This window comes from Ambystoma mexicanum, chromosome 2p, assembly GCF_040938575.1.
Source record: "Ambystoma mexicanum isolate Mex_15411 chromosome 2p, UKY_AmexF1_1, whole genome shotgun sequence".
In the NCBI taxonomy this organism is placed as follows: domain Eukaryota; kingdom Metazoa; phylum Chordata; class Amphibia; order Caudata; family Ambystomatidae; genus Ambystoma; species Ambystoma mexicanum.
Genome location: NC_090923.1, coordinates 1,132,465,650 through 1,133,517,184, shown reverse-complemented (window position 1 = coordinate 1,133,517,184; position 1,051,535 = coordinate 1,132,465,650). Strand labels below are relative to the sequence as shown.

Genomic DNA, 1,051,535 nt, shown 5'->3' with positions numbered 1-1,051,535 from the left:
TGTCAACCCTCCCGATTTAGGCGGGAGACTCCCGATTTTTCAGTGAAAAATTGGGCTATTTTTGACTGTCTCCCACCTGAAATAGCTGTAGCCCCAATGCATTCCTATGGGGAATGTTGGTCTCCCGATTTCCCTTTGCAAATGTCCCTCCCAGCTGTGTCTGAATGTTGGCATCTATGCACTGACGCACTGGTCTGCTAACTGCTCCAGTAAGAACACACCATTATAAAAGCAGCAGCTTGGACACATCCCCACTGAAGAACGTTCCTCGAATTCTGTGTACTTGCGCACACTGCAACCATGGCTAAACAAGCTGCTAAACTCAGGGCAAATATATATATATTTTTTTCAAAAATCTGTCTTTGTTGCCACTAAATCGGTAGGCGGTAGGACTGCTTAAAAAGCAGTATCCTACCGCCTAAATCGGTAGGGTTGGCAAGTATGACACACCCGCCAAACCCTTTATCTGTCCATTCTCTTCAATCGACTCTTACCGCCTAAAACAGAATTGTGTGTTTTCACCTGACTTTCTGATTCAAGAGGTTGAGACCTACATACATGCCAACCCTCCCAATTTAGGCGGAAGACTTCCGATTTTCTCATTAAAAACAGTACTATTTGTTAAAGTCTCCTGCCTAAAATAACAATATCCCCAATGCATTACTATGGGGAAAATGCATTCTCCCGATTTCGGTGCTGAAATCTCCCTCTTAGGGCTTCAGAATGTTGGCATGTCTGGCCCTATGTCTCTGTGAGGTATTTTGTTTTCCTTTCTAGGGTGCTGTGGGGTTAGAGGAGAGGTGGAGAGGTACAAGTTTAGTCAAAATACTGACAAACTTGTTTACTGGGTCCACGGCTGGCCCTAGGATTTACAGGACCAAAAAGAAGGTAGAACTGCTACTCTGAAGGTTCACACCAATTGTTGTCATTAAATGAAACAACACATATGAATTATATTGGGGAACCATTTGCAATGATACGAATGGACTGAATCCCTAAGTAAATAGCCCATGGAAATAGTTCAGAAAGGAAAAAGAAACGCATACACACCAGGGGCTGTGAATATACATTGTTTGTATTGAGAAAAAAACAGAGAAACATTTATGAAGACTTACATACAACAAAATTCAACATTATAAACAGAGACATATGGTGAAATCAAAACTTAAAAATGGTCTTCAATGCATAATTAGCTTCAAATGCATCACATAACCCGTGAGGGAAACATACGTAAATCATATGCGTCAATAACTAAGCGCTATTGTAGGGTTAATTTTGCGCTATTGTGGACCTATAGCAATCTGGGTTCTACAGCGAGTGTACAAATTAATTAAATATCTGGTCTATCAAAGACATTATGTATTATCAAGTGCCTAAAACAAGTGTCCGCATTTGTAAAATATCTGGTGCAAACTAGGATTTACAGGGCCCTTGGCGATAAAAGAGGTGTGGACCCCTTTATTTGCATCACAGAAAATGATGTCACAAAATTAGTAATTAATATCCGTGGGGGTCAAATAAACTGACGTTCAATATCTGAATTTTAACTGTTAATATTACGGTTGTAGCAATATCAGGAGTGAGGCTTATTTTGGAGTAGCCAACCAAGTGAACTGAATCAATTGTATTCATTTATTTATTTGTATTTGTAAAGCACACTAACTGAGGAGCTGTTGCAAGAAAGTGTTTACAGGAACATTTTATTGCTCTGGTAGAGGTGGGTACCTCAAAAGAAAGTACAGTGACCAGGAAGAGCAGGACAAAGAGTAATGAAGATCACTGGTAAGTAACCCAAACATATCTAATGTGACTGCACGTTCCAAGGATGGAATGGAGGGATTGGACTTGGGTGCTTTTGCTGCAGGATAGAGCGATCGTAACAAAGCCTATTTACCAGAAAGGTACTAAGGCAGTCAGAGTAAGCAAATCTGCAGGTCTTCAAATGTCATTAATATAGGATAACGAGATTTTTTAAAAAAAAACGGGACAGGTCATAGACTAGAAATAGGACAAAAGTAAATACAAATAAAACTTTAGTCCTACTTATATGTCGCTGATTTCGGATTTTGAAATCGGGTACTGGCAAAACCTGGACAGGGTTTATAAAATAAAAAAACTCCCGGGACAGAGGGTGATTTCCCCAGACTGTCCCGGGAAAACCGGGACGTCTGGTCACCTTAGATCAGCGGTATACAAACTATGGTGTGCGCCCCCACATCCCTGGGGGCCATGAGAGCCCAGCACGAAATGTAAACACATGGTTGCCCTGAAGCATGAAACTGTCTCAGGCACCAATGAAAAAGGGGCTCACAGTTGTAAATTGATATTCATTCCTTTAGTCACAGACTGTTTGAATAGTACCCAAGTGAGTGCTTTGGGTTAAAATGGAAGTAAATTGTGATATTTAAAGCATATTTATTCAGCAACAATGGTCAAAATGACTAACTGCATAGTGAAGTAACTCATCAAACTGGCCCAATGGCTGGGGCACTGCATGTCTGTATGTGCGAGGGGGAGCTCCTTCGCCTTCTCGCACAAACGGACAGAGCAGCCTGGAGCAGGGCATTTCAGCACCCACATGCAGGCCAATGCAGAAGATATGTTTACGTTCATTTTTTGTTATTTAAACATGTGGATGGATGCGTGTTTGTTTTGGTCAGTTGAGCTGATTTTGGCAAGTGGTGGATAGAGGGGTGAAGGAGGGTTGTACAACAAAGGCATTTTAAAAATGCCTAAATGACTTTGTTACACAATCCCCCTACCCACCTGCCAAAATCAGCTCTCCTTCTGAGGTGCTGTTATGCTTGATCTAAAATGGCGCTGGTGCGCAATGCATTCTGGGAGTGCTCGGAGCCATGATGGATATTTACTTAATGCCGCAGTGAAAAGCTGCACACATTTTGCTGAGTGTTAGATTCACAGTGTCGAGAAAAACATGCTTTGCAAACCTGGTATGCGGTCAAGGACATTTCTGCTGGGAATGCTCACTTTGTTATGGTTTACTACTGTTCTCCATGGAGCGTGTTTTTAGAGAAGGGAGGCACTGCGCTTCTTGGGGGGAGCTCTCGATTGACCCAGCTGGAAACCAACGGCTGTTCCTCAACTGCACAGGTGCAATTTCCAGAAGGTTCGAGAATTGACTCCTCTTTGTGGAGTGTGTATATATGCGGAAGCCCGGAGGTGGTCAGGTGAGACTTCAGCCGAAGAAGGGCGCTTACGTCCGGCCCTCCTGTGAGCTGTGGTGCTCTCGGCCTGGCTGTTCTCGGGGTCTTCCAGCCGCTTCTGGACGAGATGAGGAATCCTGTTACGCTCACGGTGATGTATTTACTTTTGACTTCTTTACTTCTTGTGTGATCTATGTCCATATTATTCTTGTGAGTTATTTCTATGTACTTCTAAGATTTGAATAAATAGCCGTATAAGAGCTGATTATATTCTAAGAGTGCGTGGCTGTGAGTTATTGTGTCTGTCTACGTTCAAAGTATTTGCTCTATAATTGCATTGATGATTTATGGTTGTTCCGTGCACTTTTGGGGAGAGAGCAATACATTTTTGGCGTCACGAACAGGATACTTGTGATGAGTTGTTCCGAGTATTCAAGAATCAGTTGAAACGTAGATAGGATTTGGTTGTCTTGTAAGTGAAGTCTTTGAATAGTGAAGTTCTTTTTTCTCTTTTGTAAGTGTGTGAGTGCCTGTGGGAGTGATTGCAGTGTGGAGAAGAAAATATATAGATTCAACAAGGTTTTGTTTTGTTTGCGATAATGAGTAGTTTGTTCAGGAAGAAGAACGTAACCGCTGGCAAAGACTGTTCTGATGTTGTTATTCCAGGATGGACTAAGGGTCCATATGATAAATTGGCTCAGGCATGGGCATGTGGTGCCGGTTTAAGTGAAACATGGGATCAAGGATTTGGAGATGCCGATCCGGCTGATGTAATGGCATGCTTGCAGCAAGTTCCAGTAGAACGTGGCAAAGAATGTGCGGCATTAGGTAAGCGAGGTTGGGTTCTTTTGCATGCTTATAGGAAAATACATCAAATGAAGGTGGAAATGAATAATGAGGTCTTGCGATTAGAGAGAGAGCTGGCTGCATAACGGCAGACTGAGTTAATGCAGCAAATTCAAAAAAACTATTTAAAGATAAGGCTGATGCATATCAGGCGGTGACCGAGAGGGCAGCAGTCAGAGTAGCCCGGTATAAGTATAGGAAAAGACAGGGAGGGGTCAACAAAAGAAAGGTGGCAACTGTAATTGCTACCGCTGGCGTAGACTGGGATCCGGATAAGTGGGATGGTGATATTTTTGATTTTACCAGTCTAGAAAGTAGTTCCGCAGATGAGTCTGACCCCGACCCAGAGGAGAAACAGAAAACAGTGGCGGCTAAGCCTGTTAGAAGACGGTGAGCCGGACCCCATCCGCAGAATCCTGCTGGCGGAATGGTGGATTTAACCACGCTGGAGGATTACACACAACAGGAGGTCAGGGAAATTATTGCCTGTTTGAGGCAAAAATCAGGGGAAGCTTTATTGACATCGATGGTGAGATTACTAGATGGGGGTGCTGCAGGGTTGTTGGTAGATTCTACTGATTCACCATGTTTCTTACCCCTGTCAATTGACACCAATGTACAGGAGGTCTTAAGAGCAGGACCACCCCCTGATGCAAATGGTCGAGATACGCAGGTGTCTTTGTTGCACCTGGTAGCCCAAGCATGTAACCGTAAATACCCTATTACCACAGATTGGTCTAGTGAAGAAACGAAATGGTATACGTTGAGAGAAGCAATTCAAAAAGTCAGAGAGCATGCAATGAAAGTGGCGATTCACATAGATGCTCCTGATCACATGGGAGCCGTGCCGCTCTCAGTTTCAACTCGAAACATGGTGATTAGAACTGCGCCACCCGCATACAAAAGTGTCATGATGACTTTGCTCGTAGGTATGACGGGCAAGGCTACTGATGAGGTAGCAGATGCCATTCGGCAACTTGCAGACCTGGGAGAGTGGTAACAAGCCACGGGAGAGAGAGGGGCGTAGTGAGAGAAGAACCAAAGGCAGGCGGCAAGATAGCAGAGACTCCCGAGTGTCCCGAAAAGACATGTTTTTGGCTTTGTTAAAAGATGGCATGCCACACGAGGAAATTGATGGCATTGAAACCAGAGTAATGTATGAATTATACAAAAAACGAGGACTTGCAGCCAAAGAGCGCTATAAACAGGTTAAGAAACAAGTAGTCACCACGCCACAGGGGGACACCTCACCTTCTGCTCACCCTGCAGAAGAACAAGACGAAGGGTCTATGGGGACACCTTCCCCGTACCAGCCAACATATGCTGATTTCAGAAAGGTGGTGAATGCGATGCTAGAGGCGGAGTCGAGTCACACTCATTCGAAGTTTGACTAGGGCTTCCTCCAAGCTCCGGCAGCGTCTGCCCGCATAAAAGTGGATAGGCGGCCTCATGTTGATGTCAAGATTTTTTGGGGGCCAGGAAATACACAAGGGGTGCGAGCATTGATAGACACCGGGACGGAGGCCTCTTTGATTCATGGTAATCCAACCCGATTTAAAGGCAAACAGTTTACTATTACAGGTTTAGGGGGAAAGGAGACCCCCGCAGTACAAACAAACGTGTAGATGAGAATAGGCAATTTGAAGAGGCAGAAATATCAAGTGTTGATTGTCCCAATACCCGAATATATAATTGGCGTTGACATTTTGGAAGGGTTAACCTTAGGACTTGGCGGTAAAACGTACAAGTTTGGGGTGAGTGCATTAATCTGTGCACCCATTACCGTAGGCAAATTGAAGATGCCCCCAGTGCAAGTGCCAGTGGCAACCAAGCGGGTAGCAATGAAACAATACCGCATTCCAGGGGGGCAGAAAGAAATTTCAGACAGCATTAAAGAATACGTGGAGGCGGGTGTATTACGCCCTATTACCGTCTCATGGAACAATCCTCTCTGGCCAATTAAAAAGGGAGATGGGTTGTGGAGGATGATGGTGGATTACAGGGAGTTGAATAAACATACTCCTCCCTTAGTGCCCGTAGTTCCAGACGCTATTACCTTGATTGAAAATGTCCAAAAGTTTGAGGGGACTTGGTATGGAGTGATCGGTTTAGCTAATGCCTTTTTCTCCATGCCAATTGCTGACAAGTGTCAAGAACAGTTTGCATTTTCGTGGAGTGGACGGCAGTACACTTTCACGAGGCTACCTATGGGGTACATGCACAGCCCGAATATCTGTCACCGGCTGGTGGCAGAGCACTTAGACAAGATACCGTGTAAACCTGACATACAAATCAATCATTACATTGATGATATTTTGATCCAGGGCAAGGACAAGCACAGTGTGCAAAGTCACTTAGATGTCCTTATGGAAGGATTGAAAAAGGAAGGGTGGAAGATTAATCTGAATAAAATTCAAGGCCTAGCTGAAACAGTGATATTCCTAGGAATTCAGTGGCATCATGGGCATCGAGAAATGGTGCCAAAAGCCCGACAGAAAATACTTGAATTTACCACTCCAATGAACAAAAAGCAAGCTCAGCAGTTTATAGGACTGTTTGGGTTTTGGAGACAGCACATTCCTCATTTAGGGCAGGTATTGGCCCCCCTCTACAAGGTGACACGAAAGAAATATGAGTTTCAGTGGGGGGAAGAGCAGCAGAAAGCCTTTGAGATGGCGAAAGACACCGTGCAGCAGGTGCTTGACTTACGGCCCTTGAAGGAAGGCGAAGTGGAATTAAATGTGTCTGTACAAGACAATTATGCTAACTGGAGTGTGTGGCAGAAACCAGACAGGAAACGTGTGCCATTAGGGTTTTGGAGTCGTAAGTTGCCCGACGGTGGTAACTCATACACTCCGTTTGAGAAGCAATTGCTGGCATGTTATTGGGCTCTTGTTGATACCGAGCAGATGACAGTGGGCCATGATGTATTCATGAGACCAGAAATACCAATCATGCAATGGGTACTGAGCTCTCCTAAAACGCATCGAATAGGACATGCTCAAGAAGCCAGTATAATTAAGTGGAAATGGTATATTCAAGACAGAGCCAAATCAGGAAAGGGTGGAGTTGCAAAATTACATGAGCAAATAGCCAACATACCGCCCTCAGATTACATACCACCGGAGGTGCCTGAAAAACGTGAGTCTCTCGTGAAATGGGGAGTACCTTACAGCGATTTGACCGTGGAGCAAACAGAGCATGCTTGGTTCACGGATGGTTCAGCTCGATATGTGGGAACTGAGCGGTACTGGAAAGCAGTGTCGTACAATCCCAAAACAAAAAAGATGTTGACAACGACAGGGAAAGGAAAGAGCAGTCAGTTCGCAGAACTTTACGCAGTTTACCAAGCATTGAAACAAGAGAGCCCTGGTCAGTGTTATCTGTACACAGATTCATGGTCAGTGGCGAATGGATTGGCAGTGTGGTTGCCAACTTGGCAAAAGAATGGGTGAAAGATTCATTCAAAAGAGTTGTGGGGAAAGGAACTGTGGCAAGATATTGCAGAAATGTTGTTACAAAGTGAGGTCACTGTATATCATGTGGACGCACATTGTGCCACAGACTCATTAGAACGTTGGTTTAATTCTGTTGCAGACAGATTTCATCAGTGGATGCAGAGGCTCAGGAAGACGATTTGAGGGTTTGGCCAAATGGGCCCATCAGAAATGTGGGCACCTTGGAGAAAAGGCTACTATCAGGTGGGCACAAGCTCGAGGAATCAGTCTTCCTTTAGAAGTAGTGAAAACAATCATTTTGCAATGTCCCGTGTGTCAACACCAATTGCATAGATCTATCCCTCAAATTGTTCGAGGCACATTGAGAAGAGGAAAATTACCAGGTCAAATTTGGCAGATTGATTATATCGGTCCCATGCCAATCAGCAGAGGTTGTCAGTATGCATGCACTATTGTGGATACATGCTCGGGATATTTGATGGCTTTGCTGTGCAAACGTGCAACCCAATTGAATACCATCAGGTTGTTAGATCAAATCATATTGCATTATGGAGTGCCTTTGCAGATTCCAAGTGACAATGGGTCACATTTCAAAGGCAAACTGATCCAAGAATTTTGTCAGGAAAAGAGCATTGAGTGGTTGTATTACGTGCCCTACCATTCAGCTGCTGCAGGGTTAATTGAACAAATGAATGGGTTATTGAAAGAACAGTTGCGCAAATCTGGAGACGGCAGTTTGGCAGGCTGGCGTGATTGTGTGTTTGATGCGGTGCAAGTATTAAACAATAGGCCTGTGTATGAACATGAAACTCCTTTGATGCAATTAATGACTCCTACTTTACAGGTGCAACCCAATTCAGTTAGAGAAACACTATTGTACTCGGAAATTACTCCAGGTTCTTTAGCTCCCTATCAAGCAACTCCAGAGTCAGCAGGGGTAGACTTGCATTCCCATGAAGAAATCAGATTAGATCCAAGAGGAATAGTTGTAATTGAAACAGGAATTGGAGTACAGATTCCCCCAGAGCATATAGGATGGATTGCCCCTAGATCTGGCCTAGCATTGAAGGGAGTTCAAGTGTTGGGAGGGATAATTGATGCTGATTACCAGGGTGAGATTAAATTCATCCTAATGAATAGTGGGGATCAATTGTTATCAATCCACAAGGGTGATCGAGTAGCCCAATTGATAGTCATTCCCATTAAGTTGTCCATGATTAAGAAGGGGGAGCATCCTACAGTGTTAACTACCCGTGGGGATTGCGGTTTTGGCTCTTCAGACAGTATGGTACCAGGTGCAAAGGTGTGGGTGGAAAAGCCAAGTGGCCCACCAGTGCCCGCAGATGTCATTGCATCAGGGAAAGATCAAGTAGTTTTAGTTATGGAACCTGGTAGAAAGAAATGGCAATATGTACCCGCAGACAAATGTTACCTGAGAGAGTGATGTGCAACACTGATATCTCTTTTCTGGGTTTGCCTTGTAAATCCTGTGTCTGGTTGGTGTAACTGTGGCACTAAATGGACTCCATTTGGGAGAGTTAAACATTCTGCTACTACCAAGGAAAAATGTCACATCTGTGCCAGTGATCAAGGGGATTCTGATAGTGATGAATAATGTTATCCCCAAGCAGCCTTATGCCAGTGCCGAAAACCCAACCAGACAGAAGACATGGATTCATGAAATGCGACAAACACGTCAGGAGCAAGTGAAAACAACCTTGATGCCAGTCGTGCAAGACACGTTCGTAGGAAGGCTGAAACACTCTCCTATGATTATGCAAGAGGAGAATATGTGGATATATCTGGCACAGTAAGTACTGAACATAACACTCTTTTGTCTTACTGATGGCCCAATGCTGAAGCTTTATTGACTACGTGTCTAGTAACGGTGCCGTCGCCTGTTCCGGTTTTAAAGCATATCTTCGGCGTTACACACAATGATTCTTTAGTTCAAGACTCAGACATTAGACAATCTTTTTTAGTTTATGAATACTGTCGGTTCTGCCAAGAGACTGACCGTAAATGGAGAAATTTGACACGTGTTATTACCTACAATATAACTCAAGGTGATGTATGTTACGTTATGACCTGCAATGCACAAGAAATTGGCAAATGCCGACAAATAGAGTTGACCAATCAGCGCAATCATACTATGTTCGAGAGGTGACTGTGTTCGCTAGTGTCACGCAAATGCACCAGTGTAAATAACACTATGTCCTGCAATCATACAGTGATAACTGCTAGTCATTTGAATCATGTGAAACTTCCAACAGGATGGCTCTTTTCATGTGGTAACATTACATATACTTATATTCCAGCTAACATTTCTGGAGGTCCATGTGCTTTAACTCGATTAGGAGTAATGATGTTTCCTTTACACCCAGCGATAACTCGAGGTAAAAGGTCAACTTTTGAAGCTGTAGGTCTATCTCCTGACTGTGATTCACATGTACATTTGTTATCAGAAGCTGAGGTTCTAGCATTAACACTTTCATTAGTGGGAGTCTGGGGTTTAACTGCTGGAGGTTACAAATCTTTGATGAAATTAGCATGTTTAGTAGTTAAAAGCCTTAATCATGCTTCTCAGGCTTTAGAAGAATTACTCCTTGATAGTCAAGTTATTAGAAAAGCAACTTTGCAGAACAGAGCTGCTGTTGATTATCTATTGCTAAAACATAATTTAGGGTGTAACGCATTTGAAGGTATGTGTTGTTTCAATTTAAGTGACCATACACAATCTATTGAAAGTCATATTCGAGGTTTGAGGGATCTCATTTCTCAAGTGTCTCAAGATCGTAATAGAAATTGGTGGGATTGGTTATTTTCTTGGCTACCTGATATTGGGGGTACACTGCGTTATGTTTTTGCTTGCATTTTTATTATGTTATCGATCATAATTGCTTGTTGTTGTTGCATTCAATGTATTCCCAATTTAGTTTTAACATTTCATAGGTTTCAGAGACCGATTCCTGTGCCACCGGGTTATGGTAGGTAAATATCCAAGGGTGGAATTGTTATGCTTGATCTAAAATGGCGCTGGTGCGCAATGCATTCTGGGAGCGCTCGGAGCCATGATGGATATTTACTTCATGCCGCAGTGAAAAGCTGCACACATTTTTCTGAGTGTTAGATTCACGGTGTCGAGAAAAACATGCTTTCCAAACCTGGTATGCGGTCAAATCATTTCTGCTGGGAAAGCTCACTTTGTTATGGTTTGCTACTGTTCTCCGTGGAGCGTGTTTTTAGAGAAGGGAGGCACTGTGCTTCTTGGGGGGAGCTATCGATTGATCCAGCTGGCAACCGACGGCTGTTCCTCAACTGCGCAGGTGCAATTTCCAGAAGGTTCGAGAATTGACTCCCCTTTGTGGAGTGTGTATATATGCGGCAGCCCGGAGGTGGTCAGGTGAGACTTCAGCCGGAGAAGGACGCCTACGTCCGGCCCTCCTGTGAGCTGTGGTGCTCTCGGCCTGGCTGTTCCCGGGGTCTTCCAGCCGCTTCTGGACAAGATGAGGAATCCTGTTACGCTCACGGTGATGTATTTCCTTTTCACTTCTTTACTTCTTCTGTGATCTATGTCCATATTATTCTTGTGAGTTATTTCTATGTACTTCTAAGATTTGAATAAATAGCCGTATAAGAGCTGATTATCTTCTAAGAGTGCGTGGCTGTGAGTTATTGTGTCTGTCTACGTTCAAAGTGTTTGCTTTATAATTGCATTAATGATTTATGGTTGTTCCGTTCACTTTTGGGGGAGAGCAATACAGGTGCTCACTGGATTTCTATCATAGATGTCCAGTGAAAAATACCATGCTTTCCTGTTACTTACCACTCCGGTATTTGATTGGAGCGTAGTAAGCAGACCTCACCAAGGAAGGGAATGCGTGATAGGTACAATCCAGCCTAAGGAATCCAGCTCCCCTGAATTCAAAGATTCAGGCTTCCTCAAAAGAGGGGCTCTTTTCTACGATGTACATCTCTGCTAATAGGATGAGGACTAGCAGAGAAGTCTATCCCATAAAAGAGTGGGGGGAGAAACACACACCACCAAACCAATGCTACAAAGGAAATACAGAATGATTAGGAACAATATGGTAATGTGAAATCAAATCAACACAATCAGTTAACTCTGGGAATACCTAGAGGTTGGTTGTCGTGGTGTAGAGATATGTGTTGCACCTACAAGAAAACCCAAATATAAGAAATCTGTACTAGCTAACAATGATTCTACTTATGACTGCAATTCACAACGCAGACCTGAGAAGTGGAATTCCCATGGGATATCAAAAGGGAAGGAACAACAACGGCAGGTATAAAACAACAAACAGGAAGGTTAGTAAAGGGAGTAATACCCGGGCGGCACGAGGGTCGCACTAGTCACAGGATGGTGCATGAACCGGAAAGCGTCACTTAAATGCACAGTGGAGAAGTTCAGTAGGTTGTAGAGTCAATGCAGAGTTCCAGGAATCCACACCACAATGGAAGGGAAGATGTGGTTCAGGTAAGGTATACAGACAATTAAGGATGAAAGCAGAAAGTGTCTTTACCTTGTTTCAGTGCTGGTGGGGGAGAGGGAATACCTCTGTATCCGCCGTGACCTCTGCTACACACAGCAGCCGGATAAATAGCTACGGGCAAGAGCAGAAGGAAAACTCAACAGGAACGTCCGCAGAAAACAGCGTCCTGCACAGAGGTCGAGAGGTAAGCGGACCAAATAGAGAGAAGGCAGAAGCAGTCCCGAGGCGCTCAGAGGTCGGCAACAGGAATCAAGGAATGGACCGAAGGAGAAGGCAGAAGCAGTCCGGAGGCATTCCGAGGACGGCAACAGGAATCAAGGCCAAATGGATTAAAGGATGAGGTAATCCAGGAGCGGGAAATAACCGAAGAAGAGTAACACCACAATTAGCAGCAACTAGTTGTTTGAGCTCTTCGTTTTTTATGGTGCAGGGGGGCGGGGCCTCCTTACGCGCTCTTCGTGTTGCGGAACGCCTCAGCTGACTTGGTGTCCTCCACTGCACGGCCAGACGCCATGGCAACCGATACCTGAGCCATAGCGAGGATCTGGAGCGTGCCGTCCCTCGCATGTATTTCCCGGAAAAGGCAGGTACTGCAGGTCCGTGCCAGGGAAATGTAACATTTCCCCCTTGGCACCCGAGCGTCTTTCATACACACATAATCATGTTGATTGTGTTAGGCCCAGTGAGGCCCAGGGGACAGGGATGGTATCTTTTTACTGGACATCTATCATAGATGTCCAGTAAAAAATGTCATGCCTGCCCCCTGGGCCCCACAGCACCAATTGAAAACTGTTTGGCTATTTACCCATTTTTTTGTAAAGTATGCTCTTCAATGCAACATTTTAACCCATTATTCTTTTTAAAATTCACGGGGGGGAAACCCCCAAACCTCCTTAGATTGGTTCGGGCTCACTCGCTATGACATTTTTGGGGGAAATAGTTATGCCCCTCCACTTTACAAATTCACCACCCGCCACTGGCCCTGGGACTGTTGGGAACGCGAGAGCCCAGGGACTGTGGCGGGAGCAGGATGGGCAGGAAGCATGGGATAGTGGTGGGAGCAGGTTGGGGAGAGCCCAGGGTGTGTGATGGGGTGGGGTGAGCCCAGGGACTGGGTAGGAGTGGGCTGAGGGAGCCCAGCAACTGTGATAGGAGCAGGCGGGAGAGTCCAGGGACTATACTGGGAGTAGGGTGCGGTGACGGCACGCAATACATACTGTTCATTTGACATTTTGGGGGGGTCCGGCCTGCCCAAATTCTGCTCCGGGGTTTGAAGACCACTGCCCTAGGGGCTCAAGTTCAGAAAAAAGTGTGGGGGATCATTAACATGCGCACAGGGACTGAACGGATCCTAAACAGGAAATACGCAAATTGAATTGAACTGGGCTTTCATAATAGAAGAAAATTCTAAATAGAAATGAGCATTTTCTTTCACAAAATGAATCATCAATACCCCCAAAAAAACCAGCGCAAGGAGATTTTTCTAGAACACTGCTGGCTAAGTATAAAAGGCGTGTACCTTTTAACCCAAAAAATCTATATTGAAATATTTAATGGAAAGCAAAATACTACGCTACGAAACATATGCTTTGAAGACCCGTACATGTGATTTGATGGGTTAGTGGGTTTAAATCCTGGTGTATGAAAACCTGAGCAAACAAGCATTTTTTTGCATGCTGGCCTCAAAAATGCCCAAGGGGAATGGAGTCGGCACTATGTAAAAAGTGGGCGGACGCTGTCAACCAACATGTAATCTCAATTTGTACCCACAAAATCAGCACAGGACCAGGTAGAACCTCTTCAGTCCTGCAACCTCTCTTCCCACATCAATGGACCTGCTAAATCATCACAACCAATTTGCCCTCTGACCATTTCCCCTCCTAACCCCAACATTTGGCTTTCAACAATACTCTGTTTTATAAATCGGACTTTAAAAGTACACACATCATAAGTAATGTATCCAGCAATATAGGAATACTTTTTGAAATATGTTAAATAAAAAGGAGTACAGATGTTGTGTTATTTTCACCCCATCTTGAAGACTAAAAAGACCAGAATTCAATTCCAAAGAATTATTAAAAAAACACAACCCACTGGGGCCATTGCGGAGAGGCACCCTTAGAACGCGGCATGCCTGTCAACGACCCCACCCCACGAAATCGGTTGGGCTCTCAGGGCACAGGTGGCAGACTTGAAGCTGAGCGCAGAGTGCACACACTGGGGCCCTGTCCTGAGACTATGAGCATAGCGCTACATATCGCCCAAGCATAGAGGATCTGCCCTGGAGCTCTGTCTACCACCCGAGCCCTTTGGCGATTTACAGAACACGGATAATCCTTACAACGCTTGTGATGGTTACACTTGTCCAGTGGGCCTCTGGCTTGCGACTAGAGCCTACCACACTCTGATCTGACTGCGGCGGCACCCTAGACGAGACTAGCTTGTCCTGTCAAGGGTAATTAACTGCAAAACACTCGAATACGAGGGAGTGGAAACAGAACACTACAAAAAGAAACTACTTAAAGGTGCTGGAGGCAGCTGGCAGCAAATCTCTCCTAATTTAATACAGCGCAGATACTCAGTGAGAGTCGGGTCCAAAAAGAAAGGCCCTGTGGATACATATACTAGCAGCCCGGCTAAGAACTCGAACCTTGCTGAGGCTCCAGCCGAAGATGAACAACCCTCTGTGTCCCACACCACCACACCTGCAACATGAGTTCAGCAACAAATGTGACGACCTAGAATTGCGATTTCGACGGAATAACATCCAGATTGTCGGGATCCCGGAGGCGGTCTGTAAAGGCTCAGTGGAACAATTTGTAGAAAGCGTGTTAAAGACGCTGTTTGACTCCTCCAGATTTTCACAATATTTCCTGGAGTAAAGGGCACACTGTGTCTTGGCCACTGTCCCCAAACCAGGGCCCCACCCTCGCACCATTCTGGCCAAACTGCTTAACTATCAGGACAGGAATTTAATCCTGCGCATGGCAAGAGAAAAAGGGGCGTTACGCTATTAATCCTCAGATATACATATATATCCTGACTTTGCCACCAATGTACTGTCTAAGCGCAAGTCATATGATCCAGTCAAAAAACTATTACGTATCCGACAAGTCCAATATGCGCTACTATACCCAGCGAAACTGCGCATACAACACACAGGAAGGGCTCACTTCTTTGAGGATCCTGATGAAGCAGTAGCGTACATTGAGTCCATGATTTCTATACCACTACCAAGAAGAGATCGCGATGGCTGGGGCAATCCCCCTGCAAACAACAACGAACCAGACAACATGGACAATGGACAATGATTGACCTCCTCCGGTGGGTTATGCTCTAGCTGAGCGATGATCGTGGGCACAGGTAATTCAAGGTACGGGGCTGATGGCAATAAGGCGGCCATCTGAGTAGCTCCACAGACTGCACACAGTGCACCCCAAGGGATATCTAAAAATGTTACATCATGTTATGGGTTCCATCGTCAAGTTGGGGGTGATGATGTGGGAGGGGAAAGGAATAAGGTTGATGTCAATTGCAAATGTTTAGAACTAATAGGTTATTTTTCAAAGTTGGTATGTTTGATTTAGAAAAACAGTGCAGACTATTACTCGTTCACACAGTGCAGACACAACTTAGGTTTAGCCCGGCACCGACCGGGCCTCAGCTAAACATACTCCAGCCATGTTAAGAACTAACATTACATTTTTGTCATGGAACATCCGTGGACTCAACCACCCTATTAAGGCGCAAAAGGTTGTTGCATACATGAACCGACAGGCTCCTAAAGTGGTGTTGCTACAGAAGATGAGCGCCCAGGGGGCCCTTAATGACTCATTTGCTAGGGCATGGGGCCCTCAGCGCGGCTACACTAATTACTTGTCACAGTTCCGGGGGGTGATGGCACCAATACACCGATCCATACTGTTCCAGGAAAGCAAACGCAGCGTAGACCCACAGGGTAGGTATGTCATTCTATGGGGTGAACTTGCTGGTGCCACCACAAGTCTAATAAACACATTCGGCCCAAATGTCAACGACCCTGAGTTCTATGGCCAGATCTTATATATCCTACTGGGGAACCCTCACACACATGTTATTTGGGGGCGGGGGACTTTAAACCTGATATTAGACTGTTTCATGTACAGATCCAGGACTACACAACAGGAAATGACGAATGCTGGCCCGAATGCTGTTGAACATGATGAAACATCTTGATTTAACGGATGAATGTCGAGGGAGAAACTTAACCTCACGTAAATACACATACTATTCAACAGTGCACGACGCACACTCGAGAATAGATTACTGGCTGATTCCTGCCTCAGATATGGCACAAGTAGAGAAGTGTAAGACCAAAAATATCACTGTACATATGGCAGTTTGTCTCGCCATATGCAATATTTTTGGGGGGGATAATTCGTGGTAGCAGGAGGTGCGGGGGTGTCACCCGCACATTTTAAAATAATGCAGGGGTTGCGGGGGTGATATTTTTGTATCGCAATATTTTTGTGGGGATATTAACACATGCAACCTTTCAGATCATTCCCCCATTATTGTGACACTACAATGGAGCGGGCAGACCATTTTGGCGTAGCCCCCTTCCCTTCATGCCTAACAGACCCAATTTTCCTGGAGATGTAGCACAGCGGGCGGCAGCATTTGTCCAAAGAAATATCAGGACTGTGCAGCACCATGGAACGGTCTGGGAATACATCAAAGTGTGGGTCAGGGGGGAGGTCATCTCCATGGCCTCTGGAGCATTAAAGAAAACTAGACAAGAAATGGGAAGGGTGTAAACTGACCTTAAAAAACTAGAAGTTGAATATGGCAACACAGAGGATCGTGCCCTTCTTGGCTGCATTAAGGGGAATCTCTTGAAATTCAGGGAACTTGCAGACAGGGAGGTCCAAATGCTCTTTTATACTGTTCGAGCAAGAAGATACGGTGAGGCTGATAAACCCGGACGCCAACTGGCAAACACGGTCAAAAGTGAGATCGGGGTGCACCATATTACTGGAATTCTGAGTTCCACTGGAACTAGCCTGAATACCCCGGAAGCGGTGAATAACGAATTCCATAGGTTTTATGAATCCTTATATTCAAATTCAGGCGACTGCTCAACTGCAGAACTAGAGGCCTACTTAGATGAGATACAGCTCACGGTGCTCTCAGTGGAGGCCCGAAAGGCCATTAATCAGCCACTGACCACTGAAGAGATAATTGAAGCCATCAAATCACTCCCGTCTGGCAAGGCACCTGGCCCCGACAGTCTGGGTACTGAACTTTATAAAGAGCTGTGCTCCACACTTGCTCCCAACTTACTGCGAATATGGGAGGAATCGCTAAAAACTGACAGACTACCACCATCCCTCTCGGAAGCAGTGATTACAGTACTACTGAAACCAAATAGACCTGCTGCCGACATGGGGTCATATAAGCCATTGTCCCTGATTAACTCAGACACAAAGATCTTTGCCAAACTACTAGCCACTTGACTTCTCCCGCACATGACAAAGCTAGTACACTCTGATCATTCAGGGTTTATTCCCGGGCGGTCCACGGCATTCAATTACGAATACTATTTGGCATTATCTCACAACTCAACCCGAATGCACAAGCGGTGGCAGCCTCACTGGACATTGAGAAAGCTTTCAACTCGGTCTCATGGCATTTCCTGCTCTCGGTGCTGCAGCAAATTGGACTGGGAGAATTCTTCATTCAATGTGTCCGCCTGCTGTATGCCTTCCCGTCTGCCAGGATCCACACTGGAACCACACAATCCCCGATGTTTCTGCTTGTATGCGGCACAAGACAGGGTTGCTATCCCTGTTGTTGTTTGCACTCACCATAGAGCCCCTAGCATACATCATGTCCCTCAAACATATACATCGTGGCTTGCATATGACAGGACCGAAGCAAATCATATCACCCTACGCTGATGATTCGTTACTATACATAAGAAACCCAGCTACGAACCTCACCCCTATTTTGGGCGAAGTTCGCAAATTTGCTATCTACATGGGACACCATATCAATGAAACCAAATCTGAGCTGTTTACTTTGGATGAAGCCACCACTGCGCAGCCTGATTTAGCAGGACTTCGATGGGTCCAGGATAAAATCAAGTACATGGCCATAGTGGTAACATGCCAACACCACTCACTATTAATTGAAAATCACAAAAAGTATATACAAACACTAGGAGACAAACTAAACCTGTGGGCTAGGCTTCCAATATCACTATACCGTAGGCTGTCCCTTCTAAAAATGATTGTGGTACCCAAATTATTATGCTACTTCACTAATATTCCGGTTTGGCCGAGACGCACATTCTTTGATAAGCTGCTGTCACTGGCAGGGGGATTCACATGGGGCGCTGGAACCCCGCAAATGAGATGGGAAGCTGTAAAGAAGACCGGTGGGGGGGTCTGTACTTCTGCTCTCTATATGGTAGAGGGGAGGCACAGAGGACCCCAGCCAAGATTCTCTAATACGGTAGCGATGGGCGAGCAATCAAGGCCTAGCTTCTCAGGAGGTGATGCAGGCTGGTTCTTAAGTACAGGGTATCCCCAAGCCCCCACAAAGGAATGTCCACACACTGTATTACTGAAAACACAGTCTTTATATAATTAATATTCAAGGGTTATGTACACTTATCACAATAACGCACTTTGTGCTCAGGAAAATCAGCAATGGTAAATATCTACAATTCTAAAGTGGTACCACTAATATTAGACCTCATTAAAGTGCATTCACAATACTGTAGAAATGGCACACAGATCAATAAGAAGGAAACCAGCAATAGAGAGAGGAGAGATAACAGAGGGTTGAAACAATAGGCAGAATACTGGCCCTTGCTACTGGACACAGTTCTGTGTGGAGATCCCCCCACCTGGGCAACCTGCAAAATAAAGAGATATAACACCAGCCCAGTCCAGATATTGTTCAATAGTCTATTTCTCTCCTATAATGTTTTTACCCCCCCAATGTACCTGGTGGAGTCGAGTTCCTCGAAAAGGCGTCGACAAGCGTCGAGGGACTCGCTGTTCGGCGACGGGGAATCGACGGCCCTTCTTGAATGCCTTCCTTTTCAGGCGGGAGGCACGGGGCGTCGAACGTCCGTCGACAAACGAGGCCGAACGTTGTCGAAGAGGCGGCAGCTCCGTCCGAGCGGTGCTCGTCGGCGTCGGGGCGTCGGCGTCCTGCAAGGCGGAGGTGTGCGGGGCACCTCGATGACAATAGTTCTGGACCGCAAAGGTTGTAGAGACGGGAGCCCAGCAAGGGCGTCGAGTCGTCCGAGTCTTTGGGGTCGTCGGGTGGCGGGAAACCCACCGGCAGGTTTCTCCTCGGCGCGTTGGTCGTCCTCGACTTTCTCCGGCAGGATAAGCGGTCGACGATGCGGTCGAGAGAGTCCTTCGATTGAATGTTCTTAGGCAATGGAGCGGACGGCTCCGATCGTCGGCGGCACGGCGTCAAGTGGTTCCCACGGCTGGGCACACAACTTCGACGGGCCTCCAGCGGTTACACAGACCTGCGAACCCTGGTCGACGGCAATGGACTTCGACGGCGTCGATGTCCGGGTGCTTCACTTCGATCTCCTCGGCGGTCCCGTCTCGGGTCGGCAGCCTTTCGAGGGTCTGACTTCCAGGGCGCTTCGGCGAAGATTCAGCGGTGCTCGATGGTCCCTCGGAGCACGGGAAGAGGGCGCCTAGCCAGGTCCTCTCTCGGGTCAGTCCTCGACGATTTCGACAACCTTCAGTTCCGTCGAAGCAAATGCCACAGCAAGTCTTCTTCTTCCAGCTGGACGTCGAGGATCAGCAAATCCAGTTACTCTTGAGTGGAGACTCAGCTTCTGAATGCTTCTGAACAATTTCCAGTGGTGAGAGGTCCCCAGATATACTATTCTGTCTCTCATCCACACTGCTGGCACACACACAGCAGCCAATCACACAGAAGGGCATTCATGCAGTCAGTCAGCCAATCAGGCACACAGTGCATTCAGGCCACACTCCTCCCTTTCAGACACTCACAACAAGGAATGTGGATTGGGACAAGTACCCAGCCATTCAACACTACACACTGCATTCAGGCCAGTTTCGGGCAGGGCTGTCTCAGTCTTTGTCTCTCATGCCAGAAACCAGACAACCACAACAAGGAGTGTATATTGGTCACACACTCCATTCACCCAGGTCCCACCCACAGGAGGTACCCACAACATACAGTCACTGGGAAGGCTCCAGTCAGTCTAGCTGGGCCTTCACAACAACACCATATATGGAACTTCCACCCAACAGCCAGTCAGGGGGAAGGGACAGAGTCAGGGCTTCCCAGGACTTTGGGAAAAACAAGATAACAGGCAATAGAAAGCAAGAGGCCACAGGGGCCATCTTGTTTCCTATCAGGAATCAACTGATTCCAATGGCAGGGCCTGGGTATCCCAAAATGGAGGACACCCAGAGCACCTGTCAAATTCAGCATGGAGCTGCCACCAGCCCATACCCTGCTCTGTGGGCCACCCACAGGTGCCCAAAAACATACACTAGGGGCACAGGGTTGTACCCCTACCCATGGGTGCCATAAGGGTATCCCATGGGTCTGTTCACCAAATCAAAAGAGAGCTGCACTGCCAGGAGTCCCTCATGGACTCCTGGGCAGAAAACATGACAGAACACACGGTAAAAACAGAAAAAGGACAAGGATTCAGAGGCCCTGTCCCTCAGATGCATTTCCGGCATCACAGTCGCCCCCCCCAGACTGAGGTGGAGGGTGCCTAATCTCCCACGGGATAGACACCCTCATCCAGACGGTCAACATACCTTCTGGAAAGGCCATCTGCATTATCGTGACTCTTCCCTGGTCTGTGCTCTATGGTGAAGTCTAGCCCTTGTAGGCTAATCGACCACCTGAGCAATTTCGGATTCTCACCCTTCATCTGCATAAGCCACTTCAGGGGCTTATGATCTGTTTGGACCTTGAAGGTGGACCCCGTAAGGTAGGGCCTAAAACGCCTAAGGCCCCAAACTATACTAAAACATTCCTTTTCAACAGTAGCCCACCTAAGTTCTCTACCCTTGAGTTGTCTACTGATGAATATGATAGGATGTTCTCTCCCTTTGTCATCTAACTGGGACAAGACAGCTCCAATTCCGGTGTCGCAGGCATCCGTCTGGACGATAAAGGGTCGGCTGTAGTCAGGCGCACTCAACACAGGTGCCCTACACAGACTTTCTTTCAAGCCATCAAAGGCCCTCTGACAGTCTTCAGTCCAATTAACCTTCCTAGGCTGTTTGGGTGAAGTTAGAGCTGTCAGGGGTGCAGCTATGGTTCCATAGTCTGCCATGAAATTGCGATAGTACCCAGTGAGGCCCAAAAAGGCTCTCACCTGGGTTTGAGTAGTGGGCGTCTCCCAGTTCTGTACGTCCTGTACTTTACTGGAGAGAGGTTGGATTTGACCCCCTCCTACCTCATGACCAAGATAGGTAACTTTCCCCTGAGCTATCTGGCACTTGGTGGCCTTGATAGTGAGGTTAGCCCTTTTCAAGGCCTGCAACACCTTATCCAGATGTGTCAAATGCTCTTCCCAGGTGGAACTGTAGACGGCAATGTCGTCTAAGTAAGCCACACAAAAGGCTTCCAGCCCACTGAGCGCATGGTTGACCAATCTCTGGAAGGTGGCAGGGGCATTCTTCAACCCAAAGGGCATGACCCTAAACTGGTAGAGTCCCTCAGGTGTGGAGAATGCCGTCTTTTCCTTGGCATGGTCCGTCAGAGCTATTTGCCAATAGCCTGAGGTAAGGTCAAAGGTGCTCACAAATTTGGCAGCACCTATAGTGTCCACGAGCTCATCAGCCCTGGGCAATGGGTGCGCGTCAGTTTTGGTGACGGCATTGACTCCTCGGTAGTCCACACAGAACCTCCAATCCTTGGTACCCGCCGGGGAACTTGCCTTGGGGACAAGGACCACTGGACTGGACCAGGGACTGGTGGAGGGTTCAATAACACCCAGATCCAACATCTTGGCGACCTCAGCCTGGATGTGGTTTTTGACGGTATCTGACATACGATAGCTCCTGCTTTTGACAGGCACACTGTCACCAGTGTCAATTTCGTGCTTACACCACGGTGTAAGGCCCGGTGTCAGTGAAAACAGAGGGGCATACTGCTGGAGCAAAGCCCGGCAGGCCCTCTGCTGCTCTGTTGTCAAATCGGGAGAGAGTTGTACTCCCTCCACTGAGCCATCCTGAGGGTTGCTATGCAGCAAATCAGGAAGGGGCTCACTCTCATCCTCTTCTTGCCCTGAAGCTAGCAAGAGACATGAGACCTCTGCTCGCCTGTGGAAAGGCTTGAGCCTGTTGACATGGAATACCTGGGGGGCTACCCCAGAGGCTCCCATGTCCACCAGATAATTGACTTCGCCCATCTTGGAGATGATCCTGAAGGGTCCAGTCCACTTGTCTGCCAAAGCTCTAGGCTTGGTAGGCTCCATCACAAGGATTTCCTGTCCCGGAGTCCAATCCACTTGCGAAGCTTTCAGGTCATGCCAGTACTTATTCAATTCCTGGCTGGCCTTGAGATTTGCTGTTGCCTGACCCATCATTTGTGTCATCCTCCGCCTGAGGCCTAACACATAGTCCCCCACTTGCTTGGCGGGACCTGGAGGGGTGGCTTCCAAGCCTTCTCGGATCAAGGCGAGGGGCCCCCTCACGGGATGTCCAAAGAGTAACTCAAAGGGGCTGAAACCAACACCCTCTTGAGGTACCTCTCTGTAAGCAAACAGCAGGCATGGCAGGAGGAGATCCCATTTCCTCCTTAGGGGCTCTTCCAAAGCACCTAGCATGCCCTTGAGAGTTTTGTTAAATCTCTCAACCAGACCATTGGTCTGGGGGTGGTAAGAGGTGGAGAACTTGTAGGTTACCCCGCACTCTTTCCACATGGTTTTCATGTAACTAGACATGAAGTTGGATCCTCGGTCAGAGACAACCTCCTTGGGGAATCCAACACGGGTGAAAATGCCCAGGAGAGCCCTGGCAACCACCTTGGCAGTAACAGTCCGAAGGGGTATTGCCTCAGGGTACCTGGTGGCATGATCTACCAAGACCAGGATGAACCGATGTCCACCTGAAGTGGGAGGGTCAAGGGGACCGACGATGTCGATGCCCACCCTCTCAAATGGTGTGCCAACCACTGGTAATGGCTGCAGTGGGGCAATGACCCTGCCTCCAGTCTTGCCAGACAACTGACAAGTTGGGCAGGTCCTGCAGTGGGACTCCACCTCTACTCCCATCCGTGGCCAGTAGAAATGGGCAGAGAGCCTCTGCTTAGTCTTCTTGGTCCCAAGATGACCAGCCAAGGGCACCTCATGCGCCAACTGCAGTAGGAAGGGCCTGTAAACCTGGGGTACCACCAACCTCTTGCGGGCACCAGGTTCGGGCTTAGTGGGCTCACTAACAAGGAGCTCACCCTCCCAATAAATCTTGAATGTCCTAGGCACTTCACCTTGTGCCTGGGACAGGGCCTGTTTCCTCAGGCCCTCGAGAGAGTGGCACTCTCTCTGTCCCTTACAGAAGTCTGCCCGGGAGGGTCCCCCTTCAGCTAACAAGCATTGAAGGTCGGGATGATCCTCCGGGTTGAGAACCTCTCCCACAGGAGAGTCTTCTGTCTCTTCTCCCACAGGAGTTGAGTTTGGGTTTTCCGCTGGACCCAGCCCGTCCGGAGCATGGATCCCATTGGGTGCTGTCGGAACAGCAGGAAGAGAAGGTGTTCCCTCCACAGAGGTGGCCTTCTTGGTCTTCCTTCTTCTTGCCTTAGGCCTCGCCTTTGGCTCGGATACCTGACTCACAGCCAGACCCGGTGTCACCTGTGACCTAGTGACTGCAGCAGCAGTCATGGGAAGACCATCCGAGATCAACCCCAACTCTACTAGATCATTTCCTAACAGAATGTTAGCAGGGACATTGTCCTGAACCAGGACAGGAAGCTTTGCTGTCTTGTCTCCAATCATGAGTGTGACTAGGGCTACAGGCGATAATTTGGGAGGCCCACCAGCTAACCTGGTGGTTTGCAGAGGAGCACCTTCATAGTCCTCTGGCTTGAGCAGGGTCCTGTCCACCACTGTCATGCTTGCCCCAGTGTCTCTCAAACCAGTAGAAGGCTGGCCATTCAAGAGGACACTTCTCAAAAATCTACGGGTGTTCTGTGGGATAGTCGCCAGTACTTCTGCGTACTGGTCCCAGGCCCCAAGGGACACTAAGGAAATCTCTACCGGAGCACCAAATGTGATTCCTGTAGAGGAGGGGAGGACAGTGGCCTCCACCTCAGCCACGGGGTAAGGGTAGGTCAGGCTGACAGCCTGTACTCCAAGTGCCTTACCTTTACACTTGGGGTCACCCCTTTTGTGATCCAGAGCCCCACAATCCCAACAAGTGCCAGGAGTGCGGGGTACGGTACTGGAACCACTGGGAACCTGCTTTGCAGCAGGTGGACCACTACTCTTATTCCCACCCACAGAGGACTTATCCCCACCAGATTTTTGGGTCTTAGGAGAGGAAGGTTTTGGTTTACCCGACTGTGATTGCTTTTGGGACTCCTCAGCTTTCTGAGAGGTCCCCTTTTCTTTGTCCTTGTCCTTCCCACTGGAGTCCTTAGGGGACACCCGGTGGGAGACCCACTTGTCAGCCAACCTAGCCAGCTTAAAGGGGTCCAAAATGTTCTGGTCAGCCACATACTGACGCAGCTCTGGTGAACAGGCTTCAGAAAAATGCTCAAAAAACAAGAGGTGGGACAACTCAACAAAAGTTTTCACCTTGTAACCGTCAATCCACCCCATCATGTTCATGTGCGCAGTACTCACCCAGTCAACCCAAGACACATTCTCTCTTTTCTTAAAATCCCTGAACCTTTTAAGGTATTGGGTAGGTGTCTTGCCAAACTTGGCAATCAAAGCAGACTTCATACACTCATACTGACCCCTTTCCTCCACACTCAGCTTCAGAATACAGTCATATCCAGTTTGAGGCACTCTGCTTAACAAACACTTAGCCCAATCTCTTTTATCTACATCATGAATTGCACAAGCCATTTCAAACGCTTCAATCCATTGGAGGATATCTGAACCCTCCACAAACACACCAACCAAATCTTTCATAAACTTGGTGGCTGGGGACCTGCCACTCTCAATTGGTCTAGCTGAAGTCTCCACTCTAGCTCTCTCTAGCTGGATTCTCTGACATTCAGTGTCCTTGTCTTTGAGCGCAAGATCCCTATTCTTGAGTTCCACTTGCTGTGCCAGCTCCTCTTTCTTAAGCTCAGCTTCTATTTCCAACTTGCGATATTCAAAGGCCAATTTCATCCTTAATAACTCAAGTTCCATGGAATTGCTGGGGTTTGGAACAGAGGCAGCAGGAATGGTGGCATTCCCAGAAACAGATTCAGCGACAACCCCAGGGGCAGAGTCCTCACTGGTTGCATCCCCCCCTTCATCAAGGGTTTCACCATCAGTCTGGTAGTCCACCAGGGCAGCTATCAGCTCAGCCCTAGACTTATCCACAAAGTCCAACTCCCTGGCTTCACAAGCACTCTGGAGAGCCTCTAAGCTCATCCGAGTCAATTTACCATTTGCAATGGGCTCCATTGCCTGTAATGCAGTTATTTGGTACACACCCAAACCTTAATCTAATAAAGTGCGGATATTTTGTAAGTGGCACGGTTATACACTGAGTCTTAAAACCATAAGCATCCCACCGCTGCCACCAGCTTTGTAAAGAAGACCGGTGGGGGGGTCTGTACTTCTGCTCTCTATATGGTAGAGGGGAGGCACAGAGGACCCCAGCCAAGATTCTCTAATACGGTAGCGATGGGCGAGCAATCAAGGCCTAGCTTCTCAGGAGGTGATGCAGGCTGGTTCTTAAGTACAGTGTATCCCCAAGCCCCCACAAAGGAATGTCCACACACTGTATTACTGAAAACACAGTCTTTATATAATTAATATTCAAGGGTTATGTACACTTATCACAATAACGCACTTTGTGCTCAGGAAAATCAGCAATGGTAAATATCTACAATTCTAAAGTGGTACCACTAATATTAGACCTCATTAAAGTGCATTCACAATACTGTAGAAATGGCACACAGATCAATAAGAAGGAAACCAGCAATAGAGAGAGGAGAGATAACAGAGGGTTGAAACAATAGGCAGAATACTGGCCCTTGCTACTGGACACAGTTCTGTGTGGAGATCCCACCGCTGCCACCAGCTTTGTAAAGAAGACCGGTGGGGGGGTCTGTACTTCTGCTCTCTATATGGTAGAGGGGAGGCACAGAGGACCCCAGCCAAGATTCTCTAATACGGTAGCGATGGGCGAGCAATCAAGGCCTAGCTTCTCAGGAGGTGATGCAGGCTGGTTCTTAAGTACAGGGTATCCCCAAGCCCCCACAAAGGAATGTCCACACACTGTATTACTGAAAACACAGTCTTTATATAATTAATATTCAAGGGTTATGTACACTTATCACAATAACGCACTTTGTGCTCAGGAAAATCAGCAATGGTAAATATCTACAATTCTAAAGTGGTACCACTAATATTAGACCTCATTAAAGTGCATTCACAATACTGTAGAAATGGCACACAGATCAATAAGAAGGAAACCAGCAATAGAGAGAGGAGAGATAACAGAGGGTTGAAACAATAGGCAGAATACTGGCCCTTGCTACTGGACACAGTTCTGTGTGGAGATCCCCCCACCTGGGCAACCTGCAAAATAAAGAGATATAACACCAGCCCAGTCCAGATATTGTTCAATAGTCTATTTCTCTCCTATAATGTTTTTACCCCCCCAATGTACCTGGTGGAGTCGAGTTCCTCGAAAAGGCGTCGACAAGCGTCGAGGGACTCGCTGTTCGGCGACGGGGAATCGACGGCCCTTCTTGAATGCCTTCCTTTTCAGGCGGGAGGCACGGGGCGTCGAACGTCCGTCGACAAACGAGGCCGAACGTTGTCGAAGAGGCGGCAGCTCCGTCCGAGCGGTGCTCGTCGGCGTCGGGGCGTCGGCGTCCTGCAAGGCGGAGGTGTGCGGGGCACCTCGATGACAATAGTTCTGGACCGCAAAGGTTGTAGAGACGGGAGCCCAGCAAGGGCGTCGAGTCGTCCGAGTCTTTGGGGTCGTCGGGTGGCGGGAAACCCACCGGCAGGTTTCTCCTCGGCGCGTTGGTCGTCCTCGACTTTCTCCGGCAGGATAAGCGGTCGACGATGCGGTCGAGAGAGTCCTTCGATTGAATGTTCTTAGGCAATGGAGCGGACGGCTCCGATCGTCGGCGGCACGGCGTCAAGTGGTTCCCACGGCTGGGCACACAACTTCGACGGGCCTCCAGCGGTTACACAGACCTGCGAACCCTGGTCGACGGCAATGGACTTCGACGGCGTCGATGTCCGGGTGCTTCACTTCGATCTCCTCGGCGGTCCCGTCTCGGGTCGGCAGCCTTTCGAGGGTCTGACTTCCAGGGCGCTTCGGCGAAGATTCAGCGGTGCTCGATGGTCCCTCGGAGCACGGGAAGAGGGCGCCTAGCCAGGTCCTCTCTCGGGTCAGTCCTCGACGATTTCGACAACCTTCAGTTCCGTCGAAGCAAATGCCACAGCAAGTCTTCTTCTTCCAGCTGGACGTCGAGGATCAGCAAATCCAGTTACTCTTGAGTGGAGACTCAGCTTCTGAATGCTTCTGAACAATTTCCAGTGGTGAGAGGTCCCCAGATATACTATTCTGTCTCTCATCCACACTGCTGGCACACACACAGCAGCCAATCACACAGAAGGGCATTCATGCAGTCAGTCAGCCAATCAGGCACACAGTGCATTCAGGCCACACTCCTCCCTTTCAGACACTCACAACAAGGAATGTGGATTGGGACAAGTACCCAGCCATTCAACACTACACACTGCATTCAGGCCAGTTTCGGGCAGGGCTGTCTCAGTCTTTGTCTCTCATGCCAGAAACCAGACAACCACAACAAGGAGTGTATATTGGTCACACACTCCATTCACCCAGGTCCCACCCACAGGAGGTACCCACAACATACAGTCACTGGGAAGGCTCCAGTCAGTCTAGCTGGGCCTTCACAACAACACCATATATGGAACTTCCACCCAACAGCCAGTCAGGGGGAAGGGACAGAGTCAGGGCTTCCCAGGACTTTGGGAAAAACAAGATAACAGGCAATAGAAAGCAAGAGGCCACAGGGGCCATCTTGTTTCCTATCAGGAATCAACTGATTCCAATGGCAGGGCCTGGGTATCCCAAAATGGAGGACACCCAGAGCACCTGTCAAATTCAGCATGGAGCTGCCACCAGCCCATACCCTGCTCTGTGGGCCACCCACAGGTGCCCAAAAACATACACTAGGGGCACAGGGTTGTACCCCTACCCATGGGTGCCATAAGGGTATCCCATGGGTCTGTTCACCAAATCAAAAGAGAGCTGCACTGCCAGGAGTCCCTCATGGACTCCTGGGCAGAAAACATGACAGAACACACGGTAAAAACAGAAAAAGGACAAGGATTCAGAGGCCCTGTCCCTCAGATGCATTTCCGGCATCACAGAAGCCATGACCAGACCATATGAGCAGGGGGGCTACAAGCCCCAGACTTCGAGTTCTACTATGAAGTAGCACAAGCACAGTTTGCCGGTTATTGGTATACCCCACATGATCGACTCGACCACTACACACGACCGTAGAGGAATATAGTACATCCCCATCTAAGCTCTGCACAATTGTACTGGCCAATCGACATATGGACATCTGCACGTTCGATGTGGTCCGCACGACGATAAATGCCAGGGCCATAATATTTAATAGGCTGAGTGTCACCATGCCCTACGTTGGGGCAATCCCGCTTTGGTGTTGCCCAGGACTCCCTCAACATATGATAGGGCCATTCAGAGGGGGTGGGACACCGATGACACACTGACACTGCGTGACCTCTTCCCGGAGGGCTCTTTTTTTACACATACAGACTTCACTGAGAAATTGGGCATGGTGGTAACAAGCAGGCACCCCAGAGGGCTGGTTTCTAGACTATATAAGAAATGCCAAGAAGCAGGGGAGTTGCTAGGTCTGGAAAAGACCCGGGGCTAAGCTGATGTCAGAACTGTTGGGACTGGGGGCTAGCTAGTCTTTTGGCTGTAGCTCCTGAGATTCTATCCGGGGCTACAGCCAAAAGATCAGGGGCTATAGCCCCCTTAACCCCCCCCTAGCAACGCCACTGCCAAGAAGCACAGAACCAACCACAGAGTGCCAGAGAGAGGTGGGAAGCTGATTTGGCAATTCCATTGGACGATACTCAGTGGACACGGTGGTGTCGCTTAACTAAGAAGGAGTTATCCCTCAATGCTAGACACAGACTCATACAATTTAAGATACTTAATACGTTACACTACACCCCCGCAAAAATTGCTAGGTACCGTCCCACGTGAACGGTGGCTGCATCAAGTGCAACGCAGACGTGGCCGATGCACCCTGTATGTACTGGAGCTGCCCTCGGGTAGCCCAATTTTGGCAGGAGATTGCTGTTTACAGGAATGCACTGGTAGTCCCCCTTGGCTGTCTCTCCCAAAATACTTGTTTGGAGATATTGGAAAGGTAACAGTTAAATTGCGACTTTTTTTAACCTTGGGTGCTTGGTGACTAAAAAATGTATATTACTTAAATGGAAGTCAAAGACTGCTCCGGACATTAAAATGTGGATTAGAGAAATGACGTATGCCACTGAGTACAAGGAGGCCTATGTTTCACTTGTAACACCAAGCTTCAGGCCTAAAGACATATGGGAGCCTTTTCAAGAATACTTAAGTAAATCAAGAACTGATCAGTGAAAACCATGCATAAGTAAATGTGTTAAGATATGCTGTTCGAACAATACCTACATGTGCGGGAGCTAAAACCACTAAATGATGTAAATGCTGTAATATTGTTGAAATCTGTACACAAGGATGTATAGCTTGCACTGCTCTAAAATAAAGTTTCAACAAAAAAAAGGAATATGGCTCTCCCTGTCCCGAGAAGGAGAATGCAAGAAATGTTTAGCTTAACAGCTCCTGGGAAGGGAGAGAAGGAAGGACAGTGCAGCGCAGGGCAAGGTAACCTTAGTAACAGAATGGCGCCTTTTGATATGATAAGCCTTACTGTGATGTAAATCCAGGCCTGGAGGGTAGCTCCTCGGCAACGCGCTCGCCTTGGAAGCAAGAAGACGAGGAGAAACACAGGTTCGGAACAACACAGGTTCGATCCCCAGGTCCGCGCATAGAAACCTCTGCATATTAAGCACGTTATAAATAAGTAATTATGATGATAAATTATAACAACTGCAACTTTCTCTATAGACGTCTAAGTACCCCGCACACTTATATGTACTGAGCTGACTATGTTAGACGTACACCTGAAGTCATCTGTGGCAGACGTCTTGTGTTACCGATTCTAGAATCAAAAAGCAAGGTATCCCAATGTGTATACCCAATGCAGTGGATCTCTAGAGTTCTAAAAAAGGACAGACCCTTGATACGCTTAACTATACATCAACCAATTTAATACATGATGAATCAATATACAAAAATAATAATACACCTCAAATGTTCATACACAATATAAAACATTCAATAAAAAATACTACATTTCTTTTTGCATACATAGATAACACTAAAATCAACAAAAATGGATATCACAAATAAGCGTATGTTATAATCCTTTACACTTCATCAATACACTTCTAATACTAGCCCAACTTGTACAAGTTTCTGTCCTTTTCAGCCTCAATACCAGACCTTCATCAGGGGCAATTCAAACATCATAGGTGTAACATATGGAATATTATTTCTCCTTGGTAACTTCTTTAACCCTGGTTTCTTGAAGACAACCCCTACACCAGGATACAAAAAGGAACACAAATGCCTGTAATTAGATCTCTATCTTAAAATAGTCTTATAATTAGACTTCTTGTGTGGGACACTTTCCCAGCAAGTTCTTTGTAAAAGATTCCTTTTTAATGTTGCCAAAACGACTAGATATGTCGTGCTTCACTGCCCTCTTTAATGTCGAGGTAGCAATCCGCTAACCTCTTGATTTACCTGTAAAATAAACAAAAACAACTTTACGCAAGTTGCATTTGTTTTCATACTATTCATCTTGCCTTGCATTGGAGTCTTACCTCTGTAGACTCAATCACTGTCCTTGACTCTGAGTATTATTCTGAAACTGGGACTTTCTTTCTTTGCTGGTGCCCCATAATGCTGCAATACAAAAAGGATACCCTAATGCTTCATACCCTGTTAGGGAGAATTCTCTCTTAAGGCTGAATTTCCTAACCTAGTGAGTCCCCTAGCAGCTTTGCTGGATTTCTGGAGTTCGTTTTTTTCTCCTGCAAAGAGTGAGACTCTTTTTCTCCCACTCTTGGACATGATTTATGGTGTTCCTTTGACTGTTAATATGTTTTATGGGCTATGGGATCCTTTACTCCATAGGGTCTCATGTTTTTTTCCTATGTGTGTTACAAAGCACCCCCCGTGCAGTAACACAGGGGTGTCATAGTGACACCCCACCATAGACTCCATACCCTGGGACTGACTACTGTCTCCCAGGGCATGTAAAGTCACCATTGGCTTTACTAGTCCCAAATTATTAACAGAAACCAGTACACACCATCATATTGTGGACGTACCGGTCGGGGCAATTCGATTGCCCCGGGGTCTGTTAGTCGAGGGGGCACGTCTCCATCCCCCCTGATCGAGTTTTGGCTGGTGGCAGTGGAAACTACTTTTTATATTCAACCGCAAATATTTCCCTATGGGATTTTCCCATTGTTCGAGGCTACCAACTTTAATTATTTAATTCCCATAGCCTCGAACATACCGCCGGTTTATTTAATTAATATTAATTCTCCGGTTGATATTTTTTTCCAAGACTCGATTCTAAAATGGCGTTTGTGTTCTCTTCTGTGACTCCAACCCAAGTCGAGTCCTTTGTTCCACTTTTTGGTGGGCCTCTCCACAGAAGCCTCCAAAAGTGGTGCCACTCTGTCTGGGTACCACAGGGGGTTTGGGAGGGGGTTTAGGCACCCTGGACCAAGTTACCCTGGTAACTCAGGTCGCACTCTTGTGTGATTGGCCCAAGTGGTGAGCCGGCCGGCTCACCACTTAGCATGTTTGAATGACAGCTAGGCTGAGTGAATGGGGGTTTTCTGCATGAAAGCAGGGCTTTGGGGACTGGAACTTCAGAAGTCGCCACAGGACCTGAGAATCCGACGAGGGAGAAGCTGAGCCGACCTGCCACGATGACACCACCGGTGGAGCCCTGCAGAACCGACTCACCACTTCCCGACGACAGAGAAGATCTCCCGGCTGGAGAGGCTTCTTCCCCTGACTGGTGAGCACAACCAGTTTTCCTTTCTTTCTTCGCACCCCAGCCCGGTTTGTGGTCGAACTGCCGGATAGCCATTCACCACTGAACCGCGAATCACCGGACCGCTCCTTATACCCGAGAAACTCCGCGGCTGGTTTCTTCCCTGGCAGTGCAACAGACTCCTGTCTTTCTCCACATCGAGATCCTCTCCTCTCCTGGACGAAGCACCGACTTGCACCCGCTGCCAGGAACAATTGCCCCCACTGGAGCGTTCTCACCACTTTAAGGTACCCTGTCCGCCAGGCCTCCCTTTCTAAAGATTGCTACAAGGTAATAATAACTCCTTACCCTTCTGGACTGGGCTGGCTGCCTTGACCCTCTAACTGGTCCCTTTCTTTGGTCCAACTCCTTTTTGAACCGTTACAAGACTTTTGTGCACTGCAACCGTGTGACTTTGGACACATTTCGTTTTGATCCTCTTAAAGTGGATCCAGCCTATTGAACTCTAACTTCACAGTTTTACTATGCCTTCCTCTCTTGCTATGTTCTGATAAAAGTGTTGGGATCTGTTTCAACTTGTTCTCTGCTCTTCTCTCCTTTTTTAAAACGGATTATTAGAGTGCCATCTACGTTAAGCGCTCACCGCTGTCTGAAAATAAGTGGGGCTTTACTTAAGACTTGTCTAATATGAAAGAAAAAACTTGAAAAAATTAAGCTTGAATTAGAGTACACACGTTTTGTAGCTCAATCTGAAAGAAACCAAGAGCTAGAGTTCAGAAGAATGAATGCCCAGGCTGAGCAGAAGCAAACTGAGTTAAGACTCAGAGAAATAGAGCTTAATCATGAATTAGAAATGAAAAAGTTGTATGTGGAAAATGCTTCTCTCTCCTCTGGTTCTTCTAGGAGTTCCAGTCCCAAAAGACCCCGGATGCCTAAGTAATTAGTGGGTATGTATGAACCTAGATTGGATGTATTGAATTGGTTGAAAATGTTTGAGTATAATCATGGGCTCCAGGACATCACAGGGAATGAGTTACTTCCCTGGTTGTTCTCTATGCTTCCCCCTGTTGCAACTGATGTGGTAATGGAGTTGGGGGAGGTGGATAAGAAGGATTATGAATGTGTGAAACTAGCTTTGATAGCTAGATTTGGGAAGACCCCTTCCCAGTACCTTGAGAGGTTTAGGACCCTCAAAAAGCATGATGGTACCCCTTGGGCTACCTGGGTGAGTGAAAGTTTGAAAAACTTAGAGGGATGGATTAAGGGTTACAGAGTTAAAAATTATGATGAAGGAATGAAGAATCTTGTAATGTTGGAGTCAATTTAATATGCCTGCTCTCTTAAGCTCAGACAGCACTTGGCTGATTCAAAGGAATTAGATTCCAGGAAGTTAGCTAAGGCTGCTGACTTGTGGGTTGCCAACAGGGCCACTCACAAGGAATCTGGGGCTACTCAGAAAAAGGATGAGGGAAAACAGCCAAAAAAGGACTCCAAAGAGAATTCTAATAATCCCAATTCCAAAGAGGGCCCCAAACAGAACCAAAAGGGTAAGCCACCAGGGAAACCAAATCAGGCTAGTGTACCTCCAGAAAGCATTTGGTAAATGCTTTGTTTGTGGCTGTACTGACCATGTGAAAGGAGATCCTAGATTTAAGGGTAAACCTTCAGGGGTCCAGCTTGTCTCCTTAGCCTTCGCTCCAGAGGAGGATGACCAAATGGCAAGTGGAAACTTTCTATTACTGGCTGATGAACCCATTGGAGACCAGTGGCGGCTGGTGAGTTTGAAAGCTGGTGGGGCGTAAATTTCCCAGGGCGAATATAGTCGCGAGCGCGCGTAGCGCGCGAGCCCACCCCCCCCAAGGGGGGTGCGGGGGGGTTCTCCCCCCGTGAAAATTTTGGAAAAATGGCCTACAAAATGTGCAATTTACTGTCCAAAAAACCCACCGAAATATGAAAAAAGCATTCGGTTTTACATATTAATGGTGGTACACTATTCTTACGTGTGCAAGTGTGATGGTGTATTTTACAGCAGCTGGAAACAGTGAAAAGAACAAAAGGAAAGCATGGAATGGAGGTGTCTACTTGTGGTTACAGCCTACATTCCACGTTTTCTGATTGTCTAAACACAATATAAATTTGTTATTACTATAATTGCTCAACTTTTCCTAATTTCGAATATTGTATTTTTAAAATTGTATGGTGAACATTTTTCGCCTAATAAAGAGATAAACTTGGGTAAGCTGATTAACAACTGAGGCCGCCAGATCTGGATGAATGCAGCACAAAAATTATTCAACAGTACCAGTTTCCACTGTTCCGACATTAAAACATGACTTTCACAATATTGGAAAGCACTCGTTCACTCATGGGATTCGGAACACGACTAGTATTACATTACAGCGCCATTCCTCCAAAACCCATCTCAGAGGTTCTGTGCCAACACCACGCTGCTGCCACCTTTCCACATACAAGCAATAAATAGGCAGCTCCGAACCCTTCTCACAAAGGCTTGGGGTTAGATACAGTGTCTTGAGAGGAACACACGTCTACAACCCATTTGCACTACCAGGAATCGGGGGAGCATTACTAGTTTCCTGCCCTAAAAAAAACTCTCATTGGTGCACACCCACCGCCTACTGGGAAGTGACACGCTTAGGAAACCAGGGCGCAAACCTTAAAAAAAAAAAGATCACCACCCTCTCTGGCAGAGGAGAACCAGTAAGTGCGTATACCAAAACAAGTGTCCTTAATCTACTTGCTAATGAAATTAGAAGAAGCCTATAATTGCAACTGTAGTTACTGACAAGAGTCAGACACTGTGAGGTGCTGCTTTAAATTTGCTTCCCAGCATTGCGGCAATTGTGCAGTAAAGGATGCATTTAGTAGCAGCAGTAAAACAGGCACACAGACAGACTCGTACAACACACACCCCTTTACAGACTTTCGTTGCGTCGCGATAACAGGCTCAAAAATGGCAGAAGATTGGCAGGGACAGGAAGTGGGTGGGAATAGTCATATGGAATCACATGGCATTGGTCATTGAATAGGTGGGTAAAAACCAAATAACACCTACAAGCTTTGTGTCCTTCCTTGTGTGACATTTCTACTCTAGCTGTACTCCAATGCAATCGTCGAGGCTTATAGGTGACGCCAAAAACTGAACTGACCTGAAACTCATCACTGTCACACTTGTGACAGCCATTATTTCCTTCAACCCTAAACTCTGTCTCTATGTCCTTCCCACCCCGGACTCTCTGACAATCTTCCCCGCGGGACCCTCAATCGGCCACTGCCGTCGCTGTCTCATTGTGACAGGTGCAGCTGTGCAGCAGCGCAGCATATTAGCCTCACATTGTGAGGCTAATATGCTGCGCTGCTGCACAGCTGCACCTGTCCTTATTTGTCTTGCACTGCGGCTCCCCAGCCTGTGTGCTCTGCGCAGTGGGTGTCATTTCACATCACTGAGGTATGAGGAGAAGAAAATTTCTTCTCCTCATACCTCAGTGATGATGGTGGAAACGAACACGCTCCTGTCGTAGTCCCAGCCGTCGGCGCAGGGCTGCTTGGCAATGGCAGTCACGTTGTCGGCGGTGGCATTCTGAGTCAGCACTCAGCAGCCACCACTGCTAGCAAGGCTCTGTCTGGTTTTCAGCCATCAATATGACCTCTGATTTGATCCATTTTGCTAATGAAGAAGCTGTTTCCTCTGTCAAATCTCTCTCATGAAGCCAGCACCCTGGGAGAGGTGAGCGCTTGGAGCAGTTCTTGACTACGTCAAATAAGGCCTTGCAGGAGCAAGGTAGCCTGTTAGAGGCTACCTCAATGCTGAAACTGTAGTAAGCTAACTTAGCCTGCGAGATCATTTTCCAAGTGTTTGTGATTAATCTACTGAGAAGCAAGCACGTTACCCTCAACTGCTACCCGCCCGCCATTGCAGGAGGGATCCCGCAGTAATGTATTTCCATTTCCAGCACTGTTAGTATAATGAGAGCTCTTTCGCCACAGTAGCTCTGTGCACATAATACCCCATGGGGGTCCCAGCAGAGTGAAGTTTTCTGTACCCTATTAGGGGTAACACACTATGATATAGGGATCATAGTATTTTCTACAGTGAGAGCCCTGCCCTGTAATTAGGGGCCGGACACATTGACACAGGTGGCATCTTTCAAGCACTGCAGTTAGACATGCTCTTACACCACTGGGTGCTCCACATCTCACTGCTCGCCACTGCATGTATTCTGCATTGAAATAATTATACTCCTGTCGCAGACCGTTCACAATTTTACAAAATGCATCTACATGATTAGAGAAACTCATCACGGAAAACCGTGACGGTGGCAGACAGCTTAGAGGCAACCCTGGGAAATGAGACAAGAAATTAATAATAATAAAAAAAAGTATTGCTTCGAGGCAGCAGACGGGAACGCTCAGATTCCATTACGTCTGTCTGCTGAAATTATTTCGCATCTGTGGCCCTGCGTGGGCTGGCTTTAAAGGATTAGATTCCGCCACTGCCAGCCATGCGAGCTGCCGAGGGACAGTGATGCAGCTAGCAGTCAGTTCCTTAATAAGGTGTAATGCCCAGCACCGCTCCCCCAGGCCTCCCTACCTCACACGCAAACACATCTTGCAAAGGTATCACGGTCCTCCTCAATACACGTGTTATAATGTGCAAAATAAATAATTAAATGCAAAGCAGAACTAGATAAGCTACTAGAAAAAATCAGCAATGGACCGTGAACTGCAGGCACTTCTCCGGCCTCTGGTTCCGGTCCAGCTGCGGCCCGCGACCACTCGCGGCGCATCTGCTAATTGTGCCGTTTTATATTTTCGGCATTTTTTCGACAAAAAAAATAATGCCGAAAATATAAAACGGCACAAGTCAGGGAGAGCCTGGCTTGCAGGGAGAGGCCGTTTTATATTTTCGGCATTCTTCTTTTTGTCGAAAAATGCAGAAAATATAAAACGGCGTCAGCACTAACAGATGCGGGAGTGGTCGCGGCGGGCCGCAGAAGCAGCACCCGCCTGCTGCCTGCCTGCCCTGGGCCTGGCCCTTGCGTACCGGTCCGGCGTGGCCCAAGGCAAGGCCCTTGGGCCACGCACGGACCGGGGGTTAAACAAAGCAAGGCTAGGCCCCGGCGGCCCCCGCTGAGCAGACTGCCGTCAACTTGGCCCGCTACGACCAAGGCTCGCCCAAGTTGACGGCAGTCAGCTCGGCAGCAACACTGAACGACGTGTAGGCCTTGGCCTACACGTTGTTCAGTGTTGACCTGGGCCCTGGGCCGTGGACAGTGGACCACATAGTTTGGGCCCGGGGAGGGGAGTCTAGTAAGTAACACTGAGCACTCCCAGTCCCCGGGCCCAGAGAGAAGAAAACACTGGGGTACTTACCACGGCGCCGCTGGTCTGTGCCACACACTCGAGTCCTGACTCCTAGGTCGGGCTGGAAAGAAAGAGAAAAACGGCAGGGTGTGAAGGCGGCGCAGGCGCACGCACACACCCTGCGCCATAGATACAGTAATGTCATTGGCTGTTTGCCAGCCAATGACATTACTGTATCCATGGCAGGGGAGGGAGGGAATAAGTGCAGTGCGCTGTTTGCGCACATTTCAATACTGGCGGGGCCACCCCTGAAGCGCCCCGCCAGGCTTATAATGAAAGGGGCTACGTAGAGTGCGTGGAGCTAGGAGCTCCACGCACTCTGCTATAGAAAAAAAATATACTAAATTGGGACGCGCCCCGGCACCAGGCCGACCTATACACTGTAGGTCGGCCTGGTGCCGGGGCGCACACTATTGTTTCCTTGCCACAGCGCCCCCGCGCTGTTGGCAAAGGAACTGCAGCAGTACTAAGCTAAAAGAGATTCAATCAGAGAAGTTCTCTGACTGAATCTCTTTTAGTTTCTCTCTTTTTTTGGGGGGGGCGGTGCCCGGCCGCCCTAGCATAGCAGCCGCCACTGTTGGAGACTCAGCTAGTGTTTCTTTAGTGTCTCTGGGTCTGTGGGAACAACAGAACTTAGATGTCTATAATTCTATCCCAGATAATACTAAAGAGTATTATAAGGACAGTGTCCAGGTGAATGGTCAGGAGACTCCTGCCATTAGGGACACTGGGGCCAGCATAACTGTGGTGGACAAATCGTTTTTTCAGGCTGAGGATGTTGCTAAGGCACCCAAACGCCTCACCTAGTTAGCTGGAGGGCCTGTGCAGATGCTTCCCCAATTACCAGTTCTCATCCAGTGTAATGACATGACTGTGGAGATACCTGTCAGCATACAAAGTGAGGTGCCAGGAAGGGTTCTGCTGGGTAATGACTTGAAAACTCTTGGAGTAGTGTCACACACCCCCAGACCTCCTAGTAAAAGGTTACAGGAGCTCAACAGACCTGCAAGGGAGAGAACGATGAGAGGTACTCCCAAGGAGATGATGAAGAAAGAGATCACTCCTGCTCCACTAGAGATGTCAGCTGTTTTCTCTAAGAAACCAGAAGCAAAGGGGAAACCTAAGACTTCTAACAAGAAACCAGCAGTCAGCACTCCGGTGCAGCCAACAAGGACTTCCCCTAGGTTGTCCAAAGTTACACCAGTAACTCCCCCTCCAGCTGAGGCTGAGAGGGAGGTACAACCCGGTGTGGTTGAACTAGACTCTGAAGAAGAGCTAGTAGAAGGCCAGGAACTCATTGGAGATCTGGATCCTGTTGGCCATCCTGAGCTGCAGTCTTTACTGGCAGAAGGTGGACCCAACAGGGCAGACGTCAGTAAGGGACAGAGAGAATGTCCAACTCTGGAAGGTCTTCGCCACCAGGCAAATGCTCAGGCTGAAGGGCAAGAGCCTGGGAAATATAGGTTACACTGGGAAGATGGCCTCTTCTACAGTGAACCAACCGAGTCTGCACCTGGGGACAACAAACAACTTGTAGTACCCCAAGAGAACAGGCCACAGTTCTTGCAGTTAGCCCATGAGATTCCTTTGGCTGGTCACTTGAGTTTCAAGAAGACTAAGGAAAGGCTCTCACTCTACCTCTATTGGCCAAAGATGGGGGCCGAAGTAGATAAATACTGCAGGAGCTTCCACACCTGCCAGACTTCTGGTAAGGTTGGCTCCAAGAATGTGGCACCTTTAGTGCCTCTCCCAGTTGTGGGAATCCCATTTGAGAGAGTAGGGAGCGACATTGTTGGTCGCCTTGATCCTCCAACTTCCTCAGGCAACAGGTTTATACTTGTTGTAGTAGACCATGCTACTAGGTACCCTGAGGCAATTCCTATGAGGACTGTTACAGCACCGGTTGTGGCTAAGGCCCTCCTTGGTATTTTTACCAGGGTTGGGTTCCCTAAGGAAGTAATCTCAGACAGGGGGTCAAATTTTATGTCCCACTACATGAAAGCCATGTGGGAAACCTACAGAGTTACTTACAAGTTCTTAACCGCATACCACCCTCAGACAAATGGACAGGTTGAAAGGTTCAACAGAACCATGAAGAGCATGATAGGTGCTTTAGAGGACCCCCTTAAAAGAAAGTGGGACCTTCTACTGCCATGCCTTCTCTTTGCTTATAGAGAAGTCCCTCAGGAGGGAGTAGGTTATTCTCCCTTTGAACTTCTCTATGGTCATCCGGTCAGAGGTCCATTGGCCCTGATCAAGGAGGGGTTGGAGAGTGCTCCTTCCCCCAAGCCAGTCAGAGTGACTGACTATGTGATAGGTCTCTGCAGGAGAATGTCACAAATGATGGCAGAAGCAAGTGATAACTTGAAAGCTGGACAAGCATTGGTCAAGCACTGGCATGACCAAAAGGCTAACATGGTTGAGTTTACTCAAGACCAGCTAGTTCTCGTTATGATTCCAACAAGGCAGAGGGCCTTGCAAGACAAATGGGTGGGACCCTTCAAAGTTGTGGGTAAACTTGGAGAGGTCAACTATCTGGTGGACTTGGGCAACCGCAAGGAGGCTCCAACAGTCTTCCACACCAACAGGCTAAAAGCGTATGTCTCCAGACCTGATGTAGGAGCTTTGCTTCTAGCATCATCCGAGGAAGAAGAAGAAGAGAGTGAAGCTCTTCCTGATCTCCTCAGAGGCTTACCTTTGGACGAAAAGATTGAACGAGTAAATCTCTCTTCAAATCTGACACCTGAGCAACAGGAAGAGTGCAAATCTATGTTGAATCAGTTTGCCTCTCTGTTCTCACTTCCACCAGGCTTGACCCCTTGGGGACAGCATGACATACTCACTGGTGACTGTCTGCCAGTTAAAAGCAGAGGATATCGAATGTCAGAAAATGTAAGAACCCACATCAAAGGTGAGGTCAACAAGATGCTTGATCTCGGGGTAGTAGAGCCCTCTAATAGTCCATGGTCTAGCCCAGTTGTCTTAGTACCAAAGGCAGGATCTAAAGAACCTAGATTCTGTGTGGATTACAGAGCTCTTAATGCAGTCACTAAGACTGATGCCCACCCTTTGCCAAGGACAGATGAGTTGGTGGATACACCTGGTGCAGCCAAGTTTCTCACCACATTTGACTTGACGTCAGGCTATTGGCAAATTGCCCTGACAGACCATGCCAAGGAGAAAACTGCATTTTCTACCCCAGTTGGCTTATACCAGTTTAAGGCCATGCCTTTTGGATTGAAAAATGCACCTGCTACGTTTCAAAGGATGGTAAACCAGGTTCTGAATGGGATGGAGGACTTCTGCATGGCATACTTGGATGACATAGCAGTGTTCAGCAATTACTGGGAGGAACATGTAGACCACCTAAGATATGTTTTTTTCAGGCTCTTGGAAAGGCCAATCTAACCATAAAGGCAAGTAAATGCCAGATTGGACAGAGTAAAGTGGTCTACCTTGGACATGAGGTAGGAGGTGGAGAAATAAGGCCTTTGCCCAGTAAAATTGAAGCTGTGCAAAATTGGACAACACCTACTACTCAGACCCAGGTGAGAGCCTTCTTAGGTCTCACTGGGTATTACAGGGATTTCATTGAAAACTATGGGTCCATAGCTTCTCCACTGAATGTCATCTCCTCTCCTAAATTCCCTAAAGAGGTTAGGTGGAGCGAGGAATGCAATCAGGCCTTTGAAACCCTGAAAAAGGCTCTTTGCCAAGCCCCAGTACTCAGAGCTCCTGACTATCACCAAACTTTCATTGTGCAAACAGATTCTTCAAATGTAGGAATAGGTACAGTCCTCAGTCAACTGGATGGGAAAAGTAGGGAGCACCCCATTTGCTTCATCAGCAGAAAGCTGAAGGATCCTGAGACAAGGTGGGCAACAATCGAAAGAGAATGCTTTGCTGTTGTGTGGGCACTGAAGAAGTTTAGGTCATACTTGTATGGTTCTACTTTTGTCATTCAGACTGACCACCAACCCTTGAGATGGTTAATGCAAATGAAAGGGGAAAATCCAAAACTATTGAGATGGTCAATCTGCCTTCAAGGGTTTGATTTCACCATTGAGCACAGGTCAGGGTGTCACCATCAAAATGCTGATGGACTCTCTAGGATGTATGTCATCGATTAGAGGTATGAGGTTCATCCAGGAGTGGATTAAATCCTCCTGTCCCTTAGTCTGGGGGGGCGAGTGTTAGGGAGAATTCTCTCTTTAGGCTGAATTTCCTAACCTAGTGAGTCCCCCAGCAGCTCTGCTGGATTTCTGGAGTTTGTTTTTTTCTCCTGCCAAGAGTGAGACTCTTTTTCTCCCACTCTTGGACATGATTTATGGTGTTCCTTTGACTGTTAATGCGTTTTATGGGCTATGGGGTCCTTTACTCCATAGGGTCTCATGTGTTTTTCCTATGTGTGTTACACAGCACCCCCCGTTCAGTAACACAGGGGTGTCATAGTGACACCCCACCATAGACTCCATACCCTGGGACTGACTACTGTCTCCCAGGGCATGTAAAGTCACCATTGGCTTTACTAGTCCCAAATTATTAACAGAAACCAGTACACACCATCATATTGTGGACGTACTGGTTGGGGCAATTTGTTTGCCCCGGGGTCTGTTAGTCGAGGGGGCACGTCTCCGTCCCCCCTGATCGAGTTTTGGCTGGTGGCAGTGGAAACTACTTTTTATATTCAACCGCAAATATTTCCCTATGGGATTTTCCCATTGTTCGAGGCTACCAACTTTAATTATTTAATTCCCATAGCCTCGAACATACCGCTGGTTTATTTAATTAATATTAATTCTCCGGTTGGTATTTTTTGCTAAGACTCGATTCTAAAATGGTGTTTGTGTTCTCTTCTGTGACTCCAACCCAAGTCGAACCCTTTGTTCCACTTTTTGGCGGGCTTCTCCACAGAAGGCTCCAAAAGTGGTGCCACTCTGTCTGGGTACCACAGGGGGTGTGGGAGGGGGTTTAGGCACCCTGGACTGAGTTACCCTTGTAACTCAGGTCGCACTCTTGTGTGATTGGCCCAAGTGGTGAGCCGGCCGGCTCACCACTTAGCATGTTTGAGTGACAGCTAGGCTGAGTGAATGGGGGTTTTCTGCATAAAAGCAGGGCTTTGGGGACTGGAACTTCAGAAGTCGCCACAGGATCTGAGAATCCGACGAGGGAGAAGCTGAGCCGACCTACCACGACGACACCACCGGTGGAGCCCTGCAGAACCGACTCACCACTTCCCGACGACAGAGAAGATCTCCTGGCTGGAGAGGCTTCTTCCCCTGGCTGGTGGGCACAACAAGTTTTCCTTTCTTTCTTCGCACCCCATCCTGGTTTGTGGTCAAACTGCCCGTGCCAAGCACCCCGGCAGCCGGATAGCCACTCACCACTGAACCGCGAATCACCGGACCGCTCCTTGTACCTGAGAAACTCAGCGGCTGGTTTCTTCCCTGGCAGTGCAACAGACTCCTGTCTTCCTCCATGACGAGATCCTCTCCTCCCCCGGCGAAGCACCGACTTGCACCCGCTGCCAGGAACAACTGCCCCTGCTGGAGTGTTCTCAACACTTTAAGGTACCGTGTCCACCAGGCCTCCCTTTCTTAAGATTGCTACAAGGTAATAATAACTCCTTAACCTTCTGGACTGGGCTGGCTGCCTTGACCCTCTAACTGGTCCCTTTCTTTGGTCCAAATCCTTTTTGAACCGTTACAAGACTTTTGTGCACTGCAACCGTGTGACCTTGGACACATTTCGTTTTGATCCTCTTAAAGTGGATCCAGCCTATTGAACTCTAACTTCACAGTTTTACTTTGCCTTCCTCTCTTGTTATGTTCTGATAAAAGTGTTGGGATCTGTTTCCACTTGTTCTCTGCTCTTCTCTCCTTTTTTAAAACGGATTATTAGAGTGCCATCTACGTTAAGCGCTCACCGCTGTGTGAAAATAAGTGGGGCTTTAATTAAGACTTGTCTAATATTCTTTTAAGGGAGTGTATATCTTTTAGTGACCGTGTTTTTGAATTGCTTACTATTAGTGCCTGTGTGTTTTCTAGATGTGGTTTTAAATAAATAATTATATCTCTTTTACACCAAACCCTGGTCAGTGTTTACTTGTTCTACTGTGTTCTCTTGACCTATTGTGAATACTCTGTATACTGCCTAACTCTTCTTGAGGGAAGTCTGACTGCTCAGCCACAGCTACCAAGTGAATCTGTGTGGTACAGACTGCTACCAAGTGGGTTTACTGCCAAAAACCTGTAGTCCTAAATCTTTTGCAGTGGTCCCAGAGGGAACTGCACAGGTTTCTGCCTAACACTGGTGTACAGCGGTGGGATTTGTATTGAGTATACACTTTAAAGTGCTTGTTGAACACGTTAGGACAACTAACCACAGAGCTTAGCACTAAAAAGCTGATTTTCTAAATATGTCTGCTATGGAGAGTTATACCCTAGAATCATTGTCTGCCAAAACTGCTGATTGCTTAAAAGTATTGTGTAGACATAAGAATCTCTCTGAGAAGGGCAAGAAAATGGAACTTATAGAAAGATTGTTAGAAATCCAAAGTCTGGGTGGTACGGAGGAATCTACCCCCCAGCAAATGTAGAAAACAGTGATGGTATTGATCTGAATCAAAGTCTTGATAATGAGTCAGAAGAGGAAAGTGAACCTAATGAAGTTAGCCACTCTGAGCCTCTGTCTGCCCTACCTACTGTACCTACTGGGCCCATACCAGGTCCTACATGTAACCCTGCTTATTTTGAACTTGAAAAAAGGAAGCTTGAATTAGAGTACACACGGTTTTTAGCTCAATCTGAAGGAAACCAAGAGCTAGAGTTCAGAAGAATGAATGCCCAGGCTGAGCAGAAGCAAACTGAGTAAAGACTCAGAGAAATAGAGCTTAATCATGAATTAGACATGAAAAAGTTGTCTGTGGAAAATGTTTCTCTCTCCTCTGGTTCTTCTAGGAGTTCCAGTCCCAAAAGACCCCTGATGCCTAAGGAATTAGTGGGTATGTATGAACCTTGATTGGATGTATTGGATTGGTTGAAAATGTTTGAGTATAATCATGGGCTCCAGGACATCACAAGGAATGAGTTACTTCTATGGTTGTTCTCTAGGCTTCCCCCTGTTGCAACTGATGTGGTAATGGAGTTTGTTTGTTTGTTTGTTGTTTGTTTATTTATTTGTATGGCGCACCTTACCCAGGGGCAACAGGGCGCAGGCAAAAGATAATTCGAAGCTTACAATGTTGCAGAAATATACAATTTGAAGTAGTAATACAAATAATCAGAATTACAAGGGTAAGAAATATACAAATCTTCATGCATACAAAGTCAATATCTATGCAGGGGTAGATATACAGATATGTACAGGGCTGTTAGAGGCGGGTAATCCTGAAAAAAAAATATTCAGGATTACAGGAATAAGAGGTATACAAATCTTTAAACATAAAAAGACAATATCTATACAGGAGGTAAGTGTACAGATGTGTGCAGGGCTGTTAGAGGCGAGGGCAGAATCACGAACAAAAGTGTCACTATCTATACATAGGTGTAGAAAGTGCAGCTAAATACAAGGGTTGTTGGAGTTAAGGTGACTGATGAGGTGTCTTCTAAAGTGCAAGTATGGTTGGTCAGCTCTTAGGTTGTGTGGCAGAGAATTCCAGAGCGTGGCAGCTTTCAACGGGAAGCTGTTCCCGCCAATGGTGGAGAGTTTGAATCTGGGAATTATCAGACAGTTGGAATTGGTAGTTCTTGTTTGTCGGGTGGAGGACTTTCTCTTTACCTTGTCCATCAGATAACTGGGGGCGGCATTGTTGAGGGCTTTATGGGTTAGGGAGGCCAACTTTAGTTTGATTTTGTTGTCTGTGGAGAGCCATTTCTGTTGGCGTCTGGTGGTAGAGATATGATCTCTCTTATTAATGCCGAGGGCAGCTCTCAAGGCATTGTTTTGTAAGATTTGAAGCCTGTGGATAATGGCTTTGTTGGCACCGCTATAGAGGGCATTACAATAATCAAGCCTAGATAGTATGAGTGCTCTTGCCAGGATCAGGCAGCTGTCATTGGATAGGAATGGTCTGCCTGCCCTTATTAATTTGCACGTGTACGCAGTGGTAGATGCTAGTGAGTTGACCTGTTTAGTGAATGACATAGTGGCATCCAGATAAAAGCCAAGGGTTTTTACTTCCCTGGATACTCTGATGAGATTGCCATCTATGTTGAATTCGGCATATTCAGGGCCTAGTTTCTTGATATTAGCAGGGGTACCTAAGATGATGAGCTCTGTCTTGTCATCATTCAGGCATAGACCATGAGATGCCATCCATGCCTGAATGATGAGATATACCCTATTCACCAACTCTCTGTCCTTACTGTGATCCCCTGAAAGTGGGAGGAGAATCTGAGTGTCATCAGCATAGTTAGTGTAGGTGACACCCAGATGGTCCAAATCGTCGAACAGGGGTTTGGTGAAGATGTTATATAGTGTGGGGGAGACGCATGAGCCCTGCGGGACTCCGCAAGTGATAGGAGAGGGGTCTGCTGCTGCTGAAGGGGAGAAGACTCTCATAGTTCTCTCACTCAGAAAGGATTCAATCCATTTGATAGCTTCTGGGGAGAAATGAGCAGCTGAGTCAAGGTGTCTGCAGAGGACCTTGTGGTCGACGAGGTCGAAAGCCGCGGAGAGGTCGAGTAAGAGGAGGAGTGCTATTTTGCCCTTGTCCCTCAGATCATCAATTTGGGTTTTCAGATCGATGAGGGCTGTTTGGGGGAGGTGGATAAGAAGGATTATGAATGTGTGAAACTAGCTTTGATAGCTAGATTGGGGAAGACCCCTTCCCAGTACCTTAAGAGGTTTAGGACCCTCAAAAAGCATGATGGTACCCCTTGGGCTACCTGGGTGAGTGAAAGTTTGAAAAACTTAGAGGGATGGATTAAGGGTTACAGAGTTAACACTTATGAAGGAATGAAGAATCTTGTAATGTTGGAGTCAATTTATGATGCCTGCGCTCTTGAGCTCAGACAGTACTTGGCTGATTCAAAGGAATTAATTCCAGGAAGTTAGATAAGGCTGCTGACTTGTGGGTTGCCAACAGGGCCACTCACAGGGATTCTGGGGCTACTCAGAAAAAGGATGAGGGAAAACAGCCAAAAAAGGACTCCAAAGAGAAGTCTAATAATTCCAATTCCAAAGAGGGCCCCAAGCAGAACCAAAAGGGTAAGCCACCAGGGAAACCAAATCAGGCTAGTGTACCTCCTGGTGCCAAACCAGAAGGAGGTCAGAACAAGCCACCATTCCAAAAAGCATTTGGTAAATGCTTTGTTTGTGGCTCTACTGACCATGTGAAAGGAGATCTCAGATGTAAGGGTAAACCTTCAGGGGTCCAGCTTGTCTCCTTAGCCTTCGCTCTAGAGGAGGATGTCCAAATGGCAAGTGGAAACTTTCTATTAATGGCTGATGAACCCATTGGAGTCTCAGCTAGTGTTTCTTTAGTGTCTCTGGGTCTGTGGGAACAACAGAACCTAGATGTCTATAATTCTATCCCAGATAATACTAAAGAGTATTATAAGGACAGTGTCCAGGTGAATGGTCAGGAGACTCCTGCCATTAGGGACACTGGGGCCAGCATAACTGTGGTGGACAAATCGTTTTTTCAGGCTGAGGATGTTGCTAAGGCACCCAAACGCCTCACCTAGTTAGCTGGAGGGCCTGTGCAGATGCTTCCCCAATTACCAGTTCTCATCCAGTGTAATGACATGACTGTGAAGATACCTGTCAGCATACAAAGTGAGGTGCCAGGAAGGATTCTGCTGGGTAATGACTTGAAAACTCTTGGAGTAGTGTCACACACCCCGAGACCTCCGAGTAAAAGGTTACAGGAGCTCACCAGACCTGCAAGGGAGAGAACCATGAGAGGTACTCCCAAGGAGATGATGAAGAAAGAGATCACTCCTGCTCCACTAGAGATGTCAGCTGCTGTCTCTAAGAAACCAGAAGCAAAGGGGAAACCTAAGACTTCTAACAAGAAACCAGCAGTCAGCACTCCGGTGCAGCCAACAAGGTCTTCCCCTAGGTTGTCCAAAGTTACACCAGTATCTCCCCCTCCAGCTGAGGCTGAGAGGGAGGTACAACTCTGTGTGGTTGAACTAGACTCTGAAGAAGAGCTAGTAGAAGGCCAGGAACTCATTGGAGATCTGGATCCTGTTGACCATCCTGAGCTGCAGTCTTTATTGGACTGGCAGAAGGTGGACCCAACAGAGTAGACTTCAGTAAGTGACAGAGAGAATGTCCAACTCTGGAAGGTCTTCGCCACCAGGCAGATGCTCAGGCTGAAGGGCAAGAGCCTGGGAAATATAGGTTACACTGGGAAGATGGCCTCTTCTACAGTGAACCAACCGAGTCTGCACCTGGGGACAACAAACGACTTGTAGTACCCCAAGAGAACAGGCCACAGTTCTTGCAGTTAGCCCATGAGATTCCTTTGGCTGGTCACTTGAGTTTCAAGAAGACTAAGGAAAGGCTCTCACTCTACTTCTATTGGCCAAAGATGGGGGCCGAAGTATATAAATACTGCAGAAGCTGCCACACCTGCCAGACTTCTGGTAAGGTTGGCTCCAAGAATGTGGCACCTTTAGTGCCTCTCCCAGTTGTGGGAGTCCCATTTGAGAGAGTAGGGAGCGACATTGTTGGTCCCCTTGATCCTCCATTTTCCTCAGGCAACAGGTTTATACTTGTTGTAGTAGACCATGCTACTAGGTACCCTGAGGCAATTCCTATGAGGACTGTTACAGCTCCGGCTGTGGCTAAGGCCCTCCTTGGTATTTTTACCAGGGTTGGGTTTCCTAAGGAAGTAATCTCTGACAGGGTGTCAAATTTTATGTCCCACTACATGAAAGCCATGTGGGAAACCTGCGGAGTTACTTACAAGTTCTCAACCGCATACCACCCTCAGACAAATGGACAGGTTGAAAGGTTCAACAGAACAATGAAGAGCATGATAGGTGCTTTAGAGGACCCCCTTAAAAGAAAGTGGGACCTTCTACTGCCATGCCTTCTCTTTGCTTATAGAGAAGCCCTCAGGAGGGAGTAGGTTATTCTCCCTTTGAACTTCTCTATGGTCATCCGGTCAGAGGACCATTGCCCCTGATCAAGAAGGGGTTGGAGAGTGCTCCTTCCCCCAAGCCAGTCAGAGTGACTGACTATGTGATAGGTCTCCGCAGGAGAATGTCACAAATGATGGCAGAAGCAAGTGATAACTTGAAAGCTGGACAAGCATTGGTCAAGCACTGGCATGACCAAAAGGCTAACATGGTTGAGTTTACTCAAGACCAGCTAGTTCTTGTTATGATTCCAACAAGGTAGAGGGCCTTACAAGACAAATGGATGGGACCCTTCAAAGTTGTGGGTAAACTTGGAGAGGTCAACTATCTGGTGGACTTGGGCAACCCCAAGTAGGATCCAACAGTCTTCCACACCAACAGGCTAAAAGCGTATGTCTCCTGACCTGATGTAGGAGCTTTGCTTCTAGCATCATCCGAGGAAGAAGAAGAAGAGAGTGAAGCTCTTCCTGACCTTCTCAGACGCTTACCTTTGGACGAAAAGATTGAACGAGTAAATCTCTCTTCAAATCTGACACCTGAGCAACAGGAAGAGTGCAAATCTATGTTGAATCAGTTTGCCTCTCTGTTCTCACTTTCACCAGGCTTGACCCCTTGGGGACAGCATGACATACTCGCTGGTGACTGTCTGCCAGTCAAAAGCAGAGGATATCGAATGTCAGAAAATGTAAGAACCCACATCAAAGGTGAGGTCAACAAGATGCTTGATCTCGGGGTAATAGAGCCCTCTACTAGTCCATGGTCTAGCCCAGTTGTCTTAGTACCAAAGGCAGGATCTAAAGAACTTAGATTCTGTGTGGATTACAGAGCTCTTAATGCAGTCACTAAGACTGATGCCCACCCTTTGCCAAGGACAGATGAGTTGGTGGATAGACTTGGTGCAGCCAAGTTTCTCAGCACATTTGACTTGACGTCAGGCTATTGGCAAATAGCCCTCACAGACCATGCCAAGGGGAAAACTGCATTGTCTACCCCAGTTGGCTTATACCAGTGTAAGGTTATGCCATTTGGATTGAAAAATGCACCTGCTACGTTTCAAAGGATGGTAAACCAGGTTCTGAATGGGATGGAGGACTTCTGCATGGCATACTTGGATGACATAGCAGTATTCAGCAATTCCTGGGAGGAACATGTAGACCACCTAAGATATGTTTTGCAGGCTCTTGGAAAGGCCAATCTAACCATAAAGGCAAGTAAATGCCAGATTGGACAGAGTAAAGTGGTCTACCTTGGACATGAGGTGGAGAAATAAGGCCTTTGCCCAGTAAAATTGAAGCTGTGCAAAATTGGACAACACCTACTACTCAGACCTAGGTCTCACTGGGTATTACAGGAATTTCATTGAAAACTATGGGTCCATAGCTTCTCCACTGAATGTCATCTCCTCCCCTAAATTCCCTAAAAAGGTTAGGTGGAACGAGGAATGCAATCAGGCCTTTGAAACCCTGAAAAAGGCTCTTTGCCAAGCCCCAGTACTCAGAGCTCCTGACTATCACCAAACTTTCATTGTGCAAACAGATTCTTCAAATGTAGGAATAGGTACAGTCCTCAGTCAACTGGATGGGAAAAGTAGGGAGCACCCCATTTGCTTCATCAGCAGAAAGCTGAAGGATCCTGAGACAAGGTGGGCAACAATCGAAAGAGAATGCTTTGCTATTGTGTGGGCACTGAAGAAGTTTAGGCCATACTTGTATGGCTCTACTTTTGTCATTCAGACTGACCACCAACCCTTGAGATGGTTAATGCAAATGAAAGGGGAAAATCCAAAACTATTGAGATGGTCAATCTGCCTTCAAGGGTTTGATTTCACCATTGAGCACAGGTCAGGGTGTCAACATCAAAATCTGATGGACTCTCTAGGATGTATGTCATCGACTAGAGATATGAGGTTCATCCAGGAGTGGATTAAATCCTCCTGTCCCTTAGTCTGGGGGGCGAGTGTTAGGGAGAATTCTCTCTTTAGGCTGAATTTCCTAACCTAGTGAGTCCCCCAGCAGTTCTGCTGGATTTCTGGAGTTTGTTTTTTTCTCCTGCCAAGAGTGAGACTCTTTTTCTCCCACTCTTGGACATGATTTATGGTGTTCCTTTGACTGTTAATGTGTTTTATGGGCTATGGGGTCCTTTACTCAATAGGGTCACATGTGTTTTTCCTATGTGTGTTACACAGCACCCTCCGTGCAGTAACACAGGGGTGTCATGGTGACACCCCACCATAGACTCCATACCCTGGGACTGACTACTGTCTCCCAGGGCATGTAAAGTCACCATTGGCTTTACTAGTCCCAAATTATTAACAGAAAGCAGTACACACCATCATATTGTGGACGTATTGGTCGGGGCAATTCGATTGCCCTGGGGTCTGTTAGTCGAGGGGGCACGTCTCCGTCCCCCCTGATCGAGTTTTGGCTGGTGGTAGTGGAAACTACTTTTTATATTCGACCGCGAATATTTCCCTATGGGATTTTCCCATTGTTCGAGGCTACCAACTTTAATTATTTAATTCTCATAGCCTCGAACATACCGCCGGTTTATTTAATTAATATTAATTCTCCGGTTGGTATTTTTTGCCAAGACTCGATTTTAAAATGGCGTTTGTGTTCTCTTCTGTGACTCCAACCCAAGTCGAACCCTATGTTCCACTTTTTGGCGGGCTTCTCCACAGAAGGCTCCAAAAGTGGTGCCACTCTGTCTGGGTACCACAGGGGGCGTGGGAGGGGGTTTAGGCACCCTGGACTGAGTTACCCTGGTAACTGAGGTCGCACTCTTGTGTGATTGGCCCAAGTGGTGAGCCGGCCGGCTCACCACTTAGCATGTTTGAGTGACAGCTAGGCTGAGTGAATGGGGGTTTTCTGCATAAAAGCAGGGCTTTGGGGACTGGAACTTCAGAAGTCGCCACAGGATCTGAGAATCCGATGAGGGAGAAGCTGAGCCGACCTACCACGATGACACCACCGGTGGAGCCCTGCAGAACCGACTCACCACTTCCCGACGACAGAGAAGATCTCCCGGCTGGAGAGGCTTCTTCCCCTGACTGGTGGGCACAACCAGTTTTCCTTTCTTTCTTCGCACCCCAGCCCGGTTTGTGGTCGAACTGCCTGTGCCAAGCACCCCGGCAGCCGGATAGCCACTCACCACTGAACCGCGAATCACCGGACCGCTCCTTGTACCTGAGAAACTCCGCGGCTGGTTTCTTCCCTGGCAGTGCAACGGACTCCTGTCTTCCTCCATGACGAGATCCACTCCTCCCCCGGACGAAGCACCGACTTGCACCCGCTGCCAGGAACAACTGCCCCCGCTGCAGCGTTCTCAACACTTTAAGGTACCGTGTCCGCCAGGCCTCCCTTTCGAAAGATTGCTACAAGGTAATAATAACTCCTTAACCTTCTGTACTTGGTTGGCCGCCTTGACCCTCTAACTGGTCCCTTTCTTTGGTCCAACTCCTTTTTGAACCGTTACAAGACTTTTGTGCACTGCAACCGTGTGACCTTGGACACATTTCGTTTTGATCCTCTTAAAGTGGATCCAGCATATTGAACTCTAACTTCATGGTTTTACTTTGCCTTCCTCTCTTGTTATGTTCTGATAAAAGTGTTGGGATCTGTTTCAACTTGTTCTCTGCTCTTCTCTCCCTTTTTAAAATGGATTATTAGAGTGCCATCTACGTTAAGCGCTCACTGCTGTCTGAAAATAAGTGGGACTTTACTTAAGACTTGTCTGATATTCTTTTAAGGGAGTGTATATCTTTTAGTGACCGTGTTTTTGAATTGCTTACTATTAATGCCTGTGTGTTTTTCTAGATGTGGTTTTAAATAAATAATTATATCTCTTTTACACCAAGCCCTGGTCAGTGTTTACTTGTTCTACTGTGTTCTCTTGACCTATTGTGAATACTCTGTATACTGCCTAACTCTTCTTGAGGGAAGTCTGACTGCTCAGCCACAGCTACCAAGTGAATCTGTGTGGTACAGACTGCTACCAAGTGGGTTTGCTGCCAAACACCTGTAGTCCTAAATCTTTTGTAGTAGTCCCAGAGGGAACTGCATAGGTTTCTGCCTAACATACCCAATATGAGACACCCTGCTTTAACTGTATACATAAAAAGGAAGCAGATTTGTACTCGCAGCCTGTACTCCCAAAGGTGTGTGTCCCTGAGGGAGGGTCACTTGCAGCGCACGATGACGATGTGTTGATGTATAGTTAAGCGAATCAAGGGTCTGTTATTATTTAGGACTCTAGAGATTCCCTGCGGTCCCGAAAGGGATGTATCGGGGACTTACATTGTGATACCTTTGTTTTTGGTTATAGAATTGATGGTGGCGCCCACGCAGTAGGAAGGCATTGTGTGCACAGTGAGATTACCATTGTGTGACAAATGTATCTTATGTTACCCCCCCCCAAGTTGAATTCTGACTATTACTGCATTCTATTGGTTTGAAATAAACAAGAGATTATACCAGTCTAGTGTTTGTGGTGGTGTGTTTTCTTCTATCCCCTGTGTACAGCCGGCTCCGATGTGGAAAACGGACGGGAACAGCGGCACAGGTGTTTATTCCCAGGCTCAGGAACCTTCAACTAGTGCCGTGACAGTTGGATTTTCAGAACGAGTGGGTCGCTGTGTGGACTGATTGACGGTCAGCATTGGGGACGAGACTGTTTTTGTGTCACGAGGTGGAGTGCCTGATCACTTGTGCGGGTGAATAAACAACACAATGTGTGCTTGTTATTTCCTGTGGGACTTATGGTCCCTCTCAAAGGCCACAGGGATGTTTTATTAAGGGTTTAACTTCTGTCTTTCTCAGTATCTCTAGACATGCTTGTCTTTTGATGAAGATTACCCCTGCTTACTGCGCAGGGAGTCTTGATTCTATTAAAGACTAGGAGGCGAGCATTATGCTTTAACTTCTTTACTAACTACTCTACAGCAGTTTCAACAAATAAAGGAAAAAATCACAAAAAAGGTCCTTTACAACTCCTTTTTCTCTTTTTCCTTTTTTAAATTACAACTCCCACGAAACCACTAGAGAAGCAATAATCACACTTTTGCTTAAATCAGGGAAACCTCCTGGAGAATGTGGATCGTACCGACCACTGTCCTTAAAAAATACTGATGCCAAAATCCTAGCAAAAATACTAGCGACCAGACTCACACCATTGATGCCATATATGGTTCATGAGGACCATGCTGGTTTTATACTGGGTAGATCAACAGCAACAAATATAAGAAGATGTCACCAAATAATAACCATGACCCCCCCCCGCCACTCAGGGAATAGCTGTCTCCCTTGACATGAGGAAGGCATTCGACACAGTCTCCTGGCCCTTTCTCTTTGGAGTACTACGGAACTATGGGTTCGGTCCAAAATTCATAAGATGGATCCGGATACTATACACAAGACCCTACGCAAGGATAAGAGTCAATGGATACCTCACAGACATACTGGAATTGTTGGGTGGCACCAGACAGGGATGCCCACTCTCCCCATTACTCTTTGCGCTGGTGAAAGAACCCCTAGCAGACATAGGGCCTCATTACACGGATGGTGGTAAGGATTTACCGGTACCGGTAAAATACCGGTACCGGTAAATCCTTACCGCCTTACTACGAGGTCCCTTTGCAGGTTGGGGGATTTAACGCCTGCTTTTTGCTGGCGTTAAAAACCAACCCGCAAAGGGACCCAGGGAGCTAATTACGGTACCGCAATTTGCGGTACCGTAATTAGCGCCTTCCCCATTCCCATTGCGCCCTATGGGCCAAAAATGGGAATGGGGAAGGGCAATAGTGGAAGGGGGAATTACCGCCCCGCCAACCTTGGAATGGGGCGGTAATTCCCCTTTCCGCCAAGGCGGTGCCGGTATTTTACCGACATGAACCATGGCGCTAATAGCGCCATGGTTCTCCGCCATCCGTGTAATGAGGCCCATACTCAGGTCTCGATACAGTACGTTCGGGCTAACATTAGAGGGCAAGCTCCATATTATAACGCTATATGCGGAAGACATTCTACTATATCTTAAGAATCCGGATCGCACACTTGGCAGGGTGCTGGCAGAAGTGGGGAAGTTCGGGAAATACTCAGGGTTGCTCCTTAATCCCAACAAGTCAGAGATATTCCCGCTCACAGACAACACCACCCAACGCCAAATCCCACATGGTCATTTTTGGAACCTGGTACATATTGTTTATTTAGGAGCACATATAGCCAGAACCCCCCAACTATCCTGTGCACTGAACTACACGACACTCGCGGATGCACTGTGCGCCAAGATAAACCGCTGGAATGCGTTACCCATTTCATTGGCCGGGAGGATAGCCTTGATAAAAATGGTGATACTGCTGAAACTCTTCTACCTTTTCAGTACGGTGCCAGTGTGGCCAGGCTGTGCCCTGTTCTCTAGAATTAACAGTGCCTGCATAGCATTTGTATGGAGAGGGCACCCCAGGCTGAGTTGGAGGGTATTAACAGACGCGCACTCCAGAGGCGGGCTGATGGCACCAGATATGGGACTATACTACCTAGCAGCGCAGGCACACCACGCGGCTGGGTGGGCCACATGCTTTCACAACCCCACACCCCCAGCCCCCACACTGACGAAGCGTGAGGCGATGCTAGCTCTGCTTGGGATAACAAAGCCCATCCCTAAACAGTACAACACGACAAACCCATCCAGGGTCACCACCACAGCAGGGTCCAGAATTGTTGACTTATTTGGACCCGGTAAACTATACCATCCGAGTATGACAATATGGGGGGACCCACACACACCCTTCGCTATCAAGAGTGAAATGGTAATGCACTGGAGTGCAAGAGGTGTCACCCAGTGGGGGCAGCTATTCCCAGATCATAGCTTTCTCCAATGGGAGGACATTAAAGATGTAGTAGGGAACACGAACACATGCAAACAGCAATACCATAGGGTGGCAGCCTTCGCACAACATATGTACCCAACATTCCCGAAGGAACCTGAGATAAATATGGCACTAGGTTATATATTCACGGGAGGGACCCAGTAAATAACCACCTCCACTCTTTACAGAACCATACTGCAAACACGCCCAGCTGTGACTCATGCGGCTAAGGGCAAGTGGGAACACGACCTGGGGCAGTCGATAGAAGACCAGGAATGGTCCAGGATCTGTGCAATGACCAAATGGATATCCTGTAATGCACGGTTCAAGCTGATTCATTTTAAAATAGTCCATAGGACACATTACACACCGGCCAGACTCAAGCAAATATATCCCGCTTCGGCGGATACTTGCCCGAGATGTAACTATGAGAATGCGAACATATTTCATATGCTATGGGATTGTGCCAAGTTGAGACAATACGGGTCAGAGGTTTGTGGAGCACTGGATAAGATGGCAGACCAACCGGTGAAATGGACACCACGGAGCTGTATGTTGGGGGCAGAAGGGAAAATGTACCCAACATCGCGGAAACTATTGAATCTAAGCCTGCTTATAGCGAAACGGGTCATTTTAATGAGATGGAAGAATGCGCAGTCACCCACAATTGAAGACTGGAACAGAGACATGGTTTGGGTCAGCAATACTGAAGAACTATACATAGACTCAGTCACCGCCCCTGTAGAACCAGAAACATTTGGTCCTGATATAAACAATATCTGGCGGAACTGGCAGACCTCGAAAACCTGAACACTGAAGAGAATTGACTTGTATATGTATTTATGCTTTATTAATCCAATGGTATAAATGTATGTGCATAACCTGTGTGCAAATATAAATAAAGTTGTTAAAAATAAATAAATAAATACATTTTAAAAAAAAATTACAACTCCCACTGTGTATTTAGTTCTTCTTAGTGTTCCCCCAATCCATGTATCACTTCCTTCCTGTGGACTCCTCCTCTTCTTTGAGTGCTCTGAACTGTCACTCTCGACGAAACTGTACTTGACGCAACGTGTCAACTCCAACTTTGGCTTCACATGTGCTTACGCCTTCCTGTTCTTTTCCGGGTCCACTGTGTTTTCTGTTGCCCGTTCAATTATTCTTCTGGTCATCTCCTACGGAGCATACAAGACATGACATTAGGGTGGCATTCGTTTACTGCTTACTTCTTAAAACAAATATTAATTTAAGGTTATACCATACATGCAACAGGGCAGGAAATTAATGCCCGCCTCCTAGCCTTATATAGAATCAAGACTCCCTGTGCAGTAAGCAGGGCTAATCTTCATGTCCAGACTGGATGCAAGCATTATGCTTGTTCAAAGCTTCATATCACAGTCGTTGCTAACCCTTCAATTGGCTTGAAAGAAAATGTCTTAAAGGTAGTATCACTGGCCCAATCTGCTGCTTGCATAATATCCTGCAGAGTCACCCCTGCTGAAAACGCTTTCAAAGCCATAGCTCCTCCCACAGTGTGTGCCCCATATTTCTTTAAGTCTATACCTGTGAGCTGCATCACTTCTCACACCCACCTGGCTATGGTAGCTGTAGCTACTGCTTGGAAAGGCTTTGTGTGCGCTATAAGCAATTGGTTGATGCCGGCATGCCTTTATTCTGCTGTCCTGTTCTCTTATTCCTTAATGCACATTGCTACACACCATTTCTTATTATTCGGTAGATACGGGTAATGAACGGTTGTGGAATTCGTCTTTGTCCTTCTGACTATCGTAAATATAACTCCTTCTGGACCACTTTTTGTCTGTGCACTTCTAACGCTCTGATGTCTGCTACTCGCTTGCAGGACACCGGGCACAATAGCATAGCTAACATCCCTGATCACTGCTCAGATATGTATTTGCTGGCCAGCTCGCCAGCAACCATAATAATACTGTCACATCCCATAGCTGCAGGTATATGGGTTCCGGAGGTACCTTAAATCGCGCTCCTTTAATGAGCCGAATCACTGCTAGGTGTTCCCCTGCCGGTACTCCGTTAATGGGTCTGTGACCTGTCGATATCGCTGATCTATACACTCTTATGTTCCTGAAAGCTTTACCATCCTGTAAGAGGTAGGCTAGAAAATTTAGAATCGCTACTACAGGCGCTAAAATGGGATGACAATGCCTCCCTTTGCACCAGTTCGACCACCTGTTCCAAGCCGCGTCGTAGCTCCTCCACGTGGATGGGGCCCATGACTCAGCGCTGAACTCGGCAGCTTGAGCCGAAATGCCTGCCAGTGCCCAGCGTCTCCTGATATTCTGCAGGCTAGTAGCAGGAGAGTCCCTCTCATTCTCAGAGGATGAAACGACCCAGCGGGGTGCGTGAGCAACTGTTCCCGATCCGGCAGGACTCACGGAAGGTCCGCTGCAAGCTCCATCAAGGTCGGGAACCACACCTGTGATTTCCACATGTGAGCTACTAGTGCTAGCTCTGCTTTCTCTCTGTGACATTTCGCTAGCATTCTGCTCAGCACCATGAAAGGCATAATGTACTCTCCCCAAGCAATCTTGCAGGCACACGTCTGTTCCTAGTGCAGTTGGCTCTAGTCTCCAACTGAAATAGTTCCTCGTCTGGGCATTCAGCTGCGATGCAAACAGGGCCGATGTGATCCAGTTGCAGAAATATTTCCGTGCTCAGCTTTCAATCGCTGGAATCTAACAGATATCGGGAGTTCCATTCTGCTAACACGTTGAGCTCCCCAGGCAGATACTCTGCTGTCACAGATTCCCCGATTGCAGGCAAAAGTGCCTGAAATCTTTTGCTAGCTCCGCTAGCAGTCTCAATTTGGTACGTCCCAGGTGGTTGATGTACCTGACTGCCGATATGTTGTCAATTTTGAGAAGGACACAGGAGCTGACTTTCCCTTTTGTGAAAGTTTTGATTGAGAAGGAGCCCGCCAGGAGCTCCAAGCAGTTTATATGAAGACGCAGCTACTCTGCACTGCATTTTCTCCATCTCCAAGGATCCAAGGATCCGCATCTTGCGCCCCACGCTACGTGTCTGGCGTCTGATTCTATTATCATATCGGGCCGATCTCCGAATATGGCACGTCCATTCCAGGCATCCATATTCCTCAACCACCACTCCAATTCTGTGACGGACTCTTGATCTAGCAGAACTAGATGTTTGATCTTCAGCATCTGGAGGGCTCCGTAATGCAGGGGAGCTGGAAAAATGGCTTGGATGGATGATGCCAGGAGGCCTATAATCCTTGCTAGGACTCTGAGAGACATGAACTGTTTGGACAGGCAGTGCCTGATCTCTCTTTTTATATCTCTGATCTTTCTGCTCGGCAACTCTAGAGTGGCTTTCTTGGTATCTAGGACGAAGCCTAAGAAGTGTAACCTTCAAGCTGGCGTTGTGTCTGACTTCTCTACATTTACTAGAAGCCCCAGCGACATGAGAAGATCTCTCACCCATGCCGTCTGATATATCAGTGTCTCTCGCTCTTCGGCTAGTAGCAGCAGGTCGTGTAGGTATATAATCATTTAACTCCCTTTTTCTGTCATGATGCCTACCCCCGGGGACCCAGACCAAGTCCAGCAACCCCGGAAGCAGGCATCAAGTTACCCCAAGCAAGCCCAACAACCCCCGCTAGGGGCTATTTGGGTGCAGTCGTAGCGCCTATGGCGCCAGGCTCATATGGAGAGTCAGTCCTGGCGCCATAGGCGCCAGGCTCATAGATTAAAACTTACCTGATGCAGACCATGCTGCAAACTTACCTGATGCAGACCATGCTGCAAGAGCTCCAAGCCAAACGAGGCTTGGAAGGGACTATTTTACCTGGGACTACTTTGGAGGCTATTTAAACCATGCCCGAAGAGCAGCACACGCTTCGCGTTATTCTGCATCCAGCAGCGTAACACTCACTGTGCCTGCAAGTCTGCATCCAGTCTTCTGCCACGCCCGCCTCGAGTTTGGAACTCCTAGAAAAAGGGAGAAAGAAGGAGAAAAGGTTAGAACAAGAGCAATACCTTTGATCCTTACCTGAATTCCCGATCCATCGCACCTTCGAGCTGGAAGAAAGAAGTTATTTTATGCGTGTCGCCTTGCCTGCTGCAGTGCCGCGCTGAACTCACCGGCCTTCGCAGCATCTTCACATTTCACCGCATCTTCCTGCATGTTACCGCCGCACTCCGGCACCTAAGGAGAAGACAAGAACAGCAAGGTGAGCCAAGGGAATACACAGAGGAATACCCCCATAGACTTACCTAATTTTACCACCGGGGGTACTATTCTTCTTCACAGGTCGGCGCAGCTTCCACTACATCCGGGCCGAACCCCGGCCCCTAAGGGGAAACAAAAGGACAGCAAGGTGAAACAAGGGACTAACAAGGGGAACCCTCCTCACCACAAATACTTACTTGATTATACTGCCGGAGGCATCATTCCCCGAGACTTTATACTTTCTCTCAGCGCCTGAATAAGGGAGAAAGCAACAGGTTACATATGGACATTATTTTATCGAACTGTGTTGGATAATACAAATCCTTACCAGAACATTACTGGTTGCCACGAGGAACTCTTCAGTAGGGTCAAGCTGCAACCTGCAAGGAATCGGACAAGAGTGAAAGTCAGGCATTTGAACTCTTACGAACTACATACTTACGGCGTCTTGCCGGGAATATCGGAGTCAATATTGTCCTGGAACTCACCAATTCCTTCGAGCCAGTGAAGCAACTGGTTATCTACGCGCCCCTGTGCTCAATGCAGGATGGAGAGCTCATCTTTTCAAATCATCAGGTGAGACTATAAGAGGGAACATCCAAGGTGATCAGTGGGGAGAACAGCGGGGTTGGGGGATTTACGCTCAACTCCATGGGTGGTAAATTCCCTTTCTCCACTTGCTGAAGAATATTCCTACGGGCCAAGCAAACAAAGCTAGGTGGGCCAGTCCAGTCCGTCATCTCGGCCCTACGCGTCACGTTGGTGGAGACCGCAGCAGTCCAGTCCAGATCGACGCCTCTGTGGGAGCCAGGTGACCATAACAGAACGCGAAGCCTACCCACAAATTCCCACCCGGGCGTTATGGATACCTCAGAGACTGACCAATTGGCCCAATTACTAGGGGAACTGAGGGCTGAAGTGCATTCCGCCCGTCAAGAAACCAATGCTCTTAGGAGAGAACTGATTTTGTCAAAAGAGCGAACTGATGATCTTGCTAGGCAACTATTACAAAGCCAGGCTGGACAAGCACCCCTACCTGGTTCCGGGGGAAATCCAGCTCCTGTGTTATCGAGTAACCCTGTGCAAATAAACCTAACAGGACATATTCCATTAGCCTCACCTGAACGCTTTGCCGGAGATCCCAAAAGTTTTGCTGTGTTTATGAACCAATGCCGCTTGCACTTTTTATGCAGACCTGGAGCCTTCCCAAACGATCAAGCCAAGGTAGCCTTTGTATTGTCATATCTCAACGGCAGTGCAGCTGATTGGTCAATTCCACTAGTTACTCAGGATGATCCAATTCTTCGGGATTTTCAGGGCTTTCAAACTAGCATGGAAAGACTATTTGCCCGGCACTCCCAAGGACAGGCCCTGGATAACGAACTTTTGTCCCTACGACAGGGTAACCAGGACCTTCTATCCTACATCACAACCTTTAATAGGTTAATAGTAGAAACTGGATGGCCTGAGGTAAAACGAATCACGTTATTTCATCGAGGGCTTCGAGGAGAACTCAAGGATGTCTTGGCTCAAGTCATGAACCCACCTCAAGACTGTGCTGAATATATAGACTTAGTGGTCCAGTTAGATCACAGACTTCAGAACAAAAAGGCTGATCGAGCCAAGTTTTAGAATCGGGTGTTGGTCAAAACCCACGCTAATCCCAAAGGAGCAGATGCTTCAGAACCCATGCAAATCGGAGGGGTTAAAGGACCCTTCACCCAGAAGGAAAGAGAAAGGAGACGTCAAATGCAATTGTGTCTATATTGTGGAACTTCTGGACATTTTCTACGGGATTACCCTGTAAAACCACCCAAGAAGGTGGTAGGAGCTGCTGATAAAAGCCATATGGAGTCAGACTCGGGAAACGACCACGCCCGACAAGCGTAGAGGTCCGCTTGCTGAGCTTGAAGAAGGATACTCAGACCTCGCATTTCATCATACCAATGGTCCTCGTAGATCCAGGGCAGCCATCGCATATGCACGCAGTAAGGGATTACATTGATAGCGGGGCCATAGGAAACTATGTGGATTATGAATTGGCTTCCAGGATGAATCTACCTCTCTGCCGAAAAACCACCTCAGATGTCATCACCACAGTCGATGGAACTAAAATTGCCTCTGGGCCTGTAACTCATTCCACCGCAGAGATGACACTATTGGGTCAGGATGGGCATCGAGAGACTATTGTGTTTGATCTAATCAAAGCCCCACAGTTCCAAATAATACTGGGGATACCTTGGTTGGAAACACATAGGGCCTCATTACAACTCAGGCGTTAAGGGTTAACGCCACCGTTAACCCTTAACGCCTGATTCCGATTTTAACGCCTGCTTTTAGCAGGCGTTAAAATCCATGGCGCTAACCCGCCATGGTGCTAATTACGCCGCCGTAACTTACGGCGGCGTAATTAGCGCCTTCCCCACTCCCATTATGCCCTAAGGGGTAAAAATGGGAATGGGGAAGGGAAAATGGGAAATGGGGATTTACCGCCCCACTCACCTTGGAATGGGGCGGTAAATCCGCCATCCACCATGGTGTAAACGTAGTTTACACCATGGTGGTAAAGTTGGTGCAACTAGCACCAAGGTCGTAATGACCTCCATAATCCTTGTATTGACTGACGAGAGAAGAGAATAACCTTCCCGGATTGTGCACAAACCTGTTACCCAAAGAAAAATCATAACGCAGGCCTGGCCACAGTAACCACAGCAGTCATGCAACTACCTCCAGAATACCAAGAATTCCAGGATGTCTTCCAAAAGGAACAGGCAAACACCTTACCTCCTCACAGATCGTACGATTGTCAAATCAATCTCATACCCGGTGCACAACCCCCTTGTAGCAGGATCTATGCCCTTACGGAACCTGAGAACCTTCACCTACGACAATACTTAGACCAGCACCTTGCCAATGGCTTTATTCGCCCATCCAAGTCCCCTGCATCTTCAGCTTTGTTCTTCGTGCCCAAAAAGGAAGGTGACTTCAGAACGTGCGTAGTCTACCGCGCATTGAACCAGATAACTGTTAAGAACCGATACCCATTGCCTCTGATCCCTGAACTACTAGACCAAGTGAAGGACGCTTGTATATACACTAAATTAGATCTCCGGGGGGCATACCATCTGGTACGTGTAAAAGAGGGCGATGAATGGAAGACTGCTTTCCGCACTAAGTATGGGTTATTCGAATATCAGGTGATGCTTTTCGAGTTGTGCAATGCACCAGCAGCCTTCCAATACTTCATGAACAATGTCCTTTGTGAACTCATTGATGTTTGTGTTGTCATGTATATCGATGATATTCTAGTATACTCCTCTTCAGTATGTGACCATGTGAAGCACGTCCGAGCAGTCCTTTAGAAATTGCGCCAGCACAAACTATATGCAAAACTAGAAAAATCCGTTTTTCATGCCACAGAAGTTGAATTCCTTGGGTTTATCCTGACCCCAAAGGGAGTCCGAATGGATTCACGAAAGGTGGACGCAATCCTTAAGTAGCCATCACCAAGTTCAGTTAAAGGAGTACAAAGCATGCTCGGCTTTGCCAATTTCTACCGCAGATTCATCCCAGATTTTTCACATGTCGTACATCCCATCACAGCACTCTTGCGAAAAAATAAATCCTTTATGTGGACTGAAGAAGCTGAAAATGCCTTCCAAGAGCTGAAAGCGAAATTCACGTCTGCACCTGTATTAAAGCACCCGCTCCCTGACCTTCCATACATAGTGGAAACTGATGCATCCAGTCTAGCCATGGGAGCTGTCCTGTCTCAAAAGGACCCTGAAACTGGCCAGCTTCACCCAGTAGCATTTTGGTCCAGAAAGTTCTCGCCACCCGAGTTAAACTTTGCGGTTACCGACAAGGAGTTATTAGCCATTAAATCCACCTTCAAGGTTTGGCGGCACTATCTTCTCGGTAATAGACATACCATTACTGTGATCACCGATCACCAGAACTTACAGTATTTAAAAACAGCCAAGGCCAAAACGTCACGTCAACTCCGATGGGCATTGTTCTTTGCCGAGTTTGATTTTGTGATAACCTATCGACCAGGTTGTAAGAATGGTAAAGCAGACGCTTTATCCCGAATAGGAATTGGAGAGGCAGAAGTGAACCCAGAACCAGTACCTATAATTTCCGAACAAAGGATTCTTGGCATGACTACTCTACAGACACTAGAGGACATTCAGGTAAAGATCCAGCATCTCTTTGATCCTACAGCCCTGCACGACTGGGTAAAGAAAGGCCCGGACTACTCTGTCACCAATGATCTGCCTTATTACCAAGGGCGGCTATTTCTGCCACACAAGGAACTACAAGAGCTAGTCATTTCCCGTTATCATTATACCCTAATGGAGGGGCACCCAGGTATTGCAAAAACTGAAGCTAAAATTAAAAGACAATTCTGGTGGCCCACCTGGCAAAAGGATATTAAATCATGTGTGATGTCTTGTGGCATTTGCGCCCAAAACAAAAGTCAAAAGAAAAAACCAGCTAGACTCTTACAACCTTTAGACATTCTGCCTACACCATGGCACACCTTATCATTAGACTTTATTACCGATCTGCCTCCTTGTAATGGGTTTAACACCATTCTAGTTATTGTGGATCTTTTTTTCCAAGATGGCCCACTTTATTCCTTTAAAAGGACTACCTTCAGCCTCAATCCTGGCCAAAGAATTCCTCGAAAACATTGTTCGCATACATGGATTTCCGTCCGTGTTGGTCTCTGACCGGGGCAGTCAATTCATTTCACATTTTTGGAAAAAATGCTGTCAATTGGTGCAAATCGATGTGAGGTTATCGACCAGTCACCACCCCCAGATCGATGGTCAAACGGAGAGGACCAACCAGACTCTCGAACAATACCTGCGTTGTATGTTACATCAGATGGAGAGTAATTGGAAAGACATTCTTTGGATCGCTGAATATGCATACAATAATTCAGTACACTCTGGAACTGGACAAAGCCCCCTTTATACCTTATATGGGCACCATCCTCAAACCTCAGACCTTGACTCACCCCAAGACTTAGAAATGCCCACAGTGGACCATCTGCACGCTACGATTACACAAGCCTTTAAGGAAGCAACTACACATTTAAAACAGGCGAAAGAAAAATACAAGAAAGATGCTGATCGGCATAGAAGTGATTCTCCACAATACCAAATAGGGGACCAAGTATGGTTAGCCACAAAACATATACCTCTAAAGGGAACACGGACCTTTAACCCCGGATATTTGGGACCTTACTCTATTAAGGCCATTATCAACCCAGTGGCTGTCAAGTTGGACTTACCTGCTAATATGCAAATTCATCACGTCTTTCATGTGTCACTTTTGAAGCCAGTACAACCAGGGACAAGACTAACCAAGCCACCAGACCCCATCCTTGTAGACGGAGAACCCGAATTTGAAGTTAAGAACATCCTGGACTCCAAGCTGATAAAGTCAAAACTTTTTATTTAATGGACTGGAAAGGTTACAGGCCACAGGAAAGGTCATGGGAACCTAGTGACCATGTTCATGCACCCCGATTGGTGAAAAAATTCCACCGAAATTTCCCAGACAAACCGAAACCACAGGGAAGAACGACTTTAGGAGGGGCCTTGGGGGGAGTGCTGTCATGATGCCTGCCCCCGGGGACCCAGACCAAGTCCAGCAACCCCGGAAGCAGGCATCAAGTTACCCCAAGCAAGCCCAACAACCCCCGCTAGGGGCTAGTTGGGTGCAGTCCTGGCGCCTATGGCGCCAGGCTCATATGAAGAGTCAGTCCTGGCGCCATAGTCGCCAGGCTCATAGATTAAAACTTACCTGATGCAGACCATGCTGCAAGAGCTCCAAGCCAAACAAGGCTTGGAAGGGACTATTTTACCTAGGGACTATTTTTTTACTCTGGTGGGGCTGGGGAGGAATACTTACCTGGGACTACTTTGGAGGCTATTTAAACCACGTCCGAAGAGCAGCACACGCTTTGCGTTATTCTGCATCCAGCAGCGTAACGCTCACCGTGCCTGCAAGTCTGCATCCAGTCTTCTGCCACGCCCGCCTTGAGTTTGGAATTCCTAGAAAAAGGGAGAAAGAAGGAGAAAAGGTTAGAACAAGAGCAATACCTTTGATCCTTACCTGAATTCCATCGCGCCTTCGAGCTGGAAGAAAGAAGTTATTTTATGCACCTCGCCTCGCCTGCTGCAGCGCCGCGCTGAACTCACCGGCCTTCGCAGCATCTTCACATTTCACCGCATCTTCCTGCATGTTACCGCCGCACTCCGGCACCTAAGAGGAAGACAAGAACAGCAAAGTGAGCCAAGGGAATACACAGAGGAATACCCCCCATAGACTTACCTGATTTTACCACCGGGGGTACTATTCTTCTTCACGGGTCGGCGCAGCTTCCACTGCATCCTAGCCGAACCCCGGCCCCTAAGGGGAAACAAAAGGACAGCAAGGTGAAACAAGGGACTAACAAGGGGAACCCTCCTCACCACAAAGACTTACCTGATTTTACTGCCGGAGGCATCATTCCCCGAGACTTCATACTTTCTCTCAGCACCTGAATAAGGGAGAAAGCAACAGGTTACATATGGACATTATTTTATTGAACTGTGTTGGGTAATACAAATCCTTAACAGAACATTACCAGTTGCCACGAGGAACTCTTCAGTAGGGTCAAGCTGCAACCTGCAAGGAATCGGACAAGAGTGAAAGTCAGGCATTTGAACTCTTACGAACTACATACTTACGGCGTCTTGCCGGGAATATCGGAGTCAATATTGTCCTGGAACTCACCAATTCCTTCGAGCCAGTGAAGCAACTGGTTATCTACGCGCCCCTGCGCTCAATGCAGGATGGAGAGCTCACCTTTTCAAATCATCAGGTGAGACTATAAGAGGGAACATCCAAGGTGATCAGTGGGGAGAACAGCGGGGTGGGGGGATTTATGCTCAACTCCATGGGTGGTTAATTCCCTTTCTCCACTTGCAAAAGAATATTCCTACGGGCCAAGCAAACGAAGCTAGGTGGGCCAGTCCAGTCCGTCATCTCGGCCCTATGCGTCACATTGGTGGAGACCGCAGCAGTCCAGTCCAGATCGACGCCTCTGTGGGAGCCAGGTGAGCGTAACACATTCTCTCTGATCGCTGCTGCGACTGGTTTCATAAGCTTGGTGAACGCCCAAGGCGCTGACGATAGACCGAAGGGCATTGTCTTGAACTGCCAGAGATGGCTGTGCCAGTGAAAGGCTAGAAAAGTCCTGAATTCTGCCTGCACTGGCACTGTTAGATAGACGTCTTTCAGATCTATCCTTGTCAACCAGTCTCCCTTCCGTAGCGTATCCCTCAGTTGATGTATTCCCTCCATCTTGAAATGGCGGTATACGATCCAACTGTTCAGCTCCCTCAGGTTTATTACTGGGCGTACTTTCTCTTTTCTTTGCACCAGAAACATATTGCTTACAAATCTCGGTGTTACTTTGCATCACTCTATAGCTCTCTTCTGCTCGAGCTGTCTTAGCTCGTTGTGTAGACTCTCTAGTTCTGCTTGAGCTAAGTGTATAGCGTGCAGCCAGCTCTCTTGCACTGGCTCCTCCATAAATTCTTATTGCAGCCCTTCGACTGTCTACAACACACAAGCATCGCTGGAAAGCGTGTCCCAGTTCTGCAAATAGCACTATGTTCTCCCCCCACTGGTGGGTATCTGGGCACTCTCACCTGTGGTGAAACCTTGACCCCGTCTTGGTCCTCTGCCTCTACGGTCATGCAGAAAACACCCTATGCTGGGGAAGAAGGAATCTTGCTGCCTGTTCTCCCAGTATTAGGCTCTGCTGTTGTTGTGAGGTCTTCTACCTTCCTGGAACCGACCGGTCGCTCTACCTCGGTAGCGGCCAGTCCCTGCAAAAATTCTGCCTGGGAAGATTTTCCGGATCGCTGCCTGTGCTTATTCTAGAGATGTATAGGTGTCAACACATCTTCCCATCTCTTTGCCAAAGGTCTCCCCGAAGAGGAGGCTTTGTGCTGCTTCTCCTGCTTCGTATGATGCCGGTTCTCCCAGCTACACATCTATCTTAAGCAGGAGGCCTCTCCTCCTCTCTGAAGAGATGGATGAAATGCAATTTGCATTTCCCAAGAGGCAAATCGCTCTCTGGGCCCAATTTGCTAGGGACTCTCGGTTCACTTCCTCTCCGGTGTCCCTAGCTCTCTCGGCTAGGCCCATTAGTTTGGCTAGTGGTCCTGCTTGGTCAAGCACTTTCTCTTGGCATCTCCTCCATGACCTGTCTATGCCCTTGTGTGGCTCTTTGTTAGTCTTCGTGACAAATGCTAACTTCTTTTAATCTAGCTTTTGTGTTTCTGCTACTTTGTCCGGTAGGTTTGGGAGCGGGCTTTCTGCTCTCATGCGCTGTCTGACCTCTTTGTCCAGCACTTTCTGTAGTCTTAAGATCATGTATTTAGTTACTCTGGGGGAGGGCTGCCAATCTGAGGATCTTGGGTTCCTAATGTCTTCTAGTTCAAACATGTCCGTTATCTCCCCTTGATCCTCCTCCAGGTGTTTTTCCTTGCGAGCCCTTTTACCACTTTTGACAACCTCCTAGTCTTCCTCCGTTTTCTATTCTTCCTCCTGGGAAGAACAATTAGCTTCTGTTGGCTCCTCTTCAGAGCCTGGGTCATCATTTCCCATATTCTCTTCCCTTGGGGAGGGGGTCACGAGGCTTGGCACTGCTGACGTTAGCATGAAAGCTTCTCTGAACTTTGTGAAACTGTCGACTGCCTCCGGGGCATTTTTATCTGCCCCATAGGTACGACCCGGGGGGTTGGCAGAGGATTTCCTCTTGCGGGTCATCATACTCCGCTTCAGTCCTCTCTGCGAGGTCTCTGTGGGCGTTCTACCGGTAAACTCGGTGCTATCATGGGACTGGCTGAAGATGGATTCCAGTGTTGGCAGCCTGACTTGTAGGGGTTTCACCCCTTGAGCCACTGCATCGACCAGCAAACTTCCTAGCATCTCTTTAAAGCTAGAGGCGAGGTCTACTGAATGGTCCTCCTCGTTCCACTCAAACTCAGACATATTTGCTGGGTGCTTTGTGCCTGTTACCTGTATTGCAGGTGTCTTGTGCACACCCACTGCTTTGTTGGGTCTGATGCATTCAAATAGACTGTAAATGTTTTTTTAATGTGGCTAGCACCTTTTGTGGGTTCTCTCCTGAACTGTCCCACTGCATTCTGTGGATTCAATGGGTTTCAAAGTCACTGCGATGCTCTCCTGAGCTGTCCCACTGTGTTCTGTGGGTAGAGTGGGCTTCAAAGTCCCTGCAGTGCCCCTCATGTGTGAGATCACTTTCTTCTTCAGTCATGTCTACTGTTGTCTGTTGCTTATTGTTATTTCTGCGACCTGCTAATCACTGCTGGGCCCGGCTTCAGAAGTTCGCTTTGTGCGTGTTTGTGCGTGAAAACCGGATATTCCGGCTTTCGCTTGCGATGGGAGACGCAATGGCTCCTCCTACCCAAGGGTATGGCGTCGGTGAGGGGGAGCGAGCCCCGGGCATGTCAGATATGTGACACAGGCTCACTTCCCTTCGTCGCGTGTCCTGATGTTGTGAGCGAAATGCTCCTTCTAAGGAGGAAACGCTCTGTCCAGCACTGTCTGTCGCAGATCGCGTGTGTCGCTGCGCGCTCTCTGTTCGCTAAATGATACGTCATTGTCTAACTCAGAAATATATTCTGTATAACAGTTAAACTCACAATACCATACAGTATGTTATCTACATTATTAATACACATCCTAGAATGCATTTTCTTTCCCGTCTGTCCATGGCTAAATTCAAACTAGCATAAAATCAAGCATTGAGGAAAAGGGGTACTTTTCTGCTGCAGAGCAGGAAAAGAAGCGGAGGAGTCCACAGGAAGGAAGTGATACATGGACTGGGTGGACACTAATAAGGACTACAGATAGAGTGGGAGTTGTAGTTTAAAGAAAGGAAAAAGAGAAAAAGGAGTTCTAAAGGACCTTTGTTGTGATTTGTTACTTTATTTGTTGAAACTGTTTTACAGTATTTTATAAAGAAGTTGAAGCATAATGCTCGCCTCCAGTCTTGACATAGAATTACCAAATTACATTTGGCTGTCTGCCTCCTCGCCTTCCTTGGCACAATAGTAAAAGAAATAAATGGGGCAGTGGGAAGTAAAAGCTCTTGGAAATTCTGTCTCTTTCCCCGTCAACTGATAAGACAGAAATAGAGGAGCCAGCCCCATGTTTATTAATGAATGCCACTGACCACAAAAGTGATGGGTGGAAGGTTTCAAATGAATCTAAACCACTGGCAATTGCTCTGGGCAACCTTCCACACCACCGTTTTTTAGCCCGTCTGCGCCATTGCAAAAGGGGACCAGCCATGTGCAAATCAGTCAGCAGCTGCCGCCACCGAAGGTAGCAGCCTAGCCCAAACTGCTAGGCTAGGTCCCCTCTGCACAGAAAACCAAGCAACCCCAGACATGTTTCGGCCTTGTTGGACCGCCTCAGTGAGGTGCAGCCTGGTTCCCTGTGGCGCAGCGAGCAAGGGACCCACGTCTGGGCATACCCTCTCTCACAAGGAGAAACAAACTGACCACAAAAGTGATGGGTGGAAGGTTTCGAATGAATCTAAACCACTGGCAATTGCTCTGGGCAACCTTCCACACCACCGTTTTTTAGCCCGTCTGCGCCATTGCAAAAGGGGACCAGTCATGTGCAAATCAGTCAGCAGCTGCCGCCACCGAAGGTAGCAGCCCAGCCCGAACTGCTAGGCCAGGTCCCCTCTGCACAGAAAACCAAGCAACCCCAGACATTTTTCGGCCTTGTTGGACCTCCTCAGTGAGGTGCAGCCTGGTTCCCTGTGGCGCAGCGAGCAAGGGACCCACGTCTGCGCATACCCTGCCTCACAAGGAGAAACACACTGACCACAAAAGTGATGGGTGGAAGGTTTCGAATCTAAACCACTGGCAATTGCTCTGGGCAACCTTCCACACCACCATTTTTTAGCCCGTCTGCACCATTGCAAAAGGGGACCAGCCATGTGCAAATCAGTCAGCAGCTGCCGCCACCGAAGGTAGCAGCCCAGCCCGAACTGCTAGGCCAGGTCCCCTTTGCACAGAAAACCAAGCAACCCCAGACATGTTTTGGCCTTGTTGGACCTCCTCAGTGAGGTGCAGCCTGGTTCACTGTGGCACAGCGAGCAAGGGACCCACGTCTGGGCATACCCTCTCTCACAAGGAGAAACAAACTGACCACAAAAGTGATGGGTGGAAGGTCTCGAATGAATCTAAACCACTGGCAATTGCTCTGGGCAACCTTCCACACCACCGTTTTTTAGCCCGTCTGCGCCATTGCAAAAAGCAGGCGTTAAAATCCCCAACCCGCAAAGGGACCTCGTAGTAAGGTGGTAAGGATTTACCGGTACCGGTAAAAAACCGGTACCGTAAACCCTTACCGCCTACCGTGTAATGAGGCCCCAAGACTTTTGAAACTGCAAGGATTTTATATAGACCTCTGCATGACCACTTCGAACTTTCTCTCAGTAATTCAACAATTCACAATCTTCCTCCTCTTACAACACCAATGCCTCTTGGTACTTGTAGTTTCTTATTCTCTTTGCCTTGCCTTCTTGGCCTCTTTCAAAGTTCACATATTTTGCCCTCTTGGCATATTCAGAGTTCACATACTTTGCTTTTCATTCATTCAACTTCCTTTCGAGATCACGATTACTTTCTTGCCTTTGATTCCCAATCAACTCAGAACATTTCACAGAGACTTTTGAATGTGTGATTTTGCCTCGCAGGACCACTCTGTTACTTTGTATCCATTCTGTTTACAATTCGGAAATTTTCGTTTCCATTACACGTTTTATCGACATACGTGCAACCTTCACCTTTTGAGTTACAGTTATTTTTGTCATGATGCCCACCCCCAGGGATCCAACCAGGTCCATCAACCCCGGAAGTAGGCATCAAGTTATTTTGGGCAAGCCCAAAAACCCCTGCTAGGGGCTGTTTGGGTGCGGTCCTGGCGCCTATGGTGCCAGACTCATATGGAGAGTCAGTCCTGGTGCCATAGGCGCCAGGCTCATAGAGTAGAGCTTACCTGATGCAGACCATGCTGCAAGAGCTCCAAGCCAAATGAGGCTTGGGACTATTTTAGCTAGGGATTATTTTTTACTCGGGCGGGGCTGGGGAGGAATACTTACCTGGGACTACTTTGGAAGCTATTTAAACCACACCCAAAGAGCAGTACATGCTTCGTGTTATTCTGCATCCAGCAGCGTAACGCTCACCGTGCCTGCAAGTCTGCATCCAGCCTTCTGCCACGCTTGCCTCGAGTTTGGAGCTCCTAGAAAAAGGGAGAAAGAAGGAGAAAAGGTTAGAAGAAGAGCAATACCTTTGATCCTTACCTGAATTCCCTATCCATCGCGCCTTCGAGCTGGAATAAAGAAGTTATTTTATGCGCATCGCCTCGCCTGCTGTAGCGCCACGCTGAACTCACCGGCCTTCGCAGCATCTTCACATTCCACCGCATCCTCCTGCATGTTCCCACCGCATTCCGGCACCTAAGGAGTAGACAAGAACAGCAAGGTGAGCTTCCACTGCATCTTCGCCGAACCCCGGCCCCTAAGGGGAAACAAAAGGACAGCAAGGTGAAACAAAGGGACTATCAAGGGGAACCCTCCTCACCACATTAGACTTACCTGATTTTACTGCCGGAGGTATTATTCCCCAAGACTTCATACTTTCTCTCAGTGCCTGAATAAGGGAGAAATCAACAGGTTACATATTGACATTATTTATCGAACTGTGTTGGAAATACAAATCCTTACCAGAATATTACCGGTTGCCACGAGGAACTCTTCGCTAGGGTCAAGCTGCAATCTGCAAGGAATCGGACAAGAGTGAAAGTCAGGCATTTGAACTCTTACGAACTACATACTTTTAGGAGTCAATATTGTTCTGGAATGCACCAATTCCTTTGAGCCAGTGAAGCAACTGGTTATCAACGCGCCCCTGCACTCAATGCAGGATGGAGAGCTCATCTTTTCAAACCATCAGGCCAAGCAACGAAGCTAGGTGGGCCAGTCCAGTCCGTCATCTCGGCCCTACGCGTCAAATTGGTGGAGACTGCAGCTGTCCAGTTCAGATCAACGCCTCTGTGGGAGCCAGGTGAGCGTAACAACTTTTGCTTTTAACACAAACCAGACTTTTGTTGCCTTTGATAACTCACTGGTTGTGTAACTCATCCTTCATTCATCAACGCTCTTCATGCAGCAGTCCAGGCCGTTTCCAACGCCTCCTCTGTTCCTCCCCAACTATGTCGTTCATCTGGGAGGGTCTCAGGCTGCTTTCAAGTACCTTGAAGGTTTCTTTCTTCTGCTCACTCGGTTTCAGTATTGTAATGCTTACGGCTTCCCGGAAGTGGGGGATTCTCATCTGGCTCTCTCTCTATCTTCGTAACTGCAGATCAGCCCCTTGGCTTTCCGACTTTCATCGCCTGGTTCGTATCAGCCATGAAAGAACTGTTCCTTCTCGTACCCAGCCTTCCTCAGAGTTTGCCTATGCGCACCACCTTTTATTCATCTGAACGGGAGTGTTAACAAGTGGCAGGTGTATATAGTTAGGATTACATGCATGACTCTGCCTGACCTTGTTACAGGGACAGTGCCATTGCAAGTCAGTGGAGGTAATCTGCTTGACCTTATTCCTCATCTTCCTCGGCTCAGTAGTGTTGCCAATGTAACATAGGGAGGAATTATAGGAGCTGTAGTTTCCCATAAAATAAGCAGTGATAGGGGTTACATAGGTTGTGGAAAAAGGGGGATACTATGTTTCGCCATCAGGTGTTTCTCCCCAGTCCCCGAGGACCCCGTGCCCAGGTGATCCTCCCTCGCTTGTCCACCCCCAGGGTCGGGATCAAAAAAGCGATGGTCCTTCTATGGCCACCTAAATTGTCATCCGCCGTTATGGCAGAGGACGAGATTGGCGGATTCTTGTTCATTGGAATTGGTGAAACCGACATAGAGGGTTTTAGTCCCTCTTTTGTTTCCTTACGCACCGCTCTGTGCAGTATTTAAGCTCTGCCCACAGGAGATGCGTTGCGTTGCAACCCTCGATTCAGGACGCTTCCTGTTTCCGGGTCCCTCTCGCTTGGTGTTTCTGGCTTCCTTCGGTTCTGCCAGTTACTAACTATTTCGCTTCGGCGATACTTTTGCACTGTTGTGCTTTCCTCCCTCCTCTGCTCCTCCTTTCTCTACGGCTCTCTGCCGTGCCTGGCGTATTTACCTTTTTCTCTCAAGTTCAGTTCCGGCTCGACGGAGCCGCTCTTCCTCCCTATCTCTCTCTCTCTCTCTCGCTCTCTCTCTCGCTATCTCTCGCTCGCTCTCTCTCTTTTCTCTCACCTTCAGGGTCTTTCCCTTTTTCCCGGGTCTCCGTAGTGCCTAGTACCTGCTTCCGGCGCTCCTGGACCTGGTGCATTCACCGCCTCCTTCTCCTCCCTGCACAGTAAGGACGGCTGCTTCTTCCGGTGGAGTCTTCTACTCCTTTTCACTCGTCCAGAATCTCCATCTACTGGACTGCAATTTACCTTCTGTGACATCGCTCCTTACTTCCTCCGGTTGGAACTTTCTCCACCTCCTCCAGTCAGCACCAGTGGGGATTTGACTTCTAAAGAAGAGCCTGTCCTTCATCAAGGGTTTTTCCCTCCGGGGCTTTTTCTCTTTCCGGCTTGATTCCGGAAGGGGAGCCACAGAACAGCTGTTCCTTAGCTGTCACTGTGGCTTCTCTCCGTGACAAGCAAGTGCATCCCAAAAAGAAAAGAGACTACCTCACCCGGCGATGCCTCCAGGAAACCAGCGAATCCAACAGCTCAGGTGAGGAGAACGTGGGCATAGGGGAGGAGGGCAGCAGGAAGGAAACCTCGGCACATAAGTATGGGATCCCCTGGGACTAGATTGTGAAACACCCTGTGGTTTTTCACAGTTCTTATGGCTGTTAAGCATCTGAGGCAGTCCCATGCATGCCATTGTGGGAAAGGAGTTAGGGTGTTCCTTAAAGGAACGTGAGTCCTTGTTTCCTAAGTGGAAGTCTCTCCCGGTGAAGTCCCACTTGCCTCTACTACGGAGGGTATTACAGAGCAGGATCACCTCCCTTTCCTCACAGGGGGAGCTTCTCCTTTGGGAGAAGGGATGAATTCCCTTGATTTGTCAGATACCCTTCCCCTTACGTTCAAGGCTTCCCCTTCTCGACTGACAGTAAAGCGTCCTAGAAATTCTAAATGTCTTTGTTTTCGGCCCTTTCGATTTTCAACAGTGGAGCAAAAAGCTTGTAAATACAAGAACCACCTCATTAATCTGGCATTGATGTCCTTTCATAAGCTCAACCAGGTCAAGGATAAGTGGTCCGTAACCAATCTGAATTTTCTTCCAGTCAGATAGTACTTTAAGTGCATGATAGCCCACTTTATAGCCAGTGCTTAAAGTTTGACCATGGCATAAGACTGTTCTTTAGGAAAACGTTTTCGACTGGTATACAGTATTGGGTGCTCAATGCCATCATGTTCTTGTGAGAGCACTACCCCCAACCCTACTTTGGAGCCATCCATTTGCAAAGGGAATTATTTAGTGAAGTCTGTCATCTTCAGGTTAGGGCTTGTGGCATAGTATGTCTCTCAGCCCATCGAAACTGGCTTAATCTTCTTTTCTCCACAGTAGATTTTGGGGCTGAGCCTTTTCAGTTAGTCGCTTAGCGTTGCAGTTATGCTGGAATAGTTTGGTATAAACCTTCTGTAATAGCTGGTTAACCCTAAGAAGGAACAAAGGTCTCTCTTGGTTTTTGGTGTTGGGTTTTTAGAACTGCCTTCCCCTTTTCTGCTTGTGGTATCGAACCATTTCCTACAAAGAATCAGACTGCCTCAGATGACATTTCCTAGGGTTTGCTCTTAGCTGTGAGAAACCTAAGGGTATTCTCCCAAGCAGACCTCGAGAATCCCTTTTGCAGGTGGCCAGGGAAGGGCTGGCCCTCTCAGATCCCAACCCTTGTGGCGAGCGAGGGGGGATAACCTGGATAGGGGAACCCAGGGTTGTGCTCGGGGGAATACCCCAGGTGAGACGCAGTATTACACCAGGGGGGAAGGAGAGGAGGATGAGATCCCTGAGACCTTTGTAGGCTGTACCACATCTGCCTCCCTTCCTCCCAATCAATCTCTCTTGCCCAGATCCAACGACCCCTCCGTCTATGACAAACCCCCTAGGAACGCAATCCCTGTTGCCCTCAGACACTATCTCTCCCAGAATCCCTGTTTTCCTGTATACCACCCGAATACTCCCAGTCATTCTCCTCCACGTCCCTCTGATTATTATTTCCCGAACTCCAAATCTGTTATGACAAAACACTACCTTTCCCACGATCTCCCCTATTCAATTCACAAACCCTACAAAGCTCACATTTCCGAGTTAACCAGCAACGCCCCTTGCTTATGACTTCTGTTCCCCATCCTACCCCGTAGGATACCTAGAAAATGTACCTCCCCCCTTTTCCAACACAAACATTTTCTGACACAGTGACAGACAACGGCCTAACAACAAAGCCGTTACCTGACATGTCCCAACACAAGGGTCAGGCAGAGTCAGGCAATTGCCAATAACTACACACACCTGACGTCCCTTTCCCTTTCCCACAGGGATAAAAGGCAGAGCACGAGAGCATACTACGAGCAAGGCCAACCACACGAAGAAGCAGCTATTCCGGATCGGCAGTCCAAATGGAGAAGAAAGGCGGCGAGACCTAAAAGGACGACAAGGAGGGAAGTGCCCTTGCCTTTTTCAAGCCAGACCCACAAAGTCTCCTGAAAAGAGTTATGAGACTGGGATTTACAGCGGGCGTGTGGTGCAGCAGATGCCAACGGTGCATGGGGGCCTCCAGCACTGATAAACCAGAAGGGGAGGCACGCTTGCTACCGTGTTACTGTCCTTGACTCCAGAAACTAGACAAGCCAACGGGTTCAGCACAGTCGTTGAGTCAGAGTGAGCTGATAGTAAACCGGACTGTGTTGAAAGAAAGGTTGGAAACAGCAACATTATATGAACTTGTGAACAAAAGAACTTGTGTGTGTTTGAGCTTGAAAGAAAGTCCAGTGAAGGACCTGCTGCAGAGTGGTCAGGCACCACACGAGCGCTCATTCGAAGGACTCTGGCTGGTCCCTTTTTGTTGAAACTCCAAATACCAGGAGGCCCTGGGAGAGGCCGGCGTGAGGAGACAGAGTGGTCATACATGGGTCGAGTCAAATCCCTTCTACAATCGAAAGTCTCTGACACTTTTCCCAGAAAAAAGCTAACGGAGTGAATCCTGCATTGTAAGAAAGCAAAGTGAACTGTGTATTTGGCAAGGGGGCTTGGCTTAAGAGCCATGCAGTGGGACGCGTTCCCAAGGAACTCCAGCCGATCCGACATAATCCTGGGCGATAATGGTGGCTATAGGCACTATTTGCACACTCTGAAGGGATGCCCATTTGTGTGAAGGGGTCAAGATTACAGCGGACCATGCAGATTGCTTTCAAAAAGAAGATTAATGAACAATGACTGACGGAGAATCAGCGACCCGACAGGAAGCGAGGAGCCAAGATGGTGCACACCACCCAACAAAGGACTTCAAAGTGAGATCACCACCACTCTTCGGAGAGAAGCACCAGTAGCTGCAGACAAGCAGTAGTGATATCAAACCTGGATGAGCCTGCGTCCAGAACGCAACAAGGGTTCCCAGTGCCAGTAGCCAGCCCAGGAGGGAGCAGCTCCGTGGACAAGGAGATCCGCGAGGAGTAGTGTCCAGACGGAGGCACTGCAGAAATGGTAGAACCGATACCCTGACGCCAAAGCAACACAGATCGCCGGTGGCAAGTGAGCAGCGGCAAACTATGAAGGAATAAAGAATGATACACTGTGGTGGGTCAGGTTACGAGGTCTAGGAGAAGACCGTGACCGACTTGCAGTGGGACAGCCCCAACGGATCTAAAGTAGGGAAACAAAACGAGGCGGAGCCCAGCTCAGCTGCAGCGAGCCAGGAATATTCTGTACAAAGGAGCAGAGTTGCAATGACCCTGGAACAGCTCCCGCCGCAATCATAAACAGTGCAGCGGGCGAGGAGGGACATACATTGATGTTAAGCAACCTACGCGGTTCCCACTGTGGTCTGCCTCAGCAAGTTGACTGCTGTGTACCCATAAACAAGGAGCCACAGCAGCCATTCCCATCATGGTCCGCCCAGTGGGGCTGAATAAACAAAGGTATGTCGGCCCGTGTTGAGGCTAACTACGAAACAGCCAAGGGCTCCACCGTGGTCCACCCCTAAATTACACACTATGCCCATAAGGCAATACGGATGCCGTGCAGTCCGACAAGCGCTGTCGGTCACTGCAATAAAAGAGACTGTAGCTGAACCAATAGACTGTGCTCCGGTTCCCTCTGTGGTCCGCCTTATCACATGGGGCACGGCCCGTGATGCAGGAGAATGAAAGAAGTACTAAACCCCATGGCACGTATGAAATAAGCCCAGATTGAGGTGTGAGTGCAGTTTTAAGCACAGACAGTGTAAGGTGCACGTGACCCACAGAAGCTCACCCAATAAGCGGGCAGCGACTGAGGGGGATAGAAGCCTGAGCACAGTAGATGAGCATCAATAACATAGGAGGGAACAACAGTACAAGAAAGGCACTGCATACTCAGGTGACAGTGGGGTAGCACCCAGTAAAGACCAGAGCCACACACCAGAGAAGCAGGTTGGGAGATACCCGACAGAACCCCGCGCTGTGCACATAGAGGAGCAGACACTGCAAGTTTTCCCCGGGGAAGGGGACACAAGCCGGCAAGGAATTGCGCACCCCGGTGGAACCTAGCGCCCCGGATGCCAGTGTCTGGCAACCCAGACTGTATCATCACACAACAACAAGGGGCCCCTAGTACTCACGAGCCCCATGGGTGGCAAAAGCGAGGAACATAATTGCAGCTAAGCCCCAACACGAAAGCGGCTTGGGCACACAGGGTTGGAAGACCGGGACACTACCCTAGGATTGGTATAAAAAGGGGCTCAACAAAAAGGGCACAACAATAGGGCACTAAGGCCTTTTAACCGAAGTGCTGCCGGGGCATAACGGAACCTGAGCAAGGAGCCATTGAGAAACACTGAACACGGCAGAAGCTAAACCATGGCCTCCAAACCCCAGAAAAGCAAGGCCAAGCAGCCGACGATGGATACCTTTACCAAGCCTACCTCGACAGCTTGAACCACTGGCACAAGGTTGCCCAATGCAGAGCCGACACCCGCAAGAGGAGATCAACAGATTCTAGAGGGCATAGCATCCCTGAAGGAATCCCTTGAATCCAAAATTGATGCTATTAGTATTGACGTGAATCTGTTGAGACAAGATGTGAGAGCACTGGTTGAACCCACAGGCACACTGGAAAAGACAGTTGCAGAGCATACAAGTGACCTAAAAGACACATCACAAGACGTCAATGTACTGCAAAAACAAGTGCGTAATCTAGAAGACAGAGCTGAAGACGCAGAAGGCAGGGCTCAGCGCAACAATGTGCGAATTATAGGGTTCTCAGAAGGAGAAGAAGGAGGGAGCCCGACGGAATACATCGAGTCCCAGCTACAGCAGGAAATCGGCCGGCACCTTCACGCAGGGATTCATGGTAGAAAGATTACACCGATCATTGGCGAGGAAACCACCACCGGGAGCTCCACTGAGACCAATAATAGCCCGGATACTGAACTATTGTGACAGAGAGAAGATCCTAGAGCACTTCCGCAAAGGGGGGACGATCCAGCGAATGTCAGCCACAATAACAGCTTATCTGGACTATACCCTCCAAGCACAGAAGTTATGGATGAACTGTATAGGGGATAAAAAGAGATTACGTGCATCAAACCTGAAATACATGCTGTTTTATCCGGCCAAACTGAAGGTGATCCATAAAGGTTGTGCCATTTTCTTTGAGAACCCAGAAGAAGCGCACAAATGGATGGACACGCAGAAATGGCCAACCGGAACAGAGGCTGGCCCGAGTCACGACGAAAAAGACCAGGCTGAGGACTGAGAACATTGCTGTGACAGGAGTCTGCAACATGCAATGACGATAAGGGTAACACCTTCCGGATGGAAGCTAAAAGAAGATGCGATAATGTATGCTGGAGCTCACAATGTGGTGCTTATTTAACCATGCATCACACGGACGCACCTACCCCGACAGACAGTGTTGTTTGTACAGATACTAGAGGTTATGTATCTGCCTACAGTGCCCACGTACCAGGACATTTGCCTGGAGCAACGGCGAGAAGTGGAGATGCCTGAGCACAAGATATTGAGCTGGGAAACAGTTGGGAGGGGGAAGGTACAGGAGTTGGGGTAGTTAGTTGGATGTTTGCCTATAGATCCACGCTATATGTATTGTACTTGGACGTGAATGCTGGGAGGTCGAAACGTATAAGAAATTTTAAAAGCGATGGGGGAACTTAGAGTAATGTCCTGGAACGTCAGAGGCCATCAAAGTTATATCAATAGGAATAGAATTATGAAGTATCTAAGGCGTCAGAAAATTGATATTGCACTCCTACAGGAGACTTATCTCACGAAAGAGAGACAGATAGCATTGACTAAAAAGTGGAGGGGCTCTACGCTGGGCTCTCCATACTCTGCTTACGCCAGGGGTGTGTTAATATGGGTGGCACCGTTGATTCCTTTGAAGGTGCTTAAGACCTTTCAAGACAAGGAGGGCAGGATGTTTGGGATGCAAGTTCGGGCGGAACATAGGGAATTTTGTGTTCTCAACACTTACGCACCAAACCAAGACACAGCAGCTTACTTTGGCACGTTGTATCCATTAAAAAGTCTGCACATAGACGGCACACTGATTTGGGGCAGAGATTTTAATAGTGTGCTGAATCCTATGCTTGATATGTCGGACCAGAAATACACACACCCTGCTCCGTTGGCCAAATCCCTAGGTGCATTGTTGCTGTCATTCCAGCTCGTGGACATATGGCGGACACTGTAGCCGCAGGCCCGAAGCTATTCACATTACGCAGCTCCCCAAGACTTGTACACTAGGTTAGACTATATTTTCACGTGCGAGGACCTCATGCAAGAATTTGCAGGGGCGGAATATAAGGGACAAGTGTTGTTGGATCATAGCCCTCTGATGGTTACTTGGCAAGTCTCTCCCCCCAGAGCACGGATCCCATCATGGGGACTTGGTAGCGAGTCCCTTCAAGATGAGGCGTTTCGGGAACAACTAAGGAAAGGGGTACAGGAATACTTTACGCATGATACGGGGAGTGTGGGGTCAGCAGGCATGTCATGGGACGCTTTCAAGGTGGTGATTAGGGGGACAGCGATTGCTAAGGCTAATGGGGTGCAGGCATCAATAGAGACAGAGTTACGCAAGGCCAAGACTAAACTGAAAGCCATGAACAGTCAAAGTGACCTTCCTAGCGGAAGAGCCCGACAGGCGGTTGCCCTACGGCAGGAGTGTTTAGCACACTGGGATAGACTGGGGAAACTGAGCTATAGGAAATATGTGGAACGTCAACACACTGAAGGAGATAAACTGGGGCAGTTGTTAGCCTGGTTGTACAAGAGTGAAATGGAGCAGAGAGTGATCCGAGCAATTAAGGCAAGGATTGGGGAGCTTTGTAAGGTGCAGCAGGATATGAATAACTGTTTATGTGAATTCTATAAGACATTGCATGAGGAGATGTCGGACACCCATGAGTCGGACATAGAAGAGGCCTTAGAGCAGATAGATCTTCCAAAGCTTGGCGCGGAAGACACAGACATACTGGAAGCCCCTATAACTAAAGAAGAGCTGGAACATACCATAAAGGGGTTGCCAACGGGCAAGACCCCAGGAGCGGACGGTCTTCCCAGTGAGTGCTACAAAGAATTTGCGGCAGAAATCACACCCCCATTGCTAGCAATGTTGAATGAATCCCTAGAGAAGGGCATACTGCTGCAGTCATTGCGTGATTCCATTATAGTCCAATTGCTGAAACCAAACAAATCTTATACCTCTTGCTGCTTAATCAGGATGGGAAAATACTGACGGCTCTAATGGCTAATAGGCTGAAACCCATGGTACATAAACTAGTGCACCCGGACCAGTATGGATATGTCCTGCTTAGAAATATCACATGCCACCGAAGACGATTGCGCCACGTAATAGACCATACTCAAGACAGTGCTCAGTCTATGGTGGTAGCCTCGCTTGTCGCAGCTAAAGCCTTTGATTCAGTCAGATGGCGATGGTTACTACCGGTGTTGAAAGGTTTTGGCATAGGCCCCACATATATTAAATGGGTGAAATTATTATACAGTAACCCGGTAACTAGGGTGAAGACGGGCACATTTAATTATTGTCTTTATTATCTTACTGTTATCCTATGTACTGCACTGTCCCCTCCCTTTTCTCTCCTCACTTTTCCCCTTCCCCTCCACTGCACTTGCACAATCTCAATGTCACCTAGCCTAGTAAGATTGCTGTCTCTGTCTTCCCACTGTTTCCCCTCCCTTGCCTGGCGTTATAAATGCCATATCATATCATAATATCAGAACAATGGGAGCCAGGTAAGGGGACCAGACAGGGGTGTCCTTGGTCTCCGATGTCGTTTATATTGCCCTTAGAGCCGCTGTCGGTGTACTTGTGGAAGGAGTATCAAGAAGCCGGCATTAACATATGGGGCAATATACATTTGATCTCCCTATATGCGGATGATATGCTCCCCTATTTACAACAACCACAGACCAATTTGTACTGGATGTGCTGGAGCGTTACGCAGAATTGTCGGGATCACGATTAATCCACAGATGTCCAGCTTATTCCCCTTAGCCGGGTACAGTAGAAGTCCCCTGGAGGCGCTACCGGTATTACCGATCAAATAAGAAAACGTAACATTTTGATACCTGGGAGTAGACATTTTTAGAGCACCAGCAAAATACGGTGAAAGCTGTCCATAAAATAGAGAACTCTATGAAAGTCTGGGCCAAATTGCCGCTCTCGCTAATGGGGAGGGACGGGTTGTTGAAAATGGTGGGGCTCCCAAGGCTGCTGCATTATTTCACAAATGTCCCATACAACATACCTAGAGCCTTCTTCAAGAGGCTGAATACCATTTGCCGTAGCTTCCTATGAAATAACTTGAGGCGTAGGCTAGCGCTAGACAGATTGCAAAGGCGTATGAACAAGGGGGAATAAAAGTGCCGGACTTCGAGGGGTACTTTATTGCGTGCCAGCTGCCAGCTACAGTTCATCACATACTGGTTATCTGATGAAAAGACTCAGGATACAGAGCTACTGCAGCCAGCATCCATTCTTCCTGAAAGAGATGGTGTGGAACACAGTTCCATGAGTTCCTAGGCCTCCTTTACTGCTGAAACTAGGTATGGTGATGTGGCAAAGGGCCTGCCGCCTCTTGGGCAAAGAGAATCCTTATTCACCCCAGATCCCACTGGTGACACTCAAGATTGGAGATGCTCAGTTTAGGCTGCAAGTACGGAAATGCTGGTAACCCAGGGGGGTGGCTACGTTGGGCGATAAATTGACGGAGGGGAGACCGAAGACCTTTAGCGAGATAGCAGAGGAATCAGGAGTCAGTGTGGGGCAACATATAACCCATGCCTCACTCCTACATGAGCTAAAACTGAAATGGCCAATAATGGAAGTCGTTTTTTTGAGGAGGATCGAGAGATAGAATCATTATATGATATCTCCGAAGCAGGAAACGCAGTATCAAGGTTAAATGACACTCTGATGGAAAAGCCAGATGACAATCTAATGCTTATTAAACAACGCTGGGAAGCAGATTTAGGGGAGCAAATGTCACAAGAAGCTTGGAGTAGGATCATGGGGTACCATAAATGATTGTTTAGATACGCAAAACTACAGCTGATCCAATTATATGTTACCCACAGAGCATATCTAATGCCAGGAAGAATTGCAAAATTTGACAAAGCGACAACACAAACTTGTCCAAAATGTAGCTTGGTCAATGCAGACCTAATACACATGTTCTAGGGCTGCGCGAAATACTCTCATTCTGGGAAGATGTATCCCAAACGTTAACAAAACAAAATAAAGAGAATTGCGGACCCTCCAGTGTCGGATCCGACCACATAAGAGGGACGAAACTGATGCTGCAGGGTCAGAAGGAATCGGACGAGCAAAAGGTAAGTCCGGGGGAATGTATTCGGGCAGGGGATGGGGCAGCATAGATTTGTAGATTTTGCCTGCAGCAAAATTGGTTTTGCAGCAAAATTAACTGCGGTCAATTCCACCGCGGACAATTATGTCACGGCCAAATCACACAGATCCGATGCAGGCTGGTTCCTAAGTACAGTGTTTCCCCAAAGTCCCCACAAAGGAATGTCCACACACTATGTTAGTTGATAAGATAGTTTTTTTTTAATATATAATAAGGTTCAGTAATATATATATATATATATATATATGTATATATATATATATATATATATATACACTTAAATAATAACAAATTTCAAAGAATGGCATATATATATATATATATATATATATATATATATATATATATATATATATATATATTCTCTAAGTGATACCACACAATACTTAAATTCAGTAATAGATGCACTAACTGCAGACAGTTTTAAATAGGCATGTGAATTCATAAGAGAGGTTTCACAGCATAGATTATGGAAGAAAGTGTGACTTGAACGGTACCCTTGGCTGAGTTCCCCCTGTACACACGCTCTCCTCACCTGAGCTTTCCGAGTCGATGGTATCTTGCAGGCCTCGACGTGCCAGGTAGTCTCTCTCCTTCTTCTGGTGCGTGGGCTTGTCACGGAGAGAAGCCACTGTGGCCGCTGGGTGAGAACAGCGGCTCAGTGACCTCCTTTCCGGAACCAAGCCAGAAAATACAGGGAAAAACCCGCAAGGGGAAAAAAACCCTGATAAGAGGTGTCAAGTCTTGTCTCAGAAGGCCAGTTGTTAACAGATGAAAGAAGGAAGCGAAGGATCTCCAACAATGAGGGTGTGGCCACAAAACGTCCAAGTCCAACGGCAGCAGTAGGCCTGAAGAGCAGGCAGAGAAGGCAGCAGCTGAAATGGCTGAGGTGGAGGTAGAAATCTTCCAAGAAAGCACTGCGGAGGAGCACGGGAGAAAACCCCACGCTGACTGGACTCAAAGAGCAAGAGAAGAAGAACGGGTGAGAGAAAGAGAGAAAGAGAGAGAGAGAGAGAGAGAGAGAGAGAGAGACCGCCAGAGAAAAAGGCACAGGTAGCGCCGCCCAGGGAAGGCGGTGGAGAAGAGTAACCACGGGGAAAAAAAAAAACCCTGAGTAGTTCCAAAGCGAAGTGCAGAGGACGAGCGAAGGACCCAGAGTCGAAAGGTAAACAACAGAGGGGGTTGCAACGCAACGACCTGCCGGGAGGCGGGGATTTAAATACTCCCGGCAGCGTTGCGTCCCGCGTTTGGAGCTGCGGCTGCGAACACAGAAAAAGGACTAAAGTAACCTTCCTCTGCGTCCTCTCAAACTCCAACGCGGAAGACATCGCCAGTCACGGCGACGGCCGCGACTGCGAGCGACAGTATGCCCCCCCTAGAGTGCAACCACCCAGGCTTACCCGGGTGCAAGCGATGAAACCTGGCCAACCGCTGAGGGGCATGTATTTGGGAAGCTGGCTCCCAGGAATCCTCCGATACCGGGCAGCCCTTCCAGGACAGGAGGTATTCCAACCGACCACGAAGGAATCTAGAATCACGAATGGCAAAAACTTTGTATTCATCCTGATCGGCAGCAGTGACAGGAAGATTCCGGTTGAGAGGCCGGCGATGTGGATCTGAATAGTAGGGTTTAAGAAGAGAGGTGTGAAAGACAGGGTGTATGCGTTTGAGAGATGGAGAGAGTTGTAGACGATAGGCAACAGGATTGACCTTGGAGAGAATGGGGAAATGTCCCAAGAAACGTGGAGACAGTTTAGAAGGTTTTGTCCATCTGGGAAGGAATCTGGTGGACAACCACACCTTGTCCCCAGGTTTCCATGAAGGTGCTTCCCTGCGATGCTTGTCGGCTTCAACCTTATTCCGCTGTCTACAATCCCCCAAACTTAGCAATGCACTGTCCCTGGCCTGCTTGATATTTCTTAGCACCTCTTCCGCAGTTGGAGAGTTGGAGAAACTGGGCACCTCGGGCATTAAATAACGCGGGTGAACCCCGTAGGTACAAAAAAAAGGGGATACGCCTGTGGCAGTGTGCCTGAAGTTGTTGTAAGCAAATTCCGCAGTAGGGAGTAGAGAAACCCAATTATCTTGATGCTGGGAAATAAAGCATCGCAAGTCATGCTCCAAGGTTGTGTTGAGTCGCCCCGTTTGGCCGTTTGTCTGTGGGTGAAACCCAGAGGAAAGGGCCCTTTCCACTCCCAATCGAGTACATAAAGCCGTCCAGAATTTGGAAATGTACTGGCTTCCTCGATCGGATATTATCTTATCGGGGAGGCCATGAAGCTTGAAGATATCTCGGGCAAATGTTTCTGCCATCTTGGTGGCAGAAGGGAGTCCTGGAAGAGGAGAGAAATGTGCTAGCTTGCTTAGAGAGTCCACCGTAACCATGATACATGTGCATGACTCAGAATCAGGAAGTTCCACTATGAAGTCCGTGGAGATGAGTCCCCACGGGCGAGTCGGCATCTCCACTTGGGTGAGAAGTCCTAGGGGCTTCCCCGAGGCATATTTGACTCTGGCACAAGTTGGGCAGGTCTTTACGTAGTTGAACACGTCTCTCCTGATGTTGGGCCAAAGAAACGACCTCGAGATAAGTTCCAACGAACCATTTCCACTTCTGTGTCCGCCTAGACGTGAGTCGTGACACCATTTAAGAACTTTCCGGCGCAGCGACCCTTCAGGGATATACCACCTCTTCTTGTAGAAGACCCAACCGTCCTTGATTTGGAAAGGGGAATCAGCGGAAAAAGAGATATGAGGAGCTTCTTGTGCAACTGCAGCCTTGACCTCCTGAAGGAAAGAACTCACCCTGGCTAGGATCCGATTTCTGTGGAACAATGGCTCAGACCTGACAGCTACCGTTTCCAAGTGGGAATCCTTGCGAGACAAAGCGTCAGCCAGACGATTGAGAGACCCAGGGATGTACGTGATCTGGAAGTCGTACTGCGAAAACAGGTAGGCCCATCTAGCCTGCCTGGAGTTCGAACATTCCATGTCCTGTAAAGCCTTTAGGTTCTTATGGTCGGTGCGAATGAGGAACCGATGACGGGCACCCATGAGAAGGTGCCTCCATTCCTCACAAGCCAATTTCATCGCCAACAATTCCTTCTCCAGAACTGAGTAGTTGAGTTGGCTGGGAGAAAGAGTCTTAGAGAGATAGGCGACAGGATGCTCCACCATGTTGAAGGACTGAAGCAACACCGCCCCGACAGCTATAGCGGAGGCGTCCGTCTCCAGAATAAATGGAAGAGTTTGGTTGGGATGCTGCAGAATCGGGGCAGAGCAGAAGAGGGTTTTCAGATGACAGAAACTTCTTTCCGCCTCAGTAGACCAGGAAAAAGGATAGGCCGTCTTCTTGAGTAGGCGGGTGATGGGAAACACCACCTCCGAAAAGTTTGGAATAAATCTCCTGTAGTAATTGGAAAGACCCAAGAACCTCTGGACCTCTCGGACGGAGGTCGGGGCCGGCCAGTCAAGAATAACGTGCACCTTGTCAGGATCCATGGCGATCCCTCCTTCTGATAGAACATATCTCAGCTAATGTACCGAAGGTACAGCGAATCTGCACTTCTCCTCCTTGACCAGTAGATTGTTCTCCTTAAGACGCTCCAGAACTCGTCGTACTTGTGCTATGTGATCTCTCATGTTAGGGGAAAAAACCAAGATATCATCTAAATAGATGATGACCGAGATGGAAAGCATGTCAGAGAACATTCGGTCCATGAACCTCTGGAATACCGCTGGGGCGGTCACCAAACCGAACAGCATAACCTTATACTCAAATAAGCCCAGAGGAGCACGAAACGCGGTTTTCCATTCGTCACCCTTGGCAATCCGCAACAGATGGTATGCGTTGCGAAGATCCAGTTTGGTAAAGACTCGAGCACCTTGCACCGCCTCAATAATGTCCGTGATATGGGGCATAGGATACCGGTCACGGACTGTCACTGTATTTAGGCCCCTGTAGTCGATGCAGGGTCTAAGGTCGGCGGAATCTCTTTTCTTAATGAAAAACAAAGGAGCTCCTGCTGGAGACTTTGAAGGTTGGATGAGACAATTTTCCATGTTGGTATCCAAGTATCTCCGAAGAACTTGTCTCTCGGTTTGGGTGAGAGCAAACATCCGTCCGAATGGAACCAAGGCATTGGGCTCCAGATCGATAGTGCAGTCTTCTGGCCTATGGGGTGGAAGTCTGGCATGGAGGCACTCCTGAAAAACCTCTGAAAACCCAGAGCAGAAATTGGGTAAAGCATGGATACCCACATGGTTGTTGGAAACACCTTGACTGGCTGAAGATCAGCTCGACCTTCCAGTAAAAAACAGTTGGTTGCGCAATACGGGGAACTGAAACTTATCTGATTCTCGGTCCAGTTAATCAGAGGATTATGTCGACGGAGCCAGGTAATGCCCAAGATGATGGGGAAATGGGCAGCCCTGATAATATCAAAGCTCAAAACTTCCTTATGTTGGTTGATCGTCAAGGAGAGATCTTCAGTGGTATGGGTGATGGGACCTGAGGACAAAGGCGAACCGTCCACACCTTCCACCTTCTGACCTTCTGCCCTGGGGGTTCGACGGAGACCCACCTTGTCTGCCCACAGGGTGTCGACGAAGTTCCCTGCTGCGCCACAGTCCAATAGAGCCAGTGTTTCCACCTGATGGTGTCCGAGGTTGAGTTGTACTGGAATGACCATCAGCCTGGAGTCCTCCTTAGATTCGGAGGAGGTCACTGACAGAGAGACATAGGGACGATGAAGATTGCTCGAAGACCCTCGGTCGCTTGTCCCTACTGACGCCGAGGGTAGTCGTTTCCCGACCTCTTGCTTGACAGTTCTGTACAGTCTCTGAGAAGATGTTGCTCTGATCCGCAGTAGGCACACAGTCCTTTCTCTCTTCTGCGACGTCTTTCAGCTGCGGACAAGGGCGCCCTGGTGGCACCGATCTGCATGGGTTCTTCGGTAACAATGTTAGTAGAGCGACCAGGGAGAAAGGTTACTGAGGGGTCTGAGGTATGGCCAGGAGTTCTTTGCTTACGACGTTCAACTCGTCTCTCTTGAAGGCGATACTCTATATGAAGGGCAGCAGAAAGCAGATCTGAAAAAGTAGGAGAACAAGGAGATCTGGCTAGCTCGTCTTTAATCTCCTCCTTCAGTCCTCTTCTGAAAATGGCATACTGTGCTGTCTCGGGCCATCCTGCTCCGGCTGCTAATGTTTTGAAAGAGGAGATGTATGACAAAACGTCTAGCGAGCCTTGCCTGACATCCAACAGGTCTTCGCAGGCTGTAAAGGAGAGCTCGGGTCGTTCGAAGGTCTGCTTGAGAAGGTTCTGAAACCCCGAATAGTCCTGCAGAATGGCGTTTCCACTAGTCACCAATGGGGTGGCCCAGGACAGAGCGTTTCCAGTCATGTTGGATATTAGGAAACCCACCCGGGCCTGAACTGTAGCAAAGGTACGGGGTCTGTATGTGAAATGAACCAGGCATGCTTCAAGAAACTCCTTCACCTTCTTGGGGGAGCCATCAAATTTCCCAGAGGACAGCGCCATGGATGGCAATTCCGAGGGAGTCGGTTCCCTAGCCGCAACCATTTGTTTAAGCAAAGCGTTCTCAGTCTTGACCCCTTGTAGCTCCTGGGACATGGCCTGGAAAGCCTTCCACAGCTCTTGGGCCTGTTCCTCAGCTGACATCGTGATACTCTTTGGCATTGCAATCTGTGACTTGAACGGTACCCTTGGCTGAGTTCCCCCTGTACACACGCTCTCCTCACCTGAGCTTTCCGAGTCGATGGTATCTTGCAGGCCTCGACGTGCCAGGTAGTCTCTCTCCTTCTTCTGGTGCGTGGGCTTGTCACGGAGAGAAGCCACTGTGGCTGCTGGGTGAGAACAGCGGCTCAGTGACCTCCTTTCCGGAACCAAGCCAGAAAATACAGGGAAAAACCCGCAAGGGGAAAAAACCCTGATAAGAGGTGTCAAGTCTTGTCTCAGAAGGCCAGTTGTTAACAGATGAAAGAAGGAAGCGAAGGATCTCCAACAATGAGGGTGTGGCCACAAAACATCCAAGTCCAACGGCAGCAGTAGGCCTGAAGAGCAGGCGGAGAAGGCAGCAGCTGAAATGGCTGAGGTGGAGGTAGAAATCTTCCAAGAAAGCACTGCGGAGGAGCATGGGAGAAAACCCCACACTGACTGGACTCAAAGAGCAAGAGAAGAAGAACGGGTGAGAGAAAGAGAGAAAGAGAGAGAGAGAGAGAGAGAGAGAGAGAGAGAGAGAGAGAGAGAGAGAGAGAGAGAGAGAGACCGCCAGAGAAAAAGGCACAGGTAGCGCCGCCCAGGGAAGGCGGTGGAGAAGAGTAACCACGGGGAAAAAAAAAAACCCTGAGTAGTTCCAAAGCGAAGTGCAGAGGAAGAGCGAAGGACCCAGAGTCGAAAGGTAAACAACAGAGGGGGTTGCAACGCAACGACCTGCCGGGAGGCGGGGATTTAAATACTCCCGGCAGCGTTGCGTCCCGCGTTTGGAGCTGCGGCTGCGAACACAGAAAAAGGACTAAAGTAACCTTCCTCTACGTCCTCTCAAACTCCAACGCGGAAGACATCACCAGTCACGGTGACGGCCGCGACTGCGAGCGACAGAAAGGCAGGTTAGTTGTACATAGTGTCAGAATGCTTTCTTTAGACTAGATACACAATTCTGGGTGAGGATCCCCCCACCTGGGCAGCCTATAATGGAAAAGTTAGGGAGTAACTTATCTTGCCTTTTACAGCCCAGTCCAATAATGTTCAATAACCTTGTACCTTCTTTAAAAAAGTTCTACCACCCCAAAGTACCTAAGTGGCCACAGGAGAACAGGAACCAAGATAAATCTGGGACCCCTGGATGACTCCTGAGGCTAGAAGATGCTCTTCCTCGTCATAGCACCTTTGGTGCCTTGGCAGGCGAAGTGGCAGTTTCTCGGTTTCACTCGACTATTCCCTCTGAGGACGGACTACCCTTGGAAGAAGGAGCCACTGGGATGCTGAGTCCAAGAAGAAAAATGGAACTGAAGTCTTTCTGAACAGCAGCAGTTTTGCTCTTCATGGTGCTCTCCTTGGGGCGACGATTTCTGCAACTGTAGACGTCCTGGGAAAATGAAACTTACTGTGGGCTCCTTAAAGGCTTGGCAGATGAGAGTAAGCCCACTGGGACCCTTCAATGACTTCTGGCGGTGACAGGTGCATTTTGGTGTCGGGTTAGGGATTTACATGCTTGTCTGACTTCCGGTTCTTTCGATGCTGCAGCACAGACCTCTAGACAGCTTCTGGCAACCTGGACTCGACCATGGGCATGGACCCCAGACCCTCACTAAGTTTGGACCCTAGGGACATATTTGCTAGCTTCTGGTGGCAAGAAACACACCGACGGACCTTCCTCTGCACTCAACGACTCTGGACTCACTCCAGCAGGAAAAAGTGGTCAGTGATGATGCCAAGGATGTCCCTTGAAATGTTCTTAGGCAGTTTGGAACTTTCGCAGCTACAGGTGTCCAGCAGCACTATGCCAGCGTACCCCCTCTTCTGGGCGGTAGAAGAGGGGGATAGCCTGGCATAGCAAAGGCTTCCCGCGGACATGAAATGTACCTCAGGACCCTGGGTGATACCAATGAACTTCTTCGACTCACGATGTCCAGGCCCTCTCTTCAGGACTTCAGACGATAGTGTGAGAAACACAAAGGTGTCTCCCTAACTAGTACCCGGGGATCTGTCATGCAGGTGGCCAGGACACAGCCATTGCTATTGGATCCAGTTCCTGGGGTGGACCAGTGAGGGAGGATCACCTGGATTGGGGGTCTTCGGGGAGTGGGAGTGGGACACTGACTGGTGAGACGCGGTATTCCCCTTCCTTTGACACCTTTTCCCCATCCTTGACAAGAAACCACAGGCTAACAAGGCTTCATGCATCAACCTACCCAAAGATCTCCCGTCTCGGACTACATCCGTTTCCTTATTTCCTCATCTTTTCTCTCATGTTAGGAAATGGAATCCATCACACACTGTTATGCGTAAACGCGGCAGAACCCTGTCACGTGTTGTTTCGTTTTGCAGGCTTTGCAGGTTACCATGGCGATGCTGGGTTGCACTGACGCGGTCGTCACATGTCTATGCACGCTGAGTGACGTGCCCGCCAATCATGTGGTGTTCCATTCAGGTACTTTAGCTCCTCCCATTCGGTGCTCGGTGCTTCTGAATTTGTTTCCCTGGATTGTGGAAAGGCGTCCTCGTGATGGCGGTGTTAGGTGGACTTAGCTGTTTTTCCCTGGATTCATTCTTGCTTCATTTCAACACATTCAAAAACTCACTTTTCTTGTCTCAACCTACTTCCCTCCAAGATTCACGTCCAGTAAGACTTTTTCAACCATATTGATTATAAGCATAGGAATTGTTGAATGTCTTTCTTTTGGACTATTGGAGCATATGGATAAGATCCTGTTCTCGTTGTTTCAGGGTACCTTTTATGTGATTCACGCACAGGATCTTTTTGGTGCCAGACTTCTGACTAAACCTAAGGTAGCACTCTTAGTTATTGCTTCGCATTGCTATTGATTGTTGTCTTGTGGGTTTTTGATTGTGTGTTTTCTTTTGCAGCCAGTTGAATCCTGTGGTTTCCTCCCATCTTTTGTTGGTTGATAGACTTCTCAGGCAGTCCTTTTGTACTCCTGAGAGGTACATTGACAAAAAGAACTTGTCGACTACATGACTTGTTCAAGGTCTGGAGCAGGTCATCTGGCTACTCGCACAGGTGATACCTGACATATTCAGAAGCCTACATGGATGCTACAGGCGATCCCTTGGCGGCTTTGGCTCATCTGGTTGCTGAGTTATGTGCAGACATGGCTGCCGTTCACGAAACCACACAACACAGTTTCAGTGAATTACAACATAGTATGCAAGGTAGTGGTGCCGGGGTTTCTGCCCCTGCTCATGCTTCTGATGCCGCTTTGGGTTGTCCATCCAAGAGACATGGGACTGAACCTGTCTATATGGCAGCACAGTTCCCACTGGCCCCACTGGAAAGGTTTCAGGGCGACCCTAAGTCTTTACGGACGTTCATTAATCAATGTCGTCTTCATTTCTTGTGTCGTCCTTCATCCTTCCCGGACTCCACCACTAAGGCAGCGTTTGTACTATCATATCTTGGTGGTACAGCGGCTGCTTGGGCTAACCCCTTCTTAGAATTGGTGGCTGAAACGGGTTGGCCCGATGAAAAGAAGGCCGCCTTGTTCTATAAAGGCTTGTCAGACTCCTTAAAGGACATCCTAGCTATGGTCCCCGTCATGCCAACTTCCTTCCCAGAGTTCCTGGATTTGGTCCTCCAGATCGATAAACGTAAAAAAGAACAAAAAGAGAAAAAAAGAGGTTTTGTGCCTATCCCAGCCCCGTTGGCTGGCTCAACAGCTGGAAATGGGGAACCCTTGCAAATAGGCACGCTTCGGGAGCCTCTGACTCATGAGGAAAGAGAACACAGGAAGAAGAGTAATATATGCTTCTACTGTGGTTCATCAGAGCATTTCCTGAAGGAGTGCCCCAAGAAACCCAAAAAACAGGGAAACGCAGGGCCCGGCAATAGAGGGAGCCCCTTTGCCGAGCAGTAACAGATTGGGTGGACTATGTTGGTTTGGTCCTTTTGCTCTTTCTGCCACCCTTTCATGTCCCTCCAGGGAGCCTTAGCCCATCAAAGTCGCTCTAGATTCCGGGGCGACTGGCAATTTCATTGATGCTCAGTACGTTCTTAAATGGAATATTCCATTGCTGCCCAAGGAACATCCTGAGCTAGTTAATGCAGTGGATGGCACTACTTTACTGTCAGGTTTGGTCGCAGAACACACCGTCGATCTGTGTTTGGTTATCGACACGGGACATACTGAAACCACCCGATTCAATGTCATTACCGCTCCACAGTTTAAGATCATTCTGGGCCTTCCTTGGCAGGTCTTACACAATCCACTTATCGACTGGCAAGCAGGCACAGTTGCATTCACGTCTGCTTACTGTACTGACCAATGTATGGCTGCTGTCTCTAATATCTCAAATCCTTGTATTTAATTGTTGGACTCGGCCGTAGTAATCGGTGGATTATCAAACATCACCTGCCTAACGAATATGAGTTATTTCAGGATGTTTTTGACAAGAGTGGGGCTGAGACGCTACCACCACATCATCCTTATGATTGCCCAATCGATCTAATGGAAGGGGCCAAGATCCCATCAGGACGTATCTACTCACTCACAAAACCAGAAAATATAGTGCTTACGGAATATCTGGATAATGCATTGCAGAATGGCTTCATATGCCCTTCTCTTTCTCCTGCTGCCTTTCCACTCTTTTTTGTGCCTAAGAAGGAGGGTGATTTGCATCCATGCATTGACTACCATGACCTAAATGCAATCACTGTCCGTAACCAATATCCGATTCCCCTCATTTCGGTACTTTTGGACCAATTGGGGTCATCCACGATATTCACAAAGTTAGACCTACAGGGAGCATACAATCACGTAAGAATACGAGAAGGAGACGAATGGAAGACCACTTTTAAAACCAAGTATGGTCTTTTCGAGTACCTTGTCATGCCGTTGGGCCTCTGTAATGCTCCCGCAACCTTCCAAAACTTTATCAATGATGCTCTGAGTGATATGTTGGCTCAATTCGTCATCATATATCTGGATGATATTTTGATTTACTCAGCATCCTATGAAGAACACACAAAACATGTGTCAACTGTTTTACAGCATCTCCGCGACCATCATCTCTGTGCAAAACTAGAGAAGTGCCTTTTTCACGTTAAGGAGGTTGAAGTCCTTGGTTATGACATTATCCACGAGTGGGTGAAGATGAGCGACTCTAAAGTGAAGGCAGTACTAAACTGGCCTATCCCTACGACTGTCAAATCCTTGCAGTGATTTCTAGGCTTCACCAGTTTTATAGGCACTTTATTCGTTCATTCTCGGAGACAGTGGTTCCTTTGACAGCGTTAACCAGTACCAAACATGCGTTTGTATGGAACGCCAAAGCTCAGCAAGCATTTGATGCTCTTAAAGCTGCCTTTACTATGGCTCCGGTGCTCCAGCATCCCGATTCGGAGCAGCCTTTTTGTGTGGAGGCTGACGCTTCAGATGTAGCGGTCGGGGCAGTCTTGTCTCAACCATGTAAGGATTCCGGTCTCTTGCACCCCGTTGCTTAGCACTCCCGTAATCTCACATAATACGATATGAGGTCAACTACACTGTTACTGAACGCAAGCTTTTGGCTGTTAAAGATGCTTGTTCAGTCTGGAGGCACCACCTCTTGGGTACGACTAGTCCAGTTCAGGTATTTACGTATCATAGGAACCTGCTTGTATTGCAGTCAGTTAAGTGTTCTACTGCCCGCCAAGCTAGATGGCACAAGTTCTTTTCGATATTCAATTTTGTGTTGACCTTTTGACCTGGTCCATTGCATTCCAAGGCTGATGCCCTACCACGGATGCATGGTTCCTATGCTATTCATTCCGGGGATAAAAATATACTACCACCCAACCATGTGGTCTGTGCTTGCACCTTCCAACCTTCATTGAAGTCTCTTATCCAAGAGTGGGTGTCTAAGGAACTTACAGAAATAAAGAGTATAACATCAACATCATTCAATCACTGCCTTATATTCAGGGAATGGCATACTGTGCTGTCTCGGGCCATCCTGCTCCGGCTGCTAATGTTTTGAAAGAGGAGATGTATGACAAAACGTCTAGCGAGCCTTGCCTGACATCCAACAGGTCTTCGCAGGCTGTAAAGGAGAGCTCGGGTCGTTCGAAGGTCTGCTTGAGAAGGTTCTGAAACCCCGAATAGTCCTGCAGAATGGCGTTTCCACTAGTCACCAATGGGGTGGCCCAGGACAGAGCGTTTCCAGTCATGTTGGATATTAGGAAACCCACCCGGGCCTGATCTGTAGCAAAGGTACGGGGTCTGAATGTGAAATGAACCAGGCATGCTTCAAGAAACTCCTTCACCTTCTTGGGGGAGCCATCAAACTTCCCAGAGGACAGCGCCATGGGTGGCAATTCCGAGGGAGTCGGTTCCCTAGCCGCAACCATTTGTTTAAGCAAAGCGTTCTCAGTCTTGACCCCTTGTAGCTCCTGGGACATGGCCTGGAAAGCCTTCCACAGCTCTTGGACCTGTTCCTCAGCTGACATCGTGATACTCTTTGGCGTTGCAATCTGTGACTTGAACGGTACCCTTGGCTGAGTTCCCCCTGTACACACGCTCTCCTCACCTGAGCTTTCCGAGTCGATGGTATCTTGCAGGCCTCGACGTGCCAGGTAGTCTCTCTCCTTCTTCTGGTGCGTGGGCTTGTCACGGAGAGAAGCCACTGTGGCCGCTGGGTGAGAACAGCGGCTCAGTGACCTCCTTTCCGGAAACAAGCCAGAAAATACAGGGAAAAACCTGCAAGGGGAAAAAAACCCTGATAAGAGGTGTCAAGTCTTGTCTCAGAAGGCCAGTTGTTAACAGATGAAAGAAGGAAGCGAAGGATCTCCAACAATGAGGGTGTGGCCACAAAACATCCAAGTCCAACGGCAGCAGTAGGCCTGAAGAGCAGGCGGAGAAGGCAGCAGCTGAAATGGCTGAGGTGGAGGTAGAAATCTTCCAAGAAAGCACTGCGGAGGAGCATGGGAGAAAACCCCACATTGACTGGACTCAAAGAGCAAGAGAAGAAGAACGGGTGAGAGAAAGAGAGAAGAGAGAGAGAGAGAGAGAGAGAGAGAGAGAGAGAGAGAGAGAGAGAGAGAGAGAGAGAGAGACCGCCAGAGAAAAAGGCACAGGTAGCGCCGCCCAGGGAAGGCGGTGGAGAAGAGTAACCACGGGGAAAAAAAAAAACCCTGAGTAGTTCCAAAGCGAAGTGCAGAGGAAGAGCGAAGGACCCAGAGTCGAAAGGTAAACAACAGAGGGGGTTGCAACGCAACGACCTGCCGGGAGGCGGGGATTTAAATACTCCCGGCAGCGTTGCGTCCCGCGTTTGGAGCTTCGGCTGCGAACACAGAAAAAGGACTAAAGTAACCTTCCTCTGCGTCCTCTCAAACTCCAACGCGGAAGACATCACCAGTCACGGTGACGGCCGCGACTGCGAGCGACAGAAGGGCAGGTTAGTTGTACATAGTGTCAGAATGCTTTCTTTAGACTAGATACACAATTCTGGGTGAGGATCCCCCCACCTGGGCAGCCTATAATGGAAAAGTTAGGGAGTAACTTATCTTGCCTTTTACAGCCCAGTCCAATAATGTTCAATAACCTTGTACCTTCTTTAAAAAAGTTCATGCGTTTGTATGGAACGCCAAAGCTCAGCAAGCATTTGATGCTCTTAAAGCTGCCTTTACTACGGCTCCGGTGCTCCAGCATCCCGATTCGGAGCAGCCTTTTTGTGTGGAGGCTGACGCTTCAGATGTAGCGGTCGGGGCAGTCTTGTCTCAACCATGTAAGGATTCCGGTCTCTTACACCCCGTTGCTTACCACTCCCGTAAGCTCACATAATACGATATGAGGTCAACTACACTGTTACTGAACGCAAGCTTTTGGCTGTTAAAGATGCTTGTTCAGTCTGGAGGCACCACCTCTTGGGTACGACTAGTCCAGTTCAGGTATTTACTTATCATAGGAACCTGCTTGTATTGCAGTCAGTTAAGTGTTCTACTGCCCGCCAAGCTAGATGGCACAAGTTCTTTTCGATATTCAATTTTGTGTTGACCTTTTGACCTGGTCCATTGCATTCCAAGGCTGATGCCCTACCACGGATGCATGGTTCCTATGCTATTCATTCCTGGGATAAAAATATACTACCACCCAACCATGTGGTCTGTGCTTGCACCTTCCAACCTTCATTGAAGTCTCTTATCCAAGAGTGGGTGTCTAAGGAACTTACAGAAATAAAGAGTATAACATCGACATCATTCAATCACTGCCTTATATTCAGGGATGGGTGTAAGTCCCAGATGCTGCCACCAGACATATCGCTTTGAAATGGTGCCACGATTCACTTTTGGCGGCTCATCCTGGTCAACGCAAGACAATAGAACTACTACAACGCTGGTGCTGGTGGCCTTGCTTGCATCGTGACGTAGCCCTATACATCGCTTCTTGTTCTGTTTGTCCACAGTGCAAGGGAACTCATTCAAAACCAGTTGGTCTCTTGCAGCCTCTCCCTGTCCCACGACGTCCCTGGGCTATGATTTCTATGGACTTCATAGTGGAGTTGCTTCTAGTCAATGGTTATGACACCACATGGGTGGTGATCAATTACTTCTCGAAATTTGCGATGTTTGTCCCTTGTCACGGCTTACCCACAGCACCTTTTCTTGCAGACCTGTTTTTGCATAATGTGTTTCGCTTCTTTGGTCTCCCTGACATTGTCATATCAGACCGGGGGGCTCAGTTCACTTCACGTTTTTGGAGGCATCTCCCATCATCCATGGGCATAGAGGAAAGGTATTCTAGTGCTTACCACCCTCAAACAGATGGGCAGACTGTTTGAACGCCACACTAGAACAATACCTGTCAGGAATCAGGGGTTGTGGTGCAGGAGAAGACGTGTATTGCCTAGATAGGGGAAAACACTACAATTCCCAGCAGGCATGGGGAATTGGTGTAGTTTTCTGAAGCGCGCCGGTAACCAGCTGCAGGCACTTTGCATTAGGAGAATGTGCTCTTAACGGCCGCCCGCCCATGCTCAGGTGCTGATGATTGATGTTGGAGAACACGGGCGGCAGCAGCAGCGGAGCAGCGAAGTGAGAGGCGGAGGCGGGCAATTCGAGGCAGCTGAAGGACTATCGCTGACAATGTGTGGCGGCATTCGCATCTCCCGAGCCGTGGCAGTGAACGCTGGCTAATGTGTGATCCGCTCTCTTCCGTCAGGTCCGGGGCAGCCACAGGAGGTGCCCGGACACTCAGTTAAGTGTTTATGTGTGTTCTGTGTCCTCCTGGGCCACGGCGGTGACATGTATTGAGCAACGCTTCAACTCGTTGTTGTCCGGACGTTATGAGGAAACGTCTGGACCATTAGTTAAGTGTGCTTTCTTGAAGTGTGCCCTCTTAATAGTATATTTTGTGATACTTGCTACTATGAACCATATGTTTGGATGCTACGATCTGAACTACGGCATGGACATGATTGCTAACCAGAAACAACCAAAAGTCTGCTAGGTCTGCATTCCTCAGTCACATTGTTTTCTCCACAAGGGGAAAGCATTGTTCTATGTACAGGGGTTTGTGTCAACCCATAACTGGGGCATGTTGTTGTCTCAGTGTCATTGCTTATTATATGTTTGATGTAGCTTTACGTCATGCTTTGTAAGTCATGGTCACTAACATTCGAAAGGTCATGTATACTGCTCCATGTGTTTTGTGAAACTTATGTTATGTCTTACTAGTTTATGAAGGGAGAGTCAGGTTAGGTTTCCAGGGTATTACAGTATCAATTCAGGAATTGTATGTGATTTTGCTGTTTATGTCTAGTTGTCTTCCCTTCCTTACCTGTATTAGTCCATCCCTTTTCCCTATCTCCTTCTTCCCCCCATTGGCTGCCACATGGCCACCCGTACTTCAAAAATCCAGGCGCCCGTGCCAACCACGGTGGGAGGGTCGATCCATTCAGCTTCTGTGGTTCGGGAGAGGGGATTGATATCCTCCTCCCTTAGTTCTATTGTGACAGAATCATCAGCCCCCGATTTAGGGATTACTGAACCACCCAGGCTAAATGGAGAACCCTCCCGCTTTAGCAGAAGTGCTGAATGCACTACAGGATATCAGGTGGAATTGGTACATGTAAGACAGGAATCTAGTACTTTGAAGGCTCAAGTGCAAGGATTGGTAGCACAAGGGACTCCGTTGGAGGAAGCAGGGTCCTCTACCGGCAGAACAGTAGCTAGAGCGCCCACTGTAGTGGTTCAAGCTCCTAGTAGTGTGCCCTTGGCAGCGCCCATAAGATTTTCCAGAGACCCTAAAAAATTCAGGATGTTTTTGACCCAGTGTAGGTTACATTTTCTTTGTAAACCCTCTGCATTTGAGACTATTCAAGCGAGGACTGCCTTTGTAATTTCATACTTAACAGGAGATGCGGCAGCTTGGGCGATGCCATTGGTACAAAAAGATGACCCGTTACTTTATCATTGGGATACTTTTTTGACAGAATTTGGTCGATTGTTTGATCGAAGGGAAGTGTCATTGGCACAAGATAAGGAGTTATTGGCACTAAAACAGGGTACCAGAGATGTGGTCTTTTATGTGACACACTTTAATAGACTGGTAATTGAAACAGATTGGACAGAAAATAAACAGACAGTTTTGTTTTATCAAGGATTGAAAGAAGAATTAAAAGATGCTATGGCACAGGTAGAGCCTCAGCCCAACACGTGTACAGCTATGATTGACTTGGCATTAAGGTTGGATCATCGGATGAATGAACGAAAGGGATACAGGAAAAAACTAGAGGTAGTACCCTTTGTACGGTTGGATAGAGGAAGGGTGAACAGGAATGGTGAGGGTGAACCTATGCAGATTGGAGGGGTGAGGGGGCCATTATCGGCTATGGAAAAGGAGCAGAGAAAAGCAAATAATTTGTGTTTGTGCTGTGGTCAACCTGGACATTATATTTGTACTTGTCCAAACACTCTCAAGAAGGTAGGTGGTGGAGAGAAGAGCAAAGACAAGTCGGGAAAAGCTTTGGGCCGGCCTTAGGGCTAACTCAGGTGTCAGGCTCAGTGGTAGAAAGGTTCCCCACTTTGGTAGCAAATACTACACGAAAAGGTAACTCCCATTTGTATATTCTAGTAACTTTATTTTTTGCCTGTACAAAACAAATGGTGTCAGCCATTGTAGATTCGGGAGCAACTGGAAACTTTATTGACATTGACTTGGCCAAAAGGTTGGGGTTGCCATTAAGAGAAAAGACTCAGGTGGAAGGGGTGCAGTCGGTGGATGGGTCTCCTTTAATATCAGGACCCATTTGTCAGCAAACTCAACCCATAGAAATGAGGTGTTAGTCAGGACATGTGGAGGAAATTGTACTGGATTTAATCGCAGCTCCTCAGTTTGGTCTTATTTTAGGACTTCCTTGGTTGACTCAGCATAACCCAAGAATTGACTGGGCGGCTAGGGAAGTTTTTTTTGAGAATCCAGAATGTATAGGTCACATTGAGGAGAAGGTGAGTCCGGCATTGTTTTTGGCAGATCAGCCACCGGCAGTTCAAGTGGTGGGGGCTGTGGGGTTACAGGTTCTGGCTCAATATCAAGAGTTTGTGAATGTTTTTGACAAAGGAGGAGCAGAAAGATTGCCACCCCATAGACCATATGACTGTGCCATAGAGTTAGAACCATGGGCTAAATTGCCATGTACCAGAATATACGCATTAACGGAAACAGAAAATCAACATCTGTGAGAGTATTTGGATGAAATGTTACAGAAAGGATTTATTCAACATTCTACATCACTAGTCTCATCCCCATTGTTTTTTGTTTCGAAAAAAGAGGGTACGTTGAGGACATGTATTGATTATCGTGCATTAAACAAGGTGACGGTAAAGAACAGATATCCACTACCTTTAATTTCTGGACTGCTGGATCAAGTAAAGACAGCAGTGGTGTACACAAAACTTGATTTACGTGGAGCATATCATTTGATTCGGGTCAAGGAAGGGGATGAGTGGAAGACTGCATTTAGAACTAAGTTTGGATTATTTGAATATTTGGTTATGCCTTTTGGTTTATGTAATGATCCTGCGGCATTTCAGTTTTTTATGCAGGAGGTATTAAGTGAGTTTTTGGACATTTTTGTTATTGTATATATTGATGACATTTTAATTTATTCCAATTCACAAGAGAAGCATGTGAGCCATGTAAGGGCAGTGTTAAAGAAATTACAAGAACATCAGTTATATGTGAAATTAGAAAAATGTGCTTTCCATGTGAAAAGAGTGGAGTTCTTGGGTTTCATATTGACCTCGGAAGGGATAATTATGGACAAAAGCAAGGTGCAAGCATTTCTGGATTGGCCCACACCCCAGTGTATTAAAGATATTCAATCTTTTTTGGGTTTCACTAACTTTTATAGACAATTTATTACTAATTTTTCACAGATTGTGGCACCTATAACAAGATTGTTAAGAAAGGCAACAAGTTTTTGTTGGGATGTGGGGGCTGAAAAGGCTTTTCAAGAACTAAAGATGGCATTCACCTCAGCCCCAGTATTACGACATCCAGATCCTGATAGGATGTTTCAAGTGGAAACTGATGCGTCCAATGTGGCAATAGGTGCGGTGTTATCTCAGAAGGATCCAGAAGGGATTTGGCATCCAGTGGCCTAATATTCACGAAAAATCACTCCATGTGAACAAAACTATTCCATCACAGATAAAGAACTATTAGCTATTAGGGCAGCCTTTTTGGAATGGAGGCATTATTTACTGGGAGCCAAGCAGCAGGTGTTGGTAGTGACGGATCATAAAAATCTACAGTATTTCAAGACAGCTCACACATTGAGACCTAGGCAATTACGGTGGTCCCAATTTTTCAACGAGTTTGATTTTGTGGTGACCTTCAGGCCGGGGAAAAGAAATGGAAAGGCAGATGCATTATCTCGTCAACAAAATTTGGACAATGTGGTACCGGAGACAAAATCTATAATCCCGGCGGAGAAGGTGGTAGGTGCAGTTGTCTCCAAGTTGATAAAGCAGGTGAAACAGGCAATGAGGAATCAAAAGAATCAGAGTTGGGGAGTGAATAATCCCTTGGAAACAGTTAAAAATAACCTCCCTTACTATGATGGGCGGTTATATTTGCCTAATTTGGAACTACAAAGAAAGGCTATGCATTGGTGTCATAACTCACCCTTGGCCGGACATTCGGGTAGTAAAAAGACACAGACTTAGCAGAAAGATACTTTTGGTGGCCAAATATGAGACAAGAGGTAACTAGGTACGTGCAGGAATGTCAAACATGTGTACAAAGTAAAGCAGATCATACCAAGAAGTCAGGTCTACTTAAAACATTGCCTACTCCAACGAAAATATGGACACACATATCAATGGACTTTATCACAGACTTACCACCGGATGATCAGAACGATACAATATGGGTGGTAGTGGATTACTTATCTAAACACGTTCACTTTGTGCCTTGTAGAGGCATTCCAGGAGCAGGGAAGTTGTCATGAATCGCCGGGTGCACCCCTTTTGGGCCTCATGGTCCCTGCCACAATGGGCTTGTACACATTAATACTTCCAATATGGCCGTCCAGCGTATCCCTTCTCGCTCCATGCGTTGGACATAGCCTTTCTCTATTTCTAGACCACGCCTTCCGCGGCTTCGCGCATCTCAATGCTATTGCGAAGTAGCGACCAGATGTGTGCTCCGTAGCTCGTGGTTCTTCTCCTTTTCCACACCCGCTTTCCCTTCCTTGACCTCCCCCTTCTTCTTACCTCCTGGATTTGAGTTCTAGCAAACTTGCATTGCCTCCTGGATTCCGGGATTCGGCCTCCTGGAAAACTGAACGCATTCTGGATTCGGCAGAGACACTGGCTGCCTTCTTCAAAACCCGCTCCATCCGTAAGAAGGCATCAACCAAGGACGCCGGTAAAGAACGGACTCAGGTGAGAAGGAGGGAACTCCTTGACAGAAGTTGGCTGAATTATTTCTGCAGCATGTGGTTCGACTTCATGGATTATCACGTACTATTGTTTCAGATAGGGGGCCACAGTTTACATCAAAGTTCTGGCGCGCCTTCTGTCAGATGCTAGGAATCAATTGTGCCCTGTCCACTAGTTATCATCCTCAGACGGATGGACAAATGGAAAGAGTGAATCAGACGCTTGAACAATACTTGCGCGGTTATTTACATGACGGAATGGAGTCGTGGGTTCAAGCATTATGGTTAGCTGAATTCACCTATAATAATACTGAACATGCTTCTCTGGGAATGGCTCCCAATTAGTGCCTGTATGGGCAGGTACAGGAAATGTTACCGGAGCAGCTACCAGATGTAGAAATCCTTCCAATACTCCAAGACAGAAAACAATTGCTTCTGACCATCAGACAGAAGGCTCGAGACAATCTTGAACACGCAAAGACTCAATATAAGCTGTATGCAAATAAACAGAGACGCGAGGCTCCTCAGTACAAGGTTGGGGAGAAGGTGTGGCTACCAAAATTTATTGGACCCTATAAAATTGTCAAAAATTTATCATAAATTGCTGTATAATTACGTTTGCCTAAAACTTTAAAAATCCACCCGGTATTGCATGTGTGTCTGGGGTCAGGTGGAATATGAGGTAAAGAAGATTTTGGTCTCAAAAAGGAGAAGGCAAGTTTTATGGTATCTGATCCAGCAGGCTGGATACGGACTGGAAGATTGTTCCTGGGAACCTGCTAGTGCAGTTCATGCTCCTCGCCTGGTAAGAATGTTTCATGCAAAATATCCAGAAAAAGCAGGTCCTGGGAAGAGCCCTGGAAGGGGAGGTACTGTCAGGAATCAGGGGTTCTGGTGCAGGAGAAGACATCTATTGCCTAGATAGGGGAAAACACTACAATTCCCAGCAGGCATGGGGAATGGGTGTAGTTTTCTGAAGCGCGTCGGTAACCAGCTGCAGGCACTTTGCATTAGGAGAATGTGCTCTTAACGGCCGCCCGCCCATGCTCAGATGCTGATGACTTATGTTGGAGAGCATGAGCGGCGGCAGCAGCAGCAGCGGAGCAGTGAAGTGAGAGGCGAGGCGGGCAATTCGAGGCAGCTGAAGGACTATCGCTGACCATGTTTGGCGGCATTCGCATCTCCCGAGCCGTGGCGGTGAACGCTGGCTAATGTGTGATCTGCTCTCTTCCGTCAGGTCCGGGGCAGCCGCAGGAGGCGCCCGGACACTCAGTTAAGTGTTTATGTGTGTTCTGTGTCCTCCTGGGCCGCAGCAGTGACATGTATTGAGCCACGCTTCAACTCGTTGTTGTCCGGACGTTATAAGGAAACGTCCGGACCATTAGTTAAGTGTGCTTTCTTGAAGTATATTTTTTGCTACTTGTTACTATGAACCATATGTTTGGAGGCTACTATCTGAACTACGGCATGGACATGATTGCTAACCAGAAACGACCAAAAGTCTGCTAAGTCTGCATTCCTCAGTCCCACAAGAGGAAAGCATTGTTCTATGTACAGGGGTTTGTGTCAACCCATAACTGGGGCATGTTGTTGTCTCAGTGTCATTGTTTACTATATGTTTGATGTAGCTTTAAGTCATGCTTTGTACGTCATGGTCACTAACATTCGAAAGGTCATGTATACTGCTCCATGTGTTTTGTGAAACTTATGTTATGTCCTACTAGTTTATGAAGGGAGAGTCAGGTTAGGTTTCTAGGGTATTACAGTATCAGGTCAGGAATTGTATGTGATTTTGCTGTTTATGTCTAGTTGTCTTCCCTTCCTTACCTTTATTAGTCCATCCTTTTCCCCTATCTCCTTCTTCGCCCCATTGGCTGCCACGTGGCTACCTGTACTTCAAAAATCCAGGCACCCGTGCCAACCACGGTGGGAGGGTCCATCCATTCGGCTTCTGTGGTTCGGGAGAGGGGATTGATATCCTCCTCCCTTAGTTCTATTGTGACAATACCTGAGATGTCTTACTTTGCAATTCCAAGAATCATGGTTTTCAGTCCTTGTTCATGCAGAATTTGCCTATAATAATTTGTTACGCACATCTACAGGGTTTTTGCCATTTTTGTTCTGTATGGTCAGCATCCAAGGAGTTTACCTCTCGATATAGCTCCCGATTCTAGCAACCCCGCAGTTCAAGGGAGTGTACGGGACCTTGCGGCTTTACATGAGGCCACTGTTTTGCACTTGAAGGAGGCTCAGGTCCAAGTCAAACTCTTCACGGATCGACATCGGGCGACAACCCCGGCTTATCAGCCTGGGGACAAGGTGTGGTTGGCTACTAAGAATCTTTGCATACCTGGTCGGCTTTGCCTTTTGCCTCGGTTTGTGGGCCCCTATTTGGTCAAAGAAACCATCAATCTGTTGCAGTCAAACTCAAATTGCCAGTTTCTTGGAAAATCCATCCAGTATTTCATGTTTTATTGTTGAAGCCATGCAAGGATGATACTAGGTTCATGGACCGCCCTCCTCCACTTCTGGTCCAGGGTTCTGAGGAATATGAGGTAAATGACATATCCTCGTGCCAGCGGTGTTAGGTGGACTTAGCTGTTTTTCCCTGGATTAATTCTTGCTTCAATTCAACACGTTCCAAGAATCACTTTTCTTGTCCCAACCCACCACCCTCCAATATTCACATTTGTTAAGACTTTTTCAACCATATTGATTATAACCATAGGAATTGTTGAATGTCTTTCTTTTGGACTATTAGAGCACATAGATAAGATCCTGTTCTCGTTGTTTCAGGGTACCTTTTATGTGATTCACGCATAGGATCTTTTTGGTGCCAGACATCTGACTCAATATAAGGTAGCACTCTTCGTTATTGCCTCACATTGCTATTGATTGTTATCTTGTGGGTTTTTGATTGTGTGTTTTCTTTTGCAGCCATCTGAATCATGTGTTTTCCTCCCATCTTTTGGTTGATAGGCTTTCTCAGGCAGTTCTTTTGTACTCTTGAGAGGTACATTGACAAAAAGAACTTGTTGACTACACGACTTGTGCAAGGTCTGGAGTGGGTCATCTGGCTACTCGCACAGGTGATACCTGACAATCCTCTCACGTAGGACATTCCAAACCTCTGCCCCTCTTTCCAACACAAACAATTTTGCACAACACAAAGGACAACGGACTAACACCAGATCCGTTTACCTGACATGTCCCAATACAATGGTCAGGCAAAGTCAGGCAATTGATCAGAATCACACACACCTGACAGCCCTTTCCCTTGCCCACAGGAATAAAAGGTGGAGTCAGAGACACAGTACAAGCATAGCAGACAGCACGACGAGATGGCTAATCAGGCGCGGCAGTTCAAGCGAAGGAGAAAGATGGCAGGAATCGAGAGGGTGGCGAGGAGAGAAGTGACCTTGCCTTTTTCGCCCCAGACCCGCAGAACCTTCATGGAGGAGAGCCTAAGACCGCGACCAATAAAACTAGTGTCTTGCAGCATATGTCAACGGTACACGGGGGAAGCCTACGCCGATAAGCAGGAGCGAGGGAAGCTCCCGTGCCTGTGGTACTGGCCTTGACTCCAGAGAAGCAAAAGCCAAGCGGTTCATCACAGTTGGTGAGTTGAGGGGAGAATCGATAAGAACCGGGCTGTGTTGAGTGAGAGAATCGCAAAGTGGCAAGTTTGAACCAAGTTTAATGAACTGTGTAAAGAACTATAACAAGTATTGAAGGGGAGACCAGCTGCAGAGGGAAAACGGCACCACGTGGGTGCTAACTCGACAGACTCTGGTCGCGCCCCATATGAGAGAAACTACAGATTCCAGAAGGTCATACTGAGGGTCAAGCAAAATCCCTTAACAATCAAAAGACTTTGATCCATAAACTGTGTGAAAGCAAGGGAAGTGAATCCCACAGTAAGAGGAAACCAGGGAAGCGAATTCTGAGAGGGGCATAGTCTAAAGTCCCAAAAAACAGAGTATTGTTAATGTCAATGTTAAAGGACATTTGTACGCTGCACTATCACCACCAGAGTGGTCCCCAGGCGCTCTGGCGGCTCTGAAAGAGGAAGGGAGGGGGTAACGGTGTTAGTGGGAAGAAGCTAGAAAAGTGCAAGAGAGCAGTGATGTGCTGTTGGCGGCCTCAGCCCGGTGGGTCCGTTGGCTGGGCCTGGGGTGTTTTCGGCCGGTAGTCGTTGTGTACTGTTGTGCGAGTCTATGTGTGTTTTTGCTTTGTTGTTGCAATGTAGTGAAGTTTGTGCAATTTGTTGTGCTGTAGGTTTGTGGTTGTGATTGGTTTGGAGTTTGAGAGGTGTATGCAGAGTGGGGAATTGTTGATGCAATTGGTTAGTTGGCATCTTTATCCTGAATTGAGGCGCTGGGCTTACGTAATCTCCCCAGGTGCGGTTCGGGAGCACCCCTGTGGCTCTGTTCTGATCTGGGTCCGTCCAGCCTTCAAGGTGCCTTTCACATCTGGTTCCCTCCTCCTCCAGCCTCCCTCGCAGCGATACCTGTCTTCCCTTCCCACTCGTATGGCTAGTGCACCTGCCAATGTCCACAGCTCAGAAAGTGTGGTGATTGCCAATATCCCGATAATTCCAGCACACTGTGGTACCTGGTGGCAACTAAGGGGCGAGTGCGGGTGTTGGGTGGGAATTAGGGTGGGTTGTTGACTCCGTGTCCAGGTGCCGTGGGAGCTTCTTCATATAGGGACTTGTCCACAGTCGGTACTGGGAGTTGTCCGTGTCCACTCCAGTTTAGTCATCCTTTTTCCTTTCTTTTTCGGTTTTCAGTTTCAGTCTGTGGTGTTGAAGAGCCAGGTTTTTAGTAATTTACTAAATTTTAAAATTGATTTTTGGTGTTTCTTATTTCTTTTGGGATGTTGTTCCAGGTTTTTGCAGCTAAGTGGTAGAAGGAGATGCCTCCAAGTTTCTTCTTGAGGTATGTTTTTGGTTCCAGGCGAATTTTGTTGCTCGACCTGAGGAGTCTTGTTGGCTTGTAGATTGTTATTTTCTTTTGTAGGAATTCTGCTCTTTGTCCACTGATTGCCCTGGGCGTTATGCACATTGTTTTGAAGGTGATGCAGTGTTTTACTGGGAGCCAGTGTAGTGTTTTTAGGGCAGGAGTTATGTGTTCTCTTCTTGATAGTTTGAGGAGTAGCCTGGCTGCTGCATTTTGGATCTGTTGTAGTTTCTTCAGGAGGTATTCTGGTATTCCGAGGTAGAGGCTGTTTGCATAGTCGATTCTTGTCATGATGAGGGCGACGATAGTGAGTGTTTTGTGCGTGAAGGAGAGGAAAGGTAGGATTATTCTTGCCGTGTGGAGCAGGAAAAAACATTTCTTGACTGTTGCATTTACTTGTGGTTCTGAGGTTAGGGTGTTGTCCATCAGGACTCCCAGAGTTTTTACTACCTTAGATGGTGATGGTGCGGTTCCCATTTCCGTTGGCCACGGGATGGCTGTTTCGTTCTCTTGGTCTTTAGATATGATCATGATTTCTATCTTTCCTGGGTTGATTTTCATGTTGTTGGCAGTCATCCAGTTGAAGACTTCTTTTAGGGTTGAATGATCAGCTTGGGTGTCTTTGATTTTGTAGATTTTGATTTGGGTTTCATCTGCGTCGTTGTAGCATGTAATGTTAAAACCCGACAGAGGGATGTCCACTATGAACTGTTTGAAAAGACATTGAGAAAAACAAGGGAAGTGAATCCCGCTGAAGAGAGGAGAAAAGGGTCACCCCCCAGAAGAGGGGTCCTAGGGGTGAAGCCATCACCCTGTGTGAAAATTTGGTAAACAATTGAGAAGGGTCAGCGCCCAGAAGAGGGAGGCTAGGGGTGAACCCATCACCCAGCGAACATTAGAAACTGAACTTCATTTGTTAGTTGAACACGCCAGGCTCTCGAAGGCAACAGACTTTCAAGTGTGACGAGACTTAGCCATTGATGGCCCTGATAGTGGCCATTAGAACTGTTGTCTCGTGCTGGAGAAGCCAGAGACTGTACTATGCTCCAAGCTCCCATATTACCCCGTGCACAAAACGTGAGGAAGGGAGACCCAGGCTGCCGAATCCTGACAAATTATTTGAGAACACTTCTTTCCTTTCCTGAGAACTATCCCACACCCTGTCTTGTATTAGTTGTAAGGTTTGGCAATAGGTTTCTTAGTATAGACCCATTTTATTTGACGCAACACCACCCGGACTGCCTCATTTTCATTTGATGGTCAATGCTTGCTCCTATCTTAGATTTAGGTTTAGATTAGGTGTTTTTCCAACCAGCACACAGCATTCATTGTTCAATAAACACGCTTGAACTGTGTCTGTCTTACTTGTTGTCACCATGAGTTCCTCACAGTAGACACACAGGACTGGCTTTCAGGGTACTTCTGATAAAGAGTAGCAGGTTGCATGATGGTCCTTTGTAGCGTGGGTAGAGGTCTCCTTTGCAGGTCATCTCTGGATCAGTCCTAGGAAGAACACGGCAGCTTTTGGATTACACACAGAAAATGCAGCAGCAGACTTCTCCTCCAGCTGGGCTTTAAGGAACAGCTGTTTCTTGCTTTAGCCTCAAAATCAGCTTCTGAATAAATTGGTGAGTGAGCGGTCTCATGTTATACACATTGGTTCCCATTCACTCAGGCTGAGCCAGGCTCAGTCAACCAATCACGCAGAAGGAAATTATTGCAGGCAGGCAGCCAATCAGGCTCACAGGCATTCAGGCCATTCACTCCACTCAGATACTCATAAAAAAGAATGTATATTGGAGTAAGTACCCAGCCTTTCAGCACACTACACTGCAGTCATGTCAGTTTCAGTCAGGGCTGTGTCAGCCATTGTGTCACACACAGAAACTAGACACCCATAACACCGAATGTGAGTTCACTTCAGACTCCATTCACACGGATTCCACCCCTAGGGTGTGCCCACAACACACAGCCCCCGAGAAGGCTCCATTCAGTCATACAGGAGGCTACCCCAGAGCCATATTTGGTATTCCACCCAACAACCAGTCAGGAAGAAGGGACAGAGTCAGGGCTTACCAGGACTTTGGGAAACAAGGTAAACAGCAATAGAAACCAAGCGGCCACAGGGGCCAGCTTTCCTTCCTGCAGGAATCCATTGATTTCTATGGCAGGGTGTCACAATTAGTCACCAGGGGCTATCTAGAGATAAAGCAACTCACCAGAGGTGCGGAAAAGGGATAAAGGATGATACTGACGCTCCCTATGTTCAGTCTTCGGAACTACTAGAAGTAAAAAGACCTTCCTAATGATGTACCTCACTAGCTGATATTGAACAAAAGCTAGAGGAGTGAATCAATGGAAAGGGCACAGAGTACACAGATCGCAGGAATTCACCAGGCTGGAAAAAAGAGGAACTATTCAGTATTTGCTCTGACTGGACATCAATAATGTAATCCCCTAACCATATTAGACTAACCTGAAAATAACCACTCCAGACCTCTGGGTAGACCTCTTCTCAGCAGGATGTATGAGAAGTCCAGTTGGAGATGTAGGAAGAAACAATAACTAAAAAATAAAAACCAACGAGGAAGCACCCGTACGGCACGAGGGATGCACTAGAGTCGAATTGGTGCACTTGTAATTCCTCAGGATAGCGTCCAATAGAATCCTGTGCACATTGTCAGAAGGAACAGGTTAACGTACTTCAAATAGTAAAAGAGAAGGAGTAAGGTTACTCAAATGGTGGATCCTGAATGTGTAGAGAAACACCAGAATATAGTCAGTGCAGCTGAAACCTTGCAGCAACACGTAAGTATTGAAACCACAGCCGTGATAATAGTTTTTGCCCGTGCCGTAGCTTGAAACAAAATGCAACAGTCTGCCGTGAAAACTGAAGTAGTAAGAATGCAAACATAAGCGGTCCGTAAACCAGACTCAGAGGTACTGTGTAGACAGAAGTCGGGAGCGGATGCTGGAGCAATCCGGAGAGCAGGCCGAAGTTGGGTACCGTGTAAACAGGTTTCCGTAGGCGTAGACAGAAACAATCCATTAAGCAAGTCGAAGTCGGATACCAGGAAAACAGGACTCTGTGTATGGATACAGGTACTGGAATGAAACCAAAGGACGTCCACAGGATACAACGTAGCGAGGACACATATAGAACAAACGGACAGAGCTTCAGGAACAACGCTAATCAGAAGCACCGCGCAGCTGTCTAATCACGTTTAAATAATGTCGGTGGAAGACGTAACCTGATCACGAGACATTGTTCTCCTTGTCACGTGATCGTTTAGAGCAACACTGTGTGGAAGCAATGAACAACGACCTTGAAACGCCGGTTGTCTCCATGGGAATCTCCCCGTGAGTTTCCAACGAGAATAGAATAGCCTAGCTGCAGTTCTATGACCAAACTGCCTGTGTTTACGTCGCAGAAAGGCAGACAAACCGGCTTTCAGGCTGCTGCGTGTGGAAACGAAGGAAGAAGCAGACACATGCATGATAGTACCATCCCCCAAAGCCCCGCCATCCCCCTTGCGGCATGAAACCAAAGGAGCAGAACCGAAGCATGGATGCTAGATAAAGGCTCCCAAGTCCTGTGCTCTGGACCATAGCCTTTCCAGTCAATGAGGTAGTAAGGTTTACCAGCACGTAAATGTATGTCCAAAATCGCATTGACCTCATACTCGTCAGATCCACGGACTGAGACCGAGATAGGACGGATAGGTAAACAAGTGGAAGGAAGACATGGCTTAATGAGTGAAACATGAAAAACTGGATGGACTCGCCAGTGAGCCGTGAGATCCAAATGTACAACCACAGGGCAATACCTGAGACCACATAAGGTCCAACAAACCATGGAAGCAGAGGTTTCAGATTCTTTGTTGACAACCATACCTTCATGCCACCCTGATAAGCAGGAGCAGATGACCTGTGGACGTCAGCGTAAGGTTTGGTACGTTCCTGTGTGTGTCTCAACTGCTTCTTTATTTTGTCATGCAGGGTAGTAAGGTCCTGAAATGCTGGCCTTAGCCGCTGGGTTGTCGAGGGACAACATTGGGCCCAGAGGTATCAATTTAGGATGCTGACCGTGCAATGCAAAAAACACAGAGGTACCAATAGAAGTTTGTAAGGAATTATTGTAGGCAAATTCAGCCGAAGGTAGCACAGACAACCATAAGGACTGGTATTGCAAAAACAAGCATCAAAGATATTGTTCCATCGTACTATTGGTACGTTCCATTTGGCCATCGGTCTTAGCGTGATATAAACTAGAGAGTCTATCGTCAATGAGGAAAGCGGAGCTCAGTGCTATCCAGAAGTGTGACGTGAACGGCAAGCCCCTATCAGTGATGATAATGGAGGGCAGACCAGAATAACAAAACACCTGTCGCATGAATACATAAGTGAGAACTGGAGCTATGGTATGAATAAGGCTATTTATTTTTTGGGGCGTGGCTTGGAGCTGCCGCGAGTGGCATGTCTCCTTAGGAGCTCCTGGCAGCTGCGGTGTACCGGACGATATATCGCCGGCCCATTGCCCCGTTTTTGCCCGAGATTGGACGAAGCGACGTCGGAATGCCTGGGGCAAGTATCCCCTGAAGAAATCTGCTTCCGAATTGTGTTTTCACCATCATTGAGGCGCCGCAAGCTGAGGGCTTGCGCCACTCAGAGGGGAAAATCGCGGCCTCTGCAGAGCAACTCGGGCACCGACGTGGGGGATGGGCAAGCGTAACCTCATATCCCTGATCGCCCGATGCTGTTGCTTGAAACAGCCAGCCTCAGCTCCCTGACAACGGAGCTTAGACCAGTAACAAAGAAGCAAGCTGGGCCCATCTCCGGTCTACCTGTCTGTCTACTCCTCCTCCCGCCTTGCGGGACTCCCGCTCGTGGGAGGGCTGCCCGTATCAAGAGCTGCGCGAGAGCCCTCGACTTCTGCCTCTGGCTGCTCTGGGCCCCTGCCTCCCGTGACCACTGGCGCGCCGCTCACCTGCATCTCTGGCGGTGCTGACTCTCCTGGGGCGATGTCAAGGATCCTGTGAAGTGCGGGGAGCCCCGCTCCTTTCAGAGTTGACTCACAGAGGCTAAGACTGAGGTGAGCGGAAGGGGTGGGGGCACGGCCTGGGCCACTGGCCGCTTCCATAGTGGTGGCGGCCCCCCCTGCCCTTCCAGCATCAGCAAGGCGCGCTGCCCCAAGCCTTCTGCCACTAACACCATCTGCGCCACAAGAGGCCGGGCCTGCGAATCTGAGCTCGCACCTGGGGGCCTGTGCAGGATCTTGCCACACCACACGCAGCCCCCGACGGGTCTGGGGCTGCATAGGCAGCAATCTTCAGCATGCACACCGGATCACGAGAACTGGGCCAAAGCTAAATCATTGCTGCACATTTTAAGAGCGGGACCCCCCTACCCAGGAAACACCCCCTCGCTGAGGAGTCTCCCTCCTGGGCTGCCAAGGGACGCTGCTGGTAACCCCCAGTGGCGGGTAGACGCCGGGATTACAGACCTACACACCCCATCCAGCCCTCACCTTCAGGGGCACGCTTCCCCTATTATCGAAGGAAGGAGAACATATAAGCCTATCCTGGCGGAGCTGCCTCTAAATCACTAAGCAAAAGAGGGAAGCATCAGTGGCGATTCGAGGACTGGGGACCTTGTGATCCAAACTACCGGAGTGGCTCCGGGCTCCCGCCCCCCCTTTTACCACAGCAAAGGACCTGAGCGCAGATTCTCTGAGGGTGCAAGTCATAGGTGGTCACCCACCGGTGCACACTACCACGCATCCCGGAGCAATGGCGAAAAGCGGGAAAGCTTCCAGGCAAGTGGACAATAATTAATTAATGAGCGGAACAGGTGCAGAAAAAGCAAAAAAGGGGGACCCGCCAGGAGAGCTATCCACAGCCAGCGGCCCTGCAGCGGAGGGTCCGGACTGAACACAATCAAGCGCTATATAAACAATAAAATACAAAAATACAAATACAAACTCAGCTATGGTGGTGAAAATGCTGGGAGATTGTCATTGCGGAGAAGGTCACAGCAATCGGCACGGGCCGACGGAACAATTTTCTAAATGTGTGGGCCCCCTTCATGGATTATGCCGAAAAGTACCCAGCTCTCACTAAAAGACCACCTCTTACGCGCTGGCTCTAGATTGGTTCGATCTGCTAAGACGGGCAAACATGTGGAGGGCAGGTGCAGGGCCCAGACACATGCTGGAGGGCAGAAGAAAGTGCAGATGCACAGCCTATGTGACCTACCGACACTTATATAGGGCGGCCCCTAATGCATCGGTCGAAATGTGCTGAACTATTGTTTTTGATGGCTATGTGGTTGATGATATTATGTACCTTTGCTGTTGGAAAACCTAATAAAACGCTTTGTTGAAAAAAAAAGAATAAGGCTATTTTGCTTTACTTTACTTGGTAAAGTAGTCCACGACCACCCAAATGGTGTCAAAACCGTGGTCCATGGGTAGTTCTACTACGAAGTCCATAGAGACCATGTGCCAGGGCTTGTGAGGTACTGGGAGCGGACGCAAAAGTCCCATGGGCTTCCCGGGAGTTGACTTGCACTGGGCACAGACAGAACAGGACAACAAGTAATCCACCATGTCCTGAGTCATGGATGGCCACCAAACACACCTGCAAAGTAATTCTAGAATCTTTATCTGACCAGGGTGTGCTGCGACCACAGAGTCATGTCCCCACTGTAATGCCTTGTGATGGATCTCCTTAGTCGGAAGAAATACGACTCCTTGAATAAAAGGCAAACCTTTGTGTAAGTCAAGATTGAGATATTGTATCTCGCATGGTCCTTGAGACACCCAGTTCTGTAATGCTTTCTTGAGTGAAGGCTGTGCCGTCCAACTGCAAACTATATGGTCTGCTAGAACATTGAGTTGTTCCGAACGAATGGGTGGCGCACCATTGTCCAGATGAGACAAAGCGTCTTCTATGGCGATGTGCCGCACAGGATGATAAGTGATCTGGAAGTTGAATTGCGTAAATAACGCATGCGACTGGGCTTGTCGAGCTGTCAAAGGTTTCATAGTCTTGAATTCCTGTAGATTGTGATGGTCAGAATCGACCACCACTGGATGTTTTGCTCCCAAAAGGTGATGTCGCATTCCAGAAAATCATCCTAGACAGCTAACAACACCCTCTCCATAACGGTATAGTTCCGTTTGTATGAAGATAATTTGCAGGAAAAGTAAGCCACCGTATGCACCTTTCCCGCGTCAGGACACGCAAAATAAATTGGGATGCCTGATTCTACACCTCGTCCCTCAGACCATAGACAGTGAAACAAAATATAATGGACCAGTGGAGGGGAGGGGTGATCGCCCGTTCTATTATATGCTTTTTTAAATAATATCAACCAATCATTCAGAATATTCGATTATAAGTTCAATTTTCTTGTGTCACACACATTTTTCTAAAATGAGTACAAAATGCATAATACAATTTTCACAAAAAAGTTTTTTCAAAAAAGATTTTTTCAAAAGTATTTTCAAAAACACTAAAGCTCACAATTCAAAATAAACTACCACTCATTCACTCTCATTCTCCATTCCATTCATACTTTCTATCTTCTCTCTATCTTGCTCAATCAACCCTTCTGTGTAGATGTTAACATCTACACAGAAGGGTTGATTAAGCAATAGATCTGTACCCAAAAATTATAATAGTGAAATTATTGTATATAACCAGGGAAGGTTAGAGAGAAGATAGAAAGTATGAATGGAATGGAGAATGAGAGTGAATGAGTGGTAGTGTATTTTGAATTGTGAGCTTTAGTGTTTTTGAAAATACTTTTGAAAAAATCTTTTTTGAAAAAAACTTTTTTGTGAAAATTGTATAATGCATTTTGTACTCATTTTTAAAAAATGTGTGTGACACAATAAAATAGAACTTATTGATGGAATATTCTGAATGATTAGTTGATATTATTTAAAGAAAACATATTATAGAACGGGAGATCACTCCTCCACTCCACTGGTCAATTATATCTCGTGTCAGGACACTTCTGAGAAAGGATAGCCCTGACAGCAATACTAGAGGCATCTGCTTCCACCAAGAACGGTAGATCGGATCCTGGTGTTGTATGATAGGGGCAGTGGTGAAGGACTTCTTTAGAGAGGCAAAAGTTGACTGAGTGGTGTAGGTCCAGATAAATGGTACCTTGGAACTGGTCAGGGCGGTAAGAGGTGCCACCACCGATGAAAAGGAACGGATGAACCAGCAGTAAAAATTGGCGAATACCAAGGAAGATTGCAGTATTTTAGTGGTAGTAGGCATTGGCCAATCTTAAATAGCTTTAACCTTGGAATGATTCATCTGAACCCCTTGATTACTGATGTCATATCCCAGGAATTCCACCTCTTGTGTGTGGGAAACACATTTCTCTGCCTTCACATATAAATGGTCATCCTGTAGCCTTTGCAATACTGATGAAACATGCACCACATGCTGCTGATATGATGGCGAATATATCAGAATATCATCTGAATAGATGATTACATACTGATCCAAAATGTTGATAAATATGTAATTCATAAAAACGGGAAAGTCGCTGGGGCATTACAGAGGCCTAATGGCATCACAAGGTATTCATAAAGACTGTACCGTGTTTTGAAAGCGGTCTTCCATTCATCACCTTTTCGGATGCGTACCAGGTTGTAAGCTCCTCTGCAGTCCAGCTTGGTAAAGACCGCTGAAGTCCCTAGTTGATCCACGAGGACCGAAATCAAAGGCAATGGGTACTGGTTCTTTACCATTATAGCATTAAGAGCCCTGTAGTCAATGCAGGGTCTCAGGTCCCCCTCTTTCTTGGGAACAATGAACAGTGGCGAAGCAGCCGGCGACCGAGATGGGCGGATGAAACCTAGTTGCAAAGCCTTGTCGATGTAGTTCTTCGGGAAAAGATCCTGCTGATGTGTCATAGAATAGACCCGGCCAGTAGGTATCTTAGATCCAGGGATAAGTTCAATGGGGCAATTGTACGGTCTATGCAGAGGTAACTGTTCCTCCATGCCCTTGTCAAACACATCGGAAAATGCTGCATACTCTGTTGGTACCAATTTGTCTTTGGTTGTGATGGAACCAATAGCCGGAGCCAGGTCTATGAAGGCCAGGCAGGGTGATTTCCTAGTTACCTTTTGGGTCTGAAAACAGTGGTCTTTGCAGTAGGCCGAAGGGAACTGCATGTGACGAATCACCCAGCCAATGGCGGGATTATGCAGTGTCAGCTATGCGAGCCCTAGGATCACCTTATACTGTGGTATGGCAATGATGTCAAATATCACTTCTTAAGTATGTCCTTCGGATGTAACCATCCATAAAGGAATGGTTCTTTCGGTAACCATGCCCAAGGTCAAGGCTGTACCATCAACTGCATTTACTGTTTCTGCTATTTTCTTGGATACCAAAGGGATTTCAGAGGCCTTAGCATAAGCGACATCCATGTAGTTATTTGTTGCACCAGGATCAATAACCGCCTTGGATTGAACAACAGTAGTGGAGTAGTGCAAAGCCACTGATAATACAATGGGCGAGAATGAGGAGAAAGTACGGGAGTCTGAGCTCAAACCCGGCAAAGGGACCCCTGCTCTTGCCGGGCCCTGGCGCTTCCCGGCCACCTTGAGGGTTTCTTTGGGCATGTACTCAATAGGTGATCTGTGGAACCGCAATACATACATAGGTTGTTCTTTCTGCGGTTCTCCCTTTCTGTCATGGCTAAACGGCCCCTGACCACCCTGATCTGCATGGTCTCAGAATCTGATGATGTAGCAACCGGGATATCAGGCCATGAAAGTAGTTGTGTAGATGGCTTCTTTTCGCCCTTTCTTGCAGACCTACATGTGTCTATCTGAAGAATCAGGTCATGTCATTTGGCAAAACCCAGAGGAACAACTGCAATGCTAGCAAGTGTATGTTTCAGTTCCTCAGATAAGCCTTTATAAAACACTGCAGATTTCTTGTCCTCGGGCCAGTCGGTCTCTGCCACCAATTGGTTAAACCTGGCCAAGTAAGCCAACAAGGACAAGTTCCCTGCTGCAAGTTTAGCAGTTTGAGATCCGTCGCTTGTGTCTTATATCGCATGCCAAATATTTTACTCATTTCTGTAAGTAGACCATCACAGTCATAAAGAAGTTGACTGTTTGTTTCGAGCAATGGATTGGCCCAGGTGGCTGCAGTACCCCTAATTATGAGAGCACAAAAACCGCCATGGTGTTGGTATCCGGGAAAGAAGCCGGGCGCCAGAGGAAATGGAGCCGGCATTGGTTTACGAATGCTCTATATGCCTAAGGAGCACCGGTAAACCTTTCTGGGGGTGCCAGAGGAAACTGTGTGGACATAAGCATGGGCACGGGATCCTGTTGAGGGATAGGATAACTGGAACCCGATGCTATAGCACCAGGTAGGGCAGCACCCTGAGCGGGTGTTTGTACAGCATCCTGCAACACATCTATGCTGTGACGCAGGGAATCATGCGCAGATGTCATGTCATTTCTTAGATCAGTGATCAGTTGCATCAATGGTGCCAAGGTTTCCGTGACATCTATCTTTGGCTTGCTTCTGATTTTGTCACAATTAGTCACCAGGGGATATGTAGAGATAAAGCAACTCACCAGAGGTGCGGAAAAAGGATACAGGATGATACTGACGCTCCCTATGTTCGGTCTTCGGAACTTCTAGAAGTAAAAAGACCTTCCTAATGATGTACCTCACTAGCTGATGTTGAACAAAAGCTAGAGGAGTGAATGAATTTAAAGGGCATAGAGTACACAGATCGCAGGAATTCACCATGCTGGAAAAAAGAGGAACTATTCAGTATTTGCTCTGATTGGACAACAATAATGTAATCCCCTAACCGTATTAGGCTAACCTGAAAATAACCACTCCAGACCTCTGGGTAGAACTGGAATACACCTTCATTCTTCTCAGGAGGATGTATGCGGAAGTCCAGTTTGTCCAAGATGTAGGAAGAAACAATAACTAAAAAATAATAAACCAACAAGGAAGGGAAGGTGTTAGTAAGGAGCTAGAACTGGTATGGCACGAGGGATGCACTACAGTCGAGTTGGTGCAGTTGTAATTCCTCAGGATAGCGTCCAATAGAATCTTGTGCACACTGTCAGAAGGAACAGGTTAATGTACTTCAAATTGTAAAATGGAAGGAGTAAGGTTACTCAAATGGTGGATCCTGAATATGTAGAGAAACACCAGAAAATAGTCAGTGTAGCTAAAACATTGCAGCAACACGTGAGTATTGAAACCACAGCCGTGATAATAGTTTTTGCCCTTGTCATAGCTTGGAACAAAATGCAACAGTCTGCCATGAAAACTGAAGTAGTAAGAATGTGAACATAAGCAGTCCATAAACCAGACCCAGAGGTACCGTCTACACAGAAGTGTGAGCGGAGGCTGGAGCAATCCGGAGAGCAGGCCGAAGTCATGTACCGGGTAAACAGGTCTCCGTAGGCGGAGACGGAAGCAATCCGTTAAGCAAGCCGAAGTCGGATATCAGGAAAACAGGTTTTCGTGGACAGATACAGGTACTGGAATGAAACCAAAGGATGTCCAGGGGATACAAAATAGCAAGAACACATATAGAACAAACAAACAGAGCTTCAGGAATAACGCTAATCAGAAGCACCGCACAGCTGTCTAATCACGTTTAAATAATGTTGGTGGAAGACGTAACCTGATCACGAGACATTGTTCTCCTTGTCACGTGATCATTTAGAGCTACACTGTGTGGAAGCAATGAACAATGACCTTGAAACGCTGGTTGTCTCCATGGGAATCTCCCTGTGAGTTTCCAACGTGAATAGAATGGTCTGGCTGCAGTTCTGTGAGCAAACTGCCTGTGCGTACGTCGCAGAAAGGCAGACAACATGGCCTTCAGACTGCTAGGTGTGGAAACAGAGGAAGGAGCAGACGTAGGCATGACACAGGGCCTGGGTGTCCCAAAAATGGTGGACACTCAGAGCCATTGCCAAGTCGGCATGTAGCTGCCACCAGCCCTTAACCTGCTCTGGGGGCAATACATAGATGCCCAGAAACACACGTAAAGGGTACAAGGGTGTACATCCACCCATGGGTGCCATAAGGGTATACCATGGGTGTTTTTCACCAAAAGGAAAACATGAAGAGCTGAACTGCCAGAGGTCCAGGCCAGACCTCAGTGGCAGAAAACACACACAGAGAAATGGTATGACATGGACTGGGAGGCCCTGTCCCTCCTAAAAGCCTTTCCAGCCTTACAGGTCCTTTTCATGAATGTGTGGCATTATCTTAACATCGCCTCTAAAGTCTTGGTCTATTACTCCTGCTAATACATCAATTAGAAACCTCCATGCCAGCCCTAACTTGGGTTCTAGTCTAAGGTATGTATAAGGGGGTGGAATCAGTATTAAATCAGTGGGTATTAGCCTTCTTTCACTTGGAGGAATTGTCTCATTCCCACTACTACAGATATCAACCCCAATGGAGCCCTGGATAGTGATTGAGGGGTCTGATGCTCTGTCACTTAGCTTATCAAATTTTAGGGTCCTCCAACCACTCTGACACCATTTGTGAAGGCATCATGAAGCAAGATACATACAACAGACTTAAAGTTCAAAGACAAAATACTTTATAAAATCAAATGTCAGGATGGTAGAAGGCCTAACTTGCTCTATGCTAAGGTGAGATTTCCCTTCCTGAATGAAACTAAGGAAAGTCTGAGTCAAAGAGTTCAACTTAAAAGTCTGCCTGTGTTCAAAATCTGTTCTTGCCCTCACAACTAAAGTTAACCAATGTGTAGGGATGTCAAAATGAAAAGGAATAGGCCCTCATTACAAGTATGCCGGTCCAGGAATAGTGTTGCTGGTAGCTCCGTACTGGCACCTTTTTCCGGACCAGCATAGTCTGAGTTGCGATGCCGTTAACACCGGCACCACAAGTGACCCACCGTATCTGGCAACACTGTTGCCGGAATATGCTGAGAGATGCGTCAGCCATGCCTGAGATACCGGCATGGCGTTATTAAGTGCACATTCTGAGCTCCACGCACCCGCAATTACCGGCATGTTCATGCTGGTATCAACGTGAAAACCATGCCGGAAACACCGGCATCGTAGACCAGGCGTTAAGTAGGCTCAGTAGTGTAGAAACATGCCACAGGTGTCCAAAACCAGGATAGGTGGTCCCAATGAGCACTGCTACAGCATAAACTACCACACCCCACACCCTCTACAACACTACCATGATAGCAGTGGCAGTACTGGAGCTGGAGGCCTTGCCTGCATGCCTACTACTTGAAGAGGCAGGGAGGCAGAGGATGCAGCGGCGGTGTTGGAGAAGAAGGAGGGCCATCATGGCCCAGAAAAACCCCAATGCCCAGCAGGTTGCAGCCTGCAGGCAGCCACCAATTCCACGCTTAAGGTTGAGGTGGTAGTGGTCCTTTGCGTTCCTCATTGTTGACGCCTGGTGCCCCTTGAGGTGCTGGGATGGACATCCTCATTGACAGATGAAATGCCTGAGGGAGTCAGAAAGGCAGGTCGTCAGTGATGAGTGTGGATTGATGAGGCAGAGATTAATGCTTTGGATTTTGAATGACAGTGCTGTGTCAGGGACATGGCGGGGGACATGGCATGGTGCACACATGCTTGTGTCATGCATACTGTGCGGGTGGATATGTGATGTACGTACATGGTGTGTGGTGTGCCGGAGATATTGTTGTGGTGTACTGGCAATTGCTGGCTAGGGTGTTAGGGGTGTGGCACACATGCTGTGTGATGTCGTGTTGGGGAGGGTTGTGCCATGGATGGGGTCGCCATGTGCCTGCTGCCTGTAGCACTTACAGGGATAGGTGACAATTTATGGTCATGGGTCGGGCTGGCTGGGACAAGGGAGTCACATGTTTCCTTGGTGTGTGACGCTGGTCATTTGTGGGTGGTGAAGGTGCTTGGCACCGACATGACTTTGTGCTAGGGCTAGCACGGCGGACACACAACAATTTTGATGTGGCAGGTAGATGTGTGTCTGAGTGTCAGCAGGAGCATGTTCTGTTGGTGATACAGGGTGCCTGTGCTCTGTTCTATGTGTATTTGGGGTATGAGTGAGGTTTTGGGTGAAGGAGTTTGTCGTTGTGTGCACCCAGGTTGCAGGTGCGGAGGAGCAGCAGGGCTGTATTGGTGTTGTGCACGACGAACTTGACATATTTCGCTGTTGGTTGTAGTGGGTGCAGGGTGGACAGGGAGGTTGATGTGACATTGGGGTTACGTGTACTCACCAGCCTCCTCAGATGTCATGGCTCCGGCCTCCGCTGCACCGACCCCTTCTATAGCCTTGAGGTGCAGCACACTGCTGCACGTCTCCTCCCAGGGCTGCAGGTGGATAGGTTATGCGCTGCCGCCACCTGTGGTCATACCCTGTCTGAAGTGGGCCGACAGGAGGTTGCACACCCTCAAGCGCAGGTCTCCCACCTTTTGTGGCAAGCTCCCATGCCATAGAGGGAGAGCTGTACCCACCATCTACCTGACCAGAACTCTCTAACCTGTGGTTTTACCGTGGGAACGAAGAAGACAGCCTTCTATCCTGACTTTATGTTAATACACTTTTTTTGGTTGAACATTTACATTTCCCCTCACTAGGTTTGGTATGAGCTTAGGACAGGTAATAGGTTTATTAGTGTAATTATAATTGTTTTGGACTAGACTGACTAGGACTGTTAATGGTCGAGATTACTTCGATTCTAGCATTAGAGCAAGGTAGGAAGTCGCCAACCCTTTTGAAGCTGTTTATTAAACACCCTTAAACTTACTCTTTTGTGTTGTGGTCTTGCTTTTGATACCCTGGGTTCCTCACACAGCACAATGTAGCTCCTTAGTTCTCAGGGTTCCCTTCCCGAAGACTTTAACTTCATCATCACAATGTCTTTGGGTTTTCAACATTTAGGGCTCACTGGTCTAGGCGCAGTTGTCAGACCAAATGGTCCACCCATCACAGGTCGCGCAAACCAGGATCCCTGATTCTGAGCCTCTTGGCTTTGATGTGCAGATTTACAATCGTCTGGTTTTTCCTTGTCTGCCTCTTGGCTTTGCCATTACTTATCACACATCCTTTCCAGTCTTTGGCCTTGTCACACTGCATTCATTCATAAAAGTTCAGTTCAAGGGTATTTTGTTCACACGCACCTTCTTGTGATTCTCTGTCACACTTGTGCACTTTTCTGTAATTCGTTTTTACATGGGCATTTCAATTATTCATTTTATTTGCTTTGCCCATGAATGTTTTTATGCCAGCCAACCCTCATAATGCTTAATTTCAGGGTTTCATTCAATTCAGTATTCGATAATCATTCATGGCGCTTAATTGGTTTCACTGAATCTTAAATTTCCATTCGGTTTAGTATTCAGTAAGCATGGGTTTTGCTTAATTTAAAGTTACATCCAATTCGGTATTCAATAAGCATTGGTTACACTTAGTTTTAAAGTTCCATTTAATTCGGTATTCAATATGTATTTGTAGGAGCACTCCAGTGGGTGTGCGTCCTTCCCGACACTCATGGGCTCGTGGCGTTTCCTTCCGGCGGTTCCCTCTGCTTTTCCTTCACCACTGAAGCCGGGAAACTCTCTTCCTTCAGATCCGCTCGCCAGCTGTGTGTTTCTCTCTGCACGCCGGCAACTGGAATGGTCGTTTCCAGACACAGACAGTGTCCCTTCTTCTTGGTGCTCTCTCGCAGCTCCTGCTGATGATCCTCTAACACAGAGACTCCCAGATTTGCAATGCTTACACAGCCCACTGGCTAGGGGCTGTGCAAGTCTTCTGGGAATTTGCTGATGTCCTGGCTTCTTGTCTGGTTCCACCACAACTGTCTCCTCTGAAGCAAGCCCCTGCTGGACTCTCCCACATAGGTCTCCCTATTGCTTCTTGTTCTCTTTCACTAGTCTCTTTTTATACACCTGCAGACCCCTTGACAGGCTGCAGGTTTGGATCTCTTATGAGACTTGTTAGACCATAATTAAAGGGAAATGGCTGACCCTTATAGTTCCTTGTAGGCATCTTCCTCGTCCCAGTACTAAAGTGGTGAAAGGGTTTAGTGTTCATTACTCTTCGTTGCCTCTTCTTTGTCCCAGTATTGTCAAGTTTTATATGTGGGCGAATGAGGGGAACAGCTTTACAATAACCTATATAGGTCGGGGAAGGGTTTGGTTGATTCTCCACAGGATAAGGGGGATACCGTGCACTTCATTACAAGTATGGCGGTATAGAAATAAGGGTGCCGGTAGCAAATGTACCAGCACCCTTTCCGAACTGCCATACTCCAACAATACTGGAAGAGACCACGGACCCCCAGCAGGCCTGACCTGACAGGATTTCAGGCCCCACTGGTGTGGTTGTGACGGAAGCACCAGTATCGTTCCCAACGGTGCTCGTGCTTCCGTGTCTCAATTTCCATGGAGTCCTATAGGACTCCATGGAAATGGGGAGTAACCATAACCGCCGCCACTTGTGATATCCCGGGGGCACCGGGATATCAGGCGGCAGTAACAGTGTTATGGGGTTTCCGCAAAACCTCCTAATGAGACCCCATGTCTCTCCTAAGGGTGCCCCACTCCCAGTTTCCAAGGACCCTCCACTAAGGTGATCCTCCCTCACTTCTTCACCCCCAGGGTCGGGATCCACGAGTGATGGCCTTTCCCTTGCCACCTGAGAAGAGGATCCAGGGGACCTAGGAGTGAGAATACCCTCAGGATTCTCACAATGTCCAGAACAGTAGACCTTTGTGTAACTGTAGTTAATACACTTTGTTCTCAGTCATTTATATTTTGCCATAACAATAGTTTGACTTTTGAGTAACTCTGGTGAAACACACTTTGCGCTCAGTCATTTGTATTTTTCCGTAGCAATAGTTTGAACTATGTCAAACAAAATATTTTTTTGTTTAGACTCTGTGCCACATACTTTGCATTCTGTCATTTGTATTTTGGCTGCCAACCTCTATTTAGAGTCCATATAAAATCTACACAGTGTTACTGGACGATGAAGCTAACTCAACTGTAGAGGGTTATTTTTAGACCCTGTCGATCGTCTGGAATGCTATGACCTCATCTATACTATATATAGACTGTATGTTCAGTTCATTTAACATTGAAATACATTCTATATTAATTGATATCAAACATTTCTATATACATTTTATATAAAAAAATACATGTGTATACAAAAAAAGATTAATGTGTATACACATTTTTGTATTCATTTTTATATTCGCAATATTAATTTGTATATACATTTTATATTCATTTGTATATACATTTTATATAAAAAACATATCAACATTTTCTTATATCATTTTCTGCTTCCTATCATATTAAAGACCAAACCCACTCTGCTTCATCGTCGTGTCACGCCGCAAAACCCTAAATTCACAGTCCCCGTCTTCAGAGCTCTCTTCGCCCTTCATAATCGACCAAGCAAAACAACACACTGCTCTGATGTTTACATCATTTTGATATAAAATGTATATTCAGTTTATATCAAAACTGATATAAATTATACCCATTTTATATCAAATATACATTTAATATAAAATCAAAATGTACTTGATGTGGAAAGGGGGCCCATTGAAATACTTACTACAGATAGGCCACAAAGACAGTAAACAGAAAGGGTCAGAGAGTACAAGTGAGACAAAGGGCCTCACTACACGGATGGCGGTAAGGAAATAACGATACCGGTAAGGGATTACCGGTATCGTTAAATTCCCTTGCTGATTATGACCCGCCCAACCGCTATTAGCGGCACCGCTAAGAACGGTGCCACTAATAGTGGCGAGTCCGCGGGCGCGCGACCTCTCATCCCGTAAATAGCAGCATGGTGCTATTAGCACCCAATCACAAGCCATGCGGACGTGCTAATAGCGGCATGGATCAGACCCCAAAATCCCATACCGGCATGGCTTAAATACCGCCATCGCAAACCACCCGTTAAGAGAACTGAGCAGTGTTCACACCTGCGACAGGTGGACACAATCAGCACAGGTGGAGGCAATGGAGACTGTGGCAGCACAAAAGGAGCACACCACACCCCTTCACACACCCCTTCCCACACCAAGATGGTTCCAATACTAGCAGCATTACATGGGCTGGAGGACATGATTGCATTGCAGCACCAACAACAACAGGCAGCACAGAGGAGACGCAGGAGGAGGAGGAGGAGGAGGGTGAGACAGGCGCAGCAAGCACCACCAGGGCACCTAGTAATACCACAGAGGCAGCCACCAATCTCCAGGATCCGAGCCAGTCCATTCAACCTAACCCTTGAGCAGATACACACCCTGTACCGTCTGGACCTGGATACCATCACCAGCATCGTGGATATGATACACAACGACATCATGAGCCTCATAGACATCCGAACTGCCATCCCCCCTCTACTGAAGGTGGTGACTGTGCTCCACTTCCTGGCCACAGGCACCTACCAGCATACAGTAGGGCAGATGCATGGCATCTCACAACCAGTATTCTCACACACTCTGACCCCGGTGCTCGATGCCCTCCAGAAGCACACAAGTGAACACATATCCCTGCCACGGACTGCCCAAGAGATCGCAAACACCAAAGTTGGCTTCTATTCATTGGCAGGCATCCCAAGTTGCATTGGGCCCATCAACTGTACCCATGTGGAATTGGTGGTCCCACATCACAATGAAGTAGCCTACCGAAATAAATGCAATTCCACTCCATCAATGTCCAAATGGTATGTGACTCAAACAAGATAATCACACATTGCTATGCCCGATATCCCGGATCAACCCATGATTCAATGGTCCTGCGGAACTCAACCATACCACGCTACATGGAGCGACAAGCCAGACAACATTCGTGGCTACTTGGTAAGTAGCAGGGCAAGCACATGGCAGTGTGATGTGGGGTGTGATTTGGGGGGGGGGGAGATGCATACTCCAACTGGGTGTGATTGGGGGGGGAGATGCATACTCCAACTGGGTGTGATTGGGGGGAGAGATGCATACTCCAACTGGGTGTGATTGGGGGGGAGATGCATACTTCAACTGGGTGTGATTGGGGGGGGAGATGCATACTCCAACTGGGTGTGATTGGGGGGGGATTCATACTCCAACTGGGTGTGGACTGTCGTCCGTAGAACAAATGGACATACAGATGTATGCCAATGTCCATCAAGGAAGACCACAATTTACTGGAAAAGAACCCACATGCAATTTGAAGCTGCACAACATTGAAAACAATCCAAGATGCCAAACATGACACATCCATCCACATGCCCATTGCACATCATGCCACGACACATATGACACAAATCAGCAACATGGCGTCAATATAGTAATAGAAAATTAGCACTGCACAACATCAATACAGCAATGCGCCCTTGAGTGCATGCAAAGGGATCACCTCTAGCCATTGCACTGAACCACACCCCTACACCACCACTGAAGTGACGCTTCACAGCATGGCAACATCGATGTCAGAATGGCAGTACACTAGCAGTGTGGTACCAAATTTGCCTGGGCCTGGGCCCAGGGACACCTAAGACCAGTCCTCACCCAGGACATGTCAATGACTGTCGGAGGCATGCATGGGGCATGTCCACTTGCAGGGACGAGCTCACCTTCGCACATTGCAGTTACACAGATCATCTGCATGCATGCTGGGATTCGTGGATGCCAATCACAATGCAAAATCGATTAGGGTGATATGTACAGGTTGCACTTGAGGTGAACAATAACAAGTCCCTATTCTTCCACCCATGCAAGTGATGCTGGCTATCTCCTGAAGAGGTGGCTCCTTACCCCTGTTCGGAACCCACAGAACAGGCACGAAGAGGACTACAATCGTGCACATACCCGTACCCGCGTCGCGATTGAGCAGACATTTGGCCTTTTGAAGACACGGTTCCGGTGCCTAAGCAGGTCGGGTGGGGCTCCCCTGTGCGGCCATGAGAAGGTGGCCAAGATCACTGTGGCATGTGTCATGCTGCACACTATGTGTATCATGCGGAATGTGCCACTGCCCCCTGACGATGAAATGCAACCACTTGATGAGGAAGATGATGGGGATGAGGACAGAGGGGACGGGGCAGGAGGTCATGCAAGAGGCTATGCCCAGGAGGGACGTGATGTGCTTCAGCATCTGATAAACCAATTATTCTGAGACAATTGGTTCACCTCTGTTGGCTGGATATGGGTATTAGTGCACTGGTGTTTGTGGTGAAGTGCACAATGGGCCCTGTCCCCAATAAAGTACACATACACAATGATGAAGTCCAAGCCTGTGTTTTAACTAGTCACCAGTGTATTGAACATATCATGAGATGAAAAAGTGCAAGTCCCCAACTATGCCACCACCCTTTCCCCCCTCGCCCCACAACACTCCCAAAACACCCTTTCCCCCCTCCCCCACAACACTCCCAAAACACCCTTTCCCACCTCCCCCCACAACACTCCCAAAACACCCTTTCCCCCCTCCCCCCACAACACTCCCAAAATACCCTTTCCTCCCTCCCCCCACAACACTCCCAAAACACCCTTTCCCCCCTCCCCCCACAACAACCCCATGTGTGGCTTGCACAACGTTGGTGTCCTGCTGCACGTGTGCCAGCTAGACCCTGCTGTCCCTAATTCCCATTCCCACCACCACCATTAGGAGGTTGGGAGGGTGTGCGCCTCATGGTGCACAAGGAGTGGCGGTGAGGGCTTGTCTGCCTTGAACTTGCAGAGGAGGAGGTGCCTGTTTGTCCCTGTGGTGGGTACTGTCGGTCCATCGCGTCCGCTATGCGCGTGAGGACCTGCCTCAGTTGTGCCATCTCCTCACACAGCCTGTTGGTACAGGCTTCCATGGCCTCCCTCGACTGCCTAGCATTCTCCGTGCCCTCCCCCCTCAGACGGGCAGCCTCATCTACATACTGGCCATCCAGCGCTGTAATATCCTCCTGGCGCTGCCTGATGGTGGCCAGATCATGGCCACTGTGGCCTGCTCGTGGTGTGGCTGCTGCACCTTCCTCTATGTCTTGGCCATCAGGTGAGGCCACCTGTGGGCTCCAGCGCCCTGCTGTGGTCTCCTTGCCAGACTGGCCATGGATACTGGATGGTGGTGTTGCCCGTGGGCTTGCTTCTCGGGATCCTGGAGGGCTGGGGGTGTGCATTTCCATGGGGAACTCACTGGGGTCCTCCACGTCAGACAGCGGCGCAGTGGCTGCTGCCTCATCAGTTGAACTGGTGGCAGCGGAGAGTGGGCCCTCCGTGGGTGTGTCCTGTGTTGGGGGAATCACAGCAGTGGGTGCAGCAATTGTTGCAGCCGTGGATTCAGGTCTTGATGCAGTGGCACTCTTGCTATGTTTGGCCCTCTGCAGGTGCTCACTCCTCCATGTGCCCCTTGATGTGGTGGCGGTGTTCCCTGTCTCCTTTGCCCTGGCTTGTTTTTTGGCAGGGGGAGCCTGAGTCGCTGTGTCCTGTTCTTCACTGTCGGTCAGTGAGCCTGTGGGGGCCAAAGAGGGGGATGACATTGGTGATGGTTCAACGTGCTTCAAGCAGATTCTGTTCATCATGCTGTTCTGTGCATTGGGAATTCATTAATGGCCATTGAGGTCATGGGGCTGTTGAGTGGGTCATACATGCATGGGTCAGTGTGGCACGTGTCTGTGGTGATGCGTGCATGCGTGTGTGTTGGGGTGTGACACTCACATGGGCAGGGTTGTGTGCATGTATGTTTGTGGCCGCATCCATGAGGTGATTCTGGGCTCACATTTGGGGGGTGCCTCACCATTCACAGTGCATTGTTTCATGTGTACATTCATCTCCATCTGATGTTGTGGCTGCACCACACTCCATGTCCCCGACTCCCTCGATGGATTCTACGCCAATCGTGCTGGCGCAGGTCTCCTCCCACTCCCTGAGTTTGATGGGAGAATCAACGCCACCTCCTGTGGCCATGGCCAGTTTACAGTTAGCAGACAGGATGCTGTGGACCCGGAGGCGGAGATTGTCCCACCGCTTCCTGCACTCTTTAACGGTGCGGGTGGTGGTGCCCACCGCACTGACTTTCAGGGCCACCTCTGCCCAGATGGCCTTTTTTTAATCAGGGTCTCCCGCTGCATGTCAGTAGCAAAGACAACATCAGCGTTTGCTGCAAGGGTCTCCGTCAGCATTATCAGCTCCTCATTCATGAATTTCTCCTTGCGCTGGCGGTCTGCGCCTTTCTTGATTGCCTTTGGCATTGTGAGGGGATCCTTGAGGCTTTGGGATCCTGGGGGCAGAGGATGGCAATGGATTGTGTTTTTAAAGATGGCCGGCGTGCTCTTTCCCGTTCCTGTGCGATGACGCTATTTCCGGTTCCGCAGTTTTACAGTGACCGCTAGTAGCGGTCGCCGCTAATAGCGGTGACCGCTATTAGCATGTTGGAGGAGGTCAGAAGAGCTATCAGCGCTTTCGTCGGTGCCGCTAAGGGCCTTTTTGGGGTCTTTAGCGGCATGGCGGTAGGATCATTACCGGCATGGCGCTGTGACCGTGTCCGCGTACTCATAATGGCACGCAATTAGCAGCCTCTTCCAAAGGCGGACACGTTATTAGCATCATGCCGGTGAAGGCTGGAATTTAGCGCATAACGTGTAATGAGGGCCAAACACTTTAGGTTCCAACTTGAGCTGTAAACAGAATGGGGGAAGAGTTTCCCACCGGGTCTGGTGAAACTCTAGCCTTCTGAGCTGGTTACTGTTACAGGGCCCCACTGTGAATACTCATGGAAAGGAGCAGCAGGAGTGTGTGTCTGTGGCTGGACCTTAAGGCACAAGCAAGGAAACAGTACTCACAAGACTGAAGCCTGTACGGGTCCAGCAGGAACTGAGCAATGACGGCCTCCTGAAGCAGGAACCAGCACACTGTTAACAATATGGCACAAGGTATAATACTGAAATGCAACAAAGGAAAGGGGCACAGATTGCCTGCTGGGAAACCCGGCATCCAAACTCTGAACGAAAATTACACAAGCACAAGTAAGGACAAGGACAGTAATAGAAATATCCAGGGAAGAATAGGAAGTCAGTGTAAGCAAGGTTCAGTACAGAGACCAGGAATGAAAGAAGAAAAGCAAGACAAATAGAATCTAAGTGCAGTGGTACAGGAAACTGGAACTGCAGGCTAGAAACTAAGGACCGGAATCAAGGAACAGCGGACTGAATTATAGACCAGGAACAAGAAAACTCAGAACTGATAGCAAGGACTGAACTGCAGACTGGTAACAAGGAATTCAAGGAACTGTAACTCTGGAATGGAATAACAAGGGCAGGACTGCAGACAAATGACAAGGCAAATCAGGACTGAAATCTGGAAAGCTAAAGCCAGGAGGCACAGACTATGGGCACAGAACAAGGAACTGCAGGCAAGGAACAAGGTAATTGGAGGTAGAGAGGTAGGGGCTGCAGACAGGGAACAGAGGACTGCAAGTAGGGGAGCAGGCCTGCAGTGCAGCAAGCACAGAGGTGCAGGGCAGAAGGCAGGAGGGTGTAGGCAGAGTAGCAGGGCTGCAAGGCAGGGAGCACAGGGAACTGGAATAGGAGCAGGTTCTGGAAGCAACATGACACAGCAGAAGTCCAAGGATCAAGGCATAACGGGCGGATTGATTGTCGGAAGCGGCCAGCGTGAAACTCACAGAGAGCGGAGAGCAGAGCGGCTCGTTGGTGCTGGTGCGGCTTGACAATCCTCTAAGGTCCTTTCCTCTATCGGGAAGTCAGGAGTCAGCACTGAGCTGAGCGGAGGTGAGGCGAGCTGCTGGAGCCGGAGGAGCCGGTAGAGCTGAAGCGGCTGGGCATTGTGGCGTGTCGAGCCGGGTGTTGAGCTGTGGGCTGGGCACTGTGAGCTGTGAGACCAGAGTTTCTGGGGAAAAACCTCAGTGCTCCAGTGCCAGCAGCCCCTAAACAACACCTGCCGGAGCCTCACACTGTTTTACACTACGCCTATGAGAGGAGAGGTGAGAGGTGAGAGACGAGAGGCGAGGTGAGGTGTGGCGAGGTGCGGGGGAGGGGTCCCGTGGTAAATTTATTCATTTATCTTTTTTGTTTTTTTTCCCTGAGAGGAGCTGCAGCGACGTGGTTGTGCTGCCGCTTGGAGTCCCCCCGCACTGTGCGTACTCTACTTAAACTCACCCCAAGCGCGGAGCACGTGGGGAGTCGAGCGTAGAGTCAGTCTACGGCAGTCCGCGGCTGGTCACGGCTGCGAGGCTCCTAACGAACAGCGCGACCGCAATGACGGCGCAATCAGGCACGAGTGGCCTGGCGGTTCCAGGCACTGGCCCCCTCACCCGACGAAAGACAATCCAACAACATCGGATGCAAAACCCATGGACCGCCCTGAAAGCCGACTCGTCGCTCGAGTCCTCAAAGGTAAGCACAGTGCCACGGAAACGAGTGCCTGAGAACTGCTTGGACTTACGTTCAGCACAAACGGTATCCTGCCACCGCGACAGTCCTTCACCTGTATTAAAGAATAAGCTTTTTGAATGCTTATCAACCGACCTATTTCCTGCCAGTGCAGACACCTCTATTGTTGAGAACGGGACAGAAATTGCAGGCCCATTGAGCGTGACCATCTCTTTCGACAACTCCGATAATACAACTTGCCTACTATCATCTGGTCACGTTGACCTAAACGAAACTGTAACTGTTGTCGATGAGTGTCTCACTGAAATGAGACCATTAAGCCCGGCAACAGACTTTGCGGCCACAGGCGTGACCGAGCCTGACCCAGTAAACGAGGTCGAAAACCCAATTGCAATCATGGATGTAAACAAAGAAGATGCTTACCTCCTACAAAGACCTTTACTATCCTTACTTGATCTGCCTTTCCTTAAACGAAATGTTGTGTCACCAGCCGTTGTCACTCAAATTCACTCCGATAAAGGAGATGGGTTTTTTACGGCCTTCGACTTGACCGACGCCGAGTTTATGGAAGCTTCGCAAGACGAGGAGGGCACCTTATCACAAACCGATCTGGACGCACCATCTTCAAAACTTTTGAAAGAACCTGCTACTTGCGTCAACGATCATGACGACACCATTCTGGCCGGCGGCACCACAGCAATCAATTCAAACAATAAGGATCACATTGACCCCAAAAATACAGGACAAAGAGCCTCCCCCTGCCGAGAAACTGAAGTAAAATCTCTCAAAAAACACTCCCTGGTAACTCCTTTATTTACCCACGGCCTCAATTTTTTGAGACAGACAATGCCACGTCGCAAACGTGTAGTTTCCCGTTCACTGGCCAGATCCAACGTGTCCAGGAGACTTTGCACGACCAGGCCTACAAGTCAAGTAACGCGCTGCTAAAACCTCCTTGTGATGCGCAAATTGACCTTTCGTCGGGGCTCGCCCCACACTGTGGAAACCTAGTACACAGCCGCAGTAGCTTTGATGATAGAGAAATCCATGCTCTAAGTCGTCGGTCACACAATTCTTGCATCCAGCAGCACAGGATGTTGCCAGTGCATTCTTCGAGACACAGGAGAACGCTTTTAAATCCACCACATGCCCCAAAGGGTGCCGTTACGAATATAAATGGAGACTCATCTCTAACATCTGATCTCCAGTCCGACTCAGTAAATAGCTCCCATTCAAATACGGCCGACAAAACTAGTGCCGAGTCTAAGTCTAGCCTCTCGTCGGCAGCTGCCATGCAGATCTACAATAACGTCTTGGCAGCCTCGTCAGCCGCACTTTTGCCCTTTTTGAAGATGTATGAATCACTCCATGAGGCCCACAAAGACCAGTCTTCACTCATCATTTCTCTAAAAGAAAAGATGGATAGCTTCAACTCAGTTACAAACTTTCTACAAAGCCAGCTCATCCAGGAAGCTGAGCGAACCTTGCGCTGGCAAGAGCACTTAAGCGACCTCGCTGCACGCCATCATTGCCAAAACGACTCTCTTGCAGACGGTCTACTTGAGGCAGTGAAGTGGATGCGGCACTCTACTGCTGAGTTGATATCCAGAGTGGACACCCAAACAACTGGATTATCATCAGTAAGCACAGCTGATGCAAGCTCAATTTCTTCATCAGAGTCCTCGAGCCAAGGCTCTAACAAATTAAAAGAGCGGTCATCTCCCAGCTCTACAGCCAACATAATACCCAAGGCCATCCCCGCAATAGTGTCTCAACTGAATCAAGCTTTGGTTCCAAGCAAGCATAAGTCTGATTCAACAGGCAATGCTGTAGCGACCGCTCAACTTACGTGCCAATCACAGCTTGATTCACCAGTGACACACATTGACACGATGCCAATAGTGTCATTTGGAATCTTCCAAGGACCGTCAAAGCAACAAGAAGCTCAACCAATAACCACTGAAAGCTTTTTAAAGGGGCCATCGACACAAACACGACCAAGAAAATCGAGGCAGGCAACCAGGAAAGGTGTACCGTCTCTAAACACACGAAACCTGATTCGCAATCTACCTATAGATGCGAACCCAGGCCTTTTTAAGCGTGCTGATACAACTAAACAGGCTGTGGCTAACACCGCAAAAGATCAAGTCAGATCAACACACGCTGTAGGGCCATCGGAAGTCCACTCCAGTAAACGTCAAAGAATGGACTCCGATCCTGAAAGCTCTGCAGGGAATATCTCTAAATCCATGATCGATATTTGCGATCTATCCACATATTCTGACGACACGTCGGACGTTCAACCCACCGCCAATCTTGGCGTGGCTTTGGAAGTTCCACAAGTGGGGCGTTTTTCGAATAGAGTTTCAGCATCAAGCAGCAACGTGAAACCTGATAATAAGTCAAAGATTTCTGAGCAAAACAAGGAACAAAAGTAATCTCACCGGAATCCAAAATACACCAGCTCTCAAGGAAATAAGTCTGCGTGTTACATCTCAAAGGCTTCCACATCATTGAGTTCTCGAACCAATTTTTCAATTTGCAAATTACGATTGCAATATCTTCATCAAGATGAGGATGACTTGAACTTGAATCGGCGTAATGTGATGAAATTATTCACCTGTATTCCATCACTATGAACAATTACATCTGACGACATCAAAATCGTGGAGTATGCAACTGAACGTAGCTGCGATCAAGTTCTCTTGCATATCCCGTCTGCCTTAGTCTGCAACACCATCATGATCGCTGCGGACGCATTACTGAGCTATGGTTTCGATATTTCTCTAGAACCAACAAGCACCAGTCATGCCAATCTAAAGTTAAGTCCAGAACAGGCCAATTTCAATCAAAAGGACCAAAGACGTTCGGACCCACGGCAGATTGACCACATTACCGACTGCCAAAGATCGCATACTGATCAGACTACTAAAAGCAATACGAGAAATGGCAAAACAGACTGGCATTAGCCATTAATTCCCGGAAACGAATGCCCGCGTGATTTCATCTCTTGGAACACCAGAGGGTTCTCCCATTTATTTAATCATTTTGATGTGGATGTGGGAAAAGCTTTTGTCATATGTTTGCAAGAGACATAGCTAAGTGTGCCTCCAACAAGAGACGGGTTTATGATCTTATTAAATCCTGCAATCAAAAACAAAACAGGGCGTCCTTCATCAGGCCTTCTAATGATGATTAGGATTAATACATGGTGGCAGCTAAAGGATGTATACATCCCCAATCCGTTTGTACAAAGCGCCTTACTATATTCAAATCATCCAAACATAGGCGCGAGGAAGCATTTACTCATTTTAAATGGGTACTGGAACCCGGGGAAAATCACTACAAAATCTTTCATCGAGTCTATAATCTACATACTTGATGACGTCATATTGAAGTATAAGAATCTCTCAATAATTTGTGCAGGAGACTTGAACTACAATTGAAGGAACCCAGAGTTACAAGCCAGCTCCTAAAGCAGCTAAAGAAATAGCGTTTCGGGGTCGTCAATGGAGTCAAGCACTCCACATGAGGAATTGCCAAATGGTCAACAGGCATGTGACAGGCGACCGCCCTTCACAGCAAACGTGGTCAAACAATAAGGTTCATTCAATCATTCATTATTTCTGGGTATCGCAAAACCTGTTTGAAAAAGATTAGTCATTAACAATCGTACCCATGACCAACAGTGACCACAATCTTATGCGGCTCACCTGTCCGGTGGAATGGCCAACAAAAAATCGACGCTACGACATTCCTATCTTAGTGAATGCAGGTGGCAACCGTCTAAGGATCGACAAAGCAAAAATTGAAAAGATCAGCCAAAATTTCAGCAACGAAGAAGCAACAGCGGTCAATTATCTCCCCTTGCTCTCCGATTTTGTAACTGTTCGAGTGGCAAATTCTACCATGGGGCATAAACAGAAACATATATCATCGTCAATTTTGACGCAAGCCAAAAAAACGATGCGACATGACGTGAGGAAGCTGAAGAAGTTGCTCAAAATTACCAACGATACAAGCTCCATCATTTCTGCAATCCATAGACGACGTAAAGTATATCGTAACTGGTTAAAATCTCAGAAAATAATAATAGAGCAGGACAAAGCTGAGCTACTAATGAAACAACTAGTCCAGAAAAACTCACGGGAAATATGGGCAATCCTCAATTCTGGGAATACCAAACATCAGCCCACGGCGTCAAATGAAATTGACTCAGCGCAATGGATGCATCACTACGCAAACATTCTCAGTAATCCACAACATGAAGTCGCAAGCGGCTCTAAGCAAAATCCGTCTTCATGGGACTTGCGTATTTCAGCCGAAGACATAAAACTCGCAATTCGGTCTTTGAAGAACTCTAACGCCGCTGGTCCGGACCTCATAACGAATGTAATGTTAAAAAACAATGAGGCGGAATGGGCTATCTTCATAGAATCCCTATTTGCTAGAATATCTTCAACGAAGAAAATACCCGTTTCTTGGCGGGAGGCTATAATAGTTCCCATCCATAAGAAGGGCAATCAGGCAGATCCTTCCAACTATCGCCCGATTGCCCTCTCGGACACCATTGGAAAAATGTTTGCCTCTTTTCTACTTCAGCAGCTTTCTGTCATGATCTCTGCTTCCAAAAGGTCAGGGTTTTCCCAACTCCCTTGGAAGCAGATCCATAACCCAGGTTCCGAGGGTCAACCAGTCCCAATTGGGACCTTTTGGACCCAGTCCTGGCGCCAGTGGCACCAGGCTCATAAATATGCCCAGTCCCAGCGCTGGAAGCGCCGGGCTCATAATGCTTGGGTGGACTTACCTGCAGCAGACCATGCTGCTTACTTGCCTGCCAGTTGAGCCTCTGATCCTCTTCTGTTTGGAACTACTTTTCCTGTTGGGTGGGGCAGGAGCCATTCCCTAGATTCAGAACACTGGAACTCTTCTGGAAAGCAGGAACTCTTTTCTTACCTAGGCATGGCTGTGGAAGGAGACACCTAAGCATTACAGGAGGCTATTTAAACCACACCCGATGGATGAATCTTGCTTTGCGTTATTCTGCATCCTCTGCAGCAGAACGCTCATCGTGTCTTCTGCATCTGATCCTGGGCCTAAGGAAAAAGGCTTACCATCCTGAATCCAGTCTTCAGCAACACCTATAAAGGCAAGAAAGAACAGGTTAGCATTACGGTCTTCAGTGACAGTTCTTCACTTACCTGGTCCCTCGGCTGTCACCAACGCCTCGCGCTGCATTCCGGCATCTGAAAGACAAAGGCTTACCTACTCTTCGTGCGCTCCGGAGGTCTTCACACTGCATTCCGGCATCTGAAAGACAAAAGCTTACCAACTCTTCGCATGCTCCGGAGGCCTTCGGCGCTGCATCCCGCATCTGAAAGACAAAACAAGGTGCGTTTAAAGACATTGGGGAACTTTAATACTCACGTGCCATTACTCCTTTCCACAGCTAACCCAGTGGGTATTCCGGCACCCTGCAGCCGCTCCGAACTTGTACCTGCAAAATAAAAAGACAGTTAGAGCGCATCGTGAAGCAGGCAACAAGCGCTTACGTACGTGCTTCCAGGCGCTTCTATTCATCACACGGGCTCCATCTTCAACTCACTTCAGCCCGTCATCCGCCATCGCCGGAACCCTGCAAAACAAGAAACATCATTACTAAAGACTTTAAAGACATTAGAATTACTCGAAACTTACCGTTCGTGCAGTAAACGACGGACAGCAGTCCTCTGAAGTCAAGAGGCCTGCTCCCCTTATCCAGTGAAGAAACTGGTTACAGCACCCTGCCCCGAGGCAGATGGAGAGCACGGCGTTCACTTACCTAAGGTGAGAGCGTTAACCTTTGGGGTTCTACAGGAGAAGAGAAAGGGAAGAAGAGAGAGACATTCAATAACCCAGTTCCTTAATCCCATATTTTCTATCTGCAGACATCTTACCCTTCAAGTCAGACATACAGTGCACAGAGGTCCAGCCCAAAGAGCCAGCCGTGTGTTACACATCACCTTTGAAGATACGGTATACGCCCAGTCAAGACCGGCGCCTCTACGGGAATCAGGTGAGCGTTACACTTTCTCAATGGTCAGTCGTGGAACAAATCCCAGACATCCGACAAACAGGATTCACAAAAGGAGTCGGCGTTGAAGTGAATTTGCTGCTAATGACCATCTTAAAACTTGAAAGTATAAGGGCTAAAACACATCTGTATGTCGCCTTTATCGATCTACGTGGCGCCTTTGATAGTATCAATCGCTTTAAGCTATGGCAAAAATTGGAAAACTGGAACTGTCCAAGAAACTTGATCGATCCAATAAAAGCGCTTTATTCTGACACAGCCATCAGCATACGCTTAAACAATCAAGGCGCCTTATCTGATCAAATACCTACGAACATGGGCGTGAAACAAGGCTGCCCCCTATGTGCCGAGCTGTTCAAACTCTTCATTGCCGACATCCCAGCCCATCGTACAAATGTGAGATGTTTTCCACCAATTCTAAATAACACCGAAATTGGATGTCTCATTTACGCGGATGACGTGGTCCTTTTAGATAAGACCCAGATAGGCCTACAACGGCAATTGATAAACTTACACGAATATTTCATCAAAAACGATCTGGAGATAAACACCGACAAGACCAAGATCGTTGTCATTGGTAGACCAAACCTTAAAAGACAAAGGGCCTTCACTTGGTACATCGATAAGAATCCGCTTGATGTAGTGGACTCAATAAGATACCTAGGAATCTCTTTTAATAATTCCCTTTGTGAACATCACTGGAAAATCGACCTAATAGCTCGAATGACTCAATTCAGCTGCAAAACAAGCACAGCTCTTGAACAAATTACATGGGAAATTCACTCTTACACCCATATTGACATTTTATTCTCAAAAAGTAGTTCCGGCCATTACTTTTGGCTCGGAAGCAGGCTGGTGCATAGACGTGGCTTTTTGGCAGAAACTCGAGGGCATTTTTTGGCGGCGAGTCCTGAAGCTACCAACATACATTTCTATGACTCAGCTAAGACATGAGCTTTCTTTAAACTCGTTACACACTACTGTCTTGTGGAAATCTTTAATGGCATTCCGGAAAATGATTGCATCGCCCATGTCTCCTGCTTATCAGATTTTTTCCAAGAGTACTGGACCTGGTCACTCCAATTTACTTGAAGAATGGAAACAACGTTCGCCACAGTTATTAACTGGTGCCGATTTAAACACCGACAAACTAATAATGAGACCACAATCTGCGAAAAAAAAGTTTGAGACTGTGAAGTGGATTCAAAATAACGAACAAAGGAGAAAAATGGCCTCAACATTAGATGCTGGAATAGGTGAACTTAAGCAAGGAGTTCCATGTAACTATCTGACGAACTGCCCGTCGAGACACCATCGTGAGCAGTTCCTGCGAATACGGCTGAACGCCATTGACACAAGAGCAATGTTGTGGCTTCTGCATTCCAAAGAAGTAACTGACGACATATGCCGATTTTGCTTGAAGGAGCCCGAAACCCTTGAACAATTAATAACTAAATGCACGTCAATCACTGCAAAACGTATCCTACATCTTGGGAACTTTTGTCCTGCGAGCCCAGATTCTCGAGACTGGTGGTCTCATGCAATGGCAGGCAATTCGGTGAAACTATGCTGTGCGATAGTTGATTTCATCGCCTCTCTCAATTTGAAGGCTGTGGGTCAATTAACTCAGACTGTGCCGCCCTAATCACGAAGCTAGATGGCACTTGCACGGTGGCTTCGGTTGCTCCTGTGTGTTCTCTTTGCACTTATTTTTATTGCATTTTCTCTCTCGGTTTGATCTAATGGTAGTGTTTTTGGAAAAACACGCGAAAAAAAAACGTTTGTAATAAAAGTCTGATGTCACAGTGTTACGCTGAGACATATTAGACTGATGTTGCAAAAAAAAAAAATAAAAATAACGGGCTGGGAGCGAACTCAATGCAAGAGCCCTGTGCTCCTGCAGGCAGATGCTCAAATACTGACCTGCCATGTGCTGAGGCAGGCTCCTTCGCAGCACCTGGAGCATCACATCTGAAGATAATCTGACTATTCCCTCTCTGGTGCTGGGAAAGTGCAAGCAGCACTGGGCTCTAAGGCTTCTGGGGATTGTAGTACTAAGACTGCTGCATAGGAAGAGTTAGAGAATGAAAACTGTCACAAGGTGCATTATGGGATATGTAGTTTGTGAAATTAAATAAGGAAGTTACAAAGTCTTGCAAACAGAAAGTGAAGACAAAAATATGAATAGGTTTTGTCCGGGAAGGTTTATGATCATGAATGAGTCCCAAATATTCCACAATGGGTGCCAATTGGTGCTCCAGTGGCGCAGTTGCCATTGACCAGAATGTGCGGTCTAGTTGTTATAGAGCAAAACACCCGAGCGATACATTTAAACTCAGGAATTAGTTGCAGCGAGGGAGAGATGCAGAAGGAGTACCTGAGGCAGAGGCAGTCCAGTGTGCAGGATTTGCCTCTGAAGGAAGAACGCCAGCTGATGCTGATGCAGGAATTCAAGGAGTGCTACCCTGCAGAATGTATGCAGTAGGAAGCAGCATTAGGACGAGAAGGCCAGCCGAAGGGGAGACGTGCTCCCAACCTGAAGGGTGGCACTTTGGTGTACGGGAGGAAGCAGAGGATCAACAGAGCTGGGAGAGCCACTGAGAAGAGCTGTGCAGTCTGCTGAAGATATGATGGAGCTGTCAACAGAGTGGGCAGGACACAGGAGGTCCACCGCAGCAGCAAATAGAAAAGCAGAGATGCCAAAGAAGACCAGTGAGTTGGCCTGAAACTAAAGGTGATACCGGGGCACTCCGAGCAGGACAACTGGCAGAAAACAATGCTTTTGAACACTGAACAAATAAAATGCAGAGGTAACAAGGGCATTAGTCCCTTTTTATGGGACGCCAATTGGGGGAAACCTGCAACCACATTGCCAACAGCCAAGAGGCTGCAAGGAAGTAGCACAGAGGCAACAAGGGCACAACTCACCTTCTATGGGACACCAATTGGGAACAACCTGTAATCCACACTGCCATGAGCCAGGAGACTATAAAAATAGGCAGCCATTGTTCAGCCTTCCTCACAAGGGATACTGGTGTGGAGAATCCTGGAACAAGTATTGCCACAAAAATGAATTGTAGTTGTAAGAGTTTTCTTCCTGGCAGGCGAGTATACCCGGAAAGGGATCATAGTAGTTAGTCCTGGCAGGCGAGTATAACAGAAAAGAAGAAGATGTTTTGAAGAAGTGTGTTTGTGGCAAAATAGTGTGTTGGAAAGAATGTGTTAACTCTATTATCATTTTGACAAACAGTTGCATTACTAAAGGTAGTTGCTGTGCTATCCTGACGAATGTATTCCATTGGAAGAAGCATAGAATAGAAGCAACTCCTGAATGTGATTTATATCGAGTTTCAGGTATTTGAGGACAATGGTTGAGGACAATGTGAATATGCTATAAAGAAGTGAAAAATAGAGTTATTATAATGTTTATTCCGTCATTTGTTTTTTTTGGGGTTTTTTTAATACGCCCGAGGTGAAGATATTACTGTCTGGTCTGAGAGAAGGATTTATTCTAGTTCAGCTCTTCATACATCTCCTATATTATATGTGGAGGTGAGCCAAGGCGGGGACAATTATGTATAAATTTGCTGCACACAATGGTAGCGTTTATGAAAATGAAATATGGATGACAAGATACAGGTATAGGTTTTAAAATAGTGTTTATATGTTTTTATGTAGATGGCGTGACTCATATCAGTCTATATAAGGGAAAGAAACAACAAAATCTTTGTTCAAATGTCCTGAAGAAGGTCGAGAATCTGAGGGCCTTATTTGTAGTGCCCGAAAAAGACCGAAACATATGGCGACGATCTTAAACTGCTCAAAATGAAAATAAACAGTGAATAACATTTGTATCGATGATAGGGTTGAAAAAACTGATAAAGGATATTGTAATAGTGATAAAATATATGATATCACTGAAAATTTGAAAAATAGTCTTTTGCCAATATGGATAATATGGGAAATATGAATGACTGAGAGAGAATTGTGTATGTGAGTTGTACTTGGGTTGTGAGTTGATGAGAAATGGTAATGGGTATTAGAAATTGGTAAAATGAATTATGAGAATTGTTTTAAATATATAGTGATTTTTTGTATTGTATTGAATAGAAATATGTTTTAGAATAAAGTAAGAGAGATTCCTTGTCATCCTGTACACTCTGGTTCACCCCCTATATATTGTGGTAGATACTTACCTGAAGAGCCAGAGCGTGAATAACAGGTAATCCCCTTATATTTGTGTATCAGTCTCCGATAAGGCATACACCCAACTACAAGGTAACTTCGCCTGTGACTCCAACTCAATTACACAGTCAAATGGGCCTATGGGGTGGTAACTGAGATGCCCCCTTTGTCAAACACCTCTGCAAAATTCTTGATACATTACAGGCAAGGAGGTAAATACTGCCCCAATCTGGACCTGCTGGTTAACTCCCTCCACCAAAAAGGCAGCTGGACCTCCTATACCCGTCAAATGGGATGCACACTGCTCATTCTCAAAGGTCAACGTTCTTCCTCACCAGTCTATGTGAGGATTATATGCCACCAGCCAAGGCATCCCCAGAATCACCCAGAATTGTGGAGCTGCAAACAAATCAAAAGTAATAACCTCTTTGTGACCCTCACCACACCACATTCGCACTTCTTGAGTCTGCGTGGTAATGGGACCTGACATCAAACATGACCCATCCACTGCCTGCACCAGTTCACTCTCTTCCTTGCTTCTCATGGGGATTCCTAACTTGGTAGCCAGGGCAATGTCCATGGAATTTCCTGTGGCCCCAGAATCCACCATCGCAGATACCATCTCCTTATGATTGGCAAAAATCAAAGACACCAATAGATATATACGCAGGGTCTTCTTCTGCATTGTGTTAGCTACCACTGAAAGGAACTCTGTCTCCTGCTGGCTCAGTATAGTCATTCCCCCACTTAACGGGCCCCTTCTTTTCCCACCTCCACCTTTCTTTTTCCCTCACTTCCAGCAGGAGTATTGGGACAGTTCTGGATGAAGTACCCTGCTTGACCACAATACAGGCACACATTATTGGACTTTCTTTTCTCTTTTTCCTCCACCATCAAAGGCCCTCTAAAGCTTCCAATCTGCTTGGGCTCTCCCTGATCCCCACCTGTACGCCCACTACCTTCCCTACTCCTGTCGAAGCGCACAAAGGGTATTCCATCTGTTCTCCTCTTCTCCCCCTTACGCTCCCCCAACCTACGATCCAACCTCAGGGCTCAATCAATTAAGGCGCTACATGGCTCTGGTTGGGGTTCACATGAGCGATGGCATCCTTAAGTTCATCTTTCAATCTTTGATAGAATAATACCGCTTGCTTGGGTTCCGGCCATGCCATTTCAACTATTAACTGATTAAATTGTTACATATGTTACTAAATCCTTAGTAGTCTGCCTTAGAGCTAGTAGTTCTTTATCCTGAGCCAAGGACACATTTCTTAGGTCAAACAATCATGCAAACTCCACTGCAAACCCTGCCCAATCAAATAGGGTTGGCTCATCCTGTTGTACAGTGGAATTGCCCATGCTGCAGCATCACCGGCCAAATAAGAAATAACAAATGCTGTCCTTGCCTGTGCAGACTCAAATGAGGTAGGCTTATATAAAAAGTGTAACTTGCATTGCGTCAGAGATGTGGAAAATGTTCTAGGGTGCCCCGTAAATCTTTCGAGAGCTGCTAACGGAACACCCAATTGCTGCTGCACTACCACTGTATTTGATCTACTAGATGGTCCTGCTTCCCCCTGTAAGAGTGTTCCATGAGCAATTAAACCCACTAACCTGCATTTTCAACATATTAGTCTCCTGCCGAGACTGAATCAATTCTGCCTGTAAAATCAAAATATCATTGATGTACACAATCACAAGAAAATCCAAATTTTCTCGCAACACCTCTTACTCTTTTCCCAAACAAGGTTCGCCATTCCATCACGTAGCGTTCCCTGGCTGGGTATTTAGACCTATGTGTTTGTTTTTAACCAAAGTTTCCCTAGGTTAATTCATCAAGTAGATTGGGATATTAAATAATTATGTACCCACAAATAGAAAGCTGAAATGATGCCATAGGTGTTGCTTTTTTAACAATACTTTCTTTCATATATATATATATGAATATGAGTGGCAATGGACAAATAGGGTTGAAACAATTTAAGATTGTAAAAGTTTATTGAAAAACAATTTCGCTTTACCGTCTTATTGTGTCCCTTTTAGATAAGATGCCCATCAGCGCACCCTAGATCCAGATTGGGATTAGGCAGGTTAGTTAGAAAATCGTACTATCCTTCTGTCTTCTAACAACAACCCTATTCTCCACTCATTGACTGTGAAATTGTTTTATGCTGCAACAAACGTATATACAGTTGTGTTCTGCCCACCTTTTTGTGTTACAATTTTTTTTTGAAAATGCCAATTAAATTATGTACAAAGAAGCCTGTGTTTTTTTCTTGTAACAGCTAGGAACAAATGGTTTGCTGTTCTGAATTTGCCATTTTCCAGGCTTTCAAGAACAGGTTGAGTGGAAACTAAGTTTAAAAAAAAAAAGATTTTATTCAGCCAAACAAAAATACAAACCAAACACGCAGTGCATATATCAACAGTTCAATTGTCCATTGCTCAATTCCGGTCACTGCTCCCCCCCTCCCACTCTCCTTTATGAGCCTCTTTATTCCACGCCCTCTGTATCTGCTGCACGCGGTGGGGTCTCACTTTCCGTGGATTCTGTCAGGTCTTGTATTGTTCCAAACAATTCCGCTATTAATGATGTCCAGGCCATCAGGGTTCCCGCCTCCTCCTCTCCCCCTACATTGTTCGCCTCTTGCCATACCATGGTTTCTGCCTCCGCCCATTTCTGCAACTCTTTCCACCACGCCTCCACCCGCGGCCTGTGACATGTCTTGTGGAAACTAAGGTTACCATCAGTTTTGTGAGAGGTAGACGATTTACCCCGTTTTTCAATAGGACATGCTTGGGCGGAATGGAAGAGTAGTGTAGGAAAGCTGAATAGGAAGACAGAAAGACATATATTTCTGGAAAGTAGACAAAAATCCAGGTTTAGGAAGGGGTCATTTGCGCAGGACAGGCAAAAACTATGTAGTTAAAATTCCCATTGTTTGGGAACAAATTGGAATAATAACAGAAAAAAGGTATGTGCTGGACATGTTTGGTAATGGCTTCTGAGAATATTGAGAAAGGCAATGCACTGCTATATTTCCCCAACTCTTCTAGTGAGGAAATCACACATATTTTGTAATGTTTCACAAAGCAAGCAATACCACAAGCCAAAAACTGAGCCATGGTACAAAGGATTTTTATGCTGACGGCCTAAACAGACGTACTTAGTATTTCAAAAAAGGAAAGCAAATGTGGTGAGCAATGGCAAGCATACATTTTTTGAATGAGCAGAGGCAGACATTTTGAAGGATAGGTGACTTGTGCAGGTTACAAAAGCGTACAGTGCCTAAAGCAGCGACTAAATGTAGGTTACATTTGGGAAATAAAAGGGTTGTGAAACAAACTGCAGTAGAATATGTATGAAAACGTTATCAAAACCAAGAGAAAACAACAAATGTCCCACCTTCCCACATTCCCACAGGTGTCCCAACGAAAACGGTACCTCACATGTGTGGTGCACCTACCTGGGCGTAAAGGGAGAATGCTAAACCACTGGTACATCAAATGCTGTGAGGAAGTCTGGATTTGGCTTTGTGCACCACCCACAGATTTGGGCCTGGAGTGTGGCAGCCACTAAGGAAAACAGGGAACCCCATGCATTTCTGAAAAGAAGACACCCGTGGGAATACAAAGAGGTCTGACTTGCATGAATCGCCCTAGAATTGATTACGTACAATGCCCGGCAAAGTCCAAAATGTAGGAGAAAAAAACTATATTTTCAGACATTTGCCACCAGTAAACAACCAAAACACAGCGGCAACAACACATGTCCTACCTTCCCACATTCCCACAGGTGTCCTGACGATAATGGTAACTCACATGTGTGGGTGCATCTGCCTGGGTGCAAAGGGAAAAGGCTAAACCACTGGTACATCAAACACCCTGGGGAAGACTAGATTTGGCATTGTGTACAACCCACAGATTTGGACTTGGGGTGTCGCAGCTACCATGGAAAACGGGGAACCACATGAATTTCTGAAATTAAGACACCCGTGGGAATCCAAAGAGGTCTGCCTTGAGCGAATTACCCACAAGGCGCGGGAAAGTCAAAATTTAAGGGGAAAAAACAACATTTTCAGACATTTGCCATCAGGAAACCACCGGAACACGCCAGCAACAACACATGTCCTACCTTGCTACGTTCCAACAGGTGTCCCAAAGAAAACAGTACATCACATGTGTGGGTGCACTTACCTGTGCGCAAAGGGAAAAGGCTAAACCACTAGTATCCCAAATGGTCTGGGAAGAGGACATTTTTAGGATTTTAGGATTTTGGTCTTGTGGACAACCCACAGATTTGGGCTTGGGGTGTCGCAGCTACCATGGAAAACGCGGAAACACATGAATTTCTGAAATGAAGACACCCGTGGGAATCCAAAGAGGTCTGACTTGCGCGAATCACCCTAGCATTTATTAACCACAACGCCCGGGAAAGTCAAAATTTAAGGGAAAAAAACACAATTTTCAGACATTTGCCAACAGAAAACCACCGAAAAACACAGACAACAACACATGTCCTACCTTCCCACGTTCCCAGAGGTGTACCGAAGAAAGCAGTATCCCACATGTGTGGGTGCACTTACCTGTGCGCAAAGGGAAAAGGCTAAACCACTGGTATCCCAAATGGTCTGCGAAGAGGACATTTTTAGGATTTTGGTCTTGTGGACAACCCACAGATTTGAGCCTGGGGTGTTGCAGCCACTAAGGAAAACAGGGAACCCCATGCATTTCTGAAAAGGAGACACCCCTGGGAATCCAAAGAGGTCTGACTTGCGCCAATCCCCCTTGAATGTATTACCCACAATGCCTGGCAAATTCAAAACCTTAAGAGAAAAAACACAATTTTAAGATAGTTGCCACCAGGAAAACACCGAAACACACATGTCCTACTTTCCAACATTCTTACAGGCGTCCAACAAAAAGCGTTACCTCACATGTGTGGGTGCTCCTACGGGGGCGCAAAGGGAAAAGGCTAAACCACTGGTACATCAAGCGCCCTGGGGAAGGCTGGATTTGGCTTTGTGGACAACCCACATATTTGCCTTGGGGTGTTGCAGCCACGTAGGAAAACAGGGTCCACCATGTATTTCTGAAAAGAAGACACCCGTGGGATTCGAAAAAGGTCTGACTTGCACGAATCGCCCTAGAATGTATTACCCACAAGGCCTGGCAAAATCTAAAATTTAGGGAAAAAACACAGTTTTCAGACATTTGCCACTAGGAAACCTACGAAACACACCGGCAACAACGTTCCCACAGGTGTCCCGACGAAAACGGTACTTCACATGTGTGAGTGCACTTTTACCTGGGCGCAAAGGGAAAAGGCTAAACCACTAGTATCCCAAAGGGTCTGTGAAGAGGACATTTTTAGAATGTATGTCTTGTAGACAAACCACAGATTTGGGCTTGGGGTATCGCAGCCACCAAGGAAAAACGGGGAACCCCATGCATTTCTGAAAAGAAGACACCCGTGGGAATCCACAGAGGTCTGACTTGCGAATCAGCCTAGAATTTATTACCCACAAGGCCTGGCAAAGTCCACAATTTAGGGGAAAAAACACAATTTTGAGACATTTGCCACCTGGATATCACCGAAGCAAGCCGGCAACAACACATGTCCTACCTTCCCACATTCCCCCAGGTGTCCCGACAAAAACAGCACCACACATGTGTGGGTGCAACTACCTGGGCAGAAAAGAAAAATTGTCTACCGTCCACAAGTCCAGTGGCAGTCCCAGGGAGCCTCAGCAGGGTCCCCATCACTACACGGAGGGAAAAGCTCTAACGCAGCGCAGTGCAGCTAGAGCTTCACGACAGTCAGGGGTGATGTCCCGGCCATGGGCACCTGTCTGCCATGTGGATTGATCATCCCCAAGTCCAGCACCGGTCCCAGGGAGCCCCAGCAGAGTCCCCAGTCCTACCCGGAGGGAATTGCTCTAACACAGCGCAGCCAGAGCTTCAGGAGGGAGTGGGGTGATGTCCTCAGCCTTGGATGCCTGTCTCCCATTTGGTTGGACAGCACCCAAGTTCAACAGCTCCTCGGGGAGAAAAGCTGTAACAGGACAGGGATGCCGCCAGGGCTCCCTGGAGCCACCAATGGACCTGGGCATGGTCAAACCACATGAGAGACAGTCGCCCAAGGCCAGGCACAACACCCCCAACCATCCTGGAGCTCTGGCTGGGCTGTTACAGGTTTTCTCTACGGGAAAGGACTGGGACCCTGCTGGGGCTCCCTGGGACTGCCGCTGCACTTGGGGATGGTCGACCTACATGGAAGACAGACGGCCAAGGCCAGGGACATTGCCCCCAACTATCTTGACGTTTTGGCTGGCCTCCATTACAACTTCTTACTCTGGTAAAAGACGGGGTCCCTGCTGGGCTTCCTGGGACTGCTCCTATGCTTGGGAGACAGATGTCCAAAGCCAGGGACAGCACCCCCGACCATCCTGGAGCTCTGGCTGGGCTGCGTTACAGAATATCCCTCTGGGAAGGGATGCCGTGGCTCCCTAGGACTACCGCTGCACTTGGGGGTGGTTGACCCACATGACTATGGTCGGGGTCGACCCAGTACTGCAACCTCTCCATGGCTATCTCTAACGCAGGGAACTCCTGCACCCTGTCTGGCATATTGTAGAATACTCTCAGCAGCCGCACCAACCACTAATACAACTTTGCTGACGCTGCATATGCCTGTTATGCTCCAATCGTACAGGGATTTGGCATCCACGAGACCAAGGCAACACTCTCTGCCTCCACCCCTCTCGCCTGCAATCTGTGCACCCTGTCTGGGGTCCCCTATTTTGCTGCCACTGAATATCCCTAGCAACCTACAATCACACAAGAATTTGCCATCCTTGAGCCCATGGCCACGCTCGCTACCTCCAGCCCTCCCGCATTCCTTCTGTGCATTCCCTGTGTGCACCTTGTCTGGGGCCTCCTATTTTGCTGCCACTGCATATGCCCAGTATACTCCAATCGCACAAGGATTTGCCATCCTTGAGCCCAAGGCCACACTCGCTACCTCCAGCCCTCCTGCCTGCACCCAGTAGCACAAGCACCATCATAACCCTTCTTTTATCACTTGCTAGCCAAGGTAAGAAAGTATATGTGAATAGCTTGTACCACATGACACTAGCCTCCTTCGCCACCAGCCATCACTTAGAGATCTCCAAACAACCCATGCCATTGCTCCCTTCTCTCACACTCTCAGCACCAAGTCACATAGGTGTCCAGCTCCCCACAACACGCGTGCAGTCAAGCCCCACCACACAATCCATGCCAGCACTGCTATCACCACCAGAACTTCCACCACAGCAACCGCCAATACTGCCTCACAAGCTTTCTGTCTGCTCTCTCGCACCTCCTACCGCCATGCACAGGCACTAACAGATTCTTCAGGCTCGGCTCCCACACAACACCAACCATACCTTGCTCCATCCCACAACCTGCTAACCACTGCCTTGTACACCTCAGCACATGTACCGTCACTACACATCCTGCTGCGCAGCTGACCTCAACTTCAACTCAGCCAGCCGGCCCATCTATTCCCTCCCCACAACTACTTTCATGTAGACTCATTAACGCATGCTCAATCATTGCCCATGCCACAGACATCAAGGATCTCATTACCAACCACAATCTGGATATCCTAGCAATAACAGAAACATGGCTACACCCGGCGGCAGCCCCAGCTCTCGCTGATGGTGTGAGAAACCTGAAGGTGTCTCACCCGCTAGTCCCCAGAGATCTGTCATCCAGGTGGCCAGGACACGCCCATCACTATTGTTTCCAGTTCCTTGGGGTGGACCAGTGGGGGAGTATCACCTGGATGGGGGTCTTCAGGGGGTGGAAGTGGGACACCGAAGGGTGAGACACGGTACCTCCTTCCCACTAACACCTTTTCCCCATCCTACCCCATAGGATATTCAGAAGCTCTACCATACCCCCCCTTTTTCCAACCCAAACACTTTCTTACACCATGAAAGACGGACTAACACCAGAGCCTTTTACCTGACATGTCCCAATACAAGGGTCAGGCAGAGTCAGGCAATTGACAATAACTACGCACACATGACAGGCTTTTCCTTTCCCCACAGGGATAAAAGGCAGAGCACGAGAGCACACTACGAGCAACGCCAACCTCACGAGGAGACAGCTAGTCCAGGACAGCAGTTCAAACGGAGAAGGAAAGCGACGAGACCCGAAAAGACAACAACAAGGGAAATACCCTTGCCCGTTTCAACTCAAAGCCATGAAGCCTCTGTGAAAGGAATTATAACACCGGGAACTACAGCTGGCGGGTGGCATAAAAGATGTCAACAGTGCACAAGGCCCTCCCACACTGATAACTAAGGCGGGGAGACGTGCCTGCTACCGTGGTATCATCCTTGACTCCAGAGACAAGAAACGCCAAGAAGTTCAACACAGCTGGTGAGTCAGAGGGAGCTGATAGTAAGCTGGGCTGTGTTGAACCGAAGGTTGCAAATGGCAACATATTGTGAACGCAAGTCTCTGACCCATTACCAAGAGAAAGCTAGGGGAAGGGAACCCCCCGCTTTCTGATGAAATTGTGAACATTGTGTTAGAATGGCTACGTGAGCCTGGCGGAGGGATGCTGAGGGGAAAGCTAACAAGAGTGAATCCCGTACTGTGATAAATCAAGTTGAACTGTGTATCTGGCAAATGTGAACTGGGCCGAGGGTTGTCCACAGTGAATGATTGTTGAACTTGTGATTCAAAGGCTGTAGTGAACCCGACAGAGGGAGGCCAACACTGAGAGAAGGATCGGAGCCCGGCAGAGGGGGATCCTATGTCAAAGGGTAATTGCCGATCCTGGAAGATTTATTGGAGGAACTATTTGTTTGTTTTAGCACTTCAGGTCCTCTGAGGCAACAGACTTTGTGTAAAAGAGACTTGGCCACAGAAAGCCCTGATATTTGGAAACAAACTGTAAACTTGTTCTGGCGAGGCCTAGGAGTGTGCTGTGTTCAGAAGTCCCGCCTTGTCCCGTGCCAAAAATGTGGGGAAGCGAGACCCCAGCAATACCATCCTGATTTATCATTTCATGAACACTTCTTTCTGTTTTTTGGTGAACATTATCCCACACTATTTTGTAACTTGGTAAGGATTGGCAATAGGTTTTTTAGTATAGGCCTTTTTATTTGACAAGACGCCACTATGACTGCCATATTATTATTTGATAGCCATAGCTTGCTCCCATCTTAGATCTAGGTTTACATTAGTCCTTTTTCTCACCCATTCATAAGTTTAATAAACACCCTTGAACTGTGATCACTTGTGTCCGTCTTTACTGTTGCCACCATGGGTTCCTTACAATGGCCATATGATTGTCTGCTGTGACTGTCCCTCACACAAAGGGGATGGTGTTGCCTTCATCCATAGAGACACGCTGACCCTCAAAACAATCTCGGCTATTGCCCCATCCTCCTGCGACCAATTTAGCACTAAATTAACATTATCTACTACCTCTGCCATAACCTTCCATGTCATCTACCATCGTCCCGGCCAAATCATTTGAGGATTACATCATACAGCTTCTCAGCACCAGCATCAGACTCCTCTTCCAAGGTACTCCTCATGGGAGACCTTTTTTTGTGGATTAATGACCTCACAGACAAAGACACACTTTCGCTCCAAACTCCTTAGCCTCGCTGTGATTCATACAACATGTCTCTAGCCCAAAACACTGGCTATGAAGGTTGCTGCACTGGCTCGCAGACTTGAATTACAAAACAACCAACACAGCCATCCCCCCAACCTCTGGTCTGACCACTACTCCTATCTCCTTTAACATGCCTGTTACCACTGTCCAGACAACTACCACCCTCCCCGTAACCCCTTCGATCACAAGATGCTCCCGCAACCTAACAAAATAACGACTCCTCCCTGTCCTCATAGCTGACCGCACCCTCACCCAAGCCTCCATGCCCTCTAATCCCACTGACTTGCTCAGCACTTACAACACTGCCATCCTGTCAGCTATCAACGTCATTGCCCCGTGCAAACCTTGTAGAGCCAAACCTACCACGCACGTAAATTCCTGGTTTACACCCAGTTTCCAACCCATGAGGGCGAAGAAGCGCTCCATTGAAACTAGTTGGTGCAAATCTGCATCAATAGCCAACAAAGCCAACTTCCTCAAGTTCCCCAAGGAATACAAGCAAGCCAACCTCACAGCCAAAGCAACTGTGCTGCCTAATAGTATTTCCAATGACAAATCTCACTCACATGAACTATTCCCCATCCTACGTGAGCTTTAAAATCCTATCACACCGACTGCTAACCACACCAAAGATGACACCTGGTGCAAAATATTCAAGATGCCCTCACTGGCAAAGTTTCCACCTTTCAGGAAACAATTGACAAGAAGCGTGCATCTGTCCTCACAAAGGCACCCAAAATTGACCATAGGCCGCCCCCCCATTTCTCTCCACTGACATCACCTTAAGCTCCTTCCTGTCACAGAATCCGAAATCTTCAGTCTCATAGCTGGGCTGAAACCCTCCCGTTGCCAGGGGTACTCCTGCTCACTCCGCTTATCAAGGATTGTGTGGAAGCCCTTACTGCCATCATCACCACGTTTGTCAAGTACTCATTCAGCAACAGCTCTATGCCACCCAACCTTAAGGAAGCTTGGATCTCACCACTCATCAAAAAAGCCTCCCTCGCACCCACAATTCCAACCAACTACCTGTCCATCACTACTGTCCCTTTGCTACTAAAAATCCTGCACCATGCTGCATACATTCAGATACAAGACTCCCTTGAACACCACAATATCCTGAGCCCTCCAGAATCAGGCTTCTGTCCAGGTCATGGCAGCACTGAATCAGCCCTCCTTGACCTAAAAAACCAATTTAACGACATCCCTGACTCAGACACCCTAGCCCTCTTTCTGCTAGACCTATCAGCAGAATTTACTCTTGTAAACCACCAAACACTCTGCCATCACTTACCACAGCTAGCAACATTTCCCCTAAGGACACCAAGTGGATTGCTGCATTGCTCGAGGTCAGTACTGCCCGCGTCTTCACGAGAGGCGCAGTTGCCTACCTAACTCAAGTTCCCTGTGGTCCCACAATGCTCCTATGTCTTCCTGACATTATACGATATCTACACAAAACCACTCTTTGACCACCTCGACTCTCTGAGTATCTCATACACCAATTATGCCAATGATATCCAAATTGTTCTCCCTCTCTCAGGGAACTATGCGCAAGACTCCAGCAATATTAACAGAATCTAGAACACTATTCAAGCCTGGATGGCCACATACCACCTCTGTCTTAATGAGGACAAGACAGAAATCCTGATAGATGGCACCCCGCACGATTAGCCAAACTTGACTCAGACTCAGACTTTCGATCCTTCACCATCGGTTCCTTCACCATCCCTGTCTCTTCCTCTGTCAAAACTCTAGGTGTCCACTTGGACTTCAGCCGCAGCATGACCTGGCATGTTAGCGCGATTGCATCATCAGCAGCCCACACTACTAAAGTCTTGATCGCAAATAAACCCTTTTTCTCCTCACAAGATTGCGTTACCATAGCCAGAGCAATAATTGGTTCCCGGCTTGACTACTGCAATTCCCTTCTCTCTGGCACCTAAGAGCGCATCCTGAAAAAGCTCCAGACAAAACGGAACAATGTCATTAGGGCCGCTATGACTCTAACCAAACATGTCCACGTATCAGCTCAAAGAAAAGCTGCACAATGGCTACCAGTCAGAGAACGTATCAACTTTAAAATCCTCTCCATCAGTCATCAATGTCTCTACAATTCTATTCCACCTACCTTTCACAGAGGATCACCAAGAACAGCTCCTCCAGACCTACAAGACTCATCTACAGCCACAGACTGACCACCCCGCATTTCAGATGATCCAGGACTGAGCGTTCTAGCTTTCCAGTCATTCCCGCTTGCTTGTGGAACAACCTGCCCCCTCACCTGCGCTCTGAACCTTCAAACTGGCCATTTAGGAAACAACTAAAAACCAGCTTATTCCATTGACAATGAACCACTCGAACTAATAAACCAACCTACCGTCTCGCTGCTCTCCTCTCTCTCATACAAGCAGCACCTTGATGCCCATGGGTTCTGTGAGCTTAACAAATGTAAAATAAATAAATGTATTGAAGTTCATTGATACATGCTTTTTTATTTTTCCTGCCTTTTAATAAATAAATAAATAAATATATAAATAAATGAACTTGGAGTGCATTAGATTAAAACAATGGCCAGCATACCAGGCCCTGCATTATTCAGCCACAACCTGGTGAGCCGACCATCAAGTGGAAGGAACGGAAAGAGGACTTCCTAAAGTTTATATTACCGGTGTATGGTCCCAACTATTCCACAGAAAGGAAGGATGCGCTTCTACACCACTGCTTGGGACATGCTGGTCAAGAGGTCTATAAAAGGCTACCAGAACCTACACACAACCAGATGGTTGAGCTTAGTATTGCCAAATTGGACAAACACTTAGAGGTGAAAGAAAACAAGATTTTTAGCAAGATATCGTTTTGCCACAAGGGAACAAAAGGGAGGAGAAGCAATTGAAGAATCTGTCACAGTTCTATGAGGATTAGCATCAAAGTGCCAATTTGGACACTGTCAAGAAGAGCATCCGAGGGATAAACATATGATCAAGTGTACTAGTGAACAGATTCCAGCGGAATTGTGAAAAGAGAACAACCCCACGTTAGATCAAGCAATAGAAATAGCTAAATAAGTTCAACACACAGTGTTGTGTTTCTGAGAATTGAACCTTGATGTTAACAAGACCCTTGGTGATGCTAGAATAGTGGGCAAAGGAAAAAGCTGGTGTCAATCATAATGCTACAACAAGAAGAGAACCTGACTGGAGATCCAGGGACAAGGGCCGTGGAAGGTTTCTAGTTTCAAAAAAATAATATATAATGATCGCCAAGTTAGGAGTTGTTTTGGACGTGGAAGTACACTGCATTTAGCAATGGACAAAGAATGGATGGCCATGTTCATCGAGTGCAGGTTATGTGGAAAGAAAAGGCACATGGTTAAGTGTTGCAGGATGAATGTCAATCAGGGCACCCACAGCTTTAACAAAGCCAGCGTGAATGAGAATACAGGCACAAGCATGTCGCAATGATGAGTTATATCAAAGTGTAGTAAAAATGTGTCAAGTGTGGTTGAAAAATGACTAATGCAGAAGATTTTAAAAAATGAGCTCAAGTGCATTGGGAGGGTTAAACAAGTGTTAGGAATTCAAGGTGAATATATTTGTCGGAGACAAAGACTAGTAGTACCCTGAAAACTTGAGCGATGTGGTAGTGCCATTGCGACATGAAGGACGTGTCAAGAAACAAGACGACAATACAAACAGACTTTTGTTTGCCAAATATCGATGAGTTCATTGAAACAAGGGTGAGAGAGTGCGAAGAATACAAATACAGCGACAAAGTGTTGGAAACAAGAGTTCCTCCCGTGGCTGTACCATTGAATTGTAAAGAAGTATTTTGCTGGAGGTTTTTCCTCCACCTTACCTGCAAACCTATAGTTCAGTGGCGCAGTAAGGCAAAGGTAACTCCGACATGACATCATTACCAGTGTTTTGGGCCACAACGCCAAAAACATAATGAGGCCATATGTCTGGTTGTCAGCAATACATCTGTACATCTTCCCTGATTCATAGGGGCATGCAGGATCCAATGATTAGTGAACCCTGTGGCCCTTTGCTTGGTGTTTCCCAGATCCTGTCAGACTCACCAAGTGCCCTGGTGCCTGGTGTACCATGGATGGAGCTGCAATAGAGTTCCCGGGAAGCATAGTGTCTGGATTTTGGACTGGATCATTCATGAACATTCTGACCTTGCTATTGAAATATTTTGTGTTTGTTCCCTGACTTTCATTCTTGGCTTGTGGATTGATATCGGATCAGTACAGCCTTTCAAGTGCCGTCAGCCCAACTTCCACCTTCCCCTCTGGCTACTGCGCTTCATAAATGATGCATCCAGATATTTCACCAGATGTTGGGTATTTCTAAACTTTCACAATGATCCGAGGGAAGGAAGGTCCATGGTCTTTCATTTGTACAAACCTACTTCCCTTTAATTCGACCTTGGGAGAAAGCATCACACCCTGCTCTTTTAGCTTTTCCTGAAACCCAGTTGCCTTTTACAAATCATCTGTGTTGCCTTGTGGACAGAAAGAACTTGCTTCCTGCATAAGAGCTTTTGCAGGAATGCCCCCCACCCATATCCATGTACTGATACATGACCTCTTTCTTTAATAAATGTTGCCCTGACTCGAACTTCCCCCTCTCCTGTTGGCAACCTTGAGATATCTTGAATTATTTTGAACAAAGGGAGGTGGTTCAAAGCCTGTTATATGCTGAAGTAGGGCTTCATAATCCGTGGAGTGAAATACCTACTTCCAGTTAAAGGGACGGTCCAGACCCTATCCAGAACTTCATGAGTGAGATAAGAGGTTTAAGACCTGTAGTGATACACAAAATTGCAAATTTGCCAATCAGGGCTTTAGATGACAGCATTAGCCGCTGAAAGCCAATAGTTTATTCAAAGTATGTGCCAAAAATGCTGACAGCAGTCTGTTGTAGCACCTCCGTTACGCAGTAGTGAGCTACAAGGAATATGCAGGCCTATTAGGAGTGGTAGGTCACATTATGCATTGTAGATAGACAGGCAGGGCGAAGGCCCCAGTTCTGTAGCTAATAGACATTATTGGAGTGTTTGGAACATTATGGCACCTATATAGCGCTTAGATAGCCAAACTTAAGAGCTATGAACACTAAGCTATGAGTGCATGCCTTTTAGAGCTTGCTCACATGAGGTTAATTCATCTGGGCTTCTCTTAGAATATTCTGTCTTTCTAACTGTAGCCCTGCATGGCTATGTAAACTAATCTTCTTTTCTCTGGGAAGGCACTGATAAGACATTCCTGAGCTTTCGCGCAGATGGGCTCCAAGAGGGGAGGAGCACAGGAAAGGAGCACAGTGGAAATTCACAGAGTTGGGTTTTTCCATGAGCAAGCCTATATTTTGCACAGGGAAACTTCTGGAACTGTGCGTCATGGACTGACAGCACAAGATTATAAAAATGCATGCCCACATGACTCAGGTGGGAGATCGATCTATGGACTTGGTTCGAGCAAAATCGAGTGTCCGGAACCTGCTGCTCTGTCGGCACCCTGCAGAGCTGTCCTCTGAGCGGGGCTGGCTACTGCTAGCTTGTGAGGGCCAGGGTCTCCCAGTGCTGATTGAAGGGGCGTAAGACTGTGTTTCTCTATGTTTCTCTAAGTTCTATGTTTCTATTATATTTTGTATTTCTCCAAGTTTTGTGCTTTGTAATCTTCTCTAACTTGAATCCCAAGATGTTGCTGAAATTCACTGTTTAGAATAAATGCTAAAACTTTTTGAAGGTGTCATTTGTCACTAGCATGAGTTCACTGCTCAGCAGAATAGAACCTGTATTTTGGGCTGAATTGGGTAATTTTTGCTCTCAAGGGCTGGTCCCGAGGAAGATTTTCCCCATTTCAAGACAAGGCCAACGTCACCCGCATGTTGAAGCCATTAAGGAGATTCCGCCACCTGAATTCTCATCCTGATCATAAACTCCTCACTGTTAGGCTTTGGAAGAGTTTTTGAGGCAAGTACATTTCTGGCCAAATGTGATGGGTAGGATCACCTGGGACCCTCTCTTGGTCCCTGTCAAAAGACATGGAACACTCAAACTAACCCAGTATGGGTGGGTAGTTTTGGCAGTAGCCCACGCCCCACTGGGCAAGAACAAGACAGTTTGGTTAGCCATGACTCTCCACATGCCCATATTGCATATTAGTACAACCTATGACAGCCACCGCTATAATCTGAAGCTCTCCCTAAGCAGACCCAGAGGGAATTTCATTCACTCAACGCTACTGCTGTGTGTACACTACCCCTGTGTGTTGTATTACTGTTACAAAATAGCAGCATACACGACATTCGAGAAATGAATTCTAAGCTCCAGTGAAACACTCTGTCAACTCCAGAGACCTGTGCTTGATACAATGTTGCAAGTTTGTGTCTTTCCACACATTGGTTTTGCAGCATGTGAGCTCTAGCGCCTTGCACCTAAGACAATGTTGCACTGTGGCTTGTTGGATGGACAAAGATTAATTGCATGTGACACAAAAGTAACAATGCAGGCATATCATTCCATTGTGGAGGATATCCATGCCGAGAATACAATCTTGCAAATTTGCCAGAAATTGACACTGTCTGTATATCTAGAGAGTGTACGGACCTTACAAACATTTTCTCAACACATAAATCACACGCTGAGGAAACAGGAGAACTGTATCCTTCACAAGTAGCCTTAAAGAGGGGGAAGTCTGAAGTCTCTTCCACCAGGTCATTGTTTACAATCCTATTACTCTCTCAAACTGGTTCAACCGAGGTTCGAGCTTACGAGCATTCCACCTGGCACAAGCTCCGGCCGGGTTTCAAACTGGCAAACTTCCTAGTAGAGTTTAAGAAACTCACCAAGACTTCCTTGTTTAACCTTAAACCAGACAAATTGCTTTGTTCTATATAACTTTCTGTAACTATCATTTTGTTTGTTGTCTGTTTAGTCTGTGTTTTGTGTGCAGAGCAGGAGGAGGAAATGAGATTTTAGTGGTTGAAGGAAAAAGTGGTAAGACCAAGGGTGTAGTAGATGGTGGTAACATCAAGAAAAGATGCTGGTAGTCAGGAGGTGGGGTAATGCCAAGAGTGCAGGAGGGGGTTGTTGACATCAGGAGGAGAGCATGGTCATCATGAAGAGGTGATAAGACCAAAAGGGACAGGAGTAGGTGAAAATATCAGGTGGTGAAAGTGTTGAAGAAGTGCTGATAATATCAGGTGGTGAAGGTGATACAGAGTAGGTGGAAACATCAAGTGGTGAAGGTGGTACATTAGAGGTGGCAGTGGTAGCAAGGAGGTGACAATGTCAAGAGGAGAAAGTGGTAGTTTAGAGGTGGCAACATCAGGTGGTTGAGGCAGTGTAGGTAAGGTGGTGATATCAGGGGAGGAGATGAAAAGGGTAGCTTCAGGAAGGGAAGGGGGTACATAAAAGGAGGTGGGAACATCAGGTGGTGACTGCAGAACCTAAAAGTTGGAGCCCAGTCCCATAGTCAGCCAGGACAAGAACATTACAGCGGGCCAGGTCATCCCTGGGCAGGACCAGATGGTGTGAAGAAGAACAAGAGTGTGTTAGAGAGGATATAAGACCAGCAAGGTGGGGTGATGGGGAAAGCTGATGGGGGCACAGCTAGTGCAGACCTCCAAAGAAGCCTCATCAGCACTGCCTGTTGGTTACTCCCTTTGACCTGTTTGCACATAAGACTATGCACTGAGCGAGTCTTGAGATACAGGACTCAGGAATGCCTGGAACTAGAGTCATGAGAAGAAGGATTCGGGAAACCCTGAAGCCCATAACGCCCAGAGAATTTAGAAGGGGTCTTGGAACCCCTTTCTGAACTATAAGGACTGAGATGGACATTCTAGATGCAGGGGAAGCCTGAGGGCCCAGAATGAGCCAGAAGGGCCTTGATAGTGTGTCCAAGGGACGGGGACACCCAGTTAAGATAAGGAGAAGGACCATCTTGAAAGTTTGGGTTTGGGAAGATCCTATTTCTATATAAATTTGGCTTTTTTTTTCGAATAATTCTCCTAATAAAGTTTGCTGAACTGGTCCATTTGGTCTGGGTGCATTTATCGGTTACAACCAACCCTGTGACACCACCTACAACATGGGCACAAAGTAACAAAAAAGGCGGGAGCACAGAGCAAAATGGCAAACTAAAAATCCAGGTGGAAGATGACATCTAAAGAATAATGAGGAATGGAAAGGAAGAAGAGGGGTACTTGGAGATCACTTGAAGGACTGCAGTTGAAGAATGAGAGGATCAAACGGGGAAGGATACTATTTACAGAGGCATGTTGGATCCCAAAGACGGCGTTTAATCCAACATGCATTGCTCATGACCATTAACCATTAACTTAACCCTTTTCCAGCTTGATTAAACCTTTAGAATGTTAATGATGACATTTAACATGGCTTGGTTAGATGGACACTGTATTCCATGTGCTCTTCAGGGAAGGAAACCATGACTGGGTAAACAGCAGACACCATTGGCAATAATTATCAGCTTAAGGAACCAAAGAGACAAGGAACTTCTTGTAAATGCTTTTTCCAGGAAGAGTCCTCTTTCACCCAGAAGCAATAAGTGCAATTTTTGTATTAGCCTGTTCATCCGACAGAAAAGTATTATGTTAAAGTGATCATCTTGGTTTTGGTGGAATCTAGGTTAACAGTAGAACAGCTGAACCACAATTCCCTATCTGCTGATCTCCAAAAGTTCCATGTTAAAGAAGTGAAGAAGGCAGCTCATCACCAGGATTGCAACAATAGTGGTTACATCAGCACTTGGCATGTATTTATGTATGTGTCATGCCTGCGCCATGGGCGCACACATTGGCAACCATCATGGACTATTTGTTATTCATTTATCTTCAGAATACCTTTGGAACAACCCCTATTCACACTTTGGTACTTAATTCCCATTTGCGTGACTTTGGTGCCTTCTTATATAACTCAACTAACTACATGTACCACAATGCACCTTGCTACAACTATCAATTCCTGGCCATTCCCATTCATCAGCATTGGAACCGCAATCCCCAGAAGCCCTAGGGATCAGTGCTGCTTCCACCATCTCAGGACCAGAGAGGGAGGAGACAGATTGTATTCAGGTGTGCTGCTCCAGGTGCTGCCAATTAGCCTGCCTCAGTACAGGGCAGGGCGGTATTTAAGCAGCTGCCTGCAGGAGCTCAGTCTCTTGCATCAAGAGTCCTCCCAGCCCATTTTTGCCTTTTGTCTTGAATGTGTATGCTGTTCCTGCTGCTGCATTTTCCTGCTTTTGTTCCAGTGCTCTTTCTGAGCTTCTTGCCTTACAGCCTGCTACACCCTGCTGCCTACAGCTGTATCCTTTTGGGCTCCCTGCCTCACAGCCCTGCTCCGCTGGGCTTCCTGCCTTGCAGCCTGCTACACCCTGCTGCCTACAGCCCTAGCCTTTTGGGCTCCCTGACTCACAGCCCTGCTCCTCTGGGCTTCCTGCCTTGCAGCCTGCTACACCCTGCTGCCTACAGCCCTAGCCTTTTGGGCTCCCTGCCTCACAGCCCTGCTCCTCTGGGCTTCCTGCCTTGCAGCCTGCTACACCCTGCTGCCTACAGCCCTAGCTTTTTGGGCTCCCTGCCTCACAGCCCTGCTCCTCTGGGCTTCCTACCTTGCAACCTGTTACACTCCGCTGCCTACAGCCATAGCCTTCCGGGCTCCCTGCCTCGCTGCTCTGCTCCGCTGGGCTCCCTGCCTTGCAGCCTGCTACTCTCTTCTGCTTTCAGCCCTGACCCTCGGGTCTCTCTGCCTCTACGCCCTGTTCCTTTGGGTTCGCTCCTTGCTGCCCTACTCCTCTGGGCTCTCTGTCTGCCGCCTCCTACAGCTCTCAGTCCTGCTCCTCTGGACTCTCTGCCTAGCAGCCTACTACAGTCCTCTGCAATCCACTACAGTTTTTCTGTACCTTGTACCATTTGGTACTGCAGCCCTGCTTCCTTGTTTGCAGCCCCCCTCTTTCCTGGCTGCTGCTCTCTTGCTCTCTTCCTTGTTTGCAACCCCTTGTTCTTGATCCCTGTCCTTCTCTTCCTTGACTACTCTGTCCTCCCCTTTAGTTTACCCATTTCTATTGTACTGTTTCTTCCTTCATTCCCTTCTCCTAGATTTCTCTTAGACTTCCTTGTCCCTGGTTATTTCTGTTCTTGTCTCTCTTGTGTCTTATGTTGATCCTTTGTACAGAGCTTGACTGTTGGTTTCCGGCAGGCAACCTCTGCCCCTTCCCTTTTCGCGTTTTCTGTTTAACAGACACCCACAGCTGTTGTTCCCAGCCATGAGCAGACAGAGTGGGCCTCTTTAATAGTAATCCGTGCAGAGGGCTGGAGTTTCCAAAGGACCGTGGAACACTCTTTTTCCATATCTGCATACACCCCAAGAGGGAATCCAGTTTGTTTGTTTCTTTGTATTTCCTGCCCCTTTCTGTTCACAACTACAGTTGCCTACTTTTCTTTCTTGATGAGTTTCCTGCTGTGTGTGTACCTATCTGTCACCTTACATCAACACAGCCACCCAAACCCTACCTGGGGGCATGTGCCACTCTTGACAGAGTACCATCCTTGGCAGTATGGCATGCAATCCTCACTGCGGTTCAGGAGTAGTCAATGCGTAGACTGTGCTCGTCCACAGTACTAGAGAGGTGAGCACAGCTCTTAGACCACACCATAACCATACCATCACATAGTCTAAATAACTCAGAAGATTGATTGGAGGCAGAGCATTTGATGAATCTAGTTTATATAGTAGTGTCAGTCGTGAAGAAGTCCCCTGTCTGAACTCCACCAAGACCCCTGCCAGACAGTCATCACCAAAGAGCGGGTGGTCAGACAATTATTTACAACTGATCACTCTTGCAGACACCCATGACCACCAAGGGGATTAGTCACAGGAACAATCACCCTTCACCACTCTAATAAACCTCCCAAACTACCAAGTGGGCCATCATGAGAGCAGTCAAATCCACACCACACCTACAGAAACTTATGGCCAAGGACTCTTGAAGATGCTTCTTCCCATAATGGTGACTCCCTTGGAGAGGTATTCCAGGTCCCTAATCAGACCCATACTCTCAGTGTTGGAAATAGTGGCTTTCTCCTTCAAGAATAGAGAATTGAAACACTTCTAAAGACTCTACCAAATGGGGAATTACATTTTGTCGTTTGGCACTGATATTGAAACAAACATTTCATGTTGTGATTCTCAATGTATATGAAAAAAGGGAAGTAAATAAACAACATTCTCCTGCTCCAATGAACATTGCAGGATCTACAAAGTTGAGATTCTGCCATTACAAAGGAGTAATGAAGATAACAGACCGACTCACACGCTTACCAGAGGGATTTGCAGGTTGCAATTCACATATTAGGCAAACAGAAGGGCTTAGGATAATGCAGGCAAGGGAAATCGAGCATTATGGAGGAAGGAAGGAGTTTTCCCACATACCCAGACCAGGTCTAATATCCAAAATGGCGGTGGGGCTTGAAATAAAGCATGCCTCTAACCATATCACCCAGTCACAAACCAGCCCAGCCACACACTCCAGGTGCAATCAATACTCCCAAGCACAACCCAGCGGCAGGAGAAACCACCCACTGAGAAGGTTGGAGGGGAGATACCGTCTGGAAGGGGAATGACTGTGGAGGTTGGAGAGGGACCACCCAGAGTACAGGGAGAGGTGCAGGTGCTGTAAGGAAGGCACGGTATCAACAGTAAGACAGACACAAGTGACCACAGTTCAAGGGTGTTTATTGAACTTCAATTGGGTTTGAAAAATGGCTATCTAATCCTGAATCTAAATATGGGAGGGAGCTACGACCATCAAATAATAATAACTCAGTCCTAGTGGTGTCTTGTCAAAATAAAAGGGCCTATACTAATAAACTGATTGCCAATCCTTACCTCTAAATACAAATAGGGCCTCATTACACGTTAGGTGCTAAAAAACGGGATTTACCGGCATGGCGCTATTAGCGTGTCCGCCCTCACAGGAGACCGCCAATAGCGCACCATTACGAGTAAGCGGACACGCGCATAGGGCCATGCCGGTAAATGACCCTACCGCCATGCTGCAAAAACACCTTACCGGGCCCGCCCAAAGTGCTGATAGCACCTCCGCCCTCACTGTACATGCTATTAGCGGTCACCGCTATTCGCGGTGACCGCTATTAGCATCGACCGTTAAATTGCGGAACCGGAAATAGCGTCATCGCACCGGAACGGGAAGGAGCACGGCGGCCATCTTTAAAAACACAATCCATTGCCATCCTCTGCCCCCTGGACCATATTGGAGTTGAGAGCTGTGTGAAATCAACCGTGACACCTGCATCATGCCCAAGGCCCTGAAGAAAACCTGTGACAGGCAGCGGAAGGAAAAGTATACTAACGAGGAACTGGTCATGTTGACACAGACCCTTGCAGAGCATGCAGAGGTAGTCTTTGCCAATGACATGCGCCGCGCCACCTTGCTCAAGAAGAAAGCCATCTGGGAGGAGGTGGCAGTCAAAGTCAATGCCGTGGGCACCAGCACGCGCACTGTGCGCGAATGCAGGAAGAGGTGGGACGACCTCAGGCTGCGGGTGAGGGGCATCCTGGCGGAGAACCACCGCATTGCCAGTGCCGGTGGAGATGGCTCCCCAATACGCCTGAAGGAATGGGAGGAGACATGCACCAACATGATTTCCACCGAAAGCATCGAGGGAGTGGGCAGCATTGAGGTCGGCGTGGCTACCACTTCCGATGCAGGTGAGTGTACACATGACAGGATGCGGTGTGAATGTACAGTCACCCCCATATGTGAGCACAGACCCCACTCATGCATGGACACACATCCACACATGCATCCAACCATCACCATGTCAGTGTCAGACCCAAACACACACACATGCACACATCACCACAGACAAGTCCCAAACTGAACCATGCATGGACGAGGCACTGAACTGGCACATCACCTGCATCCACAACTGCTAAGTCCCAATGGCCACAACGGCATCATTCCTGTAATTTACATTGAGTATATTGAAATGCAACCAATGCCATCCCCCTTCTCGTCCCTGACAGGCTCACATACAGATGGGGAGGATGCTGCTGATGCATCAAAGGCACCACCTACATCCAAGAGGCCAAGGGCACAGGAGCCGGAGGATACCCCTGCAACATCCAGGGGCAAGGGGGGAAGGCCACACCTGAAGAGTGGCAGCCTACATCACAGTGCACTGCCAGGGCAGCAGTAGCTGCACCACCAACTGTGGCCCCACCACCGGAGGCAAACCCACTGTCAACAATGCCAGACACCCAGGGCCCACCATCAGCTGCGGCAAGCTCTGCTGGTGAGGCAGCCGCCACTGGCCCCCAGTCCGATCCAGAGGACACCCTACTCCAGCACATGGAGATGCACACCCCAAGCCCCCCAGGAAGCCCAGAGCCAGTGGCATCCCAGACCCCTGGTTCTGATGGGACTTTCGAGGACACCAACCCTGCAATAATGTCACCCATGCTACCATCACCTGTTGCATTGGAGCCATCTGAGGGCACGGCATCCAATGCACGGTCACCCGGCACTGACCTCCAAATTTCCGCCATCCTGCAGCGCCAACAGGAGCTGACCGTGCTGGTTGGCCAGCATGTCACTGAGGCTGCCAATCTCCCTGAGAACATAGTCCAGACGGTGAGGCACTCCACTGAGCGCATGGACGCCAACACGGACAGGATATGCAATGAAATTGCAAGTCTTAGGGAGGTGCTTGTCCGCATGGCAGACACAATGGACTGCCACTTCCACCAACAAGGCCAGTCTGCCCCATCCTCGACTTCCGGGTCGACACAAACAAGCCCCCTCAGGCGCTCGATGCGAACCACCAGGCGCACGTCTGGCAACCCTCAAGACCCTTCCAAGGACAATTGCAATTAGGGGGTTAATGGGGATACCCCGGTGTGCATTGGCCATGGCAGAAATGGCAGAGACATGAGGGACTGTTGTGGGGGGTGGTGGGAAGGGTGTTATGGGTCTGTTGTGGGGGGGGGTGGGAAGGGTGTTATGGGTCTGTTGTGGGGGGTGGTGGGAAGGGTGTTATGGGTCTGTTGTGGGGGGGTGGGAAGGGTGTAATGGGTCTGTTGTGGGGGGTGGTGGGAAGGGTGTTATGGGTCTGTTGGGGGGGTGGGAAGGGTGGTGGGATGTTGTGGGGCTTGCACTTCTTCACCTTTATGTTAGTCAATACACTGGTTTCTGCTGAAAACACAGCCTTGGACATCTTCATTGTGTGTGTGTGTACTTCATTGGCGACAGGGTCCATTGCATGCTCTGAGACATACACCAGTGCATTCCTCCCCATATCCATGTGACAGTACGAAAACATTTTCCGCAGATTGATTGGCTGATCAGATGCTGTCTCACAGCACGTGCCTCCTGGCCATCCCCTTTTGCAATGCCTGCATCCCCTTCACCTCCGTCCACATCAACATCATCATCCTCATCATGTGGTTCTATCCCAACGTCAGGGGGCAGTGGGCTATTCCGTCTGTCACACATATTGTGAAGCATGACACATGCCATGGTGATCTTGGCCACCTTCTCATGTCCATACAGGAGAGCAGCACCAGACCTGGTAATGCACATTGAACGTGACTTCAAAAGTCCAAAGGCCTGCTCAGTCACGATGCGGGTACGGGTATGTGCATGATTGATTACCTCCTCGTGCCTGTTCTGTGGTCTCCGTACAGGTGTGAGGAGCCAGGTTTTCAGGGGATAGGCTGCATCACCTGTATGGGGGGATGAATGGGGTCCTGTTACTGTTCACCTCAAGGGCGGCCTGTTCACATCACACAAATTGACATAGCATTGTGATGCAAGTGCTAAAATGAGCGCATACATGCAGATGGTCTGTGTGACAGCAACGTGCAAGTGTGTGGCTGACCCTGGAAGTAGAAATGGCACAATAATGCCTACAACAGTAGTTTTCACATGTCCTGGGTGTGGCCAGGTCTTAGGTGTCCCTGGGCCAGGCAAAGTTTGTAGCACACTGCATGTGTACTGACATTCTGACACCAATGTTGCCATGCTGTGAAGCATCACTTCCGTGGTGCTATAGGTGTGTGGTTCAGTGCCATGTCTAGGGGTGTTCCCTTTGCATGCATTCAAGGGTACATTGCTGGATTGATGGTGTGATGCGCTGATTCTGTATTACCATCTTGACGCCATGTTGATGATTTGTGTAATATGTGGCATGGCATGATGTGCAATGGGGATGGATGTGTAATATTTTGCAGCCTGCATTGTTCTCGTAGTCGTGCACCTTCAAATTGCATGTGGATTCTTCTCAGGTACATCGTGGCCTTCCCTGAAGGACATTGGCGTACATCTGTATGTCCATTTTCCCTACGGACGCCAGTCAACACCCAGTTGGAGTATGTATCTTCCCCCCCCCCTTCACACCCAGTTGGAGTATGTATCTCCCCCCCCATTCACACCCAGTTGGAGTATGTATCTTCCCCCCCATTCACACCCAGTTGGAGTATGTATCTCCCCCCCCATTCACACCCAGTTGGAGTATGTATCTTCCCCCCCTTCACACCCAGTTGGAGTATGTATCTCCCCCCCCCATTCACACCCAGTTGGAGTATGTATCTTCCCCCCCCATTCACACCCAGTTGGAGCATGTATCTCTCCCCCCCAAAATCACGCTGCCATGTGCTTGCCCTGCTACTCACAAAGTCACAAAGTAGCCACGTACGTTGTCCGGTGTGTCGCTCCATGTAGCGTGGCATACTTGAGTCCCGCAGAACCATGGAATCATGTGTTGATCCTGGGAATCTGGCACAGCAATGTGTGATTATCTTGCTGGCGTCACATACCATTTGGGCATTGATAGAGTGGAATTGCTTCCTGTTTCGGTACACTGCTTCATTGTGATGTGGGACCACCAATTCCGCATGGGTACAGTCGATGGCCCCGATGCAACTTGGAATGCCTGCCAGTGAATAGAAGCCAACTTTTGTGTTTGCAATCTCCTGGGCAGTCTGTGGCATGGATATGTGTTCAGGTGCATGCTTCATGAGTGCATCGAGTACCTGGTTCAGCGTGCGTGAGGATACTGGTTGTGAGATGCCATGCATCTGTCCCACTGTATGCTGATGGGTGCCTGTGGGCAGGAAGTGGAGCACACTCACCACCTTCAGTAGCGGGGGGGATGGCAGTTCCGATGTCTATGAGGCTCGCAATGTCGTCGTGGATCATGTCCACGATGCTGGTGATGGGAGCGCTGTCCAGATGGTACAGGGTGTGTATCTGCTCAGGGGTCAGGTTGAATGGACTGGCTCTGGTCCTGGGTACTGGTGGGTGCCTCTGTGGTATGATTAGGTGCCGTTGTGGTGCCTGCTGTGCCTGTCTTGCCCTCCTCCTCCTCCTGCGTCTCCTTTGTGCTGCCTGTTGTTGTAGCAGCTGCGCTGCAATGAGGTCCTCCAGGCCATGTAATGCTGCCAGTATCGGAACCATCTTGGTGTGGGGAGGGGTGTGGGAAGGGGTGTGGTGTGCTCCTTTTGAGCTGCCACAGTCTCCATTGCATTCACCTATGCTGATTTGGTCCACCTGTGGCAGGTGGGTACACTGCCCATTTCCCTTAACGGGTGGTCCGCGATACTGGTATTTGCACCATGGTGGTAAGGGGTTTGGGGGGATTTACCATGCCGCTATTTGCATGTGCACTGGCCTTGTGATGTTGTGCTAATAGCGGCATGGCGTAATTAACGGAATGGCGGGTCGCGCGCACGCGGCCTGCCCGCTATTAGTGGCACCGTAATTAGCGGTGCCGCTAATAGCGGTGTGCCGGGTCGTGATCCACATAGGGATTTAACATTACCGGTAATACATTACCGGTAACGTTAAATCAATACCGCCTTCCGTGTAATGAGGCTCATAGTGTGGGAAATAATGTTGTGCAAAAGAAAAGTGTTCAAGAAATTATATGTCAGGATATTCAAGCCGTTGGCTTCCCTTCCCCACGTTTTCAGCACGGGACAAGGTGAAGGTGGCACACTCGAGCTTAGCACAATCTCTGGCTTCTCTAGCATGAGGGTGCAGTTCAAAACCTCAACCCAATGGCCTTCTGTGCCAAAGTCTCTTTGTCAAGTTCCTGTCTTTCAGAGGGCCTGATGCAACAAATAAAGTTCCTTTCCTTTTGTATTTCATGTATACACAATTTTCTTAGTTACTTTACTATTCACCTCGGATCCCCCTCCGCGGGGCTAAGATCCACTTTAACACAAAATCTTCAATCAGTCTCCTTCCGCCGGGCTCAGACCAATTTATCTACTTTAACATAGACTTGCTTTAACACAAAGCTTTAAATTGATCGCCCTCTGCCGGGCTCGGACCAACTTTATCTACTTTGCCATCAACTTTCTTTACTGTATTAACATCGAATGTCCACAGGATTTTGCTTGACCCGTTGCAGGACCACTTCGATTCACAATCCTTTGCCACTCTTTAACATTTGTCAACTCTCAGCTGGATATCTTACAGAGACCTTCGATTGAACACACATGTGGGGCCGGACGACTCTGCCAAAGGTATTGTATCTTGGTTTAAAAGTTCAATCACTCATCTGCAGTTCAACTTTACTAGGACACCACTAGGACTACCTTATTATTGTTTGATGGACGAAGCTTGCTCCCATCTTAGGTTTAGGTTTAGATTAGGCATTTTTCCAACCTACCTATAGTGTTTAATAAACACCCTTGAACTCTGATAACCTGTGTCTGTCTTTACTGTTGCCACCATGAGTTCCTTACACCGCCCAGTCTGGGGCGATCAAGATCATGGTTGCACGAAACCTCTTCAACCTCCTGAGAACCCATAGGATGAAGGGAACCGGAGGAAAGGCATAGTGGAGATGAAAGGTCCAATCCACCAGAAACACGTCCCCCAGTGCACCCCTTGCTGGGAAGTCCCTCGAGCAAAAATGTCTGCACTTCCTGTTGGACTCTGTGGCAAACAGATCCACTGATGGGGCCCCAGTGAAAGAAGACTTCTTGGCACACTTCCCACTCATGTGAGATCGTGCTCTGCCTTCTCAGAGCATCCGCCAAGCCGTTCTCTGTCCCTGCCAGATGAACTGCCAAGACCCAGATTTGGTTCTCCAGCAACCAGAACGACAGCTGCATCGCCTCTCTGCAGAGGGGGAGAGAGTGCACACCACCCTGCTTGTTCAGGTAGTGCATGGCCACCGCGTTGTCTGTCAGAATCAGGACATGCTTCCCCTTGAGAGAAGGGGCAAAAGCCCTCAGGGCTAACCTGATGGCTCACAACATCAGGCTGTTTATGTGCTACCTGACATCCATCGCTGACCAAAGGCCGCTCACCTCCAAGTGCTTGCAGTGAGCGTCCAACAATTCAAAGACGCATCAGTGACCAATCGGGCCCAAGGCCATGGAGGCCAGAAGGGTTCCCCCGCAATGAGATCGGTCCACCAGCTGAGGTCGTCGACCACTGATCCGGACACCCTGAAGGAATCTGTGAGGACTCTGAGGTACTACGACCACTGACTTTGTAGAAGCCACTGAAGGGGTCTCATACACAGCCTGGCCTCTGGCACTAGAAAAATACAAGAGGCCAAGAGACCTAAGAGGCGGGGGAAGGAAGCCGCTGGTAAGGTGGCGTGGTTCCAAAACAATTCCACCATCTGTGCTATGCTGTTGGCTTTCTCCTCGCGAGGGAAAGCCTTCTGTACCCGAGTGTCAAGGACTTCTCTGATGAACTGGTGCCTCTGGACAGGTGTAACTTGTAACTAATTCAGGTTCAGGGAGAAGTCCAGCTTCTGCAGTAGCAGACAGTTGTCCTCCAGATGAGACAAGACATGTCCCGCTGACTTCCCTTGGATCAGCCAGTCGTCCAGGTAAGGGAATACATTGACCCAGGATCTCCTAAGGCAGGGGTCTCCAACTTTTTCGTTAGCAAGAGCTACTTGTAGTGGAGGCCAACAGTGGAGAGCTACTAGCGGGTGATATCGGGGTGGGGATATTTATAAACCTCTGAATTTTTACCAATATTTTTCCCCCTGATTATTTCCCCTCTATAAACAGATGTAATAACATATGCCTTCACGATTATATTAAGAACTTCAAAAACTTATTTGTTGCATTTTTATTTATTAGTAGCTGCCTCAAAAAGACAGATATTTGTTGGACTACCACACAAATATCCTGTAATGTTTGTGCCTCTTCCTTTGCGTTTTATGCAGGCTTTCTACATGCTAGCCACACTATTGTTTCCCAAATGTGCATTTCACACTTCCATAAAAAAACAAAAGTCATTTCCAAATTGAAAAATGCTGCTTGCGTTCACGAGTTTTCTTTGAAATGTTTTTTTGTCATACACCACACATACTCTATTTGTTTGCCCCTCTGTGTTTTAGCACAAGTTATATTTATAAAGATGTTATATGCTTGTCAAACTGGTTAATCACAAATAAATGCTTTTGTTATGCTGACAGCAGTTTTTAGGAAATTAAACTATGGGTTCATGGATGCCAACTTTTGATTTTCACTACAGGGGCAGAAATATCCCCACCTCTGCCCTGAATATGAGCAAGCAACCAGCCCAACCCATACCCTGGCCAAACACATTTTATAGCACTTTTTTTATAAGGCATTGAAAAAAGTCATACGATTAACAACCTGTAGTTATGAATATATAACATCTCAGCATCAGTCTGTCAACCTGCTGAGCTACCCTGGTAGGCTTCTACTGTACAGCGTGTCTATAGATCGCTTAATGTACTAAAAGTGGGTGTACCTGTGTCATGGAAGTGATTTAAAGTGGAAATATACACTGTGGAGTTTGGAAAGAAGCCACATGAAAGAAATTGCACCATTTTTAAAATATTATTTTGAACATTTCCAGGCGAGCGGCAGTGCTACTGTAATATTTTCATTGCGTGGTCACAATGATCCGGATCCTGCCCCAGCTCCTCCAACATCTCTGGCAAACAAGAGCAGTTTGCTTAAGCAAGACAGTGGCGCACAAGGCCATCTGTGGTACTACAGGCAGCCTGCAGAAGCAGAAGTGATACTGACATCTGTCAGAGGGTTTACAAGCGGCTCCAAGTGGCAAAGCAGCTAAGCTCTCCGCCCGCAATTGGGAGGAGCAGGGTTTGGATCCTGAACACGGAAAACGCACCATTAAATAATATAACTTAGGAAAGTGTTTATTTTTCGGTATTTCCAGCACGGGCGACTGAAAAGGCTCAGGCGAGCTACTAGTCGCCCGCGATCGACCATTTGGCGACCTCTGTCTTAAGGTGAGCCGTGACTACCGCCATGAGCTTGGTGAAGACCCTTGGTCCGGAGGTCAACCCAAAGAGAAGCACCTTGAACTTATAGTGCTTGTCCCCTATGAGGAACCTCAGGACATTCCTGTGCTTTTGATGTATCGGCACATGGAAATAAGTGTCCTACAGATCTATTGCCAACGGCCAGTCCAGAAGCTCGAGAATGTGGAAAATTTCTCTCAACGCCACCATCCTGAATTTGTCCATCCTCAGGAACTTGTTCATGGTCATGAGGTCCAGAATGGGACGGAGACCTTTTCCCTGCTTGGGCACTAGGAAATATTGGGAATACCAACCTGATTCTCTCTGATTGGGAGGTACCTCTTCCACAGCACCCTTCAACAACAGTGTTCTCAGTTCTTCCTGGAGCACCTGGCCCGGTTGGATTGGAGGCGGTGTGGGTCTGTCCAGAGGTTTTCTTTAAAAGTGCCAACAATATCCCGACCGAATGAGCTGCATAGACCAGGCATCAGAGGTAATCTTCTGCCAATGGGGCCAATGCCCTGCCAACCGTCCTCCAACCGGTACGTCGTGGGAGGAGAAATCAAAGTGACTTCCAGTGCATAGCTACCCCCGCCGCTGCTTGCTGGCCTCGAGAAGCCCCTCTGCCTCTTCCAAAGTGCAAGAAACACTTCTGCCCATGCCTGGCCTGCAGGAGCTGCACCTTTCTGTCATAAGGCACATAGCACCTGTAGCCTCTGCCTCTAGAGGCAAAGCTGATGGCAGTTTTGGCCGGCTGCGCTAGGCCCAGCAATTCTGCGACTAATTTTGACTCTGTAAACTTTTCCAAAGAGTCGTCAGCCTTCTGGCCAAAAAGGAATTATCCTTAGAACAGCATGTCCAGTAGCCTATTGTGGACATTCGGAGAGAAGCCAGAAATTCTGAGATAAGCTTGTCTCCTCAAGACTACTGCCGATCCCATCGAACGGCCCACTCAGTCGGCCATGTCCAGGCACATTTTTAGCGACTGCCTGGCCACCTCCTTCCCATTTTCCACCAGCTGTGTAAATCCATCCCGCATTTCACCTTTGGGAACATACTGAGTCGCGTGCTCAATAGCTTTCCATAAGCCAAACGAGTATTTTGCAAACCCACAAGCTGCACTGGGGGCTTTCAACGCAATGCTGCCAGAACTAAAGTCCTTCTTGTCCATTGCGTCTAACCTTTTACCTTCTCTATCTGGGGGTAGATTTGAAGCGGAGGGTGCAGGTCTGGGGGAGATTGTGGCTGATTCATCACAGGACCCTCGTCCAATATGTCCGTCAGCTCATAGCCCGGAGTAGGCACTGATGCTAACTTTAGACCTAGGGTGTCTACCGCCCTTTCTACTACGGCCCTGAATTAAGCATGTGTGTGTGTGTAAGGCTGATCTGGAGACGTGTCCAGGCCGCTGGCATCATGCAGCCCTTAATCCAGTGCCAGAAGGTCTGCCTGTCCGAAAAAATCGACACCTCCTGCCCCAGTATATATAGGATCGATGCTCCCTTGATGATCGCCGTGGTCAGCGCTGAAAATCGACGCCATGGACTCATAAAATCCTGACCTGCAGAAGAGGACAAATGATCTGTCGCCAACAACTGGCACCAAAGGTCTATCTTTCGACGTTGACGGAATAACAGTCAGTGGCGATCAGGGATTGGGTACCACCGTGGCTTCTCCGACACCGATGGCGCAAATGGTTTGGTGCGTGAGGGGTCGGAGGTACTGAGCGCCGCTTCAGCCGCCGAGGGTTGCTGTTTGGTGGTGCACCCACACCTGCAGCAGCCTGCGTCTTAAACCTAACCAGCATCTGGCTCTTGCAATCTCCCCACTCCTCTTCAGTGGTCGGCCCAGCGGAGGGCTTACCTTTTTCGACAAGGTGGACTCGTGTCGACAACGGTGGTGCTTTGTTTTCTCATGCGATGAAGACAAGGAAGAGGGGCTCCTCGAGTGTGACCTATTGTTGGCCTTCCGTCGATGCCTTTCCTTTTCTGGGAAGGGCCCTTCAGTCTCAGCCTCGGAAGACCGGACTAAAGACCGCTCCGGGGATTTCAGAGACTGTCGGCCCAAAGCAAGTTTGGCGACCCACACGCCTGAGGATTTCGAGTGCATTTTGGAGCACGATGCACATCCATCCTTGTCGTGATCCTTCCTGAGATACCACAGACAAATGTTGTAGGAGTTGGTCATCAACAATTTTGAGTGGCAGTCGATGCACATCGTAAAGCCCGAAATCCGGAGAGTGGACATGTCGCGGTCAAAGTTTTAGAAAGAGTTCACCCATTTTAGTAAAAAAAACAGAGTCGAAGACTCGGTGTCGTGTTCCTCCCTGCAGTGTTTCGAGCTGGCGGAAAAAAGCAACTGAGGTATGGGGCGTAGTGACATGGTATATATACGATGCCCGATGTCACATCAGGAGCCGACGATCGAGCACCAAGCAAGATGGATCAACGATCAAAGGCCAAGTCGAGAAAAACGTTTCTGAGCAGCAGAGCTGGATGAGGATATATATCAGATGAGAAATATGCGGGAGAAAAGCAATCCATTGAACAGGTATTTCGGTTGCTGAATCTACAGAAGCATTTGTCTTATTGGCAAGTTGTTTTGAACCATTGAGAGCAACTAGAGCAGGAGAGGTTGTGGCTGTAATCACCACCGGCATATAAGAGTCCTGTAACAAATGAAAATTGTTATGTTATGTTAATTAATTTTGTAGAGCGCACGCACGCAGAAGCATCTTTCATGCTAGGGTAGACCGAAGGATTTAGGAACCAACTAATAACAAGATAACATTTTAGAACAAATAGGTTTTTAACAGCTGACGGAAAGCAAGGAGATTTTTCATAGCCCTAAGTGGAGCCGGTAGAGAATTCCACAATTTGGCGGCCGCCACAGAAAAAGAGCATCCCCCCACCCACTCAAACTGATAGCAAGGAGTCACAAGAAGACAAGAGCTCTTAGAACACAGTTCACTAGAGGGCACATAGGGACAGAATTTATCCTGGAGTTATTCAGCCCCCGAGCAATAAAAAGCCTGATGCACTATCACCAGTGATTTAAATTGGATCTGTTGAAGAACCGGGAGCCAATGCAGTGATTGAAGAACAGGAGAAATGTGGGCACCATATGGGGTACCAGTGCAGATACGTGCAGCATAGTTTTGGAGAAGCTGAAAACGATGGAAAAGATACAGAGGCTGGGCCAGAAAGAGGGAGTTGCAATAATCTAGCCGACTGCGGATCAGAGAAGCCGTCACTAAGGGCCTCAGTCAGACAGGGAGAAAAGGAAGAACCTTGCGATGCACTTGCAGTTGGAAAGATCCTGCTTTACAGATGGCCCCAACTTGGCCATTCATCGATAGGGAGGCGGAAAGAATCACTCACAGATTCTTTATCTCTGAGACCGGAAAACGACATGGCCCAAGCTCCATAGGCCAAAAAGCCAGGGACCAGGTCAGAGTGGATGTGGGACCTATCACCTGTGGGCCGTGTGGGGGATAGACCACCAGGACCTCTGTCTTGTCCCCATTCAGTTTCAGCCAGATACTGCCCATACACTTCTCACAGCCAACAGACAACTCCTAAAATGGGACGCAATGCCTGGCTGGGTAGAATCCAGCGGGACGAAGATTTACATGCCATCAGCATAGGAGTAACACCTGAAGCCGAAAGAGCGGATGAGTAGAATCAAGGGCTGAATATAGATCTTAAAAAGGGCCGGGGACAAGGTCGAGCCCTTGGGAACCCCACACAGCAAGACCACGGCGGCTGAAATGAAGAAGGCAAGTGTCAGTGTCTGAGTATGATCAGCTAAGAAAGAGGCGAACCAGGCCAAAACCTGGCCGGAAAGGCCAGCCGCTGCCAACCGATCCAGTAGTAGTACCTGACGGTCCACTGTATCAAATGCGGCCGATAGGTCTAACAAAATACGGGCACTTGCTCCACCTCCATCAGCCAGCAAACGAAGATCGTCATACACCGAAACTAACACACTTTCCGTCCCTCGGCACGGTTGAAACCTGGAAGGGGTCCCAAAAAGAAGAATGTTCCAAAAAAAGAAGTGAGCAGGGGGGAAACGAGAGACTCCAACATAAAGAAAGGGAGCAAAGAGATAGGCCGAAAATTTGCAGACAATTATCTCCAACAAGTGTATAAACGCCCTGTAGTTTAACGCTGAAAAGAACATGAATGGATTGCTTTGCATGAAAAGGTTGAGGAATCAATGGAGCTATTGAGACACTATCACAGATGGCACAAGAAACACACCTCACAGGCGGTTTAATGTTTTTTTGGGGGTTTTCAATGGGCCCTATGGCTTTCTCATCTAATAATGCACTTCCCGCCTAACCCAGGCATCCATGACTCCACGTTAGTAACTATAGATGATTGACCCCCTACTGTCTAAATTCTATCTTAAGCTGAACGTAATGACCTAAAGGCAGAATGCCTTTTCTCTTACCTTACCTCTGTCATAAACTCCGGTATTCTATCCAGCTGTTAGTGTTCTACAGGGAAAGGGATTGTGACACTCTGCTCGACTGAGTTGACCAATTGGAATATGAGGTATCTCAGATTTGTGACTCCAGGTATAGAAGGGGCCAGCTTCAATACCTGGTTGAATGGAAAGGATAACCTCCTAGCGAAAGAACCTGGGAACCTCTCTCAAACATCAAGGCCCCACGGCTGCTCAGAAGGTTCCACCTCATCCACCCGGGCAAACCAGGAGGGAAGGGTCTTCGGAGGAGGCATGCTGTCATGAATCGCTGGGTGCGCCCCTTTTGGGCCTCATGGTCCTTGTCACAACGGACTTAAACAACTAATACCTCCAATATGGCCGTCTAACGCATTCCCTTCTCGCTCCATGCGTTGGACGTAACCCTTCTCTATTTCTAGACCACGCCTTCCGCGGCTCCGCGCGTCTCAATGCTATAGCGATTAGTGACCAGACGTGTGCTCCGTAGCTCGCGGTTCTTCTCCTTTCTACTCCGCTATCCCTTCCTCGAAACCCCCCCCCTTCTTCTTCCTCCTGGATTCTAGTTCTAGCGAACTTACCTTGCCTCCTGGATTCCTGGTAAAGAACGGATTCAGGTGAGAAGGGGGGAACTCCTTGACAGTTTGAGACGCCACCCAATCGAAAGCGATTTCGACATGGAGGCTGCCGTGCAGGACTTGATGCGTAGTATGCAGGAACTGTCAACCGAGGTACAGAATCTGAAAGCGGAGAACGCCGCTCTCAAACAATTGGTTCTATCCCAGGATTCTGCTACAAAAGAGAGTGTTATACTGGGCGGAGTCGTGAATAAATACGACGGCTCCGCAAAGACCCTTCGTGCATTCCTGGATTCGTGCTTGGTTCATTTTACCTTCAAGCCTTACTATTTTGCGACCCAAGGGCCAAGGTGGGTTTTATAATATCTCTCACCTTTTTTGGGAATGCCTTAACTTGGGCCACTCCCTTCGTTAACTCTAGCGATGCCCTCCTAGACGATTATGATGGGTTTATACGTGCCCTAAAAGACATGTTTGACCGCCCCGAGCAGGTCTATAGTGCACAAGAACGCTTGTTAGACTTTCAGCAAGGGACCCAGGATATGCTCACGTATGTGACCCGATTTAAACAACTGGCAAAAGAAGCCGACTGGTCCACTGAGGCGAGTTTTACCCTATTCAGGAGAGGATTGAATGAAGAAATTAAGGATGAGCTGGCCAGAGTGGCACGACCAAGCTCATTCCAGGCATCAATGGATCTTGCCATGCAGATTGACTTCTGTATCCAGGAAAGGAAGTCAGAAAAGAAGAAATCCAGGGGAACTCCTTCCAAGGTATCATTTGAGGGTTCCCCCAGACCAGAAATCAACCCAAGCCCAGTTTCAGAATCCGAGCCCATGCAGATTGGGGCCTTTCGTGGACCCATATCCACGAGAGAGAATGAGGAGAATTCATACGGGCTTGTGAATGTACTGCGCCTCAGATAAGCATTTGGTTAGAGAGTGTCCTTTAGCACCCCCTTGGCGTTCAGGAAACGCCAGCTCCCGATCCTAGATGGAGCAGAGCTTCGGGAGAGAGATGTTTGCTCCACATCCATTCCATCCTTGAACTCTCCTGCACAAAACAATTTGGTGGTACTGCAGGCCTTTTTATCATCATCCAAGAATACAAACTATTCCATTTTGGCCCTGGTAGACTGCGGAGCTATGGGAATTTTCATCGATCATGAGTGGGTTGATAAACATCAGATTCCCTACGAGTCACGAAGCACCATGCAGCCTGTGGAAGTTATCGATGGAAGACCCCTCACATCAGGACCCATAAGCTTTCAGACCAAGGAGATCCAGCTTTCAATAAATCACTATCGAGAACTGATCAGGTTTGACATTATTAAGTCAGCTCATTACCCCTTGGTATTGGGCATGCCCTGGCTACAGAAACACAATCCATATATCAATTGGTCTGCGGGTTCCCTATTCCTAGGCTCAGAGTTTTGCATGTCTCATTGTCTATCCCTAGTACCTCCATTAACGCACCCAAAGGAACCAACAAAGGAACAACAGACACCACTAATGGTATCCAATGTTATGCAAGTTCCTGAAGTCTACCAAGCTTATGCTCATGTGTTTTCGACTGCCATTGTCCAGGCCTTACCCCACACAGACCTGAAGACTGCGCCATAGAGACGGAACCCTCTGCAGTGATTCCCTTCGGTAGGATGTTCATTCCTTCCGAATCCGAGAAGAAGGCCCTAAGAGAATACCTGGATACCAACCTTCAAAATGGCAACATAAGACCTTCGAAATCTCCTGCTGGTGCTTCTCTATTCTTTGTTCCCAAGAAGGATACCAAGGAACTCAGACCCTGCCTTGATTATCGCGGGCTAAATCAATGTACCCTCAAGGATCGGTACCCGTTACCCCTGATTTCGGATATCCTGGAAGCCGTGAGAGGCGCAGTGATATTCACCAAGTTGGATCTCAGGGGTGCCTATCATTTGATCCGTGTCAGGGAAGGAGACGAATGGAAGACTGCCTTCAGAACACCCTTTGGCCATTTTGAGTACCTAGTCATGCCCTTCGGATTGGCTAACGCCCTGGCAATTTTCCAACGCTTTATGGATAGGGTGTTCTCTGACATGCTGTTTCTCTTTGTTATTGTATATCTGGATGACACATTGATCTTTTCCAAGGTTCCTAAACAACATGAAGAGCATGTAAAGACAGTGTTGCAGAGACTCCGAGATCATAAACTCCTAGCCAAACCTGAAAAATGTTTGTTTCATGTGACCTCCGTCCACTACCTAGGGTTTAGTCTTACCCCAGAAGGAATCGGTATGGACCCTTCAAAGGTAAAAGCCATATTGACCTGGCCCGCTCCTACTTCCGTGAAACAAATTCAATCTTTCCTGGGATTCGCCAATTTCTACCGGAAATTCATATCTAATTTCTCCGAGATAGTACAACCGATTGTTGCTCTCCTGAAGAAAGACACTCCTTTCCTCTGGTCAACACCACAAGATATAGCATTCCAGCGTTTAAAGACAGAGTTTATGCTAGCTCCTATCTTGGCTCAACCCAATACTAGCCGTCCTTTTCTGGTAGAAACGGACGCTTCAAATTATGCCATTGTCGCAGTCCTGAAACAAGAATTAGGAGATAAACTGGAACACCCAATTGCTTACCTCTCACGAACTCTGACTCCTAGTGAAACACATTATTCAGTCTTGGAAAAAGAATTGTTAGCCATCCGCCAAGCCTTCACTGAATGGCGACATTTATTTTTGGGAGCTAAATATCCAGTTCAGGTCCATACTGACCACCGAAACCTCCAGATTCTACAGTCTTTGGAGTGTAGGAACGTCGTCAGGCATGTTGGGCATACTTCTTTGCCCAGTACCAGTTCCATATCACTCACGTTCCTGGATCACAAAACCTGATCGCCCACGCCTTATCTCGAAGACCTGACTACGAGCCCACTGAAGACAAGGCATATCCTCAGATGTTTTCCCCCAAGATCTTTGTGGCCCAGGCAGTCAACCTCTTCGAAGAAATCCAAGCCCAAACCCAATCCTCTGATCTGTGGAAGGACAAATCCAAAAGAAATCCTTTGAATGTAAAGGTCCGGGAAGGTTATTTGTTCAAAGACAATCTGTTGGTCATCCCTACAAAAAGACGACAACAAAGAATAATGAATCTATGCCACGATACCCTATACTCCGGACATCGTGGTGTCACCAATACCCTCTGTCTAATACAAAGGCAATTCTGGTGGCCTAGGATGGGACCCGACGTACGGCAGTACATTCAATCCTGTGTTGTCTGCAATCAAAATAAACACAATAACAAGAAACCAGCGGGCCTTCAACTACAACCTACATTGCCAACTAGGCCTTGGGAGATTATCGCTACGGACTTCATTGTGGAACTGCCACCATCCCGTGGGTGTACCAGCATCATGGTTACCATAGACCTGTTTACTCATATGGCTCTTTTTACGCCCCTGCGTAAATTACCATCCTCTTCTGAACTAGCAGGAATCTTCCTGGAACACATATTCCGTTTACATGGACTCCCTTCCAAGATAATTTCAGATCACGGACCTCAATACATCTCTCAATTCTGGAAACATCTGTGTCAATGCTTAGGGATCCAACGTGCCCTTTCGTCAGGTTACCACCCTCAAACCAACGGAATCACAGAACGTGTCAACCAAACCCTGGAACAGTATCTTCGATGCTTCGCCACCAAGGTCCAGGATGACTGGTCGCTCCTGATACCCGTGGCTGAATTCGCTTACAATAATTTTGACCATTCGGCACTTAAGATCAGCCCTTTTTATTGCAGTCAAGGATTTCATCCGTCGGTCCTACCTTCTGTTCTTCCCCAATCTACACCAGTACCTACAGTTGATTCCTGGATCGAAACCCTTGTCAACATACATAAAGAAGCCAAGGAATTTTTGGAGAAGGCCAGGAAACAGACCAAGAAATATGCAGATTCCAGAAGAAGACCTGTGTCGTAAATCTCCCCCCGTCTTACCTGTGATCGGGATCTCCCTTGTTCGGCCGCAGGACTCTTCCTGTGGATGGTTCGGGTCTTGAATAGGCTCGCCCGAGCCTCGTCAGGTTGCAGGACGCGTTCAGAGTTCCGGGAAGTTCGTGGTTCCAGGGTATCCAGGATTAGCGAAGAACGAGTAAGTAGGGGGGGAAATCCGGGAACAGGATAAAGACAAGGAAGGAAGCAAGAGGATCAAGGAAATCAATGTAAAGAGTAAGCACACGTCGGGTCACTACCGAAGATAGCGTTGAGACGCGCGGACCCGCAGGGGCGTGACCAATTTATAGTACGTGCCACGACGTGAAAACTAGTGCGTAGCACGGAGCTTGGTACGGCCATGTTGGGAGGAAGAAGGAGTACAAGCCCTTCGTGACAATGACCATGAGGTCCAGAAGGGGCAATTTCACCGGGTCATGACAGCATGCCCCCTCCGAAGACTGGTTCCTCCAGGCTTGCCTTGGTGAATAAGATGGAATCTTCTGAGCAAACGAGGGGTCTTTAAATTAGAAACTGGTTCCCATGTTCTCTCTCTAAGGGGGTAGCCTTTCCACTCAACCAGATATTGTAGTCGACCCCTCCTATACCTGGAATCACATATCCTGGACACCTCATATTCCAACTAGTCGTCCACAACCACAAGTGTGGGTTTGAAGGGTTTTTGAGTAGAACTAACGTAGGGTTTCAACAGGGAAGTATGGAAGACTGGATGTATCTTTTTCCAGGAATCCGGGAGCTTAAGTCGGAAGGAGACAGGATTGATGACCTCCTTTATAGAAAATGGACCATAATAGCGAGGAGCTAATTTGTTTGGTCGTAGATGTTGAGGTAACATTTTCGAGGCTAACCAGACTTGATCGCCAACTGAATAGGAAGGTGATGGTCTTCTCTTAGAGTCCGCATATCTTTTGGTTCGAGTCTGGGCCTGTTCTAACTGATCCTTTGCCTCTCTTTGTAAATCGATCAGCGTCTGAATCCAAGAGTCAAGGGTAGGTACCGGAGTAGATTCGGGAAGAACTGATGGTAAAACAGACGGGTGATAACCTTGACTGCAATAGAAAGGGCTGATCTTGAGAGCTGAATGATCTGAGTTATTGTAGGAGAATTCGGCTAAGGGTATAAGGAGAGACCAATCGTCTTGAACCTTGGTGGCAAAACAACGAAGATATTGTTCCAGGGTTTGATTTACTTGTTCCGTTGCCCCATTGGTTTGTGGATGATAACCTGAAGAAAGGGCACGTTGGATTCCTAGAACACGACAGAGATGTTTCCAGAATTGTGAAATATACTGAGGTCCCCGATCCGAAATAATCTTGGAAGGAAGGCAATGAAGACGAAAAATATGTTCCAGGAAAATTCCAGCAAGTACCGAGGAAGATGGTAGTTTATACAATGGTGTAAAATGAGCTAGATGAGTGAACAAGTCAATGGTTATCATAATGGTTGTATATCCTCGGGAAGGTGGTAATTCAACAATAAAGTCAGTGGCAATAACTTCCCAGGGTCGGGTTGGCAACGTAGGTTGTAGAAGCAGACCCGCCGGCCTCTGATTATCGTACTTGTTCTGACTACAAATAGCACATGTCTTGATGTATTGAACTACACTGGACTTCATCCCTGGCCACCACCAGAACTGTCTTTGTATAAAACGGAAGGTGTTGGTTACTCCTCGATGGCCGGAGTGAAGAGTATCATGGCATAGATTCATTACCTTCTGTTGAAGTTCTTTTGTCGGAATGACCACTGAATTGTTCTTGAATAAATATCCTTCCTCGATTGTCAGACGCCAGGGATTTTTCTTCGATATGTCCTTCCAGAGTTCAGATAATTGAGTCTGTGCTCTGATTTCTTCCACGAGATTGATCGCTTGAGCTACAAAGATTGTGGGTGGAAACATTTTTTGATAGATCTTATCCTCCAAGGGAACATAGTCGGGACGCCGAGAAAGGGCATCGGCAATCAAGTTATGTGATCCAGGAACATGTGAAATTTGAAATTGATATTGAGCAAAGAAGTAGGCCCATCGAGCTTGTCTACTGTTCCTGCACTCCATGGATTGTAGGACCTGAAGATTTCGGTGATCAGTACGGACTTGAACTGGATATTTAGCACCTAGGAGTAAAGGTCTCCATTCAGTGAAGGCATGACGAATAGCCAATAACTCCTTCTGCAGAACTGAGTATTGAGTCTCGCTGGTGGTCAGGGTCCGTGAGAGATAAGCAATGGGATGTTCCAACTTATCATCGGATTCTTGTTTTAAAACTGCTCCTATGGCGTAATTGGAGGCATCAGTTTCCACTAGAAAAGGACGATTTATGTCAGGTTGGGCCAGGATGGGGGCCTGGGTGAATTCTTCTTTCAAGCGTTGGAATGCCTTGTCTTGTGGTATAGACCAGTTAAATGGAACGTCTTTCTTCGGGAGATTAACAATGGGTTGAACAATCTCGGAAAAGGTGGGAATAAATTTCCGGTAGAAATTGGCAAGCCCCACAAAGGATTGTATTTACTTAACAGATGTTGGGGCTGGCCAAGCCAGTATGGCCTTCACCTTTGAAGGGTCCATACTTATTCCTTCTGAACTGAGGACAAATCCCAGATAGTGAACTGATGTGACATGAAACAAACATTTTTCTGGTTTGGCTAAGAGTTGATTTTCACGGAGACGTTGAAGTACTGCTTTTACAAGTTCTTCATGTTTCAAGGAGTCCTTGGAGAAGATCAATATGTCATCCAAGTAGACGATAACATTGAGAAATAACATCCCAGAGAACACCCTATCCATAAAACGCTGGAAGACTGCGGGAGCATTGGTCAGCATTGGTCAGACCAAAGGGCATGACTAGGTATTCAAAGTGACCAAAGGGTGTTCTAAAGGCTGTTTTCCATTCGTCTCCTTCCCGGATACGGATCAAATGGTAAGCACCTCGGAGATCCAGTTTCGTGAATATCACTGCACCTCTCACAGCTTCAAGGATATCCGAGATCAGGGGTAGAGGGTAACTGTCTTTCAGGGTGTATTGATTTAGGCCCCGATAGTCCAGGCAAGGTTTGAGCTCTTTAGTATCCTTTTTCGGAACAAAGAACAATGAAGCACCAGCTGGTGATTTTGAAGGTCTTATGGTGCCGTTCTCAAGATTAGTGTCTAGATATTCCCAGAGGGCACTCTTTTCGGGTTCTGAAAGGATAAACATCCTGCCAAAGGGAATCACTGCTGAGGGTTCAGTATCTATGGCACAGTCTTCGGGTCTATGTGGAGGTAAGGCTTGAACAATGGCAGTAGAGAATACATCAGAATACCCTTGATAGATCTCTGGAATGTGTACAATATTGGAAACCATGAGTGGTGTCTCTGGACACCTTGGTAGACTTATAGGAGCTGTGACTGAGGTATCCAGGTTTAAACAATGGTTCATACAGAACTCCGAGCCCAGGAATAAGGATCCGGCCGTCCAATTAATATATGGATTGTGCCTTTGTAACCAGGGCATGCCCAGAACCAAGGGGTAATGGGCTGATTTTATAATGTCAAACACAATCCTTTCTTGATGATGATTTATGGAAAGATGGATCTCCCTTGTTTGCAGACTTATGGGTCCTGAGGAAAGAGGTCTTCCGTCAATTGCTTCCACTGGCTGTGAAAAACTTCTTGCTTCATATGGAATGTTATGACTTCTTACCCAATCTTGATCAATGAAGACTCCCATTGCTCCGCAATCCACCAAGGCGAGTATGGAGTAGACCTTGTCCTTGGATGGCGATAAAAAGGCCTGTAATATCACCAATTTGTTTTGTCCAGGAGAGTTCAAGGATGGAATTGATGTGGAGCAAACATCGCTCTCCCGAAACCTTGCTCCATTTAGGATCGGGAGCTGGCGTTTCCCGAGCGTCGGGGAGGAGCCAGAGGACACTCTTTAACTAGATGTTTATCTGAGGCACAATACATACATAAGCCTGTGTGTATCCTTCTTAACCTTTCCTGTGGGGAAATTGGTCCACGAAAGGCTCCGAGGTGCATGGGTTCAGAATCAGTGCTCGGATTCTTGGCAGATTCGGTCCTTGTAGTATTCTCTGGGGAGTTTCTTTGAATTGAGACTTTTTCTTTTCAGCCTTTCTTTCTTGGATTCTGAAATCTATTTGCATAGACAAGTCCAGGAGGGCCTGGAATGAACTAGGACGTGCCCCTCTGGCTAATTCGTCCTTAATCTCTTCATTTAGACCTCTGCGAAATAAGATAAAACTGGCTTCCAGGGGCCAGTTCGCCTCTTTGGCAAGCTGTTTGAATCTGGCAACATAGGTCAACATGTCTTGAGATCCTTGTTGGAAGTCGAGTAACTTCTCTTGAGCACCGTGGACCAGCTCTGGACGTTTGAACATGGTCTTGAGTTCCGCGATGAAACCTTCATAATCATCCAGGAGAGCATCCCCTGAATTGAGTAAAGGAGTGGCCCAAGTAAGGGCATTACCGGAAAGATGCGATATTATGAAGCCCACCTTAGCCCTAGGAGTTGAGAAATAGTAGGGCTTGAAGGTAAAATGTACCAAACAAGAATCCAGGAATCCAAGTAAGGTCTTTGTTGAACCGTCGTATTTATCAACCACTCCTCCCAATAGTACGCTGTCCTTGTTCGCGGAGTCACGTGACAAGACAAGCTGTCTTAGCGCCGCATTCTCGGCTTTTAAATTCTGCATTTCTGTAGAAAGTTCTTGCATTCCGCGCATCAGGTCCTGAATAGCATTCTCCATGGTAGAATCCGTATTGATCGTTTGGCGTCTCAAACTGTCGTAAATCTCCCCCGTCTCACCTGTGATCGGGATCTCCCTTGTTCGGCCGCAGGACTCTTCCTGTGGATGATTCGGGTCTTGAATAGGCTCGCCCGAGCCTCGTCAGGTTGCAGGACGCGTTCAGAGTTCCGGGAAGTTCGTGGTTCCAGGGTATCCAGGATTAGCGAAGAACGAGTAAGTAGGGGGGGAAATCCGGGAACAGGATAAAGGCAAGGAAGGAAGCAAGAGGATCAAGGAAATCAATGTAAAGAGTAAGCACACGTCGGGTCACTACCGAAGATAGCGTTGAGATGCGCGGACCCGCAGGGGCGTGACCAATTTATAGTACGTGCCACGACGTGAAAGCTAGTGCGTAGCAAGGAGCTTGGTACGGCCATGTTGGGAGGAAGAAGGAGTACAAGCCCTTCGTGACAATGACCATGAGGTCCAGAAGGGGCAATTTCGCCGGGTCATGACAGCCTGGCCCTTCTTATGCAGTCGGTGATTAGATATGGTTGTCCTCCAAATTACTACCCCAACATCTACGGCCTAGTAAACTAGCCCCTCAGTACTATTGTCCATTTTCCATAAAGGAAATTATAAATCCTGTTTCTTATCGGATCGAGTTGCCTGAATCCTGGAAGAAGATACACCCAGTGTTTCACACATCCTTGTTGAAACCCTACTATCCATCCTCCCAAAAACCATCCAGACCTCCTTCTGTACTGGTCGATGACCAATTGGAATATGAGGTATCTCGGATTTGTGACTCCAGGTATAGAAGGGGCCATCTTCAATACCTGGTTGAATGGAAAGGATATCCTCCTAGCGAAAGAACCTGGGAACCTCTCTCAAACATCAAGGCCCCACGGCTGCTCAGAAGGTTCCACCTCATCCACCCGGGCAAACCAGGAGGGAAGGGTCTTCGGAGGGGGCATGCTGTCATGAATCGCTGGGTGCGCCCCTTTTGGGCCTCATGGGCCTTGTCACAACGGACTTAAACAACTAATACCTCCAATATGGCCGTCCAATGCATTCCCTTCTCGCTCCATGCGTTGGACGTAACCCTTCTCAATTTCTAGACCACGCCTTCCGCGCGTCTCAATGCTATAGCGATTAGCGACCAGACGTGTGCTCCGTAACTCGCAGTTCTTCTCCTTTCTACTCCGCTATCCCTTCCTCGAAACCCCCCCCCCTTCTTCTTCCTCCTGGATTCTAGTTCTAGCAAACTTACCTTGCCTCCTGGATTCCTGGATTCGACCTCCCGGAAAACAGAACGCATTCTGGATTCAGCAGAGACACGGCCCGCCTTCTTCAAAGCCCGATCCATCCGAAAGAAGGCAGCCTCCAAGAACACCGGTAAAGAACGGATTCAGGTGAGAAGGGGGGAACTCCTTGACAGTTTAAGACGCCACCCAATCGAAAGCGATATCGACATGGAGGCTGCTGTGCAGGACTTGATGAATAGTATGCAGGAACTGTCAACCGAGGTACAGGATCTGAAAGCAGAGAACGCCGCTCTCAAACAATTGGTTCTATCCCGGCATTCTGCTACAAAAGAGAGTGTTATACTGGGCGGAGTCGTGGATAAATATGACGGCTCCGCAAAGACCCTTTGTGCATTCCTGGATTCGTGCTTGGTTCATTTTACCTTCAAGCCTTACTATTTTGCGACCCAAAGGGCCAAGGTGGGTTTTATAATCTCTCACCTTTCCGGGAATGCCTTAACTTGGGCCACTCCCTTCGTTAACTCTAGCGATGCCCTCCTAGACGATTATGATGGGTTTATACGTGCCCTAAAAGACATGTTTGACCGCCCCGAGCAGGTCTATAGTGCACAAGAACGCTTGTTAGACTTTCAGCAAGGGACCCAGGATATGCTCACGTATGTGACCCGATTTAAACAACTGGCAAAAGAAGCCGACTGGTCCACTGAGGCGAGTTTTACCCTATTCAGGAGAGGATTGAACGAAGAAATTAAGGATGAGCTGGCCAGAATGGCACGACCAAGCTCATTCCAGGCATTAATGGATCTTGCCATGCAGATTGACTTCTGTATCCAGGAAAGGAAGTCAGAAAAGATGAAATCCAGGGGAACTCCTTCCAAGGTATCATTCGAGGGTTCCCCCAGACCAGAAATCAACCCAAGCCCAGTTTCCAGAAACCGAGCCTATGCAGATTGTGGCCTTTCGTGGACCCATATCCCCACAAGAGAGAATGAGGAGAATTCATATGGGCTTGTGCATGTACTGCGCCTCAGATAAGCATTTGGTTAGAGAGTGTCCTTTAGCACCCCCTCGGCGTTCGGAAACACCAGCTCCCGATCTTAGATGGAGCAGAGCTTCGGGAGAGAGATGTTTGCTCCACATCCATTCCATCCTTGAACTCTCCTGCACAAAACAATTTGGTGGTACTGCAGGCCTTTTTATCACCATCCAAGAATACAAACTATTCCATTTTGGCCCTGGTAGACTGCGGAGCTATGGGAATTTTCATCTATCATGAGTGGGTTGATAAACATCAGATTCCCTACGAGTCACGAAGCACCATGCAGCCTGTGGAAGCTATCGACGGAAGACCCCTCACATCAGGACCCATAAGCTTTCAGACCAAGGAGATCCAGCTTTCAATAAATCACCATCGAGAACTGATCAGGTTTGACATTATTAAGTCAGCTCATTACCCCTTGGTATTGGGCATGCCCTGGCTACAGAAACACAATCCATATATCAATTGGTCTGCGGGTTCCCTATTCCTAGGCTCAGAGTTTTGCATGTCTCATTGTCTATCCCTAGAACCTCCATTAACGCACCCAAAGGAACCACCAAAGGAACAACAGACACCACTAATGTTATCCAATGTCATGCAAGTTCCTGAAGTCTACCAAGCTTATGCTGATGTGTTTTCGACTGCCATTGTCCAGGCCTTACCCCCACACAGACCTGAAGACTGGGCCATAGAGATAGAACCCTCTGCAGTGATTCCCTTCGGCAGGATGTTCATTCTTTCCGAACCCGAGAAGAAGGCCCTAAGAGAATACCTGGATACCAACCTTGAAAATGGCACCATAAGACCTTCGAAATCTCCTGCTGGTGCTTCTCTATTCTTCGTTCCCAAGAAGGATACCAAGGAATTCAGACCCTGCCTTGATTATTGCGGGCTAAATCAATGTACCTCAAGGATCGGTACCCGTTACCCCTGATTTCGGATATCCTGGAAGCCGTGAGAGGCGCAGTGATATTCACCAAATTGGATCTCAGGGGCGCCTATCATTTGATCCGTGTCAGGGAAGGAGACGAATGGAAGACTGCCTTCAGAACACCCTTTGGCCATTTTGAGTACCTAGTCATGCCCTTCGGATTGGATAACGCCCCAGCAATTTTCCAACGCTTTATGGATAGGGTGTTCTCTGACATGCTGTTTCTCTTTGTTATTGTATATCTGGGTGACATATTGATCTTTTCCAAGGATCCTAAACAACATGAAGAGCACGTAAAGACAGTGTTGCAGAGACTCCGAGATCATAAACTCCTAACCAAACCTGAAAAATGTTTGTTTCATGTGACCTCCGTCCACTACCTAGGGTTTATTCTTACCCCAGAAGGAATCGGTATGGACCCTTCAAAGGTAAAAGCCATATTGACCTGGCCCGCTCCTACTTCCGTGAAACAAATTCAATCTTTCCTGGGACTCGCCAATTTCTACCGGAAATTCATATCTAATTTCTCCGAGATAGTGCAACCGATTGTTGCTCTCCTGAAGAAAGACACTCCTTTCCTCTGGTCAACACCACAAGATATGGCGTTACAGCGTTTAAAGACAGAGGGGGTCATTCCGAGGTTGGAGGTAAGGGATTACCGGCGCCTGTAAGGGCACCGATGGCGGTAATCCCTTACCTCCGTATTCCGAGTTCCCTTTGCGGGTCCCTCTTTACCTCCTGCTTTTAGCAGGAGTAAATTACGGGACCCGCAAAGTGACCTTGGAGTAAATTACGGCACCGTAATTTACGGTGCCGTAATTACCTCCTTCCCCATTCCCATTGAGCCCTATGGGGGCAGAAATGGGGATGGGGAAGGGCTATGGTGAATGGGGAATTACCGGTCCATCCAACCTTGGAATGGACGGGAAATTACTCCATTCACCATGCCGGTATTCCATGGAGTAAATAGCTCCATGGTTGCCAACCATGGAGCTATTTACTCCATGGTGTAGTCCTAACTCGGAATGAGGGCCAGAGTTTACGTAAGCTCCTATCTTGGCTCAACCCTATACTAGCCGTCCTTTTGTGGTAGAAACAGACGCTTCAAATTATGCCATTGACGCAGTCCTGAAACAAGAATTAGGAGATAAACTGGAACACCCAATTGCTTACCTCTCACAAACTCTGACTCCTAGTGAAACAAATTATTCAGTCCTAGAAAAAGAATTGTTAGCCATCCGCCAAGCCTTCACTGAATGGCGACATTTACTTTTGGGAGCTAAATATCCAGTTCAGGTCCGTACTGACCACCGAAACCTCCAGATTCTACAGTCTTTGGAGTGTAGGAACAGTCATCAGGCACGTTGGGCATACTTCGTTGCCCAGTAGCAGTTCCATATCACCCACGTTCTTGGATCACAAAACCTGATCGCCGACGCCTTATCTCGAAGACCTGACTACGAGCCCACTGAAGACAAAGCATATCCTCAGATGTTTTCCCCCAAGATCTTTGTGGCCCAGGCAGTCAACCGCCTTGAAGAAATCCAAGCCCAACCCCAATCCTCTGATCTGTGGAAGGACTAATCCAAAAGAAATGCTTGGAATGTAAAGGTCCGGGAAGGTTATTTGTTCAAAGAGAATCTGTTGGTCATCCCTACAAAAAGACTACAACAAAGAATAATGAATCTCTGCCATGATACCCTACACTCCGGACATCGTGGTGTCACCAATACCCTCCGTCTAATACAAAGGCAATTCTCGTGGCCTAGGATGGGACCCGACGTACGGCAGTACATTCAATCCTGTGTTGTCTGCAATCAAAATAAACACAATAACAAGAAACCAGCGGGCCTTCTACTACAACCTACATTGCGAACTAGGCCTTGGGAGATTATCGCTACGGACTTCATTGTGGAACTGCCACCATCCGGTGGGAATACCACCATCATGGTTACCATAGACCTGTTCACTCATATGGCTCATTTTATGCCCCTGCGTAAATTACCATCCTCTTCTGAACTAGCAGGAATCTTCCTGGAACACATATTCCGTTTACATGGACTCCCTTTCAAGATCATTTCGGATCGCGGACCTCAATACATCTCTCAATTCTGGAAACATCTGTGTCAATGCTTAGGGATCCAACGTGCCCTTTCGTCAGGTTACCACCCTAAAACCAACGGAATCACAGAACGTGTCAACCAAACCCTGGAACAGTATCTTCGATGCTTCGCCACCAAGGTCCAGGATGACTGGTCGCTCCTGATACCCGTGGCTGAATTTGCTTACAATAATTCTGACCATTCGGCACTTAAGATCAGCCCTTTTTATCGCAGTCAAGGATTTCATCCGTCGGTCCTACCTTCTGTTCTTCCCCAATCTACACCAGTACCTACAGTTGACTCCTGGATCGAAACCCTTGTCACCATACATAAAGAAGCCAATGAATTTTTGGAGAAGGCCAGGAAACAGACCAAGAAATATGCAGATTCCCGAAGAAGACCTGGCCCTTCTTATGCAGTCGGTGATCAGAACTGGTTGTCCTCCAAATTACTACCTCGACATCTACGGCCTAGTAAACTGGTCCCTCAGTACTGTGGTCCATTTTCCATAAAGGAAATTATAAATCCTGTTTCTTATCGGATCAAGTTGCCTGAATCCTGGAAGAAGATACACCCAGTGTTTCACACATCATTGTTGAAACCCTACTATCCATCCTCCCAAAAACCCTCCAGACCTCCTCCTGTACTGGTCGATGACCAATTGGAACATGAGGTATCTCGGATTTGTGACTCCAAGTATAGAAGGGGCCAGCTTCAATACCTGGTTGAATGGAAAGGATATCCTCCTAGCGAAAGAACCTGGGAACCTCTCTCAAACATCAAAGCCCCACGGCTGCTCAGAAGGTTCCACCTCATCCACCCGGGCAAACCAGGAGGGAAGGGTCTTCGGAGGAAGCATGCTGTCATGAATCGCTGGGTGCGCCCCTTTTAAGCCTCATGGTCCTTGTCACAACGGACTTAATCAACTAATACCTCCAATATGGCCGTCCAATGCATTCCCTTCTCGCTGCATGCGTTGGACGTAACCCTTCTCTATTTCTAGACCACGCCTTCTGCGGCTCCGCGCGTCTCAATGCTATAGCGATTAGTGACCAGACGTGTGCTCCGTAGCTCGCGGTTCTTCTCCTTTCTACTTCGCTTTCCCTTCCTCGAACCCACCCCCCCCCCTTATTCCTCCTGGATTCTATTTCTAGCGAACTTACCTTGCCTCCTGGATTCCTGGATTCGACCTCCCGGAAAACTGAACACATTCTGGATTCGGCAGAGACACGGGCCGCCTTCTTCAAAACCCGATCCATCCGAAAGAAGGCAGCCTCCAAGAACACTGGTAAAGAACGGATTCAGGTGAAAAGGGGGGAACTCCTTGACATTTCTGGCATGCTCATGTTCTCCTCTACCTATCACTATCATTACTCTCCTTCTCCAACTCCACCCACCTCTACTCTCTTCCTTCTGCATTGTTCCTCTGACGTCTTTTGTGCCTTCTGGGCCTTGCCTCCACCCTTTGATGTTACTACCTTTTACAAAAACTTGCTACTCCCACCTCGACTTTATTATTCCATCCTCCACTCTACTACGCCCTCCTCCACTCTACTACTCCCTACGTCTACTCAAACCCCCTTCTTTCACTCACACAATTCACTTCCCATTGACTCCCTACACTTCCTTTCTTAATCATACTCATTACACAGTAACACACTCACAACACAGTAACACTTGCACTCACTAACAAATACCTCACCCAAAACAGAATTCGCCTCCACACTCTGCTCCATCTTCCTTCCTCCTGCTGATCTCTTGGTCTGCCACCTCCTCCTCTTCTGACCTCAATGAACAACCCACACCCTCTGACTTCCTGCCTCCTCTTTTGTACTTCCCCCTCCTGCTTCCATTGCTCGACTCATCCTAGCCAATCTGGCCATATATTTTCCTCAAGGGAGCTGTTAGGGGCAATAATGTTGCTAAATAGCAGGCTAAGCCCCTAGTGGTGTAGGATTGGTCCATGTTGCTAGGAGAGCACCCGCCGGTGTTGTGAAGTCAACCAAGGTTTGTTACACGGTTGCCTGAGTACTGCAGCTCCAGTGCTGCTCTCTCTCGTTGGAGGGTGCTCCGGCCTGAAGGCTTTGCTTGCACCTGATACTGGTGGGCTGCTAACGTCAATCTGGTTCTAGCTGCAGCTCCGGTCTGCCGAACTGTCTCTGGAATAGAGAGTATTGTTCTTAGGAGGAATGTGTGGGACAGGTTTATATGGCCTAAAACATACAGGCATGGGGGGGTAGGAACTGGGACCCTCTCAACTGCCACTGTTCCCCTCAGGGGAAGGACTGGCTCTGGATTTCTGCCAGGTAGGCCTCCCACACCAGGTTGAGAGGGGTTCCAATCCCTCCTTCACAAGGTCAGAGTACTAGCCTTGTCACAGACACACAAACAACTGTTTATTTTTAATCTGCCTCAACATGCATTACTCACGGGTCTCCTCCCACATCACAATTTTCACTTCATATGGTGCCTTGAACTTGTTCACAGAACTAATATTTTTCCAGTTTCTCAGCCATTCCCCTTAGCAATCTGTCACAGATGGCACAAAAGTCACTCCCATGGTTAGTATTCTATAGCGGTAAGGAATAGTATCTCACAAATACCCTGCTTCAGTTTTGATTATTGTTCACTCTCACTTGCTCCTCTCCTTACTCTCGTCCTTCCCTCCTGCTTCTGCCTCCAACTCCACCCACCTCTCTCCTGCCCCTTAACGCCTGCTCACCACCTCTGGTTTCCACCTCCACCTTTAGATGTTACTATTTACTTTCAGCTCTTTCTACCCTTCCTACTCCAATGCTAACCCCGCCACTCCACTAGTCCCTCTTCTACTCCACGACTCCCTCTTCCTCTACTCCACTAAGCCCTTCCCCACTCTACTACTCCCTCATCTACTCCATTACTCCCTCCTTCACTCCACTACTTCCTCCTACACTCAATTCCTCACTCCTGCCTCCAACTGCTGCTACTACTCAACACCCTCCTTTTACTCTGTACCATACACTTCACAGTCACTCGTTACACTAATTACTCTAATAACACTTGCCACACTACCATACACACTCACACTGCAGAACAACTTGTACTCACTACCCAATGCCTCATCTTTTCTAGAAATATGCTGCTTATTTCCTCCTCCTGCTGGTCTTTTAGTCTACCACCTTCTCCTCCTCTAACCTCACCCAAATAAACCACACTTCCGATTGCCTGTTAGGATCTTTTATCCTCCTCCTCCTCCTCCCCACAGGAATCGGCCTCTGCCCCTAGCCAATCTGACCTTGTCTTTCCCTCCCAAGGTGTGGAAAAAACCGCAATGGCCACAGTTGAGGGACTAAGCCCCCCACACTTTCTCTGCGCTGACCTACTGTGGAATTGCACTGGTGGCACGGGAGGCAAAATGTTTGAGTTTGTGTTATGGGGATTTGTTCCTGTGGCCCCACAGGAAAATCTAGGTGCGATGAGAGTATTAATTCCTCGAGATAGTGCCGTTGTCTAGGGTGTGTGTCTGTGGCTGCAGAGATGAACACTGCCACTGCTTGGCAGCACTATATGACTTTGCTGTCCATCACATTCAGACCTTGTTGCTGTGCTTGTTCCCTGTCTGTTCTGCATGGCAATGTAAGTCAGGAGACGGAGGGGCTGCTGCCTGATCGTTGGGTCACTGGTGTGGAGTCGGGCCGCTGGATGGGTGCGGGCACGACTGTCATACGCGGGCCTAGGTAGGCCGGCGTAGGCGCGCTGCGCGATGCGGTCGCAGGCAAAGAGAGAACATGACCAGTTAGTTGAGTGCAAAAACCCGGACTGGCGTTCTGATGTCAGTTCCGGTGGTACCTTTATTTCCCCCCTGTCACGTGACCCGGAACTACTCGGGCACGTGACACCACATTCCTCCCAAACTTGGAGTTGTTTACATTACTGTCAACGACAAACATTATGAGCTAATACTGACACATTAAGTCTTACTCTGAGTTCATTTGGAGGGGGTCTCCTGTGTGTGCTATGTAGTCTCGGAGACGGGATGATGGTTTGGGCCTCTCTCTCAGGTGATATCGGGTGTTTCCTCTCTCCGGCGTGTCTGCCCGGGGGATTTCGGGTTCAGCCCTACCTTCTTGCTGGTGTGTTGTTTCAAAGTCCCTTTGTGTGTCGCGACTCCTCGGCAACACTTGTCCTCGGGGTGTGCACGGTGCCACCGTTTCTCCCGGTGGGTACTTTGGGTGCTCTTCCCATAGCTCAGGTGGTACTTTCCTGAAGTGTGACACGTTTCTTGTTACGGTTTCACTCCCTCGAGTGGCGGTAACCATGCTGTGCTTGGTCGCACTGACTGTCCACGGTTGGAGTTCGAAGTTGAGTGACATCTTCTTAGGCGTTGCTCGGTTTCTGACGAAGACTGTGTCGCCTGGTGTTAAATCTCTGTGGCTGGCTCTCCTGGCAATGCTCTCTTGTTCGTTTCGCCTTAGTCGCATGGCATCTATGGCTGGGATGTCTGGCTCCGGAGCTATCCACTGGGGGTGAATGGGGAGTTCTGCCTGTATGGGCACTCCGAGCATGAGCGCGGCAGGGCTGATGCCTGTGGAGGAGTGCAGGGTTTGCCTTTGGGTTCTCAAGAACCGATATACCGCCTTCAGCCATGGGTGCCCTCGTTCTTTGGCAATGCGAATAACTTTGTTGAGCGATCCCATAAATCTTTCAGCGTCGCCGTTCGCTTGGGGCCATCTCGGGGTGATTCGCTGGTGTTTGACGTTTACGTCCTTGAAGTACTCGCGTAGTTCTTGGCTGGTGAATGATGGACCATTGTCGCTCTTTATTTTTCTTGGGATCCCATGTGTTGCAAAGATCTTTTCTAGCGTGAGAATTGTGGTCTCAGCATTGGTAGATGCCACGTGTTCCACTTCAGGATACCTGCTGAACTCATCGATCACTACAAGTAAGTACCCCTCACCAGCAATTGTGCAGTGATCCATGCTGACCGCATCCCATCGCTTGCTGCTTCTTGGAGCACTGCTGATGGGTTCTGGGTTCTCCGGTCTTCTGGACGCTTGGCAGGCTGCGCAGGATCCTACTAATTCCACTACTCTTTGTTGTATGTTAGGCATCCACATTCGGGACTTTAGGTATGCCGTTGTTTTGACAATGCTATGATGCCCGCTGTGGGCTAGCCGGAGGGCCCTCTCTTCCAGGGACGCAGGTAGTATGATCCGGTGTCCTTTGAGGAGCACCCCCTCTGGGGCAACGGAGAGTTCATATCGGATCCCGAAAAGTGCTCGGAGTTTGAATTGAGCCGACATGGTGCGTTGGGCCATGGATGCGAGGTAGTTCTTCCAATTCCCTGACTGAATGGCAGCGGTGGTATGTTGCAGGATGGTGTCTGACTCCGTCTCACGTGCCACTTCATGTAGGGTCAGGGCTCGTGGTCGGGCGCAGGCGATTACGTGACAAACATGTTCATCCGTTTCTTTCACATGGCGTTGTTCTCCCTCAGTGGCCGGCCTCGGGTGGCGGGACAGGTAGTCGGCGGGGTTGTCTGTTCCTGGGCGATAGTCAACTTCTATGTTGTAAGGTTGCAGTTGCAGCATCCATTTCTCGATGCGTGGTGGTGGGTGGGGAGCAGACCCTCGGAATATCGGGATCAGAGGCTTGTGATCCGAGAAGACTTTAGCTCGTTTGCCGAGCAGGTACACTTTGAAGTGACGGCATCCCCATAGAACGGCGAGGGCTTCTTTTTTTATGTGAGCATAGTTCTGCTCGGGCTTAGTGAGTGCCCAACTGGCGAATGCAATGGGGAACACATTGCCGTCGTTGTCCGTTTGGGTTAGTACTGCCCCTAGGCCAACTGGGCTGGCATCAACGAGGAGCCCAGTCTGTCTTTCTATGTTGAAGAATGCCATGGTGGTGGATGCTGACAATGTGTCCTTGATTTGTTGAAACGCCTGTTAGTGGGTCGGGGTCCATTCCCATTTTTGGTCTTTCTTCGTCAGTTCTCGGAGTGGGCTTGTGATGCTGGCGAGGTCTGGAATGAAACGCGCGCAGTACGTCGCCATCCCCATGAAGCTTTGCACCTCCGTGGCCGACTGAGGTGCTTTGGTGTTCTTTATGTCTTGTACCTTGGAAGGGTCTGGGGATACACCTTTGGCGCTGAAAATGTATCCAAAGGAGCATAGTTCTTCTTTCTTGAACTCACACTTTTCCGCATTTAGTGTCAGGCCCGCCTCCTCCAGCCTGCTTAGTACGGCTGCTAAGCGTTTGTGATGCTCTTTCTCGTTCGATGCGTACACCAGAATGTCGTCGCTGATGTTTGTGGTGCCCTCTAGGCCAGTGATAACTCTGCAGATTTCGTGTTGGAACACCTCCGCAGCTGGCAATATTCCAAAGTTGAGCCTTTTGTACCTCATTAGGCCAAGGTGAGAGGAGAAAGTTGTGATGTATCTCGACTCTCTGGCTAGTCTGAGTTGATGATAGCCGGACCTAAGGTCAAGTTTGCTGTAGATGGTTGCTCCTGTGAGGTCCACAATGAGCTAATCTATTGTTGGGGTCACATGACGTTCTCTTCCAATGGCCGCGTTGGGAAGCCTCATGTCTATACAGATCCTTACTGCGTTAGGCTGCTTGGGTTTTTGGGCCACCACCATGGGCGATACCCACGGGGTTGGGCCTGATGTTTTTTCTATTATACCTGCATCTTCAAGCTTGGCCAGTTCTTTTTCCACTGCTTCTCTCAAATTAAAGGGAATCCGTCGGTGTCGTACGGCTTTCGGCTCGATGGTTGGGTCTATGTGAAGCTTGATGGTTCTGCCTTTTAGACATACGATGCCTTGGAATAGTGCTTTATGCCGTTCTAGTAGGTCATCAAGCTCGTCATGTTGAAGGTCGAAAGCAAAATGAATCAGTTTCAGCTTTTCCGCTGTTTTGCAGCTTAATAGTGTCTCACAGCCGACATCCACGACATAGATGCGTGCCCGGCAATTGGTGTTCTTGTGGGCGAAATCTGACTTAAATGACCCCTGCACGGGTAAGGGCTTCTTGCACCCGTAGGCATATAGCCGGACTTTCTTCTTGTGAAGTGTGGGTTTTGGATGAAGTTTGCTGAAAGCCGTCGCTGGCATGACATTTACTGTTGCACCTGTATCGATAACCACCTTTAGCGGTTCTCCGTTGGAGAGGATAGTACACGATGGTCTCCTCCTTTGGCGTGATCGGTGTGGTTCAACGGCTGATATGAGGTGTACTCGGTGTATCCGCCTATGCCCTTTCTTCCTCTTGTCCTTATCTTTTCTCTCGGGGGATACGCTGTCGTCGCTGTCACTCGTGTTAGGGGATCTTTGGGAATGATCGACAGCTCTGGCCTTCCCTTTCCGTTCTTGTTGGTAGGAGGATTCTCTTGGGGCGAACTTCTTCTGGCGGTCTTGTGCCAGTCGCGTGGTAGCTTCCTTGTCGTTTCGATTTGGCGGGTTTAAGCAGACTGCAGCATAATGATTTAGGCGGTTGCACTTTCTGCACGTAGACCCCCATGCTGGGCAGGATTTGCCTCTATGCCGTGGGCCACCGCACCACTTACAGGCTTTGTCTCTCCCTTGTGGTAGGTGTGTTTTCTGACCTTGTTTTGTTCGAGTGCCCTGATGTTTGGATATGGCCGCGACGTCTTGTGTCGGCTTAGGGCTGTCCAGCGAGAGCCTTTGGATCGCTGCTTCCATCACTGCTACCTGATCTTCCGTCTGCTCGCGAAGGCGCGCTATTTCTAGGATGCGCGACAGGCAAATGTTTCTCTCGGATAGTATGGCTCTCCTTAGCTTTTCCGAGGATATGCCGTTGATTATTTGGAGGCGGATGGCAAACTCTTCGTCAGGGCACTCACAGCCTATTGCCATTTCGCAAAGGCGGGCATGAAATTTGTCCACAGTTTCCTTTTCGCGGTGCCTTGCCATGCAGAAATGAAAACGTTCGTAGTCTGGCTCGAGATCTGGTTTGAACATGTTCGTGAGTATGACCTTGGCTGCGTCGTAGTTGTTGTTGTCCCTGCGGTTTGGGGTGGCATTGAATAGGCGTAGGGTGGCAGCCCCGATGTTGAGTAGAAGGAAAGTGCGCTTCTTTCTTGCTATGGTGATGTCCCTGGCATCAAGGTGCATTTCAAATTGTTGCAGCCAGATTTCCCATCTGATGGCTACTCCTGTGGTGAAAGGGTCAAACGGCGGCATGAGTGCGGACAGCGCTGGGTCAGGGTGGTCAGTGGTAAGGCTCATTCTGTTGGACGAGCTCGTGCTGGCCCTCGCGGGGCTGGTTTCAGAGCTGGACGTGTTGCTACGGGGTTAATGACGGGAGGACGCTTTCAGTGAGGGCGGTTGTTTGGTACACTCACCGGTGTTATTCCTGCATCCTGCATTGCCGTGGGGGTATCCTGGGTCTTGCCTGTAGTGTGGGAGACCGAAGTCCCAGGCTGCTCCAGTTCACTCTAGAACACGAGAGTTTATTTGGCTTGAAGGTGACTTCTCCTCCTTTTCCAGAGATGGTGGCAGCAAAAAAACATTGTGCGTGTAAATAGTTTTTTTCTCCTGTTGATTCCCGTGACAATGTTAGAATGTTGAGGGGAGACAATGCTATCCTTACGGGTGTGTGTGTCGACACGCTGCTTCCTGGAATGTTCGTGCCGGCGTAGTTGCAGCTGACACGCGGCGAGAGATTCTTTTTTTTTTTTCGGTGCGCTTATGATACGCGGTTCTCGTTGCTGATGTGGCCGACACGTGGCCTCACAGAGCACTCCGCTCTGCAGCCGCGTGTAAAACAGAATGCGTGTCCGATCGCGCGGCTTTCCAGAGGCAGTCAGCCTCTGCTTTCTGAAGAAGAGAGGCGCGGCCCCACGTGGATCCTTCTCCGGCCTCGTCGCCAGTGTGGAGTCGGGCCGCTGGATGGGTGCGGGCCCGACCATCGTACGCGGGCCTAGGCAGGCCGGCGTAGGCGCGCTGCGAGATGCGGTCGCAGGCAAAGAGAGAACATGACCAGTTAGTTGAGTGCATAAACCCGGACTGGCGTTCTGACGCCAGTTCCGGTGGTACCTTTATTTCCCGTGTGTCACGTGACCCGGAACTACTCGGGCACGTGACACCACAACTGGCTCTCAGTTGTTCATAGACGTCACTTCAAACTGTGTCCCACAAGTTCCTACTCTGCTGATTTCTCTTTCCGCTCCCTCCTCTCTACAAAGAAGAGAAAAAGACTGGCAAGCATCTTGGCATAAAGGCATGGTGTGAGACAACTGTGCACTTCACAGACGCATACTCGCACTAGGGGGCGGGGGGCAAGAATTGGGGCCCTCTCAACAGCCAGTGTCCACCTCTAGGGTAGGACTGCCTCTCGATTTCTCCCTGATAAACCACCCAGCAAGCTGAGAGGTTGACAAGTCCAGACTACTGTCACGCATCCTAGTCAGGCCTCCTTCTTGCCACACATGGTCACCTGGGAAACAGTCCTCTTCCGGTTTTTTATCCATGCTTATTCACAGAACAGACAGGATACTCTGGCCGCAGGACGTGCTTGAGCATTGATGATTCACAGCTGCTGGTGTGGCGGATCGAAGCAAACGCAGCAGTGTTCCACTCGCCGACATGCTGTCATGTGAGCAAGACGGAGTCTACACAAGAAACCGGTGATGGCAGCTACATAGGGAAGTGATTTGATGCCACTGGTATCAATGTGCAGGGTACAATGCAAGCCCAGGCTTCTCCTGCACGTCACTGATGTAGGCTATATGCCAGAGTTTCGAGATCGTAATCTCACTTGCCCATTCTTCTGTATTTTGTATTTGTGTTTTGGTTTTGTTAGGCCCAAACCAGCTTGTGAGCAAAGAAGAGCTGTGTATGATGGTGAAAATAATCCTCACAGGGAAATCCTCCCATAAACTATGCAAATGAACCGCAAAACTCCTACTTGTTCTATAAATGTTTTCTATGGAGAATCAATTCTGCCACATACTTTTGAAATATTATTTTAAAGAAAATGTCAGAAGGAATATTTCACAATCCTGCCATGGGTGTTGTGCCCTATTCTCAATTCAATGCTTCCATAACAACATGGCATCCTTGTTTACTAATCTGGAAAAGCAGCGCATGCAGTCCTCACTATGCAATCAAAACATAGGCGGCCATCTTGGAAACATTCCATTCCTAAAAACAAGCACTGTTAGGATAGCTAGTGAAGTAGCCTCCAGAACATTGATATCCACTGAATAGTGAGTATTTCTTCACTGCATAGTCATGTAACACTTCTCGTTGCACCACAGGGTCGGAGAAAGAAAAGATGGAGAAACCAGTGAGAGGCGTGCTTGTCAAAGAAGGACCCTGATAGTGCAGGAGTTGCAGGGAAATTCTGGAGAGTCCAGGAAGGCAGGAGGAGTAGTGTAGCTTTGGCAGAGGTCAGTCACAGAGCCTGTAAGCAGCAATGAAAATGAGAAAAGCTACAAACTCAGACAGCAGGTGAATGGGTTATCATCGAGAGGGGAGGAGATTGAGAGGTAGAGGTGGAATGCCAGGTGCAGTTATCATGCGCAATCACCTGAGGATTTTCTGACTGTTAGGTTTGCAGGAGGTATCAGACAGGGAGACCAAGTCAGGTTTTAAGCAGTTAAGACATTGTTTATTTTCGTCTTGACAGACAGGTGATGCTGACTCGTTTAAGCAAAGTCGGTCAAAAGCAAGAAACACAAATGATTCCTAAATGAACATGAAAGGACAGAAATTCACATAAAGATGGCAACAAATTAGTAGAACATGTAATGTCTCTTCCTGGACTTCAGTGTCTATCCGAAAATATGTTATGCCACATCCTAAAATTCACATCTGTCTCAGAATGCAAACTATGATGTTGCTTTCTATATTTAATTACCTGTCACAGAATGCAAGCTGCCACTTTCCTAGTTTTAGTTATCTTTTGCAGAATATTTGATCAACTTCCTGAATTTAATTATCTGTGAGACTATCTCATTTTAATCCTTGATTTTTACAAAATATTGTATGTCTCTTTTCAGTTTTGATGATCTGTTCTAGAACATTGAATTCAATTCCTGGTTTTAATGAACTATTACAGACCATATGTTATCACTTCCTGAATGAAAGTATCTGATACTAACGATATTACATTTTGAATTTCAACATCTGACAATGAACGTGTGATATCACAGTCTAGTTTTCATAATTTGATATTGAACATCTGATATCAGAGGCGATTTCAGGCACATTTTCCAGTTTTTATGACTAAACTGAAAAGGTCATTTATGGGACCTAATGCTTACTGACAAGACATATGGGCACATATTCAGGTCTGATGCTTCAGAAGAGGGCCCACAATATTAGATCTGGTCAATCAGACATCCACACACTAAACAGGATGGCAGTCCATGGATACGCCTAGACACATTATGCCTCTTCCTCAATATCTGAAAAACAGGGGACCTCAGACAGTGTACATCACACAGTGCTTGTGATGTGATGCACATGATCTTTGCAGTTCAGCGTCATGGCAAGACCTTCAGTGTTTTCGACATAAGCTGTGCAATGTCCCATTCCCACAAGAGCACAATGCCACTTACTGGAGTGCACAGCCTTCTCATAGATTTAAGACCCAATAAGTGCATCACAATATATTCCACCATTTTAAAACAGTTCAGAGGTTTCTGTGGAGCTGCTCCTCACAACCAAGAAACCAAGTCTTCCAGTAGCTGTTGTTCATGTCCACAACATTCTCAGGCCCAAAGTGAATGTCCTTAAATAGCCCCACTCACAAATATGAGTGGTATTTGCAGCCCAATCTTAATTGCCAGACTCCCTCCATGGCAACACCCTACGGGCTCTCGCATCACTGGTAGCATTTACTCCTCTTGTCATCTCCACAGGTCAGGGGCCATGTGTGACATCCAGTGAACTCGTTGAAGCTGATTGACTGTAGCGGAGGTCACTACCTCGTACACGCCACTGGAAGATGCTGGTGTCCTTCCCACCCATAGAAATCAGGTGTCGGTCGTCATGCGTGAAACGCACATTGGTCACATGGCTGCCATGTCCACTGTACACATGGCTCGGAGCCTACAAGTGAAGAGGAATAAGAAACAGTTAGGAAATGAGTGAACCATACTGCCTAGCTATGCCCACAATACCCTGCTCCTGAACTGTAAGCAAACATGGGCCTCTAGGGTGTGAATTTGGGATGGGGTGTGGCCAATACAACCCCTTCTCCCACTCCTCTGTTGGCTAATAGGGTAAGGTGCAGAAGACTGATAACTTTAGAAATTAAAAGACATGTCAAACCTATCATACCAAGGAATGTTCGATTGGTTAACCAGAAGACAACTGGGGATAGGTTTATCCCACCACTGACCCATCCAGAAGCATTAGGGCAGATTACCTTCGAGGGATTCTGGTTCTATAAGTGCTTGTTCTCCCGCATTCACAAGCAGTTTGGGATACGCCTGCACCACCAGACAGTGCCAAGCGTATTTGTGAAAGATGTGCTGTCACTTTAAAGCTTCTACAATGAGACTCACTGCTTCACTTCTTCTTGCAGTCAACCCCTACCCCATGAATAAAGCATCCAATTTGCACCCTGCGTTCCTTAATTTTGTTCTCCTATACAATAAAAGGGTGGATCACAGCATGTGCCAGTGAGTTGGATGGGTGGGTGTTGTGAAGAAGAGAGAGCAAGTACTAGGAGAGCCAGAATTCCCATGAATATAATGATTCTGTTGTTGTACTGCTCTCCTTCCTTCCCATACTGGAAAGGAACATTTCTGCCCTGGGAGTAGATGGCTGCATATGGCGACCTGGTTCAAGTGAGCAACATTTGGCCATGGATGCGTCCTTTCTAGGGGAATCAGCTGAAGGAAAATGCTTTCAACAGAAATGAGGGGTGGCCGAATTGTCGACCCAACAAATTTCCAAGACATGGCATGCCTCTAAAAGACCAGAGATGCTGCCTTTGCTCTGGGGGAAAGTGCATGGAGTCTTGGCGTAACCACAATGCTGTACTACATCATGTAGGAATGAGAAATGCAGGACACGACCCATCTCTTTGAGGTTACCTTAATTGCCTTCCTCCCAGAGGCATGAGTTCCATGAATAACAACAAATTATCTGGAGTCCTGAATGATTTAGTTCTCTCCAGGTATAATTGCAATGTCCCCGAATTATCCAAGGTATGTGGTGTCTCTTCAGCCTAGAAAGTGGTCTTGGATAGAAGCCAGGAAGGATAATCTCTTGATTGAGAAGAAATAAATGTAGGGACGGAAGATGGGACGTTTACAAAGTATTATCTTGAACATGTGTGATACAATGTAAGGCTCCATAAAAAAGGCCTCTATTTTGCTAATTAGTCTGGCAGATGTTACTGCAATCCCACTTGCTAATTTATCTGTCTGATGTTGCTGCCAAAGGAAAAACTGTCTTTTGGGCCCCTAAGCGCAGATCGCAGGAAAACATAGGGTCAATACCTTTGAGGAGCAGGCTCTCTCACAGCAGGGTAAAGAGAAATATGACCATCAAAGTGGCACTTCATTGCCTCATTTTGCACAGAAAATGAATCCTATGGCGAGCTAAAAGGTAATGCTTACTGTCACATGGTCGCGGAAAATACCACTGATACCAGAATAAAGTTAAAAGGTTTTATTAAGCAAAAGTAAAACCTAAGACTATTATATGGAAATTGTTTCAGGATGGCTGAAACATAAAGGTTCTTAGGAAACATTCTTTGAAAGCAGGATTAAAAATGAAAGAGATGTGAAGATCCTTCAGATGGCGTCACTTCTCCCCAGGGGAGAACCCCTTTCCATGAGGCTAGGGAGTTGAGGCTTCTAACCAATAGTCCCCTTAGGGGTTGAAACATGCAGGAGGATCTCATGGAGAGGGACTCATCTCCTGGGTATAAGGACGCGACTGCGAGGCATGGCCCGTTTAAACATCAAACCCGTCGGCTAAGGTTAACGTCAGAATCTTTCAAACATAAGCTCATGTCCGAAACTATGTGTTATTGTGAAATATTAAACCATCCTGATGTCATAGGTACAGGGACGTAGAAGAGCTTGAGAACGCTACAATTGAGTGAAGGCTCAATCAGCTGCTGTCAATTGGACTGGAGCCGTCCCCGCTATTTAAACTGAAACTGCAAAGAAGGACTGTGTTGTTTGTCAGCCTTTGACCCATCCAGTGATGGCTGTCAGGTTCTGGTATGCTGAGAGCAGTTGTACAACCAGAAGGGGAACCCGGCGACTGAAGGGATCACATCGAAGCCCATAAGACTGAGCTTGGACTTGGGAAGACTGCAGTGAGGCACGTCTCCAAAGCTGAAGAGAGAATCCGCGGTATTCCCGAGAAGCGTCTTGCGAGTCGTTTGGGAACCAGTGTAGTGAACCTGGAGGGACGGAAAGGTGGTGGTGTGACCTGTAGTGGGTGGACTGTTGGGTCTGACAACGGTGCCAAGACCGACTACTGTAGTCTACAGCAGAGCCATGTAGGTGAATATGTGGAGAGTACAAGAGGCTGTGATAGTGGCGTTACCTGTCCTGGGTGGACTGACGGCTCCGAAATGTACGCAGAGACCTCCAACATTAACTGGTTGTGGAGAGAAGCAGGCCGCAGAAAAAGTGTGGAGGAAGAAGTTGAAGTACAGAAAGTGAAACCGCTGGTGAAACTGGTGAAGAGTTCCCAGAGAGAAGGTAACGGAAACAGGTATAAGTCCGGGACGGGGCTAGGATGATGTGAGATAGTAAACAGTAAAGAAGCCGATGGGGTAGTGAACCGTTTTGTAACACAATTTCTTTGGCAGTTACACAAGAGTGTGTTGCTGGAGAGTCGTGAGGGACTGCGGGAGCATCTTCATCATCCCAGTGGGGACAGAATAAAGAGTACAAAGAAAGTGGAGACTGTCAAAACCTCTGTAAAGGAATTATGAGTGTTGCTGAGAACTTTAAGAGACAGTGGGGAACCAACTAGGAGAAGGGAGTCATTCTCTTAGTCCCACGAGGAATCCTATAGAGCTGTGTTGTTTTCTTTTGGGGTTACAAGAAGCCCAGAACATTTGTGGAACTTTTGCTTTGATAACCTGAGAGTCTTTTGGACACTTTCACATCCAGGAGAAGGGAGTCATTCTCCTGGGTTACGAGCAAGAGCCGCAGAACTTTCTATGATTTATTGTAGTGACAGGAATAGAATAGGAGCCTTTTTGACTGCAACAGTGCCTTTTGATTTGGATTTACACAGACGTCCTGACAAGCACCCAGGTTTCTTAAGTTTAGGTAGGGAAACCCGATTAGAGTTAAGGACAGATAGGTTTATTTTTGGTTTCAATAAAAGTCTATAGCAACCATCATGGCACCATTTGGTTGGTCTAATCATTCCTTGTCGCCACAGAGGGCATATAAAAAACATACAGAAAGTTCCAGACAAGAAGGTCTCCTCATTAATGACTTCTTATGCTTTCTTACCGCGACCACAAGTCTTCTCTTGGAATTTAAGGACTTCCTATATTTGTCCATATAGTGTCCCAAAAGTCCTCCCCTTCTCTGGGCTCCCCTTCTCTCCGTTACTTACTCCCCTCTTCTGGTGTAAAGGGACTCTCCCCCTCTGTTGCACATCCCCTCTCCTGCAGACCAAAGTCATTGGGCCTCATTACAAGTTTGGTGGTATCTTGGCGGTAAATCCACTGAGATACCACCAAACGGATTTACTGTTACCACCACTTGGTCCAGTGGAATTACCGCTGGATTACAAGTGGCGGTATGGTGCTGTTAGTCCCCATTTATGAAGCCCATAGGAATCCATCAGGATTTTGGCAGGATTACCGTCAGTGGTAATTCTGCAGAAACTGCCATTTTTTGGCAGTAGTGTGGCAGAATTATCTCCAGCATTTTGCTAGAGATTTTTCCTCTACCTTATTTCCAAACCCATAATTTGGCAATGCAGTAATACGACTGTAATCGAGTGGTAACCCTGTTACCACTGCATTACCACTGTTTTTGTCCAACCCTGACCGTCACTGGAGCATATGAGGTTGGTGAGCAGGTGCAAGTGGATCTAGGTCAGGTGGCCTAAGCCCCGCCCACTTGCCAATCACTTTAAACTGTTGGTGCCTTCCTGTTTTGCTGCCGTTTTCCCTTACTTCATCAGCACTCCAGCCTCATTTTCTTTGCAGTTGGTGAGCAGGTGCAAGTGGTTCTAGGTCACATGGCCTAAACCCCACCTTCTTCTTAGCCCTGCCTCTTCCTTTCTGTTCTTCACTCTTAGATCAAGGGCGTGTCTTGCCTGAGCATCCGAAGGGAAGGGCATACAAAGAAAAGGGTTGTTTGGACCGGTTCGGACCTGGAGGACCCAGTGCCCGAACCCCTGCTCAGACAACAGGTAAGCATGCGTCAACATGTGTTTTCTCACTCTGTCCCACAGGCCATCCCAACCATCACCAGGCAACACTAACGTCAACAACATCGCCCCACCTCCTCTAATGCATGGACTCTGCAATGCAGCAACCTCACCCACATCAGCCCCAAACCCATCTTCATCCCCTCACCGACCACAACACGGAAGTTGATGCTCACCAACATCCACTCATTACCCATGCAGCAGACATCGCCGACCTCATCACTACACACGAACTTGACGCCATCTTCATCATCGAGACCTGGTTGACACCCACCTTTACCCTTTACCCACATCCTAAACGTCCTTGTCCCGGACGGCTACAGCATCCAACAAGGAGACCAACCAAACAAGACAGGCGGAGGCCTCGCAGTCATCCACAAGACATTATGGTTTTGCACCAGACTTGACGTCGACAACATTGGCTCCTTCCAAGTCCACTTCTTCCACTTCCTCCACTCCCTGACAGACACAGTCACTTTCCATCTCATCTACACACCAACCTTCATCTGAGACTTCACCAACCTAGTCACCACCATGTCCCTCACGCACCCCAACAACATCTTCCTGGGTCACTTCAAACCGAAACCGTCAGCACACAAGAACTCAACCTCAGCAAAAGAGTAATAAAGGAAACAAGAGAAAACCTGGCACCGATCCAGGATGGTATCCGATCTGGCGCTCCTCAAGGAATCAGAGCAACCTGCTGATAACTAATCAACACAGCCACGGCCTCTTACTATCAGAACAACATAGCAGAAGCTGACAACAAAAGCAGAACCCTCTTCAAAGCAGTCAAGCACTGCATTAACCCACAACCTAACTCTGCCATACCACACACCATTGGAAAATCCACTGCCATTAACACCTTCTTCATTTACAAAATAAGCAAGATTGACAGCACAGAGACACCAGCTCTGCATCCACAGCCCCATCTCACGTCCCTCCTTGCAAAATCTCGACACCCTGGCCAACTTTCAAGACACTCTTGACAGAGGACCTGGTAGAAACCCTGGCCACCCTAAAAACAACATCATATACAGCCCACATTCTCCCAGCATCCATCCTCAAGACCCTCCCAGCAGAATCTCTCCTTCCCTACCTGGGGATCATCAATAGCTCCCTAACTCCATGCACCTTCCCATCGACCCTAAAGACGGGACAAATCCTCCCTCTACTAAAGAACCCATTCTGGATGCTGACAAGCTAGATAACTATCGCCTCATCGCCCATTTTCCCTTCCTAGGTAAGATAATTGAGAAAGGAGTAGAGGCAAAACTGCAGCAACACATCGACACTAGCATTCTCTTCTAAACCTACCAATTCGGGTTCAGACCCAGATGCAGCACCGAGACAGCAACCATACAGGTGGTTTGACGATGCCCTCAACCTCCTTGACGACAGCCACCCCCACCTCCTGGTTCTACTCAACCTCTCGGCCACTTTCGACACAGTAGACCACCAGGAGCTTACGGACACCCTACATTGGTGCATGGGAATCAGCAGCCTTGTCCTATGCTGCTTCAAGTCCTACTTCGCCAACTGCCAGCAGTTTGTTCAGATGGACTCCTCTAGATTGTCAATGCTACCCGTCACCTGTGGAGTCCCGCAGGGTTCCATCCTCTCCCCAGTGATCTTCAAACTATAAATGGATCCACTGTGTGCCCCCCTACCCCCACAACACATCCACATCCACCAATACGCCGTTGACACACAGCTATACCTGAAGAATGGCTCAATCAAGGACATTCATAGGCTCAAAACCTGCCTCTCGCTGATCCAGTCTTGGATCTGATGTGCATGCTTGAAACTCAACCCCTCCAATACCGAATTCCTACTCCTCACCAACAACACCGAACACCCAGACATACAGACCTGGCTACGAACCATGAACTCTGAAGGTTTCACATCCCGAGGTCACCTCCTGCACCAAGTCCCTCCGGTTCCACATCAACAAACACCTCTCCTTCAAGACACACATAACTAAGAAATCTCAGACAGCTTGGTATCAGCTCTCCCTCCTGCGGCAAGTCAATTCCTTCTACCCTCCGGACAGCTTCATATCCACTGTTCAAGCACTGGTCCTATCCCATCTGGATGGGGGCAATGCACTCCTCGTAGGCCTCCCGTCGTCCTCCCTTGTGCCCCTCAGAAGTGTCCTACATGTGGCTGCACGTAGTCACTGCCTATACAGGTAAACTTATTAGTGCCTGCAAACCGTTGCTCTCCACATAAAGTTGCCTCTCTTTAGCCAGAGCACTCATACTGTCTAAACTGGACTATTGTAACAGACTATGGGCCTCATCACGACTTTGGCGGTAACCCTTAAATCCGGCGGTAGCGCTATTACCGCCGTATTTAAGGGTCCGCCAAATCAGGACTTTGGCAGATTTTGCCCCAGCTCTTAGCAGGGGGGAAATCCGCCGAAAATTCGCGCTCATACCGCCGGCGGGAAATCCGCCGGCGGTATTAGCGCGAAATTTCCCCATTGAGCCCAATGGGGAATGGGGCATTCCCGAATGGGCTCAATGGGGAATGGGGATTAACATTACCGCCAAACTCGTGATCCGGCGCTATTAGCACTGGGGAGTTCGGCGGTAGGGCTAATACCACCACCGGTAATACCGCCGGCATTACTGCCCAAGTCGTGATGAGGCCCTATATCTGGACGCATATTATTATTATTATTATTTGTGCTCAACAAACTTCAAATATTGCAAAATAATGCACTCAGAGTTGCGCTTAATATACCAAGAAGAGATCACATCTCTGCAACAAGGAGACAATATAAATGGTTGGAAAAGATTGAGCTAAAAACCTTGGCTCTTACATTTAAATCCTTGAACCATACAGCTCCACCCTATCTAACCGAAAAATGTACCATCAGGTCTTCGACATGTCACCAGATCGGCTAACATGTCTTGCTTGGTAGTCCCAAGATGGAACAAGTTACTTACCTGTAACTGTTGTTCTCCAGCATGCGTCTGGCATGGATTCACATGTTTATGAATATTCCCCGTCGTCAGGCTGGGAATCCTCGGTAAAGAAAAAATCAGTATCAGTTTTGTTTCTGATCTGTCTTTCTTAGCAGTAACCAATCACTGGTTTCTGGGTCATACTGCCCTAGCCAATGACTGCCCTCTCCCTAAGCCCTGCCTCTGGCAGCCATCTTCAGATTTGGTAGCACGCAAAGTGGCAGTATGACCAAGTGAATAGCTGTAGAGGGGCAGGAGGGAGGGTTCGCATGTGAATCCATGCCAGACCCATGCTGGAGAACAACAGTTACAGGTAAGTAACTTGTTCCTTCTCCAGCATGGGGTCTGGCATGGATTCACATGCTCATGAATATAAGACTACATAGCAGTACACATGCAGAACCACGGGAGGTGGCAAGGCTCAACATTAAGCATTACCTAAAACTCAACATTAAGCATCTCTTACCTCCTCACCAGGCTCACCTTAAGCGAACAGGTTGCGCAGCACTGCCTGGCCGACTCTGGACTCCTCCCTGGAATCCCGGTCGACACAGTAGAATCTCGTGAAGGTGTGCGTCGACCGCCACGTAGAAGCCCGGCAGATGTCCAGCAGGGGCACACCAGAGAAGAACGCTGTGGTAGCGGCGATCGCTCTGGTCGACTGGGCTCTCGGACGGCCGGGCAATGGTCAGTTTGCCAACCGATGACAATGCAGGATGCAGCCGGAAGGCCACCTGGAAATGGAAGCCTTCGAGAGAGCCTTCCCTTGGTTCACAGGTCCAAAGTTCACAGACAGTTGTGAATTCTTCCGAAAACTCTTCGTTCGGTCCACGTAGAACTTCAGCGCTCTAGCCACATCCAGCGAGTGCAAAGTCCTCTCGGCCGGTGACGAAGGCGACGGGAAGAAAACAGGTAACACCAAGGGCTCTTTGAGGTAGAAGTCCGACGGCACCTTGGGCATAAACGAGGGGTGCGTCCTCAGCACCACCCTTGTGTCGTGAAAAGTTAAGTATGGAGGCTTGCAGGATAGGACCTGGATCTCTCCCACTCGCCGTGCGGAGGTGATGGCCACAAGAAACGCAGTCTTCCACGACAGGAATTTCAGCGGCGCCGAATGCAGGGGCTCGAATAGCGTCCCCATGAGCCTGGTCAGCACCACGTTGAGTTCCCACGCCGGGGCAGGGGCCTTCACCGGCGAGAACGATCGGAACAGTCCCTTCATAAATTCCTTCACCAGGCGATGGGACCACAAGGACGCCCATGTGTATCAGGAGATCGCAGCCAGATGGATCTTGATGGAGGCGTGAGGCGGTCCAGCCTTGGCCAGCGACAGTAGGTATGGCAGCACTTGAGAGGGTTAATCTTCTGTGCACGGCACCAGACAGAGAACCTCTTCCACTTACGTCCATAGCACTTGGCTTTTGCAAGGACCTCTCTGCAGTCAGCCGGGATATCGTACCCTCCAAACTCTACCGCTGCAGGAGCAAGGCCTGCAAGTTCAGCGACTCCGGGTCGTGATGAAGTATGGCGCCTCCTTCTCTGGAGAGAAGATCTGCGTCGGTCGGCAGCTTGACTGGTGGGGACGCTGAAAAGTCCAGAAGGTCTGGGAACCAGATCTGCCTCGGCCACGCCGGCGCGACCAGGATCCTCCTGCACCGGGACCTCTTGAGCTGGTTGCCGAGTCGGAGCAGCAACGGCAACGGAGGGAACACATAAAGGAACAGGCCTTCCCAGGGGAACGAGAAAGCATCACCCATGCTCTTCAGCTGGGGAAGCTGCTGGCGAACCTCTGGCACTTGGAGTTCGTTGCCATCACGAACAGGTCGATCTGGGGTTTTCCCCATCGTCGGAAGAGTCGATCCACTTGATCCTGACGTAGTTCCCACTCGTGGCACGAGCGCAGCTCCCTGCTGAGTGAGTCAGCGACGGTGTTTTTTATCCCTGCCAGATGAAAGGGCACCAGAAACATCCCTTGGGCGACGGCCCAATGCCACAGATCCTGGGCTTCCTTGGAGAGGGCTGGGGATCTGGTTCCTCCCTGCTTCCTGGATGTAGAACATCATGGTGGTGTTGTCGGTGAAAATTCTCACCACCTTGCCCTTGAGGGACAAGAGAAAAGACCTGAGGGCCCAGAACACTGCACAGAGCTCCAGGATGTTGATGTGGAGCTTCTTCTCCTCCGGGAGCCAAAGGCCTCTTGCGTGAAGATCTCCGGTGTGTGCTCCCCACCCTTCCAGGGAGGCATCCGTCCTCCTGGCCTCGCGCCGCTGGTAAAGGAAACCTTCCTTCTTCTTCTCTTCGGGTCAGAGCTGAAAAAGCTTGGATGCCCTGGCGATCATTGCATAGAAAGATCCGATTTTATCGGACAGGGAGGCCCGGGCTGTTGATGGGAGCTCTGTCCCGTCGTCACCGCCGTCGTGAAAAGTTAAGTATGGAGGCTTGCAGGATAGGACCTGGATCTCTCCCACTCGCCGTGCGGCGGTGATGACCACAAGAAATGCAGTCTTCCACGACAGGAATTTCAGCGGCGCCGAATGCAGGGGCTCGAATGGCGTCCCCATGAGCCTGGTCAGCACCACGTTGAGTTCCCACGCCGGGGCAGGGGCCTTCACCGGCGGGAACGATCGGAACAGTCCCTTCATAAATTCCTTCACCAGGCGATGGGACCACAAGGACGCCTGTGTGTATCGGGAGATCGCTGCCAGATGGATCTTGATGGAGGCGTGAGCCAGTCCAGCCTTGGCCAGCGACAGTAGGTATGGCAGCACTTGAGAGGCCGTAATCCGTAGAGGGTTAATCTTCTGTGCACGGCACCAGACAGAGAACCTCTTCCACTTACGTCCATAGCACTTGAGAGTTGAGGACGCCTTGGCTTTTGCAAGGACCTCTCTGCAGTCAGCCGGGATATCGTACCCTCCAAACTCTACCGCTGCAGGAGCAAGTCCTGCAAGTTCAGCGACTCCGGGTCGTGATGAAGTATGGCGCCTCCTTCTCTGGAGAGAAGATCTGTGTCCATCGGCAGCTTGACTGGTGGGGACGCTGACAAGTCCAGAAGGTCCGGGAACCAGATCTGCCTCGGCCACGCCGGCGCAACCAGGATCCTCCTGCACCGGGACCTCTTGAGCTGGTTGCCGAGTCGGAGCAGCAATGGCAACAGAGGGAACACATAAAGGAACAGGCCTTCCCAGGGGAACGAGAAAGCATCGCCCATACTCCTCAGCTGGGGAAACCTGCTGGCGAACCTCTGGCACTTGGAGTTCGTTGCCGTCGCGAACAGGTCGATCTGGGGTTTTCCCCATCGTCGGAAGAGTCGATCCACTTGATCCTGACGTAGTTCCCACTCGTGGCACGAGCGCAGCTCCCTGCTGAGTGAGTCAGCGATGGTGTTTTTTACCCCTGCCAGATGAAAGGGCACCAGAAACATCCCTTGGGCGACGGCCCAATGCCACAGATCCTGGGCTTCCTTGGAGAGGGCTGGGGATCTGGTTCCTCCCTGCTTCCGGATGTAGAACATCATGGTGGTGTTGTCGGTGAAAATTCTCACCACCTTGCCCTTGAGGGACGGGAGAAAAGACCTGAGGGCCCAGAATACTGCACGGAGCTCCAGGATGTTGATGTGGAGCTTCTTCTCCTCCGGGAGCCAAAGGCCTCTTGCGTGAATATCTCCGGTGTGTGCTCCCCACCCTTCCAGGGAGGAATCCGTCGTCACCGTTATCTGGTGGGATGGGGTCTGAAAATCTGTGCCTGCCGTCACAAGAGCGCGGGTGCTCCACCACCGGATCGCTCGTCGAAAGGTCTCGTCGAGCGGAATCCCGTCCTCGAAGCTGCCCGTCGCTTGGATCCAGCGGGAGTCGAGGAACTCTTGCAGAGGGTGCATCCGAAGCCTGCACAGGCGCACAAGATATATGCAGGAGGACATCATCCCGAGGAGGGACTTGATGGACCTCACCCTGGCCACGTCCGTGGCCAGAAAACGCTGCACCTTGCCCAGGATGGCCTTCGTCCTTTCTTCCGACGGTGAGGCCAGGCGTGCCACTGTGTCGAGCTTTGCTCCCAGAAACAGTGCGACTTGCGACGGGACCAGGTGGGATTTGGGAAAGTTGATGGAGAATCCCAGGTCTGAGAGCAGCTGGACGGTCTTTGCTGTGTGATCCACGGCGAGCTCCCTTGTCCCTGCTCGGATGAGCCAGTCGTCCAGGTAGGGGTAGACGTGGATCCCCTGCAGGCTCAGCTGCGCCACCACCGGTGCAAGGCACTTGGTGAACACCCTGGGTGTCGACTTCAATCTGAACGGGAGAGTCTTGAACTGGTAGTGCCGTCCTTGACCACGAACCTGAGGAACTTTCAGTGACCTCTCAGAATGGGGATGTGGAAGTACGCATCCTCCAAATCCAACGAGGACAACAAATCGCCCTCCTCCAGTTGTCTCAGCACGTGCTGGAGGGTGACCATCCGGAATTTCTGTGCCTTGATGTATTTGTTCAGCCGTCGCAGGTCCAGGATGGGGCACCATCCTCCTGTCTTCTTTTTTACTAGGAAGTACCTTGAGTATACTCCGGAGCCCCGGAGCCTCTTTGGGACGAGCTCGATGGCACCTTTTCTGGGCAACGCCCTCACCTCCAAGAGTAGTTGAGGGACGTGATTTTCCTTCCTGACCACGGGTGGAATGCAGGGGCACTTTTTTCGAGGATGTGCCCCTGGGCCAGGACATCCAGCACCCAACGGTCGGTGGAGATGGACTCCCACACGCTGACAAACTTCACCAGCCGGCCTCCCACCAGGATGCTTCGGTGGGGGCCTGACCCCGCTGTCGGTTCAATCTTGCTTGGCGGACGCCTTGCCACCTTGGCATCCCTGGCGACGACGGCGGGCCCCCCCACCCCCGACTTGCCTTGTCCTCTATAGGCTTCCTGCGATGAGGAGCAGGCCGCTTGCCGGTACGTAGAGGAGCCACCGCCAAATCCTTTGGGGGCACCCTGCTTGCCTCCGGCGCTCCGAAAGGACGGCCTCCGTTGCCGGAGAATGCCTAGGGCTCTAGCAGTCTCTGTGTCCACCTTGATGGCTTGGAGGGACTCATCCAACGTTTTCCCAAACAGGTTGTTCCCGTCGAACGGCATGTCCAGCACCTTGGCTTGCACATCCTGGCGGAAATCCGTCGCCTTGAGCCTACCTTGTCGTCTGAGGCAAAAGCTGTTGCCTAGCTGGCGGAAACCGGTGTCGGCAATGTCTGTTGCCAACGTAATGGCGTGGTTCGACGCCACTTCGCCTTCTTGCAAGATCTCCAGGGCCTCGGCCCTCTTGTCATCCGGTAGGAAGTCCAACAGGGAGGCGATCTTGTACCATAACTCCCTGTCGTAGCAGGCCATGACCGCGAGGGCATTGGCCGCCTTAATCGTTGTTGCCGCCGACGAGATAACCTATCGTCCCATTGCGTCCAGCTTCTTCCCTTCGCCGTCCGGCGGGGAAGTTGACGTTGAGACCGACGCCCCCCTGCTTTCTTCTTGGCCGCCGCTGAGACGACCGAGTCCGGGGTAGGTTGTGCCCTAAGGCACAAAGGGGCCGCGTCGTGAACCTGGTACTTCTTCTCGTACCGATCCTTCTTGGCAGGCGTCGTAGACAGGTTCTTGAGAAGGGTGAGAACCTCGTCCCAGATGTCATCGAGCAGAGGCACCGCGAGGACTGACTTCCTCCTGGCCTCACGCCGTTGGTAAAGGAAACCTTCCTTCTTCTTCTCTTCGGGTCAGAGCTGAAAAAGCTCGGATGCCCTGGCGATCATTGCATAGAAAGATCTGATCTTATCGGACAGGGAGGCCTGGGCTGGTGATGGGAGCTCTGTCCCGTCGTCACCGCCGTTGTTGACGGTACCCATCGTGGCCGTGTCTGTTCCCGTGTCATCCCCAGGGACGGGGGATGTGGGTAAAGGCCGAGCAGGCCGCGAGGGCTGAGAAGTCGGGGCTAGGTGGATCCGTCATCTCTTGTTCGGGGGCTTGTTACTCACCGGACGGGAAGTATACCAAATCGGTGGCCGGAAGGCACAGGACTGAACTATTGATTGAAGAGCTAGGTCGGGGCCTCCAATCTAGCCTCCTCTCTGTGAGGGCACAAGACCTTTTTAACAATATGACTCTCTGCTGGGTAGGACCAGGCAGAGGGACTGATCGCTGAAAAGGGCGGGGAGGACACGCCGCCAAGAACCCAGCTGTAAAGGAAAAACAAGAGGTGAGCAATTGGAAATTTAAGAAAGATCCCTTTCCCTCGATACTTCTTTCTAGTAGTACCTGAACTATACCTTCCCTTGTTTCAAGGCAACCGGGACAACCTACAAGTAAGAGAGGAGAATATAACCTATCCTGACTATAGTTGTCAATTAGATAAGGAGAATGGGTAATCATACAAAAAGAAAAACCATTACCACTGATGTGCTGTTAAATCTGTAATGTCCAAAGAGTTCATGAAAACGGAAGTGCAAAATAACAAATGGGTAGGTTAGTTAGGGAAACTAAACCCGGGCGGAACGAGGGCCGCACTAGAGTCGGGTAGGTGCACTATCCGCAAAGCGTCCCTGTGCACTACTGAAGAATGTCCAATAGAAGTCTGTGGAAAGAGGATGGTAACAGCAACAATAAAGGACACAATAGAGTTGGAGTGTTGCAGGTGATATAGTTCAGCGGCAAGGTACAAAGAGTACAGGAGATGTGCTTGTTAGCAAGTGGTGAAAAGAAGAGTCTTACCGATGCCGTGATCACAAGGTTCGAAAAGCGGCAGGCAAAGGCAGTCCGTGAATGAGGAAACAGGTCTGGTACACGGGTAAGTAGTTTTCCAAAAGCGGCAGGCAAAAGCAGTCCGTGAATGAGGAAACAGGTCTGGTACACGGGTAATTAAACTAGGATTGAAGATGGAACTTGTAAATACCGGGATGCAACTTTAATCAGAAGCAGCGTTCCGCCCGGTTCCGAGGTTTAAATCGGGAAGGAGAAGGCGGAACCGGACGAAACCGAGGCTCAAGCATCATCGCCTCTGAGCTGACAGCGGGAGGCGGAAAGCTGGGAATTGTAGTCCAAACTTGCCGCAGAGTGCTGCGGAGTGAGCCGAAGCCACTATTTTCCAGGGCAGTTGGAAGTGGGCATAGAATGGGTTTGCAATATGACGCATACCCTTATGGAGGGCAATAACCTTCCTGCGGGCCGGCCGAGGCGTAACAGCATCCACCCCCAAAGGCGGCACCACCCCCCTACGGGCATGGAAGCGGCGAAGCAGGGCCAGGGCATGGATATTAGATAAAGGCTCCCAAGACCTATCCTCAGGGCCAAATCCCTTCCAGTCAACGAGGTAAAAAGGACGACCCCTCCGAAGTCGAAAATCCAGGATATCAGCCACCTCAAACTCATCATTGCCATCCACCCGCATCGGGGGTGGGCGGACCGGCAACCGCATGTTGGCTGGGCAAGGCTTCAGCAAACTGACATGAAGCACTGGGTGCTTTTTCCAGGACGAGGGCAATGAAAGACGCACAGCAACTGGATTTAAGACCTTTGTGACAGGAAAGGGACCCACAAACTTGGGTAAGAGCATTCGTTTACCAGGTATTCTCAGGTTGCGTGATGACAGCCAAACCTTCATACCCACACGGTAGTTGGGTGCAGGTGTCCGATGCATGTCTGCAAATTTCTTTGCTTTGCCTGAGCATGCAACAGGTGTTGACGAACGACCCCATGAATGGACCTGAGGTCCCGAACACACGCATTAGCCGCTGGATTGTCAATGGGAAGGTCAGGATCCAGGGGCAAGGACCGCGGATGGTGTCCGTAAGGTGCAAAAAAGGGAGATACACCAGAAGCGGCATGCAGGGAATTATTATAAGCGAATTCAGCGGGTGGTAGCAAGGCCAACCAAGAGGACTGGAAACGAAGTGTGAGGCAGCGTAGGCATTGCTCGAGAGTAGCTTTGAGCCGTTCAGTCTGCACATCGGTTTGTGGATGGAAGGCAGAGCTGAACCTGTCATCGATGCCAAGAGATGCCGTCAGAGCCCTCCAGAAACGTGACGTAAACTGCGGTCCGCGATCCGAAACCACAATAGAAGGCAGACCAAAGAAACGAAATACGTTTTTAAGGAACAATGAGGCCAATGTTGGAGCAGAGGGCAAACCCGCACAAGGAATGAAAAGCGCCATCTTAGTGAAATAATCAATTAGCACCCAGATGGTGTTAAAACCGTCAACCGGTGGCAGGTCCACAATGAAATCCATAGAGACCATGTACCATGGCTTGAGAGGGACCGGGAGTGACTGCAACAAACCCACAGGTTTGGACCGGGAGACCTTACATTGAGCTTACACAGAACAGGAGGCCAAATAGTTAACCACGTCTTGAGACATAGACGGCCACCAGGCCCAACGACGGAGCAAGTCCAGAGTCTTCTTTTGGCCTGGATGAGCCGCTATCAAGGAGTCATGGGACAAAGCAAGGGCCTGGAGACGAGCTTTCCCCGGGGGCACAAACAGGCGGCCCTGAATATAGGGAAGTCCTTGTACCACGTCCAGATTTAGGGCTACACATTCCTCTTTATGTGTATTCACCCAGTCCGAGATTAAAGAACGGAGCAAAGGGCATGGAGTACATGCACATACTACCCTAGAAGGCAGCAGAAGAGGGCAATCGGGTTTGCTTTGCTCCAGGTGAGAGGGCAGGCGAGACAAGGCGTCTGCACAAACGTTGAGACGGGCTGGCCGATACGTGATGGTGAAATTGAACTGAGAAAAGAAAAGGTGCCAGCGGGCCTGCCGAGCAGTGAGACACTTCATTGACTTGAATGCCAAAAGACTCTGATGGTCAGAGAAGACAGTAACCGGATGACGGGCCCCCAATAGGTGGTGACGCCATTCGGAGAAAGCGTCCTTGACTGCCAGCAACTCTCTTTCCGTGATAGGATAGTTGCGCTCGTATGGTGTCAGTTTTCTCGAAAAGAACGCAACCGGATGAATCTCACCCGAGTCCTGACAGGGTTGCGACAGTATAGCCCCGATGGCCGTCCCAGAAGCATCAGCTTCCACAAAAAAGGGTAGGAGCAGATCGGGATGTTGCAGCACTGGAGCTGAAGAAAAAGCCGCCTTTAAGGCCTCGAAGGCAGATTGCGCTTCTGGTGTCCATTGGTATGGCTGTTTTGAGCTAGTTAAAGCTGTCAAAGGAGCCGAGATGGTAGAAAATGAAAAGATAAAGCGCCTGTAAAAGTTCGAGAACCCCAGGAATGACTGTAGGGCTTTGGTTGTAGTAGGAACAGGCCATTCCAAAACGGCCTTCTCCTTGGACTGGCTCATCCGGATGCCCCGATTGGTAAGGTCATAACCTAAAAACTCAACCTCCGATGAATTGAAGATACACTTCTCTGCTTTGATGAAGAGACGGTTCTCTCACAGCCTTTGTAAGACGAATCTCACATGTTCGGTGTGTTCACTCTTGGATGAGGAATAAATCAGTATATCGTCTAGGTAGACCACAACAAACCGGTCCAGACAATCGTGAAAGACATCGTTCATGAAGGCCTGAAAGGTGGCCGGGGCGTTACACAACCCGAAGGGCATCACAAGGTATTCAAATAACCCGTACCGGGTCTTGAAGGCGGTTTTCCACTCCTCCCCCTCTCTTATGCGAACTAGGTTGTAGGCACCCCGCAGGTCAAGTTTGGTAAAGATTATAGAAGAACCTAGCTGATCCAAGAGTACAGAGATCAGGGGAAGAGGGTACTGGTTCTTAACTGTGATTGCGTTTAATGCCCTGTAATCAATGCAAGGGCGAAGGTCGCCTTCCTTTTTAGGAACAAAAAACAGAGGAGACACTGCCGGTGATCTCGATGGTCTGATGAACCCTGTAGCCAATGCCTTGTCAATGTACTCTTTTAGCACTTTGTCTTCTGGCAGTGTGAGCGAATAAACCCTGCCAGCAGGTATTTTAGCCCCCGGTACCAGGTCGATAGGACAATCATATGGCCTGTGTGGGGGCAACTGGTCTGCGCCACCTTTATCGAAGACGTCCCGGAGGAAGCGTATTCCACAGGGATACGAGGTTCGATGGCGTTGGTAATGGCACCTATCAAGGCCATTGAGGCCACCAGGGCTTGACAGGAAGTACCGGAAATGCTACTGGTCCGAAAACACCTTTCATTACAGACAGAGGAAGGGAATTGTACCACCTTCCTGGCCCAGTCGATGTCAGGATTGTGGTGCTGTAACCACGGAATGCCCAAAATTACACAAAGCTGGGGGGCATTAATTAGGTCAAATGTGAGTGTTTCAGTATGTCCATCGTCCGTCTGCATACGGACGAGAGACGTGCTTTGAGTAACCAAACCCGAGACCAGAGAAGAGCCGTCTACCGCATGTACGGGTTCAGATTGTGGTTTAGGAACCACAGGAACGTTATTGCTCATGGCATAGTCATAATCCATATAATTCCCAGTAGCACCGGAATCAATTATAGCCTGAGAAGAAAAAGAACAGTCAGTTGTAGTGGTCAATACCACTGGCAGACTAACAGGTATGGTAATTGCCACATTCGAGTCCAAAGATAATACCCCCGGCGTAGGGACTCCTGCTATCGCCGGGTTCTGGCGTTTCCCGCCTTCTTAACAGGTCTTTTTGGACAATCCTTGAGTTGGTGCTCAGACGAACCACAGTACATACTGGAGCCACATTTTTCCGTTCTCCCTTCCTTTCAGATCGTCTGGCGTCTATTTGTAACACCAAATCAAGCAACTCCTCAAATGTGGTAGGGATTACTGGCACAGTAGCCATGATGTCTTTTAACTCCTCAGACAATCCTTTGTAGAATACCGCAGATTTCTTCTCTTCTGGCCAATCCGTCTCGGCTGCCAACTGATTGAACCTAGTAAGGTATGTAAATAAGGAAGACGTACCCTGACGTAAATTCAAGAATTCTAGGTCCGTGGCCTGTGACTTGTACCGGGTATCAAACACCCTATTCATGGCTGTGATAAGAGCGTCACAGTCATACAAAACATAACTATTGGATTCAAGCAAGGGATTAGCCCAGGCTGCCGCCGTCCCTCCAAGGTGTGAAAGGACAAAGGCCGCCTTCGTGGTGGGATTGGGAAAGGCAGAAGGGCGACAAAGAAAATGCAATTTGCATTGGTTGATAAATGTCCGGTACTGCTTTGGGTCACCGGTAAAACGTTCCGGAGGGGCCAATGGGAATTGGGTGGCCATTAGAACAGGGCCAGAGGTTAACCCAGAGGCGGAGGCTGAATGGGCTCCAGAGCCTGAGGCAGTAGCACCGGACGGATCAATCCCCAGAGTCTGGGGTGCAGGAAAGGGCCTCATGTTGTCAATCCGCTGGTGTAAGGCATCATGCGCGGCAGTCATGTCTGCCCGTAGTTCGGATACCAAATGAACCAGAGTGGCCAACGGATCCGCTTCTTCCATGGCTTCTGATTTTGTTACTCACCGGACGGGACGTATACCAAATCGGTGGCCGGAAGGCACAGGACTGAACTATTGATTGAAGAGCTAGGTCGGGGCCTCCAACCTAGCCTCCTCTCTGTGAGGGCACAAGACCTTTTTAACAATATGACTCTCTGCTGGGTAGGACCAGGCAGAGGGACTGATCGCTGAAAAGGGCGGGGAGGACACGCTGCCAAGAACCCAGCTGTAAAGGAAAAACAAGAGGTGAGCAATTGGAAATTTAAGAAAGATCCCTTTCCCTCGATACTTCTTTCTAGTAGTACCTGAACTATGCCTTCCCCTTGTTTCAAGGCAACCGGAACAACCTACAAGTAAGAGAGGAGAATATAACCTATCCTGACTATAGTTGTCAATTAGATAAGGAGAATGGGTAATCATACAAAAAGAAAAACCCTTACCACTGATGTGCTGTTAAATCTGTAATGTCCAAAGAGTTCATGAAAACGGAAGTGCAAAATAACAAATGGGTAGGTTAGTTAGGGAAACTAAACCCGGGCGGAACGAGGGCCGCACTAGAGTCGGGTAGGTGCTCTATCCGCAAAGCGTCCCTGTGCACTACTGAAGAATGTCCAATAGAAGTCTGTGGAAAGAGGATGGTAACAGCAACAATAAAGGACACAATAGAGTTGGAGTGTTGCAGGTGATATAGTTCAGCGGCAAGGTACAAAGAGTACAGGAGATGTGCTTGTTGGCAAGTGGTGAAAAGAAGAGTCTTACCGATGCCGTGATCACAAGGTTCGAAAAGCGGCAGGCAAAGGCAGTCCGTGAATGAGGAAACAGGTCTGGTACACGGGTAAGTAGTTTTCCAAAAGCGGCAGGCAAAAGCAGTCCGTGAATGAGGAAACAGGTCTGGTACACGGGTAATTAAACTAGGATTGAAGACGGAACTTCTAAATACCGCGATGCAACTTTTATTAGAAGCAGCGTTCCGCCCGGTTCCGAGGTTTAAATCGGGAAGGAGAAGGCGGAACCGGACGAAACCGAGGCTCAAGCATCATCGCCTCTGAGCTGACAGCGGGAGGCGGAAAGCTGGGAATTGTAGTCCAAACTTGCCGCAGAGTGCTGCGGAGTGAGCCGAAGCCACTATTTTCCAGGGCAGTTGGAAGTGGGCATAGAATGGGTTTGCAATATGACGCATACCCTTATGGAGGGCAATAACCTTCCTGCGGGCCGGCCGAGGCGTAACAGCATCCACCCCCAAAGGCGGCACCACCCCCCTACGGGCATGGAAGCGGCGAAGCAGGGCCAGGGCATGGATATTAGATAAAGGCTCCCAAGACCTATCCTCAGGGCCAAATCCCTTCCAGTCAACGAGGTAAAAAGGACGACCCCTCCAAAGTCGAAAATCCAGGATATCAGCCACCTCAAACTCATCATTGCCATCCACCCGCATCGGGGGTGGGCGGACCGGCAACCGCATGTTGGCTGGGCAAGGCTTCAGCAAACTGACATGAAACACTGGGTGCTTTTTCCAGGACGAGGGCAATGAAAGACGCACAGCAACTGGATTTAAGACCTTTGTGACAGGAAAGGGCCCCACAAACTTGGGTAAGAGCATTCGTTTACCAGGTATTCTCAGGTTGCGTGATGACAGCCAAACCTTCATACCCACACGGTAGTTGGGTGCAGGTGTCCGATGCATGTCTGCAAATTTCTTTGCTTTGCCTGAGCATGCAACAGGTGTTGACGAACGACCCCATGAATGGACCTGAGGTCCCGAACACACGCATTAGCCGCTGGATTGTCAATGGGAAGGTCAGGATCCAGGGGCAAGGACCGCGGATGGTGTCTGTAAAGTGCAAAAAAGGGAGATACACCAGAAGCGGCATGCAGGGAATTATTATAAGCGAATTCAGCGGGTGGTAGCAACGCCAACCAAGAGGACTGGAAACGAAGTGTGAGGCAGCGTAGGCATTGCTCGAGAGTAGCTTTGAGCCGTTCAGTCTGCCCATCGGTTTGTGGATGGAAGGCAGAGCTGAACCTGTCATCGATGCCAAGAGATGCCGTCAGAGCCCTCCAGAAACGTGACGTAAACTGCGGTCCGCGATCCAAAACCACAATAGAAGGCAGACCAAAGAAACGAAATACGTTTTTAAGGAACAATGAGGCCAATGTTGGAGCAGAGGGCAAACCCGCACAAGGAATGAAAAGCGCCATCTTAGTGAAATAATCAATTAGCACCCAGATGGTGTCAAAACCGTCAACCGGTGGCAGGTCCACAATGAAATCCATAGAGACCATGTACCATGGCTTGAGAGGGACCGGGAGTGACTGCAACAAACCCACAGGTTTGGACCGGGAGACCTTACATTGAGCTTACACAGAACAGGAGGCCAAATAGTTAACCACGTCTTGAGACATAGACGGCCACCAGGCCCAACGACGGAGCAAGTCCAGAGTCTTCTTTTGGCCTGGATGAGCCGCTATCAAGGAGTCATGGGACAAAGCAAGGGCCTGGAGACGAGCTTTCCCCGGGGGCACAAACAGGCGGCCCTGAATATAGGGAAGTCCTTGTACCACATCCAGATTTAGGGCTACACATTCCTCTTTATGTGTATTCACCCAGTCCGAGATTAAAGAACGGAGCAAAGGGCATGGAGTACATGCACATACTACCCTAGAAGGCAGCAGAAGAGGGCAATCGGGTTTGCTTTGCTCCAGGTGAGAGGGCAGGCGAGACAAGGCGTCTGCACAAACGTTGAGACAGGCTGGCCGATACGTGATGGTGAAATTGAACTGAGAAAAGAAAAGGTGCCAGCGGGCCTGCCGAGCAGTGAGACACTTCATTGACTTGAATGCCAAAAGACTCTGATGGTCAGAGAAGACAGTAACCGGATGACGGGCCCCCAATAGGTGGTGACGCCATTCCGAGAAAGCGTCCTTGACTGCCAGCAACTCTCTTTCCGTGATAGGATAGTTACGCTCGTATGGTGTCAGTTTTCTCGAAAAGAACGCAACCGGATGAATCTCACCCGAGTCCTGACAGGGTTGCGACAGTATAGCCCCGATGGCCGTCCCAGAAGCATCAGCTTCCACAAAAAAGGGTAGGAGCAGATCGGGATGTTGCAGCACTGGAGCTGAAGAAAAAGCCGCCTTTAAGGCCTTGAAGGCAGATTGCGCTTCTGGTGTCCATTGGTATGGCTGTTTTGAGCTAGTTAAAGCTGTCAAAGGAGCCGAGATGGTAGAAAATGAAAAGATAAAGCGCCTGTAAAAGTTCGAGAACCCCAGGAATGACTGTAGGGCTTTGGTTGTAGTAGGAACAGGCCATTCCAAAACGGCCTTAACCTTGGACTGGCTCATCCGGATGCCCCGATTGGTAAGGTCATAACCTAAAAACTCAACCTCCGATGAATTGAAGATACACTTCTCTGCTTTGATGAAGAGACGGTTCTCTCTCAGCCTTTGTAAGACGAATCTCACATGTTCGGTGTGTTCACTCTTGGATGAGGAATAAATCAGTATATCGTCTAGGTAGACCACAACAAACCGGTCCAGACAATCGTGAAAGACATCGTTCATGAAGGCCTGAAAGGTGGCCGGGGCGTTACACAACCCGAAGGGCATCACAAGGTATTCAAATAACCCGTACCGGGTCTTGAAGGCGGTTTTCCACTCCTCCCCCTCTCTTATGCGAACTAGGTTGTAGGCACCCCGCAGGTCAAGTTTGGTAAAGATTATAGAAGAACCTAGCTGATCCAAGAGTACAGAGATCAGGGGAAGAGGGTACTGGTTCTTAACTGTGATTGCGTTTAATGCCCTGTAATCAATGCAAGGGCGAAGGTCGCCTTCCTTTTTAGGAACAAAAAACAGAGGAGACACTGCCGGTGATCTCGATGGTCTGATGAACCCTGTAGCCAATGCCTTGTCAATGTACTCTTTTAGCACTTTGTCTTCTGGCAGTGTGAGCGAATAAACCCTGCCAGCAGGTATTTTAGCCCCCGGTACCAGGTCGATAGGACAATCATATGGCCTGTGTGGGGGCAACTGGTCTGCGCCACCTTTATCGAAGACGTCCCGGAAGGAAGCGTATTCCACAGGGATACGAGGTTCAATGGCGTTGGTAATGGCACCTATCAAGGCCATTGAGGCCACCAGGGCTTGACAGGAAGTACCGGAAATGCTACTGGTCCGAAAACACCTTTCATTACAGACAGAGGAAGGGAATTGTACCACCTTCCTGGCCCAGTCGATGTCAGGATTGTGGTGCTGTAACCACGGAATGCCCAAAATTACACAAAGCTGGGGGAAAGGTCAAATGTGAGTGTTTCAGTATGTCCATCGTCCGTCTGCATACGGACGAGAGACGTGCTTTGAGTAACCAAACCCGAGACCAGAGAAGAGCCGTCTACCGCATGTACGGCTTCAGATTGTGGTTTAGGAACCAGAGGAACGTTATTGCTCATGGCATAGTCATAATCCATATCATTCCCAGTAGCACCGGAATCAATTATAGCCTGAGAAGAAAAAGAACAGTCAGTTGTAGTGGTCAATACCACTGGCAGACTAACAGGTATGGTAATTGCCACATTCGAGTCCAAAGATAATACCCCCGGCGTAGGGACTCCTGCTATCGCCGGGTTCTGGCGTTTCCTGCCTTCTTAACGGGTCTTTTTGGACAATCCTTGAGTTGGTGCTCAGACGAACCACAGTACATACTGGAGCCACATTTTTCCGTTCTCCCTTCCTTTCAGATCGTCTAGCGTCTATTTGTAACACCAAATCAAGCAACTCCTCAAATGTGGTAGGGATTACTGGCACAGTAGCCATGATGTCTTTTAACTCCTCAGACAATCCTTTGTAGAATACCACAGATTTCTTCTCTTCTGGCCAATCCGTCTCGGCTGCCAACTGATTGAACCTAGTAAGGTATGTAAATAAGGAAGACGTACCCTGACGTAAATTCAAGAATTCTAGGTCCGTGGCCTGTGACTTGTACCGGGTATCAAACACCCTATTCATGGCTGTGATAAGAGCGTCACAGTCATACAAAACATAACTATTGGATTCAAGCAAGGGATTAGCCCAGGCTGCCGCCGCCCCTCCAAGGTGTGAAAGGACAAAGGCCGCCTTCGTGGTGGGATTGGGAAAGGCAGAAGGGCGACAAAGAAAATGCAATTTGCATTGGTTGATAAATGTCCGGTACTGCTTTGGGTCACCGGTAAAACGTTCCGGAGGGGCCAATGAGAATTGGGTGGCCATTAGAACAGGGCCAGAGGTTAACCCAGAGGCGGAGGCTGAATGGGCTCCAGAGCCTGAGGCAGTAGCACCGGACGGATCAATCCCCAGAGTCTGGGGTGCAGGAAAGGGCCTCATGTTGTCAATCCGCTGGTGTAAGGCATCATGCGCGGCAGTCATGTCTGCCCGTAGTTCTGATACCAAATGAACCAGAGTGGCCAACGGATCCGCTTCTTCCATGGCTTCTGATTTTGTTACTCACCGGACGGGACGTATACCAAATCGGTGGCCGGAAGGCACAGGACTGAACTATTGATTGAAGAGCTAGGTCGGGGCCTCCAACCTAGCCTCCTCTCTGTGAGGGCACAAGACCTTTTTAACAATATGACTCTCTGCTGGGTAGGACCAGGCAGAGGGACTGATCGCTGAAAAGGGCGGGGAGGACACGCCGCCAAGAACCCAGCTGTAAAGGAAAAACAAGAGGTGAGCAATTGGAAATTTAAGAAAGATCCCTTTCCCTCGATACTTCTTTCTAGTAGTACCTGAACTATGCCTTCCCCTTGTTTCAAGGCAACCGGAACAACCTACAAGTAAGAGAGGAGAATATAACCTATCCTGACTATAGTTGTCAATTAGATAAGGAGAATGGGTAATCATACAAAAAGAAAAACCCTTACCACTGATGTGCTGTTAAATCTGTAATGTCCAAAGAGTTCATGAAAACGGAAGTGCAAAATAACAAATGGGTAGGTTAGTTAGGGAAACTAAACCCGGGCGGAACGAGGGCCGCACTAGAGTCGGGTAGGTGCACTATCCGCAAAGCGTCCCTGTGCACTACTGAAGAATGTCCAATAGAAGTCTGTGGAAAGAGGATGGTAACAGCAACAATAAAGGACACAATAGAGTTGGAGTGTTGCAGGTGATATAGTTCAGCGGCAAGGTACAAAGAGTACAGGAGATGTGCTTGTTAGCAAGTGGTGAAAAGAAGAGTCTTACCGATGCCGTGATCACAAGGTTCGAAAAGCGGCAGGCAAAGGCAGTCCGTGAATGAGGAAACAGGTCTGGTACACGGGTAAGTAGTTTTCCAAAAGCGGCAGGCAAAAGCAGTCCGTGAATGAGGAAACAGGTCTGGTACACGGGTAATTAAACTAGGATTGAAGACGGAACTTCTAAATACCGCGATGCAACTTTAATTAGAAGCAGCGTTCCGCCCGGTTCCTAGGTTTAAATCGGGAAGGAGAAGGCGGAACCGGACGAAACCGAGGCTCAAGCATCATCGCCTCTGAGCTGACAGCGGGAGGCGGAAAGCTGGGAATTGTAGTCCAAACTTGCCGCAGAGTGCTGCGGAGTGAGCCGAAGCCACTATTTTCCAGGGCAGTTGGAAGTGGGCATAGAATGGGTTTGCAATATGACGCATACCCTTATGGAGGGCAATAACCTTCCTGCGGGCCGGCCGAGGCGTAACAGCATCCACCCCCAAAGGCGGCACCACCCCCCTATGGGCATGGAAGCGGCGAAGCAGGGCCAGGGCATGGATATTAGATAAAGGCTCCCAAGACCTATCCTCAGGGCCAAATCCCTTCCAGTCAACGAGGTAAAAAGGACGACCCCTCCGAAGTCGAAAATCCAGGATATCAGCCACCTCAAACTCATCATTGCCATCCACCCGCATCGGGGGTGGGCGGACCGGCAACCGCATGTTGGCTGGGCAAGGCTTCAGCAAACTGACATGAAACACTGGGTGCTTTTTCCAGGACGAGGGCAATGAAAGACGCACAGCAACTGGATTTAAGACCTTTGTGACAGGAAAGGGCCCCACAAACTTGGGTAAGAGCATTCGTTTACCAGGTATTCTCAGGTTGCGTGATGACAGCCAAACCTTCATACCCACACGGTAGTTGGGTGCAGGTGTCCGATGCATGTCTGCAAATTTCTTTGCTTTGCCTGAGCATGCAACAGGTGTTGACGAACGACCCCATGAATGGACCTGAGGTCCCGAACACACGCATTAGCCGCTGGATTGTCAATGGGAAGGTCAGGATCCAGGGGCAAGGACCGCGGATGGTGTCCGTAAAGTGCAAAAAAGGGAGATACACCAGAAGCGGCATGCAGGGAATTATTATAAGCGAATTCAGCGGGTGATAGCAACGCCAACCAAGAGGACTGGAAACGAAGTGTGAGGCAGTGTAGGTATTGCTCGAGAGTAGCTTTGAGCCGTTCAGTCTGCCCATCGATTTGTGGATGGAAGGCAGAGCTGAACCTGTCATCGATGCCAAGAGATGCCGTCAGAGCCCTCCAGAAACGTGACGTAAACTGCGGTCCGCGATCCGAAACCACAATAGAAGGCAGACCAAAGAAACAAAATACGTTTTATGGAACAATGAGGCCAATGTTGGAGCAGAGGGCAAACCCACACAAGGAATGAAAAGCGCCATTTTAGTGAAATAATCAATTAGCACCCAGATGGTGTCAAAACCGTCAGCCGGTGGCAGGTCCACAATGAAATCCATAGAGACCATGTACCATGGCTTGAGAGGGACCGGAGTGACTGCAACAAACCCACAGGTTTGGACCGGGAGACCTTACATTGAGCTTACACAGAACAGGAGGCCAAATAGTTAACCACGTCTTGAGACATAGACGGCCACCAGGCCCAACGACGGAGCAAGTCCAGAGTCTTCTTTTGCCTGGATGAGCCGCTATCAAGGAGTCATGGGACAAAGCAAGGGCCTGGAGACGAGCTTTCCCCGGGGGCACAAACAGGCGACCCTGAATATAGGGAAGTCCTTGTACCACGTCCAGATTTAGGGCTACACATTCCTCTTTATGTGTATTCACCCAGTCCGAGATTAAAGAACGGAGCAAAGGGCGTGGAGTACATGCACATACTACCCTAGAAGGCAGCAGAAGAGGGCAATCGGGTTTGCTTTGCTCCGGGTGAGAGGGCAGGCGAGACAAGGCATCTGCACAAACGTTGAGACGGGCTGGCCGATACGTGATGGTGAAATTGAACTGAGAAAAGAAAAGGTGCCAGCGGGCCTGCCGAGCAGTGAGACACTTCATTGACTTGAATGCCAAAAGACTCTGATGGTCAGAGAAGACAGTAACCGGATGACGGGCCCCCAATAGGTGGTGACGCCATTCCGAGAAAGCGTCCTTGACTGCCAGCAACTCTCTTTCCGTGATAGGATAGTTGCGCTCGTATGGTGTCCGTTTTCTCGAAAAGAACGCAACCGGATGAATCTCACCCGAGTCCTGACAGGGTTGTGACAGTATAGCCCCGATGGCCGTCCCAGAAGCATCAGCTTCCACAAAAAAGGGTAGGAGCAGATCGGGATGTTGCAGCACTGGAGCTGAAGAAAAAGCCGCCTTTAAGGCCTCGAAGGCAGATTGCGCTTCTGGTGTCCATTGGTATGGCTGTTTTGAGCTAGTTAAAGCTGTCAAAGGAGCCGAGATGGTAGAAAATGAAAAGATAAAGCGCCTGTAAAAGTTCGAGAACCCCAGGAATGACTGTAGGGCTTTGGTTGTAGTAGGAACAGGCCATTCCAAAACGGCCTTAACCTTGGACTGGCTCATCCGGATGCCCCGATTGGTAAGGTCATAACCTAAAAACTCAACCTCCGATGAATTGAAGATACACTTCTCTGCTTTGATGAAGAGACGGTTCTCTCTCAGCCTTTGTAAGACGAATCTCACATGTTCGGTGTGTTCACTCTTGGATGAGGAATAAATCAGTATATCGTCTAGGTAGACCACAACAAACCGGTCCAGACAATCGTGAAAGACATCGTTCATGAAGGCCTGAAAGGTGGCCGGGGCGTTACACAACCCGAAGGGCATCACAAGGTATTCAAATAACCCGTACCGGGTCTTGAAGGCGGTTTTCCACTCCTCCCCCTCTCTTATGCGAACTAGGTTGTAGGCACCCCGCAGGTCAAGTTTGGTAAAGATTATAGAAGAACCTAGCTGATCCAAGAGTACAGAGATCAGGGGAAGAGGGTACTGGTTCTTAACTGTGATTGCGTTTAATGCCCTGTAATCAATGTAAGGGCGAAGGTCGCCTTCCTTTTTAGGAACAAAAAACAGAGGAGACACTGCCGGTGATCTCGATGGTCTGATGAACCCTGTAGCCAATGCCTTGTCAATGTACTCTTTTAGCACTTTGTCTTCTGGCAGTGTGAGCGAATAAACCCTGCCAGCAGGTATTTTAGCCCCCGGTACCAGGTCGATAGGACAATCATATGGCCTGTGTGGGGGCAACTGGTCTGCGCCACCTTTATCGAAGACGTCCCGGAAGGAAGCGTATTCCACAGGGATACGAGGTTCGATGGCGTTGGTAATGGCACCTATCAAGGCCATTGAGGCCACCAGGGCTTGACAGGAAGTACCGGAAATGCTACTGGTCCGAAAACACCTTTCATTACAGACAGAGGAAGGGAATTGTACCACCTTCCTGGCCCAGTCGATGTCAGGATTGTGGTGCTGTAACCACGGAATGCCCAAAATTACACAAAGCTGGGGGACATTAATTAGGTCAAATGTGAGTGTTTCAGTATGTCCATCGTCCGTCTGCATACGGACGAGAGACGTGCTTTGAGTAACCAAACCCGAGACCAGAGAAGAGCCGTCTACCGCATGTACGGCTTCAGATTGTGGTTTAGGAACCACAGGAACGTTATTGCTCATGGCATAGTCATAATCCATATAATTCCCAGTAGCACCGGAATCAATTATAGCCTGAGAAGAAAAAGAACAGTCAGTTGTAGTGGTCAATACCACTGGCAGACTAACAGGTATGGTAATTGCCACATTCGAGTCCAAAGATAATACCCCCGGCGTAGGGACTCCTGCTATTCGCCGGGTTCTGGCGTTTCCCGCCTTCTTAACGGGTCTTTTTGGACAATCCTTGAGTTGGTGCTCAGACGAACCACAGTACATACTGGAGCCACATTTTTCCGTTCTCCCTTCCTTTCAGATCGTCTAGCGTCTATTTGTAACACCAAATCAAGCAACTCCTCAAATGTGGTAGGGATTACTGGCACAGTAGCCATGATGTCTTTTAACTCCTCAGACAATCCTTTGTAGAATACCACAGATTTCTTCTCTTCTGGCCAATCTGTCTCGGCTGCCAACTGATTGAACCTAGTGAGGTATGTAAATAAGGAAGACGTACCCTGACGTAAATTCAAGAATTCTAGGTCCGTGGCCTGTGACTTGTACCGGGTATCAAACACCCTATTCATGGCTGTGATAAGAGCGTCACAGTCATACAAAACATAACTATTGGATTCAAGCAAGGGATTAGCCCAGGCTGCCGCCGCCCCTCCAAGGTGTGAAAGGACAAAGGCCGCCTTCGTGGTGGGATTGGGAAAGGCAGAAGGGCGACAAAGAAAATGCAATTTGCATTGGTTGATAAATGTCCGGTACTGCTTTGGGTCACCGGTAAAACGTTCCGGAGGGGCCAATGGGAATTGGGTGGCCATTAGAACAGGGCCAGAGGTTAACCCAGAGTCGGAGGCTGAATGGGCTCCAGAGCCTGAGGCAGTAGCACCGGACGGATCAATCCCCAGAGTCTGGGGTGCAGGAAAGTGCCTCATGTTGTCAATCCGCTGGTGTAAGGCATCATGCGCAGCAGTCATGTCTGCCCGTAGTTCGGATACCAAATGAACCAGAGTGGCCAACGGATCCGCTTCTTCCATGGCTTCTGATATTGTTACTCACCGGACGGGACGTATACCAAATCGGTGGCCGGAAGGCACAGGACTGAACTATTGATTGAAGAGCTAGGTCGGGGCCTCCAACCTAGCCTCCTCTCTGTGAGGGCACAAGACCTTTTTAACAATATGACTCTCTGCTGGGTAGGACCAGGCAGAGGGACTGATCGCTGAAAAGGGCGGGGAGGACACGCCGCCAAGAACCCAGCTGTAAAGGAAAAACAAGAGGTGAGCAATTGGAAATTTAAGAAAGATCCCTTTCCCTCGATACTTCTTTCTAGTAGTACCTGAACTATGCCTTCCCCTTGTTTCAAGGCAACCGGAACAACCTACAAGTAAGAGAGGAGAATATAACCTATCCTGACTATAGTTGTCAATTAGATAAGGAGAATGGGTAATCATACAAAAAGAAAAACCCTTACCACTGATGTGCTGTTAAATCTGTAATGTCCAAAGAGTTCATGAAAACGGAAGTGCAAAATAACAAATGGGTAGGTTAGTTAGGGAAACTAAACCCGGGCGGAACGAGGGCCGCACTAGAGTCGGGTAGGTGCACTATCCGCAAAGCGTCCCTGTGCACTACTGAAGAATGTCCAATAGAAGTCTGTGGAAAGAGGATGGTAACAGCAACAATAAAGGACACAATAGAGTTGGAGTGTTGCAGGTGATATAGTTCAGCGGCAAGGTACAAAGAGTACAGGAGATGTGCTTGTTAGCAAGTGGTGAAAAGAAGAGTCTTACCGATGCCGTGATCACAAGGTTCGAAAAGCGGCAGGCAAAGGCAGTCCGTGAATGAGGAAACAGGTCTGGTACACGGGTAAGTAGTTTTCCAAAAGCGGCAGGCAAAAGCAGTCCGTGAATGAGGAAACAGGTCTGGTACACGGGTAATTAAACTAGGATTGAAGACGGAACTTCTAAATACCGCGATGCAACTTTAATTAGAAGCAGCGTTCCGCCCGGTTCCGAGGTTTAAATCGGGAAGGAGAAGGCGGAACCGGACGAAACCGAGGCTCAAGCATCATCGCCTCTGAGCTGACAGCGGGAGGCGGAAAGCTGGGAATTGTAGTCCAAACTTGCCGCAGAGTGCTGCGGAGTGAGCCGAAGCCACTATTTTCCAGGGCAGTTGGAAGTGGGCATAGAATGGGTTTGCAATATGACGCATACCCTTATGGAGGGCAATAACCTTCCTGCGGGCCGGCCGAGGCGTAACAGCATCCACCCCCAAAGGCGGCACCACCCCCCTACGGGCATGGAAGCGGCGAAGCAGGGCCAGGGCATGGATATTAGATAAAGGCTCCCAAGACCTATCCTCAGGGCCAAATCCCTTCCAGTCAACGAGGTAAAAAGGACGACCCCTCCGAAGTCGAAAATCCAGGATATCAGCCACCTCAAACTCATCATTGCCATCCACCCGCATCGGGGGTGGGCGGACCGGCAACCGCATGTTGGCTGGGCAAGGCTTCAGCAAACTGACATGAAACACTGGGTGCTTTTTCCAGGACGAGGGCAATGAAAGACGCACAGCAACTGGATTTAAGACCTTTGTGACAGGAAAGGGCCCCACAAACTTGGGTAAGAGCATTCGTTTACCAGGTATTCTCAGGTTGCGTGATGACAGCCAAACCTTCATACCCACACGGTAGTTGGGTGCAGGTGTCCGATGCATGTCTGCAAATTTCTTTGCTTTGCCTGAGCATGCAACAGGTGTTGACGAATGACCCCATGAATGGACCTGAGGTCCCGAACACACGCATTAGCCGCTGGATTGTCAATGGGAAGGTCAGGATCCAGGGGCAAGGACCGCGGATGGTGTCCGTAAAGTGCAAAAAAGGGAGATACACCAGAAGCGGCATGCAGGGAATTATTATAAGCGAATTCAGCGGGTGATAGCAACGCCAACCAAGAGGACTGGAAACGAAGTGTGAGGCAGTGTAGGTATTGCTCGAGAGTAGCTTTGAGCCGTTCAGTCTGTCCATCGGTTTGTGGATGGAAGGCAGAGCTGAACCTGTCATCGATGCCAAGAGATGCCGTCAGAGCCCTCCAGAAACGTGACGTAAACTGCGGTCCGCGATCCGAAACCACAATAGAAGGCAGACCAAAGAAACAAAATACGTTTTTATGGAACAATGAGGCCAATGTTGGAGCAGAGGGCAAACCCACACAAGGAATGAAAAGCGCCATTTTAGTGAAATAATCAATTAGCACCCAGATGGTGTCAAAACCGTCAACCGGTGGCAGGTCCACAATGAAATCCATAGAGACCATGTACCATGGCTTGAGAGGGACCGGAGTGACTGCAACAAACCCACAGGTTTGGACCGGGAGACCTTACATTGAGCTTACACAGAACAGGAGGCCAAATAGTTAACCACGTCTTGAGACATAGACGGCCACCAGGCCCAACGACGGAGCAAGTCCAGAGTCTTCTTTTGCCTGGATGAGCCGCTATCAAGGAGTCATGGGACAAAGCAAGGGCCTGGAGACAAGCTTTCCCCGGGGGCACAAACAGGCGGCCCTGAATATAGGGAAGTCCTTGTACCACGTCCAGATTTAGGGCTACACATTCCTCTTTATGTGTATTCACCCAGTCCGAGATTAAAGAACGGAGCAAAGGGCGTGGAGTACATGCACATACTACCCTAGAAGGCAGCAGAAGAGGGCAATCGGGTTTGCTTTGCTCCGGGTGAGAGGGCAGGCGAGACAAGGCATCTGCACAAACGTTGAGACGGGCTGGCCGATACGTGATGGTGAAATTGAACTGAGAAAAGAAAAGGTGCCAGCGGGCCTGCCGAGCAGTGAGACACTTCATTGACTTGAATGCCAAAAGACTCTGATGGTCAGAGAAGACAGTAACCGGATGACGGGCCCCCAATAGGTGGTGACGCCATTCTGAGAAAGCGTCCTTGACTGCCAGCAACTCTCTTTCCGTGATAGGATAGTTGCGCTTGTATGGTGTCAGTTTTCTCGAAAAGAACGCAACCGGATGAATCTCACCCGAGTCCTGACAGGGTTGCGACAGTATAGCCCCGATGGCCGTCCCAGAAGCATCAGCTTCCACAAAAAAGGGTAGGAGCAGATCGGATGTTGCAGCACTGGAGCTGAAGAAAAAGCCGCCTTTAAGGCCTCGAAGGCAGATTGCGCTTCTGGTGTCCATCGGTATGGCTGTTTTGAGCTAGTTAAAGCTGTCAAAGGAACCGAGATGGTAGAAAATGAAAAGATAAAGCGCCTGTAAAAGTTCGAGAACCCCAGGAATGACTGTAGGGCTTTGGTTGTAGTAGGAACAGGCCATTCCAAAACGGCCTTAACCTTGGACTGGCTCATCCGGATGCCCCGATTGGTAAGGTCATAACCTAAAAACTCAACCTCCGATGAATTGAAGATACACTTCTCTGCTTTGATGAAGAGACGGTTCTCTCTCAGCCTTTGTAAGACGAATCTCACATGTTCGGTGTGTTCACTCTTGGATGAGGAATAAAGCAGTATATCGTCTAGGTAAACCACAACAAACCGGTCCAGACAATCGTGAAAGACATCGTTCATGAAGGCCTGAAAGGTGGCCGGGGCGTTACACAACCCGAAGGGCATCACAAGGTATTCAAATAACCCGTACCGGGTCTTGAAGGCGGTTTTCCACTCCTCCCCCTCTCTTATGCGAACTAGGTTGTAGGCACCCCGCAGGTCAAGTTTGGTAAAGAATATAGAAGAACCTAGCTGATCCAAGAGTACAGAGATCAGGGGAAGAGGGTACTGGTTCTTAACTGTGATTGCGTTTAATGCCCTGTAATCAATGCAAGGGCGAAGGTCGCCTTCCTTTTTAGGAACAAAAAACAGAGGAGACGCTGCCGGTGATCTCGATGGTCTGATGAACCCTGTAGCCAATGCCTTGTCAATGTACTCTTTTAGCACTTTGTCTTCTGGCAGTGTGAGCGAATAAACCCTGCCAGCAGGTATTTTAGCCCCCGGTACCAGGTCGATAGGACAATCATATGGCCTGTGTGGGGGCAACTGGTCTGCGCCACCTTTATCGAAGACGTCCCGGAAGGAAGCGTATTCCACAGGGATACGAGGTTCGATGGCGTTGGTAATGGCACCTCTCAAGGCCATTGAGGCCACCAGGGCTTGACAGGAAGTACCGGAAATGCTACTGGTCCGAAAACACCTTTCATTACAGACAGAGGAAGGGAATTGTACCACCTTCCTGGCCCAGTCGATGTCAGGATTGTGGTGCTGTAACCACGGAATGCCCCAAATTACACAAAGCTGGAGGCATTAATTAGGTCAAATGTGAGTGTTTCAGTATGTCCATCGTCCGTCTGCATACGGACGAGAGACGTGCTTTGAGTAACCAAACCCGAGACCAGAGAAGAGCCATCTACCGCATGTACGGCTTCAGGTTGTGGTTTAGAAACCACAGGAACGTTATTGCTCATGGCATAGTCATAATCCATATAATTCCCAGTAGCACCGGAATCAATTATAGCCTGAGAAGAAAAAGAACAGTCAGTTGTAGTGGTCAATACCACTGGCAGACTAACAGGTATGGTAATTGCCACATTCGAGTCCAAAGATAATACCCCCGGTGTAGGGACTCCTGCTATCGCCGGGTTCTGGCGTTTCCCGCCTTCTTAACGGGTCTTTTTGGACAATCCTTGAGTTGGTGCTCAGACGAACCACAGTACATACTGGAGCCACATTTTTCCGTTCTCCCTTCCTTTCAGATCGTCTAGCGTCTATTTGTAACACCAAATCAAGCAACTCCTCAAATGTGGTAGGGATTACTGGCACAGTAGCCATGATGTCTTTTAACTCCTCAGACAATCCTTTGTAGAATACCGCAGATTTCTTCTCTTCTGGCCAATCCGTCTCGGCTGCCAACTGATTGAACCTAGTGAGGTATGTAAATAAGGAAGACGTACCCTGACGTAAATTCAAGAATTCTAGGTCCGTGGCCTGTGACTTGTACCGGGTATCAAACACCCTATTCATGGCTGTGATAAGAGCGTCACAGTCATACAAAACATAACTATTGGATTCAAGCAAGGGATTAGCCCAGGCTGCCGCCGTCCCTCCAAGGTGTGAAACGACAAAGGCCGCCTTCGTGGTGGGATTGGGAAAGGCAGAAGGGCGACAAAGAAAATGCAATTTGCATTGGTTGATAAATGTCCGGTACTGCTTTGGGTCACCGGTAAAACGTTCCGGAGGGGCCAATGGGAATTGGGTGGCCATTAGAACAGGGCCAGAGGTTAACCCAGAGGCGGAGGCTGAATGGGCTCCAGAGCCTGAGGCAGTAGCACCGGACGGATCAATCCCCTGAGTCTGGGGTGCAGGAAAGGGCCTCATGTTGTCAATCCGCTGGTTTAAGGCATCATGCGCGGCAGTCATGTCTGTCCATAGTTCGGATACCAAATGAACCAGAGTGGCCAACGGATCCGCTTCTTCCATGGCTTCTGATTTTGTTACTCACCGGACGGGACGTATACCAAATCGGTGGCCGGAAGGCACAGGACTGAACTATTGATTGAAGAGCTAGGTCGGGGCCTCCAACCTAGCCTCCTCTCTGTGAGGGCACAAGACCTTTTTAACAATATGACTCTCTGCTGGGTAGGACCAGGCAGAGGGACTGATCGCTGAAAAGGGCCGGGAGGACACGCCGCCAAGAACCCAGCTGTAAAGGAAAAACAAGAGGTGAGCAATTGGAAATTTAAGAAAGATCCCTTTCCCTCGATACTTCTTTCTAGTAGTACCTGAACTATGCCTTCCCCTTGTTTCAAGGCAACCGGAACAACCTACAAGTAAGAGAGGAGAATATAACCTATCCTGACTATAGTTGTCAATTAGATAAGGAGAATGGGTAATCATACAAAAAGAAAAACCCTTACCACTGATGTGCTGTTAAATCTGTAATGTCCAAAGAGTTCATGAAAACGGAAGTGCAAAATAACAAATGGGTAGGTTAGTTAGGGAAACTAAACCCGGGCGGAACGAGGGCCGCACTAGAGTCGGGTAGGTGCACTATCCACAAAGCGTCCCTGTGCACTACTGAAGAATGTCCAATAGAAGTCTGATTGTGGAAAGAGGATGGTAACAGCAACAATAAAGGACACAATTGAGTTGGAGTGTTGCAGGTGATATTGTTCAGCGGCAAGGTACAAAGAGTACAGGAGATGTGCTTGTTAGCAAGTAGTGAAAAGAAGAGTCTTACCGATGCCGTGATCACAAGGTTCCAAAAGCGGCAGGCAAAGGCAGTCTGTGAATGAGGAAACAGGTCTGGTACACGGGTAAGTAGTTTTCCAAAAGCGGCAGGCAAAAGCAGTCCGTGAATGAGTAAACAGGTCTGGTACAGGGGTAATTAAAGTAGGATTGAAGACGGAACTTCTAAATACTGGGATGCAACTTTAATCAGAAGCAGCGTTCCGCCCGGTTCCGAGGTTTAAATCGGGAAGGAGAAGGCAGAACCGGACGAAACCGAGGCTCAAGTATCATCGTCTCTGAGCTGACAGCGGGAGGCGGAAAGCTGGGAATTGTAGTCCAAACTTGCCGCAGAGTGCTGCTGAGTGAGCCGAAGCCACTATTTTCCAGGGCAGTTGCCAGTGGGCGTAGAATGGGTTTGCAATATGACGCATACCCTTACGGAGGGCAATAACCTTCCTGCGGGCCTGCCGAGGCGTAAAACTCATCCTTATATCTGAACATAAGGATTGTATTGCCAACAAAATGGCCGCCGAGTTATCCTGTGGGTCTGGAAGCGACGGGAGCGACGGCTGACTAGGACCCTCGCCAGTGCCGCCGTCACTCTCATCGTCACCCTCGTCGTGATCCCTCCCATGGGGACGGGCATCCTCGACGCCCTCGTCAAGGCCCTCTAGGACTTCTGCCAACTCCTCCTCGGATGTTGTGTCCGTGTCCACAATGGCCACCGCCCCCCCTCTTTCTCCGCCGGGGTCTTCACGGGGGTCTTTTTGATGGGTCTGAAAGAGGCTTCCCTCCGCGGAGGCAGGGAGACTCTGGGCCCCAAGGTCGCCTCCACTGGTGTAGCCTCCACAGGCTGCGCCAGGGCCGCCACGACTCCCTTGATAGAGGCCTTGGCCGGGTGAATCAAGGCCTTCACCTTGGGGAGAGGGTCACCGCCTCGCTCCCCCTCGGCCGAATCCTTCGAGATCGACCGGGGCCTCTCCAGAGGTTTACCCGGGTACTCGGATTTCCTCTTCCCTGAACCAGAGCGTTGGCTCGTGGTTGATGGTGCCGGGGAAGGCACGCCCTGCCTGGCAGCCGAAGAGCCCGACCGTTCGGCGCTCCCGGTGCCCGCGGACTCGCAGTGCTTTGCCTTCTGTTGGACCCCCGTCGGCGGGGCGCCCTCACAGGACTTAGAAGACCGCTCGGACTTCTTCTTCTTCTCACCTGACGGACTCCTTCCTTCCAGCCAGTTGGAGAGACGAAGGTGTCGGTCCCTGATGGTCCATTCCGACATGTTCCTGCAAAACGCACAGTCCTTCTCCACGTGCGTTTTGTCCTCATGAAGGCAGTAGAGACATTTCGAATGCTCGCCCTCCTTGAACACATTCCGTAGCTGGCATCCAGGGCAGACCCTGAACAGGTTTCCGGGCGTCGAGCTTCCTTTCTCCTGGGCCATGTTCGGGTAGGCCGCAGAAACTTCTGGAATCCTCTAAGAAGCGTAACTTGACAAAATCTTCACCCTTGAGGGGCATAGAAAAATCTGACATGGATCCCCGTTAATCTGATGTAGAGATGGTGGAGCTTGAGGCTCTATTTGACCGAAAAATGAGAAATACTCTTTGAAAAAGCATGAAAATGCAGCAAAAGCTCGAGAGCTATAACACAAGGACTCCCAACTAGCCTCCTCTCTGTGAGGGCACACAACCTTTTTAACGATATGACTCTCTGCTGGGTAGGACCAGGCAGAGGGACTGATCGCTCAAAAGGGAGGGGAGGACACGCCGCCAAGACCCCAGCTGTAAAGGAAAAACAAGAGGTGAGCAATTGGAAATTTAAGAAAGATCCCTTTCCCTCGATACTTCTTTCTAGTAGTACCTGAACTATGCCCTCCCCTTGTTTCAAGGCAACCGGAACCACCTACAAGTAAGAGAGGAAAATATAACCTATCCTGACTATAGTTGTCAATTAGATAAGCAAAATGGGTAATCATACAAAAAGAAAAACCCTTACCACTGATGTGCTGTTAAATCTGTAATGTCCAAAGAGTTCATGAAAACGGAAGTGCAAAATAACAAATGGGTAGGTTAGTTAGGGAAACTAAACCCGGGCGGAACGAGGGCCGCACTAGAGTCGGGTAGGTGCACTATCCGCAAAGCGTCCCTGGGCACTACTGAAGAATGTCCAATAGAAGTCTGTGGAAAGAGGATGGTAACAGCAACAATAAAGGACACAATAGAGTTGGAGTGTTGCAGGTGATATAGTTCAGCGGCAAGGTACAAAGAGTACAGGAGATGTGCTTGTTAGCAAGTGGTGAAAAGAAGAGTCTTACCGATGCCGTGATCACAAGGTTCCAAAAGCGGCAGGCAAAGGCAGTCCGTGAATGAGGAAACAGGTCTGGTACACAGGTAAGTAGTTTTCCAAAAGCGGCAGGCAAAAGCAGTCCGTGAATGAGGAAACAGGTCTGGTACACGGGTAATTAAACTAGGATTGAAGACGGAACTTCTAAATACCGGGATGCAACTTTAATCAGAAGCAGCGTTCCGCCCGGTTCCGAGGTTTAAATCGGGAAGGAGAAGGCGGAACCGGACGAAACCGAGGCTCAAGCATCATTGCCTCTGAGCTGACAGCGGGAGGCGGAAAGCTGGGAATTGTAGTCCAAACTTGCCGCAGAGTGCTGCGGAGTGAGCCGAAGCCACTATTTTCCAGGGCAGTTGCCAGTGGGCGTAGAATGGGTTTGCAATATGACGCATACCCTTACGGAGGGCAATAACCTTCCTGCGGGCCTGCTGAGGCGTACAACTCGTCCTTATATCTGAACATAAGGATTGTATTGCCAACAAAATGGCCGCCGAGTTATCCTGTGGCTCTGGAAGCGACGGGAGCGACGGCTGACTAGGACCCTCGCCAGTGCCGCCGTCACTCTCATCGTCACCCTCGTCGTGATCCCTCCCATGGGGACGGGCCTCCTCGACGCCCTCGTCAAGGCCCTCTAGGACTTCTGCCAACTCCTCCTCGGATGTTGTGTCCGTGTCCACAATGGCCACCGCCCCCCCCTCTTTCTCCGCCGGGGTCTTCACGGGGGTCTTTTTGATGGGTCTGTAAGAGGCTTCCCTCCGCGGAGGCAGGGAGACTCTGGGCCCCAAGGTCGCCTCCACTGGTGTAGCCTCCACAGGCTGCGCCAGGGCCGCCACGACTCCCTCGATAGAGGCCTTGGCCGGGTGAATCAAGGCCTTCACCTTGGGGAGAGGGTCACCGCCTCGCTCCCCCTCGGCCGAATCCTTCGAGATCGACCGGGGCCTCTCCAGAGGTTTACCCGGGTACTCGGATTTCCTCTTCCCTGAACCAGAGCGTTGGCTCGTGGTTGATGGTGCCGGGGAAGGCACGCCCTGCCTGGCAGCCGAAGAGCCCGACCGTTCGGCGCTCCCGGTGCGCGCGGACTCGCAGTGCTTTGCCTTCTGTTGGACCCCCGTCGGCGGGGCGCCCTCACAGGACTTAGAAGACCGCTCGGACTTCTTCTTCTTCTCACCTGACGGATTCTTTCCTTCCCGCCAGTTGGAGAGACGAAGGTGTCGGTCCCTGATTGTCCATTGCGACATGTTCCTGCAAAACGTACAGTCCTTCTCCACATGCGTTTTGTCCTCATGAAGGCAGTAGAGACATTTCGAATGCTCGTCCTCCTTGAACATATTCCGTAGGTGGCATCCAGGGCAGACCCTGAACAGCTTTCCGGGCGTCGAGCTTCCTTTCTCCTGGGCCATGTTCGGGTAGGCCGCAGAAATTTCTGGAATCCTCCAAGAAGCGTAACTTGACAAAATCTTCACCCTTGAGGGGCGTAGAAAAATCTGACACAGATCCCCGTTAATCTGATGTAGAGACGGTGGAGCTTGAGGCTCTATTTGACCGAAAAATGAGACATACTCTTTGAAAAAGCACGAAAACGCAGAAAAAGCTCGAGAGCTATAACACAAGGACTCCCAACACTTGAGCGTGCGGTAAAAATCTGAAGATGGCTGCCAGAGGCGGGGCTCAGGGAGAGGGCAGTCATTGGCTGGGGCAGTATGACCCAGAGACCAGTGATTGGTTATTACTAAGAAAGACAGATCAGAAACGAAACTGATACTGATTTTTTCTTTACCGAGGATTCCCAGCCTGACGACGGGGAATATTCATAAGCATGTGAATCCATGCCAGAGAAATAAACAAAAAAAATCAGGGGGGAGCAGCTTCCCAGTCATGGCGGTACAACTGTGGAACACACTACCGCCTGCCATTAAGATGACCCAAACTTTCACTAACTTCAGGAGGAAATCCATTTCTTGGCTAATCAGTAAGAATGAACCCTTAATCCATCCATGAGATAAACATTTCTACTCCTTTCGTTGAACCTTCCTACATGATGTAATTTAAAATGTGCTGCCTATATATCTCTGCCTATGGAAACTGTCTGTTATTAATGCAAAGCTGCAACTTGCCATTTGCCCTTTATCTCAACAACTGTAACTGTATTTTTTTACTATTTGACTTTGCCTGCTACAACTGTATTCTTGCCATTTGCCTTTTACTTCAACGACTGTAACTGTAATCTTTACTATTTGATTATGCCTATTACAACTGTACTTCTCTCTTACTACTTCTCTGATCACTTCTCTTGGGTCAGGAATCTCTTTCAAGGGTCCCTCCTCATTGGAGAATACCCCTCTTCTGGGGGTCCCAGTGGCTCGCCTCATACTCACAGGAATACCCCCCTATTATGGCGTACACGAGGCTCTTCTCCCCCTCACTGCTGCACACCCTTCTTCTAAGGTTGAAGGGGATCTTCTACCCCTCAGTGGAGCAGAACCCTCTTCTGGGCTTCAAAGGGCTCTTCTCCTCCTCACTGGAGCACACCCCTCTTCTAGCATTCAAGGAGCTCCTCTCCTACTCATTGGAGACCACCCCTCTTCTGGGCTCAAGGGGTTCTCCTTCTCTGGTGCTCTCCAGCTTTTTGAACAATCTTCTCTCACCAGCACCCAGCTCAGAGACACTGTGCCACATTACGGTGTTGCCGGAAAGCCCGCTGGTAGGCGGTGAGTTTCCGGCATCCCCATAACAGCCGTACCGCAGACTGATATCCCAGTGCCACCGGGACCCGGCAGCCTGGGATGTCAGGTGGCGGGAATTGTAAGTCCCCATTCCTGTGGAGTCCCATAGAACTCCACAGGAATGGGGACACGTCAGCACCGGCACCGTTGCTAACGGTGCCAATGCTTCTGTGAAAACCATGCCTGCAGGGACCGGTGCTCCTGCAAGCATTCTCATAGTCTGGCAGTCCGGAAAGGGTGCTGGTACGTTACTACCAGAACCCTTATTTCCGGACCAACAGACTTGTAATGAGGCCCACTGTCTGTAGATCTTAGTCTCTGCTTTAAAGCCCTCACCATACTCCCATTAGCTGAGGCAAACTTCCAAATTTAATGGATAATTGGGTTCCTATTCCCAGCCATGGGAGCAAAGTGTTTAAAAGGCCTGCCACCATTTTGGATTTCTTTCAGTTTATTTCCAGTGCAGGAGCTGGTGTTTGCCTGCTGCTCTGCTCCTCCTAGATGTCCCACTGCACAGAAGTTCATTTTGTGGTTTTCTGGTGTTGAATGTCCATCACAAGAGACAGGACCACCTCTAGTAAGTTCCCACTTGTGCAAAAAAAAAATTCCTTTGGTGAGGGAGAAAAATTAATTTCTCTCTCCTTAAATAAAGCAGCTGCAGGGGAGGGAGGAATCCATTATACTTCACAAGCACTGCTGACTGTTGGAGTGCAGGAGGGTTTGGATAAGTTAGGATCCACACCTGTTGACTAAGGTGTCTCTCTGGATGTACTAGTGTATGCCTGTAGCATATCTTTTTCTGAATCCCTGAAAGACATTACAGAACATGCTCCGGTTTTGAATTTCTCCACCGGATTGAAGAGGGAGTTGGGATCCTGGGACCCACCCCTCTCACCCCCTCCCATCAAGTTCATGATGAGACGGAAGGCCAGAAAATTCTGCAACCACCCATTGTGTTTCGAACGAATCCCAAATGCACCAATGATAGACAAGTATACTGAGAGGTATCCTCTCAGCCAGCCCTACAGACCTGGTGTGGTGCAAATCTATCCAGACACCACGACCTAGCAGCGTTAGACATGAAGCGCACGTGCAATTTGCACTCCACGGCACAAACATGCACTCGAATACATGAAGAACATGAGCGTACAGTTCTATAGTTAGAGGACAGATACATATACATACTGTCATTGCTTTTATTATTTTTGCCATTAGCCAAATACAGTAGTGCAGAGTCCGCATGGACATACAGTATATATATGGAACCTGATCAAACCATGTATAGCTAACTCATTAGGAATGTAATACGATATGGACAATGTAGAAACCACATTATAAGGTTTAGGAAAATTACAGCAGGCCTCAAATCATTGAGCAGGAGACAAGCTGAGCTGATTCAGGCTGCACAGGGAGCCAGATGCGTGAGACAAGGCCCTCAGTCAAGGACAAGCGATATGAAGACATTTCAATCCCCAGACGACAAACGAACCAGCTGCAGAAAAATGTAATAACTCCTCATAATTCAGAGCCACAGAGCTCAATTTCATGGACTCTAGACATGTGATGCAGCTGAAGCAGACAGTGGACAGTAACCGGTTGTGAGAAAGGGGAGCCGATCCCAGCCAACCAGACGCAGGCTGCAACAAAATGTGTAACAAGTGTTGCGATGAGCGGGACATGGTCTCATAAGTAAAGGTGGCGCACACAAGTTACAATACAGACACATAATCGTTCATGTCGCCTTGTAAAGGTGCACAGCGAGCTGAGAACCATTTCTGGACCCAGGCCTGAGGACGTCAGCTCTAGCCAATCACAGTTTAGCACTCTAGGGGTGAGTAACAACAGGCAAGAACCAATGGTAGGCCCACTACTCTGCAACAATGTAGTAAGTTAGATTTTGGGGATGGGAAGGGCCAGCCACCTGACATGTAAGAATTTTCTGAGTTCTAGTATCGATCCCTGTTGGTTTTGGCTGTAATAAACTGCAGTTTGAACTTGCCGTTGACTGAGTCCTCTGGGTATACTGAAGGAGGGAGTTGGGCTCTCCAAGTCCGCAAACTTACAGCATTGCTCTGGCATACCTGGGAGTTACCCCCAACCAGTTGGCAGCAGAGGATGGTTCGCTGTGTCAGCCCGGCACAAGGTTGTTTCCCCGTTTTGGAACCTGAGATGCTGCAGGACCATCGCATATTTCGAGAAGACAGGGACGCGTACCCGTGGAAAGGCCATCAGGAGCTAGCTTGGAAATCATCCTGCCCGAAGTCAGCGAGAAGTCCAAGCAGACCAGGATGGGGAAGTGAGCACCTTCTGGGTGTAAGTACTGAACCAGTCGAACGGCAACTGTGGGTGTGAGGGTGGGCATTAAATATTGTGGAATAGTGTTTACAGTGGTCGAAGTGGGCGCGAGCTCCTCTACTTCTTTTAATTTAGTTTTACTGTTCCTATACTTTTATTTAAAAAAGAAACCGTTCCGGAATGATTTTGTTTTAAAATAAAAATGTAGGAAAAAGTTGAAACTTGCGCTTTCAGTGCACTGCACTGGACGTTCCCTTCAACAGCAGGCACATTTGTTTTGGGGTTTGTATTGTACGTGGGAGAGTGGCGACATGGTTTGTAGGGAGCGGTGCAGGCCAGTAGGGAACATAGTTCCACTACTTCTTTTCATACACGTCGACCACTGAATTTGTTTAGTATTGTTGAGTATTGTCAAAGTATTGTATAGCATTGTCAAAGTTAGCAGGGACGGGATTGTAGGTAGATATAGGGCCTCATTACGAGTTTGGAGGCAGCCATGCCCTTGGGAAGGGCATTCTGACTTTGGAGGGCCTGGTATTTCCCGATTCAGGGAACCCAGACCCGGACAATCCCCATTCCCATTTCAGCCCCCATAGGGCTCAATGGGAATGGGGAGCATGCTAACAACAGGACCGTTAATGACGGGGCAGTTGTTAGCATGCTGGTCCCCTCGCGGGACCCGCAAAGGACGTCTGGTCTGACCAGACGTCCAGAGCGGGTCCAACGAGGGAACCTCGGAATGAGGCGGTACGGGGTTAACCGCGCCGGCACCTTTACCGGCGCCGTTAATGCCTTACCACCTCAGTTGTAATGAGGCCCATAGAATACTTTTTGTATGTTTAGGGCATATTTGAGTTTAGAGGTAAACGGTTCTGGTGAATAATAGCATCGAATGGTCCAAAAGCACAGAGGGGAAGTTAACTAAACCATGGCCACCTTGCAGAAGTTTATCCAAAGACGTGCAGCAATCACTACTGACACACATACGGGATGCCTATAAAGGGAAGAAGTTAGCAAAGCGCATGGCCATATTCAGACTGTGGTGCATGTTCCAAGAGGGTGAGGAGGATGCAGTGAGGCATCAGTGAATGCTGAGCCAGCAGGAGGTGAAGGAGCCCGAGGCTCACCCCTCCGCTCACCCACACATCCCTCTGAGTGTAGCATCCAATGACACAGATGATGAGCAAGGGATGTACCCAATATGAGAATTAAGAGCAGCAGAGGGCTATTCAAATACGACATATAACCCACCACCATACACAAATGAGGAGGTGCCGAGGGGCGCACAGCAGCCTGCTAATGAACGAGAGGCGAGCGGCCAGGCACAGAAGGGTGCAAAGGAGGGGCTTGGGAGAATAGCCACGAAGGAGTGGATAGGAGGGTAGATACTCCTAAAGCTGAAAGGGAAAACAGACAGGGAAGCAGAGTGGGCAGCTAAGGCAATGGTGGGCTGAAGGAAAGCAGCAAAGCATCACACTGGGCTGAGATAATGGAGGGTGCAGATAGGAGGGAGAGGGAACGAGAGGAGATACTAGAAAGAGATGACAGGGAAAGGAAAAGGGAAGAGAAGTTGGAGAGAGAGTATAGGGAATGAAGGAAGGAGGAGGGGAAGGAACAGATACAGAGGGAAAGAGAAGAGAGAATAGAAAGGGATTGCAAAGAGAGGAAAAAAGTGGAACAGGAGCAGCGTTACAGAAAGACAAGGGAAGTGGGAGAGATCGAAAGGCGAAGGGAGATAACAGAGCAGGAAAAACGCAAGTTGGTTGCGAGGGGCAGACGAAGTTACAGTTGGACAGATTGGCAATGGAACGCACGCGCATGGATTAGGACAAGTGAGCAATAAGGTCGGTTAAGACACAAGGGTCAACAGGAAGGGGGGACAACAGACTAGAGGACAAATGCGCAGAGCCCGATAGCACAAGCTCACAGGATAGGAGTCAAATGGAAGGAGACAGAACAGGCCTAGGTGCCTGGGAGGGGAAGCAGATATGACTTGAGGGATATTGACCTCAACATGAAACCTAACACAGATTTGACATCTAGGAGACTGAATTTTGCAGATGATTTTTGCAGTAACATGGGCTCAGGGTCGACAATGAAGATGGGAACAGTGGGGACGAGAGGGGGGAGCAATTTCGATCCCAGTCAACTGTGACAGGGACAGACAAGCGGGTGACATGGGAGCACAGGATGCACACAGGAGGAGAAGGAGGGGGTAGCTCAGATGAGCAGGCATGGCTGGTGAACCACTTGCACACCCTACACAATGCCACTACATATATCAATAAGCTTAAATACCTCCCAGGACGAAGGAAGGGGGAAACAGCCATAGCTTGCTCAAGGGGAAGGTTAATGAGGACATATGACGACAGTGTTCGGGTACCCATATAAGAACCAATAGATGTCTAGGCAGGCATTGAGAGAGGAGACAGACAGGTCAGACTGACTAGGAGCACGTATGGGGAGGAGGGGTTCAAACAGATGCCCTTATTGGAGAGGGGCAACCTCAGTATATACCATGGAAACATGCTGACAAGGAGAATTTGAAATAGGCTGCCCTTGCACATTGCGAGGGCTGGGAAATGGATTTGTGAGATGGAAAGGATGACAGCGGGAAACAGGTTAGCGGTGGGAGACATAAAGGGACTACTAGTGGCTATCCTCAGAGATGCTGCTGATGAAGTATGTAAAAGGGTGGGTTTCCCTGAAGTGACAACCGAAAACAAGGCGCACGATGGTTCGCCCTTTGCAAATGGCATAGCTGCTGCATGGCAAGCATTAATGACACAATACCCAGACACCTTAGATACTGTGGCAATTATGTCCCGGAAAATGAAGGGGGATGCAGTATATACAGGCGGTTCAAGAGAACAAAACAGTAGCAATATTCTATCATATACTAGTGCAGGGGCTGCCAGAGCCTGTCCAGAAGCACCTAAGGAAATTGGTAGGGATGGAAGCAAATTAACAAAGTACGCACTGGAAGGGCTGGTACTAACCGGCCTTACTCTACAGGGACAGCAGCAGCAGCAACAACCACAGCAGCTCGCACTGCCCATGGGGGGAGGGTTCATGGAGTGGGGTAATGCACAGCAAGGGTTTCACGGAAGGGGGAGGGCCGCCGAGAGGGTGTGGCTTTGGACCAGAGATGCATCATAACCAAGGGGGCTTCCCAGGAGGGTTTCAGGGATATGGGCAGCAGGTACAACAGTGCCCAGGGGATTTTCACAGGGTTTCCAAGGTCAAGGTAGGGAGCCACCACAGTGTTGGACGTTCGGGCAATTAAGACACATTTCAAGAGTGTTTAGGAGCAGGGGGATGCAGCAGAATGGGGGAGCACAGGGCCAGGAGCCATATCAAGGGCACCAGGATGATTACTACACACATGACCAACAACAGCAAGGACAAATACAGGGAACACGCCAGCAGATGCTACAAGCACAAGTACAAGCACCACAGATGCAAACGCAGATACCACAGATGCAAGCACCAGAACTGCAATATTTACAAGCACCACAGGCTCGCGTAAACACACAGTAATTGGCACAGATACAGAGCAATGATGCAGTAGCACACGTGGACTGCATGGCAACAGTTCCCATTAGACAACTGGGAGGGGTTATCATGGTAGGGAACAACACCTTTATAGGGAATGGGATGTCCTTATACCCTCAATAGGACAGCCCACAGATTAACCTTATGGGCCTCATTACGAGTTTGGAGGCAGCCATGCCCTTAATAAGGGCATGGCTGCTTCCAAACTCGGGACCGGGGCCGGGTTGCCTGAATGGGGAATTACCGGGCCATTCCAACCTAGGAAGGCCCGGTAATTCCTCATTCAAGGAACCCATCCCCATTCCCATTCGAGCCCCCCATAGGGCTCAATGGGAATGGAGATGATGCTAACAATGGGCCCATTATTAACAGGCCCGTTGTTAGGATGCTGGTCGCCTCGCAGGACCCGCAAAGGACGTCTGGTCTGACCAGACCTCCAGAGCGGATCCTGCGAGGGAACCTCGTAACAGGGCTGAATGGGTTTAACGGCACCGGCACCTTTACCAGCGCCGTTAAACCCATTCCGCCAAGGTCGTAATGAGGCCCAATGTGTCCCATCCCGTTGATCACATTCAAACCTGCCGAGGAACCTTGCATAGGGGTGACAAAACATTTTCCTTTCTTGTTGACACAGGGACGACTAGGTCCTGCATTCGGGAAGGAGCATTTAAGTTGCCAGGAGATGCCATGAACACTCATGGATTCTCTGAGGCTCGGCAAGTGGTTCCTTTCACAGACAATATCTCACTTTCTATAGGAGATCATGATCTACCTCTGCCTTTACTTTACTCTCGACAGACACCTTTAAATATACTAGGACAAGACATTATGAGCAGACTGAACATGACTATTTCATTCACAGACAAGGGAATAGTGTGCTCCACACCAGGAATACATATGCTCAATGTAAAAGAGGTCGTTCAAGCTTATTTTGGACGCAGGGTACAGAAGGGGTGCCAGTGGACGAGGCGATGTTCCAGTATGGGACTGACATCGCTGTTGAGTGGCTCCCAGGCATCGCAGGGAAAATGTGGTGGGTTTCAAACAAGTACCTATTCAGGCCTGAGCTACCATTGGACGAGGAAGAGGGGGCCAGAGTGCCAATAGAAATAGAGGCAGTGGTAGCAAGAAAGGACTGCATAGCGGTGCATGGGATGGACAACACAGGACGAGCATGGAGAGCAGTGATCGCAGTGGCACAGGTTGACGACATTGATAGACAAAGAGCTATTCAGGGAAGAGAGATTAGAGGTAGAGATGGTGTTCGAGATAAGTGTGACCTACTGGTTGAAGATACAGTAGAGGAAGGTATGACAGAGAGTGGCAATGGTGCTGGAAGCGCCACCCCCATTCTGCAAAGAGGATCTGGCCAAGGTACCCAGCTCCCTATAGACAACCAGTCCCTATGATGTGGGGCTCTTTAAGAGCATAGGGGAGTGAAGATTAAGCTGAAACCTGGAGCAATTACACCAAGAGTGAAATAGTACCCACTCACCAAAGAGGCAGATGAGGGCATTTATGAGACAATCACAGTCCTGATAGAGAGAGGCATTCTCGTACCATCAGAGTCATCATTAAACACTGCATTGTACCCAGTGAGAAAGGCAAAGGGGGGTCATGGAATTTGTATACAGGATTTAAGGCCCTTTAATCCCATTGTAGAAGCAGAGTATCCTTTGGTTGCAAATCAAGTGACAATTTTGTGCAGCATACTGGCAGAAGCTGCCTGCTTCACAGTCACTGACTTGAAGAATGCATTCTTCTCAGTACCACTACACCCAGACTCGCAAGACTTGACTTCCTTTATGTATAGAAACTGGAAGTGGAAACATACAAGACTTCCTCAGGGGTACTGCGAGTCACTGTCTATCTTTAACAGAGTGATACAGATGGACTTGTGCAACATACAGATGGAGAGCACAGTTTTACAGTACGTAGACGACATTTTGATTTGCAGCCAGACAGAAGATAAGTGTAGGGAGGGCTTAGTGCACATGTTGACAGTGCTAGCTGACAAGGGATACAATGTAGGCAAGGGCAAACTGCACCTCTGTCAGAAAGAGGTGCTATACATTGGACAGATAATATCCCAAAATGGACAACAGATTACTCCAGAAAGGGCAGAGACAATATGCAAGACTTCCAAGCCCATGACAGTGAAATGCAGCAGTTCCTAGGGTTGTATAACTATTGCAGATCATGGGTCTTTGACTACAGCACATACTCAAGGCCTCTATTGGGCGCTCTGAAAGAAGCACAGAAGGGGCACAAGATGCTTACCTGGAAAACAGAGATGACTGATGCATTTGACATGTTGAAGGAGGAAATATACACATCAACAGTGCTAGGGTTCACAGATTACAAAAGATTTTTTCCTGTTCTCACACACTGACGGTGTAGTGATGAAAGCAGTACTGACACACAAGCATGGGACACAAGCCAATAACATATACCGTGCGAGGCTTGATCCAGTAATGAGAGGACACTACCAGTGCGAACAAGCTTTGGTAGCTGCCGCCTTTGCAGTGGAAAAGCCAGCAGCGATAACCATGGTGTGCACTACCACTCTTTATGTGGAGCACGCCCTCTTTGCGATACTGTAGAAGCCAAAGAGCACACTGGCGACACAAAGAGCCTCAGGGTATGAAGTGATACTATCAAACACTTCACTGAAGATAGTGAGGTGCAGACTTGTCAACCCTGCAATTTTCCTATCAGATGTCCTACAAGAGGGTGACTATGTACACGACTACGCAGAAAACATACATGCATTCAGTGACACTCACAAGGTAAATTAGGACGCACCTGAGGGAGGAGACATGATGTACATTGACAGGTCGTCAACTATTGTCCAGACACATGAGGTCAGACATACAGGAATGTCAGTAGTGAGGTTGAAAGAAGATTGAACAAATGAGGTAGTAGCCAGTGCGTGATTACGATCCTATTACTCAGCACAAGCAGCGGAACTAGTGGCCCTAATACTAGCATTAGAGCACAGCAGAGACAAGGAAGTGACAGTTTACTCTGACTCTTCTTATGTGACATCAACAGTACACGCAGGACTGGCACAATGGATCAGGAGAAGATTCAGAAGGGCAGACGGAACACCAGTACAGCATACACTTTTATTGGGCAAACCGATTGAAGTGATCAATTACCCAGCACGGATAGCCATAGTGAAGTGCCAAGCACACACTAGAGGGGAAGATCCTATCTCAAGATGGAACAAAGCAGCAGACTTTGAAGCAAAATGCACAGCATATTTTGGAGAGCTATTCGAAATGGGGGCAGCATCACATGCTCGAGAGTGCACCAGTAACATGGTACTAAAGGAAGGGTACAATGCACAACCAGAAACACAGATTATGTAGATGCAGGGAGCTGCACCCAGGGAAGAAAATGAATTGTGCAATGTCTCCACAGATGCCCTATGGCAGCAGAATAACACAGGGAAATTGGTCATGCTACCAGCACTATTGAACACTGCACTGACACAATTGTACCACCCCACACACATGGGAAAAGAGGTCAATGCTGCACACATTGGAGAAACATGGTTCTGTCCTAATTTGGCAGAACATGTGGCTGAATTTGTAAGTAATTGTTTGACGTGTAAACAATTTACAGCATGGCACACCTTGAGAGTTGTGAGGGGAGCCATACCTCAGCCACTAGGCCCATTCCAGCATTTACATGTCGACTACGTTGACATGATCCAAGTGTGTCAAGGCTACCGCTACATGATAGTGATGGTGAGCCCATTCTCCAGGTGGATAGAGGCAGGTACCTGTTCACATGCTGACACACTCAGAGCGGCCACATTTTTGGTCAGGGAAGTGTTCCCAAGATGGGGCGTGTGTGAGGTCCTGCAGTCTGACAATGGCCCTCACTTCGCCAATGAGATGTTCCAGCACATCACCACGTTGCTGGGCATTCAACGCAAGTTTGTCTGTGCGTACCACCCACAAGCAAATGGAATATGTGAACACCTGAATGGTCTCCTGAAGAAGGCCATAGCCAGTGGCGGCTGCTTTCATAAGGCGGGGGGCGCTGCCTCCCCTCCCCAGGGCCCCCACCGAGGTATGAGTAATTTAAAGTTGAACTGGACTTCTCAGATTCAGAAGTTCTTCTGAATCTTGGTGTGTATCATTGTATTTGCCATTGCCAGGCATCAGCAGCAGCGTTGCAGCGACAAAAATCCCAATAAAAATGAAATACCATTACCGTGAGCTCAGTCAGCTGTGAGCTGTGACCGTCTTATCAGGACTGGCTGCAACAGCGGGGTGCGTCCAGTATTACGCAGCTTTTCCTATAGTAAAGTGCGTGGAGCTCATAGCTCCACGCACTTTACGTAAATCCATTTAAACTAGGAGTCTGGCTGAGTGTTTGAGTTGTGGCCCCGCCAGTAATAATATTTATGCAAACAGCGCACCGAACAAGATTCCACTAATCTGTGTGTCCCCTGATGACGCTTGGTGCATAGATACAGAAATGTCATTGGCTGTTTGCCAGCCAATGACATTTGAGTGTGGGTGTGGGGTGGTGGCACCACCTTCACTTTGGATTATCGTCCCTCAGCCGCACACATCGTGTTCGACTTCCCTCGAATGAGCCGTGTACTACTAGAACAGCCGGTAAGTGTAATTGTGTAAACTGTTGGCCGTGTTCTACACGGCATCCTGGCCTTCATTCCCCCCAGCCAGGAGCCCAGGCCAGAACAGTGCTCCAGGTCGGAGGAGGACTGTCCTAGCACTGCCCTGGGGAATGCAGGGCCTAGTTGGACCGTCCATTCCGCACGGCTACTAGGCTCTGCAGCATTGGCGCTCGGCTGTGGCTCGCTCTCTTCTAAGTGTTAGCCTAGCACAAGAGCCCAGCCCAGCGTCGATGGCCTGGGCTGGCTGGTCACCCACTGCCAGTGAGTAACCACCACAGACTGCGGCATGATGTTTGGGTTGCAAATAGATGATTTGTATTCAGTTAAGTAACTTAATTTAAAGGCTGCAGCCTTTAAATTAAGTTAATTAACTGAATATAAATGATCTATTTCATGATGAACAGTGCGGGCGGAGCAGCAACCTGCACAACATGCCTCGGATTGCCTCTGGTGGCTCTTATTTGAACGCACTGTCCTTTATTTTCAGATTTATTTGGGCCTCCGAACTATGGACAGATCCGTGTATGCCAGGCTAGTATAATATTGTTAGTGCGTTGCATTCATATTAACATTACATCGTGGACACACAGATTGATAATTAAAGTGTGTCGTTCTCTAGTCGAAAGGATCATGAGGAATGTCAGAGCCAAATGTTCCAGAAGCAGAATGCGGGACTCGAGCATGAGCACAACAGCAGGCCCTGCCCGTTATCACCCCCAAATATTACTTCCTGTAGGCTATAATCACCTAAGTGTAGCACACTAAAGACCCTGCATACTTCAAAAGTATGCATTTTGCTAGGTGGGCTGGAGGTTACACAACATTCCGCATTTATCCATTTACACCCGTTTCAAACAATCCCAGGATACATACGCTCACGTGGCACGAACACGCTCAGGTTCCAATGTGTTTTTCTTGCGTCACAGACATGGCATGCACGGCAACCAGGAGCAGTGCGCACACAAGTGCCTCTGCTGCAGTGAGTGGGGTCTTTTTCTTTTAGGGCGGGTCGGTCGCTTCTTATGGTTCCACTGCCCTTACTTGATGAGTCTTCTGAGGTTGCACCAGCATTCATGCAGTTGCTCTGCTATGCAATGCGCCACCTCACTTCTCCGTTATTCACCTTCACTGGATTTCTACCCATATTGGCATTCCGCTGCCCTTTGTGCTGAAAACTTTCACTCACCCCTAGGGATTGCACGGGATATTTACAGCATTGGGTATGTAGCAAGTATTCTGAGTGGTCAAAAATCCATATGTACTCCATGCACTCCTTTATATAGACACATAAATATCCCATGTGATTGCTGCTCTCGATCAGGCATAATAAGTGATATATAAAATGCCACAGGCTTCGATATAACTATAGAAGTAATGGTGTAAACATGTGGGGTCAGACTCTAAAACAATCACTCGAGTAAAGAAAGCAAGGAGGGTGCCCTTCTTAGTTTTAGCTATTAGGCGGCGCTAAAGTGCAACCTATGAGCCAAAACTATTCAATAGTAGTACATTCGTGGGAAGAAGGGATATGAGCAGGCGCACAAAGCTTGCAGGTGTTTTTTGATAATTTACCCACCCATTGACTTCCAGTGGCCATGCTAATCTCTAAGACAATTCTGCCCCTCCCCACCTAAAACACATCCACCTGGGATGTCTGAGTAACATTGAATTTTGTGCATGAAGTGCCTGCCAGTGTTATTTCAAAGCAGTCTTCTGAGAGTGAATGCTTTAGTTGGAGCTGTAAATGGATCACTAGTGTAATGAACATGTCTTAACCAAGTGTGCCTTCAGAGCTTGTTGCATATCCTTCATTGAAATCCTATCAAATACAAGCACTGGCAAATCCAACAGTTTTGCCTTGTGTATAGGTATTAGGCATTTGCCAGGCACTTTTAGTATATGTCCAGGTATTCACACCATTTTGCAGCTGCTACAATGAATGGCCAATTAGCACAATTACTGCAGCGCCTGGCAAATGCCTACACACAAGCCAAAAATGTTGCCAATGCAAATGCTTATTTTTATTTCCATGGCTTTAATAAATACATAGTTGGCATTATCTGCAAAGGGGACCAGAAAATGTTGTGGGGTGCTGTGAAAAAGTGACTTGATGTCTGGCCCCATTGCATTCATTAGTGCTAGGACATCATTGACATTGATATGGTAAACCCTCCCAGCACCCATCCTTAGTACCTAAAACCTAATACTTTTTAGGTCATGTTTGTGTGGATTTGGACAGTAAATTGCACATTTTGGAAGCCCCTTTTCCAAACTTTTTGCGCAGGGAAACTCCCACGCAACGCCCTTGATGTGGGTCAGGCTCACTCGCTTCGAAATTTGCCCTGCTAAATTTTACGCCCCACCACCTTTCAAAGTCACCAGCCGCCACTGGCCATAGCCAAAACACAGCAGCGCACAAAGAAGAATTGGCTGAACTGCTTACCTCTTGCTTTGTTTGCAGTGCGCAATAAGCCTGGGTCCCATCACCATTTTATCCTCCATGAGGTAGTGACAGGATTGTGCATGTATCTCCCACTGACTCCTCCCACAAGAGCACTGAAAGACTGTGAGAATAGTGCAGATGTGATAGGACAAGAGATGTATGAGTACATTGCTTCCTTGATTGCTAGGGCCTCTTTTATCTATCACCAGATACAGCGTCACCCGCGGGGGAGGGGGGGACCGAGAAGACAGCAGAGAATGCAACTGCGATAATGTACCACAAGACTCCGGACTTAAAAATCCAGTGAATGTAGGGGACATTATGCTGCTAAGGAACTTCATTAGAAGCTGGAATGTGCCACGATTTACAGGTAGTCACATTGTAGAAAAGGTGGCAGACCATGCTGTCAAGCTAGAGGGGAAGTCAGTCTGGAACCACCTCTGTAACATCAAGCCCTACAAAGCAGAGGCCTCACCTGGCAACGAGTTTAACAGGGTCAACGTTCAGCAACTAGAGGAGCTACAAGCCAATTCTGAACTTACACTGCCAAGTGGAGGACACCGATTGGTCACTCTCTCTCAAGGGCAGCAGAGTTAGAGACTGGACCACTCATCAACTTAGAGTGAGGATACACTGTTAGTTATTTTATCTTCTACACACCTTCAATGCGAAAGCCAATGTAATTGTTGATGATTATTCATGTTGCCCGCTTCCCACCACCCGGATACTTTTTCAAACCAATTTCTACACACAGTACGAAGACCCAGTAGATATACCCACAGCTCGAGCACAGCAATCCCCCTATTCACGCCACACCGAGAGACCCATCAGTAAGGAAAGTGTGGGAAGAAGTGTTTGTATTTGCCGTAATGATTATTTGGTCCGCTGGGCTTAAGAGTTGCTTACAATACTAAAACAATAACACATTTCTTCGCGCATTTCAGGCGGGCAACTATATCTCCTAGCTGCAGGAGGATCAGCACCACAGGAAAAAATTAGTGAAATAATAAATAAAACAGCTATCCTGTTGTTGATGATTATTCCTAGCGGTATTGCTGTGTTTATATTTTGGAGGATCTCCTTAGTTGCTAGTGCTACCGCTGTCTCCTCTACTAACTTTCCCCCAACCCAAGCAGGTGGAACGACCATGTCAGGTGGACAGGAGAACACTGCGAACACAGTAAGGAGATGTAAGCGCAGTGTTGACACAGACATGAAAGGGGTAGACATGTATCTTACCGCCACTGCTTGAGTGTCTAATAACATGTGGTACAAACACATGATCAATCTAGGTAGGGAAACCACCGGGGAGAGCTGTTATGTCTGCTCATTAATCCCCTGTGCCATGAGTGCCCCCAGAACGTTTATAGCAACTGAAATACCAGCAGCAAGAGCACAATGCTTAATGTATCTCTCAGTGGTGACAGCTCGAGGAAGGTTCAAGGGGAAGACAGCAATTCCCGTATGAAGATAATTACATAAAGACATTAGACATGATGAACAATTATTTACAGCTAGATGAAACTATACCGCACATAACAGAGGAGCCCGAGAAGGGAGAAACTAAGGCTATAACACTGGAGGAATTGCCATATCCATGGACAAGAGCGAAGGAAACAGGAGGACAACCTGGATGCAGCGAAAGACCGCAGATACTTGTGTATGGCCAAGTGTACACAGAGGACGGATGGAAGGATGGAGTGGTGGGAAGCAAAGCACTGACACTAGCACAATCACCACAGAACAAATTGCAGGAAGAGAATGACAAGTGCCTGAAGGAATGTGATGCAAGTGCAAAGTTACTGACATGGGTGGAGAATGAAGCTGGACCGATGCCAATAATAGCCTTGAAGACACTAGCACTGTGCAATCAGAATAACAGTGAAGTTGAAGTTAGCGATAATGTCGGATGCAGAAGCATAGAACAGCATGCAGCAATGAAGGTGGGCACTGCAGTACTGATGGACCACTACTGGGCGTGCGGATCGAAGGCATACAAGAAGCTGCCACCCAACTGGGAAGGAGTTTGCTCGCTGGTACACATCAACATGCCTTCCTTGGCTGTGCCACAGAAGGAAGCTTGATGAGTTCCCAAAGATGGACACCAGAGGAACTACCAGGCAAGGAAACAAAGCCAGTTGAACTGAGTAGAGTACATTAATTCTCAGAAGCATCAGAAACGACATTAGATGAAGTGCCCGCAGATTAGACTGTTCAGCAGACACAATGTTCTTTGCATCAATAATACCATCGTACAGACATACACAAATGCGAAATGGCCACAGATTACCCGTTGGCAGCTAATGGTGACAATCAACTCCACTGTGAATGGGTTCAACGCAATAAAAGATGAGCTCAGAGTAGTAAGGTTGGTGGCACTCCAGAAAAGATAAGTTCTGGATCTGCTCACAGTAATGGAAGGAAGAGTTTGCGCAAAAAATGGGAGTACCTGTTGCAAGTTCAATATATGCCATCATGGCTGTCAGATGGACTAAAGGTAATAATGGGAGCACTGGTACTGGCAGCAGTGTCAATGTGCAGGATACAAATCTGCCTCACCAAGAGTAGGAAGATGGCAGATGAAGCTACCAGCATGCAGGTCCTGATGGATGTGAACATAGGAGGAGTGAAGGGCGAGATTGTGGCAAAAAGAAACAAGATAAGAGAGAGAATAGCAACATGTGAATTGTTCCTGCTTGGAGCGATGAAGTTGGACAACCTGTTTGATTCAAAGTATGATGATGGAAAATGGATGTGGTGCAACCCTGAAGGAGTGTGCTGTTATATGAACTGGTCTTTCGATGATCATATGAATTACTATGGACACGTCGGAGGAATATGAAGATATGGCAGCCCAGAGCGAAAGGATTGATGTTTAAGGATGTGGTCGATAAGTTGACCAGAGGGGGGACTGAAGAGGGAGTCGGGATCCTGGGACGAGGCCCCCATTAAGGTTATGATGAGACGGAAGGCCAGAAAACACTGCAATCACCCATTCTATTTCGGAAGAATCCCAAATACACCAATGATCGACAAATATACTGAGAGGTATCCTCTCAGCCAGCCCTATAGACCAGGTGCAGTGCAAATCTATACATGCGTGAGTGAAAAGCCACAGGCCATGCTCAGACACCTATATGGCCACCTGGACTAAGCATCAAGAAGCCACGTTGCTGACATCATTAGAGACACCCCGACCGTGCAGCGTTAGACATGAAGCACATATGCAATCCGCACTGTGTGGCACAAACATGCACTTGAATATATGAAGAACATGAGCGTACAGTTTTATAGTTAGAGGACAGATACATATAGATACTGGGCCTCATTACACGGTAGGCGGTAGGGATTTACCGGCACCGGTAAAATACCGGTACCGGTAAATCCCTGCCGCCTTACTACGAGGTCCCTTAGCGGGTTGGAGTTTTAACGCCTGCTTTTTGCAGGCGTTAAATACCAACCCGCTAAGGGACCTCGGAGCTAATTACGGCACCGCAAAATTGCGGTGCCATAATTAGCGCCTTCCCCATTCCTATAGAGCCCTATGGGGCAGAAATGGGAATGGGGAAGGGCAATGGCGGAAGGGGGATTTACCGCCCCTCCAACCTTGGGATGGGGCGGTAAATCCCCTTTCCGCCAAGGCGGTGCCGGTATTTTACCGGCATGAGCCATGGCGCTAATAGCGCCATGGCTCACCGCCTACTGTCATTGCTTTTATCATTTTTGCCATTAGCCAAATGCAGTAGCGCAGAAACCTCAAGACACAAGAGATCCTGAGCGAGCTTGCTGATACTTAAAACCAATAACCGTGTGGACATACAGGAGTATATATGGAACCTGATCAAATCACGTATAGCTAACCGATAGGTAATATAATATAACATGGACAATGTAGAAACCGCATTATAAGGTTTAGGAAAATTACAGCATGCCTCAAATCATTGAGCAGGAGATGGACTGAGTTGATTCAGGCTGCACAGGGAGCCAGATGTGTGACACAAGGGCCTCAGCCAAGGACAAGCGATATGAAGACATTTCAATACCCAGACGACAAAGGGACCAGCTGCAGAAAAATTGAATAAATCCTCATAATTCAGAGCCGCAGAGCTCAAATTCGTGGTCTCTAGACACATGATGCAGCTGAAGCAGACAATGGACAGTAATCAGTGGTGAGAAAGGGAAGCCAAACGCAGGCAGACGTATGCAGGCTGCAACAAAATGTGCAACAAGTGTTACGACGAGCGGGACATGGTCTTATGGACAAAGCTGGCACACACAATTTACAATACAGACACATACTCGTTCACATCAGTGCAGAAAAGGTCCACAGCGAGCTGAGAACCATTTCGGGTCCCAGGCCTGGGGACGTCAGCTCTAGCCAATCACAGTTTACACTCTAGGGGTGGGTAACAACGGGCAAGAACCAATGGTATGCCCACTACTCTGCAACAATGTAGTAAGTTAGATTTTGGGGAAGGTATGGGCCAGCCAACTGACATGTAAGAGCCAGTAGGATAACATGTATATATGATCATATAGGTTATTATGTCCCTGACGGCCAATCCCACACAGCAATAGGTTTTTGGAGAAAGGCCCAAGTGATGACGGAGTAGTGACGTGTTTTTAAGACCAAACTGGCCTGCGTGCCATTTACTAGGTGACATGCTGGAATTCTTCTGAGTTCTTGTATCGATCCTTGTTGTTTTGGCTGTAATAAACCGCAGTTTGAACTAGCCGTTGAATGAGTCCTCCATGTATACTGGGGGAGGGTGTTGGGCCCTCCAAGTCCGCAAACGTACAGCATTGCTCTGGCATACTGGGATACCTGAAAAGGATGCATTGTTGGGGATGCAGTCCCGAATACACTGTCTTTTTGGGTTCTGGTAGTTCCTAACTAGTTGCTCTCTCAGTGGGTTAGGGAATAGTTCAGGGCTGATCTTGTCAGTCCAACTCTCAGGCCGACTGGGGGCTGGCTGCGATGATAGCACTGTGACTTTGTCACAATACTCAAATCAATAAAATCCCTGTGTCAGCTAAATAGGTAATGAAAGACATGGTACCATCTAAGGTTGCCAAGACAGAGTTAAAACTATTGTCAAGAGCCCAGTAGCAAAAGTGAACCTACTTGTTTTTGTACTGCTTTTGGGTGAACATTTTCCTCCCTGCAATTGTAAGAACCAGGTTTTCATCTGAAAATCAGAAATCTCAGGTGGGGTAGGCTAATCTTTCATGTACCAAGCTCTCAAGTTCAGCAATGGTAGGGATGGACTGAAGAATGTACCCCTTGTGCGCAGAAAGGAGATCCCTTCCCAGGCGGAGTTCTTTTTAGAGCAGAAGGAGAGCTGAATACTAAATGTTGCAAGGTCAGTTTGGGACCACCAGAATCATAGAGGAGTTGACTGATGACGTGAACCTCTGATAAGTCTCCAGAATAAGAGTAGTTGGGGGAGAGGCATACAAGGCCACATTTGATAAATCTAAGGCGAAAGTCGGTGCAAGATAGTTGTGGCTGAAGCACAGATGGGATGCATATTGGAGACACTCAGCATTCTGGCATTTAGCAACTACATTTGTGAAAAGCCTCCAAGTTCAAACATCTTCCTGGGAACTGAGAACTTGAGGAACCATTGTGCAGAGATTCATGCAGTCTACTCATAGCATCTTAAGTGATGTTGCACTTTCCTCGTGTTACTAAAAAACACACTGACTCCCAAATACAGTTAGAGGGTTTTTATTTTGATTTTGTGGTAGAGGGACTCTAAATGCTGTCCCTTTCTGGCTGTCAACCCCAGACTGGTCACTAGAGATCGGTAACCCCTACCATCTAACAAACTGCTCAGCTCAAGGTGAGGCCCAAAAGGCAAACACTGTATCTGCTAAACCCCCTCAGAAAACAATATAGGGGTTCCTATCCTAAAGTACTCAAAATGACCTATGATGTAGATTTCGTGCCTTCAGCCACTTAGGCACTACTTGATATTTCCTTTGCTCGCCAAACTATTCCTCTCCCTAGATCTACCAATCTCACTTGTCTCCTCCTACTCTTCCCTCCTAATATACCCACTGTCATCTCTCTCTCCCTGACACATCATATTCTGTCCCTCCATTGTTAGTCTATCTTTGGTCTACTTCCAACCTCTGATCTTACTCTTTACTACTCTCTTTCTTTCTTCTGTTCCACTCCTGCTACTACTCCCCTTTCCACACAACTACTCTCCTCTCCACACTACTACTCACTCCTCTGTACTACTACTCCCTCCTTCACATAACTACTACTCTACCCACACCTTCTCCCTCAATCGCTGCCCTTCCACTTCCCAGTCACCCTCTCATTCACTCCCTACTCTCCCCTACTGCTCCACTCATACACACATTCATTCAAATCCAAGTACTACTTTCTCTCCCCATCCAACCTCACCTTGCACACTGCCTGAATAATCTGCATCCACGCTCCTCTGCAATGTACGTCCTCTGCCTGGTCTCATAGTCTGCCTCTGCTGCATATGACCTCGCCTGAACAACATACACCTTTATGTTTCCTGCCTTACCTTTTATACTCCCCTTTCTCTCCCCATTGGTTCTCCCATTCCTTTGATTCCCCGGGACCAATTTTGTCTTTCCCTTCCCCAGGGACCAGGTTACAATGATCAGAATCAATAACAGGGGGTTTAAGGCCTAGCCCCTCTTCATACATGGGTCGCTTGGTTGTGGTAATGGCAGCTAACCATACTGCAAAGTGTCCCAGTTTGTTTTAGGCTTATGTTGCTTATTTTTTGTGTACGACCTCTGTATTGGAGTCTGTAAGATCTCCCAATTACACCATGGGTTACAGATGGCATCAGAGGCTCCAAGGGTTGTCCCTCTTTATCTAACATTGAGATGGGCAGACCCCCCGTAGCTCAGGCGTCCCACAAACCCAGACTGGTTACTAGAGATCGGTAACCCTTACTATTTCAAAACTGACTAGCTCAAGGTGATGGCATAAAGGCAAACACTTCTCTGTCTAAACTCCCTCAGGAAACAATCTCGGGGTTCCTACTCGAAAGTCCCCAAGATGACTTAGGTTATAGATTTGGTGCCTTAAGACACTCACGTCTCACTTGATCTTACCCTTATACGGCCAACTATTTCTCTCCCTAGATCTAGCTTCCCTCTCCCTTGTCTCCTCTTACTCCCCTACCTCTTACTCCACCCTCCATCTTCTTTCAATCTCTTTGACACTTTCTATTCTATCCCTCCAATATTCATCTCTCTATTGTCTACCTCCACCCTCTGATCTTACTCATCCTTACTATTCTCTCTCTTTCCTCTCCTTCATTCCTACTACCACTCCCCTCTCCACATTACGACTCCCCTCTCCACACCAGTGCTACTCCCTCCTTTACACGACTGCTATTAACTTCTCCACAGAACTATTACTCTTTCCTCCACACTACTACTACTCCCTCCTCCACACAACTACTACTCCACCCACAACTTCTCTCTAAATCACCCACCTTCCACTATCCACTATCCACTGTCACCCTCTCATTCACTTCCTCCCATTCCACTCATACCCATACTCACTCAAATCCAAGTACCACTTTCTCTCACAATTCAATATTTAATGCAAATCACACGTGTTTCAAGCCACAACGCTCTTCATCCAAGGCTTGTGGGAGCTTGAATCAAAAAACGAATACTATAAAGTTATGCGATTAGAGAAGTCAAACGTACAAGGTGCATTCACCGGCTCTACTATATAGTTGCAATTGCAATTAGACTCAGCGTTTCCGGCCTGCTTATAATTGTCAGAATCAATAAGAGGGGGTTTAAGCCCTACCTCCTCTTCATACACGGTTACACTTGGTCTTGTCAATGGTGGCCCCCTATACTGATGTCAAGTGTGCCAGCATGTTTTATTCTTCTGGCTTATGTTGTTTGTCTGTTGTGCGGACCGTTCAGTAGTCCTTATTTAATATGTAACTCTCCCTGCCTATGGGAGAAAGGAACTGCCCTGGAGGCTTGTTGCTGTTAAGTCTGTTTGGGCAGCGTGTGCTCAGAGCTGCCTGCTCCCTTTGCTGGTTGTAGAATAGAGTCTTTTCCAAGTCTGTTCCGTACAGGACACTGAACATGCAGGACCTCTGTGAGGGCTTCTTGCTCGCTGTGGCAATGCTTTAGTTCTGCTGCCACCCTGCAAGCTGTTTCTTAACGCTCCAAGTGAAACAGTGAAAGAAACTGGCCAGCACCCTATCTATGTATCTATTTATTTATTTATTTATTTATTGTTCGGTGTTAGGCGCTTATAAAGCAAGTAAATTGTGTGTACGGGACATGGGAATGAGACACATTAAAATACATAAAAATATTAAATACAGTGGAGGGGTAAAAAGGATGAACCCACTATGCCTTGTGAGTATTCAGAACGTGCAAGTGCAGAAGAGAGGGGGCAGTAGGGGTAGGTGCTAGTGTGCCTGTGCTTGTGGGTGAGCAACAGGTGAAGTGCAAGGAATGGTAAGTGCGAGCCTCCAGGATGGTGGGTTTGCCGAGGCAAGTGGTGAGGATAGACAGAAACTGGGGTTGATTTGGTGTGGGAGGTCAGGGCCACGAGGATGCATAAGGGCCCTGGACACCAATCAAAGCAACTGTGAGAATTAGCAGTGGAGTGAAGGGGGGAAGGAGGAGGTAGAGTGGAAAGTATTGAGGAGGCTCCGGAATTTAAGAAAGTTCTGCTCAACTGCAGAGTGAGGGGGAGGCTGTTCAATAGAAGAGAGCCAGCTGAGGAAAGTGATCAACCTCCTGCCTTCTGTTTAGTGTAACGCTTTACACACAAAGAGTTAATGCCAGAGGAATGAAGAGGTCTAGATGGAGAATATTCAGTAAGAGAGAGTTGCAAATAGTGTGGTCCCCGGACCCAGACAACCTTGTGGATAACACAGAGGGATTTGAATTTAAACCAGGAGCCAGTGAAGACTTTCTAGGGCAGGAGAGATGTAGTCCCTGGGCTTGAGGCCAATGATAAGTCTTGCTGCCCTTTTCTGGATTAGTTGGAGGGGTTGCAGAGTGGAAGACGGTAGATTCAGGAGGAGGCTATTGCAATAGTCAAGCCTAAAGAGAACCAGGGCCCGGGTAACATTGAGCTTTTGGGGGAAAGTGAGAAAAGGTAGGAATATTTGAGAAGGAAGAGCTGAAAGTGGGATTTTTGTCCTGAGAGTGAGGGAGGAAGTAGAGGGATAGGTCGAAGATGACTCCAAGGTTTCTGGCTTCAGAAGACGGAGCAGGGGGGGAGCCCATGGAGGAAGGCCAGAGTGAAGGTAAGTAGGAGGGAGCAGGGATCCAATGGGAAGGATCTCAGTTGTGCTGGCATTGAGGCAGACATCAATTAAAGTGAACCAGGTCTGGAAGGCAGATAGGCAGTCAGGGATGATGGAAGGGGCAAGAGGGTCAGCAGGAAGTTTGAAAAAGAGTTGTGTTGTCATTTACGTAACAATGGAAGTTGTGGGAGAAGGAATAGATGAGGAGTGCCAGCTGAGAAAGGTAGAAGTTAAAGAGCTAAGGGGAGAGGATAGAACTCTGGGGACACCACAGGTTTAGAAGTTTAGAAGGAAATAGGAGAGGAGAAGGTGCCCAGGATGACTTGGGAAGAGCAGTTAGTTAGGAAGGAGGTCCGCCAGTCCAGTGCCGTTCTGAGATACTAAGGGTGTTGTGGAGCCTTTGTATGAGGTTGGAGTGGTTGACCGTGTCAAAGGCAGAGGAGAGTAGGATGAGGACAGCTGGGGAGTTGGAGTCCAGGGATGCAAGCAGTTCTTCACAGGTGTTCAGAAGAGCAGTTTTCGTGCCTCTTGATGCTCAGAATCCAGATTGATGGTCATGGAGGCAGGTATTGGGCAAGAAAGGATGGTACTCTCATATTCATGCAGGCACAAAAGTAAGGGACAGGGACCTTCCCAAGTGCCACCTTCCCCCTCTGGGATAGGATTATATCTCGTTCCACCCTGGTAGGCCTCTAATGCCAGGCTAAGAGGGGTTTCCATTCCCTCCTGACAGGGTCAGGCTACTGATCCTGTCACACTCTAAAAGTACTGCCAGGAGCATGAATTGATGCTGAAATACCCAATCTCAAACATCTGTCACTACGTTGCAAAAAGAAAGAAAAACTGTGTACATCAGTGCTTGTTCAAATAGCACAGTGGTTGCGCTGTCCATAATCACCCAAACAACTTTTCTCTGAAGCTCGGGAGGAATGTTTTTCAGTACAAGAAAGACTGCTTTCAGCTCCAGATAATTGATGTGATTTGCACTTTCATAGGGTTTCCAAAAGCTGTGGGGTTGTAAATTCACACACATCTGCATCCACAGAATATGGTTTGAGTGAGATTTGATGAAGAGGATGGAAAGGTGCCATGTTTTTGAGACCACCACTGGACGCAGTGGACGAACAAGTGGGCATTGAAGGTTATCTTGAATTAGGACCCCACAAAGTGATCCCAGCTGTTCTCTAGATGACACTACAGCAGCCTATTTTCTTATCACTTTATTGATATATCACTATTAGAAAGTTGTCTCCCTTGTAGGGGGAAGGGTTATAAAACGGGATATGGTAGTTCTTCTTAGATGTTGTTTTATTTATGTTGTGAGGAAATAATAAAATAGGTGTCCTTCATTATAAACCTGTGTGGTGCTACCATCGAAAGTACTTCATGAAGACTATCTGAACTGCAGTCAGTCCAAAAGAAAAGTACTGCATCTGATAAGGGACTCTGGGCCTCATTACAAGCTTGGCGGTGTCTGGGCAGTAAATCCACCCAGATACCACCAAACTGTATTACTGTTACTGCCACTTGATCCAGCGCTAAGTGGCGGTGGCGTTGTAATTCCCCATTTTGTCCATAGAGCCAAATGGGGCATTTTCGGACGAATTACCACTGCGCTAATCCTCCAACTTTCTGACCCACCTTATATTTGGGTGGTGCGGTAATGCAGCGGTATACGGTAATGCCGCCACATTTAACCTGCACCGCCCAACTCATAATGCAGCTGCCTGGAGATTTCCAGAGCACATCCACTAGCCTAGCTACAATGCCTTCAAAGTCTGAGTCAGTCACCATGTGGAAAGTGTACACTGTTACAAACTGCTTTAGATAGAAAAGATCTCGAATGGGTCGGAGACAATGGTCTTTTTGGTACCAAGGAAATATACGGAAAGAAATCCCTACCTTTTTGATGTTGCAGAACTGGCTCTTGTTTTCCAGCTTAAAGATACTCTGCAATACAATCAACTCTGGAAAAGACATCAGAAACCTTGGAGGTGATGACAGTGGAAATCTCAGCAGAGCCCAAAAATTACCGGATTTGATGACTTTGAAAACTCATGGATCCTGCATTATTTCAGACCTATTGCTAATGGTATGAAACTCTGCCACACATACTAGGGATTCATGCTCTTTGATGGTAGAGGTGCCGCCATACCTATGTGAGGGCAAAACAGACTTCTTAGTTGACTCCAAAGCAGCTGGGGCTGCTGATGTCTGCTTCATAAGGAAAGCAAATGTTACTCACTGCAGTGACTTCTCGACTCCTAGTCTATAGTCCCCTTTCCTCCATACTTATGGGGGTCCCTTCCCTGGGGCCGGGACCAGAGCTCTTTTTTACCCAGCACTAAACAAGGTTCTCTTTAAGGAAATGTTGTGTTGCATGGTAGCGTGGGTGTGGCTAGCCCCGCTGACCCCGTCTCCGAGCAACACCCGCCAGTCATTAGAGCCACTAGAGGGACACATGAAAATTAAATCTATTTATTGGGGTACAGTGGGGGCGTGTATGGGGGAAAGGGGACTATGGACTAGGAGTACAGAAGTCACTATGGTGAGTAACATTTTCACACTCCTACTTCCTGTCCTCTTTCCTCTATAGTTATGGGAGATTAAACAGCATCCGACCTGGAAAAATCTTAGGGGGGCGGAGAATAACTCTAGCCAAACAATCTTTGCAGGACTGCCTGCCTGAACCTGGCATCAGACCTAGACGCTGTATCCATACAGCAATATCTGCAGAAGGGAGACTGGAAAGCCCAAGTAGCGACTTTGCAGATAATTTCCCAGCAAACATATCTCTGCAATGCAAAGGCTGTAGCCTTTGCTCTAACTGCATGATTCAGAACAGTCTTCTTCTGAATCTTGTAAGACTCAACACTGCAAACTACAATCCAGCGAGCAATAGTGGCTTTAGAAGCCTGCGCACATTGCTGGTGTGAGAAACCTAAGGGTGTTCTCCCATTCAAGCCCCGGGAATCGTCTATTCAGGTGGCATGGGGAGGGCCACCCTGGGGGTGGACAAGCAAGGGAGGATCACCTGGGTAGGGGAAATATAGGCTACCTTTGGGGGAATACACTACGAGAGACACAGTATTCCAACCAGACAGTGGAGGATGAAGAAGCCCCAGATGCCTTATTGGGGTACCTTGATTCTCATAATCCAAACCCAAGAGATACGATCCTTGGGTCTCATTCTATTCACCATGACCCAGAATGAGAAGGGAAGGAGTTGACTATCCAAGAGAGAGAGGGAGAAAGGCACCAGTAACACAGAATCAAAGCTCTAGAAGGAGAAATTACTCGCCGTAATGATCTTTCTATGGATTTTTCTCCCGCAGATTCCTCATCTTGATCTTGATAGATATCCATCATCCAGCTCTGCTTTTCGGAAACCTTTTGCCAGGGGCATAGTGGACCTCAACTCAGCTGTCGATCCGTCTTGTCCGACTCTCGATAAACAGCTCGAGAAATGACCTCAGGTGTCGTATATGTAGCACCTCACTACACCCCATGCTTCAGTTCCTCCATCCTCCTCCACGCTTGAACACTGCAGAAGGAAAAACCAGAGGAGGAGGCTAATCAGCCGGTACAAACTTTAACAACGATACATCCAAACAGGGTGATTCAACACAACAATGAGTTACTTTTTTTTTTTTTTAGAACGAGACAGAAGTGGTCATCTAAATGCCATCACTAGATTCCTTCTCATTTGGACAGAAGCGACAAGTCACAGAACTTTATGAGTGGGGATGAATGGGAGGGTCGATACGCAATCTCTGGGAGAAAAATCCATACAAAGGTGATTACTGTGAGTAATTTGTCCTTCAATGTATTGCTTTTCTCCCGCAGATTCCTCATCTTGATAGACTCCCCAAGGAGTTAGAATAACAGAGGCGGGCAGAAAGATTTAAACCAGTAGATTCTGTAGAACCACCCTATCAAACCTTGCATCAGCTCCCTGTGCAACCTCCAAGGCATAGTGCTTGGTGAATGTATGTAAGGATGATCAAGTGGCTGCTCGGCATATATCCCTAATCCAAACCCCTCTCTGGAGGGTTGTAGAGGCTGAAACCCCTCTTGTCGAGTGAGCCCTGATGCCCGCTGGAAGCTCCTTGCCTGCTGTAAGGAACTCATAGTGGCAAAAGTAAAGACAGACACAAGTGATCACAGTTGAAGGGTGTTCATTAAACTGTATAAATGAGTGAGAAAAATGGCTAATCTAAACCTAATTCTAAGATGGGAGCAAGCTACGGGATAGTGTTCACAAGAAAATAAAGAAGTGTTCTAAAAATGATAAGTCAGGATGGTGTAACTGGGGTCTACCTTGCCCACATTTTATGCATGGGACAAGGTGGGTCTCGGCAGCACAAGGTTACAGTTTGTTTCCAAAATATCAGGGCCTTCTGCGGCCAAGTCTCTTTCACACAAAGTCTCTTGCATCAGAGGACCTGATGTGTTACAATTAACAAAAAAACAAAAGTTCTTCATGGGTGATTGCTCTTCGATTTAGGATCCCCTTCTGCCGGGCTCCGATCCCTCATACAACGTGGGCCTCCTTCCGTCGGTTTCACTACGGCCTTTCATTCACAATGTTACATTCCAGAGTCTCAATGTCTTTTTAAACAACCATTCAGTGTGGAAAACCCTCAGCCCAGTTCACTCTTGTCGACACAATGTTCACAGGTGTATTACACCACATCACAATTCGCAGGCATCCCTCAGCAGGGTTCATGTTTGCCAAATACACAGTTCACTTTGCTTTCTCACAATGCGGGATTCACTCTCATTGGCTTTCCCCTTGGAATCCCTCCGTCTAACCCAGTTCATGATTTTCTAATACAGTTCATGATTTGCTCATCTCATCAGAAAGTATGGTTCCCTTCTCCTAGCTTTTTCTTGGCATCCCTCTGTTGGGTTCACACTTGCCACAATTCACACGACAGACCCCTTAGGTTCTTCCTTTTACCTAAATCTGGATCTCAACCCCCAGTCAGGCTTTTCTTTAAGCCCCCAGCAGGGCTTCCCTTTATTTTTGTTCTTGTCAATGCGTCAGAGAATTTCGATTGTACAAGGGGTTTGACTCAACCCTTGTATGATCCCGCTGACTCCTCATGCCGGCCTCTCCTAGGGCCTCTTGATATTTGTAGTTTCAACAAAGGGGACCAGCCAGAGTCCTTCGAATAAGTGCCCATGTGGCGCTGGACCACTCTGCTGCTGGTCCTTCACTGGCTTTTCTTAAAAGTTCAATCAAATACAAGTTGTTTGTTCAATTAATGTTGCCGTTTGCAACCTTGGGCTCATCACATGTCCGATTTACTACCAGCTCTATCCAACTCACCAGCTGTGCTGAACTCGTTGGCTTCTCTTTTGACACTCGAGTCAAGGACGGTACCATAGCAGCAATCGCTTCTCCCCACCCTGCCTATCAGTGCGGGAGGGCCCCATGTACCATTGACATCTGTCGCACCATTCGGCAGCTTTAGTTCCCGGTGTTATGATTCTTTTCTTGGAGGAGTCGCAGGTATGGGTTGAAAAGGGAAGGGTACTTGTCATCCTTTCAGTTCTTGCAGCCTTTCTCCTCCGTTTAAACTGCCGTCTCGGAATTACTGCTTCCTCATGCGTTTGGCATTGCTCGAAGTGTGCTCTCGGGCTCCGCCTTTAATCCCTGTGGGGAAGAGAAAGGGCCATCGGGAGTGTGTAATTATTGTCAATTGCCTGTCTCTGCCTGACCCTTGTGTTGGGACATGTCAGGTAAACGGCTCTAGTGTTAGTCTGTAGTTTGTCAAGGTGATGGAAAGTGTTTGTGTTAGAAAATTTGGGAGGCAGATTCTAGCTATCCTATTGGTTAGGATGGGGAAAAGGTGTCATAAGGAAGGGGATACCACATCTCACCCTTCGGTGTCCCACTCGCCGAGGACCCCTCATCCAGGTGATTCTCCCCCACTGGACCACCCCCAGGAACTGGATCCAATAGCGATAGCCGTGTCCTGGCCACCTGGACGACAGATCCCCAGGGACTAGTATGTGAGACACCTTCAGGTTTCTCACACTGCCGATTGGTAACACTCGGATATGCCCAAAATAATCCAAGGTCACAGGGATTGTTTAGTGATGGAAAGACCTTTTCTAGACAAGGAATGGGCCACAAACAACTGGTCTGATTTCCTAAACTCGGATGCATGCGCCCAGAAATATTGCAGAAGGTCTGCAGCCAGCAACACCTCAAGTACCTCCTCTGAGAGGTCCCAGTCATCATACCTCATCCTCTCAAGATCCACACATGTAGATTGAGGGAATTCGGGGTCAGGTGGAGCACTTAACCCTCTGACTAGGTTAGGAGATCCAGATGTCAAGGCAACCGGTGAGGCGGAAAGATGGTCAGATCCAGGAGATCGGGGGTACCACGTTCTCCTTGGCCCTTCCGGGGTGATGAAGATCATGGTCACTAGAAATCTCTTCAACCTCCAGAGAACCCAAGGGATGACTGGAATCGGGGAAGGCGTAGTGGGGAGGGAAGATCCAATCCACCAGAAACACGTCCCCAGTGAACCGTTCACTGGGAATTCCCTTGAGCAAAACTGTTTGCACTTCCTGTTGGACTCAGTGGTAAACAAACCCACTGCTGGGGTACCCCAGAGGGTGAAGACCTCCTCTCGGACTTCCTGGTGCACTTCCCACTCGTGTGAGACCGTGCTCTGCCTGCTCGAGCATCGGCCAAGGTGTTCTCTGCCCCCCGCCAGATGAACTGCAGAGACTGAGATTTGGTTCTCTTGCAACTAGAACCACTGCTGAATTGGCTCTGTGCAGAGTGGACAGGAATGGACACCACCCTGCTTGTTGAGGTAGTGCATGGGCACCGTGTTGTCCGTCAGGACGAGGACATGCTTTCCTCTGAGAGACGGGGCAAAAGCCTTCACAGCTAACCATGCTAATCCCAGCCTGTTGATATGCCACCTGGCTTCTGATGAAGACCAGATGCCGCTCACCTGCAAATCCTTGCAGTGGGTGCCCCAACCCTTCAGGGATGCATCTGTGACGACTGGGATCTGGGGCCAAGGAGGCCAGAAGGGTTTGCCTGCCAAATAGATTGCTGCATGTGTTCCACCAGTTGAGAACACAGACTACTAGGGTGCTGGACACTGAAAAGCAATCCCTGAGTGCTCCCAGGTACTGAGACCACTGGTCCCTTAGGAGCCACTGCAGGGATCTTATACGCAGCCTGGCCTCTGGCACTAGAGAAATACAGGAGGCCATGAGGCCCATAAGGCAGAGGAAGGAAGCCACTGGAAGGGTGTCGTGGTTCTGGAACAACTGAACCATCTGGGCTATGTTGTTGACTCTCTCTACAAGAGCAAACGCCTTCCCAGGTGTCTAGGACTTCTCCAATGAACTGGAGAGGCTGAACTGGTGTCAAATGGGACTTCAAGTTGAGGGAGAAGCCCAGCCTGTGCAGTAGAAGGCAGGTGGTGTCCTCTAGATGAGATAAAACCTGCAGGCTTTCTTCCCTTGGATCAGCCAGTCGGCTAAATATGGGAATACGTGGACCTCGGATCTCCTGTGGTGCGCCGCAACTACCGCCATGAGCTTGGTGAAGACTCTTGGCACGGAGGTCAACCCAAAAAGAAGCACTTTGAACTGATAGCGCGTGTCCCCTATGAGGAACCTATGAGGAACCTATGAGGAACCTTAAGAACCTCCTGTGCTTTTGGTGTGTCGGCACATGGAAATAAGCGTCCTGTAGGTCTATTGACACTAGCCAGTCCTGAAGCTCGCGAGCGTGGAGAATCTCTCTCAATGCCACCATCCTGAATTTGTCTTTCCTCAGGAACTTGTTCAAGTCCCTGAGCTCCAGGATGGGATGGAAACTTCCCTTCCTGGGCACCAGAAAATACCGGGAATACCAACCCGGCCCACTCTGATTGGGAGGTACCTCTTCCACAGCACCCTCTGACAACAGAGCTCTGAGTTCTTCCTGGAGCTCCTGTCCTGTGTTGGAATGGGGGAGGTGGAGGTCGGTCTGTCTGGAGGCCTCTTTAGAAAAGACAGACAATAACCCCACCGAATGAACTGCAGGGCCCACGGATCGGAAGTTATTTCCTGCCACTGGGGCCAATGCCCTGCTAACCGTCCTCCAACCGGTGCATCGTGGGAGGGGAAAATCAAAGCGGTTTAGATGGTGCGGGTGATCCTGACGCTGTTGTTGCTTGCTAGCCTCTAGAGGCCCCTCTGCCCCTTCTGGGAGGCCGGGAAGCACCTGTGCCCTTGCCTGGCTTGAGAGAGCTGCCCCGTCCTGCCATATTGCACATAACGTCTATAGCCTGTGTCCCTGGAGGCGAAGCTGAAGGCAGGTTTGACCAGCTCTGCTGCTATGCCCAATGATTTAGCAGCCAACAAGGATTCCTTGAACTATCTAAGGATTCGTCTGCTTTTTGACAGAAAAGCATGTCACCTTCAAAGGGCATGTCCAGCAGCCTGTTCTGAACATTTGTAGAGAAGCCAGAAGTTTTAAGATAGGCTTGGCGTCTTACTGGAACTGCTAAACCCATTGCTCTGCCAACGCAGTCCGCTACGCCCAGGCCCGTTTGCAATGACTGCTTGGCTACCTCCTTCCCATCCTCCACCAGCCGTAAAAATGCATCTTGCATGGAACCCTCAGGGACGTATTCAGCAGCATGTACTACAGCCTTCCATAAGCCAAAGGAGTACTTGGCGAAACCACATGCAATGTTAGTTGCTTTGAGTGCCATGCTGCCAGAGGTGAACACCTTTCTTGCCAGTGCGTCCTATTTCTTTCCTTCTCTGTCTGTAGGCAGGTTGGAAGTGGATGCCACAGCTCTGGTGGAAATAGTGGCAGCCTGTATAACCAACCGTTCTGGGGAAGGGTGCATGGCGAGGAAAGAAGGGCCTCCTCTTGCTGGCCTATACTTCCCTGTGAAGTTGGCATTCACAGAGGGAATAGTAAAAGGGTGCTGCTATAGTCAAGGTCCATTACGACCCGTGTCTAAACTTTTCCGATCAGCAGAGCTGGATGATGGATATCTATAAAGATCAAGATGAGGAATCTGTGGGAGAAAAGCAATCTATTTGACCAAGGTTCCGTTATTATATTCCAATAATAGGGAAGTCTATCTAGAACCTGATATACATGAATCATCTGTGAATGTAGAGAAGAGGATAACTGCCTCTTTTTGGGGAAAACAGACCAAGAGATTTCCTTGTCCTCTCTGTCAATGTTCCAATAAGACGACTAGAACAGCATCTGAATCTTGGTTCTCTCTCAAACCTTTTCCCTTAACCTCAAGGGGGTGTTTACAATCACACTTCAACTCCCCATCCCCATTCTTGATGAATACTGAGACGAGGAGGATGCGGCAAAGATCCACCAAGAATACTTATAGGGATAACATGGGGAGAGTAAGGGCAACCGACTGTAGAAAGACCTTAGATTGTCCCATTAATAGGGTCAGGCAGAGTCAGGTACCCAATAGTGACTACTCGCACGTGACTTCACTTGACAACTGGTTCATTATAAAAGGTGAGGTCATGTACAGCGACCAGAGAAGCCGAGAAGCTTGCAGCTGCAGGAAGGAGGATCGGGAGGCGAGCAACATGCTGGAACTTTGTCCCTGTGGGCAGAGAGGGCTGCATTGTGTTGGAGGAGCCTTGCCTCCTGTAAGCCCGATGATGGCAGCTGGGACCCTGCTGGCAGGGCCCGTGCAAGTGCTCGTTCCCTTGGGCCATGTGCCGGACCCAAGGGTGTGAGAGGGGCAGGTGGTGAGACCCTGACCTCGACCCACAGCAACCCAGAGAAACCGCTTGCCAGCGCTGCAGTACCCAGCGAGTTTTGCATGAGTGAGAGACCCTCGGGAGCGTGCAGGTAGCTGCAGCGGGGAAAAGGAAAGAAAGCAGATTGATGAAAGCGGCAAAAAGAGATTGATGAAAGCAGCGGAAAGCAGCGGAAAAGTAAAAGGCGTGCGCAAGTGGCTCGGAAGCAGAAAGGACAGAAAGCAAAGCAATTTGAAAGCGGGCAAGTTGTCCTAAAGTAAAGTCAGAAGTGGACAGAGAAATAAAGTGGGACAAGTAGCCCGAGAGGAGCAAAATAAATAAAAAGCAAAGTGGAAAGAAAGGAAAGTGCGACAGCATGCAAATAAGTCATGAGTGAGCAAGTGGCTTGGGAGGAAAGAAGTGAAAGAAACAGAAAGGTGCAGATGCACAACAAAGTAGGAAGGTGCAATAGGCACGAAACAGGAAAAAAGGAGAAGCCCAAAGAGGGACAACAGGGTCAGAGTGATCGCGCCTAGGAAAAGCTAAGAGCCTGGTGTTTTTGAAGGCCTCTGGTCCTACACCTAGAAAGGTGGTGTATGAAAAAGGCACTGTTAAGCAAAAAAATATCATACAAATGGTTTTGTGGTTATGAATTGCAAACTTAAGAAATCAAAGTGCATCCTGAGGAAAAGTGTTTTTGTGTTTGAAGATTGAAAGGGGTCTGAACTTGGGGAAGGGAACCTCGAGTGGCCTGATCAAGAGAAGACTTTGCATTTTTGTAGTACCTTAAAACGTTTTGAAGCGTGGGCAAGAGAACCCCAAACGGCTTACAGAAGAAATAACATTATAAACTTTCATGGTGTTTTTGGAACTTGGCTAAACTGAAGCTTGGGGAAGGTGACCCCATGGAACTTGAGGACTGTGATAATTGCAAGAGACCTGGGAGGAAGGTCTTATGAACAGCTCTATTGATTGAACACATTTGTGCAACATTGACCAAGCAGCACCTGGAACCAACCTTGGTTTCCCTTTTTGTTGAACCACTATTTTCCTATTTTTGGAAAGACTCCCTATCACATTTTTGTATGAAGTGAGGGCAAGCATAGGTTCAGACACAGACAGACTTTTGTTTTGGACTATTAGACAACTCCGGCCATTAGAAACATCAGTTGAGGGAATTATTTATTTACAGTTAGGGCCAGTTAGGCATTATACCAACCCAAGAGCTGTGGAAAATAAAGGTCTTCAAACAAACTCATTTGAGTCTGTGTCTCTCTTGATACCATGCCTGTTTCACACTGGCGACTACCAAAGGTCACAAATAAGCTGTCTGATTTCCTGAAGTCTTTGGCACATTCCAGACAGAATTTGACTGAGTGCCTCACATCTAGAGTGTGTAATGCCCTTTCAGCTTCTGTCTGCAGAGAAGGAAAAAACATAGGGAACACAATTTCCTGATTTATATGAAAAGAGGAAACAATTTTAGGACGGAAGGAAAGGAGCGTTCTAAGCATCACTGTGTCCCTATGAAAAACCGTAAACGGCTCTGTAGCTGACAGTGCTTGAATTTCACTTATTCTTTGAGCCGAAGTGATTGCAACTAGAAAGGCAATTTTCAAAGACACTAAACTAATGTCCGCAGTGGCCATTGGTTCAAAGGGCTTACGCGAAAGGGCTGCAAGCAAAATACTAAGATCCCATGCAGGGCGAGGTCTAGTACCTAGAGGATGCAACCAGATAAATGTTTTTTTATGATGGGACTGGCCATCAAGATTGGAAGATGTCGTGAGCCTAAATCTGCTCCGATGGATGACAAATGTGAGCTGTATGACTGGGCTTCGACACCATATGAAATCAGGTAGGAAAAAAATGATAGGATGTTATCCGAGGAAGACTTGTACGGATCCAATGATTGATCTAACATCCAGTAACACAAACCAGTCCACTTACTCTTGTATTGACTCTGCGTCAAAGGTTTCCTAGCAGCTTCGATGATGGATAGGTTTTGATTGGATAGCCCGGGGTCCCCATACACTAACCTCCCAGGAACCAAGCCGCTAAGTCGCTATGTTCAGCGATAGAGGGGATTGCTGAACAACCTGCCCCTGCTGTGAGCTCAGGAGATCCTGCGCTGTAGGAAGATGAAGAGGACCCGCTCACTTCAACCTCAGGTGGTCAGAGAACCAAATGTGCGTGAGCCAATCAGGTGCTATCAGGATAATGGTGCAGCAGAATTTAGCCAGCGTTTGTTCGGAATCAGGGGTGGGGGATGTGTAAAGCTTCCCATGATCCCACTTGATTTGGAGAGCATTCCCAAAGACTCTGAATTATGACCCATCAGTGATGCAAACAGGTGACGTTTGCGATTCTGCGCTGTCACAAACAAATCCACAAGAAGGACTCCTCAAATTTAGAAAAACTATTTTATGACCGAAGACTTCAGCTCCCACTTGTGGTTGGCATGCAATAGTTGACTGAGTTTGTCCACTAGAGTACTGAAGGTCACCAGGCACGTGAATTGTTTGTAGCAATACTAAGTTGGCCCCAGGCAAGATTTCATTTGGTTGACAGAGACCTAGGCTGAATAGGTCGAGGAGAAGCTGTCTGTGCTTGTTGAAAGGTCTCTTCCCTGACAAGCCATCCAGCACAAATAGGGGTAAATGTGTATCCCCTCGCAAAGAGGCTGCCACCAGAGCCATTCGTTTTGTAAAAACTCTTGGAGCTGCATTCAGCCCAAAAGGGATAACCTTGTTCTGAAAATGGTGACCCACTAAGAAGATGCTTAGGGACTTGTTATGCGCTGAATAGATTTGTACACAAAGGTAGGAGTCGTTCAGATCCATTGTGCAAAGCCATTCACCCTGAGAGATGGCATTTTGGATTTGTGCTGATGGTACCATCTTGAATTTCTCTAAGGGTAGTGAAAGGTTTAGGAAGGAAAGGCACTATTACAGCCAGGCCTATTACAGCTGGATACATGTGGCGCAAACAAAGGCGCATCACAAGTCCATGTTCAGCACAATTAGTGCCAAAACCTGACGCTAATACCGCCAAAAACATGGCACAGTTACACAGGTGTCTGAAATGAAGCCACAGGGAAACCCAATCCCAATCCACCACAGAGGGCTACATAAGGTGCACCCCTACCCCAAACACTGTTTACAACACCATGCTGCGACTAGCTACTCTGAGCTAAGACAGGCAGCTGCTCATGCTGCACCTGGAAGGAGAGGGACAGGACAACCGGGTCAGGGCACATGGAATACAGGTGGGGAGGAGGGAGGAGGAGGAGGAGAGTCCAAGCAAGGCATGCACCGATACCCAGGGTTAGGCCTTCACCCTGGACCCTCACCGACAGCCAGTTGGTCACCCTGTACCGCCTTAACAGGGAGACCATAACAGAGCTGGTCACCACAATACAGGTGACAACGGGAGCGGGATTAACATGCATAGCTGTGCCACCACTCCAGAAGCTAGTGTATGTCTGACAACTTCTTGGAACTGGCACTTTGGCCATGATGCATGGCATGGCACAGCCTACATTCTGCAGTGTTGGCCCAGGTGCTTGTAGCCCTCTTGCAGCAAATGCAACACCACATCTCACTGCCTACCACCCCAGCCCAGCTCAAAGCCATGAAGGCACAGTTATATGCCATTGCCCAAATGCCAAATGTGATTGCTGCCCTGGACTGTACCGATTTTGCGCTGGTGGCTCCCAAGTGCCATGAAGCAGTTTACCGAAACCGCAAGCACTACCACTTCCTGAATGTGCAGGTAACCTGCGATCCCAACCTGTGCATCACCCACTGCTGTGCCCGCTACTCTGGTTCCACCCAAAATGCCATGGTCCTATGGAACCACACGCTGCCAGGGTACATGGGAAGGTATGGAGGACAACAGACCTGGACAGTGGGTGAGTAGAAAATCCAGCATAAATGCGCTGCGAAGCACATGCCCAAATTGGGAGGGGGGTGACTGCACAAAGGATGGCATGACACGTTAAGGCGAAATCTGTACTTCACCGCCTCCCGCACCATCGTCACAGTACAGTCCCCATACCTTGCACTGTGTTGAATGCCTGTGCCTCCTCCCATGAAGATGACTCCGGATACCCACATCTGCCCTGGCTAATGACCCCTGTGCGTGATCCACAAACATTGCAGGATATTGCCTACAAACACGCTCACAGCAGGACCCGTGTGTGCATCAAGTGTACCTTTGGCCTCCTGAAGGCACGTTTTCGCTACATCGACCGTACTGGTGGAGCCCTGATGTACGATCCAGAGAAAGTGGGTAAAATTGTGCTTGTGTGTGCCATGCTGCACAATATCTGCCTGAAGAGAAATGTTCCACTACCCCCTGACGTGGACATGCCACCCCCTCAGGATGCAGAAGCAGTGCCTATGGCTGAGGCAAATTAACGCATTGCCAGATATGACGTGAGGGACTGATAGGCAATTTCTTTTGACACTTTTACATGGCACAGTCCATGCACGACTGCGAAACACCACCTGAATCAATAAACACGATAATGACACAATCATCAATGTCCTTGCATTGATGAAGTTCAACGGTTTTTATGTAATGAAGTGGCCCAACTATACCCCTTTCCCTCTCTCACCACCAACTCCCCTCACACTATCCCCCCTCGCACCAACTCCCCATCACACCATCCCCCACCGCGTCCCACCACCAACTCCCCATCACACTATCCTCCTCCCCCTCCCACCTCCAACTCCCCATTACAGTTGGTCAAGTGGCACAGCGAGTAGAGCTCTTGCTTTGACATCTGTGCAGAGCTTGCTAACGCAGGTTCGAATCCTGGTGGGGCCAAACTCAGCCTTTCATCCTTCCGAGGTCGATAAATGAGCACCACACACCGTGGGTAATAATAAGCAGCGCTCAGATACCTGAGGGTTCGTAGCGCTATATAAATGCCAAATTATTATAATTATTATTATTACACTATCCCCCTCCCCTTCCCACCACCAACTCCCCATCAACTCCCCATCACACTATGCCTCTACGCCCTCCCACCATCAACTCACCAGCATGGCCTCTCATGCCAATCAGTGTCTCACAGTCTTTCACAACTGTGGCCTCTTTTCCCCCTTGCCAGCCCCGGGTGATTTTGGGCACATAAGGTGCTGTGACTGACGCCTCAGCGTGTCCTGCTACAACCCCTCTGTGGATGTGGTTGAAGTGGAAGGGGCTGAGTCGGTCTCCAGGTTTTGTTGGTGTTGCACCACCGTGCTCTGCTGGATGGCCTCTGCCAGTGCAGAGATGCCTTCTGTTATCTCCCTGACCCTCTAGGCATATAGTGTCAGGGGGGGCATGTTGGCTGTTGTCTCTTGCCTGTTCCGTGCGTCTCAGCATGTCTCGGCATCTGCCTCCGCACTGCTGACTCTCTCCATCCCTTCGATGTCCAGCACCGTACTGCATTTCTCCTCCCAGGTGGTGAGGACCAGTGGCTCCAGAGTGCCTCCTCCAGCTGCCAGGGACTCATGGCGGTGTTGGGACAGCAGTCCCTGCACCCTGTCCCTCAGGTCATTCTACCGCTTACGGCAGTCCTCCCCATCACAGGGTACACTTGGCACAGCTGTCAACTTCTGCCAGATGGTATTCCAGATGGCTCTCCTGTGCTACCCAGTGGTCTTCCGCTTCCAACTGCCATAAAATTCCTCACAGTGGGCAATTACCTCATCTGTGAGGACCACTGCGCAGGGGACATTCTTGCTTCTTTCCAGGACCGGATGGCTTAGGAAGTGGAGATATTTAATAGAGATATTTAATATATTGTGTTTTTCAAAATGGCCGTCGCAGTGCTTTCCGTTCTGGCGGTGATGCAATTTAGCCTGTCGGTGGCACGGTCACGCCAGTTTGTGAAGCAGTGTTAATTCCGCTGCATGATCCGGCGGTAACGCTATTTCCGCTCAGCGGAAATTGCGCCGGATTACCGCCAGACTTGTGATGAGGCTCTCAGTCACTAACCAGAATAAACAGCTAGAACAAGAAATAGAACCGGTACAGCAAAATACATACTTTCCTGAAATTCTCAAGGGCTTCTCATGCATTTTCTCCACTCTCCATTTCCTCTTTCTTATACTTGGAAGAGGTAAATGGGGCAGAAGAAAGGTCCGGTGCCGAAACCAGTAGCAAAGGGTTTATAGCCTTCCTAACCTTTTACAAATTAGAAAAGTACTAGCCCTAGAGTTCATGCTTGTTAAGGCCTATGAAAGCAACAACTGGTGTGCATTGTTTTATTACCTGGACCCAAGGAAGAAGGAGCTTGACTCCCAAATGTGTAGAATCCATCAGAGCAGAATGGTGAATTATGCACCTGATGACACCTGATGAATTCCAAGAAGTCCTGTACCTAAATGACTAACAGGGCTATCCTCTATGACACATTCATGACCTTATCCAGTTGAAATAAGTTGTGTAATCTAAAAACAAGAAGCTCTACCTTCAAGAGGTGTTCAGGATGACTCCCCGTTAATCAGGTAGATAAAGGCCCTGGAACGAAGGAGGTGACCTTTGTACCAACACTGAAAGGCACTGTTGGTTGAGTACCCCACACGGTATTGATCCAGTGTTCATTAAGTCCGAACGTTTGACACATGAATGTATCTCTTGAAGACAGTCATGTATGGCAGCTTGCAAGGGAGGAGCTGGTTAACAAAAAGGAAAACCTTTTTTCAGAATTAAAATATTTCCACAACAGTGACAAAGGGGGATACACTTTAGCTGACAGAAAAAAGTGGAGGGACAGCTATAGAGGTGGAAAAGACAGGAGCAGAAGGTGAGAGCTCAATGCTCTATTTATAGTGGTAGGTCCTATGAACAAGGGGACCAGGGAAACGCAGCCCAGTCAAAATGCTCCAAAGTGACACAACCTCTTTTAGAAATGTTTCTGGGCTTGCTCGCTCATCCAGACTGGGAGGAGGAAAAGCAGGGCGACAGAGAAATTCAGGCTAAGGAAGAAGTCCTTCTGGGTCTTTACTGACCTGCCAGTGTCAGTAAAGGGAACTAGCCAGCTTTGCATTATGACCCCAATCTTCTCTTTTGTTTAGAATAACTCTTGTCAGGGTTATTCCACAGTGCCTGTAATTATGAGCTTGCCCTTCTGGTTACTGGTTTACTGCATCTACTGTGATTGTTCTTAGATTAAGTTTCTTTCTTTCTATGGGATTGCTGTTAGGGAGAATTCTCTTATAAGGCTAATTTCCCAAACCTAGTGAGTCCCCCAGCAGCTTTGCTGGATTTTTGGGGTTTGTTTATTTCTCCTGCTTAGAGTGAGACTCTTTTCCTCCTACTCTTAGGCATGATTTGTGGTATGTCTTTAACTTTTTGTGTGCTTATGGGCTATGGGTTTTTTTCCACATAGGGTATCATCTGTTTTTGTGTATGTGGTACACAGCACCCTCAGTGCAGTAAAACAGGGGTGTCATAGTGACCCCCAAACATAGACTCCATACCCTGGGACTGACTACTGTCTCCCAGGGCATGTAAAGTCACCAATGACTTTACTAGTCCTAAATTGTGAACAGAACCAGTACAAACGATCATATTGTGGAAGTAATGGAAGGGTTTAATTATATTCCCCCTGGGTCTGTTTTCAAGGGGGCACTGTTCAGTCTCCCCTTGTCGAGTTTCTGGCTGGTGGCAGTGGTTACCACGCGAAATATTCCACCGGAATATTCTTTATGAGTTTTTCCCATTGATTTTAAACGCACCACTTTTTGGTGCAATGTTAAAGATACCGCTGGTTTATTTATTTAATATTAAATCAACGGTTGGGTCTTTTTGCCAGAACTCTTTTCTAAAATGGCGTTTGTGTCCGTCTCTGTAACTCCAACCAAGGTCGGGCCCTTTGTTCCACTTTTTGGCGGGCTTCTCCACAGAAGCCCTCCAAATGGTGCCACTCTGTCTGGGTTCCACAGGATGTGTGGGGAGGGGAATTGGCACCCTAGACTGCGTTGCCTAAGCAACTCAAGTCGCACTCAGTTCTGATTGGCCCAGTGGTGAGCCGGGCATGTTTGAGTGACAGCTAGGCTGTTGAATGGGGGGTTTTCTGCATAAAAGCAGGGCTTTTGGGACTGGAACTTCAGAAGTCGCCACAGGACCTAAGAAATCCGAAGAGGGAAGAAGCTGAGCCATCTGCAACAACGACACCACCGGTAGAGCCCTGCTGCAACGACCTCACCACTTTCCCGACGAGAAGAGGAGATCTTCTGCTGGAAGAGTTTTCTCCCTCTGAGCTGGTGGGATCAACCAGTTTGCCATTTCGCCTTCCAAAGACGTCTCTTGGTCGAGTCGCCCATGCCAAGCACCCCGGCGGCCGGATAGCCAAGCTTCACCACTTTGACCGCGAATAAAAGGAACGCACCTTTTTACCGACGAACTCCGCGGCTGGTCTCTTCCCTGGGCAGTGCAACGACTACAGTTTCCTCCTCGATGAGATCTTCTCTTCCCCTGGTAGAAACCATGACTTGCATCCACTGCCAGGAACAACTGCCTCCGCTGGAGCTTCCTCTCTCTTTAAGGTACTGTGTTCCACCTGGCCTCCCTTTCTTCGGATTGCTAAAGGTGACCCTTAAATCCTTGGCTTTCCAACTGGATTTAGCCCCAGACCTTCCAACTTTACTTCTCGAATCACCCCAACCGTTTTTGAACCTTCTGTAAAGACTTTTAGTGCATTTTAAACCGTGTGATCCTGGGCACATTTCTCTTTGCTCCATTTAAAGTGGGCCTGGCCTATGAACTTTGGCTCTACAGTGTATACTGCCTTCACTGACTTGCTTTGAACTTAGAAAAGTTTTGAGAACTGTTTTATTTTTATGACCTGCCTTTTTCTCTCCCTTTAACCTACTTATTGGAGTGCCATCTAAGTTACACGCTCACCTCTGTTTTGACAAAAAAGTGGTGTTTTAACTTAGGCTTGTCTAGTAATTGCTAAGGGAGGTGTAAATACTTTTCTGATTGTGTTTTGAACTTGCTTTGACTCATAGTGCTAATGTATTTTCTAAAGTGTGTGTTAAATAAATAATTATATACTTTTGATACCAAGCTCTGCTCAGTGTTTGCTTGTTCCACTTTGTTTTTGGCCCTATTGTGTATACTCTGCATACTGCCTTACTCTTCTTGAGAGAAGTCTGACTGTTCAGCCACAGCTACCAGGTAAATCTGGGTGGTGCGGACTGCTACCAATTGGGTTTACTGCTTACTCCTGTAGTCTTAATCTTCTTGCAGTGTTCCCCAAGGGAACTGCACAGGATACTGCCTAACAATTGCGTGCCATCTTATAAACCTATATTTTGAAACAACATGTCTGTCAGTCTCTTTCTGACTCTAGGCCTTCTGCTTTCCCTGATGCCCTGCATAACATAATCTTGCTTTGGTGAAAATGTCTTGTATTTCCGTAGAAGGATAAGAAACACTCAATGATGAGAAACCTAAATATCTCAATGAAGTTGATCTGTGAAATCGGATGAAAGAGGTTGTGGGCTTATTATGCCCCAACCGTACTGATGGGCTCCCATTATAACCCTTCCTTCATCTTCATCCCATTTCTTCCTTTATGTTGCCACTTCATACACTCAAACCTCTTCCCTCCAGATACTTCTTGCTAATGCCATGCCTACTTCCAGTATGTCCTTCTTTTCTCTACTGCTTTCTCCACACTCACCTTGGGCTTGGCACAGGGGTACTGGAACAGATGGACCTTACAGAAGTCGTCAGCCACGGCCACAGTCCGCTCATTGTGGGAGCGACACAATGAATTGATGTCTGTGCCATCAGAACCATCGGGCCACACACCTGTGGGAGAGTAGAAAAACAAAGGCTTTAGAAGGCTGATCTCAAGCATGCCCCACAAGGCAGGTACAGCCTGCTCAAAGAGGATCATGACCCACAACGACCTAACAGCAGACCTCCAATCCAACCAAATAGCCTGCACAAGGAGACAGTCTGTTCCTCAACCCAGTCATAGTATTCCCTAACCTCCTGGGCTCCCACAGACTGGTCACAGGAATAATTACCAAGTTGTTCTGCCTTCTCTCCTCATGAAGAATTTACATTTTAGTCTAAACCCTTACTTACACTGGCCCTTTTGCCCTCTGTTATCATTCTGTATCATACGCAACATTTACTCTTACTACTTACTTATTGCATGGCCCCCCAGGCCCAGCCAATATTAGTCATGCCATCTACAATGGCCTTGCCCTCTTCTTCCGACCCCCATCATCCGGTGACTGTGCACGCAGATGGCACAGTGACCGCCGCCTAGAAGTGCTCATGCTGCGACTCCTCAGTTGATGTGGCTGAGGTGGAAGGAATTGATGCCTCCCCCTGCAGCTGTTACCGTTTGAGGGCATTGCTTTCACAGATTTGCTCAGCAAGGGCTGAGACACCCTCACACATCTCTCGCACCCTTCGGCAGAACCCCATCAGTTATGGTGTGCATGAAGTGACTACACTCTGTGTCCTGGCGTCGTCAAGTGACATCCTCCTTGTGGCACCATGGATCGTGGCATGGATGGCCTGCATGTGGTCAGAGTTACGTTGGCGATGGCCTCCATCTGCCTTTGCCTTGCTTCCATGTCTTCCAGCCTCTGCATGACCATGCCCAATGTGACGTTTGGCTGCAATGGTGAGGGGGTGTGTTGCCTTGATGGGCTGCCGAGAGGGCAGGCATTGGAGGGGGTGTCTGTGTCCGGTTCGGGGGTGTGCTGTGCTCCTGCCATGGGTGTGTGGTGCATGGCGCTTGGACATGTCTCTTGGCTGCCCTCCCCACTGCTCTGACTCACAGGGGTTGCATTGGTGCACTGGCACATGTGTGCTGCAGTAGCTGCCTGCAGTGTCTCCTACACTCTGCTCACAGTCGCAATGCCGGCTCATGGGTCGTCCCATTGGGGCATACTGTGCTAGGCTGCTGTTGCATGCACATATTGGATTCCCTCCATGTCGAGCACCGAGCTGCACTTTTTCTCCCATGGCGCGAGTGGTAGTTCCGGCGGTGGGCCTCCCACTGTGGTCATGGTGTCATGCCTGTACTGGGACAGCAGTCCCCGGACCTGAGCACGCAGGTCATTCCATCTTTTCCTGCTGTCTTCCCTGTCCCAGGGGACGCGGCCGACTGCAGAAACCTTCTGGCTCACCGACTGCCAGATTTTAGGGCGCCGCTGTGAGGAGGTTTTGCGTTGCCTTGTACTGTAGAGCTCATCATGGTGGGCCACAACCTCTTCGACCAGCACAACAAGCTCACCATCTGTAACTTTTGGTCCTTGCAGCTGATCTTGCGTTGCCTTGCCCCTGACCCTCTCCTGAGACATTTCTGCCACTTGGGGAATGTGGATGTCTGCCGGGACTCTGATTTTTGATGGATTGTGATTTCCAAAATGGCCGCCCCAGTGCTTCCCATTACGGCGATGAAGCGTTTCCCGATGGCGCTAATAGCGCTGCCGGCGGTAGTGCTAATTGCGCTGGGTTTTTGGGCGGTAAACCGTTTTTCAGGGGCAGTTTCCCCCGGGCGCAATTAGCGTTACCGCCAGGGCCAAATGCCTGCATACTTGTGATGCAGCGCTATTTGCGCAATGGGTTTCCGGCGGTAACGCTATTTCCGCTAGGCCGAAATAGCGCCTGCTTGCCCCCAGACTCGTGATGAGGCCCTTTGACACCTACGATTGATGTTTAGAATGTTGGTATTCACTGGCACCTACTACGCAAGTGCTAAGATATATAAGTACATTTACACAAATACGAACGTCAAAAAAAGCATACCTAAAGTAAACACAAACATACATATACATATAACAACAAATATTAATAACTTTTTATTATAAAGGATGTCGGCCCACGAAAACCAAAGAATTAACTGAAAGATAGTCATGAGAGGAGGAAACTAACGACAGAATACACAGGCTGACCAGGACAGATGCACTAGTATGCCTCATCAACAGCATTCTGACCCTGAACCATTCAAAGCTTCAACTAACCAGTGTCACATTAGATAAGAGAATTGATAGTACCAACCCAGTTCCACACCCGAAGAAATGGTTCAGACACACCCACCACCCCATACAAGACTCACTATGACACAGCTGGACACGCGCAGCACCACCACAGCGAGACGGCCCATAAGGAACCAGCAATAACCCCACCCACATGGATACAGCTCAAACGGAACCAGAAGTACCTGAACCAGGATACAGACTCCACTAACCAAACCCTCAATTTTCTGCATACTCAACGCACACAAAAATCACACAACCATTTCTCTCCCAGCAATCCGCACGCACTTTACCACAACGCATAAACACATAGGGCCTCATTCTGAGGTGGGCGCAAAGGGATACCGGGCACCGGTAATGACACCGGTGCCGGTAATCCCTTTTCGCCCTATTCCGAGGTCCCTTAGCGGGTCCCTCCTTTAATGCCTGGTTTTACCAGGCGTTATGGACGGGACCCGTTAAGGGATACCTGGGTCAATAACGGTACCGCAATTTGCGGTACCGTTATTGACGCCTTCCCCCTTCCCATTGAGCCCTATGGGGGCTCAAATGGGAATGGGGAATGGCTTTTACAATGGGGACTTACCGGTCTCGCCAAGGTCTGACTGGACCGGTAAATCCCCATTGAACGAGGGCGGACACAGTCCCGTTATTGGTGCTAGTCATGGCGCTAATAGAGCCATGACTAGCACCAACCACGTAAGGAGGCCAATAGACAGCACCTACAGCAAACGAGGCCTCGTCCAATCCGATACTTGCAACGAAGTCCAGCACTCGGTGTATACCGAGCTGATGCTGCCAACAGCACACCACCTCTCACACTCTCCTACACCCCTCCTCCTGACTAACCCTACCCGCCCTCCTTCCTGTTTACAGATCCACCTGAGCGCCTGGGGACCAATTCCGTTGGTGACGGTGCGCTATATAAGTACCTTTAACATAACATAACATATATACTTTTTCCATTTTGAAGAGTTGTATATACCAATTTAATTTGTATCATTACCCAATCCAATGGTATGCGGCTGCCCAGCTCTAAACCTGTCAAATGCCGGTTGTACTGAGATATCAGAATCAGAGAAGAAAGACTTCCAAATATATAAACAAAAAGGGCTGTGGTATAGCAGTACATCAAAGGGACCACTGGGATTGGTTGCTCATGTAAGGTTCTGTTTATTGTACTTATATTCATCGGTAATTGGTAATTCGGGAATGCCCTTATGACAGCTGGCTCATACAGTCAGATAGCAGATCCACAACACATCCACTATCCAACAGCCTCTCTTCTATCAACAGTCAATCCTGAAAGCTTCACCTGCAGGCAATAAACGTTCCATTCCATCGCTGCATCATCCGTTCCATTCATGCAAGTATGCAACTCATACACAAACAAGCAAATCACCAAAGGAAATGCATGGACCAGTAGAGGACCTTAATGAAACGAAAGACCAAGTCGCGTTTAGGGGTATTCAAAAGGGTGCTTTGGAATGGGATTTGCAATTGTAGGAAGTCTTTTGATGGGACTGGGCAGCATTACATACAGGGGTCTCCTCACCAATGAGACAAACTCCCTTGAAAGGAGAAGATAGGTTGGGGCTATTTAAATATTAAATTAACAAAAACAGACTTTGTTTAGGCACTTTGGAAGAATAGGTGGTTTCGAGCTATGGACAATGAAGAAAGACTCGGTGTCTTGTAACCTGCAATTAACATAGTAAACAGACTGGAGAGCTCAGTGATGACAGATCTGTCTGGCAATTCTGGACGAGTCTGTAGCTCAAGGAACTCAATGGGCTGGAGAGTAGGAATGAGGAAACTATCAGGAAAGCCCTATGACCAGACAGCTTGGAATAGAAATGGCTAGAGACTTTGGCCTTTAAGGGGATATCTGTATTATCCCACCTACATGACCAGACAGAACAGTGGAACATTCTCCTAAACTAGATGCCAAAAAAGCAAGAACACAGTTTGAAGGCGGACCCCCGAGGGGTGTGGTTACATGTGGAGAAATGCTGTTGGTGGTGAGAAGCAGCATACCATATTTGGTGCATGGTGCACTGTGGTAGGTTTGCAAAGAGAAAGGCTGTCTGCTTAGGTGCAAAGGAATTTTGTGTTGTGGAGGCTGATGGTGGTGTGATGGACCGCATGTAATAGCTTGGTATTGTTGTATATGACAAAATGGAAGTTGTTTGTTTACGAAGGGTGTTAAAATCTGCAAAGAATAGAAAAGAGACCTGGGTACATACTCTAGACCTCCTTTCCCATGAAACTTCAGTTCTGCTATTCATAAGCTAGACCTTTGCCATTTTGTATGAATGTATCTCATTATAGTCCAATGTTCTTTGCAAAGCAATCTGCTGTTCTGGATGGGGCTAGCTATGTATTCTGGAAAACTGAAATGATAAATAATGACCACATTTGGCGTTTATGCAGATAACTGGCTGCATATGCTCACAGGAGACAGCCATGACATGCTTCCACTGCTAAATCTGTAAACTGGGCTTGGGTTTAAATTTGTTTAATTAGTGGCTTACATGAAGTGCTCACACCTTACAGGGAGAATTTAGAAAGCTTTGTAGGCTGGAGGAGTTCAGCGGTAAATGGAAACAGTGGCAGTAACAGTATTACCTCCACTTTTACCACTATGCCGAAATAAGGTTTACTGAAAATTGCTGTTAATTCCCCAGTGCTATATACTGCCAGAGGAGTGTGTGCCAGTGGCATTACTGACAAGAAACTGTGGTAATTTCCCATGGCTAATTAGGGGCGTAAAGGAGAAATTACCGCAGATTCCTCATCAGATAGATATCCCTTCCAGCGTCAGCTGCTCAGAAACCTTTTCGACAGGGGCGTAGCGCACCTCAACTTGGCCGTGGATCCATCTTGATGTGGCTGTCGTTCACAACGGAGGTTGTACATATACCATGTCACTACGCCCCCTGTACCTCAGTTCCCCACCCTTTTTTCCCCAGAGCTCTGCTATTCCGGAGGAAGATTGTGGAATCGGCTGAAAGCAGACACAACTCTCATATAAACAAAAATGTAACATGAGTTTTCTTTTTTTAGAATGAGGATCAGGACTGCAAGAAGTTGCAGAAGGGCACACACACATATAAGAGGTAGCTCATCTCTTCTTCTTCCAAGAGAAGGTCAGTCATCATGGAAGGCAGGCACTTTCATAGCGGGGCTGGCTGGGAGGGTGATGAGGAATCTGTGGGAGAAGAATCCAGAGAAAGAACATTACCGGTAAGTAATTTCTCTTTCATTGGATTGCTTCCTCCCGCAGATTCCTCATCAGACAGATTCCCAAATCAATATGTAGTCTGGCGGTGGGATGAAAGTCCCTAAACCAGGAAGCTCTGTAGCACTGCTCTATCACGCAGCACGTCCAAACAGTAATGTTTGGTGAAGGTGTGCAAAGATGACCGTGTTGCCACATAGCAGATATCTATAACCAGCAAATCCCTCTGGAGGGCTGAAGAAGCAGCCACACTCCTAGTGGAGTGAGCCCTGATGCCTGATTGAAGCTCCTTTCCCGCGTGTTGGTAGTACTCTGCTATACAGAGTGTAATCCACCTCAATATGGTCTGCCTAGAAACAGCCAAACCTTTTCTTGACAGGGAAAAAGCTACCAACAGCTGGTCAGCCCTCCTGAACTCTGCTGTCCTTGCGACATAGAAACTAAAGGCCCTCTTAGGGTCCAACCTGTGTAACCTCTCCTCTTCCTTGGAAGGATGAGGAGGAGGTTAGGCAAGTCTATGCCCTAGGAGATGTTGAAATCTGAAACGACTTTGGGCAAGAATCCCGGCCGCGCTTCAGCGATACCTTTGACTTAAAGAAGCAGAAAAATTGAGTCTTGTGTGACAAAGCCTGCAGCTCACTGACCCTTCTGGCAGAAGTGATTGCCAGTAGAAAGGCAGTCTTCAAAGGGTATGACGTTCATTCATCGCCTGTTTTTGTTTTGCAGCACTTTTTGCTGAAATTGTTTTGCTGAAAAAAAATATTGTAAAATAGGGGGGGACATATAAGGGGTAGGGAGGGGTGGTGTATAGGGAATAAACAATAGTGAAGGGGGATTGGTGGGGAACCCCCTAAATACAATTAAAAAATTTGATTTTTATTTTGGCAAAAAAAGCCACGAAAATAAACTGGGGATTAATGAACATAGAACCCTTCAAAGTGGGTAACCGAACTGGGCAAGATTGTATGAGTTCAAATGGAGCCACCATGAGCAAAGTGAGAACCAAGTTAAGGTCCCAGTTTGGGACAACAAAAGGAACAGGCGGAAACGTTTTCACAAGTCCTTTCAGGAATTGGGCCATAACTGGTATAGTAAAAAAAAAAAAGACCCTTCATCTGGAGACATTTTGAAAACAAAGCCACCAAATATCCTTTGACTGTTGCAACCCGAAGGTCTGCCGAGGCCAGTGACAGAAGGAACTCCATCACTGCAGTGGTGGGGCAAGAGGTGGGGTCAATTTCGCGTTCCCTGAACAACGCTTTGAATCTTCTCCATCTGCACACGTACAGGAATCTTGTTGATGGTCTGCATGCAGCCAGCAGCACCTCAAGTACCTCCTCTGAGAGGTCCCAGTCATCATATCTCATTCTCTCAACAGCCACGCATGTAAATTGAGGGAGTCTTGGTTTGGGTGCAACACTCGACCCTCTGACTGGGATAGGAGGTCCGGCCGACGATGCAGCCGGAGAGATGGGCAAATGGCAAAGTCCAGGAGTTCAGAGTACCACGTTATCCTCGCCCAATCCGGGGCGATCAAGATCATGGTCGTCTGGGACCTCCTCAACCTCCTGAGAACCCACAAGATGCAAGAAGTCCGCGGGAAAGCATAGTGAAGGTCATAGTCCCACTCCACTAGGAATGCATCCCCCAGTGCGCCTCTCGCCAGGAATTCTCTCGAGCAGAACTGTCTGCACTTCCTGTTGGACTCCGTGGCAAACAGATCCACTGTTGGGGTACCCCACTGAGCAGAGATGTCCTTGAGAACCTCCTTGCATACCTGCCACTCATGTGAGACAGTGCTCTGCTTTCTCAGGGCTGCTCAGGGCTTTCGCCAGACCGTTCTCCGTACTCGCCAGATGGACTGCCGCAACAGAGATCTGGTTCTCTAACAGCCAGAACCACAGCTGCATCGCCTCCCTGCAAAGTGGAAGATACCATACACCTCCTTGCTTGTTCAGTTAGAAGCGGTCCCCAACCTTTTGAGTGCAGTAAGCAAAATTTGCATATCAAATGAAATGGTAAGCAACATCCATTTTTCTAAAGAACATATCCGTCCTGTTTGGGTGGATATATTATTGCAACAGAAATTAGAAATGTAATAAACTTAAGACCACTTATAGAACATTTTAATTTGCAGTACTTAATAGTTATCTAGACCATGTGAAATTCTAGTAAAAGAAATTTGCAAGGCCTTTAACTTCATTTCACATTAAGTGGTTGTTTACAGGAAATATCGAGCAAATTGAGTGGTCAGTAGGACATTTGTATACACATAAGACCAATCAAGTTGTTCAAAAATATAGTAGGACTAAATAAACATTACAAGGGTTTTCAGGTTCTCGAGCAAAATGTTTTTTAATAATGTAGTTCAAATGTTTGAACAGTAAAACGGGTCATAAATGGAGAACTGATTTTCAGGTGTACTTTGGGATTCTGCCTAGAGATTTTCTGCGATCTTTAGTGGCAAATGTTGCACTCCTAATCATACAAGATCAGCAATATTGTTCCACAGTCATTGAATTCTGTATTGTGGATTCTTTTTTATTCAGGAATGTTATGAAATTTTGCATTTCTGATTGAACGAATAGTGAACACTATCCTCTTCAGTAAATGTTCCATTGGCCAGGGCAGGCACCACAAAGAAGATGTCGGACAGCTGTGGAGTGGGGGTAGGGCTAGTTGGTGAGGCCTAAGCTCGACAAGGAACAAGATACTTACCTGTAACTATGGTTCTCCAGCATGGGTCTGGCGTGGATTCACATGCTCATGAATATTCCCCGTTGTCAGGGGTTTCCGGGGAGGGCTTAGTACAGTGGACCACTGCTTCACTCTGAGTACCATCATGGAGAAATACGGTAAGGTTAAGGGAGGGAGATTATTTTTTTATTTTTGTTTATTTGGAGAAAGCATTTGATTTGATTGATAAAAACATAGTGTGGCATAATCATTTTATTGTGGTCCCTAACGGTTTATTAAATCTTATCCATCTATAATACGCAGACATCTCAGCGTCTGTCCGATATACAATATCGAGGAATTATACATTGTTTATCCCTACCAATAAAGGTGAAAAGCAAGGCGGTCAATTGGCCCCAATACTTTCCTTTCAGACGTGATTCTAGTACTTCTCTAAATCCACCTTCTCACCTTCTCTGAAGGGTACATTTTATAGCATGCTTCTTTATGCCGAAGACACAGCTATTTTGAACTTAAAATTGTCAGGTCTCCAAGAGGGCCTGCTAAACACAAAGGACTATTTTGGGAAATATAGTTTGAAATAAATATGATAAAAACAAAAATGCTGGTGTTCGGGAAAAGGGTGAAAACCTGTAGCTAGTTTTTAAATGTATGTAGAAATGAGGTGGCAGTCTCATTTTTATTTCAGCCTACTCTTTTTACATTTTTATTTCATGTTTGAGGCATTCTGATTGCAAAAGTGCCCAGAGGCATGTAAGGCAAAGGTCTGTTCCATGATTTTTAGGTATCAGGTAATATTATCCCCACCAATAATATCACCATATATGTGGTCGTGGAGTAAGGCCATAGGCGATCTTATTAGTGGGGATAATTTATAGGGTTATTGGGACCGAGGTTGCAGGGGTGTCCCCCGCTCCATTAAAAAAATGATGGTGATATGATATGATATGATATGGCATTTGTAACGTGCCTATACACAAGGTTGCTGGGGTGTCCATCGCATGTTCGATGGCTTAATATTGCTGCAAAAATATACTGATATTTTTGTATGGCAATATTTGTGCGGAGATATTAATACATGGAACCGATTCTTATGGCAGCAAAATCTAGAGTGGTTCAAATTGTCATGTCATGAAGCGGATGCAAAATAAATTCCTGGGCCAAATAGCAGGTCTCCCTGCAGATACACCTGGTAGTGCCTTGCCTTGTGAGATGAATTGGGGGTGTTCAGTTTGAAGGTGTCAGGCCACATCCAATTTTTTACCTATTTTTAAAACACAAATGTGGGATTTTCTGCTAATCATAAAGTGAATTTCAATGTAGGTGCGATTGCAGCCTCCCCTTGTACATAAAATACTTGTGGTACGGGGGCTAGGGGGATTTGGTCCATTTGGCTAGGGGGTGGGATAATACTAAATTTGGCACATTAAGTCAACTCAAAATAGCTCTTAATGCAGATGTCCAATATATAAATAGGCTGCCCTCTTTAGCTTTATATGCAGACTTAGTACACATATAAGATGGAAAGGAGAAATCTGTGAAATAAGATCCCCACAACGTTGGGGGCTGATCCTAATGGTACGTTTAAATGTACCCACCATTCAATAAATTAAGGTGTGCAGGAGGAAGCACAAAGTGTGCCTGCAAAATGGGAGTTCATCAAGGTTTGTTTCTTTTCTGTTAATCTGACATTGTTTCTCGGTTTTGCGTAAGCGTGGGCATGCATGGGAGCTATGTTATGCATAATTAATTGTAATGATCAGGGTTTTATATATAGCTTGTTTGAATATGTTAAAGCTGCTTAGTTTAGTTTATTATTTGTAGAGTGCACCCAACCCTGAGGTATGCGTTTTTATTTTGGGCTTGTTCTATGTTAATTTTATGAAATATGATACATGTTTTTAAATGTTGCTAACTTAATGGAGAAATACAATTAAATAAATACCGGTCATTAAATGGTAGATCTTAAAGATCACTCAATTGGGGCATTATAGGTTACCTCCTAAGAATTCTTTTGGCATGTAATGGCAAATTGTGCATTTTAAAGCTCCGAGGCCTGTTACATTAGTAAAAAAGTGGTTAGGAATGAAAATAATATTTTTCGGAAGTATTTGGAGCCTCTTTTCTCCACCCAAGATTTTACACAAAACTTAGTGGCAATCATTGGTCAAAGCTTTGATCATTTGATGACCACTTCATAGAGGAGTGTGGCAGTGTTAACTAAGTATTTGGATTAATTAATTGGCTTGTTAATTAAAATGTGTTAACAGTAACTTAATTTAATTTGAATATAGGGAAAATGAATTATGAAATATGTGGCATGACGTTTACCTTATCTGCCCATTATCCTCCTGCCAGATGGACAGAGTATCAAATGATGACAATTTTTCCACAAGGACACTATGTAAAAATAATTATTGGTGACACTAAAATGAATATTTCCGATAAATATAATGCATGGTGGCATCAAATACAAACCTCACTTGTACATAAAGCAGCGAATTTAAATTATTATTAAAGGTAAATTGGGTATGCATTCCACTTATTTGTCCATTATGCTCCTACTAGATGTACAAAGGAACAGAATATGACAATTCTCTCCAGCACACAAACCTGGTTCAAGTATTTTGCTCATTAATACACTAGTCAGCTGGGGAAAGTATCTGAAGAAGACAGGGTTTTAACAATGATACCGCTATAATAAGTGAGGGCAGTTACTGAAAAATAATAATTTGCATGGTGGCAACAAACTCAAATCTTGCATATATAAAAAAAATAGGTCTGCTGCAACAACAGCAGGCTCATTGGCCAACATTCTCGCACAGTCCATGGACCCGTCCTGGCTATTCTGCGACTGAGGTCTCATCCCTTCAGCACCTCTCTCTAAGCCTCCACACCATGGCCCAGCGCAACTGGCAAGCAACAATTTAGGGTTCTTTGAGCAACATGTTGGGGGATCACTGGCCTAAGCCTTGCTGTTCAGTCACACTACCCAGATAGAGTTTGGCTAGACATTAGTGTTAGTCTCTGCTCATCAGAATAGGGTGTCCTCTCAGAATGTCAAAAAGACGGATTCTGAAAATCCATCTTAACAGCGTCCCATAAAATGAGACTGCAAAACTCCCAAAAATGTATTTCTGCCCTAACATCTGTCTTTGATTTGTGAGTGAAACCCTTCATGGGACTGCAGCCCCAGGTATTATTAGGTCTGAGCATCATATCTAATCCAGATGTTCCAGAGTCACACTTTGGAGCAGATGTTGTTTGAGGTGTCTTTTGTTCCAATTCAAAAAAGAGTAATGGCGTCCCTTCTGGACTGGGCTTTTCAAGCTTAGGTTATGAGGTCTCAAACGCGGGCACCCAAAGGATGCCCGCTGATTGCTGATGCCAATCAAACTGTGCATCACTGCTTCAGTTCTGAGTCTTGCAGTCATCCATACGAGCAGGCCCCCGGATTGCTGGTGCTTCACCATTACGCCTTTGCAAAGCACCACAATGGCTGAGCTGGTTACACGCAATGTTATATTTCTCTTTCTGGTTCACAATTTCTCTTTGACACTTTCTTGGGGTCAGAAGCTAAAAAGGTATTTTGTGTTCCCTCACACTTCCTCAAGGGACATTTTCCCTGACTGTTAAGATAGATTTTCCGTTTGTGGTCTGCAAACCGTTAGGGGGAAACGTGAAGTACTAAACTGTGCCTGAAAAAGAGTGATGCATAATAGTGCAACTCTATTCCCCTAATGGCCTACGAGGATTCACAGGGCCGAGCAGATGGGAGATAGGTATGGGAGGGCGACATGGTGTGCGGGAGGGGGTGGCGCGATGCAGGTGCGGAGAAACCCCCTAGAAGGAGACAGAAGGAGGGGGAGAGAGAGGGAATGGCCTTGCAGAGGGTGGCCTTCAGCAGGCGGCCAAAAGAACATCTTGGGCTCCCCGTGTTGTTCCGTTGTGACCCCCAGACTCTTCTGGTCCCCTGTGATGTTCTGTTGTGCCCCCACCCACCTCTGATTCCGTGTTTGTTCCGTTGTGCCCCCACGCCCCTCTGGTCCCCTGTGATGTTCTGTTGTTACCCCAACCTCCTCTGGTCCCACGCGATGTTCCGTTGTGCCCCCCACCCATCTCTGGTCCCATGTGATGTTCCTTTTGCTCCCCACCCCCATCTGGTCCCCTGTGACGTTCCTTTGTGCCCCACCTTCTCGCATACAGGTGTTTCCTGTTTTGCTTGATTCTTCTACCCTGATTCCCCTTTACCCCCTTCAGTCCTCCCCCCACACCTTACCTCTGCAGAAGTCTGTCCGGATATATTCTGGTTTCAACATCACCGTATTGTGGCCGATGCTTGGATTTGACTTTTATGGACTTCATTGACTCACAATGCGTCACCCTTTCTCAACTCTCATGCTGGACTTCCCCTGCATCTTGTACTCATGGCGGCCCTGAATCTTGCTGTTCCCATCTTCATCTTCAATCCTGGCTTGCATTTGCTGTTCTCTCGCAACATCATGTGTTACTACTGACTTCTGCAATTGTATTTGCTTTCCCCTCTTGCTTCTCCACTCTTTTTCATTGCTTACTCTCTGTTCTCTCCTCCTCTCCTTTCTCCCTTTCCTATCTCCTCCCCTTACTTTCTTCTATGCACTTACTCTATCAGAATTGTCCTTGGACTTAGCATGATAGCAACCTGGTTTGTTATCCTCCCCTTACTTGTTTTTTACTCTCCCACACCCCTCCAGCACTATCTCAAATGTCATCAGGCCTAGTACGATAGTCACTTGTTTTGTTCCTCCCCTCCTTTTCTACACCATTCTCCCTCACCTTTTGTTAATCTCCGGCTCTACCTGAAATGTCGTCAGGCCGAGTACGGTAGTCGCCTGTCTGTTTCCATTTCCTTCCCACTCTCCCCCTCCCTTCCTTATCTATGTCTTAGCTCTTGCACTATCTGAAATGTCGTCAGGCCGAGTACAATAGTTAATTTCACATTCTTATTGTTCATGGGCATGTAAGAATGTCACTGTATTTTCCCTTGTTCTCTCCCTTGACTTGAAGCGCTTTAAAACACATTGTGTATAGGCGCTATATAAATAAACGATCATATCATATCATATAATCATAAAAGGAACAGAAATGTTAATTTTAAAAAAGGGATAAAAAAATACCTCCTCACAAGTTCACTGTAGGGTGATGTCTGATGATTAAAAGCAACAAGGAATCTCTCTCACGAGCCCCCTGCACTGGTTTCTGAGGAGCTGATCGGTGCTCCAATAATAGATGAGCTAAGCAAGGGAAGTAAAGCAAAAATGCTTTACATACCTCCAAAAGTCAGGACAGGAATCAAATCACAGGAACATTTGGGGGATTCCATGGATGTCAAAGGATGGGAAGCTGCAAAAAAATATTTCCCAACATTGAGTTATGGGAGGGGTAAAAGAGAATAGGATAGGAATGGACAGGGGAACTAGGGGATGGACAATGTGGTGATGCCTAGTCCCATGGTCATTCCAGTAACATTGCTTGGTGCTAGACGTGGGACCTTTTAACACTAAATAGATTGGGTATGGGGGTGAGGCCTTTATGGATCCTCCATGTACCTCCCTTGTGGTCAGCAACACTTACGGGGTTTCTTCACCTGGCCCCCAGATTCCCTCTCACCACCTTTCACAGCCTCAAAAGTGGGACTTTGTCACACCTAATCAACGAATGACTAACCTTCAGGTATATCCTTTCTAATGGATGTCATTATTCCTCCTACAGATTCTCATCTATGATATGTGAGGGGTCAGAAATGTGAGGCGGACAACTTTGTAAAGGGTTTTCAACTTTATCCATTTTATTAAATGAAAAGGTTGGTTAAATGCCTCACTATGACTACCCTGACGAGGATTTCCCTGCCTAAAGTAAACTAAGAGGAAACACTCTAGCAAAAGGATATCGGGCCCTCACACTTTTACAACAAATAAAGCAATAAGGAAATATATGGCAATTCAATCCAACAATATAACATATAATTTGATTCACAATATATTCAATGTCTCTTCTCATAATCTGGGTGAATTTCCTTTTCCAGATTTTGAACCAGGGGTTTCTCCACAGTTCAAAGAAAACAAGGAAATCTGTTTTAACACAAAGTACCAATACAGTTTCAAGGTTTTGTATAAAGTTCCACGGCTTCAATAACGTATCTCCAGAAATTCGAAGTTCCCACTCCTTCTGGAATAAGAACTGTCTCAGATTGGTTTTCTTCTCATACATAACAACAAAGGTCTTTGTCTGGATAATGTCACAACTTCTGGGATTCAAAAATAAATAAACTATTCCCACTCCTCTTGGAGTAAGACCAAAGTTCACCTTTGTAATAACAACAAATGTCTTTGTCAGGATGATTAACATCAAACTTGACTTCAGGAAGAATTATATCTTTTCTTCAACAAGTTTCCACAAGGCACAAATCAATATGAATTGTTTATGTTAGAACCAGAGTTTAGCGCTTGCATCAACTACTACCTGGCTTATGCATCTGTCAGGCTCTTTTCGGGCAATGCCCTTTGCCCTACGGGTTTACTCACCTGCCCGTCTACTTCTTCACCCACAAGAACAGAAAAGTGCTTCTGTGGTAACTTCCAACTTAGTTAGCATAACAACTTCATTATAGTTCTTCAGCATCAAACTTTAAATATATTGTGGAAGAAACAAGAAACCACATTAGTGCTTTTCAAGACTTCTTGGTAGCTATGCTACTCTCCCTCTGGATAATTTACTGCAGAAAGGCAGCCTGTTTGCCACCTTTCTTTCCCCTCTGTAATAACCAAATTCTGATCACAAGATAGTCTCTCTTTTCTTCTACCTTGGCTTTGACAATGTAGGTTGTTATCACTTGTAGATTTGTATTTCTTAGTACATTAGCAGTAAGCTTTATTGCCAATAAGCCTCTCAATATTCCCCTCTTCCCTTGAGTACTGGTTGCTACACTGGTTCTGCTGGCTTGGGTATTGCTTGTAAGCTTTTGGAACAGTTACAGCTTTCCCGTGGGGTTTTTGGACTTTCCACACTCTGAAGCCCTTATTTACACAGTCATTTGTTTTCAACAGGCATCATTCTTGTTGGTTTCGTATAGTTCGATATTCAAAATCACTTCTATTGTTGCTTTTACTCACTGCCGAGTGAAGCACCCTGCTGTGAACACACGGGCAGCGTTGGAGCCCTCCAGAGTCACTTGCAAGCTGCAAACTCATTGGGTAAGTCGCTCATGTACGCTGCGCTCAGTGTTTGAAGGTCTTCAGGGCTTGTGGCTTCTCGCAGTAAGGTGAACAACCTCCTCTGGTCCTCAACTGCATACGGCACCGACGATTGGAGCCTTCCCTGCTCCAGAGAGGGTCAGGTTCAATCCAGCCACCTTGATCCTCACAAGAGGAACACTTCCCTAACTGCTGCTGCTTCATGCTGCGCAAACTCTGCACAACGAAATATCAGCGGGTAAGTGTCTGGTCCGCACGCTTCCCGCTGCGCTAACTCTGCAATAGGGAGAGTCACAGGCAAAGAGTCTCTCAGGACCCACCATGGCTTCTGGCGATTCAGTGGTCCCGGCGTCTTCTCTCACCTCAGGCTTCCCTCTCAGCTACAACCATGGGTTGCGTTGTTTCTTCCCTTTCTACAGTTCTGCTTCTCTCTCTTCTCCTATTTCTCTGTCTAATGCGTGCACCCGAGGGGACTTTTTAAGCCTCCTTGTCCCCTTCCAGTGTAGGTCATTTACACCAATTAAGAGATCACTCCCACAGTAGTGTTCCTCTGCATCCCTCTTCCTTGTCCCAGTACTGAAGGAATTATGGGACTTGAAGTCCCTGGAAACAAAGTTAGCTTCTCTAACATTTTGTGCTTTGCTTATTTGCCTTCTATTTTCCACAAGGTTCTTTGACGGAATATTATATAATTCAGTTGCCAGTTTGGTCTGAAAAGATGAATAAGGTATTCTAAATGGTTGGTGATTCTTTTATACAGACTTCTGTCCTTCTTTTGAGTTAGGGAAATACTTAGCTCTTTTAGTTTGAGACTGGGTTTTATTCACCTTTATACCACAGGGACTTTGGCTGATTTTATCCATATTTAGGGATTCAACCAGCAGAACAGTTAGGTTTCTGTGGCAAAAAGCAATTAGTTACTTCGTCATTTGTAATACTTCTTCCTTAGGGGAAGATAAATACTGTATCTCACTCCATGGATTCCTCTCCCCTCCCTGAGCTTTTTCTCCTCCCAGGTGATCCTCCCGCAGAGCAGCACCTCCAAGGTCAGGATCAGGAAGTGTCTGCCTTTCCCTGGCCACCTGGGAGAAGACATTAAGTAGGGATTTGGTGAGGGATCCAGTGGATTCATCACAGATATGTCATTCAGACAGAGTCTGTGTCCTGAAAGTGTTCCAGCTTGCTTCCCTGCAGCCCCATATAGCTTTAAATGCAGCCTACAAAATTACCTTTGTGATAAGGTCACATTTTTCACAGAATTGCGAATTGTTATTTATGATGGGAAGAACCTTTACACGTGTACAAAAAAGCAACACATTTTGTGTCAGGTAAGCAGGCCTGAAAGTAAGATCAGAGGGCTGCAACATTTGATCAGCCGTCTCCTGTGTAGTACCCCTTCCACTCAAATGGCCTACAGGAAAAGCAATAGCAAATAGTGGGCGAATCAAAGCAACTGGAATATGAGAAGGCAAACCTTTTCACAGAAGAACGCAAAGTACTATGCAGTGCGATAAGATGATTTGTCCAGGATCACATTATTGTTTAGTGGCAAAGCCGCGCTATGAGCCTCAAGGTCTCAGATCTGGTTTCCTAACTACCTATCCTAACTAATGCTGTATGTTCTACACAGAGTGTGGCTAGCCAGTATTTAAACCCCTTGTTTTAAGGGACAGAGCTCTAGACGTGCATAAAATTGATGCAGTGTTCGCTTTTATAACTGGCACTTTTCGGTGCAGGTGTGATGTAGCAGAGTAGGGTTGCTCTCACCAAAGTTTTAACAACCTTAGAGAGAGGAAAGGATGAGTTTGCCTCGCTTGGATGTGGTACTGTGATCTGGCATATGAAAAGCGATCGCTGCAAGGAGTGCTTAACACATTGAGCTATCTTCTGAGCCATGGTAGCACTCAAACGTATTATATGTGTTTCCAACTTCGGTTGAAGCACACGATCCACATATTCCCCAAAGAAAGGCAAACATACTAAAGGAGCTCTGCAACAGTGAATGCACAAACCGTATGTACTACGCCACAGGATAAACTCATCAGATCAGACCTTAGTTGATAACAGCCAGACAGTAGGTTGAAAACCTAAACAGCACACTGGACAATATCATGGCATGTTATGTGATGGTGTTCAAGTGCGAACTGCCACAGACAAAGGCTTCAGGTCTCTGCCCTTAAAAACACTGCTACGATCAATTACACAGAGCATTCCATATTATTCTTGTGCTCTCCACCCCTCCCTTTGCCTGTCCTCACCCAAGTGGATTGGCCCTGTGTCATGGTCAGCTGACCATACCAGGAGGCTGGGCTTTCTCTGCCTGCTCCATGTCGGCTCAGCCATTCTTCCCGGGGGCTGCACGCTCATAACATCGGGTGAATGCTCCTTTTTTGTCCCTCCTGATCCCCTCTGCCCATTTCTTTCCCTGTTCGGCACCCTCTCCATTATTTTATTTATTTTGTCCTTCATTCCACTTCCTGCGCCTCCCTCTGCCAGCCCTCCCCCAAGCGGATTGGGCCTGTGGCATGGTAAGGTGACCAGAAGTTCGTCCTCTTCAGGGATATGCCCAGGACAGCCTTTGCCCAGGCAGCCATCAGCTAAGGGCAGCTCTCTCCTAAGCAGCTCTGTGCTTGCCCGTGTTCGCCAGGGACACCTGATGCAGACACCCTACAGCAACTAATAGGGCAAGTGTGGGTGGGCGGGGAGGACAGCCATTACTGTACTCCAGTAAAACCCCACCACTCTAATTACTTAATACCTATACCTACATGCATCTAGCCTAATTGTGTAAATTAGAGATATTTTGCTGAAATGTATTGCACTTAGTTGGATTTTTGGGGATAGGAAAGGTATCACACTTAGATGGACCTGTGGTTGTAGGAAAGGTATTGCACTTAATTGAATTGTTGGGTGTAGGATAGGTATTGCACTTAAATGGACCTGTGTGGATAGGTAAGGTATTGCCCTTAGTTGAATTGTTGGGTGCAGGAAATGTATTGCACTCAGATGGACGTTTGGGGGTAGGAAAGGTATTGCACTTAGTTGAATTGCTGGGGGTAGGAAAGGTATTGCACTTAGTTGAATTGTTAAGGGTTGGGGTAGAAAATGTATTGCACCTAGTTGAATTGTTGGGGGTAGGAAAAGAATTGCACTTAGATGGATCTGTGGAGGTAGGAAAGGTATTGCATTTAGTTGAATTTTTGGGGGAAGGAAAGGTATTGCACTTAGTTGAATTGCTGGGGCAGGAAATGTATCACACTTAGATGGACTTGTGGGGGTAGGAAAGGTATTGCACTTAGTTGTATTGCTGGGGGCAGGACATGTATCACACTTAGATAGGCTTGTGGGGTAGGAATGGTATTACACTTAGTTGAATTGCTGATGCTAGGAAAGGTATTGCACTTAGTTGACTTGTTGGGGGTAGGAAAGGTATTGCAGTGAGGGGGACCTGTGGGGGTAGGAAATGTATTGCACTTAGTTGAATTGCTGGGGGCAGGAAATGTATCACGCTTAGATGGACGTGTGGGATAGGAAAGGTATTGCACTTAGTTGAATTGCTAAAGGTAGCAAAGGTATTGCCCTTAGTTGAATTGTTGGGGGTAGGAAAGGTATTGAACTTAGATGGACCTGTAGGGTTAGGAAAGGTTTTGCACTTAGAGGGACCTGTGAGGGGTAGGAAAGGTAGTGCACTTAGTTGAAGTGTTGGGGATAGGAAATGTATCACACTTAGATGGACTTGTGGGTGTAGGAAGGCTATTGCACTTAGAGGGACCTGTGGGGGTAGGAAAGGTATTGCACTAAGTTGAATTTTTGGGGGCAGGAAATGTATTGCAGTTAGATGGACTTGTGGCAGTAGGGAAGGTATTGCACTTAGTTGAATTGTTAAGGGTTGGAAAGGTATTGCAATTAGATGGACCTGCGGGGGTAGGAAATGTATTGCACTTAGTTGAATTTTTGGGGGCAAGAAATGTATTGCACTTAAATGGACTTGTGGGGGTAGGAAAGGTATTGCACTTAGTTGAATTGCTGGGGGCAGGAAATGTATCACACTTACATGGAATTGTGGGGTTAGGAAAGGTATTGCACTTAGTTGAATTGCTGGGGGCAGGAAATGTATCACACTTAGATGGACTTGTGTGGGTAGGAAAGGTATTGCACTTAGTTGAATTGCTGCTGCTAGGAAAGGTATTGCACTTACTTGAATTGTTGGGAGTAGGAAAGGTATTGCAGGTAGAGGGACCTGCGGGGGTAGGAAATGTATTGCACTTAGTTGAATTTCTGGGGGTAGGAAATGTATCATGCTTAGATGGACTTGTGGGGGTATGAAAGGTATTGCACTTAGTTGAATTGCTAAAGGTAGCAAAGGTATTGCACTTAGTTGAATTGTTGGGGGTAGGAAAGGTATTGCACTTAGATGGACCTGCGGAGTTAGGAAAGGTTTTGCACTTAGTTGAAATGATGGTGTTAGGAAAGGTATTGCACTTAGAGGGACCGGTGGGGGTAGGAAAGGTATTGCACTTAGTTGAATTGCTGGCGGCAGGAAATGTATCACACGTAGGTGGACTTGTAGGGGTGGGAGGTATTGCACTTAGTTGAATTGTTGGGGGTAGGAAAAGTATTGCACTTTAATGGACCTCTGGGGTAGGAAAGGTTTTGCACTTAATTGAATTGATGGGGGTAGGAAAGGTATTGCACTTAGGGGGACCTGTGGGGGTAGGAAAGGTATTGCACTTAGTTGAATTGTTAAGGGTTGGAAAGGCATTGCAATTAGATGGACCTGTGGGGGTAGGAAATGTATTGCACTTAGTTGAATTTTTGGGGGCAAGAAATGTATCTCACTTAAATGGACTTGTGGGGTTAGGAAAGGTGTTGCACTTAGTTGACTTGCTGCGGGCAGGAAATGTATCACACTTAGATGGACTTGTGGGGATAGGAAAGGTATTGCACTTAGTTGAATTGCTGATGCTAGGAAAGATATTGCACTTAGTTGAATTGTTGGGAGTAGGAAAGGTATTGCAGTTAGAGGGACCTGTGGGGGTAGGAAAGGTATTGCACTTAGTTGAATTGCTGGGGGCAGGAAATGTATCACACTTAGATGGACTTGTGGGGGTAGGAAAGGTATTGAAATTAGTTGAAATGATGTGGGCAGGAAATGTATCACGCTTAGATGGACTTGTGGGGGTAGGAAAGGTATTGCACTTAGTTGAATTGCTAAAGGTAGCAAAGGTATTGCACTTAGTTGAATTGTTGGGGGTAGGAAAGGTATTGCACTTAGATGGACCTATGGAGTTAGGAAAGGTTTTGCACTTAGTTGAAATTATGGTGGTAGGAAAGGTATTGCACTTAGATGGACCTACGGAGTTAGCAAAGGTTTTGCACTTAGTTGAAATTATGGTGGTAGGAAAGGTATTGCACTTGGTTCCTAGTGAGTATTTCAAACGAAATCTTTTCGAATGCCATAATGTCGAAAACATGTCACCGAAAAAAAAATGTGAATGTCTTTTTTTTGTTATTTTTTGTTTGCAATGGGGGGGGGTGGGGTTCCCCAACCACCCTTTTAAAAAAAATGTAAACCTTTTTTTTCCTCGCGAACAAAAAAAAACATGTAAATGAAAAAATAATACTTTCGAATTTTTTTTCGGTAAAATGTTTTCAACAGATTTGTCATCTGAAAAAAAGTTTTTGACATATTAACTGGATCCCATTGCACTTAGAGGGACTTGTGGGGGTAGGAAAGGTATTGCACTTAGTTGAATTGCTGGGGGCAGAAAATGTATCACACTTAGATGGACTTGTGGGGGTAGGAAGGGTATTGCAATTAGTTGAAATGATGGGGGTAGTAAAGGTATTGCACTTAGAGGGACCTGTGGGGGGTAGGAAAGGTATTGCACTAAATTGAATTTTTGGGAGCAGGAAATGTATTGTACTTAGATGGACTTGTGGCGGTAGGGAAGGTATTGCACTTAGTTGAATTGTTAAGGGTTGGAAAGGTATTGCAATTAGATGGACCTGTGGGGGTAGGAAATGTATTGCACTTAGTTGAATTCTTGGGGGTAGAAAACGATTGCACTTAGATGGACCCATGGGGGAAAGGAATGTATCGCACTTTAAAGGTACTTGTGGGGGTAGGAAAGGTATTGCACTTAGTTGAATTCTTGGGGGTAGGAAACGTACTGCACTTAGATGGACCTTTGGGGGTAGGAAAGGGATTGCACTTAGATGGATCTGTGGGGGTAGGAAGGGTATTGCACTTCGTTGAATTTTTGGCTTTCCAGTGATTTTAACGAATAACAAATAAATAATTAATTTTTACATGAAACAGAAACGACAAAATGCTGAATTTATTTTTAAAAATATATGTGGGGGTGGGGTAAGGGGTCAAATCTGGTGGGGAGGGGTTTGAGGTGGGGTTTTAAACATGGGGAAACGGGGGGCTTGGGAAGGCCTCCCGCCTCTAAAATAAATGCAATCTTTTTTTCTTTTTTTTGTTGCTAAAAATGCACTCTTTATTTTTTTATTCATTATAATCACATAGAACCTATTATTTTCAGGCAGGAAATGTATCGCACTTAGATGGACTTGTGAGGGAATGGAAGGTATTGCTCTTAGTTGAATTGCTGGGGGTCGGAAATATATTGCACTTAGTTGAATTGTTGGGGGTAGGAAATGTGGCGCACTTGGATGGACTTGAGGTTTGTAAATGTATCGCAGTTAGATGGACATGTGCGGGTAGGAAAGGTATTGCACTTAGTTGAATTGTTGGGGTAGGAAATGTATTGCACTTAGATGGACCAGTGGGGGTAGGAAAGAAATGCAATTCGTTTTTTCTAAACTTCTTTTTATTAATTAAAAAAAAACAGTTATTCCCAGTCAAAACACATAATAACAATAACATGAACAGTTTTGTAAATAGAGCACCATTACCTCCAAGAGTATCGAACGCATAACATTTACCCAGCAACCCCACCCCTTCCCCCTCATCTTTTCCCCACCCTGCCAATCCAGTAACCAAAACATATTCCTCACTCATGCCCTCCTCCAATAATTCCAATTCCTCTCTGCCATTCCCCCCAACACTACAATCTTCCATGCCCCCCAGGTAAAACACCATCTCCCATTTTATCAAGTCCTTTGTACAACCTGCCTCATGGGGGTTTTAAGTCCACGGAGGAAGCCAGCTCATTCAACAATGGCCCTCAATCCATTTCATCTCCCATCTCCTCCTCTGGATTCATGCACCTTTTCAAACATCCCACCTCTGCCAACTCCCACCACTGTACATTTCGAAGCCATTGTTCTATCGGTGGACCCGAAGCAAACTTCCAGGATATCGCTGATCCGTCGCTTGGCCAGGATCATCATAAAGCGAGCTATCGTTTGCCTGGCTCTATGTGACTTCTTCCTGGGAATCAGCCCCAACAAACAAACTGCTGGGGTGCGTGCACAACTACTGCTTAATGAGGCATAAAGACGATTCATCACCCCTTCCCAGTACGTAATTATCGCAAGGCACTCCAAAATCGTATGCCAAACACCTGCAGATCCTGTTTTACAGAGTGGACACTCATGTGATAATGAGGGCTTTATCCTGTGTAGTTTAGCCGGAGTCATGGTAATTAAACTGAATAAATTGGAACAGTGCATTTCAAGACACCTTCCTCACCTGCTCCCATATCTTGGACCATTGTTTGTCTGTGGTAGCATAGCCCACATCTTGCTCCCACTTGTTTTTTACAACCAATTCCTCCTATGATTGAACAGTTTGTAAGGCCCCATATAAACTAGCAATCCTCCGCCTTCCTTCCCCTAGGTATTGCATTTAGTTGAATTGTTGGGGGTAGGAGATGCATTGCACTTAGTTGAATTGTTGGGGGTAGGAAATGTATCGCACTTAGATGGACCTGTGGGGTTGGAAATGTGTCTCTCTTACTTGGAATTTGGGGGTAGGAAACGTATTGCACTCAGATGGATTTGGGTGTGTGTGAATTGTGTCGCACTCAAATGGACCTTTGGGGGTAGGGACGGTGTCTCACTTAAAAGGATTTTGAAATGAAAGCACACGTATTTCACTTGGAGGACTGTGAAAACACTTGTACTGCACTTAGAAACTGTATTATTTAGACGGATCTGAGAGTGGGCAGTCTGTTGATCTTAAATGGATCTGGGGGTGGACATCTTGTGTGTCGCCTTATAGTGGTAGCCCGCCCATCATGCTTGAAGACATGGGGGTCATTCAGAGTTGGGTGGTAAGGGAAAATCGTTGCCGGTAAAGGACTACTGGCATCGTTTCCCGTTACGGCCCATTCTGACCCACCAGACCGTTATTTACGGCGCCGTAAAGTATGAGGTTTAGTGGCGCGCGCCCGACACGCTATGCCGAAATTAGCTGATCCCAAGTAAAGCGGACATGGAAAAAACGGCCTCCACAAGACCGCAAAGTACCTTACCGCCATGGAGTAAATACCGGCATCGCCGAGAAGGTGTAAAGAACCCTGAGCAGTGTTTCCAAGAGGAACAGGTGCACTCAATCAGCAGAGGTGGAGTCAATGGAGTCTGGCACAGCACAAAAGGAGCACGCCCACACACCACACCCCCTCCCACACCAAGATGATACCAATTGTAGCAGCATTCCTGGAGCTGGAGGCCCTGCTTGCAAGGCAGCAACTACAACAACAGCAACAACAACAACCACAGCCCCCACCACAGAGGATACACAGGAGGAGAAGGAGGGTGAGACAGGCCCAGCATGTCCTACCGGTGCAGCCACCATTACCACGCCGGCAGCCCCCAACCCCCGCATCAGAGCCACCCCCTTCAACCTCACACCAGAGCAGATCCACACCCTGTACCGGCTTGACCGGGACACCATTACCACCATAGTGGACCTGATACATGAAGATATAGTGAGCCGCATAGAAATCAGCACTGCCATCCCCCCTCTACTGAAGGTAGTGTCTGTGCTCCACTTCCTTGCCACAGGCACCTACCAGCATACAGTGGGACACATGCATGGCATTTCACAGCCCATATTTTCCCGGATACTCAACCAAGTGCTGGATGCCCTCCTCAACCACACAAGGGACTACATATCCCTACCCCAGACTCCCCAGGAGATATGTGACACCAAAGTTGCCTTCCATGCACTGGCAGGCATGCCAAATTGCATAGGTGCCCTCGACAGCACCCACGTTGAATTGGTGGTCCCGCATTCCATGGAGGTGCCGTATCGCAACCGCAAGCAATACCACTCCATCAAAGTCCAGATGGTGTGTAATGCCAGTAAAGCCATCACACATTGCAATGCCCGATACCCCGGATCAACTCATGACTCCTTGGTCCTGCGGAACTCAAACACTACCACGCTACATGGAGCGACATGCTGGACGACGTGCCTGGCTGCTTGGTGAGTAACCTGAATGGGCCATGGCAGTGCATTGGGGCTGTGAGTAGGTTGTCTGCATACTCCACCTGGGTGGGAAAGGGGGGATGCATACTGCACCTGGTTGGGAAAGGGGGGATGCATACTCCACCTGGTTGGGAAAGGGGGGGATGCATACTCCACCTGGGTGGGAAAGGGGGGGGGTGCATACTCCACCTGGGTGGGAATGTCCACGCCAGTGCACGATGTTCACCTCACAGCACACTGTGCCCCAAGGCAAGTGACACGGCACATGACCACATAACCACACAGTGATGAATTTGAGCCGACACCTAACACTACATGACTAACAGGAAACCTGGCCAGATACCACAACACATGCACCACTCATCGGCGGACCTTACACACCATAGCGGCATCCTGCACCATGCAGTGCAATAGCACCTAGTCGCTGACTCCTGCATCTCAACACACAGGACAGTCATCCCTGGGAGTGAATAGAAGTGAGTCTAACAGGGATCCTACAGCGTGTCACTGGTCCTGCACCCTCATAGGATTGCTGCAGGTCACCATGGTAGGGATCCGTGTAGAATGACGAGTATGCTACCAACTACAGCCAACACACCCTTTCACCAAGTCTCACGCAAGACATCAATGAATGCAGTCCAACACTGCTGCATGCATATACGATGCACATGCAACAAGACGTGAGTGCACGCCATGACCCATCAGGGAGAAGCTACCCCCTCCATCATTCCATTGCACATGACACATAGCTGGGCCAGTAATGGGGTGACTGTATCCTGGGACATGTGTGTATGGCCAGTAATCACCTGCGGCCATGTAAGACTAGTACAATTCTCCACCATGAATGCACAAACACTTACCTTCATTACACTTTCATGCAGGTGATGCTGGCTACCCTTTGAAGCCGTGGCTCATGACCCCGGTCCGCAACCCACAGAACAGGCATGAGGAGGACTACAATAGATCCCATACCCGTACACGGGTGGTGATAGAGCAGACCTTCGGCCTGTTAAAGGCACGATTTCGTTGCCTCGGCCGGTCGGGTGGGGCACTCATCTACAGCCACGAGAAGGTGTCCAAGATCACCATGGCATGTGTAATGCTGCACAACATGTGCATCCGTCGGAACGTGCCACTGCCCCCTGACGTGGAACTGCTACCACCAGATGATGATGAGGGGGATGAGGAAGGAATGGCAGGACAGCATCACGGTGCCGATGCACAGGAGGGACGTTCCGTGCGGCAATCATTGATCGGACAATATTTCTGACTCACAAGTCAGCTGAGGATGTGAGGATGACAGGACATTGGGCACTGGGTGTGGGGATACATGTACACCATGCACTGTGCGACATTATCAATGTCCACTCTGTTTTTTAGGGGTGATCAACCAGTGTATTGAATAATAATGTAGAAACGTGTACAACAAAACCTCCACCCTCACCTCCTCCCCCTCCCCCCCAACTCCCACACACACCCTCATCCCCCTCCCCCTCCCCCCCAACTCCCACACACACCCCCCCAACTCCCACACACACCCTCACCCCCCTCCACCTCCCCCCAACTCCCACACACACCCTCACTCCTCCTTCACCTCCCCCCACAACAACCCCACAATAGTCCCATCAGTGCAACATAGGCCACATGTGTGTGGCAGTATGGTCAATGTAAACACCCAGAGCCAGGGGGATCCATGTCGTGGCGGCGCAATGTACGCAGTGAACGACGGACAGGGCTGGTCTGCGTGGATGAGCTTTGGGAGGGTGGGTACTCCCACTGGGGCTGTGGTCTGGGGGGTGCTGCCTCCAGGGCATCTGCGATCCGGCCCAGCACCTCACACAGCCGGTTTGTGCTCGCAGTGATCACCTCGCCCAGAGCCTGAAGGTCATTGTGCCACTCCAACCTTGATTCACGGTTGTCCCGGATGAACTCCTCAATCAGGCCCGTGAGGTGCTGGGAGCGCACTGCATCCATGGCCAGTGTGGCCGATGTGCTTGGCAGGCTTGGTATTGAGCCTGCAGCCCTTTCGGGACTTTCTGCAGGGGAAGTGGATCCAGTACAGGCAGGTGGTACTCCTTGGCCTGTGAGCCCTGGGGTGTCACTCTCCCCGGAGTCGCTGTGTGCCACCTGGCTGTATGATGGAGTGTCTGGGCTATGTCCAATGTCATTGGGGTCCTCCACGTTGGCCACGGAAATTGATGTTGGGCTATCTGGCACATCGAGGAGGCACATGGCAGCATTCTCCCCTGCCACACTGAGAGTGCACCGTGGGGCATGTTTCCGGCGGCACTGCAGGCATGGGTGCGGGTGCGGGTGGGGGTTGTGCACCCTCCATTGGGGTTGCTGGAGCAGGTGGTGTTGCATGTGTTTTCTTCCTGCTTGCAGGTATACAGTGTCCCCTGGCTCTGCCCCTGGAGGTACTGGCCTGGGTGGCTTCCTGGTCCTCACTTTCATGCCCGCTGACTGTTGGGGGAAGAGAGAGACGGCATGAGCAATGATTTGGGGGTCAGCATTTCTTCAAGCCTATGGTATAACAATGGGTTTGCAGCGTTTTGTTGACATTTGGGTGGTGAGTGGGACAGTGATCTGAGCTTGGATGGAAAATGCATGCAGATGTCTGGGTCACTCATGTTGGCGGAGTACTGTGGTGACTCACATTGACAGCCTCTTTGTGTGGTATGGCCAATATGGGTTGCAGCCTTGCACCTGACATCAGCCTGCCATACATGATGTGACAGCTTGCCCAGCCCTTGGCGGTGCTTTACATTAGGAATGCATTTACTGTCTTGACTCATGACATTCACCTCCATCAGCGGATGACGGAGCACCGCACTCCATTTCGCCAACCCCTTCTATGGCTTCTGTGCCCATCATGTCCGCACACGTTTGCTCCCAGGGCATCATTTTGATGGGAGAAGCTGGGCCTCCTCCTGTCTCCAGGGCCTGACTTCGCTTGGCCGATAGGATGGCCCGCACCCTGAGACGGAGGTCATCCCACTGTTTCCTGCAGTCCTTCGTGGTGCGGGGGGTGTTTCCTACGGCACTCACCCTCTGTGCAACCAAGTCCCAGATCTCCTTCTTCCTGACGACGGTGGGCCTACGCATGTCACTGCTGAATACTATCTCTGCATGTTCGTGCAGAGTGTCCACCAGTACCTGGAGCTCGTCCTGTGTAAAGCGCTCCTTCCTTATGCGGGCGGCACCCTTTTTCAGTGCTTTCGGCATGATGCTGGTCTCTAATGGCTATTTTCCCGATCCAAATATGCCTCCGGGTCCTGTATGAAGAGGATGGCAATGGATTGTGTTTTTAAAGATGGCCGCCGCGCTCCTTCCCATTCCTGTGCGATGACGTAATTTCCGTATTCGTTAGTTAGCGGTGACCGTAATTTACGGTATTCGTAAATTACGGTCACCGCTAATTACGGATGGCGAAGCTTCGATGCCGGTGTAAAGAACGTCTCGCTTCATGCCGCTAAGGGGTTTAACGGGCCCTTTAGCGGTATGCCGCTAGGGGATTTACCGGCATGGCGGAAAGCTCGTGCCCGCGAGGTTGGAATAGCCTGTAAATAGTGGCGTGGTACCAGATCGGACTCGCTCTTTCCGCCATGTCGGTAAAAACCAATACTTACCGCCAACCTCGGAATGAGGCCCATATTCTTGTAGCCCTTCCATTGCACTTCAGGATCCTAGGTTAGCCATTCTAACACACAGAAGCTATGTGCAAATATTCTGATACTGCAGTTGGTAGATGACTGGTAGCTTTTATAGAACTTGACAGTTATTTTCTATGCCTGTAAAGGTGGCCCGTCTATTGCGCTTAAAGTATACCAACATCCTAGACCTTGGAAGTCTGCCTGTCACACCCATAGACATATTAGCATAGCCAGACTTTTGCACCTAGAAGACCTGATGGTAGCTTCTCCGTAGTGCCTAGGAAAGTCTGGTTTTCTCCCCCACAGACGAATCAATCACACAGCAACATCAAAGATAAGCTCCATCCGAGCTCTAGGTATGTATTAAACGCACCACTTTGGTGGACACCTGCCGCAGGCACGGCTGTCCATCCACACACATTAGAATGCCGCTACGACCTATGAAAACATTCTATCTAGATGGACACTTAGCATTTTTAAGCCTACTTAAATCAAACGTTCCTCAATACCTATGCCATTGGGATACAGCGACATCCTATGACACAATTCTGGCTATCTGGATACATAACGAGTATCTTGCACTCACACACACTTGTGACCCCCCTTCCAGCGCCCACACACAGGCCTGACCTCTTACAGGAGCCCGGCCAGCCCACCTAATTCCATATCTTGGCCAAAATGCACACACGCATTCTAAAGCTCAGAGAATTTCCTATGCTCTGGACTGAGGTCCCCAAGGACGTTCCCACCAACAGCGCATTGAGACTATAATAATGGCAAAAGGCGCTATACAAATGACAACTACAATTACAATTATTATTGTTATATTTTCCTAACTTACTTCACATTGGACACTCATAAAGGAGCGTGGTTACATTTCAAGATGGAGATTTCTGGGCAGGGTCTGCAATGGGGAATTCTGCACCCTAGGATTTCTATTCTAAAACCATCTGCCATGCTTGAGTAGGGGGAAAGGTGATCTTGTTTGTTGTCTATTCAAACAATGCTGCAGATTAAGCAGAAACTGCACAGTACTTTTTTGGCCATGCCGGTATATTTCTGTGCATTACACTCTCCTTCCTGAATAGAACAACCAAAAACTAAGAGGTAGCCCCCGGGTCCCCACACACTGACACACACACACATGTATTCTATCCGGGCTCCACCTGCGCACTGACGCGTAGGCGCGAGACCGCCCATTTATTCCCAGCAAAAGAGTTGTGTCATTCCGTAACGGGCATAGAGTGACCACGCCACCACAGAACTCCTTTTTCATAACAATGAATATAACGAGCACACTAAACATGCAAACTGAAAACAGTTAACATAAGTATTGTCAAACTTCAAACACAACACTTCATCAGTCTCTGATTTATTTCGGTGCCATACTGACGACATGTTAGTCGTCCAACACATAGTCCTTCAGATGTGACGGACAGCACCGAGACTCCCTTTGTAGATACCTCCTAGCTGTGCACCCTCGGGCTTCGTGCTCCTCATCTGGGCACAGATCTGTCAGTTCAGGCGGGCTCCAGGCTTGCTCAGGATATGGGTCAGTCTCACTCCGCCTCCGGGCTTAGATCGACAGGATGGTTCCCACGAAGCCTCTTAAAGAAGTTGGAGTTCCGGTTCACCGTCTTCCTCACATTTGATGCCATCACCATGGACGCTTTCACTCCTACAACGTCCAGCGGCTGCGGGTTGTAGGGCAGGGAGATCTTGCCTTACGGGTGCTGGTTCCTGAGTAGCACCTCATCCCCCAACGATATGTCCGGTGGTCGCAGTTTGTTCTTGATTTTCTCCCTTTCGTTTCACCTCCTGCGATCTTCGGCCACCTGCTCATCATCGATCACCCCCGGCTCTCTGTCCGCACTGCCTGGCAAGAGACCACGCAAGCACCTTCGGAACATCACCTCTGCAGGGGCAACTCTGGTGGAGCTGTGTGGGGTGACTCTGTACTGCCTCAAGGGAGGGCTTGATGCAGAGATTGCCCCTGCCCATTGGCAGTCCAGAACACTTTGTTCAGCGTCCACATGAAGCGTTCTGCCTCCCCATTCGCTCTGGGCCACAGCGGAGATATCTTCTTGTGGTTGACCCCGCACTTCCTCAGGAAGGTTGCAAAACTCTCCCCTTGAAAGGGTGGGCCACTGTCGGTGCACACCTTCTCTGGGAATCCATGAGACACAATCATCTTTTCCACCACTAGTATGGCATTCTCAAATGACGTCGACTCGATGAACTCCACCTCCGGGTATCTGCTATATTCATCAATAGCTACTAGGAAATGCACATCTCTCCCTATCAAGCCAAAGTCCATGTGCACGACTTCCCATGGCTCGGTCCCCCTTGGCATCGATTCGATCTGGGGTTCTCTCTTCATGGGGGCTGCAGCCTGACACCACACACAATTCCTCTGAAACTCGTCCACCAGCAGTTCCAGATTGAGGAACCACACCTTCATCCTCAGTCAGGATTTGGTTTTGGCTGACCCCTGAAACACCCTTAATACACCAGTGATATGACCTTGGCAACCAGCGCCGAGGGCATAGCAATCTTTTGGCCACTCAACAGCAGCCCTGATTCTGTGAAGGACAGCTCATTCCTCACTTTCCACAGCTGCTCTAGCAAAGTTTTTGCTTCCTGTGTGCGCTTGTCCAACCCCATCAGGGCCCACTTACAGTCACCTTTGTTGAGGGCTTCCCGGAGCAGGCAGAAACACTAACCTCAGGCGAGCTGTGCACAGACATGGAATTCCAAACTCTGGACTCCAACACCAGCCTGACAAATTCCTCTCCGTTCTCAGACTCTGCTTCAGAATTCTCTAGATGCCTGGACAGATAATCTGGGGCGTTGTTCGCCCCAGGCTGGTACACCAAACAGAAATCGTATTCTAGCAAAGCTAGCATCCATCACTCAATGCACGCTGGGGCTTTGATGACGACCCCGCCATGACTGGTGACAACGATTTATAATTGGTCACCACTGTCACCGGCCTCCACAGTACATCGAGCCTGAAGTGCGTGCCCCCCCCCAGAGTACCGCCAGTGCCTAGTGCTCGATCTGGGAATACTGCTGTTCTGTGTCCGTTAACACTCTGCTTGCGAATGCCTCTGGCAGGACATCCCCCTTTGAGTTCCTCTGGGTCAGCACCACTCCAAGTCCAAATGGGCTCTCATCGACCACTATCTCCGATGCCACGGCTGGGTTGAAAAATGCCATGGTGCTCTTGGTCATCACTGCTGACTTAATCTGCCCGGATGCATTCTGTTCCAGTAGGCTCCACTGCCAATCACACTCTTTCTCTGTCAGATTTCGCAGGGGCTCCGACAGCGTTGCTAGATTCCGGATGAATCGTCCACAGTATGTCACCATACCAAGGAAACTTCTCATCTCTGTGACTGACTCTGGTGGTATTGCCTCCTTGATGGCCTTTACTTTCCTGGGGTCCGGTGGTACTCCTCCTTGTTGAAATACGAAGCCAAAGAATTCAATCTTCTCCTTGAAAAACTCTAATTTTTACTTGTGGAGAGTTATCCCCAGTGAATAGATCCTCTCCAGTGTCTTCGGTAGCCTCTCCATGTGCACACCAGCCAGGTCAGCCTGCACCCGCTGTATGATGTTTTGGAGCACCTCTCCAGCCAAAACTGATCTGCTTGTATCTGTAGTTCGTGGATGTCCTCCACATAGACCCCATACATGAAGCTGACGATCTTCAGGGCCTCGGCTGTGGCACAACTCAACAGGGTGTTATTGCTGACATCAGTAACGAAAAATCTCACCTTGATGGTGTTTGGCCCATGGCCCACTCTCGAGACAAAAGCCCCTTTTGAGGCAGCAGTTGATTGCAGCCAAAGGTGAAGATTCTCACCTTCGCTGGTGCTAGGAGAGGCGGACCTGGCAGCCCCTCATAGTGTTCCACAGCCATTACGCTCAGACACACTTGTGTCTTTCAACACTGGGATCTCGCACCCATCCACCGACACTGCACATCTCGGCTGCCTCTTGCTCTTGCCTTTCGAGTGACTGAGGCTGGAGATGAAGAACACATCTTCCTCTTCATCCTCCGGGTCCGGATCATGAGCTGGTTGGTCCTCATCCTGATCCACCTGGGCAAGCCTCGGGAATCGTCTCTGAGCAAACGTGCCCATTTTGGCAGGGCCTCATGGTGTGACGACTGGCCCCGGGCTTTGCACGTGCGTGCAATATTATCAACTGCCCCACATCTCCTGCACACTCGCCCTTTGGCAGGGCAATCAGCTGCATGCAGGAGGTCGTAACCGCAGAGCGTGCATTGGACCAGTGTTTCTGGCTCTTTGTCTCTTCTGGGGCCCATGCCTCGCCGACCACCCCTGGCGCCTTGTTGGCGCCCTATCGCGCAGACATCCTCCAGCTTCACCATCTTCATATGATATATGATATGATGTGGCATTTATAACGTGCCTATACACAAGTGCTTCCTAGCCTCGTCCATCCTGGAAGCCCTCGTGTCCGCCAGCTCATAGGATTGTCTCATTTAAAGGATTCTCACCAAGGTGAGCCCCGGCACCCTCAGGACCTGTCGCCTCAGCTCCCCTGAGGCACACCCCTGAATCAGCTGGTTATGCACCATTTCTTCTTCACTGAACCACGCGCACGTGGCTGCTCGTTGTTTCAGCCTGCCATAGAAGGAGTCCAACAACTCGTCATCCTTCTGTTTGGCCGCACACATCACAAATCTCTCGTAGTCCAAGTTCACGAATGGGATGAAATGGTCCCTCAGAGAGTCTTTCGCTGCTCCATCCACCGGCCTCAAAGCCTCAAACAGCTTCAACACAGCTGGTGCTGCAGCATACAGAAGTGTCGACTTCTTTGTCTGCTCATTCACCTCACCAACTGCAGAGAAGTACATCTCCAGGCGCTTTAGCCACAGGTTCCATCTGGGGCCCAGGGCCGCTTCAGACCCAGATTTGTCAAATTCTGGCATGGGAGCCAGTGCCCCTTGCTGGCAATGCGCTTGGGGCTACTTGACGGAGCAACTGCGGCTGCTGCCTGGGCGTTGCGCATCCTGGTGCAGTGCCCCACTAAGCAGCATCAGACTGAGTGCACAGGCACCCCTTCTTCACAGAGGCCGCAACTCAGCGTGACTGCCAAAGGAGACCTGCAAAGAAACAGCTCTGGTGAAAAATTGGGGATGAAGAAAAACTCTGAAAACTCCCCTTGCAAAACAGGAGAAAAGAGATAAAAATGATGTTTTTGTTTTTCTTTTTTCAAATTCCCACCCTCGGATGCTCCAGAAATGGTCGAGGAGGTGCACGTGCACTTCCTTAACAGGGAAGCCACAACCTCCTTCTTGCTGGTGTTGCAGGGCCTGCCTCACCTTCCCCTTGTGTGCTGCCACAGCTGTCGAGCAAAACGAGCATTCCAAACCCCTCCGTCAGCTCAGCTGATGCAGCACTTGGATCCGGGAAAGCGACCTCCTCCACGCAATTGTTATAAGGCCATGTGGCTTTGCGCTACGGTATCCACTGACCCCCCACAGAGTGACACACACATGTGTATTCTGTACAGGCTCCGCCTGGGCACTGACGTGCATGCGCGTGACTGTCCCATTTATTCCCTGCGACGGAGTTGCGTCTCTACTTTGCGGGCATAGCGTGACCATGTCACCACACTCACTTCAGTGAGTTATTTTCTCAAAGTTGCAAATGGGCTGGGTGAAATAGACCTTTTGTTCGACAACACGATCAAACTACTTCTTTAGAGCAACAGCACAGCTCTTACAAGGAAAGAAGGTGCTGTGGCAGGGCCTGTGCACTGAGACAGCACACAAGTTTAATATACAAAGCGCAGGCGCAGCTTGACAGACACCAGGGGCCCAAATTAACAATGGCTTTTTTGCATGAAACGCTTTATAAATCAGGCCCCACGACTCTCATGCAGGCCAGACGACAGACACGGTAGACAACGTCACAATTTCTTCCTTCCTATACTTTTATTTCAAACAGAAACCATTCCGGAGCGGTTTATTTATAAAATAAAAGTACAGTAATGGTGAAATGTAAAAAAGAAAAGCATAGGACCACCACTCCCAACCGCACCTCCTGCACACTTCGAACACATTATATTCAGCTGCGACACCTATCACCTAGAGCATGTCATGTCCTGTAGCGACCCCCAGTTTCCTATGCTCAGAATGCTCTGCCATTAGCACCCTGGCTGGGGGAGCCAGACAATCAGGTGGCTATACGACTGACGGCTTGAACCGCCGGTGAAAGCCTGCGGTCTATGCTGCCTGACTGCTAGCTTACCCCACCGCCATCTTCTCCCCACCCTCTGTACCTGTTTACATTTTTTTTACCCCTCCTCCCCAACACTTACCTTATTTCGGCGGCAGCGGCACTCGCTGCCGCAGCCACACCTTCCCCTCTGTTCCCAGCAGCCATCTTGGAACAGTATTTGCGTCCTGTGAAATGGACGCCGCGAGGCACCCCATTCAGGGAGCGAAAATACTGTAAATGAGCCCCGTCCCAGCCCATGGGACAGGTGCTAATGGTCTTATGTACCCCATTTCCACAGGCATCACCAGGGTTAACGGTCTGGGGCTACTTTAACTGCCCTCGCTTCGCTCGGGCAAGTAACTCAGGCCCAAGGCTGTAATCCCCCCGTGATGCCTGTGCAACAGGTACATAATGCCACATTAATAGCTTTCAGCTTTCTTGTTGCTTTAACAACACAGCATGGTCCTGGTTGGTCATTCCACACTCCATGGCCCTAATGTATTCACCGGTCAGCATGCCCCATTGGCCTGGCTGTATATGTCACTCACTGTGGCTCTCTTGCCCCTACTGTACTCACCAAAGACATGGAAGCCCAGCACGCAGGTGTACGTTGCCCATTCGCGGTCACGGCTGTCGAAGCGGTTCCTGAGAAGCTTACAGCCTCCTGCGACATCCCCTGTAGAGAAAGCAAAAGGAGAGAGGCATTGATCATTCATCTGGTTAGGGGAGGTCAAAAGAGGTCAGCAATGGAGGAAGGCACCAGGAGTGACTAAGGAACGAGAATGCCCAAAATGACAAGTAAGAGAAACAGATCAACGACGCTCGAAAACAGCAGGCAGAAAGATTTTTGCTGTTGTTGAAACTTTATTGGTTTTGTAGCAAAAATCACAAAACAAACGTTACATACTACAATTCCTATCAAGGGAACAACAGCTGTTAGAGTGTCAGTGCGCTGTCCAAATATTCCCTCATGTGTACAAAGAATTTCTAGTCTCGTATCCCATATTCCACAACCATATCTATTGGTGATCACTCAGAACAAAGTCCTAAGGGCTGGATAACAAAAACTGAACATGAAGTCCCCATACATCAGCGGGCGAGCATGAAGAGGCAGTGTTTGAATATAAGCTACTAGCTGGGGGTATCCGGCGTTGCCCATGCCCTGATCGAGTGGTGTCTCACGTGCCCTGGAGGATTTTGCTCTTTTTTGGTCAGCAAGTCGTGCTGCGGTTTGTTGTTGTGTTTCAGAAGCGTTTGATATAGATTTCTTTTCGCTTTGCATCAAATGGAGCTTTTCCAAGTGATGTTCATTTTTTGTGCGGCATGTTTCAATCACTCAATGGCTTCAGCACATTTGAGAAAATGTCCATGAAAGATTGATTGATTGTGCTCTCTTATCGTGAATGAACTTAAGTAAACTGTAACCTTGCCATTTCCCATATTTGGAGTGGCGTGACAAAACAAAATAAAATGTGTTTTTTAATTCCCTTTAAAAATGCTTTAATAAACACTTTCGAACTGTATACAGTAGTAATACAGGAATAACCAACACATCGAACATTTTGCTTCAGACACTTTTCCAAATTTTGAATCGTTCTAGTACCTACTGTAGTGAATCGTGGTGAGCATCAGTAAATGAGGGTGTCTACAGAGTACATTTGTTGCATCCAAACATATGATATGAGAGATTATTTATAATGCGCTTAATATCCAGAGCTTTCTAAGCGTGGACCCGGGGATCGAGCCTGTGTTGCTCTGCGTCGTCTTGCTTCAAAGGCGAGCACGTTGCCCCCGAACTATCCTCCTGAGATTACAATCTTGCTCCAGACAAATGAGGAATCTATGCAAAATTTGGCAGCGATGGGTTCAATGGTGTGGATTTGTATAGCCGAACAAACATACGCACACACCTCCAAAAATGGTTTTGTACATGAGATTTTTGCATCCAAACATAGACTACGATATTGTCTCGGAGAAAAGAGGAATGCATGCAAAATTTGGTAGACGTAGGTTCAATGGTGTGGATTTTTATAGTCAGACAAACATACACACATACATACATTCAACTTTATATATTAGATGTCAAATTCGCGGCAATATGCAATGTCTTTCATCTACTGTGCCTTGGTCGGAAGTGGCCCCTTTCACCACGGCACGGCTAATCTCCTTTGTGCCGTGCTCATCCTTCTCTTCTTCATCTAGCACTATATCTTTGTTCTCTCCTGCCTAAATTCTGATATTTACATGCTTCTTTCTCAGGCTCATACCACCCCTTCCACTACTGATCCTCTTCCCTCTGCTCTCATTACACAAATCTATCATTCACTTAATTCTTATCTTACTAGCCTTTTCAATATCTCTTTTGTTACTTCTACTTTTATTCTGCTCTTTAAACATGCAGTCATTATTCATATTTTGAAAAAAAGTCTCTAGACCCATCTTACTTTCTAATGTTCGGCTCATTTCTGTTCTTCCTTATCTTTCTAAACTTTGGAACGTTTTGTCTACTTGCAGGTTTCTTCACTTGTTGCAATGAATTCTATTCTTCGCTGTTTCCAATCTGGATTTCTACCTCTTAATTCAACTGAAATATCTCTTCTTTCTGTCTGAACTCACTGCCTTCAGCCGGCGATTCTAAACACTGCTCTATCTTTTCAGATCTCTCTGTTATTTTTGACACAGTGGACCAATTGCTACTCTTTCAGTCTCTTTCTTCTTTTGGTTTCTCTGGATCTGTATTATCCTGGTTTTAGTCTTATCTAACTAAGCACAACTACTCATTCACATGGGCTGCAACCTGCTCTGATGCCTGTCCACTTTCTCAAGGTGTCCCTCAGGGTTCGGTTCTTGGTCCTTTCCTTTTTTCTCCTTATACTTCTCCTCTTGCTTCGATAATCTCCTCCTTTGTGTTATGTCATCACTTCTATGTTGATGATACACAACTCTTTTTGTCCTTTTCTTCTTTTACTTCTACTGTTTGCTCAAATCTCTCAGCCTGTCTCTATGATATTCAAACTTGGATGTCTGATCATTTTCTGAATCTCAATGCTTCTAAAACGGAAGTTCTTTTCTTTCCAGCCTCCACTATTCCCTCTCCTTCTCCTCCCTCTTTTGTCCTCTTTCCCCTTCACGACTCCCTATTTCCCTAACTGCCCACAAACTTGGTTTCTATCTTCACCCTGATCTTTCCTTCTCTTATCATGTTTCTATTTCCTGTCATTCCTGTCGATTTCATCTGTTTAATATTTGTATGGTTAGCTCCTTTCTTAACTTTGCTGCTACTAAACTTTTGATATCTTTGCTTATTTTCAAATGGCTATTTTACTGCTCTTCATCACTCTTTGGTCTTCCTGTTTCCATTCTGGCCCCTCTAAAGTCTATCTCTAACCCTTCTATTTGTCTTATTTATCTCCTTTGTGCGCATGATTCTGTTTCTGCTTCGTTATCATCTTAAGTATGGCATTTAAATCTCTTCATGGCCTTGGCCCAATTTATCTTGCATCACTTGTGTCCTCTTATGCACCTTCTCGCTCTCCTCATTCTCAATCTCGCTTTCGTTCTATTTCACTGCTTGCCCCCTTTCATTGGACTGCTCTTCCTCTCTCTCTCTCTTCACTCTATTGACTTACTCTGCTTTTCGTACTGCCTTGAAAAACCTTGTTACTACAATCTTAATTGTTCCTCTTCTATTCTTGTTACTGAATTGTTTACTGCATAGATGTTTCAAATATAATTGTACTGTAAATTGGTTCTGTACAACACCTTGGTGTAAGGCGCTATATAAATAATAAACAAATACAGTATCAACAGGAGTCCTGCAAAATATCTGGCACACCTAGGCAAGCATAATTTTAATCCCAAAAGTGCCACCAGTGGGTGGCGTCACAAGCTCTCTTAGTATAGCCAAGATCGTTTCAAACACCTCCCCTCAGAATCCCACTACCGGAGGACACACCCATCCCATGTGCACAAAGGTAGCCCCATCAACTGTACATTTTGGACATTCGACTGAGGATTTGGGATAGTATCCATGCAGTCTAACAGGTGTGAAATAGTTTTGATGCATTTAATTAAAATGGATGTGTTTGTACCTCGCATTAAGCTAAACATAACATGCCTGATTCCTAATATATGCTCAAGCTTCACCTTCTGTTTCTCTATTAAGTGCTATCTCCCATCTTTGATTTGTCACTTAAATGCGGAATCGTGGATATTAATTTGCCATAAATCATTGAAAGTCTCTCCTTGCCCTGGTCGCGATGACCTCGTGAAATAACAGGAATGTGCTTGGCTGGTTCAGGAACGAGGGAAAGAATGTCTTTAATTTGTTCCGGCTCCTGAAAGATCATGAAAATATCAAGTGAGGTAGCCATTCCTCTACCCCTAAAGACCTTGAGGCTCATAAAAGTGTCATCAACAAAGAAATCCTGCAGCACTGCGATACCCAATTTGTCAATTAAAGATTGTATAAACCTTTCCCCGTGTAACACCTACTCCCCTGACGAATCTAGCTGGGAACAATGGGGAGTATAGCTGAGTGGTACCTGCTTTGTTCACAATGTTGCTCCAGGCAGCACAAATACTGGACACTATTCCCATTCCTGCCTTTTTGTATCCTATGTCCCCTAAAATGACTGACCGGAATAAATCCGGCGCTACTAAAGCCCGATCCCGGACATGAGGCCTACAAAGTCGAGTTTCATACCAGTACGAGAGAAAATAGCCTGCGACGCCCAGTAATATCGTTCCAAATCTGGGAGAGCAAATCCTCCATTCGAGTAAGCTTGGATCGATTGGTCTCTCACGGTTTACCTGGCCCATATGAAATGTATAAGGATCCCTCTCAACCGTTTAAAGAAGCATTGGGGAAGATAGGCCTCCAGATAAGGTGCGTACTAGGTCTTTTTACGCATGAAAATCTTGTAAATATGACAGCTTTATTATTTTCCTGTGTACATTTACACACAAGTTTAGAGCAGAGGGCAGTGCAAAGGTCAGGTTGCTTGACAGAAACCAGAACTCGTCTTTCGATTTTTTATCTACATGGATTTATTTGCAAACCATGGAGAAAAGCCTCTGTACCATATGTATTTCTCGGAAGCCTTTTAAAAAAAGAAACTGCACACTGTGATAAAAGGAATGGTTTCTTTCCATTCAGCTTCTGCTGTGTTGATGCTCATGGAGCAAACCGAAGCATTGTGCATATTTATTTTCCTGGCATTTTAGGATTGTATAATTAATAAGATGGAAAACTAAGTTGCAATTGAGAATTCATCTTTTGTAACAAATTATGCATTTTTTTCCAGTGAAAGCAAACCAGTATTGCATAATTGTTTTTTTTTTTTCAGAGTTCCTGTGCTGTGTGCATAATCATGCAGAGGCAGATCATTTTACACTTATAATTGAATTTACACTCTAATGATAAAAACTGTGTAAAATTATGAGTATGCACGGTCTAGTTTACATCCATTCAACCCTGCAGTCAATAGGGTACATTACTATAAATGGTCAGTGGCAGCAGAGTCTTTGCTCAATGGTGAGTGATTGTCATTACACCAATCATAAGTGTTCTAGCCTCTCAAATCTTCAAGAGTACAATTAAAACATCCAAACCCCGCCTCTCCAGTAAGGGTAAGCGTTGTTAAAAAACAAACAAATGAAAGTTACTTTTGTGATTGAAATAGAAACTCAGCAAAACATATCCCTGTGATAATCCAGATAGGTATTTAAATTTATGTAGCGCTCCATACACGGTTCGTCCAACATCTAGGCACTGTGATTATTATACCTTAGTCGATACTCAGTTTACCAACCTCTAAAGGATGTTCGCCAATAAGATAGCTCAGTCAGTTGTGAGCTTGTTTCTGCGATCTGTGCGTGATCTGTAGGATGCAGGTTCGAATCCCGGCAAGGTCAACTCAGCCTTGTATCCTTTCGAGGTCGGCAAAGGAGTTGGGTGATAATTGTGAGAAATATGTTCTACCTACAGCGCTTTGCCAAAAGGGCTATATAAATACCTATTTGACCATGAGATTAGATATAGAATTTAGCATGGAGTCCTTGCCTCTTTGCACTGTTGTGCCATAACACTGGCATACAATTAGGTAGTAATAGCTCCAGGAGATGAGGACTTTCATTAAACATCAAAAGACAATTCTGCTAGCGAACCTCAAAACACACAATACAATTCATGTTTGCTTTACTATGTAATTGGCTAGGTTTTTGAGTTTTCAACATTTAAATATATACGGGAGAGACTAAATGGCCAGACCTTAGAGAAAAAATGAAAGGTGTATTCTGTCACAATGCAGAAAGCTGCTGCATAGTAATGATTTCCATGCCGTTTTTGCACACGTTGGCTGGATGTCACATACATTTTACTCTCTTGCAAAGGAGAAAAGTAATTTTTACTCTCTTGAAATCACATTTACTCTCAAAGTTTAAAAACGGGGAGTAAAATACTCCCACCTCAAATTCTTATCTGGGGCACTAGGGAAGAATCAGTGGAATGTTCTGAAATAGCTCTAAAAACCGTGGCAGAACCACCATTTTAATTACTGCTATCCGGCAGATGGTCGAAAGTGGCAGCCCCTGCCACCGGAGGGTCTGGTTCTGTAATTTCTCTACTTCCCTACCATAGTTTTCCCTGACAAATATATCTGGGATCCTGGCCACTTCCATTCCTACATATCTGGTGTTGCCGAGCTCCCACTCAAACCCATACTCATCTGCAAAGGGCTCTGCGCTGTAGTCAGGGGGTAAATCACTGATCTAGTATAGTTAATCTTAAGCCACAACATTTCCCTGAAGCAGATCACTTGTTGCATTAGCGGGTGCAAGTTTGTCCTTGGCTTTTTCAGGAATAATACCATATCATCTGCATAAAGCAAGAGGATAATCCTTTGGGAAAATAATTGAATCCCCCTATTAATATGTGATTCCTGCAACAAGCCTGCTAATGGTTCAATAAAAAGGGCGAATACAAGGTGGGAGATGGGGGGCAACCCTGGCGTGTCCCTCTTCCCAAACTGAGACTATCCGATAGCTGCCTGTTAGTCAGCACCCTTGACGTTAGGGATGCATAGAGCAACGGTACACACCCCAGGAACCCAGAGCCAAAACCCATTTTCCAGAGGGTCTGGATCAGGAATGGCCACTCAACCGAGTCCAAAGCCTTCTCGGCTTCCAATAATACTGCAACAGCTGGACCATCCTGCTCCAGCGTCTCTTGAAGGCCGAATAATCTCCTCAACCCATATGAGGTGTTCCTCCCGGGGATAAACCCAGACTGGTCTGCAATGATGAGATTTTGCATGAGCGGCGCGGGTGTATTAGCTAGTAGCTTGGCAAAAATGTTGTTATCTACATTAATCAAGGACATAGGACGGTATGAGGGGCATTCCTCCGGCGGATTGCCGGCCTTGAGTAACACCGTTCTAGTAGCATCCCTCACCGCAGAGATCGATAATGGTGGCCCCATTATTGCCTCCTAAAATGTAAGATGGTTGGAACCGAGGCAAAGGCTCCGACGTCATACTATCAATGCATACTGTATCTAATTATTGCATTTCACCTGGTGTTTGACAATGCTTCTATAATATTTGTTATTCCAAAAATGTTTTAATAATACACCTCAAAATGCATAGGCCTTGTAGCTAGGGCATGTTCAGCCTAGGAGTGCAATGAGATAACTGAGCATTGTACCTCCTGGCACCAGGCACTGAAGAAAATGTTTAGAGGCACAGCTCATGCGGACTGCTTAGTAAAAGAAGCCCTGAATACAGACTCAACATCATGTACTACCATGCGATAGGACATGTCCATCAGAAAGGCCCCACACAGCTTCAGCCATCATACGATCTTTGTCTGCTTCCAAGACAATTAACGTCAATAGCAGTAAAGCTCCTTTTTAAAGATCAGTTCATATCTGAGCCGGACTAGGGCACAAAAACCACACCTGACACAACAAAATAATGTGCCCATATGTGTGAGTTAGAATTTGTGATTTTTCCAAACAAGCCAAGTAGAATGTGGCAGTGCATTATTTGCAATAATATTTTTGAAATGGGTGCTTTAGGTATATTTAGCCAGTAATATTGTTTAAAACGGCCAGCTGTGCCGTGTACTAAGCCATAAAAGTGGCCCGCATAAAAACAAAAAACAGTCCCAGTGTTAGAAGGTTTTTTAAAGTGACCACCTGTGGGAGCACTTAGACAAGCAAAGCCTAGCAAGGTTTTCCACAACCCCGGTTGAGCAAATGCACTCTCTTCAGTGGGATTTAGCAAGCGGCAAGGCTGAGCTGAGGAGGAAGGGGGTCCTTGTGTGTAGTACAGCTAACACTTGGCAGAAATAGTAAGTAAAACGACCCACACAGGTAAGTTATTACATTAACACTACTTATTACAATACTCCCCTAAGTCCCACTTTAAATATTCCAAGGTAAGCATAATACTGAAGTGCATATATACAACTCACAGTTAGGTAACCCACTGTGGAGTACACTACGTTAGAATGCCAAGTAGTTATCCACACAATAACTGTATTTACCAAAGTAGGGAGAAAAGATGTTACACGTACATCAGAACATAGGCCTTAGCATAACAAGGCGCTCAGCGCTACGCAATAGAAGCCCAACTCTAGCCTGTATCAGGTCTCTGGTAGTCTTTTAGGTGTCCCAAAAGGAAAGTGGCGAGTAGTCCGGGAGGGTCCCTCAGCTAGGGCAGGTAAAGTACTGATGTTAGTTTGGGCAGAGCAGAAGCAACACACATAAGGGGGACCTAAGAGTGCGAGGAGGAGCATCTTCCACCCCTGAAGTCCAAAAGGATGACCCACAGAGGTACTGATCTGGATGGTTCTATGTGAAATGTCCTCATTTTAAAGCTCTCAAGTGAAAACGATCGATTTACAATGACCGATTTTCTTTTGATCGTAAAACCGGCATTGTAAAGGTCTCTTTCGTTTGAGAGCTTTACAATGAGGTTTTTTAAAATTTGTTTTTTTAATATTCGGGGGGAGGGGGTGTTTCACCCTCTCATCCCCTCTTTCTTCCTCCCAGAAAAGACCCATACAGTCCTCTTCACAGATACACGACTTGCATTGACGGAGGGCAGGGTCAGGAGGCACTCGGTAACTCTGCGGCAGGACTTCAGTCTTCCAGCAGGCTTGACTCCTGGTGGAGGGCAGCACAGTGGATTACCAGCATCCAAACAGCGCCTAGAGGATGCCTACAATCAGTTCCAGATGTTTGTTCAGCCAGAAGTCCTTGCAACTATGAACAGCTGGATCTGGGTCTTGCAGAGGAAATGCAAATATGCACGCTGTGACGACCGAAAACAGGTGGAGTACCTCAAGCAGGACAAGTGACTGTTTCGTCCCACCAGTCAAAGGGAGGAAGGCACCTCGCAGAGGTCTTCCCTGTGGATTCGAATGTCAGGATTCACGACAGAGTGTTAGTGGCTGAGCCAATGCTGATTTCTGCAGCGTTTCTTCTTCTGGTCTTCTCAGATCCGTCGGTCGACTTGGCTTTTTGGTCCAGCTTGCCTCCTGGAATCCAGAATCTGGGCTGGGTGCGACCCCAGCCCTCCAATAGGACACGTGAAAAATTCCAACTTGAAGGTGTCTATCCAATAGTGGAGAACAAGCCTCCCAGAATCTGCCCAGCCACAACCAAGCCCTTGGAGGAATGTGGATCGAGAGCCGACAGACCCCCCTCCCCCGACTTCCTGCCGGCTCACACACAAAGGAAATCCTTTGCAGGATTCTGACAAGAAGCCTGCCAAGGTGCATGAAGAAAGGGGACCCTCACACAACTGACAAGGTAGAAGGACAGCTGACAAACGACGGGCCATCTTGAACAAGGCTTAAAACAAACAGAGAGGCTATTTTTAGTATAGGTTCTTCTTAAGTGCATTATAGTGGCTGAAAAGGCAGCATACTATAACGCGCCCGCAAAAGGGTGAACATGTAGCGACTGCCACTCACTTGTTCAGAGGATGGCTTGAAAGTAGAAGAAATGCTACTTAGGACAAAGAAAACGGGACACAGTGTGTCCACACATCCCTCCATGTAAGATGGCTTCTGCTGCAGAGGGAAGAACACACGTCATAAAAAGGAGATGACTCCTGCACGGGTAGACCCAGTGCACCCACATGAGACGAGGGAGTTGCCATAGCAAAAGCATGGATGCCAAAACAAAAGGTAGAGGTCTCCTCTCACTATAACCTTAACAAGAGGGCCCAGTGTTCTCAAACCAAAAGTGAATGCAAGAGGTGAGAGATAGAAAAAAGACTCACTACCTTCAAAATCAATGAAAATAACTCCCAGCGAGACCAGCGGTAGTACTGGGAGGCTCAGAAAGGAGGGGGTAACATTTGCACAAAGAAATACACTTAACACCCACAATTGCATGTTGGGTCAGTCAATGAGGCACTGCCCTATTGCTATTGGGTCATTCCAAGCCTGCTTTATATCCATGAGTTCGGCAAGTTTCACATGAAATAAAAGAATGTGTCTGTATGTGGCTAGTGAAATGTTCTTAAAATCCTACATAAGATCAGGTGTGACAGTTCAGAGAAACAATCTGTGTACTCAGTGACCATATTACACAATTCCTTTTAGGGTGTGTTTTACAGTGCTGAAACTACTGTGGTGTAAAACTTGAGCTTTTTAGATTTTCCTTTATTTTGCATTCTGGGACATTTCAATTCAAGATGTGGAAAATAAAGCTACAATAATATTATTTTGGCCTAACATGTTTCGCAGATGATTTACATATTGCGACGTTGCTTTACTATGTGATTTGTGTATTTTGCAAGAAAAATCTGTAAGAGAGTATTAGTGGAGTCACTGAATGCCAAAACGTAAATATCTGTGCTGGGTAGAGCTCAGAAAGTATGTGTTCAGTTGCAGAGTGGATTAAAATCCTTCCCTCCATGTTTAACCAAAGTGTGCAATTCTGGGAAAATAATTTAATTTCACTCTCATTTAAATAAACAAAAATAGGAGTCCTTCGAACTGATTAAGTTAACACTATTTGCAAACGAATCCCTCACAATGGGGCAGATTTAATGATTTTTTTGGACAGAACGTTGTCCCATCATGCTCCTCTGTTAGTGGCCCCCAAGACAGTCATCAAGAATTGTGTTTTTTTAATTATTTCTTTTATTGTTTATGGTTGAAATACTTCAACCTTTGCAAATAAGAAAAAGAAAAGGTGTTTTAAAGAACAACCATAAAAGCTAACTAAGATAGAATACACATTCTTCCAATATTATAGATAAAAAAATAATAAAGAAAAGAAAAAAATAATACAATCGTAATATACACAAATACATTTTAACAGCTTTATAGGTTAAACAGAATGCTCATTTAAATATATTGGTGGCAGTTCCAGCCATATTACTGTAAAATCCTTGCCGCTATGGTCTAATATGTATATAGCTTCAAATTGTTCATAAAACCCCCGACTGCGACTACCACTGAAGTAGGAATTAGACTAACCAGCCTATACCATAAATTATCGTGATCCATGTAACAAACATTATGAACAAATTGTCTCAAATAGAGCATTCTAAAGAAACTGGGCGCTGGGAAAAATAAAAGCAGGTGTTTCCAAGTTTCAATTTTGCGAACATTAATGCAGTGACGACAGTAGGCTAAATCATTAGGAATGAGTCGTCTTTTTGCCAAGATTTCTCGAGTAGGCAACACATTGGATCGAAATCTCACCAATGTGGACCTCGCCCCAGCATTCAGAAAGCGGGCTAAATACTCAAAAGAAAGATGAACTAAGGAGCTGTATTGATGCATAGCTTCAGTGGTTGAGGTCCAATCTGCTCTGTGCAGTGCTATTTTCCACACGCCCAGTAAGTATCTGCCAATTGATTCACTGTTTCATTACACCTTTTATCCATCAGGGTAGCTAGATCACTGTGCAAAGAACTGTCAAGAGGCAGGACTATGTTTTGCAATAATAGCAGCAGTTTCCAAGTGGCTCTTGCTAGCAAAGATTTCAAACCAAATTCCAAGCGTATGAACACAATTGAAGCACAGTTTGGTAGGCCCAATGCTCTCCCCATGTGAATGCCCCCAGTTTCTCTAACCTTTTCAGCACCCAAAAACTCATCCTCCCGATACCATACAAGGGCTCTACTATTTTGCCCTCATAATAGTTCACTAAAGGGACCATTGAAAACTTGCAATATTTATTGTTTATGTTTCTTGACTGTCCGGCCACTATAATTACTTTATTCTTCATAAAGTTCCAAAGATTGTACTTTACGGATTTACTCAATATTGTGAATCCTAGATAGATAAGAGCGTTCCCTTTCGGTAAACGTTCCTTATTTATGACCCAAGAGAATCTGACCGATCTTTTTAAAGTTGTAAATTGCAAGAATTTCGTATTTTGCAGATTAATTTGAAGGCCATTTACTAATGTTAATATGGCAAATTTGTAGACTTTGGCGTTATTGTTGCACTGGGCTATACTCCGCCCCATATCACTTGATTTGACAGGCATATCTCCCAGATAGCCAGTGCACAAGAGATTCAAGCATAGCAGATAGACTGCAGCAGAACTAACATTCATTTCCTCCTGTCACAAGACTTGCTTTGGCCGACCAGAGCTCTGCCCCATAGGAGAATGAGCGTCACTCTTTGCTATGCCCTGCTATGCTACATTATGACTGATGTATAGAACACCATATGCCATTTCCATAGTTTCTTTGAGCCGAAGGATCTGCAAGAGATGGAGTAGGAGATTAACATAGGAGCCGGGGTAGCAGGGCAAGGTTGCTTTGTTGCAATGTTGATGTGTGCAGATCTGAAAAGATAGGGCACTATGTGGTGTGTAAGGTTCAGCTATTGTGTGGGTTGTCTGGAGCAGTGGTTAATATGTGCTACAGGTAGCTAATGTAAATTGTTTGTGTTGCTTGTAGTGTCTGTCAGAGTGGTGTTGAAGGAGTGTGGAGAGCTGTGTTGATGTACATGGTGTGGGTTAGTCGGGTCTTTGGGGAATTTTAGTGTAGACATGTGTCTTAGGGTGGGTTCCATTCCATTGTGTAACCTGTATTGTTTCCGTGCAAGGGCTGTGTTGCCAGTGAGAGTGAGAGATAGAATGATTCTGAGCTGGACATTGTTACTAATAACGGCCCAAGAGACCTCCCAATAACAACCTAGGGTAACTGTTTCCACTTTGGAAACACCACACTTGGTTGCATTTATTTGTTTACCTCTATGCAAAACATCCTTTCCCCTAGCTTGTATGCCTTGTAATGTCATATTATGTGGTGTTAGGCTAAGTGTAGGTGAGACTATGCCATGGAACAAATTCAGTGCCCACACTTTCTAACCAGTTGCTCTGGCCCCCTTCTGACTGCCCACTGACACTTCAAAGACAAACCCACTGTAGTGCCACTCAGTCTTATATGGGATTATGGTACAATACAGCTGGACATGGACCATGAACGAGAAACTGAAAGAGCCAACCATGATCATTGGGGCCTCATGGAGTGTCGACTACTGGCCAGTGTCTTTAGGGCCCTGTCCTGAGCCGATACAGGCGATTAAGACTTTAGGGGTGAAGCAGCTTGCATCTGGATCTAGGGAAGTTCAAATCTCTTCCATATCAGCTTGGTTTTGTTAATCTGAATCTATTAGGGGAAGTTCTCCCTCTTCTTCCACCAGAGTCTCGGACTGCAGTGGTTACCTCCTCAATTATGAGCTCCATCGATTTTTGTAATGGAACTTATTTAAGGCAGTCACTACGCTGCTTCAGCGCTGGCAAATTCTTCAGAATTCGGCAGCTGGATTGGCTCTCAGAGCTCTGAGGCTTTTGCACTCTTTAGCCCTGTTCTGACAGTTAAACTGGCTCCAGATCAGTAGCTGAATTAAGTTTAAAACACTCTTCTTGGTACATCACGCCATTCATGGCACTCACGCGGGTGACCTTCGTTCTAAATGTACTCTTTATCAACTGGCGAGACTTCTTCAGTCTTCCTCTCGGTATTCATGGGTTTTGCAGGAAATGAGCAGGACAACTGTTTGCTGTACTGGCTCCAACAATGTGGAATTCTCTTCCGATGGAGCTACGCTAGACCGTTGATCATATACGGTTTCATAGGAATGTTAAGACGTATCTCTGAGTTCCGACCGAGTTCTGAGTGAGTCACGTTCTCGCCCTTAACAGTTGTGTGTCAGCGCCTTGATGGCTTCGGGCCAAAGTTGCGCTCTACATATCTCAAAAACATACAGATACATACATTATCTTGCTGGCAGATGCCATAAAAATAGCATTTTGTCTTTCGGCAATGCCATTGTTTCACAGTGCTTAAATTGCTAGGTTGACACTAATTCCCACGTACATTCCTCGGCTAGAAGGAGAAGGGGCCTCCATACAAGTAAGTTTGCCCTGCCCACACAAAGTCTCTGTAGGTAGGCCACTCCCCCATCCTCTGAAGTTTCGGTCGATTTGCGCTCCTGTGTAGTCCGAAGCATACACTGCTTCATCACAGGAACTGAATTTAAAAGGTCCCTGAGGTGTACGGCTTTCTCATTGAAAATCCTAATTTAAGAAGTTTCCCCACCTTTTGTTTTTCCCTTTTTTGAATTATTGTGTGAGGTTTACTTGAAAACTGAACAAAGCTGCATTTAAATCACATTTCAGTCATATATGGGTTAAAATGATCTGGGGATCTTTGTAACTAGTCATTGCAGTACCTAAGACGTATGTTCTCATGAAGGAGTTGCCTGTTCATTTACTGCAAATAGAACTGTATGTTATACTCACAGTACAGGATCTCATAGTCTCCGGAGTTTGACATGATGAATTTGCTGTCCTTGGACCAGTCCAGGTGTGTGATGAAACTGGAGTGACCCTGAAATGTAAAGAGAGAGAGAGAGGTGATGATGAGCGACTCTTGATTGGGGCAGACAGGGGGTAAAGGGAGGTTAAGAAAGGGCCAGGTTATATGAGGAACGGTAAGTCCCCAACCTCTGTGTGCCCTATATTTTTTTGTAGATTTGGCCCAGAGCCCTGGATCATCTGTCTTCTATACCTAACAATAGTTACTGAATCACCAAGGATTTATCAATGGCACAAACCCTTCACCTCCTGGGGCGTCAGGATCTGTCCGAGGTCCCAGGCAATAACCACCAACTTTCTTTAGGTCCAAGCATGTTTTCGGGCTATGAGGGACTAACCTCATGGAGGCCTGAGGATCTGTGATACATAGAAAGTAATTATCTACTGTGTGCCACAGACTATATTGGGGTACATATTGAGGAGGTGAGTCTCGGTACCCCCATCAGATACTTGGGCCCCAGGATATAATGGCTTGGCCACTCTGGCAGATTCCTGGGCCCAGCGGAGGTTCCAGTCCTGGTGATGGCCCATCCTATGTTTTGTTTCCCCTTTCCCTAGTAGGGCTTCTGCAGTCTGTTTACTTAGACTTTGGTAATCCGTGTTGGGGGGAAGTAGGGCATGTTGTCAAGAGGCCCAAAGCTATAAAATACTATTGGATTTGTAACAACAAGTTGGAAGAGTCAGCACCATGGCATCTCAAGACGATGTTCAGCCTCCTCCAATAGAAATAGAACATAGGATGATACATCACCATGACTGGAACCATATGAATAGAGGAGGGAAAAGGGTAATCTGTATTTAGATGACCTTGATTTCTTCCCTTCTTCCCCCGCTCTCCCATAGGATACCGAGTCCAAGGTTTCTGGTCACCTCCGCTTGTTCACCTCCAGTATTCTATAGGGGCAAACAAGTCTTCTATATGGGCAAACGATACAGTGACTAATGAAAATAAAACTCCCCCATTGAGCAAAGAAAAAAGTAGTGCAACGCCTGTATGGAAAAGCTGTACCCAAATAATATGAGCACTGAAAAATAAGCCGGATACAGCCAGATCACAAACATTTTGGTACAACTGCCCAAATTAGGAGGGAAGGAAGACGGCAGGTCTCCCGGAGAGGGAAATGGACCTGATTAAGGCCAGTTCCCGCACACTATAGGAGGTGCTATGAATGCAGTAGAGCAGAACAAGGATACCCATCTCTATTGGAAAAAATTGAAATAGAAGGCAACAGAAGAAGACTGGAGTGGTTGTAGCACTGAAATGGGTAGGGGATGGAAAAGGATAGTGTGAGAGTAAAAAAAAATAGAGAAGTGAGAGGAATCCTAGGATCTCACAAAAAGGACAGAAAGTGTTGGAAGGAGAATTGAATGGGTGGCCAGAGCAAGGCCAGGTAGCCAAAGAAGGGAGGAGAGGAACTAAAGGGGAACTTAATGAGTTCAGGGTAGGAAACCATTGTCTGGCAGCCATGTCGGATTTTCCATGGGTCAGAAAAGAACAGTACTATCATCTGGAAACACTACCTCTACCAAATCCCATTCCCTTCATGTATCAGCAGTGGGGGCTATTCTTGAAAAGGAGCATTAATAACTATATGTATTCCCCATCGATTTCCATCGATTGGAAATGCTACACTTATTCTATCTCTTAACCCTAACACCAGGCTTGCAGATGCCAGTACCCAAGATAGGGAAAGACGTACACCCTCTTTTTGTGAACATGAGCAGCCAATACCGTGACCTGCGTCAATACTTTCGGGGCTGAAATGAGTCGAAATAAGAGCACAGCAAACTGGTAGTGAGTGCCCCCTATCACAAAAAAAAGAAATCTCCAAGTTTAGTGTGGACAGGGATGTGAAAGTCATGTTCTGCAGATCTAAAGACGTGAGCCAATCATGCAACACCAGAGATTGGCGCATCTGTATTAGGCTGATCACCCTGTATCAATCCTTTCAGAGAAGCTTGTTGAAGAGCCTCCATCCTTCTTTGATACCAGGAAGGAATGGCAGCTTTGCCTCCTGACTTCTCCGATTGTAAGACGCTCCAACGCTCCCCTCTGGAGTAGTGGAGTACTCTCTGGAATTAGTAGGGGTTCTAGAGGTGATTGCATAATGGTGGATTTGGGAGATCCCTAGTCTACGAGCTGCAGGGCCTATCTGTCTGACATTATCCCATGCCATGCCCAATTGAACAGTCAAATCCTGTCCCCATTAGAGACTCGTGATGTGTGGAGGTGAAAATAAAAACAGCTTTTGATGCCACTGCAGCAGAAGGCACTGAGGCTGGGGCATTAGGCTTTGGAGTAACCTTCCCAGTTGCAGCTGACGCTGATGGGAATATACCCAGCCTTCGAATGGAACAATAAGGCTGTACCTTCCTCTACATTAGGAAAAGAGGAATTCAAAGAAACTATTAAGCCCAACCATTTGGCTGTTTGACTGGCAGCCTTGAACTTTTGCAGCCACTTGTCTGACTTAGTGCTGAGGAGGATAGAACTATACCATGGCATAGCAAGCAGGTTTGCGTGCACATTGTGACAAATCCCTGGATGTCAGCACTTGTCCAATAGGGTGAGCCCTTTCCCATGAGGCTAGGTAGGGGAGGCCGCTACTCGATAGTCCGCCTGGGGGTGTACTCAGCGGGTGGATCTCATGGGGAGGGAAGCCCCTATGGGATTAGTGACAACCTGGGGAGAACATGGTATCCTCATAGCCTACGTAACCCTAAAACACATTTCTACTCCCCTCCACCAACACTTTCCCTAGTGTTCCTATATGTTTCTGTCATGCCAACAATATCGGATGTACTGGGATGAGGAAGAGTACGGACAACATCTTTCCTGGCTCGCATATGGGACGACTTTCTCCTTTTCAATAGATTGCGTGTGGGTTTGAGATGCTTACTAAACTCTTTTCCCTCCTTTGCTTCTCATAATGGGCTCAGGATTAATAATAAAACTTGAATTTTGGTAATTTCAAGAAGCCCTAAAAAACGCCAACAAGTGTGGTCATGGGATGAGCATGTCTCCCTTAAGTACTGAGACGAGCGAGAGACAAATTGACTCATTGCAAGACCTGAAGATCATTACTGGGGCGAAGAAGCAGTGCGGAAGCATAGAGAGCACTCATGAGAACCTGAATGAACAGTCTAGTTGTTCCTGAAACCTAACTGGGCTATACCCATTCAAAGCTGAAGCTGGAAACAAGGAAGGAGAGAAAGGCCCTCCCTGGAGGAACCATGAGCGTAGGGTACGCTCGGCTCAGCAAAGGACTCGAGTAGTTGCAGGAGAGCTTACCGGGCAGTCAGAGGGGCTCTTACCTGGTCTGGCATGGAAGGACCATCCAGCGAAGCAGAGCATCGGACGTCCTGGCCAGCCAAGCAGAAGGATTGCACGTTTGTAGGCAGGTGCATCTGATGAGATCTGCAGGTGCAGCAGAGATGCTGCAGCACGCAGGAAGAACAGAGAAGCCTGAAGCAGAGGGCGTAGAATCCCGAGACCGACCAGGCAGAGACAGTACAGACCCTAAAGGTACAAAGGCTACCGAGCGGTTCAAAGGGGTACCATAAGGCACTGGCAGATGCTGGAGCTGCGACAGTGGGGCCTAACGGAAGCCCCTGCGGTACAAGCTAAGACCCCTAGTGAAAAGGAACTGCAACACCAAGGGGAGAGAATCCCATATGTCTGGACCCGCATCCTTCTATGACGAGGAACACTAGCCATCTTCATTGTCACAGTACCTGGCAGAATAGTGAACCAGGACTGCCCCATCTAGTCAGGAGGAACAGAGGGGTCTGAGACCCACATACATAAGATTGGGAATTCACGTGAAATAAGAACGTTTCAAGTGCAAAGCATGCCTGGGGAAGGGACGTATCCCTCCCTGAAGATTGTGTATGAACTGTGAATTGTGAAAGTCTGAGATGGGCTTGGGGGACGGGCGTCATTCTGCCCAGCTATTGTAAGCTGGAAAGCAAGGCGATCTCAGGAGAAGGAAACAATACCTCATGGCCTCTTCCCAGAAGATTGTGTATGAACTGTGAATTGTGAAAGTCTCAAAAGGGCTTGCTGGAGGGGAGTCATTCTGCACAGCCCTTGTCAACTGGAAAGCAAGGAGACCTCAGGAGAAGGAAACAATACCTCATGGCCTCTTCCCAGAAGATTGTGTATGAACTGTGAATTGTGAAAGTCTCAAAAGGGCTTGCTGGAGGGGAGTCATTCTGCACAGCCCTTGTCAACTGGAAAGCAAGGAGACCTCAGGAGAAGGAGGCAGTATCTCCTGATGTCTTCCCAGAATATTAGGTATCGTGAAACCAGTCAAAAGAAGGCCTGCGGAAGGGAGTCATTCCCCAGGCTCTGCAAGGACATTGAGAACCATATACCTGCAGAAGGGAGGCATTCTCGAGGAACCCAATAATGAATTACAACAATGTATAAGAAGGGATAATGCTTAAGTTGGGATTTTTTCTTTTGCATTGGAACTTAACCCTAAAGACGCTACGAGCTGGAATTTTTATTTGTTTCCTCAGAAAGGAACTGAGACCTGGAGAAGGGAGTCATTCTCACAAGGGGAATTCCCCCATGATTGGAACTGTGGCTCATCATCCAGAGGGAAGGAACCATTCTTCTGGACCAAGAAGACCCACTACCCTTAGTTATAAGTGTCAGGGATACAAATAGGTATTTTGACACAACGGTGAACTCTTTTGATTTACTTGGATATTCTGACCGACCCATTATTTCTTTATTAGAGGCAGGGAAACCCCTTTTAGATTTAGGGAGTGTTAGGTTTCCTCTTTATTTTTGCCAGAGTAAAAGTCTTTGCAAATAACCATGTCACTATTGTGTCAGACTCTTACCTCTGCTACCTACCCACGTACCTATGATACATTTGGACGTTATTGTCTAGGAGTAGTGCTGTAACATCACCCCTTTTCCAATCGAGTGGCCCACACAATCAGTAATGTCCAATCCGGTCTAATGGAGCTATCTAGTCCTATCCTTTCCATTCTGTGCCATTTGGTTGTAAGGATCTTGTATATTAGGTGGGAGAAAAAGATGGGCCCCCTAATCGCCTTTGGGTTCATTGCCTGACAGGACCTGCACTTCATGGCGTTGCAGTCTTTAACAGCACAATAAGACATGAAGAGTAACAGTAGGTGACAGGCTTTGTGTGATGACACTCTAAGCAGTCTCACATAGGAGGAGACATCGTCAAAAAGAGACTAAAACATTGAGTGATGATTCCAAGAAAAACATTCCTGCACTTGACTGGACTTGTATATTAAAGGAAATGAGGGAAATGAAGTATGTACGGATGACATCCCCTCAGGCACATGTTGTGATTGAGCCAGCCTCAGAGTCGTTTGGCACCACCTGGTGACTGTAGAAAACATTCCTGTGCAGACTGCATCTGAGGTGTATTTCACAATACAAGGAATCTACGGGTGGAATGTATCAATAGCAATATACTTATTAGGAACACTGGGATATTAAGAGGAAACAAAGGAGTTCCTGTCTATTCACTAGTATACAAACCACACATTACATTTAAAAACACATCCAGTATGTTCTAATTGAGATTGCCACTATGTCTTTTGCTAGTGCCCCACCGCAAGCGGTTTAAAATGCATTTATTCAGATTAGCCTTAAACTCCCCTATTTTGTTTCAAGCACTCACTCCATCTTGCACAAAATCTCCTATTTGGAGCGGCAGGGAATTGCCGCACAAGAGTGCTGAGTTTGCTGTTGCAAAGAAATGAGCTCATTGTAATTAGAGCCCTGGCTTGCACAAGCGCAATCAAATCAGCTCTTTAATTGACATACTCATAAGGAGAATAGTTTATGACACAGGAGATGTCCTGTTCTGTTTGTACCAGGAAAGGGTTACCCTAAACAAACTGTGAAAACATGCCGCTACGCAAGTTACCCTCGGTTATAAAAAGAAAAGATAATGGTGGTAGGAATGTTTTCCTTCCAGTACGAACAGTCTGTTGTCTTGCAAGGTCGGAAAGGTAGCACATACAGAGCATGGAATCACTCACAGAAATGTATGTTTTACAGAAAACCTTATATGTAGCATGGTGATGTAAACTGTCTATGTCATCTATGACATCACACTCGCAGTAGAACTCATGTAAACTGGAACGCATAAAAGGATGTCATTTTCTTTCTGTAAATGGCTAACTTCTGCACAGCTGTTGCTGGGTAGAACCTGAGTCCAATTGAAGCGAATAAACCTTTGTTGTTTATACTCATACCCGTGTCTGTTGGTCTCTTATCTTGTTTACAGTGCAGTTACCAGATTTTGGTTTTACACAAGGGCTAGAGTTCATCTCTACGATTCCAGTGACCCATAGCAATGTGATTTCTATTCCTTCTGATTCATGGTCTTCTTTTCCCATTTGTATTCCTCCTGGCATATTGAGAGCCACAAACCAATTGAAATCTGCCTCTCCTCTGGATGCCATTCCGCTTTTTGTTCTCAACGCTATGTTGCCTGAGATGTCCAGTTAATATGTCGAATCCATAATGTCGAATGACAAAAATGTCAAAAAAATTGGCAAACATTTTTTTTCTCGAACATTTCTTTTTTTAATTTACATGTTTTTTTTATTGCTTTTGTGCGTAAAAAAAGGGTTAAAAAATAAATAAATAAAAAAGGGGGTTTGCGGGGAATCCCCCATTTTGAACAGAAAAGAAAAAGAAAAAGGCATTCAAAAGAAAAATGTCCAGCCTTTTTTTCCGACATTTTTGCATTCGACATTATGTAATTCGAAAATGTCACTATAAACTGTTGCCTGACATTGTACCTTGTTACTGCTGCTGTGAGCCATTCTTTTTCATCTAGCTTGATTCCTTCTAGTCTCAAACATTCACTGGTTATTCCTTTATTGAAGAAACCCTCTTGCCCCTATTAATCTAGCAAAGGTTCACCCTATCTCGCTGTTACCCTTCCTGATGAAACTTATGGAATCCGTGGAAACCCCCCTCCTTTGTTCTTTTCTTGAAAACTCAGTTTTTTAACCCTTTTCAAATGGGGTTTCGGCCAGGCAGTGACACCGAGTCAGTGCTGGTTAAAGCAGTTGATGAATTAACCTTGATAGCTGATCAAGGTGGTGTCGGCGCTCTGATACTTTTAGACCTTTCAGCTGCATTCGACACCATAGATCAGTCAATAATTCTCACTTTGTTATCCTCTGTGGGCATTTCTGTCAGTGTCCTTGCTTGGTTTCATTCTTTTTTGTCTGATCGCAATCCATCTTTTTCTTTACCACCTTTCCTATCAGTTCCGACTTCAATTTCCTGTGGTCTCCCTCAAGGCTCTGCACTATCTCCTTTATTATTAATTTCTATATCCAGCCTATGGCCTCATTACTTCAGTCTTTTGGGTTTTAGTGTTACTCGTGCGCTGAGGACACAGAGATCATTGTGCGTCTTGACCTTCTACATTATGACGCTGCAGAACGTTGCTGCTCTTGCTTACATGCAATCAATATATGGATGAGCAAAAATTGGTTACGCCTAAATGGCGACAAAACCAAAGTCCTTTTGGTCGTACCTCCTATGGCGGCATCCCTATAGACACCAGACGTTTGGCCCTCTTCTCTGTGGGCAGAACCGAAGCCAGCTGCCATTGTGAAATATCTCAGGGTTAAATTGTCTGCCTCCTTATCTGTTGAGGCTCAAGTCAGTGTGGTCTGCCAAAAGGGCTATTTTAAACTCAAGCTACTGCGAAAAAATCTCCCTTTTCTTCCTGTTCATCTGGTTGTTTCTTCGTCTATGTCTGGTATTCCTGATTATTGTAACTCTCTTTATCTCTCTCAACCTTCTTACCTGTTGCACTGACTCCAGATATTACAGCAAGAGCTGCCACTTCTACTCCTTTTGGCACTTACTTTCCCCTCTACTGCTTCATCTACATTGGCTCCCCATCATAAAACGGGTGGAATTCAAAGCACTTTGTATTGTCCATCATGCTTTTTTATCAGGTTGGCGGCCAAATACTTGCAAGCCAAATGTTGCCCTTATACTCCATCTCGTTCTCTTTGCTCCTCTGAGGCTCTCTTGATTCAATCGCCAGGTTTAACCAGACAGGACTTTGTGGCAGTACTTTTTCCGTCTTAGCTGCTCGGCTATGGAATAAATTACCATTGTCTCTTCGTGCTATTGAACATCATCTATCCTTTCGTCGGTTGTTGAAAACGTTTTCTTCTAAATGCTCTTTGTTCCAGTCTTCTTCCCCCTGCTTTTTCAGTTTTAGCACCAAGATGCCCTCATTGGAGTTTGTTGCACTGTCTAAATACATATAAAATAACAACGGTACGAACTGTCACACATAATCTTCTTGCCACAGCTTATACACAACACACCGGCAGAAGAAACCATCTGATAAGACTGCACTGGCTGCACTCACATCATATTAAGACTCACTGCGCAGAAGCCTTTTTTAAAATATAGTCACAGTACAGCCAAAAAACACACAAACACCTCTGCAAAAAAGGTGGAAGGAGGTCAATGGATTTGACCAAGGTGCCATAACCTGACCCCCTATGGGACCTCATAAAAAGGATTCATCAGACCTGTCATTAATTCCCATGTCAGATCTTGGTGGCTGCTTGCCACCACATGCTCCATGATGGTGCACACAGAGTATTCCCAAGCTCCCGAGTCCATCACCAGCCTTACGTCTATCACTCCTTTCCTAGACCTTGACAACTACAGGTTGTCCCAGACTGGTATCCCTGAGAAGGAAAAGCAGGAGTTCACGAAATGTGACTGTCCAAAGAGGAGTGGCCTATGGGTTACATTTCAAAAAAAGAAGAAACACATAAATCCATGTCACTTAGCTTCCAACCTCGGCAAAATCCTCTACGAGGTATCACAAGAGGTACACCTTGTTTCATGAGTCCTATTCAGCAGTAATAAGTGCCAACTAAACTGACCCTTTCAAAGGTCTGGGAGAACTCTAAGGCTTGTAAAGGAGGGTGGCTCGTGTGGAAGTTATGGAAGTTCAGTGGTCTCCTTAAATCAAGAGACGCCCATAGATTTCAGGTGACGGACCATGCTAGTCTTTAAAGAAAACAAATGTGATGTTATTTGTATGAAGATCAACCACTGGCAGAGACCCACGTGCATAGTTTGAACAATTTCAAACATCAACAGGCATTGTTCATGTGCCTGCTTGCAAGCCGTTTTTCACAAGGGTTTACAAAGCTTTGCACAGACCAGAAAAAAACAGGCTTACCAATCTAGGAGTGAGCTACGACAAGAAAGCCCCAGGTGCAAGGGAATGCAGCTATGGGCCATCAGAATTTAAGATGGCATCCAGACTTCATGAAACCTTGCTCAACAGACCTGCATTGGGCCTGGCTCACAGATCAGACACAGCAGATGGATTTGTTGTCCCTCAAGGAGAGCGCCAATCACAGTGCCCACTCACAACCAATAACCAGCTTGCAATCATTCAACACTTGAGTAATCCACGTGTTGGCCCGCGGGTGTGTAAAAGGGGGCATGAAGAAAGCAGAAGTATGGGAGGCAGGAGTTGGAGGTGAGAGTGGAAGGGCTGTGTGTGGCACGGCAGTGACAATGAAAGTTGTAGAGCAGACGAAACACAGGTGATTGAGAAGGAGGGGAAAACATCAATAGAAAGAGGAGGAGAGAGGGTGGCAGAGGTGAAGAGTAGTAGTCTGGTGGGGAGCGGCCTGGAGGAGGAGAAATTGTGACTGTTAGTAGAGTGGAGTTGAGATGAGAGTTGAGAAGCAGCAGTCAGATGAAGGGGAGTAGAGAACAGAGAGGAGAAAAGAACTCTAGATAGACACGGATGAGTGGAGCAGAAAGAGGTGGAGTAGGAACAAACAAGAGCGATGGAAAGGCTAGAGAAGGTAAAAAAGAGCTATCAAAAGAAGGAGTGGAACAGGTGAAAGAAAAGGTGCAGCACATTCATGAAGGGATTGAGAAAAGACTTCACACCATTAGAAGGGAGGAGGAAAGTACCAGAGAAAAAGAGAGGGGGTTAGAGGAGGAAAAGAACAGAGCCTTGCATTGTGGAACATTGAGAAAAGGAGGAGGAGAGAGAGAGAGATGGAAATATACAGTAAAAGAGAGTGCAAGGGAGAGAGAGAGGGTGAGAGAGAGAGGCAGTGATGAAGGTCACAGCTAAGAACAGATAGTAACATGGACAGGGAGGTGTCCATATAGAAAGACAAGATAAGGGATGACTACTTGAGGTACAAGTCTTTTCAGAGTGTTCCAGCTTGGTAGGGGATAATTCCCATGGAGGTTTCTGAAAGGTTGGGGAGCAGGTGCAAGTGGATCTAGGTCACCTGGCCTAAGCCCCGCCCACCTGGTGCCTTCCTGTTTGCCGCTCTTTTTCGCCACTTAGCAAGCCCCATCCACCTGGTGCCTTCCTGTTTGCCGCTCTTTTTTACCACTTACCAAGCCCCGCCCACCTGGTGCCTTCCTGTTTATCGCTCTTTTTCACCACTTAGCAAGCCCCGCCCACCTGGTGCCTTCCTGTTTGCCGCTCCTTTTCCCTACTCAAGGAGCCCTCCAGCTTCTTTTCCTTTGCAGATGGGGAGCAGGTGCAAGTGGATCTAGGTCACCTTGCCTAAGCCCCGCCCACCTGGCGCCTTCCTGCCTGCCGCTCTTTTTCACCACTTATCAAGCCCCACCCACCTGGTGCCTTCCTGTTTGCCGCTCTTTTTCACCACTTAGCAAGCCCCGCCCACCTGGTGCCTTCCTGTTTGCCTCTCTTTTTCACCACTTAGCAAGCACCACCCACCTTCTTAGCCCTGCCTCTTCCTTCCTGCTCTTAACTATTAGATCAAGGGCGTCTGTCGCCCAGGTGTCCTAAGCGAAGGGCAGACGAAGAAAAGGGGAATTCCTGTTTGGACCTGTTCGGACCAGGAGGATCCAGGGCCCGACCCCCTGCTCAGACAGCAGGTAGGCATGCACCAACATGTGTTACTCCCTCTGGTCCCCCCGTGATGTTCTCTTGTGCCCCCCATTCTCGCACACAGGTGTTGCCTGTTTTGCTTGATTCTTCTACCCTGCTCCCCCCTCACCCCACTCAAGCCTACTTCTGCAGGAGTCTGTCATGATACATTCTGGTTTCACCATCACCGTCTTGTGGACAATGCTGGATTTGACTTTTATGGACTTCATTAATTCATGGTGCGTCACCCTTTCTCAACTCTCATGCTGAACTTCTTTTGCATCTTGTACTCATGGTGGCCCTGAATCATGCTGTTCCCATCTTCATCTTGTATCCTGGCTTGCAACATTATGTGTTACTACTGACTTCTGCAATTGTATTCACTCTCCCCTCTTGCTTCTCCACTCTTTTGACTGCTAACTCTCTGTTCTCTCCTCCTTTCCCTTCTCCCTTTTCCTATCTCCTCCCCTTACTTTCTTCTATGCACTTACTCTATCAGAATTGTCCCTGGACCTAGTATGATAGCACCTCGTCTGTCTCCTCCTCCCTCCCCTTACTGTTTTTTTCCTCCCCTCCACCCCCCAGCACTATCTGAAATGTCGTCAGGCCTAATATGATAGTCGCTTGTTTTGTTCCTCCCCTCCCTTTCTTCAACCCTCTCCCTCACCTTCTGTTTTCCCTGGCTCTACCAGAAATGTCGTCAGGCCTAGTACGGCAGTCGCCTGTCTGTTTCCTTTTCCTTCCCACTCTCCCTCTCCCTTCCTTATCTATGTTTTAGCTCTTGCACTATCTGAAATGTCATCAGGCCGAGTACGATAGTTAATTTCACATCCTTACTGTTCATGGCCTGTAAGAATGTCATTGTATTTTCCCATGTTCCCTTCCTTGCCCTGAAGCGCTTTGAAACACATTCTGTATAGGTGCTATATAAATAAACTATCATATCATATCATATCAAGGGGGTATGCCCGACAATCCCCAGCCCCACTTTGATCCTGAAAGGATCTTAAAGTGTCTGAATCCCGGTCCCAGTTCAGATCACCCAATGCACCGGGTGGTGTTTTCGGTGTTTCCACAAGGGACTGGCTCACAGATCAGACACAGCAGATGGATTTGTTGTCCCTCCAGGAGAGCGCCAATCACAGTGCCCACTCACAACCAACAACCAGCTTGCAATCATTCAACACTTGAGTAATCCACGTGTTGGCCCGCGGGTGTGTAAAAGGGGGCATGAAGAAAGCAGAAGTATGGGAGGCAGGAGTTGGAAGTGAGAGTGGCAGGGCTGTGTGTGGCATGGCAGTGACAATGAAAGTTGTAGAGCAGACGAAACACAGGTGATTGAGAAGGAGGGGAAAACATCAATAGAAAGAGGAGGAGAGAGGGGTGGCAGAGGTGAAGAGTAGTAGTCTGGTGGGGAGCGGCCTGGAGGAGGAGAAATTGTGACTGTTAGTAGAGTGGAGTTGAGATCAGAGTTGAGAAGCAGCAGTCAGATGAAGGGGAGTAGAGAATAGAGAGGAGAAAAGAACTCTAGATAGACACGGATGAGTGGAGCAGAATGGTGGAGTAGGAACAAACAAGAGAGATGGAAAGGTTAGAGAAGGTAAAAAAGAGCTATTAAAAGAAGGAGTGGAATGGGTGAAAGAAAAGGTGGAAGCACATTCATGAATGGATTGAGAAAAGACTTCACACCACTAGAAGGGAGGAGGAACATACTAGAGAAAAAGAGAGGGGGTTAAAGGAGGAAAAGAACACAACCTTGCATTGTGGAACATTGAGAAAAGGGGGAGGAGAGAGCGAGAGAGAGAAAGAGAGGGAGAGAGAGAGAGGGAGAGAGAGAGAGAATGAGAGAGAGAGAGAGAGAGAGAGAGAGATGGAGATATACAGTAAAAGAGAGTGCATGCAAGGGAGAGAGAGAGTGATAGGGAGAGAGGGTGAGAGAGAGACAGAAGCAGTGGTGAAGGCCACAGCTAAGAACAGAGATAGTAACAGTAACAAGGACAGGGAGGTGTCCATATAGAAAGACAAGATAAGGGATGACTACTTGAGATACAAGTCTTTTCAGAGGGTTCCAGCTTGGTAGGGGATAATTCCCATGGAGGTCTCTGAAAGGTTGGCAAGGGGGTTTTCCCGACAACCCCCAGCCCCACTTTGATCCTGACAAGGATCTTCAAGTGTCTGAATCCCGGTCCCAGTTTGGATGACCCAATGCACCCGGTGGTGTTTTCTGTATTTCTTCAAGGGGAGGTACAGCATCCTGAAATCCAGGCAAGTCAAGCAAGAAACTATAGAAGACATGAAAGAAGTACAGGGTACTTAAAACCTACCAGACTGTGAGTAACTTTTTCCTAAGGAAGGCAGAGTTTAAGGGAGAGAAGGAAAAACCTTTCTTTTGCTCTGTGGAAATCCCATTCAGTGTCTTCCTTAACTCTAATTGCTTGCTTTGTTGTTGAAATAAAACCCTTTGACTCTAATTACCTGGATTTGAGTCATCTGTTGATCCCCCTGACAATGGCAGGTCTCTTATACCCAGGAGAAGGATCCTAGTATCTATATACTTAGTAATGTAGTACGTTCACTTTACAGGGAACACTTACCGAGCACTTCCCAAAGCGACTGTACTTCCTCTCGGTCTCTCCCACTGTGTAAATGTAAATGAAGTTGTCGTGAGATCCGATGGCTACGAAATTCCCATCTGGAAGAAATGGAGGGAAATTGTCATGGTGCCTGCTTCTTGGGTTTTAAGATTCATGTATACAAATGCACCACCTACACATTTAATATTTGCATGTGCATCTTCTATAGATCAACTATTCACAGCTGCCACCTTTCTTCTTTTTTAGCACAAAATGGACTAAAATCTACGATTCCTAACAAACATCAGACCATAACACGCCTTTATTTTTCACCACAAATCTAAGGTTAAAGAGAAAACTCTGGGCATAAAATGGTGGTTAACATTTCACAATCACTTGGACATTAAAACAATTGGTCCCCATTGCAAAAACTAAATATTACACCAACCACTTTTAAGAAGTCCAGGATTCTCAGAAAGTGCATTAAAACATCTACACGACGTTTGGAACCCTACAGCTACAGGTAAACCTCATGCACCAAGTAGAAGAGTTTGTGATTCCGTAGCCAACTTTTCACAACAAAACGTAAACTGAAATATATGGAAATAGAAGGCAAATATTCCTCTCCAAGGGAACCATTTTCTATATGCAGATGAATTTCCAGATTCCTCTTCTCCTAGCTATCAACATGTTACCCTCATACATATTGCTCTCCACTGGAAGTTAATTTATTGAAATTAATTTTATTTAGTTTATATTGAATATTTATTGAGCACAAACCTAACTCTCGGAAGCATCTATTTGTTAGTAAGTGCTTAGTGCTTATTTTAGTTGTATTCAGGTTTTCCACTTGATCAATTACCTGCAAAACTATTTAAATCCTTATTGTCAGTTTTCACCCCAGTGTAGTTAATTGCTCGTACCAGCAAAGATTTGTTTCTATATCTTGGAAAACTACAGCGATTTTACCCTCTGTTGAATAAGCATAACAGACCACGCTGAGCCAATCAAGTAACAGCTACTTTCAAAATAAATTACCTTTGCTTTCAAAACTGATGGAACGAGTGGTGGTTCAGTAACTGCAACACTACACTGAAAGTTACAACTGTCTTGACCCTATACAAGAGGGTTTTAAACAGGCCGAGAGACTGAATCTGCCCTGATAGCAGCCTTAGATCAAAGCGAAGTCAGTGGAACAATATGATTCAGGGGCGCTGGCACCATTGGATCAATCCATTGACCTTAGACACTGTATTGAACAACATACTTCTATGTTGCCTTGCAAAATGTGGGCCCTCAGAAACAGTACTTGAGCGGTTCATGTCATTCCTCTATGATCAAATACAAATAGTTAAAGTTGCTAAACCAACTGTGACTAGTGCAATCCTTTTCTCCATACTCAATGCATGCCGTTCCTACTGAGAGAGAGCCAGCGGATACTGCTCAGCAGCTTTTGAAACAAAGCTGAGGGAACATGTGGGGGAATGCTCACACAACAGCCCCGCACTGCACAAGCTCAGTGGCTCCCTACCGACAGTCCCTTTCGTAGCAGGCATTAAAATAACAAAGAACACTTACTAGCAGTGATGGATGGTGGGCTGTATGGGAGAAAATTGTGGATTAGAAGTACACTAGTCACTACAATGAGTACATTTAACTTACACCTATATCCCTTACCGTTCCCTCCATATTTAAAGGGAGTTCTAAGCAACAAGAAAAGGGGAGGAGGACCAGAAGATCTCTAGAGCATCCTGGTGTAACCAAAGAGCTTCCCCGGGAACTCCTGGCCAAACGTAGCATAAACTCAAGAATTTGTGAATAATGTTTGATGTAGCCAAGTAGCAGCACTGCATATATCCTCTAGTCTAGAAGAACACATGTTTGGAATGCGACTGAAGCTAGCTTAGCCCATGAGAAGTGAGTTTAGTGCCCCTTTGTTGGCAGTTGATGCTGTATACTATATGATTCTAGAATGCACAACGTTACCCATCAGGTGATGTTGACCTTTATTCCCTGTGATCCAGGGGAGAAATCATGTATGTGACAAAGAGTTTGAAGACCTAATCTATTTGTCGTGTGGAGTCCTTTCTGATTCCCCAAAGGGTCAGTGAAAAAACAGTGACACTTATCTCCTTATTCAGATAGAATGCTGTCACCATCCTTTGAAGGAAGGATGGCTACCTATGAGGAACTATTCTTTCCTTGTGGAACTGGACAAATGGTTCCTTAGAACTAGGAGCCTGAAGCTCCCCAGCTCACCTGGCTAAAGTAACATCCAGCAATAAAGCAGCCCTCGGAAAAACAATACTCATATCTGCAGATGCCATTGGGTCAAAGGGCTTGTGCATGAGTGATGATAGTACCAAATTGAGATGCAATTAAGGCCTAACTTGTGTGGCCAGTGAAAAGATCCTAGTGAGGCCATGAAGTGTTTTTTAACTACTGTATTTTGAATGGAGAAATGCAAGCCCTCAGAGTTTCTATAGGCACCAATTGCTGAAAGGTTGGCATGACACCGATCCCATTTGAGCCCTGAGCAAGCCAAGCTCTAGATAAATGAGAGAACATCATACATGGAAGCCTAAGGTGGATAACAGCCTTTCTGTGAAGACCAATGGCACAAACGCACCCATTTACTGCAGTATTGCTGCCTGGTGGAAGATTTATGAGCTACAAAAAGGACAGACATGATCTGCATGAGAGTCTGAGTTGCTCATAGATTAGGACATCAGGGATCGGAGTGCTCTCGGGAGGATAGCTCTGGGGCAACGTGCTCGCCTTGGAAGCAAGACGACACAGAGCAAGACAGGTTCGATCCCGGGAACCGCGCTTAGAAACCTCTGGGTAGTAAGCGCGTTATAAATAACCTATCATATCATATCATATCATAAGGTAAGTGATCATGGGTACCGATGAAGGATCTGACTCTCTTGCTCGCTGAGTAGGTTTGACAATTGTGGAAGAATCTGTGAGGGGACCTCTGACATCTTCTGAAAAACAAAAATCATAGAAGACTCTCAGCAAATCCTGCAACTCGTTGATCACTTGCATTTCTGAATTCCCTTGCTCAAGAGTTCATTTACAGGAAATTGAATGAATTGGCCCATCCAGTGAAGCAGAAAAGCATCATGCAAGGACTGATCCCCAATGGCTCCCTAGGAGGTGCAAGGGGGATTGCGTATTCTGAGCTATTGTGAAAAGGTCTATTAGAGGAGAACAGTAGGTCCTGAGGATTTCTGCCATCCATCACTTCTCTGTTAAATTTCCACTTGTGTGGGAGTCTGGAACTTTTGCTAAGAGTGTGTGCCCTGTGAGGAATCTACAGGCATCCTCACTTCTTTCCCCAATATATCCTCCTTTCAGGTGGCCAGGGAAAGGTTGTCACATTCAGATCCTGACCATGGGGGTGGATATGCGAGGAAGGATCACCTGGGAGGAGGAGAGTCGTGGAGTGGGGATGAGGCACCTTTGGGTGGGACAGGTCATCCCCCATTTCCCTTTCATAAGGACTCAAATGTCCCCCATGTTTTTATGGGGTATCCTTCCCTATTCTGTCAGAAAACCATCTACCAATACATACCACTACGGTACTGAGACGAGGAAGAGACCACATAGAAACATACATCAATCCTTTATTAACTCAGACTGGTACTGGGATGAGGAAGAGGGATGCAGAGTACCAAGACCGTTGTGTAATTGATGCTGAATACTATGGCCTGCACTTGAAGCCAAAGCGACGGTATAAATGGCCCACTCAGATGGGACTAAGGAGTTTGTGAGGAAAAGGGGCTTGTTGGGGGCTTGGCTGGCCTGGTTGTGGGCTAAGAGAGCCCAGAACCTACAATTCCCATGAGGACATGGGCATTTTGTGTGCGCGCTTGCGCACGCCGTCACGTGCTATTTAAGCTCCTCCCCGGCCTGTGCTGCTTGTTGGTGATTTTTGGCGTGCAGGCACAGGCCGGGGAAGAACAGGACGGTGAGAACCCGGTGGTGAGGAGAAGGGAGGAGTAGATCCTGTTTGGAGCCCTAGGAGCTATGGCTCTTTCTGTGACCCTCACAGGGGGCGCTCAGGACACGACACAGTGAATGTGGCTCGGCCCCACAAGGCGGGATGTGGATTGCTTGGCGAGGTGCCATCAGCCCCACCAGGCCTCAGTTAAGTGCACATGTGGTGTTGGAAGGAACAGGGGAGGCTGTGCATTGTGTGTGTGAAGCTACGTGCTTACTGCTTAACAACGTTGTATTCTTACAAACTCATGAGTGAAAGTCCCGGAGAGTGGAAGTACGATATATTGTTTGCTGCCACATGTGTTTCCGAACGAAATGCTAAGTCTTCATGAACCCTAATCCTTGAGCCACTGAGAGTGGTGATTCAGGGAATACGAATGTTTGCGGTTTCAGGGACGGTATATGTTGTTTTGTGCTGCTTGCTCTTGTCACGAGTCTGTAAGGGGCATGTTCTACCACCTTACCTGCCACAGGTGCACTCACTAGAAGACATCACTGCTTGGCAGCAGTGAAAAGGGGTACCCTGGAGACCAATTGGGGTGCTGCTGATTTATGTTATGCACCATATTGAATTTCCTGCTTATGTCTCGTTTCATGTTGTGTTGCAATTGCTGCTCAGGAGATATCCCTGAACACTCATATGCTTATGATAGGCGCTTGTTTAGGGAATTACTGTTTGAGATAGGGGTCCTACGAGGCAATGTTCTAAAATAAGAAGGATGTTGCACTGGTAGTAGGGGAAGGTTTTCAGGTGATCTAGTAACTCACAAATGAAGAAAGCTAGTTACCTTGATGTGTTTCATGACATGTATGTTTTCCCCCTTAATCCCTGTGCCTATCCAATTCAAGAAACCCAAACCCTCTTTCTGGTTATCCTAACACCCCCTACCTATCCACAACTTCTTCCTAACCCTCTTCCCCCCATTGGCTGCCTCGTGGTTACCTGTGAATACTATTCAGGAGCCTGTGTCAACCAAGGTGGGAGGTGTCTACTGCATTTGGCTTCCGTGGTCAGGAAGGAGTTGCAAGATCCTCCAGGGTTGTGACAGAGATGGAAATCAGGACTGAGATCTCCTGTGGAATGCTTGCAGATGGAGAAGTGGGATGCAAAGGCAGGGAGACGCATGCCCGAAGTGGCCAGGTGATGCCGAGTTGCTGCAGCATAAGTGGATTGTGGTGGGTGTTTTCAGAAGGTCTCCAGTGGCAGGTTTGGGTTGTCGACCTCCTGGAGTGAAGAGGACTTCCTCCAGGGTAGCCTGAGGTGTCAGAGACCTTGGAAGAGAGATGTGCTGAGCCGGGAGCAGCAACAGCAATGAAGAGCCGACCAAAGCGGAGGAGAGCACACAGAGACAGCATACACAGTGAGTCAAGTCAGGCTGAATGATTCCAGGACGCAGTGGTGTGAGTCACCTGATTAATGCAGGTCTGAGCGGTTGCAAGTGAGCGAAGGACAGCAGAGGCAATGGGATTGCTGGTCTAAATATAAAGTACAGATGAACGATAACTACGATAAAGTGAAGGTTGAAATTAATGAATGAAGGGGTTTGTGAATACCAAACTGTCATGAAATTGGTAAAGCCAAGGAAAGACCAGAAAAGCAGTGAACTTTAAAGTGAATGAGAAGCCTGTGTACTGGGTGCAAATTGCCGTCAGGAGAGTGAACTGGGATTTTGCTGTTACGCTGTTTCATATGAATGATTTGAGGTTTTGAATACCGAACCAAAGGAAAGTAACAATGATTGAATGCCATTTGAATTGAAAGCAGAGAAAAGCGTTCCCTGATACAAAGGATCTATGATTCATGTAAACTAAAGAAAGCAAGCATTGGTAAAGAATATGAGGAACGTTGAATTGTAGAATCTGAGAGAAAGCAAGCATTGGCAAGAGCCTTAAGGAAAAGAGGAACTGTACAAATTGAAAGTTGAAACTGTGCCAAAGCTATAAGGATTTGAAAATACAGTAAGTGAATGGAAGAAAAACAAGTATTCGAAAAGGCTGCAAGAATATAAGTTCAAATACCACTGTTGAGCTGAGGCAGGGGCAGAGTAACTGTGGAAGAGAAGCCGATAAGGTGTGTTGCTTGCATGACCTGTAATGGGTGGACCGTGTGGCCTGACAACTGCACCTAGACCGAATACATACAAATAAAAAGAAGCCACTCAACTCATCTATAAGTTTATGGTTGACTGTCAAGAAAAGCTAGTATATTGTCAACTTAAACAGCTGAACTTTATGATATTGGTGAAAGACAACAGAGGCCTGAAAGCTGGGAAGAATCCTGAGGAATTGTGTTGTTGTGAAAACAGTGAGAGACATGAAAGCTTGGGGAAGAGAACCCCTGTTTGAAAGTGAACTGTCTCGAATCCTGAGGAAAGGAAAAACCCTTTTCCGACCAAGAGCTGGAAGAAGCTATGAACTTTTATTAGACCACTTTTTATTGATGCTGACATTCCTACACATTTTGAACAATTAGATGTGAGGGCACGTATAGGTTTTGGACACAGACAGACATTTATTTTGGACTTCGCGGCACAGACACGATTTGTTTCAGTTAGGTAGGGAAATCTCACCTTAGCATAGGGCAAGTATGACCTTATCCCAACCTTATTGTAATTTTAATAAAGGTTTGTAGCTCAAACTTTCCTTAGTTTCCTGTGTCTACCTCCTGATGCCTTCAGAACCCTGAGTCTCTGCCAGATGGTTGGCCAGGGAAGAACGTAATGCAATATTGGCCATTACCACAACTGACCAGCCAGTTTGCACAGTGGCGGGGGCCTTACTCCCCCTTGCTTGTTGGCATAATGCATGGCCATCATTTTGTCGGTCAAAAGAAAGATTTAATCAATGTGTCATTTTCCCTCCATTTGTAGCCCCCCAAACATTTTGCTTTCATTTGGCTATCCTTTCCTGACTTTTGCCAGTAGCTAAAACCAATCTCTTTTGCAGGCTTCTGCATGTCATGTGTGTGTGCCCAGGAAGCGGGTTGGGACTGTCTGGTCCCAATCCACACTACTGGTGCCAGGATGTCTGGAGTGCCTTAATGACTGGGACCACCATGGGCCATGATTGGTCCACGACTGGGATGCCTGCATGAGAGTAGATCGTCGATTGGAAGTTCACGATTTTGGCGCACAGCTAATCTTAGATAAGAGAAGAGGCTCTGCACCCATTCCAGGTCGATCACCCGAGTTCTTCCCGAACTACAGAAGGAGCCAAGTATCCTGCAATGAAGAAATCGACTCATGAATCCACCAGAGACACTTTGGAAGGTTTGGCACCCTTCGCTCTCTGTTTCCCCGTCGGACCTGTGTTTTCTTCATCGATCAAGAAGGCCTGCCAGGGTGCTTCGCCCCTTCGGACTAGTGGGAACAACTACTCTCGGTGCTCCCTGCTTACCCACTAAAGGAGCCCTTTTGGAAGTGTTCCTAGGCCATCCTGTGATCTGTCCAGCTGTACCTCAGGGTATCCCACAGAACCGCTGTCATCTTGAGTTGAAACCCAGGACTTGGGACATCGCTTGCTTGTGGTCCTATGCTCTCTTCCGACATATTTCTTAGGTCTAGCTCCTCTGGGTCCTAAATCAGCAGAGTGCGTAATGCCACACACATCTGTGATTCTCGGGTCACCTGTTGGTGAGGGTTGCTGTAGGTATCTTTCTGACCTCTGCTCTCCTGTGCCTTGAAGCCTGCTAGACCAGAATTTTCTTTGTATCTCCTTTGGAAGCTGAGAAAAGGCAACTGTGCCATCACAGACAATCGTTCTATGCCCCAGCCACTGAGAGCCGGTGCGCTGCAGAACTGCAGGACTCGAACCTACTCGTGACCTCGATTAAACTGGCAAAGTTTGGTCTAGACTGTGCTGAGGGTCGGTGAGTACTTGCATCTCTTACCGGTGGCCCCCTAGCACAACTGATCTCTTTTACGCAGGATATCCCAAAAAGTTATTCGGTTTTGGTTGGTTTATCCTGCGCTCCCTAGCTATTCTCACCTTTTGAAAACTGCTCTGCTGCCAAGGGCAGATACTACTCGAATAGTGGGAACCAATTTTTTATCACCTCAATCTGCTTCCTGACTTGCTACAGCCCACTGAAGAAGACTCGCTTTTTGTTCCAACTCCGTAATCGTGCGTTTTTACGCACAGCTGTACTGTTGAGCACATGGCTCCCCACTTCTTAGGGCTGGACTCAAAAGTTAGGGAATGACTTGTCTAATGCTCCTAGTGTGTTAACTCATCCTTCTCTTTACAGGTTGTGGCTGCTTTTTTTTATTCTTTTGTTGCATTAGGAAACCTATTGTACATATATTATCTAGTATAGTAATTGGCCCTCATTACGACCCAGGCGGTAAGCGGAAAACGATGCCGGTAAATGAATACCGGCATCGTTTTCCGCTAGGTCCGATTATGACCCGCGAAAGTGCAATTAGCGACATCGTAGTTTACGGTGCCGCAAACAGCACCAAGGTTGCGCGAGCGCGACCCACCATGCCGTAAATACCGGCATGGTGCAAAGCTACGCAGATCACAAACCAAGCGGACATGCCCCTAACGCCATCGCCAAGGCCGTTAAGTACCTTACAGCCATGGCGCTAATTCCACCATCGCGTACCAACCGTAAATGGCCATGTGCAGTGTTCCCAGCTGCCACAGGTGCACAGAATCAGCACAGGTGGAGGCAATACAGACTCTCCCAGTGCAAAAAGAGAACACCCCACCCCTACCAGCCCCAGTCACACTCCACAATGATACCAATAGGACTAGCAATGTTGGGGCTGGAGGACCTGATAGCAATGCGAGTGCTACAACTGCAACAACAACAACAGGCTGCACAGAGGAGACGCAGGAGGAGAAGGAGGGCAAGGCAGGGCCGGCAAGCCCCACCAGCACAGCCAGTGGCACCACGCAGGCAGCCCCCAATCCCACGCATCAGAGCCAGTCCATTCAACCTCACCGCAGAGCAGATCCACACCCCGTACCGACTGGACCGGGACACCATCACCAACATTGTGCACATGATACACAACGACATTGTCAGCATGATAGAAACACCCACCGCCATCCCGCCCCTACTGAAGGTAGTGTCCGTGATCCACTTCCTGGCCACAGGCACCTACCAGCACACAGTGGGCCACTTGCATGGCATATCCCAACCATTATTCTCACATACACTGATCCAAGTGCTCGATGCCCTCCTCAAGCACACAGGCGACCACATCTCATTGCCACGGTCTGCCCAGGAGATTGCCAACACCAAAGTTGGTTTCCATGCACTAGCTGGCATACCTGGTTGCATTGGTGCCATCGACTGCACCCATGTCGAATTGGTGGTCCCACATGCCATTGAGGTACCATACCGCAACCGTAAACTATTTCACTCAATCAACATGCAAATGGTCTGCGACTCCAACAGGATCTTCACACATTGTTGTGCCCGATTTCCCGGATCAACCCATGATTCAATGGTCCTTCGGAACTCTACAATACCACGCTACATGGAGCGACATGCAGGCCCAAGATCCTGCCTACTCAGTGAGTCTAATGTCATGAGCATGGAAATGCCAAGTGTGTAGGTGATCGACGTACCAATGCATATTTCACCTGGCAGAAAGGGGGGGGGGGAATGATGCATACGTCACATGGCTGCGACTAGCAGTAGGCAGATCATACCCTGAGGCAGCACTCACGTCATCTGACAACTGTATACATGATGCCTGATCTAATCAGCCCTAACATGTGAATGAAAGTGTACCCCAACCATGACACAACCATCTGCAAGTGCATTGTATGAAATGTGACCACATTGACTCCAAAAGAACGCACCTACATGCACGTCACCAAACACCATCAACTGAAAGGGCTGTCCCCCATAACTGCGCACAAAGGAGGCACATGTCGGACAGGAACATCAATGCACCACTACACAGACAGCAAGACCCACAAACTGTCCCCATTGACACCAGTATTGTTCCCTGGGGTCATAATGAGCCAGACAGCAATGTTGCAATCATGTGAGTTTTGACCTCACAGGACACGTGCCAGGTCACATAAAATAACGGCCTGAACGGACACAGTGGATGGGCACTCACAAGGCAATTGCCCCCCCTGCATTGTGTCTTGGCATGCAAAACAGTACATGAGAGCCATGAACATATACCAGTTGCATAGTGTGAATCCATTAGCACAACTAAATTTGGTGCAACGTAACAGTTGAATGCAAGGCATGGTGGCGCGTCATGTTCAGAAAGCAATCTAATTCCTGACACATACATTGTTGCCCATTTACAGGTGATGCAGGCTATCCCCTGAAGAGGTGGCTCCTTACACCAGTCCGGAACCCACAGAACCAGCATGAGGAGGACTTCAACCGTGCCCATGCACGTACCCGTGTGGTGATAGAGCAGGCCTTTGGCCTACTGAAGGCACGTTTCCGCTGCCTCAGCAGGTCTGGCGGGGCACTCCTGTACCGCCATGAGAAGGTTGCGAAGATCGTCATGGCATGTGTCATGCTACACAATATGTGCGTCAGACGTAACGTGCCTCTGCCCCCTTACGCAGAACTGCAACCACCTGATGATGAGGATGATGAGGGTGGGGATGGGGCAGCGCCTCAAGGAGGCAGCGATGCACAGGAGGGTCGTGAAATGCGTCACAATCTCATTGACCAATGCTTCTAGCACACACAGCGTGTGCGTGTAACATGTGGACGGCACTTGGGGCACTGTGTGTGTCTGGTATATGTACACTGTAGACTGTACAACAATAAAGCACACATACACAATGAGCAATGTCCACACATTTGGTTTGTGATAAACGAAAAAGTGTATTGTGCTACTGAAAAGTTATGACACACCCAATCCCCCCTCCCCCTGAACACCCCAACACACCCAATCCCCCCTCCCCCCTGAACACCCCAACACACCCAATCCCCCCTCCCCCCTGCATGCAGGAATGTGTGTGCCTGCTGTAGAGTGTACATGCTGCATGCGTGCAGGGTGTGGGTCTTCTGCTGATGTGTTGCGTTTGCCATATGGGGCGACATTGTGATTCACATGTAAGTGTGATTCAGGGTGTTTTGCAAGGCTGAATTGGTGGCACCTACCTGTGTCTCCTGATGTCGGGGCTCCTCTCCCCATGCCGCCAACGCCCTCAATGCACTCCATGCCGATCAATGAGGCACATGTCTCCTCCCATGGCTGCATCTTCAGTGGGGAGTCTGCTCCACCGCCAGTTGCCAGTCCCAGGTTGCGGTTTGCTGACAGTATGCCCCTTACTCGGAGCCAGAGGTCATCCCACCTTTTGCGGCACTGTCTGGCGGTGCGTGGGGTGGTACCTACGGCACTGACGCGTTGTGCCACAAGTTCCCATACTGCTTTTTTCCCGGCTATGGCTGGTCTCGTCATCTCTGATGAGAAGACGACATCTGCCTTTTCCTGCAGCGTTTCTGCAAGCATAGTCAGTTCTTCGTGACTGAAGCGGTCCTGCCGCTGCCTGTCGCAGGTTTTTTTAACAACTTTTGCCATGGTTGGGTGAGGAAATGGGTGGGTAATGGGATTCACAGGGTTTCAGGGTCGATTGTAGTGTGGTTGGGTAGGATGGCAATGGATTGTGTTTTTAAAGATGGCCGCTGTGCTCTTTCCCGTTCCGCCGGGATGACGCTACTTCCGGTTCTGCTTATTTACGGTGCCCGCTAATTACGGTGCCCGCTGATTGCGGGGCCCGCTGATTACGGTCGCCGCAATGATGGGTGGCGGTAGGTCACCCTGCGCGGCGTTCGATGCCGATAAGGCCTGTTTATGCCATGGCGTAGTTTACATTACCGCCATGGCGTAATGCTCGTGCGCGATGGGTCGGAATATGGCGCTCTTTACGCCATCGGTCCATGGCGTAAACAATGATTACGCCATGGCGGTAATGTTGCATACTTACCGCCAGGGTCGTAATGAGGGCCATTGTGTGTTAACTGTTTTTCAATAACTAAAGTTTACTTGTGTCAATTGCTCCGGCCGACAATAAATGTATAGATATTTTTTATATACACTTGTCTAAGAGTAATTTTTGGTTCGTTACTGTGTGTGCTCATTGTGGGCTTCCGATCACTCTCACCCCTCCTGAGACTTAGGATCCCATTACGACCCTGGCGCTGATGGAATGAAGGGGGCCGGTACGGGACCGGCCCCCTTCATTCCATCAGGGCTGATTACGAGGTTCCCTTTGCGGGACCCGGATCAGACGTCTGGTAAAACCAGACGTCTTTTCCGGGTCCCGCGAGGGGAAGAGGGAGGTAACAACGGGACACTTGTGATGTGCACGTTGTTACCTCCCTCCCCATTCCCATTGAGCTCTATGAGGGCTCAAATAGGAATGGGGAATGGTTTCTGCAAGGAGGACCTACCGGGTCCTCCTATGTCGGAATGACCCGGTAAGTCCCCATTGCAGGAACCCAGTAATGGAGCCCGTTTTGGAGGCAGCCATGGTGCTAGTAGCACCATGGCTACCTCCAAACTCATAATGAGGCCCTTAGTCTTGACCGCCTACCAAGTTACCTAGATTGGTCTGGCTTGTCCAGAATGTTCCTGTGTTTCACTAAACTAGGTTGGCCTCCTAAACCTCTGCCCACCAGGTCAGAGTTTAGAAATCCATTTTAACAGCCATCTAATCAATGGCTGTTACAGAAGAAACCAGAGTAGAGTATCTGCAGATGACCCAATGTGGATCCCTACAGTGATAGTGATGCGTCCATCCTGACACATAGAGGAATGTCTTTATTAATGGGCAAGGGACCAATGGTATTAGAGACACTGGGACCAGCATGACAGTGGTGGTCAAATCACTACTCACCCCAGAGGAGTATGCTAAGGCACACTAAGACCCACTAGGCTTGCTGATGTACTCTGCTGAATGTTCCCAGTTTAACCTGTGACTCTAAAAATAAATGGCATGACTGTAACTTTATCTGTAAGTTTTTTGGCAAAAGGGGTGGCATTTCAACTCATGGTTTTTATTCAACAAAAGGGAAAGGACCTTTCTTTCCCTACAATTAAAGGGATTGCCCTACCTAACTGAATTTTAACTTGGGTGCCCTTCGTCATGGTGGTTGTCAAACTAAAGAATCCGTCCTCTGTACAAAATTATTCTTCTCTGACCAACCAAAGGATTTCAGCAAACAAAAAAAGACAAAACAGGAGAATGACTCCCTTCTCACGGTTCAACTGGTTGAGCCTTAAGGGCTGACTTCAAATAGTCTCTGGCAATAATTCTGATAAATCCTTGTACCTCCTCCCAGGGACTTCTCTGGGCTTGGTTAAATGTGCAACAATTCTTCTTCTTCAGTGATATATATTCCTGGGTTTTCTTCTTCTGGTCTATTGTAACAAGGGGGATCACTCCCGTAATGTCTCTGGCTTTGGCTGTTGATTCCACAACTTCTCTGAGGACGGGGACTACTCCTGTGGTGACTTTTGTTCTTGATATCCGTTGGGCAATTACTGTAATGAGGGAGATTACTTGAGAGGCACTTTTCAGCCTTGATATATTTTCTATAGTCACTGTGAAGATGGAGATTATTTCCGATATACTCTTCACTCTTGGCACCTTCTCAGTAACTACTGTGACAAGGGAGATTACTCCCAAGATACACTTCACTCTTGGTATTTTCTCTCTAGTTACGTTGACGAGGGGGATTACTCCCAAGGTGCTCTTCACTCTTGATACCTTTTCAGTAATTACTGTGATAAAGGAGATTACTCCCAAAGTACTCTTCAGTATTGTCCAAACCCCTAGGACTAGCTTCTCCTGCTCACTGCGCCAGACCCAGACAGGACTTAGTTAGAATTGTGATCATTTACCTGCGCCAGACCCAGACATGTTTGTGAATGTAAAATAGTCCAACTTTCAGAGAGAATTGCGAACATTAGCCTGAATGGTGGCATGTCCCGCACTTGGGTAGAGTTGTGGGTGTTAGCATGTGCCGCACTTAGGTAGAATTATAAATATATGCATGTACCACACTTAGAATTGTAAATGTTAACATGTGCCACTCTTTGATTGAACTGTGAATCTTAGCATGTGCCACACTTGCATGGAATTCTGAATGGTATCGTGTACATTGGCCTGAGTCGCATCTAGACAGAAATGCAATTGTTAGCATGTCCCACACTTAGATGCACATGTGAATAGTAGCATGTTCCACACTTAGGTAGAATAGTAAATATTAGCATGTGCCCAGACCCATACTAGATTGTGAATGTTAGCAATGCCACACCTAGTTAGATTTGTAAACAGTATCCTGAGTAACCTCTAGATAGGATTGTGAATGTTAGCAATACTGCACTTAGTAGATTTGTGAACATTGGCCTGCGCCTGACCCAGACGGGATTCTGAATGTTAGGAATGCCACTTCGGCACTTAGTTAGAATTGTGAACATTAGCCTGTCCAGACGCATACTAGATTGTAAAGGTTAGCAATACCGCACTCAGTTAGAATTGTGAACATTAGCCTACACCAGACCCTGACAGGCTTGTGAACGTTAGCCTGAGTCGCTTCTAGATAGAAATGCAAATTCTGGCTTGCCCCACACTTGGGCGGAGCTGTGAACGTTGGCCTGAATCACGGCTGGATAGAAATGTGAATGTAAATGCTAACATGCCCCACATGTGTATAACCGTGTACTCTGCTTTCCTGTTCCCCATGCGGTTGCTATATATCCGTATCCCCCCTCCTGTCGCTGTAAGCCCAGCCCCCGGTCTCTATGTGTCCGTGTGTCGCTCTGTTCCTTGCCATCCTGTTCATGTGCCTGATCTCAGGCGCTTTAAAGATAACCATCATATCACATCACTACACTTACTCTCTACTATACACCATCACTCAACTAGAACACAGCTATAGCCCTGATTAATTCGGCCTAGTTGTTCACATACGAACACGACCCCATGAATACCTCATCACCCTATAAAACGCAGCTTGCCGAGCACATTCCGGCCTAGTTGTTCACATATGCGTCCTTCAGGTCTAACGCAGCCAGAGCGCAGTATGGGTGCCCAGCCACCAGCCTGCACACATCCAACTGATATTTTCAGCACCACACCTAACACTAGGATGCAGCTGCCATCCGGCAATTACATCAGCTGCACACATATCTGGTGCACCCACGCACCCTATGACACTATCTCCCTCTACTGACCAGAACTACGGTTCCCGAGGGCGTTCAACCTACCAGCGCTTTGAGGTCATACCAATGATATATTGAGCGCTATATAAATGCCAAGTAATATAACATAACATAACATTACATAACTTCCTCGTTCCCAAGTTTGAATCTCCTGGAGTTGACAGGCTTCAAGCCAGGTTCTCTTCTCATTGAGTCCCTTCTTGCTTTTTATGTCCTGTAGCTGGGTCCTCTCCAGCAGAGTGCCAGAGTCCTTCTTCTGTATTGATTACATATTCTTGATGCTAACTTGGGGTCACAAATTCTTAGTGCTGTCTACCCTTGGAAAAGGAGTACTTTGCATCACTCCTTTAGTCTTCCTCTTCTCAGTACATTTGGGTGATGACTTATGAGCACTTTGTGTTGTTATTGTCATGTCTTATATAAAGAAATAAGGGCGTATTGCAATAACGGGCAGTAGCCTTCTCAGGTTGGTTCTTGGAGGACCTCAAGGATTGCATGGTCTCGAAGGTACGGAGGTTAGGGAGTTCCATCACGGAATGGGAGTCCTTTTCCCCATAAAGGGAGTCTCTCCATGTGAAGTCCCGCATTTCCCCACCCCTTGGGGGATTGGTACGCAGCGGCTCACATCCCGAGCCTCACAGGGAAGGGCTCCCTGCTTGGGAGAAATGACGAGATGCCATGAATCGTCACAGTTTACAGAGCGATGTCCATGGCAAGATATTGCTGGGAAAGGACTTGAAAGTATAGTGACTTGTTTCCCACACTGCTGAACCTCTTGGGGCTCCAACTAAAACCTTAATCATGTAGCACAGTGGTAGCCTAAGGCAAGGGGGACACCCAAGGGCACGAAGGGTAAGAAATGTTCCCCCTCTTCAGCACCTCAAAGTATTTTTTCACAACTTTATTTATTCATTTTTGAACTGAACAAATGTAATCATATATTTGGGTACATTTAAAGTACAATTACACAAATTACCTTCACTGGGATCATATGCTGTGTTTTCGCCGCTGCCACTTTACCCGTTTGCATTTTAAACATGCAGTTTTCACTGCAGTAGTGGTGGGTGGCGGGGTGAGGGTGGGTTAGATCCCCCATTTAAAAAATGGCGAAAACTACCACAGTGAAAATTGCACAGTTAAAGTGCAAATAGGTAAAGTGGCCATGGTGAAAATATGTGGAACCCTGGGCATAAACAGGGTTTGTTAGAGGAAAGTAAAAAAGGAATGAAAACAGGAATTTTGAGTAGCTACAGCTCACGTAACCATATATGAGATTTACAATGCCCCATTATGGGAAGAGCATTGCAAAGTGATTTTAAGGTATTCAATGCATTGATACTTATTTCAACAAGGAAAGCTTGCATGTGTGAGGAAGTGAGGACGAATAATAATCTGAAAACAGAGTCCATATACAATGCCATTTTGGAAAGGGTTCATTCAGGATAGCGGACAGTCTCTCAATAGCCTAGAACGCCCACATTTTGTCCCGCCATAAAACAAAGTGAGGCCCATCAGGGTCTTTCCAGCTTTGTCCAAGGGTGAGTCTGGCCGCATAAAGCAGATCTATAAAAAACATTGCTTTGTGTTCAGTAAGACTGTAGGCTGCTTCACTGTCCATGTCCCCCAAGACCAAGAGAAGGGGGTTCAGTGGGAGATGCATCCCAACTATGTCCTTGATCTTCGAGAGGATCTCTTTCCATGAGTATTGTGATTTGGGGCAGAGTCACCACGTGTCCTAGGTAACCTTTCTCCCTGCATCCCCTCCAGCACAAAGGGGGCGTGCAATGAGAAAGTAACAGATGTTTAGGGCTATAATGCCATCTTAGGTGTATCTTGTATAAGCCCTCATTTGTCGTAGTACATTTGGAGTTTTTCCGCACCCTAGACCATATACGGAACCATGAGTGCACCATATGGTGATTTCAGTTTCATTTTCTCCTCCGATTTCACCATATACCACAATTTGACGTCTGAACCTGTTTTGTTGAGGAAGTGATTAAGCTTTGCTATCCTACCTCTACCAGAGCTTTCATGCAGTGTTAGATCTAGGGCAGATGCTTGTTTGCTGCCCTCTGCACTAACAAGGAAGGGGGTTAGATAACCTGTGACGAGTTGTCCATGTCTCAACTGCTCCTCCTCATTTAAATTGAATTCATTAACTTCTTTGAACGTTAGAGGAGCTCCCTGAATGCAACAGTTTCCCAATCTCTCTAGGCCTCACCCAAACCAATGACAGAACAAATTATAATGAATCCCTGGTATAAAATCAGGATTGTGCAGTATAGGTAAGTATGGCCACAGCCCATATTCTTATTTCCAGACCCAATAACACAGGCAGCACTTCCTTGATGAAAGCAAGTTTCCAGCTGCTAAGTGCACAGATTTACCTAGAACAGGCCAATTAGCTAAATAGATCGAGGGCATTGCTTGTACTATCTCCAGCCATATGATATGCTGTTTCGGTTGTAGCCACTCATATCTTAGCAGCTAAAAAGTCTCTTTTAACTGTTGTAATCTCTAAACCTCCAAGCACTGTGGAACGAGAGGTTTTCACAGAAGTCTGGGGGGTTTCCATGTCCAAAAAAAGAGGAGCATTTCTTGTTGTAGTTTACGGACCAAAGATTCCAGAATTGTAACCTGAAGGCAGCTAAAGCATAGAGAAGCCTTAGTACTACATTAAATTGTAATGCTTGAATGCTTCCTAGCCAGGAAAGGTCTTGGGGGATGGGGAGGGGCATCTATCCAGCTCTTGTGACAGATCTTTGAATAAGGGCTGGATATTATGATTAAGCAGGTCCCTGCTGTGCTGGGTATGATTGATCCCCACGCATTTAAGTACAAGTCCCCCCAATGTAATGGGAACTTCTTTTCTAAGGTGTCCATGGTAGTATGAGATTCTAAGAGGTTTAGGTTTTGCAACTTTTTTGAATTCTGTTAGTTCCTTCATGGCTATGGGCAAGGAGGGCCCTGTATTTTCCAAGCAGAGGAAAATATCATCTGCATATAATGCACATTTATGTGTGACATTAAGTGCCACACTTGATACTTTTATTGGATCTTATTTTCATAACAAGTGGTTCCACTGAGAGCGCAACGAGGAGTGAGGAACAATGTCATCCTTGGTGAGTTCTCTTGGGCCAAAATCAGACAGTACCCTGTTTTCTTTAATAAATCCCCAATCAACACGGCCAAATGCTTTATTTCATGCTAAAGGGTGGACTGAAAAGGCATCTTTAGTACAGGTGTCATTAACTATTACGTAAATAGTCCGGCTTATGCTGTCATGTGCGTACAAATCCATTATAAAACCTGCTTAATCTGAACTAATTACCAAGGAGAAAATGTTCTCCAGTCAAAGAGCTAGAATCATACCAAAAATGTTTGCGTCCCTGTTGAGTCACGAAATCGGGCATCAGGAGTTGCAGTTTGTAGCCTTCGTACCCTGCTTAGGTACAAAGAGGAAAGGTCTCACCTTACTGGAACCCCAGAAATATGGTCAATTGTCCCAAAAACAAAGTAAATGCACTCACCTTCAAAGTCAATAATAAATAGTGAGTCCAGCAGTAGAGCTGGGAGGCTCAGGACAGACAAGGTTACATTTGGAGAAAGAAAATCTCCCTACCAGACACCTTTAGCAATACACAGTGGCCCACCTCTTTCCATTTCACCCACTGAGGCGAAGATGCAGCATTTGTCATGGGGAAGAACCCCGATGCCCTGGAGCATTATCTTACTGCCAGATACATTCTGTAAATAGGTGAGAAGACCGCTGAGTTTGATGGGGTAGTTTAGTCCCTGTACATACATTCCTCAGGTTTCTCAATGGAAGACCAATAATATCCTTGTGTACCAAACAGAAAGCTATAATAAAATGAAAAAAAAAATGTTACAGACTTCCCATGCTTAGACAGCCCCAAATTCCCAGTAAAAACAAGGGTGAGTTGCGCTTTTTCCAGACCATTTCTCTGACAAATAGTTGAAAAAGGAGCAGTTTCGCCAGAAGAACTATGGGTGGATTACAACAAATAACTGATCATGTAGGAGATGTAATAGGCTCTCCTTTCAGGGAATCCCGGGTAGCGGACAAGGAAGAGGATTTGTAGTTGGCAAAACGAGAATAAGTGCGTGTCAAGTGATTGCGGATTGTGTACTGGCAGGGTGCTCAGCTGCTGCATGAGGGAACCAACCCTCATGAAACATCCAGCCCATGTCTAACCCCTTGGGACTTTCCCAGGTCTGTGTGCGGAAGATTCTGATGCAGGAGATTCTTCCGTTGCTTGCTGCCGCTCCACATGCAGAAACGGTTTGGCTTCTTGAGGTGGTGGCTATGGACTAGGCTTGACCATTGTGTGTGAAGAGAAAAGGGCATGGGAATCCTCAGTAGTACTTGATTCCTTTGTCCTCTGAGCCAGAAGGCACCGCTTCAGAGATTTCCGCGTTTGGACAATGTTATAGAGGAGATATCCTGATACAGTCTTATGTTAGTGTCTCTGAAGCAGAGATTGCCTGCTGAACTGGAGGTTTTCAAGATGTTTTCTTTAATTATGTAACAGTGGATTCTAGCCAGCACATTGCAGGTTAGCCCCTTACTTAGATGAAAGGGAAAAATATACTTGATGTGTGCGGTTCAGGATGATTTGTTCTTCATCTGGGAGCAAGGGTACATTTTTAGGCAGGTCTTCAACATATCCTTCTAAATCCCGGTCCGGGACATTGCTGGGGATGCCTGTTATGTGAAGGTTATTCGTTCTGGGGCAGTAATCTATATACTACTGCTTAGATTGAAGGCACTCGCCCGCTTATTAGAGTGCTTCAAATCTGGTTTCCAGGTCAGCAGGTTCAAAAACTTTTTTGCGGGAAGCATTTTCTATGGCATCGACATGTTTTTCCACGACAAATAGTTGCTTGTTCAGGGTCAAGAGCTTTTGCACATGCTCTGAAATTCGTCCATGTATTTCTTCCCTTAACTCTAAATGTAGGTTCTGTACAATCTGCTTGGTGAAGGGGGCATTCAGGAGCAGGTTTTAGTGGGGTGTCTCATGGAGCTGGGCAGCTGCCGTGATGCTGTGCTGCTTGGGGTTCTTTTCAGCAGACATCACTCTAATCATGCCCCTGTTTTTGTCATACAAGAGCACCCATAGTGAAGATCCTGCGTAGGGTCACTTCAGTTGGAATGGGTGTGTTATGAATTGGTATGGAGTGTGTGGAGCATAACGTGCTTGTGTTGTTTTCAAACGGAGTGATATTGCACTTTGGAGGCGACACGAAGTTTAACAACATTTGACAGGCGGCATGTAAACCCTTTCTTTGGGATAAACACTATACGGAGGCTCAGCAGTGTGTAGCATTTTATTATGCTAGGCTAAATGGAGATGCGCTTTTGTTGGGCTAAATAACATATTGAGCTCGGGCTTAGGATGTGTATATTGAGGCTCACTATTGGCGTATATGCCTTTATTTGGGGATGCACTTTGTAGATCATTTATGTGCCTTTTTTCGTGGCCTTGGAACTGCAGGAAAATTGTTTGTTTAAATAATACCCTAGTGAACACTAGTGAACACAGCGGTTGATTACTTCTTATTGTGTTTAATCTCCACAGATTGTGTTTGAAGAGTTAGAACTTGACACAGTAGCCGTTTCACGTTAAAGACTGATCATTCTCCTCAAAGATTTATTCTCTTTTGGGAACACATTTGGCTACCGCATTTTGCAAGGTATGTGCAAGCATGTTCCTTAGGGGGTGTTTGACTTTTTATACTCCGGTATGATTATAGTGTGACACAGTGTGTCATTATGTTTTCTTCTCTAGTGTGTTCTTACTCAAATCCATTGAAAAGGATTACTAATATAAGCGGCTGATATCCGGCTGGATGTGACTGTATTACTGGCGACATTGGATCCTTGGAATACACAGATCCCAAGGTATATATGTTTACAGCAGATTTTTGGTGCTAAGAGTTCCCGAATGGGGACTAAGTACTGGTGGCTTTATTAATTCAGGCTTCCGTGTTTGTGTAATGTTGACATATGACATTAAAAGTAGGTAAATCTTGGGAAATGTTGGTGGACACACAATTTTTTAATATGGTTGTATGCTTTTATAGATTGCATTAAGGATCAAGTTCAGATCCATGCCTACCAGGACTGGAGGGGACGATCACTGTAGAATTTTAAGAAGAGCTACCCCTGATGAATGTCAGACATCTAAGAGTCAACAGACAGAAACATGTTGGGTTATATATAGATTGCAACAAATGAATTTTTCACTGATATTTGTATGGTAAAAGTTGTTTTTTAGTTAATGTGGTATGGTTGTTTTGTTATTTTTACATTGATGTTGTGTATGTAATCGTCCTTTTTTTGATAACCTGGTTTTAGGGTTGTTCCTTAATCTGTGTATTATTTAACACAGTTTTAATGAGAATTATGTCTTTTTTCTATAATAAAATATTTTTCTTAATGTTAGAGCTTTTGTGTGTTACACCTTTCCTTCCCATTAAAATGTGAATTTGAACAGTTTTCTTCTATACTATAAAATGAATTGGTATGAGACATTGCAGCAGCCGTTATCTTTGCTTTTGACAGGAGATTGTGTGCCACCTCTGTAGCTGATATATGATTGTCTCTGCACTTGGTGGAGCACTTTCTGTGTGTTTATTTGCACCCAGATCTGGGTGGCACTAACTTGGGCCGGATTTCATTCACTCGAGCTGCAAGGTCTTCAACCTACTACCCCCACTGTCATGGATATCTGGTCCAGGGAATAGCAAGCACTACCCAAGAGGGCAGTCCTCAACTCAGTTGGGTCACATACAGCGCTACCACCCACAGGTTCCCCCGTTTTGGCAAACTGTGCTACAGACCAGAGAAACAGGCAGCAATGCGTTTAAGGTGGGGCTCGCAGGGTGTGCAATACATCAGTGTATACTGGTGGGCGCGGATGGTTCAAAGCCCCGAGTAGAGTGAGGGGCTTCTTCCCAGAACCCCTGAGCAGTTCTCAGCTCCCGGGTCAGAGAAGGCGTTAGTCCATGCTGCAAAGGGCTGATCCACTATAATCCCTTCACCACCTTGAGAACGCACAACCAGAGTTGGTCGCCTCCACTGAAGTGCCATCTGAGTCCTTTTGCTTCAAGAGACTGGCCTCTGCAGCTTGAATGACAGTCAGGCAAGGTTAAGTTCCATCTGCTCCAATACAGCGTGGTTCCACTCCACTGGGAGGCCCAGACATGGTGGAGCCAGTCCATGATGTGACACCCATCGTCGTAAGCTTGACCATTCCCCACCAGCACACCAAGGTTCACCTAAAGTGACACATAAAATGTTACCTGAAGTAGCTGAATCAATCCAGCCCCTTACTTTTGGCAGAGATGAAGAGGAGGTTTCGACAGATCTCAAGGACCAGAATCCTAGGGACTACCATTCTCGACTAAGATTGCCCACAGATGGTTGATTCTCAGATCCATGTAATAATGTCGCTGTAAAAAAGTCGTCAGGTTCTGGTGACTTTTTCCTGGCAACCAAAATTCTTAACCCAAATATTCTATGAGGGGCATAATTAGATATTATTACCTCCATTCCTAGAATATTTGGGGAAAGTACTTGATAGCCTGGAGGGTGGATCATTAATGCATTTATTTTTAAAAAGTCGCCAACCTGACGACTTTTTTCATGGCGACATTATTACCTGATACCGGATTCTCTAGGTTATTCTTCAATAAGGTTCAGAGGGAATATCGCTTCCTATAACACGTGCAAAGGCAAGTCTCTTCTCAAGCATAAGGGGAAGCCCCTAGAAAGCACTGGGTTTATTAGGAAGGAGGAAACCAGTCTAGTGAGCCCATATAGTCTACTACTGGAAGCACAGAAGGTTGGCGGTGGCCCAATCAGGTAGGCTCTTCCTAATAAAGTTGGCCCATAAGGTACCTCTACACCACAGAATACTGGGATAAAGAAGACAAAGGAAATGTTGTATCTTTGCTTTTACTGGCCCAGGATGGATGGGATCTAGGTTTGAATGTTGCTTGTAAAAGAGCAATGTTGGAGGACTATCCGGTAAAGATTGCCCCCGGAAGGTTGCTCTTTCCCTCCCCCCTTACCCGTGTCCATTTCAGGGTGGTCACCCCATTGCAACCCCTCTCCTATTGCTTTGGTCCACAGCCTCTTCCCCTGCCCCTCTCTACCTGTGTTCCGCCACTAGCCCTACTTACCTCACTGGTACCCACTCCATCTACTTTCGAGTGTCCATTCCACAGGTACGAAGCACAACAGGCTGTGCATCTGCTGACTTAACATGGCATAGTTCGTTGTACATGGTTCTTCGGGCTATTGGCCCAGAGACAGCAATCAGATAGATGTTCCAGTGGAAGGCCACAGTAGGAATTGTGCATTTTGCCAAATGTCTGACTTAAGTTGTGCAAAAATCCAGTCACTCGGTCCCTCTCCCTACTGTGGGAGTTCCTTTCGAGAAGGTCGGGACTGACATGGTTGGTCCCCTCTACACTCTGTCACAGGTTTCCCAATGGGATCAAGAGAGACGTTAAGACCATATGTTTCAGTTCACTATATTTATTAGGGAATATGTTACAAGAATTGGGCAACTCGAATTAAATTGTTCTCTTTAAATTGGGATTGAGTCCCTTTCCCCCGAGAAACCCTCAGCTTGTCCAAATCTCTCTTCTGAGGATTGCGGGTTACTCAGGCCATTCCTGTTAGACTGGATTTCTTTACTATGGCCTGGTGGACAGATGTATAGGAGGTCAACCTAGTTAGTGAACAGGGACAACTCTGGAGCTGTAGCCAAACCAATCAAGGTAGCATAGAGAGTGGCCAAGGCTAAATCTCAGGAAGGGACAAGCCCGGTGAAGGATCCACAATGAGTGCACAAGGTAAATAATCAAGGATTACACTTAGACAATTAGTTATAAAAATACTCTATTTATTTATGGTGAAGCAAACCCATACACATGACTCTAAGAAAGCAATACTATCACACAACACTCAGAATAAAATACATATATACAGCAGGGCAGGAAGAAGGCCACGGGATACGATGGGCAAAAGAACAAGCAAAAACCTTGTGGCACGCCCATGTTGGGACACTAGCTGCAGCTAGTAGACAAATGCGGTAAAAGCAGTAAAGCCAATGAAAAGTATTGCAAAAATAGTAAAAATGCAACTGCTGCCACAAGCTTGCCATTAGGCATGTCTAAAGTAACCAAAATAAATCCCTTTAAGTGTAGTCTAGGGTCATACAAAAGAAACCCCATTGCACTGCATTGTAAGATGCAGTGTGCAATGATAAAATGTTACCCAAAAATAGATAATGTAAAAAGAAAAGGGAAACATAGTTTGCCAGTACTGCCAGCCTTAAATGTCAATTTCCCCATAAAAGTGCAGTGGAGTGAAGCTGAATGCTTCACTTCACTGGAAACAGTCAGCTCAGATCACAAAAACAAAAGCAAAAGGTTTGGGGTGCCATAGAAATGGAGGGAAAGGGTGTAAAAAGAGAAAACATTGCGAACACTTCCTCGCCTCTGAAACAGGTGCCCCAGTTGAACTGTTCAGGAGGGATTGCCTCACCCTTCACTGGTGTTGCGGGCTTCAGGGCGATTGGAACCCTTCTTCTTGATCTGAACTAGATGCAGACTTAGCAGGGTATCATACACCAGGACTCACTATGGGGTTCAGTCTCATGAGTAGGTGGGATATTGGACAAAGTCGACAGGGAGAGGTACGAGGGGTCCCTGGGATGTGGGGTTGCCTAGACTCTCTCCCGATTCCTCTTTCCCCACCTCTCTGATCTCACAGTAATTTCCCTGACCATGTCTCATACTCAAATGCCCCGTCCCTTCTCTTCCATTTTTATGGGATTTCCCTGGATGGGGAGCTGGCTGGAGCCTCTTTTGTCAGCATAGCAAAGGGAAAATACCCCAAGTTCGATGTATGCCAATGCGTATGCGTGGGGCATATGGCTGTTTCGCTTAGCTCCATCCGCCAGTTCTTTTGACCATGACTGCCAACATGCATGTATTTTTCTTTCTGCATCATCCCTTTGTTTTTTTATTTCTCCTAATTGTGTTACTTCATTTCTTTTCGGGTTCCAACGGCCCTTCACTAGTCCACAGGACTGTCCTATGCTGCGGCAGTCTGGGCTTGTAGTTTGTAGTTCCAGTGAAAGGAAAGTTCTCAGTTATCATTGTGCCTGGTGCCTGGAGTGTTTGGGCCCAGGTCACACGTGGGAGCTCTGCCCTCTCTGTGAAGTGTTTTCTAATCGTGCTCTGCGAGTTCGGCTTAAATGCTAGAAGGAACTCTTGGGAAGGCTGCCACCATCAAATATGAAGCCAGTTGTAGTAGCGAAGACTTCAATTAAACTCTGGGCAAATAATAGTCTTGTTTCCACAGCATAAGGATTCCCACAGGATCTTTTCTGCTGGCCCCAAAGTAACAGCGTCCCGAGTTACCCTCCTCTGGGCTGATACCAGGCCCCAGTATGAGGACTCTTCTGAGTCTGGCACCAGAGATCTCACTGAGGTAAAACCTAGGCACTCCACAGCCTGTCTTGTGCCTAATCCTGGGAGAGACCCTCCTGAGGGATTTAGGACTGGCAGGCAGGTTCGTTGTGAGTTTTCCCTAAACTGTGGGTCTTTGGCCTTAAAGGTTTTTGTGACTACCTCCATGACTTGTTTCTTACCTGTGACACAGATTTGCTTCATCAGAGCCATGTCATGCATGTCACATTATATCCATCGCTCCCATCACCCCACGCAATGGTCAGACGACTTGTCAGACCCTTCCCGCTTTGAGTCTGTTGCCTCCCAAGCCTCCAACGAGGAGTCAGAAACAGCTATTTGTTCGATGGCCAGCAGCAAATTGTCAGCCAGGAATGCCTCTATTTTCTTTCCTCCCAGATTTTCAGGATTAGGCGACAAGGCTTATATGTCAGCAATATGCAGTGGTTGCACTATTCCATAGACGGACTGAATCCCATATCACCCATTCAATGTTGGTTTAATTGGACATCTGGGGGCATGGTCCTTTCTTATCTAGGGGACATCTGCAGCATACTCACCAGAAATCCCCTAATAATGAGGATCAGTTATTTACAAAGTTCCAAAAACTCATGACCTTTCATGCCATAAGGGGAAGCCCCTGCGAAGAACGGGATTTATTAGCAAGGTGGGTTCCTGTCTAGTGAGCCCACAGAGTCAAGGGGCTTCAGAAGAATGTCAAATTGTCTATAGCACCACAGCACATGCCAGTTTCTATTCCTGGGGCAGCAGAACATAACAGCCTGGTGGTTTCAACAGCTATCAGGCCCAATAGCGTCTTGCATGTTGGCTGTCCCTATGGCCCGCTTGCAAATGAGATGCACCCAGTTGCATCTGGCAAGTCTGTGGAATCAAAACAAGCTGAGCCAATGTATAACTCTCCCCATTACTCATATGGGGACCAACGCCGTTGGTGACGGTGCACGGTACAAATATTTTTAACATTTAACAATCAAGGCAGAGTTGGTATGGTAGACTCTCGAACACAATTTGTCAGTAAGCGTCCATTTCACGAGCAACTGTCTGAGATCATGCTAATGATGGACCCCTCTTCCTTTGTATGAGGAGCAACAATGGAGGGGGTTTTCATTCCCAACCTTTGTAGCCCTCAGGACTTTTCCTTAGATATAAACATGGAGTTAAAAAGACATATTTCTAGCTCGCAAGAACATAAAACAGGTGCTGATCTTCTCGGACAACACATAGCTGTTTTTAACATAAACAAGCAAGAGTGTTTACGGAAGGTCCAGTAGGAAAGTTCAGATCTTAGTGAAGAAGGCATAGTGTTCCAGTTCTTAGCTGCAATTATCGGGAAGCTGATCCCACCAGACCTTTGACGGTTAAATCTCGGAATAGAGAGTCGATGCAAGTAGGAGGAATGGGTGAGTCTGTTGGATTGACATTTTGTGAATTTAGTGGAAAGATATTTTGATGCATTATTGGCAAAGCACTTGTGGGTGATAGCCAGAGTTAATAACAGAATGCAATCGCGGCTAGGTAGCCAATGCACTTTCCTTCTGATTGCCGATATATGATCTTTTTTAGGGATGTTCAAGGCTGCTCTCAAGGTATTGTTTTGAATCACTTGAATCACTTGCAGCTTATTGATGCTATGAGTGCAAGTGCCCACATAGTGAGTTGCAGTAGTTGAGTCTGGATCCTATTAATGCTCTTGTTAGCGTGATGCAATTGTCAGGTGAGCGAAAGGGTCTGCATGCATTGATTAGTTTCGTGGTATAGCTTGCTGAGGAGGCAATTGCATTCACTTGCTTGTTTAGTGACAGGCTACAGTCAAAATAGACCCCAAGGTTTTGACTTCATGAGTGCCTAGGATATTATTGCTGTCAATAATGAATGATTTATAGGCTCCGTCAAGTTTCTTTCGTCAAGATTGTGGTCCGATCAAGAGGAGCTTGGTCTTATCGCCGTTAAGGCATAGTGAGTGATTCCAAGTCTCATAGTGTGTTTGTGTCAGTCACCTGTAATGGATAGGAGAATCTGGATATCATCTGCGTTGTTAGTGTAGGAGATAACCTGAGTGTCCAGAAGATCGAACAGCAGCTTTGTAAATACATTGTACAGAGTGGGTGAGACACAGGAGCCCTGTGGGACACCACAGGTGACTGCGGTGGGCTGTGCTGCGGCTGTGGGTGAGAAAACTCTTCTTGTTCTGTTGGAGAGGAAAGATAGAATCCAAGTGGTTGCCTCAGTGGAGAAATTAGCAGCTGAGGAAAAGTGTTCACAAAGAATTTGATTATCAATCAAATCAAAGGCCGCAGAAAGGTCCAGCAAGAGGAGGAGAGCCATTCTGCTAGCATCTTTCAATACGTCCATTTGAATTTTTAGGTCTAAAAGTGCTGATTCTGTACTGTGACCGGCCGAACTTCTGATTGGTGTAACCCCAGAAGGTTATTGGTTTCCAAGGGTGACTGAATTTGCAAGTAGGCAGCTCTGTCTAATATTTTAAGGAGGAACGATACGGTTGTGATGGGGCGAAAGTTAGTGGGGATGTTTGGGTCTAATGTTGCTTTCTTTAGTAGAGGTAGGACCCACGCATCTTTTATGCTGACTGGCACTGAGCTGCTAGAGAATGAGGAGAGGTAATGAATGGAGCAAGTGCTTCTGCGCAGTCTTTTATGACTGCGGCCGGGCATATGTCCCCTTGGCATCTGGAAGGTTTGAGTCATTTTATAATTTTAGTTACCTACAGGTTTGAAACAGGGTTGAAGTTAAAAGGGTCTTTGATGCTTTGAGTGGGAGGAGGTTATAGCACAGATGAGGCATCAATTAAGGTCAAATTATTTTTCTTAGCTAGGATCTTTTTTTGTAGTAATTCTATTTTGCTTCAATTATGGCACATTTGTAATGTTTGGCTAGCATAGTGAAGTTTGTTTTGCTGGTGGGTCTAGGGTCATTCCTCCATGCCGATTCAGCGGCACGTTTATATGTGCAGAGTATTTTGAGGGCTGGCGTGAACCATGTATAAAGGTGGGACTGTGGTTTAGCTTTTTGTGTTTCCAGGGGGGCTATGGTATCCAAGGCCTGCACAAATGGGAGCTGATGAGATCAGTGCTGCATCCTTCTTCCAATTCAGGAGACATCCACTGGTGGACCTATTTGCTACCCAAGAGAATAGTGTCCCCCCTGATATGCATATTGCATAGAAAGGAGTGAATATTTTGGGAGTGCAAATATGCTCTGGCACACAAACCTTTTGAGCCTATGTCTTCGATAGATCTAAGTTTAGTTTAATGGGCAACAGCTTTCTCGCGTACCATCACATCTGCCAGAAGGGACAGTGGGTTACAAGCACTCTTAGACAAGGATCCCTTCACAGTATTCCACACGGACAAGGCAAGGTAGTGCTAAGGACGCCTCTGGCTTTCCTAAAATAGCTTCAGATTTTCTTGTAAATCGAGACATTTCTGTACCTACTTTCTTTCCAAATCTATTTTCCACGACCAAAAGGGTCCTTCCCTGTCTTCATGTGAGGAGGCCTCTGAAGTGCTGTCTAAATAGAACCACTCAGTTCACAACCTCTGTCCAACTTTTCATTACATATGGTCAGCCAAATCAAGGCATTAAACCTTCAAAACCCACCATAGCAAGGTGGATTCTAAGTTGCATCACTGAATCTTATAAATGCCAAGGGTAAGTTCCTGCTAAACGTCTTCTGATGCATTCAGTCAGAGCAAAGGCAGCCTTGGAGACTTCCAGCAATATATCCGTATAGAGGTCATTTGTAGGGGAGCTACCAAGGCTTTAATCTCACCCTTCTGTAAACACTACGCACTGCATGCTAGCTCAAGTGAAGATGCCAGTTTTGGCCAATCAGTCCTGCAAAACCTCTTTGGATGAATGAATCTACCAACCACATGTATGTCTGACATGCTGTATACATTTCCCATAAGTATGGAGGAAGGGGGATGGGATGGTTGAGTATTAAAAAGATACTCAGAGTAATGAATACTAAACTTCCAGTCCAGAGACCACTTTACCCAATATTCCCAGCCTCCGTCCCTGTGTTTACCTGTTACTGTCCCTTCCAAGGTGGTCAAGGGGACTGATAGGTGGAGCCAGTGGGTGGGTCCAGGAGGAGCAGGACTATGCTCAGCATATGTACACTGGCATATGTTCATATTGGGGTGTTTCTCTTTTTTGTGGTGACAAAAAAGATGTTGTCACATCACCATGCAGGGACATCCCATAAGTATGGAGGAAAAGGAACTCTGGACTTGAAGCACAGTGGATACTACAGTAAGTAACATTTTCATTACTCCTCCTACCATCTGGTCCTGCCCTGGGTTGAGCAGACCCGATGAAAACTGCCTGCACTATGCTCGTTCTCACTCTCTGCAACTTGGTCCTCCCATTACTACCTGATGTCCTTGTCTTGTTTTCCACATTTTGGGATGCTACCCCTTGCTCCTTTCAGAGTTCTCTGTCTTCTGTTGTTACCTCTATGCCACCTCCTTCTCTGGGGATTAACTGCTATCTGATATATCCTTCTACCGCTGTTGTTACACTTCCAAAGTTTTCCGTACAATCTTCACTACGCATCCTTCCACCTCCTCATCACTCTCTCTGACTGAAGTCATCTACTCTGTGCCACTTTCAAAGTGATGCTATCACAGCCTCCTTACTTCCCCTTAAGTTTCACCACCTTCCCCTCACCTTGATTTCTACCACCTCCTTGGGACTTCCACTTCCGGGTCGTGATGTTTTCCCCTCCTTCTGCCATGTCCTTCTGCTGATGTTACCACCTCCTCTATTATTCTCTTAATTCTCACAACCTTCTCTCGTCTATTCCTTCTCTCTGTTCTAATCTCCTCATTCACCTTCGTAACACTGAAAACTCCTTCTGTTCACTATCACCCTCTGTGGCCACCACATCATGAGTGACCGTCTTAGCTCTCACCAGCTTTTCCTGCTCTCCACTGCTAACACCATTCCACCCTTGTTCTACTAGTCTCCAGTATTCTCCAAATGCGAGCCTCCTGCATGTGTTCCAGGATTGGGCCATCATTTTCCATATTTCTCTGTGATATCTTGACATGATGGTGAGTGGTGGTCCCAACGGCCAGCACTTTTTTTGAATGCCTCCAATTCCTTGAACCAAGCATTTGGTCGACTGTGTATTAACTGTCCTTCCTGCAGCTAACGAGACTACTGAATCGGGAGTGGGTTGCAAGGCAAGGCATTACGGCATGGATTCTGGGCTTTGAATTTCTTATCGAGCCTCCCTTTTAAGGCAGGCTCTGTGAATAGGTGTTTGATGGTTCGCAGGCCTTCCTCCTATACATGACCAAGGATGGGGATGGAGGCTATTGCTCACCTACTTTTGTTCATCTGATCAAACAGGAAGCAGTCCTTCTTCTCCTCCGTCGGGGTGAGACCGGATTCCTGACATGCTTTAGCAATCATTGCATGAAAGGTCCCTATTTTATCTGGTGCAGATTGCTTTTTTGGGGGTTTCCGATGTGTTCTCTGTAGGGGGATCATCCGTATCTCAGTCATCGCCCTTAAACAATGATGGCGTTGAGGATGCCTTGTCCCATGGATTATCATCAGTATCAGTATGCAGCAACTCACACTCCTCCCGGTCCTCAGTAATGTGTGAGGAGTGCAGTGGGTGATGTTCTGGGGATTTAGCTGGGCGTGCTGGCGACCTGTGAGGTCTTGGTGGTGTACGTTGATGTACCACTTTCTGCCTGTGTCGCTGAGGAGATCTTGACCTACGGGTTGGTGAAGTTGCTCTTAGCAGTAGTGAGCACGATCTATGCCTCAGTGGTCTACCTTTCTGTAGCAGCCTTGCCTCCTGCTGTTGTGGTGTAGGAGGTGCCGGAAGAGGTAGTCTCATATTGCGCTGAAACAGTCAGCTTCGTGGGGAAGATAGAACCTGCACTGAATGTAGCATTTGTGGGTTTATTAGGGGCTATGCTGGGGCTGCCATTTGCGCAGCCATGGCTGCCATCCTTGTTAACACTGGCTGAAAGGTGTTGGAGCTGGTCTATGTGGAGCCTGAGGCTGTGAAGTTGGTTGTTTACTATCATCTCTTCTTGTAGGTAGGTCCCCCTCAAGAATAACTGATTCCTCAGAATCCTAGAAAGTTGGTGAATAACCTTGCTGCACCTCAAAATCAGAGTCGATATGGTGTGGCAATATCTCTTGCAGCATCATATGTGATTATGTTATCAATGATACTGCTGGTGAGGTAGTTTGTATTTCCTCCTCTATGATGGTAGGTGGGTCTATTGGTGCAGTTAGGTCTTTGCCGGCCTTTTCTAGCCTGGGTGACTCTATCTCTATGGGCCTCATCACAAGTTGGGCAGTGCAGTAAAAGCGTTACTGTCGCATTACCGCACCGCCGAACTATGATTTGGGTAAGAAATTTGGAGGTTTCACCTCCAGCTCTGAGCTAGATGTAAACCCGCTGACTTTCCGTGCATTTTCGGTGCAATTACTGGAGCACAATTACCGGTGCCAAAAATGCACCATTGAGTCCATAAAAAAAGGGGACTTACACCGCCACTTGTGGTCCGGCGGTAATAGTTGGACCAAGTGGCAGTAATGGGAATTACGTTCTGCATTATTCTGTCAGATTTACCGCTGAGATACTACACAACTTGTAATGAGGACCATATGTCCTTTGCACTCACTGTCCCTAGGGAGGATGCTCGATTCGGTGGACGGGATCTTTGAAACAGTTGACGTTGTTGTCGACGATCGGTGCACTGACTCTTTCATCGACGACCGGTGTTCAGATTCCTTTGTCGACGACCAGTGTTTAGATTCTGTCATTGACGAGCGATGGCATTCCTTCATCGACGAGCAACTAATTCATGACTTAATTGATGGACGTTGTTCCGTTGCCTTTTTTTTCTGGAATTCGCAGATGACCATGCAGGGATTGATGGTCTTTGGCTTGTCATGGATGACCTAGCCCATGTCGAGGTACTTGTTGATGGCATGTTTGGTGCTGCAGGTGAGCCCTTAAGGTCCCATGGTGGGTTTTTTGCTCCACATATTTTTGGGTGATCTCTCCTCAGACCATGTCCTTTTCTGAGAGGGGATTACCTTCACAGAAAGTTTGGGTACTGCCACACTCTTGGAAGATCCAGCTTCTGAGGGTGGGTATTTTACCTTGTTTAGTCAGCACACTAGCCTCCTGTGCTTGTCTCTAAGCGTGGTTGCGCTGAAACCTTGGCAGATGTCACATTCCTCAATGATATGGTTGGGTTATAGGCAGTAGATGCAATCCTCGTGTTTATCTCCTTCCAACACATTCTTTAGCCAACAAGTGGACCAAGCCCTAAAAATGGACTTCCTAACTCTGCTCTCCATTCTTAAGTTGACTGAAAAAAGAAAACGACTTATCTGATCCAATTTCTTGATAGAAAGAAAACTATTCTCCTAGGAAAAAGCTGTGAGGACGCTCTCAGCATGACATGCAGTTAGAATCTGAACATGGCCTCCATGGGCATGGGCTTTCCAACCGACGTCTTATTGGCTGATACCAAAAGCACCCATAATGAGAAGGATATACTACAAAACACACCTGTTTTTTCCTTTTGTAAAAGTGGTAGGTGTGTAACCGAGGATTCCCAACCTGATGACAGAGAATATTCAAAGCATGTGTATATATGAAAGAGCCAATGCTGGAAAAAGGGCAGTTACCTGTCTTAGTCATATAGATGGACCCCAGACACGATGCACAACCTCAGATCTCACCATCAAAGGTCAGGCACAGTAGCTATAGGTTAGGCCTATACATCCATTGGAATGAATGAGGAGCAGGGGGCGTCATAACAGGTAGGCAGACCAGCTCCTAGGGCCACTATCAAGTGAAACAACAACTAGGTTAGGGCCATTAGGGGCAACTGCTTTCAGTGTTGTTCCAGAGTTCGGGTTCCAGAGGTGGCAGAACCTTACGGAATGGGTTCACTACCTGGCTGGAATTGGCTGGAGCTACAGGAAGAACTTTGCAGTGTATTACATGACATTGGAGGTCCCAGAACACCTCAGGCATGGTAAGCATTTGGAGGGACCCTGGGTAGGGTCGGCAGACACAAGGAATCAAGACAGGTGACTCAGATGCCAGGGAGGCCCCTCCTCTTGAGAGAGAGCAGCACCAGTAGAGAGAGAAGGTCCCATTCCACAACAATGATACCTACAGGAGGGGGTGGAAGGATAGCTGAGGAACATGCGTTTGTCTTGGAAGCAAGACAACGTGGCGCAACACAGGTTTAAATCCCGATCCTGTGCACAGAAACTTCTCGATGGTATTATGCGCGTTATAAATAGCGCGTTATAAATTAACAATTCAATAAATAAAATACAGCCAGAGGAGTCCCCCACTCGAATGATGGAAGCGAGATACAAGCTCTACCACATTTCAGAGCTCTGTAAGGATGACAATAACAGAACAGGACTCAAGACTGATTTGTTACACCAGTATAAGGGAGGCACCTTGCAAAAGTCTCCCCTGTCGATGGCTGTGGCAGCAGTCCTTCTGCAATCGTCTCTGGCCTCTCCTTCAGATTCTTGACTCGAGTGGTCTGCTGAATGAATGGGTCCAGATCCCCTATTTATCCACATAAATCTGGACTCAGAGGGACTCCAACCCATCAATGGCTTGGCCTGCACCATTCAATCTTTGCCGTGGGACGTAACACACTCTTGGCCTGTGGGATTGGAGGAGGGCCAATACATGTACAGCATTTTCCCCTGCCTACTTGTATCCAAATTGTTTCACCCTGAGCCGCCCTAGGTTCAACGGCACCCTGGTTATTTGACCCTGCAGCCCCCAAGCTTGGATACACTGAAATAATAATCCAATACACCTCCTCTATGACCGGAATCATATACTGATTGATAGTTCCTTGACCCTTCAAGGGCCCCCGCCCTTTAAACAATCCCGTTGTTTGCTGATTGATCTGAGATATCTCGTCTGTTACTACCAGGGCTTTATAACTTTCATTAAAGGAGTATGTTTGTCAATAGTTTCATCCACCTTTAATCTTAATTGACTTAGAAATTGCCTTGAGTCCTTATTTTGCTGTTTAAGAGGGGCTTTACAAGTTTTTGGATTTTTCTGTTGATTCACAATTTTGTTTGCCTTCTCTAACAGTAGTGTTGGCTTCTGGGTCAGGGTTGGTATCTCAATCATACTACTATTGAGGAGGGGTAAGTCAGGGGCCCATTTCGCACCTGGCAACCTCAAACCCAAAATTGATAAGGTAGGCAGCACATTTTTCTGCTCCACTCTTGAAGCCGATATGCACTCTGCTTTGGCAGAGCAGACTACCGGAGAAGATAATACACTATCACCCGGCAGAGAGGTAGCAAGCCAATCAATGACTTCCAAAGGGTCTGCCCATATTACAACTTCCTCAGTAGTTGTTTCCTCTCGCCTACTGAATTCCTCAGAAACCAAATGTACTCCCCGCTTCTGTCGTCAGATCCTGCATTCCAACACCATAAGGAAATAAGAGGGTTCCGCCAAGACGTAGCCTCCGACTTCATTTGAGGCAGCAGGTTATAGCAAGAATCTTCGTCTTTATGCATGATTGTATTTTTGGCAACCAATTGAACCGATTTGCCGCCTTTATGGACTTTTTGTTTTGTATGTATGCCAATAAAATTGATTTTATTGTATGACAAATCCAACTGACTATATATTTAATTCAGGTAATAAGTCAGTACTGCTTTTCAGTAGTGTAACTATCACTCGATAGGGCATAGTGCTCCGCCCTGAAACCTCCCTTTGCTCACCAGTACTGGTGTGTCATTTTTAGGTTTCCAAACCTTTAGAGAAAGTTTTGCTGGATGAGCAAATCAATTTACCCTCACACCTCTTCTAGTGTGTTGTCACGTCTCACCGCTGACTCATTTAAACAGAAGTTAGATCCTCAAAAGATGCTTCCAATATTTAGGATCCTGGAAAATAAGAGGCTAATACCCAATCACAAAAAACTATTAAAACTATTTGGGAGGTAGTACCTTGTCTCATAGTACGCAGCAGACCCATAATAGTGAAATTGACTCTGGAAGGTTGCAGATGAATAAAGGTAAAGGTAATAAAAAAGAAGGTATGAATGGAAAAGGAAAGGTGGCAGGGGAGCATAATTGTGTATACTTGGGTCGTATTCTTGAAGATCGGGGCAATAAGCCCTTTAATCAGAAGTATATCTTATCCTTGTTCTCCGAAATCCCAAGTCTGTGACTAGTCAATTCAAGTGATATTGAATTGATGGATTTTGTGTCAATTTGGTTAAAATATATCACAGACACAGATAATCAAGAATGCAATTTTAGTTGAAGGTGAAGCATTGTTATCACTTTGCTATGAAGTGTTTGAAAAACTTGGCCTAGTTTCGCATGCCTCTCCCAATAGGGATGATGGGGCAAAATCTGTTGACAAGGAACCAGCAAAACATTTTACAATAAGGTTCGTAAACGATGGTAGGGCTTAAAGTGAAGGAGTCAAGGGTTACACTAACAACTCAAAAAGAGAGGTTTGATTGGCCTAGGATTATGGAGCCTTTGCATAGAACAGCAGTGTCTGATGAAGAGGGGGCATGAGCCTCCCAAATGCATATATTGTCCTGTACAAGGCAGTACATAAATATAATCAAAAGTAAGGAAATGCTGAGATTGTAGACCTTGATGCTTGATACACTGCTTATGGATGGTTATGAAATATATGCCACTTGTGCAAAGCAGGATTTAAAAGGTCGTCCATTTGGTGTGCTGCTCACAGCAGTGAACTGTAATCAGGGTATTAATACATGATATATTGAATTCAAAAGATTGGATATGTTGGTGGTTTTATTGTCATCGGTAGACCAGGTATCGAATATACAACAAAAATGCTTATTGTTCAACATGAACTTCAGTCCAAGCTGTGCGATGCTAGCTGAGTTTTTAGCAGATTTCTCGTTTTGAATGTCAGGAGAGTTCTAATTTAGAATGCTTGAATAGTGAGTGGTATCTGAAACCAGAGAGGTCGGAGGTCTCACATAAGAAGAGGGCAAATGGCATTCTGATCACACATGAACTGGCTGCCTGGGACTTGGTCCTACTCAATGGCATAACGCAGGGTGACATCTCGCAGAATTTCACCTGGCATAGTATACATTACATTTTTGTCTTCGTAGATTTACAAGCCAAAGGTGGAGTTTTGGAGATTTTTCGGTCAATTGGAAGTGACCATTCCTGCGTGACATATGCTGTCCCAATTTTTTTATGTTAATTCAGACAGAGTCCCAAATTTGAAGGTCACAAATAACCCCAAATCTGAAGGTAAGGGGACTCTGAAACATGAATTGGAAATGGGCCCCCACCATCCCTGACACATTTTCAGCTGGCCCTGCAGTTCCTATTGCTTTGTATTCACTTCTCATAACACTTCTGCCCTTACAATCCATGGTCACTGGTTTGACTCTGATTTATGCAGGTATCGATCTACACTCGGTAATGGTTCCATGTGTGACACAAGTTTCCATTCTCAGCAGGAAGGCCGGTGCTTTATATCAAATCACAACACATTGGTGCTAACCGGAACCTTGTTGTTTCGCTGTCTCAGCTGGGGGCCATGGCTTGAATCGGAATGCATTATGACCTACCTCGCTCCCCTCTTTTGGGCAGATTTGGGGTCTTCAGCATTTCTTGATTTAAAATTGTCATTCTGATATACTGCACCTTTTGGACATGGACACCATTATTGATGAAATGATCAGATGGCAACTGTTTCTGAAAACACATTTGCATGGAAGGTTTGCCTGTAATAGTTGCAATTTCTATAAACTGTGTTTTACATTCAGAATTCTTTGTACTAGTCTCCTAAATGAAACAGAAAACATTATGCCATGCTCGTTCAGACACCTTACAACAGAATCCAATGTTTTAACCAACGATTTCATGGTGTTTACAACTCATTGGTGCAAATTGTGATAACTTTGCAGCATTAGTGTTACGGATTCAGTAACTTCAGAATAAAATAAATCGTGTCCCCATACTGAAAATCAAAGGTCGGCACCCATGGTCCTTGGTGTACTCCAGTGATTCTGGTACCAAAATCAGGAAATAAGGATGTAAGATTCTTTATTAACTAGAGAGCTCTAAATGATCTTCTGTTGTTACAAACCAATGGGTTAGTGGACAAATAATGCACTGCCAAATTTCTCAGCACATCTGACTTCACTTCTTTTTATTGGTGAATTGCCTTAACCAATCATGTCAGGCTGAAGACTGCATTTTCTACTACAAAAGGCCTCCATCATTTTAGGGTAATCCTTTTGGACTGAAGAATATATCGGCCACCTTCCAAAGGCTGGTGAATGATGTTCTAAATGGGCTAGCTGACCTTTGCATGGCATATCTAGATGATATTGCTGTTGCTAGCTCCATCTGGGATGAACATGCTTCCCACCTAAGGAATATGCTGCATGCTTTTCAACAGGCCAACATAATCATAAAGCCATCTAAGTGTCAAATTGATTATTAGGGTTTAGTGAACTACCCTGGATATGAGGCAGAAGGGGGTAATAGCCAGCCTCTCACCTGTAAAGTACAGGCTGACAAGAAATAGAAACTTCACAGCTATCTATGGGAACATGCAGCCTCCATTACTGACATTACTTCTCGAAAACACCCTGAAAAGGTATTTAGACTGAAGAGTGTCAAAAGGCCTTTCGCAGATTAAATGATACCCTTTTCCAGGCTACTGTTCTCAGGGCCCATGGTTACCCGAGAACTTATATTGTTCAAACTGAAACGTAACAAGCAGATAAAGGTGCAGTGCTATCTCATCTGGAGAGGAAGAGGAGCTGAACTCTGTTGTTCTCTCTCACTGTAACCTGCAGACTCCTGCAGGTTACGGTGAGAGCATCTTTGAGGTCCGTCTTTGTCTTGGGTACCGAGGTAGAGGGCCTTCTCCACTGAACCGTGAGATTTTGATTGGTGCCGGATCCCACCAATTCAACTCATCCTGCTGGCAAACAAAGCGGCTTGTGCACCTCCAATTCTCTAAAAGCCTAAAGCTGCAACAAACAGTGAGAATAGTCATCCCCAATGGCCCAGAGTTACCTGAAGTCGTTGGTCTAATTAATCCGGGTCCAAAGAGCTGGGTTGCACATCTCTTTTGTTGCCTCCCAGTTCCCCATCCAATAGAGCATAAAGCCCTCCCCTGGAGCTACTTTAGTGGTGGAACCCGGGAATAGGAATTTCGTCTGCGGCCCCATTAGACACTTGGGATTGGTAGCTGCCTTGTTCATTCACAGGAAACCTGTAAGCACTATCTTACAAATTGTCACTATCGAACCACACTTGACTATTGCATTGAGTCCCATAAAATCCTAGGGGATAACTTTGAAAACTTTTCTAAATTGCCCCTAAATATCTGTTAGGGAGATGTTTGCGCAGCCCTCAGGTGAGGGGTGTGCATGTATCTAACCTAAAAGCGAAATAATAATTCCATCCAAAGGCAAGCCAAAACATCTCTAAAGGTAGTGACAAAAGCAGAGCAGTCAAGCTCAACTTTAGTAGGGAAGGGGGGCTGGTGTTCAGTTCAGTTAGCAGACACAGTTAAACAAGGAAAATATTGAAAAATTCCTGAATACCAAAAAACAAACATGTTATTTATTTATTTATCATAATATTACATTTATCATTATTATTATTGTGCTATGGCTTACAACAAACCTTGCACAATATTTTTTATAATGAGGAAAACAAATCATAACCAACTTATTAAAACAGATTACAACAGACATCACAAAGCATTTCATTAATGTCGACGCCCCTTTTCGAACTTCGAAAATAAGATGCAATACTCTGCGATTAGCACTAAATGTCAGTGTATATGTACAGCATGTGGTTCCAAACAGATTCACAAGCATCAAAAATAAAAAAATAACATATAAATAATAAATACAGTAAACATCAAATCTATATATATTTATTATATATGAATTGCATTATTGTATTTATTACATATATTATGTGTTTATTATGTTAATTATATATTAAATACAATAAATATAATACACACATAATTAGTAAATGTTAATGTATAGAATATAGCTCCACACACACACACACACACACACCCACACACACACACACGCACGCACACACACGTAAAGCTTTCTTTTATGCATAATGTGCATATAAGAATGCTTTTCAGTCGAACTTCGGATAGCTCTTGCCACATCACTGCACATGAGATTTCCAGGGAGCAATCTGGAGTCCTACTAAAGGAATGGTTCGGTCAAAGTTTTTTATTGCCCCTACGGGTCGGCCATGTGTTTTTAAGCCTAAATCGCTCGATTTTAGAAAAATTTCCTATGGACCTTACCCGAGTTTTCGTCCATTAAACGCATGCGAAAACAGGCATCAGGGAGCTGCCATTTTGTGATAATCCTATCATTTCCCCCATCGCCCTGGCTGACCTGCTTTTGCGGCACTAAATCATATCCCCGCCCCTGAGCCTGTCATCAGCAGACGCGTACCGCCCATTTTACAACGCCAAAGCACGTCTTGTGTCAACATTCGCTGCGCTTCAGCTAATGACGTGTCGCCATGGAAATGGCAGGACGCCTCTTTCCTCAATAAGTATAAACAGACCATTTCACAACACACAGCAGCAGATTTTCGATTCCATTCCACTCTCTGTGTTACTTTGAGTATTCTGTGACTCGTTTCTGTGCTCTGGTCAGCTACCTTCGTTGCTTGTAGCCCTTGTGAACAGATACCAGTACCACCGCTATAAATTATTTTAGTTTGTTTAACACACAATGGCTACAATAATGCCCTACATGTACGAGCCTGAGTATACCGAGGAGGAACTACTGGAAAGGGAAACACGCGAAAACGATGGGTCTTCGGACGGCAGTTGGGAGGACGATTCAACAGCTGAAGAGCCTGGACCTAGTCGCATGGACGTTGTTTCCACCTGGTGCACATGCAATCGGTGCGAGCTAATGCCAACCGAGGACGAGAACTGCTGCTGCTGTGAAAACTCGGGATGCGTGCCCTACATTTCGGAAGGCGAGCCATGACCGCAATGCATCACCGAGCTGCCAGACCTCAGGGCAGCCTGCCTCACACGGTCCGTGTTGAGGATAATGATGGTGCTTATGCACAAACTTCGCGCAACTGTTCGTCCTCGTAATCCGAGTAACGAGTAAGTATACTCTGCTTGTCATGCCACTCCTAGTTCATGGTCTTCTACTTTATCCAAAATTACCTATACATATCATTGTAAAGCATGAAAGTCGTTCAATAGTGTGCAGTGTCTAGATAGCATTTGTCCGAGCAGAATGCCATTAGTTACAAGAATTGTCATTGACAACAAACGTTTATTAAACTTATCTTGGTCATTTAAAAACAGTTTGTTTCATTCCTTTTCACAGGTGGTACAGGCTGGTGGCCTATCGTTCCTTTACATGGTGGCTTCACGGGAGGCTTGGACACCGCGTTCGAAGAGTGATACCCGCCTGTGCCGTTCGTGCCATAAGAGAAACGTTCCCGAGTGACAGCGGTCAGTACAGGGGTTTTTCTCTCGCTGTGCTGCAACCTGACCTGTACAATGTTTAAAGTCTTGTATTTTTGTGTCATCAAAATAAGATACAAAATAAAACACCACATATATTTTAACAATGGTTGTTTCGATTTTTTAAATGAATCAAGTGTGTCTCCATTCAAGGATGGACGTCAGACATCTGTGCTCGGAATGGGTGAAGGTCAGGTTGCTGTGAAGCAAGGTGGTCACTATCTAAGCTAACATAATATATTATCAATAATGCATGCACTAAATAACACTTGTTCAAAGTCTTTCAGTTGGTTATGTCTCTATAAAAGTCACACATATATCTATACTATCAATTAACATTGGATTATACAGGCCTTAGGTCAAGGCTCTTGACCACTATAATACACTGTTTGAAGTGTGGGTCTGTGCTCACAAGAATCTCCGGTATGTGGCATTTGTTATTGATAGGCAACGATATACTGCAGTAGGGGTCTAATGTTAGTTGGGGATCTGCTAGGTGGGCATCATGGCGTGGTCAGTGGTCTGGCACATGAAGAGAATACCTTGCAGGGACGCAGGGTCAGAATGGCAGTAAGTTTCCACTGGCGAGGGTGCGTGGGCAAGGACACGTTTGTGGAGATGAACGAGCTATGTGCTTAGTTCAGGCTGGTTCACATGCAGGACCGTGAACTCAGAGGAAGAGTGATGTGTTACATTTATTAGCTGTTGCAAATACCTCTGGAGTTTTCCAGTCAGAGTGGGAACGAGGGTGTGGGCCATGTGCTCTGCACGCTGGACTATCGCAGTGAGGCGTGGTCACCAAGATGGAGTGGAAAGGGGGTACAAAATTGGATGCCCCGTGTCCAGCTCAGTGTTCCCATCTACGCGAATGTCATCCAAATCCAAAGTTAACATCACATAAGGGCAAGGGGCGAACCCACTACTGGAGGCACTTGGTACGAGTTTCTACTGAGAAGTAAAGGATGAGAGGGGCCTGATGGCCCCTCGCTCCCACACACTTGCCTGCACGCCCCAGGCCCATCCATCCCACCCCCCTCTATCAAAGGCGGTTTGCACCCGGGGATGAGCGCTGGCATGGGGGGCTGTCACGGGCGCAAACGGCCAAGGTGCCAAACAGCATGTACACTTCAAAAGATATCCCACGCCCAGGGGCCATCGCTCACATGGCCTCCTCAGACCCCGTGTCTCTAGGCAGGCCTCCCCTGAGGCAGGCCGCCCCCCCTGCAATCCACATAAGTGTGTCTCCATTCAGCAGTCTTCCTGTGCCTTATCTGAACGCCCCAGGTCCATCCATCCCAACCCCTCTATCAAAGGCGGTTCGCACCCGGGGATGAGCGCTGGCATGGGGGGCTATTACGGGCGCAAACGGCCAAGGTGCCAAACAGCATGTACACTTCAAAAGGTATCCCACGCCCAGGAGCCATCGCTCACATGGCCTCCTCAGACCCCGTGTCTCCAGGCAGGCCTCCCCTGAGGCAGGCTGCCCCCCTGCAATCCACATAAGTGTGTCTCCATTCAGCAGTCTTCCTCTGCCTTATCTGCACGCCCCAGGCCCATCCATCCCACCCCCTCTATCAAAGGCGGTTCGCACCCGGGGATGAGCGCTGGCATGGTGGGCTGTCACGGGCGCAAACGGCCGAGGTGCCAAACAGCATGTACACTTCAAAAGATATCCCACGCCCAGGGGCCATCGCTCACATGGCCTCCTCAGACCCCGTGTCTCCAGGCAGGCCTCCCCTGAGGCAGGCCGCCCCCCTGCAAACCACATAATACCACGACATACACACCTCATTCATTCACAAACACACCCCTGTTTCTAATACTTTATAAACCACTTGATATGTCTCATGAGAACATCTTTGTGCTTTGCAAGTCAACTCCTGAACCTTCTACCTGAGAAGCACTGAGATCTATGCTAATCTGCTTGTCGTCGTGCTATCTGTGACCCCTTTGAGCAAACTCGTTGGTGTGCTACCCGTGGCCATCTACCTGTTCTCCTGCAACATACTGCTTGGCCTGCTGAATCCAACTGTTTGTTGGTCAAGGTAAGGCCATGTATCCTAGTCATATTTCGGTCATTTTTACATTTCTATCTATTTGCGATTACACTACCCAATAGAGCTATGGTCATTGGTCTCATTGCTATTGACTTGAGTTTCAATTGTTATGCTATCAATAGATCTATTTATTTTCATCTGTGTCAATTGTCATCGAATTGCATCCTTCGGGGGTCCAGTCTATAATGTAAGCATGTTTCCTTTTCGTGCAAGACAGAACATCCAAGGGACGAGTCACATGTTCAGAGTTCAGTCACATAATTAAAAACATTTCTGTAACTTATGCAAATACTAAGCCGCACATGATGAACTGGCATAGTTCCGGCGACCAAAAAAAACCTTGCATTGAGCATGGTATGGTTCATTTACTTTTTTATGACATTTTTATTCATCAAGGTTTTATAATAATCTTGATATTTACTTTTCAGAATTTTCAACAATGCCTGCCTGTTCGATTAGCGGTTGCCCTTCGAAGACCCATACTAAATCTAAAGGCACTACAATGCATGTATTCCCGAAAACTGTTGATCGAATAAGAGAATGGGTCAGACATTGCGGATATCCACTGGATGAGCTGGAAAGTAGAGTCCAACAAGTCTTTGAGGACAAGAGGAGTGATCGATACCGCATCTGCAGCCGGCACTTTCCCTCGAACATGTACACCACATCTTGGGTAACAAAGAAGAATAAACGGCGATCGACACGAAAATTGCTCGCAAACGCTATTCCCACTCTATTCGTCGACATTTCGCCACTGGTGAGTCAAGTGTCTGTTTTTAGCTTTAGGCCTTGCGGTAGTGTGTAGGTAGCCGAATGGATTCATTGATGTTTTAGGTGTTGTTTCCAATTTGTAATACTTTCGACATTGATATGAGTGTATAGCTTTTTGAATAATGACATTTATCAATATATTATTTTTAGATTTCATAACCCACAAAACGAAATCTATATATGGGCACAGGGAACTGTGCTATATTGCGCATTACTCAAGTATTCTGTCTCCTTACGTGGCAATTTTAAATATTGGCATTTCATTATCAAACAATAATTTACCTTTACAACTTCTTGACTATCCCTTGAATCTGAAGCAAGAACATTCTACTTCCGTGACGTGCTCGCAGTTATCAACCACTTCTAGCACGTATCAGGTAATCATACTTGGCTATTCCGCTACAGACTTGTTTTATGCATGTCAAGTAAGACAATGCATTACTTACCGTAAAAGCATTTCTGATGGTTGTATCTGCTTAGATTCACATGCTGTGCAGAGGTCCGACATCCAGTGGTCACTGCGGAGTATTGCATTTTGTTTTTCGTAGTCGAAAAGGGGACGTCGACAAGGCGTGTCTGTGACACTATCCCTATAGTGACGTGCGTTGTACCCACAATCCCCCACACGTCGAGGTCCCTCTGTTTGTATTTTTCTCCCTGAGGGAGCCTTCTAGACGTGAGTGAGTACAGAAAAGAGAGAAATATATAGAAAAGGATGTCTATGTTCCTTCCATCCGAGCGGGGAGGAAGGGTGGGCGCATGTGAATCTAAGCAGATACAACCATCAGAAATGCTTTTACGGTAAGTAATGCATTGTCTTCTGATGTTTGTTAATCTGCTTAGAATCACATGCTGTGCATAGACTAGCGAGCAGTACCCGGAGTTGGCGGTGGGTTATGAAGAAAAGATGTCTTAATACTGCCTGTCCCACCTGGGAGTCAGATCTAGAGTGTGTATCTAGACAGTAGTGTTTTGTAAAGGTGTGCACAGAACTCCAGGTAGCCGCTTTGCAGATGGACTCAAGGGGAACATTTGCAATGAATGCTATGGAAGCCCCAGTGCCTCGAGTGGAATGTGCTCTTGGCTTGAAGGGTAGTTCTCTCTTAGCAAGAGTGTAACAGAGAGTGATGCATTGAACAATCCATCTAGATATAGTGGACTTTGAAACTGCATCTCCTTCTCTTCCTGCTGCCACCGAGACAAAGAACTGATTAGTCTTTCTCAGTGGTCTGGTTCTTTCCATGTAGAACATGACAGCTCTGCGTACATCCAGTGTATGCAGACTTTTTTCTCCCAAGCTGGAAGGGTTTTGAAAGAACGTTGGTAGTTCTATTGACTGGTTTACATGAAATCTGGATATGAATTTTGGTGCAAACCTTGGGTGTGTGCGTAGAACCACTTTATCTTTGTGAACTGCTACGAAGGGGTCTAGTACAGAAAGAGCCTGTAGTTCACTTACTCTCCTAATGGAGGTGACAGCTATTAGGAAAGCAGTCTTAAGAGTGAGGTCTTTAAGAGTTGCCTTGTGCATGGGTTCGAAAGGAGGGCCCATGAGTCTTGAAAGTACCACATTTAGGTCCCATCCGGGAGCTGGGTTAGCTATTGGAGGATGTATTCTCTTTACCCCCTCCATGAAGGCCTTGATAACTGGTATCTTCCACCACGACACTTTAAGTTGGGAAGTGGTGTATACAGAAAGTGCCGCTAGGTGGACCTTAATGGAATTGAACACTAGACCTGAATCCAGTAAATGGGTCAAGTATAGGACAATGTTAGTGGGAGAGCAATCAACTGGGTTGATGTTCTTAATTCTACACCAGATGACAAATCTTTTCTTCTTGCTAGAATAGCAGTGGCGAGTATTCGGTTTTCTGGATTCCCTGAGGATGTCCATACATCTTTGCGGGAGTTGTAAATGTCCAAATTCTACGATCTCAGGAGCCAGGCTGCTAAGTTCATGGTCTGAGGGCATGGGTGCAGTGTCCTGCCCTTGTCCTGTGACAGCATGTTGTACGGGCAGGGAAGTTTCACTGGGGGAGATAGGGACATCTCCATCAAGTGAGCGAACCATGGCTGCCGGGCCTACATTGGGGCCACTAGTATCATGGTAACCTGCTCGTGGTGCATCTTGTGCACCACCTTGTTGAGAAGGGGAGTCGGGGGAAAGGCGTAAACAAATTTCCCTGACCATTGAATCGACAGACCGTTCCCCTTGGACTGGTTCTGGGGGTACCTGGAGGCGTAACTTTGGCATTGTGAGTTTTCTATAGTTGCGAACAGGTCTATTTCCGGGAATCCCCATTGCGTGAAGACGTCTAAGACGATGTCTTTGTGCAATTGCCATTCGTACTCTTCGGGCAGGGGGAAGTCTCTGCTGAGCTTGTCTGCTAGCAGATTGAGTTCCCCTGGTACATGTTGTGATAGTAGGAACATGTTGTGTTTGAGAGCCCACTTCCATATATTCTGGGACAGCTTGGACAGTCCTGGAGAATGAGTGCCCCCTTGCTTGTTGAGGTAGTACATGGCTGTGGTGCTGTCTGTGAGGACCATCACTGTCTTTCCTTGTAGGTGTTTCTGAAAGGCTTTTAGTGCTTTGAACACCGCTAGAAGTTCCAGCAGGTTTATATGCTTGGATGCTAAGCTCGGAGTCCACGCTCCGTGAGCAGTCAGATGGGATAGGTGAGCCCCCCATCCTGTAAGGGATGGGTCTGTGGTTAGAGTGGCTTCCACTGCGGGTGTGGCAAAAGTCTTCCCTAACAACAGGTTTTCTTTTGTCCACCACCGCAGCGAGAGAACTAAGGCCTGCGAGACCACCACTAGATCGTCCCATTGTCCGCTGGCCTGACACCACTGGCTGTTGAGCCACTCCTGCATTGGGCGCATGCGCAGGCGCGCGTGAGGTACCAAACAAATACATGACGCCATCATCCCTAGCAAGCGCATAGCCTTGCGTACCGTCACCTCTTGACCTGCTACTTAATGTGGGATCTGAAATAGCATGTTTTGGACCCTCTCGTTGGAGGGGAAGACGAGGCCTTCCTTTGTTTGAATTAGAGCCCCTAAAAATTGTTTGACTTGGCTGGGGTCTAAGCTGGACTTCTTTTCGTTGATGGAGAAGCCCAGTTGGTACAAAAGGTTTACGGTCTTTTGGGTATTGGAGAAGCATGTCTCGTAAGAATCCCCGGTTATGAGCCAGTCGTCGAGGTAAGGGTATATTGGGATGGATAGCCTGCGCAGGTGGGCCGCTGCTACTGCCAGTACTTTTGTGAATACCCTCGGTGCAGAAGCTATCCCGAAGGGTAGTACTCTGAATTGGTAGTGTTTGTTCCCTATCTTGAACCTGAGGTATTTCCTGTGTGCTGGCAACATTAAAATATGAAAGTATGCATCTTTCATGTCTAGCGTTGTTATGTAATCCCCTTGTGATAACAGTGGGATTACTTCCTGCAAGGTCACCATACGAAACTTTTGGGGTTTGACAAAGTTGTTCGCTGGGCGCAGATCTAATACAGGGCGCATGGTTAGGTCCTTTTTGGGTACAAGGAAGTACACTGAATAAATACCTTCTGTTACCTGAGATAGGGGGACAGCTTCTATAGCTTCTTTTTTCAGTAGTTCTTCGACTTCTTGAAGAAGAATGGTGAGGTGTTCCGGTGTTATGCGTTGGTTCCGTGGGGGTCTGTACTTCGGGGAACCATTGAATTCTATGCAGTATCCGTGGGCTATGGTGGATAGTACCCAGCGGTGTGACGATATTCCCTCCCATGCTGATAGGAACGATGTTAACCGGCCCCCGACCGGTGATGCATGGGAGGGGACCCGAATCTTCGGGTCATTTGTTGGTATTGGGCGTGGAACCTCTGGGGCTGGAGCCGCGACCTCTTCCTCTGCCACGCCGTTGGCCTCTTTGACTGAACTGGGTGCTGCCCTGGTTCGAGGGCCAGTTGGTAGCAGAGTAAAATTGTTGTTGGTTCTGCTGCTGGCGTTGGCCACGAAAGGAGCGTCTATTGCCATAGCCGCGTCTGTTAGGGGGCCTAGAAATTTGGTCAAGAGTCTTGATGGTATCAAACTCTTTCTTCGCATGTTCTAGGGCCTCATCAACTGCTTTTCCAAACAGATGTGTCTGTTCTATGGGCTTATTTATGAGGGAGGCTTGGGTTTCTGGCTTAAAACCTGAATTGCGTAGCCAGACATGGCGTTTGAGAAGTATTCCCTGAACCAGGGAGCGGCCAGCCGTCTCAGCGGCATCTAGGGAGTTCTTCACGATGCCCTGGTTTACAAGCGTTCCCTCTGATATTACAGCTAACAGGCGTGAACGCAGGGGTTCAGGTGCGTCCTCCGCTTCGCTGCGCAGCTTGCTCCACTGTGCATCTGCGTAGCTAGCTAGTAGGGAATTGTTATTTGCAATTCTAGTAGAGAAGGCGGCGGAGGTCGTGATTCTTTTCTCCAGTGCGTAGAGCTTCTTGCCCTCCTTGTCAGGTGGTGCTTCACTAGTGGATAGTGGTACCCCCGCTCTTTTTCTTGTATTCGTAACTACAAGGGAGTCCGGAATAGAATGTCCTCTGATGTACAAAGGGTCAGAGGATGACGGGCTGAAGAGCTTTTCTATTCTAGGGTTGACCCCTCTTACTAAGGCTGGATTGGAAAGGGAAGGAGATAATCTTCTCTTAATAGAAGCCAGGAGCGGAATAGACTGGCTAACAGGGGCTTTTTCTTTAATAACTTTTTCTACAAAGTCTATGTCAGGAAGAGTTTCCCCTGTGTCTATCTCAAAATGCGCTGCTGCCTTGCGCAATAGTGCATTGAGTGAAGGTTGGTCATCTATGGGAGAGGAGTTCCCAATATGTGAAACCTTGAGAGGAGAAGGGAGAAAGGCATCAGGGTCTGAGTGCACTGAAGGGGATTGCCAAGGCTGCACTGACGGGGATTGCCAGGGCTGCGAGGTAGCTCTATCTTCTTCAAAAGCTCCTGCAGTAGTGTAAAGATCTTCTTCGAACCCCTCTTCCTCATGTTCTTCCTCTCCACCCAAACACTCCTCATCTTCCTGTAGGTATTGCTCCTCCTCAGTGAGGTCATATACATCTGTGGAAGGGGGAAACAGCCTAGGAATCTTGACTCTAGGGTCCTCCTGGGGCCATTCTCTTTGTCTTTTGTGAGTAGGTGGGTCTTGGCTTCCCAGAAACCTTTCCATTTTCTCCATGCAAGAATGGAGTCTTTCAAGGGTCTCATGGGGTACCCCTGAATAGTCTAAAGGGGGGAAATCAGTGTTTTCACCCTCAAAACGCTTAGAACGCTCCCACAACGTCGAGGAGAGGTTTCCGTCTCCCTCTGAAAAGCCCTCCGGTAGTTCAGAAGTGCCCTTAGATGAAAGGGGCTGTTCCTGGCTACTTTTGTGCTTTTTCGGCGCGGTATTCGACGTTTGTTTCGTCGTCCGTGTACGTTTGTCTTCGGAGACAATTCTCGCTAGGCTCTCGACAACGAATTTGTCCGTCGAGGGCTCTGGTGTCGACGTTGCCTGCGTTGCGCGTTGTTCCTCGACGGCCGCTCTATGGAGCGTTACGTCGGATGATTTTGAGGTAGCGCCCGTGTTTGATGAAAGCCCAATCGCTGGTCGCGGCTGCGTTTGCGGGTGGGGCTTGAGACCTCTACGGTCTGAGGTAGACGCCGGAGTACCCTGCGTCCACTTCGGCGCTGATGGATCCTTCGTCCTCGACGAAGAAGAGCTGTGGGTTGTGTGTTTAGTTTTATGGGGTCTATGTGCGTCCTTGTCGCCGGGGTGTTCATCCCCATAAGCAGGGCGTGAGCCGAGCCCGTCGGGGCCGGGGACGGACGTCGAGGAGCGCTAGCGCTCCTTCTGGGGGTTCATGACTTCCGTGACGGACGTTGAGTTATCACCCTCCTCGTCACTTTCTGTAACAGCGGCGGCGGGTGAGGAAACTGACTTCGACATAGCGTAGTCTGCCCACCTCTTAACCTTTCGTTCTTTGAGAGTTCTTGGTTTCAAGAGCTTGCAGGCCGCGCAGCTGTCCTCTTTATGATCGAGGGGCAAGCAACGATTACAGAGCTTGTGTTTATCCTTCCAAGTGTATTTGCCCCTACAACGTGGGCAAAACTTAAAAGGTGTCCTCTCCATAGCTGAGGCAATAATAGCTGGTGATAACAACCCCAAGGGAAAGATAGGGGAGAAAGAAAGACATTCTCAAAGAGAAGATAAAAGTTCGAACCCCCACTCTCCCTACTGTATGTTGGCCGTCAAGGCCAGGCCACGTGTTCGGCAGCGCCGAAGGATCTCCTCCGCCTCTTCCCCTCCGTCGAGAACTTGTTCGGCGGAGAAACAGCTTCACAGCTAACGTCGAGGGGAGGGATCGTTAACAATATAATAAGTATAATTAAGGACCGAGGTCCGTGGTAAGTATTAGCAATGTCTCTCTAGGAGCTCCGCGAAAGGCGACTAGAAGCTGGGCGGAAAAAAACAATCTGAGGGACCTCGACGCATGAGGGATTGTGGGTACAACGCACGTCACTATAGGGATAGTGTTACAGACACGCCTTGTCGACGTCCCCTTTTCGACTACGAAAAACAAAATGCAATACTCCGCAGTGACCACTGGATGTCGGACCTAAGCACAGCATGTGATTCTAAGCAGATTAACAAACATCAGAATAGTTTTTATGTATCGTGTGATTATTTTACCAATTGTTTGGTTAGTGCTTTCCAATTGATATACACCTTAGTTGCCGTCCCCTGGTGTTTGTTTTCAGTTATAATTAGTGTTATCCATGCTAATGCAAGTACTGTCTTTCAGGGAGATGCTGAAGCGTCCACCACATTGACAAAAGCCCTAGATGTTCTTCAGCAGCACGAGGTATGGATACTGACAGCTCAATCGACCATGATCATCAGGACTGGAACACTTGTCGTTTGATTGTTCTACACCTTGTTTCATTCGTGGTTAGCCATTGATATGTACCTGTGCGGTCGACCCCAAGCGTGTGTTGTGTTTTCAATATTGTAATCCTTACTAATGCAAATACTATGTTTCAGGCAGTTGAATCGTCAACCCACGCACTTGATGCGGAGCCTGACATTCAAGTAATTCCAGGGAAAGCGGGACCATGCGGATACGAATCGGCGCAACAGCTTTCGGAAGTGCGCACCACATTGACAACAGCCCTAGATATTCTTCAGCAGCACGAGGTATGGATACTGACAGCTCCATCGAGCGTGATCATATAACGTGATTCCATTTGCTATACTTTCTTCCCTATTAACGCAATTACTGTGTTTCAGGGAGACGATGGAGCTTCCACTACAATCACAAGATCCCATTTAGATGATGCAGATGTAAAGAAATCGGAGAAATAAGTCGATTAAATCTGATGATATTTAAATATTCCTTGATTCTTTTAGACAATACAACATTTGTGGTTATCTCTTTATATGTACCTGTGCCGTCGACCCCAAGTGTGTGTTATGTTTACAATATTGAAAACCATACTAACACAAGTACTGTGTTTCAGGGAGTTGCTGATGGCTCCTCTTCAATACAATCATTCGTGGCAGTCCATGCAGAGCCAGAGGTATGGATACTGACAGCTCCATCGAACTAGGTCATTAGAGCTCGAATACTTGTCGTTTGATTGTTCTACACAATGTTTAAATCGTGTTTGGCTTTTGAGATGTACATGTAGGTTCATCCTCACGTGTGCTTTATGCTAACAATATTTTGATACACAGTAATGAAAATACTATGTTTCAGGGAGTCGTTGGAGCCTCATTCCGTGCTGTCTATGCTGATACAGAAAATATAGTCGTTGCAGTGCAAGAGGAAGGGGAGACATGCAGATACGTATCGGAGCAACAGCGTGCAGATGTTGAAGGTCGAGTCAAAAAAGTTGCAAAGAAAAGAAACAAAAATAAGGTTAGTTACAAACAGTTCATAACTTTAGACATTTGTTTGTGTTGGGGACTATTTTATGTTTTTTTTCGAGTCAATTGTACTATACTTTATCTTGTGTTTAAACTGAACATCCCTTTTCCAATCTGTCCTCTAGTTACCCATGGGTCTACGAACTATACATACACAGACAGTGAAGCGAATGAGAGATGTTGCTTGCCAGACCATTTACACTATGGAGGCTATGGAGGAACTATTAATTCAGACGCAGCGTGTTGAGACTCGGGATGCTCATGTCCAATGTACAGAAAATGAAATTAATGTGTCCGGAGAATCCGGCAAAGTTGTATTGGACCATTGCTACAGTACGACCGCACCACCGCAACAACATGATACTGGATGTATTGAAGATAGCTCTGAAGTAGTCGCAGATCAATTCACACAATCTACACCTGCCATAAAATTGCCACCAAAAAAGCTGTCGACATTGTTGTGTTCTCCCATCAATGTTGAAGTAGCAGATGTTGAAATGACAGAGAATGAACCAGCAGCAGCATTCACCGACGCATTAGAACTTGATAGCAGCAATATTTCTTTCAAATGTGGTGATATGTCCTCAACGTCACAGGCCGAAACAACTTTGACGCAGGATGACAGTCTAATGAAAGAGGGCAAATACATAGTATTCGACAGTTGTTTGATGGATATTATAAGTATGCTGAAATGTGGGCATTCCGTCAGAGGGAAGGTATGTGGGAAGCCATTGATTCATGTGACTCGTCAAAAACAAGGCAGTAACGTCACAATACATGCCGCCTGTACATTACATCATACGTTTTCATGGTCTGCACAACCGATGCTGGGGAAACTGCCAGCAGGCAATCTACTGTGTGCAGCTGCATTACATTTTAGAGGCTCCAGTTTTAGAAAGTTCGAGTCTTTCTTTCAGTTTGTGGGACTCCATTTCATTTCAAAAACGCAGTACTACAAATACCAACGTGATTATCTGTTTCCGGCCATTAGTGATGCTTGGAAAATTTAACAATTGTCTCTAGCAAGTACATTCGAAGGCAAACGATTCAGGCTAGCCGGCGATGGACAGTGCGACAGCCCTGGATTTTCTGCCAAGTACTGCACCTACCCACTTTCAGGACATGGATAGTAAGAAAATTGTGAGTTCGGTGGTCGTGCAGGTAACACAATGTACATCCTCAGTGGCAATGGAGAAACTAGGATTTATAAAATCAGTGGAATATCTGCAATCGAGGGGAATGCACATCGACCTCATAGCCACGGACAGATATGTTTCAATTGACAAGACAAAAAGAGAGAGCAGTTCCCACATATTGAACATCAATTTGACGTATGGCATCTTGCTAAATCAATCAATAAGAAAATCTTGGCTGCAGGGAAAAAAAAAGGTTTGGAAAGTATTTCAGAGTGGTCCCAGTCTATCAGCAACCATCTTTGGTGGAGCTCCAAAACTTGTGAAGGGTCAGTGGAAATACTACTTGAAAAATGGCGGTCACTGATGCACCACTGTACCAACGTGTACCGCTGGTCAGAAAACCTACATTTCCACCAATGTGAACATGGCCCTTTGTCCCCAGTGGAGGCACGGAAGAAGAAGTGGTTGAATCCATCTTCACTGACACACAAAGCCATTGAGAAGATTGTTTTCGATAAAACTCTATCAAGAGATTTGAGGGGACTGACAGAATTCTGTCACACAGGAGGTTTGGAGGTGTTCCACAATATGTGCCTAAAGTACAGGCCAAAGCGCTTGCATTTCAGCATACAGGGTATGAGACATAGGACTCTACTAGCGGTCTTGGCCCATAACGAGAATCTCGGCCGTGAACAATCTAGGACTAAGGGTAATGTAAGGATGCCTTGCTACACTAAGGCCTTTTCAAAAAGAAGTAAGCAATGGGTGATCAAACCAGTCTATGAGGAAATGGAGTTCGACTTTGTCAAAAGCCTTATTGTTGCTGTATAAGAGAAGCACAGATATGGAATTTTGAATTTTTCTGTGCAGAGCACTGATCCATTGCCACCCAACATTGCCACTGTGCCATGTCCACCCAAAGGAGAGCTGTTGTGAAGTACAAATCCCGGTTTAAATAATTGTAATACGATTGTCTTTTTGTAAATAAATGTTATTGTACAGTGTGCATACAAAATACGCTATCCCTAACCCCTACCTTCACCATCCTGGGTGCCGAACAACCTGAGTTTCATCTTTGAATTCTCTCTCTATTCACCTCATATTGCTGACCTTGTCTATATGTGTATGTACATATTTTTGGTGATGTAACCAATTTTTGCAATCTCTTGTAAATGCTGCGCACTGTTAACCGAGGGGAGGCTTGCGTATTGCAAATAATAAAACAAACAAACAAACAATAAATCTCACTTTCAACTCAACTCCTCGGGTACTTTATACTTTCCCTGACCTTCCCCAAAAAATTAAAAGTCTCAATAGTTATGGTTCTTTGGGTCTTCAAAGCTCGCAGACAACGAGGACAAAATTGGGGGCCTTAGGACGCGCCAAGCGAGCCGTTGCAGATGGGAGAGAAGGAAGTTTGCATTTGCACATTGAGGCGCACTACATAGATGGATTCGAAACTTCAAGTTCTCACAGATGGCTTTACTACGGGATGTTGCAAAGAAAGAATGTATGCTCATTTCTAGTGAAGGTCAGCGGCTTTGATTTTCAGCTCGCGCCCTGAAGAGGCCCACAACTCGCACTGGCAGTATAAGGTTCTATTGTTTTTTGACCTTGAGAGACAGGGACCATGCCGAAAGAACTTCATTTGAAGGTGGGGGCGGGGGGGTGCAATAACGTAAGAGACAATAAGGCAGAAAATTCTGAAACTAGACCGAGTTTCATGTTAGTTCAGTATACGAAAAATCGTTGTCAAGAGCACAGTGAGATTTACGGACTGCATTACGCAGAGACACAATGGAAATAGACGCTTTTATACCGGAATGAAGAATTAATGAATGGATGCATGAATAAATGAATGAATGAAGAGCTTGGAAAACGTTTGTGGGATCATCCTTGTAGCGGGCACATGGGCATGCAGGTCCACATTCCACACACATGTAGACAAAAAGTTGTTTCTCATTGTGTACTAACCTCGATTTATTTCGTTACTTTTCGCATTGATTTTAGAGCCGAACATACTCCATTGCACTATCCTTGAAAGCAAATAGTTTCAGCTCGGCCGTAATAAATAAAATGAATAATATTAATAAAGATCGGCTTGCTAGACTAATTATAAATTGTATGTTTTCAAAACATGTATATCCTTTCCTTTTGCTACTGCCACCAGTTTCAGACACCGGCAGATGGTTTTTTTAACCACCAGCTGCAGCTTAATGTAAACAACTGCACAATCCTGATGATTTTATGGGACGATCGCCAAGGGCCCATATGCCCTTACACGGTGCTAGCGGCTAGAAGCAACATATCAACCTTTACGCTGGCCTAGTGTCTACTTGATGCAACAGCCTTGCGGTTCAACGTGCGACAAAAGTGCTTCTTTTAACAAAAACCAACACCCTGTGTACCATAAAGGAACAGCGCGTGACTCACGATAAACTTTTACGGATTTGCGGATAGAGATAAAAGAAAATAAATGGCTTTCGGAGTTCATATGGCAATTGCTGAATATTCTATAAACATTTGATGTCAAATAAATGTACTTTACCAAATGTACCGTGTTGCTGTTTGATTTTAAAGTACAGTTTCATATTCCGAATTGTGGCGCGCTGTGTTGTGAGTTGATCTGTGTTGGTTTCCGGGTTCTGTGTGAAGTCGGGTAGAAGACGACTGGGCGCGTTTGCCTACACAGCACAGAAACGTCACGGAGAGAGGCGGGGAATATTAATGTTTTGATAATGTCAGGCTCAGGGGCGGGGGATATGATTTAGTGCCGCAAAAGCAGGTCAGCCAGGGGGATGGGGGAAATGATAGGATTATCACTAAATGGCAGCTCCCTGATGCTGTTTTCGCATGCATTTAATGGACGAAAACTCAGGTACGGTCCAGAGGAAATTTTTCTAAAATTGAGCGATTTGGGCTTAAAAACACATGGCCGACCAGTAGGGGCAATAACATTTTTTGACCGAACCATTCCTTAAGGACTCACAGAAAGTCATGGAAATCGCCAAATGTAGAGTGTCAGTGCAGTGCAGTGAGGCGCTTTTCAGAAAGAACCCAAAACAAGCATCTTGCAAGTTCCTTGGTTGCCGCTGCAGTGATGAGACACACTACAACTTCACCAAAAGGAATTATCACCTTGACCACGTGTAACCCATTGGGAAATCTAATATTTTGTGAATCATTTTGTCTTAGGTACTTTTTTCTTAAAATTAATGGGTTTTTGGGGTACTTCCAAACAGATGTGCTTGCCACACAGCCTACCAAATCAAGGCAATGCACGACTCTTCCGTCTGAGACAAGCGTTGTGCTTTGCAACAATGGATCCTAACATGTAGCCTGTATTCGTAAGTTTAGAGACACTTGTAGTTCTTCCTCACATATGTTATTGCTAAGATTTTGTAATATATATTCTCCCTCTTTTTTGCTCCTTCTCATCCAATCAAGCCAGGCATTTGCTATCCTGTTACACAGAAATTTGTATCTTGATAAAGTATACTTTCTTTTTGAATCAGACAATCTGGTCTTGGTCCAATGGCAAACAGAGCTATTGCCCCATTGCCACCTTGCCTTTCTTGGGAAGCGTGCTTGAAAAATGTGCAGCAGTTCAGCTATTCTGGAACCTTCTCAAACATATTATTTTGTACAGTACTATCAATCGAGATTCCGTCCACGGTGTAGCATTGAGACTGCGACCTCTTCAGGTGGTGGATGGCACCCTGCCCATGCCAGATGCTGGTGATGTTAGCCTCCTCATTCAGGCACAGGCCACTGATTAGCCTCTTATCCTCTCACATGAATATGGGTGGCTCAAGCTTGGCTTGGGTCTCCTCATTTATGCACAGCGATATGCAAATCGTTCAGATGGGCCCTTCCTAGTTGTTTAACCTTCCCTCGCGCTTTGGTGGATCTGATGTCTGCCTTGGGCCTCTTAGCTCCTGTTGTGGTGTATGACTGTTTATAGGGAGGAATATGTTGTAATGTGAGTTAGTCTTGTTCTGTATCACTGGCCAGGAATGCATGCTGATAGAATGTTGGTGTATATCAGATCTGGTCAGATCTCCTCCTTCCTCCCTGAGTGGGCTGACCTCTCCTCTTCCCTCCTGGCCTCAACCACTCACCTCCTCCTTCTTGGAGACTTTAACATACACCTGGATTCTTCCTGTCCTTCCTCTGGACTCTTTTGCGACCTCTGCGACTCTCTCTCTCTCTATTCTCCTCTCTGACCCTACTCACTCTGCAGGGCACACTCTGGATGTTATGATCTCTTCAGACCTTCCCCTTTCTTTCCCCCTCACCACTCCTCTCTCCTGGAGTTATCACTTTCTTCTTTCCTCCCAGCTCACCCTCTCTACCCCTCAGGCCAAGCCACCTCCAGCACTGCCACCTACCTTCTCGGTTATCCGACCCATGAAGCGTGTGTCAGTTTAGGCTTTCACTGCCACTTTCTCTCCCCGCTCCCCCTTTGGCTGACTCACACCCTGATACAGCCCTTTCCATGCTCCACTCTGCTATATCTGATACTCTTGATGTTCTTGCCCTTGTCATGAGGATCCGTTTGAAGCCCAAAGCCAAGTGCAACTCCTGGTACAACTGAGGCCTCGTCACCCTAAAACGCAAGTGCGGGGTGGCTGAGAGGAAAGGCTTTGCTTCCTGTACATCCTCTGACGAACTGGCTGCCGCCTGCTCTAAAGGCAATACCAGCTCTCTGTCCGCACCAAGAAGAGAGCCCACATCCAAGCCTGCGTCTCTCCGGCATCTAATAACTCGGCCAAACTCTTTAAAATCTGCAAGGAACTGGCCAATCCTGCTGCAGTCTCTACCTCTCTTGTCCCCTCCCAGGTCCTCTGCACAGCTATGGCTTCTCATTTAATCTCTAAATCTCAGGGCATCCTGTCCTCTCTTCCTCTCCCCTCCTCCATTTACTCCCTGATCTTCCTCTGGTCCTTCTTCAGCCACCTATCCTCCCTCCTTCTCTGCTTTCCCCCTGTTCCCCCCACACAAGGTTTCTAGACAAGTCTGATCTATGAAAGTCTTGTCAAAACAAGTCCACCCCTGTTCCTCCAAAAACATCAAGGACCACATTGACACCCTGGCTCCTGCTCTGGCTGACATCTGCAACCACTCCGTTGCCACTGGAGTCTTCCCTTCCCTCCTGAAGCACTCCCTTGTGCACACTCATCTTAAGAAACCTTCTGCTGACCCGTCCTGGCCGGCTAACTATCGCTGTATCGCCATCACTCCTTTCCTGGGCAAACTCCTGGAAAAGCTGGCCATCTCTCAGCTTAATCTTCACACTGAATCTGTTGGTTGTCTCCATGACCATCAGTCTGGCTTCAGAGCTGCCAGAAGCACGGAAACTGCTCTCCTGAACATTCGTGAAGACCTGCTCTCTAACCTTGATTTCAACACCCCGTGTCCTCATCTTACTTGATCTCTCTTCTGCTTTTGACATGGTCAGCCATGCCATCCTGCACAACCATCTCTGTGATAACCTAGGTATCACCGATCAGGCCCTGGCTTGGCTGACTTTTTTCCTCTCCGATCGACCCTCCCAGGTCCAACTTGGGTCCTTCCTCTTCTCTATCTCTACCTGTGGTATTCCCGAGGGGTCTAACCTCTCTCCCTGGCTGTTCAACCAATACCTGGCCCTTCTTGCCCACCGTATTGCCGCTCCCTGCCCAAACTTTCAGTGCTAGGCGGATGACACACAGCTCATTTTCAGGCTCCCTTCTGCCATCTCCTCTCCTTCTCTGATCTCCGACTGTCTGTCTGCTATCCAAGAGTCGTGTGCCATCAATGATCTCTGTCTTAATGCCTTAATGCCAGTAAGACTGAGGTTCTCCTCATCGGCACACCTGTTCCCTCCTTTCCTGTCACTCTCTGGCCAGCCTCTTTAGGCACTCTTCCTGCTCCCACCTGTGAGGCTAAAAACCTTGGGATCATCTCTGACTCCACACTCTCCTTCTCGCCTCACATCTCTGATGTCTCTAAGAAGTCACACTACTAGCTGCACCTCCTCTTTTTAAATCTGCCTGTCTCTACTCTCCGCCCTCTGCAACCCATCCAAAACAGGACTGCGAGACTTGTCCTTGGCCTCAAGCCAAGGGATCGTATCTCTCCAGGAATTAAATCTCTGCACTGGCTTCCAGTGGCTACGAGGATTAAGTTCAAAACCCTCTGCATTGTCCACAGGGCCTTTTGGGGCTTGAGACCTCAATACCTTCAACTCTTCCTATATATATTATTTCTCAAGCTCTTCGCTCATCTGCCTCCAACTCTCTCAGGGTCAGTTGCTTCTCCAAGAAACGAGTTGGTAGTAGATCTCTTTTTTCAGCTGGAGCCTCCATCTGGAACAGCCTCATTGCCACTCTGAAAATTGAAGAGAATCATTTCTGGTTCCGGAAGCACCTCAAGACCTTCCTCTTTGCTTCTGCTTTCTCTCCAAGTTGAGTATGGCTCTTAGAATTAAGTCACATGCTCCTTTGTTAGGAGATTTTATAATGAGGTTTTGCAACTCATTCAGTTTCTTTGTGTTGTGTGGAAGATGAGCGGTCATTTTGTTTTTTGCTGCCACGTCTATTGTTTTTGCCCAGTCCAGATCTTTGATTTTCCGTAGGACCTTTCCTGGGTTCTGAATGAGTTTGTCTTTCTCACTGACAACTGTCTCTTGGCAGCGTTTCGTTTTCCTCTTTCCATCTGTTGAGTAGAATGCATTTCTCCTCTTGCATTTCTTTACTGATCATTTTAAATATTTGGTTGCTGTCTGTCATTCTGCATTTTCTATATAGCATTAGTGAGTTGCAGCTCAGAGTGAAATGTAGGGACATAAGACTCAGTTCGCGTCTGATTACCACTCCAGATGTGGACTTAGGTAGGCCCAAAGCAGATCTCCAGAAAGTGGCGGCTAGTTTGGGCCAGATTTCACTTGGGATGGTTGGCATTCCTTCAGCCCCATATGTGACAGTGGGGACTACCTTCGTTTTATAGAAGTTCAATATTGGTATCAATGAATATCTGCCAAATTTTCTGTCGATCACTTTGGCTTGAGCCGCAAGCATTTTGATTTTTCCATGAAGGGTTTCTTGCATTGTTGTTTCACTTTTGGAGCTGTCCAAGGTGACTCCCAAGTATTTGAAGCTTTGGACTGTCTCTATTTGGACTTCTGCCATGTACCACTTGTTCTTATCGGGTCTGCTGTTAGATTTTTGTAGAATCATAACTTTTGTTTTACCTTTGTTGACCTCTAGATGTTTTTTTCTTGTATACGAGAGCAGGTTGTTCACTTTCCGCAGAAGTCCAATAGGTGTTTGGTCGAACAAGGTTAGATCGTCCGCGTATAAGAGGTGCGAGATCGTTGATCCTCTGATTTTTTGTGGAAAAGCTCGTACATCCGCTTCCATACTTTGGAAGTCACCTATGTACGCCAGGAAGAGCGCTGATGCTAAGGGAAACCCTTGCTTCACCCCACGTGTAGTTGGGTTCTCTGATGATAAGACCCCCTGTCGATTTAATCTTACTCTCATGGTTGTTTTGGAGTGCAGGGCGTGGATTGGTGCCAGGATTTCTGGTGGACACTTCCAATCTGAGAGTTTCTTCCAGAGGAGCTTTCTTTCTATCCGATCGAATGCCTGGGTGAAGTCGATGAACATGACAAATAGCCGCAGTCCGTATTGTAATAGTTTACTCTTCAAGATGCTGTACAAGAGAATTTTTCCTGCAGTCCCCGCATTTTTTAAAACCAGCTTGAAGATGGTCATTGGAGATTGCAGATGTTGCCCAAGATTGACATTTTTTCATCAACAGAGCCCCGAAGACTTTACCGATAGCATCAAGCAGGGCTATTGGTCGAAAGTTTTGGGGGTTACTCCTGTTCCCTTTTTTGTAGATTGGAATTACAATTGCAGAGGTCCATGATGGTGGCAATGACTTTGTCTCGGTGCATCTTCTAAAGATTATACTTAGTAGGGTTGCCCATTCAGTGGAGTGACATTTTAGCTCAAAGTTTGTGATTCCGTCAGGGCCTGAGGCCCTGGAGTTTGTTGAGTTTTCTGATTACATCTTCAATGTCTTCTCTGTTGTCCAGCTTGATCCAATCTGGGCTACTTATGAGCATAACATCCTGATGATCTTCATGGACAGATTGAAATGCTCTTTTGAAGTGTGTTTCCCACATTTGTTGCCCGATATTGTTTGGTATTTGATCTGCCATTGTTGTGTCGATCGATCTCAGCAAGGACCAGAATTCTCTGGTTATTATTGTTTTTATTTATTTACTGTTTATCCTATGTACTGCGCTTCCCTACCCCTTTCACATTGCACTTTCCCCCTCCCCCGCTTCCCTGCACTTGCGTGTTCTCAATGTCACTTGGCCTAGTAAGATCGTTTGTCTCTGTCTTCCCTCTGTTCCCCTCCCTTGCCGCGTCACTCCTTGACGTATAGGCGCGGTATAAATGCCAGTATTGCACAAAATTACCTACTCCCAAAAGTTTGTACCCTAAAATTCCGACCCCCAATTTTCCACATATATATATGTGGGGGATAAAGTGAATAAAAAATGTATAGGGGTAAGGTGGGTAGGCTGTGGGGGGTCACCCCCCACATATATATTTGCGGAAAATTGAAAAAGAAAAAGAAAAAAGACTTTTGGGGGTCGAACCTTTCGGTTCGGTAAAATCACGCAGATCCTAAATGCCATATCATATCATATCATATCATATCATATGTATGATAGACAGCTCAGGAGAATGTTGAGTGAGTGTTGTGTGTGTGTGTTCCATGAATGTCAGCTGGGGGCCTGAGCTGCATGTGAGTGGATGGCCGATTATTCTGTCCCATGTCTTTGGATATCTTATGGTGTCTACCTCTCTACCTGCCTTGTACATACCTAGACATAACTGGAGTTGTACATATGTACTTATATAGGATTAAGCATCCTGGTTCATCCTTTATGGCTCCACAGCTGGTCGGTGTACTCGAAAGGGGAGCCCCACATCTACCATAACATTGGCGACGAGGATATCTAAAGAACTCACACCAGGAGGAGAGATCATCAGCTACAAGAGACAGCAGCAGTTATATAAAGTAAGGAGACCTATGGGGGGAAAGCAGCTACATGACAACACCCACCATTCCCCCATGCAGCCCATATGCCATCCTCTGCCAGAGTTACTGTTCCCCATGGGTTCTCTGAGTGAAAGGCCCCCACCAGCAAACCACGTCCCAGAGTATCCCCAGAGAGGGAGTACCGGCTCCCCAGAAAGAAATTGGAAACTGGTGCTCGCCGCTCAAACTGTTTATGTGGCACCGACACTTGCCCGTACCAGTGCCTGCGCATTGCATCTTACAATTGAACAGGAGTTTACCAGTCCACATATGCGAGCGTCAGAGGATTTGTCTTACCTCACACTGCGCGCAGTCCGCTTCAAGCCCCGACTTGCATAGTAATTTGCTTCTCACAGCGTGGTGTGCAGCGTTGTACAAGTGTGGTGAAAGGGGCGGGGGGGCCTCCGCTGTGGACAAGCGAGGTCCTGGGGTTGATGGGCGGCATGACTTTCTTTTTTGGACGCCTGGAGCTGTAGGAGAGCTCCGTCTCCATTGGTGCCGACTCCACTATCATGACTTTGGAGTTCCACATAAGGGAACCATGTTCTGTTACTGTACAATGCAACACTCAGAACTAATGAGGGGAAGGACGATTAGAGGAAAGGCACACAATGAGCTATTTCCATGGAGACACTTTGCTTCCTGCGCCATTTAGTTTTTCTTGGTAAATACGTGTCGCATATCGGAAAACGCTGCAGCCTGATGAAAAGTATGAGATAATTGCCAAATGCCTGCACAACCGGCGATCAGCGGGTTTATCAAGTGTATTAATGGCTTAATGAATTTGACTGGCATATCGAAGCTAAAGAAGTAAATCAGAGTTTCACAGTGTACGTTTCAAATCACAGAAAAGCTTCAAGCAGCTTATAGTAAAACATTGCTCGTCACAAGAGCAAAGTGTTTGTTGTTCCTGTTATGGGCAGCACCACCTTCCCTGAGTGTTAGTTTGTTGGACTCTGGCGGTCAGGATGTCCCGCCTAGGCTCTGCATCGATGTGACCTGTTGCATCCGGGTCCAGTGTTTGGCAATCTGTGATCCCCTCCCCATCAGCTTCCCCACCACTCGGTGTGTAGTTTGTCTTTGCATGTTCCCCATTGGATATTTGCGCCAGGGTGTGGCAGACTCTGTATCTGGGAGTGGCAGCTCCGGATGGAACGTTGTTGGTTGTGGCGGAGGAATCCTGTGCGTGTGTCTGAGGTGCTTGGTAGGGTCTGACGTGTGTGACTTTCTGGATGAAAGGGAGATGTTATGGTGTATGACTGTTTATAGGAAGGGATATGTTGTTATGCGAGTTAGTCTTGTTCTGTATCATTGGCCAGGAATGCATGCTGATAGAATGTTGGTGTATGAATGATAGACAGCTCAGGAGAATGTTGAGTGAGTGTTGTGTGTGATTGTTCCATGAATGTCAGTTGGGGGCATGAGCTGGATGCCAGAGGATGACCGGTGGTTCTGTCCCTTGTCTCTGGATATCTTATGGTGTCTACCTGTCTACTTGCCTTGTGCATAACTACAAGTAACTGGAGTTGTACATATGTACTTATGTGTAATATAGCATCCTGGTTCAACCTTCATGGCTCCACAGTTGGTCTGTGCACGCGACAGGTGAGGCCCACATCTACCATAACAGTTTCCCAGTATGATAGCGACACGCAGGTCTATCTTAAGATGTGGTCACCAGCTAACATCCTCCCCCTCAAGAAGTGCCTCTGTGCCATCGATGACTGGATGTCCGCTCTGTCACTTAAACTCAACCATTCAAAATCTGAATTTCTTCTGTTATATGCTGCCATCCCTTCCTCTTGACATTTTCAAGAATGGTTTGTTCCACTTTCTTTTCTAGGTGCGTTTGCCTTTTCCCAGGTGCATTGCTAGGGGGGGGGCTAAGGGGGCTAGAGCCCCTGATCTTTTGGTTGTAGCCCCGGATAGAATCTCAGGAGCTACAGCCAAAATACTACCTAGCCCCCAGTCCCAACAGTTCCGACATCAGTTTAGCCCCGGGTCTTTTCCAGACCTAGCAACTCCCCTGCCCTTTCCTGCTGTTTCAAGAGTCTTGTTTTTTCAGTCATTCTTTATCTGTAAAGTTAAGCCTTTTATTCCTCCCTCAGCCACTGTCCAGTCTTTAGTGTTATCTCGCCGGGATGGGCGGACATGCAATCTTCATGAGCCTTTATTTGTCAACTCTTGCCCTTTGCAAGACTTTCTTACACTCCGCCTCTCATCTCATCTTTCATGTGCAAACATTTGCGCATATATCTTCTATTCTGCTTTCTATTCCCTGGCTCCTCCTGAGTCACTTTAGATCACTATTCAAGGCAGTGGTTGTGGCGCAGCCGTCTTTCTTGGTAGAACAACTGCACATTTCTGGCGGGACACATCCCAGGAATGCAGACACTTCAAGGTAGAACATTCCATATTGTCAAGATTCCCGTTTTTCTGCCCAGGTTTTTCCAGCTGTTGCTGCCCGGCCCCTTAATGCTTTACCTCCATCCATCCAGTCTCATTTTATCTCAATTTAGGGGGTTGGCCTATGAGTTCCTTTTGTGTTTCTTATTGCTTGTTTTGTATGATGTTCTTATTGGAGCTAGAACTAGTGTGGCTGCTTAGTATGTTTTTTTTCTTTGTCTTTCTCACTGTCGCCCATGATCCGCTCGCTACCTTTGGGCCATGGTTAATTGCACCTGATCATTATTGTACATAAAAACCACACTACTGTAGCTGCTTTGCCTATTGCTGAATAAGCCATTGCTGTGTCTGGCAGTGGTCTGCTAACCTTTGTGCGAAAGAATGTAACTCACGCAACCACCTGTCTACGGCCCCTTGCAAGTAGGTATGAATGCACGTGAACATTATGGTAGTCCAGCAGTGCATTGCTTCCATCTACATTGCGCTGCTTGCATGCTGACCAAAGTACGCAGAACCCTCCGTGCCATACTCAATGTATCCGGAAAGACGTCGAATCACAGCTAGTCTAGTGAGCACCCTTCACTGTGTTCTCCTGACCGCCTTAGCTTTGTGCAAGACCTGGAAGCAATCGTCAACTAAAAACGTTTTCTTTTTCACTGGTCTTCATGTCAGAAGTCACTGAAACAATACATACCACTTTCCAAGACAGAAATGTAAACTTGGCTTTTCCGACGAAAATCGTTCAACGATAGAGGAAAATTGATATTGAATCATTCGAATGTGAACCATGGACATTATCTATCTATGTGATAAATTCACATGGATACTAATCAATGCTGTTAACAAGAGGCAGTAGGGCTGCAATTATAATCTCTCTTCTGGACTCTAAAAAGAGACTTGATTTACTGTTTCCTTCTTCTTATTATGCACTCTGCAATTTATCGTATGCATCCTTTATGACCTGTAATTAATTTTGATCAACTGTGCTCGTTGTTATATTTTTATCTGTGCAGGTTTTTACCTCTTTGACTTTTATGACATTTTTGCCGAATAACGTTTTTGATTGATTGATTGATTGACTGAGAAATGTAAACTCACAGCAGTGCAATCGATCCAGGATCTCACCTGCTCCTTTATTCTTGAAGGAGATTCAGAAAGTGGTGAGGAGCAGAGAAAGACATAGAGGAGGACATTGGCTGAAGATAGTGACGGAGATCTAAGAGTGAGAGAAGGACATTAGGAATGCATGATATGAGGGGCAAGGCACCTTTGCTCACCTGGGGAGTAGCGAACCACAGACAGCTGTTCGTTTCCATCCGTATAGTCAGCTACGACCACCTGTGTCTCAGTGTCCAGCACGACCCACCTGTGAGCAGAGAAGGGCTATTAAAGAACAGGACCCCTCAAAACAAAAGGAAAACTCTGGAAGAATCAGTGACATGCCTCAATCGGGGACATGGAGCAGTCAAGGAAAACATGCCTCTCTGGAATACCTGTCACTATGGGAACAGTAATCACTATGGAGGTATATATCACACAGAGACATGGCCACTCAATGAGAAGGCTACTAAGGAAAGATCAGCCTTTTAGGGACACTTTGAGAGTATCTGTCGCTCTAGCAGCATTGGTCACTCAAGGGTAAACGCATCCTTCGGGATAGAATGTTAAGCAAAGGCAAAGTTTACTCCAAGATATCCCACTAATTCAGACTTTATTGGTCACTAACAAAACAACAGTCACTCAAAGGATCACAGACACAAAGGTTTTTTTTGCAAAGGTGGGCTACTAAACAGTTATTCATGTGCTACTATCTGTCAGTGTCCCTTCCTCAAAACTCACTGCATATCCCTGCTGAAGGACAATGGTCCAGAGACATTTTGCACAGTAAATGTCTGGAAATTGGTAAGGAAGCCACAGGCACTCGTGACCCTTGCAAGCTCAGACCCCTATGCACCACACCTCAGTCTTTACCTCGTTGAGGGGGGGTTCAGAGAGACCAACCAGTAGTGTGCAGGGCTTCCACCAAGTTAGACCAAACTCGAAGTGGTAAACGTGACTGAGCAAAAAGTCTTGACTCTTAGGAGACCGACAGGTACAGATCCCACACACAACCATACCAAGTAAAAGATAGTCCACACCGGCGGAACTGAAACATATAAACACACTATTTATTAACAAGCATGTGTACACAACATCAGTATCTATGAAAAATAAGTGAAACACACTAAGTATAGACAAAAGGTAATAGGGCCCCAGACACACTTTAAACTTCATTGCTACATTATCTATATTCACAGTGTTCAAATGTAAGTAAAGTCTGAAGTTTAATTCCAGTCAGAAATCTCCTCCCACTGGCAACAATGTGATAAAGACAATAGCTAGACCCTGGCCATGCTGAGACCTTAGGTAAGTGTGCACTCACAGGTGCCCATGGCACGACAATGATCATGGGCCCCTGTGAGCTCCACAGCCACTCAGCTTGTGGAGTCAGGAGCATCCCCATCTAAGAGTTCCAGGCCCAGGTTCCAGCATCAAAGGCAAGAGGAGGGAGGCGCCAAAACAGGGTATGCAAATCATTCCCACAGGCCACAATGATGAAGACCAGTCACAAAACGTATATCCAACGACCATGGGGAGCCCACTGACAATGATCGATGTTACGAAGGAGACCCAGGGGTCATGGCTGCATACGTAGGTTCTGATGTTTACATTGGGTCCGGCAAAAGGCTCTGTAAAATAAAAAGCTCTGCCCTTGTATTGTGGTACTCTGGTACATGGCACATACAGCCAAGGATGCACAGGAAACTCAAGGGTTGCTTTAGCCCTTGGATGGGGCAAATAGCTTGAGGGACAACGTTTTTATTTGTTCATTGTAGGGGTTCCTATTGGGGATTTTGTTTGTGCAGGACCTTAATGCACTCAGATATTGGCTAAGGCCAATCGCAGATAGGCAATGGATCAAATATGTCTCTTTGGTTGTTGAAAAGGGGTGAGGAAGGCATGGCTGTGACATATACACAGACGATCGCCATGAGCCCAGCAGACCGCCACCCCCCCGCCCTGCCGGGCACGAAAGCTAACCAGCTACACTAGAAGCAAGTTAACCGGACCTACCAATACAGGACAAGACAGGCCCTCACTCCACGCCTTGAGAAACACCTATGGTTGAAAAACGTGTCAGCACTCTAGCTAATGCTACCAGCATCTGGAATATATCCAACTACATGCAGAGATGTCTGCCAATAACTGGCAAAATTGTATACGAAAAATTCTAACTAAACCTATGGAACAATAAAATTCAACCAATCTCAGGCACACAACGGTGTCCTTTATCATTAGAAACTGAATACAGGGTATGAGAATACCAACTGGCACTTGCCACATCCAGCGCCACAGTAACACAGAGTTCTAACCCCAAATCTATACACGTGGTTAGTCTACAAGAACACTCTTAGCAATACCTCATGGGGTATATATTCTGTAGGATACCAGGCGCCACAAGATCTGTTTACCTTATTGTTGGCTGGGGGAGTTGTTCACTTGAGGGTTTGACTTTACAGTTTATGGTTGGTCTAACGTACTACACCTCGGTCAGATCCCCTTGCACGTTTTCTAGCTCTGCAGTGTAGGGGGTGGTGGGCTGCAGAAAAGTGGCAAGGTGCATTTTCATGGAGGACCTTTAGGCCATGGTGGCCTTAATCATGCTGGGACCTATTCCAGACCAGAATGCATGGTCTGGAGCTGGCAAGGGCCTTTCAGTGAATTAGAGGGTGCCTCCCCCGTGCATTTTTGGCTGGAAATGTTGGCCCCAATTCGTGCCAATGCAGTAATGCATTATGGGCAATCTTTTGTCATTGTCTATAGAGTGGCATCATTGATTTAGGCACAGAGATGCAGTGAATGAGAGGTGGGGAAGTACACAATTCTGACTTTATATCCCGTTGCGTTGGCCTTTTGCATTGTGTTGCACCGCTGAGATGTTATCCCCTCGTTGCTATTGTGCAGCATTCATGGGATCAGCTGGAGATGTGTAATATGTCAACTTGTCTAAAAGATTAGACTTGTCTAACAGGGGAAGTGACCTCGGGGAACATCCGGATTTACAGATTATGATGATATGACACACAGGAGTCAAATGCACGATTAAACTCTCAAGCATTTCCATATTATCAACATGTAAAATCCTTCAGCATGGAGATCGACCACCTTAAAGTTCAGGTGAGTTACATCCAGCCCAGAAATTTGGTGCAGATTCTGTATCTCCCTCTTCTCCTGCCTTTCATTGCCTGGTTGTTTTGCCGGGGCATTTATCTATACAAGTCCAACTCTTGGCGCTGACATCTGTCAGCAGGCTTGGCAATCCCAGTTCTCTCCCTTGTTAGAGGGAGTGTTTATTACAAACAAAGCTGGTTAAGGCTTCCACATTATTAGAGCCTGCTTGAGCACCTCTCAAGTCCATCACACACCCACACACCAACCATGTATAGCACCAGGCATCGTCTGCTCTAGATACTTCCATCACAATTAAGTCTTGCTTGTAAAATGTGCTGTACATTCCCTAAATATTCGTTCATGCTTACCAATAACTAATCACAGTTAAGCAACACACATCCCAGCTATCGCAACCATGATCCCTTCTATTCAACTCATGTGTTTTCAGCCTGTAATGAATTGTCTGTCCTCTGGTTAATTCTCTGTTCTTATCATCTCCTCTCCCCCAAACCCTTCTTCTTTCTATCCACAGACCAAGGTATAATCACACCCGGGCAGGATCACAATGTACCTTTTTCTAGGACAAGGTTAGGCACTGTAATACAACTATGGTGTTGATGGGCACAGTATAAATACTTAATAACATAACATTTATGGTTACAAGAGAAGACAGGACCACAGGACTCTCGATGAAGGACAATCTCTTTCCAGCAATGAGCAATGAAAAACGGCACTGGACATGCAGCATCAGCGGAGCAGTCTTGTGGTGACCTTTCCAACAAGTCACATGAGATGCAAGGCAGGACCTAAGGAACCCAGCAGTGAAATCTTTCCAACGACCAAGAGCAGCAGCAAGGCCACGAACAGGAAAGTCCATAGCAAGATTGCCAAAGGAAGAGAAGCAATGAATGCCACTACAGTGTCTAATGCCAGGAGGAGCCCCCTCTCCAGACGAGCAGCACTCAGTGTAGCGATTCGATGGAGCCCCAAGATGCAGTCAAGAGCGGTGAGCCACCTGTTCCTAATGACTTAAGGAAGGGCTGCACCTCAACAGATTTCCCCTGGTCGAGAGAGGAAGCAGAGCTTTGCCTTATGGCAACCGCATGCAGCAATGAAGGCTTCTGGAAGATTCTCTGGCATCCTTCTTGGTCCTCTTAGTTTATATGGATTTAGGATCCAGTGGTCGACTGACTAATGGCTGACCCAAGATCCTCCACTAATATCCATAACAGAAGGGCTGAGAAAGAAAAACATTCAATGTCTTGACATCTCACCAATCCTGGATGGCAAGCCAAATGCCATGCAAAAAGACCACCAACCCACTTCAAACCAGTTTTCATTCATTCAGCTACTATCACAGATGGCCTCAAGAACACACCAACCTGCAGAGACGGTTCAAGAGTTTTTATTGCAATATCTGTAAAGGGGCATGCTATGGGTCATCCCTCTCTCTCACTCGTCTTCTGTTGGCCTTTCCCACCCTAGCCCAGGCATCCCTCAACACCAGGATAGGCAGTGCACTTGAGATTGGTAACCCCTACTATCTAAAATTCAGACTTGCTGGTTGTGATGGTCTAAAGGCAAACACCATCTCTCTCTGTCTTCCTTTGGGAATGATCTAGGTAGTTTCTATCCAAGGGCCCACCAACACTAATAATTACCTTTTCAACTGGTTTAAGTGCATTCCAAATACCCAGGTCCACTTGCCCTTTCCTTCCACTCCCATGTACATCTTATCGCAAGCTTCTCTCTGTCTTTTTTTCCATTCTTCCTACTCTCCTTCCTGCTATTCCTTCCACAGTCCTTTCTCTCCTTCACATACCCTCTTCTGTCCCTCCGATATTCCTCTCTTTCTACTGCCTAATTCCAACCTCTGGTCTTATCTACCTCCCTCTTTTCTCACTACTTCGACCGTTCTCTACTGCCCTCCTCTCCCACTACTCTCCACTAGACACTTCTACCACTAGTCTCTATTACTCTTTCCTCCCACTACCCTCTACTACTCTCTTCTCTGGCTACTCCCTCCTACTCTGCTCCCTCAACTACAATTCCCTCCCACTACTTTCCACTATTATCACTCTACTACTACCACGCTGTGCTACACTCAAACTACATTGCACTCCACCTACACCTTCTCAGTCACCTTCCTTTCGTTCCCTCGGCCATCCTTCTCAACCACTCCCTATCACACCCTCTCAACTCTCCCTTAATCCCACTCTCTCACCAAAGTACAACTTTCTCTCACCAACCAATACCTCATCATGCGCATGCTTTTGACAAATCTCCACCACACTCCACTTCACTGTGCCTCCTTCACCTGATCTCTTGCTTCTTGCTCTCCTCTCTTGACCTCACCCGATCCACCCATATTGACCTGCTTTCCTAGGCCCCTTTTATTTTGCCCCATCACTGACGTTGGCTTCCCCGTCAGCTGGTTTCTCCAGTCAGTCAAAAAAAGAAACACATATATCAGGCCTTAAGCCCCGCCCCTTCACCTGGGCCCGCTGATGTTTGGAAGTGGCAGCCAGTGGAAATGAAAATCAATTCCGGAGTGTCCGCTGGAGCTTCTGTGTTGCTGGTGGGATTTGCGTGGCATTTCTGCACCACTGTGTCACTCTCTGGCACGCTCCCCGTTCGGGTCTTCAACCCTAGGTCTCTGGTACATATCGACCTATGGGAGAGGAAAAGGAATCATGGCAAGCATTGTGCGCAGCAGGTATGAAGAAAGAGTGGGTGGTAGTCAACATTTTCATCCAGGCACAAATATAAGGTACAGAGACTGTGGGCCTACCATCTCCACCCCTGGGCCAGGACTGACTCTGGGAAACCCCATGGTGAGCTTCCTGCACCAGGTTCAGTGGGACCCATCCCATTTTGACATAGTCAGATCCCTAACCCTTCCACAGTTGGGGTGTTTGGGAGCCTGCCAGTGCAAAGGGGATGATCACCACTTTTAGATTACTTGCCCCAAAGGCTCCACATTTGTAAAAAAGACACATTATGGTGGCCCGGTGACCAGATGGAGCCTCGTCCATTTTATCAAGAATGGTAGTAGAATGCATAAAAGGTCAAGTAAAGTCAAAATACTCTCAAGAGAATCTACACAAAACAGAGAGAATTGTTCCAGGATCTTCTCATACAGACTGTAAAAAAACGGGCTTCCACTTCCATTACAGTGCTTGCTGGGAGATAGCACTCTCTGCGACCTTAAAGGGGAAGTGCTTTTGTTTCATATTTTTAAAACTGCCTATCTGTCCTTCGTTCTCAAATATTTCTCCATGGTATGATCTCTAGAAATGCAGTTTAATCACAATGCTATTCTTTCATGGAAATAAAACAGCATGAAACAAGAACTATTATGCCAGATAGGCATTTAGTCTTATGGTTATTTAATTTCACATTTAAAGGACAGTTTTCTCTCCTTTTTTAAAATGTGTTCTTGTATTCGGGACATGGGCTGAGATAATCCTTGTTTATGAATATCAATGAAGATTGCAGGATAAAGAATCTGGCAAATATTTAAGGCCCTTTATTGTTGCCATAATGTAATTCATATTGGCTTGGCACAGGGCTAAGGCAGAGTCACTGATACACCATTTTAACTCTGCAGTCGAGGAACTCGGCATCTTAATCCAAGGGAGTCAATGCTGAGGGACTAATATTCTTACCTTACTTTAGAGCAGTCAATTCAAATGATCAGGGCAAAAGTTGTGAAAAGACAAATCTGATAACATTTGTGTTCTGTACTTATCCAGATCACTTCCTTCCTAACTGTCCCCATTTCAGAGTCTACCTCGAGGTGGAAGCTTTTAAGTAGGTTTTCCAGAACCAATTCTGGTGCAGCGTTCTGGGAAGACAACCTTAGTGGACCTGCATAGATTTCACACAAAATTCTGAAGTTAACTGTCTCTTGGCCAGGACATGTTTATAGGCTGAGACATGGGGAACCAGGGGTATGGTGTAAAGTATTAGGCACAAACACAAGAGCTTTCCTCTCATCTCCTGCTGTCCCCTCCTCTTCCCCCTTGGCTACCTTGCCCTCTCTCTCCTCCTCCTCCTCTGCCCCTCCTAGGGCTCTTTCTCCTCCGCAGGGCGTACCTCTGATCTGTACCCCTCCCCGGAAGGTCTTTAAGGCTGGCAACCTTCTTCATATTGCAACTCTCGCTCTGCCGTCAAACACTCCTCTGACATCTGCCACCTCCTTGAAGAACTAGACCTTGATGTCCTTGGTCTTACTGAGACATGGTTCACGGCGTGCTCTGTCACAAGCTTTGACACTCTCCTCCCTGATGGCTACAAGATCCTCTCAGCACCCAGATCCTCCCGGTCCGGTGGGGGTTAGCCCTGATCTTTCCTGAGTGGATTCCTGCCTCTATCAATCCCACTCAGTCCTACTCCTCTTTTGAAAGCCTTCTCTGTAGGCTTTCTCTGTCGCCTACCCATTTTCTTACTGTAGTTACCATCTACCGGCCTCCTGGTCAAATCACCTCATTTCTCTCTGAATGGGCAGACCTCTCCTCCTCCCTCCTGGCCTCTACCACTCAACCCCTCCTCCTCGGTGACCTAAATATACATTTAGACTCTCCTTGCTCCTCCTCTGTACTCTTCCGTGAACTCTGCGACTCCCTCTCCCTGTCCATCCTCGCCTCTGGCCCGACTCACTCTGCAGGGCACACACTCGATGTCTTGATCTCCTCTGACCTCTCCATCCCTCTGACCACTCCTCTCTCCTGGGGCGATCACTCCCTCCTCTCATCTCATCTCTCCCTCTCTTCCCCCCAAGCCAAGCCTACCCCAACACTGCCACCTACCTTCTCGGACATCCGTCCCATGAAGCGTGTGTCAGTTGAGGCTTTTGCTGCCACTTTCTCTCCCCCCTCCACCTTTGGCTGTCTCACATCCTGACACAGCCCTGTCTCTGCTCTACTCTTCAATTTCTGATACGCTTGATGCTCTTGCCCCTGTCATGAGGATTCGTTTGAAGTCCAAAGCCAAGTGCAATTCCTGGTATGACTCTGACCTAGCTACACTTAAATCTAAGTGTAGGGCAGCTGAGAGGAAATGGAGGACTTCCTGTTCATCCTCTGACAAACTGGCCTGTCCCCTGCTACAAAGGCAATACCGACTCTCTGTCCTCACCAAGAAGAGAGTCCACATTCAAGCTCGTGTCTCTGCGGCATCTAACAACTCGGTGGAACTCTTTAAAATCTGCAAGGAGCTGGCCAACCCTGCTCCAGTCTCTACGCCTCCTGTCGCCTCCCAGGCTCTTTGCAATGCCCTTGCCTCTCACTTCATTTTAAAAACCCAGGACATCCTGTCCACCCTCTCCACCCACACCTCTCCTCTCCCCTCTCCATCTGTGCTTGCTGACCCTCCTTTAGCCACCCTCCCACCATCCTTCTCATCCTTTCCTCTTTTCACCCCTGACGAGGTCGCCAGACAAGTCTGATCTATGAAAGCCTCGTCAAAACAGGTTCATCACTGTTGCTCTAAAACCATCAAGGACCACATTGACACCATTGCTCCGTCCCTTGCTGATTTTTGCAACCACTGCTTTGCCTTGGGATCCTTCCCCTCCCCTCTGAAGCACTCCTTTGTGCATTCACTTCTCAAGAAACCCAGAGCTGATCCTTCTTGTCCAGCTAACTATCGCCCAATTTCCATTACTCCCTTTCTTGGCAAACTCCTGGAAAAGTTGGCCATCTCTCAGCTTAACCTTCATTCCAATTCTGTTGGCTGTCTCCATGACCACCAGTCTGGCTTCAGAGCTGCCAGAAGCACGGAAACTGCTGTCCTGGACATCCGTGAAGATCTGCTCTCCAACCTTGACTCTACCATTCCCTCTGTCCTCATTCTCCTCGATCTCTCTTCTGCCTTCGACACGGTCAACCATACCATCCTGCTCAACCGTCTCCGTGAAAACCTGGGTATCACTGATCAGGCTCTGGCCTGGCTGACCTCTTTCCTCTCAGATCGACCCTCCCAGGTCCAACTTGGGTCCTTCCTTTCATCTATCTTCCTCTCTACCTGTGGAGTTCCCCAGGGGTCTAACCTCTCGCCCTGGCTTTTCAAACAATACATGGCAACTCTCGCCCACTGCATTGCCACTTTCTGCTCAAATTTCCAGTGCTACGCTGACGACACTCAACTCATTTTCAGGCTGCCCTCTGTCACCTCCTCTCCCTCTCTCATCTCCGATTGCCTAACTGCCATTCAAGATTGGTGTTCCGCCAATGATCTTTGTCTGAATACCAGCAAGACGGAGATCCTCCTCATCGGCACACCTTCACCATCCTTTCCCCTCACTCTCTGGCCGGCCTCCCTTGGCCCTCCTCCTACCCCCACCTGCGAGGCTAAGAACCTCAAGGTCATCTTTGACTCCACCCTTTCCTTCTCTGCCCACATCTCTGAGGTCTCAAAAAAGTCAAATTTCCGTCTGCACCTCCTCAGAGGTACTCTGCCTTTCCTCTCCTTCCCCCAGAAGCTCATGGTATCCCAAGCTCTGGTTCTCTCTAGCTTGGACTATTGTAACAGCCTCTTTCTAAATCTACCTGCCTCTACTCTCCACCCTCTGCAACTAATCCAGAACAGGACTGCAAGACTTGTCCTTGGCCTCAAGCCCTGGGATCGTATCTCTCCAGCTCTGAAATCTCTCCACTGGCTCCCAGTGGATGCAAGGATTGAATTCAAAACCCTCTGCATTGTCCACAAGTCTTTCTGGGGCCTGGGTCCAAAATACCTTCAGCTATTCCTCCACAAATACCTCCCCTCTCGAGCTCTTCGCTCCTCTACCTCTAACTCCCTCAGGGTCAGTCGTTTTTCAAAGAAACGAGTTGGGGGTAGATCTCTGTCTTCAGCTGGGGCTTCTCTCTGGAACAGCCTCCCTGCCACTCTAAAACTTGAGGAGAACCATCTCCGGTTCCGGAAGCACCTCAAGACCTTACTCTTTTCTTCTGCCTTTGCTCTCCCTCTCCCCTGCTGATCTGTTCTCTCGTGGCACTGTGCACCTGGCCACCCGCTGTCCTTCTGGCCCAGGTACCTGCTCACCCTGCCACCCTCCTGCACTGCCACCGGGGTCTGTATCTGTACCCATACAGCCCCCCTCTTTTTCTTCCTGCACTTATCAGACCTACCCTGTCTGCTGCCTTAAACCTAGCACTTGCAAATTGCTAGCTGCATTACCACTGTTTGTTGCCTTTATTATTTATTTATTGTTATTTATCAGTTTCTCCTCTGCTTCGCACTTTCCACTTCTCCCTCCTTCCATGCACTTTTCCCCTCCCCCTCTCCCAGGCACTTGCGCATTCTCAATGTCACTGGGCCTAGTAAGATCGCTGTTTTGTTCTCCCCTGTTCCCCTCCCTTGCCTCGTGGCTCTCTGAAACACTTGTGTATGAGCGCGATAGAAATAAAATATCAATCAATCAATCAAGCAATAGATTCAACAAAACAACCCTTGTATCCAGGATTTAGTGTTCCTTCTCCTCAATGGTTTCAGGAAAGGACATTTGAAATACTCTGTTTCTAAAAAGTTCCATTAAGGGTAATGAAGATATCTCTTTCCTCAGTATTTTTCTTAAAATGGGAAGGCAAATGTTCTTTTTACAATACAGGTTGTATGCAGTACAATGAAAGACAGTCTTTTATAGTCGTTATGATCGCCAAAACAAAAATGTTCATTGATCTAACAAAGTTCTTTTTCAACAAAACCTTGGATTTCCTGGTATACTCCATTGCCAGGAATATCCTCCTGTTGCCTCACACATATCCCCTTGTGTACTTTGCTGCCAGGTATCTTTTCCCAAATAAGGTTTAACTGAAAACTCTGGATATCCTGGTTCATTCTCCTGCCAGGTATCTCTCTCAAAAATATGCCACTACCAGGCTCTTATCAGGCCTCTCCCCAACATTCACATTTCTCTTAAATGTTCTAACAATTGTACCTCTTCAGTGGCACAACCTTGTTGGCTTCAGTTAGCACTTGCACCAATTTTCCCTCATACTGGCATCCCCTATATGAGGGTGTGTTCAAACTCTTTCTATCAAGTTCTCTTACAATGTCTCTTGGCTTTTGGCAATTCTTGTTCCAGGTTTCCCCCCAACTGACATCAAATGTCAGGAGAATTGTACAATGTTTGCCATCTTGTTATCTCTGTAATTCTATTTGGTCTGTATTCAAAGCTTTTACTTAATTGTCAACACAGCTGTCGGAATACCCCGGGGTCACCACTATCAAAGGGCCAACTTACTGGTTTTCCCTGGCATCTTCGACTCGTGGTCTGCTGTAGTGGCAGAGTGTTGCTTAGGGAAGGACGTTCGCAACTTGTCAGACCCCCTTTCAGGTCCTCTGCAGGCTTCATTGTCTCCGATACGGTTGCTGTTTTCTAGCTTGGCATCTTTTTGGACAACCTGTCTGCAGTTGCCGACATCTTTGCTGCCCTTCTCTGGAGCCTGTTAAACTCTGTCGGGTCTCCCCCCACTCCGGTACGTTGGGGTGACAAATGGCAGTCTCGGAGCACCTCTCTTCTTCAGCCTGGTGCACTCCCACAAGTCTGCCTCTCTCTGCGGCTCCGCTTCCTGCTCTGTGCACTCTGCAGCCCGATCTGGCTTCTCCTTCCCTTTCTCCTTCTCGTTTCCCTGTCCGCAGCTGCTTCTCTGATTTAAATGTCTCATGCAGTTGAATGAATGGTCAACAACTAGACCGCACATTACTATTGACATGACTGTTGCTCTTCATTAACTCTTTACCACTCTTTTTCGTCCCAGTACTTAAAGCTTTCAGTGAATTGAAGTCCAAAGAATTACCATAGTGTTTTAAGTTTTGTTGTTGCACATTTCTATCTATATAACAATCGTCAACATCATTAGATGTCAAAGAAGGTTTAAAGGGTTTAGGTACATATGAAGGATGAATAAAGTGCTGCATAATACAATTAACAGTAGCATGATTTAAGACCTCACAATTACAGAGTTCTGAATAATGGAAGCAGGCCATTACAAACTCTGGGATTAGGGTTTCTTCTTCACAGTCAAAGGATTAATACTTTGCCTCCCCTGTCTGAGCCATCACCTCCTGCCGACTGTTTTCTCCTTCCACATGATCGTCCCTCTTGACACCACCTCCAGGGTCAGAATCAGGTAGCGGTTGCCTTTCCCTGGCTATGTGGGAAGAGACCACCATCAGGGAATTAGAGATGACTCTGCAGGGTTCATCACAGGATGCTGTGAGGGGTCAGTAATGTGAGGCGGTCAACTGCTTGTAGTTTCTTAAGATTAAACATTTTATTAAAGAAAAGGTTTGCAAACAAAGCCTTGCTTGCCCTACTCTATTGGGGGGATGGCCTACCTAGTCTAAAGGCTAAAGCATAGGTAAACTGGCCCTCACTTTAAACAACAACACATTGAAAGAATAATAATAAAAGTAACATAAAAATAAAACATGAATTGGACAATATCTGGATGACCTTCACCTGTCCTGGGATAATCCCTTCCCCAGGGTTTTAAAGTCAACTTCAAAATGTTAAAAAAATACAAAATGAAAGGTCTTATACCAGTTCATGTGAGTTCAAGTCAAAAATAAAGTTCATCAAACAAAAATCCACTGGTAACAATTCTCTGGGGTTTGGTTGAAAAGATCCTCTTCCAATGCCAGCAAAGAAAATAGCACCAATGGTAATTCTGGATATCTTCTCTTCAATGTTGGTTAATACAGGTCAAAGAATAGAATGTATTCACATGCAACTTTATAAATAGTTAATACCTCTGCAGTACACTTGGTATAATTGTCAGGATGCTTCTCTTTGGGTTGTTGCTTCTCTACTAATAACCAACCTTCTACTGTTGTTACCATGAGAACAATTACTTTTGTCTCACAGCCTCTTACTACTCCAAACCACTTTACTGTAACATCCACTGACAGTTTACTACACCACCACAGTTCAGGTACTTCTGCTTCAGTGTTATACTTCAGAATTATTAGGCATTACATGACAAGACACTTCGACTTCTACAGGTAGGCAAGGCACTCTTCCTTTCAGGGTTCTGAAAGGGGCAACCTCTTTGCCTCTTTCGTCTGTCTGACTGCCACCAAATATAATTACCACTATTTAGTACTTTAGGATTGTTGGTTATGCAATGACAACACATGTTGACCTCTACAGGTAGGCACAACACTCCCCCTTTTTATACTCCAAGAAAAGGGCAGCCTCTTTGCCTCTTCTAGTTGCCTGACTGCCACCAGGGATAACCTGCCTCTGCTCAGAAGACTGACTTCTTCTCAACTTCAGTAGTCTTCAATATTACAGGTTATTTCCCCAAAGTTCTTGCCAAGCACCCAGTTTCCCTTACCCAGACCTATTCACACCCCTTCTGTCCAAATAATTACCCAGAAGCCTTAGGGCCACTCCTCAGACTTCAGGTAACAATGCCACACTTAGATTAAAGTTACTGGACAGTTGACAATCTTCACTTTTCAAGTGGATGGGTTTAAACAGTGGGCCTCATTACGAGGTTGGAGGTAGTCTTGCCGGTTTTACCGGCAAGGCTATCTCCAAACTCGCATCCGGGTCCGGCCCCTGCGAATGGGCAATTACTGGGCTATTCCGGCCCAGCCGGACCCGGTAATTGCCCTTTCGCGGGTGCCGGGCCCGGTACATCCCCATTCCCATTAGCCCATAGGGATCAATGGGAATGGGGATGGTGGTAGCACTGGTACCGTTAATAACAGTACCGGTGCTACCATCATGTTCTGCTCGCGGGTGCCGGTACGGCCACAAGGTCAGACCTGGTGGCTGCAAGGGCACCCGTGAGCAGAACTCCTAGTATAGCGGTACGGTAGCAACGGTGCCGGTAGCGATACCTGCGCCGTTGTTGCCTTACCGCCATACTTGTAATGAGTCCCAGTAACTTGCTTCACTGGAAAAAGGGTAAGCGTCTTGGCTTGGGTACTGCTTGTTATTTGCTTCTGTCTAGCCGCATTATAGAATAAAGACTGTCAATTCAGGCATCTGCAAGGTTTAATCTTCAAAGTGAAACCATAATTAAGCACACACGATCATCTTTAAGATAGAACTTTGACTTAAAGACTTGAATGGAATTGTATTGCTGTATAAAGTTGAAAACACAACTTCTGACTTCTTTCGGGAAATGTAATTGGTCACACGGAACCTTCTTTTGTGCTTGTTTCACTATTAACGCATGTAAAACAGTAGCCTTGTGTTTTCGGAATAGAAAGCAGAGTTCTTTTTACACAATTGAAGGCACACGACCACTACAGTAATAAGAACAAGTGTTGAACAATGAATGAAAAGGTATTTACTTTCCATTTGATGGCTCCGACATTCAGAAGGGACGTGCGTGTTACATTTTAATTGTTAACACAGTACTTCAAAATAACTAGAAACCTCTGCTTGCTTTCAACTCTACCGAAGTTGTTTTGAAGCTGGTTACAGTTACTTTTAAGTGTTTCTGAGTACCAAGCTTTACTCACTGGCCTCAGGCACACTGTGTTTGTGGGTTGCTTCACTCTCCCAACTTCCTCGATCTCTTGTGCTTCTTTGGGCTCACTTGGGACCCATACCTTTCTCCAGCATGGGTGTCTCCGGTCTGGCCTTCATAATTGGGGGCTTCTCTTGCTCCCGAAACCCTTGTCTTGCCTTCTGCCTCTGGCATAGGGTTGCTGCACCGTCACGGCTCTGCAATCACAGCAATTCGTCCCACATGGGGAAAACCTCAAATCCAGCACTTCTTCCTCTGCAAAGCCTCTGCAATACAGGTTTTGAGAACACAGGACCCTCTCAGAACTTGCAGGTGAAATCTGCTCTCTCCACGTTCCAGCGTCCCTTCCGTGCTCACACTTCTTCATCAATTGCCAACCTCACCCACCTCTTCTACTACAAACATTCTAACTCCTGCTCCAGCTCCTTCCTCCTCTCCTCTCCTGCTGCAGCCTTTTATTCCCCACAGGTTTGACAATTGGCTTCAGGTGTAAGCCCTCAGCCTCAATTGCCTGACTCTTGAAATGTCTATTAGGCTTATTTTACATGCCTCTTCAGTCCTCTTCTTCGTCACAGTTCCTCTACGATTCAGGGATATGTAGTTTATTTCCCCTAAATTAGGTTTTTCTACTCTTGATTACTTTTAATGGTAGATTTAATTCCCTTCTTTTTTTTTGTTTTTTGTTTTTTTGTTAAGCGGTTAAACAAAGACAACCTTTAACAAAAAAGAAAAAAAACAAAAGAAAAAATGAAAGAAGAAATCTTATAGAACAGTTAAACATTCACATTAAAAGCCAAGCTAAACTTAATCAAAAATAATAATCAACATATATTTTTTTTAAAAGAGCAATTGGTACAGAAGCATCAGTTCATCAGTACTCAACGTTAAGTAACCATAACAAGTTCAAAAGAGACAAAAAAGGAATAACAACATATGTGATGGGGCATCAGATATCCTCAAAAAATAGAAAGAGCCTTATCTATCCTTAATGCTTTTAAAAATGTAACAACAGCAATTCCAGTTGATGTCAAGTGACCGGATAAGCAAATGGCCCAGTTGGCTTCCGTGATCCCAAGCTCCCCATTTTGCATGAATTTGTTTAGATACTTTGATCTCAGCTCAGAAACCGCTAGGCACACAGAAAATATATGTTTCAAAGTTTCACAGACGGTCGCATTCTCACAGAAACAACAGCCCATCAAAGTCCACCCTAACTGGCCCCTTCGAGTCATAATTTGCTTAGTGAGGATCAAATTCCAGCGAAATCTTAGGAACATACTTCTCACCCACCTGGTAGGACATAAAGTCAAAAACGGAGCTAGGCATCCCAGTTTCTTATGATGAAATCGCAGGTGGGCAAGTGAGGGTAATGAGTGCATTTTTTCCATGGTTGAGAAACAGTCCAGCTGGAATAAGCATTTTTAAACTCTATCAGGGTTATCACACAATTCAATTACGGTACAGTTCACCTCTCTTAGGATGGTACAGACGTGCTCATATATACCATTCACACATGTGCTCTTCCTCCCCTCAAGTATAACCTTCAGATCCAAGAACAGGGAGCTCCTCATGGGACAGAGGATGTTTCTCACCAATGACAACCATTTCCAATTGGCACGGGTCTATAAAGATGTTATGCTCAGTTCCTGCCTCATCGCGTCCATAGGGACCGTGCAAGGCACCCTCAACACCCAACGCCAAACCAAAGCTTCAAAGTGGGGCAGAAGATGCATGAGTGTCAACAAGTAGATGTCCATTCCATACAGCATTTTAGGGAGTACCTTCTCTTCATAATATTTGAGGGCTGATTTCAAAGTGTATTTGCCATAACGGCCGTCGACTCTCACGAGTTGATTTACAAGTAACGTTGTATGATCTCTCACCCAGTCTATCAACCCTGTTTGACTAGGTGTTGCCTGAATGTGGAACCCCAAGTAGACCAATGAGTTTACATTCATTATAAGCGCCTTCCCAATATGCCTTTAGGATTTACCTTCTTTCTCTTCTTGGAGCAGCACAAGATCTTCATTTTAGAAGAATTGATCTTAAGGGAATGTTTCCAGGATCAATAGTAATCCTGCTAACCGCCTCACTGTGGGTTGCAGGGAGTTGGTGCATCCCAGCAATGCAGAAAGTGGGCTAAGGTCTATCTATTCCCCAATGATCAGTGAAGTCGTGGATATCACCTTTGTCCAGAATTGGCTGATTGTTGGGCATTCACATGCGAGAAAAAGGAAATGCACTGGAGTGTAATTACATCTAGTACAAGCCTCTGAAACTGACTGACGCTGCTTGTGTAGCCTGGCTGGAGCATGGTATACCTGGTGGAGGAAGTTAAAATGTATGAGCTTGTACCTAGAGTTCAGATAGACCTTCTTTGTTTGTCTCAGTATGTAGTGCCAGTCTTCATCAGCAATGGGGTTGCCTAGGGACACTTCCCGCGTTCTCCTCGGAGTCGCCATCTCACCTGTCTCGTCCACCAATAGGTCACTATACCGTGAGATTAACCAGCCGTCAGCTTGTGTTTGAATTACCTCATGCAGTAATTGCCATATTTGTGGCTGTACTGGGAACGAGGGGAGGATGGACTTTAGAGTGTGGTGGAGCCGATAGTATACGAAAATATTGAAGGCTGACTCAGCCCCCCTTGCCCTCGCCTGCTGGGTTGTGAGGAACGTGCCCTCCACGAACAGATCCCCCATAGTCTCAATTTGCAATTTGTCTGCCCATTGCAGATATACCTGTTCACTTGTTATGGGTATTCCGGGAATGTATTTTGCTGGCAGGAGGGGCGAATATCGACTGGGAATGCCACGTTTCTTTGACATCTTTTTCCATATTGCGTATGTGATCAGGACTATGTTTAGGGAATGCGGTGGGACTCGGAGCTCCCCTACGATCACGGCTTATAGTAGATTCAGTGTCATCGGAGCCCGCTCGTATTGGACGTGCGGGCGGACAAAATGAGTGGCATACCAGTATCCCATAAATTGTGCCTGCGCTGTCCAGTAATAGCGTTCTAAATCTGGCAGGGCTAAGATTCCCTTTGCCGCTGGTTGTATAAGCATTGTTTGGGCCACTCTCGCTGGTTTCCCAGCCCATAGTACATAAAAATTAGGCCCTTCAAGCGCCGGAAAAATCCCTCCGACATTAGCGAACAGATAAAGGAGTTTAGGCAATATAATCATTTTCACAATGGAGATGCGCCCAAGGAGTGTTAGTGGGAGATGCTGTCACTGTGTTATTTTCCCCCGGCCATATTTTCAATGGCCTTCCCATAGTTGTCCCGATATAATTCTTCGCGATTCCTGGAGACAAGCCCCCCTAGGTATCTGACCCCAGAGTTCTCCGACCTGAGGTTGAACTCATCTCAAAAAGCCTTCGTTCTCTCTGTGAGAGGGAACACAAACGACTTGTTGTGGTTGATTTTGAGACCCGGGAACACCTCAAACCTAAGGACCTCTCACATCACTGGGTTTAGGTGGGTTTCTGGGTCACAAATGAAGAGAGCTACGCCATCAGCATAGAGTGATATAATCAGTTTGTGTAGTCCCAGGGTAAGTCCTCTCTCAATTTGCTGCTCTCTTAGGCCCGCAGCAAGTGGTTCCATGACGAGGGCGAATAATAATGCTGACAAAGGGCAGCCCTGTCTGGTCCCTCTTTTCATTTCAAATTGCGTTGACTGTGCCTTCCCAATTGTGATTTTGGTTGAGGGGATCGTATAGAGCAGTGAGACCGATTTGATGTATTAGGCCCGAGTCCCAACTTCTGCAGCACTGCGAAAAGGTATGGCCACTCGATGGAGTCAAAGGCCTTTTCTGCATCTAAAAGCACTGCAACTGCTCTGGTCGAGAGATTCAGGGCTTCGATGATCCCAAAAAAGTGCTGAACGCCTAACAATGTATTTCGTCCGGGTATGAAGCCCGCCTAGTCTGCTAGTACTAACTCCGCCATCAGTGGAAGCAGCCGTCTGGCTAGGATTTTGGCAAATATTTTATTATCCATGTTTATTAAAGAGATCGGCCTATAGGAGGCACAATCTTTGGGGGGGTATAACAGGCTTGCGCAGTAGTATCATGTTGGCTTTGCGCAGCATGGGGGGCTATATTCCTTTGTTGAGAGCATCTTCATACATAAGGAGAAGGATTGCTGTCAGTGTGGGACCTAGTGCTTTGCAAAATTCTCCTGTCAGACCATTGGGCCAGGCGATTTGGATCCTGGAAGATCTTTGATCGCCTTTAGTATTTCGTCAAGAGTAAGGGGTTTATTAAGGGATTTGTGCAGGTCCCATTCCACCCAGTATAGTTCTGTTTCTTCGAGGTAGTCGCGTAAAGCTTCGGAGTCTCTCGGGCATTTAGAACAGTACAAGTTCTGGTAGAAGACGTGGAATACTTCTGCTATGCCTTCTTCGGAGTGGACTACCTCGCCTTGTGGATTCCTTATGCTTTCCATGAATGGCGGGGATCTGTCCGCTGCTATCAGACGTGCCAGGAGGGCTCCTGGCTTTTGGCCTTCCCCATATTGTTGTACTGGGTGTCCACGTGCCAAGAATCAATTTCCCGATCTGCGGTCTTTCAAAATTTATCGAGTTCTCAGCGGAGGCGGGGTAGTATTTGGGGTTCTTGTTTCTCTGCGTATTTGTCCTCGACGTTTTTATTCGGGTTTCCCCTTCAGCTAGATCTCTTCTAATGACCCGCAGCATACTGTTTTTCTAAGAAATACAGACCCCTCCGACATAGCATTTAAGAGTTTCCCATAGAACCCCGCTAGAGGAGACTGATCCTCTATTGATCGAAAGAAAGGACTGGACTTCTTCCCGCAACTCTTCAGCATAGACCAGATCTTGCATTGCCCCTTACTTGAATCTCCAGGAGTGACCCCCCTTGCCCCCAGACTCACATGTACATTCTAATGTCACTGTGGAGTGATCAGAGAGTGTTCTGTGCAAAATGTGGTTGTCGCCCTAGCTGAATCCCCCTTCCTGGGACAGCAGCAGATAGTCTAATCTGGAGATTGTACCGTGGGTCCCTGAGTGGTATGTGAAGTCGCGGACCCCCGGGGGTCGGATCTGCCATGCGTCTATTAAGTTGTATGCTGTGCAGTTCTACTGCATCTGTTAGTCATCTCACCCGGGACTGCTCTTGACCTGTCCCACAGGGGGTCCAGGGCGGTGTTTGGGCCACCTCCGCAGATGATTGTGGTTGAGCGACACCCGGTTAGTTGTGTCATGACCCAGTCAAATGCATTAGTACTATCTATATTTGGACCATATGAATTCAGCAGGACGACCATCATCCCTTCAAGCACGCCATGTACTAGTAGTGCTCTCCCAGCGTCGTCTCTGGTCACCGATATGAGCCGGAACGTCACCCCTCTACCAATCAGGATTTCTACTCCCCTAGCATAAAATGAATAGGAAGAGAAATATCTGTGACTCCCCCATCGTACCCCCCACCTCCCCTCAGAAGACAGGGCCAGGTGAGTTTCATGTATCAGTGCCACGTCGATGTGGTGCCTCCTGAGGTATTGGGATACTCTCTGAATCTTTGCAGGGTTGTTACACCCTCTTATGTTCCAGGTTGCTACTCTGACCCCCATCGGACCCTAGTGAATCTAGGCAATGGGGCTCGAAGCTTCTTGGTCATTGCCTTCTTGGTATGTGTGAAGTCTACTTGTTTCATCGTGTGTGCAAGTGGTTGAACTGATGAGAACCGGACCTCTGAGAGCCTGCATGTTTCATGTGGTGTGCCAGAGGAGTGGGCTGGCCAGACTCCCAACTATTAAAACGTATTCTAAACTCTGCCCCGACTGTCCCTTCTTCCCCCTTGCTCCACAGGCAACCCCCAACCCACCCATTGACTTATTCCACCCCCTTAACCCATCTTCCGTGAACATTGCTGAGCTTGGGGCGCTAGTGCCGACCAAGTCTGCAGGCTCCCCTATTAATTAGAATTTGTGTGTGACTGGGCTATAAGCATTATGCAGTAATGGTGTGGACAATACATTTTGTGTTATGCATCCTGGTTTCGCCTTATGCTGTGAGGCTGACACTGTCAGCCTGGGTCTCCCCCATCATGTTCGTCTCTATGGGGCCTTGGGCCATTCTGGGGCGGCCACCCATATATCCCGTCCAGGAAGGAGCTTTCTGCCTCTGGCGAGGTGAAAAACTGCTAGATTCAGAGTTTCACCAGGAGCAACATGGAGTAGGCGATGTTACTGTCTGTCAGGCGCCTCTTCACTCCGATGAAGGATCAACGGGATGCCTGTACTGCCGCTGAAAAGTCCGGGAACATTTAAATTCTGTCGCCATCATGCTGAAGCACTCCTTTTTCCCTGGCTAATCGAAGGATTGTGTCCCGGTCCGTGTAATTGAGGAGGTGCGCAATGATGGGATTGGGGGGGCGCGCCCAGTATCGGACGGGTTACTGGCACTCGATGGACTTGCTCCACTACGAACAATGGTGATAGCGCTGTCTCCCCAAACAAATCTTTGCACATGGTTTCTACAAATTCTTCCATCTTGGTGCCGTTCAGCCGCTCTCCGATTCCGACCAGCCGAAAGTTATTTTTGCATGCTCTTCCCTCCAGGTGCTCATTTTTTGCTGACACTGATTGGACGTGGACCTCAAGAGCAGACACTCTGGCAGCCAGGGATGTGCTCCCGTCTTCCATCCCGGACACCCTGTGCTCAACCGCATCAAGGCGGTCACCATGTTTATCGGTTCTATGTTACAGCAGATCGACCTTGGAGGACAAAGAGTCTAGTTTGGAATCGAGTCCTCTAATTCCCGCCTTACGGTCCAAAAGAATCTCCTTGATGTCCACCTCTGGTGCTGAGGTGGTACTCATTTCTGCCTCTTTCAGTAGTTTGTTTGGTTGTTCTTGAAGTTGAGCTCTGGCCGTCTTGGCGGGGCACTGCCCTCGAATTTGAGTTTCCATTGCAGTTTATCTGCTTTCCCCATGTTCTGTGGATGACCCCACTTGAGGTTGGGGCTGCCGACTCAAGACCAAACACAGAAAGCTTGGGGCGTCTGCTCCTTCTCTTATTTCGAGGGTAGTGTTCCAAATCTGAATGGGGATCAGGCTGGGCAGGCAGGCGCAAGTATATTCTTGAATTACCACCCGGCTGAGCAGCCCGTGTCTGCCCTTGGCCAGGCCAATTTGTTGCGCTGTTTGGTTCGCTTCCAGGCTGAGGTGGTCTGAAGGTAGTGGTCTTTGATGCGTTACTTTTAGAGACAGGGTAGCTCGATCTCAGTCTATGCAGGTGGATCTGGTGCCCTTCCACCCGCTGTCGCCTTATGTTGGTTGTGCAGACCCCCTCACCCCATCAGGTCACCCCATTGACTCCGACTCCTGGTGGTTGTGTGGTGATGCTACCCCCCTGCCGACAAGTATGTGTCTTTCGTTGAGGGGGGCTGAGGTGATTGCTGGTAGCCTTGATCCCTCGCCGGCCCCGGTCTCTGCAGCCGCCTTGTTTACCTTGGCTGTTTGCTACTTGATTTGGGAGGGGTGGGACACCTTTGCGTTGTGTCTTGTCTCTGTTTTGTGCTAGGGACGGGCAACAATGGCAACCGTGCAGTCCCACCAAAACTGTTCTGTTGTCACCAAGCTGTATGTTCTCGCCTCCCCCGCTGCTTTACTCGATGTCACCTGGTACTGCCACCGGCCATGCGAGTTCACCATGCCCTCTCTCACTGCTGTCGAGGTTTACCAACCTCTGGGGCTCGTCCACTGCTGGAAACGTTACGGGCTCTCAACTGCCTCTGTCTCACGCCCAGTTACCGGATCAGATGTGGACTTGATTGATCTTCTGTTACGGGCGCACAAACAATTCCCCTCTACAGCTTCTGGAGCTTCTGAGGCGGTGAGTCCCAGTTTGTGTACTCGCAAAGGAATCCCTATCTGTTGCGCCAGCTGTCTTGCCGCTGCCGATCAGAGGACTGGTCGGGACAAGCACCGAGGTAGCCTCCTCCACTGGACTGTTGTCAGGCCGGCGGAAAGCTACCCCAAACTATTTTCTTTAAAATCTAAGTGGGCCCCGCCGCTGGTGCGGCAGGGGAGGCAGGGACCCTCTCCCCATACCACCAGGGGCAGCCCAGTCTCAGGTCTTGTTGAGGGTACCCCCTGGCGCCAGGAGGGATGGGGCCAAGGCCAGCCCAGTGCTGTGTGTTTTAGTCCCAACCCGTGTCAGCGCCTACTGTGCCTGTCGGCCTCTATTGGCTGCTCTGAGCGTTGTCGCTGTTCTTTTCCTCCTCTTGTGGTGACGCTTCGTTGAAGTTGTGCATTTACTGCAGGCTTCTTCCAGCTGTGCTATGTCCCCCATCAGCCTCTGGCGAGTGCCTCTCTCCCCACCGCGGGTGCCTGAGCTGTGCATTGTTGTGAGAGGCCTCTGCTGTATTCACTCTTCAGGCCTCTCCTTTTGCACATGGCCGATGGGGTACCTGGAGGGAAGGCAGGCAAGTGTTGCTGCTGGGCGGATCTGTCCAGCTGGACCTCTCTGGCCCACCAGGTCTCTGGGCTCCCCTGCCCCCTAAGTTCCGCACAAGCATTTAGTACTGCAGAAGCCTGTTGTTAACCGGCACTGGGATGAGCTGATGCACGCGCCCGTGCCGCTGCCCACAGCGTTATTGTGGGCTGTTCTCCGGACTCGTTGCAGGCCTTATTCTATCCAGCCGCTCAGGAGTGTGTCCCTCATACTGCCGCTCCACCACACACTGCAGTTAAGGGAGAGATTCCCCGTTGCCCGGTGGGTCGTGCAGACACTGTCCCTGCGGACTGCGCGGCAGGTTTATGGGTCCGCAAACCCACTCCACACTGGTTGCTGCTTCCTCGCGGCAGTTCTCACTATCTGTCGGCTCAGGGCCGCGATCGCTCACCGGCCACCTGAGGGTCTTGCTTTCTGTTGCGCTTTGCTACGGGTGCCTGGAGCACTTATACGATGGTTCCGACACCATCAGCAGGTGTCCAAATTCGCCCAGCTCGCAGTTTTTGCAGGATTGTTGAGAGCTCGGCACTGAGCTGAAGGAGGAGCAGCCATCTTGGTCGGGCTCTCTAGCACCCCTAGAATGTTTGTTGATGTCAATGAGACCATAAGTAAACAAGAACTCCTCTGCTGTGGCGTGACATTTTATTTAGTCAAATTTGAACAAAAGTGATTCCAGAGGTACCGCATTAGATTTTGTTTCTAGTTTTAGACTATCATAAAGGGAGGCTAGGATGCATAGGAACCTGATTGATCTCTGGTAGAGAGTCAGCCCATGGGGGCGATTTGTCATTTTGCTGTATAAAAGGCACATCAGAGTTTCAGAGAGCTGCAGACGACAGTGGACAGCCAATTGATGGAAGAGTAGAATCAAAGTCCGGTATATACCTCTTTCCCAAGTCAAGTGGCGAGTCCAAATAACTGGAACTCGCATTACTTCCAATGGAAATGGATGGCACAGAAAATATAACTGCAGGCACGGATAGGGGCTTAGCTGTTTGCAAAGGCGTGCTTGGCTTGGGATGTAACAAGGTTGTTTTGAGTGCTTTTGGTTTGAAAAAAAGCAGTAATCAGACCTTGGGGATTGGATTTAATATCCCTCGTTCCACGCTCGTTGTCCATTGGTCCCGGACTTACCCCTTCTACCCAGGGAAGGCGGGGGTTTCTGTGGCCGTCCTAGGCACCCCCACCTTAGGGGAGGGCAGCAATGGTATGTTCACCACAGCCACTCGTCCGACAAGTGTGAGTGTTTCTAGTTCTGACGCATTATCACCTTACCACTACCCAGATCATGCATGGGGGGGGGCGCAAGCTTCTTTCTATTTCAGGCAAAGACTGGCTATAGGAGCAGCTACTACAAGTCAATGATCCACAGAGATAGTAAAGGAAGGAACTATTGTGACACTCACTGGTCAAAACAGCGGTTGGTCACAGATCACAGGCCAAACAGCAGCTGGTCATGGAGGAGAGAAGGGAAGCCTGAACCCAGGATCCCTAGGACCACATGGTCTGCACTGAATGCACAGACAGCCACTCGCACGCCACTTCCGACCACTCCACGGTAGTTGAGGTTTTTGTAAGGCAGCTCCTCCTCCAAATAGAAACCACAGTGAAAAGACTGCAAAACAGTAACAGAGCAAGATTGGTGCACAGTCTGCCACTCGCACGGCATGCCGCGCTGCACCACGGAAGTTGAGGTTTTTGTAAGGCAGCTCCTCCTCCAAGTAGAAACCACAGTGAACAGATTGCAAAACAGCAACACAGCAAGATTGGTACACGGACTGCCACTTGCACGCCACTCTGAGCCACTCCGCAGTAGTTGAGGTTTTTGTAAGGCGGCTCCTCCTGCAAGTAGAAACCACAGTGAACAGACTGCAAAACATCAACACAGCAAGATTGGTGCACGGACTGCCACTCGTACGCCACACCATTAGTGATTTTAGCCGAGGAGCTGGGGTTTTTAACTTGTCTAGAGGAAGATGGTTTAGATAAGACAACATTTCAGCAATCCTTTGTAGTGTCCCCTTGGATATGAGGAGGGTATTTAATATTAGATACCAAAAGGAGTATTTCTTTTGTTATAGTACACTTTGTTTTTACAACTTTAAGGTTCACCACGTTAGGTTAAATAGGAGGTTGAGAAGCATAGAAATGGCAATAAGCCATAACGTATTTTGGCACAGTGTTAAGAGTCTCCTTATCAGAGAAGCAATACTGTGTCTGACCCCACAAAATCTCTTAACTCTGTCTCCACCCAGGTAATCCTCCTGCATTACACCACGCCTAGGGTTAGGATCAGGAAGCGCCTGCCTTCCCCTGGCGATCTGGGAGGAGACTTTAGGCAGGGTTTCAGTGAGGGATCCGCAGGAATCTTCACAATGTACTGAGTAATTCAAAGTACCAACCTGCATGTGATCACAATAAAAGAAGAAGACCCCATTTCAAATACAGGACCACAGCACCTCCGGGCTACAGGCGGATGACCTCAGCGATGCAGGACTTGGTACTGGATGGGCCCAACAGTTCAAAGCAGGGACGCCTGGTGCATGGACTCCCATATTAAGTAAAGGGCATACCTTCGCCGTGCAGTGGATGGTTTGGCCAATGGGAGTTCCAGCAAATGCCCTCAGGAGTCTGTCTGCAGCTTTCTTGTCTTTGGATTCTTGGCTTCAGTGGTTCTGAGCCGTTGTCCAATCATCGACAGCCAGATCAGGTGCGTCCATGACTCACACAACGCGTGATTTTTGTGTATTGAAGCTGTCTGCAGCGCCTCCACAACACAAACCCGGTTCCAGGCACACACAGGGTCTACATTCTAGGCTCTGGGCAGAGCATGTGGATAGGAATTACCATATATGGCCATTCCATTCCTTTCCACAGGAGGAAGACGGCCACCAGGTCACTGAAGCAGAAAAACATATCTTAAAACATGGCCGGCTATTTGAAAGCACCTTATTGTATGAGCTACCATGTGGTAAAAACAAATGGTGCATAGAAGTACACAAGAAAATGGCAATTTTGAGATATCACTGCCACCAACCTCTCTGGTCTTGTCTACCTGTCAGAAAATGTCCAAAAAATGAAAAGAAAGGTTAGAAAAAAAGTTTCCCTGCACTCATATTTGTATGTAATAGTGCTTTACCTCAGACATAAATGGGGGGCTTGGTCCCACCCTGACCTCAGACATAAATGGGGGGCCGGTCCCCACCCACTTTTAGCCTTAAGGACTGACTAGTGCCTCCAAAGCAGATGAGATAAGCCAGTGAGTGAGGTTAAGAAATGCCTCCCTCCAAACAATTTGACCTGGATCACACAAACCATCTTCAGATATACTGGGGGTCCCATTGACAGGGATGGGAAAGCTGCAAAATGAAAAGATTTTCCTAACAAGGCCCTTGGTGGGGGAAGCAGTTGCAGAAGCCATATGTGCAACAAGAAAGGTTGGCTGCACGGAAACTAGTGCTTGTGCAGACAGAATGGGTGATGGAAAGATGAATCCCATTTATAGGTCATAATCCTGGCACAGGAATTGAGCTGCCAATGGGCTGGACCATGACAGGGATTGTAAGCAAAGAAGCTGAACATTATGACCCAACATGGACAAAGCCTCAGAAAAACAGATGGACCTGATCACAAGAGGACCGGTGCAAACTGCAGAACAGTCTGTCTGTTCTAACTTGATGGATCTGACTTGATGGTCGTGCAGTTATGTAATGCCTCCGTCCCCAAGTACCGCTCGAGCAGAATGTAAAATACTGCCCTAGCAATCTTTGAGGCCACAGGTGGGAGTGTCGTCGTCAGCCTGGTACCGGGAACGCCGGAAGGACCCCTGAGTGCTGTAAGGCAAAGGGTTATAATCAAGGACACACCCAAAAGGCAATTGGCAGAGGGAGCAAACAAGATGCAGTGACACCAGCTTACCTAAAAGGGGTGGAGTATAGGTAAGAAACCTATGCAGACAGCAGGGGAACCCACAGCAGGCTGAGATGATGTACTTGGCACTCCTGAAAACACCTGGTGGAGCAAGAACTTGATCTGTGGCAAAACTTGAAGCAATCCGAGGTTTGCAGAAACAGAAGGGTATTCCAAAAGCAAGTCCAGAGTACAAACAGGTGTCAGGTGTCCGGGAGATCAGAGACCACGCCAGAGTCCAAGGGTAATCCGAGAGCAGGTCCAAATGAAGCGTTCCAAGGTCGAGGCAAGGAGAGTAACAAGAAGCAAAAGGAAACGCCTGGCAGTCCTCCGTAGAAGTAGCTGTGAAGCAAAGTGTCTTGTTTGCCGGCTTCTTTTGAAGCGGTGAGCGGTGTCACGTGACGCCTCACGTGACCGCTCGCACGCGTTACGTGGAGCGCAACGCGGCCAGCGATTGGGGCTGCCGGTACTTCCTGGTATCCTGGCGTCGCCGGCTGTGCAGGAGGCGCCATGGCAACCGCCAGCGCGGAAATGGGCGAAAAGAGGCGGGTCCGCCCAACATGGTATCCCGCCTGCCGTGCTTCCCCTGCTGATGTGAATGGGGAACACGAGGGCGAGAAGCGCCTGATGGGAGAGACAGGTGTGAGGGGGGAAGTGGGAGATGGGGTGTGTGAGAGGGCGTGACACTGTCTCAAAGACAATAGAGAATGGTTAGAAGCGGCTGGTCAGAACACCAGACATAGACAACGGCAGTCCAAACAACTAGCCGGTCAGATAGCACAGCGAGTAGAGCGCTCGCTCTGACATCTGTGTAGAGCCTGCTGGCGCAGGTTCGAATCCCGGCAGGGCCAAACTCTGCCCTTCAGTCTTCTGAGGTCGATAAATGAGCACCACACACCTGGGTAATAATCAGCTGCACTCAGATACCTGAGGGTTTGTACAGCTATATATAAATGCTAAATTATTATTATCAACTATGCAATGGTGGCAAAGCAATGGCTCTTGTCAGGAAATCTCTGGGGCCAATATTGCATCAGTCTCCCTTTAAATTGGAGGGAAGGTCTCTGTGGCCCCATGCACCTTGAATATCAGGTGGATCAAACTTCAGGGGACGATACTTCGAGCCATTTCCGTCACCATTTGGCTCTCAAGCACTGGATGTCAGCAGCCAAGAACATTTTGAGAGAGTTGCTCAAACTATTTCAATGCCTGTAAGGTAGCTTTATGGGCTCAGTAAGACATTACACGTGCCTGACAGGCCAGAAAGGTGGCCATTTGCCAAAGCCTGCACTCACGCATCCTTTTATCCACCTACCACAGCCTTCAAAAGCCAAAATATGCAGCGTTCAGGTAGACCTGAGAGAGAGAGAAGGTGTGCGTGTGAGAGAGAGAGAGAGAACGTGTGTGTGTGTGCGCGTGTGTGTGTGAGAGAGAGGGAGAGCAGTAGAATGCTGAAATTGTTATTATAATTGGTTATTTATAACGCGCTTAATACCCAGAGGTTTCTGAGCGTGGACGGGGATCGAACCTGAACCTGTGTTGCTCCACGTAGTCTTGCTTCCAAGGCCATTTAATGATAATGATATACTTTCATATGATGCTTCATTTCAGATTCCTACTTCTTCTAAGTACTGGCGCTTTTATTATGCAGCTCATTGGTACTCAATGTATATACCTCTGAAGGATGCTGGGCTGAGTTGGCATCGTGGGTGTTTGGAATCTGCTAAATCCAGGCAGGCTCCATGCCTTAAACCAGTGCTTAACACGTGCAGGTTCTCCCAAGCAAGAATGTTTCGCAAATCCTAGTTCAAATGGTACATTTTAAAGCACGTTTGCTCCTATTTAGGGATGAAAAAGTAGTTAAACAACTAAAAACTAGCATATAACATCTATTTGTTGAGAGTTAGGAATTACCCACTGGACGCTTTATAACAAATTCTTTTCTTGAAATGAGGTTTTTGTGGTGAGGAGGGATGGGGGAAGGGGATGGGTGAGTGAGAAGGTAAGTGAAGCAGAGAAGCAGACCGCGTCAATCCCAGTTTGCTGATCTAAAATGTAAGGCTTCCCAGGGGCTGCTTCAAAGTGCTAAAGGGGAACAGTGCAGAGGAATGGAGTGCTTACCTTGGTATATCAACAATTATTAAACTTTGGAGAAAGAGCGCTGAGAGATGTTGCTTGTTGAATGGGCGAGCAAGGGAGATTCTAAGTGTCTGTAGCCCTGTCCCTTACCCTCAAAGTGACCTTACAGAAGCCCTAGCTGTTGTCCACCCTCCCCAGAGTGGAAATAGCCGACGAGAGAACAGTATTGATGGGTGCGAGGAACAATGACTTAATTGCGAAATAGTCAGTGGATGATGACTGACAGTTACACAATGTGTGTTTCAAGACAAGCAGTATCTGTTTGACATGGCAGGCTTGTGAGCGTGAAGTACAGCAGTGCTTCGCATCTAAACACAAATTGGGGGGGGCGGGGGTGCCTCAGAAGACTTCTTCCTGCAAACATCAGCCACTGTAGGAGCAGCGTGACATGTTTCAAGTCGCTCATGTATGGGTAAGATAAGCATCAACCGCACTTTGGCCTTTTTTGCCTTAGGGGTTCTTTCCCACATGTCTTTGCTTTCACATTGCTCCCACTTATATTTTGGCTGTTCAGACAAAGCAGAAAGATGTTACCTGTATTTAGATGGCTGTCAAGTAGGGGTTTCTATAGGTGCAGGTACCCATAACCAAGGACCTGGTTATGCCAAGCCTGGGTTTTTACCAGGTCAAATCCAGATGAAGTACCCCACTGACAATCCCTCTCCTGGCTGGAACTATCCCAGCCTCCAGCAAGGAAGCCTAGAGCACCAGGCAGTAGCATAGAGTCTCCATTCCCATGAAGCTCAGCTGCTTATGCGCACAGCGGGGAAAGGTGTAGAGCTATCTCCTTGATCTTCGGTGTATCATGGTATTTTATTTATTTATTTCCATGTATAAAGCGCACATCTGCCCTAGGGCATCGTGCCGCTGTTACATCATATTCACTTGGGTGCAGGCAAAAGCAGTGTACAGTTCTCCGTTCAGGGTCATAAATATTAGGTGATAAACAGTTCCTTGGTTACAGTGGAACAAACAGTTATTTGAATAACATGGTTTTCAGAGCCTTTCTAAAGGCTACGAGTGATGTTTCCTTCCTGAGTTTGGGGGTATTAAGTTAAAAGATTTTGGTGTCAATACTTCAAAGCTAGTACCGCCGGCTTTGGCTCTGTTAAAGACAGGGACCGCAAGTTGGTCAGATTAGAGTTCTTGCTTGGGTCTGAGTGATTGTGCAGGGTGTATCCGATCAGCTAGGTATCGGGCGCTGATTGGGAAAGACATCTGTGTGTGATTGTGAGCGCCTTGAACGTTCTTTGATAGGGAGCCAGTGGGCATCTTGTCTGGCCTGGGAGATATGCTCTCTCCTGGGGATACTGAGAGCAGCTCGGAGAGCATTATTTTGCACAATTTGTAGCCGGTTAATGTTCTTGGCAGATGTACCTAGCAGAAGGACATTTCAATAGTCCAGTTTGGCTCCTATGGTGGCTCTGGCAATGTTGAGACAGTTCTTGGCGGAGAGGTAGGGTTTTACCGCGTTGATGATTTTAGTAGTGTGAGCTGCTGATGAGGAGATGTAGCTAACTTGTCTATTCATGGAGAGGGTGGAGTCAAGAAAGACTGAGTGTTTTCACTGCAGCTGAGACTGGGATGACAGTGTTTTCAATGCTGAAATTGCTGTATTTGGTGTCCATTTTTTTAAAGGTTTCCTTGGGGACTACAATTAGGAGTTCAGTTTTATCCCTGTTAAGGCATAGGCCATTTGCTGCCATCCAGGCCTGGATGATTGCATATGTCTGCTGTAGTGTTCTGCGGTCTTTCTCGTAATCACCAGATAGAGGGAGAAGGATTTGTGCGTCGTCGGCATAATTGGTGAACGTTATGCCGAGAGATTCCAGGTCATTAAATAATGGTAGGGTGAAGAGGTTATAGAGGGTTGTCGAGGTGCATGAGCCTTGAGGCACTCCGCAGCTGATGGGCGAGGGAGTGGCTGATGCCTGGTCTGAGAAGACCCTCATGGCACGGCCCTCTAAGAAGGAAATTATCCATGTAGTGGCTTCATGAGGGAAGTGGGCAGAGTTAATGAGGTGGTGTCCTAGTGTTTTGTGGTCGACCAAGTCGAACGCTGCTGATAGGTCAAGGAGCAGGAGAAGCGCGGCTTTGCCTTTGTGCATGTTTTCTAGGAGCTGACTTTTTAAATCTAGCAAGGCTGATTCTGTGCCGTGCTGTGGGCGAAACCCTGATTGTCTCTTGCCCAGGATGTTGTGCTTCTTTGTATTTGCCTGTGCCACTACCTCACACAGACCCTCTGGAATGGGGATTTAGCATGGTCAGTAGCTGCCTGGAAGGCAGGGATTCATCACTGTCACTCTAGCATGCTTGGTCCCTAGGAGCAGAGTCTGAGCTAATGCTCTGCTGCATTGCTGAGCTAATATATATGTATGTCAATAAACATGTTAGTTTCATGTATGCTTTCCCTATGTAAAGGTTTTCATTGTGTCTAGAGGCCGCCTTATTCTTGTGCTAAATGGCATCAAATAGTAAGGATGTGCTGCTACCTGAGCAATGTGCTCAGGAATTGCTTGGGGATGAGTCTTACATGTACCATTACACATAAAAGCAATCTGCAAACAACCCAGATCACCTGACGCTAATAACCCCGTTAAGCCATGCAATGATGATCCATGATAGCACTGCAATTCCAATTTCATGTGAAAGCTTCAGAAAATACAAACCATGAAATCCTGCTCTCTCCCCTAATAGAAACACCCATCCGGGGCCTTCACTACCTTGCCTCCTAAGTATCCCTGTGCAGCCGAAATAGAGATTGCCTAACTCAGAAAGTCAGGACTCCTCAGAGGATGACTTCCTTCCTTGCACGGCTGCACGTATAAGGATTCCTAACTGTACCCCCACTTATGGCTGCGGCCACCTCTTTCTGCCCACCCTTGAAGGGTGCACATCATAACAGCAGCTGCTCTTACAAGTTGGGAGGGAGCATTCCGTGCTGTCCATCTACCATGTTCAGAACTTGTTTTTTTCCACATTATCATTGTTGCTAGAGAAAGCTGTGTAGCCACACAAAAGAGGCCCACGGTTTAGAGGCTGACTGGTTAATCTGCAGAGTTCCCTTTACGCCAGTCCACCACGGAACACATTCTATATCCTACCAGACAACCAAGAGGTGCTGTAAAATGCAACTTGGGAGGCACTCATCACGTCCCCGAAATGAACTTATTTGCACATCTCCAAATATTTTACTGACATGCACACACTTACAATAGGATTGGCAGATGAAAAGGCTAATACTGAAAAACTGAGAGATCAAGTATATTGGGGTCTTTGAAGTGGACCCCAGACTTGGCAGTCAATCACAAAGATATTTGGCACTGGGAGATGATATAGAATATACAGTGAGGATTATCAGAGCAGCTGATCTTCCCCCCATGTAATGAATGAATGAAGCTAATGAGTGTTGGTGGTGTCTCCAAATACCTCACCCCTCTTCGACTGCACCTGTCTAAGTCCCCCATAAAACCAGTCCAAGAATTAATCAGAAATACATTACCGTCCTGTGTTGAGTCCCACTGCCACCACCTTCCCGCAAGGGTGAAAATCTGCGCAGAGTCCAGTCTCCTGCCCATGGAAAAAAAGGACAAATATTAGCATCTGGTCTCCAGCCACAAACGCACAGACACCCACTTGGTCATACAAACGTCTCAACATGTACCTCTAAGGAGCAGCTCCAAGCCAGGCAGTGGCCACTGCCGTCCCAACCACACACCAGACGGTCATGGCCGCAGGTGAGGAAAAGGTCCTGGGAGGGGTGCGTGGCTAGTCCCCACAGCTCATCTGTGTGACCCTGAAACAGAGCAGAGCAAAAGTTTTCAGAGAGAGCAGTATACCAGGAATCAGAAAGTGTGAAGAGACCATGCCACATCCTAGATTGTTTGTGGAATTAGTCGTTAAGCTATCTTAGGTGTCCTGGTGGCTCTCTGTGTACAATATTAATTCAAGGATATGTCAAGATTTTTGGACTGACCACTCTGTGTAGAAGTTTACAGGATCTGTTGCGTATATCGGGGAAAGTTAGGTAAATTCTGTTTTTACCACACAGGTGAAGTAGGAGAGGCAATCAGACAGAAAGGGAGCCTAAGAAATCCCAGAGAACAGTTCCAGCCCAGGGTTTTAGAATCAGCTGTCCAGCAAAGGTGTAGAGTGGAAGACCCATTCTAGACAATGTAGATCCTTTGCGGAAGGGGTCTCCAAAATGTCACTACTATTGGACCCAGGGCCCCTAATAACAGAACTAACTATAGGATCAGGGCACCAGGATGCAGGAACAGGTACTCACAGTGCCAGATGCTCCAAATAATTCAGCCCAGGAGCGGCCGGTGAACAAGTGGGTTTGGATGTTGGGTTCAGGTCCAGTTAGTGGCAGTTGGGGGCTTTGAGTCGAGTTACTAGAAACACACAGGCCAGGAAGGATCCAGACAATAAAGGCTCTCCAAAAGTAGACATCTGACTGACCAAGCCAACTATGGTCAGGATAATAAAAGTCTAAGTTGAATGGAAACCTTAAGAGTTTGACCACACTTACCAGCTAGTATCAGTCAACACCATTCATTGGGACATAACTGCAGTACCCTGCATGGTACTCAAGCTTGCCCGCATTCATCTCTGCCTAATAGTTGTTAGCATATGAATATGGATTTGTTTTTTGTTTTTTTGTTATCTGGTTAAATATTTAACCTTTTAACAAAAAACACAATGGCCCTTATTATGGGGTTGCTGGTACGCGGCGCGTTACCCATAACCCTCTAACACTATTACCGCCACCGGACATCTCAGGATATCTCAGGTGGCGGCAGTACGGTTATTTCCCATTCCCATACAGTCCTATGGGAAACCTGAAGCACCAGCACCATTAGTAACAATACATATGCTTCAGTGAAAAGCCTGCCGCTAGGGGCCTTAACTCCTGGCATGTCCGGTCTGCCGGGCGTACCCTGCCCCTACCGGCAGACTCATGGTTTGATTGCCCAATGTAATAAAGGCAACATTTCATATTATCAATCATAGTCAAACGCCATGCAACTGGCATAATTTCCCCTTCAGCCATTCGCAGTGGGCACCATGTGTGATTTGTCCATACCCCAGGAAAATTGCCAACTGAAATAGCCACAAGCTATGCCCAGAGGGCACTGTTGGTGTGTTAGGGTAGTTACGGTTAAACTTCGGTAATATAGATTGTAGGTGCTTCATGAAAAATCTCCAGTTGAACGGACATCATTTTTGTAAAACATGAAAACCCCCATAACCCCCAAAATGGACCTGTTATTGTACTTAAAACCACCACCAAGCTCTTCTCACAACACCACAGATGACAAAACAACGGCATGCATGCATATCCCCACTGTTCCTACTGGGCATATGTAACAAAAAGTGTTAATCATATTAAGGAAAAACAGTAGCTTCCCAGGCTAGTTATGTTCTGTTTTATTTGAGGACCAACACATACAGATTATATTCAGGAACCTATTTTCCATGTCCATGAGCACAACATGTAACGTCATGAACAGTGTGCGTGGTGTTGGTGCCTGGTTGTTCTGGGAAGCATATCCAGTGAATTTCCCAGATCGTGATGACTTGGGATAGTCACTAGGCCTTCGAACTAGTTCTGAACCAAGAAATGGAAATGAGTGGCATTCACATAATGGAGGCAGACAGTAGAGGTCTCGGGAGAATAGCTCAGCGGCAACATCCTCGCCTTGGAAGCCAGATGACACAGAGCAACATGGGTTCCATCCCCGGGTCCGCGCTTAGAAACCTCTGGGTCTTAAGCGTGTTATAAATAACCTATCAAATCATACCCCAACAAAAGCCCTGTTGAAATAATGCAATAAATACTGCCCCTAAAAGATCTTTGGTGCATCAAACCGTAATTCTCTGCACCACACTCTAGAGGGAACTGCTAAGCTCAGTTATCGTCACTGGTACCCCCTATATTTGGAGGGCACCTACATGAATGCACCTCTTTACCCATTAAGCACTTTCATAGAGGGAATCTATGGGATTTGTCCCATTGATTTCTATGGGAGGAACTCCAGAAACGTTTGAAACTCTTCCTAAAATGACATAAACAGATACTTGCCTGAACTGTCCCCATGGGTTCCTGTAGCGTCTAGAACAGAAACTGTGATTTCAGTTGTACCAGCGATTTATTATAGATTATAGAACATTAGTACCCAGCAAGTGTCAATGAGCTTGTTACAAGCAGAGAAGGCCCTGACGCCTCTGCTTCTCTGCTGCGGCATTCTGGAGTGGCCGCCATGGAAAGGGCGAAGAGAGTAAGTGTAGTCCCTTCTACCCGATCCATGGCAGCCTTTTTTTTGTTGCTTTATTTTCTGGAGTCGAGAAACGGTTGCAGCTCTGATTCTCAACTCAAGAAAAATTGCTATTAGTACCCCGGTACGACGTGCCGGGTACTAATGGCGATATGACCCTCGGAGGGGGGCATTACTGGTCGGGTAATGCCCCCGGTGCTCTCTTAAAGTCCTTGCTTCGCTCGAGCTTCTAACTATGGCCCCAGGGGCCATTACCCAACCGGTAATGGCCCCCCCATCTCAGGTCATATTGCGTAAATAAATCACTTCTGTTCACTCAACCATAGGGAGTAATGGTGTTACTGTAATCACTTTCTTTACAGCGTTTGTATCTATTTTGTGGGGTTTTACTTATACCTACTCAGGCTTGGTACTCTATTTTTAATTTTACTTTCTGTCTTCTGGCCTCCTGGGCCTGTTTTTTGAACTGTCTGGACTCTTCATCCCTGTTTTCTTGAAACCATTTAGGCCTAGTACTTACCTGATAGGTTAGAGACCTATGTTGTGTTTTACGGAGTGAGGTTGAGTGAATGTCTAAATCACTTAATGTGCTTTTCTTATATACTTACTTTTTTGGTATATGTTTTTTGGTACCTATTGGACAATGTCTTTTTATCGTTAGCAAAACTAAATAAATGGTTTGTGAGAACCTACCTTCATGGTGATTCAGGTTATCTTAGTCCTTGCTTTCTCTCCTTCACAGTTGTTTGGGATAATAGGAATAGGACAAAATGACCGAGGGCAAAAAGTCTGACCCCCAAAAGTCTGACCCCCATTTTTCCGCAGATATATATGTGGGGGTAAAGTTAATAAAAATGTATAGGCGTAAGGTGGGGAGCTGTGGGGGGTCTCCCCCCACATACATATATTCAGATAAATGGGGGGGGGGTCTGACTTTTGGTAGTCAGACTTTTGCATTCGGTAATTTCACGCAGATCCGGGATAATCTGCATCCGCCGGGAAAGCTGGCTCCAAAAGACATGCTGCTACTTCAGTAAAGTAATTCAGGTATCGCCTGGCTCACAAAAACCATTCCTGTCATGACCAAAATGGGCAGACTAGGTTCAATGACGCTAACTGAGTCCTCTTGAACTTGAACAGGACCCTTTGAATCAGAGCAAGAGGCAGAAAGCCATAACGCTTCTTGAATGGCCATTTCAGGAGGAGAGCATCCCCCAGCGAGAGGGACCAAGTTCCCAATCTTGATGCATAACAAGGACAGAGAACACTGCTCTGAGTCACACAAAGATCTTTTTGAGAATGAACCCAGCTGTTTAAGATCCCTCGGCTATAGACTGCTTCTACTGCTATTTGTGTGGAGCATGAAAAAGTCCACTCTTACATTTCTGTCCCCTTGAAGGTGGGAGGTTACAAGGAAATGGTTCTGAGGACGAGCCCTATACCAAATGTGTGCCTCTAAAAGACATAGAGTACAGGAGAGGGCTCCTGCTTGTTTGTTGATGTAAAACATTGCAGTAGTATTGTCTGAAAGGATTTGAACTACCTATCCCTGGATCAAAGGAAGGAAGGATGTGAGCACCAGAAAGACGGCTTTCAGCTCTGAAACCTTGATGTGGTCCTTTCTGTCTTGGCATTTCCAGAGGCTGTGGGCCTGCAAATCATGGTCGTGAGTTCCCCAAATGTAGTCCGAGGATTCCGTTGTTACCCCAGCATGCTGAGAGCTGACACAGGACTTATTGTTACGCTCACCTTCTCTCTGCAGAGGCGTTGGGGCACGGTTGCAGCCCTCCCGGGGGTGAGGTCGATCGGGTCCGACTTTGCCCTCTGCGCTTATGTGGTGACTGGTGGTAATAGGTGATGCTGTTCGGGACTGCTCCTGAGTGGAGAATAGGGGGCGAGAGTATGCCAGCTTGCATGCCTGATCCCCTTCCAGACCCCTTCTCCCAAACTGTGGTACCCGTGGGATGCGCTGTCCCTGGAAAGCTCACCTGTTGATTAGTTTTGGCGAGCACTCCATCTTGCTCCTTCTGGCAGGGGCGCTTGTATGATCTGGACCGAGTTCCTTCACTGGTCCCTTGCACGTGGTAGTCCAGTGCTGCTGTGACTAAGCCACTATACTTCAGGTAAGTGTTCCTGTTTGCCTTTGTCTTTCTTCGTCTGTTTTTTTGTATTGTAAAGTTCGTTGTCTTGTATTGCTGTCCGTTCCACTTTTGATGTTTGCTCTTTGGCTTTCTTCCCTTGCAGGTGATGTTGCTGGCCCGGCAGAAGCTGCGGAGCTCGAGGCGACAGACGGAGGGAACGAGGAATGAAGCTGCAGCGGTACATTAGCTGGTAAATTGTTAACGAGTGGGCGCATGGGGTTAAAATGCGGCATGGCCCTAGGACAGATGTTCTAACCTTATCTTTCTTCTTCTTCACAGGGTCCGAGTTTGTGGATGCGGAGTGCAGTGCTGCAGCGTCGGGATCAAGATCACTGGATGTCAGGAGATGAGTCTGCAGATGAAGCGATGAAGCACCGGTTTCCTGGAGGTGAGTATGCAGGAGAACTCCTGGTTTCAAAGGTAAGTAAACTGGTCCAAGCGGCAGTGAGTGTCACGTTGCACGCAAGTGCACAATAACGCGAAGCACCAGCATTAATGATGGAGCAGCTTATATAGCTGAGCTTCTGAAGCCGGTCAAGTGGCACAGCGAGTAGAGCGCTCGCTTTGACATCCGTGCAAGGTCGATAAATGAGCACCACACACCGTGGGTAATAATAAGCAGCGCTCAGATACCTGAGGGTTCGTAGCGCTATATAAATGCCTAATTATTATTATTATTATTATTATTATTATACCCACCAGGTTCAGCCTGCCTGCCACACCCGATGATTCAGCACATGAAGACCAGGCCTAGGGAGCCACACCCGATGAATCAGCACATAAGGGTGTTCTCTGGAATAAAGGCTTTCAGCTCCTGGAAAGTTCTTGTAAAATAAAAGCACTCCTGCACTGAAATAAAGTAAAAGCACTCCTGCACTGAAATAAGGTGTTCCTGCACACATCTCTATATGAGCCTGGTGCCAAAGGCGCCAGGACAGAGTCCAGCCAGGGCCCCTGTGTTTATAGGTCCCAAAGGGACATAAGTGAGTCAAGTGACCCATTGCCCCCATCACTAGATGGTGTGGTCTTTGTGTTCTGCGGCCTGTGGCCATGACACCTATGCATGATGTTTTCTGGCTGAGCCCACCAAACAAGGGAATCCAATAAATGATTTGTTAATTAAGTATTTCTGGGCTTGGGTACATGGACTGGATCCGGTTGTGAGCTTGGTGCCACTGCCAAGTCTTCATCTTGAGTCTTGCCCTAGGCACTAGATGGATACAAGACTCCATTAGACCCAGCAATCCTTGGCACCACCAAGGAAATACTGTTGTGTTTTTCTGAGAGAACCGAATGGTTTAAAGAATAGCTGAAATACTGTCTTGAGGAGGGAAGGTCTTGCTCAACACCGAACCCACAATATCTTGAGTGGGAGCAAATAGCAAATTGGATTTTTTTATGGAGAATCCCAGATTTGAAAGAACAATGAAAGTCTTCTGAAGTCTGACTGAGGCTCTTTTCCAAGGGGAGGGTCCCTTTATCAGTCAGTTGACCAGATAAGGAAATATTTGGCATGTTGGAGACGCAAATGTGAAACCACCTGAGACAGAATCCTGGTGAAAAGCCTTGGAGTGCATTTAGGCCAAATGGGAAATATGTATATTCATATGTGTATCTATTATGGCATACCTCAGTATTACAGTAGAATTTCATGTTTGGGAATTCTGCTGTCCCTTTTATGGGATCCCTAAACCTTTTCCCTGGCCTTTTCTGACTGGAGGGACTTTTACTGAAGTCCTCCTGCCACTGCATCCCTTTTGTAGAATATGGTCCGATGTCAGCCCATGTGGCTCCTAAGACAGGGGGCTTTTTGAGCACACCATGTTGGCCACATGCTGACCTTATCAGATTACATTGGTGTGCAAGTTGATTTACTGCATTAGTAGCCCAATTTACCTTATTGGTTGCTATTCGGGTACTAAAGTTCTTTTCGACGTCCTGTACTTAACCATTTTGTTTTTGAGCAATTTATATGTTTGGGAAACCACGGGGAGGCCTAAAATGGCTTGCACTGGTTGACACCACTACCTAGACCTAGTCAGGCCAATGCAAATACTGTGTGGTGGACCTGGATGTTTAGCGTTTTTTAGGGCTAGCCTGTTTGACTGGCCGTGAAACCCTTTGTGTGAGTGCGCCTCTGTGTGAGTGGAATGCTGGCTTAGGCCAGCCCTGATTGTTTGGGTATATCTAGGGGAGTCCCTAACCCTGCCATAGGTCTGCTGAGATTTTGGGTGGTTAATACCTGCTGCTGGAGTATTTTTGACATGAAGCTACTGCAGATGACATTTTAGAGTTAGGTCTGGCAATGATGCCTGGATTCTGTGTCCTTCACTGAGCTACATTTTTAATTTTTGGCATGTTGGCATCCTTCCTGGGCTGTCCTCATCCTCCCCATGGCCCTCCACTTCGGATGAGCTTGGATCCCTGTGTTGGGGATTCTGACGAATTACTACCAAACTCGATTACTGTTACCGTCACTTGGTCCCGTGGTGTTACCAGAGATTACAGGTGGTGTCAATTCCCCATTTTTGCACTCCATTAGACTCCATGGGGATTTTTGGAGGTGAAGTGGAGGATTTGCCACTAGCAACAAGTCGAAGGTGAATCCACCACATTTCCTCCAGAAACCTCCAGATTTACAGCGCAATAATTGTTCCCTACTCTCTAAAATGGAAGGCTGACAACAGGGCGAGGCCCTAAGGTTTCCTCGTTCTTTATACCCCTCTTGCCAGACAACTAACAAGTGGTGAAACATTTGCAGTGGCCTTCTACTAAGACCCCTCTCTTTGGCCAGTAAAAATATAAGGAAAGTCTCTCTTTAGTCTTCTGCTCCAAGATGACCTGAGAGAGGTATCTCGTGTGCCAACTGCAACATCCGATGGTCCCCAGTAGAAGACTCTATGGGCTTTCTGTGCAGTAGCCCATCCTCCCAGGATATTCTGTGCTTCCTAGAGCCTTTCCCCTCCACTTGGTAGGCAGCCTGCCTTCTCAGGCCTTCAAGGGAGGGACATTCCCTTTGTCTCTTACTAACGTCTGCCCTTGAAGGGTCACCCTCTGCCAACAAGGATTGCAGACTAGGGTGGTCTCTAGGATTCAGCTCTTCGAGTTTACTGAGACCCTCCTCCTCTTCTCTGTCAATGATTGGAGGGATTTCAAAAGGGGTTTTCAAGCATGGAGGTGGTACCTTAAGAGGATTTTCTATCTGTTTTTTGGTTTAGGACACATTTTCCCCTGAAGGATTTGGGGTTCCCCTTTGCCGTGGCTGGAGGCTCAGCCTGAGCTATAGCCCTATCCTTTTTTATGAGATCTGGCCCTCAGTCCAGGTGGATCTGCAGTGTCAGAGACAAGACTTAAGCCTTCAAGTCATTGCCCAGCAGAACTGTTCCGGGAATCTCAGGTTGTACATTAACAGTAATTATAAGAGTCATTTTATTTATAGTAAGAGTAACAGGGAGTATGGGAGAACCTTGATAGGGCATCGTGCAACCTTAGTCATGGCCAGAGGAGCCTTAGCTCCTTCCTCTGGTTTGAGAAGAGTCTCATCCACTACTACGATGCTGGTACCAGTTTCTCTAATGCCAATGGTCTCCTGGCCATTTAAAAAGACAGACACTGTCCTTAAAATAACATCTGGCATTATCTGGGATAGGGGTATTATGATTCTGACATTGTGCTCCCAAGACCTTAGGGATACTAGGGTAACTCTTGCTTGAATGCCTATAGGCTGCTGGGTAGCAAAGTGAAAAGCAGCACCTGTCATATTTCCAATCTATGGACAGAAGGCTGCCCTTACATGGTGTTGCATGGGGGTGCCCTTACATCTGGGATCCCCTGTCATTCAGTCACTAGCTCCACAAACCACACATTTGCCAAAAGCTCTTTGGAATGGAGTTTTGCTGTGACCAAACTGCTGTATGGCATCCGGAGTGTTACTAACCCTGTGAAACTTCCCCTATGGCTTACCCCCTTATTTTGTTGTGTCCCTTTTGGAGATGAGATTGATCAGGCCCTTTTTTATGCTTCTTCCCCTTCTCAGTCTTATGAGAACATGTTGGTACAGAATAAGGGCTTTGGTCGTTATCTTTTCTTTTTGACGTTAGAGTATTAAAATTTTGAACTGGCATGCGGAGGTTGCCCTTGCCTGAAAAAAGTATAGTGCTGCTGTTGAAAACCCACTCTAGGCAATTGTACCAAAATTGAGCCTGGGGATTTATAAGCTGTAACACTGTTTTTAGAGGTCTCTGAAACCTCGCCAGTGGAGGGATGAAAAGGAGTCTTGGTAAATCCAGAACTTTGCTCTGCATGGCCTCGTGTAAAGACGTTACCGAAAGATAGGTGTGCTTACGCATACATATGGCACAGTTCCTGCCGTAGTATCAGCCGTGTCTTTGTAATTTGCAGTTGATGCTGTGTTGTGTCTGCCCTTCTGAAATCCAAAAGTAATATTCATCAATAATATCTGAAGGAAGAAATTCAATCAAATGGTCTAAATTCTCCAAGTTCAGGAGGCAGTAACATGCTAAAAGTGAGGAGGCACACAACTATCTCAAGAGCATTCCCGCATTGGTAAGCGACTTTTTACCCTGGTTCTCCCAGTTCTTGGCATTTTTGTCTAAGACTGAAACAGGACCCCTTTCTTTCATACCTAAGACCACTGTAGCTCAAACTGATTGGGTTGCCAGGTTCTCATCAAGCACCTCAGAAACTTCCTGTTCAGAATGGAGTTAGAACAGGCAGACACACTTTGTTCTATAACTGGAATTTCCATTGATAATAAAAAATAGGGAAGACATGTAGGAACCTTCTCTAAAAATGGATGGCATTTCTGGTTTATCAGGGAGAGCTACACCAACGCGTACATGGCCTTCCAAGATGCATCATGAAAGATTTTAGTCAGAGAGAGGAGCATTTGTTCCTTTTCCTCTGTGTGTGTGTGTGTGTAATTCAGAGCAGAGGAAAAAAGCGCACTCCAAGAGATGAGGCACTACACAATCCCAAAAATGACAAACTCGAATCTAGATAAAGAAACACGTTTATTTAAGGTAAATATCATGGCAAAAACACACACAGCAAACAAAACAGGACGCCAAGGGGGGGCGGGGGGTCCTGAACAACGCGTTTCGCACTTCCCTGAGCGCTTGGTCACGTTAGGGGAACCGAGAAAAAAATCAGCATAGATACTAGGATGTAGTCCCTCTACCATTTCTCCCATCACCATAGGTCCAGCACCATGCCATAAAACCAGGGCGGCCATGTTGAGCTGGAGTAGAACCTTATATAATCCAATGGTGGGGTGGATTAGGCACAGTGGTTTCACAAATTGCAGAATAAATCAATATAGGAAACATGTCTAAAATAATTTCAGAAAAATATACTTTTACTATTCTAGGTTTCATTAGGCGTGGTCCAACTTGCATATCCTCAAAAGCAGTCTACTGAGGTGTCACTTCACCTGCTGCTGGAGAAATCCTTTCTTTAATTTTTTGCACTAGAATCTGTCAGAGGGCTATAATTAGCTGGTTTCTAGCACAGAGTTAGTTATAGTTTTGGCCATGCTGGAAGGCTCTGGCCAAGGAGCTGGAGAATACATCAGGATAGAGAAATTGGATAAGTTAATGGTATGTGGGACTTCCACTAGAGCAAGTGTCTCAGTGCTTCTATTGCAAATATCGAATACAACAGGTCTGGGAACCTGTACATTTGTCAAGAACAAAAGAGGAGGTGGCTGAGAGGTTGTCCCCTGATTAGAATGAACACCTGATATGTCAGGGGAGAAATCAGGAGAGAAAACCTATGTGGAAGACCATGCCAATATACCAAAGTTGTTACCGGCAGTACGGTACAGAATTTTGGGGGTTCATCTGTCTCAGAAATCACACTAATCTCAGGCTCAGATTCCTTTGAAAGGGAAAGCGAGGGAAGCGTGTCTTCCTTTCTCCTATGTTCATCAGACTTCTTTATATGTTTTGAAGTCTTCTGTTGCAAGCTTAGTACTGGTGTTTTACAGTGTAAATCGTTTTGATTTTCAATAACCCCATCAGCATTCAGCGGCACCGAGGATCAGGGACCAGAATGCACTTTCTCGTATGATAGTACCTAACATGTGTTGTGAGGGTTGTGACAAATCATGGGAATGTATCCTCTCTCCTCAAGGATGAGCCACCCCCTTTGGGATAGGGAGATGAGCCTGCTAAGCTTAACACCCCATAGGGGACGGGGGGCGTGGCCTGGAGCTCATGGCGAGTGGAAGCTGAGTCGCTGTGCTCCGGCCGAGACGCCGTATCTTGATCCTTTTGCCTGCCTAAAATTGCACCTGAGATGGAAAGAACCGGTTCCGAGGGAAGGGGAACCGACCCCAGACACGATACTGTGGCCTTCCCCTGGATTCGGACCTCCAAACCCACGGATTCTTCCCGATAAAGGTCCCCCCCTCCTGGCGGGACCCACGATGGCGGCCATCTTTCGAAGCTGATGTCGCAGGAGAACGCTAGCCGCCTTTGCAGCGAAACCGACCCATAAACTGCTGCTGTGACCGAAACGAGGGAGAGGAGCCTCCCCCTCCACCTGGGTCCGAACCTCCACTACGACAGCTACCGACTGGGGAGCCAACCGGGAGCTCCCGACTGTGAAGACCGGGCACGTGCCCTGGACTACGGCACCGAGAGAGGCTGCGCCGACCCCCCGGTGCGGGGAGCCCTGCCATCGACAGCAGAAGAAGGTGGAGGTGAGGAGAGCGCTGGGCAAGGGCATAAACCAATCGAACATGTGCCGTTGTATATCCCTCCGAGAACTTGAACACTGACTCCGCGTAAACCGGACCACCCTGCTTCCGGAACCATAAGCTCCCCAACCTCGCCCACCGTCATCCACCTCCACACGACCAAGTGGCGTCCCTCACCATGGCGGCCAGGAACAAGACATAGGCAAGCACCATGGACACGTATGTGTCCGCTAAAGTAAAAACTCCTCCGCAGCCATGCACTTCCACTCCCGAACTTCCCTGAGCAAAACCGGTAGACTCTCCCGAAAATCAAGCCCAAGTGCTGGAGGCAATTGCATCACTGCGCGCATTTATAGATTCCAGAATCGGGGAGTTCAAATCCGAGCTACAACTCATGCGCCAGGATGCCCGCAACCTGACAGAAAGAGTAACCACCGCCAAATCAACCATAAAGGAGACGTCGGGAGATACAGCGGAGCTGAAAGCTAAGGTGCTGGACCTAGAACGGAAGGTGCTCACACTCGAGGCTAAGGCTGAGGAGGCCGAGGGCTGGGCCAGACGCGCCAACATCAGAATACTGGGGTACCGGAGGGAAGTGAGGGTCCGAACCCGACGGCCTACATAGAATCCCAGATACAACAGGAGTTGGACGCTGGAAAGCTGACGCAAGGATTTTCGCACAGATCACTACAGAAGAGACCCCCGGTGGGCTCACACCCTCGCCCTATAATTGCTAAAGTTCTCAACTTCCAGGATAGAGAGACCATCCTCTGGCACTCCAGAGAGGAGGGCCCCATTGAACGCGGGAGCTCTAAGATCACGATCTACCCCGATTACACGCCGAAAGTCCAACGGGAGAGGAACTCATTTGTGCCGATTAAAGCCCGACTCAGGCAACTGAACCTAAAGTATATGTTGCTATACCCCTCCAGACTGAAAGTGATCCACAAGGGGAGGGCGATCTTCTTGGAATCCCTGGCAGATGCAAACATGTGGCTAGAAGACAACAATCTAGCTGCAGACAAGGATCCTCAACCCACCGAAAATTGAAGAACCCCCCGCGCCTGAGACATGGATGAAGCCATGACTCATAAACCCAACTCGGACGTAAGGCAAATGACCTAAGAGAAGGTAAAATCACCCAACAGTTAGCAACAATGATGCGGCCCTCGCTCGGCCCACGCCAAGCACATAGCCCCACCCCCCACGAACAGTACAGGACAGGCCAGTTGCCTGACCGACCTCCCTCGTGCCCGACACCCGGATGGGTCCTGACGGTACGAGAGCGCCTGAACACCAGCAAGACCTTGTCGTTGCTGGGCGCACCAGTTACAGTTTTGTTAATTGTTTTTGTTCACACCACAGTCCTCAAATTATCAGCGGAGCAGAAGCATGGGGCCGGAGGCCCTTGGGGGCGGCGGAAGAGAAAACACCAGAACCCAGAGGGAAAGTCGCACCACCTGGAGAAGGGCCGCCCCGTGAAAACAGGGGCGACAGGAAAGATGAAACCAAGACACAAGCCCAATGGCACTCCAACTTAAGGTGATGACGTGGAATGTGAGGGGCATGGGCACGTACCTGAGAAGGAACCGGATCCATTCCTACCTGCACAGGAAAAAGGTGTCAGTAGCGATGCTTCAGGAAACCCACCTCACGGAAGAAACCACGGACAAATTATCCGAAAGATGGGGAGGGATAGGGAAAGGGGCCCCATACTCCAAATTCGCCAGAGGAGTGTTTACGTGGGTGAGCCCGACTGTGCCCTTCCACCTATTGGGATATGAAGCCAACAAAGAGGGCAGATACCTAATATTATGGGGTACCATTGAATCCACGCCAATCTGCCTGGTGAACTCATACTTTCCGCAACACGGAATACCCTCACACCTCGCAATGCTCAGTGCCAAAATGATTCCTCGGAGAGAGAGTGCCTTCATATGGGGTGGCGACTTCAACTCCATCAGGAACGGAGCTGTGGACAGATCAGACCCCCCCGTCTCTCAAATAGCCCTGCATCTAACGCGCTAAACACCGCAATAGAACAGCTCGACCTAGTGGACATCTGGAGGGAACAACACCGCACCGAGAGGTGCTATTCCTATTATTCTGCCCCGCACAAGGTCCACACGAGAATAGACTATCTGTTCATAGATCGTGAGCTGGCTCAACAAGTGGACGACACATTGTACCTAGGCAGAACCATATCCGATCACTCACCGCTGATCATGCAATGGGCTCCTAGAGGACCCAGACCGCCAATCCCGCTAAGGAGAATGTCACCCACAGCACTCACAGACCACGCATTTAAGGAGGAACTTGGTACCAAACTTGAGGAATACCCAGACATTAACACAGGCTCAGTGTCAAGCTGGAGCACACTATGGGAGGCCATGAAGGTTGTAACGAGGGGTGAAGTTATATCAGGTGCTGGTGGCATCCGTAAGCACCTGAGACTGGAACTGGAGGAACTGGAGAACAAGATCATGCACCTGGAATCCCAAATCAACATCATGCCGGACGCCGAAACAGAACTGAAGGGCACCCGGGAGGAGTGCCTTTTGGCCTGGAATAGACTGTCCAAATTTGACTATACGACCTACATAGCCAGAGCGCACAAAGAAGCAGATAAACCTGGTAGAATGTTGGCCTGGCTATGCAAGCGCGAGTTCCCAAGACACCTCCCAACTGAAATAACCGATGAAAGGGGGATAACTCACAGGATGCAGCAAGACATTAACTCAGCTTTTGCGGCCTTCTACTCCAGATTGTACGCCCACGACACCAAAATACCAGTGGACGACATAAAGGCCACACTGGCCGAGATTGAGCTCCCAAGACTGACGGAGGCCCAAAGAGAGTTGCTTGATGCGGAAATCACTACAGAGGACATGACGGACGCGATTAAATCGCTGACCACCTGCAAAACCCCCGGGAGCGATGGGCTCCCGCCAGAATTCTACAAAGCGTATGAAGCGACCCTTGCCCCGACACTCCACAAGGTGTATATGGAGGCATACGAAAACGGAAACTTACCCAACTCCATGAAAGAGACAATTATCATCCCTATACTCAAACCCAACAAACCCACCGACAACTGCGAATCATACCGCCCAATCGCCATGCTAAACTATGACTGCAAGATCCTGACCACAATCCTCGCTAAGAGGCTGGCGAGGGTGATTGGAACCCTGATTCATGAGGACCAGAATGGTTTTGTGCCAGGACGCAACACCACCGCGAACCTGAGGAGGCTCCAACACATCATGGCAGAGACCTATGATCGAGACGAGGACCTAGCAGTACTCTCCTTGGATGCTATAAAAGCCTTCGATTCCATCTACTCGGAGTGGCTGATCGAAGCGCTAAAAGAATTCGGCTTTGGCGAGAGCTTTGTAAAGTGGGTCGAGGTATGTACAATACACCGACAGCGAGAGTGAAGACTGGTAAGACGGTGTCCGAAGCCTGGCCGATACAGCGGGGCACGCGGCAAGGATGCCCGCTATCCCCAATGTTATACATACTGGGCCTGGAGCCAGTGGCTGCCTATTTCAGGAAACAACACTTCGACGCGGGCATTGGGCTGGGCAGTGATCACGCCATAATATCCAGGTATGCGGATGACGTCCTCCTGTATCTGAATAACCCCCAGCTCAATGCACAAGTCGCGTTGGACATCCTCGACAACTATGCCCGATACTCTGGGATAACAATTAGCAAACTAAAGTCGTGTGCGTTCCCACTGGCCAGACTCAGGGGTCTGGATAAACCCGACCTCCCAGATGTCGGGATACAATGGCAACCAGAGCAGTTTAAATACCTGGGAATCGAAGTGTGTCATACCCCAGCGCTCACGCACGAACACAACACGGAAAAAGCAGTAAGAGCCCTCCGCAAATCTATGAACTTCTGGTCAAAGTTACCACTGGCAGTAATGGGCAGAGCGGCAATAGTCAAGATGATAGTTCTCCCCGTTTCTTATACCACTTCACGAATGTATGCTTCTACATCAGACCTCCCTTCTTCAAAAAACTAGACTCTCTAATCAAGGACTTCATATGGGGGTCGTCCAGACACAAGATCTCTTTGCCCACACTCACGCTCCCGTACAAAGAAGGTGGGATACAACTACCCGACCTGCAAAGGTACTACCTAGCTGCGCAGCTCAGCCACACAACAAAATGGCTCTCTGACGACCTGTCAGCTGAAGTGGGGCTCCTGCGACATCCGACCCCTAAGCTGTTCCCTAAAGAAATGCTTTGGAACCCGACGAAACAAACTTCTGGAGTCCCCATGATTGTTACCCTGGGCAGGCAGATATGGGCCAGAATTGGCTTCCTTCGACAACTGAAACACCCCTACAATCCCAATACTCCCATCCTGGCGGATGTATGCAAAACTCAGGCAGACTTAGCGACAGCTAGGAAAAGGGAGAGAGCCGGAATCCATACATGGGGAGATCTGTTTGAAGACGGCACGTTCAGAGAACTCGAATCACTACAAGCCAATGAAGGCATCCCGAACACCCAGTTCCTGTGGTACCACCGCCTCAAACGGACAGCCAGGGCACAGTGGCCTGTCTGGCCAGAAGAACCCCCACCGGATCCCCTCCTTCAGGAGATGTACGATTTAGCAGACGGTTGGAAACCGGTCTCCCGCTTGTACACCAAACTAAATGATAGACCCAATCCAAAAAGCGTGTCCCTGAGACAAAAATGGGAATCCGAATTAGGGACCACACTAACTGACAGTGAATGGGAGCGAATACTACTATACCCCAAAGTGGTGTCGAGGAACATCAGATTCAAACAAGTTCAATTGAAGTGCTATACAGAACATACATGACCCCACTAAGAGTTGCCACCTTCAACAAACAAGCACCGCCGAACTGCCCCTGGTGTGGAAATGACAAAGCGGACATGATCCACATGTTTTGGACCTGCACCAAAACAGCGAAATTCTGGTCCATGGTGGAACGTACCTGCACTGAAGCGGGACTCACGAGATATGAGTGGAACCCAAAGTGGAAACCCTACTGGGAGCCCATCCCAGACTCAGCAAACACAAACACCTGGTCAAACTAATGGACCTAGCATGCATCCTCGCAAAAAGGTCCATAGCAATGGCATGGAAATCACCAAGGGGCCCAAGGCACGGACGTTGGCTTAAGGACCTGGAAAAGTGGACGGAGGCAGAGACCAGGGCCTGGCAGGATGGAATCCACTCAAATGATGACGACTCCAACGACACCCTAGACTCATGGAAGGCCCTGGTGCGCGACATCCAATATGCCCCCGGACCACAAACCCCCCTGAGCTTTCACCCTTACCAGAGACTTGCCTGTGACTTACCCCCAAGAATGGTCAACCTGAAAACCCAGCCCTCGTGACCTTGGGTGCGCCGCATACCAACCCCGCCCCCCCGCTACAAATACGAACAACACATTGCGCTACGAAGACTGTGGTAGTTAATTAGTTAATTAGATTTAGTTTCTTTGTTATGTTACCGTTTGATGGTTGTGTTGTATTTATATAAATGCCAATAAAATACTTTAAAAAAAAACACCCCATAGGGGACAGGACAAGCAGTAGGATCCCACTGGAGCTGAGCCGCCTTAGAGTACAGGCAATCCCTAAATAGGGATATGTGTTATCCTCCTTAGACTCAAGAATTCAATATGTTTGTTGGTTACATGGGAATTGACTTGTATAATGACTTAGCACTTCATTTTTTAAAATTTTATTTTTTTGCTTCGATTTAGCACTTCATATAGCAATGGCTGATATGGTATCTGACCCTATTCAGGCACTGTCCTCAACCTGGGCCGGAGATTGGGAAATAAACCCCTCTCCGTATTGCATGAAATGAGGAGATACCATCAGCACTGGTGGAAAGAAAGAGAGAAGTCCACAGAACCACACGGAAGGAACCTCCTCCTGGGAGGTGTGGCAGAGATAAGCGAGCATACAGGCAGTGATTCGACACGTGGTGGTGCCCACAGAGCGTACAGCAAAATGGCCGAAGAATAGAGCAGAGAGGCCCAACGCATGTGAGTCACCCGCAGAGTACAAAGCTAGAACCACCAGTTTGCAGCGAGATGAAGGAGTGAGTGCTGAAGCATTGCTGGGAGAGAACAGGAAGGGGCCGCCACCTCCAGCAGATGTAGAGGAAGTTGTCCGAAGAAGACCTTTTCAGCCTACGAGAACGCCTGACCAGAGGAGCACTTCCTGGGAACAGAAAGTGTGCATCTCTCCGCAGAAGGTGGAAAGACCAAAACAGGCCTCAAGCACGTTGAGAACAGACCAACCCCAAGGTGGGGTGAGAGCAGACCGAGCCCAAGGTGGAGGGAGAACTGCCCAATCCCCAGGCAGAGTGAGAACAAAACCGATCATAAGGTGGGGTGAGAGCAATCTGACCCAAGGCTGGGTGAGAGCAAACCGAACAAGAAGGAGGGGTGAAAGCAGACAGACCCAAAGGCAGGGTGAAAATTGATATACGTGATTTGACAGTGGCAGAATTGATCGCAGCGGAATTGAGCATGGTCAATTTCACCATGAATAAAATTTTGCCACGGCCAAATATGGCAAAACCTTGACACCCCCACACCTGCCCATTACATCCTCCCATCCCGGCCCACACTTACCTTTTGCTTCTTTGCTTCCTTCTGATTCTGCAGCATTGGTTCCGTTCCTCTTACGCGGGTCCGCTTGTCGCTTTTTTTTCCGTCCCCGTCTCCAGTCCTCAGGTAGCATGGGTCACCCCCACGACCCCCCAAGGCAATCACTACCAAACATGGGGAGTGGGGGACACCCCTGCTCCTCATGTTCGGTATTGATTACCCAATTTGCTCAAATTTAATCGAACAAATGGTACTCGCCGAATTCGGCCAAATCTACCATACGATCAATAAAATTCGAACAAATTGGGAAAACTGTGAAAACAGACCACCCCAAGGTGGCTTTAGAACCCACAGAGCCCAAGGTGGACAAAGAGCAGACAGACCCCACGGCAGGGTGAGAGCAACCTGACCCCAAGGCGGGGTGAGAACAAACTGATCCCAAGGCGGGATGAGAACAGACCAACCCCAAAGTGGGGTGAAAGCAATCCGACCCCAAGGCGGGTTGAAAATAAACTGCCCTGAGGCGGGGTTACAGCAATCAAGCACCAAAGCAGGGAGAAAGAGACACGACCCCAAGGTGCAGTGCGAGTAACCATCCCCCCAAGGTGGGGGTGTGAAACCTGAGACCCGAGGATGAGGAACCCAAGAGGAAGTAACAGAGTGGAGAAAATACTGGAAGACTCAGTGAAGGACAACTCCAGGAGAGTACCTGGTGTTGACATGTGAGCTAAAGCAGAGGCCCCAGAATTGATACAAAGTGTCTGGCTAACCAGAGAGACAGAAAGAGAAAGAAACCGACCCAGAGAGGAAGGTGGAAGAGACATTTCAGTGCCTGTTTACTTGAACTGTACCACAGGGTCAGGGACCCTTTTTTGGTACAGAAACAGTGGGTCAGAATTCAGCCACCGTTCTATGGTTTTGGCAAAAGGCCCTTATTGTACCTTTGTTTAAGTTAGGTTCCTTTCGATTTAGGGACAGGAATCAGGCTAGATTAGTATTCAGGATGGCGACTGAGGTTATTATTTATCGGCATCCTGGCGAGCACTCTTTTGGACTTCTTTCTTTCCTTAAGGATAGGGCCAAGGAACATGAGGCAAGTTCAAATAAAGAAACATATTATCTTTCTTTATTTCTTTAAAGCTTTATTCAAACAAAAGTCTTCTGCTCAAGCATATACAAAATATCTGCAGTTAAAACATAAAACAATCACAAATTCACCACAAAAACATCAAACAAAATATGGGAGAATAAACTACATCCCAATGGTATTAAACATTTTGAAAAGCTTTATATTTTTTTTTTTAAAACACAATCAATGTAAGTGTTAAAAGAAAATGTTAAACACATTTGACAAGGCCTGAACATTGTAGTGGGGGCCATCTAGTTGTATGAATGATCTATGGCACATGCCCCTGCTTGCCACAGCAGGCCCTTTGCTTCTATCTTGGGGATCCTTTTAAGTGCTGTTGCAAATCATATCTGCATTAATATAAGCTGCTAAATAATGGACCTGCTGAGCCCTTCTAATCCATGCGCGATGGATAAATGTAGCCACATAGTGGACAACCTTGAGGCCAGCAGTTGGTTTACAGAATGTCATTGCATCCTCAACACGGCAGATGTGTGCATTTTTAAGCAATGGTAGCAAATACATTGCCCTCAAATCCTTGAACCGACACAAAATAACACTAAATGCATTACTGTCTCTTCACAATTTCTTGCTGCAGGACAAATCGTGGAGTTATACCCACACCACTTCTTAGTGAATTTTGCAAACCTCTGTGTATTTGTCCTGAACTCCAGAAAAAGCATGTGTGCATGCGCTGGTGTTACGGTGTCTAGATACTCTTCAAACTCCTGCTTCATGGTGAAGTACTCTGCCCCAAACTCAATAGAAAGCGCAGATCCTCCACCATTTTCCTCGATAAGAGTGAGGCTGAGTATTTCACCTTACACTTACTGCCATTAGGCGTTGCCGTCGAGTTGTGCCACAAACTACTCATGTTCAAGGCTGTTCTTGCAGGGAAATCTGCTACTAGGGCGTGAATCTCCCACGCTAAATCGTGTTTGTCCCATAAATCGCCCAGTTCCTTTAAAGGCTGAAATTGTATATTGAAGTCGGCTAAAACCAGCACATGGATTTTGCTAGGATGGCAACGGTTCCACCTTTGAAATAATTTAAAACCAGGGTCCCTAGTGGGTTATTGCCGTACGGACGGTTGTAGACATTAAATATAAACCGGTAGTGGCCATCACAGATTCTTGCTATTATATGCTGAAGATCTGACAAACCCAACTCACCAATCTCAATTTCCCACTCTAGACCAGTTTCTACCAAATTTAGAAACCCTCCACTTGGCCTCCCACTTGCTGGCACATTATAGGCCTTATATCCTTGCATCAGGATTGGGTTCAAGGCCAAAGTCTCTTGCAAGGTCGTAGTGCCGAAAGAAACTGCCCCACTCAGGTTCGATCAGGTGTTTCTCTGCACCCACCACGTTCCAGGTCATTACCTTGCAAACTTCACAGTGGGCCACTGCGACTGGGCTCAGGAAACCCATCATCCAAAACGCCACCTTGTCTGTCTCCAGATTCTGACTAACCACGTGGGATTTTGCAGCTACCTTATCAACCCTTTACTCTTGCATGCATGTTCAGATTGGTGCAGAGGCTATAGTTCTCTGCTTTGATACCGTGAACACAAAGTCCAGTGTCCACAAATCATCCAGTACCAAAGTAATCAGTGCTTTCCCACCAAGGGTACCAACAATTTTCTACCGGAAAGTACTTTAAACTTATAATCATAATTTTTCATTTATAACGCGCTTAATACCAAGAGTGGTTTCTAAGCGCGGGATCAGGATTCAAACCTGTGTTGAGCTGCGTTACGCTGCCCATGAGCTATCCTTCCTGCCCATGAGGAAACTGCCCTTACCGCTGAGGAAAGACTCCTTTGTTGGCATTGATGTCAGAAAAATTTCTGATATCGAGGGGAGTTTGCTCCACAGGGAAGTTGGGATAATAATAGAGCACAAATACTGACTGCTACAAATGTCCCAAGCACTGGACATTCACCTTCTGAGAATCAGCCTTTAAGAAATGTCCCCCAACACCAATGCACTTTTTAAAGATGGTCTTGAAAGATATATAACAAAGGGAGGCACCGCTGTGAACGAATATTTAAATACTTACTAAAAAAGCCAAATAAAGTAGAAGGGGTGGAACCCTCAAAACGATTGCCTAGGTAAGTGAAAAATACAGTGCAATAAAAGAAGCATTGCAGAGCAGTAGCAAATCATGACTCCCCTGGTGAGTGGAAAAATGTGTGTTGGGTTGTGGCGGTTGGTACTGTGTACATAGAACGAGTGGAGGAGGCATGTGGAAGGGCACCGAGCATGTGAGGCCAAGGTTATGTAAAGTTGGATCATGTCCTGTGAAGGCAGGCTATCCCAACCAGTTGAAAAGGATGGAGAGCAGGTGACACAGAAATATATTTTTACAGTGTTTTATGTGAGGTGTATTGTGTTGCGTATGTCTTCGGGGTTAAATGCACTTTAGTAAAAAACAATTCCGTCACAAAATAGAATACAGACTGGTCTGCAACGTTATACTTTGAGTGCGTTGGTCTAATTTGGTTGATACCCTGTTCTCCCACCAAGGATAGGTCTCTTCTAACCCCTCAACAGATGGCACCAGAAAAACCTCCCTAAGAGTGGGGTAGGGGTGCGTAACCTGTACAGGGGTCAGGTGCATTCCTTGATTTGTAGTTCTCTGGGGGTGCCTGCTCATGGGTTAGTGAGCATTCGTGGACATGCACCAATGCATACACATACACACAAAGATGCACACAGACACTCAAATAATGCCACAGTGATGGTTAGTATATCCCATCCCTGAATCCTATCATTCCGCAGTCGACGTTCTCACTCTCACTCAGTTCCTACCATACCTGTATAATGGGGGTGAATCCTTCTGCAAAGCTTCCTCGAAGAAGTGCGTTGCGGGTGGTGCCAACCAGGAGCTCTGTGCCAGTCCCCTCAGCCATAGCTCGAACAGCCCCAAAGCGTTCAGGAATCTAGGGAGAGCAATGGACAGTGCTTGAGGTAGAGCCAGGCATTTTGTCAAGAGGTTTCCCTATATATCAAGGTTGGCTAATGTTCAAATAAATGTGTGTAGAGAGTGTGGGAACCTTGTTGACACATGTAGGGACTTGGCATGTATGGTACAGGTAGTTATGAATGACACAGGCTTATGTTTATGTACATAGCTTGCAGGTGAAAGCAGCCAAACATTGGAACTCCCTGCCACCCTCCTTAAGGACACCTCAGTCTTACCCCCACTTTAGACGCAATTACATTCAGTGGATAAAAGACAACGACCAATAACTATCCTATGCATACTTGTAAATCTGTATATCTTGAAACAGTTTTCTACTGTATTTGTCGTAACTTCTGCAACCATGTATACACTGCAATTACTGTACAGCACTGTAACCAAGCTAAGAATAACCTTGCTGCTCTTGCGCCCGTATACCTTCGTGTCTGGCACGCACTATAAATGAATAAACATGAAACATGAAACACACATTTCTCAAGACCACTTGACTTTGATGAGCCAAACGGCTGTGCAGAAGGTGCCTGGTGTGATTAGTTGCAGAAGAAGTCTGGGCCTGTAAGCTCTGATTCAGGGAAGGTGTTTGCAGTATGTGTACAATTTAAGGTGACGTATTTGATGATCTGTTTGTGTGTAAAGCGCAACCCACCCACGGGTATTTCTGTGCTGTCCAACATAAGGAAGTCTATAACCAAAAACGAATGAGTTACTAGCAGGAAAAAGATGTATGATCTACAGACTGCAAGTCGCAAGAGGAGTGCTTTGATCCTCTTCCATAAGGGCATGAGATTTGGGATCTGCCTAAGTTCCTTCAGGATGGCATTTGAGTAATGAGCCACTAAAACACCAAAGGATTTGCCCATTGCATTGGAGTGTGAACGTTACAGACTGACACTTTGAGGGCCGACAAGAGGTACGCTGTAGAAGACAGTGTTTGAAATACCTTTGGCTTGCCCATATAGGATTTTTGAGTCTGGGGAAAATAATTTAAACAATAATCCTAGCACTCATTGGTAGCCAGCACAGGTGCCTAAGAACTGCTGTAATATGGATTAGTTGAGGTGCACAGGTAAAAATGTGTACCGCTGACTTCAGTAAGGACTGGAGACGCTGTACCAACTGTTGAAAAGCTCCAAGATATAGAGAGGTACAAAAGTCTATCTTGGACCCAATGCCATGAGCTAGTAAAGCACAATGAAGCTCAATAAGGAAGGGTCTCAGTTGTTGTAGCAACATTACGTCATAATTTAGTGAGCAGGAAATATTGGATACTTGTGCATACGTAAGGTGAAGTCCAAGAATATCCTCAAAGGGCTTATGTTGCTTCAACGAAATATGCATACTATGCGATGCTGTATGCGATGGTCATATGGGGCTGTGCCATCTTAATGAGTGTTGGCAGCATATAGGGAGAGGCAACAAAGAAGCTTCAGTTTTCTCCTGGTTCAGGCAGAGCTAATTCTCCTTATGCAGGACTGAAATGCTGCAGGATCCTGCTCCTACCTGAAAATAATCTGCGCATAGTCTGGATAGTGTTGCCATCATTCACAAGCAATATCATGCAATGGTTTCAAATAAGTGCTGAACAAAAGGGGGGACAGACATGATCACTGAGGAAATCCGGACTCAATAAATTCAGCCGCATCAGCTTCAAGAGCAGCTATTTTTACTGTTCCCCAGAAATGAAGAGGCCCAGCAAGCGGTCTTCTCTGACACTTTTTCTACCTCTGAAAGATGATCGATTAGAATGGAGTGATCAAGTGTGTCGTATGCAGCAGATAAGTCCAGCAACACATGAAGACCCAACTTCCTTTCATCAAGGATCTGCAGAGGCGATTGATTAAGGGTACGCTTGGTACTTCTATTTACTCTAACTGGACTGACCACCACTGAGCGGCTGATTATTTCCCATGGCTGTCTGATGTTGCAAATATGAAATTCTATCTAACATCTTTAACATAAAGGGCACATCTGTGATTGGATGGAAATGTGTACAGTTAGTGGTGTACAATGAGGACTTTTCTTTAGCACCTACGTGACCCAGCCTGCCTTCAGTTTGTCCGCAACATGATATTCCCTAAAGGAAGCATTTATAAACCGAGTAACAGTGTAAGCTAAAGTCCCCTCACGTTCTTGTACCCCAAAAAGGCAAGGATCACTTGGGCATGTGGTAGGTTTAAAGTAAGTGATAACAGCTGTCCCATCAGATGCAGTGACCGGCCCAAAATCAAAGGCTGTAATATTTTGAGAGGCAAGTGGACTCTAAGTTCAGATCTAGGGGCAACTCCATCCTCACCATCCTAGGGGGAAGCAAATTCCGCAGCACGCATTCTGTACCCAACTTTTTCTATTTCATTGTGGAAATGCCTCTGTATTTCACTGCACCAAGCCACTGATGATTGAACTGATTGGTCTGTGGGTTGGTTGGGAATGACAGGGAGTCATCTGCACATACTGTGCGCACTAGTTACCAATCTGCAGAGAGTGCCTCTTTGAATGGATCCTCTCAGCACTGTGGTAATGAGGTCCCAATCCTAGGCAGACCAGTTTCTTGTAAGGATTCCCTGGATCACTGAGTAGTAGCAGTGGCCGAGAAGTCAAGGAGCAGGAAGGATAAGAATACAGAGAAATAGAATATCACTTTGAATAAAAAGTGATTATGAAAAGAAACGTCATATCTCAGGTGACTGGGTGCAATGCTACAAGCAAGTAATGCAGTTTTATTTCTTTATTTTTATTGTAGTTAGGTAAAACATATGCAATTAAAACAGAAAATCATTACATGTCAGTTACATTACAGCTCACACTATTCCATATATAATGACAATTAAAAAAAGAAGACAAAAAAAAGGAAAAGACCAAGAGCTCCCATAATACAACAGAAGTCCGCCAACCACACACATCCGCTAGAGGAGGCAGGCACATTTCAGCAGGTTTAATACTCCCATGGTTAATTTATTATTATGGCTAGAGGAGGCCGTGCCAAAAATCAGAAGTCGGAAACCATTCTTCGCCACAAACAAAATGAGAGAGGAGTCTAACTCTCACTTCTTTAAATGCTGAATAATCGGTTACAATGTGCCTGAGAGTTTGAACCTTCCCTGTGCCACACTGTAGACACAGACCATCTTCTGTGCCTGAATTATCTCGAAAAGTTAGATCTTTCCTTGGGATCTGGACATTTGATAATATAGCCCGGAAAAGAACACCTGGATTTATCAAGGAACGAGAATGATTTAGCCAATTTCACATCTCGAACCTTATCAATTATTTTAATCCAGTCTTGATCAAGGAGTGAATTTTTCACACTCTCTGGGTTTCCCACCAAGTCCTCAGTGGTTTTATCCAGCTGACTCAGACAATTCATAGCAATCTCTTTCCTTTTCATCAGTTCGAGGGAATTTCCCTGGCTAAGATAGACTGCCACGTCTTCGTAGAGTGAGCCTCTCCTGGGTGTCATGATAGAACGAAAGAGAGACAGTATCTTCTGCTCCAACAGAGCCGCCAAGGAAGACGAGCCTAGCTCATATCTCTCATAATGCAGTTTTGCAAAGTCTCATGGGGCGGCATTTGGGCGTGAAGCTATTTGCTGAGGTCAATCACAAAGTCAAAGTGTGACTTTAAGATTCAAAGTATGGAATTTTTTACCCGAGTGTGGTCCTTTAAAGGCTCAACCAGGATTAATTCTCTCATATGGAGAAACAGGAGAGATGGACTGACTTCTGGTTGGTTGTTCGGGAAACTGGTGTAGATGCTGAGAGGCACCCAGCATTAAATACAGGACCCAATGTTACCAGATAGGATACAATGCTACTGACCAGACTTTTCTGAAGGCTATACGGGCACTGGGAACCTAACAATTCAGGTATCTTTGGCTATTTATAATGGCTGACAAACAACGCTCAGGGCCAGGCAAAGTGAGAAGTCACCTGCAGAGTTACAGTGTTTCACGGTAGTGACAAGCAGTTGGAGCTGGTGAATAATGCAGCTGTCTGGTTCACTAAAGGCATACCTCTGGTGCCGTTGAAGTATGCAGTGTCAGCAAAGACAGTTCAGGTGCAAGACAAATTCCTCAGAGTCCTGGTGTTACTTTGCAGAACTTTGCTGTTCTTTTTCTCAGGGAGCAACCACTTGCCTCTGGGCTCAGCTGGTTGCTGCTGCTCTTGGTATTTCGTGATTTTGCAATTTCATATTGGGTTCTACATAGAAGTGAACATCTAGGCTACCATGGAAGTAGATGTCCTGAGAACTTGCAATTCAACTGTGCATCTTTGATCAATTCAGGTGATTGCTTTTTACTGGGTTCGCTTTGGTGGGTCGAAGAAGCACTGGGTCTACAGGTGCTAGACAGAGCTTCACCATCGGAACAGTTCTCAGAACAGTATACTTACCAGCAGATCTTACTTACTGTCCATGCAATGTTGGCTTACTGTTCTGTAATTCCATTTGTGACAAGATGGGGATGTAGACTGTTCAATGAATTAGGAATCTGGGAGATAAAAGATTTCTGAAATTCCAATCAGAGGGCTGAATCCAATCTAATGTTTTGCAGCCACCTAATTACTGGTGCTACCGCACTGAATGTTTGCTGACTTTCTCTGCCGGTGTAGATTCGGGATTGAATCCAGGCAACCTCCACAATCTTACAAATTTTGGTTTGGGAAACTGTAGCCATCACTCTCCGTGGCAGGCAGCAGCCGTGATCCTACATAGTAACATCAGTATCTCATTAGAAACTTTAGAATATGCTAGCAATAGTACCAGTTCTTCGAACGGGTTCTGTAGACAGACATGATAACACTCTCATTAATTGTTAAAAGTGAATAATCCTGTAGGTCGCTGTTCCGCCTTACCCTGGCGTGGTGCAGTTTCTTGCGGTGCAAATATCTCAGAAATCTTGCATCCAAGTGCCCTGAAACGTGGGTTTTGTTCCGGGTCTCAGGGCAGGTTGAGAAACAACATTTTATCTTTCCATTCCCGGTGAACATGGTTTATGGCTACATCGGCAGGCACCATCTTACAAAAATCCTCTGGAAAAGTAATTTGACCTGATGCAGCAAAAACTGGGAAACTTCTGGAATGGTACCTGTCTTCACCTTCGCCTTTCAGGTCCATTCACCTCTCGCACATGTTTTGTTTCCCTTCCCCGTGAACATGGTTTACGTCTTTGTCGGCGGGCCACACACCCACAAATACATTTTAACTTTTGCTGAAATCCGAGGAAAGGGGTGGGGTGTCCAAATGTCATGTAGCCAGTAAGGCCCGAAGGGTCGTAACAGGTATCTATGCAAAACCTGGTGCAGATTGGTGAAATGATGTGGCATTGTATGAGGAACAACGCTTCACTAAGCCACAAACCCACAAACAAATGCCATGTAGCCAGTAATGTCTGGAGGGTCCTAACAGGAAACTATGTATAATGTGTTGCAGACTGGTGAAATGGTATGGAATTGTATAAAGAACATTACTTTGTGTCACAAACCCACACATAACTTTTGAATGTTATATATATATATATAGATTAGATTTTGTACTGGATTTACATCAGTGTTCTCAATGAGGACACATCCAAGGAAGCAAGCTGTATAATTCATAGACGCTGCTGCCAACCAGTGAAGAAAACGCAGACAGTTGTGCATGTAGAATAATACCCTGAAATGCTTAGGGCCTCTAAGGGGCATGTTCAGGATTTATGACCTTAAATGAGTACTCATCATAAAAAACAGAGGTATCGCCTTACGCACAGTGTATGACTTTCAATCTCAGAGTGTGGATGTTTTGTGCAGTAACACAGTGTGCATTAGGCTTGTAGATATAGGTAGCGGGTTGGCATACAGTGACAGATGAGATGTTGGTAGACAGAGGACATGTTACCTTACAGTGACAGGTAAGGCGTTTGAAGACAAGACGCAATTTGGCTAGAGTAACAGGTCGGTTCAGTTCAATCAGCCGGCAAGTAGTTTTGCAGGGAGAGTTGCAATGTTTGTGGTGTGCTGTGGGCTGGTTCTTTAATAGTGAGAGGTGAGGTTTTTATCCAGACATTGCATTGGCACCCAGAAGGAGGACATGTTTGCAGCCAATTTAGGAGGGTGCATGTTGATAGATGAGTTGTTTGCAGATGATTAAAAGTGACACAGATTAGATGTTTTAACGTCTCTTCCCATTCTACTTGCATTGACAGATAATTCCTTTGGATGTGGTGGATAGACTGGTTAGCAGTGACGCGGCTGAAACAGGGTGCATGGTGGTGGGCAGTTACAGGCACAGTGTTTGCAGCTAGTGTGCAGGTTGGCTTGAAGTGGCAGTTGGGTCTTTTGCAGAATGTTTGCAAGTTGGTTGGCAGTGGCGCAGGTGAGGTGTTTGCAGACGATGGGTGAGTGGATTAGTCTGAAGATACACGTATCATATAGCATTACATTCCTCATTTTTACCTCTATTTCCCGCTCCACTGTAAGCGTTGGACTCCACTGGATTATCTTCCGATCCTTGCCTCCACCACTCAGCACTGACCCCGAACGTAGAAGACAAAGCGAGAAAATGCTGCCCTCGTGGGCCTTTGTCTGCTTGACAATCTGAAAGGTCTCTAGAAGAAAGGAGAAGAAGCATATTAAGCCCCAGAATCCTACAAGGGGCAAGAGATCTTCCGGGAAACTGAGATGTTCTTGCCACACCTGACAAGGGGGAAGTTAATTCATCTGCTAGCCCAGATGCCTCAGGGCTTCTCAGGGTTAGGGTGGCTAGCAACTCAGTCAGATAGAGGAGACCTACTTGCCACTTCTCTCAGTGGCCCTGCGACACCCTCAGCCAATACAAATCTCTTTCTCTCCTTTAAGGGGACTGGGACTTTCAACCAGGCCTGACCTCCATACAAAGGGCCAGAAACACCAATCAGTCAGTGCAGATCTCCTCACAGGGGCCAGAGATTACCTCAACCAGCACAGCACAGATTTAACCACATTTTCCCCAAAAGGGACGAGGAAATTATTGCGCCAGCACAGCTCTACCTTCCTCTTCCCACAAGATCCAAGCAATTCCACCCTCCAGCACAGATCTCTCTACCAGAAATCCAGCAGCTCTATGACACAGATCGCCTAACTTCCCTCCAGTGGGTGCCATTCACTGCTTCAGCCTGCAGAGATCTTGTGCCTTTCCTCACATGAGACAGCAACTTATTTAGCTACTCTGACATTCACACTTCTCCCCTACCAAGGGTAGAGAAAAACACTAAGACAGCAACAATGTATGTCTCTGCCTCTCTCCACAATGGAGCAGTGACTACATCAAACAGAACACACCCTCTTGCCTCTCCCCATCAGGAATCCAACAAGGCCACCTGCCAGCAAATAACCTTACCTTAAAATGACTGGTGACTATGACAACCTAGCACATACAAACAAAAAAGAGGGAAAGAGAATTCCCCCTAGCTCGCCTACCACTGAGGTGGAGGCAGTAGGCCAAATCCCCGAACCTGACGAGGAAGAGGGGTTGCCTGAAGTTCTCAACTCACATGACCATCCCTAACAGCAGAGTTTACTTGCAGAAGGGGGTCCATGTAGGGAAGAGTTTAGTAAGGGCCAGCGTGAGTGTCCATCTTTAGAAGGCCTCAGGAGACAGGCCTGTTCCCAGTTTCAGGGTGAAGCTACTGGGACACAGAGAATTTATTGGGAAGGAGGGCTTCTGTACACTGAGCCTACAGAGTCCTCTGAAGGAGACCATAGGAAGTTGGTGATTCCCCTTCAGGGGAGACCCTTCCTCCTGCAACTGGCGCATGAAATCCCCATGCAGGTCGTCTTGGGATCAAGAAGACCAAGGAGAGGCTATCCATGCACTTCTACTAGCCTAAGATGGGAGCCCAGGTAGAAAGCCATTGCCAGAGTTTTGACTCTTGCCATGTTTCTGGTAAAAGTGGTGCAGAAATTCAGGCAATGTGGATCGAGTGTGGCGTCTCCTAAATGTTTTCATGAGCTTATCATCCACAATGGCTTACTTGAGAGATTTAACAGAACTCTAAAAAGCATGATTGGAGCTCTAGAGGAGCTCCAGAAGAGAAAGTGGCATCTCCTTCTGCCATGCTTACTCTTTGCTTATAGAGAGATAAGTCAAGAAGGGGTTGGCTTCAGTCCCTTTGAACTTCGTTTTGGTCACCGCGTCAAGAGACCCCTTGCGATAGTCAAGGAAGGATGGGAACCCCCTGTCACTACAAATCTGGTGGACTATGTGCTTGGCTTAAGAAAGAGGATAGCTCTTCTGATGGCTCAGGCCAATGATAAGTTGAAGGCTGGTCAGGCTTTGGTAAAACATTGGTATGACCAGAAGGTTTCTCTTGTTCATTTTACTTCAGCCCAAGAAGAAAGCCCTAATCATGAACCCTATAAAACCTGGAGCATTGCATGACAGATGGCCAGGCCCTTACAAAGTAGTAGAGCAACTTGATGAGGTGAACTATTTGGTGGACCTTGGGAGAACTGGTCAGACTCCCAAAGTCTTTCACATAAATAGACTGAAGGCATTTTTCCCTAGAATGGAAAAGGCTGCTCTGCTTCCAGCTTCAGATAGGGCAGAGGGGGAATCTGAACTTCTTCCCAACCAGTTTCAGGGTAGTCCTTCAGGTGGCTCCATTGAGGGTGTCATATTGACCCCTCAAATGACTTCTAAGCAGCAAGGTGAGGTAAAACCTTGCTTCAACAATTTTCCCCCTTGTTCTCACTTACTCCAGATTTGACATCTTGGTGCAAACTTGATATTGACACTGGAGATATGATATGATATGGCATTGGCATTTATAACGCGCCTATACACAAGTGTTACAAGGCGCGACGAGGCAAGGGAGGGGAAACAGAGGGAAGACAGAGACAACGATCCTACTGGACCAGGTGACATTGAGATCGAGCAAGTGCAGGGGAGGGGGGTCTACCAAATGCAGGAGTTATAGAATGTCAGACAAAGTAAGAACCCACATTAAGTCTGAGGTCAACAAGATGTTGGATCTTGGGGTGATTGAGCTTTCTAGCAGTCCTTGGTCCAGTCCTGTGGTTCTGGTTCCAAAAGCAGGTACATCTAATTCTGCGTGGATTATAGAGCTCTGAAGGCTGTCACTAAGACAGATGCTCACCCCCTACCAAGGAAGGATGAATTGGTAGACAAGCTGGATGCTTCCAAGTATCTCTGCACTTTTGATCTCACTGCAGGGTATTGGCGAATTGCCCTGACAGAAAATGCCAAAGAAAAGACATCATTGTCAACTCCATAAGGTCCTTACCAGTTATGGACCATGCCCTTTGGATTGAAGAATGCACCTGCCACTTCCCAGAGGCTAGTTAACCCTGTTCTGAATGGGTTAGATGATTTCTGCATAGCATATCTTGATGATATAGCAGTCTTCAGCCCCACTTGGGAGGAACATGTGAAGCACCTCAGGATTGTGTTGCAGGCTTTTCAGAAGGCCCATCTCACCATAAAGTCAACCAAGTGTCACATTGGTCAGGGGTCAGTGGTCTACCTTGGACATGAGGTTCGTGGGGGCAAGATTCAGCCTTGTCCCACTAGAGTACAGGCTGTACAGGACTGGGCAACCCCCACTACCCAAACCCAAGTGAGATCTTCCCTAGGCCGCACTGGGTACTATCGGAATTTCATGGCAGACTATGGTACCATAGCTGCCCCTCTGACTGCTCACAACTCCTAAGAAGCACAAGAAGGTAGCTTGAAGTGAGGAGTGTGAGAAGGCCTTCCAAGGCCTCAAGGGTTCCCTTTGCTAGGCCTCTGTTTTCAGGGCATTGACTATAAGAGACCATTCATTGTGTAGACAGATGCCTCTGACACTGTGATAGTAGCAATACTATGACAGCTAGATGAGAAAGGCGGGGACCATCATATAGGTTTTATCAGCCACCAGCTTATGGACAGTGAGCTCAGGTGGTCTACTGTGGAACAATAATGTTTTTGCATTGTGTGGAACCTTAGGGAGTTGAGGCCCTACCTCTACGGGACACACTTCATTGTGCACACTGGCCATAGGCCTTTAAAGTGGCTGTTGAACATGAAGGGAGAGAATCCCAAGTTACTCAGGCGGTCCATAAGGCTCCAAGGGTTTGACTTCAGCATTGAGCACAGGCCAGGTACCCAACATAGCAATGCTGATGGGGTGGCCAGAATGTTTAATTGACCTGAACATGAGACCCATCCATGGGTGGATTAGTTCCCCCTGTCCTTAATCTGGGGGTGGGCAGGACGAGTGTTAGAAAGGTTTTCTCTTTTAGCAACCTTATTCTATGGACCCCCAATTTATTTGCTTTTGGTTTTCACACTGCCCTGACTGTTTACAGTGAAGCAAAGCCTTCAGCTTCACTCCACTGGGCTTTCGCTCACATTTTATGGGGAAACTGACTAGTCGTTAGCACAGTACTGGGAAAGGGTTACATATGATTATAGCAAATTGAGAAATAAATGCAATTCTAGTGGGAAAAACTATTTTTTTTGATCCCCCAAGCCTCTATTTACCGATGCTTCTAGCCCCACCCTGAACCACCCGCACACCTTTTATCCCCTTACCCCAAACCCTATATATTTAGCATTCGGTATTTTCTTTGGTAAAATTGCATTTGTTATTTCCTATTCAAAACAATTACTGCATACCCTGGGAAACTATGTTTCCCTTAGTGGTTTTACTTTGTTACTTTTTATGGTAACTTTTTATCATTGCACAATGCATGTTACAAAACAGTACAATGGGGTTTGTTTTGTAGGATCTTTAACTAAACTCAAAGGGATTTTTTGGTTACCTAAGTTGTTCCTAAGGAAAAACTGCTGGCATCAATTACTTTTTACTATACCTTTTGTTAGCTTTACTGCATTTACCGCGATTGGCTGCTAATAGTGACTAGTGTCCAAACATGGCCGTGCCACGAGGTTTTTTGTTCGTTCCTTGGCCATCTTGCCTTTCAGCCTTCTTCCTGACTTTCCTGGAAGCTTTATATTCAGGCATGAGACCCCTCTAGGTGACTGTTAAGGAGATTATTGCACCACCCTCCACTGAGGGGTGTGAAAATATCTAACCTAAGAGTGTTTCCATCACAAGGAAAAAACAGACCCTGAAATCCAGGGCTGTGGCAGAGCAGTCAGGCCCCAAGGGAGGGAGGAAGGAAGGCTGGTAGGGAAGTACATGTTTTCCAAATTTCTGTTAGCCAAAGAAAACATCACACACTGGCATACTGAAAAACATACTGTTTATTAAAAACTACACATAAAAACTCTTTCAGGTAAAATAAGTACTAGAGGCTAAACACAACACATAGTAAATATACAGTGCATGTATAAAAAGAATAATGCTTCGGTAAAATCCAGCCCCCTGCAAACACTAAAATGTTAGTCCTCTATCTAGTGATAGACATTGGCTTCATTACAAGTTTATCAGTGCAGGAAATAAGTGGCAGCAATTCCGTTGCTGTAATTATTCCTGACCCGCCAAATTATAATTTTTGGCAGTTCTACCAACAGCAGAATTAATGCTGTAATAAATTCTTCGATTTTCGGAAGAAAGGTGGCAGATTCTCCTCCAGATTGTTCCTGAGGTAAATCTTTCACTTTACCTCCAAAAATCGACGGATGTAGCGCAGCGGTAATTCCGCTGATGGAAAATCCAACAAAAATCCCAATGGAGTCCTATACACTCCAGAAATGGTGAATTACCACCACTTGTAATACTGTCATAACTCCATGGGACCAAGTGGCGGTAACAGTAATTGCGTTTTGCCAGTGTTTCGGCAGACTTACTGCTGGAATTACCGCCAAACGCGTAATGATGCCCACTGAATGGGGCGGGAACAAATGGGGAACCCTAGACAACAATAATATACATTAAGGTAATCATGATCAGGACCTCATGTGCAAACACAGAACACAGTCACAGTATTTCTTGCAATCTAGGGAAGGGACGGCGGGAGGGTAGAACACTTAAGAACACACAGCCAGGAGCATCCCAAAAGTCAGAACGCACTTAAGCTTATAGAACCAACTCATTACACTCCTAGAAACATTGATACAATTACACATTACAATAATACATTGGCCCTCATTACGACCCTGGCGGAAAGCGACTGACCGGAGCGCCACAGCGTAAATAGCGTTTCCGCCATTTTACGAAGGAGCAAAGTGCGGCCCATTCCGACCCATCGGGCACGAGCACCACGGCATGGCGGAAGTGCAAAGTCCGCGATGGCGGAAATGACCCCAAAACGGGCCACACCGCCGCCGTACGGCGCCCTAGGTGCAATACCGCCACCCCTCTTAGCGGTCACCGCAGTGTGCGCCTACCGGAAAGTACGGTGGCCGGAAATATACGGAAACGGAAGTTAAAACATGGGCCCGGAACGGGAAACATCCCGGCGTACACCTATAAATACACCAAAACCACACAACCACTAAAATCACTACCCTGAAACACACCCCAACCCGTCAACCACCCTAGCGAAACCAAGAAAAATGGGAAAAGTAGCGAAGAAAGCGTGCGACCGCAAGCGGCAGGTCCACTTCTCCCGTGAGGAACTCACCGTGCTAACAGAGACCCTCCAGGAGAATGCTGCCGTCGTCTTCTCCATGCAAATGACCAGAACGGCACTTGCAAACAAGAAGGCCATATGGGCTCTGGTGGCACAGCGGGTAAGTGCGGTGGGGACCGCACCCCGCACCCCACAGCAATGCCGCAAGCGATGGGACGACCTGCGGATACGCGTCCGCAGCATACTCTCTGCCAACCGCAACATTGCCACAGCCACCGGGGGAGGTCCTGAATCACCCATCAAGTTGACCCCCTGGGAAGAAATCTGTGCCTCCACCATCGGAATGGAGAGCATAGAGGGAGTCGGAGGGATGGAGAAAGGAGTGCAGACATCCGAAGATTCAGGTAGGTGGGCCAAATAAAACAATGCCAAATCCACAAAGTCCATCCATGTGAAGTACCATGCGTCCACATAGTGCAACAGAAACACATGTCCAGGAGAACGTCCACACACATCGGCCTGCAAGCGCACGTTAAAACCCACAATAAATACATAAATAATTAAAAACCCCTAATACACGCACTACACGTGCAGCAGGCACACCCTAACTGCAGGCTGCCAGACAACTGCACCCTCACTCCACACACAAATCAAAGCACCTCCAAGGCCCCGACCCAAATCACCCTCAGGTACCACCCCAATGCATGTGATACAATGCCATTCCAATTCCCACAGACCCATCAATAACCCTCGCCCTCCTTTACTCCACCACAGGGTCCGATCCAAACGACGAGCTACAGGACACCCCTACCAGCACACCTGCAAAGAGGGCCAAGACCAACGGCCAGAGACCCTCCACCTCAGCTGCACGCATCAAGACACGGCAGCAGCACAAATCAGGTGGCAGCACAGAGGAGGGAACATCAACAGGCACACCAGCAGCCAGCATGCCCACAACACCACCACCACAGGTCCCCCCAATGGATGCCACAGAAGGCACTGCCTCTGGTGGCAGCAGCACCATAGGTGACACCCCATTGATGGCAGCATGCTCGGACACAGAAAACGGGGATGCCGAAGTCAGATCCATCCATGACCTGTCCCAATCCCCCTGTCTGTTCCATCCCGTACAACATGAGGATACCACGCAGGGGCACCCACCAGACGACGACTGGCCATCCCCCACAAGCCCTGTGGCAAGGCAACATGAGGACAACAGCCCCTCTGTGACACCCCCGCAAATGGCCATGGCCCAGCAGAGGCAACAGTCCCTCGACCAGTTGATCGAACAACAGCAGCAACTGGCCACACTCCTCAAGGACCATGCCGATGAATGTGGGGGCACTAAGGCAGACATAGAAACATCAACTGAGACACTTAGGGCAGAAATGGAGAGAGGTACAGAGACGCTAAGGGCACAAATTGAGAGAAGCACCGAGAGCCTGAGGGGGGAACTGCATGCGACGTCCAAAGACGTATGTGCCGAACTTGCCGCAGTGCGCCGTGTGCTCACTGAGCTCTCGCAAACCCTTAGGGACATGCATGGACGTGAGCAGGCAGACACATCATCCGTTGCAAGTTCCGTCCAGGGCAGCCCCCAACGTAGATCTGGGAGGAACCTGCGCTCCACAGGCAGGGGTGCCCCTGATACCCGCAGAGGGGGCATGCAATAGCGACAGCCCACTTACAATGAGCATCTTTGGACACTGGTGTTCGGGGGGGAGGTAGGAGGGTGGAGGGGGTGTGTTGGGCTCACTTGGGTGGCGGGTCGATAGGGTGTTCAACATGATATCACATATGCCATAAAAAGTGCACGATCAACCAATGAGAATTGTGGACATTGATCTTTGTGTACTAGGCCATCATAGGCGTACAGTCCATATTGTGCATGTCCCAGACACACGCAGTGCCACGAGTCCCGTGTCCATGTATCAGCCACCAGGCGTGAGTGCTAGAAGCATACATCAATGAGATGCTGACGAATGTCACGGGCCTCCGGTGCCTCGCAGACTCCATGAGGTGCTGCCACATCCCCACCCTCATCATGACCATCATCAGGTGCTTGCAGTTCTGCGTCAGGGGGCATGGGCACATTTCTACGTACGCACATGTTGTGGAGCATGACACATGCCATCACCATCTTTGCAACCTTCTCATGGCGGTACAGGAGTGCCCCGCCAGACCTGCTGAGGCAGCGGAAACGGGTCTTCAGTAGGCCGAATGCCTGTTCAATGACTACACGGCTACGTGAGTGGGCATGGTTGTAGTCCTCCTCATGCTGGTCCCGTGGGTTCCGGACTGGTGTGAGGAGCCATCTCTTCAGTGGATATCCAGCATCACCTGTATGTGGACGAGAAACGTATGATGTGGAATGCCATTGATACGTACGCACACCCCCCCCCCCCCTTCCTGGCAGGTCAATGCCAATTCACATACCCCACATCATCATGCATGTAATGAGACTCACCGAGTAGCCAGGATCTGTTCCCTGCGTGTCGCTCCATGTAGCGTGGTATTGTAGAGTTCCTCAAGACCATCGAATCATGGGTTGATCCAGGGAATCGGGCACAACAATGTGTAATGATCCTGTTGGAGTCACACACCATCTGTACATTCAGGGAATGAAATTGTTTTCGGTTGCGGTACTGGGCCTCCATGGCATGTGGGACGACCAATTCAACATGGGTGCAGTCGATGGCACCAATGCAACCCGGTATGCCGGCAAGTGCATGGAATCCCACTTTTGTGTTGGTTATTTCCTGCTCCGAGCGTGGTAGAGAGATGTAGTCGTCTGCGTGCTTCAGGAGGGCATCGAGCACTTGCAATAGTGTCCGTGAGAACAGTGGCTGAGAAATGCCATGCAACTGTCCGACTGTGTGCTGGTAGGTGCCTGTGGCCAGGAAGTGGAGTACAGACACCACCTTCAGTAGGGGTGGGATGGCGGTTGGGCTATCTATCATGCTGACAAGGTCAGCCTGTGTCATGTCCACAATGGCGGTTATGGTGTCCCGGTCCAGACGGTAGAGGGTGTGGATCTGCTCATCAGTGAGGTTGAACTGATGTGCTCGGAGGCGTGGGATTGCGGGCTGCCTGCGTGGTGGTAGTGGCTGTGCTGGCAGCCCTTGCTGGCCCTGCCTTGGCCTCCTCCTCCTCCTGCGTCTCCTCCGTGCGGCTGGTTGTAGTTGGTGTTCGTCTTCTTCTTGGAGTCGGAGCGCTTGCAGTGCTATCAGGTCCCCCAGGGCCAACATCGCGAGTCCTGCCGGTAGCATTTCGGTGTGGTTGTGGGAGGAGACTGGCTGTGCAATTTATGTGTTTTCAGGCTGTATGGCCTCCACCTGTGGTGATTGATTCCACCTGTGCAAACTGCTCTCCCCTTTGGCCGAGCACGTCCCGCGCACAACGCTGCAATTCGGGGAATTGTATCTTGCTATTGCAATCATGTATTTGTACCCGATGGCCGTGTAAGATTGGTTGATATGTTCATTCTGCTGTGGTCCCATTGTTTCACATACTATCTGTGCAGTCGCGAACTGACTTGTGAGGGGTCAGTGGAACGTAGTACTCGAGTAACGGTGGACCCTCATGCATCACTGCACCGAGGTTCAACGACGGGCGGGGCGTCCCATTCGTGGGTGAAGGCAGTTGCCATTTTCACACACAGCCGCACTCGATGGAATAATTAGTGATTTCAAACGGCCACAGATGCCTTTTCGACGTGATGTTGCAAATGAGGAATTCGAGGGGCGGCGCTTTCGGTTTCCAGCTAGCGGCGAGGAGATGCCCACAGGTCTGACTGCAAATGTAACGTTCTATTGTTCTATGTCCTTGAGACAGGGCCCATGGCGAGGGAGCAATGATTGATATGAATAGTTTGGGATGCGCAATAGCTACGTGGGCGATGAGGCCGTCCGTTCCCAAAAACATGTTACTTCACAACACTGGAATTACGGGCTGGGGCACTGTGGATTTAGCAGGCTGCATAACGCACGGACTCAATGGATGTTTCTAATGTTATGTGAGTAATTATTCAGGCATTTTGATCCCGGGATGAGGGAATGATGGATGGATGCATGGGCAGGTGATTTGATACAGAGTTTGCCATGTACAGGGCTTCTTGGGATCTATCCGCCTCCCCTACGCTATGTGATGCAGGGCTGCCATTGTGGGACCATCGTCCATCTGGCCTTGTTGAGCCCTCCCTGTCTCGAGGCGCCCTCAGACACTTGTGTCCATGCACGTTAACATTCCCATCTGATGGAATCTGTTTTGACAGACGCATGCACAGGTACACTCGTTTGTGATGGTGTTTGCACCTCGATATAGATGGTTATGAGTCGCAAGTGGTTTTGGGGTGGTGATGATCCTTTTGGTTAGGCTAGCATGCATATGGCTGTGGATTTTGTGTGATCATTGAAGTGAGTAGTTGGAATGTAGTTCTGATGGCCATTCTGTTCTTTTTCTTTTCTTTTGGTTGACAGGTATCTCCTCCCCTTTTGCCACTGCCATCTGTATGCCACTCCTGCAGATGGATTTTACTCCCAACACCTGCTGCTTCGTGTTAATCAGTGGAGCAGCATTATGATCTTATGGGACGATCGCCAATGGGCCACATGCCCTTACGCAGTACTGGTGGCTCGGAGCAACATTTCGGCCTTTCAGCTGGACTAGTGCCTCCCCATTGGGACGGGCCTGCGGTTCTGTGCGCTTCCATGTTGCCTTTTCGTACGTGATTGTGGCTCTGTGTACCATGGGGGAACAGGGCGACACACAGGTAGTGGCTGGTCATTTCTTGCGGAAGCAGCCCACAATGGTGATTGGTGTTTTGGAGTTCATGGCCTGATGGCTGTATGGGCTTGGTGATTTTGATGTGCATTAAATTTCTATTCGGATTTGGCCCGTGTAGCGTTTTTCTTTGCAAGTGATGTGGCATATGCCAATTTGGGGGGCGATGTATTGTGAGGAGATCTGCATCGGGTTCCGGCTTCGGGGTTTAGTTGAGTGGTACTGTACTGGCCGCGTTTGCCTACGAAGCCCAGTGAGGTCAGGGATGGGGGCTGCCAATATGACAGTTTGAATGTTGTCATGCTCAGGGGCGGGGGATTGGGTTTTGTGTAACAGATGCCGGTCAGCCAGGTGGACTGGTGGAATGATGTGATTTTCGGAATATTGCTGGTCACAGGTGCCTGTGTTTGCGTGCGTTTCTTGGTGGGGGACTGTGGTCATGTCCATTGGGATGGCTTCTGTATTCGTGCCATCTGTGCCCTGCAGCTCCCATTGGCCCCTGTTGTGTTTCTTTTGTTCGTTGGCATGCATGGGTGACTTGTACATTTCAATGGTTGCATTGTGGCTTCATTGCACCTACGGGGAGTTGTACTTTGTGGGCAGGGAGCGGTGTACAGGCACTCAGTGGGGCCGTTTACGGTTGATTCGCGATGCCGTACTTCTCGCCATGGCGGAATGGTACATTACGCCATGCCTGATGGCGTTAGGTGCATGTCCGCTAGGGTCGGAATTGGCGTACCGTTGCACCATGGTGGTGTTTGCGGTTTGGCATGGCGCGCGCGCGCGTGCTTGGTGCAGTTAGCGTTGACGTTCACTACGGTGTCGCTAATGGCTTCGTACTTTGCGGTGACGGGTCATAGTCGCACCGAGCGCTATTCGATGGCGGTATTGCATTTCCGCCATCGTTTTTCGATTTCCGCCAGGGTCGTAATGAGGGCCATTGTACTCAAGCATTCTCCAATGGCAGGATTGTAATGCAAGACTTCCAGAGGCAGGAAAGCACCTCCAAATGAATTTTAGGAGAGTAAGTTCAAAAGTTCCCCATAGGAATCAATGGGACAAAGTCAGTAGGCACAGCAGAGGTTATGGGGCAAAGAAAGGTCAGTTCCAGCTGTACCCTACAGGTGCAGAGAAGACAGCAAACGACCCCAGGGGACCCCCAGGAAGACCGCCTTGAAGAGGTCCAGTGCCATGTTGGAGTCCTTCTTCCTCCCCTTCTCCCACCCTTCCCTCTTCCCTCCTCATGCCTCTCCCTCCATTCCCCCCTTCCCATCACCTCCCCTCCCTTTCCTCCTCCTCCCACCTCCCTCCCTCTTCAACATAGATCTACTCCACTTCTCTCCCCTTCCCTCCATCTAATTGCTCTACATATTGTTTTGTTGACTGATTCATGTTAGTAATGCTTCTATTGTTACTGTTATTATTACGTTAATTGTATCCTGTTGTTATATGTGCAGCGCTTTGGTCTAAAGCACTATATAAGCCTAATAAATACAATACAATACAATACCTGGAGGAGATGCAGCACAGCAGAATCCAGGCCGGCGGATGTCTACGGCAAAACACTGTAGAAGGGGACCTTAGGACACCTTCAACCATGGACTATACGTTCCCTTAAAGGTAAGTCTCAGGAGGATAACTCAGGGGCAACACGCTCGCCTTGGAAGCAAGACGACACAGAGCAACACAGGTTGGATCCCCGGGTCCGCGCCTCTGGGTATTAAGCGGTTATAAATAACCTATTATAACGCCGGCTGTGCTTCCCTGCACTCTGCCATGCTTCTTTCGGAAAGGTACATGAAGAGGTGTTGGATTGCAATGCACAGGTCGTCGTGCTAGGGGAGCCTTTGCTTCTGTCTGTCTTGAGCGGAATATGGTCCCTCACAAGCAGCACCAGGAAGAACTGTAGGCTTAGCCGTGGGGCCAAAATTGGGAATTGGGAATGGCTTATTCAAATGCGCCAACCTTTCTAATGAAATGCTCACAGGTGAGTCTGAGTCGTGGATTGTATTTTGTAAATCTTCTTTATTTTCCAACTTAAATTCAATTCATTGAACGAATCATATTGAGTTGACTTCACTCCTTATATACATACTTCAATTCAAATAAACAAAACAAGTTCACATCTTATGACAGATCAATCCTTGCTTTACTTTGAATTCCAGTACATTGACTTGTAATACGATTTTGGTTTTGCTTATAGTTCCTAGCTCTCAATTCAAATAAACAAATCAAGTTCAGTGTTAATTTCACACCTTATAACAGATCAATCCTTGCTTTACTTTGAATTCCAGTACATTGACTTGTAATACGATTTTGGTTTTGCTTATAGTTCCTAGCTCAACACGTGTTTCCCCATTGTTGTTAACAATGGTTCTTCAGGAGATGGAACTTTTTTCAAACAAAAAAGAAAAAAAGAAAAAAACAGACTAAGTGTATTTTCTTGTCTATAAAGGGGGAAAGACATACATTTAAAACTTTATAATTCGAGACGTTTAAAGTCATATTGTTATGACTATTTCCATATACAGGTAGTGTAGAATTATATGACTCACCCAGATTGGTAATTTTGCTTATTATCCATTTGGTAGTAATAGCTATGTGTGGTATCCTGTTCTTCTTTGTGAAAATTGATGATTTATTCAGAATGTACCTTGTATCTCAATTCTCTATATTGTCAAGGGGAGAGAAGAAATGCTATTTTTGATTCCATACAAAGTAATGTTTTAAGGAGCGTTAAAGTAAGTGGCTTGGAGGAAGGCATACTGCTTACCTAGCTACTAAAGCAAGAATTCCTTACCTTTTTGTCTTCTTGAATTCTATACTGCCATGATAAGCGTGCACAAAGTTTCCTGAGCGAGTGACCCGTATTGTTGTTAATACGCTCGCTATTTAAGCCGAAATCGAAGCGTAATGACGCCATTGCGCCGCGCCCCACGTGATCTAGCGCAGCGCGATGATGTCATCACGTAGAGTCACGCGATTTTCGGCCATTTTGAGTTGGGAAAGGCAGTTTCACGGATGCTTCGTAATGGAGAAGCTGATTTGGTGTTTTTTATCATTTTCTACAAATTAGGTTATTTTTCAAACTTTTAGTTGAAATAAACACTATTCTGATTAAAGAATATTTTTCTCTTTCACAAGAATCACATTTTTTGGCGTGACATACATTTCAAGAAATTGCATAGTGGCCAATTATGATAAGAAAACTTCCATTTGATCACTAATATAATATTATGTGGGGATGCACCATGTCATTAGTGAAGGTGTCGGTTATTAAACTCTCTTGTTCTCCTATCTTATTATGGAATTAGTGCAGTAAATAATAGTTTATAAAAAAATTGAGAATGTCATATCTTGGTTACATTAACTGTCTCATAATGGTGTACTTCCCAATAATACAACATTGGTTACATTTAAGTTCCAATGCTTTCACTTGAGTTGCCATTCTAATTTTCCTAACTTATAATTCCAAACTTCAACATATTAGTTATTATTTTTTGATTCAAAATAAATCACATAAATGTTTTAAACACACATTGTAGAATTTACCCCCTATGTAATTTAGATGCAAATTCAAATTTACAACCCATTGACCATCTCTGTATCATAATTTAGTCCTGTCACACATGTGTCCATAATGCAAATCCATTTACTTTCCTGTTTTCGTAATATTTCTACCTTATTTCCTCCTCTCAGTGGTAGCATTACTTTCTCCAAGCCAAATATCTTAGGTTTTGTCAAGTCAAATGTCGAATGTTTCGTGTTAATATGTACAAAAATGGGGGATCGGAGATCTTTGTTTCGGATGGCTCGTATGTGTTCGAAATTCTCACCTTCAATTTTCTGATTGTACTCCCAATGGAGAGTTTTCCACATAAACATTCAATTCTATAAATCACAAATGCTGAATTGCAATTAATCATTTGATCTATTTGTTTTGTTTTGCCATTTGGGAGAAGAATGTCCTTTTTTCCTTGGTATATAGATGGGCTTAATTTGCAATGTCCGCATTTGAAGGTGCCTTTAATGTTGGTTTGAAAAAACATTTTTCTTTCATTCAGTATTGGACTCAAGAAACATGGACTGACAAGGTTTCTGATGGTTGGTGCTCTCCTAAAACAGACACTTGGAGATTTGTCCAAATGTTGTTGCAGACTTTGGTCTATGAGGAGTATATTCCAGTGGTTTGTTAATATACGTTTAATTTTGTTGGCTTCTGTGCTATAAGTTGTGATAAATTGAGTTTTGGGTTTTAAAGTCCCAATTTCTGGTTTATCAATGAATAAAGAATCTCTTGTAACTTGCTCTGCTTTGTTGATAGTGGTTTTTATGATCTTTGATCCATAGCCTCTCTGTTTGAATGTGTGGTAGGTATGCTTGTTGCTCCTGCTTCGTCCACACAGGCAGAAGGGTTGTGATTATGAAGACGCCCCAACATTCCTTCTGAATTTCAAGTTGCTGTGTAGTGTGCTCTGTTCCGAGCACCTACCGTGGGACGACATTCAATGCGAATACAGGAAAGGGCACAGAAGATACATGTTTTCACCAGGAGACAGAATTCAGGAGGGCATCATTACAAGTTTGGTGCTATTTCGGCGGCGGTAAATCTGCCGAAATACAGTCAAACTCAATTGCTGTTACTGCCGCTTGGTTCAGTGGATTCATTGTTGGATTACAAGTGGTTGTAGGTGGTGTAAATCCTCATTTCTCCATAGGGATTTCAACAGAATTACTGTCTGTGATACTTTCGCCGGTGGCAATTCCGCCGATTTTGCCGATTTTTGTCAGTAAGGTGGCGGATTTACCTCTAGCTTTTTGCTGGAGGTTTATCCTCCAGCTTACCACCAAACTCATAGTACGGCAGTGCGGCTGTAATGCTGCGATGACGGAAATACCGTCACATTACCACTACTTTTTACCATACTGCCCTACTCGTAATCAGGCCCAAATCTGAATAAAGGAGTGACTACAAGTTCTTCCGCAAGACATACTTTATTGTTCTCTAGCTAGTAGGTCAGACTGTAAATTATAGGGAATTGGGGGTTGAGAGGGAATCACAGCCTATCATGTATAATGGCAGTCGTGCATCCATTCAACTTTTGGTGGCTGCCCAATCACGTGAAGGTTGCCACTTTCCTGCTGCCAGACTGTTCCTGGGCTTGGGGCTGGTATGTGTCAATGAGCCAGACACCTATGCATTTCAATATAATCTGGTCAGATACTGTGCTGTCCCTCCTCTGGGCTGCAGCTGGGAAATCACAATATAAGGTTCACATCTGTGTTCAATATTCGCCCTCATTATAACTCTGCCGGTAGTTGTGCACCGGTAGTTGTGCACCCGGGAATTGGCAATTACTGGGGCATTACAACCCCCGGTGGACCCGGTAATTACCCATTCCCGGCACCGGAAAATATTAGTCCCCAATCCCATTTGAGTCCCATTGGACTCAATGGGAATGGGGGGTCGGATGCACCAGCACCATTCGTGAATGGTGCTGGTGCATCCAACATGGTCTGCGAGCGGGTGCCGCTCTGCCTGCCAGGGTAGACCTGGCGGGCTGACAGGCACCCGCTCGCAGACCTCATAATATGCCGGTCCAGAAACAACGGTACCAGCAAGCTTACCAGTAATGTTGTTTCTGGACCGGTAGGGTTGTAATTGTGTCTCCCGGGCTGCTCTCCTGTTCGGAAACATCTGGTCCCTGGTGGAGCAGTTCTCGCCATTCATCATTTGCCCACACAGAAACACATCTGGCAAACAAAGGACTGGTACAAGTACATGCACTGGTTTTTAGATGGTTGCTCGTTAGAGCCATCCCCGGGATGCAACAAACAATACAGTTAGGAGCATCTGTGAACGGAGGAGAGCACAGGGGCAACGCGCTGGTGCTAGACCACGCAGAGCAACAGAGGTTCGAATCCCGGATCCGCGCTTAGAAACCATCTCAGGTATGGTGTTAGGCGTGCTATAAAAAAACTATTAAGCAAATAAATAAATACGCCATATAATTAGAGACACAGTGGTGTGACTTTAGTAACACTGGGCAATGCCAGAGTATATGGTGTACCTTTAATGAGATGCTAAAGGGGCTGTGCACATCTTTACAGCGTTGTGTTCTTAGTGAAAGCCCAATAGTCAGGTAGGAATACAGCATAAAATGACCAGGGACCCAGCACAGAGGGGCAGTTGCGTCTAGCCTCCAGCCTCCATTTCAATTGCATCTCACCTTTGGCCCCCTTGCCTAGGGTTTTGATGTCGGCAGCGCTCTTGCCCCAAGTCAGGATGGTGCCCTCGGAGTCTCCAGTAAGGACGTCGCCGCTGAGGTTGAACACGAAGCAGTGCATAAACTTGGGCTTCTTGTATTTCTGCAGTGGTAGAAAGAGTAAGGGATGATACACAGGTGGGCCCAGACACTGGGAGGATGTGGGGAACCCAATACAATGGGTGGTTTTATAACCAGAAAGGGAGGGCGGGGGCCCATCACCAGGAGAAATATGAAAAAGAAGGGGCTAGAGGGGAGGGCGGGGGTCCATCACCAGGTGAAGTATGAAAAATAAGGGGCTAGAGGGGAGCCATTGAGAGAGAGGGGTCAAAGAGAGGTGATGGCACACTCAAGGGGGATAAACAATGCCAACATATATGCTTTCAGAGATCAGAGATCATGGGTGGTGGGAAAGAAAATATAACTTGCCATTCAAGAATTGTGCAGAGGGAATGTGATACACAGCTGTCACTCACAGGAAAACCCACTTACTCTGTTTAAACAGTATCCTTCTATATATGGCCTCCACCCTTGTCTTCTTATTCCTCCTCCACCCATTCACTAGAACCCAGGCATGCATCGTGGGCTGCTGCCTCAAATATGCTGTACTAGTGTAAGAGCCTGTGTACAAGGGCCAAGGTGCAGGTTTTCATTGACTTCGTAGGACCACTCCATATCCTAAGGCAACATCTCCCTCTGGCAGTGACAACAGGTGAAGCTGTGCGAATTGTCATTGTCTCTGTGTATCCTAAGGCAACAACTCCCTCTGGCAGCGACAACAGGTGAAGCTGTGCGAATTGTCATTGTCTCTGTGTATCCTAAGGCAACAGCTCCCTCTGGCAGCGACAACAGGTGAAGCTGTGCAAATATGTTTCTACAGCGCATGACTGCATCGGACAAACATACATCTGGCCTTTTATTATATTGTTAGATGGTCTTAGAGGTGATAGTGCCCCACCTGCCCATGGTGCTCTAAATGCCCACACGAGTCACTCTTACCCCAAAGATGCCTTGCTTCTTGGCAAGGACACTGCCACTCCAGCTCCAGAAGAAGACGTGGGATTTGCCACTGGAGATGATGTTGCTGCTGTCCTGGGGGTTAAACTCCACTGTCAGAACGGACTCGTTTGTGCTCTGTAAAGGAGGAGGGATTTAAGATGCCAGAACAAACTCCACAGGGCAAACAGATAGCAAGGAAGACACCCCTGGTCAGCCCTCCAGGAGTGGGGGGGGGGGGGGTGGGTTGGCCTATCCCTACACCAAATCTCCTAACAACCGAGCTATGAATGTCTCCTACAAGCTTATCGGGGGACAAGGCTTAGCTAAAAAAAAAAGAAGGGCAGGCACACACACATCGTGTGGTCACAAAGTTCAACATAGTAAATCAATAAAACAAATACTCTCAGGACAGATTAAGTAAGAATTCAATGAAGAATGAGAAACAATTAAGCGTTCACTTCACGTGGTCCCCAACTCAGACGTGTATGTGGCCTACGCAAGTAAATGGTCCCCTATAGGGACAATCAATGCACGCTTATCTAGCTCAGGAATAAGAGAATGCAAGATCCATGTGTTCATTCCCTGCAAATGCTATGGATTATTAAAAAGAAAACAGGTACTCCCTGTGTTCCAAACCGAAGCAAAAAGCATCTGCAAAGAAGTTGTACACTTTATGGAAGCTGTCCAGTACTGTCCATGGGCGCTCATAATGATGACCTTCCTGAAATGCGGGAGAATGAGGAAGGGGGCAGATCACTAAACTAAAGAGTGTTCTCCCTTAGCTAGCCCATGTGATATATGCTATTGTTTTAACTTTAAGCAACGCACTGGTGCCATTTTTGTTGTATATTACATTGGTGTTCGGGGCGGGACGTTTTTACATTTGGTAGCTAAGCTATTGGATTTTATATTAATAGATCTACATTTGGGTCCATAAGCTCCATTTTATTATTGTATGCATTTGTATGTTGTGATGTGTAAGGAAGGAGCTTTATCTAATAAACATATTTGACCACTTCTAATACGTTCTATTCACTCTCAGTTCACTGGCCAGGTGTAACCGAGAGTCTGCCCATACATGGCCATTTCCCAGTCCCAGTGACTGGCAGGCAGGTTCCTGCTCCTTCTAGTAGAGAATGAGGGGGTGATTGGGCTTTTAAGGGGGCTCAAGCCAATCCTACAGCCTCTGCCACTAAAGATTCTACTTGTTAATTGCCTTGTTCCTTTGCAGTAAATCAATGCGGTTTCCAGCATATACCCCAGAATCCTTTAGACCAGAGGATTTCAAACTGTGGAGTGTGCCCTCCTGTGGGGGCGCTGCATCATTCCTGGGGGAAGGGAGGAGGGGCAGACCCCAGAATGAAATAATGTATTTTTTTAAATATTTTTTTTAAAGGGAGGAAAGAAGAAGCTGGGCAGGGGGGACCCGGGGCCAGGGCGGCTTGCCCATAATGGGCGAGGGGATGTTGACCTAGTGGCCCCCTCACCCATTATGGAGGAGGCAGCCTAGTGAAACACTGAGAGCTCCCACAGCTGCTTTTTCCAGCTGAGAGAGAGCTCCTGGGCTGGCTAAATTGTCAAGGGGAAACACTATTTCCCTTTGACAGTTCAGTTCCCCAGCCACACATGCTCAGTGAGCCATGTGAGTAAGGCTAGTGATGTTTCGTTTTGCCAGACTTGCATAGCTCACTGGAAATTGTGGCTGGGAACTTCAAGTCTGTATGTGCGAGGGGGGGTCTTCTGTGCACCTTTGCACATACATACAGAGCAGGCAGGAACAGGGTGTTTCAGCACCCAAGCTCAGGCCCCTGCACACATGTGCAGGAACCAGGAAGCTCTTGCTTCCCGGTTCTTGTTCATGATGCAGGAGCTGAAGCGTTCGGGAGGAAACTTCAGGAACGGGGCATAAGGTACGTATATATTAATTAATTTTTTTAATTTAAATATGTGTATTGATATATGTATGGTGATGTTATGAGTGAGTGTATGGTGATGGGTGCTCGTGTGAATGATAGAGTGATTGCTGTGTGAAGGCTGTATGAATGTGCGTGTGTGTGTGTTTGTGTTGGTCAGTGGAGCTGATTTTGGCAGGTGGGTAGGGGGGAATGTACAACAAAGGCATGCCTTTGTTGCACATTCCCCCCTACCCACCTGCCAAAATCAGCACTTGTTCTGAGGTACTGTGGAGCCCAAGGGACAGGGATGTTATTTTTTCACTAGAGATCTATTATAGATGTCCAGTAAAAATACCACGACTGCCCCCGGGCCCCCCAGCACCAATTGCTTTCTACCCAATTTTTTTTAAAAGGTTTGCTCTAAAAAGCAAATCTGGATCATTTCTTCTGCATTGAGAGTAGAGACTCGCAGCACTGATAATTCTGATTGCTGTCCCTACACCACTCCCCTTAATAACCGACTTACACAAGGCCATGTCACGCTGCGCTGCGCGATGCACATCTGTTATTCGTGGAAGCGGCCTGGAGCAACGCCGAAATAGGCCACCAGAGCCGCTAAAGATGCTGCCTAATTACGTGGCACCCAACGAGCCAGAAGGGGTGCAGCAATCACCCCTGTTGTCTGGAGTTTCCTTCATCACCACAGTTCCCCATTGCCAGGAGAGGCACCACACAACAGACACTGCTGCGGCCCAGAGCTTCATTGAGCAAACCAGTGGCCCGTGGACAGGAGGGGTGCCGTGCAACCATCCCCCCAGTGGCGTGAACTAATCAGCACCCTGCTGTGCCCCATGAGCCAAGTGGGGATGTTGCCTACACTAACACCGGTAGTTCTGGTTTTAACAGCACAGCGCTCCCCATCTCAGAGATGGAGCGCCACCTAGACTCCCGCTGCAAGACCACCTCTTGTTGCAGGCGGGCCCACCCACAATCGCAGGGCCGTGAGTTGCACTACAGGCTTCCCCAGCCAGCTTATCAAGCATGGTCTGCCTCTGGCATATTTGGTCTGGGTCCAGAATCCCTACAGGGCCCCTCACTGCTGCCATATCAGCTGGGCCACACCTGCCATGCATGGCACAGAATCCAGGACTCCCTCCATCACAAGGACACCGCTCGGTGCATGCCTGGGATTTGTGGCCTAGGACAGCACTTTAGTGGGCCCCTGCTGCTGCTGCTGCTGCTGGGTGGCCTGGATCCTCACAGACTGCCTGAACCCCCAGATCGTCAGCAGCCTGATTCTTCATGGATCATCAACCAGGCAGACCACCACAAGTCGCAGCATCAGAAGGCAAAAGTATCATCAAAAGGTATTTTGTTTCTTTTTTCTTTTTCAACCTTTATTTATAAAACAGTCATAAAGCGAGCAGCTTACAGGCCAAACACTACAGGTGCAACAATAAAGATATGACCAATAATTGCAAGAACATATACAAATGTAGGTTTGACCATGTGCAAATGTACCAACATTGTCCTTTCCCTTATCATTCATCAGCTAAGGCCTGGTGTGGTATTCCCCCCCCCCCTCCCCATGGAGTCTTCAAGCTCAGCGCCTACCGAATATCACCTGAGCGGTCACCAAATATTCTCAGGGTGACTCGACGTCGGCACTGATTTCACATAAGTCTCTTCACGATCGCTTGCACAGACCAGTGTACGCAACCATTCCACCCGCCTGGCAGGGTGCTTAGATTGCCAGTATTTCAGTATACATTTTTTAGCCACTGCGCATGCAACATAAAACATTTGCCGCATGGTTACAGACATTTTCCCTATGTGCCCCAGTAAGCACTTAATTGGCGAGAGGGATGGCAGGATTTCCAGCACAGTGCCAAGTGCTGCCGCAACCTCACTCCAGAACTCAAGAACAGGGGGGCAAGCCCAATACATCATGTGAAAGGAATCAGCTAGTGTACAGTTGGGGCTAGCACCCGGGGAGAATTTGGCCAGTTTTCTCGGCGTGTAATGGAAGTGATTTAGCACCTTAAATTGTATCAGGCGGAGGTCAGCAGTCAGGGAGACAACCTTAGTCAATTGGCAGCCCCACCAACATTGCTCATCCCTCAATTAGATATCCTGGCCCCTTTCCCACACCACTCTAATACAATTGCATGGCTGCATATGTGATTGTATAGGTATGTTGTTTCTACATTACATCTTTGAGCACCAACCGCGTCCTTTGACTAGCACTTGCCCCCCATTTTCCTTGCTTGTTGTCCCAGATGGCTCAAAGAACACTCCAACTCCCAGAGACGCTCCAAGGGCTTCTACTGATTTCTTTGGCAGGGCGCTACGGTGGCTCCTTACTCTCTCGTCTATATATAGCGTTTTCCACCCTAACCCAAGTGTCCCTATTCCCCGGGTTAGTAGAAAGAGAATATAGACCCCATACTGTCTAGTCTCTAGAATGCTCTACGTGAGAACCATAAGACAATTGCTTTCTCTGTCTAAGCCCCCTCAGGACATTAAAACTAGCCCTACACTACCAATGTTCTTAGTAACTAGTCAAAAGCGTGCTGGCTCTTCTGGTTGGCGCATATCCTATTGATTCCAATTCATCGTGTATCCCATGAAGTATCAAATAAGGTGCGCACAGTGATTGTTTGATTCTTAGATCACTAGTTTATTCAAGGCAATTAGCATATACCCATTCAGCTGACACATGTTTCGACCAATACTTGGTCTTCTCAAGGCTGGGCTAAATATTGCTTGATTATGTTTCAGACCGGCTATATTTAAAGGTACTTTTAGGGTACCTTAAACCTGGATTCTTCCAATGTATAGTAGTCTCCATGGTAGTGAGGGACTCAGCGGTGTGCTGTGTGGTTGACTGCGTGGAACACCCTCAAGTTCCTCACTAACTATTGCTCTCCCTTCACTACTCTTCAGCATCCAATTCCGCTCATCTTCTCTCCCTCTTGTACCTGCATCTTCCTCCTCTGTCCCTCTAATGTTGCTCTCCTTCTAATACTTACCTCCACCCTTAGCTGTTACTACTCTCTCCTCCACACTACTACTCCCCCTCCACACTACTCCCTCCTCCACACTACTACTACCAGTCCATGCCACCTTCTTCCCTGCCATCCCTTTGTCACACTCACACTTTACACTCAACCTCTACACTCCCTCTAGCACTCTCACTCACCCACCTTGCACACAGTCACTATTAGGGAGAATTCTCTGTTTAGGCTGAATGTCCTAACCTAGTGAGTCCCCCAGCAGCTTTGCTGGATTTATGGAGTTTGGTTTTTTCTCCTGCCAAGAGTGAGACTCTTTTTTTCCCACTCTTGGACATGATTTATGGTGTTCCTCTGAATGTTAATGTGTTTCATGGGCTATGGGGTCTTTTACTCCATAGGGTCTCATATGTTTTTGTATGTGTGTTACACAGCACCCTCCGTGCAGTAACACCGGGGTGTCATAGTGACCCCCCACCATAGACTCCATACCCTGGGACTGACTACTGTCTCCCAGGGCATGTAAAGTCACCATTGGCTTTACTAGTCCCAAATTACTAACAGAACCAGTACAAACCATCATATTGTGGACGCACTGTTAGGGGCAATCCGATTGCCCCTGGGTCTGTTATTCGAGGGGGCACTGTCCCGTCCCCCCTCGTCGAGTTTTGGCTGGTGGCAGTGGATACTACTTTTTATATTCAACCGCGAGTATATCTCTATGGGATTTTCCCATTGTTCGAGGCTAATACGTTTTAACATAGCCTCTAACATACCGGTGGTTTATTTATTTAATATTAATTCACTGGTTGGTATTTTCTGCCAGAACTCGGTTTTAAAATGGCGTTTGTGTTCGCCTCTGTAACTCCAAACCAAAGGTCGAGCCCTTTGTTCCACTTTTTGGCGGGCTTCTCCACAGAAGCCTCCAAAAGTGGTGCCACTCTGTCTGGGTACCACAGGGGGTGTGGGAGGGGGTTTAGGCACATTGGACTGAGTTACCCTGGTTACTCAAGTCGCACTCTGGTGTGATTGGCCCAAGTGGTGATTGGCATGTTTGATTGACAGCTAGGCTGAGTGAATGGGGGTGTGCTGCATAAAAGCAGGGCTTTTTGGACTGGAACTTCAGAAGTCGCCACAGGACCTGTAAATCCGACGAGGGAGAAGCTGAGCCGACCTGCTACGACGACACCACCGGTGGAGCCCTGCTGAACCGACTTACCACTTCCCAACGACAGAGGAGATCTCCCTGCTGGAGAGTCTTCTTCCCCTGACTGGTGGGCACAACCAGTTTATCTTCTTTTCTCGCATCCCAGGACGTCTTGTGGTCGAATTGCCCGTGCCAAGCACCCCGGCAACCGGATAGCACTTACCACTGGACCGCGAATAAAAGGACTGCTCCTTTTAATTGAGAACTCTGCAGCTGGTTTCTTCCCTGGCAGTGCAATGGACTCCTGCTTTCCTCCCCGACGAGATCCTCTCTTCCTCCGGACGAAGCACCGACTTCCACCCGCTGCCAGGAACAACTGCCCCCGCTGGAGCGTTCTCACCATTTTAAGATACCGTGTCCCCCAGGCCTCCCTTTCTAAAGATTGTTACAAGGTAACAATAATCCCTTAACCTTCTGGACTGGGCTGGCCGCCTTGACCATCTAACTGGTCCCTTTCTTTTTGGTCCAACTCTTTCTGAACTTACTTTTGGGCACTTTGAACCGCGTGACCTTGGACACATTTCGACCAGAGCCTCTTAAAGTGGGTCCGGCCTTGTTGACTTTGACTTTACGGTTTTAACCTGCCTTCTCCTCCTACTGTGTTCTTCTGAAAGTGTTGCGATCTGTTTCTATCTTTGCTCTGCCTTTCTCTCTCTTGTAAACCGATTGATTAGAGTGCCATCTTCGTTAAGCGCTCACCGCTATCTGAAAATAAGTGTTGCTTTACTTACGACTTGTCTAACTAATCGTTGAAGGGAGTGTATATCTTTTAGTGACCGTGTTTTTGAACTGCTTGATATTAGTGCCAGTGTGTTTTACTAGATGTGGTTTTAAATAAATAATTATATCTCTTTTACACCAAGCTCTGGTCAGTGTTGGCTTGTTCTACTGTGTTCTTTTGACCTATTGTGAATACTCTGTACACTGCCTAACTCTTCTTGAGAGAAGGCTGACTGCTCAGCCACAGCTACCAGGTAAATATGGGTGGTACAGACTGCTACCAATTGGGGTTACTGCCAACCACCTGTAGTCTTAAATCTTTTGCAGTGGTTCCAGAGGGAACTGCACAGGTGTCTGCCTAACAGTCACCACACAGCATTGCTTGCTCTCCCCAACCAATACCTCACTTTTCTTCTATCCACCTCAGCCCTTCAGTCCACCATCCTTCCTCCTACAGATCTCATGGTCTGCCACCTTCTACTCATCTGACCTTACTTGAACAACCCACAACTTCCTGTTGCCCCTCTTATCCTCCCCGTTCTTCTCCCTTTGGATTACTGGCCCTGACCAATCTTGTCCTATCCTCCATGCCCTGGAGGTGTTACAAACATAGGAAGTTGCAAATAGCGGGTTAAGCCCCACCCTTTTCACCAGGTGGGATTGCCGTGCTGCAACAATGGCGGACCAATATGTAGAGTGTTCGAGTTAGGGGCTGCAGTGCGGCAATGTAAGGGGAAGTTCCCTGTGTGAATGCTGCTCCACGTCAAGCCCAGAGCTGCTGTTCGGCTACAGTGCGCAAAGGTGCTGGGGAGTGGTATGTGGCATATCAGAGAGCCATGAAAGATCTCTGTTTCTCTGTCTTCTCTCTCTCTCTCTCTCTCTCTCCGTCCCTCCCACAGGTGGGCTCTCTATACTGTTGCTGCATCGTTTTTGTTCTAGCAAAGAAAGATAAAACTTGGCCAGCATTTTTCTCAAGAGGCATAGGATAATGTAAGTTGGTACTGCACATATATAAACAGGTACTTGAGGAGGGTACCAAAATTGGGGCCCTTTCAACTGTCAAAGTCCCCTGCTGGGGTAGAAATGGCTCTGTATCCAGCCTGCTAGGCCTCCCACCCCAAGCTGAGAGGGGTTCCTATCCTCTTGTGACAAGGTCAAATTACAGACCTTGTCGCACTATCCCCACTCTTCCCACAACCCCCCTCCCTGGACCTGATAGTCGCATTGTTATGGCCACATGATCTGAAGAAAACAGCAGGTCCTTTCAGGACTCTGCACACTCCCTGAAGTCTCACCAGCTCAGTCGCGGTAACAGGAGGCAAGAGTTGCATCAACAGGTATTTTGTTTCTAAATGTCATCTATGAGAGTCGCCTGTGACCTTTGTCTACCCCTGACCCCCCCCCCCATGCGCCCCCATTTCCTTTGCCTATCCTCCCTCATCACACAGCCCACCTTCCCTGGACTTTATAAGCCGCGTTGTTGTGGTCACATGAGTGGAAGAAACCAGCAGGCCTCCTCGTGCCCTTGGCATGCTCCCTGCACCCTTGCCAGCCCAGTCGCTGCAACAGGAGGCAAGAGGATCACCAAAGGTATTTTGTTTTCACCTCTGAACGCCACCCTCACCCTTTGTCTAGCCCTCGCCCCTATTTCCCTTGCCAACCCTCACTCCTCCCACAGCCGCCATTCCTGGACCTGCCCTTTTCAGATACTCCCTGTACCCCTAACACAAGCCTCAGATCATTTTGACAAAATGGCAACCATCTAACGACCCCCATAATGCACCAGAATCGTGCTGTACAGAGTTTACATTGTCACAGACGGCTAAAGAAATACTCAAAGTCTCCCAGATGGCTCAAGGGTTTTTATTACGACTTCATTATTGACCCCGTGGCTGCACTGCACTCTCCTGTCTAGAACAGCACCTCCTCCCTAACCCAGGCATCCATGACCCCCAGCTTAGTAGATATCGATTATTGAACTCTACTGTCCAGGTTATGGTTTGTGTTGGAGGTGAACACCTAAAGGCAGGATGCCTTATATGTCTAACCTCGCTGAGGGAATACTTGGGCTGTCCCAATACTATCCCGTGATCTAAAGATAGATATTGCATTGTGCCTTTCTGACACTCCACCTGACTCCTCTCCCTCTCCTACCTTCCACTCTCCCCTCGCACTACTCTCTCCTCACTTCAACTACAGCCCTTCACTCTTGCACTCTTAACCCCACTTTCCTCTGGGCGATTGGCTTACCCTGGACAATCTGGCCTTGCCTTCGCAGCCTGGAAGGTGTTACATACAAAACACTTGATATAGCCCTTCAAGTACCGCCCATTCCATGCTGGCCCACCTCGCAACAATAATGGCCGCTGCTTTGGGTAAATGTCCCAGTTTGTGTTAGGGGGTTTGATCGGGTCTCCCTACATCCTGGTTGGTGACGGTTGTTTTTATGACCCTGGTGGTCTTTGGGGTCCGCACTGGTCTCCCTCCTGGCCGGTCCGGAATGGATGTGCATTGCACGGTTTCACGAGCGACCACGTAGAAGCTCTGGCTCAGGTCACTGTTGTCTACTCCTCTCTGATGGTTGCCTGCTGTACGCATATGATTCTGTGTCCTCATTGAGAGCCTCTGGTTCTCTATTGGCGGTGCTTGCTTAACTAGCAGTGTGCATGAATGTCGTGGTGTGGGGGGGGCGGGGCGGGGGCTGATGATTTTTCCATTTTCATGTCTTCTTCCATGTTTGCAGCGGTTCTGCACTTGGAGGTATGGGCTGATGCAAATGGGCACTGCTCAAGAGCAAACTGTCACATGGGGAGGGGACAGGAATTGGGGCCCTTCCAACTGCTGCTAGCCCCCCTTGGTAGAACTGGCTCTGGATTCCTCCCTGATAGCCATCCCACCCGAGGCTGAGAGGGGATACCATCCCCTGTTTTGGGAAGGGCAGGGTACTGACCTTGTCAAAAAATACAGGCATCCCTGAGGGGCGCATTGAACCACCTTGTCTTGAGTCTTGTTTAGCTCACATTTAGGTACTCCTGAGTTGTGCACAGAATGTGTCTAATCTTGTACACCACTGGATTTAGTATCTGGCAATTTGATATTTTGCCACATACTGTGCCCCAGGTTTGTACACATTTAGCTACCCCCTAACTGTCTCACATGCTGTCTCACTTCTAACTATCTCTGGGCATTTGTGCTCCATCATTTCCAGATTGATGCGTGTATATCTAGACGCTGCAGTGGCACATTACTTTGCTTGGTATCCAGGCATTGCATCAAATACAGTTTCGAATGCAAAAGCTTCAGGAAAAAATGAATTTATTTTGTAGGTAAAGTTTTTTTCCTCATTATAATGGGTTTTAAGGGGTAAACAAACGGGAGTTGGGGGGACGGGGAACCCGCCCCCGCCTCATTAAAAAAAATAAAAAAACGTGAATTTTTTCAGTGCATTTATTTTCAAAGGTTTTGCATTCGAAGCTTTTGCATTCGATGCAATCACTACGAACCACTTTGCTTTAGGTTGTATCCCTGAGAAAGATGACTGTGTTGTTTCCTTTTAGTTTGCTCTGGCATGGCATAGATGGGCATCCCCTGCCACATACTGTACGACACATTATTCATAACCAGACACCAAAAGACCTGGCTAAACTTTTACAAACCACCTCCAATCCACATACCCCTAGGTGGCGTTACCTCTCTCATAGTGTACCTTGAGGAAGCTCAATGAATTTCATGCTCTACATTGTCATCTCCCATCAAGGGACTCACACTTCAGCACTCTATTGCACTCTAAGCACTCATCCAGACACCAGTTGGAAAATCCACTAAACTGTACTTACATCAGGGTATACCCAGGACATCGTGGTGAGATGTTTCACTCATACAATATTGTGTGTCATATTTAGGTGTTAGGAATGTTTTCTCTTTTTAGCAATTTTCCCTCCATTTCTACGGACCCCCAAAATGTTTGCTTTTGTTTTCTAACTCTGTCCTAACTTTCTACAGTGAATTGAAGCCTTCAGCTTCACTCCACTGCACATTTGCTCGTTGTTGTGGGGAAACTGACTAGTGCTTCAGACTGTCAAATACATCCCCTTTCTTGTTACATGTTATCTATTTTTTGGGTAACTTTGTGTCATTCACTGCATTTTACAATGCAGTGCAACGGGGCTTCATTTGTCTGACCCTAGATTACACTCAAAGGTTGTATTTGGTTACTTTGGATGTGCCTAAAAGACAAGCTAGTGGCAGCAGTTGCATTTCAACCATTTTTTAAATACCTTTCATTAGCACTAGCGCATTTCCCCACATTTGGCTACTAACTGTGGCTGGTGTCATAAGATGGCCGTGCTAAGAGGTTTTTGCTTGTTCTTTTGGCCAACTTGTTATGTGGCCTTCTCCCTGCCCTGCCAGATCAGGAAATGCCTTTTAAGGTTATGTACTTGCCTGGGAAAGCCTTGATCTTCGCGGGCTAGTGCAGGGTCATGTGTGCGTTCCCAGGAAGTGGGCTGGGCCACTCCCCTGACTTTGGATAAGAAGATGAGTCCTACAGCCATTCCCCAGAGATCCTGGAAGAAATCCTGCAAGGAGCCAGGCAGCCTGCATTGCTGAAGACGAGTGAAGAGACCGTGGACCTGTCCGAAGAGGCTTGGAGACCAACCTCTGCTGCTGTCCTGGAAGAGCCCTGTCTGGCAAGAGGTCTTTAGAAGTCGTTTGTTGGAGCTTCATCCCGGGGAGTGGAGGGAACATCCATTCCAGATGTCTGCTTGGTGCCCTGTGAACCAGAGCCTTTCGTAAGTGCCCCTGAGCCAATCTGTGGCTGACCAGCTTGAGGTTTGGGCTACTGCGATGCAGACGTCGCAGTTCTGTGTTTTGGCCTGGAACTTTGGGGACTTCCAGCTTGTCCTACATAGATCGTATCTGCCAAACTTCAGTGTTTCAGCATCCAAGGGACCCGAGATACAAAGCTGACCGCAACAACTGAGTTGTCTACTGTTGCCCTGCAATGGTGACAATCACCAGAAACTGCTTTCCGGCATCCTGTCGTGTGCTGAGAGGAGGCCTGCACCTGAGTGAGCTGCATTCTTCAACGGAACATGTTGCACCAGCATCTGTGGCCGACCGAGGATTCACTTGAACCTGCAAATCCTGGGCACAGAGGACCAGAAGAAACAGGGGGAAACGCGACCTCTGACATCCCTCTGAAGACCTGCTCAGTCTGATGAGAAACCGGAGTACAGGGGGTGAGTTAAAGTTGTACTTACCTTCACCCCATCTCCCCTTTTAAATGTTTTCCTAAATGTTAACACTTTTACAATAGTTTGGCTTTGCCATTGCTTGTTTATGCAAGCACTCTGAACGATGGTGACAGCTTTATTCACATGAATAGATGCTTACCTGACTTCTGGAACTGTTCTTCCATCCACAGGACCGTCCTCCTAATGTTTTCCTGCCTTACAAAACTATTTGGAACTTTGTTCAGGGCACAAGGCCCCAGTCAATTTAGGGTTGAACTTCTAAAGTTAGGGTTGTAATCTTGTGGACTGCCATTGCTAATCTAAGTATACCTTTCCTTTCAGTATTGTGGAGTGGGGGGGGGGGTATTGTGGGTTTATTACACAGGCTACTTGAAATGTATAGATGTATTTCATTATTAGTGTGTGTGATTGTATTACCTGCTTACAGGCATTTCTAGTGTTTGCTTGGCCATAAAAAAAATATAGTATTTTTACAACTACTTTTCTAAGTATAATCCTTGTTTACTTACCTTGTGGACTCGTTGTGGACCACTGACCAGGCTCACCCCTTCCTGAGACTTAGCCTTGGCCACTCTCCATGCTACCTTGATTAGTTTGGCTACAGCTCCCAGAGTTGTCCGAGTTCACTAACAAGGTTTTCCTCCTATACAGCTGTCCACAAGGCCAGAGTATAGAAATCCAGTCCTAACACTAGCGGACCCTGTGAAGGCCTCCGTGGGACCGATCATTCTGTTTTTTGGCGGTAAGGTGGATGATTTACCTCCAGCATCTTGCTGGATGAATACCCTACACCTTACCACCAAAGTTGTAGCATGGTGGTGCGGTAATACAGTGGTAACGGAATTACCACTGCATTGCCACTGTTTTTTCCCACACTGCCGTACTCATAATGAGGCTCATGACTTACATACTTTCTTATGTTATTGTTTCTCATATCGGTGCCCCTATCAGCCTGCACTGACACATTTTATGCTCTAGTTTACTCATACCTTGATATCCCAATTAAAACCTTACTATGGAGGTCATTACAACCCCGGCGTTAAGGGTTAACGACAGCGTTAACACTTAACGCCGGATTCCCACTTTAACGCCTGCTTTTGGCAGGCGTTAAAGTCCATGGCGCTAACCCGCCATGGTGCTAATTACGCCGCCGTAATTTACGGCGGCGTAATTAGCGCCTTCCCCACTCCCATTATGCCCTATGGGGCAAAAATGGGAATGGGGAAGGGAAAATGGGAAATGGGGATTTACCGCCCCACTCACCTTGGAATGGGGCGGTAAATCCGCCATCCACCATGGTGTAAACGTAGTTTACACCATGGTGGTAAAGTTGGTGCACTTAGCACCAAGGTTGTAATGACCGCCTATGTCTTACATTCTCCCTCACATTTAATCCATCCTTCAGAAAGTGTACTGCACTGTTTCAAAATTGTACTCTGTTGTGCCCACAAGCAACCATCACAAAAATAGGACAGTGTACTGCTTTGAACTTTGCTTTGCTCCCTCCAACATGTGGACGCATCTGAAAAGGCGTGTTTAATCATTCCTTTCATGTGCTGCTACTTCGTACTTGAGCGTACTCCCCATTTACTGCGATAGCTCTTATCTTGGTATCGTGCCGACATCAGCATTGCACTGTACTCACTTCTAGATTTCCTTTAGAGGGCAGGTTGAGCCGTTGCACTCTATACCATTATGTCTCATAATTGGATATCCCTTTGAGGGTACATGGCTATATACTGTGCTCCACACCTAGCTACTCTAACTGAAGGCCTTGCACTGGTCTACTTCATGTAAGACATCTAACTATCACTGGTAAGACTTTCTACATTTCTCTGGGTCACTGCCTTTGTTCACCTAATGACCCTGCTAAAAAGCATACTTTATTGCTGTACATGTTTTACCTAGACCTCCTTAGAGTAAAAGCGAGCTACAATCTAATTATCTCGATTGGTGAACCAAGGCACACTGAGGCAAGCTACACTCCTCATTAGTAAAACATTGTTCAGCATCATCTTCTGTATGTTTTGCAGTCAGAAGAGTATGACACAACACATTGAGAATGCAATACCCGAGGAAGGATAGCCAAGTCAGAAGGGAATTAACCTACAGGCGCACCACCAGCACTACAAATACTGCTCCTCTTCAACCAACACACTCAATTATGCAACAGTGACACGCTTGCTCCTGGGAAGAGGGGGGAAGGGCTACACACCAGATTTAATACATGCTTGGTTCCACCATATCTCTCCACCTTCCGACATGCCCCACTTACCTCACGGAGCACACGATGGACATCCCAGGAAACAGGATACATGGAAAGAATAGGAACTTTGGAAGTCCCCCCCACAGTCAATCTTACACGTAACCAACTCAAGAAAATACAAACTGAGGACATCAAGTTCAGAACTTTGCCCCAAACATCACAGCAAAGATGCCCGAGACCACACAACCGCAAAAAGAAATTCTACTACATGGGGATGTGTACTATTGTGCATACAATGTAGGTTTCTGATCACAATGTAATTCAAGAAGCTTCAAAGTTTATAGAATGATATCATAGATATTTTATTGGATTTCTTGCCCTAAATGAATTGCCAACATTTGTTTCGACCTTCCAGGCTTTATCAAGGCCTACTAACAAGTAAGTGCTCCCTTAACTTTCAATTCTCAAATCAATTTGTATATCAATTCTACAAATACTGTTATATGTTTTTTGATGTCCTGATTTTTTAGGCAATTGTGCTGTGAGCCATTTAGCCTAGAACTCCTTTTAAAGACTGAACTCCTTAGCCATTCTTTTAGAATATTTTCTTTTCGATTAGATTGTTTCTTTAATCTCCAGTTTTATGTAGAAGGGGAGCATTCATACTGAAGGCATTAGTGCGTGTAAATGTATGTTCCAGAAAGGTTTTTGAATTGATGGGGTGAATGGCACAGGTATGTTTCCAAAGACTGCGGGCTAGCACGCTCAAATTATTGTTGGTGGGCGCAGGAATAACATGGTGTACTGCTGTTCCTTGTAGTACATGGCCCTAAAAAGAACCCTCAACCTATACGCTCCCTTCATCACCACAGATCACAACAGACAATTTCTTGCTAGAATCAGACGAAATTAAAAAACAAAAAACATTTACAGCAGCTTTCCCTTGCAAGTGCATGACCTTATATGGGATTTCCTGACCTGGCAAGGCACCTGGCATGACCACCTGCTCAACATAGAGGTAACGCGAGGAAGGAACCCCCTACCAAGGCGTAAGGAACACTTACCTTCCTGAGGAGAGGATTCAGCTGACTCCTGCTGTGAGAAGCTGAGTCCACTTTGCTACAGTCTAGAGGAGCCGTCTAGAGGATGCCCTTCAGCGCAGCCTGACATTTTGTGTTGGCAGGGCTGTGATGCACCTGGAGCGTGAGGCGATTTCTCTGTCTTCCAAATGCCCTGAGTCTCAGGCTTGTGCCGAACCTCAGGCCTTGACCTAGTAACGACTACAGAGAGCTCATAAGAGTTAACATGGGTACAATGCGCAAGGCACTCACGGTGTGTTGCTGCAGTAACAGAATCTGGAATTTGAGGTGCCAGCTTGCGTAGCAACCCCGTCAAAGTCCTCAAAGGGCCCCTGGTGTTTCTACCTCTATAAGGCCATGTTGCACCCTTAGTGTCACCAGCGGTGTGAGCTGGGATGAGCCTTGGGTTCAACTTCCGTAGTGTCGCATTTAGCCACAAATGGACTGCTAGAATCCATCATAGAATCAGGTCCTCCCTGAAAACAGTGGCAGCGCCGATGTACCAAAGAAAAAAGAGACCTACCTACCTTCCCCCTTTGGATATGAGTAACCGCTTCAAGTGATCCAGAGGTGGCACAGTGAACACTGCTTCCCACCTCCAGAGAATGTTCTTGAGGGCCCGATGCGAAAGATGGTACCAGGACACATAGGCGTCCCGCAGTGAATTGGTCCCAGGCACTCCAAAGAGAGCGAGTAGGGAACACGTACTCACAAGAACTGCTGTATGATCTGCAAGTAAAGAGGCTGGTCTACCACAACATAGATCATGGAGGAAACACTGATGGGCAGCCTAAAGAAAAAGAACAAACAGATTGGAAAACCCAAAGGACACGTGGGAAAATAAAAGGAACTGCTGCTACGCAGGCATCCGATCCCGTCACAGCAGAAAAATCAACTGCTGTTGGCCCCAAGCGGGTGTACTTGCAGCATGCTTACATTTAAGTTTGAAGGACATTTGAGGGCAGATGCCTCCAGACCCATCCCCATGGAATGCGCACCCATATGTATGGTGGAAGGAATGGGGACAGGACTTAGGAACAATGCTATTAGATGACACGTCCTGTTTTTTCAAGGGGTGAAAGGTCGTGCTTCGTCGCTTCCCGGGATGTCACTTTGGGGTGGAGTCAAATTACATCACTTCCGGTGATGTCATCAGATGTCAAGGGTCGTTAGGCAAGGGGTGGGTCACTTTTGAAGCGAGGGGTGGGCCACTTTTGGGTGACCGGGTCTGTTCCTTGTCCCAGTCCGGAGTATCGAGAATCTATTGCCAGAAGAGTAGGGCCGCGCCTTCAGCAGATGATCCTGTCCCTCTTGACTAGGTCTTGGGAGGTGGTCCCCGAACTTCCCTCCCCTATAGGCTAGATTTGGTAGCTGTGTAGAAGTGCAGGTTTGTGATCAGAGGGAATGTGGTTCCTTATTTTTGGGGGGTGGAGGGGTAGTGCCGCATTAAAGTTTGTGGCGGACATACTGCATTCTCATCTGTACATTTTCTAGTTATTTCCTATGCACAACTTTACTATGACAAATATATGCTTGCAGATATATTCTGTGGACCTTTCCTTATTGTGCGATGATCAAAGGTATTTAAAATGCCTTTAAATCATCAGTTCATACCACATGGAGGCTGGCTTACCTGCTGGGGCCTTTCTACCACTTGGGAGTGTCAGATCCCAATGAAAACAGCCTGTAAACCAAGTAGGTTAAAATACCAGGGTACTAGAAAAAGGTCCAAGACAAATCTCCATAACAGTGTAAAAGGCTGTCGCTGGTGGCAAACAGAAGGCTATGCAATGCAGGGTGACTTCACCTGGCCACAATATTTATATGTTTCCCTGGAAACCCTGCTAGGCACCTTCCCAAGGAAATAAAGGGAAATGTTCTCTGGAGCAATGTCTGTCTGAGAAGCACCCACCCTTACTGTCTGGCAAAAACTGCACTGCTGGCAGCACAATGTGCAGCAACATATCCTCCACACAAGGTTTAATCATTTCCTTAAAAAAAGAACTCGCACCTTGTGAGCAGCATAAGAGGTCAGACCTTGTGAAAAGAGTGACAGCCCTGACTTGGTGAAAAGTGAGAGAGTTCTGACCTGGTAAAGATGCGCGTACTCAGACCTGGTGAACGGTGGGAGTATAATGAAATCAAATGTGCAGACCCTGGATTTGGTGAAAAGGGTGTAAGCTTGGAACAAGCAAAATACGTGAGAGCTCAGACCAGGCGAAAAGTGAAACTTTGCAGCTTCTGCATGCTTCTTCTGCATAGCCGGTACCAGTGAAAGCACCTCTCCCTGCAGTGTCGCCTTGTAGCCCTCCAAAAGAGTAACAGCGCTATCGACCGTCCCTGGACCGTCCCTGGATTAATAGTGAAATATTCTTCTGTCCTGGTGGACAGCTCTTCCACAAATTCCAAGTCCCCCAGGTAGTAGGTGTTCAATGTCCAGCACTCGGTGGGCCTGGACGGCCCACTCTTGATTTCAATGACTAGTCGGAAATTATCAGATATCCCCCTGGCCAGGAATCTAGCAGACAACAACCTATGAGATGTGTCAGATGGGATACAAAAAATGGTTGATTCTTGACATGGAGGCATGGACCCCTGAGAAGAAAGAGAACCCCTTCTCTGTGGCATCTAGCCATCTCCATAGATCCACCCAACCTAGGGCCGTGGCAAAGGAACACACTTTAGTACAGAGTGTCAGATTCCTAGTGCCCACGTGTGTTCTGTCTAGACCTCGGTCCATCACCTCATTGAAGCCCCCCACATGTTTGCCTGTTCCTTGAGGGTAAGACCCTGCAGCTCCAAAAGAAGGTTGGCCATGAGCGGTAAGGGTGCGTATACTGCCACCATGCCCCATGTGGCACCCCACAACTCCCCCATTACATCACATAGCGCCCCCTCGGTCGGTCTTCACCCTATCAAGCTGGAATGGAATCCTCCTATAAAGGAAAATGAGAACCCCTCAGGAATCCCTTGAGGAGCCTGCATGGAATGCCACCCTGTAATTGGATCTAAGAACAAATGTACACTCCGTTCCCGCCAGGTGAGCCGATGTGGGGAACACTATGTTGGGGGATTGCCTGTTCAGATATTGCAGCACCAGTCTGCGCTTTACGCTTGAACACAACCCATTGACATTCCAGTTCATCAGCTAAACCTTTCCACTATGAGCCATCATCCCAGAGAAATCTTGCCATATCTCCAGTGACTTGCCCCGATCTGTCCCACCCCCAACCACACTCCCTCTCCCACTTTCCCTCTTCCCATCCTTGTGAGCCCTTCTCATACCCTGCGTATTCCCTTAACCATAACCCTCTGAACAACCCAACTCGTTGCTCCCCATACTTCCCCCCAACCAGAAGCACCTGTCGTCCCAATACTGCATCAAACAGACACAAGAAAACATAACCAACTACGTGCGTGGTCCTCATCCAAGCAGTCTGTGCATGCCCCCCTTTCCTCTGCCCACCGCCCGCATTGAGCTACAACCCTGCATTTTGGTCCCCGTTTGGACCAACCAAGCTCGTTCCAGTTTTAAGTTTTGAGATCAACCGGGGCCCGAGAGGCAATCTCGCCCATCCCTGCGTTAGGATGTTCCATCAGCTGCAAATCGAACAGCAGCGGAGACGCATTCCCCACTGTTTCTGTTTCGGGTCTTCTCTTCAGAGGTCTGGGGCCGGAGCTGGGAGGGATCTGGGATGCCATCCAATTCCATGCTTCCATAGGATTATTGAACATGTAAACCGTCTCCTCGTGATACACCTTCAGTTGCGCCAGGAAGAAAAGGGCATATTTGAACCCTGTGGTCGCCTTTCGTTTTATCGGGTCGAACGATCGTCGGGCCCTCTGGACATCACTTGTGTAGTTCGGGAAGAATCCAATTCTGTTGCCATTGTATGTTATCGGGCCGGTTACCCTCGCCATCTGCAACACAGCGTCCCTGTCCCTGCAGTTTAGAAGCCGGGCTACAATGGTAAGCTGGGGGGCCCTGGGACAGGGTATCCCACTGGGATTCAGTGCGCCCATTCAACAGAGAAGAAGTTCGACAATATCTTTGGTGCAAAGAGGTCCACCAGCCATTGTTCCAGGAAGAGTTCCATGATCTGGACTTCTTCCCTTTCGGGCATCCCGAGGATCTGCAGGTTGTTGCGTCTGGATCTTCCCTTGCTGTCTTCTGCCCTTCTCTACAGCTAGGTGACCCCCTGGGAGACCGCAGCCATTTGTTTTTCCATGCACCTCAGGGAGTCCTCAGTGTCTGAGAGATGTTGTTCCGCCTCCCCAATCCTCATGGAGAGTTTCTGTAAGTCCTGTCTCAAAAAGAACACCTCTGACACCGTTCGGCAAGACTGTGCGGCTGGAGCCGCCTATACTGCATCCTTGCCTCCACCTCCAGAATGCTGCCACTCTTACTACTCATTTCCCATGGAGGCCGGGGGAGGCCCCCCTCTCACCCTGCTGGATGGGTCCCGCTCACAGTGTTTGGCCTGCGGGTCTGGGCACAGCAGGCTCCTGAATGTCACACAGCCGGCTAACCGTTAGGCGATGCGGGCGGTGGCCATCTTGTTGTCTACTCCGGTTCACAGGAATATGCAGTACACCGAGGTTGGGGCTCAGTTAGCAGGATTTCAGCCGGATAATTACGCGACTGAGGGAGCTCCAGAGGTCTACATTCACATCTCTCGTCCGCTGGCAACGCCCCTCAAAGTTTACAAACTTTTAAAGGGTGGTCATAGGAGTGCAAGTAAGTACTGTTCTAACTTACCCCCGCACTCCGATTTTTCCTCAGACTTAGCAGGCCATTGGAGGGTCGTCTGAGGTAGGTTTTCCCGAAGTTGGTTTCAGTCGAAGAAGTCCAGGAGCTGCGGGTGCAAGAAGAGTTCTGGTCATGGCCAAGAGCTGTGTGCAAACTCTTCTTGTGAAACAATGCAGCAGGCACTGGTGCAGGACTCTTCTGAATCCTTGACTAGATGCGGGAAAGCCAGCTTCAGGGAAGGCCACCAATGCACGGCGACAGCAGGCGTCACAGATGTCGTGGTAGAAGAAAGCCTTCTGTCTCAGGACCCTTGGATGGTAGAATGCTGAAACGTCGCAGGAGGGCTACTTGCTGGACAAACTGAAGACCCCCAAAGTTCTGAGCCAAAATGTGTAATGATGATGCTTCTACTGCATTAGCCCAAATTGGAGTTGGCCAGTCCACTGGATGGCTTAGGGACGCTTCTGAAGACTCAAATGGCAGGACGCTGAGAAGATGTCGGGATTGGTTGATCCCACCGGTTCAAAGGGTCGAATCGCCAACGAAGGTCTTATAAGATCAGTAACCAGTCAGGGCTCAACAGGGACTGCAGCAAATGTTGGTCACCAGGCCTTCTCAGGAGCGGTCTGTGGGTTTTCAGAATGGCAATGCTGAATCCTTGGCTCCTTGTCAGATCTCTGGGGAATGGCTGCAGGACTCCTCTTTCTATGGAAAACCTCAGGTGAGCTCAGAAACTCAAGCCAACCAATGGAAGATCTGCCCCTCATATAAGTCAGGGATCAACTGTTGGTGAAACTTATGTATACACTCCAGACATAGTGAAAACAGTTTGTGTATTGGGACCAGCGAGTCCCAGCCCACATCCTGACTTCCAAATCTCATGCCCTGCACAGCCACAAATGCATGATCACAAAACGAATTTCCTGACCTGGCAGGAAGAAGGCCAACAAACAAAAAGGACAAAAGAACAAGCAAAAACCTTGTGGCGGTACAGCCATGATGGGACACTAGCCACAGTTAGTAGCCAAACGCGGTAAACGCGAGAAAGCTAAAATAAAGTACAATAAAAATAGTGAAAAAATAACTGCTGCCACCAGCTTGTCTTTTGGTACATTTAAAAGTAACCAAAATATCCTCTGAGTGTAGTCTAGGGTGATACAAAAGTATCCCCATTGCACTGCATTGGAAGATGCTGTGTGCAATACCAAAAGGTTACCCAAAATAGATAACAAGTCAAAAGACTAAGGGAAACATAGTTTCCCACTACTGAAAGTCTGAAGGACAAGTCTGTTTTCCCATTACAAGTGAGCAAAAGGCCAGTGGAGTGAAGCTGAAGGCTTCACTGCACTGCAAAAAGGTCAGGACATGGTGTAAAAACAAAAGCAAAAAGTGTGGGGTCCATACAATATGGAGAAAAACGTTCCCAATACCCCCAACTAGACAGCATCGTGATGCAGAGCTTCAAACCATTCCATTCAACAATGATCTTGATTGCCTGATTCCATGCAATGCTTCATCTCCACAGCTTCCTACATCGGATTACAGATCACATTTAATGTAGATGTAAGGTCAAATCCAACACTACAACCTTTGCAGCTACAACTTAGCAGCCTGGCTACTGAAGTACTACAATATGTACATTTGTATGGTTGTACCTTATCATGGATTGCACTTGGAGGAGGCGAGAGACCTCCCATCAAGTCATATAACTCTTTTAAATGGAACAAGGTTTGTGTGTGGTGTCTAGTTAGAATCCAGGGCAGATGCTGTGCAATAACCACAGCCCAGAAGTAAAGGCTTGAAAAAGCGAAACAGAGGGAATGTCAACACTCCTGGTCGCCCAGAAATATCTCCTAGCTGCACTTACCTAGACTCAACTACCACAGATCAGGTCTGTATGGTTACTATCTGTCTGATATATTGACAGAGTAAATCATTATCTCTTCAGTGTCTGGGTGGACTGGGTTCAAAATGTAACATACATACATGGGTACCTACACAGCTGAAAGAGTTAAACACTGACTGGGGCTCTTCGATACTGTCTCAACTGACCATGAGCCATTCCTGAAGACACAAATTCATTAATGGTGGTCAACAGACCAGCCCAGAAATATCTGTTCTGATAGGCCATCTTACAAATGATCCCCTCCCTGGGCCTAGCCCAAATGCTTTACAGCTGCTCGGCTCATGCAACATGTCTGAGATGAGTCATATAGTGATTGGTGGCCTGGGAGATTCTAGGACGCTCACCTGACGTCATACTGTGTGGCACAATAGAAGGAGACTCTGGGCACCTGAGCTTAATCTCAGCGAACTCTGGAAATCTCTCCTTGACCTCAGCTTGCATGATGCCTTGTGCAATTTTGAAAATCTCACCTTTACCCCATCCTGGCTTTTGTAACTATTAAGGAGTAACAGACCCCCAGCACAGCTCCTTCCCACAATGATCACCTCCAACTGCTGAGCTTAGAACTAGAATCAACATATCAGATGAGGCTCAAGTCGAGGGTACACGCGGCTGGATGGAGTCCACCCCCTTTTCTCAGAGAGTGGACGCCGTCCCACTGGGGATTTTAGAGGCTGTGTGTAAATGAGCTAAAATGTCCCGTAAACTTGTGAATTTACAATGTATTTAGGGCTCAAACCGTAACCGGGCCGGGCACTGCACCAGATAAGCTGATGAAAATTAGCAAACAACTAAAGCTGACATTTCGGGACTTCAAGTCCCAGGGAAAACATTGTTATTGATTCTTGCAATTTAAACCATGCACACCTTTTAACGTTTTCAAAGCACTATGGGCCTGATCACGAGTTTGGCGGTATCCTGGCTGGGATACTGGCCAACTTTATTAGTGTTAACGCCCACACGTCCGGTGGTATTACCGCCAGATCACCGGTTGGGTGCTAACTGTTAGTCCCCGACCGAATGGGGAATTTTTGGTGCAATTACCACGCAGTGATACCCCCAGCAGTAATTGTGCCGCAAATAGGTATTTTTCTGGCATGATTACCCCCAGCTCTGAGCTGAGGGTAAACACGCCAGACTCAAGATTGGGCGGACCCTTAAATGGGGCGGTAACATTTAAGAGCTACCGGCCAACCCGTGATGAGGCACTATGGGAAGAAAATATCTTCTCTTGGTTTCCTGTGTCTGTTGATTTTATGAAAGGCAAATGCCATTTGTCCTATGCATTGCCAATTGAATGAAATGTGCATATTTCATCTTGATACGTTAATTTGTGGTGATGTCAGATACGTTTGCGTATGTTAATGAGTCCCCCCACTTTTCTTTTTAGGACCTGACCCCTGATTATGGATTATTCCCTACCTCACACTCCACAAGTAACAAGATACATTACAACACTGCCATAATCGGTTATGCATCAGTAGCCTGACCCTAGCCTGTTTATTTTGATCTGTGCCTGCTTGATGACTTGATCTTAACCTACTCTGCGTCGGGTCTGTATATGAAGTGGTCTTATTTTCAGAGATTTTGAGTAGCTTACATGTCATGGTAAGGAAACAGGGATGGCTGCAGCCAAGATGGTGGGGCAGCAGGAGCAGGGATGAACACAGGCTAAACACTGCTGGCACAGGCAGAGGTGCTTAATTATTATAATTGGAATTGTTGGCTTGGCTGTGCAGTTGACACCTTCAACGAGGATCTTGACAGCAAATCGATACACCCCAAACCACCTATGCAACTATTGGAGACTCTCCTATCGCCTAAAGCAGCTAAATGCCCTGCACTTGCTACCATTGACTTGCCTGAATTTGCCAGGTCTGTGTGCTGCTCTCTGAGGGTCAGGCCGGGTGGCGGAGGGGAAGAGATTCTGGCACCGAGACAAAAGGAGTTTAAACAGGGATGTGTTTTGGAAGTGGTTGCCCTGGCATAGTGATACAGCAGGGGAGCTAGGAGGCAATGGCGCGGCCATTTTCCGACCCCAAGGTCCCAGAGCACACCTGCCATCCACTAGTAGTCAAAAGGTACTCACTGGGGCACTATTTGCAGTTCGCCCTCTCTGGCACCAAAACGTGCCTCTTCCACTGCTGATGAGATAGGGGTGCGAGGGGGCGGGCTGGCAGCAGCCGCCTGTGGCATCAACGCACACAAAAGAGGGGCAGATGCAAGAGAGACATAGGAGAATGTTTCAAATAAATAAGCACAGCAACTGCAACTCGATGTTGCTTGTTTAACTGTTTAAGATTCTTTTTTCACGGGAGTGTCTGCAGATTTCCTTTTGCGCAATCCTGAAAAGGTTTTCCACAGTTTCACAACATCTAAGCTGTCATTCCACACCTCCTTAGACCTGGCTGATGGATACAGAGGTAGTTTACGATTCGAAACTACTGAACTACAAGCACTACTTCCACACCCCGCATCCCATTTTCCGTTTCCTTTGTGTCACACCAAAGCGTGGAAAACTCTTTTGCCAAAAACCAACAATTGCTTCTACGTGGCAGCCAAACGATGCAAAGCAGGGAGATTTGCAATTATTAAAATAGACAATACTTGCAAATTGCCTCTAAACTGTCATATCTTTATAGGTGTGCTTGTGTCCAGTACACATCAGAATACCAATTTAGCATTTATTTGAAACACAATCAAATCTCCAGTATGTTATGCAGTTAAAACAATTTCATGAGTCTGAAATCTACTTTCAATTTTTATGACTACTTTGTAGAACAAAACGCAACGGGTTATAGATACTCGGCTATTTCTGAAATTGGCCCCAGCAATGAAAACCACCAATTGCATCCACATGTTCAGCTGGCTGCATAGAACAGGGAGCGATTCTCCAGCTGTGCTGACCAGCAGCATGGCACCCGCTGCAGGAATATCACGCGCGCTAATTAGCACTATAACTCTTTATAGAACTGCATGGGATTGTGTGACGGTCACTCTAAGCAAAGGACCTGGAAAGGCTCCCTGCATGCTGGGCCAATGACTTCTGAGAGGCTCGCCTTCATTTTAGGCTGCTTGGTGCTCCAGGGGATTATCAACAGTTTCCCTGTGACCTGGACCTCAAGTCACAGTCATCTCAGAACGCTTTATACTGTGGAGTATTCTGGGAAGCATACCTTCAACGCGGTCTGCTCGTGCCACAAAGGATTCTGGGATGCTCAGCATAAGGCCGGGATCGTAGATGACCATTTTTCGTGCACCACTAAGAGATTCTGAAACGCCTGCTTGATACGCAAGGACATTCTGGGAAGCGTACCTTGAACGCAGTCTGCCTGTGCCACAAAGGATTCTGGGATGCTCAGCATATGGTCGGGATCTTAGATGACCATTTTTGGAGCACCACCAAGAGATTCTGAAATGCCTTTTTGATAGGCGAGGGTATTCTGGGAAGCGTACCTTGAATGCGGTCTGCCTGTGCCACAAAGGATTCTGGAATGCTCAACATAAGGCCGGGAACTTTGATGACCATTTTTGGTGCACCACTAAGAGATTCTGAAACGCCTGCTTGATACGTGAGGGTATTCTGGGAAGCATATCATGATTCTTCAGGTGATTCTGGGATACTCAATATATGGTATGACCGTGGGGAGCTCGTCTTGACATGCTTGGTGCTCAAAAGGACTCTGCGAAACTCACCTTGATCTCGGCCTGCTTGGTCCCCCGGGCGCAATCCCAGACACTGAGCATGTGCTCGTTGGAGTCGTCAACCACACACAAGTATGCACCGTGGTCCTGACAGGGAAAACAGACAACGGAGTCAGAAGTCTGTCCAGACTGCCTACGTCACCACCATCTCCCTATCGCATCAAGAAGAACTTACCGCCCAGGAGAAGGCCAGCGACCCAACGCCTCGCTCGAAGTGTCCAAGGCCGATTTGCTGCAGTGTCAGTAGGGTGCCGGAGTCCCAGATATGGACAAAGGGCTGCTGCGGCTGCAATGACAACAAGATAAGGAGAGGCTGCAGTCCAACTGACCAGGTGCAGGCGAGGGACAGACAGGAGAGTGGAAGGGAGCGAAGAACGAGGCACAGGGGAGGAGAAAACGGAGGGATGGACCGAAAGACAACAATGCATGAAGCTATGAAATGAAGGAAGCAAGGTAGTGGCTCAAATCAAGACTGACACGTGGGGCACTCAGCGGTACGGAGAGGACATAAGACACCATTTAGCATCCACATGGCAACCAGAGAACAGCTGAAGAACCACACTCAGCATCCGTATAGAGGGAATCAGGATGAACATCTCACAAATGTCTGACTGAAGGGGCAAGATTTGCACTTACTGCAGGCAGCCCCACTAATGGTTACTACGCTGGATATCCCTGGCAGTCTCTGGAACCTAAACCAAGGGGATACCTTTGGCTAGGGGGGCAGGGAGGGCTGGAAATGCTGAAATATATAGAATCATCCATGCACAATAACCATTCTAGACGCTTCCCTGTGATAGTGTTCAACGGTTTGAAGAGGTCTGTGTTGGCAGAAGTGGGAGGATCTTCTTCTGAGGCACCCCTAGTGAGAGGATTGTGGGATTGCTGCTGGGGGAGAATTCCACCTGCAATTTATTTCCTGTGCATTTAGTAATGGCAACTGCTCTGGTTTCTTCTTCGCATTGCTTTTGTTCCCGGTCACTCTGTAGCAGCCATTAAAGGTGAACTCTCTCACGCCTTCTTCTCAGTAGCCCTGTGTCGATGGAAAACCCCAAACCCGCAGTGCCCACCGCTACTTCCACCCATCGAGCCCACTTCACTCATCCACCCTGTGCTGCCCCACCAGCAGAGGCATCCTGGCTTCCATGCCGACACCCCTTTCCGCCATTGTGCACAGAGATCTTTCATTCCTTCTCTTCAGCTACAGCCTGGGTCATTGGCCCCTTTACGGTGCTTCCTGCAGGAAGCAGAAATCTGCTCACCTACGAGCATGAGAGACACAAGGGCTGAAGGGTGGAATGTGGAGGCCACTCCAGAGTGGGAATCGGGCACTGGGCATTGCCCAGCCACAGGCTAAATTGACGGCTGGTTGTGCAGTGAGCCAGTCTGTGACACAGCCAACAGTAAAAGGACTCTTGCAAAGGCTTTAAACTGGAGAGTTGAGAGCATAGGGCCTGCTGCTTCTGTGTCACAGCAAAGGGGAGGTGAAATGAAGGTTTGACATTTTGGGGGAGATCTGACAGGGGTGACGTTTTAGCAATCTCTTAAGAGCCTGAATAGGTGTTCTGCTCTCAGGGCTGGCATCTGTGTTCTCTGACTTTTTGTGTATTCCTGTGGGATCTGCTTACATGGGATTGAATGGATGGTGACCGCAGCCTCGGTGGCCCAGGCTCTCTATGCAAGGCATGGCTGGAAATAAGCATTGCGCTTACTTTAAGGTAAGATGGCGGCTGGTGAGTGAAGAAGAGCCACAGCGTCAGGATGCCGGATAGGAAAGACTTTCCTCCAATACACTTATAAGAGGCAGCCTATTTTTTGCTATTGACTGCTTCCTGACCTGAGCCCTCAGCTTTACTGCCCTTGTTTCTTGCTCACTTTTATGGGGAAACTGATCAATCCTTGAGACGATCGGTACTGGGAGACCCTGCCTCCCTTAGGGGAATTCTTGTCGTTTTAAAGCTGAACACATCACCTTAAAAAGAAGTGTGTTAGGATGCTTTGAATCCTTATAACTATTTCTTTTGTAACTTTGCGGTTACTATTACAATGTATCCAGGATGGGCTAGTGGCAGCAGATCTTTTTCTACAGTGCTTTTTCCTTTTTCCTTGTGCACTTTAGCATTTTACCGGATAATGCAACTTAAGAGTACAATATATTCTACAATGAAACCTCCACAAGATTTTCACCTGTCCTTTGGCTATTTTGTGCTCTGGCCTTCTTTCTGCCCTCTCAGGTTCAGGATTGCCATAGATGGGCATCCCTTTACTGGGCAAAAATTCTGCTTTCCTGGGCAAAGTGGTGGTCTGTGTGTTAGGCCAGATGTAGGGGCTAGATCTGTCTGGTCCCAGTTCACATCCGAGTAACAGTGTGTCTGTTGCTGGGCAGATGTGTTGGCCAGAGTCTGTTCATGATCGGACAGCCTCTGCCCGTTTGAATGGTGCAGGTCTTTACCATTGATGGACTTGGGGACAACTCTAGTCCAATCCTTGGGAAAAAGGAGCACTCCTACAGCCATTTCAAAGATCATTATTGAAGCCAAGTCTGCTACGAAGAAGTGAAGCCTGCTGACGATCTGAGGACGTCCATTGCAGCTGACCATCATTGCCTCCAGTCAATTCCTGGTTGAAGCCCTGAGCCAATCCCCTGATCACCAGACCGAGGCCGCTTTGGTGGTTTGACCCCTAGACTGGTGAGGATAAAATGTCCAGACCTCTGCTTGAGAATCCGTCCCTGTTGAGCCTTTGGGAATAGTACCTGGATAACCAGGTGGTTGAGCAGCTCTCCCTGGGGCTACCTCGCTGTAACTCCCTCAGGGTCAGTTGTTTTTCAAAACAACAAGCTGGGTGTAGATCTCTGTCTTCGGCTGGGGCCTCCCTCTGGAACAGCCTCCCTGCCACTCTAAAACTTGAGGAGAACCATCTCTGGTTCCGGAAGCTCCTCAAGACCTTCCTCTTTGCTTCCGCTTTCGCTCTCCCTCTCCCCTGCTGAACTGCTCTATTGGCACCGTGCACCTGGCCACCCTCTGTCCCCTGGGCCCAGGTACCTGCTCACCCTGCCACTCTCCTGCACTGCCTCCTGGCCACCCCTTGCACTGGGGACTGTATCTGTACCCATACAGTTCCCCACACCCCCATTTTCTTCTTTTTATCTGCACTTATCAGACTTACCCAGTCTGCTAACTTAAACACAGCACTTTCTGACTGCACTACCATTGTTTATTGCCTCTATTATCTATTTTTATTTATTATTATTTATATGTTCTTCTCTGCTCTGCACTTTCCACTCTCCCCCTTCCATGCACTTTTCCCCTTTCCTTTCCCATGCACTTGCGTGTTCTCAATGTCACTGGGCCTAGTAAGACTGTTTAGTTCTGCCCTGTTCCCCTCCCTTGCCTTGTTGCGCTCTGAAACACTTGTGTACGATCGTGATATAAATGAATTATCATATCACATCATATCACCTCTCGCCATCCCGTATTCATCCATGAAACTTTGTGGCTCTTCAACTTGCGTAACAAGATGCCTGCTCCTGTAGTTTCAGCCTTCCTGACCAAAAAGAAGCCATGTAGGGCCTGCTCCAGTGTTCGTACCACGAGGATCACCTGTCACCGCCTGACCGTGGTGACTTCTGCTGAAACCCGTCTTCATCCTGTCCTGCAGATCTCCTGCAGGTCTCCTGTTCCATGTAGACCTTCGTCCTGTCATGATAAGGGTATTCCATTGTCCAGTCTCCAGCATCGTCTTATAAGAGTCCGGAACTGCAAATTATCCAAACTTTCCTCAACCGGACACAGTATCGAAGTAAGTGGGCCCAGCCGATTCAGGAACACCTGAAGTGGTTGCTGAAGAAATCAGAGTAAGGGAGATGAGTTTGCATAGCTATTCATACACCTCTGCCACTACAGGGTTCTATGGGTGTAAATCCTAACCCTATGTCTACCTTGCCCGACTAAGACCCGTGGTGGTCTGGTCTAAAATCCCCCTGGGCTTCCCATACAGTGGCGGGATTGGGAGGGAAACTTGTAAGAATGTTACTTAACTTTGTATTCAAAGTCTGCAAGATTTCACAACAGTTGGTTTTGGCATCTCTTGTCTGGGAATCACATAGTGAACCCTCCTGCAAAGTACTTATTGTGGAAATAGTGACTTTTCTGCACTAGGCCCCAATTATTAGTAGGGTTGGACTTATTAAGACCTAGGGACCTTGTCTAGGTTTTATTTGTGAGTGTTTTTCCTAATGTACGTACCTGTCTATAACTGGTTCTAGATTGCTTTATCATACACTGTTATTTAAAATGTTGCCCTTAACTTTGCTAACTATTGCATAACTGTTTCCTAAGGTAAAGTGCTGGTGTTCTGTTAGCAGAAGCCCCAATAGTGAATGTGCATATATATATATATATATATATAGATGTATGTTAGTTGTGTGATAATATTTAACTGGGGTTGCCATTGCTTAGAATGTATTGAAAGGCCTTATAAATAATTGTATATTTGAGCACATCTTCTGTCTAATTTGAATTATTGAAGTGCTATGTGTGTGTCTCATTGTAGCCCTAGACCGCGCGCATTCCCTGCAGAGTGTAATCTTTACTGCTCTATTGATCTGCTGCTGTATCTTGATTGGGTTTGGCTAGACATAAGTGTCTTTCCTGTTCACCACAATAGGTTGGCCTCTCAGACTCCACCCCCAGGGTTGATTCTAAAACTCCATCTTAACGCTGTTGTTTCTGAAATGCGCTACATCACACCGTGCACCAGGAGAGAAATGAAACAACATGATAGGTGTATACATTACCCCAGTGGGTTGATTTGGATATGGCAGCCAATGTTGACTCTGGTTTGATGGGAGGCACGTGGGTTGAATGATGATGCCTTTATAAGTGCGAGATGTGTCTTCGCCACAGGGACCCCTTGTATGGCCTAGATGATGACTGCCTGGTTTGTGTGTGATAACTGGAGAAGGGGCAAAAGCACATGCCACCTCTGCCTCATCTGGGAGTATGCCCAGCTTTTCCCTTTGTGTCAGGAATGTACCTTTGGGCACGAGAAGATGGTAGCCTCTGCTCCAGGTGCCAGTGCACATGCCATGGGCATGAGTGAGAAACTAGTCATTTTTTGTCTCTAGTGAGCATTTAAAGACGGGGAGAAAGGCACACGGTTCAGCGTATGGGACTGCTTCTCAGCCCCACCAACTTCCCCATGAGACTGCAACTGTGAGGAGGGGTACATTGTGTTGGGGGGGATATTCACTGGTGTGGAGAGTTGGAAAGGCCCACTCTGCTTCTGAAGCTTCAGCTGCTGGGCATGGGGACTGCGTGTGTGCTGGTGATGCTTCAGCTGCTGGGCATGTGGACTGCGTGTGTGCTGGTGATGCTTCAGCTGCTGGGCATGTGGACTGCGTGTGTGCTGGTGATGCTTCAGCTGCTGGGCATGTGGACTGCGTGTGTGCTGGTGATGCTTCAGCTGCTGGGCATGTGGACTGCACGTGTGCTGGTGATGCTTCAGCTGCTGGGCATGTGGACTGCACGTGTGCTGGTGATGCTTCAGCTGCTGGGCATGTGGACTGCACGTGTGCTGGTGATGCTTCAGCTGCTGGGCATGTGGACTGCACGTGTGCTGGTGATGCTTCAGCTGCTGGGCATGTGGACTGCGTGTGTGCTGGTGATGCTTCAGCTGCTGGGCATGTGGACTGCACGTGTGCTGGTGATGCTTCAGCTGCTGGGCATGTGGACTGCGTGTGTGCGGGTGATGCTTCAGCTGCTGGGCATGTGGACTGCACGTGTGCTTCTGAAGCTTCAGCTGCTGGGCATGTGGACTGCACGTGTGCTGGTGATGCTTCAGCTGCTGGGCATGTGGACTGCACGTGTGCTGGTGATGCTTCAGCTGCTGGGCATGTGGACTGCGTGTGTGCTGGTGATGCTTCAGCTGCTGGGCATGTGGACTGCGTGTGTGCTGGTGATGCTTCAGCTGCTGGGCATGTGGACTGTACGTGTGCTGGTGATGCTTCAGCTGCTGGGCATGTGGACTGTACGTGTGCTGGTGATGCTTCAGCTGCTGGGCATGTGGACTGCACGTGTGCTGGTGATGCTTCAGCTTCTGGGCATGTGGACTGCGTGTGTGCTGGTGATGCTTCAGCTGCTGGGCATGTGGACTGCGTGTGTGCTGGTGATGCTTCAGCTGCTGGGCATGTGGACTGCACGTGTGCTGGTGATGCTTCAGCTGCTGGGCATGTGGACTGCACGTGTGCTGGTGATGCTTCAGCTGCTGGGCATGTGGACTGCGTGTGTGCTGGTGATGCTTCAGCTGCTGGGCATGTGGACTGCACGTGTGCTGGTGATGCTTCAGCTGCTGGGCATGTGGACTGCGTGTGTGCGGGTGATGCTTCAGCTGCTGGGCATGTGGACTGCACGTGTGCTTCTGAAGCTTCAGCTGCTGGGCATGTGGACTGCACGTGTGCTGGTGATGCTTCAGCTGCTGGGCATGTGGACTGCACGTGTGCTGGTGATGCTTCAGCTGCTGGGCATGTGGACTGCGTGTGTGCTGGTGATGCTTCAGCTGCTGGGCATGTGGACTGCGTGTGTGCTGGTGATGCTTCAGCTGCTGGGCATGTGGACTGCGTGTGTGCTGGTGATGCTTCAGCTGCTGGGCATGTGGACTGTACGTGTGCTGGTGATGCTTCAGCTGCTGGGCATGTGGACTGCACGTGTGCTGGTGATGCTTCAGCTTCTGGGCATGTGGACTGCGTGTGTGCTGGTGATGCTTCAGCTGCTGGGCATGTGGACTGCGTGTGTGCTGGTGATGCTTCAGCTGCTGGGCATGTGGACTGCATGTGTGCTGGTGATGCTTCAGCTGCTGGGCATGTGGACTGCACGTGTGCTTCTGAAGCTTCAGCTGCTGGGCATGTGGACTGCGTGTGTGCTGGTGATGCTTCAGCTGCTGGGCATGTGGACTGCGTGTGTGCTGGTGATGCTTCAGCTGCTGGGCATGTGGACTGCGTGTGTGCTGGTGATGCTTCAGCTGCTGGGCATGTGGACTGCGTGTGTGCTGGTGATGCTTCAGCTGCTGGGCATGTGGACTGCGTGTGTCCTGGTGATGCTTCAGCTGCTGGGCATGTGGACTGCGTGTGTGCTGGTGATGCTTCAGCTGCTGGGCATGTGGACTGCACGTGTGCTTCTGAAGCTTCAGCTGCTGGGCATGTGGACTGCGTGTGTGCTGGTGATGCTTCAGCTGCTGGGCATGTGGACTGCACGTGTGCTGGTGATGCTTCAGCTGCTGGGCATGTGGACTGCATGTGTGCTGGTGATGCTTCAGCTGCTGGGCATGTGGACTGCGTGTGTGCTGGTGATGCTTCAGCTGCTGGGCATGTGGACTGCACGTGTGCTGGTGATGCTTCAGCTGCTGGGCATGTGGACTGCGTGTGTGCTGGTGATGCTTCAGCTGCTGGGCATGTGGACTGCACGTGTGCTTCTGAAGCTTCAGCTGCTGGGCATGTGGACTGCGTGTGTGCTGGTGATGCTTCAGCTGCTGGGCATGTGGACTGCGTGTGTGCTGGTGATGCTTCAGCTGCTGGGCATGTGGACTGTACGTGTGCTGGTGATGCTTCAGCTGCTGGGCATGTGGACTGCACGTGTGCTGGTGATGCTTCAGCTGCTGGGCATGTGGACTGCACGTGTGCTGGTGATGCTTCAGCTGCTGGGCATGTGGACTGCGTGTGTGCTGGTGATGCTTCAGCTGCTGGGCATGTGGCCTGCGTGTGTGCTGGTGATGCTTCAGCTGCTGGGCATGTGGACTGCGTGTGTGCTGGTGATGCTTCAGCTGCTGGGCATGTGGACTGCGTGTGTGCTGGTGATGCTTCAGCTGCTGGGCATGTGGACTGCACGTGTGCTTCTGAAGCTTCAGCTGCTGGGCATGTGGACTGCGTGTGTGCTGGTGATGCTTCAGCTGCTGGACATGTGGACTGCGTGTGTGCTGGTGATGCTTCAGCTGCTGGGCATGTGGACTGCATGTGTGCTGGTGATGCTTCAGCTGCTGAGCATGTGGCCTGCGTGTGTGCTGGTGATGCTTCAGCTGCTGGGCATGTGGATGGCATGTGTGCTTCTGAACATTCAGCTGCTGGGCATGTGGACTGCGTGTGTGCTGGTGATGCTTCAGCTGCTGGGCATGTGGACTGTGTGTGTGCTGGTGATGCTTCAGCTGCTGGGCATGTGGACTGCGTGTGTGCTGGTGATGCTTCAGCTGCTGGGCATGTGGACTGCGTGTGTGCTGGTGATGCTTCAGCTGCTGGGCATGTGGCCTGCGTGTGTGCTGGTGATGCTTCAGCTTCTGGGCATGTGGACTGCGTGTGTGCTGGTGATGCTTCAGCTGCTGGGCATGTGGACTGCATGTGTGCTGGTGATGCTTTAGCTGCTGGGCATGTGGACTGCATGTGTGCTGGTGATGCTTCAGCTGATGGGCATGTGGCCTGCGTGTGTGCTGGTGATGCTTCAGCTGCTGGGCATGTGGACTGCGTGTGTGCTGGTGATGCTTCAGCTGCTGGGCATGTAGACTGCACGTGTGCTGGTGATGCTTCAGCTGCTGGGCATGTGGACTGCACGTGTGCTTCTGAAGCTTCAGCTGCTGGGCATGTGGACTGCGTGTGTGCTGGTGATGCTTCAGCTGCTGCGCATGTCGACTGCACGTGTGCTTCTGAAGCTTCAGCTGCTGGGCATGTGGACTGCATGTGTGCTGGTGTTGCTTCAGCTGCTGGGCATGTGGACTGCACTTGTGCTTCTGAAGCTTCAGCTGCTGGGCATGTGGACTGCGTGTGTGCTGGTGATGCTTCAGCTGCTGGGCATGTGGACTGCATGTGCGCTGGTGTTGCTTCAGCTGCTGGGCATGTGGACTGCACGTGTGCTTCTGAAGCTTTAGCTGCTGGGCATGTGGACTGCATGTGTGCTGGTGATGCTTCAGCTGCTGGGCATGTGGACTGCGTGTGTGCTGGTGATGCTTCAGCTGCTGGGCATGTGGACTGCGTGTGTGCTGGTGTGATGCTTCAGCTGCTTGGCATGTGGACTGCGTGATCTTTACAGGTACAGGCTGGTCTCCCATGGCATGGACATGCTTCAGGAACACGCTTGCATCTCATTCCTGTTAAACCCGAGGCCTATTTAGATATGCGATCCAAGTGCATTTTAATTTTGAGCTGCTTTTCTGAATGTGCCTTTACTGTCTGTTTTCCAGCCGTGTGTGCATTTGGTTGTGTGCTCTAAACTCTTAGCGTGTGGTCTGTTGTTTGGCTTCTCCATATTGATAAGAGTTGCAGCTGACATGTAAAAGGTTCTGGCATATGATGGTGTTGTGTCTACGGTGTTGTGTCTAGCTCTTGGAGGGGTTTACCACAGGGTCATTTTCCATAGCGTACACACCCTGCACTAGCTCTGTGCTGCGCCATCCGCTGAGGGGCTGTTACCTTGCCATCTTTGTCCACGCCCGCCGTCTGCCCCGTGGCCACTCGAACTTTATCTGGGTGCACAGCCAAGCTGCATAAAGGAGAGAGGAAGAAGAGACATGGAGATGACTGAGCGTGGATGAAGTCAGAGGGGATCATGGCGAGGCGGGAGAGCAACAGTACTCCATCCTGGAGCTATGGGAACGAGAATCCCTGAGCTTTCTCTCTAGAGAAGAGTGTGGCGCAGAGAGCATTGCCGGCTTACTCTCGGGACAGGAGCATTGCTGTGAGAGTGCGTCACTAGGCACCTCCTCAGGAGAGGAGTGAGCGAGCATTCCAAGGCCAACCCTCAGCACAGGGGCCAGAACGAGGGTGTATTGCTAGTCCTAAACTCTGAAAAGGAGTCAGAGGCCATCCCCAGATCTCACCAGTGGGGAGGAGTGAACGGGAGAAAGCCGATATTGGACTACTCTCTGGAGAGGCGTGAGCGGGATAGAGCACCCATAGGCCTACTCTCAGGGCAGGAGTGTGAGAGAGGGAGCACCCATAGGCAGGGGTGTTGCTAGGTCTCAAAAAGACCCGGGGCTAGGCTGATGTTGGAACTGACTGGACCTGGGGCTAGCTAACCTTTTGGTTGTAGCTCCTGAGATTCTATCCGGGGCTACAACAAAAATATCAGGGGCTATAGCCCCCTTAGCCCCCCCCCCCTAGCAACGCCTCTGCCCATAGGCCTACGCTCAGGGCAGGAGTCAGAGCGCGGGAGGGAGACTTACTAGTCCTAGCCATTGGAAAGGAGCCAGAGACCATAGGCCTCTCCTGTAGCGTGGACTGGGAGTGAGGGCCTGCTCTCTGAAGGGGAGCTAGAGCGCGAGAGAATCCGTGAGCCAGCTCTCAGGGGAGGAGTACGAGGGAGCGCATCCATAAGCCATCTCCAGAAGAGGCATGTGTGGGAGATAGCGTAAGTGGCCCTACTCCCAGGACAGGAGTGTGTGAGAGAGAGAGAGAGAGAGAGAGAGAGAGAGCCTCCATGGGCCTACTCTCAGGGCAGGAATGGGAGCGAGGGAGCATTACTAGGCCTACCCTCTGGAGAGGAGTTAGAGACCATCCCAAGGTTTCTCCTGTGGAGAGGAGTGCGCGAGCATCCTTGGGCCTACTCTCAGGGCAGGAATGGGAGCGAGGGAGCATTACTAGGCCTACCCTCTGGAGAGGAGTTAGAGACCATCCCAAGTTTCTCCTGTGGAGAGGAGTGCGCAAGCTCCCATGGGCCTACTCTCAGGGCAGGAATGGGAGCGAGGGAGCATTACTAGGCCTACCCTCTGGGGAGGAGTTAGAGACCATCCCAAGGTTTCTCCTGTGGAGAGGAGTGCGTGAGCATCCTTGGGCCTACTCTCAGGGCAGGAATGGGAGCGAGGGAGCATTACTAGGCCTACCCTCTGGAGAGGAGTTAGAGACCATCCCAAGTTTCTCCTGTGGAGAGGAGTGCGAGAGCATCCTTGGGCCTACTCTCAGGGGAGGAGTAAGAGGGAGAGGGCATTCAAAGGACCACTTCTCTCTCTCTCTCGCTCTATAGAGAGAGAGAGAGAGAGAGAGAGAGAGAGAGAGAGAGAGAGAGGGATGCGTGGGACAGAGCACCTGTATGCCTACTCTCAGGGGAGAAGTGAGAGCGAGGGAGAATGTATTTATTTTATTCATCCAGGACATCTGATATAGCATGAACCTGGAAAAAAGGAAACAGACTGCATGCACCCTGAAATACCAAAAAGACTATTACATGTTAATGATTACATTTATTGATCATATATAAGCATCTTCACAGGCCATCCTCCCTCCCCTAAGACTTTACCTGAAATTAGCAAATGTCATGAATGCCAGATTTAGGAAATACAAAGGTTTTCAGATCCCAGCAAAATGTTAACCTGGAGGCGGACATTTGCAATGAACATTTGGGGAATTCCAAAATCATGGCATTGCCACCGGATTAACCGTACAGGCCTTCCTCCAGCCAGTGGATTTCTTAACACCAAAACGAGTGTGTCTCTCCCACTAGCTGGTGTTTCTGGGACAGGTGAGGGGGGTGTTGGAGGACCGCAACTTTGTAGGTGAGACAGCCCATATTAAACTGGCTCCTCGCTTCGAAGGGTAGTCAATGCCCTCTGTCCAGAATGATTGAGATGTGGTCAAACCTTCTTGCCCCCATTAAGAGGCGAACTGCTTTCATAAAAATTGATCTAATTGGGCTGCGAGGCCCCCTTACAACCTCCCATGAGAGTGGCATTACAATCGCCAATCGAGTTGACTTCCCAGGCAGGTTGCACCGAGAGCTGCACCCTGTTTGAGAGCCTTACAAGGTCCCGCCTACGCAGAGATTTACAGTACATGAAAGGGGTACATTTCTGTGCATAGATCGTACTGCTAAGGAGAGCAGCATGTAGCCCGGATGAGTAAGCAGCTAGGACCTTGGCTGCATGGCGTTACCCTGCACCATGTGCATAGGAGCAGAGCAAGCAGGGCTAGCACTTCAAGGAACAATCTGGAATGTCAATGGTTCAGAGTAATTTATGCCATAGCCATTACATCAAGGCTCAGGGACAGCAGAACACTCACAAGTGTTGGCATCTTTCACAGGAATACACGCTTAGAACAATATCTCAACATCATGTCAGGACTTTGGACTCTAGATTTAACATAACACTTTTAAGGTAACTTAAATATCGTAGCATATTGTGGGGTGAGATTGACAATTAAGAGGGTAAATTGATAAGGGGGGTCCTGGGAGTCTCTCTGCCAGACATGAGTCCTGGTTATGAGAGACTTACCCAGAGTCTTTAGCTCACTATCTTTCACAGAGAAGAAATATCCCAAACATATCAGTCTTTGTCCTGCCCAGGGGCAGTCCAGCACCGAAATGCTAGGCAATTCTCCTCTGAACAAGAGTACCAACAGAAACCCCAGGCACGTGTTTCGGTCTGGTTGGACCTCATCAGAAGGGAGGAGCTGTGCCTCTCTAAGAATAGTGAGCAAGGGGTCCACGTCTGGATTCCCCTAGTAACTTAGGTTGAGACCCAAAGTTACTTAAATATGCAAATTAACAAGCGGGGTCCTGGGAGTCTCTCTGCCAGACATAAGTCCTGGTTACGAGAGACTTACCCAGAGTCTTTAGCTCACTATCTTTCACAGAGAAGAAATATTCCAAACATATCAGTCTTTGTCCTGCCCTGGGGAAGTCCAGCACCGAAATGCTGGGCAATTCTCCTCTGAACAAGAGTACCAACAGCATCCCCTTGTAACCAGGACTAATGTCTGGCAGAGGGACTCCCAGGACCCCCCTTGTTAATTTACAATTAAGAGGGTATGCAGTGATATCATTGTGGCAAAAATGTCACCTGTACAAAAAATCGCGACAAAAATGCAGAGGTTTGACCCGTTAAAGGTGTACCCCATTATACCATTTAAGGGGAGCGGGGTTGCAGGGGTTTCCCCCGCATCCTTTACATGGATTGCGGCAGCAAAACCACAGCCTTTTTGCCCCAATATTTTGTGTCCACTGCCCTTTTTGCCGTGATTTTAACACATGGAACCATTAAGAGCACACATACACAGGGCTCACAAGGGAGGCGGTGGTGTGTCACATGTGATTCTGTGAAAGATGGCATCAATGGGGTGAAGTGGTGTTATGAGAAACAAACGTGTTTGTGCATGGGATCGTTCAAAGATTTACATATGTGAAATGCAAGAGCAGGAAGTAGGAAGTAGTTACCTAGAAGAGGGCGGTGAAGGAAAGCACTCCCTGGCTCCTCGCTCGAGGGTGACCAAGGACATTCCAGAAAAGGGTGTGGGTGACGTGCACTGATTTCCTTGTGGCAGCTTTATCAGTTAAACAGCTCAGAAGAGACATAATTGTCACATTTTCTGATAGAAAGGGCAGACACTCTACTGTGAAGAGATCTGCTTGCTCTATCATTTATTATAATTGTTCTTTTATAAAGCGCTTAATACCGGAGGCCAGTTTCTAAGCACGAGACCGGGATTCGAACCTGTGTTGCTATGCACGCGTTTCCCGTGAGCTATCCTCCCGGCTAATGAGACCACGCATCAAGACATGCCAAAATTTGACATTGCTTGACCGTTTTAGATGTTTTCAAGGCCACAAACAAAAGAGCAAAGTAAGTGAAGTTCTTTATGTGCGCCATGTGGTATTTTAAGACCTATTAACATCCAAAGTGTGCAGTGCTAGCTTTACCAGAAGAAGAGTCTGACACATTCAGGGAGATAAATAGTTTGGATCAGAGAGAATTAAAAAACAATGTGCCTCTTTAAGAGTTTGTAGAGTCAGTAAAGAGTGGCGGTAAAGTGCAGTCCTTCCATTACTGCTACTTTACACCACTCTTGTCCGCACCTCCAAACTGTAAGTGTGGAAGAAAAGTGGAGGAGAAACCGCCCACGCTAGGCTGACGAATCTCCTCCACTTTACCAGCAAAAACTGGAGGAATGACTGTTGGTGGAATTACCACAATTGATGATTCCTCCAAATCCCCAATAGAGTCCAAAGGACTCCAGGAATGAGGATCAACTCTGCCATTACCTCACTCACAATCTGGTGGCAACAGTAAACAATACTGGCAGTATTGCCACATGAAATACCACTGAATTCGCAATGAGGCCCAATGTTCTGTACAAATAAAAAAAAGTATAGGACTCTTGATGAGAATGACTGTCTTGTGAGTTCCTAGAAACTTTCCACGCATGGCATTTGGGCTTTCACTACCGTTCCCTGCCAAGTGTGGTGCAGTAAGTGCCCCTTGTGTATAAGAGCCAGCAGCTATAGACTTTCAGAGCACCAGGCTGTGCCCCCCCTTACTTTACCTACTAGTACACAGTAGAAAAATGGGCCCTAAAATTTCTGTCAGATTTCTTGATGACTTCCTTTTAATCACTGGGAGGAAATATTTTGTCTCATTGTTTTAAGCTCCAAAAAGTGCAGGTGAAGGATGTGTACATGGAAATCCAAGTGGTGGGTACGAGCGGGTGAACGGCTTCCCCCCACTTTTATCAGAGGGTGGACGCCGTCCCCCAGGGTATTTTAGAGGCCTGGTGTAAAATAAGACACTTTAACAAGTATGCCGGTGCAGAAATAACATGCCAGTAATCCCGTTTATCGACACGTTTCCGCACCAGCATACTCCAAGTTTGCCAGTGGGGGGGGGGGAGTGTAGGGGCTGATTTAGCTCCAGGCAAGAGCTGGAGGTCAGTCAGGCACCTCACTAGCAAAAAACAGCCGTTATTACTGGTGCCGGTTATACTGGCAATCCCACCCATGGAGTCCATGGAATGGGGATTTGCCACCCTTACTGGCACCTGTAATCTGCCGGTAATTACGGCAGATCTGGTGCCGGTAACGGTATTACCATTTGGTGTTATCCTTCGGATTAACTGGTGGGATGGGATACCACAAAACCTGTAATGAGGCGACTGTCTTTTTTCGAAATTACGATTTTAAATGCCACCTGGGGATTCGCGGTCGCCAGATTCACAGGCCGGACACTTCACCACTGCACCATATAACCTGGTGAGAAATAACAAACAACCAAAGGTGAAACGTCACATTTCGGGACTGCACTCTCCAGGGAAAACATTGGCATTGATTCTTGGGGTTTCAAACATGCACACTTTTTAACATTTTCACACCCTATTAGAGGAAAATATCCTCTCTTGGTTTTAGTGTGTGTTGTTACGCAAAGCCAACTGAATGAAATTTGCATATGTCGCCTTGATATGCAAATTTCTGCTCACATCACGTTCCATCGCATATGTTAATAAGTCCCCCCACTTTTTTTTTTAGGACTTGACCCCTGTGGAAATCTAACGATACTACGGAAGTTTAGGGAGACTACACGAATGTGAAAAAGAACCCATGAAACTGACAGAACAGAGGTTATGGCAGTCTTCCATCCGATCCACGCATAACATATGGGATAAACCCCCAGCTGCGGCCTTTGGTAGTCCAAGCTATTGAAGCTGTTCTCAATTGAAGAAAGACCACCAGTACACAGCTTTTAGAGTCTGAAAGTTGAAGAAGATTGTCTACATCTACCACCATTGCAGTGCTAGTTGATTGCGCTAGGCTCAAACCAGCTGATCGGGGCTCAGGTTTTAGTAGCAATCAAGGCCTGGTGGAAGTTGTGCTGTTTCACTGGATTCCACAAGCAGTGGGCAAACCTTGGAGGGCGTTTAAAGGTTTCGTCATAAGTTATTCTGGCATCAAGCTACCTTTGAAGCACTTGGTGTGTCTGGTGTTTTTGATGATGTGTGGAAGGCAGTAGTCCCCTTAACTGCCAGGCTATTATGCAAGTCTATGCAAAAAGGACAAGCATACTCGTCCTTGGCACTTAAGGGTTTTTTGTTGTTTTATTATTTTTGCAAGTACCTCAGAGTAATTGGTGAAGCGTACTGCTGGGTGGCAGGCTATCTTTTTGGGAAGGCAGTGTTGGAAGGTTAGGATATGAGGTGTCTATTTTCTGTTAAGGGCGCCTGGATGTCCTCAGACTTTGGCGCGATATAGATGTGTTAACATAACATAACATAACATAACATAACACTAAAAGCCTTCCTTGGTTATTTTAAGAGCATCTAGGTTTGGCTGTTATTGCATAGAGCAGACGATAGAATGGACACTTGCTCAGAGTGACGCCTCTTGTTATGATTCTTTCAAACCCTTCCATCCATCACTTTTTGCCATTAGTTTGTCTCCCTATGTGAGAGAGGCTGTGTCCAGAAATGGGTCCCTTGCTTGATGTTCCGTAGGGAATGGAAGAAGGTTTTTTAGAATTACTACTGGTGCCAGGTTCTGGAAGGCCAATCTCGGTGGAAATGCAACGTTTCACAAGCAAATCTTAACGTCCCCAGGGGCTTGGTGTAAAGTACAATTAACAAAGTGCTTGAGAAGCAATACATTGTCCACACAGCTAAGTGCAAAGATGCTGGATTTATTTAGCAACAGATATGCACTAATGCAAATAAAAGCAATACATACACAAATACGTTCACAGCAAATACATTGCTGGCCTTAACAGGACGCACACAGCACATTTAGGGATTTGCATTGTTTAATTAACAACACTGTAACAATAACCTGAATTGGGTGGAAGATGTTAAACAATATAACATAAACCTTACACTATTATAAATACATTCCAACACTGAATCACTAAGCGCAATGAGTCCAAGCCTTATCCTAGCAAAAGAGTTCACCAATGTTCATGGTATAGTAGCCACGTTTTGGTAAAGTATTTTAAAGTTCTCCCATAGGAAGCATGGGGCTCAAAGATGTGGTAGAACAATAGTCGGTACAATATATTTATACAATTCCAAAGTTAGGCTTAGCGGGTAGGGAAGGAGCCGCTACCTATCCCACTCACCCGCTGGAGAAGTGGGAGCCCCAAAGAAAACTGGCAGAAGCAAGGGTTCGTTCAGGTGTAACGCTGAGGGAACCTTTGACATGAAGGAAGGATGGTGAAAGAAGAAGCGCAGCAGTTTACAGGAGAGGGCGTGCAACTCTCCTAGGTGCCTGGCACACGTCATGGCCACTAAGAAGGCGGTCTTCCAAGATAGACACTTTAACAGAGCCCAGAGAAGAGGTTCAAACAGAGGGCCCATTACTTTTGAAAGAACAACATTGAGTTCCCATGCTGGCGCAGGAGCTTTAACAGGAGGAAAATCCCGGAAGAGTCCCCTGAGGAATTTCTTGACAAGTCTGTGGGGCCATAGAGAAGGCTGCCCAGTAGTGTGAGTGTAGCGAGAGATGACTGCCAAATGTACCTTTATGGATGCATGCGCCAGTCCCACTTTTGCCAGGGACAGGAGGTATGGCAAGACTTGCGCAGCTTTGATCAGAAAAGGGTTGAGCTTTTCCGATTGACACCAAATGGTAACACGTTGAAGACACCCTAGCTTTTGCAAGAATGTTTCTGCACTCTCTAGAGTGAAGTGTCTCAATTTTTTGGCTGCAGGAGCCAAGCCCTCAACGTTAGGGATGCCGTCCCTGGAGAGGAGGTCTGACAGAGGGGGTGGCTTGATGCAAGGAGCGACCGAAGTAGGTCAGAGTACCAGCTGGCAAACTGGGGGCAATTGGAGTTCTGTGCCATGGCGAACAAGTCGATTTCAGAGCGACCATACCAGGAGAAGATGTGAAGAACTTGGCTCTGGTGGAGCTCCCATTCGTGGCATGATAGCAGCACCCTGCTGAGGGAATCCGTAATGGTGTTGTGGGTTCTCGATAGATGAAAAGGAAGGTGATACATGTTCTGGTATAACGCCCAGTACCAGATCACCTGAGCTTTCCTCGACATCATCGGTGAGCGGGTAACGCCTTGCTTCCAGATATAAAACATGGTGGTCGTATTTTCGGTGAAGATGCAAACTACCTTGTTCTGGAGTTGTGGTTGGAATGACCTTAAGGCCCAAAGCACCTCTCTCAACAAGACATTTATGTGTCGGGATTTGACTTTGGGAAGCCATAGGCCTCCGGCATGGTGTTTGCCCGTTTGGACTCCCCATCCCTCCAGGGAATCATCAGTGGTGATTGTGGCTTGATGAACTTGGAGGCGAAAGGGAGCGCCTTGCGTGAGGTGCTTACTATGATTCCACCACTGACGAGTTCGGCAGAAGGATGGTGTGAGGGCAATTTTGTCATTCCAAGAACCTGATACTTGCTGCCATCGAGCATTCATGATCTCCTGGAGAGGCCTCATCTGACGCCTGCAATGTGGAACCAATGGTATGCAAGAGGACATCATGCTCAACGAAGACTTGATGGAATGGACTATTGTCACCCGCAATGTGGACAGTTGTCGAATCTTGTGGAGTATGGCTTTGACTCTCTCCTCTGAGGGAATAGCAAGGCATTCTAGGGTGTTGAGCTGTGAGCCCAGGGACAGAGCGTTCTGAGATGGCAATACACATAACTTCGGGAAAGTTGATGGAGAACCCTAGAAAAGGCAGGCACTGGAGGGTCTCCTCGGTGTGTTGCAAAGCTAGCGTCCGAGAGGGGACGCATATTAGCCAGTCATCTAGGTATGGGTAGATGTAAATGCCTGCTCGGCAGAGGTGGGCCGCCACCGGTGCTAGACATTTTGTGAAGACTCTCTGAGCTGATTTAAGGTCAAAAGGTACAGCCGTGAATTGATAATATTTGCCTTGTACTATGTATCGAAGGAAGTGTTTGTGGAAATAAGCATCCTCCAAGTCCAGAGAGGAAAGGAAGTCTCCCTGTGCTAGTTGATCGAGAATGTGCTGAAGCGTGACCATGCAAAACTTTTGTGATTTTAGGAACTTGTTGAGTTGCTGATGACTAGGATGCGTCTCCACCCACTGAACTTTTATCTCAAGAGGAATAATCTGGAGTACACTACAGAGCCCTGGAAGTGCGCTAGTAATTATAATTGTTCTTTTATAATGCACGTAATAGCAATAATTGGTTTCTAAGCACGGAATCGGGATTCGAACCTGTTTTTCGCTGCGTTTTCTTGCTTCAAAGACAAAGGCATTGCCCCTGAGCTATCCTTCATGGTATGGCTTCTAAAGCTCCCTTTTCTTAGAAGGGACTTTACCTCTTGCAAGAGAAGTGGAAGATGTAATTTTCTGTTGTTTACAGGAGGGATGGAGGGGCATTTGCCCAGGAACTCAAGGGTGTGACCCCGTTGAATGATGTTGAGCACCTATTTGTCTGTGGCGATGTTTTCCCACTGCTTGACAAATTGCGACAACCAGCCTCCCACTGGGTTGCTCAAGTGGGGGCACCGGTCCTAGTGCTGATCTGATCAAGCCTGTTTGGGTGTTTGCGGTCTGGAGGAAGATCTGTGCCTTCTCTGGGTCCCCCTGTACACCCGTTTCCTTCCCATGTATGCCTCCTGAGAGCTGGTGTGAGACAGCTCACTGTAAGAGGGCCTGGATCTTTCGAGGTTCTGGAGAGGCGTCCCTTACCGGAACAAAAGGGCTGCCTTTGCTGTTGCAGGGTGCCTTGGAATCGTGCTGTATCCTTATCTGCCTTGATGGCCTGTAGGGTCTTGTCCAACTTCTTCCCAAAGAGGTCCACCCCATCAAACAGCATATCGATAACCTTGGATTGCACCTCAGGATGAAAGTTGGTCACCTTTAATCATCACTAGTGCCTGAGCACCGCTCAGTACCCCATTTGGCAAAAGTCAGTGTATGGGATGTCTAGTGCAACAGTAATGGCGTGCTCCGAAGTGGCCTCCCCTTTGCATAATAGCGCTAGAGCCTCATCTCTCTTATCACCGGCAGAAAATCAAAGGACCCATTTGCCAAAGGCATCTAGCTGCTTACCTTCCTTAGCAGGGGGGGTACCATGCATGGCGAGGAAGGGTTTGCTGATCTCTTTTGAGCAGCCACCAATACTACTGAGTCTAGGCAGGGCTTTGTGCCAAGGCACTTAGGGGGCTGCATCTGTCACTGTATACTTCTTCTCTAGGCGAACCTTTTTTGGAGGAGTTAAGACGGTATTTTTCATCACCAAAAGGCCATCTTCCCAGAGGTCATCTAACATAGGGATTGCAACCACTGACTTCCTGGAGGCTTCACGTCTTTGAAACAGGAAACCCTCTTTTTGCTGTCCCTCTGGAACCAGGTCACAGAGCTTAACAGCATGTTTTAAAAGTACATGGAAAGAGCCAATTTCATCTGGGGGTGCGTCACATGAAGGCAGGTCCTGTGTTGCACAATCAGCCGGGACTAGGTCATCATAGTCAGTGTCTGTGGTGGTGTCTGTGTCGTCAGGCCCAGTGTCAGTATCGGTGAGAGTAACGACTGGCACAGAGAACTCAGGAACCAACCAAGGTGGCGCAGATGGAACTAAATCCACTCTTGATGGTAATTTTGTAGGGCTCCTACTAGGGGCTCCTTGAGGGGCCGTGGGAGGAAGACGGTGTTGCAGTTCTGTGACCAAGTTCTGCAAGGTTGACAGAATGTTGAGAGAAAGGTCCCTGGGTGTGGCTGGAGTGCCCAGTGAAACAACAGGCATTGTAGTGGGTGGAACTGCTGGGATTGTAGGAGGCTGAACTGGCGGACAAGGCATAGGCGGGATTGGGTCAGGCTGATCACTGATTTCCTAGTGGTCTGAGAACAGAGCCTCCATAGGCTCTTCATCTGAGACTTCACCTCCTTGCAGTAATGCCTCAGGTGGTGCAGTAGCAGTAGACACAGAACCCACCAGGGTGAAAAGTGGCTTAGCCTGTGTGGGCCTTGATAGAAAAGGCAATGCTGGAGGCATCTCCCTGTCCACACTAGCACCTCTGGGAAACGTGTCAAACATGCCAACGTGCCAACGGTGCTCACGACGGCCTAGGTGGCAAAGAAACTCTGGCCAATTTGGTAGAGATGGTAGTTGTGGTAATAGCCGCGATGAGGCTATTGTGGACGGGACAGCCCCCTTCCGGGAAGGGTGACGATTTTGCTGGTCTGTGGTCCATCGACGGGGTTCGTCGACGAAGATATCATCAGCGATGCTCTTAATGAGGATGACTACTGTGGCTTGTGGAATCAGTAGATGCAGATGTCGACAGACGTCGCTTCTCCGATGAGTGCGTCGAAGACAAGGGTGCCGTTGGAATTGTAGACTCAGTAGTTGTAGTCAAAGCAGTTGCAGACAGGGTCCCCAATGAAGTGGATGGTTTAAGCACTTGTCATGGTGGTCCTCCACATAGACATTCTTGAGGCGATACTTCATACAGGCCTTGAAAATGCTCTTTTTCTTTTTGTCCGTCGTCGTGGTGAATGAACAAGGCCTCAAACTTGTGAAGAGGACTTCATGCGGTCGAGAAGATAATAAAGATCCGTTCATGCTCTGGATCTTCACCGGCAATGGGTCCCTGTAGCCAGTAGTCACAGAAGTGACCGATGCTGAAGAAACAATGACAATAATCTCTCAACAATAGGACAAAAAAGTAGATATTTTGAGGAGTGAACCAACGAGGACTCCCAACACGTAAACGTGCAGTAAAGAATCTGAAGACGGCCAACAGGGGTGTAGCTAAGGAGGACTACTGTCACTGGCTGGGGTAGTATGACCCAAAGTAACACCATTAGGCTATATAAGTGACAAGCAGTTTTAAGCTTTAATAAGAAACTGCTTTAATTTTTACTGAGGATTCCCAGCCTGATAACGGGGAATGTTCATGAGCATGTGAATCCATGAAAGATCCATTGCTGGAGAACTCTTGGTACCAACAATAAACAAGAAAATTGTATGTTGAATTCTCGTCCCACTCATAGTAGTGCTACTGATGGCCACTTTCAATTCTGAAAAGCAATGAAATCAATGTATTTGAATATGTATGGTTAGTTAAAAATTGCAAAAAGTGTTGTATTACTCTGCACAGAGATGCCATCCAAAGTGATAGGGTTTTATATAAGCAACAAATAACATGTCTATGTTTGAAAAGTTTGTCCATGATGTAAATTGGTTTCTAGATATGAATTTTGCCAACATATGTTATGTGGAAATGTAGTGTCCTTATCAATTGCAGTAATTAAGTTTTTATATCGAATCAACGTGATTATGCCGAGATTATCACAATAATTTAAAATGATGCGTTTATATGATTGTGTTTATAGAGATTTAATTAGGTTTTGCTTTTTTCCTCTTTTGTCTTTTCTACAATACTATAGGGCCTCATTATGAGTTTGTCGGTAGCCATGCCGGTAAAAACGGCACGGCTGCTGCCGGAGTAATTTTTATGCCTGGCGCCCGGCAATTGTCGGGGCATTGCAACCCCGGCAGACCCGGTAATTGGCCATTGCCGGGCGGTGGAAAAAATTACTCCCCATTCCCACTTGAGTCCCATTGGACTCAAATGGGAATGGAGAGGACGGTAGCACCGGCACAATTCAGAAGATGTATCCCAGAAGATATAATTCTACGGTCGCTCAGCCTTTCCGTAATTGCGAGGCCATTTGAGAATTACTTTCTGGCATTGTCCACATTCTCAAATTTGAAGTCCTTTAAGCTCAACTCAAGCCTCAGATGAAGAGCTGTCTCAGGCTCGAAACACGTGTTAGGCTTTCCTTTACACGCCCCAAATAAATCCTTTGGAAATCACTCTTCAATTTGTACATCTTCTTGGCGCAGAGAGATTGGGATCCATTCGTGTTTGTCTTCAGAATATTGCCCTTGCAAGCCCACCATAGGAGATCCTGTGCTTGGAACGGGAAGTAGGTCTGACATGTTGCCCGAGAACTGAGACCATTGTGTCCTGAGAGCCCATTGAAGGGATCTCATTCTCAGACGAGTCTCTGGCACCAGAAAAATTCAAGATGCCATGAGGCCAAGCAACCTCAAAAAGTCAAAAGCCGGGAGACGCTGGCCACTCTGAAACTTGGAGACCATCTGCAGAATGTCTTCAGCCCTCACCTCGGGTGGCAAGCTCTTTCCCAAGGAAGCATCCAGTACGGCCCCTATGAACTGGAGCTTTTGAGCTGGTCTCATGTGGGACTTCTTGTAATTGAGAGAGAAACCCAGTCTGTGGAGAGAGTGGCGGGTCACGCTGAGATGATCCAGGACCTGTTCAGGAGAATGTGCCTTGATCAGCCAATCGTCCATGTAGGGGTAGACGTGAATCCCCCCCCCCCTCTTTTGAGATTCGCTGCCATCAGTTTGGTGCATAGGCTCAGGTTGGAGGTTAGCCCAAACAGCAGAACTTGAAACTGATAATGAGAATCTCCAACGGCGAACCTCAGGTACTTTCTGTGCTTGAGATGGATTGGCACATGAAAATAAGCATCCTGAAGGTCCAATGACACCATCCAATCCTGGAGTTGGAGGGCTTGAAGGATCTGAGAAAGTGTGACCATCTTGAACTTGTCCTTCCTGAGGAGCTTGTTCAAGTATCTCAAGTCCAAGATGGATCTCAGTCCTCCGCTACAGGTACAGGCTCTACAGCACCTTTCTCTAACAAGGTCAAAATTTCCTGCACAAGGAACGGATCTGGAACCCTCAAAGAATGGCTCCCCGGTGGATGGTTCTCTGAATGAAGGTGAGGCAGAAACCTTGGGCTCTGGTTTGTAATGCCCAAGCATCCGATGTAATGTCTCGCCATTCTGTCAGATGTTGAGACAGTCTGCCTCCCACTGGGGTGTCATGAATTAAGACCTCAAAGAGGTTTTGAGGCAGCTGAAGCAGTGGCTCTTGGTAAACATGCCGCTGCTTGAGCTTTGCCCCTCTCCCTCGTCCACCACAAGGGAATCTTCTTTGGCCTCTTTGACCAGCCATGCCTCTCGTTCTTCCAACTGTGGAGTAGTAGCGAAAGGATCTACCCCTCCAAGATGTTCCACTGAAGTGGAAAGGCTGAGGCTGCCTAATAGGGGCACACAAAGACCTGGCTGCCGCCTTCGAGGTCTGCAGCTTCTCGAGGCTTTTGTCAGCCTTGTTGCCAAAAAGTGGAGACCCGTCAAAAGGCATATTAAGGAGTCTAGATTGCACATCAGGTGCAAATCCAGAGTTCCTTAACTACGCAAATCTGCGATTACCGTGCTTACCGCCATGGCTGTGCTAACGCTGTCAGCAGAATCCAAACCCGACTGAAGAGACTCACACATAGCTTCCTTGCCATCCTTAACAATGGCCAAGAAACTGTCCCTTTCCTCCTCTTCGGCAATATGCTCAACCGCCATAGAAATGCAGTCCCATAGAGTGTATGTAAACTTTGTCAAGGCATATGTGGAGTTGACTGATTGAAGAACCATGCTCTGAGCAGAACATACTTTTTTTGACCAGGCATCTACCCTTTTATTATCCCTATCCAGTGGGATGGTCGGATAAGCTGCTTGTTGCGAGGTTGCAGTTGCTGTCCGCACCACCAGACTTTCTGGGGTAGGGTGTTTCGAGAAGTAGCTGGGGTCACTATTTGATGGATGGTATTTCCTTGTTAGGTTCTTATTTACTGCCAGACTTGACTCTGGTGCTTCCCAATGGGCACTTACTCTTCTGAAGAGCAATATGAAAGGGTAAGAGAGGATCACTTTGAGGAACCTTATACAGGATATCTGTAAGGTCATCCTGTTCGAAAGGGAGGTCAGCTGTGCTCCATCCCAGGTAATCCACTACCTTGGTCATCAACTGCCTGTATGAGGCATCTGCATGCTCATCTGACTCAGGCTTTCCAAATTCCAATTCGGGTTAAGTGTCCACTCCACTGACTGTCTGCATGTTTTTATGCAGGTCTTTCAGTCTGGATTCCTCTGATATGAAACTATCAGGGACATTTGGTGTGCAATACTGCAAACCAAAGGGCTCATCATTATCAGATGCTCATTGTCCTCATAGAGTTCAGAGATTTAAAGAAATCCTTTCTTGGTAAAGGAGTGAAGGTTTTCTTTTCTCAGTTAAAGGCGGCAAAGGCTTTGAAACTTTCGAGCCAGATGCCCGTGGAGCCGTCGATGAAGATATTTTTTGCCGTTGATGAAGATGTTTTTCACCTTCGATGGCATCAGAGGTTTTGATGACATTGATGGCTTCGATGGTGGTGCTGGCGTCGATGGCGTTGACAACCTCGACTTTTCTTTCGACTTATGACTTGAAGGATCCCTCAATGATTTCTCATTGTGTCGAGGCCTCGACGGCTCTCGATGGGAATCTGGCCTTTGTCACAGGCTCGAGGGCTAGCAGGATTTGGGTGGAGCCGTTTGCTCACCGGCTTCAGAAGGCGTGGTAGCAGCATGGCCTGCCTGCTTCGAGGGTTTCTGGCTCTCAAATATCTTAAGTATTTCTTGCCGGAATGCTTCCCAATCGGTTGGAGTGGAAGCCTTAGTGGGACATGATATAGTTCTCTCAGGAGAGGAGTCAGTCAAGGACGTCGAAGTAGGCAATTTACGATGCCTCTTCTTCGATTTCCTCAACGATGATTAGGAGTAGTGGGAGCCACCACTTGACTGGATCCTTCTGCCTTCTTTCATCGACGAGACTCGCCTCTCGCTTCATAAAGAAGAAGGCTTTTTCGACGGGATAGTCGACAGGGATTTCTTAGTGAATCTACCTATCACCAATTTCCCCTTATGCTCCCTCAGAGCTTTTCTGGTCATCGATTGTCACTTTGAACAGGTCGAGGTCTTGTGCTCCACACCGAGACACCACAAGCATACTCCATGCAGATCCGTCAGCGACATCTTGGCATCGCAGTCTTGACACTTTTTGAACCTGACCTTCGGGGTAGTCGGTGTCGAAGACGAAGACATTTTCAAATATTTCGTGAGGAAATTTCTGAAGCGTGCTGTAGTTCTCAAAGTGTACGCTTACTCCGTAAAACAGAACTGAAGCCAAAGGGTGCTGCGCATGCTATATATGCCTTCGATTATATCATTCTCGATGCGGAGGCCCTCGAGGGACATGAAGTCAACTGCATCGACGCACATCGCCCTCTGCCAAAAATGTTTTCCGAAGCAGCTGAAGCCGCATATTGGAGATATAAAGATGAGGAATACGTGGGAGGACACAATCTATTTCAAATATAGTTACACACTAAAAAAGTGTCAGAATCCTCCTCTCATCTATCTGGATGATGCTCTATCTTTTATTCCTTATTTGCCAGATTTTGGTCCCACTCTCTACTCCTGTCAGAGATACCTTCTCTGAAATTGGAGTACGCCTATACATGGGTTACAGGGTATCACCCCTCCACCCCCCTCTCTCTCTCTCTCTCTTTCTCTCTCTCTCTTTCTCTCTCTCGCTCTCTCTCTCACACACTCTCTCTCTGGTTCTCTATGTCTCTTTCACTCTCTCTCTCTCTCTCCCCCCCTCCCTCTCTCTCTCTCTCTCTCTCTCTCTCTCCAATAGGGATTAAAGGGGCACGTCTGTGGCTTGCTATAATTGCGCCCCTGAACCAAGCCCTGTATGTGATGGCAATGTAATTTAATCTACTCTGGTTTAAAAACCTTTTACGCCCTTGAACCTGAAAGCCTGCTTTCTTAGCTGTTGTAAGCCTTGTGTGCCAGCACACCATATTTGAAATTCCACAAAGAGATGACTCTCAGGACTCACCCCTGCTTTGTACCTAAGGGTGAGTCCTCATTCCACTTGAATCAAGAGATATCTCTTCCAGTGTTCTTACCGGCACCATCTTTGGAGGTCTATGTCCACATTTTGGACCTGGCTTGAGTACTGAAATTCTACCTGAAGAGCTATAGTCCCTTTTGGTCTTCAGAGCATTCCTCTGTGACCTTTGGGGGCTTTCCTCTGGAAAAATGTCCTCTAAAGCTACCATCCCTCATTGGTTGGTCTCTTGCATTGTAGAGTTCTGCAAGCTGGAGGATCTCCCACCTCCTACGTGCATGCATGCTCAGTTGCTGTGACACAGCTGCAGTAGCCTTTTAATGACATGTTCCTCTCGAAGTAATTTGCCAGGCGCCCACTTAGGCCACTCCATATGCATTTTTTTTTAGCTTTTAGCTATTATTCCATGGCCTGATGCCCAGTTCAGACAGGCAGTTCTACATAATAAAGTAGTAGCTGGTTCCCTCCACCTTGTTTAGTTCAGAGTATTTTTCAATCTTCCATTAGTCAGGAGGTAAAAGAAAGGGATGTATTAAGAAGTTCTCCAGCATTGGATCTTTTATAGATGCACATGTTGAGATGGGTATCCCATGGTTAGAAATAAATAAATTTACATAGCAATACATAAATATCGAAATCATTATGTATCAGTTCTACTTTGAGGCCTTTTTCTTCAGGCCCTTAGACTTGTCTTCACCAATCAGTCACCAGCCCTGCTGACCTACTAACTCCCGCCCTCCTCCACCGCCTCACACATCATATGGTAACAACTAGTTTAGGTGTAGGGAGTTGCTTTCCAGAGCTCTTCTTTAGAAGAATTTCCGATTCAGAGTACTTTTTACGCTTATATAGAGAAGGTTTTTGATATCTGCAGACCGTGACAGAAACTGGAAAAATAGCCCTTTTAAGCCCTGGCTTAAATGTGGGCAGAGGAATTTCTCAGAGAAAGACCTTCGCACAGAGTGCATCTACTGCCTCTACCCAGAGCACAGTTTGAAGGATTTTTCAAACATTCTCATCTAGAATAAGAAAAGAGAGGTCAATGAGAGTTATTTATGTGGACTCTGAGCAAGATGCCTCAGAGTGACTGACACAAAGCCCTAAGGGAACTGAAAAAGCAAAGGTGAGCTAGAAAACATCTCAGCACACTCTCTGCCCCATCGTTGCCCCAGTTTGGGTCAAGGAGAGATGTTATAGATAAAAGATCAGAAAGCACCGCTGGCTGAATGCACACATCGTGAACGGCTGACATAAAAGCTTGGACATCATCACGTTCCAAATTGTGCGATTGTCAAGTTACTCAATTCTGCATCCATTGTCATCAACAAGTTTGACGCCTAAGTCATGATCCTTTCAAGACAAAATGGGTTGCTAATGCTGCAGTTCGACCGAGAGCCGTGGGGAAAATGGCTAAGATGCTAGAGTTCCTACTGGAAGAGAAACAGTGAGAAGCTGAAGATTCCTGGAGGCAAGGCAGATTAGAGTCAAAACCTTCCATGAAAGCAGCATTTGAAGTTGTTGATACTGGTTTCTGCAACCAGCAAAATAGACAAGTGATGAGATGGTAGGCCTGACTGGGAGCTCCGATTTCCGTTCAGACTTTGGGCTACAGTTCTGGACTAGGCCATTAATGGTCAACAACTGTTTGGAAAGGGAGTGGACACTATGGTTACAGATGTAAAAATGGAAACTCAAACAGCAGAGACCATAGCCTTTATAATGCATCGTTGTTTGCCTTCATTTTGAGGTGGAAGGGAAGACAGTAAATAGCTCACTATATTGCTCCAGATGACCAACAGAGTTTTTATTATAACAAGTCTATACAAGTGTCCCCACCAACCTCCGAAGCAAAGTCAACAGGATGATAGAACACTGTGAAGGCAATGCAGAGGAAGAATGCAGTAAAAACTTGCACAAACTAAGCAGCCCTGACTGCTCCTCGTCCGATGTCCCTCAAGTTACACCAGTGGAGTGAATCATTTCACACTTTTCCTGAAGATGGGAAGAAATGGTTTGGGTAAGAGGGGTCTTGATATTTTACATAATGGTCAATTTTTTTACATTTCAAGAAATGTCTAGGCTGCAGCCCTCTCACAAGCAGTCAATCAACAGCATACATGTTTCACATTAATAAGAAAGGAGGTTTTCGTTAGTAAACTTGAGTACTGCTGAAGTTTCTGTAGACCGTAATTTGTTGAGTTGGCCTAGAGCAGTGTTTACAATAGTTACCTTTGAACTTTTGCATTAATATGTAATACGAATCCTCAACTTTTCAACCTTTTTGATTATTTTAGCCTTTCCCTATTGTTATTGCCTTTGCTCTACGTTTCCGGGGCGTGGAGCTGTGCATGCCAGTTTTCACTATTCCCTGATACTCTGCTGCTTATGGTGGAATTGTATCCTGTTACATTGACTTAAAAGTCTGGCAAACAGGGTCATTTATATATTGGTGAATGGTTTTGCTGCTGTGATAAGGGCAAGAGCGGATATCTGGATCAGAAGTTACTGCCTGTAAAACAAATTGGTACAAGGCGTGTAGGGTGCTAGTTGGGTTACACACATCACCAGACATATTTTCAAATAGAAATATGAATATAACACTTTCTAAGGAATATGCAGTTTCCATTTCTGTACATAAGTGAGAAGTGCCAGCTTTAGGATTTGTAGTGAGGAGGCAGTTACATATGAGAACAAATTGACAGATAGATTAATGGGTTCTACATTAAAACACAAAGCCGAAAACAATGTGAACTTCTCGACTGCACGCAACTGACAACTATCCCCCTGCTTTCCATGTAAAGGAAGCAGGGGACAATCCTGCAACCCTCCAAACCATAATGCCGAACAAGGGTAGCGGGAGACACCCCCACAAACCCTGCTTCCCTTGTTCGGCATTGTGTGATTCAGGATTTTTGTCCATGCCAAATGCGCACCAAACACGCATTCAGCATTTTCTCCCCGTTATTTTTGAGGATTACCGATTAAAGAAGGGTCTTAAGATTGAGTCCCCTTTCACGGTTTCAATATCTGTACAAAGAGTCAATTATTGTTGTTTAGGAGAACCAGTCTTTAGGTCTAGAAAGCACATGAGCAGTTTTAAATAAGCAACAACAGTGTTTTTCTTATCTTTTGAATCATATGATTGCCTGCTTGTCCATGTATCTGTATATGTGGCGACCTTATATTCTTCCTACCATCCCTCCCAGGAAAGTGTCCAAAACAATGGATGTCGTGGTTAAGAAGATCTCTTCTTTGGGCTTTTTAGTACTCTGGAGAGTGAATTTAGGAATTAGTTTGCCACATCATCAATATGCTCTTTGAATTGGTAGAAAGGGCTACTAAGTGTATGCCAGAAGCGCAGGCTACAGCAATTAGACAGGGGATGGATACAAGATTACTATGGCTGATCTAAACAATATATCAAAAGGCGGGGTAAATATTGCTAATAGGATAGCCGGTTTGTCATTGGGTGTTCACAGTTGCTTAATATGTCTTTTGAGGTTTGCCATTTGTTTTGTAGACAAACTTGACTGGACATAAGGAAAATGTGAACTATCACTTCAATCGGGCTATCTGCTAGGCCAAAGCTGCCCTACATGGTCATCTCTACAGGATGCTGGCATGGTCTCCTAGGCTGAATAGTATGGGCATTCATCCCAATCCCAAAAGCAGCAACATAAGTGATAGTTTAATGGAAGAGGCGCTGGAAAGGCTGAGCGATTTGCAGGCGTAAAATCTATTCAGTCAGCTACTACCATGAGTAACGGGCTTTGATGCACCCTCTGGCTGTTTATCTCTGGTGGGAAAGGGATTTGATCCTAGGCTGTTTGGAGAGCCGGCTCTTAGATGAGTGGGTTCTCAAGTTTATAAACAAGGAGTACAGGTTTCCTTACATTAGCTTTCTCCCGGAAGCTCCTCCATCCTTCCGAAACAAAAATCATCAGGACTTGTTAACTCATGAAGTTGCACCTATATTGCAAAAATATGCGATTGAAATAATGCACAATCCAAATGCAAAATGGGGTTTACTGCTGATATTTATAATCACCACAAAAGGACAAGGTACAGCTTAATGCAGTTCTAAGTCTGAAGTCCCTTTACAAATATTTAAGGAAGGACAATTTCAAAACGTGTACATTGGCATATATTTTTGAGTCGGATGAAGATGAAGATTAGATCATGTCTAAAAATGTACTAGACGACTACTGCCATGACCTAATTCCATACCACAAATGATTCTACCTTGTGCTACCATCAAGGTCTGCGGGTAGGTGCCGTTCCGCCCGCCAGGTCGAAACACATTTTAGGCTTTCCTTTACACGCTCCAAATAAATCCTTTGGAAATCACTCTTCAATTTGTACATCCACTTGGCGCAGAGAGACTGGGATCCATTTGTGTTTGTCTTGAACTTTACCAGTGGTTTTGTATAGGCAGTACAACCACACCACCCAGATACCTTCTGCCTTGTTGTACTTTGTCTCTATTTCTGATATACACAAGCGCTGTGGTTTTGAGACTTTTTCTGCCAACCGTTGTTTTTCAATATTCTGAAGAGACAACCTTTTTGGCAACCATGGCCGGAGACCTCACTCATGCGGTGGGGAGCCCACGCCAATGATCTGACAATCAGCGGTCGTTGGTCCCCGTCCGAGTCCATACTAAACATCAATCTTTTGGAGCTGAGAGCAATCAGACTAGCGATGAAGGCTTTTCTGCCCTCTGTACGGGGCCATGTACTACCTCAACAAGAGAGGAGGTGCAGAGTCGCTATCACTGTGCGGAGGGGCAATGCAGCTCTGGTTCTGGGCAGTTCAAGAAGGAATCTCTCTATCAGCAGTTCACCTATCCGGAAAGAAGAACACAGCAGCGGGCACTCTAAACAGGCAGAGCACAGTTTCCCACGAGTGGGAACGAGCTCAGGAAGTCCTTCAAGAGGTCTTCACCCTTTGGAGAACCCCTCAAGTGTATCTGTTTGTGACCAGTGTCAACCGGAAGTGCAAACAGTTTTGCTCCAGGGAATTTCCTCCAAGAGGAGCTCTAGGAGACAAATTTGTCGTGGACTGGCAGTTTCCACTCCTGTACGCATTTCCTACAGCCCCCGTCATTCCTCACGTGACCAGGAGGTTGACAAAGTTCAGGAAATCCATGATCCTAATTCCCCCGGATTGGGCCAGGAGGACGTAGTACCCGGACCTTCTAGATATGTCCATCTGCCCTCCAATACATCTTCCACAAAGAGAGGACCTTCTCTCGCAAGAGGAGGCTCAGGTTCTCCATCCAGAGGTCAAGACACTCAACCATCCCGCATGGTTTCTGAGAGGCTGAGGTACAAGGTTTGGGACTTCCCGGATGACATAATGGAGATTTTGCTCACAGCCAGAAAGCCAGCAACAAAGTCTTTGTACTGCTTCCGTTGGAACAAATTCTGCAGCTGGTGCAGGGACAAGAATGTGAAGCCTTTGCTTTGCAAAACACCAGAGGTGTTATCCTTTCTGCCGTACTTGGCCAATCTGGGGCTCCAGGTTGGGATCATTAAATGTTATGTGCCAGCGCTTTCCATCTTCAAGCGCTCATCTCATGAAACATTATATTTTAAGATACCTTTGGTGATACAATTTCTGAAGGGACTCACTAATGTGTCCCCTCCATCTCCCTTTCAGGCACCGTTTGAACCACTCCATTCATGTTCCTTAATGTTACTAACATTCAAGACCATCTTGTTGGTAGCACTAACATCGCCCGTAGAGTGAGTGAGTTGCAGGTACTATCCTCTAAACCACCGTTTAAAGTATTTCATAAAGACAAGGTTGTTCTGAGGGTCAAGCCTTCATTTCTACCTAAGGTCATTTCAGAATTTCATTTAGGACAAAAAATTGTGTTACCCACTTTCTACCCTCCACCTCATCCTGGCAAGGAGGAGGAGAGGTTGCCAGGCTCGATCCTCGAAGGGCTCTGAGCTTCTACATTTCAAGGTTGTCAGAACTTTGTCTGGATGATCAAGTATTCATAGGTTATACGGTCATAGACTGGGACAGGCTGTAACAAAGCAGACCTTATGCAGATGGATTATTCTAGCTGTTTCCGAATGTTACAGGCTAGCGGGCAAGGATCCTCCAGAAGGTTTGAAAGACCATCCCACTAGGGGCATGGCTACCTCTGCTCTGCAAAGAGGTGTTCCTATTCAAAACGTTTGTGAGGCTGCTACTTGGTCTACAATACGCACTTTTACTAAGCATTACTGCCTTGATTCTACCTTAAGTCAGGATGGAAGCTTTGGAAAAGCTGTCCTCCATTCTGTTCATGGAAACCATTGATGGCAAAAGTCTTACTCCCTCCACCAAAACTAACACTGCTTTGGGAATCTATCAAAGATGAGGAATATGTGGAAGGACACAATCCATTCGGAGAACAAGTTACTTACCCCCGGTAACGTTCTTTCGACTGGATGTTCTTCCCACATATTCCTCATCGCCCTCCCAACCCACCCCTCAGAATTTCCCATGTTATTACAGCTTTCGCTCCTTCAGAGCCTAGTATGTTCAAATTTGCATTGAAGCAGGTAGTTCTACTTGAGAATGACACAAAAAAACAGAACTGAAGCCAGTGGGCAGTGTGCATGCTATATATGCCTTCGAAGACATCATCCTCGAGACGGAGGCCCTCGAGAGACATTGAGTCGACTGCATCGACACACAGCGCCCTCTGCCAAATTTTCTTTCCGAACCAGCAGAAGCTGGATATTGGAGATTTAATAAATGAGGAATACGTGGGAGGAACATCCAGTCGAAAGAACATTACCAGGGGTAAGTAACTTGTTCCGCTGCAACAACCACAGCTCTGAAAAAGAACTTCCCCTGAATTGCTGTTGTACACTTATCCCCCCTTCCTAGCACCGCTCTTCCCCCCTGGTCTCCCTGTAACTTTCCCCCCTACTGTCCCCCCATACCCCAGTTCCCTGAACGTTCCCTATCCACTAGCCCTCCCCCCGCCCTGGTGCGAGCCAAAGAGTCTAAGTACCCCTTGGGCCTGTTGCCCAAGGCTTCGGCTTGCCAATATGCCCAGGGCCAACTTGTGAGACTTCCTAAAGCCTCAACCATAATTCCAAGTAGCCCCATCGTGAGTATTATCCGCTCCATAAGGCCTCGGACCTGTACTTGCAGTGTTCAAAACAAGCTCTGCATCTTTGAGCGGGTTAGTTGGTGTTTTTATCTGGCGGGCCTGTAGGTAGTCTTTCTTGAAGGGACAGGCTCGGTTCTCGTTCCCGCTCCCTTTTTGCTTCTGTCGGAACCACTCACACGTTTTCATTCCTTTCAGTGGGCCAGATTCTGCTCCTGCTGGTGGGTGGGCATCTTCTTCATCAATGTGTAGCAACTGGGCACCTTCTTCCTGAGTCGTAATCCTTGTCAGCTATCCCATTGCAAAAGGAGACCAAAGGGGAAGGTCCACTTATATTTAATCCACTTAGATTGCAGATGTTTTACTACAGCTCCTAGTTCCCTCCTTTTCTGTAGGATTAACTGGGCCAAATCCTGGTACAGTTGGATTTCCGCGCCATTATATCTAATCGGCTCTGCTAGCCGGGCCGCTTGGAGAATATCTTCTTTTTTGGGATACCGTGCCAGTGCCACCAATGTGTCCCTCGGCTGAGCTCCGGGATCCTGTCTCGTTGGACCTGTTCTGTTAATCCTGTTAAAGGGAATATTCTCCTTCCCCCCGGCCCCGCACCAAGTCTGTGAAGATGTGTAGGACTGCCTCCTTCAACTCTGAGTCTCCTACGGATTCCGACAGGTTCCTAATGTGAATGTTTGATCTACGAGATCTGTTTCCTAGGTCTTCGCACTGTAATTCAACATTATGGGCTATCTCTGCCAAGTCCTCTAGGACCTCGTCTGTCTTGCGATTGTCTTCCACAATGTCCTTGAGAGCCCGTTCTGTTGTGTCCATTTGTTCTTTCAGTGCCACAACATCTTTTTTCAGATCTGACAGGGTCTGTTTCACCTCGGCTGTGAAAGTCACAAATTGTGCTTGAAAGTTAGAGGTGAGTCTGTCCTGAAATTCAATAAAACATGCTTCAATGTCTGCTTTTGAGGCCGACATCTTGCCTGTAGGGTCCGTGTCCTCTCCCGTCTGTGCACCTTGAGGTTCCCGTGGCGGGACAGGCAAAGTTTGGGGGTTGCTTTCCTTCCCCCAGTAGCATTGTATGGAGTTGTCTCGTGGCACGGCTGTTTGTGATCGCTTGTTGGGGGTGTGTTTCCCCCTATCCACTCGATCTTCCTTTACACCCGGAGTCCATATGTCCCACTAAGCGAGGGTGGGTGGGGGTTCAAAAGTAGAGTCATTTCTGCTGCAGAGGATCGCCCACCCTCCGGTATTACTTGCACCTGGGAAATCCATCCATACCCTAGGCCACAAGAGTCGTGTGCTGCCCCTCACTCCTTAGCCCCCGCTGTGCCATGTGGGTTTGTGCCTTAAACTCCATGGGTGGGGGGTCGGGTCTGGTGCACCAAGTTTGCTGCCTGTTGAGAGAATATCTGAGTGTTGCTGCGTACTGTAAGGCAACAGTAAACACTGACACAAGTGATCACAGTTCAGGGGCGTTTATTGAACTTTATAATGGGTGAGATAAATACCTAATTGAAACCTAAATCAAAGATAAGAGCAAGCTACGACCATCAAATAATAATAATAAGGCAGTCCTAGTGGTGTCTTGTCAAATAAAAAGGGTCAATACTAAAAAATGTACTATTGCCAATCCTTACCACTAAATTACAAAAAGAGTGTGGGATAATGTTTGTTAGAAAAGAAATAAGTGTTCACCAAAAGATAAGTCAGGATGGTATGGCTGGGTCTCCCTTCTCCACGTTTGAAGCACGGGACAAGGAGGGACTCTCGAGCTCTCGAGCACAGCACACTGCTTGGCCTCCTCAACACAAGGTTCACAGTTCAGTTCAACGATATAAAAAACCTTCAAAGGCCAAGTCTCCTTCTTGCAAAAGTCTCTTGCCTTAGAAGGCCTGATGTGTTTCACAATGACAAACAAACAAAATGTTTTGTCTGTGAGCTTGCACCTTGGGCGATTTTTTTCACCCCCAGGATCTCCCTCCGTTGGGCTCGGATCCTTCACGCCGTTTGCGGCTCCCTCTATCGGGCTCGCTATGGCCTTTCTTCAACACAGTTTATCTATTGCTAACACAGTACATGTGTTGCTCAAATGACAAACAAACAAAAAATCTTTTGGTAGCCTTGTACCTTGGGCGATTGCTCTTCACCCCTAGGATCTCCCTCCGCTGGGCTTGTATCCTCATTGCAACTCGGGCCTCCCTCCGTCGGGTTCACTACGGCCTTTCAAGTGTAGCTTACATTGCTCATTTTCATCAGAAAGCAAGGTTTTCCTTCTCCAAGCTTTCTCTCAGCGTTTCTCTGTCAGGTTCACACTTGCCACAATTTACAGTTCACAACCTTATAGGAAAGCGGGGTTACCTCCCCCTAGCTTTCCTTTGGCAACAGGTCAGAGACTTTCGATTGTACTAGGGATTTGATGTAACCCTTGTAGAACCACTCTGACACCATATGCCACCCTTTCCTAGGGCCTTCTGGTTGTTGCAGTTTCAAAACAGGTCCCGGTCAGAGCCTTTCGAATGAGGCCCACATTGCGCCAGACCCCTCTGCACCTGGACTTCAACTGTGCTTTCTTTAAAGTTCAAAACATGTACACAAGCTCTTTGTCTTGCGAATTCCTTGCGTTCATAAATGTTGCTACTTGCAACCTTAGGCTCAACACAGTTCGGTTTTTTATCAGTTTCCTCCGACTCACCGGCTGTGCTGAACCCGTTGGCTTCCCTGATCTCTGTAGTCAAGGATAGTACCACGGTAGCCAGTTTTCCTCTCCACCTGCGTTATCAATGCAGGAGGCCCCCGTGTACCAATGATATCTGCTGCTCCGCACGCGAGCTGTAACTCCCGGTCTTATGATTTCTCTTTTGGGGGTTTCGCAGACATGAGTTGAAAAGGCTAAGAGCAATTCCCAGCTTCGTCGCCCTTCCAGGTCTCACCTCCTTTCTTCTCCTTTTGAACTGTCGGTTTGGTGTAGCTGTCTCCTCGTGCGTTCGGTCTTGCTCGAAGTGTGCTTTTGTGCTCTGCCTTTTATCCCTGTGGGGAAGGTAAAGGGCCATCAGGTGTGCGTGGTTATTGTCAATTGCCTGACTCTGCCTGACCCGTGTGTTGGGACATGTCAGGTAAACAGCTCTGGTGTTAATCCATTGTCTGTTACCGTGTAAGAAAGTGTTTGTGTGGGAAAAGGGGGGGGGGTAGAGCTTCTAAATATCCTACAGGGTAGGATGGGGAAAAGGTGTTACAGGGAAGGGGATACCGTGTTTCAACCCTTGCTGTACCACTTCCACTCCTCGAAAACCCTTCACCCAGGTGGTCCTCCCCCACTGGTCCACCCCCAGGAACAGGATCCAATAGTGATGGCGTGTCCTGGCCACCTGGAGAACAGATCCCTGGGGACTACTAAGTGAGACACCTTCCGGTTTCTCACAGTACCTCTTCCCTAGCACCCCTATGTTGCCCTATTAAGTTCACTCTTTTCTGCTCCCAACCCCCACCCCCGTTCCTCCTCTGTGTCCAAGAGGGTTGGGGTCAAGGGTATGTCAGTAGGGCACCCCGCTCCTGCTCCGCTGCGGCTTCATCTGCCCGGCGATCCCGCAAGGGCGTTGGTGAATGCTGGTTCCGGCAGTCACCTGTGTGGATGGTGCTCTGTGTGGCTGGCCTCCCCTCCTTCTATCTGCCCCCCTCCTGGTCGATTCAGTGTCCATGGATTCAAAGCATGGGCTTGGTGGACCTCTGGGCAGCATCTATGGCCCAGAAGGACTGGGCTTACGTGCGGCTTTCTCCCCGCTGGTCACGCCTCTCGGCTAGTTCTTGCCCACCTGATTCTCTGCTTCACCCCTCAGCGGGAATCCACGTGTTGTCAAACTTGGCTCTGTATCGGGCTAAAGTAAATGGTCCCTTTGCCTCCTAAAGTCCTCCACCACTCAGGAGAGTAGTTAATTTGTATGCGCTGCACTGCATGGCTTTTTGATGTGGGCATAATACCCATCCTGACATTATATGCCTTGTAGAGGACAGAGCTCCCACTCGCTCGTCTTCACCACTCGGCCGCCATCTTGGAATCGTGATGCCTCTTTTTGCAACTATTAAACCTGCCATTACAAACAGTTTGTCGTGGGTGTTTCACCCAACATCGTAACAAGTATTCAAGAGGGCATGTTTGGGGCATTTAGCTATCCTTTTAGCGAGGGCTCAAGACATGCAGCTAAAGATTCTCTCCCAGAACGATTGTATGCTGAGGGACGAACACACCATATGGAAAAATGACCTTGGTGCATCCACAAATCTAAGACACCGGGGATCCTCCGTCTGTCCCATTCTGTGTAAGTTTTCCCTCAAGTAGTATATCGTGTGTGATATTGTGAGTTGTACAAGGCAAAACCTACTGCTGATTCCTGCCTCCTTGGCAGATCTTAGAGCCTCCTTCCAATTCTCCTAGTAAAAAATGATTCATGCCCCTCTCCCAGCTGTCGCGCAGTTTCATGAGTGGCAAAAGTGGTAGGAAGTGAAGCTAGAGATAGCAAGGCAGGGAGTGGAGATCGGCTTGTTCAACAAACAATCTGATAAGAGGTTGGCCTCAAGGGGAGCGTAGTTGGGCAAGTCCAGGAAGGTGCAGTAATTCATGTTGAACCTGACTTGAAGGGTATCGAATGGTTTCAAACACATTTGGTGTATGAGGTCCCCTAGTTTCCTTATTCAAATGACTTCCTAGGATGTAAAACCCCACAGATGTCTAACATGGGGCAGAGGGTGGTCTCCAGATAGGGGCTTTCTAAGTAAGTCTACCTTCCCATCCCAAGGCTTTAGTCACCTTGTATCTAGCTTGTATGACCATTGTGGTGGCTAGTGGGAGGTCTTTCCTTTGGGTTATCCCATAAAGTGCCTGCCAAGGTGTTGCATTCCCCATCAACTCTATTTCAAACCTCAGGTGAGCCTCGGCTTCCACTTGGCCACTCGCCTAGCGATAGCTATTTGACATGCCTAGCAGAATATTTGTATATCTAGCAGCCCTATATCGCTGTCCCTTACCAACCTATCTTCAGTGCGATTCTGGGTACTCCGTCTACACATTTTAGGCTTTTCAGTAACACCTCCACTTGGCTGACGACCCTGCATGGGATCCCGACTGGGATGTTCTGTATGACATACAGCTGCCTTGGAAGGGAGAACATTTTAAAAGGGCTGGCTCTACCCAACATCGTAAGTCTTCTTTGAGCAATTCAGCATGGGACTGAGAATCTTGTCCAGGTATTCTTCCTCCTTAATACATATTTGTATGCCTAAATATTTGAAAGAATCAACTTCTACCTTGAGTGGGCAGCTGTTAGGGATGGACCCGCTGCGACCCTTCACCAGGATAAGTACTGACTTGTCCCAGCTGATTTTGTGACCACTGCTGCTGCCAAATGTGTCAATAAGGTGCATTACCCTGGGCCTGGATGTCTGAGGTCTGTCAAAAAACACCAGCAGGTTGTCTGCTTATAATGAGATGCTGTACTGCCATCCTCCCGACCAGTGGAATACCCATAATACCGGGTCTTTTCTGATAGTGTTCGCAGGGGGCTCCATTGCCAAGGTAAATAGGAGTGGGGACAAGGGACATCCCTGACAGGTGGCCCACATTTTAGGGGAAAGTAGGAGGAGGTATAGCCATTTACCCTGAACATGGCTAAGGGGTGAGCACAATTATTCCTAAATATTGGTAGACTATCAGTAGGTGATCCCAAATGTCTGGATCTATCCCTTACCCTAAGGGGGAGCTTAAGGTTGTAGCCTTATCTAACGCTCTTCATTCAGCCAGGAACCTAACAGTTCAGGTTGTCTGGTTGTTCTGTCTCTTTTCTTGCAATGGTTTACTCCACAGATTCTCCTCACTCCTCTCCATCTCTCTCGCACACATCCACCCCCCTCTATCTCACTCTGTCTCTCACTTCTCACTCCTTGCACTGATCTTACTGGCCCATCCCACTTCTCCAGTCATTCTCTCACTCAATCCATAACAACTCAATTGGTATTACCTTTCTCTCTGTTCGAGCATTTCCTACAGTCTCCCTACAATCGTTCAACACCTGCTACGCCCTCCACGCTGGTCTTTTGGGTCACCTCCTCAACTCCCAAATTCAACCAAACACCTTTTAACAGTGATGGCTCATCCATTATGGGCAATGTGCTGACAAGCTGCAACCCATTCTGGATGAGCCCACAGAACTCAGTGAAAATACTGACTGCTCCCTCTGCTGCAGGTAGCAACTATGGCAGTGCTCCCCCTGCTTCCTGTTTCTATGTTTGAGGGAGCCGGAGGACATCCATGGCAGGTGGCAGATGGACTGATGAGCAGAGTACAGACCGGGGCACAAGGTAAGAAAAAAAGTATCATAAATGTATGTGTGGATTTGTATATGAATGAAAGAGTATATGTTGCATGGGTGGGCGTGCGTTTGAATGAGCGAGTGAATGGTGTATGTATGAGAAAGGGAATGCTGTGTGAATGTGTGTCTGCTGTTTCTGCAGGGCACAGGGGGCGCTGATTTGGGGTGGTGTTCATTTGGCAGCCTGTCTGGCTGGCTCTTTTTTTTTTACGAGTTACGAGGCATGATCATATTTACTCGCCATCAATAGTAAAGCAAACATGAGTTTTATTACGAGCTGGACTGGTCTATTTAAGTGCAGCCAGTCTGGCTATATTTTCCTATTGTAGCATGGCATTTTCTACTGGGAATAAATGTTAATTTTAATGTTAAAGGATATTTGTACCGCGCACTATCACCACTGAGGTGGTCCCCTGGCGCTCTGGTGGATCTAAAAATGAAAGGGGGTCGGGGGAGAGTTAGTTGGAACTAGCGGGATAAGTGCAAGAGAGCAGTGTTGTGATGTTGGCAGCTTCAGTTCAGTTAAAACTGTTTGCTGAGCTTGGGGGTGCTTTCCGGTCAGTAGCGGTTGTGTGCTGTTGTGTGAAGCTATGTGTGGTTTGTTTTGTTGTTGCAGTGTAGTGAGGTTTGAGCGGTTTGTTGTGCTTTAGGGTTGTGTTTGGTTAGAGTTTTAGAGGTGTATGCAGAGGGTTGAAATTGTAAGTGGGTTGGATATTGGCCTCACTATCTAGAAGTGATATGTGCTAAATTTCCACGTTCTTTCCAGATGTGGCGCTAATATCTCTGTATTTCTAACTAGATCCTGCACTTGCTAATATTCACAATCCTGTCTATATATGACGCACGCCAACATTCACAATTATATCCAAATGTGGCACTGGCCCACCTTCAAAATCCTGTCTAGATGCGAAGCAAGCTAGCATTCACAATTCTATCTAAATGTGGCATTGGTAATATTCCCAATGCAATCTAGATGTGGCAGTGGCTAATATTCGCTATTCTATCTAAATGTGGCACTGGCCAATATTCACAATCCTGTCTAGATGTGACACAGGCTAATGTTCAAATTCTATCTAAGTATGGCACTTGCTAACATTCACAATTCTAAGTGTGGCACTTGCTAACATTCACAATCTAGATGTGACGCAGGCTGATGTTCACAATTCTAACTAAATGTGGTACTTGCTATCATTCACAGTTCTGTCTGAGTCCAGCTCAGGCTAATGTTCACAATTCTATCTAAATGTGGTACTTGCTATCATTCACAATTCTGTCTGGGTCCAGCTCAGGCTAATGTTCACAATTCTTTCTAAATGTGGTACTTGCTAACATTCACAATGCTGTCTGGGTCCAGCTCAGGCTAATGTTCACACTTCTATCTAAATGTGGTACTTGCTAACATTCACAATTCTATCTAAGTGTGGCACTTGCTAATATTCACAATGCTATCTAAGTGTGGCACTGGCCGACATTCACAATCCTGTCTAGATGTGACGCAGGCTAATGTTCACAATTCTGTCTAAGTGTGGCACTTGCTAAGATTCACAATTCTATCTAAGTGTGGCACTTGTTAACATTCACAATGCTATCTAAATGTGGCACGTGCTAACATTCACAGTTCAAAGTGTGGCACTTCACAATCCTATCTAGATGCGACGCAGGCTAATGTTCACAATTCTAACTAAATGTGGTACTTGCTATGATTCACAATTCTGTCAGGGTCCGGTGCAGGCTAATGTTCACAATTCTATCTAAATGTGGTACTTGCTATCATTCACAATTCTGTCTGGGTCCAACTCAAGCTAATGTTCACAATTCTATCTAAGTGTGGCACTTGCTAACCTTCACAATGCTATCTAAATGTGGCACATGCTAACATTCACAGTTCAAAGTGTGGCACTTGCTAACATTCACAATTGTATTTAAGTGTGGCACTTGCTAACCTTCACATTCCAATCTAGATGTGACGCAGGCTAATGTTCACAATTCTAAGTGTGGCACTTGCTAACCTTCATGGTAAAGCACACATGATAAGTGCTATCATTTGGCTGGACTGGCCAACTTTAATGCAGCCAATTAGTCATTTGAATAGATTACAAAGCAGTGCACACACAATACCAAAAATGGATGGAGGTAAAGCTCACTTGAAGGAAACACTAACCTCACCCAAATAGGTGGCACAACTCTGCTTGGCAAATTCCGGACTACTCTGTGGAATCCCTGTTGATATAGTAAAACCTTGTGAAGGTATGCACTGATCTCGATGTGACAGCCCTGCAAATATCCAGCAGGGGAACACCAGAGGAGACATCCATCATATCCGCCACCACCCGGGTGGAATGAACTCTGGGTCTACCTGGAATGGGCTTTGGGTCTGCCTGGAAGGGGCCTGTTAGCCACTTTATGCCAGAAGGAAATGCAGGAGGACAGTGTGAGAAACCTGAGGGTATTCTCACTCCTACTCCCCTGGGATCCTCTACCCAGGTGGCCAGAGAAACGCCATTGCTTTTGGATCCTGACCCTGGGAGTGGACAAGCGAGGGAGGATCACCAGGGTGGTGGGTCCTTGGGGATTTGGATTGGGATGCACCTAGGTGAGACACAACCTGAAGATGTCTCCCTGACTAGTTCCCAGGGGTCTGTCATCCAGGTGGCCAGGACATGGCCATCGCTATTGGATCCAGTTCCTGGGTTGGACCAGTGAGGGAGGATCACCTGGATGGGGGGTTCTCGGGGAGTGGAAGTGGGACACTGATGGGTGAGATGTGGTATGCCCCTTCTTAGGAAACCTTTCCTCCAACCTACCAGGTAGGATACACAAACACATTACCCCCCCTTTCCGACGTGAACACTTTCGCATATTACGAAGGATGACAGACTAACACTCGAGCCATTTACCTGACATGTCCCAACACCAAGGTCAGGCAATTCGCCAGAACCGCACACACATGACGGCCCTTTCCCTTCCCCACAGGGATAAAAGGTGGAGCACAGAGGCACAATACGAGCAAGGCAGACTGCATAACATGAGAGCTAAATCAGCCCGGCAGTTCAATAGGAAGAGAAAGACGGTGCATACCGAGAGGGTAACAAGGAGAGAAGCAACCTTGCCCTTTCCGACCAAGACCTGTGAAACCTCTGCAGAAGGAATCATAAGACTGCAAACAACAGCCACTGTGTGTTTCAGCAGATGTCAATGGTACACCAGACCCTCCTCCACTGATAACCAAGCCAGGGAGAGACACGTCTCTGTGGTACCAACCTTGACTCCAAAGAGGAGGAAAGCCAAGCGGTTCATCACAGCCGGTGAGTCGAGAGGAGAGTCTATAAGAAACCGAACTGTGTTGAACAAAAAGTAGGAAACGGCTAATTGAACTGTGAAAGGTTAAAATAACTATTGATGCTATGAAGGGGAAAACCAGCAACAGAGGAGTCCGGCACCACGTGGGTGCTCACTCAGGAAATTCTTGCCGATTACCTGATTGTTGAAACTACCATAACCAGAAGGCCTTGGGAAAGGCAAGAATGGGGTTAAAATGGTCATACAGGGGTCTTGTAATATCCTCTCTACAGTTGAAAGTCTTTGACCGACAGATGATTGTGAAAATAAGGGAAGTGAATCCTGCATCATAAGAGTTGAATGGAAAAGGAGCGATTGACAACATTGGCAAGAGTGAACCCGAACAAGGGATGCTAATAAAGAGGGGGCGAAGACTAAAGTCCCGAAATACAGTATGTTGACAAGAGTGAACCAGTCTTACGGATGTCCACAGTGAACTGTACAAAAAGACATTAAGACTTGTGAATGTCACAAAGAAGATTGTGCTGAAAGCCATAGTGAACCTGGTGGAGGGAGACTAACAATTGAGAAGGGTCGGAGCCCGGAAGAGGGCAGCTCAGGGGTTAAAAAGGCATCACCCAATGTATATGTGAAAAGGAACTCTTTGTTATTTGAATACATCAGGCCCATGGTGGCAAGAGACATTTTGGGTCAAAAGAGGCTTGACCACTGAAAGCCCTAATTGCTGAATGCAGGACTGTTAGCTCATGTTGGGAACGCTCGAGCGTGTGCTGTGCTCCAAAGTCCTACCTTGTCCCGTACTGAAAACGTGGGGAATGGAGACCCCAAGCACCACATTCTGACTTATTATTTGTGAACACTTCCTTCTTTCTTAAGAACATTATCCCATACTTCATTCTTTATTTAGTGTAAGGATTGGCATTAGGTTTTTTAGTATAGGCCCTTTTATTTTGACAACACCACCACTAGGACGGACTTATTATTGTTTGATGGTTGAATCTTGCTCCCATCTTAGATTTAGGTTTAGATTAGGTGTTTTTCCAACCTACCTATACAGTTTAATAAACACCCTTGAACCGTGATCACTTGTGTCTGTCTTTACTGTTAACACCATGAGTTCCTTACATATATGTCAGTAGTGGGATGTGACTCGACTGAAACAAATTGGGGAACCCTACAGTTTCAAAACCTTAGTCAAAGAGCCTCTAACCCTTCCATCGGCACCAAGGAATTAATAGGGTATGATATCTGCAGTAGCAGGAAAGCTATTATCCTTCCTGGGAAAAGAGCAATGATTCCTAGGGACTTGGTTCTGATACCCCCTCTGGGGTTTTACATACGATTGGCCCCAAAATCTGGCCAGCATAGAAGTTCGGGATAGACGTCTTAGCAGGTGTTACTGATCCTGACTTCCGTGGAGATGTGAAGGTTCTCTTACAGAATCTTGGTGAGATCCTTTTGAAATACGCCGAGAAGATCAAATTGCCCAGGGCATTTTGGAAAGAGAGTTGTTCCCTCAGTTTAAAGAAGGTGAACCAGATAAGACAGACAGAGGCAACTTGGGCTTTGGGGAAGCTGATAAATCTCTTAATATTGAAGAGAAAAAGGAAGAAGAGCCCAACATCTATCCCGACCTAGCCTTTGCCCAGCTAAATGATCCAGCTCCCACTGAAGCTTTTCTACAAGCAATCCCAGAAAGAGGGGGCTTAGAAAAGGGAAGTCCATTTTCTTTCTAAAACAAGGACTGCTATATAGAAGAGAGACATCCACGGAAGGTATAGTAAAAACACAATTTGTAATACCCAAGAACCACCGAAAGGTTGTTCTGGAGATTGCGCATTCCCACCTTACCGTGGGAATTTAGGACAATCTAAAACTCAGGTGCATATTAGTGGGAAATTTTACTGGGCAGGTATTCACATGGATATATTTCTTTATTTTGTGTATTTAAAACGATTTGGTTTATATTTCAAACCTTTCATCTTTGTTTGGCTCATGTTTTATAACTGAAAAAATAACTCAAGTTTATACTTCAGTCAATTGTTTCTTGTTGACTTTTTTCTTCTAGGATTGTTTTTAAGAAATATACAATAGTAAAGATCTCTTTTTTTGTATCACCCCGAAGAAACTTTGCTCACCGATCTTCAGGATTCAATTGAACAGTTGCTGATATATACATGTCTCTAATACAGATCTTGGTATCAGTCAAGGCTGGACAAGATCTGATGACGTGATTCAACGTTTCTATTTCATTTTCTTTTTTACAGAATCTGCAAAATGCCATGTTCTTTGGTAGAAGTTTCCTCGATGATACGGATTCCCTTGTTGGTAAAAGGTTTAGTCGAAATTGAAGAAAAACGTCTCTGACTTTGGACAATGGGAATCGTTGGAGGTAGGGTGTAAGACAGTTAATTAGGTGATTGTCAAATTTACAGTCTTGGTTGAGTTTGTATTTTCTTTTAGCGTCCCTGGTCGCTATCCAATCATTTTGGTTAATTCTTGTTTTTGCTTTCCCTGGTCGTTGTGTTAGTAGTTCGGTTGAGATATTTGCTGATTTTCTTAGGTCTTCCATATGATTTTTCCAAGCCCGAAGGGTTGTTGCCTGAGTAGCGTTTTCTTTTGTTTGAAATATTTCTAGTGCTGGAATATGTTGATCAGACAGAATCTTCCCATATAGGTCTAGTTTTCTCCATGTATGTAACAACGATAACGATTGGAGTGCCAGTTCATATCTAGTTCGAACTACTGGGAGTGATTGGAGTAATGATAATACTTTCCTCCAAAAAAGGCCTTCGAGATATGCCCATATCGTGCCGTGTAGGTTGATGAGCGATTCACTGCCATACAGAAGGATAGCCACCACCTTTTGTCTGTCAAATGTACTGATCGGTTGTACTGAGAATTTGCCATATTTACGGTGTAGAAAACGACCTTGGCGTGCTAGAGACAAAGTTTTGGTTTTCAAGAAGTTGATCCAATTGGTTTCTGTTGCTTATTGGTTCACCCATATCCCCAAATATTTTACAGTTGTAACTTGGCCTCAGGGTTGTTGATTTAAGTACATTGTTTTCATTTTCTGATTCATCTTTCTGGTCGGTGCAAGCAGCATTACTTGCGATTTTTGTGTATTTATTTCCAGGTGATTTTCCTGCATATAGGCTTTGAGTTTTGACAGTGCTATTTGAAGCCCCCTTGGTGTTTGAGAGCATAAGACAATGTCATCAGCATACATTATACAGGGGATGGGTGTTGCATTTAACTTTGGGGGATTAGCCGGCTTGGTGTTTGTCTCAAATTCTTAATCAGACGTAAATAAATTGAATAGTGTTGCTGATAGTGGACAACCTTGTTTGAGGCCATTGTAGGTTTGGATGTTATCCGAGACTGTGCCTTCTTTTGAGAGTCTGATTCTGATTGAGGTATTTTCGTATAGTAATTTCAACGGTTCCAGTATATGATCTGGGCATCCCCATTGATGTAATTTAGACCATAGTTGGGTTCTATTCACTAGGTCGAAAGCCAATTTGAGGTCGATGAATGCTGCATATATTTGTCTTTTCGTATGAATTGCCTCTTGTTTTAGCAAATTTAAGAGAAGTAAGTCAATATTTGTACCAATGTGTTTTACAAATCCCGTTTGTCTTTTTGCAAATATTTGATTTGCTTTTGCCCAGGTGTTTAATTGTTCTAGTAGTATATTGGCAAAGATTTTTCCCAATGGATCTAAGAGGACGATACGTCTATAATTGCCTGGATCTTTTGAATCGCCTTTTTTATAAATTGGTAGCAATACCGCTTTATGCCAGGATTGTGGGATAGCTTTAGTTTTATCAATTGCTGTGAAGATGTGGGAGCAGATCTGTGTCCAGGTGGATATGTTCGCTTTAATGATTTCATTTGAGAAACCATCGGGACCCGGTGCCCGTGATGGATTTAGTTTGGAGATGGCCCTCTCAATGTCTTCAATCTTCCAAGCGAAGGTCCAGAAGTCTTTCGGATGTCTATTAGACTTATTTCTTTAATTCATGGTTTCCTTGTAAAGGCTTCAAAAATGCAATTTCCAACTCTGTTCATCCACATTTGATGACAATGGAATTGACGACGTCGATTGTGGGTTTAATAGTCTCCATAGATCTCTGGTATTGCGCTTTTGTAAGGCAATCAGCATTGTTTCGGCGTCATTTTGGTTTTGCAGAACACGATTGTTCTTTATCCAGTTTTTATAATGTTGTTTTAATTGTCTTATTTTTTCGTGGTTTATCTCTGGAGATCGTTGTATTTTCTTGATTTCTCGTCTCAGCTCCTTTTTCTTATTCGCAAGGATGTTCAAGTATGCATGTGCGTGGAGTTTGACTGGTTGTTTTGGTAGTATTCTGGGTCGTTTGAGATTGTTAAGAAATTGGGGGTTGTTCAATCGTTGTATATCAGACAGTGTGTTACTGTTTAAGTAATCAGAGAATTTTCCCAGAGTGGAGCTTGTCATTCTTAGTCTAGTTAGGCTTGGGTTTATAGTCAATTCTGGCATTCTTAGTTTTTCTTTTGATGGATTGTAAATTTGCCATGAGATTGTCATGAGTGAGTGGTCACTTTTGTCAGATTTCACAATCCCCACTTTGGTTAGTTTGGAGCGAATCTGTTCAGGCAAAAATATATAATTAATAGTGGCACCGGAGGAACCCCGGAACCAGGTGTGCAGCGGTTTAGATGTAATATGGTCCATGAATAGTACCCTAGAGAGGCCTCTAGTTGACATTTCTTTTAGCCATTGTTGGGCATGTGGAGCAATATTGTTTGGTTTTAATGGTATGCCCGCTTTGTCAAACAAATGAAAGTTCAGGTCTCCACATAATATTATGTTCATCTTGGGGAATCTTAGGGAAATATCGTCTAAACCGGAGCACACTTTGTCAATGAAAATTTCATCGGCAATTGCCACTGGGTTCCAGTAGTTGTTGACTATGCAAAGTGTGACAAGCTTACTATTTGCATCTGTCTTTCTTTCTCTTAGTATGGTTATTTGTATCCATTCATTGGTGCTAGTTGATTCCACAATTTGAAGATTACTGCTCGTTTTGATTAGGGTGAGCAATCCAGCCGACGGCCTTCCTTTTTTGTTATTTATAGTCGGTGTCATCAGCACGGTATAGTTGTCACAAATTGGTTGGATTGAAATCCAAGATTCCTGGATACATATAATATCATATATTGTTAAATCTTGATCCTGATCTCTAAACAGGTGACTGTTTCCTCGTGTATTCCAGGAGCATAGAGAGACTTTGGATTGAGGTTGTTGCTGTTGCTGGTTGGATTGAGGGTGTTGCTGGTTATTGATTTGTGTCACATCGTTCCGAATATGTTGATTGGGACCAATCCATTACTCTTCTTATGTGATGGTCATTATGATCAATGAACCTTTGGTGGGATTTATGTGATTCTTGGTGCATGTTGTCCTCGGTCCAGGTGTTTCTTTGGGTTTTTTCAGTTCTTGACGATCGTCGTTGACTATCGAAGTAGTTTGATTGAATGAAAAGAGAGCTCTTTTTTTGTTGGATCTTTTCCATTTCTGCTTCATCTTGTGGCTTTGCATTATCTACTTCAAATCCAAGTGAGGATAAAATCTCCTTGTGGTTGATAATTAGCTGTTTTGTTGTGGTGGAGTTAAGGAGTAATTGAATCCTATCCAGATGTCTCTCATCCATGAATTTTACTGTCAAAATGTCTTGTGTTGTGATATTCTTTAAGTCTGGAATTGCTTTAAATAACCTCAAGACATTTGTACGATTTAGAATCAATTCGTCAGTATGGTTTTGGGTTCTTTTTAGTAGAATAGCGCGTGACTTGGTGGATTGTCGCGGGTTGACAAATATAGGTTGCAATGTTCCGAATTTTAATGTTTGATTTGAACCTGGTGAAGAGTAGATATGCGAGACATCGATTCTGGTATGGTTTGGATGTGATTCATCTGAAACAAATGTGGAGTTGGATATATCTTCACATGATAATGTCAATTGTGATTTCTGTGATGAACGTGTGTTCTCATATTCATCTATAATCACGAGAGAGGCATCACTTAATTGGATCTGTGCTTCTTCTGAGATGTATGGTTCTTCATCGGGGTGTTGTGACAGATCCAGCAGCAGATCTAATTGCGCTTCTTCGGATAGTTCTTCCATTTGACTGTTTTCTCGAGGTATTACTGAGCCAATGCCTATCGCATTCGATATTTGCGGTGGGAGAGCACTTATACCAGGGGCTGCCGTTGTTGGTATAATTTCAGTTGTTTGTCCCGGACTTTACGATTTCTCAGGAAAGCTCTGGAATCAACTTGTTTTTTGTTTTTTTTGTCTTTGCACTGGAGGCCAAAGGACTAAAGATGGCATAGTTGCTTGCTAGTATGTTGGAATTATTTGCTTTGATTTTATGTAGCGTATTTAATTTTGGTATGCAAGCACTTGATCCAAGATCTTGCATCAATTGATTGGGGTTGTTGGAAGTTTTCGACGATGGCTTTATTGTCCTTGAAGAATTATTTGTTGAGCTTTTGTGTTCTGTGCCTGTTTTAGTTTGGCAATGGCAAAGCTTCCGGTCAATTGGATGAGAAACAGGGAGTCCGCTACCAGAGGTCATCATGGTTATTAATGAGGAGGTTAGTTGTGAGTTGTCTGCCCTGTCATTTCTCGCAATGTCTGAGACGTGATTGCCACATCTTACTTGTTGCAGCTTCATAATCTAAGCGGTCTTCGATTTTATAGATGAAGGACTCGATAAAAATCTGTTTTGCATGCATGAGGGCCAGTAGTGTGGCTTGATCTTTGCTCGCCTCTAGACATGCTTTTGCATTTTTAAGAAAGGTATCATTGATTGTGATGTAACTGCGATGAGCATGTTTTGAAGGTCCTGCATAGTGGTTGGTTTTGAAGGAAGCTGTTCGGTATTAGGTGCTGTGTTCATATTCTCCTGTTTGCATGTATTCGCATCGCTTGTTTCACATGCGGAGATCCTTTTAATCTGGGCCGATGTTTGTATTGTATGTTTCGATTTTGTGCTATCTCCATTTGAGTTTATATGTCTGAAATGATCATCTAGCGAGATTGGTTGCAGCATAGATGTTGAGTTTTCGTGATATGAGTGTCCGAAAACTTCCTTACATTTTTCTTGGTTTGCAAGAGGTGTTTCGATCTCAATCATATCCAATGATAATCAAACTATTTTTGGATTGCGTTGTACTGACATAGAGTTTGCCATGTCGCGTGAGAGGCACTTGCTTTCGTATATTGATTGCCAACACCTCTTTGCTAATGCTGCTTTGTCTCTTTGCAAGATCATCTGTGTAGATTGATCCTCCAAAACATGGTTTCCAGTTGGTGGCACATTTCTATTAGTTGTTAGTGGCGAGTCAGCGAGATCTATTTCGCCGTCATGCGGAAGAGCTCTTTTCAGATGATATTCAAGTTGGTGTTTTTTAAACCTTTTATTAAATTGTTCTTCGCTGTTAGCGCTTTGTGTTCCTTGACATGCTGCATCCTCGTTGAGGAGGTTTTCTTCATGTGTAATGTTCAACATCTTCTTTTGACTTGTACTGTCTAGTAATAGTGTCCGTAGGCGTCAGGCCCTTCCTTGCTTCTGGCAAGGCAGATTCGATGGACGCTCCATTTCTTTTCAGGAGGTCGTTTAAAATAGTTTTCCCGGACTGGTTTGATTTTTCTATTGTTGTGAGTTGGGTGTCTTCAGCATTTTCTGGGTCTGGAGATGTCAGATTGTGGACTTTTAATGCGTTTTGGGTCAATGGTGACTGTAATTCTGTTGTCGGAAATACCTCTGAGTCTTGCTCATTTCTGGTTGACTTAAGAATTTTCGTTCTTGGTTTGGTTTGCAGATTAGTTGTGGAGACCGCTTTTGAGCGTTGTCTTGTATGAGGACCGCTTTGAGTGTCATTTAATTGGTCTGACGCAGCATCTTCTGCCATCATGTGTGCTAGTCAGGGGCCGAGGTTTATATTTTGAGGAAGTTATCGGTCTACAGTGGCCCGGCTTGATGTAAAATCGATCTGTAGTATGCAATATGCTCGTTATAAATCGCTGTTTCTTACTTTGAGTTGGAGTACGCTAAAATTGACAGTAAGATTAGATGCTTCTGTCAAGTCTCTACTGCTCCTGAGTCAAAGGCTCACGGCCTGCAGTCCTCAGGGCTAATTTCTATATGCCTGTGATAGAATTCTGAGGTCCAAGTAGAAATATGAGCTTACTGGTTTCAGTCAGCAAGTACCAGGGTGCTCCTGAGCCAAAGGCTCACGGCCCGCAGTCCTCAGGGCCTGATTGTTTCTCCTGAGATTGAAGCCTGTGATTGAAGTTATATATATATATATATATATATATATATAGATATATATATATATATATAGATATATATATATATATATATATATCTATATATATATATATATATATATATATATATATATATATATTTTGTATGAGTGGACTCCTCACAGGCTGATTCTCTAGTGTGGTAGATGCAGTCACGTACAGCAGTTCCGGCAATATGGGCTCAATTACCCTGTAGTTGGTATTTTGAAATCCGCAGTTCAAGAGCATACACTGAAGACACTTACCTTCTATCACACATATTCCTTGTGCGTGTTGTTGGCGGCAGCACTGCAGCAAACAGCCAAACAGTCTTTGCAGGAAGCGCCCTTGACTTGCACAGGCTTTATGCCGCAAGGGTCATGCCTCCTAGTATTTGTAGTGCCACTTCCTGAAAGGGGCGGAGCCTCAGTAGAGCAACGGCTCTTAAGGGAACAGCAGCCGCAGGGTCCCCACGATGCACACGGAGCGTCTCACGGAGCAAAAGGCAAGTAGTAGAGTGGTCCAACACTGTCAACAAAGCTGCTCCCAGACAGCCAAACAGTCTTTGCAGGAAGCACCCTTGACTTGTGCGGGCTTTACGCCACAAGGATCACGCCTCCCAGTATTTGTAGTGCCACTTCCTGAAACGGGCAGAGCCTCAGTAGAGCAACGGCTCTTAAGGGAACGGCAGCCGCAGGGTTCCCACAATGCACACAGAGCTTCTCACGAAGCAAAAGGCAAGTAGTAGAGTTGTCCAACACTGTCAATGAAGCTGCTCACAGACAGCCAAACAGTCTTTGCAGGAAGCGCCCTTGACTTGCGCGGGAAAACATTCATCCAAACATGCGAAATCTGTCAAAATACCAGCACCCACATCCCATTATCAGAATGCGAAAACACATGAAATTGGTCAGAGACTTGGTTTGTACACACATGGAAAAGGCCCAGAGCCAGCAAAAAGAGACTTATGACCAAAAAGTTAATTTAAGATTATTTTCCATAGGACAGAAAGTACTAGTCCTCTCACTGATCACAGAAAACAAAGTTGTCTCCAAGTGGCACAGACCTTATAAAATTATAGAGAAAATGGGAAGCTGTACTTACAAAGTAGCACATCCGGACAGAAAACATAAAATCCACCTATATCACGTAAATCTCTTGAAAGAGTGGAAGGAGTACCCATCAGCCACCCATGCCAAAGTACTAGCATGTCTGGTTCCCGAAGAGATAGATAACTTTGAATTAATCCCTCCTGAGCTACCTATCCAACAACTAGAAGATTTAAAAGACGTGTTAGACTCATTTCCTGATGTATTCTCAGAAAAACCAGGAAGAGTAAAAGGCACATACCACTATATTAGAACACTTACAGATAAAGTGGTTCATCTAAAACCGTAACTACTCCCAGAAGTCTGTAAGCAGATAGTGATTGAGGAAGTCTACAAAATGTTGAAAGCCAATATTATTGAACCATCTTTAAGCCCATCGCCCTCTCCTATTGTATTGGTCACTAAACCTTACTGTTCCTGGAGATCTGCATAGACTTCCTTCAAGTTAATGCCATCTCGGACTTCGATGCATATCCCATGCCCGCATCGACAACCTAATTGATAAACTCGGAGCTGCCACCTTTCTATCTACCCTAGATTTAACCAAAGGGTACTGGCAAGTTCCCGTATATGGGCCCGATAAGGAATGAACTGCGTTCCTGACACATCTAGGACTATTTCAATTTTGAGTCCTACCTTTTGGCTTACATCCTGAAATAAACTCTGTGCCAAAGCCCGATCCTAAAGGTACCTGACTTCTATAAAGAGTTCATCTTACAAACAGATGCCTCCCTTACAGGGTTAGGATGGATTAGAACATCCCATATTATTCACCAGCCGCAAACTGTTCCCACGGGAAAATAATTTTTATGCGTTAGAGCTAGAAGCCCTGGCCATACAATTGGCCATAACCCATCTTAGATACTATCTCTTAGGATGGAAATTTACACTTGTCACAGATCACTCACCCCTAGATTGGATTAGCCAAAGTAATGAGTCTAACCCTGGGGTCATGAAATGGTTTCTAGACCTACAACCCTTTTGTTTCACTGTAGAACACCGAAAAGGAAAAGACCTGGGAAATGTAGAGTTCGTTACACACAGTATTCCATAATTTCCTTTCAGGAAGGAACCCCTATCCCAGAGGCAGTTATGGGATATTATTCCCCATGTCCCATTGACCCTGAGAATGACAAAAGATATTATCAACCTAAACGTACTAGAAAGAGGAGGAAAAAGTTTGGGAGTGGGGTTCCCTTATGCGATATATGGTATTCCCCTTGTCCTAATGTCAACCAACCTAGCCCTCCCCCAACCTTTATGGGTTATTGTAGGTCAACTCCCCTTCTTTCCTCTCTTAGGACACCTGAGAGTACTGAGGTGAGGAAGAGACAGCTGAGAGTAATGAGCACCACACACTCTCCTCACTCTAGTAGTGAGACGAGGAAGAAGCAACTGAGAGTAATGAACACCACACAGTCTCCCCACTCTAGTACTGAGATGAGGAAGAAGCAACTGAGAGTAATGAACACCATTCACTTTCACCACTTAGGTACTGGGATGAAGAAGATGCATGAAAAGCAGTAAATCGGCTAATCTTGAATACAGAACTGAATGAAAATAGCAAAACTGCCAATATTGAATACCAAACTGAATGAAAACAGCAAAGCGGCTAATATTACATACCGAACTGAATGAAAACAGCAAACCTGCTAATATTGAATACCGGACTGAATGAAAATAGCAACACTGCTAATATTGAATACCGAACTGAATGAAATAGCAAACCTGCTAAGATAATGTCCTGAATTCAAATAGAGAACTTGTTAATGTTTAATCATGTACTGAAAGAAAATAGGAAACTAGAATTGAATGAAGGAATCTGACTGCAGAGTTGAAGTCAAGCCTGAGACACTATTTGTTTGTTGAATATCGAACTGCTCAAAGGAGTACTAATGGTTCCTGGTTGCATGACCTGTAATGGGTGGATCGTGTGGTCTGACAACTGTGCCAAGACCAGAGAACCCCTAATCGACCTGCTACAAGGAGAACTAAAGGTTCCTGGTTGCTTGACCTGCAATGGGTAGATCGTATGGGCCGATAACGGTACCAAGACCAGAGAACCCCGGTATGTTAACAAGGAAAACTACCATTGATGCATATAAGGCTTGGGGAAGGGAACCATGAGCTTTGAGGAATTGTTGGAACTTAGCTTAAAGACCAAGCTACCTCCTTTTGTGACATCTTTTGATATTGAACTTGGGGAAGGGACCCCTGAGACTTGTTGCCATGAAACTGTAATGACCTTGGGGAAGGGTATCCTGACATTTAAAAAGGTGTGGAACTATATAACCTTAAATCCAAGAAAAGGTAACTTGAACATTGTGGCTAACTTGTTTATATTTCGTTCAGAAGCTGCGGAATAAGCATGAGCTGGAAAAAGCTCAGAAATTCACCTTTGGAACACTGTTTAATTTATGGTTGACATCCCTACACATTGTTTTGTTCTTAGTTGTGAGGGCAAGCATAGGTTTTGAACACAGACAGACTTGTAAGTTGAACTTATTGACACAGACTATCCATAGTTTCTTTAGGTAGGGAAATCCCACCTTAGCATAGGGCAGGTTAGGCCTTACACCATCCTGACATTTAAGTTAATAAAGATTTTTTCGTTACATTGAATCTGTTATCTGTGTCTCGTTCCATGATGCCAACCTCCCAACAGCAAACTAGCAATGGGTCTTTGGAAAGAGCATTGCCTATGTACGCCTGACCAAAAGCCACAAACTGTTGTGAAGACTTGCGAAAACATTTGGTGCGGGCAACGTAGAACTTCAGGGCTCACACCACATCCAGGGAGTGCAACAAGCATTCTGTAGGAGAGGATAGAGGACATCGGGAGTCCATGGAAGGGGTCAAAGCCCTGCCGAGAATACCAAGTGGAGAAACGCTCCAACTTGCTTTTATAGTAGAAAACTGTGGCGGAATCCCTGGCCTGTACCAACATGTCACAGCAGTCCTGAGGCAACGGTATAGTCACAAACTCTAAGAAAGTAGGAGCTATTTATTTTTAAATGTTTTTATTGGCATTTGTTTAAATACAACCATGCATTTCAATATTTCGTTTTCTGTCCATGTCATGCATTTATACCAAAGTTTAATAATAACAATTTAACAACAAACAAACAATTTCCTACACGGGCCATGTGGTGTGTTGCAGTGATCACCGGGACAGGCATCACAGTGCCTCGGGCTCAGCTCTTTCTCCCGCTCTCCTTGTTTCTTTAGTGGCAATTATCGGTTAGGTGTGGTTAAGTAACTGTCCGAACATGAAGCAAGTGTATCTTACTCTATGTAACTCACACTGGGGGGTTTTTTATCGTCAGAGGGGTGGAACATGTCCCATACCAGTGCCTTCCATGCAACCCATTTATCGTAGCCACCCGACTCCGATCTATTGACCCCTTCCAACCACACCCTGATTTCCCTGTACCATTTTTCGTATTGTGGCCCCCCCAGCATTTTTCCAGGACATGGCGATGGTTCTCTTGGCCAAAATGCATGCCCTATCCATGAATCTGGTCACGTGTTTGTATTTGCTGATTCTGGGATAGGCCCCAAGCAGGCATTCCTTCGGCGACCACTCATACCTTGCTACGCCAGCCGCTCTACAGGCTTGTTCTACCCATGTCCAAAATCCTCTCACATGTCCACACCCCCAAAACATGAGTATTAGATCAGCTCCCTCGCCTCCGCACCATGGGCATTGTGAATTAGCGTTCTTATTCAATGTGGTTATCCTGTGCGGAGTTATGTATGTGCGATATAGCACATTTAGCTGTATTAGTTTGAATCAGTGTTTCCGTGATACTGCTTTGGGGTAGCCCAATATTATTTCCCATTCTTTCTCTGTTATATCTGTACCCAAGTCTGTCTCCCATTGCCCTTTCAGTGTTGTGCTCTTGGGGTTGGGTGTGTCTATTAGCATACTGTACAGCCTGGCAATTGCCCACCAGCCATCACTCAAATTATACATCAGGGTGAGTAGTGGTTCCGCCTGTGGTGCTTCTGGCCATCCCTCCCACCTTTCCTTGGCGACCTCTCAGACTCTTTGGTACCAGAGAAACTGCCCACTCGGCACCCCTTCTTTTTCTTGCATTGAGTCAAACTCCCTCTAAGAAAGTAGGGGCTATGCCGTCCGATTGATTGAGGTCAGTTGAAGTGTAGCACTGCTCCCTGGTCTCTGAACAGAAGATTGAAAAGCGTCAGAAGTCGGATGGGAGGCACTGCTGTAGGGTAAGAACATCCGAGAACCAGAATTGCCTCGAACAAGTTGAAGCATCCAATACCATTTTCCACTGATCAGGGGACGAGAGGAATTGGAGGAAACATGTACAGGAACATGCCTTCCCATGGGAACGTGAAGGCATCCCATAGGCTCCCTGCATGGTCGAATCTGCTGGCGAAGGCCACGTACTTCTTGTTCGCGTCATGAAGAAATTGCATCTGGCATTCCCCACCTGCTGAAGATGCGACACATTTGATCGTCCAGAAGTTCCCACTCATGACAGTATTTCAATTCCCTGCTGAGGAAATCCGCCACTATATTGTGTATCCTGGTAGATGGAACGGGATAAAGAGGTGATGGGTCAGAGCCCACGTTCATAGGGCTTGAGCATCCGCTGACAGCACAGATGATCTGGTGCTACATTGCTTGAGAATTTAAAACATTTTCGTCCTGTAGTCGGTAAACAAATGGACCACCCAGCCTTAAAGCTGAGATAGAAAAGACCTTGGAGTCCAGAACACAGTATGTAGCTCTAGGATGTTAATGTGCAACAGTTTTTCTTTAGGCAACCAGAGACCCCTGGAATGGAGATGGCCTGTGTGGGCTCTCTAGCCCTCCAGAGACGTGTCCGTAGTGACCATGACTTGGGGGTTGGGCGGACAGAAGGGTGCTACCTGGGTGAGATTGGAGCGAAGCATCCACCAGCAAAGAGCATAGTGCGAGGGGCATGTCTGAAGAATGCTGCCCTCCCACGCACCAGAGATCTTTTTCCATCTAACATCGAGGAACTCCTGGAGGGGTCGCATTCGAACTTTGCAGTGTTGAATCAACGGGTTGCAGAAGGGCATCATCCCTAGTAGGGACTTCAACACATGTACTGAAGCCGACTTCTCCTGTGATCGCTGGAGAGCTTTGGCTACCATGGCTTCCGCCCTGTCTTCCAAAAGAGTAGCGTTGAAGGATCGCGTGCCCAGCCGAACTCCTAAGAATAGAGCATGCTGCAAGTGGGTCAAGAAGGATTTGGCAAAGTTGATGGAGAACACCAGCGATGTCAAGCAATTGGACATGGCTTCTGTGAGCCGATGGGCCAGTGGAAGAGAGTCTGTATGAACCAGCCAATCATCGACATACAGGTAGACGTGGACCTCTGACCGATGTAGATTAGCGGCTACTGGGATCAGACACTTCATGAGAAGCATACAATAGTTCCACCTGTACCCGCTGTACTCAATAGAGTATTTTAGATAGTAACACTCTCCATAAAAGAAACCAAATTTCAAACAATTTCACTCACCAAATGAGAGGCCACATTTAATGTGAACCGATACATATGCTAACATTAGAAATTCAAGTTGTATTGATGCGAGAACAACTCAAAAATAGGCCAGTACATATATCCACAGCTAAAGTATTCAACCAATGAATATGCCAAAATGCCATAAATGTACCAAAGTGCCAACACGTGTTTCGACCTGCTAGGTCTTCTAAAGGGCACAATATTTTACACTAAATACATAGTTTTGTGTACCTATGTTGTCCCCAATGAAAGTAACCTATACAAATGAAAAGCACACGAGAGAGAGAGAAGGAGAGGGAAAGAGAAGAGGGGCAAACATTAGTAATGTTGAATATCCTTGGCAGCCTGTTATGTTCTTAAATTCAAAGACACTTGTCAACCCTCTATTAAAGGAGGCGATTTTCAAATGATACATTTTCATTTAAGGCAAAAATCCAATCATAAACAGTAGTGAATGACCTTTGATACTTGTAATATATATATATGATTCATTAGTCGCTTCTGAACCAACTAATTGGAGCATATGCCACATTGGTCCTGCACATTTCACTTTGTATTAATTTAACTTGCTCCTCAAGTTCAGAACAATTTCAAAACAATTTCCGCATAAATACTAATATGTCTATATATATGTGTCAGCTGAAAAGAGCAGGAACCTGTATCAACCCTCAATCTCATGTGGTTACTATAATTGAAAAAGGCCTGTTTCCCAAAATATGCCCACCAGTCAGTCCTAAGCATTAGTTCTGTGTCGAATTCTTACACTCCCTTGAAATGCATCAGTTTGTACAATATAAAATTACCTTCTTACTGTTCTGAGATAATGCCACAATAATTAGTGACTTCATAATCCCTTCTTGGTTGTTGGTTCCAGCACTCATAGTAACCCGGCGAGAGCAAAGCAGAATGCAACAAGCATTCTGATTGGCTCTCGCCAGGTCCCTACCCGGCCAGGATCCCTCCGTCGGGATTCCACGGCCTTTGTCCCCGGCGGGGGGTGTGGCAGCCCCTCAGCCAATGAGGAGGCTCGAAGCGGGGCCATCCCTGCTCCGAGCCTCCCCGCGGCTGAGAGGCTGCCTCCGCCCCCCGCTGGGGACTCGGGTAAGTCTTTTTTTTAAATCCCTTCCCTCCCTGGTACTTACCTTCTCGCTCCTGCGTCCCTGGTGGGGGACGATGGCAGCCTCCAACAGTGTGGAGACTCCGCTCCTCCACACAGCTGGAGACTTCCATCGTCCCCTGGCAGGGACGAAGGTACTTTTTTTGTTTTCTTCTCCCCCTTCCCCTCCCTCCCTCCCGCCCTCCCAACCTCACTTACCTTCTGCTTCTTTTTTTTCGGGAGCGAACGCGCTGGGAACACTTGTGTTGCCAGCGCGTACGCTCCCGAAGGCCGCCATGGAAAGAGAAAACGGAATCCCGTTTTCCCTTTCGCGGCGACCATTTTCTTGGTCCTTTTTTTTTTTTCTGTCCCTAAACGCTGCTGTTTTTCGGGTCAGAAAAAAATGCATATAATGCGGGCCGGGGTACTAATGGCAATATGACCCTCGCGGCGGGGGTATTACCGACTCAGGTAATGCGCCCGCCGCTCGGGTCATATTGCTTAAGTATATGTGGTCATCTTATCTCATAATAAAAGATAACATATGAAATATGAAATACATTAAATAAACACCACGTGTTGTTGTAAAGAATGCCCGGAATTAGTAATCAGTCATAATAGTTCTAAATATACATTTCATATGAAATTCTTACCAATCTGCGGTAATATAAACAAATGCCACACTGGTATCTGTTTGATGCCATGAGCAAATCACAACGCTGCCTTCGTTCAGTTTTAGTTTTCTCTCCCACTGTGCAGGTCTCCCGAATTTAGCAGGGGTTCTGTCCCCAAAATTGCATTGTGTGATATTCAGATTGCATTGTTAGGCCTCTCTCCCACTATACAGGTCCCCTAAATTCCTCAGGGGTTCTGTCCCCAAGTTGTATTGTATGATATTCAGATTGCATTGTTAGGCCTCTCTCCCACTATACAGGTCCCCCAAAACAATTAGTGGTTCTCTCCCAAAAGAGCATTGTATGACATTCAGATCACTTTGATAGTTGTACTGTATGATATTCAGATTGAACTGATAGGCCTCTCTCCCACTATGCAGGCCTCCCAAATTTAACAGGGGCTCTGTCCCCAAAATTGCATTGTGTAATATTCAGATTGCATTGTTAGGCCTCTCTCCCACTATACAGGTCCCCCAAATTCATCGGGGCTCTGTCCCCAAGTTATATTGTATGACATTCAGATTGCATTGATAAGCCTCCGTCCCACTATACAGGTCTCCCAAAACTATTAGGGGTTCTATTCCAAAATTGCACTGTATGACATTCAGATCACTTTGATAGTTGTATTGTATGACATTCAGATTGAATTGATAGGCCTCTCTCCCACTATACAGGTCTCCCAAAATGATCAGGGGTTCTGTTCCAAAATTGTATTGTATGACATTCAGATTGCATTGATAGGCCTTTCTCCCATTATACAGGTCTCCCAAATTTGGCAGGGGTTCTGTCCCCAGACTGTATTGTGTGGTATTCGGATTGCATTAGGGTGCCTCTCTCCCACCGTGCAGGTCTCCCAATTTTATCAGGGGCTCTGTTCCCAAACTGTATTGTATGATATTCAGATTGCATTGATAGGCCTCTCTCCCACTATACAGGTCTCTCAAAATTAGCAGGGGTTCTATCCCCAAAATTGCTTTTTGTACCATTCATATTACATTGATAGGCCTCTCTCCCACTATACAGGTCTCCCAAATTTAGAAAAGACTCTGCTCTCAAATTGTTGATTCATAAGTATTACAATATTCCTTAGGGCCTCTCCTACCATACGAGACTCCAGAACATAGTCAGAATTAGTCTCAAGCACAAACCTAGCTTAAACACCTTAACATACTCCTAGTGAGGACCAGACCGTGATAGAATAGTTCTACTGCCCTCACCCTTTCCGAGAGACCTACATAGACAGCATTGTACTTTGACCTACAACTCTGACAACAGTACGCCCAGCACCAAAACCCCACCGGACAGAGCTCGGAGGATACAGAAACCGACCCACTGGAAGAATAGACGGCACAAAAGCACCCAATCCTACCAACACAAGAAGAAATACCAGCACTCCCATCACAAGACACAGCATCCAACTACTCAACCGGCACCTCCGCACTGAGCACCAAAATGCCCCGGACCAGAAAGGGACGGCGAGAAAGGGAACAAGACTAGGCCGCACTGGACAAAGGCACACAAATCCAACCTACCACTAAAGCAACAACCTCAAATAGAGGAAACACAACGGCAAAAACCAAAACGACCAGAACAAATTTCCAAAGGGAAAATTCCTTATATCTCACACCGTACCTCGCGACAACCCAAGAACCAGGATACCCCAACTACACAGAGACACCAAGACACACAAAGAACATCCCGGGACAACCAGGAAAAAGACGGGAAAACCCAAGAAGAATGTGGCTTGAGTCCGACCTCATCACCCCATACATCACAAGAACAGAAGGACACCTGCGCCATACCGGACATAACGACGATGAAGATCTCATAACCAACAACCCAAACATGAACCTAACTGACCAATTCAACGAAGAAAAAGCCTTAACTGACCTTCACCTAACCAGCACAAACAGAGAAGCAACACCACTGAACAGCCAAGCTTTCAATCTAGCAGACCGCTCCAATGAGGATGCAGCTTCCGCTGATCCTCATACGCCCTCCTACAATGAAGATGCAGCCTTCGCTGATCCTCATCCACCCCCAATCAATGCCAACAACGATACACTGCAACCAAACAACCACAAACCAAAACAAGGAACAACCAACAAACAAAACCACACCAAAAAGATACACTGCAACCTCATCAATGCAAGGTCGATGTCCAAACATGCCACCGAGATATACGATCGGCTCTGCGACGGAGGGATCGACATCTTATTTGTAACAGAAACCTGGCTACTTGGCTAGATGACAATTACAAGATCACCCTCAACAACTGCTTGCCTGAATACTTCAAATGCGTCCAATCAAACAGAAAAACCAAAAGAGGAGGAGGGCTGGCAATCATTCACAAGGAACACCTGGATATCAAACTGGAAGACCCACTAATCATTGATAAATGCGAATCCCTAATCATACGTCTAGCAGTAACACCCAAAACAAACTTGAAATTCGTACTAATATATAGAACACCAACCTACGATGCAACCTTTGTAGACTCCTTCGCAGAAGCAATCACCGCCCTAGCCATCAAACACAATAACCTGATAGTCCTAGGAGACTTCAACATCTGGTTTAAAGGAGAAAGCACGACTATACAAAAATCGCTAACCAGCCAACTAGCAGCAATGAACCTACAACAACTAGTCAAAGGAGCAACCCACTCGGCAGGGCATACACTTGACGCAATCTTTGCGAACAAACTACTCCTCACCACGGCACCCCCAATCCAAATACCCTGGAGTGACCACCTCATCATCCCCTTCGTAATCAAAATGACCACGCTAACAAACAGTCCACCGGACAAAACAATGAAAACCATGAAAAGAAATTGGAGAACCATCAAAACCTCCAACCTGAACGAACTCTTGGAGCTAAACAAACCAGACCCAACACTCATGGAAGATGATGACCTGGACAAAAAGATAACCCTGCTGCATTCCTGGATTATAACTACTATAGACAACATCGCCAAAGAAAAACCCTTCACTTCTTCTAATAAACGGTCAATGGCAAAATGGTTCTCCCAACTACTTTGCACCATGAAAAGAAAAAAACGAAGACTAGAACTTGATTGGAGAAAACAAAACGACGCGGCAAACAAACTGAAATTTCTACAACACAACCAGGCTTACAAAAAGGAAATACAAAAAGCTAAGAGGAAACACTACGACAACCGAATCTTCGAAGCACCAAACACCCAAAAAGAGCTCTTCAAAATCATAAACGAAATCAAAAACCCTCCAGGATGTAACAACACACCAACTCCGTCTGCGTAACTCTGCAACGACCTAGCAGACCACTTCAAAATCAAAATCACCAACATCCAACAAACCATACAAAGCAGACTGTCTGATCTGACCACAACCCCAACCTACACCGGGCAGGAGCACCCAAACAAACTAAGAAGCTTTCAAGAAATATCAGTGGAGACATTCGTCAAACTGGTGAATGAAAGCAATAACTCAGGGTCCCCCGAAGACCCCTGCCCACCAGACATATACAAATCGATTCTTAAACAAGGAATGCCCATGGAATATCACAGGAACGTCCTCAACCATTCCATCGCAACTGGGAAAGTGCCACAAGCCTTCAAAACTGCATACATCAGGCCACTACTCAAAGATACAGCAGGAAACGTAGAGGCCCTTTCCAACTACAGACCCATCTCCAACATACCATAAACCGCCAAGCTGCTCGAAACGTACATATACAAAACAACCCAAGAGTTTATAGAAGAGCACGGCATTCTAGACCAGGCACAAGTTGGTTTCAGACCATTGTAAGGAACAGAATCAGCTCTACTCTCAATATGGGACGATCTAAAATTCAACGCAGACTCGGACAACAGCCCTGCCTTAATACTCCTAGACATATCGGCAGCATTTGACACAGTTGACCATGACACCGTCATAACGAGATTAGAAGGACTTGGAATAACAGACAAAGCCCTACTATGGATCAAATCTTTCCTAACAAACAGAACAGAAACCGTATGGATGAAACCCTTCAAATCCAGCCCGAGAGATTCCACCTGTGGAGTACCACAAGGATCATCCTTCTGCCCGCTAATATTCAACATCTACCTGTATCTACTTGTCAGAATCATCAAAAGCCACGGACTCACCTGCTACAACTACGCTGACGATACACAAATAATCTTCAAAATACAAGACAACCCAGAAAGAAACTCAACACTAGAAAACTGCCTCCGCAATGTATTCTTCTGGATGAACTCCAACTCCCTCAAAATAAACCCAAGCAAAACTGAAATAATGATTGTCATAAAAAATGGAGGAGAAAACCAATTCATCCCTTGGCCAAGGGAACTCGGGACAACCCCAGCACCCTCGCCGATTGTAAAAAACCTGGGGGTTCTGATGGACAATAATCTTACGCTAGAGCCACAAGTAAATGCTCTTGTCAAGAAATGCTTCTTCCTCCTGCGAACGGCAAAGAGAATCTTACAGTTCCTATTGTTCGCCAACAAAACAACCACCATCATCGCACTCGTCATGTCCAAGGTAGACTACGCCAATAGCCTATACCTAGGCATGCCTGAACGACTCCTAAAAAAACTACAACATATTCAAAACGTGGCAGCCAGACTACTTCTGAAACTACCCCGAAGAGAACACACCGCACCAGCGCTGAAAACACTACACTGGCTACCAATAAAACAACAAATAAAATTCAAAACAATGTGCATTATGCACAGAGCTGTACACAATAAAGGCGCTGAGTTCCTAAGAGACAAACTGCACCTACATCAACCAACAAGAACGCTCAGATCAAGCATGGATATCCGCCTGGAACCAAAGCCCTACAACAAAAGAAAACTTGGAGGATCCTCCTTCTCTCACCAATCCCCGAAAACCTGGAACGACCTTCCAAAGTACATACGTAACACAAGAAACCACCTATTATTCAGGAAATTACTCAAAACCCGGCTCTTGACGTCATAACTAGAAAGACTGGCCACAGGGGCACTGACATAACAAAAAAACATCAATGAACATAGAGCGACCGCGATACACACCGATCAATCAATGGGAAAAGCCAAGGTAAACATCCCACAACATACTAAAGGACCAAACGGGAGACAGCCGCAATACGACCAAAGACAGTTAACATAGCAAACTAAGACAGAAAGACTAGAACGAATCATCAAGAGGACCATGACCTTAACTATTACCTTCCCCAAAATCCCTAAGGACAAAATACAGAGGGGCTAAGGAAGCACGGCACCACGGGCCCCAATGCAACGGGTGAGAAACAGAATGTTTCATGACTACACACTGTCCACCAATACAAAGCAGGAAGCACAACGCCCCACCACACAAAACTACATCTAAACAATAGTCCCAAGGATGTTCACAACACGGAAACCAAAGAACCAGCCATGATAGAAGGATACAAACGTCTGAATACACAGGCTCACCAAGACGGATCCACCAGGACAACACACCAACACGACTCCGACCCCGAGCCATTCAAAGCCTTAACCGACCAGGCTCACACTAGATAACCTGAGAATAATTATTACCCACCCAGTCCCACACTGGAAGATTAGGTTCAGATGCACCTATCAATCCAAACTATACTCAATAGGATACAGTTGGATCAGCGCAACATTACCAAAACGAGTCGGCCCATTAGAAACCAGCAGCATCCCAACCCACAGGTGTACAACTGTAACGGAACCATAAGTACCTGAATCAGGATACAGACCCCACTAGCCCAACTCTCAATCTTCTACATACTTAAACTCACACAAAACCACACAACCATCTCTCTCCCAGCAATCCACACGCACTTTACCACACCGCATCAACAACACATAAACTTCACCCACAGCACTCGAGGCCTTCGCCCGATCCGATACTAGCACCAAAGCCCAGCACTCGGCGTATACCGAGCTGAAGCTGGCAAAAGCACACCACCTCTCCCACGCTCCTTCTCCCCTCTTCCTGACTAACCGTACCCACCCTTCCTGTTTGCAGATCAGCCAGAGCGCCTGGGGACCAATTCCATTGGTGACGGTGTGCTATACAAGTACCGCTAACATGACATAAGATCATCTCATTCATCGCAGCGATTCGGAACTGCTTGAATCTGCAATACATAAAGCATGTGCCCCATCTATATAGGCTTAGACTTGCCTTGTCATGCTCTGAATCACTTGTGTATTAGCAAGATAGAAATAAAATATAAAATCAAATAAAAATATAAAATATGATGTTGTGCAAATTTGAGTAGTCCTAACTTGGAACAATAAGAAGGTAATTTCAGATTGTACTAACTGATGCATTTCAAGGGAGTGTAAGAATTCGACACAAAGCTAATGCTAAGGACTGACTGGTGGGCATATTTTGGGCAACAGGCCTTTTTCAATTAGAGTAACCACATGAGACCGAGGGTTGATACAGGTTCCTGCTCTTTTCAGCTGACGCATATATATAGACATATTAGTATTTATGCGGAAATTGTTTTGAACTTGTTCTGAACTTGAGGAGCAAGTTAAATGAATACAAAGTGAAATGTGCAGGACCAATATGGCATATGCTCCAATTAGTTGGTTCAGGAGCGACTAATGAATCATATATATATTACAAGTATCAAAGGTCATTCACTACTGTTTATGATTGGATTTTTGCCTTAAATGAAAATGTATTGTTTGAAAATTGCCTCCTTTAATAGGGTTGACAAGTGTCTTTGAATATAAGAACATAACAGGTTGCAAAGGATATTCAACATTAGTACCCGGCGAGAGTCAAGCAGAATACAACACGCATTCTGATTGGCTCTCGCCGGGTCCTTACCCGGCCGAGAATCCTTTGATTCTCGGCCGGGATTCCAGCCGCCTTGTCCTCTGCGGGGGGCGTGGCATCGCCTCTGCCAATGAGGAGGCTGGAAGCGGGGCCATCCCCGCTCCGAGCCTCCCCGCGACTGGTAGGCTGCCTTCGCCCTCCGCCGGGGACTCGGGTAAGGATTTTTTTTTTATTCCCTTTCCTCCCTCCTCGCCTCGCCCCACCCCCACTTACCTTCTTGTTCCTGCGTCCTCGGCGGGTGAGGAGGGAAGCCTCCATCCGTGTGGAGTCTTGGAGCAGAGCCATCCCCGCTCCTCGCCTCCACATGGCTGGAGGCTTCCCTCTTCCCTCGCCGGAAGCACATACGTTTTTTTTAAGCAAAACAGAAAGGTGATGGCTGGTAGGTTTTGAATTAATCATAACCACGGGCAAAGCTCTAGGCAACCCTCCAGACCATCGTTTTCAGCCTGCCAAGCCATTACAGAAGGGGGAAAACCATAAGCAAATCAGGCCTGGTCCTACCCCAAAAGGGGCAGTCCAGCCCGAACTGCTAGGTCACATCCTTTCTGCACGAGACCACAAGCATCCCCAGACATGTTTCAGCCTTGTTGGGCGTCATCAGTGAGGAGTAGCTTGGATCTCTAGGCCCGGCAGACTCGGGACCCACGTCTGGGCATACCCGTCCCACTCGGGGTGACTTTAGCAAAACAGAAAGGTGATGGCTGGAAGGTTTTGAATTAATCATAACCCTTTCCATGGTGGCCATTTTCTTGGTCATTTCTTTTTTTTTCTGTCCCGAAACGCTGCAGCGTTTCAGGACAGAAAAAAATGCTTTTAGAGCCCCGGTCACGCCGATATTGCGGGCTGTGGTACTAATAGCAATACCCTCACTTTGGTACATTTATGGCATTTTGGCATATTCATTGGATCATTTAGTTGTGGATATCTGTACTGGCCTATTTTTGAGTTGTTCTCGCACCAATTCAACTTGAATTTCTAATGTGCATATGTATTGGTTCCATTAAATGTGGTCTTGCATTTGCGGAGTGAAATTGTTTGAAATTTGGTTTCTTTTATGGAGAGTGTTACTGTCTGAAATACTCTATTGAGTACAGCGCGTACAGTGGAACTATTGTATGGTTATTTGAATTGTGATTGGTTGGGGTAGCCTTTCAGTTCCATCTCAATCACAGCTGTTCCTTCTAGTTTATTTCCTCTTTAGAAATTTTCAATAAAACTTTAGCTATTTGTAGCTTCAGCGTGCTCACAATCTAGTTACCCCGCACCTTCTAGACTCACTTCATGAGAACCTGCTGCGCTGAGTGGAGGCTGAAGATCAAGACCTTGAATTAAAAATGTAGACCTGTGACAGTGAATTGGAGGTGCTTCTGTGCCGAAGATGGATTGTTATGTGAAAGTGTCCATCTTCTAGGTCTAGGGACGATAGGAAATCCCCTTTCTGCAGCTGTGTGAGAACATGCTGGAGAGTGATCATCTTGAAGGTTTGAGCCTACAAGAACTTGCAGAGAAGGCACAGGTCGAGAATGGACCTCCAACCCACTGATTTCTTCTGTACGATAAAGTATCTCAAGTGGACCCCTTTACCTTGTTGCTGGAGAGGGACTCACTAAAATACCCCTTAGGAGAGGCGAGACTGAACATTTTGCAGAAGTACCATCAACTGCATCTGAACCTTGGACAACGGAGGAATAGAGGGTGGGTGCCTGATGAATTCTAGCATGTGGCCCTGCTGGATTAGCAACAACACCCATGTGTACGTGGTGATGAAATGCCAGTGTTCGACAAACTTTGACAGCTCCCCCCCACTGGGGAGTGAAAGTGGGGAGCAAAGGGTGGGGCCTGTTTGGGCCTGTTTTGAGGATTGGCCCATGGCATTCGAGGAGCCACGACAGGGCTGATTCTCTTTGTAGACCTGTGATTTCCCCTTGTAGCTTTCAGATGTGGGTTAAGTGCTAGACCGGTGGGACTGTGACCGGTAACACAGCCTGTAATCGCGGGACGTCCTTGAGAAGTTTTTCTTCTCAAACTGAAAGGACTGTGCCATTGCTGCAGTGTGCGTAGGGAGCAGGCTGTGTCTGCCTTGATGGCTTGAAGTGTGTCACCCACCTTCTTGTTGACTAGATATTCCCCATTGAAGAGCATGTCTACCACCTTCTCTTGCACCTCCAGACAGAAGTTAGTGGCCTTAAGCCAACCTTGATGGCGAAGGACAGCGCTGATACCCATTTGCCAGAAGCCAGTGTCCACAATGTCTATTGCCAGTGAAATTGCGTGATCAGAGGCGTCTTCCCCTTGGGGAAGGAGGGCAAAAGCTTCATCCTTCTTGCTGTCTGTAAGGAAATCCAAGAATGGGCCCATCTGGAATCAGAGTTCGCTGTCATATCATGACAGGAAAGCCATCGCATGAGCTGCCCTGATGGTAATGGCGGCTGTTGAGATGATGTGTTTCCCAAAGGAGTCTAGCTGTTTTCCCTCCTTGTTGGGTGGCACTGAACACGGCAGGGAAAGATTTGCAAACTGTTTCTGCGCTGCCGCCCACACCACGAATTCTGGACTGGGTTGCATTTGCAGACATCTAGGTGCAGAGTCAGGGGCCTTGCACTTTTTCTCCAGTCTGTCCTTCTTCGGAGGGTCAGAGGAAGGATTCCTCATGGTAAGCAGGCAGTCTTCAAGATTTTGTCAAGGACATGTGTGGTCACAATCGACTTCTTTGATTGTTCACATCGCTGAAAAACTAAGCATTCCTTCTTTTGCTCTTCTAGAACGAATCGAACAACTTGGCCGCCCTAGACATGAAGGTACAGATGGGGCTGTAAGCATATGCTGCATATCAGATACAACATTTTGCAGTGTGGAGAGGATGTCCAACGAGAGGTAACAGGGCTCCGGCTGAGCAGGAGCTGACCTTGGAGAGGGCCCAGCAGTAGCAAAGAGTGCCCTTCGGGGTGGAATAGTGGTTGAAACTCTAGCTGGAGCAGATGGTAGAGACTCCACTGGAGCGTTCTCACAATGGGTACAGTCATCATCGGAAAAAGCACCTCCCTGTTCAAGCTCTGCCATGCTGGCAGGTTTCAAAATGTCCTCCAGAGAAGGTATAGTAGGATCAGGAATGGCAGGGGGGACATACAGGGGCAGTGCAAACAGTGAATGGGTACGCATAGGCCTTGGTAGTGCAGACGGTCCAGAAGCAGAATCTCCAGTTGAAGGGACACCTGGCGGAGCCGTCGAAAACGAGGTATGCACTTTTGCCATAGACAAGGTGGTTGCAATTCTGACAGACACAGATGCAGTTCGGTGTGTATAGCTGTTGTCGACTAAGTCGTAAGGATTGCCATCAACGAGGTAGTTGACGGAACAGAGGATTTGGTCTGTTTGGCCGTCGCCGACTGGGTCATAGACAAAGAAATCGTTGACTTTCCAGGCATGGACGAGTGCTTCTTAGTATATGACAAGGGCAGAATAGTAGAGGACACAACAGGTGTTTTGTGGTCATAGATGAAGCAGCCTTCTTGGATGAAATCGTTGCTGATGGGACCACAGATGAAGATGTCAATGCTCTCATGGACGAGGTGGCAGCTCGAGGTAGGATTGAATGATCCTTCTTTGCCCTTTTACCATGGGAAGTGCCATTGTGGGACCTCAACCTCTGGGATGAAGAGGTGTGTTCCAGGGCCCTGCTCTGTCTGAGGGAAGCTTGGCTCCGGACAGGGGCTGTATAAGAGGTTCCAGCAGCCTCGTCTAACCACTTCACTAACCTTCAGTGACAGTCTTGAAGAGTCCAGCTGGAAAACGACTGACAGTTGCAACATTCGCCGATTTCATGTTCGGGATGAAGACAAGAAGTAGAGGCAGTAGTCGTGGAGATCCTCCACATAAACATTTTTTACATGAAAGGTAGAAGAGGCCTTGAAAAGGCTTTTCTTCCTGGTATCAGCCACAGCCTCACAGATGGGTCCAAGTCCTCAAAGAGAGGACACAGCAATGGTATCTCCAGAGGAGCTAGAAAGCAGGAAAAAAACCACAGACAGGCAGAGGAAGTTCCTGGTGTCACGTAGAGTTAAGGGATATCTGACAAAATGCAGAAATAGTGGAAAAATCATCAAAGAAATTGAGAGATTTTGTGAGGCCTCTGTGACAAATCACTAGATGTCACCACTTCTCCCCAAAGGGGAGCCTTTTCCCATGAGACAAGGCATGTGAGGCTGCTAGCCGATAGTTCCCCTGTTTAATGCAGGAAGGTCTCCTGTGAAGGGACTCCCCCTCTAGGGATAAGGACAACCATCTAGGGTGCAGCCCTTCTGAGAACATCACACCCCCACATACTGTAACCTCTCCTTCCACTGTTAACCTCTTTGTAGATGTAGACCTATGTAATGTTATAGGGCAGAATACCTGAAGGTCCTGGAAAGTACTGGGACGAAGAAGAACAACAGGAATCTAACTTTATCCCAGTACTGGGACAAGTTGGTCCCATGGAGCAATAAAGATGAAACCTGTGAATGAGAAGAAGGACATATTCAATGGGTTCAGACACTGCAGCCAGGAACGGCATTGCACAGCCGGTGGGAAAGCAATTTGCTGGAGATGCCGAATGGAATGGCTGTCATCCCAGGAAGCCCCAGCAATGTGCTGAAACCCTCTGCAAGGTAAAGTGAGGCATGGGGGACCTGGAGGGGACGCGGGCGGCTTATCCAGAGGGCACAAGCAGTTTACCCTAGACCCCTTTGCAACCATAACGCTTGGGTGTCACGGCACAGGAAAGCTCAGTGAAAGAAGACCAGGGGAAGGGAGTCTTTCCCCCTGGTTGAAGGAACTGATAACAAGATAGCAGGAGAAGGAAGCCTTTCTCCTGGTAATCCCGCCCGGCAGTAAGGTCCAACAGGCCTGGGGAAGGGAGTCATTCCCCTGGGCTATGTGACACTGGACATCAGAAGGGAGACATTTTCCTGGCTTGCCAAGAAAGTATTGTGTAGAACTTTACTGGTCTTGGGAAAGGAGTCATTCCCCGGGCTATCTGAGACTGGACGTCATGAGAAGGGAGCATTCTCCTGGCCCATGAAGAGAGTATTTTGTGGAACTTTACTATCAGGGGAAGGAAGCCATTCCACCCAATAACTATGAGAAAAGAGACTATTCTAAGATTTGGAACTGTTTCACCCAACCAGGAACCAGAGCCCAGGAGAAGGGAGCCATTTTACTGGGACAAGAACAGTATTGCCTTATTTTTTAGTTTCTAGTGTAAGGGACAGAAGTAAGGTTTCTTGACACTGGACGGTGGACACTTCGCTTTGACAGACATCCTGACAGTCACCTTAGTTCTTTAGTTGAGGCAGGAAACCCCCTATTAGGAATTGAGAAAGTTAGGTTTTGTCTTGCTTTCTGGTTTGAATACAAGTCTTTACACCCAAACATGCCACCTTTGTGCAAGTCTCTTTCTTCTGCACCCTTACACCACCCAACACTGAATGTGCAGTAAGAATTATGAAGATGGCCTCCAGGGCAGAGCTAAGGGAGACTTGTCAATTGGCTGTGGGGCAATACAAACCAACATGACTCTAATAGAGCACTAAAGTGACAGCAGCTTTAAATGTATGCATAAACTAAACTGCTTTACTATACCAAGGATTTGCAGCCTGACGACGGGAATGTGAATCGATGAAAGACCCAATGTTTTTTCTTACTTTGGGATGGCACTTTTTACTGGGCCTCAAGGTTAAAGCAAACATGATAAATGATAAATGTTTTTATGTGGCTAGACTGGTCTACTTTGCTGCAGCTAGTATTGCTATATTTCTTTATTGTGGCATGGCATTTTTTACTGGACATGAAGGTTAAAGCCAACATGTTTAAGTGTTCTTACATAGCTACACTGGCCTACATTAGTGCAGCCAGTTTGGATATGTTTTCTTATTTTGGCATGACATTTCTTCTGGCAAAGCCAGCAGAGGTATGTTCTTACGTGTGGATACTGGATATATTGACAGAGCCAGCATAGACATATGTTCTTATATTATCATTACTGCCATTATCTGTAAAGCAAAATTGAGCATGTTCTACATGGGAATACTGGCATATATTGGTGCACCCAGCATGGAAATGTGTGGACACAACCAGCTTGCAAATGTGTTTATGCCGGCATACATTGTGGGAAAAGGTATCATGAAAATGCATTGGAGAATTTGCCAGTGCACTGTCTTTGGCTTGCATCTGTTGGATTTGTTCATAAGGTACCCTACCAAATCGAATGGAAACTGTGTGGCTTATTACCAAATATCCCACAGAACGTATGCTGTAAAAGGGCACCCTTTAAACCCATTATTTACAAAATGTTCTCAGGGGAAACACCCCATGGTTGGTTTGGGCTCCCTCGCCACGCCAGGTCACTCCCTCATATTTGCATGGAACATTTATAGCCCTCCAGTCTAAAAATTCACCAGCCACCATTGCCTTTCACCCTCCTCTGCACCTGCTGGGTTTTTATAGCCCAACCTCCTGAACCTCCTGAAAGGCTTGAAGGTGGCTACTGGGCCGCCCCCTTTTAAATATCCTTTCCTGCACAGTCAATCGTGCTCAGGCGGCTCCTTTTTCCTGGGATTCTCGCCTTGCTTTGCTGAGTTTTGCATCCAATCGGGTTTGGGGAGAATTTCTATGGATCCCCTGTTCTCCCGCAGTCTCCCTTCACAGTCCTTTTGCTGCTATATCCCCATTCTCCCGGGGTATTTCTGGTTTGGTTGTTTGGGTGCATTCCTTTTGGGAAGGGAAAATTACACTCCTTTACAAATCTGGTCATGACTGCATTCCTCTGGGTCTGGTCTGGGTTTTCCCAGTTCACCCCAGCTACATTCTGGGTGTGGCAGTGCCGGTCTCCAGCTACTTTGTCTTGCTTCTTTGGCTCCAGGTTTCCTATCATGCATCACAAGGGGTTAGGTGTTCACAGGTCCTCATGTGTTCTGAAAAAGAAGAAAAATAGACCAGCCCAGGACAGAAGCTAATAGGTATTGAGGCAGGGACAATGGTACCAATCTCACTGCAGAAACTCAGGTAATCTGGAGGGCTAGAAAATTGGTTTCCTTTTACCCCACTCCTCTCCCCTCACCCAATTCTCTTGACAGTGTCACATCCCTGACCCTGCCACACACTGCTTTAACCTCAGAAAGACCTGCCAAAAAATTGTCTTTCTTACACAATGAGGGTCATTGGCGAACCAGCCTATTTGCTTCCATAGCTTCCGATTACAAGCATCTAAAATGGCATCAGCATTAGCATGATGCAAATGCTGTGTGCTGCTTCTATAGAACATCTTGTGGAGCATGTACAGAGATTTGCCTCTTTTGTTGAGGTGGGGACACAGTAAATGGAGGCGGTGAAAGAGGAGGGGGGCCTACACTGCATAGAGCCTCCAAAATCAATGCAGACTGTGCCAGTGAATGGAAAGCCAGGCCAATTTGCTGTCCTGGTAGGAGCCTAAACCTGGCATCAAATCTTCTTTTGGTCAGTGTAACTGTTTTAGGGGTGTTCCAGAACGTTTTGCCTCTTTTTGCACATCTGGCTGGAGGGAAATTCCTCTTTAATCTTGCTTCAACCCCTTCCAACACTTTTTCCTCAACAGGAGATGAAAGGGCAAATGATGTCATGTGACAAAAAACACATAGAACACCCCAATGGTCTGTATGGCAACAGCGTCCTGCCTTACTTTCGCTAGTTTGCCAACACACAAAGATGGCCGCCGGGAAAGGCTGAGACGTCTACGTTACATCACCACGTCAGCGACTCTTCTTCAGTTCTTTTTCAGTGCTTTAAACAACAAGCCGCCGGAAATTCCTCGCCTCTCAATTGCTCAGGTTAGCATTTCTGTTATGACGCTTCGTTGATGTCCTTACTTCTGTAACTTGCTCTGCTCCCTGTTTCTACTCCCCTTCGTTTAAAGGATAGTTCCGGGACTTTTTTTTTATTGTCCCTACGGTTCGGCCATGTGTTTTTAAGCATAAATCGGTAGATCGTAGAAAACTTTCCTATGGACCTTACCCGACTTTTCGTCCATTAACGCACTCGAAATCAGCCGCCATTTTCTGATAATCCTATCATTTCCCCCCATCGACCTGGCTCACCTGCTTTTGCGGCACTAAATCAAATCCCCCACCCCTGAGCCTGACATCAGCAGACGCGTACCGCCCATTTCCCAACGCCAAAGCACGTTTCGTGTCAACAATCGCTGCGCTTCAGTTAATGACGTGTCGCCATGGAAATGGCAGGACGCCTCTTTCCTCAATAAGTATAAACACACCGTTTCACAACACACAGCAGCAGATTTTCGATTCCATTCCTCTCTCTGTGTTACTTTGAGTATTCTGTGACTCGTTTCTGTGCTCTGGTCAGCTACCTTCGCCGCTTCTAGGCCTTGTGAACACCTGTACCATCTCTGTAAATTATTTTACTTTCTTTACCACACAATGGCTACAATAATGCCGTATATGTACGAGCCCGAGTACACCGAGGAAGAACTACTGGAAAGGCAAGCACGCGAAAACGATGGGGATTCGGACGGCAGTTGGGAGGACCAGTCAACGGATGAAGAGCCTGGACCATGTCGCATGGACGGCGTCTCCACCTGGTGCACGTGCAATCGGTGCGAGCTAATGCCAACTGAGGAGGAGAACTGCTGCTGCCGTGAAAATTCCGGGTGCTTGGCCTACATTTCGGAAGGCGAGCCAAGTCCGCAATGCATCACCGAGCTGCCAGAGTTCAGGGAAGCCTGCCTCTCACGGACCGTGTTGAGGATGATGATGGTGCTTATGCACGAACTTCGCAGCACTGTTCGTCCGCGTAATCCGAGTAACGAGTAAGTATACTCTGGTTGTGATGTCAGTGATGCCACTACTATTTCATGGTCGTCTCCCACATATAAAATTACATCTACATATCATTCGAATGCATGTAAATTGGTTCCATATTGTGCATTTTCTAGGTAGAATTTTTTTCAAAGTAGAATGACATTTTTTACCTGAATCGACAGTGATAAGAAAGTTTTGTCTTTTTAATTACAGTTTGCATCTTTCTTTTTCACAGGTGGTACAGGCTGGTGGCCTATCGTTGCTTCACTTGGTGGCTTCACGGGAGGCTCGGACACCGCGTTCGGAGAGTAATACCTGCCTGTGCGGTACTTGCCATTAGACAACATTTCCCCAGCGACAGTGGACAATACCGCGGATTTTCCCTGGATGTGCTGCAACCGGAACTTTACAATGTGTAATGTTTATTATTTATGTTCAATTGAAATTAAGATCTAAAATAAAACCCAACATATATTTTAACAATGGTTGTTTTGATTTTTTAAATGAATCTAGTGTGTCTCCATTGAATAGTCTTCCTGTGCCTTGTCTTGTCACACCACATGTCTCCGGCCAGCATCCTCCCTCACGCTGGCCGCCCACCTTCAATCCACATAACCGTTGAACCCATATGCAGCAGACATACATATGTTATTTTGCGGGTTGGCATCAAGCCTCCCGGCCTTGCCTCCTCCCCCAAAAATATTTACCACACCACTTTGTTCAAGCGTTGGCAATAAAAGGCTGTTGGATTTTGTTGATGCAAAACATGGTTATAGGTAAATAATCAATATAGTTGATCATAATAAATCATCCTTTTGGGCACCGGGTACAGAGATGACCCCCTCTGGCCCGTGCCGCCTTGCCACCACAGGCCAGCCTGCTGCTGACTAACTGCCTAGGCATCCAGGGTCTCCAGGGTGAACTGCACCCATATATTCTCCTGGGAGGGTGAGGTATTTATAAACTCACCCCCCTGCCTTCCATGTACTAGATCCTGCAGCCTGCATCTTACATGCAGTTAGATGGCCTCTCCTTGGTGAGGCCCTGCGGCAAACGAGTCTTGTCTGCACGACCACCGCCCCAATCCACCCCCCCGCCCTATCAAAGGCAGTTCGCACCGGGGTACTTGCGCTGGCAAGTGGCGCTGTCAGGGAGCGATAAAGGCCAAGAGGTGCCAAAGACCATGTACACTTCAAAGTGGTCTATAGAGCATGGGTTGTTGTTCCCATGTCTACCTCCAGACCCCGTGTCTCCTGCCAAGCATCCCCCCTCACGCTGGACGCCCCCCTGCAATCCACATAAGTGTGTCTCCATTCACGAGTCTTCCTGTGTCTTGTCTGCACGACCACCGCCCCAATCCACCCCACACCCTATCAAAGGCAGTTCGCACCGGGGTACTTGTGCTGGCAAGTGGAGCTGTCAGGGAGCGATAAAGGCCAAGAGGTGCCAAAGACCATGTACACTTCAAAGTGGTCTATAGAGCATGGGTTGTTGTTCCCATGTCTACCTCCAGACCCCGTGTCTCCTGCCAAGCATCCCCCCTCACGCTGGACGCCCCCCTGCAAACCGCATAATGCCACGACATATACACGTCATTCATTCACAAACACACCCCTGTTTCGAATTCTTTATAACCCACTTCATATTTCTAATGAGAACTTCTTTGCGCTTTGCTAGTCAACCCGTGAAGGTGCTGGTTATCTGCTCTTCGTCTCTGTGAACTTCCGTGACCACTTCGAGGAAACTCGTCAGTTTGCAACCTGTGAACTGCTCCCTGTTCTACGACAAGAAACTACTCTGATCCCTGCATCTAACTGTTTGTTCGTCAAGGTAAGGCCATGTACCATAATCATTTTGCGTCCAATTTCTTTTCGTTCAAGACAGTACATGCAAGGAACTAGTCACATGTTCTGAGTTTAGTCAAATTATTTTTCTATTTTTTTAAAGTTATTCAAATACTTATCCGCATGTGAATAACGTGTATAGTTCCAAAAACCAAAACGAACCTTGCATTGAACCTTTTATGTGGCATTTAATTTTTTAACACATTGGTATTCATAGAGAATTGTTGATCTTTACTTTTCAGAACTTTCCACAATGCCTGCCTGTTCCATTGGCGGTTGCCCTTCGAAGACCCATAAAAAATCTGAAGGTACTATAATGCATGTTTTCCCTAAGACAATAGATCAGATAAGAGAATGGGTCCGATATTGCGGATATCCACCGTCTGAGCTTGAAAGTAGAGTCCTAGAAGTCTTTGCGGACAAGAGGGGTGATCGATACCGCATCTTCAGCAGGCACTTTAGCTCAGACATGTACTCCACATCATTGCTAATAAAGAAGAACACACCGCGAGCGAAGCGAAAATTGCTCTCAACCGATATTTCCCACTCTATTCGTCCACATCCCTCCACTGGTGAGTCAAGTTTACGTATTTATCTCTCGGCCTTGCGGTAGTGTGTAGCATTAGCTAACAATAATTTCCCCATTTATGTATCCACTCAATATGAAGGCGGAAGATTCTCCATCCGTGTCGTTATTGCAGTCATCAGCCACTTCAAGCGCCTATCGGGTAATCTTACTTAGCTATTCTGCCACTGACTTGTTTTAGGCATGTAAATCAATAGTTTTAATTTATCGTGTAATTATTTTACCTAATGGTACACCCTTCTACTCGTCCTCTAGTCTTTGTTTTCAGTTATAATTATTGTTATCCAAAATAATGCAAGTACTGTCTTTCAGGGAGATGCTGAGGAGTCCAACGCATTGACGACAACCGTTGATGTCACTCAGATGCTCGAGGTACGTTTCCGGACAGTTCCATCGATGGAGATCATCAGATCTTGCATTCTTGTAGCGTGATTGTTACACACAATGTTTCTTTCGTTTTTAGCCATTGATATGTCCTTCTGTCCTCGCCCTCCTATGTGTCTTCTTTTTTCAATATTGTGTTCATTACTAATGAAAGTCCTATGTTTCAGGGAGTCGATGGAGCATTAGTCCAAGAAGAAGGGGGAGCATGCAGTTACGGGTCGGCGCAACAGCTTGCAGAAGTGTGCACCGCAGTTACATCGTCCCTTGATGTTCTTATGCATTTCGAGGTATGGATACTGACAGTTCGATCAAGCGAAATCATATGACGTGATTACATCCGCTATACTTCCTTCTTTATTAACGCAAGTACTATGTTTCAGGGAGATGACGGAGCTTCTTCTACAAGAACATCACCCCTAGTAGTTGATGCAGATCTCTGGGTGGTGACACTTCCAACGATCGAGCAAATCGAATCATATTTAGATATCCATTATTTATTTTAGACAACTGATCATTTGTGCAGGTCTATTTAGATGAGCCGTTGACGCCTGCACAAAGTTTATGTTCTTTTTAACAAAATAGAAAACCATACTAATGCAATTACTGTGTTTCAGGGAGTTACTGAAGCATCATCTTCAATAATATCATCAATGGAAGTCTATGAGGAGCCCGAGGTATGGATCTTGACAGTTCCATCTAACTAGATCAACAATGCGTGAATAATTGTCGTTTGAATGTTCTACACAAAGCGTTCATTCGTGTTTTGCTATTGAGATGTACGTGGGTATTGGTCCCCAAGTACATTTTGTGTTTTCAATATTATTATACATACTAATGAAAGTTCTATGTTTCAGGGAGTCGATGGAGCGTCAGTGCGTGATGGATGTGCTTATCATGAAAATATAGTCGTTGCAGCGCAAGAGGAAGTGGAGACATGCACACACGAGTCGGAGCAACAGCGTCCTGATGTTGAAGTTCGAGGCAAGAAAGTTTCAAAGAAAAGAAAGCAAAAGAAGGTTAGTGTCCTGGTCACTATATTATGTTGTTTTTCACTGTTAATAGTTCAATACTGTAACTTGTGTTTAAACTGAACATCCCTTTTCCAATCTGTCCTCTAGTTGCGAGTGGGTGTACGAACTAGATCTACACAGACAGTGAAGCGAACGAGAGATGTTGCTTGTCAAACCTTTTGGCAGGGACTTGAGACTGGAGATGCATCGTGCCAATGGGAAGAATATGAAGTGATTGACAACGGAGCTATACCACCACCAGCCATTGATAGTGAATGTCCTCCTGGTAGTTCGGATGCAGTCGGAGATCAATTCACAGAATCCACACCCGCAAAAACTAAGACCGCGAGAAAGTTGAAGAAATTGTTTTATTCACCCATCCCCGGAGAAGGAACAGATGTTGCAATGGAAGAGAATGAAGTGGACGACAATGAAACACCATCAATATCACTGAACATAGCGGAAGACGATATCAGAGATTCTACCTTTCATGTGAGTGACATGTCCTCAACGTTACAGGCCGAACCAGCTGGGATGCAGAGTGACAGTATAAGGAAAGAGGCCAAATTCATTGTATTCGATAGTTGTTTGATTGATATTATTATTCGGATGAAATGTGGGCATTCGGTTGGTGGGGAAGTATGTGGGGAGCCATTGATTAATGTGACTCGTGCAATTCGAGGCACTAACCTTAAAATACATGCCACCTGTACAAAATATCATCCTTTCTCATGGTCTGCACAACCCATGCTGGGGCAACTGCCAGCAGGCAATCTACTTTGTGCAGCGGCTGCACTTTTTAGTGGTTCAAGTTTTAAAAAGTTAGAGTCTTTCTTTCAGTTTGTGGGAATCCATTTCATTGCGAAAACTCAGTTCTACAAATACCAAACCGATTATCTATTTCCAGCCATTAGCGAAGCTTGGAGAATGGAAAAAATGTCTATTGATAGTACATTCGCGGGCAAACGGTTCAGGCTAGCCGGTGATGGACAGTGCGACAGCCCAGGATTTTCAGCCAAGTACTGCACCTACCACTTTCAGGACATGGAAAGTAAGAAAATTGTGAGTTCGGTGGTCGTGCAGGTGTCACAAAGTACATCCTCAGTGGCCATGGAGAAAGTTGGCTTTGTAGCATCATTGCAAGAACTACAATCGCGGGGAATGGTGATCGACCTGATAGCCACAGACAGACACGAGAGAAGAGTACAAAAATATAAATCACCAATTTGACGTTTGGCATCTTGCAAAAACAATCAATAAAAAAATGTCGACTGCAGGTAAAAAAAAAGATATGCAAGGTATTTCACAGTGGTCCAAGTCAATCAGCAACCATCTTTGGTGGAGCTCAAAAACATGTGGAGGGTCGTTGGAAATTCTACTGGAAAAATGGCGGTCAGTAATGCTACACTGTAGCAACGTTCACCGCTGGACCACAAACCAACATTTCCACAATTGTGAACATGGCCATTTGTCCACAGAGGAGGCACGGAAGAAGAAGTGGTTGATTCCTTCATCACCCACTCACAAAGCCATTGAAAAGATTGTATTTGATAAAACTATAACAAGAGATTTGAGGGGACTCACGGAATTCTGCCACACAGGAGATTTGGAGGTGTTCCACAATATGTGCCTAAAGTACAGGCCAAAACGATTGCATTTTGGCATGGAGGGCATGATAAATCGGACTCTTCTAGCGGTCTTGGCACATAACCATAATGTTGGCTGTCAACAAAGTAGGACGACCGGAACTTTAGGGACGCTTCGCTACAATAGGGCCTTCACTAAAAGAAGTAAACAATGGGTGATCAAACCAGTGTTTCAGGATATGCAATATGAGTTTATTGAGAGACTTATTGTTGATGTCCTAGATAGGCACATACATGGAGTTGTGAACGAACCTCTGCAGGGGAAAACTGCATTGCCACCCAACATTGCCTCTGTTCCATGTCCACCTAAAGCAGAGCTCATTCAGAAATACACATCACGGTTTAAATGATTGTAATTTGATTGTCTGTTCTCTCGAGTATCCTCATGTTGCAGGCCCATTAAATATGTGTAGCTATGTATTGTGTAAATAAAAGTGATTGCTCAGTGTACATGCAATGTGTCTATCCAACCTTGTTCATTTGCGCATTAAATTAAACCAAACAGTAATATAAATCATTTTTCAAAAAATATAGAATGTCTCCGTATTTATGGTTCTCTGGGGCTGAAAATGCACGCAGACAAAATGCAAAGATGGAGTGTAAATTTCAAGTCCTGTGAGATGGCCTTACACTGAATGTAGCTAACTAGGAATGTGTGCTCGTTCAAAGTGAAGGTCAGCTGCTTTGATTTTTTGCTCGGGTGCCGGAATGGCCCACGACTCAGTATAAGGTTCTATTGTTATTTGACCTTGACAGGCCGGGACCATCCCGAAAGACTTCTTTTTGGGGGTGTGGGGCAATAACGTAAGAAACGATAATGAATATAATTTCAGAAACGAAAGCCATTTAATGTTCGTTCATTAGAAGAAATAACGTCGGCATAGAAGGAGTGGTATTTCGTGGCTGCCCTACGCACAGACACAATGGAAAATGCAAATATAATGTAAGTAACTCTTTAGATGAGTTTATACCGCAATTTAATTACTATACAGTAGCTTTAAAGACGGGTTAAGTTGTACTTGTTCGTTCTATGTGGCATATTGTTTTGTACCGCGCACTATCTTGAGGAGAACCATCTCCTTTTACGGAAGCACCTCAAAACCTTCCTCTTTGCTTCTGCTTTCTCTCTCCCTCTCCCCCGCTACAACTGGTCCACTGTCTGCGACCTCGGTCCTGGGCCCTTCCACTCTCCACCTGCACTGCCTCCCTGTCAACCCCTGCACTGGGGGACTGTCTCAGTATCCTACAGCCCCCCCTTGACGTATAATACCCAGTTGCACTGTCCTAGCTATGAAATAATTTCCCGACCTAATATATAAAATGAATAATTTTAATAAAGATCTGATGGTGAGACTAATTTCATTTTTTATGTTTTTAAAACAGGTACATCCTTCATTATTGTATGTGTCACGAGTACCAGACACCGGCGGATGGCTTTTACAACCGCCAGTTGCTTCTCCGCGTGAACAACGTTACCACCCTGACCATTTTATGGGACGATCGCCAAGTACAAGTATGCCCTTACGCGGTACTAACGGCTAGATGCAACATACAGACCGTTGTGGTGGCCTAGTGCCTCGTTGTTGGAACAGCCATGCGATTATCAGTGCGACCGAAGAGCTTATTTTATCGTAAACCAACACCCTGTGTACTGCACACGAACATCGCTTGCCTCAAGACAAACTATTTTGGATCGAGAGCAAAGAAAAATGCAAATCGCTGAATATTCTCTAAACATTTGATGTCCAATAAATGTACTTTGCCAAATGTACAATCTTGCCGTTTGCTTTTAAACCACAGTTTCATATTCCGAATTGTGGCGCTGTATTGTGAGATGATCTAAGACCCTGTGTACAGCAAAGGAACATTGCGTGCCTCAAAACGAACTTTTTGGAACGTGAGCAAATAAAAATGCAAATCGCTGAATATTCTCTAAACATTTGATGTCAAATAAATGTACTTTACCAAATTTACAATCTTGCGGTTTGATTTAAAAGTACAGTTTCATATTCCGAATTGTGGCGCGCTGTGTTGTGAGCTGATCTGTGTTGGTTTCCGGGTTCTGTGTGGAGTCGCGTAGAAGACGCCTGGGCGCGTTTGCCTACGCAGCACAGTCACGTCACGGATCGAGGCGGGGAATATGAATGTTTTGATAAAGTCTGTTTCAGGGGCGGGGGATATGATTTAGTGCCGCAAAAGCAGGTGAGCCAGGTCGATGGGGGGAAATGATAGGATTATCAGAAAATGGCGGCTGATTTCGAGTGCGTTAATGGACGAAAAGTCGGGTAAGGTCCATAGGAAAGTTTTCTACGATCTACCGATTTATGCTTAAAAACACATGGCCGAACCGTAGGGACAATAAAAAAAAAGGCCCGGAACTATCCTTTAATTCCGTTTCTCCAGTCCCGTTCCTCCTCCTTTCCATTCTCCGGTGCAGTTGGTCCCATTTTCCAAGCTGCTCCTCATTTGACATCTACACCAAGATTGTTACCAGTCTACTCCATCAAGACTACAAGGTTTTCCCTCTGTTGGGGTTTTTTCCTTGGCTTTGGGCATATTGTCTGCTGCAACTTCCAGTTATTACAAAACAGTGGGTTACGTGGTAATACAGGAGATTGCTACTCCCTTCATAGCACCTGACCTGATTTACACGGTACACACAATTGTGCATGCTGACAACTGAAGCCCTAGATACTCCATCACCTGAACTATCCTTTCATGGAATAATTTGACTGAGGTTTGGAGTGGAACTAGTCTCCTCTTTTCTCGTTCCTCCCACATGCCCCAAGGTGTAATGAAGAGACATCCGGTTAAGGAATCGTGGGGTTCTGACCTGTTGGGGAATCATAGCTCTCAACTCACACGCCTTGTAAACAGCTGACTCACCCGCCAAGCCAACTTCACGCCCATTCGTTTCAATGTGCCTCTCACCCGCCAAAAATAAAATCGGGTGTTTTCACCCGCCTTTGCGACATAAATGGTTGAGAGCTATGGGGAATTACTTCCCTGATAAGGTCAAGGAACACCCATGTATGATGGGTGAGGCTATGAGGACCCTAAATCTAGTCAACAAGAGTTCCTCGGGCTCCTAGTGGAAGGTGCTAGATTTGGACCTGCCAAAATCGCCACCATATATGTCAGACTCCACCTTTATTTGGCTGTGTTTGGCTCAGGGGGCATGGAAAGCAAGGACTGTGGGGTGGTAACAAGTCCTCCCGGGATGGCATAAACCTCTCCATTAGAGCAAGCAGTGTCAAGCAGTCCGGAATGGGGAAGCCCGGACCTTTCCCACTCTTTTGATCCTGGTCCAAGTCTAAGTGTACATAAAGGCTGTATGAGTGGGCTTTAGGTTCCTCAGTGGAGAGACTAAGATATTCAGGTCAGAGGCCAAGTCCAAATTATGCAGACACGTTGCTCTCCCCTCCGCAGCTGAGGATTGTATTCCAGCCCTGCAAACTTTGCTTTGTGTTGGTCTGCCATCTTGTGGCCCAAACAAACATTTATGGGTGAGGTGAGTTGTCAATGCGGTGACGTGAGGGGACTGTAGCTGGTGCCCTGGATATTTAACCGACTGTGGGAGTGCGTGCAGTTTAAAAATCATACAGAGTCTGAGGCGATTTTCTCCCTTGTAGTACCTGGAGGGACTAGATTACTGATTAGGTCAAGGTAACGCTGCTGACACAGCACCCCTGCCATAGGTCTCATCAGATGAGTGCCTTTACTAGTTTCTTAAGGAACTTTGGGACCAGGACCATTGGCAGTGACCTTACGGACCAGGACAAGATCCAGGAGACCTCTACCAGAGCGGTGGCATGGCGTAGCAATGGACAGGGGTGACTGGTAAGCCATGAGCAGGACCTCATGATCAGACCTGGTGAGGGCAGCCGAGCAGCTCTGGTTTGCCCCCAGAGGAATCTCGGACATGACTGCAGTGGAGGAGGCCTGACAACCTATGAAAGCTCCAGAGGGAACAACAACATTGTACAGGGTAGATGTTTCCTTGCAGCCCAGAAAAGGGTTAGTGGGACCTCTCTTGATCTCGGTTCATGCTGGGAATGTGTCCCAATGCCACTGTGTCCACATGAAGAGAGCAGTTAGCTACCATGACTTGTTGAAGACTACTACGTGCGGTGGCAGGAGAGTGTGGAAGACCTTTAATTTATTTCACAGCTTCCTCAGCATAAACCTGAAACATAATAGCAAGAAGCGCAGAGGGCCCAGCCATGATCAGTGCAGAGGCATTCTAAACAAAGTGTGTGCAGGTCTGAAGTGGAAATGCATTGTGAAAAAGACACACAGGGCTTCATCAAACAGTCACAGGGTATAGGCACCAGGGTGGCCCAAAGAAAGTACCAATAATATAGCCACTATGAAATGCAGCTTCTGCGTGGAGCTCTAGGTCCCTACCCAGTCAGATAAAATGATGAAAGGGGTGGAGCGGGCAGTGTGCCCAATTATAAGCATATGCCCGCTTCTTTTTCAATTCTGCTCTAAACCATGTGCCAATCCTGTACCATTCCAGATGACATCCTATTAGTATGGAGGAAAGGGATGGGGATTTGGAGTACATCCTTTAGAGAATAACGTTCCAAACATTTACAATGAAACTCTTTGAGTAAAAAAATTGTTTGCAGGGTTCTACTCAACTCTAGAATTTCTTATATGTTCTAATAAAATCGGTCACCTTACACCCTTTTAAAAGATCCTTGCACCCCTCTCCCCTGGACATCTTCTGGGCCCCCCAAGGGAGGTAGCCCAACAATTTGAAGACCACTGCTTTAATGTGGCTTTATGCAACAGCTTTATATACTGTTTTTCTAAAACTAAAAAGAATGAAAGCCACTGCCATGTCTGCTAATAGTGTTGTCTTAAAGGACCTCAACCTCATTAACCATATCCACCAGTAATATCTGGTCCCCATTCACAATCCTCACTACCCTCCCCTGTCATACCCACTCCTCACCATCGCACACAGTCAGTATGTCGCAGGTAGTGCCGTTGGGTCCTCTCCTGCACGTGGTAGAGCACCACCACACAGGCGATGAAGTAGACCACCTCGCCCGACGCCAGAACATATAAGTTGGAGCGAGAGTCGCGACCCCTGTAGCCATATCTGAGGACAGGTGCTGGTCAAGGAAGGACAGAAGAGCTCTGGGCACGGACTGCAGAGACCCCAAGAGTGAAAGAATGAAGAGAGCAGCCCTGAGAAACAAGCAGGAAAGACAACAGGGGAAAATCGAGGGCAGTGGAAGCATGGAAGAAAACTCATAGTTCTCAAAAATATTAATGGCACACATTTTCTTCTTCATTCTTGTTTCTAGGTTACGAAACCTGAGGCCATTTGGCTATGACTCATTCAAGCTATCCAGGGGTTGGGGGAGAAATGTAACCTGACTATACACCCAAGGAACGCTTTATACACATATTTCAACTGTGGTGCGTAAAATGAATTGTCAGCTCGCAGAATGGAACTGAGCAGGAAATCAAGTGATCGCAACTTGCCAAAGTTCTGGACAACTTCCAGGTAAGGGCTGTGAAGAATGAGCACCTGACACCCAACAGGGCAAACTGGTTTGGTCCCTTTGAGCTGCCTACTGTGTGACTCACACACCTTTACATGAATTCTCCTTGTGAAGCTGTCTGGATGACCATGAATGTAAGGCTTAGTCTAATCTGTGGGGGCTGCTGCAAAAAGGACAGTGGGGTTAGGCACACTCAGCCCGAGTATCGAGCTTGCCCAAGGTAACGATTAAGCCTGAATACTGTCACTGGATAGATGGAATATTTCCATCAGCATTCACTGCAGGGATATATCTCTTTACCTGTCTCTAATTTACGAGTCAGTTCCTCACACACCAGATATGTGTTATTGCCGGTCCACTTTCATCCGAAAGAGGAGAGTAAAATGGACATCTGATTTTGTTTCCAGTGTATAACTTAAGCGGCCGAGAGCTAGGTATGTTATCCTAAGGCGAGAGAGCTGCCCCGTTGATGGTAAACCAGATAACCTCTCCCTCTAGAATCATCAGCACAGAATAAACCAAGGCCTAAGAGTGGACTGGCATGAATTATCTGGGCTTACATAAGGGATACCGCCACACTTTGGATATTTCTCTATCTTATTTAAGGGGATTTTTACCTTTGGATTTTTTTATTTTGTATTTACCAGGTCTCCAGTCTTAAGATAATTTAGTGTTTCTATATCAACACATGAATTTGACCTCTTTGAAAAATTACCTTGATGGAGTGCTTCTTTGCACACAGTGTTTGGTTGTTATTCTTTACTCCTGGACCCACCTGTGCACCATAAAGTTAATCACCATTTTTGCCACTCCTCTAGAAACTGCAAAGCCACAAATAGTGCTGGTGGTTCTTGGCTACTGGATTACTGCAGTGATTGGCAGGAGCTATCAAAGGTACAGCTTAGAGTGTGTGAGGGACAGCATGCCACATTGGGAGAGACGGAGTGAGGGAAAGAGACATACAACAGAAAGATCTTGGGTAGACAGAGTAGGAAGAACTCTGTGGGCCTAGTGGGTAGTCTTGAAGGATACACCCAATCGAGCTGCAGCCTTTCCGTCGGAAGCTCCATCCTCAGCTCTTCGTAGTTCTGGATATTCGATGGGATGTACATGGTAATCGGACGGCCACGCAAGAACATCTTAATGGACATCCCTTCTGTGGAGGTAGACAGAGAGCAAAGGTTAGGTAGTTTGCCTTTAACATACAGCAAAAACCATCCCCAGCTAGAGAGCTTGCCTTTCTGTCCATGCCCAGTAATCTGCTAATGTATCTTCGGGGATATAAGGTATACTCCAGCGATGAATGCTTAATCTTTAACAAGCAGTACCCGAAGCATGCCAGAAAGTCGCTGTAAGCAAAGATTTTCTTTTTTCACATTTCCCTTCATTGAAATCAATGTAACCCTACAGCTTTTTGTTATACTTTGATTCCTGTCCTGTTGTTTGGAGATGATAAGCCTTTTTGCTTTCCCTTCATTGCTTAGCTCATCTGTTTGGTGGCACTGGTCAGTTAATAAGACTACCAGGGCAGGGGGTATCTGTCTCCCTTTGCATTATTGCCTTTATGCAGCACCCATCACCTTACAGTGAAATGCTGCAGGGGTACTTTCTGTCCATTTTGTGTCTTCTTTTAATAAAATTGTGTTACCTTTGTGATATGTCCAAGACAGGCTTGTGGCAGCAGATATTTTCTACTGTGTTTTTAAAAATTTTAATACTCAAAATAGTGGTGCTACATATTTGTTTTCCCTGTCCTTTGGTCATCTTGTCCTTTGGCCTTCTTACTGCCCTTTCATGTCAGGAATGCCGTATAAGCTAAGCTCTTTCTCAGGCAAACATTTGAGTTTCCTGGGCAAAGAGACTGGGTTAGCATATTCCCCGGATGTGGGTAATGGGACTGTGTAGTCCCAATCCATAGTCCAGCCAAGGGTATGTCTGTTGCTGGGGAGATGTGGGGCAAGAGGATGTCCATGATTGGACAGCTCTTGCCAGTTTGAATAGTGCAGATCTTTACCATTGGTGAGCTGGGAAATAGAACGTGAGTAAAGCAGCCATGTTGAGAAAATGGACATCAACATCGTATAACAGTAAATGAGAAGCCTCGTGAAAGAAAACCAAGGCTGCAGTGCTGACAGGCCCTGAAATACAAATTTGAGCAGAACATTGATAGTCGTTTGGCTCAAAATTAAGGATGCCGCAGCAAGAGCAACTACATGGCAAAAAAGGAGTCGAAGTGCCAGGCACGTCGGATATATTTCTCTTCAAATAAGTAAGAGTGAACATTTACGAGTGCCAAATATTGTACAATTAAAGACATAGAAATCACATGAAGGATGGAGCAACCAAGTCGCCAGAGGCCAAGAAGTAATAGTACCCAATATAATTGAATCAAATAGATTTAATTGAAAGGGCAGAATGGGCAAAATCGTGGTCTCCTCACATGTGGTATATGACCAGAAGCTCCAGATGTACCTTCACTCCATTTAAAGTTCTGAGGAAGAGAACAGTCAGCAAGGTCAACTATAAAGAAGACGCCTTGGCTTAGGGTCTAACTGATGAGAGTTGGTAAGCTAATTAGCTAAGAAGGGCAGTTGTCTGACGTTGCTCTCTTGCACCTGGGTTTCGTTGTTTACGTGCTGCTAACAAGCTGAATGTCCTAGGTTGGTAAGAGAGAGCCAACCATTCATGAGTCCCTATGTATTGGGGGACCATATATTGCTGCATGGGCCTATCCGTTGCTGTTATTATGTTAATATCTGTATTTTACCTACTTAGAGGTGGTTCAAGGCGTGCCTACCAGATAAGAGGCATCCAATGATGATAATAACACTCATATAAACTATATGTATATACTTCCCCTAACCTATCCCTCTACCCAGTAGGTTTTTACTGTCTGCCATGCATGATGACATCATAGGTGACGTACATTGAGGTATAAAACCTTTTGCATAACTGAAATGCATTGAGTGTGCGCAAACTGTTTGTTTGCAAGTTTTCCCTACTTGATTGAGCTGACAATAAAGTAGTATTTTGTCATAGTCTTTGGGTCTGTCCGGTTATTTGGGCCTGAGATCATCTGCTTTGGTAATCCCATTCAGCACTTGGAACAACCAGGTGCTATTGCACACCACTACATCACCCCCTATATCTCCTTTAGTCTAAGCCTTACTGCTTTGCTGCACTACCTTGATTGAGTTTGGCTAGACCGAATTGTATTTTCTCTGTTCACTAAAATAGGTTGGCCTCTCAGAAGCCTCCCCATGGCTGGCTCTGAAATTCCACCTTTACAGATACTACACCCTCTACCATGCAGTGTGTTCCTAAACTGGATGCCATATTAAGGGCTTCCAAGAATGCATACTAGGAGAAACGCAGAAATATATAACAAGGCAGCTTACTGGGACCCCAAAAACAGTCCAAGCCGCCCATTTTCCCTTCTTGCTATTGATATCTATAAACTATATGCATTGAACTTTAAGCCTTGTCAGTCAATGATCACCACTGCACACAAACAGCAGTAATCTGTAGGCTTGACAACACTATTCCTTTCGGATAGAGGGGAATTTCTTGGAATCAAGATGCATGTACCAAACTACTGCATTTCCTCAAAATTAAAGATAATATAGTCTTATAGACTGAGGGAGAGTAATTATCACAGGTTAATGGCCTGCCACTAAGTTATGGCCATAAGTTTGCAAAGGGTCATTATCCACAGCGATAATGACATGACCCCTCCTGAGGTTGTAAGGCTATTAGCACATGGTGGTAGTTGCAGTAGATGTTTTTGAATTTTGGTGGTGAAGTAAAAAAAGTTACTTTAAAAGTGAGTAAAGTAAATAGACAAACTGAGTTAGTAAATTTAATGTGGTTTAATTTTGTAGTATTTAACATGGTTGTCTTCATGAGTTAACAATTTGAATTGCAACTTGGTTGAGCTGCAACAGGTTTAACATGAGCATTCATTAGCTATCATGTGAAAGTACATAGTTTCGCTATAAAAAGGTATAAGCATTTTCCAATGCTTTAGCTTTCTCTTTCATGTGATAAATAGCATATTGTAGCAAAAAAGGTCCTCCCAGAAAAGGAAGTGTCTTGTTGAGAAGAATCTTGACTGGAAATTGCATTGTTGTTTCTCTCTCTGCCTTTTGAAGAAAGAATGTTCAGAAAGAAGTCGATACCAGTAGTTATTGACTGCACTTTAAAAATTCTGATTGACTGAGAGGAGGTCAATAAAGATTTGCATGTGCATGTGAGGGTTTAATCCTCCTACAAATACTAAATCCAACGTATTGTATTCGCGCCTTGAAACACTTGTGTATAGGCACGTTATAAATACCATATCATATAATATTATAACATATTGCTTATGTGAAAGGAAATCCTTGAATCATTTGACACTAATTAGGAGGCCACTGTCTGTTAGATTTCTCTGTGATGTACGACACTGTCGACTACACTATTTGAATAAACTGACATAGCAAAACATGGATAGCTGGAAAACGGCAATGTCCTTGTCCTGAATTGCCTCTTTCCCTACGATTCAATCAGAGAAAGGTAAGATCAACTAATTCCTATGCAAGCAACTATAGTCCCCATGCAGTTTTTGTCAGGAATCATCTTTGCCACCATACGTGCAAATCTGAGGAACTGGAGTATATGACTGAAACTGAGCCAATCGCAACCAGATTCAGAAAACTCATAAAAAATGCAAAAAAGAAATGGGACAAGACACACAGACAGGATTTATTGATCCCCAAGAATCAACTATGTGCAGCATCAAATACAGACACTTGTCTGACCAGATGTCCAGAGCGGGTCCCGCGAGGGGACCTCGTAATGAGGCGGTACGGGGTTAACGGCGCCGGCACCTTTACCGGCGCCGTTAACCCCTTACCGCCTCACCTGTAATGAGGCCCAGTGACATAAATTAACCTGTACTCAGGGAACATAAACAATATTCAAAAATTGCTTTGGAAAACTGGAATTTATTGTAACTAATCAATAGACAATGATTTCGCCCAATATAATGGTGCATAAATAAAATGTTCCTCACAGGACTGACTGATGTACTCCTGGTCCATAGTGCCCTTTCATCCATACTGTATGGGCATCTTGGTACGGGACCGGAACCATTCTGCCTCACAAAAATGCTATTCCCCTTTAAATTTAGAGCGTGTGGAGGCACGAGTGTGACCACACCCCACTAGCTCCACCCTCCGGTGCGTCGCCTTAATCATCTTTGTAGCATCAGACCATGAGACAGATTAATCTGCTAGATCTTTTAATTAGGAGGATGGTGGTGGGTCCTGTGGAGGAAAGGGGACTATTGAATAGGAGTACTTCAGTCAATATTGTGAGTAACTGTTTATTATATCTACGTCCTGTCCCCTTTCCTCCATACTCTATGGCCGATTCCAACAGACCATTTCTCAGGGAGGACGACCAATTTATTATGAATTATTGGAGAACAGTTTTTTTAGTACTGCCTGTCCAAACACTGCATCTGACCTCGCAGTAGTGTTGAGGCAGTAATGTTTACAGAAGGTCAAAGGTGACGCCCATGTGGCAGCCTACTTATGACATCCCACAGCACTTTCTTTGGAAAGCGACTCCTGTGGCTTTAGCACTGACAGCATGTGCATGCATTACTGTCAGTGGCTATTTACCCTGTCATTTTTTAAGATTCAGAATAGCTGCTACCATCCATCTGGCTATTGATGCTTTGGAAGTTTGTGACCCTGGAGAGGAGCCTCCAAAAGTGACAAACACAGATTCTGACTTCCTGGACTCTTTGGTCCTGTCTAAATAACATAATATAGACCTGCGCAGATCTAGAGAATGCAAAACCTTGTCAGCCTCAGATGTGGGATTTGGAAAGATGGGAAGTACTATCTCTTGGTTGAGGTGGAAGGCTGAGACAACCTTAGGCAAAAAAACTGGGCTGGTTCTTAGAACCACCATGCCCTTTGCCGCTAATGTGCGAGCAAACGTCAACGCAACCAGAATTGGAATTTTCCACATGATTAGTTTGATGTCAGAGGATGCCATTGGTTAAAAAGGTTTATGCACCAGTGCCACCTGAATTATATTCACACCCCACACTGGATGAGGATGAGGGATGGGTGGATACTTTCGTGTTAGTCCTTGTAAATGTCTCGACCACGGAGCTTGCTGATGCTAGAAGTAGTTTGTCACAATTTCTATATGCGCCGATGGCCGCTAAATAGGTTTGACAAGTATCCACCTGTACCCCTGAAAGGGTGAGATGTGTAGAGAAAGAGAGGACATCATCCAGGGAACACTCCAATGGGTTGACATTGTTGTCCTTAGCGCAGAAGCAGAACCATGACCATTTACTTCTGTACTGGGACCTGGTTGATTTTTTTCAAGCTTTCTTTGAATTATCTTCTGCTGTGAATGTCCAAGGTCTCCTAGGATGAACTCTTCAGGACCAGTTGTCGGGGGCAGGGTAAATCACTGATCCTCACTGTTGGGTTAAGAGGTGAAGTTGCTCTGTCTGAAACTGCATGGGACTTCTCTGTGTCAGATGTAGGCGATCTCAATACCACATTCTGGTGGGCCATTGTAGGGCTATTAATTTCATTGTTCAGTTCGATGAGTTCTTCAGTTTGCGAATGACTGACTAAATTAAGGGGGCTTGGGGAAATGCATAACATCCCATCCAAGGGATCTGGAAAACATCCGCCAGAGATTTCCTGCCCTGACCTGTCCAAGAGGCGTAGAGAGGACATTTGGTGTTCTCCCTTGTGGCAAAAAGGTCCACATTAGGATGTCCCCAAGAACTGAAGCTAGCTGGTTCCGTTCTGATTCGAACAAGGTGGTTTCCAGCCTGCTGAGTCTGTCCGCTTCCATGTGCTGTTCCCCAGGTAAGTGAACAGCTTTGAGCTGAATGCCCTGGCTTTTAGCCTAATTCCATGCCTCCACTGTTAGTCTGCATAGAGTTGGAGACCTTGTTCCCCCTTGCGTGTTGACATAGTACATTGCAGTGGAACTGTCTATTCTGATGAAAACACTAGTATGTGTTGGTACCACCACGCTGATGTTGAATCTCTCACAAGAAAGTGATTGACTGCTGAGACAATGGGGGTCATTCCGAGTTGGGCGGTAAGGGTTTATGGCCACCGGTAAGGATGCCAGTGCCGGTAAACCCTTACTGCCCTATTCCGAGGTCCCTTAGCGGGTCCTAGCAGGACGGCTGGTCTGACCAGCCTTTCTCTGCGAGTCCCGTTAAGGGACATTGGAGCTAATAACAGGCCCACAATTTGCACCTTCCCCATTCCCATTGAGCCCTATGGGGGATCAAATGGGATTGGGGAATGGTTAACTGAATGGGGACTTATCGGGTCCGCATAGGTCGGAATGTCCCGGTAAGTCCCCATTCAGCCAGACCGGACACGGGTTTGGAGGCAGCCATGCAAACTCGTAATGACCCCAATATCTCTGAATCTCTCTTTGGTAGGGAATATCCTCTCCGATAATATGTCCCAGCTTATGCCCAGAAACACTAGGTTCTGGGATGGTATCAACTTGCATGAGTCTGTGACAGGAGGCCATCATATTCTCTGGTGAACTGGCTCGCATCAGCCAGTCATCCAAATACATATATGTGTGGTGTTCCTCCATCCTGAGAATTGCTGCTAAGGCGTTCATTATTTTCATGAAAATTGCAGCGTTGAGTTTAGGCCAAGGAAACACTTTGGGCCTCATTACGAATTTGAAGGTAGCCATGCCCTTAATAACATGGCTACCCCGAAACCCGTGTCCGGGTTCCGTGAATGGGGAAATACTGGGCCATTCCGACCTTGGAGGGCCCGGTATTTCCCCATTCAGGGAACCCAGGCCCGGTGCCGGTGCTTCCGGAAAGTCTGCGGGCGGGTGCCGTCCCGCCTGCCAGGTCAGACCTGGTGGGTGGGGCGGCAGCCGTCCGCATATTCGGAGTGTGCCAGTTCGGTAACAATGGTGCCGGTAGGCTTACCGGCACAGTTGTTACCGGCTCGCATGACGTAATGAGGCCCTGGCAAGAAAATCAAGATCAAAGAATTTAGAAAAAGCAGGACTACACATGTTGTTTACATCATATGTTTCTGTCATAAATTATATGTAGGATGCAACAAAGAACTAAGGATTCGAATCAGCGAACATCTAAGCAGCTCTAACAACTACCTGTTAGCACAACAAAGGCAAGAACAACAGACGGATAACAAAGATGACATGAGATTCCTTGGCACTGAGAAGATCTGGAGAATGGAGAGAGGAGGTGACTGGAGCTGGAATGACTACAAAGAGAAGCACATACTGTTTTCAACCTGGGGCAATTTGCAGGTTTAAACATGGAGCAGGTGCTGAATGTGTTTCTCTGATCTCAATTACACAACTTGTAATAACATATGTATCGATGTTTAAAACTTGTCATGCTTCATTACACGTAGGCTATCCCACCGAGGATGACCTTTGGTTTAGGAATGCCCTTTACCCAACAGCATGCACATGAGTAACACTTTGTAGTCAGCATTTATAGTCTGTTTATAGAATTGATTCCAACCGTGGGTTTATTAGCTGGAATACCTTAGTAACGGCTTGCTTCAATAATGGGTGATTATGCATGTATGTTATCACTAGTTACACAGTAACAAACCAGACACAATTGCTTTTATGTTATCACTGGATACACAGTAATACACCAGGCGAGCCTGATATGGCTCATCCATTGAATATTACAGTTCCTTTTGATTAACCTACCAAATGCTTCACACACAAATTGCAGAATATGCCTTTCTGCTGTTATCACGGACAGTAATACACCAGACAAGCCTAACACAGCCAGCCCATAAAGGAACATGATTGTACGTTTTTTTATGATTCATCGGGGCCTACTTGACTTTAGATCACCTACTTCAGAGACTGGCTCCTCATCTAAATGCCTAAAGTAACACATTGCTGGTTGTCTGTAGCGAAACCACATCTAGGTGCACTCTGCATGCCATTTCTTCTATTTTCCGGGTGCATTCTGTATTATCTTTCCAAGTTGATCACCCACACCATCCCTTGAATAACTACTGCTCCTCAGAGTACTTTAATAGGCCGTTCTATTATCTTTTGAAATATTCTTTCTTCGGTTTCCATTTTGGGCTCCACGTGGCCAGAGTAGATTCCATGTAGACCTGTGTAACTCCAAATACAGCCCTCAAATACAACACTGAAGCAGACACAAACCTGCTTGCATACAACACCACTTGCACTTATGCACATTTAGTATGTTGTGTTTTCTCGTGCACCGGCCACTGTGATGAGGTCCCCTGGTTGGTTTTGGAGGCTCCCAAGGTGATGACTCACAGGGCTGAGTGCCACCTTTAGCAAGTGTATGTTGGGCCCAAGGGCTGATGGGGAGGATCTCCTGGTTATCTCTCCTTGGTTCCTATCTTATGGCAGAGGGCAATCTCAATGCTGCACCAAAGGATACATTTTGGGATCTATCCCCCCACCTCTCCATCCCAGTAGAGCAAGACAGTCTGAAATGCATTGAGCAGAAAATGAATGTGTCATTCATTACGTCAGCCCTTCCCCCCTCCCGATATCATAGAAATAAAAGGTGTGCATCATTTATGGCATCTGACTCCTACTCGCCACCATAACGCAGATGAGAGAGAGGCGCTACTCGTTAAGGCAACCCTACCAACCCTACCCCGAAGGGATCAAAGTGGAGCTGAATTTGCAGGCTGCGGCAGATACGAACATGCTGTAAACAAGATGACGAAAGAAAATTATGTCACTGCTGGAACTATAACACATACGCATTAGACACAAAGCAGATACACATCCACCAAGAAGATGAACGAACAATAAGTGAAACTGCATTTATAAATGCTGAAACGCAAGATGCATAAGAATACACATAAAGCTTGCTTAACGCAGAAACGCAACAAGAATCGGTGGTCGTTTTAAATAAGATGGATGGTGCAACTATGTTCGAGTGAATGGGAGACATCAAGAAACCTCAAAGATGTACGGGGACAAAATTTGCTGAGTGAGAAAAGTCAGACCTGAACATCCCAGAGAATAATTGCACATCCCTTGCCAAGGTTATCGTGAACAGAGAACGTTTGGATCAGCACCCAAGGGAACAGACGATAACAGTTACCAGGTGATATGATATGGCATTTGTAACGCGCCTATACACAAGTGTTTCAAGCCGCGACGAGGCGCAAGGAGGGGGGGAACAAGGGGAGACAGACAACGATCCTACTAGGCCAGGTGTCATTTAGATCGTGCAAGTGCAAGGGTAGAGGGGAAGGGAAAGTGCAAAAGGGAAGTGGAGAGGGGAGAGTGCAATACAGGGTTAAGAGCATACAGGATAAATAACAAGGGCCAGCTAGTGTCAAGTGCGAGATAAGTGCAGAAAAGTGCTGGGAAGGGGGGCTGTAGGGATACAGACACAGTCCCGTGGTGCAGGGGGTTGCCAGGGAGGCAGTGCAGGGGAGAGTGGCTGGGCCAAGGGCCGAGAGCGGTGAGTGGCCCAGTTGCAGATTCAGTGCAGTTTCAGTAAGTTTAGCAGGGGAGAGGGGGAGAGAAGGCGGAGGCAAAGAGGAAGGTTTTGAGGTGCTTCCGGAACCGGAGATGGTTCTCCTCGAGTTTCAGGGAGGCAGGAAGGCTGTTCCAGAGGGAGGCCCCTGCAGCGGAGAGAGATCTGCCCCCAACTCATTGTTTGGAGAAGTGGCTGACCCTGAGGGAGTTGGAGGCGGATGAGCGAAGAGCTCGAGAAGGAAGATATTAAGGAAGAGAGAGTTGAAGGTATTTTGGCCCAAGGACCCAGAAGGCCTTGTGGACAATGCAGAGTGTTTTGAACTTGATCCTCGCAGTCACTGGGAGCCAGTGTAGTGATTTCAGTCCTGGAGAGATACGGTCCCTGGGCTTGAGGCCAAGAACAAGTCTTGCAGTCCTGTTCTGGATGAGTTGCAAAGGGCAGAGAGTAGAGACAGGCAGATTTAAATAGAGGCTGTTACAGTAGTCCAGCTTCGAGAGAACCAGGGCTCTAGAGACAGTGAGCTTCTGGGGGAAGGAGAGGAAATGAAGGATACCAAGGGAGAGGTGGAGCTGGTAGTGTGACTTCTTAGAGACGTAGGATATGTGAGGAGAGAAGGAGAGTGTGGAGTCGAAGGTGACCCCTAGGTTTTTTGCCTTGCAGGTAGGAGCAGGAAGAGGGTCAAGAGAGGCCGGCCAGAGAGCTGCAGGGAAGGAGGGAGTGGGTGTGCCCATGAGTAGAATCTCAGTCTTACTGGCATTAAGGCAGAGGTCGTTGGCGGCACACCATTCCTGGATAGCAGAAAGACAGTCAGAGATGAGGGAAGGAGAAGAGGAGGCCGAGGGTAGCCTGAAAATGAGCTGGGTGTCATCCGCATAGCACTGAAAGTTGGGGCAGAGAGTGGCGATGCGATGGGCGAGAAGTGCCAGATATTGGTTAAACAGCCAAGGAGAGAGGTTAGATCCCTGGGGGACACCACAGGTAGAGAAAAAGATGTCAGAGAGGAAAGACCCCAGTTGAACCTGGGAGGGACGATTGGAGAGGAAAGAGGACAGCCACGCCAGAGCCTGACCAGTGATACCCAGGTTATCACAGAGACGGTTGAGCAGGATGGTATGGTTGACGGTGTCAAAGGCAGAAGAGAGATCAAGCAAAATGAGAACACATGGAGTGTTAGAGTCAAGATTCGAGAGCAGGTCCTCACGGATGTTCAGGAGAGCAGTTCCTGTGCTTCCGGCGGCTCTGAAGCCAGACTGATGGTCATGAAGACTACCAACAGATTCAGCATGGAGATTAAGCTGGGAGATGGCCCGTTTCTCCAGGAGTTTGCCCAGGAAGGGAGTGATAGAGATTGGGAGATAGTTAGCAGGGCAGGAGGGGTCAGAAGAGGGTTTCCTAAGAAGGGGGTGCACAAGGGAGTGCTTGAGAGGGGATGGGAAGACTCCAGAGGCGAAGGAGTGATTGCAGAAGTCAGCAAGGGCAGGAGCCAAGGAGTCGATGTGGTCCTTGATAGTTTTGGAGGAACTTGGGTGGACCTGTTTTGACGAGACTTCATAGATCGGACTTGTCTCGAAACCTTGTCAGCAGAAAACAGGGGAAAGGCAGAGAAGGATAGAGAGGAGGGGTGGCTGCAGAAGGGCCAGAGGTAGAGCAGGGAATAGAGGGAGGAAGGTGATAGGAGGAGAGTGGGGACAGGATGTCCTGAGTTTTTGAGATGAAGTGAGCGGCCAGTGCCGTGCAGAGGGCCTGGGAGGGGACAGGAGAGGTAGAGACTGCAGCAGGGTTGGCCAGCTCCTTGCAGATTTTAAAGAGTTCGGCCGAATTATTAGATGCCGCAGAGATGCGGGATTGGATAAGGGCTCTCTTCTTGGTGAGAACGGAGAGCCGGTTTTGCCTTTGGAACAGGCGACAGGCCAGTTTGTCAGTTTTTGAGATGAAGTGAGCGGCCAGGTGTGAGACACATTTCTCTTAGATTAAGCAAAGAAACAACGCTAGAAGGTCAGATTCCCATTGATTCAGGCTTAATATTGGAAAGAAAATAGCTCAAACAAGTCTCTAGCGGTCAATAAGGGCAAAGATACCAACATTTATAAGGCCTAAAATACAAGTAAATTCTGAGCAGAATAATCCAAAATGTGGATCTGCACACGTGACCTGCAGTTGGAGAATAATGGCTATTCACTAGCTTCAGGAACAGACAGGCTGAGCCCTTTATTTCCATCGAGTTCTCAAGACAAATATTAAAGATATGCCAAGTCCTGGCTTGGGGCCTAGAGAATCGGAGATGGCAACCAAGTTGTGAAAACAGTACCTTGGTGCTGCTCACCCAAGCTAATATTATTGCTCCTGTGCTGATAACCTTCTAAATTGCCAAGGCTGGGAAACTCATTGCTATCCAATACCTATCCTCCAATAACGTTACCCCATAATTGTTGCAACAGCCAATAACATTTTATAGAGATGACATGCATTCACCTGTATCAATTTAGGAGGTGGTCTTAGGCGGAGCCACCGGAAAGAACATGACCAATGAGAAACCTAACCCATATAGAATACATACTTAGACGATTCCCTTCACCAATCCCTCCACCTCATAGGTTTCTGTAATCTAGAATATGATAAAACGTCAGTTGTGATGTAGTTCTTGCTTTAAAACTGTTGTCAAGCCTGAAAGTAATTGAGAGTTCATAGATTTTCCTGATGTCCACAGCTGTCCCTGTTTTAAATGGATTGTGAATAAAACACTTCTTTGTCAAATTCTTTGGACCGTTATTGGGTGTGGGATTTCCCGGCCTGTCCTGTCGGCTCTACCCGAGGGTTTCCACCCCTCCACCCCATCATTACATGTGGTAGCAGTGGACGGTTGGCCAATGCCCTCAGAAATATCATCTTTTCCCGCTGCAAGCCTGGGGAATATGAGTGACCTGTGGAGACCGGAGAATCACGCGTGAACTGAGACGGTAGTCAGGGTTCCCCATGGATTAAATTCTGTCCGCTCCCCGCGGGACTCCCCGCAGGCCAGAAGGCAGAGTGGCCCATTGAGGGAGGAGTGATACCGAAGGCTTCGGAACGATCCACGGATGTAAAGATGAGAGCATCAATTTGTCAAACAAGGGTGGGAGAGATTTGTTGTATACGAGTGGGGAAAAGTTATAAAGAGTTTCTTTATGAGAGTTTATCTGTAGCCAGGGTTACTGAAGGTGGCACCTTAAACCCCGAGAAACTGTATTAAGTATTGGAGGAAAAAAAGAGTATAAGAGCTATCCTCTGACAAGGACATGGAAGAAGGCGCCACGCCATTAGGGGCAGTTTTAAGAGGATACCTTATCAGAGTAAGACAGACAGACGGCCGCAGGGGTTCTTGTTTGTTGTGTTCTTTTGAGGGTGCACCCATATGTATAGAGATTACTGACACCCGCGGTCAGCTATAAGGAGATTGTGGAGAACTGACGGAAGGAGTTTTTGTTTACCAATGGTGTGGGACAACCAAGCAAGAGTGGAACGTTTGCTTAAAGTTGTGAAAATTAGGTTTTGTTGGTATTGGTTTATATAATAGGAGCACGTGGAGTTTTGCTTTGGACTCAAGGGGGGGAGTCCTGAGCATGGGCGGCATGTGTGGTGCATGGCGAAACTGGTGTTGTTGAAGCCGAGAGGTGTGAGAGGAGGGGTAAACAGTGTTGGAAATTGAAGAAAATATTGTTGATGAGAAATTGTGAAGGTAGAGTGGAAAATTCTTGAGTTAAGAGAGTTTAAAGGTTTGGTAAGTATCTGCAGTCAAGAGTGTGACGTGTCATCATGGGAGATATTCCCCTTATGCACCTATGCAAGTCTCTTCCATGGTATAAACTAACATTTGCAAGTATAACGCAGAATGGGCTTGTGAGACAGCAGGCAAAATAGTTAAAGTCTGGCCCCAAGAGGGCAGTCTTTGGAAATATATGCTGCAACACATGACCACATAATTACATGCTGCATAAAAGGAACAGAAGCTATGGAATAGGTTAGCCATTTTAGAGGTATGAAAGATGTTTGGGGATTAGGTGGAGGATCCACCCCATAGGGAGTTGATGCGTAAGCAGCATGATGGGGACGGCGCAGCACCCACAGCTCCTACTCCTCCTCCCCAGAGCATCAATCCGCCAGACGAGGACAGAGTTTTTACCGATTGAAAGAATTTAAAAGCAGCGGCAGGCTATACTAACCCTGTATATGCGCCCTCTCCATGTAGTAGTGAAGATGCAATAAATGGAGCCAGGTCAAATGACCGGAAACCTGTGTCTATGCATGACCAGTGTAAAGAGAGCTGTGAGCTGCAGGGGAAGCTAACCGAGAGGGAGGGAGGGACACAGAAACTGAAAAAAAGGCAGGATGGCAGAGTGGGTGGGAGGACAGGTATTACTTAAATTGGAAGGAAGGGATATAGATGATCCCAGAGACAAAGAATAGGAAGTAAAAAAGCAATGGGAGAAGGAGGAATTTGAGACACGACAGAGAAGGAAGTTAGAGGAGGAAGAAAGGGAATGGGAAGAAATAATCGAGGAAGGGAAGGAAAGGAAAGGAAACGACAGGTATAAATTAGAAGGGAACTAGAAGAAGGAGAAAAGGAGAAAGAGAGAGAAGACAGGGAAAGACTGAGAAAACAAAAGGAAGAAAAGGAAAGACAAATGGAAGTAGAAGAAAAGAGAACGAGGGAAATAGAAGAAGAAAGGGAGAAACACAAAGAGCAAAGCCAGAGATAAGCAGTGAAAGAAAGTTCAAACGCTTGTTAAGGAGCATGCACATCAGGGGAAGGAGGGAAGTAGCGAACAGGAGCGGGAAAGAGAGAGGAGGTGGGAGAGGCACTTTAGGGAAATGGATGAGATAATGACAAAGCATACTCTTCCATACAAAGATGAGGGAGCAGCGATAAGGAAGAGGATCGGTAGCCTGTATAGAAGCAGGAGGGACAGTGGTACTATACGTAAAGTGAAAAGGAGTGTAGTCAGATCTCCACAGAGAGGGGAGCCGAGCCAATCGGAGAAAGCACTGAAGCGAATGTATGGGAAAAACCCTCTAAAACGACTAGATTTGGAGGATAGAGGAGACAAAGAAAGTAAGGATGACTGTGGGATGATATGGTCAGACATGCAAAGGGAGCTTAGTGAAAATGAGGAAGAGGAGAGAGCCACACGAGGCCCCACCACAAGTGTGAGCCCAGAAAGGGAAATAGAGTGATCTGATATGGAAGAACCAGAAGGAGAAAAGTCTGAACCTGTGATAGACCCAAGCATTCAAAGGGGTGATTGCATAGTTTAGAAGAAGTTACCCCATATACTCAGAGGTTGAGACTGATACCAGGATGAAAGAAAGTGAGAATGACAGGTGTCTTCACAAAAACGAAGTGCATAGATGAACCTGAAGGTACTGTTGAACTCATGCAATTCCCATTGCGAGAAAAGGGGGGGCGGCCGCAATACATACATGGCCACAAATGAACAAAGATAATTTGAGACATAAGTTGCCTTCGTTAACATCAGGGGTGGGAAAATGCATTTATGAGCTAGAAAGAATGACAGAGGGCAACATAAAAACCTTGCATGCTGACACTATTGGGGAGAGAGCTGATAACATTTGGAAGTGAGCGGGATACCCTTGGGTAACTGCACACAACATGGCTCATGACAGAGCACTATTGACTAACTGCAGGGCAGATGTATGGAGGGCACTCAGAGTTCAATATCCTGATACGTCCGACATGAGAGCGATCATGATGTGCAAAATGCATGAGGACGAAGACCCCGTTGCTTACATTTAGGAGATTCCAGCATTGGAGCATTGAGACTTGTGAACCGTAGGACAAAACCTTAGCTATTTTTTTAATCATATATTGTGTCATGGATTACTCGAGCCAGTGTAGAGGCAGTTGAAGAAATTAGTGGGAATGGAAGCAACGCCATGGCCAGATATTCAGTTGACTATAGTTCACCATTGTCAGTTGTTACAAGAGAAAGCCAGAAAGAAACTCGAGGAAAGAAATCTAGAAGAAGCAAAGTTAGTTTAGAAAAAACTGTTGAAGTTTTCAATGGAAGAGACCATGTTAACAAAGGAGAGGGAGTGGCTATACAAGACACACAGCATGTTCAGCCAATGGCTGGGGAAGCTTTGCGGAAGGGGAGACTACAATCACTGACCATGGAGAAGAGGGGGGGGTACCTAGAGGAAGAGGGGTTGTATTTTGGAGAACCACCTCAGCAATGTTGGGCATGAGGGAAAATGGAACACATAGATATGTAGAAGAAGGTGAAGGATACAACAGAATTGGCAGGACCAAAGAGGGGGGACAGCCTACCCTCCATCATACAGTGCACAGCTGGCCAACTATTATGCCCCAGATCCCAAAGAGTATCAGACATATGCAACGCAAATTCAAACAGCACAAAAAGCACTGATGCAAGCACAACAACCACAGCAAGTACCTATAGAGACACAGCAACCACAGACACAACTGCAAGCAACAATACAACAGAATACCATGGCAATTTGGAACGCAGGCATGGGAGCACAGATGGCTACACCCAGAATTTGGAGTGTGACCGTAGTGGGAGGTAATCCTTCCATTGGGACAGGGATGAACCTATATGCACAATAGGACAGCCCACAGACTGACTTGATGTGCTCAATCCTATCTGTTACACCCAACCCACCAGAGGAACCACGAGTCGGCGTGACCATAGGCGACAAGACATTTTCCTTCCTTGTAGATACAGGGGTAACCAGATCCTGTGTTAGGGAGGGGAGATACCCAATGTCAGGCATTTCCATGAATTAACAAGGTTTTTTCGGGCATTGCGGGCAGTGATCGTCCCAGATGAGGGCACAGACTGACTGATTTGACAGATAAAGAGTTGTTCCCAGATGATGAATCTGATGAAGAGGTGGTGTTTTTCATATGCCTCACCTTTTGGGTGAACACTGAGAACAGGGAAGTACCACAGAGATTAGCAATGATAAAAAACACACTGGGTCTCATAGTAACCTTGCCAGTCCAGAAACAACGGTGCTGGTAAGCTTACCAGCACCGTTGTTTCTGGACTGGCAAAGTACAAGTCTGGTGGGTGCCCTCCCGCCCAGCAGGTCTGACTTGCCGGACAGATTGGTATCCACCCACAGACTTTCACGGAAGCACTGCACCATTATTACCGGTGCCAGTGTTTCCGTGGTCCCCGACTCTATGGGAATGGGGAACAACATATTACTGGCGCCTGACTTTCCGGCCGCCAAGGTTATAATACCCCGGTGTTAACGGCAAGCCAGGTGCTGGTAACTGTTTACGGGTACGGCGGCTACATGCCGGTTTTATCTGCATGGTTACCGCCGGACCCGTAATGAGGCCCACTGTAATTTCTCCAAGATGATTTGGAACAGGTGCCAAATGCACTGTGGACCAGCAGTCCCCATGACATTGGCCTATTGAAGGGAGTAGGTGCAGTTAAGATAACATTTAAACCAGGAGCAATCTTGCCAAGCGTGAGACAACATCCCATGCCAAAGAAGCAGCTGAGGGTATTTTTGAGACATATTAGTTCCATCAGAGGCCCTGTGTAACACGATTATGTACCGAGTGTAAACATTGACAAAGTGGTTGTTGAGGTTTATTCAGGATCTGCACCCCCTAAACAACATTGTTGAAGCAGAATTTACATTAGCTCCAAACCAAGCTACGATACTATGCAACATCCCACCCAATGCTAAACATTTCACAGTGATCAATTTAAAGAATGGATTCTTCTCAATCCCCATTCATGAAGAGTCACAAGACCTGACCTCATTCTCATATAGAAATAAAAAGTGGAAACATACAAGGTTACCCCAGAGGTACTGTGAGTCTCTGTCAATGATCAACAGGGTCCGCCAGATAGACTTAGGAAATGAGCACCTTAAAAGCACAGTAATTCAGTGCATGGATGACATTCTGGTAAGCAGTGAAAAAAAGGACAGTGCAGGAAAGACTCAATACAGCTAATGACAGTCTTGGCAGACAAGGGATATAAAGTAGACAAGGCATGTTGTCAGGAGGAGGATTTGTACACTGGACAGTTGATATCCCCAGAGGGCTGGAAAGAGGAGAAGCAATCATGAAAACACTGCAGCCAAAGAGAGTGACAGAAATGCAAACATTTTTGGGACTTTGCAGCTACTGTAGGTTGTGGGTCTCTCATTATAGCAGATATGTCAGGCCCCTTTTAAAGAGACTTTAAGAAGCTCAGAGAGATTACCCTAAAGTAGCATGGACAGGTGACATGGTAGAAGCATTTGATGAATTAAAAAGAGCAATATGCACAGCACCCATTCTAGTAATTTTTCCTGTTCTCACACTCGAATGGAGTGGTAAGGACAGCAGTGCTCACAGAGAAGACTTGTTTAGGGCACAAACCTTTAGCATATAACAGTGGGTTTCTAGACCTGGTGATGAAAGGCCATTATCCCTGTGAAGAATTGTCGGCCGCAGCAGCTTTTGCAATTAAGAAGAAAGCTACTATCATGGTGGGCTGTGAAGTAACACTATATGTGGAGCATGACCTGTTCAACATTCTTGAGGAATACAAAAGCACATTGGCAACACTGAGAGCATAGGGTATGAAGTGATCATTTCAAACCCAGTAATCAAAATAGTCAGATGCAGAGTAGTGAACCCAGCAACGTTTATGGCAAAATCAGTGGAGGAAGGAGATCACGTGCATGACTGCACCAAATATACAGAATATCATGACGATATACCCCATGTCAAGAAAAATGACCTCGAAGGGGGGAAGTGCTCGTCATTGACGGTTCCTCATCAATTGACCAGACTTCAGGGGAAAGACACACTAGGAACGTAGTGGTAAAATGAAAACAAAATGGAAACTTTGAAGTAGTGGCGAGTGTGAAACTGCCCTTACATTTTTCAGCACAGGCAACAGAATTAGTAGCACTTATTGTAGCTCTAGAAATGCATGATGATGACGAAATCACAGTCTATTCTGACTCTGCCTACGTGACATCAACAGTACACACAGGACTATCATGTTGAAAACGGCCTGGCTTCCTAGGAGCTGCCGACATGCCAGTGCAGCACACGGCCCTATTGGACAGACTCATAGACGCACTACAACTCCCCTCTGCAATTGCCCATGGGATTGCGCAGCCCACACTAGAGGGGGAGACCTAATTTCCAACGGCAACAAAACCGCTGACACAGAGGCCCAAAAAGCAGCATATTTTCTCAAAATAGCTGAATTCGATACACCACTTAATAAGTATGCAGGAGCGCGCAACATGATAATGAAAGAAGGCTTTAATTCCTTGAACATCACACAGATAATTGAGCTGCAGGGACGCACACCACCAGAAGAGCAGGAGCTGTGGAAGAGAAGGGGGTGCTCAGTATCCCCCACCACTGCAATGTGGTGACTGGACAGCACAGGCAAACTGGTTATGCCCCTCACATTACTCAAAGTAGCATTACAACAGCTTCACTTTCCTGCTCACATAACCCAAGAGAGTAGTGCAGCTCAGATTGGGGAAGACTGGTTTACCCTCAACCTTGCAGAGTATGTTGTGGCTTTCATTGTAAATTGTGTTGTATGTCAGAAGTATACGGCAGGGCACATGCTGCGAGTAGTGAGAGAATCAATACCCTGTCCTACTGGACCCTTCCAACATTTGCACATCAATTATGTAGATATGCTCCAAAGCCGTAACAGCCACCTGTACATGCTGGCAGTCGTATGCCCTTTCTCCCCATGGAACGAAGCTGGTCCATGCACACACCGTGATGCCACATATGCTGCAAAATTCCTAGTGCAAGAGGTTTTCACATGATGGGGTGTGTGTGAAGTGTCCGACAATGGACCGCATTTTGTGAATTAATTGTTTGATCACATCATGATCATACTAGGGATTAAGCATAAATTCTCTTCCGCTTATCACCCGCAGGCAAATGGGATCTGAGAACGGCTCAATGGCCTTCTCAAAGAGAGAATAGCCAAATTAAGATTGACCCTAAAAAAGGATGGATCCACTGCCTACTTTCAGCCCTCTTTGCATTACGCAATCAGCCCGGCTCAGAACATCACCTGACTCCCCATGAGCTGTGAATTTATGGTTCTTTAGCTACGTGCATGCAATGGATGGGGTTCACAAAATAACTCTGAGTCCAAATAATCAAACTAACTCAGGAAGATGGCAAAGGTTGATGTTTTATTAACAATTATAGAAAACAGGGAGTTTACAACGGACAACTACGGACGTTCACTAAATTCTTGACAAATTTCTCATAAAACACACTTTATACTACAAATACGTCAAAAGTGACCTCATACTACGTTGCAAATAAGAAAAACCTACAGCCGATTATAATTAGTTCACGGGGAACATCTAAGTATACTTTATGTAAGAAATGGGATTGTGATTGGCTGTCTACTATCAGGTGGACAACTTATGCCTACCTCTAAAACATATAATCTCCAACACTATTAAGTACACGGTTTATCATTGGCCCTCAAACTATAGGGCCATTCGTTATATGGCCCTCTACAATTGGTTGGCACACTCGTGCCATGTCTGGAACATTCGGTTCACTTAGCAGCATGTAAGCTCATACCCAGGTGCCAGGAGTTGGACTTCACTTTACCTCCCACCCAATTAGCCCAACATCTCTCATCACCCATGCCTTCTGCCATGCAGATTGTCTTTGAACTTGGCCTTGCAAAGTATCCTTGTCTGTGGGAATATATGGGAGTACAGGCTTTCCCTATCGGTGTTCTAGGACTCCAAGCACAACTCGATTTCCATCCTTAGCTCACGTGACAGGAGACCACGATTGGGTCTATTCTGCTGCATTTAAATGTCTTAAATCAATACAACTTGGCACGCTTGGTGTTCATTCTTTGCCCCTTAATAAGGGATGATTCATCCTTTTAATGTTTATTCCTTTCAAGAATAGATAAGCGACCTTGGCTGCTTCTATTTTGATGCCAGGCTAGACAGCTTCGCCAGGCTCTTCCACGATCTCAGCTTATTCTTGCTGCAACACAATTCTCTGACTTTCCTCTCCATGGGTTTCAGCTTACTAAATTCATGACACCGATGTCCAGTTCCTATACAATGGCAGCTTTGCCTTCAGACTATTCACTACATATAGCCAGCTTCTATGATCACTTATTCTACTTTCGTTTCTGCGTCTGTACAATTATTGAACGGTTGCATTTCTGTAGCACTTGGCATGCGTGCAAATTTATTTTCTATATATGAAAATGTACTCGATTCTTAACTTCATCATCAGTTTCTGTAAGATCCATACATTCTCTTCAGCCATTATTCTCAGTGTGTCACGCTCGTCTCTTGTGAAGTCTCTAGCTTCTCTTTCACTCTTGTTCATATTCCTTCAGCGAGTTTCTCCCTCAGATTGTCATCTCTTCAGGGATGCATTCAATGGGGCTTTCACAGTGGGTACATTTCTCAAATACTCACTGTGTTATTGGCCCAACTGCTGGTGTCAAACATGGCACAGTCTCTGACTTCCAACATATAGGAGGCAGGGGGCAGGATTTCCTGCAGAGGCATGCATCTGCTCCTCTACAGCAGGTGACGGGGCGCTGTATACGTATACCTCTTGCGCCTCTCACTAGAGTGCTAACTGAAGCCCATAGTGCCACTGCTGTCCTTGCATCAGTCCCCTCCACTTAGCCGGCTTCAGCAGATGAAAGTGCCTGTCGGCACCTTGACACCCTATGGAGGAAAAAAACAAAGGCCTAGTGGCGAAGACCTTGGACGGAAATGGAGCGCGGGACCCAAGTGCGTTAAGCCCTCTGCCAAAAGTTAGACAGTCAGTGCGGTGGCAGGTACTGAAGTGGGGCATCGACATTGCGGCGTATATCTACCCGGGAGAGCTCCACTGAAAACAGGCTGCAGGGAGTCCGGCGACCAAATGCCCGCAAAGTGTGCGGCTGCATGGAAGAAGAACAGTGCTCTGAAGGCAGCAAAGTGCCCAGAGACCAGCAGGCGGCCCTGTCCTGCCGACCTGTGTGCCCTGTGAGGTATGTCTGGGCAGTTAGGTATGCCGTGATAGAATTGTGGCAAAAATGTCGCCTGTACAAAAAATTGTGGCAAAAATGCAGTGGTTTCACCCGTTAAAGGTGTACCCCATTACACCATGTAAGGGGAGTGGGGGTTGCAGGGGTGTCCCCGCTCCCCTTAAATGGTATAATTGGTCCAGGGGTTGTAGGGGTGTCCCCCGCACCCTTTAACTGGATTGCAGCGGCAAAAACACTGCCTTTTTGCTGCAATATTTTGTGTCCACTGCCATTTGTGCTGCGATTTTAACACATGGAACCGGCAGTTGCTGGTCCGGCAGCCCAGGTATTTGTAAGGATTGCCACCTGGAGCCCTCGGAACAGCAAAAGAGGGGAGCTGGCCTGGGCAGGAAGCCCTCACTGTAAGAGAAGGGAGATCACTGAGGATTCGACTACAACTTCCATTGGAAGAACACTGTGACACTGCGGTGGAGCAATGTTCTTGGCGCCGTCTGATGAGTTGCAATACCTCCGTCTGAACAGGGGCACACGGAGGGAAAAAGCAGAGGCAAACAGCATTGCTGCTCTTGAGTCCCCTGATGAGTTGGGACTAGTGTGCAGCGTGAAGGCAGAGGGTCGGACCTGCTCTCGACGGGCCAGCAGGGCCGATATCGGCACAGCCTGGACATCAATAGCGGGGAGAGGAGGAAGCAGCATTGGGGCAGTGTATTGCCCCCCGGTGTGAAGCGGGAGACACCCAGGTTCGGGAGGCTGACAGCTGGCCAACTAGCTCCTCCAGTGCCTACACAGGCAGTCCAACCCTGGGTGAGGCCTGCCGAGAGCAAGCAATAGGAGAGTGCACACTGCGGGCTCTCCATTTGAGATAGCAGAGGGTTGCACTCTTCAATTCCTGTATCTGTTCCGCAGGCTGGGACTACAGTCCTGCTAGGGCAGCCATTTTTGCCAACACCAGTGTCTGGCCCCGACAATATACGTGAATGAGGGCACTGCCATTGAGTTTGAAGTGGAGAAGTAAGCTCTGCATATTAGGCGAACGGCACTTGCATTAAGTAACATTTCACAGCGACATATGCAGTAACTAACAAACACATTTCTAACAAATTCACATTTCAGGACTCTTCAGAGTTCAATGAGAAAACAGTTACTGCCACTCAAGTAAGTTGGCTGAATTGGTCATAACTGGTGCTGGACACAAGATAATTTCCAGAATAACCATTTAGGATGAATAGATCATTGAAGATTAAAAGCAGGACCCACCACCTACAACCTTGGCAGAAGTTAGATCTCTTTCACAGAACCCCTGAAAGTAGTTGCTAGATGAGAGGGACAAGGAGGCAGAGCCAAGACTGGCTACAGCACCCTGCGTGCAAACCCAGCCAGCCGCCAGGGGCTCCAGCCTCATTTCGACAGTAGGTAAGCGCCTTGGTGCTTCAGCCCCTCCCGCACATTGCTGTTCCGCAACACTCTCCCAGGTCACCCCTCCCTTCTACCCAATCAACCTGTCATGGCACGATCGCTATGCACCCCTCGATCCTTATGAGGAATAGCTTCCTAATGCTACACCTTCGGTCGGTTCACAGCATATGTCACACACCAAGCTCATCAATTACTCTGCCCACCACAGACACGTAGACCAGTCTCCACGCAACATGCCACCCCAACCCTGACCTTGCACCTCTTATCCTCTCAAGAAATAGATTCCTCAGATTATCACGCAGCCCTCTGTGAGCCTTCCACACCACGCTCTCCAATCATTCCGCCCTCCTCAAATCCACAGCCCAGGCTCCACGCATCCCGAAATCCCACACTCTGCCACCTCCATGCCACCTCTGATAAGTATGAGGAATAGGTTCCTCAGACTCCGCACTCAGTTCAACCCAAGCATCCCCCACCACAACCCCCAGCTGCTACGTCCTATGCAAACATACATGCCCGCGAGACCTACCTATAAATCCATCAACTGCGCGTGAATCAACGCAAGATCAGTTCTGGCCCATGCAGCAGATATCCGTGACCTTATAACTTCCAACAACCTCAACCTACTTGCCATCACTGAAACAAGGCACCACCCCGCTGCTGGCCCAGCGTTTTTCATTGCCATCCTTACGGGATATGCCATTCTAAGAGGTGACAGATCCTTTAAAACAGTAGGCGGTGGCGCCCTCATCTTTCAAAATATCCTTACCATGAGAATCTCGCAAACCAACGCCATGCCCAACTACGAATACATACTTGCTAAGCTCTCCTTGTCCCCAAACGACTCCATCACCATCCTCCTGATCTCCCGCTCCCCAGGACCCAGCCTTGCATTCGAGGAGAATGTTTGATGAGGTTAAAACAACTGAGAGGAAGTGCTGGCGTCTTAGGAGGAGGTTGTAATAATAGCGGAGGAGTTGGTAGTAACTGAGGATGAGTTGGTAACAACTGAGGGGGAGATATTGTCGGACAGTTATAGATTCAAGGAGAAGGTCAGGAGGTTTTTTGAGGAGAATGGAGAATTTAAGTCTGAGGTGTTTGAGTTCACAGAGGTAGTTGGAAAGGTTAAAGAGGCAACCAACGTACCACTTCAGAAGGAGGTTGTTAAGATTCAGGAGGAGGTTCTTGAGATTGAATAGGGGATTGGTGAACATCAGAGGTAGAGGATTGCTGAGTTAAAGAAGGATGTTGGCAAAGATCTGGGAGAGGCATTGGGCGAGAGTAAGGAGGAGGGAGGAGATTTTATGGAGGAAGTTGATGATATTGAAGAGCAGCATGGTAAACAATATTTAAAGGAGGACAAGCAGTTTGAGGAACACCAGAAGTAGGACATAAAAAAGATTTATAAGGAGATAGGTAAATCCCAGGAGAGGGTGCTAGCAAGGAGAGAGAAGAGGTTTGAAGCCTATCAGACAGAGATAATAGGAGAGAATGAGCAGACATATAAAGAACATCAAATGGAGATCATTGAAAAGGTTCAGAAACAGTTTGGCAGACATTAGGAAGAGGTGTTCAGAGAGACTGAGAAGGAATTGGTAGAAGATCAAAGGGGGTAATAAAAGGGAGTGAGAAGAAGTTTGCAAAACCCCAGGAGAAGAGACTAGAATGTCAGCATAGAAAGGTGTGGGAGTGCTTGTCTGGCCCTTGTCAAGTGTTAGGGGTGGGAGGTGGTTTGACAGTGGGAAGGGGAGGAATGGCAGGTGTAGAGAGGTTACAAGGGGGGGGAGAAGCCCAAATATTATAACACACGGGCTGAGAGGGCCATCTTGATAGCACAAGTTAAATTGGGTAGGGGACAACAACCTGGTGCCATATCCCGCTCAACCAGAAGCTACTTCTCTCTCTCCCTCCAACTCCTACAAGAAATCAAAAAGTGATTGACTGCATATAATTGAGGAGAAGAGCTTGAGAACATCTTGAGCCCGCACAAAGGTAGCTGTTCTTATGAAAGCTGCAGGAAACCTGTGAGCACACCAAAGCCAAAAAGGGAGAGACTCATTGGCACCTGCAGAAGGGGGGCTGCCGCAGAGGACAGAGAGACTTTGGGCCTCATTACGAGTATGGAGGTAGCGGAGCTCTTAGCTCCATGGCTGCCTCCGTACCGGGCTCCATTACCGGGTTCTTGCAATGGGGACTTACCGGGTTACTCCGACATAGGAGGACCCGGTAAATACTCCTTGCAGGAACCCATCCCCATTTGAGCCCCCATAGGGCTTAATGGGAATGGGGAGGGAGGTAACAACGGGCACATTACGAGTGTACCATTGTTGCCTCCCTCTTTACCAGACGTCTGATCCGGGTCCCGCGATGGGAAGCTCGTAATCGGCGCACCCGTAATGAAGGGGGCCGGACCTGTACCGGCCCCCTTCATTACGGGAGCACCAGCCTTATAATGAGGCCCTTTGTGTTGTTTTTGTTAACAGCTTGGAACATTACTTGGGCCCATCCTGAACAGTGAGTCTTTGTTGTTTGTATCCATTGTTGGAACATTACTTTGGGCACATCCTATGCTGAGAGGCTTTGAGTTTCTTTGAACAACAGTTTTTGAAAGTTACATGTGTCCATCTGCGTTGGTAGATTGTGTTTCATTTCATCCAACCTTTGGAACATTATTTTAGCTCCCTCCGGTGCACTATGTCCCTAATAAAACTGTTAAATCACCTTATTTTTAACTATATCCGATCTGGGAGGAGTGAAGAGTGCAGACTCTTAGTCAGAAAGCACAGGAAGGCACCAGGATCCCATGTTGGCCCAATACAGGTGGGCAAAGAAGGAGATGACGGCATGAAGGACAGACAAGAATATGTCAGGGTGTCCAAAAGTGGGCCCTGAGACATGAAGGGAGAGCGAAGTACCAACAAGAGTATGCAACAACTTTCGGACCATCTTCACCCCCAACTGAGATACTGCGCAGCTACAAACAACTGGTTGAAGAGACTTTATACTTGACTGAGATACTTTCATACTTAAAGAAAAAGGTTGGAAGAAAAGATTCAGGAACCCCAGTGAAACCCACAACAACACTAGGATTGTGACATTAGACGTTATAACACCCAGCTTGAGAACATTGATTTTTGGTTGATCTTTTACCCATCTTGGTAGATGGCACAGCTTCACCTCACTGATGAGGCCCAACAAGGCTGAAACACGTATATGGGGTTGCTGGTGGTACTCTTGTTCAGAGAGGAATTGCCATAGCATTTTGGTGCTGGACTGCCCATGTGGGCGGGACAAAGACTGATATGCAAATGGCTATTTCCCATCTGTGAAAGGTACAGTGAGCAAAAAGTGTGTGCTGCAAACTCTCATATCAGAACAGGTTATCATGCCATGTTCTTTATGGAGAGGTGCGCCTGCTACCTTTTTTGACATATTTGCAAGGAACCTGGGGTTGGTCACCCTAACTTACCTGGGGGCAACCAGACGTGGACTCCCTGCACACTGTACTCAGAGAGGCACAGCTTCACCTCACTGATGAGGCCCAACAAGGCTGAAACACGTGTATGGGGTTGCTGGTGGTACTCTTGTTCAGAGAGGAATTGCCATAGCATTTCGGTGCTGGATTGCCCATGTGGGCGGTACAAAGACTGATATGCAAATGGATATTTCCCATCTGTGAAAGGTACAGTGAGCAAAAAGCGTGTGCTGCAAACTCTCATCTCAGAACAGGTTATCATGCCATGTTCTTTCTGGAGAGGAGCGCCTGCTACCTTTTTTGACATATTTGCAAGGAACCTGGGGTTGGTCACCCTAACTTACCTGGGGGCAACCAGACGTGGACTCCCTGCTCACTGTGCTCAGAGGCACAGATTCACCTCACTGATGAGGCCCAACAAGGCTGAAACACGTGTATGGGGTTGCTGGTGGTACCCTTGTTCAGAGAGGAATTGCCATAGCATTTCGGTGCTGGACTGCCAATATGGCGAGACAAAGACTGATATGGAAATTGATATTTCCCATCTGTGAAAGGTACAGTGAGCAAAAAGCGTGTGCTGCAAACTCTCATCTCAGAACAGGTTATCATGCCATGTTCTTTCTGGAGAGGAGCGCCTGCTACCTTTTTTGACATATTTGCAAGGAACTTGGGGTTGGTCACCCTAAGTTACGGGGGGCAACCAGACGTGGACTCCCTGCTCACTGTGCTCAGAGAGGCACAGCTTCACCTCACTGATGAGGCCCAACAAGGCTGAAACACGTGTATGGGGTTGCTGGTGGTACTCTTGTTCAGAGAGGAATTGCCGTAGCATTTCGGTGCTGGATTGCCCATGTGGGCGGTACAAAGACTGATATGCAAATGGATATTTCCCATCTGTGAAAGGTACAGTGAGCAAAAAGCGTGTGCTGCAAACTCTCATCTCAGAACAAGTTATCATGCCATGTTCTTTCTGGAGAGGAGCGCCTGCTACCTTTTTTAACATATTTGCAAGTAACTTGGGGTTGGTCACCCTATATTACCTGGGGGCAACCAGACGTGGACTCCCTGCTCACTGTGCTCAGAGGCACAGATTCACCTCACTGATGAGGCCCAACAAGGCTGAAACACGTGTATGGGGTTGCTGGTGGTACCCTTGTTCAGAGAGGAATTGCCATAGCATTTCGGTGCTGGACTGCCAATATGGCGGGACAAAGACTAATATGGAAATTGATATTTCCCATCTGTGAAAGGTACAGTGAGCAAAAAGCGTGTGCTGCAAACTCTCATCTCAGAACAGGTTATCATGCCATGTTCTTTCTGGAGAGGAGCACCTGCTACCTTTTGTGACATATTTGCAAGGAACTTGGGGTTGGTCACCCTAAGTTACCTGGGGGCAACTAGACGTGGACTCCCTGCTCACTGTGCTCAGAGAGGCACAGCTTCACCTCACTGATGAGGCCCAACAAGGCTGAAACACGTGTATGGGGTTGCTGGTGGTACTCTTGTTCAGAGAGGAATTGCCATAGCATTTCGGTGCTGGACTGCCCATGTGGGCGGGACAAAGACTGATATGCAAATGGATATTTCCCATCTGTGAAAGGTACAGTGAGCAAAAAGCGTGTGCTGCAATCTTTCATCTCAGAACAGGTTATCATGCCATGTACTTTCTGGAGAGGAGCGCCTGCTACCTTTTTTGACATGTTTGCAAGGAACTTGGGGTTGGTCACCCTAAGGTGCCTGGGGGCAACCAGACGTGGACTCCCTGCTCACTGTGCTCAGAGAGGCACAGCATCACCTTACTGATGAGGCCCAACAAGGCTGAAACACGTGTATGGGGTTGCTGGTGGTACTCTTGTTCAGAGAGGAATTGCCATAGCATTTCAGTGCTGGGCTGCCCATGTGGGCGGGACAAAGACTGATATGCAAATGGATATTTCCCATCTGTGAAAGGTACAGTGAGGAAAAAGCGTTTGCTGCAATCTCTCATCTCAGAACAGGTTATCATGCCTTGTTCTTTCTGGAGGGGAGCGCCTGCTACCTTTTTTGTCAGATTTACCAAGATGTATAGGTCAATATAGGTCAATAAAAGTTTGTGAACTTTCTGCCTTTTCTACCCTTCGTGATGGAGCCCCTTCCCTCTGCCTCCCGGCACCCTCCATCTGCAATGGACTTCGAACTTGCTGAACTGCTGGGGGTAAGGGACTGTGGCAAGTGACTTTTATTTTGGCCGATACGATTTTGCCCTACCTACTGCCACCATGCCTTAAGTCCTTCCAAGATGGCTGTTCCTCGTTTTGCCGAACAGATGTAATTGAAATGTTTTCCTGTTTCTGGGCCAGCTCCCGCCCTCCTCTCCCATTAGTTGCCTTTGGCCTCTTAAGCCAATGGCTGCAACAGAGAGGCGGGAGCCGGCCACACCAGCTAAGGCCCACAACAGGCCCTGCCTCCATCCAGCCTCGTTCTGCCTTTTCACCCTTCGTGATGGAGCCCCTTCCCTCTGCCTCCCAGCACCCTCCATCTGCGCTGGACTTCGAACTTGCTGCACACTGCTGGGGGTAAGGAACTGTGACATTCTCTGTCTTTTGTTTGCTGCAGCAAGTGACATTTATTTCTGCCAGTAATTCACAGAATCTGATTGTGTGTGTGGTCTTTTGGCAGCTGGTGTGTCCATCATGCTGCACCATGCCTAATGTACTTGACTTTGCATTTTTATATGTTTTGCCCTACCTACTGCCACCATGCCTTAAGGCCTTCCAAGATGGCCGTTCCTCGTTTTGCCGAACAGATGTAATTGAAATGTTTTCCTGTTTCTGGGCCAGACTCCGGCCCCCTCTCCCATTGGTTGCCTTTGGCCCCTTAAGCCAATGGCTGCAACCGGGAGGCGGGAGCCGGCCACACCAGCTAAGGCCCACAACGAAGGCCCTGTCCTCCCCTGTCCACCACGGTGCGCCGCATTGCTGCCCCAGTGATTATCTCTGTGTCCCCATACCCTCTGTCACTGTGTCTCTTGCTCTCCCCTCCGCTCCCGTGCAATGCTCCCCTTGTGTCCCCTCCCCGCTCCGCTGCCCCGCAATGCTCCCTGTGTGCCCCCTCCCCCCTCGGCTTCCCCTCAATGCTCCGTGTATGCCCCCACCCCCCTCCGTTGTACCGCGATGTTCCCCTTGTTCCTCCTCCCCCCTCCGCTGCCCCGTAATGCTCCCCTTGTGCCCTAGTCCCCTCCGCTCTCCCACAATGCTCCCTTTGTGCCACCACCCCCCTCCGTTCTACTGTGATGTTTCCCTTGTACCCTCTCCCCCTCCGCTGCCCCGCAATGCTCCCCTTATGCCCCCACCCACTCTGTTGTACTGTGATGTTCCCCTTGTGCCCCCTTGTCAGGCAGAAACCTGTGCCTTTCCCTTATGGACCACTGCAAAAAGTTTAAGACTACAGGTGTTGGCAGTAAACCCAATTGGTAGCAGTCTGTACCACCCAGATTTACCTGGTAGCTGTGGCTGAGCAGTCAGACTTCTCTCAAGAAGAGTTAGGCAGTATATAGAGTATACACATTAGGTACAAAAATACAGTAGCACAAGGAAACACTGACCAGAGCTTTGGTATAAAAGTATATAATTATTTATTTAAAAACACACTTGTAAAAATACACTGGCACTAATATGTCAAGCAAGTTCAAACACAGTCACTAGAAATATATACACCTCCCTGATTAATTATTCGACAGGTCTTAGGAAAAGAACACCACTTATTATCAACACAGGTGAGCGCTTAACCAAGATGGCACTCCAATAATTATTTAAAAAGGGAGAGAAAAGGCAGAAATAGTAAAGCACACAATACCAACACTTTTAAAAGAACCACAGCAAGTCAAGAAAGGCAGAGTCTACTGTAGAGCAAAAAGTTCATAGGCCAGGCCCATTCTTGGAGAGAGCAAGGCGGAATGTGCCCAAGATCACACAGTTGAAGTACACTTTAAAAGTCTTTGCAGATAGTTCAAAATGAGTTGGATCAGTTCAGAAAGGTTAATTAACAGGTCCCAGGTCACCCCAGGATAGAGAGTCAAGGAGTTACAGGACACCTTGAACAGTCTGTTGCAAGGGAGACCAGGCGGGACACAGTACCTGAAATGGTGAGAAAGCTCCAGCGGGGGCAGTTGTTCCTGGCAGCGGGTGCAAGTTAGTGCATCGTCCAGGGGAAGAGAAGATCTCGGCGTGGGGGAAAGCTGGAGGTCGTTGCACTGCCAGGGAAGAAACCAGCCGCGGAGTTTCCCGGTTACAAGGTACTACCCTTTTATTCGCGGTAGTGGTGAAGCATGGCTATCCTGCCGGCGGGGTGCTTGGCACAGGCGATTCGACCATGAGACGATCCAGAAAGGCGAAAAGAGGGCAAACTGGTTAACCCCACCAGTTCAAAGAAAGAAGTCTCTCCAGGAAGAAGATCTTCTCTGTCGTTGGGAAGTGGTGAGTCGGTTTAGCAGGGCTCCACCGGTGGTGTTGTCATTGCAGGTCGGCTCAGCTTCTCCCTCTTCAGATTCTTTAGGTCCTGTGGCGACTTCTGAAGTTCCAGTCCTCAAAGCCCTGCTTTTATGCAGAAAACCCCCATTCACCAGTCCTAGCTGTCACTCAAACATGCTAAGTGGTGAGCTGAGCGGCTCACCACTGGGCCAATCACACAAGAGTGCGACTTGAGTTGCCGAGGCAACTCAGTCCAGGGTGCCTATTCCCCTTTGGTACCGATCATGTAGTGGCGGACTGTGGCTGATGCCAGAACATGACGTTTAAAGCCCTAAAGGAAAGAGCTTCCAAATTGGCTCCCGTACGCTTGAGATCAAAGTCACGTAGTATGACATCATCGTAGCGCAACTGCGAAAGGCGTAATGGCTCTGCGATGGAAAAAGTTCCAGAGGGAAAAGAAACGGTCCAAATAACACTGTACTTTAGAAGACAGAACAAGGGACTGCTCTTACTGTTCTGCCAAGAACTTTAATAAAAACCCTCAAACCATCTCTGGAAGTTGGTGTATTCTTTAGGCCATCGGTGACATAACCTTCTTACTCTGAGCACGTCCACAATTCATGTGGCCTAGCTCACCACTTGAACTCAAAAAGTTATCACTTCAGCCATCTGGAATGCTACATTGTGCGATGCTGAGAAAGATTACTATTGCCCTACTACTGTAAGGTTGTATTGCATTTGCTTGCTCCTCCTCTTCTCCACTCTGCTTTTTATGTTACGTATTTTCCTTTTCACCACTTTCTTCCCTAATCATTTTTGCTCTCCTCCTCTTCTTTTGTTTCTTGGCACTTTGATGTAACACTGATTGCATGTGCAACTTTACAAAGGTCCACGAATAAAGAATGAAATACATTTTCTGAACAAGCTTGACACCTGTCAATCGGCTGAAGAGTAGGGAGGTGAAAAAAGAAAGGAGAGGACCAATAAACACCCCATGCTCTTGGGGCCCAAAAGAGGGGCAGGAGGAGATTATGGCAATTGAAGGTTTGTTGATGCTATTACACGTGCACACGGCCATAGGGAGTAGCAGAGGGTTGCCCTCCGCTTCAATGGCTAGTGCATTGTTGGGAATTGGTGTGGATGAAAGCAGAAAGGTTTTTGGAAAACCGATGGTCGCATGATAAGATGTGGTACACAACAAAATGGAGAATGTCTGCTTACAAAAGATGTGATAAATTACAAAGGAGTAGTGAAGGTATTAGAGCCGAACGTTGATACCAGCATTGGCTTCTGCACATGTCACCGGGTTACACAGTGATTCATGAACTCACTTCATGCAATAGAAAGGGCTTGAGCCCAGAATATCGTTGCCTTACAGTGTCGGGGCTTTTCTGCTGAGCTGATCCTATCTTCTGTGGAGACTCTATCCTAGCATCTGTCTTGCTTCAGTCCCTTGATGTCTGCTGCTCATCGGGAGGCTGGAACCTAGCCCGGACTACATTGAGGTACTGAATAATGGTCAATTTAGGGGCTTTATTGGATGGTAGTTGCTAGGCCACTGGACCTTGCACCTTTTTAAAAAATACATTTTTATTTGCCGCACACTTAACTCATAGGTATCTAGGTGCTCGTTTCATTGAATTGTGGTAGTGCAGGTTATTTATAACACGCTCGTTTTTATTTTTTTCAAGCGCGTATTCGGGATTCGAACCTGTGTTTGCTGAGCATGGGCTTGTTTTTAAGACCCTTCCGTTGCCACAGAGCTATCCTCCCTTAACAGAGAAAAACTAGAGGGATGGCCTTAAGTGGGAGAACTGAGGGCTAAATAAGGATAAGAAACACAAGAGGTCCTGCCACTGGCCAGTTTCGCATAGAATAAGTCATGTAATAAGCCCTACACACCCTTTTGGGAAGATATTGTTGCACCAGTAAAAAAGTACCTTAAAACAAAATTCATGAATGTCGACCTTCTAACCTTGGCCGAGTGCATTTTATTTCTGTTGCCATATACTGATGCATTGGTGAACTGCTTTTTTCATTATTTAGTGGCAGTTTCTTTCATACTGCTATTTTCTTTTGAGCAATTTTTAACAATTGTTGTTAAAAATTGCTTAAAAGAAAATAGCAGAAATAAAATTAGGTTAGAAGGTCGACGTTCATGAATTTTGTTGCAAAGTACTTTTTTACTGGTGCAACTATATCTACCTAAAACCCGGCTTTTGAAGGGTTTGTAGGGCTGAGTTATTCCAGGCTTTCCTATAAAGAATTGCTTCATACATGACTGATTGTGTGCGAAACTGGCCAGTGGCAGGACCGCTTGCGTTTCTTATCCTCCCGTAACAGAGCTATCCTGACCTTCTTGACCATAAGTGTCCATCTGAGTGTATATGTACCTATGTTTATGGAAGTACAGTTCAGGAGAATATTTGTGGCTTTGTCTATTTGCCAGGGTTACCCTGGAGATGAATGTGGGCCTCTACATCCTAGAACAGCTCCCACCAGCCACAGCAAAACGTACCCAGGTTATAGTTTCCTCGCCTTGATCCAGAAGAACCTGAAACAAAAGTATACAATGTGAATTAATGGGCAGATGCACACTGGCAGAACAGCATGAACAAAGGGCAGTCACACCTGGGCAAAGAGATCCACTGCAGAACCCACAGGGTGACCCTGACACAAGCGAACACCCCAAACTAAATGACGTAGGATTCAATGGAAGACATAGGCTACGTTCTCACCAGTGCAAGGCTGGGGGAACGCGCATATGAAATAGCTCTTGTACATGGAATAGGAGGTTTCTTGGGCATTGTGCACTATCCCTGTCCTCTCTCGCTCTTCGCCATTCCCAACTACCTCTAATTCCTCCCCCATGAACAAGTTGCAAAGCCCCACATCAACGTCCATTCATTGATAGGAAAAGGTCCTACCTGCGTTTAGGGCAGCCAACTCCTTCGCCCGACTGGAAGACAAAGAAGACAGTGAGAGGAAGAGTCCTGAGGACCTGGAGGCAGAATGCAAAGCTTTTCAACAGATTCAAGGGGATGGTGCACTGAGGCCGTAGGCTGCCACAGAAAACCCCAGCACCTGCGGGAGTGGTGATGTGGACACCCCTGTCAACCAGGTACCCTCAGGAGATTGCTCTCCATGTTTTTTTTTTATCTGTTTCCAATAGTTGTCCGTTTTCTCTCTAAAGTTGCTATTTAAATTAGGGTCGGATAAGTGAGAACTCCATGGCGAGAGGTCTAGGATGTGTAAATGCAGCGGATTTTGGAACCAACAGCTCAGGGGTTCCTGACGGTATGCTCTTTTATGGGTCTTTTTGAAACCTTCATATTTTGCTCTTGAAGGCCTGGCCGGATTTGTCTAGGCGGCATGGGTGGTGGGTGAGTGCGAGTGTGCAGCCGGCCTCTGTGGTCTCCGCTTCAGAGTATTCATCAGCCTATGGGCATTTGAGGTTTCTTGCCTCACTAGGGAGGCCCCTGTTGGGCAGGAAGCACACCTAGGTGAGCTGTAGTAAGCAAGCCATTTCAGTCACTCAGGGCCTACATGTAGCCAGTCATATGTTTCGTTCTCGGTCTCCTAATGTAGTGGATTATGTGTTTTGATGTGTGGTGAGGACAACAACTGCATGTGGTCAGGTGATGATGCTCCTCATTCTCTAATTCATACAACTTGCTGCTAGCATATGAATTCGGATTTACTTTTCTTGATTATCTTAAATGATCTCCTCCAATTGTAATGCCTTAATTGGGGTGAGAGTTGCACATCAAACCATTTCACCCTTCTTTCCCTGGCCTGAGCAGTGGGACTTAGTAGTGGAATACTGGCCAGCAATGGCAGTATGTTGCTCAGAGTAGCAGGGCAGCTAGGCACATATTAACCCCTCCGTTCTTGGATGACTTCTGTATTAGGTTGAACAAAACCTCTAGTCCCTCAAGGCTGAGGCCCACCTCCAGCATAACACTCCAGAATTACATTATATTCTATCTCATTTCTCTCCCCTTTCCTCTCTGGGCGATGCCACATCCACACCACCTCTTCGGCTGACATCCCATTTGCCCTTTAGGTCTGCACCATGCTGCAGCTTACATCTCCAAGCAGAAACTCTGCTGTCCCTTCTCTACCAAGGATAAAACCCTGTATCGTCATCGGGCAGACACACTGCCACGCAACCCCTTACTGCTGGGACCCTAATCCAAAATGCCTCTTGAGGTTGACACCTGAACTCTTCAGGCTGACACCCTTCTGCCCCTTATCTTTCCGAACTGCACTCTGCTTTGCCTCATGTCGCCAAACTACTGGCACGCCATGCCACCTTGTTTATCCATGCAACTGCAACCACAGGGACTTTCTTCCTTCCCTCTCGAGGCTGCTGAGCCCCAGCCCCCACGCCCCCTACACTGCTCCATCCTGACACTCATTTCTCCCTTCTAGCTTCAACGCATCTTTATACTTTTCTCGTTTTCCCCTCATCTCTCCAGACTGGTACTCTATTCCTCTCAACCTCTTCAGATTAAAACCCAACCTCCCTAACATTCCTGGCTACCCTACTCAAACGCAAAGCTTTCTGACAGCTCCAAGCTGCTCACACTCCATTCCCCTTCCTATTGCCCCTATGCAGGGGTACACTCTGTTCCCCATTAGCTGGCACCACGTTCCCCCCTTTACCTCTTCAGGTGAAAGCCATGTCCTTCCCCACACCTCCCAGCTGATGCCACCCTCTTACCTCTCCAAGCTACTGAGATGCCACCCCTCTTACCTCTCCAGGCTACTGAGATGCCATGAGATGCCACCCTCTTACCTCTCCAGGCTACTGAGATGCCACCCCTCTTACCTCTCCAAGCTACTGAGATGCCACCCCTCTTACCTCTCCAGGCTACTGAGATGCCATGAGATGCCACCCTCTTACCTCTCCAGGCTACTGAGATGCCACCCCTCTTACCTCTCCAAGCTACTGAGATGCCACCCCTCTTACCTCTTCAGGCTACTGAGATGCCACCCCTCCTACCTCTCCAGGCTACTGGGATGCCACCCTCTTACCTCTCCTGGCTACTGAGATGCCACCCTCTTACCTCTTCAGGCTACTGAGATGCCACCCCTCTTACCTCTTCAGGCTACTGAGATGCCACCCCTCTTACCTCTTCAGGTTACTGAGATGCCACCCTCTTACCTCTCCAGGCTACTGAGATGCCACCCTCTTACCTCTTAAGACTACTGGGATGCCACCCGCTTACCTCTCCAGGCTACTGAGATGCCACCCCTCTTACCTCTTCAGGCTACTGAGATGCCACCCCTCTTACCTCTTCAGGCTACTGAGATGCCACCCCTCTTACCTCTTCAGGCTACTGAGATGCCACCCTCTTACCTCTTAAGACTACTGAGATGCCACCCGCTTACCTCTCCAGGCTAATGAGATGCCACCCTCTTACCTCTCCTGGCTACTGAGATGCCACCCTCTTACCTCTTCAGGTTACTGAGATGCCACCCACTTACCTCTCCAGGCTACTGAGAAGCCACCCTCTTACCTCTTAAGACTACTGAGATGCCACCCGCTTACCTCTTCAGGCTACTGAGATGCCACCCTCTTACCTTCCCAGGCTACTGAGATGCCACCCTCTTACCTCCCCAGGCTGCTGAGATGCCACCCTCTTACCTCTTCAGGCTACTGAGGTGCCACTTACCTCTCCAGGCTGCTCGACCGGTTGAACAGGTTAGCAGAAGATGCAGCCTTTTTGGTGAGCTTCAGTCTAGCCTTGTCCGGCCCTTCTTTCGCGGGTTTATCTGAGGACATGGAGCGCCGGATTCTGAGGCCAGAGAGAGAGGGAGAGGACAAAGTAAGCAAAAGGCAGGGGTTCTGTGTCAAATCAAGCCATGCACTTTAGACATTGCAAAGTGTCTTGGCAAAAGGCCCTGAAAGGCAAAGTCCTTGTGTGAGGCACAGAGTAGGGAGAGGGGGGATGGGGAAGGCTGAGAGGAAGATGGGACACTTGGAGGCAAAGCAAGACTGGGAAATACTGAGAGAGGAGACTGAGGGGAGATGGGGGAGGGTGGGTGAGAGTGAAGATCAGGAAGATATATGGACACTGGGAGAGCTCGGGAGACTGGAAGAGAAATAGGAATGGTTGGGGTGAATGTAAGTGCTAGGGAAGAGAGGGGGTACAGGGTTGCTGGTGGGAAGTTGAGGGAGAATAGACGATTTTCAGACAAGGTAGGGTGGGAAAACATGGAAGGAAATGTGAAAGAAAAAGGGAAACAGAAGGTTGCTGGGCAAAAGGAACTGAAAGGTTAAGTTCTTGGGGGAGACACTGGCAGGAGACCGGGAGGTTAGGAAGGGCTGGGAGAGGGACATTTCTAAGAGGGGAAACTGGTGTGAAAGGAGACTGGGAGTGGGGCATGAAGGGCTTCTGGGGCGAGTGAGACTTGAAGAGAAATGCAAAGAGGGAAGAAGCAGGATCTTTAGAGAGAAGAGGGGATGATGGAGAGATGAGTCTGGGGGAGATGGGACTCTGTGGAGAGAAGGGTCGCCTGGAGGAGAAGGAAGGCTAGGGAGGGTGAGTGAGCTATATCGGGAAGCTGGTAAAAAGGAGTAGACGGGTAGATGGAAGACAGATTAAGGAATATGAGGAGGGGGAGAGGGTGCTGATAGAAGAACAGGGTGAGAGAGTGTAAGACAGGGAGAAACCAGGGAGGAAGAGGGTTACTGGGAGAGGAGGAGAGTGAGGGAGAAGGGCAATCAAAGAGAGCTGGCAGACAGAGACAGGCAATGGACTAGAACAGAGAGTGAACATTGTAAGTGGATGAGATTGGGAAATATGGAAGACAGGGGGTGCTGCAAGGTGTTTCAAAGCAATCGAGAAGGCTCTCACTTTTATGGGGAATTGAAGGTGGTGAGGGCACCTAGGCTACAGTCACAGTATTGCCCGTATTCAGAAAAAATACTTGAAGGTCACCAAACCAGTAGTGGATGCCACATTTTACTTTGACATGTTCCTTCCCAGGCATTCTCCCAGGTTCAGTTTCAGGATTGCCCTCACTTTCCGAGGCAGGCAATGGGCATGTCCTTTAATGGGGACACTCGTTTATCCCTCACTCATGTATAGGGCCTCATCAAGAGTTGGGCGGTATCCCGGTGGTTAGCGGCAAACGCAATTACCGTTACCGCCACTTGGTCCAGAGGTATTACCGCACGATCACGAGTGGCATTGTAAGTCCAGATCTGGGGCATTTCCAGTGCAATCACCATGGCGGTAATTGCCCCGAAAATGGGTGGAAAGTCATTGCATTCACCTAATCTCCGAGTTGGAGGTGAATCCTCAGACTTTTCCCCAAACTCATGATTGGGCAGTGCGGTAATGCGGTGGTAATGCTATTACTGCTGCATTTTTATCGATCCGCCCAACTCCTGATGATGCCTGATATAGTCTGACTTTTGAACTCATCACTTTGAGTCCACAAGGTGTGCATACAGTATTTGCACCTCTGATGAGGCATCAAATGAGGACTCATCAAGGTAAAGGTATAATAAATCGGGGAGGAACGAGCTAAGGTCACAGGGGCCTCCAACGAGAAGGGCAGGATAAGACTTTCATTCACACACATGCTCAGGCACAGGTGGACGGATGTCAGAATAACCAGGTTACTCACCGTAGTGAAAACCTTACTCCTAGTCCATAGTCCTCTTTCCTCCATACTTATGGGACATTCCTCCATCCTGTAGGACGGGACCGGAGCACTTTGTAAAAGCATCTGAAATTTTGCAAAAAATGTAGTCCTTCTTCTCTTTCTACACGGGGCCCGGCATGCGGCCGTAGCCCTGCCCATCTCGGCTCCACCCCACACATCGCCCATCAGTCCTTTTCTATCGCCAGGTCAGAGACCTTTAAGCAATAACAGAGCAACCTTATTAGAGGGGACGGCGGGCGGGCATATGGAGGACAGGGGACTATGGACTAGGAGTAAGGTGGTCACTACGGTGAGTAATCTGGTTATACTCCTACGTCCCGTCCCCTTTCCTCCATACTTATGGGAGATTCCCAAGCACTCCTTACAGGAATTATGGGTGGATGGAAAAAACCCTTACTGAAACAGGTTCTTCAGCACAGCCTGACCAAACTGAGCATCAGATCTGGAGCTCAGGTCTAGACAATAATGCTTACAAAAAGCCGATGGGGAGGCCCAAGCAGCCGCCTTTGCGATGGTCTCCCAGGGGACATATTTCTGAAAGGCAACTGCGGATGCCTTGCCCCTTACCAGGTGTGCATGAATACCTTAAGGAGGCTGCAGTCCTTCGACGGTGTAAGACTCCGTAACGCAGGCAGCGATCCATCTGGAGATAGTCGCCTTAGAGGCCTGCTTACCTTGTGGATTACCAAAGGTCACCAACAGCTGAGAAGAGCTCCTAAATTCAGATGTTCTGTCCAGATAGAACTTAAGAGCCCTTCTAACATCCAGGCAATGCAGAACCCTTTCCGCCTCTGAAGCGGGGTTCTGAAAAAAGGCCGGCAGGGAGATTGGCTGATTCAGATGGAAATCAGAGACCACCTTCGGCAGGAAAGCAGGATTTGTCCGTAGGACCACCTTATCCTTGTGGAAAACCAAGAAGGGATGCTCCACCGACAAAGCCTGGAGCTCACTCACACGCCTTGCTGAAGTAATGGCAACCAAAAAGGACACCTTCCACGACAGGTGCTTGAGGTCCACCGTGGCCATTGGTATGAAAGGTTTATGGCACAACGCCATCAGGACCACATTTAGATCCTACGACGGGTGCGGACTACGAATTGGAGGATAAAGGCACGTCAAGCCTGCAAAATGTCTCCTGACCATTGGATTAGACAGAGAGTAAGAGTACTGGTCCGTAGATAGGTAGGCGGATACCGCCAAAAGATAAATTGTGCATGACAGCACGTGAATTCCCGACTCTGCTAGGTGGGATACAAAGGACAGTAGCGTGTCAATCGTAGCCGCCCTTGGGTCCAGTTGTTTATTTAAACACCAATGACAGAACCTGAGCCATTTGCTTCTGTACTGGAACCTAGTCGAGGGTTTCCTGGCTGCCTGAATAATACGCATGTTATCCACAGACAGGCTAACATGTTCTAAAGACCTGAACTCAGACACCATGCCGCCAAGCTGAGCGATTGTGGGGAGGGGTGCCACAGCTATTGCTCCCCCTGGTGAAGAAGATCAGGGCTTACAGGTAACCTGATCGGTCGATACACCGACAGGTGTTGAAGTTCTGAAAACCAAAACCTGGCCGGCCACCACGGGGCTATGAGTAGAAGGGAACAGTTCACTGTGTTCTTCAGTTTGCTAATCGTCTGATGAACCATAAGCAGAGGTGGGAAAGCATAAGCCCTCATGTTGTGCCATGGAATCTTGAGAGCATCCCCCAGAGAGGAGGCTCCCAGTCTGTTTCTGGAGGCAAACAGAGGAAGTTTCTTGTTTGCCGCTGTAGCGAAGAGGTCCACTTACGGAATGCCCCGATGCAGGAAAATCCATGAGAGGATCGTCGCCTTCAATTCCCACTCGTAGCTGACCATCGTCCGCCGACTGAGGGCATCTGCCGTGACATTCAGCTGGCCCGGAATGTGTACTGCAAGTAGCCAGACACCATTACGAACCGCCCACTCCCAAATCTGGATGGACAGGTCCACGGGAGGGGGAGACTTGGTGCCCCCTTGCTTGTTGATGTAATACATCGACACCACATTGTCCATGCGGATACGGACCACTTTGTTGGCAATGAGCATTCTGAACACCTTGAGCGCTAGGAAGATCGCCAGAAGCTCCAAATGATTTATGTGGAGGAGCTTGTCCTGAGGCGACCAAAGATCCGAGACCTGAAGAAGGTCCAACGTCGCACCCCACCCTAAAAGGGAGGAGTCTGTCATGACCGTTACCATAGGCACTGGGTCTTGAAAATCCACCCCCACTGACAGGTTGCTGAGAGATGACCACCACTCCAGGTCCGCTCTCATGGAATCCGGAATCATTATCAACTTGGGAGTCCGGATCCACAGCCTGACGCCAAGAACTCTGAAGAGCCATCTGAGTCCGCCTCATCTTGAGACGAGCAAGAGGAAGAGCCAATACGCACGAGGCCATAAGGCCCAGAAGCCTCTGGAACCACCAGGCTGACATGCTCTCTGGCTGCGCAAACATCTGACACGTGGCTAACAGATCTGCCATTCTATCCCGGTCAGGTACACTCTGCAGTCGATCATGTTCCAGCGAAAACCCAGGAAAATCAAATCCTGCGAGACCGCCATGAAAGATTTCCGCCAGTTCACCGACAGCCCAAGATGGAACAGGAGCTGAAGGAGAAACTGAAGATTGCACCCGGCTTTCAATGGGCAAGGGCTGCGTAACAGCCAGTCATCCAAATATGGATACACATGGATACCCTGCAGACGAAGATAGGCCACAATCACCGACATCATCTTCGTGAAGACACGCAGCGCCGAGCTGAGGCCAAAAGGAAGCACTCGAAACTGGAAGTTCTCCTCTCCCACAGAGAAACGGAGATATCTCCTGTGTGGACTCCAGATCAGAATATGCATGTACGCATCCTGAAGGTCCACCACGCTGAGCCAATCACCCATCTACAAGGAGGACCGTATCTGGCTGGGCTTGATCATCTTGAACTTCTCTTGGGGTAGGAAGAGATTGAACTGGGAAAGGTCTAGGATGGTGCGCAGGCCAGCCTGGTTGGGTTTGGGCACTGTAAACAGCCGGGAGTAGAAGCCCCCCCCTCGTTCCCCAAGGGGAACGGGTTCCACAGCTCTGAGGTCCAGCAGTTAATGAACCTCAGCTTTTAGGGAGGACGATCCCGACTGCTGGAAAGGAGGGTTGAAGGGTGGGGTAGCGATTAAGGGTAAGCAGAAGCCCGCCTGAGCGACTGACAAGACCTACCTGTCCTCTGTGATGGTATGCCACGCCTCCCAATGAGACGCTATGTGTCCTCCCACCGGGGTCTCGTGCGAGCGCGGAGAACCCTCATTTGGCAGGCTTTTCAGTGGTGTTACCACCTGAACCTGAGGAGGAGGCTGAGGAGCGGGAGAAAAACCGAGTCCGTTGCTGCCTCTGGTGGTTATTACCCAAAGGGGTATCCACTCTGTGGGATTTCCGATCTAGAAACCCTCTGAAACCAGAGGGAGGCAGGCTTTGCGGCAATGGTCTGTGGGTTCCAAAAGGAGTTTTAACCAGGACGGACAAGGACTTAGCTGTCTGGGTGCTGTCCTTTGTTTTAGTCAGCTCCACATCCGTTGTGGAATGGAAAAGCTCCTTCCCGTCAATCGGCAGGTCCAACACCTTGTCCTGCACCTCCTTTGAGAATTTGGTGGCATGCAACCAGGCCTGTCGAGAGGTATCAACTCCCAGCATCAGGCCCCGAGCCGAAGTGTCGATGTGATGAGCCGCGGCCTCCAGTAGATCCTGGGCCAAGACCCTGGCATCAGACAATCCCGCCTTAAAGTCTTCCAGCTTCTCGACCGGAATGAACTCCTCGAACTCTGACAGACCTTTCCACATCTTCATATTCGCCCCCGCTAACACCAGTTCTGCATTGGCCTGCCGGAGCTGCAGGGCCGACTTAGCAAAAATCTTCCTCCCAAGGGAGTCGAGGAGCTTGTCCTCTTTCCCCAGGACCTGAGTAGCCGCCGTAGAAGAGGATGCTGCAGGCCTGGACTATAAGGTAGCCGCAGCCACCAACGTGGAGGAGGGGGGCGGACAAGATGATAGGACCACCTCTTCCGAAGAATGTAGCCTGTATTGCGCGTCAATTTTCTTATTGACGAAAAGTCCAGAGTGTGGCTTTTCCCAGACCTTACGGACCTCGGCCAAAACGTCCTTCTGCATGAACAGGCCAGTACGCTCCGAAGGAGACAGGGTGAACGCCCCCGAAAGCACACCCTCCTGCGGAGGGGGTGCCTCGGGCACTGGAACATCCAATAGGTACATCATGTCCAGTACCCGGTCATGAAAAGCTCTAATAGAGCGGGGTTGGTTTTCGCTGTCCTGATCGCCCTGCGCATCATCCGACCGGTCAGGATCCTGCTGAACCGTTTCAGGCTCAGCCTTTCCCACGGGGGACAATGGAGGCAAGGGCAGAAGGGTCGGGGGAGGCACCGCAGGCAAGGGCGGCACCGACAGAACCACCGGGGGAGCGGGTGGAGCTGGAGGTGCAGGCGGGCATATCTCCCTAAAAAGACCCTTGAAATACTCTCTCATGGGGTCGGTACGCATGAGCGTCTCAAATTTGCCAAAAAAGGTGTCCTCCGGAGACGATTTTGGAACTGCCGGAGGAAGCCTCTCATGAGGAGGATAATTCCAGGGATGCAGAGGGGAGGGTTGCCACACAGGCCCATCCCTCGAAGTGTCCACAACAATCAAGGGTGCCAAACCAATAGGCAACGAGGCATTGTGCGGAAGGGGCATCTGAGCGTTCCAATCGTAAACTGGACAAAACGGATGCGCACAAGGAATTTTATGTTCACCCGCGGAACCAACTCCTACACCTGAGGCCGATGGCGTAGTTGTAGGGGAAGCGCCCAAAATGGCCGCCGTGGTCATGGCGGGAATGACCGCCATTTTGCCATCACCTGAGGGGAACTGCAGCATGTGTGGAAGTGAGGCAGGGGTCCCCATCGGTGGGTCAGGGGTCTTAATTTTAGCATTAACATAAGGAACCTCGGCCGAGCCGGTACTATGAGGCCTGGAATGTTTCTGCGACATACCAATAGCCAAACTAGCCTTCACAGGAAGGACCTCGGCACTGCCGTTAAAGGAGGAACTTCCACTCCTTGCCCCCTCAACAGTTCTGGCGTCGCCACAAGAGCGGGAACGGTGAGAACAACTTTCACCGATAAGGCCTTGCCAGGCCTCTCCGAAATGTTAGTTTCTTTAGCCTCTGTACAAGGGACCTCAGACCCAGGTCCGGTAACAGCCTTACTAGCGCGGGCCTCGAACATCCGTTCGGTAACACCAAGCCCAACCAAGGCCTTGGGGCGCAACCCAGTACTTTTGAGGGACGAGGCCTCAGAGAGAGCTCCGGTACCCCATGACTCAGTAGAACTGGGTCTACAAGCAGCCCCCACAGGAGGGGCCTCGGAGCGTACTCCGGTATCCACAGGCCGCTTACGGAGACCTTCGGAGAAAACTCTGGTACAATCAGTAGGCCCAGAAGGCACCTCAGGGCATTCCCCGGTGATAGAGCAGTCGACGCTCCTCCCGGCCCGGGAAGAGCCCGGAAAGAACTTACCAAGCATTTCTTCTTTTCGTCGATGAAAGATTGAGAATGCGAAGGAGGAGAACGTCGAAACACCTCCTCCCACCTCTCCAACTGACCTTGAAGTGCCCGGACCGAAAGGGAATCGCAAAAAAACAGGAGTCCCAACGGTGGTCTGGACCCAAACACTGTAAACAAAGAGGATGGAGATCCGCCCTCGCGAAGCGTCAGTGACACGATGAACAATCTGGAAAGTCTACTTTGAACGACATAGACAGACTAGTACACGATTGCTAGCGAGAGCCAGAGAGGAGGAAAAAAGGGAAGAAAATCTTCCGCGGATGCAACTGCGTCCACTCCTGAACGAGCAGAGAAAAGGACTGATGGGCGATGCGCGGGGCGGAACTGAGTTGGGCGGGGCTATGGCCTTGTGCCAGGCCCCTCGTAGAAAGAGAAGAAGGACTAAGATGTTTGCAAATTTTTGGATGCTTTTACAAAGTGCTCCGGTCCCGTCCCACAGGACGGAGGAATGTCCCATAAGTATGGAGGAAAGGGGGCGGGATGTAGGAGTATCTGACTTTAATGAAGGGAGAAGTGACACAGACTGAGACGCGGCTACATGAAAGGACCAAAGCAGTCCAAGGACAGAACCTGGGTGCCTTTTTTGATCCAGGCAACTGATCCAGGTGGAATGATCAAATGTGTCAAACGTTGCCTAGAGATTATGAAATATCACTGTTGGTTGCCAGGGGCTGGTCATGCGGTATGGACACCAGGTCAGAGTCTCTTCACCTGCTGAGACAGAAACTGCTTGCTCAGAAACTGAGAAGCTTCAAATAAATTGAATATTTTGATGTAAACCACTTTTACTAAAAGCAGAACCTTAAGATAAACAGTGAAAGGGTGATGGTTTCTGTGAAGCCAATGTCATGTGTGCAGCCTTGCACACCAAACCCTCATTATATAGACTAATCAAGGAATTGAGTTTGGGTGGGAGCAGTGTTGGCACCTGTTCATTCAGGATGTGAGCACGTTGAGAGTGTGGATGATATAAGCAATGATTTTCCCATAGAGCCAATGGTGCCAAAGAGGACTGGTCATTGTTTGCTGCAGGAGGTGCCTGCCATACAACACAGAAACAACCACTACAGAGCTATTGATTCAACTTTGTGCTGATTTCCTATGATAGGCTAATTCAAATAGCAAACAATCAGAGCAACCAATGTGGCCCATTACTAGTTTAGCGGTGCAGGAAAAGGTGGAGGTAATTACATTTATCTCCATTTTTCCTGCACTGCCAAACTACAAGTTTGCTGGTATAACGGGCCATGGTATTACCGGATGGTTACACCAGCGATTTTTGGAGGTAAAGTGACGGAGTTACCGCCAGCTTGAAACTAGAGGTAACTCCTCCACTTTAGCATCGAAAATCGCAGGTATTACCACCTGGTCATACCAGCAAAAATCCCCAATGGAGTCCTATAGACTCCATTAAATGGGGATTTACACTGACAAACCGCCACTTGCAATCAGGTGGTATAACCGCCAGCAGTAATACTACCAGTGGTAATCCCGCCTGAACAAGTGGCGGTAATACCAGCAAACTCGTAATGAGCCCCAATGTCTTTTTGAAAATATGTTAACTGTTGTCTTGCAAAAATGGTGAGGGGTATCTATGGCTGTAGGGCTGTATACAACCCAGCTGTTTAAACTCCAACAATGAGACATTGGATGCCAGACAGAGAAGAGGAGAACAGTCTGATCCCTGGCACTAAAATGGCACCAGCTCCTAATCCCTTACTTCACCTCTCCACAAGGTAATTAAAAGTTAAATTGTAAACCCTTTCCCGGGAAAGATGTTTTCATGATTCGTCCCATGTGTGTAAATATACTCGGCCTCATTACAACCCTGGCGGTGACGGTATGAACGGTGCCGGTAAGGCACCGGCATCGTCAATACCGTCCCGCCACATTCCGAGTTCTGCTCGCGGGTTCCTGCCATGCTCGTAATGAGGCCCACTGAGTGTCTGTTAGTACATAATGAATAAATAGTTGTATCAATCCTACAGACTGTGCTACTGTGTTCTGTCGGTTGTACGTGATTTTTCTGCTTTTTGAAGTTTGCACATAAAAAAGACAGATTTACTTTTCTCGATTTTGTGTGGCCCTCAAAAATCAGAAAAAGCACATACCTGGGGGTTGCACAACCCCAACTTCCCAGGCAAGCCGTTCCCCTACCCGCCCATACCCATTGCCGCTCCCACGGTAACAGGTTTTCTTATAATTAAGGGGGGTTTCACCCCCCAGACTCCCTTTCCTCCTTGCTCCTCAGCCTCTCTACTGTCTCCTTTCAACCCAAGCCTTACCACTCATCCCTCACCACATACACACATTACCACTCATTCCCACCAGACAAAGGAAGATGCACACTGGACAAGACACCAGACCAGCCAGCATGCAGTGCGACCATTAGCCGTGCTGTTTCTCCAGGAGAGGTCTGACTGCAGTAAGGCACAATCCTGTGCCATGGGATGGGAGCATCGGCTCCTCTGAAAATGGCTGCCGGCCTTACTGCAATCCTCAACGTGCTCAGACCAGTCCTTGTCCTGCCTACACTACAAGCGGATTGGGCACCTGCCTTCTTCAAGCCTATTGAGGAGAACCGGCAGGCGAAGCCGGCCACTGTCGAAGGCCGCCGTCAAAGGCACTCAACCCCTGTCTGGGCCTGTCTAGGGTGCAAGAGGCACCTGCACTGACTAAGGTACACAACGTATTGTATCCACTTTTAATTTAAATTCCACAGTTTGATTCTTTCTACTCGTACCCCCCCCATTCCGCAAATGTGTCACTCTGGAGGATGCTGCCATGAGCCCGGATATGACTAACTGCCCGATGGGATGTTGCACGCCTGATCTCATACCTGGATTCTCTTGAAGTGGGTCTTCGTCCTCGCACATTTTGTGTGCCATAATAGTGCTTATGTATAACATGTCTGGGTACTGCACCCATAGAACTTGCCATACGGCTGCTCAGCAGTAATTGAATGGTGCGGCATCATGCAATGTGTTCTGTGCTGTCACTTTGGTATACCTTGCCCTTTTTCCAAATGTCATCAGCTACCTCCCCAAGAATGGCTGGCTGAAAGTAAACTCTTCATGTTGCCCACTGCCAGTGGCGTCCCTGCCATCCGTGTTTCTAGCACGTAAATCCATTTTTCAGCCTCTGCAGCCAACGAGGGCAACTTACACCTCAAATTATCCTTGTCCATCTGTTGCCACAGTATATATTGTGGTCGTCCATCACCCTTCGCTAGTAACGGAAACTGTGTTGATCTCATTCCCCCGTCATGGCTCCCCATTTCTTTGGTGGCTGTAAATGCCCTTATCATATCCGCTCCTCTGTGTCCTGGTAAGGCTCTTAGCCTCTGTGCATATGGAGTAACTTCGTCTGCACTGTGCGACCTATCCCGGGGACGATCCAGTCGTCCTTCGGGTTCTCCGTCATTTCTTCCCATGTCTTCCCCTTCTCCCCACAGTGCCTCTCTGCTTACTTCCATGGATGGGTGGCGAGGCCTCCTCCCTTCATCATCATCACTTTCTTCTCTGTCTACATCTGACCCCATAGTTCCAATACTACTGTCGCTGTCTCCCTCTCTTTTGTCCTCAAAGCTAAGCCTCCTTAACATGTGCTTCTTTTGCTGTTTCTCCTTCGCCCTATCTAAAGACTTGCATTCCCCCCTCAACGGAGACCCAGCTGCGTTCCTGCTTGTCTTCAGGGAAGCTACACTATCTTTCCGTCTCCTGTAAAATACCCATATTCTCCTCCGTATCCCCGCTCCCTCATCATCATTTAAACATGTCAATTCGATTTTAATGTCTGATGCTTTTTTTGGAATGCCTCTCTCTACTTCTGTCTCTCTCCTGCTCGTGTCTTCATCTTCCTCTTCTTTGCATCAGCACTCTTTAACGAGTCACTCGATTTCCAACCTTCTCTTCTCTCTCTTTATTTGCAACTGTCTCTCCTTTTCTTCCTCTGCTTTTCTCATTGCTATTTCCTCTAGCTCCTGTTGTCTTTTTCTTGACTTTTCTTCACTTTCCTTCTCTTCTGTTCTTTCTTTCGCCCTTCTCGGTCTGTCTTGATCCTCTTTCTCTTCCCTTTCTCTTCTTTCCACTTTCTCCATTATCTCTGCCCAGTCTTTAACTTCTTCCTCTGCTCACTTATGTTTCAAAGCCTCCTCTCCCGTATGTTCTAGTTTGCGTGTAGTCCTCCCGTCCAATTTGAGCAATATCTGTACTCCTACCCACTCACTTGTCGGGACTGTCACTTTATGATCCCCACTACATCCTGTCCTCCTCTTATAGTCTTCTCTCAGTTTTGATTGCAAGTCGCTGCACGCTTTATATTCATCACTTATAGCCTCTGTTTTCTTATTTGCATGCTTTGCACCGCTAAGTGTCCCTTCGCTGCTATACGCGGGTGGTGAAAAAACAGGTTTGGAATATCCTGCTGCTGCTTTTAATTCTTTCAAGGGGTAAAATCCATGGCTTTCTGCTGCAAGGTCTGTGTCTGCAGTTTGAGGAGGGGGAGCCGTGGGTGATTCGCCTCCCGCATTGCGTTGGCTCAACGCCCACTTCCTTTGGGGTGGGTCCTCTTCCTCAACCTGAAACATTTTCCATAGTTCCAATACAGCTAATATGTTGCTTAATTTCTTTCCTTTATAGGCAGCATTTAAATATATAGTCATATGTTGCAGCACTCATTTAGAAACACTAACAACCAGGGGCCAAGGCTTTGCCATTTTGCCCTCTGTATGGCAAGTCCATGCCTTGGTATACTTGCGTATTTTGTCTTGATACCGCGGGAGGGACTTTCATAAATGTTGAAGCAGTCTATCCCTGATAGTGGCACGTTACATTTTGATTGCTGGTTCTTATTTGACCACAAATCGGGAATTTGACACGTTTAAATACCTTTATTAATTCGTGCTTTACACAATTGTCATTATTCTTCAAACGAATTCTCAAAACAATACCAATTCTCAAATCGTTCCAACAGCCTCTCTGGCTCACCACAGTCAATGCGAGCGTGCTCTGTGCACAGCCCACACTGCATTTTCTGTCCTTAAGGCCTAACCATAAGCTCCCTCATGTGCTCCATGAACCAAACTAACCTGCCCAAAGCATAGGTATCCTTTTATAGGTGTTTTCATATTTTTCATCCATAAACCAAAGTGACCACCTGAGCCAACCGCCTACAGTACAGGTATGCCTTTTATGACATCAGTAACCTAGCTAATGCCTGGCAACAGGAATTCTTCACAAAAAGATAAAGGCACAACGACAAACAAAACTCCAAACAAACTTTCCCCTTCCCAATGTTTTCCATATGGTTGAGTCTTTACTTACACTTTGTGATCTGCTGAAGCCCTTCGGGCACCGACTCTTCCCCACAATCTGCCACTCTGCTGTCCGGGGTGCTTTGCGACCATCCCTCTGCTACCACTTGTAATGGAGAGGCAAGGGCACTCTTAGCAGCTACCCCAATTACCAGCAAGAGGATACCTGAGCCCCAACAATTCCCCGCCACAAGAACCGATGACTGAACCATACAGTGAAGTTTACTGTCTTTATTATCAATCAAAAAACAGGGATTGTCACTCGAACAGCATAAAATATACAAGAGTTCTCGTACCACAAACGTGAGTCACTCGGTTTTAACTGCTAGTGACGCCACAGAAACAGGTTACATCCCAAAAACCTAACAGGCAAGGGGATTGGTTAATTAAGGAAAACTATATATACAATCTATATGGGTTAATACAATCATTGGGTAGCCATATCTGGTGGCTCCTCCTAGCACCACCTCAAAGTGTCAGAAATACAAGGTTGCAGGTTAGCATAGACATAATTGGCCCATGCAACACAGTGTGCTTAACATGAAAGGTAGTTAGGGATTGGACAGAAGAACAGGTTACCCCTGGTAACGTTCTTTCGACTGGATGTTCCTCCCATTTATTCCTCATCTTATGATATCTTCCAGCTTCATCTACTTCGGAAGTCTTTATATTTAGGCAGAGGGCGCTGCGCATCGATGCAGTCGACTCAATGGGCCTCATTACGAGGCTGCCGGTAGCTATGCCTGTAATACAGGCATGGGTGCCGCCGGTATTCATTTTTTTCCCGGCGCTCAGAAATTGGCAATTACCGGGTCATTACGGCCTTCCTTGCTGGACCCGGTATTTGCCCATTCCTGGTTGCCGGAAAACATTCTTCCCCATTCCCATTTGAGCCCCATAGGGCTCAATGGGAATGGGGAGGTCGGATGCATCGGCACCATTTATAACGGTGCCGGTGCATCCGACATGCTGTGCTCGCGGGTGCCTTTCATTCCGCCAGGTCAGACCTGGTGGAATGAAAGGCACCCACGAGCACAACTCAGAGTTTGCCGGTTCAGCTACAACGGTACCAGCATGCTTACCGGTACCATTATATCTGGACCCGCAAGCTTGTAATGAGGCCAAATGTCCCTCGAGGGCTTCTATCCCTGAGTTGACGTCATTGTTGGTATATATAGCATGTGCAACGCCCGTTGGCTTCAGTTCCATTTTTATGCCTTCCTCATGCAGTATTACCAGCCTCAGTGAGTGCTAGAGAGTACTAGACTCTGAAAGAGCGTACAGTGTAATGCCTGGAAATTCTCCAGTGGGGTAGGATCGGAGGGGCAATGCATTGTGTCTTCCCACGTAGTCCTCATTTTATGATAGACTTACAAAGCAGTGTTAGGTGTTCGAGGAGGGGAGTATGAATTTTCAGTTTCAAGATTTGTCATGGATCAAGTATAAGACTGCTCTCCTAAATCCTCCTTCCTAGCTAGAGGATGAATCCAGACAGTAATTAGTGGCTGCCGCACAAATGTTTTTTATCGGCACCCCCTTTGAAGAGCGGAAGATGTTGCCATGCCCCTTGTGCAATGGGCTCTTAGGCTTTCTGGGGGATCATTCCCAGACACCCTGTAGCACTCTGAAATAGCCAGAATTATCCATCTGGACAAAGTTTGCTTTGTAATTGGAAGACCCAGTTTTTGTCCAGTGTACCCAATGAAAAGCTGGTCGTGTTTCACATATCTTTGTCATCTGATAAATGTAAAAGCTTGGATCATGCCTATGTAGCCTTTCCTGTTCCATGGCAGAATGAGGGGGCGGATAGAAAGTTGGAAGTTTTGAAGCGACCGTAAACATAAATACAACGTTAAGGTGTTTGAAAACGCTGTGGTTTTTCTTTCTAAGTTTCTCAGGCTCCTCCGAGCCGGAGGAGCCTGAGAAACTTAGAAAGAAAAACCGCAGCGTTTTCAAACACAACCGCGTTGTGTTTCTGCCTGCCGTGGCTATCACTTTGGGTCTCCGGTGCTCCCCCAGGGGAGCACCGGAGACCCAAAGTGAAAGCCAAGGCAAGCAGAAACACAACGCGGTTGTGTTTACATGCCGCTGTGTTTCTGCCTACAGCTGATTTCCCATTTGGGGCTCTTGGGCTCCCCATGGGGGGCCCGAGAGCCCCAAATGGGAAATGCTAAATGCTGCAGTGTTTCTGCCTCAATCTGCTTTCCCATTTGGGGCTCTCGGGCTCCCTGTGGGGAGCCCGAGAGCCCCAAATGGGAAAGCAGATTGAGGCAGAAACACTATGCGGTTGTTTTCTGCCATGCTAAATGCTGAAGTGTTTCTGCCTAAATCTGCTTTCCCATTTGGGACTCTCGGGCTCCCTGTGGGGAGCCCGAGAGTCCCAAATGGGAAAGCAGATTTAGGGAGAAACACAACGTAGTTGTGTTTGAAAACGTTGCGGTTTTTCTTTCTAAGTTTCTCAGGCTTGGAGGAGCCTGAGAAACTTAGAAAGAAAAACCGCAGCATTTTCAAACACAATAACGTTGTATTTATGTTTACATAAATACAACGTTTTTAAAGCTGTGGTTTTATTTCTAAGTTTTCTGGGCTTCTCCAGCCCGGAAAACTTAGAAAAAAAAACGCAGCTAGTGCTTATTTTAAAAAATAAATAAATAGCACTTACCGAGATTCAGCTGCAGCTTTTCTGCCTGTAGTCTCCGGTCCGCGTCCTCCGAGTCCCGGCACCAATGAAGGAAAAGCCACCCAGTGGTAGCTTTTGTTTACTACAGCAGGCTGGCTTTTCCTTCATTAGTGCCGCAAAAGCAAAAGCCAGCACAGACGGGCATCCATTTCACAAAATGGATGTGCCCATGTGCTTGCTTTTGCAAATTTTGAGCTTGAATTGCTCAAAATTTTACATAGGAACTTAAAAAAAAAAGTGCGAGCATATTTGTTTTATTATTGCCCATCTTTTTGGGCAATAAAAAATTTTAGGCAAACTATTCCTTTAACAACGGTGCTGGTGCTTCCGTGTCCCCACCCCCATAGAGCCCTATGGGACTCTATGGGAATGGGGACTTACAATTTGCCGGCGCCTGACTTTCTGGGCCGCCGGGTTTGTAATCCCCCGGTGGCACCAGGAAGTCAGGCGCTGGTAAATATTGACGGGTCTGGCAGCAACCCGCCGGTATCACCGGCACAGTTACCACCAGAGCCGTAATGAGGCCCCATAGGTGTATTGCATTGAAAGGGGTACACATCCTTTTCCCTACACCAGCTGCAGAATTTGTTCCAATGGCAGTGGTATAAGGATTTCGTTACTGGTCTTCCGGCCGAAAGCAACATCTCCAATACGCCATATGGGAGGTCCCAACCCATATATATATATATATATATATATATATATATATATATATATATCTTTTTCTCTTTCTCTCTCTCTCTCTCTCTCTCTCTCTCTCTCTCTCAAACACTGGGGGGCAGATAGACATGTCCAGAAGATTTGGGTACAACTTTCTCCTGGCCCAATCCGGAGCAATTAGGATCATGGATTTCCTGAACTTTCTCAACCTCCTGATCACGTGAGGAATGACGGGGAATGGAGGAAACACGTACAGGAGTGGAAACTCCCAGTTCACTATGAATGTGTCTCCTAGAGCTCCTCCTGGGGGAGATTCCCTGGAGCAGAACAGTTTGCACTTCCGGTTGACACTGGACATGAACAGATCCACTCGAGGGGTTCCCCAAAGGGTGAAGATCTCTTGAAGGACTTCCTGAGCTATTCCCCACTCGTGGGAGACTGTGACTGCCTGCTCAGAGCATCCGCCGCCATGTTCTCTGATCCGGCTAGGTGATCTGCCGACAGGAAGACTCCTTCTTGAATTGCCCACACCCATTGCCTTTCTGCACATTGCTAGTGACCCTACACCTCCTCTCTTGTTGAGGTAGTACATGGCTACTGTGTTGTCAATATTTATCAGGACATTCTTTACCCACACAGATGGCAGAAAGGTCTTCAGCCCTAGTCTGATCGCCCTCAGCTCCAAAATGTTGATGTGCAGTTTGGATTACGATGGAGACCAACGACCACAGACAGTCAGATTGTTGACGTGGGCTCCCCACCCTGTGAGTGAGGCACATGTAACTACTGTTATCTCCAGTCATGGTTGCCAAACAGGTTCTCCCTTCAGAATATTGTCCTTGCAGGCACCCGTAACTACTGTTATCTCCAGTCATGGTTGCCAAACAGGTTCTCCCTTCAGAATATTGTCCTTGCAGGCCCGCCACAGAAGATCCTGTGAGACCCTGTTTGGAACCTGAAGTAGGTCTGACATCTTGCCCGAGAATTGAGACCACTGTGTCCTGAGGGCCATTGAAGGCATCTCATTCTCAGGTGAGCCTCTGGCACCAGGATGCCATGAGGCAGAGCAACCTCAAAAAGTCAAAGGCCAGAAGACGCTGGGCACCCTGGAATTTGGTGACCATCTGCAGAATGTGTTGAGCCCTCACCTCGGGTGGTGAGGGTTTTTCCAAGGATGTGTCCAGGACTGCAACTTCTTTGAATTGGAGTCTTTGTGATAGTATCATGTGGGACACCTTGTAATTGAGGGAGAAGCCCAATCTGTGGAGAGAGTGGCAGGTTACACTGAGATGTTCCAGGGCCAGTTCGGGAGACCGAGTCCTGAACAGCCAATCATTCAGGTAGGGGTAGACATGAATCCCCCCTCTCCTGAGACTCACTGCCACCACTGCCATCAACTTGGTGAACACCCTTGAGGTGGAGGCGAGCCCAAATGCAGAACTCGAAACTGATAATGAGAACCGCCAGCTGCAAACCTCAGGTACTTTCTGTGCTTGTGATGAAAGTAAGCATGTAAGTAAGCGTCCTGAAGGTCCAATGACACCATCCAATCCTGAAGCTGGAGGGCCTGAAGGATCCGAGAAAGTGTGACCATTTTGAACTTGTCCTTCTTGAGAAACCTTGTTCAAGCGCCTTAAATCCAAAATGGGTCTCAATCCTCCGTCCTCCTTGGGGAATAGGAAATAGGGAGAGTACCACCCTTTGTTCCTCTCCGTCACAGGTACTGGTTCTATAGCACCCTTCTCTAGCAGGCTCAACATTTCCTGCGCAAGGAACAGATCTGGAACCTTGAATGAGTGGCTCGCTGGTGGATGGTCCTGAGGCCTTTTTTTAGAAAGGTAAGGCAGTAACCCTGGGCCCCTGTTTCTAATGCCCATGCACCTGAAGTAATGCCTCGCCATTCTTTCAGATGCAGGGAGAGTCTGCCTCCCACTGGGCTCTTGTGGGTTGAGGCCTCAGATAGGTTGTGAGGTGGCTGAAGCACCGGTTGATGGTAAAGTAGCCATTACTTGGGTAGGCTTTGCACCTCTCCCTTGTCCACTACGAGGGAATCTTTTCTGACTCCTTTGACCAGCCAATCCTCTCGCTCTTCCAACTGAGGAGTAAAAGCGAATGGACTTACCCCTTCAAGATGATCCACTGAGATGGGAGGATTGTGGCTGTCTGATTGTGGATCCAAGGGACCTGGCAGCTGCCTTTGAGGTCTGCTGCTTCTCTAGGCTTTTGTTAGCCTTGCTGGCAAACAGCTGAGTGCCGTCAAAGGGCATATTGAGGAGCCTGGATTGCACATCCGGTGCAAAACCTGACTTTCTCAACCACGGAAATCTGCGTATTACTGTGCTTGCCACCATGGCACTGCTGATGCTATCAGCTGAATCCAATCTGATTGCAGAGACTCGCATAAAGCCTCCTTGCCGTCTCTTACAATACTCAAGAATCCGTCTCTCTCTTTCCCTTTTCGGGAATATTGTCAGCTGCCATAGCTGCTCAGTCCCACAGGGTGAATGCGAATTTTGCTAAAGCGCAAGTGGAATTGGCAGACTTGAATGCCATGCTCCCGGCAGAAAATACCTCTCTTGCCCAAGCGTCGAAACGCTTATCATCCCTATCTGGTGGGATGGTAGGGTATGCAGTCTATTTTGAGGTTGACATCGCTGCCTGAACAACTAGGCTTTCAGGTGTTGGGTGTTTTGACAGGTAGCTAGGGTCGCTACTAGATGGCCTATATTTATTGGTGAGGTTTTTGTTCACCGCACGGTTCGACTTTTGAACCTCCCAATTTGCCATGGCCCTTTTCTGGAGAGCTACATGAAAAGGAAGGATGGGATCTTTTGTGGACCTTTATCCAGAATGTCTGTTAGGTCATCTTGCGCAAACGGAGGAGCAGATCTGGCACGGTTCCCCCCAAATTCGCTACCGGCACCGCCACCCGCGATTGGGTAACAGGCACGGCTACCGCCCAATTCGCTACCGGCACCACCACCCGCGATTGGGCAATAACCAGACCATTACGAGTTGAATGGGCCGGTAATTGCCCATTCCTGGGTGGCGGTATTGCCAGGCTCCCAATCCCCATTTAGGGCAGAATGGGGGTGAGGAGCATGGTTGCACCGGCACCGTTGATAACGGTGCAATCACGAGTTCTGCTCGCGGGTGCCGCACAGCCTGTCAGGCACCTGCGAGTAGAACTCGTAATTCGGCGGCACGGTATGAACGGTGCCTTACCGGCACCATTCATACCGTGTCCGCCAACATTATAATGAAGCTCAATGACTCTAGTCATCAGATGCCTATAAGAAGCATCAACATGGTCTGCCGGATCCGGCTTGCCAAATTACATCTCAGGTGAAGTTTCGACCCCACTAGCTGATTGCAAATTTTCATGTATATCTTTAGCCTCGATTATTGTGAAACCAGGCTTTCTGGGACGTCAGGTGTGCTTAACTCCAATCCAAATGGTGAGTATCTTCATCTGAGGGTTCGTATTCCTCATAAATTGAGGATAAAACTTAAAGAAATCTTTCTTTTGCAGTGGTTTGTAAGATTTGGAATGTAAAGGCATTGATGGCTTGGCCATAGGCATCGATGATCTCGACACTAACAGTGTCGATGACTTTGACGTTGATGGTATCATTTCTAAAGGCGTCAACGTCTTTGACTTTTCCGTCGATCTTATGTTCGACTGAGCCCTCAAAGGGCTTGACCCTCGACTTGAAAGAGTCTTCGACGATTTCTCATTGTATCAAGATCTCGAAGGATCTCAAGGGGTCATCAGGTTATGTCCTGGGCTCGAGGGAACACGGGATGTAGCCTTAGGCCTTTCCTTGTCTGCCTTAGTTGGCTCGGCAGGAGCATGCCTTTTTACATTCTCCTTTGAGTCGGTCGGAGCTTCTCTCTCTCTCGAAGATTTTCAGCATTTCCTGCCTGAAATTCTGCCACTGTGCTGAAGTGGAGGATTTAGTTGGACAGGTTATACTCCTCTCCGTGGATGAATCAGATGAAAGCGATTTATAATGCCTTTTCTTCGACTCCCTCGAACATGACGAAGAATGATGGGACTCTCTCCTGGAGCGTGAGCATTTTCTTTAACCTTTTCCTTTGAGGAGATTCAGACTTTCAGAGCCTTTCCGGTCATCGACTGACAGCTTTTTGAACCCGGTCTTTGGGGTTGAAGCTGCTGAAGATGAGGCCATTGAACTCGAACACATTTTTCTCACAGAAAAAACTGTAGCGCGCCGTAATACTTTGCAGCATTAGCTACTGCGGAAAAATGAAACTGAAGCCAACGGGCGCTGCACATGCTATATATACAGATGATGACGTTGACTCAGAGATGGAAGCCCTCATGGGACATCGAGTCGACCGCATCGTCGCACAGCGCCCTCTGTCGGAAAATAAATTCCTAATCAGCTGAAGCTGGAAGATCTCATAAGATGAGGAATACGTGGAAGGACACAATCCATTTGAACGGATCTTCTCAGCCTTGGGACCCTGGACAGCTACCAAGCCAAGCGCTACTACTCAAGGCAGTGGGAACGATCAAGAAGGTGCTGCGTGTTCCCAATAAGTTCCCATCTCTGATCTCCCAGACCCTTAGACAGAACATTCGGCTTTGAACCTGTATAATAGTTGTATTTTTCCAACTTTTGTTTGCTGGGAACAGCTCCCCTCCGTCTGTCTCGAATGAATAGGCTCTGTCTCACACATTCAGATCAATTGTGTAGGGACCACGAAATGGAGCTATCCTGCTTGTAATTAAGGGCATTTTAGGCTGTATATCCCTTGCAGGTTCCTTATCGCCTTGATTAACTGTAAACTTTCCATCTTTGCTCGTCCTGGGTGAGACTGTGCACAGTGCCTGCGCTGGAAGTCTTTGTCTGTGTGCTTCTGCTGGATCGGTCTGTCAGCCTTTCCCTGTATTCTGAAGTTCACCTTGTCTACCCCATTCACTCTAATGCACTTATGGCTTCCATCTTTGTTCTCATGGCCGTCCATGTTAGTCGTAATTAAGCATGAATAAGCTTGGTATACGTAGTCTTAGGCGTTTTGCAATTTCCGCGTAGCAAAAGATATATTTGTGTATGTGTGTCAGCCCTCTATGTGAGTCCTATACATTTGCTTTATGTCTATCTGCAATAAACTAAAAGTGTTTGTGGAACTTCGTGCATGGATGCCGATATGCTTCATGTCTAACGCATCTATGTCATGATGTCAGTAGTGACGCCATCAGCTTCTTTGAGGTTGTAGTCAATCAACTTGTTTGATCAAGGACAGCTGTATCCCTTCAACGTTGTCAGCCAGGTGTGGTCTAAATGGTTGTCTGAGTGAATATGGTTTCTCACATCTGCAATGCCTCAATGTTGGCGAGGAAGGGCTGAGAAGTGATGTGCATCTTTTGTTTCTGTCTTCTGCCTGAGAGTTGGGTGGAGGGTCACAAGGACCACACTCGGGTTTCCCTCTTCAGGAACATTTAGAGCGCTTGGGTCAAATAATAAACAAGTAGGCATAAAGTGTAACTCTAGTGTCACAATTAGGTAAATAATCTTAAGTGATATAGAAAGTCCAACAGCAAAGTCCAAAGTGGAGCATCCTTTCCAGCATTTGGGAGTCACCTGCACCCGGCGAATGGCAGTCGATTGGTATGGTGGCTGGTACATTTCCTCCTTTCTTTATATGTCTAGACCTTGCTGGACTGTGATCGATGGGCTTTCTCTTGGAGACCCAGGGCTTTCTCCTCAAGGCACTATGCCTCAGTGGAATTGTCAGGGTCTATGGTAAAGAGATAAGGGGCCAGGGTATTGTGTGTTACACTTCTCTGAGTCCGGGATGGCGACCAGAAAATCTTGGCAGGACGGGAGGGTAGCCAAATATTCTACTCAGTGTTCTTCCCCTCAAATCCTACAGGTTTGGACTTGACAAGCCTGGCCTTCCTTCTTCTCAGGTGCCTGCTTCCTTACCCTTCTACTTGAGTAATCTAATAGCTCATCGTCACCTGTACCTATCTCTCAATTCATGATGCCTTTCTCTGTAATTAGCCTTCATTCTAGCTCTCAATCTCTGCATTCCTATTTGTTCTCTTTTGCGACCACCTCTGGTCTGTATATTGCTCTGTTCTTTCTTACATATCTTTCTCACCATTAGCACCCCTTTGGGCAGCGTTCACTTCAGTCTCCAAATTCTACTTCTTCTGTTATCATTTTAATAACTTTGTCTCTTTTTCTCATCACTCTCTGCTTCTGTAACGACCACTGATCTGTATACTCTTTTCCCGTCTCGATTCTCTTTGTCAATTTCTTCACCTTTTCAGGTACTATTTTCAGTATTCTCTAACTCCTTCCCCCTTTCACATTCTTAACCCTTTGGGTCCTTCTCTCCCTATCTCTTTCTTCAGCCATTTGGGTACATTTACTCCCCTTCAGGTCTCGCACTCAATCTCCTTCTTTTCACCCTTTTGGCACAGTAATCAACATTCTCTTACTCACTCTCTCTATCCATTGTTCACCCTTTTGTGGACAGCTATCCCCCTGATCTGGGTCTTTTTTACTTTCTTTGACCATTGCTGTCTTGCTCCTTTCCAGCAGCTCCAGTTCCTGGGCTCTTCAGTTTGATCTCAGTTTCCTCTCTTTGGATATCACACCACATGCCTGTCACTGGGGTGGACAAAATTGGCTATCTGTTCTTAACGGTATGAGAGTTGATGACTTGCATGATTGATGGCTGGCTGACAATTGTTTCCCTCCCTAATTCAGGTCCCTCTCTTTCCCGCTGTGGATTTAAATGGGATACCCACACCCGCACAAGCAGACCTGAGCCTATAGGCTCTGCTAGTCCTGCAGGTCAGCCATTCCTTGATTCCCTTGAAGGGGCAATAGCTGTAAATTCCACAGCTTCAGTGGAGGCAAATGAACTATGCACTGGCGAGGGGAGGGATCCTGATATCCCTTATCCCACATGGTATTCACTTGCCGGATACAGGGGCTGCGCCTCTTAAGGAGACCCTTTCCCTAATTGGTGCCATACCACTCATGGACCCATCATCTGCAATCTTGGGGAAGCAGTCAGCCCCCTTGTTGAACCCACTTGTGGTCCCCAGAACAAGGCAGGGGACTTTGTCACAGTACATTTAAGTGAAGTTGTAAAGCCTGTACATACATATGCTTCTGCCTTCATTTGTGCCCTAAGGCAGTGATATAATCTAACTGCGCTGTATCCTAAAGTTCGGACTCTGTCAGAGGCTACAAAAAACCTGGAAGGATCTTCTTGATTTTCTGGTCAGTGTGAATGACGTCAGTGCTAGCTCTTAATGCTTCACTGCCACATTCAGCTGGTTTTTTGTTATAAAAAGATTGATGGAAAAACCTGCTCTTCAGTCTCCCCAATTCTGTCTCCATTACGTGGCCCTGTTTTTTCCCTCCCTGCTTTTGATCACTCAACCCTCAACCCTTCCTTATCAGAACACCACGTACATGTGCTGATAATAAGTCAACATTCCCCCTGGTTGTCCCCTGGGACAGGACTTGTGGCCTCGTCTTGACAAAGGGAGGGGATAGGAATGCAGAAACAGCCCTAGTCCTGAGTTCCGGTTCAGCTACAAGGGCCCAACTCCTGACCCTCCCCCTTGTGCCATCATGTGTTTGTGTGCAGACCTTACCTTCAGCCGTACCTTGTGGTACATATAAGCCAGTGTTTTGCTTTATTTACAGAAACACCATAGCGATGTCGATAAAACACAATGAAGTCCAAGCGATCTAACCAACATCAGAGCAAATCGCTCCGAGTAGCAAAGAGAAGACGAGCTGTGACATTCCCACAGAGACCTGAGCACAGATATGCACCTACCAGAAAGAGAGAGACAACCGCGCACCAAAGCAGCAACCAAACCTGCATTGCAAGCGTGGCAGAGTCCGACAGCCAACTCACACCATCAGATAAAGGTCCCCTAGCCCACCAGGGACAGAAGAGACCCCTTGCGCCAAACCTATAAAAACAGTCAGCAGAAAAAGACCCCAAAGCACCCCAAAGAACGAACTGGGACAATAAACGTTCTATGCTGCCTTGGTCATTATGCAGCAAAGGTCGACTGTGCTGAGCCCTCTTTTGCAGACTTCCCCATGCACATTCACCAGGGAAAGCTGTCAAATCAGTACAGAGGGAGGGAGATATAAGCGGGGTACAGGAAACAGGAGGAGTGGGTTTTTTGCGGATGATATCAGCAGTGGAGGTGGACCAAGAGACCAGCAGTAGGAAAGAAGAAACCGCAAATTGTGGCGGTGTTTATTGGAGAAAGGTGATGTGGTGGGCTATTGAATGCAAGGGTGCTTCACTGTGAGAGCGCATGTAAGGAGTATTTGTGAAGGAAATGATACTGAGTGAGAGGAGGGTATTTGAGTAGTCATTTGGGTGTTGTAGTAACGTGAAGAGGGGAGTTCTAGTAGTGTGGTGAGGGGCGTAGCAGTAGTGTGGAGTGTAGTAGAGTGGAATAGAGGAGAGTAGTGGGGGACGAGGTGAGTAGTAGTGTGGAAGAGGAGTAATTAAGGGGTATGGGAGAAGAAGTAACATCAAAGGGTAGAGGTTGGAGGAGTTAAACACTAGAGGGACATATGACTGAACGGAAGAGTAAGAGGAGAGGTAGGTAGAAGAGTAGGAGGGAAGTGTTAAGTGTGGGTGAACAATCTGAATTGCACAGAGCAGGTGCAAGGCACTATCCCACCTACTATTAAAACAGTAAAACAGAAAGTTAGAAAGTCCCTGAGGGAGTTAGACAGCCAGCATTTAGGGAGCTATTGTTAGTCCACGGAACATCTTAGACAGTAGGGCTTACAGTTCGGCAGCACAAACTGTGGTTACAGATGCCTGGCTTAGGGTGGCGGATACAAGAGAGAGAGAGGCAGACAGAGACAGAGAGAGGGACAGAGAGAAAGAGATGGCCCTAGAGCCCACATTTTAACTTGTCTCAGAGGCATGGTGCATTATTTGGGTCTCACCCTCAGTTACTAGGGGAATCCAGACGTGGACCCCTTGCTCACTATTCTTAGAGAGGCACAGCTACACCCTACTGATGAGGTTCAACCAGACCGAAACACGTGTCTGGGGTTGCTGTTGGTACTCATGTTCAGAGGAGAATTGCCTAGCATTTCGGTGCTGGACTGCCCCAGGGCAGGACAAAGAGTGATATGTTTAGGATAGTTCTCCTCTGTGAAAGATAGTGAGCTAAAGACTCTGGGTAAGGCTCTTGTAACCAGGACTCATGTCTGTCAGAGAGTATCCCAGGACTCCCCTTGTTATTTGCATTATTTGGGCCATCGGCGATACCCCCAAATTAGAGATGTTGTAGGTCCTTGGAACTGGCAGGTGGGTTCTTCTTTTGTGACTTGTTTAAAGTCAACAACTTCAGATTAACTGTACAATTGCAGCTTCGAATTTGTATGTGTCTCATTTTACAATACGCTGCAGATGCCTCAGTGGTTAGGGACTCTGTAAAGCTGAACATTGATTAGGTAATTTGTAAATTGTTAGCGGGTCTCATGAAGCAAACATGACATAGATGCCTTGGTGGAGGATGACTACATATAGCTTACTAGGTAAAGCAGTGCTTCAGCGCTGCACACACGTGGTATGCATGTTGCCAAAATGTATTGGTGGTCGGCGCTGAAAGCGAGGTCTTCTGGTCTTGAAACTCCTCAGACCATTGGCTCACCAGGTGCAGTTGGGTCCCTCACATGAAGCAATCAATACGGAAAAACTGGGGGAACCTCTGCCAGTGTTTGGTTACACCTTAGTAGTAAACTCTACAGCAACTTTATTTAGAATGGCCACTTCACCATAAGTGCTTGAGTAGCAGAAACAGTAGCCAATAGGCAATGCATTTCGGACCATCTGTCCTTCATCATGGCGATCTCTGACCTCAAGCGGAGCCTGTATCGTGACTTCCTTCTGTCCATAAACACGTGTGCGTCAATATGTGATAGCTAAAAGAAATGTTGTAGTACAATTGTCCAAACTGAGAAACATCGAAAATGATGGTGAAGGGGACCAGTCTAAATAAAGATGGTGCATTTGGACAAGAAGGCTGAAGCAAGCAATTATTTGAGCATTATGTAAATGTTGCCCTAATGAATTGTAGTGTGTACTAGAGCCTTGGATTTCTGCAAAATGACCAGTGATCTGAATACAGTTTTCTTTGTCCCAAAATGTCTATATCGGGCGTGGTCTAAGTGGGTGCAGTTTGGTGATGTTTGTTCTGTTTTATTACATTTTACGGTTTTATATGCACTCCTTTTAACTTGTGTAACGATGCCTTTAGGCTGCTGTGTGCTTTAAAAAGGCTAATAAATAAATAAATAACACTCCGTCGGTTCATTGCCCATACGTTTACGTGTATCCTGTTAACTCGTTTCTTGAACTTTGGGATTGTGTTCCGTTTAAAATATGTATTGAAACTGTGCCAAATGTTCGAAACTTCTTTGATGTTATTAATTATCTCATCATGTGGCCTGCAACTTTTAATTATTAATGGCAACCTGATACTGATGTACTATTGTCTTACAATTTTAACTTTGTAATCTTTTATGCTTTTAGGGCAAATTAGCAAATAAAGTTATGCAACAACTAAACTAAACTAAGCAGTAACCAAAAACTGGTGGAGGGTCCCCCGGTTTTTTCATATTGATTGTTGAATCCTGAATGGGGGACATTCAGGGTTTTGTGTGCCCGCTTCATCTTATATTATTGTCTCATACGAAGCCTCACGTATGGGAGCAAAAGCACACGAGGGGGTGAAAACCCAGAAACCTCTGGAGACAAAGGGCCATGATCTCTGCCGAGTCGCACATCTGGGCACAAAGAGATTTGATGATTTCAATTTGCTAGCAAGCGGGAAAGAGTCTTCCCAATGGTGGATCCCAGATCATCCTGATGTACTGCATCCTCTGAAGTGGAGCAAACATGGACTGTTTGCAAATGGCTGACAGACCCACTGCAGGAACCAACTTCAATGCAACGTTTCTCCAACCCTCCCTTGTACTTCTTCGGAAACAATACAGAAACAGAAGCAGAAGCCTTCCCTCGTGGAAGGGGAAGGGAAGTGTGTTTATTGCTTTCAAGGCAAGGAGCGTGGAACCTTTCTGTGCCAGGTCTGATGGAGTTTCTTTGGGGTAGAGGCAATGACAGGTGAGGAACGAGGGGAGGAGAAGTCTGTACCCCAATCAGATTCAAGTGGGGCCCAATGGTCTGCTGTGATCCAGGATCAAGTTGAAGGAAGAATGAGATTCTGCCCCTCACTCTGGAAGCGTGGCACAGGGTCTGGAGGCTGTCAATTCTTCACCTTGTCAGCAGAGGACACAGCGAATCTGCAAAAGGATTTCGCCAATCGCTGGCGTTTATGGAGAGGGGCTCCTAAAATGGAGTCCTGGCTGCCAAGCCACTGGGTTCTCTTCTGGAAGCCCCAGAAACCTTGGACAACTCTGGCATGGCCACTCTTTTGACCTGAGGGGGAAGAAGAGAAGAAGTCATTTGAGGGGACTTTTGGCAGTGAAGCTGTTTTCCCTCTTTTTGAAGAATTCCTCATGCATGGTAGAGTGTAAAAGGGTCATCTCGGGGGCGTGGCCTGGAGCGCTGGCTATGCAGTCGCTCCCGTGATGGTCTCCGTGGAACGCCCGCTGCATCTCAGCTTTCTAAGGCTCCCATGCTGCGTTTTTCGAACCCTACTAGATGAGAGGGTGTGAGAGGGTTTGGAGCCCTGCTGGCGTGCTGCTGGAACCCAGAATCGCCAAGATGAAGATAATCGGGCTCTCCTTATCCCGCGGCCCTCCACCGCGTAATCCAAGATGGCGGACGGGACCCAGCGACAACGACCGAGACGTGGCCTCGCCATCGGAGCTCCCCCTGTGAACCCTTGAATCGATCTAGACCCATGCGTCTCTCGCCTCACATGATCGGAGGGACCCGAGCCACACGCCTATGCTCCAGCTGATACTCCCGGCGGCGCTTCGGGTAACGCTCTCGGAGGAGCACGGACGGCGGAGGGCGAGGTAGGTGCCCCGGGCCTCCTCAGTTTTGGCCCACCTCCCCGGACATCCCCAGGGGGATAGAACCCTGCAGCCACCCCAACACACGACACGCAGCCGCAGCCTCCCTGCTCTCGCCCTCTCCTGTATCCCTCCGCCTCCACTCCAGAAGAGGGGGCCGAAGCCGGAGAGTTCTCGGGGGTGCACCGCAGAACACCCCTGCCTTCAACTGTGAGGAGGCTGCAACACCTTATTGCCCCCGACACCTCTGCGGGAGTGGACCCACTGGCTCGTGGCTCCGGTCAGCGGCGCCATGCTCTGTCGCCCTCTTTACTGAGCAATCCGCCTTGAAATAGTCCCTCTACGGCCACCACCACCACCAACAGTCTCGCTAACACCCGTGGCGATCTGGGTCCTCACCCTCCACCCCAAAAGACTACCCTGGACTGGTGTGCTCCGGTATTAAAATCGCTCCCTCTCATCTTCCCGCTGCTTCCTGGGGCGCCCCGGCCCACATTCGCCCTCCCCTTGTCCGACTTGGTACCAGGGAGACCGGGACAACACCGCAACCCTCTTCCTCTTCACTCGCACTGAAGTCTCCTTCGCTAACCAAAGTCCAACCAAGACATCGGTACCCTTATCCCAACCCTCTGAGAGGCCTCAAACTATCGCCACCATTGCGACTGAGCCACCTTCAGCCGTTAACCCACTCCTGTCAGACCACACGATGTCTAAGCAATCGAAATCCACCAAGTCCTCAGACATAGCAACAATGCTAATGTCAGCCGACAAAGCGAAGAAACTGGACAATCCCCCCTCCATCTCACGAGAATCCCTGGACAACAAGGCACCTCTAGCGACCAAGGAGGATATCCGTGAATTCATGGCTGACATTAAAACCGAATTTCGATCATGTATGTCTGAGCTTACTGCCAAGTTGGAAAATACTGATAAAAGGGTTTCGGAGGTGGAACAGAGAGTGGGAGAGATTGAGGATCGCGCCCAGGACCACGCCTCCTCCCTGACTGAGATCCAGCGTTCCGTTGGGCTTCTGCAGGACAAGTACGAAATCCTGGAATATAAGCAGGAGGACATGGAGAACAGAGCCCGGCGCAACAACCTCCGCATTCGGGGGGTTCCCACATCAGTCCCAGACCAAGGGCTGGCCGAATATGTAGGCTTTTTCTTTCAATCTCTTCTCCCCGATCTGGAGGACTCACTATTGCTACTGGATCGCACTCACAGGCTAAATCCCCGTTGTGGAGTGGAGTCAGACGGCCCGCCTGATGTTATCACCAGGGTGCACTTCTTTACGACAAAGGAAGCCATCTCGGCAATAAGTCGCTCCAACGAGGAAATCACCTTCCAGGGGACCCCCCTTCAGATCTATCGAGACCTATCTCCGTTGACCCTTCAGAAAAGGCGAGCCCCTCGCCCACTAACCACCTTCCTCCAAGCCCAAAAAATTTGCTACAGATGGCTCTTTCCCACAGCTTTGCAATTCTCTTATAAGGGTACCATGCGTAGGATCAAACATCTGGGGGATGCTGAAAGTATATTGCATCCGGACTCCGCTAACACCTCGTCCCAACAGGCCATTGAAGCGGCGGCTGACCCGGACCCTATAGCCTCCCCTAGGCCCACGCAAAACACATGGTCGAAGGTTCCGAGATTTAGGAGGAGGAAATGACCCGGAGCGACCCCACGAGGGACTCTTCTGCGCCCTGAGACCCGGCTTAGTGAACCCGGCGCTGTGGAGCCGACCGCCACCTTTGAAAACATGGATGATCTCCATCCCCGATGCAGCGGGCTTCCCCCACGGCCCATGCCCAGCTCCAAGGTACATTCCACCTATGAGTCCTTGGAGCATTTCACTCAGACTATTTATACCTTTAGCCATGTTGGCTATTCTCTGTTATATGGCCCCGTTGGCCAGGGGAGGGCCTGACCCCATAACGGGTCCCCCTCCCCCAGTTAAACCTCAGACTTCCCGTTGGCGGTCCGAGCAAAAACCCCAAAAGCAGGATAACAGATGGTCACATCTCCCACGACATAATGGCTGATTCTTCAGTAGCTCCCCCCCCCTCCACAAGTCTCATCAGCGACCCCGGGTCCCGCCCCGGACCAGCAGTTCTGGAAGTTTGTCTCTCTGAACGTCAGGGGATTGAACTCACTGCCTAAACGCAAATCAATTCTACAAAAACTTCAGAATGACTCTGCCGATGTGGCCATGCTACAGGAAACTCACCTGCTCCCGGCAGACTTCAGCCGCCTACACTCTCGCGACTTTCCAAAGCAACTCTTCGCATCTGGAAGCTCCAAGCGGGGCGGTACAGCAATCCTGTTCCGGAGGGGGCTGAATCCCCAGATTCTGGACTCCATAAGCTGCCCGCAGGGACGCTACATAGCAGTGAAATGCCTGCTAGCGGGACAGCTGTTCTCCTTGGTCTCCGTGTACGCACCGAACTCTGGCCAAGCACCCTTCTATGATTTGCTAACCGCAACCCTCTCTCCCTTTCTGGAGGGCCAGATAGTGATCGGTGGGGACTTTGATGGGGTCCCAGACCCCGTAAAAGACAAATCGCATCCACCCTCCGCCGGGGACTTCACTACGGCCTTAGCCCTCATGCGATTATTTAGAACCCTAGGGGAGGTGGACTCATGGAGGGTACTCCACCCATCTGAAAAAGACTTCTCCTTCTATTCTTATGTTCACCGGACATTCTCTAGGATAGATCTTCTACTGATATCTCCGCAGATCTTCGCTTTCACTGAAGAGGTAACTATAGGCTCCAGACCTATCCGACCACGCCCCGGTAACCTTGGAAATCCGAGTCCAGGGACCTCCGGATCCCCAGCGGCGTAGATGGACTCTATATGATCCCATCCTTAATGAGATGCCACTCAGAGACGCAATCGCAACCACGATCAACAACTTCTTTAAAGAAAACTCTAGCGGAGATACCTCCTTAGCCAACAACTGGGATGCAATGAAGGCAGTGGTGCGGGGAGAACTGATTGCCAAAGGGGTAGCCTATCATAGGCATAAACGACAGATTCGTCAGGGCCTTGAAGAGGAACTTGAGAGGGCGGAGAGGATCCATAAGAAGAAGGGCTGGACCCCTAAAACGCAGCGAGCTCTCCGAATAGCAAAAAAGAAAATTGAAGCACACTACGCTGAACATACCGCCCATCAAATGACGAAGGCTAAACAGTTCTACTATGCCAAAAACAACAAAGCAAACAAGCTACTGGTGGCTAAACTTGCCAAGACAAGAAGGAATAACACAATTGTGGGCCTTTGGGATCAGCAGGGCAAGACTCAATACTCGGATCACGACAAGCTTCAAATCGCATCGACCCACCTGACCCAGGTAATGACCGCCCCGGCCCGAGACGTCAAAGAACAGAGGGAATACTTGCAAAGGGAGGCGCTCCCCCGACTGGAAAACGCAGCTCGGGACTCGTTGGAAGCCCCAATCACCGATGAGGAAGTCGATGAGGCGATAAAATCCCTTAAATCCCGAGCCCCAGGCCCAGACGGCTATACGACGAAGTTTTATAAAGTCTTCAAACCCCAACTCCTGCCACCTCTGGTACAGCTTTTTAATTCATTCAGGAACACAGGCACTATAACCCCGTCGATGCAAGAATCAATCACAGTTTTGCTGCCCAAACCTGGCGGTGACCCGAAGAATCCTGCGTCCTACAGACCGATTGCTTTGCTCAATATAGATGCCAACATATACTCCAAAATTTTAGCAACCCGCCTGTCCCGGATTTAACCAGAGATAATCGACGCCGACCAGAGTGGCTTCATCACACACCGCTCTACCGCTGATAACATTCGTAGAGCTCTGAACCTGGTGGAACTTGCCTCCCGAGACTCCCGAGAGCTGGTGCTTCTGGCCCTGGATGCAGTTAAGGCCTTTGACAAGGTGGACTGGAACTTCATGAGGCTTACTCTCGAGGCCTTTGGCTTTGGTCCAGAGTTCTGCGCCATGACTTTGGCTAACTATACAGCGCCCAAGACCCTTCTCAGAGTCAATGGCATCCTCTCCCCCCCTATCGACTTGACCTGTGGAACCAGACAGGGCTGTCCGTTATCGCCACTGCTTTTCGCACTAATTATGGAACCATTCGCCCAACGGATCAGGCGAAACCCGGCGATTAAGGGCTTCCAATCGAATACAACACACCATAAACTGGCCCTCTACGCAGACGACGTCCTACTAACCATCACGGAACCTCGTACTTCCCTCCCTCAGGCCCTAGCTGAGATAGAGAGCTATGGAAAGGTCACAGGCTTTGCTATCAACTTCCGGAAGTCAGCTGCCATGGGGGTGGGCCTGTCCCGAGAGGTCCGGGAGGCTCTGGCCCCATTATGTCCGATACAATGGACGACTAAGAGCATCAGTTATTTGGGTGTCCAGATCCCAGCTGACCCTGGGGAAGTCTATCGAGCAAACTTTCTCCCACTGTTCACGGACCTCGAGGCAGACTTAAAGCGGTGGGCGGTACAAGAGATCTCACTGATGGGCCGCATCACGGCCTGTAAAATGAACTTGCTACCAAGGCTCCTATATGCCTGTGCTTCGCTTCCAGTACCAATTCCGGCACCTGCTCTTCAGAATCTACAAAAGAAAATGTCACGGTTTATCTGGAAAGGGAGGAAGCCCAGAATCCCTAGGTCCACGATGCTGGGCAATGCTAGACTGGGTGGCCTCGGAGTTCCAGATCTACAAAAATATCAGATGGCGGCCCAACTCGCCTGCATCCGATCATGGCAGATACTTACCAACCGCCCGAGATGGGTGGACCTCGAACAGGCGCAACTACCGCTCCCGCTACGTTTTCTCCCGCACATCAATCCCTCCGAGCGCCGACAGTGGCAGAACCTCCTGATGACCACCAAACACACTATTGCTGTCTGGGATAAAGCGCTGAAACAAAAGAAAACCCCAGTGGGACTCAGCCCTTTCTCCCCGGTGTTCCTGAACCCAGCTTTCTCCCCTGGCTGGTCCACCCGGAACTTCAGATCCTGGATTGCGGGAGGCCTGGAGACCTTGGGGCAACTATTCGAAGGGGGACAACCCTGCACCTTTGGGCGTTGTAAAGAACTCTTCCAACTTCAGGAACAGGATAGATTTACGTACATTCAGCTGCGCCACTGGTGCTCCCATCCACAGACCCGTCAAGCCGCCACCCGCCCTCCCACGGCTATTGAACTGACCCTAAATGACCTCCCAACCAGGGGGAGAATCTCCACTCTATACAAACGCCTCCAAAATGACTTCCTAACCTCTAAAACCCGGTACATGGCCCAATGGGAGGCGGACCTAGGCCACCCAATCGAGGACCAGCTATGGGTTGACATTTGGTCGCGGGCCCACACTTCTTCATCTTGCATTACGAACAGAGAGGGCGCCTATAAAATCCTTCTTCGCTGGTATTATCCTCCCCTAAGACTACACCATATGAACCCCACACTTAACCCGAACTGTTGGAGGCAATGCGGCCAAGTAGGGTCTTTCTTTCATATGTGGTGGTCCTGCCCGAGGGCCCAGACCTTTTGGAAACAATGCCTAGCAACAATCGCAGACATCACTCAGGTACGACTTCCCCTGGAGCCCGAGCCCATCCTCCTGGGAGCCCCGGTCCCCGGGATCTACCCTAGATCTGGCCCTATGGCCAAACTACTGTCCCAATGTCTACTGGCAGGCAGAAATGTAATAGCTCACACTTGGAAAACCGCAGAAGGACCACTAATGCCTTTTTGGTGGATTAAAATTTGGGACATCTTAATCGCGGAGAAGGTGACGGCTGCCAGGGCAGGCCGCCTACACCGCTTCGAGAACATCTGGGTCCCGATCCTAGACTTTGATCAGAATTATCCAGCCCTGACATACAAGCCCCAATTAGCCAGGAGAACTTTACGGGACGATAATTCGCAGCTGGGACAGGTAGAGGAACATTAAGACCAGGGGGAGGGGAGGGAAGAGCAACCAACTGTATTGCTTTTGTATCATATGTCGTGATTGATCAAGTTTTGTATCATTTTATCCTGTCTGTTTAAAATAAATATTTACAAAAAAAAAAAGGGTCATCTCATCGAATAGAAGAGCCTTTATCCTGTCCTTTGCCTTCTGCATACATTGAATTCTGAAGCAAGGCCACCCTGATCACGTCCAAAGTGAGGCACATACCTCAGGAGGCAGTGTCTACATGGCCGCTGCCAAGTCCAACAGGTCCTGGGCTACTGAGCAGCCTTCCGACAAACCAACCAGGAACCAGTTTCTACTTTGTACAGTGAGGTCCTGGCCAAACTCTGCGATCTACAGGATCGCATCTGAATTGGCCTGCCTGAGGCAAAGGGCACTGTTTAAGTAAACAGGCTTTCCCCCGTGCATCCAAGGCCTTATTTTCCTTGCCGGAAGCAGCGGTCAAGGAGTGCCGGGCCTCTGAGGAGGAAGAGGAGGAACCTGAGTTGACTTCCCCTGAGCAAGGGCCAACAAAACCACTGTAGAATGCGCTGGTGGGTTGGAAGCCAAGCACAACGAGACGACGCTTACGCCCCGAATTTAAAATCTAGCTTTATACTAACAGGATCCTCCAAACACTGGGACTCTCAAATCTTCCCGGCCTCGGTAACTCATCAGGTTGCACTGAAATAAATGCCTGATTTCTCTGTTTTGAAGAACGCGATAGACACCAGAACTCCGGTTACTTTCTTTGTGCAGGGCAGTGGGGGACACCAGATGTCCACTCAATGTTCGTCCTGGACCAGTGGGTGCTGCTTCAGGTGAATGAAATTCAACATTAGGTTACTTCACAGAGGTAAAAAGTGAAAAACGACAGAGAAGCTGTGAGCTACATTGCAGCATGGGACCTTTGGTGTCATAGTGTATATCCTAGGTCTGTGTAGGTGAACTAGAACAGAAGTGGCGTCATTTGCTATTTCTGAAGCCAGGCTTTCCCTGTGCAGCTTCTTTCGTTCCTGCCTGCAGGGGCATTATCTGGCCTCTGGCAGAGGGGATGTGGGCTCTGAAAAGAGGGTCCAGTGTGGGGTTAGAGCTGCAAGGTACATACTCCTGCGGCAAGGAGTGACTGCAGTCTCTTCAGGTCATCGAATTTAACCTGGGGACGGAAGCACGGGTGGATGGATGGTTTCACATTAGCCCCTGTGCGCTTTTGTGGTGGCACCATTTCACATCTCGCAAAGCTATTCTGCCCCATGATCCTTCTTGACTGAAAGGAAAGGGGGACCTTTCCCTGAAGTTATGCTATTGTGCAACCTCTAACTAGGAAGCAGATGGAAATAAAGTGGCCCTGGGGTGGGACCGCTATCACGAGAAAAACAGCGCCAGATGATAGAAAACCCTACTGTCAGGCAGACATTCATTCTGAGGCCATGAGCTACCAGCTGAGATTCAATAAAGCACCCTTCCACCAACAACCTTCCAGCAGCCATCTTTGAACCGAGCGCCCCCTGCAAATTAATGAGGATTCAAGCTGCAACAGTAAGTGTTAGTCTCTGCAAACCCGAGATCACAATATGCGTGACTGCAGGCCCATAGAACAGGGACACCTGTGGAGCCCTGCACAGGCACACTTGCTGCATACCAATAGGAGGCTACCCTAACACTGTGGGCCACTAGGGTAACCCCGGAACATAACAAGCATAAAGGTAAAGAATGACATCGTTATCATCATCAATGAGTTCACTCTACTTGGGAACCCGCCTCTTCCGGAGATGAGGAACTGGCAGGCGTGATGGGGGCAGGGCAGGATGGAATCGTGGCGGGTAATCGATAGCCTCATAAAAAGTGTAAAGTAATACTACATTTTATAAAGATGACTTAAAAAGTACACAACTCACATAATAAACCAACCAGACAGCATATGAGTCTGATATTGTAGTTTTCTTGTCTCTATCCTTAAAGGAAGATTTCAAGTACCAACATGCAAAGCAATGTGAGGCTAAAAAATCTCCTCTGGGATTTACCAGCTAGTACTCAGACTTAAAGTCACAGTGGGGCTCATTTTGGATGAACATGTACCAATAATGAAAGAAGTAAATTATTTGTATGGCAGAGAGTAGCAGCGGAACGCAACTTGCGTTTCTGCCTCTTCCTTCCTCTCCGCCGTACAAATTCCCCAGCATTTGCACCGGCATGGTTTTCATGCCGGCTCAAATCTGGAGATCCCTATGGAGTGTGCCCGCTTTATAAAGCACTAGCATAGGCAGACGCCATAGGGATCCCTTGTAAATACTGCCCGACATGCTCGCATGTCAGACATGGTAAGCAGTGTTCACAATGTAAGATAAACGCTGCCCGACATGCGAGCAGAATTGGTGGACCTGCGTAGAGGTGCTGTCTGGGCGGAGTACTCCTGTGCTTGGTGTCGGAACGGCAACAGTCTTTTTCCCTGGTGTTTGCTACTGTCATGCATTGGAGAGGACCATTAAAACCATGCACAGTGCGCGGAGCGGCGAGCAGCTGCATTGGGGTGCAGTCTGGGCACAGTACTGCTGTGCTTGGTGTCAGAACGGTGAGTCTTTGTTTCCCTGGTGTTTGCTACTGACGTGCAGAGGACCTTTTAATTCTCACATAGTCCGTGAAGCGGCACAGAGCTGCGCAGAGGTGCAGTCTGGGCGGACATCTGCTGTGCTTGGTGTCGGAATGACGAGAGTCTTTTTTCCATGGTGTTTGCTACTGACGTGCATTAGAGAAGGCCTTTAAAACCTCACACAGTCCACGAAGTGGCACCGAGCTGCGTGGAGGTGCAATCTGGGCAGTCCAGGCTGAAGTGCTTTTGGGCCGGTGTGACACTCTACCTCCTCTGATAAGCTTTTTTGACTGTTGAATCCAAGCCGTTGGGGTGGTTGTTGATTCCTTCATCTTTTATATGTACGACCTGAGGAGTGGTTCCTACAAAATGCCCCAGCTTCCTGGCTCTAAGCCTATTACGGATGAGGAGTTATTGGCAGCTGCCAATCTTACGCTCCCACACTCTCCAGTCAACATGGAAACTACGTGCATGGCTAATTCCTATTGTGGGGCTGTATCATCAGTTGTGCTTGCCCCAATGTTAGACTTTCTCAACTGCAATCTGAGGCCATCTTCATTAAAGTCCCTATGAACCATCCACTCAAGAATATGCCTATCTACTTTCCTTCTCAAGGGACTGCAGTTGCAAGAGTGGTTCATAGAGGTGCTCCTTCGGTGGAGCCCCGCAACATCATCCAGGATTCTCTTGATCTTTGGAATGTAAATTGTCTTCAAATAAAGAGCTCAATGAACCTAGTCTAGTTGACATGCCACCTGAGATTGGCCAAAGATATCTACCTGACATTGATTCTACTTTATCTACTATTTATTTATTGTGCATTTGTAAAGTGTGTATACATCAAGTAAATTGTGTTTCAAAGCGCCCACGGGGCAGCAGAGAGGGAAAATGGGTACAAAAGGCAAATATAATAGCAATGAAGAGAAAGAAAGAGGTGGTCCTACTAGGCTTTGTGAGCATTCAGAATGTGCAAGTGCAGAGAGAGAGAAGGGACGAGGGAGGGGGGTAAGTGGTACGAGTTCCAAAGAGGGAAGGGCTATGGAGTAAGTTGCAAGCAGCTGTTAAGTGCCTGGCAGAGATCACTTGGTAAGAGTGGTCAACTGCCAGTACAATAAGTGCAGACCTGTGAGACAGCAGAGGCCAGTGAGTGCCCAAAGGCAAGTGCTGGAAGAGCGCAGAGGCTGAAGTCGAACGGGGGGGGGAAGGCCAGGACTGAGAAGGACACATAAGGGTCCTGGTCTCCAATTTCAGTGACTGTGGGCTTTAGCAAGGGAGGGAGAGGGGGAAGGAGGAGGTGAAACGGAAAGTCTTGAGGAGCTTCTGGAATTTGAATAGATCCAGCTTAAGACAGAGAGGACGGGGAAGGCTGTTCCATAGGAGGAAGCCATCCGAGAAAGAGATTGGCCACCAGCTTGCTGTTAAGAGAATCGCTTGCCACGCAGACGGTTGGCACCGGAGGATCGTAAAGATCTGGAGGGAGAGTATTTGGTGAGAGCCAGTTGTAGATAGCAGAGGGATTTGAGTTTGATCCTTGCAGCAACCGGGAGCCAGTGGAGAGATTTGAAGGCTGGAGAGATGCTGTCCCTGGGCTTGAGGACAAGGATAAGTCTTGCAGCCCTATTCTGGATAAGTTTAAGCTGGAGGGGGCATAGCGAGGAAGAGGGTAGATTAAGGAAGAGGCTGTTACAGTAGTCCAGCCTAGAGAGTACCAGAGCTCTAGAGTCATTGAGTTTCTGGGGCAAAGTGAGGAAAGAAAGGATTTCTTTGAGGAGGTGGAGTTGAAAGTGGGCCTTCTTGGAAAGGTCCTGGATGTGAGGGAGGAAGGAAAGAGAGGAGTTGAAAATGACTCCAAGGTTTCCGGCGTCAGATGAAGGAGAAAGGGGAGAGCCCATAGAGGGTGGCCAGAGTGAAGGGAAGAAAGAGGGAGCAGGAGTCCCAATGGGAAGGATCTCAGTCTTGCTGGCATTAAGGCAGAGATCATTGAAGACACACCAGGACTGGATGGCAGATAGGCAGTCGGGAATGATGGGGGAAGTAAGGAGAGGATTGTAGGGAAGTTTGAAGAAGAGTTGTGTGTCATCTGCGTAACAATGGAAGTAATGGGAGAAAGTGGAGATTAGGTGTGTAAGCGGAGCAAGATAGAAGTTAAAGAGCCAGCGGGAAAGGTTGGAGTCCTGGGGAATGCCACAGGTGGAGATAGAGGTGAGAGAGGAGAAAGAGCCCAGGATAACCTGAGAGGGCCAGTCAGCGAGGAAGGAGGTCAGCCAGTCCAGTGCCCACTCTGAGATACCAAGAGTATCATGGAGTGGCTTTATGAGGATGGAGTGGTTGACCGTATCAAATGCAGAGGAGAGATCAAGTAGAATGAGAACAGCTGGAGAGTTGGATGCTCGGAATCCAGATTGTTGGTCGTGTAGGCAACCAACAATCTCAATGTGCTGGGTCAGTTGGGGGAAGACCAGCTTCTGGAGGGGGTGCACAAGGGAGTGCTTGAGGGAAGAGGGGAAAGACCCAGTAGCAATAATGATTGCAGGAATCAGCAAGTACAGGGGCAAGAGAGCCGATATTGTCCTTAATAGTTCTGGAAGGGGGGAAGAACAGAGAGAGCCCTGTGTGGAGGAGCCCTTCATAGAGCAGACAACTCTAGTGACCTTATTGGCTGTGATAGGAGAGAAGGATGAGAGAAAGACAGAGGGAGGATGGGAGGCCATATGCGGCAGGGGGGCACGAGGAGAGGGAGAAGGAAAAGCGAGTGCTCTGGACATCCTGTGTTTTTTGCAGTGAAGTGAGTGGCCAATGCATTACAGGGGGCCTGAGAGGGAAGAGGTGAGGTGGAGAGTGAGGAAGGGATATCTAGTTCCTTGCAGATTTTAAAGAGTTCAACCGTGTTGTTGGATGCACCAGAGACGCAAGCCTGGATGTGGGCCCTTTTCTTGGGACGAATGGAGAGTCGGAATTGCCTTTGGAGAAGGCGACAGGCCAGTTTCCCAGAGGGTGAGGCTGAGGTCTGCCACTTCCTTTCCCACGCTCTGCACTTGTGTTTCAGGGCTGCAAGTTGAGAATCGTACCAGGTGTTACGTGGCCGCCTGGTGGCATGTTTCAGGCAGATCCTCGTGACTGGGGCAGGAATGTCGAGAGAGTGTCAGTGATGGCAAGATGGAGGTTGCTAAGAGCGGAGTCAGTGGTAGACTCTGCAGTGGGAGTAGAGGGGGGATGAAGGTGGATGCAAAGGCAGCAGCTGAAACTCGTTTCATCGGGCGCATGTCTGTGAACGAGGTTGGTAGAGCTGGGGGAGGTGCGGTCACACTATCGGATCTTGCTCTCCTTTTGTGCCTTTCAGACAGCATCCTGTCGCTACATGTATGCAGCAGAATGAGCGCCATGCCTCTGTGGTGCAATCCCTGACTGAGATAAACCAGGGACTCTGCATTTCAGTCGCCCGCTATGAGAAGCTAAAAACTGAAGCAAAAGCAAATTATGTGCTTCTTGAATCTGTATTATTTAAATTTGATAATATTAAGCTGCTCTTGTCTGCAGAAGAATTCTTGTTCAACCAGACTCTTTGTAAACCTAGTGCGCCACTGATAGTTTGGCGGATAACAGTTTGAGTTTAGCGGCTTTTTTGAAGCACCTCTGATGGAACCTTGAAGAACGCAACATTCCGCCCAGGTGACTGATGATGCCCTGGTCTTGTGGGCTTCTTGCCCTATGGGAAAGGATGAAGATGCAATTTTGGCATATGCCCCCTGCAAAGGATGTGGCTATAGAGCCACTAATGAAATGTACAATGACTTTACGTACTGAGAGCATTGCTGTGCCTCACTCCGTTCGGGCCCTCCTTCACTCACTGAGGTGATTCTCGTTGAGGAGTTTTCCGTGCGAGGAGTTCTCTGTTTACTATCTCTCATTGACATTTGAAAAGGGTGGGCCTAATCAAACGTAAAAAAACAAAAAAACACCCTTCTTAAAAACAGAATAAGCAAGCCTCTAGTCATTTCATAAGAACTGTGTTTTGTCAACCGGCCTTAATTAAATCTGTGGGTAAAGATGTATCTGTTTCTCTATCCAATGATCCTACAGATAACACTGTCTCTGTTCCCTTGGAAGGTATTCCTGTGACTGTGCCCCTATCGAAAGTTAAACTGTCTACACCCATGCTTCCCTCTGTGCAACCAACTGATCCTTCGGCACGTGTGAGTGCAACTTTACCCGTGGCTTATTTACAATCTCAGCCTTCTTCTGGGTCCCTCTCTGGGACTTCCCTGGCAGCTGTCCAGCCCTTTGCTGAGGGCAGTTCTTCGCATTTCACTTCTGCCCTGGAGTCGTGATCATTGGCTATTTTACTGCAGCATTCTGTGACTTTTAATCCTGTGCCTGTTAACGTATGTCATCAGGGTGGCTTGTTTGATGGTGGTGCTCTTAAATTGATCAAATTGGCTGGAAATGTGAGCAAAGATGCAGGCTGTTGCGATCGACGCCCCCTTGGCCCAGCAGCACTGGCTGAGTTTTATGCCACACATAGGCCTTTTAACCAGAAAGCAATGGAGGTTGAACCCCACTATAAGTTCTTATTTGAGAGTGTTTTTCCCGAGAATAGACCTGTGATCCTTAATCGTTCTAATATTCTTCGTCTTCTCAGGGGGGTGCCTGGTTTGACTGGCATTTCCACTTGGGACTTCCAGACGGTCGATTTTATTGATCTATATAGGACTGACAGGTCTATTGTGTATTTTAACTCAACATTTGCTTTCGAGATTGTACTGCGGGAATGCGAATCCTTCCATGCCCTTGGCTTTGATCACTCACACTATGTCAAGGCTAAAGATCTTGATAGAGCTTCTTTTGGGGGGGGGGAACGGGAATCCATTTGGGGTGGATATGTAGTGCCTTAAGCAAAGAATGAAGGTCGCTGAGGAGACAAGTGACTGGTCTTGGTTGTTTGATGCAATGCACCGTAAATAGAAATGCTTCTCCATCTATTCCTCCCTCGACGGCTCAACCTCTTTCTATTTTGTCTTGGAATACCAGGGGACATCGTCATCTATTTTCAAATGCTTTGGTAGGCATCAGCTTAATAATCACTTGATCATATCCCTTCAAGAGTCTGGACTCTTAGATCCTCCTGTATTTGATGATTATGTAATGATCTTTCAAGCCGCTAGGCGAGGTGACTTGGGTCGGCGTATGGTGGTTTGTAACCTTGATGAGATGTGGAGTGGATACGTCAGTGGTTAAGTATGGGAGTACTCACTTTGGCATTCTACTAACTCACTTATGTCTAACTGGAAATATACTCCTACACCTACTGATCATACATGTGTATTGGCATGAGGGCATGAGTGCATTGGCGGATTCCTTGAATGATCTTGCTGAATGTATTAACGACTGGTGTGGAAAGTATGAATCGGACCATATTATAATACTGGGTGACTTGAATTCTGATTGCATCAATCCGGGCTTCAATAGGGAAAGTGTGGGTTGTGACGGCGCATGCTCCACTAAACAACATAATGGTCGGTTGTGGCTGGATAATCTGGGGGGCCTTGGGCTCTATCCTTTGAATGGATCAGTCCCTGGTGATGTACCAAATCATTCAACGTGGTCGAGCGGGATGGCGCATTCAACCATTGATTACATCTTTGTGGAGGGATGGTTGCACGAGAGTTGTATTGGGTTGGATGTTGTGGCCTCCCCTTTTAGTGACCACGCTATGCTGCGGGCCCGATTCGCTATTGGTCTGGTGCAGGACAATTTAACCCATCAGGGTCTAATTGAGTTATGGATGGACTAATCCGGAGGGCAATAGAATCACGTGTAATGCAGCTCTGGCAACTAGGGTGAACGGCTCTTTAGTGAAGGTTTTGAACTCTACTTCCTTTGAGTGGAAACATAACATCTTCACGGCTTCTAACTTTGTGACCTTTGCGAGGGATTGAACCACTTCTTGTATCCGACCTAGGCACCAAGGGGTCACTGTTAGACATCCACATGTATATAATGCGGAAGTGGCACTCAAAAAACGTGTAATGCGAAAGTCAGTAAGACACATTGGGAAACGGTTAGATCTTTCTGCGACTAGTAAGAGCTGGCTGATCAATTATTTTGAACACACACACACACACTCCTTTCTCACTTTCTTTTCAAATTCGTTTGTAGGATTTTAACCCTTAAGCCTTCTATGCTATGTCCTGGAGCAGCAGCATTTTCCCCCCCAGCTTTTTTTTTTTTTACCAATGCTTCAACCATAAATAAGAACTTGTGAGCTAAAAATGTTAGAAGAAACTGGATCTGAACTCAAACAGAGACAGTGGATGTCAGCGCAGCACCCACGTTAACATGCCGCCCTATCGTTCTCCTGGACATGGGGCTGCCAGCCTGAAACCTTCTGGCCCGCTTTATTCAGACGTTATGTTAGAGCTTGCTTGGCAAACATAAGCATGTTCCTTTCTCCTGTTCTCCTAGCAGTAGACATTAGAACGTGTGCCATTAGAAATCCATTTCTGTTTCTCCAAATTGCTCTTGTTCACAAGAGTGCTTCAAGAGGAGCTCCTTTCCTTCCATTGGGTTGGGCCTTTCAATGCTTGCAACTGAAATGGGCCCCCGCACCTGGAACCAACCCCCCTCCCCCGCCCCCTGTGTCTCAAAGAAAGCGTAATAGATTTTCTTAGGTGGTCATTTGGGATTTACAGTTCCCCGTATTCCCTGCAGGCTGTCTTTCTTTGTTCTGCATACAGAGGCAAATACACCTGCCCTCTGATAATCTGCAGCCGCTTCCTCCATTGCTTTATGTAGGATTTTGCCACGGAATGAAGCCCCGTGGCGGGGCTCATGGTGGCACACTACAATGAAAAGATCCCTACTGCCTGCACAACACACAGTCCAATCTTGCTATATTGTAGGCGCTATACCTGGGGGTAAGCACACAACTCATACACAAGGGTGGCAAGAAAAGGGAACCAGACATTTCACCACACAGGGCAAAATAGACAAAGGGCTCTTAAGACCAACACTGATATTCCCCATTAAATCTGGGCAGCTAAAGCATATTATTTGAATAATACAAATGCATACATTAAAATAAATAATAGTGCCAGAGGGTGGAAACAATTATTACACACAGGTAAAGGCCTCCAGGAACTCTGGATAAATGACAAAAAACAGTGCACTACGCTTGAGGGAAAAATACTAACACAGTCACCAAAATTAGCTACAGTGTAAACATGCATTCACTGTTAGAGGCGTGCCGCGCAAGACTTTAAAACTGCATTTAAAATCCCAGATAAATACAAAAAATCCAATTCTTGGCCTAGACCGCCCAGATCCCTTGTGGGTAGAGGAAAAATGTCCGGTGGCAGGTAAGTACCCACAAAGTCACTTACGGAGAGCTCCAGGCCAAACAGAAAGATTGGGAAAATGAACGTACATCTCTGTGTTACCCCAGAGCTGTGGATTCTGCAGCAAACAACCCCAGAGAGGACCAGAATGGACCCCAATCAAGAGATACAGAGGTCAGTTAAAGAACCAGAAGCCCCAGAAGAAGATGCAGCAAAGCAGGAAGAGCCCCAACGTTGGCCAATGGGAAATGCGGTATAGACTCACTTCCAAAGAATCTCTACCCCGGAGCAAAGGGACCCCTGAAGGTATCTGTAATAATCACCCACCCCGGGACCCGTGGATTAAGTACTCAGGGTGGCAATTTTGGCAAAAATGGCTCCAGCAAGGCAAACTACCCAGGTAAGTACAGGCTTCTTCCTAGGTGCGGGTTGCAGGGATATGGTGCCAAGGGACTTCCACCAACAATGGCCAAGACGGGCAAAAGGAGGAACGTACAGCCTTTCCATCATGCAGCCCCTCAAGGCAACGGTGAAAGCACCGTCAACAAAAACTCATGAGAGGTGAGACAACCCATGAAGATGGATTTCAGCAGCTCGGTAGACCAACGGACAGTGGCACAAGCAGAGAAGATGGCCCCACGATTAGAACAGAGTTGGGGGCGACCCAGCACAGCCCAAGGAGTAGATACAGTGGGGCAGTGATTTCACACTACACTTCCACACAGCAGCAGGTACAGCAAGGTGGGAGACACTGCTGTAAAACAGCGGGCAGTCACGTTCAAAAGGTCTGGAAAGGGTCTCAGCATGGAAGAATGGCAGGGGGATAAAGGAAGCCCGGCCTAGACTTCCAGGAGCAGAAAAGCCCAACAGGAAGTGCCTAAGCCACTGCATCCAGCCAGTACAGCCAAGTGATGGCCTAAAAATGCACAAAAGAATGGCAATCAGCTGGAAACATCTCCAGAAGGACAACAGCTCTGCCTTTTCTGAGCTTCAGCAACAAGAGAGAACCCAGTGGGAGGCAGTGCCCTTCAATGCCACTGCCCTTAAGAGCTGCCCAAAGCCAATGCACCAATCAGTAATGGAGGCTCGTGATGAAGAAGCCAGGTAGCCATCCATTCTAGCTGGTGCTCTGGAGAGCCACTCAACCCAGATAACCCCCACAGGAAGAGCTAATTGGCTTAGTCTAATCTAAACCAGTTAGAGCCAATAAGGAAGCTGATATGTGGGCTCAAAGATCCCACGTGATCAGAAAAGCATTTTAGACCCACCTTGTGGTTGTTCTGAACAAAAGGAAGTCCGGAAATACAAAATGGCCAAAAGCAGGACTTAAAAAATAATGGTACCCCAAAGACAACCTAAAAGATTCCCTAACAGTGCCACCAGCCTACTACCTAAAACCAATGTAAGGTGAAATAATCCCCTTTGGGCAAAAATTGGGTGCTTGGGAGCCTCATGATCAACCCAATACCATATACCTTCAGTAAGGCAAAAAGGGTTACAATGGCAAGAGGACCGCAGGAGAAATCTCCCTAGCCATTGAAAGAAAGTAAGCCATCCAAAAAATAGGAGGGGAGAATCAATAAGGTGAGGGGCCCTAGAAAGTGGCCCTAGAACACTCCAAAATAGGAATTCTGTATTAACAGGCAGCGAATATGGTTGGAGAATAACAAAGCTGAAGGAGGGCTCATGGTGTGCAACCTTAATGATAACAACATGCAAATCGCGCACTATAATGTGTATTAGGGAACATATGTTCAATTATAATGTACATACCACAGAGCTGCCTATACTTACAAGGGCCAGAATTCATCAGCACTGATAGGGGATGAACTAATTATCAACACCTGAGACTGCCTTCCAGAAGACCAGAAGAGAGCATGCGACTGGAAAGTGCTAGAAGGGGAACACCACTAAAGTTGCCAGGCACACTGTTGGCAAATGGAGAGTGCCCCTTGGCTCTTTTCGTTACTATGGGTGAAAAATTGCAATCTACTAGCCACGTACAAAAGACACTTACCCTTTTCCCTGCTCGCCACACTATTTTTTACTCACCAAAAGCGGACCATCACTCTTAAACGGCTAGTGTAAGTGCACATTTTGTAGCTTGTAAAAATGCATGTGTACCCACCATTCAGTCATTCCACCACAAGCGTGACAATCTAATTGTTACAAAGCTAAACAAACATTGGGGGAGGAGTGGTACATGCCATTTTGTGCTTCCCAGCCAATTACGTGTGTGGGCCACCACTCATACCTGCTGCCACCAGTGCCAGGGGTGATAACCTCAAGTCCCAACCTCCCTGCCCTGGGAGGAGCGAGTGTGGGGGAATTTTCCCCAGGGCCCTGCTGCTGCTGACCAGTTGCTCCAAGTAGACAACTGAATTACTTGGCGACTCGTAGAGGCTTTCCAAGCAGTGAATTGGCATGGAGCCAAACATAATGCTCAGAGCACATTGAGCGCCCTACCTGCCTCATCCCCCTGCGCCTGCCTCAAAAGATGCACCAACTCTGAACGCGTGTTCCATAACTGGGGCGGCCCAACCAAATGCGGACAAGGCCACTCTTCAGCACAGTGCTCGACTGTAGAACTATAAGTGGAGGGCCACCTTCATGTACCCGCAAGACTTTGCTCCTTGAGGCTTCACATGTGGATAATCTTTTGCCGCCGGACACAACCTTCTCTTTGCGATAGCTTATAGCTTCCCTATCCCTCTGGTCTATTTATTACACAGGTATCATAACCCATCATGCCCTCCTCTATCCTGCTGACCAGCCATTAAGCCCCCTGCTGATGTCCCCTCAATATCCATACTCTAATGGGTCATAAAAAGGAGAATTAAAATGTACATCAGAAGACTACAACTTCTAAAAATTATAAAAATCAAATGTGGTGTTCCACAAGGTTCCTGCATAGCCCCGACTCTCTACAACCTCTTCACCAGGCCCCTATTCCAAATCCTTGACGTCATGGGCATCTCATATACCAATTATGCAGATGACACCCAGGTGCTCATACCTCTGACTGGTGACTATCCCTCTGACATGAACACCCTCAACCTCATCTACTCCACAATTCAACCTCGGATGGCTGAAAACTGGCTTCGTCTCAACAGTGAAAAAACGGAACTCTTGCTAATTGGATCCACAGCAACGCTGGGCAAATTGGACAAGCAGTTATGCTCATTCACAATAGACAACATACCTATCACTGTGTCTCAAGTAATCAAGACACTGGGCGTATATCTTGAACCTAGACTGACCATGGAGAGGCAGGTTAATGCCATTGCGTCCTCAGCAGCCTATCATTCGAAACTAATCAATGCAGTCAGGACATTCCTATCACAAGAGAACTGCCTCACTATTGCAAGGGCCATCATTGGATCTAGGCTTGACTATTGCAATGCCCTTTTTGTTGGAACGTCCCAAAAAAACCTGGCCAAACTCCAGCTAGCTCGGAATAATGCTTAAGGGCTGCAACTGGTATCTCACGTAGGGATCATATCTCTGGTGTCAGAAGACAAGTGCACTGGTTACCTGTCAAAGAAAGGATTGTTTTTAAAACACTGGCTCTCACACATAAATGTCTTCATGTGTTAGCCCCCCCCTATCTAGCTCAAAGGATCATCAGACAAACATCCTCTAGACCGTCCAGGACTGCTTACGCCAATCGCATCATTGTCCCTCCTACACACAGAGTGCGAGCCGGTGGCTCCAGCTTTCCAACCATGGCAGCGATATACTGGAACACCCTCCCAGCCCAAATCAGATTGATCGAACCCCATGCAGCCTTCTGTAAGGCACTAAAAACCAGCCTCTTTGTATGACTGCCTCCCCCTCCAACCTGTTTTGTGCCTCTTGCCCTATGTTGTTCTCATACCATGTACTGTACCGTGAAATGTAACCTGTACTGGGTCTACGGACCCTCTGTAACTAAGCAATTGTATCTAACTGGGGCCGCTCACCTGTAACCCCCGAAGCCAGCCTACTTTCATCTTCTTACAGTGCCTCGTTGCCCATGGGTTGTAGTGCGCTTTACAAATCCAAAAATAAAATAAATAAAAAATATTTGCTCAAGATCACTTTCATATGGGTGCCATTGTTTCTGATCACATCTCCGCAATAAAACTGCAAACATTTTAACATTACTGATTAAACACAACAATGCAAACCTTTATGAAAGTAATTGGACCATAAATTAGTGTATGCATCTCACAGCAATAAGTTACATTCACAGTTAATACAGTTTCCTTAGTAAAATGCTTTACACTAAAAAAAGGACACTGCTACAACTTCAAAGGCATCCTTCCTGTAAGACAAGAATAACCAATGCTCAATTTATGAATACAGTACCTACCCTCCCGCCTTTGCCTTTTCTCTCCAAGCCTAGCCCAACCCGCCATTGCATTTGTTTTTTTTACCAGGAAATCATTGAGAAGACGAGGCCTGCACCAGGCTTTTACTCAGATGGTCATTGCTGCAGCCCTTACTGATGCCCAGGCCTACATTTCCCTTAATCACATGCCCACACAATTAGTTCCACCAGTGTGCCCTCATATAACCAAAGCAATGTTCCTAGGTACTCCACATCGTGCCTGTGCCTGAAATCAAATGTACCAGCGTTGCATCTAGGTTTTGCAGTTTTCGACAGGTTGTTCGCTGCCAAGACATTTAGTTAATGGGCCTAACATGGCAAAGGTCACTTGGGAACAGGGGTGTCTCCTCTTTCACCTCTAGTGCCAATCTCCTGAACTGACAAGCATCAGCCATGTCATTTTTGAAACCGTCAAAACATTTTGCCAATAAGTTAATGCTATTTTTTAGACAGTAAAACCGATGCTCGGGAGGATAGCTGAGGGGCAACACGCTCGCCTTGAAAGCAAGACAACGTGGAGCAACACAGGTTCGATCCCTGGATACGTGCTTAGAAACCTCTCGGTATTAAGTGCATTATAAATAACCAATTATATCATTATAATGCCCTCAACATTCGTAGAATAAGTGGGCACCGACTGTTTATTCATACCTGGTACAATACACCGACTGTCTGGCCAAAATACTATGTCTATGTTGGCTGACTGATGCCCCCAAATGGTAATTACTACTGGGGGGGAACAGTTCCAGGAAATGAATATTAGCAGGAAGCCAACTCTCTTCTCTTCCAACTCTGCGGCTTGCCCATGGCACAGCTTTCCACCCCGAGCATGGCAGCAGAACCAATTCTACCTGATGCATCCCACAAAAATATTGAGCTGCACACTTTTCATTCTAGTGCCTCTCCACAAAATACATCAGTTGAAGTTGGCCAAGCATTTGTGACATTTTCTGCGCCGTCGTGCCTAAAATAACTAGTGGCACGCACTGTGATGATGTCATCACACCTGGCCATAGCCTCTTGAGGTAGCCCAACCTCCTGGGGTGTCAACACTCTAGTCCTGCGGGGTCTGGAGTCTTCCCTATGGCTGTTTGGTGCCACCTGCCCCTACAATTACCCTTCAGACAACCGTAGGTCGACACCCCCTTCACTCCCCACCTAACCAGAGACTGCACAATCAGCTCCCCCGTTTTCTTCCCTAGTTGCTTGTAGATCCCTTGCTGCCAAATTGCCTCCCTTCCCCACCCACGTTAATTTCCTGTTCCCTTGTGTTGATTCCGTGTGATCTGAGTTTGTAGCTGTGAACTTCCCCCTATGACTTATAAAGCACTGTTGCTTCCCAGCAGCTAGGTCCGTGCTCAATTTTGTTATTTTTTGGGGCGTTTGTAAGGCGCTAATACATCAAGAAAATTGTGTTTTTCAAAGCACCCACAGGGCAAAGGGAGGGGAACAAGGGAACACTCATACCCTAAGAACAATAATAATAATAATTCTAGAGGTTAAGAAGGAAGTGGGGTGGGGCAGGGGAAGGCAGAGAAGCAGCCAGCAGTGAACAAGCAGATCAGAACTATTCCTTAGTGATCCAAGCAGCCTAATTTGTATCACGTACTGCCAAACCGAGCAGCAGCCAGCAGTCTCTTCCTTTGTGAGCAGGGATGGCCCCCCTGGGGTTTAGGCACTTCCACAACAACATCAAATGGCCATTACCAACGATCGGTTCACATGCAAGATCTGCGACCTCCCATTTCCTTCCCGTGCGCAGGGCGTTCTCACGTCACGTGACGAGCCCTACAATGGAGCAGGCCTTCAGAAGCGCGTTCCTCGTACTCGTACCCACGCACGGCGCGGGCATACGTGCAGAACACTGGCAGTGGCACCAGCTATTATAGCGCTGCGAGCCTGCCACTTCCCCTGGCACAGCCACACGGTATGGGGGTGGGGAGGTGGGGGTGGTCGTTTGGAGGCATTTTGTGCCGGTGAAGGGTTGGACGAGCGCACAGGGAAGCCGCGGCTGCCTGAAAAAGAGGAAGCGAGGATTAGTGAGACAGGCGCGCTGCAACGAGGGAAGTGCGCCAAACGAGAGTGGCCGCCGCCCAGTACTCAGAAGGGGCGAACCTAATCTGTCTGTAGTGGAGTATAGCTTGTCTGTACGGGGGGCATGGCCTGCCTGAACTGGATGGGGGCGCTTTGTGGCCTACTTTGGAGGAGATGACCAATGAGCGAAAGATATGTGTCCCACAGACACATCCTGAAGTGTGGGCCCAGCTGGGGAAATTATGCAAACCTTGGCACAGCCAAGACGAGGTCGTGCTCTGCTGGGAATGCCAAATATGATATCTGGCGACCAGAGATAGAGAGGGAGTGCAAACAAGAATCAGAGCAAAACAAAACAAGCTAACCACGGCAGAGGGGCTGTAAAGGACAAGTGGGGGTTTGGGGGGAGGAGGGGGCTAAGCAACACTGTAGTAGTGTACATAACCAATGCAGGAAGAGTAGAACGAAAATTAACAAGAGGGGCCCTGGGAGTCCCAGGACCCCCCTTGTTAATTTGCAAGAGTAGAACACTACAGTCAGTCGTAGGAGTGTACTGAAAAAAGTCAAAAGTAGTGGCACTGTGGTCCTGACGGGAGAGGGTAGGTGGAAGCATAGTGCAACATGTGAAAAGTGCTGCGGCCGGGGCATTGGAATAGTCTAAGTGACAAGTAACTAATGCTCCTATTACAACTTGACACTTGCACAGGGGCATGGATGGACATATCCTCTGCATAGAATGGTGAATATGGTCGTAAAAAGTAAAGGAAGGGTAAACAGCAAAAAAATAAAAGCAGTGGAACATGTTCGATCTCTGCAGACCATTTACAGGACCAGTGCAAGGACAGCACAATACAGCAGGGATCCTACAGAGCCAGTGGAAACACTTAGATAGAATTGTGAATATTAGCATGTCCACACTTAGATAGAACTGTGAACATTAGCATGTCCACACCTAGATAGAATTGTGAACATTAGCCTCCTTCGCATCTAGATAGAATTGTGAATATTAGCATGTCCACACCTAGATAGAATTCTGAACAGTGGCCTGCGCCGCATCTAGATAGGATTGTGAATGTTGGCATGCCCACACCTAGATAGAATTCTGAACAATGGCCTGAGCCGCATCTAGATCGGATTGTGAAGGCCAACAAGTGCCACATAACCTCAAACTCTGCATACTTATCTCACTCAGAAACTCACACATCCATCTCTCGCACCACAAGCCGCACGCACTTCACAACACTGCAACAACACATAAGCCGGAGCAACAGCACACGCGGACTGACACTGATCCAATACCCGCACCAAAACTCAGCATCCGGTGTATACCGAGTTGAAGCTGCCAACAGAACACCACTCCTCTCAGTATCCTACTCCCTCTTCACCTTACTAACCCATCCCCCCTTATCGTTTACAGATCCGCCAGAGCGCCTGGGGACCAATTCCGTTGGTGACGGTGCGCGGTACAAATACCTTTAACATTTAACAGCACAACAGCACAGTGACTGCAGAACAACCACAGGGAGAGAGAGTGCAGGACTACTGGGACTGCAGAGAACCACTACAAAGAGAGCAAACATCTACGGGGATAGGGACTGCACAGAGCAAGTTCAGTGACGGCACAGCACTACGAGGAATGCGCAGCACCAGTGCAGGGAGAGTACAGCACCGCAGTCAGCGCATAGGGCAAGTGCAAAGACAGCCTAGCATCACAGGCCCCAATAAAGCACAATACTGCAGGCGCTGTACAGAGCCACTGCAGAAAGAGCGCTGCACCACTGGGGCAATCCTGAACAATTGGGCGTAAAGCAATCCACTGCAAGGGTTGCACAGAACCAGTGCAGGGAGAGTACCTTAACATAAGGTACCTTACCATAGTCAAGATCTTGGACTGGGACTCTGCAACCAGCCCTGTACTGGGCGTTACCTTCGACAGAGACATCACTTGCTACAAACAGATATTCACAGTGGTCAGTTGCTACCATTACACACTTTTGACACACTATGCAGAACACTCACAGCAGTGGAGATAAGCCACAAAATCCCTATTAGACTATGGGAATAGCTTCTTCTTCAGTGTTCTCAAGAAAGAAATCAACAGATTTAAGGCAGTACAGAAAAGACCTGCCCTCCTCATATTTGGGCTGAAGAGACATAAAGAAACATGACCACACACTAGGCGTCCTCAGAAGCTTACAGTGGCTTATTCCTGTCCAAAGAAGAATAGAGTTGACATTTCTATGCATCAATAGGAGAGCAACCTGCATCAAAATCTCAAAATACCTTTTGGATCGCCTCTTCTAATACACCCCTGTTAGAACCCAGAGATCGAACAGAGAGAAAAATCTGGTCGGAGATGCCTCCAGGCTCAAGCGATTCAGGGAATTGTGACTGTGGCTGGAGCAAAGCTATAATATGACCTTGCACTGGAGCTGATACTATATCTGGACCACCTGTTGCTCAGAATAATACTGGAAACCCTGTGGTTTGACAAAGCATTTCCTGTCTAATGACAAAACGTGGGCCAGATGGTACCTGTTGGTCACTGCATTTAATCGCCTGCTCCTGGTGCTAAAGTTTTGTATCGAAATTGTTTAAACAAAATTGACCGTGACGCACAGCCATGTCAAATCTTGGATACGATTGCCTTTTTAGCATTTTCCCATGTGATCGTATCACCTATCTGTTCCCATTTACCCTTCCTCTTGATTTATTTTTAGCTCTCTGAACTATGTAAATCACCAAATAGATTTGGTACTGCCTCCAGGTATCACCCAGCTATGGGACAAAGGCCCTGTTAGGCTGGCTTTCCTGGGCCACAGTAAAGCTAGATGCCTAGGGATGGGGTCAGGCAAATGACAACTATATTTTACTCCATGAAAACCCCTTTTACACTCAACTTCAGGGATAAAAACATTCCCACCTCAAACTCCTATCTGGCACCCTGGTTGATAGAAATATGAATGTTATGTTAATGTTAAAGGATATTTGTACCGCGCACTATCACCACCGGAGTGGTTCCCTGGCACTCTGGAGGTTCTGAAAAAGGTGGGGAGGATGAGTTAGTGGGACGAAGCAGGAAAAGTGCAAGAGAGCAGTGGTGTGCTGTTGGCGGCCTCAGCCCGGTGGGTCTGTTGGCTGGGCCTGGGGTGTTTGCGGCCGGTAGACGTTGTGTACTGCTGTGCAAGGCTATGTGTGTTTTTGTTTTGTTGTTACAGTGTAGTGAAGTTTGTGCGGTTTGTTGTGCTGTAAGTTTGGTTGTGTTTGGTTTGAAGTTTGAGATGTGTATGCAGAAAGGGAAATTGTTAGGAGGGTTGGTTAGTTTGCGTCTCTATCCAGAGTTGAGGCGCTCGGTTTGCGTGGTCTCTCCTGATGCGGCTCTTTCCAGATCTGGGTCTGACTGAAGTGTGTGTAGCGGAGAAAAAAATAATCTTTAGTATGCCTCCAGATGCTTCTGGTGGCACCTGATTTTTGTATTTTTATTAACCTTATACAGCACTCTTGCCAAAGCGCTGAACAAAAAAGAGTAAGTACAAAGCAGGAAAAACGATATTTTTCCAATAATACATTGAACTAAATGAAGTGCTTTGTAAGACATGGGCGGAAAATAGGAAACCAAGTTAAGGATCTTACAGGGGGAGGTAGTTGGTTGGAATGTTTTGGAGCCAAAGGTTAAAAAGTGTATAAGCAAGAATGAGCGCAGGAAGGCTTCAAAACAGCAAGAAGAAAATGAAATTAGGACCGAAGGGAATGAGGAGAGTAGAGAGAAAAGGACAAGTTACTCACCGTAGTGACTTCTGTACTCTTAGTCCTTACTCCTCTTTCCTCCATACGTGGGGATCTCTGTCCTGTGGGAACGGGACCAGACACTTTTGGCACAGTAAAAAGAATTTCACCTTTAAATTTATCATCTTGCCTGGGAGTCACGGACGCATGGGCGTGGATGGCCCCGCTGATTCCGCCCAAGTCAACACCTGTCTGTTTTTATGCAAGATGGGAAACTTGACTAATAATTATTGGGGGACAGCGGCCGGGGTATATGGAGGAAAGGGGACTAAGGACTAAGTACAGAAGTCACTAGTCACTTGTTCTTACTACTATGTTCAGTCCCCTTTCCTCCATAATTATGGCAGATTACAAAGCATTAATCTGCCTGGGTCGTAGGAAACACATACTGCCTGCCCGAATTTAGCATCAGATCTGGCTGCAGTATTCATGCAGTCGTGTTTACAGACAGCAGAGGAGGAAGACCAGGTTGCTTTACTAATGACTTCCCATGGAATGTTTCTCTGGTTAGCTACAGCTGTTGCTTTGGCCCCATCTGTATGAGTGTGCAGCCCGTTAGGAACTGGCTTATTCTGGAGCTTGAACGACTCCACAAAACAAGAGACGATCCACCTGGCTATGGTGGCCTTTGAAGCTTGAGAGTCTACTTGATGACCCCTGAAGGAAACAAATAAACTATCTGCTGTTCTAAATTCCTGGGTTCAATCTAAATAGAATTTCAGAGCACATCTGATGTCCAGAGAATGAATGACTCTCTCCCCATCTGAATGGTGAGGGGAAGGAAAACATGTAGAAGGAACCACCTCCTGGTTTAAGTGAAAAGAGGACATAACTTTCGGCAAAAACCTAGGATGTGTCTGTCCTTGTGAAAGACAGTGTATGGATCGATGATGAAAGAGCCTGGATCTCGCCGATCCTCCTAGCAGAAGTTACTGCCACCAAAAAGGCAGTCTTGAAAGATACCAGTTTAATGTCCGCTGAGAACATGGGCTCAAATTGTTTATGGTATATGTCTGACAATACCACGTTTAGGTCCCAGACCGGGTGTGGTTTTGAAATTGGAGGATAGAGCTTTAATAATCCGTCAAAATGTCTCCTGATTACTGGGTTTGCTGTGGAGACCTAAGGTTCAGAGAGCTAATATAAGCTCTGATAGCAGAAAGCTATTTACAACAAGATTGGATAATGACTCCTGTTGACACAAAGGAAAGAGTGTTGTCTAAGGAGGACTGCAATCAATGGATCAAGTGACTGTTGAAGCATCCATAGACAGAAGCAAGTCCACTTGCTTTTGTACTGGTACATTGTGGACTGTTTCCTAGCAGCCTGAATAATAGATAAATTATCTTCTGAAAGCGCAATGCCCACAAAAGTTGGTTGCTCAGGTACCAAGCTGCTAAGCTGAGAGATATCAGAGAGGGGTGTAGGACCTTCTCCTGCTGCTGGGAGAGCAAATCCTGAGTTGCTGGTAGTAGACATGGCCTGTGAGCACTGAGAAGTATTAGATCTGAGTACCAGTGACAATTTGGCACTATCAATATTAGAGAGCAATGTTTGTACTTCCTGAACTTTGAAAGTACTCTTGGAATCAATTAAATCAGCAGAAATACCTAGCATGCCTCGCTGTCCCAAGGAATTTGAAGAGAATCCTTTAGGGAGTGAGGACTCTGTCCTAGAAGTGCTGCAAACAGTAGGCACTTGCGGTTCAGAAAGGTTGCAAACAGATCCAACTGAGGGTGACCCCATTCCTGAAAAATCTGATCTAGCACTGAGTTCTTTTGCTCCCACTTGTGGTGGACATGTTTATATATTTATTTGCATTTGTTAAGATCACTAAACCCGCAGGCATCAAGGCGCTGGTTACAGGAATACCAGTTGCTTAGTCTAAAGGTGGCCTTTTGAAGTGGTGAATAGTAAAGTCTTAAGGTGTTTTCTGAAGGTCCAGTATGATTGTTCAGATCTGAGGTGGGTAGGAAGAGCGTTCCAGTTCTTAGCAGCAGAGACCGGAAAGCTAGAGCCTCCAGATCTATTTCTTCTGAATCTAGGGATGGTCAGCAGGTTGGTATAGGCTGAGCGGGTAGTCTGGACGATTGGCATTTGGAGAACCTTTGCAAAAGATACTTTGGGACTGTATTGGAAAGACAGTTGTGCGTGATGTCTAGTGACTTAAAGATAATGTACTCTTGGATGGGAAGCCAATGAGCACCTCTTCTCACTTCTGAAATGTGTTCACGCTTAGAGATGTTAAGGGCAGTATTCTGAACGATTTGTCGTTTTTGATGTTGTGTGAGGAGGTCTCTGCAAAAAGGGCATTGCAGTAATCCAGCCTAGAGCCCATCAGAGCTCTGGCAATGGTGACACAGGAATGGTCTGCATTCGTTGATTAATTTAGAAGTGTTCGCTGCAGAGGAGGCAATTGCATTAACTTGTCGTGTGTGGGAGACGGTGCCATCCAGGTAGACACCCATGGTCTTAAAGCTACTAGAGACCTGGATGTAATTGTCCTCAATGGTTAAGGATTTGTAGGCAGAGCAGGGCTTCTTGAGCGTGGTGTGTGACCTGACCAGCATAAGTTCTGTTTTTTTGTCTTTAAGACAGAGGTGGTGGGAGGCCATCCACACCTAAATTGTGTAGTAGATGGAGAGAAGTTTGCGAGAGTCTGTGGCATAGTTCCCTGTGAGGGGGAGCAGGATCTGCGTGTCGTCCACATAGTTCGTGTAGATAATTTATTTGTTGTCACGCAGGTCAAATAATGGCTTAGTAAATATATTATAGAGTGTCAGGGATAGGCATGAACCTTGAGGGACACTGCACAGGACAAGAGCAGGAGAAGCTGCCGTGCTGGATGAAATTACCCCCGTGGTTCTCTCGGATAGGAAGGTTGATATCCAAGCAATGGCATCTGGTGAGAAGTGTGCTGCTGAGGCCAGGTGTTGACACAAGATTTGGTGATCCGCCAGGTCAAAGGCTGCAGACAGGTCGAGTAGCAAGAGGAGGGCTGATTTGCAGGCATCTTTAATGTCATCTAGTGGAATCTTTAGGTCCAGTAAGGCCGATTAAGTGCCGTGGCCTGGGCGGAAGCCAAATTGGTGTAAGCACAGGAGATTGTGTGATGCCAGGAAATTCTGAATTTGAAGATATGCAGCTGTGTCAAAGATTTTTTGCAGGAACGATACAGTGGTGATGGACCGGTAATTGGTAGGGAGGTTGGGATCCAGGGTAGGCTTTTTTAGAAGCGGGAGGACCCAGGCATCTTTGAGGTTGGAAGGTACAGAGCATGATGTAAACAAGGAGTTGATCAAGGTTGCTAAGAAGGGTGCAAGATCATCAGCACAGTCCTTAATGACATCTGCTGGACAGATGTATCCCTGGCAACAAGATGGTTTGAGGCCTTTGACGATTTGAGTAGTCTCCAAGTCAGAGTTAAGTGAAGGAGGAGTATGTCAAGGTGGGGGGCTTGTATTCCTATGGTGTTGGGTGCAAAGGATTCCAAGGCATTTCTTTCGTCAGTAATCTTCTTCTGGAGAGTGACGATTTTGTGTAAAAGGGGTGTTTTGGCTACTGCAGCACCAGGTACTATCCTGGATGTAGTTAGAGGGCACCGACACGTTCAAGTCAAGCTCCTGGATGATGGCAAAGAGCTCCCTGGTGCTGGATTTAGCTTTCTCTGTTGTTTTCTCCTGAATGGGTGCTTCTTTGTAGGCTCTGGCTGCCAGACTGAAGCTGGCTTTGTTCAAATCTGAAGAGAAATGGTTCCACTTGACTTCCGCCTGATGTTTAAGAAGGCAGAGAGTTTTATGTTCAGGTGAGAACCACGAGTTATGGTGCAGGATTGCTTTGGCTTTTCTCTGGGTGAGGGGTGTCACAGTATTGATAGTGCAAGGGAGTATGGTATTGTAGCTATGCACTAGGAGGGCTGGGTCAAATGTCCCAGTGGGGGCGTGGACTAACACATCCTGAAAGAGCTACAGAGATGCTTTTGGAGCTGCTGGTTGCTATGGGGGAAAAGGGAAGAGGAGCTGAGGGCAGGGGGCTCGAAATAGGTAGCATGAAGGAAGTGATGCTGTGGTCAGTCCAAGGGCAGGGCTGGTTGGCAGTGACCGTGATTATGCAATTCAAGTCAGCCACCCAGTCTAGGATTCGGCCCTTAGAGTGAGTGGGGTTGGGAATGCGCTATGCAAAGCCATGTTTCATCTGTGAATTGGCAAGAGATAGCGCACTTGGGTAATCAGGGTAATTTATTCCAAGATTAAGGTCACCCAGGAGCAATGTTTTAGAAGGAGGATTGGAGTTGGAGAGAAGATGGAGGACATCTTCTTCAAATGAGAGGAAAGGTCCACGGCCCCGGTAGACTAGGTGGATGGTTACTGTGGAGGTATGAGAGATGTTGAGTTTAGTGGTCAGGAGTTCGCAGGTGACTAAGGACGGGGTAGCGACTTCTCTGAGAGAGAGGGGGCATTTTTAGCTATAAGGGCGACCCCGCCACCACGAGTGTCCACCCTGTCTTTGCGAAAGATGGTGTAGTTGGATGGGATAGCCAATAAGAGGGAGGGCCTGAGCCCGCGTGTATCCAGGACTCTGATATAACTAGTAAATCGTGATTATTGCAAGTGAATGGGACGCTAAGTATCTGGCGTTAACTAAGGCGCCTTTGATATGCATGTTCGCAGGGTTAGTCGTATAAGTGTTAAGAATGAGTTGAAAGGGGACAGAAGGTGGGCTGGTCAGACAAGTTTGGGGTAGCCGGGCAGTGAATTCCAGGATTTTGCAGGGGGAACCAGTGGTGTTGAGGAAGGATTCATTCCAGTATCATCAAGAGAGTATTACCACACTGTGGTTTCAGGCAAGTTAGTAGTTACAGGGTCTTTAGGGAGCACTTCCTGCGGTATAGAGGAGGTACTGGGTGTGCATGGTTGGCTGCTTGGTGCGACATTGCCAGTCTTGGCACGGGAAAGTATATAGTTGGGAGTGAGGATGGTTGGAGAGTTAGGAGTGTTATTCCATTTGAGGACAGTGCTTAGGTGCAAGCTCTTGGGGTACATAATAAGCTTGCAACGTGATCTGTGAGTAGATGGGATGTTCGGATGAAGTTGCGTGTCAGCAAATCTCATTGGGGATTCACAGCATTAAGTGTGATAGACAACTTAATGCATCGGCTGTTGTGTTGCGTTCTCCCACTAGATGAACGGTGCAGAGATGCATTCTGTAATGTGTGGCCCATTCCCAGATTTGAATTGCCAACCGACACAAAAGGGAGATCTTGTCCCTCTCTTCTTGTTCACGTAAAACATAGCTGTGGTGTTGTCTGTCTGTATGAGGACCGATGAGCTTGGCCTTCAAAATCGCCAACAGCTCCAGAATGTCTATTTGTAAATGGGATTCCTCCTGAGACCAAAGTGAATGAGTTTGAAACTGACACAGTATAGGCACCCACCCTGCAAGAGAAGAGTCTGACTTTATGGTGTGAAGATGAGGAGGATATTGGAAAGGGACTACCACTCAGACATTCTGTCTGTCCCCCCACCACAGGAGATCCGACCTCAAGCTGGGTTGAATCTGAACCATGTTTGACTGTAGCTCGCACTCCTGGACTCAACAGTCCGCCAAATGAAGCTGAAGGTGTATAATGTAAAAGCGCACAAGAGGCAGAATAGAAGCCAACATCAGGCCCAGACTATGTTGAAACCACCACACCAGGGTACTCTTCCGGCCCAGGAAGTGTCAGACTGCTTGTCTAATGTCCTGTTTTCTCACTTCTGTGAGGAACACTGCTGCATCCCATCGGAACCCTATAAAGTTGAGGTATAGCACCAGAGTTAATTAAGCCTTTTTGATGTTGACCGATTGGTCCAGTCTGAAAAGAAGTTCCAGCAGCTGTGGGAAAGCGGCTGTAGCCCCGCACGTGTTTCTGTCCTGACAAATCAGTCATCCAAGTATGGGTAAATGTGAATACCCTGGAGTTTTAGATGAGCCGCTACAGAAGCCATCCATTTGGTAAATAATCTGGGAGCTGCATTGAGTCCGAACGGGAGAACCCTATATTGAAAGTGCCACAGACCCAGTGAAAATTTGAGAAATTGTTTGTGCGCTTTGTATATTGGAACATGAAGATATACGTCCTTTAGATCCACTGCACACAACCAGTCTCCCTGGTTGAGGGCGGTCCAAATATGAGCTGGCGTGACCATCTTGAACTTCTCTAGGGGAAGGGATAGCTTCAAATAGGAAAGATACAATACTGTCAGCAGGCCCACCTGCTTCTTCTTTGGGACAATAGGAAGGCAGGATTTAAAGCTCTGCCCCTGTTCTTGAGGGGGAAATTCCTCAATTGCCTTGAATTCTAAAAGGTTGGTAATCTCCTGGAGGAGAGGTGCCAAACCTACTTGAATCAGCAGGGAAGAAGAAGAAGGGAGGGGAGTAATGGATAGTCTGCAGCCTCAGATGACCAATGACAAAGACCAGGAATCCCCTGAAAGGACCTGCCAGTTGTGTTAGAATGCTGAAATCCTGCCCCCAACCGCGGAGGAGTGGCTCTGGACGATCGGATTACTGTTTCTTGGACTCCACGACCAATGTTGTGGGCATGGAGAGGAAACCCCTATTGGAAGTCTTCTGTTGCTTCCTTCTAGGAAAGCTGGGTGAACTGTCAGGGTGACGGCTTCATCTTTCCTGGTAGCCATCCAAACCACCAAAGGTTTTATTCTTGAAATCAGTACGTGGCTGCCTGGGGCCCTGAAAGGGTTTTTGGGAACCTTTTGTGACAACCGTATGGGACTGTGGAAGTCTTCTTTTTATTTAATTCCTTGTCGGTAGAAATAAATCGTTACCTTCGAAGGGTACATCAAGGATTTTGTCATCCTTAGTGAAATGGGTTGCTCTAGGCCAAGCAGATCTCCTAAGATCCACTCCTATCGCTAGAGCTCTAGAAGCAGTATCAACATGGTGAGCTGCTGACGCCCTCATGTCCTTTGCGATCAAAAGCAGCCACTCTATCAGTGGCAAGATACTGCTGAGAATTCATGATCTCCTGTCATAACTTGTTATTGGCCAAGGACAACAAAGCATTTGAGTTGGCTTGTCTCAGGTGCAACGATACATTGCCGTACATTTTCTTTCTATAAGAGTCTCTGGGTGCTTGCCATCCTTAGACAGAGGGTCAGATATTTGTGGTGCAAAGGAAGATGACTTTGCAAACATAGTCGCTAAGGCAAACCCTGGTTACTGAGACTGAGGATTTTTGGACAAAGATGGGTATCCTCAAAAAAAACCTGTTAACGGGAATCAATCTTTTTACTCATAGCAGCTTCAGTATGAGGTTTCTTCCAAATGGCTTTAGCTTCAGCGAATACATCCTTTTAAAAATGAAGGCCCGATCTTTCTGCCTTGTTTATTGACAGAACACCTGCCAGCACTCCAGGCTGCGTATCACATTTTTCTGGTACAAGAAAACCTAAAAAACCTTGCACTCCCATATCCTGTTGTAGAAAGCTCTCGCTGATAACAAAGACTCCTTCCCCTCCTCCTATCTCTGAAGTCTGTATCTGTTACAGGAGACAGGTCTACAATGTGCAATTGGCACAGAAGGCTGATCTGGTTTTGAGGTATCTGTCAGAGGTGGCGCTGCCTATTGCTCCAGAAGGTAGTTGAAGTGGAACTAACAGCATCTGAAGCAGAGGAGCACATGGCAGCATCACCTCCTTAATTAGATTCTTAAAATACCCTTGCATAGGGTCACAATGCATTATTCTTTGAAATCTTTCAAAGAATCTATCCTCTGAGGAGGAAAGCCCCACTGCTGTAGGCATATAAGAGTAGGTGGTAGAAGGAGAATAAGGCTGAGGTGGTCTAGGTCACCAAGTTCGTTGCCGGACCTGAGGAGGTGCTCTAAACGTGATTGAAGTAGATGGTATGGGGTAAGAAGTAGACCAGGTGGTGATAGGGGACCATTCCACCCTCACGAAATCCCCTTTGGAGACAGTAGGAGGCAATTGGATCTGTGCAGACCTAGAAGGAGCAGAAGGCCAAGACTCTGGAGAGGACATTTCTGAAATGCCCTGTGCCAAGTAGGAAACCATGACAGAAGCCTCTGTCTGCTTGGCTCGGATGGTGGCACCTATCTTAGGTGCAAGAGGGAACTGATCCTGAAATGGTAGAGCCTCTAGTGGAGGAAGTGAAGTTTTTGATAGCTTGTGGAAGGTTTAGAAGTTGCACTTGGCTGGTAAGGAGACACAAGGAGTAGCACCCAATGTAGAGGTCTGTTTCTGATTAAATCTAACAGGATCCTTGAGGCGATGCCCAGTGGTTATTTTTGAAGGAAAAACATCAGACTATGGTCTGGTAGGCTGCTGGCCCTCAAGCATCTGCCCAGTAGATTTTCAACACTGAGGCATCACCTCAGGTACATTCTCCCCGGCCTTAGACCTTGAGAGGCCTCAGTACTTTGACAGGTACAAACCGAATGGCCTTGGAGCGTGCTCCGATAACAGCTCTCGACGAAACCTCCTTGCTCACAGCACAAGTATGAGCCAAAATGGCCTCGAAGCTGACTACAGTGCTGCAGTGGCTAGCAGCTATAGGACTGTCATCTTGCGGGGTACCTGACTTATCTGACGTGAAGATTGCGAAGAAACTAACTCCTTCAGTTCACACGGAGGAGACACGTTGAATATGTTCCTCCACTTCGAGAGTCTTCTTCGAAGAGTCCTTGGAGAAAGAGCATGGCAGGAGGTACAGGCCACCAACCTATAATGATGGCCTAAACACTTGAGTCTCCGTGCGTGGGGGTCCGCCAATGAGAAAGGGCTGACGCAGGACACACAGGTTAAAAACCCTTTGACACCCATCATAAAAGAGAGACGGGAGCTGCCGGAGGGCAAAGCTGAATGAAACAAAGCTGAAAAAAGGCCTTGGGGATATGTGATGCACCAAATAATTGTGTGCGCTATGCCAAACTTCCTGTCTCATTGACGCAGAAAAAAGGACTGATGGGTGTTGCCAGTAGGTGGAGTCAGCAGGCCTATCCATGCCCACACGTCTGTGCCTTCCAGGCAAAATGATACATTTAAAGGGGAAATACTTTTTGCTTTGCCAAAAGTATCCTGGCCCGCCCCCATTGGAAAGACATCCATAAGTATGCAGGAAAGGGGGTGGGACATAAGAGAATAAGAGATAAACAATAAAACGGACCCCAGGTCATGAAGGCTCTTGAAGACGATACAAAGGAAATTAAATTGTAGTAAGGGTTCAAAGAGAAGCCAGTAAAGAGAAGCAAATGCAGTAGAAACAGCGTCCCAAAGGGAAGAGACAGAAAAGCTGGTGGACAGAATTAAAGAGAAAACTAAGAGGAGCCAACGAGTAGGTCAATTAGGAGTACAGAACAATCATCAAGAGAAGAAACGATTAATAATAAAATGAGAATCTTGGTAGCTTGAAAAGATAGAATATTGCGTGTTTTTCTACATTACAAATATATTTTTATGACTGCAATGGGGTTTTCCTGGCTGGGGAAAGGAATTATAAAAGTTCCTGGTTTTGGCATTGTGTCAAAAGCAGACATTCTGTAGAAATATATATATATATATTTAATGGGTTTCTAATGTTGACCTATTTAGTAGCATGGGAGGGACCGGCACCTTCCCCATAGCTCACATCAGCACTACTTGTTTTGCACTTCAATAGTTCCATTGGTGAAGGAATACTTTCATTACAGGTGGTCACCCGGCCACACATACTCCCAAGCACCCTTCAAATCCTCCTCTGCCTCTTCATACTGTTCCGAACTAGATGGGTTTCCTTTCTGTTTTGATGTAGTGGACGTTTTGTGTTATTGTGAACTACGTTTTTGATTTGTCGTATAAGTACATTTTCCCTCTACACTTTTAGTTTTCTTAATTTTTGCGGAACTCTTCTTTGAACCTTTTTCCCAGGACGTGATACAGGGCCTTTTCTAGCCCTGGTTGACCAGGCCCTATGGTCAAAAAGGGATTCTGTGGCACACGCGAATTAGATGCTGTAGCAAATTCGTGATGTATGGTTGGTGATGCAGGGATTCGAATCTATTTGCTACTAACTGGGAGTAAGGACTGGCGCGGAATGAAGTGCATAACACAGACATAGGCAACACGGGTCCAGGAGACACATGGGAGGGACCTGTGTCAGTCAGACTGTGCTGTAGAGCATGGTCAAGGCGAGCCACGCGTGACCTGAGACAGGAGATTGCGGCCAACTGTAGGAAGATATAAGATTAGGGAGGGAAGGCCAGAGTGTGGGCACTGTCTAGCTGAGCTGCTTACGTGAACCCAGGCATCTGCTGACAACACCACATTTCATCTTCCTCACCCGACCTCCTACACCCGCCAACCCCCTAAAAAGGTAGGGCCTATGAGTAAACTTCAATCAATACAGTCTCCTTGGCCAAACATCAAAAGGCCTCAGCATGTGCGCGTTCTATAGACTAGACTAACTGCCATTGGCTGTTAAACCTGATTTTCCTGCAAGTGACTCGATACACATGTTCACATGGCTTAAGGTTAATAACCCTTGCGTTTGCTTTACTGGAGGGCAAATAAATATATGTTATTTACTGTCACTGGTATTGAACAGAGTTGTATCTACAGTGTTGTCATTGATTTATTTTTTTGAGTTTTGTTTGCGCAGGCAAGGTGTGTTCGTGCTATCTTTCCAGGTGTGAGAAACTAGGCTTGGAGGGCCATAGTCCACAAACAGAAGCAGGCCGCATGGTGGGAAAGCCGAGTGTCACCGCTCACTCCCTCAGACAGGCCGACATCAACAGTCCCAATTAATCACTCCAGTAAAACACAGATAAACACAGCTACGACTGATTTATATACCAGTTTCTTTAAAAAAATGTTTTTATGAACATGCTAGTGGGGATGTAATGAAGCCAGGGTCCACAGATTAGTATTTAGAACATTAAAAATGATGGGTACATTCTCCAAATCTCAAAATGTGAATCTTTCAGGAAGTGGAAAAGAGGAACTTCAGAGCTACAAGCGATAGTCTCTGGTAGTACATGCAGCCAGTCGCCTCAGCACTCCTTTGAGGGTAATTGGTGTGCATCGTAATGTGTCCACTTGAGATGGGGAGGGACTACGATGTGTGGGAAAGAACTGTCTTGGGAGGTCACAAAAGACATGGGGGGTGGGATTGGGTTACTAAGCCTCAGATATGGAGCTCTAACAAGCATAGTGGACGGAAGCAGGGCATCCATTGTGAGATCAGCAAATGGCCTAGTAGGAAACACAGCAATTGGGTCCATGCTGCACACAAAAAGGGGGCCTTCCTCTCAGTTTCTTTTCTGTCAGGACAGCGGTAGTGACATAATTCAAGGAAAGCATTTGTGGATCTTGAGCGTCCTCTTTACTTCAATTGTGGACAGCAGCTGGAAGTACGAGCTGATGTGGACAACAGAACTGTTCTGGAATGCCCCTGAAGGGAGCAAATGATGGCAACAGAGCGATGACCAGTGCCACTTTATAGCACCTCCTTGTGGATCTCCTCCAGCCCTTGCAGAGTGCTTCTGGGGATGCTAATCCCCATGGTGATGCAGTATTTTGGGATCTCTCAAGGTTTCATGGAGCTCCCAAGTTCCCGCGTCATCTCAGGGGCTGAGTACGTTTCTACTGTTACCAGAGCTCTGCTGGAGCATTTGTACGCACTTGTTTTTTTTCACCAGCTATGCAGTCTCTGTGTTCTCAGAATTAGCAGTTCACTTCTCTGCTTTCAGGGACGCAGCCGGGGCCGGCACTCGGTGTGTGCAGCTTGTGCAGCTGCACTTGGTTCCGTGCTTATGGGTGAGGGTGCCTTTGACTCCCTCTCTTGCAGGCTTCAGCATGGGCTGTGTCCGTGTGCTCAGTGAGCACACGCAAGGGTGGCCCATGCTGCAGCAGAAAGAAGCTTGCCTGTAAAAAAGTTACATGCAAGCATGGGGGTGGGGGGGCAGGAGATGGGGGATAGAGCAGGCATGTTGCGCCGGAGGGACCGTAGCAATGTAACAGTTTGCCGGCACCTCCGCCACCATGATTTCACGTCATGTGACCTTTCAAGATTTGCCTGAAAGGAACAGTTTGTAGTTTGCTTTTTTGTCTTCTGTAGTACTTGGCAACCGAATTCTGCAATCGTTTCTAGGCCACTTAAATATTAAAGGGGAAGTTCACTCAAAAATGTTATTGTCACAAAAGATGGGCCATAATAAAAAATATATAAAAAATATTTTTTAAGAAAGTTCCTATGTAAAATTGAGGAAACATCACATGGCACCCAAGGAGAGTTCCCCTCCCCAGTTCCCCTGTGAGGGAGGGGCCTCGGCAAGGTGAGAGGGGAAGAGGACTTGAAGAGGACTTGTACAGACATGCACCCAGCAGGTAAGCATGGCAGCGCTCACCACCTAGGAGCACCTCGCCATGCTATAAGCTGCTACCAGGATTCGCAAGGACATACACACGGCTCCTCTAGTCACAGAATCGGGACCTCGTCCATCAGCCACTTACACTTTAATTGTACACACACAGTGGAAAAAAGCATAATATAACAGCAGGAGATGCAGTCGAAAACATTCCATCACAACTCCAATAACTTAAACATTTACATATTAGAATAGGCACTGCTAATAGCAAAAACATGTTAAAAGATAATTTACCAGGCTTTCCAAATCAATCCCTGCCCCACCAAAGGTAACAAACAGGTGAAGGCCACTTGGCGAAACAGTGTTCTGCGCCTAGTGTGCTGAGAGCACAGTAGATGCACGTTTGTCTCTCCTTTTGTTCTGCAGGGTGGGCCCTGAAGAGACATCATGGGCACTGCGGGTGGTGGAGAGAGGAGGAGGGAGGGGCGCTGCTTTCCCCCAGCAAAGGCTGCAGAACCTTAGTCCTTTAAGTTGCGATAAAGTGAAATGAAAACCTTTGTCATCATACATATGCATGGCACCACTCATGCGTGTCTCACCTTCCAATAATTCCACACCACACATTTCTGCCCTGCATTTCTGTCTGTGACCCTCAATCAAACAGCATTGTTCTTTCCATGACAGTCCAACTCCTCCAGCATCTTTCGTACAATGACCATTCTCACCTTATTCCACCATCCACCCATCCCTGGTGTAACAGCTCTGCAACTGACCTACGTGATTATTTCTGAATCAAATTACAGTACCTCTTGCCCACTTTAAAAGACTTATTTGCAAGCACCACATCACCAACTTTGAAGTCACGCTCTTTCCCACACTTGTAACAGTCGTGTGTCTTGTTCCTCCAATTAGACTCCAATAACCTCTCACAAATCTCCCCCAAATCCTTCCGAGGGGATCCCTCTGTGGCTAAATGGCCTAACCAAGCAGGAACTCATTTTGACACCGTTCTCCTCTCACTCAGCAATCCAAAAGGAGAAACACCAGTTAAAACATGGGGTGTGGTACGTTACGACTATAACGTATCCCTTATCACCTCACAAACAGGTACGTGATTCGCCATCACCAACTGAATGCATCCTTTGATGGTCCTATTGGCCCTCTCCACAAACCGTTGGCCTGGGGGTGGTACAATTCCTTCCTCCAACTCCTTATCCCCATCTCCTGCATTTCCCTAGTCATCCACTGGATACCACTGCTCGTCATCAACACCTCTGGTGCACCCTCTCTCCCAAGCAAATCCCAAAAGAATATGATCACACTATTATCGGTAGGCTGGATGAAATCCAGGGTTTTACATTTGTTTTTCGTCAGCAGTTTCATCGTGTGACTTTCTTCATGCACTTTGGCTCGATGTGTCTTCATTGATTTCTTTTTTTTAAATGGGAATGTCCCACCAAAATCCCCCTCTAATCCACACCCGCACCGTGCATGTGAGGAAACTGCCGACAAAATACATAGGCATTACGGAAATCCACCTCTAGCCATTAGGAATGATAATTAATGACGACTAATGCACACTTCTCATCCAGGAAAAGCCTTTGCATTGGCCGCAGAAAATCCACTGCTATTTTAGTCTAGAAAGTCTTAGGCCAGTCAACAACCTGCATCAACAGCCGCTTGCACTTAATTTCCTTATCAGCTGACTGACACACAGTACATTTTACCACCAACCGTTCCACATCCACACCCATCTTCGGCCACCAATATAACTCCTGTGCCCGCTATTTTGTCCAAGTTGATCCTCCTTAGCCTTCATGTGCAATATTAAGCATCCTTGCCCTCGCACTCACAGGAGGCACCGCTCTGTGATCCCGAGTTACCACATCATTTTCCAGACAGTTAGCCGTGTACCTTTGATAGGAAAGATTTCTCTTTTGGCAAATTTCCCTCCATAATTTTGTATGGACCCCCAATCTCTTTGTTTTGTTTTTAAACCTGTTGTGGCATTTTACGGGGAAGTAAAGCCTTCAGCTTCGCTTCCCCTGCCATTTGCTCATTTGCTTTGGGGAAACTGGCCAGTCGTTCAGACTCTCAGTATTGGGAAACTATGTTTCCCTTTTTAGCCTTTAGCTTTTGTAACTTTTTTACATTCCACACAGCATCTTACAATGCAGTGCAACGGGAATACATTTGCATCACCCTAGCCTTTTACACTGATGAGTTTTGGTTGCATTAATATGTGCCTATAGAAAAGCAGGTGGCAGCAACTATATTTATAACCATTTTGGTGTTATTTCTAGTGTGTACATTCGTGTTTGCCATCTATGGATACTAAACGTGGCTTGTGCCCTTTAATCTCCATGCCATGAAATTTTCACTTGATCTTTGGCAGTGCTATAGTTTGGTCTTCTTCCTGCATTGCCAGGTCAGAAAATCCCACATAAGGTCATGCACTTCCTGGGAAAGCTGCTGCTTTTGCAGGCCACTGCTGCCTTTGTGTGTTTGTGACCCTTGAAGTGGCTCGGACTGCCTGGTCACACTCTGCGTCTGTGGTGACAAAGAAGTGTGGGGCATGAGTGAAACCAATAGTTGTCCCTGATTGCACAACTACTGGCTGTTTGAATGGTGCTGATTCTTACCATTGGTGGGCTTGGACTTGCTGCCAGGCTGGATTTTGGATAATAAGAGGACTCCTGCAGCCATTTCTTCAGATCAGCATTGGAACTAAGTATCCCTCGTAGAAGAACCGCTGACTGAAGATCCGAAGAAGACTCCTTAGGAGGACTAGAATCCCTTCGAGCGTCTGGCCCAGTGAAGTCTTGTTGGACTACCTGATTTGCGAAGGCCCGGTATGGTGCGCCAGCCCCTGTGCTGGTGGGATCAACCAGTCTTGATGTGTTGCCAATGATCCAGCCATCCTGAGCCTTTGTAAGTGTCCCTGGACCATGTGGTAGACTGTCCAGCTCTCAAGTGGGCTACTTTGCTAGAACCATTGCTGTTCTGCATTTGTCCCCAGAATTTTGGTGGCCACCAGCCTGTGGTACAAGTCACCTCGCTGTCGAATTTCAGTGTCCAGCCTCAAGGGATTCTGTCCTGGAAGGACCTCTACAACCGTTACTGGAAGGACGCCTTCTAGCATCTGTGTGTAGTAGACGTTGCTGGAACTCGACTTCCTCAGTCATTTGAAGTATCCTGAAGAGGGCTGCATCAGTGAATCTTGCATTTCTCCATCGCCAAGGGTTGCACTCTGCTACTGGATCCTAGCGGCAGAATATGTGCACCAGCAGCTCTTGGACACCTCTCACCCTAACCAACGGTGGGTGGGAAATCCAACCTCTGGCGACCCCTATTCGACCCATCAAGTCATCTGGGAAAATCAGAGTCAAGGGGGTAAGTTAATGCAAAGCATTTGTCTACACTGGTCCTACATAGGATAACATTGAGAACAACTCTTTTCCACTGCCTTTTGGTCGGTGAATCTGGGTAGTACCATCTGAAAGATAAGAACACCTTTTACTTACTTGGTAACTTTGTTCCATCTTTTCTTTTGAACAATCACCAACCAAGTAACTTACCTGCTACAGATACATTCTAGGGAGAAGCATTGTGGCTCCTGTGATGTTTGGGCACAAGGCCCCATTCTTCTGAGGGATTGGACTGCTGAAGTTAGGGAATATTGCTTGCGACTGGGCTCCAGCTTTACTGCATCACTATGTAGCTTCTGTGCTGGTTTAAGTCATTTAATGCATTTTAAGAAGACTGTATGTGTGTGTTTATTATTGAGTATTGTGCAATAGTATCACCTGCATGCTTAACTTTTTAGTGTGTGTTTAAGGCATAGAATAAATATTAGTATCTTTATGCATTCATTTCTAAATTTGATTATTGTGTGCTTCAATGTATCAACGCATTGTGGACCCCTGACCCCACTCTCCTGAGAATAGCCTTTACTGCTCTACACGTTTACCTTAATTTGATTTTGGCTAAGCACTCAGAGTTCCCTGTTCACTATAACTAGGGTTACCTCCTAAAATCTGTTTATAAGGCCAGTTTTCAAGAAATCCATCTTAACAACCTTCACAAAGGCTTGTAACTTACTCTCCAAATTATGTCTCTGGGCCAGCCACTCTTTATGTGCTGCAACATATCCCACAACAAGCAATCTTGCAAAGTCGCTTACCTCCACACTTCATCTGAAATTGCATCACACATATTGCCCAAAACCACCACTATCACTGTGTCTTCATTCCATTCACTGATCCCGTCCATCATCAGGTAACGGCAACAGAGAAAACCAATTTGCCCTCCCATTCCTTGACTAAGGGACATATTCCAGCCGATACACATAATCATGTAGTTTTGACGCCAACCTGCACAATCTGGGTTTGGCTTTCCCAGCCCCTCCTCCCCCGCCCCAATTTAAGGGCCTTAAACAAGGTTTTGTTGTCTGTTCGAAGAGTAAAGGATGGGCCCCACAAATATGATTTAAAATGTTGCACAGCTCATACACATTCCAGTGCCTTCCACTCTATAACAGAACATAGAAACACATGGTGGGGTGCTCACCAGCCAGGTACTCCAGCACCCAAAGTGGGGGAAACGTTACGCACAACAGAAGAGACCGCAGAGTGCACATGGTTACCAAGTACAATCTTGTAATCTTGGGAAATTCAAGAGGCACTGCATGCCATAGACAAGTATAAAACCTTGCTGGTCCAATGAAACCCTACCTGAAGCCATTACCTCATGAACCAATCACAGATCTCCACCAATAATCGGATAATGGAGGGATTTAAGACTCATAAGGGCAATGGCCAATTATAGGAGGGTATACCAAAACACAGGATCACTGAATCAATTGGAGTCAGCCTTAAAAAACACCCCACAGCTTCAGGGGTATCAAATGGGATGTGAAAATAAATTGTGCCGTTGGCCCAGAGGAAACAGACCTACCCGCTGATGCTCCCTTAGCACAAGGGGAGGTTGTTGGAGAGAGAAGACTGGAAGAACTGCTTTTTGGATGAAGGCAGTAGTACAATCTGAAAGATAAGAACACATTTTACTTACCTTGTAACTTTGTTCCATCTCTTCTTTTAAAAAAATCACCAACCAAGTAACTTACCTGCTACAGATACTTGCTAGGGAGGCTGGAAGGAGAGGTGGAACGTTTGCAAGCTACAGAAGTCATGGGACAGGCCAGAAGGGCCCAATAGCCCCTCTCAAATGCATAGAGAGAATTGGAAATCAAGAGCCCAAGCTTTTTCATCACCAACCCTTAGTGTAGGACTGTGGCCCGTGGCAAGAAGAACTGAGAATTGCACCTGCCTGATAGGACCCTGAATGAAGGGTGAAGGAAATACCCATTGAAGCCAAGGTCCTGGAGGAGCCTCTTGTACATCTTGAGAAACTCAAGCGACAAGTCGGTTTTGTTATAGTAGAGTAAGGATAACCTTTCAACTGTTTGCTTTGACATTTACTTGGAACTTTGTTATTAGCTTAGGGTGGCCAGAAAGCTACTGAATGAAAGGTTAGATTTCAGTCTTTTCTGTTGGCCAACCCTTTGACGTTTTCTTTCTTAGAACTAGGTTGTCCTTGGCGGGGTTAGAACACAGGACTTATTAGAGCTGGTTTGGACCTTTGTTTGATCACCCGGGGATCATTGGGATCACTAATGAATCACCACTTAGTTTAGCCCATCTAAATGTTATATTAAAAAATCACTCTTTACTTGTAGATATTCCCCTAGTACTTATTAGGTGGTTGTCTAATCCTAACAATTTGGTTATTGAAATAAATGTAATGTACAAAATATTTATGAATTGCACATTCACCAGCTAGGGCATCATGGCGCTGACAGTTCAGGGACCGGAACAAGAAGCAACAGTCAAGCTGTGAAAAGATAGGTTTTCAGGGCATGGCGCAAAGAGAGGAGGTCCTCCAGGACCCGCATGAACAAAGGAGTAGCATTCCACAGTGAAGCCACCGCAACAGAGAAGGAGCTCCCGCCTTCGTGAGCCAGCCTGAACCGGGAGACCGTAACTCTGAATGAAAAAACTGAACACAAGTTCTGAGCCCGAACATTGGGGCGGAATTCGGCCTGTATAAAATCTGGGCCCTTCCCATAAAAGGCACAGTAGACCACACACAAGGCCTTGAATATGATACGCTTCGCCACCGGAAGCTAGTGCAGTTTTCCCAAAATGTAGGTGGTAGGACAGAAACGAGGAGCCCCCACTGCCAGTCGAACTGCAGAGTTTTGCAGCACCTGCAGCCGCCGAAGAAGATACGCCGGCTGAGCTAGGTATAGAGCTTTACAGTAATCTAAAGAGCCAGCAATGAGGGAGGATACCACCAGCGAACGGAGATGATTCGGAAGATAGGGAAGCACTTTCTGCAGAATGCAGAGTTTAAAGTGGACCGACTGGCTGACGGCACTGATCTGGCTCTGCATAGAGATGGACTCGAGAGCTTTACCCCCAAGTTCTTCACCACCAGAGAGGGCCTAGGCAAAGGGCCAAGCTCATACAACCAGAAATCTGGAGACCAGCCAGCAGATGCCAGAGAGGGGACGACAACTAGAACATCTGTCTTTTCGCCGTTAAGGCAAAACCAATTTCTGCCCATTCACGAGTGGATAGCCAGAAGGCAGGAACAGCAGTGCTCAGCCGAGGCAGGGTGGGATAGATCTAGCCTCACCAAAATCTGAGTGTCATCGGCGTAAGAGAGACACTGAAAACCAAAAGAGTGCATCAGCTTAACCAGAGGCTGGATATATATGTTGAAAAGAAGAAGCAAAAGAGAAGAGCCTTGAGGCAGACCACAAGTGAGGGGTTTTGCAGCCCAGACAAATGGAGCAAGAGAAAGAGACTCAGTGCGACCATCAAGGAATGAGACAAACGAGTGCAGGACCCGGCCCGAGATCCCAGCCGAAGACAACCGCTCGAGCAAGATATCATGATCAACAGTTTTGAAAGCAGCGGATAGATCTAGCAGGATTACGGTGGCCGTGCCACCCTGATCCACAATCTTGGCCAGATCATCTGCCACTGTCACCAAAACTGACTCGGTACTGCCACCTGGCCGGAATCCGGACTGAAACGGGTCAAGACAACCCGAGTCCTCAAGAAAAGGAACAGAGAAGAGGTGTAACCAGGGCTTCCAAGTGTTTCATAGGGAAAGAAAGAAGAGAAATAGAATGAACATTAGAAAGAACAGAAGAATCAAGATTCAGCTTCTTTAGAAGTGGGAGAATAAGAGCATGCTTAAGGGGGCTAGGAATCTTAGCAGACGTAAAAAAGAGGCATTGACTGCTGCCGTGAGAAAATGCGAGATACCAGGGCAGATGTCCTTCAGGATACTAAGAGGAACGGGGTCGGCCGGGGCGGCTGACCTAAGACACAGCCAAAGTCACAGCAGTCTCAGTGAAGACTGGGAAGGAAGACCAACCGGAAGAGGGCACACTCGGGGGACCAAGGCTCGCAGTGGAAGGGCAGGGAGTGCCAGAGGCACGAATATTTTGACATATAATGGTGATTTTGTCATCAAAAAGGTGGACAGCGAATCACAGAGGCTCTGAGGAGCCACTCCCTGGGCAGCAGAAGGAGAGGAAACGGAGCGGACTACCTTAAACAGCTATTTAGAGGAGTTGGCGGAGGCTTCCTCCTGGTGGCAAAGAACACACACTTAGCTTGTGTAATAGCCACCTGATAAGAAGTCATCGCTGCGGGGCGGCAAGACGAGATTGGGCGCAGTAGGACATGCGCCACATGGCTCAGCTTGCATACAGGCCAGACAGCCACATCAGCTGAGAACCAGGGCTCAGAAGGATGACCAAAGGGTTTGCAGTCTTTCAGAGGTGCCAGGGAATCCGCAACGGTGGACAACGTTGAGGCAAAAGTCTGAAAATTGCAGCGGGGGAGTCAACTGGCTGCAGATGAGTAATAGCTAGGGCAGCATCAGAATGCTTAACCTTACCCCAATGCCTCTTGAGGGGGGGGCAGGACAGGGCAGTACGAGGGGACAAAGACAGGAGGGAGGTTTCACTGCAAAAGGGAGACTCATATGGTCAGACAACAAAACAGGCAGATGAGCAAATGAGGTTGCAAGAGCGAAGGGGGAAAAGATGAGACCAAGGGTATTACCCAGGCGGTGGGTAGGTCGAGACACCAGCTGAGACAGACCCAATTCTGCAAAAGCGGAAATAAGACAAGCCGCCTGTGTCGGCGGGGTCATTAGGATGAAAGTAAAAATTCCCCAGCACAAACAAAACTCCAAACGGAAGCCTAAGACCGTCCACAAGTTCAGATGCTGCATTACAATAAAGAGGGTCAGGCCCAGGAGGACGATAAATCAGTAAGGAATGACGAGTGCTGGTGGGAGAAATCAAAACACAAATTAATAAAGCTTCCATATTAACCAAATGCTGCAGGGGCAAAACCTGGCACAATATGCTGGAGTGATGAACCAAGGCAATTCCACCTCCAACCCTCGACGGGGGGTGGAGGGGAGGGGGTTCCTTGTCCAAATTAGGAACCCGGTAATCGGAGGGCAGGGAATGAACCGGAGAGGGGGCTGATGACTCATTTCGGTAATAATAGCAAGGTCAGGAGAGTACTGCTGTAACAGGTCGGAACAATCCGCCGCATGCGCAATACGCAAGTGTGCATTGAAAAGAAGGCACTTAACCGAGGAGTCCGTTGTTTTGACAAGGGTCGCCTCACCCAGGCTGTCCGTACCCCATCCATTAGGAAACACAGTATTGGAAGGTGCTAGAGTTACCAAAAGTGTACGTGAATAAGAACGAGAGTAGGTAGAGGGGGTCACCCAAAGACCGTCTGCAGTGCGGATGGGTGCAAATGGGCCCGACTTTGACCGGACTTTGGCCAGGTGAAGGCGTTTCTGCTGCGCCGGTCCGCTATGCTGCCGGGGGGCACCCGCCAGACTGCACACATTCAACCGATATCATTACCACCATACCTAATGCTAGGATGCAGCTACCATCAGGTCATTACTTCAGCTGCACACATAACTGGTGCACCCAAGCACTGTTTAACACCCTAATCTCTCAACTGACCTGGACTACGGTCCCCAAGGGCGTTCAACCTAAAAGCGCTTTGAAGTCATACCAATGGTATATAGAGCGTTATATAAATGCCAAATAACATAACACAACATAACAGAAACTCAGATTATTTGGCAGTTACTGTCATGAAATGCCCAGGTGCCCACACCATATGCCTGGCAAGTTTTCCCATTAAAAGCCCAGGTACTCAAACCCTATGCATGTATTGACGACATATGCCAGTAATCACGCAATTTTCCATTGATTTCCAAAATGTAGCCAGGTGTCCATATTGTTTGCCAGGTATTGCCATCAAAAGCCCAGGTACTCACAACTTTATTCAGGTATTCAACACATGCCCTAATCTGCAGAGGAATTGGTGGGTGGGCAGGAGATGAGCTGGGAAACTGAGCACTGACACTAGTTTTTCTAAGCATCTCTCCAGCTGCTTCCGACCTCAACTAAAAAGGAGAGCAGGCTCTGTGTTTTGTCCCAGTATTATGGAAAGGCTTACTTTTTACAAATTTCCCTCCATTGATTTCAATGGAACCCCCAGCACATCTGTCACTGTATTGATATCCTGGTTGCTTTTCTAGCCTCGCCCATTACTTCACTCACAGTCACAGGATGTTTGTAGGACCCTTCCCCTCCACGCATCATGCTGTCTTGGCTTGTCCACTGGTTGTTTCCTGGCACAGATATTGTCACCCTTTGGCCACAGGTCACCTTCTTCAGCTCCTTGGATGTACAAACAGCACACACCTGCCAGCAAGTGCCTATGATTCCCCCTTGCCTTAAGGCTCCACTTTGTCAGTGTACTTGTCAGACTGAAGTTATTTACACCTACCAGCCAAGGGTTGAAATCCTGAGCTGGAGCCCACTGCCGTTCTCTGGACTCTCTCCTCACTGCATCCTGACAGGGTCCTGGTCATAGTCCCAGCAGCAAGATAGCAACACTGCGTTCTCTGGTAGATTTTCTCTTGAGCTCCAGCAGGCTTTCAAGCAGTCTTCTCTAGGAGAAAGCCTCTGGGGTTGGACAGGACCTGGGCTATAGCCCTCACCAGGCTATCTGAACTATGCCCTTGTTACTGTCTTATACCAGTCAAGGACTGAGACAGCGTTCTCGGTAAATTGCATAGGTATATCTCATTCACTCTATTTCCACTCACACCAACTCCATGGAACACCGTCCTAACGCCCTCAAAGTCAAATTCTCTCATTCCATTTATACAGCCTAAGCTTTCTTTGTTGGCCCAATAACATACTGGATTGGTTGGTCCATTTCTCTATCAGCCCTAGGTTGCAGGCTTGGTCAGGGCTCTAATGTTCCACTGCCCCACCAGAGGCTTCCCCTTTCCTCATCATCACTCTCATGTGCTGTGGATTTTCCTCACTGACCCTCGCAGTACATTCTTGATTGACATGAGGATCATGGGCAGAGGGCTTAAAGCTTCCTGCTGCCATTTCGAGATCGGAGAGAAGAGGACTGTCATTGAGTCTGCAGGTTTTCACAGATGGTCTCCCTGCATTACCAGTGAATGGCTTTCCTGTAATTCAACCCACAATCACAGTTTACAGGTCCTCAGGCTCCTCGTGTCCCTGGTAAGCATCTTTTGTCTGGTGACCTGCACATCCACTCGGTTTGGGTCTACTTGATCGAAATTATTTGACCTTTTCCAATTCGACCAAATTTGTTGGGGTCGTTTTTTTGCTCTAAAATGTGGGGGGAGTCCCTCTGCACCCCCTCCCACTTCCCCCCCACCTTAACCTATTCTCCTACCCCACATATATATATTTAACTACATTTGACTGAAATTCCCCAAACAACCGATCAAACAAATTCAGCCAAATTTAAAACGGGTCATTTTTTTTCGATCAAGTATGCTAATATCCTTCCACTCTGCTGCACTACTCTCATGTGTGCTGTATTTCTGCCTCTGCAGTCAGCGAACCGTCTGCACCAATGTTTAACACCCTCACCATCTTCTGGTTCTGGCTCTGCTACTTCCAACTGGGTCCCCCAACTCAGAAGGTTGGACCCTATGTCGATTTTCCTTTCATCTTTACATTACGGGACCATTTGGAATCATCTAGAATGTACACAAAAACATAAAGTACTTATTGGAAGGTGTGGCATTGCTGGAATCTCACATTGAAGTTAGATTTGCTGCACAATATAAATGTGTGTGTACAGATGAACAGGTATTGGACTCTACACATGTGGCAGTATGGGTGAAAACTGTGTAGTGGAGACCGCTATCTGTTATAGCCTAATTCCAAAACAATGTGCCATGCAGACTCCTTGCTGGGGCTCCCAGAAATCCACGAGCGATATGGGAAGAGAGCCACACCCTGCATATACAAATCCTAATTGCACCAAGAGGCCTGGAGTCCCGGAACCGAAGGCCAGTTCACCATGGGCTATGGGAGTCAAGGTCTTTCCTATTGTTCCATGGTGAGGGTGCCCTCCTGAAACAACCATAGACATGCTCTAAAAAGCCCTATGCACTAATCCAGGTGTGTGTACATGAGCAGCCAACCAGATCTCCCACCTCTGTCTTCAGTCTAGGGATCCACAGGTAAATGTATGACGAGAGAAACGGGGATGTCTCAGTCTGCCTGCAGACATTGTGTGAGAGGAGGCAAGCCTGTGATCGAAGTTTTTTGGAGCAAAGGCAGGGCGACGTTTTAAGGGTTCATGTTGTTGTGGTATCTATTATTTGTTCCATATATTTTAGGTTCATATTTGCAGCACTCTATCGCCGCTGGGGATTGTTCCAAGGGAGCCACGTCCCTGGCAGACTGCAATAACCCTTATATGTATTGCCATTGGTGATCATTATTAGAGTGGGAGTCATTTATTGATGCCACGTCATCACTTTCTATAAAGTGACCCTTTCACTGACACATCTCTGGCTCAGGCCAATCCAAACATTGCCAAGCAAGGATGAAGGGCTATTCTGGTCTCCCAGTCCCACACTAGTATCCTCAGGGCTGCCCCCACCCGCATTGCGAGCTCAATGACAAGTTCTGAATCCTGTCCCTGTCACCTGAGCCATAAAGCCTCTCAGTTGCCCTCTCCCCGGCTGTGCCACAGCGAATCTGCTTCTGAATCTGCACAGTATTGAGGCACTGAGGATTTGGCGCGCAGCCTTTTCGCCTTCACTGGTAGGACTGGGACTCCTGAGGGGTGTAGACCCCACTAACTGGAAGATGCTCAGCGAGTCGCTCCTATTGGAATTACTGGCGATTTAACCATTAGCTGATCAAACAATGAACATGGCTTGCCAGCTGTACTTTGGAATAACCAGCAAAACAATCTGCTAGTCATGTTTTTATGGTATATTCATGCTTGAATCATGCACTTCTCTTTTGTACTTAAAGGTTTTTATGCCGAATAAAAGTTTGTTTGACTGACTGAATACGGCTTACCAATCAACTCCCATCGGCATCTCTCCTAGATGCGCCTGATGGACAAGCTCTTTCACGTGGCCACGAGGCCACCTGTAGCGCTCAGAAAGATACTTAGATAAATGCCTGACTTTATGCTGAATCGATACAAAGATACATAAAAAGAAAATGGTACCTTTATGTGTGCGCTGTCCACAGTGCTGGCATCCATAGGCACACATATGAAGCATGTATAAACAAGACTTCGTTCCTTAGAATTTAGTCATGCGCCTTTGTTGTCAAAGAGAAAAAGCAGGCAGAGAACACTTTTTCTCCAACGTTAGACATTTGGCTTTTAATTATAGAAAGCTTCTGAAGCGCCCTTTGTGATTACACGTGTTTCGACGTCTCCAGCGTCTTTTTCAAATCAGGGCTGATTCTATTAATGTTGATTCAATGTTCATATTACATGGTTTAGGTTTAGAGTTCATGGGTTAAATACCTGTGAAAGCGTGTCCCGTTTCGAAAAGTTTTCTCTTTGACAACAAGGGCGCATGACTAAATTCTAAGGAACCAAGTCTTGTTTATACATAAGTCAAACGGAGGGTAGGAGCCAAGGGAACTCCGTTGGTACACATGTCATGCGACCGCGACCAAGACTGGACAGTTAGTAATTACTAAGAAGGGCGCTGAGGTCCTCTTGGAAGGAAACCCAACTTAACAGGCTCCTCTTGTAAATTACACATATGAAGCAAGCGACATGGTGTTGAATGTTTGGTAAAAACACAAATGCATCTGCTCAGCTACATAAAGGTTTGCAAGCACTAAAGCAGATGCCAAGGTGCAAAGATCTATGAATGTGGCGTATTCTATGTAAGAAACTAGTCAGGCAATCATAGATAACATTGTGCCATATGTGTAGCTGAAAGATCGACACACACATGAACAGAGAGCTGTTAAATGTTTTTAGCCATTCCAACTTACAGTTCCTTCTTGCCGCTCTTCAGAGCCTGTAAAGCGGGGTCTGGGAACGCCTGGCCACTCCTCTGAGACTCCTTGTCAGCCAATAGTGGTGAAGCACCAAATTGTTCATCTGTGGAACGAGGGGATTCCGCTGGGCTCCCTGGTCCGTCTCTAAGCTGCGGAGAAGCCTCTTCAATGTCATCACGTTGGATTTCCCCTTCCCCGCTGTTCGGGGTTCCCTGTCGCTCTTCAAGAGAATTTGGTGATGCTGGGGGGCTCTGGCAATACGAGGCATCTCTGCTGCTTCCACCGGAAGAGTGAGAGTCCTCCACTATCGAGCGGGGCAAGTTGAAACCAGGCTCAACAATGGGGCAAGGGGCAGCAGTAGACTCCCTTGGTATCCATGGTCCACCAGGGCAGGTATCTGCCATGCTCAGGGGGGCCTCAGCAGTATTCTCTTGACTCGGCGTGTTTTCAAAGGCTGGATGTCCATCGGTGTGCTGCCCGGCCGTGCAGGCAGGCTGATACACGAGCACCCGGGTGCGTTTCAGGTGCAGCAGTGTTGATTCGTCTGTCTGCGTTCCGGTGTCAGTCAAGGTTGGCGCGCCAAGGTCTGACCCACAGCTGACTGAGAAGACCTCCAATTCTCCCTTCCGACACTGGGGCGTGCTGCAGATATCAGGGGGAGAAGCACAAATCTGAATAAGACAAAGAACATGTACAGTGCGTCTTCCGAACCATTAAATGGATTCCCTGTCTTGCTCAGAGGAACCACGGATCTCGGCTTATTGGGAATACGTGAGGGGAGTTTGGGTGAAATAATCACATCCAAAAAAGGGACACATTTCATTCGAGCTACGGAATGCAACATATTAAGAAAAAAAAACATTATATAGAAAATAGAACATTATTCCAATTCGTTTGTTTTGCTCAATGGTGCAACATTCCCATTTTTATTTTTACTTTAAATGTTCACATACTTTTCGTCAGATAAGGGGACTATGGGTATGGAAGACTGGAAATTGAAAAAGAAAAAAATTTGGCGGCAAAGGTGTTTGTCACACTGTTCGTTCATTTGTCTATTTACAGGCGGGTGTGGCGTCCCAGATAGGAAAGGTATTTTTGCGCCAATGCTCTTTTTTTCATGTCAGTGCCAGTAAAACTCTGTACCCCAGGGACCCAATTCTGGGCCCTCGCTGTGTGTATTGTTGAATGATGGAAGAAGGACTAGATTCCCACCTACCTGTCCTCGAGAAGCAAGGTTCTCCCAGGACACGCCTGTGAGGAGCTTGGCGGGAGATTCCCTTCCCCTTGGCTGCCATCACTGCTGCCATCTGAAAGGTGGAGTCCACCAGGGATGCCGATGCTCGCTGCAATAGAAAAGAAAAATGGGTATAAACTCACAGCCGTTCCCCGCAGCATCTCCAACAGTATCCCTCCTGTAGGAAGAGGCAGCATGCCAGCGCTTAATGTATCAGGGTGTTTGCCAGGGCTCAGTTATTTGCAAGCCCCAGCAGACTGTTTGACTATGATGTGGGGCCTGAGTTACAAAAATGCTGGACACCAGAAAGGTTATATGCAAGGGGCCTACTTGACTCAGAGGCCTGCTGGAGATGTAGGCATGTCAGAGGGACCTTTGAACACATGATCTGGGATTGCTATGAATGAAGGAGCTTCTGGAGGGAAGTCACACTGAGTATGAATAAGGTTCTTATGTTGAACATAGACTTTGACTATGCAAGTATAATTCTGGGTGAGGATGTCTTAGTGGAAGATCTCCCATTCCCCCAAAGATGCTGGTTTTTCAGGGCATCTAACTCTGCTAAGAAAATCGTCCTGAGGAAGTGGAAAAATGATGAAAGACCGAGGGGTTCAGAATGGCTGTCAGATCTAACACAAGTGTCTAGAATGGAAAAAATAATTATTTTCAGAGATAAGAAAATCTACATATTTGATCAAATCTGGGGAAGGTTCCTGGAACTGTGAGGAGAATTTGAATGCATATCTCTGTAAAATCTGCTTTATAATGTTAGTCTGTTTCATGAAGGTGTACATATTTATTTAATATTTGTGACTGTGACTCTTCTGTGATGAACTTAGTTTTTATACTTGTTATTTTTATGGCTGTTATGGTATTATGGTTGTATGTATAATATTCATAAAAATGTAAATAAAAAAATGCTTTCAAATGGGAAAGTCCGTTGAAAACGTTGTTCTAAATCCAGCCCCTGGCGTTTTGGCAACTTCATTATTTTGATCTGTCAGTGAGTAGTAGTAATCACACAAGCAACAACAACGTGCATTGGCCACGTGTTTGCGCGTCCTTTGGCGGCTCATGGCCCACGCTGGAGAGGCATAGCCCCTTATCCATTTCCATGAATTGGGAATTCCAGCGAGTTGGAAGGGGACAGTGCTGAGCACCTGCGTTGGCCATGCCGGGCAGCCTGCATGACATCACAGTTGCCAACATGATTCCAATCTGTAGGTGCCCCACCTACTCCTATTCCTTTCTTTGCATTCTGGGACTAGTAGTTCGGTCGTTCCCATTATACAACTGTGACTACAAGTGCCGGAATGCAAAGGAAAAAGAGGACTGGACAACCACCTAAAGATTGGAATGTATCATGTTGGCCACTATTTACTTATTTATTTATTTGGATTTGTAGAGCGCACATCTGCCCGGGGGCATCGTGGCGCTAAGAAGTCTTACTTGTTACAGACATACATGGTGAATATACAGATATACAGATTAGCATAGACGCGTCTTTTCATACATTTGCTGTTATTTCCATAATTACAGTGGTGAGAATACAGGTGAGGCGGGGTTAGTGGAACAGCGTGGTTTTCAGTAGTCTACGGAAGGCATGGTATGATTTTTCGCTTCTTAAGGCGGTGGGGGTGCGTTCCAATTTTTGGGTGCTAGGTGTTGGAAGCTGGACCCTCCGGCTTTGCTTCTTTTGAAAGTGGGTACATAGGTCTGGTTGGTCAGGTGTGACCTGGTAGATCTAGTGGAGGTATGGAGGGTGATCCTTTCAGAAAGATAGGGTGGGGCATTGGCAGAGAGGCATCTGTGTGTGATGGCCATGGATTTAAATAGTATGCGTTCTTTTATAGGTAGCCAGTGTGCTTCTTTTCTGGCTTGGGAGATGTGCTCCCTTTTTGGAATGCTTAGGGCTGCTCTTAGAGCATTGTTTTGTGTGACTTGCATTTTTTTAATGTTTTGTGCCGATGTGCCCAGGAAGAGGGCGTTGCAGTAGTCCAATTTGGTACCTACTGTGGCTCTGGCTACATTCAGGCAGTTTTTAGGGGATAGGAAGGATTTAACGGCGTTGATTATCTTAGTGGTTAGTGCAGCAGAGGAGGCTACGGCATTGACTTGCCGTGTCATGGAGAGAGTGGAGTCGAGGTATACTCCTAGCGTTTTTACCGCAGTGGAGACTGAGATGGTGCAGTTATCGACGTTAAAGGATTTGTATAGAGGCGGGAGTATATTTACAGGGTAATTCATAGAATTTCGCAGAAAAGTGTCGCAAGCGGCTGGCGCAGAGTGTCCGCGTGCGATTGACTGCGCCAGGCACGTGCGCTAAAACCGATTTCCGCGCACAGCGTATTCATGGATTTTAGGCTCCCAAACCAGCCGTGGCGCAGAGAATCGCAGCGACCCTGCAGCAGCACCAGTTACGCCCCCAAGAACGCCCTCGCGCAAGGAAAAGGCATCAAAATCGCTAAATCATCGCAAAGGGCTGCGCTAACCCTGGACCAGTTCACCGGGCTGGCAAACAGCAAACGCCAAGCGGGGAACGTGTATTTCAGGGGTGCGCGGGAAGTTCCACACGCGATTGGCCCAGTGCGAGCAAGGTATGTGTATTTCAGGGGTGCGCGGGAAGTTCCACACGCGATTGGGCCTGGGGGAGCGGGCTACGTGTATTACAGGGGTTCGCGTGAACTTTCTCACGCGATCGGGCCTGGGGGAGCGGGCTACGTGTATTTCAGGGGTTCGCGTGAAGTTTCTCACGCGATCGGGCCTGGGGGAGCGGGCTACGTGTATTTCAGGGGTTCGCGTGAAGTTTCTCACGCGATCGGGCCTGGGGGAGCGGGCTACGTGTATTACAGGGGTTCGCGTGAACTTTCTCACGCGATCGGGCCTGGGGGAGCGGGCTACGTGTATTTCAAGGGTTCGCGTGAAGTTCCTCACGCGATCGGGCCTGGGGGAGCGGGCTACGTGTATTACAGGGGTTCGCGTGAACTTACTCACGCGATCGGGCCTGGGGGAGCGGGCTACGTGTATTTCAGGGGTTCGCGTGAAGTTCCTCATGCGATCGGGCCTGGTGGAGCGGGCTACGTGTATTACAGGGGTTCGCGTGAACTTTCTCACGCGATCGGGCCGGGGGAGCGGGCTACGTGTATTTCAGGGGTTCGCGTGAAGTCTCTCACGTGATTGGCCCCGTGCAAGCAGGGTACGTGTATTCCAGGGGTGCGCGGGAAGTTCCACACGCGATTGGCCCAGTGCGAGCAAGGGATGTGTATTTCAGGGGTGCGCGGGAAGTTCCACACGCGATTACTGCAGGGTATGTGTATTTCAGGGGTTCTGGGGAGTACTACACGTGAATTGGCCGTGTGGGTCCTCCCAGGTGTATGCTCCACAACCTCCACGGCCCCTGCAGGCAGCCCACACCACGGGGGACTACCCTGCACCCCTGCTCATGTCCCGCAGGCAGCCCATCCACCATGGGCATGCCCCCCAGCCAACCCACATGTCACCTTGCACTACTGATCAACAATGCATGTCTCCCACCACCCCCACCCCCCAGCAGTGCAGGGGCAGCCTCCACCAGGCCCCCACTCATGTCTCCCACCACCCCCACCCCCCAGCCACCAGGGGCACCCTCCACCAGGCCCCCACTCATGTCTCCCACCACCCCCACCCCCCAGCCACCAGGGGCACCCTCCACCAGACCCCCACTCATGTCTCCCACCACCCCCACCCCCACCAGGGGCATCCTCCACCAGGCCCCCACTAATGTCTCCCACCACCCCCACCCCCCAGCCACCAGGGGCACCCTCCACCAGGCCCCCACTCATGTCTCCCACCACCCCACCCCCAAGCAGTGCAGGGGCACCCTCCACCAGGCCCCCAATCATGTCTCCCACCACCCCCACCCCCCAGCATCCAGGGTCACCCTCCACCAGGCCCCCACTCATGTCCCCCTGCACCCCCACCCCCCAGCAGTGCAGGGGCACCCTCCACCAGGCCCCCACTCATGTCTCCCACCACCCCCACCCCCCAGCCACCAGGGTCACCCTCCACCAGGCCCCCACCCATGTCCCCCTGCACCCCCACCCCCCAGCAGTGCATGGGCACCCTCCACCAGGCCCCCACTCATGTCTCCCACCACCCCCACCCCCCAGCCACCAGGGGCAGCCTCCACCAGGCCCCCACCCATGTCCCCCTGCACCCCCACCCCCCAGCAGTGCATGGGCACCCTCCACCAGGCCCCCAATCATGTCTCCCACCACCCCCCACCGCCCTGCCACCATGGGCAGCCCCCACCAGGTCCTCACAATCCCCAATCATGTGCGTAATGGTCAGCCTCCACAGCCAAAAAGCCCTACCAAGTAACCCATTCACCCACATGGAAATGGAAATCACATGTTACACCCCCAATGTTCATGAAGCTAATGAAGCCGTGTCCGTCACACACAATGGTTGCAATTGAATGGGAAAACACACAACATGACATGCATGAAACCAATGAGATGATACCACACAGTGAAGTATGCAAACAAAATTGTATTGAAAAAAAATAAGAATGCTAAAGAAAGAAAACTAACTACAATGTGAATGAGAAAAAAGTAAGCTGCATGTCCGTATGAAAAAATGAAACTTGAAATCCAAATAGAAAAAAATTTTGTCCAAAGTCAAATGTAAAAAAATCTCCATGCAATAAAGAACTATGTACAAAAATAACAAGGGTCCATGAGCCCAACTGAACAAAGGAAACCTACTAAAAAATCTACCTAAAAATCAACTATATACAAAAAGTGGAGCAGTGTCCGTCAACTCCAAATCATAATACGAAAGAAAGGAAACCTAAAACTAAAGAACTATATACAAAGGCGGCGGGCAAGTCCAGCGGCTCACTCTGTGGTGTCCCGGGCCAGGGCATCATCGAACTCCTGTTCGATGTCCCGGAGGCGGTCCAGTTCCATGGCCCCGAGGGTCCGCAGGGACGACGCTGTGTCCTCCTCCAACCCCCTGCGGATTGCCTCGAGGCACTCGGCCCGCCTCAGGGCCCTCCGCATGGAGTTCTCCGCCCTGACCATTGTGAGCCGCGCCTCTTCCGCCCGCCGCCGCTCCGCACCTATGGCGTGGCCCAACCGCTGCCACACGGAAGACACTCTCTGTCCTGGGTCCCCCTGCCCTCCGGCCGATGCCTGCCCCTCCGATGTCGAAAGCCCCGAGCCTTCATGGCTCCCACCATGTTGCTGCTGCTGCTGCTCTGCCTCTGCCCGTGCACTGCCTCCTGCTGCCTGCACATCCTCCGCCGGCTGGGGTGCACTTGTTGATGTGGCCACCCCTGCTGGACCACCGACTCCCGACTGTGGCAGGGATGCCTCCTCCACCAGCCTGGCCGCACCGTCAGAGGCAGCTCCACAGGGCACCCAGGTGACTGATGGGTGGGAAGATGGCACAGAGGATGACTGGCGCGTAGGGGGTCCAGTTGAGGAGGGGGTCGGAGCAAGCCCCATCAGACGGAGGAATCCGGCCTGGGTGACCTGTCCCAGCAGGCTGACGTGGTCAACGAGCCATTCGAGATGACGTGCAGTCTCTCCATGAAAAGACTGCAGGTCACCTCGCATGGCCCGTTGATGCAACGCCACACCAGCCAGGACAGGCTCAACCCGGACCTGGATAGCCACGTCTGCAGGCAGAGGAAGGCCAGTTGACGTCAGCTCATCCCCTGCCTGGAAACGGGTCTGGACGTAGGCATCCCTGCTGGTGCAAGATGATGCAGGGACAGGATCGGGGACAGGATTGCACACAGGCACCTCCGCGGCGGCCTGTGCTGCCTCCTGTCCCTGGTCCTGGACTGCACCACTAGCACCAGTGGGATCCCCACCTCCAGACCCCGTCTCTGGTGCTTGCACGGCCTCCTCCTCCACCAGACCCCCCACCAACCTGGATGACTCCGTGCCATCTTCCCCTGTTGGGCCCTGTGGGGTCCCAGCTGCCCCTTCTGCTGCCGAGGAGTCCAACTCCAACCTCCGCCTCTTGGACCTCCCCCCGGCAGCTGCGGCCTGGGACGCGGCACCGGACTCCTCACTCCCCGACGAGATGACAACACGGGAGGGGAGCCGGGCCTTGCGTCTCCGGCTGGCGGTCGGATCCCCGCCGCTGTGCTCCACAGCACCTTCTCCGCCCTCTTCATCAGTTGACGCTGCAGACAGGGAGAAACAAAACACAGGCATCAGGGCACTGTACAATGGACACATACACACATGACAGTTGCACATGAGTGGCATTGGCAAACCTCAGACATGTCATCACAATCCCCAACACACATGTCATTGCAACTCGCACACATGAGCCATACCACAGCCATATCGCAACTGCCACCACCATCCATACACATACAACAGCATGAGCAGCCAAAGTTGACCCAGACATCACATGCAACACAGGAAGTGCACCACACATGTACACACACCACCACACTTGCATGCATGTGTACACCTCGGCCAAGTGTCGCACTGTTCAGACGGGCATCCATGTCACATCTGCCAATCAGGCTTACACATACCGCAGTCACATGCATCCATGTTGCATCACTGTTGCACCCTTGTCAAATACACACACATGCACATGTACACAGTGCTCATACATGCAGCCCAATACAACATACATGCGTGACATCACGGACATGTCTACTTACATACACATACATACAAACATGTGTGCACGCACAACTGCATTTGCCATGCAAGCCTACACACACAAGCACCATCCATGTCTCACACATTACAGCCCTCGCATGTGTCAGCCCCACGGCCATGTACACCCCCACCCATACTCGACCCCATACAAACAGATGTGCAACCTGCACAATACTGAATAATCAACACACGCACTGCTCACAATCAGGATGCATGTACACTCACCGCTCGACTCCAGAGGGTCTGCTTCTCCAGGACCTGGACGTGGAGCGCTGGGGATATGCGTTCCAGGACCCCCATCTGTTCTTCCGACAAGTGGCCCCGGCGCCCCTTGGCATCCGCTGCCTTCAAGAGGCGCCAGGCCTTGTTCAGGGTCCTGGACCTGAAGTCCTCCCAGCGCTTCCTGACATGTTGTAAGTCCCGGACTGCTACCCCCTCCGCGTTGATGGCAGTCACGATGTCAGTCCAGATCCGAGTCCGTCCTTCCTTGTCGGCGCGGGAACTTCCGAAGAGGGCATCATACTGCCCCAGGACTTGCTCCACCAGGACACCAACTTCGGTGGCACTGAAGCTGGTGCCCCTCTGCCTCTCTGGCCGGGGGTTGTCAGTGGTCACAGATGGTGTTTGCCCCGACATGACAACCCCAGAGGCAGGAGTGGGTGGGCAACTGGATCCTGGGGCTGGGCTGTGGAGCGATGGAATTCTAGTCGGGAGTCTTCGGTACCAGCAGGGGTGGTCACAGCAACAGCACCCCTGGCTGATGTGCAGGCAGCAAATGGCAGTGCACGTGGGCAGCAGGCAGTCAGGCAGCAGCAGATGGTAGGTGGGAGCGTGCTCGGGGCTCTGGGGGGCAGTAGTTCGGCCTTCTGGGCAGGAGCGTGGTCTTCCGTGTGCTTATGCGTGGCCAGCTTGGTACGGAGTGATTTGGCACGTGAAAATCCTGCACGTCAGCGTGAAAATCGAGGAAAGGCCCTTAGCGCGTAAGCGCGTCAGCACGCATACGCGATTCTATTGGACCAAAGGCCCTCAGCGCGTAAGCGCGTCTGTGACGTGACCCGCACGGGTGTTTCCCACACAGCACGTGATGACAGAGCACACGTGGAAAGACTGCACGTCAGAGTCTCATCGCGTGTGATTGGTGGAAATGGCCCTACACGCAGAAGTGACAAAGCGTGTAATAGGAGGAAATGTCCCTACACGCAGAAGTGACAAAGTGTGTAATTGGAGGAAATGTCCCTACACGCAGAAGTGACAAAGCGTGTAATTGGAGGAAATGTCCGTACACGCAGAAGTGACAAAGCGTGTAATTGGAGGAAATGGCCCTAGCGCGTACACGCCGCGTAAGTGACGCTGGACGTGTGGGCCTGTATAAAAGGTACGCGTAGAACACCACTTCCTTGTATGTGCTTTTCGTGGAGAGCGAGTGGGTGAATTCTGTACTTCTTGTCGTTTCACACGCGATTTACTTCACGGCGTTTCAAGTTCGTATTCCCTGTTACCTCTGACAGATTTTTCTCTTCTTTCGCTTTTACTGGTTTACCTGGGCCTGTTCCCTCAAACAGTGTTCCCTTCTACTGTTGTCCTGTCTCCTCAGACAGCGTACAAATCTTCTTTTGGCGGGGGTGTTGCCAACCAAACGTGCTCCTTTTACACGCTCGTTTACCAGGCAGACGGTGAGTCACGCACGTATCTAACATCTGTGCTTGCCCCGTGTGTAGCCTACCCCTTCAGAGGTCATTCTAGGCTGCGTGTGACACGCATACGTTCATTCTTGGGTTTCTGGGTGCCACAGCGTAGTGCAGGTTTTTCTTTCTGCACACGTGGTCTAGGAGGGGTTGCGTGCACGTCATCTCCCTTTTTTGGGCCTCCTGTGCGTTGCGTGACCCGTCATCTTTCCCCAGGGGTTACATTCAGCCTTGCTAGAGCACTAGGGTACAATTACCATCTGGTACCCAACCCCTTTGACCCCCAATTGCCCAGGACAATAGTCTACATCCACTCCCATACGCACATTAACATCAGTGCCATGGCTGGGAGGCGAGGATTCCGTAAGGGTGGCAAAGGTGGAAGAGCCACAAGTGGTGGCCGTGGTGGATCCGGTAGGGGACGTGGTCGTAACTTGCAGGGTGAGCCTGTCCCCCCATGTGTGGAGGACCAGTCACGGGCACCCATAATCCCCCCCCTTCCCCCCTCCCATTGAGGCTGATGTGGCTGACACCATCCATGCTCAGCCCTTGTTGGACCAGCCCATTGTGGCACCAGACCTGGCTGACTCCATGGCTGACTTCCAGGTCAGCAGGGCTACGACACGTGCGCTGGTGCACATTGATGCCATCATGCCACGTGGATCTGGGGCAGCAAGGTCATCTGCTGCACCAAGGAGGCAGGGCGGAGAGGCTGCAGGGGCAGCTGCGGCTCCATCCACCCCAGCCCTCACACACCCAGCCAGGACAGTGTCGGTCCTAGTCCATGCTGCTGACATTCCCCCTGACACCATCACACTAGACCCAATGCCTGCACCAACTCCCATGCTGAGTGTGCAATCCCACACTCCTGATACAGAGTCCACCAGGGCTCCTGCCCCTAGTGTCCAGAGCGGCGCAGGACACTCAGGATCACCACCACCTTCCAAGCGGAAGAGGAAGAGTGCTCGTCCGGCACAGGCTGATGCCCCAGACACGGCTACACAGTCCGGCCCGTCCAGGAAGCCCAGCTTCACGGATGACGAACTGAATGCACTTGTCGAGTATGTGTCCGGACATGACAACGAGATGGTCATTGTTGCAGGATCCAAGACCACACCTGCACAACGCCAGGCACACTGGCAGACCGTTGCGGACATCGTAAGTGCCCTTGGAATTGTGAGGCGCACAGCCAATGATTGCTATAAGCGCTGGAATGACCTAAAGCGCAGGGCAAAGAGTAAGCTGGCCTCAAGTCATGCCGCAACTCTAGTGACTGGAGGTGGGTCTCCAGTAGTAGACATGGAACTCACTCCACATGAGTCAGTCGCTGGGACCTACGTCACGGAGGAACAGATCCAAGGCGTGGGAGATCTGGCTGATTACGAGGCATTGTCCGGTGAGTGCACATGCATGTGTGTGTCATCCATGTGCATGGTGTGTGTGTGAGGGCTTCTGTTTGTGTGCCAGGTGAGAGTGTGTGCGCCTGAGTCGTATGGGTCAGCCATGTGCTTCATGCAATCCTTCCTGCGCAGCTGCATTTGGCCATAGCAGTATCCCTTCTGCCAACAGTAGACATCTAGGCCAACTGCACGCCAGTTGCCCTTGAAGTGTCACCTTGCCACAACATATTTGCTTATTTTTCACTGTTCATTCAGTCAGTTTGTTTGCATTCCACCACTTTCACTAGGCATGTCGCTGTCCACTAGTCACATGTCTGACATGGCTATGGTAAAGTGGAGTGACTTTGTTACCTGGATATCATTTGTACACACATGTCCCTGTGCAATTGGACCATTTCAGACTGGCAGCTCCAGGTGAAAAATCTGACCTGTTAGAATTAGAAAAGCAATTACATGCGGGAACTGGACTGAATGAATAGGTGCTGCCCTCCTCTCCATCTTCACTCAATTGCAATGGTACATGCCATCTGTGTGATGGCATGTGTGTTTCACCTGGCAATCACAGGCCAATGTGTGATGCCACTGCCAGGCAGCATGCAGAAAATGTGTTCATCTTCCATCTTGGTGTCATCAGTGTGTGCCTTTTGCCTGCACTTCATACGCAGTGAGGGTGCATGCATGGGAGGGTTTTAGTCATGTGGGACATGTGTCAATCAAGTACTGGTTCTCTTGCTTCTCAGCCCTCATTGTGTGCCATGGTGCTAATGCCTGTTTCCATTTCTTTGTTTTCATGTCTTTGCAGGGGAAGACGCACCTGATACTGCTGGGGTTGTGGAGATGGTGCAGACCCAGGAGGGGTCCGAGGGCCGACCAACCACCAGTGAGGGACGTGGTGTGGTGGTGGGGGAGAACCCACAAGTGCTGCAGGTCGTGCTCTCAAGGGGTGTCTCTGGCTGCACCTCCCCCGAGCTGTACTCAGGTGTTGATTCGGATGAGACCTACGTGCCGTCGCAGGTGAGTGTTCCAGGGAGGGATTATGTTCTGTCTCACCCACCTGCACCAGGGTCAGGACCCTCCATGGGGATGTCAGTGTTGGCAGCTACGCCTTCGGTGGTTACGGATGCAGGGTCACACTCCGCGACATCTGATCCTGTTCCTGGGCCAGCAGATCAGAGGGGGAATGCAGTCCTGCAGCCTCAGGCAGTGCCGGCACAGCAAGGCGCAGTTCGCCTTGCCCCAGACAGGCGTGGTGCCCGCCGACGTGGTGGCCGTACGCCACCCGGCAATACCGCATGGGAGCAATCCATTTACGGTATGGCAACCCAACAGGCTGCATCATCCGAGATGATGGCTCAGGCCATGGATAGGGTGGCCACTTCCATTGTCCCCCCAGAAAGGCTGATGGAGCGACTAGAGCAGGCAACCGACTCCATCTGCCAGTCACACAGGGAGGACATGTTGGGGTCCAACAGGGACAGGCGGGCGGCACTGGCGACTCTGCAGGAGGCCATCTCCATTGAGTCCCAGGGCCACAGGGAAGCCCTGAGGCAGGAGCTCCTTCACCTCAGGACGACTCTTGTTGAGCTTGAGGCTTCAACACACCAAAGGACAGAACAGCAGCTGGAGCGTCTCACCCGTACGCTCTCAGCTGAGATGCAGGCAACGAGGGCGGAGGTCCGGGCATCCCGTGAGTTGTTGCATGGGGACCTCCGCACACTCATCCTCCAGAACCAGACCTACCACACCCGCATGCTTGCAGCCATGGAGGAGCAGACTAGGGCCTTGCGTGGGCTGCCTCCCATAGTGCAACCACCTCCGGATGCAGCTGCACAGGGTGATAATAGCGACAGCAGTGATACTCCCACAATAGGGTAGCCGTGTGGGCCATGAGCCCATGGAGGTGTTTTATCTTCCCAGGATCCACGCAGGTGGGTTCTGGTGTGCATCCTGTCCTCGGACCTCCTGGGTGGCCTCCCCAACCCCCCCGGGCTCATCAATGGCCATTTTTGATTGTTTCTTATTTTTATTTTTATTTTGATTTCTTTTATTCCCAATTTTTTTGGGACGATCTGTTGGCTTCGATCTGTTGGCTTCCGTGGTTCCTGTGGGCATACGCTGCATTGTGGCTGGGCACATGCAGGCTTGTAATGTATTTGGTTCAGATGCTTGGGTTTGAGTCACACACACCCCTCCTGCTTCCCGTTTCCATGGGCTTGCAAAGGGTGTGCCCAAGTGACAGTGAATTACACAGTGACGTTGGACTCCCATGAGCTGTGTGGCCAGTCTGTAGTCAATACTGTGTATACATTCATAGTGCATATTGCTGTTGTGTTGTACACTGCATGTTGCATTGATGTGTAACTCTTCTTCTGTGTCTACCTCCCAATTTGCAGGTCCCTTCCTCATGTCCACACAAGGACCTCTAGTCTGGAGATGGGGACCATGTTGGCAGCAGTGCACCTACAACTCTACATGGCGACAACACTGCACAGTTGGTAGTGGTGGGAGTGTAGGCATTTCCAGGTGGTGAGACTACTAATATGTAACATTTGTGATGTCATGTTAATGGTACTACGTGCTCAAGTATGTTGTTGGTCCACCATTGCTGTGAGCATTTCAGGTGTTGCAGGTTTCTAATAGTGCCACTGTACATAGTGAGACTGATGTCATGTTGTGGGGATTACTTTGTTTACCTGCAATTAGCATGACATGGCACGGTGTGTCGTGTGGCGGTGCTGGGGTTGGGTTGGCTGACATGGCACTGTCCTCTTGTTGCATTTTGCAAGTGGGTATTCATTTTAGCTGCTTCCATGTGTAACTTAACAAAACTGCATTGGTGGTGTCTGTGTGGGTAGGGATGCACACATTGTGACACTTCCAGGTGAACAATCTCAGGCTGACATGGTATTCCCGGTTCATTCTCCAGACATTCAGGATCAGTGTCAGGTTGAGTCATCATTGATTGTCAGATGGAATGTGCCAGGGCAGTGTGCACTCCACAGGGGTGTGATTTCTATGTGAAGTAATTAGCCACTAGCTGTGTACGGGCTGCCTCCCCCGTGCCCTTTCCCCTCCCATGCGCAGCGGCTGTGCATGTGGTTGGGGATGTGGGGCCACCACCATGTCCACGGCCAGGCCCCGGCGTGTTGCAACGTTGTGCAGGACACATGCTGCCACTATGATCCTGCACACTACTGGGGGAGCGTATAACAGCTGCCCGCCAGAACGGTCAAGGGAGCGAAAGCGTGACTTTAGCACTCCGAATGTGCGCTCCACTATGCCCCTGGTTGTAATGTGGGCTGTGTTATATCTTACCTGGGGTGGCGTGGTGGGGTTCCGAATTGGCGTCATCATGTGGGGGCTGAGAGGGTAGGCACTGTCCCCTGTGGAGGTGGTGATTGGTATCATTGGTGGGGTTGTGACCTTGCTCAGTATCCAACATGCATGCATGTGCAGTGGCATACATACTCACCAAGCAGCCATGTATCGCCATGCCGCCCAGCTTCTAGGTACCGGCTTAGGGTGGACATTCGGTAAATGAAGCTGTCGTGGGTGGACCCGGGATAGTTGGCATATACTGAGGTGATGATTCCCTTGGCATTACATGCTACCTGCACGTTGATGGAATGCCAGTGCTTGCGGTTCCTATAGATGTGCTCAGATGCCCTGGGGGGACGTAGAGCCACATGGGTGCAGTCGATGGCACCTAGCACTTTGGGGAATCGTGCCACAGCGTAAAAATCCAGGGCGGCAGCATGCCTTTCTGCAGGTGTTCTGGGCAGGTATATGTGCCTGTGGACTGATGGGCGTGCAGTGATGATGTTCAAGACCTGGTGTAGGCAGCGTGACTGGGTGGCCTGTGACACCCCACCCACTATGGCACTTGTCCGCTGAAATGATCCAGTGGCTAAGAAGTGAAGTACATTGAGGACCTTCTCCAGGGGGCTGAGTGCTTGGGAGCACAGGGTGGGTGATGTGAGGTCATCCTCCCACTCACTCACCAGGTCCAGTATGATGTGTGGTGGAAACCTGTACCTCCCATACACCTGGTCATCAGGCATCCCAAAAAGGCTGGTTCTGGGTGTGAATATTCTGGCCCTGACTATCCTCCTTCTCCTCCTTTGGTAGCCCACTGCCACTGCTGCTAGGAACGGTATGTTCCTCCTGCCGTCTGAGCTTGTTATTGTTAAAGTCCGCAAATTTATGCTTTGCGCGTGTTCTAGGCGAGCGTGTGACCCGCGCACCCCTGGAATCCAGTTCCCAGTCCAATAGCGTGTGGAAATTCACACGCACCACGGGATACAGGTTCGCTGACGTACTTGCGTGTGTAAGTGCCCGCGCACCCATTAAATACACGTACATAGGCCAATCGCGTGTACGCGCACTTTTGTCCAATTACACGCGATGACACTCTGACGTGCAGTATCTCCACGTGTACCCCGTCATCACGTGCTGAGTGGGGAACACCCGTGCGGGTCACGTCACAGACGCGCTTACGCGCTGAGGGACTCTGGTCCAATAGAATCGCGTATGCGTGCTGACGCGCTTACGCGCTAAGGGCCTTTCCTCGGATTTCACGCTGACGTGCAGGATTTTCACGTGCCAAATCACTCCGTATCAAGCTGGCCACGCGAAAACACACGGAAGCCCACGCTCCTGCCCAGAAGGCCGAGTTACTGCCCCCCAGTGCCCCGAGCAGCCTCCCACGTGCCATCTGCTGCTGCCTGCCTGCCTGCCTGCTGCCACCGTGCCCTGCCATTTGGTGCCTGCACATCAGCCATCTGCAGGGGTCCAGTTGCTGTGTCCACCCCTGCTGGAACTGAAGACTCCCGACTGGGATTACATCGCTCCACAGCCCAGCCCGAGGACCCAGTTGCCCACCCACACCTGCCTCTGGGGTTGCCATGTCGGGCACTTCCACATCTGGCACCAGTGGCAACCCCAGGCCAGAGGGGCAGAGGGGCACCAGCTTCACTGTCACCGAAGTTGGTGTCCTGGTGGAGCATGTCCTGGGGCAGTATGATGCCCTCTTTGGATCGTCCCGCGCCAGCAAGGAAGGACGGCAGAGGATCTGGGCCGACTGTGTGGTTGCCATCAACGCGGAGGGGGTGGCAACCCGCGACGTCCTGAAGATCAAGAAGCGCTGGGAGGACTTGAGGTCCAGGACCCTTGTGAAGGCCCGGCGCCTCGTGGAGGGGGGCCGGGGCCGCATGAGTTCCATCCAGATGAGGGTCCTGGAACGCGTACGCCCAGCGCTCCACGCCCAGATCCTTGAGAGGGAGGCCCGTCTGGAGTTGAGCGGTAAGTGTCCATGCATTACTGTGTGAGACAGGGCATGTTGCGGTGTGCTGGTTCTATGATACTTGCCTGTATGTGTGCCATAGGCCATGTATGCATGTATGTGTGCAGGGACATCATGGTAATGCATGTGCGACCAGTGATGTGTGATGCACATGGTTGTTGCATGTGTTGAAATGCCGCATGGGGAGCCCTATGCAGATTTTGAACATGAGAGCATGCCAGTCTCTGTACCTGGACATGGGTGGGGGTGAGGGATGGGTGCTGATGCCAGGTACATATATGGTAGCCATGTCTGTGTGCCTGACCTGCGTGTCTGTGACTTGTGCATGCCATGGATGCATGACACATGTGTGTGACAATGCACAGATTCAGTAAAGCAGCCAAATTACCCTTGTATCCGCTGTGTTTGGTGTGTTTGGGGCCAGATGGATGTGACTGAGGTGAAGTGTGTGCATGTGATGGGCATGAGCCATGATGCATGTGAGTTCCATATCATTGAATGTTTCAAGAGTCCATTGGACATGCATGGAAATGTCCATGGCATGCACCATGCCTGTTACTGTGTGTGTTTTGCCTGGACTGACCCATGTGTTGTGGAGGGACATGATGGAAGTGTACTTTGACAGTGGTGCTCATCTGCTATTGCTTCCTGTCTAGGGGACCATTGTACAGTGCCCTGATGCTTGTGTTCTTTGTCTCCCTCTACGCAGCGGCTAGTGAAGAAGAGGGCGGAGACGGCGCTGTGGAGCAAGGCGGCGGGGATGCCCCCACGGCTGCAGCGGAAGGGGTGGGTGAGCCCCCACAGGGGCCTGCTACGGTGGGAGACGGTGAGGAGCCATCCAGGTTGGTGGTTTGCACAGAGGAGGAGGAGGCCGCCACTGGGGCACACATGGGGCCTGGTGGGGGCATCCCTGCTGGTGCAAGTGGTGCAGTCCAGGGCCAGGGGCAGGAGGCAGCACAGGTCACCGTGGAGGGGCCTGTGCATGTCGCTGTCCCTGACGCCCCGTCCCAGGCCTGTCCGCAGGTAGAGGGGATGTCCATGTCACCTGACTCCCCTCCACCTGCGGACGTGGGAACCCCTGGCCGTGCGGAGAAGGTCCTGATTGGGGTCGCGATGCGCACGGCTGTGATTCGTGATGCCGTGCGTGCTTCCCGGAAGGAGCACGCACGTCATCACGAAGTGCACCGTGCCGACGTGGCCAAATTGGGATCGGCCATGTTCGGGGGTTTCCTGCATGTGTTGGCCAATGTGGCGGCCCTCTCCTCCTCTGTGCAGGCTATCCACCAGTCGTTCTCCTTGCCGTCTTCCAGCCCAGATGCCACCAGGGCCCCCTGTGGACCTGCCCCGACCAATGCAGCCAGCTCGGTGGGGATCACATCCCTGCCACAGTCGGGAGTCAGAGATCCAGCAGGGGTGGACACCAGAGCAACTGGACCCCAGCAGATGGAGGATGTGACGGCATCATCGGGCAGGGCACGTGCACGACGGCGTCGGTGGTTTCCATCAGCCTGGATGCCGTCGTGCTGGCACAGGCAGTTGCGTCGGAGGCAGCAGCAGGCTCAATGTGGGAGGCATCATGGCTCGGGGCCATCAACATCAGGGGTGCAGGCATCGGCCGGAGGGCAGGAGAACCCTGGAATGGGAGTGGCTTCCGCGTGGGAGCGGTTGTGCCAGCGGATAGGTGCGGAGCGGCAGCGGGCAGAGGAGGAACGGCTCACGATGGTCAGGGCGGAGGACTCCATGCGGAGGGCGCTGAGGCGGGCTGAGTGCCTCGAGGGTCTTCGCAGGGAGTTTGAGCTTGACACTGCGTTATCCCTGCGGGACCTCGGGGCCAGGGAACATGCCCGCCTCCAAGCCATTGACCAGGAGTTCGATGATGCCCTGGCCCATGACAACAACCAGTGAGCCGTCCGAATAGCCCGCTGCCTTTGTATATAGTTGTATAGTTAGGGTTAGGTTTCCTTTGTTTTTTTGATTTTTCTTTTGGTTGCGATTGGACAATGCACCACTTTTTTGTATATAGTTCAGTTTTTAGTTAGTAGTCATAGTTAGGTTTAATTTGGTTGGGCTCATGGACCCAGGATGATCTTCTTCATGGTTCTTCATTGGCTTATTTTAATTTTTCAGATTATTTTCTTGGACATTCATCTTGTTTTGTTTGATTTGCTTTGTGTTTTTTCTTATTTCATTTCCATTCTACTTGCTGTTCAATACATATTATTATTTTAATCTTCAATGTGTCGTATCATCTCATTGCTTTCAGGCATGTCATGTTGGGTGTTTTGTCATTCACTTGCAGCCATTGTGTGTGACAGACATGTGTTGAATTGCATTATTTAAATTGGGGTTGTAACATGTAATTGCCTTTGATATGTGGGTGGGTGTGATAGTTGGTTGGGCCTTTTGGCAGGGGAGGATGGGCATTACGGACATGATTGGGGAATGTTGGGACCCAGGTGCAGGGGGGCATGGATTGGACATGGGTGGGGGCCTGCTGGCAGGTGCCCCACAGTGCTGGGGGGGTGGGGGTGGTGGGAGACATGAGTGGGGGCCTGGTGGAGGGTGCCCCTGGTGGCTGGGGTGTGGGGGTGGTGGGAGACATGAGTGGGGGCCTGGTGGAGGGTGACCCTGCACTGCTGGGGTGTGGGGGTGGTGGGTGACATGAGTGGGGGCCTGGTGGAGGGTGCCCCTGCACTGCTTGGGGGTGGGGTGGTGGGAGACATGAGTGGGGGCCTGGTGGAGGGTGCCCCTGGTGGCTGGGGTGTGGGGGTGATGGGAGACATGAGTGGGGGCCTGGTGGAGGCTGCCCCTGCACTGCTGGGGTGTGGGGGTGGTGGGAGACATGAGTGGGGGCCTGGTGGAGGGTGACCCTGCACTGCTGGGGTGTGGGGGTGGTGGGAGACATGAGTGGGGGCCTGGTGGAGGGTGACCCTGCACTGCTGGGGTGTGGGGGTGGTGGGAGACATGAGTGGGGGCCTGGTGGAGGGTGCCCCTGCACTGCTGGGGTGTGGGGGTGATGGGAGACATGAGTGGGGGCCTGGTGGAGGGTGCCCCTGGTGGCTGGGGGTGGTGGGAGACATGAGTGGGGGCCTGGTGGAGGGTGCCCCTGCACTGCTGGGGTGTGGGGGTGATGGGAGACATGAGTGGGGGCCTGGTGGAGGCTGCCCCTGCACTGCTGGGGTGTGGGGGTGGTGGGAGACATGAGTGGGGGCCTGGTGGAGGGTGACCCTGCACTGCTGGGGTGTGGGGGTGGTGGGAGACATGAGTGGGGGCCTGGTGGAGGGTGACCCTGCACTGCTGGGGTGTGGGGGTGGTGGGAGACATGAGTGGGGGCCTGGTGGCGGGTGCCCCTGCACTGCTGGGGTGTGGGGGTGATGGGAGACATGAGTGGGGGCCTGGTGGAGGGTGCCCCTGGTGGCTGGGGGGTGGGGGTGGTGGGAGACATGAGTGGGGGCCTGGTGGAGGCTGCCCCTGCACTGCTGGGGTGTGGGGGTGGTGGGAGACATGGGTGGGGGCCTGGTGGAGGGTGACCCTGCACTGCTGGGGTGTGGGGGTGGTGGGAGACATGAGTGGGGGCCTGGTGGAGGGTGACCCTGCACTGCTGGGGTGTGGGGGTGGTGGTAGACATGAGTGGGGGCCTGGTGGCGGGTGCCCCTGCACTGCTGGGGTGTGGGGGTGATGGGAGACATGAGTGGGGGCCTGGTGGAGGGTGCCCCTGGTGGCTGGGGGGTGGGGGTGGTGGGAGACATGAGTGGGGGCCTGGTGGAGGGTGACCCTGCACTGCTGGGGTGTGGGGGTGGTGGGAGACATGAGTGGGGGCCTGGTGGAGGGTGACCCTGCACTGCTGGGGTGTGGGGGTGGTGGTAGACATGAGTGGGGGCCTGGTGGCGGGTGCCCCTGCACTGCTGGGGTGTGGGGGTGATGGGAGACATGAGTGGGGGCCTGGTGGAGGCTGCCCCTGCACTGCTGGGGTGTGGGGGTGGTGGGAGACATGAGTGGGGGCCTGGTGGAGGGTGACCCTGCACTGCTGGGGTGTGGGGGTGGTGGGAGACATGAGTGGGGGCCTGGTGGAGGGTGACCCTGCACTGCTGGGGTGTGGGGGTGGTGGGAGACATGAGTGGGGGCCTGGTGGCGGGTGCCCCTGCACTGCTGGGGTGTGGGGGTGATGGGAGACATGAGTGGGGGCCTGGTGGAGGGTGCCCCTGGTGGCTGGGGGGTGGGGGTGGTGGGAGACATGAGTGGGGGCCTGGTGGAGGCTGCCCCTGCACTGCTGGGGTGTGGGGGTGGTGGGAGACATGAGTGGGGGCCTGGTGGAGGGTGACCCTGCACTGCTGGGGTGTGGGGGTGGTGGGAGACATGAGTGGGGGCCTGGTGGAGGGTGACCCTGCACTGCTGGGGTGTGGGGGTGGTGGTAGACATGAGTGGGGGCCTGGTGGCGGGTGCCCCTGCACTGCTGGGGTGTGGGGGTGATGGGAGACATGAGTGGGGGCCTGGTGGAGGGTGCCCCTGGTGGCTGGGGGGTGGGGGTGGTGGGAGACATGAGTGGGGGCCTGGTGGAGGGTGCCCCTGGTGGCTGGGGGGTGGGGGTGGTGGGAGACATGAGTGGGGGCCTAGTGGAGGCTGCCCCTGCACTGCTGGGGTGTGGGGGTGGTGGGTGACATGAGTGGGGGCCTGGTGGAGGGTGCCCCTGGTGGCTGGGGGTGGTGGGAGACATGAGTTGGACATGGGTGGGGGCCTGCTGGCAGGTGCCCCACAGTGCTGGGGGGTGGGGGTGCAAGGGGACATGAGTTGGTGGTCATTAGTTCAAGGAGACATGTGCCTTTGCTGGGGGGCATGCCCATGGTGGGTGGGCTGCCTGCGGGACATGACCAGGGATGCAGGGTAGTCCCCTGTGGTGTGGGCTGCCTGCAGGGGCCGTGGAGGGTGTACAGGGTACACCTGGGAGGACCCACACTGTCAAATCACATGTGGAACTTCCCGCGCACCCCTGATATACACGCGCCCAGGCTATTCGCGTGTGGAACTTCCCGCGCACCCCTTAAATACACGCGCCCAGGCTATTCGCGTGTGGAACTTCCCGCGCACCCCTGGAATACACGCGCCCCCAGGCTATTCGCGTGTGGAACTTCCCGCGCACCCCTGAAATACACGCGCCCAGCCTATTCGCGTGTGGAACTTCCCGCGCACCCCTGAAATACACGCGCCCAGGCTATTCGCGTGTGGAACTTCCCGCGCACCCCTGAAATACACGCGCCCAGGCTATTCGCGTGTGGAACTTCCCGCGCACCCCTGAAATACACGCGCCCAGGCTATTCGCGTGTGGAACATCCCGCGCACCCCTGAAATACACGCGCCCAGGCTATTCGCGTGTGGAACTTCCCGCGCACCCCTGAAATACACGCGCCCAGGCTATTCGCGTGTGGAACTTCCCGCGCACCCCTGGAATACACGCGCCCCCAGGCTATTCGCGTGTGGAACTTCCCGCGCACCCCTGGAATACACGCGCCCCCAGGCTATTCGCGTGTGGAACTTCCCGCGCACCCCTGAAATACACGCGCCCAGCCTATTCGCGTGTGAAACTTCACGCGAACCCCTGATATACACGTAGCCCGCTCCCCCAGGCCCGATCGCGTGAGGAACTTCACGCGAACCCCTGTAATACACGTAGCCCGCTCCCCCAGGCCCGATCGCGTGTGAAACTTCACGCAAACCCCTGATATACACGTAGCACGCTCCCCCAGGCCCGATCGCGTGAGGAACTTCACGCGAACCCCTGATATACACGTAGCCCGCTACCCCAGGGCCGATCGCGTGAGGAACTTCACGCGAACCCCTGTAATACATGTAGCCCGCTCCCCCAGGCCCGATCGCGTGTGAAACTTCACGCGAACCCCTGATATACACGTAGCACGCTCCCCCTGGCCCGATCGCGTGAGGAACTTCACGCGAACCCCTGTAATACACGTAGCCCGCTCCACCAGACCCGATCGCGTGTGAAACTTCACGCGAACCCCTGAAATACACGTAGCCCGCTCCCCCAGGCCCGATCGCGTGAATAACTTCACGCGAACCCCTGTGATGCACGTACCCTGCTGAAATCGCGTGTTAGACTTCCCGCGCACCCCGGTATACACGCACACGTATTTTTTGTCAGCGGGTGTCCGTGTTTGTGGGTACCCCTTTGCACGTCATTTTTCCTGGAGGGCCGCAGTATGGGACATTCATTATGGCAGTATATAGGTGCTATTTGTTGGCGCACCTTTTGGTGCACATTTCTTACAGCCGCAGAGACGCTACCGCCTGCTTTCTTGTGGCGGTCGTGTTTGTGCCTGTGCGCTGGTTTGAGCGTGCGCTTTTTTGCCCTATTCTATTCCATGAATACGTGTTGTAGGCAAGCATGTGGGCGTTCCGCGCACTTGTGCCCTGTACTTCCCCCGTGACGCCCACGTTTTGGCAAGTTGTTCCCCATTCCGAGTGTTACGCCCGTGTTCCGCCTACTTTTGTTGTGTGCGCCGCGCTATGTGCGTATTTCGCTGTGGCCTGTGCGATTTTCGCTGTGACCTGGCGCACGCTGTTAGATGGCCTGTGCGCCAACGTGCGCCGCGCACTTTTTTATCGCACATCCGCTGGTTTTCTCGCGCACGGCCTTCCATGAATCGACGTGCGCTGCTTTTCGTGCGATTTTCGCAATTGCACTGCGATTTTCGCTATTCCACTGCGATTCGCACGTTTTTGCCCACTTGCGCCGCGCTAATTATTCCATGAATCGGCTTCTTAGTGTTTCTTTGGTGCCAACTAGTAGGATCTCTGTTTTGTCCCCGTTAAGGCAGAGTCCGTTGGCTGCCATCCAGGTTTGAATGGCTGTGTATATTTTAGTTAGTGCTGCGGTGTCTTGTTCATATAAGCCAGTAAGGGGGAGCAGGACTTGTGTGTCGTCAGCATAGTTGGTGTAAGCTATGTGGTGATGGTCGAGGTCATTGAACAGAGGGAGGGTGAAAATGTTGTATAGAGTGGGTGCAGTGCAGGATCCTTGTGGGACGCCACAGTGGATGGTGGTTGGGGTAGCGTTTGCAGATTCAGAAAAGACTTTCATAAGTCGACCCTCGAGAAAGGATTTGACCCAGGAGACGGCTTCCGACGAGAAGTGAGCTTCATTTTTAAGTTGTGTGCCTAGAATGTCATGATTGACCAGGTCGAAGGCAGCAGATAGGTCTAATAGTAGGAGGAGAGCCGGTTTGCCTTTGTCCATGATGTCATTAAGTTGAATTTTAAGGTCTAGAAGGGCCGATTCGGTCCCATGCCCCGGGCGGAAGCCCGATTGCCTTTTGCCTAAGATGCGATTTTCTTCGAGGTAGTGCTGTATTTGTGAGTAGGCGACTTTGTCGAGGATCTTGAGCAGGAAGGGAACTGTCGTAATGGGACTATAGTTGTTGGCGTTTTCTGGATCTAGAGTGGGTTTCTTGAGAAGGGGGCACACCCAAGCTTCTTTTAGGCTGGTTGGGACTGAGTTAGAGTTGAAGGATGCATTAATGAAGGATTTGAGGAATGGTGCTAGTGTCTCAACACAGTCTTTGACTAGTTTGGCGGGGCAGGCGTCGCCTTTGCAGTTGGAGGGTTTGATTCTGTTAACGATATCGATTACCTCTTTTTCTGAGACTTCTCTAAATTTAAAGGGTGTGATGTGACTTATCTTTTTGTTCTCAATCACTGTTTCCTTAGGGGATGCAGCTAAGATTTGCTGAGTGAGATTTTTGTGATGGTTTAAGATTTTGGCTTGGAGGAGTTCGATTTTTTTTAGAAGGGCGGTTTGTATGGTGTTACACCAGGCTTGGTCCTTGACAATCTCTTGTGACTTAGTGGCTGGTGTGGAGAGTTCCTTGAAGATGGCGAAGAGCTCTTTGGATTCTGAGGTGGCGTTGGAGATTCTTTCATTATATGATGCAGATTTGGCTGCTATGATGCTTTTTTTCTATTGGGTGGCCAGTGATTTGTAGGACGATAGTGAGGAGGCATTGGGTGCTTTTTTCCATACGTTGAGGGCTTTGCGTTTTTTAGTTCGTAGTTCTTTTAGTTCTGCTGAGAACCACGTATTGGAGTGTTTGGAGTTTTTGGATTTTTTCTTTTGTAGGGGGGCGATGATGTCAATGGCAGTGCTAATGGTGGTTTCGTAGATATCTGCCAGTGCAGCTGGGTCAAATGAGGCAGGGAGGTTGTTCGTGAGAGGAGCTAGGTAGGGTGTGATGCTTTCTTTGGTGAGGTTCTTGGCGCTCCTGGCCATGGCTGGGGGTGCAGGTGAGAGTTTTTTTACCGAGTTGATAGGTAGGGGGATGAAGAAGTGAATGAGAAAGTGGTCGGACCATGGCGTGGGCGTGGTGGAGCTGATGTCGATGCCGCAGTTGTGGTCAACTACCCAGTCAAGAGTGCGCCCTTTACTGTGGGTAGGTTGGAGAACTCTTTGTACAAAGCCCATTTCTTGGAGAGCTTGTGCTAGCTTAGTGGATGCTAGCTTAGTGGATGGTTTATCTTTCTGGTCGTGGAACCCCAAGTTGAGGTCTCCTAGGAGAATGGTTTTGGTAGTGGTTTTAAGGTTTTCACCTAGCAGGTGTGTGAGGTTGTCTTGAAAGTCCAGTAAAGGGCCTGGTGGGCGATATACTAGATTGAGAGTGATGGTGGTGTTGTGAGATGTTATCCCCTAGTTTGGAGGTAGTTTGTCTTAATTCAAGGTGGTCTTTGACTATGAGTGCCACTCCTCCACCTGTGGATGATGTTCTGTCCTGTCTGAGGATGGAGTATCATGGTGGAATGGCTAGTGAGATGGCTGGGCCGGCGGCGTTGTGTAGCCAGGTTTCGGTGATGGCAAGAATGTCGAGGTCAAGGTTGGTGAGAAGGTCATGGATTTCGGTGGCGTGGGCGGGGAGGGATCTGGCATTAATTAATGCACACTGTAGGTCTGGGCGAGGTGTGGGAGTGGTATTGGGCTTTTTGGCTACCTTCTTGGGAGTGGAGAGTTTCTTGTGTTCAGGGGATATTTTGTTTTCAATTTTGCTTAGAGGGGTTTGCTGTGAGTGTCTGGAGCGGAGGCCTAATTATGACATTGTAACTATGTGACATTGGTGCAACTCCACTACTGTAATAAACCCCAGCAGTGCAACAGCCTGGTGGCATGACAACAGCAGGACAGCCTGCAGTACCAACACACGTGCAATGCCAGGGAAACAGCTATACCCAAGGAGGAGAGCCTTTCCTGAGGACCAAGTTCATCAGTTCAGCAATGATTTTGACGCATTTGTCCATCAATAAACCATAGGAGGAAAACCCTTTTGCTCTACTCTCTGTGGCTATTTATTTATGTATTTATTGTTTATTTAAAAAATGTGTAAACCATGCCGCCCGCATGCCCAGAGGCCGCAGAGCACGCACATAAAACAAACAAAACTGAAAAACGCTAAAAGAGGAAGGAAGGATACAGCTAGAAGGTCAATACCTCCTGCTGGCCATCCATAGAATCAGAGCAAAATCTTAACAGTGATTGTGATTAAATAAGCACTTAAACACGTGTCTCGTTCTAAAAAACAACTAGTATGTAGCCTTATTTTGGCCTATCTTGATTGGTATTTGCGACTCGCACACCTGCCATTGTCAGTGCAGCCATCAACCCCAATGAGCTGGTACTGGGGGAGCAGCTGTGCGTAGTGGCAACTGGAGCCGCCTGCCCCAACGTGTCACAGGGGTGCTAGAAAACGTTTGGGCCAGGCACATATATATATATATATATATATATATATATATATATATATATATATATATATATATATATATATATATATATATATATATATAATTAGAATAATGAAGAAACAGAAATAACATTTCAGAAGAAATGCTGAAACTATAATTACACAGCATTTTTAAAATATAACCGTTTTTCTGAAGACAATATGAAACTTGCGCTAAATAAAGTAAATTGCGCTCAGAATACTAGATGAGCTTACCAACTCTTGCAAAATTGCGACAATGCCCTAGGCCCTGACAAGATGGCATGTGATCTTTTAAAATCAGGGCCAGATTTCTGGACCCCCATCTTGCTCTGCCTATTTAATGCCGTGCCAGGGGGGACTGTCATTCCTATCTACTGGACACAAGCGGAGAGTGCGCCCCCGCTATACAAGAAGAATGGGTATGAAGACCCAGCTAATTTAATGAGTGCCCAATTTCACTTCTAGGCTCCTGTATGCTAGGGTCATACTTGAAAGGTGGGTGGAGTGGATTATAGAAAAGGGAATACTCAGCCATATACAGGCGGGGTTCCAGAAAGGCCTTAGCGCGTTTGATCAAGTAGTTTGCATATTCGTTCTCATGCAAAAGTAAGTGGCTCTTGGGAAGGTACCGTTATATGCTGTCTTCATAGATTTCAGGTCAGCATTTGACTGGGTGCAGTGGTTAACGCTTGGGAAGCCTTGGTCAGCAATGCAGTGCCATATTACATTATTAGAGCCGCTCGTTTGTTGCGGAGTAATAATGAGGTGGTAATACGTTGGAACGTGAATGGGGACGTTACATCATCTATCAAGATACAGAGCTGTGTCCTGGCTTCCACATTGTTTTGCATAAATGATATGATTGGTTATTGATAACGCGGTTAATACCCAGCAGTTTCTAAGCGCGGACCCGGGAATCGAACCTGTGTTACTCCATGTCATCTTGCTTCCAAGGCGAGCACGTTGCGACTGAGATACCCTCCCGAGATGAAATGATCTCATAAGTGAGTGGCTGGCCCCTCGCAATTATGCCCCAAGTTTAGGTGCTGGCTACATTCCACTTCTGATGTTTGCGGATGGCGCTGTCCTTATCTCCTTGACACCTATCGGTCTTAACAAAGTCCATGGGTCTGGAAATACTAACACTATGGTTTTACAGCCACCGTGTAGTAAACTACGCAGATTACCAATAACCTTAGAAGGTATTCCACTAGAAGAGTTGACCAACCATGACAATTTGAGCTTGCAGTTTTCTAGTGATTGCAAATGGACCGAGCAGCTTCAAAAATGAACTCTGACTTTAGAAAGGACTAATGCTGCCCTCATAAGATTAACACTGAAGCCTTAGCATAGCAATGGGACCTTGGCGCCATCATTAGAAATGTATAACCTCCAAGGAAAGGCTGCGGCAATGTATGGGGCAGAGATTTGAGGATGCCAGAAAGCCCCCAGATTGGCAATTATTGAAAATGAGGCTCCCTGGACCTTAGTCTACTTTGGCTGCACCCAGATTGTATTAGAATGCAACCTGAGGGTTTGGTGACAAGGGTGTTTTATACGCAGGTCTTCAACTGATTGAAAGAGACCTGCAGCTCCTTATCACCGAGAACTGCAAATTGGAACATCAAAGGGGGCGTTCAACCGGAGGAGTGTTTAGACCTTGTTAATCCCTACCATTTAGCAAACTAACCTACATTGTGATAGTACTGTGAATGTTAACCTGCTCTACTCTGTGATATTATTGTGACTGTGAGCCTGCAGCGCAACCCAGAAAATTGTTTGTGTTGACTCGAATCATATCTAGAAAGATCCATAATGTAATCTTAAAGAGAATGTTAGCCTGCAGCACACTGCGATAGTATTGTTATTACTAGACTGCGTAGTACCCCTGACAATTGTTCAATTACCGCTATCTCAGTTCATTATATGGTGACACCTTCTGCACTGTGAAACGTAGGCCTCTCTCTCACTATAAGGACTCTCAAATCAAGGTGTAAGCTCCATCTTTGTTTAGTATATGGCGAAACCTACTGGATTGTGAAACGTAGGCCTCTCTCCCACTATACAGGATTCTCAAATCTAGGGGTAGCCTCTAACTTTGTCTAGTATATGGTGAAATCTACTACACTGTGAAATATAGGCCTCAATGGTATAGGACTCTCAAAACTAGGCCTTTTTCCTCTGCAGCACTGGACAAAGATTGCCCCCAATCTAACAATTTCAAAGCTTATGGTACGCATATCTCACACCACCAGTGTGGACACAGGCCGCAGGCACAGCCAAGCATCCATGCACGATAGAATGCAACTATGGCTGTGCTCATCCGGTCTAGCATCACATATAGATGTCCAGACTAAAACACCTGACGTACCTCAACACCTCTGCCACTGGTATTCACTGCCTACCATCCGAAAGGGACTTGGTATAGCTGGGCACACATCGACTCTCTCAACAATAGCAATCTATTGCAAAGCTCTAACAGCGCCCACCCATGGGCCTGACCTCTCTGCGGGCTGCTTAGTCCAGCCTTGTGAGCCACCCAAGCCCTATACCTGCAACATGTACACATGCATTTCCTAAACTAAACTCCTTAAAATTCTCCACCCAATTGACTACGGACACCGAGGGCATTCCAACCAGAAAAAGCGCTTTGAGGCCACACAAGTGGGGAAAGAGCACTATAGAAATAAACAAATACAATACAATACAATATGCACGCTCCTTATACATTAGACTCCGTCTTTGAACACCACTGACTGCCTGACTGATTCCCTTCCCGGATGCATCAAGACTGTATATTTGTCCAAGTGGTGGATCCAGGGGCAATCCATTTTGCGTGTCCTATTTTATTGTTTGAACGACGCGTCACTTCGCCAGTTGTGCCTAAGGCATGTATTACGTAACGCTAATGTGGGAATTGTGTCAGAGGTCGTGACACTGTGCAGACCCACAAAGAGCATGGTGATGCCGCTCACTCACAGGAAGTGGGCCTGTGAGGTTGGCAGGCATGGGGGATAGCAGAGAAGTCGAGTGCACTCTTTGATCTCCCTCACAGGAAGCGGGCCACAGGAAGTGGGCCTGTGAGGTTGGCAGGCATGGGGGATAGCAGAGAAGTCGAGTGCACTCTATGATCTCCCTCACAGGAAGCGGGCCTGTGAGGTCGGCAGGCATGGGGGATAGCAGAGAAGTCGAGTGCAATCTATGATCTCACTCACAGGAAGCGGGCCTGTGAGGTCGGCAGGCATGGGGGATAGCAGAGAAGTCGAGTGCAATCTATGATCTCACTCACAGGAAGCGGGCCTGTGAGGTCGGCAGGCATGGGGGATAGCAGAGAAGTCGAGTGCAATCTATGATCTCACTCACAGGAAGCGGGCCTGTGAGGTCGGCAGACATGGGGGATAGCAGAGAAGTCGAGTGCAATCTATGATCTCACTCACAGGAAGCGGGCCTGTGAGGTCGGCAGGCATGGGGGATAGCAGAGAAGTCGAGTGCAATCTATGATCTCACTCAGAGGAAGCGGGCCAATCGAGTGCAATCTATGATCAGACTCACAGGAAGCGGGCCTGTGAGGTCGACAGACATGGAGGGTAGCAGAGAAGTCGAGTGCACTCTGTGATCTTAACAGTGTTTGTATCTGTCACGTTGATTCCCCTGCTTGCCAGATATTGCCTGCAACCCCAGTTGCTCTAAAGCCATTTCGCCTCAGCTGCTAATATGCCGAGCTTCATGCGTTAGTAATACACTCTTTAACAGTTGTGAATGTATTGTTATTAGTTGCAAACCAGTTTCTGATACCAGTCATCATGCCAACATTAATGTACACTGCCCACACAAAGAGAAGTGGGTTTGCACGGCGGGCAGGCATTGCGAATAAAGCAGAAGTTGGGCGAGTTAGATGAGTTTACCTGTGTTTGATATGCCTGCTATACAATGTTCGTTATCGTCATTGCCTTAAATACAACACTAATGAGTTTTTAAACTTAACATATTGAGTCAGACCATCCAGTTTACAGTGATTTTGCAGCATGAACAAAAAAGAAAAATATTTAATGTACAGGAAAATATTTGACATTTCCGCTAACATGGTGCAAAAAATTGTATTTCACCCCTCTGCCACCCATCATAATGAGTCTGATCAACAAATCCATGTCAATTTCTGATATCCGACACCACAGCAGCAACGGCCGCAAATACTGCACATCATTTCCATAAAGGAACTCCCTTTGTGAGAGATTGCTTTCAATCTGGAGCTACCGAAAGGGCGTTTCCTAGCAACACATAACATAAATGCCGCCGCAAAATGTACTTAGTTGTGCCGCATCATTTCCTTTTTCGTGTTGCAAAATCTGAAAATCAATGATGCAATTTCCGGTGTTTGATGGCAGGACCCGTGGAGTTTGCCACGTTCATAACTTTGCCTAAGACCCTGTTTGTTTGAACTCAAAACACTTTTTACAGTTGTGAATGTGTCGTTACCAGCTGTTAGGCTTTTTGTCGAATAAAGCTAAAAAAAGAAGAAAGAAAAAAGCAAGATTCTCTTTTCATTTCACTCCGTTCACTCTTCCTCCAACTTAACATCCCAGTGGTACCTTCCTCCAGCTTAACATCCCAGTGGTAAGCACCACCTGTCCTTGTTTCTTTTCCAGGGGCAATATCGTTTTGTCTCAGGTACAAAACGATTTAACAAATTGAAATCATGTGGCATGATACAGGGTTTACATATAGCAATCTGGGTGGTTACCTGTATAAATGTGCATCATTAAATACACTATTATAATTAGTGTATTGCACACACACGCATGCACGGCCATGCACACACATACACTCTCTCTCTCTCTCTCTCTCTCTCTCTCTCTCTCTGAGGAAGGTCGCTGACTAATCGAAATATCGTCACGTTTGTCAAAATTGTGCACTGAAGCACTCGGGCTTTTTCATTTGGAATTCTTTTCCACACACCAAGGAGACCTCCTCTCCCTCCCTTCCTCCCGGCAGCACAGATATAGAATGATCAAGGTACAGATCACGCCAATCCCCCACCCGCCTAGCTTACCACCCACCTGCCTTCAGCTGTTTCCAAGCCACCTATTTCCTTACTCCACAGTTCAAGACATACATTCGTTTTCAAATATTGATTAGCAGAGTTTGCTAACTAAATGTTATTGATTAGCAAACCCACCTATTTGATTAGCAATGTTGTACTAATATTTTGAAGGCCACCAGAAGTTCTTTGTACCCAAGACATAAATGAGCAACAATACAGAATGTCTATGTACCTCTGAAGTGAGACATTAGTGAGATGAGCGTCTGTAAAGGTTAGCAGCATGAATGGACACAAATATATATGATAAAAACAGATTTAAGTGCAAGGTTCTGTGCAGCAGATGCAGTCAGTGTTGCACAGGGCAGTGTCCTGTGCACTGTACACTTGAACCGACATATGATGTGCATGGTGAAGTTCAGACGTTTCATGGACCAAACAGGCAACCATGTGAAAGGAAAGCCACAGCTGAAGACTAAGTACAGCATGGTGTTGCAGCAGGATAATTGTCACCTTCAGGTAGGCAAGATGGCCCTTGCCTGTCATTGATACCTGTTTCCAATATAGTGTTAAATACCACATTCGCAGAAGGGTAGGGCCGGTAAATACACTCAAGCCCAAGCCAGGTAGCCCCAAGGACAGCATTCCAGCCCTGCATGCCAACAAAAGCAGTATTTATCACTATTAGCACTCCAAGCAGCCATCTGGGGCGCTGATACTTTACTTGTTTTTAATGTGCCAGGCTTTGCGCAATGCATGCTTCCCGTAAAAATAATTTACACAAATGCCCATGATTGCTAATAACTACTTACAGGATCTGGAGGGGGGTCAACATGTTCACAGGTGAGTGGGTAGGGATGATGGCTGGGGAGCTCGGGTGAGCGGGGGGGGTCGAGTTGAGGCACTCTAGTGGATACTCAGCCTGGAGCACCGCCTCCAAGAACAAGTTGAAGGCTTGGCAGAGACACAGCTGTCCGGCATGAAATGCGGGTGGCTACTTGCTGATTCCGCTTGCATTCCCAGCCGACTGATTGGCCCACCCACTTCCTCAGGTGCCAGAGGTACAGACTGGATGGAATAATTGGTCGCTACTTTGCATAAACATCTAGTTAACTATGTGAATTCATTTCGTAAGAGGAAAGAAATTAAGAGACTAAGCAGAGTGGATGGCGTAGCAGGCAGAGAACTGGGAAAACTAGATGGAATATTGTAGCTTGCAAACATGTCCATTTCAGGGTTGCAACAGGGTGATAAGCTAAAACGTCAAGGAGTTCAGGGATCAGCCTATGGGTTGAGCCACAGTTACACGGATGTATGCAACCAGAAGGTCCGATCTTGGTTTCCCCTCAAAAGCAATTATACTGTGTTATCAAATATATTTTTTCAAGCGTTTATCTCGTCAATATGATGCACCGTCCCCTACAAAATAAAATATAGTTGACACTATGAGATTTAAATACAGCAACCTAAACTTTACTGAAAATAATTGAGACAACGCAGTCTTTTACAGTACAACTACTGTAATTATTGATTTGGCCAGTTCCCAGCGAAATTGTAGACTCTACAAGTCCACCATTTGTCAAGAGAATTTAAAACACATGCTCATCTCTTGCCCTGCACTAAGTGAAGTAAGATTCATTCACGGTACTAAATATTTTCATGAGTGGTCACCAGTCCCTTTACAAGCCTTGTGTGATAGGGGGATGACGGGTGATCATACAGGTTTAAGATTAGCTCTATTGTGATTTCTGGATAAACTATATGCAATGTTGACAGGAGTTGAATATGGGACACTTCTTGCTGGGCAACAAGCAAAAATAATGAAATTATAGCTTTTAATTGGAATTGCTTGAATTTGAATTTATAATGTCTTGTATCTGACTCGTACAATTTTGATTTTACTGTGCTCTTTTTTTATCATTTATTGTATAACGTAGAACATGGATTTGCTACTGTATAATCATTTATTGACAATTTATATGCTTGTCAAGATTTTGTGAAATGTTAATCGCTAAACCAAGCACAAGAACGTCATTTTTTAAGATTGGAATTGTAGGACGTTAAAAAAACCCACAATTAATATGTCCTGGCCTTTGCCAAATAGAATATAGTTAGCTTAATAAATTATAATTTTGATTACTTCTACTTTCCAGTTATTTGAAATAGAACTGTTCTTGGCTAGCACTCCCACTTTGAAGAGTGGGGGAGTTGATTACTGCTGGCCTCTCTCTCCATAAGCCCCTTTGAACTTACAGTGAACAGAGAAAAGAGGGTGGGGAGAGCCCTGGGGGCAATAAAGGAATGCAGACAAGCTGTGTTTTTATTGAACAGGGTAATTTAAATCACTAGCTTTGCTACAGAAGGGTCAATTTAATTAGCAAACCTAGAGCATTGTACAGCAAATTGCTAGGCGACACTGCTTATTTTATACCTTGTAATTTCTGGCCCTCCTCTCTTTTGTATGTCTGCTGATCATTAAACAAAAGAAATACTCTTGACCATTTACCCTGTAGAATCAGGGGTCGACATATACAAAAAAAGAAGCGGACCAATGTTCCCCTATCTGGCCTCCTCTCCGCACCCTCAACACCCCCCAATACAAACACAATACCTAGGTCCTCACTTTCCTCCATTTCATTTACAACTGAAGTGTCAACACTGAAATAAACAGTGAATAAATGCATCTCAAAGACCACCATTAATTTCAGTCACAGCCCCCCAAATCATGCAGCTTTATGCACCCTCCCTTTCCAATCACCCACCATTTGCAACTCTCCAGGGACATGTTCAGGACTATAGTTGACCATCAACCCCACTCTTTACCTGCCTACACAGATGCACCTGCAGTAATTTCAAAATAATCATGCTTAATTGCAGAAGACAAATGCTGATCACTGTGGTTTGAGGCTATGTGGAAGCAAGGGCTATCGCAGCCATGCCCCAAGCAGGCTATTCAAATAAACCCACGCAAACTAGTGCCTGCGAGATAACTCAGTAAAAATATGAGACTAGAGTGGTCCGAGCAGGACCCAGGTTCCAATCCCTAGTTGCTCTCCAGGAACAGGGCTTTGGGTTACAAAAAGCAAGGGGACAAGGGTTAATTTGCCAGAAAAGTAAACAAATGTACCTTTTAGTTCCTGCCCTCTTTGGCCTCTGCGTAGGATCCCACATTTATTCCTCTCCTTCCTCTGTAGAGAATCCAGCTTTACTTCTTTTGCGCTCCAAATCCTTTGCACTTTGCTCCTTTGCCCCCAGGTATGCCCCCTTCCTACCAGTACATCACGTTCTGCACTGTTTAGGACAAGAGCGCTCGGGCGGCCCTGCTCTCCCCATTGGCCAGTTTTCCTGGCATCTCTCCCTCTTGACGCCTTTCTTGTTACAAACATAACGATATCCATGCTTAGCTCCAATACGCCATTAGTAGCGAGACAGGCCAAATTGTAAGGGGGTGCCACTTCCATGGGTCTTCACGGTGAACACTGCTGCTCTTCTTATGGGCCATCCCACAATCTCTTGTGACCGCACACCGGTAAGCGCCTATGCTCAGTGCCCTTTTTCAGTGCATTTGGTTTATATCACTGCTCGCCCCTAAGAAAGTAGACTCGAGCTGAGCTGCCAGCCAAGTTTCATTTCTAGTGCGCATATTGACAAAGTCTGAGCCTACTCCCTTCTATGGGTAGGTGGACTGCACTCGCCCTGTATCCTCGGCCACAAAATGGCCGACACACACCCGAGTCAAACCACCAGCCCGTGTTCATTCCTGTATTTAAACATGGGAGATCTGAGGAGAAATTACCCATTGTGCCCCCCCATCAAACAAAACAGCAACAGAGGCAGATCAATTGAACAAGGTACTGAAGCTTGAGTTGCTAGCTTGGTGACCTGGTACGGCCCCGTTGCAGGTAGGAGGCCCACACGCGTGGGCAGCCATTTATTACCATACAATGCTCCGCCTTGCCATGACGCAGTGAGTGCTGTCAATGATGACACTGGCTGTAGCATTATGCAACATGTATACTGTATTCAAAGACTCTACATGCTGCATGGAAATGTACTGGTCTGTTGTGCAGATTTTTAGCAACGTATGGAAATACATCTCCCTTGTATATGGCTCTCGGTGCAGCATGGGAATGCACTTCTATTACCTATAGCTACAACAAGCTAAGTCTCTATCTTCCAGGAAAGATTTCAACCAATAACATATCATGGTTACGCATTCTGAAAATGTATTCCTATTAAATGCAAAGCACACAAAGGCAATCATTTGCTTCAGGATAGACAGTTTTGATTCCACTCATTTTGCTTTCTCCACCTTTTAGCAGCTCATCCCCATAATAGCTGGCAGCTCAAGACCCATAGTTGGTTCTCATGCCAGCAACCACAATTTCACTGACGCAGAACTCGCCACATGACACGTAACAACTGTTAAAGATACTTGGGGCTCATTACGAGTTTGGCGGTGCAGGAAAAAAGTGGAGGTTTTACCTCCGGCAGAATTACCAGATGATAATGCCGCTGATTTTTAGAGGTAAAGTGGAGGTGTTACCTCGGCGGAATTACCATCCAGCAATTCTGCCAGAGGTAATACTGGCAAAAATCTCTGGGATTTACACTGCCAAACTGCCACTTGTGATCTGGTTATATTACCGATGGAAGTAATACCTCCAGTGGTAATACCGCCGGAACAAGTGGCATTGGCGGCGTTCGCAGTAATACCGCTTAGTGGTTTCTCAGTGTTATCTCAGTGGTATTACTGCCGAGATACCACCAAACTCGCAATGAGCCCCAATGTTACAGTCATCCCTGCCATAGTAAGTGTAATTTCCATGCAATTTAAAGTAGTTTATCAAACAAATGTCAGACTACCATCTACCAAATTCGCAGGCAACCCACACTGCTCCAAGGCCTTTGTAACATAACATTACAAACATAGCACAACACTGTCTGAATACATATCTTTGGAGAAACTGTTCAAATATAACAGTGATTGTCCTGGTTTCAATCAATCAATAATACTTTATTTCAGAAAATCAGCATTTCCATGAAAGTATAGAGTGATGATATCTCCTGCTTGTTCCTAAGGGAGTTTGTTTAGTGGAGACTTGGGGCTGAGCCTTAACATCTGCTACGTGAGATAGGGCCCCAGGGTGGATCCCCTGGCCCCCACAACACTTGGAGCCTGGTCAGTGGCAGAGCCGGGGGGAAGGGAGCCGCTCGCCCTCCCCACCTCTGCCCCCTGACTACAGCCTGGTCCCCCCCCGGCTCCTGTTGGGCCAGGGCTGGCTGGGTTGTTTTTTAAGACGGCGGTGCACGCCGTGCCATTATTTTGCTTTTTCTTTCAATGGCCGGCCCCCACCGGCACTCTGTGTGATTGAAACTAGGGGTCGACAACATCCAGCAACACAAACACACTTACACACACACACACACATGGCTCTTCCGGGCCGAGCATGAGCAGTCAGAGCAGCACACAGCGAGAGTGGGGTCTGTGGCCCACCCGCTTCGGTGGCACTGCCCTATTGATTGAAGCTGCTATTGCTAATAAGGTGTCGGTGCTGTGTCAGTTGACCTTCCAGTCCACCCGGCCCAGGACAGACCGCCCACCCGTCCTACCCCCTTCCTTCTTGTGCCTGTGCCGGCAGCCAGCCAGGGATCAGTTATCATCTATCATGCAGGCGAGAGACGACAGAGAGCGGACATAGAATACTTTTACTGTTTGGACAGGAATCATTGGATTCGGGGAAGTTGTTTGATGAGTCGCACTGGGGGTGGAGTCCCATACCCGGCCTGCTGCATGCTCTGCAGCACAGGGATTGGCTTATAGCTTCTGTGTAGCCGCCCCTTTAAGCCGCTTTGGCTCGCTGTCAGTAAAGCCCCCTTTCCGCCCGTTGGCGCTCCTCTTCGCGAAAAAATTGAGTCTTACTTGACCCCAGCGTGATCTGAACACGCAACCTTCTGATCTGGAGACAGAGGTGCTACCGTTGTGCCTGTTTTCCCCATATTGATCCCTTTTAGGCCTGCTGCTGCCGTGTTTCTCTTTCCGAATTACTTCTGGTGAACCTGGTTGCCAGGCAACGCCTCCCGGGCAAAGGTTGCCATCCTCCTTCGTTCGTGTGGGCGGTGCGGCCCCTCCTCCCTGGCTTGCTCGGTGTGGCCGAGCGTTGTCTCCGCCTCCCTGCTCTGCTTCCACGGTCCTCCAGCTGCCTCTCCCCGCGGTGCTTCGTCTCCCTGCTGCTGGACAGTGCCGCGCTCCTCACGCTGTTCTCTCCGACCGCTGTCGACGTCCTGGTTCGCCAGCTGTTTCTTCTTCCGACGTGGATCTTCCCTCGCAGTCGGTCTGGACGGTGCTTTCTTCCCCGGCGAATACCTTCTCCGGTCCCTGGCACGACAAGCTCCTTCTGCTTACCCACAGAGGTGAGCGAACGCTTCTCCTTCTTTTTCGGATGACTCCTTTCCGCTTACCCGCAGAGGTGAGCGACCGCTTCTCCTTCTTTTTCGGATGACTCCTTTCCGCTTACCCGCAGAGGTGAGCAACCGCTTCTCCTTCTTTCCCAGATGACTCCTTTCCGCTTACCCGCAGAGGTGAGGGACCGCTTCTCCTTCTTTTTCGGATGACTCCTTTCCGCTTACCCGCTGAGGTAAGGGAAAACAGCACAATCCTGGGGAATAGAAAACACGCAAAAGGTTTCCTTCTCCCCCTTTTCCAGGCCCTAGGAGCTTACCCGAATGAGGTGAGCTCCTTACCTGGTTTGTCCTTCTCTTGGTTTCTGTGGGGTTACTTATACTCCCCTGCTCCTTTGTTGTCCATTTGGGGGCCGGGCTTCCCCTGGCCCCCCTGTTGCTTTTCCTTCACACCTTTCCCTGTTGTGTTGCTTGTTTCGTGGCAGCACCATGGGTGGGGGTGCCGCCTGGCTGCCCCTCCCCTTGCTTTTCGCGCCGTTTCGTCCCCCACCCTGAGCCTAACCCCCCAGGCTCTCCATCGTGCCGTACTTTGTACGGTTCGGGGCCTGGGGCATAAGGTGTCGGTGCTGTGTCAGTTGACCTTCCAGTCCACCCGGCCCAGGACGGACCGCCCACCCGTCCTACCCCCTTCCTTCTTGTACCTGTGCCGGCAGCCAGCCAGGGATCATTTATCATCTATCATGCAGGCGAGAGACGACAGAGAGCGGACATAGAATACTTTTACTGTTTGGACAGGAATCATTGGATTCGGGGAAGTTGTTTGATGAGTCGCACTGGGGGTGGAGTCCCATGCCCGGCCTGCTGCCTGCTCTGCAGTCCTGAGGACTAGTCTACCGTGTTAGGGCGGTCCGGGGCGGAGGCTGTTGGGCTGGGTGGGTCAGCAGCATGTGTCGGTGTGTCAGTCTCAGCCAGGTTGGTGCAGGACAGGTGCAGATGCATGCATTGCATGCAGCCTGTCAGCCTCCTGACTGATGCTCATGCAAAATGCCAAATTGCGTGATGAATATGAATGGCACTATGGTGAGATATTCCCATTTCCCATTCTGGCCGCCCGACCCAAGCTGCTGTAGCCTGCAAGCCAGAGAGCACAGACTATCTGGAGCCATCGACTTGTGCAACCCAGGCACATTTGCTATAAATGTTGCAAATTCCAGGCCCATTTTTCCACCAAACAATAAAAACAAGGGCTTCCAACAATAATTCCCAGAAATAATGCAGGTCTATGCCGATCTTTTGAACAAATTCTGCAGAAGAATAATGATTCCAAATATGTTCGTTAATGGGGTCGCCAGCCAGCCATTATCAACGTATTAATAACAGTCAATGGATATGTACTGCCATCGGCAAAATGTGCAATACACTGTTGTTTGTTATATGATTTTCAAGTTTTTTTTAATTTACTGACAGTGCGTGGCAGCGCGATATAAGAACTTTTAACATAAAATAACATAAGACAGAGCCCCCAAAACCGTCTGCCTGTAAAGAACGCAAGCTACAGCCTGCCCTGTGCGTGTGTTGGTAACCTGGAAAGCGTCTTGCATGAATGAACCCCTTGATCAGCAGGCGCAGCAGCATGACGTAATGAAACTGGTTCTCGGAATAGCATAGGCAGCCTTGACCTTCGTTCTGCAAGAGACCGCAGTCATTTTAGATTTAGTGGGGTGGAGAGGTAAAGGGAGGTGGCGGGATGCGAAACCTGAGGTGTTGCCTTGCGTACGCTTTACACCAGGACTTCACTTGACTTCAGGAGTACCTGGCCGGCCCTGGGCCGCTATTGGCACCATTATTGATGGTCTTGGTTGCGTGGTAGTGGTGCGGGACTGTCACTGCGGGTCACCGACACACTTCCTTGGATGTTGTTGGGTTAGCGCTGCGAGCGCGACTCCAGGCGAGGTGCTCTGCACAAACCTTGGGAGTGAGAGCAAGTGGTGCAGTGAGTGGCCATGGTGGCATGCAGCAATGCGGGAACGCCATGGGTCGGTAGTAATATTGCTGAAGGCACAGGTGGTGCGTTTATATTGTAGAGGCTGACAGGGGCAGCTGTTGACTGGAAATGCAGGCTGGGACGTGTTCCTAATGGCAGCAGGTGGTGTTTGATGTTCACACAAAGTCAGCTGTCAGCAAACACGATACAGGTCACAGTGATACCCCAGTGTTTAGACCTGGGACATTTCAAATCGAGTGCTCGGTTCCCATTCTTCCACCAATCGATAACAACAAGGGCTTTAACAATAATTCCCAGACAAAATGCAGGCTTTGGTCTTTCGAACACATTCTGCAGAAGAATAATGATTTCTTTGCATGATATGTTCATTAATGCGGTCGCCAGGCCAGCCAGCCAGTGACAACATTTATAACAATAGCGGGTCCATATAGATGTATGTCCGTAATGCTATCGGCAAAATGTGCAAAAAGCTGTTGTTTTATGATTCAAGTTTTTTAAAAAATTACTGACAGTCAGTGCAAATGCCCCCAGACGGATACAATCTGTCCCTATACACCTGGGGGTGAAATGGCAATTCATTCCTTTTGTAAAGGTCTTTTTGAGTAGTACCCAAGGGGCAGGTTTATCATGAAATGTGATGCAAATCGTGCATTTAAAAGAATATTCAGTAATACTGGTCCCCACTACTAGCTTCAGCATGGTGAAGTAACTTATCCACCTGGGCCACAAAGAAGTGCCCCATTTTGACTCTGACCCAAAAAACTGTCCCACACTGGCTATGGCATTTTTGGGTCGGCATTGCCCTAATGCCCTATGGCCCACCTGGCCCACACCACAACCAACCAACGTAGAGTCTGTTTATTCCTTATTTACCATGTAAATTGAATTGAATCCCGTAAAATGCATTAGCATAAAACATGAAATGTCATCTGCCTGCCCCCCATGGGCAATGGCTCACTAATTAATTTAACATTGTGTTTAGCTCCTCACTTTATTCGAGAGAGACAATCTTGTTGCCGTTCAACTAGAATCATTGGTAAGTTAGCTAGCTGTGTAAACTTAATTTAAACATGCACTAATCTCTGTTGCATTCCTTCTCTTTCTGCAGAGTATGGAATAAAGCAACATCATGAATCCAGAGCCAGCATCTGCTGCTAAACCAAAAATGTCTGGTGCCACAAGACGAAAACAGGGCAGCGAACAGAAACTTGCCAAAGCAGCAAAATCATCTCAAGACATTTTGTCTGCTTTCAAGATCCAGCCTAAAGGTTCCACTGACATGCAGGAGCAAAGGTAAATTATTGCCATTTAAGTAATGCCAACGTTTCTAACCACTGAATTATGTTACTGTAGTTACAAGATTCTTTCAATGCTTGCTTTCAGAACTCAGCAGGAAAAAACCCTTTATTCTATCCCTCATGCTTCTGGTGATGAACATCTGTCTACTGCTTCTCCTCCTATCACGAAGATACATTCCACAAATCACCCATCACGCCCTGACATTCCTGAGTGTCCACAATACTCTACTGAATGTACAGAGGGTCCTAATCACTCAACAGACACTGCTACCCAGTCCCAGCCTGAAGTTACATTTGGTCGCACAACTGCTGCTTTCACTGAAACGGCTGAAGACACCAATGTTGGCACACAATAGCACAAGACATGGATACTGAGGAAATTGGGGCATGCAGTGGGAAAGTACAAATTCAGGTCACACTTGACATGCAGCAAGAATACCCAACAGATCCATACCTCCGCCAGAGCAGAGCAATGTCTACAACTTTAGTTCAAGCACTTAATGCAGCTGGTCCATGCCAGCCTCGATTAAATATGGCTATACAAAATTCCCAATACGACTCCAATGTTTGAAGATTTAGCCCAGATTGGTATAAAAAAGGTTGCAGGTGGGTTCACTGTAGTAAGACAGTGGTTAGTGTATTCTCCTAAAAGTAACAGTCTTTTTTGCCTTGCATGTTGTCTATTTGCCTATAGAAAGAATTAGCGCTTTTCAAAGGTTTGGTCTGATCCTAGCTGAGGTCTTTCCAATTTTAAAAAAGGAACAGAAAAAATGGTAATGCATGAACATTCCAAGATACACCATGAAGCTGAAAAACAGCTACAAATAGCCACATTTAGAATTAGCCAAGATAGAACTATTGTTTCTGCGCTAATACAAGCCGAAAGGGAATAGATAGAGAAAAACTGTGGTATTCTAACGCGACTGCTTGATGCTATATTGTATCCCACCAAGCAAGGGATGCCTCTCCGAAGACACAGAGAACATGCATGATTGGGAATTACGTCCAATGAAGGACATTTTTTGGAGTAACTCAAGATGAAGTCCAAGTATGACAATGTTTTAGCAATGCATATTGCTCATGGGGAGCAGAATAAAACCTACTTGAGCCATGACATTCAGAATGATTACATTAGTGCACTAGTGAAAGAGACAATGCACGTTATCCTTGGAGAAGTTAAAATGGCCGAATTCTATAGTGTCATTCTTGACTCTACAATAGATGTGAGCAATGTTGATCAATTTTCTTTCTCTCTTAGATATGTTACATCATCTGGTCATGCAGCTGAACATTTTGTAACATTTGCTGAACTCCCTGGAACAGGATCGGCAGACTTTTATAAACTATTGGCACCTGGAACTTGATGTTTACTTAATCCGTGGGAAGGGGTATGATGGTGCAAGCACTATGTCCGGATGTATTGCTGGACTGCAAGCACTTGTGAAAGAAGTCTCGCCCAGAGCTATATATGTTCACTGTTGTGCACACAATTTAAACCTTGTGCTGATTGATGCTGCACAATCATGTTTAAAAGGAAAGTTATTTTTTGGTACACTTTCCTGACTGGCAGTCTGCCTCGGTTGAAAGTTCTGCTGGAGGAGCATGAACTACAGGAAACAGCCCTGACATTAAAAAAGCTACCTGACACTAGATGGGCTAGTCGTAAAAGGGCAGTAAATTCTGTGAAACAAAAACATTGTACCAATTAGCACAGCATTGCACCGAGTATCCACTGGATGCATCCGAAATGCAAATGGAAAAGCACTTTGGGATGCACAGGGGCTCTGGAACACAAATTCTTAATATGTTTTTGGCACAAAGTACTGCAAACTGTGCATACACTGTAAACTTTTTGCAAAGTTGCAGATCGCATTGTTGTGACATGCTGTAAGGAACTAGAGAAGCTTCGGTCAGATGACATATTTGATCGGTTTGAAACATGCTAGAAACATGGCTGAAGAGTGTGGGACATCCACACACTTTCAAGAAAACAAGGACGAGGCCTAAAAGAATCTTTCATGATGAAGCAGCTGATGATAATCCTTTAGAGAGTGCCAGGCAGGCATTCAAAGTCGAAACCTCTATGTTCTTGTTGATATCGATGTTGCTCAGATGACATTGAGGTTTCAAGATTTTAGCAATACTGTGCATACATACTCAGCACTGGTTCCTAAACATTTTACGAGCTCAGATAATGCTGACGCATTGAAAGAGTTCGCTACATTGTATGTATGCAGGAGATGTCTCTGTGCCCGACGCTGTGGAAGAGTTTTCCTCTTTTTGTGCACTGTATGGGGAAATATTCTCTGACAACAAGCAGTTAATAATAAACAATGTGCTGTCTTTCTTGACAGCCAATGATATGCAGGGTGTTTACCAAAACCTTTCCAATTTGTACAGAATATTTCTCACATTGCCTGTATGAAGTGCCGTCGCAGAACAAAGTTTTATCAGGCTAAAGTTGATCAAAAGTTACGGTCAACAATGGGTGAAGAGAGACTTTCAAATGTAGCCTTCCTAAGTATTGAGAGAGACCTGGCTAACTCTGTGGACTTAAATTAAGTAATTCAGACATTTGCTTCAATGAAGCCACGCAGAAACGTTTTGTAGTGTAGATGCTCCATATGTTATTTGCTGCGGCAGAGGGCTTCTTGGTCCTAATCTGTCACAACAGAACATCTCCAAGCACATTAGTCTTCCGTTGCCTACCGCTGCATGGAACACAGTCTCATTCTCACCTTTCTTTTGAAGGAACAGATTCAGCCTCATTACATGTATATGTTTGTGTGTATTTATTGAGTCATTGTTATGCAACAAGCATTTGATATTAAGGATATTTATTTCCTGCTCAAATGTTTGGCCACATGCTGGCTTTTTGGTACTAAGAAATGTTTACAAAAGATATTGCACTGATGCACTCACGGTATAATGACAATTACATTGAAAAATCCATACAAGTGTACTTAAGTTGTTTGCTCATGTTTAGCTTTGTTTCAGGAGGATCCATGTGTCTGTTGCTGGAACGAAAGGTTACTTTTGGTCCAACACCCAATCTGGTATTATATTGGTATTTATATTATCAGGGTACTTTATTTTAAACTCAAATGTCTGGACAAATGGCTTGTTTATGCCAGGCTGACAACCTTGTATAATGTGTCAAGAGAATCTAGGAAAATGATTAAAAAAAAATTCCATTGCAAGAGTGTGGCTTATTGATTTGGTGTATCGCGCACTGCCTGAAGATTGGATGCACTCATTATGCAAAAAACTCAATTAAAGTAAAGGCAATTTTGCATCAGTATGATTTAATTCCCAAAAATTACATCCGACACGTGTTTCGACCTGGGTCGTTCTCGAGGCAAGCAGTCCAATCTATGCAGTACTAACCCAATTCGAGATAATAAATATTATGGACTTTGTCAATTGGAGAGAAATGGTTTTCACCGGAATCCAGCGCAGGGATTTATCCCATGATTATGCACAATTAGGGAACCAAGACAAAGTTGTTAGAAAAATTGAATACTCCAATGACTTGATCAGTGTATATGAATGGGACAACAATTAATGTTATGACATTCTATCAGAGCGCCAACATTAGATTATTGATTCAGGGGACCACCACAAAGATTCTGCTGCTGCTATTGGCCCTTTAAGGTAGAATCAGAATATGGAAGCAAAAGCCAGGGCCACTGTCAGCCTGGACCTGCAGTGTTTATGCAAACGAATACAAAGTCGGAGCAGCTTATCTGAATACAGTCTGTTTTGCTTGTGGTTACCACAGTAAGAAGACTGCAGACTGCGGGGCAGACACAGGTCCTGCCTGCTCCACTCATGGAGCAAGGTGAGGGTGCCGGAATATGCATGCACGATTCTGTCGGTGTCAAGATGCCAGGCTGGCACCTCAGGGGAGTGTATCGCTTTGGGGGAGAAATCAGTTAAGTTAGATAAAATGCACTTAGCATGGGAGGTCTGTGCGGCCCAACCCATCTCCGGGTACAAACACTGATCAAACCAAGCTGCAAGTCCTCATAGCAGGCCCTGCCAAATGTGTGGTAGTAAATCACTATATAAACCCTCACTTTGAAAAGAGTAGCGTGAGTGGAATGATGTGGCTATTAGGCGTGAAGAGGCAGAGTTGCAGAAAAAGCTGAAGGTGTAGGAGGAGGTGTAGAGAAAGCTGAATGTGTGGGAGGAGGAGATGTGGGAGAGCTAAAAGTGCAGGAGGAGGTGGAGAGAGAGAGGCAAAGGCCAGGGCTTTAAGGCGGGGTGGAGCCCTGGCAGTCTCCAAAAATTGTTCCTTAGCTCCCCCAACTAGCCCTACAAGTGCAAACCTCTCAGTCAGTCCTTTCACTCAAGGAACGGCATGCTTCAAGGGCTTCCTGCATGGTCGGCACGTGTGATTAGAAGAAAATGAAAGGCAGGGGCACCAAAAGGTATGATAACAGTGCCTCTCCTTTTGTTTCTTAATCAGAGGCGCTGATCCTGCAGGCAGCTTTTTAACCACGCACTTGTGTGGAGTTAAAGGGTTGCCTGAGGAGATTGGAGTCTCCCACAAAGAAATAAAAGGAGAGGCACGCTGCACCAAAAGCAATGATTATTATTATTATTTCTATTCAATTTTTATTAAGTGCCACATGCCCATGGGCTTCATAGCGCACATAAAACATAAAACGAGAGACAAGATAGATCATTTCAGGGTCAGAATCAGGAGGGAGGAGCCGACCAAGAGCTGCCTGTTACGCTTGGTTTAAGGTTGAAAAAGTTAGGCTTTGCCCGTTAAAGACAGCAAGAGAGTCTGCTGATCTTGTCGATCCAAGGAGGATATTGCAAGCCAGTGAGGCCTGGACATCGAAGGTTGTACCACCAAACCTGACAAGCTTGTATCTTGGTTGGAACAGTCCGTAGGTATTGCAACAGCGCAGTTGACATCCTGGTTTATTTACCTTAATCCGTTCTTTAAGGTATTTTGGACTTGTGTTGTTCCACCATTTATAGGACAGGTTCAACATTTTGTGGGTGATGCGAAGCCCTATCGGAAGCCAGTGAAGTTCCCTTCGGACATCGGAGACATAATTCCGCCTAGAAAGGCCAAAAATGGTGCGAACTGTGCTGTTTTGTGAGAACTGGAGCGAGTGTACATTGGCTAGTGAGGTCTCAGCCAGCAAACTGTTGCAATAGTCAATCCTTCAGTTGACTAGTGCAGTCGCTAGCAGTGCGCAGTTGCTGACTGGGATGACAGGTTAAATGTGACTCAGCGAATTTGTAAAGAAGCTGCGTGAGGAGCGGATATGTGAGACATGATGTTTCATAGTAAATTTAGCATCTAGACAGTCACTGAGTGTCTTCACGCTCTTGGAGACAGTAATGATATTGCGGGCGATGCTGAAGTTACTGTAGGCTGGATTGAGGTTCTTCAGACACTGGCCTGAGGCTACAATTAGAAGCTCGTCTTGTCTCTGTTTAGGGCTAGGGAATTATCTGCCATCCAGGTCTGTACTGCATCATTCACCAGATTAAGGGACTTGGAGTCCTGAGTGTAGTTGCCAGTGAGTTCAAGGGCGACCTGGGTGTCGTCAGCATAATTGGTATACTGCACACCCAGGTGATCAAGGAGACTGAGCAGGGGTCTGATGTAGATGTTAAAAAGTGTCAGCCGATGCAAGAGCTGTGTTGGACCCCACAAGTTTGAATTGCGGGTAATGAGCTAGCTTTGGCCAATGCCACTCTGACAGTACGTGGTCTGAGAAAGGAGGAGATCCATTGAGCAGTCAGGTCTGAGCAAAATGCATGGGCCCGTAATCTAGTGGCCAACAAAGAGTGGTCGACCAGGTCAAAGGCTGCTGACAGGGCCAATAACATCAGTAGGGCTGGGCGACCACGCTCCACTATGCTGGCCAAGGTGGATTTGAGATCCAGCATGGTGGTTTCCGTCCCATGCAGAGCTCGAAAACCTGACTGGTGATCCCCCAGAAAACCCTGTTCTTCAATGTGGCCCTAGATCTGTGAATAGGCTATCTTATCCAGAATTGGGAGAAGGAAAGGCACGTTCGTAAACGTCTGATACTTATTGGTCATTGCTGGATCTAAGGTGCTTTTCTTAAGTAATGGTGTGATCCAAGCCTGCTTCCAGGGCCGTCATTTCAACAAAATGCATGGGGTAGCGGAAGTGACATCACACAACCCTTGACCTCTGATGACATCACAGGAAGTGATGTCATTTGTCCCCACCCCAATGTGACATCATGGGAAGCGATGGAACACAACCTTTCGCCCCTTGACAAAACAGGAAACTTCTGTAACAGTGCCACGATGCCCCAGGGCCGATGCGCTCTTCATAAATTCAAATAAATAAATGAATCACATAGCATTGTTCCTAAGTACACTACGAAAAATATGGTTACGATATCACTGTAATGTGATATACATTTCATACAAGAATGGATCACCATATGTATCATTCATATCAGTGTGTATGGGCCCATATTACCAAATTACTGTGAATGCAAGCAGACGTCCAAGGCCAAATGATAATCACGAGTCTGGCGGTAACCCTTAAATGCGGCGGTAGCGCTATTACTGCCGAATTTAAGGGTCATTAAGCTCGGAGCTGGGGGCAAATCTGCCACGATTTTGCCGATTTTCTGCGCTATTACCGCCGGCGCTAATACTGCCGGCGGTAATAGCGCAAAAATTCCCCATTGGGCCCAATGCGGAATGGGGAATTCCCGAATGGGCCCAATGGGGAATGGGAACCAACCATTCCGCCAAACCCGTGATTCGGCACTAATTGCGCTGGGGGGATTTGGCGGTAGGGCTAATAGCCCCAGCAGTAATACTGCCAGGGTTACCGCCCAATTCGTGATGAGGCCCTACTCTTAAGTGCTTTATATAGAGCAAATATATACCCAGCCTGTGTTGATCCTCATTTATCGACCTCAGAAGGATGAAAGGCTGAGTTGGGGTGTTTAAGAACAGACTAAATCAGTGACTGAAGTGTGCCTGAAAATAAACCTTTAATGAGTCTTGTATAGAATTCCAGAAAGACACATTATTTGTTATTCCTAGTCTTTCTTATTTCGGGTCACGGCTCAAAGTTTTACACTTCTGGAATCCCCTGTTTTTTAAGAACCTGAACAAAAAAAACAGCCACTGCAGAAACCAAGAGCCACATGGCGCTGGCCACAGCCCATGAGCTTACATTTAAAATAAAAACACGTTTCTTTTATTTTTTTAGGGGTAGCAAGGGGGATCACAGGGGTTGCAGCTCCAACCCTTGGCGACCCCCAAATGACATCACAGTCTGCTTCAGAGAGGTTGGAACCATGCCTTCACTGAAGGACAGGTTAGCAAATGTAGTTATCCATGGTACAAAGGGCTCAAGAGAGCCTATGAGGATGTCGGCCGGGCAGCTGTCTCCAAGGCATGATGTAGGTCTCCTGCCAGTAATCATTTTGTGGATTTCTGATTCAGAACAGCAGGTGAAATTAAATTAGTTCTTCTTGATCTGCGGGGGGCGATATTCCTGTCCCAGAGAAGTGGGTACTCTAGATCCAACAGAACGCTCTTGCAAATTTCGGAGACAAGTTAATCGTGAATGGTTTGACACCACGCTGAATCCTTAGGAAATGACTGGTTCAAGGTTGGTACATCCTTAAACTCAGACAGAATCTTAAATAATTCAGAAGAACTTGAGTGAGCATTCAATATTCTGGAATTAAGGTAGGTTGATTCTCTTTCAAAGGACCTTTTTTACGTCTGAGAGAAATTATATCATCATTATACTACACATTCTTGTGGGTCTCAGGTTTTCAAAGGGGCCAAGGATTCGATGGTGGAGTTAGTGGAATGCAGAAGATGTATCACCAGGTTGGAGGAATCGACAAAAGTAACGAGGGGCTTTAATATGGACACCGATGTTGTAGAAAATGTGGCTGTGGTAAAACCTTTAGGATTTCTGGATTTCTATTCAGGTCTCGGCAGTGAGCCTAGTCTGGCAGGGGGCGCAGGTAGAGGTACCTGGAGATTAATTAAATTATGGTCGGACCAAACACAAGGGTAGACTATAACATCTGAAAGGGGGAGAAGGTGTGTGATAGCCCAGTCTAGTGTGTGTCTCCCCAGCCCACCATGTGTTGGACGATTGACCCATTGTGTATAGCCAATGTTGTCAAAAGCCTTAAGAAGTGATATGGCTTGTTTGTCAGAAGGGTCTACGGCCCAAAGATTCAAATCTCCAAGAATGATCACTGGAGTCTTGGTTTTAGTAATAAGGTTGAGGTCTAGAAACAGTTCCTTGAACTGGGGCATGTCCCTAAGGGGCCTGTATATAGCCAGGACGCTCAAGGAGACATTTGCGTTAATTTTAATCTTCACAAGTAGAGTTTCATATTCATCCAGGCTAGGGTGAGTGACATTGTGGCAGTCAAGATGTTTTTTGAACAGGAGAGCCATGCCTCCGCCCTATTAGATATCACAATTGGAACAAAACAGCAAGTAATCAGACGGGAGGGCTAGAGTTGGGTCAATGATAGCAGTGTGCCCAGCCTCTCCTGCTTGACTCCAACTGCCTGCCCAGGTGCGAAGACAAGCAATTGCCAGCCCCCGCCAACCAGCTCACCCCGCTATACTCAGGTCCCAAGCCCTAAATACAGCCCTCCCCTAAATGTGTCCTCTGCAAGAGGAGGTGGAGGTGCAGAGAGAGCTGAAGGTACAGAGAGAGGCAGAGGTGCAGTGGGATCTAAGGGTGCAGAAGGAAGTCAAGGTATGGGGAGAGCTGAAGCTGCTGGAGGGGGGAGCACAGAAGAGGTTGGAGGAGGAGAACATCAAGAAGGAGATATAATTGCAGAGGTGTTTGAGGCGGAGAACAGCAAGGAGGAGGAAGTAGAGCAGAATTGGCTAGAGGAGAATATCAAGGGCCCGGGTAAAGTGCGGAAGTGGTTGAGTGAGGGGAACCTCGAGGAGAAGGGAGAGGACAGAATTAACAATCAGAGGAGGTGGAACGTAGGAAAGGGGAAGGCGCAGGAGCAGAAACAACTAGATGGTGGAAGGCTACCTGGAGGCACAGCGCCAGTAACAGTCAAACAGTGAGCTAATGCCAATGTGCCATTGTCTGGGAGGAGTGGGAAGAGCAACAGAGATTAGTCAACAGTTGAACTGAGGGTCAGTGCTGAGACCAAACGACTGGCACCCAGGCACGAGCGAGTGCCACGCTGGCGAGGAGGCCCGTGAGATGGGCTGGGGTAATAGGATCAGATCCCTTTGACTACGCAGCACCTTGACTAAGCACCTAGAGACCCTCCTGACCTACCTCACCTTTGGGAGATGCTATGAACTTCAGCTTGGAACTTCAACAGGAGTGTTTGTTTCACGTCAGAGAGTCTTCCCAGCCATGGCCACAAGGAGAAAACTACCGGAGACCGGGATGTCGTGCACACAAGCCAAGTTGTGGCTAGGAAGCTGTGAGTGACACCAGGATAGGTTGTTTTGGGTAACATTTCTTGAAGAAAGCAGACTTTTGTTTGGTTGGCCTTTCTCACCCAACGTTTAGGTTGCAGAACATTTGTGCACAGTTCCCTAATATTTTTTTTTAACTAGATCTATGGGTTACGTTCTAAGTGAAGCCATTGGCTTTGTGACAATACATAAATACATCATATAAAGAATCAAGAGCAGAAATATATGATAATAACTATTCTAAGAGCACTGCATATTTCATAATTAAAGCTTCTAATTTACAATGCAGCTCGTTCATATCAGTATAACCTAACCTCACTGTTCTATTTGGCATGTTAAACACCATTCCAAATATTATCTAATCAATTCTCCTTGCTCTCGTGTATGTCTCTAAAGCATTGCCTAATTCTTAGGAAATGCAAATAAATATTTCTAAGAACTGGAAAGAAACATTACATAGCAATTGGCTGAGGCAGTCAGGGTGTCCTGGTGGCCATCTTTCCCTGCTTTCCTCTCCCTTTCTGAATGTAATGTGCAGCCTTCCTGTACAGAGACGACTTAGTCATCTGCCCTATGGCCTAATAGGTGCCTTGTGGGGGCTTTCCTTTGATTCCAGTCCGATTTTGGCTAGAATATCCCCGCCATTTCTATGGATTTGTAAGTATATTGCAATCTTTATTTTGGGCTAGTCACTGATTTTTAGAGGGACTTGTTAGTTGTTTCCTTTTGACTCCCAACCCGTTTTCTGTACTGTTGTGCCTGTGGAGTGGCCTGGCTTGGTGCTGTAGTCATTTGTTTGTTTCTGGCCTTTTTACTTTCCCCACCCAGACCTTCAGCAATTGGATGAGGTAGTCAGGTGTCCCTTTGTGCACCAGCCCGGTCCCAGGTGGCACCCCAACCCGCTTCCTATTCTGGTAGCCGCCTGCCCCTGATTGGCCAGAGTAACTCTTTTGAGAACGACCTACAGGGCAGCTCCTTCGGGCAAGTGCCCAAAGGCAAAGGGCAGCTCCAGAAGAAGCAGCTCCAGTCCGTATTTTGCCCGTGTTCGCCTGTGAAGCCAGTAGTCAGTCGTCAACCAGCAGCGACTGACAAGGTATGTGTGGTCTGGGTGGGGAGTACAGCAATCACTGTATTCCAAAAGCCGTGCCACTCTTCTTACATGCATAACATAGCATACACAAATTAGCCAGCTAGTAAATAGTATTATCATCACTGCTGTGTACCAACCTTTAGGTGGTTTTATTTAACTGGTGTGTCCCAGACGTAGGCATTCTCCCTCTATCCAGATATCTCAAATCTAGGTGTTTTGCATTTACTGTTGTGCCTCCAATTTAGGGGTTCACCCTCTGATCCTGTGAAGTTTAGCCATGCATCACACTTAGATAGAATTGAGAAGGTTTGCCATGCGTCCCACCCAGATAGAATTGTGAGGTTTAGCCATGCATCACACTTAGATAGAATTGTGAAGTTTAGCCATGCGTCCCATTCAGATAGAATTGTCAAGTTTAGCCATGCATCACATTTGGATAGAGTTGTGAAGTTTAGTCAGGCGTCACACCAAGATAGAATTGTGATGTTTAGCCATGCGTCACACTTAGATAGAATTGTGAATTTTAGCCATGTGTCCCGTCCAGATAGAATTTTGAAGTTTAGCCATGCATCACACTTAGATAGAATTGTGAAGTTTATCCATGTTTCACACTTAGAAAGAATTGTGAATTTTATCCTTGCATCACACTTAAATAGAATTGTGAAGTTTAGCCATGTGCCCAATCCAGATAGAATCGTGACGTTTAGCCATACATCACACTTACATAGAATTCTGAAGATAAGCCATGCATCACGCTTAGAATTGTGAAGATTGGTCATGTGTCACACTTAGATTGAATTGTGAAGATTATGCATGCATCACACTTAGAAAGAATTGTGAAGTTTAGCCAGGCATCAGACTTTGATAGAACTATGAGGATTAACCATGCATCACCCTCAGAGAGAATTGTGAAGTTTAGCCATGTGCCAGACTTGTAATTCTGAAGATAAGCCATGCGTCACACTTAGAGATAGAATTGTGGAGATTATTCATTTGTCACAACAGATAGAATTGTGTAGATTAGCCACATAGAAGAATTTAGCGAGTAGCCAAAGAACTCATTGCCTCGCTTCTACTTCCTCAAACACACCACCCAAACACTATACACACCCACTGGTCTAGCCAACCTATACCCTGAAACACACCCAACACAAGCAAATCACACTCAGACACTGGACCTTACCCATACGAACACAACAAGCCAGTGCGCACAACCTTACACACCTGCCAATCTACACATAAAACACACATACACACCCCTACATAACATACAGTCACATAGAAACATCCCAGGCATTGGACCTTACCCGTACGGATACAACAAGCCAGTACACACAACCCTAAATACCTGCAATCTACACAAAAAAACACACAGACACACCCCAGCACAACAAAAAGCCAGACAGAAAACATCCCAGGCATTAGACCTTACCCATACGGATGTAAGACAGTGCACGCAAGCTACCATCTGCAAGCCAACACACACAGTTTCTCCTGGTTCTGGACCTATCCTATCATTCTTCCCTCACTAACCAACCTGTCCTCTTTCTTGCAGAGCCACGTGAGCGCCTGGAGACTGCCATTGGGTGGTATCGGTGCGCGGTATAAATGAACATAACATACACATTTACCATACAAAGGACCAAGCATTGGGAAGTGCTTCACGGGTTTGTTTGACAAACACAAAATATTTACATTCATGAATCATTGTGCCTTCATATCACCCAGTTACCACCATCAGCAGGATTGTATAGATCCTGACCCTCATCAGAATCCCTTTTGTTTTTAATCAGGCATCCTCATTTGAAGTGATTGTCTACGCCCTTTGTTGTTTAAACATAGCTCGGTGCTAATTACATAGATCTGTTGTTTCTCAATTGGCCTCTGCTTGGGTCAGATATGCCATAAGAAAGATCAGTTTGTCTAAAGGCAGGGTGGTTTCAGCATTGGCATACCAGCTGTACAATACAATCAAAATCGGCTGCAAACCCTAAGGCTAAGAAAAAGCAATATCTTGCCTCTGTGTAAGTGTACAACCTGAATAGCCCCGATATTCAGGCATGTAAGCACTAAGGACTTCACAATATACATTTCAGACATTGATTAATGTCTAAAATGACAGGCCAGCAAACTGCCATATGTCAATATCTTCTTGTCAGTCTTCTTCATCACAATCCTTACTCTATGAGGTGAGTCCACACAAGCAGGAGACAGGTACTTCACATGTCCCATAAAAAGGCCCTATTTTTTAAACAAAACTCCTCCCTTCTGCTGGGAAATAAAAACATTTCTGACTCAAAGATGTCATGTTTTGTCTGTCTCTGCAGGTCCACATATATTCCATCTTCAGCACATCAAAGGTAGGTAATGCTATGCTAACTGGACATGTGAGCAGCTTTCAGTTCTTTGTGTGCCCTTCCATTAAAGTATTCCATTGCATTGCCATTTGGGCTAAAGAATTGTGAGCAATATTCGCTCACGCATACTAAGATCCACATCTGCATGCCATACATTGTTTTCTTTCAAAGGTATGCTACAAGGGTCTTCTGGGCAGGCAGTAAGGGTGAGATCAGGCACATCATTCAGGGCATAGATACCCCTTGTGCTGTGCACATGCTGGAATATGGGCACAGCTGGGCAAACCCACTCCTCCCCTCACACCCCCTTCCGTAAACCTTGTAGTGCTACCTGCTTAGAATATGAATATGAAGCAGGGCCCCAGTCTTGTAATGGTGATCTAGTTGGGGTCTAGGCACAATAGGGGTATTTTGAATCCTCTCGGCTCTACTTAGATACATGCATTGCTGGGCAGCCCTGTTCTTTTGAATGTCTTCTTTTAAAAAATGTATCATCTGATATATATATATAAATAAAGCAACAAGTCGATAACTTAATTAGGCTAAAAAAGTCATGTATTTGCTTATTTGTAAGGTTTTGTGGTCTTCACCACTTCCTCAAGCAGGATGGCAACAGCCTTTGAAAAACATTACAGCTTAAAAAGCCCTGCATGGGTTTCCTTTTTTCATTATCTATGGCTCCCTGTGACCCGATTTGTAGTTTTCCTCCGAGATGCAAGCATTCGATGTTGAACCCGCACACACGCCAAACCACCTGCAGTCTTTAAGGTCTGACTAGTACACTGTGTTAAGAGAAGGGAAATAAAGAAGACAAATGGAAAATAAACACACCGCCATCCGAAACAACTTCATCAGTGCCCGCTACAACCACAGGAGGGTAACACAACAACAGATCAAAAGTATCCTAAACTTGTGGGAAGTCTTTTATGGGTGCAGGGAACACAATCGCCTACCTGGTGACTTTTCACCAAGGGACATTTTCACAAAGAACTGAGAAGTCAGGGTATGAAATGATTCTGCTAGATTCGAATTGGAGTTCCCCTTTTTCTCTTGCCATTCTCAGAAGCAGAACACACGGTACTGTACTTCTTTGGAGGCGTGAGGTAAAACGTGGGGCGACAGTGACTGCTTCCCAGGACCGGAGGTGGAAGCCGCACCCGCCTTGGACAGAGTCCATAGACCATTCTGCCCTGCTCTTTGTTCCTTCTGCAGGTCATGGCAGACACATCATCAGCAGAAAGAAGCGTCATTATGCACTGCTTGCTCAGTGCTTCAGAAAAATAAGTTTGATAGTGGGCCGGAGGGTGAATTCAGCAATGGCAACCTTGCCCGTGGAATGCAAGTGCAATTATGCAACAATGTATCCTGAAAAGCTGGAGGAACCAGTACGGCAATCCAGTGTTCATTCAGTAAGTGACGCCTGACACGCTGACTACCTACATACATGTGAGTCGACAGGTGAGATCTTATGAATCCATTACATTCTGATAGAGACCTTGCTCATTCGGAAGTTCAATGCAGCGCTTAGAATCACCCTCTGCAATACACAGGGCACCCTTAATGCAGCTGGTGCAGCTCCATGACACTCAGTGGGAGCACTGGGCTCCCAGTGCAAACCAAGCTCGAGCATTTCACAGCTGTAACACCACAGGCCCCACAACACACCGCCCGGGCTCCCAATGTGTGAACCCCAAAAGAAATAATCACAGGCACAGGCTCACTGAGGGGGGCCCGGCAGGGGCCTCAGCAAGCAATAGGCAGAGCAGCAATGGTATGCAGCCAGTGGCAGCTGCAAGTTACAGACAGGAGATTGTTTTTCCCGGTCCCGCGTGGAAGCGCTCCAGTGTAGATAAAGAGGCATGGAGCACCTCGGAATAGAGCAGGGTCCTGTTTGCCACGGTGAGTTCCTTTGGTGACCACGCACAGAGGCAGGCAGGCTTGTGATCCATGCGGTAAAGCTACAGGCACCCGGCAAGCCGCTCATCACATCGGCAGAGCAGGTTCAAGTCCCATGAAGAATGGCTATGTCCAAGTCCCATGAAGAATGGATATGCCGCCTCACTTGCCTCCAGTCGAGAGGGCGTACACGCAGTAGCAGGGTCGCTTCTCGGGATGATCCAGGCTTGGGGAAGGTCCAGTGATGCTTCAGAGGTCCACAGAGAGGATGGATGTGCAGAACTTCAGACTGGCTAGGCCTACCAGTTTAAGGAAGAAGGCACACAGTGAAAGTCTCTTCTTGTCGCTTGGAGTCAATCCAAAGGCTCCCTAGTGGATGGCTTTGGCTAGCTTCCGTCCTCGGGAGTTCCATCATAGTGTTTTCAGTCTTCAGACTCTTTGCTCCCATGGGCGACTCACAGAATAGCACCAAACCCTCTCCTTGAACCCAAATTCCAGGCGGGAAGCAACCCTATCCCTCCAATGGTAAGGATCAGCACTACTCAAACAGACAGTGGCTGTCCAATCATGGACAGTCACCTGCCCAACATCTGCCCAGCAACAGACATCCCTTTACTGGGATGTGGAGGGGCAGATACTCCAAAAACCCAGTTCCAGCCAGTTCTGGCCCACACAGCAGTGACTAGAGTCACTGGCAGGACCAGGTGAATGTGCACAACCATCAAAGGCAATTTCCAGCTTCAAAGTGCAGGAGGATTGCCGCAAAGCAAGATGACACAGAAAAGATTACTTGAATAGTGAAGAGCATCCTTTCATAATACAAATAGCATTATTGTGATAAAAGCACTGGTGTCCCATGAAGGATAATGCAAATAGGTTCACTGCAACCATCCTGTCTGAGAACATCAAAAAGGATAACACAAGTTGGCTAAAAAGAAAAGAAAAAGGAACATAAAGTTCCCATGCAGAACACCACCTACCTTTTCAGCTACTGTTCCATTTTGCGCCTGTTCTTTTTTTTATTTGATATGTATTGTACAGTCAACAGGTGACTTTGAATACAGATATTGAGAACAATCCTCACTATATACAGTAAAAGAGGAGGTGAAGATGAATAACACACATCAAAAAGAAAAGAAAGACATTAAAACATTAAATCAGATAACAGAGTTAAAAGTCACTAACAATACTAGGTACGCCCGCATAATACCTCAGTAGACATTCAATTAGGCACTCTAGGTAAAACTGATGGTGGCACGTTAAGATTCCAGAATGGACAAAACCTCCTTAATTTTCTTCCAAAGTTTCATCAAATGATTTACACATCCTGAATCGTTTCTCAACATGAATCTATCCCAAATAAAATCAGAGCCCCCTATATTGTGTATATCAAGCCCGCAGGCCAACAGCGTCCAATTCGGCATAGCTGCTATGGTTTACCAATCAACTAATAGAAGTGTATTACTTTCAACACAGGACCTCTCACACAGCCTCCACTTTCTATTATCCCTCGCCTAATGTCTCTGGGCTCCTGTCACTTCTCGTGTCGTGGTCACTTTGAATTCCAGTTTGAAATATTCCCATATCAAATGATTGCCACAAAAAGCTGCCATATAACTTGGTGTAACCTCCCCGTTGTAACATACATTGTATAAATAGTCGATTCAGCCCTACAGATAAGGGGTGTACCGGCCACTTTTACTCTGTAAGAATAGGCAAATACTCCCAAAAAATAAAAATAGGGAGTAAAAATACCCCAAACAAAGAATTGGAAAAAGTCATGTAGAGTCTTGTGCCCCTGCTTTCACCCAGACAGCTCCATGGATCTGTTTGGACAAGTAGTGCACGTAGTACCACAGGAAGAAACTACTATTATTACTGTCTGACTGACTGCAAGCAGTAAACATGCATATTTTAATGTGCGTAAATAAATGGGTGGAAAGAAATAATTATTATTAGTACCTGGCGAGAGTCAAGCAGAATGCAACACGCATTCGGATTGGCTCTCGCCGGGTCCTAACCCGGCCGAGAATCCTTCGATTCTCGGCCGGGACTCCAGCTGCCTTGTCCTCGACGGGGGGCGTGGCAGCCCCTCAGCCAATGAGGAGGCTCGAAGCGGGGCCATCCCCGCTCCAAGCCTCCCCACGGCTGAGAGGCTGCCTCTGCCCCCTGCTGGGGACTCGGGTGAGCTTTTTTTTTTGTTTTTTCCCTTCTCTCCCTCCTCCCTACCCCACCCCACTTACCTTCTTGCTCCTGCGTACCTGATGGGGGACTATGGCAGCCTCAGCAGTGTGGAGACTCCGTGCCTCCACACAGCTGGAGGCTTCCCTCGTCCCCTGGCAGGGACGAAGGTATGTTTTTTTTTCTTTTTTTTTTCTCCCCCCTTCCCCTCCCTCCCGCCCTCCCAACCCCACTTACCTTCTGCTTCTTTTTTTTTCAGGAGCGGGCGCGCTGGGTACACTTGTGTTCCCAGCTTGTCTGCTCCTGAAGGCCGCCATGGAAAGAGAAAACGGACTCCCGTTTTTCCTTTCCCGGCGGCCATTTTCTTGGTCGTTTTTTTTTTCTCTGTTCCGAAACGCAGCAGCTTTTCGGGACAGAAAAAAATGCTTTTAGTGCCCCGGTCACGCATATAATGCGGGCCGGGGTACTAATAGCAATATGACCCTCGCAGCGGGGGCATTACCGACTCAGGTAATGCCCCGGGACCTTTGTTGCTATAACTATGGGCCCCGGGGTATTACCTGAGTCGGTAATGCCCCCACCGCTCGGGTCATATTGCTTAATAAAAACATTTCAATTTCCAGTTAAAACATATTTTTACTTGCTTATAAAATACTCCCATTGGGAATTGGACTTACATTTTTACTCCCTAAAAAATCATTTTACGCCGTAAAATACTCTGTTCCAAATCTTATGTGGGGCACTCAGTAGATTATATTTTTTAGAGGGCAAATTGACTGGTGAACTTTCCTTGTTATACACTGTCAGACATTCTTTGTGGAGTTGCCTTGCATTTCCAAAAAAACCAATGATATCATTATTGTTAATCAGGAACCCTTCGCATTTACAGTAAACTCCCAGCATCCACCTGGTAATCCGGGAAACATAAGCTTGCACAATTGTTGGCAGGAGCTTGGACATTCTTCCAACTACAGTTAGGACAGCAGATGTCTATGATCACCTCTATGCCCAATGGGAGTGCTTTTTGGTAAACGTACTAAAGACCTAAAAACCTGTTAGCTCGTGGGACCAGACCTCAGCCCCATAAGTGTTAATGGGAATGACTTTAGCATTGTATATTTTAGGAATAGATTTTATAGAGACACCACCAAAGCCTCTTGCAAAGGCATTAATGGCGCCAGTGTGTTGCACCACCTTGAGCTGGACACTTTTATTTATTTAGCATTTTTAAAGCGCTCACACAAGGCGCTACAGGTTTTGTTTGGTTTTTAGTTGTGTAATTGTTTTTGTCTTAGTTGCGTATTTATAATTCTAAGCCGGACACGGGGATCGAACCTGTGTTGCTTTTTGTCGTCTTGCTTCCAAGGCACACCTTGCTGCTGAGCTATCCTCCCAGGACACATTATCCACATATCTATCAATTTTCACGCCAAGATATTTGTATTCCCTTACCACATCCACTTTTGTGTTGTTTATGTACCAAAGGTACTCTTCTTCGCCCTTATGTCCCCTGGGTATATAAACGATAACCTTTGTTTTATTAGTATTGATTTTTAGTCCGTTTGTGATTGCGTACTTGCTTTCTAATGTAAGCTATTTTTGCAACCCCCTAGTGGTGTTATCCATGATTACAATATCGTCGGTAGAGCCGTAACAGATTGTAGTCACCCAGCTTAGGGGGAACGATGGCGTGATCAGAAAGAGCCAGGCCCAAATCAGACAAGTACACATTTAAATAAATTGGGGGCCAATATACAACCCCTCCTTTAGGAAACAGTAAGTCGGTATCCAGTCAGTAAACATCCCTGCGTCATCCGTTCTAACCTTGACTTTAGTACATGTATGTAAAGCTAATATCATATTCAATAAATCCGGGGGTATTCCCCAAACAGCTAATTTTGCCCAGAGCAGCTCCCTTATTTATTTTATTTTGATTGTTTATAGAGCGGCAAAGCCCTTAGGCATCAGGGTGCTAAATTGGCACAAAAGACTTCTGAAGACAGGACAACAAGAGAAAAGGAAGGCAGGGTCATACCAAGAATTTAAGAGAATAAGTGCATCTTCAGCAGTTTTCTAAAACGCAGCAAGTTAGGTTCTTGTATCAGAACAGAGGGAAGGGCCTTCCAGATTTGTGCAGCTAGTGCAGTAAAAGATGTCCCCAAACCTCTGCTTTTCTTTACTCTGGGGATAGTAACCTGACCACTGGTACTCGAGCGAAAATGTATTTGTATTTATTTGTATTTGTTTATTTGTAACGCGCACCATCCGGCCCGGAGGCATCAGGGCGCAATTTAGACATGGTTACATAAGCATACAAATAAATATATTCAAAGCATTGAACAGTACAAAGTATACAAGGCATACAGCAATATACATATTTACAGAAGGTAGATTAGCGCAGGAGTTTCACAGGGCTGGCCCGGACATCAAGGCTGGTTGGAGAGCCAGGATTTGGTTTTAGCTTTGAAGGCACTAAAGCGTTCTTCGGATCGGATGGTGAGAGGGAGGGCATTCCAAAGCTTAGAGGCTAGGACGGGGAAGCTAGATCCCCCCGCCTTTTGTAATTTGAACCTAGGGATGGTTAGGCAGTGGGTCTGAGCCGTTCTTTGTGGACGGGTGGGCGCATGTCAGGATATCCGGCTACAGAGGTATGGTGGGGCTTGGTTAGCTAGGCATTTGTGGGTGAGGCCTAAGGCTTTCAGTGAAATTCTCTGTTTGACTGGTAGCCAGTGTAAGTTAGATCTAGATTCCGAGATGTGGTGGTTTCGTGGGAAGTTTAGGGCTGCTCTGATAGCATTATTCTGGGTAATTTGCAGTTTGTTCATATTCTCTTGGCTCGTTCCAAGGTAGAGGGCGCTCGCATAGTCTATTTTGGCCATGATAAGAGTTTTGGCCAGAGTGACTGCGTTGGGGGTGGTCAGGAATGGCCTGCAAGCTGCAATGAGTTTGCAGGTGTATGCTGAAGAGGATCTGACTGCATTTGTTTGTCTGGATAAGGATAGGGTGGCGTCAAGATAGACACCTAGGGTTTTGGTGTCTTTCGAGACTTGGATGGTGTTGCCATCGATGACAAATGATTGGTAGGATGGCTCAAGTTTACTAAGGCGTTGCGTAGTGCCCAAGATGAGGAGCTCAGTCTTGTCATCATTGAGGCATAACTGGTGTTGTGCCATCCAAGCTTGGATAACCAAGTAGACCTCGTTCAAGGCCTTGGTGTCAGCCAAGTAGTCACCAGTGATGGGAATGAGTATCTGGGTGTCGTCGGCGTAGTTCGTATAGGAGACACCCAGATAGTCAAGTACATAAAAAAGTGGTTTTGTAAAGACGTTATAGAGCGTTGGAGACACACAAGAGCCCTGGGGGACGCCGCAATGAATTGGGGAAGGATCTGCAGCTGCAGATTGAGAGAAAACCTGCATAGATCAATTACTCAAGAATGATTTGATCCAGGCCGTGGCTGATGGTGAGAAATGGGCGGCCGAATGAAGATGCTTACATAGGATTTGGTGACTGACCAAGTCGAAGGCCGCAGAGAGGTCAAGTAGGAGTAATAAGGCAAGTTTGCCATTGTCCTTTAATACTTCGATTTGGGTTTTTAAGTCAAGTAGAGCTGTCTCTGTTCCGTGTTTGGGTCGGAAACCAGATTGTCTAAGGCCTAGAAGATTATTGGCTTCCAAGTGCTCTTGGATTTGCAGGTATGCTGCACGGTCTAGGATTTTTAGCAGGAACGGGACAGTGGTGATGGGTCGGTAGTTGGTGGGTATGCTAGGGTCGAGGGAAGGTTTTTTGAGCAAGGGGATCACCCAGGCATCCTTAAGGTTGTCGGGGACAGTTCCTGTTTTGAAGGATGCGCTGATGAAGGATGTGATAAATGGGGCCAGGTCGTGGGCGGACTCCTTAATAATTGGGGAGGGGCAGGGGTCGCCCTGGCAGTTGGATGGTTTGATCGTCAGGATAATGTTTTCCACCTCCGCAATGGTGAGCGGTGAGAAGGCAAATCGTTTGCAGTTGGGGACGTCAGGAGGGAGGGCACATGCTGGGATGGGAGGGCGATTGTCCAGTTTCAGGCTAGCATGTTTGGCTGTGATTTTAGATTGAAGCATGGTGATTTTATTCAGTAACGCTGCCTGAATGTTGGCACACCATTTGCTGTCTTTAATGCAGGTGTCAGGGGGAGTAACGGGGGTTTCAAGCTCTTTTAAAATCTTAAATAGTTCCTTGGAGTTGGAATCAGCATGCAGAATACGATTATTGAGGGATTCTTTTTTTGCCTCTATAATGGCTTCTTTGTAAGTGAGCGAGGCAGGAGGAAGCTGTCTTTATGCGCGTCAGAAGGGTGGCTTTTCCATCGGTTTCCGGCGCAGCGTTTGGATTTACGGAGTATTCTTAGCTGTGGGGTGAACCAAGAGTTCAGGTGAGCACATGGTTTGGCCTTCCTCAGTTTGATGGGGGCCAGAGAATCTATAGCTGTCAGCATGCTGCAGTTATAGATGTCAGCTAAGGCAGTCGGGTTGTTACAGGAATCGGTGGCTGTTTTAAGTGAGGGGAGTAGTAGAGGGAGGAGTTTCTCTTTGGTTATGTCCTTTTTGTTTCTGGTCGGGAGAGCCGGCGCTATCGCGGTTGGGATGCGGCGGGTGGCTTCAATATTGAAGGTGATAATGTGGTGGTCTGACCAGAGGCAGGGGGTAATGGCCAGGACATTGATCTTACAATTAGAGCTGGCAAGCCAGTCAAGGGTCCTACCTTTAGAATGTGTAGGCTCTTGGATGTGCGAGGTGAAGCCCGAGTTGGAGAGGGAGTTTTCCAGATCAAGTGCAATAGGATCTTTAGGGTCACCTAGTCCCAAGTTGAGGTCGCCCAGGATGATGATTTGTGAATTGGTTTTAGCGTTGTCAAGGAGGAGGGTGGATATGTCACCGACAAAGGAGGGTGCAGGGCCTGGGGGGCGGTAAATTAGGTGGAGGGTGGCTGTTTGGTTGGGTGTTAACGCGAGTTTGACTGACAATAGCTCAGCTGATTCAAGTTTGGCATTGGTCATTACTCTTAGGTCCAAAGTGATTTTATGGATGATGGCAAGGCCCCCACCTCTAGAGTGGGAGGCTGAGGTACGGTCACATCTCAATATGCTAAAGCCAGGTGGTATAGCAAGGGATAGTGAGGGACCGGAGGCAGCATGTAGCCAGGTCTCAGCTATGGCAAGGAAATCAAGATCTGACGATGTTATAAGGTCTGCTATGTCTAAAGCGTGAGCTGGGAGGGATCTAGCGTTGATAAGGGCGCCTTTGATGACAGGCAGTTTCACTTCTGTAGAGGGGGGTTTGCTGTTGTTGAGGGCCGAGGGTGGGCCCGGGAGTGTGTGTTGTGTGTGTTTAGAGAGGTTGCAGCGGGTGGGGCGTATGCGGAATCTGGTGCCTAATCTTTTATTTCTAAGAGATGAAGGGCACGGTTGGTTCGGCGTAGGTTTGCTAGCAAAGTGTTCCAACCAAAGGGCTGGGTCATTGAGGTAGGGATTGTGGTCGGTAGTGAGGTGTAGGAGGCCTGAGGTGGGTGTCATAGCGGAGGTCGCCATACGCATGGTCTGTGGGCCAAGACTGAGGCGAGACATAGTGACAGGTGGCTGAGGGTGAGTCGGCCGTGTCAAGTACGTGCGTGGCTGAATGAGGATTGTTGTTTCAGATGGCGGCGAGTGGAACAGTAAAAGGAGGAGCACCCTAAGGAGCATGGTAGATGAACACCAAGGGGGTAAACTTCTTAGCTATGGGCAAGTGCAAATGCCACTAGGGCAATGCGAAATCAACAATAGGCAGGATTGAATTTAGCTATGGCAATGCAAATCAACAATAGGCAAGGTCGATATTAGCTAAAGCAATGCAAAATCAACAATAGGCAGGATAGAATTTAGCTATGGCAATGCAAATCAACAATAGGCAGGGTTGATATTAGCTAGGGCAATGCAAATTCAACATACTAAATTTGACAGTCCCAGCAGCAGCTAAAAGTGTGCACAACAGTGTATAGCAGTGGTAGATTGGTCTTGGACTGTGAGTACACCTAGATTCGATTTTCAAGAATATGGCAAAATTTGCACAGAGGTGCCTATAGCTGTTTGATCTAAGTGCAGAATAATGTGGCAACAGTGGGCGATATGTGGGGGCCTAGTTGTGGGTAGTGGGAAGCAGTAGGCAAGCATGGGGGTGATTGCTAATAGACAATGATTTTAACTGTTGAGTGCTCGCAATAGGCAGTTGTAGTAGGCAGGCAATGGGCAGTGGCCAGGTACAGTGGCCAGGCATCATACAGTGGGCACCAAATGTAGAGGTGATAAGTTCAGCATTTAATCAGGAGCATACGATTAAATACAATATGATAAGCATGCGGTTGTGACGTGCAATCAGGTCGGCATTGGGCAGGTTACACTCTGAAGATGCATGAGTACATGATTATAACTGGCGTGGACAATGATGTAAGATGCATCGTTGGCATGCAGAGGAGTACATTGGATAAAAGTTAGCGATGCTCGTATACTGATGTTGCAGGGACAGCATTGAGGTGTTCGCTTCTGCGAAGCGAGTAGGAGCATACTGCGCGGGTTTTAAGAGAGCGGCGGAGTTCAATAGACGGTAGCTTCAGTAGTAATTAGAGGGTTGTGATCCAGGGTGGATGCAACATGTCCAGAGGCAAAGTGTCAGGGCGTCGGGATATGGTGCCTCAGTGATCCGGACGCGTGATTTGGACGGTCTGCAGTTTTAGGCAGTAGGATCGGTACGTTATGCCGTGGGTTAATACATTTGGGTGGGACAGGGACGGCAATGATGTTGAGCAGTGCGGGCGCGATTTAACAGTTCAGGGGGCAAAATGAGGTGGACATGACTTACCAGTGTGGCGGCGGTAGTGCTGGAAGCCCAGAGCCCATACGGCCCCAGACAAGCTCACGACAGGTGATGTGCCTTTGTCTGGGTGCCTTCGTATGTCTTGATGGACTGTATAAAATCGTATGTTCCTTCAGATATTTAGCAGCATTCCCACAGGTGCTTTTATGAGCCAGGCTGATGGCCTTGAAGTGTATCCCTGCCAACACAGGAAGCCAGTGTAGTTCCTTTCTAGCGCCCGTGATATGGGTTCTTTTGGGGATGTCATGAATTACACGCACAGCTTTATTTTGCATGATCTGCAGTAAATTGATACAACAGGAGTTGGCCCCAAAAAGTAGGACATTACAATAGTCTAACCGGGGTAGAATGATTGCTCTTGCCAGAATAGCACAATTTATTTGTGACAAAAAAAGGTTTGCCGTGTCTTAGTACTTTTAGGTGGTATTGAGTACTATGAACTACCCCTTCAACATGAGCAGCAGAATTAACAGCCGCATTCATGTGAACACCAAGAGTTTTAATTTATTTTATTTTTTTATTTTTTACATTTATAGGCATCGCAGCGCTTTTACAAGGAGGCTTACTTAGTTGCAGTGGAGAGAAAAAGAAATAGCATGTCTGAGGTTCATAATGTTACAGGAGAACCTGGTTAAAGAGGAGAGAAAAATATATAGCAGTGTAGGTGGTTCGAAGGGTTACAGATGAACCGACTACATCCAATACAATACGGCACACTTAGGTAACTGGAGGATTGATGCTGGGAATTGGGTTAGATGAACAGCCTAGTTCTGAGGGCTTTGCAGAAAGTAGTATGAGAGGGTTTGTTCCTGAGGGTGAATGGCAAGGCATTCCATTGTCTTGCAGCGATGAAGGGGAAGCTGGCGCCACCAGCTTTGGCGCGTTTGACAATGGGGCTGTTGAGTTGGTTGGAGTATTGTGATCTAGTGGGCCTGGAGGAGCCGGCTCTGACTAGTTTAGCTGAAAGATGTGCCTAGAACGTGTGAGTGAGGCCCTTATGAATGATGGCAAGGATCTTGAAAAGGATACGTTCTTTGATGGGAAGCCAGTGTGCGGAGCGTTTCACAGCTGAGATGTGTTCCCTGTTGGGTATGTTGAGGGCCACATGGAGAGCATTGTTTTGAATTATTTGGAGTATGTTTATGTTTTTTGCTGAAGTGCCAGCTAAGAGGACATTGCAATAGTCTAGTTTTAGACCTATAGTGGCTCTGCCAATGGAGAGACAGTTCTGGGTAGATAGGAATGGTTTGACCGCATTGATCAGCTCCGTTGAATATGCAGCTGAAGAGGCGATAGCATTTACTTGGCGTGACATGGACAGTGTGGCATCGAGGTAAACCCCTAGTGTCTTAACGGAGGGTGAGACAGGAATCTGTGTGTTGTCAATATTGAAGGAGGTGTATTGACTGTTGAGTTTATTGAGTGTTTCCTTGGGGCCGACTAAGAGTATTTCAGTTTTGTCCCCGTTTAGGCAAAGCACGTTGGCCGCCATCCAAGCCTGGATGGTGGCGTGAACACTGTCTAGTACTTTAGCATCCATTTTGTAGGTGCCGATGAGAGGGAGGAAGACCGGAGTGTCATTGGCATAGTTGGTGTAAGCTATGCCGATCGCGTCCAGGATGGCAAAGAGTGGTTTAGTAAAAAAATATTGTACAGGGTGGGAGAGATTCAAGAGCCAAGAGGGGCTCAGCAGTGGATGATGGTAGGAGCTGCGCAGGCCTGGTCTGAGAACACTCTCATGGCTCTCCATTCAAGGAAGGAGGTGATCCAAGAGGTGGCTTTAAAGGAGAACTGAGCTGAGGCAGTGAGGTGTCTGCATATGGACTTATGGTCCACTAGGTCAAATGCTGCAGATAGCTTGAGGAGGAGGAGTAGTGCTGGTTTTCCTTCCCCGATAATCTCACATAGCTGATTTTTTAAGTTGAGTAGCGCTGATTCAGTGCCATGACCAGGGCGGAAACCCGACTGATGCATACCTAGAATGCAGTTTGTTTCTAGGAAGTGTTGGACCTAAGTGTAGGCTGCTTTGTTGAGAATTCTTAAAAGGAAGGGGACTGTAGTAATGGGCCGGTAGTTGTTGGGGGACGACGGGTCCAGAGATGGTTTTTATGAGAGCAGTCGTACCCAAGCTTCCTTAAGGCATGGGGGGAACAATCCTGTGGCAAAGGAGGCATTTATGAATGCAGTGAGAAATGGGGTTAGGGTGGTTGCACAGTCTTTGATGATATTGGCCAGGCAAATATCACCTTTACAATTGGAGGGTTTGATGTGTTTGAGAAGTGTGAGAACTTCTACGTCTGTGATATCTTTAAACGAGAAGAGTGGCTTGTCACGTATGGGCATGTTAGAAGTAGGGGTGATGGGGTGGTGTAGAGAAGTAATGGAGTTCTGTCTGGTTATGATTTTGCTCTGCAAAAGGTTTATTTTGTTGAGCATGGCCGTTTGTATGCTTGAGCACCACCGTTCGTTTTTAGAGATGACCTGTGTGGTGGGTGCCAGTGTAACTAGTTCCCTGAAAATGGCAAACATCTCCTTAGATTCCGATTTCGCATTTGTAATTCTGGTGTTAAGGGATGTGGATTTGGCCAAGATGATGGCTTTTTTATATTTGGTAGCTATTTTGTTGAATTCTTTTTTGGTGGATTCTTGGGGGTTTTCTTACCATTTGGTGAGCGCAGTGCGCTTCAGGGCGCGTAGTTCCACAAGTTCCGAGGTGAACCATGAGTTGGCATGTCTTACTGATTTTGCTTTTTTTTGTGATAGTCGGGCTATGGTTTCAATGGCATTCTTGAATGTAGCGTTATAGATTTCGGCGAGCACTATAGGGTCATTTGAGAAAAGAGGTACGAAGACAGGAGAGTCTAGATAGGGTAGGAGGTTCTATTTAGTTAATTTGCAGAAGCTCCATGCAAGGGCCGGCGGTAGAGGCATGTGAATTTCAATTTTAGTGGGTTTGGGGATGGAGAAGAGGATAACACTGTGATCTGTCCAAGGGTAAGGGGAGTTAGAGCTGAGGCAGAACAATTGTGGTCCGAAATGCAGTCTAGGATACAGACTTTTGTGTGAGTGGGGTTTGTGACTAGTTTTAGGAACCCCATGATATTTAAGGCTTTAGCGAGAGAGTTGGCATGTGCGTCTTTAGGATCACTAAATACCAGGTTGAAGTAGGATGGTTTTAGTGGAAGCTTTTAAGTTGTCTCCAATGAGGTGGAGTAGGTTCTCATGGAAGTTGTGAATTGAGATGGTGCAATTGGGCGATAAAGGGAGTTTGAGGGAGATGGTGTCTATGTTACCGTCTAGAGGCGTGTTTATTTGTCTGAGCGGCAAGGATTCTTTAGCTATGAGCGCTACTCCTCCCTTTTCATGTGCTGGTGGTCCTGCCGATAGACAGTGTATCCTTGGGGGAGGGCTAAGGCGATGGCAGGGCCAGATGCCTCGTGGAGCCATGTTTCTGTGATTGCTAAAAGGTATAAATTGTGAGTGGTGAGTAGGTCACGGATCTTTGCTGGTGTTGGTGGCGGATAGGCAATGGGGTGGTGTGGGTAGGGCGACGTTGGCGATAGCTGGAGTTGTTGTGACAGTGAGGCTGGGAGAGTGGGAGGAGCATGCCTTTGTGTCCGCACATTTGCTCTTGACGAAGACCTGAATAAGCTGAGTAGTTGGTGAGGGACTTGTCGGTTTGGGTAGCATGAGGTGGTGGAAGTGGCATTTGTGATGGGTGGGTAGACAAATGTGTGAGGGGCGCTAGTGTCAGAAATGGTGTGCATGGCTGGGTTCTGGTGCGGCTGACAGGTCTTTTGAACAGTAGGTGCAGCCGTGCCCTGTATTGGGGCGCTTACGTCTGGGTAAGGGGTGGATAAGGTGCGCGGTATGTGTGAATGAGGTGCAGGGGCAAAGTTGGGGGAGGGAGTGGCAGAAGCTACGGTGGGGTTATTGGTTGGGGGATCATTAGAGGTACCAGCAATGGAGAAGGTGGGAGTGCCTGGGTGCAGGCGATTAGATTTTTTGAAGGTTGTTGGTAGTTTCGGAAGAGAGACCGCTTTCCTAGTGCACATGTGCTCGGGTGTTGCTGAGGTGGGGTTGCCGCACGAGTAGGAGAGCATAGCTGGAGAGCTAAGGTGAAACATATGGCGCTGAGCTGATTTTGTACAGTTGTTTTGTTTAGCAGGGAGGGCATGGTGTGCCTCTTTGTTAGGGAGGGGGATTATTATTTGCAGGATGCTAGATGCCGGAGTCTAAGGAGGGTAAGGAGGGACGACCTTGTGAGAGGAATAGGGTGTGGTGTGTTCAGTAACTTTCCCCTTGGTATTGATTGGGGCAGCAGCATGGAAGGAACGCAAGCCGAGATGGAGGTTTCTGTAGGCGATGGCCCAAGGGTGCAATGGGCAGTGCAGGGGCTCTCTGCGGTACCGCAGCATGACTAGTCTGGGGGTCAGGAATTCTTGCAAGGGCGAAGGGCCTGAACAACGCCTTACTGAGTGTGGGCCTGGGCGAGTGTTGGCAGTGTTCGGGTGTGGGGTGACTTTGACTTTGTCTTTAGTTTTGCCTTTGTCTTTAGGGAAGATTATGATGTTATCAATGGACAAGTTGGAATAGTCGGAGCACAGCTTGGTTCTGGCTTGAGTGGATCCGAAGATCATCAGTTCAGTCTTGGAGGGCTTTAAACACAGGAAGTTCAAATTCATCCAATCATTGATGAGTCCGTAGATGTGTTGTATCTGAGCTGAGTCTGAGCCATAAATACCACCCAGCTCCAGTACAAGCTGAGTGTTGTCAGCATGATTAGAATAAAAGATGTGCATAGATACTAACAAGTCACATAAAGGCTTGATGTATAAGTTAAATAGGGAGGTGGACAGCCAGGCACCCTGCGGGACATCTTCCGTGATGTGCTCAGTTGCGGAAGAAGCTTTGCCCCAGCACGCACGTGATTTCCTGTTACCCAAGAAAGAAGAGAACCAGTTGATACAATCAGTCGAGCACTGTCCATGAGAGTGTAATCGGTCCGCGAGACATGAATGTTCCAGCAAATCATAAACAGCTGACAGGTCCTATAATACCAACATACCCGCTTTGCCCTTCTCCACGGTGAGCATTTCTGTCGGTAAATCCACTAATGCGGTCTCAGTCCCATGGAAAACCCCAAAACCGGATTGTTGCCGGTGTAGGATGTTACCTTCACTAACCTTCACTTGTATGTAAAGCTACTATCATATTCAATAGACCCGGTGGTATTCCCCAAGCAGCTAATTTTGACCAGAGCAGCTCCCTTATGATGGTATCGAAAGCTGTGCTAAAATCTATGTAGGCCACATACGACAGTTAAATTGCAAATGAGCCATGCTTGTGAACGACAGAGGTTAGAGCCATAACGTTATCAATTATACGGGTACCCTTTCAAAATCCTGTTTCATTTACAGGCAGAATGTCTTGTGCCAGTTATGCTATAACAATATCAGTATTGTGAAGAATCCTTGGATGTCATCCTTTCTTCACTATGGGGAGCCCCTTCCCATGAGGCCAGGGAGGTGAGGCTGCTAACCGATAGTCCCCCTGGGGGTGTACTCAGCGGGTGGATCTCATGGGGAGAAATCCCCCACATGGGACTAGGGATGACTATCCGGGGAGAAAGTGGTATATCCCGACTATAACGCAACCTCCCTCATCCTCCTACCCTATGCAGGGTACCGTGATTCCCAACACTTCCATGTACTTATGTAAGGTAGATAACTGTACCTCCTTAAGAAATACTCAGACGAGGAAGAGTAGGGGCTACCTATGTGGATCATGTGTGAAGACTGGGACCAAGAAGAATCCAAGTAACCCAGTGGAGGATGATAAAATCAGTACCAAGACGAAGAAGAGGCGCATAGTAATGATGAATGCTCCACGGAACAAAAACCAGCATTCTAGTAAATATGGACAATCTACGAGCAAGTACAACATAAAAAGGGAAGAAGGACTGAAGATGGCGTTCAACCCTCCCTCGAGGAGCTGCAAGCAAGTCAGCTGTGCAGCGAAGGGAACCCCGGGAGACAGAGTTGTGAGGCGAGAAGGTGAACCCTCCACAATGGGTCAGGAGAGAGAGGACCCTTCTCCCGACTGAAAGCAGGCTGCCGGGGCCAACACAAGAGAAGGGACCATGCAGTCTACGTCAGAAAGGGAGGATCCCGGGCAGCAGTAGCTACTGAGACGCAATAGCTGGACCGGACCATGCAGAGATCGTGGGATGGATGAGATTGAGTCCTGGGACAGGCTGGAGCCCGAACGGAAACTCTCTGGAGGTAGAGGATTGCCGGGACTATTTGGTGGGGACAGAAAAAGGGCCTGGAAAATAGCAGTACCTGGCAGGATAGTGAACAAGGTCTACTATACAAACAGCAGAGAAGCTGGAGAAAGACCAGGGTTAGGGAGTCATTACCCCTGACGTTGTGAACCCTGAGGGCAGTACCTGATGGAATACCAGGTCTGCCTACCTGAGCCACAGGAAAGGCTCACAGCAAACAGAGTGTTTGGGAAAGACCAGGGGAAGGGAGTCATTCCCCCTGATGTTGTGAAGCCTGAGGGTAGTACCTGGCAGGGAAGTATACTAGATCTGCCTAACTGAGCCACTGGAGAGGCTCTCAGCAAACACAATTTTGAGAAAGGCCAGGGGAAGGAAGTCAAATCTCCTGGCGTTATGAACACTGTGATTGTGAAAGATCTCAGAAAGGACAGGAGAAGGAAGTCAATCACCATGGCGTTGTGAACATTGTGAAAAGCCTGAGAAAGGTCAGGAGAAGTGAGTCATTCCCCTTGGTGTTGTGAACATTGTGGGAAACCTAAGAAAGGCCAAGGAAAAGGAATAATTCTCTTGGCATTGTGAAAAGCCTAAGGAAGGCCAGGGGAAGGAAGTCAATCCTCTGGCATTGTGAACATTCTGAAAAGCCTGAGAAAGGCCAGGGGAAGGAAGTCAATCCCCCTGACGTTGTGAACATTGTGAAAAGCCTGTAAAAGGCCTGGGGAGGGAGTCATTCCCACTGATGTCGTGAACATTTTGAGAAACCTGAGAAAGGGCAAGGGAATGGAGTCATTCTCTTGCCATTGTGAACAGCCTGAGAAAGACCAGGGGAAGGAAGTAAATTCACCTGGCCTTGTGAACATTTGGAAAAGCCTGAGAAGGGCCAGGGTAAGTGAGTCATTCCTTCTGGCATTGTGGCCATTGTGAAAAGCCTAAGAAAGTTCAGGGGAAGGGAGTCATTCTCTTGGCCTTCATGTTGTGGAATAGGAACATTGGTTTGTAAGGGAACTGAGACTTTCAAACTGGAACTTTGTGTCGTGGAAATAGTCCCTCCAGACCACTGGCACTGTAGTCTGCTCTCCAGAAGAAAGGAGCCATTCTTCTGCACCAAGGAGACTCACCAATCCTTTAGTTTAGTTATAAGTGTAAGGGAAGGAAATAGGTTGTGACAGAGGTAGGTGGACTTTGAGTTGTGAAAATTCCGACACATCCTTAGCATTTGGTTGAGGCACGGAAATCCCTCATAGAAGATTTTTCATATCAAATAAAGGTTTATTGCCAAAATAATGTCACCTGTGTGTCAGTCTCCTTCTTCCACACCTTTATAGTACTGAGATCCTGACAGAATTAGCAAGTCTCCCAGTGTACCAATGCTACGCAAACGATTTGTTCTAATGGCCCCCCTGCATAAATTGACATATATCTAGTAATCTACACCTTTGATTGCTATTAGTAGTCGCATGTTCTGTGATTTTCAACTATGGAAAATCTGGCCAATATGACATTTGACAAAATAGAAAACACTTTTTCAACATGTTCCTTAATCCACAATCGACAATATGATGAACACAGATAATGTATCCTTGTCTTAATGACATAAGAATATGGTCCTCAATTTCAATTCATAACTAAGCTACAAGTCCCAATCACGTTATTCACAGATGTCTTGTTTAATAATAACAAATGGTCTCACTCAACAAGGGTTAATAATCTTAACACTTCGAACAATGGGTACCATTATGTGATTACATAAACACAATTTCAACGCAGATGACATCATGTGTGTGACGTCACTGTTCGTATTCCATGTGGGATGCCACTTTTGCCGATTAGGTCATTTGAGCTATTAACTACCCAATACCATTTCAACTTAGAGAAGGGACTCCTAAATCTGAAAACAATTCCCAAATATGTTTCTTTTTTTCCCCCCAATGGTACATTCAGATATAAAACCAAATATGGTCCAACGACCGCCATATTAATCATTGTTAAACCAGAATAAAATAATGCTTCACCCAAATTGAGCTCTCATCTCAATATTAAATGTGAGTAGGTCTACTTAGGCATACACTCATAATTAATAGATGGAATAAACAACCTCACCTACATGTTATGTGATATTTTTGCAATTCTGATCGCAGCAACTAGGACCTAAGGATTAAGTGCGAAAATATTGATCTGTTTCTGGAACTGTCTTCACCTCATAGAAGAGAACCAAATTATTTGGGTAAGATGTCCCACCTAATAGTAAGATGCTTGCTAATCACAATGGGATCTGACTAATCACTTAAGATAAAACTAATGATCAATTTTTCACTCCTCCTGCCCCTTCTCATCTTTTTCTTGTTTCCCCTCTTTTTCGATTAACCATTCTTTCCCAGATGAAACTGCAATTGCAATTGCCTATTACACTAATGAGTCTCTATGTGCATTATGCATTTTTTTTACATTAATATGTTTCTGGTACATTTCATTGACTATTGCTCAGGCTTAGCTTGACCTTACTGAGGAGTCCCAACAAGGCCGAAACACGTGTCTGGGGTTGCTGATGGTACTCTTGTGAAGAGAATTGCCTAGGATTTTGGTGCTGGACTGCCCTTGTGGATGGGACAAAGACTGATATGCAAATGGATATTTCTCCTCTGTGAAAGGTACAGTGAGCTAAAACGAGGTTGTAGGCCCTCGTGGAAGAAATTCCATAGAACAGGTTATTTGAACGATGTTTGTTATCAGTAGAGGGGCTCACACATCCCTGCTTAACATGCTAACAAACGTATATATTCGAAAAATAAAACCTGATAGATTGGAAGGACTTATTCTTGTGTAATCCTTTCTGACAAACAGTGGAAAATATCATTTAAAAGTACTTTACTGGAAACATTCAGTAGAGATATCAATCTCTAACAAGCAGGGTCCACCCGAAACCCCTTTTACCATTTGGTAATAAAATCGAAAGCAACCCAGAGACGCGAATGCATCCACACGCAGAGTGCTAGATGGGAGACCAACCGAATAGCATCAACCCTGATGAAGGCATTCAAGTGGGCCACTAATGTCTGTAGTTTGGGACTATCTAAAATCAATAATATCTCCACAGGGAGGTTCATTGCATTACACACATATGAATATAGGATATCGAGCTGCACTCTGTGTGTTGCAGTGTGAATAGTTATTGACGCAGATACTTAGCATACATTATAACCTTTTTATATACAAACTCTTCAGTGAAAGGTCGGTGGTTTGAGCAGTGTCAAATTCGTTTTGAAAACGTCCGATTCCACCTGTTCATCTGCTCATGCCTGGGTGTCAATACAATATTGTTTGATACATGTATAAGCAAACTCCCTGCACCTGCCTTACATGTACAAACTGTGCCACCCTCGGCTCAAGTGGAATGAGCACTGGATGTCAAATGCGCGGCATAATCCATTTTGCAAATTCACTTTTATTGACCCCTTTTCTTTTAGATGATTTACTGTAGGAAACAAATGAATGTCTAGACTCTCAGAAATCTTTGGATGCGGCTGAATAGTATGTGATTGAACTCTAGACATTTAATGTATGAAAGGCTATGTTACCTTTGGAAGTCAGTGGTTTGCTGGATATGAAACCATGATACCTCTCTCAGTGGAAAACTTGGTTGTCTGCCAACCTACCTGTTCTGTGTGTATAAGCAAAGAATGTTCACCCATAGAACGTGTTTCAACTGCACTAACTCACATGAGAGATGTCATGGCAATTGAAACAATACAAAAACACAATGGGCTTCATTACGAGTATGGCAGTAAGGCAACAACAGCGTACCGTACCGTTGGTACTGTACCGCCATACTAGGGGTTCTGCTCATGGGTGCCCTTGCAGCCACCAGGTCTGACCTGGTGGCCGTACCGGCACCGGCAAGCATAACTTGATGGTAGCAATGGTACCGTAATTGACGGTACCGTTGGTACCACCCTCCCTATTCCCATTGAGCCCTATGGGGGCTCAAATAGGAATGGGGATGTAGCGGGCCCGGCACCCACTCAAGGGGAATTACCGGGTCCGCCGAGGTCGGAATGACCCAGTGATTCCCCTTTCATGGGACCCGGAGCCGGATGCGAGTTTGGAGGTAGCCTTGCTGGTATAACCGGCAAGGCTACCTCCAACATCGTATTGAGGTCCAATGTCTGGCTTTGTAAATGTAGAGGGTAAAACGTTTTTGATCTGTGGAGCTTTACAAAAAATGATGATATATACTCTCCTTTTAATACTAGGCTTGTTATTATGGTACAATGGAGTGTCATTTCAATTGGTTATTGAAAAAGCGCTTAATACCCAGAGGTTTCTAAACACGTACCTGGGATCGAACCTGTGTTGCTCTGAGTCGTCTTGCTTCCAAGGCGAGCACCGTTGTGTTGCCCCTGAGCTATCCTCCCGGGATAGTACAGCTTAGGAGCATCATGAAGATTTCTATGCAAGACTTTCAATCCATCATGGCAGCATTCTTTAAGCACACTTACCGCGCAGCCATAGACGTTATTAATAATGATCAAAATAAAAATAACACATAAATTGTAATGCAGCACACAAGTAGAAAAACATGTGAATGTTACAAGCAGCTGGAAACAATACAAGCTCTAAAAGGAAATATTAAACAACTCTCTCTCAAATTTAGATAATTCCACTCCCATCTTCAAAATGTCTGCCGCAGTTACAGAGCTCTGACATGTATCTCCGAGGGCTCTGACAGAGAGATCGATCTCTCTCTAGCCAGGCCGGCCGTCAAATGAGTTTAACTGTGGAATGTTCAATTGTACTCTTGCACGTTGGCTCAAATGGTGGAATCTTGAGCCTGTGTTGTACAATACTCAAATCCCACTCAGGAGCTGTCCTTTGTATTCCATGCCTGCCTTATTGATCAATATGTCCCACCAGGAATATCTGTGCTCACATTCAGTGTAAGCAATTCATGCTGCTAACCATACGGCTATTCAACTCTAACACATAGTTTCCATTTGTTAGCATGACAAGTCCTTGTGGTTTTTTGTCTTGCTTCCTTAAGAACCTAAATACACTCCTGTGATAGCTGGAAAGGTCTGAATTCTCTGACCTTAGGATACAGCGGGCAAGTCCATAGGTACTCAGTACCAGCAGTTACTTTTATGGGACTTTCAACATGTTTCTTAGCAAGTAGTAAATACAAAAACAGTCCGGCTGAATTTGGGGCACTGATTATCAGCATCATGCATGAGATTGTGATATTTTTGATCACATATTGTATTACTGTAGCCTTTTTTACCCTCACACAGATGGTCTAGGGATGGGGCCCAGGAAGGGCATTCACAGATTAACAACAGGTAAGGGGCTGCACCATCCCACCCGAGGCATACCACCTGAGCTCTAAGGGGAGCTAAGGCGTGGAGCTGAGCAATGTGCCTCCACCCAATCCTAATAGATCAGGACAAGGAACAAATGTATTTATCTATTTACAGGAGGAACAATGCTCTTTTGATCACAAAGGAACATTCCATAGATAAGAAATCAGATTTGATGGGAAGCAGCGAGCTTCTTTCAAATGGGCGAGTTTGAGGGATATTCTGATCAGGCTGAGAAGGGGAGTAAACGTAACAGTCACGGGGAACAATACATAAGTGGACATACATATATTAAGGGCAATCAGCCGTGGCCATTTTACAAGATATATGAAATAAATATAAAATAATATAGCATAAAGACACAAAGAGCAGCTATATTGGTACAATATGTACATTTGAAAGCAATGGCAAAAGTAAAAATTCAGCCTATAATGGTTCAGATAAGGTAGCCATATTATGTGGCTGTAGCCGAAGGGATTTAGAAATGCATCGACCATGCATCAAGAGAACTGAACATCTCCCAAACGTCTCCCTCGAGACGTTATACCTCCCCCAATCTTCCCTTTCCTTTCTTGGTAAACCTCTTCAGGTGGCAGAGACAGTGCAGCACTACCTTGAGGTAGATGCAAGAGCTACGATGTGAAATCATGAACAGAGAAATTAACAAAGATCGCTGGGCATTATTAGGGGATAATGGGCAAAATGCTCCGTGGAGCAATTTTACTTGTGCTCACTTTCTTTCCATCGGTGGCGGGAACATGGACTTCATGATGCAGTCCTGTCAGCTCTGTCTTCCCCTCCGAGTTCCTTTCCGACTCACAGTTCTTTCATTTTCTGGTGAACAGCAACTGCCAATTTTCATTCTGCAGGGCCAGCTGCGTCCTTGGTTCTGTTTGCAGGTTCTGGGGTACACCACGTACTACTGAGCTTGACTTCACATGGCAGGGTGGTGGCCTGGCCAGTTGATGCTGAGCTTGACTTCACATGGCAGGGTGGTGGCCTGGCCAGTTGATGCTGAGCTTGACTTTACATGGCAGGGTGGTGGTCTGGCCAGTTGATGCTGAGCTTGACTTCACATGGCAGCGAGGTGGCCTGGCCAGTTGATGCTGAGCTTGACTTCACATGGCAGGGAGGTGGCCTGGCCAGTTGATGCTGAGCTTGACTTCACATGGCAGGGAGGTGGCCTGGCCAGTTCATGCTGAGCTTGACTTCACATAGCAGGGTGGTGGCCTGGCCAGTTCATGCTGAGCTTGACTTCACATGGAAGGGGGTGGCCTGGCCAGTTGATGCTGAGCTTGACTTCACATGGCAGGGAGGTGGCCTGGCCAGTTGATGCTGAGCTTGACTTCACATGGCAGGGAGGTGGCCTGGCCAGTTGATTCTGAGCTTGACTTCACATGGCAGGGAGGTGGCCTGGTCAGTTGATGCTGAGCTTGACTTCACATGGCAGGGTGGTGGCCTGGCCAGTTGATATGATTCTCAGCACTTTCACCTTTGCTTTGCAGTTTTCTCCGATCGTGTCCCTGTATTTCATGCCTTTACTGTGTTGTTTACGTGTTTGGGGGTTATCTGTAGAAAAAAACCAAAATACCTAAGAAGAAATGACTGCATTTATTTGGTCGAATATGTTAGGGATTTTGTAAGTTTTAATTAAAAAATAGGTGGGGGAGAAATGAAGGTAGGGAGAAATGAGGGTGGTGCGGGGTCATCCCCGCATTATTTTAAAAAAGGCACAAAACCCCAAAAGTAATTTTAGATTTTTTACAAAGAAAAATGAGGTCAGTTCTAATTTTGGTTATTTCATGGACAACCTTTTTGGGGCTCTGCTTCTGGATGCGTAAAACATGTTTGCAATCCAGCTGTCAGTTTTGTCTCTGGGTAAGGTTTTGGGCTTCCTTTCTTGAGTGACACCCATCACTTCAGTTAGTCTGACTTGTCTTGGACTGAGGCAACTCTCTACCATGGGATGGCTTTCTGTAATGTCTTCCCTTCTGTTAACTGGTTTAAGACGAAATTCTTTATTCTCAGCTTCAAGAAGTCTGGCAAAAAAGAGCCTGACCTTTCAGCAGTCATGAGTAGCACACGAGCGTACATGGCGGCTAAGCTCCACATATCTGGTGGCACACGCTCCTCGTACAGCAAATGGACCTACTGGCTTGAATCGCAACTCGTCTGCAAAGAGAGGACCCGCAAACAATCCTTCCCTTGTCAGGCACCTACCCTTTGGAACTCCATCCCAGTGTTGGCTCGGAATGCCTCTGCAATGCTCCAATTTCGCAAATCTGTCAAAACATGGCTTTGTTAACAACACCTGACCAAGGAATAATTCCGATGGACGCACATATCGACGGACAGACCTCAACTCGCCGTACTGTGCTACTGTGAAAAGATGCCAGCCCAAATGCTAGCTAGCCACACTCTGTACAGTGCTCCACTGCTCCTGAGCTAAGTCCATCCTTTAAACAATAAACAACAAATAAATAAAATAAGAGTCCGACCTTTGGAGTTCGAGCTTCTTTTAATGAGTGCAACACCATCTGAGATGAGGGTATCTGGTCCTGCAATTATACCCACTTATTGACAGCTGGTGGAGTGCACAGGCCCTTTGGTTGGGGATTCAAAGATACAGCACTTCTCCCTTAGGCTGAGGTATCTAGGCTTGGTGGCAACCTTGGCCCTACTCTCTGCAACCGAGTCCTACAGAAGCTATTATTTTTCGCAGCAGCTCTTCTGCTGGATTTATGTTTTCCTTCCTGTGTCTGGGAAACCTTCTTTTTAGTTTCTCTGTTTCTTCTCAGCCTTCCGCCTTTCTTTCCAGTTGCTGGGACTCTTGTGCTTCTTCTTCTTGATGTTGTGCTGCTAACGCGGCAGCTTTCTCGCTTCTTCCTGCTCATTTCTGTTAGAACCGTGTGTTACACCGGCCTTGGTGATTCTGAACGTCAGCATTCTTTTGCAGGGGTAAAAAAATCAGGTTACAGGCCACTCTTCAGGTATAAACGGTTTCCTCCCCTCTCAATTCTCCACAAGGACACAGCAAAACACTTCTTACTCACAATTATCACCAGTCAATGGCTAGTGGAGAGTGCACATTTTAAGGCCTGTTTCCTGTCTTCTTTCAGAGGGCATGGCAGGAACGGAAACGGCACGAAGGCACATGCAGTGCACCCAAGGCCGGCCTTAGCGGCAGCAGCGCTCTGGACAGAATTGGCACCCCACCCTCCCTGCATGCCCCTGGTCAACAGGGGGAGTGGCGGGGGAGCAGGAGCACCACATTTTATTTTCTAACTCCCCGCTCCTGCTCCTGGCAGGGAGTTAATCACTGGAATAGGATGCTCATGCTAATGCATGAGCGCCATATTCCAATGAAAACTGCCTCACTCCCGCGTTGGAGCGGGGAGGTAATCCTCTGAATAGGGTGCTGATGCCTATTTTTATTAAATGTGTCCCGCCGCCGCAAGAGCATTTAATAACAAAAGGGCACCTGCCGTGCCTTCTCCCACCACGCCAGCTTAGGGGAGCCCTTGAAAGACTCCCCCGAGCTGGCGTGGCAGGGGGCTAATGGCGCCCTGGCGGGGCATGGCGGCCCGAGTGGTCGCCCGACTCGCCCTGCCCTTAGGCCAGCCCTGAGTGTACCTTCTTTTAAAATTCAAGGTAACAAAACTTGTGCCATTTTGGGTGATGGTTAGAACCGGTTTTCCAACCGCTCTGGAAAGTCTCTGACAACAACAAGAGGTTTCTAGAAGATATTGAATTCCAGAGCTAGAGGAAACGTTGGTGCCCTTACTGGCTTTGACAAAGTGTCAACGTTAAGTCTATAAACAATTTCCTCTAATGAAGAAAATATATGTGACATTCTGGAAGGATTTGCTTACCACATCCATAGCACCTTTCTTGATATGAAGAAGGCCATTTAGAATTCCAGTCAACCCTTGGGGGAGACTCATAGTTGGTAGCTAGATTCACAATGACAGCATAACACCAAACATTTAGAATGCCATTTTCAGGGACAAAGATCTTTCTGGAAGTATGTGTGCACCTTTTTTCCTATGAGGGCAGGAGCACACTGTCCCCGTTCACTCACGAGCCCCATATTCTTTGTGAAACCACAGTCAGCATTTAACCTGTGCTGAAAAGGTATCCCTTGTAACCTCATGCATTGTGTAGGTTAAAGTCAGTCAATCCCTTCATTCCAGAACATTTCTGAGTCACGGTACAGACCCTCATATTTTTGCACATGGACGGTGAAAATACTGTGCTCACCAGCCTTACCCACCAGGACCCTGGCAGCAATGAGAAGCATCCTCCATGCTGCAGCCCGCCTCATTAAAGGCCTCTGCAAATCTTACCACATTATGGGCGTTCAACTACATTGGTTGCCCCAACAAAGGGAGATTGGCTGTATCATTCTCACAGCTGTCTCCTTGCAGCTCCCTCCTACCTGGCTGACAAGGTGCATCAATGCATCTTTCAAAACAGGCATTATCCCAGCCAGTCTCAACGAGGATTGGGTCCACCCACTTCTTAAAAAACCGACTCTCGACCCTCTACAACCTAATAATTACAGACCAATAACCACGGTGCCATTCCTCCTGAAATTACTGGACAAAGCTGCCCACTGCCAAAACCCAACACTTTCTGGAAACCCACTCCATCCTAGGAACCAGACAATCGGGCTTCCGGAAAGGACCTGGTACTGAAACAGCCCTGGTGGATCTAAAGAATCAGATCACCCAAATCATGGACAAAGGCAAACATGCTTTGCTGCTGCTCCTAGATCTCTCAGCCGCTTTCGATCTGGTTGGCCACAAGACTCTCACATCTCACCTCACACATTCAGCTAACTTCTCCAAAGAAGCAGCTCTCTGGGTCAAAGGAAGACCCATGAAGGTCTTCTCGGATGTAGCGAACACTAACCCTACCACAATCCACTGCGGAGTCCCTCAGGGATCCTACACAGCGCCCACATTATACAACTTGTTCACAAAGCCCCTCTTCGACAAGCTGGACTCACTTGGTATTGCATATACAAATTACGCTGACGATATCCAAGTACTTCTACCCCTCTCCGGATCATACTACAAAGATGCCAAGGCAATCCACACTACCTACTCCACCACCCAGGCTTGGATGGCGGTAAATGGCCTATGCCTCAATGGGGAGAAGATGGAGATCATGATACTAGGCCTAAAGAACACCCTAACCAAGCTTGACAAATTATATGCTAACTTTACCATTGACAACTCCACGATCCCTGTATCTACAACAGTCAAGACGCTTTTAGTATACTTAGACTCCTCACTAACCATGACCAGACAGGTTAGCGCCATCACCTCCTCCTCTGCACACACCACCAAAATAATAACCGCTATAAAACCTTACCTATCCAAACCTAATTGCCTATCAATAGCCAGAGCACCCATTGGTGCTAAACTAGACTATTGTAATGCCCTCCTGGCAGGCACATCCGATAAAAACCTAAACAGGCTTCAAGTCACGCAAAACAATGCTCTCCGTGCTGCCCTAAGCATCCCAAGAAAGAAACACATCTCCCAGGCCAGACAATCAGCTCACTAGCTCCCGGTCAAAAAACGCTTCACTTTCAAAATCCTCACCCTCACACACAAATGCCTCACACTATCCGCACCCTCATACCTATCTGAGACTATCTCCAAGTCCTCTTCCACATGCCCCACCAGGACACAATACTCCAACCAACTCCACATCCCACGTATTAACAGAGCCAAAGCCGGTGGCTTAGGCTTCCCATATATTGCTGCCAAACTCTGGAATGCACTACCCACAGACATTAGAGCAGAAAACTCACTTCTGGCATTTCGTAGGAAACTCAAGACCCAACTCCTTATGCAGTAATTTGTAACCGTATCTATAAATATGTAAAACATCACATGTAAATATGTAAAAAGTCAGACTTACTGTAACTGTATGTATCATCATTTATATGTAACTAAGCTATGGATGTAACAAGCGCCATGATGCCCAAGGGCTGTTGTGCGCTTTACAAATCTGAATAAATAAATAAAGATTCAAATATGCAAAAAAAAGAAAAAAATAGGAAGCAAGCTTTCTCAGTGTATACCTTCAGGAGGCAGGATCTCATACCCTATCAACATTAGACTCACACCCACCCTCATGAAATTCAGAAAGGAGCTCAGATCCTTCTTCTTTAAGGAGCACCCTCTTCACAAACCTTAACACCCCCAATTGAACCCCAAAAGACAACCAACTCACCCCAAAATGAATGCTCCCGTTTATTAACTTTCATTTAACACAGCCCCATTGTACCTTTTCCTCCTAGCGTGTAATCCTATTAAACACTCAGAAACAGCATTCTGCTGCTTCTCAAAGCTATGTCCGAACCCAATAAATAAATTAATAAATAGTTAACTGCTCCAGCTGGGTGTTGTTCAAGTATCACTCAGGACAGCCTGCATTTCCGCTGAGCTTGGAATCACCCTGGGGCATATCTAAGGAACAACAGAGAGGGTTGGAGGCGGGTATGGGAAAATAGGGCCAAAATAAGCAGTAAAGGGGAGAAACTGCACAGATGGCTGGAGGAGGATGAGGGAACACAACAGAGAAAGAAATGCCCAGTACTTGGCCTGAAGTAAAGCCAAGGGGAAAGAAGAGGCACTGATAAAGGTGGAGAAGAATGGTGGGGCAGTCACCTAGAGAGCGGGAGGTGGCGAGGGGCCAAACGGGAGGAACAGCACAGAGGTCTGAAGATGGTTGGGCAAGAAAAACCAGGAACAATGTACCACAAAGCGGGAAGGGTGAAGGGAGGAACAGCACAGAGACCTGTGGGACGGCAAGGTAGAAAAACAGAGAAAAAAGGGCAAATAACGCATAACACAGGAGGGGAAGATAAGCACTCGTGTATAGGCGCGTTATAAATGCCATATCATATCATATCAGAGAGGGCTGGAGGCAGGTGGGTGAGAAAACAGAAAAAGGGCCAGACAACAGGCAACAGAGAAGGGAGGAACATCACAGACGGCGGTAGTCAGGTGGGGGTAAAAAACAGCCAGAAGTGGGCTGGTAGCAGGGTTCACATGTGAACAACAGAGATGATGTGGGAACTCAGAACATCTATGATTCTGTTATGTTTTGGGAAAGGGACCTATTTTGGTTCCTAGATTCAAAACCTCTGGCGCCGAAGCACAGCTTGCAGCAAATGTACATCCACAAGAAATGGAATTGGAATGTTCCCAGTTTATGGGCAAGATAAGTGCCAAAAACAGCCTGCCCTGATTCCTGGATGCTCGTCTATAAAAAGAAGGAGAATGCAAACAAAGCAAACGAAATCAAGAACCTCTGAATGAGACCCATACATTTCTGAGGACAGTGACGTTTCTTCACCGCTGTCTTTTTATATGGGGGTGCAGACAGGCCAACACATTCTCTCCTTTCTCAATTGGCAACGAAACATCTTTTTGAAACTGCAATGTCTGTTCCTAGTATGCAATTGTTTAGCAAGCCCCGCGCAGTTGTTAGGATTAAACAGACATGCATGAAGCCTGTACACGTTGAAATGTGGGCCATGAGAAAAGCAAACGATATCAAGTGTCTCTGAAAAGCAACTTGGGTTTGAATCAAATGTAATGGATCTCAAGGAATATACAAATGTGATAAACTTACGTATAAATGTGTACAGAAGTGAACTGTCTTGTCATTGGAAGAGATTTTGCATTTTCTTCCTTGGCACCTCTTTAGCACAAATTAAATGATATCACTTCTGTGTTTGCACAATAATCCATTCCAAAGAGTTACATGGCCGCCCTCTTGGCTTGGCTTGTGTTTGGCTCTGAGTGCTATGCAAGACTTCCTGGCTCGGCTCTGGCTTGGACCTACCCATGAATGAATTCCTTGGCTTCCCCACCTCTGCAGAAAATGAACATGATTGAAAACTAGCACAAAATGCCACCATTCCCGCAAACCCTTCGACACACATAAGCAATGCCCGTTAAAGTGATCACGTGAACACAAAGAGGTCAAATGCGATGCACACTGTAAGGAATAGCACCAATAATGTGGCAATGGATATCCAGGTAGGTGGGGGATCCAGGGATTACAAACGGTGACCATATGTTTCCTAGAGATGGTGTGCGGCATCGGGCGAGAATCCTTCCAAGAAGGCAAAGCGCTCACCAGCTCTTAAATTTAATCCCTGTAGTATCTTTCTACCTCAGAAGGCTACTTATTGCGGCAGAAGCAGTATAATGTGTGCAAGCAACATTAGATTAGAAATAGCGACAAAAGATACACCTTTTCCCATAAAAAGGGCTGATTCGAGAGTGAGCCCCACTGAGTTTTTGATCATTAAAATCATTTTGCATTCCACCTATTTGCAGAACATTTAGGTTTTGAGGCAGAACTAGAGTATTTGGGTGAGGTGCCTTCGGTTGTACATCACTTCCAACAACATGCCGAGTCTGTTAGACCGAGTCTAGATAAACACAGAGGTGTAATATATCCTGTGTATTGTCTAAAATGTGAGTTCCTTGTTTCTGACAGGAGTGCAAACGCTGGCCACCGGAGTCCAGAACAAAGTAGGTCAAATGTATCCACCTCAATACCAAATCAGCATCCTGCAACTCAGCCAAGGCCTCCTTCCTAGCTTCATCATCACAAATTAATGATGGAAATCGTTGCCAGTAATCAAAGAATGTTCATCCCGGCACATCTTTCGGGTCAGGTTGCCTATTCTATTTTTTCAGGATGGAAATATGGTGCATATTTTGCGACCAGTTATCCAGTTTTGGGTCTAAGGTCCACCGCAGTATGTTAAATGGGAGAAGGGAAGCACGTGAAAAAAGATCCCGAAACCTAAGAGCCTACCTGTTGACAGTGTTTAGGAGGATAATGGAATTGTCTTCTGGTAGCCAGGCGGAAAGGGCATTTATATATAGGTAGAGCGGGGAAAATGCAAGATAAGTGGATACCGCTTTTCTTCTGACCTATATACCAACATTTTAGAGAATAACCAACTATGGGATTTTCTTGATCTTCATCTGCGTTTTATAGCAAGGGTGAAACATGATGTGGTCTAGTCCAAAGTGTCGTGCTATGCTTGCCTTGATTTGTTCCCAGGCTCGAAAATCATCTGAGGTCGCCCATCTTTTAATATACAATAATTGCGTGGCAAAGTGCTAAGCCCAGACGTCTGGGAACGCTAAACTCCATGTGATTTAATCGCTTTAAGAATCCCTCCAAAGACAATTAAAGATTCCAATACAGTTCAGTTCAGGAAAGTAGACTGTAAGTAGTGGTTATGATAAAGTTCATTAATGCCCAAAGTGCCATTAATATGGTCATCTAAGGGCCCTTCTATTCGAGATATGAGACTACTCTGCCGACGACAATTTACGTTTTAGGAAGTATACCAGGTGTGTCAACGTCAACAAACATTTTTTTATTTGGACTCAACAATGTATTTTTGTGACCGGGAAGCCATGACGTCCATAAATTTGGTGCGTGTGTGTGTTAATCCTCAAAATGGTAGGAGAAAATGTGGAAGTATACCTGTGTACTAAGTTATTTAATGCAGGCCTTTCAAATTCTTAAAATGTCCACTGCGCCTGCAGGGCGAGTTCCTTAGTTTACATACTCGAACTAAAAGAAATGCACTTGGCTCATGGTGATGGGTGAACAAATATTTACCAATGTTTTCTGTAAAATGGTGGATGTCACCATAAGCACACTTCATATTTAGTACAATGCTGCCAACCTAAGTCCAGCCATGCACAGTGAAACTTATATTTGCCTTTAATTGCAAATAAAGCTAGTTAGCAGTACAAGTAAAATAAAAGTTTCAAACATCCCCATACTTGCCAGCAAGGTCAAGTACCATGTAAATAGTACTCGCCCTTCCTAGAATCTCCTCACCAACGCGAGTGAGCTAGTGAATTTTTTGTGCCCTGCTACTCATCTATCTATGTCTGTTCAATCTCCCTGATAGCCCTTAGTTTCTGTGCCCATACTGACATGCAATGCTCCCTGATAAAAGCTTTAAAAGCATCCCAGAAAATTAAAGCCAGCACTTTCGTAGAGTTGTTAATCTCCCAATATCATTCCATTACCTTTCTTAGGTTTTCATATGTATCCAAATATTTTTTTGTGGTTAAATTTTATTTCAGCTACCATTAAAAAGAAGAATTGTAGGCTGGAACGGAAGGTAGAATATCATGAAGAGGTAGGACGTCCCTCGGAACCAACCAAAGGGCCAAGCGGAAGTACATCTTGTGTGAGCAGAAAGAGGCAGCATAATCCCTTCTGGTGCAATGTTTCACCCTCCAAACATTAAAGAAACCTGTGATAATCACTGACAATGCCGACAAGCAATGTCCCTTGATTAAAGATTTTAAAACATCTCTGCAAATTCCAGCTGCCCTATTGCATAATAGTTGATCCCCCAAAATCGTTCCATGTATCCTAATATTTTCTTTTTTATTTCAAGTTTCATTGAGTTTTAACAAATGCAGAAAGATACCATAAAGCACATTGTTTAACAATTCACAAACAGTGAAACCCCATTCCCACTCCCCGTCCTAGCTCCCATATGTAAAAAACATAGACAGGTCCTTTATTGGCACCTATCGCACACATAAAGAGAGGGCCTGCTCGGGGCGGACACATCATATCGTTCAATCGACGTCTCCATCCATCACGGGCAAACCACCCCGAGGGGGTAGGGATATTACGCTTCATCCTAAAACCTTCCCACCATTTTGAATTCCCACTAAACACCACTCATTCCATATCTGGAGACTGAGTCACCTCATATGCCCTATGGAATCCCAGCCACTGCATTTGCCTACCTGCACTCTTGCCGTTCAACATTGCTGTGAGTTTTTCCATTTGATATAGTTCCCAGGCTTTCCTGGACCACTCTGTCACAGTCGGCACCCTCTTCCAGGAAATCGTCAAACAAGCCCAGGTTGCTAGCAGCAAAAAATTGACCATGTGCCCATTTCAAACCTTGTTCAATTGTATGACCTCAGAATCATCCCAAGGTGTTTCCTCAAGGAAGGCAACATCAGTGTGAAAAATGTTTAGGTGGGTTAGCATTCGATGATTCTTAACAATGGCCGAAGCCCATTAACACTGAGTGTAACTAAGCCCACGTGAACCATTGGTTATATACTAATTGACCTTTTCACAATTGACCTCGGGAGAATTGACCTTGGGAGAATTGACCTAATTTAGAAGGTCAATTAGGACATATATGAGGGGGGAAACCCCCCGCAACCCCCACCCAAACCAAAAACCCCTGCAACCTCCCACCCAAACCCCTTATATTATTTATAATCTAAAACCAACCCAATACATATATAAAATAACTAAAATAATGGAAAGGCCAATTGTGCAGAAGGTCTATTAGGACCACTAAGATTAGGTCAATTGTGCAAAAGGTTAATTGGAAAAGGTAAATTTGGGTAATACCGAACCATTGCCTAACTGATGTGTGCACCTGACATGGAAACACAAGGGGATGTTCTTTGCACCTTCCCAACCCCATTGAGAATGCCCAAGGGAGTGAGCCATCTGGAAGTGAAAGCCAATCAGCGTGTGACGCCAGGTTAGAGTGCCACATGGAGAAACAAAGTGCAGCAATCAGGGACGTTATTTAGGGGTCGCCAGAGGTCGCAACTGCGACCTCTGAGGTCTCCCTTGCAACCTCTGTGGTCTCTCCTGCGACGTCTAAATAAAAAAGCAAAACTTTTTTTTTTTGTAATGCAAGCTCTTGGGCTGTGGCCAGCACCATGTGGCTCTTTAGTTCTGAAGTGGCTGGCTTTCTTGTTCAGGCCCCTTAAAAAAAGAAGAAAAATAAGAACAAGAGTGCCACAAGTCTAACACTTTCAGCACTGACCCTAAATAAGAAAGAATAGGAATGCCAAAAAATGTGTCTTTCTAGAATTCTATACAATAATTGCTAGACTCATTAAAGGTTTATGTTAGGCACACTTCAGGGGCTGAGTCACTGAGTTAGTCTGTTCTTAAACACCTCAACTCAGCCTTTCATCCTTCTGAGGGCAATAAATGAGTACCAACACAGTGAAATGGCGTGTATATTTTTTCTTTCTAAAATGCTTAAGTGCTATGTAATAACACATCCTTATCATTAGGTCATGGACGTCTGCTTGCATTCATAGTAATTTGGTAATATGGGCCTATAAACACTTATCTTAAAGATACATATGGTGATTCATTCTTGTATGAAATGTACATCCCAATATAGTGATATCGTAACCATATTTTTCGTAGTGTACAATGCTGTCTGATGCCACTTCCTGTTTTGTCAACGGGTGAAAGGTTGTGTTCCATCGCTTCCCGCGATATCACTTCAGGGTGGGGTCCAATGACATCACTTCCTGTGATGTCATCAGGGGGTCAAAGGTTGTGTGATGTCACTTCCGCTACCCCTGGCATTTTGGTGAAATGACATCCCTGGCAGCAATGCAATATAAACTGTGATAATACCAATAGATCTGGTCTAATCGTCCAAAGTTGAGTCGTCTGGCTCGGTACTGGCTCCATTTAGATCACCCCAGGCTCTCAAATAGCAAATCTGCCACAGGCCAGTGGAGCCTACTTTATTTATTTATTGGGTATTTATAATGCGCCTATGCACAGTGTGTTTCGAGGTGCAACAATGGTGCACGATTACTGATATAGGGAACAGGGTGTCTTGGAGGAACCCTAAGGTTGACAGGTTTAAGGCCTCTGAGGGGGCGCATGGGGTTTTCATCCTTGATGAGGCTTGGATTGGGGCTCATCAGGGAAAAGGGTTGATAAAATCAAGTTCAGGGAAACACACCTGAAGGAACGATTCAGTCCTTTCAAGTTCCCATTAGGCGCTCCGCAATTATTTATAATATGGATCAGACCATCTACCATCTCCTGTTTCCAAAACCAACTGTCGGAGATATGTATTCAAGTTAATGAACATTGATAGGACAACTTCCCCGCTTCTGCTATTTTCGAGGTTTGTGTAGGATGTTTGGTAAAAAAGGTATCCTACTGTGACGCTGACCACCCTGAATTGGTATGCAGTGGCAGCATGAGCCTGTGTTTTACTGGGCAATGCTGGGATATATTGTTGAAATGACTCTACTTCATTTCACCACATTGCAGTTTAGCCACATTTTATTACAGTGTACCATACACATTCACTCTTTTATCCTGTACCCACATACCTGCTGTTTCTGGCACCCGGTGAACCCAACCAGCCTAACAACTAAAGAGGTAAAATGCAGTGAAAGGCCCTACAGTGAAATGGAAGCAACGGGATGAGTTAAACTGTATGGGGGTCATTACGACCCGGGCGCAAAGGGATACCGGGCACCGGTAAGGACACCGGTGCCGGTAATCCCTTTGCGCCCTATTCCGAGGTCTCTTTGCGGGTCCTTCCCTTCAGGCCTGGTTTTAGCATGCGTTAAGGACGGGACCTGCAAAGGGATACCGCGGTCAATAGTAATTTACGGTACCGTTATTGCCGCCTTCCCCCTTCCCATTGAGCCCTATGGGTGCTCAAATGGGAATGGGGATTGACATTTTCAATGGGGATTTACCGGTCCCGCAAAGGTCGGACTAGACCGGTAAGTCTCCATTGAACCAGGGCGGACACGGTACCGGTAATGGTGCTAGTCATGGCGCTAATAGCGCCATGACTAGCACCAACCTCGGAATGAGGCCCTATGTCTTTTTTTGGTTCTATGTCATTTCATCGCCAGTCATTTTCAGGACTGGTGTTTTTACTAATAGATTTAGCTGAAAAAATCATTGAAATGTGTATTTTTTATTTTTGGGGGTTTCCCCCCACATGCTCTCCCTCCCCCACCTATTGTTTACTATTCCCGACACCCCCAAACCCTTATCTGCCCTTTCCCATCCCCCGCCAAAATTTCCATGAATTTATTCAGCAAAGTGTACTCGTAAAAAAACTATCGTAAAAACGACTGTCGATGAAACAACAGTATACCCTTTTTAAACACTTTTTTCTGAAATTTGTGATGAAGAAAACAACATTTCAACTTCAACTCATTTATAAAAGGTTGGGGCGGGCATTTAAACCAAGGCCCTTTCAAAATTCGCCCCACCGCCATTGAGTGCTGCACAATAGCCCACAGCGCCCCCTGAAAGGCAAGGGTTGCTAGAGGTGGAATTCTAAAAATAACTCACCCCGCAGAAGCTGTCTCTTGAGCAGTGGGATCTCGCCATCGTAGAAGTGGATTCTCCGCAGTGCGTCGGCCAAGGAAGACTTCAGGAGCGTCACTTCATCTTCCTGGGCCCGCAGTCGCCTTTCAAAGCCTGAGAACCAGTCTGGACTGTGCGCGGTACCACCCGATGGGTCTCTGTCCTCTGGTGAAGAGAAAAGAACGTAAGTCAACTAGGGAAAGACACATTTGATCTTCGTGTACAGCACCAGGGTTCTATGTCATTTCATTGTCAGGCATTTCAAAGCCTGCAATTTAAACGTGATTGAGAGTTCATCAAATTTTTGGTTTTTTTGGGGGGTGGTGTTCCCCCCCAAACCCTCTCCTGCACCTATTTTTACCTATACCCAACCTCCTCAACCGCTTAGCTACCCTTTTCCCACCCCCGACCCCCAAAAATTCAATGAACTGTCAAACACTTTAAACTGCAGGCTTTGAAATGCCTGAGGATGAAAGAACGTCATACCAGCACCAGTAAGGGTAGGACAGTGGCGCCAGGGAACGTACTGGAAATGTTTATCATTCTACTTACTGAGTATGCGAGAAACCGAAGGAAAACCTCGCGCGTTTCCCTACAAGTTTGTACATCTATGAAGGGCCTCCCATCCGTCCCCACTTGGAGGCAGGAACCACCACCCATACAGCCCCTTTGGACCATAGTCATAAGAACCTAACCTAAGAAGACCAATATACATTATGCGTTCAACTTTTTCCATTGTACACTGTAAAGATTTCTAAAAATAGAAGACTGTAGGTGTTTGCACAAGGGACTTATTTGAGCTTGCTGCAGTTGAAAACAACATTGAAAGCCAACAGTTGGGAGATAGCTTTATTTGCCTGCGCAACTTCAAAGCAAGCAGCATTCTGGGCAGAACTTTTTCACTGAGACCCAATCCCTTGATTGATTGACACACGCCTGGCAGATTTGGCAGCACGTGCTTGAGATGTGCACATCCAGGACTTTTCGCATCTGAGCGCACACGCATTTGGAGTGTGTCACCCTCCTTGGACTTATTTTCACCCTCCCAACACAATGTTCCGCTAAGGCTTCCATGGGCTTGCACTGCACGCCCAGGGAAGCTTTTCGCAACAACATTTGTAAATTTAGATCTTTAATTAGGTTTTTCAGCAATACAACAAACAGTTCATAATATTTGCTGATAATTTCAAATCATAGCAAGGAGGTACGTAAACACCCAGCAAAATAATATTTTTTAAAGTCACCCATAACCCGCTATTTCTGTCCTGCGAAGTGGGATCGTGCACATGTTTCTACAGAAAACAGAATCGGGCTAAAAAAAAAAATGTCACCCAATATGTTGTGAAGAAGGGTCGGGTTGTACAGAAAATAAACTACTATCTGCCCCCCTATGTCCCCCCCCCAAAAAACGCACTACATTCGCAATTCGCGTCTTTTCACAACAAATGAGTTCATTATGGGTTTGTTTTCAGTACTATGTGAGACAAAGGGCGTATTTTGAAACATAAGTGGCCCTTCTCGAAATGACCAAGTGCACAGTGCAACCTGCACTTAGCAAATCCAGACCGCACTGGGCTGCGAGGACCAGATACAGGCATAGGGCCTGATTCACAGAAGCGTTTTATAATAGCGCAATCCCATTGAAAAACGATCTGTGAATTAGGCCCATGCTGTTAAAATGACCTCAGAAAGTTGTAACATTTTACACAGCTTAAATTTAAATCTAGCTTCTCTACATCAGTTCCTGGTTGTAATGTTAAACTTCACTTCATTGCTGACTTGCAGCTGCGGGAAGAAACAGCAGCTGCAATTTCCAGCCTATGCAATGGAATTCGTTATGGGTTCGCCGGTAGACGGCAAAAGTGGCGGTAAATCCAATTACTGGCTCGTTTACCGTGCCGGCGAAGTACGAGTTGGCGGCAATACCACTGCCGGTATTTCCAGCTCTGGAAGTACTGGTAACGGTAATGGCGGCAAGGGACTATCTGACAGCAGAACAACCAGCACTGGTATTACTGACATAGCACTATAACCGGCCGATTACGAGTTGGGAAATGGCAATAACGCTGCCGTATTTTGCCGCTAATACCAGTGTTACATGTGAAAAGATAAGCTGTTTCCATGTACACAGTTTCCATTTACCATCCATGAAAATAGTTCTGCATCCAGATAATGGAACCTGTCCACATAAGATTCTGGACTGTTGGATAATGAGGTTCCAGTTGGGTGAGAATTCTTGATTTTAAAAGAGAGATGGCTGAAGATGTATTGGGATGGGGCTGTGAACGCTGTATCTTGGACTTGCATTGAATATCAAATAAAGAGTGAGCGGTACATTACGGTGCCTGGATCCCATCCTCGTCACCAGTATTAAGAATGCGGATCCAGGCACCGTAAGTTACCGCTCACTTTTTATTTGATATTCAATGCAAGTCCAAGATACAGAGTTAGCAGCCTCAGTTTATTACTTCTTCGGCCAGATCATTTTGAAACCAAACATTCTCAACCCCAGAAGGAGTTTGAATATATAAGGAAATGTCTAATTAGTGCCCCGATATTGAAGAGGACTGGGAAGTCTCTTTGTATGTGGATGCCAGCAAACATGGACTGGGGGCTGTGTTGATGCAGGAGAAAGGGAAGGAGGTGCAAACTGTGGTAGTTGCCTCACGGCTGCTCAAGGAAGCGGAACAACGTTATTCTGTGGTGGAGAGAAAAGCATTTGCATGTGTTTGGGGAATTGAGAAGTTCAAGAACTTTGTTTGGGGGAGGAGGTTTGTCATTGTGACAGATCATAAACCTTGGTTTGTACACAGTGTCTAGGAGGATTGTGAGGTGGATTACAAGATTCCAAGGGTTGGATTTTGAGGTGCAGCACATAAAGGGAGAACATAATGTGGTTGTGGAAGCCTTGCCTCACATAGCAATTGAGAGTGATGATGGTGAGGCAGTGTAAGGGGAAGTCAATTGTCACATTGGAGATGAAGAGAATTGGTGGCTCAGTATATGGAGGATATTTATGAAAACGTAGAGGAATTTGTGCAGAAGGAATGGCCTATTGAGAAGTTGGAAGATGGTTTGAATGTCTGCAAGGGGGTGAAGAATGAATTGAGTACCTGGAGTGGAGTGTTGATCAGAGGGGATTGCATGGTGGCCCCGGAAGGCATAAGGACAAATGTGATGCAGATTGCCCATGACGGTCATTTGGGCACATGTAAAACCAAAGGGTTGATAAATCAGGAACACTGGTGGCCTGGTATGGAGGATGATATAGAGAAGGTTTTGAAGGAGTGTGAAGGTTGCTGCATCAGTGACAAGGTTCTCATAATCGGAGTTTCGCCAATGAAGGTGATAGAGCAGCAGAGTACTGTGTGGGACATGGTGGCTGTAGATATCTTGGGTCCCATTGTGGTAAGGGATGCCAGAGTAATTACGTGATTGTGGCTGTGGATCGCCTTTCAAAATGGTCTGAGGTGTGTGTGGTCAAGGTCATCACTGCCAGGAGTGTTGTACAATTTCTGGAAAAACATTTTTGCGGCGAAGGTGTTTCCAAGAAAAATCGTGTCAGGCAATGGGCCACAGTTCGTGGCCAAGGAAATGGAAGAATTTCTGGAAAAGTATGGGGTGCAGCATGCTATGACTTCGGTGTACAATCCTAAAGGGAACACAGTGGTAGAAAGATTTAACAGAACGATTATGACGTCATAAGGATTGGAGTGGGGACTGCATTGGGTGCAGGCGTTGATGGAAACAGTTGTTCAGTACAGGGTGGCGTCCCGTCAGGTGACTGGTGTGTTGCCACTTGATGTTTTCAGGAGGAGGTTAACAAATTACAAATTGCATCCTGGTTGCATGAGAAGGTATGGTGGTTAGAGACCAGTGGTGGTTGAAGAGGAGGTGAAGAAAAGAATAGTGGGTGGCCAGATGATGGCCAAAAAGAGATATCATCGGAAGAACTGTACCAGTGAAAGGGCAATGCCCATAGGTAAAATGGTAAAGGTGATGCTTGGAAGGAGAGTGGAAAAAGGAATGATGACATTTTCAAGACCGATGGAAGTGAAGGAAGATTTGGTTAATGCTCTCAGGTTGATGAATGGTGAGAACTGGGGGATGGATGGGGTAGCCATTTTGAAATAGCTGTGGTGTGATTGGGAAAGGGAAGGAGGTGTGTTACATGTGAAAAGATAAACTTAAATGTGAAAAGATAAACTGTGTTCATGTACATAGTTTCCATTAACCACCCATGTAAATAGTTCTGTATTCATATAATGGAACCTGGCCACACCACATTCTGGACTTTTGGATAAGATTCCAGGTGGTTGAGAATGGTTGGTTTTAAAAGAGAGCTGTTTGAAGAAGTAATGGGCTGGGGCTGCTAACGCTATATCTTGGACTTGCTACGAATATAAAATAAGGAGTGAGCAGCAACTTACGGTGCCTGCCTCCGCATTCTTAATAACTGGCAAAATCACGGCTGATTTGCGTTCTTGTAAACAGGCGTGCCGTCACTTGAACGCCAATGTCATATTGAATACAACCAGTGTGTACGAAAGCCTACAGACAATCAGTGATACATTACCACAGAAGGACGCTTGAGGCAAAATCCAGGTGTTATGCAAACCGTATAACTGATCATGCGTGCTCCACGCGAGAACAATGTAAACTTGCTAAGGAGCTCTCATCTCTTCCTTCAGTGAAAGATAATGTTACTGGCTCTCAGAGGAAATGTGACGCTATTAACACATATTTCATTAAAAAGATGAATTTCAGTCGTCAAGCAATTAGTGCTGAAAATGAGACCTCTGTTGGGGGTAAACAAGTGACAGGACCCTTGGCCATTTTGGCCAAATCTCCCCCCACTAGAGCTTTTCAGTTTGATGCGGTAGAGGATACTATTGTGGTCAAGACTCTGGGACAATTGAAATCAGCTTCCCCAGGTGATCCTGCACCACTTTATATTCTTCAGGCACTTCCCCACACACAAAGCCACTTCCCTAGTCACACTCCTTTGCATCTGGGATGATTCCTGCTTCATTGAAGCATGCACTGGTTACACCTCCTTTGAAAAACGCCCAAATGGTCTCCTCTGTAGTAAGTAACTTCCAGCCAATCTCTTTATTACCAGATGTTATGAAACTTATGAAGGCCATAATTACGCCATCCCTTTCTCGGTTTTTAGGAACCAATGACTGTTGTCACCCTTACCAATCAGGCTTTCGCCCGATGATGGGTACTGAGTCTGACATGGTTTCACTCATGGACTACTTGGCCATGCTACAGGACTGCGGGGGTCGGATAATTGATTCTCCCCGACCTCTCTGCTGCCTTTGACATGGTGGACCATGACATTCTCCCTATCTGGAATTGTGGCGATCCCACTGGCATGGTTTGCCTCTTTTTCTTGCCTAACATACTCAGGCTGTCTAGTTCCAGGCCTGTGTTTCTCTAGCTGTTTCTTTGCCGTGTGGTGTACCCCAAGGGTTGGCGTTATCGCCAATTCTATTTAATTTATATGTACGTCAGCTGGCCGATCTTATTTCTAAGTCCATTTGTATACCTATAATTATAATTATTCATTTACAACGTGCTTAATACCAGGAGTGGTTTCTAAGCGCGGGATTGGAATTCGAACCTGTGTTATCCTTCCTCTTATGCGGATGATACCCAGCTAGTGTTTCGCCTTCACTCACTATCAACTGAGCCCCTTTGCAAGTTGAGAAGCTGTCTGTCAGCAATTGGAGGTTGGATGGCATCTAACCGGCTAAAGCTCAATGGGGAAAAAACAAAGTTCTTGTGTTCGGTTCCCAGACGGCTCAAACCATCTGGAGCCACAAGTTTTGGCACTCTTTGGGCCCATGCCTCTGTTAAAAGTCTCAGTGTTAGGCTCCTCCCCTCGGCCTCCTGTGAAGCCCAGATATCAGAAGTCTGTAGATTCTGGCTTTGCTAAATTGAAAGTGCTATGCAAGATTCTTCTGTTTCTCCCTACAGACTGATAGTTACTGCAGCAATTATGGGATCGCTGGACTATTGTAACGGGGCATATTTGGGACAACCACGTTATCTTCCACAGCGGCTCCAAGTGCTTCGGAATTTGGCAGCAAGGTTGGCTCTAAATGCCCCAAGACTTGCCCCCTCTGTAAGCATGTTGCGTCAGCTTAATTTGTTGCCCGTAAAAACTAGAGCAGAGTTTAAGGCCTTATGTATGACGCATCAGGCCCGTCACAACACTGGGCAATCTATTTGAAAATTAAGCTGTAGCGTTACCAACCTACCAGGTGCCTCCGCTCTTCTTCTAAAATGTTACTGAAAGTGCCATGTAATTAGAAGGCCCACCTGGGGGGCTGTTCCTTTTCGATTCTTGCCCCCACCCTGTGGAATAAGCTTCCGGACATTGGGGATTTTCTTCAATTTCACAGAGTACTGAAAACATATCTTTATTAATATTTTTGTTGTGGAAGTGCTCTCTGGACCGTCCATCCCTGTTCAGCACCTAGATGCTGTTGAGCCATAGTCTGCTCTTCATCAATTTTGCACATACAATTCGATAAAAGGCAAAATCATACCTACACCTGAAAGCAAGTGGTAAGTGCATACAGGTGATGGAAATGAGGCCACAGGTGCACCCAATGCACTCAGGGAGAGAACAAAAGGGCCACACCTTCCCCAAACACACATCCCTACACCACCATGCTGCCACTGGTCTCAGTCAACAGTCACATTCAGCTGCTCCAGGCCAACATATATGATATTACATGATAGGTCATTTATAACGCGCATAATACCCAGAGGTTTCTAAGCACAGACCCGGGGATGGAACCTATGTTGCTCCATGCCATCATCCTTCCAAGGCGAGCATGCTGCCCTGAGCTATCCTCTCGAGAGGGACTGCAGGACCACCACAGGGCAGGACCACCACAGGGAACTTGAGGCAGAGGAGAGGAGGTGGATGATGGTGAAGAGGATACGCCACGCAAGGTGTACACCCACACCCTAGTTAAGGTCCTCACCACTGACCCTCACTGACAGCCAGATCCTCACCCTGCACTGCCTCACCAGGGAGTCTATTGCAGATCTGCTGAACCAGATGTAGGACCACAAAGGGGGCAGGATCGCCATCAGGACAGCCATACCACTGCTGGTAAGGCTAATGTCGGTCCTGCACTTCCTTGCCATGGGCACGTTCCAGCACACTATGAACCAACTGCATGGCATTTCGCAGCATGCTTTCACAAAAATGCTGCGTCAGGTGCGGAAAGATCTCCTGCACCATGTGGGATGGCACGGTTCACTTCCCACCACCCTGGCACAGGTGAATGGCACAAAGGAAAGATTTTACACTATGGCACACACGCCCAATGTGGTAGCAGCCCTGGACTCTACCCATATAGAGTTGGTGGCACCCAAGGCATTGGAGGAGGTCTACAGGAACCAGAAGCAGTACCATTTGATCAATGTCTGGGTCACCTGTGATGCAGACATCACCATCACCCACTGCCATGCCCGCTTGCCAGGATCAAGCTATGGTGCCGTGGTCCTGCGGGACAGCATGCTGCCGGCATACATGGAGGGTCAAACAGGCCAACGGACCTGGATATTGGGTGAGTACACATTCCAAAACACAAACCTTGCTGTACAAGTGACATGCAATGGAGGGGACCACACACATAGAAATTGCACGCCCTGACTTAGCCCTGGACATGAAGAACCCAGCCATACACCCCACACATGACAGGCTGCAACCCACAGGAGTAGGCTGATACAGCCATAGATGTTCAAGTCATGCTTCACCAACAGCAGCCACACACACTGGACTACAGGTACCAGAATGCAACATCACACATCCCAAAACATACATGAGCTGCACACAGGGATGCCTGACCGCCTAGGGATGTCCAAACTGTGTCCAGGGGGCACCCCAAGTGCCAGGGACAAAGGGCAAAGACAGTTGTCAACACAACCAATAACCAAGGTTACCGTCCATTCAGAGTAAAACCACACAGTACAATACACAAGGAGATTAGTTGCTCCAACGAAACTCTGAAATACTGAATAGCCGTCCCAACCCCAGTCACCTTTGGTGCGACCTGAGAAGTGTGGTGATCAACTTGGTGTAGGGCCCACAAACACCAATGGAGCCTCTGGGGTGTCGGTTATGTAAAGATCTGAAGAACACTGGCATACATGCAATGATGTTCTGCTAAACTGCAACTGAGCGACATGACAGTGGCATTTGACATGGCATGTACTCAGGTCACCAACCATGTATATGAATCCATCAAGGAATCCACACAGACGACTTGCACATGTAATCCAGACTCCCATCAGGAACCATGCACGGGAGCATTGCACAGGCCCAAACCACTCACCAAGGCATGCTGCCCTGTCAATTCTCTACCATGAAAGCAACGAGTGTTGACTGTGAGCTGTGTGCATGATGTACCATGACAGACTGAACACCTCCCTGCCTTGAGTAGTTGACTCCACATGCACGGACAAGAATGTGAAATAGTGTTGTGCGATGACACATGGGACATGCATACACAGACTGTCTCGCGAGATGCTGCTGTTGCAGGAAATGCATCCCCAGATCACCATGATTTACACCTATGTCTCTTTCTCTTGCAGGTGACTCTGGATACCGCAGCTTCCGTGGCTAATGACTCCTCTGAGGAATCCCCAGACGCCACAGGAGGTGGCATACAACCAGGCACATGTCTGGACTATGGTGTGTGTTGAGCGCACCTTTGGCCTATGAAAGGCTTGCTTCCAATTTTTACACTGGTCTGGGTGTGTGCTCATGCTTAGGCCCGACAAGGTGGGACAGATTGTGCATGCATGTGCAATGTTGCACAACATCTGCATTCGTTGGAGCATTCCCATGCCCCCGTATTTGGACATGCCATCCCCGAGGAGCGAGGAGGATGACGCAGTGCCTACAGGTACCATGCATGCACGCACGCACTGAGTGGGACGTGCGCCTGGCTCGCCAGAAAATGATTGAAAACTTTTTCTGAAAAAGCCATCACATTACACTCCCCTTGCACCTTTGTAAATAATTTCTCTCACGTTAAACACGTGCACACAATAAGGAATGTCCTGTCATTGCTTCAAGTGAAAATGTTTTTAATGTAGCAATGTGGAACCTGTAAATGCCTTCACCACAACAACACCCCCTCCCCACCCTCAAAACACCCTCTTCAATAAACCACCCTCAAAACACCCTACCCAAGCACACACAACCAAAATACAGCGGCAGTGTCCAACATTCACTTTCTGTGCCTCTTGGGCATGGGGCTCTTCACCAGGTCCTTGCCAGTGAGGAGGCAATGTGAGCGGCGCCTTGGGTTACCAGGTAGGAAGCCCTCAGTGAGTGTCACAGAGGTGGAGGCCGCTGACAACTGGGCCCGCATTTACTGCAGGGTAAGCTGCATGCATTGGTGAAGTGTTTCGGTGGTGGTAGCCGTCGGGTGCACCCTCTGTTCCAATGCAGTAATGGTGGCAGTAGCATGGCAGCGGTGTCATGGCTGAGTGACTGGGCCATCCTGTGTGCGGCTGCAATACTGCATGCACTCGTGCATGTCCCGCATCTCCTGCAGCTGTTGGCTCACTAGATCCTCAATGGAAGCCTGACGCTCCTCAATCGCATGCAGAAGTGCACTCATGGCTGACACATTGGGCACTGGCATAGGTGGTGGGCTGTGTGGAGGGCCAGGGCTGAAGCATGGGGATGCACCTCCCAGTCTGTGCTCCACCCCATAACCCTCATCCTCATCCTGTTAATGATGGCCTTTAGTTTACCTGTGTGGATAAGATTGAGATGCGAGATCAGATTGTGGTTGCCCTAGAATATAAGTGATGCAGTGATATTGATAGAGGGCAGGTTATCGGTGAATATCAGGTCAAAGGTATGACCTCAAATGTCTGTTGCCCTGAAACCCATCCAGAAAGACCTAGGACAGTCATGTTAGTAAGGGGATTGGGAGCATCTGTACTGGCATTATCATTGATATATAAAGTTACGTCTACTAAACTAATATTTAATGGAAGTTATGAAGGGATTTTGACATTAGCTTCATCCACACCTCTAAGAAGCGTTTGTCGAAACCAGGTGGAAGATCTTCTTCGCCAACTTCACTGGCGTCCTTTGTTTAGTCGTATTGAGTTTAAGACTCTCTGTATCCCTCATCAGGCCTTTTATCAGCTGTGTACTGAGAATCTGTAGACAAAACATATTCCCTAGATTTCCTCAAGGCTCCTCTGTTCGGAGTCTCAGAAACGTTTGATGGTCCCTTGCTTTGAAGAGCATGGGTAGGTGGCTGAGCATTTTCCACCATTGTACCTGGTATGTGGAATTCACTACCAAATTATCTGCAAAGCATTAACGATCATTTAGCATTTTGGAAAGCTCTAAAGACATTTCTTCTCTAGTTTCTATCCTTGCTCGGAGATCTCCACAGTGGATTCTCCCACATGCTGTTCCCTAGCGCCTAGATGCCTTTTGGCCACAGTGTCATGCTTTATAAATGCTATTTAATTACATTACATAGCTGAAAAATTCTAGACTTGTGATGCTCTGCACCAGCATTGTATCTTGTCACCAGCCCTGTAATCTTTATACCTCGAACCTGAATTATTGTTTTGTAAATGTCACAACTTTTCTTTCGAAACTGGGACCGGTGCCTATGTGACCAAGTTTCAAATACAGAGAAATCATCTTCTAATAATGTACTCAAGGGTTGACATGCAAATGACCATTAATAACAGGTTTTCTTAACGACCTTGAAAAAGCCGAGTAGGGCGAAACATTGGCACGTGCCGTCCAATGAGTTATTGTTGAATTAGATTATGATTATGATTCAGGTGTTTGGAAAAATGTACTTTATGGATTGAGACTGGGAATGTATATTGCAACTGAATCTATTTTAAGGTTGTTATAAAATGGATGCATAATAGGACTATTTTGTCCCTTTTTCTTTATATAACCAATCCCCAGTGCAAAGGTGTGTGCACTATGTTGCATATTAGTGTATTTTTCAGGTTGGGTTGAGTGTCCCAATTACCAGATTATTGCAGATTTAGTGGATGCAATCCTTTCCCTTTTAGTGGATAAACATAAGTCAATTTAGGAGAGCGCAGTGTCCCAATTGTTTAACATTTACCTTACATAGTTTATAGTAATGTTAGTTTCCATAGCCCAGAAAAATTTGAAATTGCAAGTTCAATGTTATCAGTGATTTTAAGAACCATGGTTATAACATCTCAAGAATAAACAGAACAAAGGTGATTTTTAAGAATATTCATATTAAAGCATTGCTCTTTGTGTTGCAAATGACAAAAATGTGTTACAAATAGGGTACATTTTCTTAAACAAAACCAAGGTGACGCCATGTTTGCTTTATGGGGATGATATTGATCCCACAATGAAAACTAAAAACTTGGCGGCTGTGGAAGGATTTTGGGGCTGACCAAGGGTGTCCCTGTGGCCATTTTGAGGTATGAGCTTGTGTTATTATCTCTGGCTGGAAGTGCTAGGCGCAGACAACTGGCTCTCGTTGGGAAAACTTCTAGATTACGCCCCCCCCCCGTAACTCTGAGTTTTCTATTTTTAATGTTGTTCCCTGGGAAGGACAGGGAGATAGCCTCACGGTATGGGTGGAATGCTGTGATGATCCGTTGAGGACCATTCCCCTATCGTGTGGGGATACTCATACCCGCACCTGAAGCATGTGGTCTCGATCTTCTGTTTGACTGGGATAGCGCGGTGGATAGCTTGTTGATGGCGTCCGCAGCGGCAGGTTTTTGTTGTATGGTAACCTTCCCCGGGTTATCGAGTTGAGACTCTACCGCTGCTTCCATCCGAGCCAGCGCCAGGATGTCCTCAAGCGAGTTCTGCTTCTGCAGTAACTTCTTCCCAAAAGGTTGTGACTCGCACCCTGCAATGACTTGAGATTGCAGGGCCTCCTTATTGGAATATCGGTGGAATTCACAGTATTTGAGTTTAATGCAGAGCCTCACGATGAAATTGTCAAGGGATTCGCCCTCTTCCTGGCATGTACTTTGAAAGATATGCCTTTCGTAATCCACGTTGGTGTGGGGTGCGAAATATTGGGACAGTTTCTCATGTAGTTTACGATATGAGGCTGTCTCCAAATTGAGCAGTTCACCTGCAATGTCTCGGACGGCTGTCTCGGATTGCTGCGCCTACCGCCATGGACAGGAGTGCGCTGTCCGTGAGCCCTAGGGCCCCCATGTAAAACTTGAAGTCCCTTAGCTAAATTGCCCACCGGGGCCCCAAATTGCTGGTGTCGCATATGACAAACGCATGGGGCAGGTGAAGCACTTGTGATGCGCCTCCTGACGGCTTAGCTGGTCCTGCCGCACCCCTGTTGCGCCGTCGGCGGACGTGGGGGAGGCATCTTGGTCCGACATGATTAGTGGTTGTGTGATCCTGTGTAGTGTGCCTGACAGAGCCTTCCGTCACCTCGTGGCCCGTGAGCTCGATGAGAAGCTAGATTATCCTGACTTTGTTGGGCTGGTTGGTTTTCAGCGCCTGATCTGTTACGGCCTTCCGGCCTGCTAAATTAAGGACGCGCACCAAGGAAAGGAATATACGTCTGCTTTATTCATCAACTACAGGATACTGCTCTTCCTTTCACTTTTGGTCTCCTTCCTCCTCCCACGTCATGCCCCACGTGCCCCTGTCCAGTGAGCCTGTCTGTCTCTTAAAGAGACATGAACCCTCTAACATGATCCACGCTCGGGGCCTTCTGTTACTGCAGGAGACGTTGCTGGCGTAACCCAGCCACCTATGTATATCGTGGTTGCGGCTGCATCACTGAAGCGGCATCTGGGGGAGGAGGGAGGGGCCTTCCCTACCTCCTCGTGTCGTCAGGCGGCTGGGCTGCAGCGCTGTGGCTTATGGAGGGGCAGGCCTAAAACCAGGAGGCGCACCGATGCACGTTGCCAATGCCCGACGGCATCCTCCCGGCCCGCCTCTCACTGCGCTGCGGTGTGCCTTGCCACGTGTGTGTCCCTCCTCGTCGCCAATGTGAAAGGCTGAGCACCGGGGGCCACCCAACGTCCTCCCAACCTTCAGTCTCACCCGCTGTAGGAATCATGCACGGGACACAGAGTTGCTTGCACACACGTCTTTATTGTTACAGCAAAACGGAACTGCCCTCACCCAACACCCACCTCCCTAGGCCCAACGTCACTTCCCTTAATTGCGGCCCCAACGCGGGCCGTCCCATATAACGATGTGGGAAGGTTGGTCCGTTGCCCTCGCGAGGTGACACTACCGTTACCACTCCAATGTTGTGTGGCAACTCAATAGGGTTATTCAATGGCAGTACCTTTGCATGTAATTACTTTGGAAATGGTGCTGTGTATACAGTAAAAAATTCTCCCCATGCTTGCTCTCATTCTCCTGTCTTACTGCAGCTTCATATGGGGGTGTTGCCTTTATTGGCATCCATGCCCTACACACATGTCGTACGCTTTCTCCTGCTCACGCATCCTTTTATCCCATTGCTTAAAAAAATATTTGGCGTGTTATTCGTCCTTAAACGTACCCCACCGGCTGTCAGTCTCGCTTATGTGTATTTAAGCTCCACGTGTTTCAAAGTTCATCAGCCGCCTCAGGCACCTCCAGGCCCTAGCATACCGATTTCTCATAGCAATGCAACCGGTCATTATTGATCCGAGTGGCACCTATGCGAGTGGGCACTGATGTTCAATGATACAGTAGATGCCAGCACACCGAGGTCAACATGCATTACTGACTTATTTATCGTTATGCTGCGCCTGCGCAGCGTCACAGCATTGCCCTCACTTGCACGGTTGGCTAGGAGGCCGGGTTCGGGAAGAAAAACGTCTGTATTTAAATCTACTAAAATAAAAGGTGAGAGTGTCACAGAAGGGGGAAGTGTATCCCATGCGATGTGTTTCTGCCTTACCCACCATGGTGAATGTTAGGCCCTGCTGCCGCATCCCTCATTTCCTCCCCTTCTAAATATTGCTCTCCCGCCAAACTGTCTCCAGGCGCGCGCTCTCTCCCCCTCCCCCTCTCTCTTTGTCCTCAGGTCGCCCAAAGCATCTTCTGCAGATATGTCCAGTTCTTACCCCCTCTCATCAGACCTCGATGGCCTCTTGAAAATAAAGAGAACGCTGTGTGATTCTGCTGGCACTTGTTTTGTTGACCTTGAGGTTTGGTGTTCTGCACGCTAGTGCCAACCTCTCCCGCCTCCTTCCTTTTCCCGCCCCCAACAAGAGAGAGAGAGGCACTCGGTGCCCTCTCTCACTGGGAAGAGTGGGATTTACAGCTATATCACCCCCCCCCCCCCCACCCACCTACACACGCTTTAGCATCTTCTCAGCCATGGCGTGCAGCACCCCGTTATCCCATTGCTGAGCTCACAAACAGCTCTGGCAATGCAGGAAAAGGCCCGGTTGTTTTAGTACAGGGTTCTACACAAAAGCTCTGCCAAAACACCTCACTGCTGAATGACAGTATCCCTGTTATTCAAAAAACTGGACTCAGTTGTGCCAATGTTCCTCAGTCCCGACCGTCACGTACCTCACACGTTGTACTATTCCAATACAGGGCTGCGCACACATGCCTGTCAATACACACCCTTATTCACGAGCACAGTGCAGCCAGTGAGAGCCTCACACCTGACCCGGCTGCAACAGTCGTGGGTTTTCCGTGACAGAAATCCACACAAGCCTGCAGCAGCACGGCCTCATATTCAAGAGCTGTGGCCCGTACAGAGCTCTGCCAAAGCACCTGAACCCTGCTCATCGGGTAGAGATCCCAGTGCTGGATTCGGAACGCTGCCCACCCTGGACCTGCGTGCAGCCCTGGTAATGCACTGCGCCGCTCACCTGTAGCTTTTCCCGCCATTCCAGTACCAAGACACAGGCAGCTCAGACAGTGCAGCTCAATTCTGACCTTCAGCAACTTTTTCTATTCGAGTACTAAGCTTTGCAGTCTTGCAGCACTCACCATACTAGTCATGCACACAGATGTACCAACATGCCTCGTTAGTGCCCTGTAACAATCCCCAGTTTACCAGGAAAGGGTCCGACAAGCAACTGTGTTAATGGGCCTTAACCCAATTTGAAGCACACCCTCTTATTTCAGTACTAGGCCCCAGGCTCTGACATTGCACCTCAATCCTAACCTGCATTGAAATACTATAGGCCCTGATTCATGTAATTATGTGCGTGCAAAACGCGGATTTGCGTGCCATTCTGCCCGCAAATCCCCATTCGTCAAACAGAGATTTGCGGGCAGAATGGCACGTAAATCTCGGTTTTACGCGCAAACAATTCCATGAATCGGGGCCTATATCCACTCAGAGCTCTGACAATATTTCAGATGACGGACTCACACTTCCGATACCAGAGGAGGATTTGGCCCTTGGATGACGGACAAAGAGTGAGCGGGCCCTTCACAATCTATTCACACCACCCACATACGATTGGGACCAGTTAGGAGGGGTGGGAACACACTGTGGTAGCCTTGGGTTGCTTAAATAAGAATGGATACAAAAAAATGCTCTTTAATTTCACGGGCCAGGCAGCCAGAGGGGAGCTGAAACACTAAACTGTCACTGAAACGTTAGTAACTGCTCTGTCAGCAAGAGGAGTAACAGAGGTGATAACACTGCTGGATGCTATCAACGCCAGTCTGTAACCTGCTGCACAGCGCTCATTTAAAGTCTTCAGTTAAGGCGACAGCAGCCAGAAAAAGGCAGCCTGCAACATGCACACAAGGCACAGTGAACATGCAATGCCATGAAAGTAAGAAATATGTTGCTGTGTGGTAGCCAAAATAGGGACATCTGCGTGCCCCCCCCACCCCTTCCCAGAGGCTCTTGAATACATATGCAGAACAAAATCACAACATTGGGGGACTGTTAGGCATACAAGGCACTGATATGTTCTAATAGTATCAGGTAATAATATCCCTATATATATGGTCGCCGTATATAAAGTTGCCGTGAAAAGGTTGTGGCGACATTATATATATAGGGACAGGGGCAGCGGGGGTTTCAGGGGTGTCCCCCTATCCCCATGAAAAATAAAAAAGGGTTTGGGGGTTGCAGGGATGTCCCCCGCATGTTCCATGTAATAATGTCCCACAAAAAAGGCAATTCTTCAGCGATTTTTTTTTACATGGCGATATTTTTGAGGGGGCATTATTACATGGAACTGTTCTAATTTGTCTTTCAGACCTGTCCAGCAAAAGATATGCAGAACCCTAATAGGCACGTTATGGATTGACATGATCAGAAGCAACATCATAGTAAAAAATAATACAAGCAGTGGCATCAGTCTTCAGTACTCAAGGATACCTTTGGTAAAGACAATAAAAGAAGTTTTCACTTGTAAGCCAAGAGAAAAATGGTCTGTGCAATATATACATATTCACTGTTATTAATGTACAACAACTCAATAGTTTAGCAAAGTGTAATAACTTGATACCTGGGGTAACACCCGGACCAGCAGGTAAGTTATAAGTAGGATTATTGCAAGTTAGTTGCCAGGAACAAACATTGGCATGTCCCCTCAAGCCAGTATAGATCTCAAATGTAAATCTTAGAACCCAGTTTCAGAGCATAACATCCTAACACTCCACTCACTCTGACATCACAACATTCCATGTAACAGTGATGTCACCACCTCACCTCAGATGCACATTACAACACCTCTCCCTCCTTTAATTTCTTGAACAAGGAAAAATTCCACTAAAACCACCACTGACACAAACCCCTACATACACGTGTGGCCAGCACGATATGTACCAACTAACCAAACTCCACTGACGACAAGAAACTGTCACCCAGAGCTCACCAATAACCCGCAACACTCCAGATTATGACACTAGGGAAAAGTGCTCAACCACAAAACTATGGGACAACAAAATACCTACATGGCACCCCAAGAATACACTGTCTAACTGTGCCACCAACAAATTGGACAACGCAAATCAACCCATGTCAACCAAGACACCCAACTCCAACTCCACATCAACTACTCCCTCTAAAAACACAACAATGAGGAACCCAACGCAATCCAATAAGGGCTAACTCCTCCCATAAAAAAAGGACTGGAAATACCCTTGAGAAACAAAAACAATAAACTAAGCACTACCACCTGTTCCAAGCTGCCCCTTGGAACCTAGGACCTGCCACAACCCAGCGTTCCCACAAATACACTACCTAACGCGCCTAACCATCCGTGCACAAACAACCTTCCGCCCTAGTCTGCACCCTAGGGCACCAGGGCTGCCACCCCCGGGTACGAACCCAGCTCAACAAGAGCAACAACAAGCACACCATCCCAAAGTCAGTCCACAACAGCACCCCCACAGGGCACCCCAAAACAACACAACAAGAACACCTAAGAAAACCCAATCCTACAGGATTGCGCAAAAACACCCACCTTAAACCAACACAATACGAGTACACCACAACCCAGGACCCCTAGTCCAGCCAACTGCTTCACTGCAGTACACCTACACACACACCAAGGACCCCTAGTCCAGCCAACTGCATAACCGCAGTACACCCACACACACACCAAGGACCCCTAGTCCAGCCAACTGCATAACCGCAGTACGCCCACACACACCTTGGACCCCTAGTCCAGCCAACTGCACCACCGCAGCACACTCACTCACACACCTTGGACCCCTAGTCAAGCCAAACTGCACCATGAAGCCCACCTGACTCTACCACAGCGGACACCAAGTCCTAACCAACCTGCACTAGCAATACACCAAGTCACTAACCAACCGGAAACCCGAATCACAATGGGTTACCATCGGGACACATCATGTTACACCACGACTGGCAGAACAGAGCCCCCTCCCCCCCACACACACACACAGGAATGTGTCACCAAATTCCATCACTCACCCGGCGCAGTCTCCCACATACGACGGGGACACAGTGAAGGAATACACAAAATGACGATGTAACTGAAAGTCATCACTGGCACAACAATTCTGGTTCCCAGGTGTAAGTCAATTATGGCCAATTTGAACTTTCCCCCAAAACCAAACCCACCCTCGAGTCTCTGGGAGAACGTCCAACTCACTGGAGAAAACCCACCCGCGAGTCCTTGTTAAAACAAATTGTGCATTAAAACCCTTCTGCAATCTGTAATAAAAATCATGTTAGCATAACACAATCTGAATTAAAAGACACAATGCTGAAATGCTGGAACCCACACCCACAAGTCCCAAAACCCACAAATTAGAGTCCACCTGCAAGATAAACTGTCATTAATAAAACAATCAGCTCTAAAATACAACCATTAGATGGAAATATAAACATTTTTTTCGCACAACACATCCTTTGAGTAACATGGGCCACAACAAAAAGGAAACTCTCTCACACGCACTGGCCTAACACATATTTACCAACAAGAACTTGCAAACCGGCCACAACATGTACACGAAACAACAACACGAACCGGCCTCAAACACACACACACACACCACACTAAAGTTTGCACTTTACCACTGGTCCTTCTCCCGGGGCGCTGCTGACAGGGAACCATCAGTCGCCCTTCCACGGCTCCAAATGTGCAGCTTCAGCTCTCGCAACCCCAAGGAGTGTCCGCTCACACAAGATAGTCTGCCAGTCCTACAGACTGCATCGTCCCCGATGCTAAGTTTGCTGAGCACAGGCGCGCTCTGTGATCCCCATCGACCTTCAGCAGCTTTACGAGTGCGAGGCACTCCAATGAACTCCTCACGCAGAGACGCAGAACACGCTATGTGTTCTAACTCTTCTCCGCATTCCAGCTGCTCACACTGGACCGCACGATGATGATGAACCAACGTCATCATTCTGAACCTGGTCACCACAGGAGTCACATCTCCGCCTCCATATGCATAAGGAGCAGACTCCCAAAACCTTGATGCCACAAGCAAAGCCCTCAGGCACCATCTGTTCCTGCACACACTGCCGCCCGACAACAGCACATCCTTGGCAGCTAGGACACCGCCGTATCTTCTGCTCCATCTTCCCATACTCAACGGCAAACTCAACCTCCTCCAGCGCACAGGGAACACTCATCCCTGAAACTGTCCGCCCTTGTAGCGGACATGGGCTGGAAAACAGCGCAGGCGTGAAACCACTACAACCAGCACCACCTGACTTGCTGGCCCGCTTCGGCGCACCTTTCCTCAGTCTGCACACCGGCATGTGTGCTCCCCAGCCACTCTGCCTTCCACAGCCAAGCAAGGCCAAGAGCCACAGTGCGCTCCGAACACAAGCCCAACGCCAATAAACAGGCTAGAGCGCTGAGGCCCTCCTCAGCTGGGGCACTGGATAAGATGCCCCTCCATCACCACACACCGACTTGTGTGCCGACAAAATCCTATTATCAGCACCACCCGGCCTGCTGAAAAGGTATAGGCAGCCCAACTAGAACAACACTGGACCCAAACCTGCTGACATCTTCTTCATGGGACAAGTACTCGGCTCCTCCATTCAGCACCACCAGGCCTGCTGAAGAGTCATACACAGCCCAGATGAAACAGCTTTGGACCATGGCCTGCTGAGAGCTTGATACTGGGACAGGGATTCACTGGAGGGCAATGTTTCCTGGCTCTGGACTGTCCCCTCCTCAACAGCATCCCATCCTCGTCGCCAGTGTAATAACTTGATACCTGGGGTAACACCCGGACCAGCAGGGAAGTTATAAGTAGGTTTATTGCAAGTTAGTTGCCAGGAACAAACATTGGCATGTCCCCTCAAGCCAGCATAGATCTCAACTGTAAATCTTAGAACCCAGCTTCAGAGCACAACATCCCAACACTCCACTCACTCTGACATCACAACATTCCATGTAACAGTGATGTCACCACCTCACCTCAGATGCACATTACAACAGAAAGCATAAAGGTTTTTCTTCATAGGAAAAATTGCCAACAAAATAATTTCTAGCGACACCCAGTGTCAGCGGACCAGGCACAGTGAGACTGAATGATTTTCCCTGGATCACACATTTTGTTAAAGTGGTGAAATCAGTATTTGGAACCAGACTGTGATTTAAGCACTTGCCTACATAACTTCCTAGTGATAGGTCACATATATTTTGTAAGTTTGGGTTTCCAAAAACGAAATCATTCATTTTTCTATCAATGCCTTGAAAAGTACACAAATCACATAAGAAACCAACCTGACATTATATAGTTAGAGAAATAGGTCAAGCAAAAAGATATGTATAGCTTTATTTTCGCCACCCTAAATGCACAATTGCAGTAGCAGCCTGCAAAGGAATGTGGACCCAAAAACAATATAATTTAGTTTTAAAAAAGGTATTCACGATGAAAGCAAATTCAATATAAGGTAATCTGCTTGAGCCATTATTTTACACAGCATGCAGCGTTATACTCCCCTCCAATTTATTATCACCCACCAATTGCACCTTCTAAGGGATAAGAGTCTGTAACAATGATGACCGCCAGTACTCCAGGTAAGTTCTCTGTGTCTTTATTGTCCTTGTCCTGTATTCCTCCACAAGACACAGGGATGGTAGGGGAGACAAGATGACAAGGGAAACACCGGGCTCACCCCCACACCCATCTTCTCTGCTCACAGCTCACTCCCTGACCAACCGTCACCCAGCAGAACACTTCCACCACAACATTCCACAAGCAGATGTCCTCACAGACACTGCTACTCAGTAAGCCACATTACTACACAGTCCTTACCGAGGTGCCCCTGAGTCTGGGTCATCAACCTCTAATCAGTTTATCGAAATTAGGTAGACACAAAGCTAAACCCATGTGTACTTGTGCAGCAGTGGGAAAGGCGCTGTGCATCCCTGCGCTTTTCACCGTCACACGAAAAGTGTGAGCTGGGAAGAGTTTGGACAACTGATCCTGCTTCACAGGAGAAAAGTCAGGCCTTATTCCTGTCACAAGCTCTGTCCATGAAAATGGGACAGTCCCACAAAATGCAGGATGCTTGGCCACCTTACAGACACACCTAGCCCTGTTATCCGACCTTGGGCTTCATCTGGGCTTGTTTAGCTGCCAATTTGGTATACGGTGAACATGGAGAACTCGCACAAAGGGCATTTTCATCAACCATGTAGATTGTTGTATTCTACTTGTTGTTGTTTATGTTCATTGGGTTCCCGCCTGCGTCTGCCTTAGAATGTTCAGGTTGTAAGTTAGCGGAAGATTCGATTGACGGTTAGAGTGGAGTTAGAAGTGTATGGAGGCAGTTGCAGTGCAGGGGCGCCGGGTATCATTAAAGGTGCAAATAAACCTTTTCCTGAGAAGCATTTTGTCAGTGGATACTTCAATTTGACGACGAGTACGGCCCGGCGTCCAGCGAGCCCACGTTGGAATAGGAGAGCTGGAGCTCGGAATGAACGTTAAAGCAACGTTTATTTGTGCCGTGTAAGAGAACAGAAGCAAGCAAAGCTACAATTTAAAACAGGGCACATTTCTCCTGTTACCTTGAAGGTTGCAGCCGTCCACAGTAATACGCGCGTAGCATTGCGTTGTTATTTAAGAAAAGGACCTTAGGCAGCTCGCGGTCACGTGACCGCGTATATTATCAAGACCAGGAAGTCTGGGAGGGTAAAGGAAGATCTTCCTCGTCCCAGTGAAAAATAAATAAATAAATAAATAAATACATTTTCTGATTGCTTGCATTAGAGAATGCAATTGTTTTATAAAGAAGCCTGATGCCCGTTTATGAAAATTATACATTGCTTTTAGTAGCAATATCCCATTCGTGGGCAGGAAAAAATTACAGTTGTTGTGGCATCAGAATTGTGAATGTTTAAAGGTTTCAATTGGTCATTGTTGATTCAGGATGCAGGGCATCAGTATCCAACCGCCTGCAAGTTTTTTACCAACTCCAGGACAACCTGTGGTTATATGGTCTGAATGGAAAGAATTCTGGTTGAATTACATTCAAGCTGTGGAACAAGAAGAACTTACATCTAGAAAGAAGAAGTTACTTTTGCTACATGCACTTGGGTTGGAAGGACAAAGGAAGTTCAGGGAATTACCAGAATTGACTATAGATGAGGCTGGTGATGCTGATGAGCATGATAAGGCCATAAAACAATTGGACAAGTATTATGCTCCTGAAACAAATGTAGCCATAAATAGATACAAGTTCTATACACGTGTGCAAAAGGAACATGAAACCATTGAAGAATATGTTTCAGCATTGAGAGTTTTGTCACAAACTTTTGTCAATTTGGGAATGGTATCACCCTTGATGAATTAATTAGAGATCAGATCATTATTCATTCAAAGGACAATGTGGTACAGGACAGATTATGGATGGTTGGAAATCCATCCCTACCAGAGACCATAGCCATTGCAAAACATGTAGAACACAGTCAATTGTGCTCCAAGGAGATGAAGAGCAAGAAAGAAGAGGCGGTACAAAGTATGCAGAAACAAAATACCAAAGTGGTACAGGAGAAAGAAACAAAAGAACAAGCTCAGGTTAACGCACTGCGACCTAGAGACAGAGGTGAAGTTACCGTTAGAAATAAAGATAAAGATGGGGGGCGCTGTTGCGCACAGCTAAGATGGCCGCCTAGGTGAAGAGCTCCGGCTCGATCGAAATCCTTCAATTTATAAATCCTTCCAGGTCTGCGCTGGCCGTTGCGCTGCTACAGAATATTGCGGGGAAAGGTCCTCGGAAGACACCCTGTGAAGGCGGTGCGCGTGGACCCCGGGACGGCGGAGATATCACTGTCTGCATCTGCAGCACCTGTTGAGCCGCGGCTCGGCCGCCTGTGGGCTCCAGGCGACTCTCACTCGAGCCCGGGGCTCGCAGCGGCGGATCGGCCTGGTGGGGGAGGGGCAGCCCGCCGAAACGCAGACCTCCCCACACAGGGCTGCAGGAGTAGCCAGACAGAGATACGCCGCAATGACAACGCTTGCCCCCACGGATCCTGGTCCCCCCCGCGGCTAAGCCCAGCTAGGACGAAGCTGGTTAAGTAAGTGGGCCGATCGGGGGGGGGTGGAGATACCGGGGGCCAGCACCCCATACAAGATACAACCGTGCTATGGGAGTGGGGGCGAGCGGTACAGATTAGGGGGCGAGGCCCTACTATAGACGGAGGCTGCCGCTGCTGCATCGGTGAGGGACGTGGGGGCGCTGCAAGAGAGAGCGCAACCCGACGCCGGGAATCACTCCCGAAGTGAACATCCTACTCTCAGGACCCCCCGGGAACAAACACTGCCTGCCACTGTGGCCTCGGGGAGAAACGGGGTGTGCCGCGAGACGGTAGTTAAAGCCCGACTGAATGCCAAAGACACTGTGGTAGATCGCCCATGCGACTAGACAGGCCCTCGGCTCCTATACACGTTGTGACATACTTCGGACAGTGGAGCTCGGAGGGCCGCCAAACTCCTTCCCAAATACCTGCTTACCCCTGCACGGAAGACGACAGTGTGGGTGACGGTGGCACTGCGTCAAATCCCGGCTGAGGAACGCAGCGGACACACTGGGAGCTGCGGGATAGAGGTGCTCCTGGACCCCCTGGACAGAGGGGAAAGACGAGGCAACGGGCTGAGCGCTGCAACCTCTTTAGGTCAAGGGCAGCAACACGGTGCTCGCGTTGCCGACATACCCCGGACCACGCCCCTTTTCCATACGAAGACCGCAGCGGTCCGAGACAACACCCCTGGGGCGAGATTGTACACCCGCAGAGAGGCAGTGCTTGCCCCCACACCTGCATTGGGGTGCGCTAACAACGTACAGCATAAATGCTGCGGGCCGTCATTGACGGCCAGCAACACACATACGTGGGAAAGCACAGTCCACCCTGGAAGTTGCGACGTCGCCTAATGGGCCACACTGAGAAGAAAGCTGCAGGGGTAAGAAAGACCGGCCCAATGGATTCCTACACAAGCTCCCAACAACAGGAGACACCAGGAGGGGCAACACAAACTTCTGAAGTCCAAAACACAGACCCCTTAGACCGCTTGGCAACAATTGTGCAAAATGGGTTCCTGGCCGTCAACGTGAAACTAGATAACATAGTGGCGACGATTGGTTCCTTGAAAGCGCAAGTGGAAAAGGAAAGTGCACGCATCTCGGAGGCAGAAAACAGAATAGGTGTAAACGAAGACGTGCTTACACAACACGGTCGTGATATAGCCCTACTCCAGACGGAGCTCCGCAAGACGCAGAATAAGTGCGAGGATCTTGAATCCAGGTCCCGCAAGAATAATATCCGCATTGTTGGAGTGGCGGAGTCGTTTGGCAAGGGCTCCATGGAAAGGAAGGTGGAAGAACTATTGAAATCCGTATTAGGGGAGACTCCCTGTCCAACCATTTCCTCGTTGAAAGGGCTCATCGCACCCTGGCACCAACCCCCAAGCCAGGCGCTCCACCCCGAACCATCATTGCGCGCCTCCTGAATTATAGGGACAGAGACACGATCCTTCGTCTGGAAAGAGAAAAGGGGACACTACACCATGAAGACAACAGGCTACATATATATCTGGACTTTTCTGCAAGTATACAAGCACAGCGCAGATCCTACGAAATGGTCAAAAAACAGTTACGACTCCGCAATACACCTTATGCCTTGATTTTCCCTGCGAAAATGAGAATCCAACATGGGGGCAGAGCCCACTATTTTGAAAACCCTGCAGAGGCGATGGCATATGTTGAGGCCTCTATCCCGCTGCCCCCCAGAGATCGCGCAAGAGACCCAAATGCAAGACCCTGCCCGGGTGAAGGCAGAGGCGATCTGGTGGACGGATGAGGCATCCCCACTGCCAGCTGAAAACATGTTCTCTCCGCTGTGCAGTCGACACAGCTAAACTGGACCAAAATCCGATGTAACCGGGCCGTAGAGTCTCCCGTGTGGGCGGCCAGACAGCTGGGCATTGCTCTGCGACGAAGCACCCTCAGGAACGTTCCAATCAGTTGCTTGGGTTCATCGTCAAGTTGGGGCAGATGATGTGGGTGGCGGGCGGGAAAGGGCAAAAGGGGAAGTTTCTTTGTTATGATCACCGCCCAGGCGAGTTTCCAGTCTGGGTGGAGAGTTTGCGTAGTTGAAGGTTGTAGGTTTGTTGGAAAAAGGTCTCACAGATGCAGGCACCATTCCAGTCCTGATTGCACATGCAGCTATGGTTGTCACAATACAATACAATGCATATACGTAGGAAATGGGTGATGGGTTAAAGGTTAAACTAATGACATGGAATGTCCGAGGCCTAAACAATCCAATGAAAGCCAGAAAGGTGGGCAACTATGTCAGCAGGCACGGGCCCCAAATTTTAATGTTACAGGAAACGCATGCGCAGGGCTCGATTAATGATCAAATACTGGTGAAATGGGGCAAGCAGCGCGATTACACAAATTACTCCTCACAGTCTAGGGGGGTAAGCATCCTGATTCACAAATCGTTAGGGTTCATCAAGAAAGGCCACCTGATGGACTCGATGGGCAGATATGTGCTTGTTTGGGGGGAAATTGCTGGAGAACAGACAACCCTGGTAAACACCTATGGTCCTAACCTTGAAGACCCAGACGTTTACTTACACATATTTGAAATCCTTGCTAAACATGAAGTGACAACCATACTATGGGGGGGACTTCAATGTGGTGCTAGACCAGACCCTGGACAGGTCCGCCAAGACACCTAGGCCACCGTCTAAGACAGCACTTGCTCTGAAGCAGATAATACAGCAGCTGTCCCTGCTGGATGTCTGGAGAGTGCTCCACCCAACAAGCAAGCGTTACACGTTCTACTCCTCCGTACATGATAGTGAGTCATGTATAGACTACTGGTTTGTCCCCTCAAAAACTACACACGCCCTACAGAGTTGCGAAATCCTCCCCCGTACATTATCTGATCACTCCCCTGTGACCATGGAAATTACCCTCAGGGACGTCCCTTAACCTGGCTAGAAGGTGGAGAATGCCTATTGGTATATTAAAAGACCCAAACGTAGCAGAAGGCCTACACACATACATCACCAATTTCTTTGCAGACAACATAGGGTCTGTTGACCATATCTCGTCAGTCTGGGAAACAGGTGTGGGCAATAGGGGTCCTAATATCTAAAACAATGGGCCTTCTAAGGGAGGTACGCCGGGACATGGAGAGGGTGGAGAGGGAACTGAACGTACTGGAGGAGACATATGGCCGGACACACGGTAGAGACACCCTTGCTGAAATACATAAATCTCTCAGGGAATTTGACAAACTGGTGGTAAGGGAAGTGCACTATATAGCAGCCCCTTCCAGGGCTCGGAGATACGGGGAGGGGAACAAGGCAGGGAAAATGCTGGCCAATCTGGTTAAGCAGGAAAATTATGTGGCCCCGATTGTATCGATCCATACGGCGCAAAATGTGATGGTAACAAGCGAACAGGGAATAAACGATGAATTTGTAGAGTTCTATAAAACACTATATGCGAATAAAGATAGGAAATCCCCTGATGAGATCAAAGCTTATTTGGCCACCTTGGAGCTCCCCAAACTCACAGAAGAAAATAGGCTGATATTGGAGCAACCTGTCACGGCAGAGGAGCTCACTGAGGCGATCAAGGGGCTCGCGTCTGGTAAGGCGCCGGGCTCGGATGGCATGGGAGTGGAATTTTACAAGGAATTCCGGGAAGAACTCGTCCCTGTTCTGCTGGAGGTGTGGGGGTAAGCCCTGGGTAAACAAACGCTGCCACAAACAATGCGCGAGGCCATAATCACGGTGTTGCCCAAACCTCGACGCCCGCCGCAAGATATGTCATCCTATAGACCCCTGTCCCTGATAAATGTGGACGCAAAAATCTTTGCGAAAGTGCTGGCAAACCGTATGCTACCCATCACGCCATTATTAGTACACACAGATCAAAGCGGATGTATTCCCCAAAGGTGCACCGCCCTAAATTTGTGTAGGCTATTTGGCATAATGTCACAGATTAACCCGAACAAACAAGCAGTGGCGATCTCCCTTGACGCCGAGAAAGCGTTTGATTCGGTTTCCTGGGAGTATTTGTTCTTGGTGTTGGCCCATATTTCATTCAATATGTCAAATTGCTTTATACAGCTCCATGTGCGAAAGTATACACGAATAGAACTTTGTCTCAAATGTTTGAACTGGGCAGGGGTACCAGACAGGGGTGCCCCTTCTCCCCTATCCTTTTTGCTTTGACAATTGAACCCATGGCAGAGGCGATACGGTTGAGGCATGACAACAGGGGCATAACGCTGAAGGGAGCCACCCAAATAATATCATTATATGCGGATGACACGCTACTCTATGTTCGAGAACCCGATAAAAACATTGTTCCCATCATGACAGACATCAACGAATTTGCAGAATACTCGGAATACAGGGTCAACAGCTCCAAATCAGAAGTGTTCCCGCTCACCCCCTCCACAAAATGCCCAGCTCACATGTGTGGCCTTAAGTGGTCTGAACACCACATCAGATACCTTGGGGTGCTGGTCTCTTGCAATAAACAAACATTATACATTGATAATCACGACCAGGCGCTGCATACACTTAACATTAAATTGCAGGTCTGGAGGCGTCTCCCAATTTCATTACACTTTAGAATTGCCATTCTTAAAATGATTGTACTTCCGAAACTACTATACTTATTTGTAAATATCCCTATATGGCCGGGGAGAGAGTTCTTCTCTAGACTTCGCTCCATGGTGGTGTCCTTTCTGTGGAACGGGAAGACAGCCAGAATCAGCTGGGAGATGACAGAGCCATATGAGAAGGGAGGAATAGCTGCACCAGACTTTGAGCTCTATTACACTGTGTCAGAAGCACAATTTGCAAAGTACTGGTACGATGAATGTGACAACTCCCCTCATACGCAAATAGAAGAATACACCACCGAGCCCACGAACATCAGGTCAGTGATTTTTAATACTAGACATAAAGACTCTTGCACATTCGACCCTGTGAGTTGTACGGTGAAAGTCTGGGGAGCAATCTACAAAAGACTGAAAATAGAGATCCCATATAACCCCGATATACCCCTGTGGAAATGCCCTGGCCTCCCCCCCACGTTTGATACCGACATACAGGAAACCTGGGACCCTGGCATGGAGATGAAAATAGGTGACATGACATAGAGGGGAAGTTTTCGACCCTTGAGGTGTTCACTAGGTGCATGGGAGGGGGGCAGCTCAAGACATTGCAATATTATCGAATGAGATCTGCATATCAAAGGCGCTGGCCGTTATTTCCAGATGAGCCCCCTTCCCCCCGTGCGTGCGGCTGGCCACTACACAGGGCGGGTTGGGAATTTCCAAACTTTACAAGGCAATACAGACTCATTCCGTTGTGGTAAACCAGGTGAGGGAGAAATGGGAAACCAACGTGAAAATGCCAATACCAGAAGAAAAGTGGGCAAAATACTGTGCGCTTACGAAAAGAGTCTCCCTTAATTCCGGGCTTCATCAAATACAGTTTAAAATTTTAAACAGACTGCATTATACCCCTGCTAGGATAGCTACATTCACGCCTGACGACCCAGGCAAGTGCCCCAAGTGTGGGTCCCTGGCAGCAGGGTCCTACCATATGTACTGGAGTGTCCAGCCGTGGCGCGGTTCTGGGAAGGAGTTGCAAATATGCTAAATGAAGTCACACAGATCGCCCCCGCACTTGACCCCACAAAAATACTTATTCGGTGACATCGGTAAATGTTCCGAAAAAATCAGAAGGCTGTTTAATGTGTCATGTGTCATAGCTAAAAGATGTATATTGAAGGCATGGAAGAGCCCGGCCGCCCCCACAATGGACACCTTCCTACGGGAGTTAACCAACATAAACGAATGCGAGGAGCAATATGTACTGACCCAACCGAGCATGAGCAGGCCAAAAGACATCTGGGGCCCATTTAGGGCATACTTCTGTGATATGCTTTCAGATACTGAAATGACTATTTAAATGACAACTATTAATCATTTAACGAAAATATTGTTATGTATGCGATTGTATATTGTGTTCAATTTGCGCTAATGCAACTGTTGAGACCATCAATAAAAATATGTTTTAAAATAAATAATAAATAAAGATAAAGATAAAGGTGAAGTCAATGCTGGAAAAAGCAACAGGTCAAAGAGTTTTGACCAAAAAGGAAATTCGTTTAGAGGAAGGAATTGGATGAGGAATGAACCCAGGGCTCAAAATGATCCGAGATTTCAGAATGCTCAACCAAGAGAGGGAGACAGATGTTATAATTGTGGCAGAGTTGGTCACTATGCTTATGCAAAACAATGCCCTGCGCTTGGACAGAAATGTGGAAATTGTGGCATTAGAGGTCATTTCGCTGTCACGTGTAGAAGGAGGAAGAAAGTCTACTTCATTTTAGAAGAAGATGAAGAATCTGTCAAGACTTGATGGTCGTGTAGCCGATGGGACCTCCGTCCCCAAGTACCACTCGGGCAGATAGGAAAGTTACTGCACCGAGCGATCTTTGAGGCCACAGGTGGTGATCTTCGTCAGTCGCAACAAGGAATGCCTGTAGATGCCGGAAGGTGCCCCTGATGACCGCTGTAAGGAAAACACGTGATTAGGTCAAAACAAAGAACCCCAAGTTTGCAGGTGACTATAATAATTCTGGAACAAGGCTTACCCTGCGAAGTTGGTCAGGACTTAATAAAGGAAATGTGTCAGAAGCAGCCAGCAAGGATGACGGGATGGATTAAATCACCACCTGACGTGGAAGACAGGAACGTAGATCAATCAGAGTGGTCCAAGAACATAGTTCATGACAAGGGATAATCCGATAGCAATCCAGGGACAGAAAAAATGGTCAGATCCAGTAGAGGCAAAGTTCCAAAACAACTATACCGAGAGGGAAAAGCCAAATCAGAGTCCAAAGTTCAATCCGAGGTCCAGTAGCACATTTAGTTCGAAATCCGTGGTACGCCCAACAGGATCAGCTGTGAAGCGTCGAAGGTAGTCAGCGCGTCCCTTTTAAACGCTGACTGGTGATCACATGACTCCGTCAACCGTCACGTGATCGAGCGTGTTGAGGAGGAGCTTTTAGTTGCCGGCAACGGAGACGCTGTAGAATGCTCGTAGCGCGTCTCCATGGCAACTGCCATCGATTGAATGGAAACCAGTGTTGAGATGGCAAAACTCTGCGTCGTTGACCTTGTCCCAATCCTTGCTGGCAAGTCTTCAGGGGAGAGTGCGTTTTGTGAGGTGTGTTCAAAATACATCGGGGCGTGACAGAATCTGAAGAAGATAGGGTGTTCCTGATACATGAGCCACCAGATGGAGAATTTAAATGCCCCAGTTGTGAAGTGATTATTCATAATTGGAAACTTAAAGTGAAAGTGGATAGTTGTTCACCATGGACAATAATCACTAAAAGAACATGGAAGAATTTAGTTGCACGTGGTCTCAAGAGCAAGATGAATGCGTCAGACATACGAAATCCTGGTGGGTTTGAAGGATCTAGAATCAAGATGATTGGATGGTTTTCTTGCATCATTCAATTTAAGGATAGACGTGCACAGGTGAAGGTTTACGTTGCAGAAAAGGGTGTGAATGTAGTAGGATGGAGAGATCAAGCTGGTTTGAGAATCAGATTGGATCCATGTGAAGAAGAGAAAATTCTGGTTGTTAACAGTAGTCAAGTGGATGAAAATAAAGCTACTAATAAGAAGAATGAAGATAAATCAAAAATGGGTTTGCTAAAAGACTTTGCACACAGAATTCGTCTCAAGAAGGGAGCGCTGCCTGTTAAACACACGAAGTCCAGACCAGTACCATTTGCTATAGCTGAAAAGGTTGAGGTAGAACTGGCATCATTGGAAGCTAAAGGAGTTATAGGAAAAATTGAATCATCTGAGTGGGTGAGCCCCATTGTTGTGGCATTGAAGAAAAATGGCAAACTTAGAATTTGTGTAGACTTAAGAGACGTAAATAAGAACATCATAACTGATACTTTCCCTCTTCCTATTATATCCGAAATGTTAAAGTTAAATCGCATTGGAAATGCTGACGTGTTTTCCACTTTGGACCTTTCAAGCGCCTATCATCAGATTTTGCTAACAGAGGATTGTAGAAACATTATGGCATTTATTACGCCACATGGGCTATATAGATACAAACGAATGCCGTTTGGCTTAGTGTCTGCGGCAGCAGTATTTCAAAGAATTATGATGCATGTTCTTAAAGGGTTAAGTGGAACACTTGTCTATCAGGATGATATTATTGTATTTGGTAAGGGATCTGAAGAACATAATGGGAGATTGGAAAAAGTGTTGGAGAGGTTGGAAGAAGTTGGGTTGAAAATTGAGAAAAGCAAGTGTAAATTTGGAGTAGAAGAGGTTGAATATTTAGGGCATACAGTTAATGGCAAGGGGTACAAGCCTAAAGGAGATGCTATGAAAGCAATTAAGGAGTCACCTAATCCAAATAACAAAGATGAATTAAGATCGTTTTTGGGTTTATGTGAAGATTATAACAGATTCGTAAAAAAATTTGCGAGTGTTACTGAACCGTTGAGAAGGTTGTTAAAAAAAGATGCAAAGTTTATATGGAGTGATGAATGCAAGGAGGCGATTGAATGCATAAAGGGAGAAATTTGTAACTCTTCGGAATTGGGAGGATTTGAGTTTGGGAGATTGACTAAGATCACGGTGGATGCCAGTGGAAGTGGTTTAGGGGCGGTTTTATCACAACCGTTAATGGGCAGTGAATTACTTAAGGAAATATCTGTGGAGAAGCAAATTTGTAATTCAGACGGACCATAAGCCTTTGATCGAAGTTCTTACGGTGAAAGGAATGTGCAAAGCTTCGCCGAGATTAGCAAGTCTTAGTCTTAAATTGCAGGATTATAATTTTTCAGTGAAGTATGTACCGGGAAAAAGGAATGTTATTGCTGATTTTTTGTCTAGACTACCGTTGAAGAGCAGTGAGTCAGTTGGAGATATTGATGAGGAAATGGTGGCTGTTGTGTTTGAAGTTACGTCCAAAGATAATTGGATTGAGGAGTTGAGAAAGGATATTGAGATACAAGAAATAAGGAAATACACTGAATCAGGGTGGCCTGAGAAGAGAGTAGTTAGCAAAGGTTGTTTGAGATTTTGGGAGGTAAAGGATGAGTTGTCCATGGAGGATGGATTTTTAGTGAGGGGTGATAAATTAATTCCTCCTCGTAGTTTATGTAATGAACTCATTGAAAAGGCACACCAGGGTCATCCTGGCATCACTGGCACAAAGTACAATGTGCGGTCGAAATACTGGTGGCCTGGTATGGATCTTATGATCAAGAGATTTATTAGGAATTGTTGGCCATGCCAGAACAGTGACAAGAGTTGCAGAATTGTTAAGTCGGAACTAATCAACATTTGCAAAGGTGAAAAACCATGTGAAATGGTGGGAATTGATATTGTTGGACCATATGTGAGGTTGTTTGAGGAGAATAAATTCCTGATTATTTTGGTTGATTACTACTCTGGGTGGTTGGAAGTGAAAGCAGTGAGTAAAATTGATACTAACGAGGTTATAAAATTCATTATGCAGGTTTGCAGAAGGGAAAGATTTCCAAAAATAATGATTAGTGACAATGGAGTTCAATTCAAAAGTAGAGAAATGAGAGAATTTGTTAAGAGATCGGGTATTGAGTGGAGATTTTCGTCATTATATCATCCACAAACTAATGGGTTAGTGGAGAGGTATAACCGAGTAATTGTAGAGGTGGTGGAGTTGGCTTTGAGTAATAATATGCCAGTAGATGAAGTACTTAAGGAGAGGATATGGAGCACTAGGATGTCTGTTAGAAGAGGAATGGATGTCTCTCCTTTTGAATTAATGAGGGGAAGAGTTCCCAATACTTTACTTAATCCAGAATGGGTGAATCACAGGAGAAGTGTACATGGTGGAAAGCAAGGGTCTGACAATCATTGAGATATGTGTAGTATGATGCCAGAAAAGTCTAAGTTGAGAATATTACCAGGAGATTTTGTGCGAATAAAATTTGGACGTAATGTGAGGAAGGGTGACTCTAAATACAGCAGTCCTGTTAAGGTGATACAAGTGTTCAGGAGAGCGGTTAGAGTTGCTGGTGGATCGGTGTGGAATTTGGATAGGGTCAGTAAATGGATGTGGGGAGGTAAGCATGAAAGTGGGAATGAGAGAAGAGGGACCGATTTATTTGGAGAGGAGTATTTTCAATATGGAATGGAGAATGTAAATGGGGATTTAGCCAGACACAATGGGGAAAAAAACTTGCGACAAGGTAATGATGTTTCTGGACGTTGCTTTGTGCGTAGTTCAAGAGAAAGGAGGTTACCGTTTTGGTCCAGAGATTATATCATGCAAAGTTAATTTCATGCGAGAATTTTGTAATTCAACATGGATATCAAATTATTACTAATGTATGGTAATAACTTATATGCACTGTTTTCTATATTGTTATATTCTTTGTGTTGTTGCTCAATATTAAAAAAGGGGGGGATGTTCAGGTTGTTCAGGTTGTAAGTTAGCGGAAGATTTGATTGACCGTCAGAGTGGAGTTAGAAGTGTATGGAGGCAGTCGCCGTGCGGGGGCGCCGGGTATCATTAAAGGTTCAAATAAACCTTTTCATGGGAAGCATTTTGTCAGTGGATACTTCATAGATCTCTTTGGCCCATTTCAATACAACCATACATATTTAAGTGGCTGCATTTTAATTGTTTCCCTGTTCATGTATCTATTGCAGCGGTGACTGCGTGTAGGTGGGCAGCTTTCCTGCTCTTTTTTGACACTATGTTGTCCCCTGTTCTTGCCTCATTCACTTAATGTTACTGCCTTTTTCATTCTCCCTTTCTGCCAAAGGTTCTTTGTTATAAATATCCAGCTTCTTTCCTCATTTTCGCATACTCCCCTGCCTTCCTTCACTCAATGATTCCCTCCCTCGTTTACCCATGTCACACACATTTGCCTTTACATTGCTGCACCTCCACATTCCTCACTCACTTGACCCCCTTCTCCCCATTCCTCCCTCACTCTTCATTTCTCCAACTCTTTAGACCACCATTATTACTCATTCTCCTCACACTCCTGAGCCCCTGCTATTTCTCCTCCCTTTAATCCTCTTTTCCCCTCACTTTCCCCTCACTCTTGTCCCTTATTAACTATGGCCCCATTCTCCTGCCCTTGTTCATTCTCTGCACACTTTAACCCTCACCCGGCTCCCTTCAATCACTGTATTTCCTGCCTTCCCTCACTCTCAATCTGCCCTCCTTCATTCTCCAGTCTCCCTTTCCATCAGTGTTCATGTTACCTGCTCCTTCTCTACTTTTCCCCCTCACTATCCTGCCCTTATTCCCTCGCCATTTCCATTCACTGCCCTGCAGCAGGGCCCTGTGGGGCTGAAGACGAAATTGGGGTGGTGGGTTGGTGTTAAGGGGTCTTTAAAGTTCTGCAAGCAGTAACCACAAAAAAGGTATCTCCTGGTATGTTTTGAGATTAAAAGGTGAACTCCTTTAAGAGCGTGATGTTCAATGCCATTTGAAGTGTGTGTGGTAAGAACACCAGAGAGATGAACAAAATGGTTCTGCATGCTGTAGGAATTATCCTGTAATATAATCACCTGTAATGTCCCTTCCCATTGCCCGTGTTATTGCCCAGTGCCTTGAACTCTATCATTTGCAACATTAGGTTCAGGCTTGATCATTCAATATTACCACCATTGACAGCAAAACCTGGCGAGGAGGCCCAGCTGTCTCTAGATAGAGTCAGACCCCCAAACACAGAAAACTGTAAAACAAAACAGAACTTTAAAAAATGAAGCATTTGTCCCTAAAGTTCTTCATTGTGCAACTCTGCCCACTCTGTCCGCCTCCATGACCCACCCACCTGGGGCTCTCTGTCATTTTTGCCCATGGGGCCCTTTGCCTTAAATTTGCCCCTGCATAGACCCATGGCTACACAGCTACACCTTGCCTTGGTCCAGTCCCGTTTCTTGGCCCAGGCGGAGCAGGCAATGGCCCGGGGCGCAGAGTTAAACAGCTCATGAGGGGGGTGCAGTAAGGGGCCCACCCTAAAACCTGACTTTGATCTGGCCGCACCAAATATTAGCAGCCTGCTGTGCCGGTCGGTGAGCGCTCCTCTGCAATGTGCGGCTGACTGCTTTCTGCCACTTGTGGATGACTGTGATGCGTTGGAATATGCAAACAAAGGAATGCATATTCCAAACGCAGCGTGTGAGATGCTCTGGGGTAACACACCCCGTGCACTCATTCTTTGTGCTGACAGCCTTTCCAGTGGAGAAATTTATAAGTGATGGCTCATTTAACAAGTCATTGGGCCTCATTACACGGACGGCGGTAAGGGTTAGCGGTCACCGTTAATGGCAACGGTGACCGTTAACCCTTACCGCCGTACTACGAGGTCCCTTAGCGGGTTGGTGCTTTAACGCCTGCTTTTTGCAGGCGTTAAAAACCAACCCGCTAAGGGACCTCGGAGCTAATTACGGCACCGCAAAATTGCGGTGCCGTAATTAGCGCCTTCCCCATTCCCATAGAGCCCTATGGGGCAGAAATGGGAATGGGGAAGGGCAATGGCGGAAGGGGGATTTACCGCCCCACCGACCTTGGAATGGGGCGGTAAATCCCCTTACCACCAAGGCGGTGCTGGTAATTTACCGGCATGGTCCAGGGTGCTAATAGCACCCTGGATCACCGCCTTCCGTGTAATGAGGCCCATTGTTTTTACACAGTATGTGCTTAACATTTCAGTGTTAAGAACACTGACAATGGGGCATTTTTATTCGGCAGCACAAGTATCAGTTAGCTGACCAAACCTATGCATTCTTCGAAGAGAATTAAAATGCCACACAGAAAAAGTTTTAAACTATTTTCTTTATTTTCATGTCTGTTTATTTGAAAGACCAAAAGTTTTTTTGTGTATATTACTTTTTAGTTACATATGGCGCATCCCTGAGAAGATTAACTGTCATTTTCTTGCTTAAGTATTCTAGTGGCTGCTTTGGGACATGGATTAAATGCATCTTCTCAGCATCAAAGGTCTTCTAATTGTCTGAACAAGCCAACCACTGCTTATCTCGCACACCAGATGACAACTCAATGTCACTTGGCACCTTGATTAGGAAAGTAGAGTTCATTGTGCGTCACCATGCAGACAGTAGTCCATGGCAAATCAATGCAGTGATTTGTGTGCAGCAATGTTTTGTGCGCAGCACAAGCCATCACCCTGTTGGTTAATGGCGTCTATGTGGCCCTCCTATATGTAAAAGCACAAATGCCTGATTTTGCCTGATGTGTCCAAAGTCCACACAATAGCATACAATAGCATACTGGAGCATTTTTTGTTTGTGGCTCTGGTGAGCATGCCATACTGTACCCACACTTAAACGCATGAAGCAATCAAAGAAGTTGCCTCAAATTGTACATCCACTAGGCCAAATGCCCTTTCTACACGGCCACACCATGATTTGCACTAGCTGCAGGCCAGCACTAATAAGATATGCTAATGCCAGCTCTGTTAGATAAAGCATGGGCGTGCTAGTTTTTGAAGAAATTACCCCTGAGGCCTACGTAATAGTGAGGAGGTAATGGTTGAGGAACTGTGGACCCTTGCATTAGAAGCCGTTTTTTTTAAAACGCTTCATCTGCTTATTACTGATCAGGCTACACTTTGTAAGAGGTACAATCCTTTCTGTGTAGCCTTTCTGTTCGTTGTTTATTGGGTCTCTCTTCTACGGTATTCTGTCCAGTCTATAGATGTAATTCCCAAAAGATGTTTCTGCACTGGGTCATGCTCACACTGAGACCCAGCCCTTCCTCATCTAAAACTCTTCAGAAACAAGAAGCAAAAGAGCCCTTGTACCCCATTTGAGTGTCTGTGATGTTTCAGCCATTTTATGCTTGCATCCAAACATTTAAGCTTTCAAATGAGTATGCATGGTTTATGGTTACAAACATTGCAATGTTTAATGTTGGGGTGAGTGTTGTAAGTTAGTGATGTGAGCACCAAGCCATGCATTTGTTCTGAATTTAGAGATTCACACATACAATCCTTTTATCACAGACTTGTTTATCAAATGTAGATATCTCTGGTCACTGTTATAGTCCTGAAATGCTGTGATTTAATGCAAAGTATACAGGAATCCCCTTTGGTGCTGTTTGTCCCCTTTCCCACTCACAGAGAGGTATTTTGAAAGAGTACAATAAGAGTGTCCCAGAATGTCCATCTTTGAATGATAACCTTCTAGCAGAAAATAATTCATATGGTTAGTCTAGTATTGCCCCTTGCAAAATACAAGTGAGGTGGTACGAACAGAACACCTGCCACACAGGGACAGTGGTGAGTGGGCCTCAGTCCCTGGCAGGCTGGTCACACTGCAGCGTGCCAGTACGGACAGTTTGCAACTGCATTCAGGCAAGGCCTTCTCTAAGAGCAGGTGACAGAAAAACCATTTGCCTGGACAGCAACAGCTGTGTTCTCACATTAGAATTCTTCTGTAAAGTACTTGCATTACAATGTAATGAAACCGGCTTCATTCATATAGCAATTATTTATTCATATTGTGAAGGGGTTTTTCACACGACACATAGGTGTAGTTTGGGAGTGACGTCTGCCAGTCGGGGGTGGGCGCATTCTGGTTTTTCGCTCTGGGCATCAAGTTGGCTAGAAACCACCCTGCCTTGCTTATGCAAGAACCCATTCACAGCTCTGGCAGTGTACCCCAAGCACAGCCCGCTGCACACCCTGCTAGTGCAGTAAGGGGGACCACCCAGCTCGGCCATGTGCAACTCAGACTGTCCAGTGACACCCTGTCTCAATCCGGCACCGGGGCACAGGCACTTCTCTGGCAATGTACCTCACCTACTGTAGCCCATGTGCACTGTGACTCCTCCAGCAAGCTCTGTGCTTTCAGCCAGCAGACGTTTGCCTCGTGGGCCTTGCGGTTTCGTTTTTTCCCACGCAATGCACGAGCCTACAATTCTCAGCATGCAAAGTGCTCTTGGCAACAAAAAAAAAGTCAGAACTGACTGTAGTTCACGTCGCACACACGACACTGACACCCCAAACTGGCACCAGTCATCCCAGCACTGGGGCCCTTGCACCTCAATCCCACCATGCTGCGTCACCCGCTGCTTCAGTACTGGCCCCCGCCATGCACAGCTGGACCAGTGCACCTCAATCCTGAAATGTAGGTTGGGCCAGAGCCAAGGTGCTGGGATTCTGGGAAGAAACCTCAACAAAGGGAGTTTGTTTCTCTGACATGGAATGCAAATTTTTCATGCGGCTCAGAGGCGGTTCTTGTTTGGACACATTTTTGATGCCCAGTCAGCCAAAGACCCCCCTCTCCCCGTCCCCCCCCCCCCCCCCCCCCATACTAACTCTGTAGTCGAGAGAATTCCTAATCAACGCCATTTGTCCGTGATGAAAAATGAAGGACGCTTGTGTTTTGACTCGATGGGCCCCAGGGAAGGGGGGGGGGGCTAAGGGAGTGGGTACGGGGTAGGGAAGGCTTTGTTGAAGAAGCATTCGGAGTGGACTTCATAACATGAGGAAAACAGCCGGGCTGTAGTGTTTGTTTTGCGCTTCATGGCGGATGTCTCTTGCCGTAGCAACAGGTACATCCCTGCACCATCGAAAGGGCCCAATTTCTCGGCTGTGGACCAGCGACGGGGGATGGGGGCGTGTGTATTTTTCGCAACGCCCCCCCCCACCCCACATTAAAATGTGCCTTTCAGGAGAGGCTCATCACGAGCCCCTGGAAAATAACCCACGAGAGGAGCGTTTCGTTTCCGAGAATTTTGAGAGCTAATTGTAAACGGTGCAGACCTTTTAAATCTAAATAGACTGTGATGCAATCCGTTCTGCAGAGAACTATCAACGCTATTGCACAGGCCTTCAAGTTGATTTTGTGGTTAACAGGTGTCGGGGGTTCGAATCCCGTGTCCGCAACACTGAAACTCTTGGCAAAGTTAAGTAGTTAAACAACACGGAAACACTTAACGCGTGAAAATAGATTTGCCCGGATCCGAGTAGACGTGTTTTGACAGATATGCGAAAATAACCAGTACTGGCTGTGGATGGGTAAAGGGCTGGTGGTGGGCAGCTGCACATTTGAAAAGTGCATCTCGTAAGCTGTCTACCCGTACCTTTCTTACCATTTTTCCTGAAGAGCATGAAGTCAGTAGCATGGGTGTAGGAAATGGGGGGTCAGGGGTGATGAATCCCCTCAAAAATGTTAAGCAGGGGGGATACAATATGATTTACCCCCTGGCCCCCATCTGGGGCAAAGGGAAAGAAGGGCTCTTTATTTTTCCAATTGCAAAGCAGAGCGTTTTATAGAAATGTATTCCAAATACTTGAACTATATACAGACACTGTTCACCTTTAAATGAACTGCTCAGTAAGGTCATTGTCTCGGTGGAGCAGGGGGGTGGCAGCTGTGCACCCCTCCTACCTTTATGCAAGAGGCTGCAGGGCAGGGGCGTTGCTAGGGGGGGCTAAGGGGGCTATAGCCCCTGATCTTTTGGTTGTAGCCCGGATAGAATCTCAGGAGCTACAGCCAAAAGATTAGCTAGTCCCCAGTCCCAACAGTTCCGACATCAGCCTAGCCCCGGGTCTTTTCCAGACCTAGCAACTCCCCTGCTGCAGGGCAAATCCCAGACGACAATCGATAATTGGGTAGGGAGGACAGCGCAGGGGCAACGTGCTTGTCTTGAAAGCAAGGCAATGCAGAGCAATGCAGGTTAGAATTCTGGGCCTGTGCTTAGAGACTGGTCTCTTGGTAATAAGTGTGCTATAAAAGATTAATTAATTAATAAACTGTAAAAGGATTTGCGTGTTAAGTCCAAAAAACAACATTTACCTTGTATAGTTCACAGTAAAACAAGTATTAAAATGCACATAAAATTGATGTCATTTATTAAAGCCTTGGTAATAAAATATTACTTTGCAAAATGTCACTTCCTGGGAAACACAGAGTTTAGCAGATAATTCAACCGTTAAGGTTTCCTTCTGCAACTCGGGGACACACTGAATCATGATTTGCTCATGCAATAATACAGTCAGACAGTGGGCCAGATTCTCAAAGAGCAGCGTAAATGGAAGGTGTGCAGCAAAGGCACTGGGCCTCATTACAACGCAGGCGGGAAACCATGGTGCTAATAGCACCATGGTCCATGCCGGTAACTTACCGACTCCGCCATGGAGAAAGGGGGAATTACCACTACATTACAAGGTTGGCAGGGCGGTAATTCCCCCTTCCTCTATGGCCCTTCCCCATTCCCATTTTTGCCCCATAGGGATCAATGGGAATGGGGAAGGCGGTCATTACGGTACCGCAAATTGTGGTACCGTAATTAGCACCAAGGTCCCTTTGCAGGTTCCCACCTTAACGGCTGGTTTTACCAGCCGTTAAGGTGGGAACCTGCAAAGGGACCTCGTAATCAGGCGCTAAGGGATTTCCGGTACGGGTACCCTTACCGGTACCGGTAATCCCTTAGCACCAGGGTCGTAATGAGGCCCACTCACTTCATCTCTGCTGCTTTCAGAATTGCTCAGATTACCTTATTCACAAAGGTGACCCGAGCATTTCTGGAGGGGTTGGACAGTGGTGCAAAGATGTCCCGTCGATTGCTGGGAGCGCATTTCACTTAGATGGGCATTAAAGGGCCCGTCTCTGTGAAAACGTCAGAGAAAAAGCATTTCCATCTCTGTTGGGGGATAGAAATGTTATGTTAAGTTGATTTATTCTGTGCACCGCTGCCAGTTCCATGGTCTCCAGGCACTCTCGTGGCTCTGTAGCATTACATGGGGTGGGTTGGTGCGTGTAGTAGCTGGCATCTGTGTATGTGTGCTTTGTTTTGTACACTGGATGCTTATTGTTTCTGGATGAGCGGCGTCCAGTGTTTGTGTTGTTGGGGTTTGCAGGCTATTGGGGTTTGAGAGTTGGTTTGAGAGTGATGTGCTGTTTGGGTGTTTAGCAGGGTGGGTCGATAGTCATCTGGGTGGGAGTGGTAAGTGTGTGGTGAGGGAGGGTGGCAGAGAAGAGGAAGTGCTTAGTACAATGTTGGGTGGTCTCTGGATATTGTGCAGTTAATCTATTGTTTTCTTTTTGTAGGGCATTCATCTTTGCATTGGCGTGAGGTTAGATCTGGATCGGTGGCACTAGAATGAAAGGAAGGAAATAGATTAGTCTAGTAGAGATTATTGTGTGGGGGGCTGTTATCTGTCAATGGAGTGGGTAATTATGTAGAGGGGCTGGGTGTGGGCCATGGGTTATTGGGTGTCCTAGGTCCACTTGATCAGTTATGCAAACTTGTGTATCTGTTTCTTGAAACATTGGTCCAAGAATTGAGGCGTGTTTGGTTGTAGAGGTCCTTGCGGATCTTTCCTTCAGGGCAAGAGTTTCAATGCCTTTGTGGATGTGGTTTGGGCATTGTATGGGTTTGAAATGGCTTGCCCGTGAGGATGATTGTTGTGTAGTTGTTGATCTGTTTTTATCTCCGTGAGTTGAATAACCAAGTTTTTAGAACTTTCTGGAAGATTAGATTGTCTTCTGTCATCCTCATTTCATACAGGATCAAGTTCCATAGTTTGGTTATGGGAATGGAGAAGGCAGTTCCTCTGAGGTAAGTTTTCTCATAGTGTCTTGTTCCTATTTGGAGGTCGATGCTAAAACTTAAGGTTCTCCTCGGTTGGTATTGGGTGAATTTTCCTTGGTGGTATTTGGCTCCTTATCTGTGTAATGATCTATTGGCAATGCAGAGGGCTTTGAAATTCATGTGTTTCTTTACTGGCAGCCAATGTACACTTCTCATGGCTGGGGTGATGTGATCTCTTCTATTTATTCTCAGGAGTAGTCTTGTTGCTTTGTTTTTGATGCATTGTAGTATATTGGTCAGGTGTTCAAGCACTCCCAGGTAGAGGCTATTTGCATAGTCTACAGTCAACGCTAGACCGTAGAACTAGTAGCAATATCGGTACACCATGAAGAAGCAACTCCACAATTCAAGACTGTGGAAGCCTATGCTCCTTGAGCACTGTCCACCACTGAACTTGCATACTCTTAACTGGAGAAAGCGATAGTATCTGCGTTGTGGGCATGCAAACATTTCCACCATTTCCTTATAGGGAAACATTTCACGCCCGCAATGTAGCACCGGTCACTGTTGTCATTGTTTGGAAATTCTCTGACAAGAAAACCAGAGGTGGGGCATGAGATGCCAAGAGTACACCTATCACATTATACACCACCCACGGAAAGCGGATTTGTAAAGTAGCACGTGGACGCATTCTCCTTAGTCACCGCCCCCTCAACCCCGTCCTATTGGAATGACAGACAAATAGCTACAGTTGGGAACCCATGCACAAGTTTATGAGATATGTCCATACCCCATCGACTATATGAAAAACGATATGCACACAGGCAGCCATTTAGAAGATACCCTCATGTTGAAACAGTGGAAGAAAACTACCAAGAAATATGTCCCTTGCCGAGTTGTCGAAAGGCTGCCATCGATAAAATGGTGCGCGATATGGATGTACGTTAAACAAAGTCTAATGAAAGCAAAATAATGTCCTACAGAAGAAATGTGATCCTATGTTGAAACAATATGAAAATACTTACGAATGACAATGTAACTGAAGCACTAAGAGAAACATGTACTCCATGATGTAGTATTTATGAATGTGAAGAAGAATTAAATATTCACTGTTCAATAACTGTAAATACGCTGAAACACAACATAGAAAGAATACATAGAAGCTTGCTTATAAGAGGTATATATTTAACGTTAGGACAACCATCAGAACAAGCTGGACGACGGCTTATGTCAATCAACCCAACTATCCCAAAATACAAGCCAAGGATCTTAACGCAAAAGATGATGAAGAAACTGTTTTTCTAGCGAAATACATTGGCTTAAAACTAGGGATGCTATTTCGACAGATGAAGGAAAAGGCACGAAGAGAGTCTAACATGCAAACCATGTGCAAAGACATATTTCCCAAAGATTAGAAGAGTAAGAACATTTGCTCATGTCAAATATTGTAAAATTAAAATGGCATCAAGTCAATATGGGATAGAGTGAGCAAGTCTCTAAAGGCTAAAAGGAGAACTACACCCAGCATAATTGAATCAATGATGTTAAATTCACCATCGAAATGGACAATTTCATGGTCTTGCAAAACTTGATGAGGAGCTCGCAAACTAGGGCTGTTCATTAGGCCTGGAGCTAAAATAGCAGTGTACCTATACTCCCTTGAATGTCCTGAGACAGTGCAGACTGGCAAAGTGAGTCTTCAAACAGAAGACACTGGCATGAGGCCTACCAATGAGAGAGGGTGGCCTAACTGGGAAACAAGGAAGAGTTGACGTATCTCCAAGCACCTGGGTTTCGTTTCTATGTACGTGCTGCTAACAAGTTGAATGTCCAAGGTTGGATTTGGGTTGCCAACCAATTAGAATAGCCTGCCATACACTTTTTCATATAATGTTGCAAAGTATTAGTCCGCTGCCACATTTTCTGCTATGACAAGTACCCTACACCATGTGATAATAAGTAGGACAGGGTGTGTCTCACAGAAAAGAGACCACCAATGAGAAACTAACACGCACATTTTCTATAATTATAGATGATCCCCTAATCCAATCCCACCCACCCCTCGATAAGTTTTGAAGTTTGCCACGTAGGATGATGTCATAGATGACACATCTAGCATTATATAAACTGGAAATGAAGGATAAGACATTGTGATCTTGCATTAGTCGAATTGATGAGTGTTTATTCACCCTGCTTTACTTTTTCAGATTAAAGCAGTATTTTACCATCTCTTTTGAGTCTGTCCGGTTATTGGGTCCAAAGTAATTTACTGGTAATTCCATCTAATACAACAGATGCTTCAAGGTGCTAGACTACATATCAAGAAACCCAATGTCACAATGTGGAGGGATAATTTCAAGAGGGGGAAGAATACATTAATTATATCGCAGCCAATGTGCTACCGCCAACAATTTCTGAACAAGCTCTATCCACAGCCTGCAGGAATGACCGATAATACAAATAGCAATTGACTTCACCAAATACAACAAATGGAGAGACTACAAGCCCTTTGATCTTCACTATTTATGTGGAACCATTGCTTGAGCTAATTTCGTGGGGCAGGAATAACTTTCTATAGGTATGTGGATGAGCCCCAGCTTATTCTTCACCTTGAAACCCTGAGGACTCAGCAATAGAAGCCTTCAAATGTTGCATGAAACACGTCAAGAAATGGATGGACATGCATCATCTCTAACTAAATGTTCAGGAAACAGAGATTTTAATCTATAATAAAAAGGCTATTCAGCCTTCAAATGACGGCCTTTAGCTTCATCAAGCTCAATCCGTGGCAACCAGACTTGGTGTACTAACTATTGGCCTCCAAAGCTTGGTCCATGTCCTATTCCAGCAAAAAGCATTCGTAATCTAGGTGCCGGGATAGATTCAGACCTTTCTATAGCATCACAGATAAGTAGTAAACTTAAAAGTAGTTACTTTCTTCAAATGGGAAGCCTAAAATGTTCTTGTATTACTTTCTTTTCCTGCAAACATTCAATTGATGAACACCTTTGTGGCAGGTCTCTTGCTAGGCGACTGTAATTCAATGTACCTAGGTCCTCCTAAAATAGCTCTGGCCAAATGTCAATATATTCAGAATGCAGCAGCAAAAATATTATTTCAGTTAAACCAACAAGACCATATTTCTTTGACCCTGTGAAACCTACATTGCTTACCCGTGGAAAAACTAATAGAATGTAAAGCCCTCTGCATGGTGCATAAAGTCTTTCTTCTTTGTAAAGAGCCTCTATTCATATGGAGACGTCTAATACACTACATGCCAAATTGTCATCTGAGGTCAACATCTGCTAGTCTTTTTGCAGTCCCTAAGATCAGGTACCAAAATTGGGGTGGCTGCTGGTTCTCTGTTCAGGCGGCAAGGGTATGAAATACCCTGCCACCCTCACTCTACCATCTGGAAGAACATGTTGAATTTAGGAAAAATTGAAAACCTTCTTGTTTCCTAGGTAACAGCAGATTCTATCCTTTGACTCAGTAAGATGTGGAGGTCTTACATGAAGTTATTTTGCGCCACGTTGCCCATTTGGTGGCAAGATGTTTGCATGTTATAAATTAATTTCCATCTTCAGCTACACGCAGAAAGCACCTCAACAACATGGAATCAACATGAGAGAGTTACAACGCCTTACAGCCATCCACAATGTAGCTAACTGCAAGAGTCCCGAAGGAGGTTGCAGGCTGTAGGCTCCGTGGGCACTACACCACCTCAACCTTGCCCGTTGCCCACAGCCTGCAAGCTCTCCACATCACCTTGGATGTCAGCTAGCTCGAAGGCCCTGCTGGGCTGCAACATGTGAGTTCCTTGGCTCCAGGCCAAACCAACATGGCCGATGCCATTTTCTACTTCACGCTGCATTGCCTTGCTGTGTTCAACAATCCAAACTGCTGGATGCGGATGGGCCACCTATTCATTCATTTTGAACAATCAAGGGGAGCCAGCTCCCCACTAAGGCCTACACTAAGCTCTTTGTCCCTGTCTGGCCTGCGCGGCCGCGGCCGGAGTGTCGGCCGAATCCTTTACATCTGGAGTGTGGTCTACCAAGGCATTTGTCGGTGCCCCCCTTGTCGTACCAGCAGGAGGGTCTGCTCTCAGGTAGGCACTGTTGCTTCTGAGTGTTTTTGTCCATCGTCCTGCTATTCCCTATGCAGCCCCTTAACCCCCTTTACACCGTTGTGTGCCTGACACTCCCACATGGCACCTGGTTTCTGTACAGTAGCACCTGGAGCGTTCCAAGTGCTGGATGGTATTACCACAATAACTGATCTCATGCCCGAATAACTGGAAAGATTCAAAGAATATGGCAAAAACAACTTTATGATAAGTTCAATAGTAGGAAAACCTTGCAAGCATAACAAATTGCAGCTCACAAACTCTCTGAGCATTTCAAAAGGCTTTATACCACAATGTACGTCAGTTATGACATCATCCTATGTGGCAAACCGTAAAAACCTATCGGGCAGAGGGATTAGCTAAGGGAACATATATACCTATAGTTCATTGAGGCGTTAGTAGCATCATTGGCTGCCCCTTATTAAGTAGGCACGCCTGGAACTAGCTCTAACTACGTATAATACAGATAATAGTAGAATAACAGCAGCCAATTGTTGCAGAATCCAATGCATAGTCCATCATTACATAGGCCATCCTGATTGGTTGGCAATCTCTTCCAACCTTGGGCATTCGGCTCTTTAGCAGGACGTAAGCAAAACGAAACCCAGCTGCGAACGACAGACAACTGCCCACTTGACTAATTAGCCTACCATCTCTAATCAGTTAGGCCATAAGCCAAGGTCTCTTCTTTATAGTTGACCTTGATAACTGTTCTCTTCCTTATAACTTTAAAGGGAGTGCAGGTACATTGCTATCTTTGTCTGGAGCTTTATGAATAGACCTTGGTCTCTGGTCTTGTAACACGTGTGAGGATACCATAATTTGTCCATTCTATCTTTCTATTTAGTGCTATTTGATTCAGTTACATTGGGCGCTATTACTCTTCATTGCCTCTGGAGACTTAGTTGCTCCGTCTTGCATATGCTTTCTGCATCTTTGATTGTTCAATACCTGCCACTCACAAATGTTCACTCCTTTGCTTAATCTAAGAGAAATATGTCCTGCGTATGTAGCATATCGTCTTCAACTCCTTTTGTGCCTTGCAGTTACTTCTTGCTACCCATCCTTGATCCTGAGCCAAACAAATATTCTTTGTTCTTGCACGAGTTTGCATTTACGGGCTTTTCAACTCTGCAGCCTTGGTCTCTCTCCTTGAGGCTTCCAGCTTACTATTATACGAAACCGATGTCCATCTTCTCAACATGGCTGCTTTACCCGTCTTACATTTCCTATGTTTAGCAAGCTTATATATGTCTGATCTACCTTGTGTTTCTGGCTATATACATCTACTGTATCTCTTCTCACTTATCTTCTCAGCGTGTATAATTTCTTCGTATTTGCTTGTATGTTCACTTTGTTACTTCAGTCATATCTTCATTCTTTGAGTATTCATGTATCATTTTGGTGTGCCTTCGTCTCTTCTCTTCATGCCACAACTTTACACCTGTCAGACTTTACTTAAAGTTCTTCTATGTCCAGTGATGTCTGCAGACTTCCTATCACATCAGTTCGAGGGTACATTCGATACGGTTGTCTGAGTGCATAACATCTTTCATATCTTCGATGCGGTATTGGGATGATACCAGGGGTCATACACAGTGCTTTCTTGCTGTTCTTTCAATATGACGGGGGTGGGGTCTAATGGCGTGTGCATCTGCCTCTCTGCATGTCTATCTCGACATGCCTCCGCTTCCAACTTCTAGCAACAGTGGTGCACCTCTTCTTGGTGCCCCCACACCAATTCGGAGTTGTGCTGCTCCCTTGTCCGGATTTACTGCATTGTTTCTTGTTCAGCCATGGCTGTTCGCTACAGCACTTGATTATGACTTTTTTTAACTTCCTTGGCGGCGCATGACTTCTGCTTGACTTGAGCTCCATCCTTGGCCTGTGCCTCCCCTTTTGGCTGAACCCCAGTTGTGAGCACTAATGCTCCTGGGGCGTTAACACTCTGATTCTGTTGTATTTTTTGTTTTGTGCAATCATGAGTTGTGGCTCGCATACCTACTGCTGTCTCTTTTTTTGCCTGCCTGCTCACCTCTTGTTGCTTTTCTGCTGTCACACTTTTGTGTTTGGCTTCCTATCTATGCTCTCTTGCTTTGGCACCCTGCATACACTGTCTGCTGTTCCCCTCTTATACCCTGTTGGCTCCCCATTCCTGCCCTCTCCCCCTTCTCTTCTCTGCCTCCTTTATCACTTGTACAACACTTCTGCCTCTGTTTCTCTCTTCTAACTTACCTGCATCCTCTTGGTCACTCTCCTCCCTGCATAGTTGATGTTGCCCCCCTCTCCTTGTGGTTTACATTCCTAATTCTGCATCTTGCCCTTTGTACCTGCAATGTGTTGTTGCCCCTCCACCATATGTCGTGGCTCCCATTATCTGTGCACCCATTCCAGGCGTGTTCCTAGTCCTGTTTGCTTGCCTGCATGCCTCTTGCAGCCCCTCATTCCATGAGACGAGGCTTCTCCAAGTCTGCAGTCACCACTACCTGAATGTCTTCTTGCTGACTGTATGCCTGATGTAGCCCCTCACTCCATGAGGCGAGACTTCTCCAAGTCTGCAGTCACCACTACCTGACTGTCTTATTGCTGACTGTATGCCTGATGTAACCCCTGACCCCATGAGGCGAGGCTTCTCCAAGTCTGCAGTCATTCCTACCTGACTGTCCTATTGCTGACTGTATGCCAGATATACCCCCTCACTCCATGAGGCGAGGCTTTTCCAAGTCTCCAGTCGCCACTACCTGAGTGTCTTATTGCTGACTGTATTCCTGATGTAGCCCCTCACTCCATGAGACGAGGCTTTTCCAAGTCTGCAGTCCCTCCTACCTAACTGTTTTATTGCTGACTGTATCGCTGATGTAGCCCCTCACTCCACGTGGCGAGGCTTTTCCAAGTCTGCAGTTACTACTACCTGATTGTCCTATTGCTGACTGTATGCCTGACGTAGGCCCTCATTCCATGCGGTGAGGCCTTTCCAGTATGCACTCACTCCTACCCGATTTCCTTATGCAGTTTACCGTACCTGTCTTTGCACTTTTTTGTATCTGCATGTATTGTACCTCTCACCCTCCCCTCTACACCTCCAACAACTCCCCTCCTCCCCCTCTTACCCTTTTTCACTTTCAGCACTTGCACGTTCAAAATCGTCTCATGACCTAGTCAGAGCGTTTTGTTTGTTCTCCTCCCTTCTTCCCCCTCCCTGCACTTCCCCTTCTCAGTCTCTCCCGTGCTCTCATGCTATAGCACTTGCACGTTCCGAATGTTTCAAGAACTTTTAAGACCGTTTTGTTTTCGTTTTATACCTTCTGCCTCATCCCTATCCCCACCCTTATCTTGATGCGCCTCGAAACACAATTCTACTGTGTAGTGTGCATTACAAATCACCAACAAATAAATAAAATAAATGAATAAACTTGCAGTATCCAATGACTCGTTATTACCAAGTGTTTCAAAACGCATTACACTCAACTCGCTGAGTAAGGCGATAGTGGACTTTGCTTGTTTAGGTCACCGAAGAGCAATGAACATGAAGAGACTCCTCAGAAACCAGGTATGGTTACCCTACAGCGACAAAACTGTACAAGACATAATAGAACAATATGAAGCCTTACACAGTAACGGTAAGGGCAAACCCTCCGCTGCCGTTTTTGGTTACTGATTACTGACCTACCTGAAGCAATTTGGCATACTGCAGCTGTTGGTTTCTAGGGAACAAAGCCAGAAGGATCCTATACCTGTTATAATGGATGAATACTCGCGTTTCCCCATCACCCAGACTGTGTTGTCTGCAAACTTCAAGACAAACACTCAAATGATAGATGAAGTAGTCAGTGAGTTCGGGATCCACAGGGTTGTACAGTCAGATAACAGACCACCATTCAACGACTAAGATTTTTAGACATAAGCAGATCTTATAGATTTTACACAACGGAAAATAACACCTCTGTGGCTACAAGCCAATGGGATGGCCAAAAGATTCATGGCCAAAATCAAGGAAATTGCACAAACAGCGGAACACATGCATTATGCATTGTTGCCTCAACACCACACATCACCACATGAATCTACAGGTATGACCCCAGCAGAAATGATGATGGCACAGCCACTGGTGACTGGGTTACCTTGCCAATCTCTTCCAGAACACAAACTATGAGACAATAAAGCAAAAACAACTGCAAAGGTAAACTAAGAAAAAAGAAGACATGTTTACAATAAGGAGTTTGAACTTGGAGAGGAAGAACAGAAATGACAAACAGGAAAGACAGACCCCAGGTTTATACCTGAACTCTTCAGGGGAGTGTTATGAATGCCTTACGTCCCGCGAGCGTGGTGACGTAAGCCACAAGTAAATAAAGGCCCCGCCCCCCACACGAGCGGGCAGTTCCGGGCATGATACTAACGACACGTGTGTGTGTGCTTTTCTGCTCTGCCCCAGCTGGGCCTTCTACACAGGGCCTCGCACGTTCTCTCTTCCGCAGGCTCAATGGCAAGAGAGAACATTACTCTGGCAACAACGAAAGTACTTTGAAAGCATTGCATGTGGAGCTATAAATCAGCCTATGAGCCTGCGACACAGGCACATTTTTTGGGAACACGGTGGAGGGCCCACCCCCACCCAAAAAGAAAATGTTTTCTCCTTTTCTGACCTGCACCTCATCTGCTCACACAACACACCGACATCCGAAGTCTGCTGAACATTTGCATGCCCTAAACAGATGAACACCTGGGCCCTGCCCACAGACTCATTATCAGACCTGGCGACACTACACCACAGGCAACAACAGAAAAGAGCCACGGGACACCTCGACACCTCATCGGCAACAAGACCACAAAGGTGAGGAGCATTCACCGCACACGCACGTCATCTGTGGCAACCCTAACATCAGCACAACATGGGGACTGGCCTGTCCACGCCCAGACCTGGCACGCCGTTGAGGATTGCAGCGTCACTATCACTCGCAACTCCATCCCCCCCACCGCAGGGTGGAGCGACAATGGTGTTCGGACCATTCGACCCATACACCGACCCATTCTCAGTCGACCTACGCTGGCTATTGTGGATCCAGAAGTATGAAATGGCAATAGACTGCAAAGACATCAAAACTCCCAGAAAAATGAGGTCACACCTCCTTCTCAACATGGGCGACGAAGTCCTGCCCATTTGCAACTCTCTGGTAATCAGAGATGCCTCAGACATCTACCAAATAGCCAAAGACGCCCTCACAGCCCATTTCATGCCGCAGCTGAACCCGGACTACGAGACGTTCATCTTCTGCACCACCATCCAGATGGAGGAAGAAACACTCAATGCTTATCACACAAGACTCAGAAAGCTCGCACTCTCGTGTGAATTCGATAACGTCGAAAAGGAGATAAAACGCCAAATCATCAACGGCATGCACTCTGAAAAACTGCACAGAATGGTGTTGAGCGAAAAAGGCATTTCCCTAGCCAGAATCCTCGAATATGGGCGGCAAAGAGAACTGTTGCACGCGAGGGCAGCACACATGGGCACCACACTGCAGACGCTCCAACTGATGCCGACGACAGCGACGATAGCCCAAATCGCCAACCACCAACAGCTGAGAGAAGACCCCAACGACACAAACAACTCACCTCGACGGCAACCAAGGATTCCAGGGCCTACAAAATGTGGATGGTACGGAGGCGCGCGTCATGGAAGACTGAATTGCCCAGCACAAGGAACCACGTGCGGAGCATGTGGCCAGAAGGACCACTACGCGAGAGTCTGCAGATTATCAGGGCAAACACAACACCCCCAGCCAAAACAAGACAATGGAATCCCAAGAAAAAGAAACAAGCCAACGCCCGCCGTGTCGAAACTGACAATTCATCTACCGACGAAGCAGGTGATGATGACGGCGACATAACGAAAGATACAGAATGCGGACAAATAAGAAGGGGGAGAAAAGTCTACCTAGTCTCGGCACTTGAACACAGGGGCGGAGAATCGGCAAAGAGGCAAAGGAGACGAAAACGCCTAGTGGCCATATAGGGCCAAGAGACACAAATGACTATCGACACTGGGGCATCAGTAAATGTCATGCCGGCAACCATGTTCCAAAAACTACGCCCCGTCCTGATCTAAAGCCAATGGACACGCTACTATTCGCCTGCGGGTGCAAGACCCCACTACCAGTGGAGGGAATGCTTCAGGACGACACTCAGCAGAGGCGACCGAGCGCTACAGTCTAAGATATACGTCGTAAACACAGGCATCGAATGCCTGCTGAGTGGGGATGCAGAAGAAGACCTGGGACTAATTTGTTTCATCTGTGACGTAACGGACCCAACAGACATCACCAACCTCCTTGAGAAGTACCCGGGCCTTCTCAAAGGCATTGGATGCCTAAAAGGAAAACTAATAAAGCTCCACATCGACGAATCGGTACAACCCCGGGCAGTGCGGCAACGAAGATCCCCATTCCACATGAGGGACCATGTCAAAAAGGAGCTGCGAGAACTAGAAAAGGCAGGAATCAGAGAGGAAGTAACGGGGCCAACCCTGTGGGTATCGCCCATGATGGTGACAAAGAAGCCAAAGCAGCCAGGGAAGGTGAGGATGTGCATTGACATGCGCCTTCCAAATGCAGCAATCAAGCAGGAACGGCACATCACCCCCACACTCGACAAAATTATCACGGACCTCACAGGGTCAAAGGTGTTCTCCGAAGTTGATCTCAATGCTGGATACCATCAGTTGAAACTGCATTGCGACTCCAGATATATCACCACCTTTTCCACACACCTGGGCCTACACCGGTACAAAAGGCTAAGCTTCAGCATCTCCTCAGTGGCAGACGTTTACCAGCAGGCCATCCAAGAGGTGATACAGGGCATCCCTGGAGTACTCAACGTCAGCGATGACATACTCATCCATGCCAGCGACAGACAAGAACACATGCGTCGCCTCGAGATGATACTCAGCAGGCTGGAGACCGCGGGGCTGACTATCCACCGGGAAAAGTGTGAATTCATGAAAGAAGAGAACACTTTCTTCAGATACGTGTTCCACAGTGTGGGGGTGTCAGCCGACCCACAAAAGGTTGTGGACATCAAGGAAGCCTCTTCCCCAACCACACCCACAGATGTACGCAGCTTCCTAGGGATGGCGACATACTGCGGGAGGTTCATCCCCAACCTGGCAACAATGTCCGAGCCACTCAGAGAACTCCCAAAATCCAACGCAAAATGGGCTTGGAGCCCCGACTGCCAGGAGGCATTCGAGCGAATCAAAACATCACTATCAGCCGGGACAATAATGGCCTATTACGACCCCACACTATCGACAAAACTATACGTCGACGCCAGCCCCGTCGGCCTCGGGACAATCCTCGTTCAAATCGCCTGAACATGAGAAACAAAGCCAACTGCCTATGCATCCCATGCCCCGACTCCAACCGAACAACGATACTCACACATAGAGAAAGAAGCCATCCCAGTACTGTGGGGCTGCCGCCATTTCCACATATATCTATATGGACGGAAATGCAGGGCCTACACGGACCGCAAGCCCCTCATCCACATATTCACAGGATCCTCTTCGCACCCCCCGGCCAGAATAGGGAAGTGGCTGCTGCACCTGCAACAATACAAATTTGACCTAACCTACCAACCAGGAAACAGCAACCCGGCAGACTTCCTATCCAGGCACCCGAGGGCTGCTATGCCAGAGGAAGTTAATGTGGCAGAAGAAACAGAGGAGCACATATGCCAGGTCGTGTACACTATGAAACCCAAAGCGGTCAGCATTGACAATATCGTAGAAGCCACCCAAACTGACCAATGCTGTGACCTAATCAAAGACTCCATCATATCAGGCGGGTGAAAATCCTTCCTCCGCAACGTACACAACCGCACACCCGAAGCCAGAGACTTCCTCACGGGAATGCTCCCGGTGCAATAAGACCTGTCGGTCATCAGTGAAGGACTGATCCTGAGAGGGGCACCCAAGAAGGCCACCAAGGCATGGTCAGAACCAAAGCCAGAATCCGACACAGAGTGTGGTTCGCACACATCGACCCCAAGGTGGAAAAACTCATAGCAGCCTGCCTCCCATGCCAGATCACAAGTGCACCACCGAACCCCGAACCCACACAAGCGGCAGAGCGGAGGTCCTCAGAATGGGATGCAATCAGCATTGACTTCTGCATGGTCCAGGAAGGCACGTATCTGTTAGTAGCTATTGATGACCATTCAAGATACCCAGAGGTAGAAATTGTGTCATCCACGTCAGCAGATATGGTAATACCGGCCCTCGAAAAGATGTTAGCCACCCATGGCCTGCCACAATACATTAAGAGCAACAATGGACCGCCTTTCCAGGGCACGGAGATCAAAAGGTACCTAGATGATCTGAACATCCAATACCACCACATCACGCCGAGATGGCCACAAGCTAACAGCGACGTGGAGAGGTTCATGCAAACCATTAACAAGGTGCTACACCTCTACCGAGCACACTCCAGCCCCTGGAGGGTGGACCTATACTGCTTCCTAAGGAACTACAGAGTGACACCTCACAGCACCACAGGGCTACCACCGGCAGACATCATGCATGGAACAGTAATCAACTCATCCATTCCACACCACCCAAGCAGGGGCACAGACACCTATGACAGGAATTGCACTCATCAAAGGAGAATAACAGCAAACGAGCGCATGAGCACCAGGAGGCATGCACAGGAATCAAACCACTGAGTCGGCAACCAGGTGCAAAACCCCACGAAAACCAAACTTGACACGCAGTATGATCTTGTCCCCTGGACTGTAACTCGAAGACAGGGAACAATGATAACGGCAGCACGGCAGCGCGAGGGCATCGCCTGATCACCAGGAAAGCCTCCTGGTTCAATGGGGTACCACGACAAATGTGGACTGATGGGGACCAGCAGCTCTCGGAGGAAGCAGGGGCGCCACAGGAGAACGACTATCACCAACCCGAGGGAGAGTTGACTTCGAGGCACGAAGCAGACGAACCACCAGATGGACTGGAGGAGGCGTCCCCAAGTGAGGAAGGTGAGCCACAAGACACAGGTCCAGGGACGAGGGCATTATGCCCTAAGGACAGCACTGAGAGCACCGGAAAGGTTATAAGACTATGAATGGTAAAATGACACTGCAGGGAGGGCAAAAATCTGTGCTGGACTAGAGTGCACAGTAGAGTTAAGGTGTTTTGGTTAACCCAGCTACGTGTAGTATGCATTGTTGCAAGTTGTTGGAAAAAAGGAGGGATGTTATGTACGCCTTACATCCCGCGAGCGTGGTGACGTAAGGTGCAAGTAAATAAAGGCCCTGCCACAAGCGGGCAGTTCCAGGCATGATACTAACAAGGCGTGTGTGTGCTTTACTTCTCTCCCCCAGGGAGAGAAGTAAATGCAGGGCCTCTATGCAGGGCCTCGCACGTTCTCTCTTCCGCCAGCTCACCGGCAAAAGAGAATATTACAGGGAGTTGATCAAAAGGAACTACGATTACAGCAGCCTCGGCAAGCTAAGAAACACCAGGGAAGGCCTCAGACTTTCGACATTTCCAGAGGCCGGAACAATAAAACAGAGGCATCGAGGAACCATCGCCGGAAGCTGGTGAAGTGTCAGGCTCGATGTGCCAGGAAGATGGGAGACGAGGACTGACTTCTCAAGGAGATACAGAAGACTGATTAAGAAGCCATGTAGACTGGTGCAAGAGATGCAGAAGTACAAAAGTAAAAATGAGATAGGTGGGGTGAAATGTGTCCCTGCATGGCTCCATAGCAACTATGGCGGGAACCGCAGGGGCAGGAAACGGAAGAAGGGAGGGGTCACGGGAGACAGAGGACTGAAAGAAAATAAAGCGGTACCCTCCTATGCCAGCTTCTGACTTGTTCTTTCCAGGAGGTGCCCTGGAGGATTTTCGAGCAGAACACACCCCAGCCACTCTCTGCACACCATCACCACAAACGGCGCTTCCGGCCACACTGCAACCCCACTCAGCCACATTTAAATGGCCCTCGTTAAATTCATACGCATTTCAGGGGTTGGGGCTTTTCTGCAATTAAATGGGCATTAGATGGGCATAATTGACCCACCCAAGCAGTTTTGTGGCAGGGACCCAAAAAAGGGGCAAAAAGGAGCTCTTGGAAGCTTTGCAAGGAAGGTTCAAGGAGGAAAATCAAAATGTGGTATGTTTAGTTACTGCTAGGTAGGCCAATGTGCATAGCTGGCTCCTGCAGGCTTCTTGAACATCTTCCCATGTTCCCCTGCACCCATGCATGATCACTGGAGCAGGGGGAGGATTGGTGAGCAGCACACAGCCCCAGAAGGTTCAAGCTGACCTTGCTGTGTCCTCAACGCCAGTCAGCTCCAACACAAGGGAAAGACTAGGAGTCCATCGGGCTACCTGCAGAAATACAGCAAGGAGCTCCGCCTCTAAATGACGAACCTGCGGTTCCCAGACAACCGCTGTTTTGGAACCCCGCTGATGAGCCGCTTGCATCATCAGTTTGCGGAACCAGTCACCTTGTTTCATATTATTGTTCCCTGCTCCCTTCTCTCACAATGTTGGCCACGATCACTGGGCCTCTGACTGGCAGGGCCCGTTGCACGTGGCACCGGCGAGGGACCAAGTGTAAATAGAAAAACATTCCCCTGCCTCCTCCACCAACTGTAGGATGACCGGCTCTATCCACCGGCCAATACAGTCTGATCTTTCCACCAAAAGAAGAGACTGGCCAATCCTCCTCCTCTACAAGCGTGTCCACTCCCCCACCACCGCAGGGACATCAGCAGCCACAGTGCACCACCCCGTGGTGTTGCTAGGGGGGTAGCCCCTGATGGAATCTCAGGAGCTACAACCAAAAGACTAGCTAGCCCCCAGTCCCGACAGTTCCGACATCAAATTAGCTCCGTGTCTTTTGCAGACCTAGCAACACCCCTGGCACCACCACAGAGCAAGGGCTGCGCCTCCTGCAAAACTAGAGTGGGGTTTCCCCGCAGGAATAGGCTTGCTGAATTCTTCATTCAATTGAGACTTCTATTCCACAGAATTCAAGGGCACGTGATCCATTAAGTAGTACGCGCTTCTACGGTGCGTCTTTTCCAAAGGAAATCGCCAGAACATTACAAATATCCCATAATACCAATCTCTTGAGATGGGAAAGCTCCCGTGATACGCGGGTGCAATGCAGATATTGGCGATAATTTGGGCACATTGAGGTGGGAGGTGCCCAGAAATATGTGTGCAAAGTTACTGTCCACCTCAGCGGTATAGCCTAAAGGTGTCATTGCTCTACGTCTATTTATATAAACAAGGTACACGTATGTATGCACACAGTGCTCAAGCAGAGGATTACACAGGGCACCCACCTGCATAATTCCAACACCGTCCCTATGCACGGCCCTCATGAGAGTGCAAGAGTCCATGTCCTGGCACAGCAGTAGGCGCGCCCGCTCTGGGCACAGGGCAAAGGTCGCTCCCAATGCCGCTAGTGTTTCTGGGGAAAGGCAGGGCTGATGGGCGGGGGCGCTCTTTAACAACACCCATTAGAAGTAGCCAGGGTGCGAGCCCCAAATGAGTGGGAATTGGTGCACACGCGCCACAGTGTCATTGGTGTGGCAAAGACAGGTGTGGTTGGGCAGCTGTAGAGGAAGAGAAGGGTCAAAGGAGCCGCCAGGGGGAGCAATGAGGGCTCAGAGGGGGTCTGGGCGGTAAAGGCATGGCCAAGTAAGGTTCGAGGCGAGGTGTGAGTGAAGGTGAGTTGGTCTGGGGTCGAGTGTGAGGTGCAGTGGGTCGAAGACATTGGAATTATGCTGATATAAGGTGTCATGGAGTTTAAGGGGAAGTGTAGACAGGGAGGCGGTTGAGGTTGGAGGCAAAATGGATGGGTTTGTGTCACGCCGGGCTTGTCTCTTTAAGAGACAGCGTCGGTGTCACGTGAGCTGACCACGTGACGCGTGACGTGAGGGGGAGGGAGTTCCGGTTGGGCAGTTTTTGAAAGGGTAGAGAAATAAAGAAGACGTGTTCAAGAACCCTCGGTGTGCCTGTCCTTATTGTGTAGGCCCATCCGGGCCTAACAACTGGCGACGAGGCGTCTCCCCAGGCCGCCGAGTCCTCCTCCTCCTCGCCTCCGGCGCCCATCCTGCTCCGCAGCGCACGTCGGACACCGCCGGCCCGCAAGCGCCGGCTTCCTCCTCCGCATCTGCTGCTCCACGCCGATCCCAGCCCTGCTCTCAGCACGCGCCCACGCGGCTCCTGCGACACGCAACAAGGACACGTGCATCATTCCTGAAGAATCCTCCTCCTCCGCTGCAATACAGAAAAAAAAAATATATATATATAAAGAAAAGCACGAATGAATCCACCGCGTGTGCTCCATCAACAGGCCTCATCCCAGGCCCCGACTCCAGTAACAGAGCATCAGTAGGCCCAGACCCGGGCACCCATCAGCAAGCTTGATCCCAAGCACCCGCCGGCACGCCTGACCCGGGCCCCGCCACCGCCAGCAAGTCATCAATGTCGGGTGCATGACCATCCGCCAGCCCCACCATCCAGGCTCCAGAGACCGCCAGCGGAACCCCCAGTGAAAGGTGGGTGACACCCTGCGCCGCCTGCTAACCCACATTGCCTGCCACCAAGGCAACGAACCCCCACAGACAGTCGCCCACAGGTAACCCACACAGCCCACCGCCACAATGAGCGCGCCCCAAGATCAGCAGGCCCCGGCCCCCCCCCCCCAGCGGGGAGCACAGCAACTACAGCATGGCGCATGCCCCCCCCCCTTCTCCATGATGCCGCAAGCAGACAAAGGCCCGAGGTGGGTCGAGTGGCTGGAGGACTTCAACACATTCATTGACGCCGCGGGAGAAGAGAAATCCCCGAGACTACGCAGCATGTTTCTGAACCTTGCAGGGAATGACATTAAAATATTGCTGAAAACCATTCCACCAACGGAACAAGCTGACTTCCCAGCCCTCATCGCAGCACTGAACAGACGGTTGGTGATTGAACCCAACAGGGACTACGAAAGATACATTTTCAATCAGTGCACTCAAAGGGTAGACGAAACGGTCGACGAGTTCATCACCCGCCTACGAATAAAAGGTGCAAACTGCCAGTTCCACGCCTTCTCCCTGGACGCGGCCATAAGGTTGAGAGTGATTGAAGGATGTGTATCCCAAACACTAAAGAAGCAACTTTTTAAAAAAACCCGTCACGATCGATGAAGTTAGCCAGATGGCAAGGATCCTGGAGAGAGTCAAAAAGCAAGTGACGCAGATAACTGGCACCGCCTCTTCCAAACATGACAAAAACGAGACAATCGCAGCAATGCAGGCCAACAATGCCAGAACAACAGATAGAGGACCTAATCTCAACTACTCAATGACCCCAAGAACGCAACGCCAGTGCTACCGCTGTGGGATGCCGTACCCCCATGCAGGGACATGCCCCGCATTGTCCCAGAAATGCGGCAACTGCGGGAGAGAGGGACATTTCCAATCGGTCTGCAGAGAGGGCAAACCATTCCCGACCCAAAGGCCACCAGTTGCCCCGCAGTTCAAAATACCCTACAGGAATCCACAGGGCCAAGGATACCAATCGCGCCCTTTTCAACAAAACCCGAGAAGATACGTCAGAGTGGTTGAAGAAGTCTACCCATCGGAAGAACCCCAAGGCAATGAGGAATATGAACAAATATCCCGCATAAGAGATGAGTACGACGGACCCCCGGCCTCCATCCCTCAATACGAGGCAGACCAACAGCGCCTTGAAGATGAAGGGTATCAATACGATCACTATCGGCAAGACGAGTACGTCAACCTCATCATGGACGAAGGACAAGCATGTGAAGCACCCAAGATACCAATGGAAATAGGAGGCCACCAGTTCTGTTTCCTCGTTGACTCGGGAGCTACAGTCAACATAATGGGTGAAAAGGAGTTCCATCAAATCCCAGAGAAACCAGCCTTAGTGCCGTCTGAATCCAAAATATACCAATGGGGCGCCGACACTCCACTTCAATCAATTGGATTTTTCACCCGTCACCTCATCCACGGCAACCGTGCCATAACGACAAGCATACATGTAATTCGCAGTCCAGCGAAAGGAAGGTGCCTCCTCAGCTACAGGACGGCCTCCTCCCTGGGACTCATAGACATACACGTCCGAGACAGTGACAAGATCTATTCGTCAGAGCCAAATCAAGTAGCGAAAGAGAGCGTGTCAAACGTTCAAGCGGAACCCAGGGAGATGGACATGATATCAAAAGACACCATCGTGGGAGAATTCCCCCTCATCTGCAAAGGCCTAGGAAAGTTGAAAGGACCCTCAGTGAGGTTACTTATTGACCCCACAGTTCGGCCCGTCCCCCAGCACCCGAGGAGAGTCGGGTTCCATCTCCAAGCAGCAGTGTCAGCCGAACTCGGACAGCTCCTAGAAAACGATATAATCGAACCAGCGACGGGTCCGACCCCGTGGGTCTCCCCACTGGTCATCGTGCCAAAAGAGGGGGGACAGCTCAGACTCTGCGTTGACATGCGTGTCGCCAACACCGCGATCCAGCGAGAGCGACACCCCGGCCCCCGAATCGAGGACATGATCGTTCAGATAAACAAGTCCATCCTCTTCTCAAAACTGGACCTTAATCAGGGTTACCACCAGCTGGTCCTCCATCCAGAATCCAGAGGCATAACCACGTTCGCCACGCATGATGGACTATTCCGTTATAAGCGCCTCAACTTTGGCATTTCGTCAGCCGCAGAGATCTTTCATGAAACCATCAGACAAGTCATCCGCCCAATCAGTGGGGCACTCAACTATAGCGACGACATCGTGGTATTCGGGAAGTCGAAGGAGGAACACGATGTAGCTCTCCGCGCCACCTGCAAAGCCATTCAAGACGCTGGTCTCACCCTCAACGTCGACAAGTGTCGATTTAGCTAGACCAAGCTCAAGTTCTTTGGCCACATCTTCTCGGCGGAAGGCATGACACCAGATCCCGACAAAGTGGAGACAATCTTCAGCCTACAAGAACCAAGGCAAATAGCAGACGTGCGATCGTTCCTGGGGATGGCAGGATACTGCGCGAGATACATACCGCATTATGCCACAATCACGGAACCACTCAGGAAACTCCTTCAGAAAGACATGCTCTTCGGCTGGACTGCGGAATGCCAAGATGCATTCGACTCCATCAAGCAATACCTAGCGGAAGCCAGAAAACTTGCCTACTTTGACCCCAGCTGGCACACTGAAATCGTGGTCGATGAAAGTCCAGTTGGGCTGGGTGCCATCCTTGCTCAAACAAATGGAGCAGACACCCACCCGAGAAATGTGGTGGCTTATGCCAGCAGAGCTCTCTCAAAACCTGAGTCCGCGTACTCACAGGCGGAAAAAGAGAGTTTAGCAGAAGTCTGGGCATGTGAACACTTTCATAATTTCGTCATAGGAAAAAAATGTACCCTAATAACGGACCACCAAGCCCTGCTCTCACTGTTCGGCAACCCACGAACCAAGATGCAGCCGAGAATTGAGCACTGGGGCATCCGCCTGCAAGAATATGACTATCACATAATACATCGCCCGGGGGGGGAACACAACCCAGCGGATTACCTGTCGAGACACCCCACAGGAGAAGCCACGCTGAGGAAGGGAGACGGGGAATACATTAGTTACGTCACCACAAATGCACTGCCTCCTGCAATATCACTAGAGACCGTCGCAGAGGCGTCAGCTGCCGATCCGTCCATAGCACTGGCCATCAACCTCACGGAGCACAACAGATGGAAGTCGTACAGGAAACTTCTGACGGAACATCCAGACGCAAATCGAGATGAACTGGAAAGGCTGGCAAAAGTTCACACGGAGCTGGCCGTCAAGGACAAGTCCATACTCCTCCGAGGGTGCAGAATAATAATCCCAGCAGCCCTGCGGTCAGACATTATAAAGACGGCCCATGAAGGCCACCGCGGGGCGGACAACACCAAACGGCAACTTCGGTGCCACGTGTGGTTCCCATTCCTTGACGCGCTAGTAGACCGTTGGGTACGAAACTGCATGGCATGTCAATGCACAGCCAGAGCCGAAGCTCCAGCACCGCTACAGTCAACCCAGATCCCTGAACACCTGTGGGACAGAGTGGCAATATACTTTTATGGGCCCCTCGAATCCCGGGAGTACCTGCTCTTATTCATTGATGAGCACTCTCGCTTCCCAATCGTGAAGAAGTCGCCGTCAACAGCCTTTGCCCACATAGCAGCGGTATTTGACGAAGTCGTGAGTGAGTGGGGCATTCCAGAAGTCATCAAGTCGGACAACGGCCCACCGTTTTGTGGCCACGACTTTGCAACCTTCGCCAAGCATCTGGGATTCAAACACCAGAAAATAACACCAAGGTGGCCACAGGCCAACGGCATGGCCGAGAGATTCATGTCGTCTAGCAAGAAGACTCTGCAAAGAGCCAGACTAGAAAATCTTGACCCCCACCAGGCCCTGTGCAGGATGCTGCGGGACTATCGAAACACGCCACATGAGACAACGAACAAGACACCGGCTGAGATGATGATGAAATATCAAGTTCGCACACGCATTGTAAGACATCCCACCAACAAACCGGAAGCAGACCCGGAAGTACTAGCGAGAGATGCGGAGTGGAAGGAACGGGCCCGCATCCAAACAGACCAGAGAAGAGGCGCTCGCCCAAAAGAGATCCATGTGGGAGACGAAGTACTAGTCCAACAGCCGATGGTCAAAAAGACTGACCCAAGGTTCTCCCCGCAGCCGCTCCTCGTGACGGCCACAAAAGGAACCATGGTGACAGCTGAAAATAAAGAGCGGGAAATAACGCGAAATTGTTCACAATTCAAGCTTACTGCTATTCAGGGCCAGCAGGAGCGAGAACCCCCGGATCCAGAACCGATGCCTTTGGACCCGAGAGACTCACTGTGGTCGCCTCCGAGATTTTCACCTCGCCCAGGAATGAAGAGAACGCAAGGGCCAGAAGATGATTCGGGAGAAGCCACCAATACTCGACCCCATCGGGTCGTGAAGAAACCGTCACGCCTAGTTGAAGAATGTTAATGTTGTTGTTGCAAGAACATTTGTCCGGGGGTGGTGTCACGCCGGGCTTGTCTCTTTAAGAGACAGCGTCGTGAGGTGACCATGTGACGCGTGACGTGAGGGGGAGGGAGTTACGGTTGGGCAGTTTTTGAAAGGGTAGAGAAATAAAGAAGACGTGTTCAAGAACCCTCGGTGTGTCTGTCCTTATTGTGTAGGCCCATTCGGGCCTAACAGTTTGAAAGTAAGATGGATGGGGAAAAAGCGAAGTAAGTGGGGTTTAAGACAAGATGGCTGGAAGGGAAGGACTGGAGGTCTGTAACGTCTGTTCTTGAATGCAAGATGGGATTGAAAGTAAACTGAGGCATGGCATGAGTAGAAGCAAACTGGGGGAGTTAGGCCGATGCCGCAGTTGGGTGGTGGTGAAGGAGAGTTGAGTAGGGGTGGGTGTAAGGTGGGGATGGGGTGCGGACGAGGTGAGATGGGGTGAACGAGAGATATTGTGCGATGAGGGAGAGTTGAAGTGGGTCGAGGCGACGAGTTGAAGGCTGGAAGGGAGGATGAGGGCGTTCGCTGGTGCGGCACTTAAGGCGTGGTCAGCTAAACACCACACATGGGTGTCGCGGATTATCGCCTCCGCGTGTGGAATCTGCCACAATTAAGCCAACTGGAGAGGGAGTGACTGCCGGCCACGCGCTTCAGCCAAACGCGGCTCAGACCTGTAGCAGAGACTGGGGACAAGTCACTTCCCCGGGGGCTCTGCAGAGGGAGCGTGTGCAAAGTGTGCTGGGCGCAGCCTGCTCTGAAGGAGGGGCAGGTGTGTACACAAGGGCCGCCGCCCTCAAGCAATAGATCATGAGGCCGTGTATTGTGGTCACTCATCATTGTATTAGGTGTTCTTATCCACATCGTGTAAATAAAGCTTTCTCTGGTCCAGCCTTTTCATAAATTGCTGACTGCAAATGAAGTGTTTTCTCACTGCATAAAAAAAATTAATCAGTGAATACATCAACTTTATTATGAAAATAAACGCCCCAGGCACAGTATTTTCAGTTTGTCATTTATGATTTCAATTGCCCTAATGCAGGGGTCTGTAATCTTTGGCTCTTCAGATGTTTCAGACTACAATTCCCATGATATCCGGTTATTGATTATGTTGGTTAGAAATCATGGGAGTTGCAGTTCAAAACCTCTGGCAAGCCGAAGGTTGCAGACCCCGGCCCTAGCGGCTTCTCTTCTTTGTTCTGTCGTGCAGAGGCAAATCAACCTGTCCCACGATAATCTCAGCTATCAACACCCTCCCTTCCTTCCCTTCTTTGCATTAGCTGATACAATATGGAGCTGCAAGGTGGGGGCCGATACAATGCCCATATTCGCTAGGGAGGCACACGTCTTCTCAAACTAAAGGAGGTGTCTCTTTAAAATGTGCCATTGCTTGTCAAAGACAGCTCTCTCTGAGCGGTGTTCACTTATTCTGTGGGTGGGCGGGGTATCCAAGTGGGCGTGGCTCAGAAGATTGCCCAACAATGCCTCCCTCCTGCTGTCATGGGGATGCAGGATACCATACAACACTGGCTTTCCACTTTCAGCAGGGGGCAGGGTAAATCATGAATAATGGAGTGGAAGGTGGGGCGCACCAGGTGACATCTCCATTATAATGTACTGGCCACAGCTGCCTCAGACTGTGGGTGGGGAGCTGCCGGAGTGGCTGGCTACAGCCCAAAGAGCATTTTGAAATGGTTCCCACGAACGCCCATGCATCTTTGCATATGAGAAAGCAGATGGGGGCACAGCACAAATGGATTCGTGTGGCTGCTCCGCATAACATCAAAGACCATTTTGGGAACATTATGTTTCAGAACTATATCTATGACAGCGATGTACACCTGCAACCCTTGAAAACGCATAATCCACACCGGCCGCACTGCTCACTTCATCACGCCCTAATAGTAAAATGTCGGCAAATCACACACAACCTCTGGACAGAGTTGCACTCAGGGTGAAGTTGGCTGCTTGCTTGATCAAGGCCTGCTCCTCTTTCACTTTCAGTGCTCCGTACGCAGCGTGTTGCTAATCCCTCCGTCTGGCGCATGCGCAGGAAACATCATGGTAATCAATCCAGCGTCTAGCGGCGGTGGCCAAACGGCAGGGCGTGGCCTAAACAGTGCTGGGCGTGGTCTTCCAAAAGAGCAGGTGGCTTAGACAAGGGATGTCTGCCCCAAGCAATACAACTTGAGACCCTGCAAAAAAGTATTTGGGGTTGCACCAGGTGGTCTTGTTTTCATCCAGTCTGCATACTATAAATACACCTGGCTCAGTTAGTAAATAATCTACTTTCTCACTTAGTTATAAAGAATTCATTTAGTGAGTAAATCACCCCTTCTGTAAATAAATTACCAAGGCCTGGCATCAGGGCAAGCTTGATAGCCCTTCTTAAGTGGTCAATTAGGGTATAAGCCCCTCACAATGTACCTGCCCTGTGAAAATCTGCAGCCACACCCCCCTCCCACTATTGCTTTAGCTATGATTTTGCCACGGAAAGAATTCCAAAAGTGGAGCTAAGGGCATACGCATATTCTCTAAAGGAGGCATCCGTCTTCACAAACTAAAGGCTGTGTCAATTTAAAAGTGCACTTGCTGGACAAAAATAGAGTTCTTTGAAAGTTGTCAATTCATCACACAAATATTTTACCAGGATTTTAATAAAAAAATGTTGTTGTTGTGGTGGCATTCCGAGCCGAGGCCGGGATTGAGTTCCAGAGGGTGGGTGTGGGAAAACAGAATGATTGTTTGTGGGTCCTCAGACAAGTTGTGATTGAAGGCAGTTGGTCGATTTGCTGTGTGAGGAGTATGTGCCTCCAGATATTGTCACACCGATGCGGCCATGGAAGCTATGGGCAAGATGGAGGCGCTATTAGGACTCTACGGCTTGTCTGTTAGCGGTCTAGCCTTTTTTTTGCTACGGGCATATATGGAAGCCACGCCCCCTGCGTGTCGCGTTGCAACTCGCTTTCGCTAACTTTTGTATCGTTCCTTACCAGTGCCTTCCTAGATTTCCTCCCGTCTCAGCATTTCCCCTTTTGCTGCTATATATTTCCTCTGCTGCCCTATCCTGCTCGCCGGACCTTGGTTCTCTTCCTTTGCCTTCCTTGCATATCATTCTGTTTACGTTTTCCGGCTTTGTCTAGTTCTGTTTCTGCTATCTGCTTCGCGCTGCCGCAGACCTGCCTTCCCCGGCGGCCGGGTTCCGACTTGTCGGCTCCCACCCGCTCGGGGTTACTTTCACTACATCTCCGTTCTCTCACTCTCTCTCACTCAGACTCACTCGCGCTCTCTCGCTCTCACTCACTCATTCTCTCTTGTGCTCTTTCTCGTTCTGACTTCTGGCTCTCTCTGATCTTATCTGTTTCTCCGGTAGTACTATTCCCGTGCTTACCCTTCTTTGTCCGCTTCCATGTGTACTGCGGAAGTCCTCTTCAGCGACTCTTCCTTACCTCTCCTTCCCGGGCTCCTTCATCCAGAAAAGCCCCGCATCAGTGCCGCTATCCTTTGGAGTTACAACCAAGATCATTGTTGAAAGTCCTCACCTGCCTCTGGACCTTCTAATCTACCCGGCCATCGTCATCTGCAGCTACACAGGGTTTTTTCTGCCTTTCAGGCTTTTTCCCTGTTTGAAGGAGCAGGCTCCCCAGGGTTCACTTGACTGTTTGTTTTATTAACGGTCAAAGTGGCCTCGGGAGGAGACCGCCCCTATCTCTTTGAACGTAAGAAGGGGAAAGGATCTCTAAAGAAGGAAGGGGAAGAAGAGAAACCTCCAAAGGACCGGAGAAGGAGGCAGAAGGTACTCAGCCACAGTGAAGATCCAGGTGAGGCGATCCCTGGGAAAGGAGCCTTGGGTAGTGACAGTTTGCAACGCCTAACAGCTACTATGGCCTCCTTGGAGCAATACCAGGAGATGGTGACAGCGATCCAAGGCCTTCAGGCAGAGGTTCAGAGCCTCAGAACAGAGAATATCAACCTACGTCAACAGGTAGCGGCTCGAGAAGATTTCCGAGGCGATTTACCACCACTGACATTCTCCTTTGGGAAATATGATGGCAGTCCTCAACTCTTGAAAGAATTTTTGGATGCCTGTATGATATACTTTACGTTTCGACCTAAAGCGTATGAACTTGACAGAGCCAGGGTAGGGTTTCTGGTCTCCAACCTTGTGGGTAATGCCTTGGCTTGGGCTACTCCACTGATAGCTCAGGCAAATCATGCTGTTAATGACTACACTCTGTTCACTCAATTGATGCGTGCCAGGTTTGAAAGACCGGAAGTCCAATATTCTTCCTATGAAGCCCTCCTAGACCTACGTCAAGGAAACCAGGATGTCCAGACTTATGCTTCCACATTTATGAAATTGGCGACAGAGGCAGGGTGGCCGGATTCTGTACAGCAGACCCTCTTCCGACGAGGCTTACATGATGAACTCAAGGACGAGCTTGCTCGGATGGCACGTCCTGCTGCCTTCCAGGATTTGGTCACAATGTCTCTGCAGTTGGAATACAGATTGCACGAGCGAAGGTCTGAAAGAAGGAGGTTTAGACTTCATCAGTCTATAGGAAACCCCACGGCAAATACCCCTACCAGACCACAGACAGAAGAGCCTATGCAAATTGGAACAACTAGAGGTCCGTTGACTCCTGAGGAACGAAAAAGACGCAGAGATCAGGGTCTGTGCATGTACTGCGGATCCTCGAAGCATTTGCTTCGGAGTTGCCCTGAGGTACCCCCGAGACGTTCGGGAAACGCATCTCCCCGGTCTTGAGCAGGGAAAGGAACCGGGCGGAGCTGAAGAATCCCTGCAATTCTAGGCAACAGGACGTGTCGGGAGAGGACCATAGACTTATGGTATTTACAGTTCATCTTATTTTTGAATCACTCGCTTCATTAGAAACCTTGGCTATGTTGGACTGCGGTGCCGCAGGAAACTTTATTGATATTCAGTGGGCGCAAGAACAAGCTATTCCCCTACATCAAAAGGATTGTCCTTTGCCAGTAGAGGGTGTAGACGGAGCTCCTCTCTCATCCGGACCCATCATCCAGGAGACCGGTCCAGCCACCATGTCTTTGTTTCAGCATCAAGAACAGATTACCTTTGATGTAATTAGAGCTGCTCACTTCCCTATCATCCTGGGCATACCTTGGTTACGCAAACATAATCCCAGGATTGACTGGTCTGCCAACACTGTCAGCTTTTTGTCGCCGTTTTGCTCGGCTTTGTGTCTACCCCTGGCATCTCCTGTTGAGGGGAGGGGAGTCGCAATTCCTACCTCCTCGGCGGTTGTTCAGACGATTCCTCCGTATTACCAGCAGTATGCCGAGATTTTTGAAGATAAACTACCCGGTACTCTACCCCCACATCGAGCAGAGGACTGTGCTATCGATCTGAAGCCTGAAGCATCGGTTCCTTTCGGGCGTATGTATCCGATGTCCCTCCCGGAAAGAAGGGCACTGAAAGAATATCTAGATGCCAATCTACAAAATGGCTTGATCCAAGAATCTCATTCTCCAGCAGGGGCCTCAATGTTCTTCATTCCCAAGAAGGGCACCACAGAAATCAGGCCGTGTATAGATTACCGGGGATTGAACAGCTTGACTATTCGAGATAGATACCCTATGCCCCTTATAAAGGAGGTACTTGAGGCTGTTGAAGGAGCTTCAATATTCACCAAGCTAGATCTCCGGGGAGCCTATCACTTGCTGAGAATCAGAAAGGGGGATGAGTGGAATACCGCCTTTCGGACTCCTCTGGGACATTTTGAATATAGAGTCATGCCCTTCGGTCTGGTGAACGCCCCTGCTGTATTCCAGCGTTTTGTTGATAAGATTTTTTCGGACTTGTTATAATCCTCTGTAGTGGTCTATCTGGACGATATCCTGGTCTTTTCTTCTTCCCTTTCAGAACATCGAAGGCATGTCACTCAGGTCCTCCAAAGGTTATGGGATAATCAGTTCCTGGTTAAGCCAGAGAAGTGCGTCTTCGAGGCTGCCTCAGTGTCATTTTTAGGGTTCATCCTCTCAAAGGAGGGGGTACAGATGGATCCCAAAAAGCTACGGGCAGTCCTTAGATGGCCTACTCCTAAGAGTCCCAAGGAGATACAGAGGTTTCTGGGTCTGTCCAACTTTTATAGACGATTCATCTCTAATTTCTCTGACATAGTATTGCCCCTCACTCGTCTTCTTAAGAAGGGTCAGAAGTTTGAATGGGATTATGAAGCCGACCAAGCCTTCCAGTTACTCAAGAAGACCTTCACGACTGCTCCCATTCTAGTGCAACCTAACCAATCTCTCCCCTTTGTGGTCGAGACGGACGCCTCAGGAGGAGCAATTGGAGCCGCCCTCCTGCAGGCTGGAAAGGATGGAATGGAACATCAGGTTGCATATTATTCTAGGTCGCTCACACCAAGTGAAAGGAATTACTCAGTTTTGGAACGAGAACTACTGGCGATCCGCCAGGCCTGCATTGAATGGAGACATTTATTACAGGGAGCTGCCCATCCTTTTCTGGTCCGTACTGACCACCGAAATTTTAAGGTTTTACAGCAGATGGATGGTCGGAACTCCCGACATGCTCGTTGGGCCTATTTCTTTTCCCAATTCGATTTTGAAATAACTTACCTTCCCGGAAAGGACAATGCCTTAGCGGATGCTCTTTCTCGGAGCCTGGAGTACCAAGAGAATCAGGGCCAGGATGAAATACTTGTGGGCAAGAGAATCCTGGGAATGATTAGCTCCTTCTTGCTTGATGTAGAGGTTGCTACCAGTCGTTCCGAAGTGTCATCGGAGTACCAACCACTACTGGTTAAGAGGGGTATGTTGTACTTTCATCAGGGCGCACTGTTTCTACCGTCTAAGGAACTTCAAACTCAAGCCCTGTATTGGTGCCACGACCTTCCTTTGGCTGGGCATAAGGGCCAAGGGGCAACTCTACATTTGGCTTCTAGATATTTCTGGTGGCCGACAATGACAAAGGACATTAGGGCATATGTGACGGGTTGTCCAGTATGTGCCGCCAACAAGCAAACCACTCACCGACCTTTAGGCCTGCTCCAACAGGAACCTCTACCGTCTCAACCCTGGGAACATATTTCTACTGATTTTATTGTAGATCTTCCCCCCTCTAAAGGATACACAGCTATCATGGTGACTGTAGACACCCTGAGCAAGATGGCACATTTTTCTCAGTTGCCCGGTCTGCCTTCTGCTCCTGCTGCGGCCGAAGTATTTCTGAGAGATGTGGTGAGATTACATGGCCTGCCCCGGACCATTGTGTCTGATAGGGGGACTCAATTCTCGATTTTGGTCAGCGTTATGTAGCTCGTTGGGAATAAAGAGAGCTTTATCTTCTGGTTACCATCCCCAGAGCAACGGCCAAACAGAATGTTTAAATGCCACCCTCGATCAATATCTCCACTGTTTCTGCCATCAGGAACAGGACATGTGGCAGTCTTATCTAGCATTGGCCGAATTCACCTACAACAATACCCAACATTCCGCTACAGGATGTAGTCCCTTCTTCTTTACCTACGGGTATCATCCGAGACACATACCTCTTTTTGGGGTACCTCCTACTACAGTGCCCTCGGTTGATCAACGCATTTATGAGCTTCGTTCCATCCAAAAGGAGGCAGTGCAGAAGTTGGAGGCTAGTAGGATCCGCTACAAGAAATATGCTGATAAGAAGAGATCACCTAATCCCAGGTGGACAGTAGGAACTAAGGTGTGGTTATCAACCAAATATCTTCCACGTTGGGTTCACCCAGGGAAATTCTCGGCCCGTTTCATAGGTCCGTTTCCTATTTTGTCTCAGGTGAACCCTGTCGCCTTTCGTTTACGACTACCACCTAGTCTGAAGAAGATTCACCCTGTATTTCATACCTCTCTTCTGAAGACTTATCAACCCGATCCCATGAGTCGTCGTGGGCTCTCCTCTTCAAGGATCGAGGATCCTGACCCTGAAGAGTATGAGGTAGAGAGGCTGATGGATTCCCGCTACAGACATGGCACCGTACAGTATTTGGTCCACTGGAAAGGGTACTCTGCTGCAGAACGATCTTGGGAACCCAGACGTAACATTCACGCCCCACGTCTACTTAGACTGTTCCATCGCCTTCACCCAGGGAAACCTGGAGGAGAAGGGATAAGGAGAGGGCATACTGTCACACCGATGCGGCCATGGAAGCTATGGGCAAGATGGAGGCGCTATTAGGACTCTACGGCTTGTCTGTTAGCGGTCTAGCCTTTTTTTTTTGCTACGGGCATATATGGAAGCCACGCCCCCTGCGAGTCGCGTTGCAACTCGCTTTCGCTAACTTTTGTATCGTTCCTTACCAGTGCCTTCCTAGATTTCCTCCCGTCTCAGCATTTCCCCTTTTGCTGCTATATATTTCCTCTGCTGCCCTTTCCTGCTCGCCGGACCTTGGTTCTCTTCCTTTGCCTTCCTTGCATATCATTCTGTTTACGTTTTCCGGCTTTGTCTAGTTCTGTTTCTGCTATCTGCTTCGCGCTGCCGCAGACCTGCCTTCCCCGGCGGCTGGGTTCCGACTTGTCGGCTCCCACCCGCTCGGGGTTACTTTCACTACATCTCCGTTCTCTCACTCTCTCTCACTCTCTCTCACTCAGACTCACTCACGCTCTCTCGCTCTCACTCACTCATTCTCTCTTGTGCTCTTTCTCGTTCTGACTTCTGGCTCTCTCTGATCTTATCTGTTTCTCCGGTAGTACTAGTCCCGTGCTTACCCTTCTTTGTCCGCTTCCGTGTGTACTGCGGAAGTCCTCTTCAGCGACTCTTCCTTACCTCTCCTTCCCGGGCTCCTTCATCCAGAAAAGCCCCGCATCAGTGCCGCTATCCTTTGGAGTTACAACCAAGATCATTGTTGAAAGTCCTCACCTGCCTCTGGACCTTCTAATCTACCCGGCCATCGTCATCTGCAGCTACACAGGGTTTTTTCTGCCTTTCAGGCTTTTTCCCTGTTTGAAGGAGCGGGCTCCCCAGGGTTCACTTGACTGTTTGTTTTATTAACGGTCAAAGTGGCCTCGGGAGGAGACCGCCCCTATCTCTTTGAACGTAAGAAGGGGAAAGGATCTCTAAAGAAGGAAGGGGAAGAAGAGAAACCTCCAAAGGACCGGAGAAGGAGGCAGAAGGTACTCAGCCACAGTGAAGATCCAGGTGAGGCGATCCCTGGGAAAGGAGCCTTGGGTAGTGACAGATATGTGGCATTTAGCCACCAGGAACGCTGGTGTGCTACTCATGACTGCTTTGTAGATGATACATGCAGTCTTGAACAGTATCCTGGCCTGGAGAGGAAGCCAATGCACTTTGAGTAGGATGGGGGTGATTCAGTCAAATTTCTGCACACCGTGGTGGACTGCTTTTGGGGGAGCCAAGTGAGCGGCCCTGAGCCCTGTCAGGAGGTCATTGCCCCCATTGATGTGCAAAAGCACAAGGGCTGCGACGGGATGAAGGGTTTGATTTTGCAAAGGGTGGAGATTTGGAGCCAGGCCGTTTTGCTCTTCTTGGCTTTGTGTTTCTGGAAGGACAGGTGGTCAACGGTAAAGCCTAAGGATTTTGCTGAATCAGAGAGTTGCTGATCAAATCTTTCTAGGTGCATATCAATGAGACATTTGTGGGCAAGTTGTTGTTTAAAAAGGGGGACCAATGAGGATGAATCCGGTCTTGGATGAGTACATTTTGTGGTTAGGTGGCTTACATCCAGGACTGGATTATGGCTAGATAATCGCAGAGATGACTGATGTCCTGTGGGATTTTTTTACTCACATGTACAACAGAACATCGGCTGCGTATTGATGGATAGCTGTATTGGGATCTTTGAGGAGTGTGCCCACAGGCTCCATGTAAATGTTAGAAAAGATCGATGAGAGGATGGAGCCTTCAAGGACTCCACAGGAGACTATGAGTCGGTTAGAATGCACTGTGTTCATCTGGGCAGCCTAGTGTCTGCCCGAGAGGTAGGATGTAAACTAATTCAGGACAGTGCCAGAGAATACCATTCTGTCAATGAAGAGCGAGTGTGGGATGTGGTGGTTGACAGTGTCGGATGCAGTCGAGGGGTCAAGGAACACAAGAAGGCATGAGTCGCCCTTATCCATGATTTGGAGGGCATCATCCAGCATCGGGACGGTGGCTGTCTCGGTGCTACACTTGGGGCGGATCCCCGATTGATAGTCATTTACGAGGTATAGTTGTTCGATTCTGTCAAACTTTCAGCTCTTTGGCGAGGAGGCAGGGAATATGGTAAGGGATTAATGAAGATCAAGGTGGGGTTTATATAATGCACCATCAATGGTAAAACCAGGGAAGTCACCCATCTGAGTTTTGTATTGGGAACCAGCTGCTAATATATGCACGACACAGCTGCCTCAGAGAGGGTAAATGGCGCGCCAAACACCATTGTATTGTAAGGATATTTAAAGAGTGCTACACGGGCTGGATGGCATCTAGGCACTGATAGGAGCAGAGAGGAAGAGGGGAAACAGACCACTCCAAAACAGAAGTGTTTTGAGTTGTTTACGGAAGCTAAATAAATCATGGTTGCTCCTAATGTACTGCGGGATAGCATTCCATAATGACGGGTCCAGCACAGAAAACGATCTGCCGCCAGCCCGGGCGAGCCTGAAACGAGGGACACACAGCAGAAATTGATTGGCAGAGCGAAGTGCCCTTGTAGTTTGGTAGAAGGAGACCTTGGATTGAAGAAATTGTGCTCCCACAGAGTGAATAGCACAGTGAACCGTGCATAAAATCTTAAAGCTCACCATAGCTTTAACTGGCAACCAATGAAGGCGTTGGAGAAGATCATATGAGTGGGAAAGCCTACCAGCATTGAAAGCCAGTCTGGTGGCCACATTTTGCAGAATCTGAAACTGCTGGATTAACATCTCTGGTTGGCCGAGATAGATGTTGTTACAGTAATCTAAAGCCCCCATAATGGAGGCAGTAATGATCTTAGCCCCGGCCTCTTCAGGAAGAAAGGGGGGGACCTTCTTTAAGGTCTTCAGTTTAGCAAACCCCACCTGGCAGACTGCAGAGATTTGGGACTCTCTGGAGCCGGAAGCCATAACCTTAATTCCAAGGCTTTTGACTTCCACAGATGGAGTCGGGAACGGCCCCAGGCAGACAGGCCAGTAATCAGATGACCAACAGGATTTGGTAGATTCCTTGCCAGTCACCAGTACCTCCGTCTTCTCTCTGTTTTGAATTGGGCCCTCATTAATGTTCAGCCAGCCTTAAAATCACCTTTGAAAAAGGACAGGCGGGCAAATAGCACAAATATAAACTACAGGCTTCTTTGCATAAAACGAAAGTTGGTTTTGGGAACAAAACAAGGACTACAAAATTGGATATTTACTTTACTTTAAACATTTGTAAAGCACAGACCTTGGACCCGTAGGCATTAGGGTGCTGACAAACAAAAAGCAAAAGCACAAAACAAGAACAGGCGAGGAGACTCAATTAGGTAGGACCAGAGGGGGAAGTCATATAAAGAACCACGTTTTCAACTTCTCTTGAAAGTTTCTATATTAATCTGGCATCTGAGATCCGGTGGAAGATTGTTCCAAGCCTTAGGCGCAGCAATATGGAAAGCTCCTTTTTCTGCCTTCATAGTTCTACACCTGGGGATCGTTAGGAGTTTCTGATTGCCAGATCTAAGGGATCGACTGTTAACTTTCTCTGTGATCAGATTCTGCAAATAAGAGGGCATAATGCCATGTCTTCATTTAAACAAGATCACTAATAGGCAATAACAAACACGGGCCACCACCGGTAGCCAGTGCACTGCTCGTCTGGCATCCGGGAGATGGGGCCTCATTACGAGTCTGGCGGTAGCTGTACCGGAAAAACCGGCAGGCTGCCGCCGGACTCGTAGTGATTTACCGCCTTCGGAATTGCCGGAATCACCAGGGCATTACAACCCCAGTGATCCGGTAATTCCGGAGGCGGAATTCCATTGGGAATGGGGACAGTGGGAACACTAGCACCCTAATTAACGGTGCCGGTGTTACCATTTCCGTCTGCGGTAGCTTTACTCCCGCCAGGTCAGACCTGGTGGGAGTAACACCACCCGCCTGCAGAATTTGGAGTTAGCCGGTCCATAAACAACGGTGGCGGCGGGTTTACTGCACCGTTGTTTCTGGACCGGCTAACTCATAATGAGGCCCATGGTCTTGGCGCGATAGCCCCATGACCACCCTCACTGCCCCATTTTGGATAACTTGCAATCTGTTCCCCTCTGTTTTACGAAGCCCCACCAAAAAATTGTTGTCCACTTCCTCCAACCTGGCGACCAAGATTAAGTGGTCAACCATGTCGAAAGCGGCCGATCAGTCCAACAGCATCAACATAGATGAGGGACCCTTGTCCACCCGTTCCTAGAGACTGGACTTTAATTCCAGTAGGGCGGGCTCCGTTCCGTATCCCTGTCTGAATCCTGATTGAAGACAGTGAAGAACGGGGAAGTTGTTCAGATGTTGTGCAATCTGCCCATACGCAACCCGGTCCAAAATTTTCAGTAAAAATGGCGTGTTGTTAATGGGCTTATAATTGAGTGGCACCTCTGTGGATAAGCCGTTTTTTTTTTCGAATGGGGGTAACCCAAGCTTGTTTTAAATTCGCCGCCATATGTCTATCACTGAGCCAAACATTCACAAACTGGCAGATAGCTGCCAATAAAGTTGGTGGGCATGCTTTGATTATCATGGCCGAGCAATGGTCACCTTTACATCTGGTGGTTTTTAATTGTTTCTCTACATCGCACAGCTCCACTACTGTAATAGGGGAAAAACTGAACTGGGGAATAGAGGCGCATCTTGTAAACGACTCCTTCCTGACCTCGCTAGAGGCTAAGAGAAAGTCATCTTTTCTGCGCGCCATGTCTGCTCTGATGCCGTTCAGATTATTTATCATGGCTTCCTGGATTCCCTGACACCAGGCCTCATCCTTCACTAGTTGACTAACATCAGGGGAGCTAACGGTTTCTTGTTCCTTAAGTATCTTGAAAAGTTCCTTGACCTCAGATTGAGCATTCAAGATTCTTAAATTTAAGGAGCTTTTGTTGGCATCAATAATTGCCAATTTAAAAACCTTGGCAGCACTTTTATAGGCTGCCAGCGCTCCTACAGAAGGAATGTTTTTAGATTGATAGAAAAGTTTCAGGGTGGAGGATTTCAGTTTTTGTAGGTTTGTTTCTAACCCCTTCCCTAACTTTTCTAAATTTGAGAGGGGCTAACGAATTGGTAATGGTCTCCAAGTTGGATAAGAGGGATTTAGACATCCCTACTGAGGAATCAAAGGAAGAAAAGTTGATAGTAGGGCTCAACAAGGGTTCAATTCTTTCCCATGTGAGCAGCTTTGAATTTCTTCCAAATGAACCATGCACCCCCAAGCCCTTCATTTTCCTAGGAAAGTCAGCTTGAATGGTGAAGTGCACAAAAGCATGATCAGACCATGGGCAGGGGGATACCTGGAAGTCCTTAGTTAAAATATTGACGGTGGAGATCCAATCTAGCGTATGACCAAGATTATGAGTAGGTGAACGAATCATCTGCTCAAAACCAAGATATGCCAAGGCCGTCTGTAGATCAGCGGCCACAGGGTCTTCCTTGTGGCCCAGCCAGTGGTTAAAATCACCTAGTAATATAAAGCTCGAATTGGGCTTAAGGATAGACAGTAGATACTTGGACAATGCCAGAGTAAAATCTTCTGCCAGGGAGGGTTGTCTATAGATTAAAAGAAGATTCAAAGTAGATTCGGCATTGAGTCCAATTTTCACATGTAATGACTCCATGCTGTTTATAATGAGCCCACTAATTTTCCAAATAGAGAAGATTAAAAAAGCGTGCGACCCTCCCCAACCCCGCCCTCCTCTCTGTCCTGCCGTACCATAGCGTATCCTACAGGGATAGCAAGATTAAGGGAAGAGCCAGCTGCCCCATGTCCCCAGGTCTCAGTTATTGCACACAGGTCAATTTTCTTTTCTTCTAGATATGTGGCACCTTCAAGAGCGTGTTTGACTTGGAGTAATCCAGCGACTACCTTTCAGTTGCTCCAATACCCCCCACCCCCTAATGGGGCTTGTATAGTAAGTAGGTCCTGACTGCGCCACTCGTTCTGAACTAGCTTTAATACATCCCCACCCCCATGTGCATTGTCACAAGAAAAATTCAGGGTGGATGAGACCGAGCTAATGTCCACATCACCTGCATTGGAAATTGGGGGCATAGTCACTGCTGTTATAGCAGCAGTGCTGTTATCATTGTCATAAGGGCGATAGATGAGAGTGGGGGAGTTTAACACACACACAGATGAGACTGCCGTGCAATGTCCATCAGCACTCACCAGTAACGGAGTCACTAGCAAAGACTCTTGAAGATTAAACATTTTCCTGGTCGCAGCAATTGCAGCGAGAACCTCAGAGATCCCCATTGGGAGGTGGCGCAACTGATCTGGTGCTTCCTCCCTTCCGGTCCTTCACAGACCACCACAGACCGCTTGGTGGTCTCGCGCCGGCACTCTCGCGCCTGAAATGCAAAAATATACGGCGCAAGATCACCAAGGTGGTCTGGGTAGTATAGTTCTGAGCTACCTGAATACCAGAGTCACGGCTGGTTTAAAACACGAGTAGCGGGATGCAGACCGTGGCTCAACAAGGAAATTTGACAAATATGTCTGACAATGATTCAGTCCTGAAATCCCTCTGAGCACATATTGCATTCTGGCCATGCTGCTTTGTGATAACACTTAATAGCAAAATGTTTGCAAACCAGGAGTCATATTGACTCATTTTGACAGTCTCAGCTTTTGCGCATGGCACTGGTTGTCCCATGTGACAAGAAAATGGTTTCCGCTTTCCCTACACGTGTTCCTTTCATGGCGGAAGGGGTCCGATCATAGGCTGCCATTATGAAGTAGCGCACGTCTCCCGTGCGAGTTTTTAGGTCCTTGTCTTGCACTGGGGAAACATGGTGCCATACCTTGCCTAACCTCTGGATTTTCCCCTGGATACTCAGGAACAACTCACCACTGCACTACATAACCTGATGAAAAACAACTAAGGTGAAATGTCCAATTTCCGTACTGCAAAATTCAGGGAAAACCTTTGTATTGGTTCTTGGAGTTTACATGTGCACATTTTAACGTGCTCATTTTATGGAAGGCGAATGTGGGTGGTTGTGAAAAGGCAATTAAATGAAATGTGCATATTTCAATTTGAACTGCAAATTTCTGACGTCACATCACTTACAACAGAGTTTACCTTTTTGTCATGTGGGCGGAGTCATGTGAAAAAGGGCAGAGTTTATTGTGACTGTGGGCGGGGCATAAATCTCAGGAATTTTGATTTTGAAATGTAGGCAGGTATGACATTGGTGCGGGTGAGTGAGAGATCCCTTGCTAGCTTCAACTCACTGGAAGCCCTGTGTCAGTAGCAACAAAAGCAAGGAAAGAAGCAGTGAGGAGACTAGGTGTAGAGAAACCGATAAAAGAAGAAACAGCAGCTAGCAGTAAATGAAGAGCATAGCATATGCAATCTATGGGAGTCAAGGGCGCGGACCGGAAGTCAAACAGAGAGCTTCCGGCCCGGGAGTAGGAGCGGGGCAGATTCAGGGGGCGTCCAAGGCCGAGCGGCCCTTTTGTTGCCGAGCCACGCCCCTTCTGCAGCTTTGTTCCCATTGCGAAGGCAGGGAAATAGTCTGCCTAAAATAAGCTTGATATTCAAACCTATGTCCGGGACGCAGAGCTACCTTACAATGGTTGGATTTAGTGAGTTTAAAAAACATCTTGAACTCACTGGCCTTCCTCATCGTTGTAAGCTTGTGAGTGCGTGGGGGGGGGGGCTTGTTCACACGCACTGATTCTGCACGCACACTCAGGCCTCACAACCTTTAAGCGTCAAAAAGAGCAGCCTGTTGCTGCAATAAACACTTTGTATTGCCACAATTGTGCTCCAATGACAAGGAGGCAACATGTACATACATGTATCCTCCTTTTGCTTAACTCGGCAATAGTAATGTTCCCCCACATGGTGATAGGTACACTGACACTGGCCTGCAATTTCCAGAAATGTTCCCATGGGCAGTGTATTATATATGCACCCTTTCAAACCCTAGGGTAGGGTACTGGCAGAGTTTGGAATACTTCAGGTCAGTATTAGGATGGGCTGCACTGATGTGGAAAAGATCTCAGGGGTTTTGGGTTTGAAGTGTAGGCAAGTTGGGTGTCGCCAGGCAATAACATGACAGCAGCGGGCACGAGTACACTGCGCCTAGGTCGGCGATGACCAGTCTGAGTGAGGCAAACATTTCGTCCGATGTTTCCACTTTTGCTAGCTAAACCTAGCCAGTCAGACTAAAGTTCATCATTGTCGCACTTTTGAGTGTCATAATTCTTCTCAGCGTAACCTCTGCCTCTGTGGCGCGCCTATCTGGGGCCCCTGTTAGTCCTGTCGATGGGGCCCCTGTTAGTCCTGTCGATGGGGCCCTTTGCCTTAAATCTGCCTCGCAGTAGGATAGGAGCCATTTTATTCATGAACTAGAAAGTCCAGCAAGAGAAAGTAGGCGCAGGAAACGTTGCAAAGTTGGACTCTTTGCAGCAATCTGCAATTCCCAGAACATGAGAGTGGGCGCACACACGTGCACAGCGATCCAAGCAGGTCACATGCCCGGATACGCACGCCAGGGAGATGGCACTCTGCAGAACTGCGTGAGATCAGACTCTTATGACTGAACCACCAGCGGTCATGCAGGCCAGTCACACCATCGCAGGGGGCACCTAGCATACTCTTCAGTGGGGACAATTGCGGGCTGGCTCACGGGCACAAAAGCCAGCCTGAGGGCTGCTGGGGACACCTAGCAGATACACACCATTGCAGGGAACACCATGTGGGCCGCGGTCACACGGCAAGACACCGGTTGCCCGGGGGCACCCGGACAAGCAGCTGCTCTGCCATCACGCACAGGCACAGTGGCCTAGGGGTACCCGGGTTACACATGCGGGTCTGGGGGCACCCAGACCAACAGGTCTGCAGGAGCGTGATCACACGGAGCAGGCCTGCAGGCCTAACACAACGAGACACAGAGACACAGTGCCATTACACAGAGTCTGCTGCCATTCTGAGGCCTGTGCGTGCAGGAAGCTCATTTATTGCCCTTAAAGGGGCAATACATGTTCTTAAAAGGGAGACACAACACAGACTGGAAGCAGGAAACTACAAATGCTAGCATATTTCAGGGCAGATTTTACGATCGTTTCCCAAGAAACGTATCCAAACCTGTGAAAGAAAAGCACTCATGACCTGCGAGCAACAATCAAATAAAGGGTCGATCCAAAAAAGACAACAGGGCGATTGGTACCTTAGGCTGAAAAAAGTCATTTATTAGCAGGTTGACAGCCTTGCAAATTGTCTGTTTTGGGCCGATTAAGCTATGTATAAAGTAGCACTGCCCTCTTAGGCAAAGACAATTTCCTGGAGAAAGGGTTGGTATTTGGGCTAATTTGCATACCCACAATGCCTTGCTGCTGCGGCTCAGAACTGGAAGTGAACTTCCAGCTCTGGCTACTAGGGGTGCTGTGGAATGTGTGACTTGGCTGAAATGGATGTTCCTACTTTAATATATATATATATATATATTTTTGTTTTCTTTCTTTTTTTTCTTTAGGCAATGCTTCTGTTAAAGTAGCATTGTACTATCAAGAATATTATATTACAGTTTAGAAGGAGCAGCACTGCAGTCTGTCAAACCAAATGTGAGTCTTTCTGTGCAATGGACATATTACTAAACCACCACCTGACAGATCCTACTTTCATCACGAAGGAAAGCAACACACAATGATGAATTTGTCCAGAATTACACCATTTGGTTAAGCCAGGAAGCCAGGCTTGTTTCCCGGTTCTACGGTTTGAAATGCAGCCAGTAGAATACAGCTACACCATCATATCCTAAGTCATTGCTTTCTGCTTAGTGGCCTTCCAAAGATACACTAGTAAGGTGCTTAATAAAGCTTAGGTGCAAACACCCAACTAGATGCTAAATCAGCCTTTCAAAGGGAAACCCTTAAAGGAGCATGTTGGGAAAATTAAGCTGGAGTCACTGTACCAGGGCACAGGAGCACAGCACAGAATGCCCGTCTGCAGCATGATCACAAGCTATCCAGAAAAGTAGTGCGATTAAACATCCATCTTGGTCGCTTTCCACAATGCATTATCCAAAGCCAGGAAGGGAAACAATTGCATTTGTGTTAAAATCCATGAACTCCAGTCATGCAATAAAAGGCCAGATGTATGTGTGTCCGATGCAGTCGAGATTGCCCGCTTCCCCTGTTGTCACCGCTAGAGGGAGCTGTTGCCTTAGGAAATAGATTAGGCCAGCACTTTAGGCCGTGTAAAGGGGCTTTCACACTAGTTTATCATAAATCATTATTGTGTGTATACTATAACATGATATGATTGGTTATTTATAACGCGCTTAATACCCATAGGTTTCTAAGCGCGGACCCGGGGATTGAACCTGTGTGGCTCCACGTCGTCTTGCTTCCAAGGCGAGCACTTTGCCGCTCAGCTATCCTCCCGAGACCGTGCAAGGTAATGATGGTAATATATCTAAATTGGTTGTGTGCCGGCTGCAGAGAGGTGTGCGAACTTTAGGACATACGTTTAGTAGGGCTGACAAGGTGCTTCAACCTTTCATGGGCAAGCAAACAAGTGTCAGTGTTTATGAAAACCTATACGCCCCTGAACTCCATTATAGAGCCCCTCTCGGGCGATCAGAATGTTCAAAATGAGGTCTGGAACCTCTGTCCTAGTCCAAATTGCAAACATTAGGTCTTGACCAGCACCCTAAGATCATTCGCGTAACTTTGCATATGCACAGCTATGCCTGCTACTTAGTCTTGCAGCCCTTGGGAAGGGTCAGGATTGTGGGATAATACCCTTCCAGAACGTGTACCCCTCAACTTCACCTGGAACCAATTACTTTGGAGTGGGTCATTATCCCGACATCATGACCCCTCCAGCGGTTTGGAAGGATGAATGAATGGCCTTTTGCAACAATGAAGAATTGGGGCATTTTTCTGATGAGAACAAATTCTGACAGTGTCCGCCTGCGAAAGGGAACGTTTCACCTCTTCCAGCCGCAACCCTGTATCCTCAGAGTGAAACCAAGGCAAATAGCATCCGTGTGATATGGCGTATCCTAGCCAGAAAGCTTGCAGGCCTAATCATGATGGCATTTCTCGTTTAGCAATGTGGGGGCAGGGGCATACCTTGGATTCTTCACTGACACACTATTAGTCTGCAGGCAAAAGAACCCTTTGAAGGCTCCATTAACACCAGTAAAGGGGACAGTCTACTGCCAGAATGATCTCACATCATGCCTTCACTCACACTCGTTTTGTCAGGACTCTGCAGACATGGAGCGGCTTTGCTGTGTAGTCTAGACTCGAGATGCTCTGCGGCTCATGTTTGCTTGGGTTACATCACTTTTAAGGCCATATTGAAGTTTAATTTTATCTTCATAAATGCAGATTGCATGAGGGGTATGGACCCAGAGGTCAGTGCTGGTGTAGTATCTCAAGTAGAAGATTTTCAGTTAATCATATCCACTGGCATTGCTCTGGGCAACCCTCAGCCATTACTGAAGGGGAATGAGCATATGCAAAGAGGACGTGCTCCCATCTCAAAACATAACTAAGTGCTGTGGCACATCTGTTCTGCACAAGACCACAAGCAACCCCAGCCATGTTTCAGCCTCAAATTTGGGTCCCTTGCTCGCTGGGCCATAGGAAACTGATGAGGCCCAGCAGGGGGGAAATATGTCTTGGGTTGCTTGTCTTAGGTGACCTAGCCATCCAGGCTGGTCTGCTCCCGTTGGTGGCTGTTCCAATAGTGATTTGGACATGGCTGGTCCACTTCTACAACAGTGCAGACGGCAAATAAAAACTGTGGTGAGGAAGGTTGCCCAAGAGCAGTGCCAGTGGTTATGATTGATTCAAAAGCTTACAGCCATCACATTTTACGGTTATATTTCACACTAGAGATGAAAGAGCCAGAAGGCCCTAGAGTGGACATTTAATTCTAACAATACTTTAAATGATATCAATTTGTTATTTCTTTAGCGCTTTCGCCAAACCGCTGTACATTGTACATATTTACCTACAATTCTCACCCAACCAAAGTTGCTTCTCATTTATCACGCTCAAAGGACCAAAGGCTGAGTTGGTCTTGCCGAGGATTCAAACCTGTGACCTGCAGATCACGCTCAGTTATATTACACTGAGTTATCTTACCAGCGATTTAAATTGCACTAAATAGTCCCATGAAATCTTTTTGTTTCACATGTATGGCACCAAGCAGGTGCCCCCGGTCCCTTCACAGCACTGTCTTTTTCTTTTATCCACCCTTGCGTTGGTCAACTGTGGCTTGCATTTTGTGACTTGTAGTGTTGCTTTCTCCTTAAGTACGGGCCTACAAATGATCAAGTGCAAAACTCTGTTGCTTCAAAAGTAAAAACAGCCACCTACTAGCTCTGTGCTATTACTACCTCCTTGCTACTGAGGTTGTTGGAAAGGAGAGACCTGTTCTCAGACATGAGTTGTTCATCCTGCTTTGCTTATTTTAATTGTCCCAGCCACTAAAAGTGCAGACCTAGTAGCACCACAATGCCAGGAAAAGAATCTGGCCTGCTCACATGTGACATCAGACAGGCAGCAGAGGCTGTGTCTGCTCACACGTGACATCAGACAGGCAGCAGAGGCTATATTTGCCTGCTCACACATGACATCAGACAGACAGCAGAGGCTGTATCTGCCTGCTCACACGTGACATGTGCAGCAGAGGTTGCATTTGCCTGCTCACATGTGACATCAGACAGACAGCAGAGGCTGTATCTGCCTGCTCACACGTGACATGTGCAGCAGAGGTTGCATTTGCCTGCTCACATGTGACATCAGACAGGCAGCAGAGGCTGTATCTGCCTGCTCACACATGAAATCAGACAGGCAGCAGAGGTTGCACTTCCCTGCTCACACGTGACATGCGCAGCAGAGGTTGCATTTGCCTACTCACATGTGACATTAGACAGGCAGCAGAGGTTGCACCTGCCTGCTCACACATGACATGTGCAGCAGAGGTTGTATTTGCCTGCTCACATGTGACATCAGACAGGCAGCAGAGGCTGACAGGCAGCAGAGGTTGCATTTGCCTGCTCACATGTGACAACAGCCAGGCAGCAGAGGTTATATTTGCCTTCTCACATGTGACATCAGACAAGCAGCAGGGGTTGTATCTGCCTGGTCACATGTGACATCAGATGGGTAGCAGAGGTTGTATTTGCCTGCTCACACGTGACATTTGCAGCAGAGGTTGTATTTGGCTGCTCACATGTGACATCAGACAGGCAGCAGAGGTTGTATCTGCGTGCTCACATGTGACATCAGACGGGCAGCAGAGGTTGTCTTTGTCTGCCCACGTGACATCACACAGGCAGCAGAGGCTGTATTTGCCTGCTCACATGTGCCATCAGACAGGCAGCAGAGGCTGTGTCTGCTCACACGTGACATCAGACAAGCAGCAGAGGCTGTATTTGCCTGCTCACACGTGACATCAGACAGACAGCAGAGGCTGTATCTGCCTGCTCACACGTGACATGTGCAGCAGAGGTTGCATTTGCCTGCTCACATGTGACATCAGACAGGCAGCAGAGGCTGTATCTGCCTGCTCACACATGAAATCAGACAGGCAGCAGAGGTTGCACTTCCCTGCTCACACGTGACATGCGCAGCAGAGGTTGCATTTGCCTACTCACATGTGACATTAGACAGGCAGCAGAGGTTGCACCTGCCTGCTCACACATGACATGTGCAGCAGAGGTTGTATTTGCCTGCTCACATGTGACATCAGACAGGCAGCAGAGGCTGACAGGCAGCAGAGGTTGCATTTGCCTGCTCACATGTGACAACAGCCAGGCAGCAGAGGTTATATTTGCCTTCTCACATGTGACATCAGACAAGCAGCAGGGGTTGTATCTGCCTGGTCACATGTGACATCAGATGGGTAGCAGAGGTTGTATTTGCCTGCTCACACGTGACATTTGCAGCAGAGGTTGTATTTGGCTGCTCACATGTGACATCAGACAGGCAGCAGAGGCTGTATCTGCGTGCTCACATGTGACATCAGACGGGCAGCAGAGGTTGTCTTTGTCTGCCCACGTGACATCACACAGGCAGCAGAGGCTGTATTTGCCTGCTCACATGTGCCATCAGACAGGCAGCAGAGATTGCATTTGCCTTCTCACATGTGACATCAGACAAGCAGCAGGGGTTGTATCTGCCTGCTCACATGTGACATCAGACGGGTAGCAGAGGTTGTATTTGCCTGCCCACATGTGACATAACACAGGCAGCAGATGCTGTATCTGCCTGCTCACATGTGACATCAGACAGGCAGCAGAGGTTGCATTTGCCTGCTCACATGTGACATCAGACAGGCAGCAGGGGTTGTATCTGCCTGCTCACATGTGACATCAGACAGGCAGCAGAGGTTGTATCGGCCCTCTCACACGTGACATCAGACAGGCAGCAGAGGTTGTATTTGTCTTCTCACATGTGACATCAGACAGGCAGCAGAGGCTGTACTTGCCTGCTCACATGTGACATCACATAGGCAAAAGAGGCTGTATTTGCCTGCTCACATGTGACATCAGACATGTAGCAGAACCTGTATCTGCCTCCTCACATGTGACATCAGACGGGCAACAGAGGTTGTATTTGCCTGCCCACATGTGACATCACACAGGCAGCAGAGGTTAAATTTGCCTGCTCACATTTGACATCAGACAGGCAGCAGAGGTTGCATTTGCCTACTGAAATGTGACATCAAACAGGCAGCAGAGGCTGTATTTGCCTGCTCACATGTGACATCAGACAGCCAGCCGAGGTTCTATTTGCCTGCCCACATGTGACATCAGCCAGCCAGCTGAGGTTGTATTTGCCTGCTCACATGTGACATCAGAGAGGCAGGAGAGGCTGTATCTGCCTGCTCACACGTGACATCAGACAGGCAGCAGAGGTTGTATTTGTCTTCTCACATGTGACATCAGACAGGCAGAAGAGGCTGTATTTGCCTGCTCACATGTGACATCACACAGGCAGCAGAGGCTGTAGTTGCCTGCTCACATGTAACATCAGACATGCAGCAGAGCCTGTATCTGCCTCCTCACATGTGACATCAGACGGGCAACAGAGGTTGTATTTGCCTGCCCACATGTGACATCACAAAGGCAGCTGAGGTTGTATTTGCCTGCTCACATGTGACATCAGAGAGGCAGCTGAGGTTGTATTTGCCTGCTCACATGTGACATCAGAGAGGCAGGAGAGGCTGTATCTGCCTGCTCACACGTGACATCAGACAGGCAGCAGAGGCTGTATTTGCCTGCCCACATGTGACATCAGCCAGCCAGCTGAGGTTGTATTTGCCTGCTCACATGTGACATCAGAGAGGCAGGAGAGGCTGTATCTGCCTGCTCACACGTGACATCAGACAGGCAGCAGAGGTTGTATTTGTCTTCTCACATGTGACATCAGACAGGCAGAAGAGGCTGTATTTGCCTGCTCACATGTGACATCACACAGGCAGCATAGGCTGTATTTGCCTGCTCACATGTGACATCAGACATGCAGCAGAGCCTGTAGCTGCCTCCTCAAATGTGACATCAGACGGGCAACAAAGGTTGTATTTGCCTGCCCACATGTGACATCACAAAGGCAGCAGAGGCTGCATTTGCCAGCTCACATGTGACATCACACAGGCAGCAGAGGTTGAATTTGCCTGCTCACATGTGACATCAGACAGGCAGCAGAGGTTGCATTTGCCTGCTCACATGTTGCATCAGTCAGGCAGCAGCGGTTGCATTTGCCTGCTCAAATGTGACATCAAACAGGCAGCAGGGGTTGTATCTGCCTGCTCATATGTGACATCAGATGTGTAGCAGAGGTTGAATTTGCCTTCTCACATGTGACATCAGACAGGCAGCAGAGGCTGTATTTGCCTGCTCACACGTGATCTCAGACAGGCAGCAGAGGTTGTATTTGCCTGCTCACATGTGACATCAGACAGGCCGCAGAGGTTGTATTTGCCTTCTCACATGTGACATCAGACATGCAGCAGAGGTTGTATTTGGCTGCTCAAATGTGACATCAGACAGTCAGCAGAGGTTATATTTGCCTGCTCACATGTGACGTCAGACAGGCAGCAGAGGTTACATTTGCCTGTCCACATGTGACATCAGACAGCCAGCAGAGGTTGTATTTGCCTGCTCACACGTGACATCAGACAGGCAGCAGAGGTTGCATTTGCCTGCTCGCAGAGGTTACATTTGCCTGCTCACATGTGGCATCAGATAGGCAGCATAGGTTGCATTTGCCTGCTCACATGTGACATGTGACATCAGACAGGCAGCAGAGGTTGCATTTGCCTGCTCGCAGAGGTTACATTTGCCTGCTCACATGTGGCATCAGACAGGCAGCAGAGGTTGCATTTGCCTGCTCACATGTGACATGTGACATCAGACAGGCAGCAGAGATTGCATTTGCATGCTCACACGTGACACCAGACAGGCAGCAGAGGTTGTATGTGCCTTCTCACACGTGACATCAGACAGTCAGCAGAGGTTGTACTTGCCTGCTCACACGTGACATCAGACAGTCAGCAGAGGTTGTACTTGCCTGCTCACACATGACATCAGACAAGTAGCAGAGGTTGCATTTGCCTGCTCATATGTAACATCAGACAGGCAGCAGAGGTTATATTTGCCTGCTCACATTTGATAGCAGACAGCCTGTTCACATGTGACATCAGACAGGCAGCAGAGGTTGCATTTGCCTGTTCAAATGTGACATCAGACAGTCAGCAGAGATTATATTTGCCTGCTCACACGTGACATCAGACAAGCAGCAGAGGTTGCATTTGCATGCTCACATGTAACATCAGACAGGCAGCAAAGGTTACATTTGCCTGCTCACAGGTGACATGAGACAGGCAGCAGAGGTTGCACTTCCCTGCTCACACGTGACATGCGCAGCAGAGGTTGCATTTGCCTACTCACATGTGACATTAGACAGGCAGCAGAGGTTGCACCTGCCTGCTCACACATGACATGTGCAGCAGAGGTTGTATTTGCCTGCTCACATGTGACATCAGACAGGCAGCAGAGGCTGACAGGCAGCAGAGGTTGCATTTGCCTGCTCACATGTGACAACAGCCAGGCAGCAGAGGTTATATTTGCCTTCTCACATGTGACATCAGACAAGCAGCAGGGGTTGTATCTGCCTGGTCACATGTGACATCAGATGGGTAGCAGAGGTTGTATTTGCCTGCTCACACGTGACATTTGCAGCAGAGGTTGTATTTGGCTGCTCACATGTGACATCAGACAGGCAGCAGAGGTTGTATCTGCGTGCTCACATGTGACATCAGACGGGCAGCAGAGGTTGTCTTTGTCTGCCCACGTGACATCACACAGGCAGCAGAGGCTGTATTTGCCTGCTCACATGTGCCATCAGACAGGCAGCAGAGGCTGTGTCTGCTCACACGTGACATCAGACAAGCAGCAGAGGCTGTATTTGCCTGCTCACACGTGACATCAGACAGACAGCAGAGGCTGTATCTGCCTGCTCACACGTGACATGTGCAGCAGAGGTTGCATTTGCCTGCTCACATGTGACATCAGACAGGCAGCAGAGGCTGTATCTGCCTGCTCACACATGAAATCAGACAGGCAGCAGAGGTTGCACTTCCCTGCTCACACGTGACATGCGCAGCAGAGGTTGCATTTGCCTACTCACATGTGACATTAGACAGGCAGCAGAGGTTGCACCTGCCTGCTCACACATGACATGTGCAGCAGAGGTTGTATTTGCCTGCTCACATGTGACATCAGACAGGCAGCAGAGGCTGACAGGCAGCAGAGGTTGCATTTGCCTGCTCACATGTGACAACAGCCAGGCAGCAGAGGTTATATTTGCCTTCTCACATGTGACATCAGACAAGCAGCAGGGGTTGTATCTGCCTGGTCACATGTGACATCAGATGGGTAGCAGAGGTTGTATTTGCCTGCTCACACGTGACATTTGCAGCAGAGGTTGTATTTGGCTGCTCACATGTGACATCAGACAGGCAGCAGAGGCTGTATCTGCGTGCTCACATGTGACATCAGACGGGCAGCAGAGGTTGTCTTTGTCTGCCCACGTGACATCACACAGGCAGCAGAGGCTGTATTTGCCTGCTCACATGTGCCATCAGACAGGCAGCAGAGATTGCATTTGCCTTCTCACATGTGACATCAGACAAGCAGCAGGGGTTGTATCTGCCTGCTCACATGTGACATCAGACGGGTAGCAGAGGTTGTATTTGCCTGCCCACATGTGACATAACACAGGCAGCAGATGCTGTATCTGCCTGCTCACATGTGACATCAGACAGGCAGCAGAGGTTGCATTTGCCTGCTCACATGTGACATCAGACAGGCAGCAGGGGTTGTATCTGCCTGCTCACATGTGACATCAGACAGGCAGCAGAGGTTGTATCGGCCCTCTCACACGTGACATCAGACAGGCAGCAGAGGTTGTATTTGTCTTCTCACATGTGACATCAGACAGGCAGCAGAGGCTGTACTTGCCTGCTCACATGTGACATCACATAGGCAAAAGAGGCTGTATTTGCCTGCTCACATGTGACATCAGACATGTAGCAGAACCTGTATCTGCCTCCTCACATGTGACATCAGACGGGCAACAGAGGTTGTATTTGCCTGCCCACATGTGACATCACACAGGCAGCAGAGGTTAAATTTGCCTGCTCACATTTGACATCAGACAGGCAGCAGAGGTTGCATTTGCCTACTGAAATGTGACATCAAACAGGCAGCAGAGGCTGTATTTGCCTGCTCACATGTGACATCAGACAGCCAGCCGAGGTTCTATTTGCCTGCCCACATGTGACATCAGCCAGCCAGCTGAGGTTGTATTTGCCTGCTCACATGTGACATCAGAGAGGCAGGAGAGGCTGTATCTGCCTGCTCACACGTGACATCAGACAGGCAGCAGAGGTTGTATTTGTCTTCTCACATGTGACATCAGACAGGCAGAAGAGGCTGTATTTGCCTGCTCACATGTGACATCACACAGGCAGCAGAGGCTGTAGTTGCCTGCTCACATGTAACATCAGACATGCAGCAGAGCCTGTATCTGCCTCCTCACATGTGACATCAGACGGGCAACAGAGGTTGTATTTGCCTGCCCACATGTGACATCACAAAGGCAGCTGAGGTTGTATTTGCCTGCTCACATGTGACATCAGAGAGGCAGCTGAGGTTGTATTTGCCTGCTCACATGTGACATCAGAGAGGCAGGAGAGGCTGTATCTGCCTGCTCACACGTGACATCAGACAGGCAGCAGAGGCTGTATTTGCCTGCCCACATGTGACATCAGCCAGCCAGCTGAGGTTGTATTTGCCTGCTCACATGTGACATCAGAGAGGCAGGAGAGGCTGTATCTGCCTGCTCACACGTGACATCAGACAGGCAGCAGAGGTTGTATTTGTCTTCTCACATGTGACATCAGACAGGCAGAAGAGGCTGTATTTGCCTGCTCACATGTGACATCACACAGGCAGCATAGGCTGTATTTGCCTGCTCACATGTGACATCAGACATGCAGCAGAGCCTGTAGCTGCCTCCTCAAATGTGACATCAGACGGGCAACAAAGGTTGTATTTGCCTGCCCACATGTGACATCACAAAGGCAGCAGAGGCTGCATTTGCCAGCTCACATGTGACATCACACAGGCAGCAGAGGTTGAATTTGCCTGCTCACATGTGACATCAGACAGGCAGCAGAGGTTGCATTTGCCTGCTCACATGTTGCATCAGTCAGGCAGCAGCGGTTGCATTTGCCTGCTCAAATGTGACATCAAACAGGCAGCAGGGGTTGTATCTGCCTGCTCATATGTGACATCAGATGTGTAGCAGAGGTTGAATTTGCCTTCTCACATGTGACATCAGACAGGCAGCAGAGGCTGTATTTGCCTGCTCACACGTGATCTCAGACAGGCAGCAGAGGTTGTATTTGCCTGCTCACATGTGACATCAGACAGGCCGCAGAGGTTGTATTTGCCTTCTCACATGTGACATCAGACATGCAGCAGAGGTTGTATTTGGCTGCTCAAATGTGACATCAGACAGTCAGCAGAGGTTATATTTGCCTGCTCACATGTGACGTCAGACAGGCAGCAGAGGTTACATTTGCCTGTCCACATGTGACATCAGACAGCCAGCAGAGGTTGTATTTGCCTGCTCACACGTGACATCAGACAGGCAGCAGAGGTTGCATTTGCCTGCTCGCAGAGGTTACATTTGCCTGCTCACATGTGGCATCAGATAGGCAGCATAGGTTGCATTTGCCTGCTCACATGTGACATGTGACATCAGACAGGCAGCAGAGGTTGCATTTGCCTGCTCGCAGAGGTTACATTTGCCTGCTCACATGTGGCATCAGACAGGCAGCAGAGGTTGCATTTGCCTGCTCACATGTGACATGTGACATCAGACAGGCAGCAGAGATTGCATTTGCATGCTCACACGTGACACCAGACAGGCAGCAGAGGTTGTATGTGCCTTCTCACACGTGACATCAGACAGTCAGCAGAGGTTGTACTTGCCTGCTCACACGTGACATCAGACAGTCAGCAGAGGTTGTACTTGCCTGCTCACACATGACATCAGACAAGTAGCAGAGGTTGCATTTGCCTGCTCATATGTAACATCAGACAGGCAGCAGAGGTTATATTTGCCTGCTCACATTTGATAGCAGACAGCCTGTTCACATGTGACATCAGACAGGCAGCAGAGGTTGCATTTGCCTGTTCAAATGTGACATCAGACAGTCAGCAGAGATTATATTTGCCTGCTCACACGTGACATCAGACAAGCAGCAGAGGTTGCATTTGCATGCTCACATGTAACATCAGACAGGCAGCAAAGGTTACATTTGCCTGCTCACAGGTGACATGAGACAGGCAGCAGAGGTTGCACTTGCCTGCTCACACGTGGCATGTGCAGCAGAGGTTGCATTTGCCTGCTCACATGTGACATCAGACAGGCAGCAGAGGTTGCATTTAGAGTGTACGGCAATGGTGCAGAGCAAAGTGTGCAGCATTTTTATAATTGAGAGAGGCGCAACCTGTGCTGTTCTCGTCATTTCAAGGCTTCTAGTTTTGCATGTCCATAAAAAATGCGAGTCTACACGTGACAGACAGCAAAGATGACACTTCTGGATGCTCTGCTGACACTGTCATGGGACCACTGGAGATTTTGGCATGCTCTGCCGTGAGCTGCATGACGAAGCACCTGCAAGGCATGCATATTGCCATGATGAATTGTGTGGATAACGTGTTGGGTTTGCACACACACATATTTGCAATGCAAACAAGCCAACCGCCTGGTACATTTTTGGCCCACTCACAGAAGCAATCAGCTGTGGTGGGATTTTTGCATTAACATGCACATGACCAATCAGTGTTAATTGAACCTCAGCACTTTTAATGGGGATTCAAACTTAGAAACTGATGAGAAACGTGCCTCGCGACCCTTTCCCTTAATGGCTGCCTTTAAATAACAAAAGCCCTGTGATGCTTTGAGAGTTTTCAGACTGAAAAAAGAAAAATTGGAAGATTTGTATTCTACGAAGGCTGAGTGGCTACCTTTTAGAACCAAGAGCAACTACTTTGAAAAGGGTGAAATATGTGATCAGCTTCTTTCTCATCGATTGAGAGTCATGGATAACGAAAGAACTGTTAATGCAACAGAGAAGCATGATGGGATGGTGACTTTTGATCCTATGGAAATTTCAGTCATATTACAAAACCCTATATTCTTCAGAAGTCAACTTATCTGCGAGTGAGATACGTCAATTCATTGAGGACTGTCATTTGAAGAAAATAAGTTTGAATCTTTGGAGTGCATGGAAAGAGAGTTGAGTGTGGAGGATCTCAGGACAGCAGCTTGTGCATTGAACTCTGGGAAATGTCTGGGTCCAGATGGACTGCCAGCGGAACTTTATAAAATATTTCCAGAGAAGGCTTTTGAACTTATGTTGGAAATGCTGCACCTAACTCTAAGGGATGGGTGTCTTGCAGTTTCAACAAGGCACGCATCGATCTCTGTTTTTTCTGAAGGATGGGAAACCACCAGTTAAAACGGGCAGTTATCGGCCAATCAGCTTGCTGAACATTGACAACAAGAGTTTAGCCAAAGCATTGGCCTTGAGGATTGAGACTTCTCTGATGGATATTATAGATCTAGGTCAGTCAGGTTTCGTGAAAGGAAAACATGCATCAGATAATATGAGAAGACGTTTGCTGACTCTATTTGAAAGCAGGGAACATCAGAATGATGTGGTGACGTTATCATTGGACGCGGAAAAGGCATTCAATCGTATTGAGTGGAAATATCTTTTGAGTGCCTTGGAAGGATTTGGATTTGGGGAAAACATGATCGGATGGATAAGACTGCTGTACTCACACCCTACTGCATGTGTTCGGACTAATGGCATGAGCTCAGACATTTTTTAACTTGAAAGAGGCACGAGAGAGGGTTGTCCATTGTCACCCATCCTGTTTGTAATTGCTATGGAACTACTGGCTGTGAGGTTAGGAGAAGAGGTGAGAATTGAAGGTATTCATTATGGTGGAGCCAGTAAAAAGGTTTGGCTGTATGCAGATGATATGTTACTGGTAGTTCAGAATGTGGAGAACTCCATTTCTGTGCTGATTGAGCTGATTGATGTATTTCACAGAATATCAGGATACAAGATCAATTGGACCAAATCGGAAGCACTACCAGCATCAAATTCATGCACTATTTTGAAAAGGAGGAATTTTGCCTTCAATTGGTGTCCGAGCAAGATGAGATACCTTGGGATTTGGTTGACCAGTGATGTCTCAAAAATTATGGATATCAACCTTACTAATGTGGTTCAATCCATGGAGCTTGATTTGAAGAGATAGAGTGAGCTTAAATTGAGTCTATGGGGGAGAGTACATGCCATCAAAATGACATCAACACCGTGTGTCAATTATGTGCTTAGTATGCTCCCCTTGAACATTAAAAAGAGCTTTTTGAAGAAAATTGAGAGTTTAATCCAGTCTTTTCTCTGGGAGAATAAACAACCGCACCTTACATTGTGGAAATTGCAGTTGCCCCAGGACTGTGGAGGTTTAGAGGTTCCAGATTTTGAAAATTACCATTTGGCTTTTGGAGCCAGACATCTGGTTCCATTTGTTGAAAATTCAAATGATGTTGGGACGCTGGCGGAGTCAAGCCGTTCATCTCCATTGCCGCCTTGGGCTATGCTGTCCACGGTGGATGGATCTGGTTATCAATAATTTCCGCCAACAACATTTCTAAGAACTTGTTGGAAGGAGCTGTGGAAGAAGAGTGAATGCATAGTCTGTGATAATGATTTTATCCCAATCAGGTTGAATCCAGGAATACTGTTGAATGGGAGGCCGCTACTTTGGTTGAACTGGTTCCTGAGTGGTGTAATGTGGCTGAGCGATTTGATTGAAGATGCAAATGGATCAGTTATAAAAGACTTGCACGAATTAAAGATCTCAGAGACTGCACAATGGGAGAATACAGGAAATTGAATAAAATACTGCGGAATGAAGGTGCAGTTGATGGCAATGGATGGCAGATTTGGTTGTCTGAATATAAGGCAGGAGGTGGTATGGCGTCTAAGGTGTACAAAAATCTGGGCCAACGTCATGCACCAACATAAGGATTGTTGTCAAAGTGGTCTGAGATAATTGGCTCAGATATGTCTGAGGACAGATGGAGGTATATTTGTAAAAATGTGGCTCTGACTTCTATTAATCTGGGAGAGCAAAGCCGACAAATCAAAATTCTCAACAGGGTGTTTTGGACTCCCCAAAGACTTAATGCGAGAGGAATGATTGATTCAGAGGCTTGTTGGAGGTGTAAACATGCAGTTGGCTCTTTTGAACACATGAACTGGGATTGTTATGAACTGAGGACATTTTGGAGGAAAGTCACTGAGAGGATTAATGAGGTTCTATTGTTGCAGGAAGATTTTGACTACAATACTGTCATCTTGGGTGAGGATGATAAGGTGGAAGAACTGACTTACCCACAGAAATGCTGGTTTTTCAGGGCTGCAAGCTCGGCAAAAAAAATAATTTTGAGGAAATGGAAATGTGATGAGAGGCTGACGTTTTCCGAGTGGGTGGAGGACTTAAAGCAGGTTTCCAGAATTGAGAAGATTGTTCTTCGCAGAAACAAAAAAATGAATTTGTTTGATCAAATGTGGGGTAGATTTTTGGATGAGTTGTAATACCGTTTTTAGATTGATTTGTATTGCTTTCTGTTGAGGTAGTGGGTGGTGGTACTTGTGGAGATTATTTGTGATGAATTCTGTAGTTGTAACGTTGATAAATCTGATGTTCTGCTTAGTTATATGTAAACTTCAATAAACTTAATAATAAAAATAAAATAACAAAAGCCCCCCAAAAGGCAGCCTGTTGAGAAACAGACCCATTTCATCTGTAGAGGAGAGCATAGCTGAATATTTGATCCAACACACGGACTCCCTGGAAGCTGCACTCATCCAAGCCTCTCTAGCCGCAGCATGTGATTGATTGGTGGGGCTTAGGCCCCACAGGCCAATAGAACCGGCGCCTTTGGCCTCATCACCTATGATGAGGAGACAATCAATATTTTGGGTGATATGAAGTGTGTCACCCAAATCAGAAATAGCCTCACAAACAGAAGAGTGCATATTTTGAAACAAGACTACTATGTGATGTGATGGGCACACCTAGCACAATTACATATTAAACATTAAACTTGAAGGCGGCATCCCTGTGACGCATGAAGAAATGGGAGGACCATCGACACCAATAGCCGAACTTGAGGCAGTGTTCAGAACCTTCACAGAACTGCTGAAGGCCAAACAATGGCTCTGTCACATTGTAGTCTTCAGGAAAGCCCAAAGGACTCAGACTCTGTATAGACCTCAGGAAACTTAGCAGATGGGTCATGTGCGAAAATGTTCCTCTGCCCAACATTTATGAATTGGTTTTGTCTGGTGGGGGGGGGGTCACCGTCTTTTCAGCAGTGGCGTGTCCAGACTCTTTGGTCTGGGGTGGCCGAAGTGTAACGCATGAAGCACGAGCGCACGCACAGATAAGGATCATAGTTTAGTATAATGGGATGGCACCTGGGGTGGCCAATCAGGTTTCGAGGGTAGCACGTGCCACGCCAGGACACTCCCTGGACACGCCTCTGCTTTTCAGAATTGCAAATGAAAAGCGCATACCAGCAGATCAGGTTGCGCAGCAACTCCAGACACCTGTTGGCTGGTGTGCAGTGATGTTATGGAGTAGATAACAAAGAATGCACTTTCAGACGAACCCAAAACATTGAGAGAGAAAAAGAACACATGTTAGAAGACTAAATAAATGTTGGTGGGAATAGTAGTTTATAGGGAGGAGGAAAAATATATATTTTTTAATTAGGGTAGGGATCCTGTGGGGGTGTTGGCCCCGCCCCAAAAACAATGAAAAACGAAATTCGTTATTTTTTTTGATGTTTTTTGCTCGTTCTAAATTGATTATTTGTTTTGTCATTCGATAAAATCACATGTAACCCTGTTGGCTTTGCTCACCCGATTTGGAGTCTTTTAGTATAAAAGGCGCCTGTTTGAACTATGTTCCCCCGCACCAGTTTTCCAGCCATCAAGGGCCATAATGCTGAAAGGTATGGAGAGGCTGGATAACTTGGAAGATGCGGTCTAAGGGCACGGAGGACCTTATAGGGAGTGCTGGCCAGCCTGGAAAATGGTGTACTATGACTCAGCAATAAAAATGCTAAATCCCTAAAGCACTTCCTTTACTCTGTTTCAATAGGAGTACTTCCGAAAGAGACCTTGGCGAGAAGCATATCCGAGGCACAGTAACCAATCAGTTCCATTAATTCCAAGGAATAACTACGCGCTATGCAACATGTGTCCATTATTTTTCAACCACCACTGAATGCCAGAATGTGGTTTTATGCAGAAGAGTACATTATATGATAGGCTATTTATAACATGCTTAATACCCAGAGGTTTCTAAGCGCGGACCCGGGGATTGAACTGTGTTTCTCCGTATCGTCTTGCGTCCAAGGCGAGCGCGTTGCCCCTGAGCTTATCCTATGTTGTCAGACGACTGCCTGAGCTTTCAACAAAACTTAGAAAGCCATTGGGAATGCGCAGTGCTTGCTCCCTTTTGACTCGAGGTTGGTAACTATAGTGTCAGGGGATGCAAGTGCGCAGGGGTCAGGGTAGCCCTTAGAGAGAGCGGTGGGCATGTGACAAGGACTACTTCACTCACCTCAAAGACCCTGATGCATCGGGACACTGTTCAGTCGTGGAATGTGAAATGCTAGCTTGCACGTGGGCGGCAACCCACTACTGCACCTACCTGCAGTAGGCACGTCTGCCTGCGGAACAATCACAAACCATTAGTGAACCTTCTGGGAACCAACCGACTGTGTACATCCCATGCACAGGTTGTGCCAATAGGCATCGAAAAAGCGTGACTTTTAATACACAATATATTCCATGGGGTGGACTGGGAGCCAAAATAGGCCCTGGGAACCATTTTAAGAGTGGCCCCATAATACACATTGTCAGGCAGCCCAACCCTTCTCCTATGAGAACATTTGAAATTAAAGAAGGTTATCACACAAGAGGTCCAGGATACAGAGGCCTACCGGGAGATCTCCAGAGTTCCCTACAGTCCAGTCCACCTCTGTGTAGTACACCCCAGGGTGTTAGAACAAACAGGAAGATTTCCTTTCCTGACTGCACCTGACAGACAACAGCAGGATATCTCAAGGGAGAGAGGATATAGCATGTCATGTTTATGATTAAAGGAGTGGAGTGTGGTGCAAGGTGCTTGGGAAGCAGACAGCGAGCGATAACACCTTAACTACAGTTGCGGAATGTATGAACAAAGGTTGGCAGAGCCAAAGGAGCCGAGCACTGTGCCTGAAACCAGACTGCAAGATATCTGGAAAAATCAATGCAAATGGCCGGCTGCTTTTAAGGGTGACCTACATGATTCTGCACACTGCTCTGCACAGTTTGCTGGCTATCTAGGCCGCAAAGGACACTTGGGAAACGTGCTACCCAAAGAAAAGTTCCAGTGGCTGAGAGTGGACCAGGTTGTGGACACAGCTGTTGAGCATTGCCACTTCTGCAAGGGAAGCAACAAAAGACCCACTGCAAGGCCTGCGCCACTTCAGAACGTTGGATGGGACAGTGTCGTGATTTCATAGGCCCAACCATGTTCATTGACTGCAGCACGAGGTTTGCCATGAAACTGCTAAGACTGTGCCCCAAAGTGGGTTGAGGTCAAACTCAGAGAAACTATCATGACCATGACAACCACACAGTTCTTCAGGGAAGTGTTTTAAAGGGAAGGCGCCCCTCCACAAGTTGCAAGTGACAACAAAGTCCAACTTCCGGCTGCAGAGAAGAGGGCACACACAGAAACTGAAGTTACACCTTTCTACCTGGTGAAGGGGAGAAGGGGTAGAACACAAATGACACCGATCTGGATTCCCAGACATATGAGGAGATGAGGGAAAGAGTACTAGAACAGCAGCACAAGCAGTAACAAACCCATGACAACAGTAGAGCCATGAAGCAACCCAACTGGCAGCATGCACTGTGAGGACAAGTGACCAAATACTTGTCCCAACACAGTCACAATTTCACAACTTGGCCCTCTGATTCAAGTGGGCAAAGCATATGGGAACTCCATAACCAATATCACCCAGGATGGGATCATGGAGTCCTGGGGGCAATCAGGATCCAGGGCTTCTAAACAACAATCGTTGGTGTAGCCATGTATCCCGCTAGCTCTCAGGATCCCATGCGCCATCGGCTTTGTCACCTGTCTGTGCTCGCTCCCACTGCTGTTCTTGCGCCTTCCCCCATTCATCTCTTACGTGTGCCATGCCCTGGCCCCATCCCGCTCCTCTGTCGCCACTCCCTTTCTCTGTGCCCCTCTCTTCACCGCCCATCCTGCTCTCCTCCTAGCTTCTGGCCTCCCACTTCAACCTCACCACCATCCAGCTTTCTGCATTTTCTTTCTCCATTCCATCGATCCACCAAAATAGAAGACAGATTGCTGCCTGCAAGTCACCAAGCATCCATTGCTCTACGGCCATTCTTTAATGGCTTTTTCTTTCAATCCTTTCATGTATTGGATACCAGCCCAAAGTCCCTAGCCTAGTCGGTGGATGATAATAGAAATAATGCCCAGAACTGAGGGCAATACCGGATGTTATCCTGTAGCCCTCCTTGTGCGCCCTTGCTTCACTCTGTCCTATAAGGCGTGCTTGCTAGCTCATAACATGCCATATTGCCCACAGTTTTTACCATCGTCTGTCATTTGTATAGCGCCTACCACCATTGGTATGGTTCCAACGTGCTGTAGGTTGAACGCCCTTGGGGGACCCAAGTCCAAGTATGGGAAATTGGTCAGAGAGGGAAAAGGTGCCTGTGTGCATTTTAGCCAATATAAAGGTAGATATGGGTGGCCAAGTCCCTGCTAATCACCCATGTGGAGCTGGCATGTGGAAGTGGGCTGCCTGCTTAATTAGAACATAGAAATGTAGTCAGTTCCTCTGCAGACAATGCAGTGGCAGTGGGCTATAATGTAGCAATAAAACCTGGCCTGCCGGATTGGGTTTTCTTGCTATTAGCACCCCGGGTTTTCAGTCTGAAAACCTGGGGTGTTGACAGCAATGTATTTTGTTTCAATGAATAGGATGCCCTCGCAGTGTCCCGCTCTTTCAAACAAAATACTTACCTTAGATGGCCTCATGGAGATGGAAGGCAGGGATGCAGAGCCCCTCTTCCATTTCCATGGCAGCCTGGGAGGCTGGAGAGGCAGCAACGGTGACGTCGGTGCCAAAGGGATCATGTAAGTGGGGTCGGGGAGAGGGAAGGGACCGGAGACCGGAGGGAAGGGGAAGGTGGGGGAAAGATGGCGGGACTGGTGTGAGCAGCCTTCAGATTGCTGGGAACGTGGGCTTGGGTTGTGAGATTCAGCCAGTGATTTGGGCAGCCTGATTGGCTTGCTCCTCCGCCCCGGGTGTTAATGGTCGGTGAACGTCTTCTGTCCTACTATTCCAATGCTTCTTGTTTTTCTTTCTTTACTTTAAGCAGAACACTGATTGGGTGGAATGTTCTAATAGCAATAAAACCCCCACCTGCTCTAGCCATTACCATGTGAGAACGTCCCTTGGTCCTTGTTAAGGGCCAATTACTTTGGTCTGGCCTGTTAACTTGGGCTGGGTGCATTACCGCCAGGAAATGTCCTCAGAATCTGGTTTTGCTTAAGTGACCGAAAGAAATCGAGTGTGAAAAAGTGTGAAAAGGGTGGCTTTGTACAGCAAACGTCAGATGTGTGGAGAAAATAGAGCAGAATGCCCTATCGTGACCAGTGGTGACACGGACAACGACATTGAAAGGACAAGGGAACAGTCGATACCATCTAATGGGAGTGTGAACGTGGAAAATGAATGTTTATACCAGTCATGTTGGCGAAGGTTAGGCCGCAACGGCAGAAGTTGATGGGAGATATAGTAAGAGCGAAAAAGAAAGGCCCGGGAGCCCAAGCAGACAATATGCCCGCCAAGCAGGCCCAAAGACTCAAAACTGTATGAATCCTGAATGCAGTGGTGTCGTCATCTCTGCCTTCCAAGAAAGGAAGGTGTCGCGGTGACAGAGCTCCGGCAGCGACGTGCATGAACACGCACGACGCAGTGGCGGGAACTATACAAGGTGTTCCAGGTAGAGGAGAGAGGAGGGATGAAGGTTACTGTGCAGCAAGTGGAAATAAAGAGAAGGTGATGAATCGATCAACTCTGGAGCAAGGTTTTGTCAATGGGGACTTACCGGTCCCTCCAAGCTCGGAATGGACCTGTAAGTCCCCATTGCACCAAGCCGGAGGCAGTACCGGTATGGGAGGCAGCCATGAAGCTAATTGCTCCATGGCTACCACCATACTCGGAATGAGGTCCACTGACCAGATATCAGGCAAGATCCCATGGAGCCACACTGACCGGATATCAGGCAAGATGGGAAGACACCATAGAGCCTCAGGCAAGATGGGACGACACCATGGAGCCACACTGACCGGTTATCAGGCAAGATGGGAAGACACCATGGAGCCTCAGGCAAGATGGGACGACACCATGGAGCCACAATGACCGGATATCAGGCAAGATCGGAAGATACCATGGAGCCACACGGACCAGAGTAAAACCCACGTTTTTTAGAGCTCGCAAAATAATCTTTTACTTGGGTGCACATCCAAGGTGGCCAGATCTTGGTTGCTCTGTAAGTGGGCCCCAATCAAACAAACTATGGGCCCAAGTTAATCATATCAGGGATGTAACGCAACGCAAGTCCCGTAGCGACTATGTCGGGGCATTCAGACGCAAGCCAGTATGACCTTTAGTTGTTGATTTATTTTGGGCTGCATTCATGTAAAATCAGGTAACCCTTCCTCCCCCCAGTGCACAGGAGCAGATTTGGCTTTTTGTAGTCCTATAAAAGTTTCTGCTTAATGGGGCCCTCTTAATCTCTGTTAAAACCTGGGCGCTTCAGTTTTAATGTGTCGTCGGCCAGTTTAATTTGTCTGAAAAATCGCTCTAAGGTAACAAAAAATTCGAACCCATTGTGGCCCAAGTTGTTATTCGTGACTTGCAACATTTCATTGTAATTCACATATATAAGCCAATGTCTCAATTGATGGAGATTGGCAGTGCACGTGGTGATCGGGCCGACAAAACCGCCTCATCTACGCATGCTCCCATTGCCTTTCTCCGGGGTGTCTGCAGTACTTTGGGTAACTCAAAAGAGAAGGAGTTAACATACATGTTAAAAGGCGGTGCTGTCAGCATGCACACCTACCTAACTCCACAGGGAATTGGAAAAGCACTAGACAATACACCACAGCGATCCCGTTGGGCCCTCGCAGTCAGGCTGCCGCCCATTTCACATAACATTGACAACTGGGTGCCTGGCCTCCCCACAGCTTTCAACGTGACCCACTGGCCACTGCATCGATCTATTGACCGTATCAAAGCGGCGGGTAGGCCCAAAAAACCAAAATCCATTGGCTTCAGTCTAGCCTCTGGTCTGCCACTGATTCTGTGTCCGCAAGTTTCACCTGCGTGTGCCTCGCCCTCCCTCCCCGTTCCTGGTGTAAGAACATTCCGCCGATAAGAACATCTCGTAGAAGCAGCCCTCAGCACTTCCCTCCCAGTGGGAGCACAGCCCCACCACCCACTCTGTACTGGCAAAACATCCACTAACTCCGCCCCCTTACTTGCCCCGTGCGCCCGCCCCGCCCTGCGGGATTGTGGAACCCGCCGGCCCAGCCATGGGCTTTGTTTTCTTATGAATACCTGCGCAAGGCGTGGGGTTTAGAGGTGTAAAATGGCTCGCGCTTGAGTGACGCTAGAGCGCTGAGTCATGGGCACTGGGCGAGCAGGAAGGAGACGTTACTTAACTGCAAGAATAGTGCACCTGCATAGCATCTTCCCCGAATCCCGCCCCTGATGAATAAACTAAAAAGCACTCCTCGGAAGAGTCTTTAATGACCACGCTCTTTATCTGCACACATTCTTAAGCACAGAGGCCACTAGAAATCATTTATTGTGGGAGAGGGTGGGGGAAACGGGGCAAAAATACAACATGGTGGTGCAGAGTAGTGGCACACCAAATGAGGGTCAACAGGCCAAACTGGTTTAAGTATAGCTATATTTTCCCAATATGGTTAAAAGTGCATTAAGCATGCTCAGAGTAGGTTTAATGCAATACACGTTTTGTATCAGGTTAATAGTATACATCCTAAAAAGTTTACTCATGTTCAAGAGTTGCAAAAATGGCCTTGGCATCAGCCAGAGACTGCATTCTGGTACTTCAAGCAGACATGACTCCCAGCACAGCTTCAAATGATGCAGTGGTATTTAGCAGAAGAGATATAATTTCCGGCTCAGCTTTAAATAATAGCTAGTCAAAAATAGTACCTCAGTTTCAAATGATAGACAAGGACAGTCTGTTTAACGGATGAAGTATCACACAAAGGTGCCAAGTACAGGGGGAAAGGCGGCATCAAAGTCCCTTGGTTCTTTAGCAGTGGTTGCAGGAATCTCACTTTGCACACACAGAATTGTTCACAGTTTTCAGTTTCTGCCTGTAAACCCCAGTGGTGCCTGTTGAATTTTTTAATTGGAGGGGTGTAAATATTTCCCCCAAATATGCCAGTGTGACAGAGCGTAGCGAGGGAGCCCGAACCAATTAAGAGGTGTTGGGGGACTTCCCACCCAGATCATTTTTTTAAATAATGGCTTAAAATGGTACCAAAATTGAGTAAAATGCAAAAACTGTTTGCAATTGGTTTTGTACGGTAACGCAGGAAAAAATACAATAGATGAAAGTCACCAACAGTGCAGAGGGGCATTTTGCCAACACATTTTCAGGTTGCTTTTGCCCACACTTTATACCAGTATAAACATGTTTTTCACACTGGCAGCCAAAATATTTATTTATTTATTTACATTTATATAGCGCACAAGCAGCCCAGGGGCATTGAGGCGCTGTTACTTGCAATGAACTTAGTTACATGGTACAGGTAAAATAGCGGATGTTGACACATTGTCAATGTTGCAGGATGACGTACTGTTGTTACAAGTATTGCTTTTGAACATATGATACGATATACATGGGATAATCATGCTGGAATGTCTAGCCTTAAGTGAACAGGGTAGTCCAGCATTTTGCGGAAGGTGGTGAGGGAGGCCTCTCTACGGATAGTGTGTGGTAGGGCATTCCAGTGCGAGGGCGCAAGGTAAGGGAAGCTGGATCCGCCCGCTTTTAGTTTTTTTACTAGGGGTACTGAGAGCATGTTGGTGTAGGGTGATCTGGTTGGCCTGGTGGAGGAGACAGGGTGTATCCTTTGTGAGAGGTATGCAGGTGCATTGAGGTGGATGCACTTGTGGGTCAGTGTTAGGGCTTTGAATAATATCCTTTCTTTTATTGGGAGCCAGTGGGCTAGTTTTCTGGCCTCAGAGATGTGTTCCCTTTTTGCAATACCTTGGGCTGCCCGGAGCGCGTTGTTCTGTATTACTTGTAGTCTCTCTAGGTTTTTTTTAGAGGTTCCTAGAAAGAGTACGTTACAGTAATCTAGCCTAGAGCCGGTGATGGCTCTGGCTATGTTAGTGCAGTTCTCTTTGGAGAGAAATGGTCTGACTGCATTGATAAGTTTGGCATGATAAACCGCTGCAGAGGCAATGGCATTGATTTGTCTGTCCATGGATAGGCTAGAATCCAGATAGACTCCCAGGGTCTTGACAGATTCGGAGACTGGAATTTTAATGGAATCAATGGTGAAGTGACTGAATTGGGCATCTAGATTCTTTAGGGTGTCGGGAGAGCCTACCAGTAGGAGTTCCGTCTTGTCGGAGTTGAGGCATAGACCGTTGTCTGCCATCCAGGCTTGGATGGTATTGTAAAGGTTGTTGAGGGCCAGGGAGTCAGTGTTGTAATTGCCTGTGAGAGTGATGAGGATTTGTGTGTCGTCAGCGTAGTTGGTGTAGGAGATGCCCATGGCGTCGAGGATGAGGAAGAGGGGGCGTGTAAAAATGTTGTATAGCGTGGGGGAGAGGCAGGAGCCTTGGGGCACCCCACAGAGTATAGTGGTTGGTGATGCGGCGGCTAAGTCAGAGAATACTTCCATGGTTCTGTCTTGTAGGAAGGAGGTGATCCATGCTGTAGCCTCTGGGGAGAATTTGGCCGTGGTGGTGAGGTGGTGGCATAGGACGCCATGATCCACGAGGTCGAAGGCCGCTGAGAGGTCAAGGAGTAGGAGGAGTGTAGGTTTGCCCAAGTCTTTCGCATCGTCCATCTGGTTTTTCAAGTCAAGTAGGGCGGTTTCTGTTCCGTGTCTGGGGCGGAAACCAGATTGGCGGAGACCAAGGAGTTTGTTCTCTTCAAGGAAGTGTTGAACCTCCAGGTAGGCTGCATTGTCCAATATTTTGAGGAGGAACGGGACAGTGGTGATGGGTCTGTAATCATTGGGGGAGGTGGGATCGAGCGTTGGCTTCTTTATAAGAGGGCGGACCCAGGCTTCCTTGAGGGAGGCAGGGACTATCCCTGTGGTAAAAGAGGCATTTACAAAGGCTGTTAGGAAGGGGGCTAGCGGTTCTGCGCAGTCCTTGATAATGGAAGCTGGGCAAGCATCACCTTTGCAGTTAGAGGGTTTAATGTTCCTCATTATGTTGATAACGTCTTTTAGCTGAATGGGTTTGAAGGAGAAGGGTACGGGGGGATCAGGGGCGGGCGGTGGGACTGGGATGTGCTTACTCGGTAGAGCTTGTTTAGTGGCTAGTATTTTGTTTTTGAGGAGGCTAATTTTGGATTTCATGGCCTTCTGTATTCCGTCACACCAGTCCTTGTCTTTGGTGGAGTTCTGGGAGGCGGGAGTGGGTGTTTCTAGTTCTCTGAAAATGGCGAATATTTCTTTGGTACTGGATTGGGCTTCCAAGATTCTGGATTCAAAGGATTTGGCTTTGGCTTGGGTGATTGCCTTTTTGTATTTGGTGGAAAGGGCTTTGAAGATCATCTTATCTTTTTCGGAGTGGGACCTTTGCCACTGTGTGAGTGCGGGTTTTTTCTTGTTGCGGAGTGAGAGGAGGTCCGGCGTGAACCAAGAATTGGAATGTGCAGTGGGTTTGGATTTTCGAGGTTTGAGTGGGGCAATGGTGTTGATGGCTGCTTTGATGGCCGTAGCATAGGTTGATGCGAGTGTTTCAGGGTCTGAAGCGAAAGGTGGTCTGAAGGCTGGGCCTTGGAGGAAGGGCAGTAATCTCTCCTTAGTGAGTTGGCGGGAGCTTCTGGCGAGGCAGGGAGGGAGTGGTTGGGGTGAAGGGGTAGCAGGGGAACTAGTGGTGGGGATGCTGAAGGTGATAGTGTGGTGGTCCGACCATGGGGTGGGAGTGTTTCCAGTGATGGTGAGTGGACAGTTGTGTTGTGCTATCCAGTCCAGCGTTCTGCCTTGGGTGTGAGTTGGGCTAAGTATGGTGTTCTTGTACCCTAGCGCCTTAAGGGCGGAGTCGAGGGATTTTGCTGCTACGTCCTTACTATCCCGGAGCCCTAGGTTGACATCCCCCAGGAGAATGGCTTTAGACTGCTTTTTGAGGTTGTCCGAGAGGAGGTGGATGAGAGAGGCTTGAAAGTCTCCTGTTGGGCCTGGTGGGCGGTATACGGTGTGCACAGTAATTGTGCAGTGGGGGGAGAGGGTTATTTTGACTTGGAGATAGTCGCTGTTGTTGTTTAGGGATTTCTCTACCTTTCTGACAGAGAGGTAGTCTTTGGCGATAATTGCTACACCTCCACCTTTGGAGAGGCAGTCTTGTCTAGTAATGGAATAGCCAAGAGGTAGGGCGAGTGAGAGCGCTGGGCCAGAGGCCTCATGTAGCCAAGTTTCTGAGATCATAAGTAGATCTAGGTCTTGGGAGGTTAGGAGGTCGTGGATGTCTAGGGCATGGGCATTGACGGATCTAGCGTTAATCATGGCGCATTTCAGGTGGGGTTCAGCAGTGGCTGTGGGGGAGCTAGTGATGAGAGGTGGTGGTATGGAGGGGCTAGGTGCATCGAGCGTGTTGTGGGCGGTGCCCATCACAAGTCTTACAGGGAGCGGTTCATTTTTATGGGTGGTGGACACAGGTGGCAAAGCATTTGGCACAATAGAATTCAAAATGGTGGTAGAAGATTTGCACAACACAGATTTTACACTGGGGGGCGCATTTTCATGGGTGGTGGACACAGGTGGCAAAGCATTTGGCACAATAGAATTCAAAATGGTGGTAGAAGATTTGCACAACACAGATTTTACACTGGGGGGCGCATTTTCATGGGTGGTGGACACAGGTGGCAAAGCATTTGGCACAATAGAATTCAAAATGGTGGTAGAAGATTTGCACAACACAGATTTTACACTGGGGGGCGCATTTTCATGGGTGGTGGACACAGGTGGCAAAGCATTTGGCACAATAGAATTCAAAATGGTGGTAGAAGATTTGCACAACACAGATTTTATACTGGGGTGGTGGTGGGCGCAGGATTAATAGTATTTGTAATGTGGGTATGACAGTTGCGATGTGGGTAATGTACTTTGTTGGTTACTGTAATTGTAATATCGTTGGAGGATACAGCCTTCAAGGTTGTGCGCTGGAGTCTGACCTTATCAGTACATGTAGGAGTTTTTGCAGTACGCGAGCATAGCCGTGTATTACGGGTGCTCGTGGGGGTGGGATGCGAGCTACGGGCTGCTTCTTGAGTACGGGTGCGCAGCCTGAGGAGTCTTAAGGCGAGACATGGTTCAGAAAGAAGCTTGTTAGAATAGTGCTTCTTACCTTGTAGGTGCTGCAAGGGCATTGGGCAGACGGCAGACGAGCAGCGAAGAGCTGCAAAGAGCACCGGAGGCCTTTCCTTATGGCCTTCCCTGCTTGGCTTCGCCTCTCGGCCCTCTCCCCCTCCATTTAAAGCAGGAGGGGAGGGGCGGGCGGGGTGAGGCAGCGAATCGGGACACGGGCCCGCGGCGGTGATTCGTGTAGCACATTTTGTTGATTGTGCTGCCATGGAGACGGGGGCAGTATCCCCACATACTGCAGTTGGCTTTACCATTAAAAATGCCCTGCAACAGTATGAACATATGTCCAAACTGGTTGCACTAAAATGCCAACTTATCATGCTTGCTTTATCAAAGATACACAATACAAACTGTCATGTCATGTGACAGTAAGAAATGGCTAGACTGGCTGCACCAAAATGCCAGCCTAGCCACATAATAACACTTATGCTTTCATTATCAAAGAAGCACAATACAAAATATCATGCCACAGTAAGAAATGGCTAGACTAGCAGCGCCAAAAATGCCAGTCTAGCTACACAATAGCACTTATCATGCTTGCTTTATGAAAGGTGCCCAATACAAATGGCATACCACAATAAGAAATGGCTAGACTGGCTGCTTGAAAATGCCTGTCTAGCCAAGTAATAACATTTATCATGCTTACTTTATCAAAGATGCCCAATGCAAAACATCATGCCACAGAAAGAAATGGCTAGACTTGGTGTATTCAAATGACAGTTTAGCTACATAATAACAATTACCATGCTTGTTTTATCATACATGCCCAGTAAAAAATGCCATGCATGCCCTCTAGGTCCCCCAGCACCTTGCACACATACAATGTGATTATGAGTGCATGCGAGGTGCTGGGGAGCCCAAAGAGTAGACATGGTTTTTTTACTAGGCATCTATCATAGACGGCCAGCAAAACAAAATACTGTGCTTGCCCCCCCTGGGCCTCTCCAGCGTCTTGCATGGGGAGTTGATGTTGGCTGATGTAGAACCCCCCTCTTGACAAAATAAGCTCTACGGCCCAGTACAAACACACGCACACACACATTCACACAACCTTTGAACGCAGCATGCAGTTGCTCATTCACATGCACACCCATCATCATGCACTCACTCATTACACACAACACAAGCGTACACACATAGATACACATATTTAAATTAACATAACTTCTTACTCGGTCCTGATGTTCCCGCCCAGCACTCCAGCTTCCGCGTAGCATTAACAGGAAGCAGGAAACAAAGAACGCTTTCTGGCTTGTGCACATGCGTGCAAGAGTCAGAGCGCTGATGATGAAGTGGCCCGCTCTGTTTGTATGTGTGAGGAGGCACAATAGCGTTTCCCATCGCACATACAAACATGCAGTTTCTCAGATAGCATCCCCAATAGGCCATGCAATGTTGGGGAAGCAAAATGCCCCCGGCTTTGCATGGCTGATTGGATATGCAAGGCCGGGGAACAGAACTGTCAAAAGAAAACCGTGTTTTCCTTTAACAGTTCAAGTCAGTCGAGGAGCACTCCCTCAGCTGCAAAAAGCAGCTGGGGGAGTGCTCAGTGTTTACACTGGGCTGGCTCCTTGACGCCTGTATAATGGGTGAGGGTGCCCGTGGTTCAGCGCCCTTCACCCATTATGGAGAATCCGCTACTGGTACACTGTCAATGAATCGTTGGAGATTAAATACTGTTGACTTTGAAGTCATGTACATGAACTGCACTGTTGTTAATGCAGCGATTGTGAACACCTTAGGGGATCCATAGACATGTCCAACAGTAGAAGGCCACAAGGGTACCTCAGCAGGTTGAGTGACTGTTACTAAGATGCAATTCGGTTAAAAAAAACAAGAGCTATAAAATGTGTTTGGCCAGGGGATGTGTTGGGGTGGTAGTTTGCTTACATTATGATATGATATGATATGGTATTTGTAACGCGCCTATACACAGGTGTTTCAAGGCGCGAAAACATTCAGGGTGAGGGGGGGGGAATGTCTGTCCCCATATTGAAAATCAAAAGCTGGCAGCCACGAACCCACAGTTTAATTTCCTAATAACTGCCGTCAGCACAATGTAAGCATTTGTTTGTGATTAAGCAGGTAGACATGCATATCATAGCTTTAGAAATATATCCTGTGATAAAACACAATGAAAGGGCACACAAATCACAGCGTATTTGTGTGGTAGTCTGTCAAAAAAAAATAAACCATTTTAAAGAAAACTAGTGAATGTAAGTTTAAGAGCATGTTTCAGCTGTGAAACCTCTATTTTGGTTTTTTCTAGACAAGCGAACTCAGGCTGAGCAAACCGAACCTGCAAACGCGCCAATGATGGCTGGGCGAAGGAGCTCCTTTAAGGCTCCACGAAAGAATTCTTTGCCAGGGGGCAGGGGGATAGAGCATCAATTAGGGGGGCAAAGCAGCCAATAGGGGGCAGTCGCCCCCCCCCATGCTCCCCTCCAGGGCGCCTCTGCTTAAGCATTATTGACCCACCTGTGAAACAGCAGAAGCCCCCACAACCGTTTGCAGATAGGCACACTTTTTCCTTGCAGATTTCTGCCAGGGAAATATTCCCCAAGCAACTACGGTTGCAGCCTTCCTCTTAGTGGAAGGGGCTCTCCGGCGACCTGGCAAAGACTCATTACATTTTTCCGAACTCAATCTATCTGGAGACCACATGTGAATACAGTAAAATATAACATCACTGCTCCATATGCCCTAAAAACGTGTCCACATAACTGATGTTTGTTTAGTGTCATAGCCTGATAACAGCCCCATTTTCACTTCATTCACATCAGTGGTGTGTAAAGTTTGCATAACTGAAGAGGATGGGTTCTAGGAAAAGGCTGCCAACCTGACCAATTTTTTGCCAAACAAATCAGATATAAACTCGGACAAAAGACCTGGTTGAGTTTGATGGACTTGCTTATTTTGATGGAAGACTGAAGAATAATAATCTGCAGAAAAGGGCACATTTCACACACTCGGTGACTTCATATAGTGTGGGTTGCATTTAAAGGTCACAAACAGTAGTCCTTTTCACCTGAACAGTGGCATTTAAACATTGTCACCAAAAACTGCCTTGTTTTGCTTTTATTTCACATGAGTGGCAAGAATTTCTACACTGCAAACAAAAATGGCTCTGCTTTACTTCAACATCACCTGAATGACAAGAAGTTATACACTGCAACCAAAAACGGCCTTGCTTTACTTTTATTTCACATGAGGGGCAAGAATTCCAACACTACAACCAAAAATGGCTTTTGCTTCCCCTTCAAATGAACAGCAGCCCTTTACACACTGCAAACGAAAAACGGCTTAGCTTTTTCTTACTGTGCATGGCAAATTAAAGAACCACGTGGAAGGTGGCCTACCCATCATTATCAATGGACCAACAGCAAATGTAAATTCACCCAAGAAGGAGAAACCAAAGAATCCTGTGACCTGCAAGACAGGATTTTAAAACTAAAAAAGCAGAAACGGCCTGCACACGTGTGAAAAGAAAGACGGCTTTAAAAAACCACAGTGGAAAAAGATATCACTGCTCACACAGAAAATGTCAGGGAAATATGATGTGGGGGATTGACCAAAGCCAATGGATATTATGTTTCAACCCACAAAACTCCAGTCACCTTTGAAGAGACACTTACTACAGGAAAAACCAGTTTGGGCTGAGGCAAGAAACTTCACAATGAAAAGCCCTGCTTCCAGCTGGAAGTCGCAGCTACCCGCAAACAACCCTGCAATAAAATGTGATGCTGCTGAGGGCGTCATAATTCCCTGCTCTGCAGACATGAAGGCAAGGAGCCCACAGATTTCAAAGAAGGCAAAGTGTGGCTAGAGCCTGACCAGGAGGTGTGAGCCCTTCCTGCTCCCACTTCAAAGAGAAAACTGCTGTTTTCAAAGGGAGTCATAAAAATCTCTGGTTACCAGCTGAGCCCAGAGGAAGACAGATGGCTGTGGGGGATGAAGCAGCCCTCCCACAGGAGGAACAAGACACTCCCAATTGACATTAAAAGACTGATGTCATTTTAGGCATTTTTCGCAGCAATCCGAATGAGGATTAATGTAATTTTATGCCATTTTGTCATGTAATTTCCAGGCAGTTTTAAAGAGATAAATTGCATTTATCTAGGACTCTGGGGACTGAAATAGGCAGTTAAGACTAGTTTCTGGCTGATCTGAACAGTTAGCAAATATGGCAGTTGGTGAAAAGATGGAAAATGAAATTAGGAACATGCTTGATCGTTTGCAGAGCCATAACTGTGGCACATTTTATGAAAAGAACAAAAATGTGCCAAATGGCCATGCTACATTGTACAGATTTGGCGATTGACTTATCTAATTCTCCATGACCAGCTACAACCGCACATCCATTTCACTTGGTGGCGGCCAGTATAATTATGAAGTTATGAGACATAACTAGTTTTTGTCAAAAAGTGGTAATAAGAACAAATAATTGTAATAAATGCAGACAGATGGTGCTCTCTTCCCCTGAACCAATCATGCCAGGGGGCGGAGAGAGGAATGGTAACTGTCCTATCCGAGCGGCTGGGATAATTACAGGGTACTGTCCCTAGATTGTAAAGTTAGTGATGTCATTTTTGCTATATAAGGGGGACTGTACTAGGCCAGGGGGACAGACACAAACCAGGAGACAGGAGAAGGAGGACGGCGAGAAGGCTGCTGAACCTTACCATCTTTGAGAGTGCAGTGACCAGACCCCTTGCCCTAGCTGTCCAGAGGGCCCTGAGATCCAGCTGGCTGTCCTGAATCCAAAACCAAGGCTTGCCTTGTAAGTAGCATATAACCCCAACCCTAAATTGCAGAAATCCTTCAATTTTGTAGTATTACATTTAATCCAATACCCCATTGAAAACACCTAATTGTCCGTGTAATCCAGTCATCTCCCCATAGAAGAATCTCTTATTAGCTTGTATATGTTAGCATATCTTCTTTGAAAAACCTCTCAGTGTCTGTGTAAATCCTTAGTATATTTTTAAGTAAATCAATTAATTCCCCCATTGAAATTCACAGTTCAAGATTGTTAAAATTCAAAATCAACCATCTTGTCTCTTGTGTTTGTATTTAATTGTTATAGTCATTAAAGTGTTGCCTCAAAAGAGTTAGTCCTCCTTGTAACTAAAAAAAAAACAAATCTATCCATCTATTGTGTGTATTACCAAACAAATTCCCATTTGCATCTGTCCTAGTAAACCCAAACCGTTGTTCCCATTGTGAGCAATCCTTTTCCCTAGAAGTCTACGTGTTCTGTGCCTCTGTCCTTATCATTGAAAACCTATTTTCCTATTGCAAGCTAAACCCCTTCCCTGAGCTGCCTGTCATTGTAAACCTCAGTATAAATGAATTTCCATTTGCCCGTGTATTTTCCCTTTTGCATTTGCTTTTCTCCCAAAACCGATTTCCCCACTTCATTTCTATTTTTTCACTGGTGTACTGATTAATATTCTCTAAACTTTCCCTATCTCCTAAGTGTAAGCAATTCAAATTTCCTTTCATTCTGTCCCCTAGCAGTTGTGAGCAAGAATCAAAAGCCCATTCTGCCATTTTGCTCCAAAAACGGATTTTCGCTTTCTTTGCTAGTTTCCCATCTGGGGGTGGTGGGCTTTACCCCAAATCCGATTTTCGCTCTCTATTTCTACTCCTTGCCACTGCCTTCCATTCAAAGAAATCAAGTTTAGCTGATGTTTGGGGGTGAGTGTTGCAGGGGGGATTGCTAAACCGTTGGTGCTAGTACTTTGTAAAAGTTCTTTTTTTTCTATTTTGACATTCAAAACCTGTGTGAACTGTAATAGGATGTCTTAACCTGATGTTTCTGTAGAGATCATTGCATCTGTGTTGCCACAACATTGGTGGCTGTTGTATTTTGAGTATTTTCCTTTTTTACATTAAATAATAAATTAATAAATATCTTATTGATACACACGGGCCTGATACCTAGTCCATTGTGACACGGGGTGTTTGTGGAGGTTGGGTGCAAGATGGGTTGGAGGCCTACGCAAAAAAGAATCTATGGTATATTAAAAAATAAAAAGCGTTTTATTGTGCGCCACATCCACTGTAGGGGAAGGAGTTCCCTAGTTGATGTGTGCCGTGTAATAAAACTGTGCAAAGTGGGGGCTTATGTCGTGATTGAGAAAAGAGTTTTCACCCGTGACAGTGCAACACAGCAGTCTACCCATTGAAGGTAGTGTTACTTTTAGTGGCTAGAAAGCTGCATTGTAAAGGTGCCATCCAAAAATGTGTACCCTAGGTATCAGGGCTGTGTCTCAAAACTAAATATTGTAACCATAAACTGGGCAGGAGCAGGGTGGAGATTTTGCCCTTGCATAGATAAACCATCAATGGTAGAACACACTTCACAATGAGCACCGTGGAATTTAACATGGCTAGACAGCACCTCCTATTCAAATTGTTCATTAGAGGGGAATAGACAGAACAAAAACATGAAGCCTGGCTATCTAGTATGATGCAAGAGGTGACCTTTATAAATATGGATGTGTGGCAGGACAGTGGCCTGTTGCATCAAGCATTGACCAAGTTCTATATGAGTTCACTTGTCCACCCCCAGGAACTGGATCCAGTAGCGATGGCCATGTCCTGGCCACCTGGATGACAGATCCCAGCGGATCAGCTAGGGAGACACCTTCAGGCTTCACACATGTCCTTCCTCTATGCGATGTAGCCACATTTGCTTTACAGGGGAACCGGGAAAGAAAATCCACATTTCCCTGGTCTTTTCTCTTCTGGTTTTCCACTGTGAAACAATAGGGTCGTAGGTCCAGAAACCATTGCATGACCCGAGGGTTGGACTCTTTGCGTTGGCTAATCCAAACTAAGGGTGAGTGGTCTTTAACCAGTGTGAACTTTCATCCCAATAGGCAGTACCTAAGATGGATAATGGCCCACTTGATGGCTAGATCTTCTAGTTCTACCACAGAGTATTTTCATGTGGAAACAACTTGCAGCTGGGCTGTTCTAAGCTGTCGCAAATTTGGGACAGGGTGGCGCTTAACCCTGTGAAAGATACATTCGTCTGTAACACAAACTCTTTTGAGAAGTCGACTGTCTTTAGCATTGGATTTTGGCATAACGTCTGCTTTGAGATGCTATAGCATATCTCGTCATCATCGTTCCACTGAAGTTTCTGGGGTTCAGCATTTTAAAGTTTATCTGTCAGCCGAGCCAATTTGTCCAAAAAGTTAGGGATAATCCTATGGTAATATCCTATTTGACCAAGGAAACCCCTAAGATCTCTTTTGGTCTTGGGAGTCGGAGTATCCAAGACGGCTTTTACCTTTTGATGTTGGGGCTGTACATTCCCATTCCCTACGGAAAAGCCAAAGTATTTCACAGCTGATTGGGCCAATCTGCACTTAGCTGGATTAGCAGTTAGGACTTTCAAGATGGTATAAATATGCAAGAGATGGTCCTCCCAGGTTTTACTATCAATGACGATATTGTCAATGTAAGCTCCAGAGAAATCAGAATAGGGCGCAGGATGTTATCCATGAGGCGTTGGAACATAGCTGGTGCACCACGTAGGCTGAAAGGGAGGACTTTAAACTGGAATAATCATACGGGTGTTGAAAACGCATTTTGTTCCTTATCTGGACCAAATACGGGGACTTGCCAGTACCCCTTGGTTAAACCTAGGGAGGATAGAAAGGTGGCTGTTCCCAGTTTATCAATTAGTTCATCGATGCATGGCATGGGATACGCATAAAAGTCTGATATGGCATTAACTTGACGGAAATCTATGCAGAATCTCCAGGAACTGTCAGGTTTAGTGACCAACACGATATGAGAGGACCATGGACTTGAGGAGGGCTCAATTATATTGGCCTTCAACATTTTGTTGACTTCCTCGATCACTATCTGTTTACGTGCCTCTGGTAGATGATAGGGTAACCACTTTGCCTTTCGGGGTTCGAATATAATGGTATATACCTTTTACTCTTCCTGTTTTTTTTCTGAGAATGCATCAGGGAATGAGACCACTACATCTTTTAGATCTCTTCATTGTTGGATAGATAACTCGGAAGGAATTAAGTCAAAGTTATCTATATCTTCCGGAACCAGGCAGTCTAGTACTTTGACATGGGTGGCTGACGGATTCTCCTTCCACTTTTTTAAGAGGTTGATCTGATTAAAGTGGATTTCTGTTTGTGGTCTGGTTGGGCTATTTTATACATGCACGTTCCTGTTCATTCTATTACCTCGTAAGGTCTGTGCCACTTCGAAACAAGTTTGTTCTTTGAGGTGGGTAAGATGACTAGTACTTTTTGTCCAAGAGAAAAAGATCTTAAATTAACTTTTTTTTATCATAGTTGGCCTTCTGTTGGCTCTGGGCCTTTCCCATATGAGTACAAACTAAGTTTCGAACCAACTTCAAGTGTTCTCACATTCTAGTGGCAGTTTGTGATATTGGAATGGGAGCCTCTTCTCGTTCTTCCCAGGTTTCCTGGAGCATGTCCAGGACATATCTCGGTTCTCTTCCATAGAGTAGCTCAAAGGGAGAGAAACCTGTGGAAGCTTGGGGTTTTATTCTCACAGCAAAGAGTGCCCATGGGATCATTCAATCCTGATCTTTCACGTCCTTGTCTACCAATTTCCGTAGAACTAGTTTCAGTGTCTTATTGAATCTTTCTACGAGACCATCGGTTTGAGAATGGTACACCGAAGTTCGCAAGGCGGTAATGTGGACTAACACTTTGGCTTCAGTCATAAGCTTACTCATAAAATTCAAACCTTGATCTGTTAGTATTTCTTTGGGAAAACCGATCCTAGAGTAATATGGTAGAAGATGTTTTAGGATATGCAGAGTGATATTACTTTGCATTGGAAATGCCTCTGGATATTGGGTTGCATAATCTACGATCACCAGGACATACTTGTTGCCCAATTTAGATGTTTCTAGAGGTCCTATTATGTCCATACCAATTCTAGAAGAGGGGATTTCTATGATCGGCAGAGGGGCAGGTACTGTGATGTGCGGGCTGGTCTTGTGACATATTTTGCAAGTTTGTATGAATGTTTTTATATCGGCATTGATACCTGCCAGTAAAACTTTCCACTAGTATGTACCTGAGTTTTAACGTGTCCCAAATACCCTCCTGTGAGATGGGAATGTGCGATCACAAGGACATACTTGTTGCCCAATTTAGATGTTTGTAGAGGTCCTATTATGTCCATACCAATTCTAGAAGAGGGGATTTCTATGATCGGCAGCGGGTTCAGAGGGGCAGGTACTGTGATGTACAGGCTGGTCTTGTGACATATTTTGCAAGTTTGTATGAATGTTTTTATATCGGCATTGATACCTGCCAGTAAAACTTTCCACTAGTATGTACCTGAGTTTTAACGTGTCCCAAATACCCTCATGTGAGATGGGAATGTGCGATCTCTAGCACGACCTTTTGGTGGCTTTTAGTTCTTACTAGTTGGGTCTTTATAAAACCTTCTGGTGATGTTTCTCTTCGGTAAAGTAACCCAAGTTTTAAGAAGAAAAAGGGACTTCCCTTCTCTATGCCTTCCTCTTCAGGGATTACTTGTAACAAAGCTTCCACGAGGGCTGGACCATTTCGATGGGCAAAGCCTCGGACGGGATAGATGGTGGGGTCTTCTCCTTTCCTTTCTGCGATGTTAAAGATTTATCGGCTTCGCCAAAGCCTAAATTATCTCTTTCTTTCTTATCTGGTTTGCTTTCTTTGAACAAAGCCCTTTCCAAAATTCCCGGTGCAATTTGGTCTCCCAGACATACCTCAAAAGGGACTTTGCCATAATTCTGTAAGAGAACATTCACATCTTCCCTGAAGTCGGGGTCAAAAATGCCCGCTAAGCATCTATCCCAAACTTAAGCCAGATTTTAAAGCTTATTATATGTAACACTGCAGAGTGGGTATAAAAACCAAGTCCGTAGGAGTCATTCCTTTTTCCCCAGGGGATATAATAGCTTCCCTACTGCTACAGATATAAAAGCCTGTTGATTCCTTGGTGGTGATGGGAAGGGTTAGAGGCTCTTTGACTAGGTTTTTTGAAATTGTGGGGTTCCCCAATTTGTTTCAATTGAGTCACATCCCACTCCTGACACCATATGTAAGGAACTCATGGTGGCAACAGTAAAGACAGACACAAGTGATCATAGTTCAAGGGTGTTTACTGAACTGTATGCAGGTTGGAAAAATGCCTAATCTACACCTAAATCTAAGATGGGAGAAAGCGTTGACCAACAAATGAAAATAAAGCAGTTCTAGTGGCTTTGTGTCAAATAAAAAAGGTCCTATACTAAGAAACCAATTGCCAAACCTTACAACTAATACAAAAAGGTATCATAGTTTTCAAGAAAAGAAAGAAGTGTTCACAAACAATATGTCACGATGCGGTAGCTTGGGTCTCCCTACCCCCACTTACAGCTATCAGGGTTGTTGATGGGCAAATCTCGTTTCAAAGGAAAGGCTCTTGCCTTCGAGGACCTGACATATTCAAATAACAAAAACAAAAGTTCCTTCAACAAAATGAAAGTTTGTTTTCTGGTTTCACTTAAGGTGAGGATTCTTCACCCCTAGATCCCCCCTTCTTCCGGGCGCTGACCCCTCTTTACTTTCAGCCTCTCTTCACCGGTTTCACTATGGCTTTTCCTTCCTTCACAAATCTTAATGTCTTCTTAAACAGTTCCAGTGGGCATCCCTCGGCCGGGTTCACTCTTGTCAACACACTGTTTCTTGGGACTTAAGACTAGCCCTCTTCTTGTCAGCTTCCCTCTTCAGGGTTCACTCTTGCCAACTTCACATTCACATTTACTTTCAATGTTCACGGGATTCACTTCCATTGCTTTCTTTATAGTTCTTAGGTCAAAGGCTTGACTGTACAGGGTGTTTTTGCTTGATCTCCTGTAGGACCACTTTGACTTATTTTGGCGGCTCTCCTACAGCCTTCTGGTATCTGTAGTTTCACTCAGCCGGGAATCGGACCGAGTTTTTCAGAGCAGCACCCATGTGGTGCCGTTCCCCTTCTGCAGCTGGTCTCCCCTTTGTAATTTTAAAGTTTGTTGAACTTCTCTCACTTTGCCACTCTGCGACTTTCATTCACCACAGCCTGGCTGTGCCTAGCAACCACCTGGCTTTTCCCTTTACTGGAGTCAATGACGGTACTATGGAAGCAGGAGTCTCTCTCGCTCTGGCTTATCAGTGTTGATACACTCCATGTACCGTTGACATCTGCTGAAGCACACTTGGGCTATTGTCCTCGGTCTTACGATTCCTTTAGTGGAGGGTCTGCAGGGTTTTGTCGAAAAGGGCAAGGTTGTGTCTCTCGTTGTCAGCCTCTCGATATTTGCCGCTTTCCTCCTCCTTTTGAACTGCCAGGTCTGGATAGCTGTCTCATTGTGTGGTCTGCCTTGCTCGTACTGTGCTCTCTTGTGCCATCTTGTATCCCTGTGGGGAGGGGAAAGGGAAGTCAGGTGTATGTGATTCTCGTCAATTGCCTGACTTTGCCTGACCCTTGTATTGGGACATGTCAGGTAAACGGCTCTGGTGTTAGTCGGTTGTGCAAAAGTATTTGTGTTAGGACAGGGGGTACAGTGTTTTCAAATGTCCTACGTGGTAGGATGGGGAAGAGGTATTTAAGGAAGAGGGATACCCCATCTCATGCTTCGGTGTCCCACTCCCTGAGAACCCCCCATCCAGGTGATCCTCCCTCACTGGTCCACCCCCAGGAACTGGATCCAATAGCGATGGCCGTGTCCTGGCCACCTAGATGACAGATCCCTGGGGACTAACTAGGGAGACACCTTCAGGTTTCTCACACAGTCCACCAATCGTCCAGCATTAATACCCTGTGATAAACAAGTCTCTGTCCCACACTGGTTTGAAGATATTCAAGGGGGCTGCGCGTGTAACTCATCTGTGTGATTTCACATTTCATGAGGTAGACCTGGCTCAAGAATTGGTTTGTGGGGAAGTTATCTGTATTTCTAAGGACCCCTTAACGTTTTATGCCTTCTCAACTCTTGGCAAGGCTTTGAAATCAAGAACTCTCTCTTGAGTACAGCAATGATGAACGTGCAGGTTCCCAAGAGCTTTGAGACACAACCCAAAGAACATTCCCACCGCCAGGGAGCAACACAAGGAATACAACACAAGGAACAGTCCCAATGCCAGGGTGCAACACAAGGAACACAAACCACAGAACAGTCCCACTACCTGGTAGCAACACAAGGAACACAAATCCAAGGAACAGTCCCAATGCCAGGGAGAAATACAAGGAACCCAATCAAATGAACTTTCCCACTAACTAGGAGCAACACAAGAAGCACAATTCAAGGGACAGTCTCAACGCCAGGGAGCAACACAAGGAACACAATTCAAGGAACAGTCACACTACCTGGGAGCAACAGGTTGTGGATCTGTCCCAGGTCTAATGTTGAGGAAGATGTGGACCATCCTCTGCCTGATAATAAGTCATAAGAAAAGTCAAGAAGTGGCACAACAGGGGACAGAAAATACAGATACTAGAATCTGAACTGTCGTCCCAAAAACATTGAGGAATCTTAGGAAATTAGGCAGCCTCTGCAAGAAACTCCACCAAGAAAGTGAGGTATCACATTGAATAACCCTTTGAGGTGAGAAGTTCTTGTTTTTAGATATGAGAGGATGCAGAAGCATGAACATCCAATAATGATCACCTGCCAATGGTAGTGTCTCTGCAAAGCTAAAGGGTGGAGCCACTATCTCCTGCTGTCGTGCCTGGTGATACTCTAAGGACAGGGCCCCGGTGCACAGCACGCTGCAGAAATACCTACTTAGGCGAGAGACCAATTACACCAGAGTCCCTAACCATAAACAGCCCTGCATCTGAACCTCTGGGAGGCGCTTTCCACTGACCAGCAAGGACTTGGCAACCGACACACCATCGGATTCAGAACCCCAATCGGACTTCTGTTAGCACAAAACCACCCCGCCCCCCGAAAAATTGAATATAAGTTTCATGATGCAATGCAAGACTTCCTGAAACCTTGCCAACCCAATCTAGAACTCTTCTCTGCCTGTGTTCCTGGAGGAAGGGTAAAACACAAGCATGTTCCAAAGGACTCGTGGAAAGTCCTGGTTACCTTGCAAACTTGCAGTTTCTGATGAATCTTATAAATAAGAAGATTCTCACGTCGAATGCAGGGTTTTAAGTTGTGTTTCTTTAGTCTTCATAGTGTAGAAATGTGGTCTTAAAGTGGTCAGCTGACATGTGTTTCAACCCACGAGGGTCCTTCTCAAGGCAGGTACGAAATGGTATAAAGTGTGTGGGGTTGTAACCCCAATTAAACTTCTGTAAGGGCCGTGTGGCAGTATGACTAGGTTGGGTCGAGTTGAATTTCAGGCTAGTGCCGCTGTCCGTCAGGATTGCTCATGGTGATGCTGTGTCCTTGCCGTCTCCAATGCCTGCTCTGTGCTGGGTCCCTGCAGTCTCTACCCACTGAACCTTGCACTGTGTCCTTGCCATCTCCAATGCCTGCTCTGTGCTGGGTCCCTGCAGTCTCTACCCACTGAACCTTGCACTGTGTCCTTGCCATCTCCAATGCCTGCTCTGTGCTGGGTCCCTGCAGTCTCTACCCACTGAACCTTGCACTGTGCCTGTGCAATCTTCAAGACTTCTGTGTGTTGTGTCCCTGCGATCTCTTTCCCTGCTTCTAGTGCTGTGTCCATGCAGTCTCTTGCCCCTGCTTTTTCCTCTGTCCTTGCACTACATATCCTCTGCTCAATGCGCTGTCTCCTTGCAGTCCAGCCTCTGCTCTTTGTGCTGTGTTCTTCCAGTCTCTATCCTCTGTGCTCCCCTAGTCTTCAGCCCCCCCTTATGCTGTGTTTCTACTGTCACTAGCTCTTGCGCCTCTTCCCCTTTACCAAATGCCTACAGTTTCAGCTCTACTGTGCAGTTTTCAGGTTCTGTTTTATTCTGCTTGCTAGTCCTTCTAGGCTTTGGCTGTAGTTCTGCCTCTGCCCTATGCACCAATTTACTCCTTGTTCTGTATTTACCTTGCCGCTAGCCTCTTGCTAAAGTTCCCTCATTTCCTGCCCCTTGCTAATTGACCCAGTCCTTTGTTGGTGCCTCCTGCAGCTTACCTGTTCTGCCTTCTCCTCGCCTTGATCCTTCGTTCCTTCTCTCTGTTGCTTTAAGTGGGATACTGTGACACAGTGCTCTACATACGATTTGGAACTGGGAGTATTATACTTCCTATGTTTTTAAAGTTGGGAGTAAAATGATTTTTAGCAAGTAAAAATGTAAGTCCAATTCCCAATGGGAGTAATTTATAAGCAAGTAAAAATATGTTTTAACTGGAAATGGAATTTTTTTAAATAATTATTTCTTTGTACCCATTTATTTATGTACATGTTTACTACTTGCAGTCAGACAGCAATAATAGTAGTTTCGTCCTGTGGAACTACGTGAACAATTTGTCCAAACAGATCCATGGAGCTGTATGGGGAAAAGCAGAGGCACATGGTTCTACATGCCTGTTTCCGATTTTTTTGTTGGGATTATTTTTACTAGCAATTTTTATTTTTTGGGAGTATTTGCCTATTCTTAGGGAGTAAATGTGTCCGATACACCCCTTATCTGTAGGGCTGCTGTGACGAAATGACATATGCCCTGCTGGAGTATAAGGATGAGTAGAGGCTAAGGCGCCCACTCAGCCCCCACTTTTCTACAAACCAAGAGCCAACACAATCATAAAGATAAAGGTAAAACAGGCACTGTTAAAAGATATACCTCCTTTGCATTTTGTGGTAACGTGAGCCGAGGGAAGGTTATACTGTCAAAAACATTGTGAATGTGGTTCAGTAGCAACACAAGCAGCAAACTATAACAGTCCAAAACACAGGAATGCCCAATCAAGGTTCTATAAAAATATATACACTTTAATTGAACACACCATGTACAATAATAACTAACTAGAAAACACTTTAAAAACGCACCCTTGTAGAAGGAACACACAATATGCAAAGATAGAATAGATGCAGCACTCTGGGTAATGAGACAGGGGGATGCACGGCAATGCAAAGTCCACAATGTTCAAAAAGCTAATTTCTTGAGGTTGTCAAAGGGATTAAAAGCATCCTAGTCAGTATCTGGGGCAGAGGGTGGACTAAGGGGGCAGATATCGGTCGGTAATACCTTTGCAAATGTCTTGGCAGATCAACAGCATCGAACCAGGCTTCTCAGTGTCGTTAGTGGGTTATTTTTGGTTCGAGGATGTGGTGGTCTAGCGGCAAGGTGGCCTTGAGTTAGGGTCGAAAGGGAGGTTGCTACAGCTTTGAAGCGGCTACTCGAGCTATGCAGATCAGGTGGTCACTAAGTTGGGTTTGGCGGTCAAGGATTGACGGCGGAAAGCTGGTACCAGGAGTAGCAGGCAAATCGATTAAATGCAGAGCCTCTGAGGTCGACTTATAGGAGAGGCGATGAAGAATCTTGCGGCCTGAACGGTGCTCTGAGCAGTGCAAGGCAGTGGTACTTCTCTAGTTCGAGCTAAAGCAATGACACGCTTAAGAGCATGCGGTGCGGTGCCGAACGGAGGCGAAAAGGCAGACAGCTGTTTGAAAAAGGATGAATACCAAAGGCAGCTTCAAAGGGTCCAAGTGGTTTGCACAGTGCGGAACACGCTTCAATAACGTCTTGCAACGGATCGATGTCAAAAACACGGGGAACTTGGCTGTTCTGGTTTTCAGGAGCTGTAAGTCCCACTTCAGGCTCTCACGGTTCCTGCAGCACTGTGAGGTCCTGGGCATAGTGTGGCTGGCAGAGATGCAGATCTTGATCCAGCAGCAGTGTTCACCGCCAATGGTCTTGTGGGATGGTGAGATGCTAAAGCTGACCTCTGCCTTGGAACACCTGCCTTCACCTCACAAAGGACTGTTCTCCCAGCAGGACCCAACGAAATCTTCTTCAAGGGTTGGAGTCCAGAGATGATTCAAAGTAGTGGTGTGAGACCCCTTCTTTTAAAGGTAAAATCCCACAGCTTGTGGGATATATTCTGCCCAAAAAAAGGAAACTGCATTTGACAGGTTGGGCCTAAAGAAAGTGCAGTGCATTGAAAACATCCCGAGATGAATGCCAAACTGAAAAGGCAGTATTTCATTCACATCTGCCAAACATCATGATGCTAGAAAACAAAACAAATGCTTCCATCGGAATTTAGCTAGTGACATTTCAATTAGAATAGACATTTTACCGGCACTTACAACAAAGTTGCTAAATGAGTCACCTATATAGTATGAATGGAGAAACAAAAAGGTAAAGTTGGATGACATAGTGTCAATTAAAAGGAGAACAAATGTATTATTCATATAACATATACTTAACAAATATCAAAAACAACATGACAATTATGTAATCAATGTCAGAGTGCAATGACTCTGAAAATATAGAGCATATGAAGCAAATCCACGAGAAGAAGAATATCGAGCAGTGATGGATCTACAGAGTGTGCAGGAAAAGGAAAGAAAAAGGAAACAGAAAATGTGCTAAACCGATGGCCTAGTGCAGAGGATACAACTTCCAAAAGAAAAAATGGATATTTCACTTTTTTCTCATGGGTTGAGAATCAATCTTCAAACCAACATTAATAATAACATATGGCTGAATTAAGTGTTACATTCCATTCAATTTCAAAGAAAACATGCATGTTGTAATCATGCAGGTGAGATACTCCACTGGGTTATAGGTCAAAGTTTCGACTCAAAAGGGTTGAATGACAAAAGGGTCGAGTCAATTCGACAGAAAAAAAGGGTCGCTTTTTTTTTTTTTTTTTGGTGGGCCCCCCCATAAACCCCAATTTTTGGTGTAAAAACACCTTTTTTAAGCTATATTAAAGCAACAAAAAATATATATACATTTTTTAAAAAAATGTCAATCCTTTTGTTTTCGGTCGAATTGACTCGACCCTTTTGCCATTTGACCCTTTTGAGTCGAAATTTTGACCGGACACCACTCCACTGCACCTCCAAGTGGAGTGTAACCCTTTAAGTGCTAAGGACGAGTAGGCTTGTCCTATTTGCATAGACCTGCATAGAGCTCAGCATGTAAGGGGTTAAACTAAATGGATTGGTATCTAATTCAATAAAGACAGCCTTGTCTGGTGTGATAAGTATACCCCAGGCATTCTTACTGACAATAGTTTTTTGTTACTTTCAAAACCAATCAGGTCCACACACTAGATAAATGCTAAGGTAATTGAGAATGGTTTTGATTTCTTGTTGGGTCCTCTCTGTGTCTATCATAATGCTGTTTCAAATCAAGAGAAATCCACTTACTGATTGGGCCTTGGGTGGGATTGGCAAAGCCAAAAAGAAATTAAAGGTTTATTCTACATGGAATTTCCAAACACAAAAACTGCGATCATGGAAGTGGGTGCATTTTGCAGCTAATATAATAAATACAAGTCAATGTTAGGGTCTAAGGATGATTCAAGGTGCTGCATGTAACTAAATGTGAACCCCAAAGTGTTTTAACTGTGCATGTTGTGGGGATAAAGAGTTTGTGATCCAAATTATTCTGAACCAATTAGCGTTCTCCATTTGTAGAAAAGATGATTCTCAAGAAAGAAAAACCTTTTGGTCAGGGAGTGAGGTAGCGTGATTTGTAATGTACAAATATTAATATTTTTTCTGTACATCGGCCTGGTTCTTGACTTAACATTGCTAAAGGGTGAAGGATTCACTAGATGGGTCACAGACAGGTCTAGATAGAATATCAAGGTCTATTTGTCTGCTGCTGTTGACTGGGTGGGGGGGTACTCTGCACATTACCAGTGATCCCATAAGTATATCTCACACAGAAGACTGGACTAAAGCTAGCCTGCCTTTGTGTTCCAGTCTTTGCCCTTCTGACATCACAACCAAAGTGCTTTGCTCTGGAGGATGTGGCGGGACAGGAAGGAGAGAGAGAGGGCCGAGAGAAACAAGATGGTGGAAATCTTCCTCCACTGTTCGGAGCCATCCTGCCCACACTAACCCTGCCCTTTTCCCTTCTTACTAGGGTCAAAGGCCTTTAGGGATGCAAATCGGGATACTGCGGCAGCAGGACTCAGATACATATCATGCTTTTCGAATCTACCATTTCAGAGATGGAATTATCTGCATCATTTTATTAATTCATACAAATCACATAAGCCACGGCTTACACCACTCAAGCTAGATGTCAATTCATCACAGATGTGAAATCGAGCAGAGGGTCTTCAACAAGTAGGTGTGGCCTGAATATTGGGCATGGCTTAAATGGTGATGCACGTGGCCCGAAGGGGGCACGGTGTGGCTGAAACAATACACCAAGAGACCCTAGAATCATGCACTTTGGGTCAATCAGTAGTGTTTGCATCCAGTCTGCATATTGTACATTAATTTCTCTAGATTTGTAAATGAATCTCCATGTCACTCAGGGTCGGACCGGGGCATAACGGTCTCGGGCACCAATGAAACAGTGGCCCACAGTTGCAAATGGCAATTCATTCCTTTTGTGACAAGACTGTTTGACTAGCACCCAAAGGGGAGGTTTTTGATAAACTGTGGTGCAAATTGTGCATTTTAAAGAATATGTATTCACTAACACTGGTCAAAACAATTAACCGCAGAGTGAAGTAACTCATCAAACTGGCTCACATTGGCCAAAAAAGTGCCCACTTTGACCCAAAAAAGGGCCCACACTTGCAGTTTTCGTTTTGGGTTCAGGCATTGCCCTGTTGCCGTATAGGCCAGAAAGAGTGAGTAAAGCGACATTGTTGTGCAAATAAATGAAAAAGGGCGGGGGGACAAAGAGCACCAATAAAATGTCCTTGTCAGTTGCACAAAATCTAATTTCTTGTTGTGAACCTAAAAATAACACCGAATTTCCATTTGAAATATATCTGTGATATCGGTTTCGAGCATGAGCCCCTTTTGAGTGTGTGATGCACACTGTGGTGTGTGCTCACCTGCAAACGACTACCTGGAACAGTGCTGGCGCACAGGCATAGGCTGTTCCGCGGGAGCTCGAGAAGCGCCTCCGCGTGCTCTGCTTATGGGTGACGCGGGGAGCTTAGGAGCAATTTGGTGCTCTGCCCCGCCACTTAAATCCCTGCTTCTCTGTTGCCTTCTTTCTATTCATCAGCTGTGGCTCTTCGTTTCTGGAAAGTGTACAAGCATGTGTTCACCTGCGCCTCTGTGTGTACTCTTTGGTATTGAGATTGGCTCATTAAGTCTAGGAGGTAACCTCTGCCAAGTCCTTGTCCTTGTTGTATTTGTAGGCCCTGTCGATATTAGGCAACAACGTGTAGGTTGCTGGTTCCATGTTTCTGGCAGATGGTGTGTATCTTTACTCCTTGTTGGGCTTAGAATCCAGGCACAGGAACTACTTGGGCCTGATTTAGAAAACGTAAATTGTAAGGGCTTTTGTAAATCAGGCCCCTTGTGTCCTTTCTCTTAGGCGGGCTTGCAGTGTGACTTTATGTTGGAGTGGCCTGCGCAGAGAAACGGAGCTGTCGCCTGTCAGTGATAAGTGTTACATCAAACCTGCTCCTGACGGGTTCCCATAGTGCTTGCCTAGTACACGGCTCCCTTCTCTACTGTACACCATGGTCTCGCGCTACCCCCCCCCCCCCCCCCCGCTCTTTGGTTTGCTTTTGTTTTGTTGTTCGCTGGCGGATGCGTGAACTTTGCCTGCCCTTGCGCATAGGCTTCGCAGCGTGCATACCTCGCCAGGGTGCTGCTCCCTTCCGAGGCTACTTGCAAGAGGCGAGACATGCATGGCAGTCTCGTTCTGAGAGGGCAAGGAGGGCAGGGGGGCTAGAATGCGTGCACGAGCCATGAAACGACGATCGCTGAGGCCCCCGCGAGGCAATGCCAATGCCAGGTAATATAACTCTTTCCTTCACACGCTCTGGGCCTCTGCCGAAGGTGTTGCCAGAAATATATCAGTGATACCAGTGCCCTCCAACTGTAACCTCCCCCCCGCCCGCGCCCCCCAAACCGCTTTGAAGTAGCCCCAGACTGTGTGAGCGTTATATAGATTTAAACACAGTGACGTATTAGAGGATGCATGATGCATGTGTAAACACTGGCGGGCCCTCGGCTGAGAGGCTGCTTCTGCAGTGGCCGAGGCTAAATCGGGCACGTCCTGGCAACTTGAGCCGCGCAGGGCCTGACACACGAGGCTGTCAGTGGAGTGCACGAGGCAGCTGCTGTGCTCATAAACCCCACCTGTGCGCGTGACCCCGAGGTGACACCGGGGCAGGGGCTGCCTCCTGCAAATGCATTACTTCCGCTCCCTTCAGCGGCAGCAGCAGCAGCGTGGACACCCAGACTTACAAACACAAGCGCGCGCACAGGCCGGGGGGGGGGGCGTGTGTCTACACTTGACTAAGAGGTAGACGTACACACACACAAACATAAATTATGTCTGTACGCAAGCCCTATTGGCAGGGTCACTCCAAGAGAGGCATAAACCCCACCTGTGCGCGTGACCCCGAGGTGACACCGGGGCAGGGGCTGCCTCCTGCAAATGCATTACTTCCGCTCCCTTCAGCGGCAGCAGCAGCGTGGACACCCAGACTTACAAACACAAGCGCGCGCACAGGCGGGGGGGGGGCGTGTGTCTACACTTGACTAAGAGGTAGACGTACACACACACAAACATAAATTATGTCTGTACGCAAGCCCTATTGGCAGGGTCACTCCAAGAGAGGCATGTGCGCCATCTGTGCACCAAAAATACATGAGTGTGCACGTCCTCCACTTAAATTCCCTGATCACTCAGTGGTAGGAGGTTTGCCACCAGATTTACCGCCAGTCGCCAGATCTACAGACGCATTGTGCGCGCAGACATATCTCGCGGTCCCTCGGGTGTAGTAAGATTATTCAAACACATGTACAGTCAAAAGCACAAATACAGACAACTGCATACACATGGCCAACCAGCAGTGCCTGGATGCTACCCGACCTGCACCCGCCGCGCACACACGCACAGACATTCTCCCATGCGCGCGCGCCCGCCACACACACACGCGCGCGCGCGCGGCCGTTCGGAGTTGTGTTCCCACACTCACTCGCTCTGCGCTGCTTAATCTGACTCGGTTCCCAGACACATCACTGGCAGTTTTTCTGGTTTTCCTCTTTTCTGAAGCTCGGCCAAAAAGTTTAACTTTACAAGTCGCCTGAGACATATAAAGCCCAGAGCAAGAGAAGCTCCTACTGCGGGCGGCAGTGGGGGTAACGGAGGGGCCCCAGGGGGACATGGGCGAAGGGGAGGTGTGCCAGGGGCTGGGGGCACCGAGGGCGAAGGGCGGGCACGGTCACTCACCCGTCATGCTGCGCTGCATCCCTGCTCGGGTCCAGGGGACTTGGCACCGCACAGACAGCTGTTTATGAAGCGTCAGTGGAGGGGCGACAGGCACTGCGTGGGGCTAAAGGAGACATCCGCCCTGCCCCCTGAAGCGGAGGTGGGCACGGAAGAAAGGTGCCAGGCAGTTAAAGGGGTCTCTGCGGCACTGCGTTTCTCTCACTGCCGCCTCTCCCCTGTGTGGGGGCCGCCTTCAGTGAGTGCCGTCGCCCCCAATAAGTGTGGTCCACTGATGCGCTGTGTCCCTCGGCTAGCGCTGCCTCACTCGCAGTGTGGGCCCCCTCCCAAGGGGCTGTCTCTCTTGCGCAAATCAGTGCGGTGTTCACTCTCGTGCAGCTCTCTCTGGTGCAGTTATGAGCCTCGCGCCTGCAGTGCTTGTTTCTCAGTCATAAACTGGGAATCCTCCTGACGTTTGGGGGTCTCTCGTGCAGTGCGGGGTCTCTCCGAGGCAGGAGTGTTTCTCTTGTGCAGTGCGTCCCTCCTGCACCGCCGCCCCCTAGCTGTGCTCTGACTCTCCTGCGGTGTGAGACTTTAGTGCAGTGCTGGGACCTGTCTCCTCCAGCGTGGACGCTCTCTTGCAATGTTTCTCCCGGGATGCGATCAAGTCCCCACTCTCATGCAGAGACGTGAACTTTCTCGAACAGTGCGGTCTTTAGCACTGGGCATCGTGGAGTGCGGTCATTCGCGTGCAGTGTTGCCCCTCTGTCTCGGAACGCTGGGTCACATGCAGCGCGGTGAAATCTCCTGCTTGCTCCCTAGACTACCGCGGTCTCTCCCACGGTGCTGGGTCTCGCGCGACGCTCTGTCAAGCTTGGCTGTCTCGCCCTGGCAAAGCTGGCATCTCCACGAATCAGCGCTGCAGCTCATGTAGTTCTGGTTCTCGTGCAAGTGCCGTCTTCACGCCACAGTGCTGGCTCTCGTGCGGCGCTGGGTCGCATATACAGGGACGCGTCCCTCTCGCACGGGGCTCTGTGTCTGCAGCCGTGGCGGGGCTCTCTTGACGGGCGCCCCTCTGCTAAACTTGAGCAGAGTTAAAATGAAGTCGGGCCGCCACTTGCGAGTTTCGCTCAGTGGAGGACGCGGGCCCTCCCCCAGGAAGCGCTGGGCATGTCACTTCCCCTCCTCCTCTCGCTTAATTCACTCCCTTTCCCCGCGTCCAAATCCCCCCTTTTGCAACATTCACCCACGTTCCGCTCTCACCCTCATTTCCCTTTCACCCCCCATTATCTGTCTGTCTTTCGGGTCGTGCTTCTCTTACCCCTTTGGTCTTTCTCCATTGCCCTTCTGCCTGCATAGCCCTCGGTGTCTTCAAAATCTCGCTATCTCCTCATGCGACGTGTTTTATTGCCCCAGTTCAGTTCTGCCTTTCACATCTCTCTCCCCCCACGGTTCTTGCCATTCACTCACCCCAGTCTTTCCCCGTTTATCTCCCCCCTTCCTCTTCCCTTCTCTTCCCCACTCCTCATTTTAAACATTCTCCCCCTGCACGCCCCACTTTCCTTTCTGCCACTATCGATCCTGCCCTCATATTTCCCGTCTCTCACTTTTCGTCACCCCACACTAGTTATTGCCACCGCCCTCTCTTCCTCAAAGTCTTCCCTTGTTTTATCCCCATATCTTCTGGGTAAAGAACACATTTTGAGATGTGTGCACTTTGCCCAACAGCTTCCGGAATCGCTGCAGGAAGTGGAACAAGAAAAGAAGAAATAAGCCCTAGCAGTGCACTGACACATTACTAACCGCCCCTCCTCTTCCTCTTTCTGCTATAAAATCAATGTTTCCTGTGAAAATGCGCAGGCGACTCAGCATAGCAAGGCGGCCAAACCAACCAGGGAGAGTTGCAGGGATTCTCTCCCTGGGATTATTTTTTTTAAATAATGGGTTGAAAAGCTGCTTTTTACAGCATGCTTTATATGAAATTTTGGGTCAAAAGCCACATAGTTTGCATTTGGTTTTGTGGGGTAACACATGAAAAAATCCAATAGTAGCGAGTCGCCAAAAATGCACAGGAGCATTTTCAAACTCATTTTCATGATGACGTTGCCCACAATATATGCCAGTAAAAACATGTTTATGCTGGCTGTACCCGTACATGTCCATGAAGGCTGCACCAATATATGCCAGTATTACCATATAAGAACATACTCCTGTTGGCTTTGCACATAAAAGATGCCATGCAGCAGTTAGCGACCCACTCTTGCAGGCCATTGCAGCCATGTAATAACACTCATCATGTTTGCTGTACCCTTGATGCCTATTAAAAAAATACCATGCAACATTAAGAACACATATCTAGAATGGTTGCAGCAATGTAGGCCAGTCTAGCCACTTAATAACATAGCCATGCCATAGTAAGAAAATACATCCACACTGACTGCGCCAATTTAGGCCAATGTAGCCAGGTAATAACACTTATTTTGTTTACTCGTAATGTCAGTAAAAAAATGCTACGCCACAGTAAAAGAACATGACCAGACTGGCCACTCCAAGTTAGGGACATCTAGTCAGATACAAACACTTATCATGTCTGCTTTACACTCGATGCCCAGTGAAAAATGTCATTCCACAATCAGAAAATTTAACCAGACTGTCTGCAGCAATGCATGCCAGTCTAGACATATATTAACACTTAACATGTTTGATTTACTTTGATGCCCAATAACAAAATGCCATACCACAGTAAGAAAACGTATCCAGCCATGTCTGCAGCTATGTAGGCCAGTCTCGAAATGCATTAACACCTATGTATGCTTTACCTCTGATGCCCAATAAATATGCTTTGCCACAGTAAGAAACTGTAACCAGACTTGCTGCAGCAATGTAGGCCAGTCAGGTAATGTTAAACTACTTCTAATGTTTGCTTTAATCTTGATTCCCTCTAAAAACAAATGCAATGCCACAGTAAGAAAACACAACTAGCCTGGCTGCAGCAATGTAGCCCTCTCTAGCCACACAATAACATTTATCATGTTGGCTTCAATCTCGATGCCCATTACAAAAATGCTGTGCCACAGTAAGACAATGTAGCCAGGCTGGCTGGTGCAATGTAGCCTAGTATAGCCACATAATAACACTTACAATGTTTGCTTTAACCTTTGATGGCCAATAAAAAATGCCATGCCACAGTAAGGAAATGTAACCAGACTGTCTGTAACAATATAGGCCAGTCTAGCAACGTAATAAAATGTATATGTTTGCTTTACACTTGATGCCCAGTAGAAATGCATGCCACATTAATAAACCTATCCCTCCCCAAATCAAAGGTCTGCTCCCCAGAGCACACACAAACAACCACACAGATTAATTCAGCATTTATACACATTCACTCACACACCAATACACATTCACTCACGCACCCATACACATTCACCCATGCACCCATACATTATTCAGACACACTTTCATCCGGGCACCCATACAACATACACTCTCTCGTTAATGCACGCACCTAAACAACATACACTTATTCTTTCACATGTCGCCACATAAACACTACTTTTTATTCCCTTACCCCAGCCCAGTCCAGAATCCGCTTTTCCTCAGGACAGGCTACCACAATGCCTCTCTGGCATCCCAGGGTTCAACAAGAAGCAGGGAGAGCTTCCTTGTCCCTCTGCATGCACGGAGGAGTGAAAGCGTTCCTGGTTCAACTTAGGAGCTTCCATACACACATTCAGAACTGCAGTATCCAGCCTGTGGGACATGCAAGGACGGAAAAGCAAAACGCACCTGACCTTGCATGGCCTATTGGATATGCTTGCTGAGGTGCACAAACTGTCAAAGGGAAAAGGTAAAGCCAGCCAAGGATTGCACAGCTGCAGCTGAGGGAGCGCTTTCACTGGGCCGGCTTGGCTTGTCCAGAGTTGGTGGTGGGTCGACACCCTATCACTCATTATGGACGAGCCTCAGGCGCGCAACATCGTTGAGCTGACCGGGCTGAAGCCCCTACCCCGCTGAAATGTTAGCTGAGGGGCGGGGCTAACGTGCCCTTTAACAGTTCAAAGGATCAGGAGCATGCTTCTGGGCACAATATGTTTTTTCAGAGGCAAATCCACAATGATCAAGCACTGCCCGTTTCCCCGAGTCACAGCCCCCCTGAGACACACAGGCTGCATACCTGGCTCTGCAGGCCGTGCTTTAATGAACTCAACAACACGTTTCTTTTGTCATCAGCATTATAGCCTTTCTTATGCATGATGGCGAATTTCCAACTGAAAGACCACCAGTCACCTTGCAAATCTGTGACAGTTAAAGCAAGCAACACAATAAAGCACACTTTGAAAACGTGTTCATACCCATAACGTCTAATAGCTTGATATGCCAAAAAGTGAAGTTTGCTTTGATGTCCTTAGTTGAATGTTCTTAAACCATACATAACAACTCGCTGGAGGTTTGTGACGAATCTCCAAACCTAAGTGAGTTTATGACACAGCGTATTTTATTGTGTGTCTTTAAAGCGCTGAAAATAAAGTGGGTAAATATTTTGCCTTTTACATCTAATAGTTTTCCATTCAGGATGTGGAAAATAAAGGGACACGGATATTATTTTGGCCCAACATGCTGCTACGAGGATTTACATGGTGTCATGATGCTTTACTATGCAATTTGTGTATTTTGCAAGTAAACTCTATAGGACAGTATTATTGTAGATCTTGACACCCAAAACTTAAATATGTGTTCCAAGTAAAGCATGAAAGAAGGTGGCCGTGCCCAAATTGAAAGAGTGGGTTAAAATCCCTGCTTTGCTGTTCAGCGTAAGTATGTGATCCTGGGCAAATAGTGTAATCTCAACCTGACTTCAACTGCAAAAATTCAAGTGCTTATAAGTGATTACGTTTACACCCTTACAATAGGACAGTTTTAATAAGTGTAGGGGCAAATTGGTGTACCCTGCAGCTCCTCTGCTAGTGGCTCCAATATTGCCGCATATAATTGCATTATTGCCGCCCTGGCCCTCCCCCAGTCTCGTAACACTTGATTTGACAGGCAGACATAGCCTCACTAGCCAGTCAGTGCACCAGAGATTCTAATATAGCGGACTAACTGCGGTAGAACCAACACTACATTTTCTCCCCTGTTGCTCCCACACTCTGCAATGTCCTGTTATGCTATGATATTGAGTCTTTCATTGCACACCATCTGCCATTTTCACACATTCTAGGACCTTCAGGATCTGCAAAAAGTGGGTGTTTTCAGACTTAAAGGAGAGAGTTAACTGATTGTAACATTGAAGCTGCACTAGAATAGTCTCATTACAATGAGTAATGAAGTTAGATGCCCTACACAAGTAAGTTTGCCACTCCTCTGCCGTCTTTGAAGTTAACACCTCTCCCAACATTTGAAGGGTTAATCCCCACCTACATTTTATCCTAGGTGCACCCCTAGATGTGAGCACTTGCATTTTGTTAGGCAGAGAGGTGAGAGAAACCGTTCCCCGAGAAACTGGCAGTGTTAAAGTTTTACTATGTGTGTTCATAAAAATGTACTTGAAGAAACGCAGTAAAACTTTAAAGCTGCTACTTTAAAAAAAGACTTACATCGCCTCTCTGCATATTGTGCTTTAAAATATACTATTTGATAGTTGGTCCCCACACCAGACCATGGAGTGCAGGGGGTAGAACAGTGGGGGCGTAGCCTCCAAGTTTGCCCTGCCTATTTTCTGAAGTGGCCTCTCCCATCACCACTTAACCCCCCCCAAATGTAGGTTTTTGTTGCACCCCTGACAAGCCTCCCCTACATCACCCAGGGAGACCTGGAATTCCACACTCTGGGAGACATAGACGTGCATTCCTCACCCAGAACTGAAAATCACACATAGCAAGGCGAGGCCAGTCCCTACTAAAGCTCCCTCTGGAAGAATGAGTGAGATAATCAGCAGATCATTTGCTTGGGGTTACACAGGCCACTTTATTACAGAGTAATCTTACAGGCGAGCCCAGCAATTACCTGGTTCCCAGTGAACCATGTTCCTTACATAACTTCTGGATGGCCTTCTGCCATTCCCAGGCATTACCTGGTTCCCAGTGAACCATGTTCCTTACATAACTTCTGGGTGGCCTTCTGCCATTCCCAGGCATTACATCCGGGGACACAGGTCACTTCCTGTATTCATTGTTTCCGGTTGATTCTCTGCATATTCTTGGCATATGTTCTCCAGGTTACACGGTACACCCACTCTGGTATTGAAAAACCAGGCCCCTTGGCAGTTGTTGAGAAGCCCAACTGTTGTGAAGGGTGCGAGCGCCGTTACACTCGCTACGGCCTCCGCAGCCGACACGTAATCCTCGCAGCTGCCAGCCATAGCATCATACCTACTCTACTAGGATTGCTCAGTAATCGCATCACTTCGACAAAAGAAAACAGAGAAGTTGGTTACAAACCTGCACTCGCTAACAACTCACATCATCTACCCTAACTTCCATTATTATCCTCTCGATTCGGTACTGGGGGGCAGGGTCGGCCCTAGGACAGGGCGCCCGGGCGCCATTAGCCCCCCACCACGCCAGCTCGGGGGACTCTTTCAAGGTCTCCCCCGAGCCCGCGTGGTGGCCGAAGGTGTTGCAGGCTCTCGGGAGCAAGGACATTTAATAACAATAGGGTGCTGATGCTTTCGCATCGTTGGCTATCGACAAATTTGACCCCCCCCACATGACCTGGAGACACAGAGGTAGGCGGGGGGGACCACATTTTTGTTTTGCTGCCCGGTGCGCTGCCGCCACTAAGGCCGGCCCTGCTCCGGGCTGAAATAAAACAAAAGGTCTTTCCCCGTCACATTAAATTCATAGGCCCTGTTTAAGTTGGTAACCTATCCTGTCCTATGTACCTCCCTTAGCTCCGCCTCAGGCCGGATTGGTCTTTAACCTGAGCATGCTCACTCCGGTCTGGCCTGCTCAGGGCTGTCCACCAGAGGCAGTTTAGGGCTGTTTCGCTGCGCGTGATCACTGTGCCTTCCCATCAAGGGCTCCCTCAACAGAGACAAAAAAAAACACACATTATTAACATAACTAAAGTACCTCTGACATTGTCGCCAGCTCCTCCCACCCACAATCATCAATGTAAACAGATGGCTATATCCAGTCGTCCACATGTACAAAGCTGAGGTTTGCTTCCCTGACAGATAGTTCACTAAGTTAGGTGCGTGTTGCTGAGCTCAGTGCAGATATTAAAGTCCCAAATGCCCGCTCAATTTTTTCATCTTTCTGTTGTTGATAAATGGCGCCCTATTACAAAAGCGAATATTACCCTGAATAAGGCAGAGTGATGTTTTAGGCAGCTCTGAGTCTGTCAAGCAACACACCAAGCAAGGTGAACGTGGCACCTGGGATTCTCATATCTAGGAAAGGCTGTCTCTTAACCAAAATCCTGACAGTCCTTATGCACTCACTTCTGATATTGGGTGGAGTCTCCAGATTGCCGCCCCCCCCCTAAATATGTGCCAATTCCCAGTGTCTTGTTGCAAAAAAGGGTACAGTGTATTCATAAGAGAGAGAGACAGACAAAGCCAGCAGACACTGGGTCTGACAGTGCCAGAGTTAGAAAGTGAAATAGGAGCTGTCTGTAGAAGCCAGTGGTAAGAGCGTGTTGGGGCACCGGGTTGTTTTGACCATGTTAGGCCTTTTTCATCTGTTTCTTTGACATTCAGTGCTTTGCTATGACTTTCATGCCTTATTCATATGGGCTGTGTTACATGTGTCTTCAGGATTGTCTGCGCCCCTCACCAACCTGCCCATCAAGGTCTCTGACTGCTTCTTGCACTAACACGCTCCAATTCTACACCATAACACACAATATTCATACTAACTTTGTCACTCGCACATGGCAATTGCATAATTCTACTCATTCACAGCCAACTTGCATATCACAGTCCTGCTGGGGCGCAACGAAACCTACATTTCAGGGGGGTGGGGGAGGGCGAAGTGGTGATGGGATTGGCCACTCCAGAAAATCGGGGGGGCAAACTTGGAGGCTCCGCCCCCACTGTTCTGCACCCTCCACCATCGTCTGGTGCGGGGACCAACTATCAAATAGTATATTTTAAAGTGCAATATGCAGAGAGGCGATGGAAGTCTTTCTTGAAAGGAGCAGCTTTAAAGTTTTACTGCGTTTGTTCAAGTACATTTTTCTGAACAAACACAGTAAAACTTTAACACTGCCAGTTTTGGAGAAAGGCTTCCCTCACCTCTCTGCCTAACAAAATGCAAGTGCGCACATCCAGGGGTGCACCTAGGCTAAAATGTAGGTGGGGGCTAACCCTTCAAATGTTCGGAAAGGCGTTAACTTCAGAGACGGTGGAGGAGTGGCAAACTTACTTGTGTAGGGGCATCTAACTTCATTACTCAATTTCGGAAGCAATTGGAATACGAGTCGGAAGCGGCTGTTTGGTGTGAGGAGTATCTCACAGTGCGGCTTGACTCGATTGTCGTGAGGTCCTTTCTTCTAAAATCCTCTCGTGAGGAAGGTGAGCAACGAGGAGTGCGGCGAGCGAGGGGCTGTGCCCTCCACGCTGCAGAGCTGCAGAGCTGAGGAGATGTGGATAGCATTGAGCCGAGCAGGTGTGTGCCGTAGGTCCTGCGGTACTGGCGGCAGCGGTAAGTGGTGACCAATATTCACCTCAATAACGTTATTCCAGAGCTCCTGAGCAGCCGAGGAGTTTGGTAGGAGAATTTGGCAGTCCACGGCGGGAGATGGCCACAGGACGGAACCATGAAGAAGAAGGTGGAAGACGTCTTCTAGTCAACGCCATCGGGTGGAAGAAAGCGGACTGGAACATCGCAGCCCCTTGAAACCCGGGCCCTCTTAAAAAAGAGGTAAGACCTCTATTGAGGAAACCTCCTTGCTGCACGAACACTGTGATCAGCATTTCCCCTTACTCCCCTCTGAGTGTCAAGACAGACATCTCGACCCAAAACTAACATCTACACTGCGGACCAGAATTCCGCGGTCGAGTGTGTGTGCTGGAGGTGGATCCTCAGATATCTATGGCTGAAAAGGAGTCTGGCCGTGGAGAAACTTAGGGGGGGGGGGAGAAGAGGACCGAGATAGCGTGAGCCCGGGCGTTGGAGGGTCACCGGGGGCCCTGGACTCTCATTCAGGTGACACAGAGGCAGGGCAGAGCTACGCAAGTGTGCCTGTTCCTCAGCCGGCTGAATGTATGAACCCGGGGGTGGGTGGGTGTGGGAAAAAACGAAAATCAAAGGTTGCCCTCTTCTTCTAACGAGAAGCGGGCCCATAACCAAACCGAGCTTACTGATGGGAAAAATTCTTCAGAACCCACACGAGAACCAGAAGTGGCAATTCCGTGGTGCAACAAACTCACAATTGTAATTGACATTCACCCAACCCCTGCTTTTGAAAATCTTCAAAGCCTGCCCATGCGGAATAACACAAACAATTCTCAAAACGAAGAAACGTTGGGGTAATTACAAATTCAATTGAATTCATTGAAAGGGATAGATAGTGATGTGGGCTCCGATGATAATCTGTACCAATCAAAAGTGAGAGAAAATCCCCTAAACTCAACGAACATTGATGGGCAACAAGGTAACCTAAAGAAATTTAAAAAAAAGCCACTACTCAGAATAATCAGAAGAACCAGAAACCAAAGCATAAGAAGAACACTAAACTTGTCCAAAAAATGGCTTGGCGCATTCTTTGATCTTTACAAAGAAAAAAGTGTCTTGTCAGAAACTCAATGACATGTATGTTAAAGAAAAACACACTTACATAATATCAACCCAATGAACAAAGCCGGTACACCAAGTCAATCCATTTTTGACAGTTCTTCTTTAAAAACCAACATGAAATGAACCCAATGCTGTGCGAGCTGGCAGACGCAGAAATTCTGCAAGGGGCGGATATAGCCCCAACGTCCCTGCTCCCAGGGCTTCAAGTGTTCTCTTGGGCTGGCCTGTCCACAGAAGCAAATAAACAAAGCACAGAGCACGGGCCTAACAATCAGAGAGAACCGATGGATCTCCAAGTAATGGGAACGCTACTGCCTTTCGTGGATGAAGAAAAGGGTGAATTCAATACGCCGAAACAAACAGAGGGTGAGATCCCTCACACACCGAGACTCCCCGGGGTGGGAGTTTGTATTCCCCAAAGAGATGAAGCAAATCCAGCACAGGAAAAGGGCAGTCAGCCCAAATCGACAGTTCTTTCCCTAGAACAGGCTTCAGAGGGGGGAAGTAATTCAACTAAAGGACAACAGAGCAGTAAACCTGAACACCCACAATGTGTGAACCAGGACGAAACAGAGGAATGCATAATCCTCAACACACATCTACCAAAAGAGTGTGTAGTTCCCGAGAACAATTTAAAAATCGTGAGCCCAAATGGTGGGAAAACACAGATATCGGCAGTTAACAATAAGAACGAAGCTGCTGACACTGAACTGAACAGTTCAAAGGGCTCAACCGACAGAGAAGTGCATCAGATCCCTTTTCATTCACCTGTAAGAAGGCGAACTTCAACAAGATTCATGGAAAACTCGCAAAAAGAAACACCCACAAAGAAACTGGACTTAATGGCGATTATGTCCACTATAACAATCGCGTTAGCACCCTTCTCAAAACTCTGAGTCGCTCAACGACACACTTAAGGACCATACCTCACTGTTAGCCATGATGTATACTAAGATGACTTTTTTGGAGGGTTTTATCAGTGCTGTGCCTAAACCAAGGGAGCTTCAAGAATCAAGCCCCCTTCAAAGATCTGGGAAAAAAACTGATCACAAAGTACATCTAAAGGATCAAAGTACTGAAACCAGCACAGTGGAAGTAGTGAGTCAAAGTTCGCAAACAGCTCAGTGGAAAGGAGGGCAAAAAGACAAACTAAATTCACTTAGTAGACCCCAGGTGGAAACAAGTGCCCCAAAAAAGAAAGATCAAAAGGATCTAGCACAAACAGCCTCCTGCCGGCCCCAAAAACAACCTTATCAAGCTGCACGCCAGGACCAAGAACAAACCAAAAGGTTGGAGGAGGGAGTAAACTCCAACCAACATGTAACAACTCAGAAAGCATCAAATGGATGCGTTGTCCTGGAACTACATACGGCACTCGAGATGAGGTCCCTCCATGAACCAGCGCCATCACAATGCCAAATATCTCAAAACTCCAAGGAAGATTTGTACCCAGTGTTTTCTCAGCCAATGGGTAAGAAAACAAACCAATGAGAGAAGGAGGGTAACATTTGAGGAAGTAATACCTCATGCAGAGGTAAACATAGGAGTTGAAGAGGAGACGGAGGAGACAGCAGCACTTCTGTGTTAGCCCAACGGGGTGCCTGCTAGGCAAACTCCCCATGATAATGTAACTGGATCTGAAGTTATTAGATCTCGCAGTTCCCCTGCGAAAAAGAGAACTGTGATTGTCGACTCAGAGGAAATTATGGACTTGACGGATTTATCTCAATACTCCATAGAGGAGGTAGACCCAGAGCTCTACTGTATAGAAGAAAATAACCAACAGCTACAAAAAACTCCCATCAAGAACAGTAAAGGTAGCATTAATGGACAATCGCCACATTTTATGTCCTTAGCTGACAGAAGGGAAAACATTTAAAATGATCGAAGGGAACTCCCCGAGTGCAAGAAACCACAGGGAAATCACCCTCTGAGAGAACCAAGAAACAAGCAAGCCGCTTCACGACCCTCGCCCAAAACCCCCTCTGGCAAACCCATTGGCCAGGGGGAGTCAGGACTCGGGCCTCTAGAGCCTGGCATCCTCTTCAAAAGCCCTGATGGGGCCAGTCCTGGCACCTATGGCGCCAGGCTTATACACCATGAAAAACAATGTGCTTAGGAACTACTTTATTGTATTGTCAGCCAACATGGAGGCATCCACATAGCTTGGTTCCTAAGAACCAAGCTATGCGGTCTAGTGTTTTGGGTGTGGTAGCCTAGGGACTACTTTACCTGGACTATTTTGTTGGGGCTATTTAAACCACACCCGAGCAAGACAACACGCTTCGCGTTACTTTGCAGCTTGCAACGTGACGCTCACCATGTCCAGCTATTCCCTCGAACCTCGGAGAAGCAGAACCTGCAAGGAGACAAAAGGAACACCATTAGCAGCGGCATCTTACCTGCAGTCTTCATCTTTAAACACTTGCAGCTACTGAGAACAGCTTCCTCGAATCTGCACGCCTCCCGGACAGAACGACCTGAAAGAGGAAGATAGAGGCAACATTAAAGAAAGCAGTAGAGACATTTACAAATTACGAACTGCTCAAAAGGCTTACCTGGCTGGTCGCCTCTCGGCTGGCACCACTCCGGACATTCCACTCGCGCTGAAGAACACAGTGACCTAAAGGAAGGAAAACACAGGTTAGCAAAGGCAAGACTTCGCAGCGCTGCGCATAGCGCTTACTTACCGCATCATAGCGCTCTTAATGCGCCATCATTTACCAGCGGGGCTCAACCAAGCCAGTTCGCCGCGCTGAAGCTCCGCATACCTAAGGGAGAAAAAAGAGACATTTTAAACAAAGAAAGGCATGCAGGATAGCAGCAAAACTAAAGAACAGCAATAAGACCTACCTGAACAATATCAAACGGGCCGGCATCAGTGATGTAACTGGACCACACTCGCCCATGAAAGACAACGCGCCCCTGCAAAGAAGGCAGGACGGTGAGCACGCCTAATTCTACCACAAGGCAGAACCTTCCCCGCAGACCACTTCAGGGCAAAGCTGAGAAGCATACCAGCGAGTAACCTGGCTGGGTGGCGTCCCTGTGACTACCAGGTGAGCGTAACAGAACACGAAGCCTACCATAACAAATCCACCTGGGCGCCATGAAGACATCAGAAATGGACCAATTGGCCCAATTACTAGGAGAGCTTCGTGCTGAGGTTTATTCTGCCCGACAAGAGACTAATGCCCTCCAGAGAGACCTAATAGTGACTAAAGAACGCACTGAAGAGATTAGCAGGCAATACTTGCAATCACAGGCAGGACAGACGCCTCTACCTGGAAGCAATCCAACGATGCAAAACCCTGCCATACCACCCACTCCGGTACAGATCACATTACCTGGAACAGTGCCCCTGGCACCACCAGAAAGGTTCTCAGGTGACCCACGGAAGTATGCGGCATTCATCAATCAGTGCCGCCTTCATTTTCTTTGTAGGCCTGGAGCATTTCCAAACGACCAAGCTCGGGTAGCTTTTGTCTTATAATACCTGTTTGGTAGTGCAGCAGATTGGTCGGTGCCGTTGGTAACCCATGACGATCCTCTATTACATGACTTTGGGGGGTTCCAGAGAGAAATGGAAAAACATTTTTCTCGCCATACCCAGGAACAAGCTGTGGACAATGAACTCTTGTCCCTCCGACAGGGGAATCAGGACTTGTTAACGTACATTGCTACCTTCAACAGACTGGTTGCCGAAGCTAGGTGGCCAGAAAACAAAAGAACCACGTTATTCCATCGAGGCTTATGAGGCGAATTAAAGGACGTCTTAGCCCAGGTGGTTGATCCACCCAGAGACTGTGCAGAATTCATAAATCTGGTCGTGCAGCTAGACCACCAGTTGCAGGACCGAAAGGCAGACCGGTCTAATACGGACCCTCGGACCGTGTATGTTCGACCAAGGGAAAACACACCCCGGTTACCTGAAAATGCTGTAGAACCCATGCAGATTGGAGGGATACAGCCTCCATTAACAAAACAAGGGCGGTACAAAAGAAGACAACAACAGCTTTGTTTGTATTGTGGGAAACCAGGACATTTCCTGAAGGACTGTCCAGTAAAACCCCCAAGAAGAACAGTCGGGGCCACAGAGAAGGATGAAGCTAAGGAATCGGAAAACTACCAAGCTCGACAAACGTAGAGGTCAGTTTGTCGAGTGAGAAGAAAAAGTTGCTGACCTCGCAATACCAGTGATCTTAATTAACCACCAACAGTCGTCAAGAATGCATGCCGTTGAAGCATACATCGATAGCGGGGCAGTTGGAAATTATATTGATCAAGAACTGGCAGCAGAGATGGGGCTTCCTTTGTATTCTAAGCCAACTATGGACAAGGTAACCACCGTGGATGGGACAGAAATCGCTTCTGGACCAGTAACCCAGTGCACAGCCAGGGTAACCTTGCTGTGCCAGGATGGACATCGGGAGTCTATTTCATTCGATCTCATCAAGGCACCCCAGTTCAGGCTAATACTAGGGATGCCATGGTTGGTTGCTCACAACCCTTTCATAGACTGGCGGGCACGAAAATTAACCTTCCTCGGTGACTGCTGCCCTGCCTGCTATTACCAAGAGGAGAAACCCGAAGTCTGTATCCCCATGACTCCCGGAGCGACAGTATCAACCCTGGGAGCAACTAATACCTTGCCAAGTGAATACCATGATTTCCAGGATGTTTTCCGAAAGGACCAAGCCAATACATTGCCGCCGCACAGGCCCTATGACTGTCAGATAGACCTTGTTCCTGGTACACAAATTCCTTGCGGCAGGATGTACGCTCTCACAGAACCAGAAAACCTTCATTTGAAATCCTATTTAGACCAGTACATTGCAAACAGATCTATCCGTCCTTCGAAGTCCCCGCAGCCAGTCCTTTGTTCTTCGTACCGAAAAAGGAAGGAGACTTGAGAACCTGTATTGACTACCGTGCATTGAACCAGATCCCTGTGAAGAACCGCTACCCTTTGCCACTTATCCCTGAGATGCTAGACCAAGTTAAAGATGCCCAGATTTATACCAAATTGGACCTTCGAGGAGCGTACCACCTGGTCCGAGTCAGAAAAGGAGATGAATGGAAAACCGCCTTCCGTACTAAGTACGGCTTGTTTGAATATCAAGTCATGCCCTTCGGGTTATGCAACGCTCCTGCGGCATTCCAATATTTCATGAATGACATTTTAAGGGAGTTAATTGATGTGTGCGCCTTAGTGTACATAGACGACATCTTAGTATACTCAGCCTCGGAACAAGATCATGTCAGGCGAAGTAGAATTTTTTGGTTTCAACATTACTCCAGGAGGCATCAGAATGGACGTGCACAAGGTAAATGCCATTCTGAAATGGCCTTCACCGCCGTCTCTGAAAGGGGTACAAAGCATGCTGGGCTTTGCAAACTTCTACCGCTGGTTCATCCCAGACTTCTCTCAGGTTGTATACCCAATCACAGTACTATTACGAAAAAACAATAAAAAGTTTGCTTGAACCGAAGAAGCAGAAGAAGCCTTTCAGGAACTTAAACAAAGATTTACCTTCGCTCCAATCCTGCGACATCCTCATCCAGACCTCCCTTATGTCGTTGAAACTGATGCATCCAGTCTCACAATGGGGGCTGTCCTTTCACAGAGAGACCTGGAAACCGGCCAGCTACATCCTGTGGCCTACTGGTCAAAAAAGTTCTCACCTCCAGAGATTAATTTTGCCGTCACGGACAAGGAACTCCTGGCTATCAAATCCGCCTTTAAAGCCTGGAGGCACTACCTTCTGGGGGCCAGACACACCATTACAGTCCTCACAGACCACCGAAACCTGCAATATCTCAAAACAGCTAAGGCCCAGTCCTCGCACCAATTACGGTGGGCCATTTTCTTCGCCGAATACGATTATGTAATCACATTTCGACCAGGAGTCAGAAACGGAAAGGCGGATGCCTTATCTCGCATGGGCATAGATGAAATAGTATATACAACTCCAGACCCAGTACCTATTATACCTGAAGACAAACTCTTGGGTATCAAAACAGCCTTAACACAAGCAGAACTACGAAAAGAAATCCAACGGACAATTAATCCTGATGCCTACCTCTCATGGCAAACTTAAGGAGAACAATATACCAACAAGGACCATCTACCCTTTTTTAGGGATCGCCTATATGTACCCAAGAAGGAATTACAACAGCATATTATTTCAAACTATCACGATTCACTGATCGAAGGGCATCCTGGGATCCCCAAAACCCTAGCTAAGGTGAAAGAGAACTTTTGGTGGCCTACCTGGCGTAAGGACATCATTCAGTATATTCAGTCCTGCGGTGTCTGCGCACAAAATAAATCACAGAAACAAAAACCATCTGGTCTCCTACAACCATTGGATATTCCTCCAGTTCCATGGCACACTCTTTCCCTTGACTTCATCACTGATCTACCTCCAAGCCAAGGGTTCAACACCATCCTTGTAGTTGTGGACTTATTCTCGAAGATGGCCCATTTTATTCCTTTCAAAGGCCTCCCAGACGCAGCCACTTTAGGAAAAGTGTTCCTGGAGGGCGTAGTTAAGCTACATGGCTTCCCTTCGGTTCTGGTCTCTGATCGAGGCAGCCAGTTTGTTTCAAACTTCTGGAAAAAATGTTGTGCAATGGCGCAGAACGACGTTCGGCTATCTACCAGTCACCATCCCCAAACGGACGGCCAAACCGAGAGAACCAATCAGACACTCGAGCAATATTTACGGTGCATGCTGCACCACAAACAAAGGAATTGGAATGACATACTATGGATAGCCGAATATGCATATAACTATTCTTTGCATTCAAGCACGGGACAAACGCCCTGTTATACCCTTTATGGCAGACATCCACGTACCTCTCAACTAGACCTTCCAGCCAGCTTGGAAATGCCAGCGGTAAAGATTCTACACACAACCATTACTCGGGCTTTCAAAGGGGCAAAGGAACACCTTATTCATGCCAAAGAAAAACAAAAGAGATTTGCCGACCAACACCGGAAAAAGGTCCCTGATTATCAAGTAGGAGACAAAGTTTGGTTAGCCGCTAAATTCGTACCCATCAAGGGAACCCAGACCTTTAATTCCAGATTCTTAGGACCCTATACCATTAAGGCAATTATCTACCCAGCAGCCGTGAAACTGGATTTACCACCTAATCTACACATCCACCTGGTATTCCATGTGTCCCTCCTGAAACCAATGCAACCCAGCACACGGATTGGGACACGACCTAAGCCCATACTTGTTGACGGAGAACCAGAATTCGAAGTCAGAGATGTCTTGGACTCTAAATACTCCAGGACCAAGCTATATTATCTTGTCGATTGGAAAGGATTTGGACCACAAGATAGATCCTGGGAGCCCAGTGAGAATATCCACGCACCACGTCTAATCAGGAAATTCCATCGGAACTTCCCAACCAATTTTGGGCCAGACAGAAGGAACACCATGGGAGGGGCCTTAGGGGGGAGTGCTGTCACGACCCTCGCCCAAAACCCCCTGTGGCAAACCCATTGGCCAGGTGGAGTCAGGACTCGGGCCTCTAGAGCCTGGCATCCTCTTCAAAAACCCTCATGGGGCCAATCCTGGCACCTATGGTGCCAGGCTCATACACCATGAAAAACAATGTGCTTGGGAACTACTTTATTGTATTGTCAGCCAACATGGAGGCATCCACATAGCTTGGTTCCTAAGAACCAAGCTATGCGGTCTAGTGTTTTGGGTGTGGTAGCCTAGGGACTACTTTACCTGGACTATTTTGTTGGGGCTATTTAAACCACACCCGAGCAAGACAACACGCTTCGCGTTACTTTGCAGCTTGCAACGTGACGCTCACCGTGTCCAGCTATTCCCTCGAACCTCGGAAAAGCAGAACCTGCAAGGAGACAAAAGGAACATCATTAGCAGCAGCATCTTACCTGCAGTCTTCATCTTTAAACACTCAGAGCTACTGAAAACAGCTTCCTCGAATCTGCACGCCTCCTGGACAGAACGACCTGAAAGAGGAAGATAGAGGCAACATTAAAGAAAGCAGTAGAGACATTTATAAATTACGAACTGCTCAAAAGGCTTACCTGGCTGGTCGCCACTCGGCTGGCACCACTCCGGACATTCCACTCGCGCTGAAGAACACAGCGACCTACAAGGAAGGAAAACACAGGTTAGCAAAGGCAAGACTTCGCAGCGCTGCGCATAGCGCTTACTTACCGCATCATATCGCTCTTAATGCGCCATCTTTTACCAGCGGGGCTGAACCAAGCCAGTTCGCCGCGCCGAAGCTCTGCATACCTAAGGGAGAAAAAAGAGACATTTTAAACAAAGAAAGGCATGCAGGATAGCAACAAAACTAAAGAACAGCAATAAGACCTACCTGAACAATATCAAACGGGCTGGCGTCAGTGAAGTAACTGGACCACACTCGCCCATGAAAGACAACACGCCCCTGCAAAGAAAGCAGGACGGAGAGCATGCCTAATTCTACCACAAGGCAGAACCTTCCCCGCAGACCACATCAGGGCAAAGCTGAGAAGCATACCAGCGAGTAACCCGGCTGGGTGGCGTCCCTGTGGATACCAGGTGAGCGTAACAGCCACAAATGGACACACAAACAAACAGGACGACAAAAACAGAAGAACGCACTCCAGAGAGTGAAAAGCCGAGAGACCAGCAAGGGAACAAAGGACACACAATGATAAAGAAAATTAGAGACACTCACAAGTCTCCAGAAAGAGAGAAGTGAGAGAAACCTTTAATACAGACAAAAGAGTAACTTATAAGGATAAAATAAAAAGTGCCAGAAACTTTTGTCTCAAAACAATAGGAAACTCTGACAGCACAATTCTGAACAGGAAAAATGTGATGACATTGCTTCCATGTATACCGACCTTAAGAGCAATTAAATCGGACAACATTAAGATTGTTGAATTCGAAATAAGAGGAAAATTAGATAATGTATATCTACATATTCCCTCTCCTGTCGTGAGGGCAATGATAGCACAAGCTGTCGAAAGCTTTCTGATACTGGGTTACGAACTAACAAACTATACTGATGTTGAACAGAAGTTGGAAGAGATACCCCGAGACAGAACCAAGGCTCTAAAACCGGGTGAACTTGTGAGGCAAGAACAAACAAAAACTCGTACAAGGGTCAGAGAAACAACTAATATAGAAAACAGAATGCAGGAAGCTCCCCAACATGAAAACTCTGCGGAATTAAACCCAATCAAGAAGTCCGGTGGGGTGGGACCAGGACAGGCAACAGATAAAAGCCAAAAAGACGCTTTGTCTGCATCACCACAGATCGAAACAAGAGGAATTTTTAAAGATCCTTTGGGGGTGGGTCGTTTTCCCTAAGGCCTGCTATCGAAAATAAAGATAACATTTAAGCCAGAAGGATGCGAAAGAGAAGATCCATGGCCCCTAAATAAGGAAAAAGAACTGAATTTAGTAAAAGAAGGACAAAAATGGAGATGGACCTCAAAGGCATTGAACCAGACTTGCCGAAGTTAGCAAATCCAGAGAGGGGGACTCGAGGATGATCTGCCTAAGGAGCTCCTGGAAAAGCAAACCTCTCTGAAATTCGGCTCATGGAATACTGGAGGTTTCGTACACTTATTAACACCAAGTGATGTGTGCCTAGGAGACTTCGACGTTTTGTGTCTCCAAGAGACGTGGTTAAGAGATCAACCAACAATGGACAGCTATGAGACATACCTTTCTCCAACAGCAAAAGGGCCCTCAAGTCGACCTTCATCAGGTCTTTTGACTATGATTCGATCAAGCAAAGAACTCCGACTTAAAAAGGTGATAGAATCATCTCTATGCTTCCAAGTTACACAACTTAAGTGGGAAGGGAGACAGCAAAAATACCAAAATCGAAGGCTGAAGATATGATAATAATTAATTCCTACTGGAATCCATTGGCCATAAGTGACAACCAGTTCTTAAAACAAGCTAACAGCATCATGAATAAAATTTCATCAGATTATCAATTATGTCACCTGATTATATGTGGCGATCTGAATCCTAATGTACAACGGAGTAAGATAACCTCTACCCTAAAGACCACTGCGATAAAGAGAGGTATAAAATGGCCAAAATTAATGAAAGCAAGAGACCTACATAATCTTCACCTCCTGAAAGACGATGACGACAACTTCATACCAACTTGGGAAAAGGACTCGCTTTTAGCTACACTAGATCACATCTTTGTAACTCGTGAACTCCTTATGTACATCACCAAATCTCAGGTTATTCGCACCAAGAATAGTGATCATAATCTGCTTGAATTTGATTGGAAATCCCAACACGAAATACGAAAAACAATGGGAATGGAGATCGAAGAAGCAAGTGGAAGAATAAGACTTAAAGTGAAAGCAGAAGAGGTCAGAATGCTAACCGAAGCATACACCAAAAGAACCAGTTATCAAAAAGATAAGGTGGTGGACTACGACCAATGTTTAAACATCTACAAACATAAGATCAATACCCCAGTGAAAAATGGCAATGGCCATAATCACACTTATGATAAAAGCTTGGTTGAAGAAAGGAAGAAAGTAATAAAGGCAATGTGATTAACAAATAAGACCTTCGACAAAAAGGATATGGAAGTAGCACATGAGATTAAAAAAAAATCACATAAGAACTAGCTGAGATCCCGCAAGGCATCCATGCACCAGACAGATGCAGAACCTATGCTAAGACTGATAAACGGGTTAAATTTGATAGAATTTTGGTCAGTGATCAAGACACTTTCAGGCACCTCACCGAACATCCTCCATAATTATGTAGGAGAGGAAACATGGCTAGAACACTTCACAGCGCTTTTCAAAAACCCAAATACAGGGATTACAAGAGCATATGACAGGACAAAAGCAAAATGGGATTTGCCTACTGATATAACATCAATTTTAACGAAAATCAAAACACTGAACCTCCAGAGCCCCGGGGCCTGATGGTCTGACAAATGTCCACTTAAAACAGGCACAGAGGAATGGTCGCTATTCATCAGCAAAGTATTTAGTACCATCACTGAAATTAAAACAATTCCCTGGTCTTGGAAAAAAGCCACCATAGTCCCGATTTATAAAAATAGACCCAGACAACACCCGAAGAACTATCGGCCAATAGCGCTTTTAAACATTATTGGCAAAGTCTATGGCTCAACTCTATTTGAGCTATTCCAGAATTCGGAAATAGACAATGACTTAATGGATCTGTTCCAGTCGGGTTTTTGTAAAGAACACAGGAACTGTGGTTAATATATTCCTGATTAACTTCTTAAAATGTAGGACCAAGGAAGGAAGACCGGGCATATATATGGCTTTCATTGACCAGGTCCAAGCTTTGGACCAGGTCAATCGGTAGCTTCTATGGGAGAAACTGGAAGCTAAAGAATGTCCTAGAAACATACTGCAACAAATTCAAGCTTTATACACAGAGACATCCCTATCAGTACGCCTGAATCACCAGGGTACGCTGTCAGTCCCTATACAAACATTGAGAGGGGTCAAGCAGTGGTGTCCTCTGGCTCCCACGCTATTTAATGCTTACCTATGGGACTTCAAGGACTCAGAGGTTGCAGTGAGATCTTATCCACAAAAAATGGGAGGAGAGGTGATATCTCGTCTGCTTTATGCAGACGATCTAATTTTATTAGATCAAACACTGATAGGTCTGCAGAGACAGCTGGACAATCTGAGCCGGTATTTCGGAAAGAACAACTTGGAAATCAACAAGTCCAAAACCAAGATAATTTGTCCCTGCAAAAAACCATCAGACCCAACATCATATTCACATGGCTTTTGGAGGGTGTAAAAATCCAGACTGTCTTCGAATTCAAATACTTGGGAGTCATCATGAGTAACGACCCAATAAAAACAAACATGCAGCAACATCTATGGGATAAAGCAAAGAAGTTAACATCTCAAGCAAAGGCTATTGAGAGGAAATTCTGTCAGTTTTCATTGAAACCAATTCTCCAATACTACCGGACAAAGGTGATCCCATCGCTAACATATGGGGCTGAAGCTTTTCTGAATTTATTGGAGGACTTGTGGCTGAAATCGGAACGCTACTTTTGGAGACAGCTACTGAACCTACCATCCTCAATGCCAATGGCTCTAATAAGAAGAGAATTATGTATTGGATCCCTACAAGTCATTGTTGAGAGAAATAGACTGATGCTCTTCAGGAAAGTGATTGTCCCAGAGTGCTCTAACATTTTTGGCATCATCCATAAAGAAATCTTTGACTCAAATTCTAAAACCCTAAAGGTCTGTTGTCGGAAAATTACATCAATATTGGAGGAAATAGGATCCTCCAAAGCCGAACTAATGAATAACCCAACAAAAGTGGTTACAAAACTGAAAACCTGGATAAAGACACAAGATAAAGCGGGGTCGTATAAACTGGCAGCCCATATAACATCGATAAGCAGAAAGTTAAACGATACAAGGCTATATCGGAGGATCTCCCCAAATAGACAATACCGACAAACTTTTATGAGAGCACTTCTCAATATTCTGACAACTAATGAAGGAAGGGCAATTAGAGGAACCACAACCACAAATGGATGCAGATTCTGTGAGAGGCCTGACTTTAAGGAAACACTAAGACATCTCCTTTTGAATTGTAAGGGCCTCACGAAGGAAAGAAATACTCATATGATTCACTTATTTAAGGATTTGCACTCCTACGAAGAACAGGACTAGTGGACGCGATTAATGGAGGGTGAAAGGACAAGCGAAATAATTTTAGTGATGCAATTTTTGCAACTCATTGATTTTGCAAAATCATAATCCAAAGGGGAGCAGCTAAAATGAGCTGGACTGGGAATTCAGACTGAAATTGTAAAAAAATGTGTGAGTATTTTAAATCAATAAAAACAATTTTTAATTAGACTATTCTAGTGCAGCTTCAATGTTACAATCAGTTAACTCTCTCCTTTAACTCTGAAAACACCCCCTTCTTGCAGATCCTGAAGGTCCTAGAAAGTGTGAAAATGGCAGATGGTGTGCAATGAAAGACTCAATATCATAGCATAACAGGACATTGCAGAGTTGGGGCAGTACTCTGGACAACTCAAGCAAGATCAGTAGCTGGGAGCAAAAGGGGAGAAAATGTAGTGTTGGTTCTACCACAGTTAGTCCGTTATACTAGAATCTCTGGTGCACTGACTGGCTGGTGAGGCTATGGGCCTCATTACACGGTAGGCGGCTATTAGCGCCATGGCTCATGCCGGTAAAATACCGGCACCGCCTTGGTGGAAAGGGGATTTACCGCCCCATTCCAAGGTTGGAGGGGCGGTAAATCCCCCTTCCACCATTGCCCTTCCTCATTCCCATTTCTGCCCCATAGGGCTCTATGGGAATGGGGAAGGCGCTAATTACGGCACCGCAATTTTGCGGTGCCATAATTAGCTCCGAGGTCCCTTTGCGGGTTGGATTTTAACGCCTGCAAAACGCAGGCGTTAAATCCCCCAACCCGCAAAGGGACCTCGTAGTAAGGCGGTAAGGATTTACCGGTACCGGTATTTTACCGGTACCGGTAAATCCTTACCGCCATCCGTGTAATGAGGCCCTATGTCTGCCTGTCAAATCAAGTGTTACTAGACTGGGGGAGGGCCAGTGCAGCAATAAGGCAATTCTATGGGAGAGTATTGGAGCCACTAGCAGAGGAGCACCAGGGTACACCAATGTGTCCCTACACTTATTAAAACTGTCCTATTGTAAGGGTGTACACGTAATCACTTATAAGCACTCCAATTACTGTAGTTGAAGTCAGGGCGATATTACATTATTTGGCCGGGATCACACACTTAGGCTTAACAGCGAAGCAAAGATTTTAACCCACTCTGCAATTTGCGCACGGCCACTTCATTCCACGCTTTTCTTGGAACAAATATTTAAGTTTTGTGTGTCAAGACCTACAATAATACTGTCCTATAGAGTTTACTTGCAAAATGCATGCATTGCATAGTAAGGCATCATGACAATGTGTAAATACTTATAGCAGCAGCATGTTTGGCCAAAATAATATTAGTGTACCTTTATTTTCCACATCCTGAATGGAAAACTATAAGATGCAAAAAGCAAAATATCTATTTACTCACTTTATTTTCAGCACTTTAAGCACACAATAAAATAAGTTGTCATAAACTCATTTAGGTTTGGAGATTCGCCACAAACCTCCAGCGTGTTGTTAAAAACATAGAACAACAGTAGGTGTCCACAGTCTTGTGGAACACTCCTGTCCCTCGCACACCCAATATGTGTTGCAAAAATACAACCAAATATTTATAGAATTCAATAAAGGTTCTTAATACATATCACGTTGCTTGTGCAATGTATATTTTTATAGATTTTCAAACATAATTCTTCATAAATGATAATATTTAGATAACACCATGTGTAAATTCTCCAAAGATAAATTGTCCATCACCCCCAAAAGATGTTTTTAAAAAATTAGTAACAATAATACTGGTTTTTCTACTCATATTCAGCATTCCATATTTGATAATATGTCTATATTCTGCTCGACGCGTTTCGGGAATTATTCCCTTCTTCAGGAGCTGCAAGTTCCTCTTGTGTACTTCTTTCCTTTCTACAAATAATTAAACCAAAAAGTAATATTTCAGTGATTCTGCTCATATATGATTTCAACAATTCAATGTATCTGTCATTTTTGGGATTGAATATTCACCTGAATGATGCTCCAAAGTGTTTCGATTTCTATCACTTTTAGGGCACTGTATTGTGTGGTATATTCTAGACAATAGTCCCAGCCGGATCTGTATCCACCTGTGGGTATAACAATATATAAGGTATTCTTAAAAAGGAGGATTGACTACATCTATGAGAGCCAATTACATTAAAAAAGTTTAAAATGGAGAGTAAAGGTTGTGATTCTACCTCTCTCTAGTTGGTACTCAGGTGAGTTCCACAGTCTTCTGTCTAGTTTGGTCATATAGTATAATTAGACATCCAGTTTCCTCTTTCTGGGGTAATCCCATGGCATCATTTGATATAAGTAGGCATATCCTCCCTAGAAAGTATAGGTAAGGGTTAGGTTACTCTTTGATTTCACACCCTTGGTATTACTAATGAATCACAGTTTAGTGTCCTCCCTTACCTCATTATGAAGTATGGCGACACGTCTTGTTAAGTTGTGATGCCCGGTATCTGTCTGCTCGGCCCCAGTCTCCAATAGTTAAACCTAATGGTGTCCTGCAATTCAACTCAGATAAATAATCAATTGTGGATATGGACATCTTAATTCAAGTTGGTAAATATAGCCCATCTGCTATTCTGTCAGTATTTACCTTCACTGCATATTTCCAGCCGTGTGGGTTCAGTTGCGGTGGTGCCACAAGAAACGAGCGACTGCCAAAATGGCCGCTCTTATTTATATATGCATCATCACGTTGCTGACGTGATGATGTCACGCTTGTTTACCTACGTCACTGTGTGACGTAGGTACGATGATTTTTTAGAGAGATTCGAGTTTATTCACAGTAAAACTTAGAAGTATTGCACTTTCTATATTTTAGGTCCGTATTGTGCAATATGTAGTTAACCCAATGGTATTTTAATTCCCTCATAGTTGGCCTACGTTCCGCCACTGCGCCAGATCTTTTTTTTTTTTTTTTAATTTTCAGAAGGATGAATGGAAAAAAAAACATTCTCACCCACTTGTTTCACAATATTCCTGCAGTTCTAATGTTTGAGCATCATCCTTGTGTTCACCCTCCCTATGTCATGCTCACAATCTGAGTCTTGTCACTCAAGGTGGGTATATTAAAACATTTAGTACGGTGCTTAACATTATAACTTTGTTCCATCTTTGACATTATGACATTTCTTGAACTGATTAGCATGCTTTCCTTACATCCTATGTCAAAGTCTACCAATATTCCACCCCAGTTTTTAGTGCATTCTATTTGTTATACCATACAGTCAATCGTATGTCACCTATTCCGTCTAAGGGCTTCCTGTATGCTATTGTTTCTTATTTCCCTATGACTAGGGGTGCCTAGTGAACATTTTGGTTTGGATAATTGCGATTAGGACAGTTCAATTTCCGTTTCAATCCTAGTCTGCTCGGGGTTGGTTTATCTCCCTTGCACCCCCCTAACGTTCTTGAACAATTTTCTTCAGAATATCATAAGTCAATAAGTGTGCTCCCAGCTACGAGGGTATTTGGTGTTAAAAGCATTCAACTAAGGACATCAAAGCAAACTACATTTTAGCATATCAAGCTATTAGACGTTATGGGTAAGCACATTTTCAAAGGGTGCTTTATTGTGTGGCTCACATTAACTGTCACAGATTTGCAAGGTTACTGGTGGTCTTTCAGTTGTAAATTCACCATCATGCATAAGAAAGGCTATGCTGCTGATGACAAAAGAAACGTGTTGTCGAGTACATTAGGGACGCAGACTGTGTGTCTCAGGTGGGCTGTGACACAGGGAAACCGGCAGTGCTTGATCATCTGAGCTGAGCAGAAAGTAGATGTGCCTCGGAAGAAATAAAATGCGCCCAGAAGCATGCTCCTGATCCTTGAACTGTTAAAGAGCACGGAAGGCCCGACCCTCAGCACACATTTTGGTGGGGGGGGCCTCAGCCCGGTCAGCTCAGTGCGTGCCTGCAGTCCTGGCCAGTAGTATATTGACAACGGGAATAGGAGGGACATCCAGCCCACGCACTGTGCTCTATAGTGCAAAAAACTAGGCCATTTTGTAGCACTCTGGGAATTTTTCCCCAGCTGCTGCTTTTTGAGGAGGGTCCTGCAGCTCGCCAAAGAGTCACGGTCGAACATCCCACTGACATCCTGGGAGCTAGTATTTTCACATTTGTTTTTAGGTTGGGCTATTGCGACACCTATAAGCCAAAACTACATAATTGGACTACAGATAGGGAGGAATGACATATGAGGAGTGGCACAGAGTCTGTAGGTGTTGTTTGGTTATGTGCCCACCCATTGCCTGCCCATGGCCCTGTTAATCCCTATGGCCATACCTACCCATTCCTGCCTTTACCCTCCCAAAGCCCCTCCTCATTGGAACTCCTTGAACTCGCTTTTATGAAGCCTTACCATCATGCTTTGCATTCAAAGTACCTGCCAGTGTTTGCTCAAAGCAGTCCTCTGAGAGTTAATGCCTTAATTGGAGTTGTAAACATGCTACTGGTGTGATAAAAATGTCTTAAAGGCCTTCAGTTAGCCACTCGATTTATAAGCACTCTGCATGTCGTTCTTGAAGTCCTGTTAAAAACAAGCATTATCAAAGCCATTGAAGTTCTGTTTAAAACAAGTAATGGTAAAGCCAACATTTTTGGCTTTTGCCTGGCACTGCTGTTAGATGCTCAGGTAATCACACCATTTTGCACCTGCTACCAACAATGGATAGGTAATACCACTAAGGCTGTGCCTGGGAAGTGCCTTTCCCATGCCCTCACAAAAGCCAAACTGTTGGCATTGCCAATGCTTGTTTTTTTTCTAGCAATGGCCTACTAATGGGCAGCAGTGTAATCAGTGTAATGAATGGCTGCCTGCAGCCAGTCCCCTCCCACTTAATTCTGGGCTCAAGGCACAAGCTCACTTTCAAAGCTGTCATGATCAGGGCAATGATAAGGCAAATGATGAGCAGAGTCCATTTCTTTTTTCTTCTGCAGAAGCGTGAATGTAAGAGAATTGACATTGTGATGGGACATGTGGGTCATGGGAGGACTGCCTGCCGAGGTGCTTCTCCATCATGACTTGCCACCACTTCTGGTCCTCCCCTACGCCCTCCAGTGCCTTCTCCACACTCCGGACCTATCTGACTGATCACGTGCATCTTCTCTCCTTATCTTCCACTCCCTTTATATACAACCTCGCGCTGGGCGTCCATTTTAAAGGGCAGAATCTCTAATGGTACCGTAACTCCCTGTTTGCCCTTGTGCATGACGGTTCATTCTCATAACTTTTCTATGCTTGTTTTTATATCCCATTCTGTATGTAGATCACCCTTGTTATGGCAATGCTTATCACTTCCTCTTCTTCCCAACTCTTACCCATTTCCCTGTCTGCCTCGCTCCTCTTTTATCTTGTACTTATCATGAATCTTCATATTCCTATATACATCTCTACTAGACAACATTTCCCCTACCTCTCGCTGCCACAGCGCTTCTAACCTGGCCTCCCTCCCTGTCTCTTCTTCCCATTGCCTCTGTTGGCCTCTGGAATGCTTGTTCGGTTTCCAACAAATCCCACGCCATCTCTTCTATCGTCATAATTTTCAATTTCTCTGTCTTACTGAAACTTGGATCACTCCCCCCAATGCTTCTAGTGCTGTCTCTCTCCGTTCCTCATCTACTAACTTTTCTAACACCCCACCTGCTGCCTTATTGGAAAAAGTAGAGGCACAGGTATTCTCGCTCACTCCTCTTGGACTCATGTTTCTACTTCTCCCAACCTTCCTGCTTTCTTGCCCCTTGAATATCAACTCTCAATCTTGTCTTCCACTGTCTCACTTTCCTTCCTCATTCTGTACTGATCTCCTGGCCCCTGCAATCCTTTAATCATGATCTTGACTTGCTCCATTTGTCTCTTGTTCCACTCTCCTCCCCACTTTTTATCCTTAGCGATGTATTAATGCATGCAAAACCAGTCCATTAACAAAAATAAGGAAGTGTGGCAGGTGCGAAAAAAAACAGCTGTATTTACTTTAGTAACAAACAAAGTGTCTGCCGGGAGTCAGGCAAGATACAAACAACTCAACAAGCCCACATCGGGCTCAGGATTATAAGGTGCGAAACTGCACAATTTGGATAGTTACAAAAAATAACAGATGTGACATTTTCTAACATAATAATTGGCTACACTAATCAAGACCCCTGTAGATCCTTATACATTGGCGTCTACCATTAGCTAGTCCATTATCTACAACCCCACCCAGGTCCAACCCCCTCAAATATAGTCATCATTACAATAGCATCACTAACACACAATCTGGTTGGTTAGCACACCTCCTACTGACAGTGATAAGAATAAATATATGCCATTGGATGGCACCTCTTAAGGCGGCCTTGAATGTTGCAGCCATCCTAGACAGTCTAATTATTATTTAATGTACTGTTTTTGGGAATAGAGAGAACAAACCCCTGTTTTTGGGAACAGAGAGAAGAAACCCCCATTTCCACAAACAAAAAATATGCTCCCATCTCATTTCCCATGCCAGGGCCTCATTTGTCCCAGACTGCTTCCCTAACCTTGAATATTCTAGTTTGCAACTGTGGTCTCGTTACTCGTTGCCAATGCATCATCCCTTAATTAGACCACGAGATGAATAAGTCTTTATGGGGCTATGTCTGCCACAGATATTTCCTTCTTTTTTTCTACTGTAATACGGAGTGTAGTAGCACTGCTTGGCCATAGGGGGCACTGTGTATAAAGCTTAGTTGGATGTTTTGGCAATATTTTGTCCTGGGCACCATGCACCTGGGAATCAAGGCTTCTGTGTGTTTATTCAATTACTATTTAACCATAAAGAATTGCTAGATATCGGTTCTTGTGCCATTGGAACCATACTTCTTTGATGTCCCATCGAGCACTATCTTGTACTCTCTCCCATTGTAACCTTGGCTGCCTCATACTTTCAGGTGAGAAAAGGGGTTTCTATAAATGTGAACAAATATAAGCACTGCTGTGTGGCGGCTCGAAAATAACATGTTGGGCCATTTCACATAAGGCCTTTGCTGCAAAATGGCAGAACCTTTGCTCAGTGCTACATTTATGAGTCATCAGGAATACTGTTTCTTCGTGTATGTATCTTTTGGTGATCTTCTCAGTGTATTCAGCACCCTATATGTCTTAGTGATCTTCTCAGTGTGTGCCGCAATATAACCCCTTCAGTGTGGCACACATACCCATAGTGTTGCAAACTACTTTTATTCTACGTGTGTTTATATTCTAATAGCAACATAAGAAGACACGTGTCCCTATTCTACTTGTGTTACTGTGTTGCTTGTATTCAGTCCTATTGAAATCAGTGTGGGAAAAAAAGGTCTAAAATCATTCATTTAAGTGAGCTCCCTTATCTTGTATTCATGTTCACGTTTTGGGTGTGTGGGAGGCGGTGCATGATGTGACATTTGCCCAATTTGCACCATCACAGCGGCTTCTTCATCTTGCTACTACCCACTCCACCTCCTCCTTTCTATCACTCATTAACTCCTTCTACTTAAAGCACTTTCTGTGCCCTTCTTCCCATGTTTACCGTTCTTCCCTTGATCTAATGTTCTCATCCTTCCCCAATCAGACTTCTGTTCTTGCTCAGCCCATCTACTCATCTGATCACTTCTTTCTCTCCTCCTTTCCCACCATGGTTTCTTTCCAGGGGTGTGATCCCTGCTCATTCAGTCCTTCTTCTTTCATCTCTTCACTCTCCCTTTCTCTGCCTCTTATTGCAACCTTTTCTTTGTCTACCCCTGACTTTGCTGCTTCTACTCCCCACTCTTATCTGGCATCCACCTTTGATTCACTGCACCCTTCCCTGTCCATTTCCCTCTCACACAAACCTCCCCAACCCTGGAGAAACCCCTCTCTCAAAAACCTCTGCTCAGCCCTTCACAAAGTCGAGCAATGATGGAAAAAATCCCAGCTCTCTGTGACCTCACCACTCTCGCTGCCCTTTACTCTTGTTATGACTCTCTTCTCCTAAGCACTAACACACAATACCTTTCTACTCTCGCCCTCTCTCAGATCATCCTCACAGTCTCTTTCAACTTTTCAACAGCATTCTCTCACCTCGTCCTCCGCAACATTCTTTCTCTTTGCCCCTTTCTGCCACTGACTACGTTATTATCAATGTTTCCTCTCTGCGTTTAGGATTTCCCTCTCCCCCACCACCCACACCCGCATCTTCTCCCTCTCCCTCCCCACAATCCCCTTCCTTTACTCTCTTCTTTCTTCCCCCTTACTAATTCTGACACTGCTCATTTTATATCTCAGGCTCACCCTACCGCCTCTCCTCAAAACCTATCCCTTCCTGTTTGATACCGTCTGTGCACCCCAAGCTGCTTCCTTACCTTATGTTTGGATGGAAATTAGTCTGTCCCACCACACTAGGTGCTTTACAGTGAGAAAAATTCCATAAGTGGCTGTGCAATGTGCTAGGGGGGAAAGGACCATGCTAAGAAACCAGGCACAAGCACAATATTTCACTAACTGTAGATGTATAGACTTAGTGCGCGCATATAAAGAGAGCCAATTTGTAGTTATGATACACACACTCAGTCCTGCAGGGCCGCGCGGTAAACGCAAGCTCGATGGAGAAACCTGAACAGGCCCAAAACGATGAGGACAGATGAGCCAGTGCTGCTAGTTCTCACAGAAGCTTCCCCTCATCCCTTAACTGTCATAATTACTTAGTATCGCAGAAAGCAATGCACCCTGCAAGGCCATGAGACAGTACTAGGCTCCGCGCAGTGCCCTTTCATCACAGCCAGGCCAACAGCAGACCTCTAACCCCCATCCACCACTGACCCAGTCCAAGACCCCAGACCGCCAGCGATAAAACCAATGGTCATACAAGATCTGAACATGCATGACTGTGATGCTGGAAATGCATCGGAGGGACAGGGCATCTGTATCCTTGTCCTTTACTGCCTTTTATCGTGTGTTCTGGCGTGTTTTCCGCCATGGGTAGGGGTGCAACCCTGTGCCCCTAGTGTTTGTTTTTGGACACCTGTGGGTGGCCCACAGAGCAGGGTATGGGCTGGTGGCAGCTCCGTGCTGAATTGACTGGTGCCCTGAGCGTCCTCCATTTTGGGATGCCCAGGCCCTGCCATTGGAATTGATAGATTCCTGATGGAGACAAGATGGCCCCCATGGCCTCTTGCCTTCCATCGCATGTTACCTTGATCTTCCCGAAGTCCCAGGAAGCCCTGACTCTGTCCCTTCCCCCTGATTGGCTGTTGGGTGGAAGTTCCATATATGGTAGTGTGGGGAAGTGCTGACCAGACTGGCTGGAGCCTTCCCAACGACCGTATGTTGTGGGTATGCCTGTGGGTGGGACCTGGGTGAATGGAGTGTGTGACGAATACGCATTCTGTGTTGTCGGTGTCTAGTATCTGGTGTTTGACACAATGACTGAGACAGCCCTGCCCGAAACCGGTATGAATGCAGTGTGGAGTGTTGAATGGCTGGGTACTTGTCCCAATGCACATAACTTGTTGCGAGTGTCTGGAGAGAAGTGAATGGCCTCAATGCACTGTGGGCCTGGTTGGCTGCCTGCCTGTATGAATGTCCTTCGCCGTGATTGGATGCTTGAGTATGACCCAGTGGAATGAATGGGAGATCAACAGTATATCTGGGGACCTCTCACTGCTAGGAATGGTGTTCAGAAGCTGAAGTCCACTACGACGAGTAACTTGAGTGAAGCTTGACCTTGGAGTCCTGCTGGACGAGAAGAATTGCTGTCACTCTCCTTCACAATCTGAAAGCTGCTGTGTCTCCAAGGACTCACCCAGAGAGGACCTGGTAAGGCGCCCTCTTCCCAAGCTACGAGGGACCATCGTGCACCAGCTAATATTTGCCAAAGCTCCTGGGTAGACAGACCTTCGACAGGCTGCCGACCCGAGACGGGGACTGCCGCAGAATCCCTAGGAGAAGTGCTCGGACTGTTGTCCGCCACTGTCGATGACCACTGTCGCCAACCGGAGCCACTGTGCTCCCGTTTGCCTAAGAACTTTTAAATCCCAGGACGCTCTCGTCCACATCGCCGCCATTTTATCCTACTGGAGAAGGCCTAATCGTCGACTCGCCGAGGCACATCCACCGGTGGGTTTCCCGCCACCCAAGGACCACAGAGACGTCGACGACTCGACGCCCTTGCTGGTCCACAGTTCTTCAAACTCTTTTGCGGTCCAGAACTATCGACACCGAGGTGCACCGCACGCCTTTTCCTTGCAGGACGTTTACGCTTCCCCGTCAACAAGCACCACTAGGAACGAAGCTGCCACTTCACTGTCGTAGCTCACCCTGTTCTCCATCGGACGTTCAACGACCCGTGACTCCTGCCTTAAAGGGAGGACAATCAAGAAGGGCCGTTGATTCCTCGACGAGGAACGCTACAACGCCAGATACTTTGGGGTTGCAGAACTATTGGAAAGTCTATTGTGAACAATACACGGACTGGTCTTGTATCTTTATTTTACAGGTTGCGCAGGTGGGGGGATCTCCACACAGAGCTGTGTTTAACGGTAGTTACCAGTATTTCTGCCAATTGTTCTTATCAACTGCTTTCTCTTTTCTCTACTGTTGGTTTCCATTACGACTTGATTTGTGTGCCATTTAACCGTACAGTTGATGCACTTTAAAGAGATCTAATAGTAATTGTGGTACCACGTAGAATTGTATATATTTGCCATTATAGATAACCGAGTACAAAGTGAGTTATCGTGATATTGTATATAACCTTGAATATTAATTATATAAAGACTGTGTATTAACCGATACAGTGTGCGGACATTCCTTTGTGGGTGCTTGGGGACTACACTGTACTTAATAACCAGCCTGCATCACCTCCTGAGAAGCTAGGCCTTGATTGCTCGTCCATTGCTACCACAATAGAGAATCTTGGCTGGGGTCCTCTGTGCCTCTCCTCTACCATATAGAGAGCAGAAGTACAGACACCCCCCTCCAGTCTTTACAATGACCATCTCACCTCTTCCCATAAAAACACCCTTTGTAGTACGAGGTACAGGGATGGATAAATTATAGATCAAAACCAGGGTGGAAGCCTTTGGTGCGAATAGTGCGATATAGACAGAGCACAGAATATGTGTGTCAGCATCATTGTATTCCTTCCCTCCTCCCTGGTGCCAGTCCCCGAGCCTCCCAGGTGGATTCCATAATGATGTAGTAGTAGCATTAGTTTACAATAGTAGCCTTGGAACAGTAACATGTGAAGAGCCTGACCTTCAGCCCCTAGGGAGATGAGCCAGCTGACCACGTGGAAATAGACAGACAGTGGAGACGGGAATCACTCATAGACCGGCATCCCCTATGGAGCCAGACCTTGTATACGGTCTCACCAATCAGCTGTGCGGGTTTAGGCCCTATGGATGACGTCCTTAGTGACGCTGTGGACTCCTATAATGTACTGTTCATGATCATTCTGGCAGAACGTTCTCGAGCAGCAGAGTCCTCTGCTGACCCCATTGTCATTTGTACAATTAAACCTTGTTGTCCTTCAAGCAATCTCTTGGCGTTTTTTCCTGGGAGGGTTGTATTATTTCTGGTGTGCATGTAAAGGGACTTGCCTTCACTTACTTGCTTCTACAGTCAGTCTCTCTCCTCTTCCCATCTTCCCATCTTCCCATCTTCCTTTAAACTCATCATTATCCCTATTCTAAAAACACCTCTCAATCATCCTCTCTCATCTAATTTTTGCCTTATCTTCTCCCATTGTAATCTAAGCTCCTTGAAAGAATTGTCTATACCTAGGTCTCTGATTTCCTACATTTGCACTGTCTCCACCTCCCTGCAGCCCAGTTTCCATTCAGCTCACTCGACGGAAAGGAGCACTATTACATGTCTCTAATTCTCTACTCAAATCCCAATACAAGCTTTCCTCCATAATAGTTCTCCTTGATCTCTCAGTTGATTTCGATATTGTCGACCATTCTACCCTTCTTTCCACTCTCTGCTCCCTTGGCTGCTGTTGTGCTGTCCTTAACTGGTTGTTCTATTCCCACCTCTCAGACTGCTCCTACTCTTTCTTTTGGGCGGGTCATTTTTCCCCTTGACGCTTCCTACTGAACTGTGTCCCTCAAGGTTCTGTTCTGGACCCCTGCCGTTTCCTCTTTACACTATTTCTCTGCCTGCTCTGATCATTTCTTTCATTCTTTCCTATCACTTCTTTGCTGATTATTTGCAGATCTTTTTCACTTTCTCCTCCTTATCGGACTCTCTTCAGTCCATTATATCTTTGTGTCTTCTTGTCATACAGTTTTATATGTCTTCTCACTTCTGCACCGAATCCTTCTTAAACTGAAATCCTCTTTTTGTCCGTTCTTCTGCTGCTCCTCGCTTCCCTTCTCCTTATATTTTGTTTTCATGCGTCTATCCTCTGATTCCCCCACTGTGCCTGCCATCTCTGAGCTGTTTTTGAGTCCTTGCTGTCATTCTCCTCTCGTATTTCGAACACGCCACGCATCTGCCACTTCATCTCTATAATCTTCGCTGTTCGGCCCCTTCCATTCTTTCAATGCTACCATGCTACAAAACGTCTTATCGCTTCGTTCGCCTTGATAACTGTTCTTCTCTTATAAAAAGGACTCCCTGCCTCTCATCTAACCACCCTCTGCGCCACCTCCAGCTATATCATCCTCGCTCCTCAGGTTCTTCCTCTTTTTGCTCAGCCTACATCCTACCTTTCAACTCTTGCCTGCTCTTCCATTTCCTCTCCATCGTCTTCAAATATCTTCATGGTCTTGCCCACCTAATCTATCCTCTCTGATCTCCTTTTAATCCACTTCTCGTTCTCTTCATTCTCAATCTCTTTTCCTTCTTTCAGCCCCTAAACCTCCATGCACATCCTCACATTTCCGCTCATTTACACTTTTGACCCCTAAACACTGGAACTCGGTCCCTCTTACTATCCACACTTCTCCTTCCTAACACATCACTTGTACTTGTCTGAAAGACCTTCCCAGCACTTACCTTTACCATCCTGTTGCATCCTTTCTTGTTAATTGTATCATTATATTGTACTGTACAACTGATTCTGTAAAGCGCTTTATAACTGCCAATAAATACAAATATAAAATACAAATGCATTTCTAACTGAAAGACCCCACAGAGTTCAACTTACCTGCCAAATGTGTGCCTGCTTTCAAGGAAATTAAGTGACTAACGCAATAAAGCTCCTTTTAAAGAGTGGTTTATATCCATGAAGTGTACTAGCTTGACATGCCTAAAGCTGTCTTTTAAGGGGATAGTTAAAAGTTCTTAACATCATGCATAGCAGCAAGCTGGCAGTTTGTGACAAGCAGTCTTGATGCCTATATGAACTTATTACACAACTTCTTTTAGCGTGTGTCTGAAAGGGCTGAAAATACAGTGAGATAAACAGGCAATTTTTCAGGATTGCATTACTTTTGAGCTCCGGGACTTGTAGTGTTTCATTCAGGATGTGAAAATAAAGCCACAATGATAGTCTTTTGGCTGAACATGTTTCTATAACGAGTTACACATTGTTGAGTGATTTGTATATTTTGTGTATTTTGCAAGGAAACATAACACAGTATCAATGCAGTCATTTCAAGTCACATTTTAAATAATTTTACCAAATAAAGCTGGGAAAGTATGTGTTCAAGTGGCTAAATTGAAGAATAGTTTAAAAGGAAGACTTTACTGCTTAACCAAAGTGTGTGATCCTGGGCAAATAATGTCATCTCAGTGACTTAACTGCAAGCATTGGAGTCCATAGAAGTGATTAACACTTTCAATAAAGACTCCCTTCTGATAGAACAGAGTTAAATATTTTAGGGACAATATAGACCTTGTGCTCCTCTGTCAGTAGCCCATAAACCCATCATCCAGAACAGCTTTATAATTTGATTTAATTTGAAATATCTGTGTAGCGTTAATGATAAACCGAGCAGATTGAACTGCATCTGGAAGCAGATGTTACAAAAACCAAACAGGATTCAAAGACAAATAGATTTAGAGATAAAGGTAAGACTTTAGTTTCTTCCGAAAGCGAATGAAAGACTCAATGGCCCTCATTACAACCCAGGCGTTAAGGGGTTAACGGCGCCGTAAAAGGTGGTGGCGCCGTTAAACCCTTAACACCTGATTACGAGGTTCCTTTGCGGGTGGCAATTTAACACCTGCTTTTAGCAGGCGTTAAAAAACCAACCCGCAAAGGGACCTTGGTGCTAGGTACGGTGCCGCAATTTGCGGCACCGTACTTAGCGCCTTCCCCATTCCCATTGAGCCCTATGGGGCAAAAATGGGAATGGGGAAGGGCCATGGCGGCATGGGGAATAACCGCCCCGCCAACCTCGGAATGGGGCGGTAATTCCCCATTCCGCCATGGCGGAGTCAGTGGGCCTCATTACCCGGTAGGCGGTGAGCCATGGCGCTATTAGCGCCATGGCTCATGCCGGTAAAATACCAGCACCGCCTTGGCGGAAAGGGGATTTACCGCCCCATTCCAAGATTGGAGGGGCGGTAAATCCCCCTTCCGCCATTGCCCTTCCCCATTCCCATTTCTGCAACATAGGGCTCTATGGGAATGGGGAAGGCGCTAATTACGGCACCGCAATTTTGCGGTGCCGTAATTAGCTCCGAGGTCCCTTAGCGGGTTGGATTTTAACGCCTGCAAAAAGCAGGCGTTAAATCCCCCAACCCGCAAAGGGACCTCGTAGTAAGGCGGTAGGGATTTACCGGTACCGGTATTTTACCGGTACCGGTAAATCCCTACTGCCATCCGTGTAATGAGGCCCAGTAAGTTACCGGCATGGACCATGGTGCTATTGGCACCATGGTCCAACGCCTGGGTTGTAATGAGGGCCAATATATCTCAGTGTCATTGGAAGGGAATTCCAGAGACGAGAGCCAGCCACTGGAAAATGCCTATCACCCCTAGAGTTGTAGTGCGTTGGGCGCACAGCCAAAAGATGCTGATGAGAGGATCGAAGACGATGCATGGGATGATAAAATCGAATCGTGTTAGTTGGGTTTGATGGGGCTAAACCATGAACACATTTGATGACCAGACAGAGGCCCTCATTCCGAGTTAGGACTACACCATGGAGTAAATAGCTCCATGGTTGGCAACCATGGAGCTATTTACTCCATGGAATACCGGCATGGTGAATGGAGTAATTTCCGGTCCATTCCAAGGCTGGATGGACCGGTAATTCCCCATTCACCATAGCCCTTCCCCATCCCCATTTCTGCCCCCATAGGGCTCAATGGGAATGGGGAAGGAGGTAATTACGGCACCGTAAATTACGGTGCCGTAATTTACTCCAAGGTCACTTTGCGGGTCCCGTAATTTACTCCTGCTAAAAGCAGGAGGTAAAGAGGGACCCGCAAAGGGAACTCGGAATACGGAGGTAAGGGATTACCGCCATCGGTGCTATTACAGGCGCCGGTAATCCCTTACCTCCAACCTCGGAATGACCCCCATTAAAAAGTAATCTGACTGCCTCATTTTAGGCAACACGTGACGTAGGCGTAAACGTTATTTCTTTGGGATGCCCGCTACAAGGAGATTGGAGTGATCTAATTTTTAATTAACCAATGCTCCCACTACTGTTGGTCGATTATCAGTGGGGATAAAAGGCAGGGAGGATGGAAGGAGCCGAATTGTTGCACTGGCTCTCCCTCAAAATCACTTGATTTGACATGCAGTAATATAGTGGTACCAGCCACTCAGTGCTCCAGAGATTCTGGTATTGTTTTAGAGCAAGGTTGCTTTGTTGCAATGAGGGCATGTGCAGATCAGAAAGCATAGAGCTCTGTGTTTCTGTAGCAGTGGTTAATATGTGCTCCAGGTTGCTAATGTAAATTCTTTTCGTGGTTGTCTGAGGTCTCTGTCAGAATAGTGTTTAAGAAGTGTGGAGAGTTGCAGTGGTCTCTCTGTTGTAGGCTAGTGTGGTATATATAGGGAATGTAATGTAGACATATATTTTCAGTGGCTGTGCGATCGATTGTGACATGTTTTGTTTTGGAGTAGTTCAAATGTGTTGTCAGTTAGGGTGGGAGATAGAATGATTTGTAGGTGGTTAGTGTTACCAAGGCTTGCCCAACAATCCACCTGTGCACTAGGTCCCCAACCGGCCCATAGAGCTGCAGGCTTCCCAATAGCACTTTAAGATGAGGCAGCAGCACCCGTGAGATGGATGGGGATGCAGATGAATACTCTTGCATCAAATCAATAATGACAACTCAATAGTTTGGCAAAGGGAGTCCGTTTAATGACAAGTATAAAAAAACGGGGAGTTCATGAATATCAGCAATCGCTCGATCTCCCTTCTCGCTTCAACAACTCCAACGACCTTAATAAAAAACACATCATTTATACTAAAAACTCATCATCACTGATGTGTAACGCTTAAAATGTTGCATGCAATTCTACTGGTTCTAGGAAGGTAACTTTGATATAGGTACTATATCTGTATATGGTAACAGAGTGAGGGGATTGCACAAACACTGTCAGGTGGGGCATCGAAGCCATTCCTTCGAAAAATGGCTACTGTAAACGTCACTAAAAGTACAACGTCTCATTGGTTCTACTAACTATAGGACCCTTCATTACTTGGTCCACTATGCTTGGGTTGGCAACAACCCCACTCATACTTTTCCACTTGCTTAGCAGCGTGCAGAATAGCCAGCCAGGTGCAGGGAGCTCGTCTGCACTCCCAGCTTTCCGGCCATGCGTGGGTGTGAAAGTTTCATCCTGTCTCGTTGGGCTGGTCACGTGAGTCCGACACCGTGAAATCATTTTATTCTTCATGCAATTTGAGTATTTGATTTAATTCTGCCACCATCTGCCTCCTGTGGCTTATCTTGACCTTTCTGAACAGGATACCCTGTTCTTCTTTCATAAATTGTATCCACTGTAGGTCTATTTCAGCCGATACGACCTTGGCTTCTTGACATGATTTGCCTTCGTCTGAGTTTCTTTCTGTCTTTAATTCTCAGTTTGGGTTGCTGCAGAGCTCTCCTCTTGAGACCTTTAGCAACCTTTTAGTTGATGCTGCTCTTGTGCATAGTGGAAGTATACTTATATACAGTGCTCCTTTTGAGGTAGATATGTATAGGTGGCGGGCGCTTGCACAATCTATTTTACTACTATGCATAAGCAAGCCTCACAATTCTTTGCTTCTTGCTGTTCCATGAATATGTACACATTTAAACTAACTGAATATCTTCATCATGCTCATGGCATGAGATTCTGGCATTTGACATTGTTATTTCACCTTAAACTCATGATGTCACTTATCCATGGTGTTTCGTCTCTTTTCATCATTCACAGGTCATCATATCTTCATCATATCAGGTCATCAAATCTTATATATGTGAGTCAGTCCAGGTTCTTGTGACGTCGCCATTTGTCTTCCTTCAGTATCTTTTTAGCTTCTTCAGGGATTGCGTTCTGACATGGCTTTCTCAGTGGGTACCTTACTGTCCAGGTTTTCTTGGGTGGCGGTACTTCAACAGGTGCTGTTCTTCTGATAGGTACTGGACAGAGCCCAACTGCGGCTCTCTGCTGGTTTATTTGCTCATCATACGTCACATATTTTGGCGTAAACGTTTCTGGTACTTCAAAATGGACAGTTGGAGTGTTTGGGACCTCCTCTACACACCCAATGACAACCTTTTTCACTTTGGAAACATCACAGCTGGTCGCATGTATTTGTTAATATCCATGCAGAACATTCTTTCTCCAGCTTTTATGACTTGTTGTCTTATGATGTTAGGCTAAGTGATTCCAAGTCAGATGACACTATGACATTGCACAAATTCAGGGCCACAGTTTCCGGTTAGTTGCTCCGAACCACCCCTTTGACTGCACACTGAACACAAAAGACACTCCAACTGTAATGTCACTCAGTCTTTCGTGAGGTTATGGTTCAATACACCTAGATGTGCACTGCCTTTAATCAATTAGTAACTCGTTTGGCTTTTTTAGAGGGCATCGTGGAGGGTAAGACCAATAATGACCATAATATTAAAGAGCATAATCGATATGATAAACATAGGGAGGAACAAAACATTAGGCTAGCAACCATGGATGCTAAAATTACCACTCTGTTGGAGTTCATGCTTTCAGGGGACCGCCCTACATCATCAGATAGAGGGGTAAGGGATCAAGTATTGCCAGGCCCAGGAGGAAAAACATTACAGAATAACGACTATGAAAATGAACAGAGATGTCCTGATAGTCCGTCTGTTCTCTTGGAGGCCATGGCAATAGCAACAGGGGGGTGTACCCAGGAGCAAGATGTGGAAATGTCTAATGCCCAGGAGCATGTCATGGAAACTTCCAAGGAGGGGGAATGTTTATACACTAGCAGCGATGACAATACACCCATCCAACAAATGCCACCTAAAAGGGGGCAAAAGTGTAAACAAAAAACGAAACATAGGAAGATAATACCAACGGACCCGGAAGTGGAAAGTGGTAGCTCTTCCATACCCCACAGAGAATGCCCTGGTAATACTTCCAACTATGATATTAATGAGGTACCCCAATCTCCTGTTTATAGGTGCAAAAAAACAAAAAAACAGGCTAGGATGCTTAAAAAACGAAAAATATGCCTAACACAAAAATCAAAGGCAGGAATTCTAATCTTAAAGCAATTAGACATATTCTGGCTCAAGAAGATTACAGCGAAAGTGGGACAGTCAATGGCCCACATAGTGGAGATAGTCAGGAGCGAGGGGAGGTTACTAAGAAACTTCCACTAGCTGGGGGAGAAAAGAATATGAACCCCAACAGTCAAGGAAATGCGCCGCCCTTGTCTCCGCTGCCGGGCTTCTATTTTTATTTTAAATTTAAATTGAACTGTGTGCACAAATGCTAGTTATTATTATCTTTGAATTATACGGCTGTCGCTGAAAAGAAGTGCTTTTGTGCTTCCTACTGTCACGGCTCGCTCCCTTCGCTCCCGTTCCCGCCACTTGGGGGCATGTTTTGGGGTTTATTCCCTACTGGACATTTCCTTCGTACCCTATGCTACAGTGTTCTGATGAATTGGGAGCGTTAAAACCTTATATTCCAAGTTACTTCCCTTCCGGATCCATTCCAGGTTTTTGGCAGCCAGCATGCTACTTAAATCAAATGACTATGCTTCCCAGGATGCCTTGGCTCGCTGCTTCACCTCCTGCTTCCCAGAATGCCTGGCTCACTGCTTCATCTCCTCTCTGGCAGCCAGCATGTTACTTAAATCAAAGGACTATGCTTCCCAGAATGCCTTGGCTCACTGCTTCACCTCCTGCTTCTCAGAATGCCTGGCTCACTGCTTCATCTCCTCCCTGGCAGCCAGCATGTTACTTAAATCAAATGACTATGCTTCCCAGAATGCCTGGCTCACTGCTTCATCTCCTCCCTTGCAGCACAAGGCTGGGTGGAGGATAAGCAACACCTGTGGCTGCAGGTGCAGCAGGCGGCACGCCTGAGGGGTGTGCTTGTTTAGCAGCTTTAAAAAGCCTCAGTTTGCTTCAGTCCGGCGCTGGTCATTGTAGCAGTGTTCCTGTTGTGACTAGTCTCTGTTCCTAGTTCCTAGTTTCTGTGCCTTGTACCTAGTTCCAGTTCCTAGTTCCTAGTTTCTGTGCCTTGTACCTAGTTCCAGTTCCTTGTTCCTAGTTTCTGTGCCTAGTACCTAGTTCCAGTTCCTTGTCCCTAGTTTCTGTGCCTAGTACCTAGTTCCAGTTCCTTGTTCATAGTTATTGTGCCAAGTTCCTAGTTCCAGTTCCTAGCTTTTGTGCCCAGTTTCTAGTTCCTGTATCTTGTTCCTCTGTCCTGGATTTCGGATTTATGTGCTTAATTGATTTATGCTTTCTGAATTTCCCTTTCTGTCTTCCTCTGTCTGCAGACAGCCTATCTCTGTGCTTTACTATTTGATGCAGCCCAGTCTGCCGGTGCTTTCTGTCTCTTTATGCTGTCCTGGTTACTGAAAAGCTTGATGCATTAATATTTATTTTGTAGAATTAGTTTACTGCCTTTTCTCCTTGGATGGGTGGGAAAGGTTTCCTTTTGCGATATCATTTTCCCTGCTCCTGATCCTACTTTATTGAGATTCCATTCCATGTTTTCCATTGCACTTCTGCATTTATTTTCCATTGATTATTTGGTGTGGGTGTTGTTGTAACTAGTTCCAGTGTGTATCCCCTTTTGGTTTTCCTCACAATTTATTATCACAATTCATACTTGCCCTTGACTAGGGTTTTATGTATTTTGTTATCTTTAACCCTTTGCTTTCACAGCCTTCTGGGTCCCTGTTTGTTCTACAGGGTTCGTGAAATTACTGACACTCAAGTGGTCTTTCCGGTCCTCGTGAGTACTGTTTCTAAGTTCCTTATTCAGTATTTTACAGAGTGTCAGTTCACAGAATCTGTCCTTGCTTGCCCGCTACGTGGGTTTAGCGCTGTCAGTATCTGTAATAGCAAAGTGGGTAAAGAGTTTGCTGACTTTCCTTTCAGTCTTAAGGAGGTCCTAAGTGTTTACCCCACATCCCTTTTCATATTTTGGTAATATTGTTTTACTTTATTTGCACTCCTGGGTTTTATATATACACAAGTCTTGGGTATTATATGCACGTTGTTAGATTCAACGTTGTTCACTGTGCAATTCTGTGCACTTTTCCCCTTGCCATAGTCAATGCCTTCTTCCTTTCTTAACAGAATGACCAGCCCTTATTCCCGTTTGAATATGGCCAGTTTAAGAAAGAAAGGCAGCAAGGCCACTAACAAGTTTGTACAGAAAGCTTCCCTTAAGTTTACCTGTGACAATCAAACCATTGATTCTGACTTAAATGAACTCCTTGTTACAAATGGGTATTTACGTGCACAGTATTTTACCCACAGGATGGCCCATCGTACATTGCCTGATCCTAGTTCTGTCTTTAATTTTGATCCAGATTCTATGTCCGCACAAGCCTTAGCAGCGGAAAACAACACACTGTTAGATTTACTACACACGAATACGTCTGTTGTTGAATCCCATGATTCCGGTTGTGCTATACCTCAGATTGAACAGTTTCATGATTCATACATAAAGAATGGAGGGGTTCATTGCATATCTTCTGTTTTCAGCCCTCAGTCTACTGCTCACTCCTCTGCACAAGTACTTACTGTAACCCCTAATGTCAAGAGGTCTGATGTCAGTAGTCTGCTTAAGGGTAACACAGACCAAGTCGGTAAGAGAGAGTATAGATCACAAAACCTACAAGCAGTAAATGACAATGTACAATCAGTGCACATCCGGATGGCTAGGGCAGGATCCAGCCCTGATGCCACCATGCCTTCCCCTGTGCCTACTGATAGGGATGTACAGTTAAGACGGGGCATGCTAAAAGCTGAACTTGAGGAGTTAAAACAAGAATACATTACTTTACTAGAGGAGAATAAAACCTTACGGTCTTTTCTGAATACACCTCAAACTTTATCCGTTGATGAAGTGAATACTGTTCAATCCCTGAGTGCGGAGGTTTTTGTAGGTCCTGATACTTTTTTTTTTTTAACTTCTTTTTATTGGTTTTACAACATAAAAGGGATGGGAGAGAACAAACAGAACCAAAAACAAAAGTCCCCCTCCCATTGTCTTTTCCCCCTCCCTCCCCCCCTCCCTCTCCCCAAAGGCAGCCGCAGTATGTTCATGGTCCTTTGCCGCTTCGGGCCGGCGCCGGTCGTTGTCAAGTTCGTGGCGGAGGGGCCAGTCTCCCAGTGGCTTTTCTCCTTTCCTTGGAAATTTCCCTTGGTCTTGTCTTTACGTGTAGTTGTTGGTCTTTCCCAGTTGGAGTTGCACTGTTCAGAGTCTGCGCAGGTCACGACCTCTTCTCTTCCTTCTCCTTAGTTCTCTCCGTTGTGAGTTATGTAGTGCCTCCTGACGTGGGCGGTTCAATTTCGTCGTTTCCTGTGTCCCCTGGATCGCTAATGTCAGTCGTATCGTCATCGCTTCTGCTGCCAAGCAGGTCTTGCACCAGGGAGTTCCATGCTTGTAATCTGGCTCCGCTGTTGCTCTCTCCCCTTTGTGTGGCTCTCGTCCAGACTGCCGTCTCCGCTATTGCCCATTTTTGTAGGTCGGCCCACCATCCTTCCTTCGAAGGGCCTTCACTCTTGTTCCATGCCATCGCTATGCGGCGTTTCGCTAGTATCGTCATTAAATCTTTCATTTTTGCCACGTGCGTCATCTGCCGGTGCCCTCTTGGGAACAGGCCCAATAGGTATGCTGCTGGTGTTCTTGCTGGCATCTGTATGTCTGCTGTCGACGCTTTTTCTCTCACCGTGTTCCAGAAGTCTGCTATTTGCGGGCACGACCAGAACATGTGCACCATGTCGGCCTGTTCGTCTCCGCACCGCGGACAGCTCCGGGATTGTCCTTCTCCTATCTTTGACATTCTCTTGGGGGTTAGATATGCTCTATGTACTATGTATATCTGTAGTTGTCTGAACCTGGCGTTTCTGGACACCTTTTTTGTGTACATGAGGACTTTGTTCCATTCCTCGTCTTCGAAGGGTTGTTGCAGTTCCTCTTCCCATTTCGTCCGTGCCGTTAGTGTCTTTTTGTTGGTGTGTCCCAGTATTCGCTCATAGAGTCTGGACACCGTATGGCCTCCTTCGGATATATCGTACCATGCCTCTAGTTCTCCTTCGGTGTCCTCGGGTTCTGGCATAGTGCTCCACCTCTTCTTTATTGTCTGGACTAGGCTATTGTGTAGGATGAATTGGCCCCTGTGTACATCTTGTTCATCCATCAGGGTCTGGAATTCAACCCACTGTCCGTCACGCCACAGGTCCCCAATTTGGGCCACACCCTTGTCTTCCCATTGTGCCCTGTACGTGGTCAGGCTGGCCACTCGGGTGTCCACCAGCCCCGCCAGTGGGATGTGTCTTGAGCAGGGGTCTCGTATGCCCTGTGTCTTCCAGGCTCTTTTCCATAGTATTCGGCCTAGTTGGGCTATTTTGGGCAGTTCTTTTGCTTGGGCGGCATTGACCCATAGTAATTCTCTCAGGTGATACTTCCGGAGTGCTGGCCCCATAATTATTGCGTCTATTGAGGTCTCCTCGCCCAGCCATCGCACCACAAATTGGAGTTGTGCTGCCAAATAGTAATGCTCAAAATCTGGGAGTTTGATGCCTCCCCACTCATAGCTTCTTTGTAGTGTGCTTAGTGCCACCCTGTTTCGTCCCCCTCCCCATAGGAAGGTTCTCGCTATGGTGTGTAGGCGCTTGAAAAAGGGCTTTGGTATGTTGTATGGGATGTTCGTGAAGTAATATAAGAGTCGGGGTAGGACTGTCATTTTTAGTAGTGCCGCCCGGCCTATCATGCCCAACGGCAGCGTCTGCCAAAATTTCATAGCCTTTTCAATTTTGTCTAAAGCTATTTGTGTGTTACCTGCGTGTGTTTCCATGGTGTCGTGATAGATCTCCACTCCCAGGTATTTGAAGGTGTTCGGGGCCCACGTGATGCCCAGAGGTGGTAATTGATCTGACGGCACTGCTCGTAGGTCTGCCAGGGGAAACAGCACGGATTTTTCCCTGTTGACCACTATTCCAGATAACCTACCGAATGCGCGCAGCGCCTCCAGTAGGTCTTGCAGGTGGGTGCGTGGGTTCTGTATGTAAAGGAGTATATCGTCTGCTTATATGGATATCTGGTGTGTTTCCCCGTCTATCTCTATGCCTGTGTCTTTATAATCCGTTCTTAGGAATACTGCGAACGGCTCCAGGGCCAGGATATATAACATTGGGGACAGGGGGCATCCCTGCTTTGTGCCTCGCTCTATGCCCCATTCCCTAGAGATTTGTCTACCCGTCTTGACTCTCGCTCTCGGGTCTTTGTAAAGTAGTTCTATCCATCTTGTGAACCCTTGGCCTATCCCATAGTGGGTGAGCGTTCTCAGGAGCCAGTCCCATCCCACCGAATCGAATGCTTTAATTGCATCCAGTGAGGCTACAGCACACTCCCCACCTTCTTGGTTTGTCTTTTCTATAACGTAGTGGAGTCTACGCAGGTTCCAGGACGTGTTCCTTTCTGGCACGTACCCTGTCTGATCCGTATGGATCAGGGTGGGTAGCACTCTTTTCAGGCGGTTGGCTAGTGCCGCCGTCAAGATCTTGGAGTCCTGGTTTATTAGGGAAATCGGTCTATAGGAACCGCACTCGAGGGGGGGCTTGCCCGGTTTAAGGATCGGGACTATTATGGATTCCGACATACTGCTCGGGAGTCTTCCCCTCTCGTATGCTTCTTCTAATGTTTCTAGTAGTCTCGGGGCTATATCATTTTTGTATTGCTTGTAAAATTCCCCCGGGAGCCCATCTGGCCCCGGAGATTTCCCTGTCGGGAGCTGGGCAATAACCTCCGTTAGTTCCTCTACGGTGAGGGGGGCATCTAATATTTGGGCCTGCTCCTCCGTCAATTGTGGGAGTTTGATTTCCGCGAGGGCTTCCCTCAGGTCCCCCTCCTCTGCCTCCTGGACCCTGGAGTATAAGTCCTCGTAGAACTGCGAGAACACCTCGTTTATTCCCTCTTGGGACCTTATCACCTCTCCTTCCCTGTTCTGAATTTCGTTAATTGGCTCCCGCTTAGTCTCCTGCTTGGTTAGCCAGGCTAGGAGTCTGCTAGGCTTATCCCCTTCAGCATGTAGTTTCTGTATGTATTTCCCGTAATCTAGTCGTCCCAATCTTTCCCAGGTCTCCACGCACTGTTGTCGCAGGGTGGTGAGGTTTCCTTGTTCCGCCCCCTCTTCCCCCGCTTGTCTCTCTGCCTTCTCGATTTTCCTTTCTATCTTATCTAGTTGTGCTAGGGTTTCTCGTCGGAGACCTCCCATTTTCCCCATCGCCTCTCCTCTGACTACCACTTTAAAGGCTTCCCAGACCGTTCCTGTGCTCTCCACACTACCCTCATTATGTTCAAAATAGTCTTCTATCACGCTTTGGATGTATTCCTGGAAGCCCGTGTCCAGTAATGCCTCTGCCCTCAATCTCCATGTTGGTATAGGGGCTCTCCTGTGTGTGTGCGCCCATGTGATCGTCTGGGGGGCGTGGTCAGATAGGGTTCGCGCGTGTATGTATGCCTCAGTGAATTCTCCCAGTGTTTCCCTGCCCGTGAACAGGTAGTCAATCCGTGTGAATGTTCTATGTGGGGCACTGTAATGCGTGTATCCTCTCTCTTCCCCATGTACCTTCCTCCAGACGTCTTCGAGTCCGAGCTGGTCTAGTATCTGTTGTAGTGCTCTCGCTGGCGGCGCCGCTCTCTTGTGCTTATCGTCCGACCTGTCCAGCCGGGGATCCAGAGTGCAATTATGGTCACCTGCCCAAATCATCGTTGCATTCCTGTACGGGGCCAGCCGGGGCGGGAGCATTCTGAAGAAGGCTGTAGCGTCGTGATTAGGGGCATAGGTGTTCACGAGGCATATCTCCCGGTTTTCTAGCATCCCATGGACTACCAGGATTCTCCCTTCCGTGTCTTTCTCCTGGTTGATGAGCTGGAATGGGACGCCCGGGGCGACCCAGGTTATGACTCCTCTGGCGTAGTTGGAATACGTCGCACTATACATCTGGCCTCCCCATTTTTCCTTTATTTTGGCCTGTTTTTCCGCCGTCAGGTGCGTTTCCTGCAACAGTGCAATGTGAGTCCTTGTTTTGTTTAGCCAGGTATAGATCCTTAGCCTCTTGACGTATGCGTTCATCCCCCTGACATTCCACGTGACAATTCTTAGGACATCTTGGTCTTTGGGGGGACTAGCGCTTGCGGCCTGCTCATTCCCATGGGCTCGCTCGGTGTCTCCTTCTCACGATGCGTTCCTGCTGGGGATCTGTGTCCCTTCTTCTGGCAGTTGAGTTTTTTGCCTCGTGCCTCCCGCCAGCTTTTTGTTTGTGGGTGCTGTCCCCTGGATTTGTTTTCCTTGCTGATTCTTTGTGTGTGACAACTGTTATTTCTTATTCTGCTCTCCTCCTCTCTTTGTGGGCTTTGCCTTAACTTCCCAACTGTTATAACTGTTAACCTAAATAACGTCAACAAACGCCCAGCCTCCCCTCCTCTGCTCGGGCTCCGTCGCTTTCCAGGTGCCGCTTTCTCCTCCTCGGCCTTCCCTGTCGCGGCGTAGTGTCTTGAAACTGACACTATAAACATTGTTTTTGCTGGGGCTTCTCTGTGGGTCTTGGCGGTTCCCCTTCTCCAAGTCTCGTGCTCCCATTGTAAGTCTCTTTACTATGGGCTTTTCAACTTGATGGTTGTCGGTTGCTCTTTTTTGTTACTTCCCGGTAGGGCATTTCTACCGTCTTGTTCTTGCTCCTGTAGCGTTGAGTATGCTTGTCGTGCTCGGTTCTAATCTCTGTTTTGCTGGGGGTGGTTTCTGTTTCGCTCGTTCCTCTCTGCCGACTGCGGAATCCCACGCTGGTCCATCCACTCCTGGGCATCGGTCGTTGTCTCGAAGATCTGTGTTTTTCCGTCATGGAGTATTTTTAGTTTGGCTGGATACAGCAGCATGAATTTCACCCCTGCTGCTCGGAGGCGCTCTTTAGTCTGCCAGAACTGGGCCCTCTGCTTTTGCACCAGTACCGTATAGTCTGGATATATTGTTATCCTGGCCCCGTTCCTTGTGATGTTCCCTCCTTCTCTCGAGAAAGTCAGGATTTTCTCCCTATCCTTAAAGTTCATAATTTTTGCTATCATTGGTCTTGGTGGTGCTCCTGGGCGCGGTCTTCTAGTCAGCGCTCGGTGTGCCCTTTCTACTACGAAGCCCTGGGATAGGGTCCCTGCCCCTACTTCTTGGATCAGGAGGTTCTCTATGTAGTCCGTGGGGTCCCTTCCTTCCTCTCCTTCTGGCAGCCCCACTATTCGTACGTTATTGCGTCGGGCCCTACCTTCTGCGTCTTCCACTCTGCGTTCTAGTATATTAATTCTTTCCAGTGCTTCCGACATTTGTGTTCGCGAGGCGGACACTTCCACTGAGTTACTCTGTGCTTGTTGTTCCACTGTTGTCATCCTTTCCGCCAGATTTCTCGTGTCTTGTCTAAGAAGTCCCACATCTACCATCACTGCATCTAGCTTTCCTTCTATCGACGTCTTTAACGCCCCTATGGCTTCCAGTATACTGCTTTCCACTTGCCTGATCTCTCCCTGCGTGGCATATGACTCCGGCATGTCTTTCTCCTCGGCCCCTGGCTGCTGGTCGTCGTTCTTCCGGGTGAATGTCTCCATGACTGTTTGTCTCCCTCTGCCGCTTTTAGACTTGTCTGGCATATTAATGCCCACTGCTCTTGGCCTGTAGTTGGGCCCTGTTCAGTTTGGCTCCGTTTGCGCTGCAGTGGGTCCCTTTTCAGTTCCCCCACTCGCTTCCACTCTTCCTGTGTGTGTTACCTTGTTATTAAGCGATATCTCTCTGAGGCTTTACCCTTTCTGTCCGTTTGCCGTGTCTTTCTTCGGTGTTCTCTTCCCTCTCTCTTTAGGTGTTTAGAGCTGGGTCTCGGCTTCCCTGACCCGCCCTGCGGTATGTTTCTTGTTCCTGGGCCCGGTTCCTGTGTCTCGTCGCTGCCTCTCCTCTCCGGATCTGCTAGTCACCTCTGCGGCAGGGAAGGGCTCTTCTTCGGTCCGATTTGTGGGCTGCTTCCTGACCGTGGGTCTCGAAGCCTTCCCCCTTCCTCGTTTGATGTCGCGCCGTTTCCGTGGTGCTGTCTCGGGCTTTCTTCCCCGTTGCTGCCGTCGGTGCCTCCTCCCGCTGCCGGTCGGGTGATGTTCCGATCCTGCTTAAGCTGGGTGTTGATCTGCTGTCTCCCTCGGTTCCGCTCCGGACTGGCAGGTGAGGACTCCTCTTCAGCAATCCAATTTGTCGTTGTTGCTCTCTTCTGCGTCGGTCGGGGGAAGCTCTTCTATGGTCCGGCCCTCGCTCTCCGTTCCCTCTCGTTGTGGGGACCCTCGTTGCTCCGCTGTTGCTCACCTCCGTTTCAACGTGAGGGAATCTGCCTCGGTTCGGTCTGTGGGCCGCTTTCAATCCGTTCTGCCTTGTTTTCCGGTTCTCCGATTGTTCAGCTGGGCCTCCGCCGCTTCTGCGTCAAGGGGGGGCTCTCTCGGTCCGGTCCTCGGGTCGGCTCCCGGTCTCCGCCGCCTCGTCTCTCGGGGTCCCACGTCGCTCTGTTGGTTCTCCGCCGTTAACTCTCACCTTCGCTCTTCCGGGGCTCAGTCTGTGGGTCGCCCCTCGCCTCCGCTGCCTCACCGCTCAGGTTCTTCCGTTGTACCGCCGGGATCCTGCTGCCGCTGCTCGTCCCGCTTCGGCTGGGAAAAGCTGTTCTCCAGTTCCGGTCCGCGGGCCTCTCCCCGTTCTCGAGCCGTGCCGTCTTCACCTTCTCCGGGTCGGTGGTACGCGGCTATCCCTGCAGTCGGCGTCTCGGGTTTCTGCCACTCCGGTGGTGTTTCGGTCTTGCCTGCGCTGGACGTCGATCAGCTGTCTCGCCCGGTTCTGCTCCTGCTCTTCGGCCTTCTTCGTGCTTTGGGACGCGGGTCCTCTTTTCAGCGCTGCGCGTCCGCCATTTTGTCGGTGGTGCCGCGCGCTTCTTTCCCTTCTCGTTTTCACTCTTCTGGTCTCCGTTTTTCCTCGGGTCTTCTCCCGTGTGTGCCTTGGGTCTTCCGACGCCTTTTCCTCGCGTTTGTTTGTCTTTTTATTTACTGATATACGCCTTTCTCAGGATCTCTGGTCGGATCTGGCGGGAGCTCCTCGGAGTCTGCTCACTCTCGCATGGCCGCCAAGCCACGCCCCCGTAGGTCCTGATACTTGTCAATATGAAAAATCTATTGGGAGTGAAAGTCTTCTTTCTAGCACAGCTCTTATTCAGGGCACAGGTTCTGACAATTGTTCTACCGTTTGTCAGGAATTGCCGTTAGCTGAAGATTTACAAGCCACTCCTTTACCTAAGATTTCCTGTTTAGCAGTCTGTCATAATTCTGAGCCTGAACACATACATGCTTCTGATTCCCAAACACAATCCACAATGATGGCATACACAGAATCAGTCACTACTGTAGGCTTAGGTTCTGCCCTTGATCTAGCTGCTGAGACTGAAGTAGACATTCAAGCTGATGTGGATAACGATGCTTCCTCTGTGTTCGCTCCTTCTTCTGCCAAATTTTGTCACAATGAACAGTCAAAGACAGTACAAGATTCATGTTTTGATGGACTCCTTCCACAGTATACTGAACCAAAGATCCGGCAGGCAATTCCAGAACTGTTGAGTGTTAATATGCCACTTTCAGAAGCTAAGACAGAGGAATGGACATTTGACGAAATCCTGATTAACAGAGACTTTACTATGGTGATTCCTCTGGTCGATTTTGACTTCTACAAAGGAAGAGACTCTGTGTCCTCCACTAAGGAGAGGGATGGCATGGCTACAGCTCAGTCTTTGGTTACTGGTGCCAAGGAGTCAACCGCCCTAAAGGTGCTTTCCATTCCTGAGCCACAAATGTGCCTGTCGACTTCTGGGACTTCAGTCTGCCCTCCTACAACTATTGACTCTTCGATTATCCAGTCCACGGCTCTGCAGTCATTGTTGTCAAACGTGTCTTCAATCAATGAACAATCGCTATGTCTGCCAGTCACTCAAGAGCCTTCACCATGTACGTGGTCAGAGCCAAAGACCTTGACAAGTTTGCCTTCAGCTAACGAGACGGCTCCAGCTTGCATGCCCTCAGCCTCTGAATTTCCTCTGGCATGCCTGTTTTCGGCTACAGTGACTCATCCAGCAGATTATCCTTCAGCCATGAAGCCTCCGGTAGCACATCCTGAGTGCCTGTCTCCGGTCCCAGAGCCTACTGCTAGTTTGGCTTCAGTTCATGAAAGACCTGTATCCTGCTCAGCTTCGCTGCCAATAGCGGAGGTGCACCTGTCTGCTCTGTTTGATCATGTTGCAGATTCATCTATTTCAGAGCTATCTCCTAAATCCCAACCATTTATTACGGATGAACGTCCAATCTGCCCATCCTATGCTTCAGGAGGATCTCCAGAAGGCCTGCCTTTTACACAAGCTAATTCTCCCAACTGCTTGTCTGTAGAATTAGCACCTCCCGCATATGCTACATCTGAGTCTGAGACTTCTGCCAAAAACATCAAGCTGGTTCACGACTCGGGAGGGCTTTACATGCAAGGCCGTTGGACTTGCCTGGAGTGTTACAAGAGGGAGACGGATACCATCCGCCATGGCCTATACATCGAACAAGTAGCCAACCAGGATAACGGGCTGGACGGTTCACCTTTGGGGGCCGGTTTGGATCAGCCGCTTGACAGCCCTTTTGTTGCCGGATCCCACATGAGCCTGAAGGAAGGGACGGGCACGGCCCCCCAACTGCTGCACCATTCGGGTGCTAGTAGTCAAGGGGAGGATATGACTACTGCAGTTCAAGATGTGCCTGTTATTGCTCCAGCTGCGAGTGTGCCTGATGTACCAAGTACTGCGTCTATTACTCCTATCGGTATGTCAAACGTTTCTGCGGTTGTATCCCACGTGCAACGAGGTGGCCATATGACTGACACCAGGAATGCCAGCCTTGTACAACCCATTGGACTTCCAGGCCCCCAAGGTGTTGAACAGATGCAATCGAATCTTGGTCACCCTCAACCACAGGCCTTGAACCAGATGGATGATGGGAGAAGATCCGAACCTCTATCTCGGCCGCCACCTTCTTTGTCTGAACATGAACATTTCCTGAAACCTGCAATTTTCTCACCTCCTGTTTGTACGCTCTCAGCAGGGGGGCTACCAGAGCATCTATCATTATCCAAAGCATGTTGCACCTGCCAGCCTCCCTCCTCAATGACGTATGAGTGTTCGCTCCCAGAGACTGAGCTTCCTGGACCTGCCAACTCTGCTTCGGGTCCTGCAAGTCCTTCATGCCTTTCTTCAGCCCATGAGTCTCTTCCTCACCGAAAACCTGCCTATGGCTCTTATAGACTGCAGCCTGATTCTATTCATTCCAGTCCTTCTGCTTCTGCTCGTGGATCATCGTTTTCGTCAGTGCCACCTCCAAAGACAAAGCGCTCCTGTTATGGAAGGAAGATGTTTTGTGCGAGTAACGGCCGCCTGGAGTCGGCCGTGGGAGGGGGTACAGTGTCACGGCTCGCTCCCTTCGCTCCCGTTCCCGCCACTTGGGGGCATGTTTTGGGGTTTATTCCCTACTGGACATTTCCTTCGTACCCTATGCTACAGTGTTCTGATGAATTGGGAGCGTTAAAACCTTATATTCCAAGTTACTTCCCTTCCGGATCCATTCCAGGTTTTTGGCAGCCAGCATGCTACTTAAATCAAATGACTATGCTTCCCAGGATGCCTTGGCTCACGGCTTCACCTCCTGCTTCCCGGAATGCCTGGCTCACTGCTTCATCTCCTCTCTGGCAGCCAGCATGTTACTTAAATCAAAGGACTATGCTTCCCAGAATGCCTTGGCTCGCTGCTTCACCTCCTGCTTCCCAGAATGCCTGGCTCACTGCTTCATCTCCTCTCTGGCAGCCAGCATGTTACTTAAATCAAAGGACTATGCTTCCCAGAATGCCTTGGCTCACTGCTTCACCTCCTGCTTCTCAGAATGCCTGGCTCACTGCTTCATCTCCTCCCTGGCAGCCAGCATGTTACTTAAATCAAATGACTATGCTTCCCAGAATGCCTGGCTCACTGCTTCATCTCCTCCCTTGCAGCACAAGGCTGGGTGGAGGATAAGCAACACCTGTGGCTGCAGGTGCAGCAGGCGGCACGCCTGAGGGGTGTGCTTGTTTAGCAGCTTTAAAAAGCCTCAGTTTGCTTCAGTCCGGCGCTGGTCATTGTAGCAGTGTTCCTGTTGTGACTAGTCTCTGTTCCTAGTTCCTAGTTTCTGTGCCTTGTACCTAGTTCCAGTTCCTAGTTCCTAGTTTCTGTGCCTTGTACCTAGTTCCAGTTCCTTGTTCCTAGTTTCTGTGCCTAGTACCTAGTTCCAGTTCCTTGTCCCTAGTTTCTGTGCCTAGTACCTAGTTCCAGTTCCTTGTTCATAGTTATTGTGCCAAGTTCCTAGTTCCAGTTCCTAGCTTTTGTGCCCAGTTTCTAGTTCCTGTATCTTGTTCCTCTGTCCTGGATTTCGGATTTATGTGCTTAATTGATTTATGCTTTCTGAATTTCCCTTTCTGTCTTCCTCTGTCTGCAGACAGCCTATCTCTGTGCTTTACTATTTGATGCAGCCCAGTCTGCCGGTGCTTTCTGTCTCTTTATGCTGTCCTGGTTACTGAAAAGCTTGATGCATTAATATTTATTTTGTAGAATTAGTTTACTGCCTTTTCTCCTTGGATGGGTGGGAAAGGTTTCCTTTTGCGATATCATTTTCCCTGCTCCTGATCCTACTTTATTGAGATTCCATTCCATGTTTTCCATTGCACTTCTGCATTTATTTTCCATTGATTATTTGGTGTGGGTGTTGTTGTAACTAGTTCCAGTGTGTATCCCCTTTTCGTTTTCCTCACAATTTATTATCACAATTCATACTTGCCCTTGACTAGGGTTTTATGTATTTTGTTATCTTTAACCCTTTGCTTTCACAGCCTTCTGGGTCCCTGTTTGTTCTACAGGGTTCGTGAAATTACTGACACTCAAGTGGTCTTTCCGGTCCTCGTGAGTACTGTTTCTAAGTTCCTTATTCAGTATTTTACAGAGTGTCAGATCACAGAATCTGTCCTTGCTTGCCCGCTACGTGGGTTTAGCGCTGTCAGTATCTGTAATAGCAAAGTGGGTAAAGAGTTTGCTGACTTTCCTTTCAGTCCTAAGGAGGTCCTAAGTGTTTACCCCACATCCCTTTTCATATTTTGGTAATATTGTTTTACTTTATTTGCACTCCTGGGTTTTATATATACACAAGTCTTGGGTATTATATGCACGTTGTTAGATTCAACGTTGTTCACTGTGCAATTCTGTGCACTTTTCCCCTTGCCATAGTCAATGCCTTCTTCCTTTCTTAACACCTACTAGGATTTAGTGTGTCTCCTCTTGATCGGGGACGGGCATTTTCACCTGAAGTATAGAAGTATGGGAAACATTTTAAATAATAAAATACATGAACACATTTAGAATTTAGCTGTGCATCCCATATCCACACTTTTTATCCTCTGAAGCTGCCTCCCTCTGGAACAGTCTCCCTGCCTCTCTCCATCTTGAGCCTGACCACTTTAAGTTCCAGAAACTCCTCAAGACCTTCCTCTTTTCTTCCTCCTTCTCTCTCCCTCTACCCTGTTAACCTCCATTCCTTTTCTCTCCACATTCCTTCCTCCTTTCTCCTCCCTAACTCTGTTCATTTTGTGCTCACTGGTTGCCTGGTTCACCTCCAGAACCTTACAGGTACCAGGCCCCACTGCCAGTCTTTTGCACTTGCCTCTCGGCCGCTGCACTATGATCAGCATTACTGCACTTTCAGCTTACGCTCCATGAACAGGGCAACCTCTCCGCACTTAACCCAGGGCCAGGCTGGACTGGACACGTTTGTTCCCACCCCTTCCTCGCACCTCTGTCTGTACGCATGCATGACCTAATGTACTAGGATTAGTACGTTTGTCTGTCCTGGCGCGCCCCCCTTTTTTCTCTCCCTCCCTAGCTTGGTCACAACTGTAACACTGCGCGTGCACTAGGAGAAATGCCATCCGGGCTAGTATGCTAGTTTTACTGTAAGATCATTTGGAAACTTCAAGGCCTAAGAATGATTACTGTACTCCCTTGTTCCCTTCCCGCCTTGAAGTGCTTTAAAGCACTCCATCTGTGTATAAGCACTGTATAAATAAACAATTACATTAACAATTACACTTACACAAAGGTGGGCAGCATGGGGATACATTGAGATAGGCCTCATATTTTCTTTGGGCACTCGCATGAAAAATGCAGTTTACAGGGGAAATGCTGGCATGTATTGAGAGCAGCCTCATTACTTTCTTTGGACACATAAAGCATGAAAGAGGGACAGACCTTGTGATGTTTTTTGGGCAGAAGAAAAGGGTGGGGCCTTTAGCATAGTGAGAAGAGAACAATATGAAACTATGACAATGGGCCTCATTAGGACCCTGGCGGAGAGGGTATTACGCCAGCGTAGTGCATGGCGTACCTCTCCGCCATACTACGAGTTCCCGTAGCGCCATGGAGGTTTTCTCCGCCTGGTTTTACCAGCCGGAGAAAACCATGGCGCTACGGGACCTCGTTGTTAATTACGCCACCGTATTTTACGGTGGCGTAATTAACTCCTTCCCCACTCCCATTATACCCTATGGGGCAAGAATGGGAATGGGGAAGGGCAGAATGGGGATTGGGGATTTACCGCTCCGCCGAGGTCGGAATGGGGCGGTAAATCCGCCAACCCCCATGGCGCTATCGGCGGCTTTCCGCCATGCTTCGCGGTGCATTTAGCACCGCGAAATCCGCCTGGGTCCTAATGAGGCCCAATGTGTTTACTGACAAACAACCAACATTAATGCCTTTGACAGGAGACCCCACTGATGAAATGTCATCCGAAATCTTGTTTTTAACACAATTAGGCAAACATTTGGGAGATCTGAATGATAAAGAGTTTTAGTTTCTAAATGGGACAGTGGCTCGCACTTTGGTGTTCTACACCTTACCAACAGTTCTTAAAAACAAGAGAAGCCCCTGCGGGCCATCCTATTGTGTCTGGCTGTGGCTTAATTTTGGAGCCAATATGCACATTTGTTCCTGTTTTTCTCAAAACCCTAGTTCCTGGTATTCCATCATATATTATGGACATAGAAGATTTATATGTAAGCTAGAGGGTCTCCTATTTTATTCTAGTTACAGCTGACATTGAATCTCTCTCTACAAACATACTCCAGGGGGAGGCCCTTGAAGTGGCTTGTCTAGCATTGCAGAAACGACACCAAACTGTACAGGTGCCCACTGATTTAATCACATAATGTTTAATGATAACTCTATATATGAACTTCTTCAGGTTTAACCACATCTTTTATCTTTAAATGAAGGGCACCCCTATGAGAGCAGTCTTTTCCCCAAGCTAGGCAAATCTCTACATGGCCCAGTTTGAAGATAAATAATGATGTGTTATTTATATAGCGCCTTTATCCAAAGCGCTTTACAGAGCACATATTTACATACAAATGCATCTGTAATAATGATCCATTTTCAGAGAATATCTCTTATTGGTGGAGATTTATTGATGACATTTCCTTTGTTTGGAATGGAACTCGAAAGAACTTGAATGATTTCATCATTTGGCCCAACTCATGTAACACAAATCATAAATTCACAGCCAACGGGTGCTCTGAAAAGGTGGTATTCCTAGACACACTTGTCTATCATTCACAAGGCCAGATAATGTGTGTATAAGAAAGAGACTGATAGAAATTCCTTACTTCAATTTAAAAGTAAGCACCCATGAGCCCTTAAAGGAAACCTACTGTTGGGGCAGTTGCTCTGGTTGAGGAGGATCTGCTCCAAATTGGAAGACTACAAGAGCGAAGCGGATCAGTTGACATTAAGATTGTTACAGAGAGGATATCCAAGAGCCGACTTAAAGAGCACAGAAAAGAGCATGGTGCAGTGTCCAGAAGACATTATTGTCTAACAAACAACAGGAAGAGTTGAGAAACCAACATAGAACTGTATGTGTTATGTAAGGGATCAAGAGTAAGACTCGGACACCGTGGCATGCTAAGTACTGATTATAAACTTTTCTTTGTCACAAAATAACAAGGGGGTTGGGAGAAATCCTATCTATCCCTAATACTAAGCAGGGTTTCCCTGCCTCAACAAAACTAAGGGAAGTCTATGTCAGAATGTGAAACAAAAGAGCATGCTGCGTCCTATCTCCTAAACTGACCCTTACACGCTAAACTCAATATAAGGTGTACAAAAAGGATTTCTGTAAGCTAGGTACTTGTAGCGTTCTTTCAGAGTTCAAAACATAACACTTTATGGTGTGGAAAACAAAGGAATAAAGTTCCAACAGGAAAGGAGTCTTCCTTTCCCCTAGATTTCTTCTGGTAGTTTGAATGTCACTTTCTCACAGTTCAAGGAGGAAGACTCGTCCCTTGAGTCTCCTTTAAATGCACAGTTCTTTTAAATACTCACCTTATCCCACTCTGTATCTCAATTAACCTTGAAGGGGGATGGTTCTTCCCTTTTCCTTTGACTGTTCCTCTTTTTATCCATGGTGTACTGTTATGGACTTGATTGTCGTGCAGAGTATAAATACCTCCGTCCCCAAGTACCCCACAGACAACACCAGAAATACTGCCTGTGCTGTCTTTGAGGCCACAGGTGGAAGTCCGTCGAGCCGATTTGGGAACAGCCGGAAGAACCCCTTGAACGCTGTAAAGCAAAAGGTTAGGCAGTTATGCACAGAACAGGAAGGACAACTAATGACACAGGTAAGTTGGTGCTGCTTACCTATCTGTACAAGAGGTGGCCCAGAGATGTGAGAAAGGGCTGAACCCCGGAGCAGGAGTTGCTGGAGGCTAGGAAGACGGATAGGTAAACACCTAGAGTGGAGGCCGGAGGCCAGGTTACCAAGCAGACAGACGTGATCCGTAGAGTATCCAGAGACGAAGCCGAGGTCAAGTAAACAAGAGGACCAAAGTTCGAACAGGAGGGTGAGGCAGAAGCAGTCCGTGGAGCAAGCGTGGTTCGGCAACTGAAGATCCAAAAGTTCTGTTAGTAGAAGGGCAATGCGAGGCAGTCCGTGAAACAAAGCGTGGTCGAGGAAAGAAAACAATCCGTAAGTTCAAAAGCGTCACGTGATCCAGGAGGAAAACAGCTGTGAAGCAACGCTCCTTGTTTCCGGAAGTCTTTTATATCATTTCAGGGGTCACGTGATACGTGACACAGGAGCGTTGCTGCGTGAAGGGCAATCACGTGATCCGTGCCGCGCGGGTCTCCGTGGGCAACGCTTTGCGTTGTAGCGAGATGTCAATCTCCAGTTCAGTTGCCAAGAACGGGAGGGGCGATAAACGCCGGGTCTGCCATGCAGTGTTCTAACAGGATGGTTGAGGGTCAATGGGTTACGTGGACCCAGGTAAGTGTGTGGGGTAGTGGGAGACGTAACAGAGTCCCCCCTCAAAGGCCCACGACCCCGTGGGCAGGCAGGGCAGTCCCTATGAAAACGGGCAACAAGAAGCGGGGCATGGACATCATTGGAGGAAACCCAAGAGCGGTCCTCGGGACCGTAACCCACCCAGTCGACGAGATATTGAAGGCGACCCCTGTGAAAACGGGAACCCAAGATAGCACTGACCTCAAAAACATCCGGAGAGGACACCGAGACAGAGGGTGGCGGAGCAGTGACACGGGTAGGGGCCAGACAAGGCTTGAGGAGAGAGGTATGAAAAACCGGGTGGACTCGCCAAGAAGGAGGGACAGCAAGGCGGAAGGCCACAGGGTTCAAGATCCCAGTGATTTTATAGGGACCCACAAAACGGGGCAACAGTTTGCGACACCCAGGTATACGCAAGTGTCGGGTTGACAACCACACCCGGTCCCCTACGCGATAAGCAGGGGCCACCGACCGTCTCCGGTCAGCCTTTGATTTCATCAAGGTTTTGGCCTCACGGAGATGGACGAGTGTCTGAGCATGGACGTCCGCAAGGTCGCGAACACAGGCGTTGGCAGCAGGGGTGTCGGAGGAGAGATCCGGAAGCGGAAGGGTGCGCGGATGTTGACCATACATAGAATAGAAAGGAGAGAAACCAGTAGCTGAGTGTCGTGAGTTGTTATAGGCGAACTCAGCGAGGTGGAGCAGATCGTACCAAGAGTCTTGGTATTGAAGGGTCAGGCACCGCAAATATTGTTCCATGGCTTGATTTACCCTCTCAGTCTGCCCATCGCTTTCTGGGTGATAGGCAGAGGAGAAACGAGCATCAATTCCCAGTAGTTTGGTAAGGGCACGCCAGAAACAGGAAGTAAACTGCGACCCGCGGTCCGATATGATGACCTGTGGAAGACCAAAGAGACAAAAGACTGTCCTGAAGAACAGGCGGGCTAGCGTTGGGGCCGAAGGTATGCCGGTGCAGGGAATGAAGCGTGCCATCTTAGTGTAGGAGTCCACGATAACCCAGATGGCATCATAACCTCGTCGGCGTGGCAGATCCGTGACAAGGTCCATGGAGATAGTATGCCACGGTCGGAGGGGTATGGGCAATGGATGGAGTAGGCCTAGGGGGCGTCCTCTACGTGACTTGCATTGGGCACATATCGAACAGGTGTTCACGTAGTTCTCTACATCCCTTCTCATGGACGGCCACCAGCACCACCGGTGTAACAGATCCAGGGTGCGTTGCTGCCCTGGGTGACCGTTTATGGCAGCATCGTGAGACCAGGCCAGCGCTTGGTTGCGCACATCGCATGTGGGAAGGAACAACTTGCCCTGAACAAACGGCAACCCCTCTCGTAGTACAATGTCCCATTCTGTGAGTGTATGCGGATGTTGGGAGACCCATTGTCTAATAGAGGTAAGCAGTGGTTGGGATGGTGCACACAAACAAACAACATGGCCCTTCCCCAACAATGTGTCTGGAAATGAAGACAGTGGTTCCCCCCCAGGTGAACGGGATAGGGCATCAGCCTTACCATGAACAAGACCTGGCCTGTGCTTAACCACAAAATCAAAAGCAGCGAAGAACAAATGCCAACGCACTTGTCTGCTGTTCACGCATTTAAGAGAGGCCAGGTCCTGTAGATTCTTGTGATCTGTGTATACTATGGTTTGGTGTTTCGCCCCCATGAGGTGGTGACGCCATGATTGGAGGGCGTCCTTGATGGCCAACAGCTCTTTCTCGGTCACTGTATAGTGTGACTCGGCTACAGTGAACTTCCGTGAGTGATAAGCTACCGGATGCAAGCTACCCGTGGTTGGACATGGTTGTGACAGTATGGCACCCAGAGCAAACGAGGAAGCGTCAGCCTCTATTACAAACGCAAGGTCCGGGTCAGGGTGCTGCAATACGGGGGCAGAAACAAATCTGGATTTAAGCGCCTCAAAAGCTTCCTGGTGTACGGAGGACCAGACGAAAGGGACGAGAGGGCTGGTCAGCGCAGTCAGGGGAGATACAATGGAAGAAAAACCGGCAATGAAACGCCGATAAAAATTAGCAAAGCCGAGAAAAGACTGGAGCTGTTTGAGGTTGACAGGGACTGGCCATTCCGTGACAGCACGGACTTTTGACTCATTCATAGACAACCCTCCAGGGGTGATGTGAAACCCCAGAAACTCCACCTCCCTTGTATGAAACAGACATTTCTCGGGTTTGGCAAACAGGGCGTTCTTCTTGAGACGGGAGAGTACCTCTCTAACATGAGCAATATGTTCTTTCAAGGAGGATGAAAAGATCAAAATGTCATCCAGATAGACCACCACGTACGTATCCAAGATGTCCGAGAATACATCGTTGACGAAACGCTGGAACGTTGCAGGTGCATTACAGAGCCCGAAAGGCATCACTGTATATTCAAATAAACCCTGTCTGGAGCAAAATGCCGTTTTCCATTCGTCTCCACGCCGCATGCAGATTAGGTTGTATGCCCCTCTCGGGTCTAATTTGGTAAACAGGGACGCCTTTGTCAACCTGTCCAGTAGCGTGGAGATGAGCGGAATGGGGTACCTGTTCTTCACGGTGATAGCGTTTAACCGTCTATAGTCTACGCATGGGCGCAGATCACCTTCCTTTTTCGGGACAAAAAAAATAGGGCTGGCAGCTGGAGAACAGGAAGGACGGATATGACCCAAACGCAAGGCTTGCTGAATGTATTCTTTCAAAGCCCGTTCTTCAGACTGTGATAACGAGTATATCCTACCCCTTGGTATAGGAGCATCCGGGAGAAGATCAATAGGACAATCATAAGGTCTGTGTGGAGGTAGACCTTCCGCTGTGACTTTGTCAAAGACCATATGATAATCATGGTAGTCCACGGGAATACCTGCCATAACGGCTCCCACAGTGTGTGTTGATGTGGTGTCAGTGGCTATTTCCCTGATACTGGAGGAAGCCAAGGCGCCGAGGATTCTGGCGGGAGAGGAGAGTGATTCTGGTTCTGTTAGGCAGAAGTGCTGGCATTCTTCTGACTCGAACGTTACCTGTCCCGTTCCCCAATTAATCAAAGGATTGTGGTGCCTTAACCAGGGGATACCCAAAATAACCCCGAATTGTGGCGTGGTGATGAGGTCAAATGACAGGCTCTCCTTATGAGTGCTCTGTATCACCACTTCCAAAGGTGCAGTTTGGTGCTTAATCGGACCAGAGGCCAAGGATGTGCCATCGACCGCTTGCACTGGTTCCGGGTGTTCTTTTTTGATCAAAGGCAGATTGAGACGATGGGCTAATGTGATGTCTATAAAACAACCCGTGGCCCCGGAGTCGATCACGATCTGAACGGCATGGACTATCTCCTGGGTAGGTTTCAACAGGGCCTGGACCACAACCGGTCTGATAGGACCGAAGGTGGGTTCAGCGGGGGTCGTGGATAGGCTCACCGGTGCCCCCTGTATCATGGGCGAGCCTTCTGAAAACCCGGCGCCTTGTTCTTTGGTCGTCGGGGGCATTCCCTTACGTAGTGTCCATTTAACCCGCAGTAAAAACAGGCGTTGTCGGTTCTCCGACGTTCCCGTTCAGACTGCGTTATTGGGCTTCGGATCCCACCTATTTGCATGGGTTCAGAACTGGCGGGGGAAGGAACAGGGGTTGACTGGCCAGCAAACGTGGTTTCTGCCTTCCGTTCGGACCTCCGGGCGTCCACCTGTAGTGCAAGGTCTACAAGATCCGTAAACACAGAGGGAAGAGCAGGAACTACTGATAGAGCGTCCTTCAAGGAGTTGCATAACCCACGGTAGAACACGATCGCCTTTTTCTCCTCTGGCCAGGAGGTCTCAGCGGCGAGTTGATTATAACGGGTGATGTACTCGATAAGTGTTTGCTTTCCCTGTGAGAGATCTAGTAATTCCAGGTCCCTTGACTGGGCCTTGTAGCGGGTGTCAAACACTTTAGCCATTTCCGTTATGAGGAGCTCATAGTCATATAAAGCAGGATTGTCATTTTCTAACATTGGGTTTGCCCAGGTAGCCGCTACACCAGAAAGATGGGACAAAAGGAATGCAGCTTTTGTGATAGAATCAGGGAAGGCTTGGGGTCTGCACAAGAAGTGGAGTTTGCATTGGTTTATGAAGGTGCGGTATTTCCGCGGGTCACCCTGATAACGTTCTGGAGCGGCAAGCGGGAAAGAGGTTGGAAGCAAAACAGGTGTGGGTGCGGAGGCCGGGGCCGGGACAGGCAGTACTGGAGGGGCAGGGTCTCCGAACTCGGCGTCTGCAGGCAAAGGATAACGTGTGCTTTGCAAGGCATCTAAGCGATGGTGTATGGCGGTCGTAGCTGCCGCCATGTCGGTCCTAAGGGCCGCTACGGCCTGCATTAGAGCGGTCACTGGGTCCCCGGCGGAGGGATTCATACTCTGAACGGCCAAAGGCTTCACAGTCTGTTATGGACTTGATGGTCGTGCAGAGTATAAATACCTCCGTCCCCAAGTACCCCACAGACAACACCAGAAATACTGCCTGTGCGGTCTTTGAGGCCACAGGTGGAAGTCCGTCGAGCCGATTTGGGAACAGCCGGAAGAACCCCTTGAACGCTGTAAAGCAAAAGGTTAGGCAGTTATGCACAGAACAGGAAGGACAACTAATGACACAGGTAAGTTGGTGCTGCTTACCTATCTGTACAAGAGGTGGCCCAGAGATGTGAGAAAGGGCTGAACCCCGGAGCAGGAGTTGCTGGAGGCTAGGAAGACGGATAGGTAAACACCTAGAGTGGAGGCCGGAGGCCAGGTTACCAAGCAGACAGACGTGATCCGTAGAGTATCCAGAGACGAAGCCGAGGTCAAGTAAACAAGAGGACCAAAGTTCGAACAGGAGGGTGAGGCAGAAGCAGTCCGTGGAGCAAGCGTGGTTCGGCAACTGAAGATCCAAAAGTTCTGTTAGTAGAAGGGCAATGCGAGGCAGTCCGTGAAATAAAGCGTGGTCAAGGAAAGAAAACAATCCGTAAGTTCAAAAGCGTCACGTGATCCAGGAGGAAAACAGCTGTGAAGCAACGCTCCTTGTTTCCGGAAGTCTTTTATATCATTTCAGGGGTCACGTGATACGTGACACGGGAGCGTTGCTGCGTGAAGGGCAATCACGTGATCCGTGCCGCGCGGGTCTCCGTGGGCAACGCTTTGCGTTGTAGCGAGATGTCAATCTCCAGTTCAGTTGCCAAGAACGGGAGGGGCGATAAACGCCGGGTCTGCCATGCAGTGTTCTAACAGGATGGTTGAGGGTCAATGGGTTACGTGGACCCAGGTAAGTGTGTGGGGTAGTGGGAGACGTAACATGTACTCTCCTGCCAGGGTATTGCAACTTTATCACTGATCCTTAAAAGGGGTATTGGCCTTCCCTGGGTTTTTATGTTCTCCACTCACTCATTCTCGCATCTAAGGAATAATGTATTTCTGGTATTGGGTCACCGATCCTTTCTTAACAAAGGTCTTATTGGTATGAACTCCTCTTTTCAAATATTGGGTCACCAACCCTTTCTGAACACTGGTCGTATTCGTATCAACCTCTCTCTCCAAGTATTGGGTCACCAATCCTTTCTTAACGCTATTTGTATTTGTATCAATCTCTCCTTCCAAGTATTGGGTTGCCAACCCTTTCTTAACACTGTTCGTATTTGTATCAATCTCTCTTTTCAAGATTTGGGTCACCAAACCTTTCTTAAAACTGTTTGTATTTGTATCAGTTCCTCCAATTAATTTATTTGGGCTTTCTTGCGCTGTTAATGATATGTGACACGCACTGTCAAGAGATCTGGTAACTCACTCACTCTCTCTGGGTTTACCGGGCAGCCCTTGCATCCTCGCGTCCTTCGGTCTTCTACTCCTTTGGTTCGCTCACTGGGGGTGTATCCCATTATCCGTTTGGCTTTCGGTTTATCTTCCTTTGATTCTGGCGGCTCCAGCTGCCTATAGCAATAAAGTGGTCAGCTTCTCTTGGCATGGTCTCTTTGTACACCATTCTCATCAGCCTATGTGCTGCCTTTCACAGTGTTCTCGCCTCCGGCGTTCCAACCAACATCAGCACACGCTGATTTCCGCTGCAGTCTCTGCCACTAACTCATAGGGCCTCATTACACGGTATGCGGTAACCATGGCGCTCTTAGCGCCATGGTTGCCGCCGGTATTTTACCGTGTCCGCCTTGGTGGATGGCGGAATTACCGCCCTACTCTAAGGTGAGTGGGGGCGGTAATTCCCCATTCACCAAGGCACTTCCCCATTCCCATTTTTGCCCCCATAGGGCTCAATGGGAATGGGGAAGGAGCTAATTACGGTACCGCAAATTGCGGTACTGTAATTAGCACCAAGGTCCCTTTGCGGGCCCGTTCCTTAACGGCTGGTAAAACCAGCCGTTGAGGTCGGGTCCCGCAAAGGGACCTCGTAGTAAGGCGGTAAGGGTTTACCGGTACCCTTACCGGTACCGGTAAACCCTTACCGCATTCCATGTAATGAGGCCCATAGTCTGTTCAGCTGTGTGTGTTTTTTAAACTTCCTGGCATTAGTTAACACTTTAAAGACTACAGCACAGCATTTGCTTACTGCTTCTGGGTAACGCTTACCTTTTGTCTTGCAGGGACGCCTGTTCTGCTCATGGATTGTCCCACACCACCTTCCAACCCAACCACGTAAGGTGCTACTAAAAGGCCTTTGTCATTGTGCGTGCACGAATGGGCAGTGTTTTGTTTTTTTGCCTTTGACAGGATGCATGTGTAAATGCACTTATTGTGTCCTTCTTGTAATGTCTTTTCTCTTGCCTTCTAGATGCTGAGCTGTGTGGTGGGGAGGGACTTGTTGGGCAGCTCCAGAGCGGATTAACGTAAGTGTTTGGGAGTTCTCAGTGTCTGGTTAAAAGTCCATCCTACGGGATGATTTATGTTGGTTCCAAGCGGTAACAGTAATCTGTCTTCTTTCTTCTTTCTTGTCCTTTCCTTTTACAGCTGCTGATCCCAAGTGTGGGCCATGCAGCGGAGGATTGAAGACTGAAATGGAGGTAGATGCTGGTAAGTGCTGAGTACGTGAAGCGCTTGTGCAGTGTTCTTGCTGCTACAAAAGAATGCTAAGCACCGACATGGGCCCAGAGTGTGGCTTATACAGCCCTCGGTCCTGCTGGAGTGCCTAGAGCGTTAGCAGGGCTTAATGGATTCTGTCCCTGCTGGCGGCCACCTTACTGAAGTAGATTTGTTGATGGTGGTGGACAATTTACAGTGGTTGCAGGCACGCATTAGTGATAATTGTGTACATGAGGCTCGGGTAGTGATCATGACAGCACTCCCCTCTAAGGCCCCTCTCAATGCTTTGGGTCGGGCCAAGGTTTCTCAGGGTGATCCCGGTGGAAGCAGGCTACCAGACGTGGGGCGGGGACATTCGAGGCCGGTTCCCAAGACCTTTCCAAGGCCACATATCCCTTCCAGTCGATCAGATAATGTAGGACATTACCTGTTTGTTCGGAGTCCAGAATGCGTCACACTTCGTAATCGAGTTCTGTGTTTTCAGTGGTGATGGGTGTGTCAACATCGTTCGTGTCCCTGGGTGACCTGGTTTTAGTAATGACACATGGAAGACTGGGTGAATGCCCAATATTGTGGGAACGTTTAGCTTCATGGCTACTGGGCTAATAAGAGCCAAAATGAGGTAGGGGCCTATATACCGGGGGTGGACTTTATAGGGACCTCTTAATCGATATGTTTTGTGGCTAACCACACTTGGTCTCCCACACTGTACTCGGGTGTAGGTTCTCTCTTTCTGTATGCAAAATGTTGATATGTGTCCTTAGATTGTTGCAGGTGTTTTGTGGCCTGTTGCATGGTGTGGTGAATGGTCTCATGTAGGACATTGACGGCGGCATTTCAGGGACTCTAGGGGTGTCATATACCGAAGTGTGTGTGTCTCCCATCAAGAGGTAGAAAGGGGATCACTATAGATGGGAATCCATGGAGTTTGACTATCTGTTATAGGAAAGTGTGAGCCAATGTAGTGGTGTTGGGCAATCCCTTCAAGACTATGAAATGCGCCCTTTTTCATAGGAGATCAACCACAACCAGGATGGTGTTGCAGTTACGGTGTGGTGGCAGATCGGTAATGACTTTTAACGACACTGACTGCCAGGCAGTGGGTGGTATGGGTACTGGTTGAAGTATCCCTTGCAGTCTTTTCTTTGGTGTCTTGTGTTTCACACACACATCACAGATGTTCACATATCTGGTGACGTCTTCTCGCAGCGTGGGACACCAGAAATGCAGTTGGATTTTGTTATTCCAGTACGCCTTCCTATCAGGGTGTCGTGGTAATTTTGGAGCACTTGAAAGCGTGCCGCTGGAGTTAGGCTGTACAATTGTTTATCGTGATGGGGTGGACCATTTCTGATTGCTCGTTTTGGGAGTTTGACCGGCCAGGCAAGCAGATCCTTTGGACCGAATCTTGCATCTAAAGTACCGGATATGATGCTGTGTCAACCGCTCTCATGAGCTTGCGTGCTGCGATAATTGCCACCGGATCTGGTGCTGCATAGGCATCATCTTCGTTGCCTTTTCCCCTTTCCAGTCGTGAAAGAGCATCCGCCTTGTCTTTTCGCACCCCTGGTCGGCAGGAAACCGTGAAGTCATATTTTGCGAAGAAAAGTGCCCATCATAGTTGTCTAGCGGATTGTGCTCTGGCTGTCTTAAGATATTATACATTTCTGTGATCCGTGAGAACCGTGATTGGATGTTTTGCTTCGAATAGATGGTGTCGCCATTCTTTGAATGCAGCTTTGAGAGCCAAATGTTCTTTGTCGGGTATGGCATAGTTCAGCTCTGAGGAGTTAAACCTCTTGGAACAGAATGCACTGTGCTGGAACTGGCCAGTGTCAGGATTCCGCTGGGACCGAAACGCCCCCCATGGCGACATTTGTATCATCAGTTTCTACTACATAAGGAAACTCTGGGTTTGGGTGTTGCAACACTGGCACAGTGGCAAACAGGTTCTTCAGAGTGTGAAATGCTTGTTCAGCTTCTTTGCTTCAATGAAAGATTTTATTCTTCCAGAGTAATGATGTAATGGGATGTTCTATGTCGGAAAATCTCTGGATGAAGCGCCGATGAAAATTGGCAAACCCCAGGTAGCTTTGCGCTGTTTTGAGAGACAAGGGTGCGGGCCACTGAAGAATTGCCTCCACCTTGCAAGAGTCCATTGTGATGCCATGTGGTCACATGGAGGCACACTTTCCTATCTTTGCATAGAGGCGATGTTGTTGCAACTTCTCTAGCACCGTCCTCCCATGTCTGAAGTGCTGAGCAGGGGACGGTTATAAATCAGGATATCGTCTATATAAACGATGGCACAGACATCAAGGAGTTCCCGTAGAATGTCATTCATGAAATATTGGAATGCTGCAGGGGCGTTGAATAGCCCGAAGGGCATAACCTGATATTCATAAAAGCTGTGCTTTGTGCAGAAGGCGGTTTTCCACACATCGCCTCCCTTAACTCGCACTAGGTAGTAGGCCCTCTGAGATCCAGTTTTGTATAGATATTGGCACTCTGACCTGATCCAGGAGTACAGGAATCAATGGCAGCAGGTAACTATTTTTTATTGTTATTCGATTTAAGGCTCTGTAGTCTATACAGGTTTGAAGGTCTCCCTCCTTCTGTGGTACGCCGAAGAGGGGTGAGGCTGCCAGAGACTTTGATGGTCAAATAAAACTGCTGGCCAGATACTGGTCTAAATATGCATGGAGGTGTTTGTTTTCCCATTCCGTCAATGCATAGATTTGACTGTATGGTACCTGTGTCCCAGGGATCAGGTCTATCTGGCAGCCGTAAGGCCGGTATTGGAGCCTGGTATTCACCTGTTCCTTCTGGAAGACGTTGCTGTAGTCAGAGTGCACGTCAGATAGCTCCCCGATCAATCCCAGGACCGATTCCATGCTATTGATAGGCATTGTGGAATTTTATGTTTTGACAGGTGGACATGCGTAGCAGGCATTTGCACAGCTGTTCAGGAAGGCCAAGGTTCGGGATCTTTAATCTATGCGAGGATTATTAGCTTCCAGCAACCGGATTCCGAAGATAATTTGGAATTGCGGGGCTCTAATCAGATCAAAGGACAGGTTCTCTGTGTCCGTCTTGGCAGAATAGGATGAGGTTTCCTGCAAACTGTATTTTGTATTTTGTATTTATTTTATTTATGTAGCGCACCAAACCCTTGGGTATCTGGGTGCATTTCTTGGAGTTTATATTTCGCACATAAACATACACTAATACAGCAATTTACATAAAGTTATTACAATACAGAATATGACAAAAAAGTGCGAACAATAGGTATAGGGCTCGAGATTAGCAGCAATAGTACAGGTTATTGTGGCTCCTGCGAGATGAGCCACCTTTACATTTTTCCTGAAGTTGATGTAAAATGGTTCTACTCTAAGAGCTACTGGCAGAGTGTTCCAAGTTTTGGCTGCTAGAACGGGGAAGCTGCTGCCTCCTGCTCTCTGTAGCTTGAACCTTGGAATCTTAAGGCAGTGAAGGTGAGAGGATCTAATTGGTCGGTCTGATAGGTGTATTCAGAATTTGTCACTTAAATATTTAGGCGCTAAGTTGGCAAGACATTTGTGGGTGAGGGAAAGTGTTTTAAATGTAATTATCTGCTTGACTGATAGCCAGTGTACATTGCGTTGCAGCTCTGATATATGGTGCGACCGAGGAATGTTCATTGCAGATCTAAGCGTGTTATTTTGGAGAAGTTTCAGCTTTTGTGTAAGTTGCGTTGGTTAGTTCCTAAATATAAGGCATTACAATAGTCTATTTCGGAGGGGATGAGTGCTCTGGCTATCGTCATACAGTTGGCAGTGGACAAAAAAGGTCTGCAAGCTGTGATTAATTTACAGGTGTAGGCTGTGGATGAGGCTAACGCGTTGACTTGTCTAGTCAATGTTAGTGCCGAGTCAAGATTAATACCTAGCGTTTTTACTTCCTTAGATATAGGGCCTCATTACCCGGTAGGCGGTGAGCCATGGCGCTATTAGGGCCATGTCTCATGCCGGTAAAATACCGGCACCGCCTTGGCGGAAAGGGGATTTACCGCCCCATTCCAAGGTTGGAGGGGCGGTAAATCCCCTTTCCCACATTGCCCTTCCCCATTCCCATTTCTGCCCCATAGGGCTCTATGGGAATGGGGAAGGCGCTAATTACGGCACCGCAATTTTGCGGTGCCGTAATTAGCTCCGAGGTCACTTAGCGGGTTTGTATTTTAACGCCTGCTAAAAGCAGGCGTTAAATCCCCCAACCCGCAAAGGGACCTCGTAGTAAGGCGGTAGGGATTTACCGGTACCGGTATTTTACCGGTACCGGTAAATCCCTACCGGCATCCGTGTAATAGTTACCTTGTTGCCGTCAATGTTGAATTAGCTGAATTTTTGATCTGGTCTATGGGCCTCATTACACGGTATGTGGTAACCATGGCGCTATTAGCACCATGGTTGCCGCCTGTATTTTACCGTGTCCGCCTTGGTGGATGGCGGAATTACCGCCCTACTCCAAGGTGAGCGGGGGTGGTACTTCCCCATTCCCATTTTTGCCCCCATAGGGCTCAATGGGAATGGGGAAGGAGCTAATTACGGTACCGCAAATTGCGGTACCGTAATTAGCACCAAGGTCCCTTTGCGGGCCCGTTCCTTAACGGCTGGTAAAACCAGCCATTAAGGTCGGGTCCCGCAAAGGGACCTCGTAGTGAGGCGGTAAGTGTTTACCGGTACCGGTGCCCTTACCGGTACCGGTAAACCCTTATCGCATTCCGTGTAATGAGGCCCTATTTGTCTAGTTTGTGAGTCTATGAGGAAAATCTCTGTCTTCTCTTCATTAAGTATTACCGAAAAACAGGTAAGGTTCCCAACTTTTTTATCGGGGGACCAAGACTCAAAGGGAACTAGCTCTAAGACGAGCACAATATGCAACATGAAAGTGAGTCTGGTACCCCTCTTTCCATTCCCCAGTGTTCTAAAGAGAAGCCACAATTACACCAAACACAGATGCCTCACGCATAAGCTACTGTCTAAAATCATGAACCCAATGTGTATACAATGATTACAAAAATCTTTTTTGAAATTTATTATTTTCACATGTTGCATAACATTAAAAAAGCACTAAGTGCCAAACACATGATAATACACATTTTAGGCACTTTGCCATTGGATTAAAAAGCTGTAAATCTCTTTGAGCCATAATTGTGGCTTCTCTTTAGAACACTGGGGAATGGAAAGAGGGGTACCAGACTCACTTTCATGTTGCATTCTCGTCATTAAGACATAGGGCTTCATTGCACGGTAGGCGGTAAACCATGTTGCTATTAGCACCATGGTTGCCGCCGGTACCATACCAGTACCACCATGGAGGAAAGGGGAATTACCACCCCATTCCAAGGTTGGCAGGGCGGTAATTCCCCCTTTCTCCATGGCCCTTCCCCATTCCCATTTTTGCCCCATAGGGCATAATGGGAATGGGGAAGGAGCTAATTACGGTACCACAAACTGCAGTACCGTAATTAGCATCAAGGTCCCTTTGCGGGTCCCAACTTTAACGGCTGGTCTACACCAGCCGTTAAGTCGGGTCCCGCAAAGGGACCTCGTAATAAGGCGGTAAGGGTTAACGGTCACCGGTAACCTTACCGGTGACCGTTAACCCTTACCGCCTTCCGTGTAATGAGGCCCATAGTCCGTGTTTAGCCATCCAGGCTTGTATGATAAGGTAGATGTCGTTTAGGAGTTTTGAGTCCACAAGGTAGTCACCCGTGATGGGATGAGTGTTTGGGTGTCATCCGCATAGTTAGTGTAGGAGACACCCAAATGGTCTAAGTCATTGAAGAGGGATTTCGTGAAAATATTGTATAGTGTCAGGGAGACTATTGAGCCGTGGGGCACTCCACATGTGACTGTGTGATGGGACCAGATGTTAGTGGCGTTCCATCTATGGTCACCACATTCTCTACCACTTTCTTGGTTTGTAAAAGGATCCCTAACCATTTAGCTATAGCGAGGTCCATGTAGTTGCCAATGGCACCGCAATCTATGAAGGCTTCCAGAGCATGATTCTTGCGGGTTTTTTATTTATTATAATGCGCCTATACAGCAAATGGTCTTTCAAAGTGCCACAAGACAAAAGAGAGGGTGGGCAGGACGGGGATGAAAAATCACAAAAAACAGTCGTACTAGGGCTTGTGTCATTTGGATTGTGCAAGTGCAACAACAGGAAGTGCAGAGAAGTGGGGGCTAGGAGCGGAGTGCCGGTCAGAGCAGAATGTGCTAATGCTAAGGTGGGAGTGGAAGAGTAGAGCGCATGCAAGTGCTGGGGGGAAGTGGTGGGGGGAAGTTGGCCCCTGGACTAGGCGAGTGCTAAGGGGAGTCCAGGTGGACGAGTGCCAGGTGAAAGCATGGAGTGTAGCAGGGATGTCATATGGTGGGGTACCAGGGGTCACCAGGGGTCACACCTGCGACACCTGTGGTCTCCCTTGCTACCGCTTCAAAAAATATAGATATTAAAGGAATCTGTGAACATATGAGAGAGATTTTTACAACATGGTTATTCCTCTCACGATATTAAAAGATCTTTTGAGAAAGCCAAATCTAAAAATAGAAAAGATATTTTGAAAGGTGAGAACATTAAGAAACAGACTGGTCTTAATGGTTTAAGGTTCATTACTACTTTTAAACACCAATCAGATAAGGTTAGAACCATCCTTAAGAAGCACTGGCCACTCTTTTTGACGGAGAGAGATCTTAACCAGGCCCTTTCAAACCACCCGTCTCTCACATTCTCCAAAGCACCTTTTTTGACTTCTATATTGACACCCAATCAGGTACGAAGGTGCAATACTCCTGAGAGTTGGCTTCACAATCCTAATACTCCTAATGTTTTTTTCAAATGGAGGAAATGTAAGATGTGTGATTTTGTATCTAAGGAGACAAATGTGAAAATGCCAGGTGGTAAGACCGGGTGCACAAACATAGGATCCCCTGTCTGTCTAACTGTATCGTTTATCTTATTGAATGCACATGCGGACTGAGGTAAACAGGCTCTACTATAGGTCCTTTCAAGTTAAAGAATTCTGCAGCACTATCGAGCCATCAAGAACACAGATCGGAATTATCCAATGGCAGTACACTTTTTGGAACATCATAACAAGGATGTCTGTTGCATGAGTTTTACAAGATAAGCCCACATTCCAAAAACACACACGAGGAGGCCATAGACAATTGAAATTAAGACGACTGGAAGCTAATCTTATTACTCGATTTAAAGCTTTAGGATTCAATGGGGATGAAGAGCTTTATGTGTTACTTCATTAATCCATATTCTAACAGAGAACTTGCATTACTCATGTGATCTATTGTTAACATCTTGCTGTTTGATTTTTGACATATTTTAATGCGAGTGTTGTACCATTGTTGTTTTCTTTTCTTTTCCTTTTTCTCCTTTTTTTACACTGTGCAGCAATTTGTGATGGAGTTATCTACCAGTAGAAACCTTTTTTTTTATTGTTATTGATTCCATTGGGAACCACTGAAGAGAGAGGGTACATGAGTTTCAAGATGTTGAACATGTAACATGATTGTAGGTTACTTACTAGTTTATATGCATTTGCACTTTTGACTCAGTACTGTATTGCTATTTTGCACTATGGGCCTCATTACGAGTTTGGAGGTAGCCATGGTGCCATTACCTGGTTCCTGCAATGGGGACTTACCGGGTCATTCTGACATAGGAGGACCCGGTAATTCCTCCTTGCAGGAACCATTCCCCATTCCCATTTGAGGCCCCTATGGGCTCAATAGGAATGGGAAAGGAGGTAATAACGGGCACATTACAAGTGACCCGTTATTACCTCCCTCTTCCCCTCGCGGGACCCGGAAAAGACGTCTGGTTTTACCAGACGTCTGGTCCGGGTCCCGCAAAAGGAACCTCGTAATCGGCGCTGACGGAATGAAGGGGTTGTGTAATATTAAGTCGGGGATGAATATTTAGTATACATTTCAATAGCGTATTTGCTTTTACATCTTGTTACATCAAATTTAGGAATATTTTATGTTTTATATTCTTTCATTTTTGAATGGTGTTTATCTTTTGCACTAGCATTCGTGCACTTTATATACATAGAGCACTTGTTGGCTTCATATTTGTTTACATCTTGGGCAAATTTGCACTAGCTTACTCATGTAATGCATTTACTTGCTTCATGGTCATTGTTCACGTCGTGCTTGGTTGTGCACTTGCATAATTGTGGTAGCTTTTTTGGTGCTCTTAACTAGGGCTCTTATATTAGGCATGAAGGGTTTGTAGACTCCCTTCTCCCTCTTATTTCATGTGCTCTTCATGTTATATACATGTGTTATTGATATACCTATGAATTCACATTGTATTTACAATTATAATTTGACTTGACTTTCTGGGTAAACGCTGACACATCTGAATGTCACCTATGCTTGACATACAAACACCCTGTTGGTAATGCACTTGCATTTCATTTGTCTTGACATCGTCTTTGCCTGCTGCTGTACTTTTGTGCCTTGGCAAAATCATGCAAGTAGTCAAGTGTCAATGGGTTGTGGAATTGACAGTTGTCTATCCAGCGACCCATTGTTTATCTGTCTATTAAGTTTGAAGCACTTGCCTCTTTTATGCTATTAAGAAATTTATTATTTTTGGAACTTGACCCAGGGTTCACCGAATTTGTTTGAGAATTCTTGAACATAATGAACAGATATAAGTCCTTTAAAACGAGGTAACACTCTACAGCAGTGGTCTTCAAACCTTTTTGGCCGGGGCCCCCCGGAGCAAAATTTGGGCAGGCCGGGACCCCCCAAATATGTCAATGGACAGTATGTATGTTATGATAAGATATGTTATTTATAGCGCGCTTAATACCCAGAGGTTTCTAAGCACAGACCCGGGGATCGAACCTGTGTTGATTCAGGTCGTCTTGCTTCCAAGGTGAGCACGTGGCTGCTGAGCTGTCCTCCCGGGCTGTCACCACTATTGCATGCTGTCACCACACCCTACTCCCAGTATAGTCCCTGGGCTCACCCACCTGCTCCCATCACAGTCGTTGGGCTCCCTCATCCCACTCCTACCCAGTCCCTGGGCTCTCCCCACCCCATAACACACCATGGGCTTTCCCCACCCTGCTCCCACCACTATCCCATGGTTCCCACCCATCCTGCTCCCACCACAGTCCATTGGCTCCCCCACTCCGTTCCCAACACAGTCCGAGGGCCAGTGGCTATTTCCCCCAAAAATGCCTAAGTGACTGAGCGCAGTGAGGGAGCCTGAACCAATCAAGGGAGGATCGGGGGTTTTCCCCCTGTGATTTCTTTTTTAATAATGGGTTAAAATGTTGCTTTGTAGAGCATACTTTAAAAAAAGAAATGGGTAAATAGCCAAACAGTTTGCAATTGGTGCTGAGGGGCCCAGGGGGCAGGCATGACATTTTTTACTGGACATCTATGGTAGATGTCCAATAAAAAAATACCATCCCTGTCCCCTGAGCCCCACTGTGCCTAACACATTCAACATGATTATGTGTGTATACAAGGCATTGAGGTGCCAAGGGGGAAAGCATGGTATGTTTGACTGGACATCTATAATAGAAATCCAGTAAAAAAAATACCATCCCTGTTCCCTGGGCTCCACAGCACCTCAAAAGAAGAGCTGATTTTGGCAGGTGGGTGGGGGATTGTGCAACAAAGGCATTTAGGCATTTCTAAAATGCCTTTGCTGCACAACCCTCCTTCCCCCTCTATCCACCACTTGCCAAAAACAGCTCAACAGACCAAACCAAACTAACACACACACACCACATTCATACAGCAATCACTTTGTAATTCACACGAGCATCCATCACATATACTCACTCATAATACAAGCCTACATGCATCCATACACATGTTTTAAAAAAATGAACATAAACGTACCGTCTGCATTGGCCTGAATGTGGGTGCTGAAACGCCCTGCTCCAGGCTGCTATGTCCGTATGTGCGAGGAGGCACAGGAGCTCCCCCTCACACATACAGACATGCAGTGCCCCAGCCAGCATTTCCAATGAGCTATGCAATGCTGGCGAAGCAAAACGTGAGCATGTGCGGCTGGGCTGGGGCACCTGAACTGTTAAAGGGAAATAGTGTTTCCCTTTGACAGTTCAACCAGCCCAAGAGCACTCCCTCAGCTGGAAAAAGCAGCTGAGGGAGTGCTCATTGTTTCACTGGGCTGGCTCCTTAGCTCCTCCATAATGGGTGAGGAGGGCACTGGGTGGGTGCCCCCTTGCCATTATGGATGAGCTGCCAGGCTCGGACTGGCCTAAAGGGCAATAGGGCAATGCATGTATCAAAAATGCAGAATGCTAGTGTGGGCCATTTAAAATGGGCCACCTTTTTGGCCAATGTGGGCCAGTTTGATGAGTTACTTCACTATGCAGTTAGATTTTGACCATTGAGCAGTAAGTAATTTTGACCATTGTTGCTGAATAAATATTCTTTAAATATCACAATTTACTTACACTTTAACACAAAGCACCCCCTTGGGTACTATTCAAACAGTCTGTGACTAAAGGACTGAATATCCATTTACAACTGTGGGCCACTTTCATTGGTGCCTGAGAAAGTTTCATGCTTCTGCCCGACCACGTGAGCCTCCCCTACCATTTCTTACAATCTAAAAAAAATTGATTTTTTATTTTATTTCATACTGGCCTCTAACGCCCCCCCAGGGATGCGGCCACGGCCCCCTGCGGGGCCGCGACCCACAGTTTGAATACCGCTGCTCTACAGTGTGGATGGGGATGGAGAAACTACTCAACATCAATAATTCAACCAATTCAGGGAGTTGGCAAAAGACTCTTTGGTCTGTTTTAATATCAATGATCTAAACCAGGGAGTACAACAGACATCATCCAACATCCTACAGCAAGGTCTGTCATTCGCACTTCATAAAAAACATGATTATATAGTAAATATTCGTCATCAGTGACGTCATCCTACATGGCAAACTAAGAAACTTATGGAGGATTGTGGTTGGATAATGGGAGACATCTATTTTCTATGAGGGTTGGTGTTGTGATTGGATCTCCACTGTCAGGTGGACAACTCTGCCCACCCCTAGTGCAAGTCATTGTGAACATCATAAAATACACAACATCTTATTGGGTCTCTAAACTATAGGGCTCTTTGGTGCGTGGCCCTTTATAATTGGTTGGCACGCATGTGCCCTTCTGGAATATTCCACTGGTTAGCAGGATGCATGCTGGTATCTCAGGTGCCAGTGGGTTAGGCTTGACCATGCCTCTCCACCCAATTAGCCCATCATCCATCATCACTCAACCTGTCTGCCATGAGAATAGTCTTTGTACTCGGCCTTGTAAAATAGCACTGCTCCTGGGAATAAAAGGGAGTGCGGGTATGACTTTATCTTCTGGTCTCGGTGTAGCCTGTCCAAGAGTCTATTTTAATCTGAGCATGTGACTGGAGACCACATTTGAGTTTCCTCGCCATGTTTAATGTTATTAAACTAATAGAACTTGGCACCCAATATCCTTCCGCCTCACCATAACAGGAGCTCGGCTTCTAGCATTCTTGTACATTGTTTAATTCCATTATTATTCAGTAGTTTCTTGGCTGCTTCACCCCTTGACACTCAGCCAAGAAGGCCTCTTGATGCTCCTTCTATTCTCAGCTGAGTTTATCTGCTATGCCACACTTTTTCCAGCCCTTCTATTCACGGGTCCAGTTTGCTCAAAATACGATGTAGAACTTACTTCCAGATTCCTATTCATATATATACCTTGGCGCATCGCTGCAATCTATTCACTACGTATAGCCAGCCTTATGATTACTTTGTCTACTTGCGTTTCTGCATCTGTACAATTATAAAATTATTTTCTTTTTCTTCCGTGCTTCTTTACACGTGTGGTCTTCATTTCATACTTGAATGTTTACTCTGTTCCTACTTCATCAGATTCTATATGGTCTATACATGTTTTCTCTTGTCATCTCTTCTGAGGTGTGTCACTTTCTTCATGCAACATCACCAATCTCTTCTTTCATCTGTCTTCACGTGTTCTTCAGGGATCTTTCCCAGAAGGCTGTCAGTTCTTCGTGGATACATAAAGAAAGGTTTTCTCAATGTATACTTCACTTCAAAGACTGCTCGTGTTATAGGCATCATTATATGTGTCTTGTGTGTCACTATTTCCGGCTCCCAACATATAGGTGATTTAGGGGCGGGACGTTCCGTAGAGGCTTTTGGCTCCTCCTCTACACTACCTCCTCCCCTCTGGTTGATTCATCGACCACTCCCTCACCAGTCTCTGCATCTAGACATCCTCTCTTGAAGAAGTGCTTCTTAGGAGTCCATATCTTCCTCACCCCTTTCAAAGACCCTGCTGATTTTACATGGTCATCAGCGCTCCAGGTCATAAGCCTGCATTGTCCACTTGGGCTGCAGTAGATCCATCTTCCCACATACTTCTTGTGGTCTCTCGGATATAGGAACTTTGTTCCTTCAGGTGCATGGATGATTGTTCGCAATGTGTGCCCAGCAGTAAACTTTTGACATATGATGCAATTTACTTCGGAACCTGGTCCATTTTCTTCAGGACCCTCGGATGTCTATAATCCGTTGAAATCACCAAGGGGGGCCCCTGGGGTGGATGGCTCATGTCCCTCCTGTTTTAAAGGGCGATAACCTGGAGGGAATCCAAATTCCTCCCATGAAGGATCTGGTTAGTTTCCATCATCTTCCCCTATTCCTAGGGTGTTGGCTAATTGTTCACCTTCCCTAGACCTTGTGGGTGTCTCTAAACACCTGGGAACTGCAAGAGGGTTTTACTAGGGCAGATGGTTCTCTTTTCTCGTCCCGTTCCACCAGGTGGTTACGCGAGATTTTAGAAGGGGGTATTTTGTGAACCTCCTTTTTGCCTGGGGGAACAGAGGGCTCTGATAGAGTATATTATTTTGGTAGAAAATATCTTCCCTCTCTGAAATGGGGTTATTGACCCGCATGGGGGACAGGATGCTTGGGTTCCAGGGAGTCTCACAGTCCTCTGTCTCTAAAGGGCAGGACATCTCCCAAGAAGGTGGGGAATCAGACAAACTGTCATCATCCCTGGTAAGGGTTCCGACTCAGATTTCAGTGGTTGGGAGGGTTGGTTGAGATACTGTAGTGCGGGCATGTAACACCCCCCCCCCCCCGCCACCGAGCATACCACCAAGATGACAGACGCTAGTCGTCACTAAAGCAGCCCTACAGACTACAGCCCGATAACATCACTGAAGAAACCATGAAGAGGTGGAATGGCTGAACACAGACACGTAGATGTGTTAGACATGAAGCACACGCATTCTTGCATGAAGCTACGCAGACACTTTAAATTAAATTACTGATAGAAATGAAGAACATGCTTATGACTCACTTAGCTAGTTGCACAAGAATACCCATGAACTGCTTATTGACGCTAAAACACAACCAACATGAACGGCCATGTAAATAAAGATGGAAGCCACAGCCATATTAAAATGGATGGAAGTCACTGAAGGGGCTCAAGAACACATGGAAAGGCCTCACACACTGATTGCACTGAGAGCGTAGACCTGGCTGTCAGTGCAGCTATCGTGCACAGCCTTGCCAAGGACACCGAGAGCGGGAAAGTTTCAAGTTAACAAGAGATAGGACACATGCAGGGAACACAAGCTGATAATTCTCATATATGCAAGAAGAGAAACCTAAGTTTGTGGTCCCTACACACGTGATCTGAACTTGTGAGACAAAAGCCCACTCATTCAAGCCAGGCAGAGACCTTGTTCCCACCACACTGAAGACAGATGATACAAAAGTGGTACAGTGTGAAGTTACATGCTAGAATGTCCTTGCTCAAGGCCAGGGGAGTCAGAGAGTGGAAATCACATAGGAACAGGCAGCTCCCTGGGGCCCTACTCCCACCCCTCATTGTGCTCATGTGCTGGTTGCTTTCTTGGGCTGAGAAGACCTGTAATAGCCAATCCTTACCCATCTCTAACGCTGCTTACACTTTGTTGCAGTAGCCACTCACAACACACTAGCACGGCCGGCATGATTTCACATGCAACATCTTGTAGGTGGCTACCCGATATGGCCGGACCAATTAGATCATCCATCCCATATAGATTACATATCTACACATACTATTGACCCAATCCCATCTCGCCTTAAATTCAGGGAAGGTATCTTTTGTTTGTGATGTCACTGTGCCTAAAAACCCCCATGACATGCCTGTTATGAATGAGAGAGCTTTGGAAATCATGTGGTTTTCCAATTCATGATCCCTGTTGAAACAGCTTCTAATAAACCAAGAAATTTGTCACATTTCTGGAGTCTTCCGTTTCTGAGTGTGGGGGATTTTCTCTGGCCAGTTCCTCTGCCTTAACTTCAATACCACTTATTCAGGGTTTCTACTCCTCTCAGGGTGTAGAGTGGTATGCTCATTACCCCCATGTCCTATTTGTAGAGCGGAGCAATTTTTCAAGGATATTAAGTCGTGGGAAAGTTTTCAATTCTCCCACATGGACTTACTCTAAAGTTTTCCAGGGTTCCACTTTCCCTCTCTTTCACTCCCCCATGAATCTCATTAGAGGGAGGTTCCCATAAGGTTTCATACAGCAGGTTTCTGACCAATTCACCCCTTCTGATCTTGGCTGGAGTCAAGAGAAGTTTAAGAGAACACATTTCAGTTCTTCTCCACAGGAGAGGAGGGGTAATATCTTTAATTCTCTTTCTCTATAGGGCATGACATAGATGGTAAAACTGATGGGGACGCTTATCTGCAAACTAAACAGATAAGTGTCTTGTCTCTCCCCTGCAACAGATAACCTCAGGGAAAACAAGGTGATAAGTGTTCCACTCCACGGTCCTCCTCACTGGGAAAATGGCCTGTGAGGTCAAAAGACGGAAGGTGACTCCTATCCTATAACCTAAGTGGTTATGGGGTTTATAGTCTCCCAACCGACTGTGACCTTGTGGTCTTGACCCAATGAAGTGAGGTTGATTGGTCTCTTTGGTAAAGGATTCACTTGTGGAAAAGATGATGTTAGTCCACTATTTTCCATATGTAGCAATCTTGGGGTTAGAGTTTACACTATCTAGCTTGCTATTCATGTGGAATCCCCGGTTTGTATCAACTGGGCTCGATGCCATTCCTGATACCATATGTAAGTTATCAAGAGTAAGTCTCGGAAACAGTGGCAATTTAAGTATTGATTATTATTGGTCTTCCCTTCCCCTGGATTTCTTCTGGTAGTTTGAATGTCACTTTATAACAGTTCAAGGATGAAGACTGTTCCCTTGAGTCTCCTTTAAATACACAGTTATTTTAAATATTTAGTTTATCCCACTCTGTATCTCAATTAACCTTAAAGGGGTATGGTTCTTCCCTTTTCCTTTGACTGTTCCTCTTTTCATCCCCAGTGTACTCTCCTGCCAAGGTATTGCAACTTTATCACTGAACCTCAAAAGGGGTTTTGGTCTTCCCTTTTGTATTCATTCTCACTGTTTCTACGATTTCAGTTTTACTTTTCTTCTCACTCCTGTTTTACTCTCCTGCCAAGATATCAAAGTTCTGTTTCTTGGGTGCGGGTCCCAGACTTGCACAGTGCCTGGTTTACTCTCCTGCCAGGGCTTTATAGCCTTTCATGGGTGTGAGTCCCACATCACTGTTTGCCGGTTTACTATCTTGCCAGGGCTTTTCCATTCTCCACTCACTCTTTCTCTTGTCCAAGAAATAACGCTTTTCAATTATTGGGTCACTGACCCTTTCTAGGCAAAATTCTTATCGGTATCAACTCCTCTTTTCAAATATTGGGTCACCAACCCCTTCTTAACACTGGTCGTATTCGTGTCAATGTCCTTTTCCGTGCGTTGGATCACCGACTCCTTCTTCACACTTTTCATATTCATATCAACCTCCCTCTCCCGGTATTGGGTCACAGACTCTTTCTTAACACTGTATTTAAATCAATCTCTCTTTCCAAGTATTGTGTCACCGACCCTTTCTTAACACTGTTCGTATTTGTATCAATCTCTCTTTCCAAGATTTGGGTCACTGACCCTTCGTTAAAACTGTTTGCATTTGTATCACTTCCTCCAGTTACTTTAATTGCGCTTTCTCACGCTGTTAATGATATGCAACACTTGCTCTCAAGCACTCTGGTAAGCCACTCGCCCCCTATGGGCTTACCGGCCAGCTTTGGCGTTCCTCGCATCCTTCCGTTGTCTTCTTCTTCGGTTCTCTGACTGGGAGTGCATCATGTTAGCCGTTTGACTCCTGCTTTATCCTCATTTGCTTCTGGCGGCTCCAGCTGCCTATAGCAATAAAGTGCTGAGCTTCTCTTGGCCTGTCTCTCTACATGCTGTTCTCGTCAGCCTCTGGGCTGCCTTCCACAGTGTGCTTGCCTCCGGCTTTCCAACCAGCATCAGCACACGCTGCGTTCCACTGCAGTCTCTGCCTCTCACTCATATTCTGTTCAGCTGCGTGTGTTTTAAACTTCCCGGCATTAGTTGACACTTTCCAAGGAGTAGAAGACAGTGTTTGCTTACCGATTCTGGTCATCCTCATGGTTCCATCCCTCTTCCTCGTCTCGGTACAAAAAAAGGGGTGAGGGGGGAGGAAATAAGGTTATTGGTCAAGAAAACCTGGTAATTCTTTATCTGCATCGCAATAAGCCACACAGGTATGTTACAAAGGCACAGGGGTGTCATTAAGAATGACACCTGAAAGTTTATTTTGATTCAGTGTTCTCCTGCCTCTCTGGAGTTTTTCCTCCCAAACGTGGTCCTCCCACAGATAGCCGCCCGGAGGGTCAGAGTCAGGCAACTCATGCCTTTCCCTGGCCATGTAAGAGAAGCTTCCCTCCAGAGAATCAGTGATGGTGCTGCTAGATTGGTCACAGTTACTACTTATTGCCACCTTAGAACCACCATAGGGAAAGTGATAGGAAAAGATTGGCATCTTATAGACTCGATACCTGGCCTGCAAGAGAAACCCTTATTCGCCTTTAAGAGAAGGAATAACCTACAAGATCATTTGGTTCATTCATATTGTAGGATTGTCCCGAGACAGAGGACACTATGGATTCAATCCTATTCAAAGGGCCATTTCCCATGTGGAAACTGTAATCTCCCCTTTGGTCCTACGCACTCTGCTGGTCACACCTTGGATACTCTCATCTCCTCAGACTTTGCCATCTCCAACCCTCTCATTACTCCTCTCTCTTGGTCTGATCATGCTCTCATGTCTTCTCACCTGGACCTCCTCGGTCCCCCAGCTACGCCTCCACCAGCACTGCCAACCTCCTTCTCCTGCATTCGACCGATGAAGCGAGTGTCAATTGACTCTTTTGCTGCCACCTTCACCCCCCCTCCTACTCCTGCCACTATCTCTCACCCGGACACAGCCCTCAGTAACCTTCATCTCTCCATTTCCAACACTCTGGACATCCTTGCCCAAGCCAAGAGAATCAGCATGAAACCGGCCTCTAAGTGGAACTCCAGTTACGACTCTGCCCTGGTCGCTCTGAAACGCAAGTGTAGAGCGGCTGAGTGGAAGTCACAGGCTTGAAGCACATGCTCTAACAAACCTGCCTGCCGCCTACTCCAAAGGCAATAGAGTACAGACTCTCCATCTGTTCTAAAAAGAAAGCCTCTATCCAAGCCTGCATCTCTGTGGCCTCTAATAACTTGGCAGAACCTTTCAAAATCTGCAAGGAACTTGACACCCCTATTGCAGTTTTCACTTCTCCCCTGCCCTTCCAGCCCTCTGCTCTTCCCTGGCCTCTCTCTTCATGTCCAAAACTCAGGACATCCTCTCCTCTATTCCACACCCCTCTCCCTCACCTTCTCTCAGGCATCCCTTCCCCCCCCGCACCCCACTCCGCTCTTTTTCTCCCTTAACACCTGATGATGTTTCTAGACAAGTCAGCTTTATGAAAGTCTCATCCAAACAGGTGCTCCCCTGCTCCTCCAGAACTATCAAGGACAACATTGTTTCCCTTGCTCCAGCCTTGGCCGATTTCTGCAATCACTCTTTTGCCACTGGATCTTTCCCCTCACTCCTCAAGCACTCCTTTGTTCACCCCTCCTAAAAAAGCCTTCTGCCTGTCCGGCTAATTACTGCCCTATCTCTATTACCCCCTTCTTGGGCAAACCCTTGGAGAAGCGAGCCATCGCCCAGCTGATCCACCACTCTGAATCTGTTGGTTGCCTCCACGACAACCAGTCTGGATTTAGAGCTGCCAGAGGCATGGAAACTACTCTCCTGAACACCCGCGAAGACTTGCTCACTAATCCGACGCCAGATCTCCTTCCATTCTTACTTCTTGACCATTCCTCTGCCTTCAACACGGTCAATCATGCCACCCTGATAAATCGACTCTTTGACACCCTTGGCATCACAGACTTGGCGCTGGACTGGTTGACCTCCTTCCTCTCTGGCAGACCTTCCCACGTTAAACTGGGCCCCTTTCTCTCCTCCATCGCACTCTCCACCTTCTGTGTCCCCCAGGGCTCTATCCTCTCTCCCTGGCTCTTTAATATCTACTTAGCCCCTCTAGCCCATTTTATCTCCATCTTCTCTCCTAATTTCCAGTGTTATTCAGATGACATGCAGGTCTCCTTCAAACTACACTCCTCTTCCTCGCTCTTGCTTGAATGCCTCTCTGCTACTCAGGCATGGTGCACTACCAATGATCTCTGCCTTAATGCCAGTAAGACAGAGATCCTCCTCATTGGGATCCCTGCTACCTCATTTCCTCCCACACTCTGGTCTCCCTCCATGGGCCCTCTCCCCTCACCCTCCTGTGAAGCAAAAAACCGTGGTGTGATCTTCAACTATACCTTTTCCTTCTCCCCTCACATCTCACACCTTGCCAAGAAGGTCCATTTTCAGCTGCCCTTCCTCAGAGGCATTCTCCCTTTCCTCACCTTCCCCCAGAAACTCAATGTCTCCAGAGCTCTGGTCTTCTCCAGGTTGGACTACTTCAATAGCCTCTTCCTCAATCTGCTTAAGTCCCCCTCCACCCCCTTCAACTAATCCAAAAGAGGACTGCAAGAATTATCCTTGGCCTCAAGCCCAGGGACTGCATCTCTCCAGCCCTTAGGTCTCTCCACTGGCTCCCGGTTGCTGCAAGGATTAAGTTCAAGACCCGCTGCATCATCCACAAGGCTTTCTGGGGCCTGGGATTCCGCTACATCCAACTTTCTCTCCCGAAATACCTCCCTGTTAGAGCCCTTCAACCGTCGAGATCTAACTCTCTGCAGATCAGATGTTTGTCCAGGCAGAGAGCGGGGGGTTGATCTCTCTCTCCTCCGCAAGTGCCTTGCTCTGGAATGGCCTCTATCCCCCTCTCAGACTTGAAGACCTCCTTAAGTTCCGGAAGCTCCTCAAGACCTTGCTTTTCTCCTCTTCCTTCCCTCTCCCGTCCCCTGCTAATTTCCCCCTCTGCCCTGACTGGAGGCCTGGTATCTTCAGAGTCATACAGGGCACTAGGCCCCCCATCCAGTCTAGCCCTGCACTTGGTCTACCCTGACCCACCCCCACCATCCTCCTTATCTTACACTTGCCCTTACGGGCCCCCCTGCCTGCACTTGACTAGCTAGCCTTGAGCCACTCCAGCCCCCTTCATTGCACTTAGCTTTTGGCCCGCCATTCCCCTGCTGCTCCTCCCCCGCCCTGTCCTCCTGTCCTCCCCTGGCACTCTCCTTCTCACGGGGCCCCTCTGCCCTGTTCCTGCACTTCCCCCCTCCTCCCCATAACCTGCACTTCTCGTTACTGCACTTGCACGATCTGAATGTCCAATGCCTAATAAGATTGTTTCGTTTTGTCTCCCCTGTGCTCCCACACCTTAGCCTTGTTGCACCTTGAAACACTTGTCTATGGGCGCATTATAAATACCCTATCAATACAATAAAATGAATGTAGGTGAACAGCTATGACACAAGTTGTTCTCATTGAGGGTTTTAGATGGGTACTTAACTCTACATGCAAAACACCTAACGTAACATATGTTATAAATTGTCCCTGTGGAAAGTTATATGTGGGTACGACAGCTAGAAACATGAGTTTAGGAATAAGCAAATATAGATCTAGGTTCTGGAACCAACAATTTACTGCACCATTGGTGGCTCGCTACAAATAGGCAGGCCACAATGAAAATATTTGGTGGTCTGTACTGGATGTGGCCTACACAAAAAGTAGGTTACGAAACACTGATGAACTATTGTCCGAAAGATAAATGTTTTGGGTGGTGCAGTTTGGCTCACATGAGAATGGGTTGAATGAAATTCATAAATGTGCTACGTCATAAAGGTATATATGTTCTATTCCGTGAACAAATGTATGGACGAACAAATGTGTTATATCATAACAGCCTTCTCTTAATGTTTTGATATTGACCAGTGAAAATTTGGTACTTGTTCATATATTTGCTCCATCTTGACCATATGTGAATTGGTTACTCATTATAAATAAGAAGACTCTGGCACCACTAATGCAGAAATGTGTGAAGGCGGATCAAGCTGTGTTTGCACCGGAGAGAGATCGACATCGTATGGACTCAGGTACATATTTGGTCTGCTATCAGCGGTGGACAAGCAGACCTCAGTGGTGGCTGCCCTACTTGATGCAGAGAAGGCTTTTGACTCTATGGAATGGCCTTTTCTTTTTACGTTGTTGCGATGGATGAGAGAGAGAGAGGAATTTGTGTCACTGGTGTCAATACTTTACACCTCACCCACTGCTCGTCTCTGCTTCAACAGGCAATTATCTAAGCCAATTCTCATGAGGAGGGGTACGCGACAGGGGTGCCCCATGTCAACTCTACTCTTTGCTTTAGCAATCAAACCTTTAGCAGAATTAGTTAGGGAAAAGAACATTCATAGGGGGGTGCAGCCCACCAAGGTGGTGGTACATTTAAAATGCTTGTTGTAACCTTATTTTATGTAATGGCCGCCATACATAGGAGCCTCCGTCCACTACGGTGTCCTATCTATACGGTCTAGGCTTCCAGGCAAGCTAAACCTATAAATAACCTAGACCTAGCAAGTCTATCTGTCCTGTCCTCGCTCTGTCTCCCTTCCCTTGCATGGTTTTACCTGAAATACTTGAGCATAGGCGTATTAGTGTCGACCAACCACCAATCAATCTGAAATGTCGCCAGGCCTAGTACGGTAGTTTATTGTTCTGTATGCCCCCCCCCCCACTTCTCTCCCCAATCTTTGTCATGCACTTGCACTATCTAACAAGTCGTTAGGCATAGTACGGTAGTTTATTGATTGGATGCTCTTCTCCTCCCCACCCCCCTTCTCTCATTCCTCCTGTCATGCACATGCACTAGTTGAAATGCCTCTGGCCTAGTATGCAAGTTATTTTTGTTAAGATCATTCGGCATTTTCAAGGCCTAAGAATGACCACTGTATTCCCTTGTTCCCTTCCCGCCTTCAAGCCCTTTGGAGCACTTCTCTTGTGTTCCTAGTCATTGCATCGAGTGCCAAACCGTCGAATGCCATACCATTGAAAAAAATGCATTGAGAAAAAAAAGCAGTGAATGTTTCCCCTTCCAACCCCCTTTTTTTAACCTTTAAAACCCATTTTCATTAAACTAAACCTTTACCATTTAAAAAATGCATTCAATGCTTTTTTTTCGATGCATTTCTTTCAATGGTATGGGATTCGATGGTTTGGCAAGTCGATGCAATGACCAGATACCCTTCTCTTGTGTATAAGCGCTTTGCAAATAAACAATTACAATTGCAAATACTGAATAAAAGATGGCCGCTGCACATGTACCATGACGCATGGTGGCCAGAGGCTCTGTTTCTTATAAGCAGAATAACCTTGTTGGTAAAATCCTCAACCATTAGTGGGTTTTAATTAGTGATTTTAACTAATAATTTCCAAGTACAGGAAAGATATCTAAATGACCATATTTTGCTTGAAGATGTGAGCAAATGTATCTTCTGGACAACATTTACTTGGTGAACTTAGCATTATGAAATAAGGCAAGGTGTCTATACACTACAAACAAGTGGCCCAGGTGTGCCTCTTGCATGTCTACATTAGCCAGATCTGCCTAAATATATTCTTTACACACGATTTACTAACTGGTGTTTTTGTTGATTTCAATTCTATAGATTCCCCTCTGATATATCTATTTTGGGTGCTATGTTTCCCCCTGATGAAGACTCCATGAAATAATAAGAAGTAGTCAATGCCAGCGTGTAGGAGGACTGGCAGGGTGATGTGAACAACATGATATTTGGGACTATGTTTCCCATGCCTATGGATGCTTTTACTGATCCGAACCTTGTGAAATTATATGTAATGCGTGTTGGGGACGAATGCCCACTTTATCGTTGTAAAACATTATTTTCTGATACCTGATCAATTTCAAGGTGATTGTGTTATAATTTGGACGACCTACCACACATTGGGCCTCATTACGACACTGGCGTTAACCATGACGCTATTAGCGCCATGGTTGACGCCGTTAAATTACCAACTCCGCCATGGTGAATGGCGGAATTACCGCCCCATTCCAAGGTTGGCGGGGCGGTAATTCCCTATTCACCATTGGCCCTTCCCCCTTCCCTATAGGGCTCAATGGGAATGGGGAAGGCAGTAATTACGGTACCGCAAATTGCGGTACCGTAATTACCTCGAAAGTCCCTTTGCGGGTTCCTTCCTTAACGGCTGGTAAAACCAGCCGTTAAGGTCGGGACCCGCAAAGGGACCTCGTAATTAGGCAGTAAGGGTTTAATGGCGCGACACCTTTTACTGCGCCGTTAACCCCTTACCGCCTGGGTCGTAATGAGGCCCATTGATTTGTGTCTTTGGAAGTTGTATGCTGTTGTGGCCCGCATATGCTTTTATGTAATGATACATTATTTCAACACCACAGATTCGTTAGTTAGGGGGATCAACATGATACATTTTTTAGTAATGTCATTTGAATTTGTATATATTCTGGAATACACCTCATTCTTTGTTGATTAGGTTCTAAATATGTTTTTGTGTTTTTATTAATATGTAGTGGACATTCAATGTTGCTCAGCGTGATTTGGCAGAGCCTGCTTGAACGCAGGGTAATGCTGGCAGAGATTGTGAGAGAGGCCTCGTGGTATTTCTTGGGGGACAGCCAATATCAACATGTGTTGCAAAATACTTGTGTGTAATGTTGGTGACCTGGCATGCATTGGAGTATTTCATGTGTTGCTCTGTTGGACGGAGCGTAAATGCTACATTGCTACCCAATATTTCTGAAAAGTTTGTGGCAAAATGCCTGATTTCCTTTCATAATTTTAAATCATTTCTAAGAGGTATCACTGCCCAGAAATGTAGGGCTGTAATTCAGGTGCGTTCCCTGGGGTCAATTTAAGGAAAACCTTTACACCCCTCAACTTAACAAATTCACTAGCTGCAACCACTCTAGACTCCCGTGGCATTGTCAAGGGTGTGGCATAGAAGATGTTCTCTGGCTACACATCTGTAGAACCAAAATCTCCTATGAAAGAAATAAACCGGGCTTTTTCTAAAGTTGACACCCCTCTGTTCCTGGCCAATGCATCATAGCGCTGTGAGCAGGCGAGGCTCCACTTTGGACCCAGAAACCTAGAAACAGACGTGCACTCAGTGCTTGGAGTACTTCCGGTCTGCAGGCATCAAGACAACAGCAAAGCTACCTTGCATTGTCTCTCTCCCTCCACTAACCTAACAACCCTTCTCCCCCATAGGTAAGGTCTGCCAGAGCGCATGCAGACCGTGCAGATGGCAGCTGTGTGCAGTATAAACCCCACTGGCATAACACATATTAGCAGTTAGCAGTTGCGTTTCTATTGCCCATGTCCTTGCACAGTGCTTTTGTACCAAAGCATATATCCACCACCTAGTGGCAGAGAGGGCCCTAGCAGCCACGAGGCAATAGGTGGGGGCTGGGTGGCCTGAGAGGTGCATGATGTGGTTTTAGAAGCATATGTCAATTGCTCAGGGTAGGAGGGACTCCCAGTACGAGTTGATCTTTTCTGGGGCGAGCAGTATGCACCGCCAGACTTCACTCTCATGTGTTACACAATTAGTGATAAGAAATCATCTCAAGTTCGACCGGTTCCATGTCATTTCATCGCAGGATGTTTTTTCGCTGTTTTTTTTACGAAAAAACATCACATTTCCCCCCCCAAATCCCCTATCCCCTTTAATTTTTGTTATATATTCCCGAACACCCACACCCCATTTATATATTTTTGTAAACCCGCCCCCCCAACATACCCCGCGGAGAACATCCCATGATGAAAGGACGTTGTACCATGTTCGCCTTGCTGACAGGCAGGCCACATGTGTAGTTGCTACACAAGCAGGAGTGCTCCAATGGCAGAATGCTGCCCATGAGACAGGGGAGCTTTCAGAGCAGCATCCTGGAATTGCATACATTGGGAGCCAAATTCCAATGTCAATCTCCAAGCTCACTGCGGCGGGCAAGAGTACTAGGAATGTCAAGATCCCTTCAAGCAGACTGGGCACGTAATGGTTGGGAGCTTAAGAGAATGTCGAGGTTAGCGGGAAGGCAAAACCTGAGAATGTCATACCATGAACTTACTTGGAAGCCATGACGTTGTGCCAGTTCCTCATGCTGTGATGTGGCGTGTCATCGTGTGACATGCGCCGTGCCGTGGCGCGATGGCTCATGCCATCGGGTAATATGTTCTACCATGGAGTGATGTGTCATGTCTTGGGGTGGTGTGTCAGGCTGCGCTGGGGCATGAAACATGTTGAATGGGATTGCGGCATGTCATCCTGGCATGGCGTCACATACCGTGACAGATGGGAAATCCCAACTAGTTTGCAAGGTTCTGGGTGGAAGGACTTTACCAAACTTCTGTAGTGACTGACAGAGCTAACAAGATAGTTAAGTTTGTACTGTCACAAGGGTAACAGGGATTAGAAATCAGACCAAGACAAAAAGTGCAAAGAATGAACATATTATTACAGGAAATACTACAGGATAGGCCAAGATAACAATACACTGTGGAGGGTCTATGTATGGGTTATCAGCTCAAGACTTTGGGTTTCTGTACTTTGCAAAGTATTACGGAATTCCTATCCCAGTCAATCAGGTCTTCTTGGCCACAGAGGTACAGCAGGCCCAACAGTGGAGGCCTGATGGACCAGATGCCCAGGGAAGGAGGCCAGGTTTATCGCCATTGAAGAAGGGATGGGGAATCTCAGTGGACCCTGAGCACCACACAATCTAAGAGTGCCAACAGGACTACCACCAACTCTGACAACAAAGCCAACCAACAACGGAGTCAAACGCGCCAGGGAAAGGTGCTACCCTGTGAAAAACCCGGCCATTGGGCTAGCTCCTGTCCTACCCTATCTTCACCGAGCCGATAGGCACACGTGACTTTGTTTCAGAAGATACTGAAGCGTCTAATCAAACTTGGAGTTTATTACCTGAATATCAGGACACCCAAACTACAGGGGAAGCCAAAATACTGGCCATGGGTAGACCTAGGAGAATATACTTCCTCCTCATTAGCATAGAGGAACAGAGGAGACGGGCTATGATAGGTTCAGGAAGCAATTGGTGTCTTGTTTCCTCAGGTCTAATCCTAGCCTAAAACGTGAAGGCCCAGTGACTCATCCCGGTCACCTCTGTCCATTACAGTCATGAAGTCCATCTGAAAGCCCGGATGGAGTTCTCTGTGAAAAGAAAATGGCAGACATGGCTGTACTTGTGGGACTTTTGGGAGGAGATAATCCTGGGACCAGATCATCCCCAGTATGACAAGTGCTTGCAGGCAGCGGAGGTGGAAGAGACTTCGGCTCAGGGAAAAGGCCTGATCGTGTGGGGTTGGGTAAGACCATGACACTAGGTTACCCTTAGGATTTTCTACAGGTAGAGCAGCTTACTGACGCAAACAGTCAGGTGGTGGAGAGAAGAGGAGGATATGTGACAAAGTCCCCAGCCTGATTATGGGGAAATCTAATGGGATGACCAGGGGTGTGGGGTACCTCCCTAAACTAGAAGACGATGGTCTCTGGCGGTTATATGGGGAAAATCCCTTGGTCACCCTCCCTTAACCTCCTTCTAGAGCTGGAGACAGTGGGCTTCATTACGAGGTCGGCGGTAACCCGGCGGTGCCACAGTCGGGTTGCCACCGAATCCCGAAACACTGTTTTCAGCACCTGACTTCCCTGCGGCGCATGCAGTCAGGCGTCGGATTCGGTGAGTCCCCATTCCCGGACTCCACGGGAATGTGGACTCAGAAGCACCCCATTCCCATTGAATGGGGACTCAGAAGCACTCCATTCCCGTGGAGTCCTATTGGGAATGGGGACTCAGAAGCACCGGCACCGTTGCTAACGGTGCTGGTGCTACCGTGACAACTCTGCCTACCGGGCCCGTTGTGCCCGGCATGGTCAGACCTGCCGGCCGCAACAGTCCCTGTAGGCAGACTTATAGTGTGGCGGCCCGGAAATAAGGGTGTCGGTAAGCTTCCCGGCACCCTTATTTCCGTGCCGCCACACTCGTAATGAGGCCTAGTCACAGGAACAGCCAAAATTAGACTGCAAAGCCACTTCAAAGAGTCACACTGCCTTAGGAAAAGTCAACATCCCACCTATGACCAGCAGCGCAGGGCTCCGATTATCACTTGTTCCCTTTATTTTAGGAAGATTCATACTTGCAGCGCTGCCATTTTAAGAAGCACAGGGTCTTCAAACGGTCTCAGACAAATGCTTGAAAACCTATGCAAGAAATTACTGTCCAGCGTCAGAGCCCTCTTAGACAGCAGGAGCCCTTTGCAAATTCCTGTGCAGGCTTGCACACAGTCACATGTGGGCAGCAGAAGTTTATGAACATCTCCCAAGTGACACGTGGAGTGAGTTTGCAGAGGATCGTAGACCGCTCCAGCAATGCCAGCCGCACTAGCTCTTTGATTGGAGTAAACACAGAGGCCACGCGAGAGATTGAATTACTTACCCTGCACATTGTAATATTTACAAATACAGGCCTCAGCAAAGCAGCAGATCACACCGTTCATGGCTCCAGGCAAACCAAAACAAAGACACAAATAAAATCCAAGATGGCGGACTAGAAATGTAAAGACTTGGTCCGCACTCCCAATTGCTCATGGAGTCCAGGTGTTTCTATTGACCCCTTTAAATCCCAGTTGTAGAGCCTTACAGGGAGTCTGACTAAGGCAGAGTGGCTACATGGCAATAAAGCCCCAAACCGTCAGACAGAGTAGCTGCTTGGAGAAGAAGCTACTGAAAATAGTTTGGAGATGGTTGCAGAGACGAAGAAGCTGGAAGAAGGGAGGAGTCTAAAGAGGAGGAAGTGGGTAAATATCAAGATTATGTGGAAGGAAGACCCTGATCTGAAGGTACTGGGCTCATGGTGGGAGGAGGAACGAAAGTGTGGTGCAAAGATGAAGAGGGCTATGACCAGAAGAGGTGTCTAGAAAGCAAACAGACTGGGTACAACTCAGTCTGTCGCAAAAAGAATGAATTGTCCATTGTGACTGTGGGCAACATTTACATTGGTGCCATAGACAATTATATTTCCCAGTCCGATTCTTGGTGATACTCCAAATAACTTATGTTATTCAAGAGTCCTTAATAACCACATGTACAAAAACTAAGGTACAACTATATTGCAGGTGGCTGCGTTGGATGGATGGATGGAGGTGTGGATGGGAAGTGTGACAATTCGTTATGTACTGCATTGGGCCATCAAACAGAGCCTTTTAGGCTGGTGAGACTATAGCAATGTTTCAGTTATATTATTATTTTGATGCACAACTCACTCATTTGTGGGAACCGACGGCCACGTAGCTCATGCATCAATGTTATCAGCATATTGCTTTGCATTGTTTCGTACTTGTCATTTGTATAGTGCCAATTTTACCATTATTATTATAGTTTCAATGCGCTGTTAGTGGGAACGGCCTTGGAGGACCGAAGTCCAGAGTTTTGGAGGTCCTAGGGCATGGCTTAGCAGGGCTGGCCAGGCTGCGGCAGAAAGGCACCCCATGTAGTCAGGCATGTAGATGGGTGCTGAGAAGAATAGGGGTGGAGTCAGTGCTAGTGACTTACTATGTGTTCAGCGTGCCTGAATTTATCATACGACTGCACTGCATCCTGCTGTCAAGAGGTGTTGAGGCGTAGTCAGGTGTAGGTAGGCAGAGAATTTATGTGAACAACACTACCACATTTTTGTCGTAGTATTTGCTGTATTCTGATGTGTGTGGTTATCCATGCCTGCAGCTAGTGGAGTGGTGTATTATGCATACCATTTCTTCCAATTGGAGGCGCTTTGATGTCAGGGTGCCCGCTCAGGTGTTTGGCTTCTTCTGTTGGTTCTTGCGGCTGTGATAGAAACGATTAGCAGCAACAACAGTCTATGTTACAACTAATCAAAACAGGCAGCCAGATTCTTCTATTTTTATTTTTATTTTTTTATTGTAACATTTAGCTTATACAAACTTTAATTACAAAATTAATTACAGTCTTTCCAAATTCCACAGTTTGTCATCATTCTAACACAGTGTTCTTAGTCTTACATTCGGGACTATACCATTTGGCAATATGCAATTAGATAAGATAGGCACCGATTGCATTCGCAAGGGTAACTTGGCCCATTCTTCATAGGCTGCTCTTTGTTAGAGCATCATCCTCAATCGCCAAAATCTTATCTAAAAAGTGTACCACTGCACATGTTTGAGATACATTATTTCCAGAGAGCATCATGAACCACCATTGTTCCATTTCGTCATTTAAGGGTGAACATTTTCCCAGGTAAAACGATCGTTGGTTGATTAGTTCCTGGCATTCAGTGATCAAATGTTTTGAGGACTCAACTGCCGTTTTGCAAAATCTACACCGGTTATCCTTAGCTTCTTTATCATGTTTGATCCACAGGATCTCTTTTGTTTTGTAGGCGTTCAACCTAAACCTCAAAAATTGATTACGGTGGGGTCTCGATGGAAATCTATTAAGGTATTTCGGTAGGTGAGCAAGACTGTTTGCTGATACTCCAGTATACGGTGAGGATGCCGAGTTATTACGCAATTCGTTATTCTGTGTCCAATTCCACGATCTTAATTTTTTCTTAGCTAATTGTGGAGTGGACATCACTATTTGCCATTGTATATCAGCACAATCTAAGATGTTCTTTATTTTATTGACCCAAGTCAGCAGGATACCAGAGTGCGGGTTTATGTTGTAGGGTGCCAATATACGATAAACTGGAGCTGTATCCATTAAATGCATTTTTCGTAGGGCAGAAATTGTTCTCCATAACACAGTGCCGTATAATGGCTCAAGTCCAAGTTTGTGCCTTATTGTTATTATCGAGATATTAGATGGTAAACTAAGGACTCATCTCCAAAACTGCCCATCTAAAGATGACCAGATTCGATAGTTGAGATTCCAACCTGCCTCTGAACCAAACGTGATCGAGGGAATTACTTTCTGTGTATAGAAGGTCTGTATGGGGTTTAACGTAAATTTTCCATATTCGGCATGTAACCTAGCTCCTTGCAGTGATAGTGTTGTCATTCGATGTTTCAGGTCCATTGCCCAATCCCATTCTCTGATTGATTTGTTGACTTGGACACCTAAATATTGAATAACTGAAACTATCTCAATTGTTTCGCCTGCAACTGTCCACTTGAAATTTGTATCATTTTCTGTCTCGTTGCTCCAATCGACAAGATCTTCGTCTTTCCTACATTTATTACAAGGCCATTCTCGTTCAAATAAATGTGTAGCTTTGTTAAGAGCCTTTGTAAGCCAATCTGAGTTGAGTCGACTAGGACAATATCGTCCGCATAGATGGCCCAGCTAATCAGCTGGCCATTTAATTTTGGTGGAAAGCAGTGCACTTCTTTCAATTCTACTGAGTCATCTGAGCAGAAAAGCTTGAACAAAAGCACCGCCAGGGGGCACTCCTTTTTTACCTCCTTACTCATCTCTATTTCATTAGTAAGATCACCCCTATCATTGGTTCTGACTCTAATACTTGTCTTCTCATGCAGCGCCATCACAGGATGGAGTAATGATGGAGGGCACGACCATGCCAGTAACTTAGCCCAGAGTTTTGCCTGCTTTATGGTATCAAATGCTTGCCGCATATCAATAAAGGCTATGAATAACTTGTTCTTCCCTTGGATAGCTTCAAGCTTTAATAAATTCAATATTATTAAATTTACTTCTGTTCCCACTCCTTTGGTAAAGCCGGTTTGCCGGCAGTCCATTAAGCTGGCATTAGAAGCCCATGTAGTCATCTTGCGCTGCAGGAAGGTAGCAAAGATTTTGCCGATAGTATCGAGAAGGGCAATAGGGCGATAGTTAACAGGGTCGTCCCTATTGCCCTTCTTAAATATCTGGACTATTATTGCCGTTTGCCATGAACGTGGAATTTGCTTCGATGTTGATATTAGCATGAAAAGATCTTCAATGAAATTTGCCCATAGCTTTTTTTTGGCTTTCGGCATCACATTTGTTAGGCCTTCTAGGCCCGCAGCTCGAGAATCTTTTAGCTGTTGGATCATGAGCACAATGTCCTCAGCTGATTCACATACATCCCATGTCTCATTGCAATTCAAGACAGATTTACTTTGCGGTCTATTCGCATTGTTGAATACTTTTTGAAAGTGTTGGTCCCATACTGAACTCGATAATCCGTTCAAAAGCTCGATAATCCGTTCAAAAGTCTTGCCTCTTGGTTCAATGTCCCCTTGTTGAGGATTCCCCATATTTCTCTTGTTCTATGGAGTGAGATCAATTTCAACATCTGTTCTGCACATTCTTGATCTCTTATCAGTGAAAATGATTTGAACCAATTTCGATATTTAATCTTTCGCTGTTTGATGGAAAGTTCACAGTTTCTGCCCAATGTCCTTTTCAGCTGTCGGATGTCCTTGTGCAGAATATTCTTCTCTCGACACACTGAAGCGCTGAACACGTGCTTCTTTACTTGCAAGCAGATCTTTGTGTAGCTTTTGTTTTAAATTGCGAGAGTAACGGCACTTAGTTTAGTTTGGTGGTTGGAGATATGATATGATATGTTATGAGATAGCAATTATAACGCGCCTACACACAAGTGTTCCAAGGCGCGATGAGGCAAGGGAGGGGAACAAAGGGAGGACAGACAGCGATCCTACTAGGCCTACTAGGCCAGGTGTCATTCAGATCACGCAGGTGCGTGGGAATAGATAATTACAATAAGTAAGTAAAGGCCAGCATGTGGCAAGTGCAAGGGTAAGTGCAGACATCAGGTGTTAAGGGCTTGTAGGGGGACTGTCGGGATACAGAAACAGTCCCAAGTGTGGGGGTTGCCAGGCGGGCAGTGCAGGTGTGTGATGTTGGTGGGGGAGGGAACTGGGCCCGAGATCAGAGGGTGTCCAGGTAGCCAGTGCAGTTCCGGTTACAGCCAGGGGGTCAGCAGAGGAGAGGAGGAGAAAAGGCAGAAGCAAATAGAAAGGTTTTGAGGTGCTTCCGGATCCGGAGATGGTTCTCCTCAAGTTTAAGGGAGGTAGGGAGGCTGTTCCAGAGGGAGGAACCAGCCGAAGAAAGAGATCTACCACCAACTTGTTGCTTGGAGAAGCGACAAACCCTGAGGCAGTATGAGGTGGATGAGCGAAGAGCTCAAGAAGGAAGATATTTAGGAAGAGAGAGTTGAAGGTATTGAGGCTCCAGGCCCCAGAAGGCCTTGTGGACGATGCAGAGGGTTTTGAACTTAATCCTTGCAGCCACTGGGAGCCAGTGCAGATATTTCAGTCCTGGAGAGATACGGTCCCTGGGCTTGAGGCCAAGGACAAGTCTTGCAGTCTGTTCTGGATGAGTTTCAGAGGGCAGAGAGTAGAAGCAGGCAGATTTACAAAGAGGATGTTGCAATAGTCCAGCCTAGAGAGGACCAGAGCTCTGGAGACAGTGAGCTTCTGGGGGAAGGTGAGGAAAGTTAGAATACCTCTGAGGAGGTGCAGCTGGTAGTGTGACTTCTTGGAGACGTCAGAGATGTGAGGAGAGAAGGAGAGTGTGGAGTCGAAGATGACACCAAGGTTTTTTGCCTTGCAGGTGGCAGCAGGAAGTGGGCCAAGAGAGGCCGGCCAGAGAGCGACAGGAAAGGAGGGAGCGGGTGTGCCGATGAGGATAATCTCAGTCTTATGGCATTAAGGCAGAGGTCATTGGTGGCACACCACTCCTGGATAGCAGACAGACAGTCAGAGATGAGGGAAGGAGAGGAGGAGGCTGAGGGTAGCCTGAAAATTAGCTGGGTGTCATCCGCAGAGCACTGAAGGTTGGGGCAGAGAGCGGCGATGCGGTGGGCAAGGAGTACCAGGTATTGGTTGAACAGCTAGGGAGAGAGGTTAGACCCCTGGGGGACGCCACAGGTAGAGAAAAAGATAGCGGAGAGGACGGACCCAAGTTGGACCTGGGAGGGTCGGTCAGAGAGGAAAGAAGTCAGCCACGCCAGCGCCTGACCAGTGATACCCAAGTTATCACAGAGACAGTTGAGCAGGATGGCATGGTTGACAGTGTTAAAGGCAGTGGAGAAATCAAGCAAGATGAGGAAGCAAGGGGTGTTAGAGTCAAGATTGGAGAGCAGGTCTTCACGGATGTTCAGGAGAGCAGTTTCTGTACTTCTGGCAGCTTTGAAGCAAGACTGATGGTCATGAAGACAACCAACAGTTTCAGTGTGCAGATTAAGCTGGGAGATGGCCAGTTTCTCCAGGAGCTTGCCCAGGAAGGGAGTGATGGAGAGTGGGCGATAGTTAGCCGGGCAGGAGGGGTCGGCAGAGGGTTTCTTAAGAAGAGGGTGCACAAGGGAGTGCTTCAGGGGGGATGGGAAGACTCCAGCGGCGAAGGAATGATTGCAGAAATCAGCCAGGGCAGGAGCAAGGGAGTCGATGTGGTCCTTGATAGTTTTGGAGGAGGAGGGGTGAACCTGTTTTGACGAGACTTTCATAGATTGGACTTGTCTAGAAACCTTGAAAGGCAGACAAGGAGGCAGGAGAGGTGGCTGCAGAAGGGCCAGAGCAAGAGCAGGGAGTAGAGTGAGGGAGGAGATAGGAGGAGAGTGAGGACAGGATGTCCTGAGTTTTAGCGATGACGTGAGAAGCCAGTGCTGTGCAGAGGGCCTGGGAAGGGACAGGAGAGGTAGAGACTATGGCAGGATTGGCTAGTTCCTTGCAGATTTTGAAGAGTTCAGCTGAGTTGTTCCACAGAAAAAGTACCAGACAATATGCTTTGACTTAGCATTTTTATTTGAAAGTCGTTTATTTTTAATCTGTTGGAACCTTGATTTATCTCCACCGGACATCTATATTTCACACCTGGAGACACACCGAGCATAAACCATGATAGTTCCAATGCGTCATGGTCACTGGTTGATGTTTTCTGAATTTTAAAATGGTCAATTTTTGGCCACATAGAATTTAATATCCAGATGTAGTCCAAGGTTTTATGACTCAGTTCTCGATGCTATGTATAACTTGCCAGAACATCGTATTTAACAATGCTGTTTAACATCACGCAATTACGAGCTTTCAATGCTGATTTCCAAAGGTCTATTCTGGAGACTTTTGTCTCAGATTTTGTTGTTCTTGGATTTGCACTTTCCTTTTCAGTTTCAAACCAAGAGAAATTCAGGTCTCCACAAATTATCATTGCAAGGTCCATGAATTTAATCATACAGACATCAATTATCGAGGTAATTGAATAAATATATCGAGTTGTTGAAATCATTGTTGGATTCCTATATGTGTTAATCAGTAACAGATGTTTTGGTTGATTAAGGTCAGTATGTTGCAGTTGAAGCACAGTTCCTTGTACAAAGAGGTTAGGGTTGTGTGTTTGTATTATTTCCCATCCATAAGAGTTGTTCACCATTGTTAATAGGCCGGAAAATGGACGTCCTCGCCTATATTTTCCTGCTGAGTTTAGCAGGATTGAATAGCCATCTTTTACCGGAACCTCGCGTAGCCATGTTTCTTGTAGGCATACTGCGAAATTATTTGCCAATCATAAGGGAAAATCTTGGAACAAATGCTTAAAACTTCTTGTGTTCCATGATATCAGTCCACACAGCACCTCTCTGTTGGACTGTGCTAGTTAAGCTTGATATACTCTTTGATGCCTAGTAATCTTTGCGTTAACATTTCGGACAGCGTGTTGAGATTCATCTAGTAACTCTGCCGATTTTGATTTGAACAGTCTCCTCAAGGTGTCTCGTCTTGTTTCACTTGCTGATTTATTTGCACATAATGACGTCAGGCTTTCGTCTCGAGATTTCTGCTGTCCCTTCTCAACATATAGTTCAATGCCATATGATAGAAACTCGTCTTTTGCTGCCAAGAATCTTTTCCACAGCCTGTGACCTGATGTGAAGAAACACTTTTGGGCCTCATTACGAGAAGTGTGCTAAAAACGGGGTCATTACCGGCATGGAGGAAGTCGCGGGCCCGTGCTAGTTTGACGCCGCTAATAGCGGCTGATTACGAGTGCGCAAGCACGCGCGAACCCCCATGCCGGTAATGGCCATACCGCCATGCCGCTAAAGGCCCTCCAACCCCCCGATAGCAGCATCACGGGACCCGCCGATACCGCCTCTGCCTAGGAGGTACCCCTTAATACCGACCCAGTAATAATACCATGTAAATACTGGGCTCGAAATACCGGACCCGGAAGTAACGTCATCGCGTCAGAACGGGAAATGCGCCGGTGGCCATCTTTAAAAACACAATCCATTGCAATCCTCCCAAACCACCAGTGTTGCATAGGAGAGAACTGGGCTATTGAAAAGAACATTTCTAAGGCAACCAGAAAAACCAACCCCCGCCTGCGCAAGAAGCGTTTCTCAGATGAGGAATTGAACATGTTGGCAGATACCCTTGCTGGCCATGCCGATGAGGTCTTCACCCATAACCTCAAAAAGGAGGTGCAGCAGAGGAAGAAGGAGATATGGGAGGAGGTAGCCCGCAAGGTGTCTGCAGTTGACACCACCCCACGCACAGTCAAAGACTGCAAGAAAAGGTGGGATGACCTCCGCCTCAGGGTCCGCAACATCCTGGCCAGCAGTCATCGGGAGGCCATGGCCACAGGCGGGGGTGCCCACTCCCCAGTCAAACTCATGCGCTGGGAGGAGACATGCAGCACTACCATCCAGATGGAGTCGATCGAGGGCTTCGGGGAGATGGAGACAGGTGCCGCGACATCTGGAGAAGGAGGTGAGTGACCCTGCAAACCCCAGTAGGCCAAACCATGATGTAGCACAACTGATGTGAATGTGAGCCGAGGCAAGGCAATGCATGGCCTATCGTACACACATTTACAGATCCATGTCCAGATGGAGGCCCAAACCCTGCCACACTGAAATGCATGCTGTGTGCCAATCCCATTACCAACAGACACCCAACACACAGGGACAATTTGCATGTAACACATCACACAAAGCCCAATACAATGGCATACCACCTGGTACGTATCAGTGCCAAATGGAGATGCCACAGCTAATGCCAATATGCCCCCCTTGAAACTACCCTGTGTGATACACCTATGAGATTGCAATGCATGAGAAATGAAATACCGTACTGCACCATCTCATGCTGCTTGCATGTAACAGAGTCACTGATGCCCTGCATCTCTTCCTCGCACACAGGCACTGATGGAGAAGACGGGAGTCATGATCCATCCACAAGGCCTTCCACATCCAGGGCCAGACCGCCGGCCACTGGCCAATCCATGGCAGGTGCACAGGCCATGCGGGCACACGAGGACACCGCAGCAGTGGACGTGACTGCTACCACAGAGCTGCCATCAACAGCCGAAGGGGAGGCTGACGGCACCCAGTCCGCTGCCATGAGCTCAGTGGGTGAGGCAGCAGCCACAGCCCCAATAAGTGACGTTGATCTAGGAGCACAGGAGTACGTGGACCAAGATGGAACAATCCATGTGGAATGTCCACACACCCCTAGCTCCCCATCCACCCCCAACCCCACACTCAGGCCACACTCTCCAGCCCCAAGGCGGATCCTCCACTGCAGAGTTCCGGCCTCAGTACAAGCCCCGAGGCCAGCCCTGCAATTGCACGCCCAGCCGCAGCACCCTCAACCTCTGCTGCTCCCACTGACTTGGAGGCACGGCTGTCAAGGGTGGAGGAAAGGCAGGACTCCATGCTTGACCTTTTTCGCCAATATGTGGCTGACGGAGAGGACACAAGGCGAGAGATCGCTCAGGTCATTGCTGGGAACACTGCCGCCATTAATGCCTCTGCGGTCATGATGCGTGACAGTTTGGGGGCCGTCACGCAGGTCATGACCAGCATCCTGCAACACATGCAGCACCAGCAACCTGCGCCGGCCTTGCCAATTCAAACATCATCCAAGCCATCCTCCACACCTGCATCCTCCGCACCCTCCAGCCCTGTGCGGATGACAAGGCGGAGTGCGAGGCAGACTGAAATGCTGCACCCGGACACAAAGAAAGCCTGCAAATAGTGTGGGATGACAATGGCTGTGGACGGAGGTGGTGTTGGTGGTGTATAGGGGATTAAGGGTGTGTTCATTGGGGGGTATGGGGTGTTCATTGGGGGAATGGGGAGTTCATTGGGGAGTATGGGGTGTTCATTGGGGGAATGGGATGTTTGGGTGTTGGAGGGGGAAAGGGAGAGGACTTGTGAGTGGTGGAGGGAGGACGTACTTTTCTGTTGTTTTCATTAATACACCCGTTGTGTGCAAAACCATTTAATGCCTGGACATTGTTCATTTTGTGTGTGTTCATTTTATTCATGACAGTGCACAGTGCCCAACACCCCACATATCCCTGTGTGCATGTCCACATGGACCCAGTGCTCAGTGTAGCACTCACACATATCCATCAACGTCCCTGTGGTTCAGAAGTATTTGTCAATCAGTGATTGGTGTACAGCACGGCCATCTTGTGCATCACGTACTGGCAGGGGTGCTGCTTCTCCTCCATTATCATCCTCATCATCCTCTCCCGGTGCATGCAGGTCAATGTCAGGTGGCAGTGGTACATTTCTCCAGATGCTCATATTGTGCAGCATGACACAGACCATGGTGATCTATGCCACCTTCTGAGGCCCATAAAGGAGTGCTCCACCAGACCTGCTTAGGCAGCGGAACCGCGCCTTCAACAGGCCAAATGTCTGCTCAATCACGACACCGGTACTCTTCGTGCTTGTTACGTGGGTTGTGCACAGGGATAAGTAGCCACGGCTTCAAGAGATAGCCTCCATCACCTGCATGGGAGCACAATGAGGTCTGTGTGAGTCATTCTGAGCTGCCACCTTTAGGATTCACGGCCATGACCGCAGCTATTTGGTGTTGACATGCACATGTCCCTGTACGTATGCACACAGATTCATTGGATGCAGTGTGTACTGCAATATGGTCTGCTAGTGTGCATTGCATTGTTCAGATGATACAGGGTGTACACCTGCATGCTGATGCGGATGGACTGTGGATGTGGAACGATGTCTTGGCTCCCATAATTGCAGTGTATGCTACTCTGTGCCTAATCACACTAGCAACATTGGCACAGTTGTCATGTTTAGTCATCGCTTGACATACCCATGGTGGCTTGGTTGTGTGTCTTGCATGTTGTCATTGATGTACGGCATTGATATAATGTGTGGCATTGATGTGTCATGTTCGAGTTTAGAGGTTCAGGTCTGAAGTGTTTAGCTCTGAGTGCATTGTCCACTCACTGCCCATTCCCACCCAGGTGGAGAAGGCATCCTCCCCCCCATTCCTACCTAGGTGGAGTATGCATCCTCCCCCCCATTCCCACCCAGGTGGAGTATGCATCCCCCCCATTCCCACCCAGGTGTAGTATGCACCCCCCCATTCCCACCCAGGTGGAGTATGCATCCCCCCCATTCCCACCCAGGTGGAGTATGCATCCCCCCACCTCACAACCCCAATGTACTGCCATGGGCCAGTCAGGCAACTCACCAAGCAGCCAGGCACGTCGTCCAGCATGTCGCTCCATATGGCGGGGTAGCGTGGAGTTACGCAGCACCATGGCATCATGTGTAGATCCGGGATATCGGGCACAACATTGTGTGATGATCTTGCTGGAGTCACATACCATCTGCACATTGATGGAGTGGTATTGCTTGCGATTGTGATACACTGCCTCTGTTGCATGAGGGGCGACCAATTCTACATGGGTGCAGTCGAGGGCACCGACGCAATTGGGCATGCCTGCCAGTGCACGGAAGCCTACGTTAGTGTCGGCAAGCTCCTGGGCAGTCGATGGTAGGGATATGTGGGTGCTAGCGTGCTTCAGGAAGGCATCCAGCACTTGGGTCAGCATGCGCGAAAAGAGTGGTTGTGATATGCCATGCAGTTGACCCACTGTGTGCTGGTAGGTGCCTGTGGCCAGGAAGTGGAGCACAGACACCACCTTTAGTAGCAGGGGGATGGCAGTGCATATTTCTATGAGGCTGACGATGTCGTTGTGTATCATGTCCACTATGGTGGTGATGGTGTCCCGGTCCAACCGCTACAGGGTGTGGATCTGCTCAGGGGTTAGATTGAATGGACTGGGTCTGATGCGAGGGATTGGTGGCTGCCTACGAGGTACCACTGGCTGCACTGGTGGTAATTGCTGGGCCCGTGTTACCCTCCTTCTCCTCCTGCGTCTCCTCTGTGCTGCCTGTTGTTGTAGCTGTAGTTGTTGTTGCTGTTGTTGCTGTTGTTGCTGTAGTTGTAACAGTACAGGCATGTCCTCCAGCCCCATGATTTCAAGTGCTAGTGGTATCATTTTGGTGTGGGAAGGGGTGTGGTGTGTGGGTGTAGTCCTTTCGTACTGGGACGGGCTCCATTGACTCCACCTGTGGTGATTGTGTGCACCTGTGGCAGTTGCCTACACTGCAGGTTGCTATTTCCGGGTGGTCCGCGATGCCTGTATTGGCGCCATCATGCAGGCCCTAATTACCGCCTTCGGGATGCCGGTAAGTGCATGCCCGCGCAACTTGTGATGTCCTCCTATTACCGGCATCCCGGTATTTCCGCCGCGAAGGGGCATGTGTACGCGCGCATGCCGGTATGAAGGTGCACGGTACGGGCGGTGGTGGTATTGGCGAGTTGTCGGGTCGTAATGGCCCGGACCTGTTAAAGATGCTGGGATTACCATTCCGCTTTCCTATTTTCATTACCTCCATGCTCGTAATGAGGCTGTCTTCTGTTATGTATTCTACAATCACTATATCCTCAGAAGTGATTGTTCGTAACGATGGAATATTATGCAATAGACGCATCACGTTGCCTCTGTTCAAGTTTCCGTCATTCCCATCTGGAAAGATATTTTCAATCTGTATCTTCCAAGTGGTGGAAAACGTCTCCATTTTCTGCACTGGCAAATCTCTTAGATTTTAGCTGTTTGTTTTTGCCGTTGTGCTGTCGTCATTTTTGGGTTTAAATTTGAGGATACTATTTTCAAAGCACTTTCCGTTGGGGCTAAAGTTCTTTGCAAATTTGGACTTTTGCTCGAACTAGCACCCTTTGTATCATTGATCTTAATCGCATTTGATTTTATCTTGGTTGAGGCTAGATCCAATTGCATCGTTTGTTTAGTGGTTTTACGTGGTACCTGAACAGAACCTTTACTATTACTAGTCCTTGTGGCGCTGTCTGAGCGATTTGTAGGTATCGTTTCATCCTCTGTTTCGATAGAGTATGTCGACAAGTCATGTAAATCTATCGAACCATTGTGCAAATCAACTGTTTGATTCTCAGAATAGAGCCTCGCCCGTTTATTGGAATTTTTCACGTGAC

The 1,051,535-nt window shown here is 47.4% G+C and overlaps 1 protein-coding gene and 2 long non-coding RNA genes across 6 annotated transcripts; 2 read left to right on the top strand and 1 right to left on the bottom strand.

Moving 5' to 3' along the window:
* Nucleotides 1-203,136: 203,136 nt before the first annotated feature.
* On the bottom strand, nt 203,137-946,266 carry EML3 (EMAP like 3). Of its 4 annotated transcripts, none has more exons than XM_069645189.1 (24): nt 945,146-946,266; nt 816,437-816,616; nt 727,157-727,283; nt 725,935-726,582; nt 645,749-645,871; nt 642,995-643,026; nt 642,586-642,621; nt 609,168-609,291; nt 607,577-607,726; nt 530,917-530,986; nt 521,641-521,751; nt 521,457-521,552; nt 495,729-495,863; nt 494,694-494,832; nt 477,616-477,767; nt 471,021-471,146; nt 448,977-449,108; nt 448,815-448,882; nt 416,350-416,438; nt 350,412-350,509; nt 336,809-336,896; nt 322,598-322,696; nt 287,212-287,342; nt 203,137-204,608 (listed from the first exon to the last, which is right to left on the bottom strand). In XM_069645189.1, the coding sequence occupies exons 1-24, from the start codon at nt 945,162-945,164 to the stop codon at nt 204,420-204,422; spliced, it is 3,162 nt and encodes a 1,053-aa protein (XP_069501290.1). In that variant the 5' UTR covers nt 945,165-946,266; the 3' UTR covers nt 203,137-204,419. The 4 variants fall into 4 exon arrangements, with proteins under 4 accessions (XP_069501290.1, XP_069501289.1, XP_069501292.1 ...); XM_069645188.1 differs by lacking the exon at nt 945,146-946,266 and adding an exon at nt 834,979-835,033; XM_069645191.1 differs by lacking the exons at nt 725,935-726,582; nt 727,157-727,283 and having other exon boundaries at nt 945,146-946,265.
* On the top strand, nt 696,053-770,340 carry LOC138567214 (uncharacterized). Its single transcript, XR_011302137.1, has 3 exons — nt 696,053-696,239; nt 766,547-766,731; nt 766,822-770,340. It is a non-coding gene; the product is annotated as an uncharacterized lncRNA (long non-coding RNA).
* Nucleotides 943,468-1,011,690, top strand: LOC138567213 (uncharacterized). Its single transcript, XR_011302136.1, has 4 exons — nt 943,468-943,699; nt 1,011,263-1,011,314; nt 1,011,451-1,011,505; nt 1,011,627-1,011,690. It is a non-coding gene; the product is annotated as an uncharacterized lncRNA (long non-coding RNA).
* Nucleotides 1,011,691-1,051,535: the final 39,845 nt, after the last annotated feature.

Coding starts and splice junctions, on each gene's coding strand:
- EML3 (XM_069645188.1), bottom strand. CDS start 835,018: ATGGTTCCCTGTCAGCAGCGCCCCGGGAGAAGGACCAGTG. Junction 609,292..642,585: donor GCGAGGAAACTATAACCTGG/GTACGTTTTGCT, acceptor CTACCTCCACAG/AAGGGATGTCCATTAAGATG. Junction 448,883..448,976: donor CTTGGAGCTGCTCCTTAGAG/GTACATGTTGAG, acceptor TTCCATGGGCAG/GAGACTGGACTCTGCGCAGA.